General features: G+C 39.3%; 35 protein-coding genes and 1 long non-coding RNA gene across 87 annotated transcripts; 17 read left to right on the top strand and 19 right to left on the bottom strand.

Annotated features, from left to right (window-relative positions):
* The first annotated feature begins 7,090 nt into the window (after positions 1–7,090).
* On the top strand, positions 7,091–14,792 carry LOC109042837 (uncharacterized). Its single transcript, XM_072297536.1, has 3 exons — positions 7,091–7,123; positions 8,191–8,869; positions 10,852–14,792. Exons 1-3 carry the CDS (start codon positions 7,091–7,093, stop codon positions 11,439–11,441), a joined length of 1,302 nt encoding a protein of 433 aa, XP_072153637.1. The 3' UTR covers positions 11,442–14,792.
* Positions 14,793–22,899: 8,107 nt separating this feature from the next.
* LOC109042910 (SET and MYND domain-containing protein 4) lies at positions 22,900–33,634 on the top strand. Its single transcript, XM_019059890.2, has 12 exons — positions 22,900–23,391; positions 24,292–24,535; positions 25,208–25,391; positions 26,684–26,855; positions 27,559–27,714; positions 28,025–28,280; positions 28,865–29,142; positions 29,483–29,556; positions 30,250–30,522; positions 30,902–31,060; positions 32,325–32,484; positions 33,085–33,634. Exons 1-12 carry the CDS (start codon positions 23,249–23,251, stop codon positions 33,269–33,271), a joined length of 2,286 nt encoding a protein of 761 aa, XP_018915435.1. The 5' UTR covers positions 22,900–23,248; the 3' UTR covers positions 33,272–33,634.
* An 11-nt stretch (positions 33,635–33,645) lies between these two features.
* On the bottom strand, positions 33,646–174,972 carry mfr (ferlin family C2 domain-containing myoferlin misfire). The gene is made up of 36 exons (XM_072297777.1): positions 173,532–174,972; positions 171,395–171,757; positions 152,658–152,716; positions 112,564–112,752; positions 94,753–95,021; positions 93,760–93,978; positions 89,735–89,924; positions 87,985–88,047; positions 78,074–78,158; positions 75,860–76,016; positions 74,984–75,170; positions 69,281–69,464; positions 67,269–67,855; positions 65,874–66,071; positions 64,653–64,769; positions 63,044–63,196; positions 62,447–62,647; positions 60,577–60,693; positions 60,226–60,360; positions 58,931–59,092; positions 57,629–57,777; positions 56,296–56,464; positions 55,365–55,551; positions 54,703–54,806; positions 53,996–54,142; positions 52,513–52,704; positions 51,322–51,456; positions 50,400–50,671; positions 49,781–49,951; positions 47,784–47,959; positions 47,308–47,438; positions 46,766–46,953; positions 43,755–43,993; positions 42,361–42,536; positions 40,762–40,862; positions 33,646–35,861 (listed from the first exon to the last, which is right to left on the bottom strand). Exons 2-36 carry the CDS (start codon positions 171,471–171,473, stop codon positions 35,681–35,683), a joined length of 6,069 nt encoding a protein of 2,022 aa, XP_072153878.1. The 5' UTR covers positions 171,474–171,757; positions 173,532–174,972; the 3' UTR covers positions 33,646–35,680.
* Positions 174,973–175,119: 147 nt separating this feature from the next.
* Positions 175,120–184,985, bottom strand: LOC109042878 (OV-16 antigen). Its single transcript, XM_072297564.1, has 9 exons — positions 184,949–184,985; positions 184,092–184,167; positions 183,303–183,406; positions 182,361–182,370; positions 181,309–181,435; positions 180,790–180,910; positions 178,937–179,077; positions 176,422–176,497; positions 175,120–175,360 (listed from the first exon to the last, which is right to left on the bottom strand). Exons 1-9 carry the CDS (start codon positions 184,983–184,985, stop codon positions 175,159–175,161), a joined length of 894 nt encoding a protein of 297 aa, XP_072153665.1. The 3' UTR covers positions 175,120–175,158.
* On the bottom strand, positions 184,092–192,085 carry LOC140224199 (protein D2-like). Of its 4 annotated transcripts, XR_011899460.1 has the most exons (6): positions 191,548–192,085; positions 190,678–190,798; positions 189,826–189,963; positions 185,284–185,404; positions 184,949–185,086; positions 184,092–184,167 (listed from the first exon to the last, which is right to left on the bottom strand). XR_011899460.1 is itself a non-coding variant. In XM_072297805.1 (5 exons), exons 1-5 carry the CDS (start codon positions 191,735–191,737, stop codon positions 187,528–187,530), a joined length of 522 nt encoding a protein of 173 aa, XP_072153906.1. In that variant the 5' UTR covers positions 191,738–192,072; the 3' UTR covers positions 187,496–187,527. The 4 variants fall into 4 exon arrangements, 3 of the variants coding, with proteins under 3 accessions (XP_072153906.1, XP_072153907.1, XP_072153905.1); XM_072297805.1 differs by lacking the exons at positions 184,092–184,167; positions 184,949–185,086; positions 185,284–185,404 and adding exons at positions 187,496–187,711; positions 188,952–189,027 and having other exon boundaries at positions 191,735–192,072; XM_072297806.1 differs by lacking the exons at positions 184,092–184,167; positions 184,949–185,086; positions 185,284–185,404 and adding exons at positions 187,496–187,711; positions 188,952–189,027 and having other exon boundaries at positions 191,751–192,069.
* Positions 192,086–192,436: 351 nt separating this feature from the next.
* LOC140224197 (protein D1-like) lies at positions 192,437–197,883 on the bottom strand. The gene is made up of 6 exons (XM_072297801.1): positions 197,422–197,883; positions 196,253–196,492; positions 195,991–196,108; positions 194,695–194,844; positions 193,554–193,629; positions 192,437–192,942 (listed from the first exon to the last, which is right to left on the bottom strand). The coding sequence occupies exons 2-6, from the start codon at positions 196,415–196,417 to the stop codon at positions 192,759–192,761; spliced, it is 693 nt and encodes a 230-aa protein (XP_072153902.1). The 5' UTR covers positions 196,418–196,492; positions 197,422–197,883; the 3' UTR covers positions 192,437–192,758.
* A 2,456-nt stretch (positions 197,884–200,339) lies between these two features.
* On the bottom strand, positions 200,340–204,944 carry LOC140223767 (protein D3-like). Of its 2 annotated transcripts, none has more exons than XM_072297788.1 (5): positions 204,516–204,944; positions 202,901–203,018; positions 201,955–202,143; positions 200,966–201,041; positions 200,340–200,570 (listed from the first exon to the last, which is right to left on the bottom strand). In XM_072297788.1, exons 1-5 carry the CDS (start codon positions 204,705–204,707, stop codon positions 200,387–200,389), a joined length of 759 nt encoding a protein of 252 aa, XP_072153889.1. In that variant the 5' UTR covers positions 204,708–204,944; the 3' UTR covers positions 200,340–200,386. The 2 variants fall into 2 exon arrangements, with proteins under 2 accessions (XP_072153889.1, XP_072153890.1); XM_072297789.1 differs by having other exon boundaries at positions 201,955–202,104; positions 204,516–204,938.
* A 23-nt stretch (positions 204,945–204,967) lies between these two features.
* On the top strand, positions 204,968–244,064 carry LOC140224196 (OV-16 antigen-like). Of its 14 annotated transcripts, XR_011899450.1 has the most exons (9): positions 207,098–207,236; positions 209,304–209,401; positions 210,447–210,676; positions 230,542–230,784; positions 231,544–231,721; positions 232,637–232,774; positions 233,598–233,679; positions 234,491–243,555; positions 243,864–244,064. XR_011899450.1 is itself a non-coding variant. In XM_072297779.1 (6 exons), the coding sequence occupies exons 1-5, from the start codon at positions 205,527–205,529 to the stop codon at positions 210,625–210,627; spliced, it is 708 nt and encodes a 235-aa protein (XP_072153880.1). In that variant the 5' UTR covers positions 204,968–205,526; the 3' UTR covers positions 210,628–210,676; positions 232,637–232,773. The 14 variants fall into 14 exon arrangements, 2 of the variants coding, with proteins under 2 accessions (XP_072153880.1, XP_072153879.1); XR_011899451.1 differs by lacking the exons at positions 207,098–207,236; positions 209,304–209,401; positions 210,447–210,676 and adding exons at positions 211,184–211,304; positions 211,904–212,041; XR_011899452.1 differs by lacking the exons at positions 207,098–207,236; positions 209,304–209,401; positions 210,447–210,676 and adding exons at positions 211,279–211,337; positions 211,904–212,041.
* Positions 235,049–245,024, bottom strand: LOC140224200 (uncharacterized). The gene is made up of 2 exons (XM_072297819.1): positions 244,903–245,024; positions 235,049–236,404 (listed from the first exon to the last, which is right to left on the bottom strand). The coding sequence occupies exons 1-2, from the start codon at positions 244,909–244,911 to the stop codon at positions 236,063–236,065; spliced, it is 351 nt and encodes a 116-aa protein (XP_072153920.1). The 5' UTR covers positions 244,912–245,024; the 3' UTR covers positions 235,049–236,062.
* LOC109042870 (protein D3) lies at positions 244,186–275,986 on the bottom strand. 8 transcript variants are annotated; one of them, XM_072297814.1, is made up of 5 exons: positions 275,404–275,986; positions 247,936–248,053; positions 247,373–247,522; positions 246,272–246,347; positions 244,186–245,755 (listed from the first exon to the last, which is right to left on the bottom strand). In XM_072297814.1, exons 2-5 carry the CDS (start codon positions 247,940–247,942, stop codon positions 245,716–245,718), a joined length of 273 nt encoding a protein of 90 aa, XP_072153915.1. In that variant the 5' UTR covers positions 247,943–248,053; positions 275,404–275,986; the 3' UTR covers positions 244,186–245,715. The 8 variants fall into 8 exon arrangements, with proteins under 8 accessions (XP_072153915.1, XP_072153916.1, XP_072153917.1 ...); XM_072297815.1 differs by lacking the exon at positions 275,404–275,986 and adding an exon at positions 263,241–263,392; XM_072297816.1 differs by lacking the exon at positions 275,404–275,986 and adding an exon at positions 263,050–263,171.
* LOC109042862 (OV-16 antigen) lies at positions 252,439–273,031 on the top strand. Of its 7 annotated transcripts, none has more exons than XM_072297796.1 (6): positions 252,444–252,871; positions 253,765–253,885; positions 254,422–254,559; positions 256,640–256,724; positions 257,395–257,624; positions 268,499–268,622. In XM_072297796.1, exons 1-5 carry the CDS (start codon positions 252,689–252,691, stop codon positions 257,573–257,575), a joined length of 708 nt encoding a protein of 235 aa, XP_072153897.1. In that variant the 5' UTR covers positions 252,444–252,688; the 3' UTR covers positions 257,576–257,624; positions 268,499–268,622. The 7 variants fall into 7 exon arrangements, with proteins under 7 accessions (XP_072153901.1, XP_072153897.1, XP_072153896.1 ...); XM_072297795.1 differs by lacking the exon at positions 268,499–268,622 and adding an exon at positions 264,954–265,036; XM_072297794.1 differs by lacking the exon at positions 268,499–268,622 and adding an exon at positions 264,886–265,036 and having other exon boundaries at positions 252,446–252,871.
* A 252-nt stretch (positions 275,987–276,238) lies between the features above and the next one.
* Positions 276,239–296,715, top strand: LOC109042877 (putative odorant-binding protein A5). 3 transcript variants are annotated; one of them, XM_072297790.1, is made up of 6 exons: positions 276,244–276,498; positions 277,511–277,723; positions 278,256–278,379; positions 280,158–280,295; positions 283,543–283,624; positions 296,516–296,715. In XM_072297790.1, the coding sequence occupies exons 1-6, from the start codon at positions 276,478–276,480 to the stop codon at positions 296,682–296,684; spliced, it is 747 nt and encodes a 248-aa protein (XP_072153891.1). In that variant the 5' UTR covers positions 276,244–276,477; the 3' UTR covers positions 296,685–296,715. The 3 variants fall into 3 exon arrangements, with proteins under 3 accessions (XP_072153894.1, XP_072153891.1, XP_072153892.1); XM_072297791.1 differs by lacking the exon at positions 296,516–296,715 and adding an exon at positions 285,307–286,877; XM_072297793.1 differs by lacking the exon at positions 277,511–277,723 and having other exon boundaries at positions 276,239–276,498.
* A 4,423-nt stretch (positions 296,716–301,138) lies between these two features.
* Positions 301,139–313,633, bottom strand: LOC109042876 (OV-16 antigen). 3 transcript variants are annotated; one of them, XM_072297808.1, is made up of 5 exons: positions 313,429–313,633; positions 303,856–303,973; positions 303,293–303,442; positions 302,193–302,268; positions 301,139–301,679 (listed from the first exon to the last, which is right to left on the bottom strand). In XM_072297808.1, the coding sequence occupies exons 1-5, from the start codon at positions 313,435–313,437 to the stop codon at positions 301,640–301,642; spliced, it is 393 nt and encodes a 130-aa protein (XP_072153909.1). In that variant the 5' UTR covers positions 313,438–313,633; the 3' UTR covers positions 301,139–301,639. The 3 variants fall into 3 exon arrangements, with proteins under 3 accessions (XP_072153909.1, XP_072153908.1, XP_072153910.1); XM_072297807.1 differs by having other exon boundaries at positions 301,139–301,442; XM_072297809.1 differs by lacking the exon at positions 302,193–302,268.
* Positions 309,769–312,729, top strand: LOC140224201 (uncharacterized). The gene is made up of 2 exons (XR_011899461.1): positions 309,769–311,194; positions 312,404–312,729. It is a non-coding gene; the product is annotated as an uncharacterized lncRNA (long non-coding RNA).
* Positions 313,634–313,801: 168 nt separating the features above from the next.
* LOC109042863 (protein D1) lies at positions 313,802–324,795 on the top strand. Of its 2 annotated transcripts, none has more exons than XM_019059817.2 (6): positions 313,802–313,990; positions 314,476–314,714; positions 316,695–316,815; positions 318,340–318,477; positions 319,147–319,228; positions 322,757–324,795. In XM_019059817.2, exons 2-6 carry the CDS (start codon positions 314,505–314,507, stop codon positions 323,037–323,039), a joined length of 834 nt encoding a protein of 277 aa, XP_018915362.2. In that variant the 5' UTR covers positions 313,802–313,990; positions 314,476–314,504; the 3' UTR covers positions 323,040–324,795. The 2 variants fall into 2 exon arrangements, with proteins under 2 accessions (XP_018915362.2, XP_018915364.2); XM_019059819.2 differs by lacking the exon at positions 313,802–313,990 and adding an exon at positions 314,012–314,158.
* A 3,911-nt stretch (positions 324,796–328,706) lies between these two features.
* LOC109042868 (uncharacterized) lies at positions 328,707–372,630 on the bottom strand. Of its 4 annotated transcripts, none has more exons than XM_072297784.1 (3): positions 372,299–372,630; positions 332,601–332,883; positions 328,707–330,200 (listed from the first exon to the last, which is right to left on the bottom strand). In XM_072297784.1, exons 2-3 carry the CDS (start codon positions 332,847–332,849, stop codon positions 329,679–329,681), a joined length of 771 nt encoding a protein of 256 aa, XP_072153885.1. In that variant the 5' UTR covers positions 332,850–332,883; positions 372,299–372,630; the 3' UTR covers positions 328,707–329,678. The 4 variants fall into 4 exon arrangements, with proteins under 4 accessions (XP_072153885.1, XP_072153888.1, XP_072153886.1 ...); XM_072297787.1 differs by lacking the exon at positions 372,299–372,630 and adding an exon at positions 369,422–369,570; XM_072297785.1 differs by lacking the exon at positions 372,299–372,630 and adding an exon at positions 346,454–347,127.
* Positions 336,969–348,585, top strand: LOC140224198 (protein D3-like). Of its 2 annotated transcripts, XM_072297803.1 has the most exons (6): positions 336,969–337,328; positions 337,850–337,976; positions 339,063–339,200; positions 339,745–339,826; positions 340,386–340,542; positions 348,490–348,585. In XM_072297803.1, the coding sequence occupies exons 1-5, from the start codon at positions 337,143–337,145 to the stop codon at positions 340,534–340,536; spliced, it is 684 nt and encodes a 227-aa protein (XP_072153904.1). In that variant the 5' UTR covers positions 336,969–337,142; the 3' UTR covers positions 340,537–340,542; positions 348,490–348,585. The 2 variants fall into 2 exon arrangements, with proteins under 2 accessions (XP_072153904.1, XP_072153903.1); XM_072297802.1 differs by lacking the exon at positions 348,490–348,585 and having other exon boundaries at positions 336,971–337,328; positions 340,386–340,735.
* LOC109042865 (protein D1) lies at positions 347,276–355,809 on the top strand. The gene is made up of 5 exons (XM_072297780.1): positions 347,276–347,791; positions 348,693–348,819; positions 349,712–349,849; positions 350,265–350,349; positions 353,584–355,809. The coding sequence occupies exons 1-5, from the start codon at positions 347,477–347,479 to the stop codon at positions 353,756–353,758; spliced, it is 840 nt and encodes a 279-aa protein (XP_072153881.1). The 5' UTR covers positions 347,276–347,476; the 3' UTR covers positions 353,759–355,809.
* On the top strand, positions 357,537–363,137 carry LOC109042875 (uncharacterized). 4 transcript variants are annotated; one of them, XM_072297781.1, is made up of 6 exons: positions 357,544–357,995; positions 359,326–359,520; positions 360,508–360,628; positions 361,052–361,195; positions 362,134–362,212; positions 363,004–363,137. In XM_072297781.1, the coding sequence occupies exons 1-6, from the start codon at positions 357,870–357,872 to the stop codon at positions 363,110–363,112; spliced, it is 774 nt and encodes a 257-aa protein (XP_072153882.1). In that variant the 5' UTR covers positions 357,544–357,869; the 3' UTR covers positions 363,113–363,137. The 4 variants fall into 4 exon arrangements, with proteins under 4 accessions (XP_072153883.1, XP_072153882.1, XP_018915385.2 ...); XM_019059840.2 differs by having other exon boundaries at positions 357,856–357,995; positions 359,354–359,520; XM_072297782.1 differs by lacking the exon at positions 362,134–362,212 and having other exon boundaries at positions 357,537–357,995.
* LOC109042874 (protein D1) lies at positions 366,579–371,538 on the top strand. Its single transcript, XM_019059836.2, has 5 exons — positions 366,579–367,398; positions 368,802–368,925; positions 369,960–370,103; positions 370,741–370,819; positions 371,405–371,538. Exons 1-5 carry the CDS (start codon positions 367,159–367,161, stop codon positions 371,505–371,507), a joined length of 690 nt encoding a protein of 229 aa, XP_018915381.2. The 5' UTR covers positions 366,579–367,158; the 3' UTR covers positions 371,508–371,538.
* A 3,658-nt stretch (positions 372,631–376,288) lies between the features above and the next one.
* Positions 376,289–382,650, bottom strand: LOC109042861 (uncharacterized). The gene is made up of 2 exons (XM_019059810.2): positions 382,439–382,650; positions 376,289–377,615 (listed from the first exon to the last, which is right to left on the bottom strand). The coding sequence occupies exon 2, from the start codon at positions 377,242–377,244 to the stop codon at positions 376,474–376,476; it is 771 nt and encodes a 256-aa protein (XP_018915355.2). The 5' UTR covers positions 377,245–377,615; positions 382,439–382,650; the 3' UTR covers positions 376,289–376,473.
* A 3,388-nt stretch (positions 382,651–386,038) lies between these two features.
* Positions 386,039–390,058, bottom strand: LOC140224154 (uncharacterized). 2 transcript variants are annotated; one of them, XM_072297584.1, is made up of 2 exons: positions 389,971–390,058; positions 386,039–386,959 (listed from the first exon to the last, which is right to left on the bottom strand). In XM_072297584.1, the coding sequence occupies exon 2, from the start codon at positions 386,873–386,875 to the stop codon at positions 386,291–386,293; it is 585 nt and encodes a 194-aa protein (XP_072153685.1). In that variant the 5' UTR covers positions 386,876–386,959; positions 389,971–390,058; the 3' UTR covers positions 386,039–386,290. The 2 variants fall into 2 exon arrangements, with proteins under 2 accessions (XP_072153685.1, XP_072153686.1); XM_072297585.1 differs by having other exon boundaries at positions 389,904–390,052.
* Positions 390,059–401,227: 11,169 nt separating this feature from the next.
* On the bottom strand, positions 401,228–413,459 carry LOC109042925 (leucine-rich melanocyte differentiation-associated protein). Of its 2 annotated transcripts, none has more exons than XM_019059907.2 (6): positions 413,237–413,459; positions 410,854–411,081; positions 409,615–409,754; positions 408,261–408,378; positions 406,890–406,977; positions 401,228–403,366 (listed from the first exon to the last, which is right to left on the bottom strand). In XM_019059907.2, exons 1-6 carry the CDS (start codon positions 413,303–413,305, stop codon positions 403,287–403,289), a joined length of 723 nt encoding a protein of 240 aa, XP_018915452.2. In that variant the 5' UTR covers positions 413,306–413,459; the 3' UTR covers positions 401,228–403,286. The 2 variants fall into 2 exon arrangements, with proteins under 2 accessions (XP_018915452.2, XP_018915450.2); XM_019059905.2 differs by lacking the exon at positions 413,237–413,459 and adding an exon at positions 412,383–412,863.
* Positions 402,263–403,033, bottom strand: LOC140223701 (uncharacterized). The gene has a single exon (XM_072297563.1). It carries the CDS (start codon positions 403,031–403,033, stop codon positions 402,263–402,265), a length of 771 nt encoding a protein of 256 aa, XP_072153664.1.
* A 3,081-nt stretch (positions 413,460–416,540) lies between the features above and the next one.
* Positions 416,541–422,096, top strand: LOC140223756 (bifunctional peptidase and arginyl-hydroxylase JMJD5-like). The gene is made up of 7 exons (XM_072297562.1): positions 416,541–416,567; positions 417,551–417,716; positions 418,379–418,543; positions 419,035–419,279; positions 419,821–419,979; positions 420,508–420,679; positions 422,011–422,096. Exons 1-7 carry the CDS (start codon positions 416,541–416,543, stop codon positions 422,094–422,096), a joined length of 1,020 nt encoding a protein of 339 aa, XP_072153663.1.
* Positions 422,023–436,428, top strand: LOC109042937 (meprin A subunit beta). The gene is given in 12 exon segments (XM_019059921.2): positions 422,023–422,162; positions 425,872–426,065; positions 427,608–427,689; positions 429,269–429,398; positions 430,000–430,180; positions 430,696–430,803; positions 431,147–431,162; positions 431,165–431,263; positions 432,187–432,297; positions 432,806–432,966; positions 433,233–433,370; positions 434,172–436,428. Coding segments are annotated over 11 exon segments (1,380 nt in total). The 5' UTR covers positions 422,023–422,162; positions 425,872–425,882; the 3' UTR covers positions 434,343–436,428.
* An 840-nt stretch (positions 436,429–437,268) lies between these two features.
* Positions 437,269–542,310, bottom strand: LOC109042835 (protein scabrous). Its single transcript, XM_072297776.1, is given in 9 exon segments — positions 437,269–440,037; positions 440,040–440,105; positions 440,108–440,308; positions 442,072–442,245; positions 453,433–453,649; positions 455,482–455,967; positions 465,032–465,088; positions 507,018–507,366; positions 542,036–542,310. Coding segments are annotated over 9 exon segments (1,914 nt in total). The 5' UTR covers positions 542,254–542,310; the 3' UTR covers positions 437,269–439,891.
* A 14,176-nt stretch (positions 542,311–556,486) lies between these two features.
* On the bottom strand, positions 556,487–564,525 carry LOC109044186 (serine/threonine-protein phosphatase 5). 3 transcript variants are annotated; one of them, XM_072297775.1, is made up of 7 exons: positions 564,425–564,525; positions 562,284–562,525; positions 560,880–561,042; positions 559,708–559,844; positions 558,583–558,945; positions 557,527–557,773; positions 556,487–557,115 (listed from the first exon to the last, which is right to left on the bottom strand). In XM_072297775.1, the coding sequence occupies exons 2-7, from the start codon at positions 562,521–562,523 to the stop codon at positions 556,748–556,750; spliced, it is 1,518 nt and encodes a 505-aa protein (XP_072153876.1). In that variant the 5' UTR covers positions 562,524–562,525; positions 564,425–564,525; the 3' UTR covers positions 556,487–556,747. The 3 variants fall into 3 exon arrangements, with proteins under 3 accessions (XP_072153876.1, XP_072153875.1, XP_018917304.2); XM_072297774.1 differs by lacking the exon at positions 564,425–564,525 and adding an exon at positions 564,034–564,403; XM_019061759.2 differs by lacking the exon at positions 564,425–564,525 and adding an exon at positions 564,131–564,403.
* Positions 564,526–579,545: 15,020 nt separating this feature from the next.
* Positions 579,546–618,725, top strand: LOC109044160 (protein takeout). The gene is made up of 7 exons (XM_019061723.2): positions 579,546–579,698; positions 604,375–604,467; positions 607,216–607,363; positions 609,515–609,648; positions 613,443–613,595; positions 616,599–616,785; positions 617,544–618,725. The coding sequence occupies exons 1-6, from the start codon at positions 579,632–579,634 to the stop codon at positions 616,766–616,768; spliced, it is 765 nt and encodes a 254-aa protein (XP_018917268.1). The 5' UTR covers positions 579,546–579,631; the 3' UTR covers positions 616,769–616,785; positions 617,544–618,725.
* On the bottom strand, positions 618,720–623,170 carry LOC109044159 (uncharacterized). 2 transcript variants are annotated; one of them, XM_072297772.1, is made up of 4 exons: positions 623,076–623,170; positions 621,958–622,058; positions 620,718–620,925; positions 618,720–619,479 (listed from the first exon to the last, which is right to left on the bottom strand). In XM_072297772.1, exons 2-4 carry the CDS (start codon positions 622,044–622,046, stop codon positions 618,958–618,960), a joined length of 819 nt encoding a protein of 272 aa, XP_072153873.1. In that variant the 5' UTR covers positions 622,047–622,058; positions 623,076–623,170; the 3' UTR covers positions 618,720–618,957. The 2 variants fall into 2 exon arrangements, with proteins under 2 accessions (XP_072153873.1, XP_072153874.1); XM_072297773.1 differs by having other exon boundaries at positions 621,958–622,055.
* Positions 623,171–626,466: 3,296 nt separating this feature from the next.
* Positions 626,467–635,520, top strand: LOC109044122 (mediator of RNA polymerase II transcription subunit 30). Of its 3 annotated transcripts, none has more exons than XM_072297771.1 (7): positions 626,467–626,694; positions 627,648–627,791; positions 628,619–628,809; positions 629,592–629,744; positions 630,640–630,804; positions 631,934–632,035; positions 633,519–635,520. In XM_072297771.1, exons 2-7 carry the CDS (start codon positions 627,665–627,667, stop codon positions 633,615–633,617), a joined length of 837 nt encoding a protein of 278 aa, XP_072153872.1. In that variant the 5' UTR covers positions 626,467–626,694; positions 627,648–627,664; the 3' UTR covers positions 633,618–635,520. The 3 variants fall into 3 exon arrangements, with proteins under 3 accessions (XP_072153872.1, XP_072153870.1, XP_072153871.1); XM_072297769.1 differs by having other exon boundaries at positions 626,471–626,694; positions 629,589–629,744; XM_072297770.1 differs by having other exon boundaries at positions 626,472–626,690; positions 629,589–629,744.
* A 1,096-nt stretch (positions 635,521–636,616) lies between these two features.
* Positions 636,617–713,598, bottom strand: LOC109040228 (RNA-binding protein 24). Of its 2 annotated transcripts, none has more exons than XM_072297768.1 (5): positions 712,868–713,598; positions 702,604–702,730; positions 667,335–667,392; positions 646,061–646,278; positions 636,617–640,873 (listed from the first exon to the last, which is right to left on the bottom strand). In XM_072297768.1, exons 1-5 carry the CDS (start codon positions 713,126–713,128, stop codon positions 640,713–640,715), a joined length of 825 nt encoding a protein of 274 aa, XP_072153869.1. In that variant the 5' UTR covers positions 713,129–713,598; the 3' UTR covers positions 636,617–640,712. The 2 variants fall into 2 exon arrangements, with proteins under 2 accessions (XP_072153869.1, XP_018911605.1); XM_019056060.2 differs by having other exon boundaries at positions 646,013–646,278; positions 712,868–713,587.
* A 29,227-nt stretch (positions 713,599–742,825) lies between these two features.
* Positions 742,826–753,409, bottom strand: LOC109044323 (uncharacterized). The gene is made up of 2 exons (XM_019061988.2): positions 753,176–753,409; positions 742,826–747,958 (listed from the first exon to the last, which is right to left on the bottom strand). The coding sequence occupies exons 1-2, from the start codon at positions 753,267–753,269 to the stop codon at positions 743,781–743,783; spliced, it is 4,272 nt and encodes a 1,423-aa protein (XP_018917533.2). The 5' UTR covers positions 753,270–753,409; the 3' UTR covers positions 742,826–743,780.
* Positions 753,410–761,045: 7,636 nt separating this feature from the next.
* Positions 761,046–767,482, top strand: GlnRS (Glutaminyl-tRNA synthetase). Its single transcript, XM_019061950.2, has 2 exons — positions 761,046–761,202; positions 762,523–767,482. Exon 2 carries the CDS (start codon positions 762,554–762,556, stop codon positions 764,861–764,863), a length of 2,310 nt encoding a protein of 769 aa, XP_018917495.2. The 5' UTR covers positions 761,046–761,202; positions 762,523–762,553; the 3' UTR covers positions 764,864–767,482.
* A 755-nt stretch (positions 767,483–768,237) lies between these two features.
* On the bottom strand, positions 768,238–793,078 carry LOC109044301 (solute carrier organic anion transporter family member 74D). Its single transcript, XM_019061951.2, has 13 exons — positions 792,623–793,078; positions 789,064–789,462; positions 779,917–780,147; positions 779,118–779,294; positions 778,201–778,341; positions 777,181–777,336; positions 776,297–776,461; positions 774,488–774,692; positions 773,422–773,575; positions 772,790–772,992; positions 770,887–770,990; positions 769,423–769,524; positions 768,238–768,457 (listed from the first exon to the last, which is right to left on the bottom strand). Exons 2-13 carry the CDS (start codon positions 789,365–789,367, stop codon positions 768,348–768,350), a joined length of 2,052 nt encoding a protein of 683 aa, XP_018917496.2. The 5' UTR covers positions 789,368–789,462; positions 792,623–793,078; the 3' UTR covers positions 768,238–768,347.
* Positions 793,079–844,630: 51,552 nt separating this feature from the next.
* Positions 844,631–946,685, top strand: dve (SATB1_N and homeodomain domain-containing protein dve). Of its 2 annotated transcripts, none has more exons than XM_019061948.2 (10): positions 844,631–845,061; positions 896,726–896,876; positions 936,817–936,999; positions 937,606–937,732; positions 938,678–938,780; positions 939,188–939,376; positions 939,879–939,998; positions 940,596–940,734; positions 942,274–942,548; positions 944,597–946,685. In XM_019061948.2, exons 1-10 carry the CDS (start codon positions 844,969–844,971, stop codon positions 944,666–944,668), a joined length of 1,452 nt encoding a protein of 483 aa, XP_018917493.2. In that variant the 5' UTR covers positions 844,631–844,968; the 3' UTR covers positions 944,669–946,685. The 2 variants fall into 2 exon arrangements, with proteins under 2 accessions (XP_018917493.2, XP_018917492.2); XM_019061947.2 differs by having other exon boundaries at positions 844,634–845,061; positions 939,173–939,376.
* Positions 946,686–950,133: the final 3,448 nt, after the last annotated feature.

The following is a 950,133-nucleotide window of genomic DNA, read 5'->3' as shown; positions in this document are numbered from 1 at the left end:
CTGAGTACATTGACTGAATAATCAGCTCAAGCGGTCGATTTTGTCGGTTGACGAAACGCTGATCTAAGCTTTACATGGAAAGTCTAAAATATCTTAATTTTATTAAAAAAATGTCTTTTGATGCCCCCTTTTTCAATGCTAGGTTATAGTTAATACCGTCAATAACTCCCTTAAATGTTCTGTAACCCTGTCATTCCGTACTGGAGTCCACGCCAAATGGACGTATTTCTACCAAACAGACCTATGTGGAGGTGAGAAATATATGTGCTCGTCGAAGCTGCATAAGAAGCAATGTAAAAGTGGGCGTGATTCCTTTTGAAGAATTGGAAAAGCGACATTCTATCAAACAGACCTATGTGCCAACTGAATGCGGCAGTCATGAGCCGCGAGGATGGGACGAGAGCGTTGTGGACAGGGCTCATGAGTTAAAGCGCCCCGACGATCATCTCCCCCTCGCGGTCCGGCTCCATCATTGCCGCTGACGTCACTGGCGCTTTATTATTCTCATTCACTCTTACGCAAAGAGAACTAACCAGCACACCCTATATTTCTCACTTGCACATAGGTCTGTTTGATAGAAATACGTTCAAATAAGTTAACGAACTTTTAGACTGTAATAAAAGATCATCAATACATCTTGTATCTTGCATTTACTTTACATGTAAAAGTGACGTCGGCCGATCCTCTGTCGAAGTCTAAAAGTGCGGAGACCTATTTGGCGTGGACTTAGCGTAGGTAAGCGTCGCTTCTGTTCCGCCGACTTGGTCTTACCTTTCGGTAACTTGGGCCTAGAGAACGGTTTATCAGTGGCAGAAGTAAGGAGGTTCCGCGTTGTTATCTTCGATATATTTCACTCAGAATGAGGATCCGATGAGTAAAGCGGGCTCATTGTTTCATCAGTGGTCCAAAAATTTTTAACGTACACGCGCTCTCTCTCCATTTCAAGTACTTTGATCGATCGATGTTCCTATTTTACTTTTTTAAATATATGAATAGATTGCGCAATAAGTTGACTCTTTTGCATCATTACTGTCGAAAGTATTTTTCAAAGTTTGCAGTAAGCCACTTACGGCTCAATCAACTTAATTGTGCACAACAGCCGGGGCAGTCTCGAGATGAGTTGGTTGAGAATCGATTTTCTGGATTTCCAAATATTCTATCTCTTGATTTTGATGTGTTGCGCCAAAGAAATCTCCAATTTCTTTAATTGTCTCGGAATTTTAAGAGGAATTCTAGTCTTAACCTACTTGTTAGTTTACTTTTCATTCTATGTGCTCACATTTCTCACTAATTGCTATACGATATTGGATCATAGGATCCCTGGTAAAAATTGGCGATAAGAGCTGCGTTTCAAAATACCATAGGATTGCTTATAGCCGGCTAAAGAAGACTACAGAAAATCATATAGCTGACTGTAGAGTGCGAAGAATATCATACGGCCGGGCTATACGAAGCGATAAACAATTATGCAGCCGGGCTATAGTTCCTATAACCGGGCTTTCACTTTATCGCCTGGCTGTTGCTTTTTCGCCATCGATTATGAAAGGCTAAAAGAAATTGTGTAGAAATTCGTGTGCTTTGGAAATCATTAAGTTTGATACGGAACCACCTCAATATTTACAAAACGCACGTTATATTTTCCTTTAATACATATTTTTTTCGTCCATTAAAACGAGAATAATCCATACAGGATGTGCAAACATTTCAAAATCATGAGCTGAATAACGCTGAGCCTAACGCAAAGCGGAGTGGCGACGCACTGGCGCCTACAAACCTAACAGGGATACTTCACGCATTGCGCAACGCGTGTAGTATCCCTGCTAGGTTTGTAGGCGCCAATGCGCGTTTCGGGCTGGCTGCCCGCCTGCCACGGCGCTTGAAGCAACTATTTCACACCAGAGATATTACACAGTATCATACAAAACTGAAGGCGCTCTAATATATTAGGAATGGCAAGCATCCATCAAAAGTACGTAGCTTCCCTCGCAAAATAAATCAAGATACTACGGCCCAAAAAGAGAGCAGTGGTCCAAAAACTCACTAAGTCCTAGCATTCGTAATTAGTGACGTTTAGCATACACTTTATCGCCTGGCTGTGAGTTGCTTAATCGCCATTGGCTATAAAAGGCTATAAGAAATTGTGTAGCCGGCTATAGAAGCTATTGGAAATCTTACAGCCGGCCGTAAGTCTATGGTATTTTGGAACACAGATTCTACTGCCAATTTTTACCAGGGATACAATAACTAAGGACTATCTTTTCTTGAAACCATAGTCCTAATCTGGCCAATGATCAAATTTTGCAATATCATACCCACTTGTTGGGGGGGGGGAGGGGGGAGGAAGGCTATTTTTTATCCGCATAACATCTTATATATTGAGCATCCACGTGTCTAATTATTTTAAAAGACAGCCGAACCACTTGGATATTATCATGTACATTATTAGACCACTCTATTAATAGTTTGATGTAAGCGGTAACCCAGGTGGAGGGCCACTTCATTCAAGCTCAAATCAGTATCCGAATCTCACAAGATTATCAGAGAACAGTCTGGCGAACTTGAAGTGAACACCCCCCTTCCCCAATTGTTAAAAATTTGGGACTTCACTTCACTACTACTCCTACTCCATAAATGCCCCCTTCGGTGTGAGCCAAAGTAACGTGTAGTTCAAATCGTTCGGAGTTACGTGGACTCATAGTGGATTTAACTTTTGCGATCAAGCGACTCCGCCACTCTTACGGTCTAGCGATACATTCTTCTCATGCATTCACAGTTTCTCGAGTGACTGTATTCGAGTCGTATATTTCACTACCGTTCGGTGTCGTTGATACCGGTCATTTGCCGTTAGATATTCCTCCTTTTAGCGATCTTTCTGGTGGCACTGGCTGTTTAAAAAATAAAGTTTAGAAACCTATAAATTTCAAAGCAGAAGTATTTTTTTTAAAAAAACTGTTCAGGTATCTAACTTAGAAACCCTCATTGTTTTGTTCTTTACGTAAAACATAACCCTTACTTTAACCTTACGTTTACCCTTACTTTTAACATTTTTTCCATCATTTCATATTAATGAATGTCATCAAAAATCATCCAACCATTTTACGCTAGTGAAATTTTAGTTTTTTACATTGCATATCTTATAGTTTCTTCTGTGTTTAGCATCAATATGATTAGTTTTTAGAATTTAAAGCAATTTAGATGTCAGTTTTTCCGCACATCTTTTTGAACGTAAATTTCACGTAGATCTAAAGTTGAAAAGAACAGCGTTCGTTTCCTTTCTCGTGCAATTCAACTCACAGTTTCCGTTTTCTTAGTCCGAATTCAACAGTCGATGCTGTGAAGACTTTTCGGTACCTTACGGCACCATTATCAACTGCTAAAATAGAATTAAAAATAGAAAAGAAATTAAAATAAAAACCAGCAAACGGCGTTACATAGTGAAATTGGTAAATGACAACCATATTTTGTGTATTTGGTATTTTGTATTTTAGTCTTGTTTCCGCTTTTTCCTGTGTTTTCGATTGTCGTTTCCGTTTCGGGCTGCTTTTGCATTCTCTTCGTTTTCCACTGTTGTGAAGACTTTTTAACCTCTCGTGAAAAGCTGAGATATATAACAGTGTGAGTCGGGTTCCTCTATCAATTTTCACTATCCCTGAGAAAAGTCGAAACATGTACGAGACACTGTTGTCCCTTCTCCTGTGCACATCAGCCTCGGGCGTTCTGGTCGACCGGAGTCTGGAAGCAGGAGCACGTGGTCGCGACGTGGTGGACACCGTACTCTATAGGATCCGCCGAAGCCGTGTGTTTCCTGATGATGATGACTTCATTCGTCGCGTGGCTTATACCGAGAACATGTTCGGCGAGGATTCGTGGACCTACCGGCCTGGCTACGCCGGAGGCTTGTGGAACACGGATCGGTTCAATATGAGCCAGTACGATCGTCCTTACCGAAGCATCAGCCCGAAGCTCAGGAACATCCACGAGGCCATCAAGAAAACCATGGGCATCGATTGGATGCAGGTAAAGTTACTAGAAAATTGACCAGTATTCTGCCGTGCTAAGGAAGAACGCCGTATGAACATTCGAGAGTTGCCAAATTTCCCCGGATAAAGCGTGTATTTTTGAAGAAAGTTCTGCATATTTTTTCTTGAAAATGTCAGAGTTTTTCGAAAAAATCTCCAAACGAAATCCTCTTAAAAATTGGAGAAAAAATATTCACAAATTTTCCGGAAAACGCGTGGTTTGTCGAAGGAAATTTGGCAACGCCTGAAGGCTCGTACGGGTTCTTCCTTAGCACGGTAGTATTCTGCCGTGCTAGGGAAGAACGCCGTAAGAGCCTTTAGGCATTGCCATATTTCCTTCAGTATGAAAATAATTTACTAAAGAAATTTAGAATATTTTCCTCCAAATTTTTCAGATTTTGTTTACAATTTTTTCTAGCATATCTGAAAATTTCAAGGAGAAAATGCATAATTTGGATTTTTAATGGATAATGGATGGATTTTGGATATAATGGATTTTTGGCGGCGATCTGCCGGCATTTCGAGACGGGACCGTGTCCGTAATGAGAGAATTCGCCAGGTGATGAAGGTTGGGAAAGATATCGTGCACGACGTCATGTCCAGGCAGTTATGCTGGTATGGACATGTGCAAAGAATGTCGGAGGAGAGGTTACCCAAACAAGTTTTGGATTGGGTACCACCTGGGAAGAGGCGACGGGGACGCCCCGTAAAGGGTTGGCGGCAGGGCGTTGACGAAGAGATGTTGCGGTGTCAGTTGCCCGATAACCTCTGGGAAGACAGGCATATGTGGCGTTTGGGTGTCGTAGAACGCCAGAGTGCGTTATAAAGCGACTTTATAATAATAATAATAATAAAATGCATAATTTTCCTCGAAAATACATGTTGTATGCGGAGAAATTTGACGACTGTCGAATGTTCGTACGGCGTTTGTCCTTAGCACGGCAGTATTGAATAAGACTATTTAAATTAAAGATATCGGGGTAATAAATTAATTCCTATAATTAATCAATTGAGATATCGCTGGTGAGCAAGAACACGCATCTTGTTTCCAATATTATTTGATAAATTGGGATTCTACCAACGCTACTATTTGAGATTCTTGTGGATTACTCTTCCTTACAGGGGAGAAAAAAATCGGGGATGTTTTCATGAAGTTGCGATGAGTTTTCGTTTGTTTGAAAAATAAAGTATGAGGTTTATTGAAGTATAAAGTATGTTGAAGCACCACTACTCATAGGACATATGGAAACAACAGGAGCACAGGGCGTGGAAAAAGAGCGAGGGAAAGAATGCGCGTGAATAACGGCGCTGAGATACAACTATTCGTGCTTGATGGGTGTCCATATTGTATCTGCAAAATTGAAGGCGCGATGGTGCGAGGCGTGAACTCCCGTGTTCCGCTCAGCTCTACTCTGCTGAGGGGTCACTCAGGTTCGGTGTGAAAGTTTAGAAACTTGGGCCGAATACGTCTCTTTCATCCTTGGCTGTGTTGACACTCGATGTTTTTCTTTTTTTCCAATTTGATGAATTGGACTGCATTTTGTAATTTGGAACTATAAATTCTGGCTCTTCTGGAAAAACACTCATGTGCATAAGGAAACTAATGACACATATACGTTGTTTTTAAACCGGGCTGGAATTTATAGTTCCAAATTGCAAAATGTAGTCCAATTAGTAACCAGCGCGTCACTGACTGATGGAAGCAGGGTGGCGGAAACCACGGGTTTTACTACCGCCGGTGGATGACGTCAAAACCTTGACTTTTCAAAGGGCGATATCTCGGTTAATATTGAACGTTGTTAAATTACAAAGCATTATTTAGCGTATTACCAACGAAATACATGAATATTTTATTGAGAAAATTAAGTACAATAGAAAGGACTTGCTAGAAGTAAAAGGTAACTCGAAAGTTAGGTTAGCAGGTATCAGCTGATACAACTGTGCTTCAACAAACGTAGAAAGTTGCGGTTTGGACGAATCTTATTATTTTTAGCTAATCTCCAAGAATCAAGCATCAAAACACGATTCTGTGACCAGCGCAATGGAGAATTTGCAGGTGTCTGAAATTTGATGAATTTCGTGTTAAAGTGGAAACTACTGAGTGAACTGAACACGAAGAAACCTTTGGTTCATGAATTGAACAATTATTCGAGAAGATATGACAAAAATGATCTAATCTGCTAAAATTTATGTGTTTAAATAGGAAATGCCGCCAGATGACGTCACTAGGCGGTGCATTTTCTCACTTTTAAATTTATATTTAAACTATTTCCCATATCAGAAAAGAATTATAAAAAATACTGTGATATCAGCACTTTAAGAACTTTCAGATGAAGAAATAAAAAAAATGCATGCAAATTCTCCATTGACCCATTAAATATGGCAATAGCTGATGTGGCTTGGTTTCTTTCTCCTTAACGCGGTCCATCTACGAGGGTCACCTCAAAAAGTAAGGTTCCTTACCTTGTATCTTCCGAACGAGGAAAGATAAATCAAATCAGTAAGACGCATATTAGGCATACCCTAAGCTTTAATTCAGACCCAAGTCTTTGAAAATCGATCAAGGGGTTCGCAAGAAAACTTAATTTTACTGAGACAACCTCCTGTCGCCGCGTGCCCACCTCCGGGGCCAGGATGCGTGGAGAGTCGATTATTTCAGACTTGGGCATTCGCCTCTAAACATCACATCAAGAAGGAATTTAAAAGTTTTCATTGAGTAGGTTTAACCTGCTTTTTGACGCAGTCGTTTCCACATCTTTTTGGTATCATTACAGCAGCTTCTTGATGCCGTCCACGTAAAAGCTCTTGCCTTGGTTCCGAAACCAGTCACTGACAGCGATGGGCACTTCCAAATCAGCTGATTTGCGTCGAGAAATTTTCCCCCAATCCTCCATACTCTCTTACTTTAGCCTTATGTAACTCTCGTCTGTTCCCGAGTGGAAAAACTTCCACGATGAAAAGCGATTGCCAACCGATTCAGCGGTACAGATCGGTGTCAATGACTGGTTTTGGAGCCAAAACGAGAGCTTCTACGCGGAAGGCATCAGGAAGCTGCTGTAATGATACCAGAAATGTCAAAAAAGATGTGGAGACTGCGTCAAAAAGTAAGTTAAGACCTATTCAATGAAACCTTTTAAATTTCTTCTCAATGTGATGTTTAGAGGCGAATGCCCGAGTCTGAAATAATCGACTCTCCGTGCATCTAGACCCCGGAGGTGGGCACGCGGCGACAGGAGGTTGTCTCAGTAAAATTAAGTTATTACGTAAACCCCTTGACCGATTTTCAAAAACTTGAGCTTGTTTTGAAGCTTAGAGTATGCCTAATATGCGTCTACTTATTGATTTGATTTATCTCCCCTCGTTCGGAAGATACAAAGTAGGGAACCTTACTTTTTGGATGACCCTCGTATATAATTGGACGTATTTCTATCAAACAGACCTATGTGCAGGTGAGAAATATGGGGTGTGCTCGCTAGTTCTCTGGCCGTAGGCGGTAGGAGTGAATGAGAATAATAAATCGCCAGTGACTTCAGCGGCAATGATGGAGCCGGACCGCCAGGGGGAGACGGTCGTCGGGGCGCTTTAACTCATGAGCCCTGTCCACAACGCTCTCGTCCCATCCTCGTGGCTCATGAATCCCGCATTCAGTTGGCACATAGTTCTGTTTGATAGAATGTAATATCCCGCTTTTCAAATTCTTCAAAAGGAATCACGCCCTCTTTTACACTGTTTCTTATGCAGATTTCTAGAGCACAAGGTGGAGAAATGGTGCTGGGTCCACACCATTTTGCGGGGAAATCAAAGCCAAGGAGTTCCAAAAATTAAAATTAGAGTCAAAATTAATTTTTTGAGCTCCAATGCGCACCAGTACGAAACTGAGGGGGGAGAGTGTTCAGCTCAGGCAGTTTACATAGGAATATTAAGTTGGAGTCACGTCGAGAGATCTATACCGGTTTGGGCCTTTTTAGACCTCATCAGTAGATCACACTCGGCTCTCAGTTTCGTACTGGTGCGCATTAGAGCTCAAAAAATTAATTTTGACTCTAATTTTAATTTTTGGAACTCCTTGGCTTTGATTTTCCCGCGAAATGGTGTGGTATGGAGCACCATTTCTCCACCTCGTTACCTATAGTTTCGGGCCACTTCTTAGTGTTTTTTTCTTCATTTCTAGAGCACACACCCCATATTTCTCACCTGCTCACAGTTCTGTTTGATAGAAATACGTCCCATTGCTTTTCTTCAGGTGACCGAGGCGGACTTGCTGAAACCCCTCTACTCGGGGCTCACGGCGTGGATCATCACCGAACTGTTCCGCCGACAATTTCCGCGCCCGAGCAACGTCGTCGGGCAGGGCGAATGGTGGCACGATCTTTACAGCGCCCAGAGACCCGTCTACGGGGATTTCCAGAATCGGACGCTGGAGCTCCTCATCGAGGACATGCGTCCCTTCGGCGGGAAGATCGACTTGATGCTCGTCGTCGACGGGAGTTGCCGCGTGGGTATGGAGGCGTACGCGTCGTCGCTCGACTCCTTGGCGCGCCTGGTCGGCGTCTTCGATCTCCGGGAGGCCGACGTCGGTCTCGTCGTGTACTCCAACCGGGTCACCGATAAGATCCCGCTCACGAACGACTTGACCATGCTCGCTCTCCAGGAGAGCATCCGGAGCACCGATTATCCGAACAATACCGCCAATATTTATGCCGGTATCATGGGAGCGATCAACGAATTTCAAACGTTGCCGAACGCTCGCAAAGAGAGCGGGGCGCCGAAGCTGATGGTCATCTTCACCGATGGCAATCACACGGCGGGACCTGATCCGGGCCTCGCAGCTGAGAAGGCTGCCAGAGCAGGTACTTTACCACTACGCTAGGAAAATAATCATTTTATTCGTAGAAATGTCTCACTGGAAAAAAAGCACATTGGATCTAGAGTCCAGACTCTTAAAATCATCGCGACGGTGTAAGTCGGCAATCACATAACTCGTTTGCGGTGTCTGAAAATCTCCGCCTCTATGTTAATTTTTTTAAAGGCGAACGAATTGATATCATTCCTCGAAGTTTTTGCAGAATTTTCTTCGCACAAAGAAGAAAAATCACAGCAGTTTTAAGGAATTGCCGTTGAATAGTTTTCCGTTTAAAAAATAAAGTATGACAGGAAGTAGGAAGTCTGCGACGTCGCAAACCGAGTTATGTGATTGCCGACTTACACCGTCAATCGACAAGGAAAAGTATTCTTGATTCAATCAGAATCTAGCTTAAATCAAGAACCAAGCCTCTTAATTTAAGCGGATTTTGTTTTGATTCAAGCAATAAAACCGATTGAATTAATAGTATTTTTTCTTGTCAATGTTTTCAAGAGTCTGGACTCTAGATTCAATGTGTTTTTTTTCCAGTGCTAGCTATATCGTTAATGGTAAAAAGATTGAAATAATCAAGCTACAAGCCAATGAAATTAAACAAATAATATTTTAAACTACATAGAGATGAGAAAATACTAAAAAACTTACATGCAGGGAAAAAAACGAAACAAACGTTTCGACCGCCAACACTGCGGCCTTCTTCAGTGCAACAGGTGGAAACATTTTTTATTGGCTTGTAGCTCGAATATTTCAATCTTTTAACCATGTTCTGTGAAGGCCAGCCAAATTGGCATTAAAATCTATATCGTTAACTTGTTCCTTCCCGAAAAAGTAAAATAGGAGCAGAGATTATTTGAAACACAGCAATGGGGATACGTACACCGAAAAAACAATAATGCTGATTAACATTCCGGATGTAAAAAAGTGTGTGACAACTCACACGACGCTGGATTAACCGCTACGGCAGTTACTTCAGCAATATCAAGACGTGAACCCAACTGCTGTAGTGGTAAATTCAACATTTCCTGAGTTGTCGCACACTGTTTTACATTCAGAATGCTAAATCAGCATCTTTTCTTTCGGTGTAGTTTCGCCCTTTAGCCATCGATGTATTCGCACAGAGTCTAAAACCTTAGCACATAGAGTGCATAGAGTCGCAATGGGAGAGCTATAGCGCCATGTTCTGCTCGACGAGTTCCGAGCCCGGTGTACGCTGGGCTTCGGTCACTACTTTTTCGATACATGTTCGGTCCAAAATGGCGGTGTGGAATACGTGATGATTCCTATCTTCTTTGTTACATCGGATGACTGGGTGTATCCCCGTATCGAAAACAATCGATTGGGTATCGAAAAAGTGACCCGGCGTGACACAGGAGTCTCGGAATTCGGGACCTGGAAAATGCTTAAAAGTGGCGCTGCGCCGGCTCTCCCACTTACATTACGACTACATGTACTCATGCCTTAGAACGGCATAGTGCACTGAAAAAAAATTCTGGCGTTTTGACCAAGGTCCGTTGGTACCTTTACCATCTCACTTTTTTACCAATTCTTGGTAATTTTACCAAGACAGACTCAGACTGGTAAGCTTATACCTAAAAACCGGTATTTTTACTGTTTTTTTTTTTTTTCAGGTAAGAATACCACTTTTATTGGTAATCAATTCCCGGCAACTTAGCCATTTTATCTCGGTAATTCTACCACAGTCGATAAAAAATATTGGCGTTTTTACCAAGGTCCAGTAAAATTACCGAGAAAGTTCAGTAAGTTTACCTAGATTTCTCAGTAAAATTACCAATTCCATAAATGGTAATTTTACCAAGAAAAAACTGGGATCAAATAGAACCCTGAATTCTTGGTAATTTCACCCTTTTCTTAGTAAATACACCGAGATTTTTTTTTCAGTGTGGGGCCGAGAACCACACGCAGTCAAATTTTACTCTAAAAACCCTAACAATTTTTCCTCCCATTTTTCAGGGATCGTGACCTGCGCCTTCGGAATCGGCGATGCGATTGACGACGGTCAGCTCCTCAGAATCGCGAACAACGACGCCGATTTCAAGTTCAAGACGGAGTCGCACTACACGCTACGAGAACAGATCGTTCGGGTCGCACAGAGGGCAAAGACGATGCCGCAAACGCTCAAAATGGGATCGGACACAAGCGTGACGATGAAAGATGGCGATGCGAAGAGGTACTTTCTCCTGGAGGTACCGGAGGAAGGTGCAACCATCACCCTGATCAACGCCAAGGGTGAGACCCGCGGCTACTGGACTTTCACCCCCGAGCCGCCCTCCAGCGCTCTCTACGAAGGGGTTCTGACCGAGGGGGAGACGTTCATTTCACCCCCGCGACTCGGGAAGTATTGGCGACGACGACGTACAAACTTGACGATGCCGCCTAAAAATATGCTGCTCACGCTTCAGGGTGTCGAGGCCGATAACAGGGTCACGCTGTGGATCGACAAAGGAGACGTCATTGGGTGCGGATTTGCAGCCGCCAAGTTTGACGTCACGTACTTTCTCCTATCTGCTACTTTCGTTATCACCACTGTTCTATTGAAATAAGGCGTCTTTTTTTATGCCGTCGGTCGCTTGCCGATGGCATCGCTGTGATTGCGACCGGTGGTCACGCCCATTTTTCCACATCCAATCACAGACAACTTGACGAGTGACGAGGAATCACGAGTTACGATCACGCTGCTAAAAAATTGTTAGAGGTTAGGTTTCACTGATGTGGTGCTCCCAGAGACAAATAGAGACCGAGCACGCCCTATTCCGCCAATGTATTTTGAGTGAGGCACATCTAATTCTCGCGGATTCAACAAAACAACGGTCATCATTTTTCTGATTTCGCCTAAAGTTGACTGGTGCTAGTCGCATCTGGTGAGCTTTTGGCAATATGGCGATTTGTTTACATTCTTCCTTATCACTTTCAAAGCGGAAAATTTTCCAATTTTTCCTTTGAAACTCTCCGAATTTGTCATAAAATGACTTTTTACCAAGTAAATAATTAATTCACCCCTTCTACTCAACATTTGTGATACTTTCGGTGGTTTCACTTCTTGCAGTGAGAAACAGATTCCTCGAGACAGCCTGGTCCTCAGATTGTTCAACTTCCATATGGATAATTATTTTAGCAATCGAAATGTTCTTTGACTGTAAATGGTGTATAATTTTTTCAAGATAATTCTCTGTAAATAATTCTGTTTCCAAAATCCTATCCCGAAGCCTGATGTAATGCATTGAATGCGGAGCATTTCGACTGAAGAGTCGATATGTGTCTTTAAGGAGCTGTGTAAATGAAACGGTTGGATAAGCCTGTAAGCAGTACAATTTCTTTTGTGTGTGAAAAATAACTGAATGTCCAGAATTCTAAACATCTGACCGTATCTCAAGTACCTGAAGGAAATGTTGGTCAGGTCAGAGTTTGTGAATCCTTGGCAGCAGTTACTGAAATTCTCCTACGTACTTAACAACTTTGCTCATTAAAGTTTGGTAAGTGAGAAATGTAAACCAACAATAAGTACTGCGCGGTTTGAATCTTCGCCTGTTCTCGTCAAGAGGTAGATTTGACGCATTATGAAAAAGCTAAAAACTGCAAATAAGCTGTCACATTTCTTTCTTGAAAGATGCCTGTTCAAACTAAATTTAGTTTCTTTATTTCTAAATGATGAAAGAACCTTTAAGGGCCGAAATATCACGAATTTTGATCTATAAGTTGTAAGAGAGCACTCTGGTGAGATCCTCTTTCCTTTTTTCGAGTTACACATTTTCCAATTTTACAGGAAGTAGTATTAGTTGCATCCAGTATCACAATTTATAAGTATTCAATGTGTTTCCTCATCGAAATGAGCGAAGAAAAAACATTTACTTTTATTTTCACCGAATTAATGAGAGTTTTACTGCCAACTAAGCTAGCAAATGTTTACGGTGAAGCTACTTTATTTGTTTCACGACTCCCAATTTTAGGAATTCTAAGGCGAAGTTGATAGCGTATACATCATTTCTCATTTAATGCAAGGTTGAAATACTTTATGATGGTGGTGGAAGAGACAATTCTGGTAAAATTGAGAGAATAATCAGGAAGAAAAGTTCTTAAATAAATCTCAGGAACTCCATCAGATGATGGGCACTTCACCCTCCAAGGATTTTTACACTATGGAATTATGGACTAATACTGACAAGCATAATATGATGGATCTGAGCGGTCTCTTACTTACCTAACTTTGATGAGCGAAGGCCTTAAATATGTAGAAGAATTGCATTAACTGCTGCCAAGGATTCACAAACTCTGACCTGACCAACATTTCTTTTAGGTACTTGAGATACAGTCAGATGTTTAGAATTCTGGACATTCAGTTATTTTCCACACACAAAAGAATTCGTACAGCTTGCGAGCTTATCCAAACGTTTCATTTACACGCCTCCTTAACAACAAATATCGACGCTTCGCAGCCATAACACTCCGCTTTCAACGCACTACATCAGGCTTAGAGATAGGATGTTGGAGACATCAAGCATTTGATCCACGATTAATACTTATCATAGTGAGCAGCTTATGACATAGACAGTAAATTTTTTTTCGTCAAATTTCAATACAGTGTATCTGTAAGACTGGCAGTGCTGCTGTGATCAGGTTCTTGACAGACCTCAAATAGCTAAAATATCTCTATCCTGCGACATGATATGGAGGTTAATAGATTGAGAATTTGATCACAAGGTATTGATACTGTCTAGAAAAAATTATACACCATTTAAAGTCAAAAGAAAGTTCGATAACTAAAATTATCCATTATGAAGTTGAACAATCTGCGGAACAGGCTCAGATCGCCCATTGGCCTTGAACTATAACCAAACCAATGAATTTGTTAGAATCTCACTCCACGAATATCAAACGAATAGTCACACTTAGAATAAATAATGCCATCAGAGGAGAGAAAATGGCATAACGTAGTACTACGGGTCAAGATGGTAAAAGGACCTCGAGAAATGGGCAGCGCAAGCTTTTATAGACTTGCTGACGTCACAGGTGGTGAGACAACAAGTCTACACGCTATTGGCTGGCTATAATCAGTGGAGCTATCAGCTGCAAGTTCAGTAATAAAAGTAATGGGTAATTTAAGGTGATGGCTGGGAGATAGGACTGAAAAAGAGGAAAGTGTACGAAATCCAGCCATCCCTAATGAGTGAACTGAATATGCATAAGAAATTTATAAGTTTAAGAAATGAACAAGTTGCTGGTATTTCAATACCTGTGACAGGTTCACAAATCTTCCCTTCACAACTACACCTTAGTGACTTACAATACATCAATTACACTTGTGATAGACTTATGTTTTGGTGGTTGAGAGTCATAAATAAACGGATAATTGATTAATCACCGCATTATTTGTGTGTCCAATAGTAGGGATTATTAAAGAAGCACAGACATTTAAAAAAATAAAAAAAATATGAATACATATCTAAATTTTGATAAATAATTTCACTGTTTCCGGGCCTGTGCTAAAGTTATTCTATTTTTCTACTCAAGTTTTAAATTAAACATTCCAAGAAATGTCTTTGAATCCAAAAAGAAATCATACTTAATAAATCCTTATATCTTTGATGAGGTGTCATAATATACCCATTACGTTATGGATCTCTCGGCGTGACCCCAGTTTAATATCCCGATGCATCTACGTGAGCTGACCAAGTGAACACTCTTTCTCCTACAGTCTTGTATTGATGTGCATTAGAGCTCAACATTCTTGACTCTAATTAAAAATGTTTGAACTTTTCGGACCTTTTTCCTCGCATAAAAGTGTGGACCGAGCACTATTTTACCACCTTGTTAAATCTCCATACTATTTACACACACAAAATAGTCACCTTTACAATATCCTTCGGTGCCTTGTCCTTGAATATATCTGGTATAATATTCCGCTCCTTGTACAGTTTTGTGATTCAATCCCGAGGCAACTCAGCAAAAACTACACGGTTCAAGTGAAAAAGTCCTATGATAAAAATGAACACTGCGATGTTAAACATAATGAGTTCTACAAGAGGTCTTTATCCAGTAGTTAGCCCGCTCTGACGTGTCTAATTTCTAATCCTCACGGGTCATTTCTTGAAAACGCGAAATAGAAGGACGTCCGGAGGAAAAAATGCACGAAATATAATTGAGTTATACAACATTTTTAAATTCATTCTTTTCTATTTTTCTTTCACCTATCACGTTAATCAAGATCACACTTCCTCCCTTTCTCCTCCTGGAGAGTGACATAATCCGTCTCCGCTCAAGTATGCATCACTAGACAATGCTCTCTTTCATATCGCCCATTGGCCTTGAACTATAACCAAACCAATGAATTTGTTAGAATCTCACTCCACGAATATCAAACGAATAGTCACACTTAGAATAAATAATGCCATCAGAGGAGAGAAAATGGCATAACGTAGTACTACGGGTCAAGATGGTAAAAGGACCTCGAGAAATGGGCAGCGCAAGCTTTTATAGACTTGCTGACGTCACAGGTGGTGAGACAACAAGTCTACACGCTATTGGCTGGCTATAATCAGTGGAGCTATCAGCTGCAAGTTCAGTAATAAAAGTAATGGGTAATTTAAGGTGATGGCTGGGAGATAGGACTGAAAAAGAGGAAAGTGTACGAAATCCAGCCATCCCTAATGAGTGAACTGAATATGCATAAGAAATTTATAAGTTTAAGAAATGAACAAGTTGCTGGTATTTCAATACCTGTGACAGGTTCACAAATCTTCCCTTCACAACTACACCTTAGTGACTTACAATACATCAATTACACTTGTGATAGACTTATGTTTTGGTGGTTGAGAGTCATAAATAAACGGATAATTGATTAATCACCGCATTATTTGTGTGTCCAATAGTAGGGATTATTAAAGAAGCACAGACATTTAAAAAAATAAAAAAAATATGAATACATATCTAAATTTTGATAAATAATTTCACTGTTTCCGGGCCTGTGCTAAAGTTATTCTATTTTTCTACTCAAGTTTTAAATTAAACATTCCAAGAAATGTCTTTGAATCCAAAAAGAAATCATACTTAATAAATCCTTATATCTTTGATGAGGTGTCATAATATACCCATTACGTTATGGATCTCTCGGCGTGACCCCAGTTTAATATCCCGATGCATCTACGTGAGCTGACCAAGTGAACACTCTTTCTCCTACAGTCTTGTATTGATGTGCATTAGAGCTCAACATTCTTGACTCTAATTAAAAATGTTTGAACTTTTCGGACCTTTTTCCTCGCATAAAAGTGTGGACCGAGCACTATTTTACCACCTTGTTAAATCTCCATACTATTTACACACACAAAATAGTCACCTTTACAATATCCTTCGGTGCCTTGTCCTTGAATATATCTGGTATAATATTCCGCTCCTTGTACAGTTTTGTGATTCAATCCCGAGGCAACTCAGCAAAAACTACACGGTTCAAGTGAAAAAGTCCTATGATAAAAATGAACACTGCGATGTTAAACATAATGAGTTCTACAAGAGGTCTTTATCCAGTAGTTAGCCCGCTCTGACGTGTCTAATTTCTAATCCTCACGGGTCATTTCTTGAAAACGCGAAATAGAAGGACGTCCGGAGGAAAAAATGCACGAAATATAATTGAGTTATACAACATTTTTAAATTCATTCTTTTCTATTTTTCTTTCACCTATCACGTTAATCAAGATCACACTTCCTCCCTTTCTCCTCCTGGAGAGTGACATAATCCGTCTCCGCTCAAGTATGCATCACTAGACAATGCTCTCTTTCATAGTCTCGAGGAATCTGCTTCTCACTACATAAAGTGAAACCACCGAAAGTATCACAAATGTTGATTAAAAGGGGCGAATTAATTTTTTACCTTCAGGTAGGTCATTTTATGACAATTTGGAAGAGTTTCAAATGAAAAATTGGAAAATTTTCCGCTTTGCAATTGATTAGGAAGAATGTAAACAAGCCGCCATAATGCCAACAGCCGAGTAGCATCAGTCAACTTTAGGCGAAATCAGAAAATACATGACTGTTGTTCCGTTGGATCCCCGAGAATTAAGTCGTCTTTTTTTATGCCATCGGTCGCCATCAGTCGCCGTCACTGCGCAATCATTCGTGTTTTGTTTCGTTGATGCCATCAGAAATGGGCGGAGCTTAGTTTGTCAAACTGAGCTAGACCATCAGTCACGTGACGCTTTGACGCCATCAGCCGCAATCACTCGTCACCCGAGTCCGGAGTGTCTCCATGGAGCACCATCAGTGAAACCTAACCTCTGCGATTGTCCTCTGTCGTCATAACAAAGTCAAGTTGTCTGTGATTGGATAGAGAAAAATGGGCGTAACCATCAGTCGCAATCACAGCGATGCCATCGGTAAGCGACCGACGACATAAAAAAAGACGATTTTTGATGTGCCTCACTGAAAACCCAACGTGCTCGGTCTCTATTTGTCTCTGGGTGCTCCATAGACACACTCCGGACTGGGGTGACGAGTGACTACGGCTGATGGCGTCAAAGCGTCACGTGACTGATGGTCAAGCTCAGTTTGACAAACTAAGCTCCGCCCATTTCTGCGATGGCATCAACGAAACAAAACACGAATGATTGCGCACAGTGGCGGCGACCGATGGCATAAAAAAAGACGACTAGTGAATATGCGTGTTCCTGAAGCACGGTGGTGTGAAACGTAAGATAGAAATGAAAGATTGGAAATTTCAGTGAAATATTTCACGAGGTTTCACGAGGCTGTGAAATGCACCATATTTTTCAGGGGCTAGAGTATGCAACCCGCACTCGATCAGACAAAAATAGAAGAAAGTCACAATTTTTGTACTTTGCGAAACATGAAGAGGAATATTGGTACTCTTCACTATCTTTCATAAATTTCTGAAATTTCATGAAATATTTCACGCGAAATCGCAAGATTTTATTTTTCATGAAATATTGCCACCTTGTCCTAAAGTGGTTCTCCACACGGAAATGAAAATAATGCTAGGAGGTAGAGGGTTTGTAAGCGGCTAAAATGTGATTGATTTCATATTTGGACCGCGTTTAGTAGAAAGGAACCAAGCCACATCGGCTATTGCCAAATGTAACCGGGCAATTTTATTATTTCCAAGAGAACGTTTTTGCGGATTCTTCTGATTTTAAGGTGTTTGCTTCGTGCTTTGCATAGAAATGTCACTGAAGTTCGCATAAAAAGTGCGCATTTCACATCGGAGCTTATTCGATAGGAATGTAGAGTGAAGTGTAAAGAATAACTACTTACAATTAGAGTGAAGTTCACTTCCTAAAATGAGTAGATATCGTTTCGGGAAGCGATGTTATTTCCCCGAAAAGAGGGTAAATTCCGATTCGCAATCATCCCACTGGGCTTGGTAGGAGGTGTTATAGGCCCCAGAGTGGAATTCGTTCCAAGACTTTTGATAGTGCAACGAGTTTTGCTCGGTATGACGCCCACGGGGCTATACGCTACAGTCCGCGCCACGCAGTGACGAGAAACGACGAGTGAGGGGCGGAGTCAATGAGCGGCACGGAGAAGGTGATTGGTTGAAGCCTTGTTCAAGGACAGCGGTCACTTGAATGAACCAATGAGCCTGCACGCTGAATGACTCCACCCCCCACTTACGACTGGTCAGTTTCCTGGCGTAGATTATTTTAAGTACTTCTTTATTTTGTAAATCTGACCCTTCCCCTTTTAAATACTTACATACATATATTTATGTGCTCAGTATGGGCACGGCTAACTAACTAACTATGTCTCGTGAATATGCAAATGAAGATTCAAATCACTGCTCGTTCATCAAATAAATTATCTATATCTATGCCATTGTATTCCTTTTTTGTTACTATCTTGTTTGATTTTCTTAATTTTAAATTTTTCACTGTTTTTGGCTATCTCTGAAAAGGACGTACAAATATATTCACCTAAAGTGGCATCATTCTTCTTGGTAGCGTACCCATCACATACCTAACTTATCATTGTAATCGTGGCACATTAAGTATATTATCATTGTCATGATTTTCACTGTCAAGTACTTTAATTAGTTACACGTCACAAAAGAAAGAAGAGAACTAAAATAAAAAACGCAACAACAACCATATTCTGTTCTACTTTTTCCAGAACCTGCAAAAAAGATCGCAAAAGAAAGAAAATAGGTAATTGTTGGCTGTAGGTCCCAATGGGACAAAAATCATTGAACCAATATATAGAAAAAAAGAAAAAAAAATTAATAAGCTCTTTGTTACCTTTCTCTCCAGTTACCTATATTCTCATTTAATCCAACTTTTTTGATAATTTTGATATATATGTCACAGGGAATTAGCAATCGCCAACAATTTGCAAGCCAGTGTTTAATAAATATAGAAAATCAAAAAATTCAAAAATAAAAGAACAGGATTAGAGTGTTGATTATGTTGCCAATAATGTGAATAGACACTTTTCCATTCTTAAAAATATGGCAGAAATATGCACACTCAGGAGAGCGTGCAGTATGAACTCCATGACATTAGTCGGGCTGAAATCGGACAGGCAACTAAACTAACATCGTGACATGGCGTAGAGTATCACGAAAAATGAAGGCACTTCAAGCCGAGCTCATACTTTTGAACACCATAATCCTTAAAATTGCATCATGCCGATGCGCATCATTGCGATGTATTGAAACAACACGTGAACCGCTTGCAGATTGCCGGCGATTGCTGAATGCCTGCGCGACATAAATAAAATAATATCAAATCAATCTTCAATCCTTAATCCCAGGGCCAGATTAAGAGTGGCGCATGAGGAACGGCTGCACCAGGTCGGTCGAAAACCAACTCCTCGGCATGATATGATCTCGTGACCTTCGGTCAAAGTATCACAAGCGACATGCGATGTTTAACAATTACCGCCGCCACCTCATTATTTTTGTCCAGAGAAATTGCTCAACGAAGTCGTCCGAAAATTTCACAGAATCATCTTTGTGCTGCCGATAAAATTCAGTAAAATTGTCAAACAGATTCAACCAACAATTTCTCTGTAACAAAATAAAATGGCCGCGGAAATTTTGAAACGTCGCATGGCGCTTGTGATACTTTGACCGTAAGAAGAAAAATAATACATTTGAAACTAGCAGTAATCTTCCTCAGCAGACTTTTCTGGAACCAATACACAACACGCTGCCAGTGGCGTGGCGTGACTATATCTGGTAGGCGTTCGGTAGGAGTGTTGACTTTAGGGGGGAGGGGAGGTCAGAAGGGTTCAATTCCCTTCCTTAAAGGGGGGTTCGGGGGGCCTCCCCCGGAAACTTTTTAAAAAATGAAGCCGCAAGAACACGATTTTAACCCTTTCTGGTGAAAATTGCGCCGGTAAATTGTCATTGAAATTTTGTTCTTTTCACCGATCGTTTTCCTGTAATTTATTTTGTTAAATGATAACGTATTTTCGCAACACGCACCTGCAGAGAGAGGTGGGAGAGGGAGACTGTGAAACTGGGAGATGCGGCGCGCAGGCGCGGGGGGGGGGGGGGGGGGAGCGGAGGGCGGATCGCGGCATAGAGGAAATTCGGCGGTTCGCAAACCCCTGCGGACCACTGCTATAGGAAACACCTGGACTGATGAGTGGCTCTCCTCTCTCGTTCTTTTCCCCTCTCTTTTCTCTCTGCTGTGTTCCCTCCGCGAGCGCGGTCCGCACTCGTCTCCGAACCCAATGCTCACGCTCCGCTCTGCGCCGTGCGCCGGTGCCTCTCCTCTCTCGTGTACCCTTTGCCCCTTCATCATTGCACCCAGATTCTCTCTCCTCACCGCACGCAGATCATCTAGGTTCGGTAGCCGGTGCGGACCACGTGTCACTGGATTTTCTCTCCGCCGCGCCACATGCCGCTATCGGAAGCCAAGCGCCCTATACTTATTTGCGATCTACTATTCTGTATTCTGTGTTGCTTCCCACATTCTTAGCCATAATTTATTAATTGTTTCAAAATATTTTAGGGTGTTCGGCGAACACTGCGAACCTATGGACGCCACGCCACTGCACGCTGCATGGTAGTACTTATAATCTTTTCAAAATTGAAGGAGTTGCGCTCTGCTAGTATGAACAATTGATATTTATTTAATGCCACTTGGAGATGAAACAAGGTGAAAAAATAATATAAATCCAGTGCGCACGAATTGTTGTAGATCAACTCTGAAATTCCCTAACCACGACCATCTAGTTTGCTGCGTTTGACCCCCCGGTAACAGGTTTCACATAAATTCGTCGACAGGAGCCGAATTAGCGGGCCACCTTCGCCATCTGCACTTCTGGAAATTGCTCTTAAAATTCGAGTTCACCATCCGAAAATACCCCCTAACATCGAGTTTCACAAAATCGATAAATCGATCGGCATTTCTGCCGTGCTAAGGAAGAACGCCGTATGAACATTCGAGAGTTGCCAAATTTCCTTCGATAAAATGCTTATTTTTGAGGATAGTCACAAATAATTTTCCTTTGAATTTTCAGAATTTTTAGGTGAAATTGCGAACAAAATTATCTGAAAAATTGGGAGGAAAATTTTCATAAGTTTACAAGGACATGTTTTTATCGAAGGAAATTTGGTAACGCCTGAAAGCTCATACGGCGTTCTCCCTTAGCGCGGCAGATTTTAGGTCATGCCCGCTACCTCGGATTTTCGAATTTTATAGTTTTACTCAAATTGCATGATATCCAAAATCTAAGCTCAGATTCAGATTCCTCGTTAAAAATTGATGCAATTCCATGTATCATATGTTAGCATAACGTAGAGGGAAGAGGCTAAACGTAGGCATACTGATTCTAAAAAACTATGTTGGCGCCAGTTGGCGCCAGGCGTTTAAACTCGAGCAGATTCCGTGAGGATTAGGTGGCGGCACCTTTGTCCACGCTGAATTCCGAGAAGAGCCGGGGTTCCGAGAACTCAGCTGACCTACTCACGAAGCGCTCACCCATGTTGCCATGTTGGTCCACGTTAGAATCAGTCCGCCTACGTTCACCCTGTTCCCTTCGTGCTTTGCTAACGCATGATACATGAAATCTCATCGATTTTTAACGAGGAATCCGAATTTCGGCTCAGATTTTAGATATCGTGCGTTTTAAGTAGAATATCCAAAATTCAAAAATCCAAAGAGACGGTGTAAGTCGGCAATCACATAACTCGGTTTGCGACGTCGCAGACTTCCTGTCATACTTCATTTTTCAAACGGAAAACTACTCAACGGCGCAATTCTTTGAAACTGCCGTGATTTTTCTTCTCTGTGCGAAGAAAATTCTGCAAAAACTTCAAGGAATGATGTCGGTATGTTCTCCTTTAAAAAAATACCATAGAGGCAGAGATTTTCAGACACCGCGAACGAGTTATGTGATTGCCGACCTACACCCGTCGAGATGTTATCTCGCGACTTATGTTTGATCTATTCCTGTAAAAATCGGCCACAGAGAGTATTTTTTACGGAAAACTCGAATCTTTAGTCAAATTTCCAAAAATTCAAAATCCAAGGTGGCGGCCGAAGCCTAAAACTACTATCCGGGCGATTTTTGTAAAACTTAGTATCAGACGGCATTTTTTTACGGAAAACTTGAATCTTTAGTCAAATATGCAAAACTCAAAAATCCAAGATAGCGAGCCTCCTTTCTACCCTGCCCTCCCCCTCCCCCCCCTCCCCCCCCCCCCCCCCCCCCCCCCCACCCCCCCAACCCTTTATCAGCTTTTTCCTCAGCCGCATTTCTGACTTCCATCGACATCTTCCCGGCCCCCTTATCTGCTATTAATCATGATCCGCTGTCTGCGTTTTCCTCTGATACAAAGAAACAGCGGACTCCAAACTTGTAAATTAATCTTAAAAAATGATCCCGGAGCGAATTCCTCCCGGGCCTTACTCGTATCTTCATTTCCCGGGCTATTTTAAATCGGTCCTTTTCGATGGGGCTCCAAGCGTTCCGAGCCGAAGCAATCTTCATCCGGGAACGATGAACGATGGAACGATGGAATCATGAAAAAAAAGAACAACAACATATTTAGAGGTTAGGGTGATCTTCCAACGTCGGTGTGTTGTGTGTTTCGTGCGGGTTACTTATGTGTAAACACCATACAATTGCTTTGATGTTACACCCTTCCCGTATTTTTTATTCCTGAAATGTGTTGAATTTCATACCTTTGACTACGACGTATGTAACCTGTAATAAAGTCCGCGCGATAGTCCTTCTTTCACGGTTATTTTGTGCGTTTTTGCCGCAATTCTCATGGAAGACACTAATATGGCATGACTGTCATTTCCCCTCTTTCGCAACCTATTTTTTACATATTTTAATATTTTTATGTTGAACTTTTATCAATTTTGACTGTTCTATTCAACTGAGCTTAGCCATGAAGCCGGCTAAGCTTATTAGTTGGGCAAGTCTCTCCGACACCCTCACGGCCAAAGCGGGAATGGATGGATCACTTGATGACATCGGGCGAACAGAACCTGATCAAAAAGTGTTTGCCTGTTACCAGATTGATTATGTCAGGTGAGCATTTCCTATTATTTAACTGTCTGTTGGAGGTAAATTCATCCTTTCTCCTCTTCTTGGCTGAAGCGACTTTGGTGATGGTTGCAGGATCAAGGTGGAAAAATGGGTCTTTCGTTGGAAGCATCTATTGCCTTGTCCTATTTACCGATTTATCCAAGCTGCATCTGTAAAATACATTCTCCACTAAACTTTTGATTTACATTGGAGATGACAGAGTCTTAAAGTATCAGATACATGCTCATGTTAGTCTTTTGATGTGTCCATCATAGAAAATGGGTCACCCAATCTGTAGATTACCTCTTGTAATTAGCCAATGCTGCTTGACTCAGTTCTTATTCTTGTAAAAGAAATGAAATATCTCTTTTATAAATGAGCTGCATCGCTTTCATGTGGTGTATGAATTATTCAGATCAGACAAACCAGTATTTATCATAAAAGCAGTGGGCATGAGGGTAGAAATATGTAGGGGTCGCCTGGAAATCTTGTAACACCTCAACTGCAGAAGAGGGGAGGGGGTGTTTCTGTTGATATTTCAAAGGTTTTTTTATCAGGTGAGTTCAGTAGAAGGTTAAGTTCAGAGAAAATGGTTTATGCTGTTCTAAACAATGTCTGACAAACTAAGTATGTAATCTGGAGAAATAGCAATTTTTTTTCCTCTCCTCAGTTACAACATACCCTCATGTAATTTTCTGAAGTATATTAACTTTAGCGACTAATTTACCATAGTTTTCAGCTTTAAAAATTGAATGCTAGGGGGAGGGGTGCTTGCCGGAGCTAGCACCATGTAATTTGAAAGTGGTGTTTAACGTGTAGGGTAGGTACTTACAGGAAAGTACGGCAGGTGTTAACATACTGCGATATTAGTGTGACAATAATTTTAACTATATCATTTTGCAGGAAATGTCTCGAAGAATGGATGCAGCACCTCCTGGAAGATGGCGCAGGTTCTAAATCCCGACAAAAGTCAAGAGAAAGCAGAATGCAGGGAAACACTAATTTCACAAAATCTCACAAGTTCTTGTTTCTTGAGGCCTTGCGACTTTACAATAAAAGCATTATTGAAGCTCCGCACAAAAGTGAAGAACTCTCAATTGCTTTGGGCAATCGCTCTGCCATCCTGTTTGAACTGAAGAACTATGAGGTAATTGATCCTTGTTTACATCTTTAAAGTTTTACCAAATTTTTGAAAGAAATAGGTATCTTTTGTTTGGTTCTCAGAAATCATGTACTAGGTAATACTTATTATTCAATGAATGTGATGAGTGACGTGAATTTCACTGTACCTAACTTAATTATCAAAGCTGTTTTCCTGAAAATGACTATTTCACACCTGTGACCCAAGAACAGGCAAGCAAGTGGGAACATTAGGAAAAAATCTGCATGCCAATATTTAGAGTAACTTTGGACCTGTGTGCGGCTTTCACATTGCCAAAAGAAACAAAGATTAAAGGCTGGTCTGAGTACTGATGTACGGATATTCCTGGTCATTCTAGGCCCAGTCTGCTTCTGTAGTGATCTACTGATTGCACACACATATAACTATATTCTTGTGTGTCATTAAAGACTGCAACTTACGTAGCTTATTATGCAGCCATACTAGAATGCATTTTATCCCAATGCATTCTCATTGTCAAATATTGGGAATTTTTGCTGTAATTCTGGGTTACTGTTTCTAAAGAGTTGAAAAAAGCTTCTATATTTTTAACAACTTCCTTCAATTACTAGAAACTCCAGATGTTTTAGTTAATTGAATTGATTGAATTTATTTGCACTCGGTATTTTCAGTTTTCAAGTGTTCTTGTTTTCATTTCAGAAATGTTTAACCGATATAAACTTAGCATTGGAAAATGGATATCCGGTGAAACTTGCCTATAAACTTATGATGCGGAAAGGAAAATGTTTATTCTACCTTAAGAAGTATTCAGAAGCCATAGATGTCCTAGAAGCTACAAAAAAAGACATTGATGCCTTGAGCCATATACCAAGTGACAGAAAAGGTAATTTGTCAGGATTCAATCTCTATAACTGCTACTAAAGATTCCTAAGTACTTGATGTAGAAATCCTAGGAATCCTAAACTCATCATTAGTATCACTTTATTTTTCAATACTTGAGTAAATGACTATCCAAAAAATGTTTAAAAGATTGAACTGTGAAACAAAATGCTGCTGCTCCTAAAAACTGGCAGGTTTATCTAGGTTTAAACATTGTATAAACAGAGTAGAATTACAAATCAAGTGAGAATTGGAGTTACAATTCTTCTACAAGTTTTTTTTCTTTTTTTCTTTTTTTTTCTGGTTAGGTATAAAATGTTTCGATGGTTTTTCTAAATTTAAAATTTCTGACCAAATTGCATGTTTAAATATTAATGGTCAAGAATGAGCACAGTTCTATCCTTTACATCTTTGTTTATTAAATAGCAATCAATATGTGCTTTTACAGTACCATTTGTAGAGTTGTACACGTTTTAATGGCGTCTTTACAGAAAGAGAATCTTGAGTAAACCTTGACACAGGAGGGGCTCTATACCCTGCCAGAAAAGTTTAAATAGAGGAGAATCTAGGTTTGGAACTTCGCGATTTGGCCACCACGTTGCACTGCTCAGAATAGCAGTATATATCTGCCAAAATAATTAAAACCGTAATATTTATTCAGGATTGGAGATCCAGGGGATATAGCAACATACTTGAGGAACACTTAGTAGAAAAATCTTCTCAAAATTCCCAAAAATAAAGTCTTAACTACGGTGGAAAGTAATTCCCATTGCAGCAATGGGAGAGAGAGAGACAGAACATGAGGGATTCCGTTGCGCGCTCGGCCACCACCGCTTAGCTAAAAGTTTCAGCCGTACTTTCTCTGCGCTTGTAATTCTAATTGCCAATATTTTTGGCTCAAAAAATCAAGAAAAAAATAATCTATATCTTGTGGATCTGCTTTTAGTAGTTTAAGGAATATTATTTCAGTAATTGCGAAGGAAAGAAAAATTCTCAGTGGTGACTGGTGGCGCTATCTCTAATCTTGAATTATCCCTAATCGAACCCTAGATTCACCTTAACATCAGTCAACGTGAGCTGATCACTGACTTTTGCTCTAGGTATTATGTTTTAATGTTGCTGTGTTGCTGAAAAAGTGTTGATTGTCTGCTGAAGTCTCTTCAGTGATAATTACTCGGATAAGTATAGTTGTCAAAAATGTACATCTTGTAACCTGGTAAACTATCTTTTCTTTTTTCTCTTTTTTTTGCTTAAACAATGCGTCGTAAAAACATCTTTCTGCTTTAATATTTTCAGCAAAATTAATACAAGATATAGAAACTGGTATTAAAACGGCAGAGTCCTTGAGTAAAATTACATCAATGAAACCTGAGAAACTTGTGCCTCGCTGTGTTGCTGATCTTGTGCCGTATGTCGCCTCCGCAGTTCATCCCACTTTCCCCTCTGCTTCAGATCTTCTGTCTCTGCAGTAAGTTGTCCTCAGCATTCCATCAAATTAGCTTAAATCAGAGCTGATTGAGTCTTTTTTTCTGAATTATGAATGCCTGCTTTCCGCTGTTTACTTTTTCTGTAGTTTTTCGGTTTGTTCACAAAACTCTTGACTTCGTCCATTTTGAGTTGATTATCTTGTGAAAAATACTTTGTCACCTTACCTTGATAAATTTCTGTCGTTTCAAGACATTTCTGATGTTTGGAAAAATGGTTAACATCCAGGACATTTTCCAAAACTTTTTTTCATCTACTGTATCACAATAAAAAAAGGAACTGATTTTCTAAGTTTTCTTCAACAAAATAAGTTCAAGTCAAAAGGCAGGAACATGTTTATGTCTGTTGTATGTGGGTCAAAAGATTGTGTGATGTATCATTTTATTGATAATGTATTTACAGCACAAAACCTCAAAATTTCATTTTGCTAAGTATGTAAATGAAGAAAAAAACCTATTATTTCATAAGTTGGAGTTATTTCTTAAATCTCCTCTCACCTTCCAATAACCTCTGAAACCCTGAAATGAACCTCTCAGAATAAATCTATGAGCCATCGTAAGTGTCTGCTCTTGCTACAAAGGCAAGGGAAGCGAAACTTGTGCCACTGTATTTAACTAGATTAATGGACAATTTGTATGCTTGGATTACATTCCATCTCATTTTAATAAGGAATTTTATTTTTCTAGGCATTCTGAAGAGAAAGGGAAACATGTCATTGCTGAAAAAGACATTAAAATGGGTGATGTCCTATTTGTGGAGAAGCCGTACTCCCATGTGTTACTGCAAGAACATTACGAGTCACATTGTCACAATTGTTGTGACATGCTAACTGTACCCATACCGTAAGATCAGATTCTCTTTTTCTCCTTTATCTAACTCTGATTATCATAGCTCAATCCAATTTTAAATTCATTATCCACCTGATCCGCTTTTTTTTTCTTTTTTAATGCTGAGTCTTCAAAAATTCTTACTTTTTTTGAGTTTTCATTTCTGTGTGCATAAACTCTTAGTATTCATAATTCGACTCCATAAATTCAAGATCATGCCTAAAAACAAAACTGTGTTGTCTCTCAACTGACATTTTTTCGTAGTTTTGATGGAAATCTTTTTATACCAGGTATCAAACAGCCCATCAAATTTTTTCATTTACAGGTGTTGGCATTGCACTTACGCTATTTTCTGTTCACTTGAGTGTCAAAAGGAAGCTTGGGAAAGTTACCACAAGTGGGAATGTGCCAAAGCACTGAGAATTTTTCACTCTATTGGTATTGCTCACCTGGCCATTCGAGTTTTATTGAAAGCGTCCTCCGATTCGTCAACTGAAAATGAGGAGAAATACAAGCGGGTCAATGATTTGGTGACGCATTTTGACAAATTTTCTGACCGCGACATGTTTCAATACACCCTGGTAAGTTCCTTAAATCGTCATTAGGTAGTGAAACAGTTTTGGCGGACAAGAATGAATTTGCTATCTTAAATGATAATTATATTCTCATCATATTTTTCAAAAAACTTTTCTCCTAGCAAATGTAGAGTATCGATACCAAAGTGTTTTATCATTAGGCTCTCAAGGCGCTCCTTCAGGATATTGATTTATGAAAGTGAATGTCGTGATTTTTGAAGATTATCTCTCTCCATAAGTGTCATAATTACCCAATTTTTTTAAAAAATATGCGCTTTCCTAACTAGCCTAATTTTTTAAGCTTTTCATAAAGTTTTTAAGGTTCATTCACACTTTTCTAGAATATTCAAATAGGGACTTTCAACTTAAGGTTAAAGTTAGGGGTTAGAGGGGCTTTCAGGCCTTGTAACTTTATTAGAACTAAGTATATCAGATTTTTAGTCGCTGTGTTTGGCCAAAACTTGCGTCTTAGATCCAAGTCCTACCCATTGCACCCGGTGAAGTTGGTGCACCTGCTCCCTGTATTTCCATTTATACTCTCAATGCAAACAATAACATTTAATGTTTCTCATTTCAAATTGTGTTTCCAGATTGCCACTCTTCTCCTGATTTATCTCGAGAAGAAAACTGATTTCTTTCAAACCACTAATTATACGAGGGAGAAAGACTTTGCCAAAGTTGGATATCTTCTTTTGAGACATGTTGTCCAGTTAATTTGTAATGGGCATGCAATAACTGCCATCCATAGTGTTTGTACAGATGAAGAAAATCCTGCTGTTACAATTCAAAAACCTGTCAGAATAGCCACAGCCATTTTCCCTTCGGCTAGTATGATGAACCATTCTTGCGATCCAAACATCAGCAACAGGTATGTGTTAGGACATTTTTTATTCTCTTAAATTTGATTTATTATATAAGTGGAAACATGAATCAAAAGAGGTGTTGAAGTATATGTAGTGAAAAATATATGAAAAAACACCAATGTGAAGACGTATGTTGTTTGCCATAACAGTTCGAAACAGCTTGTAACAATCATATTTTTTTTAAACTCTTTTTTTACTTTTTGACATATTAATTTTTTGCAGCGCTCATCAATGCTGGTGTTCCTACAAATACTGACTTTGTATAGTTAATGATCTCTGAAAAAACAAGTTTGCTTCATGGTCGTAATGATTGTGTTTTCAATGTTTGTTTTTGTGATTTTTCAGTTTTTTCAAAGACATTCTCATTGTGAAAGCTATAAAAGACATACCAAAAGGCTCAGAAGTTTACAATTGTTATGGTAAGAATTTTATGCTCATTAGTTCATACATTTTTGAACTTCACAAATTTATGAATATGTACTTGCATTTGAAATATCTATGGCTGAAGGCTATAAATGTTTAAGAGTTGATTCCGGAAATTCCTGATGTGTGAATTGTTTTCTATGTAAGGTTCTGAAGAGCAAACCTGTGCCTTTTCCTCTGGTTCAGGTCTTGTCTAGTGGATCATTATGTCATTTATGATCACCTTCAATAAAATAGAACAAAACAAACAGAGCACGTGGAAGGAGGGTTGCCCGAGTGGAATGAAAATTATCAGAGATTGGAAATCTCTGTGAAATATTTCGAGAAATTTCACAAAGCTGTGGAAAGTATTAAACATATTTTCAAAAGCTTAACTCTTAAAAACACCAAAAACAAAACCTCAATTTTATATTTCAATCTTGAAAAGCATTTTTCAATATCTTTCATAAATTTCTAAAATTCAATGAAATATTTTACGTGAAATTTTAAGATTTTCTTTTTCATGAAAAATCGCAACTCTGTGTGAAAGTTTCTTAGTTTTATCATCAATATGGTTGTTGTACATCCATTACAAAAATGATCATTGTAATCTTTACCTCCAAAATAAATGATTTGGTGACCATTGAGGTGTTGTTATAAGGTTCAAGTTAAAATTACGTCTGATTTTTCTCTTTTGTGGTGCTCTTCAGGGCCTGATTTTCGGAGGATGCATGTCAAATATCGGAAGGAGCTATTGTTGGACCAATACCATTTTGAATGCAACTGTGAACCATGTCAGACCGACACGGAGGAAGTTTCATTTTTAGACAGATTTTACGAAGGCTACTTGTGTATCAAGTGTGGTGGGCTCTCAATTCCTACCAACGATTCTCTAATTGGAAAATGCACCAGCTGCCAGAGCGAGCAAAACTGCACTAAGCTCCATCAGTTGCACATCAAGGCTGAGGGCTTGTATCAGAAAGGTAAGGATCTCACACGAAGTAATAAAATAGTTGTTTCCATCATTGAAATTTCAACATGATGCCTTGGACGTGGACTTGAGATTGAAATTCTTGTAGCTTGAAAAGTACTTGGAATAATGAAGGAATCATCTTTAAAAACAAGGAAAACTTCCTATCTCTGCTCCTAAATTAAGTATTGAACCTATAAATTGATGGTCTGTATTGACTCAGCGCCAAAGAACTAGATAGTACAGTTTACAATAGAAAAAGAAAAGAGTAACCAACTTTCTTGCTCCAAACTCCCAGAAGAAATCTAGTTTTTCTAAAAAAAAAAAAAAAAAAAACAAAAAACGTAGAAATAGTGTTTTAATCGGTCATTGTTTTATTTTATTTTTTTTAGGATGTGAATTCATGAAACATAAAGAAACAGAAACATCTATTAAACTAGCATTAGAGTGTCTCCTCGATGCCTACTCTTTGTACATCCGGTGCCATTACAAGTATCATCGAGATATCACGGAGTGTGCTGATCAAATCTCTCGCTGTTACGCTATCCTAGGTAATTTGAACTTTTTTTCATAACACATGTTTGAAGCTTGAATTGCCACTCTTCCATAATGATTTTCCTGCAATGTGATGGTAGACACTTAAATGTGCCAACTATGATGTGGAACCCAAAAATAAAAAGTAAAAAATAAGAATTTGGTTATAGCCTGGCAACTTCGATCAAAGGCACATCTAGAATCTGTACTTAAAGTATCCATGGTTGTATCTGTAGTCTCTCTCCATAGAACTCTCCTATCTACAATTTTGTAACCCTTTTTTGCAAAAAAGAATGGTGACATTCTATTTTTCTTTAAAAAAAAATCTGCAGTACATCCGAACAACTTTTGATTCACGGCAGAACTTTTTTTTAAATTCTCCATCAAAAAACATATGAAAAACAATGCTGATAGTTACTTATCAGGGATTTTTTTTTCAATTTTTTTAAATCAAAATTCTTCCATAATTTGTAGCGATTGATAGCTTGAGTCTACAATCAACTGTTATATGAGACTCACATTTGGTGTTAATATGGCTCTATAACTAATCTTGAGTAATTAGTTGTCCAACTAAACGTTCTTACTAACCCAGACTCCCTTGGGAGGTTACTATTTGTTCACTGATGATCTTCATGTATAGAAAGTTTAAGTGCCTCTAAAATATCAAAGGCTCACAACGTTGGCAACTGCCTAAAATTTAATACCGAAAAGTAAAGTAAACATCGAAGTCAAGCCAAGCGTTTTTTTTTTTTTTTTTTTTTTTTTATATTCATACAACCTTTCACCACTTTTAAGAGAAAAAAATAATACTAATAATTTGTGAGTTAAGATATTGATAGAACAGACTAGTCCTTTGTAAACCTGAGTTTTGATAATGGTCTAACTCTCCTGTTTTGTAAGAAAGTTTGCATTCTGAAAATGTGGCGTTGATTAGTGATTGTACGTTTTTAAAACAAGCCTCTTGAAAAAATTTTGCGATGTGGATGAGGAAATTTTCATCCATTCATCACAATGAAAATCCTCTAGTTTTTTTCTATTTTTCGAAAAGTCCAACCAACAAGATACAGGATTAGTATCTAGTCGCTTTGCATGTCATCTACACCACAAATAACTGCAGTAACATGCCCTTTGCTTATTGCAAGGGTCTTACTACTCATTATATATTCTCGTTCACTAAGCGACAAACAATTCATATAATTTAATAATTTTTCCAACTTTTACACACTTATAAATACCTTAAACTTCTGAAATTATTCAACTTCCATGCAATTTTAATTCCAGGCGATTGTGATAAAAGTATTCTCTACTTAGAGAAAACGTTGCCAGCGGTGAAAGAGCAGTTTGGTCCTATCAGCATCGAGTATGGTCATGAATTGCAGAAACTATCAGATATCATGATTTGTGACTTACAGAAACTCAACGGAACCCACTCCCAGTTCAAGTGAGTAGCTTTTATTTCTTTCTTGCATGTAATTATATTCAAAAAGGTTAGGAAAAATTGGGGAAACAGAGAGTGAGAGTCGTTTATTAATCAGGCTTGGTAATCATCTCAGGTTTTGTTCATTTATGATACAAATTTATTAATCATACACTTTTTTCTTTAAAAAAAAATCAGAATTTGAACAAACGAAGCTATAAGGTGACCTAAAAGTCGTAGAGCTGATGCTGTGATCCTGGAACTAAGATAAATATTGATCTGATCTTGGTCTCATTTTAAAGTTTACTTAATTTCTCTTCGATTGAAAGCAAAATCTTTTTATTTGATAATAAAAATTGATAAGTTATGAAGTTTTGAATGGAGGGACTACAGCTCCCTTCCACAGGTTTTTCACAATTATTTTTCTCAAGTGCGATGTAAGCTTTAAAATGATGCTAAGATCAGCATGTAGAATTTATTAGCCGCCTCCCCCCTCCCCCAAATAAACTACAAGAAAAATATTTAGAAGTTACCGATTTTGAAAGCGTAAACTTCATTTAGTTGTGTCATAAAAATATTTGACCAGTCACAGTTTTTGACCTTTCTTTCATCATTTTGTTTCAGAGAGAAGGTGGTTAAAACGCAAGATACGCTTAAAGAATTGAAAATAATATTTGACATCCATTATGGTCTGTGGAATCAACAATATAGAGATCTTGTAGATAAAGAAGTGGAACTCTTAAATATTATTCATGCCTTAGAATTGTTGTGTATATCTCCTTCAGAAAGTGTCAATAATTCTAGCTCATGAAATGCTATTTCAGAAATCGTTTCAATTTTTTGTATAGTCGAATAACTTTTAATAGAATAAAAGTGGTAAATGATTTATACTTCAGATTCATTTACTATTATGTATATTTTCAACTCCTTAACGTTATCCATCTTTCTCAATATTGCCTCCAATAACCCTCATGTTTGAAAAAAGAAGAAAGCGAATGTGAACTTTTTTCTTGCAAGTTGCTCTAAATTTTACATGTATGACAGTCATTCATACTTTTTATACAGCCTTACATTGTTTAATTATCTCCTTATATTAAGGGCATGAGCTATTCATTCAAGGATTATGAATTTAAACTCCTTGTAACTGAAGGAAAGGAGTGAATAAATTTTTTTTTATGAAGTCGTTTTGAATTCTTTATTTTTTGAACAAACATTGAAAGCATGCATACAATTCCCAATGTTCTTGGTGCAAAAGTGATTACTCTTAGCTTCTATTCCAAGTTGTGGAGTCAAAAAATGTGAGAGCATGTGACTGAACACTACAACAAACTGGCCAGGCCAAGTAAAGAATATCAGAAACAGTGTTAAGAAAAAATTTCAAAAGGAAAATAAAGTGAGCCAAGTCTTGGTAACCAATATAAAAGCAAAGAAAATTAAGGAGAATCCACACGTCCGCTTCTGATCCCTCTTTATTTAAATGTTTGTGAGAGGGTGTTTCAGGATCATGACCATTACTTTTAACTATCCATAGGAAAAAAGACTTCAATGCAGAGGACAAACCTTTACCTTAGCAGAAGCGCAGTTTTTTTCAACTTGGGTGAAAAAATCAAGTTCCAAGTGTTTGACTGGAAATTCTCTTTTCAATATTTCTGTTATGTCTCAAAAAATAATTTTCAAGTGCATATTTAACTTGATTTTTACGTCCACCGAGGGCTTACAGCTACATGTTAATTTGGAAAGGACTGAGCCTTTTACACGAAGAAATTCCGTGCTAGTTTTTTTTAATATTACTTGATATGATGCTCCTTATGGCTTCTTGGACATAATGAGCTTTTTAAATCGGGTTTTCTATATGCCAATCTGAAAAAACGCAGGGCTGAAAAGTGAATTTTTCAGCATTTTTACAAGCAATATCTAGTAGACATGCTGTAACATCTTATCGGTGATCGATGAGTTTCTTTGCTTCCTCGCAGGCTTGGAAGATAAGAGACGAAAATAATCAAATTGCTCCTAATGGTTGCAGCGTGCCGGCGCTGTGCCCCCACACACGTAGCAATGGTCCCACACGTCCATTTGAAAACACATGAAAAAAGGCTGTAAAATTCACTTTTCAGCCCAGCTTTTCTCGACCTCGTTTTCGATGCCACTTGACATCCCTAAAAATATAGCATACAATTTAATGGATTTCATAGGTAGAGTAGGTGTATTATTAATGGCAGGTGACTGCCTATTAGAAAACATGCTTTGGGGTTGTCTCTTTAAAATTACACAAAAACTAATGCAGGTTCTTGTACCCAAACTTCCAATGCTAGTGCCTTCATAAACCTGGGTCAATATTTACAGATATTGAAATTTACAGTTTTCAATTTACAGAGAAAATGAATTTATTTACAGAATCTTTCAAGACGCAGCGCATATAGCATCGCTATGGAATAGAGTTAGAGTAAACTTAGTCGGAGGGTTTAAGATTACTTTTATGTACAAACTCATGCCAAAAAATAGCCTTTGCTCCTCATTTTGAATTCTACGACACTTTTGATCTTTATTTAGCCTCGCAAAGATAAACTCTTTCACTTGCTGTGCGCAGAATATGCACAATTAATGTAATGGAAAAATGAGAGAAATAGCTCCGATATAGGGACTATTTACGAAACTAAATAGATGTGTCTTCACTTATTAATTTAATAAAGCACAGTTAGGATGATATTCTGGAAGGTAAAGCAAAATTCAGTTTTTTCAAATGCGTTTAAATTTTCTTAGCTCCATTGATTTCCTTATTAAATATTATCTTTTTATATTTATATTTTCTGAACAAAATCCACCTGGAATTGGTAGGTATAGTAAAAGTTTCCATTTTTCTGAATTTACCTGGGTGTCTACAGGTTAACATCATCCAAAAAAAGACAGAATTAAGAAGAGCAAAAAATTGATAAGTAGGCCTGACAGAGACGCGTGTACTTAGTCCAAAAGTAACCTACAAGCGGTAGAGAGCAGGGCTTTCGAAGCTTTCGGGCGAAGCGAAAGTTTTCCACAACCTTGTTTATTGAAAAGATCCTACCGGTTGTCCCTATAGGGACCACAACCATTTATTTGCAGACCAACGGTCACGGAGCCAAATTGACACTGTTAATGACCTCTCCTTTACTTTAAAATCTAGGAGAAGGTCAAAATAAGTAGTACCTAGGTGAATACTTGAAAAAATATGGATATTGGAGATTATTCAGGCTCCCAATAACAATTTTACAGAATAACCAGGCACGGCATAAATAAAGAGGAAAATCATAAAAAATAAGGCGAGAAAAATTAAAGCTTTCAAAATTTTCCATTTGTAGTTGTGCCACACGATGTAGCGGATGGACTTTAATGGGTTCAGGAGCCACATGAACGACGCATCTGGTCGACTGAAACAGAAAATGTTAATTTATTAAGAGATTAGAGATAGAAAGAAAAGTCAAAGTAATTTTGGTGGTAACAGAAGACTCTTTTAGTGCATACTTTTTTCTGTAAATTATGCTGTAAGAGCCTCAAGTATAGTTATTGTGCCCTTGCCTACTTCTCTTCTCTCTCTTGGTAACGGACAGTTTTTAAAAACTCTAATTCAATGTAGGAATAGTCCACAATAGCCATGAAAGGCTATAGCCTCAAAAAATCCCGGTACAAGGTTTCATCATCGTTTCTATGTATTTTTGACGCTAATCCGAATTTCCATACTTTGCGTCTGGAAATTTCGACCGAAAGTTTCCAAATTGGCAAAAATGCCTAAAAATCGCCTTTTTCCGATGTGCCTTATCTCCAAAAATCGATCAGACGATAAAATTAGTTATTTTCAGAAATAAACACGTAAATTTTCCTAAAAAAAGTTTCATATAACCTTTTTTGCGGCTCAGGCAAAATCAACGCGCGGCGCTCTCCGAACTTTAAAATGGTTCGAAAATTGCGCATAACGTAAGTGTTGTTATCCTTATATTTTACATCAATTCCATTCACTATAAATTTTATCATCTGCACTTAAATTTTATTGGGTCCAATATTACTCGCCGACGATTAAAACAGAGACATAGGAGCAAAACCCGCAAAAACACAATTTTCGCGCATTTTTTAAAGTCGACCCCCAGCGCGCTTGATTTTGCCTATCAAAATAAAGTATAGGAACTTTTATAGAAATTTAACGACTGTATTTCTAAAATAACTAAATTTTATCGTCAGATCGATTTTGGCAATTACAGGCCATAATCCGGAAAAAACCCCGATTTTAGCCATTTTTTTTGCCAATTTGCTTTTTTCCGGCCGAATAATGCCAAAGTTGAAATCGATTCACCAAAAATTACATATAATCGTTGAAAACATTGCTACCCATTTTGCAAAAACACGCAAAAAAAAACGCCCGATTTTCCTTCATATTTCGAATTCTGCCGTCTGCGCCTTAGTTTTGCCTTGAGCAAAAAAGTATAGAAACTTTTTTATGAAATTAACGAATTTTTTTTTTTAAACTACCAAATTGTCGATAGTTCGTTTGAACGATCACAGCATAACCCGCAAAAAACACAAATTTTCCTCATTTTTCAAAAGTTGATCCCACCACGCGCTTGATTTTTGGCCCTGACATAAATGTATAGGAACTTTTTTATAGGACATTAACGACTTTATTCTGAAAATAACTAATTTTATCCTCAGATCGATTTTTGCAAGTTACACCATAATCCAAAAAAGGCCATTTTTAGGCCATTTTGCCAAACTTGCAACTTTCCGCCGAATTTTATGCGCAAATTAAATTCGGAATTCAGCGTCAAAAATGACATAGGAAACGATGAAAACATTCCTACCCATTTTTGCAGCTCTTTCCTTTTTCCTGATAAAGGCATTGCCCCATGCAGGTTAACAGACGACAACGTCGCAACATGCAAACGCCTTTGCTCGTTGATAAAACCGAAAAATTGAACTTTAACGTACCTTCTCCCCAAGAGATGAACGGTGAGTTTAATTGCAATTTTGATATTATCGCTCCGAAAGTATTGTCTACAAGTCCGGAATTTCCGGAGAGTCCGGAAATTGTACTGATTTTTAAGGGCGGTCCAGAAGTACTGAAAAAGTGCGGAAATTCCGCAAGGAGGTCCGGAATTTTTGTTGTTTTTGTCGCAATTCGAGCGAGAAATTCAAATTTTTGAAATTCATCGAATTTCGTCAAATGGAGGTACTGAAAAAGTACTAAATTTTACTGTTGAAGTCCTCAACAGTAAAATTACAGGGCCGGATTAAGGGGGGTGTCCACATGGGCCGCGGCCCATGGCGGCAAATTTTGCAATTTTTTTTAAATGTAGGTACTTATAAACATAAAATTGGAAACGGAAAAAGGCGACAAAATCTTGCATTTCCTGCGAGTATCGTAATTTCTAATTTTGTCGTTTTGCGGTGATATAAAAGACAGCACCTTTAATTAGTCGAGTTATGAGAGAAACCAAACACGCAATTTAGCCAGAACGCTCATTTATGAACATTCTTGGCCGTTTTGGTCTGACATTGGAATCTGAATTTTGTCAGTGATATTTTTGTGTCAGATGGTTGACTGTCCTTTCATCAGTCCAGTTGAGAGAGAAACCAAACACGCAATTAAATTGGCCTGGAGCGGCGCGGCGGAGAGAGCAATGATGACGAGGACTCGAGATGAAAAGGAGAGGCCCTCGGCGCGGCGGTCGGTATGTAACACATATTAGCGCCTACAAGACTGCATGAATACTTCACGCATAGCGTCAAACACAGTGCAGTCAGCAGCGGTCGGCGCGTAACGCATAGCGCCTACAAGACTGCATGAATACTTCTCGCATTGCGTCAAACACAGTGCGTTCAGCAGCGGTCGGCGTGAAAGGCATAGTGCCTACTAGAGTGTAAGAATACCTCACGCGTTGCGCCAAACAAAGTGCGATCAGCACGGCGCGGCGGTGGAAGTTAAAATTATTGAACCACATTTATGATTGTTCTTTCATAATTTTTTCGTTCATTTCTTATTAATGGAAGGCATTGTTCACACAGAGACAGGTTTACGGAACTCAACTTTCGCGCCAAGTTCCGTGAATTTTTGCTAGTAGTGTTGACAGGGCTTCGGCAAAAAAGGTATCCAACACGAGTAAAGGCGTCTTATGCACCCCTTTCCCTTCGGCACGTTCATTTGACGGTTTTATTGATGTTTCAAAACAAATGAGATGGGGGCGGCAAAATACAGGCGGCCCATGGGCGGAATTTTTTTGGTGGAATATTTGAACCATTCGGCAAAGCTGCCGTGAAGCATTACGCCGCCATACTAAGGAAGAACGCCGTATAAACATTTGAGAGTTGACAAATTTCCCTTGATAAAACATGTAATTTTGACGACATTCATTCATACTTTGGCTTACAATTCTCAGATATTTTAGAATAAATTACGTACAAAATTGTCTGAAAATTTTGGAAGATAATATTCCCAATTTTCCTAGTAAATCTAATTTTTATCGGAGGAAACTTGGCAAGGTCTGAAGGCTCATACGGCGTTTTTCCTTAGCACGGCTGTACGGCTCATCTGAACTCCGAGGATTTCATGGTGAACACGCTTGTAAATACAACGTTTAACTCCTGAGAACTTAAGACCGCAGGCATACATTGTTCCTGAAGAAGGCAGAGCGCCTTCAATGTTTGTGTATGCAACACGGACATCCCGAGAACACGAATAGTTGTATGCAGACCCAGACATTGAAATGAAGCGGAGCGCCTTCAATTTTTTTCCTCGTGATAACAAAATGTATCACTCAGTGCATTCATACGTCATCGCTACAAGGATATGGGTGATTTGAGTATTTAATCAAATTGAAAATAAATAAATAAATAAATTAACAAGAAGTAAATAAATAAAATAAAGTCTATTCATACGATAATTATTCACCTGCCTTTATTGGCGATCACACTTTTCAACTTCTTCTGAATCTCCTGAAATCGTATCCTATTATTTACTTACTATCCCTCGCATGCGGCATTGCCCAATTAGTGTCATTTGCTGGCCCGTTAATTGGTAAAAACCAGAGAAATCGCGACATATCGTGATCATCGTTTGTTTGCAGGGTGACAAGTTCTTAAAGTTTCAAAATCCTCGACTTTTCCCTGGTTTTTCAATGTTTTTGTTGGCACGGTTTCTGATCAAAATTCTACTCCCAAACAATTCTGAGCGCGAAGCGCAAATTCCAGAAATTTCATCTATCGTTATTTGTGGGATTGGCATCGGAATTCTGGAATACCTTTGGAGAAATGTTTTGAGCAGATGATTCCCGGAATTTAGCCTTCTTTGGCAACCCTGCCACGGTGCTATATAACTCAATCAATTTTTTAAGAATTAATAGTTTATATAATGGTTTTAAGTGCATTGTGGACAACCTTTGGAATCTACAGTCGTAGCTGTGCCCTGCGGAGTGCCTAAAAAAAGCTAGGGCGCCTGCAATTTATGGTGTATGCAACACGGACATCCATGCAGAGAACATGAATAATGCATGCGTTCAGACCTAGCCACTTAAAGAAACGGAGTACTTTCAATTGTTTCTGTTAGTGATAACAGAACGAGTCATGCACTCATTGCATTCGTATGTTGTCGTCGCACAAAATAGGGCACCCTGAGTATTTAATCAACTTGAAAAAAAGGAAAATAATGGAGTAACTAAACTCATAAAGTGTCAAGGTGTTCTAAAAAGCGACATGCACGATATATCGTCACCTCCCGGCCGAAGTATTACAAGAGCACTGTGACGTTTAAAAATTTCCGCAGCCATTTTATTTTTTTACAGAAAAATTGTCGTTTAAATCTGCTTGAATGAAGTTCACCGAATTTTATCGGCAGCACAAAGAAAATTCAGTGACATTTTCGGACCGCTTATTCGTCGAACAATTTCACCGAGAAAAGAGATTGGTAGAATTTACCATTCCTTCACGCCGTGTTTCACACAGCGTCAATTCAGAGTTAATTCTGCCAGAAGAAAGGTAAACGTCACTATATACTGGTACATGTAACCATTCCTCTGGCAGAATCGACTTTGAATTCACGCTATGTAAAATACAGCATCAAGGAATGGTAAATTCTACCAATCTTGTTTCTCGGTGTTCTCTGTAAAAAAAAAAAAAAAAAAAGAAAGAAAAAAAAAAAAAATGTATATAATAGCAGCGGAAATGTTTGAACGTCGAATGGTGCTTGTAACACTTCGGCCGGAAGGTATAACGATGTGGATGTCTGTAACAATATTATTCTGTGAAAAAAGAAGGAATCCAAGAGTAAGAATAATGGAATCTCACTTTGGTTTATCCAGCGGGTCTGGTTCACTTCTACCCTGACCAGCAGGGTTCTTCTCGGCCTCTTCTTGTGTTAGGAGGTGTAGCTCCGCCTCCACTTTACCCTATAATTCAAACCAAGTTTACTTCCATTACAAAGTCTATTGAAAGAAAGGAGGAGGGAGTAAAAAAATATATTACACAGAATATATTTATTGAAAGAGAGTCTGTCTTTCTTCTCTTTCGCCTTGGAGGAAACGAGAGTAGTGTAAAAATGGGGAGGCCGACGCCGATGTTCTATGAGACATCCTTGGGCTGTTGAGCACACCTCAGACGTTTTACCCGAATCACGTGGAGGCCCATTAATATGGAAAATGCTACTTATCCTCTGTTTCCTTTCTGCAATTGTTTTATTACTTATTGCTTACGCTATTGGGTATTTATCGTGCTTGATTTTTACGAAATGTTAGTCTTGACGGTGGCGGAATAATTTGGATGGGCATGGGAACATCGAGTGTGTAGTGTGATGTGGAGGGGATCGGCGTATTTGAGTTCCTACAGTAATCTCCCATAAGGATGTCTCAAAATACGTGAATTTTAATTCCTACAGTAAACTCTCATAAGCGTGACTCAAGAGACACACAAAGGTTTGGCGGGAGAATTTTGGCGAGTTTGAATTCATACAGTAAACTCCCATAAGGATGTCTCGTGGGACGTCACCTCCCCATTTTCACACTACTAACGAGTAAGCGTTCATCAATTTTTCAGGAGTAACGAGTTCGAAATTAAGTAAGTTAGCCTCGGCAAATTCTATGATATTATGAGTGAGTAACTAAGTACGATACCTCAGCTCTTATGTAATGTTCGCTTCGGTTTGGAATCGGAATCTAACAAGTCAATATTGTGTTGTCTTACGGAAAATAATACATTTTTCAGTGACTATTAAAAGCGTTCAGTTTATGACGGTTGACGAAGAACAGGTCTACAGATCTTCCCAGTGGGCTGGTTGTTGAAATTGATAGACAAAATTTTAGACTAAGAGGGCATAGGGAGTATGGAGCGGCCATATTGATTGAAATGGGTGGTTCTTATGGACTAAGGGGGTGAGTGTTGGACTAACTATAGGGTCTCTAGTGTGTTGCCGTTAGTTAGTCCATTGCAACCACCCTCCTCCACTAATAGGATTCTTCCATATTCCCTTTGTCTTCTTTGTCTAAAGATTTGTCTATCAATTTCAATAATCAGCCCTCGTATATCATTATATATCAAGTGATCTTACTGACTGCTGCGGATCAATTGAACTATTGCTTCAAGTATGACTTTACAAACATCGAAATTCGGCAGTTATTGAAATTAAAGTTTCCAAGTATCATATGTGGCCTTATTTCTACAAGCGCATCTCAAATTAGAAAAAAGAACTACAAAAGCCCGTCAGGTCCACGAACGGTTAGATACAATCGATGAAATATAGAAAGCTGCCGAGGGGGATTTCAACACATTGTGGGAAGAAGACTTACAAAAAAAACAATTTTCTCGCAAGTGAGAGGAAATATTAAACCTTTAAATTTATGTACGGTGGAAAACAATTTAAGGAAGAAAAATTCCTCCAAAAGAATGACTTACCGTCAATTCCATCTCCTCATTCTCTTTTTTTACATAAAAAGGCCACCATCCTTTCACTCTTTTCTGCTTAAAAATATTTATCATTGGCACAGAACTGTCTTGTAGCATGGAAAGAGTGCATAGTTTGCTCGATTTTGCACCACGTGGAAAGCGGTTCAAATCCAGAGTAATGGCACCTACGAGGGAACAAAAGTATCACGATAAACGAAGACTAGAAAATAACGAAAGATCCGTAATATCTGTGTGAGTAGATTAATTAAACAATAACGGAAGAGAAATTCTCGTAAAATAATTAAGTAATACCATCTCAGTGTTATAATGTATTTTTAAACATCGCTCAATGAATGCTGCGATGAGTAATATCTTTACATGCTACCATTCTAGAATGTACGTGTTACGTTGCCACATACCTTCTCTAAAAAAAGGCACATTTGTTCAAACCTTTTGACAAAGCCCTTAAATTTTGCATTGAATTCTATCTGAAAAATCTACATTATAATCTATTACATAATATGGATTCATATGTTTTCTTACAAATTGATTAAATTTTGCAATCAAGAACCACTATCTCCATCGCTCTCAGAAAAGCACATACCTGCACAGGGAAACCAATGACATACATGTTGTTTCTAACATGGGCCGGATATAGTGGTTCCTTATTGCAAAATGTGATCCACGTATATATTGGCACTTGTGACTGTTCACGGGCCACGGGAAAAACGATACATACTCAGTCCACTAGCGAAATGGTCAGCAGAGTTACTTATTTTTGCCAAATTCGTTGAAAATTCGGATTTTGAAATGTTAATGTATAAGTCCGTGTGTCTCTTTTTCAGCAGATTTAAACATGACGTACTTAAACTTAATCAAAAAATACCTTCTTCTTCCTACGAATTTTTTTCACCTTGCAGACTTAATTTAAATCGGACGTTAATAGACAAATTTATTGAGTGAAAAATCTCGAACGTAGGTATCAAAAAAGACACAGAAATAAGTAAAACATTTAAAAAAAATTCAAACAGCGGGTAACACTTCAATCATCTCGTCTGGAAAGGCACAACGTAGCACTAAGTTTTACATATTTTTAAAAATGGTTTTACATTTCTTATCCAACTGAAGAAGGTGCTTCCAGCCAAAACGTCTTGGCCAGTTGTGTTAAAACAATCCTTGTTACCTGCTGTTTTAATTGTTTTTAAAAGTAAGTCTTGTCACGGTCCGCGGGTCATCCAACATTATTCATGAATTGGACGTATTTCTATATCAAATAGAACTATGTGCATTAAGACATGAGCCCTGAGACCCATAAGAGTATGTGCATAACAGGGCTCACGTCATAATGCACTTAGTTCAGTTTGATAGAAATACGTCCAATTAAGTGAAAGAGAGCTCCAAACCTAAGAAATCATCCGCCGAGAAATGATCAGCATCCCAAACTTGTAGCTCCAACCTGACGGGGATTTTACTTTCACTCTCGTCCCAGGAGAAAAGGGACTCTTTCTTCGATATCACAATTTTTTCCTCCGCTACAAGGTAATCAAACGGGAAGATGAATCTCCAGTTAAAATTCCCCTCTCCAGTCAGGGAGCGATAGTGAATGTCCGTCGATTGGCAGTCCTCTGGTCCTTTTAGCCACCTAAAATCAATACGAGACATTAGCGTGGAAAGTAATGACTAAGAGACGGAGCTTAGATGCAGGAAGCTTTTATCTGCGAGAGTTACCCAGGAATCACGACCGTACCGGCGTATCTCTGAGACTATAAGTCTGGATTGGTCAGATGGGCCTAATTTGGCGAATACACTTCACAATGCAATGACAAAAGTAGATTATCTTCACTAAACAAGTGTCCAACATTATTTTCAACGTGGAAGGAAGTAGTCCAGCACATTTCACCCCCGCTTTGTCTCCGTAATAATTGAAGCGCTGAGTTCAGAAAGGGTATTTGTTTGTTGCAGTGTTTCAAAATCCCCGCTAACATCATCTCCGCATTTATCATGATTTAAGCAACATTATTTAATTAGTTGTAACTTTTACTGAATATTCTTAATGATTTCACAGTGCTAAAAACGTGACATTTTAGAGAATTCACTCAATAGTTTCTCCTCTAAAATAAGCATTAGCACTGGAGATTCGGAAACTCCGCAATTAAGATATGCCTTTTCTGCATCCAAACGCCTCAATTCACTAAACTCCACTCTAACATATCAAAATACACGATACAAATATTCCGACTTTCCGGTAGCTAAAATTGTATACATGCCGATTTGAAGGCGAACTCAGTTTTTAAATTTTACCTACATATAGTCTTACATACTTTTACGGTCTATATTCGAGAACAAATTGTGCGTTGAAATACTTCAAAATGTGTCTCGCAAATATCCCAACTTTCAAGTAGCAGAAATTCCAAAATCACAGAACGATGAGGGAAACATCAAAGCGTTGGTATTTTTACTGGCATCAGAGTTTGATCTCACAAGCTATTTGTAAATGATGCATATTCCAAATTGTATTTCAAGTAAAGGACGAAGGCAATAATCGACAAAAATGAGAACCATAGGCGTAGCTAGGTCATTTTGCTGGGGGGTCTGAGGGGTATGGAATATTCCCCAGCTCAATGGGGGGCCCGGGGGGCCTACCCCGGAAACTTTTTGAAATTTTAACTCTACTTGAGCGCATTTTGAGGCACTTGTGACACTAATCCTCCTTCAATTTCTGCCTAAAAATCACCCAGTTTTATGCATTTTAAGGTTAAAATACTTTGAAATTGTTGCATTCAACAGGTTATACTATTTATAGGCATATTTTAGGCATGGTTGACTAACATACTGAATACATACTAACATACTACATGTTTACTAATTGCCGAAATATTTACTTTCTATTTGTGACGCATGAAAAATGCAAAAATTAAAAGGTAAAGAGGAAAAAGAAAACACTGTTTGTAATGCTTCTTTTGATGGTATCAGCTTGCTGCGTGCAGTAAAATGAGTAAACTAACAATGTGTTGCGTTCAGTTAGGTCACGCAACTAAACTAACCTCCCGAGAAACGAGAAGTAGCCAGATTGAAGCATTCAAACGTCGTGGTCACGCAACTAAACTAACCTCCGCAAAGCGGAGTATCGCCAATTGAAGGCGTTCAATGCGTTCGGTTGGGTCACGCAACTAAACTAACCTCTCGGCAAAGCGGGAGGTATCGCCAGATTTGAAGGCGTTCTATGCGTTCGGTTGGGTCACGCAACTAAACTAACCTCCCGGCAAAGCGGAGGTATCGCCAGATTTGAAGGCGTTCTATGCGTTCGGTTGGGTCATGCAACTAAACAACCTCCGGCAAAGCGAGAAGTATCGCTAGATTTGAAGGCGTTCTAAGCGTTGCAGATTGCAGGGTCACGCAACGTAAACTACCCTCTCGATAAAGCGGGAAGTATAGCCAGTATTTGAAGGCTCTCCCGGCGTTCACAAACTAACAGTCAACTAAGCGTTCACTAAAACTTGCCAGGTTCCAAAAGATTTTCAGGCAGAACTAACATTTATTTCAGTCATATAAGATGAAACAGACGACTGCGATGTGAGCCTTATAAATGCATTATATCTTTTGCACCAAGGAACTAAACGTTCTGGTTCATCCAAAAAAAAACACCTTTTTGCACCTATCTATCCCCTCTGCAAGAGACTAATCATAGGGGTAGCTAGGTCATTTTGCTGGGGGGGGGGGGCTGGCCCCCCACCACCAGGGGGCCTCCCCCGGAAAATTTTTGAAATTTTAACTCTATTTGAGCGCATTTCGAGACACTTGTGGCGCTAATCTTCCTTCAATTTCTGTCTAAATATCACCCAGTTTTATGCATTTTAAGGTTAAAATACTTTGAAATTGTTACATTCAACAGGTTATTCTATTTATAGGCATCTTCTCACGGGCTACGGCGACAGAGACTTACCGTTGAAGAAGGTGTTTTTGCACCATCCAGAATTTCTGGGGGGGGGGGCAGATGATACTATTTCCAATTCTGGTGGGGGGCCAGGCCCCCCTGGCCCCCCTTCCTACGCTTCTGATAAGGACAGAAGTTTTGAAATGTAATTGTTGAGGTTTTTTATGTTTTTGTGACGAAGGAGTAGATCAAACGCAACAAAGGGAGCACATCGGTCTTTGACAGAGGAGCAGTTATAACAGCGCGAACTAACTCAAAGTTTCGGAGTTGCGGGTTTGTTTTAGTTCAGTCGAAACCAAGTTTGCTTGAAATGATCCAGGAAGTTTGCCATGCAGACAAAATCACAGCAGACGATCAAAATGCGGCGAAACCCGCACGGAAAGCTGAACAGCAATCCTTCAGTTTTACCGAATCACGGTAAAATTCATTATGCTTCGGAATAAAAATACGAAGATACAATCAGATGCGAGATGTATTTACCCCTTAACGTAAATGTCAGACATTTTTTCACCGGTAAAAAAGGCATCATCCTCGAGGACAACCTCATCGGTGTTCCAAATGATAACCCGCAGCTCGTAGGATTTTGGTTTCCTTGGTGATATGTCTATGGGCGGTCCAGGCAGAGGCATGTCCATTGGAAACAAATCTACCCACATCTCCAGCTTTCCCTACAAAAAATTAGAAGAGAGTTTAAAACTCTGCAGTTCGTCATTGAAATAAAGGAAAATGGTATGTTTAGTCTCAAACGGATCCATGCATAAAATCAAATTGTATTTATTCTTAATGCATACAATTAAATTGGGTGCAAATATTTCATTTCGATGTGAAATATTTCTAAAACGAGTAATAATTTGATATCTGATTTTTACAGAAACACTAATTGTTCTTCAACTATTCACTCTGCGCTTTGATAGGATCGAAGTTTGTTTGAAACCGGATTGATATAAATTCAGTGCGAAATCCGAGATCGGATATCACCCCGCAAAAAGAGTAGATATCTCTCTGAATGAATGTAATTTTACCTGTTCTATACCAAGTTTTTCTGGGTTGTATAGTGGACGCGTTTCTATGTGTTCAGGTACTAATTCACAGCCAATTCTAGGAAAATCGTGCCAATTGTGCAAAACAGCCAAAGCCATGTGTTCTTCAATGCCTGAAAACAAGATGAACTTCATTTATAAGAATAATGTTTGTGGGGAGACTTAAAATGACCTAAATGACTTTAAATGGTGAGTATGACAGTACAGTGCGCACAGTACGTATAGGGATGACTAGTCAATTTCCACACAAATAATATCGGACAATCCATCTGACAGCATGATTAATCTCTATCAAACGTAAAACACAAAAAACTGGGTTGGACTTACTAATTATTATGTTCGAGTACATTGATAATAGTGTCTTTTGTGCGAGATCACACTATAAAAATATGATTTGTTTTTAGAAAGATGGTTAGAGTAATTTTTTGCTCCATACAATAGTAGCTTTAAGAGCATACCTTTGACAAAGAACCAATCTGATGAAGTTTCGCTGCTTGGCTGCAAGCAAAACGTGTGCTTTCCAACTTTGACTTTTCCATTGCTGTATATCGGCACCTCCATTTTCGCATCTTTGCACAACTTTCCAAGGATCTGAGTCGGTTTCATCGGATCCCTCCATTGATTGTAGCCAAAGCTAGAATGAAAAAAAAATAATAATAATCTTTACAAAAAAAAAAAAAAAAAAAAAAAAAAAAAAAAAAAAAAAAAAGTACAAACACAGAGTGGACCGTGATCCTCCTAATTTTCATGTTTCGTCCCTGGAGTCATTTGGACGTATTTCTATCAAACGGAACTACATGCATTATTATGTGAGCCCTGTTGCGTGTGTATTCTTATGGGTCTCAAGGCTCATGTCTCAATGCACATAGTTCCGTTTGACAGAAATACGTCCACTTTATCGTTAATACCGAGAGATTCCGAGTCGCGTAAGACGTTCGGCCAAATGATCGTTTTTGCACCCCTGTGAACCTCCCAAGTTACATAATCCAGCATACAAATGTGTCTCGGTATCATTATTAAAAATACAGGTACGGATTTATTGTCCCAGATGTATCTTTAAACATCCACACACATATGAACACATTATCTGTGACGTAGACTGACGTTCGTGGCCGAATATCGACACTAAAATTGTCCAAAAATCGAGCTCCCTGCATAGAATCCCTTTATTCAAGTTTTAGTTCCTTTATTTAATTTTTTATTATGTTGTTGCAAAAAGCAACCATGTCTGTTCATTTTAGCGCAAGTAATGACATTTAAGAGAGCCAGAGTTAGTGCAGGAATCAGGCGGAAAAAGAAAAAAAAAACATTGAAGTCTCAAGGTGTTTACAGGACGGAAAACAGGAATAATCATGGAAAGTTAGGAGTTACACTTTATTCAAGAATTTTAGTGTAAACTACAACATTTTTGACAATTACAAATATTTCCCATGTTTTCTATTGTCAAAAAGTATTTAAAGACAACCGAAGCGATTAAGTTTTTGAAAAATGATGGCATGTAAGATTTACAAATGAGACATTTGAAGAATATTCTGAGACACATGAAGCTGTCAAAATAATGTATCATGTTTTACACGAGCAAGCAGATAAATTGAACTAAATTTTGCAATCAGGAGCCAAGTACAATTTCTGGCTCGTCCGTAAAAACAACTTGTGTGCATAGGGAAACTAATGGTACGTACGTTGTTTCATGAACTAAACCAAACATTTCAGTTCTTAATCGCAAAATTCAGTCCAACCAGTGGTAGGTAAATGAAGACATGATTGTTAGTTTGATCGAGAAACTACATCGAATGGTCAGAGTTTCTTCCCGTAGTCTGTATACACCTCGATTCTAAGTATAAGAAATATAATTATAGAAAGCAATTTTCGCAATCAAATTATGGTGCAAGTTATTCATTGATAAAATACAGCTATGATGCTACATCTCTTACGTATGAAGCATATGTAAAGCTCATATACATTAATGACATTCGCTAATTTTTTATCAACGAGTAAAACAATCCCTCTTTCGAATTGTTATGAGAGAGACCTCATAAAATTACAGGAAAAATGGGATAGGAAATATAATACAATCTGCCACCACCGGGAAAAATTAAAAATTGTACTACCTTACCGTAGTAGAATCTCGTTTTGTCATAGCATGGGCACAGGTTGGCGTTACTTGTCATATTTCATGACGAAAATTTGCTTTATTAGCACCCACAGAAGAGTGAAAGTTCCAACAAAAATGTGTAGCATAGAAGAAAGGGGAAATATGACGATACACACCGACACCAGGGGCGATTCTGGAAATATGGCAAAATTGATTTCCCTCTATTTAAATCCATTAAAAATATCGATTTTAGGGAGGCTAGCTGCCTCACAAAGAGTCGATTTTTTTACCACTAGCAAAATCGCCACTGACAGACACGAAGGAAAAGGGTGCGATAGATTCTGATGTGCAGATACTAACTCTTCATACTTCCTTGAAAGACCACACGTGGCTCTATGACGACTGTAAAATCGATTCTCCAAATCAATTCGTGTTTCGCCAATCAGATCATCCGAACCAACCAGATCCCAGTCCAAAACTTGAATTGTCAGCATTGAGTCTTGAGGGAAAGTTGCTTCAATTTCGAAACACCTTAAAAAAGAAAGTCAAGCCTTTTAAAATTGACCACCAGAAACCTTAACATCTGCTACAGGAATGCACGAATTCAAAATGAAGTTAATTTAAGGTGGAAGTTCGGCAAAACAGGAAACAGTTGGAAAATAAACGCATTTTTCTGTTAAAGCTAGTTCAGGTTAGTTTGTTGACAAGTCATCGATGTCTTATCCTCTGATGATAAATGAAGTGAAAAGATTGAATAATGACCGTGAGTTTAAAGCACTCCCAACTTTCCTCGGAAAAAAATTTTAATCGGGAGAAACGAGGCAACGTTGGAATACACATACGGCAGAATGCACATACAGAATACACATATGTCATTCACCTCCAGACCCTCCTCCTGGGTGGGTGACGTAATTTATGGACGTCCCCTCAGGCTTTTTTTTAAAAAGCACGAAATTCTTACAGTGATCGATGAACTTACTTTCCGAAGACAGGATTGAGCTGCTTTGATATGTAATTGTCTTTATCGTTGATTTTTTTGGATCCCAATTGCAAGACTATGTAGGGGTCCGCTTTCCCGTTCAAATCCATCGGATGCAGATCGTTTGCTTTGATGATGTAGACGCGGACCAGAACGTGAATCGGGTCGTTGGACGGCAATCCCTGGAAAAACCCGTATTGAGGATCGAATCCCATTATCGTGTGATCCTCGATGTCTTTCGGTAGTGGCCACTTGTAGACTTTGATGGAACCCTGGAATTAACGACGGATTCCGATTTCAGCTCAAATCATCCAAACAGAGCGAGCAATTAAAAATTAGATAAATGCTCTCATTTTACCACTTATGCATATTTCGTTACTTACCTACAGGATAAATGTGTGTTTTGTTTTCTTTTTGTTGAAAATCGACCTATCAAAATCCAACTGCTTTTATGATAAGAATTTTGAATATATCATGGATTTCATAGATTTCGTTGAACGGTCTTTTTTTTAAGGCGCAACGTTTAAGACTCATGGTTTGCCAATTATCACATCCCACGTTAATAAAATTTATCTCCATGTAACATCCAGAGCAACTCTGTTAAAGTCGGACCGTTATAATTTTTGGCACTTCTTGGCTTTGTTTTCCCCACAAAACGGTGTGGACCCAGCACCATTTCTCCACCTTGTTACATACAGTTCGGGCCACTTCTTAGTGTTTTTTTCATTTCGTGATAAGATTATGAATATTTTTCTTCCAATTTTTCGGATAATTTTGTTCACAATTTCACCCAAAGTTCCTGTAAATATAAAGGGAAAATAATCATAACAGTCCTCAAAAATTAACATTTTATTGGAGGAAATTTGGCAACTTTTAAATGTTCATACAACGTTCCTTATAGCGTGACATCATAGGGAGTTACCTTGAAAGTTCCAACAATCCGATTTTCATCTTCCGAGTCATCTCCAGTTTTCTTCCCTCGATATAAGTCGAATGGCAGCAGCCATTCTCTGAATCCATTGAACTCACTTTGAGCTTCTAACTCATTGGAGTAGATCTGAAATTTTAAAAACAAACATTGAAAAGGGAGGAAAGGAAAATGAGGACGAGAAAAAACGTAACTGCTACAAATAACTTATAGGCTCTTGAAAATGGAGACGTCATGCAAATAATGAACATTTATTGAATATATATTGATTGTATTCCGAGCATGTTATTAGGACCAAAATTCAAGTTGATGAATTAAATCGCCGCGTTCACTTTGCGAAAAAACGTAACTACAATTCAATGTTGCCAAATTATCTCTCGAAAATTGCGTTTTTACAAGGATAATTTGGGGCATTTTTAACTGAGCATTTCACTGATTTTTCCTCTGATTCCATGCCAAAATCAGAAAAATTTTGGAGAGAAATTTCAAACGCATGCTCTTGTAAAAAATGGAATAGTTTGAGCCAATTTTGCAACTTTGGAATCGAGTTACGTTCCTTCGTGCGGAAAACAACGAAATTTCCCGGTCCACTCGAAAAACAGTGCAAATGCGATGTGATCCACGGGAAGTTTATACGCCGTTTCTCCGTTGACTTTGGCGATAATCAGTCGGTGTGCCGTGTATTAGGGTTGCATTTTTGCAATATAAAAGGCAAATATGGACAACACTATTTGAAAACATGTTTTCCCCTGTGGTGATAGAGGTTGTCAAAACCCGGCTTTTGGTTTTCATTCAAATTGGCAGACACGGTCTTTCCATTGTGAAAAACTCCCCCTATGAGAGTAATTACAATTCGAACCTTTCTTTATCGCGGCATAACTTTACTTCAAGATTAGAGTGGTTCCACGCTAAATACTAACTCGCATGACTAACACTGCCGTGCCAAGGAAAATCGCCGTATGAGCATTCGTATATCGCCAAATTTTCTCCCAGAAAATTATGAATATTATTCCTCGAAATTTTCAGACTTTTTAAATAAAATTTCGAGGAAAATTCCGAGAAATCGGAAAAGTAATATTCGCAAATTTTTCTGAAAATTCGTCGTTTTTCGGAGATAATTTGGTAACGCCTGATGGCTTATGCGGCCTTGTTCTTTAGCACGGCAGAAGACGTTCGAGTACTTACCTTTATTTTTGCGATTTTTTTCGCTTGCTTCCGTTGGATTGTTTTCGGGCTCAATTTAGCGACTAATTTGGCAGCTGTGCTGGGGCCTAATTTATTATGCTTTGCATTTTTTGGCTGAGCAGTATCGGGGTGATCAGCGTAAAGTCCACCGTTGGTCTGCAATACATTTTCTTTTCTTGCCTCTTTACCTTCCTGAAATGGGAAAATATATCAGAATTTCAGAGATGCTGGTAGAAATAAGAGTGCACAAGGATTCAGTCGGAAACGGTCATGGAAAATATGACGGTTAATTTTTGTGGATGAACAGTTAATTTTCAAATGCAGATCGATAATAAAAAAAATGCAAATAAAATAAAAAAAATTTTCGGTATTTGATCGGTAATTTTGAAGTCTAAAAGTTGGTTCTGTGTAAAAATGCGAAAGAAATGGAACATTGTGTGAGACTAAAATGCATCGGTACAAGTGAAATCCCTCCAGATCTTTTATTAATTTAAAAAAAAAAAAAAAAAAAAAAAAAAAAAAACCTCATATTTCTCTTCCCTAAAACGGTTTTGTTTACGCGCATAAACACGTAATGTTATCACAAGCAGAGAAAATTGAAGGCGCTAGGCTATTTCAATGACTAGGTCTGGATACAACTATTCGTGTCTTCGGGATGTGTGTGTTGCATACACAAAAATTGCAGGCGCTCTGTCTTTCTTCGACGCAATGTACATACATTCTACAGCTGCAATAATTGTTAGTTCCATAGAGTTTTATCGTACTTTCCACGTTGTATTTGCAATCGCGTTTACCATGAAATCCTCAGACTCCGAATGAGCTGTAATGCACCATAGAAGCGTTGTCAAACGGTGCAAATTTTATCCCCGAAAATGTACACCAAGTTATCACGGATGTGAATGTTAAACAATTTTGAAGTCTATAAAAGTTGGTTCCGTGGCAAAATGTGTAGAAGACTGAACATATTTATTTTGACTAAAATACATCAGTCCTAATAAAATCCTTCCGGATAGTTTTTATTTTCAAATTTTATAAAATTTCGCATTTTTCTCCTCTCCGAAACGCTTTTGATTGCGAGTATGATATGCGGTTAAGAATTTGCATGCAAATTTTTTATTGCTTCATCTGAAAGTGCTTAAAGAGCTGATTTCACAGTATACTTTATAATTTTTTTTCTGATATGGGAAATGGTATAAAAATAGATTTAAAAGTGAGAAGATGCACCGCCTAGTGACGTTATCTGGAGGAATTTTCCATTTAAACACACGTATTTTAGCAGATTAGATCATGTTGTCATATATTCTCTAATAAGTGTTCGATTCATGAACCAAGGGTATCTTCGAGTTCAGTTCACTCAGGAGTTTCCACTTACTTAAACACGAAATTCATCAAATTTCAGACACCTGCAAATTCTCTAATTAAACTCCATATGACGGTTTCGCGGTAGCTCCTAGTTCAAATTCTCTAGAAAAATAATTCTTACCTCGATCGTAGCTTCTACAGATGCAAAATATTTAGTCCACCAGTCTCTGCTCTCATCATCGTCATCTACATAATCTTCAACCATGCTTGCTTTCCGCTTTCGATTAAACTCAGTTTTCATTGCTTTTTTAGAAAAATAAGGTAAATCCTGAGGAAAAGGTATATCACTTAAGAATAAGAAATTGAATGTATATGTAATCAAATAAAGTATGGTAAAGTCACTAACGGGAGAATATTTTTAAGAATTAAGGAAGTTTGCTAGAGAGATCGCCTGATAGGAATGGACCAATGGTGACACAAACAGCCCTAATTTTGACAGATAGTGATCATGATTGGGTCAAGTTTAGCAAAGAGGTCCATCGGTAGCAATTCGGATGAAATTGAGGGACAGGTATTTAATGTGCGAGGCTTAAAAGAAAACCATAATTTTTCACTCCAATTTTTACAATCGAAATATTTTCGCTTCTCTTTAGTTTCTGAATGGAAAAAGTGTCCGATTGGTCAAGCTCAAAATTATTCTTACTCGAATTATTCTTTTAAATTGACGAGCGATTGGGTTTTTTAAAATAATCTTGGTTTCCTTTACTGTATACTTATAATCTTACTTTACGCACTGAGCAGTTTTATGAGTTCCTTGATGCACTTTCTCTTTTTTGCATGCAAAAGAATGTTTTAATATATGTACTTGAAGCTGAAATTGACACTCACCATATCAAAATAAATAATTCGATCATTAGAGAAAATACTTCTATTATAATTGGTGTATTCGTTATTGCTAGTTACAAAAGTATTTACATTATTGACATCGCCATCTGTAAGAGAGAGAAAAAATACAATGATGAGATAAGATGTCTTTTTTGGCATTAATTACTCAGCAGGCTCTGCTCTTTAAGAAGCTGATAATTTTTTGCTTGGCTAATCAAAAAATTTAAACTCGTTTGAATGGCTTTCCACGTTCACAATACACAGTCTCGTCGAGGGTGCCGGACTGCCGGTGCATGGTTGACCTCGCAGCGTTGGATCGTGAATTCTCTTCATGTGCTGCATACCTATATTAAAATGTCTGGAAATGAGAACTAATCAGGTTGATGTACACGAGTCTAAGTCGCGCCTTATCAACATATCGTGTTGGAATTCACGGCTTGATTTAGTTTTCTCCGGATAGTAATTACTTCATAATAACATAGTATTACCCGCCCAATCATAAATAAGTTTAAACGCAAATGCGTTCATTTTTTAGGGAGATATCTTGAAGACATAGACATTATATGAATTAAGAGTGATAAAATCTGCATTTAGCAAAGATGAGGATCACATAATGAAAGAAAAATATTCATTAATTGAACTAAGTTAATAGTAATTGAGCGTACTTTGGGCTAGCACGGTTGAGCGCTTTCTTTCCTCTAGTTCCCTTTCTTTCCTTGTCACTGGCTGATACATATACTTGTGAATTGAGTTGATCATATGCGTTCCAACCAGTGTAAAACGACCGAAGCTACGGCAATCTATAGCTCTTATTGTCAGTGGAGGTCTGTACAATTCTTGCTCTGGAAGCTCCTAAAATAAAAGGCGTAAGTGATACGAGTGATTAGAGAAAGAAGGGGATCTTGAAAGCGCCGGAATGAAGAAACGGATTCAGCAATTGAGTTAGCCGTAAAAAGAACTAATCAAAATTTTCGCTCTTAACTAATATTTCAATTTCGTGATAAAGCCACCGGTCATATTTTGAAGAATACCAAAATTGATGTACTTCTTGAAAAGAAATATACAAACAAATATTATAGTGGTCGGTTAAATATGCTTGCTTTTTGATATAAAAAAATGAATCCCTCGCAGGATGAAATATTTAAAAATGAGAATATTGCTACACACAACATTAATTTAATTCACCGTAAGGTATCAGTAAGTCTGAAAATTACACACCCATAAGCTCTTATTTAATGTTGCTATGTCTTAAATGCTAAAACACGAGATACACACGAGAGACCTTTCATTTATATTCGGATACATATCGTTAGGGTGTCACAATTGTCACATATTTCGTAATGCCTTTATGAATAAATCTCATTCCACTTGGAATGATTTTAAAATAAGGGCTTATCATGCTCAGAAGATTGTTGAGGAATTGGATTTGGGAGTATTTCCGAAAATTGTAAAAAAAAAAAAAAAAAAAAAAAAAAAAAAAAAAAAAAAAAAAATTATTACATACTTTTACAACTGTCAGTAAAGAACTAATTTAACTCATTCCATACTCAACCTTGATAAGTAACCAAAAGAATTGTATAGAAGCAGAATACTTACTAGATCTAAAAATTTGACAGGATTGCTAAAGTTTGGGTTCTTTTTAGCGTTTTGAATGACCGAGGAGTTGAGAATATGACCAGCACACTCGATGTCAACCCTTGGTCGATCCACACTCATCAAATGAATTCTCTTCAGATCCCGTAAGCCCCAAAATAAGGCTTCGATCCTATGAAAGAAGAATTCGACTTGGAATGATTTTACGATTCGGGCTTATCATGCTCAAAAACTTGTCGAGGACTCGGAATCGGAAGTATATCTCCGAAAATATTCTCACCACAAAGCACACACCAAAAACAAGATTTGGACAATCTTTTAATTAATTTCTGTCGTGAGTCATGTAGTTTATTGAATCCTCATAAGTCAATTAGTATACCCGGTTTCTCGGGGGCTCTGGCATGATGCCAGAGAAGAAGGGGCGTGACTGCGCCTCCCCGCTACACGTCGATCTCCCCATCGATAGATTGAAATAAGGAAGCAGTATTTCCGGCTTTTCCTTACGAGCACCTTTCTGCATAGGGAAACCAGCGACATATTGACGGTGTAAGTCGGCAATCACATAACTCGTTTGCGGTGTCTGAAAATCTCCGCCTCTTTGTTATTTTTTTAAAGGAGAACAAATTGACATCATTCCTTGAAGTTTTTGCAGAATTATCTTCGCACAGAGAAGAAAAATCACGGCAATTTTAAAGAATTGTCGTTGAGTAGTTTTCGGTTTAAAAAATAAAGTATGACAGGGAATCTGTGACGTCGCAAACCGAGTTATGTGATTGCCGACTTACACCGTCGATATATGTTGTTTCTAAAATGAGCCAGATATAGCGGTTCATCATTACAAAGAAATACGGTCCAAATAATGTGGTTTCCAGGATGAAAGAACGTGACTAAATTTCCACGTTGCAAAATTTTCACTCACAAGTTGCATTCTCAGTCCAAAATTTGTATGTTTTTCTCTCTGATGATTTCACTAATCTTTCTTCTGAGTGGCTGCTGAAATCAGCAGAATTTTGGACAGAAATTGCACAATTATACCCTTGTATGTAATGGATTAATTCAATCAATTTTGCAACCTTGGAACGTTATCGTCAGGAATGTTCATCATAACATTAAGAGGCAACAGTGTCGTTGCATGCTCTGCGATATATCGATTAATCTTCCGTTTGAACCTATAGAAAAGGGTCGACAGAAGGGCTGTTCGCAACGAACACCTAAATAATCGATTCTTTCCCATAGCTTCAAATGGGGAAATAAAGATAATCGACCATTCACGCTTCGTCACTGAGAGGCCACGCATTTAGTTAAATTGACGGATCTTTTATGGATTAAGACTTACCTGTACTTTGCTAAGGTAGGTCTTATGCCTTTTGGAACAGGCAGGACAGGCCCGTGATGAGCCTCTGTTGGGCTCTGAATTGGGATGACACTCGTGATTTTAGGCTCAGGTAACTCGGGTAGATTTGCGGTGGCAGTTCGGTTAGGAAGCTAGAAAATGATAATTTTAGTAAGCTTCACGATTCTGTACACATTTTTATTATTATTCTTTTTTTTTGTCCAAAGTGAGACGCTTATCGGTTAATGACATGCACGGACATCAGACACGATATAAGAAGTTTGTGTATATTGTATGAAGATTGTAAATATTTCGAAATGGACCATTGGACAAAGTACGAATTTAAGCAATTTGATACATGTATCTTAGCCAGAATTTCACGTAAAACACAATTAGCACAACGAAATTCACTGAAACCAACTCCTAACGAAGATATTAACGTTTTTATTTCACATTGGTTACGAGGAATTTGAACTGCCCGAGTGCCCGCTCACGAGAAACTCATAGCTATACGTGAGTCAAATCGCGCACTACAACGGTTTCACCAAGCTTCTCAATCCAGCGATGTTGTGTTGTTCAAACTATTAGCAATTTGCTACAGCTGAGCCAAAGCGTCAAGATTGAGGTTGCCAGATTTGTGTAACACAGAGACTGTCATGACAACGTTTAGAGCGCGATGTGAATCATGCAGCCCATTGAGTTTCCATGAGCGGGTGGTTTGAATCACGCATCAGGAATCATTAAATTTCTTCGTAAGGAGTGATTTTTTTTTGAATTTTTGTTGTACGCATCGTAATCTACGTTAAATTTTGGTTACAAAACATGTATCAGAATGCTGAAATTCGTATCCTTGTCCAGTGGTCCATTCTAGAGAATGGCGCTAAAGCTACACTGTACATAGTTTGAAACATTGCTCTCGTTAAAGAGTTAAATACAACTTTTAGGAGTTGAAGAAGATCATGAATTCCAGGAAGGTTCTTATTTATCAAATATTTGTCGGGTGGACTCTGCCTAAAGTTCGAAATTTCAGTAAAACTGAAACTGAAAACAGCTAATCAGTCGAAGTTTCCGGAAAAACTCTGGGTAATGGTCTAACTTCTGGGATCCTGTGGGAGTTCAAATAATTCCAACGGATAGGTACTAAAAGTTTCAAAATTTGGATTTTTTTTTTAAGAACCGCAAATGATGACTGCAATTGATTGGAAGTCATAGTAAGCTAAGTGGATCATAAAATCCTGATGAACGATTGTGATTAAAAGATTAAAGTTTAATTAAAAGGTTTTGACTCCGCGAACCATTACTTACCTCCAGGAGTTCAAAAGTTGCAAGGAGCTCTCCCGCTTGTTCAAGGCCTCGGTGAATTTCGTACCACTCTAATGACGGAGGAAAGTTAGGCTTGGAATACGGCTCTTCCAACAGTTTCACGTGCGGTTTTGCGATTGCTCTTCCGATAAATTCTGACTTGCCCTGTGAAATGTCATTCAAGTATTTGAGGGGAATTGCAAATAAAAGAGGTGAGTGACATTTTAAGTAGAAAAGAAGATATTACTAGATATTGTGACTGAGCTATATACAAACATTCCAAGTCTTCTTGGAGAAAACTTTGTGGATTTTGTTTATTTTTTCGTGTTCGTTTCCTTCATTGTCTCAGTTTTTGATGTGCCTACAACTCATTCATGTTATGAGTTCCAATGTAGTTTTTGTAACATTAAACGCGTTTTTTCTAAACGCACAAAAATATCACTTACTGCTTTTACACATAAGTATTTGGACGTATTTCTGTAAACGGAACTAAGCGCCATAGGGGGAGGAAGAAGGGGGCTTTGATTGGCGGCGGAACCGCGCGTCAGGCTCATTTCGTCCTATACTCGCAATGCTTTTCAATGGCGCTTAGTTCCGTTTGACAGAACGCGCTATCCGGCATTCTAAATTCCTCAAAAGGAACTCAAATTGGCGCTTAGTTCCGTTTGACAGAAATTCCATTTGACACTTCATGAAAAATATCATGTTTCACGAATTCAAGCCACAATCTTGTGCATCAGCTACGTTTTTTGTCAAATTCCTGTGAATTGAACAATCCCGCCTATGGAAAAAGTTATCATGGCGGAATTTGTTATTCCATTTTTTTTAAAACTACATAATCAATTTTACTTATTTATTTAAATATAGGATGAGTGCACAATTGTAAATAGATAGGTATGCAAAGTGCCGCCTGTATTTGTCTGGGAAGTAATGAGAATTAGTCAAATATCAGCTTTCTGCGTTCACAATAAATTGGAGATGTCAACTCTTCGAAACACATGTTAGGGCCGTTTTTAAATTACGTAACGCACTTTTTCGACATTTTTGGCCCCCTCCTCCTTGTGACGCTTTTGTGACGTAGGCCCATATCCATTATCAGTTCATATCAAAATAGCGTTAAGCCCTCCTAGACCCCCTCCGGCCCCTCCCCTTAAAGCGTTACGCACTTTAGGAACGAGCCCCTTAGTTGATTTCATACACCTATTTAGTATCGTAACTATTGGCTGGGAGTGTTTAGCTATCAGATTTTCAAATTATTATTTTGATAAGCACAACATAAACATTAAATAATGTATTACCACTTTGTCTTGATCAAAGATTTCGATAATGACGATTGGTGGATCATTTTTAATTTCCTCCCTGACGCCGTAAATCAGTATCTCGTCGAACACAAGCAATTCATCCCAAGTTGGGCTCAAAGTCTCATCAATTACCTAGAAAAAACAGTGAACATAGAAATTAGTTATGGGCCAATAGAAACCCAGTACAACCATGAGAACTGTAGAAGGAAAACACACAGGGAAGAGGTAACTCTCGTAGAAAAAAAATAATAAAAAAACAATAATTTCTCTGCATCTGCGTGTTCTTTATCAAGATATGTCACCACCATTTTTCTAAAATATACTGCATTGAGGGATGAAAATACTAACCTGAGTAGTTCTACAGTACTCTGATATGATAACTCTAGCGAAAGGATCGGATAGTCCAGAGGCATCAGACCCAATCAAAGATCTTGCTTGATAAATATAAGCTCGCATCTGAAATGACTGAAATGTAAAATAACAAATTAACTTTCTACGCAAGGTGATAATGTACACGGCTTATGAATATTAAAGATTCACTCACATAAATAAAGCAATTCATTATTATACCATGGACATTTTGTAAACGCCGCAAATACGAGGGTCATCCAAAAAGTAAGGTTCCCTACCTTGTATCTTCCGAACGAAACGAGATAAATCAAATCGGTAAAAACGTACATATTAGGCATACTCTAAGCTTTAAAACGAGCTCAAGTTTTTGAAAATCGGTTGAGGACTTCGCGAGAAAACTCAATTTTACTGAGACGACCTCCCGTCGTCGCGTGCCCACCTCCGAGGTCAGGATGCGCGGAGAGTCCCTTACTTCAGACTCGACTTATCGCCTCTAAACATCAAATCGAAAAGGAATTTAAAAGATTTTATCAAGTAGGCCTTATCTTACTTTTTGAGATAGTCTCCGCATCTTTTTTGACATTTCCGGTATCATTACAGCAGCTCTTTCATGCCTTCCGCGTAAAAGGTCTCGTCTTGGCTCCAAAACCAGTCATTGCCAGGTATGCCAGCGATCTGCACTTCCAAATCAGTCGCTTACCGTGGTAAAATTTTTCCCCAATCCTCCGTACTCTCTTAATTTAGCCTCAGGTGACTTTCGTCTATTCCTGAGATGAAAAACTCCCACTGTGGAAAGCGATTTCCAACCGATTTAGAGGTGCAGATCGCTGGCAATGACTGGTTTTGGAGCCAAGACGAGACCTTTTACGCAGAAGGCATGAAAGAGCTGCTGTAATGATACCAGAAATGTCAAAAAAAATGCGGAGACTATCTCAAAAAATAAAGCAAGGCTTACTTGATAAAATCTTTTAAATTCCTTTTCGATTTGATGTTTAGAGGCGATAAGCCGAGTCTGAAGTAAGGGACTCTCCGCGCATCCTGACCTCGGAGGTGGGCACGCGACGACGGGAGGTCGTCTCAGTAAAATTGAGTTTTCTCGCGAAGTCCTCAACCGATTTTCAAAAACTTGAGCTCGTTTTAAAGCTTAGAGTATGCCTAATATGTACGTTTTTACCGATTTGATTTATCTCGTTTCGTTCGGAAGATACAAGGTAGGGAACCTTACTTTTTGGATGACCCTCGTATGATGGCCGCCTCATCTATTTAACTGTGGTATATTTACTTGTTTCGCACATCTGATCGTCCTCCCATACTGTTGTCTCAATTTCTGAGATGTTCACATTGCATAGTTACTGAATTGAAGGAGAGCTCTGTGTTGTTCGGTTGTGTAAAGTTAAGGGACAAAAATCGCGTACAGGAAGACTTTGGATTCCATACGTCAGATGCGCACACTTTTTAAACGTTCATTTTTAAACATTATTTTACTCGTGTCAAAGCAACAACGAGTGATATTTATTGAATAATTAACACTTCAACGGAAAGAGCGTATAGGTATTTTACTGCCGCTCTAAGAAAAAACGCCGTATCGACAAAATGTTTCAGTCGAATTTTTTCTGTTAGAATGTTTATTTTTGCCAAAAATTTTCATGTAATTTAGATTCAATCGAAAATGAAAGAATGGGAAGAAAAATATTCAAAAGCCTCCCAGAAAATTCGGAATTTATTGACGGGAATTTGGCAACATCAGATGGCTTTTACAACGTTTTTCTTTAGCGAGGCAGTATACATTTTGAAAAAGGAGCTGATAAACTGAATTATGTGTGTTTTAGGAGACGCCGATTCACGTAACTTGGTATAATATACTTACATACTTCATGGTGTAATGAATGACAGAGGGAGGTAAAGCACGCGGTCTTTCAGCATTGCTTATCTCATGAGAAACTTCGTAACCTTTCGGCAGGCCGTTTACAAAGTACATTTTGTGCTTTAACAGACCCATCCACATGTAAATCTGCAATTTCGCTTGGATGGTCCATCCACTCGGACCTATGCCTTTTTTACCAGGCAGCTAAAAATGAGAAAGAAATGAAATTTGAAAGGAGCTACCAATTTAAATTTAATCTGTAAAGAGTGCAAGATACGAGTAGCTTATAAAAGAGTCGTAACTGAAACTTTTCTCGTGGCATACATTCAATATGTCTGGGAGGGATTCTACACCTGTAAAAAAAATCGGTAGTGATATTTGGAGATTTGAACCACATTTTGTAACAGAGAGCTATGATTCCTAACTTATTTAAAATAAAAGCTTATGTGCCATAAATTCCTCTATGCAGACACGTGCTTTTATGGATGTGCCAGAAATAGTAATTTCAATACAAAATTGAGTCGATTTAACGTGGATTAGATGCATGGTAAGTTGATGAATTGAAAATAGATTTCCTCTTTTTATCAGCGGTTTACTTACCTTCAAAAACAGAGATCGAACTTTTGAGCACCACCTGCCGCTCTCCTCATTCACTACGGAGAAAATAAGATCCCTGGCTGGAATTCGCTGATATGCTGTTCTTTTACCGTTGCTTATTAACCAGATAAATACATCGGGTAATGAGTGTTGGGGCTAAAAGCAAAAGAAAATAATCTTATTTTTTTTGTGGCGGCAGTTAACGTTCATTATTGAGTCTTTATATAACAATGAGTTTCGATTTGTTTACTTCACGTTAAACAACTTGGACATCGGTTGATATCAAGAAAGTAGCAAGAGTAAACCACCGTATTGCTTGCGTTTTTAGCAGTGTCGACGACTTTTCAATTTTGCAACCTTCTTTCTTACGTGGGAAAACAAATGAAATGAATTCAAACTAGCCCTCTATAGTTTTAGCAGCATCTAACCTTGATATGGACATATTTTTGCTAAAAGGAAGGATAGACGGGTAGGATTTAAGAAGTATGCTAATTAGTTCTGTCGTGCTAAGGAAGAACGCCGTATGAACATTCGAGAGTTGCCAAATTTCCCCGAATAAAACCTTCATTTTTTAGGAAAGTTGTACATACATTTTCTTGAAATTTTCGGATATTTTAGACCAGATTGGAAGCAATATTGTCTGAAAATTTTGAGGAAAAATATTCACTATTTTCCTAGTAAATTAAAAACTTATTGAAGGAAATATAGCAACGTTACAAGGTTCATACGGCGTTTTTCCTTAACACGGCAGAGTTGAGGTCCGTATGAATGAATGGGCATTATAGAGCATCAGTGACGTCATCGGAGACGGGAGGAGATCGACGGGATCGGGAAGGGGCTTTTTAACTGATGAGCTTTGCCCACAACGCTCTCGTCACATGCCAACGGCTCATGATTTGTCATATTTTGTCCCTGAGTTCCTGTTGATTTAAAAAAAATTCTCATTTATCCATTTTTCCGAGGGGAATCTCGCCTTTTTTTACATTGTTTCTTCCCCTCTTTCTCACCCGTCTCCAGTTTCTTTTAGCATGAATACGTCCAACTACCCCTCCGCAATAGTTTTAACTTCATCCAACCTTGATTTATAATAATATCCTTGCCAAGTATAGGTAATCCTGGACTAAGTAAAAACAAAAACTGAGCAAAGCAAGGAAAACATAAGGTATTAGTCATATGAAACTTTAATAAAAAAATGAAAAAGAGGAATTAGGAAGATTACACTCAAATTTATTTCTAACAATTTTAAAAGTTTCTTAATTTTTAAAAGAAACGTTGTTTAAAAAAATCATAAAAAATAAAACATCAATATATTAACATAAAAGAAATAATATCTCATGTGGCAGACTGAATGAAACATATCATAAATATAAAATAAAAATACAAAATAAAATAACATGAAAAACTTCAAACAATCAAAGTCCATGGCGGACTCATTAAGTGAGCCTTTAAAACAAGGTTTTTTCAATGATAAAAAAATTTAATCATAATAAAATATATTCATGTGCAATCTAATTTTTGGCGTGAATTATTTCGTTGCAAAGAAAAAAGTTTCATGCGAACAGAAATCTAAGTTATCAATCATCAGAATCTAAGTTTAAGGTGCAAATCTTACATCCTCCATGATACTTTTCAATTTCGTCAGGTAACTATGAGCAGTCTTGAACCTTTCCTTCAGAGAATTTTTTGTTACCAGAGCTTTTAAAGTCCTGGCTTGGCCACCGATAAGATCCTGAAACAAAGTGATAACAAAATCCTCGTCATGTATATTTCATCATCGTCACTTAAGGTAAGAAATGTAATTTTTATTCCCTACTCCATTCCAAATACTAATTGTAGGAATGTATCTGTAAAAAGCTCATCATCTTTTGCTAAGCCCAATCCACACTATCAAACTTTTCATTCAACTCTTGAATGCAACTTGTCGTAATGAAAAGTGCGATAGTGTTATGATGACGCTAGAAAATGACAATTTGATAAACAAAGTTGAACGAAAACTTAAATATGCCGTCACATTCAACTTTTCGTTCAACTTTCCATCCAATTGATGCGCCGATTGGATGGAAAGTTGAACGAAGAGTAATTGAATCAAATTTGTTTGCGTTCAACTTTCTATCCAACTTTTCGCTCAATTATATCGGATAAAAAGTTTAATAGTGTGAATTGGGCTTAACGAAAATCGTGAGATCGGCACTATTGCGAATTGGATGCATTTGACTGTACGACTCATTTATCATCTAGAAATCTTTACATAGTCGGTGCAACAAGTTCTAAAGTACGATTTGTGGTTGTTCCGACTCCCAGGAGCCCGTAGAAACTCACCGGAAGAAGATGCGCAAGTTCGAGTGCAAACTTTCGAGGAACGCATTAAAGTTGACACTAGGATAATCTGGACATCACCGGGTCGATTATTGAATCGTTATCGAATGACCCTGATCGATAAATCCCTATCTTAGCAATGCTTTTTATCGATCATAGTCATTCGATATCGATGGTTGAATCGATATCGAATGACCCTGATCGATAAATCCCTATCTTAGCAATGCTTTTTATCGATCATAGTCATTCGGTATCGATGGTTGAATCGATATCGAATGACCCCGATCGATAAATCCCTATCTTAGCAATGCTTTTTATCGATCAAGGTCATTCGATATCCATTCAACAATCGACCCACCACGGCAGAGGCTCTCTGCATTTTGCCGATAGCCATGTCAATTATTTTTGAGTGGGAGCTATCCAGCGGATACTTTTTAGATAGCTTTCCTCCAACTTTTGTACCTTTAAGTTTAAAACGAAATGGAAATAAATCCGCAATGATCGAAAAAAAACTTACTATCTCTCGGAGACACATTTTCGTTCTCTCTTTATCCAGTTTCGTTTTGCCGGTTCCCGAGCCGGAGCTGGAGCTTTTCGATATCGTTGTGTACCGGGCACACGTCATACTCAGCTCTTCTAACACAACTTTCAGTTTTTTCTCGGCGTCTGAGTCTTCGACGAGAATTGACGACTGCACCTCGCTCAGCCCTTCTTCCTGGGAAATTGGAACAGAGGAAGCGATTGAATCAGTCATTCTCAAAAAGACTTAAGTGGCAGAAATGAAAATATAAGCAATATAGTACATACACAGCGCTCGGCTACGCCTTATTGCCATAAAACTCGGTCTTGTTCCGCCATTAAACTCCTTGTAATTTTGAAACTTTAAGTACGTATTTCCTAAAATAGGAAAAACTGCACTTATGCGCCTTATTCTCCGAGTCCTCATATATGACCTCTAGACACGCAAAATTTCGTTTGTAAGAAGCATGCTCATAGATGCATTTAATCTTTCTGACGGAAATGTATTCACTATTCAAGTTACTTATTTTTACACAATAATTGGACGTATTTCTGTCAAACGGAACTTTGTGCATTAAGACATGAGCCCTGAGACCCATAAGAATATATGCATAACAGGGCTCACGTCAAAATGCACATAGTTCCGTTTGATAGAAAAAGTCAATTGAACTTTCAAAGAAAGATACACACCGCGATTGACGTTGTCGAAATTAAATCAGTCTCTTGCGGCTCCTGAGGACCCAATTTTACCTAATTTAAAAAATGAGGGCAAAATACCTCATTATCATTGACTTGGCACGAGAATAGCACTTTGCATGAGGTCTCATCCTTTCATACCAAGTGAAGCACACGCACTGAGAAAACAAGTTACGGTTATACGAGACATACCGTCCTTCCGGGCTTAGAGGCCGAAAGTTCCGGGTGCTGGAGCCGTAGCTTCCGATTTCTCCGGGTGCTACGCCCCGAACTTCCGGCCTCTAAGCCCGGAACGCCGGACGGTATGTCTATATAGCCCGTAGGTACGGGTTCCACGGCTGGAGTTTTATTTTTCAGTGCGGTATTGACGCAGAACAAGCGATATGATGAAAACTACTCATAGAGAAAAAAAGGAGGTGTTTTCATTTCGGGACCGGATTTTGATGACGTAGGTCGGTACGGACGACTTTCATCATCGATTTTCGTGGAAATGAAGTGTTCACCGAAAAAAGTCATTCTAAATAAATTTTTGAAATTATATCATGAGTTGATCCAAGCAAAAAATCGGACGTTACGGTCCGTTTTTCATACTTCGAACTCCGGATTTTGCTGGCCATGCTGTACCGACCTACGTCCCGAGGTAAACAATCCTCAAGATGCAAACACCTCCTCTTTCTTCTCTATGAAAACTACTCACTAATTTCTCTATGATTTGAGCTATGAGGTTAGAGTTGTACATCCTCCTACGGTGATCCGGCCACACGGACCTCACATGGAGGCACGGCTTATCCTCCCAATACGGGAGGTAATAGTATATCCTATCATGGGTCATCGGCTTGGAGGCCGACGTGGAGCTCTGCCACGACTCTGACGTCACGTGCTCCAACTGCTCGTCCCCCTCGCACTCCACGTTATTATGACTGGACTCGTTGTAGCCGTCGAGCATGTTGCCGGCGTTGCCGACGCTGAGCTCGAAGAACATGGGTTTGTCGCTGAGCTTCTTGTCGATCATAGTGGCCTCGAGGACGGTGGTGAAGAGGAAGAACTCCTCGTTCTTGGAGTAGGAGGCCTCGGTGATGGGGTAGGTGGGCTCCACCTCGACCTCGGCCGGCGCCACGTCCACGTTGTCCGTGATCTCGGTGCGGATGGCCACGAGGAGGCGCCCGCGGTACGAGACGCCCTCGCCCAGGCCCAGGTTCAGGTTCGCGTGCTCGTCCAGGATGTTGTAGTCCCGCGTCGAGCCGTATAGGTGGATGAAGTTCGGGCCGAACGTCGGTAGGAAACCTGAAAAAGTCCGCAAGAGGCAGCGTCCACTAACTGGAGCACGGAAAAAAAAAGAATTGCTGATTCAGCAATTTAATTGCTAAAAACAGTGAGTGCAATGTTTCAACGCAGATTTTACAACAAAAAAATGCTACTTTAAACACCCCGTGGTTAAATTAGTTTACAATGAGGTTGAAGTAGCATTAAAAATGCTACTTTAACCACCCCCGTGTTTGAATTAGTTTAAAATGTGGTTAAAGTAGCATTTTTTTGTTGTAAAATCTGCGTTGAAACATTGCACTCACTGTTTTTAGCAATTGAATTGCTGAATCAGCAATTTTTTTTTCCCGTGAGAATTCGCACGGAAAATATATGTCGCAGGCAAATGGTCAATGCCTAGGCATTTGATCAAATGCTTGGGCAGATAGTCAAAATTTTAGAGTTTACGAGGTTTTTTATGTTTTCACAGTCCTCTCAAATTCTGATACTTGGAGAGTAAACATCCATAAAGACACAGACTATCATTGCATTTCTGTTCAAAAATCCTCCTCCTCATATTTCTTCAACTGTCCAAATTTTAAAAAATATTCATTTTATAAAATGCCGCATATTTTGAGATAAATGTTTAATTAAGGACTAGAAAAGACGCATTACCATGGTTTGGAGCAAAATTTTATAGATAATTTTTTCCCGTCTGATTGGAGAATAATTTTGTCTACAATTAGCAAAATTATGTTAATTTAAGTCTCAGTATGGATATTTGACTATTTGCCTAGGCATTTAAAAATGCCTGATTTAACCATTTGCCTGTGACATATATATTGATTCATCTTTGAGTGCTAAATGAACTGAATTTTCAGTGTTTCTCATAATTTTGTCCTGTAATGGCAAATTGTGTAAAAATAGAGTTAAAAGGCGAGAAAATGTACCGCCTTGTGACGTCATCTGGCGGCACTTCTCATTTCAACACATGCGTTTTACCAGATTCAGTTATTTTGTCCTATCTCTTCCAATAATTGTTCGATTTAGAAATCAAGGATATTCTCGTGCTCAGTTCTCTTAGTGGTTTCATCCTAAACATGAAATTCACCACGTTCAGACACCTGCAAATTCTCCATTAGATCGCATTTAGCATAAAGGAAACAGCGCGTTATTAAGCGTTTTAAAAATCGTGCAATATCTTATTTCCTTTTAAAAATACTCAACATGAGTACAGCATTATAATTTACACAATTATTTTCCTTTAAAATTAACAATTTATAGGCGAGGAGGAAAAAAACATGATATACTCTGAGAGATTTTGTAGATAATTATGAAGAATCAACATTTTCGCGTGTATCTTTTGATTCTGAATTAAATGGTAAGTGAGCACCTGACTCCATTATTTTCAGTTCATTGACTGACAGATAGATATGTTGTATGTCTGCAGTCTCAGTATTAGCGTACCTTTATCACCATCATTGGAGATGGTTTTCAAATCCACGAAATGAGTTCCTATTACGGCCCTCTTTACAGAATCATCCCTGAGTTGAATTTTTATCCGTTGACACAGAGGAGGGAACATCTCTGAAAAAATGATTTCTTCATTCCAAACTGGAGCATAACTATTTTTCTTAATGCTTGTTTTACCCTGAAATGAAAAAAAAAATATTTATATCTTTTATACACATAGTTTTCACAATAAATGTGGCATAAAAGATCGACAAAATTGTACACTAATGTTGCAAAGCTAGAAAATAATTTGCAGGCTTTTTTTTGTTGCAAAGTTTACTTCAGGAAAATGTGTTAATAAAATCATCAGTGCGTCAATTTGTCAACATTTAACTTATCTTTCCTTATTATTTTGAGGAAATCATGTCCATTAATCATGTGAACGAATTTTGCCCATCCTATGAGGGGAAAAATTCAAGACTTTTCTGTCGAAGTAACCAAAATTTTCAGCCAAAGAAACCGAATTTACGTTAGACAACCTAAGTATTCGGTCTAGAATGCGAGTATGCCTAACATAAAATTAGTCCTTTGAATGAAAATGCCGTTCCTATGACCGAAAACACCTAGACCAAAAGTTTTGGTGTTCCATATGGGAATGTAGTTTTTTTTAACCTCATGATTGATGGCATCTTTCAAAGCACGTAGCTTGGCTCGCAAATTAAATCGAGTGGCGATAACAAAAAGAGAGCGGTAGTCAATAAATTACTGAGTCCTAGTATCTGTATTCAATAAAACGTTTAGCATGATTTTTGAACTTAATTAGAGGAAATAACGACTTGATTCAAGCAGAAATATGCTTATATTTACCAACAAAGATTTCCTTATGAATCAATATAGAAAACAAGTTGGTTTTTGCAATCGCTAGCGATAGCAATATTCGTCATGGGAACTTTTGCTTCTGGGATATGAAAATTTTAAGGTACAGTTCGTTTGTAGTATCTTCAGAATTGAAGGGGCTATGTAATTTTGTGTCGACATCTCTTTTTTAACATTTTTAATTTTTTTTCTTTGCATACAAGAAAGCTGTTATTTACCAATTATTTATTTTCGTTGGATTATGTATGGTTTTTGGAAGTTAACGCATTTAACTTTCAGTTTCGTTTTTTCGGCGTAAAGTATGATATTTTTACTCTACGCATATGCCCGAATACGCATCATAACGACGGTGAAACTACCAAACCACGTATCTCGTTTGCGGTGTTTAAAAATCTCCGCTCACATTTTATTTTTTTGAAGTAGACCAAATCAATATCATTCCTTGAAATTTTCACAGAATTTTCTCCGCACGAAGAGGAAAAATCACGGAAATTTTCAAGACTGGACGTTAAGTAGCTTTTCATTTAAAAAATAAAGTATGACAGGAAGTCTGCGACGTCGCAAACCGAGATACGTGGTTTGGTAGTTTCACCGTCGATAAGTGACCTATGTGCTTCCTAAGTTGCCATTTTTTTCATTCAAATAGATGTAACCGAAATGTTAGATGTGTACTACCTATACTACTTTCATGTCATTGCTTTATTATTATTTATTTATTTACTTTTTGCGTAGGTATAAATTGTTATTTTTTGCTGAGTTTTGGAGAAAATATTGCTTTAAGAACGTGGAATGTAAATTAGTTTTATTGAAAAAAGAAAATACCATCATTAATTTGGGCGAACAGAGAAAATATACATCAATATTTGGGTCAACATCTCCCTGATTATATAAAGGATGAATATATTAGTATTTCTGTATCAAAAAACTTAGCTTTTGTCTTCAGAGACACAATGATTCTAGTCCCAGTCAATTTGTTTTATTGAAAAAACAAAAAAAACAAAAAATAAATAAAAAAAAAAAACAACTGAAATGTTAGACATACTATTTTCATGTCTTTCTATTTGTATCAATAGGTACTTTTTGCTTAACTTACGAACGTTGAATGCAAATTAACTTTATTGAAAAAAGAAAATAACGTCATTAATTTGGGGGAACATGTGGCTGATTATATGAAGAAGGTATATTCCAGTATTTTTGTTTAACATATTAACTCACGAGAAAATGTTCGTACATTTATCATCTACTATTAATTATTTTTTGATGATTAGTCTAAAACATTCAATACAACCATTAAAAAGTAGTTCCCATCGTCGGGTATCGAACTCCCGATCGCCGGGTGCCCGCACCGAATCAAAAATACGAGGCGGTTTAGTCAACTAGGCTATAATGGATCCACGTGGGCGAGAGTAAAAATAGCATACAAAAGACTCGGGCAATGGGCGGGACTTATCACAAGAGACCTTGACTGCTTTTGGGATGATATGAAGCGCATTGCTGTTTTGCTGTAGGAGCCATGGTTCGCACTGTTTTAATGCGTCTCGAGGTTCATGCCAGCACGCATTCCGATCGCGGCAGTTGAGCTAAGGCAATATTTGCGTATCCATGAATTAAATCAATCAATCGAGCTCTGATTTTGACTTCTTTATCCGTAACGAGTCCTCCAGAACAATTTTCCACCTTGTACGATGGTTATTATTTCTTTACTTCTATTTTTCAAATTTGAGGTGGGATAATGGCGGCTTCTCAAGAACACCGAGGTAGGCGATCTTTTGCACCAACGAACAGAAAACTGATGGCGAAAAATAACCAATCAGAACCTCCCAAAAAAAAGAATTTGCCTAAAAACGGAACTTCGTGGTTCTGCGCAGATTTACCAGTCAGACACGACATCTCAAGATGGAAAAAAACTCGCTGAAAGCGAATTTTAGCAATCAACACAACTTGACGTAGAGACATGATTGGCTAAAAAATACAACGGTTTTTGATACATCGGAAAATCAACCAAAAATCGGAGACTGGGCGAAACGCTCAAGGTCGCAGAGGTATAGGGAATCCCATAGCGAAAGCAACGGAACGATTCTAATATCATGGGGAACTCCGTTCCCATGACAATAATGCTCGTTTAAAGAAGAGAGATGCTTATTTAAAAAGAATAGTAGCTTACAACAAGCAGAAACCAGCTTTCATTCAGCTATTTTATTCTTAATTCAAAATATAATCTTCTTGGCGACATACTCAATAATTTTCCTGCCTAAATCAAGTAATCTTTTCTCTAATGAAATTCAAAAATTATGCTAAACGTTGTTAAATACGGATGCTAGGACTTGGTGAGTTTTTTGACTACCGCTCTCTTTTTGTGCCGTAGTATCTTGAGATATTTCGCGAGGAAAGCTCCGTAATCTTAAAGATGCTTGTCACTATAAATATGTTGGAGCGCCTCCCATTTCGTATGATACTGTGCAACACCTATGTTGTAAAATAGTTGCTTGAGCAAAGCGTGGCAATCTGCGGCGCGGCGGGCGGCCGGCCAGCGCGGAACGCGCATTGGCGCCTACAAACCTAACTGGGATACTTCACGCATTGCGCAATGCTTGAAGTATCCCCTTAGGTTTGTAGGCGCCAGTCCACGGTCCGCGCTGGCAGCACAGCACCAGCACGTCGCTCCGCTGTGTGTTAGGCTCTTATATTTAAACTCGCGGAGTCAGCGTTTTTCGACTCATGATTTTGAAATGTTTAGCACAGTCTGCACAGATTATTTTCATGTAATTGATGAAAAAAAAGATGTATCAAAGGAAAATATAATGAGTATTTTTTAAATATTGAGGTGGTTCTGTGTCAAATAAATAATGGTTTCCACAACCTATTTAGTTTTATCTTTTATATTTTGTGTCTTTACTGTGTTGCAGCGCGGTCTAAGCGCAATCAAACGTTCAAAATTGGACTATTTGATTCTAAAAGATCGATGTACACACGGGTTAAAACCAAAGATTGCGTAATTCTTGCTTTTTCCTCTTTTATTCATTTTTGTATGGTTCTTTTCAACGCAACTATGGCTCATTGAAATTAATATCGATGTCATCGCGCTTGGAAAATGTTTTACAAATATTTGTAATTAATGTATTTAAACTCTAAGGATAGAAATTAAACCAAATATTCACCAATGACAATTTGAAAAGATGAATCAAAAGAAGAAAGTAACATTTCATTTAAAAAATGAATTACCATAACAACACCGCCTTCTCTCTCAATTTTCTCAGTGCGATATTGTCAATATAATTTTACATACGGACTAAAATATAGTGCTTGGACCAAGTCACTGTTGCTTTTTTTACGCGTCGGCGTAAACTGCTAGACAAAAGAGGTGCACGGACAACAAATCGTTTACGGAATGTCCTGAAACCAAATCTTTTTACACATTTTCTGATAGCTCATTATTACAAGTTCGCCGGTGTAATTGATTTGGTAATAATAATGACGACTGGTTACTTCATTGTTGAATTGATTGCAAACAAAATTTACGGAAAAATTGGAAGAAAAATATGCACAATTTCCTTAATAAATCCATGTTTATAGAAAGAAATATGGCAACGTCTGAATAAGGCTTCTGAAGCGTTTTTCCTAGCACGCGATAGCCAAAAATTACACGATTTATAATACAAAACCTGAAGATATGTGCTGCAGGGGGCGATACCACTATTCGACCTCCTGAGAGCTCGGTGTGCCTATTCAATTCATTGAAGGCGTTTTCATTTATTTTTCGTCGCCTCGCGTATAAGTCCCTATGAAGTGTCGAAGTAACAAGTGGATTATCATTTAAAATTATTCTCTCTTGAATGATCTTTTTGCTTGAGATGTTTCATGCGATGCCACTCCGTGAGCGTAGAACCACATCTACACGTTGCCATATTGACTCGAAAAATTTACACATTTCTGAGAAAACTAAAACATTTTTCCTGTAAAATCTACGAACAATTTTACTCATAATTTGATCTAAATAACTCTAAGAAACATATTCAACGAATGGACCACTAGACAAGGTACGAATTTAAGCATTCTGATACATGTTTCTTAACCAAAATTTCATGCAGAACACGATACGCACAACGAAAATGACTGAAACCAACTTCTAACGAAGATATTAACGTTTTTATTTCACATTGGTTACGAGGAATTTGAACTGCCTGCTGACAAGAAACTCAAAGGTCTACGTGAGTCAAATCGCGCACTACAACGGTTTCAACAAGCTCCTCAATCGAGTAATGTTCATTTCCCACCATGTGTTGTTCAAACTGTAAGGAATTTGCTATAGCTGAGCCAAAGTGTCAAGATTGAGGTTGCCAGATTTGTATATCGTAAAGACTGTCATGATAACGTTTAGCGCGCGATGTGAATCACGTAGAGCATTGTGTTTTCATGAGCGGGTGGTTTGAATTCACGCATCAAGAATCATTAAATATCTTCGTAAGGAGTTCATTTCGGTAAATTTCGTTGTGTGCATCGTGTTTTACGTAAAATTTTGATTAATAAACATGTATCAGAATGCTGAAATTCGTACCTTATCTGGTGGTCCATTACAGTCAATTAATTTTTAACTAAAAAATATCGCACCCAAACTGCCGTGCTAAGGAAAAATGTCATATGAACATTCAAAAGATATCCCTCCGAGAACAGGCTCATATTTAAGGAAGTTATTTTTCCTTGGTCTTTTCAGACATTTTAGATTAGTAAATTTACTTTGAAGATACTTTGACAAAATATTATGCAGTCACGGGATATAGTTGAATACATGCACAATGTACAATACAAATAGCTGTACATGCATAAATGGATGGCAATACTCACGGTGAGTCCAGCAAAGGATACTTGTACATAGGGATCAACGAGGTCTCGCACCTCTCTTGTAAAAGCTTTTTTAACATTGGCAACAATGGAAGAATTCATTTTTGGTAGTCCGTCCGCCCTATAGATTTTAACGATGAATTTCGCTCTCTGTCTTTCCATCGGAACGCCATCCGGCAGCAGCAAGTTCCTGTGCGTAGGAGAAAAATAAACATTTTAAACGTAGAAATAGCGTTAGAAAAGTTTTAAACATTTTTAAAATTATCGGACGATTGACATTGCAGAAAAATGAAATAGACAAAAAGTCATTAATCATCGAAATCCATTAATGTTTTTGAATTAAAATTATGTCGCGGAGGAAAAGAAGGAAAACCACAAGAGTTTGAGGCGTAATTGGACCACTTTTCGTAGAAAGGAACCAAGCCACATCAGCGATCGCTAAATTTAACAGGGTGGTTTAATTTTTTACAAGAGTACGTTTTTGCGGATTTATTTGAAAAATTTTAGAAACTTGCTTCGCAGTATGCAGAAAATACACTGAAATATGCACAAAAATCCGCACAACCGTGTTCATGTGAAACATTAAAGTGCTCAGTTAAATTAGGCAATAGCTGATGTGGCTTGGTTTCTTTCTGTTCAAGGCGGTCCAACTGCACAGCGCAGCAAACTTTTATCGACGACGCAATTACGGAAAAGTCTTCCTACTTCGCAGAACATCTCATGTCATCTCACAATGTCACTTCAATTTTATATTTTGAAACCAACCAAATCCATTAACGTGTAAAATATTCCAGAAGAGAAGTTTTAAAGACCGAAAAATAATTGCACTATTTCATTCATTCTTTTTTCTCCATTTATATTTATTAAATTTTGACTCACGCTTCGATATCATCCTCATCTTTTTCACTCTTCGGTGGAACTTTTACTGAGTCACCTTTACCAACGACAGATATGTCACACTTTAAATATCCCTTCGGTCCTCCGGCTATGTCCTCTGGGTCCGTGAGCAAAGCCCATCGATGGTAAAACTGGTGATCTGAAATGAGTGGAAAGTTGATCAATACGTATAGGTTACAAATCACTGTAATTGATTTTCCCTTCATGATGCAATTATTTCTATATAACTATCTAACAACCAGATAGCCGTGGCTTGTGAATGATTTGAGTTCCGTTAATCTTGACTCTTGATTTACACACAGGACCATTTTATTTGGGGGTAAAGCACCGTTTATCATCAATGATAATGATATCAATTACCGCTCGGATTTATTTAATACTCAATTTTGTATTCAAAAAAGAAAATTGTATTCTCAATGATTTTATTGAAACGTGAAGTATTCTTTTACTTCATTTTTTATTGAGTAATTACGCATTATATATTTTTGGATCCCTTCTCAGGTCGTATTTTACGGCTTAATGGCTCTGAAAACACATAAATTACACAAAAATACTTCACCTTAAATTTTTTTTTTTTTCAAATTTGTAATTTTCAGTTGGAACTCATCATTAAAAATTCCAATCCGACCTGTTTTTGTTCTCTTTATCTTCTTAGTCCAGCGAAAATTACATGGTAATGGTTTTTCATCAAAGCACAAGGTTCAACAAACCATTTTAATGACGATGAACATTTAAATCAATTTTTGGAACTGTTCTTTATAGTTTGAAACAACTACTCGTAAATGCCCATATATTTAGCATGAGAATTTAAGTATGTAACTGGTCATTTAATTTTGACAAATACTTAACATGCTACTTATTACGTATTTGTGCACATGTTTCTCTTGAAATATTTCGTTGAGCGGATTTAAACATATACATAGAGATACTTTTTTCACTTTTGGAACATTGACGAAAAAGGTCAGGAGACGCATCATTAATTGATAGTAAGCAGAGTGGTCATGCTGAATTCAATAGGTGCAACAAATATAAAATTTCAGCCTCCAAGAAGGATAGAGAAGCGTTTTGGTGGATATAACATGTTTTCCTTAAAAGTCACAGAATCAAAAAAATTGAATTTTGTTCATCACTAAAAACACATGACAAGTCTGTGTAGCCGGCGTCAGTCATTAGGTAAAATGCAATCAATCGACACTGATGAGACAATGGGAATAGAAAATAAAGGAAAACACTGTGATGCATTACGTACGATGGAGTAGATAAATATTTGAGAGACTCAAGACAAAAGAAAGAAGGGGAGAACAAGAAAACGGTTTGAGCAATAGGCATAAAAGTCATCATTAGGGACATATTGTGGGCTTAAGAAAATATGTTTGCAGTGTTGGAATTTTCGTTAACTTTTTTCCTTTTCTTTGGTAACACGAGATGGTTTCAATGGGTCTAGGAAAATTTCCAGATTCGCAGATAAAAATAATATCTGAATCAAAACAGGGTAGAAGGGAACTCATTTATATGGAATTATTTAGTCTCATCTGCAGTAAGCGGTTAATTTATTACTTAATTGCCCCAACAGCTACAAATATCACTTAAGGTACAAAAAGTAGAGTTGCTCTTTTGGTTTTCGGACGACTGGTGGAGATTTTTATACCCTACGAGTTTTACCACATGGGTCTTGGTCTTTTCTGAAGATTGATTAAGTTCGGCTAAAAATCTGTTCTATCTATGAAAGAAAATAATTTATCACATATTTGAGCAAATTTGAAGTATTTTTAGCTTGAGAAATGTGTGAAAAAAATAATCTCGGAAAGCCGCGACATTCAAATGGACACCACGTATTTGTATTAAAATGCAGAATTTTATCGTAAAATATAGTTTTACATAACGTTTTGCGACGGAGTGATTTAGTTTTCCGTGATTTTACAAACGGCCACTTGAGATTCAAAAATAATTAGTTGATTCGATTGACTATTGCATTTTTTCTGTAAGTATGTATAGTGCAGATTCGCTTTGGTAAATTTTCATTGTAGTCGTAGCGTCGTGTGTTGGCTAGCAAAAACCACTTGCTGAACGGGTGTTATTTTAAGATATATTTTTGGCCTTGAGATACCGCGAAAGAGGTAAATTCGATCTCTAAAACGTATCGAAACGTAACAAAGGATCTTACAATGAACTGAAGGTAGCAAGAAGTGGTTATACCTGTCTGAGCCCAGACAGTCGCCACATCTAGCTTAAAGCTGCCTAACATTTTGTCACTTCGAAGGATTTTCCTTGACTGGAGGACCTGTTACAAAAATCACAAGAGAACGGAAATTTATGATTTTAGTCAGTCAAACTATTTAACGCAACATACAAAAATACATTTTCTTTGCGGTAAAAGTCAGTTAGTGGATTAAAAATTTTAGACGGATAGTCTGTGCTGGTCTGTGCTTAGTAACTAACACGGAACACTTGAGTTCCAATTTGTTTACCATGAACCGATCACAATTAGCAGAGAGGAATTATCATGCAATATAGCCGTTGCCAAACTCATCAGAATGTTAATAGTCTCGCACAAAGCCGGCAACTTGTAGTGATTTGAAGTGTATTGCATCTTTTTCCCGAAAAATCGTATTATTTTCTGTAAATGCCGATCAGATAACTGGAGTCATTTTCGCTTTGTAAAGTCAAATGCTCGCACAAAAAACTAACTATACTGATATATTTTCTCTATGAAAGCTATTCTACAAAACTTCTAAACAAATCAATGGTATATTTTAATCGTCAAAAATTACTCAGGAGATAATTTCATAGTCAAAGGCTTACTTCGTTCGGCTGAAAACCAGTTTTAGTGCTGTTCCTGAGAATTTTTTTTGTGTTTTCCCCCTTCATTAAGCCGGTTTTCTCCAACACCCAAGTAAATCGGTCGATATGTTTCTATTCGGAATAATTAAATTACAAAAATAAACGGGCAACGGCTATTTTGTGATTTGTCCTCTCCAGAAGAAGCCAATCCGAATGAGCTCTGTATTGATCAGGAAGGATAAATGATCAATGAAACCAGTGTCGTGGTATGCTTTGCAATATATTTCCCGTTTAAAGCTATGAAAAAAACCGATAAACAGACTGTCCACAACGAACACCTTAATAATCGATTCCTTACCACAGCTTCAAATGGAGAGATATCGATAATCGATCACCGCGCCTCGCCACTGAAGAAAACCCACCCATTGTCACGAAATGAGTCCATTACCATTAGAATCACCCCTACTCGAAAAGATGCACTGAGCAAACTGAGTGAATTATCGCTTCCAAATTATTGAATTTCATAAAGCGTAGCTAGAAACGAGCTCCATTCAAACCCCGGAATGCTGCCTGAAAAATTCAGATTGTGCGGATGTACCCCGCGATGAAGCATGTTCGTTTGAGAGAGAATTGAAGTCTCATGAAATCTTCATTTGCATTTGGCGAGCATGTTTTCACATGTGAGACTCAACTCTCTAAATGCGTCTATGTCCAGATCGGTTAAACCGCTGAAGGTCTCTAAATAAATGTGTCGTGGATTGGACTGTTTTCAGAAAAACCCCTTTCTTTAAGATTAGAGAGCAATTGAAATATCTAATATTTCACCTGACTACGTATAAATATAAATTCTACTTGATGAAAATCCCATTGTATATAATAAAATATAACCGGTGTACTGAAAACTTACGACAGTACTTGATTATACATATAAATATCACGACAGATTTTAAAGTGATCATTTTGTTTCACCCCACTTGAAATAGGCGGTGGAAAACGTAATAAGTTGTAAATTGAGGGATTAATGTTTTTTACCCCACCGTCGGTGATAAAAAAATGTGTAACTGCGCGCGCGCTCAGTTGAGATTTCAGCGGTAATCGTGATCATCTGCCATCAAGTCGGAACGATATGGTTGAAGGCGCTCTGAGCAACTATTTCACCACGGAAGTATTGCACAGTATCAGACGAAAATGAAGGCGCGCTAACGTATGTAAATTGTAATCGGTATCGTCTACCATCCTGTTGAGTCTACTGATCCTACGAAAAACGGCTCCTGTACGATCGATTGTTTTGAATTTTGAGTCAAAGGGTATTTTTTGATGTTATTGTCGAATTTTTAGTCAAATTTTCCAAATTAAGACATCCTTTGTGGCGAAAATGGCGTAAAATGCTATCTTCACGCCTTCAAAATTATTCAACCGTGCACCCAAGGTTTCTGTTCTTTTTCTGCTCAGTATCAAAATCGATGTACTCTCAGCTAATGTAGACGTCAACATTTGCGCCCTCTTCAGCTTTTTTATGTTAAATCTTCTTGTTTAATTATTCATTTATTTATGTTTATTCCTTTAGTTTTACTTTTTTATCTAGTCATTCGGAGGAATATAATCAAAATTCTTAATCTTCACGTAATAGACGCAGATCAGCGATGCGATCCAAACTCAAAAGCTACCGTCACAATCTAACTGAACTTATCGATTTAACAAGTTCAGATCTCTGCGGCCCTGATTGGCTCTGGCTGCAGGCGCCGGGATTTTAAAACTCACACTTTACTCGACCGAAGCGAACACGATGCGTTATCAAAGTGAAGCAGCCAGCGTCAATTTAATAGCGGTCTGCTTTTGTTTGGTAGGCGAACAGCCAATAACGACAATATTGTTTTGATGCTCGTGTGTCAGTCGCTGAATTCACCGCAGACGCGAGTTACGGGCGCAAGACCAGTGCTACGGAAGAACGCCGTATGAGCCACCAGACATTGCCAAGTTTCATCCGATAAAAACCGAAATTACCGGGAATATTGTGAATATTATTTTCCAAAAATTTCAGATAATTTTGTACGCAATTTAATCTAAAATATCTGAAAATTTCAAAGAAAAATATGCATTAATGTTGTCAAAAATACATGTTTTATCGAGGGAAATTTGGCAACTCTCGAATTTTCATACAGCGTTCTTCCTTAGCACGGCAGATTTCCCATCCTCAACATGGACTGCGTTATGCAAAAAGGAACCAAGCTACATCAGCTATTGCCAAATATAATCGGGTATTTTTAATTGGTTACGTGAAAACGGTAGTATGGATTCTCATGCAAATTCCAGTGAATTTTTTGCACAGTGCGAAGCGAATCCCTTAAAATTTTCAAAAGAATCCGCACAAACATTCTCTTACAAAAATTTGCCCGGTTCAACTTGGCAATAGCTGATATGGCTTGGTTCCTTTCTGCGAAAAGCGGTGAAAATAACATGCGCTTTTGGGCTAAGCACTTCCTCATTTTTCTCCGTGAACGACCGCTGTGAGAGACAGTTAAATCTATCGGTGATGGATTAAAACTCGGGGCCCAATCCTGTGAGCCGCATGTCGCACAGTGGATCGAGTAAATAGGAGAGGTCAGACAAAGTTTGGAAACTCTAAACGCTTACTCCACTTATACAAAACTTTTAGGTTCTAAAAGTGGCTCCATTGGCTTATTCGTGAAATTTCTGCCAGGAGCACCCCTTGAACTTTAAAATGTGACGAAATAAACATCCAAATTCGCAGTGTTGGTCAAATATTTCATGTTCGACCTCCTTAATGGAGATGTTGCGTGTGTGAGGGATTTGCGATTGGACTGTTGTCTCTCACGTAAAAGTTCGCGAGAAACACGATGGTGCCACTGGTTTTCTCTGAAATCATCTCCCAAGCTCAAAAACAGCTCTCATAATGAGGCCAAAATGGAGCCAAAATTATCCTACCCTACCACCTCTACCTATCAAAACCAACTCTCCGTGCAAAGATAGGGAGCAAATACATTGACAGGGCTGCCACTTCATTTGGGGACTCCAAAACTGAAAACACGGCAACCCTGCTAATGTATTTGCTCCCTATCTTTGCACGGAGAGTTTGCTTTGATGTAGAGGTGGACTCTCAGGGTAGGGTGGGATATCCCCTCCATTTTTGCCTCACTTTGAGAGCTTTTTTGGAGCTTGGAAGTTGATTTCAGAGAAAACCAGTGGCACCATCGTGTTTCTCGCCAACTTTTACATGAGATTCAACAGTCAAATCGCAAATCCCTCACACATGCAACATCTCCATTGACTCAATCTACTGTGCGCCGCACCAACTGCGAGCTCAGTTCCGGAATCCAAGACTAATATTCAGCCGGGATTTTTGGACGGCGGCTCTCGGAGAGCCGGGAAAGTCGCTCAGTCACTTGCTTTGTTTCACGAACTTTACAGGGCGGCTGAAAAGGCCAGTTAACGAGTTTCGCAAATGAGATCGTTTGTTCCACGCTCTCCCAGCCGGGACAGTATGCGCTTGTTAATGATAACATCAGCCTCTCCAGCGCCTGAGCCGCGCTAGGGCTCTCCGCGCTTCACCGAGGGGATTTCTCTCGTAATGGCACCGTGTAATACGAGGGCCCAGTCCGTAAACTCCACGAAAATGTCTTCAGGAAATGGCTCTTATTATACCTGGTGTTTTTCCTCTATTTTCTTTTTTTTTAATATGGAGAGTCGGGCATAAGAGCACAATTACCATGCTGCGAGTATCTTTTTCAGTAAAAAAGTGACGGTAAATCATCGTTTCCCAGAAATGGAAACGATATCTCCAATCCAACGTTGCGAAATCGACTTGAACAATTCAATATTTTACAAGAATCACTGAAAAAAAATGGTTTGCTGTTTTAGCACCTACGATGCTAAAAATGTGTCTGGTGATCCTAAGATGCTGCCCTGATTGACCAAGCAGTTGACTTTGCATTCACAGGATGTACAGTTAACTGCAGGGGCAGTAAAGGCGGCATCTTAGGATCACCAGACACATTTTTGACATCCTGGGTGCTAAAACAGCATATTATTTTTTTCAGTGATGAGACTGTGCAATTTTGGCTGATTTTTCCGTATAATTTGAAAAATACTCGCCAGAGTTTTCAGTTGGAATGCTCAACGGTTCTTCAGTAATTAAACACGTCGCGAAAGGAAATTTTGCAGTGTTGAAAAGTAGTTTTCGCACGCGTTCTTTCGTATATGAAAAACGATGATATATATCTGAGAGAAAAGAAGCACTAGCGCACGAGCGTAAATTTTTCTGGAGATCAAGTGTTGAAAAGTTGGGTCGAAAGTCAAAGTTTTTGAGTTTTTGACGGAAAACATGTTCCGCTGTTCTAAAGAATAATTTGGATCCGTAAGCGCAGCCGGGAGAGAAAGAGAGAAAACAAACAACTATGGCAGAAATACGTTTCACTTAATTTATTTGTTTCCTCAACAAATTGTCGCTCTTCTAACGTAAGAGCGTATCGCCATTGCCACGTGACCCGTGTTCTACATATAAATCCATGCTTTCTGCGGCTCTTGCAAAAATTAACAAAACGCCCTCAAGTCAGAGGAGCGGCGAAATCGATGATCCGGAAAACTTACGAGTATTATTTTCCTGGAACAATATTACAAAAGTACTCCGAGCTCGAATGGCGCGAGAAAGTAAAAATACCGTCAAACCATTCATTCGCGATCAGGAACCTTTATTGTTCTCCTGCGAGAGTGACGAATTGAAAACGAACGCCATTCCAGCCACAAGACGCCAACCGACGCAAGCTAAGCTGCTGACAGGTCTAATTTCTGCTGAAAGATGCACGTCTCCTTTCAGCATTCCGGACGCGTCGCTACCTCATTTTCCTCTCCTCACTTAACTATGGTGTTGCCGATATTTCCAGGTGCTCCCGCAGTAAAAGGGCGCAAACGAAAGTCGTAATTTTAATTGAAATTTCGCAACGCTGCGACTCGGCTCGAAGTCCTAACGTCCTAGGGCACTTTAACGAAAATCAAGCAGCTCGAAATTAATTTGACACGTAATTATTTCCCGAAAGCAGTGGAATAAGTCCGGCTGCCGCGTTTATTTTCCGGAGTTGTTGTTTTTGCGTCTCCCGTTATAGTCTCTAAGAAAATAGACGGTGCACCTCTGGCCGTTCTATGTTTTTTTTTCCAATCCTTGGAGAAGTTGCATCTGTTCACTGGAGTAATTTAAGCAAAAACGTTCTTAAATTTTCGGCCAATAAGATTTTTTTCTTGTTAAAGGGACGGACACTTTTATAAACCTGCTTCTTTGATGCTTCTTGATTCTAGAAGAAATTTACTTAACGATTAGTGCTAGAATATTTTTACCCAAATCAAAGCTCCTATTTTTCAGTTTTGTTTAGATGCGTGCGTAGTTCCCACTTAAGTTGTGTAATTCTTTTCTCCTACAGAGACCGCACCATAATTTTAGATGAATTTGGATAAAATGAGTAGTGTTCGAGTGATCTGCTTATCAAAGGAGAGTCAGCTTGTCAAAAGGCAAATTTTAGCAATAATTCTCCACACCTGAGCCCTCGATTATGACTCACTCCACTCCAGGAAAACTTTCAAGAGCGGATATTGAAAACCTCAGATTTATGGCATCATTTGGACATCAACAGCTTTTGTTTGCAACAAAAATCAAGGACATCGGCCCGGCGGTTCCTCAAAATTAAGGAACACAAGGTTTCGACCCTTGCAGTTTTATTTATGAGATTGAGTTTGATCAATTTCAAAAATCGCTCAACTGACGAACGATTTGCGCACCATCGTCTGTGTTTTTTGCCTACGCGGCAAAATTGAAAGCGACTTTCAAGTGGACGATATCGGCCGATTGCCACCCTTGGGGGTTTTAAGATTCTAATTTACATTAAAAGGCGTGAATATTGCGTGTCTATTTTTTATATATTAATCACCAATACACCTTCTATTTTTTAATACCCTAATTTATTCGGACTGATTCAATTATTTCTCGCCGAACTAAAATGCCTACTCTCATAACTCTTCGCTGCAATGAAGCTAAGCTCATTGACATAACGGATTCGAGAAAGGATTTGCGTGGAGGTGCATAATTTATCTAACCAAGTCACCTGGTTAATAATTAAATGGGTATCAGCTCTGACAAACCTTTGCGAGGATAAATAAAGGGTGTCTTTCCGGGTACATGAAAATCCCGAGAGTATAAAATATTCATTCTCCAAAATGTGCATAAGGGGGCTCTAGGCTCTACCTTCGGTGCGTCGGCGGCGTTTACTAAATCCATGCCAGGAGGCTTAATTGTTACTGAGATTCAGATAATCTTTTTTATTAAGAGATGCAAATTCTGCGAGAAAGGGAAAACATGTTGCCAAAGTTCCTCTCATTTTCCTCCTTTTCAGTCACAGAAGAGAGGACAAAACATTTTTATAATTCGATTTTTTTTTTCATTCATTTTTTTAAATACTGCATACTGTTGGTTTCCTGATCATTGCATTAAGCTGGGAATAACCTTCGAGAGAGCCGTGATAGTTTCTGGTTCGTCCGGTGGATGCATAGCGCGAAGATGCATGCATTTTTCTTTCCGACAAACCTTTTACATAAGCTGACTATTCTCTTTAACTTGCACTTTAATCGTGATTTTATAATCAAGAGTGATGAAATTTAAATAGACTTCATTAAATTTTTATATTTGAAAATTAAAACACAGGAGAATTTGTGAAATTGGCCGACAGGAAGAGAAATGAAACTCGGCAAATATATTCGGTCTTAAGTTTGTACTGCGCTGCATTTTGACACCTTAAATTCGGAGGACTGTTTCTCTGTAACGAGCGGAGCCAACATTTTTTGTATAACTTTAAAGGAACCGTTTGAGAAACATGATGACACTCTGTAAAACCAAGCTGAGATTCTTTCGAATACCAAAACATAGAGAATAAAGAAAAAATTATCACAGGAAGAGCACAAACACACCAGGATATAAACAGTGAGGTGGAAAAGGGTACTCAGATGAGACAACGGTAAAATAATGGGGAAATGCTCCTTTGGAGAATAAACTTGGATACGAAATTGTCTCTATGCGAGGCCCCCACGTATGAAAGAGTTCAAAAATTTACCGATTTTCGCTGTAGACTTAAGAGCGTATATTACAGCATTTTTCTAAAAGGAATAGGGGAGGTGGACTAAAACCTAATGACTCTTCCTCTTATGGCGTTTTATGTCTCCCACTGTCATTTACATTTATAGCGCTACATATTTCCAGGTAAAAATTTTCATTTTCAAATTTTCATTTTTTCATTTTCATAATGATCTGAGAGAACCATATCGTCGCAATATGCTTTACTTTGTTAGCCTGAGTTCCCAATGCAGTAATTTGCTGAAATCATTCTGATAAATGTAGGATTATAATTACTTTCAGTTTTTGCTGTAATGAACATTTGAAGAAAAAAAAAAAATAGAAAAAACAATTGTCACTTTTGTTACGGCATTTTTGTTGAGACCTCGGGGCAAGGGAGAAGAAGCGAAGTAAAGGGAACTTCAGTTACCACTAATCCTCACGAAGTCATGATTCTATGTTCCAATTTTAACTTTAGGACAATGGGTCAGTTGCGCTGATCACAGAATCGTGTTTTGATTTTCGATTTTTGCAGATCAGCTAAAAATAATAAGATCTGTACAAACAGCAACTTTCTACGTTCAATATTAACCGAGCTATCACCCATTGAAAAGTCGGATTTTTGACGTCATCCATCGCGGTAGTGACACCCTTGGTTTCTTCCATTTTGCTTTCATCCGAGTTTCACGTTGAGTAACCAGTGCAAATGTGCGTCACACCGACTGATGAAAGCAAGGTGGAAGAAACCAAAGATGTCAATACCGCGGTGGATGATGTCAAAAACCCGATTTTTCAAAGGGCGATATCATGGTTAAAATTGAACGTAGAAAGTTGCTATTTGGACAGATCTTATTATTTTCAGCTAATCTACACCAACCAAACATTGAAACATGATTCTGTGACCAGCGCAATCGACCCATTTGTAGAAATTGAGTACAGGACTTTAAGTCGACCTTTTAGAAATTTTTGAACCCTCTCAGTAATAATTGGCCCGTGCGCAGGCAGAAGAATCTGTTGAAAGAGGACGTGAGACCATTTCACACTTAAAGCTGGACGAAGGCAGAACGTAGTTTTTGCACAAGTAACAGTACAGAAGAGGCACACACCAAATACGCATGAAAACAAGTCAGACGACTGAGAAGAATGCGGTTCTGAGAAGCGAAAAGAAAGCTAGTATAATACCGATAGTATCGTAGACAGTGCGCACATCCATTTTAAACGTTCCAACAACAGAACCGGAACGTAACAATCTCCGTGACTGTAACACCTAAAACACGGTCTGACACAATAAGCCGTTTCCAGTCAATGGATCTCATAAAGAACTGTACACATACAGAAACAGCAAGGATGAATAGCGACCCTCTTTAGTATCCTGGCAACCGAGAAAACTTTTTTCTGCGGGGAAATTTTTTTAATAATATATGAAATTTTTAAATTTTTTAAAATTTTCAATAATAATTTTTTTTCAAATTAATGGAATTTTACAAATTATTTTATTGACAAGAAATACGGTTATTAACGACAAAAGCACAGTTATTAGATACGACTGTGATCTACAATGTCTTACCTGCATGTTATCTATCTCCAACCCATCCAAAATGTGTTATAGTGTACACGGTCTAAAGGCTCGTGCCATTCTCATTGCTTTTTTATTTATAATTATTTTTACAACTTTTTCAATCTGAACTGAATTGCAAAGATTGTGTGAAGTTTTTAGAGCGGTTTTTTTACTGCACGTGTTAATGTGTAAATGAAAACAAATTCTGCTAAGTTTGCATCTAGCAGGAGATCGTTTGAGCATCGCACATAGAAAGTTCTATGAGCGATATTAAAGTTGCCAAGTCAAATCCCTGGGGATTGTGAGCTTGCAAATCTTGTTGTAGGTGTGGGTTGTTGTGCGGTGAACCTGGTCGATAAGATTGCACTGAAAGTTTGTGCAGTCACACACACATACACACCAAAAATAAATCAAAAATGTATTTGTATATTACGTACAGGGAAAAATGACACGTTAAGGTTTAAAGCACCGCTGCATATTTAAAACGAAATTGTAGGACAATGAAAATGGTTTCTAATAAGGCAGGTTATTGAAATATACAGTCAGAATAGGTCGTTGGAACAGAAAATTATCATGTAGTAACACATAATTTTTTATTTATCAGAAATTATGTGCCTTAATCCAAAAAAAAAAAAAAAATGATTTAAAACGACTTACCGATAGTGAGATGATTTTATCAAAGAGCATTATTGCTGGCATATGAAAATCAAATACGAAATACTGTGAACAAAGAAATCCATGATATTATGAATGTAGCTCAATCCATTCAAGTTTCATACTTTTACATCATATATACTCAGTTTAGTTAACATGAATTATTTCTCTTTTTTTTGCAGGAAAAATACATTCCTAAGACGTTGTGCTCAGATGGAATCAGATCTGACATTTTTCCTGTCCACCCACAAAGCAACATCAAGAGAAGGACTGAAAAGAAGCTTCTTTTGCGCTTTTGGAGCGTGAGCCACAAGCAACTATTCAAGCTCCTGAGTAGCTCACTTTGCCTACTCGTACATCTGAAGGCGAAATGCATCGGGCAAAAACGTCCGTGTCGTCAGTTAGTGCACTTCCACACTTTATTTCTCTTCAAAAACTATTGGTGGGTATAATGTACACGAATTATTTGGCCTTGATAATTTCCGTATCCGCAGAGAGAGATGATACTACGGTGATAATACGGGACATTAAATTAGGGAGAGAGAGGGGGACAGGGAGGGGGAAGAGGGGGAGAGAAATAAAAAAGCTATGATCATTTCAGGATATCAAATGAAAATTAGGACGATTTTCTATTTTCAAAATATTGGTAAAAAGACAAAGGTGTGTGAGACTCGGGATATTTTAGGAGATTTCGGCAAAAGGAGCGAGACAAAGGACCTTATTCGTCCTGATGTGTTTATCTATAATGATGACCTGAATTGACCAAAATCATATCGACGGCGTGGGTCCGAAATCACGCGTCTTGCTTGCAGCGTTTGAAAATCTCCGCCCCTATTTTATTTGTTTGAAGGAGAACATATCGATATCATGCCCTCAAAGTTTTCGCAGAACTTTCTTCGAATGATGAAGCAAAATTAAAGCAGTTTTCGAGATTTGCCGTTGAGTAATTTTTCACTTAAAAAATAAAATATGAAAGGGAGCCTGCCGCGTCGCAAAGAAAGATACGTGGTTGTGGACTTACGCCTTCGATATACTTGACGAATATATGTTCGGTACAATAATTTTTGAGGGCTTGGAAAATATTCTAAGACCAAAATGAAGGTCGAAGGAGGAAAAATTCTTCAGACCATACTCGATCAGAACATGGCATATCTATCGATATAATCGATGTATCTGTCGCAGGCAATTAGCAATCGCCGGCAATTTGCAAGCGGTTCACACTTTGTTTCAATAAATCGCAAGGATGCGCATCGGCATAATGCAATTTTTAAGGGTTACGGTCTTCAAAAGCATGAGCTCGACTTGAAGCGCCTTCATTTTTTGTGATACTGTACGCTTTGTCACGAAGTTAGTTTAGTTGCCTGTCCGATCTCAACCCAACTATAATGTCACAGAGTTCACTACACGCTCTACTAAGTGTGCATATTCCTGTCATGTTTTTAAGGATGAAAAAGTGTCTATTCACATTACAGGCAACATAATCAGCACTCTAATCTTGTCATTTTATTTTTGAATTTTATGATTTTCTATATTTATTCACCACCGGCTTGTAAATTGCCTGTGATTGCTAATTGCCTGCGACATATCGATGTCAGGTACACTTATTTCCGATAGCATATTTCTTTGAAATAAAATTAAGGTGATGGGCGTTAAGTCCATCGTCAATAATTAAGATAGCCAAACCTATATTGGATGAGATTCTGGTCTTGAAGATGATAGTGAGTATTTCGTCGGTCTGAAATTTGTCACTCACCTCGTTGTAATAAGGGCAGTTGGTGCTTTCTTTGACACTTGTGTATTTCTTAACGTCCCCGACTTGGACGCAGACGACCGGGTCCATGTTGAGCCCTGCCAGCTGACGCGCCTCGATTATAGTGATGCAGATCTGGAAATCCTGAGCTTTCAGCAGACTTTGACATTCGTCCGGCAGTTTTTTCAACTTACTGAAAAGTAATGGAAGGCTCGATATTAAAAGTCGTGTAGGCATTCGATTACAACGTAATAATATTGTATTTGATTCAAAAGATCTTTTTTAAATTTGTCACGCATATACAGCAAATCTGAACATTATTTGGAACTGTAAAGAAATATTATAAAACGGACCGACAAATAAACAAAAAAACAAATAACAAAAAAACAAACAAACAAACGAACGAACAACGAAAACTAAACAAACGAACAAACGAACAAACAAACAAACAAACAAACAAACAAACAAACAAACAAACAAACAAACGCTGCGTAGGGAAATTAATCTCGCAATAATTTACAACTAGTCAAGGTATAAATGGGCCTGTTGCATGCAAGAAATACAGCCGTGCGAATAGACTTTTCGGAGGTTAAATGACACGAAAATTACGATGGTCACATTAAAAAAGTCTGAAATACACTCCTTACTGCGCAATTTGTGTTGTTAGGAACGCGCTTTTTCAAATTTCCCGCGTCTGGGGGCAGTTTTCTAACGGAAACAATTAACGGCAACTCGCGGCTATTTCCGGTCAACTAAAACTGACAACATAACCTAAAAATCGGAGCTCGTGACATCGTGAAATGAAATGTAGAAGGATTGCGTTGGATATTTAAAAGTTGATCGATTTGGTTACCGTATAAAGCGTATATGGACCACTGTAGGAGATCACGTTGGGTTTGTAAACAAACTGAAGGAATGAATAACAACAACAACAACGACTCGGCATCTTCCGGAAATCACCGAGCCCGCCGTTTGCTCGTTTCCGGTGATTAAAAAACTGCCCCCAGACGCGGGAAATTTGAAAAAGCGCGTTCCTAACAACGCAAATTGCGCAGTAAGGAGTGTATTTCAGACTTTTTTAATGTGACCATCGTAATTTTCGTATCATTTGACCTCTGAAAAGTCTATTCGCGCGGCTGTATCTCTTGCATGCAACAGGCCCATTTAATCGCTACGCAACATATTATCTATTCAGAATGTTCGAGGAAAACAAATGTCACGACGGAAAGCCTGGAGATTAAGTCTCACGAGAGATGTAAGTAGTGGAAATAAACATTAGCTGAACGATAAAAATGCAAATAACGTTTTTGGTATGATCTGACTTAATCGTGCGTGAAAAACAGATCTCATAGCAAACCCTCTTTTTCAAACCAGCAAAAATTAAAATTCGCTGTTCAAATTAGCAGCATGGCAAACATTGTAAAATAGGATCAAACTTTTATTACTTAATCTAGCGAATCACTGTTAAATATGAATGCTCCATTACCTCCCTCATGAGTTCCAAAATACGTTGAAGATACTTTCAGGATAGCTCATACGTTTCGTAGTTCCTCTCGCGAGAGAACGTAACTACATTCCGATGTTGCCAAATTTCTCCCCGCAAATTTCGATGTTACCGGGAGAATTTTGGGCATTTCTAACTCAAAATTTCACGGATTTTTCTTCTGATCTCAAGCAAAAATTACACAAATTTCGGACGAAAATAGCACGGGTACACTTTTGTAAAACATTGAATTGTTTAAATGAATTTTGCGAAGTTTGAATGAAGTTACGTTTCTTCGTCCGAGGAACGACGATTTTACGCTGTTTTACGCTCTCATGAATGAAGCGGTCATTAATATTATAAGCTGCGCTGTTGAGAGGCAAAAACAGTCAAAATATTCAATTCCCAGCTCTGGGACTTCTCTTTCCCCTTCTTGTACTCCTCTTACATAATATGTATACTGCCGTGCTTAGGAAAAACGCCGTATGAACCTTCAGGCGTTGCCAAATTTTCGTTGGTTAATCACGAATTTTCGGGAAAATTTGTAAATATTTTTCTTCCAATTTTTCAGATGACTTTGTTCGAAATTTTACCCAGATTTCTTGACAATCTCGCGGAAGAATATTCATAACTTTCCTTAAGAATAAACATTTTATCGAAGGAAATTTGGCAAATCTCGAATGTTCATATGGCGTTCTTCCGTAGCACGGCAGTATACTGCTTGTACCACCTGTTTTTTGTATCGTTATCCACATTTTTCTCTCCCCCCCCCCCACCTTCCTCTCTCTCTCTTTTTGAACTCAATCAGGACAATCATTATGGCGTGAGCGGTTTGTCATTAAATTATTCAAAACAAGGTTAGACCCGAGAGCTCGAATTAGCTGTGCGTCGGGAGCAGTTGTTTCCTCTCGGATTTTAAAGTTGAAAACTTTTTCACGATAGCCGTACGAAAAGAAAACACCGTTCTATCACCCAGCTGAGTCGCAGCGTTGATCACACTCTATTTAGGGGGAAAGTTCGAGAAAATTATTCTCAGAATTAATTTTCGACAAAGTCCAAATTAATTGATCAACAAACTTCGATGAGAAAAAGTAGTAAAATTAACTACGGTAAGGGTTTTACAAAATGTAGGGAACTTCGTCTCTGAAAACTTCACCTCCAGCTAAAAACTAACTTTTATCTTCATTAGAAATTCGTCTGGTGTCGTTTTAGATTTTCTTGAGAAGAAAATTCACGAAACTGATCGATCAATTTTAGAACAAACAGAGAAATAATCTTTCACGAGTTTTTAAAGTCGCAGTAAGTAAAGCTCAAAATAAAACACAAATATGCACATCAGAAGATTTTTAGCAGTTTCTTAAAAGAATGAAGCCATTTCAGAAAAATTACGAAAAGGTGATAAACGAAATGCTGATTTCGTGAAATGTACTACAATATCAGTGTAAATGAGGGGCTTGGAGGATAAGGCGCATGAGTGCAGATTTTTCTATTTCGAGAAACACGTGTTTAAAGTTTCGAAATTACATGGATCTTTATGGCAGAGAGAAAGTTCAAACTGACTTTTTGATGCTTAAAAGTTGGAATTCGGAAGCGAATTTTTCACAGAAAATGCATTAAGACTGGTTTTACTTGAAATCATAAATATCTCAATTTTTTCATAAACTGCGATTATGCACCTTGTCCTCCAAGCCTCTCAAATAAATTCGAAGATTGCGTATACAGATCCCAGCAACTAAGATTTATGCATTGTGTATCTCACTAGTTTAATAGTCACGTCAATTGAAAACCATGCAATTTAAAATTGAAAGTTTCTTAGGCCAATAAAATGTCTTGCGTAGAACATAATAAAAAAAATCATTAACCGATAAAAAAGACACAGATTCGAACTGACAACCGAAAATTCGTGAATGCATCAATAAAGATACTTGTTTCTATTAGAAAAATGGGACAATACAGAAAAATTATCTTCGTATTGGTTAGGCTAGGTTGAGAGCCTCGAAAGAAAGGAAAGATAAGAAAAACAAAGAATAGTTCGTGATATTTAGATTAAAATTCTGGCGAAATTTGGTGAGATGCTTACATTTTTCTCTCGTTTATCAGGGTCTTTTTTATCATTCTTTGCAGTGAATACTTGGAATTCTGGAGAAATAAACCTGCACTATCGCCGTATTTTACGGATAAAGCATACTCTCACTCTTTTTCCTTGTTTTACAATTCTCTGTGATGCATTCCTAAAATCATCGTATAAAAATCTCTCTCGGGGTTTCTCAGGCGATCCATTCAAGTCTCAACTTTAAAATCTGGAAAAGCGGTCGGGGGAATAGGACAATGAAAAAGAAGAAAATGATCAAAGTAGAAATGCCGTCGTTGTGAAAAAAAAGGATTAAGAGTAAACGGATGAAAAAAAAGCCTTTGCGGTTTAACTCATTTAATGAGGAGTCCCTCGTAGATATTTTGTTTCTGCTCATGGGACCGAACAAGATACTTTAAGAAGTATAAAAATCCTGACAAATGTTCTTGTTAGTTTTTAATTTTTCTCTCTTACCTTTGAATTCTCGATGGAAACTCCGGGTTGGAACAAACTGATTCGTTATCTGATGATATAGATGTGACGCTTGTTGTGCGTCTAATGACAGGTTCCGATTGGCCCATCTGAATATCCCGTTGACCATGACTGTCGTCTCTTATGAGTTTTTCCTTGTCCTTAGAAGGCCTTTGTTTTCCTAATTTCATCAGACTTTTAACACTGTTTTTCAGGGTTAGCCTGAAAAAATAAACACGGGATAGAATCATGCTAATATTTATTAGTAAAAATTCATATTTTTACAATTTGGAATAGATTTCTTCCAGCAAAATTGGTTTAATTTTTTCCAAATTCGCTAATTAAGTTTTAAATGTCTTGCAGTTTTAAAGTATATCGATGGTGAAACTACCAAACCACGTATCTCGGTTTGCGACGTCGCAGACTTCCTGTCATACTTTATTTTTTAAATGAAAAACTACGTAACGTCCAGTCTTGAAAATTTCTGTGATTTTTCCTTTTCGTGCGGAGAAAATTCTGTGAAAATTTCAAGGAATGATATTGATTTGGTCTACTTCAAAAAAATAAAATGTGAGCGTAGATTTTTAAACACCGCAAACGAGATACGTGGTTTGGTAGTTTCACCGTCGATATGCGCTTTCTTCCGAAATCGTTGTTTTTTTTTTTTATTTTTAAGTTTGAAACCACTTTGAACCATCTTGAACCAATTTTCAAAATTTCGTATCATTTTTCAATATCCGTAATGCTCGATGCAGAATTTGACGTATTTCTGCCAATTAAACGGAATTATGTGCATTATGACGTGAGCCCTGTTATGTATATGTCCTCATGGGCCTCAGGGCTCATATCTTGATGCACATAGTTCCGTTTGGCAGAAATAGTCCAATTCGTCGTTCCTCTGACGTAAGGTTGTATCTCAGTTTACGCACGTGATCCTTTTTTTTCGGTGATGTAAAAAGAAATTACCTTTTTTTCGGTGATGTAAATAGAAAGTACCTTTTTTTCTCCGGCGACTTTTCGGATCCGGAGTTGTAGGGTGAGCTTTGAGGGTGGAGGACGAGGTCAGGCTGATCTAGAGAACCCATTTGCGAGCCGACGCTGTTCCTCCTGTCCAGGAAGTTCCGCTCCAAGTGCGCGATGTTCTCCTCGACTCTCATGAGCATTTCCTGATCGGTGTCCAGGGTTTGCGAGCCCACCCAAGAGCTGTAGGTCGTTGACGGCGTGTCCACCGGTGGTGTGTAGCAAACTTCAAATTCAACGCTAGCCTGTGGATCAAACATAGACGATGCATTAATAATCGAGTACTCAGCTAGACCACAAATCGCAAAGTCACGTCGAGCCACAATGGAGACGTTGCATGTGTGAGGAATTTGCGATTTGACTGTTGATTCTTATGTAAAAGTTCGCGAGAAAACACAATAGTGCCACTGCTTTTCTCAGAAATCAACTCCCAAGCTCAAAAAAAGCTCTCAAGTTGAGGCCAAAATGGAGGGGATATCCCACGCTATCCTGAGAGTCCACCTCTATATCAAGACGAACTCTCCATGCAAAGATAGGGAGCAAATACATTGACAGGGCTGCCACTTTAATTGGGGACCACATCAGAAAATGTTTTGGGGGCTTTAGGACTGTTAAATTGGGATTCATTGTGCTCAATTACTCAGGAAAATATGTTTTTCCTAAGCCTCTACGTCAATCTAGTGATATTGAATTTTTGGGAGAAGGGCCCTATCCCCCAATTATATGGGTCAACATTCCTAACAAGGGACGTCCAATTTTGGATATCATGGTATCGATATGGGGTAAAATTTGCCTATGTGAATTTGATAGAATATTTTCAAAATTTAACGGACACCCCAACTGTTAGAGGCACGACCCCTTTTACCTCCCGAGGGCGCGGTATCGAGTTGGGGAGAAATTTCAATACCTTATTGAGATAACTGTGCTGGTTACACTCTCAAATTTCCATCAATTTCCGATCAAATGGTGACTGGTGCGCACCATCTACCATCAAATTTCTGCGGCCTGCAAAAATTTGATGGTAGATGATGGAGCTGTGGGGCTCACCTTTCATCTGATTTCCACACAACCGTGCTTATTTCATGATTATTTCAATCAACACGCTGTTTTAATTAATTTTACTCATCAATCTAGATAACTCTCGACCGCCATCTTGGTCATAATTTTGATCGGAATTTGACGGAAATTTGAGCGTGTAACCAGGCCACAATGCCCTATTCTGCCGTGCGAGGGAAAATCGCCGTATGAGCCCTTAGGCGTTGCCAGATTCCCCTGAATAAAAATCAAATTTACTGGAATTTTTATTTTATTTTTTTGCTTCAAATTTTTCAGACGATTTTGTTGGCGATTTGGTCTAAAATACCTGAAAATTTCAAGGAAAAATATGAGTAACTCTCCTAAAAACATATGATTAATCCGGAGAAATTTGGCAACTATCGAATGTTCATACGGCGTTTTTCCTCAGCACCGAAGTAATCGACCCTGCAGTCTCCGACTTCATCCGACCTAAAATAACCGTGCAAAAAACCTGGTCCAGGTGGTCTAAAACACCCTGTATAAGTATCCACCGGCAGGAGTTTTGAGGTAATGCAATGTTGCAAGGTGCTTACTTTGAGCCTAATTCGGCTCTCCTGCAGATAAATGGCTTTGAAGTTTATCTGGCAACATCGCCGTAGCGCCCCGCCTGACCTCGAATAATTTATTATGGCATATCCCCAGGCGGAAACTGTGAGGGCGGGTGCATTGGCACCGGTGTATCTTTAATGGGCTACAGACCCGGCCACCTTTCAAACTGATTGTGAGCTTTCAATCAATGCCTTAAATAATTTCACATCCTCTACAACTTCTCAGGCCGGAAAAACGTAGAAGTACTCTGTTTTGAGTATGAAAATTGGATGCAGGGATACTCTCGGGGCAGTGGCTGTAAAATGGACTTCATTTTGCAATTGGGAACTACAATTTTTGGCTCGTCTATAAAAATGTTATGTGCATGGAGAGGCTAGTGGTACATACGCAATTTCTAAACTGAGCCAGAAACTGTAGTTCTTAACCGCAAAATGTGTTCCGAAAGTACATGCTCAACCAAAGTATACAGTCGGATTCCGGGCAAAAGAACGTAAAACTCAACCCGAAGACTAAAAATTGGACCACATTTTGCAATTAGGAATTACAATCTCTGGTCTATCTGTAAAAACACTTGGATGCATAGTGATACTAATGCTACGTACGTCTGCCACATACCAGTATTATAGCGTAAAACAAATGTACTCAAATATTTTCGAGACAGGAAGTTGCTTCGTTATCTTTTAAAAAATAAAACATGAGAGGAAATTAGGCAACGTACGGTGTAGTTAAGCTGATTCTGGTCAATGCCGTTAATGTCGTCCAATTAGCGGGCAGCAATGCTCAGTTGGAAATTCTTCAATAACTCTATCGATCTACGGCGGAAATGAGGAAACATCATTTCGCCTTCGCTGTGTCTCATAACATAACACATTCAATCAATCAGTCTATTTTGGACTAGGTGTGAGTGACTTAACCGTCCCGAAAATTTGCGCCTGAGGCAAAAGATTCTTTGGAATATTAGATTCAACTTGACTTCTACATCTCTACGCAGGCTTTGATTAAAATCATATTCAGCAAGAATCTAACTCCAGCTCATCCTCTTTAGTGATTGAAAATGGGGCTCGCGAGAATCCACTCCACAGCTCGTGCGGAGGAAGAGAATAAGTCATGGTAGGGTGCATTTTCAGCAGCGAATATGGACACAACAAATACGCAATTTTTTCCGCCATCAAGTCGAAAAGAGATTCACGCTAGACGATACGATACGCCAATGTGTGATATAAACAAAGACCACGCAGACTCGTATTGTCATTTTAATTAAAATGGATGAATCAACGTTCATCCCTCGTTCACTGATATTGTGGATACATTTATCGATGGAACAATTAAAAAGTGGTCTGCTTCGATTTCCAACGTTTCTTTTTTTTGCCTTTTTCGCTGATTTCACAATTTTGTAGTAATTTTAGTGTCCGACATGTTTCGATGTGAATTTTACAATAAAAAATCGCTAATTTAACCACCTTCATGGTTAAATTAGCTCTTCAGTGTAGTAAAATATACATTTGAAACACACCACACGTGAACACACGTTGAACACGTTTTGCCGGACACATTTTTGAGCAATAATTGTTAAATTAGCAATCCATTTTTTCCCGTGCGTTTTCATTTGAATGAATAATCAGTGAATAGTTTTTCTGACATGCTCATTATGCCGACATGCTCATTTTATGACATGCTCTAATATCACCGAGAGGTGCGGAAGCGCAATTTTTGTGCGTTACGCCTCTAGAGGTGTCGTCAGCTAAGTGGACGGTTGTTTACTTTCGGTTTGCAAGTGCCAACTTGAGCCTCTGAACAAAGCGGCGTTCGCTACTATCCACACTGAAAACATCAGTCTCATAATCGTATCGTAAAAAAACTACTTATCAGTCATGATTTGCGACTTTTTTGTGGTTGTGATTTCTGTGTGGCTAAAAACTAAAGCATTACAACCCTGGTAAAAATTGGCGATAGGAGCTGCGTCTCAAAATACCATAGGAGTTCTTATAGCCGACTGAAAAAGGCGATAGAAAATCATACGGCCGGGCTACACAAAGCGATAAAAAATTATACAGCCGGGCTATAGTTCTTATCACCGGGCTTTACACTTTATCGCCTGGCTGTTGCTTTTTCGCCATCGGCTGTAAAAGGCTATAAGAAATTGTGTAGAAATTCGTGTGCTTTGTAAATCCTTAAGTTTGTACGGAATCACCTTAATATTTACAAAACGCACATTATATTTTCCTTTACTACATATTTTTGTTCACCAATTACAATGAGAATAATCCATACAGAGTGTGCAAACATATCAAAGTCATGAGTTGAAAAACGCTGACTCCACGAGATTAAATATTCGAGCCTAACAAAAAGCGGATCGGCGGCGGACTGGCGCCTACAAACCTAACAGGGATACTTCACGCATTGCGCAATGCGTGAAGTATCCCTGTTAGGTTGTACGGCGCCTGGCTGCCCGCCCGCCGCGCCGCAGCGTACCACGGCGCTTCAAGCAACTATTTCACACCAGAGGTATTGCACAGTATCATACGAAATTGAAGGCGCTCCAACATATTAGGAATGGCAGGCGTCCTTCAAAAGTACGGAGCTTTCCTCGCAAAATAAATCAAGATACTACGGCCCAAAAAGAGAGCGGTAGTCCAAAAACTCACTAAGTCCTAGCATCCGTAATTAGTAACGTTTAGCATACACTTTATCGCCAGGCTGTTGCTTAATCGCCATCGGCTATAAAAGGCTATAAGAAATTGTGTTGCCGGCTGAGAGCTATTGGGATCTTACAGCGGCTTAGGTCTATGGTATTTTGGAACACAGATTCTACTGCCAATTTTTACCAGGGAAGGTTTGAAAGTATTAAAAAACTTATCTAAGCTTGTGTTCTTGCTTCTGAGAGAGTCAGATGTTTTCATGAGGATAGTAGTGACGCGAAAACGCCTGCAAAGCGAAAGTAAACAACCGTCAACTTAGCTGACGACACCTCTACAAAAATGTCATCGTTTAATACGTGTTTTCAAACTATGCCAATACGGATACTTGTAATTGCGCTCGCCCTTGTGTGATAAGTCGCAATGTTTGATAAGTCGCAACGCGTGATACGTCGCAATGTGTGATACGTTCATGGATAAAATTTCATAACAAAACAAAAAAGAAAAATCGAGAAAGAGGTCATCCTCAGCGGCAAACTTTACATAGAACTTGATCTACCTTGGTTTTCAATCCATATTTCACCGGAAAATGGGCAACTTTGAAACGTTGCACAGGCATATTTTAAAATTTGAGAGAAAAAAACCCGCCAACCGTAAAACTGGACCGCTAAGACCGATGAGGCCTTTTTTACAGAAAACACAGAAAGTTTGAGAATTTGAATGGTGGAGATAACTTTTTACGCACCAACAAGACGTCGCCTGAATAATATTGCCTAAGGAAAGAACGCCATATGAACATTCGAGAGTTGCCAAATTTCCTTCAATAAAATGTTTATTTTTGAGGAAAGTCATGATTATTTTTCCTTTAAATTTTCAGGAACTTTTGGTGAAATTGCAAATAACATTATCTGAAAAATTGGAAGAAAAATATTTGTACGTTTACCAGGAAATTCGTGTTTTAGAAATGGAAATTCGGCAACGTCTGGAGGTTCATAGGGCGTTTTTCCTTAGCACGGCAGAATAGGCGAGCAGAGGTGGCATGAAAATAAAACTTAATAAACAAAAAGCTGTTGAAAACAAAAGAATGGGATGCACGCGACATTGAGTCCGGCCCGCGCTGGGCGAAAAGGTGAATTAATAAAAAGGTAAACTCGAGATTGTATCTTCAGACAACATTGGAGCAGGAGCGGTGTCGAGTTTATGAATTAGTTATAAGGTGATTACGTCTGCTCAAGGAATTGTGCCCAAACCTTTTTGACACGCGTTTTTAAGCGAATTCTGTCCACTTATTTTCTCTCTTTTCGAATCCAAATGAGCTTGTAGGATTGTTCTTTAATGAGCATTCCTCCTTCCTTCAGCTTGCTTCCCAACACCCATCACCCAACACCCAACACCCAACACCCAACACCCATCACTCATCATCCAGGGTCCATGATCGTATTCCCCGATGTTCGGCTGGTTTGATTCGAAGTATTTTTTTTCAAAACGAGTGGACAATCATGAAATGAGTCTACAATAAATAAGAAAATGAGGGAAAATTCTTCTGTGAGAGGATTTACATATTGTGTGTAATGATTACACAAAAACTCAAAAAATTGAATGTTTTTTTAATGAAAATAATATTTTCAGCGCATTCTATTCAAAAATAGAACATGACCGAAATTTTTTCATACAGGGGTGGTTTCACGATAACTGAAATAGGTTTGTTGCCGTAACAGACAACATATTTTTCGGTCATATTTCTGGTAGTAATGTTAATCACTCGAATTTTTTTGCATTAATCTACACAGGGTTACGTATTATGACGCTTATCAACAATTTATTGATCTACTTTTCAATTTTAATATATAACTGGCCGAAAATGTACTGCCTGTTACGCGGTAAGAAGTCAGCGCAACAGACAGCACATTTTCGGCCATTTATATATTAAAATTGTCATTTTCTAATCAAGCGCGAAAATTTATCGGGATTCAATTGTTGAGACCATCTCATGTGTTGTCATTTTTGCTCATCTCATTTTTACAGTAGATCTATATGTGTTATAAATTGACCTGAAGGAAGAATTCTATGTACCTACCTACTCGTTACTCTTCAATGAACTTGGTTTATTTCTCAAAAATAAATCATCCCGAATACATCACAGCTCGTGAAAATAGGCAACACTGTAAAATTTTGCGGGTCAAATAATCCAAGCGCACTGGGTCAATAATGAGCAGAGAGCTTACGTGCTTAGTTATCAAGGAAAACTTTGCTCCCCCATCAAAAGATGAAACTAGGTATCAAAGCCTTAATTGCGCCATTGAACATTCAAGACGTGAGAACGCTTTCAACCGCTCAAGGTATCAGAGCTTTAATTCATAACCATCGGACGAGGAGTAGAAAGTTATGAACTTGAGAAGTTACTATTTCCATCCGCATATCATTTGGTCGTGGCCTTTAAAAACTATGACCAAATTCGGTTTACGCTTTGCCTCATTCGTGAAATCAAATATGTTCCCTGTATCACGGAGAGGCTGTATGGTATGTATAAAGATACTAAGATACGATAATTGCAATTATGTGTGTACGTGATTTTTGACCCTCGTAGATTTTCGGGCGTAGATAATCAAATTACTGGTGGCATAATTACTATGAGCTCTCTGACCCCCTAAATTTTCTTTTCTTGTCAAAGATCATGCTAACGCTCTAGTGGGCCCACGTCAATGATCTTTCCGGCTGTCGACAGGTGCTCCTCCACAGACAAGCCCGTTTATTTAAATTTCAAAAATATGACCAGGATAAAATGGATTGCATTTTGCAAAAAGGAACCACTAGCATTGCAATGTTGCTAAGATTGTGCAACTTCTTTTGTCTTGGAGGAAAAACCCGATTATCCATTAATAGTTTCTATTTTACTCGCCAAAACTGTAAATTTAAGATAAAAATTACCATCTAAATTTCATAGTTTTTCTCAATTGCCGCAATTTTATTGCAAAGGATGAAGTTGCACAATCTTAGCATCATTGCAATGCTAGTGGTTCCTTTTTGCAAAATGCAATCCAAATATTAAGCGATTTTGTGAATGGACCACTAGACAAGGTACGAATTTCAGCATTCTGATACATGTTTCTCAACCAAAATTTCACGTAGAACACGATACGCACAACGAAAATTACCAAAATCAACTCCTGACGAAGATATTTAATGATTCTTGATGCGTGAATTCAAACCACCCGCTCATGAAAACTCAATGCTCTACGTGATTCACATCGCGCGCTAAATGTTTATCATGACAGTCTCTGCGATGTAAAAATCTTCAACTTCAATCTTGACACTTTGGCTCAGCTATAGCAAATTACCAATAGTTTGAACAACACATGGTGGAAAATGAACATTGCTCGATTGAGAAGCTTGCTGAAACCGTTGTAGTGCGCGATTTGACTCACGTAGAGCTTTGAGTTTCTTGTGAGCGGGCAGTTCAAATTCCTCGTAATCAGTGCGAAATAAAAACGTTAATATCTTCGTTAGAAGTTGATTTCGGTAATTTTCGTAGTGTGAATCGTGTTCTACGCGAAATTCTGGTTAAGAAACATGTATCAGATTGCTTAAATTCGTACCTTGTCTAGTGGTCCATTCTCGCATTCAAGTAATGCAAATGTTCATGTTTTATTATGATTCGTTATGAATATCTACCGAGCCGATTTTCAGGATTTTTTTGCCTATTGATAAGAGATAATTTGTTGATGCCCCCGCTCTATTCAGACCAATTCAAAAGGGCTAGCAAAGCGAGCCTTATTTAGGATGAAGTCTAGTAGGATTCTACAAGAGGATAGTCAAAGCCATCAGAGTTTTGTTCACTTTCACTCAAAAGTCAAAAAGTAGTTTCATCTACTATACTCTTCTTCCTTAGCATTGATAGTCTTCTATGATCGGGAGACCATTCGCGAATTTTCCGTAACTCGAGGGAACAATCGAAAGTACTACAATTTTGGAAACCATTCAGTGGTGGCTACCTCAAACGATAATTTACGAGAAATCTAATGTTGCATTTGCTTTGTCTAGAATTATTCCCAAGTTCCTAAAAGCTCTCCAAGTTGATCGTATCTCGGACAAAGGCACTTGACTCCATTCCAAGGTCGCAAAACTGAATCGAACAATCCAATATTTTACTTACAAGAGTTTTACATATTTCTGTCTAAAATTTTACGGATTTTTGCGTTTGACCGATGGGAAAATTACAGAGATTTTCAGTTAGAAACGCTCATCAGTTTCGTAGTGAAAATATATGTAGTTTGCGGATTGAAAGTTTGATGCAACGTTGAAATAAAGTTATTGGTTCTTCCGTCTAAAATACAACAAGTTGAGGCCAGAGTAACAGGCCGTTGCTGAATTAAAAGAGAAATCACTCACATAATCACTTTGCAACACTTTTTACGCAAGGAGAGAGAGGGGGGGAAAGAGAGGGGAGTGATAGGAAGGGAGGGACGGAGATAGAGAAAGTAAATACGGGGAGGATTGTCAAAACAGGTCGTTGCGTTTTTCAAAATTGCGTGGCTTTTCCGCAAAAATGCGTCCCATCATCATCGCCTTCAAATTTCACAAATGATTGCACCAAGTCTACAGGTTGTTCAGGCGCTGCTTTGCTGCTTAAATTGTAATTAATCTGAGAGGTAAGCGGAACTGAGAAAATTGAATCTGATAAATGAGTATGAGTGTCATGACTCGGGGAAAAGGCGGTAGGATGGGGTGAAATGAACTTGTGACTACGCCAAAGTGTCTGCACTCTATGAGGCAGAACGGTGAGGAAAATAAACAAATTGATTATACCTCCAAGTTGCCAAATTAATAGAGTCGCTGAAAGAACTAATATCATTAAAGGAAGGCATTTTTACTTATCTCTGCAGATGGTACTTCGAAGTTGAGTACCTTAGCCACAAGTATAATATAAAATGGTGCCATAAAGTAGTGGTATATAATGGTATTAATTTCAAAGAATATTCTTAAAATTCTAAGAATACTCATAGGATATCAATTTTTGCTAATATAACTTTTAGTAGCATAGCTTGCTTGACCTGGAATTATTCACCTCTAATAAATTGATCAATTCAATGAAAAAATAACGCTAAAATTCTTTGCATATTTTTTTCCAATTTATTTTTGCTTTGTTCATTAAAATAATATATCTCTGAAAATGTATAATTTGACCTCAGAAAAAATAGAGGTGGATGGAGAAATTATGGGATCTCCCCAGCAATTACAGATTCCTCTTCTATGCCAAATTCAAAACAGCTCAAACATATGAGAACTCTATTTGCATTGATATTAACCCCGTTATTAAACTACCGAATAAAGTATCATTTGCAGAGCAAATACGCGTGAAAATATTTAATTGATTACACGAAAATACACCAGTGCATAGAAGTAATGTCATACTACATTTATTTATTAATTTGTTGTATTATTTACTGTAAAACTTCTCGAATTTTAGGAACATTGTTATTATAGATAAAATTCAGTGCAAATACAAACAAAAGGGTAGATCGTAATTTATTTACATGAGAAGGATGAAAGAATAAACCCCTCGGGAGATGGATCAGGCCTGGGGGGGAGGGGGCGTCTATACGGCTAGGTCCGTTGGAAGTGGCAAAACTCAGATGAGTTGTCAATAACGTTTATTAAATGGATATTCTAGTGTCACAATTATTAATACCGTGCGAAAATTGACAAGTGAGGATTTGAAGAAATCGGAACTGGGTTTTCGTTTTAACGCTGCTGTTCCCTAGGGTTGGCGGCATGGAAATACTTTCTGCATGAGTCGTCGTTTTAATTTTGTGGTAATATTTCAGAGAGCCAATATGCGTTTGCTTTGAAATCGATAATAAGAATAAATGGCATGCAAAGTGGAGCAAATAGACGGAAGAGGGCTCAAAGGGGCAGACTGGCTGTGAAGAGCTGCTTCGGTGAATCCGATTAACTTAAGCTTTGATCTTTGCTTTGAAAAGGGATAGCTTTTTTTCTTTAAAATGGTAACTTTTTTTCTCTGAGAACTCTTCATATTACGAACAAAGTTTGATAACGAATTTCAAAACAATGACTACTACCATCGAACATTTTTCACTCCGGTTTGGCACCTGAGGTATTTTTCATGTTCGAAAAAAACGAAATTTAAAAAAAATGAATTATTCACACGCATCTGTTACCCAAACCTGAATCTATGCTATCAACGGATCCAGACGCCTCAAACGGGGGGTAGGGGGCGCGTAAGGGAGGTTCAGTGGCCTCTCTCAGAAATTTTGCGCATTTTTGAAGCATCTGATATGCAGTTATAAAGTCAATTTCGTCGGGAATAATAACCGAATGTAAGCGTCTTTCCTTCTTCTGTCCTCCGTTTCTTGCTCCTTTCATCCTTCCTTCTCTTCATCTACCTCCTTTTTTATGGCGAACGGGGGGGGGGGGTGTTCGCCTCCTATGCCCCCCTAAAATAAACAATATTTTGTATTTACCGGGTTGATTGGAGGTACTTAAATGCTGATAAAGTGTAGTCATATTTTTGTTTAACTTCATGATCGGCTACTAATATGATTAAATCCATCATTTTTCATTGTTCCCGTTTAGTAAAAGAAAAGTTCCAAGAGCTTTGATCGATTTTCGTCGGTAAATTGCAAACATTACAGCGGATTTGCGGTCTGAAACTAAAGCTTTAGGGTGGAATTATTTCTCTCGCGTGGAGAAATTGACCACGAAAATAATTGTTACCGACAGTGCAGCAGGCGGAACTCAAAGGTGAAGGGTCGCGGCATTCCATTTTCCTCGATTCTGCTCAAAATGTTAGGAGATAATATATGCTTTTGATGAAAGAACGAAAATAAATCTTCAAATAATGTCTTCATCCCTTGATATCCACTCTTCAGAGGGCTAGGCTAGAAATATAGTTACGCTTTTTTTCAAGCAGAAAATCTGGTGTGCGGTGACGGGAGTCAATGCGCTGTAAAAGTTATGTGTGTGTGTGAGAGGGCTGTGCCGTTATGCTGTGAAAAAAGACCACATGAGTTTCCGGACGTTGCCAAATTTATTTTGATAAAATGTGGATTTTTGGAAAACTTATGTAAAAATTATCCCTGATATTATGAGAGAATTTTCTTCGCATTTCAATCAAATGATCTTGGAGAAAGAGAATTACACTACCGCTAAAAAAATTAAATTTTTTACAAACGATTGTCGTCCTCCGTGTGCTTTGACACCAGGAACATTAAATAAAAAATGGTGTACAAATATTAACTGTTATTTTCTCAATTTGTTAGGCCCCTCCTTGCCATCTTGTTGTTAAGCTGGTGCGCCACTTGAACGCTTTGTCACAAGTACACAATAATTCGTAAGGTAGGTTGACATAAAAAAGGCTCCCTATCGGCTGGGTGCTTAGTATTCATATTTTCTCTCAAAGCCAGCTATTTTATCTCGAGAACTTTGGCAATATTCGAATGCTCATACGGCGTTTCTCGCCAGCACGGAACTGTAGCGGAAAATTGGAACTTCTCGGGCAATAACACGAAGTTGAACCCGAGCATGTGCTTAGACTCCTTATTATTTTCTCTCGCAAGCCTTTCTTTATTCTCTCAACAACGCAGATGATGTTTTTTTCCTGATACCCTACTCCGTGCGGCGGAAGAGATTTCAAGCTACTCCACTCTTTTGCAGATTACATTGCTCTAAGACAACTTAAGCTCGACTCAGCCAAGTGATTGATGAAGCAAGGGTTTGCGAAATTACTGAAATGTTGGACGCGTGACAAGAAAATTGAAACAGCTGTGCTGCCATGCTAGGGAAAAACACCGTATGAACCTTCAGGCGTTGCCAAATTGACTTATACATAATATTAATTTATGGGAAAAGTTGTTATTATTTTACTTCCAATTTTTCAGACGTTTTTGTTCAACATTTAATCTGAAATATTTGAAAATTTCGAAGAAATATAGTCATAACTTTACGCAGCAATACATGTTTAATCCGGAGAAATTTGGCAACTCTCGGATGTTCATACGGCGTTTTTCCTCAGCACGGCAGTGTGGCTCGATTGAGTCGCATAGTTTGATCGGAACTTGATTGAAGCTTTGCTGGAAGCCTCATTGAATCGCAAGTAATCAATAATGGACCACCAGAGAGGTTAAGAAATTAAGCACTACACCACATATTCTCTCATCGATATTCGATGTTGAAGTATAAATAACGTTGGAAAATTGGAAACTTGCAAAATGAATTAGTAAGTGAGAAATAAACGCTTGTAGTATATACTGTTCATTTTCGAGGAAAATTATGGACAATTTGCCTAGGATTTTTCAAATATTTTAGATTAAATTGCGAATAAAATTGTCAGAACATGTGGAAGAAATTGTTCACAATTTTTCAAGTAAATTCAGTTTTTTATTGAAGGAAATATGGCATCGTCTGAAGGCTCATGCGGCGTTTCCCCTAGCACGGCAGCAAAAAACCATATATCAACGGTGAGACTACCAGACCATGTATCTTGTTTGCGATATTCAAAAATCTCCGATTCACTTTATTTTTCGTGAGGAGAGCAAATCGATATCATTCCTTAAAGTTTTCATAGAGTTTTTCCGCACAGAGAAGAAAAATCTCACAGGTTCTCAAGAATTGACGTTGAGTAGTTTTCCACTTAAATAATAAAGTATTTCAGGAAGTCTGTAACGACGTAAACCGAGATATGTGAGTTGGTAGTTTCACCGTCTATGTGGTTTCTAATACAAAATCTGAAGGTATGTGGTGTAGGGGGTGATACCACTATTTGACCTCCTGGGCGCTCGGTGTGCCTATTCAATTCATTGAAGGCGTTTTTATTCGCCGTCGCCTCTGGCTGAATTCCTACAAACTATCGTGCATGATGACAAGCAGATTTTCATTCGGAACTTTCCTCTTCAATTAATTTTTCGCATAAGATGTCTAAAAAATGCGATGCTACTCTAAGTGCATAGAACTACATCTACAAATTCCTGAATTTTCTCGAAGAATTTTCGCATTTCTTGGAAAACTAATGTTTCTCTCCGAAAATTGTTGCTCATCATGTGATTTGGCTAACTTAAAGAAGAGTATTAAAATTAATGTATGAAAGTTGACTCATTTTTATGAGAAATGAAGATTCATTTCATTCTCTCAAGAACATTTGCCGTTATTTACGACTATTTCAGACTTGCCGTGTGCGTTTTCCAATCTTTGGGGTTTGAAATCACCCCTAAAGACCTATAAATAACATACACAGACATCGATTCATTAAAAGAGTATAAAAATACATGAGATAGAAAATAATGACCTATTTCAATTGATTGTTTTTCATCTGAGTTTTCGAGTCAAAGAGCACCCCAACAATATGAAAGGCCAAACGATAAGTTAAGGTGATAATTTGCGGTCTAAATCAAATAACTGCCGCCAATTATTAAACGCTAATAACGTGCGACGAGAGAGTAGCGTTACCAGTTTGGGCAGATTTTAACGAATCTCTCCGCATAATCACTAGTGGCCTGGCGTGCTTTGCGATGTATCGATTGATTTGCCATTTTAAACCTACGGAAAAGGATCGATAAACAGGGTGTTCGCAGCGAACAACTTAATGATCGATGCTTTACCATAGCTTCAAATGGGGAGATATCGATACTCAATCATCTATACCTTGCCGCTGGTAATCACATGGTTGTATACCTAGATAATGTCATTATTGCCTCGGAAATGTGGGGAGAATGCGAAACTATGCCGACTGCAAGCAGAGGAGGAAAATAGATTTGATAAATAAATCGTTCCGTCTGTTTGACGCCATGGGGCAATCCACTGCCAAAATTAACCCGCAAATAATCTATTCCCCCCGTTTCATCTGTAGAGCCAAAACAACTTAAATTAATAAGCGTTAGCATTCGTTGGTCTCTTTTGTTTGGGGGTCACGGGTTAGGGGAATACGAAAGGCCATAGCAGTCCCGTTCGAAATCCGGGTGTTTGACGCACAATGTGACATCGCGAAAAGCGAGTCAATAACGAGAAATTCTGTTGTTGCCAAATCGGGAATCGACCTGTTGCAAATAACAGCTCCAACAATGAGAGGTAACTTTCCGAGGGAGAAATTGTTCAAATATCACGATTAAGGTGATTCGATGGACGCCATATTTAGTGTCAGAACGGCATGCGATATATCGCATCAATTGGTTCCATTTTCTCAGCTACTCGTCATTTTTCTCCAATTTTGAGATCGCACTTCTGTTGTTAGGAGACTAAAGCACTCACTTACCAATTTTCACACAGAAATTCAACGTAATAAAGGCGTGTTTTTTTTCAGAGAGAAAATATCGCATTCAAGTGCAGTTTCGATATAATTATCGAATGCGATGTTTTCTCTCTAAAAAAACCACGCCTTTACTACGTCGAATTTCTTTTTGAAAATAGGTAAGTGAGTGCTTTAGTCTCCTGACAACAGAATTGCGATCTCAAAATTGGAGAAAAATGACGAGGAGCTGAAAAAATGGAACCAATGAATGCGATATATCGCATGCCGTTCTGACACAAAATATGACGTCCATCGAATCACCTTAACACAGGGGCATAGGATTCGCGGCCGGGGGGGGGGGGGGGTTAAATTCGCTCCTCAACTCACAATCTGCCAAGTTTTTTTTTTCCAAAGTTCTCGCTTCAAAAAGTTTCGCAGGTATGCATTTGGTGCACGCGGGTCATCCCTGTTTGATCAGAACGCGAAATCACAATTTTTTTAATTTTGTTCCAGGGTTACAGCTTGGATGAGCGGACTTTGCCCTAGCGATACCGCTTATTGTGAATTTTGAGCCACTTAACAATGGTACATCTTTTACAGGCACAACTGTAGTTGATATTTGAAAACTATTGTCCAGTAAACTAACCTACTTTGGTCACAAGGATTGAACATAAATCAATATAGGACATCAAAGTTTCAAGTCTAATTGGGTGATGATTAAAAATGATATACGAAACTGTAGACAAAGGAAAAATGGAGCTATTCGATTGGAGGAAACTGATGGTTGCAATGGACAAAAGAGGTATTTTAAGTAACAGGCGAACTGACGGAAAAACAAGAGCGACTCTATAGATAGTCCATCGTTTTTCTCTGGTCTAAAAAAGCAACTGTTTCAGTTTCACCAAGATCTTCCAAGTTTCTTCCAGATTTTCTTGTGCAGTTATACGAATCTAGGTGTTTCCTTGGAAATTTTAAAACCACCCAGTGCAACGCACACATAGAAAAAAATAGAAAAAAAACCGAGTGGGATCGCTCAATTTTCATGTTATCCCTTTTACCCATCACTTGGATAAATTAATTTCAATGATCAGCTCGCAACTGCAGGTGACCAAAGTTTCCGGTCATAGAAACCAGACTTCAGTCTGCATAACCGAAGTCTTTGGTGGAGAATACGAGTCTGAGTGTGGCTCGCTTAAAAAAAAAAACTTTATCTATCTCAATTTGCTACTCCTCCGACGTAATCTTGATTTCGGCACGAGCCTCGGAAATCATAGATTTATATGTGGAACAAGGCTCACGTGGAAACTAACTTGGAAACAATATACCCTTACATCAGGGGAGCGACAAATCGAAGTTCTTTTTCCTTGATCGAGAGGATCGGAAATGAAAAACGTCAGATGAATATCATTCGAAACTGAACAGATATTAGTCAGACAAGAATAAACTATCATGTTTTGTGGCATGCTATCATTCATAAATTTGAGAAAATTGGATTTAAATTTTAAACCTATAACTCCAGCTTAATTTTTATTATATGTAAAATATTGTTGGGGGTGTTGGTATTGTTGGTTGGTGTAAAATAGTGTTATTGAAAAAATATAACAAGATATAATTGATGGAATTGATTTTATCAATTTAATTAGTTATATTTAATTTCATGTCGTGCTTTGAATAAACGAAAAGTGTTTCCTCCGTGCGATATTTTACTTGCACCAGACATGAGAGAATCCCGATTTTTACCCACCGTTTGACATCAGTGGAAAGCGCGAGGGACAGGCCGAGGTGGTGGAAAGGGGTGGCTCAAACCACAGATGTAGTTAAATATGTGTTTTATGGTAGCGCGAATCGCGATACGCTAACATGGTTAATATTGAACGCAAGCCACATCCGGGCTTTATGTGTTTTTCCGCGCTGAAAATTTGCCAGACGGGGGGTTTATTCTTTATTCTTCACTCTCACTTTTGAAATATGGAAATGATCCGAATCGGGGTCAGGTGAGTGAAAACACGGCCGCGCCGCCAGGAGAGATTTCCATCCCCTCCGTCCCTTAATACCATTCCGTTTCCCGGGTTTCCGCTTCTACCCTTACGGAGATCAAATCAAAATCCGATTTGGAAATAAAAGGGCCCTGACATAGCACTGGCTCGCTATCCCTCTTCGGGTTTATCCCAACGGGGGAATCACTCATAAGAAAATTAAGATACGCAAGAGTTATCGCGGACAATGTTATTTTTGTAGAGGTAAATACAGTGGCGTGGCGTGCTTTGCGATATATCGATTGATCTGCCGTTTGAAACAACGGAAAAGGATCGATAAATAGGGTGTTCGCAACGAACACAGTAATAATCGATTCTTTACCATAGGTTTAAATGAGGAAATATCGATAATCGATCATTTACGCCTCGCCGCTGGTAAATATAGCTTTACACGATTCTCAGAGTTAATTTCGAAGTAAAAGTTAGCTCGCTAAAGGTCCCAAAAAACTGAGAATCAAGAAAAGAGCACCTAATATGTGGCCTGATTTGTAAGTAATAAGGTGCTAAAATAGTGCTAGGTCCACATTATTCTGCGGGGAGATCAGAGCCAAAAGAATTTCAATTAAAATCAAAACTTTTGAGCTTCAATGAGTAACAATGCAAGACTGTAATGGGAGAGTGTTCAACTGATAGGCAGATGAATTGCGCCTGAGGTGAACTTTCTCCCCTAAACTTGCACTAACACTCGTTAGATCTTAAAATTAATGACTCTAATTGAAATTTTGGGAATTTTTAAGGCCTTGATTTCTCATCAGAATAATAGAGACACGAATTGATAAATTTCAATGCGCCAAGGTTGCGGTTGCACATGTGTCAGAATCGTGTTTTGGTTATTAAATCCTACAAAAAAATGAATAATGAGATCTATTTGAGTGCCAAATTCTAACGTTTTGTACAGACGGAATTTTCATTCTTCAAATATTACGGCGATTGTCGTGAACTAGTTTAACTCATTAAACGCTTAAAATCTATGGTTAGGAACCACTTAATTAGACGCCACACAGTGGATTACGTCAATAGGAGAGGTAGGACAAAATTTGGAAACTTTAAGCGCATATAACTTCGTTTATGAGAAACTTTGTGTTTCTGAAAGCGGTTCCATTGTTTTTCTCGTGTAATTTTCCTCTGTAAGCACCCCTTAAAATTTAAAATGTGACGAAATAAACATCAAAATTTGCAGTTTTAGTCAAAAATGTAATGTCCGACCTCTCTTATCGACTCGATGTATTGTGCGCCACAGAAAACTTACCGGGAGCGGTTTGTTGTTGGGACCGAGGAGTGAGTCGGAAACATTGAGTTTTCCATCGATGATTAGTCGTTGAAGCGTGAGTTTGTAAGACCCGACCAATTTGTCGCTCAGGTATCTACTCGTGCAAAACACTTGGATGTTTATCTCCTCATGACCCTCAACGCCTCTCGCAGTTGGCCAGACAAATCGCTGAAAACAAAAAAAGGTGCACACTTTTTTATAAAATGATTTTAAAATCGGTGAAGAATCATACGCATATACACACAGGAGAGGAATTGATGTTAGTGACACTTCTTGTATGACCATATATCGACGGCTACTGCACAAAAGAACATAACTGCATTCCGAAGTTGCAAAATTGACGCAAAAAATTATTTTTTCCACAAAAATGAACCTTTCCATTTTTTGTCAAAAATCTCTCCGATTTTTGTAATGGAAAAAAATCAATGAAAATTTCAGTTAAAAATAGTCAAGATTTCTCTCTTTAAAATGCAGTTTTCAAGGATAAATTTGGCAACATGGAAATATAGTCACGTTTTTTAGTGAGGCAAACGACGATATGTGACCGCCCTAACGGCCGAATGAAAACATATACGAGTGGGACAAGTGAAGCTGCAAAGGTTCCAAAAGCTTTGTTGGCTTTGTAAATGTAAGCTAGAACCTGCCAGCTTTGATAAGCATCTAACGATGGCAAACTATGATTGTTATTGACCAAGCTCCCTTGAAGCACATCAACAATATTCATTATGACCGCCCAACGATTTAACCAACCTCGCATTTTATGGGTTTCTCTTGTTGAGCTCTACCTCAGAGTCCAGTGTTTATATTTTCATGAAACTTTTGTTTCAAACCTAAGGTCGTAACCATAATATTGTAAGCGAGAGGTGTAACTTTTTGTCGAGAACGGCTGCCACGAAGGAAGGGACTTAAATTATACTTCTAAAGTAGATACTTAAATTACCCTCAAATCGTGCGGCTACAGTCTTATCTCAATATTTCACTGGGGTCACTTTATCGATGGCGAAGCAACGAGAAACTCCTATCTCAGTTTGAGACATTTTAGACTTTCCATTATACTTTTTTTTAAATCGATATAAACTATTCAATTTCATTAGTTTTAAACTGAACCGATTTTCTCCTGATAGGGAAATAATATCCTGTAAAAATTTTAAGCAATAATATTGAAAAGAAATTCTTTTCTGAATGCCTTTTTTTGAAAATAAAACACGGTAAAAATATCGAGATACGTGTATTTCTGGTTTCACTGTCAAGATGTAATAATACCATATTCTTCCTTTGATTTTTCTGATATATGTTAGATTAAATTGAAAATAAAATGGTCAGAAGAGTTTAAGGAAGAAGATTAATAATTGTCCAAGTAAAATTAATTTTTTATAGAAGGAAATATGGCAACATTTGAAATCCTATATGGTGTTTTCTCTTAGAACAGCAAGAAAAAACTGCACGGCTAGTAACACAAAATCTGAAAATCTGTGCTATAGCCTACTGCACAGATCTTCAGTGTGACAGGGGTCGTGATACAACTATTCGACCTCCTGGGAGCTCGGTGTGCCTATTCAGTTCATTGAAGGCGTTTTTATTTGCCATCGCTTCACGCTGAATTGCTATAAGCTATCGTGCGTGGTAACAAGCAGATTCTCATTTGAAACTTAACATTTGACATAATTTTGAAAAGAAATTATTTTCTGAATGTCCTTTTTTGAAAAGAAATCACAGTAAAAATATTGAGATACGTGCATTTATGGTTTCACCGTTAATATAGAAAATTACTCATATCGTCGCTCCTGTGACATCAGGGCGTACTTCCATTTCTGAGCCCTTTTGTCCATATGATGTCATGAGTTCCGGGGTTGATCTGGAAGTAGAGATACAACCTCACTTCAGAGGAGCGACGATATTAGAGAAATATTTAAAATATCTCATTTATTTCCTTTTGACTATAAAAAAGCCTTGTTTTTTACAAATTTTTGAACAGGTCAGTTTGCGCGCAAGGGGTTGATCTTTTGAATGCAAAATCTGATACATTATATTTCTTTTTTATAAGAGACTCCCTGATAAATGATGAAAAAAAATTTACGTAGTAAATCATGGGTGAATAGAGAGCGGATCCACACGATGATCGTTTTTATTTAATTTCAATATCCATAATAAGCTACATAAAAATCATTGTTTTTGAATCGTTAAATCATGGCATTTGACGAACTGATTATAAACTAAATCGTCGTCATCACCTTTACGTATGAATAATGGCATAACTACATGTTAAGAATACTCCCCCCTCCCCCCCCCAAAAAAAATAATAATAATAATATCTTTTAACATTTAAAATCAGGCAATGCCGAGAAACAAAGAAAACAGCAAAAAATTACTTCTCTCCGCCTTTGAAAGAATTGAGCTGAACAAATAGAGGAACGAGAACGCCGGCTTTAAAATTAACGGCGAAGTGGAAAGATGACGTCATACACTCATCGCCACCTTACGATGACCCAATTTATGCAAGCAACACACAGCTCTGGCGCTGAACCCAGCGTAGCTTTTTAATCTACTCGCCGTCAAGAATCGCAAATCAGATCTCGAGCAGCTCTCACAGCAGGCAACTTCCCATTGACTGTTATGATATCTTTACCCTCGAAAGTCTCAGAGCAGTTAGACGTTTAATTACACCTCATAAAACTCGCTTAAGAACAAAAAGCGAAACTGAGTGCCCCTTCAATTGAGAGGTCATGCAATTTTAGCTACTCTGAAGTTGAAATAGTTGTATCAAGTATTTTAGACTCTCAGCGGTGAAACTGCGGAAAGTTTATATTGGTTTGTGGTTTTTTAAGATGTTTCGTCATATTATATTATTTGAACAAATTAATCTGGATTCTTCATTAAAAATTTCCCTAATTTCCCCCGCTGTGTGAAAAGTAATCGATGTTACAGGCGGTAGCTTTGGCTCAATTGTTCTAATTTTAAAATGATACAGTGGGATTGGATATTTAGGAACACCGCAAGCGTGATATGCGTTATTCAGGTACATGATTCATATCGGAAGGATTGTTTATTGTGTTTCCTCAGTTGTGTTCTACCTTTTACATTGTACTGATATTTGAAAGGTCGCTAAACTCTATCGCACGATGAAACCAGCGAATCAACTTCATACTTGTGAAGGCGCGTCATGTTACCGATGGTCTCCATCTCTGGTGGCACTTTTTTGCAACCCTCAAAAGTTTGGCCGTAGACGGTAGAACACCGTGAGTCATCAATCACTAACCTGTTACAAAATCCGATCTTGCCAAATCTCGATCTAGGGATATGAAATAAAAAATTTTCATTGTATAAAGTTTACACAAATTTTGCGACTGTTGCAAATATATTCAATCGCTAGGAGGATACCATCTTGCTTAACGTAACGCATCTCAAAAATTGCGATGAGCACTTCGGCAAAATAATAAGTTTATATACTTTTAACGTCACATAAATCGCGTAAAAAGGAACCAGCGCTTTTTTCAGTAATGTTTATTCTGTCATTTTTTCAGATCCCAAGACGGCCACCATTATGAGTCAAGAATGCGATTTAATTTGCATTCTTTACTCAAATGCATTTGACTTCGTTGGCATTAACTTCACAGGCGTATTCTGTAATCCTGTTTCGAACCCTTCTCTGCTAAAATTAACTTTTGATCACTATTAAATGCCGTATTTTGATGACTTTTACAGATTTTTTTCAGTTTTCTCAAACCCAGAGAAGCTGAACATCAGTCTTTTGAAACACCGCAATATGGATACGTGATACTGTACTCTGACCATTGAGATGTGATACGAACATCCGTAAAGCTTGAATAGGCATCAAGGCGATATCTTGTCACCAACGCGTCCGTTAATCAAGCGATGCAGTCAGTGCGCTGAAATTCAAAACGCCTTCAATTTTTTGAACGCAATATGGACATCCGTCGAGGTTGTATAGTTGTATCAAGGCGCCGTTGTCAGCGCGTCCTAGTCTTCTTGTTACGGACGAGTAAAATCGGTGCGAAAAGAGCCGAAATGCCTTCAGTTTTCTACGTTCCGATGACCAAAATGAGAGACCACGTATCTCCGTTTGCAACGTTGCAGATTACTTGTCAAAATCTATTTTTTCTTCGGACAACTAGTCAACGTAAAATGTTTCTCCGTGATTTTTCAGCTCTGTTAGCAGAGTATCTGGCATACAAATTAAGTTGTAACGTTCGATTGCTTCCCATCGAAATAATAAAATAGGAGCGGAAAGCCAGACGCGATTCGGCTTTTCAAATGCCACGGTTACACGGTAAAAAATTGAATGTTGTATTAGAATTTATACCGTTAAAAAAATGTGTTACAAGTATGAAATGCTAATTATACATTTAAAAACTGCTACCTCAAAATTCGATTTGTTTATTTAACGTAGATAAGGGAGTATTATTTTTATTGTAAAATCAGCGTTTAAAATTGTAAATCCTTTTGACATTATGAATGCTAAAGCAATATTCAATTTTTTTGCATGTGGCGGTATGACAAGCGTTCATTAAAAGCGGATGAACCGGACGCTTTTTTGTCTAGCGCATACAGCAAAGCTTATACTGTGTGACGCGGGAGTGGGTTAAAGGGGGGGAGGGGAGGGGTGGAAAAGAAGCTCTTGATGTCAGCGGCACGACAGCAACCTGTTGTCAGACGACTTATTGATTCACCCACTCCATCGATGTTGGCTCAAAGAAAAAACGCCGTATAAACATTCGAGAGTTGCCAAATTTGTCCAGATATGAGGAAAGTTGTGAATATATTTCCTCGAAATTTTCAAATATTTTAGATTATATTGTGAACAAAAGTGTGTGAAAAATTGGAAGAAAAATATTTACAACTTTTTCAATAAATTATTATTTTATCAAAGAAAATTTAGCAGCTCTCAAATGTTCATATGGCGTTTTCTCTTAGCACAGCAGCAGTCGTCCTTGTAGAAAGCCTCAAAAAAACGTAACACTTTAATTTCAGTACATAAAGAGCCGCGCACTTACAGTGCTCGGTGCTTGAGTAAAACCAAAAAAGGCATTACAAATTTTACAAATTTAAGGCAAATTTACGTAGGTCGAATCAGCGTAAGTTCCTATAGTGAAATGAAGAAGAAGTTTATATTTTTATACAAGAATTTCGAAATAGTCGAATATTTAGCTGAATATTTTCCTTAAAGTTACTAGTCATTAATTTTTCTATTAGTGCAATTGACAGTCAAATTTTTTTTCAACAATTTTAGTATGAGTTCTTAAGGTTTAATGAGCTTTTTCATAATTTGAAATCCTCTAAATTTTTTTAAGCGAAGAAGGAGTTACTCGGTTTTTTAAAAAAATGTAATCATGGTTACATGGTTTTACCTTTGATTTTGCGCGATAAATACGGATTTATACTTTCAAGTAAGTTGGAGCACCAATTGATCGAGCAGATTTTTTCCCTAAAGATAAGTTTTATGGTTTTCATGTAAGGCTTGTTTGAGCCATTTTTTTGTAAATTGGAGGCGTTATTTAAAAACAGAAGGAACCAAAAATAAAATAAAATAAAATAATTGCGTAATTTTTTCGCCTTAAGCATATCGTGCCACCTCAGTTCCTCTGAATGTTTTCGCCAGGAAGCGTCATCTCTAATTTGAAAACTCTCTCAACGCATTAAAACGGCGACTAATGAAAAACGGGGCCAGAACTTCAACCAGGCCGGGAGCAAGACTGACGCACGATTATTTAACCCAGCGCACGTTTGCGCCGGGAGCTTTGCGAAAACCACTTTCGCACATGAGAGTTCCAACGGACTCACGCGCTTATGTTTTAGCACGGCAGGGCTTATCAAGTGACGCTCGCGGTTAACGGGAGATCGCTCGGAGATTCTGCATAACAAAAGCGTCCTGCTCATCTCTAGTCCTCGCCTTACAGCGCCACTATCATTCAATTATATTCAAGTTGAAGTGTTTTCACTCGCCCCCGCAACCCCCTCCCTCCTCCCACGTCGGGGGGCGTCGGAAACAGGAACCCGCACAATGGAGGCCCGCGAAAGTTGTTACCGCAACATTACTTTGCTAGGAAAAAAACGCCGTATGAGCCTCAGGACGTTGCCAAATTTCCCCAAATAAACGTCAAATTTTCTTGGAAACTCATGCTTATCGATGGCTGAGGAACAAAACCGTCTCTCTGCTGACTAACGATTTTGCAGGACAAGGAAAACATTCGGCCATTTTTGTAATTTTGAGGCTAGATTTGCAATTTTTTTCTATATATTATTGCGTCTTTACAACGCTTCTATGCGGAATTGGAAAAAAAACTAAGAGCATTAGCTTGTGCATCTAATACTGTAGAATGCGGCAAAGTTGCTAATTAATTTTCCCCAAATTGTTAGTCAGGCAGATATTGTTCCTTGGCCCTTGTTATTTTTCCTTGTTTTCTTTCACAGAATTTTCTACGGAATTGGAAAAAAAACTAAAATCATCAGCTTGCGCATCTAATACTGTAGAATGCGGCAAAGTTGCTAATTAATTTTCCCCAAATTGTTAGTCAGGCAGCATTGTTTCTTGGCCCTTGTTAATTTTCCTTGTTTCCTTCACAGAATTTTCTACGTATTTTAGAGAATTAGAGCGAAGATAGTTATAACCTCGTCAAAAATAATTATTTTATATTGAGAAATTTGAAGACTTTTGAATGTTTACAGTGTTTTCCTTATAGCACGGCTGCACAGAAGTCTAAGTCATTTTTTCACAGCGGGGACTATCCATGATTTCTCTTATTGCTCCTCCAAAATAATGTAGGTCAGGGTAGCGCCTCAGGATATTTTTGAACTCGTTACTTCATCAGAGTCGATTCCAGAACCACACAAGGAGAGATGCTATACTGAGTGAAACTCACTTACATACATAAAGTTGCTTTTATAGCGCCGCCTCGCGCTCTGCGACGCCCAATCGCCATTGCCCCCTATCCTCCCAGAGATCATCAGGCAATTGGCACCTTCTGATCTCCTCCTCCACCCCTTGTCGCCAGCCTTTCACAGGACGTCCACGCCGTCGCCTTCCGGGAGGAACCCAATCGAAGACCTGCTTGGGCAACCGGTCGTCTGCCATCCTTCGCACATGTCCATACCAGACCAACTGCTTGGACCTGATATCGTGCAAGATGTCCTTCTCCACACCCATGATCTCGCGTACTTTAACATTGCGGATAGACATTGCTCATTTGCTCATTGATAAATTGCTCTTCTTGAGATGCCAGCAGACCTCCGCCAAAAGTCCATATCAGTTGCCCTAAGCATGTCTTCAGTTCTTTTCTTGAGTTGCCAGACCTCACTCCCGTAAGTTACGATACTCTTCACGATGACGTTGTAAATTTTCCTTTTGGTCTCCTTGGAGATACTCTGGTCCCAGAGAACCCCATTTAGCATCGCGATAGCTTTCCTGCCTTGCACATTCCGATCTTTAATAGCCCGATCCAAATTTCCGTCCTCAGTTAACCAAACTCCTAGATATTTATACTCTTCACAGTCCTGAATTTTCGGACCATCCTCCAGTTCAATGCAGTCGGTAAGTGAAACTCACTTACCGACATTTAAAAATTAGGACTGTCTTTTCACAGTTTTCCCGTGGGTCCATATTTTAAAAATTGGTTTTCCCGCAGTTTAACCCCTCCGAAATTCTGATGAATATATATCTTTGATCGGTTAGATGTAAACCTAAGGTTTTCTGCTCCCCGACCTAAATAGCCTGGTTGCTAATCGTCATAAATTAAAATAACTAAGTAACTAACTAACTAAAGTTGAGACTTCCTTGTGCTTTAACAGCTCCCAACCCCCATCCAGTTAAAAAGTACTCTTTTTGGCGAGACAGCTTCCAGACTCACGGGAAAACAGTTCCGGTGATTTAATGGCCATCATATTTTGTGTCAAAACGACATGTGAATTGTGATGTAGTGCCGCATCGATTAATTTCACGTCTCCGGCTAGTTACCATCTTCATCGAATTTTGAGATCGCATTTTTGCTGTCACCAGACCTTAGAATTCATAAACCAAACTCGACAAATAAATTCAATAGAATACAGGATGGGTTTTTCAAAAAAAAATAAATATTGCAGTCGCTATTGACATCAAAACTGCGCTCGAATGCGATATTTTCCCTCTAAAAGGCCCTGCCTTCATCATATTAAGAATAAACTCTTCAGACTCGTGACAAGAGAAATTCCATCTCAAAATTTGATAAGGATGTCAAGTAGCTGAAAATATGGAATTAATCGATGCGATATATTGTATGTCGCTCTGACACAACATGGCGGCCATCGAATCACCTTAAAAGGAAATTCCCATTTATTGAGGTCACCAGGTAAGTTCTACCTTTTAAAAGTCGCCTTTACATAAGTATAACTTTACTAACGCTATTAATCTATTGAAAATAGCCGCACCCCAATCACGAACCTATAAAACTCTATGCCATTTGCAGAGTTGGAGATCGTTCACTGAAACCGCTACAGTACCAAACGCCCACCCTCCTCCCCATCCTCTTTCCAGGTAACTCCCTGTGGCGTGTAAAAAGTTGACGAGAGGAGTTGAAAGCTACCGTGCGTATTCAAAGAGAGCTCTCAAACCCAGGTCAACGATTCCATCTGAGAGCGCAGAGGGCTGCGGATCGATTGTTGAATCGTTATCGAAATAACTCGTTCGATAAATCCCTATCTTCACAATGATATATATCGATAAAGGTCATTCAATAACTCCCTATCTTCACAATGCTTTATATCGATAAAGGTCATTCGATAGCTCCCCATCTTCACAATGCTATAAATCGAAAAAGATCATTCGATAAAAATTCGACAATCGACTAGCAGGAGTAGCGCTACGTTCGCCCGGGGCGAGAAAATTGTCAAGTTCCGACTCATTCAACCTCGAATTGCTTGCGAGTGTTTCTCCGGGCTGCTCAGGTATTGCAACGGTTGTGACCGGCTCTCTGCGCACTGGCAGAAGAGGCGGAAATAAAGTAAATCGAAATTCAAGATGGTTTATAGGCTTTGCGTGGTGCTAATCTCTTCATTTTGTTACGACTTTTGGTATCTTTCAACAAAATTTTCTTAGATTGCTGCATGCCATCGTTTCCCAGACAAAGGAGCTTACTTCCATTATGTGCAGGGCGTACGCTATTTTCTCTGTAGATTCTCTTTAATTCAGAAATCAAAGCCCTCTCCATTTTGAGCAATCAGTGCTATAAAATTTATCTCACGAAATCTGTAGACGAAAGGAGGAGCAATAATCCATTTTCTTTCATGTCTAGGCGTTTGACGACGGATCAGATTAAAGTGGACACTTTATGTAGAAAATGCGGAACTTAAATACTTGTATTTATTGTCATATCATGTGACTTATCTCACTGTCTGTGGGAAGCAAGCAACTTCATAGCTGAAGCTGATTGCTAAAAAATTAAACATTTCTCCAAGTACACCTAAATTTTACACTTCGACACGCTCAATACGATTGCCATAAAATTAAACATTTCTGCAAATGCACCTAAGTTTTGTACTGCGACACGCTCAATAAAGACCATCCGTAGCTTATCAAAAGCCACTTTGAGTTGTTACTGCAACGTTTTCAGAAGCAATTTCTGCGTCATTTGATATTAAATAAACCGGGAAACAGTTTCAAGAGGGCAATTAAAAGTTTCAAAACGGAGCAATTGCCACTTCGAGAAAAACGAATGGACCATTTTGTGACATCTAACGTTCATCGTCGTTTTAAAACAAGGGAAATGGAAGTCTAAGTTTTCACATTTCAACGGAACAATTTGAGTTGAAATATCACGGCTTCAAATATTTTCCTTTAACATGGCATGAGTTTCGTCATTTAAAAAAGAAATACTATTGGTTATTGTATTGCACACATCGCAGAACTGTAATTCAAATAGACTGAAGAATTTGGACATCACCCGAAAAACGCAATGTCAAAACTTTTTCTCATGTCATCTCACAGAAAAATTGCTAACGCTTTGAGCTAAAATCCCCGAAGTTTTGAGATTTCTAAGTGATTTGTTTTTAAACTGGCAACGTTCATGTGTCAGATTGCTTAAAAATTCGTGCTGAGGGCAAATTAGAGGTAAACTCATTTTTCATCTAAGAAAGGGAGGGATTCATGTTATGAGGATTTTTTAAAACGCATTAATTTTAAAAAGGCTGATGTCGGCCACCTACAAGATGTCTGCTTCCCCTGTATAACCCCCCCCCTCCAAAGAGTTTCCCTTAACGTGGATGTAAAATGAGTAGAGTCCGTAAAGCTAGCATTGATTACGGATTTTCATGTAATTTGATCTTTAAAAGATGCTAGAATATTCGAGATAATATTTTTATTTCAAATTTAGGAGCTACGTAACTTCAAGAGTAGGTCATTTTAAGCGCTCAGGACGCTATTTGATTTCAGCCTGCCTCTAGGATTCTAGTATATATACGGTGGAAATTCAGATGAGGCACCAGCCCACCAGCTCAACAAGAAGATGACGGAGAAGAGCCTAACATATTTAGAATAGATTTTCTGTGATATCTTCATTCAATGCTTCTGATGCCTGAAGCACGATGGTCGGTTTTCTATACTGCCGTGGTAAGGAAAAACGCCGTATGAACCTTCAGGCGTTGCCGAATTTCCCTTGATAAAACACGAATTACTTGGTCAACTTATGAATATTTTTCTTCCAACTTTCCAGATAATGTTGCTCGCAATTCCACCGAAAATTCCTGAAAATTTCTAGGGAAAAGTATTCATAACTTTCCTCAAAAATGAACATTTTATCGAAGGGAAAGGCTACTCTTGAATGTTCATACGCGGTGTTTTTCCTTCGCATGACAGTATAATTTATATTGTTAGCGACAGTGTAGTTTCCTCTAAATCGATAGTTGAAATTTTGCTGAGCGAGCTCTTTCATCTCAACGTTGCTTATCTTCTTTCGGGAACTTGAGAACGCGCCTACATAGAGAACACTTCCTGCGCGCTACTCTATAACGAACGTATTAGAGCTTTCCCGCTTGTTTAATATTTTAGATCAAGAAATTGAACATTTAACTCAACTTCGTTCATTCTCTAGGAAAATTATCATCTAGTGTGCGATCCCGGTCTTTTGCAAGTGGCTGTTTATCTGCAAGGCGGGATTAGCCAATCAACCTACACAGCAACAACAACACAATTTAGGGGCTACGTAACCTCAGGAGAAGATAATTTTCGAGATTCAATTCTTAATTTGACCCAAATATTTGAGCCCTAAATTTTTGTTCTTAATGCGCAATCGCCGTGTATTATGGTGTGGGTCATGGTGAATTTGCTTCTCTTCCGCGGTGGGAGAGGGGACTGAGTTTCAGTCAATTTCGCCGTGGATGGACCCGGGACCCGCCTTCTAATTAGAGACGCATTTGTCTCCAATTCAGGCTTCCGTCACTTGAGCATCTCTCCTGAGCCCGATTTATCCAGATTAGATACATAAAACGGAGCATCGCATAAATTCGTACCCACGCCCAGTTGCCGCTCTCCGGTCGTCTCGAAATACGTCACCCGAAACTGCAGGATAAATTGATTTTTCTCGGAATCTGGCAAAATTTTAGATCGCTGTACTAAAATTTCCCGCATTTCTCGGCTCACTTAAAAGTCACTGTGAACCCCTCTGGCTTCATAATTGGTCGTGTTTCGGTCTCGGATTACGCTTCGCGGAAACGCGTAAATACTTACAATGTTGCGGGAAATGTAACTTCAACGTTTATTAGAGCATTCGCTCGTATCGAAGGTTCGAGGAATGAACTTTACCTACCTTGCTAAGTGGGCAGAGAGGCGGATATCGTTAAGGTAATTTGATTTATGCCATATTTTGAGTCACAACGACATGCGATACATCGCATAGATTAGTTCCATGTGCTCACCTACTTGTCACTATAATCGAATTTTGAGATCGCATTTCTGTCGTCACAAGTCTAAAAAATTCACTCACCAAATTTGACAAACAAATTCAACCTAATGAAGGCGCAGGGTTTTTCTTTGAAAGAGAAATATCGCATTCAATACTGATATTGAAACTGCACTCGAATGCTATATTTCTCCTCTAAAAAAGCCTTCTTTCATTACGTTGAATTTGTTTTTCAGATTTGGTAAGTGAATTCATTAGTATTGTGATAACAGAAATGCAATCTCAAAATTCAATAAATATGACAAGTAGCTGAAAACATGGAACTAAAAGATATAGCACACGTCGCTCTAACTCAAAATATGGCGTGCAACGAATTTCGTCATAAAATATTATTTTTGAGATAACAGGCAGGTTTTCGAGAATATTAAGTCGCCAAGTACACGAAAATTTTAATTATGTATCAGCTATAATAAGAGCGCTTGTTTATTTACGGCCGTAAAATCTCAAGACGTGAAGCCTAAAACACGTGGACTAATCTAAATGCGGCACAAAATTCCTTTGCTAAAAAGACGCATGGCCCTTTCTTTCACAAAAATGTGAGTCTAATTGCTCCTTTAATTACGGGCATGCTATGTGTGCCACTCAGAAGTAAAAAGAATTGCATCAAGTCCGTTGCTACAGAAACACCGATTATCGTTCATCCCGATCTGCTCAAAAGCAGATGATGTATCAATCAAAGACGATTACAGACTCCTGTCAATTCCGTCCGAATATATAGCTACACTCATTGAAGATCGAAGGAAAAGCTTGATTTCCACGGGTGTGAACTAAGTTTTTGTAATTTGTCTGAAACGTAGTCTTCATTTTATCCACTGAAACTGGAAAATACGGTCACTTCGTGCTTCATGAAACAAGTTTCTGTTCTGTTTTCTAGTTACATGCTATTTTCTCAATTTTCGTTAAAACAGCAATAAAAAGAACACTCTTGGTGGGTTAGCTTTCCAGCACTTCAGCCTCTCTGTAAAATGAAAGAGGAAAGAACTAACCCAAAGAATTTGAAGCGCTTTTGAATTGAGGTAAAAGTGAGCTTTTGGCTTGATTAAAAAAAAGAAGCTCCAAAGGAAATAATCGGATATTATTAGAACTATCGTTTCAAACGAAAAGTTAAGAGCTGAACTCAACCAAAATATCCTATGATACGAATAGAGTGTCTAAAACTATATCTATGATAATGTCTAAAATAAAGGATGAATCAATGAGTATCCAGTATCCTTTGCGAGGGCCACGTCTATGGAAGCGCCCGTGACCATATACATACTTTTTATATAGGTGCTTTATTTGCAGATTCATATTAAGGCAATGTCAAAATGCATAAATGAAAGATACATATTGTGCATTTAGTGGATGTAAAGCAGATGTATAACAGTCTTATACGTGTTGCGCATACGAGGGTGTTTAATGTGAAAAATATTCATGTAAAAACTTTTTTTTTTTTTTTTTTTTTTTTTTTTTTTTTTACAACTTTTCAAAGGGGGAAAAGTGTCCATGCTACAAGGGAATCTGTATTACCGTAAAATTGGGTTCAGCGATTAACGTTTCATTCATCCACGGTCCGTGACGCCACACAACAAAAATTGTTGCATTGAGTAACATATTGGGTGCTAATTGAATGAAAAATGAACCGACTGAAAAATTAGTGGGCCTTAATGGGACAATTTATATCACGTGGACATGAGCCGTTCATCTGAAAAGATACCGGGTTTTGTGGAGTATTACGAGTACTATGCTTGTACATCCTGTGGAGAGCAAATTCACTAGGTTACAGGTCACCGGTTTCATATCGAGCAATCGGGCCACGTTGAATCGTAAAAAAATTATACGGCAGGCACTGCAAACTCCAGATTTTATTCACCACCACGTAATTTTTTCCCCCAAATTGATGCGATGTACGTGCCGGGGAAAAGATTCTGCAGTTTGCAGCACTGCCACGCTAAGGAAAAACGCCGCAAGAACATTCGAGAGTTGCCAAGTTTCCTTCAGTAAAATGTTTATTTTTAAGGAAGGTCACGAATATTTTTCCTTGAAATTTTTAGGAGCTTTATGTGAAATTTTGAACAAAAATATCTGAAAGATTGGAGGGAAAATATTCATGAGTTTACTAAGAAATTCGTGTTTTATCAAAGGAAATTTGGCAACGCCTGAGGGTTCACACGGCGTTTTTCCTTAGCACGGCAGAGTGCCTACTATGATTTTTATTTGGACGTATTTCTATCAAACGGAACTATGGGCATTAAGACATGAGCCCTGAGACCCATAAGAATATGTGCATAACAGGGCTCTTGTCATGATGCACATAGTTCCGTTTGATAGAAATACGTTCATTCGCTGTGATCTCTCCACGATTCAACTACCGCTAGTAATAGAGCCGTAAAAGCCCAGGATCGTTCTTTTTACGCGGGACAATTGAAAGGCTAATCAGGCGCGAGACGAACATAGGTCAGGCCGAGGCGTTCGGATGGAGATGAGAACATGATGCCTTTTTGAATGGGCTCTCGATCATTGGAGCTAATTTCCGCTTCCCTCGGATTTCGACGTCGTCCGGGCTCGAATCCCTCCTCCTCCGCCCGATTCCGAGTCGCGCCCTTATGAATTTCAAATTACAGCCTCGAGTTTTTGCCATCATCCCCCGTCGCCTTGCCACGCCGCACAGTGAAACGCAAGGCGGATAAAGAATAGTGGTCGTATTTTGTACCCTCTTGACGTCACACGGCATCGGGTACATCCTGATTGCATGGCAAAACATGTACCCTCTGCGCGTCACAGCCTTTTAAATGGCGGCTCAACTCGAAATGCGACCACCTTTCTTTATCCGCCTTAAGTGAAACGAGTCAGTGGAGGAGGTCGGCCATGATGTAGTCACATTGCAAGCTCATACTGTCCTCATATTATTACAAAATTTTGACGTTTAGAAGTGGTCCCATTGATTTTCTCGTGAAATTTCGTCTCGAAAAAATCGTTGACGTCTATACTGCCGTTCTAAGGAGAAACGCCATATGAGCCTTAAGGCGTTGCCAAAATTCCTATAGAAACTTACGAATTCCCGGGAAAATTTGTAAATATCATTCTTCTAATTTTTCAGGTAATTTTGCTCGCAATTTCACCTAAAGTTCCTGAAAATCGAAAGGGAAAATATCCATAGCTTTCCTCAAAAATGAACATTTTATCGAAAGAAATTTGGCAACTCTCGAATATTCATACGGCGTTTTTCCTTAGGACGGCAGTCGTGCTAAGGAGAGACGCCGTATGAACATTTGAGAGTTGCCAAATTTCCTCTCAGGAAATAGTTATTTTTGAAAAAGATATGAATATTTTTCCTTAAAATTTTCAGGGACCCTGCATGAAATTGCGATGAGCAAAATTATCTAGAAAATGGAAGGAAAAATATTTACAAATTTTCCCGACAGTTCGTAATTTACCATAGGAAATATGGCAACGCCTGAAGGTTCATACGGCGTTCTCCCTTAGCACGGCAGTATAATGTGACGAGATAACCATGAAAATTTGCAGTTTTAGATTAAATTTTTATGTCCAACTTCTTCAAGCGCTTGTTCCTTTGTGCGCCGTGCCGTGCCTCTCGCGAGTCAGATCAGCTCTATATTCGAGGACTGAAAGCCTCTAAGCCTCGACCTGCGTCTAATCCGTTATCCGGCCGGGGTCTCACTACAACCAAACCAAAGGACACGTCTTGAGATTATCATAAATACCCGAGGCCTTCAACCTGGTTCATGCCAAGAAAAACGTCGTGTGAACATTCGGAAGTTGATGAATTGATCCCGGTGAAATACTCATATTTTGAGAAAATGTTGTTATTTTAAGCGCTCAACTGATAAGGAGCGCTTTTTGATTTCAACCTGCCGTGCCAGAGGATCCAGCAATTTGCCAACACCGGATTCCCTCCATTTACACCTATGTTAAATGATCGATTATTGTCGGAGCACCTGGCCCCTCCAATAATCGATTCATAATTTCCATAGGTTTAAATAGAGAAAATCAATGTTGCCAAATAGCTAGATCCGCCAGTGCCTACCTCTAGGATTCTAGTATACCGGTGGCAGTGAGTTCAAATGGGGCACTGCAGCTCAACAACAACATTATTTCTCGTGACATTTTCAGAAATTGAATAGAACTTAGAAGGAACCAACCCACATAAAGTTGAAACGGAGAAAAAGGGTTGAAAGTTTTATTCCTCCATAAGGCTCAATGCAGAAAACAAACTTTAACCCCTCCTAACACCGACTAATTTGTTTTTCTCGACTTTGAGTTTTTGGCAGGGGGATGAATACGACAAGTGGAACTAAAAAAAACATTATTAATTCAATTTTTTCGAAAATGTGAGTTGGTTGCTTTCTGATAAACTCGCTCCAAATATTGCACGCCCCCACTGACAAAACTGAACTAAACAGCATTCCCATGAGGATACTTAAAATACTTGTTTGCTGTTGAAAATTCAACCGTCGACTTTTCAACCCAATTTGACAAAAATCGCTTTTTGAATGAATATCCTTCCTTTGAGGTTCTTTTTCTTGAAGACGGTCCCAGAGCTAAAAATACGAATGGAGAAGTTGAACATTGGTATTTACTGTAGAGAGGTGGTGCGAAAGAGGAATATATAAGCATCTGAGACGCTATCACCGGTGTCATTTCAGGTGGTTGCCTGAATATCGATCCCAGTCCTCGAACACCTTCTCACGTTTTAGCCCACCCCCACCCCTCCCGCCCTTTCTTAACTGCTTCTCCCCCTCCCCCTCCACCGTTTCATTCGTTTATGTACTTGCTCCCTTTTCCCATCATCCCACGGCTGAGATGAATCATCTGTCACATTTCATAATTTACTTACCGAGTCATCCGCCCCAATTGCACTCTTTTGAACTTGCGTTTTCGGCTTCGCGACGGCTGCACGTAGAGTCAACGTTGCCACGATACTCGTAATTTTGGTAATTAGATCGTTATTTGCAATGATCCTCTATACACGGAAAAAGAGTGTTGGCGGGGTTATCCCATAAACTCGTGGTACTACCCCAATTTGTAGGATATCAGAGGCGAGTGCAGCAATTTGGCAACACTGGATTCCCTCAATTTAAACCTATGTTAAATAATCGATTCATGTCGGAGCACCTGGCCCCTCCAAGATTCGATACATTTCCATAGGTTTAAATTGAGAAAAACAACGTTGCCAATTTTCTGGATCCGCCAATGGATGGTATGGACATTTATTGTGGTAGTACCGCAACTCAAGTCAGGGTAGTAATAGCAGGGCTGAAGCTAGATAACAAAGATCAAGATGAATACCACACTATTGCTCTCTAAACCTTTCTCAATTTGTAATACAAAATCATAAGAGTAGCAAGTAACGTATAACGCTTGCTTCGGGGGGGGGGGGGGGGGGAGTCGGGAGTACCCTCCGAGGTATTTTCAGAGGAAAATTAATGCATCTCGGTAGGATCCATCAGCGCACCAAAAAGTGAGAGTACGCGGCAACGCATACCGCCGTGCTAAGAAAAAACGCCGTCATGAGCCCTCAGACGTTGCCACATTTCCTTCAGTAAAGACCCAAAAGAAAATTACCTTCAGTAGCCTCACGAAGTCGGTATACCTGTCGGTAACGTCACAGGTAGGACTCGACACACGGGGTTGAATAATCTGAGAAATACTGCTTGTAAAGTACCCAAATAGCAGTGATTTGTGATGACGGCTACTGTAATTTGGTACAATCACTGGGTACTTCGCAATCAGTATTTCGATATTTTCGATAATAGTGCTATAAATCGCCGTCGATAAAATCGCGCTTTTATTGAAAATTTACGCGATGTAAATCGCAATTTATCGCAACTCTTTATCCGATAATATTGCAATTAATCGACGTCAATAAAATCGTAATCTATTCTTCGATTCTGATCGCTATTGGCTGATAGATATTAGCGATCTGTCGCTAATATCGCAACATCGGGGAATATATCGCGGTTTTATTGACGTCAATTTATTGCAATATTATCGTATGGAAAGTCACGAATAAATTGCTATTTCATCACATAAATTTGCAATAAAATCGCGATTTTATCGATGGTGATTTATTGGAATATTATCGAACAAAAAGTCAAGATAAATTGAAATACAATCTTGATTTTATCTAACACGATTGTATAGAGATAGAATCGCGACAATAGAAGCTCAGATGTTGATGTTCCTATATATATATAGTGATTTTATCGCCAAATTGAAAAAAAATTCACGACTTAATTTCAAAATATCGCGATTTTTTCCGTTGAAAAATGCCACTTGGGACATCGCTATTAAAGGAGGAATGAAGGATGGGAAATGAGAGAAAGAGACGAGTGCGAAGAAGGAGAGAGGGAGAGTGAGGGGGGAGGATGAATCTCATGAAATGGACATCGATGATGCAGGCAGGCGTCCCCCGATAAGCCTTTCAATTAAGCATCGAGACATTAACTTGTCCGATATTCTCGCAGCCCTGCTTATCGTCTCATGCACAAAGGTCAATCGTTACCAAAGGCTTGATTTGAAGTGTCCATCACTATGTGTGTACATTTAATTAGCGCGTCGCAATATCCGTGTTGCATTTTGAGCTAACAATCATTGCACTGAACCCTTTTGTTTAGGAGTGCCCGTACTGAGGAAGGTTTGCGATTGTAAACCTGCATACGTGTAAAAGTGTAAACATTTCTCGACTCAAAATTTCTGTCAAATTTTCGTTAAACTTAAATCAAATTTTTAACCAATGAATTGTGAGTACCGTCGATTTCCGAGGCAAATTTTTTCGGCGCGTGGCTAATTAAAATCGTCGCACCCTCTAGCCAAATTATCACAAGCGTCATTGTTGACCAATTTGGAATATAGAATGATTTTTTGGGGTTTGGACTTCTCTGGTTTAAAACATAATTCAGTAGTAAAAGTTAAAATTTTTAACCTTCCAAAAAAATGCATTTGTGCTTGAAACTATGAGGGATACGATTTGACAACATTGGAATTATATTCGGTGCTTTTCCTCATCACGGCAGAACAGGTTCCTATATAAAGTTTTCCACAGTTTGATGATACGGTGAAATGAAAGAGGACGTAAATAAAAGACGATGGAAGAAGAATAAATTTCAATTTTTGTTTTTGTTCGGTCACTTGAAATTCCATTTCCCATCACGGTCAGCGACTTATCCGATCGTAAGAGGGGAGTTCGGACGAGGCGCACTCCATCCGATGCCAAAAAAGAGAAGTTTCCGATGCCGAAATGGAAGTTATTCGTGTTCAAGTTCGAGGCAAGAAAAGCAATTCCAGGACTTGGAGGCAGCGTTACAATTTTGAAGAGAATTTTCTGAATTTATCGTAGAAGGCAGTATAAATTAGGAACATTCTAGCGACGCTGGTTGGAGCGGCCTCAATTCCAGCGATTTGTTCTTTTCGCCAAATATTATCCAAGAGCTCGTCAAAAGTTGATGCCCTCGGGTAAAGTTGCTAACGTATTTATCAACTTGATAAGTCGCTCGATTGGCTGGCGAGGCAATTACACTTTTCCATGTTTAGAGAACTTCCTAAGTTTTATTAATAAAAGTAAACGGAAAAACTCTGATTTTAGAAGGTAAGGACGTAAAAAGTAACGCCCGTGAAATAGGGTGGAAAACTAATCAAAATTAAGCATTTTTCCCCTCCTCTGTAAGTATCAAAACCAGGAGAAAAATCAAGCCAACTTTCGGAAAAAGTGTATATTTAGAAATATCATGTGCGAATCATTCTCAAAATTTGCCTCAAATTTTTCCAAGAAATCAAATGTGATTTACATTAAATTTATCTTCAAATAGATGTGCCCATATGTTTTACACATTGACCAAAAAATATCACTGATAAAAGGCTTTATTTTTTGTGACCCGTGTTCAAAGTTGAACGCCTAAATAAAATTTTACCACACAAATTTATTCCGATGTGAAATTTTAAGTTGTTAAATTAGTTTTTCCGCCCCGTTTTAAACAAAGCATACTTTGAGCCACATTTCACCCAAAATGGTTAAAATTCCAATTTTTTTAAAAATATCACTCACTTCTTAATGCGTGTGACTTCTCAAATAACTCATTAAAATGGGGTGAAATCCTGAAATAAGTATGGCATCTTCAAATAAATAATACTTGCTCCAGATGAGCAAGGTAACTCTCGGCTATAAGCCGGTATCGTGAGAGGAAAATAAGTTTGAAAGTTGGGGAATTTTAACACGGGCCGGTCACCGATAACAGGTGCCCATTCCACCCTTCGCCCAACGTCAACAAGTGGCGAATTATTACCGCCAAACTCAATTAGGGCGTTCCACTTGAGTTTTGTTCGCACGCTCTGACGTAGGAACTATATTTAAGGGATGGCAGACGGAATAAATTGAAATAAGTTTGAAATGTCAGCGTAAATTGGAAAGCGTTACGTTCCAGCTATGGGGTGAACACACGATAATTGCAAAATTAAACTTTCTTGCTTTGATGGTATCATAGTCCAATTCAAGAGGGGTTCGGAAATTCAGTGATAACATTTACTCTTTTGCCGCTCGCATTAGTGGACTAATAGACAGAGTAAGAATAATAAAACCAAAAACATGACTGTTGACAGAAATACGCACAGAGTGGTTTAAAAATTCAGAATTAAAATTGTGTAATTTTTCAGTGAGTAATTAATATATTTGATGCCTAATGCAGACTCCTACTAATTGGTTCTTTCGCTGTCGGAAAGCTTCAATCAACTTAAATCAAAAGAGAAGATTAACCCTTAGACGAGTCCCCATTGACAGCATGGAGTGGAGTATAGCGAGTTCACGCCTTACGCCATGGCGCCTTCAGTTTTGCAGATGCAACACGGACATCCATCAAACACGAATAGTTGTATACCTGCGCCGTAATAAACTCGCAGGTATATGAAGTGTCTCTTATTTCTGAATTTAGAGAAAAGTAAAGGTTAAGTTTGCTCAAAATACGTTTCGACATGTCTGAATCAATACTCATTTAAAAAAAGGCTAACAATTGGCATTTTGGCGAGATTTGTGTCATAGGGGATTTTTTTTCCGACGACCATCTCTAGAAATCCTAAACCAGGTCAAAATGACCCGACTATCTCTTGTGGGGCAGTTACAAATGGCGCTTGAAGAGTATTAGTAGTGAGAAAGCGCCAATATGTTATCAATAAGGTGAAAACTTCCAAAGGAGTTCTTACCTTCAGAAACACAGACATAACATAGATACTAATACTTAATATAGTATCAAAATCAATGTATTTGAATGCGGGCTGATTTATCCCGACTTGAGACTTCGCGTATAAACGAGAGCTTGGGCATCTAAAGGTTGAGAAATTTGGAAAATTGACCTTTAGTCATAACTACCTATTACATTGTATATCATTCTAAATTATGTCGTACAACTTCTCCCGGACGTCCTTAAATGTATATTAGATGGGCCTGTTGCAAACTTTTGCTAGAGCAAAACTAAGAGTTGTTTCTTACAGATAATGCCTCAAAAATCACGATGAGCGCATCGGCAAAGTCTGAAATGCACTCATAATTTCACAATCTGCGTAAGAAATTTGCGGTTTTTTGAGCTTCCCGCTTCGAAAACGATACTACGGTACAGGTGAAAATCTTGTTAGAGGAGTCGTTCCATTGGCGGCAATACTCATCATGGCCGACGCCAGTCCGCCAAAACACGTGTGATGGGACGAGATAACACCTGAACAGGATTAAACCAGATAACAATCGGCGTGTTTACGTTCATATTTTCCTCGCCCGCCTTAATTGACCTTGAACTCTCCTCGAATTACGCGAGGAACTGCGCAAGCGTCGGCCATGATGAATATTGCCGACGATGGAGCGACTCCTCTAACAAAATGTTCACCTGTGCAGTAGTATCGTTTTTGAAGCGGGAAGCTCAAAATAACGCAAATTTCTTACGCAGATTGTGAATTTATAAGTGCATTTCAGACTTTGCCGATGCGCTCATCGTGATTTTTGAGGCATTATCTATAGGAAACAACTCCTCATTCTGCTCTAGCAAAAGTTTGCAACAGGCCCATTATAGATGGTCGCCAGTATCAATAATTGGAAAGCGCGATAAACCTGAGAGGCGATTTTATGCCGCACTGAAAAAGTTGAGCTCTCACACTCGATACCTTTTCCTTGCCCTCTAACATTTATTCCATTGTTTTCTTTTTGTTTACGCAGCCGGGTGTGAAAACAAGTATGATTGAAAAGAGGATGAGTTACAACTTTCTGTGGGAATATAAATAACTCGGCGGAAAGGGGGAGGACAGGCTTGAAGAGAGATTAAATTACAGACGGTGTAATATATCTTTATAAAAGAGGTTAATGAAGGGAGCGCAAATTAAATAAACCGACTCGACGCAACGGAACAGCACGGCCGCGGCACATGAGCCGGTGAGGCAGGAATTAACATAAAAAACGCATCCGTCACGTCACGTCACGTCACGTAAACGTGACGACCTCACGCCAGCCTAGTGGCGTCAAGGTCTTTCCCTGCTCTCGAGGGTTTCCGGAGGATTGAGAGTTCGTTCACACTTTTACTCGGGGAGGGTTGAGTACCTTTCTGCATAGAGCACACTGAAAAAAATAGTATGCTGTTTTAGCACTTGGATGTCAAAAATGTGTCTGGGTGATCCCAAAAATGCTGCCTTTACTGCCCTCGCAGTTAACTTACATCCTACGAATGCAAATTCAACTGTGTGTGGCAATCAAGGTAGCATCTTAGGATGACCAGACACATTTTTTGACATCCTAGGTGTCAAAACAGCATACCATTTTTTCCGGTGTCAGCCATTGTAGGTTTATTGAGCTCTTGGGAACCAACAAATGGCGGACGTTTAATGCAGGAATCTTAAAAGCGCAGATAATAGGATTTTATTTGCTCGCACTGATAAAAAAAATCTCGGTGTATTTACGAAGAAAAGGGTAAAATTACCAAGAATTCAGGGTTCTATTTGATCCCAGTTTTTTCTTGGTAAAATTACCATTTATGGAATTGGTAATTTTACCGAGAAATCTCGGTAAAATTATTGAACTTTCTCGGTAATTTTACTGGACCTTGGTAAAAACGCCAATATTTTTTATCGACTGTGGTAGAATTACCGAGATAAAATGGCAAAGTTACCGGGAATTGATTACCAATAAAAGTGGTGTTCTTACCTGAAAAAAAACACTAAAAATACCGGTTTTTAGGTAAGCTTACCAGTCTGTCTTGGTAAAATTACCAATAATTGGTAAAAAAAGTGAGATGGTAAAGGTACCAATGGACCTTGGTAAAAACGCCGAGAATTTTTTTTCAGTGTGTATTTCCGTGAACTCAAATTACATATTAATATGTATGGACACAGTTTCGAAACCAATTATAAATCTGAAAAAGAAAAAAAAAATAGCTTGATCCCTTTACAATGACGAAGATGGTAACAGGTGCAGCAGATGGGATTGATGTCAAAGATTGGCAACAACTCCTTCTCACCGTCTCCATCAAGAATTGCCACCATTTTTTAATGGTCTTAGAGATGTTGCGAAATTAAATCTAAATATTAGTGAAAAAAATAGTCATCTGGCGAAATTTACTCGATATTTTCAATTTTCTCTAGTCCCCGTGTAGGATGGCCTTTATGTTCCTATTCGTTCACAAAACACAACAGTTAAAACCGCATTTTTCGGTGAAAAAATGTTGGTTCAAAGTTGGCTTCAGTGATCAAAGCCCAATTGCTCACAATAGCTTGTTGTCGTTGCAAGTGAATAAGTCAATTTTAAGATGATCCCCAAAGTGCTTGCATCCTAACCTGTCTCAAGGCTACCTGGAAACGAACAAGTTTCCTTCCGGCGACGTTAGTATCGGTCCCATTCTACTGTGGTTACGAATCTGAGGCACGTATGGGCATGGATCCATGTTTTATTCACGCAGCCCCGGTGGGCACCTATCCACCATCCTGGAAAGCTTCGACAGGTATGCATGAAGCTTTATTAATTATTAACTAAGCTGAGTCTGCTAATGGAAAACAGCATGCAGTAACGAACGGATGGAAGAACAACCCTATCTGTTGCGCTATCGAGAATATAAAACGAGGGGATTCACCCGGTGGCACCCACGTAGAGGCGGACTGTTAGACCGCTGTATTCGTCCAGAATTCCAGATCCTGAAGAAACGAAATTACTCCCCCTCTTATAAAGATACATCCGTTTTCTTTGAGGACTACTTAAATTAGAGGTTTGTCGGATTTAGGACTCCCGGCTCAGTTGAATCTCGCTCTCTCGTCACTAATGGAATGTTTAGGCTCCTTGGATCATAGGTGACAAAGGCGTTAGTATCTGGAGGCTGAGTGGAACGAAAAATGTAACTCAAATGAAGGAAACTTGAGTGATATCAAAATAAAATCCCCAAAGTTCTGATCAAAGCTCCAAGTGAATGAGCTTATAGCCAAAAATAAATGTCTATTTTGAGGAGCTAATGTACTTACTGTGCAAATATACAACGTATGCCATTAAAGCCTCCGATGAATTAAGACGGATTTAGATATTTTTGTGATTAAGTTTAAAGTTTAAGAATCACACAGGATCTCACAGCTTATAAAATGATCAGGTATCTTTTCAGTAAACCTAATGGTTTTTCATGGGTTTATAAGGTCCTTTGTGACTCAGTAGTCCTTTTTTGTTCCTTTGAGACTCAGAACAGGTCTTGTTCCAGAATCAAATTAAGAAAATATTTCTACCAAATACATTGATAGTGTACTTTAACGACTATCCAATATGCTCACGAACGAATTTTTTAAAACTATATGCACTATACAGGTTGATCCAAAAGTCTCGCACCACTGTGGCCAGGCACCATCCCTGTAACTTTTGAGCTAATTGAGAAAAAGACTTGGCATTTTTGAGGTGCACCTGATCAAAGAAACGAATATCGGGATCGCCCAACATTTTAAGTGGACCTCTCTGAAAAAGGGCAAGATTCTTAAGGTTATGTAGATGGTGTGGGTCCATTTGGATCACCTTGTATAGAGTCCAGGGCCGGATTTAGGGTGTGGCCACATGGGCCGCGGTCCATGGCGGCAATTTTAGGGGGCGGCAAATTTTGCAATTTTTTAAATGTAAGTATTAAAAAAAATTGGATTCAGAAAAAAATTACAAGTAAGAAAAAGCGACAAAATCTCTTATTTCCAGAGAGTATATAGTAAATTCTAATTTTGTCGTCTTTCGGTGATACAAGAGACAGAACCTTTAATTAGTCGAGTCTGGAACGACGTGGTGCAGAGAGCAATGATGACGAGGACTTGAGACGAAAAAGAGAAGCCCTCGGCGCAGCGGTCGGCATCTAACACATATCAGCGCCTACAAAACTGCATGAATACTTCATGCATTGCGTTAAAGCGCGTGAGCAGCGGTCGACATGAAACGCATAGCAGCCTACAAGACTGCATGAATACTTCACGCATTGCGTCAAACACAGGGCAGTCAGCGCAGCGCGGTGGCAGAAGTTAAAATCATTAAACCCTCATTTATGTTTGTTCTTTCATAATTTTTTTGTTCATTTCTTATAAATGGAAGGCCTTGTCCACTCAGAGATAGGTTCACGGAACTTAACTTTCGCGCAAAGTTCCGTGAAATTTTGCTAGTAGTGTCGACAGGGCTGTCGCAAAAAACTGTTTCCAACACGAGTAAACGCGTCTTATGCACCACTCCCCCTCTGGCGCTTCACTTGATAGTCTTTATTGATGTTTCAAAACGAATGAGAAAGGGGCGGCAAAATACAGGCGGCCCATGGGCGGCAAGTAGATAAATCCGGCCCTGATAGAGTCCTTTATTATTCTAGTAGTTAGTGTTTAATTTTTGTGTTAATCATTAGACTCATATTTTGAGTGTAAATTATAGTTACTGTCAGACATATGAAACGCAAATTGTTTTGAATTCATACATGTAATAAATGACCCTTGTTCTTGTTCGAAAGCTCACTCGGTGACCTAAATTCCCGGGCAGGGAGGGGTTCCTTTCCATTTCAGATGCGAATCAACATTCAACTCTTTTGACGGGTGTAACGTACCCGTCTCATTTTGTCGCGTGATGAATTAAATTAGAAAGATCTTTTTACGCAGATACCACTTGCTAAGAATAATCCGTTCCTCTCACGAAAACAGTTACAAGCGGAATCGTGTTTTTGACGAGGCAGTATTGATTATAAAACGGTCTTAGGTGCAGAAAATTATACGGGCAGTGAGTTTTCCTACAGTCTAAATGCCATATTTCCACCTAGAAAATAGATTAAATTTATTCCTCTTTATTAATACCCGGAAAAAAGTGAATGTATCGTGGTTGTCATCAAAGTCAGTATTTTTAAATGGAATAGATATTCGACATCTTCATTTTGGTGTTCTTCACAAAAGAGTCTTTAAAATTATGCAATGGAAACCTCAAGTTTGTCATTATGCACTTATAAAAATACTATTTAGCAAATATTTTCAGCCTTTGGCTGGTAGCTCGACAAAGCTGGAGCTCCCTATTGTTTCTGACTAAATGGACTACATTTTAAAGTAGATGACAACTATTTCTGGCTCATCCATAAAATTACGTATCTGCACAAGGAAAATATAATGGCACACATACCGTTTTCACAAAGAGCCAGAAATGGTAGTCCTACAAGGCAAAGAGTAGTTTAAATATTATTCTTTGACTTTCAATCGTCACTGCATCTCACAAACCCAGCAGAATGCACGCGTTCCAGTCTTATGCACCGAGAGCTTCAAATTCGAAAAAGAGGATGATCAATTTTGGGTGGTGGTTTGATGTACCTTGAATCTCTACCTAGAGCTGTATTTAATTAGTTAAAGAGCCAACAGTCACAAAAATCATTAAATTCGGCCCAGTAGATCTTCAGAAAGAACCGTGACAAAAAATGAAAGGGGGGAGGGGGGTCACGGAGCTTCAATACATATAATGTGTTTGCTTGTGAAAACGAACGTAGGTTTCACAAAAATTGAGCTCCTCATTTGAAGCGAAAAATGATATTCTCAGAAAACATCGGCAACGACGGAAACTTTGACCCTCGCGAAGGGATAATGGGGATGTCGAACAAAAATAATCTAAAACGCGAGGAGCAACAGGGACCTGTGGAAACAATCTTAGCGTTGTTGTAATTTGTCCCTGGAAATGCCTACCGCCTGCGGTACCATAAATGAACAAATACATTGATTCAGTCCTGATGCAGGTCGGTTCATCTCGGCCGGATGCAGGCTCTCTACGTGTGGTGCAACTTAATTTTCCTGCACGATCTAGCACTGGCGGAAGAACGAGGTTGACCTGAATTTGCGGCGGTGCCCTAAGCCCAGCGACCCCCGCTTCCCCCTTTTACGTCCTTTCCTGCCCCCTTTTCCTTTTCAACAGTCAATTATTATCAGAAAGGAATCCTCGCGCACCTGTTACCACAAGGCCCGACTTTTCGGAGGTAAAAATCTGTCGAGGATATATTGGGCCGCTCCTCGTTAAAGTATATTATGCCTGTGAGGTCCCCATAAGGGTGATTAAGAGGAAGGAGAGAATTCAATTTTCACGCCCAAAAAATGAGTACGCACTCAAAAATAATTAACGCCGCCCCCGACTTTCACAGAAATGGAGTATTTATGCTAAAAGGAACTATGTGCATTATGGTTTGCTTGCAATATAGGTCCTTTGAGCATAAATACGTCCAAATGAAACGTAGTATTTTGACTCTCGTGGTGAGGAAGCGAATGATTAAACGAAGTAAAATTTAACGCAGGACAAGGAAATTTTTCCCGCCGGGATTGAACACTCTTGGTGAAGTTAACCAAAAATGTTTCCTCACGACAAGTGAAGCATCTATCTATCTCAAATCTATCTATCATCTATCTATCATCTATCTATCTATCTATCTATCTATCTATCTATCTATCTATCTATCTATCTATCTATCTATCTATCTATCTATCTATCTATCTATCTATCTATCTATCTATCTATCTATCTATCTATCTATCTATCTATCTATCTATCTATCTATCTATCTATCTATCTATCTATCTATCTATCTATCTATCTATCTATCTATCTATCCATCTATGCCTAAAAAGTATGTAGGACCTAGAATCAAATATGAGCATTGTAGACCAACGATCCTTTTTCTTTGAATGCGCGAGGGGGGGTGGGGGGGGGGGGGTTAGAATGACGTTGACACATTTCTAAAATTCATGAAAGCAAACAGGCAACCGAGCTCAGTTAAAAAAGTATTTTTGCAATATATTCCACAGTTCCTTTCAAAGATATCACAAGAATTCAACCCGCTAGGGGTTATTAGGTGTTCCACCTAATAATGGACTGCGACTGGCAACTACCATTGAACGACCTCGCAGAGAGCACGGATAATATACGCTATTGTCAACTTCGGACTAAAAATCTTCCTCTGCTTTTCTCTCTCGCATTCTTTTGTGCCATCGAAACTTCAAATGCAGCAGATGTGGAGGTTATTATGCGGGCTCCTTGAAGAAGAACAGAGAATAACTCGGTTTCAATTATCAAGTGTTTTCTCTTCTCTTTTTTTTTTGTCTTTTTTATGAAAATTACCGAAGTATGAAAAAAAAGCACGCAATTACCTTGTGAAAACTCTTTTACTCCTGCACTTTGCACAGAGCAGGGACGGGTGTGAGTATTGAAGAGTACAAAATAAACAGTAGGTCATATCCTAATTTAAATTTCAAATTTTGTTTCAGCTTCGAATTACAATTTTTAATTCGATTTTTAAGTTTGATCCAAAATTGCAGTGTAAAAATTAAACAAAGTAACCGGAAATAAAAGGAGAAAATATGTAAATATTCGTAAGACGTGACCTACAATTTATGAAGCTCAGCGGTAGAAGCTGCAATTTGTTTTATTTATTTTTTTGAATGATAATTGTCGTAGGCTTTCGAAGGCCATCAAGTGAAATAAGTATCTAGTAGGATAAGAGACAGTGGTATATTTTTACATTGAAATCTTCTTATCTACAACTTTGATCAGAGAGAATTCATTAAAAAGTTGCAGTTCTAATCTCTAAAACTTTAAAATTAGCTTCCACAAAAGAATGACGCTCTGGATCTTCAAGCTTTTTTATCCGATCTTTTGTCCTTTTCTGTCCTAGATTGCTTGTCTTCCTTTTTTCTTTGTGCCGTGGAGCTTAGTTGATCCGCATGATGAAAACAAATTTATTCATGAATTCTCATTGCTACTATGAAAAGAATGTGGTGAGAAGAATTAATCAGAGGGAATATAGCCGATATCTAGACTTACTCTGCTTGAAAAAACAAGGAAGCAACTGATTCATTGATGTAATACACTTTAAAATTATAAGGGTCACGCTGATTGATCTCTCATGAATTATTAAAATAGAGAGTTTACGCCTCGCACCTTCCCGCCTTCAATTTTACAGATGCAACACGGACATCCATCAAACACGAAATATTGTATCTCCGCGGCGTCGTCAAAACGCTTCCTATTCCTAATTCTATTTCCATATCTTGTTGGTTCTGCTTGCCTTTTTGTAGTGGTGCTTCGAGGGCTGAGTAAGCGACACAGTTGAACAAAGGAGAGACGTAATCAGGCTTCATTTTTAAATTTTCTCCCGAATCTGAGTGACATCTCATCGGTAGTATATAGTGGAGCATTACAAATTCACGCCTCATGTTATCGCGCCTTCACCTTTGCAGATGCAACATGGACATTGGACATTCATCAAATACGAATAATTGGACTGCATTTTGCAATTTGAAACTATAGATCCCGGCTCATCTGAAAAAAACACTTATGTGCATAGGGAAACTAGTGGCACATACGTTGTTTTTAAACCGGGCCAGAATTTATAGTACCTAATAGAAAAATGCAGTCCAATTGTATCTCTGCGCCGCGCAGGTTCACGAGGTGTCTCTTGTTTTTGATATTTGGGGAAAGTTAAGGTTAAGTTTGCTCAAAATATACCATGGCATATCCAAATCAATAATCATTTGAAGAAAAAAGTAAAATCCTTTTTAGCACCCCAAAGAGGATTGTGATTGAGTGATTGTGTTGTGTTGTGAGTGAGCCGGTAATTTGGCGAGAGTTGTGTCGTTTCAGGGATTTTTTTAAAGACTACACCTTGACCCCGAGCCAGGTCAAATTGACCCGACTTTTTTTCTTACCAGGAAGAGGGGGGGGGGGGGTATAGAAGCGCTAGTATTTTACCAAAAATTTACCTTCAAAAACATAGTGAGAGTATAGATAATACTTCAAAAACTACCAAAATGCATTTAATACGGACAATCTGAATCGACTTACAAATTTGAGTGTAAAAAAAGTCTCGCCCGTCTAATGTTTAAAACTTTGATAGTCTTACCTAAATGTAAAAAAAAAGCATCATCATTGTATGAAAAAGAATAATTATTGACATGCAACGATAATGTTTGTAGAGACTATTCAAAGGTAAATGAACACCCACTGAAGACCGTGCAACCCTGAAAATACATTGAGATGAGCCTACTCAGTTAGTTTCAAGTTAGGTATATTTCATCCTCGAAAATAAACTTCACGAGTTCAGCAGCACATCACAAGCATTCATTCAGCGAAATATGCCGCGATGTATTACATTCTAAGGTTATTGAATCAATCTTTTAGTCTAATTTCGTATGAGTAGGCTGATCGGTCCAATCATGCTAATGGAAGGACGATCGTGAGTAATACAAGATTACTGGGCAAGGTTATTCTTATCCTTCGCGATTTTGGTGATTGATCGGACTGAGTATCATGAGGAGGATAAAACACAACATAAAAGGATCACGCGATTCCGCACGACGCTAAAAGGAGGCAGTTGTGATAGAAGATTGACATGACGCACAAATCTCTGAAGATTTAGTTCATTTTAGCCGTAGAGATCTCGTCGGTATCCAAAACCGGTGTTTTTCCTGACGAGGTTTCAGGACATTCCGTCAACGATTTTTTGTCCGCACACCTATTTTATCTAGTAGTTTTTGTTCACACGTAAAATAAGTAGTTAGTTAGTATAATTTTAAGACATTCAGCGTCTCAGGCTATAAACGTCTTTACAGATAATTTTGAAAATGGGAGTATATACGAAAATTTAGATTTTTAAATTAAGAGAGGTGAAGAGTTTTAGAATTTTGGTGGTAATATTGGGATCATCGCATGTAGGTGGGTTTGTATTTCTGTTGATTGTAGGGGAGTAGATCTGTGATTGGAGATATCGGAGGGCAGAGCAGTCCATAAGTACGTGTTTGATGGTTAGAGGTGATGAATTACAGAAGTGGCAGATGGGTAGTAACAGTGACTTGGTCCAAGCGTTATACATATATTTTAGTCCGTTTGTAAAATTATATGGAAAAAACCGAAATGAGAAAATTGAGAGAGGAAGAGGTGTTGTTATGATAACTCATTTTTTAAATGAAATATTACTTCTCTTCTTTTGATTCATCTTTTTAAATTGGTATTAGTAAATATTTGGTTTGATTTCTATCCTTAACATTTTCGATGTAAAATATACCTTATATAACAAGATAAAGCAATGGTGCTGGGTCCCTACCATTTTGCGGGGAAAACAAAGCCCAGAATTTCCAAAAATTACAATTAGAGACAACAATTTTTAACTCTAATGAGTACCGTTCGGTGCAAAACTGAGGGGAGAAAGTGTCCAGCTCAGGCAGTTTGCATTTGAATATTAAGTTGAGGCTTTGTTGCCCCCGCGAAATGGTGTGGACCCAGCACCATTCCTCAATTTTGTTACACACAGTTTCGGGCCATTTTTTTAGTGTTTTTTCTCTTACACCTTTTATATACTTTTTTTTCTTCTTCTTTTTTGAAGTCAAGTACGTCCAATTTTGAGCGTTTGAGCGTAAACCATGCTGCAGCAAGTAAAAACACAAATAAAAGATAAAATTAAAGAGCTTTAGAAATCATTAAATTTGATACGGAACCACCTCAATATTTTCTGTGAATTTCAGTGTGTGTTTTGTACACATACTGTAATTTCCTTTAATACTTGTTTTTTCCATCGATTTAAATGAGAAAAATCCGTGCAGAGTGTGCAAACATTTCAAAATCATGAGTTCAAACCGCTGACTCCGCGCGTTTAAATATGAGAGCCTAACACAGAGCGTAGCGACGTGCTGCCAGTGCGGAACGCGCACTGGCGCCTACAAACCTAAGGGGATACTTCACGCATTGCGCAATGCGTGAAGTATCCCCTTAGGTTTGTAGGCGCCAGTGCGCGTTCCGCAATGCGTGAAGTATCCCTTAGGTTTGTAGGCGCAGTGCGCGTTCCGCACTGCATCACGTCGCTACGCTCTGTGTTAGGCTCTCATATTTAAACTCACGAAGTCAGCGTTTTGAACTTATGATTTTGAAATGTTTGCACACTTTTGGTTTGTTTTGGTACTTCAACCGTCCATACACGCCATTAGTTTTCCTTAACAAATAAGTGATGTTATAAATGAGCAAGACATTTTAGCTCCTTATTGTAAAATGTAGTATAGCACTACCTCTTGAATTCCAATTAAGACAGTTAGGAAAGGACAAGGGCTGCAGGTTGTACCATGTAATAATTAATTTAAAGTATTAGGCAGTTTTTTAGTAGACGGTCTGATCTTTTTCCAACACGGAGAAAACGACTTACCGCTGAGCCCAACTAACACCTCAGGTAAATTAGAGCCAGCTATACAGGCCTGCAGTTGTAGGGCTGGACCCTAAAGCTGCAGGGCAGCATTCCTGCCTCTGGTTCGCGATATTTTAAGTACAGTGTTATAGGGCTTAGCACTAAGTTGTTTTTCCCGTGTAGCTTTTCCTCCTGAAATGTGGAAATTTGGTACCAAAATTTGGCAAAATTGCAAGTGTCTCCTCCCTTCCATTTGACCTCCTTGCCGATCAGGGCCTACGCCGCGCCGGCCGCAAGCAAACGTGACGCTTTCAAAGGGACTAACAAGTTAGTTAGTAGATGCATGTTACCGTCCGGATGCATGATGGCACGATCTCCATTCAAACCGCGGCTAAGGCACCAGTCATCTTCAAAAATTAGTCCCCTTTTCCGCTCGAAAATTCACCATCTGCGGAACCAACTTTTAATAACACGTTTCTCGCCGTTAATTTACCTGCAGCGTTGTCAAATAGCAAAGATCGTTTTAAGCTTTTAAAACATCGATCGTCTAGAACTAAAATCACTCAAATCGTTGGTGAAGCTACAGAAATGCGTATCTTGTTTGTGGAGGTTGCAAATTTTTTTTCTTGTTTCATTTTCTCCGAGGAAAACTATTGAACGTCATTTCTTGAAAACTTCGGTGATTTTTATTCTTTAGGCAATGAATATTCTGTGCAAATTTCAAGCCGTAATGTTGGTCGGGTCGCCTTTTAAAAAATTAAGTATATGCTGCGATTTTAAAACTTTGCACTCGATACACGATTCTTACAGTTTCACCGTCGAAATATTCCTCCTAAGTTTCATCATAATGTTTGTGGTGTTAGTAATCGTCTCTTATTTCTATAGCTCAAAACAAAATCTCCGCTAATAATTGGAAGTTATAGCAGACAACGATTTTAAGACAATAATGCAAGAAACTGATCAATAACGCGTAGCAGCGTTGATACTGAGTAGAATGACATCAAATTTGTGTTTTTTCATTGTAAATTAAGCCTGAAACTACGATGACGGACGTCGCCCACCGACTTTTAGTGTAAGAGAGAGTCATTGTAGCGCTATCTCTCTCTTACACATTGGGCTAAGGGGTGACGTCCGTTATCGTAGTTTCAGGTAAAAATTTACAATGAAAAAACACAAATTGATGTCATTCTACTCAGTATTAAGGTTGCTACACGTTATGGATCAGTTTCTTACATTAGCTTTTACGTAACGAAAGTTATTGCTTCTTTAAAGACACACACCGCATAGCAGCGTACTGTAGCGGCAAATCTCGTCCCTACATCACATCGAATCACTTTAACAGAAGGATCTCTCAGAGAATCATCACGGCACACGGTGGATCGAGTCAATTAGAGAGGTCGGAAAACGAAATTCTTAAGCAAAACTGCAAATTTTGATGTTCAATTCGTCACAATTTAAATTTTAAGCGGCGTTTCTAAAAGAAAATTTCACGAGGAAACCAATGAAACCACTCTTAAACCCTCAAAGTTGTGTATGAACGGTGTTATAAGCGTTTAAAGTTTCAAATTTTATCGACCTCTCCTATTGGCTCGATCCACCGTGCGGCATCCGTAAAATTACTCGTTTTCCCAAAAGTTTGTCAACTGAGCATCGTTTTATTTTCCATCTCCTGTTCTCGCGGCTGCAACCTCAGAGCTGTTGCATCCACAAACTCCAAGACTTCGCCGTATCTTGAAGACGAGGTTCACAAGAGCACAAGACAAGAAGCGCAGCGGGCGAAACGTTAGATGAGTATCCTATCGTATTGTGCAGAAACCTCATTGCACCGAATGGAATCCAATGCAGATATGCTGTTCCTTCTTAGTGCGGCAATATCAATTTAAACCCCTATGTTTCGTGCTTATGGAGGAGTCATTTGAGCCCGTTATCCCGCCGCACCGATTTGCGTCTCGCCTCCTCCCTCCTACTTTTACTTCACTTTGCTTTGCGCCACCGAAGGTCTGGATTTAAGGGCGCCAACGTTGTCATATTTTCCCCCTTAAGATGCAATACAATAAAATCATGAATCTCTACAAAAACTGGGTAGAACTAGAATCCATTTATACTCGGAGTAAAGACAATGCGAATCCATTTCTGATTGGTTCCCGTATTTTAGTCCATTACACGTTTACCTAACCTAACCTAAACATTACCGTTTCTATAATTTCAAAGATTATAAACTGAAATGGACCGGGGAATATGAGGTACGGCAAAGGAACAAGTGAATTGAGAGTGGGAACGGAGACAGGAATTCGGGAACAGGTTGATCAAAGATCACAGCAAATCTCTGATTTTTGTAATCTTTATTCCCGTTTGTGATATCCACATGCCGCGTTGTCTCAACTCTCTCTACAAAGGGACTCTAGGTAGAACTATGGAAAAAATGAAACATCATCATCATCATCATCATCATGTGATCAAATGATCTTTAGAGTTGCGAAAAGATCATTAATGGTCACCACAACAGTGATATAAATGGTTCTTGGTTTCATGGCGTGGAATTGACGTTTCTAAATAAGCTATAGGTTTCACGTGAAAGAACAACGGCGGGCAGTACCACAATTCGGCAACAATGTCTTAAATTAAAGATATGTTCGCACCTCTGAAAATCATTTGATCATCATCATGATGTATTGTGTTCACAAGACAAATTATCACGGCCGTTGAAATCTAAATATTCCAAAGACCATCGAACGTCTCGGAATCGTCGAGATATTTATTTAAATTAACTTTAATTTAATTAAATAACTTCAAAACAAATCCAAAATTATCAGTATTGCGTGGGTACTTTATACGATCACCAAAACTTGAATTCGTGGCACATGCACTTTTTGGCAAACACTCCATTCTGTTTCAAGCTTCACTGTTTTTTTCAGTAAGTAACAAATTAATAAACCTAAAAACGAGAAATTGAATAACAATTAAAGTTTCGTAACCATTTGATACGTTTACGGCAACATGGAATGGAAGGCGCATGATTCTAACAAGATTCCTAATTTAACTAGCTCCCAAAATTGCACGCGACTATGTATTCAAGGTAATTGGATAATTGAAATAAGCTAACAAACCTGGACACATCATTAATGAAACTTGCTAATCAAAGCGCTCGTAACTCGTAGTTGTAACCGAATCATGTTCAGCTCTAAACTGTGCAGAGTTATCAATGAAAGAGCAATTTTACCCTTTTATTAAACTATTGAAGTTTGGTTAGCATTGCAGATGGACTGCCTAATTACTATCAAGAACTGCAAAGGAAACATCTTTAAACTAAGAGAAATTTGTCCCGAACGGACCAACAATTGATTAAGGGCCAATTTTCCGAGTACTTCAATTGGTTGATTTAATTTTACATTTAATTGATGCAACGTGAGGTGAGAATACCCATCTAGGTCTATATGTGGGGTCAAATAATTATCTAGTTCTGTAGTCGGGCTTAAATCGTCCGGAAAGTTAATACAGGCGATTTCCGTGTAAAGTGCTGCAAGACGATTCCACATCGAAATTTAACGCTAAATATATAGAACGAATAATATAACTTCTGTAATTAGCATTTAACAGCAAAATTAGCGTCTGTGCAGTAAAAGAGAATCATCCGATTCAAATTATTACCCGCTAGCGAGGAAGCACAAGATAAAAGTAGCTCCAATCAGATTAAGAGAAAGCAATCTATTATGTTTAAGAATCGTAAACTTGTCTGGAAAAATTCTGCTAAAATTTTCCGATTGTATTCTTCGAATAAAAAAAGGAACTCTTCCCTTTATGAGTTTAATTTGGAAATGTCCAACCTGTCCAACGCACTGTACTCAAACTTTAATGAGGAAACAAGAATTATAGTGTTTATTTTATTACCTTATCGAAAAGTCCATTGCAACCGTGTTTCCGATCAAAAACTTCACCAGTAAGCAAGCTAAAAGTCGTTAGCAGAGCCCTTGACTGGGATAAAGGTATAAAGGGACGTTGTGGTAAACCCCTGGCTGGACGAGAGGCAATCGGAACTCGAAGGTGCTGTTAGTTCCGTTTTATTTGAGCTGGAACGTGATACTCGTCTTTGAGCCGTGTTTAGACGATTGAATTGGCAAAAGCAGCGTCGGAACTGACCCACCGCACTATGTACCGCCGTTCAAGAGAGTAAATGCATAATGCACTACAACAAAGGCACCCAAACTAATATCAATAGTGGTCTACGACCACATGTTGCCCCGCGTGAGTTTCAGTCACTCATACTCTCTCGGCCTTGTATTTGAACAAATGAACACATCCGTGTTCAAACTGGTGCCGTTCAAACATTCTGCCGTGCCAAGAAAGAACGCCGTATGAACCTTTAGGCGTTGCCAAATTTCCTTTCATAAAACACGAATTTCCTGGTAAACCTTTGAATATTTTACTTCCGACTTTTTAGATAATTTTGTTCGCAATCTCACCTAAAGTCCCTGAAAATTTCAAGGGAAAAAATTCATAACTTTCCTCAAAAATGAATATTTAATTGAGGGAAATTTGGCAACTCTCGAATGCTCTTCCTTAGCACGGCAGTATTGGCCATCACTATCACCAACGTCTTTAGACTCCGCACCACTACCAGTAGTGCCATCACTACCATCGTCGCTGTCTTAACCATTTTCCCCACTATTACCGCACAATACAACCACTGAAAAAACTGCTTCCGCCATGATCACCTTTACTTGCATTCTTGTGCAAAACACAGATTATTGGCGATGAAAACTTGACAAGCAGTTGGGACGCTGAAAAATTGTGATGCTAGAACACTGAATACGGGGAAAAATTAATGAAAAAGAGTACGAAAAAGAGACGCTCTCTGACAGAGACTTCCAAAAGGCAGTAATACACCGGAACAGAAATGGCACTTCTGCAAGAAATAATCTTCGTGCAGCAAATTCAGCTCCATATCATGAACTTGAGATTTTATGCACCATGAATAATTATATTCTCTTTAACCTGCTCGTTAAAAATGTAGCATAACATTTTTAGAATTGTTTCTCTCTCAGTTTTCTTCAAGAGCTGATGAGTTTTGAATGGGCTAGTGTGGGTTCTGAAATTTTTTAAAAAAGTCGTGAGCATTTTATACTTATACTCCTTTGGTGCACATTGTCAGCATATACGACGAGAGAGTGCTATTGAAACTCACAACTCTATCACAGCTCCCAATGCAAGTCAAATATTGTATAATTGAGACGCATTTATTGATGGATGAGGAAAACTGATTTTTGCAATCTATCTTTCATGGCTCTCCGTGGACTCATATCATACATTATTTTCAGTCAAATGACTTTTCGCACGTCATCAGCGTGGTCTCAAAGGTTTCATTACTCGGTGAAATGTAAAGGATCAATGGGAAAGAACAAATGAATGCTCCAATCGAGTTCGCAAGTTGCGCATTTTTAAATGAACCGAACAAAAAAATAGTCTTGAAAAAAAAAAAAAAAAAAAAAAAAAAAAAAAAAAAAGAGGCAGTTACAATAAAAAGTTTTAAACACACCAACTTCAAATCGGGAGTATTTGACAAATAGGCTTCTGACATATTTAAATTCATTTATTGAGCTCGGCTATTACAGCTCTATCATAAAATACCTGGGAGAGAGTAAAGAGGAAAGAGGATGATAGCCATAATTCAAAGGCCGGATTATAAATCAAACGGAATGACGCCTGTGGGAAGAAATGAAAAATAATGGTTGCACTTCTCACCCGCCCTCCCTTCAATTCACCGCGCGTTTCCCGCCGCAGAAATTTAAAGCCTTACCCACCCCGTGAGAAGGGGCCGGAGTGCCCCCCCCCCCCCTCCACCAGCAACCGAGTCCATTCACATCATATTTCCGCATATATCGTCGTTTCGTTCCTCTGACGTAAGGGGGTATCTCTATACTCGCATGAGCTGCGGAAAGCATGGAGTCTTATGGACGACAGGGCTCAAGTGAAAATCGAAATACGCCCTTACGTAAGAGTAACGACGATATAACCTCTCACCTTTCCTGGCCACTAGTTGGTATTTAATTCAAAGCTAAAATAATTCCCTCCCGCAGAGCTGAAAATATTCGTTCTCATGAACATGCAGTTACATGGTTTTTTATCTACCTGTTAGTTCACGCTGCATCCGGGTATTATGTGTTGTTTAGGATTATTTTATGCAACCCATTCATTACGGCAGAGCAAAGTGGTTAATTCATAAATGATCGTTTTCAGCACCTCACCTAGATTCCCATATTAATCATGTGTTTTAGACGCATTTCATCATGTATTTTTAGGTAATATTATGGGCTGCAATATATACCGTGAAATGAGCGGCGAAAGCAAGAAGAAATTCGGAAAATTCTAAAGTTAAGAACCAATACCTTTGAAACTTATGGAACAGCTTCAAATGTTTAAGTCGATTGGTTTATTTTTGACCCCTCCACCGTTTTTTCGCGTGTATTTGTATTATATCGCCATCAAAACAAACTTTAAGAGGATTAAGATATATATGAAAAATTCCTTTTCGAAGAAAGGAAATCGAATGAAAATGTGTTTCTCGATGGGCCTCCAGACGAGGTTTAAAAATTGTTAAAGAATCACGAAACATATTTTTGCTTCATAATTTGGCAAGGAAAAGCGAAACTCTTGACGAAAATTCTAAAAATCAACTCCTAAGCAGAGTAAAAGCGTTCACAATTAAAATTGTTAAACAAAAAAAAAAAAACCCAGAAACCAAAATTAAACAAATGACATCACCTGTATAATTTGTAACTTCCATTAGATCTATGTTCAAAATATGACATCTCGTCCAGGAGTTAGTTCTTGAACTTCCGGTTTTGTGCATTGCTTTTTGCATGATATTTTGAGGAGAAACATGTTATGTTTTAATCTTATGAAATAATAGCGGTCCATTCTCTCCTACCGTCTATATTTGTATCACATTCGTTTAAATGTCAGCCACTGGTTTTAATGCACAATACATTATCTCTGAAATATTTTCAAGGTGTGTCACAACATTCTTATGAATAATAAACTCCTTAATTTGTTTTAAGAACAAGACTATTAATTTCCTCTGTGAGCATCTAACAAAAATGAAAAATAAATTTGTGGAAATACAGTGGATCGAGTCAATTAGAGGGGCCGGACATGACATTTTTACCAAAACTGCTTTTGATGTTTAATTCGTTACAGGTTTTTTAACGGGTAGATTCAGAAGAAACTTTCCCAAGAAAAAACCAATGGAACAACTTTTAGAACCTCAAAAGTCTGTATAAGCGGAGTTTTAAGTTTTTAAAGTTTCCAAAGTCCGACCTCTCCTATTGACTCGATCCACTGTGCGTCGCAATGCTAAATCGTGCCTTTGGACTTGAGCCACCGTTATGGAACGATCACTTGAGCTACACTCCTACATGAATCGATTGAGGGACGTAACGCTAGAGGGTCTCTCAATGTAAATAAAAGTTGGAAAAGGCGATAAAAAAGTTTAATGGCTCACCTGATCGACGATAATCCACTCGCCTTTATCCTCGAGAAGTCGAGACACGTACAGAACACCTGGAATGAAAAAAGAAAAACACTTTCACATGATCCGTAGAAAAAGAGCAGTAACTCGGTCACTGTTCCAAATTATCGCACACTGGATAAAAAAATAGCTTGTATCTACACTGGAAAAAAAAACACATTGGATCTAGAGTCCAGACTCTTAAAAACATCGACAAGAAAAAATACTCTTGATTCAGTCGGATTTTTGCTTAAATCAAGAACCAAGCCTCTTAATTTGAGCGGATTTCCTTTTGATTTAAGCAAAAATCTGATTGAATCAAGAGTATTTTTCCTTGTCAATGTTTTTAAGAGTCTGCGGACTACAGATCCAATGTGTTTTTTTTCCAGTGTAGAATCCTGACTCTTAATAACATTGCCAAGAAAAAATGCTCGAAAATCAGACTTTTTGCTTGAATCAAAAGGAAATCCGCCTAAATTAGGAGACTCGGCTCTTCGATTCAAGGAAAAATCGAATTGAATCAAGAGTATTTCTCTTGTCAATGTTATTAAGAGTCTGGACTCTAGATCCAAGCTCCCTCTTTTCCAGTGCATTCTGAGGGTTTGCAGCTTTTGAGAGCTTATTTTGACCGATCATTATTCACAAGATGTCCAGAGGTTAATGCTGTAAACTTTAGGTATCGATTTTCAGGGCAAATTAAGACAAACGAATCAAGCAGGGTATATCCTATTATCCTTTTTGCTTGGTGTCATCGACCATGCTCGGCCTGTTGACCAATCTAAGCATGCCGAAATAAATGAAAAATAAACTAGTCAATCTCAGTATGATTGTATAAGTTTCATAACATGTAACTTGAACAATCGCAGCAGAGCGCCTTCATTTACGCTTAATACGAAACAATGCTCCATGGTGACGTTAAAATGAGTGTTAAGCAAATAAAGGTTACGCTTTCTATATATTGACAGTATTTTTTTGCATGCTCTAGAATCAAAAAACATGGTGAAAAAATGAGCAACTGGCTAAATTACTCCTTTTCTTTTGGATCTGTTGCGGTTTAAAGTATTATCCAAGAGAAAAAAAGGAAAGTTCTGAGTCGAGGACTTTTCAAGAGGTACATAAAATAATTTTGTGGAATAAATAATTCAGAGCCTCGCCGTAGAAGGAGTATGAAATACATCACCTATTAAATTGGAATTATTGAAATGAAGAAAAATAAAGGCACCATCAACATAATGAAGCAAGGAGAGATGAGCAACTTCTAAATAACTTTCGGCCAGAGGTTTGGAAAAAGTATCTCAAAAGAATTTGAAAAGTTCTCAGCCCAGAAGTTTGAGAATGACGTTAATAAACCTGCATTCCGTAGCTCAGGGTTATCAAAGCGGGCAGAAAGATGAGTTCAAATTCTGTGGGAAAGAGTACGTTTCATTCATGTAACTCCGTTGCTTAAAACTTTCCACCCGAAGATCAAAGAAATATTATATAATCGGTGTGAATGCTGCGATGGAGATGATTAACGCCCTCTTTCGTCTAATTCGACAGGATAGGTACATTCTTCCATCAAAATTATATACAAAGCACGTCAAATGTAATCAAAAATCCAAAAACAACTCATGAAAAATGAAATTATTGTATTTTCCATAGTTTGCAAAATACAGGTGATAAAAAAATGAAAAAAATCAAAAGTTTAATCAGTACAGTCATTGATAGCAAAATTCATTATGTAGTCGTCAGGCACTTAGTTAGAGCTTAATTACCCAAAAACTCCCACTTTTTTGATAATAGAGAGTACTTTTATACTCATTGAATAAAAATCACTGACATATTATTATACGAGTGTTAAAAGACTGTGATCCATGACGTTCCCGAGTTCCCGATTCGACACAACGCAGAAGGATTGAATCTAAGGTTTAGGAAAATATCAAGGGGAATTGTGCAAAAGTTCATTCAAAAAAGAAAAGAAAAACAATTATGGGGAAACTTTGAAAAAGGTTTGAAGGCTCATACGGCGTTTTTCCTCAGTGCAAGAGTGGTGATCATTAAAATTGATAGACAAAGCGATAGATAATGAGGAAATAGAGCGAGCGCCTTTTGTTGGAAGTGGATGGTTGCAATGAAATAAAGAAGTGAGACCCTATCTACTTAGCCCATTACTTCCCTTCTTAGTCTATATCAACCGCCCATTTCAATGAATAGGATCGCTTCATTTTCTTTCCGTCTTCTTTGCCTATTGCATTTGTCTATGAATAAATTTCAATAATCAGCCCGCACTACTCTTCACAGGCACGGCGTTTTTCCTCAGCGGGGCGGCACTGTGATGCCTAATTTCTTCCCCTCAAAAGTTCAGACGGCATCCTTTTTTTTCCTAATGTCTTTTGGCACGCCTGGGGTGGGTGTCCTTACTTAGCCCGGCTCATTGGTGTGACAAGGAATTTTCTTTCCATAAATTTCCTCCTGTTTAATTCCTATCTGGGGCCTTACCTACTGATGGTATGCTTAAGGCTTCCTCCTCCTTTACTCTGTCCCTCAGTCTCTCTCGGATCGTTTTTTTCAATTGGATGCTTTCAATTAACTTCTCCTCCTTCTCTGTAATTAAATACATATCTTTATCTTTCTTATTTTTTTTTCATGATTATAAACTGTAACTCAACTGTAACTCCTCTGTAATTAAATCATAATAAAGGACTATTCAAAAAAAAAAAAAAAAAGTTCAGATTCTCAAAGTAGAGATTCTCAAAAGTTGGCAACAGTATTTTTTCTCCATTTAAATGTGCATTAAACAATGGAATCCAGGCGAGGCAGCCTGAATCGATGTATTCAATAGATTTGAATTGAGAATTAAGAGTGGTGCCAACTTGCTGAAATCGCCACTCTCCAGCGTTCCATTCTCTCTCCCCTCGACCTCCACCCCGTCCCTAGGTTATTTATTACTGGTCAGACTCGGAGGCGCGCGGGCACGGGTATCGAGAGGTAGAAAATGAGAAAGGTCGTCACGCGCTAAAAGCCAACAATTGGAATTCCTATCGAAATTGGAAAAGCCGCGGTCCAGTCGACCAGACGTGACGTGACGTGACGTGACGCTTTGGACGCGGGGCGGCGCGGTGGGCCACTCCTGGATTGTGGTCTGCATATCTAAGCTGTCGCGTCGGGCGTCGTCGTGGCGTCGCGGCGCGGCCAAGCACATCCGTCCCGCCGTCCGCGCCATTGAAATAACAATGAGCCTGAATACGAGCCAACTGTTGATAAGCCTCCTGGCCACGGCACGAACGCAAGGGTGAGAAAGTTGTCGGATTTATACCGCAAATCGAACCACCTTCAAGTGTACCTCCATATTTCGTCGTCTTCTTCTTCTTCTTCTTCTCCTTCTTCTTCTTCTTCTCCTCCTCCTACTCTTTATTCTTCTCCTTTCACTTATCCACTATTCTCCCTCTTCTCCTCCTCCTCCTCCTCCTCCTCCTCCTCCTTCTCCTTCTCCCTCTCCTCTTCCTTCTTCCTCTTCCTCTCCTTCTCCTTCTCCCTCTTCTTCTTCTCCTTCTCATCCTTCTTCTTCTTTGTCTTCTTCTTCTTTTCATTTTCTTCTTCTTCTTCTTCTTCTCCTCCTCTTTATTCTTCTCCATCTTCTTTTCCTTATCCACTTCTTCTCCTCCTCCTCCTCTTTTCCTTCTTCTTCTCCTTCTCCCTCTCCTCTTCCTTCTCCCTCTTCCTCTCCTTCTCCTTTTTCCTCTCCTTCTCCTTTTTCTCTCCTTCTCCTTTTCCTCTCCTTCTCCTTTTTCCTCTTCTTCTTCTTCTCTTCCTTTTTCTTCTTCGTCTTCTTCTTCTTCTCCTCCTCTATCTCCTCCTCCTCCGCCTTCTTCTTCTTTCCTTTTCTTCTGCCTCTTCTTCTTTTTTTCTTCTTCTCCTCCTCCTTTTTCTCCATCTTCTTCTTTTTCTTCGTCTTTTCTTCTTTTTCAAGGTCGTACTCCTTCTTTTAGCAGGCTCTTTCCTCCTAAAATAGCCCCAACAACCCTACATAGCAATATAGTAATCGAATATCGACTCGTGCAAAAATGTCCGTTGTCCAATGCAGAGTTTCATAATTGCATGCAGTGACTTTTTTTGCCCCACGACACAGCTGAATGAAATCGATCTCTTTAGTAAACGTTTGACTATATTTAGGGGATTTGTTTTTTAAAATTGTTCTACATTCCTAAAGTCTTAAACCATCTTGTGTCTGTAAGTTACTACGAAATCAACCACTCAAATTCCGAGACACAGTGTTGGACAACGGACGCTCTCGCACGGGCCTTCTTCAAGGGGCATACGACCCTCTTATAGTCGAATTCAAGGTATTTAAATGGTTTTGAAGGAACATCGATACCTTGCCTAAGATATACGCGAGATAGTTCCTACAACCACGTGCTTGTGCATCGACACGTGGAAGGGTGAATAGGATTTAGGAATCAACGCAGACTAAAACAAGCAGTGAACTCCAACACAATGTGTTGATAAGGCGCGTCATTAACTCGCACAAATCAACCCCTTTAGTTTTCATTTATAGAGATTTCAAAATAGGTAAGTAGCACAACAAGAGAATTCATACGATCCAAAACTGAAAGATCAACGATGCACTTTGACGAGACCGTGTATTGTGAATGTAAAAAGCCATTCGAACGAGTTTAAGTTTTTTGATCTGCCCCAAGCAAAACCTTATCAGATTCTTAAAGAAAAGTGCTACGCAATAATTTAAGCGAAGAAAGAAAAAATTTTGTCGAACTCCTGAAAGATAAAGTCGATTTAAAGGTATTTTGGGGCTAAAATACCCAAATCACCAGCATTATAAATCCCGTTATATTATTGAAAAGAAATTGACTCGACATAAATTCAATGCATTAGATATGTCTTGATTTTGTTATTTTAAACGTATTTCCATGCAAAGAAGTTCAACCATGTCCATGCTTTATTCATTCATGAATTGAAAGTAAGCAATCTACATCCCGAAAATCTACCGATTTGCCGTATTAAATTGTAGAAACTTGATATACCAAGTCGATGCACCCACTCGTTGAATTTACCAACCAATTTTGTGAGTGCAAATATGTAAAAATCAATATGCTATAGTCATTTTGGGTGCATTTACTTTTCATGAAACAATAATAATTTCAATCCCGAAAAACCATCAATTTTCCGTATAAAATCGAAAAAATCGAAATGTGTCGACTCTCTGACGTGAACATTGGATTCTACGTGTAAAAATACTCACGTATCGATATGCATATCAGAAAACCAGAACCAGAACGGAAACCATGTGTGGACACAGTTAGCAGTCCGCGGCAACATCCATTCAACTGAATAATGGTAAAAATTAGATAGAATTTTAGCCGCTTTGCCCGCCTCTCCTCGTTATTTACAAACCGCTCCTATACTCATCTCAAAATTTTTCTCAGAGCTTTGTGTTATTATCAGCTTCCATTTAAATCCCGGTTCGATGACCGAATTGGCTGCCCAAAAAGCAAGCCATTTTTGAAAGGTTCTATGAGAAATTCGTGATATTATCGGCTCTCAGGAAATCACCCCATGGCTATAATTGGTGGTATAAATGTTTGAGTGCCTAAAATAATCGTATTATTCAAAAAACTAAGGCACTAAACTATGGAGTCAGTTTCTTTTTAATAAAATAACGGGATTTACTCCCCGTGATTTAGCTATTATAGCCCCAGAATACTTTTAAAGCGCCTTTACTTTCCAGAATCTTGACGGAATTATTTTTTAGCTTAAACGACTTAAGAGACACTGTAGTTAAAAAATATAAAGAATTTTCGAGTTTGACAAAAAAAAAAAAAAATGTTCGTTCAGGCACACCGTGTATTGTATGGAGTACTGCTGCTATTCAAACCTTATCTTCAGGTCAAAATTCTTACAAGGAAGCCCCTTGCAAGAGGCGAATTTTTTGGAATTTCTCCCAATTTTTTCTCCGTTACATAATTGAATTGCTTGTCAAATTCTGAGGTCAATTATATTTAATTGTAATTTATACATTTCTTTTTTTCCCTTCATTTTATTTTTTGTCTGGAGAAGTTTCGTTGATTACTTCGGATTTCGAATACTGTAACTTCTCTTCTATTCGGCCGATTTTTATGAATGAGACCTCTTTTAATTCGTGTTTTAACGGAGAGTGAGGAAAAAATTGCAAAGTACACGCGAAACAATTTTTTTTGAAAATTGGACGAATCCTAGCGTGACGGTGAAATGGTTAATCAAGCGTAAAATCAAGGGTGAGGGTCCGGGTCGGGTCGCTCGGGAGGACAAAAGAAAATGCCTCTGTGTCGGGACAGAGGTCCGGTGTGCGGGGAGGAGAAGGGTAAGTGGTTTTCTGTAAAAGCAAACTGATTTCTGTATGTGTTATGGTTAGCACATGGTCTAATGAGTTTTGAGGCTCATCACAGATTGCACTTACGGTTGTCTGGCCTGGCCTTCGCTATCAGAGGAAAGGTACCAACTTTTGAAAAGCCTAACAGTGGTGTGGAGATTTGTCAAAGCAACGTTATGAACGAAACGGAGGAGTAATTTTCTCATTCTTAGAGTGCCGGCCTGGTCAGCCATCCTCGAATCAGTTCGCTTGATTCTGCTTATATATGCATATTTTAAATCAGCGCGCCCCACTCTTAGGCTTTTTTTAAAAAAACCAAGTAACGTAGACTCTTGGTATTCACTGCACATAAACTAGGGAGCCCCAGAATGAGAAACAACTTTAAATCATAATTATTGACGGAAAAATAAACTTTTTACACGCTTTGGAAAATCTCAGAAGTTCGCGGTAGTCACTTTTCGGTAAGGAACTAAGGGACTCGGTTATTGTATCGAGTGGGGGGTCGAAACGATCGCAAAGGCGGTATACTACGTATACGCGCCAAAAAAATACCTTGAGGGATAAGAAAAGAAAATAGGGTAGAAGCATAAGGAAACAATAAGATGGATGTTTAAAGATAAACTTACGAAGAAAAGCTAAAGCTGGCCTGATATATAGATGCCTAAACTGCCGTGCTAAGGAGGAACGTCATATGAACATTCGGGGGTTGCCAAATTTCCTTCGATAAAATGTGTAATTTTTTAGGAGTGTTATTAATATTTTTCCTTGAAATTTTCGGGAACTTTAGTGAAATTGCGAACATAATTATAAGAGAAATTGGAGGGAAAATATTAATGAGTTTACTAGGAAATTCGTGTTTTATCAATAGAAACTTGATGACGCCTGAAGGTTCATACGACGTTCTTCTTAAGCATGGCTGTAAATCACTAGCCCAGGATAGCGCGACCTATTCGGAGCGAGCACAGACATAAGATTGTGGACCTCGAATTTTCAGCGCTCTGCTGATAACGGGGACAGTTCGCTAAAACGAGGACTTTTTTCAACCCAGCAATATTTTCGAGTAAAAATAAAACACCTCGCAAAAACTGAGTTTGCCGCGGAGAAACAAGACGAGTAGGCGGTAGGTAAGAGCGCGTGTTGATGACGGCGCAGAGATACAAATATTCGTGCTTGATGGATGTCCGTGGTGCATCTTAAAAATTGAAGGCGCTATGGCGCGAGGCGTATGCTCCGCTCTATACTACCAATGGGGTGTCGCTACAATTCGGGAGAAAAATTAAAAATGAGGCCCGATTACGTCCATCCTATCTTCGGCTGTGTTGACACTATATTTTTTTAATTCAATTTGATTTTTGATTCTTTTGTAAAGGTGTATTCGTAAACCTTGGTCTATAGCTTGCACGAACCGGCACCATGATTCCCCCGGAACAGTTTTTCGGGTTAATTTGACCCAGCTTGCGATTTCTTGGGAGGTTTTTAACAAAATCTTCTGACACTCGATTTTTTCTTTTTTCAATTTGATGTATGATTTTCTTGTAGCATGTATTTGTAGAACTATACCTATCTGAAGCTCGCACGCTTTGGATACTAACCACGATGCACATGTTTTTAGCAAGCCATAGGTCAATCTGACCCGGCCACGGCATCTTGGGGTTACTAACGCAAGGTCAGTAGTGAAATGACAAAAAGTATGATGTATCGAATGATCTACCATTTAAACCTATGAAAGAGGATCGATAAACAGGGTGCTCGAAGCGAACACCTTAATAATCGATTCTTTACCATGGGTTTAAATTACATATCAATCGATACATCGCAATTCACACCACGCCAATGCAAAACAAAGAAGACGTACGACATGCCGTTTACTACTATTGTAATACCCAGTGCTTCATAATGTGCACGATACGTGAACACTGGTTGACATTTATTTAGCACAATTTGGAGCTACAAATTCTTTGTGAAATAAATTCAAGTTGGAAAGTCAAATGATGCATTATTTAATTATGGACCTCTTCCGGTTCCTCCGAAAAGACTGTAATGTAGCGTAAAAAAAAGTAATTTCACACTTTGACGTTACATATCAACCTTTTTTGTGCGCCAGCCGTGGCTTAACACTTTAATTATAGACCGTGATCTAAATTGAATCTGCCCTTTGACTAACCCATTGATTCCACTAGGTAGGTGAGAGTCCCATTATACCATTGGAGTCTCAATCAGTTACGAGTCAAACGCTTGAACCGTGCTCTTAATTTTGAGGTATTAACGCTAAAAAGAACTGCATGTGTGCCAAACTTTTTCAAACAATTTTATACTTAGATGCACTATATCGGCAAAATATCTTTAAAAAGAATTCAATGGTCAGTTCTCTCTTAACTGTTCCAAGATGATTTCAGTGGCGTGGTGGCGTGCTTTGCGATACATCGATTGTTCTGCCGTTTAAACCTATGGAAAAGGATTGATAAATAGAAAGTTAGCAACGACCACCTTAATAATCGATTCTTTGCCATAGCTTCAAATGGGGAAATATCGATTATCGATAATTCACATTCCGTCACTGAATGATTTAGAGTGAATTCATTCGTGACAAACTAAGTGGATTTCAATTATCTCTAAGACTGTGCGCCCTCTTTTAAAAAGTAAAAGAGACTAAAAAACTAAAGAGAAAAAATGTACACATGAAACTATCGTAACTAATTCTATGAGATGAATGAGAGCATGGTCCTTTAGAAAATACAACTGATAACTTCTGGACCAAATGTGACAAAATTCGCTTTAAATTCTGTCTTCTGAAATTGAAGTTATACTCGAGGGGATAGTAGCTTTTCTCTCGATTTTCCATTTCCGTGCTAATATAAACTCTATTATTTTCTGTCACCTATCTCCGTCCTCCTCAAAGACTATGTTTGGCTCAGGTGCGACAAAGCTTCGATCAGAAATCCTAGCCGTGCTGGAGCCGCGGGAATATTTCCCTTGCTTCGGCCATAAATTTTTCTTCGATTTGGATTAAACTGATCGAAAGCAAACATTTAAGCAGTTACATGTTGATATTCCAATGTTGTCGGATTTAAATCAAGACAAATGATGAATACATCCGATTTCCGTGATTAACCTGTGAAGAGACAACAAGGGCGGATTTTGTACAAATTTTAAATGCATGAATTATCTCGGTGCGCATAAATTATGGGAGGATATTGGATGGGCACGAGAACGCGGCTTGAAAACAAAAGCCCAGGACCGTTGGTCGAGATGATTTAGCACTCCAAAAGGATTCGGATGCGTGAACGAGGACTGGCTCACTGAAAACAGGTGCGCCTCTTTCAAGCGAGAAACGCCCGCTGGAAAAAAAAAATACAGCGGGAAATGTTCGACCGTGTTGCAATCCCAGTTACTTTCAAATCCCAGCGATGTTCATAGGAGCAATCTCCGCATGGCCAACCAGTGTTATTTTAGGTAATCTTCAATTTGGGCGGTATTCCTCGAACGAAGACTAAGTGACATCAGCTAAAAAGTGGAAATTCAAAACCTGATGAGCGCTGTCGCCATCAGGTGTTGCCGAAGTTTTGTATGATTTTTCCCGATGTTAATTGGACCGCGTTAAGCAGAATGGAATCAAACCACATCAGCTTATGTCAAATTAAATTGGGCCAATTGATTTTTTACACAAAAACTGTCGTGCGGTTTATTTTTACAAATGTAAGTGAATTTTCTGCATAGTACAAAGCAAATTCTTGAAAAATGTAAAAAAAAAACCGCACAAACGTTCTCTAGTAAAATGTTAAATTGCTCGGTTAAATTTGACAACAGCTGATGTGGCTTGGCTCCTTTCTGCTAAAAACGGTCCAAATAATCTGAATACCTTTCCTTCATGTTATTCTATTGGAAAATTTTCCCATTCTTCATTTCTATCGGAAAAACTCACATTGAGCTAATGGGAATGATGATTAATAAAAGAAAGTACCAAGAAATAACGTTCTTTCACGTAGATTTACGAGGAATTTTTTACCGTGCGTTTTTAGACATTTAAGTTAAAATTTAAGCCAATTTTTCGAGCTGCCAAAATCTTAAGAAATACAATCTTTCGGGAAAAATATAACAAACAATTTGCAGTTTTTTCCAATATTAATTTAATATTGAAGGCTTTCGTTCTCTCTCTTGTCCGACAAATTTATACCTCTAATATTTTGCTAAACTGTAAGCACCAGGCAAACCAAAAAAGATCGACTGACATTGATTACAGACTGCAATTATTAGTGTTAAATGGCTCTTTCAAAAGATGTGCCCGACGTAATCTCATAATTTTGTCCTTAAAGTGTTTGTTTGAAAAAAGAAGAATTAAGAGAAGAAAATTCGTCTTTTCATAAATATGTGGCCGGGACAAAAACACCCCAGCAATTCTTAATCAGAAAATGAAGTGACTTTGCGGCGGAATTTTGCAGGAAGTTTCATTAAACTCAAGTACTAGATAGAAAATGAAATGAAAATGTTTTCATTAGAGGTTGAAGAGCTCACCCGACGAAACGTCCCCATTCTTGTTTCTCTAATTATGAAACTAACGTTGCCAAGTAAGGCCTAGAAACTTCCATTTTTTGGTCATTGTATATTTTATCCTAATATTGAAATGAAAGTTTCATAATGTTCTGTTACATGTCTCAGAACAGAACCTTAAAGGTTCGCGTAAAGAGACACAGTATTCAAGGAGGCAATTCAAGCAAAATATCATGAGCAAAGTTGAGGTATTTTTTCTTGTTTTGACGGGAGGGGGGGGGGCAGGGTATGAAATCGGTATTCAAAAACTTATGCATCAACCGTATTAATTCCTCCTCCATTAAAAAATGATCCGTGTACATATTTGATACTGACCTTGCATTTTTAAAATTCATTGCGTGAAGAATTGGTGCCTCCTGCTTTAAACAGCGCGAATTCCTATTTATCACATAATGAATATAGTAATAAAACGGAAGTAGTATTACATGACATACGCAGAAAACCTGAACACCACATTTGATTTAATAACAACCTCGAATGTCCTCATTATCTCCGACACGTAGGGATAAAGAAAAAATCATCGATTGCAATGCGTCTCAAAGCGCCTTCACTTCTGTTCGATACCTCATTATATACTACAAAGTTAGTTTAGTTGCTTAACCTAACTTTGTGCAATATTGAATTCCACTACATAGTTTAGCTACTGAACCTCCATTTTTTCTAACGTTTGATCAAGTTCTATAGGTTTAACCCACTTCCAGGTTCATTGATAGTTTCATACGTGGGTATTTTTACGTTAAAATTGAACACTTTCTAATTTGTCATGGAAATTATTATTTTCTCGAGGGTTGAAAAATACCGATGTTTCACTAATTTTTACAAACATTTTATGTTTCATATGAATGGTTTTATCCATTTTTATTGCCATGATCATAAAAAAGTGTTTGATTTACATCACAACTAATACCGTAGTATTGTACCATATTATTTACTCTATCCCAGTATTCGGCACATATCTAATGAATTCATCATTATTCGGAGGTGCAGCAACAGTGAAGTTTCATCGTGACCTCCCGTGTTTGATGAGTTTATCTACATTTTGAGAGGAAACTCGATGGAGAATTTCTGTATAAGTAGACAATGGCTTTGCGGAGATTCTACTTTGACACCGCGTTTAGGGTTGGCAATTAATTTTTGCGGACCGCTGAGATGAATAATTCGTTGTTTACAACCGGGAGGAGTGAAGCGAAAAGTTGTGGCGAGGGGCGAGGCGCTCGTGTTGAGCTGCGGCAGCCCTCGTGGAGTCATGAGTCATAAATGAGCTTAGGACCTCAGAGTCGTTGCTGTGCCCTCTTCAATCTCACTGGTGTCATCTGTCCTCTCGGATAAAAAACCATCTCGTCTATACTTTGAAACGTGAGAGAAAACCATATAAAGAAAGAATTTTCGAAGCAAAGTAGTTTATGACGTTTGAGGGAGAAAAGACTCCAAGCAAATTACTATTGGGACTCGTTAGTGTGGTTGAAAAAATCCCGACGCGATTATTTGGACATTTTACGGATTTAAAATTCAAGAGAAGGTTGATACACCTTTTATTCCCACCCTAAAACGTAATGCAGGGAGCAGTATATCGACCAGTGGCGTGGCGTAAATTGCGATACATCGATTGTTATGCCATATAAACCTACGGAAAAGGATCGATAAACAGGGTGTTCGCAGCGAACACCTTAATAATCGATTCTTTACCATAGGTTTCAATGGCATAATAATCGATACATCGCAATTCACGCCACGCCACTAATATCGATGGTGAAGTCACCAGACCACGGATCTCCGTTTGAGGCGACTTTCCTGTCGAACTTTATTTTTTAAACGGAAAATCAGTGAACGTCAATTCTTGAAAAAGTCCGTGATTTTTATTCTCTTCGCGATGGGAACTCTGTGAAAACTTTACGGAATGATTTTTTCTTAAAAAAAAAAAGATAAAAAGGAAGTAGATATTCTAAAATACCGCAAACGACGTACGTAGTCTGGTAGTTTCACCGACGATATGCCCGTATACGCATAAAGTTATAATGTACCTTCAAGTCATAAAAAGACAATAATTTCATCACGGAAAGCGGCTTATCAAACAAATAGACAAAATAAAACCTTAAAATACCTGAAAAAAACCATATAACTTGGTTCATTTAGGGAATGTCTTATAAAAATTGGGCTCGTGTTAACCGTCAAAATCTCCTCTTTAAATATAAGCCAAATATTTTTTCACATACAACGATCCACAAAGAGGGCGCAAGTCAACATGTTTAGCAGATTGATGACTACAATGAGTCTTCAAAAATGGAATCCTAATTTTAAGCGCAGAAATGATAAGTACGTTGAACATATTACCTACATGAGACCACTGATCACTTCACACTGTCCCAAATACGTAATTTAAAACTGTGAGAAGAATGAAAGTGGTTGGTTTTCCATTTTACAGGGGATGCAATTTTGAGAATGACATTTTTCGAGCAAATCATACACTTGAAAAGTCTTCATTGACCCTGAAATTCAACTGCAGTAATATTTTCCTGCACCAAGAAACAGAATTTAGGATCAACAATCCAACGTCACGTCACGCAACATGAACGGCACGTTACAAAATGTTACGTTCTCATTTGTGATCGTGGTTCGATGATCGTTAAGATCTGAAACAAGCCCAGGAGAGAAGGTAAATACGGTGTCTGAAAATCGACAGCTCTACTGCAACCTCTACTTCTCATCGAATTCTGTTCAGATGTCTAGTAAGTATTGACTACCTCGAGTCGACCTTTATCCTGTATTCGTTAGCTTGTCACCAGATAAAAGAGGGTAAGCCCCGGGGAAAATGAACCGAGAAACATCAAACCAACCCAGCCTATCATTTTGTGCGCTGAAAGACCATAATTTGCCGCTAGTTCCTCACACCTGCCCTTGTTAGAGCACTGAAAAGAAGTCCTGGTGAATCATTATGGATTAAACTGCGCCGGAGGTCGAGAAAAAATAGGGGATCATCATACTGTATCAAGCAAAGTAGTTTCCTCGAATAATGTTAAAATATGTGTTCCTCAATATTTTCCCGTGACAATCATCAACACGCGTAGAGCAGCCTAAATTTAAAATTTAACAGAAACATACAACACTGGGGAGGTACTATTTTAGGCACATTCTAGAACGACGTATGTATCATTCATTTTTTACGCTGATAGATGATTTTGTGGATAAGTAATAAAGTTATAGTTCTATATAGTAGTACAATGTTTTCACATCGTAATTGAATCGATTGTGCATTTTTATTAAAGGGCCATCTTTGATTTATACAAACTAGAGTTTATTTGGTTTTATTTTTTAAAGAGAGACGACACTTTCTCGACTCAAGTTTTGTTTTTCTTTTTTCCAAGATTAGTCCCTTTTTAAAAAGAAACAATTATTTCGTTTCTTTGACCTCGCCATCAGAGCTAGAGTACCTCGTATCCGCAAAATTTGCCGTCTTTATTTCTTTGAATGACATTAACTATTCATTAGAATTCCTTTAAAGGTCTGAAATGAGATCTAAATTTGAGACTTTGATAGGTATCAAAGTCCTATGTACCGTTAATATGAAGGAGACAAAGCGTTAAGACGAGGAACAGTCGGAAGTATCCATTAAATCACTCGACCGTCGACCGTTAAAAGTTATGGTTTTCGTCATGAACTGGTGTTAGTGTGTTGTAAATTTTCATTTATGATTGCAAAGGAGCTGAACAGAGGGGATTAGGCCGACCTGAATGGACCCGGACGAACGGAGACAGCTGCTGTGACCTTTTGACCTAGAGCTGCACAAATCCTTTTCGGGCACGAATAAATTATTGAGCTCCCCCGTTTTTATGCATTTATTCCTTCGAGGCACTTTCAGGGAACTCTAATCCCCCTTATTCACAAAAAAAGAGCTCCATATAAAATATTTCGAGAAAGAGCGGGCTGCCTCAATCGGCCGGCGCTGCGTGACAATAATGCCCGGATAGAAAGGAAAGGGCAGTGATAATATCTGTGCTTTGCACAAGGTTTGTAGATATAGTCAAAGTCAAGGATCTCGGTATAGACATAGCAAAAAACTCTTGAGATAAATGTAGACACAACCATGGATATACAGCCGATGCAAAGGCAATAACCTTAACAGGCAACCGACATCAGAAATAAATCAATGCATGGAGAAAATCATAGCTATAGACATGGTTGTCGAATGGCAACTGCGGGCATTTTTTTTTTCTTCGTTTTTTTGCTGCGGCTGTGACCTGTGATTCTGCAATTTGTCATTTCTGTTAATCCTCGTAAATTTTATTCCTTGCAATATTGAAATAGCCTCCATGCACGCTGGGCTTGTCGATTTCCTTATTTTTGCAGTGGTGAATGCAAAGCTTAAGTGCGCTCTAGCTAGAATTGTATTTAGCAAATGGGTGGTTTTTATACGAGGATTAAAAATAAACAAGTGGTACGGAACAAAACAAAAGAATATGAACTATATCATGGACCGTAGGTTGATTTAAATTTCTGATCGAACTGTTTTCTAACGCTTCAGTCAAATAAAACACAAATTTATTGAGTTGCATTAGCTCGTAAAATCAGTCATTCGATTGATTTTTGCTCCAATTTCTTGCGAAACTACAAACCTGATATCGAAACTTGGCTGTTTTGAAAACGCCTTCAAATGCGGCGTGATACCTCACGCATTCCGGAGAGTTCAAATAGTTGTATCATTGCGCCTTAGAAATGCGACGGTAGATTACAATTGAAATAGCCTCCATACACGCAAGTCTTGTCGATTTCCTTTGACATTTTAGTAGTCGTGAATGCATAGCTAAAATGCGCTCCAGCCAGAAGTGTATTTAGCAAATGAGTGGTTTTTATAGGAGGATTGAAAACAAACAAATGGTAGGAAATAAAACATAATAATAAGAACTTTGCAAAACGATAATCTGGGTATCGGAACTTGGCTGTTTTGAAAACGCCTTCAAATGCGGCGTGATACCTCACGCATTCCGGAGAGTTCAAATAGTTGTATCATTGCGCCGTAAGAATGTGACGGAAGATTACAATTATTTGTGTATGAGAAATGTGTACATGCTTATTCCTATTTTGGCATGGCATTAAGGAACTCAAAAAAAAATAAATTACACGGGAAAAATAGGGTAGTCGTTACAACTAGCGGCTGGTTAAAAATACGCCAGCTACCGTGCGGTAGTTATCGTAACTACCGCACGGTAGCAGGAGCATTTTTAACTAGCCGCTGGTTGTGTCGACTACCCTATTTTTTCCGTGTAATAAAGGGATTTTATATCTAAAAAAATGCATTCTTTCAAACCAACTGATTCTCTTCGTGTCATCGTTCAATTCGAAACATCTTGCGTGACCCGCAGCATATCCTCCAAAGTAGGAAACGATTTGTGTGAAAATTATTGCATTCATTATCAGTTTCTCACTTGCATCAACATTCAAAACTTTCATCTACCTTATCATAAATGGCACATGTTGTCATCATATAATGTTTCCGATAAACTGTGTAGAACAGAATCTTTAAATAAAAGCACGGAAAAAAAGAATGATAGATATTGAACCATAATAATAGCTGATTTTGGCACCAACCTAAAAATATATGGTCAAATCTACCTTACTACTGTCAATTTTTAAGTTATTCAACCGGACGGATGGTTGATTCAACCGCATTTCTTGGTTAGTGGGAAATTCAGCTGTAAATATAGTTAAATATATCAATCCCTTTTTTCCGTGAGGCAGATTAATCGACACGTCCTATGTTATTCGGCACATATGAATGACAATACTTTAGGTATTATCATTAACTTTGCCATCTATCGTAAAAATCAATCAAATTTGCTATAATATATATTTTTGTCTTAATATGATTTATTTATTGAGGCGTCTTTTTAAACCTTATATTTATTTGGTTACATACCGTAACCATCGACTACGCTTGGGAAGATGTTGTAAAAGCCGAAATGAGAATCATTCAAACTCTTTTCCCTTGGTGGAGTTTCTATACTTTCTTTCGATCGAATTTATTTTTATATATTTTTGTGTTTTTTTTTTCAGAACAGAAAGTCTGAATTCATAAAAACGGATTTGGCAACATGGCAACAAATATCTCATTGTTGTAAACCCACGTGTAGTCGTAACACATTTTACGAGTAATGAAATTTACACTCGGAAGGAAGCTTCTATGGTTCCGTAACCCCAAGTTTTCCACACTTCATCAGTTGTCATCTTGTTCAAAGTTCAGCCGGCCTCATTTGTGAGGGGGTACTATCACTGTTTCAGGAGGGAAAGCTCTTTAAGAGCGGGTAACGTGAGTTTAAAATTTTAATTTTATTGCTCCAACAAGACAGTGAACGGTGATAATGAAAATGTTTGCTGAAATAACTGTATTTTGTTCTGCGTATTCAGTGAGATGGGATGTCATCACTTCACAAGGACTTAAATTCCATGTCACATATAAATGGAGACTCGCTGAATAATATTAAGTATGTATTAGTATTTCGATGACTTTACTATAATCTAAACTTTGATTGGTAATTTACATTTCTCTTTGTTTGCTACAAATTTAAAAACTATAAGAGAATCCTTTACTTCATGAATACATACCTCGAACTAAGTAACAAGTTGGTGAAATGGTGCTGGGTCCACACCATTTCGCGGGGCAAACAAAGCCACTAAGTTCCAAAAATGTTCAATTACAGTCTAATAAGCTTGCGTTCTAACATAAGCTGCCTGGGTTGAACACCTCCCCCCCCCCCCCCTCAGTCTTTTACTGGTAGGTGCTCATTACAGCTCAACAATGTTTGACCCTATTTACAAATTTTTGGAACTTTATGGCTTTGTTTTCCCCGCGATATGGTGCGGACCCAGCACCATTTCACCGTCTTCTTACATACAGTTCGGATTATTTCTTAGTGTTTTTTTTTCTCGCTACTAATGATGTCTTTATAGTTATTTTCAAAAAAATTATTGGAATATTTTTATTACCTAAATTCTTTTTAAGTCTGAGTGAGTAGTTGAAAAAATATGACATATAGAAAAGGATCCCGGTTTGAACCCCTGGCACTCACCGTAAAGTTGACAGGAAAATGCCTCAATATTTTTACAATATTTAATATTGTAAAAAGAACTCTTAAAATAGACCAAGCTGGTAATAATACGTGGTATTTTTACAAGATAAATGCGTAAAAAATCTACTTGATTCGCTCAATTTGTGTCACCTCTTCACTTGATGATTTCTCCATAAAATTATTTGGCTCAGAATACTAAAGCCTTTTTTACGATTTTTCTCCGGAAAACTTTCAAACTCGTAAAAAATATATCTCTCGCTACTTTTGACGAGTTCTTTTACGAGCTTCGGTGCTAAAGCTATGCCTGGTGATGATGGATGACTGAAGTGATAAGCAATCCGTTTTGCAAAAAAGATCTAGTTCGGCAATTTTGCTTAGCAATATTTCCAATCATCAGTCGTCATTAGACCCATAAGACGCTCAACATGTTGGTAATCAATTATCGATCGACAAATCAACAACGGGGTAACTTAGGACATATCTTCAGAGGACAAAATTAACATGGAAAAAGACAAATTACAAAAACGTAAATAGAGACCTTTGAGTGAGTATTTCGTAAGTTTTAGTCCTTACACTTTTAGAATTGGGATTTTAGGGGTTTCAATTTCCCCCTAGACATTCCAGTTTAATTTAGATCAATTATTTGTTCTCTATTTAGAAGGGGGTGGAGGGCGTTCTGAAAATCACCATAAAGTGATGATCAGTCAAAAAGTACCCATGTGCCCATTTGCTCCCATGCACTTCAGTTGTTGGCAAAATTTATTCAAAATCGAACTTACCTCGAAATTCAACTTTTGCAACTTTGTCTCCTTTGCATTTGGGGATGTGGAACTGCCGTAGGCGGAGGGAAAGAGACATGACAACGTTAAACCATTGGAACGTCCGTCTTCAAAATTGTCACTAGTTCAATAAAATCACACGGACGAGAAACACATAAGCCTGGAGCTCGCCGATTCACCGTCCAGTCATAAATTCTTCGAGATTGGATTTCGCAACTTAATGCCACTCAATAATGTAAGACAGCTGTAAGAACGGAAGCTTGTCCACTGCTGGGAACGACCCGAATTTCTTAGGTCACACGATAAAAAAGTAGACTAGTTGCTACAGATAGAGGCTAGTCACCCTTGCGAGAGTTGCGATAGCTGGAAAAAAATTTGCAATAAGGAACTATCATTCCTTGGTCAACCCTGGTTCTTTAGGTCACACGATAAAAAAGTAGACTGGTTGCTACAGATAAGAGGCTAGTTGGTAGTCATCCTTGCCAGAGTTGCGGTGACTCGACTAAATTTTGCAAGAAGATACTATTATTTTGGCCCTTTCAAGAACAACATTTGATCTATTAGTTTCACCATGCAGATATTCGTTTCCAAGGATGAGCCAGGAATAGTAGTACTTTACTCAAAAATTTAGTCCACTTTTTTAATGAGGAACCACCATTCATGGCTTATTTTAGAATCAATATAGGTACCATTAGAGCTCTTTTGCATAAAGATGCTTTTGTGAATGAGCCAGTGATAGTAGTTCCTCGTTTGAAAAGTGCAGGCCATTTTGCGATAAGGAACCACCACCTCTGGTTAATGTTAGGAACAACATAAGTGCTAAAAGTTCCTATATATACAGATCGGTGCTTTTATGGATGAACCAGAAATAGTGACTCTTAATTGAAAAATTTAGTCCAACTATCATCGGGAACATTAGCTTTTATGGTCGATATAGGTTGTTTCAATGGACATTGAAATTATGGAGTGTGTACATTTTCAGTTATTGCTTCGGTAGTTGTAATTTCAAAACTGTTACTCCACGTCCAATCTTTCGACAACGATTTTTATTTTATTGCTTTTATTTTGTTGTGATAATTTTATCATTTTTCCGTGTATAATAAAAGGCCACCAGTCATTTTTCCTGGGCCTAAATTAGTATATATGTTCAAAAAGTGCGTAGTATTATCATATTACCTGCGATATATTACATCGAGTTTACGTAGCGTTTTGTCACCCAAAATGTTGCATTGTGATACGTTATGCATCTGCAAAATTATATATTCTACGTCAATTTTTTATATTTCCTCATGAAATTTATTCTATTTTATTTTTTTCTAATTTTTTTATGAACGCCTTTCTATTTTCATCGCATTTTTCATTAATTGTATTCTTGTGAAGTTTAATGTTAATATCATTAAGGATATCGTTGTGTTTATTATTGTCATCGTGCTCTAATATGCAACTGACGAGTCCGTTAGTATGTTTCTCAGTCTTTCGTCTACAAAGGTCAAATGTGAACATATTGGCGTATTTTATATTACATGATGCTTGTATCGTAGAGCAAGTTGCGCAAATAAACATAAAAGTTCAACATACGCACATGGGCAACCTAATTTTTTAGCAATAGAAAATGGATATATTTCAAATATTCGTATTAAAATACCTCTTCACTTTACGATCAATTGAGAATGAATGGTCACTCAGCCAGTTAATTTTTATTGTGCTTGCGGGGTAATTTCTTGTACACTGCGCATCAGCAGACTTTTGCAGCTTTGTAAAAAGTATATTTCAAACATTTATTTTAAGTAATTTTATTCTTCTCACGATCACATGGAAACGGCTGTTCGGTTCATGTTTATAATCAAGGTAATTTTTCAATGTACGTTCGAACTAAATAAAATACTTATTGTCTGAGTCGTGTAGTTTGTGAATTACAGTTTTCACTATAATTTTTTTCACTATCCTTAACTTTACTATGAAGAGCCCAAGGTCTAAAAGATTTTCCTTGAAAAATTAATCGATCACCTAAGTACAACACCATTATTTCCCCATACAGAATGACACTATACATAGTTTATAATACGAAATTCATCGTTTTGGTTTACATTGAAGCAATTGACCCTTAACCAGAAATCACGTGCTGTAAAAACGTTACCATAGAAGAGGACAACATCATTCCACCTGACTACCTATTTATAGTTTTCACACCTGCACTTCCGTTTCGCGATTCTATTTCCGGCGGGGCGAGAGGAGAGAGTATTTGCACTTCCGGTCAGCCAGCGGAAATCCGCAGAGCTAAAAAGAAAATGGGACACCCGCTGAGAAGCGCGAGAAGATTTCGCGAGAGCGCGGCTGCCGACACGAAAGCACAACTGTTGCTCGGCGGGAGCTCAGGACGACGCGGTGCCCCTTCAAAGACTCGAGCTGCAGCCAGCGAGGCAGTGCACACTAGGCCACCAGGTGAGGGGCAAAAGCAAAAGTTCGCGCAGCTTTCCCGTCGCCATGGAGACCGTTATGAGCTACGAGTCATTCCGCTATCGCATTTTTTTCACGCTAGATTCCGCACATGGCATGACGCAAGGAGATGACCTCACCCTCGCTAAGATGGACTCCGGAACCCAGATCACAGTTTTGAGACAAAGGGAGGCCGTCTTGGAAGAGTATGGAGGTGAATCTTCCCAAAGCCTTTTTGAGTACCAACCCTCGTACGTCTTTATTATAAAGCGTCTCTTTCTAGTCTGTGCATATGGACAGTGATTCTGCTACCTCCCTACTCACTACCCAGTTTAATTAAAATTACGTATCGGCAAAATGTTTGATATCCGCATGTTGATGATAAATATAAATTATTGACCGTCAACTTTTAATTTTCTAATTTTATAGAATTCCACAATATTTTTTAAATGTTTCTCATCCTATCTAGCTTATAGCTTTTTATTCTTCATTTTTAATTCGTCTCCTTCCACTTACAGTTAGACGACTCAGGCCCTTCAGTTGCGAGATTTACCGCAGTTGACTATCTTTTAAACAGAGTATCTCCATCCATGAAAAGAGGATAAAGAAAAGAAAAGAAACTAAGTAGAAAACTATAAAAGCAACACCATGGATTATGAATGCCATACAAGCCATCGGGCATCAAATTGTGACGAAATAACTTAACTGATACGGTCATGAGCAAAGAATGGCGCAAGAAAGGTTGTCAAAGAAGGTTCTGGATTGGATTTCTCCCGAAAGAAGGCGCAAAGCGCTCAGAGGGTAGAGGTATGGGATTGAGGCAGAAATGTTTAGGTAATAGGTACTCTATTCGGTAGAGCTTATTTGCGCATCACAATTGAATTGATTTCTCTTGTTTATAGTTCACCCTGCGGAGTTGAACTGTCAAAGAAGGAAGAAAGATAGATATCCTTCAAAACGTCGACTATGCAGCCACATAAACGCGAATATCGTATTAATTGCATACTTTTACCTTTGAAGGAAATATTAAGTGCACCAAATAGTGATTGCAAATGAATCATTCCTGTTTTTGAACCAATACTGCCCTAATTTATTTCGAAAGAACTGAAAAAGTGCTGAAGTGCAAAAAACGCGATCCCTTTTCAAACGGATCCGTTGTATTCAGTATAATCCAATTTGCGTAAAAAACTTTCAAGTCAGGAAATAACTGACTTAAAGGTATGCCTTTCGATGGATTCCCACGTAATTACAAGCTAATACGTGCGGTGATGAAATAAGACCACTAACACAAAATTCAATAAAGTGTGTTATATCTATTGTCATTTAAATTATTCTACATCCTCGTGATCAGGGGGAGGATCTGTCCAAAACTGGGGAACTGGGGGTAGTTCATATTCTGTCACTATTTCAGTAGTCGTTACTTTATCGTACATAGGTGTGACATAGAAGAAATTGACCGCGATTGGGCCGGTGAGGTCAAACTCATCCACGAACTTATCAAGATCAAATCTTTTCCGCATTGGGTCACCCCTGAAACAGAACGTCACATGCGAGGCAATAAGTATACTTATGGTCTTTTCCATCTACATTTGCATATTGTATGTAACTCTTCAAATAAATTATTACGTATTAGTGGCAATGATGACTCTATGTAAACAAAAACGACCGAGAAAATTATAGGTTTCTGTAAGAATTAATTTGATCGATCTAATTTTGATGGTGAAATTAGGAAAAACTTGTACCTTGATTTGAAAATATTCGAAGTTTTTCATAGATTATACTTGAATGCACACGATTCATCAGACATTGCTCATGAATCTTAATTAGAGATCCCGATCAAAAAAAAAGCACCATCACGCATCAACCACGACGCACAATGGATCGAGTCAATAGGAGAAGTCGGACAAAATTTGGAAACTTTAAAAGCATATAACTCTGTATATACAAAATTTTGACGCTCTAAAAGTGGTTCCATTGGTTTTCTCGCAAATGTTCTCTAGAAACACCCCTTAAAATTTAAAATGTGACGAAATAAACATCGAAATTTGCAGTTTTAGTCAAAATGTTATGTGTGACCTCTCTGATTGACTCGATTCACTGTACGACGCCTCTCGTTAATATCAACGTGAACCGGTGCTTTCGTTACAAAACGACCAGAGTAGCGACACAGGGGCGCAAACACTGCCGTATTACTGTAAAGCAAACGCAGGATGTTTTGGTGTCTTATGACGCCAAAATCAGCTAATGAAACCACGAGAAAAATTAGGAACTTTGGAGGAAAAAGAAGAAGAAAATCACTATAAAAACCACAAAGTGATGACTGACGGACCATTAGTTGCACCATTTAGTCACGGCGGTAAAAAATTTGGTAATCTAATTTATTTTTATTTTTGCAGTTTCTGATGAAGCTATGCAGTATCAAAACGTTCTGCGTTTTCTTTTTTTGTATCTTTTCAGCCTTAGCTTCGCCTCTTAGTAGATAATCTTTGTAGCTTTTACTCTCCTTTGAGGACGAAGATAAAAAGGTATGCGGTACACCTTGCACAATCTTCGGGAAAATATTCAACAAAGAAAATAAAAGTTAAACTTACTTTGCTTTAATGTAAGGTCTCATGAAATACGTGAGTTCGTCTTGCTCGTATATCAAAAAGACGTATCGGTGAATACCTGAGAAAACAGGAAATATAAAGAGACTATAAAGAGAATGATACAAATTCCGTCGGTTTTTGGTTTAGTCACACCTTGGAATTTCAAGAGGAGATTTTTGGAGGAAAATGGATTTCTAAATGTCATCATTCAGTACCAAACCAAACCAAAAGTGTGCAAACATTTCAAAATCATGAGTTCAAAACGCTGACTCCGTGAGTTTAAATATGAGAGCCTCACACAGCGCACAGAGCATAGTGAAGTGCTGCCAGTGCGGATCGCGCATTGGCGCCTACAAACCTAAGGGGATACTTCACGCTTCACTCATTGCGCAATGCGTGAAGTATCCCCTTAGGTTTGTAGGCGACAGTGCGTGTTCCGCACTGGCAGCACGTCGCTACGGTCTGTGTTAGGCTCTCTTATTTAAACTCGCGGAGTTAGCGATTTGAACTCATGATTTTGAAAGTTTTGCACACTCTGCACAGATTTTTCTCATTTCAATCGATGGAAAAAAAAGTATTAAAGGAAATTACAGTGTGTGTTTTGTAGATATTGAGGTGGTTCCGTGTCAAAGAGCTTGATGCAAAAACGGCTTTTTTCGCCCCCCCCTCTGGAAGTTCTTCAGACTTTGTCTATTGATTACTCATACTTGAGCGCTTCTTTTCCCAAATTTTCAGACTCCCCAAAAATTTTGGGGGGGAGCTAGGGGGGGGGGGTGGAAGTCAAAACCTTGAACCTCGATATCTCTTGAACAAAGAAAGATATCGAGGTCCGGTTTGGACGAAAAATCGTCTAAAATTGCATACTTCAAGATTCTAAAGGTCGAAATCCCGATATCACATTTTTAAGTCAACATATGTGCTTTTTTTCCAGTTTTTAGGTCTAGAAAATTTCTTTTAAACGAAAAATTTTCAAAGATCTCAATTTTTTATTCGAACCAAAACCAGTTTTTTAAATTGTTCGTCTTTTTCCGCATCCAACGAGTGGTCCATTAAGCTGGGAAACCAAACGGTTCCGGAGTTATGACCGATTGAAGTTTCCGCTCAACGCGCGCCGACCGATTTTCGCGCGTAAAAAAGTCGGATTTGACTGTTATTAGGTCAGATTGAATGTTCAAACTGAGCAAAATGCTTTATTAGGGACTCTTGAGGGTCGCTGAGTTCAGAAATTACAGATACTTCCAAATAATTTACGTTTTTAAATTTACAGCTCCGCAGCGCTATTTTAGAGGCCCACTGAGCGCTGACTGGCCGCTCAGTGGTCCTGTCCGAAGCTGCAATTTTAAAAACGTGAATTTTTTGGAAGTATCTGTAATTTCTGAACTCAGTGACCCTCAAGAGTCCCTAATAAAGCATTTTGCTCAGTTTGAACATTCAATCTGACCTAATAACAGTCAAATCCGACTTTTTTACGCGCGAAAATCAGTCGGCGCGCGTTGAGCGGAAACTTCAATCGGTCATAACTCCGGAACCGTTTGGTTTCCCAGCTTAATAGACCACTCGTTGGATGCCGAAAAAGACGAACAATTTAAAAAACTGGTTTTGGTTCGAATAAAAAATTGAGATCTTTGAAAATTTTTCGTTTAAAAGAAATTTTCTAGACCTAAAAACTGGAAAAAAGCACATATGTTGACTTAAAAATGTGATATCGGGATTTCGACCTTTAGAATCTTGAAGTTTGCAATTTTAGACGATTATTCGTCCAAACCGGACCTCGATATCTTTCTTTGTTCAAGAGATATCGAGGTTCAGAGGTTTTGACTTCCACCCCCCCCCCTAGCTCCCCCCAAAAATTTTTGGGAGTCTGAAAATTTGGGAAAAGAAGCGCTCAAGTATGAGTAATCAATAGACAAAGTCTGAAGAACTTCCAGAGGGGGGGCGAAAAAAGCCGTTTTTGCATCAAGCTCTTTAATGATTTCTAAAGCTCTTTAATTTTATCTTTTATATTTTGTGTTTTTACTGTGCTGCAGCATGGTTAACGCTCAAAGGCTCAAAATTGGACGTACTTGACTTAAAAAAAAAAAAAAAAAATGATATCAAAGGTGAAATAGAAAAATGGACCGAAGCTGTGTGTAACAAGATGGAGGAATGGTGCTGGGTCCGCACCATTTCGCGGGGGCAACAAAGCCTCAACTTAACATTCAAATGCAAACTGCCTGGGCTGAAACTCTCCCCCCCCCCCCTCAGTTTTGTACTGACCGATACTCATTGGAGTTAAAAATTATCGTCTCTAATTGTAATTTTTGGAACTTCTCGGCTTTGATTTCCCCTCGAAATGGTGTGGACCCAGCACCATGTCTTCACTTTGAGGACTGTAATTTTATTCTCACAGAATGTACTTTGAGGGTTGATGGTGTTATGGTAAACTTAGACGTATCAGGTACTTTATTTCAAAAAGTTGAATTCGTAAATATACTGCGTTTTTTTTTCATTGATATAAATGATAATTAAGTCCACGAACCGTCTAATGTCTCCCGTGGTGTCGGCCCCATGTAATGAGAAATGTGTTCGCCGGAAGATACATTTAATCCGTGAATATTCGTGAGTACCCAGTGTTGATAAGACTTCCATTTTGGCTTCTTAGGCGATGGGTTATCTGGATCTGAAAATGAGATATGATCAACTTAGCAGATGAGACAGAGAAAAACAAGATCAACTCAGCAGATGAGACGAGAAATACAAGCGTTTCCTGCAAATTTAAATGTTGACGGTTGTCTCGCGTTTATGAATAACGTCTATCTTTCTCCTGTAACTACTTAACTTTTCATTTAGGTCATCTATTTTTACCAGTGCATGTAGGTTTTTTCCCACCACAAAACCCTCAACTTGCGACAAAGTGCGATACAAATAAAACCCTCATAACTAATAGTTAAAGTTAAGATTCATCGAATCCGAAAATATCCGAGAGAAGTAAAGGCTCATTTTATTTCTAGATCTTTATTGGCCCATTTGACCGATTAACAAAGAGAAATTTAAAAATAAGAAGACCTGTCTCCGTTTTGAGTAGGCAAAAAAGAGCGGAGCAGGCTGTGAGGATCTGCCTCTCCTTTTCAAACAGAACAAAAAAAACTCACAAACAGGAGGGCTGGTGAGTGATTTTGAAAAATTGGTTTTCGAAGTTGAACAAAGAGGCTGAGCTACAACTGCACCTCTCGGCCAGCATTATCATTTGGCCCTCATTTATCTTCCCGTCTTCACTCTATCAACAGTACCAACGACACAAAAAACAACTCATCTTTTGTCAAAATCGCAAGTTTCGCGCTTAGGGAAATTAATTTTAGATATACGTAGATTCGGTACCCAGGCCCGCCACAAGGGGGGGGGATACTGGGTCCTCGGTACCGGGGCCCGGGCCCTGGAGGGGCCCGTGACGCAGGTGACAAACCCCTACGAATTCATGTGTAATCCTTGTCTCGTAAGGAAAAGTGAAAAAATGACCCTAAAAATTCCGCAAAAGATGAATAAAGTTTCAAATACACGCTAGGGCACTATAAAATTTGTCTTACTTTTTTAGAGATTCTATCTATTTTCAAGATTTTGAGTATATGTAGAATGATATTTTTAGTAACTGCGTTTCATTTTCTTCTGTTGTCGGATGCTAAGAGGCCCCTGTCTGGGCATTCTCGACTTCAATGGCTCAACTCCCTTGCCATAGACGTACAAAAGGGGAGTCCAGGGGGCCCGGCTCCCCCTAGAATTGAACAGTATCATCTGCCCCCCTCAAAAAAAAATTTATAGATGTTTTGAATGCAACAATTCGAAAGTATTTGGTGCTGAAAGTAAAAAAAAGCGTAATTATTCTGCAGAAATTGATGGAAAATCTCCATCATAAGAGCTTCAAAATGCGTCCAAATAGATTTAAAATTTCAAAAATTTCCCGGGGGAGGCCCCCCGGACCCCCCCTCTGTGCTAGGGGCCCGGGCCAGAAAACTGGTACCAGGGCCCGAGATGGGATGTGGCGGGCCTATCGGTACCTAAGGAGTTTTTTTTAGTAAATGAGTAGAATTGTCTACTGATTCAACCACGCATAATCGGTTGATTATTCAAAATGCGTACACTAGAATATTTTGGAACGCAATTATATTGGAATGTTAACATTGCTATTAGACTGCGTGCGTGTTTTAAAATTTACTTTATATTTGTTTATATATTTAAGGGAAGAAGAACATAACTGTACATCAACGAAGCGCCTTACTCTCAGATCCACATGAATGATTTTTTAAACCTTATGTTTTCAAATAAATTAAAATTAAGATTAGTGCAAAGCCGCGGAAATAAAAAAGAAAGGCATCTTGCACCAATGTCAATTCTTACCGATAAATATTATACAGTAGAATTTGCCTTTCTTCACTGGCCATTTCAGAGTGGGTTTATTTTCGGCGACCTCTGGTTTCAATTCTTCACCAATATTTACTTTCACATCACCGTAAGTGACCTGTAATTTAAAGTCGGCAGGTTAAATCTACCCCACGAATAAAAAAGCATAACCCCTAAATGTGCGTCTGATTCTGTCCCTTGCCGTGGTTTGTTGCTCTCAACCACCCCAGTAGGAAGCACTATAATGTATTATTTGACTTAGAGGGAAACTACGTGCCATGAGAGTCTCATATAGAGCAAGAAAATCGAATTCTTGCGTAGGAAAAAAATACCTGCCCTTTTGAAACGGAAAAATGAGTTAGAAAATAGGAGCTTTTTTGCAAGCTACTGACGAGAATTTTAAATATATACTTATGTCTTCTACCGTATGTTCTTACAGGACAGTTGCCTTTTTTCGTTTTTTACGTGCAGTCTTGGAACTGAGCAACTAGAAACATATGTGTTTAAGTCACCTACCTCCAGTAAACAGGGCGGTGCTGTTTTTATCAAGTCAGGAATAACTTTGTATTTCTTCAATGCATCCTCAATAAATCTATCAGAATGGTTTGAGCTTGAAACTGATTTTGCCGATGACCCATATAATCTGTATGCATTAAATGACAATGAGTGAATAGATAAAAATAACAATACGTGATGAATTTTCACAGTTGAACCGAGATGAAAACGTCGTGCCTCTATCATGTTTGCCTGGTTGTCGCGTTACCTGTTTACTGCAGTGTATGCCCTACGAATCAAAAGAATATATTGAACCCACAGGTGATTAATAATATTTAAGTATATGTATCATAATATATTATCCCTCATAACTTCTAACGTTTCTTTTGTGGGAAAAACGTATCCTAAATATTGGACTCAACATTCATTTGTTTACCTACTATGGCTGCAAGTTCATTTCGTTAGAAGTTCTTAACTATATGCTCATTTTGTAGTTTTTCACTTTTACATGTATGATTGAACGAGTGCTATCCAAGGATACTGCAGTCCCTCTTATGTGTAGGTTTTTTTTTTTTTTTTTTTTTTTTTATTCTTAATCGCGGTGATCAAGATAACTTGGTCTGCTCCTCGCATCAGCAAGCGGATACATTTTACCTTTTTCCGAGAACTCTTGAAAATGAGAGTTCCGCCTGGAAAGGCAATTCTAGGATCTCAGATCCCAGATGAGTTACGCGAGAAATTTGTTTGTAACCTGACCTCTCAAACGTAATGTAAGCTGACTTGACCTTACATTACGAAACACTAATGAACCCAATTTTTTATCGATTCAATGATTCACCGATCAGAACCTCACAATTTCCCCAGGAAAGTACGCAAACATGATGCACAAATAAATAATAATTCAGAAATAATAAATCATAATTTAGGGATAATGATTCAAAACTCCCGAGATGCACTCATGCAAACGATTTCATACGTAAATGTGCATTAGGAAAAATTGCAAAAGAAGGGATAAACTCTCAGTGGCTTAATTTTTGAACATACTTAGTTACATAAAATGAGGTTCATCTTACCTCACGCGTTCTTTTTATTTTGAGGAAAATAAACGAGTAAATAGTTCTTCTGAACACACGAAGTTATTTGTACAGCTTCATTTTGTTTTTCACAATTTCACCTTGTACATGATCTGCAATTACAGCCTAATTTTCCGATGAAAGTAAAATCACATAGGTGCAAGTAGCGTGCACGTAAGGTAATATTTTTGGGTATATTCCGGGGTAACTAAGAGAAGATTACTCAAATCGAAAACCATTTCTTGCGGGTAAAAAGTCTAAATGTGTGAAGGAACTTGAAGCGAATGTTTTTCATTGGAATGCACATTGCACACCTCTCAAAACAAATTAATCTCCTTTTTATCAATTACTCGTCAACCCATCAAATCAAAGAGTTGATTGTATGATAACAATTTACATGGCTAAAACTAACGCAACATACCTATCAGCTAATCAAGACGAATGTAAATGAATTAAAAAAGGTAAATGACCGGTGAAAAGAGAATACTGCTATTCAACAGGCGGACATAGAATCACATCCAATAATGTTTATTCATCGATTTTTTAAATTCATATGTTAATTTATTAATTATTTAATCAAGTTTGTTTGAAGTTATAACATGTCGTGCTCAAGCCAAATGCTGTCATAAGTGATGCGTAATTTTTGCTAAGTGTAGTTACAAAACTTAAGCGATCATAAATTCATTGCTTGGACAGTTCTAATACCATGTTATTCCTTCATTTAATCGAGTTTGTTTTTATTTAATAACGTAAGTGATACTTTTCTACGCTACCAATTCAATTTAGATATTTTATAGAGTAGTTACAAAACTTAAAGAAAGCTTAGAAAAACTTAGAAAAGTTCTGATACTTTCCTTGAAGAGAATCAAATTTTGTGATCTTCAGGAGGACATGTAGGAGCCACATAAGGTGGACAGTCTTCAGGGCCGGCTGGTCTCCCACCTCCAGGATGACGTATTTGAAACAAATTGACAGCAATAGGATCTCCTAATTTGTAATCCTTTGCCACCTTTGCTACTTTGAATTGGTCGGGCTTAGTTTGATTTCTGAAAAACGATGCAGAATGTTTGTCTCTTTCCGGATTTCAACACCACTGCTTAGAAAATCCCTTCACAGGAGCACAGTAAATGGTACGGAATAATTTTATACCCATTCCTTAAACTGTGGAATGAGTTATGAATGTAGGATGATCCAGCCATGTTTGCAAAAGTAAATCATACCTTCGTTAGTTTTGTTAATGTATTATTGTCTTCCCTACCCTCGGTTTCGATTAAAAATTGAGTTGTGCGTTTAAGTAGCTGATAATGAGTCAAGTTCGTTTGAACAGCTAGGCTAGACCAGCTTTAGAGTAAGTCTTATAGTATCGAGCAGGAATGAAGGCGCACAGAGCCTGAGTCGTAGATATCGGTTTTTATCGTTTTTATCGCGCGGGAGGATTGCAAGTTAGTCAATCGTTTTAATGGTGTGGTTGCTCTTCCCTCTTTCTGCACTGTTTTTCTTTATGTTCTTTTTTTTCTCTCGGGCTCATTTTTATCATGTCCCGTCCTCAGTGCAAGAGATACAAAAAAAAGTGCTGGGTCCGCAGTATAGTAAGGGGGAAAAATTAAGACGAATCTAAAATTATAATTAAAAACCAAAAAATAATCGTAATACGTTTTCGATACAACACAACTTTTAAACTCTCCATCGACAGCGGCACACTTTTGATAAATAGAGAAAAGTAATGCTTACTCTGCTATCTCTGGGTCTTCAAGATACGTCATGTGACCGGGTTGTTGGTAGACCACAAAAACGTATGCTTGGGCACCTGCAAGAGAAAATAACAAATAAACTAAGCCGAAAATGATAACGCAATATTCGTAAATACCTAAAGAGGGTCGACCATAAATTACATCGAACATTTGAACGAGGAAATGGTCCAAAGCTGCCATAAGATTGCCTCAAAAGGACGGCACGAGTATGAGACTTGACTTGACAAGGGGAGAAGTGGAATGAGAAAATGGCCAAGAAGTTTCTACAGGAGATCTTTCTTAAGAGTAGCTAACACTTCGAGAAGGGATCTTCTCATATGATTTTCAACTGTCGGTCATTCATTTCTTATGCCTTCGGACTTAAAGGAAAATATCGTCCAAATACTCATTTCTGGGGGAAAATTTTTGTTCGTCAAAATTCCTCAACCTATACAATGATTTAACGACCCTCCTCCCCTCATATTACTACTCAACGCCCAATTCAGGTTCACATAGGATATAGTTCAGTTCCTGAAGTACCTTTGTTCTGTCGTGCTAAGAAAAAACGCAGTATGAACAGCCAACAGTCACCGAATTTCCCTTTTTGAAGTATCAATTTTGAGACTAATAATGAATATTTCTACTTGAAATTCTTTGATACTTTACATCACATGGCGAAGAAATTCTCTAGAAAATTGGATGAAAAATGTTCACAAGTTTTCCTGACAATTTTTATTTTACCAAAAAAATTTGGCAACGCACGAGGGCTCATACGGCGTTCTTCCTTAGCACGTCAGTGTTGTTCAGCGTTCACGGCAAAAAAAAAAGACTTTTTTTGGTATAATAAAAATATAGTACCTTTTTTGGATGATGGGTGCGGTCCTATATAGGACATAAGGGTTTCTCCCGTTGATATATTGTTACCTTTGATGTTAGCAACCCACCAAAAACATACTTCCTTCACGTAAGGTTCCAATTCCGATGGTGCATCCGGATCTATGGATTTAATCATAAAAATAAAAGGTCAGATGGCATCGTTTGGTTCGATGAATAAAGTGCCTTTATATCTAGGCGCCTTATTGGCATTGGGAATGTTTTATTATTAAAATTACATCCATCAGGTCAAAACTTGTTTCATTTTCAACATATCAGCCCGACCGACATTGATAATATAATTGCTTGTACTCTTTTACCTGTCATCATCAAAGTGTACAATGATCTTTGATCTGCCGTCCATGATACTTTCGGAGTTTTTTCCACATCTTTTATGGTCATCGGTTGTCCGCAGCTCACCTCTTTTTTTCCATAAAATATCTGAAAAAATTGGGTTTTATTTCATTAATGTACAGCTGATCATGTATTCTTTAAACATTTCCAAGAAACAGCCAAAAATGTTAAATTTTCATCGTAATTTACTTTGAATGTAACATTTTCGTTTAGAAAAAGATACATCAGTTTCCTATGACTGTCTAAGTAGGGCAACCTATACTGCCGTGCTAAGCAAGAACGCCGTAAATCCATCAAAATTTTCCCTGGTTTCTTAGAACTTAACACATCATAAAATAAAAACTAGTTTACCCATGCATCTCACATTTTCAGGTTAAGTTTTTGATAGTGTTTTCAAAAGAATTCTGTAAATCATTTTTCCAAGGTACACAAGTTTTCCTGCTATGATACATTTTTTCCAAAAAATGTAAAATGGCGTTCACGGCGTTTTTGCGTTGCACAGTGCCTTATCTTCTAACTATCTTCTATACAAATATAACTGTAAGGGTCGAAACCTTGTGATCCTTGATTCTGAGGATCCACCGGGGCCATGTCCTTGATTTTTGTTACAAACGATAGCTGTTGATGTCAAGATGATACCAAAAATCCGAGACTTTCAATCTCCGCTCCTGAAAGTTCAAAATCACTCGCCAAGCGAGTACTCGGGGTCCAGGGGGTGGAGCCCCCGGCTATGAGCAGAGACTAGCGAAACGAGCTGAAGCAGCTAGTGTATTATAATTGTCTGCTAACTAGTAGCTAACAAATACCGTAAAATACAAATACGATTGATAAATCATTCAGAAAAAGATAAAAAAAAAAAAAAAAAAAATTGCGGGATGCGAAGAAATTCGATCTCCTCCATAAATATTGGATGCAAGGAAGTATTCACTTACCACTACATTATCCTTTGGCACTGTGTCTATCACATCTGGGTAAACTTTATGAAATTGTAAACAAGCCTTGAGATCAATACACACAACAACGAATGAGCTAAGAGCAATTAATAAGAAAGCACCAAACTTAGAAATAGCAGTAAAATCACTGTATGCTGCAAACCTAAGTTTTCTACACTTCTCCACCATTGTCTCTTTCTTTAATAGATCTGCAGGGTAGAAATTACAAAATTTCGTTAAAAGGAAATTATTGTCAGCCAGATATTTAAACAGTGCTTTATTTTATTTTTTTAATGTTTTCGGTGGTATTGTTCCGCGATAAAATACAACATTCACCAAACTTGTTTCGATTTCACATATCTTCACTTCGATTCAAAATGTTGCGATACTATTTCTTGGTTTTTGTGTAGATGTTGCGCATATTCCCGGACTGAAGTCTCTTGGGAAAAAAACTTAGACCTAGGCGGTTTGATGACTGCTCTAAATGTTCAAAGTTACCAGCATTTCGTTTTCAAGAGTGTGTGTTACTATCGTTCTATGACCGACTATGATTGATAGCCGCTGATAATGTGCTTCCTTAGTCAACTTTATAAAAATCTGGCCGAGCATTGCTCTTTGTTTCGTGAAGTCATTCATTTTTCATTGATTCACTAGTTACGGACACGTGCATGTAGCCAATAGTTCATTTTTTGAAGTCTCAAAAAGAGAGGGAAAATTATTACTTCAATGACCTTATTTTTTGGACATAGCTATTGCTTTTGTTTTTGTAAATGGGTCATAACCTGCTGTTTTGAAAATTATTGTCAATTTTTGGTATGCCGATGAAACGATTTTCTAGAGTTTTTCAAAACAAAGAAAGAAGCATGTGTTCCTTCTGCGGAAATTCCCCTCGCTTTGTCACAAAGCAGATTCTCCTTCATGCGAAAAATATCTCCGAGTGCATATGTTAAAAATCACATACGGCGCATTTTGAAAATAATTGAAAATTTTAGCAACCATTGTGATCTACCATGTAGGCACAACATAAAATCAATCCGATTTTCCAGAAAGGGCACACTCGATATTCAGCGACCAGATAAAAGGGGGAACCCCCCCCCCCCCCCCCCGACAGCTAGTATGTACGAAAAGGGTGGGAGTTTTGCGTAACTTTGACGGAACTATCATATGACTCAAGTGGTAGAGAGATAGCGTACTCCCTAGTTATAATATAAAAATATGATAGGACGAACACAAATTATAGCCAAACTTTCTAGAAGGTTAAAATATATTCATTAATTATTAAATTCCATGATCCTCTGGTGGATGGGGCGTAGGAGGCACGTATGGTGGACAGTCCTCAGGACCTGCTGGTTTTCCTTGTCCTGGATGACGTATTTGAAATAAATTGATAGCGATAGGGTCACTTAAATTGTAAGCTTTTGCTACCTGTGCTACTCTAAATTTATCATTCTCTGTTTGATCCCTGAAAAGCAATGAAATACTATTATTAACGCTCTGAAAAAGTAAAAGTATAAGTGAAGTATTCCATTCAGTTATTACTGAAGAAGTATTAAAAAGAAACTAAATAATAAAACCCGTTCATCTTCAGGATTTGCATTAAGAAAATACAGACTGTGACAAAGATCAATCAACCTGTAAGATTGAAGCATTAGTAACTTTTTTACAAGCTTTCAAAGTTTCAGAACGAGCGCGTCAGTTACTTTCCGGCAAGGAACTCCCGCACTCGATACGTTCAATCGAATAAGGGGTCAAAACGATCGCAAAAGCGGTAATACGTATACGGGCCAAAATGGGCTTTTACGATAATTTCATCCCTTGAACCCTCGAAGGATCTTTTGAATTCATAGCTTAAGGATAGAGCCACGTACTCTTCAGTTGGGTTGGTGGCAGGGCACTGGCAGGTTGGGTTAAGTTGAGTTAAGTTGGGTTAAGCAACTAAACTAACTCCACGACAGAGCTTGAAGCATCACGCCGAAATGAAGGCGCGTCAAGTCGCTTTCGCTAAGATGGTAATTCAAGCTGGCCTATCTGATCGTAATTGACAAATTTCCACTGCTTTCAATCGTTGATGATTGTACGTCATCGTCATTTTAACCGATTCCTGATTATTTAATTTATTTGATTTTATTCTTTCAATTGTATTTCTTATTTCTTTTTTTCTTTCTTTCTTTTTTCTTAAATTTCCATTTTAAAGCTGATTCATTTTAGTATTCGAGGAAGCATCTGGGAGGAAAAGAGTGTCACGAAAAGTGATGAGGCTCCTCTGAACACAGACAATTTTAAAATGGGATTGTAACACATCTCTTTAACCACATCGTTTTAAAAACTTAATAAAATAATTTTTTTTATTTATGTATGTGTATGCACCCTTGAATTTAGATATCTCCGCATTTTTTTTATTTTATTTTTTTTGTCAAAATTAATTTAATCCTGAACTTTTAAATTCTTGTTTGTACCGGAGAACAGTGTACCATGGATGCAGTGAAACGAGTGTTATCTCTTCGCTTTCATTTTCACCTCTTCCTCTGATTTCTTATTTTAATTTTAATTAGTTATTTCACCCTCGCTCAAATCTTTCCTACACTTTTTTCTCTTTATTCTCGATCTTTGTTTACGATTATTCCTCTCCAGATCCATCCGTCACCACTAACACGGGTCAAATACCTCTTTACATTATTACATTAGGCGAGAGTGCAACTTACTCATCTATGTTTGTGTTTGTTAGATATGTCACATGGCCAGGCTGTTTGTAGACAACAAAAACATATGCTTGAGAACCTGAATAAAACAATTGGATGGGGGAAAATGTTCTATGAAAATGAAAAAAAAAACGGTCTTGCATGCCTTCAGAAAAAGCTATCTGTATTTTTTCAACCATGAATTTTAAAGTAATCCGCAATGAAAGGATACTCTTGGTTTGAAAGTCTAGTTTATGGATAAAAACGATTTCTCGTCTCTAAACTTGGATTTTTCTACAATATAAATGGAGCAAGTCAATATTAGAAGTTACGAAATAGTGCCAGCTACTTTCTTTCCTGCCTAAGGTAAGAGAGACTTCCAATTTTTGTAATTAAGGTATCTCTTCCCTGATATCATTATATAAAAGCAGTTGAGAATTTGCACACAAAAATAGTATTGCTTCATCTGAGAGTGCCTAATGAGCCGAGTTCGCAGTATTTTTATGACGTCTTCTGGCGGCATTTTCTATTTAAACACATGTATTTCAGCAGATTAGGTTATTTTGTCATATTTTTTCTAATAAATGTTCAATTCATGAACCAAGGTTATCCTCGTGTTCAATTCACTCAGTAGTTTCCACTTGAACGCAAAATTCATCAAATTACAGACACCTGCAAATTCTCTATTAATACACAGCATATCAACGAACCATTCCTCAATAAACAGATTGTAAGTGGCCGAAAAATCATAATTTCTCTAAGATTTTTCCCCCTGTAATTCGTGAGCGAGGAGGAACAGATTTCCGGTGATTACTATCCCCATGTGCAAGGAGAAAAATACACTTTTGCAGCAAATGAGATTAAAAATGTCATGAACTGCCACTTTTTATATGCGTACCTGGTCTAAATGATGGATGCGGTGGTTTGTAGCCGACGAATGCATCACCTGTCGATATATTGTTTCCCTTGATATTCGCAACCCACCAAAAACAATCCTCTTTGATGTATGGCATTGTCTCTGAAGGCGCATCTGGATCTGTGGATTGAACCGTCAAAGTAAAGAACTGAATCAAGAAAAAACCAATTATGTTTTGGTTTGTGACCAAGGCTTGCTGTTCGAGCACTTCGTTCCATAACAATTCAAATCCACGCAATGAAAATTTTAACTTATTTGAGTATTTCCTGTCTTTATTCAAAAAATATGGAAGTCGGAAATTGGAAACGAACTTAAAATTGTACCAAAAGGTTTTTTTATTCATAGAACTACTGACGGTGAATATGTAAATTGTCTAAAAATATGGAAACGCAGTTATGGAAAATCAGCATGTTTATATTTCATGTTACCTGATTACCTTTCAAGTTGAAAATGAGGTTCATGTAGAGATGATAAGATTAGCTTCCTGTTTTAAAAATGAAATATGAGAGAGCAAGAGATCACATTCGCTGTGCTTGGGCTAATTTATACACTGACAGCTTTATTTATAATATGCAATATTTATAAAAATATGCAAATAATTTTAATGAATATTTAATAATAAATTTATTTATAAATAATTTATCAGAAGATAAATTTATATTAATGTGCAAGTAAAGTAATTGTTCGATGTATCATGCTATGACTTCAACAAAAATTTACCCTAAATAGCTCTGCTCTCCGTAACATCTTTGAAAAATCTATTTAAATTTCTTTGATAGAAACATTTCCGTATAGTGAAAAGAGAAATGTCTGTTTCATGTGCGTTTTCCTTACCTGTCACCATTAAAGTGTACAATGATTTTGGGTCGGCTGCCCACGCTACACTGGGAGCATTTTCTACTTCCTTAATAGTCATTGGAGTTCCATAGTTGACTTCCTTTTCTCCATAAAATATCTGAAAAAAAGTTGGAACAATTTTTTTTAAATGCTTCGAGGCGTATGTATGTATGCACATGTATCTTTTGGGATTGCGCTTCGCATGAAAACTGCAATCAAGATCGAGTCTCATTGTTCCATATTATATAATACCATGAATGCCTTTGAACAACACTGAACCGGGCCTCAGTTTTCTTCTCTGAGCATTCAGGAAGTTTTAATAGTTTTTTATATCCTCTTCCAATGATTTATCAAGCTCCTCTGTTGCGAAATAGTTGCTTGAAGCGCTGCGGCCAGCAGGGCGCGGGCGACTCGCGCACTGGCGCCTACAAACCTAACAGGGATACTTCACGCATTGCGCAATGCGTGAAGTATCCCTGTTAGGTTTGTAGGCGCCAGTGCGCGAGTCGCGCTGGCAGCACGTCGCTCCGCTCTGTGTTTGGCTCTAATATTTAGCTTATTTAGCGTATTTTAGCTTATTCGTCCATTTTAAACCGGTTAAAATTTACTAAAACTTTGAAACTTTGTTAACACGTGAGCTAAAATGGGAATGCGCTGGCATATTTTTTTTTATTGATACTGGCTAATCATGCTTAGATTACGGGAAAAACTACTAAAAATCCGCATATATTTAAGGTTATGCATATTGTATCTTGTGTTTTTAATATGACAAAGTTTTGTCCAAAAAATATGTATCACCTTTTTACCTCATGCACGTCAATTTTTTCCTCATGAAAATAAAAATTTATAGTAAAATTGTCTACTTACGACCACTTTTTGCTTCGGTATGGTGGTTATCACTTCCGGATAAACCTTATGAAACTTTAGACATGCCTTAAGGTCAAAGCATATGACAGAAAATGGACTAACAATAAGAGCAAGTAACACGACTGAACCAAATTTTAAACAAAACATGTCAAAGGAAGATATATTTCTCAAGATTCATTCTGCTCACCATCGCTGACACGCACCTTTCAAAAATATTTAAGGGTCTTAAAAGAAACACATAACGTAAGTGAAACTATTTCGATCATTTGTGTGATACTTTACTATAGTATATCATGTGCATCATCGCTGTTATAGAGAAAATACACGAGAGGTCAAGAGGAACACTAAATTTGTTTACTTCTGACACGTTTCTACTGTTATTGCATCTTGCACATATGTATGCAGTATCATGTCTCGCTAACAAGAAGATAACAATAAGTGAGAGACTTGGGTCCAGAATTGAACTTTAATAAAAATATGTGTGAGGGTGAGGCTACGTGTCTGTGTGTTCCACATGTTTTAGATCAAAAGTGATTGATAGCCGCCGATGAATGATGAAGATGTGCTGCGCTCTCTCATCCACATTCGAGAGGGGACCTTCGGCGTGTATCTCTTACCTTTTAGTTTTAGTTTTAAAATGACTCAATATAGGAGAGTTGTTTGTACAGTCACACTACAAATTATTACTTCTTTGTTTATTATTGTTTTCTTCATTTTTTTCTTTCATTCTTCATTGATTTTTAAACTCTATTAATGTCTCAGTAACCTATTGGTATTTGTTATGGAGTCAGGAAAATGGGACCCACGGTAGGAATTCATATTTTTCAGTAAAGCGGAGAATCCTTCTGGGCATCAACTTCTACTTGGAATGAATACGAGAAAGGCGGTATAATTGATGTATTACAAAATTTATTTTTTCGGCAAAACGAGATTGACACTATGGCTTCTTTGTATCAGTAGCAGGAAAAAGTGGTTTATCTGTTAAATACTCGGAATTTTAATGAATTTGAATAGTTCACGGTATAATTAATTGACCCTAAGAAATAATTAAAATGTTTTTTACACCCTTCTTTGGACTAGGGATGGACGAATATCGAATTCGAATACGATTATTCGAATATTCGAATTTGCGATTTCGAATACTTCGGAAGCGAATAATTGAATGTGATGCGATTATCTCGGTGCCGATAATTCGAATATAGAATATTCCATTATCTCAATATTCGACCATCCCTAATTTGGATTGAATTTGGAACTCGACTGGCTGGTGTTGTGGTAGGTCTTAACTTTGTTGCTTCGTGATCCACTGTAAAATATGTAGCTGCAACGGGTCCCTTCAGCTTATGTTCTTTGACGAAATGGCTCGTATTGAAGCCTCCGCGAAAAAGTATATCTCTGAAACATCAATCGAAAACACTGCGCGAAAAAGAGTCAAGTACGCAGATAGAAAAAAATGTATAGCTTCTAAGTTTCAATCTACCCTGATAATGATTATAGGTACCCTCAATTAGATGAAAGGTGCACAAGCTTTAATAATTGAAAATATAATTTAATTAAATTTGTTTCGAAAAATTATTAAACTTAATTGTAGGACTAAAGTGTCGCGACTGTGTCTACAATATATATTAAATTAAAGTGTTAATCCTAGGCATTGCCTGGATTCGGATTGTCTTTGGTGCTTTTAGTGTATAAAAATAAAGAATAAAGAGATGTCTTGGATACTATTATAAAAAACTCAAAGCAAGTGCTTTCTACTAAAAGAATAGACGATAAAATATCAAGCAGGGATTTCATATTATCAATATAATGAAGGTTCACTTAGTTTTGGAATCTCAAGGACACCAAATAAATTAAATTTTACCAGTACAATTATCTGACTATGGTGATGTCTGATAAAAAGTATATCTACTTACATTAATGTGTCATTTTGGCAGTTGCTTAAAAATAATGACAAAATGCCCGTAATGTTTAACAATGTAGACCAACGTAAACTCAACCAAACTTACTCATTATTAATGCATAGTCCAGTGAAATTTTGTTTTCCTATCTGTTCGAAAACGGATATAATGTACCGGTGAATCCCTGGGAAAAGAAATGGCACCGTGAATCCCAAATTTAAATGGTAGATGCAACGGTTCTCTGGCACGCAAGAGATACAGCCAAATAAATTAACTCTTTACAAGTTATATCGCACTAATATCACGTTTTGCACGTCAAAAAACTCTGCCATCCATTTCTTAATGCGCAATCTGCGTGGTTTGTAATACCTTTTTCCACGGCTCTAGCGTCTGCGGGTAGTTTTTCTCAGTCGCTGCGGACCAGGTTTGCACAGGCAGAGGAGTAAAAAAAACTGACCCGGGCGAACGAACAATTTCATAAATTTATTCTATTGTTTGATTTTAATCGTTTTCAAGTGCTTGTTTCCTTTTTTCTCTATTTTGCAAAAAATATAGCTTAAAATCAATATCAATCTTACGCAAGGTGAGTTTATAACAGTTCGCGCGATTGTTTGATTATTTAGGTTAGGTCTCTCTCCGGGCAAATCTCACTATCAGCCACCAAGAAAAATGTCCGCGTACGCGGTGAATTTGAAAACGCGTGTTACAAACTACGCAGAGTGTACACTAAGTAATGGATTTCAGATTTTTTTGATGTGCCCAAACGTGGTTTTCGAGCGAATTTCCCCATAGGAAGGGTATTTAGTTGGCTGTATCTCTTGCGTGCAAGAGACCCATTAAGCAGTACTCGAGCGGAATTTTGATACTAAATAATGTCAACATTTTTATTACAATCTTAAGACAAATCTTCACTTTTTGTAGGCTTAAATCTTTTTCCTGAGTTGATAAATAATTAGTCCTTAGGTGAAAATTTAAAACTGATATAGTTCAAATTTACTGGAGTAGCATCAGGTAACCTTTAACACGGAGGTACAAATTTAGCATTGTATTTCATTATTATCTTTCTATTTCCCTTCGTGAAAAATGATACACATTTTGCTGCAAAACATTCGTGGACTATAACACATCGGCTTTTTAAAACTATATTTAAGCTCTCTCATTGGCTGATTTCGCCGATTTCTGTAAGGACTACATGATCAAAGAGCTGTCTAATCTAAAGTATTCGGATTTTTGACCCTAGATTACTCACCCTCTTCGTTAACATATACGCGGGCATCTAATGGTCCTTCGTATTCGGCAAAAGTCTGACCCGACGAAATGTTTCCTTTGTAAATATTCCCAACAACCCAATGTTCTAATTCTTTCTCTGTTGGATCAGCCCGTGAGGGTGAATCGGGATCTAAATCAAGAAACAATAATAGTATTTTTAAACACCAGTATCTACAATTCAAATCCACTTCTCCGTGTAATAATGACGAATATGTAAAGGACAACCGAAGTATTATGTCCACATAAGAGGGTCAAGGTAGACACCGACAAAACATTTCGGAATAAACGTTAGAGTAATCTTTGTTCCTAAATTTTCTTCAGGTCGTTTTAACATTTATTTCATCCATTGTAGTATGCGTAGTGGTGAAATTTGGCTGAGACAGAAACTTGCCACAAGTCGTTCATGCTACTTCAACCAACCAATGTAATCATGCTGTCACGTGAGTTTTAATCCTTTCAGAAATATTGGCCCCTTACTTGTCTTTCCGACTATTTCTGTGAGCTCTACCTATTAGACCATTAGAAAAGGTATAATACATTAAATACTACGACACCTATTTTCTCATCAAATTTCATGCAGAGCACGTCGAACCCATCGAAAACTTCCAAAATAACTTCACAAATGAGACATAGATATTTGCAGTTAACATAAGAAACAGTTAGTACATATATCTCCCACTTGCGGAAAAACCATGGTCTCTGTATGCAAAATTATATATATTTTCTTCTTCCTCTGATCCAAGGTACCTTTGATCTTGTCAAAAAAAAAAAAGTTAACTCGCATGAAAATTCTTCCATCGTAAAATACACCAAAATTACTTTTGTATTTGATTTGACCACAGTAGACTTTGGTTTTTTTGTGAGTGGGGACGATTGCCGTTGGTTTCTCACTATATGTAGACTTGAATTTGGAACGTTTTAATGCACGCTCTGTATCCTAATTTAGATTTTGGCAAGGAAACATATAACGATGGCCCCAGCGCGAAACCACGTATCTTGGTTTGCGACGTTGCACACTTCTTGTCATTATTATTTCTGTAGAAAACCAGTCAACGCAATTTCTTGAGGAATGCCCTCATGATTCATCTCTATCAGCAAAATATTCTATATAAAGTTCAAACCATAAATCTTGCTGGTTTCTCTTCAAAAAAATATAGGCCGCACTTTAGCCATCGATATATTGTGATGCGTAGTTTCGTACCCAGCTCCAGCCGTGTGGTCCCTATCCTTATGAATACGTTTTTTTACTCAGAGAATTGTATCTAAATAATCTTACCGGTCATTAAAATTGTGTAGTAGGCATCTCTTTCGTTCCATATCAATTCCGGTGGATCGGCAGCTAGATCAAACGGTATCAAGCCTCCAAGTGAAACGTTAACGCCATTATATGTAACCTATGTGAATGAGAAAATCAAATGAGGCTTATGTTCAAGCTTAAAAGAAGTATAATATACAACGTAGGTATGAGACCACTTAAAAAAAAATTGCTGCCGCGTCGTGACGTGCACACAGATGGACGACAGCAGAAAATAGCATACCTTCAGTAGCTCTTGTGGCGGCTCCGGAAATATATCAGGAACAAATTTCTCAGATTCAAATGTTTTTCTTAAGAGTTCTTTAGAGGGCTCATCTGAAGCACATAAAGTTATAAAGTATGTACAGGTTGAAAACGCTTTGAGGTATAAGAACGGAATTTTCCCCATTTTTAGTATTATCTTTCAAAAAATAGCAGAACACACTATTTATCACTTAAAGCACGGCACTAAACACAATAAAAACAAGCAGTTCCAACGCCCAAGCGTTGGAGGGCGCTTCTTTGACAAAGCATATTACTACCAACTTATGTACCCGAAGACTGACGAAGATGGAATTTAAAGTGGGAGTCTTTAACCGCAAAACCCTTCAAAACTTCAGATCGACCGCGAAAATCTGAAACATTCCACAAGCACTTTGTGATGAATTTAAGTTAGTGGTGAATGGAAACATAAAGGATGCACTGTAAATCAGACGACGGGAAAGAGCGGCGGAACCTCTAAAGCTGGTGCGTCAACGCGATCTAGCGGACAGCGGCGTCGCGACGCCGCGAGGTAGGGCGCGCAGGTCGCGGGGGAGCGGGGCCGCGTGAAGAGGAGTTCAGCAGTGGGGAGAGGAACTGGGAAGCGCGGGTCGCGGAGAAGAGAGGGACCGGCCGGCCGGCGGTGACATCGGCCATGGATGAAAATATAGGCAGCGCTAATGTCTCCGCTAACTGGAGTTGGGGGTCCTTATTCATTCTCTTGGTCCATGACATAACCTTAAACCTTCCGCTCAATGCCGCAAACAGCTGACGTGTCGATGCTGCGCCAAGAAAATGAACCAATCACAAAGTAGCACAGTAATACGTCACTAAAATGAAGAGATCACGTGACTGTTCGTAATATTTTCAAATCGATCTGAAAGTACTGCCTCGGATATAAGTATTTAAAGCATAAGGAGGCCCTAAAATACTTTAACCAGGTAATACGTCCGTGCGAGATTGTTATGCTTAAAAGCAAAACATTTCACGAAAACTTTTACGAATACCAGATGCAGAAAAAAATCCAATTTTCCCGGGTGTACCAGAATGGCGTCATTACCCATAAGGCAAAAGGGCATGTAGTATAGTACATGTTACATCGGGGGAGTCGAACGGTTGGAAAGGGCGCATCTGGTACCCAGAAGCGCCCAAAAGCGATGATGCTGGAGAGAGGATTTAAAAATTCGTTTCTCAGATTTATGGTGCGCGAAAATTCTCACTCTGATATATTGCTCTTTTATGCATTGACAAATCGTTCGAATCATCACAAATGAGGAGTAAAGTAAAATATTATATTTTAATTCCTTTAACTGACATAATGCTTCAAAATTGGGTTTATTTTTTATCACTTTGAACTTTATTTAGAATAGAGGTTATGTTGAGCAACGGAGCCGTGTGCACGCGTTCGTTTTAGCTCCAGAATTCTTGCGTGTTTTCTACAGTAATTTTCACATGAATCAGGTCAAAAGTATATGTAAGAGTGCATTAAATGTCAGTCTTTGTGAATTTGGTGACAGTTTGACGGATAAAAGTGCCGGAATAGAATGAAATGTAATAGATGTTGCGGGTGGCGCTTTAATATAACATTTGAAAACGAATCGGTTATCAGCCACCTTGATCTTGAACTTATCGACAAAGACGTCTTTATCGTAAAGACATCGAAACTGATTTGAACGCGAGATATATCGCTATCGAGAGATCGAGACCAGCCCAATCGAGAACGATTGTATAGAAGTTTGTTTGTAAACAGTAGCAGAGGCCAGTGCTACGCTTTTCCATCACGGGACGAGTGTTGTCAATTCCACGCCATGAATAAGGGAGAAATGAAGAAAGTGCTGGAAAAGATGATTTCAATTGAACTTTTTGAATTGAATTTTACATCTGCGGAGTGAAATAGTGTTTTTGGCAGAGCAAAATAGGGGTGCATAATTGGACTGAAGAAATCTGAATCAATGTGAGCCAGAATTCAGTGTTTCAACGAGTACGAGTATTCGTCAGTGAAACTCTGTTTTGTAGGTCAGAAGGCTTCGCTTGTTCCTATTTAACTTGATTATGGGCAATGAGAAGAAGACTTGATATTATTAAGAAAGGTAAGTGACTAATTTCAGGATCACGAAGGGATACTGATGATTACCATTCCTAGCATTAATTTTGCCCCTCTATAGCTGTTTCCGGCTGACAACCTGCGCGCTCATAACTGGACTTTTCGAAATTTTGGGGGTGTTTCCATGGCGCATTAAAAAAAAAAAAAAAAAAAAAAAAAAAAAAAAAAAAAAAAACACGGTCCTAATAGATTTATCCAAAGTGGCCGTGCGAACATTTTCAGCCCGATCGGTGCCGGCAGCTTGGGACGTTCCCCTTGTGAGTTGATGGAGGATAAGGTTGCATGCAAACTGGAAGTTTGTAGATCGTCAATAAAGGATAACGAGATCTTTTTGATCCATTAATATTTGTAATGAAGTCAGAAAAATTAGGACACTGACCCAGGGTCCCTGTGTCGAATTTTATAAATATCTATAAGTAAAAAAAATAAAAAATCTGGGTTAAGGTAAAAATTTCTGTGATCCGATTTTGATGCTGAATCACGATTTACCTACTTGCCGCCCATGGGCCGCCTGTATTTTGCCGCCCCTATCTCATTCGTTTTGAAACATCGATAAAAACCTTCAAGTGAACGTGTCGGAGGGAGAGGGACGCATAAGACGCGTTTACTCGTGTTGGATACATGTTTTGCGGAAGCCCTGTCAACACTATACTAGCAAAAATTCACGGAATTTGGCGCGAAAGTTAAGCTCCGCAAACCTGTCTCTGTGTGGACAATACCTTCCATTAATAAGAAATGAACGAAAAAATTATGAAAGAAAAATCATAAATGTGGATCAACAATTTCAACTACCACCGCCTCGCCGTACTGATCGCACTTCGTCTGGCGCAATGCGTGAAGTATTCCTACACTCTTGTAGACGCTATGCCTTTCACGCCGACCGCTGCTAAACAGACCTGTGTTTGACGCAATGCGTGAAGTATTTATGCAGTCTTGTAGGCGCTATGCGTTACACGGCGACCGCTGCTGACCGCACTGTGTTTGACGCAATGCGTGAGGTATTCATGCAGTCTTGTAGGCGCTAATATGTGTTACATGCCGACCGCCGCGCCGAGGGCCTCTCTTTTTCATCTCAAGTCCTCGTCATCATTGCTCTCTGCGCCGCGCCGCTCCAGGCCAAATTACGTGTTTGGTTTTTCTCTTAACTAGACCAATGAAAGGGCAGCCAACCTTCTGACATAAAAATGTTACTGACAAAATTCAGATTCCAATGTCAGACCAAAACGGCCAAGAATGTTCATAAATGAGCATTCTGGCCAATTTGCGTGTTTGGTTTCTCTCATAACTCGACTAATTAAAGGTGCTGTCTTTTGCATCACCGCAAAACGACAAAATTAGAAATTACGATACTCACAGGAAATGCAAGATTTTTTCGCCTTTTCCCGTTTGCAATTTTATTCTTATACCTACATTTACAAAAAAAATTGCAAAAGTTGGGGCCCCTTAAAATTGCCGCCATGGGCCGCGGCCCATGTGGCCACCCCCTTAATCCGGCCCTGTACTGGATGTTTCCTAATGATCTCAAGATCATCCAGTCAAAATTTTAAGTCATAATTTGAATCATGGCTACATATCTTTTTTTCTCTCCACCTTAGGTCCAATTTTTCCTGGTTTCATCACAGCTGATAGCATTAGCATGTCTAGTGACTCCTCTTTTATTTCAAAACAAAGAATTCTAAAATAACCAATTCGATTAAAATTCGTCCACAAAGAGTTAAAAATGCTATTGTAAGACTAAAACATTATTTCTGACATTTAAACAAGTGACGTGTATTTCAAATTGGTTTTAATTAATAAGTGCTCCAATGTTGTACACACGAGCTAAATATGACAAAGTGGTAATTACAAAAAAAAAAAAAAAAAAAAAAAAAAAAAACTTTGATTTGATCGTTAAAACGTCATTGATTCTAAGGCGTGTTTCCATCGATAGCAAGGAAAAATATAATGACAACTTCTTCGTAAAATATTTATGTTTAAAATATTTAATGGTTCAATTAACTGAGGGAAACACTATTAGAGGTTTTTATCACTCAGAATCCGTCTGATTCGGGCGTTTTTGCTGGCTGTGGCGTTGCTCTCTGGTATTAGTTTGGTCGCTTCATGGTCCACGGTAAAGTATGAAGCTGCAACAGGCCCTCTCAGCCTGTATTCTTTGACAAACTTACTCGTGTTAAATAGTCCGCGAAAAAGCATATTTCTGAAACAGCAATCGAGGAAAGTGAAAGGTTAGTTTGGATATTGTACGTAGAAATAAATACATAGTTTTTGAATTTGGTCTAAATTCAAAAATATTGTGTAATCAACGAGCTTAAGGATGAACTTTAGATGAGTGTTACTACGCTACGGCTGATACGTTGATCCAAAGGATTCGATGAAGCTAATCTTCATAGGAAGGAAATAAGCTTTTAAAATTTAAAATCATACGAAGCTTTGAGGTACATAATGTATTACATAAATCATGTTCCAAACCAACTCTATATTGAATTGTGAGACTAGATTCTTGTGACTCTGTCCATGAAATTAAATGAATAATACTCATCTTATTGCCATCATTTTCTGTCATTGGGATTTGATTTCAAACTTGAAACTTACTCTCGTGGTATCCGCCTTTCTGTGAAAACTTGCTTTCCCATCTGTTCGAAAACGGATATAATGTACCTGTGAGTTCCTGGAAATGGAAATAAACAAATTCAAATACACCAAATTTTGAGTATTTGATGGAAAAAAATCTTTCTAAAATTTCTCAATGCCTTCCAAAAATAATCACCTTTTTCCACAGATTCTTTCTTTTCTAGACAAGTAAATAGGTAAATGTTGAATTTTCCTAATTAAATGTTCCTGGGTGAAAGTTGAAAATTGTTATAATTCAAGTGATTTTCAAAATTTCTGAAACAGCCTGGTCCACCCTCGTCACGGAAGTACTTATTTAATGATCGCTTCACAAAACTCCCATTTCCCATGTCAAGCATACATTTTACAGATTATGCTTGGGCTATATAAGCTGGGATCGTAAAGTTGTATTCAAGCCTTTCTATAATTAGCTGAGCCCTGATTTTGAGAGAGAGTAAACAAAATTCTTGATTATCTGCGTACAGCGCTATGCGGACTCTAGAAATTCTGGATTCATACAACAAGTCTACTTGACCGTATTATTGACCAGTACAGACCGAGTTTTGACTGGTGGGCCGTAGTTTTAGTTGACATTCTCCATCATTTTGAATTTTTTCACAACTAAGATAGAGCCGTGTTTCTTTTACACATCGGGAATACAGACATGTAATGTTGTCTAATGATTTATATTCATATTTAATTGAGTGCGCTGTTTTCTTTATCAGTCATCCGGATTGTTCTCTCATCTGTCTCGATTCGGTCATGATTAATCCGAGGGATGGGATTTTCCATGTATATGATCTGAGAGCGGCTATATCGTCGCTCCTCCGACGTATCTCGATTCTCACATGGGCCTTGTTCTTCGTACAACTATACGCTTTCCGGGGCTCATATAGAAATCGAGATACGCCCTTACGTCAGAGGAATGATGATATATCAACAAGATGGATCATCAACTCTAGAGAGCTTACCTTCTTCGACAACAAACTCGCGGGCATCTCGTGGGCCGGTGTACTCTGCAAAAGTCTCACCTGAGGAAATGTTTCGTCTATAAACATTCCCGATGATCCAGTGTTGTAGTTCGCTCAATCTTGGATCAGACCGTGAGGGTGAATCAGGATCTAAATCAATAAACGATAATTTTGCTGAATACAACGATCCTTTAAGAATAAGAATTGAAAGATTGTAAAATTTTTACTTACAAATTGTATCATTGCTAGAAAACAGTCAGACGTTTCTAACTGACAGGTTCACGTCCTTATTTTTAGACTCACGCAAAAATCAGAAAGCTTTGAAAAGAAATTGCAGAGTCATTTCTGTGTTAAGGAAAATAATTATTTAAGTAGAAAATACAACCTTGGAATGGAGCTATATCCCTCTGTGCGAGAGACATACAAACGAATGACATGAACAGACAAATGACAACGGAGGTAAGATGTCATTTTGGACTACTTTTGTAAGATCGAATTCTTATAGATACACTAATTGGACGTACTTCTATCAAACAGAACTGTGTGCAGGTGAGAAATATGGGGTGTGCTCTAGAAAGCTGTATAAGAAGCCATGTAAAAGTGGGCGTGATTCCTTTTGAAGAATTGGAAAAGCGGGATTTTACATTCTACCAAAAGGAACTGAGCGCCAACTGAATGCGGGATTCATGAGCCGCGGGCATGGCAAGAGACCGTTGTACACAGGGCTCATGAGTTAAAGCCGACCAAGCAGAGCCCGCAGTGCCGCAAAGGCGGCTTTGTCGCCGTTGACGTCACTGGCGCTTTATATTTCCCATTCATTCTTACGGCCAGAGAACTAACGAGCGCACCCCATATTTCTCACCTGCACATAGGTCTGTTTGGTAGAAATACGTCCAATTTACTATGAAATTTAAATAGCTAAGTATGCTGAATGTTACGCTCTTACCGGTCATTATAATCGTGTAGAATGCATCTCTTTCGTCCCATTTTAATATCGGCCGATTTGCAGCTTGATCAAAAGGTATCAAGCCTCCTAATGGAACTTTGGTGCCATTATATATAACCTAGGAATAGTAAAATTTAATGAGGCTCATTTTAACGTTTAAACCTAATTTTTCGTTATTTATGTATGGAAATAAAGCCATAATCATAATTATAAGCTTTGTGACCCCCGGAATTTTCATTTTTCAATTTCAATTTTTATTATACTCTACAGTTCGTTCTACTGGGCCGATTTCCATGATCTTTTGCGAGCATCAACAATTAAATAATCAACACACCCCTAGATCAACCCATTTGATTTTTTGCGCTACGTGATAAAATTGTCAATTCTCTCATGTAAACAATGTGAATGCGCAACATGTGCCACGGTTTGTTCTAAAGATCTGCCGGGCCGATTTTCGTGATTTTTTCATGCGATATCGATAGATCAAAGTCCCTAAATGATCCGCTTTCTTTAGATTAATTCAGGGGGGCCCGCGAAGCAGGATTTAGGAGGCACCCCCCCCCCCCCCGGGAGGTTAAGCATAAGCAGCTTAGCCGCTTAGCATCCAGTGAGAGTAGCCCCCTCAGTTTACTGTACTGACTGAACGCTCATAAGCTCAAGTCTACGTGCGCCATTCGTCCTATTTTTGTTGACTCATTTCTTACTCGTTGGTTCTATCCCCAAAAAAATACTTATACTGAGTCGTCATATGCTATGCTTCTTTGAATACATCGGGGGGGGGGGGTATTGCGAGACATCCTTATCTAGCACTTTTCAGCCCCTTTAATTAGTATAAATAAATTTAACCCTTCCACCTAAAACTTTTTTTACACGCGAAGTCCCAAGTCAGGTCTCATTGACACTTATTGAATTTACATTGATTTTGATAGTTTTACAGTATTATTTATGTTAATTCTATGTTTTTGAAGGTAAAAGATACTTTTTATTTTACATTTTCACCTCGAGAGGCGTTTTCTCACCCCCCTCCTCATCCGCTACAGGTAAATTCCCCAGGAAACTTTTTTGAGTCAATTTGTTCCGGATTGGGATTTCTAGGAGTTGCCGGTAAAACTAAATTTAGGACACAACTTCTGCCAAAATACCATTTTTTAGGAGAGAGACCTCTAAATATGTTTTACTTTTTTTCTCTTTTTTTTAAAATGAATACTGATTTGGATACATCATATGTCTCGAGCAAACTTAGCCTTAACTTTTCTTTAATTTCAATAATAAGAGACACCTCAAGGTGGGTTGTAATGACAGCGCAGAGATACAACTATATGTACTTGATGGATGCCCGTATTGCACCTGTAAAATTGAAGGCGCGATGGCGCGAAGCGTGAACTCGCAATGACTGGCTCTATGTGCCAAAAAGGCTCGTCACTCAAATTCTGGAGGAAGAGTTTGAAAAAGGAGGCCTCGAATCAATCTGACCTACATTGGGCAATTAAGAGTTAATATGCCAGTGGTATAATGTGATAGGTAAATGAAGTTTCAACACAGAAACCATACAAACAACTTTATCACTATGCTTAACAATTTAAGAGCAACAAGCAAACAACAGAAAATAACGCACCTGCAGTTGCTCGAGCGGCGGTTCAGGAATTATATCAGGAACAAATTTCTCAGATTCAAATGTGTCTCTTAGCAATTTTTCAGCTGCTTCTTCAGCTGCAGCTTCCTCAGAGGAGCTCTGTGAGACACATAAGGGCACACAAGATAAATAGGTTAAAAACGCTTGGATGAATAGGGACGGACTGTTTTCCATTTTCAGTTTTACCGATATTAGGGTTTTATCGATCAGATATTAGAGCACAACTTATCACTCATATTACGACACACGAAACTGCTCACAACGAAAGGAAGAATGATTGAAGAGAGAAGATTTTAAGATGCGTTTTTTAGATGTTTAAAACGAGAAATTCATCCCAATGTACGCTCCTCCATACAGTAAAAAAAATTGCCTAAAACATTAAATATGAGGGATAAAATATCCGAGATTCCTTTTGATTATTTTTACATACCGACCAGCGTTTTTATGAATTGTAAAAAGGAATGTTTACGAATTTTAGAAGAAATATTCCACTGCTTCCAAATTTGCACTGTTACAGTGTTACATCTTAAAACCGAATTCATGAGCATTAAAAATACCTATACTGCATAAATCACTGCTAATTATCAAATCGTTTCACTTAACTTCAACTTAGAGTGATGCCAAATAAACTGGATTTTCGCTATTGTTGACTAAATGTAGGTTAACAAAAAACGATTCAATTTTATAATCTAAAATCTACTCTCTTTTATCATCTTATCAAGACAGACGTGCACGACTTTAAAAAAGGGTTAATGACCGATATGAAGCTAATGTTTCTGTTCAAAAGACGTACACAACTGTTCCGTTATAAAGCTTCAATCCTTTGATTTTTAAACGCATAAATTGTATAGTTTGGTTTATTCATAGTTAATGACATGTCGTGTCTCACAATCGTCCAACCTTGGTCATGAGAAATAAATTTTCATTTTTCTCATTCAATTTATGGTTATATTTACGTTTTAACTTAGAGGCGCAGGGAAACGTAATTTCATTATGGCTTTGACCGCTCTAAAACCATCAAACTTTCATGGGCAACGGGTTTGTTTATTAGCCATTTTATTTTTCTCATGTCTCTTCAATGTGGTTGTATCGATATCAATCCTCGCTGAACGTTTGTTACATAAATATGGCATCATTCCTGACGTCATTGACGCAGCACCTGATTTTACCATAGACGTAAGTTTGTTCAATTAACCCATTGGTTTCCTGAATGAAGTAAGCTGCTTTACTATCTGGGGCCCTCTTCCGAACCTGAAAAGATTACGAGTGTTTTTTTTTTCCTCTCGGGAATATTGTTAAACATATTTCTAACGGTTACTTATGGATATTAGTACTAGTTACGGGATCGTGTTTTTACAGTTACATACCACAATTTACCAAAAGCAAGATTCGTAGAACGCTAGGATTCCACGGATAATAATGTGATCGAAGTTAGCCGCATGGAAATATTCTATTTTAGAGACTCCCTTACTCACAATGTAACAATATGAAATGTAAATGGGTGAGGCAGGAGTTTTTATAGATCAATTAATAATGAGCTATTTGTTGATTGAGTATAAAATAAATGTAATTCGGACAATGACTGATGACTGATGAATGCTGAAGTGAGCACATTTTTTGGACAAGTTTTTGCAAATAATGTTGCTTCGGATCTTGTTACGCATGCATAGCTGGTTCATACTCACCACTGCAAGTGAATGACAATTGATTAACACATTTTGAGCCAAGAAGTGCAAAGGCACATCTTGGCTCAAAATGTGTTAATCAATTGTCATATAACGCACATATGAAGATATTACAAAATAAAAACATAAAACACGGAATAAATAAAAAGAAACTGTGACAAAAATGGCCTAGAATACTAGTTTTATTTATTAAAAACCGATTTTTCTTGTGTTTTAAAGGTATCTCACCACAACAGAACGCTCAGAATGGGTGAAAAAATAGACCCGGCAGAAATGCAACGAGTGCCGAAATTAATGTGGCCGGCAAGGGCTGGCACACTGTTCACGTTGTTGATGATCGGTAAGATATTTTTGTGTTCCTTACTTTCACTCTTGCACTTATCACTCGACACGGACAGTTACTGAGGAGCGTGAGCTAAAATTATGGGCATTTTTATTATTTTATAAATGAGTACCTTACTTATTTCATCAACCGTAAATGGCTAAAATACCTGAATGCATTCCAGCAGCAACTGTTGGTTGACTGAGAGGGAATAAGAATAGGTGGAAAAGAAATCAACATTTCCCGGTAAATGAATAAAACGAAACTGGGCAGTTTCATAAATTAAGGGGGAAAAGTATGCAGTGAAACAAAAATCGCACCTGCTTGGTCGCGTTAGTTTTTTTTGTCTTTTTTGCCTTAAAAATCCATTAGCAAAGAGTATATAACAGCTTTTTATAGAATTCGTATGTTCATTATTCTTGAACATAAAGTATTCTCACCCAGAAGTAGAGGAAAAGTACTTTTTTTGGTGAAAAAAAAATCAGGCTTAAATCGTGTTAAAGCTAATCAAGAGGTACTTTATTCATCCTATGATGCAAATTTCTTCCCTCTTTTCAGATCCTGATGTTCCTGTTCGTAAAAATCCAACCCTGGCAGAAAGACAGCACTACATCGTGGGAAATATTAAAGGATGTGATTTTCGTCACGGTCAGGAAATGACAGGCTACATTGGTCCATTTTCGGCCAAACATTCTGGTAGGCAATAATTCATGTTTTCTTTTTTATTAAACTAGGCATAATTCGATTGATTTTGGAATTTCTTAAAAAATGATTGTAGAGCATTCAGCGCGGGAATTTAGAATATCTTGGAAGGATTTAAAGCGAAAATTTACTATATCGTACCTTTTTGTGTGTCACGACCGCCACACTTTTTATTTTTGAAGCGTATGAAGTTCTGAGAAATCTGTGTGCCCACTTTATTGATGACTTTATCGACTTTCAGATTGTGCTAAATTGCTGTTGATACCCGCGGTTTTTTTTTTTTAATTTGTCATGACCGTCACAGTTACGGTCGTCACACCGTATAGTATATTTTGCGTATAAAAAGAATGGAGGAGTGCCTGATAAAGAAAGGTACCCGTATTTTTTAAAGCCTGATACTATACTTGACTACGAAAACAAATCGAATAATCATTCTGAATTTTTAGTTTTTTGGAGATCAAATTGGACATTTTTCGTAGAATTGCCCACATGCGTCCTACGCGCCGCGCCAACCAGCGACAACGACACTGTGTTTGGCGTTAAGGAATGCGTGAAGTATTCTTTCAATCTTGTAGGGGCTAATATGCTTTTCGCGCTGACCAGCGACCCCACTGAGTTTAGCGCAATGCGTGAAGTATTCATGCAAACTTGCAGGCGCGCATATGCGGATCCCACCTGGCGGTAGGCGCACCATGTTTGGCTCGATTAGAAAGTAGATACAGCCACAATTGAAGGAAACTGTAGAAACAAAGGAGAGATAATGAGTACACTCAATCATATACACGGTCTATAACTGCTGTTATAAGGGCGGAGAGGAGCACTTGTTTGGTAAAATCTCGATGTTAGGGATAGAGAGGAAACTTGCATAAGCATGCAATACATGGCCCCAGGCCGCTGAATACAAAAATTACCTTAGTTTTTCTCCATCATGCACAGACTTTCCGGAAAACAAGTATTTCTCTAAGAAACTCACAATTTTTAAAGAAAATTCCGGCTCTTTCAGGCAAAATTAACCTGGCCGAGAAAACGGAGGTCACCTTTGGAATTAGCGCTAAAAATCTACCCGAAATCAGTTAATACAATGCACGCAAATTTACCTGTGTTGACCAGTGGAATCAGTAAAATTACTTGTCTATGTGCTTTCACGTCAATCTCATGGAAATTCTTTTGGAAATTAAAACTACTAATATCTAAATTTGAGAATATCTGATAAGTGATTGAAATAATTGATAATTGGGCCAAATTTTTACATGCACGCAGTAGAATGGTGCTAAATGTTAGAGCCTATAAGTTCTTTCCTATTTTTTAATTTTTTGAATAACGAATTGAGGACTTTCATTCTTCGGTAAAATCTGGCAAAAAATAGTTTTGACAAGAGCTAATAGTGGTGCAGGATTTTTCTCGGTGGCGGGATAATTTGGTGTGCACTGCGTCGGAAAATTTTAGCTTTACTGGGATGGTCTAAAGATTGTTCCCATCGTTTAGTCAGCATAAATTGCCACGTTCGAAGCACGTAAGGGTCACTAGTAAGCCAATAAATCTGCAAAAGAAAGGGAAAAACAACTTAATCAGCTCGCAGGAGTAATACATTTTATCAAATTCACTTGCGCTCTCAATTTTCTTTTCAAACCGAAACGCGTTTTGAAGGTTATTAACACTGCACCTTACGAATTTGCTGCCAGTCGCAATTATGATCAAGTGATTTTCTTGTCATTTGCCTTATTAAACTTCTCGGAGCATGAAAACAATTCTAAGCATCAATACACATTTGTTTGCGACTACAATGAGGCATTATATTAGCCACGTTCGATACGCATGTAAGTTACATCCTATGAAAGCTTTTTTTTGTTTGGCCAAATGCTTCCCTTTTAGTCTCTCTTTCTCAGATTCTCACATTCTCTACATCGAACTTAATGCAACCTACAACAAGTTAAAGGATTCGCAGAGCCCAATTTAGTTTAACAGGACTTAATTGTTGGTTTAGAATTTCTCACGATGTACTCTTCTTTTTTTGTGCAGTAGTTTATCCAATTCATACTATCGAATCATTGAAATGTATAGTTTTGCTTTTCAGGTCTGCATAGAACTACATTTTTGGTCTACTCACAAAATTCTCATGTACAATTTGACGAACCACGATATCCCTCAGTACGAGACGGGTAAATACTAAAATGTCTTCTGTCTTGTCAATTTTTAACATAGCCTTTCATACAAACTACAACTTGTATAAAACTTAATATTACAAATACTATCTTAGTCCTGTCTAAGACTTGTCGAAACTACAGCATCATTTCTGCACATGTGGACATTGCAATGTTTGAAAATACCCGCTTATAAATTGACCATAACACAGTGAAGATAGCTACCTCTGTTCCCGAAAATAAGCCATTGCTGTCTGTTTTTTTGCAATAATTATGCTCGGCTATCCTTTAAAATATTATATAAAACGGAAATTTTAGAACTGTATATCTTAAGAAAGAAAAAGAAAGGAAACATGATTTTTTAGTTTAAACCACTGCATTGCATGTTGGACCTGGATTCATAGGAAAATTACAATCAGTGCCGGAAAAACTAGACACTTATGAAATTTCGTGCAGGAAGATATTATATACTTAACTGATATTACGTAGAAAGGTTGGATGCAAATCACCATTTTTCTAGTGATACCCAGCTTGTGTGCATCAAATTTTGCGACTGCACTGTTGAAAATCTCGACGCGAAATGCACGCTTACTCAGTTGCTATTTTGACCATCTGTCACTCTGAGTGCATGGATCCGGCGCGAAATAAGCTCGGCGCGAATTTCGCGCTCTGGCGGGAGTGAAAATCTGACAGGCAAACGTGAAACAGAACTGCCGCAGCATGGATTCGAACTCGAATCAAGGCGGTGATGGACGAATACGCTACCACTTTGCCATTCGGCGCTCGCATCAGAGTGCCCTGAATTAACGCTACTTGAGGTACCTCAACTAATTCGTCCGCCGTTGGTGATATTTACGCTCTGATCTATTCACTCAGAGCACGGCGCGAAATTCGCACAGGATTTTTTTTTTTTTTTTTCACGCCGGCAATTCACTCAGAGTAAATAATTGATTTTTAATAGTGCGCTCAATCAATTGCGGCCCTAAAAGATCCTGTAAGTTTAGGCACAAAATCTTCAGTATACCTTTATCTATGATAAAAAATGTTTTCCTTATGTTCGCAGATCGTTCAAGCAGAGGTACAAGTTCTCGGCTCGCAAGTTTGCCGAAAAATATAATCTAACTCTCTTTGCTGTAAATTTTTTCATGACGGGATGGCCTTTGTACCAAATTACTCGGAAACCGACTGCACCTAAATATAATCCGTTTCGGGAACATTTTGCACCATCACCCATGGAAGTGTAAACGGTACTTGAAACCAAATCTACAGCCGTTGAAGACATTACTCGTAAAGGTAGACATTTCTGCTTTAAATTTAAGATCTCTTATACCACTAAATTAATACGCACAACTATTTATAATTAAATCCGGTATAGTACCATTTAAATACCTTAAATTCCATTCCAAATAATCGTTGGTTTCTTGACAAAGAAAGTGAATGATTTTGCACTCATCACCATACAGTATGGATTTTCAAAACATGTGCGTTTATGACATCGAGGAGATTTGAATCGAATTTGATGACAATAGATTTATGACCATTTCGCCAAAGCGCTGTGTCGGAGAGTCCAGCTCCCTTCTTTTTCCCCCTTGCTCTTACGCCACTTACATATCAGTTCACTATATCTGATTGTGAGTCAGATTCGCTGGAAACGCTGAGCCCGTATCAGACGATCAAAGTAGAGGCTTCTAAGAGACTCATCGATTGCCCCGACTTAAACCGCTGGCCAATGAGAGGGCCAGGAAAGGCATCGATGAACCTCTTTGAAGCCTCTAGTTTGGTCGTCTGATATGGGCCTCAGGCAACCCAGAACGCCTTCAGTTTTTCGATGAGCAACGTAGATAAAATAGGCATAGGCAGTGATAGTTGCATGTTTAGTTCAGGCGTTACCATCAACGCTGTGCCGCATCGCGTCGCGAAAGTGGGTGAATGGGAACTACATTTTTATTTATTAGTAATAACTTATTTGCTGTTGACTGTTTCATATATTTAAGAGCTTTAGTCAGCGTGTGCATACGCTTGGCTCCCTTTTTGCTGAATTTTACTTACATAGGTATTAGGTTACCGAAAGTGCTTTGTCTATTTGTGTCGTTTAACATAACCTAACCGTAAGGTTCGGGTAGAGTTTCATAGAAATGCATGAAGTTGCAATGTCGAAAAATGAGTCAGGATTAGTTTTGAGTTTCGCAAGTCAGAATTTTCTCCTTGTCAAAAATACAAAGTCGAGAAAAAATCTGATCCAAAATAAAAGACACTCTTGCCCGCCATTCTATGAATGAATTACAGCACTATTTAATACCACACTGCTGAAGCACTGGGTATTCGACGGGTTTGGATGTGCTCGATATCAGTTGAGCACTGAAAACTCTGTACCTTGACTACAGTCGGGCTTAAATCCTTGAAAAATGGATAGGAAGAAGTTTCTTTTAAGTAATTCGTGCCCACGCCACGATGCGTGAACGGAACTAAAAGCACAATTATTCAAAGTCAAACTCATAAACTACTTTGTTGTTTTATCAGATTATTGATAGAATGGTGTATCGGACGCATGAAGTATAACTGACTCGTGAAAGTTAAGAACATCCTGACAAAAAATAACTTCTCAAACGGAGCAGAGTCACTTTCGCATGGAGGCATTCATGCAAATGTCATGAAAATGTATTGTTTCATTCGAAAATGTTGGGAATATTTTTTTTTAGAAAAAAGTTGTGCGAAGATTTGAATTTTTAAATTGTTATCCCTACCGGTTTGAGAACTGTGAACTAAAGTCGCTATAATGCATACCCCTAAATTTACCCATGGGTCATTCCACGTCAACTGTGCCAGGCTCGGAACCCGACCCCCTCCGATTTGGCTGAAAATTGGTATACGGGGTCTTTACATCATTATAAGAAACTAATTTGAAGGGTTTTCCCATCCGACGCCCCGTTCGCGAGATATCGACCCCCAAAGATGGGGTGAATTTTAGCGATATTCAAAAAAGCCCGTTTTAGCGATTCTCATTTTCTCGACTTCCCTCTCTTTGACTCTCCATAGCGAGACTCTGTATCAATCCATCATACTTTGAAAGAGTGTTTCTAGACCAGTTTTTCATGTAGATTCTAAATATGCCATCGAAATTAAGCTAAAAATTATTTAAATGGCCGTAATTTAGAGTTTTTTAAAATTTACGATTTTTTTGCCATTCAATGTTCAAACTCAATTATCTAAAAAACAGTCACTCCGATTTTCGATTTTTTTTTTATACTTCAAGCTTAGGATATATACTTTTGGTTGATATACTTTTTTCAATAGTTATCGGACGGTTAAGGGCCTAAAAAAATTCAAATAGGCCAAAAAAGGTCAAAAATTGGTAAAAAAAGACGATTTTTTACATTTTAATCCAAATATTTCGATAATGAACACTTCAATTAACGATGTTTTCCCCCAGTTTACCCTCTAAGATGTATAAAATCAGACTATCGACGCTTTCCATACATTTACCGATCGATTAACGGCCTGATGGAAACCGGAAACCGACCGAAAATCCTCGAAATTGACGCAAAAAGACGATTTTTCACACCGTAACCGATGCTTTCCATAGATTGTAACTGCAATTTCCAATTTTCTCTCTCTATTTCAACCTTAAGGTATATACTTTCGAGTAATAAACACTTACTAACGTGCATCGATGGGGCACGGATCTAAACGGAAATGAAAACCGGCCGGAAATGCTCAAAAATGACGGAAAAAGGCGATTTATTGCATAGTCAGGGAAGCATGTGTTCGAAAATTACGTCCCGTTTGCACGTTTGTGATGCAAGTTTACTCCTTCATTTTGGTCCCTAGAATGAGAAAATCTTTGGTGGACTATCCGATTTTGATGCCAAGGCCCCAAAAACAAGATGGCGGCCAAAATGGAGGCTGAAATTGAAATGTTGGTGAAACGGCACAAAACGTCAAGAGAGAGTGTCGATCCTCATGTTTTTTGAATCGTAGATTCCAAAAAAATTGTCATACAGACCCCTCGACCCACGGAAATGACCAAAATCCAAGATGGCGGCCGATTTTGGCTCTTTAGTGGCTAAAACGTCAAATGAGGAGGAAAGAGAGGAGTAAACACTCCAGATATCTGTTTTCGAGGTCACCGATTCCAAAAAAATAGGAGAAAAAAACATCTCATGCCAAATGGTACTGATTTGGACCATGCAAAGGCCGAACTCGGCAGTCATTCTGATTAGAGTGTTCAGAAACACTCTATAATCGGGACCTCTCGACCCACGGAAATGCACAAAATCCAAGATGGCGGCGATTTTGGCTCCTGAATGGTTAAAACGTCAAATGCGGAGCAAAGTTCCAGCAAGTGTGTTTTGAGCCACTGAATCTGAAAATTGCGTTTATAATTCCCGACCACCCCTCAGTCTTCCAGAAAACTGACCAGGATAATGACAATTTTTCCGGGCGGAATCGACTTTTCCAGAAAATCGGCCTGTTGCAAACTTTTGCTGGATCAAAAACAGAGACAAGAGACCCTCCACTGGCCTCCTAGCGACAGGTGGAAAATATTACTTTCGGGGATTCAACAGTTCCTTATGGACAATTATTAGGGAGCAACAGTCATCACCCTAATTTCGGCTGTTGACCTACCTACATGGTCGATGATGAGCTTCGGGTGACGTCATAAGTCAAACAAGTTCCCCAAAGTTTATGTAAGGAAGAGAAGTTGTTTCCCAGACTGGTCCTGGAAATGATCGAAATCCTCAAACATGGGGATTCTGTGTGTAATAACCGCACTGACATCAGCGGGCTTAGTGCAATATACCACTCACTTTTTAAAAAGTCAGGTTTAGGTTGACGCCCCAGCGGCACCTATTGGCTTTTCCTTGAACTTAATTGTTTCACTGGTTAGTGCTGCCATCTGTGTGTGGATCGTGAACTAGCGTATCGGTCATTTTCGGTTACTGGTGAGTAGTTAGAAAAAGAGAGACCCCAGCAAAAATACGCCAAAACAGATTACACATTGTAACAACACTGCAACCTGTCGTGACTACTCTGCATAGGAACAGTCAAAAAGGCCTTAAAAGGTCAATGTCGGAGCACGCCTCTTACTGGCAGAAGTTCAATGTCGCACCAGACGCGTGCACCAGTCACCAGGAGCTACATACTCTCGACTTCAGTTCATTTTTTCCACTCGAGACCGACATACCCGTAAGTTTTCTAAGGAGTCAATACATCTTAAGGAAGTTAATATTTTAGAATAAGGAAGTGCTTTTAACCACACAGATCTACCCAATATTATAAGGAAGTGTTTTTTACACACGATTGTATTGCAATGAAGAAACCCGTTTCCACACCACCTTAGAGGTAGGGCTATCAGCGCGTTTTTTTTAAAGTGGTATCCCCAGTAGGCCTATTCCACTAGATGATATTATTAGTTTACATCACAAAAAAACTATGTATGTAATTCCACTAGACGATATTTTTTATTTTTATTATTTTTTTTTAAATTTTTATTTTTTATTTCTTTTAATTTTTTTTATTTTTTAAATTTTTTTTTTTTGCACGCGTCCTTTGTCATTGTCCACATCAAAACCGAATAATCGCTTGAACTTACGAGATTTCCTTAAAATCTCTCATCAATGTAACTATCATACAACTAATCCTTCGGACAATTTTCAAGAATAAAGTCATTCGACACGTCTTGATATTTTACAATATTTTCCCAATCGACTTTATGTTTGAATTTCTTGATAAATCTTTCTGACATTTTCTGGTAACGAGAAGCAATTTTCCAATCTATAAGATAACTGAATTCTTCCATTTCTTTCTCAGATAGAAGAATTTTTGATGAAATTAAATCCCAACATTTATTTAAGGCCACTCCATGAGAACGAATAAAGTCGATTGATAGATGACAGTTGTTTAGAAGCAAACGCCTGAAATTTAATCGATGTGAGTGATTATGAAGAATATTTTCTGGAGTGTTGGGATTATTAGACATGTCATCGAAGTCGATGTACGATGAAATCTCTTCTACGAGCCGATATGACAAGTTGTCTGATTTACCGGCTTCAGCTACTTTGGAAGTCAGTACTGGATCCTGCAAAAGCAAGTTCCAGTTAATGTAGCTCCTCAGAAATTTAAGACTCATTTTTTTTTCTTCCACTCTTCCAATGGTCAAGAGCCTTCAAGCTCCAGGAAGCGAATGAAAAAACCGGAAGAGGACACTCCTTTTATCCTTAGACAATTTTCGAGGATGAAGTCATTCGACACGTTTTGATATTTAACAATATTTTCCCAATCCACTTTATGTTAGAATTTTTTATTAAATCGATATTACACACGAAAGGAGACAATAATTCTTAAGGAAGTAAATATTTGAGCCACACAATTATACAGGAAGGGAACCACAAGAGTCATCATATTTTTAACGAAAAAAATTCATTAAAATTCTCTTCTTTTGAATCTTATACGGATCTCTACAGCAGGGTTCACATCCAGTAAACAGCTAAAGAAACTGTAAATCTTACGATATTTAATTACACCTTCGAAGAAAGACATAAGTCACAAACGTACCTTAAAGGAAAAAGCTTAAATACGTCACGCTGAACCTATACAAATGACGTCAATAGTATATTTTCATAGGAAAAGAACGAGCGCTGCTAATTTTTGTAGATACCAACATTTTTGTTTTAGGGGCAAACGCTTGAGGCAAAAGGGCTTAGAAGGTGCTAAAGTACCCTATTGAGTACAAGGGACCCTTCTCCCCCCAATTTTGAGTGTTATATAACTTTTGAAAATCCACAAAATTTTGAAATTGGACCCATGTGCGATGACGACCATCGCGTACACGGGTAAGGTTCTGGGAGAAAACTGGATAAAAGTAGCTTCGTCAAGTAATTTGAATTGGTATCGAAGTAGAAGACCTATAAATGGAGAAAAGACAAGGAAAGGCAAGTAAAGAGCAGGAGGTGGTGGAATTGGAGGATGCTAGTATCCTCAGGAGACCTATTCCACTTGATGTTATTTAATCACATCATCTGTTATTTTTCCACATCATTCTTGTTTTGGAGCGTTTTCTAGAAGAAATTTAAGTGATACATTTTGCTATTTCCTTACACGAACCCACTCGACACGAAGTCTGAATTTTCTGATGAATGGTTCAGACATTTTGTGATATCGAGAGAGCAATTTCCAATCTAACGTGAGAGCGAGCTCCTCCATCTCAGCTTCGGAGAGATTTATTTTTGAAGATATCAAATCCCAACATTTCTTCAAAGCTAGACCGTGACAACGAATGAAGTGTACGGAGAGGGAACAATTATTTAGAAGTAATTTTCTAAAATCGAAACGATGAGAGTGATTGTGAAGAATAATTTCAGGAGTTTTAACAACCTTAGACATCTCCTTGAGATCAATGAATGATAAGACTTCCTCTATCAGTTGCCGTGGTAAGTTGTCTGATTCTGCTTCTGCTACTATTTTTCTTGTCAGGGCTGGATCTTGCAATAGCGAATTCCAGTCAATATAACTCCACAAGAATTTAAGACTCATTTTTCTTGCTCTTCTCACCCAACCAATATACTTTGACTGTTAAGGAAGTATACATTTTCTACAATACTAAGAGGAAGCTCACTCAGTGCGGTTTTTTTTTACTGTCACATTATACCATCTGTCTATGAATTTACGCAGAAAAATTTTCTTTAACAATCACCTCAACAGCAAAGAAAAAAAAACACAACTATTCTTTTTTCTACTACGAAACAAGAGAATCATTTGAGAATCATATATCTTACTATTTCTCCCTCTATATTATGACTATCGCAATCCACGTAAGTCCACACACACACACACTCACCCTCACAATACACCACTATAGATTACCGCGATAGAGAATAAAAACTCGCGGGACACCCTTACACACTGAAGCTGGAGCGAAGGCACTGGAAAAAACACAACTGATGAAAGAGGAAGGTACCTAGCATTCTGCTTTTATAATGTTCGAAGTTATGACGTTATGCGGAAAATAATCATTGCCCAGGGTTACGCGGAAAAGATTGTCTTTTTCAGTGCAGCGTGTTCGAACGAAAGAGGACAATAGCAAGAAACTACAGATATAAGGAAGTAAAGCTCGTTTCCGCAAAGGACCCGATCAAAATAATATAAGGAAGTGAGCGCATCTTTTAAATTGCAAAAAATCACTCGAGAATCACATACCATACTGTTTCTCCCACTGTATTATGATTAACACACTTCACGTAAGTTTATTCCACGAGCACCGCTGGGACTGACACAGAAAAATTTTCATTAACAATCACCTCAACACCAATGGGGAAAAAAAATAAAATAAAAAAAAATAAAAAAATAAAAAAATAAAAAAAATAAAAAAAAAATAAAAAAAATAAGAAAAAAATAAAAAAATAAAAAAAAAATTAAAAAAAAAAATAAAAAAATAAAAAAAAAATAAACAGCACAACTATTCTTTTTTCTACTACGAAACAAGAGAATCATATATCTTACTATTCCCCCCCCCCCCCACTTGCTTAACGCAATCCGCGGAACTCCACTCTTCAAGCACCGCTGGGACTGATGAATTCCACAGAACGCTAAACGCAAGGAGTACAGCACTAAACACGAACACACACACAAACACACCCCAACACACCCTGAAACACATACACACACCCTCACACACACAATACACCACTACACACTACCACGATGGAGCAAAAAAAAAACTTTAAAAAAGAGAAAAAAACCTTGCAGGAGACACTATTACACACTGAAGCTGGAGCGAGGCACTGGAAAAACACAACTGATGAAAGAGCTAGATAGCAATCTGCTTTTATAATGTACGAGCTTATGACGTTTTGCGGAAAATAATCATTGCGCGAACGAAACAAGGAAAAGTTGTCTTTCCTATTCCTAGTGCAGCAACTTCTGACGTCAGAATCTTAATTGCTTCCTTTGTTCCTTTGCGACGCAGCCTGAGTTGCGAGCGTATACAGTCATTCAACCAAGGTGAACTAGCTTACTTCACCAATGACGTACCTATTTAACGAACTACCGTGGAGGCTTTCTACATCAAAGTTGACTGAGTAAATAGAGGAATGCTTCCGCTTATTAAGATATAAAAACCCTCTGCAAGCCTATGGTTTCTACCAGTTCGCCTCACACCAAGATCCTGCACACAACACTGGACGCCTCGGAGGACCAACGCCTCGCTCATCTTGGAAGAACCCACACCAACCACGGACTCTATCTCCATGTATCTCACCGACTTCAATCACCTCACCCCCCCCCCCCCCCCAATTCAAGGTGCTGAATACATAAGTTGGATAGCAGGATCTGTTGTCAACGCCGCTACCTATTCCAGTCCTCTACGCACTGAGTCCGACTATACACAACTTGCATCGCTTTATCATCTATCGATATATCAACAACTCATTCACAGGAAGTGTAGCCAACAGACTGCAGTACTGTCCTTCAGCACCCGATGACCTCCGGACCCACATGATGTCACCCCAATGCACTTATGTGAGATGCAGCTATAGTGACGCTCTCAAAGCATTGCTGACCAACGTTGTCACTTCAAACTTGGTGAGTTATTTTTAAACATTCACCACCTTTAGGAGAAGCAATTTTTTTCCCCTCAGACTTGAGTGTACACCTATTAAGAAGTGAAATCCATAACATGAAGAAGCACACCCGTTTTTGATCAGGAAAACGACTCAATTACCAGACGGAAGTTCAGTCAAAAGCGACAAAAGGGAGTGATTGAGACGCGATGAAAGTTATTACTGCTGGATGACGACATAAGACTCATACACATATCTTACAGTCTGAAGACGCAAGACATCAAAATAAGTAAGTGAAATACACTTAAAGGAAGCGGAAAAATACCTCATTACATTGTTTAAGATAATTATTTTCCATACCACACACGAGGTACGCTTACCTTCTTTCCATCCAGCAGACTCCTATCAAATGAAGCAAAGTACGCTTTAAGAGACGAAACAATTACTTTATGCAAGGAAGAAAACTTCACCTTAAAAAACAAGAAGAATTTTTATTACCCTACAATAATTGAATCCTACGAGCACCATAAATGACGTTAGAAGACAGTCAATCACAAGTGAAATCTCTAGTCCTCTTATATAAATACACCACTACTAACAAATCGATTTTATACAGCTTTCCTTCGCTCTGCGACACCCAACCGCCACCGATAACGATCCTACCAAAGCTCCTCAGCATCTCGTATCTCATCATTTCCTACCCTACATACTCTGTACATGAATTCACTATTACTAACATGTCGATTTTTTCCGTGCGCTCTGCGACACCCAACCGCCTCTGATAACGAGCCTACCAAAGCTCCTCAGCATCTCGTATCTCATCATTTCCTACCCTCTATACTCTGTATATGAATGCACTGCTATTAATATGACGATTTTTTCCGTGCGCTCTGCGACAGCCAACCGCCACTGATAACGAAACCTCTAATTCTCTAGCCAAAACTGTGGACTTTGGAACGGTTTTTCTCTTAGATGCCATTCTTCCTCATAACGACCAATTTTCTAACTATTTTCTAGGTTTGTTTGTATGCTGTCTTATCTGCGGTGCTTCTTGAAGCCAAGGAGTTGTGCTACCTTTTCCTTTTCTCAATGATTTCTCCTTCGATGTCCCTAAAATTGCTGAGCCAATCGCGAGAGGAATATTCAGTGACCATATGCTGTTTACCACTAAAAATACAACACTTGAAGGAAGCAAATATTTCATCACATCATTCATGATCCGCGTGCCGTCTCATAGTAGAGACTCAACTCTTAAGGAAGTGAACATTTAATATCCTTACCATGAGGATGTGCCATGCTTACTCTCCCAATAATTCTACTTTGACTGTTAAGGAAGTGTAATTTTTTATAATACCACGAGAAAGGTATCACCACAAAAATAGGGCAGCCTGTGCGTTTTTTGAAGTGGTCCCCCCCCCCCCCCCCCGGAGGCTTCTTCCACTTCTTAAAATTCATTCGCATCTAGTATGAATCAATCGACGAGAAATATCTATTTTCTTGTTTTCATCTTTTGAACAATTTTTCAGGAGGAAGTCCTTTGATACGTTATCACACTTCACAATCTTCTCCCAATCCACACAATGCTTGAATTTTTCAATGAACCCCTTGCTCATTTTCTGATAACAAAAACCTTTTCTCCTTCCTTTTTCTTTAGACCTCTCCAAAGACGGAAAAGAAATACACACAAAAACAAGTAAAAAAAGATGGAACAAAGCCTTCCCTTACCCTCTTATGGAAGTCTCCATCGTTTATCTTTACTAAAAAGAAGTGCTTTGCTTACTCACCCAACCAATATACTTTGACTGTTAAGAAAGTATACATTTTCTACAATACTAAGAGGAAGCTCACCCAGTGCAGTTTTTTCACTGTCACATTATACCATCTGTCTATGAATTACACAGAAAAATTTTCATTAACGATCACCTAAACACAAATGAAAAAAAAAAAAAAAAAAACCACAACTATTCTTTTTCCTACTACGAAACGAGTAAAATGCATGCTCATATGTGCAAATGGAACTACTTAAAGGAAGCGAAATCTAACTGTAATGCTCAATATTGCTTTCAGGAAGCTAACAATTAACAGGAAGCAATAGCTAACAACGAGTGTCCCAGCCTTAGACTGTGTAAGGTGTGCAGCGGCCCTAGAATTTTGTGACAGATCGGATGACGGTCAGTGAGCGTCATCTACCAAAGCTCCTCAGCAACTCGTATCTCATCATTTCCTACCCTACATACTCTGTATAAAAATACACCACTACTAACATGTCGATTTTATAGCGCTTCCGTGCGCTCTGCGACACCCAACCGCCACTGATAGCGATCCTACCAAAGGCCGGATGATATTATTAGTTTACATCACAAAAGATCTATGTTTGTAACTATCATACAACTACTCTGTATAAAAATACACCACTACTAACATGTCGATTTTATAGCGCTTCCGTGCGCTCTGCGACACCGAAGCGCAATTGTCGAGCCAATCACGAGTGGAATATTCAGTGGCCATATTCTGTTTACCATTGAAAATACAACACTTGAAGGAAGCGATGAAACTTCATCACATCATTCATGATCCACATACCGTCTCAGAGTAGAGACCCAAGTTAACAAGTCCTTCTCAAATGTAATGCATTATATTACTTTCGAAAATGCATAAACGCGTCTACCTTCGGAATTTGAGTAAAACGCATGGTCACATGTGCAAATGGAACTACTTAAAGGAAGCGAAATCTAACTGTAATGCTCAATATTGCTTTCAGGAAGCTAACAATGAACAGGGAGCAATAGCTAATAACGAGTGTCCAAGCCTTGGACACAGTCTGTGTAAGGTGTGCACCGGCCGGTATTTTGATCGGGGGACGCTCACTGACCGTCATCCGATCCGTCACAAAATTCTAGGGCCGGTGCACACCTTACACAGACTGTGTCCAGTCCAGTGTGTAATAGTGTCTCCTGCAAGGTTTTTTTCTCTTTTTTAAAGTTTTTTTTTGCTCCATCGTGGTAGTGTGTAGTGGTGTATTGTGTGTGTGAGGGTGTGTGTGTATGTGTTTCGGGGTGTGTTAGGGTGTGTTTGTGTGTGTGTTCGTGTTTAGTGCTGTACTCCTTGCGTTTAGCGTTCTGTGGAATTCATCAGTCCCAGCGGTGCTTGAAGAGTGGAGTTCCGCGGATTGCGTTAAGCAAGTGGGGGGGGGGGGGAATAGTAAGATATATGATTCTCTTGTTTCGTAGTAGAAAAAAGAATAGTTGTGCTGTTTATTTTTTTTTTATTTTTTTATTTTTTTTAATTTTTTTTTATTTTTTATTTTTTTCTTATTTTTTTCATTTTTTTTTTATTTTTTTATTTTTTTATTTTTTTCTTATTTTTTTATTTTTTTTTATTTTTTTTTATTTTTTTATTTTTTTTTTATTTTATTTTTTTTCCCCATTGGTGTTGAGGTGATTGTTAATGAAAATTTTTCTGTGTCAGTCCCAGCGGTGCTCGTGGAATAAACTTACGTGAAGTGTGTTAATCATAATACAGTGGGAGAAACAGTATGGTATGTGATTCTCGAGTGATTTTTTGCAATTTAAAAGATGCGCTCACTTCCTTATATTATTTTGATCGGGTCCTTTGCGGAAACGAGCTTTACTTCCTTATATCTGTAGTTTCTTGCTATTGTCCTCTTTCGTTCGAACACGCTGCACTGAAAAAGACAATCTTTTCCGCGTAACCCTGGGCAATGATTATTTTCCGCATAACGTCATAACTTCGAACATTATAAAAGCAGAATGCTAGGTACCTTCCTCTTTCATCAGTTGTGTTTTTTCCAGTGCCTTCGCTCCAGCTTCAGTGTGTAAGGGTGTCCCGCGAGTTTTTATTCTCTATCGCGGTAATCTATAGTGGTGTATTGTGAGGGTGAGTGTGTGTGTGTGTGGACTTACGTGGATTGCGATAGTCATAATATAGAGGGAGAAATAGTAAGATATATGATTCTCAAATGATTCTCTTGTTTCGTAGTAGAAAAAAGAATAGTTGTGTTTTTTTTTCTTTGCTGTTGAGGTGATTGTTAAAGAAAATTTTTCTGCGTAAATTCATAGACAGATGGTATAATGTGACAGTAAAAAAAAACCGCACTGAGTGAGCTTCCTCTTAGTATTGTAGAAAATGTATACTTCCTTAACAGTCAAAGTATATTGGTTGGGTGAGAAGAGCAAGAAAAATGAGTCTTAAATTCTTGTGGAGTTATATTGACTGGAATTCGCTATTGCAAGATCCAGCCCTGACAAGAAAAATAGTAGCAGAAGCAGAATCAGACAACTTACCACGGCAACTGATAGAGGAAGTCTTATCATTCATTGATCTCAAGGAGATGTCTAAGGTTGTTAAAACTCCTGAAATTATTCTTCACAATCACTCTCATCGTTTCGATTTTAGAAAATTACTTCTAAATAATTGTTCCCTCTCCGTACACTTCATTCGTTGTCACGGTCTAGCTTTGAAGAAATGTTGGGATTTGATATCTTCAAAAATAAATCTCTCCGAAGCTGAGATGGAGGAGCTCGCTCTCACGTTAGATTGGAAATTGCTCTCTCGATATCACAAAATGTCTGAACCATTCATCAGAAAATTCAGACTTCGTGTCGAGTGGGTTCGTGTAAGGAAATAGCAAAATGTATCACTTAAATTTCTTCTAGAAAACGCTCCAAAACAAGAATGATGTGGAAAAATAACAGATGATGTGATTAAATAACATCAAGTGGAATAGGTCTCCTGAGGATACTAGCATCCTCCAATTCCACCACCTCCTGCTCTTTACTTGCCTTTCCTTGTCTTTTCTCCATTTATAGGTCTTCTACTTCGATACCAATTCAAATTACTTGACGAAGCTACTTTTATCCAGTTTTCTCCCAGAACCTTACCCGTGTACGCGATGGTCGTCATCGCACATGGGTCCAATTTCAAAATTTTGTGGATTTTCAAAAGTTATATAACACTCAAAATTGGGGGGAGAAGGGTCCCTTGTACTCAATAGGGTACTTTAGCACCTCCTAAGCCCTTTTGCCTCAAGCGTTTGCCCCTAAAACAAAAATTTTGGTATCTACAAAAATTAGCAGCGCTCGTTCTTTTCCTATGAAAATATACTATTGACGTCATTTGTATAGGTTCAGCGTGACGTATTTAAGCTTTTTCCTTTAAGGTACGTTTGTGACTTATGTCTTTCTTCGAAGGTGTAATTAAATATCGTAAGATTTACAGTTTCTTTAGCTGTTTACTGGATGTGAACCCTGCTGTAGAGATCCGTATAAGATTCAAAAGAAGAGAATTTTAATGAATTTTTTTCGTTAAAAATATGATGACTCTTGTGGTTCCCTTCCTGTATAATTGTGTGGCTCAAATATTTACTTCCTTAAGAATTATTGTCTCCTTTCGTGTGTAATATCGATTTATTAAAAAATTCTAACATAAAGTGGATTGGGAAAATATTGTTAAATATCAAAACGTGTCGAATGACTTCATCCTCGAAAATTGTCTAAAGGATAAAAGGAGTGTCCTCTTCCGGTTTTTTCATTCGCTTCCTGGAGCTTGAAGGCTCTTGACCATTGGAAGAGTGGAAGAAAAAAAAATGAGTCTTAAATTTCTGAGGAGCTACATTAACTGGAACTTGCTTTTGCAGGATCCAGTACTGACTTCCAAAGTAGCTGAAGCCGGTAAATCAGACAACTTGTCATATCGGCTCGTAGAAGAGATTTCATCGTACATCGACTTCGATGACATGTCTAATAATCCCAACACTCCAGAAAATATTCTTCATAATCACTCACATCGATTAAATTTCAGGCGTTTGCTTCTAAACAACTGTCATCTATCAATCGACTTTATTCGTTCTCATGGAGTGGCCTTAAATAAATGTTGGGATTTAATTTCATCAAAAATTCTTCTATCTGAGAAAGAAATGGAAGAATTCAGTTATCTTATAGATTGGAAAATTGCTTCTCGTTACCAGAAAATGTCAGAAAGATTTATCAAGAAATTCAAACATAAAGTCGATTGGGAAAATATTGTAAAATATCAAGACGTGTCGAATGACTTTATTCTTGAAAATTGTCCGAAGGATTAGTTGTATGATAGTTACATTGATGAGAGATTTTAAGGAAATCTCGTAAGTTCAAGCGATTATTCGGTTTTGATGTGGACAATGACAAAGGACGCGTGCAAAAAAAAAAATTTAAAAAATAAAAAAAATTAAAAGAAATAAAAAATAAAAATTTAAAAAAAAATAATAAAAATAAAAAATATCGTCTAGTGGAATTACATACATAGTTTTTTTGTGATGTAAACTAATAATATCATCTAGTGGAATAGGCCTACTGGGGATACCACTTTAAAAAAAACGCGCTGATAGCCCTACCTCTAAGGTGGTGTGGAAACGGGTTTCTTCATTGCAATACAATCGTGTGTAAAAAACACTTCCTTATAATATTGGGTAGATCTGTGTGGTTAAAAGCACTTCCTTATTCTAAAATATTAACTTCCTTAAGATGTATTGACTCCTTAGAAAACTTACGGGTATGTCGGTCTCGAGTGGAAAAAATGAACTGAAGTCGAGAGTATGTAGCTCCTGGTGACTGGTGCACGCGTCTGGTGCGACATTGAACTTCTGCCAGTAAGAGGCGTGCTCCGACATTGACCTTTTAAGGCCTTTTTGACTGTTCCTATGCAGAGTAGTCACGACAGGTTGCAGTGTTGTTACAATGTGTAATCTGTTTTGGCGTATTTTTGCTGGGGTCTCTCTTTTTCTAAACTACTCTGGTGCTGGCATCGATGTGTCTTGTTTGTTATCAATTTTTTTTTTTTTTTTTTCTCTCAGATCCCGGCCCCACCATGTAGAGCTCAGGTTTTAGCGTTTTTCTTTTAAAAATTTTTTATTGTTTCCGACTGAAAATGACTCAGTGTTGAGTCGAAACGTCTCGGGTTTCATAATTGTGTATTTTTAGCCTTGTTTCCCGTTTTTTTCATCTTTGTTGTTCCACTGTTATCATCGTCTCGGGCTGCTCCTAAAAAATTTGTATCTATAGTTCCCCAAACGTCGGCCATTTTCGGCTTGTTTGCAAAACAAAACTACCAACCTGTTGTTAAACATCAACCATGTAGGTAAGTCAACAGTAGAATGCTGAGGTCCCGAAAGTAAAAGTTTCCACAATGGCCAAGATACTAGTGGAGGGTCTCTTGTCTCTGATCAAAAATAAGAGTTGGTAGGTACTGTCTGGTACTGTTGGTAGGAAATGTCTCAAAAATCACGATGAGCGGATCGGCAAAGTCTAAAATGTACTCCTTACTTCACGATTTGCATAAGAATTTTGCGTTTTTTTTAGCTTCCCGCCTCAAAAACGATACCACGGCACAGGTGAACGTTTCGTTAGAGGAGTCATATTCCGTCCAACCCCTGCTTACAAGGATACTACGCAATATTCAACATAGCTGACGCCAATCCATCAAAACGCTTGAGATGGGACGATGATTCTAACCACTTGATAACAATCGGCGTGTTTACATTCACATTTTTCTCGCGGTGACACATATCCGCCGTGATTGACCTCATGCATCTCATATACTTGCGCGCGGAAGCGTCTGCCATGTTGAGGAGGGATTGAACGGAACGACTCCTCTAACGAAATGTTCACCTGTGCCGTGGTATCGTTTTTGAGGCGGGCAGCTTAAAAAAACGGAAATTTCTTACGCTAATTGTGAAGTGAGGAGTATATTTCAGACTTTGCGAAAGCGCTTATCGTGATTTTTGTGACATATTATCTATAAGGAAAAACTCTTAATTTTGCTCTAGCAAAAGTTTCAAACAGGCCCGGCCCATTGCAGGGTGATGAGAAGGAACGGAGGAAATTTCCGGATTCAGCGCCTCATAATACGAAGGAATCACCTTATCTCGTCCGGGAGATTATTATATAGTAATTATTTGGATTTGCTGACTTCTAAACTCGACTTTCGATACTCCGCTACCAACTTGCGCTTCATGTACTAGGCGTCATCTTGATCTTGTGCAATCACCACTTGGTCATCAGCAAATCCGAGAAACTGACAAAGGGAGGTGATCAGCAAAGCACTGAGTTGGAGGATGGGCAGCAGATCAAAGGCTGCGCGCACTATAGGTACTTGGGGGGGGGGGGGGGGGTGCGGTTGACCCAGGATGGAAGAACGGATCAAGGGATCAAGGAAAGAAACATCCAAGCAAAGAAGGCCACAGCGATGTTCAATGGAATCCTCTGGGATCCGCGGATTTCCAAAGAGAACAAGAGAAAAATTTACAAAGTTGAAGTCAAAAGTATTCTTACATATGACAGTGAAGTTTGGCAGCTGAAGGAACGGACCCAAGGGATGCTGAGAGCTACGAAGATAGATTTCTGGAGAAGGTGGCTGTAGGAATTTTTAGGGACGATCGGGTTCGCAATGAAAGAGTGCGGCAGATCATGGGAATCGAAAATGACATCGTATTCGACGACATGATCAGACAGCTTGACTGGTATGGCCATGTTAATAGAATGACGGACGAAGGACTGCCAAAGAAGATGCTTGATTGGGTATTCCTCCCGGGAGGAGACGAAGTGGATGCCCAGTGAAAGGGTAGCGACATAGGGTTTTAGAAGGAATGAGGGTAAGTGAACTCCCTGAAAGGCTTTTCGAGGATCGGGAACTTTGCTCCGCATTTGACGTTTTAACCATTCAGGAGCCAAAATCGCCGCCATCTTGGATTTTGTGCATTTCCGTGGGTCGAGAGGTCCCGATTATAGAGTGTTTCTGAACACTCTAATCAGAATGACTGCCGAGTTCGGCCTTTGCATGGTCCAAATCAGTACCATTTGGCATGAGATGTTTTTTTCTCCTATTTTTTTGGAATCGGTGACCTCGAAAACAGATATCTGGAGTGTTTACTCCTCTCTTTCCTCCTCATTTGACGTTTTAGCCACTAAAGAGCCAAAATCGGCCGCCATCTTGGATTTTGGTCATTTCCGTGGGTCGAGGGGTCTGTATGACAATTTTTTTGGAATCTACGATTCAAAAAACATGAGGATCGACACCTCTCTTGACGTTTTGTGCCGTTTCACCAACATTTCAATTTCAGCCTCCATTTTGGCCGCCATCTTGTTTTTGGGGCCTTGGCATCAAAATCGGATAGTCCACCAAAGATTTTCTCATTCTAGGGACCAAAATGAAGGAGTAAACTTGCATCACAAACGTGCAAACGGGACGTAATTTTCGAACACATGCTTCCCTGACTATGCAATAAATCGCCTTTTTCCGTCATTTTTGAGCATTTCCGGCCGGTTTTCATTTCCGTTTAGATCCGTGCCCCATCGATGCACGTTAGTAAGTGTTTATTACTCGAAAGTATATACCTTAAGGTTGAAATAGAGAGAGAAAATTGGAAATTGCAGTTACAATCTATGGAAAGCATCGGTTACGGTGTGAAAAATCGTCTTTTTGCGTCAATTTCGAGGATTTTCGGTCGGTTTCCGGTTTCCATCAGGCCGTTAATCGATCGGTAAATGTATGGAAAGCGTCGATAGTCTGATTTTATACATCTTAGAGGGTAAACTGGGGGAAAACATCGTTAATTGAAGTGTTCATTATCGAAATATTTGGATTAAAATGTAAAAAATCGTCTTTTTTTTACCAATTTTTGACCTTTTTTGGCCTATTTGAATTTTTTTAGGCCCTTAACCGTCCGATAACTATTGAAAAAAGTATATCAACCAAAAGTATATATCCTAAGCTTGAAGTATAAAAAAAAAATCGAAAATCGGAGTGACTGTTTTTTAGATAATTGAGTTTGAACATTGAATGGCAAAAAAATCGTAAATTTTAAAAAACTCTAAATTACGGCCATTTAAATAATTTTTAGCTTAATTTCGATGGCATATTTAGAATCTACATGAAAAACTGGTCTAGAAACACTCTTTCAAAGTATGATGGATTGATACAGAGTCTCGCTATGGAGAGTCAAAGAGAGGGAAGTCGAGAAAATGAGAATCGCTAAAACGGGCTTTTTTGAATATCGCTAAAATTCACCCCATCTTTGGGGGTCGATATCTCGCGAACGGGGCGTCGGATGGGAAAACCCTTCAAATTAGTTTCTTATAATGATGTAAAGACCCCGTATACCAATTTTCAGCCAAATCGGAGGGGGTCGGGTTCCGAGCCTGGCACAGTTGACGTGGAATGACCCCCATTTATGTCACCGGGGTGGATTCTAAAGTAAGTGCACCCATATCTCTTTTTTCGTGGAAATTATCCTCGTGAAATTTCGACAAAAATGTGCATTTAAATGCTCAGTTCTTTAAGAACGTCATTTTTAGAATTTAGCGCATAGGTTGCACCGCTGATTTTCTATACCTTTTACACAATAGAACGTACTCACTTCACAATTCAAAGGATGATCTGTAAGTCCTCCACCACCTTGGTAACTTTCGAACGAATTGAGCCAGAGACTTGAAATTTTGGCGGTGCCCACAAGTTAAAGGAAACTATACTTTTAGGACCCCTCGAATTTTTGAGGACTTGGAATTTACAATCATTATTTGGGAAGGAGGCGTCTTTCATTTCAAATGGTAACCCACCAATTGCAATTCAGCATTGCAAAGAACATAAAAAACGCTGCATTCAAGTCTAAAACTTGGGTCTATCTATCACCGTTTCAAGAGGACGGCCAATCGAAAAGCTATATTTTACCATTGTTTGGATTGATTTGATAATCAGAAACCTCTGGTTTCGCTAAAAAGTTCAATTTCTCATTCTATTTGAAATTATGTATCTTTCAAAAGGGATTGTCATGGCCACAAAAATTTCATTCGGCCGAGGGGGGAGGGGGGAGGGGGCTAGTCCCAAGTTGAAAATTTGATTTTTCAAAAGGTGTCATTGAATGATACATCATTAGAAAGAGAATACAAAATGAAACTCTCTCAGCAAAAACCAGAGTGATAATTAACACTATCCAAAAGGCCAGCCCGATGAAGTTCACAGAATTTTGACTGGGATCCATTTTGATAGGGTGGTATACAGAGACTTGCGATTTGGACCAAAATTCCGATTTTCTTTTTGTTCTTTTAAATTATTCATTACAAGTTTCATTGGGTTAAAAGTATTTAGAATTTGAAAAGAACGTACTTTTAGAGTTAGGAGAGTGCAAAACCTCTTAATTTCTTGTCAACTAATAAGCTACATTTTAACATACCAGGCATGCCAGGGAGCGTGAGTTTGCACAGCACGCTTATTTCAACACTGCTGATCTAGTTTTTTCAGCATTCATAATTTGGAGAAAAAGGAGATTAGCTTATTTGAAAAAGTTTTGGTATCACTTCAATAAACTTTAATTACTATAATTAAACCATTACTTCATCTGAATGTGTTGGAGTGGGCTCCTCCAGGGAGGCGTCGCAGAGGGCGTCCAGCTAAACGGTGGGTAGAGGGCATCCCTGAGATGGCTACGGGAGGATCTCTACCAGAACAGATTCCTGTGGCGGGTGGGCGTTTCAGAGCGCCATTGCGCCCCGTAAAAGCGGCTTTTACATACATACTTCATATAACTTATTCAAGTTCTATTTTTTACAGTTTCCTTTGTATATTATAATGGAGAGTAGAAGGAATTTGAGGAGAAGCAACTCAACTATGATTCGCACTAGTTTAAAAACCATAGATCACTATATGAAGTATTACTTTCCATCTGTAATCGCAATAATTGTTGTGTGCATCTTCAAGACAGTTATATCAACAAGAGTCGATTTTGATTACACACTTCGCCGGCATGGTATTATTCCTGACGTCATTGATATAGCACCTAAATTTGCTATTAAAGTAAGTTTGAATGAAATCATTCATTTGAATTACTTCGGTAAAGCAAAGTTCTTTCATCACTCGGGCAACTTTTAGATACTTTCATCTAATTTTTTTTCAAAAAAGACTAAGCGCTCAATTGAACCGTTTCGTTGAAAACATCATTTTTAAAAATCTCAAGTCCGAGAGATGGCACATGCATTTGTGCTACGGGTGTAAAGATGAATTTGGAAACAAAAAAAAAAAAAAAATGGTTTAAGTGAATAGTATCGATGGGCATTCTATGGGCCAGAATTGGATGAGAGTAGGAGTATTTCTATGAGGAGTTGAGTATTTCAAATGAAAGAATATTGCGTACTTCTAAAACTATTTTTTCAGGTCTGGCATATTGGTGAGGAATTATGAGAAACCCTCCTTTTACCTCATCGAAAGGTTTCAAAAAGGGTCCATGTTTTCTTAGAAGTAAAAAACTAAGCTCACGATGAAATTGACACTTGTGGGGCTATTGTGCCCCTTTCGCTCGGTGTTTTGTCAATCTCCAAAAGTGAAGCTCCTTCCAGAGAGAAAATCTCTGTAGAAAATTGAAAATTGAAAAATGCGGAGATTATATGTGTTTATCATAACCTGTGCAATTCATCTGAGTGGTTTAAGGCCTCCTTGTGGAGCTTTTGAATTTTCACTAAAAGCAATATGACACTCTTTGATATGAGTGGTTTGAAGTAAAATTTGTGTGCTAAAATAGGGGATTTGGACAGCAAGCTTTAAAAGATACTGTTGTAGATATCTATCATGCGCCATGATTCATTTGACGACCAGATTATCTTTATGTTTAAAATCTCGTATAAGAGGAATGAGAGCCTCCGCATGGGTTTCAAAGTAGATCCTGCTCTTATGCAACATGTGCCATGGATCGCATGGCCCACGGAAGCTGGAGTTTTCTACACATTATTGATGATTGGTAAGCAAAATATATACCTAATTTTGCCATATTAGGTGAAAGATAGTCTTTAATGAGCAAGAATCATTGTCTGTATATTCGTCAGTATTTTTAATATCACCGAAGTACAATTTTATGCAACTGCGTAGAACAGTAACTAAATCCTATACAATCCTGATTTTTTGCCTGAATTTGCATCTTTTTTCCTTTTACGATTTGTTTACTATGAATAAAATTTTACTTTGCTCATTTTACTAAGTCTGAAGTATGAAGAGTTTTTACTTTTTTCCATCGTATTTTGATCCGAACTGACAATTGAGAGGTATCAAGCATCATGAATCAGGGAAATGAAATTCTTAAAAAAATTGAAAAATTAGTCAATTACGGGTATAATTGATTCGTCGAGGGTATAATTTGTGAATTTAAATGAATATTTCAACTTCATTTCCACCTCAATATTTGAGCTTAAAGTTTATTGGTGCGGAACATTCATGCCAGTTTTAAAAGTTCTTTTGTCAAAAATCAAATAAATGGCACTTAAGTCTCTCATCAGTGGCACCTTTCGATTACTAGGCATTCCTCCTATGCAATCATCTATTACTTTTTTTTTTTTTTTTTTTTTTTTTTTTTTTTGTAATTATAATCTTACAATTACCATGTTTCGTGGTATTTGTAAAATTGTGAAGACTGAATCATATTTGAAATTTGCTTATTCTATTTCGAGTTTGGCATAAGAGAGAAAAGGTCGTCGTAAATTATTTAATTTTCTCAAACACACTCTTATTTTCGTTACAATATTCAGCACATGGACTTCTTTCTACCGCGCATACCTGTTGGTACCACCGATTGTTTGGATTGTTGTATCAAAATTTTAGAGGCAATTCATGTCTTGAATCCAGTGTTTTGCTATCTCACATCCCAACTTTTTGTTTTCAGACCCTGATGTCCCTGTTCGTAAAAATCCTGCAGAGGCACAAAGACTACATTGGCTGGTTGGAAATATTCCACGTGAAAATCCTCATCACGGCGAAACAATTACAAGCTACATAGGCCCCATTTCGCCGAAAAACTCAGGTTGACAACGATATAGCTTTTCACTTTGTTTTCGATTCATCTCAGTGTTTTATTTACTTCCGGGTAAAATGACTGAAATTAGTGGTACTTGTTTAATAATTTTTTTTTTTTTTTTTTCATGGGTGAAGACTTGCATGTAAATTTACTCAAGACCAATTTATAATTATTTTTTTCACCTAGTCTTTCGCCAACACGAAAGACAAACCAAATGCCTCATGATACCCAAATTGGAAAAACATTCGTGGTTTAAAATACTTCATTCATTCCAGTTGCCAGATTTGCGTGACAGTGTAATGGCAATGTGAAAAAGGTTATCATCATTTTTTTTTTTTTTTTACAGATCAATTATTTTATACAAAACTGAATTAAGGAGCTTGGAAGACAAGGCGCATAAGGGCAGTGTTTGTTATTCCAAATAGAAATACGTTCGTTTAAAGTTCCACAATTGCACGGAGCTTTATGGTGGAGAGAAATTTCAAGCTCACCTTTTTATGCTTTAAAATTGAATTTGAATAGTAAAATATTTTATAGCATATACTTTAAGATTAATTTAGTTGAAACCATTGATATTTCAATTTTTTCAAGAACTGCACTTGTGCGTCTGATGTCCTGTAATTCCCACAGTTTGAGTTTTTCGCTCTAGGAAGCACGCTATAGACACGAGTTTTTGCTTTAAAATAAAACCTAAATATTTTAAGACTAGTGCCCAAAACGCGTGCGTTTTTACCGTTAACTCATTATTTTTTTTAATTAAATCTTATTTCTCGTCAAATTTCAGTGGTACAACAAATATCAATCAATAAACAACCATTTTTTTTTTTAGGCCTTCACAGGAATACATTTCTTGTCTATTCACAAAATTCACGCATAAACTTCACAGAGCCAAGGAATTCTTTACACAATAGGTATAAAAACAATTTATTAATACATTTACTTATTAATACGTATATCGAAGGTAAAACTCCCAACCAACGTATCTCTTTTACACTGTTTTAAAATATTTGCTCCGATTTAATGTATTTGAAAGAGCACTTTGAAGTTTTCAAAGAATTTTCTTCGCACAGAGAAGGACAATCACAGAAGTTTAAAAGAATTGACTTTAAAAATCTTCATAACATTCGTTTTTTTGCGTTGAGATACCTTAGACGGTCGTTGACCATTAAATCGATACATGCTAAAAGGTCGTATAGGTCCACAACTCATGAGCCCCAGCTTTGGTTGATTACACAGGAAGCTAGGCCTCGTGAGTTTTTGGACTTGCGTTCGTTTACTATGCATCGATTTCAATAGATAAATAACTCAAAAATGTTGCAATTTTAATGACCTTTAAATTGGACTTTTTGTCTCTGGTAAGGGACGTCAAATGTGCTATTAGTTTGCCCTGTGAAGGTAAGTGTTCTAAAACGGGTGTGCTTTATATCGCAAAATAAAGTCGAACTCAAAATTCCGGTTTTTTATTAGATTCCGATTTCAAATAAATTGTTTACCGAGTAAGATTAGGCAGCTTTACTGGTGCGAATGGGCATAAGATGTGAAAACATGCTGATAATTTGTAATATGTGAAAGCAGATTTCGGTCGGACTTTTTTCACAATTTCCATCGTTTATTTTTAAGTATGATTCAACCTCTAGGTCCTTGAAATACCCTGCATTGCAAAATATTCTTTGTTTTCAGAAGATAAGTTATTTTAAAAAATGCTTTAATTGATGTTTGCAGGTCTAGCATCAGGTGTAGATACAAGTTTTCCGCGCGTGAGTTTGCCGAAAAGTATAACCTGACACTTCATGCAGTGAATTTTGTTCGCACAGGATGGCCTCTGTATGATATTAAAAAGAAAAATGAATCATCTAGACCTCCAAAAGATCCAATCAGAGATCATTTTGCACCACGACCCGAGGTCTTGGAGATATGAAAAATATTAGAAACAACATCAACTGTCATTCAAACAATTATTCTCAATCAGAAATTCGGTTTCACATGTTGCGTATCCAAAAAATGAAGGTGCTTTGACGTATCAGTCCTTGCTGACACCACCGTCCCAGGGAAGAATGTCATATCAGCGTCCGAAAGTAGTCAAATTCTCTTCGATAATATACACATTTTTCAGGGAACTTGTGAAATATTTTTTTCATTTTTCGAAAAATTTTATTTGAAATTTGATCCAACCTATAAATATGAATATTGACAATTTCAAAGAAAAATACTCATAACTTTTTTCACAAAATTAAATCTTTTGTCGGGGAATTTTTGACTAAATTCGAGTGTTCATAGGACTTTTTTTCTTTTGCATGGTAAAGCACACTTTAATTATGAGTTGCTTTAATTTGCAAGAGACGTTAGAGCACAGATCAAATACCATATACTTTGTACCATCATATAAAACGTATATGATCGTTCTGTGTCTGAAAAAGATGGGACATTTTTTCTCACCCAGGACGAGTCTGATGGAGCGATTTGTCCTTCTTTTAGATGCTGAAGCCGAGATTGACTTTAATTTTTCCATCGCCTATCAACTTTTTCGAATATTGAATTTTCCAATTAATGTCCTTTTCGGCAGCGCTGAGAACGTGCCACGCGGAATTTTTTTAGGTGATGGAAAAAACGTACGTCATTTTTGGTTTTTCATAATTGAGTACGAGTAACCACATCAGACGCATGGGTGAAAAATGTGTGTCCTAGCTGACGTAGAACAATTGAATCAAACTTTTGTTACTTGGTGATACATGGGCGGATGGGGAAAATCTCGTTATTTAAACCTCAACGTTTGTTAGGCAACAAATGTATGTTTCTCTATAGATGTTTGGTTGTTTTTTATTACGAATGTACTACGTGTTTTTCAAAAAAGTGAAGTTTTACCAGCAAGACCCTTTTTTTAGTATAAAATTGGTAGATGATTATCTCCGCTTTGAATGGAAAAAATCATCGGTATACATTTACGACTATTAGTGGTGTTCTATGTGAGCCATTAATTAAATCAGTGAGAACGAAAACACACCAACTCGAAAAAATGAAAATAATTAAAACACATACAATACTGCACAAAAGGTGAAGGAGTTAGTCTTAAGAAAGAGATTTTTGGTGCCTAAAGACAAGTGCTTAAGGACACTTTAAGGTCCAAGCTGGAAAAGATGCACTAACTTCAATGACCTTTATGAAATTGTATATCTTCAATGAAAATTGAGTATGTTCGAGTTACCGAGTTGGTGTGCTTTCGTCCTCAACTGATTCAATTGGTTTATAAAACCATAGATTTTTCTCCGTGTATCTCTATCAACACTCTTCTCTATATCAAATATCGCTGAGATTCAATCCCTCGACGCAGGTAGTCAAGTCGACAGGCTTCTCGGGTTTTCCAGTGATACACGCTGCCAACTTACATTTACTAACAAATACCACGCATTTGGGGCACCCGTTCACCACCTGACAACTGCCCCCGGTCGAGTCCGGACACCGACGTTGAAATGCGAGTCCTAATCCGCGGAATCCTGATGCCGCATGGGCGCACTCTCCGTCCGCGGCGGTTCTCATCTCCGGCGGTGACCTTTCTATCAAATGACCGCAAATATTCATTGTTTGGACTTTCCGTAGGGTATCGGCGGTCCGCGGCAACATTCTGGATGCATTTGTTTCCTGCAAATGGAACCAAAAGATACGGCATGATAAAGGTACAGGTGGACGTATTTTATGCTAAAAGGAACTACACTGAAAAAAATAATATGCTGTTTTAGCATCTAGGATGTCAAAAATGTGTCTAGTGATCCCAAGATGCTGCCTTTACTGCCCCCGCAGTTAATTTTACATTCTGTGAATGCAAATTCAACTGCGTGGGCAATTAAGGCAGCATCTTAGGATCACCAGACACATCTTTGACATCGTGGGTGCTAGAACAGTATACTATTTTTTTCAGTGTATGTACAAGTGGAAAGATGGGGTGTGCTCGTGGAAGCTGCATAAGAAACAATGTAAAAGTGGATATAGTTCCTTTTGAGAGAATGGAGAAGCGGGATTTTACATTAAATCAAAAGGAACTGGGCGCTAGCTCGAGAGCCATGGGCATGTCACAAGAGCGTGGTGGACAGGGCTCATGAGTTGTATCGCCCCGAAGACGATCGGTCGTCACCGCTGACGCCGCAGGCGCTTTAAAATCACCATTCATTCTTATGGCCCTCAACTAACGGGCACGCCACATCTTTCAACTTGCACATAGTTCCATTTAGCATAAACACGTTTAGGTTTGAATATTTCGTCACCTTCCGGTCAAAGTGTCACAAGCGCCATGCGACGTTTCAAAACTTCCGCCACCATTTCATTTATTAACAGAGAAATTGTTAGTTGAATCTGTTTGAAAATTTCACTGAATTTTATCGGCAGCACAAAGAAAATTTGGTGAACATATTTATAGGACTGCTACGTGGAACAATTTCTCTGTTAACAAACAAAATGGCGGTGGAATTTTTGAAACATCGAATGGCGCTTGTGATACTTTGGCTGGAAGGTGACGCTTTGGAGAGCGAAGGGGATTGCCGGAGACAGGTGACGGAGAAATTATGGAAAACACAGATGTACGTGGTACAAAATGAATATCAATCACTGGGGAAAAAAGTCGTTTGGATCCATAGTCTAGACTCTTAATCACATTGACAAGAAAAAATACTCTTGATTCAATCAGATTTTTCCTTGAATCGAAGAGCCGAGCCTCTTGAAATTGGCGGATTTTCTTTTGATTCAAGCAAAAAGTCCGATTGAATCAAGATTATTTTTTCTTGTCATGTTTTTAAGAGTTTGGACTCTAGATCCAAGCGAATTTTTTTCCGGTGATGGCGAAGGAACAATATCGCCTATCTGCAAAGTGAAGATTTTGCAGGATAAAGAAGAAATGTCGCTATTTTTGCAATTCTGTGGTTAGATTTGCAATTTTTCCATGCATTACAGCGTCTTGACAGTACTCCCATGCGAAATTGGTAAAGAACTGAAAGCATATAAAATACTCGCACATCACGTGCCGCACACAATGCACATTTTAAAAACGTCTTGTCTCTTGCTATAACCAAGAACCACAGTCAACCGAATCAAAAATGTTGGTGTTTCGAATAAACCGAAAATTTTTCCATGGGTTTTTCCCCCCACAGATTCACTTTATATTAACGTTTCGCCAAATTTTGTCTATTAAGGTATTCTATAATGATATGTCAGCTCTTGTTAATACGTAGAATATATTTTACGCAAAAAATGAGAAAGTCACACTTAAAAAGGTAAGAATATAGATTTTTGAATTCCTCATTAATTGTTTAATTAATTTATTAATAGAATAAGCCACTGCCATTGATATTTTGGAGGAATTTAAGTTTTTTTTTTTCGTTTAAACACTTTAGAGAGAGGTTCACATTAACTTCTGGATCATGTTCACATTTGCTGATAGAAATCTTTATTAGAGAGATTCGAAAATTGGCTCATTTTGGGAGCATACTTAATCAAAATTTCAGGTATATGTATCAGTATGAATGGACAACAATACAATAGAAAAAATTGGAAATGTATGGGAGCAATTACTCAGGGAGATGGCTTGAAGATGAATTAAAAACAGCATAAAAAATAAATTGATATAAAAATAACACATTATCGCTTCAAGGGGTTTTTAGTTGACTGGTTCAGTGACAAATTTTAACAGTCGGAAATGAGCTATGTGTCGAGAAAAATGGAAAACACGAATAGATATACTGAAAATGTCATGAACAGGAAATTAATCATGTCAGGGTTAGAAATTAAGGAAAAACAATATTTGAATGTGCTTGTATTAATGTCATGCATTGAAAATGAAAGCGACAATGGACCACTAGATAAGGTACGAATTTCAGCATTCTGATACACGTTTCTTAACCAAAATTTTACGTAAAACACGATGCACACAACGAAAATTACCGAAATTAACTCCTTACGAAGATATTTAATGATTCTTGATGCGCGAATTCAAACCACCCGCTCATGAAAACTCAATGCTCTACGTGATTCACATCGCGCGCTAAACGTTATCATGACAGTCTCTGCGATATAAAAATCTGGCAACCTCAATCTTGACGCTTTGGCTCAGCTACAGCAAATTGCTTATAGTTTGAACAACACATGGTGGGAAATGAACATTGCTCGATTGAGAAGCTTGCTGAAACCGTTGTAGTGGGCGATTTGACTCACGTAGAGTTTTGAGTTTCTTGTGAGCGGGCAGTTCAAATTCCACGTAACCAATGTGAAATAAAAACGTTAATATCTTCGTTAGGAGTTGGTTTCCGTAATTTTCGTTGTGTGAATCGTTTTCTACGTGAAATTCTGGTTAAGAAACATGTATCAGATCGCTTAAATTCGTACCTTGTCTCGTGGTCCATTAACGTCACTATGGGTGTTCCCACTTTGCAATATTTCACGTGCCGTGACAGGTATGAGCCATGATTTTTTCCACAGGGAAGAGTTCCTTTAAAACTCTCTTGCATACCCATGAAAAGTATGGTGTATTTAACATAATTACGTCGTTTTATTGCTGAATGATCTGATGAAAGCTGTGAGCAACATCCGTCTTTAGGGTGCTATTGACGTTGAAGCACAGATGACGAAAATGAAAGAGGAAAATGTACATTCCCAACAAAAAAATGTTTCCCCTCAAAAACTCTTTTACAAGTTTCTATGTATGAACAAGTCACGCAGTGACACAAAACAAGTATTTATCTTCATTTAATGATTACGGGATAAAACAACTGTCGCGGGGCCTGTGGTGGCCTTGGAATGGGCGCGGGGGTTAGGGAGAGCAAAAAAAATGGAATAAAAAATCAAAAGTGCGCGTGGGTGCCAACAATCAAAGGCGCCAACGCGACTACAATACTTATCTGAGTAAAATACTCAAATAATACCTATGTAGAGTATTTTGCGCTTGGATATCAGGTTAAAATATTTTCTTAATTTTTTCGTTTTCGTCGCCGATTTTTCGTGACCAAAAAAAAATTAAATATAATATTCTTTAAAGACATTATCATGTTTATGGGCGCAGCTTTCCGAATTATTATATTATTTAATTATTTTTTTATATGAGCACAAAATGACGGATTACACCTCTGAGCCCTTGCCGCGCGTAAAAATCCGGTAGAAATGATTCTTGAGCACCTGTTTTAATCATCGAATGTGACTCAGAGAAGCGATACTGTGTCGTTGTGCGTTTAGAACACGGCGCTTGGATGCGACTATTCGTACTCGATGGATGTCCTTGTTGCCTACACGCAAACATGAAGGCGCTTTACTTTCGACAGTGATTCAACTAGTAGGACTCAATGGATGACTATTTAGGTGAAGAAAATAAGAGGGAGCTACCTCCGTCTTTAATGTCCCTTGCAGCGACACTTTTAAATACGGTACAAATATGTTTTGAATGTAAATAAAATAAAAAATTTAGCTGAACTTACATTTTTTTTTAAAATTTATAAAATCTCTAATTTAAAATAAAACTTACTATTATAGTTAATTCATTTAAGTTTTAATTTTAGCTAGAATAAAAATAAAATGTTACTTACCATGGGCTTCGGTCAAGTCGTTTGGGACTTGTTGCTTTGACGAACAAGATACTTGTTCAGAACAATAACTAAGTGAAGCATAGAGTTGAGAGCTTCCTAGGTAGTCTCCCTATCTCTTCCTTAAACACGTTGCTTTTTCGATATTGCAGAAATGTTTAACCTTAGGACCAACTCCTCTTTCCCTCCCCTCCTCTTTTCTATCACGAGGTATTTTTTGTAATAGCGGTTGAATTTAATAGCATTCAAAATCCTTTAACTTATGCAAAAAAAAAATAAATAAATAAATAAATAATTTAACTTGAATACGGGCAGATAATAGTCAATGAGAAATGGCTTCCTATATATGTTGGCGAATACGCGTAAGTAAAAAAAACAACTGAGGCTTGAATTTAAAGTCACGTATCAACATATTCGATTTTTACATTCCCACTCTAAATACGAATGTTCATAGCATAGTGGGCTTAAGCAGTGAGTACCAGGCCCGCCACATGTAGGGGGATACTGGGTCCTTGGTACCGGGGCCCGGGCCCTGGAGGGGCCCGTGACGCAGGTGACAAACCACTACGAATTCATGTGTAACCCTTGTCTCGTAGGGAAAAGTGAGCAAATTACCCTAAAAATTCCGCAAAAGGTGAATAAAGTTTCAAAAACACGCTAGGGCACTATAACATTTTTCTTACTTTTTTAGAGATTTTCAAGATTTTGAGTATATGTAGAATGATATTTTTAGTAACTGTGTTTCATTTTCTTCCGTTGTCGGATGCTAAGAGGCTCCTTTCTGGGCATCCTCGACTTCAATGGCTTAACTCCCTTGCTATAGACGTACGAAAGGGGAGTCCAGGGGGGCCCGGCTCCCCATAGAATTGAAAATTATCATCTGCCCCCTCAAAAAAAAATTTATAGATGTTTTGAATGCAACAATTCGAAAGTTTTTGGTGCTGAAAGTAAACAAAAAGGCGTAATTATTCTGCAGAAATTGATGGAAAATCTCCATCATAAGAGCTTCATAATGCGTCCAAATAGATTTAAAATTTCAAAAATTTCCCGGGGGAGGCCCCCCGGACCCCCCCCCCCCCCTGTTCTAGGGCCCGGGCCAGAAAATTGGTACCAGGGCCCGAGATGGGATGTGGCGGGCCTGGTGAGCACCTAATATTCACCTTATAAATTGATACTACTGCTTGAATCAGAGCTTAAGGGCACTGACCTAACAAAACAAAACAAACGTGACACCGTATAAGACACAAAATTCTGGTTATAGGTGTATGGATCTTCTCAGTTCAAAAGCTGTTGTTTTGAAGCGAAGCTATTACTGTAATATCCTATTTTTGAGGTTCAAAACCGTATACGTTGTGCCCTTAAATGTCACAAAAATGAAACAGAAAGCGTGCAACATATTTTTGGAGATGGGGAAAAGTGATTCCTGTTGCATTCTTAACTTGTCATTCTGGGACCCAAGTAACAAAATAGCTCTTCTTACCAAAAAATGTACCCTAGACGCCCTAGAGTGTCAATGCCCTTCCTCTGGGGATTGTCATCTCGATGAAGAAAATATGAAATTCAGTAGCTCTGCTGCGCTTGTGATGAACCACCACATATTTTCTCTGTACAAACTAATGGAACGGGAAATTATTTTTCTCGTGTAGCCTGCGGGTCGACTATTCTTTATCGAATAAACTTGATCGATATGTCCCCATCTTGGCAACGCTATTTGTCGATCATGTCATTCGATAACGATTCAACAATCGAAACGCTGGCAATTTTGCGCCTCGTAATTGCGCCTAAAAGCATGTATTACGTACCCTTTCATCCTAGCCCTTTGCCTTGTGGGTCACCGCATCTTCACACATCCTTCCTACCTATATGGGGTTACAATCAAGGAAGCGCAATGGAGCGGAATTTCATAATCGAATCCCGAAGGCGCGAGGGCACGCCAACTTTCAACAGCGTTTCATTCTCTTCTGCTGCGAGTGTGAGAATTGGGCTTGAGTTTGAGTCAGTTCATTTTGTATTCGTTAGGCGTCTGATTGAACTACGTGCAATCGACGAATAATTTAAGCCTATTTGTGCGTATATGTAGGCTTATGAATGGATGAATTCAACACGAAGACGGTGGGACTGCAGAGAAGCGTATCTCGGTTTGGGATGTTGCAAACCTCCTTTCATACTTCATATTTTAAATGAAAAAATACTTGATTTCATATCTTAAAAAATCCCTGATTTTTCTCTCCTATGGGAATAGAACACTATGTGAACATTTTTAGCATTAAATGAATCTATTCTCCTCTGATATAATCAGATGGGAGTAAAGATTTGGAAACACTACAAATCAGATACACATTTCTGCAATTTCGGAAGACCGTTCATTTCTTCTTTACTTACGAGCATGTCTCTTCGGTGCATAGCTCTCGAATGGCCCAAAGAGCTTTCGTAGACATTTAAAAAGTGAACTAGGGCCCGTGGTTGCTACGTGGCCGCCAACCACTAAAACAAACTACATGTAAAAATCGTAGAACAACCATGTTCAAGTTTTTAAGAAGATGAATGGATCCAAAAACACATCTTCACCCGAAAGAAAGCGTATACTTATCTCTGATTGCAACTTTACGCAACTTTTTTATGTTTGATTTTTAATAAACGTTTTTAAAAAGCTAAACACGGTTTTTCTGAAAATTTTTCCTGAAATTTACCTAAATGATATCAAATAAAAGTATCGAAAATTTCGACGAGACATATATATAGTTCGCTCTATTTTCTTTTAATGTAACAAAAAAAAAATTAAATATCATCCAAATTTCTAAAATCGTTACAATGAGGATTATATTAACCCTTTAATTCTGATAAAAACTGGAGCAGGAAGTCAAGAATGATGACACGCAGTCCTACAGCATTCTTACCGTCTGGTAAGCGCTAATATGCGTTTCGCCCCAACTGACAGACTGCACTGTGTTTGGCGCAATGCGAGAAGTATTCATGCAGTCTTGCAGGCGCTAATATACGTTCAACGGCGCGCCGGCCGCAGTGTGTTTGGCGCGATTATCGAGCTCGCGTTAGAATAATCGCGGCATCGTATAATAGAGCTTCAAAGGCCCATGTTGTGTTTCGACGCCGTATGCGCATTCCAACGTTGCCTCGTTTCTCCCGATTAAATAATTTTTCTGAGAAAATTTAGAAAAGTTCTTTATACCCGGCACGACTATTATTCTATCTTTTCACTTCATTTATCATCAGAAGGTAAGACATCGATAACTTGTCAACAAACTAACCTAAACTAGCGTTAATATAAATATGCGTTTATTTTACAACCGTTTTCTGATTTGCCAAACTTATACCTTAAATTAACTTCATTTTAAAGTCGCGCATTCCTAAACCAGATGTTAAGATTCCTATTCGCGCAATCCTTGTGCCTTTTCCGCGTAATCCTAATATATTTTCTTAGACCTTTCGCGCAATCCTGGATTACCACTCTCAGCGTATAGTTCATGTAATTTGAACCTCGAATCTACAATACACATTACGTTTTATGATGTATATGTTTTCAGGAAAATGCGAAGCAAACTCAAATTCAACGTCAGACAGTTTGTGGAGAAGTATTTTTTGACATCCCATGCTGTAAATGTTGCGCGCACTGGCTGGCCGATCTTGGAAAGGCCTATGGCTCCCAAGAAGGACTTCAATCCCCCAAATTTGTATTCAGAATTGTTAGCTTAAAAATATTGTGAATTATAATTGTGAGAAGACAATTCTTCTAATTTTTACGGTTCCTCTTCTTTCCTTTTTTTAAAAGATCTTTGCAATCTTAAAATACCTATGGCAGTCGTATTAAATGTTTAGTTATGTTTTGGATCATTAAAAAATCAGATGTTTTGAAAATTTCCCTGTATTGAATTTATTGGCTGCTTAACTTATGTTTGCGCACGAGTGCAAATAGAGTCATTTTCTAAATATGCATCCGAAAGAAACCGAGTCTCATCGAGTTACAACAGAGATTACAGGTTCAATTTTATTCGTATACAACATTTGATGGAAAAACTTTTGGTTAATGTTTGGAACGCCACATTTTGTTTCGTGGGTTTTAACTTTGAGGCAGGAGAATAAAATGCACTTGAGCATAAAATCTTTTACAACTCACTTTTCTTGAAAATATGACTTTGAATCCTCCCGCTCAATTTAATCCTTGTTAGAAATATTTGTTCTAAAATAAAATATGAAAACCTTTTTTCGAGCTTAATAACTATTACCCGACAATTATCAGTCATTTGCACAAGTTGTTAACACGCAGACACGTTAAGGAACGCTCCTTCTTTCAAAAAAAGAAAAACAGAAACGGAGGAGAGTTTGGTGGGAGAGAAAGAGAGAAAAATAATGATTGATGTCACTGATGTCAACATTAAAAAATGTCCTGTTGCCTATCCAGTGAAATGAAGGCGGATTAGATCCCCCTATAAGATCCCAGTTGTGTGGTGTGAAAACGATGAAATTTATTACGACAAATGTATCGTTTGTTGCTACAATATTCAAAAGAATAAAGAGGTAAATAATTAAACTACTTACCTAAAATATAATAAAAATTGACCTCACCTGGTGCATTTATCTCAAAAATACAAGTGGATCAAGTTAGTATTGAAATAGTAAACACCGTTAAAAATGTAAACTATGCGATAAACACTAAATATAGTCTGAACTTTGAAGCACAAAATGAGTAGGTTGTTAAGACAAACAAAGGGGATTCAATTGCATAATAAACATTTAATTATAGGCACATTCATCGTTTTGGATCACGTATCATAAGGTCTTCTTGGATTATTATGTGTATATTTTTGATCAACAGACTTTTAGGCAAGATAGACTCCCATAATCGTAACGGGCAATTAAAATTTACTTGTAAAATAATGAGCCTGTGGTTGATAAGACATCAAAATTCCTCGCGCCGGATCCAGGTTACTCACACGTAGAGGTTATGATGAGAGTCAAAAGTGTAACAGATGTGCGCCATATTCCATGATATTCTTTGACTGATGTTGTCGACTAAATTGTGTGTAAATTGTGTAAAAATTAAGAAACAAAACGTATCCAGGTATCCGCCGGATCCAGGTTACTCACACGTAGAGGTTATGATGAGAGTCAAAAGTGTAACATATGTGCGCCATATTCCATGATATTCTATGACTGATGTTGTCGACTAAATTGTGTGTAAATTGTGTAAAAATTAAGAAACAAAACGTATATGTAACATAGTGGATATACAGCATAATTTTTAAGTTTGAATGTCACGCCATTATTTTTAAAACACGTACTGCATAGTTTTCTTGAGGTATGATCATTTTTCAATTTCAGTATTTATCCAAGAAGTAGCATGGGAGAGCATGACTAGAACAAATAGTCTGCGAGAGCCTATGAGGAGTAATAGACCCACCCAGGATCTCCAAAGGGTCTGTAGAAGATAAAAAGAAGAAGTGAAACTTTAAGGTGCTTTGAAACTTTTTGAGCAGCAGGTGGATAAATAACGGTTAAGAGTTCAGGATTAAAGGATTTTTTATTTTCACAGCATTATTGACTTCCTTTTATTGAAAAGATTGTACTCGTAAGATTGTACATAGAAATAAATACGTAGTCTCTCAGTCTCGTCTAAACCCAAAAATACTATGTCCTTAGTGAGCTTAATTATGAAATATGAGTATTACTACGACTAATACGTTGATCCTTTAGATTCGATGGAACCTAACCTTCATTCAATCTTCATAGGAAGGAAATAAGCTTTTATAATTATTGAAAATTACACGAAGCTTTTAGGTACATACTGCATTACATAAATCATGTTCCGAACCAAGCCTATATTGAATTGTGAGACTAGATTCTTGTGAGTCTGTCCATGAAATAAAATTAATAATTTTCATCTTATTGCCATAATTTTCTGTTGTTGAGATTTGATTTCAAACGTGAAACTTACTCTCGTGGTATCCGCCTTTCTGCGAAACCGTGCTTCCCTATCTGTTCGAAAACGGATATAATGTACCTGTGAATTCCTGGAAATGGACATAAACAAATTCAAATACACCAAATTTTAAGTATTTGATGGAAAAAAATCTTGCGAAAATTTCTCAATGCCTTCCAAAACTAATCACCACTTTCCACAAATTCTTTCTTTTCTAGACAAGTAAATAGGTAAATGTTCCTGAGTGAAAGTTGAAAATTGTTATCATTCAACTGATTTTCAAAATTTCTGAAACAGCCTGGTCCACCCTCGTCACGGAGAGACTTATTTAGTGATCGCTTCACAAAACTCTCATTTCCCATGTCAAGCCTACATTTTACAGATTATGGATTGGATCGTAAAGTTGTATTCAAGCCTTCATAATTAGCTGATTCCCCTGATTTTGAGAGAGCGTAAACAAAATTATTGATTATCTGCGTACTGCGCTTTCCGGACTCTGGAAATTCTGGATTCATATAACAAGTCTACTTGACCGTATTATTGACCAGTACAGACCGATTTTTGACTGGTGGGCTGTAGCTTTGGTTGACATTCTCCATCATTTTGAATTTATTTACGACTAAGATAGAGCCATGTTTTTTTTACACATCGGGAATTCAGACATGTAATGTTATGTCTAATAATTTATATTCATATTTAATTGAGTGCGTCGTTTACTCTATCAATTATCCGGATTGTTCTCTCATCCCTCTCGATTCGATCACGATTAATCCGAGGGATGGGATTTTCCATGTTTATGATCTGAGAGCGGTTACATCGTCGCTCCTCCGACGTAACGGCAACGGCGTATCTCGATTCTCACATGAGCCTTGTTCTCCGTACAACTATACGCTTTCCGGGGCTCATATGGACGTATTTCCACCAAACGGAACTATGTGCATTATGCTGTGAGCCCTGTAATGCATATATTCTAATGGGCCTCAGGGCTCACGTCTCAATGCGCATAGTTCCGTTTGGCAGAAATACGTCCATATAGAAATCGAGATACGCCCTTACGTCAAAGCAGGAATGACGATATATCAACAAGATGTGGATCATGAACTCTAGAGTGCTTACCTTCTTCGACAACGAACTCGCGGGCATCTCGTGGGCCGGTGTACTCTGCAAAAGTCTCACCTGAGGAGATGTTTCGTCTGTAAACATTCCCGATGATCCAGTGTTGTAGTTCGCTCAACCTCGGATCAGACCGCGAGGGTGAATCAGGATCTAAATCAATGAACGATAATTTTGCTGAATACATCGATCCTTTAAGAATAAGAATTGAAAGATTGGAAAATTTTTACCCAAAAATTGTATCATTGCTAGAAAACAGTTACACGTTTTTAACTGACAGGTTCACGTCCTTATTTTTAGTTTCATGCAAAAATCAGAAAGCTTTGAAAAGAAATTGCAGAGTCATTCCTGTGTTAAGAAAAAGAATTATTTTAGTAGAAAATGCAATCATGGAATGGAGTTCTATCCCTCTGTACGAGAAACATACAAACGAATGTCATGAACAGACAAATGGTAACGGAGGTCAGATGCCATTTTGGACTACTTTTGTAAGATCTGATTCTTATAGATACACTAATTTGCTATGAAATTTAAATAGCTAAGTATGCTGAATGTTACGCTCTTACCGGTCATTATAATCGTGTAGAATGCATCTCTTTCGTCCCATTTTAATATCGGCCGATTTCCAGCTTGATCAAAAGGTATCAAGCCTCCTAATGGAACTTTGGTGCCATTATATATAACCTATGAATAGTAAAATTCAATGAGGCTCATTTTACGTTTAAACATAATTTTACATTATGTTTGAAAATAAAATCATTATCATAACTATAAGCTTTGTGACCCCCGGAATTTTCATTTTTTATCACGGTTCGTTCTACTGGGCCGATTTCCATGATCTTTGCGGGCATCAACAATTAAGTGATCAACACACCCGTGGATCAACCCATTTGATTTGTTGCGTTGCGTGATAAAATTGTCAATCTTCCCATGTAAACAATGTAAATATGCATTACGTGTCACGGTTTGTTCTACAGATCTGCCGGGCCGATTTTCGTGATTTTTTCATGCGAAATCGATAGATCAAAGTCCCTAAATGACCCGCTTTCTTTAGATTAATTCAGGGGGGTCCGCAAAGCATGATTTGAGAGGCACTCTCCGGAGGTTAAGCAGCTTAGCCGCTTAGCAACTAGTAAGCTACTCTTACTACCCCCCCTAGTTTATTGTACTGACTGAACGCTCATGTCGCGGCCCCAGCCAGAGAGAGAACTCGGAGGACCAGGCCAATCTACCAAAGGGATTGTGGGCGCTCTCTGAGTCGCAATGACGTCATAAGACAGTCGATGCGGGTTTCATCAGCGAGCGCCCGGGAGAAAAGAGAGAGAGAAAGGGAGTATCTGGCGTACCCAAACGTGCAAGAGAGAGAAGAAAGCATCCACATTTGGCGTGCTCAACAAGAGAGAGAAAGAAAAGGGAGCATCCACATTTGGCGTGCTCAAAAAGAGAGAGAAAGAAAAGGGAGCATCCACATTTGGCGTGCTCAAAAAGAGAGAGAACGAGAGGAGAGCATCCACATTTGGCGTGCTCTAGAGTGAGAGAGAGCAAGAGGAGAGCATCCACATTTGGCGTGCTCTAGTGAGTCAGAGAGAGAGAGATGAACATCCACAATTGGCGTGTTCGAGGGGGAGAGAGAGTGAGAGAGATGAGCATCCAATCAGGCGTGCTCGAGAGAGAGAGAGAGAGAGTGTAGCAAAACTGCAGAGAGACAGTAAGTACTAGCGTGAAGTCTATGAGACAGAGCGTGGCAGAGTGCCGTGTAGTCTAAGGGACTGAGAGTGGCAGAGAGGCGATGACCAACTGATGTGGCCGAGTATATATAAGAGTGGTTGCATAACCGCTGAGATGATGGAAAATTCCGTTACATAACGCACTTATGTAACGAAGGTGGCCGACACGTGGAGGCGCACGTGCCGCGAATCGATGGAAAGTTCCGTTGCGTAACCGCTTATGCAACTTTCGTGGACCGCACGTGGTCCAACACGTGTCGCATGCGCCGTCCTTGACGCGGTGCGAGAAAAAATCATACAAGGAAAAATGCTATGAAAACGATACGAAAATTCAGGGTTTTTCAAACCTAAAAGAACTAACTGCTAGTTCACAGAACGAAAAAGGGGCCTCGCCCCGACAGCTCATAAGCTCGAGTCCACGTGCGCCATTCGTCCTATTTTTGTTGACTCATTTCTTACTCGCTGGCTCTATCCCCATAACAACACTTATACTGAGTCGTCATATGCTTCTTTGAATACATTGGGGGGAAAATATTGCAAGACATCCTTATCTAGCACTTTTCAGCCCTTTTAATTACTATAAATCAGTTTAACCCTTCCACCTAAAACTTTTTTTACACGCGAAGTCCTAAGTTGGGTCTCATTGACCTGTATTGAATTACATTGATTTTGATAGATTTGAAGTATCAACTACGTTATTCCTATGTTTTTTAAATTTTCACTTTCACGCGTGGTAACATACTGGCGATTTCTCAACCCCCCTCCCCCCCCATCATCCTCTTTAGGTAAGTTCCCCGGGAAACTTGGTTGGGTCAATTTGACTCGGCTTGAGATTTCTAGCAGTAGTCTTCAAAACTAAATTCCATGACAGAACACAACTCCTGCCAAAATATCAATTTTTAGAAGAAAGACTTCTAAACGTGTTTTTACTTCTATTTGCTTTTTTTTTAAAACAATGAATATTAATTTGAATACATCATATGTCTTGAGCAAACTTAATTTTAATTTTTCTTAAATTTCAATAATAAGAGGCACCTCAAAGTGGGTGATAATGACAGCGCAGAGATACAACTGTATGTGCTTGATGGATGTCCGTGTTGCATCTGTAAAACTGAAGGCGCGATGGCGCGAGGTGTGAACTCGCAATGACTGGCTCTATGTGCCAAAAAGGTTCGTCACTCAAATTCTGGAGGAAGAGTTAAAAAAGATGCCTCGAATCAATCAGACCCACATTGGGCAATTAAGAGTTAATATGCCAGTAGTATATATCGACGGTGCAAGTCGGCAATCACATAACTCGGTTTGCGACGTCGCAGACTTCCTGTCATATTTTATTTTTTAAATGGAAAACTACTCAACGGCAATTCTTTAAAACTGTCATGATTTTTCTTCTCGATGCGAAGAAAATTCTGCAAAAACTTCAAGAAATAATGTCAATTTGCTCTCCTTTAAAAAAATGACATAGAGGCGGAGATTTTCAGACACCGCAAACGAGTTATGTGATTGCCGACTTTCACCGTCGATATGTAAATGAAGTTTTAACACAGAAACCATACAAACAGCTTTATCACCATGCTTAACAATTTAAACAGAGCAACAAGCAAACAACAGAAAATAACGCACCTACAGTTGCTCGAGCGGCGGCTCAGGAATTATATCAGGAACATATTCTCAGATTCAAATGTGTCTCTTAGCAATTTTTCAGCTGCTTCTTCAGCTGCAGCTTCCTCAGAGGAACTTTGTGAGATACATAAGGGTACACAAGATAAATAGGTTAAGAACGCTTGGATGAATAGGGACGGACTGTTTTCCATTCTCAGTTTTACCGACATTAGGGCTTCATCGATCAGATATTAGAGCACTTAACTTATCACTCATATTACGACACTTGAAACTGCTCACAACGAAAGAATGAATGATTGAAGAGAGAAGATTTTGAGATGCGTTTTTTAGATGTTTAAAGCGAGAAAATAATCACTCTGTACGCTCCTCCATACAATGAAAAAAATGGCCTGAAACATTAAAAATGAGGGATACAATATCCGAGAATCCTTTTGATTATTTTTACATACCGACCAGCGTTTTTATGAATTTTAACCAGGCAATTCCAACGCCGAAGCGTTGAAGGGCGCTTCTTTAACACTGCGCATGCGAGGAACGTTTTCATACGGCCAAGCGAGAGTATTGCGGACGGACGATGTATAACAAATTGCCTACGTGAAGGTGGTCCGGCAGCAACATACCCGCCGCTAGTCTCTGGAAAACAATAGAAAATAGTAGTTGCGTACGTTGCCAGCGAGCGCGCTGCGAGCGCATCTGTTTCAATTACCTAGCATCGAGTCGGGCCTCTAACTTTCTATTCTCTCTGACATAACCTTAAACCTTTTTTTTTTTTTTTTTTGCTGGTTTAGTGGCTTATATTCCGTTGGAACCTACAGCCATCGATAGACAGTATTTATTGTCCTCAGACATCATGGGATTTAGGCACATCCATGCTCCAGGCTTTCAAATTTTCAGGGATTAAGGCCGAGTGGAATCTGTTTCTGCAGATCCACTCGTCAGTTCCATGAAAATTTGTCGCCACCACCGGGATTCGAACCCGGGACCTATTGGCCTAGAGTCAGACGCGCAACCTTAAACCTTCAACCCAGAGCCGCAAACAGCTGACGCTTGACGATGCTGCGCCGAGAAAATGAACCAATCACAAAATAGCACAGTAATACGTCACTAAAATGAAGAGATCACGTGACTGTTCGTGATTTTTTCGAATCAATCTGAAACTACAACCTCGAATATGAGGCATTTAAGCATAACGAAGCCCTAAAATAGTTTAACCAGGTAATACGTCCGTGCGAGATTGTTATGCTTAAAAGCAAAACATTTCACGAAAACTTTTACGAATACCAGATGCAGAAGAAAATCAAATTTTCCCGGGTGTACCAGAATGGCGTCATTACCCATAAGGCAAAACGGTATGTAGTATAGTACATGTTACATCGGGGGAGTCCAAAGGCTGGAAAGGGCGCATCTGGTACGCAGAAGCGCCCAAAAGGAATGTTTACGAATTTTAGGAGAAATATTCCACTGCTTCCAAATTTGCACTGTTACAGTGTTACATCTTAGAACCGAATTCATGAGCATTAAAAATAGCTATACTGCATAAATCACTGCTAATTATCAATATTCGTTTCACTTAAGCTTCAACGTAGAGTGAAGTCTTTAAAAACTGGATTTTTGCTTTTGTTGACGAAATGTAAGTTAACAAAAGGTGATTCGATTTTATAATCTAAAATCTACTCTCTTTTATCAGCTTATCAAGACAGACGTACATGACTTAAAAAAAGGGTAAATGACCAGTACGAAGCTAATGTTTCTGTTCAAAAGAAGTACACAACTTCTCCACTAAAAAGCTTCAATCCTTTGATTTTTGAGTGCATATATATTGTATGGTTTGGATTGCTCGTAGTTAATGGCATGTCGTGTCTCACAATCGTCCAACCTCGGTCACGAGAAATAAATTTTCATTTTTCTCATTCAATTTATGGTTATATGTACGTTTTAATTTAGAGACGTAGGGAAAAATAATTTTATTATGGCTTTAACCGCGCTAAAACCATCAGACTTTCATGCGGGACGGGTTTGTTTATTTGCCATCTCATTAATTTCATGTCTTTTCAATGTGGTTGTATCGAAATCTATCCTTGCTGAACGATTGTTACTTAAATATGGCATCATTCCTGATGTCATTGACGCAGCACCTGATTTTACCATAGACGTAAGTTTGTTCAATTAACTCATTGGTTTCCCGAATGAAGTATGCTGGTTTACTATCTGCGGCCCTCTCTCAAACCTTGAAAGATTACGAGTACTTTTTTTCCTTCCGGAAATAGTGTTAAACAGATTCCTACCGGGTACTTATGGATCTTAGCACAAGTTACAGGATCGTGTTTTCACACTTACATCCTAAAATTTACCAAAAGCAAGATCCGTAGAACGTTAGGATTCCACCGATAATAATGTGATTGAACTTATCCACATAGAAATATTCTATTTTAGAGACCCCACACTCACGATGTATCAATATGCGGTGTAAATGGGTGAGGCACGAGTTTTTATAGATTATTAATGAGCTATTTGTTGAGTATAAAATAAATTTAATTCGGACAAGTGATGACTGATGAATGCTGAAGTGAGCACATTTTTGCGGACAAGTTTTTGCTAATAATGTTGCTTCGGATCTTGTTACGCATGCATATCTGATTCATACTCACCACTGCAAGTGAATGACAATTGATTAACACATTTTGAGCCAAGATGTGCCTTTGCACCTACAGGGTTATTCAAAAGTCACGCACACCTGGCCATAAGGGGGTGACCTTTTGAAATTTTTGAGCTGCCCCCCGCCTCCCTCCTCCCGAGGGGATCAAAAACTTGATGTACCTAAAAAAGTTTCCCCCTCGGTATGAGGAAAAACGTCTTAAACCGCAAGTCGATATCTTAATTAGAACTAAAGTTATGGCCAATGGTGCGTGACTTTTGAATAACCCAGTATGAAAATTATAAAAAATAAAAACATAAAACACGGAATAAATCAAAAGAAACTGTGGCAAAAATGGGCTTGAATTCCAGTTTTATCTGTTAAAAACCGATTTTTGTTGTGTTTAAAAGGTATCTCATCACAACAGAACGCTCAGAATGGGTGAAAAAATAGACCCGGCAGAAATGCAACGAGTGCCGAAATTAAGGTGGCCGGCAAGGCCTGGCACACTGTACACTTTGTTGATGATTGGTAAGATATTTTTGTGTTTCTTACTTTTACTCTTGCACTTCTCACTTGACACGGACAGTTACTGAGGAGCGGAAGCTATAACTATGGACATTTTGATTATTTCATAAATGAGTACCTTAATTACTTCATCAGCCATAAATGGCTAAAATACCTGAATGCATTCCAGCAGCAACTGTTGGTTGACTGAGAGGGAATAAAAATAGTTGAAAAAGAAATTAAAATTTCCCGGTAAATAAATATAACGAAACTGGGCAGTTTCATAAATTAAGTGGAAAAAGTATGCAGTGAAACAAATCGCACCTGCTTGGTCACGTTAGTATTTTTGTCTTTTTTGCCATAAAAATCCATTAGCAAAGAGTATAAAACATTTTTTTTTGGAATTCGTATGTTCATTATTCTTTAACATAAAGTATTCTCACCCAGAAGTAGGGGAAAAGTCCTTTTTTTGGCGAAAAAAAATCCGGCTTAAATCGTGTTAAAGCTAATCAAGAGATGCTTTATTCTTCATATGATGAAAATTTCTTCTCACTTTTCAGATCCTGATGTTCCTGTTCGTAAAAATCCGACCCTGGCAGAAAGACAGCACTACATCGTGGGAAATATTAAAGGATGTGATTTTCGTCACGGTCAGGAAATGACCGGCTACATTGGTCCATTTTCGGCTAAACATTCTGGTAGGCAATAACTCATATCTTCTCTTTTATTAAACTAGGTATAATTCGATTGATTTTGGAATTTTTTAAAAAATGATTATGCCGCATTCAGCGCGGGAATTTAGAATATTTTGGACTGAAGAACCTTTTTGTGTGTCAAGACCGTCACGCTTTTTTATTTTTGAACCGTATGATATTCTGAGAAATCTGTCTGCCCACTTTATTGATGACTTTATCGACCTTTGGATTGTGCTTTATTGCTGTTGAGTATACTTGCCGTTTTCTTTTTTAAATCTGTCACGACCGTCACAGTTACGGCCGTCACACCGCATAGGATATTTTGCGTGTAAAAAGAATGGAGGAGTGCCTGATAAAGAACGGTACCCGTATTACATTTTTAAGCCTGCTACTATACTTGACTAGGAAAACAAACCGAATAATCATTGTGAATTTCAGTTTTTTGGAGGTAAAATTGGGTATTTTTCGTCAAATTGCCCATATGCCTCCCATGCCGCGCCAACCAGCGACGACACTGTGTTTGGCGCAATGCGTGAAGTATTCTTACAATCTCGTAGGCGCTAATAGGCTCTTCTCGCCAAGCCGCGACCGCAGCCGCACTGATTGTGAGTTTAGCGCAATACGTGAAGTATTCATGCAAACTTGTAGGCGCTCATATGCGGATTGCGCCTACCGGCAGCCGCACCATGTTCGGCGCGATTAGAAACGATGATGATGCAGCTATACTTGAAGGAAACTTTAGAAACAAAGGAGAGATAAGGAGTACACTCAATCATATACACAGTATATAACTGCTGTTATAAGGGCGGAGAGGAGCACTTGTCGGCAAAATCTCGATGTTAGGGATAGAGAGGAAACTTGCATAAGCATGCAATACCTGGCTCCAGGCCGCTGAATCCAGGAATCACCGTAGTTTTTCTCTATCATGCATTCATGCCATGCACAGACTTTGTGGAAAACGAATTTTTCTCTAAAAAAATCTCAATTTTTAAAGAAAATTCGGATTCTTCCAGGAAAAATTGACCTGACCCAGAAAACGGAGGTCACCTTTGGAATCAGCGCTAAAAATCTACCCGAAATCAGTTATTACAATGCACGCAGATTTGCCTGTGTTGACCAGTGGAATCAGTAGAATTACTAGTCTATGTAATTTCACTATAATCTCATGGAAATTCTTTTGGTGTTTACAACTATACTAATATCAAAATTTGAGAATATTTGATAAGTGATTGAAGTAATTGATACTGAGGTCAAATTTTGAAATTTACGGAGTAGAATGGTGCTAAATTTTAGTGACTTTAAGTTCTTCCCTATTTTTTAATTTTTGGAATAACGAATTGAGGACATTCATTCTTCGGTAAAATCTGGCGAAAAAAATAGTTTTGACACGAGCTAATGGTGGTGCAGGATTTTTTTCGGTGGTGGAATAATTTGGTGTGCACTGCGTCGGAAAATTTTAGCTTTGCTGGGATGTTCTGAAGATTGTTCTTATCGTTTAGTCAGCATAAATTGCCACGTTCGAAGCACGCAAGGGCCACTAGTAAGCCAATAAATCTGCAAAAAAATGGAAAAACAACTTAATCAATTCGCAGGAGTAATAAATTTTATCAAATTCACTTGCGCTCTCAATTTTCTTTTAAAACCGAAACACGTTTTGAAGGTTAACACTGCACCTTAAGAATTTGCTGCGAGTCGCAATTATGATCAAGTGATTTTCTTGTCATTTGCCTCATTAAACTTCTCGGAGCATGAAAACAGTTCTGAGCATCAATACACATTTTTTTGCGACAATGAGGCATATTACAGTAACCACGTTCGATATGCATGTAAGTTACATCCTAAGGAAGCTTTTTTTGTTCGGCTAAATGCTTCCCTTTCAGTATCTCTTTCTTAGATTTTCACATTCCCTATATCGAACTCAAGGTAACCTACAACAAGTTAAAGGATTCTCAAAACTCAATTTAATTTAACAGGACTTAATCATTGGTTTAGGATTTCTCACGATTTACCCATATTTTTTCGTGCAGTAGTGTATCCAATTCTTTACTACCGAATCATTGAAATGTATAGTTTTGCTTTTCAGGTCTGCATAGAACTACATTTTTGGTCTACTCACAAAATTCTCATGTACAATTTGACGAACCACGATATCCCTCAGCACGAGACAGGTAAATACTAAACTAGTTTTGTCTTGTCAATTTTTAACATAGCCTTTCATACAAACCACAACTTGTATAAAACCTAATATCACAAATACAATCCTAGTCCTGTGTAAGACATGTCGAAACTACTAGCATCATGTAGACATTGCAATGTTGGAAAATGCCCGCTTATAAATTGACCATAACACAGTGAAGATCCTAAGATACCTCTGTTCCCGAAAAAAAACCATTGCCGTGTGTTTTACGTTGTGCGAAATACTCTAAACATTTTTTTGCAATAATTATACTCGGCTATCTTTGAAAATACATATATTATGTAAAACGGGCATTTTAGAACTGTATATCTTAAGAAAATAGAAGAAAAGGAAACATAATTTTTTTAGTTTAAACCACTGCATTGCATGCTAGACCTAGATTCATAGGAAAATTTAAATCAGTGCCGGAAAAATTAGACACTTAATTAAATTTCGTGCAGGAAGATATTATATAGGTACTTAACTGATATTACGTAAAACTGTTGGATGAAAATCCCCATTTTTCTAGTGATACGACCCAGCATATTTACGTCAAATTTTGCGACTGCTCAATCAATTGCCGCCCTGAAATATCCTGTAAGTTTAGCCGCGTGTAAGTATACCTTTACCTATAATGAATAATGTTTTCCTTATTTTCGCAGATCGTTCAAGCAGAGGTATAAGTTCTCGGCTCGCAAGTTTGCCGAGAAATATAACCTAACTCTCTTTGCTGTAAATTTTTTCATGACGGGATGGCCTTTGTACCAAGGTACTCGGAGACCGACTGCACCTAAATACCATCCGTTTCGGGAACATTTCGCACCATCACCCATGGAGATGTAAACGGCGCTTGAAACCGAATCTACAACCATCAAAGACATTACTCATGGAGGTAGACATTTCCTTGATAAATTGAGTATCACTTAATATTACCTTAACAGGGATACGCTCACCTATTGGAGTGATTAGATCCGGTTTAGAACATTTTAAATACCTTAAATTTCACTCAAAGAAATCGTCGGTCTCTTAAAAAAAAGTGTGAATCGATATAGTATGGGTTTTCAAGGCATGTCCGTTCATGCGACTGTTGTGTGCCCCAACATGCCTATATCTATCTATACCAGCCTGGCGCCTGTCTCTCCTTTTCATCCTCTCAACCCCGCGCCAGGCACCTCCCTTGTCCGCGATTCCGCGACCTCGGAACTCCCGTTAGCCCGGTACCGCCTGGCACGGATGATTCCCTACCTGTTTCTTTCCCGGCTTTCCCTTCATGATGAGCATCCCCTTGAACAGCAACCAGGAGAGTAGACCCACACTCTGATTTTGGCATCGCTAGGGCCACCACGCCGCGCCGGGATCGCGACCTCCTGACATAGTCACATAGCAGTTAGATTTGTTGTCACCTCACTGTACGCCTATCGACTTATACATAGTTTGTACCCACGATACCTGTAGTTGTCTTTTCGTTCATTCATCATACCCATATTCGGTACCACCACGGTACACCTACGTACACTGGCCCAGCACCAGAACATTACAGTGGCGCAGTCGGTAAAAGAACTACTCCCTTGAAAAGAACTCTCCCAACCATTCTGGCAGTCGTCTGGCAGTCGAAAAGAGGATGAGAAGACGGACATCCGAGCACTTCGCCTATTTTCTGGACATACTTCCATCAGGACTGCATCGTCGCGAAGTTTATCGAAACTAAACATTTTCTGGATACACTACGGCCAAGACCACACCGCCCAAAGTTCAACGTTTCAAAGCTCATCGAAATTTTGTGCAACATGTGTAATTTAGAAAACCCATCGCATTTTCTAAGTGTTTTTCTTCCCTCGTTTTCCGGTGGTGACAGACACAATTATGGCGAATTCGTTGAATCATGTGAAACTATCATTTATTTTACCAAGCCTTTGCTTCGAGAGCAAGTAGTCTCTCAAATTTTAATTCCAAAATTAGCTTCAAATCTTAGCCATAAATTAAACGCAAATTCCATCAATTCTTGGGAAACTCTCAAGCATGCTTTAATTTACAACTTTCAGAGTGATTTAAAGTCTAAGTTACGGGAAAATTTTGGTAAGTACTGTCCGCAGTGTCAAACTACAGAACATAATCATTTAAATTGTAAAATTTGGGTAAGTCTGAATGTAGACACTATCTCTGATGCTAAACCTCCTTGTGCATTCTCCACGGATGAACCTCAATATTGTCTAAGATTAATAGAAATGGTTTCTCCCAGAATTTCAAAACTTACTGAAAACGAATATGATTTCTTAATTTGTGTATTTAATTTCGTCAAAAACGCCCTTTCCGAGCAAGCTGCAGTATGCTTCTTTCTAGTCATAAGTGAAAGGTTACCTCCAGTTATTAAAAATAAAATTCCAGAAGACTCATTTGAAAATTTAGAAACTTTTATGGAGACTCTGAACAAGCAGAAGCAAAAGAAAACATCTTCAATTTCTAACTCAAAATTCGCATATCCAAATAGGAATGTAGGATTTTTATCAAGCTACAAATATGATTCAAATCTCGATCAACTTTCAAATTCCATTTCCAACTGTACTTCTATTTTTGTTCCTGAATCAAATTTTACATCAAATCCTGATTCTTTTTCTTTCGAAACTCCAGACCATCGATTAAATCCTGATTCAAATTTTAAAACTACTTTTAAGTCGATCACTTCCTCAATTCAAATTTTCATTCAGTTTAAGTCAGTCGTTATTCAATCTGATTCAAATTTTAAACTACTTTTAAGTCGATCACTTCCTCAAATTCAAATTTTCATTCTAGTTTTAAGTCAAGTCGCTATTCAAACCCTGATTCAAATTCTCATACGAATTTTGATAGTATTAATTCAAATTCTCCTTCAAACTTTGGATCAAATTCTGATACAGATATTGAACCTAGTCTTAAGTCAAAAAATATTTTAAATTCTAATAATTTGAGGCCTTTGAACTCGCACTCAAATTCTCAATCTAGTTTTAAGTCAAATTCGCCTTCAAATCCTCATGATATTTCTTCGAATTCTGATTCGCATTCAAATTCTAACTCTAGTCTTAAGTCAAAATCTGCTTCAAATCCTAATGATTTCAAGCCAAATGCTCATTCGCATTCACATTCTTACTCTAGTTTTAAGTCAACATCTCCTTCAAATCCTCATCATATCGAGCCGAATTCTGATTTGCTTCATTCAAATTCTTACTCTAGTTTTAAGTCAAACTCTCCTACAAATCCTCATGATATTAGGCCGTACTCCGAATCGCATTCAAATTCTGACTGTAATGTTAAGTCTAGTTTTACTTCAGATCCTCCTGAATCGGATCCCACATCTAAAGAAGGTCAAAAACTCCCTTCTAATAATTTTAATGTTAATCTTAAGGAAAATCGAAATCAAAATAATTCTAATCAAATCAAAACTCTTAGTTTTAAGCAAACGTTGCATCAAACTTCATTGTCCGAGGATTCTTGCAAACGTACATTTAGTACTACTAGGCATGGCATAGATAATCATAGTATCGATAAGCATAGTATTGATAATCTTTCCAATACTCTGAACTTATCTGAAAATACTACTTCTTCGCCTGATCCTTCGATCGATTCAAGCACTACTTCCATGTGTCCCAACTTTAACCTTAGACCTACAGATTCTACCTTTGAACTCACCAAGTCATTGTTAAATCTTGATCTTAAATCTTCTATGAACAACTCAAGGTCATTACATTTAGATTCTAGCTCAAATTATGTTCATGAAAATCAAAATTTTCTCAAACCTGTGTACTCTGAAATTTCTTCTTCTGCTTCAAAATCTTCTATTAGCTATTCATCAAGTAGTGACACTTTCAACTCTTCTAACGTTCATCCTGTTACTTCAGACTCTAAAACATACGTTCTTGAAAATCGAAATTTAATAACTACATTTTTCCCAGATTTAAAGACAAAACCTTCAAAAAGCAAAAATACTAACTCGCGTTCAAGTCGCATACATCATGATATTCAACAGCACCCAAGTTATCGCTCCCCTTCAACATTTGATAATCAGCAAAACTCAAGCTCGTTATATTTTCCTTATTGTAATTTTATCCCAAAATCTGATATCAACATTCGATTTAATCACCATCCGAATAACCTTCAAAAATCTGAAAATCAACGCTTTAAAGATAAAAGTAACAAGAACTCCAGTCCAAATTTGTATTTTCAACCATACAATTTAATCAAAAATTTTCAGAGCAATTCTGTCCCCAATCATCAATCCAAACAATTTCAAAACAAAATACAGTCTAACTCCAAAAATTATGTTAGTTCCGAGGCTAAAAATAATCGCTCTGAAAACCGAGGAAGGACTTCAAAAGTTAAATCGCCTAATTCACATCCATCACAAAAATCGACAAAAAAGTCGCTCCCAAAACCGCAACACACTGGTAAAATTAAAGATGAAGTGTTAACTAAAACGCCCATAGTTTCCTCTCCTAACAATCTTAAATCCAATAAAACCACAAGCGAACGTTCTCTCGATAAATCAAAGTGTAATTCATGTTCTAACGTCAAAATTAAATTAGATCCAGCCATATTCATTTTCTCAGCTCTTTTTCTAAGCGAGTCCGTTTTCATCACCACGCTACTGCACTTACTTCTGATCCTTCATTTTCTCCAAGATTCTGTTAAAATCTCTGACAACAGTGTTTTTAAGAAACTTTTAAACATGCTCTCCAACCTACCCTTTAAACTGCTCACAAAATTGCACTCATTCCCTAAATTTCACTCGGCAAATTTCAACGTAAATAATCATCACCCAGCTACGAACGAACATAAAAATGAAAACCCCAATTACATTCGAAAAAGTAATCAGCGATCTTCAACCTGCGTTTCTCACTCACATTAATTCGTCTTCATTTCAATTCAACATACATTACATTTCTTCTGTTTTCTCCAGACTATCTCCTTACGTCTTTATCTACATTCTATATTCTTTAATCTTCTCTAAATTACCTCCATCATTCATGTATTCTATACTACCTCTTCATTTTTCAATTATCCAATTTCCTTTAAAAAAAAAAAAAAAAAAATTAAAATTTCTTCAAAATTTTAATTTTTTTTTTTTCTCACATGGAGGGAGGAGTGTTGTGTGCCCCAACATGCCTATATCTATCTATACCAGCCTGGCGCCTGTCTCTCCTTTTCATCCTCTCAACCCCGCGCCAGGCACCTCCCTTGTCCGCGATTCCGCGACCTCGGAACTCCCGTTAGCCCGGTACCGCCTGGCACGGATGATTCCCTACCTGTTTCTTTCCCGGCTTTCCCTTCATGATGATCATCCCCTTGAACAGCAACCAGGAGACAGTAGACCCACACTCTGATTTTGGCATCGCTAGGGCCACCACGCCGCGCCGGGATCGCGACCTCCTGACATAGTCACATAGCAGTTAGATTTGTTGTCACCTCACTGTACGCCTATCGACTTATACATAGTTTGTACCCACGATACCTGTAGTTGTCTTTTCGTTCATTCATCATACCCATATTCGGTACCACCACGGTACACCTACGTACACTGGCCCAGCACCAGAACATTACACGACATTAGGCAATTGGTTTCGAATTTGATGACCATAGTTGTATGTACGGTGCCGCAGAGTCCAGTTTCAAAAGAACCCCTCACCCTTCTCCGCGGAAATGTTGATTAACTATGTATTTTTGTATGTATGTATGTATGTATAAGCCTTTTTTGAGGTGCGCTAGGGCGCTCTGCGACGCCTACCCGCCACTGGAATCTGTCATGGTAGAGATCCTCCGGGAGCTGGCATCTCTTCATCTCTTCACAGATGCCCTCTGCCCACCGTTTGGCTGGACGCCCTCTCCGTCGCCTACCTGGCGGGACCCACTCCATCACCTTCTTCGGCAACCTGGTATCAGCCATTCTCTGTCCATACCCATACCATACCAATTGCTTGGTCATGATATCGTGCATAATAGTCCCCTCAACGCCATTTATCTCTCGTGCACGTTCATTCCTGACGTGTTCTCTCCTCGAGATACTAGCCGATCTTTGCCAGAAATCCATCCCTGTCGCCTTGAGCATTTCTTGGGTCCGCTTCTTCAACTGCCACACTTCAATGCCATTGGTGATTATGAGCTTGACAACCAAGAATAGATACCGAGAATAATAGAATCGAGGTGGGCCATTTTGATAAATTCACCTAATCAAAAATAAGAGGTGGTAAAAAAATATCCAGATTACGAAAAACTCAATAATTTTGACGATTGAATTTCCATAAAACATAATATAATCGATTAACAAAATATTATTGAAAATTGGTTACCTTTTCCACAATTTATCATAAAAATCATCCCACATAGTGTTATGAGGTAGTCTCCAAAATAAAAGGCACTCTCCCGCCATCCTGTGGATGAATTATTATGCATCGTTAAATCGCTGTAGCCTTCTACCTAGTACTCGATGGGTTGAGAGTAAAATGTGGTCAATATGAGTTGAGTACTGAAAACTTCGTACCTCAATTGCAGCCAGACTTCCTTGAAAAACTTATGGAGAGATGAAACCATATTCACGCTATGTGAAAGGAACTTGAAACAAATTAGTTGAGCTTATAAACTACTTTGTTGTTTTATCAGACTATCAATAGAATGATGTAACTGACGCTTAAAGTCTGAATCACACATGAAAATTAGGAACAGCCCCGAAAAGCAAAAGAATAACTTCTCGAACTGAAAAGAATCAACCAACATTGCTCACAATTTTTTTTTAGTCATTTCTGCATCATATGGGCATTACTTCAAACGTTGTCATAATATGTGTCGTTTCATTCTAAAATGTTTGGAATAATTGAGTTTTAGGAACAGATTGTGCGAAGATCTGAATTTTTTAAAAAAAAAAATTGTGGTTAAAAAACTGTAAAAAATAGTAGTTATAATTTACACTCCTACATTTACCACTTTATTTTACAGGAGTGGATTCTAAAGTAAGTGAGCCCATCTCTTTTTCCTTGGAAATCATCTACATGAGATAACAACGAAAATCTGTACTTAAATGAACATGCATAACCTCGATTCTTGAGGAGGGTCTTTTTTTAAAGTTCATCAAATGTGTTGCTTACTGATTTTCTGTATCTTTCATGTAAAAGAACGTGCTCATCCTACACGGCAAAGGGCCATCAAAAAGTCCTGAAGGACTCCGTAACTTTTGAAAAAGTTGGAATGGAGAAATGAAATTTTGGTTGAGTCCATATAGTTTGAAGGAAGCTACTTATTTTGAGACACCTCAAATTAATAAGGAGACCAACCTCTGGGGTGTCCTGGATCCCAATTTTTAGGTCAAATGGCAACGTCCTTCCCGCCTTTCGGTACAGAATTGAAACGAAAATAAGAAATGTTGAATTCTCGTCTCGATAACAAGTTAATCCATCACCACTTAAAATGGCGGCCGATCAAAGTTCTTCAAAGTTCAACTTTTTCATGCCTACCATTTGGACTAATAATTAGTGACCTCTGATTTTCACTAATGAGTGTAACTGTGTATTCTGTTTCTAATAATTGCGATCTTTTAAACGGGATGTCATGAATTAAAATTTAACCTAGAGGGTCTGGTCCCGAGTTGGACATTTTCTTTTTTCAAAAATCGCGATTGGATGATTAAGTTGGATAGAGAATAAAACGTGAAACTTTTCAGCGAGAACCAGAGTTCAATAACTATCGTCACCCAACCTACTGGGGGCTGGCCCGATGAAGTTGAAATTTGCAGAATTTAATACTGGCCACCATAGTGAAAGGATGATGGACAAAGACTTGTGATCTAGACCAAATTCCGCATTTTTTATGTTCTTTATAGTGATCCATTACAAATTTCTATCGAGTGAGAAGTATTTAGTTCATGAAAAGAGGGTACGAGTAGAGATGAAAGAATATGAAAAATTCTCAATCTCTCGTCATCTGATAGGTTAAGTTTTAAAATACTATAGGCTTGCCAGACAACGTGAGTTGGCATAGCACGCGCACGCTCATTTAAACACCAATTATGCTTCTTCAGCATTGATAATTTTGAGTAAAAAGAAGGAAAAGTTTTTGAAAAGCTTTTAAGTATTCATTAGGGAATTTTAAAATATAACTTCATCTAACTTATTCAAATTTTATTATTTTTTCAGTTTTACTTGTATATATTCGAGACCAGAGAGTATTTGAGAAGGAGAGACTTAACTATGATTCGTATTAGATTTAAATTCACAGGGAACTGTCTGAGGTGTTACTTTTCATTCGTCATCTCAATCATTGTGTGCCTCTTCAAGATGGTTACATCTGCAACGAACAATATCGATCACACACTTCGCTATCATGGTATTATACCTGACATCATAGATGTAGCGCCTAAATTTGTTATAAATGTAAGTATGATAGAAATAATTTTTTTGAATCACTTCGGTAAAAACAAAGAACTTTCATCAATGGGAAATTTTTTGATCATTTCATCTATCATTAAAAAAAAATTATAAAAAAATAAAAAACTGGACGTTCAATTGGACCGTTTAGTTTGAAAACGTATTATCTCCAAAAATCTTGAATTATTAGCCCTCGTCTTCCCGACCATTTTTTTCTACGCTAATGCCCGACCAGGGCCTCGGAGGCCCTCTGAGGCCGTCGGCCTCGTGCCTCTGGGAGGCACTTATTTTTTGTCGCTTTTTCTCTAGTTTACACGTTATATCCCTTTTCTACTTTTTGTTTTCACTAAAAAATAATTTCTTGCATAACCTCCTCACCTCCCCCCCCCCCCCCGCTCAAGCTCTGAAAATTCCAAGTTCCTGATTTTCATACAAGTATATTATTCATTTTTCTTGTTTTGATTTAATTTTCCATGAATTATTATTATTTTAGCCTTTATATACAGTATCTTTCATAACTATGTGTCATAAAATGTTTTGGTGAAGTGAAAGAGGGAGGGGGAGGGGAAAAGTTATAAGAATGTACTCAACCGCTTACGGCGCGTCAACTCTTAACATCATGGTTTTACTGATTAGGTTGTGGTTATAATTTTAATTTTGATTTTTGATTTTGAATGCAGTACTCTCAACTCTTCAGTATTCCATCCATCACTCCAACCCTCTCTCTTTTCCATCAAAACAATGAGAAAAAGAAAAAAAAATGGCAAAACTTCCAAAAATAATTTTATAAAAAATCGCATAATTCACAGAAAATACCATGTGAGTTATTCATTTTTACAAAACTAAAGTAAAAAATTTGCTAATATCAAATAGCCTGCTTGGTTTGTTCATTATGTTTTGCATTTTTTTCAATTTTTTTTTGTTTTTTTTTAGTTTTTATCATATTTTGGAAACATTTTCTCTGCGTGGGACACTTTCTAACAACTGAGGCTTCTTTTTTTTTCTCTTTTTTCTTTATTTTATTTAGGTTTGAGAGACAAATAGGACAATGTAAAAGAATAAAATATTTTTTTTGAATCATATTTTTATTCAGTCTTATTTCATCAGTCATAAAGTAGAAAATAAGAAAATATGTAAGGAAAGAAAAATTCTAAACTGATTGGAAACATTTGAAAATTCAGTCACAAAAAAATACAATATCTGAGGAATACCTCTACATTTTTGAAAGAGGGAGATAAGTGCCTACAGTTAAAATTTTACTGCCTGTTAGAACCTTTGAAATCATGAAATACCTAACATAATAGCTATTTACAAAAACCAAGAACACATTACGTTAGATAAATTTTCAAAAAAAGAAACACAAACTTAGCGCAAAAACAAACGTAAAGTAACTAAAGTACTGGTAACGAATGCGAAGAAACTAGCACAAGGTAACTAACTTAACATGACTAAGGCAGGAAAAGTATTGACTAAGTAAAAATAAAATCAGTCTACTCATTAGATTGGCAGGTTTCACAAATAATACTACTATGCTCTCCACACACAGTTGACTTGCACTTGTAACAGCACACTTTAGATTTTCTGTGTTTTCCATAAGGACACAGTGAGCACCTTTTTCTTTTTTTTGGTTGGGGCTCTTCGTCATCTGAAAGTTGATCAGGCAAGCGACGCTTAATACCACTTAACTCCAAAGCCAGCCTCGTCTCTTTTCTCAGTAAGGTACTTTCATTACGTGTAATCATTTGCGGCGTTATGAGCTGTTCAACTAAGCCCCTCAGAAAAATTTTACGACACTTTTTTACTTTATGCCAGTTTAATTCTGGATGTTGCATCTCAAAAATTCTGAATGCATTCACTCCTGCAACATCCAAGATATTATAAAAAAAAGCAAAGGGCCACCTTCTGGTCTGGCGTTTAGCAGTGTAAGTCCGCACCAGTTTGTCAACAGTGTCCACACCCCCTTTTGTTTTGTTATAATAAACCACAATTTCAGGTTTATTTTTTAGCGTTTCTACAATGGCTGTGTCGTTGTGAACTGTACTAAGGAGAACTACACTTCTATTTTTTTTTGGCACATAGCTAGTCATTGTTATATTATTATGGAACCCAAAAATTGACGAATGCTTTGCGCGGTCCCGACTTGGTTTCATAATGGGCGGCACTTCTCTCCTGTTTTGTTTCACCGTACCTACTATGGTTGTGTTAATAGAAAGTCATAAAAGAGTGTCATAAAATGAATAAATAGCTGAGTTCAATGTAGAACTGGCAAGTTTATATGATGAAAAGTAAATGCAAACTATTTGATGAATGCATCCCACATGATAAATACTCCTACATTTTGAATGATAAAATAACAAAAAACATTACTTACTTGAAAAAAAAATGGTCTTGTTTCTTATCAATTTATCTTGAACATCGGCGATAATCACATAACCTCAAAACAAAACAATAACAAACACTAGTGCCAACTATCATGGCGAAATAAAACAAAAATTCCCTCTGAATTGACAGCAGGGCCTGGGAGGCCCTGGTTGGGAAGTCACGGGGTAGAGGTGAAAAAAAAATTACTGTGCCTAGAATTTTTTTTTTTTTTTTTATAATTTCACTAAAATATTGTTTTTGAAGGTTTTTGTAGAGATGTCACAAAAGCACAAAATTATAGATAGCTTTGAGAAGAAATGCCACAAAAAACAAACAAGCCCAGGGCCTCTCAGGCCCTGGTCGGGAAGACGAGGGTTAGGAGATGAAACGATTCATTCCAAGGATGAAAAGGAGATTTTTGAGAGGGAAAAATTGATACAAGGGGATAGTATCGATAGGCATTAACGAGCCAGAATTGGATGCCATGAAGATTGGAGTATTTGAAATGAAAAAATATTGCGTATCTCCAAATTAATTTTTTATGTCTAGTATCGGTAAATGAGAATTATGAAAACCCCTTCTAAAGTTTCATCAGATATAGAGGTCTTAAAGAAGGAGTCAAATTTTTCTGAAGTAAGGAAACTGAGTTTACGAGCAGTAAATCGAGACTTCTGGGAGTACTAAGCTTCTTTTCCTGGTTGTTTTGTGATTATCAGTATCAGCTTCCAAAGGTGCAGCTACTCCCAGAGAAAACAATCCTGTTGAATAGTGAAAATTAAAAAAAAAAAAAAAAAAAATGTGGAGATTATCTATCTTCATCATGTTTTCCAATTCACCCGAGTAGCTTTAAAATCTTCGTGTGAACCTTTATAATAATTTTCACATCAAATATAATGCATTTTCGTTTGAGGTCGAATTTTCTGTTAAAATGGAGGACTTGAACGACATTTGTTTTAAAACAATACTATAGGACAGCATGTACCACTATTCATTTAATGATTAAATCATATTTATGTCTCAGATCTCATATAAGAGGAATGACCGCCTTCGAATGGGTTTCAAAGTAGACCCTGGTGGCATGCAGCATGTCCCATGGGTCGAATGGCCCGTGGAGGCTGGAACTTTCTATACGCTATTGATGATTGGTAAGCTATTTCTGTGTCTTATATCGCCTTACTTGTGTAAAAAGCCTACAATTTGCAACGAGATAGTATTTAATGAGCGAGAATCGTTGTCTCTATACTTGTCAGTTTTGGTAAAATCTAATGTCGAAGTATAGCCAACTGTATATAAAATAACTAAATTCTGTACACTCTTGCTTTTTTCCTGAGCTTGCATATAATTTTCCTTTCAAATTTTCGTGATTAGTATAATTTTAACATGCTCATTATATGTCTTGAGTATGAAGGATATTTATTTATGTCTCATATAGTATTTTAATTCTAACTGAAAATTGAAGGGGTATACCTGTACTAAAAATAAGAGAGAAGATATTATTAAATAAATTGAGCAATTAGTCACATCTCTGCATGATTCATTTATATTGGATGCAATTTGTAAAAATGAATACCAGAACTCTTTTCCTGCCTCAAAGTTTGAGCTTCAAATGCATTGGTCAAAGCGTTTGTCAACTTTAAAAGCACCTTCATCAAAATCATATGAATCTCACTTAGGTACTTCCTCCATCAGTGACACATTTCAATTACCATGCCTTATACAACTGTCTATTACATTTATTTTGTGTCCGATCTCAAAACGCCTCCTAATTCAAGTCATTAATTTCTTCTCTCGTATTAGGTTAGAGGAAGGGATTTCGACTCTGCAGATAACAGTTAGAGGGAACTCATTTTGGCACCACCAGTTAGTGAGGGGCGTGCGGTATGACGCAGTCAAAAAAATTGTGATTATAATTTTCGAATTACTTTCCGTTCTATTGTATTTATACAATTTTAAAGAATGGATAAATTTGAGCGATTTTATTCTATTCTGAGCTTGCCCTAAAAGTGAGCAAGATTTTCCAAAATTGTTTTATTTTTCGATAGCTTTATTTTAAAAATAATGTTTCAACGAATAGTTTGAGCCTTATGGTGCCTACCAGCTGGTGCCGCCAGTTGCTTAGATTGTTGTGTTAAAATTCGTAGAAGCAAATCATGTATTTTCTAATTCACATCCTAATTCTTTGTTACCAGATCCTGATGTCCCAGTTCGGAAAAATCCGTCTGCGGCACAAAGGCAGCATTGGATTGTTGGAAACATACCACGCAATGATCCCCATCATGGCGAAACGATCACAGATTACATAGGCCCTATTTCGCCGAAAAACTCAGGTTGGAAACGATATAGCTTTCCACACTATGAAAGATTAATTGTGGTGTTATATTTAGTTCCGAGGGGAAAAGTTACAAGTGGTGATAGTTGTTAAATGGTTTTTCTTTTTCATTGTAGAAAGAAACTTATTTATTCATGACCAATCCATAAGATGAATGTTTAATCTTTTTCATCGCACTCTCAGTAACACGCTAAGCTAATACAATGAATTAATGACACTCAAATTTAGGAAAATTACATGGATTAAAGTACTTTATTCTTTACAATTGCCAGATTTTTTTTTTTTTTTTTTTTTGAAAAATCAATTATTCTATACTAGACTGAATTCAAGTTTAGCTCTTTGATAAATTTTACGCTAAAGACACAGGGTTTTGGTTTCAAAGTACGACCTAAATATTGTGGGACTAGTGTCCAAAATTCAATGCATCTTTACCATGAACAACAATTTTGGATGAACCTTTCATTGACATAACCAAAAAATTAATGAGCTATCATTTTACTTTTTAGGACTTCACATAGGACTACATTTCTTGTCTATTCTCAAAATTCACGCATAAATTTCACAGAGCCAAGATTATCTTTACTAGATAGGTATATATTTGCAATTTCTCAATTTCTTTACTTTTATTGCGAGTTTTTGAACTTATGGCTTGTCGTCTCTACATATGACATCACAAAATAAGAAAAACATGCTAGATATTCTATAGTATTTTCTGAAGACTAATACATTTCATTCTTGAATTCAAGCTGTAATCTTAATGAGTTTATGTGCAATTTGCTTTGAATTTCGAGCTTTAACTGCGATCAGCTATCATATTGAGTGTACGGATGATTTTCAAGATATCTATCTTCATCACGTTAAATCGAAAAAGTGAGATTTAAGTTCTAGGCAAAGAACACTCCAAATTTCAAGGAATATACAATAAAGTGATTGAGACTTTGGTCACTGTTGTTTCATAACAGGACTTCAAGATGCATTTTGATTCGAAAATTTTGAGCCCCGAACATTGCATTTTAAAATTGCAACTATCTTTTTTTCAAAACTGCATTTTTCGGGCTGCATAGGTACTTAACATTTTCATATATTCCGTTTAGATCGTTATTTTATGGGTGTTCAATGCGCCAACTTGCGTAACAATCCTCTGAGCAGTAATTCGATAGGTTAATTATTATAAGTTGTTCGGCATTAAGTGTTTTTTATGGCGTTGACAAATAGATAAAACTGAAAAATGTTGAAATTTTAACGACCTTGAAATTGGACTCTCTGTATCCTTTCAGGAGCAACGTAAAAGCTATTCTTATAAATGACACCCCCCCCCCTCCATAAAGTGCTCCCCTATGAGGGTGGGTATTGCTATGGGTGAGCCAAGGATAATGATTCCTCATTACAAAATAAAGACTAAATCAAAATATTGCTTGATTATATATTAGATTACAATTTTATACAAATATTTTACCGAGTATAAATCAGATGTGAGTGAGGAGATTTTCAAACATGCTAACTTTAACAGGTGAATAATTAAGACTTCCTTTTTTTCGAGGCAGTTTTTCCGCATTTTTCATTTTCCATTTTTAACTATAGTTTAATTCAGATCCGTGCAATAGTCTCTCTGTGAACAGTATTGTATCCCTCATTTTTGGAACATGCTTCAATTGATGTTTGCAGGTTTAGCATGAAGAAGAGGTACAAGTTCTCCGCTCGTAAGTTTGCCGAGAAGTATAACCTGACGCTATTCGCCGTAAATTTTTTTCGCACAGGGTGGCCTCTGTACAGTTACGCACCAAAGAGTGGATCATCATCTAGATCTCTAAACAATCCAATCAGAGATAATTTTGCACCATCGCCCGAGGTCATGGAGGTATGAACAAGACTAGAGGTGACATCAACTGTCATTCGAACAATATTTTACGAACATATAGACTAAATTATGAATTAGTTTTCGCATTTACCAGTAACTTAGCAACATAGAGCACATAGAGTCGTAATGTAAATGGGAGAGCTGGCGCCATGTTCTGCTCGACGAGTTCCGAGCCCGGTGTGCGCCGAGTTCGGGTCACTTTTTCGATACATGTTCGATCCAAAATGACGGTGTGGAATACGTGGTGATTCCTATCTTCTTTGTTTACATTGGATGGCCGGGTACCCATGTATCGCTAACAATCGATTATGTATCGAAAAAGTGACCCGGCGTCACACAGGAGCCTCGGAATTCGGGACCTGGAAAATGCTTATAAGCGGCGCCAGCTCGACCACTTACATTACGATACTTGGTATATTAGTCGAAAGTTGGTTCAGTAATTTCCATTGCATGAATTGTGTTCTACACAATTTTGATGAAAAAACATGCAGCAGAATGCTTCAATTCATACCTTGTCTACTATTCTATCCTAAAGGTATTCTTGCGGGAAAATCTTGTCACTGGGATTAGCGAGGAAATTGGTAAAGCATAGTGCACATTTCTCTCTATTTTTTGGCAGTTTTTTCTATCATGCTATGATTTAATAATTCCCGTGATTTATCCCGTCTATTAATTCCCGCGATTATCTGAACTAAAACCAATTCTTTTTGGTTCTTTTCCCTTCAATTCTCAATTCAAATTTTAAAATTGCGATAACTTTTTTGGTCGATGATATTTGGAAAAACGGATTACACCACGTGAAAGAGCGCGAAAAATCAGGTCCTGATACTACTGCACGAAATTTTCCAGAGACGCGTCATTTCGACGCAACAGAACTTTGAAAAAGTTTCAGATTTTCGAAGCTCCTTGCTGAATAGGCAATTTTTACTGCAGGGACTGTTAGAAAATTGCCTATGGAGCAAGGGACTTTGAAAATCCCGAAACTATCGCGACGGATTCATCCTTTAGAGTTATGAAGCCCCTTGCTCCGTAGGCAATTTTCTAACAGTCCCTGCAGTAAAATTTGCCTACTCAGCAAGGAGCTTCGAAAATCTGTAACTTTTTCAAAGCTCTGTTGCGTCGAAATGACGCGTCTCAGGTTGGCTTCCCTTATGCAAAACGTGATGTAAGTAATAATTAAAATCGCTTCGTTCTCTTCCTTCCTTTGAAATCAAGCTCTGTAAAATATTATTGTAATACGACATAATAAATATCAGCGAGTATTTCCTTATTATAATTCTTTAATTTTTTTGGCTTTAAACCAAAAAATGTTGAAAGTTTTTCAATTTGTCCAAAACTTACAATAAATCTGCTTTGTTGAATACTGACGAATTCGTTTTTTTAATAAATTAATCTCGACGCACCCTTGTTGCCAGTGCGACCCACCATTTATGCCAGGAAAAATCTATTCGAGATTATTTTAGAGTAATCTTTCGTCTGCTTTGGGGGATATTACTACAGATTTCTTTCAAAGGTCTATGGTCATTCAAATGATCTCTAGAGAGTAAGGCAAACCGTAAAACCAAAACTGTTAAAACGAGATGACGAAATATGCATGTTAAAACTAAATGACCCAGCCTCTTGATTGCGAGCTATCTTCGTAACCTTACATCCATAAGAAAACCAGATATATTTTTCATGAAGTTTTAAAAGAATATCTTTTACCGCCAAGGAGAAATCGCAAATTTTATGAGATGATAATGCTTGTTTGAGTTCCTCGCAAATGAGTTGACGGAAATTTGAAACCGCGCAAGCCGAGATTCAACAGAGGGACTACACTTTGCAGGGCCGGATTAAGGGGGTGGCCACATGGGCCGCGGCCCATGGCGGCAAAATTGGGGGGCGGCAAATTTTGCAATTTTTTTAAATGCAGGTACAAAAAAATCGGATTCAGAAAAAAATTACAAACAAAAAAAGGTGACAAAATCTCTCATTTCCTGAGAATTCACTAATTTCTAATTTTGTCGTATTGCGGTGGTACAAAAGACCGCGCACCAGTTTTTTTCGCGCATTAGTTGAGTTAAGAGAGAAACCAAACACGTATAATTTGGCCTGGAGCGGCGCTGCACAAGGAGAAATGATGACGAGGACTTGAGATTAAAAGGAGAAGCCCTCGACGCGGCGATCGGCATGAAACACATATTAGCGCCTACGAGACTGCATGAATACTTCACGCATTGCGTCAAACACAGTGCGGTCAACAGCGGTCGGCGCGGCGTGAAACGCACAGTGCCTACAAGACTACATGAATACTCCACGCATTGCGCCAAATACAGTGTAGTCAGCGCGGCACGCCGGCGGAAGTTAAAATATTATTAAACCACATTAATCTTTTAGTTCAAGAGCCCGACGATATTTTGTGACAAAGTTGGGACGCAATTTTGACCATACTCAAATCTGAACCGACACGGAAAATGGTTGTCTGCCACGCGTTGTCACGCACTACAACGTGGCGAATCATCATTTTCAGTGCCAGTGCATGTGAGGCTATCGATTTAAGTGGTCAAAACTTGTGTCAGGAGTTTGTCACAAAATGTCATCGGGCTCTCGGACTATTTGTTCTTTCTTAATTTGTAGTTCATTTCTTACAAATGAAAGGCCTTGTCCCCACAGAGATAGGTTTACGGAGCTGAGCTTCCGCGCGAAGTTCCGTGAACTTTTGCTAGTAGTGTTGACAAGGCTTACGAAAAAAATGTGTCTAACACGAGTGAACGCGTCTTATGCACCCTTCTTTCTCCGGCACGTTCACTTGATGGTTTTTATTGATGTTTCAAAATGAATGAGAGGAGGGCGGCAAAATACAGGCGGCCCATGAGCGGCAAGTAGATAAATCCGGCCATGACACTTTGCAATATGGATGAACTATTCGTGGCTCATCTGTAAAAAAAAACCTATCCGCAAATGAAACTAATGTCGCAGACGTTGTTTCTTAAAAATGAGCCAGAAATAATAGTTCCTTATTGAAAAATGTGGTCCATTTACCAGGTATACCTTCTATGACATCATGATGGCTCTGAAAAATTATAAAGAGGAAGGGGATAATATAATTTTACATAACGATGGCTAAGGAAAAATACCGCCTATCTGCAAAACTGACGATTTTGCAGGACAAAGAGGAAACTTCGCCATTTTTGTAATTTTTTCGTTGGATTAGCATTTTGTTTATACATTACAGCGCTCTCATCGTCGTCTCCTTCACAAAAGAACGTAACTCCATTTAAAGGAATTATTGTTAAATTTCCTTTCGCCAATTGCAGTTTTACCAGGAGAATCTTGGGCGTTCCTAACATTATTTAACTGATTTTTCATCTCATCTCATCTCATATGAAAATCAGACAAATTTTGGACAAAAATTGCTGGTACATTTTTGTTACAAAATGAAGTATTGTTTGAGTCAATTTTGCAGCCTTAGAATGGAGTTGCGTTCCTCCTTCCGAGAAACGGCGTCATGCAAAATTTGAAAAAAACTAAAAACATCATTTTGCGTATTTAATACGGAAGCAGATGCGGTGAAGTCGTAAACTAATTTTCGCCAAAATTGTCAGTTGGGCGGTTTTCTTTCTTAGCCCTCGATATGTGTACTCGTTCATAATGTAAATCGTAAAATTCTAGTATAAATAATCTTGAATCCCGGATAAATGTTTTTGAGGCTGAGGAAATACAAGTTGTTTTCATGCCAAATAACCAGTATAGTTCTTACCTTTTTTGGATGAAAAGGTGGGTATTGGAGAGAGTGCGTTGAGGATCGAGATTTGTTTAAAGTCTCTGCGCTTGTTTATGTTACACATCGGTGGTGCTTTGATTTTAGTTTAGCGTGCTATTACGGAATCTAGAAATTGAACACCATATCTTCTTCATTTTCTTTTTCCTTTTCAAGGTCACACTCATATTTACCTCGAAGAATGAAATAAGATAAATAAACGGCGCGGCGGAAGTTCCTCTGCTCCGCTAATCAAATAAAAAACAAACGGTAGAAATTATGTGAAGCATGACTTTTTTAGTTCATTTCAGTCTAACCGTACGTATTAATCACAGCTACTCAAGAAATATGAAAGTAAGTATTTGAAAATTAGAGTTTGTGCCACAAAACTAGGATAGGTCCGTAATAAGAGTGGGATAAACGGCTTTTGCATCACACTGAGAGCTTCAATTTCTAAATTAATTCATTTTTATGAGGGCTGTTATGCGATCTCAGGATTATCACCCTGTCCAAACAATAAGAGATCACATCAAAGCAAGAGTTGGTGAATTATATGGTCAGCTATGGTAGATAACATGCTAGTATTGCTAGTGGTAAACATAGCCAGCAAATACTGTAATCTAATCTAACATCAATACTTGATGGGAAAACAGAGAGGAGGGAAGCATTTCATTGTTACCAGATAAAGCTGAAAATCAACCCTTTTCCCCCCATGTATATCCCTATAAAATATCCACATTATATTGCCCAACTTGGCACCCTCCCCCTTGTACATCCGTATAAAATATCCACATTATATTGCCCAACTTGGCACCCTTGAAATATTTACCAATCACGACATCGATATTCTTCTCCAAACTTCCGTAGCGTACATCCGGTGTGAATGCGCAGTTCAGATGTTTCTTCTAATATAACTTTTGTTTCGCTTATAAATAGGGTCTTTTTTAAAAACAAATTATAAAAAATTTCTCTATACCAGAATGAGGCATTTCCATTTTTATGTCTAATTTTTTCATTAAATTTAGTGAGTGAAAGTATGAAGACGATCGCCAACGTTATTACCCTCTATCAAAAATGCAGCCTTGGGCATCCAAGGTAAGTGACTCGTGGGCATGTTGACGATGTAACTGCATGAAACGCGTATCTCTTTTGGAGAGTTTCAAAATTGCCCCTCTCATGCAATTTTATCGAAGGAGAACAGATCGACTCTACATGTTTGGCATTTTCATTGAATTGTTTTCTCATAGACAAGAAAAATCGAGGAAGTTTCCAAGAAATTACGTTGATAGTATTTTTCCATTAAGAAATAAAAGATGACAGGAATTCTTGCAATGCCACAAACCGAGATAAACATTCCACCAATTTCACCGGCGACATCCTCTTCCAAACCAAGAGAACAATCTTAGGACAACTGGAACTTTCCAAAATTTGGCCCAGAGAGGTTTGAAAACGGACAAAAAGTGTTGTCGGCGGAAGTAAACATGACATTGGACAACATCTCAGCCAAAAGCTTTCTATATTAATCGATTTTGTCACGATATCTTCTTAAACCAAATGAAAAGCTATTGGTCTGCCTTAAAGAAACACAGCCAACTGGCTATAATTTGGGTGAAATCGTATACCAAAATCGCGAAAATTGTCGCTCAAATTGTGCGTATTCACCAATTTAAAGAGTAAGTTCCTAAGTAGTTGACTGTATCTCTTTTGTGCAAGAGACCTATTATACATATTGCCAACGACGATTATATGAAATCCAATGGTATTTGTGCTAATTTTAGTTCAAAATTTGCTCAACAGAATTTTCCCATATGAGTATGTCGCCGTTATTCTGTCTGTTTTGGAAATAATTGGACATTTTTCTAAGAAATAATAATATAATTCAGTAAAATACCAAGTTCCTAAGATGGACATTACTGTCCATACCTTGATTTCCTCTGCCGAAACTTTTTGTCCGTTCTCAGATTCCTGATTTTAGAAGCTCTCAGTTGCTTCAGTTTTGTTCTGTAAATCGCCTCTTAGAATAGTTTTACCGCGTCTTATTGAGTATGACCCTGTGCATTAAACGAGGCATTTAGGTCGTTTTTGATGTATTTCAATTGTATTTCAGAGATATGATCGAGGAATTAATAACTTTAAAATGACTCGAAGAAAACAAAAACCGGCGAATCGTTGCGTCGAGCAATTTTCTTTAGTCATCAGCTTATTAGTTGTGTGCGTTTTTAAGACAGTTTTACCAAAAGCTCTGGATGTCGATCGGATACTTCGTCGATATAAAATCATTCCGGACATCATTGACGAAGCACCTAAGTTCGTTATGGACGTAAGTTTTTGTTACACGTTCGTTCATACTTCATGCATGGAGAGTTCATTTTGTTTCCTGACAATTCCCTTGCCGATAGGTTTACTTACAAGAGTTTGTTTACTCACATATCGACTTAAATAGGCCAATTCTTAAATAGATAGAGCTAATGTATATTCTCGTAAATCATTCTGCAATCTGGATCTTTGAATTGCTCTCGCGTTAGTCTTAACCCGTCAATGGAAAGGGTAAGACCTCAAAACTTCCAACTACAATTTATTACTAGTGCAAAAATAAAAATTTGATTGCTTGTTCTCTGAGATGTAACATAGTGTCTTGGGGCGAAAATTCAAATCCCTGTTTTTTACTAAACTTTTCAAATGCTGTCCTTGTGGAAAATTCCTAATCGGAACGCAGGTTAGGTTGCCCTTGGATGTGTACACACGCTGAATTTTACATAAATAATTTTAGGCCCTTATGCTTTCTGTGTGAATTAAAGTTCTTTTATTTAATTCAGCAACCCTTTTACAATGAACATTTCTCTATTCTTAAGGTCGCCTACAGAAACAATGTGATCGTTGAGATGGGCAACAAGTTAGACCCTATAGACATGAAATTGGTGCCAAAGGTTAAATGGCCCACGAAAAATGGAATTTTTTACACGTTGCTGATGGTTGGTGAGTAATTTTTACTCTTTTCATATCAAACAGTGTCTAAACAGCACAGCGCTCAGCCTGATTAATTGCTTGTCATCTCTGGTAGCTTGTGTAACAGGCAATGATTATGAATTATCGGATCAAACGGATAAAATCACTCCACCTCCGGAGCACAACGAGGAAAAGAGATCTAAAATTTTACACTACCCAAAAAGTTAAAATAACATATTCATTATAAGCCCTTATTTTCACAGAGCGCATGAGCTCAAACCTAGTGCTGACCCAATGTTTCACTAAAATGTCTAAACTTGTTCGCTCCGATTAGAAACTCTCATGATCCAATCAAGATAAATCAAATGCAAACTAGATTGAGTTTGAAACAAACGCGGCAAGTCGCATTTTGGAAGAAAATGCGATAAGAATAATTTTGTATCCAACCAGTTGTATATTTTTGCTTGTCCGAAAGTAAAATGAAAAAGTCGTTAAACTTCGTCCTTAAGGCGATTCGATGGACGCCATATTTTGTGTCAGAACATTTTTGTTTATCGCATCAGTTCGCTCCATTTTTTCAGCTACTCGTCATTTTTCTCCAATTTTGAGATCGCAATTCTATTGTCAGGAGACTAAAGCACTCATTTACCAATTTTAACAAAGAAATTCAACGTAATAAAGGTGTGGTTTTTTTAGAGAGAAAACATCGCATTCGATACTGATATCGAAACTGCACTCGAATGCGATATTTTCTCTCTAAAAAAAACCACGCCTTTATTACGTTGAATTTCTTTGTTAAAATTGGTAAGTGAGTGCTTCAGTCTCCTGACAACAGAATTGCGATCTCAAAATTGGAGAAAAATGACGAGTAGCTGAAAAAATGGATCCAATTGATGCGATAAATCGCATCCTGTTCTGACACAAAATACCTATGGCGTCCATAGAATCACCTTTTAACATCTAGTCTTAGGGAGGAAAATAATCCAAAACCTCCTTTTTCACATAAAACTCGATGAAATTTGGCGCGTTCCTGTTTAATAACTCAATCCAAAAGCTGTTCTAACAAAAATTTTCGTTTCCAAAATTGAATGATTTTATTTGATTTCTATTAACAATGCCGCGCTGACTCACATGACATGCCGCTTGCCTATTGACGTAGGGCGGATCTCGATTGCCACGTGAGCCTTGTTGTACATATAACTCCGTGCTTTCTGAGGCTCATGTGGAAATAGAACTACGCCCTTACGTCAGAGGAGCGACGTTCGCTAAATCAATGATTTACTCTGAGTGAATAGCCGACGCGACGTGAAAAAAAAATCCAGCGCGAATTTCGCGCCGTACTCTAAGTGAATAGATCAGAGCGTAAATATCATCAACGACGGACGAATTAGTTGAGGTACCTCAAGTAGCGTGAATTCAGGACCTCCTAGTACAAGCGTCGAATGGCAAAGTGGTAGTGCACTCGTCTTTCACCGGCGCGACTCGAGTACAATTCCATGCTGCAGCGATTCCGTTTTACGTCTGCCTGTCAGATTTTCACTCCCGCCAGAGCGCGAAATTCGCGCCGAGCTTATTTCGCGCCGGATCCATGCACTCAGAGTAACAGATGGTCAAAATAGCAACTGAGTAAGCGTAAATTTCGCGCCGGGATTAGAGGTTATATGTAGGTTTCCACAATTCAAACGACTTCCAAAAGAGATTTACGGCCAAGGTCAATGAAATTCCCTCTTGTAAATTTTTCCGAAATAGGCACTAAGTAATTAAACAACCTGCTCCTTTTTAACTGTCGATATTTCCGCTTTTTTCAGATCCTGATATCCCTGTCGCTGTCGGTAAAAAACCAGCGCAGAGACAGCACTGGATCGTAGGAAATATTCCAGGCTGGAATTTTCGTCGCGGGGAAACAATCACAGGATACATGGGACCCATGTCACCCAAATACGAAGGTTTTCATTGACTCTTCATCAGCTTCGAATTCCTCTGGGTCGATATTTTCGGTGAAAAAGGTTGAAAGGTTTCTTGTAGCCTTTTTTATAGGAAAAAAGGCGGTGCTGTGTATAGCATTTCAAAGAACAAAGAAGGGAAATTAAATTACAATACGTAGTGGCAATACTGTTTTTCCTTCATTCAAATATGTGTCAAAGAATCGATTCTAGGTGAGACAGGCTGCCTCACCCAGAATCGATATATTCAATTGATTTAAATGGATAGTTAATAGTCTTGCTAACTTGCTGGAATCGCTGACGTTGCGCCTATGTGAGAGCGTAAATAAGTGCGTAAGTAAATAGCCAAACTCAGCTCAAATTGCCTTATAGGATTCAGGTCGTCGTGGGCAGAAGTAGTATGGGGCCGGTGGGGGGGGGGCTGCTACCCCACGGAAATCTACTCGCCTCCCCTATCAAATGTGATGCATTTTGCTAATCAAGGGTGTGACATATTTTTCAACTTTTAAAATTTAAATTCAATCAATTACGTTGGCAAGAACAGCTCAAAATTGCCGTTAGACAATTCAATTTTTCATAATTTTCCAAGGGAGGCCTCCGAATTCCGTAGGCTGGGAGAATCCTCTAAGCCCCCCGAGGCCCCCTCACAAAAAGATCCTTGTTCCGCTCATGCAGGTATAGCCCATCCCAATCGGAAATTTGACCTTGGTACAAGCTTAGTATGACATTTTTTCACATTTGAATAGAGTTGCCAAGCTTATCTTGCTAATGTTCCCACAATGTTAGCAGGACATTTATTTTACCTCTGGGACAAGCTTGAGCCCAAAGATTGTGCCAAGGTTAGGTTTGTAAGACTGCTCCAAGCCTATCCTGACAATATTGCCACAATATTGGTGGGACATTATTTTACTTCCGAGACAACCTTGGATATTCAATATTGTGACAACGTTATGTTAATAATATTGCTCCAAGCTTGTTCAGCGGTTATTCTGATCATGATGTTGCCGTAGTCTTGATGTTGAAATATTGCCTAAGTATTGGCAGGATATTTATTTTACCTCTGAGACAAGCTTGGATTTCCAACCTTACCTCTGAGGCAAGGTAGGCGAAAGAACGCCGTAATACCTGCCGTCCTCGCGGAAGAAATTTCTTAGCGTCGCAATGCCTACAATGTAGGCATACGGAACATTGGAGTGCCGAGGAACCTTCCTAAGTCAGCTACTTTCTTGGCAGCTTACACAGGCTGAAGTATTCATCTTGGATCCCACTTGTAACGGGCACTGCCCAGGCGAAACGAGAACCAGCCCCATTGACGGGGCGGCCGCGCGCGGACCGTTGCCAAAAAGCTCCATTTGAGCCCTTTGCCTAAGAATATCGGTAAGATGGGTTAGACGCCTATGGATCATGTGCCTATTACGTCAAAAAGCGAAAGGTCGCAGTTTTTGCCCTTTAATTTGCCCTTAAAGGGACCGCAACGGCAGATCCGCGGCGAGCGCGCCCTGGTGGCGGAAATAGCAAACGCGGTCGAATTGTGCTCGTCGCGCACAATATTGTGTTAATCTTATGACAATATTAGAAACAGAAGCCTAAAATGTTTATTTTCTTAATCTTGTGACAATGTTGAAGTGCGAATATTACCACAATGTTGTAAAAATAATGTTAGCATAATATCAATTCAGCAGTTTTAGATATCCAATATTGTGTCAATATTATGACAATATTACGAACAGAAGCCTGTTATGTTTGTTGTTATAACGTTAATTGAATGTTAACATAATAACAATACCGCAGTATCACAGAGATAACATCGTCTCGATATTATTTTAGCAATTTTGTTTTCCTAATATTGTGTGAATATTGTGTCAATATTATAAGCAGAAGCCTATGTTCAGTAATTTTTTTAATAATGCGCCAATGTTAAAACTAACATATACTGCAATATTGAAAACATAACTCTACGACAGTATTAGTTTACCAATATTGTATAAACAATATTGTGACAACATTGTGACAATCTTGGAATCACCGAGCACCATCTGATGTTGGATTTCTAATGTTGCTAATATTGGTGCAATATTAAAATACTAAGGTTATATATCCAGTATTGATGGCATATTGTACCAAGATTCTCAGGCCAACCTTACTGTTGAAATATGCTCATAATCTCGCTAAGGTTGCCACAATATTATTCCGATCTGCCCAAGGTCAAATTTCCGATTGGGATGCTAACCCTAAAATTCCATAGAAACCCTGAAATGGCGCAAACAAACAAACATCCGTAGATATAAATATACAGATAACCATTATCTTTCTGAGAAAGCACTTCATGCATGATCTGCAGTATTTTGACAATCATCCATAAGTTTGGTCATTTGAGGGTATCAAAGACAAAGCTTTTTCCAAGCAAATTATTTGAGAGAAACATCGAATAAAATGACAAGCATTTGACTGATGGCCAATATCGCCATTTTTTTAAACGTTATTTTTGTGATGGAATGCCGGTTGAAGGTCAATTTTGTATGACTATAGTTCCAGGATATCCATACGGCTAAAGTCGAAAAATACGCATCTACAGTGCAACGTTTAAATATATCCGAATGTGTATTATTTTTCTAACGGAATTTAATAAAAATATCTCCCCGAAATTTTCACTATAAATTTCCGAATGATTGATGAAAATTCACCGAAGAAACTGTTGAATACTTTTCTTTAAAAGAAGCAAAACGAGCTAAGATCTACAACGCGTCACAATAAAAAATGCGCACTTTTTCGACTTCAGCCATCGATGTACCCCTCTGTAGGTTTTTATCGGTACCTCAGAGTCGAAAGGTACCTAACTTACATTATTGGGAAAATCGTATTAGTGGTGTTTAAGACCTTTTTGATACCGGTTCCGTGTCTGTGGAAAATTTGGGAGCCCTATCTTACGCCGGTTCTCAGATACAAAGTTTCAAAAATTGTAATTTTTATTGGAATCAATGTAACCGACGCGCGGTTTTCTCCTGGTATCCCGAAATTTTTGATATGGAGTTTGTAACCTCTTGAATCTGGGGTACTGATATATTTCAACTCGATTTCTTTGCGTTGATTCAAGTCACGAATTAAACAATTGCGAATAGTGTTCATGAGCGTACATACGCAACCAGAGTTCTTGAAAAATAAATCAATAAATATCTCCTCCATTTTCGAAGACACTCATAGATTTTGATTCAAGTTAACCAACGAAAAATAATATTTTTTTTTTTTTTAGGACTGCGTAGAACTACATTCTTGGTCTACTCACAAAAAAAGCGAATAAATTTTACAGAACCACGATATTCGTCAAAGGATCGGTATGTAGCCTACATTTTTATCAATATCTAATGTTTTCGTCTTATATGATTTGAGCGTGGTCCTGCCCTTGTTTTAAAAGACGTCTGTGTACGAAAAGGGGAATCTTCGGGAGAAATTTTGAACATTGAAAACGTCTTTCCATTCAATTACCAATTCCAGCGACCTTCTCCCCACAGTCACGTATTGGGTAAAAGAAGTGATTATTTTGATTGCTAGAATCGAAGGACGCTCATTTCTTGTATAATAAAACCCCTCTAATTAAAATGTATTTGTCCAAGCAACGAGTTTATTCAAACTACATAAGCATTTGTATATAAAACAGCATATCTGAGCTTTTAACGCAGGTATTCTTACTGCAATGCAATTTAATTCAGGTACAACTTTCGGCCCATTCATAAAATACGTAACGCTGATAATCAGACTGTGTAGCCCCCTCCCAGTATAACGCTCCTGTAACACAGGTCCATCCGAGCCCTCTAAAAAGAGCGTAACGCTCTGTTCAACCTGTTCTCTTCAAATTGGCCTTTCGTGATGAATTTCGGATTAAAAACTGCCTTTTCAGATCAAAGTTTCATCCCGAGTTAATTTCCAAAAAATAAACACCATGGGTTGATCTCAGCGCTATGAAGCGTAGCCAGACTTTCCCTCCTCTTTTACGCACTGGTAACTCAAGATGAGGCTTTCTTTTTCCCCTAAAGCGTTATGTACTTTATGGACAGACTTTTCTTACTACACTGAGAAAAAACTATGGCTCATAAATCAATTAGTGGTTCATACGGAACGCTACTATAATAGTAGTAAAGGCAAGGTATAATAATCGCACATATACCTTACTGATGGTATATCGTCGGTGAAACTACCAAACCACGTATCTCGGTTTGCAGACTTCCTGTCATACTTTATTTTTTAAATGAAAAACTACTTAACTTCCAGTCTTGAAAATTTCCGTGATTTTTCCTCTTTGTGCGGAGAAAATTCCGTGAAAATTTCAAGGAATGGTATTGATTTGGTTTACTTCAAAAAAATAAAATGTGGGCGTCGATTTTTAAACACCGCAAACGGGATACGTGGTTTGGTAGTTTCACCGTCGATATATATACCTTAGTGGTGCGAGATACTATTTAGTATGGTTCAGAGACAGAGAATCATCAGTACATTTACGACTATTAGTGGTGTTCTATATGAATCATTAATTGAACCAGTGAGAACGGAAACACATCGATTCGAAAAACTGAAAATAATTAAGACACATGCACACAAAACTGCACAGAAGGTGAATGAGTTAGTCTTAAGAAAGAGAATTTTGGTGCCTAAAGACAAGCACTTGAGGAATTTTAAAGGTCCAAGTTAGAACTGCAGCCTGATTGTTGAAATTTATGTCGCCACGACAAGAATCTAAAATCGATATATTACACAGCGCAGATAGGGCTATGTCTTGTCTTATCGTGCCGACATAGCCAGTTAAAGTTTCAACAATCCGGCTGCTGATGCACTAACTTCAATGACCTTGATAAAACTGACTATCTTCAATGAAAATTGAGCATTTTCGAGTTACCGAGTTGGTGTGCTTTCGTCCTCAACTGATTCAATTGGTTTATAAAACCATAGATTTTTCTCCGTGTATCTCTGTTAACACTCTTCTCTATATCAAATATCGCTGAGATTCAATCCCTCGACGCAGGTAGTTAAGTCGACAGGCTTCTCAGGCTTTCCGGTGATACACGCTGCCAACTTACATTTACTAACAAATACCACGCATTTGGGGCACCCGTTCACCACCTGACAACTGCCCCCAGTCGAGTCCGGACACCGACGTTGAAATGCGAGTGCTAATCCGCGGAATCCTGATGCCGCATGGGCGCACTCTCCGTCCGCGGCGGTTCTCATGTCCGGCGGTGACCTTTCTATCAAATGACCGCAAATATTCATTGTTTGGACTTTCCGTAGGGTATCGGCGGTCCGCGGCAACATTCTGGATGCATTTGTTTCCTGCAAATGGAACCAAAAGATGCGGCATGATAAGGGTACAGGTTTGAGGGACAGTTCAAGTATTACGTAAGGGTCTTAGGGGGGGGGGGGGAGTCCGAGCTTGTCTTGCGGAGTCTTACGACGGGAAAAGGGGGGTCAAGCTGAGTCTTGCGTGAGCTTTTCGCTGTAAAAAAATCCCCGATTTTCTTGAAAAATCACCCCTTAAAGTCCCCAAAAGTCCCCGATTTTGGTTTTTCATAACTTATAAACACTCTGACATAAATTTCAATTATTTGCTTTTTTGCCGATTTTAATCAAAAAGCCTTAAATTTATTCCAGATATTTTACCAGACTTTTCCCGTTTTTTCTGAAAGAATGGGGGGAGGGTCCCCAGCCGATCTTACGTAATTCAAAAGGGGGTCAGAGATTTCTTACAGGTGCCTTACAGGGGAGAGGGAGGGGGTCAAAAAGTTGGCAAAAACGCCTTACGTATACTTGAACGGCCCCTAAGTCTTTCGTCACCTGCCGGCCAAAGTATCACAAGCGCCATGCGACGTTTCAAAATTTTCGCCACCATTTGATTTATTAAAAGAGAATCTGTTTGAAAATTTTACTGAATTTCATCGGCAGCACAAAGAAAATTCAGTGAAATTTTAGGACAGCTACATGGAACAATTTCTCTGTAAAAAAAAAAAAAATGGCGGCGGAAATTTTGAAACATCGAACGGCGCTTGTGATACTCTGGCCGAGAGGTGACGCTTTGAAGAGCAATGGTGATCTTCGGAGACAGATGGCGGAGAAATTATGGAAAATACAGGTATACGTGACACAAAAAAGATATCGATGGCTAAGGAGCATTACCGCATATCGGCAAAGAAGAAATTTTGTTATTTTCGTTATTCTGTGGTTAGATTTGCAATTTTTTTCATCCATTACGGCGTCTTGACAGCACCATCATGCAAAATTGGTAAAAAACTAAAAGCATGTAAATTACTCACACATCACGTGCTGCACACAGGGTATTTTAAAAACGTCTTGTCTCTTACTATAACCAAGAACCACAGTCAACCAAACCGAAAATGTTGATGTTTCGAATAAACCAAAAAATTTTCAATGTGTTTTTTTCCCCACATAGATTCACTATATATTAACGTCTCGCCAAATTCTGTCTATTAAGGTATTCTATAATGATATTTCAGCTCTTGTTAATACGTAGGTTATATTTTACGCAAAAATTGAGAAAGTCACACTTAAAAAGGCAAGCATATAGATTTTTGATTTCCATATTAATTAATTTATTTATTAGTAGAATGAGCCACTGCCATTGACATTTTGAAGGAATTTAAGTTTTCTTTTCGTTCAAACACTGTAAAAAGAAGTTCACACTTACTTCAGGACCATGTTCACATTTGCAGATAGAGCTCTTTAATAGAGAGATTCGAAAACTGGCTTATTTTGGGAGCATACTTAATCAAAATTTCAGGTATATGTATCAGACAGAATAAATGGACAACAATACAATAGAAAAAATTGAAAATATATGGCAGCAATTACTCACGGGGATGGCTTGAAGATAAATTAAAAGTAGCATAAAAAATAAATTGATATAAAAATAACACATCATCGCTTCAAGTGGTTTTTAGTTAACTGATTCAGTGGCAAATTTTAACAGTCGGGAAATGAGCTATGTGTCGACAAAAAGGGAAAAAACGATGAGATAAACTGAAAATGTCATGAACAGGAAATTAATCATGTCGGGGTCAGAAATTAAGGAAAACAACAGTATTTGAATGCGCTCGTATTAATGTCATGCATTGAAAATGAAAGCGACAATTAACGTCACTATGAGTGTTCCCACTTTGCAATATTTCACGTGCCGTGACAGGTATGAGCCATGATTTTTTCCACAGGAAAGAGTTACTATAAAACTCTCTTGCTTACCCATGAAAAGTATGGTGTATTTAACCTAATTACGTCGTTTCATTGCTGAATGATCTGATGAAAGCTGTGAGCAACATCCGTCTTTAGGGTGCTATTGACGTTGAAGCACAGATGACGAAAATGAAAGAGGAAAATGTACATTTCCAACAGAAAAAATGTTTCCCCACAAAAACTCTTTTAAAAGTTGCCATGTATGAACAAGTTACGCAGTGACACAAAACAAGTATTTATCTTCATTTAATGATCACGGGATAAAACAACTGTCGCGAGGCCTGTGGTGGCCTTATCACGGGGCCCATAGTGGCCTTGGCATGGGCGCGAGGATTTGGGAGAGCAAAAAAACTTGGAATGGAAAATCAAAAGTGCGTGATGGAACATGTATTGGATGACGAGATAAAATCAAACAAACAGAGAAAGGCGAGAAGCAAAGGACGGAGGATTCCGGAGCAGGGAAAAAGGCGACGCAACCCTTGCGATGGTCAAACTCGGAATCCCTTCCTTTCCAAAAAAATCCTTCTGGCCTGAGCTAGAGTCCCTTTATACTGAGAGTCAAGACAATACCCCTCGTGGAGTCACAAACGGGAATAAAGATCACAAAAATTGAACGTTCTTTGTAATCTTTGATCGGTCCATTCTTAAATTCCTTTCTCCGTTCCTTCTCTCATTTCGTTTGTTCCTTGCCGAACCCGTAATTCCCTGGTCCATTCCAGATTATAATCTTTGCAATCGGTGAAAATGTAATCTTTATTCCCGTTTGTGACACTGTGAAGGCCTAAAATACGGGAACCAATCAGAAAAGGATTCACATTGTCTTGACTCTCAGTATAAAGGGACTCTAGCCAGAGCGTCATTGCATCAGCTTTGCATCGACGGGGGCCCATCTCTGCCGTGCTAAGGAAGAGCGCCGTATGAAAATTCGAGAGGTGCCAAATTTCCCTTGATAAAACTTATATTTTTGTCAAAATGCATGGATATTTATCCTTGAAATTTTCAGATATTTTAGATTAAATCGTGTATACAATTGTCTGAAAATTTGAGAAAATAATGTTCACAAATTTTCCAGTAATTTCGGTTTTTATCGAAAGAAACTTGGCAACGTCTGAAGGCTCATATGGCGTTCATTCTTAGCACGGCAGATCTGACGGCCAGTGTCCTGATCGCCGGAAACAAAAGGAACCTCGAGCGTAAGATGAAAGAGACCAAATCCTGACGGAGGCGGTGGCCGGTGCCAACGTGACTACAATACTTATCTGAGTAAAATACTCAAATATGTAGAGTATTTTGGATATCAGGTTAAAATATTTTCTTAATTTTTTCGTTTTCGTCGCCGATTTTTCGTGACCAAGAAAAATTAAATATAATATCGTTTAAAGACATTATCATGTTTATGGGCGCAGCTTTCCGAATTATTATATTATTTAATTATTTGTTTATATGGGCACAAAATGAGGGTTTACACCTCTGAGCCCTTGCCGCGCGTTAAAATCCGGTAGAAATGATTCTTGAGGATCTTTCTCAATCATTGAATGTGACTCGGAGAAGCGATACTGTGACGATGTGCGTTTGGACCACGGCGCTTGGATGCGACTATTCGTACTCGATGGATGTCCTCGTTGCCTACAAGCAAACATGAAGGCGCTTCACTTTCGACGGTAAAGTTGTGATTCAACTAATAGGACTCAATGGATGACTATTTAGGGGAAGAAAATGAGAAGGGTGCTACCTGCGGCTTTAATGTCCCTTGCAGCGACACTTTTACATACGGTACAAATCCGTTTTGAATGTAAATAAAATAAAAAATTTAGCTGAACTTACATTTGTTTTAAAATTTATAAAATCTTATATTTCAAATAAAACTTACTGTTATAGTTAATTCATTTAATTTTTAATTTTAGCTAGAATAAAAATAAAATTTTACTTACCACGGGCTTCGGTCAAGTCGTTTGGGACTTGTTGCTTTTGACGAACAAGATACTTGTTCAGAACAATAACTAAGTGAAGCATAGAGTTGGGAGCTTCCTAGGTAGTCTCCCTATCTCGATTTTTACATTCCCATTACTATCATACTTTCATTACTATCGATTTTTACATTCCCACTCTAAATACGAATGTTCATAGCATAGGGGGCTTAAGCAGTGAGCACCTAATATTCACCTTATAAATTGATACTACTGCCTGAATTAGAGCTTAAGGGCACTGACCTAACAAAACAAAACAAACGTGACACCGTAATAAGAAACAAAATTCTGGTGATATGTGTATGGATCTTCTCAGTTCAAAAGCTGTTGTTTTGAACCGAAGCTATTACTGTAATATCCTATTTTTGAGGTTCAAAACCGTATACTTTGAGCCTTTAAATGTCACAAAAATGAAACAGACCGCTTGCAACATATTTTTGGAGATGACGGAAAGTGATTCCTGTTGCATTCTCAACTTATCATTCTGGGACCCAAGTAACAAAATAGTTCTTCTTACCAAAAAATGTACCCTAGACGCCCTTGAGTGTCAATGCCCTTCCTCTGAGGACTGTCATCTCGATGAAGAAAATATGAAATTCAGTAGCTTTGCTGCATTTTTTTGGAGACATATTTTTGGAGATGGAGGAAAGAGCTCTTCCTAGCAAAAAATGTACCCTAGAGTGCCAAGGCCCTTCCTCTGGGGATTGTCATCTCGATAAAGAAAATATGAAATTCAGTAGCTTTGCTAATACTGTGATGAACCACCATATATTTTCTCTGCACCAACTAATGGGACGGTAAATTATTTTCATAGTGTAGCCTGCGGGTCGATTATTCTTTATCGAATGAACTTCCATATGTCCCTATCTTGGTAACGCTATTTATCGATCATGTCATTCGATAACGATTCAACAATCGACCCGCTGGCGATTTTGCGCCTCTTACTCGCGCCTAAAAGCATGTATTACGTACCCTTTCATCCTAGCCCTTTGCCTTGTGGGTCACCGCATCTTCACACATCCTTCCTAGCTGTATGGAGTTACAATCGAGGAAGCGCAATGGAGCGAAATTTCATAATCGAATCCCGAAGGCGCGAGAGCACGCCAACTTTCAACAGCGTTTCATTCTCTTCTGCTGCGAGTGTGAGAATTGGGCTTGAGTTTGAGTCAGTTCATTTTGTATTCGTTAGGCGTCTGATTGAAGTACGTGCAATCGACGAATAATTTAAGCCTATTTGTGCGTATATGTAGGTTTATGAATGGATGAATTCAACACGAAGACGGTGGGACTGCAGAGAAGTGTATCTCGGTTTGGGACGTTGCAAACCTCCTTTCATACTTCATATTTTAAATGAAAAAATACTCGATTCCATTTCTTAAAAAAATCCTTGTTTTTCTCTCCTATGGGAAAGAACGTTATGTGAACATTTTAAGCATTAAATGAGTCTATTCTCCTGTAATATAATCAGATGGGAGTTCATTTTTGGGAACACCGCAAATCAGATACGCATTTCTGCAATTTCGGAAGACCGCTCATTTCTTCCTTACTTACGAGCATGTTTCTTCGGCACATAGCCCTCGGATAGCCCAGAGCTTTCATAGACATTTAAAAAGTGAACTAGGGGCCCATGGTTGCTACGCGACCGCCATCCACTAAAACAAACTTCACGTAAAAAATCGTAGAACAACCGTGTTCAAGTTTTTTGAGAGATTAATGGATTCAAAAACACTTCTTCGCCCGAAAGAAAGCGCATATCGACGGTGAAACTACCAAACCACGTATCTCGTTTGCGGTGTTTAAAAATCTACGCTCACATTTTATTTTTTTGAAGTAGACCAAATCAATATCATTCCTTGAAATTTTCACGGAATTTTCTCCGCACAAAGAGGAAAAATCACAGAAATTTTCAAGACTGGATGTTAAGTAGTTTTTCATTTAAATAATAAAGTATGACAGGAAGTCTGCGACGTCGCAAACCGAGATACGTGGTTTGGTAGTTTCACCGTCGATATATATCTCCGATTGCAACTTTACGCATTTTTCTTATGTTTGATTTTAAATAAATGTTTTTAAAAAGCTACACGCAGTTTTTCAGAAAAGATTTCCTCACATTTACTTAAATGATCTCAAATAAAAGTATCGAAAATTTCGACGCGATATACAGTTCGTTCTATTTTCTTTTAATGTAACAAAAAATAAATAAATAAATAAATACATCCGAATTTCTGAATCGTTACAATTAGGATCATATTAACCCTTTAATGATGATAAAAACTGGAGCAGAAAGTCAATAATGATGACTCGCAGTCCTACAGCATTCCTACCGTCTGGTAAGCGCTAATATGCGTTCCGTCCCAACTGACAGACTGCACTGCGTTTGGCGCAATGCGAGAAGTATTCATGCAGTCTTGCAGGCGCTAATATACGTTCAACGCCGCGCCGGCCGCAGTGTGTTCGGCGCGATTATCGAGCTCGCGTTAGAATAATTGCGGCATCGAATAATAAAGCTTCAAATGCCTATGTTGTGTTTCGACGCCGTATGCGCATTCAAACGTTGCCTCGTTTCTCCCGATGAAATATTTTTTCTGAGAAAATTTAGACAATTTTTTTATACCCGGCACGACTATTATTCTATCTTTTCACTTCATTTATCATCAGAAGGTAAGACATCGATGACTTGTCAACAAACTAACCTAAACTAGCGTTAATATAAATATGCGTTTATTTTCCATCCGTTTCCTGATTTTCCAAATTTATGCCTTAAATTAACTTCATTTTAAATTCGCGCATTCCTAAACCAGATGTTAAGGTTTCTATTCGCGCAATCCTTGTGCCTTTTCCGCGTAATCTTAATATATTTTCTTAGACCTTTCGCGCAATCCTGGATTACCACTCTCGAGTAGAATCACATAAGTTTTGCTCTACCATGTCTCCCGACTTTCTAGCCCTTCAAAATGGAAAAATCTGACCTTTTTTTTTTTAATTTGTTCAAAAGAGGGTTATTCATATAGGCGAAAAATGTACCCAGCCCGGAATGTACGAAACTTTGTGGGCTGATAGTACTAGTTGAGAGAGGCTTATCCCTAGCTCCGTTTTTGCAGGAACCCCAGGGAAACAGCGTTGCCATTTTTTAAAGTCGTAACCTTCAAACATCCATAACTTTCGGAGAAATGCAGTTACAGAGCTCGTATTTATACCAAAAGATGCAAAAAATTACGTTCTATCGACCTATGCCAAAGAAATTTTAATTTGACTCCGTTGTTTCCACGTTTTGGCCATTTTATTAATTTTCGTAATTATTTAAAATCACGTTACCGCCTAAAAAAGTGTTTGCGGTTGGTGAGGATTGAATAAAAACATGTCAGAATTATTGTTCGTTTGATTCCGCATCCATTGATATATTATACTTTTCTGAGAGACTTAGGGAACACGAGTTATAGCGATTTGAAAATTCGGCAACACGCCCGATACCCCGATATTGACGCTCGTTTAGGTACGTTTCGCAACTCCGTGTTAAAGCAAAACGCCTAGACCAAACAAAATTCGAAAAGTCAGTTCATGTTTTGCGCTTTTTTGAAACTTTCACATGATTTTTAGGAATTTAAGTAGCGGCGGTGTTGCCGGTTTTCAATGAAAACCACCGCTGCGATCACAATTTAAAGCAGTACTCATTTAATCTTATCCAGCTACATTTGTTAACCTAAACTGACCATTTGCGACATGGTGTTGACAACATTGCCTAATTTCCGTCAGAATTCGCGTAGAGGCGGGGTTGCCAGTTTTCATAGAAACCGCCACCGCAATCAAAAAAAAAAAAAAAAGGTATTACTTCTTTAATCACGTTCAGCCTTATTCTGTGGTTGGAATTGTTTATTTATTGAATCGATGGTTTCCTCTATCTCTCCGCAACGGCAGTGGTGGCCGACAGTTACAAGATATCGAAATTTAAAGCTACCGAATCACTCAAGCGGTCCGATGAGTAGTTTTGGCGAGGGGCCTAGATCCATTGCTCTTGATCTCTATACAATATCGATATCTCGGCACTGTCATGCACCACTGCCGTTGCTGAGAGATAGAGGAAACCATCGATTCAATAAATAAACAATTCCAACCACAGAATAAGGCTGAACGTGATTAAAGAAGTAATACCTTTTTTTTTTTTTTTTGATTGCGGTGGCGGTTTCTATGAAAACTGGCAACCCCGCCTCTACGCGAATTCTGACGGAAATTAGGCAATGTTGTCAACACCATGTCGCAAATGGTCAGTTTAGGTTAACAAATGTAGCTGGATAAGATTAAATGAGTACTGCTTTAAATTGTGATCGCAGCGGTGGTTTTCATTGAAAACCGGCAACACCGCCGCTACTTAAATTCCTAAAAATCATGTGAAAGTTTCAAAAAAGCGCAAAACATGAACTGACTTTTCGAATTTTGTTTGGTCTAGGCGTTTTGCTTTAACACGGAGTTGCGAAACGTACCTAAACGAGCGTCAATATCGGGGTATCGGGCGTGTTGCCGAATTTTCAAATCGCTATAACTCGTGTTCCCTAAGTCTCTCAGAAAAGTATAATATATCAATGGATGCGGAATCAAACGAACAATAATTCTGACATGTTTTTATTCAATCCTCACCAACCGCAAACACTTTTTTAGGCGGTAACGTGATTTTAAATAATTACGAAAATTAATAAAATGGCCAAAACGTGGAAACAACGGAGTCAAATTAAAATTTCTTTGGCATAGGTCGATAGAACGTAATTTTTTGCATCTTTTGGTATAAATACGAGCTCTGTAACTGCATTTCTCCGAAAGTTATGGATGTTTGAAGGTTACGACTTTAAAAAATGGCAACGCTGTTTCCCTGGGGTTCCTGCAAAAACGGAGCTAGGGATAAGCCTCTCTCAACTAGTACTATCAGCCCACAAAGTTTCGTACATTCCGGGCTGGGTACATTTTTCGCCTATATGAATAACCCTCTTTTACGCTTAATCAGGTCCAAACATCGTTTCAGGCAGTTTTTGCCATTTAATATCAGAATTTTGGCCCTAAAAGCTGAAATGTCCTGTACCGTAGCCTGTCTGCGACTCAAGTGCGCAACTTTAACGCTTCATAACCATCATCTTGCATCAAAATACTTCCACTTCTGCTGTAAATTCACACTCAACTTGTACCTAACTTATTATTTTCAGTTATATTCATCCAAATAAGTGAAAATATTGACCGTCTTTGCGTCAAGCAGCCTTGTCTGCGGAATTCGCGTCCTGTACCGTAGCCCCATTTTTTCAGCATCATTTCGTCCGTTAGAGTGCAGCACTTATGAACTTTGTTTACTTTTTTTGCGTTATCGTGACTATCACACGCTGATGTCGAGCAGAGGAAAAAAAAACCGCAATGAAACAGTAAATTTTGACCGTTTTTTATGAGTTCCTAGGTTTAACGACCGTCTAGGATGTCCTTACCGTATACCTACCTTTTTAATGCATAAATCACTTCAAACTCTCGAATTTTGGTATTTTTTGATACGCTCTGATATCTTAACCTCAAATCCAGAATTTCAACCACATGCGTGAATATGCCCGAGCACCGTTGCCAATAATCACACGATTTGTCCGCACCGTAGCCGTCCGTACCGTAGCCCGCAGCCGTCCGATACCGTAGCCCGTAGCTGAGCCGCGATGCGGCCGGGTCTACGGTAAGTACGGACAAAATGCGAAAGTCATCCAAAAATCGGTGCGCTGTTTGATAGATCATCCCACTTTACTTTATTTTATCTGTCACCAAAATTTGGAATTTAAAAAAAAAGAGAGACGTATTTTTATTTAGTACGACGCGACTTAGAAGAAGGAGGCTTTTTTTTTCGATGATTGCATAAGGATCGCCATCTTTTTATTTTTTTCATTTTTTCTTTTAGAACTTTGAGTCCTCTTTTTCGTCTGAAGTTCATAGCAATTTATTTGTTTAATATTTATTCGTTAATATCTAACTTATTTTTTTCTTATTGTCCTTTAAATATTTATTTAAGGTGATTTGTGACCACATTTTCGATAAATTTACCTTTTTGTTTTCTTTCTTATTTTGTAAAAGTGCACCTAAAATGTTCTAACGTTGTCAAGCTTGTTTTAAGAACTCAGCTTCTAAGATTTGTCCCTAATTATTTAATGCGTTTACTTTAAAATAAAAGCAGTTCATTATTTTTGAAAAACTGATTTACCTTCTCTTTTTACCTTTATTGCCTGTAATTATTTATAAAAGTGGCACTTATAAGCTATGCTATAACTTAGCAGTTTATTCCCCAATGAATTTCAGTTCTTTATAATTCGGCCCTTCCATTCGGTAATATTTACGAATGCCTCTTTCCTTATAGTAGCCCGTTTGTCCGTACCGTAACGTTATTGTCCTGTACCGTAGACCAGTAAAAAATTGTACAATTTGTAGCTTTAAAAAGAGCAAACCTGTAGAAATTCTTTAAAAAAGTTGTCTACCACATCTTCTAAGTTAGTTCTAAAGAAATTAATTAAAATTAAGCGTTTAATTACATTTCCTGGCTTTTTTAGGAGAAAAATGATGGCGCAAAATTCTAGAAATCGGACTTTAGAGCAATTTGGGGGCTAAATTTTGAAAGTAAAAACTTTGGAGGATATTTTGTTTTATTCTTCTACAAGAATATAGCTCTAGGAGTGCAAAAAAACTTAAAACGGTATTATTATCGCACGTATTGATAGGAAAACAAGCCTGTTTAGTTGGTCTACGGTACGGACAAAAAATTTAACTTCCAGTGATAAAAGAGGCCAAAAAAAAATTTCTGTTGAAAACGAAGATTGACCACTATTAAAATCGACTTTCCAAGAGTATGAGGACTTCAGAAAACATGCTGAAGTTTTAAAATAACTAAAGTCACTTTTTTAAAAAACGATGGCTCCAAGAGCTAAACTTATTTGATTCTACTCTCTCAGCGTATAGTTCATGTAATTTGAACCTCGAATCTACGATACACATTACGTTTTATGATGTATATTTTTTCAGGAAAATGCGAAGCAAACTTAAATTCAACGTCAGACAGTTCGTGGAGAAGTATATTTTGACATCCCATGCTGTAAATTTTGCGCGCAATGGCTGGCCGATCTTGGAAAGGCCTATGGCTCCCAAGAAGGACTTCAATCCCCCAAATTTTGATTCAGAATTATTGTCTTAAAAATATTGTGAATTATAATTGTGAGAAGACATTTCTTCTAATTTTTACGGTTCTTCTTCTTTCCTTTTTTAAAAGATCTTTGTAATCTTAAAATACCTATGGCAGTCGTACTAAATGTTTAGTTATGTTTTGGATCATTAAAAAATCAGAAGTTTTGGAGAATTTACCTGTATTGAATTTATTGGCTGCTTCACTTATGTTTGCGCACGAGTGCAAATAGAGTCATTTTCTAAATATGCATCCGAAAGAAACCGAGTCTCATCGAGTTACAACAGAGATTACAGGTTCAGTTTTATTCGTATACAACATTTGATGGAAAAACTTTTGGTTAATGTTTGGAATGCCACATTTTGTTTCGTGGGTTTTAACTTTGAGGCAGGAGAATAAAATGCACTTGAGCATAAAATCTTTTAAAACTCACTTTTCTTGAAAATATGACTTTGAATCCTCCCGCTCAATTTAATCCTTGTTAGAAATATTTGTTTTAAAATAAAATATGAAAACCTTTTTTCGAGCTTAATAACTATTACCCGACAATTATCAGTCATTTGCACAAGTTGTTAACACGCAGACACGTTAAGGAACGCTCCTCCTTTCAAAAAAAGAAAAACAGAAACGGAGGAGAGTTTGGTGGGAGAGAAAGAAAGAAAAATAATGATTGATGTCACTGATGTCAACATTAAAAAATGTCCTGTTGCCTATCCAGTGAAATGAAGGCGGATTAGATCCCCCTATAAGATCCCAATTGTGTGGTGTGAAAACGATGAAATTTATTACGACAAACTACCTAGATACGACCTACCACCAAACATGTATAATCAATTTTGTCAATTCGGAGGTGCTATGAACAATATGTTTTCGAGGATAGCCTCAAATACCAATAATGTTCAAATACTTCCGAACAAAGTAGTTGACAGAGTCCATTTTACTAACCATGGATTACACCTAAATAGATGGGGGCAAAAGTTGTTCGTAAATGCAATCATGACATCTCTTATCTATTATCATGATATCTAACTAGTAGATACTGACGTGGCCAACTTAAGCTGGCCGAATACTTCAAATAAGATGGCTAAAACTAATTCCATACATCACTCTGCGAAATTTTCGAATAACTGTCCACCCATAATAAGCGCTCAACCACAATTTAGAGCATGTAACCAAGGTGGAGTCTCACTCAATTGTATTAATCTCAATATTCGAAGTATTATGAACAAGCATCATGAGCTCAATGTTGAACTCAGTAAGATAGGTAGGGTGGATTGTCTATGCATGACTGAGCTTTGGTTTCAGAATAATAAACCTCTTCCTCTTCAAAAACTTGTTTGTGCAGACTTTCTTTCTAGGAGCGAGTCTAGAGGGGGTGGTACAGCTATTTACTTAAGAAATGGTATCTCTTTCTCTGTAACTCAAGAACTTAAGGATTTGGCTATCGAGGGAATTTTTGAAATTAGTGCTGTACTTATCAAACAAATCGATGAATTTATGCTCAGGAAACCACTAGCAGTCATTTCCATCTATAGACCCTCAAACCCTCTGAATAATACTCATGATAAGCTAGAGATCTTTTTCAACAAAATTGAAATTTTACTTGACTGGCTTTCTAATAAGCAATGTAGCTTTATAATGGCAGGTGATTTTAACCTAGCCTTCTTAAATCCTACTGACCCCAACGTAGTCAGATTCGACAACCTACTTAAGTCTATCAATAGTTCCCGTGTTTTTTTGTCAGAGCCCACTCGTATTACCAAAAAATCTAAAACTCTTCCAGATAACTGTGTTACAAATATAGATTATAGTGTTGCATTAAATTGGGACCCTGGCCTCTCAGATCATGCTGGCCAAAGAATATGTCTGGATTTATGTAACCATAAGTACAGCTTAAACAAAAAACGACTTGTAGCGAGAAGAAACTTCTCCCAAAGTAATAGATGTAATCTGTCAGCTAACATTAGCTACTACTGCTCTAACAAACCTAATACTATGAATGAACAGGTCTCTGTTGAATTCCAGAAATTTAATGATGATATTTTTAATCTAGTCAATGTCTGCTGCCCTCTTATAAAAGTCAAATCTAACTCCAATAACCTCTCCCTAATGCATAATACTAACCTAATGGAAATGAGTGAAGAAAAGAAACACTTCCATTTACTGCATAAATTAACAGGAGAAAAATCACTTAAAAGAGCCTGCAATAGGGCTAGTAAGAATCTCAAAAAAGCCATTTATGCAGAAAAAAAAAGACTGTATGACAATAAAATCCACCAATCTAGCAATAAATCCAAGACTGCTTGGTCCATCATAAAATCTGAAACTGAATCGATCTTAAATCCCCTTATTGAACAGATAATTTACAATAATGAAGTGATCAAAGACCCAACTCAAATTGCCAATGCATTTAATGATTATTTCACTTCCATATCCACCAATTATCAGGTTCATCCTAACGATAATGATGCAATGAAACTTTTACAAAAAAATGTCATCCCTCCCAATTCTAAATTTTCCTTTCAAACCATTGACTTGCAACAACTTGAAAGAGTGATCAATGAGCTAAATTTGTCTAAATTTGATAATAATGATAGCATTCCATCTTTTGTATTCAAAGATTACTTTTCTATAATTGGTCCTCAATTGCTTAAACTTATCAATAAGTGTATAGCCTGCAATACTTATCCTGACTTCTTAAAAATTGCAACTGTCTCCCCAATCTACAAAAAAAAAGGTGACAAAAAATCTCCTGCTAACTATCGTCCAATATCTGTATTACCAACTCTGTCTAAAATTGTTGAAAAAGTATTGTATAACCAACTAGTAAGGTTTTTTGAGCAAGGGCAGTTTTTACATTGTAACCAATTCGGATTCCGTAGAAAAAAGTCGATCATTCAAGCCATTCATAAGTTAACGGAATGCATTTACAAAGCACTTGATCAGGGGATCCCGGTTGCCAGTCTACACTTCGATTTTGCAAAGGCATTTGACCTCATTAACCATAAACTACTGCTTAAAAAACTTAGTTACTATCTTCACTCCAGCGCCGTCGACCTTATAGCATCATACTTAAGAAATAGAAAACAGAGAGTGAAAATTGACTCAGCTTTTGGTCCCGTCCTATCAATCGTGTATGGGCTGTCAGCTGGTGTTCCCCAAGGATCTATCCTTGGACCTTTATTATTTATTATTTTTGTTAATGACATGCCTGGTGCGGTGGAATTCCTCACATACTTATTTGCTGACGATACAACATCCATTATATCTGGCCCAAATCTTGATAATGACTGTGCTGCGGCTGAGCACGAGGTGTCATCTTGGTGCGCTGTTAATGGACTTATGATTAATCAAGAGAAAACTCAGAGAATTGATTATAAGACTTCCCACCAAAAAAGAAGTCAAACTAATGATGACAGGAGCAGTAAATCTGAAGCTCTTACCCAGGTTAACTCATTGGGTATTATAATAGATGAAACCCTTAACTGGTCATCACATGTACTGAAAGTCACTTCTAAAATTAATTCTATGAAATGGGCACTCAGAAACTTGTCTAAAGTTTTATCTCTGCCATCGTGTTTAATGTACTATCATGCTAACATAATCTCACATTTAAGGTATGGCCTCGTTTTGTGGGGTCTCAACCACTGCTCAGGGCAATTATTTATTGAACAGAAAAAATGTCTAAGACTGATATTTAACAAACCATTTAATGCCCACTGTAAACCCTTATTCATAAAGTACCAACTTTTAACTCTTCCATCTATTTTTATTCTAGACAGCCTAAAATTTGCCATCGACACCGGCCTGATTCGTAAGGACATGATAAAGAACATGAGAAACCCTTTCATCAATTATGAAATTGTTCGCCTGAAGGTTGCTGAACAGTCTGTGTCTCATACTGCCATCAGACTGTTCAACAACCTTCCCTTGAACCTGAGAAAAGCTCTTCTGAAATGGGATGTAAGAGAGTTCATGGCTGGTCTAAAAGCCTTACTAGTTGGCAAGGCTTTTTATTCCTTGAATGATTTTTTTAATAATATTTAACTGTAATTTACTATACCTTTTATTTTATTTTGTAAAATTTTGTAATATTCTTAATGCTTCCCTGTGTTCTTACGTGCCTATATTATATTAATGTGTAATATTTAGGGGGGCTGGGTTGACAAGTATTATAGCCACAACGTGTGGCATTTATGTACACGAATTATAAATAAATAAATAAATAAAATGTATCGTTTGTTGCTACAATATTCAAAAGAATAAAGAGGTAAATAATTAAACTACTTACCTAAAATATAATAAAAATTGGCCTTACCTGGTGCATTTATCTCAAAAATACAAGTGGATCAAGTTAGTATTGAAATAGTAAACACCGTTAAAAATGTAAACTATGCGATAAACACTAAATATAGTCTGAACTTTGAAGCACAAAATGAGTAGGTTGTTAAGACAAACAGAAGGGATTCAATTGCATAATAAACATTTAATTATAGGCACATTCATCGTTTTGGATCACATATCATAAGGTCTTCTTGGATTATTATGTGTTTATTTTTGATCAACAGACTTTTAGGCAAGATAGACTCCCATAATCGTAACGGGCAATTAAAATTTACTTGTAAAATAATGAGCCTGTGGTTGATAAGACATCAAAATTCCTCGCGCCGGATCCAGGTTACTCACACGTAGAGGTTATGATGAGAGTCAAAAGTGTAACAGATGTGCGCCATATTCCATGATATTCTATGACTGATGTTGTCGACTAAACTGTGTTATTTTTTAAGAAACAAAACGTATATGTAACATAGTGGATATACAGCATAATTTTTAAGTTTGAATGTCACGCCATTATTTTTAAAACACGTACTGCATAGTTTTCTTGAGGTATGATCATTTTTCAATTTCAGTATTTATCCAAGAAGTAGCATGGGAGAGCATGACTAGAACAAATAGTCTGCGAGAGCCTATGAGGAGTAATAGACCCACCCAGGATCTCCAAAGGGTCTGTAGAAGATAAAAAGAAGAAGTGAAACTTTAAGGTGCTTTGAAACTTTTTGAGCAGCATGTGGATAAATAACGGTTACGAGTTCAGGATTAAAGGATTTTTTATTTTCACAGCATTATTGACTTCCTTTTATTGAAAAGATTGTACTCGTAAGATTGTACATAGAAATAAATACGTAGTCTCTCAGTCTCGTCTAAACCCAAAAATACTATGTCCTTAGTGAGCTTAATTATGAAATATGAGTATTACTACGACTAATACGTTGATCCTTTGGATTCGATGGAACCTAACCTTCATTCAATCTTCATAGGAAGGAAATAAGCTTTTATAATTGAAAATTACACGAAGCTTTGAGGTACATACTGCATTACATAAATCATGTTCCGAACCAAGCCTATATTGAATTGTGAGACTAGATTCTTGAGAGTCTGTCCATGAAATAAAATTAATAATTTTCATCTTATTGCCATAATTTTCTGTTGTTGAGATTTGATTTCAAACGTGAAACTTACTCTCGTGGTATCCGCCTTTCTGTGAAAACTTGCTTCCCTATCTGTTCGAAAACGGATATAATGTACCTGTGAATTCCTGGAAATGGATATAAACAAATTCAAATACACCAAATTTTAAGTATTTGATGGAAAAAAATCTTGCGAAAATTTCTCAATGCCTTCCAAAACTAATCACCACTTTCCACAAATTCTTTCTTTTCTAGACAAGTAAATAGGTAAATGTTCCTGAGTGAAAGTTGAAAATTGTTATCATTCAAGTGATTTTCAAAATTTCTGAAACAGCCTGGTTCACCCTCGTCACGGAAAGACTTATTTAGTGATCGCTTCACAAAACTCTCATTTCCCATGTCAAGCCTACATTTTACAGATTATGGATTGGATCGTAAAGTTGTATTCAAGCCTTCATAATTAGCTGATTCCCCTGATTTTGAGAGAGCGTAAACAAAATTATTGATTATCTGCGTACTGCGCTTTCCGGACTCTGGAAATTCTGGATTCATATAACAAGTCTACTTGACCGTATTATTGACCAGTACAGACCGATTTTTGACTGGTGGGCTGTAGCTTTGGTTGACATTCTCCATCATTTTGAATTTATTTACGACTAAGATAGAGCCATGTTTTTTTTACACATCGGGAATTCAGACATGTAATGTTGTCTAATAATTTATATTCATATTTAATTGAGTGCGTTGTTTACTCTACCAATTATCCGGATTGTTCTCTCATCCCTCTCGATTCGATCACGATTAATCCGAGGGATGGGATTTTCCATGTTTATGATCTGAGAGCGGTTACATCGTCGCTCCTCCGACGTAACGGCAACGGCGTATCTCGATTCTCACATGAGCCTTGTTCTCCGTACAACTATACGCTTTCCGGGGCTCATATGGACGTATTTCCACCCAAACGGAACTATGTGCATTATGCTGTGAGCCCTGTAATGCATATATTCTAATGGGCCTCAGGGCTCACGTCTCAATGCGCATAGTTCCGTTTGGCAGAAATACGTCCATATAGAAATCGAGATACGCCCTTACGTCAAAGCAGGAATGACGATATATCAACAAGATGTGGATCATGAACTCTAGAGTGCTTACCTTCTTCGACAACGAACTCGCGGGCATCTCGTGGGCCGGTGTACTCTGCAAAAGTCTCACCTGAGGAGATGTTTCGTCTGTAAACATTCCCGATGATCCAGTGTTGTAGTTCGCTCAACCTCGGATCAGACCGCGAGGGTGAATCAGGATCTAAATCAATGAACGATAATTTTGCTGAATACATCGATCCTTTAAGAATAAGAATTGAAAGATTGTAAAATTTTTACCCAAAAATTTTATCATTGCTAGAAAACAGTTACACGTTTTTAACTGACAGGTTCACGTCCTTATTTTTAGTTTCATGCAAAAATCAGAAAGCTTTGAAAAGAAATTGCAGAGTCATTCCTGTGTTAAGAAAAAGAATTATTTTAGTAGAAAATGCAATCATGGAATGGAGTTCTATCCCTCTGTACGAGAAACATACAAACGAATGTCATGAACAGACAAATGGTAACGGAGGTCAGATGCCATTTTGGACTACTTTTGTAAGATCTGATTCTTATAGATACACTAATTTGCTATGAAATTTAAATAGCTAAGTATGCTGAATGTTACGCTCTTACCGGTCATTATAATCGTGTAGAATGCATCTCTTTCGTCCCATTTTAATATCGGCCGATTTCCAGCTTGATCAAAAGGTATCAAGCCTCCAAATGGAACTTTGGTGCCATTATATATAACCTATGAATAGTAAAATTCAATGAGGCTCATTTTACGTTTAAACATAATTTTACATTATGTTTGAAAATAAAATCATTATCATAACTATAAGCTTTGTGACCCCCGGAATTTTCATTTTTTATCACGGTTCGTTCTACTGGGCCGATTTCCATGATCTTTGCGGGCATCAACAATTAAGTGATCAACACACCCCTGGATCAACCCATTTGATTTGTTGCGTTGCGTGATAAAATTGTCAATCTTCCCATGTAAACAATGTAAATATGCATTACGTGTCACGGTTTGTTCTACAGATCTGCCGGGCCGATTTTCGTGATTTTTTCATGCGAAATCGATAGATCAAAGTCCCTAAATGACCCGCTTTCTTTAGATTAATTCAGGGGGGTCCGCAAAGCATGATTTGAGAGGCACTCTCCGGAGGTTAAGAAGCTTAGCCGCTTAGCAACCAGTAAGCTACTCTTACTACCCCCCTAGTTTATTGTACTGACTGAACGCTCATGTCGCGGCCCCAGCCAGAGAGAGAACTCGGAGGACCAGGCCAATCTACCAAAGGGATTGTGGGCGCTCTCAGAGTCGCGATGACGTCATAAGACAGTCGATGCGGGTTTCATCAGCGAGCGCCCGGGAGAAAAGAGAGAGAGAAAGGGAGTATCTGGCGTACTCAAACGTGCAAGAGAGAGAAGAGAGCATCCACATTTGGCGTGCTCAAAAAGAGAGAGAAAGAAAAGGGAGCATCCACATTTGGCGTGCTCAAAAAGAGAGAGAACGAGAGGAGAGCATCCACATTTGGCGTGCTCTAGAGTGAGAGAGAGCAAGAGGAGAGCATCCACATTTGGCGTGCTCTAGTGAGTCAGAGAGAGAGAGATGAACATCCACAATTGGCGTGTTCGAGGGGGAGAGAGAGTGAGAGAGATGAGCATCCAATCAGGCGTGCTCGAGAGAGAGAGAGAGAGTGTAGCAAAACTGCAAAGAGACAGTAAGTACTAGCGTGAAGTCTATGAGACAGAGCGTGGCAGAGTGCCGTGTAGTCTAAGGGACTGAGAGTGGCAGAGTGGCGATGACCAACTGATGTGGCCGAGTATATATAAGAGTGGTTGCATAACCGCTGAGATGATGGAAAATTCCGTTACATAACGCACTTATGTAACGAAGGTGGCCGACACGTGGAGGCGCACGTGCCGCGAATCGGTTCGTCACTCAAATTCTGGAGGTAGAGTTAAAAAAAGATGCCTCGAATCAATCAGACCCACATTGGGCAATTAAGAGTTAATATGCCAGTAGTATATCGACGGTGCAAGTCGGCAATCACATAACTCGGTTTGCGACGTCGCAGACTTCCTGTCATATTTTATTTTTTAAATGGAAAACTACTCAACGGCAATTCTTTAAAACTGTCATGATTTTTCTTCTCAATGCGAAGAAAATTCTGCAAAAACTTCAAGAAATAATGTCAATTTGCTCTCCTTTAAAAAAATGACATAGAGGCGGAGATTTTCAGACACCGCAAACGAGTTATGTGATTGCCGACTTTCACCGTCGATATGTAAATGAAGTTTCAACACAGAAACCATACAAACAGCTTTATCACCATGCTTAACAATTTAAACAGAGCAACAAGCAAACAACAGAAAATAACGCACCTACAGTTGCTCGAGCGGCGGCTCAGGAATTATATCAGGAACAAATTCTCAGATTCAAATGTGTCTCTTAGCAATTTTTCAGCTGCTTCTTCAGCTGCAGCTTCCTCAGAGGAACTTTGTGAGATACATAAGGGCACACAAGATAAATAGGTTAAGAACGCTTGGATGAATAGGGACGGACTGTTTTCCATTCTCAGTTTTACCGATATTAGGGCTTCATCGATCAGATATTAGAGCACTTAACTTATCACTCATATTACGACACTTGAAACTGCTACAACGCAAGAATGAATGATTGAAGAGAGAAGATTTTGAGATGCGTTTTTTAGATGTTTAAAGCGAGAAAATAATCACTCTGTACGCTCCTCCATACAATAAAAAAAATTGCCTGAAACATTAAAAATGAGGGATACAATATCCGAAATTCCTTTTGATTATTTTTACATACCGACCAGCGTTTTTATGAATTTTAAACAAGCAGTTCCAACGCCAAAGCGTTGAAGGGCGCTTCTTTAACACTGCGCATGCGAGGAACGTTTTCATACGGCCAAGCGAGAGTATTGCGGACGGACGATGTATAACAAATTGCCTACGTGAAGGTGGTCCGGCAGCAACATACCCGCCGCTAGTCTCTGGAAAACAATAGAAAATAGTAGTTGCGTACGTTGCCAGCGAGCGCGCTGCGAGCGCATCTGTTTCAATTACCTAGCATCGAGTCGGGCCTCTAACTTTCTATTCTCTCTGACATATCCTTAAACCTTTTTTTTTTTTTTTTTTTTTTTTTTTTTGCTGGTTTAGTGGCTTATATTCCGTTGGGACCTACAGCCATCGATAGACAGTATTTATTGTCCTTAGACATCATGGGATTTTTTTTTTTTTTTTTTTTTTTTTTTTTTTTTTTTTTAAAAGAAATTTTATTTAAATATATCGTAACTACTACAAGTGTTTCTTGTATCTATCTACGTGGCTTAAAACTAAAACTTAACAAACTGCATTAATTTTATATGTTAACGTTAGATAATACTATGATTATCTAAAAGAACAGGAATTGTAAATTCTCTGCCTTCTTTCTTAAATGTATTATAACATAAAGGTTTTTAGTTTAATGGTTTTGCATTCTTCCTTTCACCCTCATTCACACTCCATTCACACTCTCACTCATACCTTACAGACTACTTAAATCTTGATGGGAGTTCAAAGGTCTCCCACCTTTTTAACCTTTTCACAGGTATTGTACTATCTAAAAGGTTTAAAGCCTCTACATTGATATGCTTTTCAATACGACATTCATATCTCTTCGTTGTCTCAGCAATTACTTGTCTAACCGTGGGTACCTCTAATTCTCTCCTTATGTCTTCGTTCCTTACGAACCATGGTACTCCAATAATTTCTCGTAGAACCTTCGACTGGAATCTTTCTACCTTATTTATATTAGATTTGCTTGCACAACCCCATAGTTGTGAAGCATACTGCCATATAGGTTTTAATATTTGATTATACAGCAAAATTTTGTTTTTCTTTGACAATTTTGATCTTTTGCCTAACAACCAATACATTTTTTTATACTTTTTATTTAATTCTTTCACCTTGATTCTGATGTGATCTTTAAAAGTAAGTCTAGAGTCTAAATAAACTCCTAAATATCTAGCGCTTGTAACGTAAGGAACTTGTTCATCTTCTATGAGAACTGGTAATTGTGGTATTTTCCTATTTGTAAAAACAGTATGAGCAGATTTACATGCGTTGAGCGTGGCGCCATTGTCAGAAACCCACTCAACCATTTCATCGATAGCTTTTTGTAATCTATGATTAGAGATAAATATGTCTTTGTCTCTTTCTGCTAAGGCAGTATCATCTGCAAAAGTGCCGATAAAGCCCCTCTTCGGTTTTGGGATGTCGCTAGTGAAGATATTGTATAAATATGGGCCCAGGCATGATCCTTGCGGTACTCCTGCCTTTATTCTTCTATATGTTGAATAACAATTATTAAATCTAACTCTAAATTTTCTGTTCTCCAGGTAAGATTTGATTAGCTTATAATGATTAAATGGTAAAAAAATTCGTATTTTGAAGAGAAGACCCAGATGCCAGACTTTATCAAAAGCTGCTGAAATATCTAAAAAAATCATCGAACATACTTCTTTATTTTCCAATGTTCTCTCTATAAGACTCACAACTCTGTGCACTTGTTCTATGGTAGAATGTGACGCCCTGAAACCGAATTGGTGATTTGGTATTATCTTTCTTTCTTCTAAAATTGGCAATAGTCTTTTTAAGTAAGCCCTTTCAAATAGTTTACTTACCACTGACAATAATGAAATCGGCCTGTAGGAATCTACCTTTTCCATGGGTTTATTTGGTTTCGGGATAACAATTACTTCCGCAGTCTTCCAGGATTCTGGCACATATCCTATTTTAATAATTGCATTAAAAATTTCGGCTAGTTTATCATGGGATTTAGGCACATCCATGCTCCAGGCTTTCAAATTTTCAGGGATTAAGGCCGAGAGGAATCTGTTTCTGCAGATCCACTCGTCAGTTCCATGAAAATTTGTCGCCACCACCGGGATTCGAACCCGGGACCTATTGGCCTAGAGTCAGACGCGCTGACCACTAGGCCAACCTAGCCGGCAACCTTAAACCTTCAACCCAGAGCCGCAAACAACTGACGCTTGACGATGCTGCGCCGAGAAAATGAACCAATCACAAAATAGCACAGTAATACGTCACTAAAATGAAGAGATCACGTGACTGTTCGTGATTTTTTCGAATCAATCTGAAACTACAACCTCGAATATGAGGCATTTAAGCATAACGAAGCCCCAAAATAGTTTAACCAGGTAATACGTCCGTGCGAGATTGTTATGCTTAAAAGCAAAACATTTCACGAAAACTTTTACGAATACCAGATGCAGAAGAAAATCAAATTTTCCCGGGTGTACCAGAATGGCTTCATTACCCATAAGGCAAAACGGTATGTAGTATAGTACATGTTACATCGGGGGAGTCGAACGGCTGGAAAGGGCGCATCTGGTACCCAGAAGCGCCCAATAAAATTTTACTTACCACGGGTTTCGGTCAAGTCGTTTGGGACTTGTTGCTTTTGACGAACAAGATACTTGTTCAGAACAATAACTAAGTGAAGCATAGAGTTGGGAGCTTCCTAGGTAGTCTCCCTATCTCTTCCTTAAACACGTTGCTTTTTCGATATTGCAGAAATGTTTAACCTTAGGACCAACTCCTCTTTCCCTCCCCTCCTCTTTTCTATCACAAGGTATTTTTGTAATAGCGGTTGAATTTAATATAGCATTCAAAATCCTTTAACTTACTTACGCAAAAAAAAACAAATAATTTTACTTGAATACGGGCAGATAATAGTCAAGGAGAAATGGCTTCTTATATAAGTTGGCGAAGCTATTGTTGTAAGCTTAAGTAAAAAAATGACTGAGGATTGACTTTAAAGTCACGTATCAACATATTCGATTTTTACATTCCCACTCTAAATACGAATGTTCATAGCATAGGGGGCTTAAGCAGTGAGCACCTAATATTCACCTTATAAATTGATACTACTGCCTGAATTAGAGCTTAAGGGCACTGACCTAACAAAACAAAACAAACGTGACACCGTAATAAGAAACAAAATTCTGGTGATATGTGTATGGATCTTCTCAGTTCAAAAGCTGTTGTTTTGAACCGAAGCTATTACTGTAATATCCTATTTTTGAGGTTCAAAACCGTATACTTTGAGCCTTTAAATGTCACAAAAATGAAACAGACCGCTTGCAACATATTTTTGGAGATGGGGGAAAGTGATTCCTGTTGAACAAAATGGCTCTCTTAGCAAAACATGTACCCTAGAGTGCCAAGGCTCTTCCTCTAGGGACTGTCATCTCGATGAAGGAAATATGAAATTCAGTAGCTTTGCTGCTACTGTGATGAACCACCATCTATTTTCTCTGTGCGAAGTGATGGGACGGTAAATTATTTTCCTAGTGTAGCCTGCGGGTCGATTATTCTTTATCGAATGAACTTCCATATGTCACTATCTTGATAAAGCTATTTATCGATCATGTCATTCGATAACGATTCAACAATCGAAACGCTGGCGATTTTGCGCCTCGTTTTTGCGCCTAAAAGCATGTATTACGTACCCTTTCATCCTAGCCCTTTGCCTTGTGGGTCACCGCATCTTCACACATCCTTCCTAGCTTTATGGGGTTACAATCAAGGAAGCACAATGGAGCGAAATTTCATAATCGAATCCCGAAGGCGCGAGGGCACGCCAACTTTCAACAACGTTTCACTCTCTTCTGCTGCGAGTGTGAGAATTGGGCTTGAGTTTGAGTCGGTTCATTTTGTATTCGTTAGGCGTCTGATTGAACTACGTGCAATCGACGAATAATTTAAGCCTATTTGTGCGTATATGTAGGCTTATGAATGGATGAATTCAACACGAAGACGGTGGGACTGCAGAGAAGCGTATCTCGGTTTGGGACGTTGCAGACCTCTTTTCATACTTCTTATTTTAAGTGTAAAAATACTAGATTCCGTTTCTTGAAAAATTCCTGATTTTTCTCTCATATGGGAAGCACATTATGTGAACATTTTAATCATTAAATGGGTCTATTTTTCTCTGATACAATCAGATGGGAGGAAAGATTTGGGAACACCGCAAAGTAGATACACATTTCTGCAATTTCGGAAGACCGTTCATTTCTTCCTTACTTCCGAGCATGTCTCTTCGGCGCATAGCCCTCGAATAGTCCAAAGAGCTTTCATTGACATTTAAAAAGTGAACTAGGGGCCCTTGGTTGCTACGCGGCCGCCAACTACTGAAACAAACTACACGTAAAAAATCGTAGAACAACCATGTTCAAGTTTTTTAAGGGATGAATGGATTCAAAAACACGTCTTCACCCGAAAGAAAGCGTATATTTATCTCTGATTGCAACTTTACGCAATTTTTTTATGTTTGATTTTTAATAAATGTTTTTAAAAAGCTACACACAGTTTTTCTGAAAAGTTTGCCTCAAATTCACCTAAATGATCTCCAATCAAAGTATCGAAAATTTCGACGCGATATACAGTTCGTTCTATTTTCTTTTAATGTAACAAAAAAAATTAAATATCATCCGAATTTCTGAATCGTTACAATGAGGATCGTATTAACCCTTTAATTATGATAAAAACTGGAGCAGAAAGTCAAGAATGATGACACGCATAGTCCTACAGCATTCCTACCGTCTTGTGAGCGCTAATAGGCGTTTCGCCCCAACTGACAGACTGCACTGCGTTTGGCGCAATGCGAGAAGTATTCATGCAGTCTTGCAGGCGCTAATATACGTTCAACGCCGCGCCGGCCGCAGTGTGTTCGGCGCGATTATCGAGCTCGCGTTAGAATAATTGCGGCATCGAATAATAAAGCTTCAAATGCCTATGTTGTGTTTCGACGCCGTATGCGCATTCAAACGTTGCCTCGTTTCTCCCGATGAAATATTTTTTCTGAGAAAATTTAGACAATTTTTTTATACCCGGCACGACTATTATTCTATCTTTTCACTTCATTTATCATCAGAAGGTAAGACATCGATGACTTGTCAACAAACTAACCTAAACTAGCGTTAATATAAATACTAGCCGTTCTGGACGCGCTTTGCGCGTCCGTCACGGCCAGCCAAGGGGCTGCGCCCCCTGGACCCCCGATCACTCGCTACGCGAGTGACATTCGGCTCGCTCCGCGAGCTATTTTTCTCAGTGATTGGAAATTTGATCACAAAGATGTATACATTTTGGAGACTCTGGAGGCAAAAATGATTTCGTCACAGAACCTTGTTGCCGGAGCGTGCCAACAATTGCACATGAATAGACGTGTGGAGATGAAGCGATGATGGGGATTGATCATCTCTTCAAAAGCGCATTTGACTGGAACGTCATCCCATCGGGTAGCGGAAAAAGACAATCCATGGATCTCCTTCCGCGATTTGACTTTCTGAAGTAGCAGAAGTTCATCTTTACCTCTTAAGAAGATTATCAGTGGCGTAGGGGTCTAAAAACTGCTCAACGATAGTATAGTTCGAGTTCCGAATCGCAATGAGCCCACTCGTGTGTTTTTTCTTATACTTTCATCGCATATAAATTTCTCTGATGTTTTTGTTTTATTCTCTCTGATTGCATATTAGTAATCATATCCTCATTTCATTTCATTTCCTTTCCCTTCCCTTTTTCCCTCTCTGTAGCATCTGTGTCCATTTACAATTATTATTTTAAAATAGCTTTCCCCTAGTATACAATTGATGCTTCAAACGGAATCAATTGTTTTAATGACATTTCCGGCTAAATCATGGGTTTTCCCATGAAGGCAGCCTCTCGTCCCTCCCGGACTCCACTGTTGCCAGATAAGTTGTTTTTTTAACACTTTTCCCAATTCAAATCCATGTAAAATATTCACATTTATCGCACAATCTGGCAACCTCTCGAGTGAAATAGAAAAAGGTAGAATCGCTGAAAGTCTAATCCTTCGAAGTTTATATTAATGATGCGTTTATTTTCCATCCGTTTCCTGATTTTCCAAATTTATGCCTTAAATTAACTTCATTTTAAATTCGCGCATTCCTAAACCAGATGTTAAGGTTTCTATTCGGGCAATCCTTGTGCCTTTTCCGCGCAACCCTAATATATTTTCTTAGACCTTTCGCGCAATCCTGGGTTACCACTCTCAGCGTAGTTCATGGAATTTGAACCTTGAATCTACAATTCACATTACGTTTTATGGTGTATATTTTTTCAGGAAAATGCGAAGCAAACTTAAATTCAACGTCAGACAGTTCGTGGAGAAGTATATTTTGACATCCCATGCTGTAAATTTTGCGCGCAATGGCTGGCCGATCTTGGAAAGGCCTATGGCTCCCAAAAAGGACTTCAATCCTCCAAATTTTGATTCAGAATTATTGTCTTAAAAATATTGTGAATTATAATTGTGAGAAGACATTTCTTCTAATTTTTACGGTTCTTCTTCTTTCCTTTTTTAAAAGATCTTTGTAATCTTAAAATACCTATGACAGTCGTACTAAATGTTTAGTTATGTTTTGGATCATTAAAAAATCAGAAGTTTTGGAGTATTTACCTGTATTGAATTTATTGGCTGCTTCACTTATGTTTGCGCACGAGTGCAAATAGAGTCATTTTCTAAATATGCATCCGAAATAAACCGAGTCTCACCGAGTTACAACAGAGATTCAGTTTTATTCGTATACAACATTCGATGGAAAAACTTTTGGTTAGTGTTTGGAATGCTACATTTTGTTTTGTGGCTTTTAACTTTGTGGCGCGAGAATAACATGCACTTGAGCATAAAATCTTTCACAACTCACTTTTCTTGAAAATATGACTTTGAGTCCCCCCGCTCAATTTAATCCTTGTTAGAAATATTTGTTCAAAAATAAAATATGAAAACCTTTTTTCGACCTAAGTAACTATTACTCGACAATTTTTAGTCATTTGCACGAGTTGTTAACACGCATACACGTCAAGGAGCGCTACTACATTCAAAAAAAGAAAAATAGAAACGGAGGAGAGTTTGGTGGTAGAGAAAGAGAGGAAAATAATGATTGATGTCACTGCTGCGACATTAAAAATAGTCATGTTGCCTATCTTACGAAATGAAAGCGGATTAGATGCCCGTGTAAAGGATCCCATTGTACGGTGTAAAAACTATGAAATTTTTTACGACGAATTTGTCATTTGTTGCTACAAAATCAAAAGAAAAAAGAAGTAAATAATATTAACCTGAAATGTAATAAAAATTGGCCTTACCTGTTGCATCAGTCTCAAAAATACAAGTGGATCAACTTAGTATGGGAATAGCAAACACCGTTAAAAATATAAACCAGGCGATAAACACTAAGTATAATCTGAACTTTGAAGCAGAAAATGAGTAGTTAATCAAGGCAAACAGGAGGGATGCAATAAATCAACATTTAATTATAAACACATTATTTATTGTTTTGAATCCCTCCGGTTCACGTTTCGAAAGTCCCCCTTCGATTGCTATGTGTTCCACTTTGATCAGCAGACTATTAGGCAAGAAGGCTTTAATTGTAGTGTGCGTTCAATTTACTGGTGTGATAATGAGCCTGCGGTTGATAAGACATCAAAATTCCTCGCACCGTACCCGGGTTATTCACACAAAAGAGTTGAAAGTCAAAAGTGTGACACATGTTCGTCACATTCCATGATATCTGTGACTAATGTTGCGGACTAAATTGTGTTAATTTTTAAGGGACAAAGCGTGTAACATAGTGGATACAGAACATAATTGATAAGCTTTAATACCACGGTATCATTTTCGAAACACGTATTGCATCGTTATCATAAGGTATGATCATTTTTCAGTATTTGGAAGCAATGTATGAGAGAGCACAACTAGAACTAGTAACCTGAAAAAACCCATGAGGGGCAATAGCTCCAGTCAGCAATTTCAAAAGGGTCTGTAAACGAAAAATGGAAAAATTGATGTGCTTGGAAAAATGTTGAGAACTGAGAGGTATGACGATGTTTTCCAAAATGTGCTTTAAACACTCTGTTCTAAATTCAGTCAGGAAGATTAAGAAATGTTGCTACTGTTCAGACTCGAATGATCAACAATATTTGATACGTCAATTTTTATCATGAGTTTTCATTATGTCAATAAATTACATGCTTGGGGAATGTAAACTTTAATCGAAATTGAGGAAAACGTTGACTCAGTCCTATTAAGCCTTCCTAGGAGTTTATTTTCAAAGGAAAATGAACGGGTGCAATCGACCTGTTTTCATTTACAACACTATAAAATTGGTCCTAATGTTGCCTTTATCATTTCAGATAAAATTTCAAAACTGCAATATTTATCAATGGAAGAAAAGACATTACGAAGTAGTATGACGCCGCTTTTGAAAGCTGTGAAGTTGAGCAGACTATTTTCTTTATTTTATTTGTCCCAAATAAGTATTGCAATGGCTCCCAATGACGAATACAAAACTAGAGAAAGTATCAGATCCACGTTACGAAAACATTTCGTCATTCCAGATGTATTGTCCGTAGCGCCCAATGCTTACGCATCAGTGAGTAAACATCATACTTTTTCAATTTGAAAAGTGCATTTTTTATTGGAAAAATTATTTATAGTCATTTTTTCCTTGGTAAAAAATAACGTTTGAAGATGATCTTTTAGAGAAAAATGGTCATATCCGGCTTCTTATGTCCCATTATTAAGTACACAAAAAATAATACAGGAAAGAATCGTATCGGCAGGCTTTTTCACCTGGAAAGACACCATAAATAAGACATTAATATAACATACGTCGTTCAAGAAAACGACTAAAACAGTAGAATGTTATACAGCGTTCGCGGCAAAATTACTGTCATTAGTTATACGATTCATAATTACACTATGGTCGGTGATCAGTAAGAAATATATTACATTTAAAACCGGCCGCACACTCAAACGAGCCTTTCAGAAAAGTTCGGCATGAAATTTTCGACTAGCACTGCAAGTTTTGATGTTATTTCTTCACATGATTAATTTTATACGGTGGTTTTTAAAAGAAATTTTACGAGAAAATCAAGGAAACCACTCCTAAAACTTCTATTTTCAGTATTAATTGCGATGTGAGCTTTTAATTTCTTCACATTTTGTCCGACTCCTACTCACTGACTTGTTTCTCTGGGCACCGCGGCCGGCCAGCACGCAACGCGCATTGGCGCCTACAAACATAAGGGGATACTTCAAGCATTGCGCAATGCGTGAAGAATCCCCTTAGGTTTGTAGGCGCCAGTGCGCGTTTCGTGCTGGCAGCAGTGCAGCACGTCGCGTCACTCCGCTTTATGCTAGGCTCTATTATTTAAACTCGCATGATCAGCGTTTTTCCACACATGATTTTTAAAGTTTTGCGCACTCTGCATGGATTACTTTCATTTAAATTGATAAAAAAATATATGTGTGAAAGAAAATATAATGTTTGTTTAATGTGTGCTACTATCTTCATTATTTATAGTTAAGTGTCTTTCACCAATTTTTGTCCGTATCGTCCATAAGGATGCCGCACTGTGCGCTGGACCGCTGGTGAGGTGGTTAGGGTGGTTAGGGCGGTTAGTACATGTCTGAAGTCAAAACGCCCTCACTCTCCTACATGTATGTAACAAGGAAATCCGTTGAGCCCAAATAGTTCCATCCAGGCGTTATAATGTAATTCGTGTAGTTTCCGTCGCGTGCCGAGCGACACTAACTGAAGCTTCAATTGTTTCTTTGCACCTTAACTTAATTCCAGATTTGCCTTTGTGCCACTTACGTAAACCATCACTGATTTTAATCGTAAAATTGTCAATTCTCCGAGAGGTGCATTACTGAAATGTATCACAATGTTGTCGGTAGAAAAACTGCAGAATAATTAGGTATCTGACAGTGGCGAGGCGTAAATGATCGATTATGGATATACCTGCCCATTTGAAGCTGTGGTAAAAAATCGATAATGAAGGTGTTCATTGCGAACACCCTGTGTATCTACCCTATGCTTTAGGTTTAAATGGCAGATTAATCGATGTATTGCAAAAAGCGCTAAGCCAATTGTATCTGACCATGATATATGTGAACTCTCCTTTAGCCTACTTTATTGGGATTTTTTTTCCTTTGGGAGAGCTAATCTTGACATTTTATTTGAAATTTCAAAAGAAGAATCCTGATAAACCCCACGAAATTTGGAGCGAAACCAATGACTATTCGTCTGGTCATACGACAGGAAATCGGCGACGTTAGAAGTGTGAATACACGTATATGATTTCCTATGTGCAACGGCGAAACTAAAGCCATAAGTCTGCTTAATGTATTGGTGAAAATTATATTATATTCTACTCTTTTTCTTCTGGAATGTAGGCCGCGTCTAGTCTATTTCAGTACGTATATTTTATTGTTCGTCAGTTGTGTAATTAAAAGTCATGGTTAGCATAATTTCATGATTCAAACCTATTCTTAAGTGTTTAGTATACTCATTAATTCAGATCATGCTAAAAATGATTGAAAATATTTATTTCTGTTAACTTTCTAGGTTCAGTATTCAACTTTCACTGTAAACATGGGAAATAAGGTGGATCCGAGGTACGCACAACATACTCCTTCAGTTTGGTGGCCGACAGAAGAGGGTGGTTTATACACGCTCATGATGGTTGGTAAGCGTTTCCTTGAATCGTTGATTTTACCACATCATTGCGGTGCCAAAACGCATTGGGCTCAAAATAAATTACACTATAGCTTAATATTTTAGGAAATTTTAGATTAATTGATACGTGCCATCTCATGGTCGTTCCACATGGCCGTCTCTCTAATGCTTACAAAACGCATAACCACGTGATGTTTCGCACATGGTGAGATTTTCAATAAATGTTCAAGGAAATAGAACACCTTATTTCACGTAAACCGGTTTCTGTATCATTCTCATAGTGAGTATATTTTTTTGACTTCACTGAAAAAAAATAATATGCTGTTTTAGCATCTAGGATGTCAAAAATGTGTCTGGTGAGCCTACGATGCTGCCTTTACAGCCCTCGCAGTTAACTTTACATCCTTTGAATGCAAATTCAACTGCATGGGCAATCAAGGTAACATCTTAGGACCACCAGACACATTTTTGACATCCTAGCTGCTGAAACAGCATGCCATTTTTTTCAGTGTTCAACACTCGTAATTGCAAAATCACATCTAATTACCTTATAGCCTGAATATAAGTTTTGCCTGATATCATGAGTACACTAGAAATTGAGCCCTTTATAAAATTTGATGGAAGTCAGCCAAAATACCTCTAGGGTAAAAAAATAAAATTTAATAACTATATCACATCTCAGCAATTCAAATAATTTACTTGTTAAGAGTATACACAGAGAATGATAAGCTGTGACTTGAATAGAAACACAGAGTAAGATTTTGTAATGAAGTGGCTATCTTTGGAGATGCATGGTTTCAAACGCTCGCATATTATCACTTGAAGTGCAAACTAAGGAGTTTTCCGAAAAAAAGGCACATGCGCGCATGAGCCCTCCTCTCGGAATTTGCAGAAATGGATTTTTCGTGTCCTAATTTATACATGTATGCCCCAAATTTCAACATAATTAATCAACTTTCGGAGCAAAAAGATTAAGTTTTGTGTGCCTAAGCCAAGGGTCATTGGGTATTTCTGGAAAAAGGGCCAATAGCGCAGGTGCACTTTTTCGAGGAAACTGCAGTTGAGCCAAATTTCCGTGTCCAGTTTTGTGTAACGTAAGCACAGCTGTAATAGTAGCCGGCGCGACGTTATTGTGAAGATAGCGCGCGGTCCTGTAACGAGTGGGTGGAGAATGCTTAGGACACCAAAGAAGATTTTTTTTATTATTATTTATTATACAGAAGGGATTAATTAACTTGATTTTTGTTTACAATTTCGTTCATGCCTGAAAAGTTTAGCTTTAAAAGCCAAAACCTAGGACCGCCGGTCAATTTTCGAAAAAAGGGCGCATAACAGTGAATGATAAGAAATTCAACCTCGAGGGGCGTTTTAGGAAGGCCCGAGCTAAGCGAGGGGGTCAGGATGCCCGAAATGCAACCACGCCCTCTCCTTCTCTATGCCCGCGTCCAATTAATATAAGTGATGGGACTTTTTTGTTTGACTCATATTTGTTTATATTTAGAAACCTAAAAAATATGCAATCGTTTGTTCGTAGACGCTGATGTACCGAACCGAAGAAATCCTCAGTACCGGTGTCGACAACATTGGCTCGTGGTCAACATACCGAGGGTAGATATTTATAATGGCAAAACGCTAACGGAGTACATAGGTCCGATCGCGCCAAAAAATTCAGGTATTTATAAGATTATTAAGGTATTTAAGGTATTTTTAAGATTATTAAGATTATAAGATTATTATCAGGTAAGATTATTTTTTCTTCAAAACTGGTCATATTCTTACCATTGTACCTTCTACATTAATTTCAAAAACTCCGTAGAAACAAAATAAAACTGAAAAAAAAAGGATAAGAAAACGTAATTATTGGTTTATTTTTTTTTGTGCAAAAATTCGGCACAAAGATAAACAAAAAAAAATTCTCAACTTTGAGTACTAAGAAGTGGCCCGAACTGTATGTAACAGGGTGAGAAATGGTGCTGTGTCCCTACCATTTTGCGGGGAACACAAAGCCAAGAAGCTCCAAAAATTATAATTAGAGTCAAAATTAATTTTTTATTCTAATTATAATTTTTGGAACTTCTTGGCTTTGTTTTCGTCGGGAAATGGTGTAAACCCAGCACCATTTCTCCACCTTGTTACACATCCTAATTCATTGCGATTGTTAATTGACATTTTCCGCAATTACCCACCATAACTCGTAATTTCTTACAGAGTTCTCTTCTTTTACATATTTGTAAACCTATATTCAATTAATTTAAAATAATGGAAGTAGGTACTCAGTTGCGTGTTTTATATATTAAAATGCATGTCGATATTGTGTAATTCATCATGATTGATGTTCCAGGCTTGCATCGTGTTGTTTTCCTGATGTTTAGACAAAAGGGGCCGATAGAGCCAGATGAACCTTTAATAACAGTCATAAACAGGTATGAGCCATCTTTGAATATTTTCATGATTTTAACGCTCTCTCAAATTAAATACATGAATATGTAAGATGCCTGAATTTTTAGACAGGCGTGACTCATTAAACTTCCAAGGCCAACCTGAGGCCTACATGTTGGTGAACGAGATCCGAGAAAAGAAAAAAAGTTTTTCCTTCGACATTTTTTAGTCTTTAATTTATTTTCCGACCGAGATTGACTCAGTTTTTAGTCAAAACGTCTCGAGTTTTTCATTGTTGTATTTTTGCCTGGTTTCCGCCCCCCCCCCCCCCTTGTTTTTCTCCTGTTACTATTGTCTAGGGCTGCTTCATAAAAATTTGCATCTTCAATACCAAATGGCACACATTTTAACGTTGATTTATACTGTAAATCAAGTAGTTTAATCCTTACGTGCCCAAGCAGTGCGCTCTGACAAGCGGTCCGACTATCGGTCGTCTCTCGATTAAGCGGCTCCCTTATCAACCTCTTACATCTAAAGTGCGTTCTTACGTGTGTGTGTGCTATGCCGGGCGGCGGCAGGAAACCCCTCCACCCCCCCGGCCCTCCAAGCCGACACTACTCCGAGGATTTACTGCGTCGATCTATCGAACTTCAAAAAAAAATAAACGATATGGAGTCTTCATCTGCTTCACAAAACGTGTCAGCTCCACAGGATAATCCTGTGATTATTCAAAATAAATTTGACATTTTAAATGAAACCATTGACAAAGTTCCAACTGAAAATAAACCGCCACCTCTTTTTATCCAAACAAGTGCTTCGTGCGCGGACCACACAGCTTTAACCACATTATTACAATCTGCCAATATTTCTGCCACTGATTTCGTGTTACAAATACTAAATAAAACGCAAATTAAACTTTCACTCTCAAAAATAAATCATTATGACCAAGTGATCACAATATTACGTGGAAAATCGATAGAATTTTATTCCTACCAAAAAATTCAAGACCGTCCATATCGTGTTGTGTTACGCGGACTCCCGATTTCAACCTCCGGCCCTCTCATAGCTGACTTTCTTAAAAAACACGGTCATGAACCAGTTCGTATTCATCTACTCAGACACTGGAAAACTAAAGAACCCATTCCACTTCGGGAAATAGATCTAAAAAAAGCACCCTCAAACAGATTTGTTTTAAACATAAAATCATTCTTCTGTGAAAATCAACATTTTAAAATCTCATTTGAATCTCCGCGACCCAAAAGACATGTAATTCAGTGCCTAAACTGCCAAAAATATGGTCATTCTCGTAACTACTGTGCTCGCAAACCAGTTTGTGTAAAATGTGGTCAACCTCACAAATCCGAACTCTGTGATAAACCTAAGGAGGCCCCCCCCTACCTGTGCTCTCTGTGGTACCACTGGTCATACTGCCAACTACAAAGGATGCTCTATCTATCAAGCAATTAGGAAAAAACGTCTTGCTGACAAAAAACCAACTTTTGTCAATCATCAACAAGTTTTTCAAAACCAACTTTTTGTTAGTCCAAACAAAGGCAAGACATACGCCGCCACAGCTGCTTCCAGAGGAGAAGCCGTAAACGCTCCAACATCAGACATTATCAATCTTTTATCTAAATCGCAGTCTCAAATTAATCAATTAGTCAATCAAATTTCAAATCTATGTTCACTTTTAACTCAATTTCTCTCGGCTCACATTCACCCTTGAAATGCCTGTTCTCTATCACTTATTGATATTCTAAAGACTCTTAAAGTCTTATACATCTTTCTTTCAAGTAGTAATTTGTAGTTTTTCAAGTAGTAAGAAACTTGTTGTTTCTTGTATACTAACATCTTTTTTTCAAATAGTAAGAAACTTCTCTGTTGTTTCTTTTATACTAATTTCCCTTATTGTAAAGATATTGTATATAATTCCTTTGGAAGTTTACAAAATAAATACATTAAAAAAAAAAAAAGGTGCCCAAGCCGGGTCGAGTTGACACGAGACTTACTAAAACACGTGACCCGTGAGTTATATGGGGCTGGTAGATACGAGGTTTAGATATAGACCTAAAAGTAACTCTGAGCTAACAGAATCAGGCATCAAATTGAAAAAGAAAAAAAAATTGAGTGTCGACACACCCGAAGATAAAAAAGACGTATTCGGGCCACGTTTTAAAACTTTTCCCCCAAATCTGAGTGACACGACGCTCTCGGGAGTGGAGCAAACAGTGACTCTTCTAGTTGCTTTCGCTTGCGAAAGGGTCACCAAAAATTCCTTTCAATAAAACTTACTCGACCTGGCAAGGTATAGCGGAACCCGCGAGCACGCGTCTCGCACCATCGCGCCTTCAATTTTGCAGATGCAACAGGGACATCCATCAAGCACGAATAGTTGTATCTCTGCGCCGTCAGCAACACGCGCGCATTCCCTTGATTAGTTTCCATGCTATGTTGGTTCGACTTGTCTTATTTGTCGCGTTGCATAAGGGAGTGTGTGAATAATACAGCCGAAGATGGGAGATACGCAATCGGCCTCGTTTTTAACTTATCGACCGCATCGGCGGGATACCTCACAAATTGCATAAAATAGAGCATTGCGAGTTACAGCTCCCGCATTCAATTTTACAAATCTAACATGCACATCCATCAAGCATAAATAGTTATATCTCTACGCTGTCAGAAACGAGCGTTAAAGTGCCACTTTTTTCTTGAAATTTGAGAAAAGTTGAGGTTATCAGCTTGCTCAAAATATGCTACGTTAAGTCCAAGACAATAATAATTTTGAAGAGGGGAGAAATGAACTTTCATAAAACATGGTAATAAGGCAGATAATATTTCAAATACAATGAAAATTGATGTATTTAAATACGGGTCAATTTGATCCGACTAGGGACTTTGCGTATAACAAAAGTTTTGGGCATCTGAGTTACGCTGTGTTTTTGCTTGGGTTTGAAATAAGGAAACAAAATGTATCAAATTATTAAAAATGGAGAAAAATACACTCATAATATGGGTGTATTTTTCTCCATTTTTCCAATAACCTTATTTTTCCAATTTTTTTTTTTTTGTAAATTACATTGCAAAAAGGAAACAAATGGGTGGCATGTGTTTCTATGTTTGGGATACTAAAAAAATTGGCGTTTTATATTTTTGGCAGGAAAAAGTTAAAAACCGGTCAAAGACACTTTTAACTAATTTTTTTCGGGTAGTTTGACTGGGCTGTCTTTTACTGAACTTGATCCACTATATTACCGTCTCCTTAAAGAACGGATTTGGATGTTTCAGTGAAAGCTGAATAGAACTATGTGAAAATGGATAGAATCAAAACGAACTAACGCATAGCCTCCATGCATATAGTTCATAATTTTGATTCATTTTCACAAAGTTTTTTAATTCAGCATAAACTTGTCTATTACAAATTAGGTTCTCTGCTCTCACTTTTTATTTCGGAATGACCTTTTCCACACATCGATTCTCTAGTTCACTGACCCAATTTTCAGTAATCTCTGATCGTTGACCATGACGTCAAATCATTATTGTGAAAGTAAATGATAATTACGTTAATATTTCAGAGGCCCAAATATTCGAACGAGATTCCTGCCAAGAAATTTCTCCGCAAAATATTCTTTGTCGGATCCGATCGCGGTGAACTTTTTCCAGGTCGGATTTCCGATTTACCAAAACAAAGAAGAGCGCCACTCCTGGGTGAGGAAGGGGATCACTCCACCACGTCATTACGTGAGCGTCACCAATTCCACGGCTCCGCGTTCGACACCTCCAGCTGAAAACATTTTCGGCGCAACTGACTACACAATTGTTGTTAACGGTGATGCAGTCACGGTACCTCAGACATAAACTTATTTCAGTAGTATAAGGCAAATTAGAGATCTGCAAAAGGTTGAAAACAAATTTTAAGACTTTCTGAAAACCTGAGAATATTTACAATTTATTTTGTGTCCTTACTTAGTAGAAATTATATTCACAAACACGTATTCTATGTCTATTCTTTGTGTGATAGTTGTAGCTACGAGCACTAAACTTAGAAATTTGTCCTTTGTACATCTGATTCTTGTTTGCTGACCTTTAAGTTTCAACCATTAAAATATTATTCTGTAATTCGCGCAACCCATCGATTCCCGCGAAACTCGTTGGTTGTAGTGGATGGGAAATAAGTGCCGTCTATATTTTATCACAAATGTAAATCGCAAAAAGAAAGAAAAAAAAAATGCGGAACTTCCTTCTTTCAATTTATTGTGATAGATGGCCAACTAACTGTGTGTGGCTCCTGATTAACTGATCCACTGTCTTGAATACGCAGCATTCGCAGCAATCCCCGATATTCGTGGACTCATATTCTACCGGCGAATTTTCATGACACTGACAAAATGAAGGCATCACGCCACCTTCGACCCTTTTTGTCAAATGTGCGATTCGTCGATCATCGATGATTCCTGCGCATTTTGTACTTTACATTTAATCGCGCAAAAGAACCTTTAGAAACTGCAGTTTCAGAGATAAAATATTTTAAGATGCGTATACACTGTGAGGAGATCTCCATACACGGGTAAAAGAGTCCTTTGATCTCAAACGGAGTAATGTCATCAAGCCGGAATTTCATACATTTAAATTGATTTTAGTGAGCTCTGTTGAAAAAAAAAATCGAATAAATGTTCCATCGCTGCTTAATTTTGTTAAAAAGTTGCCTCATAGGATTAAAATTAGTTTCAGCTAATGATAATAGCCTCTATCAGTCTTTTTCACGGAATGAGACTCAGATCCATACCTTCGCATCGTAAAACTTTGGATCTATCTGGACCCGACCGACGCTGAAAAAGCCATTGACAATATCTCGTTCTGTAACATTCGTTTTTGAAATGAGATCCACCATTAATTCGATCCGAGCTGCATAGTTCGTGGACGTCGTTGTCAATACTATACGTGTTCTGTGTTGCACAGTATAGCGTCACCGGTTCTGGGTTGACGGCCCAATCGTAGAATAGTTGCATCAATGTGTGAATGAAGTCTCCCGTTTTTCGTTGGGGGAGGGCGTTAGTGGGTACAACCTGTAATCGGCGGTATTGTGTTACGAGGTTTGCGTCGACTGTGTGGGAAGGTACTCCAAGTGTGGTTAGCATTCTATTACCGCGATTAGCGGCTCAGGGACCGGAAAAATGTTCTGGGTGCTATGCACTGCCATATTACCTCGTCTTTTTTCTCCGTATGGAATATGTAGTGCAGACGCTCTAATACGTGTTTGTGAATATTATTTCTACTAAGTAAGGACTCAAAATAAATTGTAAATATTCTCAGGTGTTAAGAAAGTCTTAAAATTTGTTTTTACCTCTCGAGAAGACACGTCACAGTGTAAAAATTTGAAAACTTGGTATATTTTTTCTTTGTTTTCCTGTAAATTTAAATGTATAAAATGTTACCTTAAGATGAAATATATCTACGTAATTGCTTTACAATATGCACATTGTAACGTCCTTTCAACAGTTTCAACACCAGCACTTGGCCGATGAGAACATCAAAGGTCATCAAAAATGACAGAAATTTATTCAGTTATCTCTATTCATTATTGTTGTTCTCAATAAATATCATCCCTGTTGAATTTATGTTGTTATATTTTAAGTAAGAACTCCTTTTTTTTTAAAGAGCATGCCGGTGGAGCATCGAACCTTTTAGTCTCTTTCAAGCACGTAGCCAGGATTTTGTTCCAAGGGGGAGGCTTGGCCGGGTGAAGGTGAAGGGGGTCTGTCTACTCAGAGCATGAGGGCCCGCAGGGTCAACTCCGGAATTTGAAATTCTGCAGTTTCTTTGCTTTTGGGAGGGGGAGCTTGAGCCCCAAACCCCCCTCCTGACCACGTGCCTAGTCTCTTTAAATTATGAGTGTATCAAAATAAAATATGAAGAAAGGTCGAGCACGAAAGAAAAGTTTAAAGACTAAAATGATTGAATAACTTTTATAATAATTTAAGGTAATTTTACAAATATGTTACATTTTAGGATACACTTAATCATCAGAGTTTGTAAAGTGAATTAAAAGTCATCATTGATGAACGTTCGAGGAGAGTTAAAAGGTAGTATAAAAAAGAAAAAAACATTGTGTTAACGGAACGCCACTCTTAAGAGACGATCGAAAATATTCGTCTCTTAATTACTGTTTGAACTCCTGTAATTTTGTCGTTCAGCCCGTTACACCGATCGATATTTAAAAATTCTATATTAAAGTCTATACAAGAGCAACGGAGAAAGCGACGAATTATTTGTTTTTAAAGTACTCCTCTTCAACGGCGGGGTTACTTTAGATTTATTATTAGTGCTACAGACAGGTCCCATCTCTTGAGAGTCATCACTATTATTTTTTTTCACCTGAATTTTTAAACATACAGGTGTTGATTAGAAGGAAGAGGATGTAAATACATAATATCTCACTCGGTTAAGCATAATAATACATTAAGGTAATAATAAATATAATCTTCATTACATTCTTCTTTTCTTTGGAATACCAGTACTGAAGCAGGACCAATCCTAAGATGCACTCCCATGGATATTCCATGAAATAGCCTCAAAAAGTTTCATTTTCATTTTTTACATACGAAATAATATCCCGAGGATCACACTAAAATCATCAGTAGGATACACTACCGTTTTATGGAGAAGAGCAGTGAGTCCATTATTAGCATTAGCGGCAGCGTCCGGGTGCATAAGAGCATGTTCTAATCGTGGCTCGATGGAAATGTATTCATTGTAAGATGCATGAGACTTGTCATGCATGTATTCTTATGAATCTCTCGACTCATGTCAGTTCAAAGTTCCATTTGATAAGAATTCATCTGTACATATATAGAAATGGATTTACTGTTCTTTTCCATAACACAGTGTTACAGTAAAAACATTCATTGACAATGAGACAGATGCAATCAACGAATTTACGAATTAATGATGAAATATTATGCAGATCACTTTGATGGCCGTGCACCAACAGGGTCAAAAGCGAAAGTAATATATATGATCGGACACGTACGAAACATTAAAAAGTTACAACAGCAGAGAAAACTACAAAAATAAACCACATTTCGAACGAAACTCCTGTAAAATTACAGATCTCAATTCACGTGGGTGAGTTGTAAAAGATCAGAAATTGCGCTTGCTCCTGAATGTAAGCATAAGCTGTCAAAAGGACCGTATTGTCCACAGAGACCGCGCACTAAAACACGAGAAATGTAATTGGGTAAGACAAGATTTAAGTTTAGAAGTCAACGATATTATTGCGTTTGCTAGGCGAGTTTTTGCAAATTAGATTTGGATTTCTGAACCAATTTCTCAAATCTTCGGTCATCAGTCATCATTAGGCGAATCCGAACGTGGTTTTCCGAGAGTATAACTACTACAGAAAAAAAGAATATCATAGTTCGGGTTCTCGAAAAATACACTGTATCTGGTTGTTTATGTGCGTTTGAAGTGATTCAACATTTAGATGGAGTTTAAGATATTTGATTGAATTCATGCCGGTAACGTCATCCAGGTGGCAAAGCCTTATGTTCTGCGAGTTTTTACTTTCTCGCTCCCCTAGGGTAGAGAGGAAGTATTGTCATCCTCCAAGAAAAAAAAAAAAAAAAAGTTGAAATTTCATCATTTCTAGACGTTTTAAGGTCCCAGGAGTCAAAATAACCATACTTGAAAAAATGTGTGTCCGTCCGTCCGGCGTCCCCCAAATCTGTCTACAGCGATATCTCAGAATCTATCTGTTCGATTTCATTCAAAATTCTCACAGAACACCATATTTATGGTCTCCTTATGCACGTCCAACGATTTTGGGGTACGCTAAAATTTGGGGGGCTAGGGTCAAATTGGGTTAAAGGTCCATTTTCAGCAAAATCACACGGAAAGCTCATTTTGAGGGACCGTAAATTTTGAAAAATGCCTTTAATTCTTTAAAGGTGGGCATCAAGCACATCACCTGGGTCATTAATTTAAGTTCCTAAAAGATCTTTGGACTAATCTCAAAATTCAAGGGATTACGAGGCCCAAAAGTAGGGCACTTTGCTCCGCGACATCACACAAACAACTCATTTTCAAAGACTGTAAATTTGAAAAAAAATGCCTTTCATTTCTTCGAAAGTTGGCATAAGAGCACCACCTGGTTCAATAATGTAAGTTCCTATGAGGTCTTTGGACTAAACTAAAAATTGAAGGGTTACGCGTCATATAGCGAGGAGAGCACTTCGGTCACACGGAGAGCTCATGGACTGTAGATTTTGAAAAAATGCCTTTAATTCTTTGAAAGTTGGCTCAAAAGCACCATCTGAGTCATTAATTTAGGTTCCTAAAGGATTCTTGGACTAATCTCATAATTGCAGAGGGGCCGATAGGAAACGCTCAATTCTCTGATAAATGAGTCGGAACGCTTCTAGATAATAGCAGCAAACGCTTTGAGTCAGGTGAAACCTAGGAATTCAAATGCATTATATAATGCATCATATACTATTTCCAAAATTACTCCGTAGGTATACACCAAGCAAAATTAGACAACTAATTAGGTAGGTAAGTACTTACAATATATAGTTACTATTAGTCATCAAGCTGACGCAAAAACTGACACTTACATCTTTATTAAATACTAATATGTTTGTTGTTAATGAATTTAGAATCCCGGCAGATTCCATCTTTCGCGGTTCCTTTTTACGAGGTACTAAGCACAAATATAATATAATAATACGGCACAAATATGACTGATTTAATGCTTGTTACTTAATAAAGGAGGTTATAAATTGTTAGAACCCGAGGTTTGGTTGAAGGAGATGGCGCTCTCAGCGCTCTCTATTGTTTTCGCTTTGAATTACAGGGATACGCGGTAAGGAGATGGCGCTCCTGGCGGGCGTGTGGTGAACCTTCCAGCAGGTAGATTCGCCCGCCAAATTTAAAATTTGGGACATGCTAAGCGAAAACCGTTTAGATTTAAGACTATTTGAACATCGAATAGTCATTCTACCCATTCAAGTAGATATTTGATGGCTTTTGACCGTGCTTAAGGAGAGATTATAATATAAAATCGTATCTGAAGTATGATGTCAATGAATCTAATGGATCCTAATGAATCGTAGAAAAGCTAAGATTTTTACGGATCGCCATCTTTGACAGGAGACTTTGTTAATCAATTACATATTTAATTGAAGATGCCTCATAAAATCAACAAGTCGAGGCCGAATATATGAATTCATCACATATCGCGAAGACATTTACAATAAAGTTCAGTGGTTTGAATAAAAATTTCATAACTATTATCCTGTGATCAAAATTCCAATCAAACTTTATGATTTTGTAAAATTGGCAGTATTTTTCTAAATATTCCAGTAAAAGTGTCTATGCCGGCGCGAAGCGCCGGCTCGAGCGAGAAAGTCCCGTGCGGTCCCCGCACCAATCCGCTAAGCGGATGGGGGGGGCGAAGCCCCCCAAATGCCGGCGCGTAGCGCCGGTACGCGGCGCGAAGCGCCGCGCATAAATTGGCCGGAGGCCAATTTTTTCTCCTTTGATCCAGCCACTCAAGGCGCGGGGGATTTAAAGGGATTTCAGAGCAGATTCGGAGGGATTTGGGAGGATTTCATCGTTTTAGGATTTGAATTTTTGAACAAGTCGTTCGATGAGATGTTTACCCCTTGTCTTTCCGCGAGCGGATAGGTTCCGTTATTTTATTAACCGCAAACCTTCGTGACAACAAAACGGAATCATCCAGCTCCAAAGGGGTCTAGAGGATTTCTCTAGACTCTGGGTTCGGGAGGGAGGCCTCTTCTAATTAAGGGGCCTTATGAAAAATTGAGTCGCCTCAGGAGCGATTATGAGCCTTTTTAACCAACAAATTGATTAAATTAACATTTCAAAGGTAAGCAATATTTCACACTCTTATTTAGGAAAATCGCTGTCATTTCTTGGGGGGAGGGAGGCAAGAAGATTTCTAGAGGAGAGCGCCCCTCAGCAATGAGGATCCTATCCAAATATGTTGATCCACCTCCCGCAGTGGTTGGAGAAATTTGCACAAATTTTAAGCGCAAGTCATACGTAAGCTGAGTCTAGTTCTTGACCTCTCATCAGTATTTTTCAGAAACAAGAGACCCTCCACTGGCCTCGTGGTGACAGGTGGAAGCTTTTACTTTCGGGGATTCAACACTTTCTTTTGGACCATTATGGGGGCGCAACAGTCATCAGTATTTCTTCGGCTGTTGACTTACCTATACTTGGCGGATAATGAGCTTCGGGTGACGTCATGAGCCAAACCAGTCTCCCAAACTTCCGAAAGTTTGCAAAACGAAACTGCCGACACGTTGTTAACCATCAACCAAGAAGGTAGGTGAACAGTTGAATGTTGAAGTCCCAAAAGTAAAAGTCTCCACCATTGCCAAGATACTAGTGAAGGGTCTCTTGTCTGTGATATTTTCCTTTATCAATTGGGAGTACTGGTTCAAAAACGAACCAAATCCCTCGCGAAAATCCACTTTATATCCGTCCATAAAACGTCATCCTCGCGCTCTCGGAGAGCGCGATCCCCGGCCTGGGATTATAGGCGAGCCTAGCTAGTATGCGAGTGACGTCACCTTCGGTAGGCGTGACGCGATGCAAGGAATTCCGCCCGCGGAACAGGACTAAATCCCCGGCCCGGATCTTCAAGGATTCGTAGGGGCAGCGCCGCTCGAGGACGGACACGACGCCTTCGTAATTCATCTCGCCGGCGTCGGAGTCCCGGAGGTCCTTCACGTACTGGAAGACGCCGCCGCCGAGGGACTCCTGGAGGAGGAGGGTGATGGAGAAGGAGGAGTTGTCGAAGTGCCAGCCGAGCTCCTGGCCTGCGGAGGCGTAGTGGATGTTGATCGGGGACAGCGGGTCCGAGTACGGGTAGAGAGCCTCCTCGCCGAGCACGTCGCTCAGGAAGCTTTTGAAGAGGTCGTCGTTGTAGAGGTGGCGGAGGAGGGAGTCGCCCGGGATCACGTCGTCGGCGATCCAGCTGTCGCTGCTTAGAACCTAGGGACAGCAAAACGAGAAAAAATTGTGAATGGATCAATTGGATCGCATTTAGCAAAAATGAACCAGCGCGATTTCAGTGTTTTCAAAACTGTGCAACTCCTTCTTTACTTTTAAAAATACTTGAAATATGTACAATATTACAGTACAGTGGCGTGGCGTGAATTGCGATATATCGATTGTTATGTCATTTAAACCTATGGTAAAGATTCGATTATTAAGGTGTTCGCTGCGAACGCCCTGTCTATAGATCCTTTTCCATAGGTTTAAATGGCATAACCGATGTATCGCAAAGCACGCCACGCCACTGTTACAGTATTAAGATTTACACACTTATTTTCCTATAAAATTGACGATTTTTTGGTAAGATTCCACAACTATGTGCTACTCCGGGAGATTTTTTAGATAGTCACATGAGGAGGCAACATTTGTACAACACTGTAATTGCGCTGGTTCCTTTACGCTAAATGCGATCCAACTAAATAAAGTATTTTTGCCAAAAAACTACTGTGCATTTCGATGACTAGGGGACAGTACCGCCTAACTAACAATTTTGGTGAAAATGAGTTGGTCACTTGGCCGCATTCTACATTATAAAATACGCAAAAAGATGTTTTTAGTTTTTTCCGATTCCGCAACGCTGTAGTGTACAAAAAATTGTGAACGGAACCTCTAAATTACACAAATGGCCAGGTGTTTTCTTCGATCTGTAAAATTGTCAATTTGCAGGTAGGCAGTCTTGTTCCTTGACCGAATTGAATTTTGAAATCCCATTGCCCCAAACAAATGGTCCGTTCCAAACCTATCAATGAAAAAATGAAAACCCTTTGAAATAGAAAATTGAATTAACTTTTGGAACCTAATTTTTTCCTTTGCTTAAAAGGTGACCTCAAGAGTTGTATTTTGAAATTTTAGGTTGATGTTCTAGCAGCTCAAAGTCAAAACTTTACCCAAATTAAACTTTACAAAAATTGCTAGGGCTGTCGATTGATTTTTGTTATACTCACTCAGTCTTGTTCTCCCTTTTTTCTTTGACGGGTGGAGGCCAAAAGGTTCCAGATGGCTTCAGAGTAAATAATTGTTCCACGGAAATGAAAGAAGGAGTAGTGCATTAAGAGAAAGTATAAATGCAACACAAAATAGATCAAAGTCAACTCAAATCCAGCTATTCTAAAATCGATAGAGTTGTTGTATGTTCTTCTTTTTCTTCCTATTTTATCCTCTCCTTTTAAAAGGATGAAGAATTTATGAGTAAAAGGCTCGGAACAGACTAATTTAGTGACTACGTCATTCAATATAATATCGAACTCATGGTTCAAATCGAAACAAACTAACAAAACTTAACTAACTGACTAATAAGTCGCTCTTATAGCGCTTCTGTGCGCTCTGCGACATCCAACCGCCACTGACAGCGATCTTGCCAGAGCTCCTCCGGCAGATCGCATTTCCTCATTTCCTAGCAAAACTTCCTGTACTAATTCTTTGTAAGATAATTGTGTTAATTCTTTACAGTTTAGCCATGAACCGGTGATAAATCAATTAATGACTCATTTAAACACAAGAAATTTTGATTGCAAGAAACGTTTGGACGCGTTTTACCACCATGCCGCGAAGGGTGCAAATCAGAAACAAAAGCTATGTGTTTGTTTACATTTGAACCATGACGTAGCCACTCGATCAGTCTATGGCCACTTTAGAATAAACTATCCCTGGTAAAAATTGGCGATAGGAGCTGCGTTTCAAAATACCCTAGGAGTTCTTATAGCCGACTGAAGAAGGCGATAGAAAATCATATAGCTGGCTGTAGAAAGTGGAAAAAATCATACGGCCGGGCTACACGAAGCGATAAAAAATTATACAGCCGGGCTATAGCTCCTATCGCCGGGCTTCACACTTTATTGCCTGGCTGTTGCTTTTTCGTCATCGGCCATAAAAGGCTATAAGAAATTGTGTAGAAATTCGTATGCTTTGTAAATCCTTAAGTTTGTACGGAATCACCTTAATATTTACAAAACGCACATTATTAGGATGGCAGGCATCCTTCAAAAGTACGGAGCTTTCCTCGCAAAATTAATCAAGATACTACGGCCCAAAAAGAGAGCGGTAGTCCAAAAACTCACTAAGTCCTAGCATCCGTAATTAGTAACGTTTAGCATACACTTTATCGTCAGGTTGTTGCTTAATCGCCATCGGCTATAAAACGCTATAAGAAATTGTGTTGCCGGCTATAGAAGCTATTTGAAATCTTACAGTCGGCTGTAGGTCTATGGTATTACAGATTCTACTGCCAATTTTTACCAGGGATAAAAAAATAAAAAGAGAATGGGAAGAGGGACGAGAAAGTGTGTGTGTGTGTGAGCGAGAGAGTAGGGAAGTGAGTAAAAAACAATGAAATAATACCAGACGATTGCGCGGGTGATCAGCTGGGAATGCCTCATCAGGTTCGATCAAGTATACATTGTGCGTTTTAATGGGTTGAAAGGCAAGGTGGCTCAGGATTTTGCTTTCAGCAGTGATAGCCTTCAGTGCTGTAGGCAACAAAAATTGGTGCAGTACCAGCGCTCCTTGCCGGTTGAGTGTTTCGCGGCATTGATGTCGCCAGGCGATGCTGGCCAATGGATGGAGAGCGAGACGAATCAATCCAGACATTGCTTGCCTTAGTCCTTGCGAGTGTCCTCAGCAACTATTCAACCAACAGTCCAAAAATAAGTCCTTATTCCAAGATTCAATATTTGCGATAAAGCAGGGCAAAATATGCATCAAAGTGGGAAGTGAGGGGGGCTGAGATAGCTATATCACACCTTAGAGGAGTTAATTATTTATCATTAAGCGGAGGAAGAATTGAAAAATTCCAAACATGAATTGGACGTATTTCTGTCAAACGGAACTAAGCGCCATCTGGGTAGGAAGGTAGAGGGGGGCTTGGATTGGCGGCGGTACCGGGCGTCGGGCGCATTCGTTCCTATACTCGCAATGCTTTTCCAGGGCGCTTAGTTCCGTTTGACAGAAATACGTCCAATTCTTCGGTACCAATACATTATAAATTTCGAGACGGAATACTTGGATTTTGAGAAAACCGTTGTTCTAGTTTGCCGGCGTTGCCAGTTTTAGAAACTATTATTTTCAAACGCTTATGACATCTCATCAAGGGGTATTTTCTAGTTAGTCAAAAGGTATTCCAATTACCTATTCTCCGACGAGAATTCTCGTTGAGTCAATAGGAAATCTCGTTTCAAAGAGTATAACTCTTATTTCACAGAGATGTCCCATGACTTCAGAGAGATAGCCGGTTGATTCAACGAGACTAGAATTTTTCGCTGGAAAATATTTCTCAGTGCATTAAAAATGAAGATATGGCTTCAAAATTTAACCCAATGTTTTTGAGAGTATTAGTAAGCCTGTAGCATCGGAAAATTGAAATCAATATTTTTGACCTGAAACGAGTTTCATAACCGATTTGAGTTTCTCCTTTAAGGCACACTTAACCGTGCTGCGTCGCATTTAATAATGTTCATTGCATTTTTACTGACTTTAGAGAAAAGGAAGGCACGAGGAAAATGGAATAATTAAAGTAAAAATAGATTTTTAGGATTTTTAGCTACAGTAATATCTCATTTCATCCTGCAAAAAATCAAAACCACCAAAATTGTGTAGCTTTCAAAACAGCTCAAAATTCAGTCTTCACTTTTAACAATGAAAGACGAATATTATATGAGTCATTTTCCTAAGTGTCCGCCATACTCAGCTCAATCTCCCCTGAACCCTGGCTCTTTGACTCACTGTGAAGAAATGAATCGACGGTGTAAGTCCGTAACCACGTATCTCGGTTTGCGACGTCACAGACTTCCTGTCATATTTTATTTTTTAAACGGAAAAAGATTCAACGGCAATTCTTGAAAACTGCCGTGATTTTCTTTCTCTGTGCGAAGAAAATTCTGCAATAACTGCAATGTTTAGGTACTTTTTTTTTATTTTTTAAATTTTTTCTTTACGAAATTATTACTTCATTTTGAAAACATTCATAGTTTTAAAAAGTGACAAATATTTGTAAAACATTTTCCAAGCGACATTGATCTCAATGAGTCGCAGTTGTGCCGACAGAAACTGCAAAAATTAATGAAAGAGGATAAAAACCAAGAAGCACGCAATCTCTAGTTTTAACCCATTTGTACATCGATATTTTAGAGTCAAATACGTCAAATTTTGAGCGTTTGGTTGCGCGTACACCTCTCTGCAGCACAATAAAAGCACAAAATGTTAAAGAAAAAATTAAAGTGCTTTGGGAATCATTAAATTTGACACGGAACCACCAATATTTAAAAAACACTTATTATATTATTATTCTCCTTTGATAAATTGATGCATATTTTTTCCTCATCAATTTAAATGACAATAATCAATGCAGAGTGTGTAAACATTTCAAAATCATGAGCTAAAAAACGCTGACTATGCGAGTATTAATATTAAAGCCTAACAGAGGGAGCGGCGCGGCGCGACGTGCTGCCAGTGCGAGAGGCTCACGGGCGCCTACAAACCTAAGTGGATACTTCTCGCATTGCACAATGCTTGAAGTATCCACTTAGGTTTGTAGGCGCCAATGCGCGTTTCCCGCTGGCCGCCCGCCCACCGTGCGGCGGCGCCTGAAGCAACTATTTCACAACAGAGGTGGTGCACAGTATTATACGAAATTGAACGTATTAAGAATGACAGGCATCCTATAAAAGAACAGATCTTTCCTCGCAAAATAAATCAAGATACTTAACGTACACAGGCAAAATCTAAGAGACTTTAGCTGAGGCAAATATAGAGGTTTATCCGGTTCAGGTATAACAAGGTGGGAACTTCTTGAAATATAATTAAGTCCTGTTACACCAAAGAGGTGTAAAGAGTTTTAGTGAATTTTGTGTCATGGAATGGACGCTCCTCCATTTTTACCAAAACTCTCAACTTTATATTATTCTCCGATGGACCAAACAGACAAAACAAAAAAACAAGCAAACCCTCATTCTTCCAAGACATTATACGTTTTCATCTAAAAACGTCGTGAGCAATTGTCGTTTGTATTTACATGTGGGCCAATTAACTTTGAGTCTCAACTGGCACGAGGACCAAAACTCCCGTGCCGAAAAAACGCGTGGACGTAAATTACTGGAAAAACAGGTGCGCGGACAAAAAATCGTTGACGAAATGTCCTATAACCAGGAAGGAAGTTGCAAGGTGCGACTCTTGTGGGAGCCATATATACTGCCATAATAAGAAATGAGAAGCCTTCAGACGTTGCCAAATGTTTTTTGGTAAAATACAAGTTTCCCAAGGAAGTAGAAAATGTTTATTTTTCAATTTTTCAGGGGATTTCATTTTGATTCTAACATGAAGGTTTTGAAAATGTCAAGAAAAAATATATATTCATAAACAAATGAACACATATGTAACAAATAAGTATTTTATTGAGGGAAATTTGGCAACATTCAAATGTTAATATGGCTTTTTTCCTTAGCACAGCGCAGTAGGTAAGTTTATATCGCTAAGCACAGCTTTACCAAGGTCTGTCATCGCAACCGGAGTTATAAAACGCCTTCAATTCGTTTCAAAGCAATAAGCGTAACCGTAAAGTTGAATGAATGCATTGTAAAATATTGAATAAACGATAAAGTAGTTAGACGTATTTAACAAAATTAAGCTATATAGGTGGTTTTAAGGGAATTTTAGTCTATTATTAATGGTTAAAACTGATATTTTAACCTTTTGATTTGCTTTTAATATTGGTTCATGTTGTATTACGCAATTTCAATTTGAATTTCAGTGAGGCGTTTCATCCGTTAGAATCAAATACCGGAGGTCCGTAAGTTGGTGTATAATGCGACCGACTCGTTTATCGTAGATTTTACTCCCAATTTTACATTATATACGACTGGCTAGAAGAAACAAGGCCTAAATGTATGGCGCCAAAATTTTTAGTGCAGCAATTTTTGTTGAGTTTGATTAAAAATTTGGATTTTTGAGATTTCAACAGAAAATGTTAGTCTATGTCTTATTTTTAGGTCCAGCTATAATAATAATGTGAACCCTTAAATGAATATTTTGTACTCAACTACGAAAAAAAAAAAAAAAAAATCATGTTTGATTTTATATGTTTTTCCTTTTTCTTTTCGGCATGATTTTTTTTTCGGATTTAAATGTATCCGTTTGACCGAGTCTGATATTTTCAGGTTGAGTTAAATCCAGAAATTAAAAGGTAGAAAAATTCCATTTCGAAATTGATGCCAGTGTGCAATGTTAAATAATGTTCTGGAGATGTGCTATCCTTAGTAAAGCGAAGTAGAGCCTCCTAGCTTTCGTATATTCATCTCTGCAACGCCCCGCTCGACTTTTCTTGCTGAATTTAAGTTACTTAATGTGTATAAATTGCGTCATTTTGTATAAAGAAAAATTCATTGTATCCTCGTAAGAACTTTGGATTTTTCAAAAAAGCGCGGATCTGAGTTTGAATTCCATGCACGACGGTGAAGTTGTAAATTTGACCGACTCCTCTGCAAAATTACGCGTGCCGTGCCCTTAACCCTTCTAAGCGGTTACTTAATATGCTGACATAATAATTGCTATGAGATGAGTTAAGTCACTCATTGATAAAAATTATGCGTTCATACAAGAATTTTAATATTCTCAGTTGCTTATCGGTTTTACTGCAGCATCATTCCGAAATTTTTGCGGAGGAACAGTAGATGAGATAATCTGTCTCGAAATAATGTCTAATACTTGAAAATCATTGTCTTATCACCACTATACCCCACCTCCCTCTTCATTGTACCTTTCCAGGCAAATTATAGAGACCGCAAACTGCAGCCCAGAATAAGAACTTGTTTGAGCTTTCATAGTGGATATTGAAATGCCTAAGGAGGTACATCATTTTTGTTACAGCCCTGAACCAACCTAGGATTAAACATGGTTTTATTTCAGAGTGTAACGTCAATTGTTGTTTCAGTGTTACTCTGCAGTCCTCGATCACATTTCACCCTTGGCGAAGTGCCCGCTCCACAACATGAGGACGTCCAACTTCTTGAAACTGTTTTACAAGAACACGGTATAATACCAGATGCCATGAACAAAGCACCGAAACACGTGTGCGAGGTAATATATATTTACTATGCATCCCACCTACCTGCTCTGATACAAAAATATAGTTAACATAAACAATGAAAGAAATGAAGTAAAAGGACGAAACTTACTCAAATCAAGAATTGCAAAACATGAAATTCAATAGCCAAAACCCGTGTTTTATATTTTTCATTCCTCACGCACATTTACCTATTTCAGTTTCTCTGATTTTTGGATTTGTATGGCTATTTAGACAAAATAAGGAATTGATATTGTGAAACCAAGGAGTACCATGCTCACATAAAGTGATACAAACTCAAGAAAAACGTGAATATTTTCCCGCCGCAAAAAATTGAGGAAATATAGTCCCCATGAAGCAAAGCGGAGATGCTAACAGTATAGCATGTTAAAATGCTACCGTGCAGCTTCGAAAAAACATCCACTACGTGTGGCGTGGTGAAAGCTCAAAAATGATCTATTTATAATCAGTCAGCATCAGGTTTGATTATATCCTCTTGAATATTGTAATTTCTCAGACTAATCATCTATTTCAGATACGTTACTCGCGGGATGCCCGAATAAAACTTGGGAACAAATTAGAGCCTGCAGCCGTTGAACGTATGCCTGGTTTAGTTACATGGCCCATTTCTAATAATTCTTACTACACCTTGATTTTTGTAGGTAATATACAATTGATTTTTTATCAAAGCGGGGACTTTATCGTTGCTCTTCTCTCTATGATTTCAATGCACATAAACTTTCAAACAGTTCAATTTCATAAATGGAAAATAGAATGATGCAACAATAATGTGATCACCCAGTTTTTGAATGAGATTTTTATCCATGTATGTCTGTCTGGTGATAAACTACAGAATACACGGTTTAAGAAAAACACTAAAGAGTGGTTCTCAGATGACATACTTTCACTTATATAAGTTTGCATTACACATCAAATTAACTCATTTTCATAAATCTGTTTCACCCGTTTACTCCTTTTGTGCATTACAATGGACATTCATTTTAGGTATACTTGAAAATCATGTCAAATCAAAGGAACTGTTATGATTTGTTTTATTATTCCACGTAAAATGTCTACAGTGACCGCCTGTCATGAGCAGCGCTTTCATTCTGAAAATTTTGAAATCAGCTATGATTACTTCAAGATTGTTATTTTTTCGTTTTTCCGTAATAGCTGAAATGCCTCCGATTATGTTTATGCCCAAAAAGGCCGGGTAGCCAATCGTCCAATGTTAAGGTCCCTGGTGTTAATTTATGTCTCCATTATGCAATTCTCGCCGGGAAGAAGTCGGTCGGAAATTTTATGCGCCCTTAAGGATTTTTTGAAAATCGATATTGATTGTAATGGACAAAGCCAGTCAATGAAATTAAATAACCAAGTGCGGCATAGAGGAAGATGCGTCTTAAAATTGAAAATATTTATGAAATTTTTGCAATTGCAAAAATTGGGTTTTTTTTTAAATTTCCAAAATCTCGATCCCCCCACCCTTTTGTTTCTCGTGGTCATAAAAGTCATTGACTACCTTTGTCTATTACAATGGACAAAGGACGTCCCATGTCTTGGGTTCTATTGGTCCAATTATGATCGAAGAGAACTTAATTATTTATTTATTTATTTTTTTTTTTTTTTAAAAATTAGCTTAGTTAGAATCAGCAATAGGAACATCTTTTGGGCATCTTTAGGCCCCTTAATAATTTGGCAGTGGACGCGTTAATTACTTATTTATGTTTTTCCTGTTTTATTGACAGATCTTGACGTGCCATCAAGAGATCATCCTATCTTCAGAGATAGACAACAGTGGGTAATTACAAACATCCCTGGAAACAGATGGCGGGATGGAGAAACACTGACTTCCTATTTAGGGCCAGTGGCTCATAAAAACAAAGGTTCCTTGTCTACTATAATTATAATATTTATAGAACTTAAATTCAAGTATTCTAAAATTTTTGCCCAGCTAATTACATCTGTATTTTTGCTAGCAGATAAGAAGGTTTTGGTAATTTATTTTGGTCCGATCTAATTTTTGCTTAAACATGTTTTTGTTCCTGTAATTCAAGAACTTGTTCAGATTTACCGAGTAGACTACCGAGGTAGTTATCTGAACCTCCCCCCGCCCCTCCCTGATGTTCCTTTGTATGTAATTTTGCCCAGTCGAAGCATTCTGAAGGCGGAAAAATTCTATTTGCCTCGGGGCGAAAAAAGACCAAACCCGGGTATGGTAAAGAATGGGGGGAAAAAAGTATTATTCACAACTCGATTTTTTTTTTTATTTTATGTCAGATCAAGGAGAAATTTCATTATTTCAAGTATTTCAACAATTCAGACTTTTCATCAGTTTATGCTGCTCGTGCATTTCAAATCACAAAAATATTATTTGCACCAAGTAGCTAAGTATTTCATGCGGTCAATATCATGTGGGTGTGTTTCCAGGTTTGCATAGATGCCTCTTTCTCATTTACGAGCAACAAGGGAAACAAGATTTTCTGGAGGAACGAATCACACATTTAAATAGGTAAATTTATGTCATGTCTATTTTGAAGTCTATGTATATAGCTAAAAGAAAAGGATCATTCAAGGTAGCCTGAGCAATATACACAACACAAGAACACGGACTGAGAGGAAAAGGCTGAAAGTGATGTTTAAAAATAATTGCACAAGACTTTTGGCAAAAACGTCTTGTTTTCTTAATTGCAGTTTGGCCTTACCACAAAAATTAAAATAAAAAATAAAGAAAAAACTCCGAGTGAATTGCACTCCGCAGTCAGAGACGTACTAACTCTAGGCTGACGATAATTCACTTAAAGTCGGAAGCATTCTCATTCTGCGTCTTTTGGAATCATATAATCTCTGAGTTTATGCTGGAGTTAACTTGAGGTGGGTTAAGCTGGGTTGATACGGCGTTTTCAGAGGTGAGGGATATTTAACCTCTAAAGCAAGGCAAGAATGTGCAACGAGAAAGAGTTATTGAACTTCGCTAATCTTGTCGATTGCTGTGTCGCGAAATGTGGATTTTTTAAGATTAATTAATATTAATTTGTGAATCTCCATTTGATGTTTTCATTTTTTTACAGAAGTATTGTAGTGAGGAGTTGCTTTTCGATTGACAGCTTTGTGGGCAAATATGATTTAGGACAACCACATGCTGTTAACTTTTTTCTCTGTGGCTGGCCTTTGAATCAAGACGAAATTCCCCTTGGTCCAAAATTTAATCAATCACGCTAAGAATAGGTAGGTGTAACATTTTATATTATAACAAAAAAGACATGCTTTCAACTGGTCAATTTTCTTTAGAAGATTAATGACTTATTTTTTCTCATACTTGCTTTGCCTTAAATACTGTAAAGTTCCTTTTTCATTTGAAAAAGTATCATTTTTGTAAAAATTCGTCATGATCTAATAAAACGTGTTGTCAATATTGTAATATTTTTGCCATTCAATAATACAAATTCAAAATTTGCTCCGCGAGTATACAACTTAACCGATATTAAGTTTGACCATAATGCGGAAAACTTGTTATGAAAATGTAAAAATGTTAAACTCTATAAAAATGTGGATTATATAGACATCATGTAAAAGCAATGCGACGTCATCAACGCGCGTCTTTTCCCTTGCTCTGACATCGGTGGATCCAGCAAATCGGCAACATCGTTTTGCCCCATTTAAACCTATGAAAACACTGAAAAAAAAAAATATTGTTGAAATTGCCGTGCACGCGGGTATTTCATAGCATGGTGTAGCTAAAAACGAATGTGCAAACCATGCAGGTAAAATCGCTACACAAATTTCAGCTAACTTACACCCACGCGTGCAGGTGATTCAGCTCTCTGAAAAGCTACGTCTGTTACCTTTTTAGTTATTCTTCCGTAAATTTTGCTATTTTTCCGTAAATCCCGCTATTTCAGCCTGACTATTGATCTATTTTTACTGTTCGCAAAGTACCAATACCAAAAAGTGCAGTTACACTTCCATGCCACTCGATGCAAGATTAACAGACTGCATGAAGGCGCGCAGATGTAGCAAATCGGTGTAGCAATTCGTGCTAGTCGTTCACTTGATTCAACACCGTGCACCGATAAGAAAGCTTTACGAAGTGAATCAAATTTTGCTCCACCCTAAATCGGTGGATTAGCAATCCTTTTAAGCGCTCAGCCGATAGGCAGCGCTTTTTGATTTCGACTTGCCTCTGGGTACTAGTATACTAGTGCTAATGCGTTTAAATGGCGCACCAGCTCATCGATGTGTAGGCTTTTTTTGGGGGGGGGGGGGTCCATTTTTAAAATAAATAAAGCTGTGAAAACTGTATTTTATGCTTTTAACGTAATGCGCAGGTAGTTTCGATCGTTTGTCTATAAGACAATTTCTTAGTGAGTAATTCTTATCGAAATTGATCGTTGAACTCAAATAAAGCCTAAAAAAAACGCGCCTGATGAGCTCAACGGTGAGCTCATTTTCGGGAAACAAAAATACGCGTTTACGATTTCCTTGGTAACCTTTGTTTACTATCAGCTGATGTTTTATTTCCATTTCCCAGCCAAGTCGACGGAGTTTATACGTCCTTTCTTCATTAAATACATTTACTAACACCTGAGCGCTTTTCTAATACGACAGTATTAGAACTTTCCCGCTTGTTTTTCAGTGAATATATCGATTCTTGGAGGGGCCAGGTGCTCCGACAAGAATCGATTAATTGGCATAGGTTTAAATGGAGGGAATTCGGTGTTGCCGAATTGCTGGATCCGCCTCTGGCTCTGCTGCCATGCTGTGTTGGTTCGAGTTAGCTTCTTTGTAGCGGTACTCCAAGGGCTATATGTGAGCAACACAACTGAAGATAGGAGGGACGTAATCAGACCTCGTTTCCTATTAGACCTCCACCGAATTTGAGCGATACCATACTAAAAGCATAGAACGAAGCATTGCGAGTTAACGTCTCACGCGATGGCGCCTTCAATTTTGTAGATGCAACACAGCCATTCATTAACCACGATTAGTAATATCTCTGCGTCGTCATCAACGAGGTTTAAAGTGCCAATTTTTTTTGCAATATTAGGCAATTTAAAGTCAAAGATTTGCTCAAAGTATGCTCTAATATGTCCAGGTCAATAATCATTCTGATGAGGGGAGGGGGGCAGGAAATGTGTTAAGAGATACCTCTCAAACGCCCATATCTAAAATTTGGTATTTTTACGAGAGTCGAGTCATGCCAGGGATTTTTTTTTTTTTTTTTTTTTTTTTTTTTTTTTTTTTTTTTTTTTTGACGGCTACCCCGGTTGACTACGATTTGGGTCGAAGTGGCCTGTCTATATCTCTTAGGAGAGAGTTACATATGACCAATGAAGAGGCGGTTGAAAAGATGCCAGTATGTTGATAAGGCCTATACTAAAAAGGTAACAATTTAAAAAAGAAAATATTTTTTAACTTTAAAAATAAAAAAGATAATATTTCAAATACTACCAAAAGTAATTTACGAGTATTTAAATACGGGTTATTTCGATCAGACTTGGGACTTGGCGTATGTAAAACAATTAAATAACAAAGCTCATTCATCTCTAGAATTTACAATAAAAAAATACAGAGAACGACAAAAATCAATCAACCTAAAATTTTGGATTATTAGTAACTATTTTAAAAGTTTAGGGAAATTCACAACCAGCCCGCCAGTCACTTTCCTAAAGTGAACCAAGGTTCTTGATACATTGTATCGAGTTGGAGGTCAAAACGATGGCAAAAGCGGTTTACTAGGTATACGGGCCAAAAGGTAGAAGAAGAGTTGGAGTATTTGAGATTATTTTTTCTCCTCAAAATTCATACTTCACATCCAAGCTGCCGTGCGAATCCAGAAATCAAAGATAATAATTTAGGTTGTTTGGATATGATTTCTTTCAGGAGTAAGTTTATTTATTCATGATACATTAGTAGCAACCAAAACAAAAATAGAACATGATAAAAGTGCTGAAAAAAGTAGTTGGAATTGCTCGCAAAAATAATGTAAAATTTAAACTTGAAAAATTCCAGTTCTGTAAATCCAAATCACTCCGTGTCCGTTCGGATAACTAGAACTAGTAGTGAAAACTTTACAAATTGTGTAGTTTCATGTAGTCATGAAATTCTTTTGTGTCAAAAGGTACATTATCACAAACAATTTTACGTGGAAAACCATGTGTTGCAAACATAGGTTTCTGCATTTACCTAACTTTTTACCTCATAACATAAGGTAGCTAAAGAAAGCAGAAGAAAAAACAAGTAATTGATGTTCTAAAGATGATTTAATATTTAGAAACAAGTATTTTTTTATTGATCAGCGTTTTCGATTCGGCATATACTACATATTTCAACATAATGGCCACTACTTCTCATTTCCGTTACAGCCATAGATCAATAGAATTTAAAGTGATTTCAATTCAAAGTGTCACGTCTCACCTCGGATTCAATGGGATTTATGTTTTATTGTTACACTGCATCATCAATCACATTACATCCTTGAAGAAGTATGAAAAGTACCCATCTCACAGTAAGAGGACATTCAATCTCTTACAACTCTATCAAAGGAAGACGGTATTATTCTAGTTCCATTAAAGTAGATGAAAAATTAATCTGTAATAATGGTTGAGAACAAATACTTTTACTTTTCATCACAGTTAATGAATTCTTACCACACAGATTACACCGTAAATAATTGTAATTGGGTATACATGGATGGGCATTTGACGTATCGCGTCATATACTGTGTTGAAAAATTAACTTTCACGACTTGTTTCGCCATAACAAAACCATACTGATAATACTGGTGGTGACGGACAATTGTCTCGATAAGGGACAGAAAATCGGACTCCCCTTTAAACAAAGTGGAAGATATTAACAAGAAAATTATTGGAAAGGAACAAGGGATGATCACTCTGTCCGAACTGATTGCGGAAAAAGTTCAAGTAAGGGATAAAAAGATATCAGATAAGGAAAAGGTGGACAGAAAAACGGATGCTGAGTGTTTCTCGAACCTATCCAAGGAAATAGGTAACATGAGGGATGAGATCTCTGCATTCGAGTCAAGAAATAGAAAGCTCCGGTCAGATAGGGAGAGATTGATTGCCAAACTAGATGAAAATACTAGAATTGGCACCTAGGAATACAGAAAGACAGGGATCCTAGGGGGAGAATATAAAGAAAAGTGGAAAGGGGACACAAGGGAACATGGAGATGGAAGTAGATGTGATTCCTGGGAAGAGGAAGATTCACGATCTTTCAGAAACATCAATTTTTGTAGATGATGATGAGGACTCTTTTAATGTCTTTGATAGGCCGAGACCACTCCACTCCACTCGAACCACGAACTACTCCAGTAAATACGGACGATGAGGGGAAGGAGGAATATAGGAAATCGAGGATAGAGAATGGGGGAACAAAGAAACCGGAGTTTCTTAGAATTCTGAGAGCGTTTGAGGAGTCACCGGTGGTGAAGGAAATAGTAAAGACATGTCAGGAAATAAAGAAGGATGCAGGGCTGGGAACCCGATCGGAACCCGGAACCCGGAACCCTCAGAACCCGCATGTTTATGCGGAACCGGAACCGGAACCCGAACCCGAAACTTCGGACCTTCAGAACCGGAACCGGAACCGGAACCGCCGCACAATCCGAGAACAGGGTTCCTACACGGGTTCCGTATCGGTTCCGTGACAGCTGATGTTGCAGCAACGCCGGTTTGAGACGGCCCCGTATCCAAGGAAATTGTAACAAATTTTTTATCGGTGAAAAATCAATTTAATTGAGCGAACTCATTTTAAGTGAAGTGGAATTTTAAAAAGTAAAATGGGAAGTATTAGAATTTTTTTTGACTACATCAAGGAAGAAAATAAATCAGTTTGTAGACGTTGCAAAGAAAAAATAGGAGGGAATCATGTAACAAACTTAAAAAAGCATGTCCGAACGCTGCCTTATGCTGCAACGGCTAATCTCGCTGAGAGAATTTTGCGTGGAGTATGCAGCCAGCAATCGCGCCGGACTTGCTGGAAAGTATCCTGTTGCTCCGGTATGCTTAAGTAATATCATTTTCAATTGCTTGATTCAAATTATTGTTTCTAAATTAATCATTTTTGATTGCTTCATTAAAATTGCCCAGTTTTGAACTCTCTCTCATTTTGAGTAATTTACTTTAAAATTAAATTATTTTCGCGAATACTAATACCATGGAACCCGAGTGGAACCGGTTCCGGAACCGGGACCCGAATCTTCGGACCCCGGAACCGGAACCGGAACCCGAACCCGAATCATTGGACCATGAGAACCGGAACCGGAACCGGTTCCAAAATCCATTCGGGTTCCCAGCCCTGGAAGGATGTGATGACTCTTAAAAAGGACGTTAAGGATATTAATGAAAAAATCGGAAAAGGGAGTAAGGAATTAGGAAAGGAGGACATTAACAAATTAAAGAAAATTTTGGAAACTTTGAGCAAAACAGATACAGGACAAATACTGAAATTAGACGAGAAACTGGAAGGGATGTCAGAGACAATGAAGGTGACGGAATCTTATGCTAAGAAGGCGGCAAACAATTCTACTCCAGCAAGAGGAGTAGTACCGGAGATACCGTTCACGACGGTTCGACGGTTGCCAGGAAAAACCAACGGAATAAAAATCCGAAAAAATAAAGATTCTGGTCAAATCAACGGAAGAAAAGCCGGAGGTAATAGAATCGAGGAAGGTATTCGGAAAAATTAGTGAAAAAGTACCGGAGAAAAAATTGAGAGAAAAAAGATGTAGAATTTTAGAATGCAAACTACTTAACCCCCGACAACTTTCAGATAACCCTTAATACACTAAAGAAATTCTCACAAGTAAGTCCACTCTACAATCAAAGCCAAGTCATGTTGAGTTGGTGCCTTAAGTTCGCCTTCAATTTCGAGCGATACTGTGCCACGCGCGGAAGGTCGAATAGATGCATCGCACTTCCGTACGCTAAGTAAAGGTCGCGTTCATTTTTATTGCTATTTTTTAAAACCCAGTGACTTTTCAGCCGATGCAGGAATTGGCCTAATGAGTCGTTCGTTAAGTTTTCCTTCAGTTTCGAGTGATACTGTGCCATGTTTGGGTGGTCGAATAGTTGCATTGCACTCGTACCCGCAGAAAGCGTAAGAAAAAACAAGATACCTTGAAACAAATCTTTTTTGATTGATCGGCGTTTTTGATGCAGCAGATAGTCCTAACATAATGGCCACTACTCCTCGTTTCCGTTGCAGGCCTAGATAGGCAGGATTTATAAAGTTCCATTTCGAAGTGCAATTTTTCGATTCTGTTGGAAGTTGTTTCTTGGAGTTGAATTTGATATGCTCTGCAGTTACATGACTTTGTGACTCACACCAAGCGTCCATCCTCTTGATTATTTCGCCTTAATCTTCAGACGTTTCTAAACGCAATGCAATATAATCCTCTCACGATCATCTGCGTCGACGACATTCCACAATTCAGCGGGTTTACTATCTCATTCCATGGATATTAACACGTCAATGAACTCACGTTTAAAATCCAATCGTCCCTTATATTACCTTTGACTAAGAAAGGTTAAGGTCTATTGTAGGCTTCCACCATGATTTCCGGAACTAACCTCTAATAGCTGAGTCGGCGTTTACAAGAGGCATTCAGTTCACTGCACAAAATGACATTCACCGAGTCACTGATGACCCGATTTCACTGGGCTTCGAATAGAAAGACGTCCGGCAGGCTTTCACTGATACAATATCCGGATCTGAAGTTCAAACTTTTATAGTAGCCACGATCGGCTTTCGTAGGCTTTTAAGGTTTTCACACGTGTGGACTCTTTCGGACATCACTTTGTAATCAGATCTTTTAATCCATCTCAAAATCATTTTTTCCATCCCATTATCAGCCGTGGCTGCTTAAATTATGCAACGCATATCAAACGGAAATCCATCTACCAAGCGTTTTATAAACATCACAATAGTGTAGCAGTAGTAAGCTCCTAAATATCTCTCTATTTTGATAAGAAATATCTGTTAAAAAGCTATTGAAACTAAGCTCACCTTGTGAAAAATTTTCAAAAAAGTAAAGCTATTAATTTATCCCAGAGTACTAACATCCGTTCCTCGAGTCAAAAAACTTCCTTGGTAGAAATTCAGTATGGAATCTTAAGTCGACGAACTTCATTTTCTGAACATGTTCCCGAAAAATTGTTTTCGGCTGAGCGGAACGACTCGTCGAATTGCTATACTTCTGTTACTACTGACTGGTACAGTGATAACGGAGGATAATGGACATACCGAAAATAATTTCAACGCAGCTAAGGAAAAAATACCACCATCACCGACTGCAGATGGCAATGCCTCCGCTGCTGCAGCATCGATAGAAAATTCCTTCGGGACGGCCACTCCAAATGCGCAGAACAAATCCAAAGACGTGATCGAATCATTTTTATTGAGCCATGCAGTAATTCCGGACGTGTTGGCGGTTGCATCGTCTCACGTCCTAGAGGTAAGCCGATTTTTAGCGATGACGGATTTTACAAAGGTGCCTGGAAGCTATTGCAACAGAAGAAACAAGAATCTCGTCACGTCCTATAAACGTTAGGGCTGGCGGTTTGTCTCATGAATTTTTTTTTTTTTTTTTTTTTTTTTTTTTTTTTTAACCGTAATAATGAAGATAATAAAATAATTAGTTGGGAGTTGCAGAGTGCCCTTAGGCGGTTGCAGGAATTGGCCTATTGAGTTGGTGCCTTAAGTTTGCCTCCAATGGTACTGTAAGTGCCACGCTCCGGTGGTCAGGTAGTTGCATAGCACTTCTGTATGCTAAGAATACTTCGCGTTCCTTTTTATTGCTATTCCTTAAAATCCAGCAACGTTAGTTGTTTCATCGACTTAAATCGAGTCTTCTCAGTGTATAATTACGGTCATATGTGGTATGAAAAGTGAGGAACTATGAGTCAACTTCTATAAAATAACATATTATAGAGTTTAAAAGTAGTTCGCAACCACTTACTGCATAACGTATCGCACACTTGATTTATTTTCACTATCTGCCAAGATCACGTATATTTAAAACTGTGCCTAATGGACAATTTTGTATAACTTCGTTTTTTAAAGCCGGGTTTTGTAGCAGTTCATGAAAAATATTGACGTTAAATTTCAAATTTAAGTATGATGAGTTATAAAAGAAGTAACTAAATTTTCTAGGTGGCCTACTCACGAAGAAGCATTATAAATTTTGGGAATAAATTGGAACCAGCTTTGCTGCAAAAGAAACCTAGACATATTGGGACAATTTTGTATAACTTCGTTTTTTAAAGCCGGGTTTTGTAGCAGTTCATGAAAAATATTGACGTTAAATTTCAAATTTAAGTATGATGAGTTATAAAAGAAGTAACTAAATTTTCTAGGTGGCCTACTCACGAAGAAGCATTATAAATTTTGGGAATAAATTGGAACCAGCTTTGCTGCAAAAGAAACCTAGACATATTGTTTGGCCATGGACTAATGGATCATTCTACTCGCTAGTATTAGTGGGTAAAACGTATTCTATTCTAAACTTCTGTTCATTTACGTTGAGCATTTACACGTAAATTTCACCATTTTCATAAAGATGCTAAGGGCCTGAAAAATGCTGGAATTTGAAAAATTAAACTGTAGGGGAAATAAATCGAGCTACTTTGTGACACATATGTGTGGATTATTGAAACTTATTTTCTGTACCGAAGGCATTTATTATTAAGTAGTGAATAGGTCAAACTACAGCTCGACATGTACTGTACCGTCTATTTTAATTTTCATGTTGATCGCTCAGTAATATTTTAAAAAATAGATTGATTACTTATATCCAGGCAAGTTATTTCATACGTCACCGTCTCAACTAAATGGCATTACTAAAATCGTGTTCAACACTCAAAAATTGAATATAGTTCTGAGTTCATTGTTTGCTTTGAAGAAAAAAGGAAACACGTTGAGGAAAATACTTTCAATTTTTCAGAATTTATTTACTTATTATTCGAGACTTTTGAGAGACATGTAGCATATCTTGCCAGACGTTTTCCCTTTTCTCTTCGGAATTGCGGAAAAATTCTCTCAGCACAGCTTTAAAAGGGGGCTCTAGGTGGCTGCAGTATGGATCTATGACTTTAGGGCGGCAAGTCAACAAAATTTCAACCTGATCATAGGCTCCAAAAATGATAAAAAAAACCGTAATTTTAATTAACGATTGTCGATCGGCATCGCTCAAAATTCCAAAGGCTTCATGTACTTTATCGACAACCTAGGATAGATTTTGTCGTCTTTTTGGAGTCCATGCTGAGACTGTTATATTGCTCACCTCAGCTATAGTTATACGTATCGAATCTACTTTGATATCCCAACTTCAAGTGCATATCATGACCTAACAAATGTTTCCGTCTCTTGCGAACAGATGCTGATGTACCCTCACGCAAAGCACGTGCTTTTGCAGAGCGAATTCACTGGTTAGTCGTCAACATTCCCAATAACCATATTGACGAAGGTGAGCACGTGATAGAATACATCGGTCCAATAGTAACGCCTAGATCAGGTAAGAATCATCATCCTAAACATCCTCTACCTTGAATGACATGCAGCAATTGGACAAGAGATTACGTCACGTTGCCGCTCCTCTGGCGTAAGATCGTACCTCGATATCCGCATGAGCCCCAGGAAGCATGGATTTAAATGTAAAGGAAGGCTCACGTTGAAATTGTGATTCGCCTTTACCTCAGAGGAGCGACGACGTACGAAAACATTATGATGGTAAAATTAAAAAGAAAAATCTAACGCTATGACGCGTCAAATGTGCGTCTCTTTCGAGAGCCTCAGCGATCACATGACTGTGCACAATTTTCTTTAAGTTCATTTAATGTGAAGAAAAGTGACCAAGTTTACACGTGGCTGTAAAAAAAAATATTTTTTTTCCATCAACTTGCTTGAAATTTTTATTTTGGTGTCAACAGGAATGCACCGATACATTTTCGCAATGTTTAAGCAGCCTGGCAGAATTGAATACGAAAAAACAAAGATTTCAGCTCAATCGAACAGGTAAACCTCTGCAATACTTATGCTTATTAAGATAACTCGACTTAAAATGCGCGACTCGGGTTCAAAGAGGTAGGGTTCAATGGCTGCAAAAGGATTGCACGAATGCCCCATTTTTTACCTTTTTGGAGATGCATAGGATTGCGCGAATTTTTCTGGTACTATTAACTCGCATATATATATATATGAGTCGCTTTTATAGCGCTCTTTGGCGCTGTGCGACGCCTAATCGCCACAAAGCTCGGTCTTCCCACAGGTCATCAGGGAGTTGACACTCCCTCATCTCATTTAACACCCCCTGTCGCCAACCTCTCACTGGGCGTCCCCTACGTCTCCTCCCAGGAGGAACCCAATCAAGCATCTTTTTTGGCAGCCTCTCTTCCGTCATCCTATTGACATGACCACAAACAAGTTGTTTGGTCATGACGTCGAACACGATGTCATTTTTGACTTCCATTATCTGACGCACTCTATCATTACGGACCCGATCTCTCCTAGAAATTCCTGCTGACCTTCTCCAGAAATCCATCTCCGTTGCTCTTAGCATATCCTGTGTCCGTTTCTTCAGCTGCCAAACTTCACATCCGTATGTTAATATACTTTTGACTACAGCGTTGTATATCCTCCTCTTGTTATCTTTGGAAATCCGCTGATCCCAGAGGATTCCATTTAAAATCGCTATAGCCTTCCTTGCTAAGGTGTTCCTTTCCCTGATAGCTTGATCCGTCCTTCCATCCTGGGTCAACCGCACTCCCAAGTACTTAAAGTGCTCGCAGCCTTTGATCTGCTGCCCATCCTCCAACTCAATGCTTTGCTGATCACCGCCAAAAGTCATCTTCTCAGATTTGGATATGCTGACTTCCAGACCCCACTTCCGATACTCTTCTACTAGCTTGCGCATCATGTATTCCGCGTCATCTTGATCTTGAGCAACCACCACCTGGTCATCAGCAAAGCACAGAGTAAACAGAGTTTCGAGATCACCCAAGGGGACACCCATACCAGAGCATTTCTTTTTCCATTCTTTTAGCACGCACTCGAGATAAATTTTAAATAATGTTGGCGACAAACAACATCCCTGTTTTAAACCCTTAGTCACATAAAATCCCGCTGACAACCCCCCGCATATTTGCGGGGGTTTTTATTAACTCGCATATTTGCACGAAAATTCAATATTCAACGAGGAAGCGTTAAACTGGCAATCTTGGTAGTTTGTGGTAGATAACTACATCGTGGAGGACTGTTCAGTGTTCATTCCCTCCTCACTTACGGGCATATCTCTCTTCGATAGATAGTCCTCGCGGCACGAATGGCCCAGAGAGCTTTCATAGACATGTAAAAGTGAACTAAGGGTCTATGGCCGCAACGCGGTTACCAACCACTGAAAAAAACTACAAGTAAAAAATCGTAGAACAACCATGTTCAAGTTTTTTAATAGATGAATAGATTCAAAACCCGACGGGTGCACCCGAAAGAAAGATTGTATTTATCTCTGATCGCAACGTTATGCACCACTTAAGTTTTATTTTCAATAAATGTTTTAAAAAGCTACATACAGCTTTTCTAAAAAAATTCTGATAATTCACCAGAATGATCTCAAATAAAAGTATTGAAAATTTTGACGTGACATTTACGTTCGTTCTATTTTCCTTTAATGTAACAAAAAAAAACAAAAAAATAAATATTATCTAAATTCCTGAACCGTTACAATGAGGATCCATATTTTCCCTTTAACTATGGTAGAAACTGCAGAAGAAAGTCGTGAATTATGACACGTAGTCCTACAGTCTTGTACGCGCTAATATGATGTGTTTTACGCCAACTGACCGACAGCCCTGCGTTTGGCGCAATGCGAGAAGTATTCATGCAGTCTTGTAGGCGCTGATATGGGCTTTACGTCAACCGCAGTGTTTTGCGCAATGCATGAAGTATTCCCAGGGTCTTGCAGGCGCTAATCTGCGTTTAACGCCTGCCTCTGCCCCACTGTGTTTGGCGCGATTATTCGAACTTAGAGTAATTGGGGCGTCGACTGATAGAGCCTAAAAGACCCGTGTTGTGTTTCGACGCCGTATGAGCATTCTAACGTTGCTTCGTTTCTCCCGATTAAATATTTTTCCGAGAAAAGTTAGGTAAATTCTTTATACCAATGACCATTATTCAATCTTTTCACTTCATTTATCATCAGAAAGTAGGACATCGATGACTTGTCAACAAAGTAACCTAAACTAGCGTTAACATAAAAGAGCTTTTATTTTACAACTGCTTCCTGTTTTGCCAAACTTCTACCGTAAAGTAACTTCATTTTAAATTGGTGCATTCCTGTAGCAGATGTTACGGTTTCTATTCGCGCAATCCTTGTGCCTTTTTCGCGCAATCATCATATATTTTCTTAGACCTTTCGAGCAATCCTGGATTAATGGGTTCAACTGCAGTCAACGATGAAATCAAGTCTTATCAAGTTTCCTAACAGGTACATTCTTACAGCCAAAATGAACACTCCGGGTAGATTACAAAACAAATTTTTGAATCGATATTTGATTTGGCGACACTGTTAACGCGTTGAATTGGATCGATATTATTTTATTTCTGGGTTTCGTCACCCATAATGGGAAGTTATCCTTTTGATGTACTTACGTATATCAGATATCTAGAAATATTTTGAGTCCCTAGATTTTTAGTTGTAATTTTGTTCCAAAAAGCATTGAGACATTAGATATGAATAAGCTTAATAACACAACATTGTTAGAAACAACTCTAAATCTACTGTCCGATTAAAGAAAGCGAGCTAAGAGACAAAAAACTTGCCAAATTTCAATTACAAATCATAGACCCTCAGAGTTATGTTTCAAACTATTCCCAAATCAACTTTTTATAATAATATCAGATGGGATTTATTTCTCTGTTTTATAATGAGTCTTGAAATTTGTATGATGCCATGCAATATTCTTATCCACATTGTTGTTGATTAATAATGAGGTAAGTAGGATGTTGCTTACTTAAACGCGTTACTTAGCACATCATTCGCACATAAAAAGAAAATAAAATTTAATGTACTAGCGTTTAACTGAAGATCTTTTCAAGAGCTCTCACTCAAAAACTTTCTAGCAATTTTCAGAACTTTTGTGGACAATTTCAAACAAAAGGAGCATTTTAAAAGTTGATTTTGGAATTCATTTGAGTTAACTATTTCTAAATTATCAAAGTTCAATTTTTATGTTTTACTTTCCTCCTATTCAGGATGAGTCGCGATCGGCTTTACTTCCACATTCAAGAATTTGCGGCGTATTACAGATTGCACGACCCAATAGCTGTTAATTTTTTCCTGGGAGGTTGGCCGCTGGACCAGCCTGTTCCGATTGTTACGCTTCCTACCAAAGAATCCAAGAGCACCGCCTCTGATGTGAATTCGTGATTGAATTTGAAAGAGACATTTCATCCCTCGCGGAGAAAAATCATCATTCAAAGATATTCAAACTAAAAAAATTCTTCTTTTCATTACTGAAGAAATAATTTGCAATTTTTATTTATTTATTTATTTTTTGAAAAAAGGGTTCTCCAACTCTCAAGCTTTTTAACATCAAATTCATTAGCTTCTAAGCTTTTTATGACGAGAAAAAAATACCAGAATGTTCATGTGTGTCTTCACTTTACAATCGTTTTACTAGATGAACTATCAATTTTTGACAAGAAAAATCACTTGAACGGATCAATGATGAAATCCAGGAAAACATAACCAAGGTCATTATCAGATTCAGTGCGCAAAAATGTACAGGAATGCATGTATAATATGTCACAGAATTTTCCATGTTACTTCTGATGATGAGGTTTTCCCGATCAAAAATCATCATCATCCACCCATTCCTATCACCAATATCACAATGTTAAGCTGATCCGATTGTTTAGCGTCTGGAAAGCCAGGATGGCAAAATGTCTTAAAAGTCCAATGGCGCTGCATCCAATTTATCTTGGTTGTTGAATTCGAAAATTACCTAAATTTTTCTCATTCCTGCACCATATTTTCGGAAGATTGTATTTCCCAGAAAAATTTCAATATTTTCAGCTATCCGAGGTAATCGAGGAATACGGCGTTCATTTTCGATACTAACCCTAAAAATCTACCGAGATCCTCTTCAAATCATTACGGCTACATGATCTGTGTTGGCACAATGAGTGATACATTGTGTTGAAAAGATGCCATAGAATTTAAGGAAAAGACATTTTCTTGTTGTTTTAATTGTTTTTCTTAAAATAAAATGTACCCCGGTCATTGAACTTTTCTCTGAGTTCCGTGCTAAATTTATAGTTCAAACTCACTGAGAAATGAAGTTCAAGTTCAGTCACAGAAACCGTGAGTGCGGTGTTCTAAGGGTATATTGAATCTCTTTCTCTTAGAATCTGTTTGGCTGTATCTTTGATGCGAGTAACCGCACTCTCGGATCTATGTACCATATCCTCGATTCGTGCAACAGAACTTTGCCGAGGAAATGTGGAACTTAGGACTGAGAGTATACGGAATTACGGACACATGAACCGAGTAGTAATATAGAACTCTGTGCGTACTTGCGGTTCGTATGACCGAAAAAATTTTCTTACTGTAAATATTCAATGATTAATCTACTTATTTGTGCATACATATCGTGTCGAAAACACTTACGAACTCATCGTTAAAATCGAGCAATGTAGTTAGGTATTTTTGTGAAAAAATTCTAATATAGAAACCAAAAAAATCGTTTTTGATACGATAGAATGGTTTTCCAGTTAGAGGTTATTATTAGGCATATACATTGTTAGATTAGGCTTATTAATAGCAGTGTTTAGTAGGTTATAACTCAATTGTTACTTTTCTCGCTCAAACCCGAAATTTTGATTCGCGGCTCACAATTTTTACATTGACAGCTTGAAATTGTTGACGCCTAACGTAATTGATGATTAATAGAATACATTTATGATGAAGTTTACATAAATGCACCATTAATTTGAAGAGAATTGTGATTAAAATTATGGGAATTGCCAAGAACATACAAAAATATTTAAAATATCGTTTAGGGTATGTGTTCACGGAGCAAATATACGCACTCGAAGAGTAATTGAGAATTGTTCATTTTTCTTTAGCACCATTAGCATCAAAAGTTGATAGTCCGTAATTTATTGAAAAGGAAATTACCAGTCAAAATTTAATCTTCTCTCTTAAGTGTAAATATCTATTCAGATAAGAATACCCCGTTTTTCCTCAAGCGTATAGTACTGATGTAAACTATGCACTCGTAAAGTATTCAAATGTGCATCTATCTAATTTGAGTTTAACTGATTATGTGTTTCTAAACTTCATCTTTGTCTGTAACATTTGCCTTCCGGAATATTATTTCATCATGATTCCTTTAAATGTTGCTTACTTTACAAATACTCTATGTACAAGCCTGTTAATTCTAATTCTATAAGAATAAAAAAATAAAACCATAAAAAGCCTGTTTTACCAGAATATGAGACACGCGGTATGAGATTGTGAGAATACGACTACTTCAACGCGGAAGATGCGTATTGCATACTTCCTCATATGAAGGCGAATCTCACACTTTGGTAAATTCCAAAATCCGCGCATTTCACGAAGCTTTGATTACCTTGCAGTTCTCATCATTTAAGCCCAGATGTCTCTTTTTGTCGAAAAAGTTACCTACCATTCAAAATGAGAGTAGATCACACTTTGTCGTCTCCCAAATAGAACCTGAGTCCATTCTATAGTTGTAAAGTTGACTAAAACTATTCAATTTTTTACAAGAATATATGTATGACCTGCGATTTTTATTCAAAATTTTGGCGTTTTTGCTTGATTACAAGGAAAATCAGTGAACTTTTCATTCAAAAACACCTAACAGCTTCCCAGTAAAAGTGCAATCTGTAATCAGAAATTTTGCAACTTTGGGATCTAATTGCGTCCCTCCGGCACTTGTGCGTTCTTGCTCACTGGAGTCCTCGTTTCGCGGCGGAGTTATTTCCGCCTTCATTTCATCAAAAGGAAAAAACTGTTGCGCATCAAGATTGCCGCCTAACCGTTCAAAAAGGAGACGGAAGACGATTTATTTTTCATTTTTAACCTCATTATTCACGAGAAATGAGGCTTTGTTTGCATGTCATCCTCCATCACGCAAAAATAAATTCATGTGAATAAAATTATTCCTGGGTAGCAGAACAATTAAAAATTATTCCTGCGGTTATAATAGAAATAACACTTTAAAAGTCCTATGTTGCCCTGCCAAGCGTTTTCAGCACATCGATGGTTAAAGTCGGAAAATGGATATCTTAATTGAAAGGATTGAAAATTTCCGATTGTTTTACTTTCCTAAATAAAAACCTACCATTACAATGTCTACGAATATTCTTGAATCAGAGAGAAATAAATTGCCGAAAATTTTAAGAAAAACAGTTAGCTAGTTTTTTTTTTTCGGAAAGATTAGAGTACCTATATTGAGAGAGTATAGCCACTGGTGTTACCACCTCTGATTGGTTCAGCCATCTTAGGCTGAATGGAGCCCTTAGGACCCAAAAATGGCGGACGCCATAAATTAATGTAATGCAAAATGACTCAAAATGTAGTTTTCTTTGCTTATCGTAACGAGAAATTTACCCAAATGCACTATTACGACATCTTTACATATTTTTAAGGCTAATCGTGTGCAATTTTTGAGAAAAATCATCTTAGATGTAGTAAGGTTGGCAGCAAGTGCAGTTGGTGATAACCGTCAGAAGTTGGCCATGACCCCCCCTCCCATCCACAAAAACCAAAACAAAGCACCGCCACTTTTGGGTCCTAAGCCTCTCCATGGGGCCCAGTGGCCATACTCTCTCTATGGGTACTCTAGGAAAGATTAAACACAATCAGAGGTTTGCAATGTTACAATCGGAAGTACGCATACAGCATTCTGTCTATTCCTATTAGGACAACATTTACGACTCCCAAAGACGTAACGGATCAATTTCTGATTGGTTCCCTTATTTTCGGCCTCCATAGTGTCACAAGCGGGAATAAAGATTACATTTTCACCATAATTGCAAAGATTATACACTGAAATGGACTGTGGAATTAGGGGCACGACAAGGAACAAACGGAATGAGAGATGGAACGGTGATAGGAATTCGGGAATGAGTTGATCAAGGATTACGAAAAACGTTCAATTTGTGTAATCTTTACTCCCATTTGTGACATTTATGAACCGCGTTGTCTTAACTCCTCTATGCTATAGTTGAAGCTTACGGAAGGATGATAGTGCTTCTCAGAGTTGAATTTCGGGCTCAATGCTCAATCATAGTTTTATTTTTGGTGACGGTGATAACTCTTAGTCGATGGCAAGACTATGTCATCAGCTATCACGGCGTTCCTAAGTTGATAAAAGTATTGGCTAATACATATGCGTTGCATCATTCCTCACGAAGTATTTTTCAAGTGACGTGACCTCTCGCTGATTCTTTCTATAGCGCTCCAAGCGCTGAAAGAAATAATTAGAAACAAACGTGACTTTGAATTTGAGATGGTTTTTTTCGTTTATTGTGGAAAATACACACATACTTCTTTGAATATCCACTTAATTTACACCTTCCCAGGTTTTTCTTCGACCTCGCACTTCATTGGAGATCTTGATCATTCAGAACACACGGTAAGAAAGCTTGGGCGTACATTTATTCCCAAACTTGAAATCAAAAACGACAAAAGATACCAATTACGCGGCAGACATTATTAGTTTCCATCTGATTCTTATGTGCATCATGGCAAATAATTTAATCATCGCGAACTTTTCGTCGTTATTTTAGATACTTTGTTGCTTTCGTAAAATTAAAGAATACATCAGGATCCATATTTTATGAACGTGTAGCAACAGGTGTAGCGCAACCCTGATCTGCTATGCTGAGTAAGAACGCCGTATGAGCCATCAGGCGTCACCAAATTTCCTGCAACAAATCACAAATTTTCAGGAAAATTTATTTTATTTCTGATCAGATTTTTCAGAGGATTCCATTCGTAATTGGATCTGATACGTCTGAAATTTTTAAGGAAAAATATTGATAACTTTTTTCAAACATAAATATTTTCAAAGAAGAAATTTGGTGACATTCGATCAATGCTTATTCGGCGTTTTAATATGGCACGGCAGTGTGCCAGCCAATAGCAACGTCTCTCATCGCCAGCGCTTCTTATTGGCCCTCGCATCCTCTGCACGTGGATCGCTCCTGGCCCACCAGTGATCTAATGATAAGGCCCGCTGTATAGGGCCCAGCCGAAGATGCGATGGCCAATGAGAAGCGGCGGCGCTGACGCCGCGCGACGTCGTTATTGGCTGACGCAGGATTGCGATGCACCTGCATGTCCCCTTAAACGAGAACATTCATCGTGTCATGCTACGAGTAACCGTTGAAAAAGAATTTGCACCACATCTTCAACATCCAGATGTTTAAAAATATCTGTTAAAAGATAATGAAAACAACAAAGGGGCACACTATCGCTGTTTATGTCAGTAAACGAATATTTTGAATAGACTGGATATTCATTTTTTTTATAAATCCATTTTCACTATTTTCAGTTGTAAGAAAATGAATGTTTGATAATATCAAAGCATCTAATTAAACCAAAACTTCAATACTGGAACTGAATCACCTACATTAATGTCAGAGTTGGGGGAAAAATAGGTACGAGAGTGGTTATTTGAAGGGTTTTATTATGCTTATTTATCAAAATCTGTGGAATAGAGGCAGATTTAGTGGCCAGGCATAAAATTTTCAAGTATATTTAAAGAAAAAATATTATTAATTTTAGGTTCGGATTTTGTTGCAAATAATCGCATTTCAAATCATTGCAATCAAAAAAAAAGAAAAGAAAAAAAAAAAAAAAAAAAAAAAAAACATCCCTGATGTAATCTAAAAATTATGAAGACAAATGCAATGTTTTTTACTACTTTGCCTGTAATTTTTCTTTTTTTGGTATACGCAAAGCATAAAAGAAGATTTTTTCCAACTTCAGGGACGAAGATAAAAATGTACTTATGCACTAGGGTTCCACATTATGTTTTCATCCTTAATTTTGGAATCTCACTTATATCTGCCGTCACAAAAGAAGTAAAACAACAACTCACACAACATCGCATTCTACCAGATGTCATAGAAGTGTTTCCAACATCAGTTATTCACGTGAGTTTTTGCCAATCTATATGATTTAGATATCGATAAAAAAATTTAAATTGTGAAGAAATATGACGGTCTACTTAGCCAGCAAGACCTTTTAGCATGTTGAGCAGTTTTTAAACATTCTTAAGCATGTCTGGCCCCCTAGACCCCTCTCTCACTAGATTCACCTGCGAATTCGAGGATTGTCGATTCCTTTCCTCCCCTATCCAGTTCAAAGGTCCATTTTTGATGCGTTTTGATACTTCTATGACGCAAATTTTCATTGAAGACCGAAGGATTCGTCACGCTTAAAATAATTTGAAACTCATTGATTCTACAAAAACATCCTGATCCTTCTCTTCTAAACCTGGTCTTGTCTGGTGCAGTAGTACAATGTGTGTCCATTGAGGAGGTATGACGCAACGACAATGTGTAAATATACATTGATACCATACGTGCGAAGAACAAGAACCATTTATTATTAAACTTTTCTCTTCATTTCGTCTTATGCAATAAAAATATTTGGGGTTCCATCGCTGGCTCCAATTCTTAGGGGTAAGGGGGGGGGGGGGGGGGGTAGATGATACAAACGATCGAATTCTTCTACAATTTCTTTCACAATTTATGGCCCCTCAGTAGCTACGCCTATGCATTACATATGTTGATTGTTAAAAGTTCCAAAACCATATCGATTTGTTCGTGTTTTAAATTGATCGTCGCCATGTCTGTCTACTAAAAAAACATATCAAGGGTTAATGAAATGAAAAAGTTCCTATATTTCTTGCTAGGAGGGTAAAAATGGTCTCTTATCTGTCTTAGAGGTTTGAAAACTCAGTCTTTCTACAATCTCTGACGCATAGGCATCTACAAAATCAGTTTTTAAATATACTTAGATTATTTTTCCTGTAGATGGTATTTTTTCACTTTTTTCCCCCATTCTCAAAAGATGCATTAAAATTGGTAGCCTAACCGACGTTTGCTCGTTTGACTAAAACATTTGACAGATTTTAGGTCGAATATGAACAGCAAGCATTGAAAATTGCTGAGTTATTGAAATTAGACCAAGTCAAAACTAAACCGTCCGTCTCTTGGCCAGCAGCCCCGGATGCTCTGTACACACTGATAATGACAGGTAAGATCTGTTAATTTTATTGGATATAAAACTAACTTAAAGTGAGATCTGTATATCAAACGTTGATGGGAGAACAAACAGAAAAAATCTAACTGATCGAGTGGTCCTTCGTGAAAAGCAAAATTTTTTCCGTCATGAAAACGACTCCTTGGATTGAATGATATTGCATTCAAATCAAATTAATATTTATCAATGGTGTGAATATTATTTAGCTGATAAAATTCGTCGCCCATTACGCTTATTTTTTACTCCCTCATTCTAAATATTCCTTTGCGGCTTAGACGTTGTGGCTCAACTAATTGAGAAAAAAATGAAAGAAAGGGCGGTCTGGAAGTCAATGGAAACTATATCGCTAAAACTGGGCGTTAGAGGTCACGTCAGATGTTAACCTATACTAAACGAACTTTTGTTTACTTTACATAGATGCTGATTATCCTGCACCTAGTGCACCAAACAGAACCGAATTTCTTCATTGGATGATAATAAACATGGAAGGCTCAACGTTGGACGTTTCAAATGCTGAAACAACAGTAGAATACTTGGCACCCTTGGCAAACTCAACACCGGGTAAGAATTTTGAAATTTTTACCTGGTCAAATTATTTTACTATTAATCAGGGCCGGATTAAGGGGGTGGCCACATGGGCCGCGGCCCATGGCGGCAAAAGGGGGCGGCAAATTTTGCAATTTTTTTAAATGTGGGTATAAAAAAAATCGGATTCAGAAAGAAAAATTATCAATGAGAAAAGAGGACAAAATCTATCTTTCCTGAGAATATAGTAATTTCTAATTTTACCGTTTTTCGGTGATAAAAGAGACGGCATCTTTAATTAGTAGAGTTAAGAGAGGAACTCAACACTCAATTTGGCCTGGTGTTCAGCGCAGAGAGGAATGATGACGTAGACCTGAGATGAAAAGAACAAGCCCTCGGCACGGCGGTCGACATGTAACACATATTAGAGCCTATATACAAGACTGCAGGAATACTTTACACATTGCGCCAAACACAGTGCGATCAGCCCGGCGCAGCGGCGAAAGTTAGATATGTTTACAACTTACCTTTCGCGCAAAGCTCCGTGAAATTTTGCTGGTAATGTTGACAGGGCTTTCGCAAAAAATGTATTCAACAAGAGCAGGCAAACGCGTCTTATGCACTCCTCCCCCTCCGGCACGTTTACTTGATGTTTTTTATTGATGTTTCAAAACGAATGAAAAGTGGCGGCAAAATACAGGCGGCCCATGGGCGGCAAGTAGGTAGATCCGGCCCTGCTATTGATCGTAAATTAACATTTTCCGCTTTCTTCAAAAATTCAATGTACTTCAGAATGGACGAGGTAGCCTCTCAGAGTCATGTGTTGCAGTTCACATCTTGTATCAGTATGATAAGACATACTGAAACGAATATACAGAACAAGACTTGTTCTATTTTCTGATCCACGTAGTGTTCTTACGAACATTTTGAAAGCACTGTAACCCGCTGAACGGTTATTTTTTGTTATGCTCCAGGATGTCACCGATACGTTTTCACAGCATATAGACAAGGAAGCGAGGAGATACTCGATGACTTTCCGCTTCTCGACACAAGGTATGTCATGATCCACCCTTCATCTTTCTTTCCTGAAAGTATAGTAATTTCTAATTTTGTCGGTTTTCGGTAATACAAGAAATAGCATCTTTAATTAGTTGAGTGAAGAGAGGAACTAATCACGCAATTTGGCCTGGAGCTTAACGCAGAGAGGAATGACGACGAGGACTCGAGATGAAAAAGACAAGCCCATGGCGCGGCGATCGGCATGTAACACATATTAGCGCCTACAAGACTGCATGAATACTTCACACATTGCGCCAAACACAGTAGGGTCAGGAGCGGTTGGCGTGAAACGTATAGCGCCTACAAGACTGCAGGAATACTTCACGCATTGCGCCAATCACAGTGCAATCAGCGCGGCGCAGCGGCGGAAGTTAAAATTATTAAACCACATTTATGTTTGTTCTTTCATTATTTTTTGGTTCATTTCTTATAAATGGAGGGCCTTGTCCACATAGAGATAGGTTTACGGAACTTAACTTTTGCGCAAAATTTCGTGAAATGTTGCTAGTAGTGTTGACAGGGCTTTCGCAAAAAATGTATCCAACACGAGTAGGTAATCGCGTCTTATGCACCCCTCTCCCTCCGGCACGTTCACTTGATGGTATTTATTGATGTTTCAAAACGAATGAGAAGGGGGCGGCAAAATACAGGCGGCCCATGGGTGGCAAGTAGGTAAATCCGGCCCTGCACACATAAAATGATTGACACGAGACGATTTTCTAAGTTGAATTTTTAAATGGTGATGACAACCATTGATTTCTCTGACTGATCTTCTTTTTTTTCAGAGCCGTCGCTAAGAGAGCCAATTTCAGCACTATTGCATTCGTTGAAAAACATCAACTTGGTTACCCCGTTGCAGTGAATTTTTATAAAGTTGACTTTAATAATGATTGAAATAAAGCATCTAGTCAAATTTTTAGATCAGTGTAATTTCTTGAAGCATGTACCATTATTCTTATTTTACTGGTCCTCCTTAAAAAAAAAAAAAAAAAAAAAAAAAAAAAAAAAAAAAAAAAAAAAAAAATCCAGCACGTTTGACCCCGAACCACTTATCCGTCATCAATGAGATGTCTTCCAATTTCATAAGTGGGGCCGGGTATAAAATACGGCTAGCACGGTACGGTACGGCAGAGTGCGGCACAGTATCAATTATACGGTAATTTGGACGCGGAATACTGCCGCAGAATTCACAACCATCGACGACTACCTAAGAGCATGGTAACTAAGCAACGGAATTGCCTCCAGAATTTCATCGTGTCCATCTACTCTTTTCAATGTTTTCTGAGTAAATTACAAGTTAGTGTTTTATTCATTTGGGCCCATAGAAAAAGGTGATATCTATTCTGATGGAGGGTTTTGGTTGAGCCGATGAACCCTTCGACGGCTCGAAATTTAAAAGTTTAAAAGGGCTTCAATTTAGAACGAGGCGACTGTCCACCTGTAAAAGTGAATTAAATGCTTGAATTCATGCATAGCCTCCAAGTTTCTTGTTATTCAATTCTTGGACGCTGCAAAAACATAAAATCACCCGTTTTTTCGCTGTCAATTTGTTGAGCTCGGACCTTAGGGGAACTGTTTTCCGGTAAAAACATCATACCATGGAAATATCTTCTCTGACCCGAAAAATCGACTGTATGAATAATCCTAAATCATCCTGGGAATTTTGAAGGGGTCTTGACCCCTTCAAAAATTCACTATTTCACTACTAATTTCTGTAAGGCTCATCTTCAAAAATTCACTATTTCACTACCAATTTCAGTAAGGCTCATCTTACTGATGTCTAACGGAGGAAGAGGAGGTTCGCTCACAGTTTTATGTTAGGTAGAACGTCTGCTAAAAAGAGAAAAAAAATTAAATTTGAAAATGAATTTCTCCTGGAAATTTTTCAATTTCTCTTTCTTTCTCTCTCCCCCTCTCTCTTTCTCCCTCCCCCTCTCTCACCCCCTCTTTCTTCTCCTCCCTCTCCCCCTTTTTCAATTCATGTTTTTCTTTTTCCTTTTTTAAAGCGTCTGTTTCCGTATACGATTAGTATTCATTGAAATAACTATCCCTGGGATACATTTGATGCTGCAAATAGTTTCAATTAACTCAATACAATTTAGCGCTGCCTAAATTATGAATGTTTTCCCCATCGAAGATGCGTGGGTGGGGGGGGGGGGGGTTGTTAGGCTAGCCTTATGTAATTACGTACGGTCTCACATCCCGAAAATATTACACTACATGACGGTCAAAATTTGATCCGAGATTCGAATTCCTCGTTGAATACCACCGGGCAACCATGTAGGTATCATACATCAAAATCTCACGAGAGGGCGCATGTCTGCTGATTATACAGGTAGATGGACACTCGGCGCGCCCAAGAAAGTGGGTCAGGAGTGGAAGAAACATATAACGGAGGGATCAAATCTTAGAAACCAAATCAAAGTCCAGGCAATGGCGCTTCCGCAAATTCCTCAGCGATTGCAGCCCGGGTAAGTTTCCAAAAGCGCAAACGCCCAAAAGCGCAAACCCCAAAAGCGCAAAATGCAGATTTGCGCTTTTGGGGTGGTGGAAGAAGGGACTCCTTTGCGCAAATGGGTACTCTAAAATATGAAAAAAGGCCAATACATTAAGTTTAGAAATGTTTTGGACAACTACGTTTTACTATGCTCCTTTCCCCCCGAAATGTGGGCTGCGGCGCCTACATCAACGGATCCAAAGACGACAAATGGAGCCGAGTCGTTCAATGGCCATTTTAGAAAAAATTTTTCGAGTGCCCACCCGAATATTCATATTTTTTCCGAAGAACTAAAAAAAGTACAGTCCGAATCATACGTCAATATGCGTTCGGTTACAAATCCGGCGAAAAGTGATGCAAAACAGTTACAAAAATTGGAGTATTTAGTTGAACGCTTCAGGGTCCTTCAATCAGAGCATGAACTCAAGGGGTTTATTACTGCAGAAACAATGAAGACATATTTAAAAAAAGCGGGCTGCAAGTTTTTAGCTGTCTCCTTTTAAATGCACAGGTAAGACGTTGCCACATTTTTTATCCTGAAATTTTATTCACCTTATGTTCAAAACAGGTAATTGCGCTTTTGGGGTGAGTCTCGGCGCTTCCTATTTGCGCTTTTGGACTACACATTAGCGCTTTTCGGGTTTGCGCTTATGGTCATTTGCGCTTTTGGGTAGTGTCCTGCAGCCCGGCACAAAGGAATTGGAGCTATCACCAGACAGACCGGCGACAGGTGACGCGCGATGCGATGGGCTTTCAATGAAAGGCACATGGAGGGGTTGGGCGAATGGTTCAATATTGCGCCGCAAGGTAGCGTTGATCATCAGATAGTAAACGCAAGTGCATCCCATGGAGCATAGAGTACATACATAGAGCCGTAATAGGAATGGAGGAGCTGGCAACAGTTTTAAGCATTTTTCAGTCACCGTATTCCTTCGGTTCCTGAGCGGTGACGAGTCACCATTTCGATACATAATCGATTTTTCTCGATAAACGGATACCCGGCCGGTGACAGGCTATCCTATGTAAGCAAAGAGGTTGTGAGTTTGCATGAAGTCATATCGTCCAATTGGGTCGAAAATGTGTCGAAGATGTGACCGAAGCTCGTCGACCAAGACCCCAGCTCAATTCACTATATTATGCCTCCATGTACTTCATGGTGCATCCTGCATCATAACTCAGCTTGTAATTGGTTGCATTAAACCTCTGAAAAGTTTTCTCGTTTACCTATAGTGTGATTCTGTTAATTATGATTCACCCGCCAGAGGTCAGAGACCAAAATTACATAAAAAAGCCGAGAGGAAGATATTAGAATTGAAAGTATTCAGATTTTCTTCTTGGCCTCTTGGAGAGGGCGTAATTATTTATAAGAGGGGTCAAGGGGTGGGAGCAAACAGTGGGGAGGGGAGGTCTGAACATAGAAAAAAATGTCTTAAGCACCTATTTAATTTATGGACGATCCGAAAGGGTGTCCGAAATACCAGTTCTCTTGAGGTCTCCTAAATTTCACTTTTTACTGCCAAGCTATGCGTGACAAATTCTGAGTGAATCGTTGGTCTTGATGCTTGAATACCGAGGGGACAAGCATACCTTCATTACATTTCAAGAATGCAAAAAAGGACCAAGGATCTGGAGTGAGAATGAAAACGCTTGCAGTTTGGAAACATTAGGAATAAAAATAAAATAAAATAAAATAAAATAAAATAAAATAAAAAATAAAAAACAAAAAACAGTAAAATTTAAACGTCAATTTGATAATCTCATTTAATAGATGGAAAATAGTGGCTCCATGAAGGAGTATGTATGCCGTCAGTGACACCATCACCATGATTATTCAATAGATTTGATAAAATTGTCATCGAACACATAGACATAGACAAACGCTTACATTATCACGACTGTGTGAGCAACGTGATGGTCCTTCTACCTGAGATCGAGCAACACACGTTCACAAATAAAAACTATCAATAAAATAATCGTTTACGATAGACCGTTGTGCAAAACAGAATTCAATTTACAGTAATTTTGACTAAATGTAAAGTTTTTTCTGATGTTTTCTTGTTAGGTTTTCAAAGCTCATATTGAAAGAGCATTTTCCGTACTCAGCACGAAATTGACTTTAGCAGCTCAGTGATACCGATTTTTGTGTTCAATTATTGTTCGCTTGCGCGAATCTGTGTGTGTGTTTTTTTTTATTGTTTTTTAGTTGTTTTTTTCTCTCATTTTGCACACTCCGATTTGGTGCATAGGTGTCTAGTCTAATATACTGTATTCGATTACCAACTTTAAGCACAGCCAAGAATCAAAATTCTTCAGAGCGTTCGAGGATCCTATTCAACGTCTTCATCAACATGCGAATTTCATCACAAATAATGGAGAGACCTAGAAAAAAGCTTTATGAAAAATTGATTTCCAAATCGTTGAAACGAACCATCTAAGCCTTGAAATGAAAGTCACGAGTGCAAAGCCGATAAAAACCTTCACTACACGCAACATTAAGACGATGTTGTTTTCATCATGGAGGACATCAAGAATTTCAAAACGAACCACAATTTTCTATCTTTTATGTATCGTTTTCCTCGGAACTCCGTTCGTATCAGCCGTCACAGTTGAGGTCTTCAAAAAACTTAGAAAATATCACGTGGTACCGGACGTAATAAATTTGCCTCCGACTTCAGTGATGACGGTAATATTCCTCATTGTTTTGCTTTTACGAGTAAAAGTATCTATTGTTTTCGGCTCTGTTCAGAAAGGACGAATATCGACGGCAGGAGCGTATCCAGCAATTTGGCAACACCGAATTTTCTCTATTTAAACCTGTGCCAAATAATCTATTCTTGTCAGAGCACGCCTTGCTCCTCCAAGAATCGATACATTTTCATAGGTTTAAATGGAGAAAATCCGATGTTGCCAAATTGCTGGATCCGCCAATGATCGACGGTGTAAGTCTGCAACCACGTATCTCGTTTGCGGCGACTGAAAATCTCTACCCCTATTTTATTTTTTTAAGAGAAAACAAATCAGCATCATTCCTTGAAGTTTTCGCGAAATTTGCTTCGCCTTGGGAAGGAAAATCACGGCAGTTTTCAAGAATTTCCGTCAAATAGTTTTCCATTTAAAAAATTAGGTATGATCGGCAGTCTGCGACGTCACAAACCAAGATACGTGCGTGCGGACTTACACCGTCAATTTGCCATTTATGCCCCTTATGCAGATACGAGCTTTTAGAGATGCGGCAAAAACGCAAGTTTATGGGAGTTTATGGGTTTATGGGAGTACGGGGCGGCAACCGCGCCCTCTACTTAAGTTCTCAGGATTTTCTGAGGTTATAATCTCACCGCGAAAACAACCAATAATGGAGATGTTGCGTGTGTGAGGAATTTGCGATTTGACTATAAATCCTTACGTAAAAGTTCGCGAGAAACACGATGGTGCCACTGGTTTTCTCTGAAATCAACTCCCAAGCTCAAAAAAAGCTCTTAAGTTGAGGCCAAAATGTAGGGGATATCATACCCTACCCTGAGAGTCCACCTCTACTTCAAGACGAACTCTCCATGCAAAGATAGGGAGCAAGTACTTTAGCAGGGATGCCGTGTTTTCAGTTTTAGAGTCTCCAAATAAAGTGGCAGCCCTGTCAATGTATTTGCTCCCTATCATTGCATGGAGAGTTCGTCTTGATGTAGAGGTGGACTCTCAGGATAGCGTGGGATGTCCCCTCCATTTTGGCCTCAACTTGAGCGCTTTTTTTGAGCTTGGGAGTTGATTTCAAAGAAAACCAGTGGCACCATCGTGTTTCTCGCAAACTTTTACATGAGAATCAATAGTCAAATCGCAAATTCCTCACACATGCAAAATATCCATTACTTTCCAGAAATACCTAAGTATTTGAAATGCACCTGTGGAGGATCTTCCTGGCTATGAGAAAAACCTCCAGCTTTCGTTTTTTTTAACTTTGACCCCCCTTCCCCTCCAGTTTGAGCCCTCGCGCCGTCACCGCCAGAAAAAGTAGTAGCATGATATAGTTCAATGTGTCCCACTTGCCTGGCATCATCGTTATCATAACGAGTAATCGAAACGGTTCTTTTGTAGGTCCGATACCCAAATCATGTAATAGTGCAAATAGGAGATTTGTTGAAAGTAGATCAAGTCGTAGCCAAACCGTTCATCTTTTGGCCAGCGAAGCGTAACGGTCTGTACACTTTGATAATGACAGGTGAGAGTCCGTCTCATTGATACATTGATAACAGCTCCGATCAAAACTAGAATTTTTGGCGTTATTACAAGCCCGGGAGAATCGTCTCTCCTAGGATAGATGAAATTCTGATTTCTGAGCCTCAAAGCCCGTGTTTCTTATTTGATGCACTAAACAGAAATGAATATACTGCGGAAATTTTTTAGCCGTCGTTTTGACCATTTTTTCTCCGTGTCCTGGAAAATATCTAATTTATCCCGAGTTGCGATTGTGCTAGAACTTCGGCAAAAAAAAAAAAAAAAAAAATTATATGCACTAAGCGAAAGGGAACAATCTTTACTCCAGTTAGAAATATGAACTATAAATCGGGACGAGAGATGTGAACAAATGGACTGATCTCTTAAATTTTAGTCATCTTTAATGAAAAACCTAAGAATATTCAAGTTTTTTGTAATTTTTGCAAATATTCAATGATATTCCCTCATCAAGTACTAGGTTTCTATAAAATTGGAAGTACCTTTAAAAAGGGCGGAAGTCCAATTTTTCAAAATCCTATATGTTTGCATTTTTGACCCTCGATTTAGGTGGCATTCGCGTTCCTTCGCGTCTATCGCTCGGAACCCAGAAGCAGACTACAGCTTTGATTCCCTCTGCACTGGAAAAAAAAGAATCTTAAATTTGTCGCCAAGAAGTATTTCTTCTTAAATCAAGAATTTTGCTGGTTAATATAAGCTATTTTTTTGGTTAACCCAAGCATTATTTTTCTTGAATCATGAAAAAGTTAGCTTAAAGCAAGATAAAGAAAATTCTTGGCGGCAAATGCAAGAATTATCATGCTTGATCCAAGCTATTTTTTTTTCAGTGTGGTAATGTGGTCAGGGCAACCGGAGCGACCAAAAATGCAAACAAAAACAATTTTGAAAAATGGAATTCTGCCCATTTTTTATTTGCCGCTTTGAGTTAAGATAGAAAAATGAGACAATAAAAAATGGAGGTGCGAGGATATGCAAGTTTCAAAGCGCGATCAATTTTACACCATTCTTTTGATCTCATAGATGCTGACTATCCTACACCTCTTGCACGAAATAGATCCGAATTTCTTCACTGGATGGTGATAAATATTAACGGTACTCAATTCCGCGTTCCTAATGGGGATGTTAAAGTAGAATACTTGCCACCAATAGTGAACTCAACGGCAGGTAAGAAATCAATACATTCTGGACTATATGTAGATAATACCAGGGGGCACTCTCCTGGCCGCTATGCGCCCCAACCCCCAGAGGCCCGCTCAGCGAGGCCTCTTGAGTTTATCTAAATAGAGCGGGTTCATCGAAGGACTCCCTCGTATCAATAGACGCGAAAATTATGAAAATCGGCCCTGTATATCTTCAGAGCAAACAGTGACCAGACTGAAAATTTACAATGTTGAAATGGGATAATTCACAACTTTATCACGTAGGATACAAAAACTTATGTCATATTTTCAAAATTTGAGTAGAGCGGGCGCATCTGATTCTTGTGTTTATCATCATGATAAACACAAAAATTATTGAAATGGGACCAGTAGAACTGTGCCAAAAATGCTTTAGGGGGTCAGAGAGTCAATAGTAATGATGCGCATTTATAATAATAAATTATGGATGATGTATTTGTTTTTATTTTCCTCTTAGAATCTATATAGGAATGTGGCTCATATGATGCATGCATAAATATTATTTCACGTTGAGAGCATTTTCCCAGTAAAATTATGTGATGTTTTCACAGTGAATTTATCCAAAGATACATTTCTCCTACGATAAACCCTCTCAGCGGTTATTTTTTTTTATAATTTTCCAGGATATCATCGATACGTCTTCACAGCATTCAGACAAATTGGTAGGGAAATGATAGATGACTTTCCTAACCTCAGCACACTGTAAGTGTATAATTTCAAGCTATTTACCTCTCCTATTTTGGGATGCGTGGCTCGTGGGGACAACAGGGGGGGGGGGGGGGGGGTTAAAAATTGATGGCTTTTTTTGCTTTTCTTCTAGACATAATTATCTCCATTTTAGCCCCGAAAACCGAAAAAAGTAGGCTTCTATGAATGGCCTCATTCGCACGCGTGTCGCCTGTGACCTTCAGTTGAAAGAAGTAAGAAGTGCGTAGAAAATGATTATGTCTGGAATAAGATGGAAGTAGTGACACACATTTAAGTATCTTAGAGCGAGTACCTTAAAGCACTGTGGCTATTTACTCGTACCTCTATACAAACACGGAGACCGCGGCATGGGACTTTAAAGGAAGGAAAATAATTATTCAAGTAGAAAAAAATGAAGCGATTCATACATAGATTCATGGATTTATGCTGTCAGCGACGAATATCTTGCAGTTGTTGGATATTCGCAGCAAATTCATTCACCCGGTATTCAGAGCTTAATGGCCGATAAGAGGCCCACATTAATATTTTCACCATAATAGTGTGCATTATTCATGTTATTATTTTATCCCCTATTTTCAGACACCTTGCTGAGCGGGCCGACTTCAACACCCTTGCATTCGTTAAGAAACATCAGTATGGTTACCCACTTGCAGTAAATTTCTATCAAGTTGAATTTAAGTGAAATATAAATTATTTAAAACCAAGAGAAAGAACTCTGCTTTTTTTTCTGAACGAGTATCCGGATTTTACTCAACTGCAACTTTCGAACCAAAGATTCAAAAAAATGACGATCGCTGCGTCACAAAAGTGAGCATTGATACCATAGTTAAAGTACATATTGACGGTGGTGTAAGTTCGCAACCACGTACCTCAGTTTGCGACATCGCAGACTTCCTGTCAAACTTCATTTTTTAAACGGAAAACTACTCAACGGCTATTCTTTAAAACTGCCGTGATTTTTCTTATCTGTGCGAAGAAATTTCTGCAAAAACTTCAAGGAATGATATCAATTTGTCCAATTGTATCAATTTGTCAATTGTATTTTAAAAAATAATATAGATGCGGAGACTTTCAAACACCGCAAACGAGGTACGTGGTTGTGGACTTACGCCGTCGATATATGTACATTGGCGGATCCAGCAAACTGGCAACACTGTTCGTCTCCATTTAAACCTATGTTAAATAATCGATTCTTGTCGGGGCACCTGGCCCCTCCAAGAATCGATTATTTAACATAGGTTTAAATGGAAGAAATCCGTTGTTGCCAAATTGCTGGATCCGCTCCTGTATATGTAGAAGTCTGTCGGCGTGTTATTGTGCGAGTAACTCCATAATTTGGTCTCAACACAGCATAAGATGCGAGACTTTCTATTTCCGCGATGTCTTCAGAAATCGACTTTGATCAAAGAGAGTGACATGTTAATCGTCTACATAATATGAAATGATCTACCTCCAGAAATCTGCAGAACTCACCTTGTTAAGATAGAATCTCTGCTCATATTCAAGTTTTCTAGGCAATCCTGTCCTTCACGATGAAAAGATTCGAAGTCACATGAAACAGTTCAGTTTGTTGTTGAATTACGAAAATGGTGAGATGTTAACTGAGATCGGTCAGATACTTAAAATTGTCACATAATTTCATTCTTAACGCAAAGGTGAAAAACACAAGACTGAATCAAGTTTGTGATCACTGCTCTATCAATGACTTTCTATCGTTATCACAGGTACATTTGGATAAAATATGCAGTTCTCTTGAAAAAACAAAAGAAGAAAACAATTGAATAGATAAGCTGTGGACAAATAAACAACATTTAGTCTACTTTCGCTATTCACTCGGCTATGTTTTATCTGTAGAACTACTCTCTCTATTTAAGTTCTGAAGTGGGGCAATCCCAAAGTAGAACGGTGTTACAAATTTAGTGAACTGAAAATATTAGTCACAGATAGATAATGATTACGACCTGATTGACCCGTTAGCTTGAGCACATACCTACTTCAGACTGCTGCAGAGTACATATTCAAACACTCAAAGTTTTGTCGACCTCAATTAGTTTATTCGTAAAAACGTTACTTTATTTACAAAATTGAATAAACTCTGTAAGAGAGAAAAAGAATTAGAAAAAAAAACTGATCGGAGGTAACAGTATGTATGAACCAGTTAATCTCCTGTCAAGTGTCAACATAGCTTGAAAGTAGTGAAAGAAGTTTTCACTTTATGAGAGAGGGTGAACAACTAATTGAACATTGACATTATATTTTTTTTTCTTGTATGTGTCGCAAGACGTGGTTTCAAATTTCCGAAGGGACCGCTCGGATCCGAAGATGCAAGTCTTGTTTCATACTTCATTGTCACTGTTTTGATGGCTAGCAAGTTGTTGTGTAGTCTTAAAAGTATGCAATTCACTTGCGGAGCACCCCAAAAATTAAATGGAAAGCAAGTTTGTTGATCTATTCAAAATCCCCACGCTCTCTGAAAATCCATTTAAAGTATGGCTCATAATATGTTTCTTGTATCAAAGAACCAACAAGGCTCAATTATTCAAGTTAGGTATTTGTATTCTACACCGTGAATGTGCAAACTAGCATTTTTTAACTTGAGTTTTTCCGATGGAACCGTTCTTTTTTATGCCGTTTCTCGAGCCTTTTCGTTAGACCCCACCCATTTTGGCTGTGCGGAAAAGGATCTATTGGATGATTTCACGATAGGTAATAGGAACAGCTTAATTTTTCAACAAACACCTTAGAATTAAAGATCACCATGCAATTTTCGTACCATAGAATTAGTGCCGCTCATCTTAAAATCACTGATTTTCCGCAATAATTGTGTTTTTTTTGCCACTCGGTGACTTAACGGTACCTAACTACTCGCTCAAATATACCTGAGAGCACGGTTTGATAAAGTTTTTAAAGTGTCACAGACAAACTGTGCTACCGACACACCCATGAAATGCCTTTTTTTCGCTAAAATCAACATTTCGGTTCAATATTGCAATTTTTCGTGAATATGAGAAATCCCTCTCGGAAATTACCCTCAGAGAATTCACGATCATCGCTAGTTTATTACGGAGATTACTCATTTGCTTCAAAGTCACAGCGAGTGACGCGTATGACCCACCAGACATTTCGATCTTTAAACCTCATATTTTTAAGTAAAATTATATTTTCTCTATTTTTTTGCATGTACAAGTTCAAAGTCATCATTTTTTCCTCCTCAATTTTACATAACTCCCCGATCATTTTGCCCTATTTCGTTCATACCACGACTATTCTTGTTAATGTGAAGTCGCTCAAATACATATTGCGCAGCCGCAGCGCATCGTCTTGCGGACCAGATCGCCTTCAATCCATCAATAGGCAAAATGTGTTGGCGAAAAGCGTCAGCTGTTTTGTAAAGTTTTGATTCCTCCAGTTGTTCATTTCTCAGTTTCAGTTCGGTATGATACCTTGCCCATAAAGGTGATCTAAAAGCGTCCTCCGAGTGTTATTTCTTTCCTTACCACCTTTAGCTTTTACCTTTAGCCTTTATTTTTTAAAAAAAAAAAAAAAAAGAATTTTTTTTTTGACGTTTTAAAACCCCCCCCCCAAAAAAAAAAAAAAAAAAAAAAAAAAAAAAGTCAAATTTACATTTCAAATTTACATTTCATTTTTCAATGTCAAAATTTTTTTTTCAATGTCAAAATTTAATCCCCAAGTTAAATTTTGAGGGGGCGTGTTGGCGAAAAGCGTCAGCTGTTTTGTAAAGTTTTGATTCCTCCAGTTGTTCATTTCTCAGTTTCAGTTCGGTATGATACCTTGCCCATAAAGGTGACCAAAACGCGTCCTCCGAGTGTTATTTCTTTCCATACCACCTTTAGCTTTTACCTTTAGCCTTTAAAATGCGCGTCCCCGGAGCAGATTCAGCTCCATCAAGGCGTTTTAATCAACGTTGCCGTTGTGTCGTCCGAGATACTAGCTGCAGATGCCGAACGAGCTTACAGTTGAAAATCATACTCCATATTTCTTCCCTCCTATTCCGTTTCATTTTCTCTGATTAATTTCTGGAGTTTGTGCGCAAAATGTTTTACAATAAATAAAATATCAATAATTTTGGATGGAGTTTTTTTTTTTACCTCTGAAAGGATCTACCTCTATGGTGTATGTAAGAAATTTTTAATTTTAAAAACGTATTTTCTATCATTGAAAAAGGGGGTATAAGATCAAAAATTTGGATAATCAAAACATACATTTACAAGTTACTTTAGAAAATAGGAAACATCTCATTAGTAGGAACGTATATTTATTCAATCATCGAACATAAAGTCTATCCTATAATTATAGCCTCGTGCACTATTAATTTTCTCTTGAAGAAAGTCAATTCCATGGATGATAATTTGAATGAAAAACAAACTATGGAAAAGATAAAACTATAACAGAAATCAACAATAAATTAATCAATCTAAGTTTATAGGTATATTGGAAACATAATAGCTCATTCATAGAAAGCAAGAAATTATTGATATTATTAACGCTCGTGATGAATTGTATCACAGAAGATAATGATAACCAAAAAGCAAACTAATATATTCAGTAGATATTATCAGTCAGATATTTTTTAAGCATCATGGAAGACGAGCCAAACAAAAATCAAAAAAGTGAAATGGCAGGAATAAGGAACCGGGTAACATTTTAAAACAAGAATTCGAGTTGAATCAGTGAGAGCGAAAACACACCAACTCGGAAAAATGAAAGTAATCAAGACACACACAAAACTGCACAGTCGATGAAGAAATTAGTAAAAAAAAAAAAAGATTTTTGCTGCCGAAATACAAGCACGTAAGGACATTTTAAAGGTCCAAGTTGAAACAAATGCGCTAACTTCAATGACCTTCATAAAGATTGACCGTCTTTAATGAAAATTGAGCATTTTCGAGTTACCTAGTTGGTGTGTTTCCGACCTCTCTGATTCAGTTACCTAAGGGCAACTTTTAACTCGACTAAAATATATTTACAGCTTCCTCCAGTTGGACGTATTTCTATCAAACGGCACTATGTGCATTAAGGCATGAGCCCTGCGCTCCATAAGAATAAATGGACCGCGTTAAACAGAGAGGAACCAAGCCACATCAGCGATTGCCAAATTTAACAGGGGAATTTAATTTTTTACGAGACAGGGTTTGTGCGGATTCCTTCGACAATTTTAAGGAATTTGCTTTGAATTATGGAGAAAATTCATAGAAATCTGCACAAAAATCCGCACAACCGTTTTCATGAAAAAAATCAAATTGCCCGATTAAATTTGGCAATGGCTGATTTGGCTTGGTTCCTTTCTGTTTAACGCGGTCCAAATGTACACCGAAAAAAGAGTGAAGTTGATTTAACATTTTGGATGTAAAAAAAGTGTGCGAGAACTTGTAAATTGCTAAATTACCCACCACAGTAGTTAGATTTACATCTTAGTATTACTAGAGTAAGTGCTGTAGCGGGTAATTCAGCATTTTTTAAGTTCTCGCACACTATTTTCGCATCCAGAATGTTAAATCAACTTCACTTTTTTTTTCGGTGTATAACAGAGCTCACGGTTCTTTTCAGCAGAAATCTGTCCAATTAAAAAATTGTCACCAAAAATTTGCGCGGTAAGACTATGAAGAAAGCGCGGACTTCCGCGTCATTCACAGCTTCCCATAAAACGTCATCCTTGCAGATTCCGTCAAAGCCACGCCCGGCCTGGTATTATACGCCAGCACCGCGATCATACGAGTGACATCCCCCCGGGTCGGCGTCACCCGATGCAAGAAGTCTCGACCGCGGAAGAGCACTAAATCCCCCTCCTCGATGTTCAGCGTATCCACCGGATGCCGATCGTCCAATACAGCTCCAACACCATCGTAGTCCGTCATACCAGTTTCGGAATTCCGCAAATCTCGCACGAACTGGAACTCGCCACCAGCACGCGGCTTCTGCACCAGGAAGGTGATGGCGAAGGAAGCGTTGTCGAAATGCCAGCCCAGTTCCTGACCTTCGGCCGCGTAGTGGAAGGTGATCGAAGAGTACGGATCAGCGAACGAGTAGAGATTCGCCTCGCCCAGTACGTCACAGAGGAAGCTCTTGAAAAGGGTATCGTTGTGGAGCTGACGTAATGGTGAGTCGGCGGGTAACTGATCGTGTGTGATGCAGCTTTTGGTGCTGGGTATCTCGCGATTTCTGGGATGGTCGTCGTTGTACGCGTCGTCAGGTTCCAGGAGGTAGACGTTGTGTCTGCTGTCGGCGCGGTATGCCAAGGGGTGTAGAGCATTGCCGTCGTCGATGATGGTTTGGAGAACTTTTGGTTTCAAAAATTTGTGTAAAACCAGCACTCCGTTGTGGTTAAGCTCTTTGCGGCAACGGCTCCGCCAGTTAGCATCGGCTAATGGATGTTGATCCAGACGAATCAGATTGGACATTTTTACCGACTGGAATAGTGAACTTGGATGATAGCGGGTCTGTGCCACGTGCTGTATTAAAACTATTTTCTGCTCTCAGAGATTTGATGCCGTGTACTTTCTACGTGTAACTCATATTTTCCTGCCACAAATCGAATGGGAATCGATCTTATTTGCAAGGTTTACGCATATTGTAAAAAAAGCGGTGCGCAGAGAAGTCCATTCAAAACTGAAATATTCACGTTCTTGTGCGTAGGAGCATGCGAAATAAGCGATGGTATACAAAATTAATGAATTACAAACAAAAACAGATTTATCACAAGTCAATATTTTAAGTGAACAAATTCCCTCACAGTAAGCACCAGGACGTTTTCACACGTTTCCATGAACACCTGGAAAAACAAGAGAAGCATACCTTAGAGATACAACAATTCATAAAAGGTGAGATTGTTAAAATAATTTCTAAATTAGGACGGAATTTTTGTCTTTCCATCACCTAATCTTAAGGTTTTTCTCTCATTGGGTCGTGAAATTCAGGAGTTCAACTTTTCACTTGCAATCGTCTCCGTTGAAGAGAAGATAAAGTTATCATCTTTAACTCTCCATCCACTCTTTTGATAAGAACGGGGGAAATGTATTGCTAGACACATGTCAGACGGGTAAAGCAGACTGTAACTTTCATTTACTTGCAAAAAATTATCAAAAAGTATTTAAACCGTCTGGCAAAACTTGACTTGATGCACAAATCCACAAAGGCTATCAAAGGGCTCGGCGTGCGGGATCAATCGCAGATAATCTTTTATGAAAGTTTCCAGTCTCATTCATTCAACGATTTAATCTTTATCAGTGAGTGAGAGGGAATTGTATACAAAAAGAGAATTGAAAAAAAACAAAAATCCAGAAGGCTCCACCCTAGAAATTATACGTTTGTTTACCTACCATTTTTTCTTGCGGTTCATCGCTGTGTCACTGACCAGCAATGTTATATGATACAGTAATCAAACAGAACATAATATGTAAGCACCATGGGATATGACCCTTGCCCTCGCAATTCGTTGCCATGAGGACTCAGTAAGACGAGGTCTAAGGCACGCTCAGAGACAAGAGACCCTCCACTAGTATCTTGGTCATGGTGAAGCTTTTACTTTCGGGACTTCAGCATTCTACTGTTGACTTACCTACATGGTTGATGTTTAACAACGTGTTGGCAGTTTCGTTTCGCAAACAAGCCGAAAATGGCCGAAGTTTAGGAAACTTGTTTGGCTCATGACGTCACCCGAAGCTCATCATCGACCATGTAGGTAAGTCAACAGCCGAAAATAGGGTGATGACTGTTGCTCCCTAATAATTGTCCATAAGGAATTGTTGAAACCCCGAAAGTAAAAGCTTCCACCTGTCGCTAGGAGGCCTGCGAGTCGATTGTTGAATCGTTATCGAATGACCTTGATCGATATATTGCATTGTGAAGATAGGGAGTTATCGATCAAACTAATTCGATAACGATTCAACAATCGAGGCGCAGTGGAGGGTCTCTTGTCTCTGGGCACGCTTGACCTCCAATGTCTGGTCAGCCGACCGATACCCCTTGAAAACGTGACGCGTGCCCTATCAACGTGAGGAAACGTATAGGGGATATGCCCCCTAGCTGCTGCGTGTCCCGACTCCGCAGTGCACTTCGCGGGCTCTCTTAAGTTAATCTGAATAAGGCAGCCTCATGCATGTGAGGATCATCTCCTATCAGTGCTGCGCAAAGACGGTGTAAATCGACCCGGTTGTCTGGTAGATCTTTAGAACCAACTTGGAACTTGGAAAAGGAATGAACATTACATTGTTCAAAGGGAAAATTCACTACTTCATCACGCTGCATAAAAAACAGGGTCACGTTTGAGGAGCTTTCCGGAAAAAGGGCACATAGCAAAAAATCGCGTGTGAGGAAAATGCATTATAAGTTTCCATCATTACTTTTTGGCCACTGATGGTAACTTTCATCGCAGCTTGGACTCCCATAATCTAGAACGTAAGTCACAGTCAGTGGCCATAGAATAATGATAGAAACTTCAAATGCATTATTTTCAAACGCGAGGTTTTGCTTTGTGCCCTTTTTCCGGAAAGCTCCTCAATTTCCAAAATCTAAATAAAATGAGTTTAGTCTGCGGACTATCACCAGTCTACAGCCCCAAAAAGCATTACAATATGCCCAGTTAAACGGCAACGGTAGATCAAACTGTGATAAAAAATTAAAATCAAGGGGGTCAAAATGCGTTAAATACTGATTGTGAAGAATGCGCACGTAGAAATTACGATTTTTGACCGTCGTGTTGAAAAATATTAGGGTACGCTGATGATGAAGATCCACGAATTTTAACCCATATTAAAAGGGGATAGGTTTATATGAAACCCCAAGAGGCTTTGCGAGAATATTTTTGCACGTGTCGAATGGGACCACATAAATTTTGCCTCGAGAGGCCTTCACGAGACTTTTTTGGAGAGATTATAGGAGACAATCGCCTCCTATTCCTCAAGCTAGTCCGCCCCCAATCTCGATCCATATATCGTCGGTGTAAGTCGGCAATCACATAACTCGGTTTTCGACGTCGCAGACTTCCTGTCATACTTTATTCTTTAAACGGAAAACTATTCAACGGCAATTTTTTAAAACTGCTGTAATTTTTTTTCTCTCAGTGCGAAGAAAATTCTGCACAAATTTCAAGGAATGATGTCAATTTGTTCTCCTTAAAAAAATTACATTGAGGTGGAGATTTTCAGACACAGCAAACGAGATATGTGATTGTGGACTTACGCCGTCGATATGCTACCTTGCACTAGGCTCCGACCCTCAGGAAATTACGAATTCATGGGAAGAATATGAGGTTACAATAAATGATAAATTCGAAATAAACTCGTGACGCCTTATTTTGGTACCGAATAAAAATTCCACCGCTGTAGTGCTGTACTGTAACCCATGAAATTTCTAAAAATTATAAAATACTTGCAGGTTAGAACGGTCTTAGGTTTGAGGTCTCTTGACGCAACTATACTTTTGACTCGTGAAAAATGTCAGTGACACTTCAAAGTTCCTAAACGTTCTTTTAAGTCTACTAAACAATACCAGCGCAAACAGCTGCGGAAACTGTGTTTTTTTCGGGCCATTGTATAACGTCGTTTCAAACCATGCAGTGTCGCAAATTAAAGTATTTTTCTACCTAGTGCAGGATGAATGTAATATTCCCGCAATAAGAGGTTTCAGGGACACCCAAAAGCTAAAAAGGAATCTAGGTAAAAAACTCACTACAAATTTTAAAAATGCAAAGTCTCTCAAAGTATATTCTGTACTTGTAGTTTACGTCAGTTACTGTCTCATAACCGCTGCTCTTTAAACATTATATCGACGGTGAAACTACCAAACCACGTATCTCGGTTTGCGACGTCGCAGACTTCCTGCCATACTTTTTTTTTTAAATGAAAAACTACTTAACATCCAGTCTTGACAATTTCTGTGATTTTTCCTCTTTGTGCGGAGAAAATTCCGTGAAAATTTCAAGGAATGATATTGATTTGGTCTACTTAAAAAAAAATAAAATGTGAGCGTAGATTTTTAAACACCGCAAACGAGATACGTGGTTTGGTAGTTTCACCGTCGATATAAGAAATTGAAGACAAATTCACAAATTCTTTCATTTTCTTGGTCAGTGACCCTACATTCTTATACTTTAATGGTCGCATTTCATTCACTTTAAAAAAATTATCTCTTCGACGTTTCTAAAACACGATTCACTTTACCTGCTATCAATGATTGAACCAATGAGTTCATCAGAATAAATCAATCTAAGACGACAAATAAACAAAGTACCTATAAGGATTACCGACTCAAATTTAAAAATTCGTAATTCACGTGAGCGGATACTTTTCGATTGCGATTTTGCCAGTTTGAGTGATAAAATATTACCTACTTATAGATTTCGAATGGAGCCTCAAGAAATACGCATGATGCCAGAGAAATTGTGAGTAAAGCACGGCATCAGGGACGCTATTTATCAATAGGTTCACAAATTTGTTTATCGGTTCAATTAAAGCCCATGGATACATGTGTGTGTTTCATTCGCGATCCCCGGTATGTTTGTTGCATATCCGAGGAAATTGAAGGCGAATCTTAAGTAAGTAAGTAAGTAAGTAAGTAAGTAAGGCCGGGCTGGCCGGCGAGGCGCCCTCAAGGGGCCAAGGCAACTGGCAACTGCCGTCGTGCACCCCGAAGTTGGACCGTACTCCTTAACTTATCTTCGTACTATGAATCTTAAGTATCTGATATCCGCCGATAAGTTTATGCGTGGTCTATTGGGTCTCTCAAAGTTTATACGAAGCGAGATTAATGTGCGTGTATTTCGAAGAGATTCACGATCCGCGGGAATGTATGTTACCCATGAAGTAAAAAATGAACATAACTTTGGAAGTTAGGCACAAAACAAGAACGTAAAATTTAGAGGATTACATTGAAGCATGCAGCCAAGAAGGATACGTAGCAAAAGAGGAGAGGAGATTGAAAAAGGATGGAAACAAAGGAAAGAAGAAGGGAGGCACATTTTTTCTTGTTTCTTTGTTAGTTTGTTAAAGAAGAAAGAATGAAAAAAAAACCTGAATCCGGATATCTCAAAGAATCTGAAAGTCTCAAATAGCAAAGAACAGCATCTTAAATCGCTTGGGAAAAAATTTTTGGTCAACATCTATGTTTTCCTAAATTGAAACTTTTTTTTACCTTTCCTGAAAAACTTTGACAGTATCTAAATTCTTTAAACGTCATCACTCGCTTATTTCGTTTTTCTTTCAGAGACTTAGTCCTGTTGTCAAGCATCAAAATCCTCCTCTATCGGAGATTTGAAAAATTAGATATTACCAATTTTGATGGGACAAGGCCCTTTTTCCATATCGCATCGCGTACGTACCTACAATATGCGCCGATAAAAAAAATCCAATGAATTGCACGAATCCGAAGACGGAAGAGAAATTAATATGGGTAAAAGGAAAAAGCAGAGTTGTTTCTCTCACACGCTCACATCACATAGAGGTGCGTAAAAAAATAATGAATAGTTACGTACCTTGTTATGGGATTTCACAATGTAGAAAATGGAATAAAAGAGGAAGGATGGTGGAATAATTTTGAGAGGGAACACCACAAAGCTTAAATCTGCATACTTTACCTACGACAGAAAACGATACTTACAAGATGCAAGGTGCGAGACCGGCAGCAGACACAAAACGTTTCACAGGCGAAGAATCAAGAACGGAATACATTCGGATGATCCAAAAGCGAGCCGATCGTTAGCTTCTTACTGCCGTCTTTACACGTGCAAAGTGGGAGCCAAAATGATGAGCCCCGCCCTCAGCAATGATGCAGACTGACTGAAAACTAAAATCAGTTGCAACTAAAATACTGAATCTGTTGTTCCTGGATGATTATCTCTCCTTCCCTTTCGTTCGCTGAGGAGCATCGCAGAGATGAGGCTGTATTATCCGCACAAAAAGATGACTCGGAGGGGGGGGGGGGGGGGCTTAAATTGATCGCGTTCAGCAGAAAGGAACCAAGCCATGTCAGCTATAGCCAAATTTAACTGGGAAATTTAATTATTCACAAGAGAAAGTTTGTGCGGATTCCTTTGAAAATGTTAAACATTTGCTTCGTGCTGTGCAGAAAATCCACTGTTTGTACGACAATCTGCAAAATCGTTTTCACGTATAAAATTAAATTGCCCGATTAAATTTGACAATAACTGATGTAGCTTGGTTCTTTTCTGCTTAACCCGGTCCGAATTTGCATTTCATTAAATATGCATAATTCATTGGTCTTCCATTTGCGACTAATGTCACATATCTGGTTGGGGGAACCATTATTCAGGTTTGACAAAAATGACGCTCATTGAAATTCGCCACTGAGAGAGCTCGTGCCCTTGTCGTACCTAAAGCCGGACATGCTGTTGTAACCATTATAAGGATAACTTAATCTGCGTGGCTTCCAGGTAGGAAACAGATGAGTCCAGACGTGTCTAAAAGATTAGCACCCATACAGGGATAATCCGTGATCTCTCCCAGAAAATTGAGCAAACTCTAACGATTGCTACTTCAGTTTCAGCTGAAAAATGTGCAAAGTTAAGTTTTAGAGTTGCTCTCAATAAATACATATCGTCACCTTTCGGCCAAAGTATCACAAGAACCATGCGACGTTTAAAATTTCCGCCGCTATTTTTTTTCTCTATACAAAAATTGTTAAAGGAAGCTGTCCGAAAATTTCACTGAATTTTCTTTGTGCTGCCGATGAAATTCAGTGAAATTTTCAAACGTATTTCACCAACAATTTCTCTGTAAAAAAATAAAATGGTGGCGGAAATTTTTTAACGTCGCATGACGCTTATAATACTTTGGCCGGAAGGTAACGATATCGTGTTGTGTATTTGCACATATTTGGGTTTATAATGAGGAGAAATTAGCAAAATTGAGGGGTATCGACACAGGCCGCTTTTGGGTCCACATTTAATTTCTTCAACTCTACGATTTTTGCTCATTGAAGGTTGCAGAATAAATAATGGTTTGGTCATTTTTGGTGTCTTGTTGGTCAAGTCAAATGTCTCTGAATCCATAAAATCGACATTAAACCCATATTCAGGCAAATTATTAGACAACCAAAGTGACCAGAAACGTCCGAAACATTATATTTGGGGGGAGGGGGAGCTGTTTCTTACCCATGATGGTGTCAGAAATGAGTTCAAATTATGATGCTGTTTGTAAAATATAAACTTTCATAATGAGCTAAAATCATAGAGTTGCAGAAATTCAGCTGGGGTACCTCCTAGGCCCAAAAACGGCCCTTGTAGATAACCCTCCTCTCCGCCACTCCATTTTTTAAAATGAACACGCATTATATCTCTGAGTGTGAACCTCTGTCAAATTACATGTCGACGGTGAAAATCCTAAACCACTCATATCGTTTGCGGCGTTTAAACATTTCCACTCCTGTTATATTTCTTTAAGGAAGAACAAATGAGCTTAATTCCTTGAAGTTTTTTTTTCAGAATTTATCGCACACAGGGAAGATAAATCCTGGAAGTTTTTAAGAATTAACTTTAATTACCAAGCTCTCCACTTAAAAAATAAAGTATTACAGTAAGTCTGCAACATCGCAAACCGAGATACATTGTTTGGGGGTTCCACTGTCAATTTCTATAATAAAATTTTTGATGAATTTTCTGTAACTTCAATCAAAGGGATGAAAGCTAGAGGAGTATAATTGAGGGGCTTGAAGAACATGGCGCATAAATGCAGTTTTTGCTATTTAGAGAATTACGTGTTTGAGGTTCTGAATTACATGGATCTTTATGGTGGAAAGAAAGTTTAAACTGACTTTGATGCTTAAAAATTGGAAATTGGGAGCGAATTGTTCACAGAATATGCATTACGAATAGTTTTACTTGATATTATTGATAACTCAATTTTCCAAAACTGCATTTATGCGTCTTGTCCTTCAAGCTCTTTAACTGTAATGCGGCGTTGTAAAATTTTACTTCGCTTTCATTAAAATGTTAATGGAGGAATGGAAGGTAAATTTATTTTAAATTTTGTGATGCATTTTCTGGAGTTTTTCCCTGGCCATTTATCTCTAAAAGCATATTCGATCCCTGCAATCTTTTCGATGTTTAACATTATTAAATTCGTTATGATTATTTAAAAAATGAGTTGCCACATGAAACTTATTAATGCTGCAATGAAGTATACAATTACTCTCCCTTGGCTCTCGCCTCCTCAAGTACTGAGGACGATCTTCTTCCTCCTTGACGTCTTCGTGTTGTCTGCGGAGTAAAATATGTCGTTTTATCAAGAGATATTTACGTAAGTGAAAAAAAACTTCCAAAAGAATTTAAATCAATATTGGGTTTTTCAAATTTGTTTCAAAAGATACGGAATTATCAAAAATATGTGCTGAGCATGACTTACAGAGCACCGATTCGTGCTTAAGAGATATATTTGTAATAAAAACCAAGAATTGAAAGCGCTCCATCTTTTTGGGTCCTCGCATTACAGCCCGCTGCCGCGCTACACAGAGAAATAAAGCAGTGGGTCCTGGAGAGCCAAAACGCCTTCAACTCCGTGCGTATGCAACACGGACATCCGTGGAGTTCGAATAGTTGTATCTAGGCGTTGTAATGGAATTCGTATACTGTTCGTTGCAGGTGGGTAATACTAACTGACGACGCTTAGCTTTGTTTCTTTTACATCTCAACTTCATTTAAGCATCCCCTATTGTGCGTAAGAATTACACTATCATTAATTTTTATGGCGACATTGTTAATTTTCCGAAAGATGCATTGAATGTTAAAATGTGTTGTGTATGTTAAATGTATTTGTAATAAAAAGTAGGAATTGAAAGCGCTCTGTTTTTTTGGAGCCTCGCATTACAGCCCGTTGCCGCGCCACAACGCGAAGTAAAGCGATGCGTCCTGGAGAGCCAAAACGCCTTCAACTCCGTGCGTATGCAACACAGACATCCGTAGAGTTCGAAAAGTTGCATCAAGGCGTTAGAATGGAATTCTTACACTGTTCGTAGCAAGTAGGTAATACTGACTGCCGACGCTTACAATTAGCTTGTTTCTTTCACATCTTTACTCAATTTCAGCATCCCTTTTGTGCGTAAAAAGCACACTATCACTAATTTTTAGCACCAATAGATAGGTATTTGGGGGGGGGGGGGGACTCAAAATGTAGGCCCTGACTATCATTTAAATTTTTGGTTACCAAAAAAAAAGTTTGAAAAAAAAGAAGTAAAACACAACAAACGCATGTATTTCAATTACGGGTCAAAATGACCCGCAATTGGCAAACTTGTAACAAAAATACGTTCAGCAGATTAGGGTTAAAAAATAAAGCAGCAGCAGAGATTTTGAAACGCCGCAATCGACGTACGTGGTTCTGCACATTCACCATATGTCGATTTGTCTTGATGGCCGAAGGGTCGCACGATTCAAACGTGAAATCACCGTCGCTTTTTTGACACAACGTCCCAGCTCTGATCCTGCTGACTGCTTGTCTAACCCTGTCGACCGCTTGATCCCTGCTGATTCTGATTTTTCAAAGGATACATACTCTTAAGTAATGGAATACCTCTCGGCCCTCCGCCGGGTTGAACCACAATTCTGACTAACTGACCATTGAGCGGTGCGATAAGAATATAATTTCCATTTGACTCTTGTGTCCATGAACCAAGTTGTTGACCATATTTATTGATCACACTGATGGCGGCATCGCTAGCGTCCTTCTTGTTGAAAGTTGGACCAAACTTGGTTTTGCCGGTAGCTTGAGAATTGTACATATGACCTCCACTATAGCTCCCATCATCACGTTGCTCTCCTTGCAAGTGACTTTTGAATCCTTGAGTATTTATATGCTTTATTTTCTCTACAAAGTCCTCTCTGAATATTTTTCTGTTTGAAAGAAATCCTTGACGCGTGCCCGAGTTGTAATAGTTACCGCCTGGTGGCGCTGCACTCACGACTGCCACCTCGCTAGCCAGTGTAATGGCAATGACAATAGCCAAAGCAGTCACGGCTATTCCAGCACCACTCAGACCATGGCCCGGCCAGGACTGCCGGCTCCTGTGCCCCTTCGAATCCATTAGGCTGCCAAGAGCTCACCTTGATCACGAGAACAGGAGTTGACTCAGCTCAAATAGACAGATGTCCCTCGGCTTTTTATGTGCCTGGAAAAATACACATGGATAAAATTAAGTAACAGACTGGCATCCCAATTTCATAACAACCGTCATGGAAAATTACGTGTCCCCCTACAATGGACCACTAGACAAGGTACGAATTTAAGCGATCTGATACATGTTTCTTAATCAGAATTTCACGTAGAAAACGATTCACACAACGAAAATTACGGAAACCAACTCCTAACGAAGATATTAACGTTTTTATTTTACATTGGTTACGAGGAATTTGAACTGCCCGCTCACAAGAAACTCAAAACTCTACGTGAGTCAAATCGCCCACTACAACGGTTTCAGCAAGCTTCTCAATCGAGCAATGTTCATTTCCCATCATGTGTTGTTCAAACTATTAGCAATTTGCTATAACTGAGCCAAAGCGTCAAGATTGAGGTTGCCAGATTTTTATACCGCAGAGACTGTCATGATAACGTTTAGCGCGCGATGTGAATCACGTAGAGCATTGAGTTTTCATGAGCGGGTGGTTTGAATTCACGCATTAAGAATCATTAAATATCTTCGTAAGGAGTTAATTTCGGTAATTTTCGTTGTGTGCATCGTGTTTTACGTAAAATTTTGGTGAAGAAACATGTATCAGAATGCTGAAATTCGTACCTTATCTAGTGGTCCATTTTAATTTCAAATCATACATTTTGCGCAAGAAAGAAAAACAAATCTTAGAACAGAGTAACTAAAAATTTAATCGGACAATGAGTCCCTCAGGATAACAATGGTGAAATGCCCCTGTTCCTGGATTCTGATTTTCACAAAAAAAACTTGTTAGGGGGGTCCTAAAGTTAAGATTTATCGGCCAAAAAAAGGTCTACCCCCGTCCCCCGGGGCCCCACAACCCGTTTTTGGAGGGTTTATACGGCATATTTTCATGTAAAAATCTACATCTACCGTTTTTGTGGATAAAAATGCACGAAAATTACCCTGAGTTTTCTTCAAGTAGTCTAGTTTCTCTGAAACAAAGTTTAAAGTCATAAGTTCTTATTTTGACCTCGAAAAAAATTCTCTAAATCCTCCAAGTCTGAATTTTACCTCAACTCTTGAGTATATATTTTGTGTGAGGGTGTGAGGGGGTGTATGTATATAAATATACGAAATTCACGAGTTATTTTCAACCTTTTTAATTACATTTTGCAATATTTTTACACTATATTTTACAAGCCGACGTTTCGGAGACAAATTCGCTCCATCCTCAGGGCAGACAGGTTATGGTCCCTTCATAGCCAGTCAGGTTTCTTTAACGTAGGATGGCACGGGATTTTCATATTTTTCCTCATTTTATTGTTAACCAACACTGAGGGAAGAAAAGTGGTGCGTGATATTTGTGGAAAATCTGGCTTGAACCAGGGGGAACTCTTCCTCCACGTTTCCGCGCGCGTAGTGTCCGACCTTAATAAGTGCGGTTTTTCTCCGCGAAATATTAACGGATTTGATTCGGCAAAAAAACCATATACTCGGGTTGCCGGGTATTTTCAGAAAATGATTGATGATTGAAAGTTACCAATTCAGTTTTTTACTTAACAAAAATGCCTGTGAGTTTTCTTCATCCTATGAAGATAATTCCTACCAAATTCTAAGAAATGAAGTTGGTCAGTTGAGGGGATTGAAGCACGAGACACGTGAGTTCGTGCACTTCTTGCGAAATTTTCAGCTGTTAAACTGCCTCAAATAAAACTACCTAGGCCTAAAGCACTCTGTTGAAAAAAAAATTAAAAATCTTACCTTACCATATTAAAAAAAGCTAAGGCCTTTTTTGTGTGTATGTCCGTGTCGATTTGCATTCTCATTGTTCCTTTCATTAACCAATCAGAATACGTCATTGAAAATTCCCGGGAAATTTAAATGAAATCTTCGATACAGGATCGAAGGGGATGCATTGATATTAAACGGGGTAAAATGGAGGAATTTTAAGAAAAGGGGAATAATCAGTTAGAAACGGCATAGATATTGATAAAATAGCGATATATCGATGGTGTAAGTCGGCAATCACATAGCTCGTTTTTCGACGTCACAGACTTCCTGTCATACCTATTTTTTAAACGGGAAACTACTTAACGGCAATTCTTCAAAACAGCCGTGATTTTTCTTCTCTGAGCGAGGAAAATTCTGCAAAAACTTCAAGAAATGGTGTCAATGTGTTAACTTTTAAAAAAATAACATAGATGCGGAGATTTTCAGACACCGCAAACGAGTTATGTGATTGCCGACTTATAAACACCGTCAATATAGGGATAAAATAGAAAAGATAGGGATTAAATAGGATAGATAGTATAGATAGATGTATCGATCTTCGATATATCGTTCGATATACAACAGGATAGACAGGGATAAAACGGGTTGTATTTTATTTTCCCTAATCGGGATAAAAGGGAGGATACCGATCTTTGTCAGTGTTAAGGGACCTCGGTACATACGAGCCGTAGATGTAGTTCTGAAAATATTTGTGCATTAAAAAAAGAATCAGACTTCAAATTTAAAAATGAATCAGACTTCAAATTTAAAAAAGAATCAGACCTCAAATTTAAAAAAGAATCAGACTTTAAATTGAAAAAAGAAGAAAAAATTGAGGAGCAACAGAGTCGAGACGTAATCGGGCCTAGTTTTTTTTAAAAATTTTCTCTCCAATCTGAGCGACAACTCACTGGCAGCATAGAACGGAGCATTACAAGTTCACTCCTAGCGCCATCGCGCCTTAAATTTTGCAAATGCAACACGGACATCCATCATGTACGAATAGTTGCATCTGTGCGCCGTCATCAACGCGCCATAATGTGTCTTATTTGTATTTGTAGCGGTGCTTTAAAGACTGTATGAGCTTATGCTTGATGTTTTTATGTCGCCACAGTATCTAAAAAATGTTATTTACTTATTATCTTGGATGGGTATCACACCATTTATGCAGTTTTTAATGATTTGAAATTACCTCTTAAGTCAACGAGTGCACACAGTATTGTAGATCACACGAAAAATAAGTAAAATGTTTGTCTAACCTGTAACACAAAATAAAAGCTGGAGAATACTTTTTGCAGACTGCGCGTGTAAACTGCTCAATGAACGATGATGTGATGATATATATATATGAAAGAACGTCGTGATATCAGGGCAGTTATCAGTTCATTCGATTCCTTTTTGCCAAAAGTTGCGGGTCAAAGCGCTGAATATCCTTCAAAAAATGATAACCGCATCTAGCATTTCCTTTTATTCGCGCGTTGACGCAAACTGCTATAATGTTTCAAAACCATATCATGACGTGCGTTCAAATAATAAAAAAAAAATAAGACAAATTTTTTAAAAAAACTCTGTGCGCTTAGCGTTCTTTTATTTATCCACATACTTTCATCCTCATCCGTTTTTCGGATTTTCTCCACCTCATCTTGCAAACAAACCTACATACACCTAAAAAATGGAAGATAATATTTTTTTAAAATATTTATACACTTTTTACGAGCTTGTGCTGCGTTTTAATCATTTTCCATTCTTGTAAAAATAAACTATAGGACATAATCCATGGCGCACAGAGTAAAGCACTCCCTTACATTTGCTCTCTTCGAACTTTCACGAAAAAAAAAATAAAAAATATTTCCTTCAGAAGATTCAAGTATTTTGGATGAACATTTGATAAATTGTCAAAATTGAAAGTATCAATACTGCGGCGAAAAAAAAGATGCTAGATTAGCATCCTATAAATGTTGGTAATCTGTGCGGCAACTCTGGAATGTTGATATCAAAACTCCGGCTATTAAAATAATAACCAATCGACGTTGAATTAACAACCGAAGCGCTCATATCAACATTCCAGAGTTGTCTCGTAAAAATTCAGAATATGTTTTTTTTTTTTTTTTTCTCCCGTGTAATGTCATTTTGAGGGGTGCTTCAGCACCGCTCTTGGTGGGTGGCACTTAAAGCGAATTTTCCTTCTCGGAAAAAATCAAGCGCACGACTCCAACACAATGTGATGATAAGGCTTGTCGTTGACTCGCACATATCAACCTCATTAGTTTTCATTTACAAAGATTTTAATATAGGTAAGCAGCACATGAAGAGAATTCACGATCAAACAAGCACCTCGACGAGACCGTGTATTGTGAATGTAGAAAGCCATTCGAACGAGTTTAAATTTTTTTAACCTGCCTCAAGGAAAATCTTAGATTCTTGAGGAATAGTGGTACGGAATAGTTTAAGCTAAGAGAGGAAAAATTCAGTCGAACTCCTGAAAGATGAAGTCGATTTAAAGGTATTGTGGGGCTAGAATAGCCAAATCACCCGGTAGTTTAAAGTCCGTTATATTATTGAAAAGAAATTGACTCGATATAAACGCAATTGCATTAAATATGACTTGATTTTGCTTTTTTCAACATCTTTCCATGCAAAAAAGTTCAACCATGTCCAATGCTTTATTCATTCGTGAATTGCAAGTAAGCAATCTACATTCCGAAAATCTACCGATTTGACGTAAAAAATCGAAGAAACTCGATATCCCAGGTCGATGCACCCACTCGTTGAATTTACGAATCCATTTTGTGAGTGCAAATATGTGAAAGTCAATATGCTTTAGTCATTTTGGGTGCATTTATTTTTCGTGAAACAATAATAAGTAATTCCAATCCCCAAAAAACCAAAAATTTCCCATATAAAATCTAAAAAATCTACATAAAACATCGAAATATGTGGAGTCCCTGAGCCCTGGCGTGTTAAATAAAATTCTACTTGTAAAAATACTTATGTATCAATATGATGAACAGAAACCATGTGTGGACACAGTTAGAAGCCCGCGGCAACATTAATTCAACAGAAACACGGCAAAAATTAGATGGGATTTTAGCCGCTTTGCCCGCCTCTCCACGTTACTCAGCAAAAACAGTTCCTATACTCATCTTAAAATTTTTCTCAGAGCTTTGGGTCAGTATCAGCTTCCATTTAAACTCTAATTCGACAGCCGAATCGACTGCCCATGAGGAAAGCAAGCAATTTTTGGAGGATTCTATGAGAAATTCGTGTAATTATCGGCTCTTAGGAAATCACACCATGGCTAAAATTGTTAGTATATGTGTTTGGGTTCTTAAAATAATCGTGTTCAAGAAACTAAGGCATTAAACTATGGAGTCAATTTTTTTGAATAATATAGCGGGATTTACTTGATAGCTGTGATTTTGCTATTATAGCCCCAAAATACTTTTAAATCGCCTTTATTTTCCAGAATTTCGACGAAGTTTTTTTTTTTTTTTTTTTTTTTTTTTTTTTTTTTTTTTTGGGGGGGGGGAGCTTAAATGACTTAAGAGACACTGTAGTTCAAGAATATGAAGAAATTTTGGTTTGGACTTATGAAAAATGTTCAACTCGTTTAGGCACACCGTGTATTGTTTGGGGCACTGCTGCTATTCGACCCTTTGTCTTCAGATCAAATTCTTATACAAGGAAGCCCCTTAGAAGAGACGAATCGTTTCTAATTTCCCCCAATTTTTTCTCCATTACCTACATAATTTAATTGCTGGTCAAATTTTGAGGTCAATTACATTTAATTTTAATTTACCTTTCCTTTTTTCCCTTCATTTTATTTTTTGAATGGAGAACAGGGCCGGATTAAGAAGGTGGCCACATGGGCCGCGGCCCATGGCGGCAAATTTAGGACCGGCAAATTTTGCAATTTTTTTAAATGTAGGTATAAAAAAAATCGGATTCAGAGAAAAAAAATACCTACGAGAATAGGCCACAAAATCTCTTTTTCCTGAGAGTATAGTAATTGCTAATTTTGTCGTCTTTCGGTCATATAGTTGTGGAAATTCAGCTGGGGTACTCTAGCCCAAAAACGACCCTTATCAATACCCCTCCTCTCCGCCACTCCATTTTTTTTAAAATGACCATTCATTATCTCTGAGTGTGAACCTCTGTCAAATTATACATGTCGACGGTGAAAATCCTAGACCACTTATCTCGTTTGCGGTGTTTAAACATTTCCTCTCCTGTTATATTTCTTTGAGGGAGAACAAATGGGCTTAATTCCTTGAAGTTTTTTTTTTTTTTCAGAATTTACCTCGCACAGAGAAGATACATCCTGGAAGTTTTTACGAATTAACTTTGATTATCAAGATCTCCCTTAAAAAAATAAAGTATTACAGTAAGTCAGCAACATCGCAAACCGAGATACGTTGTTTAGGGGCTCCACCGTCGATTTGTCACGGTGGGTATGTTCCTTTCAGTTAAACAAACGACATCAACTCTTCTTTTCTGTAACGTAAAATAACTACTTATTGAACGAGTACCGGTAACTTTGTAATACATGGAGACAATTAACGCATTTTCCGGAAAATTGACAATTTTTCGATGAAAATCAGTGATAGTTTGCTTCATCAGCGAAATAGGGGACGCTGAAATTAAGTTGAGATGTAAAAGAAACAAGTAAAGCGTCCTCAGTCAGTATTAAATGCGACGAACACTATACTTTCATTATAACGCCTTGATGCAACTATTCGATCACCACGGATGTCCGTGTTGCATACTCACGGAATTGAAGGCGTTTTGGCTCTCTAGGATGCACCGTTCTACTTCGCAGTCCGGTGCGGCGGATGGGACGCGAGGATCCATCAAGACAAACGGCAACGCCCTTCGATTCTTCGTTTTTATTACGAATATATCTCTCAAGCGCAAATAGTTGCCCTGCGAGTCATAAAAAACATAATCAGTGATTTTAGTATTTCCTCGAGAATGGAAGCTAATTTTCTATATTAAAATTTGTGATAAATTTTCTGTGCCCTCAATCAAAGGGTTGAAACCTGGAGGAGTATAATTGAGGGGCTTGGAGAATACGGCGCATAAGTGCGGTTTTTGTTACTAAGAGAATTACGTGTTTGAGGTTCCGAAATTACATGGATCTTTATGGCGGAAAGAAAGTTTAAACCGACTTTGATGCTTAAAAATTGGAAATTGGGAGCGAATTTTTCACAGAATATGCATTGCGAATAGTTTTACTTGATATCATTGCGATTACTCAATTTTCGAAAACTGCATTTATGCGTCTTGTCTTCCAAGCTCTTTAACTGCAGTATGGCGTTGTAAAATTTTACTTCACTTTTATAAAAATGTTAATGGAGGAATGGAAGGTAAATTCATCATGGAATTTTGTGATGAATTTTCTGAATAATTTCCCTGGCCATTTATCTCTAACAGCATATTCGATCCCTACATTCATTTCGATTTGAAACATACTTAAATTCGTAAATTATTTAAAAAAATAAGTTTCCATGTGAAGCTTATTAATGCTGCAATGAAGTATACAATTACTCTCCCTTGGCTCTCGCCTCTTCATATACTAAGGGCGATCTTCTTCCTCCTTGACGTCTCAGTGATGTCTGCGGAGGAAAATATGTCGTTTTTTCAAGAGATATTTGCGTAAGTGAAAAAAAGCCTCCAATAGAAGTTAAATCAATATTGGGTTTTTTAAATTTGTTTCAAAAGGTACGGAATTATCAAAAATATGTGCTGAGTATGACTTACAGAGTACTTATTCGTGCTTAAGAGATATATTTGTAATGAAAACTAAGAATTGAAAGCGCTCTGTCTTATTGGATCCTCGTATTGCCTGCCGCGCGCCGCGCCACACCGCGAAGTAAAGCGATGCGTCCTGGAGATCCAAAACGCCTTCAACTCCGTGCGTATGCAACACGGACATCCGTGGAGTTCGAATAGTTGTATCTAGGCGTTGTAATGGAATTCGTATACTGTTCGTTGCAGGTGGGTAATACTGACTGACGACGCTTAGCTTTGTTTCTTTTACATCTCAACTTAATTTAAGCATCCCCTATTGTGCGTAAGAATTACACTATCATTAATTTGTATGGCGACCTTGTTAATTTTCCGAAAGATGCATTGAATGTTAAAATGTGTTACCTACAGGCTACAACGTTGCCGGTCCTAGAAATCGTTACAAATGTAGGTATCCTAGCAAGATTTAAAGCGTTTCCTTTAACGCACATGAATTGCTTGTCTTTTGCTTGGATTTTCCTCCTTTTAGAGAAATAATATTGACCTTTAAATGCGAAATTTTCAAAGAAAATTCTTCGAGGCTGCCCGAAGTTCCTCGCATAAAACCTTAATCTAGGGGATACCAAAAATCATGAATAGGTAGGTATATGTTTCCTCTTAAGTTTTCCTGTAATTAGGGATTTACACATTTGGAACGAGTTTCGACACTCATCTTTTGCCCTGCACTGCCGTGCTAAGGAAGAACGCCGTATGAACCTTCGGACGTTGCCAAGTTTCCTCCGATAAAAACCGAAATTGCTGGGAAAATTGTGAATGTTATTTTCTCAAATTTTCAGACAATATTGTACACAAATTAATCTAATATATCTGAAACTTTCAAAGAAAAATGTGAATGAATTTTGCCAAAAATACAGGTTTTATCCGGAAAAATTTGGCAACTCCCGAATGTTCATTCGGCGTTTTTCCATAGCACGGTAGTGTGGGACATGAATTTTTTACTTTTGGGGTTTGCGTGCGCGTTTGGAGATTCTTGTTTTTGGGCACCATGCACTTTATACCACCGCAGTAAACTTTACACACTAAGCGGAATGAGTGAGTTTTATGGCTCATTTTTTTCGTATGGTGTTTTTGCTAACTAGTTCAGGCAAAATGACTAAAACTTCGATTTTTTTTTCTAAACATTCAACTTTCTTTCTTGTGCCACAATTTAAACATAAGGGGAAGCGCTTCCCTTGCCTACATGGACGCCACGCCACTGCAAAACAGGGTTCTTAGATGGCTCCCTCAGAGTCCAGACGGGAACCTGAACCAATTCTGAGGAACGGTTCGCATCAGGGCCGGATTTAGGGGGTGGCCACGTGGGTCGCGCCCCATGGCGGGAAATTTAGGGGGCGGCAAATTTTGCAATTTTTTTTAAAGTAGGTACAAAGAAAAACCGGATCCAGAAAAAAATACAAACGGGAGAAAGTGACAAAATCTCTCATTTCCTGAGAGTATATCTCTAACTTTGTCGTCTTTCTGTGATACAATAGACAGCACCCTTAATTAGTCGAGTTAAGACTAAGAGAGAAATCGAACACGGAATTTGGCCTGGAACGGCGCAGTGCAGAGAGCAATGATGACGAGAACTTGATGAGATGAAAAAGAGAAACCCTCGGCGCGGCGGTCGGCATGTGCATGTAACACGTATTAGCGCCTACAAGACTGCATGAATACTTAAAGCATTGCGTCGAAGACAGTGCGGTCGCTGCGGTCAGCAGCGGGTTGCGTGAAACGCGTAGCGCCTACAGGACTGCATGAATACGTCACACATTGCGTCAAACACAGTGCGGTCAGCGCTGTGCGGCGGCGGAAGTTAAAATTATTAAACCACATTTTTTCATATGAATGGAAGGCCTTGTCCACACAGAGATAGGTTTAAAGAACTTAACTTTCGCGCCACGTTTCGTGAACTTTCGCTCGTAGTGTTGACAGGGCTTTCGCAGAAAATGTATCCAACACGAGTAAACGCGTCTTATGCATCCCTCCCCCTCCAGCACGTTCACTTGATGGTTTTTATTGATGTTTCAAAACGAATGAGAAGGAGGCGGCAAGTAAGTAAATGCGGCCCTGATTCGCATGGGGACCCGTGAAATATTCCCAGGGAACCGTTTTAACAGGGCTACCGCGATCCACTCAACTTCAAAAATTCTTACCTTGGGAGAGCGAATCATTTTTCAGATTGTGATTCTATTAAGTTGAGTTCTTAAATATTACCTATAGTTTATAATAGAATTTAAAAAAAAGATGCATGACGCTCAGTGATAAGGTAATAATTGCGGCATGACATCAGGGACAGCATTTGCCGATGAGTTCATAACGTCGTTCATCGGTTTAATCCAGTGGCGAGGGGTGAATGTATCGGTTATCGATATTTCCCCATTTGAAGCTATGGTGAAGAATCGATTATTAACGTGTTTGATGGTAGATGAATCAGGTGAACACAAATGATTTGTGTTTAGACAATATAATCCGTACAACCGTTTTCATATAAAACATTAAAGTGCCCGATTAAATTTGGCAATAGCCAATGCGGTTTAAGTTGGTTCCCTTATGCTTAACGCTGTCTATTTATGCTTGGAAGTGATGAAGGTTTGTTTCATAAATCTGTTATAACTGTATTATCAAGAGAAAAGTTCACCCTGAAAAAATACTTATAAAAGCCAAGATTATGATTAAAACTATTTTAATACTTCGATTGTATCTCGCAAAAAGGAACCAAGAGCATTCCAATGTCGCTAAGATTGTGCAACTTTTTTTTACCTTGCAAACATAAACGATCATCTAAACTAGTTTCACCTCTACTCCCACTAAACTATGAATTCAAGACGAAAATGACCGTCGTAAAGTTTACTTTTTGCAAAGAATGTACCTAAGTTGCACAATCCCAGCAACATTGAAATGCTCTTAGTTCCTTTTTGCAAAATGCAATCCAATTGGTTGTTGCTGCAGAAAAATAGTTTCCCACAACCTACTATCCAATGCTCCAGTGACCACATAAGTTGGCCCGAGTTTCGTATATCTTCCGTTTCTCCTCATCGCAGCTTCCATCAAATCGCAATTGCCCGGAAACTAGGACCGCACGTCTTATCTGATAAAATCGTTCGCCCTTTAGACCGGTTCTGGGGGATTAGGCTAGACTAGTTGATGAGTCAACTGTTGGTCTAATTTCATTGCGTGAATGCAGAAGAAAAACGGGGTGAAAGCAAACACTAATGCGTGAGCATTATTAAGGACAATTTTTTAATTTCTCCTACGATTTTAAATATATCAAAACGCGTAATATCCAAAATCTAAGCTCAGATTCGGATTCCTCGTGAAAAATTGATGCGATTTCATGCATCATATGATAGAATAGCGTGGAGGAAAGAGGTTTAATGACGTAAAAAAACACTAAAATGTGATCAATTTTCAAGGACAATTGTGTAATTTCTCCTACGATTTTAAATAGATTAAAACGCGTAATATCCAAAATCTGAGCTCAGATTCGGATTCCTCGTGAAAAATTGATGAGATTTCATGTATCATATGTTGGAATAGCGCGAAGGAAAAAGGTTTAACGACGCGTATAGATTCTGTCGTACTACCCGTTTGAAGTACGCCGCCGCCGACGGTCGCCCGAGTGAAACCGAACGGGGAGGCGCCACTTAGCGCCGGCTAAGCGTTCGGTTTCGTCGCGAGGAATTTCTCACGATAAATTCTTATTCTTCCTCCTCCGCTGACCCACTGAGCACTACCCATGTTGCCACGTTGGATTCATATGCTCGAATCATTATGCCTGCGTTACGTCTCTTTCCCTCACGCTATGCTCGGGGTCTCTTTCCCTCACGCTATGCTCGGGTATGATACATGAAATCGCATCGATTTTCAACGTGGAATCCGAATCTGAGCTTCGATTTTGGATATCGTGCGTTTTAAGTCACATTTTCCAAATTCGAAAATCCGAAATGACTGACGTGGCTTAAAATGCTATCTCGACTCCTGTTCGATGGATTTTCCTGAAATTCGGTGTCAGGGTATGATACATGAAATCGCATCGATTTTTAACGAGGAATCCGAATTTGAGCTTCGATTTTGGATATCGCGCGTTTTAAGTCACATTTTCCAAATTTGAAAATGATTCAAAATCCGAAATGACGGACGTGGCTTAAAATGCCATCTCGACTCCTGTTCGGTGGATTTTTCTGAAATTCGGTGTCAGGGTATGATACATGAAATCGCATCGATTTTTAACGAGGAATCCGAATTTGAGCTTCGATTTTGGATATCGCGCGTTTTAAATCAAAATCTGTCAAAATTCAAAAAATTCAAAATTCGAAAATCCGAAATGACTGAAGTGGCTTAAAATGCTATCTCGGCTCCTGTTCGATGGATTTTTCTGAAATTAGGTGTCAGGAGGTATTTTTCGACGGGAAACTCGAATTTTTAGTCAATTTTTAAAAATTCTCAAATCCAAGATGGCGGCCGTGGCCTAAAATGCTGTCTCGGCTCCTGCCGGTTTTTGTTAAAGGTATATTAGGGTAACTCGTACCAGTCAAATCTTCAGAATTTGAAAATCATGATGGCTAGAAACCAGAGCATTGTATGGCGGGTTATGAAAAACTGTTTCTTGCAGGAACAAGTAACCCGCTTCTTCAAAAATAGCAACTTCACACTCAAAACTATAGAAGAAATTTGAAGCCAGGATATTTTTTAACTGATGGTAGGTATTCCATGTGAACTTTTGATGAGGCGCCGACAAATTATATTCTATTTGTGTTGAATATAAAAATGTAAAAATTCAAAAATGAAGAGTCAAGACAGAAAGTGCTGATCATAATGCTTGGCATTCCGACAGAACTTTTCTCTCCTTGAATGCACACATAGTATCTACCATCTAGCACACTCGCAGTGAAATTAGTGGCCTCCGTTAGGTTTGGCTCGAATATGCAACTAATCCAACTGCCTAGCAAAGTGGAGAGTATCACCCAGATTTTAAGGCGCTCTAAGCCGATAGGTCGTTCTTGAAAGTTCTTTACCAATGACATCCGATTACCGAAATCAAAAATCTACCGATCAAATCTCAACTAATTGCGATCATAACTAAATTGGTATTTGCACAGAGGAATTTGGCTAATGGATTGATTTTGGAAAAAATCAGTGGTGCCCCTCCCTGTGCATCTTGAAAAATTTTATGCAGGATTAGTCGGTGAATTTGATGAATCTTGCAGGAACTTATCCCCTTTACTATGTGCCTCTTAAAATCATATCACAATGATTTATTCCTATTTTCCAGATTTGGAGCTGTGTAAGTTATCTCGGCGAAGAGCAGTCCCAACTGTTGAAATGGATTTTTCTAGTCAAACAGAGGCCCCACAGGATAAGAATCCTACGCAGTCTCTTGATCCTTCCCATCCAATTTTGTCTCCTCGGGCTCTTACAAATTCAAATGAAAAGTTATCTTATATGGACTATCTTGAGCTACAGTGTCTTTCTGAGCAAGAAAAGCAGGATAAGTAATCTTTAAATGGTGATTTTTTTTTTTTTTTTAATCATTTAGATTGTAGGTCAAGCTATCAGTTTGTCCTATAAATACGGAAATTGGGTCAGTTGTGAGAGTCTTTTCATAAAATACATCATACTCTAGGGTGGAGGGGAGTCGAGGAGAGCGTTACGCCATTTTATTTCACATGTTACGTACAGGATGGTTACTCGTTTTTTGCAAGCGTTATGAGAAGGGATGACGGGTCAAAATATCCCAAATTCAGCATTACGTACGTATATTATTAAAGGCCCCCAATTGTCCCATTCTTCCCTTTTTGTGGATATTTTCGACTAATAAAATAATCGCTAATTTCATTTTAAATTCCTTTTTTTCACAAAAAGTTAGAATTAGCTCTCTCCTGACCCAAACAAAGTGACCATTTAAATTTTGGGGAATTTATTTTTTTTCTACCTTCTCATTTTGGAACTAGTTTTGTGATGATGCTTAGAGCAACTCCTTGTGTCCCTCCCCTCAAACTTTCGGCCCGGCCTGTAAAAGGTCTCTTTTCTGATCCATAGATGGTCTCATAACATCTTTTCAAGGGCACCCACATAATATGTATCTACTCTAATTGATACCCAAACACAATCCTGCCTTCTTTTCTCATCCATCATTATTTGCCTTCTTATTCTGTCCATCAATTTTTGAAAAATTGAAAGTTTTTGCCAAACCAAGCTACATCCATTATCCAAGCTACATCCAAGCTACAGGTGAAATTTTACAGTTGTGAAGTCCCTTACTTTATGATCTGATGAGATGAGTACCTATGATTTAAGCTACTTTTACTCTAGAGGGGGTGCTTTGGTACACGAGGTACCAGTCAACTTTCCTCTCTCTTTTATAAGTCTATTTACGTAAGAATCAAATGATTGCAGGAAATGTCATCGGAACAAAAGATTTTGAATTGCAGCACTTAAGCAAGTATACTGTCAATCTTATTCAGAGGTTGAATTTTATCTACAATCTAGTACATATCTACAATACTTTGAAACTTGACCTTCTGCCTGACTGGAGTACCTGAAATAGAGTCTGAGATACTCACACAACAAATCGTCGCTTGGCTGACACAAGGGCATAACTACAAGTAAGGATGAGCCAGGGAAATCATTGAGTAGTATGGACAACAAGGGTCATCGCCGATTGTAGTTACGCCCTCATGTCAGGAAGGCGACGAAATGGGATAATGAAGGTGGCAAAACACACACTTACTCTTTTTCTTTTTTATTTAAATAAATGAGGCATAAACAGTTAATAATATACTTGAGTCAGGGTATTTACTTGATATACTTTAAAAATAAGGAAAAATTGCGTAGGTACATACGTAGTTTTAAGAGCAATAGGTAAAGATGATATTAATCATAAACAACCATACATTTTTTGTGGAGGGAAACAATCTCATAGACAAATTATAATTAAAAAAACAGTGGCAGAAACTAAATATGAAAAAAATAAAATTAACAGAAGCCATTAATACGTAACATAATCAATCTTATGGTTAATATTAAATTAAAGTATTATTAATTAAGATTATGAGAAACAATTCTTATACAACTCAGGGTGAATTACATCACAGATGATAATGATGTTGAAAAATATGTTAGGTACGCACATACGCTACAGACGGACTGTTAGGTCAATCTGAGACAATAATCCTTGTAAAAATAAAAATAAAAGCATCAGTCTCAATGATAAGTGTTCCCTTCCTGTGACCTTTTGAAAAAACCGAAATGTTTGAAAAATGCAAAGTTTACATTAAATCCTTCTCTGTTGGTTTGTACTTAACATTTGATTTCATTTGTTTTCATTCTCTCTTTCAAATTTTCCTTTCACAAAATTGGACTCTCTTTTACAGAGTCAGTCATATATTAATTGAGATTTAAAAAAAAAATCGAAAATCAAAGAGAGCTTGTATAAGGGAACATATTTTTAACTTTCATAAATGTATTTGGTTCATGGGTAAATGGAAGATTTCTTACATTTCTTGAGCAACTCGGAAAAAATTTATCATCAAATGTCAAAACACTGGGTTAACTTAAGAATAAACCTTATAGACTAATTCTCACAATCATGGCTTAAGAGAAATTAAACTAAATTCTAATTTTGGCTAGACCGGCAAAAGAAAAGACAATCAGTATTTGCACTTCGCCCAATGGTTTTTCAGCGAGATATTTTGTGAACATGTATACTAATGGAAAAATTAATCAAAGAGATGACTTTAATGCAGGCTCTTTCTGTAAAATTTAGACCCGCCCATAAAACGTCATCCTTGCAGATTCTGACAAGGCTACATCTGGTTTGGTATTATATGCCAATACTACAAGCATACGAGTTATGTCGCCTTTGGTTGGTGTAACCCGATGCAATGAATTTTGGCCGCGGAATAGTACTAGATCTCCTGCTTCAATGGCAAGTGAACTGACTGAGTGACGATTTTCTAACACTGCCGCAACACCATTGTAGTTCATATCATCAGCATTCGCATTGCGTAAGTCTCTGACATACTGGAATAGACCGCCAGCGCGCGGTTTTTGTACCAGAAGGGTGACTGCAAAAGAAGAATTATCAAAGTGCCAACCCAATTCCTGACCATCTGCCGCATAATGGAGATTGATTGATGAGAGAGGATCAGCGTATGGGTACAGTTTTTTCTCACCCAGCACATCACAAAGGAAGCTTTTAAAAAGAGTATCATTATAAAGCTGACGGAGAGGTGAACTAATGGGAATTATATCATCAGTGATACAGCTTTTGGTGCTCAGTACCTCACGATTTCTTGGGTGGTCAGCACTATATGTCTCATCAGGTTTCATTAAATACACATTATGATTGTTTACAGTTCGATAAGCTAAATGGGAAAGGGTATTTCCCTCATCAATGATAGTTTGAAGTACTTCTGGTTTTAAAAATTGGCGCAATACCAGCACTCCATGGAGGTTGAGTTGTTCTCGGCAATCTTTTCGCCAGTCAGCATCAGCCAGCGGATGCAAATCCGCGCGAATCAAATCAGTCATTTTTACCGGAGGGAATATTTATCCTTGTCAATGGTGGGCATCTCGTCCTAAATAAGGATGTACTGACGTTCTCAAGATTCACTTTAATCACACATCCAATTTTGATCTGTGTGTTCCTAATACATTCTATGCTGATTGTCAATTATACTTACATATTTCATTTGAAAAAAGTGGTGCAGGATATCAAGGGGTATGTAATCAACACTGGTCAGAAATCAGGGAGCTCAAATAAAAAAGCTATACACCAAATTTATCAAAGGTCGTTGTTCTGAATAAACCGATTCCCCTCAGAGTGAGCACCGGCATACCTGTACACACATTTCCCGTAAACACCTGTGAACATAAATAAAGTGACAATTAGATAATGCAAAAGATAAACAGAGAGCTGCTGGGCAATTTTTTCTTAGGATTTACAAAAAATCACTCATGAGAGAAGTTGGAGTTCGCAAAGTTTCAAAGCTAAGCATTTCACTTGCAGTTCTGATTAGAAGGTGACAGGGGAAGGTCTTCGACAAAATTGTCCTGCTTTTACAGTGAGTGAACTTTTGAATTTGAGCTTGACAGGATAAGAAAGCTGACTGTTAAAAAATAAAATTAGGTTTAAATGTAGTAGTGGGTACATGAAAATATCTTTGAGATCACCACAGAGCATGGGAAACGCACGTCCTCCAAGTTGAGGATCCGGTCGTCCTTTTTTATTGCCTAGTGTTTTTTTAGTGCATGATAGGAATAAAAGTAAATAAAATTTTCCCTTCTCATTCAGAGGGTCATTGAAAAAAATACAATGATAAAAGTACATAATTTAAAGCATAAAATCATTGAAAACCCCGTAAATAAAGGAGCAAGAAGGCTAGCACCTGTATTGATTTAGAAAATTGTGGGTAAATATTTGATGAGAGATTCCAATTGATGAGCGGTCTCAATTCAATACATAATTTTCTTTCTCATTTTGAGTAAATATTTTGAGATAAGTTCCTCCCATATTTTTAGTAAGTAAGATGACGAGGCAACGAACTACCTACAATTTTTTCCCCTTGCCTCCTGACAGAGTATCTACTGGTCATACCGCACACTACGATACCAAAATCGCTTTGCAGACACCTGAATCTTTTTTTAAGAAGTAGGTAATTAAGATGACTCATGCCCAAGGGTTATTGCCCTTTTTTCGGCTAATAAGCCCAAAATCTGCAAACATTTTTTACTTGATTGATGCCATTTATCACACGCCAGTTCGATCTTGCATTGAACCTGGGACAAATCACCTTAATTCCTCCCATTTTGACATCATCTTCTGCAGCAATTAAATTTGTGCCTTTTACACTTTCTGGACCATTCTCTGTTCTGACAAAACGCAGAAATTGCCAGGCTCATCAAATATTTAGGTTACCAAATATTGTGAGGCGAAAGTGGAAGAATTATTATTTTTTTCGGCGATTGCATGTTAAATGCATATCATATAATCTTCATGCAGTGCAATCCAAAATAGTTGGTAAGAAAAAGTTAAGAATAATATGAAAGATGAGGTAAAGGTAAGGAAATGGTAGAAAAGGTCTTGATGATAAGCTACGACTGTGACTGACGGTATGTGTTGATAGGATTGTCATTCAAATCTTTCCGACAATTCCCAACCTGCCAATTTACAGTGTGCCAACTTTAGGCGAGTCTTCATCAGGAGTAAGCGGACAATGAGATAATTAACACATTTTGCTAAAATACTAGTTTTACTTTAAAGTTTAGACAAAAAATGAATCTTTCATGCCTAGATACACAAATCAGCTGTTTCCCTCCTAAGAATTTATTTTATATTCCTTAAAAAAAGCTGATAGTTTGCACATGCAAAATTAGCGTTCAGGTTGACTGATTAAATGCGATATTATGCATTTAAAAGCTTGCAGCTTTATCTGAAGATTTACAGAATAGATTCTGTCAGAAAAAAAACAGCTTATACGTGCCTCTAGGCTCAGTTCTTGTCAAAAATTTGAAGCAAGACCAGTATCTACTTTAGAATTGGTTCAGTACCTCGATGTTTGTTTGCTTCCAGAGTAGATTCAGCACAACTGATTTGGTAATTAAAAGAAAAATAAAAGAGCCCAAAGCAGCTCTTTTTGTTCTTTTTAAATCTCTTAATGTAAGTGAATACCTATTATTTGAGGGGTTCAAAATATTATAGATCATCTAGATAATCTCCAATTTTAAAATCATCTACTTATGAAGTAATGCCTGCTCCTAAGAGGAAGTATCAAATATTTATTTCTTTGACGATGATAAAATTGTCATCACTTTCAATTTACAATTTTAATGGTACTTTCACCGAGATATATATGAATGATACCACCAAATTAAGGATCATGAGTAGCCTTGAAAAAAGGATGCACTAAAGATGATGGCAGCAAGCCATAAGTTTTAATTTTCATCCACAGTCAGTTACCAAATTGGTTAGAATTAAAATTTACTGTTTCTAATCTTGTTACCTTATAAAAAGGGGAACAGGCAATTACAGCCTCATACATGTATGTGTGAATCATATCTAGAATAGGAGACTCAGCTAAGTCTGAGCAATAAATGATTTAGCCATTTCTAAATGGATGATGCAATAGTGCACAGTCTTTGATAAAACAAAACAATAGGTTTTGCTTATTCAGATTGCATAATCAAGTTTAAAAAAGTATAATAAAGAAAATCTTGGGACTCATTGAAAACTGGATAATATACTGTTGGCTGATTTTTCAAAAACGTTCTCTCTTCTTATTTTAATAAAAAGTAGAATCATAGAATGGAATCATAGATAACTATGTAGCTGTGCTATGGGAAAACGCCGTGTGAACGCTGAAACGCTGTATCAATGTTGTTGAATTTCCTATGAAAAAACTTATTTTTGCGGAAAGTTGTGATATACTTTCTCATGAAATTTACAGATGTTCAGATCTGATTGCAAATAAAATTCTCCGGAAAGTTTGAGGTAAAATATTCACAGATCTCCCTGAAAATGTGTATTTTATCGAGTAAATTTGGCAAAGTCAGGGGGCTTATACGGCGCTCTTCCTTAGCACAGAAATATGGTGCCAAGGTACTGCATTTCACTTTTTACATTGCATTTCACGAGGAAATTGAACACTATAACTTAAAAGATTGTAGACAGCTTTGATTTAGATCAGTCTCAACAAAATACCTGGCAAAATTTTCATACAGACACCTATGAACTATTTTCCTATTGACACTCTGCCCACTATTTTGAATCCACTTTAATTGAGTTCAAAATTTTTGAATACATACTTAAAAAGACCTAACCATTTCTCAATGCATGCTTCTCTCAGAAAAAAATAAAAGAGTAGAAAATGAAAAAAACATAGTGAAAAGAAGGAGTTTTACAACAGAAACTTTACTCATAACCAAAGGTCAGGAACACAAAAACATCGTAGATAAACAGGAATTTAACATTTAAGATATAGACTACTTTCTAATGCCTTTGGAAAAATCTTTGGTTTTGTTATTAAGTAAGGAAAGAAAGCTAAGAAATAAATTAGGAGTGAACGATATTCTCTCTCTATGTTTTACTCAAAACTAAACAAAATTACAAAGTCTCAATGGGAAAAATTGCATCTCATTTTATCATTTCTCACGGGCTTGCACATAAATTATTTAGTTCATTATAAAAAGTTCCAATACTCCATAGAAGGGTACTTTTAAGGGCTGAAATGTTTAGATAATTTATATTGTGAGAAAAGGGTTAATTTTTTTTATATAAGCTCAGCCTCTTCCTACCACATGCATGCGCAGGGTCTTCAACTGCACGCTCGATGGTGCTTATAATATACGATAAATTTATCAAGCTCAGTAAAGATAGAATCAAAATAACCTTGGTGATCTTCTGCTTCTCTTCTTCCAGAGGGTAGCGGAGTGTAGAGTATACCGTCTGTTGTCACTTCTTCCACGTATTTTTGATCCTAGAAATCATAACATGAATTCACGATCAACTTTGGGGCTACGTACAAACGAGAAAATTGTAATACATACCTATAATATAAGTAATTCCAATCAAGGGGAAGGATAATAAATTCCACTGGAGATAAGACTGAGCTAAGTTTTTATACACAAACTTAGGGTAGGGAGAAGGGAAAATTCAAGTTGGAGCTATCAACAAGACTATATTCTGACCTGGAATATAGCTTTTGAAGACAGAAGTGAAGAATCCCCCCTGCTGACCATCCTCTTTCGAGATGAAGTACTATGTACTGTTGAAGTGCTCGTCTTTTGATAAAGTTATCATTTTCAGCTTTCCTCTCCCAGCTAGACATGGAGAAACATAAGCAGGTAGGTAAACTTAAAGCAGCTGATAAGCTTAAAAAAAATAAATAACTAAAATCGCTTGTAAAACATTATCTAATGGCCAGATTAGGAGTATCGAAAAACTCAGCTCTCAAGATAAGTACGCTAAAACTTGTTGTAAGTATAATGTGAACTAAGAGAGTATTTTAATTGAAAGATTAGGATTATAGCAAATTTTTGCAAGAGCAGAAAGGAAAGTGCTTTTCTTCATCGCATTGATAAAAAAAAAAAACAAGGTGATCGCATCGGTAAAGTAAAAAGGTAATTCCATATTCTATAATTTGAAAAGAAAAATTGGAGCCTCTCAGTTCCAAAAATATGCAAAAACAAAGATGTAATCGGATACGGATGAGTGAGTTTGGAGTAGTAACCATAATGTGAAAACTATGATTATTGATGTAGTCCCACGAATCAAAACGAACTCTCATTTTTATCACACTTGAGTGCATTTCTTCTTTGCAACTTACTTCTTTTGCATGAGAGGAAATATCTCCTTTTGTTTTGATTGAAGAATTGTTTTACATGATGATAGTGCTTACTTTGAGGTTTCATATGAAAATGAGAAATTGAGAAGACACATTTTGATTAAATTATGTATTTGCCTTTGTATTCTTTTTTACATGGGAAGCTCAAAAAGAGCGAATTTATGATATTAACTGTAAGTAGGTAGAGGATGAATAGATCGAAGACTTAGTCGATTCAAAGCACTTTTCTTTCTATTCATTTGATTGTGCATCTTCCTGATATTTAGAAAATTTAGGCACAGGAAAATTTGTTGGATAAAAATCAGCAATATCCCAAATACAATACTGGCTGATCACGGATAAACTTTCATACTCAAACCCTACCATACCATTTTTATTTCTAGATAAATAGGTAACTTATTTTGAATAGTACTTACAAGGGGTCTGACGACTTTCATGAACTGTCCCCTTTGCGCTGCCTCTTGTCTTTCTTGCTGACTCACAGGTCGGGAGTCGAGAAACTGGAGTTGAGGTAAGTGATGAAGCACATAATATCTAAAAAAAAATGGTGAGAAACCACAAAGTTTGAGAACAGAGCGATAAGCCAAAGAGTAAAACAGCTATTTTGATTCTAGTAGGGATGATTCTATGTGAAGTCAAAGCCAAGTAACATTGATCAGCATGTTAAATGATTTTATTACTTTGATCATCATTGCACCTCAGTGGTCTGTCAAATTATTTTCTGTTTTAAATTTTTCAACTTCATTTCGTGTTACATGTTGTAATCAATGGTGTATGTACTTTTAAGCTCTGATGATGGCTGACAAGGTGAAAACATTTCACACAATCAAAATTATACATTCACATTGCTTTGGTTTACTTTTTGTTTCCCACACATTATTTTTCAATTTTACTTGATCGGTGGTCTCCACATTTATGTGCCTTTTTTAAGACAATTTTTGCCAATGCTTTGAAATGCATTCATGATGATGGGCATTTGAACAAGATTAATAGGTTACAGTTGCAATTAGTATGCACATTGTTCAAACTTCTGATGTCCATGTGTGACATTATGCATAATGATGCAAGAAATTGCACCGTCTGATGTCAGGTTAATTAAAACTTCAAATAGCTCCTTTGTCATATTTTATGTTTACACCAGCATAAACGAAATAAAACCAAACAGGGTGTTCAGCCTTTTCAGGTTTTCCTAGACCCTTAGTTTTTTGCCTCCTGCGGGCCGATTATTGAAATTGATAGACAAAGCTATAGACTAAGACAACAAAAGAAATATGGAGGGATCCTATTGGTGGAAGCGGGTGGTGGCAATGGACATAGGAGATAGGCAATGGACTAACTAACGGCAACCCACCGAAGACCCGACAGTTAGTCCATCATTTTCTTCCTTAGTCCATAAGAACCAACCATGCCAACCGATAAGATCGCTCTATACTCCCTATGTCTTCTTTGTCTATCGCTTTGTCTATCAGTTTCAATAATCGGCCCGCAGGACTTTTCCTGATTCTCTCTGACCTTTTTCTCTAAATCATTAAAAATTCAAAAATAAACATATCAGATCAGTATACAGATCAGTGCAGGCTAGACTTTCCAGGGAAAAAATTCACCACAGGAAGGGAGAGAGTGCTGCAAAACGTAATATGAAAGCGCTGTGGGTTTATGCAAAAAATCAAGTTCTTGGAAGTGAGTTCGCGACTACTGGTTTTCCCGGTCGCTGAAAAAGAGGAAAAACCTGGAAAAAAAATTAAGATTCTTTTTGTTTCAATCACTAACCTATATCGCTGATAGTCTACCTCATCCTTTTCAATACTGGATAGCTGGTTTGGGCAAGCAACATTTCCCAAAAGGCTCAAATACCTCAAATTCGGCAAATTAAGTTCAACTTTCCGCAGGAATGATTCTAGGTCTGTAATCTGCTCACAAACACACACAAAATAGGATTAAAGAAGGTCAAGAAACAAAAACACATTTGTAAACAGTGGATAAAACACTAGAGAAGAATTTTCTTCCATTACTGTGTAAAATTTTAACATGATTGTGTTGAATAACGGTGGATTTTAGAAATCCAGACAAATGTTGAGGGGACTGTGTCTCACATTAAAACTTGAAGATAGTCAAATTTCCATTACAAAGGCAATATTTCAAACGAAAATTTCAGAAAGATTAGCGTTGCTTTGCTTCTTATCATCCTCAGTTCTGAAATTCAACAGAGCCCTGCTCCTTTGAAAAGATCTGCTTAGAACAGTGTGATCCTACAGTCCCACGCTGCCGGAATAAGTTTTCCATCAATTGAGTTATCAAGTGCATGTTATGAAGTGTGTTGAAGCAGTCATTCCGAATCAGTGATCGAGACCTGAACTTTGCACCAGAAAATTTATATTTATACCCTTTTCAATAATGTATCTCTAGGTACGTACACACATCTAGGTACACCTCTAAAGTTTCAAATTGATAGTTCACTTGGTAAAAGATTTATTGGGAAGGTGCCAAACTTTTGGGTCACTGATGATATATTTAACAAGATTGGTAAAATATTTTTTTAAAGATAAAGGGGCACTCGAGTGTGGAAGAGCGCTTGAGCGCGCTTCTTGGTAAGTCTAAAAATTTAATCTGTAATTAAAATTTGATACCATGATTAAAGTTAAAAATTTGCTGTATAAACCTCCTGACAAGTAATACAGAGACTATTTAAATTTTGTATAAATTCTGAGCTGGAATATCTAATTTCTTGCGACGGCGCTTTTCCAATCCTTGCTTTCAAGGGCTCACATCAAAATGGAGATACGTACATCTGATGTGGAACGGCAAATGATGAAATTTTCTCTCTTTATCTATCCCCCTATCTCCTATCTCTTGATTTAAGTAATGAAATACTTTGTAATGATTAACTATTTTGTATTGAATAATGGTGTGATAATCTAATGTCCACCCTAAAAAGCATTTCTACAAAATGTTCTAAAAGTGGATAGATATTATACAAACTGAAATATAGTGAAGAAAGACTGTACTTACATTGTTTTTGTTGAGAGATAGTGTATGGAGGAAGTTCATGTAGGGGAAAGTGATGCTATCACCAAGCTGATTATTATCAAGGATGAGTTCAGTCAAATGAGGAAAATGCTCAAGTTGGCTCAGAGAAGTCAGACAATTGTAGCTGAGATCCAACTCGTGAACTCTGGACCCATAAAGTTTTGATAAAACAGATGGAATCTTGTGGACATCTTGACCAACATAACTCAGCTAAAATGGATTCAAACAAAAATGTCAAAGGTCATTTGAGATACTGCGCCTTTGGGCAGAGAAAAATTCAGATAGAGCAGGCAACTTTCAATTAGTAAGTGGATAAATGCAAAATTAGTTTTGATGAAGGAGGCTATGGATTGTTAGGCAGGCTTATTTTTTGTCTTGTTATTTCTTGCTCCCTCTACCTCCGTTTTTGAATCGAAATATAATTTGTTGGAGAGTAAGTAATGATTACCTGGAATCGAGGAGATTTCACGTACAAAAAAGTTAGAAAAGGTTTCAAGTCAAAAACTATTCTAATTTCCAATAACATGTAATGCCAACTTGAAGGTCAATTCATAAAAGAGTGCAAAAACAAGTTTTTTATTCTGAAGAGCTACGAGTCCATTATTGTAAGAATTCTTGATTTCTGCTTGAGGCAACATAAGAACCAAGGGAGATAAAATTTTGGATGAAAATTAAAAGCTTGTTGATCAAATGTTGATACTTTAAGTCAACCTTAGAATATTAGGGCAAAAAAAAATGTATCAATTTTTTGGTGTCATGCCTTACTTAAGTGCTTTTTCAGATATACCTAGGTTCAAATTTGTAGATTCGGTTCATTTTGAATATTCTACATAATAATTTCAGTTTTCAGCGCGATCAAGAAAAATGTACTTATGAAACAAAAATTCACATATTAAAGGCTGGGTCTCATTGTAATAATTAGATTTAATTTTTCACCTGAGTCCACTAGACCATCAATGATGAAAATTGACGAAGTCAAGATTTTCACCCCAGATATTTATGGTAAATTTACTCAAGCTCAATAGCTTGCTGAACTTCCCTGCTCCATTAGCTTCAAATTTTTGAGTATGCTCACTGAAAATGTACCTACCTAAACCTCATCATAAATGCCCTTGAGAATGAAGGAATAATTCCCAGGAGAAAAGTGAGGAAAATTTATTATTCCAAGGCGGATAAAGAATGATGGTTGCATTTCGTACCCTCTTGACGTTACACGGCATCGGGTACGTTTCGAGTACATCCTGATTGCATGGCAAAGCATGTACCCCCCACTCGTCACAGCCTTTTAAATGGCGGCTCAACTCGAAATGCGACCACCTTTCTTTATCCCCCTTGGTATTATTCAGCTCATTAGCTTAAACTCGTTCAACTACAAATTAAGTTTAATGATAAACCGTATGAAATATAGAAAGAGGGGGAAATGCTAATTAGCAATAAGCTATACTATACTTAGATACGTAGAAGATACTGGGAACTAATACAAAATGATGGAGATATTGAAAAATGAGTACCTTCGCATTTGTGCCTGATTTACTGTGAATGTGGACAGTAAAACAGATATGGGAAGATGATGTACCAGGTTTACAAACAGCAGGTTTTAAAGTCTGTTTTGGAACGCCAAGCTTGTTGATAATTTCAAGTTCTAGCGCATAACGAAAGGTACAAGAAAAGGTCTCCGTAACGGGCATGACTGAGAAATTTACATTATAATTTCATCTACCGAATTGAAGTAAAGACTAACCATTAGATCCAATTTAAGGATCTGGAAAACTGGTCATAATGACTTAAAAGTTCAAGGCTAGGAAAACACTGCTTTTTAACGAAGCAGTCAATTGGTACTTCTTAAAATTCAGAGACACTTCTTGTTCAAATTGAAATTTGATGGGGCAACATCACAAGACTCAAGCAAAGAAGGATAGATTTATGGGAACTGAATAAAAGACAGATGTGAGGTATCAGTAACGCAACTAAGTGAGAAAACCTCAATCTAAAAGTCTCCAATTAAGCACTACAATGGGAAAAGGGGGAAGCCTCTCAAGTCAATCAAATCGTTGCTTTGAAATAACCAAAAACAAACATGGAAGCTTTAAACCTAACTGACAGCTGAAGCAGTCATCCAGAGAAGAGAATCCTTGCAAGTTAATTGGATTAAGCCACTGCCTTCAATAGCGAGTGGTTATCAGGGCCGCAGCTCCTTTGAAGACATTTAGCTAAGCGGACGTTTGCCTCCTTTGTCGACAATGTAAATTTGTAAAATTAAAACTCTACTGTAAAAGTTTAGGATAGAAGAGAACTGGGAATATTGAGAAAATTGTAAATACATGAATGGGCAAAAAGAAAACTTTGGAAGCAGATCTCAACTTACCCTATTCTTATTGTAATTGACAACACCGGAGGAGAAAAATTCAGGGTTAATATCATTGTCATAACTCATCTTGAATCTATATCAAACACTGCAGATTTTCATAGAATATGGAATGATACAACTGCTCACAGATTTTAACTCGATGAAAGTCCAAAATCAATTACTTATTCCATTTTTCTTCCTGAGAATGATTACATAACAATTACCTAACCTCACAAACCATGCCGAAGCCAAAATAAACAAAACAAAGATTACAGAATTAGAGTTTTTTCCCGTTTATTCCTCATTTTAAATGACAGGAATTTTACGGCAAATTCCGAACCAAGCATTTTTATTGGTCCAAACCGGCTCATTCCATAAATTCCCAATTCAGTTCCAAACGGCGGGAATTTCAAAATACAACGGATATCCGTTTCATCCAAACGTTTCCGGTTCCGGAAAATTCCGAATTACAACGGATATCCGTTTCAGCCGAACGTTTCCGGTTTCGGTCAAGACAGGAAATAGATTTGTTTTTGTTTTTGAAATTACCGCCTTTTTCAGAGCTAACCTTATCGTTTTCGCTTATCAGCACTGTCACTTCTATCAGCTCTACAGCAAAAATGCGGAATAGTTTTTACTCGCTATACAGGTACTCTAGTTTTTACTAGTTAGTATTTTCTATTTGCATTTTTTTACTATCTCCCGTCCTCTTATCCAAGTTCTTGCAGCGGTCAATCTGAAGTTAATCAGTAATAAGTATATCAGTTCTACGAAAACGCTCTACTTTCTAAAGTGAATATCCTAAAACTGGTGTGTATTTACAGTAAGTTTAAGTCACATCGTTTGTAAAGCAAGTTTCCTTAGACTCGATTTAAGTGAAGGTGATTCGATGGACACCATATTTTGTGTCAGAACAGCATGCGATATATCGCATCCATTGGTTCCATTTTTTCAGCTATTCGTCATTTTTCTCTAATTTTGAGATCGCAATTCTGTTGTCAGGAGACTAAAGCACTCACTTACCAATCTTAACGAAAAAATTCAATGTACTAAAGGCGTGGTTTTTGTAGAGAGAAAACATCGCATTCGATACTTAAATTGAAACTGCACTCGAATGCGATATTTTCTCTCTAAAAAAACTACGCCTTTATTACGTTGAATTTCTTTCTTAAAATTGGTAAGTGAGTGCTATAGTCTCCTGACAATAGAATTGCCGTCTCAAAATTGGAGAAAAATGACGAGTAGCTGAAAAAATGGAACCAATGGATGCAATATATCGCATGCCTTTCTGACACAAAGTATGGCGTCCATCAAATCACCTTAAGTACGCCTGATGGATTTTTTCTGTTTGGGACTACAGATATTTAATTAACTTATTCTCTCAGCACAATCTTGCTGTTCTTTCTGTCTTTGAAAGAAATCGAGAAGGTAGTTCAATGGTGAATGCTGCAAAATAATCTTGAGTATGGCATTTCAAAACTTCCATTAAAGTTGTATTATTTAATCAAACAATCATTCAAAATCCTCTAAAGACTATGTATAAAAAGTCAGTGAAACTTTGAATAAATATTGTTTTCCTATTTTCTGTTGAGAATTAAAATCTAATGACTCGGTGATCCCTGTCCCCTTACATCTTCGTTGAAAAACGCTGGTGATGAATGAATGTCTATCATATGACTATAGTGACTATATCCGCTACACTGCCGTAATAGCAAACAGAGCAGTAAGTGCATCATTGTATGAGCCATGATTAAGACATGCTTTCATGTGTGTCTCAAGGTTCATCTCAGCATGCACTTATGCTCTCTTTGCTATCATGGCAGTACACTTGGATTGGATTTTGCAAAAAGAAACCACTAGCATTGCAATGTTGCTAAGATTGCGCAACTTCTTTTGTCTTGGAGGAAAAACCCGATTATCCATTAATAGTTTCTATTTTACTCGCTAAAAACTGTAAATTTAAGACAAAAATTACCATCTTAATTTCATAGTTTTTCACGATTTCCGCAATTTTATTGCAAAAGATGAAGTTGCACAATCTTAGCATCATCGCAATGCTAGTGGTTCCTTTTTGCAAAATGCAATCCACTTGGAAAGAGAGAGAAAAGTTTAGTGGTTGGTTGTTGTATTATTGTCTGTATTTTATGATATGTTTGTATCTCCTCACTATAGAGGATCCTGCCAGAAGTAGGCAAGTAATGTTTTCTGAGCAAATCGTATTTTTTATTTTGCTAACAAGCCGTTGTCACTGTCTTTTAATTTAAAGAAAAATAATCAAGTATCGAGATTACTTAAGGATGTAGGTTCTGAAAAATGCTTTTATACTATTCCAGGTGCTGGTATTTTATCTCACGATGGGTGATGTAAATTTGAGGACTTTAAATGTTCATCTGCGGAAGTTTCTGCCAAAGCATCTAGATTTTCCCTCAGATGTTTCTGAAGGTGCAGTTTTATTGTTGCAAGAATGCCTAAATGCCTTACACCATTCTGAATTTGAGTGAGTATATCGTAATACCTTTTAAAATTTACAAGTGGGTTAGTTGTCTGCAAAAAACAGTTTCCTGTAATCCGCTTGAGGCAAGAACTCTTTGTAAAGAAAGGGCGTTTTTTTTTTGTGCTGAAAGCCTTTCAAACACACTGCTTTTATGGAAGGAAACTTTCAAGAACGATGTGTCATGTGCTGGTATTCTTTTAAATGTGCTGCTTTAGGTAAGGATGGAAAATGTTATGAAAAATGTTATGGAAATGTTAATGATGTTTTTGGAGGGTGGAGGGGGTGCTTTAAAAAGAAAAATATCAAATTTTGAAGGAAGCCAAAAACAGTAGGCCGAGGCAAGTCCGTTAGGAAAGTTGAGTGTGATAATCTTTGAGAACGACGGCGGGGGATGTCCACGTTACTCAAAAATTCCCCCGATTTGCTTGTCTCACTCTGCTGTTCCCCCCATCTGATTACATTGGTCTTATGCAGATCGGACGGATTGAGGGAGAGCTATGAAGCAGAGCCGCTCAAAGCGGGGAAACATTTAGGGCGAAGTGTAAAAGCAAATTGAGTTCTTAGGGGAATCCATCACCAGTTTGGGAAATCCCAAAGAACATCTTGTTAACAAACTGATCCTGGGTCTGTTGACCTCGATGGAGGCCAAGAATGCACTGCACCCCGTGGTTATGGACTCGCTTAGATTGTAATGAGAATCTAATCAAATTTTAAAACATTTTCAGCAGGGGTGGCAGCACTATCATTAAGCTTCAAAGTGTGATTGATTTTACCTGGGAAAGATTAAACTCTGGTCATTGGAGAGATGTTCCATTTTCACAAAGGAAAATGTATGCTGCAGCGTCTCTGCTGAAAGTAAGTATAAGTAATAATATATTTTGTAGGCTTATTTTCCAGTGTCCTTGCCTTTACCACTGACTTTCTAACTTCATCCAATATGTTTGGGCTATCTTTGAGCTATTTACATATGTCTGTTTTGAGGCTGAGATCTTGATGTTGAATCATTCATCGGTGCTATTTTTCAAAAAATAAAATTTCCCCATCGTAGCAGGAAAAATCTTATTCTGAGCGCAATTGAACAGAGTTTAATACAAATGCACTCTTGCATTAAGTTTGAACGGAGAAAAAGAAATTTGAAATTTTACCTTTATGAGACTCGAAGTCAATAGACAAAATTTGACCAGTAGGTACTGATTTTACGTTCAAAATATTTGCCGCAACTTTGAATTTTTAACTGAAGAAAATTTACAGACAGTTTCATTCAAAATTACACCCTAACGCATTTTTCTTTAAAATGCAACTTTATGCATTCCCAGTAATTCAGAGAGAATTTCAGTTGAAACCGTTGGTTAGTTTTCCCTTAAAAGATATAACATGTGCAGAGATTCACAACATTGTAATCTGAGATACCTAAATATAGCAGTAAGCAGTGCCAATAAAAATAAAGACTTCGAACCGAGGGTAAGCAAACCAATTACACAAATAAAGATAATACTAAAATTCTGCGTAACTACTTCCAAGCACTTCGAAACTGGAAATTTCTTGAATGGGACGTATCAAAATTCACATCCAGACCATCAACTAAATCTGATAGTCAGAATTTTGGAATTGATTCATCTATCGAGTTATCTTAGGCACAACAAAATCAATTTTTTTAGTTTTTTTAAGTTAGTTCAAGACTTGGTACTTCGGACAAAGAAGACTGAGGATCAACAAAATTTTTGAATGATCTATAAAAGAACATCAACACAAAGCACTTAAAACAGAATGATCGCTTTCGTTTCCATCATGCTGGATTTTTTGTTCAGTATAATAAAAGCTTTTTCCAACTGTTTCAGTCCATTGCAATTGTCAACTCTTTATCAAGTGTTGAAGATGAGAAGGATATCAAAGGACCTCTTCAAAATTCTCTGAAGTCTGCGGACATGGGTCTTTTGCTCGGTGCTGATTTTCGCGAAGAATTGACTAACATTGCCCATATTCTATCATCTACTCTTCATACTGGTGAGTACCTCTGTAACCAAACTTCACTGTTCAAGATTTTACTTGAAAATTTCTCCACTCTTCTCAGATGTAAGTCCATCAAATATCAGTTCCTTCTCATCTGCGGAATTTTTTACTAGGAAATTGAAGGGTTCAAGCACTTGAACCATCGCTGCACAAAACTACTCAATTTTAAATGGTAAAAAAAGACAAAATTGAAATAAGTCGGCCAGTGAAATTTCTTTATAGATCCAGGCGTATCTTCTTTTAACATCAGTTCAGCATCAGTTGCAACTTAACTGATTTAAAGTGATCTTTTAAATTTTTATAATTTCATGTGCTAGTCAGTATTTTTAAACTTCCTTTAAAACTTTAATTAAGCAAGTTGATCTTACTTTGACTACAGAAAATATAGCTTAAGTATTAAGTATGTGAGTAGAAAAGGGAGGAGTTTTCACAATTTGTAACTTTTCTTAAAAAAAGTGTCTACACTTAAGGGCCGTTTGTTTTGAAAAATAAATAAGAAACTGCACTAGTTATATTTTTTTACCTCTTGTTTGGACAAAATATGTGCATCCCAAACTGCTCATTGGTCACTTTAGTTGTGTAAATATAGAAGCAAACTACTCTCTTTTGAACTAACGCTTGGAATTCATTGACTCATTTACATTTTGATTTTTCAGACTCTTCAAATCAGTCACCTCAAGCAATTTCCATTGAAAAAGAAGCAGGCAGCTTTAATCCAACAAACCAAATCCATTACAATGAGCTCACTGTTTTGGAATGTCCCTCCATGGAATTTTTTCACTTTCATCACTTCAAACCACGCATCCCTGTTAAAATCTCAGGTTGGTGTTTTTGCTAACTGCTCTAGTCAGTCATCTAACATCTAAGTTCAATTTGTTTCAACTGGAACCGTCTGAAAAAATGGGGAGTCATATTGTTGGCTGCTGTGTAAGGAGTGTATTTACATGGTAATGCTGTAAAATCTCCGTGAACATAATTTTTTCGTAACAAATCATAATCGAACTTTCAGGTCTAGAAATGTTCAGGAGTTGCTTATTAACACTGACGAAAATTCTAAAAATATCGTAAAAATGGTTCATCAGTGATAGAATGGTATATTTATGGACATTTTAAAACAAACTATCGTAAATACACTCCTATTTGTGGCAGGTAACAATATTTAAGCGTACATCATACTTCTTAGTGGGCACATAATAAGCCCTTATGCATTCTATCATTCCTTCTTTTGGAAGTCCCTTAAATTCCTCCTGAATCAAGTCTAAAGATCAAAGATTTCAATGTGATTAATAAGTTATACTGGTCTTGTTTTCAGGTTGTATGTCTCATTGGCCAGCATTGAAAAAATGGCGCGATGTGTCTTACTTCCAACAACTCGCAGGGTCAAGAACTGTCCCTGTGGAGTTGGGCTCAAATTACTTGGAATCTAATTGGTCACAAAGTCTAATGACATTAAGTACATTTATTGATAAATACATCAACTGCGAATCATCCTCCCCTATTTCCGAAAATGCCACACCAACAATAGGCTATCTTGCACAGCATCAGTTATTTGATCAGGTAATTCAGTTTTTTATGTCATTCCATTTAAGGGTTCTGCTCAGCTTTTCTTAAATTTTTCCAAGCCCAGCTAAAAAGAAAGTGATTAGCTTATAAGAAATCTAAAAAGCAACTAAAGGGAACACTACTTACACCTCCAACGCGGAAGTAATATGCTACCATGTTACAGTGCTTTCGTTTCCAAGTCCTAATTAGAGGCATGATGCACAGACAGAGCCCATACAGTTCTCACGTTATGTACAAATATCACCTAAAAAGACGACTTAGTCGCGTTTATTTCCACAAATTTCATCGCATTTGTCGAACAGTCGCATCACAAATCTCAAGCAGGAAGCTTTTTTTCTCAGGTGATGATTTGCACTGTTTAGTACCTAATTACATGTAAAAATTAACATTAATTTTAATTTTTTAGCTTTTTGCGCCTCATACTTTGCACAGTCCTTTGTAGATTATAAATTCTAATTCCACATGATTTTTTTTTTCCTAATTTAGTTCGATCATGCCTTTCTTGTTTAATACTGAGCCTTTGAGTATGTTTTAGATTCCAGAACTGAAGAAAGATATTTTTGAACCAGAATATTGCTGTTTAATGGAAAATCCAGACATTGACCCAGAAGGGACCGATGTAAATGCTTGGTTTGGACCCAAAGGAACTGTGTCTCCCTTGCATTATGACCCAAAACATAATCTTCTGTGTCAGGTCAGTGAGTTCTATTTTGCTGAACTTTCTATCTACTGATACTCAAACATGTTCTCTTTAAATTTCCTGAAAAAATAAAGGGAGCTAAAAATAAAATAATGTATTTTTTTCTTAGTTTTTAACATTTTACCGAACATAAATAATAGGATGGCAGAGTAGTACTGGGTCCTCACTACACTGCAGGGAAATCAAAGCCAGAAAAAACAAAATATTAGAAGTTGGATTACAAAATGATCCCTAATGAGTCGTTTCAGGGCAAGACTAAGAAAGGAGACTATTCAGCTCTAGCAGACACATTAGAATACTTAACTGGAGTCATACTGAAAGATCTGATCTGGTTTGTGTCTTCTTTAACCCTGTTGGCAAATCTTACTCATCGTCAGTAAGTGAGCTCAGCTTAGTATCCCGCAAAATCATAGATGGCACTGTAAACCCCCCCCCCCCCCCCCCCTCACGGCTTCAGACTTCTTCACTATAGATATTTGTGTTAACAACTCAATTTAATTTGTTTTTATTTTTCTACGATAGGTGGTTGGAACCAAGCAAGTCGTTTTATTTTCGCCGGAGGATAGTAGCAATGTTTACCCCCACGAAGGCACCTTGGTGTCAAATTCTGCCATGGTGGATCCTGAAAATCCAGATTTTGAAAAATTCCCAAAGTTTCAGGAAGCTACTGGTTATACATGCCTTTTAAAAGCAGGTAAGTAATATGATTTGGAACCAGTTTAACAGAGATTTTTCCAGCTGCATTTTGAAGAAGAAATAAAGAAAAAAAAATGAGGCAGAAGTAGTTTTGGCAGATTCAATTACATAGTTGGAAAATTTCTCTTTCCAAAAATTTGAAGTCAAAAAAGATGTTTTGAATTGGAAATAGTCAATAAACTTTTTCCCTAAACACAGAGTCTCATGAAGGAATAAAACTTCAAACCTCTTTTCCTCGATTCAAACTTAATGTGAATCGATGTGTTTCTGTAAAACTAGGTCAAAAATTTGAAACAATTAAACAAGGTCTACTTGTTCTCTTACTCTCACAGAGATCAATTACCAAGTCTCTCATTAACCATAACATGCCTGCAGTATAATTCATTCAAATCTTTGGAGACTTGCGAAACATACCTACTCAATTTCCAAATGTTTTAATAAGAGCATTTTTGAGGGAGGGACTGTAAGGTAACCTGACGACCATTGCCTATCATCCCAGTTTTATGGTATCAACAGCTTCTTTTGGAGGGATCTTGTGTAATTCCTAATGACTCACTTTGTCAAATTGCAATGCATGAAGCCCTCTCAAATAAATTTTATGGCTGATCTACAAAAGAGTGTGTCTCTTTGGCCTTCTTTTTTTAGTGGCTCGTTTTTTGTTTTTTTTTTTTTGTGCTGCTCTCGCAATACAGTCGTCTCTCAGTATGAATTACATCCACAAACGGCAAGTAATTATTGTGAAGTTTCGCTCTTTACTTGATGAATTCCCTTTTCATTTTTTTTTCTTTCTTTCTTCTCTTCAATAAATTAGATGAACTTCCTTCTTTTGGATATGGAAACTTCAAACTATCATATTTTTTTGCCAGGATTTTATATGTACCCAGTTTAGCTGTTGCTTTACATGTAAATAGCGGTCCAGGTGAGGGGGGGAGGGGCATTATTTTATCCTTTTAAATTTTCTTTGTACCATTGTTTCATACAATTTTGCTCATATGAGGCACCACTATATCCCCTAAAATAAGTCTTTCATAATTTTTCTCGATACATATTATTGCTTCATTATCTCTCAATATGGACTCTTCCTTATGGACTCAAAGTAAGAAAGGTGAAGGGGTACCTAATTAATGTAAAAAAAAAGTATAAAAATTCCTGAAAAGTTGTTTCGTCGAATTTTTCCTCCTTAAAAAATAAAAATTTACTTTCCTCCAAGCTGAGAAGTTATTTTTTCCAGTAGTAGGTAAGTATAGCAACAATTATTTTCTCTTTTAACAAAATAATCATTTATCATAAATATACCCATAATGTATGTATTTCAATTTATTTGTTAAGGTGAGATGTTGTACATTCCTCCAAAGTGGTGGCACCATGTTAGATCACTGTCCACAAGTTTTTCTGTCAGTTTCTGGTGGATGTAGAATAGAGGACAACTTGAATTTAAAAACCACTTGAGCCCTCCATCGTTCCCTGACTAATCCTAAACGGTAAGTTTCAGTTGGTATGTTCAGCACTTTCATTTAATGCTTTGTGTTTACAAAAGTATTTTTTTTAAAAGGGAGGGAAGTGGTCAGAATCTGGTAAATTTACACAGAATTAGCCTTACTGCATTTCCCATTGCTGATTTTTCTGTGTCAATTAATTTACACTATTTTAAAGTCCAAATTTAACTGTCAATACTACCAAGATATTCCTTCCAACGAAAATAAAATAGAGAAGTGTTAGCCTATAAAAACAAAACTGTCCGCATACTCACAGAGGCGAAGCACTGTCATTGAGATGTTTGTCACACACTTGGAACCAAGGAGCACTGAAAAACTTCCAGAGAAATATTCCTTTGATTCGTTCATTTTTCCACCCATTGGAATGTGAAGTCACCTTGTAATAATGCCCCTGAACTTATTTGAGAATTTTTTCCTGTCCTTATTTTGTTTACTCGTTGCATCACGAGAACCAGTTTTCCATTATTCATTCTCATCTCTCAATCCTTGTTCAGAAAGTATTCCGCGTCATCGATATTGACCCACTTTATTTGACCTACTTGATTACCAGCGTCGTCATGAATGGAATTTCTATTCTTCCTTGGAAGAGATCTTTCTCTCTGCTGGCCCCCTCCTACCCTCTCCCTCCCTCTCGAGTGACGCATGGAAAAAGGATCCCCTTTTTCAATCTTTTTCATTGACAAACACTGTCCAATCCTAACTATCCCCCTCATATTCCTCCTATTTCCGTCAAACACCCTTACATGTCTTTGTCTTTTTGCTGCTCTTTTCTGTTCAACAGTATTTTATTGTGTTTCATTAGATTTCTTGTTTTCCTTTAATGCTATCCATTTGGAAATGTTTTCCTTTTTCTATTGACACCTAAAAGTTAAATATGTTGTATTGAATCCCGCAAGTCAACTAGTGGTCTTTGGTTGTCAAACAGATAAATATTTTCATTTATCTAAGGTTCAAGTGGAAGACATATCTTCTTTTTTTTGCTATGCAGAGAGGTTTTGTAGCTATAATTTGCAGGTAAGAAGAATTGAAGGATATTCCTCTTTCACTTTGTATGTTCCTTTAAAATTTAACATTTTACTGATTTATTTATACTTCAATTGTAAGAATAAATATATGTAATTTGTTATCTCAACTTCTCTGCTGAAAAAGGACTTCACCCCACATAAATTCAAAATTGAGGTATCGTTTTATCATTGCTTGGCAAATGACTAGAATTTCCTCCATTTTCAAAGCTAAAAAATTGATAGAAATTAAATTTTGGGAAATCAAGAAGGAAGGGGAAGACTAAAAAATGAAGAAAGTCGTAAGACTTTCTTCATTTCTTAGTCTTAACTTTATCATATGTAGTCATTTTTTTAAAACTTTCTTAGTCTTCATTTCTTCAATCTTAAAGAATTATTTTTGACAGACACGGTATTGTGTCTTCCGCAGAACTGTGACAAAGGATACAAAGTTTTCATTGCAACCAAGATTTTCTCCGCAACTAAGAAACTTACCAGTAATTATTAGTTTTGAATTTTTTTTTCCTAACTGAGTCAATTCTGGCAAAAAAAAATTAATTGAAGCTCATTAATTCTCTCCGGGGTTTCAGAGCAGCCGTGAATTCTGTCATTAAAATTGTTACCTCTGCAACCAATTATGTCGTAATGGCTCCTGTTTCTATTTTTTCTGTAATAAAACTTATAGCACATTTCAATTTATGGTCCTGGTTCTTCTGGTTTGAATAATAACTCTGCCTATTTTGAGAAAAATGCATAATACACCGGTGTTTTACTTCTTTTATTAAATAATTAAAAAGCTAGCAGGGGACTTAAACTCTAAATATGATCATGAATTTCATCTTATGCTTATAATTTAGAAATGATTATATTATCTTGAACATCTGAAACTTTAAAATTATTGATGGAAGTAAGCATAAATGCAAGACAAAGAAAAAAACAAAAGGTAAGGTTTGATATCCAAGGCGAAGAGTACATGCCCAAAAAACTTCAATGAAAGCAACCTACTTTCAGAATAATTTTCCATCTGGGAATTTTGTTTACATGCGGAAATTCCTTTAATTTTGTTGTTGCCATTTATTTATTGTTTGGTTTTCGTTGATTTAGACCGTGACCTCAAAAAAATAGCTTGTAGGCTGTCAATGAAACTGAATCAGTAGCATCTCAGTGATTGTGAATCTATAATGAGCTAGTTTGACGGTTGTCGGAATAACTAATAAGATGCTTTTTATAAATATATGCAGTCCTGTCAGTCTGACACAGTTTATCAAATTCTGAGGTGTAGTGATCTTCAGAGAAGTGGTGCTTAAATAGTCATACAGTTGTCTGACGTTTAAGAAATATTCAGTCAAAGTTCTCCCATTCGGACTAAACAATTTTAATCCCAGTGCCCTATTGTTGTTTATCATATTAGTATTTATGCAACTGAAAATTTCTCTCAAAATCAATCCATTTTTGTGAGTATCTTCAAAATGTATTGAAAATTAGAAAGAATTTTCTTATACCAGTTAATAATATTACCTGTTTATTTTCAATTGTATTTGTTCATTTATTATTTCTAGGATCTATTTTCCTTAGCGCTCAATGGCATGGTGTTACTTATTAGTAACGACACATGTTTTGGTTCTTTAAAAATTGAATCTTTCCTCTGTATCATAATTTTGCAAATTTTCATCAGTGTTTTCTTTTTTGAAAAAATAATAAAAAAATTCGAATTTTGAGAGAAAAAAGTCGGGACTGAATGTTTCTACAAAAGCAACAACATTGATTGGTGTCCCTTAGATTCTAAGATCAAAAATTCAATCCATGCCATAGAAAGTTAAGTGTTTCCAAAAAGTCATCTGTCTTTTTCATGCATTTTAAGATCTGTAAACTAAAATCCTTAAACATAAAAGTCCTTTATTATTTAACACATATTCTAAAATTATTCAAGATCAAAATATTTTAATGCATTGTTCAGTTAACTGTATACTTGAAAAATACATCTCTATATTATGAATCGGTTCTTGTGTACTTTAAGTGAAAGTAAAAAAAAATGACAACAGTGTCTCTCAAAATTTATGGATCTAAAAAATGTAATTTTTTAAAGCAAAAATATAATTTTGATTGCCTGCTGTAATGCCCTTTGCAATGAGAAACCAAGTGTAGAAAGTAAAATATTTAAACACGGCAATGATTATGTAAGTGACCAAAGTTCCCGCACCATGAACCTAACTTCATGCTCATGCTGTATCATCATGCTGCATGTCCACTTCATGCTCATTTTCACATTTCTATGTTCCTTTATCAGCTTTTGTTCCTGGTTGTGACTGAGCTTATGATTAGCCCAAAACAGCCAAATTTTTTCTCACTGTAGCTATCTTTTAACCGTAGTAATTTTCTCCTGGTTCTATTCATAATTGAGCTCTCTTAATATCTTGATATCTAATCTCTCTCATACATTTGGCAAAGACCTTTGATGTTTCCTTTTCCAACAGCTCAGCTGCCTGTGTATGTTTGGAGTTTATTTATTTTATCATTAATTATTTTCTTTTATGCTGTAGACATTTTCAGAACTATAACTGTCGGAATAATTTAAAAAAATGTTTACAATAAAAATAAAAGTTATGTTTCAATGCCTTTCATCTCTGGTATTTTTGTTTTTACTTATTTTTAGCTATCAATACTCTATTTTTTTGTTCTTCCTCTTTTTTCAGAATAACGCATCATGTTACCTCATGTTGGTCTCATCATATGTTTAATTGGTATTTGCACATCCTTCCCAGCGCAGCCAGATAAGCCCGTGGATGAAGAAGATGTGAGCATTCCTGAAAATGGATCAGATGAAGGCTTGTACAATCCAGATAATCATCCAGATGTTTTTGAGGGAGATATTCTAAGAACGAAACCGGTAATTTTTTCGTTTAATTTTTCTCATATTTTTTCAGTCCTTTAAAATGAAGAGTATTCATCAGTTTAGCAAATATAAAAAGTTAAAATTTTACTGAAACTGTTAAATTCTCCACCTGAAGTTAGACAATTTTACCTGATTTTTGTTTATTCCTTCAGTGTAACATTACACCTCAAAATACATCATCACCAGTAATTTTTGTCAATCATACAAAAAATAAAATGAAACAATTATATCCAAATAACGTAAAACACCTCTGGTTATGCAGATCAAACTTTTTATTTGTAAAATTTAGCACACATTTTCACATACAACTGTGTTTCTTATCGGGGAACTTATCGATACCGGAGTAGTAGATGGTTGACGGTTTTTATTGAATTCAAACTCACCCACTCAGCACTTCAAAAATGCCTCTTCAAAATCAGAAGCATTAATAGTTGGTTTAATTACAGTGCGGTCTAATCAAGGCTTGAAATAAGTTGAGTGCAAGTTTTATTTAGAAGGCTGTATCATGTGACATATCAGTGGGATTTATTTGTTTGAACCTTTGATAATTTCCACCAACAAAAGATAATTGCTCGTACAAATATTTATTTAAAATGTACTGTTACTTGGGAGTCCATATTTCATAGGTATACCATGATGAGAGGTCATGAATACGCTTGCTAGGATTGTTTTACGTTCTATCTTACTTCTATGAATATGTTTAAAAAAAAACAATATTATGTATTCAGATCAGTTCTTTTGATGCTCACAGAAGAAATGAACTTATTCACTCTTTAAAATTTTGTTGAATTATCAGAACATGAATTGTTTAGAGGAAAATAATGTATAGTCAACTGGATTTTTTAATGTTCAAAACTGCACTGTTCAGTTTTAAGAAGTATTCATGGTTAAAAATGATTTTGGTCCTGGTTTTTGGTTCAAAAAGACCGATTTCAAAGCACAGAGTTCCAGGAAGTTCTTAGGAGCAAAAACCAGTTGTGATTTGGATCGCATTTAGCAAAATGGAACCAGCAGGGTTACAGTATTGTATAAATGTTTACTCTCCATAATTATCTAAAGACTTTCCCAGAAGAGTAAATAGTTTTGGCTTCCCGTCAACTAATTGTCAATTTTAAAGGAAAATAATTGTGTAAATGTTAATACTGTGCACATATTATGTATTTTTAAAAGAGAAGGAGAAGTTGCACGATTTTGAAAGCAATGTAATCGCGTTGGTTCCTTTTTGCTAAATGCGATCCATTTCAGTCTCTTCCCTTACCCTTAAAAAATTCCTCCCCTCCAAAAATTGTCAAAAGTACCTGTCAAGTGAAAAAAAAACTTCAATAACAATCAGCAGACTTTTCTGGGTTTTTTTTTTCTTTCTTTAACAAAAAAAAAAAACTCTTCCGCTGAAAAATTGCCTCACATCATGCCACCCGCAAGCCTGGGTTGCATACCAGAGCGCTCTCTGCACCCCTTACTGATCATGTCCTTAGTTTTCTTATTTTGTATAGTTTCAATTCCTCTGAAATCTCATCAAATTCTTTCTCCAAACAGGATCTTATTAAGAATGCCATCAACAGCGAAGAGTATCTGTGGCCAAATGCTGCTGTAATCTATAAAATAGAAGATAGTGTCGGTAAATATCTTTTTTCTTGTACTCTGTCATGTTTTTCTCTATTTATGCTTTTATCAAATTATTTATCAACATTATTTCATTTATTTTTCTTACTTTTTAATTTTTAACTCTGGGAAATCGCAAATCAAGTTGCAGTCAATGAAACAGTTAAGTAATGATAATTACAGACCGTGCAGAATTTAATGATACATTATAAATTTCAATTGAATGCACCGCATGGTATCAGCACAGCTCCTCAGCCCTCGTATTTTGATAAAACAGGGGTGAGTTGGTTGCAGGGTGTAGACAGGATTTAATCTTTGAGCACGAAAGCGATGGTGCCATAGATTTGGTGCGTCAAGTCAGACCCCAAAATCTCTTGTGTTGTTGTTGTTGTGAGAATCCTCCAGCTAGTTCCCTACCCAGTTGCCAAGCAGAACTATTCCACCATCATATCATGGATTCAATTTTGATTTATCCTGTATTTTAATATTCTGTATAGACTGCAATTAAAGCTCTCTAAAAGCTTTATTTTAGCATGAATTCAAGCTCTCTCTGTAAATCTGAGACACGAGTCAATGTTATGCCATCTGGTGCTTTCAAGTTTGGATAAGTCATGTGTCAGTTAGTGTATTTTTCATTATCAAAATTGTTACTGACTGTTAATTTCTTTAGATCTTATTAGTATGTACAGGCCAGGGATTAAAAGCCCTCAGTTCCAAGTTGTATTAAACGCTAATAAACTATTAAAAAAAAAATCTGAAACACGCCTGACTTTGGCGTCTAGTTTGGTCATCAGGGGATAATGATCATTGCTCCCAGAATTTGTGTCAGAAAAGTTAACGACTCCACATATTTACTTTTGACTAACATGCCCAGTCAACTGAAGCAAGCATGCTTATTGCAAACGGCAGCAATGCAGGCTACCTAACTTGCTGATGCTTTGCCCAAAAGACAGTGTGAGTCGATTGTGCTTGCCAGTCAAAAATATACAAGTGTCATAGTTTCTGATGTACGTTTTACACTCAATGAGCAACAATTATTTCTAAAATTATTTGCTCATTGTAACATTTTTCAATGATAAGTACCTGATAGGAAAATTTTCCAATCTACTTAAATCTTGTAACATGATTTTTCAAGGTTGGACCTGGATGCGAGAATATACTCAATCATAGTTTTTGTTAGGTTTCATTTTATCTCATTCATTGTTCACAAAAAAAAGAGAAGAAAAAAAAGAAGAAACTTAATAAGTACTCTGCTGTGCCAAGGAAAAATGCTGTATGAACACTTAGACATTGCAAAATTCTCCCCTGGTAAAGTTTTTATTTTTGAATTAACAGATGAATATATTTCCCTAAAATTTTCGATACTGTAGATCAAACATCAAATTGTGAATAAAATTCTTTAAAAAAGGACAACTTTAACAATTTTCACAGGAAATTTTCATTTTATCAGAGGATATTTGGCAATGCCTGGAGGCTCCTACAGCGTTTTCCCTAAGCACAGCAGTATTGAGACCAATGCCATTAATAGAACATTAATAATTTGTTCCTGAATTTCTAGGTGCATACTGACCTTTCATGTGCATTTCTGTTTCAAGGGTGTCCTTATTCACAACAGTGCAAGATTTTAATGCAAGCAATGAAACACTATGAACGACAAACTTGTGTCAGATTCAAAGAATGGACAGGGGAGACTAATTATATCTCAGTCTTCTTCAATCCAGACAGGTATGCTTTTATGATACGAATGTTGGCAAAATATGTTACCAATCGTCCTATTTCTAAAATATCGCTTCATTTATTTAAGTAGCTCACTTATCGTCAGAATTATCAGGAGAATTGCAAAATTAGATTGTAAGAACAATACTATTTTAAAATCCTGATGGGCCACTGGACAAGGTTTCAACTCGAAAGAAAAGTCAGGTTTTCTCTTAAAAATCATACGCAAAAAACTAAACTAAATAAGAAAACTATGCAAACGTATGATGGCTCTGTGCAAAAATGTGTAGCTCAACGGCAATGTTTAAAAATTTCCAGACATTTTTTTCAAAGAGAACTAAAAAAAATTGCTTGTGATTTTTTAAGAGTCAGTGTAAATAATGTACAGATATTTTTAGAGGAAATCATTCCTTAATTTTTCTCAGAAAAAATAAAACATGAGCGGAGACTCATTCTTCGTAATCTAAGATACGCATATTCGACGTTAACCGTCAATATTGGAGTCTTATTGTAGTCCTAACAATTTTTTTAAAATATTTGTCAAATACTTACATATTTTAGCTGAATCACTCCTTGTTGTGACTTCTCGTTTCTTCTGTTTTCATATCAGTGGCTCTTGCTGGTCGGCTGTTGGGATGATTGGTGGCGAACAGAAAGTATCTCTTGGCCAAAGATGTTGGTACAAGGGTATTGTAATACATGAACTAGGTCACGCTGTAGGATTTTGGCATGAAATGAATCGCCCGGACAGAGATGACTGGATCTACATTTTCTGGGAAAATATTTTACCTGTAAGTTTGAAAGTTTGAAAATGTAATGCAATTTTATTTTCCATCAAAAATCAACTTTATCCTGGAGTAAACAAATTTTAAGAGTGGCAATTAAAATTATCAAAGAGCAAATTTTTTTCACTGAAAATTTTTTATTTAACCCTAAGACTTGAAGATTAATAAAATTTCGATCCACTCTAAATCATGATGTATATTTACAAGTAATTGAAAAATTGGACTAAAAATTAGATAAATTTAATACATTTCTGAAACTACCATCAACTGAAACATGTTATTTTTATCTAGAATTTTCTCTTTTATCCACAAGTATGTAAAGAAAAAACGCATTCCATTTTTCTTTACCTCAATTTTCTGCCAAGTGCAATCATTTTGGTGGGTCTGCTATTCTTTATCTTCAGCTTTCGTTGTTGCAACGATTGCCTTCTTGTTTGTGCTGTATTTTATTTGCATTTCTTTTTTTTCAAGTTTGAATGTACCATAACTTCAACAAAATCTCTTCCTCTTTTTTTATTCAGAGTTTGAGACCTGCGTTCAACAAACATGATCTTACTCAGTCAAATTTACTTGGAGAAAATTTTGATTACAAATCCATAATGATGTATGATGAGTACGCATTTTCAAAGGTAATCTTTCTATAAATTTCATTTCCTATTTTCAGTTCATGACAAAGCAGACTTAAAGTTTAGTTCATGACAAAGCAGACTTAAAGATTTTATTTATAGTACAATTGGCTCTGCAAACTTCATTGTAACACTCAAGTTTTCCAGTTACAAACGCTCCTTTAATCTATAAATCTTATCTTATCAAAAAATGTATCTTATTTTCCTTTGAACAAACGAAATATAGAAGTGATTTGCTTCTTTGATTTATCAATTATTATCATCAACAATATTAAAAATCATCAAATTTTAAATCTGTTCAAGCTAATGTCTATCTCATTCTCTCACCAATTTATTTTTTCCATAGGATGGTATCTCTCCCACGTTCAAGCAAAAACCAATGAAGAGATTGGACCCATCTGGAGGAAAGGAAAGCTCAGCGATGTTGATATTAGAAGAACTCATAAGCTCTACCAATGTGAAGGTATGTATCTATTACTCTAAAGCCCAGTAAAGGAGCTCTCCTAAATGAGATTTATGGATAAAGCATGCAATGGAAGGAGAGGTCTCTGTCCTCATCTTAGTTGTATTAAGATAAGAGTCTGAATAATTGCACATCTGTGCAAATGAGAGAAACAAGTAGAGTCAGCTTAGTTGACGGCTGTTTACTTTCGGTTTGCAAGCGCCAACGACGAATTGGTCCTCTGAACAAAGTGGCGTTCGCTACTATCATCAAAAACATCAGTCTATGATCATATTAATAAAACTACTTATCAGTTATGATTTGCGACTTGTGATCTCTGTGTGGCTAAAAATTAAAGTGTTACAAGGTTTAAAAGTATTAAAAAATTATCTAGCTTGGCTCTTGCTTTGAGAGCCAGATGTTTTCATGTGGATAGTATGAGCGAAAATGTCTGCAAACCGAAAGTACAATCAACTTAGCTGACGACATCTGTCACATTTTAATACATATTGGCATCTATCCATGCGATAAGACGTTAATGAATATAAACAAATCCTCCAGTAGAACAGTTTTGTCAAATAGGGTTGAAAAATTGGAATTCAAGATTTTAATGGGCAACATTCTTTAAATGTCAAAGAGTAATTTGGGTGCGACTGGTTTAATTCATTTTTGTTACAATTAGAGGTATGAGATTTTTAAAAAAAATTTTGATCCAGGAAAATCAGAACTTCTGACAGGTTTTTCAAAACTAACTTTCTTGAATCGTATAGTGTAAACGATTGTACTCTGGGTATTTGATTCAACAGATCTAGGATTTTTCTAGCAAAAATGTTTGCATTATGTATTGATTTTGAATTTTTCAATTCGAAGGTACTCCTCACTATATAGGATCACTTATACCTTTGTCACAGTGCAATAACTTAAAGTTTTTTTTTATTTTCCAGGAGCAAATCAAAAAGCAGCTTTCCCTGTTGACATTATGTGCTCATTTGAGCAACATTCTTGTGGGTTCAAGGATATGAATCAAGATTGGACATGGAAAAGTACAAATCAAGGTATGGATGAAAGTTTTCAAATGCTACAAATGTATTTTCTTTTTTAGCATATTATATTTGAAGGATGGCTTGAAACTAGGAAAACTGGGAATGTTAGGAAGTTACAAGGAGTTTCGTGAATTCCCGTGCAAGATTGAGCTGACTCCCAAAATAATGACATACTAATAGCTGAAGCACTGTGTATTAAGCCTTTTTAAAAATTAGGAGTTAATGAGGAAAAATGCCTTGCTTTACTTTTGAAAAAAAAACTCTGCTCTAGGTTTCTTGCCCTTCGCAGTATTCTACCAATGGAAAGATAGCACACTCAAGCCCTTAATGATTGGTCTTCCCATCTCTGAAGCATGAATCAAATTAGGTCAATCAACATATTACAATCCACTTTACTAGGCAGTTTCCTTTTCTTTATTTTTATGATCAAGCAGAAAAATCCTCTGCCCTTTGATCAGCGTCCTTGTTTATTTTATTCTTCAAGAGGTTTTTTATTTTGTTTATCATTTGTTTCTTTCAGGTGGTTTTATTCTTGCAAATTTTGAAAAAACTGGAAATAATGTTGCACAACTCCAGTCGATTAATTTCCATGGATTGAGCACACTTGATAAATCCCGAGGACCTCTAGGGTGTCTCTCGTTCTCTTACCTAATGATGGCGGACTCCAATACATATTTAAGGGTAAGAATACAGTTTTCATTCCTTTTTTTATGGAAAAAATTAAGTGTCAGCTGAAGGAGACATACAAGTAATTTGCACTCATTCACATAGACTGCTGCTGATTTACGCTGACAAATTTTGTCGCAGGTAAAATAAAAATTGGGCATTATTATATTTACATTTTACAAAGTACTTGCGTACCTCTTTGTGTTTTGGTCTCACTTCTCCAATTTCTTTCACATATTTTCTTATATTTTATTTTTAAAATTGTTATTTTTTTCCCCCAGTTGTCACAAGCTTATCTAGATTCTCCACAGCAGATTACGATTTCTCCTGAAATGGCATTTGATCTATGGCTAGAGGACAAACCCAATCAACAATGGACACAAGTGTCGATTCCTCTTTACGTAACTAAGCCTTTCAAGGTATGTACGACAGTTAAATTGAATCTCAATCCTTAACTTAGCAGTGTGAGAGCCAACCAAAAATATGATTAAGAGGCAAACAATTCACATTTTTTTCAGTGATTTTCATATTCACCCAAGTCTATGTTCCTCCTCACAAAAAAGTAGAAATTCATGAATGATCACAATCATTGAAGGGTATGAAAAGATGATACATCATACATATTGTAAAATAATATAAAAAACAGGACAGAAATCATCTGTTGATATTTTCTTAAGTCTCTGTCAATAAGATATCAGTAAAATTCAGTTTTTTCATACTCCCACCAACTGATTTTCAAATTTTAGGGCTTGTTTTAAAGTTGACAGTGTATCAAATATGCAATTTGATTTCGTTTTTCTTATTTTAGCTTGAGATGCATAAAAAGGGACTTTATTTTTAGACAATGCTCATAAATAAGCGCAATGCTCTAAATGCCAGTTTGATCACGGCATATTTGGACCAAAAACAGAATCAGCTCCCATTAGTGCTAGAGAATCCAAAATCATCCCAAATATTGACCAAGCCACCAATATTTTCTCCGGTGTTTTTGCCTGTCTGTCAGCCCCAAGTTTGACCACAATATCTATTTTTTTCAAGCTCTTTCAACCTGAGATCTTCTTAAGTAATCCTCATAGCTTAATAAGATTTCAGTTAGGTTTTAAATCTTTGAAGAGGCTATTATTTCCTAGTCCTCAGGATGAAGACTTTGAGTCTCAAACTGAATTCAATGTGAAGTTAAGTATTTTAATTCCTCATTTCATTTATCTGTGTATTTTTAGCTGCTGTTTGAGGCCAAATTCGAAGCAGGAACCACTCAAGGTACGGTCGGGCTAGATAACATCAGTATCAAATATACCTCGTGCTCAAGTGAGAGCCTTGCTCCTTCCCCGCTCTTGGTGGAGCCGCAACATCCAACACTACATCAACAGAAGAATCAGCAACTTCACTGACAACAGAAGGAGGTAAGCCTGAGATAACAACAATATCCAACAAAACAGAGTGAGAATTTCAGAACTGATTTCCCAACCTCTCATCCGGTTTTAATGCTTACTGGTGCTCACTGAAACTGGTGTGATGCCAGTGAGAATGAGCGTGCTCCGCAAGAAAACTATTTCATCAACCCACAAAATTACGACTAAAACTCAAAATAATCAGATCAAGACAGAGGAGGCCAAAGTAGTCACTTTTCTCAATGACCTCAGACGTAAAGGTTTTGACTGATGTGTCAGCATGTCAAGAGTGGACTGTTGGAAGTTTTTTTTTGTTCGTGGGCATATCCCAATCATAGTGTTTACAATTTTCCGTGCCAAGGAAAAACGCTGTATGAACCATCAAGCATTCCCAAAGTTCCTTTGATGAAATACGAATTTATCTAGACAATTTTAAATATTTTTCTTCCAATTGTTCTGACAGCCTTGTTTGCAATTACTTACATTTAAAATGTCTGAAAACTTTAAGGAAAAATATGCAATACTTTCCTTAAAAATAATTTTTTTATCAGGAGAAATTTGGTAAAATTTGAATGTTCATACAGCATTTTACTTTAGCAGTATTAGTCTCTTCATGTGAAAAACATAAATTCCTTGTGATTTCTAGTCATAGAATCAGTATGTGATGCAGTAATGCAAAATGTGCCTTAAAGTGGAAACTGAAATTGTTCAGTTCAGCAAAACAAGTTGTTTTGTGTCAAAATTTATTGATTGTCATTTTCCATTGCTAACTCTCAAGAAGTTCAGGTCAAAGTTCCAAACCATAATTTTCGTTATTAAGTAATGATATTTTTAGTGTTCGAAGTGAATCTTTCCGAAGAATGGCAACAACATTGGCAAACTTCAGTGGTGATTTTCTCGCACTCCCCATTTTTGCCCTCAAACTTTGAATTGCTGCCAAAGGGTCAATTGTTTTATTATTTATACTTATATCATTCGCTCTGCCCTACCCTCAGGCACATTTTGCCCTGCTGTTTCAAATTCACCCCAAAAGATTTTTAAAAAAATAACTGACTTGCATATTGCTATTTTATTTGAAAACTTTACAAAAGTTGCAAAAGAAAATGTTCAAACTCAATCGTTTGTACCATTGATTTTGATACAAGCAAGTGGATGCTGCGCTTGGCTCATCCCTAATTGTTACAACTTTATTCTTCTCAAATTAGTCTCAGAAAGATTGAGAATTTTGATTTATAAGTTTCCCACAGACCCTCATTTAGAGTTTTACCACCATTTTGAAATATTGGTGTTGTGCATTTTTAAGAAATTTTCTCAAATATGTCTGAAACTGACATCATTTTGCTGTGTAAGTATTATATAAGTGTCCAAAATTTGAGTGTTAGATTATCAGAGGTGACTTCAAAACTTTAGCCTGAGAAAAAGTTGCTAATCGAAGACTGAAGGATTTTAGATTATTTTGTGAAGCTGTTTTAAAGGAATTGTTTCCTGTTATGTAGTATTTTCTCAAATTATAAGTACATATCATTTATTCACAGCAAAATGGTGTGATTTTTTAGGTTTCTGTGGAAAGTTTCCTGAAATTTAGAAATGTTGTCAATTGACAATTGATTTGCCTTATTAAGCTCTGTAGATCTACTTTTAAGAAAAATTCAGCTTTTAACTTTTAAGTTGATTAGAATCTCATGTTTACATGCTTTCACTTAACTGCTTGTCATAATCAATTATATCCTTCAAAAATAGAAAGATCTGGATGAATTGTTTCATTTTCGGTGACTGGCGGAATTTATTGTTTTTAATTTTGACCGACTTACTCCAAACTATTTTAGAATTCACAATTTTCAGCAATCCTTTAATTTTTGAGTCATCATAAATTTATCACTCACCTCAATTTTGAAAGCAAAAAAGAAAATATTTGTGAATAGTAGTATCTTTAATTCCTCTACACTCGAGTATTTATATCCTCAGCTAATTTCAGATGAGTAGGGACTTAAATGCCATGTTATTATGACTTTGATGTCTTTTTAAATGTATAAAGAATGTACTGATGTAAGGTGATTACTGTAAATTTGTAAATAAAATATCATGGACACTGTGTGTTTGCAATCTAAAGTCTCTGCCTTTTAAATGATTTTATCAAATTAACTGCCTTTCTTTCAAGTATCTTAGCAAGAGCTATTTAATTGTTGCCAATTTTAACATTTTAAGTTCCCATACAAGTAGGCAGTATTTAACCTACCGAGTCTGATGAACATGATTTTGCTCATGTTGACAATGAATTTCTTCACACATTCCAGTTTTTTTTTTCTGGTGACTTTCAAAGCCCACTATTTTTTTTTCCCCCATACGTAATATCCCCGAAATAATGAAAAAAATACAAGCCTTGTGTTTGTAGGAAAAAGAAAAATATGGTTTATTGGTTCACATAATGACAATTTAAGAGGGAAAAAAAGACTTACATTACATTTTAGTGGTGAAAAATAACAAAAAAATACAACGTTTGATAAGCATAGGATCGACATATCAATTGGCACTCATGCTGTCCAACCTAGGCTATTGAAAAGTATAGTAGGTATGAAATGAATTTCTTATTTGCGACTTTACTTTAGAGTTTTCCAAAATCTGAATACCTAGATAACCATGTATCATCTTTAATTTTCATTGACAGTTTGCTCTCCAGTTGCATTTACTTACATAGGTAAGATGAGTCTAAATGAGAAAATTGCCTACCTATTTGTCTCTCAACGTTTCTCTTTTCTCGAATAATTTTTTACATTGAGGAAAACTGGAAAACTGCTTTCCATGAAGTTAGTATCATTAAGTACTTCTTAAGTTAGTGTTCTAAGTACCTACGAAAAGAAATTCTATTGAATGCCTTACCCTTCATCAAACAATGTCATGCTTACCATAAAATCTCAACAGGATAGGTACTCATATTATTCATTACCGTACAAACATAGAGTGAGGATATGTAAGTAAGTAGATAAACTTAATTATAACTATGAATAAGAAATGGAAGGGAAAAAATCGAAAGGGAAAATTAGATTGTACAGATGTGTGCGTATCAGACAACTAATGAATACAACAAATATGTACCTAATTCTCTCATTTCATAATTTTCACTCTTCCAAGTTTTTTATATTCGGTCCTGAGGATCATATGAATGAACTAATTAAGTAAAGGGTAATTTTAATTTTGTTTTCTTTAATATAATCACAGCCATTTTAAACTATTTCTAATGTGTAGGATTATAATAATTAACACTATCTATATTAAGACGGCATACCTAAAGCAAGAAGGAACTCTAATTAAAGGATTTCCTATTTCCTACGGTTACTTTTTGCTTAGTGCGGTCCATTTAATTTCCATAAACAGCATTTGACAAATATCGAAACAAATGCTACTTTCGGCCCAAAGTCAACCTCCTCTTTAATATTTAATTCTGAAAAGATTGCAAAGTATGAAAATACTTCATTTTTTTATAAATGAAGAAGGCAATGGCAGTAGAAGATTTCATGAAACCCAGCAGTAAATGAATACTTTTCTTGCGCAATTCATGCTTGGACTTGCAGAGTTCTTGAGACTCATTGGAACTAATAACAATTCATAGGTAGGTATGTAGTCTGCAAATCGCTTATTGCTTGAAAAAAGTACTTATAAGTTGTACCTTTTTGTCATAAAGTTGTATAATTGTCTTAATGGTCAGGTAATAGAGGAACAAACATACCCTACCAGTGATTGAATAAAAACGATTAAATAGAAAGAATGGAATGTAGGTATACATTCATGAAAACTTTAAAAACGTGCTTGCAAGTTCAAATTCAATTAGAAAAATCAGTAGCTTTAAGTTGAAAATGAGTCATGCTCCTGATTCTAAGAGATTTCTTAACCTAGGACTTCCATTCATCAGTAGGGAAGTTTCAGTTGGTAGTTACAATTTTCAGTCTAAAAGAAAATACAATAACATGCTTAAAAATAATCACATTTTTTTACAATTTATACACTTTTTTTAACAATTAATGGATTGGCAAAATTTAAGGATTAGACAGGCCATTCTATTCTTATTTTTGATAATTACTTTTTATTATTGCGAGTAGGTAAAATTGTGCGCTGAAAGATTTTCACTACAGACTTTGTCAGTATTTTTTTAACAAATATACTATTTTGACAAAATATCTTCCAAGTACTCATTTTGCATCAGAATTAGCTCTGAAAATTTAGAACTTTTGACAAATACCCACAAGTTGAAATTTTCCATGTAAAAATAAACTCTGCAGGAGTATTTATCTATCTAAACCGTTTTTTTTTATTATTTTATTTAGATAAGTAGGTACGGCAATATACTCAGTGAAATGGTACATATGTGCGGTCAAGATTCACAAACAGCATTCAAGATCCTGAATCAACATTTAAATTTTTACAAAAGAATATATACAAGAAATTTACAAAATGACTTAGAGAAGCATCAACTGGAAGTTTGGTATTATTTTCACCCATGTCGAAAGAAAAAAAAACTAACAATTCTCCTTTCAGACATTATATCGAGTGACAAGAATAAAATACTCTCATCACAATTAGAGCTGGCTTTAGGCCCTTATTGCTGAAGGCAATTTTTTTCCATTTTCTTCCACTGCCTCGATGAAGCCTGTGAGGCCAAAAAACGTCAATTAAGGCCGCGGCCAAAAAGTGGCGTTGGGGCAGTGTCTTCGTAATGTTTCGGCAACCATTCGCCAGGCGGGATCGTTTGTGACGATCCCCTACGGTACTCAAACCATTTATTTTGAAATTGTCAATTTAGTAATTTAAGTAAAATTAGAACCTGATTCGTTGCCGTGCCCAAGTAGCTGGCCGCACGATACAACGAAAAAATTGGAATGAAGTGGCAATTCAATGAGATAAAATTGCAATTTTTCACTACCTAATGCCAACATTTTTACATCATTTGGTCCGCTTTCAAACGAGTAGTAGAAGAAGTTCCATGTATGGGAAAGATGAGCAATTTGCAATGCAGTAAAAAATCGCAACTTACACGAAAAAAATTAAATTGCGATTTAACAATTCAATTGCTAAAAAAAAGTGACTGCATCGTTTCAACGTAGATTTTACAACAACAAAAAAATGCCACTTTAAACCACCATTGTAAGCTAATTTAACCACGGGGGTGGTTAAAGTAGCATTTTTTGTTGTAAAATCTACATTGAGGCATTGCATTCGCTTTTGTTAGCAATTAAATTGTTAAATCAGCAATTTAATTCTCTCCATGTATTTCAATTTTATCTTTATCGCGATGAAGATTACGAGGAGCTCTTCTAAAAGTAGATAGGCAACACACACTACACTCCGATCCAGTATCGATACCTTCAACGTGTGATAGATAGCAATCCGTGCTACCTGCTTGGAGGGTTAGGCGCGGCTCTGGTTTTCTGACAAGCCTCCCGGTAGGCAATTTTTTCCCTCCTGTTCTCACAGCGTGAAAATAATGCTCCAAAATCGTTCAAAATTTACCGCCACTTTCGGCCTCCGCTGAATGGAGCTCTTCAAAACTTGGGCATTCATGATGATTTAGGTCTTGGCCTGATGCTCATCTCCGACTGAACCACTGCTATCCACTCGTTCCTGCTCACGTCGAACCACGTGAGGCCCAAATTGTATTGACCGTTGAGATTGGCGTGCTGACAGTAGGAGAACCACCAACCCCTTCATAATTTGCCGCACAATTCGTGTTGCTGATGTCGCGGTCCGAGTCAATCGCGCTGAATTGCATTCGTTCTGGTACTCCAAGGCGTCACTTGCGTTGCCAGAGTAGCCTGCCACGTTCAACCGATATCCATCCTCCTTGCTGCTCACGCTGAACTCGGAATATTCAGCCCTGTAGTTTTTCCCGTCGATATCGGTGAAATCCACCCTCAGCATCGAGTCGTTGTTTCTCGTCAGCTGGTGCAACACCTCGTTCCCGATCCAGAATTCGCCTGGGAAACAAAAGCATAATTCGATCATTAATAATCTATCAAAAAAATGGGGAGAAAATGTGCATCCATTCTTCTCCACAGTGGAAGAGCGTGTCTTTCCAGTTTCTACGAAAAACACGCTCTTGCGACGTGTGTTCGTCATTTCAAATTCCGCACGCTGTCAGCAGGGCCGGAGTTACCTACTTGCCGCCCCCTTCTCATTCGGTTTGAAACATCGGATAAAAACATAAAGTGAAGGTACCGGAGAGGTTGCATAAGACGCGTTTACTCGTATTGGACACATGTTTTGCGAAAGCCCTGCCGACACTACTAGCAAAAGTTCACGGAACTTTGCGCGAAATTTAAGTTCCGTAATCCTATCTTGGTGTAGACAAGGCCATCTATAAAAAAATTATGAAAGAACAAACCGAAATGTGGTTTGATAATTTTAACTTCCGCCGTCGCGCCGCGCTGACCGCACTGTTTGGCGCAATGCGTGAAGTATTCATGCAGTCTTGTAGGCGCTATGGGTTCGAGCCGAATGATGCTGAACGCACTGTGTTTGACGACGCAATGCGTGAAGTATTCATGCAGTCTTGCAGCGCTGATATGTGTTGCATGCCGATCGCCGCGCCGAGGGCTTTTCCTTTTCATCTCAAGTCCTCGACATCATTGCTCTCTGCGTCGCGCCGTTCCAGGCCAAGTTGCGTGTTTGGTTTCTCCCTTAACTCGACCAATTAAAGGTGCTCTCTCTTGTGTCACCGAAAGACGACAAAATTAGAAGTTACTATAGTCTCAGAAAATGAGAGATTTGGTCGCCTTTTCTCGTTTGACATTTTTTTCCTCAATCCAATTTTTTTTATACCTACATTTAAGAAAATTTCAAAATTTGCCGCCCCCTTAATTTGCCGCCATGGGCAGCTGCCCATGTGGCCATCCCCTAAATCCGGCCCTGGCTGTCAGATCCAATTCCGATTCAGTAATCGATTTCCGCATCGAATGCGATACTTGTCTCATAGCCAAATCCTGTTACTATTTAGCAAATTTGATACTTCATTTCATCGCAAACAATAATTGAGGGGTTTGGAAGACAAGATGCATTAGTGTAGTTTTTGAAAAACAAATCGAGTTATTAATGATTTCAAGGAAAATTAGCCTTAATACAAATTCTGTGAAAAATTCTCTCCCAAATTCCGATTTTAAAGCATCAAAAAGCCAGTTCTAACTTCCTTTTTGCCCTAAAGGTCCATGAAATTTCGAAACTTCAAACACGTATTTCTCGGAATCGCAAAAACTGCACTTGTGCGCCTTGTCCTCCAAGTCCCTCAATTCATGCGGAGGGCTTTTGAGATTTTTGCTTGAAGCCCTGGATAGACGATCGAATTCCCGAACCGATTCCGATCAAAGTAGCATCAAAGTGTCGGGAGTCATCAGTCTTAAACTCATTAATTTGCTTCATTTTAAAATGAAAACTTGGCAGAAATGTTTCCTGTGGCAGGAAATGATGAATGGTATGGCACTCCGTTCTGATCTTACTTTGAACAAAAAAGTGCGGCCCGTCAAAATTTGATGATAGATGGTGACCACCAGTCATCGGCATGTCTACTTTGATCGGGATTGGTTCGGAATTTGATCGTCTGTCCACGGCTTGAGAATGAAAATTCCAGAATATTTTGAACCTAACCGATGCATATCGGACGCCGGTTCGACTTCAGCCGGAACCCGGGTTGAATCACCTTCATGGTCGTAAGAGATTAGAATCAGAGAGAGTCTTTTAAGCTTACCGGAAGGTGAACCGAAGCCTGCTGCATATTCAGCCCACTTCCTGTCGAAGTTTTCAGAGCCGTTGATTCTCCTCTGGATGACCGTCCAGCCCTCCTTGCACGACGCGAAGAGCAGCGAGTCAACCGCCGGCGAAATCACCGTCAAACCGGTGGATTCGTTCACACCGTTGCAATCTGAAACAAAAAATCACCAAATTACAGTCCATTTACAGTTTCGCTCTCAAAAATGCATAAAAACACCAAATAACTGGCTAAAAGGCCTGGATGCGCACTCAAATTTCCATCAATATCCGATCAAATGGTGACTGGTGCGCACCATCTACCATCAAATTTTTGCGGCTTGCATAGACGATCAAATTCCGAACCAATTCCGATCAAAGTAGACATGCTGATGACTGGTGGTCACCATCTACCATCAAATTTTGACGGGCCACACTTTTTTGTTCAAAGTAAGATCAGAACGGAGTGCCACCATCATGCATCATTTCCTGCCACAGGTAACATTTCTGCCAAGTTTTCATTTTAAAATGAAGCAAATTAATGAGTTTAAGACTGATGACTACCGACACTTTGATGCTACTTTGATCGGCATTGGTTCCGGAAATTGGTCGTCTATCGAGGCTTTTTTGCGGCCTGCAAAAATTTTATGGTAGATGATGGAACTGTGGGTCTCATCCGTCATCTGATTTCCACGCAACCGTGCTTATTTCATGCTCATTTCAATCAGCACGCTGTTTTAATTAATTTTACCCATCAATCTAGATAACTCTCGACCGCCATTTTGGTCTTTGATCGGAAATTGACGGAAATTTGAGCGTGTATCCAGGCCTAAATACATTTTAATGCCAAATTTGGCTGGCTGAGCTACATAGAACATGGTGATTGATTAACAAAGAAAATCAAGCCACAAGCCAAAGATAAATTAAACAAGTAATATTTCAAACTAAGTACATAGAGAATAGAAATAATAAAAAAACTTACAAGAACTCAGGAAGAATACTTTACTTCTTGTAAGTTTTTTATTATTTCTATTCTCAATGTCGTTTGATATATTACTTGTTTAATTTATTTTTGGCTTGTAGCTTGATTTTCTTTGTTGATCAATTACCATGACTGGGCTGATTGTCTTTACGGTAAGTCATCATTCGAAAAATCAAAATACGGCAGGAAATTTGTAACGTCGGAAAGTTGCGTGGTTTTGAAGTTTGCCGCAGAAACGCTCAGATATCGGGGATAGTGTTTCGTTTCAACAGAAAGAGCTCGATCTTTAGCGTAGCACGAGGTCGGAATCGAGCCCAGATGTCTCATTTCGCCTTCAATTTTGATGATACTTCAAGCACACCCATAAAGCACGAATAGTGGTATCTAGAGCCGTGTGTTCGGAAGCCATCTGTTGTAATCTCTTGATTTATTTCACACCTTAACGGTATTTTTTTCGCAAGTGTTTATGTTCGATAGTGTCGTGAAATTGAGGAATACTAAGATAAAGTTTGCCCAGATACCTAGTTATGTTTGGTTTTGATACAAGAAAGTCGTCATCAAGCGCAGCTCGAGGTCAAAGTCAAGCCCAGATATCTCATTTCGCCTTCAATTTTGATGATACTTCAAGCACACCCCTAAAGCACGGATAGTGGTATCAGAGAGCCGTGTGAGTTTGAGAGCCTTGCTCTGTTGTAATCTCTTGCTTCTCACATCTAAACGGTAGTTTCTACACAAGCGTCTCGGTTTGATAGTGCCGCGAAAGTGAGAAAAGCTAAGATAAAGTTTTCACAGCTGTCGGGAATGGTCGTTTAAAACGTTTCGTTAAAAAACGGTCGTTTTCATCCGAAAAAAGTCGTCATTGCGCAACACAAAGTCGAGTCGAGGTCAGATGTCTCATTTCGCCTTCAATTTTGATGATACCTCAAGCATATCCATAAAACACAGTGGTGTGATTGATGAGAAATGTATTGCGCGAAAGATCTTAATGATGACCGATAAATATTGGGGCGAGAAAATTGCTGGGCAAGTTTCTACGAATCAGTTCGGTAAGCTCTCGATGCACGATCAGAATTCCCATCAAAATTTGATCACAATGAGAAGAAGTGTTCGAAAGTCATAGTCCTAAAATCGTCATTGTGCACTGTATTCAAATAAAAACTTGGCAAATGTGTCCCTTGCGATGAAACAAAATTACAAATAGTGCGGCACCACTTTTCCATGGTCAATTGCTAAGCCGCCAAATTATCAACAAAAAAAAACAAAAAATGTTTTGTGATGACCAAAAGTCATCAGTTGGTCTATTTTGATCGAAATTAGTTCGGAATAAGGTTGTTCATGGAGGCCTTAGGATTCTTAAACGACTTGCTCGAATCTTTGAACGTCTGTCATCATTAGGCAAATCTGAGCGTTGCATTCCGAAAATAACTTGCAAAATAATTACACTGAAGGCAGAGTGTTGGCGCAGGGTCTCTAGAATGAAATGTCTCTGCTTACAGAGAAATCGTGCAACCTGGCATTTGTTTTTGAATCGGAAAGTAAATAAAACGAATTGAACGTATTTCTGTCAAACGGAACTATGTGCATTATGACTTGAGCCCTCTTATGCATGTATTCTTATGGGTCTCAGGGCTCATGTCTTAATGCACATAGTTCCGTTTGATAGAAATACGTCCAATTGTAACTTCGAGGTCTCGTAAAGGCTCGGATGAGACAATCATTGCTGAATCAAAGACAGACGTTGTGTTCTTATTAAATTATATCCCCGTCCCTAAACAGTTGGCACGTTCAAACGCGCAGCACTAAACTCAATGCTTCGAGGAGGAAAACAGGAAAAAAATGTATTCATGTTTTCTTTTTTAGTTTTGCTCTCCTCCAAGCTACGCCATCAAATGAAGTTATTTTTGACGAACCGAAAAGTTTTTGCGACTAAGAACTTCTTGGTGGTGACCTCTGAGTCAATATTTACAATTTTCAGACATTAATTTTATGAGCTGCGTCAAGTAGTACTTAGGAGAAGGTTTTATTAATCTCATTCAGCACTCGTTTTATTCACTTATTTTAAGTTCATTGCTAAATTATGAATAAAAGCTATCCTTGGCATGAAATTGCATCCGGAAGTGGCTGAAATTCGAAGGTCTCTTTGGCACATGATGAAATAAAGGTATTATCACGACATTTCACAGCACGAAAAAAGTTATGCAGTCTCATAGGAACACAGAAGGAATGAGTATTCATACTCAAATAAGATTTATTTTTGACGGGAGACAATTATCGCCTTCAGAACTGTGTGTATGCAACCCCGCGACTTCTATGCTTGAATAGTTATCGTTTGAACTATTTTGCTTTTGAACCCTCAACATCCAGTTGTATTGCGTATGATACGATGCGACGCATCACGTGTTATGGAAGATACCGCGAAAGGTCGGCCTAATGGAGGATCCTCGAAAGTACTGAGAGAGAAGGAATTTCACTCTCTCCCAGCATTTTGGGAGCAATAAGCCGGAAGGATATCAAGTTCCCAATTTAAGACAGTTGTCCTTTGAAAATGAATTTAAAAATACCGGAATGATGTAATGCTTTCTGTGAAGCAAAAGATTCAAAGATTCAAACCCTTGGTCCCAGTTGCTCCAAAATCACATGCATTTCTTATTTGTACATGTAAAACAGGAAATCATAAAGTTCTTAACCATCGTCATGTGCGATGAATTCAAGCAAAACTACCCTGTATTCAGAAAAAGAAAACCCCGAGATAAATACACCGAAGTTTAAATGGACTGAATCTGAATCACGAATAGCTCCGGAAACCTAAGGATTTTTTATATTGATCATTGGGGAATAATATTCAAAATTTGGGGGGGAAAACAAAAAGTTCGGAAGGAAGATCCGGGGGGCCTCCTCCAGGAATTTTCGAAGTATTAAAGTATCGAACATGAGTTTAAGTCAATTTCGCCAAGTATAATTACCAAATACAAGCGTCCTTCCTCTTTTCCCCTAGTTTTTACCGTTTTCCTCCTCTCTTTTTCGGGCGGAACGGGGGACACCTCCCCCCCCCCCCATTGGATCCACCTGTGAATCGACGGCGAAACTCAAAACTTCGAGTCACGAAGATAAAATCAAGGGTGACTCCATTTAAGTCTCGCGCGGCGATTAAAAAAGCGAAAATGATCCGCGGCGCACAATGGATCGAGTCAATTAGAGAGGTCGGACAAGAAAGTATTGACTAAAACCGCAAAATTTGATGTTTATTTCGCAACATCCTAAATTTTGAGGGGTGTTTCTAAAAGAGAATTTCACGAGGAAACCAATGAAACCACTTTAGGAACCTCAAAATTTTGTATAAACGGAGTTTTAAGCTTTTAAAGTTGCCGAAGTTTGTCCGACCTCTCTATTGACTCGATCCACCGTGCGGCGGGGGTGCGGAATGACACCGAGGGGGCTGGACAAAAGGCAATCGCTTATTAATTCGGGGATCCATCAGCGGTTCAGCATCTCACGAGTTGCGCGACCCCCGAGCACCCCTGCCGTGGTAAGGAAGAACGCCGTATGCACATTCGAGAGTTGCCAAATTTCCTCCGATAAAATGTTTATTTTTGAGGAAAGCTGTGAATATTTTCCCTTAAAATTTTCCGATATTTTAGATGAAATTGCGAGCAAAATTTCACGAAAAATTGGAAGAAAAATATTCACAAATTTTTCTAAGAAATCGCGATTTATCAGAGTAAATTTGGCAACGTCTGAAGGTTCATACGGCGTTCTTCCTTAGCACGGCAGACCCGCTCCGCAATCTCCATCCGCGCTGTTTGCGGCCAGGTTATTCATCTGGATCCCATTAACGGCACATACAGCCCCCGACAAAAACAAACGCCCCTCGACGCGCGCACTCTCCGAGCTTTCTCCCCTTAAAAAGTCACCCCCTCACCCTCACCTTCACCTTCTCTTTTGGTTTCGGTGACGTGTCTCAACACTTCAATGAAAACTTTCCAGTCTCGAATCTATCAAAATCCACCCGTTCGCCGCGGAGCTACCATTGTTTTTTAGTGTGTGCGCGTGAGAAAGGAGAGTAAGTAATTTTGCAGGGCGGAGGGCGGGGGGTGAGGGTATACCCGCGAAAACAATTTCCGATCTGATCGAATCTGCGCCTTGCAACAAAGCACTATATCTAATATAATGCACGCCTGAGAACAAAAGTAAAAGGAAATTCGCGGGTAGAAAGGTGATCGCTGCTTTTTGGCCTCTTGAAAAGCGATCGAAATGTATCCGTCAAACGACCCCATGCCAAACAGCTTTGTTTCGTGTAATTGTATGGCTGCGATTTGATTGAAATACTCGATGGTGTCAAAATAAAGGCTGGGGACCAATGAATAAGAGTTTCTTTTTGGCGCTCAATATGACCGAAGTTGCGGACCGTAAACAGAAACTCACAGAGTTGCATTTTGTAGAAAGCGCGAAGCACCTCCGGGAGTTGAGCTGCGGAGCGGCCAGGGATCGCACCCCTTGGTGGAGAGATACTATTGCAAATTTCTGTTTTTTTAAAGTTTTACCCTTTTTTTAGGTTTTCTATCCTTCAAACTTTATATGACCTGGTGAGTTGCTGTTTTAAAAAACGGTGTGGGGGTGTAAGCAGTGACGTAGACGAGGGACCCGGGATCCAGGGGGTCTGGACCCCCCCCCCCCCCCGGTAGCCACGTTAATTGTACCTTTTTTTACTCTTGGAGGGCAGACATAAAATTGTATCAGGGACGTACACAAAATAATGTAAATTTACTGTCACGGACCTCCTCCCCCTTAAAGAATTCCTAGCTACGCCACCAGGGGTAAGGGTCAGTTAGAAAACCCTTCCTGATTCTAATCTCGGAAAAGGATACCTACACTAGAGCGTGATTTAGGAAACAGGAACTAGAAACCTGTTCAGCTAGTGAGCCTAGGTTGAAAAGCTCGAGTCGCAAAAAACCAGGATATAGATTTCTCTATATGACAAGGTGGTAAAATAGTGCTGAGTCCACACTATTTTGCGGGGAAAACAAAGCCAAGAAGTCCAAAAATGTCAATTAGAGCCAAAGTTTTGAGTCCTAATAATCTCTAGTACAAAACTGAGGGTGGGAGGGGGGAGGAGCTCAGGCAGTCTGCAGTAGGATGTAATATTTTAGTGTTTATTTCTTGATTTCTCTACCCCTTGTTTTCAATGTGCTTTACATCCAAGAATATCAGCTAATGCGTTATGTACTACACGTAGAAACATTCCAGCTATCGATTTTACGTCTCTCTCACCGTGCGAGTAATAGGTAATACTGCCGTGCTAAGGAAAAACGCCGTATGAATATTCGAGAGTTGCCAAATTTCCTTCCGTCAAAGGTTTATTTTCGAAGAAAGGTATGAATGTTTTTTCTTGAAATTTTCAGACACTTTAGATCAAATTACAAACAAAATTATCTGAGAAATTGGCAGAAAAATATTCAAAAATTTTCCTGAAAATTAGTGATTTCCAAAGGAAATTTGGCAACGCCTGGAGGCTCATACGGCGTTTTTCCTTAGCACGACAGAATAAGTGAGGGGGCACTGTAACAAAAGAGCAATCATAACGACGATTTTCGCGCATGCTACTGATGTGAGTCGTTTTAATTAACCTTCCCGGGTCCCAAACTGTCTCTGAGCACGCGCTCGCGGAGCTATCAACCCGGCGATATTTTCCGTTTGAACCTATTCTCTCGCCGCGGGGAAAGCACGGAAAAACCCGGGGTGGTTTAATTTCCATTCTGCCGCTGGCTCGGGTTGAGGAGTTTGTTTCTTTTTTTCGTTTTGCTTTTTTCCGTTTTTCAATAACCGCATTCCCGTCGTTCTCATTCGTCATTCATTACTTCTTTTTTAAGAGAGGAAGGAGTTTTGATGACCTTTTTTGCTCCACTGGGGCATGTCACCCTCCGACGTTCCCCTCGAGTCATCCATCCGTGCGTCCGTGTTTCCTGTCTCCGCCGTCGATTCATATTTTTATGTTATTCCTTCCAACAACCACCCACCTACCTTCATCCTTTACACCTTCCCTCCTTCGTCCTCTTATGTGACCCGGCACTCACTCCTGAAGCTTTGCTACCGTTTCAATCGACGTGTAGGAGGGTAGGTAATGCCGTGATAGCAAAGAAAGCACTAATTGTAAGTGCAAAAATGAAATTTTGAGAAAACGAGCTCAGAAGCGTGTGACCGGAAAATTTTATCGAAAGAAGCTTCCATTCTTTGTCAAATTGCTACTAATCGTACGGAGGACTCCTTGAAATCGACTGATTTTATTTCAATCACATAAAAAGGGTATTTTTCCATTTTCATGGTAGGTTATTGTTAGGCAAGACAGCCGGAAGTGCTGCATGATTTCGTGGTTGATGCGTTTTGGACACACAATAAACCCATTTTCAGGTTAAACATTTGCAGAAGAGGCGGCACTTTACTTGAAAGCACAGTTTTTATTGGATCTCTGGAGAAATAATGTCACTTACTGCTGTCTTGCCTGAAACTAAGTCAGTTTTTGCGCACTTGCGGCTCTCTCATTGTCTCGTTTTTAAACAATTAAAATGAATTTCGCTGTTTTAGCTATTTTAGTGCTAGAACAGTACATTCTGTGTACAGGAGCAGGTGTTCAGTACATGGAGCACTAGAAATTTCAGCTTAGGTAGGTAAATGAAGTTTCCAGTCATGGGAACCGAACCTCAGTTGAGGTGACCTCGGTTTTGTCCTCCATTTAAGAAAGCTTTTGGGTATCTAAACTGAAGTTTGGTTCCTCAAGTTAAAAACTATGGTTACGTAAACCAAAAACATTAATGAGTGTAGTATATGGTGCGTGCTCTAAAAAGCGTATTTAAAGTTGTGACATTTCAAATATTTGATAGTGTTTCATTTATTTACTTTTCTGTCAGTTGGCTCCATCTGTAAGGAGATCGTTAAGAAGCTTCTCTTTAAATTTTCCACAAATTTTCTTCGCTCATAAAAAATATTCACAAAGAATATTCAAAGTAATATTTTGGGTACCCTTCTTTTTTTAAAAAAAACCAAAGAAACTCGGAGATTTTGAATCGTTGCAATAAAGCCAAGCATTTATCGTCTCTCAAAATCTTGTACGCAACCAGTGCGTGAATAGTGCGCGATAGTAGTGAAAAGCGTGGTTTGGGAATGAGAATGTTCCACGAAAAAAAAAAACGTCTAAAAGAAAATTAATTAATAGTGCCCACGTGAGTTACCGGCCAGGTTGCAAAAGGCAATTAGATCGGAAAGCAATACGAGCCGTTTGATCCCTTTCAGACCATTAAAAGCTCAAGCGCTCAGTGTATTCGTACCCATTTAGGAGGTCGAAAGTTTCCCCGACGTAATGTTAGCATCTTACTCTCGTACAGAACATTTGGACTGAGCAGACTGGGCTTTTTAAATTATTCCCTGCACACCAGACCCTCCCCCTCCCCCCGGCCTCGCGTCGCGCTGGCAAAAACCCCCATGGGCTAGCGAATTCCATTCATTCTCAGCGCGCGCGCGAGCGAGCGAGCGCGGGTGGGCGAAACAAGAGCTTGATTAACTTGTGCGATTCTCCACGCGCTGAGGGTTGATTTTAATGACATTTTTGAGCGTTCGGGGGATGATACATTGTGGAGTCGAATTGCACCGCCGCGTCCAACACCCCCGCCCGCGCTCGGCCAACAAACTTCGGAGTTTCGGTCGCTTCGTTAAAAGCTACTGTCTCCGGGCAGTTAAAAGTCGGGGAACTATTTCTCGCCGGGGAAAAATAACCGAGCGAATTTAATCACCTGATTCGCCGAGGATTTGAGTTGATTGAAATAGCCGCCTCGGTTCTGCATGGCGAGGCGTGAACGATCGATTTTCGATTTCCGCATTTGAAGCTATGGTTAAGAATTGATTATTAGGGTTTTCGTTGCGAACACCCCGTTTTTCGATCCTTTTCCATAGGTTTAAATGGGAGATCAATCGACATATCGCAAAGCACTGCTGCATGATGCATCGGCGGCGACGGTCGATTTGACAATGAGACCGCGTCTCACGAGAGATTTCGCTTTGTGAACCTCGCCGCGGGCGATCTAAAGTCGCGTTGCAAAGAGAGAAAAGCCGAACCTTTGCGGAATGGATGGCTTCCTGTCTGCAAGAGGGATGCGCACGCATAGGCATACCGCCGGTGGTTCAGAGGCGTGGCGTGCTTTGCGATAAATCGATTGATCTGTCATTCAAACCTATGGAAAAGGATCGATAAACAGGGTGTTCGCAGCGAACACCTTGATAATCGATTCTCTACCATAGCTTCAAATGGAGAAATATCGATAATCGATCATTCACGCCACGCCACTGCGGTGGTTTACGGTGTGAAGGTGGGGGAGGGATGAAGGGATGTCGTGGTTCCAATCGGTTCCCCTTATGTCGGGAAATAAACTGAAATGCGAGAGGTAGGGTGGCTGCTTGATTGCACACGGAGACAAAGTACTTCTCAGTCTTCACACTAATTTAGTTTGTAATAGTGTAAAAGATTTCTTCTTCTGCGCTGCGAAAAAGTGACTTTATTCAGCAGATATATTTTAACATGTCGGCAAGAGAGAAATATGCTTCTATCAAGAAACAGGAACCTTCTTGACTGCTTGATTTGAGCGGATTTAGGAGCACTTGACTCAAAAGGAAATCTTTTTGACGGGATAGTTGAGAATGTTTGGACCGCGTTAAGGAGAAAAGAATCAAGCCACATCAGCTATTGCCAAATTTAATTAATGCGATCGTGGTGGCACCTTCCTCGCACTGTGCCAGAAAGGTGGGAATGATTATCAAACAGATGGAGTTAACCACCGTGCTGAGGAAAAAGTTGTAGGGGCATTCGAATGTTGCCAAATTTCCTCTTAGAAAATATTAATTTTTGGGAAAGTCATAGTATTTGGACCGCGATAAGCAGAAAAGAACCTACATCAGCAATGGTCATTTTTAATTGGGCAATTTAATTTTTTACATGAAAACGGACGTGTGGATTTCTGTGTAATCGACATGAAGCCAATTCCTCAAAATTTTCAAAGAATTCCGCACAAACGTTCTCTTCGAAAAAATTAAATTGCCCAGTTAAATTTGGCAAAAACTGATGCGGCTCGGTTCCTTTCTGCTGAACGCGGTCCATTTTTGCTATAATCAAGTCACTTTTTTCACCAGTATTCTTCCCTATGAAGACCACTAAATTTCTTGATCAAGATGATACGATGATAGAGCGATACGATTTGAAAAAAAGATCAGCAAAAAGACCCAGTTCGACAAACCTCCTTCCTAATAGGCTAAAAATGGGATTTGTCTTATCACTAATACTCCGGCAAAAATTGAGCGATGTTGCCCGTGCAGTGTTGCCACTTTTAACCAACCTTACTGATTTATTATGTTTAATTGCAGAGTCACGCATCAATTAAAAAATTGAAAAATGTTAAAATTTCCGATTTGTATCAGTGCGTCTACTGCCTTGTTCAGTGCATTTCTTCAACTTAATTGAGTGTTTGTTTATCTCTTACGCCATCATCAAATCTCGCAGCGATGTTCAGTTTACAAATACGAGCACAAAAGACGCGAACTAACTCTGATGCACCGTACAGTTGCACCATTTTCCAAATGTGCAAAAAACGCATGATGAATCTTCTGAGCTGCTCAACCGAGCTGAGTCTTCAAAGTTATAGGATGCAATTCAAGCAGAATCGGATCCAGTCTTCTCAAACGCGGTATTAACGAGCTTTTATTTGTGCGGAAAACAGTGCATTTCAACACCCACTCACTCCGTTTCACCCCTATTTCCTACTTTTTTGGTGAACGGAGGAGACGGTTGCTTCTTTTGCCCTTCCTGCCTCTCGCCCAACTAGTCTTAACTGCGTTCGATAAATATACTTCATAAAAGAAGTACCTATTCTCTGGATGCAGGATGGATACATATCTACACATCTACTTTAAAAAGATGAAGAAAAATCAACAAAACACATTGATAAGTAGAATTACGAGGGCAAAAAACCGAGCCGAAAACGCAGTTCAAACAGCACGGCGCACGGCGAGGTGTATAGGCAACTATTCGAGCGTAGCGGTAAAGCAAATGGTCTATATCCTAGGTTGAAGGCGTTTTTTCGGGGGACCATTTTCCATAGTTTTTGAACGATGTAAATGATTGCGCTCTTACGCGAAATTCATACGGGCAGCTTGAGTTCAAGTCGCAAGTTATGATCTAAGGTTTATTGCATCTTTTAAACACACCTGCTTTATGAATCAGATGCATCATACATTTTTACTTTAGAAATATCATTGTTGATTTCAGATTTTGAATTGGTATCTTTATAGTTTTACTCAACGGCTAGGAGATAAAGATCTTTGACCAAAAGTGTCTTTACTTACCGGTTGGAAATTTTCGGACGATCTGATCATATTGCTTATGAACTCTAGTAAGTTGAGTGATGAGATCTGAAAATGAGGTATTTGAAGGGATGTTACTGGAGGTCATGTTGTGAACTTCAGCCTCTAATGAGTTGATCCGAATTTGATCAGCTTCCTGTTTGCTTTGCATGTTTGACAAACCCACTCCCATCGCCTTTACGGATACTCTCTGGTTATCCTGAAATCAAAAGCATAAGTTATTGAGTGAGTTTGCCCTTTAAGATTTTTCTGAGAGAGTAGTAATAACAAAGCCGAAAACATTGTATGGTTTAAATAAGCATGCTGTGGCATAAACCTTAAAAATCTTAAAATACGACTTTACTGCAACGGATATTGACACGTACAATTTGATCATAGAATATAGCCGTCTCCGTGAAATAATAGGAATACTCGTCACTCCTCTAGTATATATGCGTAACTTTCTGTTGGGATGCTCCCCAAAAAGTTTAATATTGGAGTCATATCGACAACAGGGCTTGTATGGAACTGAAGTTACGGCCTAAGTCAGAGGAGCGAAGTACTGTTTGAAACAAGTATATTTTCTGTTGTTTCAACAAGAAATTCCTGTTAAAGCATATCGCTATTGATCTACAAGGAGATGTTGTCAGTGTAAAGCAAAGGTACAAGTTTTTATGAGGCAGCCCGCGACCAATTGTAACAAGAGAAAAACAAGGGGAAAACGGGAAACGGGATAAAACGGGATAAATACAACTTTTTTCTCTCGGATCTCGGCCACCAACACGTAGGTCTTCGGTTTTTCATCGATATTTTTCGATTTTTAATTTATTCTCCGACTAGAAATGACTTAATTTTGAACCGAAATGTCCGGGTTTTCTATTGTTGTATTTTAGCCTCGTTCTGCGTTTTCCCCCTTGTTTCTCTCCCTGTATGAACCAAAATTGAGTATCTATAACGGGATTTTTTTTCTCCATGTACTCTACACACATACGGAGCACTGGAAAAAAAAAGACATTGGATCTAAAGTCTAGACTCTTGAAAACATTGACAAGAAAAAATACTCTTGATTCAATCAGGGCCAGATTTACCTACTTGCCGCCCCCTTCTCATTCGTTTTGAAACATCGATAAAAACCACAATGAACGTGCCAGCGGGAGGGGTGCATAAGACGCGTTTACTCGTGTTGGACACATTTTTTGCGAAGCCCTGTCAACACTACTAGAAAAGTTCACGGAACTTGTGTGCGAAAGTTAAGTTTCGTAAACCTATCTCTGTGTGGACAAGGCCTTCCATCATAAGAACTGAACGAAAAATTATGAAAGAACAAACATAAATATGGATTAATGATTTTAACTTCCGCCGCCGCGTGTTTGGCGCAATGCGTGAAGTATTCACGCAGTCTTGTAGGCGCTATCAGCTTTACGCTGACCGCAATGACCGCACTCTGTTTGATGAAATGCTTGAAGTATTCGTGCAGTCTTGTAGGCGCCAATTTGTGTTACATGCCGATCGCCGCGCCGAAGGCTTCTCTTTCTTTTTATCTCAAGTCCTCGTCATCATTTCTCTGTAAGTCGCGCCCCGTTACGGGCCAAATTGCGTGTTTTTAAACGATTGGTTTCTCTCTTAACTTGAAAAATGAAAGGTGCTGTCTCTTGTATCTCTGAAAGACGACAAAATTGGAAATTATATAATCTCAGGAAATGATAGATTTTGTCACCTTCTTCCGTTGTAATTTTTTTTTTCTAAATCCGATTTTTTTTATACCTACATTTAAAAAAATTGCAAAAATTGCCGCCCCCTATAGATTTGCCGCCATGGCCGCGGCCCATGTGGCCATCCCCTTAATCCGGCCCTGGATTCAATCGGATTTTTGCTTGAATCAAAACGAAATCCGCTTAAATTAAGAGGCTTGGTTCTATATTTAAGCTAGATTCTGATTGAATCAAGAGTACTTTTTCTTGTCCATGTTTTTTAAGAGTCTGGACTCTAGATCCAATGTCTTTCTTTCCGGTGAGCTGAAACGGTGGAGGAAAGTTGGGGACTCGGGGTTACCTGGTCCTCGGTGATTAGCTGGAGGGAGGAGGAGATCTTGGCGAAGTTGAACTCGAGCTTGGAGATCTCCCGCTGGAGGTCGGGGATATTCTTATCAACTTTGTTCTCGAGGGACTCGACCGACTCGAGGAGCTGGAGCATGGAGGAGTGGAGTTTGTCCAGGGCGGTGACTTGCTCGGTCACGTTGAGCAGGGAGTCCGAGTGCGTTTTCGCCTTCATCTCCAGCGTCCCGACCCGCGTGAGCAGGGCCATCCCTGTTTCCGCGGTGGTCGTCGCGCTCGTGGCACCTGCCCCGCCGATCTCGCCCTCGGCCACTTGCTTCTCCAGCTGAGCCACTCGCCGCTTCATCTCCGATTGGTTCGCTTGCAGCGTCCGCATCAGCTTGGACAGGTGGTCCAGGTTCCGCTTCCAGACCTTCCTGTGCCGGTACAGCCGGTCCCCGCCGTCGCTCACCTCCGTCCGGACGTCCAGGTTCGAGTCCACGTACTGGAAACAAACAAAAACAAAAAACGGGAAATGAGTTTTGGTTAATACACTGTTCAGACATAACAGTGGCTGCGAGATTGTACATAGATGGCGATCTCCCGACCTAGTTTTTAAACCTGGATCAAACGAGGAGTTTTATTTGGACCGCGGTAAACGGAAAGGAACCAAGTCATATCAGCTATTGCCAAATTTAATTGGGAATTAACGTTGAATTCGCCAGAAGAATGTATGTACAACAGAAATACTCACGAGCATTCTGGCCTCTGTTTTCCAATGCCGCAATCACACGCTGAATTTAGCAGCTGAATGTGGAAGTCAACAGTCATCGCCCATCGGCTGAAATTTCGCAAATGTGAGCCATTTTCATCCAAATGTGTATCAAATCTACTCGAATAGTTCAGACAAATACAACATTGGTCCGATGGTTGCTGAATTTTGCGCGTCACGCGCAAAATTCAGGCATCGGGCCGATGACTTCCACATTCAAGCCACTTTCAGCTCCCACATTCAGCGTGTAATCGCGGCATATGTTGAGAGAACTTGGAGATCTAAGGCCAGGATGCTCACGAGTACATGTATTTTTGTTTTAATTAGGAAATTTAATTTCTCACATGAAAACGGTTGTGCGGATTTTTATACAAACAGTGAATTCCCTGCATGGTACAAAGAATATTCTTAAAATTATTCAAAGGAATCTGCACTAACGTTTCTTGTAAAAAAAGTAAATTGCCCAGTTTAAAGCGCACTAGCTGATGGACACATCGTAACAGTAGGTAACTAAACTCTTGTTAAAATAATTTGACTAATTAGCCCGAACGAGGATAATGAATGAGAAAAAGAGGGAAGAAAAGAATTGATATTGCTCCCTCTAGAGGGAGGGTAAAGAGGCGAAGCCGCAAAGTAACGTTTCTTAACGCTGGCGTAGGAATATTATTATTTGCACAGGAATTTAAAGGCGATAAGCTCCTAGTTATCGGTGCATGAATGGAGCTATAAATTCAAAATTAATTGAAGGCGTGCGCCTGACTTTTCTTCCCTTCTCTTAATCGTTTTGGCGAAGCTCGGAGTTCCCCCTTTCCTCCCCCTACCTGATCACTCCCCCATTTCTTCCTACCTCTATAATAATATTTTGAGCCCCGCATGAGATTTAATTCCATGCATGGATCCCTTGCTGATGACTCGGCACGTGCGCTAATCATTGGCGGATCTGGAAAATTGGCAACGTTGCTTTTTCTCCATTTAAACTTTTTGAAATATATCGATTCTCGGAGGGGCTAGGTGCTTCGGAAAGAATCGATTATTCAGCACAGATTCAAATGGAGGAAAGCCAGGTTGCCAAATTGTTGTATCCGCTCTGCTTGGCAAGTGCGCTAATTAATAAATTTACATTATAATTCATACTGAATCAAGATACTGATGAGCTTTTTGCGGAATAAAATCAGCGTAAACCGTCGTTGTTGCGAGTATTACTAGAAAACTCCGAGAGTTGTAAGTCTTTTTAGGGACGAAAATTCAAATTCAAGTCAATCCAAGCAAAGAACTAACGGATCCGCGATTCAATTTGCGTACAAAAATGAAAATCTTCCGAGAAATACGTGTTTGAAGTTTCGAAATATCATGGATCCTCATTGCGAGATGAAAGTTGGAACTGACTTTTTTTATGCTGAAAAATTAGAATATGGGAGCAAATTTCTCACAGAAAAAGCAATAAGACTAGTTTTACTTAAAATCAATAATACCTCAATTTTTTCGAAAACTGCACTTTAGCGCCTTGTTCTCCGAGCCCCTCCAGGCTCGGACTGGCCATAAGGCCAATCGGCCATTGGCAGATACGCCCCTTGGCGCGCCAAAAACGCGCCCCTCTAACAGATAGCAAAATAAGAAGAGAAAAAAAATTACGACCGAGAATATATGCGGAAAATTTCTTAAATGAACGGAAGAAGAGTGAGTTAGGAGTGAAGAGAGGTGCGGTGAACAGAGATCCAAGAACTACTTTCTGAGGCGTAAACACTTTTCTGTGAAATTGTCACCTTTTTGTTGACATACAGGCGCTTATTATCACCCCCCTCCTTCATTCTCTTAATGTGTAACTCCCGTAGAAGCGATAGCCGGTTCGATTTTTAGACATACGCACACTTTATAGACCTCTTGAGAGACCTTTAAACATATTTCTTCCTTTTCAAAATGACTATTGATTTGGACATATCATACCATGTCTCGGGCAAACTGAATCTTAATTTATATCGAAATTCAAAAGTAAGAGACATCTAAAGTGTAAACGCGATACAACTATTCTCGCAAGATGGATGTCCACATTGCATATGAAAAATGTAAGACGCGATGGCGTGAGTCGTTAACTCGCAATGCTCTGCTCTAGTTTAAAGCAACATTACAAAGAAGACAAACGGAAACAAACACAACATAGAAATAGAGGGAGGGAAAGGGTGCGCGTTAACGACGGCGCAGAGATACAACTATTCGTATACTTTATGGTCGTCCGTGCTGCGTCTGAACAATTGAAGGCACGATGACGCGAACCGTGAGCTCTCAATGCTCTGCTATATGCTGTCAATGAAGTGTCGCTCAGATTCGGGAGAAAAGTTAAAAAAGAGGCCCGAACACATCTCTCCGACCTTCGGCTGTGTTATTCACGTAGTGCTTGAAGCACCATTACGAATAAGCAAACGCAAACAAACACAATATGGAAATGAAGCGAGGGAAAGGATGCGCGTTAACGACGGCGCAGAGATACAACTATTCGTACTTGATGGACGTCCGTGCTGCGTCTGAAAAATTGAAGGCGCGATGACGTGAAGCGTGAGTTCTCAATGCCCTGCTATATGCTGCCAATGAGGTGTCGCTCAGATTCGGGAGAAAAGTTAAAAAAAAGAGGCCCGAATACGTCTTTCTTGTCGTCGGCTGTGTTGATACTCGTTCTTTCTTTTTTTTTTCAGGTTCTTGCCTGATTCTTTTTTAGGATGGATTTTTAGACCCACGTCTTAAGCTCGTGTAAACCGCAGCACTGACACGGTTTTTATGGAAATAATGGTGCTTGGATGCGTCTAGTGGCTTTAATTTTTTTTTTTTTTGTTTTCTTTAATTTTAGAAATCTGTCGGTCACTTCAATACGTTCAATTTTACAATTTTTACTCTGTACGATTAACAAACTTTGAACCTGAAAATAGCGTAAACTTGTGCTGCTTTGCCAAAATTTTCTGAACCCCTCTCCACGAAGGGGATGCCCCATTAGGAAATATCACATTACGCCCCTTTAACCAGCCAAGGGTCCACGCCCTCAGATGCGAGCCAGTCCGACCCTGAGCCCCTCACGTGTATTAAAATACTTAAATTCTACCGTGTCTAATCCATTAAGTTAGCGAGTAACTGTTATGAAAACGGCACAAAAATGACTGTATCTGAAGTGAGGAACTAGGGTTGAATTTTTGCATTTTCAGAACGAGAGCTGAGAACTCATCAGCCGTGCTGAGGAAGAACGCCTTATGAACATTCGAGTGTTGCCAAATTCCCTTTGATGAAATGTTTATTTTTGAGGAAAATTATGAATATTTTTCCTTGAAACTTCCAGGAACTTTAGATCAAAATGCGAACAAAATTCTCTGAGAAATGGAAGAAAAATATTAATAAGTTCGCTAGGGAACTCGTGTTTTATCAAAGAAAATTTGGCAACTCCTGAAGGTTCATACGGCGTTTTTTCGCAGCACGGCAGTCATGTTCTAATGCTTGAAGCGAATTTGCAGCTGTCTGATTTGGATAGTGCGAGTGAGTAACGCGAGGAGAAGAGACCAACAAGAGCAGTGATTACCACTTATTCGAACTTCCGCTCATGCTTTTCATGAATGTTGGATTGAGTTTTTCCTTTTATTTTTCCTGCCTCTCAATCAACCGCCGCTTTTCCTCCCCATTTTTCTCCGAATTCGCCCTCACGTCAATTCTCCCTCGTTCGAAAAAATCAACGTCATATTTTGGTCTCGTGGCCCGGTCTTTGTATGATGTAGACACAAATAACAAATATAAATGTAAATGGATTTATAAAATTAAATCGAATCGGGAACGATGCAATCAACCGTAAGACGAAGCGGGAACGTTACATTCAAAAGGTCATAATAATACAAAAAAGGTTTCACTATTGATTCTCGGGTAAATACAAGAGGAATAATTATAAACCTAATGATGATAATAAAGGAAACATTAAAATTAATTGTAATTAAAGATGTTGCAGTTAGCAGTTTGTATTGAGGACGACACGATAACAAGAAATTTAAAGCCAAATTCCTGCATTTTTTATATAAAAAATGCAATAATGTTATATTTTACCTGAAGCTTTTCGATCACAGGAGGTCATCCTTAGAGGTATAAATATTGCAAATACAATGTTGTGGTGAAGTGTACATGGTTCATAGGAACAAAATAAACTAATAATAAAGAATTAATACAGGATGAGGATCTGCTCTGAGGATGATCTTCTGTGATCGAAAGGCTTCAGGTAAAATGTATCATTGGTTCATTTTTTATATAAAAAATTCAGTTATTTGGCTTTAACTTTCTTGTTATCATTGTCCTTAAAGTAAAGTGTATTGAATCCAAATTAGGCTTGCTGCGCTGTATAGCACATTATTGATTGAAAAATCGAGCTACAAGCGAATATAAACGAGTAATATTTCAATCTTCATGTAGATAAGAAACAATGTAAATTTGGATTTGTCTTACTCTTCTCTATTTTTGAATGAATGCTCAAATCATCGTCTCTCTCACGAAAGAACTTAACTCCATTTCGATGTCGCCAAATTTCTCCGCGCAAATTGCACTATAACCAGGAGAATTTTGGGAATTATCAAATGAAAATTTCACCGATTTTTCTTCTGATCCCATGCACAAATCAGACTTTTCGACGAAAATTGCGCGGATACATCCTTATAAAAAATTGAATGGTTCGAGTCAATTTTGCAACCCTGGAATGGAGTTACTTTCCTTCGTTTGGGAAACGACAAAATACCTATGTAAAAGTATGCAGGAATGTCTATGTCCACATCCTGGGGCTTAAAGGAGGCAAGTACCATACCGCTAGTCATCCTGTTCAGTTAATTTTTTTCCTCTCTTAAATCAATGCTAAAACGCTCAGAAAATGAGCTAATTCTCGGCAGTCTTTTGGGGATGAGTCGCGGCTAGAGTCGAGGGTTTATTTGAAATGAGTCGCATTTCAGTAAATTGAATATTTTAACGAGGCAGGGACACCTTAATTTCCCCTCCTGAATGATCCTCTTAGTCTCAGTTGACACAAGGAGAGCTCATTAGCCTCACTTTTTTTCAGTTAGCTAATTTTCCTACATTGTTACGCTATACCTTAAAATTAAACATTAAAATCGCTATCAACCCCAAGCACAAGCTATTTTCTTCGCTCCCTAATTGACTCTCCGGTGTAATGTTATTTATTTTTCTCATAATAGGCTCATCATTCCCAGCTAAGTAATCATAGAGCTGCATTTCCACGGAAGATAGCACGAGCTCTCAACGAGAAAAGTATACCTCTGAAAGATTTTAATAATGCTGGAATAATTAAAAAAGAAGTGAGAGCCGACTGTGACAGATAGTGACAGCCATCTTCGTCATTGTGTCCTCTGAAAGTTTTTGTTGATACTACATCATCGAACCAGGGTTCAGTTGCCATTATCCATTAACCACCGTGGTATTATTTCAATGAGCCTATCGATGACTGGGGTGGAAAAATACGTATCTCGATTTCGAAATAAAAAATGGTTCGACGCGCGCTCTTCGGGTCTGGTTATGTAAGTTCGAGGGTCGTTCAGAAGGTGAGGTTCCAATTTTTTCTCTACAACTATTACTGCTAAAAAAAATTACAAATGTACGTTAGAAAGGTAACACCCTAAGCTTTTGAACGATGTATTAATTTTTGATTTTTGATTAAAAGCTGGCTTAGAAATTGCACTTTTCCAAGGTCGCCTCGAAACATTTACTGGCACCTCTTGAATGTCTGAAAATTGTGAGGAGTGTGTTACCTTTTTACCGGTACGTTGCAATTTTTGTAGCTTTGATAGTTGTTCAGAAATTAAAAAGGGGACCTTACTTTTGGATGACCCTTGTACATCTCAATTATTACAAACTTGATATGCTCATACAATCAGTCAGAAAATCTAATTACAGCACATCATCTTCATTCATTATGATTCCCTTCGATCAAATTTTGAAGCCGGAAAAATTCCAGACGAATTCCATTACGAAAATGATCTTTTTTCTCGTCACACAAAATCTCGGGAATTGCGTCGAGCTGAAAAGGAGGACCGTGAAATGGAAGAAGACATGACTATTTCATTCACACACTGTGTCTTTCAGGTGCCTGGTCTGAATCTGTATGAGCGTTTATGAAAAAAATTAAATGTAACATTCAGTGACACAACTCTCCCTCAGTTATTTTTCTGGGTCTGAAAATGTAATTACTTTCTTGCGCCTGTGTTCTTTTCAGGGTATCCGCGAGGCGGTGCCTCGTTACAGACTGTAACCCCTGTTGCCGAACTGAGCTAGTAAATCGAATGATTTGTACGAAGAAGGGCACATGCACTGCGAAATTTCAAGGCATTAACAGCTGTTTTTCGAAATAGCCATTCAATTACATATGTATTGCATTGAGCAAAAAGGAATCATCGCGATTACAGTGTTTTCAAAATTTTGCAACTTCGTCTTTCCTACTAAAAATACTCAATATACGTACAGTTCTAACACTTGACACAATTATTTTCCTTTAAAATTGACAATTTTTTGGTGGGAAGCAAAAAACTTTGCTGTTCTGGGAACTTCCTTAAATAATTATGAAGAAGCAAAAATTTCACAACACAGGAATCGCGCTGGTTCCATTTTGCTAAGAGCGATCCATACATGTGCCGCAGGCAAAAAGTCAAACCAGGCATTTTATCGAATGCCTAGGTAGATAGTCAAATTTTCAGAATTCACGAGGTTTTTTATCTTTTTACCAAGACCTCTCAAATTTTCAATCCTCTGAGTCTAAAAATCTATCTAAGTACTGACTGTCATTGTATTTCCCGTTCAAAAATGCTCCTCCAATTTCTTCAACCGTCCAAATCATGAAAATTCTTTATTTTATACAATGCTGCATATTATTAGATAATATACATTTAAGGGCTATAGAAAGAACTTATTTATCATTCTATGAAGCAAATTTTTTAAGAGAATTCTTTCCCACACGATCAAAAAAATATTCTATCTACAGTTATCGAAATAATCAGAATATGATTCTTAGTGAGAATATTTGACTATTTGCCTATGCATTTTACAAAATAACTGTTCTGACTATTTGCCCGCGCCATCTGTGAGTATCTATAGCTGACTTTAATCTTGTCTGATCTGTTTACGTGATACAAATTTTAATACGATCACCCTTAATTAGCTGGAGAGCAGTTTTTTTCTGTTGGTACAAAACTGACCTGGCGGCATGAAACCACATTGTTATAAAAATATGTTTATTTTGTATGAATGGAAAAAAAGTTTCATTTTTCCTATTGTTATTGTTAGGCCACGTCAATTCACTACTCGAATCTTCCGTTTGAGGCAGTGCCTTTCATGAAGAAATCAAACCTTACAGATCGGCTGAGATGTATTGTTACGCAATAAATTATGAAAACGCCTTCCCCAACTGACGTTTCATTTTACCGATACATGCTTCAAAGTAATTTCCCTTAGCGGCGGGATTCACATCCTTCTTAACCAGAAATTAAAATCATCCAACGACAAAGGCCGTCATTTTGACAACAAAGGGAGTGACAACTCTTTTTGTCTCGATTTTAATTAGAACATCTCGGCGGACTTGGATAGGGCGAGCAATATCAACAAGAACAACAAAGTACTTAGACAGGATATCAGAGGTGTACTTCGCGTAGTTCGTTGACTCGACCGTTGTGAAATGGTGCGCGCCCCCAGAGAGGTAATTGGCCTTTTAGGAGATAGTGATGATTAGACTTAGAGTGGCAAGTCCAACTCTAAATTAGTGACAGCTGTTGACAGGGAGAGGAAAAGAGAGTTTTTGCTGATTAATCTTTTGGTAGAAAATTTTAATACCCCCTTCCCCCCCCTCCCCCCCGAAAAAGGTATTTTATTTCATTAAAGCAGTCCCGCATTCGAAGGATAGAATCGTTTTTGACTGAAAAGTTTCATACATTGATCCTTGTCGTGTCACATATTCCATACCGATCAAAACGAAAGCGAAAGCAAAGATGACACGTATAGGGGAGGTGAAAGCGCCTTCAATCCATCGGATATGCAAAATAGATATCCGATAAGTAGGAATAGTTGCACTGATCAAGGCGTTGCTATTGACGAGTGTGCTAACGCGCGTTGCAAAAAGTGGTGACACATTGATTATAAGAGTGGATGGACGGTCTTAATTTGTTCCCTCAACATAAATGAGACGCAACTATCTTTTTTTCTTCCTTGATTATTCCCACACACCATTATATAGAACTTTTGAAGGCAACTCTTGACCACACCATTTTCCGGGAATTTTTTGTGTCAAAATGTTCGCAGAACGCTTTTTCATATTCTCAAGTTTTGAGTAGGTACTAACAGCCCTGTTTTCGTTGAGAATCGCGTGTCGTCACCTTCCGGTCAAAGTATCGCAAGCGCCATGCGACGTTTAAAAATTTCTACCACCGTTTATTTTTTTACAGAGAAATAGTCGGTTGAATCTATTTGAAAATTTCTCTGAATTTTATCGGCAGCACGAAGAAAATTCAGTGAAATTTTCGGACTGCCTCGTTGATCGATTTCTCCGTAGAAATATTAAATATGGCGGCGGAACTTTTTAAACGTCGCATGTTGCCTATGATACATTGACCGGAATGAGAGGATGTAAGGATAAAACGAAAGTTACATGACTGAATGTAAGTCAATGAAATGATAGGGGTCAGAAACGGGCTACAGAGAACAGAAACAATAATAAGAAGGGAAAAAGGGAAGACAAGAAAGGTGCATTGAGTAGACAGCCTACAGGAAATGACAGCTGCGGTGCAATGGTTACCTTGTATATTTTGAGCGCGCCATCATTCTGTTTTGACCACTCCGCCGAGGACTGCAGCTGCAACAGAGGAGAGAAACATGCCTCGTAAGTAGAGGTAATACTTCATTCAATTCATAAAATATTACGCTCTAAACGGCGGTAAATTAGATTTTTAAATTCCCGCCGATCGTGACAGACACTGGGAAAAAGCTGCGGAACTTCAGATGCGATTCGGAGGTGTCTTTGCGGAGCTTACGATTGGGTGTTGCGAAATGTCACAAGTCAAATCCGCCGAGTTATTAGCCCGAGGCGTCTCCTAGAGACGCGCTTGTGAGACGCGCTTGTGGAACGCGCTTTCAGTTCTCTGAGAGACGCGCGCGGGGAGTCGGGAACACGGTGCAGACGGTGCTGTAACTTTTTGATGATTAGAGCTTGGGTTTGCAAGAGGAGGTAACTTAACCAGTAACCTAATATACTGACTCATTCGATGAAAGGCTCGGTTGAAGTCTCGCTTCTGTACTGCCGTACTAAGGAAAAACGCTGTATGAGCCTTCAAACGTTGCCATGTTTCCTTCAATAAAAGTTGATTAACCGGAAAAATTGAGAGTATTTTTTTTTCAAAATTTTCAGACAATTTTGTCCGCAATTTAATGTAAAACGTCTGAAAATTTTAGGAAAAAATATTCATAAATTCCGTGCAAAATTCATGTTTCATCCTGGGAAATTTGGCAATCATCAAATTTCCATACGGCGTTTTTCCTTAGCACGGGAGTATAGGAGTATAGTCTTTAGTTCATGAATCCATATCGATGCTGAAAATCCCAAACCACATATCTCATCTGCGGTGTTGAAAAATCTCCGGTCCTATTTTAAATTTCAAAGGAGAAAGACTCGACATCACTCCCTTGAAGTTTTCTCAGAATTTACCTCGCACAGAAGAGAAAAATCATGAAAGTTTTTGAGAATGAACATTGAGTAGTTTTCCATTTAAAGACAAAAGTATGGCAGGAAGTCTGCAAAGTCGCAAATCGAGATACGTGGTTTGGTAGTTTCACCATCGATATCGATCGATTTTTACTAAGACACACTAGGCCGTATCAAATCTCAACCGCGGGCGGGGGGTCTGAAGATATATCTCTCCATGCGACTTAATATTAAGTTTAGATTACTTTCATATTTAGAATATTTCTCTCAACTTTGAATTTTTGAAAATGGCAAATTTATGACTCGTTGAACAGGATACTACTCCAAACTCAATTTTTTAAAAAATGGAACTTAGTTCGACTCAATTAAAATGGGTCCATATTTAGGCGTTTCTCAGATAAAATAACGTAATTGAATCTCAACGTCGCAAAAAGCCCTCTCTCAAATTTCATTTTTAATAAGATACTTTCGGGAATTTCCGACTGAAAATATCAATTCGCTTTCAGTTGATAAGCCGTAAGGATTGGAAAAGTTTTGAAAGGAAACCATAGAGCCTTATTTTTTTGAAAAATTTTGTTGTACGAATCACTTTTTATTCAACTTGGGCGCAAACCAAAGCACAGGGTAATTTAATGATTATGGATAGAAAGAGCCAGAAACCACAAAGCAAAATTGTTCGAAACCCGACCGCAAATCGACAAAATCTAAAATAAGAGACTGGAGTGGGTAGGTATTATTACACGAGTAAAAAAGCTTGAAATAAAACAGCAAATAATGTTTGAAAAGCTAAGATGTTGAACTCCAGTTCTTACTTTTCTCACAGCAACGCTGAAGACTATATTGGAACAATTTTTAGTCACATAACAATTGACTGCATTGTATTGTAAAATGATGCTTGTTATCTAGCTCCATAACTAGAATGAAACGTTGACTTAAACCAGAACTAATTGTTCCAATTTTTGTTAGAACGACTGTAATTATCTTAAATTCTCAATAATAATTTTCTCCATGGATCATTCACTATGTGAATATAGCTTTCGTTGTGAGTTAAGTTTGAGGGCGTTCGCTTGAGGTTCTGCACGAGGCTTTTCTCCCGCTGTAATCCAAACTTCTTCATCAGTACTGGGAAAAACCAACAGTCCCGAGCCCACTTCAGCGTCTTGGAAAAAAAATTCTACTGAGAACGGAAATCCGAGGGCTGAGAATTTCCCGACATCGGAGGTTTATTTTTCTCGGGGAATCAGAAAAGCCGATTAGAGCGTTCGAAATTGATCTTGTGCTAATGAACTTTGTTATGTGTCGGATGAAGTCTTAAGAAGAATTATTTATGATGTTTTCTGCGAGAAAATTCAATTTAAAAGTTCCGCTTCTTCAGGCAAGCACTAGAATGACTCATCTATTGCTCGCCCCCAGACGGTAAGCCGTCTAGGGCAATCTCCCCCCTCCCCTGCACCTTCTCACCACCGTTCCAGGAGGAAATTTTCAAATCTAAGAATCCCTGGAGCTCTCCCTACACATATACACTTTTTTTAAATATTAAGTCTCCTCTTAAGTTTATTTTATCCTAGTATGAACAAGAAATCCCATCAGCACTATCAGTTTCTTCTCGATGGAACGGTGATATTATATCTGTTCTGTCGATATTGTAGACAATCGTGAATGCTCAATCCTACAGCGAATCCAGAGAAAATCAATGAAAATATCCGTTAGGAATTAGGTTTTCCGCTAGAAATAGATTCTTCTGGGACAGCTTTCTTGGGAACGTTTTCAAGTCGGAGGAGGGGTTCCTTAAGGAAAAGAAAGACCCTACCTTTCTGGCTACGCCTTTGATTTTTAGAAAAGAAATCCGCGATCAATTCACCGATTCCATGACGAGTTTCTGAGATTCCACCTGTTGCCAAAAATATTCCCACATAATTTCCCAGTTGCTCAATACTCTGTGATGAGATGTATTACTCCTGCAATCACCATCGATCCCAATCAAATTTTCATACGGCAATGATGCCATGCTAAGGAAAAACGCCGTATGAGCATTTAAATGTTGCCAAATTTTCTCTCGGCAAATATGTACTTTCGAAGACATTTTTGGATATTTTCCCTTGGTATTTCCGGACACTTTAGATCAAATTATGAAGAAAACTCTCTGAAAAATCGGAAGAAAAATAGTTACAAATGTTCTCGAAAATTCGTGAGTTGTCGAAGGAAACTTGGCAACGTTTAAGGGCCCATAATGCCGTGCTAAAGCAGAACGCCGTATGAACATTCAAGAGTTGCCAAATTTCTTTCAATACAGTGTTTATTTTTTTGCTTTACATTTTCAGAATCTTCAGTTAAATTGCGAACTAAATTATCTAAAAAATTTGAAGAAAAAGATTCATAAATTTACCAGGAGCTGCGCGTTTTATCAAAGGAAATTTGGCAACGCCTGAGGGTTCATACGGCGTTTTTCCTTCGCACGGCAGCATACGGCGATCTTCCTTAGCACGGCAGAATGGAGAGGCAATTTTCGGGAAGAGTGCTCCGTGAGAACCAAGGATTCCAGTGGCGTGGCGTGCATTGCGATATATCGATTGGTCTGCCATTCAAACTTATGGAAAAGAATCGATTGCTAAGGTGTTAGCTGCGAACACCCTGTTTATCGATCCTTTTCCAAAGGTTTGAATGGCATAACAATCGATACATCGCAATGCACGCCACGCCATTGATTCGACTGCTCAGCTTCGATTTTGTGACGTGGAATTAAGTAGGTGCACATGAGCGTGGAACTTACACCCGATGCCGATTGGTGGGGTGGAAATACGGCCGAACTCGGGAAGAACCGCTTATCGACATAAGGTTTCCTTGTATAGTTAGGTTGTTCTTACTCAGAAGAGCAGACGTCGAGTCGGGAGTGGGGTCTGAGTCCGCGGAGCTTAATAACAGCTTCGACGCGACCCGACGCACGGTGGATCGAGTCAATTAGAGAGGTCGGACATAAAATTTTTGAGTAAAACTGCAAATTTTGATGTTTATCTTGTCACATTTCAAATTAAAAGGGGTGCTACTAAAAGAAAATTTCACGAGAAAACCAATGGAACCAATTTTAGAACCTCAAAGTTTTGTATAAATGGAGTAATACGCGTTTGAAGTTTCTAAATTTTGTCCGACCTCTCCTATTGACTCGATCCACCGTGCGACGGGCCCGTGGAATATTTCATCACGAGAAATCCCATATTTTACTCCTAACGAGGTGAGATACTGGAGAAATATGGAAATATGTGTCCGAGGTCAGCTTGACCCGTGACCCCCCAACCTCGGGATCGGAACCGAAAATTCACTGAGCATATTGGGATCCCTCTCGGCGTGAAGTTACGAAGCATCGAAAATGGAATTCGATTCATCCAAAAATGCAGCGGATGTTGGAAAGACAGCATCACATCGACAATACTGCCGTGTGATAGCGAAGAGAGCAGTAAGTGTTAAATTTTTGAAATCGAGTTTCCTTCAAAATTCGTCGTATCTCTTTTGGATGAAATCACTGAAATGACTAAAACAGCAAAGTGCATCCTATTTTCATTAAAAGGAGACATATGCGAAAGGCGCGAAAGCATAAAAATTGACGTAGTTTCAGACAAAACAGCAGTAAGTGACATTATTCCTCCAAAGAGCCAATGAAAATAGTGGTTTCAAGTACAGTGCCGCCCTCTCCTGCCGATTTCTAACCTGAACTTGAGTTGGTTGTGTGTCCAAAACGCAACCACGAAAGCATGAAGAAGATGGCACTTACGGCTGCCTTGCCTAGCATTAGCCTAACACGAAAATAAAAAATACCCTTTTCATGTATTTGAAGTAAAATCGGTCGATTTTTAATCATCCAAACGATTTCCAGGGGTCTTTCGTACGATTAGTGGCAATTTGACAAAGAGCGAAGGTTCCTTTCAATAAATTTTTCCGATTTCATAATCTATTCCAATTTTTTTCTCGTATAATTAGGGGGCCACGCCCCCGCAGTCCAACCCCTTGAGGTGCGAAGCGCCTCAGGTATCATGGATCACGCGTTAGTTCTCTGATTTTATATTACGAGTATGATTTTGATGCTTGCCGAAAAGTTATCTCCGATTGTGGGTATTTTCTTAAAACTTTTGAAACCATCTCGTGCGACAAAACATGGGGAAAAATAGTCGGTCTCAGGTGTTAGGTTCAAATACACGGAACACCATTGTCTACGGATGAATCCGACCAATGGGCGTTGCTTGGCCGGTCACTTCGTGAACTTGTTATTGGAGGCCGAAGACGCGTAGCATTCCTGGAACCGACTGCAAGGTCAACCGCGGGCCGGCCGGTGTTCCCACGGGACTTGTTTTATTCCCACGGGCTTCGGCTCATTTCCAACTCCGGCCTGAGAAGTTTCCCTTCGCCCAGTTTTCACCACTCACACCCTAGTCCAGTCTGGTCCCGCGATCCTTACTTTCCCCTTCGTCTTTCGTCTCTCTCTCGCAGTCACCCCCGAGGTCCCGAGTTTCATTGTTCCCTGGTTGGGAATTGAGCGGTCACCTCCAGCGGTCGTATCGATGCGACTGTTCTGCCATGTTGCGGAAGACAGCAATAAGCGCAAAAATAAAGTCTTAAGAAAATGGAGCTTGTGCCGCTCGAGCGGCAAATTTTGATCCTCGGTTAAAATATTCGTCGTAAAATTGCCAATATTCCTCAAAAAGACTCTTAGGAATGCTGTGAGAGATTAAAAATGTGTTTTTTTTTTCCGTTTCATGTCAAGCTAAACAGCAATGCGCGATTTACTCTGCATGTTTACGTGCACTAAAAAAAAATACGAGCTATAAAGACATACTTTCCGTTCCGGGCTCAGAGGCTAAAAGCTCCGGGTGCTGGAGCCGTAACTTCGATTGCTCCGGGTGCTATAAGCCCGGAACGCGGACGGTATAGCTACGTAGCTCGTAAGTACGGCTTCCACGGCCGGATTTTTTTTTTTCACTGTGGTCAAACGGTTTAAACACACTCATACACACAAAAAACTAAGTTTTTAGATAAAATTCTGCAGAAAAAGGGTACCATTTCATTGATAACAGCAGCAAGTATAGCTTCCTCCTGTAACTTCCTGTAAAAATGTAGACTTCCTACTATGTTGTGTGAACTCAGCAAGAAACACAGCTGCGTCGTGTGAAAATGTTAACTTGCTGCTGTTCTGTGTGAAATGGAGTGCCCTTACTGCTTTTTCATGACCCAATCTTTTTTTTTTCTTTTTACTTTTAAACTAATGCTGTTTTCACTAAATCATCTCTCACTTTATTGAAATCAGACTGGTCATTCTGAGGAAAACTCGATTTTGCAAATTTAGGCGTTACCGGCGGTTCCTTCGGATACACGGCAGACATGATGGTGCACTCTGAAATCAATGTTTGAGCTTTGAAGAAAAGCTCGCCAAAGTGACGGGGCACAAATTCTCTTTTGAGGGAGCCGACAACTTCAGTTGGCGTTTTCCGGTCAAGAAGCCAATTGCTCGAATCGACCACCTTTGTTGAAAGGACCCAACTTCAATTCGGCGAACCGAAGGATCAGTTCCACGAAGAGAAAAACTTTGATCGTTCCATATCGATCGAAGTTGTTCCTCTCGGAGAATTGAGACCCCGCTTCACCGAATTGAACATACAGTTCACCGAGCAGAAGATCGGTTCTGTCAAACCCAACGGTTTGCGCAACTTGGAGCTTTTTTTCAGTACTCTGAACCGAGAATCGCTTCCTGCGGACAGATTAATGAACTCGATAGACAAAGCTATAGACAAAGTGACATAGGAAAAATGAAGCGATCCTTTTGGTTGAAAACGGGTGGTCATAGACTAAGGGGGAAAATTACGGACCACAAAGCCCCTCCTCGATTTTCGTCACGTAGCAACCTCTTTTGTCCTTAACAACCACCAATGGGATCGCTCCTCTTTGCCTCTTTTGTCTATCACTTTATCGATCATTTTAATAATCAGCCCGCTGATATTATAGACTTGTAGTTAATCGAGGTTTCTTTCTCAGCATTAGAGAAAAACAGCCTCACTCGTCTACAAGAACATTCATTTTCATACTCTGTTGGACCCTACGTTTTAAGATTACTAAAATACCCCTAGATTGATCCTTGATCCTTTTTACCTCGACTCTTGAAATAATCGCACATGCACTGAAAACTGCTGCCTCCTCGAAAAATTGTCCGAACTTGGTTCAAAATCCATAATCATTATATAGACACTGAATAAATTCGTCATTCTGGACAGCTTATTTAAAACTACCGCTGGGAAAACGGTCTGGATTAGCCCCGAGGCGGAAACGTGTATTATCTCAGAGCGACAATTGGAATTGATCAAGCGCCATGATGGGGATGAAGTAGGGGGGTGGGGGGTTAAAGTTATCGCTTTCCTACGCCCGTGCTTTCGGCGGAAGCTGCAGCGAGCCGAGTAATTTCGAGGGTGATCCTGCGTTTCGCTGGACACATCTGGACGTATCCGAATCGAAAGGAACTATATCTTGTGACTCGGGACCTTCCATGCGTGCATTCTAACGGGTCTCAGAGTCCATGTTACATCGGATATAGTATCTTTTGATTTCGGTGCGTTCATCTGTATTCATGGGCTATCCGTTAAGATGCTCTTTTGTTAGCCGGCCAAGGAATAAGTGCTTCGTTGCCGGTCTGGTCTGCCGTGCTAAGGAAGAACGCCGTATGAACCTCCAGGCGTTGCCAAATTTCCTCTGATAAAATACGAATTTCTTGGGGAAATTGTAAACATTTTTCTTCCAATTTTTTCAGACTATTTCTTTTGCAATTTAATCTAAAATATCTGAAAATTTCAAGGGTAAATATGCATTAATTTCGTCAAAAATACATGTTTTGTCCGGGGCAATTTGGCAACACTCGATTGTTCATACCGCGTTCTTCCTTAGCACGGCAGCGGTCTGGTGCTCTCCCTGTGATCTCCCTCGCCGAATATTAATCCGGTTGTAGAACTTTGAATTCAGGCCTCGGATCAAGACAGGTGAGGAAACTTAGCTCGGGGGAATTTCGTTCGAGTTCTGACGATTTCCAGGGAAATATTTTGAGGTACTTGAACACGCACATTGACACTTTCAACAACTTTTAAAACATGGTTGAAAATGAAAATTTTTTGTTTTCATATTGAATATATGATCGAGTCAATTTTTGCTCTATTTCCGAGTCAAAAAGGACTAGATTTCTATTTATTTATTTATGCCTCTAAATGACTCTTATTGATTGGAAACACCATGGGCCGCGGCCCATGGCGGCAAAATTAGGGGGCAGCAAATTTTGCAATTTTTTCAAATGCAGGTACAAAAAAATCGGATTCAGAAAAAGATTACTAAATAGAAAAGGTGACAAAATCTCTCATTTCCTGAGAGTTCATGAATTTCTAATTTTGTCGTATTTCGGTGATACAAAAGACTGCGCACCTTTAATTAGTTGAGTTAAAAGAGAAACCAAACACGTAATTTGGCCTGGAGCGGCGTAAAGAGAAATGATGACGAGGACTTGAGGTGAAAAGAAGAAGCCCTCGACGCGGCGGTTGGCATGTAACACACATTAGAGCCTACGAGACTGCATGAATACTTCACGCATTGCGTCAAACACAGTCCGGTCAACAGCGATCGGCGCGGCGTGAAACGCACAGTGCCTACAAAACTACATGAATACTTCACGCATTGCGCCAAATACAGTGTGGTCAGCGAAGCACGGCGGCAGAAGTTAAATTTATTAGACCACATTTATGTTTGTTCTTTCTTAATTTTTTAGTTCGTTTCTTACAAATGAAAGGCCTTGTCCCCACAGAGATAGGTTTACGGAACTGAACTTTCGCGCGAAGTTTTTGAAGTTCGCGAAGTGAACTTTTGCTAGTAGAGTTGACAGGGCTTACGCAAAAAATGTGTCCAACACGAGTGAACGCGTCTTATGCACCCTTCTCCCTCCGGCACGTTCACTTGATGGTTTTTATTGATGATTCAAAATGAATGAGAAAAGGGCGGCAAAATACAGGCGGCCCATGGGCGGCAAGTTGGTAAATCCGGCCATGGGGCCAATATGGTACACAATGTCACCTTCCGGCCAAAGTATTAGAAGCGTCATGCGACGATTCAAAATTTTCGCCGCCATCTTATTTTTTTTTATAGAAAAATTGTTGGTTGAATCTGTTTGAGAATTTAACTGAATTTTATCGGCAGCACAAAGAAAGTTCGGTGAAATTTTCGGCCAGCTTCGGCAAACAATTTCTCTGTAAAAAAAAAAATAGAATAGCGGCGGAAATGTTTCAATTTCGCATGGCGCTTGTGATACTTAGTACAGAAGGTGACGACATGCTGTTTTTAAAACGAGCTGGAAATAGAAGTTTCTCGATGCAAAATGTAGTCCAATAATTGGCCCCCTGCTTCCTCTTTCAAAGCCGTCGTGTTTGGGTAGGAGTTGGCATGGTATACCGGTATACGGCGTGTCGTAGATGGAAACGGCGCGGGAGACGGACGAGACTCGGGTGTTTATATCACACCTCGGAGTTTAAGTCGAAATTCCAGGAGCGCGGAAGTTTGCTCCGTGTTTAAAATCTGGATCAGGATCATCCGCGCGGAAGAGGCGCTAGTTCGATGAGCGAACCGAGCCGAGTTTCCCGAGTTTCCGCCTCGCGCTCCAGATGAGACTCCAGGGAACTCCCAGGAAAAACCCCGTATCCACATTCACACGTTGCAAAATGTCTTCTATTAAACACGAATTTTCTTGGAAATTTGCAAATTTCACATCCAATTCCCACCATGGTCAGTTATATGCCCATCACTGGAAAAAAAGTGACTTGCTTTCAGCATTTTTGAAAACGTCCTTCCAATCTTGGTGGATTTTGACTCGTCTTCAAAGAAATGACGGAAGGTATGCAAGTTTATACGATCCGTTGTTGTAAGCTACGTCAGAGTGTTTTCACAAGTCGAAAACGCCTTCAGTTACGCGCGATACCTCACCGCTCACACCACAGTTAAAATATTTGTATCATAAATTGCCATGCATGGTTTTTCGTGACATACATTCGGACATCCCCACGAGACATTGTTGACAGTGGACACCCTCCCCCATGAGAATTTTCCGGTCATAATACCGCTGCAAATCTTCGAAATAAGAAATGTTACTACGGGGAAAATTGGGTGATATTTAAATAGAATTTATTGGATTTTTATGGATTGCATTCGATACATCAAACAGATGAGATTGTATCGATATCGATCAGTTCAACATGTAGACACAGCCTCAAAAGTCAATCAAGTGATCTTAAAAAGCGGGTTTTTTGTGATAGATGTTTGATACTCACGAGTATACAAAATGGCTAAGAAGAGTAATACTACCAGCAGGAATCTTCTCATTTTCAGATTTTCCAATTTCAATCCTGAAATTTTTGTTTGAGATTACGTTCTGTCACTTTGAACAAAACGGTATACGGCGAAAAAAACTTCGTACGTGGGACCCGAAGTTTAGGTCATATGGATCTCTGAAGTTTTCAGATTGAGCATTCGAACACTTAAGGTCCAGCTGCTAAGGTCTGGATCAAACATCTGAAACTTCAGTTCTTACGTCTGAAGTACTTCGGTTCTCACATCCGAAAAACTTCGGTTCTCACAGCTGAAGTACTTCAGATGAAAGAACTGAAGTTTCAGATGTGTGATCCGAACCTCGATAGCTAGACCTTAAGTGTTCAGATGCTCAATCTGAAAACTTCAGAAATCCATATGACCTAAACTTCAGGTCCCACACATGAGGTTTTTTTCTCCGTGTACATAGAACCACTATCGAATAGGATCTATTGGATATTTACGGCGTTTGGCGCGGTGTGGCAACAGAAGCGCGGCTTCCTTCGAAGACAATCGACACACCCGGGCACACGTAGCCGTTCGGCGTTCATGGCGCCTAATTTCATTTTTTTTCAGAGCTCGTTTGCGCGTCTCGCATACGACTACCTCTATCCGCTATCCGCACCCCCCTCCACCCCCGCGGGTCTTCGCTAAACGACATGACTGATCCTCCCCGCCGCCCCCGCCCGCGCGGATAGCTCAATTTCCCTGTGTTTCTCGTAAACGCGTGAGCGAGTTTATATAGCATGGGAACAATTTAAGGAGAGGATCCGTCCCGGGCCCCGGCGGGAAATTCCCCGCGTAGGGAGCGCCACCGTAGATTCTGATTTTGGTTATTACGTCATGAAAATTCGGTAGCTATACTGCTTTGACGGAACGCGCGCCGTATAAAGATTCACAGGGTTGTCATAGAATTTAGAGGATGAAATTCCCTGACATTTCTCTGATTTCTCTGACGCATTTTGGTGAAATTCCCTGACAATTGAAGATATGACAGGTGGTTAAGAAGACACAATTGAATATATTTTTCAGGCAGAATTTGTTTTTCGAAACCTTAAACCCATTCTAGAGAGCAAATGAAGGTGATTTAACAAATTTTCCCTGACATTTCCCAGTTTTCCCCGACTTTTTAAAATTCCCTGACGTTTTTCGGTTATTCCGGTATACCCTGCTTTATTGCTGTATTATATTCCTAAATTATTGGTTAAATCTGCTTCAAAATTTCACTGAATTTTATCGGCAGCACAAAAAAAACCAATAAAATTTTCGAATAGCTTCGTTGGATAATTTTTCTGTAAACAAACAAAATAGCGGCAGAAATTTTGAAACGTCGCATGGCGCTTGTGATGCTTTGGCTGGAAGGCGGCGGATTATGAAACTCCGGAGAGTATGCTCTAAATTAAACCTCATTGTCAGTGGCGTGGCGTGCTTTGCGATAAATCGATTAATCTACCATTTAAACCTATGGAAAAGTATCGATTAATAGGGTTTTCGCAGCGAACACCTTGATAATCGATTCTTTGCCGTAGTTTCAAATGGGAAAATATCGATAATCGATCATTGCGCCTCGCCACTGCTCATTGTAGCGTTGCCGGCGGCAATTGGAACGCAATATGGGTCATCGATCGATGTAGCCACTCAGATTTCCTTCAATTCGTCGGATATGCAATTTCATCTCCTGGAGAGTTAAAATAGTTGCCCACGTTTGTTTGGCTTGTCTTAATCTTTCACAGGCCGAGCTAAGACTTACACCCTCGCACACGTAATTACTTGATCATATATTTGCTCTGACATGAGACGTCGAGGGGTGCACGTTGCACGTCAGGGCATACGACAAGAGGAACCTCTTCAGGAGTTATGAGAAATTTCCTTCAATTCGTCGGATATGCAACTTCATCTCCTGGGAGTTAAAATAGTTGCCCACGTTTGTTTGGCTTGTTTAATCTTATACAGACCAAGCTAAGACTCCTACCATCGCATATATAATTGCTCGATCATATATTTGCTTTGATATTAGACGTCAGGGATGCACGTTGTACGTCAGGGCACACGACAAAAGGAACCTCTCCAGGAGTTATGAGACGAGGGAACACAGCTTCGAGCCCCCTATAAATATGTATACATTCACATAATATCCGAGGGGGCTTGATCTTCGACATGCAAATAAAAGCTCGGGCGTGATGTGTGACCAAGGCGTCTTTATTGAGCGCACTGCGACGAGGGGATAAGAAATCGATGCGAACCACGGGATCCTTTGAAGCGCGGCGAGCATAAAGCGAGGAGGGTCCGATCCGGGCTTTGTGAGCTGTGAAATGATCAGAGGCTTTCCTATACTTTGATTTTTCGCCGAGTTGCAGTTATTTCCGAAGCGTTCGTTCGCGCCTCCGCTCATCTGTGAAACATCGCAATACTCGAGGGATGACGTTACACGCCGCACCGCACAGCACCGGCCGGCCGGCCCGGCCTCGTCGGCGTTGTCGGAAAAGCCGGAACATGAGAGAATGTTAGTGGTTACTGGATTTCCTGATTATTTAGAAAAGTCCCGCACCGCCCTTACACCCTCAGGATTCCTCCCCATTTCAGACTGCGGGGCTGATTATTAAAATTGATATACAAAGCGATAGACATAGAAGACGAAGGAATAATGGAGCTATCCTAATGGTTAAAGCGGATCGTTCTCATACTGCCGGGATACGAAGAGAGCAGTAAGTGCATTTCTGTAAAATCCATGGTTGGCACCAGGGCCGGATTAAGGGGGTGGCCACGTGGACCGCGGCCCATGGCGGCAAATCTATAGGGGGCGGCAAATTTTGCAATTTTTTTAAATGTAGGTATAAAAAAAAATCGGATTAGAAAAAAAATTACTAACGAGAAAAGGCAGCAAAATCTCTCATTTCCTGAGAGTATAGTAATTTCTAATTTTATTGTCTCTTAGTGATACAAGAGACAGCACCTTCAATAGGTCGAGTTATTAAGAGAGAAACCAAACACGCAATTTGGCCTGGAACGGCGCGACTTAGAGAGAAATGATGACGAGGACTTAGTAGAAACTCTCGGCGTGGCGATCGGCATTTATCATATATTAGCGCCTACAAGACTGCACGAATACTTCACACATTGCATCAAACACATTGCGGTCATTGCGGTCAGCGTGAAACGGATAGCGCCTACAAGAATGCATGAATACTTCACGCATTGCGCCAAACACGGTGGGGTCTGCGCGGCGTGGCGGCGGAAGTTAAATCATTAATCCACATTAAATTTGTGTTTGTTCTTTCATTATTTTTTCGTTCATTTCTTATAAATGGAAGGCCTTGTCCACACTGAGATAGGTTTACGAAACTTGACTTTCGCTTAAAGTTCCGTGAACTTTTGCTGGTAGTGTTGCAGGGCTTTCCCAAAAAATGTGTTCAACACGAGTAAACGCGTCTTATGCACCCTTCCCCGCTGGCTTGTTCATTAGATGGTTTTCATTTATGTTTCAAAACGAATGAGAAGGGAGCGGCAAAATACAGGCGGCCCATGGGCGGCAAGTAGGTAAATCCGGCCCTGGTTAGCACATGCTTTATGTGATTCAAGGTTCATCCCTGCTCTTTTTGCTATCACGGCAGTATATGCAAAGGGTGAAAATGATGGACTAACTTTAGAGTACCTCCTAGGTTGCCATTGGTTAGTCGATTACTCGCCTCCTTTGTCTATTGCAGCCACCCTTTTCCACCATAGAATCGCTCTATTTTCGCTGTGTCTTCTCTGCCTATCGTTTTGTCCATCAATTTCGATTATCAGTTCACTTAAAACTACGGAGGGTCCTAAGAATCGTTTCCTTTGACCTTGGAGCACTCACAAAATTTCAAGACCATATTTCTTTTGGTGTGGCATTTCTGGATCACTGTATGTAAATCAATCAAACCGAAGCAATAGCCCGAGATGCGACTAGGATAAAAAACGCCTAAGAAATAAGGTAATCCTGGCTAACAAATTAAGAAGTTTAAAAGGTTAAAACGTGACGTCGTGGGGTCCAAACAGCTCCATTTTGAGCCGGATGGAGTCAAAAATAAAATTCAAAAACGAGTAAAAGCTTACACCTACGCAACACTCTCTGCGGTAAACTACAGGGCGAGGCTTACCCCGGACTATGATATGTAGATTTTAACTTTTGGTCTACCTAATCACAAATAAAATTTGTAATTTCTTAAATTTACGAGCGTGTCCTCCTGTTATTTTTACTTTTTAAGCATCGTAATCGATGCATACACAAACGTTAAATACCACTTTATGTGATTTATGGCTCTGACAAACTTAACGGTGTGATTAGAAGAATGATGGCAGCGTGTAAAAGTATGAGAAACACTCATAATAAATATTATTATACTCAAACCGCAAAAAATGAGGAAATTTTGTCTGATACACCAATTTGAGAGGTGGTCTTTCCCTCCGTATATTTTTTTATAAAAAAGAACAGTCCATCACTCATAATGAATAAAATACGAGGATGTCTCAAGCCAGTGCAGAATTGGGTCAGCAGAACCTTTCGCGAGAGACCCCTCACGTTTTTGAGACGCAGTCTCCAGGCGACGTTTATGTATCTGAGAGACGGGCGCATTACTCAGGCGGATATTCAAAAACTCCCAGGAAACAAACAAATCGGCCGTTCGGAGTCTTCGCGAAATTCGGGGCTAAATTATTGCTCTCGTACGGGATGATCGTAATTATTCATGCCGATAATGATATACACACAGCGAGGCAGGGCGAAAAATCGAGTCCAATTTTCCGCCGCGCGCCGGCTCGTAATGTATTCCGAGTGAGATACGGCCGACCTGTACGATTTGGGATTATTTTAATGTGCTCTGAAGACCGTGCATATGCGTTCCTCTCGCAACGTGTGCGCGTTCACAAATCTTGACATTTCCCAGTCTCGAAGTTACGGGTTTCGGCGCGGAGCCTGGGAACTGTCAGTATGTATTTACACGGAGATTTGACCTAGACCTCAACAAGTCTGCCGCCGCGCTCGGGGAAAACCGCGTACCTTACGTATTGTTTCCATCGGAGTTGGGTGGTTCTTCCTTAGCGGGGCGATGATTCTCGATGTATTCTCATGCTTTTCTTCTCTTTTGAGTTGCCGATCTTAGACACCTCTTCAAGGAGGCCCCTTGATTGGTCGCTGATTTGGCGACGCGGCTGATGGGCGTCTTATCGGCTCACGCATTCCATGGGAAAAAAATTATCCGCGGGGGGCACATATGCCAACTCAGGCATGATATAATTTATTTTTATGAACGAAGCTGAATTCGATAATCTAGGATATCGCTTTTTCGGAGAATTGGATACACTAATTTTAAATTTTCTGTAGTTCTGCCTATGATTATTCTACATTTACAGTAAAAACGCGCTCAAAAATCAATGAAGAGATAAGGGCCAGGAAAAAGTATAAGAGCTTAATTAGTTACCCAACACCTGATATTCATTTCTGTCTGATAATTAAATGATAAATAAATCGATTAACTCGCATTGAAGCATGACATTTGTCTAATCCATCACCTTTAAACTGATTAATCCTTTTTAGATGGTTTTATGTTGGTCCCTCTCTCACTTTGATTGTACGTAAGTTGAATTCCTTAAATCCATAGACAAAACATGGGGTTATAGAAAGAAGAGGCTGAAATTAGATACTCAATAATTGTTTTGCTCCAGCGGTTTCTCTCTCATGGGAGCTTTTCATACTTACACGTGCGGCCCATCATATAACACTCCAGTACATTTAACATTAAAGAGCTATTGCAGACTTATCGCCCCTGCGTTTTTTCCACGCACCTGCCTCTCGCAGCTTATTAATTTTTAACTAAGTTTTGGAAACATCAAAGGCTATATTACAGGCCGTAATGTCCTTTGTAATTCTCTTCCAAAACCGTCGGAAACTTTAATCGTGCGATTCATCAAGATGAAATTAAGGGTTTGAAATATATGACGTAACTTTGATGATAATTTTTGCAAGGTCTTTGAATAAAATGTATAAAAATTAAATCGATATATAAGCTGTCTCAGATGCATAGGTAATTTTACATACTTTGATCAATGAATATCAGAGCATTCAGATAACTTCATCATTAAATCGAGGGATAAAATCGAGAATGTTCATGCGCATCTCCGATTGTGAATGTTAAATTTTTTCGTGGATTTTCTTCACTTATCCATAATTGAGAACTTTAACGGTGTGAGGCTTGCAATTCTGCTAAAATTGCGCACTTTTCTGTAGGATTTTAGGCAGTTGAAATTAATTCACAGTCAACTTACTTCCTTACAATAGTGAAGAAATATTCGGAGCTGATTCAGGAAAAAATTCATAGCAAAGCTGTCGGATAAGTTACTTACAACTAGAGAGCTACCTACAATGCACAATCTTAGCACCATTGGAAAGCTCATACGCTCTTTTCCCTGGAAAATGCCTCGAATACTCGCACACAATTCTAAGAAGATATTTTGGTTAGGTTTTTAATTAAAAATAAAATAAAATTGTCTCATTGGAGTTACGCATTTTTCAACTGCAGTCATCGATCTGTACCATTTTTATTAAACTTACTTTCAATTAAAACAATATCCTTTCAATAACTCCGTATTCTGCGGCAACACTGTTGAAGGCATGATCGAGACCTCTCACAGCGCCGCGTCTGCGCCAGAGCGCGAAGACGAATGAACGCCACGCCGATCCCGAACCCGTGGCTAAATTTTCCCACAGTCAAATTCGAGGCCCAAAACCGGGGGATCCCTGCCTTGGGAAGAGCATAGCTGGAGCCGAGCGCCGAACTTGCGGCGGTACGGTGTCGTAACCGTAAGTGGCATCGTCTAATTACGGATATACCTGCAACATCGATGATGGCTGTGCGGAGGAAATGTCCATGCGATACGGGTTTGAACCCACTGGAGGCTCACTGTTAACTAGCAACCGTTAAAAGTTATAAGTACTGTTTTGCCTTCAATTTCCGGGATAGGCCAGAAAACATCATACGTGCATCAGTATAGTGCATCACCGACGAGTGTGATCTACTGATGAGGTCTAAGAAGACCCAAAACTTTATAAACCCCTTGGCGTGGCCTCAGTTTAGTATTCCAGTGCATCTGCCTGAGATGAACGCCTTCCCCTCCACTCGTGTATACTGATACTCATTAGAGCTTTAAAATGCTTGACTCTAATTGAAATCGATGGTCTTCCTTTCCCCGCAAAGTAGTGGGGGCCTAACACTATTCGACCACCTCGTTGCATCAATAAATATCCGTTGGAGTATTGGTGTATTCTGTTGTCAAAAAATTTTGCTTTAAAGTTAACTTTGTTTTTTGTCTATGGCAATTTCGATGCTATATACTCTTGAACTCCTTTATGCTATTTAAAAGAAAATTGATCCCGCAATTTTTTTAAGGAAGCTATTTTTTTTTTCAACGTATACGCAGAAAACTTCACTGCACCTAGGAGGAAAAGGATTTAGACCCATGTAGAGGAAGAAAATCATAAGGAAAAGCAGGGACTGCGAAAATGGAAAACGCAATCGCGTTTAATTTTCTCAGCTTTCTTAGTCGTCTCCGTCGTCAGCGAAAAATTCGGTGAGACCTCCAATTTCCCTGAAAAGAGGGTTCAGTTTTAAATCGGAGTACTTACGTTACGGATACGGATGACCCGATACTTAGCCGCCGCGCCGCGCCGGCCGAGAGGCTATAGGGGCGCACAGTGGATCGAGTCAATCAGAGAGATCGGACATGAAAAATTTGACTAAACCTGCAAATTTTGATGTTCATTTCGTCACATTTTAAATTTTTAGGGGTGCTCCTAGAAAACAATTTCACGGGGAAACCAATGGAGCCATTTTTAAAGCCTCAAAGTTTTGTGTAAACGGAGTTATAAGCTTTTAAAGTTTCCAAATTTTGTCCGACCTCACCCATTGACTCGATCCACTTAGAGTCCCTTTATACTGAGAGTCAAGACAATGTGAATCCATTTCTGATTGGTTCCCGTATTTTAGGCCTTCACAGTGTCACAAACGGGAATAAAGATTACATTTTCACAGATTGCAAAGATTATAATCTGGAATGGACCAGGGCATTACGGGTTCGGCAAGGAACAAACGGAATGAGAGAAGGAACGGAGAAAGGAATTTGAGAATGGGCCGATCAAAGATAACAAAAAACGCTCAATTTCTGTAATCTTTATTCCCGTTTGTGACTCCATGAGGGGGTGTTGTCTTGACTCTCAGTATGAACGGACTCTAGATCCACTGTGCGGCGGAACATTAGGAACGTTTCCACTCTCGTTTTATCGCGATGAGATGGTGGTGGAGATGGTGGCGGGGGCGGGACGGGGGGATTGGGGGATGGGGGGGGGGGGGGGTTACCTTGCCTACTTCGAGCAGGTGTGACAGTCGTGGTGGACGCGAGTGTGCTAGCCGCGGCCGCCCCGGGGAAAGTGAAAAGGTTTCACGGTGTTTTAACTGGACGTATTTCTACCAAATAGAACTATGTGCTCTGTGAAGTGAGCCCTACTGTGCATATATTCTTATGAGTCTCAGGGCTCATGTTTTAATGCACATAGTTCCGTTTGATAGAAATACGTCCAACTGTCAACCCCGCAAGGAAATGCCGCCCGCACTCCGTTTAAATCGTTCCATTATTCTGCCACCCTGAAGAAGAACACCGTATGAGCCTTCTGACGTTGCCAAATTTCCTTTGACAAATCATGACTTTGTGGGAAAACTTGGGAGTATTTTTCCTCCTATTTTACACAGAATGTTGTTCGTAATTTGAACAGGAATTACTGAAAATTTCAAGGAGAAATATTCATAACTTTCTTCAAAAATAAATATTTTCTGAGAGGAAATTTGGCAATGTTTGAATGTTCATACGCTGTTTTTCCTTAGCACGGCAGAATCGCCCTCCACCTCACGCTTGAAAAACAAAAGGAACCAGCGGTAAACGATCTGGGTGGCAAATAGACTGCGTAAGTTAATGTGACCTACAGGGAAACTGGGATCGACGTACAATTTGCACCTTGAAATTGGGACATTTATCGCAAAATCGACGCATAAAGGTGAATTTCCGCGATTAGACATGACGAGCAATACCAATCGGTGTAAACTCACGATGAAATTCCCCTCGGAAAAGTTTTGATTCATCCCATTGAAAGCAATTAAATATTCTCAATTTTACATTGTTGAGATCTCTACCGAAAAGAAACAAGCAACAGGTGTCTCTTTCCGACTCCTGCGATCTGATTTTTGAAATTGATAGACAAGTCGATAGACGAAGAAGACAAGGAGAAAATTGAGCGACCCTATTGGTTGGACGGTTGTCATAGATGAAGGAGGAAAATGATGGGCTTTATAGGATCTCTCGTGGGTTGCCGTTAGCTAGTCTATTACTTGCCTTCTTTGTTCATTCCAACCACCCGCTTCCACCGATGAAATCGCTTCATTTTATCTTTTATCCATAGGTTTGTCTATCAATTTCAATGATAAGCTTGCAGCTGTTGCCTTTTTTTCGCCCAGGTGGTCAACTTTCGCTTCACGTCCACACAATCCATAATTTGCCATGTATAGAGTGTTATTGTCCAGATACCACAATATTAACACTTAAGACACCCAAATTACATACCTCAAAGGATGAGGGCGATTTTTAACACGCACTTTTTTTTTAAAAAAATGAGTAGCTCTGCTTGCTAATGAAACGAAAAATTCTGTGGAATTGTACACGATGTTTTATTCTATGCTCATCGAGGAACACGTTTGGGCATAATCTTGCAGCACCGACACAGAGTACAATATCTTTGATGTGACTTCGACAAATGATGGTGAAGAGGAATGAGCAGCTTCTTGCATAACAGAGAAACAGCACTTGCAAATTTCATACTTTCCTCTTATCGTGCATTATGATCTGCCTGCAGCGTGATCAATCTTGCAGAACTGCACGTCGACCACACTGAGTCAGTTTGGTGCGTGCATGTTTCATGATAATAAAACCGAGAACTTGGACTGATTTTGTTAAAATCTGACCAACTTGTATTACTATTTTATACAACACTTCTTTTTGTACACTTAAGTATTTAGATTGGGAATTTTTTGCGCGTTACTTATAGCAGTTTTTTCATCAATTTCAATCCTCTGCAGAGAAGTTTTTCGGGAGAATTTCATCCTGAAAATGGTCGAGTATTGATAATTTTATGGTTTTGACATGCAAAATGTGACTTTCACTCTAAGTCTACATTTCGGTGTTCATTTTTCAAGCTGGGATCGGTGCAAACTTACACATCTCAATTGAATGGTTTGTTTAAAAAACTGCCGAAGTCCATCACGACATTCAAGTTTTTCTTTTTATATTTTAATTTTTGTAAAGAACAGACAATACATATTTTTCAGAGAACGTTACATAATCTTGTATTCATTCTTAGGGAAAAATATAGGGCAATCGGAGAATCATTTGCTTCGTTTGATTACCATTTATCGAATAAATTACATACGAGAGAACAGGAACGTTGCATTAAAATTGAGGAGTATCTGAAGAAATCCATTAAATTACATTCACTGAGAAAAAATTTCTTGATATAATATTTTGACTTAAAGCGTTGTTTTTGCGTTGTCGACAATTTTTTTTTCAGTTTTTTTTTGTTAAAAAAACATCGTTTTGTTATCGTTAAGTTGAAATTTTAAAAGAACGTTTTTTAACTCAAAAAAACTGACTTTAAGTGAAATCCGCACAGATTCAACTCAAAAAAACCAAATTTTGTTGACACGAAACGACGCTTCAAGTCAAAATAATATCTCAAACATTTTTTTTTTCAGTGTTATCAATTGGATATTGCCTCAGACGCGTACATTTTTTAGTTTTTCGAGAGATTTTTATGATCAGCAAAACAGGATTTAATGCCTAGGGCGGCTCGCTCCTTTTTATGACCGTATCGGAGCAATTGCAGCTACGTGTATCGCAAGAATCAATAACAGGGGCGAGCAGAACCACCGCGAAATGTTTTTGCAGCGATGGGACCACTTTATAACACCGCCATGAAATACATTTAAATACTGGCCGTTTGATAAATTTTGCAATCTTGGCGCGTGGTCTGAATGATGATGACGCTATCTTATTCAGAACGAACGGTCGGGCGGTTGCCATGTTTGCGTGGAAGAACCGCATTCTGCGAGGAAAACCGCGAATTCCGCGAAATAATTTTAAGCAGAGCTCTGCAACGATGAGAGCCCTGGGACCGTGCTTGAGCGGACTCTCAATTCGTCACTCCTTTGACGTAACGGCGTACCTCGATTGCCGCATGAGCCCCAGGAAGCATGGATTTATATGGACAATAGGGCTCAAGAGGAAATCGGGATACGCCCTTACGTCAGAGGGACGACGAATTGTTTTGAACTTGAGTGCAGATGGCAAGTAAACCATTGTTGGTATAGCGGGTCTGCACATTAAAGGATATTCAAATCGGCCCCTCCCTGTTTACGGACAAAAGCAGGATTAATGTTAATTTTAACCCGATGAAATTATAAATGATTATAAATCCGCGGCACTCGAATATAACAAACAGACGTGGTTTCGGGGTCAAGCGAGAAGGAAAAGCGTTTCCGAGTGAACTCATTGAGAATTTTCGCGTTATTCCTTAAATTTTTAAGCCGAAGTGTTCTACAATTATTGAGCAATCGTCAATGCCTCAATCGGGCGAAAGCGGTTACTCCAACAGTACAACTTAAACTAATATACGTGATACAACTATATCAACTCCTAAGCCGCTCAAATTGTATCCATCCAGTTGAAGGCGAACTTGATTTCTCACTCGCGTTTTCAGTTATTCAAAGTTCAGCGCGAAAGCGGTGCAAACGTCTAATTTTGCAACTTATCTCGATGTCAATATGAACATATTTTTCAGTGAAGAGAATCGAATAAAAGTTACTGGACGTTTCGCTGCAATGATCATTAAAAACACAAAGATTCCAACGAAAGCCACTCACCCTTCAGACATCACGCTAGACTAAAATGTGAGATACAACTATTTTAACTCCTGAGCCGCTTAAATTGTATCCACCGAGTTGAAGGCGAACTTGATTTCTCACTACAATTTTCAGTCTTCCAGATGTGTGCGGTGCCTGCGAGAGAGAGCTACATTTTAACTTTTGCAGCTTAGCTGAATGTAATTTTCTTGCGATTTAACCTATACTGAGTATTGTAACTAAAATTACTCCCCAATTTTCTCAGCTCCCTTTCTAGGCCGTGATAGCTTTCAGATAAAACAGCTAAATACCATATTGAAAAAAACCTATGCTGAGCATGTATATTTAGCTGTATCTCTTGAATGCAACAGGCCCATTCTAGACACACGCTGGAAAAAAAAAACACATTGGATCTAGAGTGCAGACTCTTGAAAACATTGACAAGAAAAATGACTCTCGATTCAATCAGATTTAAGCTCAAATCAAAAGGAAATCCGCTCAAATTAAGAGGCTTGGTTCTTGATTTAAGCTTAAATCTGATCGAATCAAGAGTATTTTTTCTTGTCGATGTTTTTAAGAGTCTGGACTCCAGATCCAATGTGTTTTTTTTTTTTTTTTTTTTTTTCCAGTGCAGGTTGAAATAAAAAAGTCCTCCCTATCGGCCGAGCGCTTAAAAGGAAAGCTTCCGCTTCAGGCTGCTGAGAACACCGATAGAGTTCGAGCGCATGCAAAGGGAGTAGTCCCGATAAAAAACGAGTTCCCCCTCTGACCGAATTCCAAAAACTCGAACTTCCTCGAAAGGCGCGAGCGCGACAAAAGCGCGGGTCCCCGCCGATTTTTCAAAAGTTTGTAAGTCACTTAAAATATTCATAACTCGGCGAGCCGAGCTTGAGCCGAGGAAAATTGTCCGCGATTACACGGTGTTCGCCCCTCTCCGGTCCCCGCTACATTCTTTTGAGAAATCGCTCCCTGGGGACCCGGCGCCCCGGAGCGGAGCTCCCGCGCCGTTGATGAATACGAGCCGGGCTGCCCCGGACGGGACCCGCGTCAAAAGGTGCGCGACGCTGTTCCGAGGGATTTCGTATCCGGATCAGCCCCGAGACGTGGATGTTTGTGAACAGCTGCCGTGACAACGACTCCAGGCTCCAGCGCCGGCCGCTCGGATCCTTAAATCGATACTTATCGAACGACCTCGATCGATAAACCCCTATCTTCGCGATGCTGTCTATCTGTTGAGTTCACTCGATAACGATTCGAGAATCGACCCGCAGCAGATAGCCGCATGCTGTGAGGCGGGCCAGGACCCAGGGGTCGGTCGGGGGGGGGGGGGGGGGGGGTTCGATATAATGTCGGGGGAGGCTGTCGGCTGTTATTCTCCGTGTAGATCTATACCTGCCCCCGCCTGAGATCTACCTCGGCTTCCTGAAAACCCCGAAGCCCAGCTGATACGCGCCCAATCAGGCTTTGATTCGGCCGCGTCGAAACCGACTCGCAGCTGACGAACCGCCACTCTGCTCTAATTTTCGACATCCTATATCCAATCGGGCTGATTTTCGGTTGGTCCGGGAGTGCACTGATTCTGGCCCGGGATTTCGGAGAGGACCCTTTTTTACGGACGCGTGTTTCGCTAGACCCTCAAATTGAGCGTTGGGGCACGCTCCTGCGAGTGTAAAACGGTGTTAATAATAAGCTAGAGCTTTGTCACTCGTCGAATTACTTGCGCCTTTTTGTCGCTCGCAAAGTTAGAATCAGTCTGGTCTGTCTGCGCGAAAAGGCCAGACGCCAAGGACGCATGGTGCAGCTGACCAAGGGTGATTTCATGAAACGCACTGTGCTGCAGTGTAACCACGCATCACAGCTCCTTTTCGCCGTGTTTCTGCAGCAAAGCGGGGCAAATGATAGAAGTTCAAATTATAATAAGGCAGAGCCCCTTGGCCCATCTAATTAACCACGCCCATGTACTTCTGATCTACACGTGAGAAAAAAATATTCAACGGTCACTGAAGTTCCTCGCGAGAGAAATACATTTTATTCTCGCTGGGCTTCAATTGCGGCATTATAAGTTGAAGATAATTCTGAAAAATATCTTCGCAAATAAACCAGCTTCTCCTGCACAGGAGGGATGCACCAGAGACCATTTGCAAGTGAACCATGGCTTTAACGTTTCCAATTTTATGCATTTCAGGTTATCGTTCATTCCTTCATTCATTAGCGAATTGCCACCGTAACAAATTGAAATTCCAGACGCGGCGGGCGGAAAGATTAAATTTATGCTCTATCTATTGAGGGTCCTCTAAAAGGATACTATACTGACAACAAGACAACTGGGTGCCCAATTTTTAGATTTAACGTAGGTATGAAAGCTCTTAAAATCAAAATGATTTCAATAATATTAGTCCGAATACCATTCAATTCGAAAAAAAAAGGTTAGAGAAAAGATAGGATTAGCTGATGCCTTTTAGAAGCGGGAAATGCGGTAGGAGGGGGGGGGGGATTGGATGATGACGGATCAGCAATTCGTCGTTCCTCTGACATAAATAAGAGCGTATCTCAATTCTCTCGTGAACCCTGTTTTACGTATACATCCATGCACTCTGTGACTCATGCGGAAATCAAGATAAGCTCTTACGTCAGCGGAGCGACGACTTGAATGCACCTGATTCCGAGCAAAATGGCGTTCGTAATAATTATTGCGGTACGTTGCGTACTTGCGTCTCTGTAATAACTCTCTTTTTTTTCTCCGCGCTGTTTCAACCTCCCCCCTGCTTCTATCCTTTCTCTGTCTCATACTGACTTCGAAATGAACACCTGTAGGCAGTTAATATAATATGTCAACTGTTAATAGATATTATTCCCGTCTAACCCCATTACTCCACCCGTTCCAGCCGCGCCCCCCCCCCCCTCCTCAACCGACGCGCTGCCGACCAAACCCAAATATCCGGTCGTTGTTTGTACGCACCGTTCTACTCCCTTTCCGTCTTTTCGATTTCCGCTCTTTTGAATTTTCCGGTCCTTGACAACCATTTTTATTTTATGGTATGATGCTCCGTGTTACCTGACTCAGGTTCTCTCGTCTCTCCTTCTTGTCGTGCTTATGAAAACGTTGTATGAAAATTCGGATGTTGCTAAATATGAGTCGATGAAAACCTAATTTTCATGATTTATGTACATTTTTCCCTGATTTATTTCCAAAGTTTTATCCACAAATTGAAGCGCTGGGTGCAGAAAGCAAATCGTGGTTGCGCTGTCTCAGAATTTCCGCTAACGTTTCATCAATTCGTCGTTTCCGTCACGAAAGAACTTAACTCTATTTCAATGTTGCCAAATTTCTCCTCGCATAACGCATAACTGCGAGAATCTTGGGCATTCTTAACTGTGAATTTCACTGATTTTTGCCTCCGGTTTAATGAAAAAATCAGAAAATTTTTGAGTCGAAATTGCACAGGTTGCTTTTGGTAAAGAAATTATTTGTTTGAGTCGATTTGGTAACATTGGAATGGAGTTACGTTTCTTCGTCGGGGGACGGCGAATTATAAGTAAAGCAAATTTATAGAATTCATAGACAATTTAAGGGAATTTTCTTCATTATTTTGCAATGCCAAAAACGAAAAATTTCAGAAAATTCACCCCGTAATTACCTCTCTAAAATATATATGTAAATTACCAGTAGAGGTTCTGAGACACCGCAACCAAGAGATGCCCTTCTGCACCTAATGCCTCAGTTAATCTAGCGTCCCTTACATTTTCGGGAAAAAATGTTCTTAACTTTCCTCAAATATTAATATTCTAACAAGAGGAAGTTGGCAACATTCGGACGCTGCATACGACGTTCTTTCTCAAAGGTTTCATGACTGATTTTCCTCGCGGCGCTATTTTCCGACGGCAGACTGATATCTTGATATAAAAATGAGGTTAGTAACAGCCGGTGGTGAAGCAATGGCGAATTCAATTCCTCAATCTTCGCCCTCGAAAAATCCTTTGAAGAAGGAAAATCTTTTTTCGCGATGGTGAAAGCCAAGCTCCCATTACTCCAATGAGCAAGGGAGCGGTGTTTATTCAGACAGACCCGAGCTGGATAAATGAATGACTCTACGTAGGTAAATAAAATGCGCTTAGCGAGTTGATAAACGGATGAGACGGCTTTTGTCCCGGGCGGATGTCCCCGGGGACCGGGATGGAGCCGAGGAGTCGAGCAGGAGTGGCAACACAGCCGGAATACAAACGAATCTAATTTTAATTGAGGGATTTAATGACTTTGGAACGGGTGTGAGGACGCTGCTGGACCATAGTTCACTCCGAGCGCGGCTGACAAGGGATGGGGTGCAGTTGAAGGGGTCAGAGCGTGGCTGCATTGTTGTTCAACTGCTGATCATTTCGATACTCTCTGATACTCATCTAATCGTCTGTTGTTTCACTGAATTTCAATTAATTTATCGAGGATTCCTCCGCGCGGTGTTGCCGAATGTTTGCATTCAAAATCTACGGACAATGGAGATGTTGCATGTGTGAGGGATTTGCGATTTCATTGCTGATTATTTTGTGAAAGTTCGCGAGAAACATGATGGTGCCACTGGTTTTCTCTAAAATCAACTCCCAAGCTCAAAAAAATAAGCTCTCAAGTTGAGGCCAAAATGGAGGAGATATCCCACGCTACCCTGAGAGTCCACTTTTACATAAAGACAAACTCTCCATGCAAAGATAGGGAGCAAATACATTGACAGGGCTGCCATTTTCTTGAGAGTTTTGAGAGCTTTTTTTGAGCTTGGGAGTTGATTTCAGAGAGAACCAGTGGCACCGATTACGTAGCATGGTGTCAACGATCATGGTGTCAAAATTTCTCGCAAAAAACAAAAAATACGAGCTTAGTACTTGTCTACGCCAAGCATCATGGACGGATGTACCAATTCCTGATTTTTTCCGCGCGAGCAATCGTGACATCTAAGAGTGATACCACTATTCGGCCACGTGGGAGCTCGGGTTGCCTATACTCAAAACTGAAGGCGGACTGGCAGTGAAGTAGAGTCGTATCTGAGACGTTTTACAAGGATTTCTACGATGCTTGAAAAATTCCATAATAATTCTAAATTTTTTCAGGCTTCTAGATGCCCAGGTATTTCTCGTCTTCGTAAAAAAAGTTAACGTCTAACGGCTGAAGATTTTTGAAAATTAGTAAGGAGGGCCCCAGGACTCAGTCTTCCTGGGGGTATTCTACATATTTAGTTTATTGTTCTTTCTTCGTGGTTTCCGCTTTATAATGCACCATCGTGCAAACCCCGACCCCGACCCCGCCAACCCTAAAGCACCCCATTTTATTTTACCGCCCCCCTCCCCCGACTGACCCCGAGACGCAGTCCGGAAACAGCGATCGTCGGACAAGTGTTAAATGTACTCGAAGAGGTGTATAAATTGGCCGCTAATATTTCCACGCTCTTGCAGAAAGGCGCTACATTTAACATTTAGCGCACACTGCTAACTCGGAGCGATTTGGTCGAATGGGCCGCCCCGGGGGATCTAATTAGTCATTAGGTATTTCGGCTCTGCGCCTGGGAGGGGGGGGGGGGGGCATCTACGACCCGCATGTTCCTCGCTTAAAATAAACACCCGCTTTGGCTAATTACTCTTGCCGAATCTGGAAATCAGTCCTTGTTGTCATATTAAAAGCGATTATTTCGTTAATTGAAGGTGGATCGCTGGCGTGAGCAGTGGCGTGGCGTGCTTTACGATATGTCGATTGTTCTGCCATTTAAACCTATGGGAAAGGATCGATAAACGGGGTGTTCGCAGCGAACACCTTCATAATCGATTCTTTACCATAGATTTAAATGACAGAACAATCGATACATCGCAAAGCACGCCACGCCACTGGGCGTGTGGCTCCGATTCGGCAACCTTAATGGGTGAATCGTCGAGCTGTCGCGTCGAGCTCTCTAACAAACCCCGATAAGTCATCGCGACCTTGCTAATCATCCCTATTTGTCTTGTTTTGGTCCGGGAGTTTAATTAGCCGATTAATTGATCTACCTTTGATTTCATTTTTTACACCGCGGTGCAAACGCGAGTAACAAAGTTCTGATCCGCAACTTGACGAGGAAGAATTAAAGCGAGAGAAGAGGCCGATCGAGAGAAATTGGAGGCCAATCAATTATGATCATTCCCTCGATTATTCTCAAAGAAAATAAGATTCAGGGGACTTGATCGATTTTTCTTAAGATCAGTGATAGGAAGTTTTGTTCCTCTTCTTTCTTTGAGAGATAAAATCGACAGTTTTTTGAGCCGTAAATGACCATTGAAACGTTATTTTGGGATGATTCATTTTGAAAATTTTCTCGACGCACAAAAACTCGTCTGGAGAGATAAGCTGGTCGATTTCACGTGAATCTCATTCTAAGGAACAGAGAGATTCTTTCATCCATTTTAGGAAACTTAAAAGGCAAAAAAGTTGAAAAAAACCACTCCTTTATTAATAAGGATAGATAACTTCATTAAGAACATTAATTTTGAAACAGAATTCTCAGTACCAAAACCTGACCCATATTTTAAATTAAAAGTTATGAACCCATCACTAAAGATCCTTGAAGTAACTCTATTTGCGATGAGTAATTAAAAGGACAAAATTAAATTTTCTCCTTTGCGTTCTTTTGAAGAGGAAATTTTCCAGCTTTCGGGGAGGACGAGAAAAGTTTCAGGTCAGCTGCATCAACGCGTGGCCTGCGTCAGTGTCCAGGATTGTTTCCCATCGCAAAGCTAGCGCCCTGACAGTAAGCACTTGTCCTGCTAAGACGTAGCGTGTGATGTAAAAAAGCGAACATTGGAGGAACAATTAAAGTCGTTAAAACTTTTCAGATCTGACATCTGCCTACAAACAACCGTCGCAAACAGTTCTCTGAAGTCTAAGCTGCGGCCCTCGCCGTGTTTGGTGTTGGTTAGAAAACTTTTCCAATGAATTAAGGAGGTAGCGCTGATACCGCATGCCCTGAAGCACTGTTCCTTTTAAGTTTCTGAGCCAGCTCACAGGGGGTGAAATTGAACGTATTTATGCTAAAAGAAACTGTGTGCGAATAAATTAAATCAAAAAGTGGAGTGTGCATAAGATTCGCGTGTTTCTTAAATTCTCCTTTTTTCATTTTTTGACTTGCTCATATTGGATGTTTTTGGATTTACTTAATCTGAAAAATGGTTTTCTTATTTTTGTTCCCCCTCCCTGGAAAACTGGGAGATGTCACGGAATTTTAAAAAATCAGGGAAAATGACGAGAATGTCAGGGAAAAATCGTCAAGTCACCTCTTTTTGCTCTCTCGGATGGGTTTGACGTTCCAAACAAAAAATTTTGCGTGGTAACTATTTCTAACTATGTCTTTTTAACAATCTGGCGTTTCTTCAATTGTCAGGGAATTTCACCAAAATGCGTCAGAGAAATCAGGGAAATTTTAGGGAATTTAACCGTCTAATTTCTGCGGCAACTCTAATTGTACCCTCTTCTTGACTGGGAAAACCCTCGATTTTGTCCATTGTGCTACTTCGGTGATGTGTCGAAATCCTCCTCTATCTTTGCGGAAAACGACTCCCGGAGAAACTTACTCTGAACTCCACGGAGTTTACTGAATTCTTATCGGCAGTGTTGTCTTCCGTGTTGCTTAATTTCCGATTTCGCATCAATAAGACAGGTATTTATTGGAAAACGGTGCAGTATTTCTCCGTTCATGGGTTTGTTTGAAACTGAGAATGGCTGGTGCAAGTTGTCATTTAGGAGTAGACTCTTCCCTTTCCGGAGGAGTGCAAGATACTTCCTGCTAAACTCTCGGGAAATTCAACTCTTAAGCCAATTTTGTGCGGAACAGTTCAGTTCGTGACCCTCCAGTTTTGATGTGGCATACGACTCACGGTTATCTACCCGAATAATTGAATGGCAGCGCTTTTATTACAAAATTCAAAGCTCTTATGTTTTATTTTTCACATCTGATGCGTGCAAACGTGTAGGTGTTTTATGAATGAAAAATATATGATTGTCTTCATGCTACAATAAGAAACTTGGAATTGAATATATTTATCGTTAGGCATATATATCAGACATTTTCTGTTATATTCTACGCCAATTTGTCTAGCGATGCACTTCAAAATTATTGCGGATGCAAAATCGTACTTGTAAAAATCGCGATGATAGCATCCGCGATGTGAGCTATGGATGGACACGACGTCGTTTTGCCCTCAAACCACGAGGTTGGCAAAAGCAGACCCACAACCGTCGTAATAGTTGTATCAAAATTCCGTGCACTTCAGAATGTGGACAAACTTATTGAAAAGAAAGCTTAGTTGCTAATTTCCGGAAAAGTTGTGTCTGCTCTGCCGTGTTTCAGGCACCAAAGTATGAGCCGTGTAAATTACTTCATTGGCTGCATTTTCAAGAGGAATTTTATGGATAGAATATGATGAAAAACGTTTAAAAATTCAGCTAAACAAAAGACTGAACAACATTACATCAAGTAGCTGGTGTAATTACTCAAACGCATTACTCTCGCGTACTCGTTCGATGAAATTGCAGTATTGATCCTAAAATTTTTAGATCTTACTCTGTAATATGATATCATAAAAGGAACGCGTAAAACGCGTAACGCCTGAAACATGGAAAAATTGGAGCGTTGATTCAGTAGATACCCTGTTAAAAAAATATGCGACAAGTATCGGAAGTTGATTTTACATTAAAAAATAACTCAACATTGAATTTGTTCATTTAACCGAGGAAGTAGCTAATCTAACATTTTCTAAATTGCAAAATCAGCATTTATACTTGTCGCACATTTTTTTAACATTATAAATGCTAAAACAACATTCAATTTTGTTTCCGTGAAGGCACGAGGCGCTTCGGAGGGCTGGGCTGAAAAGTGGTCGATGCAAGGAGAAAAAAACTTCGTGTGTGGGACCCGAAGTTTAGGTCATAAGGATCTCTGAAGTTTTTGGATTGAGTATCCGAACATTTAAGGTCCAGCTACTAAGGTTTGGACCACACATCTGAAACTTCAGTTCTTACATCTGAAGTACTTCAGATGTAAGAACTGAAGTTTCAGATGTGTGATCCGAACCTCGACAGCTAGACCTTAAGATCTATATGACCTAAACTTCGGGTCCCACGCACGAAGTTTTTTTCTCCGTGTGGCATGGCTTCCTAAAGACTAATTAATATTGGGAATGGAGAATTTTCCGTTGCAATTTTAAGGATCTGAAATAATTCCGACCAAAGATGGAATGGATTCTGTCAGAGTGCGGGCGGTTTCCTCGTCGTCGCTTTTCTCGGCTCTCTCCTTTTCTCTTCCTTTTCAAATCCCTGTTTAGTCGGGAGTTACCAGTGCGTGGAGTGAATTCTTCGTCCCCTGTCTTTTCCACGCTCCGCGTCATCCCCGAACGGGAACTGCAAGTGCTCCCACTAATTGGTAGATTAAACAAATGGGGTTTAAACAAAGATTACTGGACGTGGACCGCGTCCGTGCGGTCTGTGACAATATTTGCCCGACTCATACGTGCTTAACTTGACCGCGGTTTCAACCTCTGCCCTCCGGCCACTTCATTATTGGACTTCACTTCAATTACGGACGGGTTATTCGTTCCCAGTGTCCCGACCAATAATTGTTTAAATAATTATTCACGTGTTGCCGATCGAATTCATATTACGATAACACAAATAGATAAACAATTATGAGAAAATTGAGAACGAATATCTACTGAGGTGCATACTGCCGTGCTAAGGAAGAACGCCGTAAGAGCCTTCAGACGTTGCCATATTTCCGTTCACAAAGAACGAATTTACTGGGAAACTTGTTGACATTTTTCTTCAAATTTTCAGAAAGTGTGAGAAGTGTACAGAAAATGTGCTGCTGCGCAGAAATTGTGTGGTATAACATTAATTGAATTATATTTTGCAATCAGGAACTACAATTTCTGGCTCATCGGTAAAAACACTTATGCGCATAGGGAAACTATTGGCACATACGTTGTTTCTAAACTGAGCCAGAAATTAGACTATTTCTGTTAAAGGACGAGTGTATGGACGAGTAGGAAAGATGGGATGTGCTCTAGAAATCTACATAAGAAACAATGTAAAAACGGGCGTGATTCCCTTTGGAGAAATGGGAAAGCGGGATTTTACAGTAACCGCCAAATGTATGCGGCACTCATGAGCCGTGGGCACGGCAAAAGAGCGTTGAGGACAGAGCTCATGAGTTAATGCGGACCACGAGAGACAACGCAACGGCGCCGGCTTCTTCGCCGCTGACGTCACTGGCGCTTCATAATTCCCATTCATTCTCACGGCCCTCGATTAACGAGCACACCCCTTCTTTCCCACCTGTCTTTAGTTCCGTATAGCAAAAATACGTCAAATTTTAGTTCCTAATTGCAAAATGTGGCTCAATTTTAGTATTTTTTGTCCGAGTGAAGCTATTCTACCGCAATACCTCGGAATCAATTTAAGATTGAGATTAATTTCTTCGCGAAAGGAGAAAATCCATACTTAAAAGTATAGCAACAGTATTTGCTTACATTAATTTTTTGCCGACTATTTTCCCTAGCCTGGCAACGATGTATGTGACGTTACTCACAGGAAAATTAAGGTTCTTGAGTTTTAGAATCCGGACATACGAACGCGAAGGGAAATCGATCTCTCATCTGATACGCGGAAACGTAAATTTACATTGAAGGCTTCTCTTTTTGAGCGGGACCGAAATAGAAGTCATGCTGCTGTATCTTTTTGATCCGGAAAGGAAATTAATGTTTACCCAAGGATACGAGCTTATAATCGGTGGGACGCATTTGCGGATGGTTTAGTCTGCTAATCGGAACTTTTGGTGGGAACGTGAATAAATTGTACCTGTCTTGCGATAAGAGATATTACCTACCAATGGGAAATTAGAAAAATATTATCTAGATTGAGCAGTGAAACATTGAACCGAACCCTCTTTTGGGCTCAATTTCACCATAACTAACCACAATTGGGGCAGTGGGTGCAAAAAGGGCATTACTTGGCTGCGGTGTTTCTGAGAATTATTTCGGTTTATTTTCGGTTAATTTTTTAGAGAGGAAACTATTGGGCGAATTTTCTGAAATTTTTCCTTTTCAGTATTGTAAAATCACGAGGAAAATTTACGGAAAGTTTCAACGATTGCCATATTATTTAATTATAATGCGGATGAAATGTTAGTTGAAATTCTGAGACATCACAACTCAGAAATGTCCTTTCTACACCCAGCGCTTCAATTATTTCTGCAGCTCATTAAAAAAGCGCCTATCTGCAAATTAATGACACATGAATTGTTTCTGAAATAACCCAGAAATAGTGGCTCCTATTTGCAAAATGTGGTCCAGTTACTGATACAATTTAGAATCTTTGGGCGATGAATATTGATGAAATATTTTTAAAAGTAGCACCGAGCAGTTAACATAGTAAGGAATTTTAAACATCACAAACTATTATTTTTTCCCCCGCTTGGTGTGTTTTTAAAGAAAATACACTTTCACATTCTTCCCTCGCGGCAAATCTGGGCTATACGAGATAAAGGATGGTTAACAGATCATGTATCGTAGATTGTGCATGAATATGCATGCCGTTCGGAGTCAGTTTATGTTTATTTTCGGTTCAATATCGATAAGCGGGTAGCAGGTGCTGACGTGGGAAAAGGCACCAGTGGCGCGGCGTGCTTTGCGATCTATCGATATATCCCCATCTGAAGCTGTGGTAAATAATCGATCATTAAGGTGTTCGCTGCGAACACTCAGTTTATCGATCCTTTTCCATAGGTTTAAATGACCGATCAGTCGATATATCGCAAAGCACGCCACGCCACTGAAAGGCACAGTTTCCGGGGGATAAAAACTTCGTTCACGTTGCACCCTAAAAGATCGTATCACTTTCGAAGGGCTGACCCAGAATCTATCCGCTCTTATCAGCGTAACTATTTGACACCATACAAAACGCACCGATATGCGGCCACTTGTATGCATCCTCTCGGTTGGGTTGTTTGGGAGCTGTCAAGCGCCATGTCAACGCTTCCATTCCATCGAGTTGAATCAACACTATTTGTTTTATTCTTTTTTTTATACGTATTTTTAACTGATATAAGCCTTACTCAAAGTCTGTGGGAGCTGTAATGGTCCAAGGACAAAAAGGGGTTGAGGGGCGAGGGTCCAGGCGAGACAGAAAACAGCTCGTCGTGTCAAAAAGGATCTAAGACGTGAGAGTAGGATCAAGAGATTCGATCAGTCGATAAACCTCACCCTGGGATGGGTGCTGACATGATCCTACAGCCTACACACTACTCACATCGATGTGCGGTGGTATGACATGCTTTGCGATGTATCGATGGATCTGCCGTTGAAACCTATGGAAAAAGATATATAAACAGGGTGTTTGCGACGAACATCTTATTAATCGAATCTTTTCCATGGCTTCAAATGGAGAAATATCGAAAATCGATCGTTCACGCCTCGCCACTGTAAATATGTTGTGATATACCTGCCGAGGAAAAGTTCTCATCCATTGGATATTGTTTACGGTTGTCAGCTCCTCACCGGTAAGCTTAAAATCTTTATTTTATCTTGAAATGTATTATTATTACTTTTTTTCAGCCTTCTCCCCACCATCGATTTGTACAGACATTATAGCCTCGAAGATAAAAACAAATTCCTTGCAATTTTGAGCTTATCTGATGGCTAAAGTCCGCGTATGTGCGTCAAAATTGCAGTTTTCGTCACTTACGCGCATCTTAGAATCGCATCATGATGGTTCTAACATATAAAATAGCAAAAAATAGCAATTGTATCAGTGCAAACGAACCGAATTCGACAATATACGCACCAGGCCACGTCAACTATACACCGAGAAAAAGAGTTTCGAATATGATCCAAAACAATCAATTGTAAGAACAAAACTAAACGAAGCGTTTTCTGATTCACACTATTTTTTCTCGACTTTGAATTTTTTGCAGAAAACATCGTATGACTATAGTTGAATTCGTATTTACTAGAAACTCATTTTTCTCCCAAATGCCATGACATTTTTGTCAAGCTCACTCCATAAAATATTGTTAAAACGGTGCAAATACTACAGAAGGAGCATTCGTTGGACCGTTCAAACATGCCGAGTAGTATTCCTTCAGAGAATTGGATTCGTATTAAGCACCGCTCAATATTCCTGGCTTGTCCACAGGAACATCTACCTACATAGGGAAACTCGTGAAGCATACATTGTTTTTAAAATGAGTATGAGAAATTGTTGTTCCTTAATGCAAAACAACACAAATGCGATACAATTACAATTATCAAAATCGAAAAATTTCGTGGTCTCACCGGAGGGATGCCATTGTTTAAAGCACGGAATCAAATTCCTGATGTAGGGTTCACGTCACAGAGATACACTCACCAAATGTAGGATGAGGGAAGAGAGAGGAGAGAAAAGAAAAGAAGGCGATGCAAATTTAATAAGTTCCTCAGCTCGAAGAAATGGAGGGGATTTTCTGTGATTTATAAATCTGCAGAGAAAATTACGAATTAGAACCTCGTGAATTTTTAAGGGTGGGAAGTGCAGTTTGATGCTTTATCAAGCATGAAAGCACAATCTATGCTAACCCGGCTCCCCGGACACCTGGGCACACGAACAATGTTGCAACCAGCAGCAGTCTCCCTAACGAAGATTTCCTTTTATTGACCCTTGTCTGAAAAGCGAGGAGACTTGTATCACAATTTAATAACCGCGGAAAACGCGGCTATGACTCTGGGAGCGGGAAAGCCACAGGGAAAAGTTGCCAAACGGTGCAGTTATTTAAAATTTATGACTTCGAAATAAAATCGAAATAAAATAACGCGTGGAGTATACGAGGTATACGAGAAGGCATAACCAGAAGAAGAGTCACGAGTAACTACGGGTGTGTCCAAAAATTGTATTGGGTCAAAACCAACACGAAAAAAAAAATGTTGGATAGGTACTAGAATCCTGATTTACACAAAAAAACTATTGGTCACCACTAGATGTCTGACAGTGTCGGTGCGATGCAGCTGTTTAAATTATAACTAATTCCACGATTAACAATTAGTAGTATTGGTTACTAAATTTCCGTTGTGAGCTTACATAACCAGGTATCTAGTGACCACTGAAATTCTTTTTTACCCGTGTGAATGATTTAAACAATCGTCACACTGAAAAAGAAACTCCGGCCCTGGAAGCCGCACTTACGGTCTGTATCAGTGGCGTGGCGTGAATTGCGATATATCGATTGTTATGCCATTTAAACCTAGGGAAAAGGATCGATAAACAGGGTGTTCGCAGCGAACACCTTAATAATCGATTCTTTACCATAGGTTTAAATGGCATAACAATCGATACATCGCAAAGCACGCCACGCCACTGGTCTGTATAGGCATACCGTCCGCGTTCCGGGCTCACAGGCAGTTTCCGGGCGTAGCACCCGGAGCGATCAAAGCTACGGCTCCAGTTCCGGAGGTTTCGGCCTCTGAGCCCGGAACGGGCGGCATGTCTATACAGCCCGTAACTTTGTATTCAACGCAAGAGCAGCATGAATTACTTCTGATATCACCAATTGCAGAATCGGGAAAACTTCATGGCTTTCAAATCCTGCTTTTATGGTCTTTGCATGCAAAATACGCAACATATTGACGAACGACAGAAGCGGAATTTCACTTAAATACGGCAATGACGCCGAGTTTTATAAACGCAGCACTCAAATTCAACATTCCTGTGCAAGTGCATGCCTCCGAGCTTACGACTTGCCACCCGCCGCCCTAAGTCCCTACCCCTCGCATGAGTCGACGAACGTTAAAATTTAAATACTCGACGGATGACACGAGGGTGGTGATTCGCGAAACTGCAACATATTCTTAACTATGCGGATTGTTCGCTTGTCGCGACGCGCGGGATGGTACGCTGGTGAAAATGGGTGGGGTAACAAGGTTGTAGGCGGAATCTTCGTTGGCAACTCCGTCAAGGCTGACTAAGTATAGAACGAATTTTTCAAACACTTTTTAGCTGTAACCCTCTATGGCGTAGCGTTCAGAATTCGTAACAACGTGTTTTCGGGGGTTTTAAAAATTGAATTTTGCCCCTCTGGCACGATTTTGCAAAATTTCGTTAGTTTTTTCTTTCTTTGAAAAATTGATTCCCTTGAATTTAAAATTTTGAAAACTCGTGTTCTCTATTTTTTTAATGCAAGCTACACAATAGATTACTTAGAGTCCCATAGACTCTGAGATCCAAAATTAATTCATGCCATAGAGTGTTCATGCTATTCTTATTGACTTTACTGTGCTTTCCGCAACAATTGAAGAATTAATTCTTCACACAAACTGACAACATACTGGCCAACATTTAGAGCGCAACATTGCGAGTCCACGCCTCGCGCCATCGCGCCTTCAATTTTACAGATGCAACATAGACATCCATCAAGCACGAATAGTTGTATCTCCGCGCCGTTATCCACCGCGCGCGTCCTTTCTCTGGCTCTACTACCATATTTCGTGGCTCCGTTTGATGTATCCTTTGTGGTGTTTCAAGGGCTACGCGAGCAACACAGCCGAGGAGAGGAAAGACGTAGTTCGACCAACATTTTTATAATCATTTCATAAGTTTTGTCGAGTTCCTTTCTGTTTACTGGGAAGAGAGCTGAATAAATCGCAAAACTGAGCCAAGTGGTCAGCCAATGGACCATTAGACAAGGTACAAATTAAAGGATTCTGATACATGTTTCTTAACCAAATTTCCACGCAGAACACGATTCGCGCAACGAAAATGACTGAAACCAACTCATAACGAAGATATTAACGTTTTTATTTCACATTGGTTACGAGGAAGATGAACTGCCCGCTGACAAGAAACTCAAAGCTCTACGTGAAGTCAAATCGCGCACTACAACGGTTTCAGCAATCTTCTCAATCGAGCAATGTTCATTTCCCACCGTGTGTTGTTCAAACTGTAAGCAATTTGCTATAGCTGAGCCAAAGCATTAACCCTTAATTGCATAGCGTTGCATGAAAGCAACAAATGGTTTTCAGCTTTATTTCTATGCTGGAGTATTAAATTGAATCAAAGCAAGAAATGATTTCTGGGAAGCATTATAAGTCTGATCTCCTAACTTAAAAAATTACTACAAAAATCAATTTCAACTTACTCTATTGTCGAAAAAATACTCTACAATGTAGATTTTCTCACCAAAATCATCGATTAGCTCATGCAACAAAGGGTTAAGATTGAGGTTGCCAGATTTTTATATCGCAGAGATTGTCATGATAAAAGTTTAGCGCGCGATGTGAATCACGTAGAGCATTGAGTTTTCATGAGCGAGTGGTTTGAATTCACGCATCAAGAATCATTAAGTATCTGCGTAAGGAGTTGATTTCGGTAATTTTCGTTTTGCGTATCGTGTTTAACGTGAAATTTTGATTAAGAAACATGTATCAGAGCGCTGAAATTCGTACCTTGTGGTCCATTGCTTGAGATTGCATAAGAAAGACACTTTACCTCGGAAAAGAACCGCTATATCTATCAATTTCAATAAACAGCTCGCTGCTCCTGGCGGTTGGAGTCGGTGAACTGCTGTCAATCGGAAAAACAAAACACACGCTCAAAATCCGACGAAACATGCACGACTGACAAACGTACGCGGCGTAGACTCCGAATCCCAAATCGAGAGCGAGACGTCTACACGCTTCGAACATGAAAGTCACCGCGAGCGGTCGTTCCCCGGCGAGCCGAGACGCAACGCCGGTTGCATCGCATCGCCCCGGCGCCAAATTAAATTCTTCGCGTCTCCGATAAAACGCCCTCTCCTACGTGAGAGGTCAGAGGGAAAATTCTTCCCTTTTCCAGTTGTTTGCCGTCAAACTATGATGTGCACGAGTCGATCGGCGCGGCGAACGGTGGGTCGAGCCGATAGGAGAAGTCGGACACAATTCGAAAACTTTAAACGCTCATGACTCGATTTATACAAAACTTTGAGAATTTTAAAGTGGTTCCAATGGTTTCCTCGTAAAATTTCCTTCTAGTGGCACCCCTTGAAATTTAAAAAGTGACGAAATAAACGTTAAAATTTGCGATTTAAGTCAAAAATGTATTGTCCGACCTCTCTGATTGGCTCCACTGTGCGCCGCACAGTGGATCGAGTCAATCGGAGAGGTCGGACATGAAATTGTTGACTAAAATTGAAAATTTTGATGTTTATTTCGTCGTATTTTACATTTCAAGGGGTGCCTCAAGTAGAAAATTTTACAAGGAAACCAATGGAACCACTTTGAATTCTCAAAGTTTTGTATAAATTGAGTCATGAGCGTTTGAAGTTTTCAAATTTTGTCCGACCTCTCTGATTGACTCGATCCACTGTGCGGCGGCGTCTCCGTGAGGCGGGAGCCCGACCCGACACGTATAGGTTTGCGATCCGCCGAGAAAAAAAGGAGCCGCGTTTCCAATTGAAAAGTTCTCTTACTCGCAGGTCTCTCCTCCGTAGAGTTGATCATTTGGGCTTGTGATTTATCAAATTAGTGTGATTACGTGCACTGATTGGTCTGGTTTCGATTGCGAGAACGGTCATTGGCTCTGGGGGTCGGAGTATGCTTTTCGGTTCAATGGAAGCTATTTATTGTTTTTTATTTTTGTGGGCTTGCCGGCCGATGAGTTACTTCTTGCAGCTGAGTGAGAGAGTGAAGGAGAAAATCTTCTGGAGATTATTTTTTCTGGATTTTATTTCCTTGGCTAGAAGAAACTAGAAAAATTTCTACTGAAAGTATAAAAAATGTTTTTTTCTTTTTTCCATCATTTTTCTGAAAAACTGTTGACAAAAGGACTTATTAATGCTAAACGGAGAGATGTTGCGCGCACCTCCTAAACACAAAGTTTCTATCAGCAAAAATACGCCCACAAGAGAGGATTAATAATTTGGACAAATTTTTTTCTTATGTCTCGGTAAAAAAAAAAACAATATGGTAACCTGATTACAGTGATATTTTGAATCAAAATAGCTCAACTTTTTACCTACATATACCAATAAAAACGTTCCTGCTGAGTGACAGGAAACTTGGTCGAATTAGTCTTGGAATTCTAAGGTAAGGATGTTTATTTAGCAGCCGCACTCCCTTACTTTTTCGAGTAGCCTTAAGGAATTTCAATGATAAATATACGGCATGGCGATTTGTACCTATATTTTAATGAGTGAAGAGGAAACATACAGACACCTTGGACATGCAGGCTTGGTAACGGAAACAGGCATGGTGACAATCTGAATGCCGCAGTATTTTCTCAAGCATCTTCGGGATGTGATGGAGGTCTTCGGTGATGGATGAAGAGAGAGGATAGATTATCAATACCGAGGATTTAAATAAATGCCGATAAAGAATGAAAGTAGTGGAGCAGGAGAGAGAAAAATAAACCAAAACCACCCTGGGTCACGGTGCGGTCGCGCGGTTATCCTGGCTCGAGGTGTTTTTTGACTCGCTTATTGTCAGGGATTCCGACGGGAATTCAATCGAGATCCAGGTAGAAAACTGCGGGAATGCCTTCGACAATGCGACAATCCCTGAGGAACACACCCTCACCAGCATCGCATACGCCGTGGAAATCAAAGTATGCTATTAGTTCGATCCGAGTTGGGTCTCAGGTTTTTGCGAATGATGTACGACAAAAACGAAACTTGAATATTCATCAAGATTTAGGATATAGGTATATAGTACTCTGCAGCGAGAGGTGGTTCGCAACACGGATTGGTGTTTCGGGAAGGGAAGAAGAGTGCAAAGTGATAGCACATGGTTTGCAAGAATGATAGCAAGAGGGAAAATTTGCATTCCAAAGATAACGCGTTTTATGAATCTTGAAGAGTAAATAAAATGGATTGCATTTTGCAAAAAGGAACCAAGAGCATTTCAATGTCGCTAAGTTTGTGCATTTTTTTTACCTTGCAAACGTATACTGATCACCTAAACAAATTTTATCTTTATTCCTAAAAAACTATTAATTTAAGACGAAAATTACCATTGTAAATTTAATTTGTTGCATGATTTCAGTGATTTCACGGCAATGAATACAAGTCGCAAAATCCAAACAACATTGGAATGCTCTTGGTTCCCTTTTGCAAAATGTAATCTGAGTGAGCGTGATTATACATTCTGTAAGACTCGTCTGGTCGTTTTAAGTTCGACCTGGTTTGCTGCCAGGCGTAAGGAACGCCGCATTTAATGCGATGAGCTTTTTTATCGAAAAAAATATGTCTGTAAATTTCATTAAGTAAATTTTACTTGAATAAATAACTGCTGCTGCACTTATGAAATTGGGTCGGGGATACACCTATGTAGCGAAATTATATAAAGTGCGCGCTATCTTATAATTTCAGATCACGTGTGAGAATTCCGTATACCACATTCCACCTTTTCGTCAGTAAACCACATTGAGAGAAAAATAGCTTCGAACCATGACGTTTGAGTGATAAAAGCACAATTATTCAAAGAAATACAGAACCGCCATTCACGCCTCGCCACTGAGAAGTACGTGGTTTTGCACTTAGGCTATCAAATTCACAAACAACGCGGGGGGTGAATGATCGATTATCGATATTTTCCCATTTAAAGCTTTGATAAATAAACGATTATCAAGGTGTTCGCTGCAAACTCCCTGTTTATCAATTCTTTTCCATAGGTTTAAATGGCAGATCAATCGATGAATCCCAAATCATGCCACACCACTGTATCACAAACAAAGCGGGGTGTGGACCTACCTCTGAGCAGACGGTGGCAGCGTTGAGGCTTTGGGTTTTGGCGGTTTCGACCTCCTGGTCCAGCTCACTGAGCTTGGCCGAATTGATGGTCTGAACAGCTTTGAGATTTTCCAGGTCGGCGCGAAGACTCTGAACATCCCTCTGAAGGATCTCGATGTCGGTGGAGAGGGACTGACGCTTCTGATACTCGGCCGATGAGTTGAGCGAGGCGGCCAGCTCGGTGACCTCACCGCGGATCTCCGAGATGATACCAGCCAGCCATTGGATCGTCAGGTGATCGTTCTTTTCGCGGTTCCCTCCGCGGAGCAGATCCGACGGCTGGTAACCTCCGGCGTCGATCACATCTCGCCTGGTAAACAAACAGAGAACACAGAAATATTAAAATTTGTATTCATTAATTTGCTTTTATTTATTTTCGTCAATATCCAAGTTGTGAAATGAGACGTATCTTGAAGGCGCGAACTTCCACAGAAAAAAAGATCCGAGTGCCAAACAACTCAAATTAGAGATGTTGGCACTCCTGATAACAAGACACTTTCCCAACAATTGTGGACGTGTATGGGATTAGCTATAAATCAAGTAATCTTTCATAAAAATTCGTTTTCTGGGCTGTTCTCAAACCGCAAAGTATGTTAATTTTTGAGTTTTGGGGTTAAAATTCTCATAACTTCGTCATGCCCAACATTTGCATAAAAATTAATCGAGTCCTTCATAATTATGATTTTGCCACATTCTAAGATAAAAGCACACATGTAAAATTGTGTAATGCGACTTGATAAACGTAAAGCTCTCCTGGAAATTGTCCCTACATGTTTAGTGATATTAGAGTCGTGAAGTTCATATTAAATCCTAAATATAACCATTCCACCTCGATGGCTGTCAATGTTGCATATGTAAACATTTGAAGGCACTCTGCACTCTCAGCAACGTTGCCGTGCTAAGGAAAAACGCCTTCGTCGGTTGCCAAATTTCTATTAATTCGAATTTTCAGGAAAACTCGTAAATATTCTCCGTTCAATTTTTGGGAGGATTTTCTCCGTAATTAGATCTAAATTATTTGAAAATTTCGATTTGAAATATTCATGAATATCCTTGAGAATAAACATTTCATTGGAGAAAATTTGGTAGCTCTCGAATGTTCATACGGCGTTTTTTCCTAGCACGACAGAACGGGTGCGGCTCGCTCGAGTGGTGCGGTCAATGGACCTTCAAATCGTGAGGCTCAAATCAACGCCTGAATACAACTATTCCTGCTTGATTGCTGGCAATATTGCATACATGAAAATGTGAAGGCGCTCCAGCTTTTCCTGCACTCTCAGCGACCCGCCCCTCCACGTGGCGTGCCATTCCAAATCGCTGGCAAGATATCTGCTCCGATGAGTTCCGAGCATAAAAGCCAGGAGCAAGGGCCGCAGCCGCCTTTGCCCCCCCCCCCTCCCCCCTGTCACGGTGCCGCCCGCGACGGGCCTTTTGCGGCCGCTGCCCGAAAACCGCCCCTTTACGAGGCCAGTTTACCTTAATCGAATTCCGACTTGCAAAGTATTCAAACCGCGGCTGGGGTAAATGATGCGTGAAAATAAACGCCGAGCCTATAACATCATCCCACACGGCGCACGGCGAGGAGGCACATATCATACATGGGTCCGCTAGTAAGCATGATAGGGGAAACTAGCGAGGAGCTTCGTTGAGAAAATTTAGTGATATTGAACGGATATCGATTTTTGAAAGTGAAATCTCGTTGTTTTCCGAACGAAAGAACGTAATTAATTGCAAAATTTTTACCCGCAGTCTATACTGTCGCGAGAAAAATGTTAGACATTCGGAAACGAGGAACTTTCTTCTAATTTCACGCAAAAGTTAGGTACGTTTTGGACAAATATTTCAGTCAAAATCTTGGAAGATACTGAGTGAATTGAGTGAATTTTGGAATAAAGGGTTACGTTATTTTGTCTGAGAAAGTCTGGATAAAGATGATGAAAAAATAAATTTAAAAAAATTAAAAGCATGCAGGGAATGCGCTACTCCAGGCAGTAATTTTTGCCCCAACTCCGAGCGATATGAATGACGACCTCAATAATAGGATGAAGCTTCAATGAATATATTTCATGTTTTAAAGATACATTAATAAATGTTTTCTGTATCCATGCACACAAACGCATGTAATCCTCAGGAATAAATATGATTGAATCTCGAATGGCTGATGTAAAGCTCAAGCGATTTGCACAACAGCTTTTAGACTTTTGTGACACTGCAATTTGTTTCTTTTTTTAGACGCAAATCGAAACCATTCATCGGTGCCTGAATTAGCGCCGAGAGAAACTTGCGTTGCTGATTCAATAATTAATGATGATGTATTTCGAATAAACTGCATTGAAAAGGGTAATAAATATGATGCCTCGTGAGTGAAGTACAGTTTTAGAATCAAGTTTCACGTCAATCAACGTTCTGAAAGTTTGAAAGCGTAAAATCCGAGAAACCTCAAGTTTCGCGTCTCAAGTTCAATGTGCTCGTTTGAAAAGCGTGTCTATCTGTTCATAATGTTCGTAGCCTGGGCTGAAGCAAGAATTTGATGCTGACGTTGTGACATTTCATGGAAATCACACGATTCCTTAATTAGACGACGGAACTGTCTCTGAAATTGCATTCAGTTCTGTAGGTAGCTATAGGGTATTAGGGTAGTACCCCAAATAATCGTGGTAGTATTTTAATGAATAATGGTATTGCCCCAATAAATTAGGTTACTAACTCAAATATTGCGGCACTACCACAATTAATTAGAAATATCCATATATCATCCAACAAATTTGGGTAGTGCCACAATTTTAAAGGATGACCCCGGACCCTTTGTTCCATGAAGGAAGTGGGAAAAAGGAACACTTTTTTGACACTTTTTTCCGGGAAGGAAAGAGAAAAAAGGAAAGGAAAGGGGAGGAGGAGGAAGCGGAAGTATAACGAGGTTTAGAGCAGGAGAGAGAGGAAGGAGAGGAGATGGAAGTAGATGATGCCACAGAGGAACAGAAAGAGGAGGAGAAAAGAGAGGAAAGAGGAGGAGAAAGAGGACGCGGAGAAACAGGAGGAGGAGATAGAGGAGGAGGAAAAAGATGAGGTAAAGAAAGAAGAGGAGGAGAAAGAGGAGGAGAAAAAGGAAAATGAAAGGAGAAAAAAGAACGGAAGAAGGAAGCAATAAGAAGAGAAAGAGGAGGAGAAAAAGAAGGAAAAAGAGAAGGAAGAGGAGGAGGAGGAGGACGAGAGGATGCAGTCAAAGTCTGGAGGAGGAATAAGAAGAGGAGCCCGTAGTCAAAATCGAAGAGCAGGAGGAAGAGGAAAAGAAGAAATAGTGAAAGTTTAGAGGAAAGAGAGACAGGAAGGGGTGGAGGAGGAAAATGAAAAAAGACGGATGAAGACGGTGAGTTTTTTTTCTGTATGAGTACCCCCTGTCTCTTACCACCGCAAACAAGGTCAATATTTAGTTCGGCGGCAGACTGAAGCGATTGTGAGGAGCGGCGGCGGCAGCATCGCGGCGTTGGACCTCCGACGAGATCTGCGCGCCCGCATACGCTCCAGCAACAAGCGGAAATGAGGGGAAAAACTTATGAAATGTACCGGAAATGAAAAGGAGCGCAAGGAAGCTGAGATGTATTCGAGGCATTCTTCTGAGCGCGACGCGACGGGGGCGCCGGCCGGCGGGGGCGGGGGAGGGAGAGGGGGACGGGGGTGGCAGGGCAGGGGACGGTCGGACGGCACAAAAGTTGCGGAAGTAAATAAGCCCTGATCAACGAATTAAGGCACATTAACTTGTTACGATGCAAAAGTTTGTCTTTGAAACTTGCCGCGTTTCGGGCTAATGTTGTCTTTTTAACTCCGACTCGGCGCGATGGATACTTTCGAGCAATCCCGGAAAGACCGATTCAGCATCCATTTAACGGAGCAAATACTTTTCGTCTAACCTGACGAGCTTTGAGCTTCAACTTCAGGTGAATCTATGGCCGGGGCGAGCAAATAGAAATTAGACGTTTTTGCGATCGAATTAACGAAGGAACCGCGCAAGCACTGGAAAAAAACACACTGGATCTAGAATCCAAACTCTTAAAAACATTGACAAGAAAAAATACTCTTGATTCAATCGGATTTTTGCTTGAATCAAAACGAAATCCGCTAAAATTAAGAGGCTTGGTTCTTAATTTAAGCTAGATTTTGATGGAATCAAGAGTACTTTTTCTTGTCGATGTTTTTAAGAGTCTGGACTCTAGATCCAATGTGTTTTTTTTTTTTCCCCCGGTGAATGCAATTTTCATACATGGTCAAGTATTTCACGTTCCCACAAAATCTTAGATAGATTCTGCGTTATTCAGGACACTGCCTCGCTAAGGAAGAACGCCGTATGAGCTGTCAGACGTTGCCATATTTGCTTCAATAAAAATTGAATTTACTCGGAAGATTATGAATATTTTTCTTTAAACTCAGACAATTTTGAACGCAATTTAATTTAAAATTAATGAACATTTCAGCACGACTAAAATATGCACGACTTTCATTAACAAACACGTGTTTTATTCGAGGAAATTGAGCAACTCTCGAATGCTCATACGGCGTTATTCCTTAGCAAGGCAGTTGACGTCCAGGGCCGGATTCACCTTTTTGCCGCCCATGGACCGCCTATATTTTGCCGCCTCCTTCTCATTCGTTTAAAAACTCGATAAAAACCATCAACTGAACGTGCCAGCGGGGGAGGGGTGCGACGGTGTGTAAGACGCATTTACTCGCGTTTAACATATTTTTTGGGAAAGCCCTGTCAACACTTCTAGCAAAAGTTCACGAAACTATGCGCGGAAATTAAGTTCCGTAAACCTCGCCGCCGCGCCGCGCAGACCGCACCGTGTTGGACGCAATGCGTGAAGTATTCACGCAGTCTTGTAGGCGCTATACGTTTCACGCTGACCGCCTTGTGTTTGGCGCAATGCGTGAAGTATTCATGCATTCTTGTAGGCGCTATCCGTTTCAGGCTGACCGCAATGACCGCTTTGTGTTTGATGCAATGCGTGAAGTATTCGCGCAGTCTTGTAGGCGCTTATATGTGTTACATGCCGATCGCCGCGCCGCGAGGGCTTCTCCTTTTCAACTCAAGTCCTCGTTATGATTTCTCTCTAAGTAGCGCCGTTTCAGACCAAATTGCGTGTTTGGTCTCTCTCTTAACTCGACTTATTGAAGGTGCTGTCTCTTGTATCACTAAGAGACGACAAAATTAGAAATTACTATACTCTCAGGAAATGAGAGATTTTGTCGCATTTTCTCGTTTGTAATTTTGTTTTTATATATCCGATTTTTTTTTATACCTGCACTTTAAAAAATTGCAAATTTTTGTCGCCCCTTAGATTTGCCGCCATGGGCCGAGGCCCATGTGGCCACCCCCTTAATCCGGCCCTGTTGACGTCTCTAAAATTTCTACTTCCCAAATCCGAATTTCCGTAACCTTTGTGAAAATCTGTCCTTGTCAGACTTCAGAATGCGTGCAAGGCGAGGGAAAATTGAGGAACAGGCAATGGAAAAGCAAGGATTCCAGGAAACTCCTGACAAGAAGAATTTTTCGTGAAGTATGGAGGAAGTGCAGAAAAGGTGATGAGAAAGCAAATATTTTAGATGATGACGCACTAGTGGACAACACTGCCGTGCTGAGAAAGAACGCCGTACGAAAATTCGAGAGTTGCCAAATTTCTCAGACAAAAAATGCATTTTTCAGGAAAATTGAGCATAGCTTTTCTTGAACTTTTGAGCTATTTCAGACTAAAGTTTGCACAGAATCGTCTGAAAATTTGAAAAAAATATCCAACAATTTCTGTGAAAATTCGTATTTTATCGGAAATTTGGCGACGCATGATGGCACATACGACGTTCTCCCTTAGCACGGCAGAAACACCCTATGATATACAAATGTGATTTCCATTTCTTTGCAGACTCTGCATTCAATTTTCGATATAAGAGGTCTTAAATGTTCGACTGCGCGACCGGTGGGGCTGAGCGAGAGATTACCATCTGTCATTGAAAGCTTGATACGCGCTTAAATGGATTTTATCGGGTTCGAAATCGAGAGGCACTGAATAATTCGCCGGGACATTTCAGGGCGACGAGGAGGGGCACATAGAATCGAATGTCATGCGAATTCGCGGTACTAGGCGTCGCGTCACCTGCTTCCCAATCAAAGGCAAATCTTGGCAGATTTCAATGGAGCCATTAATTAAAAGCGTCCTCGTCACTTTAGTCGCTCCTTCATCAACCCCTTCTCCTCCCGCTCGAACCATTTGGATCCCCGCTCCACGCGCTTAAAAATTACAACCCCGCTTTCGCCAAATTTAACCGCACAATACTGCCGTGCAGTGGAAAAACGCCGTGTGAGCCTTCAGGGGTCGCCATATTTAACAGGATGAAAAATTAATTTACTTTGAAAAGTGTAAATTTTTTCTTTGAATCTGTCCGACAATTTTCTTCACAATTTAAACTGAAATATTTGAAAAGTCGAAGGAAGAATATGCATAACTTTCCTCATAAATGCACATACAATCGGAGGAAAGGCAACTCTTGAATATTCATACAGCGTTTTTCCTTAGCATGGAATTCATAGAAATTCCAAAAAGTGATATTTTTACATGGAATACAAGTTTATATAGATCTTCATCAAGTCAGTAATGTTCACTGGTGATTCAAGATTATATTGAGTGAAACCAAATTGGCTAAAGGAGGAACCAACGGCTATGAAAGTTGAATCATTAGTGAGACGTGAAAAATTGTCTAAATTGTATATTTTTCGGCAACAACGAACCAAAATTTTGAGTTAGCTGCGGCGTATCTACCTCTTATTTCCCTAAACATCTAATTTTTTTTTTTTTTTTTTTTTAATTTACTTATTAAATGCGTCTAAGTTCTTGGTTCCCCCAAATTGGAAATTGGGCCAATCCGACCTTCTTTTTCTTGACAGTCATCGGGTTACATTCGTTTAATTTCCTGTCACTGCGCTCTAGCATCGTTAAAAGCCCAACTCTTGTTAGGGCCGGCTGCTAGTTCGTTACACCTGCGTACGCACGGCTTCACCTGTTTAACCTGTAAATCCCTCGTTTGGAGATTTGAAGCTGACTCTCGTTTCGAAACGAGATATCCTTCGGCATAACTTGAATCAAATCCGTCCAAATTCGTCTTCGATTCCCGATATGCCGTTGCTAATCAACGCGATTAATCTGTATCGAAACGCGGTGTGTGCGATTTAATCCGCCGGAGAGCGTAGCGAGGTGCCACCAATTTCGTCTGCCAATTTCCGGCAGGTGCAGGACAATGTGCGTCTCTGGGTACGCAGTGTGCCTACCATTGTCGAATCCGGGGATTGTCTCTGATTGGTTGATGCGCACTCAATGGACCGGTAGACGAGGCTGTGAATTAAAGCCCTACATTACGTGTCAAGGGTGAAATTGCGGTACCTCATAATGCCGTGCTAAGGAAGAACGCCGTATGAACATTCAAGGGTTGCCAAATTTCCTTCGATAAGATGTAAATTTTTGAGAAAAAATATGAATATTTTTCCTTGAAATTTTCAGACGTTTTAGATCAAATTACAAACAAAATTATCTGAGAAATTGGTGGATAAATATTCAAAAATTTTCCTGGAAATTAGTGATTTGCCAGGGGAAATGTGGCAGCGCCTAGAGGCTCATACGGCATTTTTCCTTAGCAAGGCAGATCTCGGTGCGGGATGTTTCCTTGCCCCATTTGAAGCTTTGGTGAAGAATCGATTATTAAGGTGTTCGTTGTCAACACCCTGTTTATCGATCCTTCTCCGTGGTTAACATGAAGATCAATCGACAAGTCGCAAAGCCTGCCACGCCAAGAGATTTTTCTCTTCTATTTTAAGATTATTTTTTAAGAATGTCCTTAAAAACGCATTCGATAGTACGCCTGGTAGAAAATAAAAAGGAAGCAAAAAGTCTGAAAATCCGTGATTGAGATATGAATTTTCTTTATTTCACGAAGCGTTCTCTTCATAACGTGAAGAAATACGTCAAGATTATGGAGCCAGATACGTATACTTTTTTCGAAAAAAATTCCAGCATGGATCAGCGGTTCTCAACTCATGTCAATGAGATGCGTCAAAGAAAGTACATTACGAGCTCAAGGTCTCTATTTTCAAGAAAAACCACCCCCACCCCCGCCGGGAAAATGCGGGGGACCGCGCGAGAGGGGTGGAAAATCTCGACTGAAGGGGATGAGCATGCGTTTTTATAGCTTCCAAGTGGTATACACACCATTTTGTTTGATACTCCTACGGGACTTTGTCTTTCGTTTAATTTTTCCCTTTCAAAATGTCTCCCCTTCACTTTTTCCCCATTGTGAAGCAGGCTCTGCTTAAAGCTAAACCCACAAAGAGATCCACCCCACCCTCCCGAAGTCTTTAAAAACCTTCCGTCAAGCCACGGAGTGAGATAACATCCTTTTAATGAGGAAAAGCTCATGTCTCCGCCGTGTCGTTACATCGTCCGCATAGCCGTCCGTAAATTACGTGTAACGCTGCAATTCACGATTTTCTTGGATTCGTCGACTTTGAGTAAAACTTAGAAATTCTCAGCTAAACGCCCCCTCCCTTAATTACTACACACAGCTCCAGTAAAAACTCTGCCATTCCCGCACGGATATTTAAAAAAATTATCAAATTGACAGAGACTTATTTTATAAGAAAGTATTTTGTAATTGTAGTTTAAAAAAATAAAAGAGAGTACAATTGGACCGAGTTCATCAAAAATATGGAATGAACCCAATTTTTTTAAAAAATTGAGTTAAGCATGACTTTGAGCTCCACTAATCGTATATTTTCTTAGCCCAAAAACTCAAAGTCAAAAAATAAACATTTGTGTATGAGAAGAGGGGTTAGAGTTTATTTTCTACATCGCGTCTCATGGAGGAATAAAAGTTCAAACCTCTTTTTCTCAGTTTCAACTTAATGTGGGTTGGTTCCTTTCTGATAAACTCGGTCCAATTTATAACGATTAATACTGCAACATGATTCCGTGAGATCCAGTGATTTGTCGACATACTCAACCGACCGATGTCTTCAGGAAGAGGTGTCGTTAATGGCCTAAATAGGGTGGGTTAGTATGAAACCACGCCGGAATAATCATCATCATCTATCTTTGAGTTTATGAACGACAGCGAGAAAAAGGCTGCTTCCGAGATGCAAAGTGTGGTTTCCGCAGGCGGGGGTGCGGGAAAGTAGTCGGATCACCTGACGAAATAAACGGATTAGGCATCGCTCTCCGTGGGACTTCATCCCGGAAAACCCTATATTTTGCAACCCCGGTGGGAGGCCTGTGCGATGGGCGCGGGCGGGTAGTTAATGGCATCACGACTCGTTACCAGCGATGCCAGAGCTGTGAAAAGTCTTCTCGATGGGTTGCGTGTGGTGGAACCAGGAATTTAGGGAAGATTCGGCGACAGTATGTGTGACGCGCCCTTCTTGCGTGACGTAGGGAGATCAATCCAGACGGAAGGGGGGGGGGGGCGCCCGACGGGGGAGTCAGAGTTGATTGCGGGCGGATCATAAAACGCTTCATTTTTTTTGGGGGGGGGGGGGTCGGGGGTTCCGGGTTGCCAAATCATGCAGAGGCACTGTTTAGGCTGCGATTTTTCGGGGTTAGGGTATTCATATATGTGCATACGAATGTAATGTTTTAGGAAATTTTTAAACCTTGGAAGTGTGATATTTCTTATGACTTTTCATAGGAAGAAAAGAAAAAAAAAATTGATTTTAAGGATTGAACCGTATAGAACACAAGAGTTTTTGACCCAGACAACTCAAGTTATTGGTCACGGTCACATCATTACAAACCGAACTTAGGTTCAGATGACGGAAGTGACCTGAGGTAACCTGAATTGAAGTTCACTGCTATCCTTACTGCAGGAAACCTTTGTTTATACCTCTGTATTACTCGAAGTTTTATTTCCTCGTGTTGTTGACCAAGAGGAAGATATGGTGCGATGGTTAAAATAAGGTTGCATAGTATCATAGTGTAAAATAATGTCGGCCGACGTAATATATCCTAAAACGGACTCCTAGATAAAGTATGACTTGAAGCAGTAACACCTTTGTGGTGGATTAATGCAATTTGCCTCCAAGCCTCCTCTGTGATCGTGACAAGCTTTATTTTGACCTTATAATTGGTGCAACAGACGTGGCACCACTGCAGTAAGTTGAATAATAATGAGCAATTCTGAAATAAAGGGATTGATCAGTCGTTCATAATCATTTCGAGTGATTCTGACCCGCAGCCCTATTTCTGTGTTCATTGATAGTAAGGCCTCATATTAGCATGTCCGCTTCATTCGCTGATGCACATTTGAAATATACATGAATTTCGGTTGTGTGTTGCTATCGTAGTGGCAACACATGTTTGGTGAAATAAATTTTGCATTCTTAAAGTGCAGTTGCTATCATGGTGGCAACACATGTTTGGTGAGATAAATTTTGCATTTTTAAAGTGCAGTTGCTCTGCTTCGTTTTTTAACCAGATAAATTTGCCGGTAAAGTTGTAAGGGTGGGTACAAATCCATCAAATTTATGGTTTTAATCCATAAACGTGTACTTCATTTTGAGAATAAGATGATTTAGACGTGTGCTTAAGACTCAGGTATTGGCAAACATCTGCATTACAGATAAACGGAAAATTATGGAAACTGCTCTCTCCTTCCTCATCAACAGGATCCTCTCCTTCTCGCATTCTGCACTTTTTCTTCTTAGTAGGCAGGGGGTACCCCTTTTTGTACCCTTCCTTTTTTGAGGGATACAAAAAATATATTCTTGCTGGGGGCGCCAACCCCAGAGGCACCAAAGTTCAGCCCACCGGCCCTCTCTCTTCTGATTGATACAATTTTATGGGGAGTTATTTATAAGGAATAGGAGAGAAATGTACTGATAACAAAGACGCCCACGTTTTTTCTTTCAAATAGTAGTGTATTTCCATGAATCCCTCCTTTCGTTTCAAGATGCTCATCAATATGGAAAAAAAACCGATTCTAGGAGAGTGATTGGCATAAAATCAGCCTTTTCCGAGAAGGAAAAGTTGAACGATTGGCAGGTAGCAGGAAGCGACTGACGGCGTGGAATTTGTTTCCTGCGGTTTTCGATTATGATTTCATAAGGTAAGTCAGGAACGTTGTCAGAATCTGGTGAATGAAGGAGAGGGGGGCGTTCACTCGCAATCATTGACCGGAAGAGGGGAGGGGGAAAAATTTTCTTCTTGCATGGGTGACAATTTTCCGTACCAACGGTCCCTTTCCTACGTCATCGTAGTATTTCATTTTTAAGGGCAACGGTTTTGAAGTTTCCAGTTGAGCTGACAACCAGGTTCTGCCGCCCGTTAGTGCTTTTTGAGCTTCCTCAAACATGTTAAATGGGCTTTAAGGGAAGGACGTAAAAAGCCGCTTCTGCTGCAGAGGCGATAAAACGGCGCCTCGTGATTGGCATGCCTCTCAAAGCAAGCTTCGGCTCCGCGCTCTAAATCAAAGCGCTCTCTGTGCAAAGGAACAATCTGAGTACTAACAGACCGCCGAGGTAAAAATAAAGGGTAAACAAAAGTCCCCGGTGCGATCGATAAGAAAAAAATAGATGAATAAATTACTTACAAGGATGCAACGCTTCGCGGGAGAGACTTTTGTAAAAATGGCAAGTCCGAATAGTTTTTTGAAGATATACGAAACTGCCAAATCGCGTATCAGAGTTCTCAGACTTCCTGTCGTATTTTAAAATGGATAAATATTCAACGTCATGTAAAAATGTCCCTGATTTTCCTTATTCGCTTTTTGAAGAATGTTTTGTAAAAATGTCGAGCAAATTGACGGTCAAACTCCCGAGCCTCTTATCTCGTTTGCGCTGTTTAAATATTTCCTTTTACCTATCATTATTGCTTTGATGATGAGCAAATCAACATAGCTCTTTGAAGTATTTTCAGAATTTAAAACGCACAGGGAGGACAAATCACGACCGTTTTCCAGATGTAACGTTGAATAGTTTTCCGTTTAAAAAATGAAGTATTATTAGAAGTCCGCAACGTCATAAACCGGGGTGCGTGATTTGGGATTTTCACCGGCAAAATGAGATAGTTTGTTCTCATGTGATTCAATAAAATAGAAAAAGGAATTTCAAAATACTGCAAATAGAAAATTTTAGAGAGAAACTCGTTTCCGAACTTGAAAAATCCCAAAGCAGCCTGGAGAAAGTGGATGAATAAATATACGGCGGTTAATTAATCATGTGAAATGATGAAGTCTTTCAGCACAATGATGCATTAGAAATTTACATGATAACTGTCATATGGTTTCACGAAGGCTATGTTCGGAGTGATGTACTGAAAAACTGCTGGATGAAACGTATCTTCCATTCCTAGCGTTTCATTAACTTCGGAAATTACCCGAGATATTTCACGTCAAATTTCATAATTATACATTTCATGAAATTTTGCCACCCTGTTCGAAAGGAGGAAATTCACTCTTTGAGATCCAAAAGGGTAAAATATAAACACCAGCACTAGCCGTGTGCTGGCAGAAAGGGTAAAACACCTAGAGGAGAAAGGGATTTCTCCATCCCCCGGGGGATGCGAAGAAAGCGGACTACTTCTAAACACTGTTACAGGCTTTAGAGGTGGGAAATGTGTCACTGTAACAGCTTAAGCCCAAGAGATAACTCTTAAACTAAAGGTTTCATAACTGCAGGAGACTGAACGAAACAGCCCTTCCGGTTGGAAGAGTTTGCCGTAACAGTGGCCTAAGGCCAAGTCAGGTCAGGTCAAATTAAATTGGGACAAGGTGAACAGAGTTAAAAATTTAAAAATGAAGTCTACGAAGACATTTGAGAGTAAATCCAAGTATGAAATTGAGCAATATTTCCTGTTTCTTTTTTTTTTTTTTTTTTTTTTTTTTTTTTATTTCTGCTGCGGTCGAAAAATGCTGAAAATTACCCACAGCCCAGAGGTTTCTAAACTTAAATCTAGATTTTCTCGCTTTCGTTCGAACTGCAACTAAAAGCCTTACGGCCAACATTTCAAAATTACTACTTTCAACATGCAGCTCATTATTTTTCCCCTTTTTTCAAAAAATAGAAATTTCAGCCTTTTCCTCCCAAAAGCTCCTTCGCAATATTAAATTGCAATGTGTACGTGGTTACTTCCAAAAATCCACCTAGATTCGGAGATACTAATGAAAATGACAGTACGGAAATTTCATACGGAAATTTTGGGATGGAGAAAAGAAGGGTGTCACTGACACGGTGTCTTTTTCCCCCGACTTTTGATCTACTGAATGGAGGCATTAGAGGATATTGCGAAGGAGCTTTTGGGAGGAAAAGGCTGAAAAGAAACAGCAGTGAGGCCGAGGCGGTAATTTCTGGTGAAATGAGAAAGGAGAATGAGGAGGAGGGGGAAGAGGATATAGTGAGGGGGAGGAGCGAGGGGGGGGGGGGCAAAGAGAAAAAGCCAGGGTCCTTAAAACTCGCACATTGGAATACTTTCCGTCAAAAGTTGATCCACACGCACAAATTTTAACTATTAAAAATTGACAGAAATGATAGTTGTAAGTGTGATTATTTAAAAATTAAATTTTTCCTTTTTTCTTTATTGTTTTCAGTTTGGATGCAGCTCGAAATTGCAAGAACACGGATCTCTTTTGCGGTATTTCCAAATGTCCTCTCCCATGTTATTTTATTAAAGGAGAATCAGGGCCGGATTTAACGACTTGCCGCCCATGGGCCGCTAGTATTTTGCCGCCCCCTTCTCATTCGTTTTGAAAAATCAATAAAACCCATCAAATGAACTTGCCAGCGGTAAAGGGGCGCATAAGACTCGTCTACTGGTGTTGAACACATTTTTTGGGAAGCCCTGTCAACACTGCTAGCAAAAGTTCACGGAACTTTGCGCGGAAGTTAAGTTTTGTAAACCAATCTCTGTGTGGACAAGGTCTTCCATTCATAAGAAATGAACGAAAAATTATGAAAGAACAAACATAAATGTGAATTAATGATTTCAACTTCCGCCGCCGCACCTCACGGACCGCACTGTGTTTGACGCAATGCGTGAAGTATTCACGCAGTCTTGTACGCGCTATGCGTCTGACGCTGATCGCACTGAGTTTGCCGCAATGCGTGAGGTGTTCATGCATTCTTGTAGGCGCTATCCGTTTCACGCTGTCCGCAATGACCGCACTGTGTTTGATGCAATGCGTGAAGTATTCATGCAGTCTTGTAGGCACTGATATGTGCTACATGCCGACCGCCGCGCCGAGGGTTTCTCCGTTTCATCTCAAGTCCTCGTCATCATTTCTCTCTGGGTAAGTCGCGCCGTTCCAGTCCAAATTGCGCGTTTGGTTTCTCTCTTAACTCGACTAATTAAAGGTGCTGTCTCTTGTATCACTGAAAGACTACAAAAGTAGAAATTACTATACTCTCAGAAAATTAGAGATTTTGTCGCTTTTTCTCGTTTGTAATTTTTTTTCTTGATCCAAATTTTTTTTATACCTACATTTTAAAAAAATTGCAAAATTTGCCGCCTCCTATAGATTTGCCGCCATGGGCTGCGGCCCATATGGCCACCCCCTTAATCCGGCCCTGAGGAGAATTAACGGGAGTTATTGGATAAACTTTTCAAGTATTACTCTTCACTTGGAGAGGATGAATCAGGAAGGTTTTCAAATAACAACGTAGAGCTCTATTTCTTTCAGAAAAAAATTCATGTAACGTCACAAAGTGAGATACGTGTTTCCCTAGTTTCATCATCAGAATACTTATGTTACGTGCTGTCCTTTACATAACATTAATGTCCTTCCTCCATTTATATAACTAATTAACTAATTTAACTCATCGCCGAGTCAACAAACTCAGTAAAAAACTAATTAAAGGTCCTGAAAAATTCGCAGAGCTAGTTGAATTTTCTAATTATTCCGTAAAAGTAAGTGGAAGGTCTTTTTCTTCCGGCTTCCGCGAATCTCAGATTCTAGCCTTTGTCCGAAGCGAGTATAATTTTCGCCCGCTGTAGGCCGGTCTGCGCCGCGCGGCTGAAGTTTATTTCAGTTTATGGACTTCTCTTTTAATTACTAGTATTTACTCCGTGTTCCGTTTTATTTAGATTGGTTTGCTCCGACGTTTGCGCCCCCTGATTTAAGTGGCAACGCGTAGGGATAGAGGAGAGGCAGGTGGGGGCGGGGGTGCGAGAGGGGAGGAAATGACGACATTGATGACAAAGCGTGGATGCCTTGTCTTAGATTAGCAAATTAAAACACGGAGTTGCCATTTGTGTTTAGGTTCTCTTCTACCTGAAAATTTAGGTGATCAATGATGACGAGTACTCAGGTCTATGGGCCGTATTCATCGTTGTTACTTCAACAGCTCATTTCCTTCAAAGGTGCCATGTGGTTTACATCGCGATTAAGGGATGTTTGAGGAGTTTCTTAACAAAACATAATGGAAAGGACGGTATTGTCACAAATCTCGAGTCACATTCAACAGAATGATTTTGGAAATAGATCACTGCAAGGATTGGAGTTGTCATCGCAAAAAACAAAAATTCGGAAGATGAAATTGTAAAATTTTGACAAACTCTAAAGCGGATGCAAAGCTACTAGTTTCGTGGTGTGATTTTTGCGATGGATCGATTAATCTGCCATTGAAATCTATGGGAAAGGACCGATTATCTCGACGTTCGCAACGAATACCGTAATAATTTATAAGAACCTCCTGATGGAAAAGTATCTATGGTCGATTATCATGCCTCGCCACTGAAACCTAGTCGATTATCATGCCTCGCCACTGAAACCTCCCTCAAAGCTTTCTGAATGTATTTTAGTCTTTTGTGTTTTTAATTGATTGCATCCCGAAATCATTTCAGTCCATCACATGAGTCCATTTCCCAAGTTATACTGCTGTATATTTCACACGAGATTTGCAAACGTAGTCCTCTGATACTGCTACATTTCCCTTAATTTCAATGTAAACCATATTGAGCCTCCTAGGAGAAGGGACTATTCAGGAAAAAACTATACATAAGACCCTAAAAGAGCCTGACTAGCCCCTTCAAAGAGAAACGGGGGACAAAGGGGACCAAATGGGGGAATGTGGGGTCAAATAATTGGAGAAAGTGCTTGACAACGTTCCTGGACGGCCCACAGTGGATTGAGTCGTTGAAAAAAAAATTGAAAAAATTTACGGTTATCTTGTCATAATTTTAATTTTAAGAAGTGCTTCTCAAGGAAAATTTTACGAGAAAACCAATGAAACTTAACAACATTAGAACATTAACATTTCATATTAATAAACACTGAAAAAAAATTCTCGGCGTTTTCACCAAGGTCCGTTGGTACCTTTACCATCTCACTTTTTTGACCAATTATTGGTAATTTTACCAGGACAGACTGGTAAGCTTACCTAAAAACCGGTATTTTTACTGTTTTTTTAGGTAAGAATACCACTTTTATTGGTAATCAATTCCCGGTAACTTTGCCATTTTATCTCGGTAATTCTACCACAGTCGATAAAAATATTGGCGTTTTTACCAAGGTCCAGTAAAATTACCAAGAAAGTTCAATAATTTTACCGAGATTTCTCGGTGAAAGTACCAAATCCATAAATGGTAATTTTACCGAGTAAAAACTGGGATCAAATAGAACCCTGAATTCTTGGTAATTTTACCTTCTTCTTAGTAAATACACCGAGATTTTTTTTTTCAGTGAAGACGCTTTCAAAGTTTTTAAATAATGTCCGACCTTTCTGATTGGTTCGATCCATTGTGCGGCCCCTTGGGGATACAACATCGTAATAATAATTTGTACGGAAGTTTTCTCGATGAGCTAGAGATATTTGCTGGGCAAACAAATTAGAAATACGCGGCAACGTCGCGTAAGAGCGACAAATCACGCTGACGAGAATCCGAGGGGGAGGGGTTTGCGTCGAGGCAGTTACTGGAGCCGGAATCAATCATTTTTTAATTAACGCCTACAAATTGAGCATCTCGGCCAATTGATAAATACTAAGTAAACACTCAGCTCTGCAATCCTCCTGCTTCGTCGTCCCGCCGCCCGCGCCGCCTCATCAGCGTTGCAATATAGATTTATCAAACACCTTCATAATTTTTAATGGCTTGTAAAGTGCCTTCACGGAGAGAGAGTGAGCCCTAGACTCCTTCGAGGCCCTGAGGGCCAAAAAAAAATGACATCGACTTTCTACGCGAGGGAGCTGTTTTCAACTTTTGATGATTACCACCTCCTGCACTTGTTACTAACTGCCCATAGAAAAAACAAAGGAGGTGTTTGCATTTCGGGCATTTTGGAATTTTTTTGATGAAGTAGGTTGGTACAACGACTTTTATCATCGATTTTCTTGGAAATGGTGTAATTTTTGGAAAAAAGTCATTCTATAAAAAGTGCTTGAAATTATATCATGAGTCGATTTCAGCAAAAAAATTGGGACATTATGGTCCGATTTCATACTTCGAATTCCGGATTTCGCTGATCAGGTCGTACCGACCTACATTACAGGGTAAACAAACCTCAAGATGCAAACACCTCCTTTTTTTCTCCATGCTAACTGCCGGTCTTCGTTGTGAGAGGGTTGGACCGTGTACCCCCTAATTTTTCCCCAATATCCCGTAGCGGAAATTGTAAAAAATACCGGTTGCCCTGCTGCTCCAAAATTTCCATAGGAAGCAATAAAATTTGCTTGGGCAAGGATATTCCATCGCATGTAACTAGTTTGCAGCTGACAACGGCGAGGCGTGAATGATCGATTACTATCGATATTTCCCTATTTGAAGCTATGGTGAGGAATCGATTATCAAGGTGTTCATTGCGAACACCCTGTTTTTCGATCCTTTTTCCTAGGTTTAAACGTCAGATCATTCGATATATTGCATAGCACGCCACGCCACTGGCAGCTGACCCTGTTGGTCCACTGACGACTAAAACCGCCGCTCACGTCACACGTCCGATTGGACAGCAGGGAGCAGTATTACACCAGTGGCGTGCGGCATGCTTTGCGATATGTCGATTGATCTGCCATTAAAACCTAGGAAAATAATCGATAAACAGGATGTTTGGAACGAACACCTAGATAATCGATTTTTTACCCCAACTTCAAATGAGGAAATATCGATAATCGATCATTCACGTCTCGCCACTGCTACACGTTCACAACGGGCCTCGGTCTGGCCGAAAGAGGAAGGGGCGAGGGTTGGAACTTACAGCGGTCAGAATTGAGGGTGTCCAACGTGTTTTCCGGCCCCGGAACGATGTTTAACGCTCGGCAATTTCAATTGAACGCACGCATATGCGATTAATCGAATAATCGATCTATCGAATCCTTTCGATGTCAATTAATTTGATTAATCGACCACCCACCGGCATTTTCATCGAGAGCTATTGAAATGGAGCTTTCCGCTTCCTTCTCAAAAATCAAGAATTTTTGAACCTTGGTTTTTAAGAAAATCTTAGTAAGTTGTCCGCTAACGACGCAGTTTTATTATTAAATCGATTATCGAGACCGGCTATCGATGAAATAATCGCAGAGGTCTGACGCGGACTGGATATGCGCAATTATCGCTCGGGTCGGGGGGCTGTATCGCAACTTTGCCCACGCGGTAAGTCACCGCCACCCCACCACACCGCGTCCAGCAGTTTGTCATTCCAGTGACGTGCCTCTCTCGGTCTAGCTCCTCGTAAATCCCTCGCGCCCTTCCAAATATTCGGGCCAAAACCCTGGCTCAAGGAGGACAATGGAGGGAAATGAGCTGCTTCCTAATAGAGGCTTGGCCCTAGGCAGACTGCTTTAGGACCCAATAATGAAGATCTAGATAATAGAGATTCAATGGGCTTGTTTGATAATTCTTGCAAGGAGAAAAAAACTTCGTACGTGGGACCCGAAGTTTAGGTCATATGGATCTCTGAAGTTTTCGGATTGAGCATTTGAAGAAACGCACAGTGCCTACAAGACCACATGAATACTTCACGCATTGCACCAAACATAGTGTGGTCAGCGTGGCACGGCGGCGGAAGTTAACATTATTATACCACATTTATGTTTGTTCTTTCTTAATTTTTTAGTTCATTTCTTACAAATGAAAGGCCCTGTCCCCACAGAGATAGATTTACGGAACTGAACTTTCGCGCGAAGTTCCGTGAACTTTTGCTAGTAGTGTTGACAAGGCTCACGCAAAAAATGTGTCCAATACGAGTGAACGCGTCTTAAGCACCCTTCTCCCTCCGGCTCGTTCACTTGATGGTTTTTATTGATGTTTTAAAATGAATAAGAAGAGGGCGGCAAAATACAGGCGTCCCATGGGCGGCAAGTAGGTAAATCCGGTCATGCTTATAATAACCAGAAAAATTCTCGATTTAAGAAGAAATACTTCTTGGCGGCAAAAAGATTCTTACTTTTCAGTGATGTGCATATTCCATGAAAGATATGCTCTCAAATTTCAATTTTTAACCATCTAAAAGTCAGTTTGAACTCTCTTTCCGCCATATGGAACCATGCAATTTCGAAACTTCAAACACGTATTTCTCGAAATTGCAAAACTTGCACTTATGTGCCTTGTCCTCCAAGACCCTCAATTGATAATTTTTCCTACAACTGTTCTCAACGTTGAAATTTGTACTCCCAGCAGAGTTACGGAATTTACGGAGTGCCAGGCACACGAAGGAGGGTGGGGACACGTACCTGAAAACCCACCGCTATATGAAGCCAAGCATTTTCTCGGGAGTATTGCGATGCAAATCTAATTTGACTCCGATTCCGAACGGGTGGAAACAAGACTGTGATTAAAAAATTCAAAGAGTCCTCCCGCTCGGCCAGGAAGTTTTTTCATTAATTTTCCCCCGGTTCGCGTCTCATCTTCCGCAAAGTAAACTCGCTTCCACAATTTGCGGCTCCGTCCAGTTATAGCACTGACATTTTTTCCCTTTAACTTAGACGATTTAAGTTTAAGCACGATACTTCTTTAAAAAATCATAATGCGGGTCAGTTGGCAGAGGTATCCTAGGGTCTTGCTAAGGAGAAACGCCGAATGAACCCTCAGGCGTGGACAAATTTTCTTCGATAAAACACGAATTCCCTGGTTAACTTATGAATATTTTTCTTCCAACTATCCAGAGAATTTTTTTCGTATGTTGATCTTAAAGCTCCTGAAAATTTCAAAGAAAAACATTCATAATTTTCCTCAAAAATGAACACTGCATCAAAGGGGTTTCGCAACTCTCGAATGTCCATACAGCGTTCTTCCTTACCACGTCAGTGCACACCTAATTAAAATTGAATGTTAGTATTTTTTTTAAAGTTGATTGAGTTTTGATTGAGATCTCCGGAAAAATCTCATTTAAAGTTCACTTTTCCGGTATTGATCGACTCGGAATTCAAATACATTAAAAACTAAAGGTTTGAATAGAAACCATCGAATTTGAAAACGTTATCAAGGTTTCAATCAAAGCGGTCTATTATGTATATATAATGAAGTCTTTCGAGTTTTGACTTTACACATATTCATGAAACATAAATTAGGCTGACAGTGCAGATCAAATGAACAACGAGCGGCTCCGAAGTAAATATATGTGCATGTTAACATCGCGCCTATGTTGAGCCGCAGCTATCCTTATACAAACCCTCTGCAATGACGAGGATTCAGCAGGGATGATCGTTGGAAGTCATACGTATACCGGGACTTTCATAAAGCTCAATGCGCCAAAATTATAAAAATTGCCCCAACATTTGACTGGCAATATCCTACATTTTTTAAGGGTTTTTTTTTAAAGTTAGCAAAAATTTTGGGTATCATCTGCATTTTTTTTCACACTTTGTCTCACAATCAATAGTGCGCTCCAAATCAGAACTTTGCAGAAATAAACAGTGTATCCTGGGCATGATTCTGAAATTGCTGCATTGCTGCATATTCGAATTCAAAAGGCGGTGGATGTTTTAAAATCACGTAAGCCCGACCTAATTGAGGATGAACAAGCAGGAATTAAATACCGGGAAGACGCGAAAATAATTATGAGGAGGGGTTGTTCCTTGCAAAGATGAAACTAATTAAAAAATCTGCGTGCATACAGCAAATTAGGGTATAGCTCACTAAGCGCAAACGATGAAAAAAGGAAAAGGATCCATTATTAAAAAAGAACCAAGACCTACGTGAGGTGTTATCCTCCCGAAACATTCCTTAAAACAACTAATTTTAACTTTATAGCGCGTTATATTTTCAAGACTACGGAACCTTAATCCAGGACCGCTGCTCATAAGTATCGCATAAAGTTTTCTCCAGGGGTGAGTTTCTCTTTTTCCTTTGCTGTTCCTTCATTGCATTATTTCTTTCCGATTCCCCATGGATTCATATTTTTTTTAAAAAAAATTCATTTCCAGGACCGGGACAAAGAAACCTACCCTTCTTGCTCCTTATGCAGTGCGCAATCTTTAAACCAAATTACTGCCTTACAGGAAGCCGGAAAAAAAGCCGACTTGGTATTTTCCAAGCATCTCGTAACACTCTTGAGATTTTCATCCTTTTAACAGATCGAATCTTCCCTGGCGGGAGGCACAAGAGTAATTGAAAAGATTAGGGAACAAGTATGTTCGTGACTTCAAGATTAAAGACTCCAGCTGATGACATTTGAAGAGACGAAAAGAGAAATGAAACTTCAGTGCAAAATTGCGAAGTTCAGGCGGAAAGTGAGACACTCCCTCGGCGCCGCAGTGAGGAATTTGCAGCTTTCTTCTCGACTTTGCAACAGGACGGGCAAGACTTTGCTCCTTGGCATAGTCATTCCTCCGACTGCGGTTACAGGAGAGCCGAGGAAGTTGTGGCTCCAATCCTTCAGGGAAATTCAGTCAGTGGAAAATCTGAATGCTCTGGCTGCTTAAACGAACTCTAAACCCTTCCTGTATAGATAGATATTCCGCTTGTGCCAAGCAAATAATACTTCAACATTACTTCCTTTAGTTTTACAAAGAATAGTACTTGGCGTTCATAACTATAGATTTTTTTTTATTTATCTTCTGGCGCAGAATCAGAAACACGTAGGTATCACGATCAGGATATAGAGAGTAAAGAACACTGAGAGAATGGTTTAAAAAAAAAATTCAAACTTAAAAAAAAAAATATTTGATTCAAAGAAAAATGTTTGAGGTAAGGGAGTGTTTTTTCTTAACTCCTTCAGAATCCTATTACTTAGATGAACTTTATGGATATTTTTGGTGAGGGTTGAATTCTTAATGGAAAGTCAAACAAATTTCCCGTCTATGTTTTTTACCCACATTAACTAGCTGTAGCATGGTGAAATGTCCAAACGGATGTAAAAATGGGCAATATTTTATGAAATAATGCTGATTACATCAACTGCTGCCAAATTTCTAGGGACAATAAATTGATTGTCTTAATGGAGAAATTATCAGAGCTCTATGACTTAATAAACAATGCCTCGACATTTTCAGGAGAATTCGTACAATTGTTTTCTTGAAAAAAAAAAAGAAAAAAGAAAAGAAAAAGAAAAAATTCTACAAGTTCTGGCAACAACTGGCGTCATCTAGTTTCCAATCGAGAGAGAAAAAAACACTCCCAAATTACCTACGAACAATTAAGCACTGAAAAGAGACCGTTTAGTCGGAAAAGCTTCAGGACACCTGAAACTTAATTCCACCCGATTACGAGGAAAACGAAAGGGATTACTCGCTTAATTGCGTCGCAAATTTGGCAAACTTTCACTTGACAACGAAATGGCGCGTGTAAACGAATACTAGCGCGGTCGAGTGATTTTTTGCCTGTCGGGAGGGTTTAGGTATTTCAATTAAGGCCTTGGGGGCCGGGGCGGGGTTCAAGGCACATGGGTTTTAAATTAACTCGACGAGGGCAATCTCCGATTTCTGGTGCGATGTTTGCATCCGAGCGGGGCAATGAGCAACGTGTAACAGGAGAGGAACGGTAGTGCACAACATCAACATCGCAGGTCGAAGGAATCCCCGGAGAAACGCGAGTTTAAATGCACTTTGCTCCAATCTTGACGGCGGAATAAAAGGAATTAAATGACCGCGGAAGGGCAGAGAAGCAGAGCTCCACTGCCGTGCTAAGGAAAAACGCCGTATGAGCCTTCAGGCGTTGCCAAATTTCCTTTGATGAAACGCGAATCTCCTGGTAAATTTAAGGATATTTTCCTCCCAATTTTTCGGATGATTTAGCTCGCAATTTTACCTAAAGATTCGTAAAGTTCAAAGGAAAAATATTCATAACTTTTCTCAAAAATAAACATTTAATCGAAGGAAATTTGGCAACTCTCGAATGTTCTTACGGCGTTCTTCCTTAGCGCGGCAGTCCAGCTCGCAACCTACTTGATAAACAATCTCCCACCTCACCACTCGGCCCCGTGGATGAATGCGCCCCTTGAAAGGAGATAAAAATTCAAGCCCGGCCAAAAGAAAGGGGAGGAAAAAAGACCGCGATAAAGAGATTAAAAAAGTAATTAATATTTCAACCCTCACAAAGGAATGTCCCCCCGCTCATTTATGTACGTTATAATTTATACATGATTTAAAATTTCGCTATTCGGAACAAAGCAGGTGCGGTCGAGTGCGTGCGAGTAAAAGGTAAGGGAGCTAAACGGAAGAGTGAAAAAAGGGTTGAAGAGTGGGGGAGGGAAAAAAAATCGAGGTTAGAGTCCGAGGACCTTTGTGGGTGTCGTCGAGTAAAAACTTTGACCCTCCGCTCGCTCCTCACGTTTTTCTTTGGAAGCGGCTTTGCTGGTGTTCATTTACCATAAAACTGCGCGAAACGTGGTTCATGAATCATTAGGGACCTATGAATGCACAGGGCACTATTTAACCGAACCCTACTCTTTTTAATACATTAGCAGAGAGCTGGAGTTACAGGTTCTTTTTTTAAAAAAATGAAAAAAAAAGAAAAAAAAGAATTACCTAGTGATTAGCAATTTATATTGAGTGCATATACAAGAATTTTGGAAGAAATAGAGGGAACAGATCGTTGATGAACTCGGTGTTCCATGAAACTGTATGCTTTTTTGGTAGAATTCAATCGCAATTGTTAGGTTTGGTAAAGTTTGGTCATCAGTAACGAGTGAACAATTTTGAATAGGATGGACTAAATAATCGAAAAAGTATTGGAGCAATGTGTTCAAAGTTTACCGGAAATTTTTTTAACCTCAGATTGAAGAACTCATCGAATCTTTCTGTGAATTTTTCCTAGATTATGAAGAATACTTACCCCCAAAATTAGACTACAATTGGACCTCATTCTGCAATTATAAACTACAATATCTGACTGATTTTTAAAAGCACGTATCTGCATATGGAAACTAATGGCTCATACGATGTTTCAAAAGTAAGCCGAAAATTGTAGTTCCTAATTGCAAAATGCAGTCCAATTAGCCCTCGTAAACTACTATTTCCGACTTATTTCGGAAACAAAGTAAATGCCATTAGTTTCTTGATGCAGATAGACAATAAATTAGATACGTCTTTATGGGTTAGGTCAAAAATATTATAGCCTCACTGCAAAACTGTGGTCCAATGTTATAGTATTGATTAGCTCTTGTTGTAAGAATAAATCACGAGAGAAAATTAGACAACTTGTGATAAGTTTAGGCTGATTTTTGTTAAATCTGCCCATGGGATGCACCATTCGAGTTTAGTGCCAAGATATTTTTCAGGGTACAAAAGTTTTGCGACGGCGAACGAAGGGGACGGGTAATTTTGAGCTTACAGCGCAACTTACGACGCATAAAACATCGGGCTCGTGAATCGTGAATCGTGAATCGTGAATCCACCCATAAAAGTTGTCATCGAGTCAAATTGAAATCGGAAATTCGAGCCCAACCATAAAGTTGCATACACGGAGGAGAAACACAAGTGGAGCTGTACGGAAACTTCCGATCATTGTCCCGCGAATCAAAGAGAAGAAATAAAAACGGTAGCTCCATACAGCCTGCATCCTGAGCAGAGGCGGGTACAAGGCCTGAAGTTGAAACATTGTAATGAGCTCATTCAGAGCAGGGAGTGGAAACTGTATAATTTTATTTCCCGCATTCCGCGACGCGAAAATTCGCCGGCGATACAACGGAAAATTAGAGCGGAATGTCATTCCGACCGTCGAAAACGCGAAGTTGGCGGTGCTCGGGGGAAATGAAGCGTTAGCATCACTCATTCCTCCGCGTCGTGTACGTGATACGATAATTTCCAAAGTTCAAAACGAGCTAATTAGGATATTAAAAGCATGTTGAATGGCACGCCTGTTGCGAGCTCCCAACTTCCAGAATTTCTCGCCGAGTTTGAATATTTCGCTCCTCTTCAGTGAGCGATCCCATCATTATTGGTAGTTGGCGAAAGTTTTTGTTTCATGGCTACGTGCCGGAGGGATTTGCCGGGAGGGAGGAGGAGAAGGAGAAAAGCGATAGTTCACTCTTAGAGATCTTGGATTAAAAGATGGAGTGCGCTTCACTTCGGAGCCGCTTTTGTCCCCAAAAAACTGAGGTGGGTTGAATTAGGAGTCAAATCCTCACTATAACAGCCAAGTTCATTCTGAAGAAGATTTGAAACCGCTCTCCGCTCTGAAAGAAAAGAGTAGATACGCTCTGATCTCAATTCTTTCAGGTTCTTTAGAAGCATTATTATAAGCTCCGAAATGAAATGCACTCCGCACTTCATTTTGAAGATTTTTAGCTGTATAAGAGGAGGAGGAGGCGTCGGAGGAGGCAGAAGAGGCGGAGGCGTCGGAGGCGTCGGAGGAGGCGGAGGCAGAGAAGACAGAGGAGGTGGAGGCGGCGTGGACGGAGGCGGAGAAGGCGGAAGTGGAGGAGGCGGAGGCGGCGTAGACGGAGGCGGAGGAGGCGTAGGCGGAGGAGGCGTAGGCGGAGGAGGCGGAGGTGGAGGAGAAGGTGGAAGCTGCGAAAGCGGAGGCGGCGTAAGTGGAGGCGAAGGAGGCAGATACGGAGGAGCCGGAGGCAGAGGAAGAGGCAGAGGAGGCGGAGGAGGTGGAGGAGGAAGCTGAGGCGGAGGCGGAGGCGGAGAAGGAAGCGGAGGGGGAGGAGAAAGGAGGAAGGAGGAGAATGACAACCTATAGAGAGAAGAAAATAACTATTTTTTGTTTTTTAAATAGCCTCCTCTCTCGTTTGCCTTTTCGCTTCACTCTTAGGGGATAGTTATAATCTGGCACCAAATAATGGTAACAATTTGATTGACGAGATGCTAAAATTTAGTCGTTCCGATTCTATGTTGGCTGATAATAGTTTTGACAGTTGCACGATAAAGTCGTAAAAGAGACACAGCTGAAAAATATTTTCAAAAGAATCGGACGAATTTGCAGACTGACTGCAGCAATTCCTCTCGGCTGCAAAGAATGCATCCCAAAACAAACTGCAGGAACCCATGACGGGTACATGACGTGCCGTTTTGGTCGCGGGGAGAGACAGGAAACCGCAGCCACGGTGGGGTTCGGAAGAGGGCACGGTCATAGTGGTGAACTTGATGCGAACCCCTTAATCTCGGAGATGAATGGGCCAGGGACGGGGCCGAGTCAGGGACAAAGCAGGTTCTTAACAATGATCTTGACGGAGAGGCTGTGGAGTGGCCGAACTAATCTTCAAGAGTCCTTGCAACTTCCCGGTCCAGCTGCCCTGCCCGCATCATATTTACTTACGACGGCATCCGACAGGACACAGACTCTCCCGACGAGAGCCCGACAAACTCTCGGAAAGAATACTGAGAGAAATGTCGGGAAAAAGCAAGGAGTACGCAAACGGATAGGAACTTTCTCCGACCGAAAATTCATCAAAAATGGAAAAATGAAAATAAAACACGCGTGGCTACAGTGTGGGTTGTGTGGGTTGGTGTTATATGGACCGCGTTAAGCAGAAAGGAACCAAGCCACGCCGTCTTTTGCAAAATTTAATTGGGCAATTTAATTTTTTACATAAAAACGGTCGTGCGGATATTTGTGAAAATCTCAGAGAATTTTCTGCTTAGTGCGAAGTAAATGCTTTAAAATTCTCGAAGGATTTCGCAAAAATGTTCACGTGTAGGAAATTGAATTGCCCCGTTAAATTTGGCGATAGCTGATGTGACTTGGGTTCTTTCCACTAAACGCAGTCAAATTGTGTCATCTACCAGGGTAGTTATAACGCAACTATTGCACCGTGGCTGCCGCATTTTCAGCACCAGCTGGTTACGGAGACCATTCTATTTTTTCGTAAAAAAAATTATGCTCATTTTATTTCGAAGACCTTCTGGAGATATGAATTTCCACTTTGAAAACTTTGCCAACTTTGGTCTAAATGTAAAGTAGTGAATATTTGGTCCCCCAAAATTTCTCGGGGGAGGCAACTTTCTTCGCCAAAAAGTTGCTACTGAGGACCAAGGGACATGCCTAAAGTTTCGAATCTCAATCGGGCAAAAAGTTACGGGGGTCGTGATCGACTTTTGGATGACCCCGTATACTGTCATGCTAAGGAAGAACGCCGCATAAGTATTCAGGCGTTGCCAAATTGCCCGAGTGTAATGTGGACGTAGAAAAAGAATAAATGATATCGGACAGGCAGAGAGTGAGAGGCTGCAAAGTTGCCCCTGGGGGTTTCTTATGATAGACAAAAAGTTTTGGATCGAAGAAAAGACAAATACAAGAAAACTCAGAACTTTAAATTTTCCATCTTTATTCGCTCGGCTCTTTCAAACACGACCTATGGTTCACCTTTGACCTAGTGAAGTTGAGGTTTATTCAACAAATTTATGAGACGTTTATTACGATTGATTTCTCTTTTGTAAATACGGGTGATATAAAAAGGAGAGGCAAAGAGCACTAGCTAGTTCGGAACGTATATGCGAGGACTCTATAGTAAATATAAAATTGTGATTTTTATCAGCGAATGAAAAAAAAAAAAAATTAAAAAAAAAATAAAGCCCTATCAACACTTCTAGCAAAAGTTAAGTTCCGTAAACCTATCTCTGTGTGGACAAGGCCTTCCATTTACAAGTATTGAACGAAAAAATTATGAAAGAACAAACATAAGGTGGTTTAATAATTTTAACTTCCGCCTACCGCGCCGGCGCGCCGCGCTGACCGCACTATATTTGGCGCAATGCGTGAAGTATTCATGCAGTCTTGTAGGCGCCATGCGTTTCACGCCGACCGCTGCTGACCGCACAGTGTTTGATGCAATGCGGGAAGTATTCATGCAGTCTTGTAGGCGCTCATATGTGTTACACGCTGACCGCCGCGCCGAGGAATTCTCCTTTTCATCTCAAGTCCTCGTCATCATTGATCTCTACGCCGCGCCGCTCCAGGCCAAATTTCGTGTTTAGTTTCTCTCTTAACTCGACTAATTAAAGGTGCTGCCTTTTATATCACCGAAAGACGTCAAAACTAGAAATATTACTATACTCTCAGGAAATGAGAATTTTTGTCGCGTTTTCTCGTTCTAATTTTCAAAAGTTTGAGGCCTTTACTCTGGCGGCAAAAATCACCATTAAAAGCAAATTTTCGTTCCAAATTCAAACTACTATATTCTTCAACAATAAACCTCTGATAGGAAGAGCAAGCCATCGGACAAACTAATTGAGAGGAATCACACGCAGGAATACTCTATTTTTATCTGTAGGTACCTCTCCCGTGGTCTGTCTAAGTTATAAATTGTTACTACACCAAACCGTATCAAATATTATGCAGCAGTTCAGAAACGTTCAAAATCGAAGGAGGATTTTCTTGTTTAAATGGACGTAAACGCATAAAAGTTTGGCGGCTTGATACTAACCCCAACGTTTTAATTATTTTCTGGCGGAGAGAAAGTACAAACTAAAGTTAACTTTCATTTCGAGGATGCAGGGAAATTCAAGTGAAAGAGAATCATTCATAAAATTAAAGACAAAGTGCTCTACACGAAGGAAAACACTGTCTGTTGGAGACGCGGGGACAATTGCTTTGGTGGCGGCGTGATTATACGAAAAATGCGCAAAACTTTCTCCCTAGCGAAATGCACGACTGATAAATGACTTCAACTTGTGCTCACTTGCGACCGTTCGAGAAATACGACCAGTTTTCCCGGTCTTTCATTTATTTTTCTCTCGGACGAGGAAATATTTGCGTTAACACATATGAGTGATCAAAATAAGTGTCCCCTCAAGGAACACACATTAATTACTCTCCGAACTGGATGTCTCTCATTCGGTCGAGGGCGCCTTCAATAACCGTGTTGGCAATTTGAGCAACATGGGAGCGCGATTAGTTGCTTGCGGTAGCGCCTTCAATAACCGTGTCGGCAATTTGAGCAACATGGGCGCGCGATTAGTTGCTTGCGGTATTTTCGTCACCTTGCCCTGGCAAGGAACGCAATTTGATTACTCTCCTCACTTTCATTAACTCATACTTGAGGATGGTAGTTTAACAATTATTTAAGTAGACTTTTCTTCCTACAGGTCACAAGTGAAGAAATATTTGCATCCACACACATGGGTAATTGAAATCAATCACTTGAAAATAGCAAAGGGGAACAAAATCAATATAAAATTCCGCCTGCATTAGTTGATATAAGGAGATAAGTTAGCATATCCGCATCTTGTCCCTGCTCATGGTTTTTCTGCGTTTACAGCTCTGAGAAAAATCAAGCTCATCATTACAAAGAGAAATCTTTCCTTGAAAGTTCTCATAAACGCTAAAGAGAGTATTTGTGTCAGGAAAATCACGCTTCTCACTAATTGCACACGCCACGTATGATTCGATATGTGACAAGGAAAATGAACTAGATTTGTCTCTATGTGAATTTATCATTAGAATGACTTGTTAACCTTTAATCTGACTGGCACATCCTTCGAAAGAGTTCTAACTGATCATGTAACTCACAGTCACATGAGTCATTCCAGTTGTAAAACATTAATTTTTAAATTACTTAATTTTATTTCAAATTTAGTGGGTTTCCTGGCCTCTTCAACGGCAATGCTTTCAATCTTCGAAAAAGCAACAAATTCGACCAGGACGTTCCATGAGATGCAATTTTCTTAGAGGGTTTCCTCATCATTTCCTCATACGGTTTTCATTGGTCCACTTAAGTTAAGCAGGCCTCTACAAAACGCTGTAAGCGCCTTTCCTCGGCGTAAGTATAGGCTTATTGGCTTTTTCGAGTGATTGATTTTCGGGGAGAAACGCGCGACGTGATGAGCCACCGAAAAAAGGACAACAAGCTCGTGAGCATCATCAGTCAGGAGCCTCTCTAATAACCCCTAATAACCTGGAAACCCAGTAACTTTTCTTCCTCCTTCCTGCCCGGGCGGAAATTACAACCGAAGAGCAAGCTTTTGGCAAAGGTAGATTATGACCGAGGCCTTTGAGACGGCGGAGAGAATGAACTGGGTCGAAAGCGATGTTAAAAACGAGGCAGATTGATAGACGATTTATGACTAAGCTGCGCCGATAAATGATGCGAGTCGAAGCTACGGGACGCGACGCTTTTGCACCGACTCACTTTCGACGCCTGAAAGCGCCGCGCCGCACAGAGGATCAAGTCGATGAGAGAGACCGGACAAAATTTGAAACTTTCAAAGCTTGTAACTCCGTTTAAACCGAATTTTGAGGGTTTGAAAGTAGTTCCGTCGGTTTCCTCGTAAAATTTTCTTCCAGGAGCATCCCTTAAAATTTAAAATGTAACGAATTAAACATCAGTATTTGCTGTTTTAGCCATTAATGTCTTGACCTCTTCTATTAGCTCGATCAACTGGATTGCATTTTGCAAAAAGGAACCACTAGCACTGCAATGATGCTAAGATTGTGCAACTTCATCCTTTGCAATAAAATTGCGGAAATTGTGAAAAACTATGAAATTAAATGGTAATTTTTGTCTTAAATTTACAGTTTTTAGCGAGTAAAATAGAAACCATTAAGGGATAATCGGGTTTTTCCTCCAAGACAAAAGAAGTTGCACAATCTTAGCAACATTGCAATGCTAGTGGTTCCTTTTTGCAAAATGCAATCCAACTGTGCGCCGGTTCCCGAGATCCGTGGGAAATCGAGACGAAAACAGCCTTTCAGCGTTTCAGCTAGCCGAACGCTGCGCTGAAACGCTGGGACTCCCCCCAGGCCCTTTGCAGTGTTACGCGTTTTACCCGCTTCACCGCGCGCCGCGGCCGGAGGGGGCTCCGAGTGATTTTCAGCTCCCTCGCAACCCCCCCCCCCCCCCCGCTTCCCCAACCCCCCGCGGGCTTTAAGCACATAACCTCCGACGGCGGAAAAACCTCAGTTTGCTGACTTGTTAGTGGCCAACTCCTGGTCGAGTCAATAAAAATCTAGACTTGAAAGGTAAGGTACCCCTACCGCGGACACGAGACATAAATTACGTTACGCTGAAATTTACGGGGTTTTCACACCCATTAACCCTCTGTAAATCTCTGTAACGTTGTGGTTGCCTCCTTTCCCCGCCCCCCGAATTTTCCACGGACGCCACGAAAAGCGTGTTAAATTAGTGCCTCTTGAGGTTGTTGTAAGGAATGAAAAATTAGAGGGGTATTGAAATTGTATAAAAAAATTACGTGAAAAATTTGTAGTTCTGTAAAGAATTAAGAATTACGTACGAAAGTAATTCAATGGGTTAAATGCAGCTAATCACTCCTCTTTACCGAGAGAATTCGGATTCAATGGAAAAAATAAACCTTTTGATTGGCAATTACTCATTACGTCATTTAAGGAGCCGTCGATGAATGACGTCAAGTAATTTTGAAGGAAGAAAACGTAGGATCACCCGGCAAACTTATTTTACAGAGGGAGGGGGAGAGGGGACATGGTATGGAGGAAGGGGTCAGGCTATTGGGGATCGGCCTGCTGTCATTTATGGAAGGCTCCTGAGTTACTTATCATGCTAAGCACATTTTAGCTGCGTGATAAAGAATACATCCTTGTTATACTTATGCACTTTAAGTTGTGGAATTAAACCAGAGTTTCATTGTGATCAGAAAAATTTCGTTACTTCAACTACAACTTTGCGTAAGCTACCGATAAAATTGTTTTTTAACATGAGCACTGGAAAAAAAAGCACATTGGATCTAGAGTCCGGACTCTTAAAAACATCGATAAGAAAAAATACTCTTGATTCAATCAGATTTAAGCTTAAATCAAGAACCAAGCCTCTTAATTTCAGCAAATTTCTTTTTGTTTTAAGCTTAATCTGATTGAATCAAGAGTCCTTTTTCTTGTCAATGTTTTCAAGAGTCTGGACTCTAGATCAAATGTGTTTTTTTTTTTTTTTTTTTTTCCAGTGAGGAGTATACTTTCCTTCGTGTAACGAGAAACATACCATGAAAATCGCCGCGATCCTTTTTTTCTCAAAACACCCTAAAAGATTTTCCCTCAACGCAGAAAATGTCAAAATTTTCGGAAAGGCGATCAGATAAAGTCTCATATAATGAATTAAGGTATAAACTTAGGGCCAAAACGTTGAATGCGGAAAATCTTGCATGGAAAATAGAAAAGTTCGATTAACTTTCATCAGCTGGCCGACTATTTAATTAAGTGCTTCATAACTATTCTGTTATGAAGAGTCCTTTAGATAATTTTCCACGATTTTTGTTGTAAAATTGTAAGCAGCAGACTTGAATGGGAGCAATATTGAACTTCCGTCGAGTAACAGGTTGATCCTTTGGAAGTCATAAATTAATCCTCATCAGACAGGGTGCGATGACATTAAGACCGTTGTCATTCAATTCAACTTTTACTAATTAATCCACGATGGCTTTCATTAAAGACAATCAATTAAGCCCCGCTATACTTCAACTTTAAATTGAATCTCATATCCATCCAGAGGATCAGTTATAATAAGTCAATTTTTCATCGCGCCTCGCGATAAGTTGAACTTCGCCGTTCTCGCCTGAGAAATTAATTAAAACGTAATTAGGGAGTCTTAAACTGATACTCCGCACACAAGTGCATTAACTTCTGAACATAATCAATTCAGACGCAAAATAAAGGCTTCGGAGTTAAGATAATAAATAATAATAATTTATTTGGCACGTTAGCTCATTGTTCGAGTTTTTCGTTCTTCCAAGGAGGAAATAAGGAAGGCTTTCGGCCACTTGAAAGAGGGCGGGAAGAACCCTTTTCGGAAAGTTTCGTTTCCTTTCAGGGTATGGGTACACCATTTTATTTCCCTGAGGGTCTGATCTTAAGAGCTCTTATTCTCGAACATTTGATGAATAATTCAAGCATAATGAACATTTATGGCCGCGAAGCTCACAATTCCTTCTGTTACGTCAGGACGTCGGCAGTGCCGAGCCGCCAGCGGGTAATTTTATGACGGGTAATAAATATTATTTGTTCCTCCTGCAACACAAAACGTTTTCCTCTCATCTAATTTTGGGTGGAAAACGGCGAATTCGATTTGACCGCGATTCGCGGCGGAAATGGAAACCCACAGCCCGGAAACTGATCGAAAGTATCGGAAATTTTTATAGCCACGTTAGAATTTCAATTTCCTCAGCCCTTCCCTCCTTCTCCTAACTTTCTTTTCCACTTTCTCTCTCTGTTTCGTCCTTTTTTATATATTTACGTAACTTTAAAATTCAGTCTGATAGGAGAAATAGATCAAACAGACCAGGATTGAGACATTTTTGGCCATTTTCGGTTTACTTAAAGGAGACGAAAAGTTTTTAATACGCAACGTTTTTACGACTGGAGCATGGGCATAGCTAGTGAAGTCCCATAAAAGTTAGCAAGTAGCAGAAAGTTAGAAGTAATCGCATGTAGCCAATGGATATCAGTAGATCCCTTGAGGGATTAATGGGTCCCGTCCTTCAAAAAAATTCTCTTTTATTCGCTCGTGGATGGAAAGGCTTGAAACTGCGTAATATTGCGTTACGATAAATCGAGAGAGAATGACTAAAATACCGCGTTATGTGACGATCTTTTATAACAAAAAAAGCAAAAACTAGAAGAAAGAAAAAAGAAAAAATCAAAACTAAGCGAACTCAACATAAAATAAAGCAAAACAAAACAATTAACAAAAAAGACAAAAACCCTGGTGATGGTTAGGTATACTTCATCGCGCAGGTGTCATTCGGCGTTTACTGAAACTGCCATGGTAGTTACATGGTCGTGGCACTCGTCACTGCTGCCCCCCCCCCCCCCTTTCGTTCATTGATTAATGGAATGGCCTCGTAATCGATTCTACAGATGCTTCAAAATTAAGAAGCAATCGAAAATTTGTGGAGAATAAGTCATCCCCTGGACTTTTTAAATTGCATAATTAATGTGTCAGTCAAGATTCGTCCCGCTTGAAATAGCTAGCCACATTTTCAGGAATTACATTGCTCTTCACTTTGCAAGAAATAAATGCGTATATTTCGGGAAGATTCGGTGCATCCTTGCAACTGTAACGATTAAAATAAGGATGTAAGTAGGGAGTTACCCCCGTAGTGTCAAGAACCATTTCCAGAGTGTATATCAAGCATTTTTTTTAAAAAAAAAGGTCAAACAAATTGATCAAATTACACAGCAGTCTCTAATCTTCGGTAATTCTAAAAGGGGAAAAATTCCAATTAATATTTTCGCAAAATTACCGCGATCTTTCCAAACGTGAAAGTAAAAACCTGATACTTACAAGTAAATTCCATAATCGATTTTTTTTTTCTTTTTTTGCGAATTCCATGACGTTTTTTCGGGGTTTTGCCGCTGCAAAGAAAAATTCTTTGACACTTGCTGGTTTACTTGGTTGCCAGGTACTCTGATTTCTCTCAAAAAGTGTCGTGCGAAGACGATTAAAAATTCGCACAAAAAGACGACAAACCGACATCACCTCCAGTTAAAGAATGAAGCAAATCCTAAAATTTTCGCAAAAAACATGAAAATTCCATGACAATTTTTCCCGGGTTCCACGACATTTTTCAGTTTTCCTGATGTCGAGTATCCTCTCTGCTGATCCCCGGTTCTCCGACCTGCCCTTTGCTAAGCGCCCTGATTCCTCTCAAAAAGAGTCAAAAAAGACGAAAAACTAACCTCAATTTTTGCACTTCACTACGAAGATCCGACAGCTCGAAATTTTTCTCCAAACTATGCCTGAGCGACGACTCCAACAACTTTAAATCCTCCTGACGCCGAGTCAAAAGCGTCGTCATTTGCTTCTGCAACACGCGCACCACATCCTCGATACTTTCGTCGGCACCGAAAACACCGATCACGGCGACACAGAACAGAACACACACCGCTCGGCACATGGTAGCGGGCGAACGTAACACAAGCGACTGATCTCCCCGACCAAAACACCGTCCACCGTCGCGAGAGGGTACGAGGGTGGAACACCGCCGCCACCGCGCCGCTACGCATGCGTGGAACGCCAGGTGCAGCTGCTCGACCCCCCCCCCCCCCAACCCCCCGTCCCCCGCCGTGATCCCCGACCTCTCCATAATTTTGCCTTCTGTTTATCGAGACTTCTTCTTCGTCAGGTAAAAACGGCAGGTGCCACAATACTGGACCAGCGTTTCGGGTCCCCCCAACCTTCAGGCAAAGCTCCAACCTACGGCAAGGCGGGGGGGGGGGGGGGCGGCGGCCAGCAGCCAGCCGCCATGGGCTCCGCGGCGGTGCTAAATTTGACATCGCGACGGAATGATGTGGAAAGTTAGTGAGGATAGGAATTGGTAATTGAGGTGAAATGTTCGTTTCTGTTTTTATGGGAATCAATGAGTGAAATTAAACGAGGTTCTGTTCGAGGACTCTTCGGGACAATTTGATGGAATTGGATTTTTGGTGAATCTGGCAACGTTGGAGTCTCGCTTGCCGCCCGGTGCATCGTGTGCTGGTCGCGTGGCTCCCCGGTGCCATGACACCTTTTTTTGAGCACCGTTGCCACTCAAAATGAAGGAAATGCCGGCGAGGATGCGACTTAAGCAGCCAATAAAATATTTAAAGCGAGTCGCTCGAAGGTCGCGACTATGTGAAACAATCATATGGATTACATTTAGTAGTAAGGAACCATTAATTCTGGCTCATTTTAGAAACCACATATAAGACATAGTTTTCCTTGGGCAGAAAGGTGCTTTTATGGAAGAGCTAGTGGTTCCTTGTTGCAAAATTTAACTTCTATTGAAGTAGTGAAGAAGTTTCCACAATATTAGGAAAAATAAAAGAAAAAAAACGGGGGAGGAAAGACATTTTAAACGTAACAAGTTTTTCCTAGTGCGGAAAAGTTACTACCTAGAAAGGGTTTCGTTTAGAACGATTTTTATTTCCATTCTCTTAATGAAACAGTCTCTCATGACTCTCGTAAACGCGGATGGTCTTTACACGCGGTTGTACATAGCATGGTTGCCTCCAACCTGGTGTTTTCAATCAATGAGACACACATATACAGTGGTTGTCAGTGGCGTGGCGAGCTTTGCGATCTATCGATATTTTCCCATTTGAAGCTGTGTTACATAATAATCTATTATTACGGTGTCGCTGCGAAACACTGTTCGATCGTTGCTTTTTCCAAGGTTTAAATGCGATCAATGATACATCGCCAAAGCGACGCCACGCCATGGTGGGTTGCTCAACTCGAGAACGGATGATACAAACTGACGAACCATGGTATGAATATGAACTACCGTGGTGGATGACCTCATACGCGGTGTTTTTCGATGAACAACGTCTCCGTCAATTAAAAAGCGTTAATAGGGGTGAGATGGGCTAGAGAAGTAATTAATAAGAAAAGGGGGAAGGAAGTCTTCCATATTTTCATTTTTTCTTTTGTACCTCTCTCTGGTTTTTAATTTTTTTTTAGTTATTCTTAAGGATTGGGTTTAGGTATACATATGTTACAAAATCAAGTTTATAGCAGACCCCTTCCGCCCTTAGAGGGGGTTATGTTATTTTTTTGTTTGCAATTTTATACATCGTATTTTAAAATGTATATAGTGTTTTGTCAAATGAAAAAAGAGCATACTAAAATATGTAATCGAATCAAATTGAATTCAGGCGTAGAAACTTGACGATAGAACAGATCTTAATATTTCGTGCTAATCTATGAGCTTTAACCATCAAAACACGATTCTGTTACCAGCGCAACTGACCCACTGCATTTAATTACTATAGTATCATGCATGGCACCATTTCCGTAGTCTGCTATTATTTTTCTTCTTGTATCTTTTCCTCGTCCATCCTTACACAAACAAAACAAAACAAAGGAAGGACCGAAATGAAGTGAGACGACGCACACTGAAAAAAATTCTCGGCGTTTTTACCAAGGTCCGTTGGTACCTTTACCATCTCACTTTTTTTACCAATTATTGGTAATTTTACCAAGACAGACTGGTAAGCTTACCTAAAACCGGTATTTTACGGTTTTTTCAGGTAAGAATACCACTTTTATTGGTAATCAATTCCGGTAACTTGCCATTTATCTCTGTAATTCTACCACAGTCGATAAAAAATATTGGCGTTTTTACCGGGGTCCAGTAAAATTACCGAGAAAGTCAATAATTTTACCGAGATTTCTCGGTAAAATTACCAATTCCATAAATGGTAATTTTACCAAGAAAAAACTGGGATCAAATAGAACCCTGAATTATTGGTAATTTTACCCTTTTCTTAGTAAATACACCGAGATTTTTTTTCAGTGCATTTTCCGCACGTGTTTACTGATCAACGCTACTTTAAGGCGGATGATGAAGGAGGAGTGGTATCCTGCGGTCAAGCAAGTCTAAATAGAGACCGGAAAGAGGAGTAATCTTCAATTATTAAAGACGATAAAACGGAAGTTTTCATTGAAATCCACGACGAGGAGAGATCTGTGGCGCCTATGCGCTCACGCAAGGGACCAGGGTTTGTAATAGTATAGCCAGCGGGATCGGGGAGTTTGAAGGAGAACCCGCGGCAGATGCGCTGGAGCACAGATCGCAGATGTCGAATAAATCGGTCGACAAAAAATCTTGAAAACCATCGTTTCCAACAGCCAGATGGACGGGGACGATCGTCTCGTGGCCTCCGGGTTGCGTACGCATGGTGAGTTAGCCGTGCGGTGGCGCGTGCCTGCATCTGCTCCACCCCCCCCCCCCCCCCCACCTCTCAAAACGCGTTACGCCATCCTTTTAAGGTAAATCCGGACATTATTTCGATTTCTGTCTCTAACGGTTCCTGTAAGTTGAGTTAATTAGAATACTATTTTTTAGAAAAAAAAAATGTATTGGATTTTTATGGAAGGAACGGTTGTCGGAAGTGTTTAGTATCGAGACCTTTTAAAGTCAAAATACCCGAAAATAAGGTCAAAAGTGGCAGATGTAGGAAGCGCTATTTGAACGTTTTTATCGATACATGTGATCACTTAGAGTGGTTTTGATGTCTTGTTATGCGTCACTGTCCTTGCTCCACCTTCATTTTTGGGTTTTGCATCGACACCTACTTTTAAGGCAAATTTTCATCTCGTGCGGAGATGGTGTTTCGTATTTTTGTCTTTTTTTTAAAAAAAGAAAGAAAAATAAATAAATAAATAATTGATACTAGTTAAGGCATAAAATGGAGCACATTTTGCAATAAAGAACCACTATTTCTGGCTCATAATAGAAACAACATATATGCCATTGGTTTCCCTTTGCAGAAAGGTGCTTTTATAGAAGAGCCAGAGACAGTGGTTCCTTATTTCAAAATGTAATCCAAATAATACTTCCCTGAATTCACCTGACATTGAACTGATATTAGAGACAGAAGACAGATATTCTCAGAAAATTGAGCGATGGAGAAAAAGAACTAGAATGTATGCATGAATATTCTTAAGTTTGCCGACGGAAGTTTTCCTCTTGAATGAAGAGAACATGGCCTGAACAAGGTAATGCTGTGGGGAGTAAAGAAATCCCCCTGAAGAAAGGAGGTTTGGGAGGAGCGCTCCAATGTTTCAAGATAATTGAGGCATCTCACTATCAATTTTGACAGTTTTGTACTAAAAGATTTATTGAAATACAATTTTAAAGATGATACGAACGTCACGTACTAAGTTCTCAAACCCCTTACACGTTTTCCGAGTAAAATTCTAAGGGGGTAAAGCCCGCTCAGGTCCCCCTAACTCCACTTATGCGTGCTTAGATATTGTCATTGTCCTCGCAACTCTCGTCTTATCACATCAAGGAGTAATGAATGAGATTTGCTTTTAATATTCCTAGTGCTCAATTATAGTAAGATTGAGATTTTGTAAGAAAGCTCGGAGTGTGCATTGAAAAAAATTTCTCGGCGATTTTACCAAGGTCCGTTGGTACTTTTACCATCTCACTTTTTTTTACCAATTATTGGTAATTTTACCAAGACAGACTGGTAAGCTTACCTAAAAACCGGTATTTTTACTGTTTTTCTCAGGTAAGAATACCACTTTTATTGGTAATCAATTCCCGGTAACTTTGCCATTTTATCTCGGTAATTCTACCACAGTCGATAAAAAATTTTGGAATTTTTACCGGGGTCCCTTAAAATTACCGAGAAAGTCAATAATAATTCCATAAATGGTAATTTTACCAAGAGAAAACTGGGATCAAATAGAACCCTGAATTCTTGGTAATTTTACCCTTTTCTTAGTAAATACACCGAGATTTTTTTTTCAGTATGGCAGCTTCGTAGGTGAGGAAATCTATCGTTTATTTCAACAAACGGTAGGTATATTCTCCGTCGCATCCTGTTAAAGAGGCTATCACGCGCAAAGGATCAATTTATTTATTATTATAGAACGCTTACTTCATTACAAAATCAAAACTTCACCCGTCCCCTTAAAATTAGGCAAACTTCTAAGTCTGCCGTCCACAGCAAAACCGCCTTAACTCCATTCAAGATTTTGCATTTTTTAAAATCAACCTATGTCGTGTAACTTTCAGCATGTAACTGTAAGCACGTAACTTTCGCCACATAACGGTTTATAATTGTAAGCATGAATTCATAGTTGCTTCTTGTAATTGCTAATCAACAGCCATTTAGTGTATATTTTTTAAGTACTCGCTATTCGCTGCATTTGTCAGTATACCTCTGAGGACGATCAAAATTATGATTGAAAAACTTCAGGTAAAATAAACAATTAAAAATGCGCAGTTATCTGGCTAACCTTTTTATTATTATCATTATGATTGATCAAACAGTAACTGGATTGCATTTTGCAATCAGGAACCACTTTCTTTGACTCTTCTATAAAAGCACCTTTCTGCATAGGGAAAACTAACAGCATATATGTTGCATGTTTATAAAAGGAGCCAGAAATAGTGGTTCCTTATTGCAAAATGTAATCCAACTGTTAACCGCACAATGTTCAATTACTTTGCATTGCTAGAGATTTTGTTCTCTCACAAAAAATCCAAAATCCATTCTGCTCCATTTTCTGAGTTTAAGTCCCCAGTAGCGTGTCAAAGAAATTCAGAAACTCCAGAGGATCGTTAGATTTTCTGTAAACAATTTTGTCAGGAAAAAATTGAAAAAACCTATTTCTGCTTCGGACGGCAGGGTTGGAGTAGGGTTGTGAGATGAAAGGAGCGAAACATTTCATTTTTTGGCAAATTCCAGTGGCATGTATGATAGAGTAGGAAAACATGACAGATTAGGCTGCGCACAGAGGCGAGGCTTGGCATTGTCACGCGTGCTGCATAGGGCTCCCGGCTCCGGTCAAAAAGGGTATCCGGCATTGGCAGTGCGTAAAAAAAAAACCCAGGGTCCAGACGCATGCCGAGCTCCGTCCGACTACAAAGCGTATTCAAAGTTGGAGCGTAGACTAGGGCTATCGCAAATTGAATTGAAAACTTTCGGAGCGGGATGTTGTCCCCGAATGTGAAAGAGCTTTTGTAAATATTTTCGAATGAATTATTGAGGGTACAAGATCAGAGAGATAAACTTGACGTCACAAAATTCCCAACTTATTCACGTCGTGCCGCTCTCGTCCGCTACAGTTTCAATGCTCCGCCCGTTGACATTCTGAGCGATCTGAGTTTTGAACTTGGGAACATTCACCACGGCCCGTCACTGCTACTCGGGAGGCATACCCGTCGCGGCGCCTTCTGCGGCATGAGCTCCTCAATGTCGTGAAAATTTCAACAGCCGCACAGTGCTGCCGTGCTAAGGAAGAACGCCGTGTGAACATTCGAGGTTGCCAAATTGCCCCGGATAAAACATGTATTTTTGACGAAATTAATGCATATTTTTCCTTGAAATTTTCAGATATTTTAGATTAAATTGCAAACGAAATAGTCTGAAAAAATTGGAAGAAAAATTTTTACAATTTCCCCAAGAAATTCGTATTTTATCAGAGGAAATTTGGCAACGCCTGAAGGTTCATACGGCGTTCTTCCTTAGCACGGCAGAGTGGATCGAGTCAAATAAGGAGGTCGGACATGAAATTTTTGGATTGAAATACAGAATTTGATCTTTATTTCGTCACATTTTAAATTTTAAGGGGTGCCTCTAGAAGAAAATTTCACGAGAAAACCTATGGAACCACTTTTCGAACCTCAGAGTTGTGTATGAGCGGAGTTATAAGCGTTTGAAGTTTCCAGTTTTTGTCCGACCTTTCCTTGATTCGATCCACATGTCAGCCGCATACTGGATCGAGTCAGAAGGAGAAGTCGGACATAATTTGGAAACTTTGAAAGCTCATATTTTCAAAAATATGAAACAAAGAAGTTGGAGAGTGAATTCAATGGTTTGTTTTCGTGAAATTTCCAATTTTGAAACACCCCTTGAAGTTGAATTTGTGACGCAAATAACATCAAAATTGAAATTTTAGCCGTATACTTAATTGGCAACCTCTTCTATTTGCTCTTTACACTGCAAGCTACTTAAATGATAAACTTTAAGGTGATTTGCCCCGGATTCTGGCGTGCGGTATCGCATCGAGCAAGTAAAAAATCTCGGCAGATTTTAACATCTTAGCCGAGAATAAGCACGATGGACCATGCGGGTGGACTATTCAAAATTGAGGAGTGTCATTCAGTGCCGGAGTCTACATAGCGCTAAAAAACCCCCAGTGATATGAATGCGCACACACGATTGACCGAAAAGACCGACCGCCAGACGTCAAAATTGGGATACACATCATCAAACTCTAAAACCAAGGATTTAAACTGTACTATTTTTTAAAAAATTTCATGATGACTTTAAATGTTCTCACCTCTAAGTTTCCTATTGCATGATTATCTTTAAAAAAAAAGCAAGTGTTCGCATTGGTCTATTTTTTCTTCCAATAAATAAAGTTAGAGTAGAAAGTTTGAAGCCTGCGTTTAAGATAGGTACGTGATTTTGAAGATTATAAATTGCTACAGTATGCTAAGTATAGCTCTAATCTTCTGAAAGCCGAAATTCGTAACGTACTGGGTGATCAGTGAATATGTCCGGTCTAAAATGTGCTACAAAAATTTCCAATAAATAATGCCCACTGTTGTAATACCATATCTTTTTAATGTCCATGACATAAAATGTCCACTAAGCAAAAATACGGATGTGGCGAGCCTGCATGAAGGCTAATTCCATTTAAATCTTCCGTCACATTCATACGGCGCAATGATACAACTATTTGAACTCTCCGGAATGCGTGAGGTATCACGCCGCATTTGAAGGCGTTTTCAAAACAGCCAAGTTCCGATATTGGAATAATCGTTTTGCATAGTTCATATTCTTTTGTTATATTCCGTACCACTCGTTTATTTTTAATCCTCGTAGAAAAACCACGCATTTGCTATATACAATTCTAGCTGGAGCGCACTTCAGCTATGCATTCACCACTGCAAAAATGTCAAAGGAAATCGACACGCCCAGCGTGCATGGAGGCTATCTCCATTTAAATCTTCCGTCACATTCTTACGGCGCAATGATACAACTATTTGAACTCTCCGGAATGCGTGAGGTATCACGCCGCATTTGAAGGCGTTCTCAAAACAGCCAAGTTCCGTTATCGGAATAATCGTTTTGCATAGTTCATATTATTTTGTTATATTCCGTACCACTTGTTTAATTATAATCCTCCTATAAAAACCACCCATTTGCTAAGTACAATTCTAGCTGAAGCGCACTTAAGCGCATTCATGACTGCAAAAATGTTAACGGAAATCGAAAAGGCCAGCGTGCATGAAGGCTATTTCAATTGTAATCTTCCGTTGCATTTCTGAGGCGCAATGATACAACTATCTGAACTCTCCGGAATGCGTGAGGTATCACGCCGCATTTGAAGGCGTTTTCAAAACAGCCAATTTCCGATACCTGGATTATCGTTTTGCATAGTTCATAGTATTTTATTTTCATTTCTAACCACTTGTTTATTTATAATCCTCCTATAAAAATTACCCATTTGCTGTATACAATTCTAGCTGTAGCGCACTTCAGCTATGCATTCACCACTGCAAAAATGTCAAAGGAAATCGGCTAGCCCAGCGTGCATGAAGGCAGGCCCGCCACAAGGGGGGGGGATACTGGTTCCCTGGTACCGGGGCTCGGGCCCGGAGGGGGGAGGGGGCGTGTTACCCGTGAAAAACCACTACGAATTCACATGCAACCCTTGTTTCGTAAGAAAAAGTGAAAAATTTACCCTAAAAATTTCGCAAAAGGTGAATAGATTTTCAGAAACACGCTGGAGCAATGTGGAATTCTTTTTAAATTTTTAAAGAAGTATACTTCTTGGAACATTTCTATCTTTTTTCAAGATTTTCAGTACAGAGGGATATTTTTTGTAACTGCGTTTCGTTTTCTTCCGTCGTCAGATGCTAAGAGTCTCCAGTCTGGGCATCCTCGACTTCAAAGGCTCATGGCTCAAATCCCTTGCCATAGACAAACGAAGGGGGAGTTCAGGGGGGCCTGGCCCTATTAGAACTGAAAATAGTATCATATGCCCCCCCCCCCCAAAAAAAAAATAAAAATTTTCCAGATGTTTTGAATGCAACAATTCGCAAGTATTTTGTGCTGAATGTAGAAAAAAAAAACATAATTATTCCGCAGAAATTGATGGAAAAATTCTTTACGGAAGCTTCACAATGCGTCCGATTAGTCGTATAAATTCTAAAATTTCTCGGGGGATGCCCCTCGGACCCCCTCCCCCCTCCGTGCTTGGGGCCCGGACCTTAAAACTGGTACCAGGGCCCGAGGTGGGATGTGGTGGGCCTGACTGCGAATGTCCACAGTATTTCAAAAGGCTGAATCAAAAGGATTCAAATCATTGTTTTGGCGCACCACGTGAAGGTTTGTAGATTTATTGACCACTTCAAAGCTAACCTATCTAACCTATTTTATCCAAGCTATGACGTCCATACTGCCGTGCTAATCAAGAACGCCGTAAATCCGTCGAGATTTTCCCTCGTTTTTTGGAACGTAACACTTTATAAAATAAAAACTGTTTTACCCATGCACCTCAAATTTTCAGGTTAAGTTCTTGATAGTACTTGCAAAAGAATTTCGTAAAAACATAGTCCTAAGGTACACACGTTTTTCTGCTATTATACATTGCACTGAAAAAAATTCTCGGCGTTTTTACAAAGGTCCGTTGGTACCTTTACCATCTCACTTTTTTTACCAATCATTGGTAATTTTACCAAGACAGACTGGTAAGCTTACCTTAAAACCGGTATTTTTACTGTTTTTTTTACTGTTTTTTTTTTTTTCAGGTAAGAATACAACTTTTATTGGTAATCAATTCCCGGCAACTTTGCCATTTTTTCTCGGTAATTCTACCACAGTCAATAAAAAATATTGGCGTTTTTACCAAGGTCCAGTAAAATTACCGAGAAAGTTTAATAATTTTACCGAGATTTCTCAGTAAAATTACCATTTCCATAAATGGTAATTTTACCAAGAAAAAACTGGGATCAAATAGAACCCTGAATTCTTGGTAATTTTACCCTTTTCTTAGTAAATACACCGAATTTTTTTTTTTTCAGTGTGTCTCCAAAAAAATGTAAAATGGCGTTTATGGCGTTTTCGCGTTGCACGGTAGCATAACTCACCGAGTGACCCAACCTCTCACTTTCCCTAAATCCAGGAAAATCATCGAGGAACTATGCTACATAATTTAAGGAACAATTTCGCAAATTAACGGACTGAGCCTGTCCTTACTTGAAGCATGGAGAGAGGACCCCTATCGGATGATCTTTAATCACGAAAGTTGGACCAAGTTGATAAAGTACGTACGGCGTTAACGGTAACATTATTTTCCGCATCCCTTTTGAAATATGGATTAAAGGGGCACAATGTGTTGGCTTAACAAGCCACTACAATGTGCATGCCTCGGCCGCATCAAGGCTTCCAAAGTTGTCAGGCAGGGCTTCGCGGCACCTGCAAGTTTGATAAACAAGCACGGAACACTCCAACAGGCCTCACTCGGCCGTAATGTTCGTCCGGGAGAAAATCAGCATTTGATACTGGATCAGTTGGACCGTGTTTACCAGGAAGGAACCAAGCCACATCAGCTATTGCCAATTTTAAATGGGCAATTTAATTTTTTACGAGAAAACGTTTGTGCGGATCCCTTTAAAAATGTTAAGGAATTTGCTCCGTACTGGGGAGAAAACTCCGTGAAATTTGCACGAAAATCCGCACAACTGTTTTTATGTAAAAAATTTAATTAGCCAATTAAATTTGGCAATAGCTGATGTGGCTTGGTTCCTTTCTGTTTAACGCGATCCAGTTGGACTACATTTTGCGGTAAGGAACTGCTATTTTTGGCTCGTTTTAGAAAGAACATACGTGAAGGTAATTTTCCTGCGTGCATGTATTTTTACATGGATGAGCTAGAAACGGAAGTTTCGTACTACAATGTAATCCAATTTTAAGACTTTAAAAACTTACCACATTTTGCGATGAGGAATTACTATATCCGACTCATTTTTGAAACAATGTATGTGCCACGATTTCCCTGTGCAGGTAGGTGCTCATGTAGGTGAATCAAGACAAAAAAGTTGGTTGAAGGAGATGGCAAAGTGAAAAATATGAAATAAGTTTGCAAATCCTATGATGCGTTGGAGCTGAGACTTAAATTAATTGAATGCATCTGCTATGAACGGATGATGGAACCCAGATTGGATTCAACAGCTAATTTAATTTTAATGATGCTGGTTTTAAGTTTTTAGACATCGATAAAAGTGCGTGAAAGTTTTCAGATACACCCGACCATTTAAGTATTTCTTGTAAGTAAAAATTCACGGACGGAAAAGAAAACTTCTCCTACCTCATTTAATAATAATACATCCTATAAAAATGCGACAGTACTATACACTAACCTGCTTGATGCACATTCAACTGGAGAAGTAATCAGTATGAAGCATTTGCATGTATTCCTACTTACTTTTAAACAAAACCATCACCCCATCATCAACGCATGTGTTTTTGTTTTGTTTGTTTGTTTGTTTGTTTTTTTTTTTGAAACAAGAATATTTTTAAAATGTTGGTATTTATCTCTAAAAAATTTGAAGTAAGTGAAAATTTTAAAACGCTTTCGAAAATTCGAAATGCGCGTTTCTCAAGTTCACACTATCGATGCACGGTAAACTCCGAGGAACTATGTCTTCGTATTATACTTGCATAGAAGAAACTATAGCAGTTGGTTGGTTATTTGTATAGGATGAAATTTGAAAATCTGAACTTATTTTTGTCCGATTTGGCAACTGTTCAAGACCTCTTTAACACGCGTGAATATTTACCTCTATGTTCTCCCTTTGTTGGAGGCGCCTCGCCGTGCCGGCCACTTGATTGGCGAGGCATCACCTACGTTACGCTACATCTGGGAAATTATTAATTCCACAGAATGACCAGAAATTCGACTAGTTAATGAGTTTGTCAAACCGGCAGATTTAGCGAGACAAATTGAATTCGTTGTAACGGATGAAATTAATTTCATTGACAGTTTATCATGAAGTTGAGCGGAAAAATCGTAGCGTCGAGGAGACGAATTTTTTTGTAAATTTACTGAGTAAAGTTTTAGTTTTGACAACGTCCCAAAGGAAATTTTATGGTCATTATTCTAATGGAAAAAATATCGTTGTGTCTAGGAATGTTTCGTTGTTATCGGAAGAGTTTTACTCGGCAAAATAAGTCGATTTCGTACGGCGAGAGGAACATTTCCAAGGAGCAAGGATAAATTATCGAGGAAGCTGTTTTCTTTTATATTGCAATGGATCCTATTGTTCTGAGTGTCTCGGCGAAAAATGAGTTTAATTAAAACTTTGCAGGAAAACGGAATTTACGAATCATAGTTGAGAAATTAAAAGTATACTCGAGATAACGCAATGCCGGCAATCTATCGAAGGCGCCTCTCCACGCCGACGCCGTGCAGTTGATGAAAATCCTCAAGCAACTATTTTAACGTCCCGGAAATCATATTGCATACCCTACAATATGAAGGAACTTTCAGTGCGTCCGGCGCGCGCCGGCGTGTAAACCTTTCCATCTCAATGAAGGCACCTCACCGTTACCGAGAGACTACTTTTACCCTCAACATCCATTTTGACCTCGCGGAGTTCACATTGCACATCCAACAAAATGATCAAGTTTTCAGAGAATCTGATTATCTGGAACCTAGCGCCATCTAATAGGGAGTGCTGCACAGTTACTGAAAGTCCGTTTCGATCTCGAGCAACTATTTTAACTTCCCGGAGATCAAATTGCATATTAATTGAAATGAAGGCATTTCGAGTGTATCCGAGGATGTGCAACCTCGAAATCTGATTGACAGTTAAACCGCTCCGATGCCAGAATTTATCCTGCGACGAAATTACACGTTCATAGTTAATCTAGGAAAACACTTATCTCTGATGAGGTATTTCTAACTGTGAATAATACGTTAATTTTTCAAAATAAGATTACTGATATTTCATCGTTTCCCAGACAAAGAAACGTGACTCCACTCTATGGTTGCAAAATTGGCTCAAACGATTATTATAAGTTTGCCAAAATATGACCGCAGTTTCTGTGATAAAATTTACACTGACCAGAAAAAAAATGACGAAATTTTCAGCTATAAATGCTCAGCAGTTTCCTGCTTAACATATATTAGGTAAACGAGTAAAAATTTTGCAGTGTAAAGATGCAGGCACTTTCGTTCGTCTGGCAAACGACAATTTTTGAATGATATGGTGTCTGTGGAGGGGCGAAGAATGATAGTTCAAAATGTAGTAATAGCTTAAATTAGATTTGATGACGAATTTGTTCGTAAGTCTGGCAATCTAAAGCTTAACAAGCCTCTTATGTTGGCATTGAAAGTTTGCTTCAATCCGAACAACTATTTTAACTTCCCAAGGATCAAATTGCATACACGACAAATTGAAAGGACTTTTGAGTGAAACACAGTTACTGTATGCACTACGGCAGAGAATGACGTATTTGTATGGCGGTCATACACCCTGATTTATGATGAAGTATATATCCATAAAAAGGTATTGGACGAAGAAACTTAGCATTGAACTTAGCGTATTATTTTATGCCAATCTACATAAAAGTTTAACCCATCTAACACGATTCTGTGACTGGCGCAACTGACTCATTAGGAATATGATGATTACTTTAACACAGCTCATTCTGAAAATTTAATATTCATCGTATTTTGAAAATCGACAAGATGGTTACAAAATTAGAGACTTGCCGCTCACGGTTACGGACATGAGTCTTGAATAATCCGGTCTAGACAACAGACGACTTCAATTCCACAAGTGTTCATGGAGTCATCACTGGAAAAAAAGCACATTGGATCTGGAGTCCAGACTCTTGAAAACATTGACAAGAAAAAATACTCTAGATTCAATCAGATTATTGCTTACATCAAAAAGAAATCCGCTCAAATTAAGAGGCTTGGTTCTTGATTTAAGCAAAAATCCGATTGAATCGAGAATATTTTTTCTTGTCGATGTTTTTAAGAGTCTGGACTCTAGATTCAACGTGTTTTTTTCCAGTGATGCACAAGTGACATTAAAATGAAGTAAAGAAAATAAAGGGAAAAGGTAGGATGTGAACGCGGCTCACCTAATGCTTGTGATTGGCAGTTGATATCGGATGGATAAAAGCAGTACTATGAACAGTTTTTAAATGAATTATAAATAGGTTTGAACGTTACGTCCGTTCCTTAATATTGATCAAATTTAATTAAACAAATATTTTTCTTTACCAAAGCGTCAGTAACGCACGGCATGCGTCTCCCTCTAGCTTCGTCACTCGGGCATCTTTTGAGAATCAGTGTAGGACTTGTTGCCTGATCTGTAAATGAAGGCGGAACAATCTCCTCACAATCGTAATACATCTCGCGCTTCAATTATTATTTAGTCTTGGATTTCCCGATTAAAATAAGCTCACTATAGTAATTACTATATGCTCCCACATTTGGTCTTGCCCGAATGGAGAGTACTAATTCGAGGTTGGTGATTGTGAATTCCCTTTACCATGCAATATTTTCAAATTTCAAATTACTGATGATAATAGAAATTCATATCCTTGGTTTTCGAGGACTTGATTCAAACCCACCCACGCAGATAGCACCTCCAAAAACCCTCTTTCCAAGAGATTTTGTAATAAAAAAAGTAATTCATTACTATGGTACAATTTTACATCCTGAAGCAGACCATAATGATATTATACTATAATGCGTTCTACATATAAGCATGCTGTAATTATATACATTGAGTACATAAATAATTAACATCACTTCGTTATCGATAGGCTTTTTTTCTTACTCGTAGATGTACTAGAAGCCGATATATAAGTGAACTCATTTACTTTTGCAACGCATCAGTTTCTATTTTCCTAATATTTTTACTTTAGTTTAACTTTTTCGTGGACAAATGAGTCGAAAGCTTCCTGTCTTTCTTCTGTTGACCACACTATGATGTGCGTCTTCATATCGGGTGCTTGCATCTGTATTATGGCTGCCTTACTTTCTTGATGGCAATAGCCGGCGACGGTGAAAATGGTAATGATACGACCTCCGTGTTTCAGGTAGTAACCCTCAAAAGAGGGTGAATCAATTGGCTCATGTGAGCGAATTACGAATTCGATTTTGTTGCGCTTGCAGAAATTCTCGGTTATGTCTGGTCCAAAACGTGTGCATCCCCCTCTTTGACCATTGAAAGCTACTCCATTCTTGTCCATGGGATCAGCCCAGAGAAGGCTCAACATTATGCCTGAAATATTTTAAAAAAAGGTTATGAAATTAAAAAGTAAAACTATATTTGGAGAAGAAAAGAGGAAGGACAAGAAGAAAAAGAAGAAGAAGAAAAAGAAAAAGAAAGAAATATTGTAAGAAATTTATTGTATTGCATTTTATTATGTTACCGCATTTTAAAAAAAATATTTGATCAGGAGGTTCGAAAAGTTAATCTTAGGTATAGTCGTTTCCTCTTCACACGAATCCGGATTACTGAATCACGTAAAAGAGTATGAATACATGCGAAAAAAAAGAAAAAGAAATACCCGCTCGAGTGGTCGTACCCTGCCTTTTTTGGGTCCTCTCCGAAAGCTAAAACTTGACTCATTCTTTATATCGACTTAATTCATTTCCTCTCCATAATTAAGATGTTTTTTACGATACTTACTTTCATTTTGATACGGTGGTGGGAGTTTATCATCGGGTTTGTAAACTCTATTCTTAAAATCACGATCAAAAACATCATCTCTTGGTCTTAGGAGGTATAATTCATCTGACCATGTTTTCGGATCGACACCCCTCGGCTCTCGTCGTATGTCGTCCAACGTGACGTTCTTATGCGGCGACAAACCTCCATGTACGACCAAAACTTTCTCGTTAATCCGATGCGCCAGCGGTAGCCATGTCCATACATCCTACATATGATTTTCAAATTTTTAAGATATGTCAGCGAGCCAAAACTTATTCGACACACTCATATATTAAGATACATGGGTCAATGAGTGACAAAAAATGATTGATATTTTCATACATTTCATGGAATTTTTTCGTTCGGGAAAGTGATGGGATAACTTGTAACAGATAACTAGGTAGAAAAATGGGGAGTAAACTTGAAAAGAGAATAAAATTTCCTTAAGTTAATCACCACCACCCTAACCGCTTTTATTTTTTCAATGTCGTTTTCCCGTTTTCTCTTTACTTGACCGGGCATATGCTCATTGAATACTGAACAACTTCACTTTTGAATTTTTTTAGGTGGATTAAGTGTTCTTAAGATGCATTTTTTAAGATGACTGCATATGGAACACCGAGAATTTAATTCATTTCTGTTTGAGAAGTAATCCTTTGTTGCGTGGTTATTATTCTTATTGCGCGGTGTTACCAACGTCGATTTATTGCAATTTCATCGAATAAAAAACTGCGATCAATTGTAATTTCATCCCATAAATTTGCATCAAAATCGCCATTTTATCCACAGCGATGTATCGCAATATTAACGAACAAAAAATCGTAATATATTGAGACAAAATTTCTATTTTATCGAATGCAACTTTATAGAGATAAAATTGCGATAAAATCGAGGATAATCGCTCAGATTTTGATCGATTTCATCGCCAAACAATCGTAAAACAATCGCAACTTAATTTCAAAACATCTCAAAAATTCCGTTGAAAAATGCTACTTGGGTTCGTTAACTTAATGTTGAAATTATGCATTATCTTACGTGGAATGCATCTGTTATCGGCTGGGTGTAAATCCAATTACAACTTTCATCGAAACCTGCATGCGAATTTTGATTTCTATCCTCGTGGTTACCACGGTTGATGAAAAACGAATTCGGGTACAAAAGCTTGAACCCGAAGATAGTGAGCGCATTTTGCAAATCGTCATCTCCTCGATCGACAAAATCACCGTTAAAGAGGTAGTAGTTCGTCTCCGAGGGAAAACCGCTAACGTTGAACACTTTGACTATTTCACTGAAGTGAGCATGGACATCCCCTACGACGGTGATGTTTCGGCCCCTCGGTACGTTGATTTCAATCAGAGACGGCTGTTTTTTATAGTGCTTCTTTATCTCCCGCAAAATCTGGGGAAAATAGTGCAAAGATGTATGTGAGAGATATGGGTGTGTTAAGTGAGCTACGTCAGCGTGTGTAACATACGTATATCGATGATGTAAGTCGGCAATCACATAACTCGTTTGCGGTGTCTAAAAATCTCCGCGTCTATAATATTTTTTTAAAGAAGAACAATTTGACATCATTTCTTGAAGTTTTTGCAGAATTTTCTTCGCATAGAGAAGAAAAATCACGACAGTTTTAAAGAATTGCCGTTGAGTAGTTTTCCGTCAAAAAAATAAAGTATGATAGGAAGTCTGCGACGTCGCAAACCGAGTTATGTGATTGCCGACTTACACCGTCGATATGTGATTAAAGGATGGTAAAGGGTAAACATCTTAACCATCCCAAATATACACGATAATTGGCAAGTTCACTCGGCTCTCAGCTTTAAGGGCATAACTTTTAAAAGCGCAATGCAGACTGCGCAAATTAATTGTGCATTGATGAGTGGATTTTAGACTCTTCTGATGTGCACAACGTGATGTTTGTGCGATTTCACGTATTTACAATTTTCTCGGTTGACTGATTAACTCGTGGGTGACGGACCTATCTCACGTACACATCTTGAAGAAGAATAATTTGCAGACTCTTTGAGTATTTAAAAAATGCATATATTGGAAAGAATGAGTTTACCCGAAACCTATCTGGCTAACTACTTGTCAATTGAGGACATAAAATTCAATCCGGGAGAAATATGGAAGCAAGGATATGGTGAGGATGCTACTTACGATTAAAACGTATTTAGCGTGTAGGGCCGGCTTCTGCAAGTTCTTTGGATCTTTGAATGCAGTTAGCAAGTCTTCCATGAACTTTACCGTCACTTTCTCATTCTCTAAATGCAGCCCCTTGTAGTTACTTTCAATTGCTTGCAAACGAAAACAAAAAAAAGCGGGCGTTTGATCATATATTTCAAATCTTTTATTTTGTTGGGGGGGGGGGGGGGAGGGAGGATGTAATAATGACAAAATCCTCTACTAGGCAACTATAAAGTTTTTTCGATTTGATTTTGTCATTCAATCGAAAAATCAAATATAATAATTATCAAAGAGAACGTTGAGAACGAGGGGCTGTCCATACATTAGGTAACATTTTTCCGATTCCTCATTGTAATGTGATCTTAACGCTGGTTCAGACGCCTTCAAAATAACCACGCAACATTTCTCTCAACACCCCGCCCCCTTCTTTCACACACACACACACAAAAATGAAAAAGAAGAAGAAAACCAAAGAGAATTTTACGTTCATATGGCATCTATGAATTGGCGAGGCTAATAAATTAAAGTCAAATATAATTGGGAAAAGAATCACTATATCGATGACGTTGCAGACTTTCTGTTATACTTCCTGTTCATACTGGAATATGTTCTGACGTAACTGACTTAATTTCTTGAAAACATACATATTTTTCTTCTCTATTAACAGAATGCTCCCTACAAATTTCAGCAATATAGTTGACAAGCTTCTCTTCGAAAAAATAAAATATATTGAAAAAAAAATAAAAAAATATGTGTATTTAAGAAGAAATAGTGGAAAAAATCTTGTGAAAAATATCTGCGTAAGTGAAGGACGAAGACAATAAATGGTATCTCTCAGTAGACTACATAGTCTATTTCCCAGCTTTTCTACAGTTGTAGTTATATCACATTTTGTATGGCACATATATTAGACCCAGTAACAATTTAGGGGGACCCAGTTACCGGAACCGAAAAAATTATCATCATGAAAGTAACACTGTCCCTACGAATGCGACTAGACAAAAGGAAGGACCTGGGATTCTCTATGAGCATAGTGGAAAGGCAACGATTCAATTTCCTCGGTTTTGACTTGAAGATCTGTTAAGTGTTAATCATCGTAGCTCACAAGTTTATGTACTCCGTTGCTAAAATAAATAGGTACTTACTCATCATATTACTCAGTGCATCAATATCAGGAGTCATAGTTGTGGTTCCGAATTCGGAAAGTCTCCAATCTGAAAGACCTCCTCTTGCCATTGTTTTTTCTGCGACTCTTCCTTCTGAATGGTTAATTTTACCATTAAGCCTCTTCTGCGAGATTCCATCTTTCTACGACATATTATAGATTCCATAATAGAAAGATGATGTGTTTTGTTTATCCACTGATGGCCATTTCAAAGGCAAAATCTTTCATCCTCAAAACTTTTCAAGGAAAAAGTTCTGGTCATCAGCAGATAAACGAAACACAACACCCTGGTAATCGGGAGGTAGGACGAAAAATCACATACTAATGGTAAATTATTTCGGGCCTAGTAACGATTCAGCGGTCGGGATCGAAGCACTGTTACCTAGCCCGAACTACATAAGGTGTTCAAAAAGTTTTGCACATTTCCGGGTTTTGGGCGAACGAAAGCAGTTATCGAATTGCAGATTGTGTGTACTTAAAGTAGACGTAATTACCAATAAAAAAAGACCGAGAATAGTTCTCTAGCTTAAAAAATTACAGAGATACAGGATTTTGAAAATGACATGTAGCGTAACCGCCTCCAGGATTTTTAGCTTCACATATTTTGTCTAGAGTAAAAAAGTTGAATGAGAATTGGGTGTTTTTATTGAAAAAACTTACAAAATCTTGAGGAAATTGACGAACTTCTTATCGGTACAACTTGTTGGTAATTACATCTACTTTGAGCTTACACAATCTGCAAATCGATAACTTTTTCGTTCGCTCAAAACCCGGAAATGTGCAAAACTTTTTGAACAACCTATGTACTATGTAATTATTGTCACCACATAGGTAGGTAACATTGTAAAGTCTGCGCCATTTAAGTTTGCGCACTTACAGAGTGCGACAGAAAATCAGCCGTTTCTATTTTATTATTGGTAGTAAATATAATAATCAAAATGACAGATCTCCTGTCGCGCTCCAAAACTATTTTGACGAGGACTCTAAATAGGTACCACTAGAAAAAAGGTAGGACCTGAAAGGTATCAGTGGCATTAGAAAGGCTATATTTTTTCTCCGTGTTTTCTCACAGAAGATGGATGGTCACACAATGTAGAACGACCTTTGATTAAAGTCTATTAGTACCAGAAACTGTACACTTAGGTTTGTCTAACCCTCCCAAAGTTCCTAAAAAAGGTGACTGTCTCTGCCTTTCATCGAATCTATTAAAAGCTACATGAAGTCTGGCAATATTTCTACCCGGATTATGGCCAAAAATTCTATAAAATTGGAAGTGCTCTCTGATTTTGTTCAACCCTCGTAATTGATTATCTTACATTAAAACAGACTGATCATTTACAGTAAATTGGGTTCGGATGGTTCGGATAGTGCGATACAAACTTACGGACAAGTCTTGAGTTGCTTTGTGAATGGGTAAGCAGGAAATAGGACAACTACCCAATCCGTGGCCTTCATTATTAGCCGATCCAACAGCATTCCAATTTTCGCTTCTTGGTGCTACCTCTGAAAAGTACAGCCTTCCTGGAGCTTTGACGGAACAGGCGACGGAACCCTCATCCGATGCAACGTACAGAAGAACGAGCTGATAGATCAGAAGCTGGAGGAGAGTTTGTCTCTCTGCCATTGCTGAAAGATAAAAACGAAGATAGATGAGACCACTTTTTGACACGGTGGAATATAACAGACATTCTTCGAAATATTGAAAATGACCGCGAGAAATTAGATAAATATGAGAGTGATATGGATGAGCGTAAAATAAGAAATAGATCATCTATACTATATACTATATCTATACTGTAAGCTCCAAGGCCTCCTAATTTTGGACTGGTAACGCTTAGTTCCAGCGTTTTACCGGGCCGATTTTCATGATTTTTGTAGTTATCGACGGAAAATTGACTGTAGATGAGCCCGTTTTATTCAGATTTTCAAAATATGACCCAAGTTTTTTTATATTACATGGTAAAGTTGCAAATTCTCCCATTTAAACAATGTAAATTTATATTTTTTGTCATAGTTCGTTTGAGCGTTCTACTAGGCCCATTTCCATGATTATTGCGGTTATCGACAGGTGATAGGTCCTACCGTTGCCTACGAGAATGGAGAGGCCGTAACTAGTCAGTTCTGTGACGTCAAGCTAGTAGATATTTACCGAAAACAACAAGCATCTCCGGGTCATCAGTGCATCGATGAGTGAGGCAGTCGCTGCGTGGACCAATCAGAGTGGCTCTCGATCGGCCGAAGTTGCGCGAGCGGCCCGTTTGAATCTGAGTGGAGTAACGATTTTCGGTATTACGCATTCATTTCCTCGATATTTAGACAATGTCACAAATGAACTAGTTAGTTTTCTAAAGTGAAATTTCATCCTCTTTCTAAACGGTTCTTATGAAATTTTGCATCAGATCAACCCTGAAAGAGATATCGGCGAGAAATCATCGCGCGGCAAGCGTTCTCCCATAAGAACGCGTGTTAAACCGCGGCCGAGTTTCATCTACTAGTGTGACGTCACAGAATCGTAGTTACGGCCTCTCCATTCTCGTAGGCAACGGTCCTACATGAGCCCGCTTTAATCAGATTTTGAAAATAGGACCTAGGTTTTTTATCTCAGAGAAGACCAGGAAAGCTTAAAAAGGGAGGCAACATTTGAAATTCCCGCCAATGAAAAAATGGCGGGAATTTTAAATTTAGCGGAAAATTGAACTAACAATAAGCGGGAAATGCAGAATCTTGGTCTGTTAGGTGGTAAGGAAAGTGAATAGAAGATATCGACGGTGAAAGTCGGCAATCACATAACTCGGTTTGCGACGTCGCAGACTTCCTGTCATACTTTATTTTTTAAATGGAAAACTACTCAACGGTAATTCTTTAAAACTGCCGTGCGAAGCGCCCTCATGGGGATGGACCGCGTAGCGGCCTGGGGGTATAGCCCCCTAGTTTACACTACCTGCCATTATCACATGATGTATATGAAATTTGCTGCAACTAAACGTTAATACACAATTTTTATTCTAAATTTTACGCAAGGACATCATTAACTTTCCTTCGAGTTTGGAAGAATAATGAACGTGCATAGGTATTTCAATCTTTAACAAATTAAGGCGTGCAACGATATCATTTTATGAAATTTTAAAACTGACCATTTAACTACTTGTAAGTTCAACGTGGAATTGAATCTAGAAATAAGTTGAAGAAACGAACTGTTCAAGAAATTTTCAGCTCAAACTTTTTTCAGACCTGTGACTGATTTGCTTCTTTCAGAAAAACTTGACTCATGAAATCGTTGGATGAGAGAGATTACAATACATATACCCACATTTTTTTATACTTTTCATTTAAAAGTGATACAATTTTTCGAGGATCTCAGTTTCACAAAACCACATGAAAATTAAAAATATATTTTATTCACACGCAAGAGGCAGGTGTTTAAAAAAGCTGAGGAGATTTTATACTTCCTCCAGCGACAGGATGTACTGTAGAAACCCAAACATGCTGTGAGCTATATGTAGTTGTTTTAAAAAAGGAACGGACCTATTGTCAGATGAGCCCTCCCATCCACGAGTACTATTATATCCAAAGGCTCATCTGGAAATGGGCATGTTCCTATTGTTCCTTCTTAGAAAATACTCCTTCAAATAAAACGTCGAGGGCTATCGGATGTATCTGATGATAACATCTCACGCTTTTCCATGAACATGATGTTGATCAATGATTGACGCAACAAATTATGTAACAGAACAATACTCAGCATCTAACCAAAAGAGACAACATGCAATGGTGCTGGAATTATCAACCTTCAATCATAACTGGTCTGTAAGCAGTGGGCAAGCTGGTCACTGGAGAATTGGTCCGTGCCAATTGAGCGAGTTATAAATTTTCAGATCCTGTATAGCTTTAGCCAATTTGCTAATTGCTAATCGCTATTTGCTAATTTGTTCAAAGTGCATTTTCGAAAAATTTTACACCCATTTAAAAATTTTTAAATTCAAATTTCAAACATTTGCATTAAAATTTTGACGTCACCTTTTACAACAGTTTTGGCACTATCTCTTGAAACAAATTGACGTCACGAAAATTTTAAATTGTATCTAAAGTGAATTATTTGAATTTACTTGATTTGCCACTTATCTCCTCCTCTTCATGGAGTTATTTTAATCCCGTCGGGTGGATAATTATTTTGCTGTGCCTATTTTAAATTCCACAGGAGTCCTATAGTGATCTGATGCTTAACAGGCTTAGCTTTGCCCCGTCTATTACGTGGTTAAAACCAAAATCTTTTGGGAACTAATCATGAGAGAATGAATAAAAAAAAAACCAATATAAATAAATAAAGAAATGTCAATGCCTTAAAAATGGCCAGAGACATGAGGGGATTTTAGGGAAGGAATCCAAGGGATTTCCTGCTGAAAGTTGGCAATTGCGAATTGCAGACGCGACGACGATGCGTTGCCCTAAATCAAATTATATTTCCATTACTACTCCCCCGCTTTCCCCCTCTAAGAGCAAGGGGACTGGAGCATTTACGGGTAGAATTCACGCACTGTTTATTTCGTCCCCCACGACTTCGCCAGTGGCGTGGCGTCAATTGCGATGTATCGATTGTTCTGCCATTTAAACCTATGGTAAAGAATCGATTATTAAGGTGTTCGCTGCGAACACCCTGTTTATCGATCCTTTTCCATAGGTTTAAATGGCATAACAATCGATACATCGCAAAGCACGCCACGCCACTGGACTTCGCCATTCCACCCCATGTTCACAACTTCACGCCGCTATGTCGCACTGGCTCAGAACCTGTGTCCTGTGACTGGCCCTCGTGGTTGGCATCCCGGTAATTTGTAAACACGCCCGATCGATAAAGTGTGAAATTAGCCAAATTCCTCCGGAACTTGACAACTCTGAGATCGGGCTTTGGAATTTTTGAGCGGAGCCAATAAAACCCCCTCTCGGAGAATGTTCCTTCGAGGGAACTCTGTTCCTTTGAGGTTACTTTTCTGATGATTTTCAGGGTCGACTGCTTGTTTCTTCTGGATGAAAGCTCGCCAGTCGCACCACGTCGATGAATACCTAATAAAAAATAGAAAGACCCCGGAGGGGTTTCCGGAAATACGAACTCTCATTTCACCGCTACTTCTTCCGTTTTTTTCCTACGGGGGAAAAATTAAGTAACGAATTACACGAAATAATTACACTTTTCAAATCAAATTTCAACATTGTTTCCTTTTCTTGTTTCTGCAATTTTTGTTTTATGAATGCATTGATCACTCTCAGATGAAGCAATCACATTTTTTCGAGCAAACTCTTCATTATTCTTCAACTTTTCCTTTCACCATTTTTAGCAGAGCGACATCCTACCCACGTAGCTATTACAGTATTACACCCAGGCAACTAGACTTTCTGCCTTCCAATTGTCATGCTGAGGAAAAACGCCATCTGAACATTTTGCTGTTGCCAAACTTCGCCCGGTGAAATATTTACTTAGGAGAAAATTGTGTATAATTTTCCTTGAAATTTACAGATACCCTAGGAATGAAATAGAGTTGAAATTCTCTGAAAATTTTACAGAAAATGAAGTTTCGAAGTATTGAAAGTTTCCCGGAGATTTTGCATTTCATCGAGTGAAATTTGGCACTGTCCGAAAGCTCATATGAAAGCCCGATGAAATATTTATTTAGGAGAAAAATGAGTAGGTATACTTTTCCTTGAAATTTACAGATTACAGGGAAAAAATTCGCTTGGATCTAGAGTCCAGATTCTTAAAAACACTGACAAGGAAAAAAACACTCTTGATTTCATCTGATTTTCGCTTGAATCAAAAGGAAATCCGCTTGAATCAAGATGCCTGGCTCTTCGTTTCAAGGAGAAATCCGATTGAATCAAGAATATTTTTTTTGTCAATGTTATTAAGAGTCTGGACTCTAGAGCCAAGCGACTTTTTTTTTCCAGTGCATACCCTAGGAAGAAAATAGAGTTGAAATTATCTGAAAATTTTACAGAAAATTAAGTTTTGAAGTATTGAAAAGTTTCCCGGAAATTTTGTATTTCACAGAGGGAGATTTGGCGCTGCCCGACGGCTCATACGGGGTTTTTCCAGGGCACGACAGTCGAGCTCGTGACGTATAGTTTACAAACTGTGTCGTATATGACTTCAGATGCTCGGAAAAGGCCGAACGAAATCCTCTTAAGAGTCAGAAGAGAAACATTCTCAAATTCCCTGAAAATTTGAGATTTGTTCAGGGAAATTTGGCACTGCCCGACGGCTCATACGGGGTTTTTCCAGGGCACGACAGTCGAGCTCGTGACGTATAGTTTACAAACGGTGGCGTATATGTCTTCAGATGCTCGCGGGTGAATGGTGCGTTTGAGGAGGAGAAGACGAATGGTGGGCCAGCATATGTCCTCCTAGAGTTGGCACGACACCTGAGAGGCAACGATTAATAAAGTTTCCCGGGTTCGGAGTTTGGGGTTCGGGGTCCGGGTTTCGGGTTTGCTCTGTGCCCGGATTAATTGATGTGAAACAAATTAAGTAAGCACCCTACCCCGGCCGTGGATCCTTGCTCACTGCTCACTGCTCACTGCTCACTGCACATTTCGTCGCTCCGTAAACGCGGAACTGCTTTCGAGTTGAGCCCTATTGCCCGTAAGACTCCATGCTTTTCAGGGCTCTAGTGGAAGTAAAGATACGCCCTTACGTCAGGGAGACGACGATTTAAGCTCGCTCTTGGCTCTTCAATTTAGTGTAATTTAGCTCCGTTCTCGTGTTAAATCGTTGCCGCTTGCCGACGGCACCCTCCTATTCCTTGAAACCTATGTGTTGCCATCTTGCTCTTGTAAAGAAAAAAACCTTGCGACTCCCATTTGGACCGCGTTTAGGTCCGCGTTAAGGGACCGCGCGCAGAAAGGAACCAAGCCACATCAAATATTGCCAAACTTAATTCGGCAATTTAATGCTTTACACGAAAACGGATGTGCGGATTTTTGTGTAAATTTCGGTGAATTTTCTGTACAGTACGAAGCAAATCCCTCAAAATTTTCAAGGGAATCCGCAAAAAATGTCTCCTGTAAAAAACTTAATTACTCAGTTAAATTTGGCAATAGCTGATGTGGCTTGGTTCCTTTCCGCTGAACGCGGTCCATTTAATGAGTACGTGACTGCAATTACCGAGGACCAGTGGCGTGGCGTGCTCTGCGATATATCGATTGATCTACCGTTTAAACTTATGGCAAAGGATCGATTAATAGGGTGTTCGCAGCGAACACCTTAATAGTCGATTCTTTACCGTAGCTTCAAATGGGAAAATTTCGATAATCGATCACTCACGCCTCGCCACTGCCGAGGACACTCACCATATGAGAGAAAAGGTTTGACCCAGAACTTTTTATTTGGTTTGGGTCAGTGAATTTCTTCAACGAAATTCATAGGGGTTAAGGGATAGGTAATGAATGAAAGCACTCCATTACTAGTTCTCTCCGAAATTTTGGTGCAGGAAACGATCCTTTCAAAGGTAAGTTTTAAAATCATCTTCTAAGCAGAGATGAAAAGCGCAATTTCAAAAGGCCCGAATAAACGTTACAAAACTTGAAATTTCTTATTTTTTTTTTAAATTACCTATTAATTGAACGTATTTCTGTCAAACGGAACTATGTGCATTATGACTTGAGCCCTGTTATGCATATATTCTTATGGGTTTCAGGGCTCATGTCTTAATGCACATAGTTCTGTTTGGTAGAAATACGTCCAATTAAGCCTTCGAAAGTCCGGAAGCGTTTCAGATCGTCTTCCTGTTGATGCCAAAGTATGATGCTACCCTCCTAAAGTGCAACGCATGACGGACGTCACAAATGGGAGTTTAGAGAGAAAAGCATCAACCCCTCTGAGCTTAGCGAAAACATTTGCGACACGTAAATATTTTAGGCTTCGGGAAAAAAATGTCAAAATCGAGAATCACTGTTTCTAGGTGTTTTTTGGCCTCCTGAATATATCCGCAAGAGTTTCAAGAAAGTTCTTGAAATTTCACGAGAGTGAATTTCATGAAATTTTCCATCCCTGCTTCTAAGTAACGTGGAGGAATTTATGAATACATAAAATAAATACGAATCTGTGTGAATATCTCCGAGAATAGGAGCCTTCACTCTCACTGCCAAAAAATCAAAAATAAGATGTAGTATCAGCGCACAGAGTAGCGTTGACCGACGTTTTGACACAAAAAATGCCCAAAACAATTGAACCAATTTCATGATAGTTCGAATTTTGCCCCTCAAAAAACATTTCTGAATGAAAATTGTTGAAAAATGGCACAGCGCATACGACTTAAGGCCAAAATGACGGGAATCAATTCAGTAGTTAAATACACTTAAGGCCGGAGTGAAGCGTACAACACTATCGATGAAACTATACGGGAGCATTAGAGGAGTAGAAGCAACCACAGTAGAAAGTAACCCGTTATAAACTCCGAGTGATTTGAACTACAAGTTACTTTAACTCGCCCTGAATGGGACTTACTCGAACTAGGAATAGAAGTGAAATGAACTCTCAGATTATTAATTGTACGTTCGGATCTAAAACTTACGAAAAAAATGACTCTCAATTCTGGGCTGGATTCTAGAATGGCACCACGCAGATTTTGAGTAGACTATCAGTTCTACCCTCGCAATAGAACCACTTAATAATCTAGCAGGCACCGCTAGAGCTGGTGCCTGTCCAAAATCTAGGTGATACCACTTGATCTACCTTCCTTCGTCCCAAGAAGCATTTTCCAACGGAAAGATTCCGATGTATTGAAATTAAGTTGCGATTTTTTTACGATTTTCTGCGATAAAATCGCTGGGATCATTAATATCTGAGGGAATATCCTCGATCTTATCGCAACTTTATCTCCATAAAATCGCGTTCGATAAAATCAAAATTTCATCTCAATTTATCACGATTTTTTGTTTGATAATATTGCGATAAATCGATGCAATCGAAATTTCTCGGAATTTTGTATCCAATAATATTGCAATTAATCGACGACGACAAAATTGCGATACATCCTCAGATCAAATCGCAACTTGTCGCGATAACTGCTACTTGAGGCATGCGCGCTAAACTTTTTTTCCCGTCGGGCGTAACACGCTACTTTTTGCACTTTTCATGAACTCCAATTTTGGTACAAATACGAACGAAACCGCGGGCAGCTTATCAATTTATTTAGTAGAGAGCGTATCCCTTGGAAACCTCAGGCTCTGATTTTTCGACCCGACTTGACAAAAATCGCTCGTCTGATAAATTGCTCTCATCGCGCTCCTATGCTTCTATGCACCCAAGTCTCTTTTCCTTGGGACGGTCACACATATAAATCACACCATACACCTACACCGAGATTGAAAGTTCGCTCATACAAACCGCAGACTCATAGGCGGTCCCTGGGGGCGGAGAAAAGAATGAGGAAAAAAGAAGAAAGGAAGAAGGAAGGAATGGAGCAAAGAAGAAGGGAGGACGCCTATACTTCATTAATCATGACTGAATTGACTCAAACTGCCCATTAGATGCTTTAAAATTTCGAAAATATTCTGGGACGAGCCCTCATACCCCCGTTCCAACTGTCTGAATCCGCTCATGACCGCAGCACGATGCCCCTATCGGCCGCACTATATCCTCTCATGTAAACGTACTTCCGGTTTCAGTAGCCGTACTTTTCTATACGACCATATTTCAAGTTTCAACTAAATTTTAAAATTTCATTGGAAGAATTTTTAAGGTCATTTTTCAGGGAACTACGATCAGAAAACTGATTCATTTTTTTCCCTTTTTTCTTTGTCCAAAATTCACCAAAAAATCGGAAAACTGTACGAAAAATTGGAAATTTCATACACTGAAAAATATTCCTTAGCCAATTTTAGGTGTTTCTACTCTTACTAAAAATGTACCAGACAAGCTTGAGCTCACACGTCAGTCACATTATCTTTCAACTTGAATTTTTGGACTTCCAGGGAAACATCCCCTGAATACCAAAATTTCCAATTTGCGAATCATCCAGACAGAGTCGAATTTTTTTCAATTTTAGGTACCCGAATCCAGATCTCAAGTTACGCATTATTTAAATTCTGACATTACATGACCCAAAATGTAGGCATGCGCGTAAGTTTTTGCTCCATCAAGTCAGAATTGCAGGATAAGTAGGTGTAGGTACGGTACCATTCGAAACGTCTGATACCGAAAGAGAGGGAAGCGATACATATACAGAGTTTAAAAAGAGTAATTTTTAAAATCGTTGCTATAAATAATAATAATCAACCTATTGCAACTTCATACAGTTTGGAAAATTGTGGAGCTCATTTTATATTGTTAAAAATTCGCAATGCGTAATCGTAATACACCCTACCCTGGTAAAAATTGGCAGTAGAATATGTGTCCCAAAATACCATAGACCTACAGCCGGCTGTCAGATTCCCCATAGCTTCTACAGCCGGCAACACAATTTCTTATAGCATTTTATAGCTGATGGCAATTAAGCAACAGCCTGGCGATAAAATGTATGCTAAACGTTACTAATTACGGATGCTAGGACTTAGTGAGTTTTTGGACTACCGCTCTCTTTTTGGGCCGTAGTATCTTGATTTATTTTGCGGGGAAAGCTCCGTACTTTAGAAGGACGCCTGCCATTCCTAATATGTTTGAGTGCCTTCAATTTCGTATGATACTATGCAATACCTCTGGTGTGAAATAGTTGCGTCAAGCGCCGTGGTACGCTGCGGCGCGGCGGGCGGGCAGCCAGCGCGAAACGCGCATTGGCGCCTTCAAACCTAACGGGGATACTTCACGCATTGCGCAATGCGTGAAGTATCCCTGTTAGGTTTGTAGGAGCCAGTGCGCCGCCACTCCGCTTTGTATTACGCTCTAATATTTAATCTGGCGGAGTCAGCGTTTTTCAACTCATGACTTTGAAATATTTGCACACTCTGTATGGATTATTCTCATTGTAATTGATGAAAAAAATATGTAGTAAAGGAAAATATAATGTGCGTTTTGTAAATATTAAGGTGATTCCGTACAAACTTAAGGATTTACAAAGCACACGAATTTCTACACAATTTCTTATAGCCTTTTATAATCGATGGCGAAAAAGCAACAGCCAGGCGATAAAGTGTAAAGCCCGGTGATAGGAACTATAGCCCGGCTGTATAATTTTTTATCGCTTCGTGTAGCCCGGCCGTATGATTTTTTCCACTTTCTACAGCCAGCTATATGATTTTCTATCGCCTTCTTCAGTCGGCTATAGGAACTCCTATGGTATTTTGAAACGCAACTCCTATCGCCAATTTTTACCAGGGTATCCTAAAAGATTTTTCGATTCGAGTTGTTTCAAGAGCATATCATATTTCCCTCACTAATTCAGCTTTTGCTGATAGGTCACCTCGTTCTTTTCCAACACAATTTTCTCATTTTTGTTTTCAGTGGAATCAGGCAATCAAAAATTTATCGCCGTAATCCTGGGTTCTTGAAAAACCGCAACCTACGTCCCGGTCCCGGAAGGCACTAACGTGTTGTAGTCTGCCGTGCTGAGGAAAAACGTTGTATATGATGAGCATCCGGATGTTGCCAAATTTTCTCTCAGAAATTATTTAAATTTGAAGAAAGTTACGAATGGTTTTCTTTAAAAGTTGTTGGATTTGTCCCAGGGAAAAAAGGGAAAAATCTCACTCACGAAGTCGGAAAAAATATTGTGTTGATCAATATGTTTCCCAGTATCACGCATGTGCCCCTAAGACGACTCGAGAGAGGAAGAAGAAGTAAAAGCAAATTCTGTGATATTTTGTTGTTTCTTCCATTATTCGTGTGTGCCTAGTTGAAATAATGTGTCCAATTGTCAATCGTGTTCAATTATTATTTTAACTCTAGTTAAATACTCGATTTTCACTAATTTATCTTCCCGCGCAAACTTATCGCAGGGCCGTATGAGCCTGGCCCGTGGAGATGGAAACTGGGAAAAATCCCAGACCTTTCATTCCTTTTTTTTATTATTATTATTTATTTACTCCAAAATATTACTTGAGACTACGAGACAGTAATACTTAATCTAGTTACTTGCATAGACTTTTCATTCCTGCGATTCGAGCTTGGGACAAATCCCATTAAAACGTCCCGTGAAGACAAGGCCGAACGAAATCCTCTAAAAAATCAGAGGAGAAATATTCACAAATTCCCTGAAAATGGAGAATTTACACACAAAAATTGTATTGCTTCATCTGAGAGTGCCTAATGAGCTGAGTTCGCAGTATTTGTCATTTTTTTCCTGACATAGGAAATTGGAGGAAAATTGATTTAAAATTGAGAAAATGTGCCGCCTTATGACGTCATCTGGCGGGATTTTCCATTGAAACACATGTATTCTAGCAGATGCGGTTATTTTGTCATATCTCCTCCAATAATGATTCAATTTAAAAACCAAGGATATCCTCGTGCTCAGTTTCCGCAGTAGTATCATTTTAAAGATGAGCTTCACAAAATTTCAGACACCTGCAAATTCTCGGGATTTGTTGAGGGAAATTTGGCAACGCCTGAAGGCTCATACGGGGTTTCTCCTCAGGGCGGGAGTAGTGTCATTGGTGAAAAGCGGGCGCTGAGGACCCGGGATTCTGGCAGGTATCCGTATCCCGCTGCGTCCCGTTTCGCGAGAGCACCCACCCTCGATTCCCTCCCCTCTTTTTGTCTCTCCCCCTTCGTCCGCGGCCGGTGGCGAGGCGCGCTCGCGGTTTCAATTAGCTGGCAAATGAATGTAGCGCGCTCTCCTTTTGCTCCCTCGAAAATAATTAACTTTTTATCTTGAAAAGGTTTGTCGGCGTAAACATGGCGCACAGGATGCAAATTGAATGGACGCTGGCAGGAGGCACCACTTTGAAGGAAACCAATGCTTCTGTTTTCATGCATCGGGTGCATTAGCCGGATGCGCTTCAAGAACTAGCCGCTCTATCTAAAAAAACCTCTAACCGAGTCTCAGATTTTAGTTTTCAGAGCTCCGCTTCGGTGTATTTGAGCGTATTTCTGCCAAACGGCACTATGAGCATTATTACGTGAGCCCTGTTGTGCATGCATTCTTAGGGGTCTCAGGGCTCATGACTTAATGCACGTAGTTCCGTTTGGCAGAAATACGTTCATTTGAAGGGGGTTTTTTTTTCCTCCCCTCGTCGAGATCCAGATTTACTTAGCCGGGGGAACTTTCAACCACGCGACCAAATGGGGGAACCCATGTGAGGACGAAAAAATGGGGGGAATCTTGGGAAGTTTTTTTTTGTTTTTTTGCTTTTGTTTTCTGGGTTTAGGGAGAACTGTTTTTGGGGAACCAAACTGTTGACCGCGCTGTTTCGAGGGAACCCAACTGCCGACGTTATGTTTCGGGCAAAATTCTGCGAAAACTTAAAATAGGGGAACCTAAATTTATTTTGGGGGAACCCTTGAAGTTTCTGCATCCCTGTACTTAGCTAGTTTTCTTTTTTAAAGCAAAATTAAAAATGGGATGGCTAGGAACGTTTCCTCAGGTATATTAATTCCTGGGGCAAAATCGATTTCAAGGCCAAAACTTGCTCGATTACTATAATTTTTTCTCTCCTGTATGCAGTTTACCCCTAACTTCTTTCATATTTTGCATGAGGAACTTTGCAGTGCCCGTTGGTAGACTTTTAATTTAAGGAAGGTCCTTTATATGTAGTACATGTCATATCGTAGGCAAATAGTGAAATCGGGAATTTTGTCAAATGCCTACAAAAATAGTCAAATATTCATACAGATTGAAATTCTGATTGTTTTCCTAATTTAGACAAAATAATCCATTACTTGTAAGAGAAACAATGCTCTGTAAAAATATGCATCATACTACTATACATATTCGATTGAAAGTGTTGATATACAAGATTATGGTAGTATCACTTTGTGTAATTTTTGGTTTGTTGGGTAGCCAGCGCTATGGGTTAGTATACAATATTAACTCACATTAACTTGAAATTGAAGAATTTATTAATTGAAGCTTTTCAGCCTTAGCCATCGTCAGCTGGACTTAGCAAAAAACACAGTTTGAGACAATACATTAATATTTTTGTTACATACATTATAATTTTGATTAATATCAGTTCATACAACGCTAGAAAAGTAAGGAGTTCAAAAAATAAATAATTTAGAGGCACTGCAAGCCTCAGCTTGCAATTTTAACATACGGTGGTGCAATTAGAAATTTTATTTAGAGATGAAATTTCCGCGGAGTCCAGGGGCCGAATTTTGCCGGTCCTTCCACCGTACTTAAATATACTTAGGACGGGTCTCGACTGCACTTCTGAGCTTAGCGCTTTTGATTGGCTGGTGCGGTGGTGCGGTTTGAACTCATCGATGGATGTTGCACTCCGTGTGAAAAAGCCGACAAAATTCGGCCCCAGGACGCATTGGTACGACAAAGAACCAGATTCACTGTGTTTTTCACTTTTAAAAATTTAAATGAGCATTTACCTAAAGATCTTAAATGAATTTTGAGCCTTCTGGAGCGGTCAAAAAGTTAACGTCAAGTGCGAGTGCATTGAACTGGCCATTACTTATCCATCAGCGCAGCATTGGAGTTGAGAGCAGCGACATGATAATAGCATTCCGAGTTGAAATCGCGCGGCTCAAAGCAGGTAAAACGAATCTGAGCTTAGGTGTTTCAAAACTGGATTAAACATTAAAAGAGATGTGGAATTTTATCGGCATTTATCCGGAAAAAATGTTGCTATGAATGAATCCGATCCGTCTTTCATAACCACGGCAACGACGCTATACAGGGTGATCCAAAGGTCCTGTACCGCCCTGATAACTAATTCGCTATTTAAGCTATCGAGTTGAAACGTTGGGAATGGTCTCAGGTTCGAGGCACCTACATTTGGTCCTACATGGACCAAACCTACATGGTTTCAGGCCCGAGGCAGGTACTTTTTGATCATCCAACATTTTGGAGGGACTTCTTTGTAAGGGCTTTGTCTCCAATTTTTTATTATCAAATTAATATATTATTCCAGCCTTGGGATACATCGTTGAAAAGGGTATAAAAAAGAAAATTTTTCAGACCAAACCGAGTGCCATTATCTCAAACTTTTACAAAATAATGGATGTTAAAAGGTCAAAATGGCCTGACGTGATCTGTGACCGTTTTGCTTTAAACTTAGTGGCTAAGTATTTTTGGAATATCCTGCTAACTTTATCCTTTTTTTTGGTGAAAAATCGAAGTTCTTGTTCTCCTGCCGAATGGACCCTCGAAAATTCTGAGGAGCTAGATTCTTAGGTGCTTCCCCTTTGAACCAAGAAGACCTCGAAGTTCCGACTTAATATTTAAATTTTTAAAGTTTTTGAATTGAGTGTATAGATTTAAAAATAATTATATTTTTTGTGGGACAAACGAATTAAATTCAGTTGAATTATCTAAGCATGAAATAAAATAAATTATCTAAGGGATGACAGCGAGAAAAAAATCGACAAAAAAGTATCATGCGTTACAGAACTTGTGGGGCACCCTGTATTGCCAGAGTTAGGTGAGACCAAATTTGTATTACATAACCAAACAAGCTAATTTTTTTCGTTAATTTGCCTCATCGCAATACTATACGTATGAATGAAAATATCCATAAATAAACTGAGTATTTATACGCGTTCGATTGAAACAAGTCCATTACTCCCCTCCCAGCGTCCACGTTATTACCGTAAAAACCACATACTTATGCTGGATTTTCGTTGAAGTTAAGTGCGTTACAAAACACGGAGAATTACTCTCGTTTATGAAATTTGTTCATGTTCCGAGTACTGGTGCCTTTGAGGAGCAGGAGCAAGTTCGTATAACTTGAGAAACATTTAACTGACCGAGATTTCAATCATCTGCCGGCAGAATTAGAATGGATTCGCCAACGCCGGATTAAAACCAGGTTGACAGGTTTCTTCGAAATAATTTCATTTTCTTAGGCTGAGAGATGTGTAAAACGGAATATTCCTGGATGATTTGTCGACGTTTGCATGTTTTTGAGGTTGCTGAATACTCGAGAATTCAATGATCCAGGCGAATATTATTTTAGGAAAGACAAGGTAATAATTTCTGCAGACAGATTTTGCAATATGTGTTGAAGTATCTCTTAGAAAAACAAAAATATGGGTTCATAGTATTATGAAACGTAAGTCATTGTTTTCAAGCAGTTGGTCTGCAGGCCGATTTTTGAAACTGATAGACAAAGCTATAGACAAAGACGACAAAAGGGATTTGGAGGGATCCTGTTGGTGGAAGCGGGTGGTGGCAATGGACATAGGAGGTAGGTAATGGACTAACTAACGGCAACCCACCAAAGACCCGACAGTTAGTCCATCATTTTCTTCCTTAGTCTACAACCATGTCAACCAATAGGACCGCTCTATACTCCCTAAGTCTTCTTGGTCTATCGCTTTGTCTATCAGTTTCAATAATCGGCCCGCTGGTATGGGCATGTGCGAAGGATGGCAGACGATCGGTTGCCCAAGCAGGTTTTCGATTGGGTTCCTCCCGGAAGGCGACGGCGTGGACGTCCTGTGAAAGGTGGGCGACAAGAGGTGGAGGAGATCAGAGGGTGCCAATTGCCTTATGATCTCTGGGAGGATAGGGGGCAATGGCGATTGGGCGTCGCAGAGCGCAAGGCTGCGCTATAAAAGCGGCTTTATGTATGTCAGTCATTGTTTTCAAAAGAGGTTTTGGAATAAAATTTGGTTGTTCTTCAAATCACTTCTCCTCAAGATCACCAAAAGATTTAATGTGCGTGCATTCAGAATCCCTGACATCATCTTTCATTTTTATAATTGGACATATTTCTGCCAAACGGAACCATGTGCATTGAGGCATGAGCCCTGAGACCCATAAGAATGTATGCATAACACGGCTCAAGTCATGATCTACATAGTCCCGTTTGGCAGAAATACGTCCAATTGAGCTTACCTACTTCCAGAGAAAACTGAGACATTTTTTAACGTTATGTAATGCTACTGGGGTTGAGGAGAATCATCCATAAGTTGAGAAAAAAATGTGACACCTAAGGATACGAAAAGAGATCCCCGAAGAATGATTTAAAATATTTAAAAGAAAATACGCATCAAGAAGAAACAATAAGGTTTGAAGATGGTGGACATCTGAGCCATGCATAATGGACTTGCAATTAGAATTGCACACTCTGCAAGCAGGACCGCCAGGACTCCATTTTATGAAGGCTCTATTTCAAATAATACCTCAATTAGCTACGCTGAATATGGAAGCTGTTCTCATTGCTACTTGAAAGAAAAAGCGGAACTAAGCGCATAATATGACGAGCTCAAGCACAGTTACTAATTTGAAAATATTTTTCCGAGATAAAAAATGATGAGAAACAAACATGGTTTCGCAGGTGCCATTGTTCACATTGTAGTGTTAATTGTCTCAGAAATTGAGTATTGTCCAGCAGTAAGTGCTTGGTAGCCAAAAAAGGGCAAAGAACTTCAAAAAGGTGTAAATCTCCTTTCTCGCCTAAAGTTTTTGCAGTTTTTCCAAACCTTTAAGATTGGCCTCTTTTCAAAATAAACAATTTACCCAAGGCACGTGTTTTTCTGACCTTATACGCCTTGTCCTCCAAACCCCTCTTCTACAATCATCGCGAGAGACGCGGGAAGCGACCCCTCGGATGACTGGTGGCGTGTTCTGCCGTAAGGAAGAACGCCGTATGAGCCATCATACATGGCCAAGTTTCCTCCGATAAAAACCGAATTTACTAGAAAAATTGTGATTAGTTTTTCGCAAAATTTTCCGACAATTTTGTCCGCAATTTAATCTAAAATATCCGAAAATTTAAAGGGAAAATGTGCATGAATGTTGGCGAAAATACATGTTTCACACTGAAAAAAAAAATCTCGGTGTTTTTACCAAGAAAATGGTAAAATTACCAAGAATTCGGGGTTCTATTTGATCCCAGTTTTTTCTTGGTAAAATTACCATTTATGGAATTGGTAATTTTACCGAGAAAGCTCTGTAAAATTATTGACTTTCTCGGTAATTTTACTGATCCCCGGTAAAAACGCCAATATTTTTTATCGACTGTGGTAGAATTACCGAGATAAAATGGCAAAGCTACCGCGGAATTGGTTACCAATAAAAGTGGTATTCTTACCTGAAAAAAAACAGTAAAAATACCGGTTTTTAGGTAAGCTTACCAGTCTATCTTGGTAAAATTACCAATAATTGGTAAAAAAAGTGAGATGGTAAAGGTACCAACGGACCTTGGTAAAAACGCCGAGAATTTTTTTTCAGTGCATCAAGGGAAATTCGGTGACTCTCAGATGTTCATACGGCGTTCTTCCTTAGCGCGGCAGTGTTGGACGGCGGCGACGGCACGCAAGACGGCATACGAAAGTGAACTGGAATCAACAAACTTTTGAGCGGGAGCTTTCAGTGTCAGCGGGTCAAGTTTGGAGGGCGCCGGAGATCGGCCCCGGCGCGGAGCGCGCGCGGCGGCGCTGCTATTATGCAACTGGGCGGCATGCCGAGATTCAAGTAATGCTGCAATGGTGAGCGGTGAGCGGTAACTACAACACCGTTGCCGAAACATCAATTTCTCGTTGGTTCTTTAGTCTGCGTTTCGGTACGAAACGGCAACGCCGGAGGGAATGTGGGATCAAGTTAAGCTTACGTTGGTAACCAGAGTGTTGGTTTGCCGAGTGGCTTTTCTTACTTGGATTAGTCACCGTAAACTCTTCCTCCCGAGATGACTTCCAATTTGCGTTTCGTTATCGCCTGCGGTTTTATAGGCCTGGCATCCTCCCTTAAGCTCCGTGAGTACTTTTCACTTATTTTTGCCCGTTGATCTGGGCGCTAAGATCATTTTCTGGGAGGGTTACCGTGGGACTTACCAGGATTACGGAATAGCACGGTGCGCAAAAAAAAAGATACTTAGGTGCGTAACACATTTGAGAAGGTAAGAACCAGAGGGGCTTGGTTGCATTTTGCATTGTCAGGTTGGATTTTTTTAAACTTGTTCATCATTTACACGAAGCGGCTGCAATTTTTTTCCCCTGGAAAATTCGTGCAAATTTCTTGGAGTTCTGACGAAAATTTTCTGGCATCATCCCTTAAACTTCGTGAGTTATTTTGCATTTACTTTCTTGACCGTTGACCTGGGCGCAAATAAGTAAAATTAGGTGTTTAAATAGATAATTTTCTGGAAGAGTTACCGTGGGACTTACCAGGATTACGGAATAGCACGGTGCGCAAAAAAAAAAGATTCTTAGGTGCGTAACACATTTGAGAAGGTAAGAACCAGAGGGGCTTGGTTGCACTTTGCATTGTTAGGTTGGACTTTTTTAAACTTTTTCATCCTTTACACAAAGCAGCTGCAATTTTTTTTCCCTGGAAAATGTGTGCGAATTTCTTGGAGTTCTGCAGGCGAAAATTTCCCGACATCATCCCTTAAACTTCGTGAGTTATTTTGCATTTACTTTCTTGGCCATTGACTTGGGCGCAAAGGTGCAAAATTAGGTGTTTAGATGAATAATTCTCTGGAAGAGTTACCGTGGGACTTCCCAGGATTACCTACGGAATGGCAAAATGCGCGAAAAAACGATACTGAAGAGCGTAATGTATTTGAAACGGTAAGAGCCAGAAGAGCTTAATTGCATTGTGAGGTTGAAATTTTTCTAAACTATTCGTACATTTGAACAAATTGGTTGCGATTTTTTTTTTTTTTGCAAATTTTTGCCAATTTACTTCAGAGAGTGCGTTAGAGAGGGGCAGTTATTTTTTAAATTTTTATCCATTTTCACCAAAAAAATCTTTGGAGCTGCAGTTTTTCTTTGAAAATTTCCGTGGATTTCTTTGAGATCTGACGGAGATTTCCTGAAAATCTGGAGGTGAAAATGCCTCAATCTATGCTTAAAAAACATAAGTTGTCAAAAGGAAAATTTTGAAACGCTGCAGTGCAATAAGCCTTTCTGGCTTTAACCTTCTCAATTGAAGATTCTTAGTCCGAACTGGTTTTCGTGGAAGTCCCTCACAATATGTAATGTCTCAGAAATTACGTGCATTTTCCGATCTGTGCTGAACACATTAATGTATGTGGATTTACATATTCAAACCATTAATTAAAAAACGTGTGAATGAAGGGAACGTGAATGGCCACTGAAAACATTTACATTGAATTATCTACTTATACCTTTTTTGTGTTAAAAGAAGTGTTAATTGGTTTTAAGAATAATCTCTCCTCATTACGAAATGAAGTCCAAAAGTTCATAACGTCTGTTGGACAATTGAAAGGGGCAACTGTGTGCTCGGAAGGGATCAGAAATCAAATAAAAAGGGGGTAAGAATAAGGAATACGGTATCGCGAAACCGTAAGTATGTTTGACGTGATAAATTGGAGAAACCCAAGACACTAAAATGAACAATGAAATGGTCAATAAATTGGGAATCATCGAGAGACTTTAACGCGCGGCAAGAAAATAATAACTCATACTATACGTTATTTTTGTTGACCCTCGTAGTGACGGAATAGTGCTTACTCTGAGCGAAAATTGTTTTGAAATATGAACTTAGGTTTAGATTTTCTGTGAGATTTCACGTAGACGACCGTATACAAAAATCTACTCTTTTTACGAAGTGACTTACACATTTATGAGAGCAGAATCTACTCTTTTGGTGTGTGAAATGTCACTCACTCTCATGGGGTGAATGTAACTTCGCATTCGTGTTACTCGGGTTTTTTGGGATCTATAAAGTCTCTAGAGTGAGATATGCATCGAATTTCACTTCGAACTTTGTTAAATTGTATACATACATATAAGTCACTTTTACAGCGCGCCCGGACGCTCTGCGACACCTAAACGCCATCTTTGTGCATCGACCCAAAGGTCATCTGGTTAGTTGCACTTTGTAATTTAATCTTGAATGCCACCCATCCACGTTTTCGCAGGGCGTCGCATACGTCTCCTCCCAGGGGGAACCCAATTTAGCACCTCCCTAGGCAAACTGTCTGTCAAATTTTACATTTTCCGTAGTGAAGTTAATATTCCTTGTAATCGGTCCAGAAAAAGTCATATGAGTGTTTCTCCAGATGATTTTCTGTTACTTTGAGTTAATATTTCAATTTGCCGTAAGATTCCACGTACACGTTGATGACTGAAAGAGTTTTAGTCCGTTGAATTTTACATTTTCCTTACTGCATTTAATATACCATAAGAAATGACCGTACTTTAAAGGAATTCAAGTTAATTTATTTTTAAGCGTCTTAATCAGTAAATGTTTTGATGACTTTTCGAATATTCATCCAAAGACCGGAGGGCTGATTATTGAAATTGATAGAAAAAGCGATGGACATAGAAGACGAAGGAAGTATAGAGCGTTCCGATTGGTTGAAATGGGTAGATTAAGGGAGGAAATGGTGGATTAATTGTAGGGTCTCTTGTCAGCTGACATTGGTTAGTCTAGTATTCACCTTTTTCTATTGCAACCACCCACTTTCACCAATTGGATGGCCCCACCATGCCTCTATCTTTTTTGTCTATCAATATCAATAATCAGCCCGCAGTCTTGTGCAAAGATTCTCATTGAGTTAAGATTGCAGTTCAGTTACAATGCTTGACTGTTTGTACATGGAGATGTGAGTACCTTGTGATTAATTTTCTATTACAGCGCGCGCAAGATTGTACACTGCATTTGAATGACAACAAAGCCTCAAACAGTGAACGCGTCTCTTTAATTTCCGCCACAAGTGCGCCGCTCGTTACATGTTAATCCAGTGAGGTGTGAGATAAAGGTTGTCAGATTTGGCTCTCTCTCCCCCATCCTTTGTCGGTAGGAACACAGCCGAACTTACGATTTGAGCTTACAGCTCATTTGGTAAAATAATGTAGGAAACGATCGGTTTTGAAAAATGAACTCGGCATTTAAATCTGGATTGCAAAAAAATGGGCCATCGTGTTAGCACGGTCTAATTTTGTGACCTTGACCCCTTACCGTCCACTCGCCTTAGCCGGTTGCATTCCTAAGTGCAACAAAGTTATTTTTCAACTATATTTGATCCTCTGCTGTATTGACCGTGAGATTACAAAAGGAGTATTTTCCTCACGTTATTTCATAATGCCCACACAAATTTTATTTCATCACGAAATCTAACCAAACGTACCAAGCAGTCGAAATTTTCCAAGAATATTCTTCACGCTTTGAAAATGAAAAACGGAAAAGTTTTTAAGAAATGACGTGGAGCATCTTTCTCCTAATTTCCTAGAACAAATTAAAGACAGAGAATTTCATAATTCCTGTTCTTCTAGATAGTAGGTTACCTGACGTTATTTTGTTTAATTGTACTTTTGTAAATTAGTGTAAGTAATTTAATTTCATTCATGCAGGTAGACACAAGGCAATTTGTTATTGTATAGTATACCACAGGTGGTTTTAAATCAAATTTGTTCCTATTGAAAAAGAATGTTTCTATTCAAAAAGTAATATATGACATAAAGTCTGCGTAGCGTCCCAAACCGAATTGCGAGTTTTTGAAGTTTTGCCATCGATGTGTAAAACATTATTTTAAAAGTTAAATTCATTGATGATTAAATTATTGCAGGGAAATAATCATTTCAAGTTCACTCTTTGCAATGTATTAAATGAGAGAAACAAATAATAGAAGCTTTAATTATGCAGTTTAGCGGTAGGTTTGACACGAGGGCACATTTGCACCTATTATTTGGACGAAGTTGCGGAATAGGGTAGTATCTCATTCAACACAAGCTCCGTTATTCAAAATCTACCGCGGGTCGATTGTTAAATCGTTATCGAATAAATTCGACCGACATAGTCCTATCTTAGTAATGCTATTTATCGATTGAATTCATTCGAGAACGATTCAACAACCCCGGCGCTGCAGACTTTAGGGCTCGCGCTGAAATGCAAATATGCTCCTATGGAACTATATTGTTCATTTTACGAGCCTACCTCGTGTAAACCAATAACATGTCAACCGAGGGAGGGAGGATTTCAAAGCTTGCATCAATGGTTCGCACAGGGGTCCCTCTCAAATCAACCGCAGATCCAATTAAATTCATCGATGAAGTTTACGTGCACATTTCGCCTTTCTCCTCAAGAGGGACGTAACTGCATTTCGATGTTGCCAAATTTCTCCTCCTGAATTCCATTTTCACCAGGAGGAACTTGGACGTTTTAACTGAAAATTTCACTGATTTTTCTTCTGATCTTATGCAAGCATAAGAAAAACTCTCACACAAAAATTGCACTGGTATACTCTTGTAAAAAATTGAATTATTTTAATCAATTTTGCAACCTTGGAATGGAGTTACATTCCTTCATCTGGGAAACGACGATTTCCCTGGTAAACATTGGCAGTAGAATCTGTGTTCCAAAATACCATAGACCTACAGCCGGCTGTAAGATTTCCAATAGCTTCTGTAGCCGGCTACACAATTTCTTGTAGCCTTCTATAGCCGATGGCGATTAAGCAACAGCCACGCGATAAAGTGTATGCTAAACGTTACTTATTACGGATGCTAGGACTTAGTGAGTTTTTGGAATACTGCTCTCTTTTTGGGCCGTAGCATCTTGATTTATTTTACGAGGAAAGCTCCGTACTTTTTGATGGATGCCTGCCATTACTAATATATTAGAGCGCCTTCAGTTTCATATGATACTGTGCAATACCTCTGGTGTGAAATAGTTGCTTCAAGCGCCGTGGCAGGCGGGCAGCCAGCGCGAAACACGCATTGGCGCCTACAAACCTAACAGGGATACTTCACGCGTTGCGCAATGCGTGAAGTATCCCTGTTAGGTTTGTAGGCGCCAGTGCGTCGCCGCTCCGCTTTGTGTTAGGCTCTAATATTTAATCTGGCGGAGTCAGCGTTATTCAACTCATGATTTTGAAATGTTTGCACATACTGTATAGATTTATCTCATTTTAATTGATGAAAAAAATATGTATTAAAGGAAAATATAATGTGTGTTTTGTAAATATTGAGGTGGTTCCGAATCAAACTTAATGATTTCCAAAGCACACAAATTTCTACACAATTTCGTATAGCCTTTTATAGTCGATGGCGAAAAAGCAACAGCCAGGCGATAAAGTGTAAAGCCCGGCGATAGGAACTGTAGCCCGGCTGCATAATTTTTTATCGCTTCGTATAGCCCGGCCGTATGATTTTCTCCGCATTCTACAGCCAGCTATATGATTATCTGTAGCCTTCTTTAGCCGGCTATAAGAATTCCTATGGTATTTTGAAACGCAGCTGTTATCGCCAATTTTTATCAGGGATTCATACAACACGAGTGGCTAGTTACGTCAACTGACGAGTGTCATAGTTGAGGGAGAGTGGTGTACCTAAATCATGTATTGTAATCATGTTTAGGGTAGTTATGCTAAGAAACACGTGTGTCGCTAACCTGCTTTTTAACAACACAAAAAATCGTTGTTTTTTTTCAGTGAGGGTTGAAAAGCTAGGCCTCTGACTTGGCACGTGTGAACGCCGACCTGCGCCGCACCGCTCGTGTATTGTTTAGAACATTCATTTTTCTTACTTTCACGGGAATTAAACTATGTACTTGCAACGAACGTCTGGGAAACAAGCTCCGAAAGTATACGGGCGGCCTCTGAATTGTTCTAATTTAGTTATTTACTCTTAGAGAACTTCAGCCGAACAACAGCTGCCTCTTCCAGCCGCGCCACTTTGCTTTAATATTACAGTCATATTACGGCCGTATTTCAGTCACTCCCGCAACGTTGTCCGATTGGGCCTCCCCAAAAATCGATTTGCCTTATTTTTGGGGCGAGCTCCCAAACAATGTAACAAGCAGAACAATTTTGCTCGTCTCCAAGATCCATGACAATACTGAAGCACAAGTGGCAATTCAACGGAAAAATCCCGATATTCTGAAATGAAGTTGCGATTTTTGTTCACAATTTTTTGGCGATTAAATCGCTAGGATCATCAAAATCTAAAGAGTAACTTCAATCTTGTCGTAATATTATCTCTACAAAATCAAAATTCTATCTCAATTTATCGCGATTCCTTGTTCGATTGCGCTAAATCGCTCTCGATAAAATCGCGATTTTTTGCAAATATATGCGACGAAATGGCTATTTATCGAAAATTTTCATCCACGTTTACTGGAATAGATCAACGTGGATAAAATCGCGATATATTATCCGATGAAATCGCAACTTATCGCGATACATTATCCGATTAAATCGAAATTTATCGCGATCAGTGCTACATAGGAATGCGAGCCACCGAAGCAGATATGTCGAGAAGACTTTTGCAGTCACTAACTTTCGAAATAATCAATCATGATATGCTTGATACTGCTTAGAGTCATGATATTCTTGAATAAATCCAGTGAATAATTTTACAAATTTGTGGCTGCAACTCGTAAGATCTTCTTTTGCAAAATGCTTCTTCTTCTTTCTTTCTCTACCATCCCTTCATTCATTGTCGTTGTCTTTAATGAGTTTTTAAACATTCTCTACCTCGTTATTTCTGAGTTTTTTCATCAGTCCTGCTTCATTCATTCTAAGTCAATTTGCAAATACCTTAAAACCTATTCACGATCCTTTAAATAGGGGCGCATAATAGAGTAAATGATCGTCTTCCATTCGGCGCACTAAATCTACTATTAGAGAGTGTTGCACACCTTGTATGTGAAATAGATTTGAAAGGGAATATTTTTTTTTTAGAGTACCTACCTCGACTGCAGAGCACAATTCGCAATTACTTATCATTTTAATTTCATCGGAACATCGAATCTCTCACAATTTGTACATCTTTTCAGATATTCTTAAGACCGTTTCTGAATGTTCCCGAGTTTTAATTTTTTTTCTTTCTTTAATTATCGTCATTTTTAAAAACTAAAAATGTATATTAATATCCATTTTATCGCTTTTGCAAACTTATGCATGGCTCACCTTGCCTGATGTAAGCACACCAAGGCTTTTCATTAGTGCCACACTGTTCTGAGTTGAGTGGACTACATTTTCCAATTTGGAACTATAAATTCTAGCCCGGTTTATAAACAACGTATGTGCCATTAGTTTCCCTATGCACATAAGTGATTTCATAGGTGAGCCAGAATTTATAGTTCCAAATTGCAAAATGCAGTCCAAATGTCATCTCTCCGTAAGTGCAGAACGAATAGGAAGTTGAACTAATTGAACCACTAAACCAAAATAGATTCTTCTTTTTCTTTTTTTTTGTAAGCCCTAACCATAATCCGTATGACGAAAAGCATCTGAATATTGTTGTGTTCTATAGATTTTCAAGCCTTTTTGTGACCGAAGAAAAGAAATTTCAATTCTGGGTAAAATTTCAATTTCACACATGCATGTTGATCCGATGACCTTTGAAACTTCGTAAATCGTTTGGCAACGTTGCTTCAAATTGATGACCTTACAGCCCGAGTATTACGTTGTATGCAGCCTTGGTATCTGCTAGGGCAAAAATATATTTGAAAAAAAAAGAGGTAAAATAAACTGAGGATCCTAGTCTCGTGACGAACCGTAGGGTACGTGATACCCAGTTATGGAGGTGCAGCATTGGTTGGAGCCGGCCCTTGCGAAATGCCGGGCAAGTCCTTTAACAGACTCCGTATCTCCGCCCGCATAAACAACCTTGAGATATTGTGACCGGTACTTTGAAAAAGCAGGGGTCGATGACTTTTTCGAGGGCTTTTTATTTTTACAACTTATCAGTATGTATGGAGGGCAGAAAGGTCTTAAGTAAAATTTTTGGGAAAGTCGGATTATTCGCATCTGCTTTTAAGAGGCTCTATACGTGTGTTGGAAAGATGCGTATAGTAGTACATTGCCGTGCTGAGGAAGAACGCCGTATAAGCTATCAGACGTTGCCAAATTTCCTCTGAAAAGCGACGAATTTTCAGGAAAATCTGTGAATATTTCTCCTCCAATTTTTAGGATTATTTTGTTCAAAATTGTATTTAAAAAGTCTGAAAATTTCAAGGGAAAATATTCATAACGTTTTTTAAAAGTAGGTATTTTCTGAAAGGAAATTTGGCAACATTCGAATGCATCATACGGCGTCTTTCTTTAGCACGGTGGTATAGGGTGCAAATCGCAAATTGTATCGATTTTTGCGGGAAAGAATCCTTCCCTGGTAAAAATTGGCAGTAGAATCTGTGTTCCAAAATACCTTAGACCTACGGCCGGCTGCACAATTTCTTATAGCCTTTTATAGCCGGATTAAGCAACTCATAGTCAGGCGATAAAGTGTATGCTAAACGTCACTAAATACGGACGCTAGGACTTAGGTAGTGAGTTTTTGAACCACTGCTCTCTTTTTGGGCCGTATCTTGATTTATTTTGCGAGGAGAGCTCCGTACTTTTGATGGATGCCTGTCATTACTAATATATTAGAGCGCCTTCAGTTTCGTATGATACTGTGTAATACCTCTGGTGGTGAAATAGTTGCTTCAAGCGCCGTGGCACGCTGCGGAGCGGCAGGCGGGCAGCCAGCGCGAAACGCGCATTGGCGCCTACAAACCCAACAGGGATACTTCACGCGTTGCGCAATGCGTGAAGTATCCCTGTTAGGTTTGTAGGCGCCAGTGCGTCGCCGCTCCGCTTTGTGTTAGGCTCTAATATTTAATCTGGCGGAGTCAGCGTTATTCAACTCGTCATTATTTTGAAATGTTTGCACATCCTGTATGGATTATTCTCGTTTTAATTGATGAAAAAAAAAATATGCATTAAAGGAAAATATAACGTGTGTTTTGTAAATATTAAGGTGGCTCCGTATCAAACTTAATGATTTCCAAAGCACACGAATTTCTACGCAATTTCTTATAGCCTTTTATAATCGATGGCGAAAAAGCAACAGCCAGGCGATAAAGTGTAAAGCCCGGCTGTAGGAACTATGGCCCTGCTGCATAATTTTTTAATCGCATCGTATAGCCCGGCCGTATGATTTTCTCCGCATTCTACAGCCAGCTATATGATTTTCTGTAGCCTTCTTTAGCCGGCTATAAGAATTCCTATGGTATTTTGAAACGTAGCTCTTATCGCCAATTTTTACCAGGGTTGCCCGAATAGAAACATTGCCAAAACCACTGTAGTGCGCGATTTGATTCAAGAGGACTCTGGACTTTTGAGCGGGAAATTCAGATGTTTCGTGACCAAGGCTACAAAAAACCCCGTTAATTCTTAGTTGGGAGTTCATTTCATTACTGTTTGTTGCGAAAATCGTGCTTTTCATGACATTTTTTTAGCAGAAACAGATGTCGGAATGTTTAAGTTCGCGTCAAGATACGAACCAAGTCGTACCTTGTGTCGTCCCAAGTTAAAAAAATTGCCGCGTTTGTGGTTACTTTGGGTTAAGTAAGCCAGATCGATTTAGTTGCTCAACACAATTCTCTAAAACCCCCTGTCTTCTTAACGAGGTAGCAATTTTTCAACTCGAAGATTTGGTCAAGGTAACCGAAAGGAAACCTGACCGAAAAATATTAACCTCACGTTTTAGGTTACTTTGTGCTCTACTCCCATATTAACACGAAATGCCGGTTACTGTTTCTTACTGTGTGGCACATTGTTCAAGTCGCGAATAAGAGGCCAACAGTTCGTTGGTCCCCAGTGGCGTGGCGTACTTTGCGATAAATCGATTAATCTGTCATTTAAACATATGGAAAAGGATCGATTATCAGGGCGTTCGCAGCGAACACCTTAATAATCGATTCTTTACCACAGATTCAAATGGGGGAAATATCGATAATCGATCACTCACGCCACGCCACTGTTGGTCCCATCGGTTCTGATGGTGGAGCGCAGTGCGAAATCGTGACCTTGAAGAAGTGAATAAATGAATGAGTTGGAAATTGTGAATGAACAGAGAAATGCATATCGTAGTACGTCTAGACCGGAACGGAAACTAGAGTAACGAGTGAACTTCTCGCCGTACCATGCCCTCTGACGTAGGAGCGTATCTCTATTCTCACATGAGCCCCGGAAAGCATTGCGTTATACGGAGGATAGGGTTCATAAGGAAATCGAGACACGCCGTTACGTTAGTGGAGCGACGTAATGAGTAGGTGCTCGGCGAAGAATCCGCTCATTTCGCTCTCAGTCGCCGTTCAACTCCGTTCGTAGTTGCCCAATTCACCAACCGGATCCATACGTAAATATTCAGCCGCGACTTTTTCAGTATTTCACAAATTAATCAAGTTTGTCGATCATTGATTTTGAAATGGATCGAGTTTATCAAAAAGGAACTAACTCAAATTGAGTTAAGATTGTTTTCTAGTTCCAACTAGTCACATATTTTTTCCTGCCAAAAACTGAAAGTCGAAAAACAGAAATTAGCTAGTGAAAAGAGAGGTTAAAGTTTATTTTCTATATTGAGCTTCATGCAGGAATAAAACTTTAAATGGGTTGGTTCCTTTTTGACAAACTCGGCCTAACTAGTAACTATACATAAATTTTTTTGAATACCAATAAAATACAAAAAATAAAATGAAATATGCGAAGAGCCCTAATTGAACGTTTTGTGTATATTCTGGCGATTATACCGGCAATACCTAACTTTCTGATTAAAACGACATGAAAAAGTAGGGGAGGGGATTTAGGTAACTCCGTGAAATCGCTAAAAAAATGAGCAGGCAGTGAAATTTTTCTGTATAAGAGACTTCTGAAACTCACCGTATGTATGATGGGTAATGAGTGATAATTTGTTTTCACTCATAATCACTCATTTTTTTTCTTTTTTCCTTTTTTTCAAAACTAAATTTATATTATACAGCGCCAGGTCTTTTCATGTGCTAATGGGACGAAGTCCAGTTGTTGGATAAATTTTGGATTCGACGCCACACATGTTTCGCATAAAACCACTTACACCGAAGTTCATGATGGCCTGTGACATGAAAATTTCCTACGCTCCTTGACTGCCTGGTTTACTTGTCCAACACTTTTGGAATAGAGCAACAAAAAGGAATCGTCACATTGATCCTGTCAAATTATGAACGGTTTATTTTTCGTCTTTTCAAATTGGAAATACGGCAATGCAAATCTACCTTTTCTCTCTAAAATTATTATGCGTTTTTTCATATTCTTCTTTCACCGACGCTGAAAATAACATTAATCCGCGCAAAAGCTATTTGTACGAATGACATGAAAAGATTTGAATCCGTTGCTTTACATTATCCCTACAGTCATCTAGAAGATGTGCTTTGAAATTCGCACAAATAAATAGTACCAACGATAAATCTGAACGTTTCATTCTGATCACGCGTTGTGGAAAATTGGATCACTTCTCATAGTTTATTTCTCATCAGCGAGGCCCCTCCAGGATTATTACTGAAAGAGAAAGATTGTACAGAAGGATCAGCGTTGTCATACTGACGTGCGGTAATGTTTCAAAATTATTCTTAGGGGTCGTTCAAGTACGTAACGCACTTTTTCCGACTTTTTTACCCTCCGACCCTCCTTACACCACCCCACCTTTTGAATTACGTAACGCAGGTTTGACCCCCCCTTCCCCATTATTCAAAAATCGAGAAAACGCTGACAAAGCAGCTTGGAAAATTCGGCTCTTTATTTTTGAGATATTTCGCTGAAATACGACGAGCAGAGATGAACAAAGGTGTGAAAACCGTTGCGTCGGTTGGGACACAAGGGATCCTTAATTCTTAACACGTTTTTTTTTAAAGTTTCTTTTTTCCCCCGGCTCTGATTTTTTACGTAAATCTGGGCTTGAACCCCCGCCCCTCCGCCTTGTAACGCACCTTAACGCTGGCTCAAACTCCCCCTCCCCTACGTGCGTTACTGAACACTCGAACGGCCCCTCAGCATGTTTAGAATATTTATATGTATAATCGAACATTCAAAGGCTGAGACTCCGTATCAACGCATTAAAAACATACATCAGTAGATGAAAATAGAAAATGTACACCTACTTGGATATGTTTGCACATAACGTTGAGTACTTTACATTAATCTTGAACGTACCTATCTACTTATTAATCAAATCCACAATCTATTTACTGGTATAAAACCTTTCACGTTCAACGAATAAGTAGCCTTTCTATTAAATAAGTTTCGCGCTGATATATTATGGATGTGCTTTCCGAACCGATTGCAAAATCAACCTCACGTAGAGCAGCGCACCGCTCCGTGGTGAATGCGCAATGCGAGAAGTATTCACGCACTCTTGTAGGCGCTAACGTGCGTTGGAAACCGACTGCGCTCTTTGGCGCAATGCGTGAAGTATTCTTGCAGTCTTGCAGGCGCCAATACGCGTCTAACGTCAACCGGCGCGCCGCGCGCGCCGCGCCGCTCAACTTCTGGGGCGCGTATTATAACGAGTTGACATTAAAAGAGTGTTCGAGAGTTTTGTGGTAAGTGTGACGTCATTCGATATCTCTCAAAAACGACACCAACGTATTGGACTAGATTTGGCACACAAATTTTAATTCAGTCCTAAGTAAGTCAGTATTACGTAACGCACTTAGGGGGGGAGGGGGGTTGACCCAGCGTTACGGTGCGTTACAATGGAGGGAGGAGGGGGGGATCAAGCCCAGCGTTACGTGACAAATCAGGGCTGGCGGGGGGGCTTTGAATTTTTTTTTGAAAATCCCGTCCTTTCCGAATCTCTACGGCGCGTGATCCGGCCGCGTCCGAGAGCTTTTTGAAAATTGGCAGGGGGGGGGGGGGTGCTCAGGCCAGCGTTACGTAATTCAAAAGGGGAATGCAGGGCTGCGTTACGGGTGCGTTACAATGGGGAGGGGGGTAAAATAATCGGAAAAAGTGCGTTACGTAACACTTGAACGGCCTCTTACTTAGTAAAAGGAATAAATGGAGAGAGAGAAAAAAAATTAAAGAACAAGTCGACGAGAACAAGAACAAATGCTAAAATTACAGGTTTTGAAACCTACAGATTTGTTTTAAGCATGTTCACTCTAGAGTCCCTTTATACTGTGAGAGTAAAGACAATGTGAATCCATTTCTGATTGGTTCCCCTTTTTTAGGTCTTCACAGTGTCACAAACGGGAGTGAAGATTACATTTTCACCAATTGCAAATATTATAAACTGGAATGGACCGGGGAAGGGGAGGGTGCGACAAGAAACAAACGGAATGAGAGAGGGAACGTACACAGGAAATCGGGAATGGGTTGATTGAAGATTATGAAAAATAGTTCGATTTGTGTAATATTTATTCCCGTTTATGACGTCCATAAGCCGCGTTGTCTCAACTCTCTATAAAGTAACTGTAAGGCCTTGTCTCCACGGGCCGTTTCACGAGCTTTGCCCCTGGTAAAAATCCCATTCAGGATCCACTGAGAGGGGAAGAAGAAGTGAAAACGAACTGTGCGATATTTTGTTGATTACTCAATTGTTAATGTTTGTTTAGTTAACATAATGTGTCTATTGTCAATTGAGTGCAATTATTAATTTCAACCCGGCTAAATACTCACCTATAACTAATTTATCTTCCCGCGCAAACTAGTAGCTGGACCGCATGAGCCTCGTCCCGTGAAGACGGTAACTGGGAAAAATCCCCGAAGTTTCATTCCTGCGATTCAAACTTGGGACAAATCCCGTGAAAACGTCCCGTGGAAGCAAGTTCCAATATCAGACTATTCAAGCTCCAAATTTTCAAAAACTGGAGAATCCGATTGAGTTGGAATTCGGTCATGAAATAAAAATGAACATCTGGGATTTTTCGATTTTACGTAGACCATCGAACAACCTCGGAGCGGACCGTAACGAATTCCGGAAAAGAAGCACGAGCCGGAAACTCCGGACTTTCAAATTGATAAATCCCTTTAACTAATCACGTTCCATACGTAGCCGCACCGGATGAGTATCTGCAAACGCAGACTGAATTTTATGAAAACAACCTCCGAGAGGAGGGACCGGGGAAGTAGTTTGTTCGGTTTCGTTGCTAATAAGTTCAGCGGGGCACTCGATGAATTGCGGGCGCGGGGGAAAGTTTAAGAGGATTCCCGATAACTTGTAGCGTGTTAGAGAGACTGCTGCTCCTCAAGTTCTTTCTTCTTTATTTTGTTCCTCTTGGACTCTATCCTAGGTACCCTATTTTTGAAAATAGAGAAATGAATGATGAGGGAGCCTTTGGTGAAATATTTGCAGATAACAATGCGTTCTTGAGTAAACTATTTCCTTGATATGATTGGACATGAAATAAATCAAACTCGCCGAAAAACTTTGGACGCAAAGTGCTTGTATAGAGAGAGTATAGCCATTTCGAACCTTTCACCACGGAAAGAGTGTGCCGTACAATGGAACGAGTCAACTGGAGAATTCGGACAAAATTTGGAAATTTTAAACGCTTTTAACTTCGTTATTACAAGATTTCGAGGTCTTAAAAATGGGCCCCATTGGTTTTCTCGTAAAATCTACACGAGGAAGCTCTCTTCAAACTTTAAAAATTCACAAAATAAACATTTTAATTTGCAATTTTAGTCACAAAATCCATATCCGGCCTCTTTTATTGACTCGATCCACCGTGTGCCGCTACTCCCTCTTACGGCCATGCTAAGGAAGAACGCCGTATGAGCCTTAAGATGTTGCCAAATGTCCGTTGATGGAGTACGAGTTTTCAGCAAAATCTATGAATACTTTCCCTCCAATTTTTCAGAGAATTTATTCGCTGTCATATCTACATTATCTGCAAATATCAAGAGAAAATATGACAGTATGTTGGAGTTTTTTTTTTTTGTTTCGAACCTTGCTCGATACAATAACCGAGTCCCTTAGTTCCTTACCGAAAAGTGACTACCGCGAACTTCTGAGATTTTCCAAAGCGTGTAAAAAGTTTATTTATCCATCAATAATTATGATTTAAAGTTGTTTCTCATTCTGGGGCTCATTAGTTTATGTGCAGTGAATACCAAGAGTCTACGTTACTTGGTTTTTTCAAAAAAAGCCTAAGAATGCGACGCGCTGATTTAAAATATGCATATATAAGCAGAATCAAGCGAATTGATTCGAGGATGGCTGAGCAGGTCGGCACTCTCGAAATGAGAATTTAACTCCTCCGTTTTGTTCAAAACGTTGCTTTGACAGATCTGTAACCTCGGTTATACTTTCCAAAAGTTGGTACCCGTGCTCTGATATTGCAATCTGTGTAAGTGCAATCTGTGATGAGCCTCGAGACTCATTAGACCATTAGCTAAACGTGGCTCATAAAAGAATCCACTTACCCCTCTCTTTCCCACGCTCCTGCTCACTGCGTCGGCGTCTCGACGAACAATAGCTAATGACGGTTGCCAAGCGATGCCGGGATCCTCAGCCCCTCGCCCAATTACTTACGCTTCATTAACCATTTCACCGTCACGCTAGGATTCGTCCAATTTTCAAAAAAAATTGTTTCGCGAGTTTTTAGCAATTATTTCCTTACTCTCCGTTAAAACACGAATTAAAAGAGGTCTCATTCATAAAAATCGGCCAAATAGAAGAGAAGTTACAGTATTCGAAATCCGAAGAAATCAACAAAACTTCTCCAAACAAACAATAAAATGAAGGAGAAAAAAAAGAAATGTATAAATTACAATTTAATATGATTGACCTCAGAATGTGACAAGCAATTCAATTATAAAAAGGAGAAAAAATTGAGTGAAAATTACAAAAAATTAGCCTCTTGCAAGGGACTTCCTTGTATGAGTTTTGACCTGAAGACAGGTAAATCCCGTTATATTATTAAAACGAAATTGACTCCATAGTTTCTTGAATACGATTATTTTAAGCACTCGAAAATTTATACCAGCAATTTTACCCATGGGGTGATTTCCTGAGAGCTGATAATATCACGAATTTCTCATAGAGCCCTTCAAAAATGGCTTGCTTTTTGGGCAGCCGATTCGGCCATCAAACCGGGGTTTAAATGGAAGCAGATAATAACACAAAGCTCTGAGAAAAATTTTGAGATGGGTATAGGAACGGTTTGTAAATTACGAGGAGAGGCGGGCATTCTGTTCAGCATATCGATACATAAGTATTTTCACCGGTAGAATTTAATTTTCACGTCAGGGAGTCAACATATTTTGATTTTTTCGATTTTTTACGGAAAATTTATGGTTTTTCGGGATTGAAATTACTTACAATTGTTTCATGAAAAATGAATGCACCCAAAATGACTATAGCATTTTGACTTTCACATACGTGCACTCACTAAATTGATTGGTAAATTCAAAGAGTGGGTACATCGACCTGGTATATCAAGTTTCTGCGATTTTTTACGGCGAATCGGTAGATTTTCGGGATGTGGATTGCTTACTTTCAATTCATGAATGAATAAAACATGGACATGGTTGAGCTTCTTTGCATGAAAAGACGTTTAAAATAACAAAATCAAGACATATTTATTACAATTTCATTTATATCGAGTCAATTTCTTTTCAATAATAGAACGGGATTTATAATACCGGTGATTTGGGTATTTTAGCCCCAAAATACCTTTAAATCGACTTTATCTTCTAGGAGTTCGACAGAATTTTTCCTTTCTGCGCTTAAATTTTTCCGTAGCACTTTTCTTCAAGAATCTGATAAAATTTTGCTTGAGGCAGATTTTTTTTTTTTTTTTTTTTTTTTTTTTTTTTTTTTTTTTTTGCCAACGTGCGTTAAGTTTGTAGAAAATGTGACTCTACTTGTAAATAAACACTTACTTGGAGGAGATTTGGCAACTCTCGAATATACATACGGCGTTTTTCCTCCTCGAAACAAGACGAATACGTAAACAAAGGGAAAGGGTACTTTAGATGTGATTAGGATTTCCTAATTTTTTAGTAATTTCTGAACATACTTTGATGGCCACCTATGCCCCGAATTAGGTACTTTTTCCGCGAGCGTAGCGGCATTTTTCTCCCTCAATACCGCGAATTCCTCATGGTGGAATTTGTTTGCATTGGAAACGGCCTTCAAGAGTGCCGCAAAAAAAGGGGAAAATGATTCGCTTTTGAAAGCAAATCAAAAAGCGGCCTAAATATGCCAATACTCTACACTAGGAGGAATAATGTTGTTCATGTTGTACTTTTGGTTGATATAGGAAGAAAAACACAAACCAGCCCAGATTTTGTATTGATTTTGGTACAATTTACGGTAAATTTAGCGCAGAAAACGATGGAGAAACCGGGAAACTCCAGAATCAATCGAAGGCTTGGGTTATTTTGTGTCTCACTTCTCATAGTAATAAAACTATTATTGGGTTGACTTTTCTCTCTCTGTGTAGGTATTGTAATGATGACATTGCAGGCAGGGAACGAGCAATTTGGTAACATCGGATTTCCTCTAAACCTATGCTAAAATGATCGATTCTTGTCGGAGCACCTGGCCCGTCCAAGAATCGATACATTTCCATAGGTTTAAATGGAAAAAAACAATGTTGCCAATTTTCTGGATCCGGCAATGAGACTTCCACACTACACTTGCCCTCAGTCAAGAACGATTGAGTTTATTACAGAAGAGATGGCCCACTTTTGGTTAGGCAAGTTCAACATGGATGAAGTTCACTACTAGTGCAGCCCGATTGCCTTTCGTCCGAATAAATTGTCGTTCCCCTACCGAAAGAGCGCATCTGTATTACCACGTGATCCCTGAAAAACACGCGGTTATTTGGTAAATAGGGCTCAACTTTAAGAACAGGAGCCACAAAATGTCCACTCTCGTGCACAGATTTTTACGATACGGCGTCGATTGCGCCTGACTGGACGGACGTAGCTTGATTAACGCGTTTCTAAAGCGCCATCGACCGTTTTGCCAATTTTAAAATTCATCTCTTTCGCTTAACATTTGATCATACGAGAAATTCGGGCGTTTTTTCTTAAATTAAAAACACCGTCCGCCGACAAGCGCGTGTAATTTGCAAATAGTCGTAATGTTTTCGCGGCCTAATCACGCTCCAGCGTGTTGCTCTTCGCACAACGTAAGTGTTAATTGCCGCTCAAAATCGTTTTAATTGCTGTAATCAAGGTTCGAGGTCTGAACACATGATTGAACGCTTGTCCAACATGGACGCGTGTCAGATTGAGCGTTAGAATATATTATTCAAGTAGCTCGCATTAAAGAGCGTTGGTTGTTTTCGCTGTCACTTGGCAAAACTTTTTTCCTGCCGAGTTGCTGCTCGTATTCGTGCCAACATTTTCATTCCTCATCAGATGCAAATATGATTAGAGACAATCGGATCGACTTAGCATTTTCTTGATGAATTTCTGATAACAACTTTCAATGTCAACTGGTGGTTTTTATTTACATCAGCAGGAATTGACCGATGACCACATTTGAGGAGGCAACAGAGGTACTTACTAAGTTGACTTCTTGGTCGATTAGGTAGAAGGAACATGTACACAGAGAAATTTGCAACCACCTACAAAAATTGGGAGCCTAATGACAACACACTCAATAATAAGTTATTGGTACCAACATATCTCTGTCCCAGTGTAACTGAATTCAGATAATCCGGATTTCCACTACTTCAAAGGCTGCAGTTTTAGGAGAAAGTGCTCTGAAGTGTTGTTTGCGGGAGCAATGGAAATAGGATAGCGGAGAAAGTGCCTTCAAACCGTGAGATAGGCAACAACAACCCCAGTATATAAATTCCGAAAGCACCTTTTGGACTGTTCGCCTCCTAACGATAACGACTCAACTTCTTTCCCCAATAAATGCTCGCTAATCATTTCTGATTTCGAATCTTGAGTAGAGAAAATTGCACGCGGCTCATATTATATTAAACTGATAATGTCCATGAATTAATAACTTGTCATCTATTATTGAAGTTGAGTTGTTTCCTTGATTTTTGTCGGGCTTTGCTTCAAAATGTGGTCGAAAAGAGCTTAATCAAAACCGTTTCGAGTCGGAACAAACCCTTCTTACCTAACAATTCGCATGAACGAAAAGACCTGTTAAGTTCCGCCTTCAGGCACGTAAGTGGGGGGAAAAATTCTGCAGAGGAGCTGAAGTTAAGATAAAACTGAGGAGAAAAATCTTGTTAAAAAGGATTTTATAGTCGAAACCTTACTTTCCCTTAGGCCGTATTTTGTTTACAGCAGTCGGGAAGCAAAGCAAATAAAACAGCAGTTATATCAGCGCGCCTTCGTTTGCACAATTGAGTGACTTTGCATGAAAATAAATAAATTGGATCAATCTCAGGAAACCAGTAAAATAAGAGTTTGACCGCAAAAACCTAGAGAGGTCATCCCAAGAGAGTTTAGATTTGACCGAGTGAGAACAGCTCGAACTTAAACCTACTTAGCCTAATCTATACCGCATTACAACCTGAATTGATTGACTCTGTTTGATGTATAAAGAGTACATGAATCCACTCGAAGATGTCTGTAAAAATAGTTAGATGAGTTCATTCTCAGTGCGCAATTTCACTTGTACCGTGCAATGATGCCTCTAGGTACGGTACATAATGCGCACATGACGTAAATGCAAGCTGCGATACTGTCAGAGGGCCTTTGATTAAAGTCCTTGGGCCTCAGGCTTAGTTTGACCATAGTTGCCAAACAAAATAAGCATTAGACTTTAAGTTTGGGCGGTTCTTAAAATTCCGCATATTCGGAGTTACTCCTTGCAAAGGCCTCCTTAATCGGCAGAAATGTATTCTCGAAAGACGTCTTGAAGGTGAAATAGTGACGGAAGACTTCGATTCAGCTTGGTTCACCTATTCCACCTGCTAACGCATACAGCAGTTACTGCACATGCGCAAAGATGAAAAGATAAACTTACATGAACTCATGGTCAATCGTGGCACTGAGAAAAGAAATGATTGATGAAACATGCAAATCGGTTAGGCTGACGTTGCAGAATTTTGTTCATGGTTTGAAGAGGTGGTGTCATAAAATGCTTGAAATAAAATCCCGATTGAAAAGTTTAATCACAGATAATAACAATTAAATGAAAAAACCACAATGATTCCAAACAACAAACGAAAACCGTCAAATCTATTCGTTAGGGATAAAAGATTCCCATTTTAAATTCTGTAGGTACCTTTATTATGCAGCAGAAAAATCTTTAAAATTAAGTGTTTCCGATGGTGTGCAAGATAGGGAGCAAATACATCAGCAGGGTTGCCGTGTTTTCAGTTTTAGAGTCCCCAAATAAAGTGGCAGCCTTGTCAATATATTTGCTCCCTATCTTTGCATGGAGAGTTTGTCTTGATGTACAGGTGGACTCTCGGGATAGCGTGAGATATCCCCTCCACTTTGGCCTCAACTTAAGAGCTTTTTTTGAGCTTGGGAGTTGATTTCAGAGAAAACCAGTGGCACCGTCGTGTTTCTCGCAAACTTTTACATAAGAATCGATGGTCAAATCGCAAATTCCTCACACATGCAACATCTCCATTTGCACGTTGAGAGTGGGTGCCAGCGACGCGTTGTTGATTTCTTCATCCAGTTGGGCTGTGTTAAACCTAGTGTCATTTTTCAAGGGCATTAGAGGAAAAATCACCCGAGGTAGTCAGCGCCGAAAGTTATACTTGGAAGCTTGATCATTTTGATCGGGCATTTGGTGTTAGCACTAAACTTTTCGTTCATTAAAGCACACAAGTGCACCTCTAAAGTTTACGTCGATTCAAAAGCCAACGAGGAAACGAGCTAATCGCGCAGATGCCGAGCACAATCGAGCGTGAATATCTCATTCGTTTGGCTACACGCCGAGACATTATTCCGATTTCTTCCGCAAATGAAGACGTCGCCGTAATCAAGTTTCCCCGCGAGCCGCGAAAGCCATTTTTCATCGAAGCGCGTCAAAGCTCAGACAGTAAAACTTTGACAAATGCAGACACCTCTCAATCTTGCCTGATTTCATTCTGCCAACTCCAGAGTCCCTCGACTTGACGCGTCAAGTTTCCCGGGGAGACCGCGGGGGGGGGGGGGGGGGGTCGGAAAAGACGAGGGACTCCGAAGGCGGCTGCGGGAGATGAACTGGAAGCGGTTGCTCGGAAAAATTTTCAATGATTAATAAGCTTCGAGGAAGCTGCCGCCGCGCCGAGACGACAGTTCCGCCGCGCTGAGGAAAAACGCCGTATGATCATTCGAACGTTGCCAAATTTCCCCAGATAAAAGATGTATTCTGCCGTGCTAAGGAAAAACGCCGTATGGACCTTCAGGCGTTGCCAAATTTCCTTTCATAAAACGCTAATTTTCAGGTAAACTTATGAACAATTCCCTCCCAATTTTTCTGATAATTTTGTTCACAATTTCACCTAAAGCTTCTGAAAATTTAAAGAAAAAATATTCATAACTTTCCTTAAGAATATACATTTTATCGAAGTAAATTTGGCAACTCTCGAATGTTTTTACGGCGTTCTTCCTTAGCGCAGCAGTATTTCAGAGGAAAATTATGCATATTTTTCAATGAAATTTTTGGATCTTTTAGATTGAATTGAGAGCAGAAACATCTGAAAAATCGGACGGGAAAATGTTTACAACTTTCCCGATAAATTTGTGTTTTATCGAAGGAAATTTGGCAACGCCTGGAGGTTCATACGGCGTTTTTCCTGGGCAGAGTTGCCCGGCCGGTGCGCAGAGTGCGTTAATCTCGCCGTGCTAAATCGTCCGAGTCTCAGGAACACGCAGACGAAGCATCGATTCGCGGGTTCCAGGTTCGGGATCCTAATAAATATAAGTGAAACAAATAATGTGTCAAACGCCGCGTCGGTCTCCCCGGTTCCTCGTAGCGCTTTCTTTAATGAAGTATTATTAAGTTTAACGGAGATAAAAACATACTTTTTCCTTCCTCCCTCGTCTACCTACGTATTATTAACTTCCATCCCCTCCGCGCCGCTGTTATAACAAAGGCCTCCTGTGGATTCACATCCTCCTCCTCTTCTTCCGAGTTCTCTTTTCCTCCTCTAAGGATCGGGTCTCGAGAAAAGCTCAAGGAAAAAAATTAACTTCAGAGTTGGAAAGTTTGATGTATTTGTTATCTGCAGCTACGATTAGGAGGGCGAAAGTTGGGGTATCTCTCTTCGTCATATTTCCGTTTCTAGTTCCCTCCCCCTCTCACACTTGAATCTTAAGTTTTCAAGGGATGTGACGAGTAACACAACGGGGTCTCTTTTACCGTTTTTTATACCTGTGATATCAAGTGCGGCCGAGCATTCGATACAATACAGCCGCACAATGGAACGAGTCAATCAGAAAGGTCGGACATGAAATCCCTGGTAAAAATTTGCGAAAAGAGCTGCGTTTCAAAATACCATAGGAATTCTTATAGCTGGCTAAAAAAGGCTACAGAAAATCATATAGCTGGCTGTAGAATGCGGAGAAAATCATGCGGCCGGGCTATACGAAGCGATAAAAAATTATGCAGCCGGGCTATAGTTCCTATCGCCGGGCTTTACACTTTATCGCCACGCTGTTGCTTTTTCGCCATCGATTATAAAAGGCTATAAGAAAATGTGTAGAAATTCGTGTGCTTTGGAAATCATTGAGTTTGATACGGAACCACCTTATTTACAAAACACACATTATATTTTCCTTTAATACATATTTGTTTTCTTTCATCAATTAAAATGAGAATAATCCGTACAAGATGTGCAAACATTTCAAAATCATGAGTTGAATAACGCTGACTCTGCCAGATTAAATATTAGAGCCTAACACAAAGTGGAGCGGCGACGCACTGGCGCCTACAAACCTAACAGGGATACTTCACGCATTGCGCAACGCGTGAAGTATCCCTGTTGGGTTTGTAGGCGCCAATGCGTGTCTCGCGCTGGCTGCCCGCCTGCCACGGCGCTTGAAGAAACTATTTCACACCAGAGGTATTGCACAGTATCATACGAAACTGAAGGCGCTCTAATATATTAGTAATGGCAGGCATCCATCAAAATTACGGAGCTTTCCTCGCAAAATAAATCAAGATACTACGGCCCAAAAGGAGAGCAGTATTCCAAACACTCAGTAAGTCCTAGCATCCGTAATTAGTAACGTTTAGCATACACTTTATCGCCTGGCTGTTGCTTAGTCGCCATCGGCTATTAAAAGCTATAAGAAAATTGTGTAGCCGGCTATAGAAGCTATTGGAAATCTTACAGCCGGCTGTAGATCTATGGTATTTTGGAACACAGATTCTACTGCCAATTTTTACCAGGGATTTTTGACTAAAATTGCGAATTTTGATGTTTATTCCGTCACATTTAAAATATTAAGGGATGTTTCTAGAGTTGAATTTCAAAAGAAAACAAGTGAAACCATTTTTAAAACCTCAAAGTTTTGTATAGGTGTTATAAGCTTGCAAAGTTTCCGAATTGTGTCCAATTTCTCTCATTGACTCGCTCCACTGTTTGCCGTGCTGAGGAAGAACGCCGTATGAGCCTTCAGATGTATTGCCATTTTCCCTTCAATAAAAGGCAAATGTACTGGGAAAATTGCGAACATTTCCCTCCGAATAATCAGACAATTTTCTTCGCGCTTTCATCTTAAACATTTGAAAATTTAAGAGGGAAATATACATAACTTTCCTCAAAAGTACCCGTTTTATATAGAAAAACGATTACCGTGCGCCGTGCTGTGACATCAGAAACATTAAATAAAGGCATCACAGGTCAATATATTCTGAATACGTTTGGCCCCTTTCAATTGAAATATATAGCAATGCCATGCGCGCAAAAATTCATACGTTTCATTTTTAGATTTTTTAGAGTTATTTTTAGATTTTTTCATAACCTCCGGTGTGCCCTCATTAGAGTGAATATGCACTGCAATTGGATTGTTTTTTTTTTTTTTTTTTCAAATATCCCTTTATCCCGTTGCTTTCGGCCATCTTGTTGTTGGGCTGGTGCATCCATTTGAACTCGTTGCCACTAGTATACGATTCTATAGGCAGGTTGAAATCCAAGAGCACTCCCTGTATGCTAAGCGTTTATACGTGGTGCAGTCGACGTATGGATAATAATTCCTTGACTTTAGAGAAAGATACAAGCGCAGGCGGTAGACGGGACCTGTTTATTTTCTCGACAAAACGTGGCAACTTGGCGAGATGAATGACAGAAATCCTGTAATTTGCGCAACAGCGATCGATGGACCAGCAAGGTGCGAGGATCACGGCGCATCGCTTGCAGCTGCTCGTTAGGCTATAACCGGTCTAATGCGACGCCATCAGACTTCGAACTTGGTGCTTGAGCAGCAGTTTGGTTTTCGAAAAAAAAAAAATAATAATAAAATAAGTCTAGGAGTTTTGAGCTGCCTTTCACCTTGAAAACGGAATGTAAATACGAATAAACGGACGATTAAACTGCCTAGACGGTGTCTTTTCGAGCATATATTCTTTCACCGATGGTGCTGACACCGATGCCAACAATCATTCCGTAAAAAAGCATCATTCCATTTTTTGTTTTTGTTTTTTTTTTTCAGGGCACATGTCCACTTCTTCCTCTTTCGAAATTGACCTTTTGACGGCCTCATACTCTCTATGGGTAGAGGTATGCACTCGCTGGGGCACCACTCGAAAATTATTAATTTTTTTTAATATCAGTACTTTTGCTCTGTTACAGCAAGTTACATCTCAGCATGCAGTCGAAACGATCCAAAATTAGACGCATGTGTGGTGCGACATGGCCAAGCGGCCATAGCAAAATTCATCAACGGTAAGGAGGACGTGCTTTTTTTTTCTCTCTCTCTCTCTTTCCTATCGTATATTAAGCTAAGTATTAAGTATGCCAGCATAATGCGTATATGCTTATATAAATAAAAAGTAAAAAACACTAAAAATGTAGCCCGAACCATAAGTATAGGTTAGTGGAATAGTGCTGGGTTCACGCTCCTCTGCGGGAAAATCAAGGCCAAAAAATTCCAAACATTTCAATTGAACTACAATTTCCGAAAAGGAACCACTATTTCTGGCTCATCCGTGGAAACTCTTATGTGCATTGGGAAACTAATGGTACATGCGGTGTTTCTAAATTGAGGCAGAAATTGTAGTTCTGAATTGCAGAATGGAGTTCGATAGAGTCAATTTAGATTTCCTCGCAGAATTAAGTACATTATTCTACCATCGTGTATGACGAAAATTGGCACGTAGTAATTTTGGCCAAATTATTCAAGAATAATAATAAATGAATAAAAATTGCCCGTTTAAGTTGGGTCGTTTTTTGTGTGGAAAAATTAAGCATCCCTGGTAAAAATTGGCGAAAGGAGCTGCGTTTCAAAGTACCATAGGAGTTCTCATAGCCAACTAAAGAATGCTATTGAAAATCATATAGCTGGCTGTAGAAAGCGGAGCAAATCATATAGCCGGGCTATACGAAGCTATAAAAAAGTATACAGTCGGGCTATAGTTCCTATCTCCGGGCTTTACACTTTATCGTCATTGGCTATAAAAGGCTATAAGAAATTGTGTAGAAATTCGTGTGCTTTGGAAATCATCGTTTGATACGGAACTACCTTTATATTTACAAAACACACATTATATTTTCCTTTAAAACATATTTTTTTTTCATCAATTAAAATGAGAATGGTCCATACAGAGTGTGCAAGCATTTCAAAATAATAAGTTGAAAAACGCTGACTCCGCGAGATTAAATATTAGAGCCTAACATAAAGCGGAGCGGCGACGCACTGGCGCCTACAAACCTAACAGGGATACTTCACGCATTGCGCAATGCGTGAAGTATCCCTGTTAGGTTTGTAGGCGCCATTGCGCGTTTCGCGCTCTCTGCCCGCCCACCGCGCCGGAGCGTGCCACGGCGTCTGAAACAACTATTTCACACCAGAGGTATTGCACAGTATCATAAGAAATTGAAGGCTCTCCAACATATTAAGAATGACAGGCATCCTTCAAAAGTACGAAGCTTTCCTCGCAAAATAAATCAAGATACTACGGCACAAAAAGAGAGCGGTAGTCTAAAAAACTAAGTTCTAGTATCCGTATTGAGTAACGTTTAGCATAAACTTTATCGTCTGGCTGTTGCTTAATCGCCATTGGCTATAAAAGGCAATAAGAAATCGTACAGCCGGCTACAGAAGCTATTGGAAATCTTACAGCCGGCTTTATGTCTATTGTATTTTGGAACACACATTTCACTGCCAATTTTTACCAGGGCAACTGTAACTAGTCTTAAAATATTGAAACTACTGAAAAATTTACTACTAAAATCCAATGAATTTTCTTTCCGCCGTAAGGCTTCATGTAATTTTGAAACTTTAAACACGTATTTTTTTGAAAAAAGAAAGACTGCACTTATACGTCTCGTCCACCAAGCCCGTCATTTACACCCTTCAAATTATACGTAAAACATCATCAACACTGGCAGATGGTCTACTTTGGGCCCAAACTAAATGCGCATTTAGATAATAACCGAGAGACGACATTAATTTAAGGCACATACATTGAATAGTATATGTGGATTATTTTGGGTTCATTCATTATGCAGCGCGGCGTGCACAATTATTGCGCCTCGCGCTCGAGAAGACTGAATAATAATCAAAGCATAGACACCGTAACAGAAAATCGTAATTTCGCTTCGGCACTGGAACTAGATCAGAGCTGGAGTGGGGCAAGGTTAAGGATCAAACTTTCGCTGGAAAGTCGAGTGCCGGGAATGGGAACGAGGATTCCCAGAAAAATTCCCAGAAATGCTCCGTACCTCAAAACGTGAGTCATTGCCGTGTATATTCGACGTGTTTAGTGGACTTGTGTGCGTTCCTCTATCAAAGTTTCCAGGGAAAAGTACATATTTGAGTTGGGAAATTTCTTTGAAAATTCCGGAAATGGGAAAGTTCCCACACACATCCCTGCCTAGCCGAGTGCCGATATGTAGCGACTGATCCCTTTTTAGATTAACAAAATTTGAAAAAAAAAAAAAAAAAAAAAACCCAAGTAAAGTTACGACTCTTTTTTGGCATCAACTATTTAATCGGAAAAAAACGAAAACCTACTTTTCATAATGGAATATGATAAAATTTTATCATAAAATTCATATCATCATATTTTTATCATAATTTTTTTTGTTTGGTTGGATTACCCTGAGTACCTTGTACCTTATCACGTTTAGTTATCACGACTAAATCGGCTGGCTACAGTCGGAAAGTTCGTACTTTCATTCTCGAATCCAATTGTACATTTTTTTTTTTTTTTTTTTTTTGGAGAAATCTGAGAAGCTATCTATTTATTACGTACGGCACCTGGGAATGGGTCGGGTGGCGTGGAAGAGGAGGTCAAGAGGTTCATTTTGGTGACCAATATGCGAATTCAGATTATAATGACCATTTTCAATTCCCTATTGTCCCTATCGTGAAGTAAGATTAAGATCATTTAAACTGTTGCTTTCTCATTTCAAACCTCTATGCTTATTTTTTCTAACGAACTGATTATATGAGTTCTGGTCCATTTGCAGGTGACATTAAATATAGGGTTCCCTTACTTGATCCATTGGAAATAACGGAGCTGGATGTTAACCAAGGATCAAAACAGTTTGGACTCCTCCTGAGGTTACGGAAAGCCAAAATTCACGGCATGAAACACGCCTTCTTCAAAGCTGCACGGTCAGTCTGCATTGTTTCGCTAAAATTCCCTATAAACCTTATACGCACAAGGATTAAGCAGTCAACTTTATTTCTTCTTTGTATCTAAGATAAAGTGTCTCTTGCACGCAAGAGATACAGGTAAATAAATGTACTTTTTACGGATTAAATCGCATGAAAATCACGATGGGGACGTCAAAAAATAACCTACGTAACACACATTCTCAAGTTCCAAGTTTACCCTTAGAGAGTCTATTCAGCTGGCTGTATCTCTTGCGTGTAACCGACCTATTCTGCCGTGCTAAGGAAAAACGCCGTATGAACTTTTAGGCGTTGCCAAATTTTCTTTGAAAATACACGAATTTCCTGGTAAACTTTTGAATATTTTTCCCCAATTGATCAGATAATTTTGTTCGCAATTTTATTTAAAGTCCCTAAAGATATATACCTAGGAAAAATATTCATAATTTTCCTCAAAAATAAACATTTTATCGAGGGAAATTTGGCAACTCTCGAATGCTCATACGGCGTTTTTCCTTAGCATGGTAGCATTGAGTTGCGGGGGAAACTGGCAAAACCACACACAATCGCGAAAAAAAGCATCATGTGTCTGGTGAAACCGACAATGAGCCTCGTCCTGATTCGGGAGTTAAAACATTGATACAAGGAACTGCGAAAATTTGGATCAGCCATGACGGTTCCTTTAGGTGAAAAGGAGATTGAAATACACTATTGTGCTAAATTTGACGCCATGCGGACTATTAACACGCGCAACTCATCAAACTACCATTAAAAGTAAACCATTTAGAGTTTTTCTGTTTTCATGGCCCTGTAATTAAGACAAGAGTGCCATTAAATTCATTGGAATCGTAAGTTTTCCAGAGCGAGGGTGTTTTCCGACGCGCCATGTTTTTAAGCCCTGGCCCCGGTGCGGAAGGTCCTTTTGTTCGTTTACATCTGCGCTACGCCTTGACTTTGGAGACCAGTCGTTGCTATTCCTTACTTTCACTGTGGAATGAAGTCTGTCCATTCCTCTCGGAACACATTGTTCCTTATTGTGCTCAATTGATCTTACCCAATACGAAGTCGATTCGTCACTTCTAAGTCTGAACTAATTCATATTCTTGTACAGAGTAAAAACGAAAAACCGCGGGTAAATAAGGCTAAAATGTTAAAAATACTACGTTAACACATACCAATGTTAAACACGCACAGGACGCTCCACACAGCAATCCCATTAACAACAGCTGAAATCGAATGAAGATGCTCAATCTGCACGGAGCAACTATACCAGCTCCTAAGTAGCTCTCGTTGCCTACGCAAAATTTGAAGGCGCACTGACTAGATCCAAGGACGAGTGTTACTTGATGAAGATGCTCACTTTACAACGAGCAATTTTCCCAGCTCCCAAGCAACTCTTGTTGCCTACGCAGGTTTTGAAGGGAAACTGGTTAGCCGTCACAGGTTTATTTTCAGTTGCGAAAAACAACACAAATTAATAACACATTTGGTGGCAGCTTGATTTCAGTTGTTATCATGCAACCAAGCGGTTGTTTGATATCAACTGCGTTCATGTCGCAACTCATTTTTGTTGTTTTTGGTAGTTGAAAATGAGGCTGTGACGGCTTGGAACGTCCTGCTTTTCCAGTGTTTTTTTGACACTTGGTCCATATTTTGGATTAAGGCACCACTATTTCTGGCTCATTTTAGAAACATCATAAATGCCATTGGTTTCCTTATGCAGAAAGGTGATTTTAAGTGGATTGCATTTTGCAAAAGGGAACCACTAGCATTGCAATATTGCTAGTATTGTGCAACTTCTTTTGTCTTGGAGGAAAAACCAGATTATCCCTTAATAGTTTCTATTTTACTCGCTAAAAACTGTAAACTTGAGACAAAAATTACCATCTAAATTTCATAGTTTTTCACAATTTTCGCAATTTTATTGCAAGCACAATCTTAGCATCATTGCAATGCTAGTGGTTCCTGTTTGAAAAATGCAATCCAAGTATGGAAGAGCCAGAGATAGTGGTTCCTTATTGCAAAATGCAATCCACGTTTGCCTTGTTCACGCTTGCTCTCAGCATTTACTTTGTCGTGTCTCTCTGTTCGGGCTATGTAATTTGTGCATTTTCGTATTATTCTCATCTTACCATTGCTGTCTGTTTTTAGAACCAATTTAACAGGCAGACACATTGAATGGGATTTTGAAATTCCAAAAATATCAATTCTGAGTAAGTACGATGTCTCTGGTCAAGTCCTCATCCTCCCGATATCAGGCTCAGGGAGAGCAAATATCACCATTAGTAAGTAAATTTTTATCGGTTGGTTTTGTGGGCCCACTAACACCTACGCAGTCGCCGTTGATGGTGCGCGGTATAACATTGAATCAGTTGTTTTCAAAAGAGAACAGGTCCATTCTTTGATGAGTCTTAGTTAGCATGTCCCTTTATGCAAGCCAAGGCTCATTCAAAAAGGTACTTGTTCCCTTTTGAAAACCACTGATTATTACATAGCATGGCGTGAGTTTAAAAAATGACGAAGGTCGATTAGAAAATCTCGATTCATGACATTTGGATCGTCTTCTCTAGGTAGATGACTGACTCATTTTCAGATTCACCATTTGAACAAAATTTTACGGCAATTTCCAACGGTCTATAAATAATTTTATAACTATGTTTAGTTTTGTTTGTTAGGGGGTCAAGGAGCTAATAGAAAAGACGCAGTTTTTACATGTTTAAGTACTAGCTGTGTAGATATGTGGTTATATGATTATCACGATACCGTCCGTTCACTATTTGTACCTTAAAATTGGACCTGAAGTGAGCTCTATGATCAAGACTCACGGAGTCATATTCGACTCTGAGTCATGTCTAAACTACTATCAACCCTATCCCCTAGAGAAATATCTAAAGGGGGGTTGGAAAGAGAGGGGTTCATTTCTTGGAATTCTCGAGTGGAAAAGTTAGGTTTTGACTTCGAGTTCAGTTTTCTCACACAAACGATAAGAGCTTTCTGTTTTTGAGCAATTTTATCTGCATCATCTATTCAATTTAACTCGTGCATGAGGCATTTAGAATGCAGGAAGAGAATTTTCAGATGGACACTGTAGAAAACAAGAAATACCCTCGATTTCTAAAATCTCAAAACACTCTGAAAGAAGACGGTAAAACCTTTTCTTGACATGCTATATGCTCATTTTTAACCGTAAATGTTGAGGGTCAGGCTCCCTCAAAATGTTGAGTTTTGGAGAGCACAAATCGGGCATTTTGAGTAAAGAGGTTCCACTTTTGATTTCAAAACTGGTTCCATATAAAAAAAATAAATAATAAAAAAAAAAAATATGAAAGAAATTGAAATGTTGGGTGATCTACACACCCAACTCAAGTTAGGATGTCTCTCTCCTGGAACGCACGGGTTCTTCTGTGAATTTATTGGAAAAGGGGCCTAACTATTGTGAGTGATTGAATCATGCAACACTCTGATTTCTCATAAATAATGCCTCTCGTAAATTCAAAGACTGATATCCGATGTTTTGACACAAAAAATGCCCTTATCAGTTGGTATTTTTTTACGTACTTACGGCTTCAAGAGTCGCAACACTCTACAAAAAAGATGACAATTGAAAAGGGTGGGAACTGAATACTCGAAAAAGTAATAATCATTGCATTAATTTCAGCAAAAGTTCCGACTCATGAAACAATGAGACATGCCACTAAATGAGCACAGACCAGTTTTACTTCCTCTCGGTTCCCTGATATTTCCTTCGATTTTGGTTCCCCTCTGCTATTTCAAACGCCTTCTATTTCTAGTGATACAATTTCTTATACATTCTGTAAAGATTTTTCCGGCAATCCCCTAAAACTGAAAGGTGAGAACCGAATGAAAATAATGAATAACGCACACTGGCTAAGGCAGCTAGGCAGCGATCGCTGCCTAAGAATTGTCGGCTCAGGGGCCCCGACGGGGCCCCTGAGCCGACAATTCCTGAATTTATTCTTCAATAAATGAAATGAATCCATGAAAAAGTGAAAAATCCTTGAATTTATTCTTCAATAAATGAAATGAATCCTTGAAAAACCCTCGTTTTTTCCAGTCCTTGAGGGTTTAACTCATAACACCTTCTCTGAGGCCCCTACGGCCGGAAAAAGGTAACCTCAGGGGCCCCTGAAAAGATGCCAGCAAGGGCCCCTCAGCGATCGAAAAATATGAGCTTCAAGGGCCCTGGAGCGGCCCTCGAAGCTATATTTTCCCGGCCTCTAAGGGTTTTTTACTTTAAACAGCATGACTCTTTCTCTGAGACCCCTATAGCCCGAAGAAGGTCACTTCTGGGGCCCTTGAAAAGATGTCAGCAGGGGCCCCTGACCCTGGGCTCGAAAAAAAGAGTTTCACTTTCAGGGGCCCTTCCGGGTCTCGAAAGCTCTTTTTTCCGGTCTTTGAAGGTTACTCACTTTAAAATGACTTCTTTTTTGAGGCGCCCCTACTGGCCCTGCAGCCGGGAGAAGGTAACTTCAGGGGCGGGGCCTCTGAAAAGATACCAGCAGAGGCCCCTGCGTAAAGTTTGAGGAGGTTATGTGCTTCTTTATCAACAAGAGGAATCGCCGAATTTTTCAAAAAATATCTAAAAAATAGGTGACATTTTGATACAGTGGACTGTGCAAAACGGGCCATTTGGGGCTCGGGGCGGATACCTTTGAGACTTGCCCTATTCATCCACCTAACAATGCCCCATCTTTTCCCAAAGTTTCAAGCCCCCCAAAAATTTTGGGGAGACGAGGCGGGGGGTCAAAGTTAAAAACCGGCAAAATTTTCGCGAATTTATTACTCAAAAACCAAGAAGTTTTGGAAGACGCGGTTTAAACAAGCGTATTCAGCGTGACGAGAGCTTTCAGAAAATGTATAACATGATAGGGTTTTGTCAACTTCAGCTCGAGTTATCGCCTCCGAAGCGCCGGAACGCTCAAAAAAGACCCCTTATTTTTTCACGTTTGGGCCGATTTAAAAAAAAGCCATTTTTTTATTTTGATGAAAAACTGATATGTTGTTCCTGACTCTCTGTAGCCCCTCTAGCTCTTTACCGCATGCTGGGGAAATGTTTTGGTCGCGAGTTATAAGAGCGGAAAGGAGCGAATGTCGGGAAAATCGGCTATTTTAAACTGCGCGCGGCGACGGATCAAGAGACATGTGGCAACAATGCGAGGTCGGCAGAGGAGTATGATTCGGCGAACTGAGTGGGAGGGGACGTTTTCCCTCCGATCAACGCCGCGCGGGCAGTTTAAAATAGCCGATTTTCCCGACATTCGCTCCTTTCCGCTCTTATAACTCGCGACCAAAACATTTCCCCAGCATGCGGTAAAGAGCTAGAGGGGCTACAGAGAGTCAGGAACAACATATCAGTTTTTCATCAAAATAAAAAAATGGCTTTTTTTTAAATCGGCCCAAACGTGAAAAAATAAGGGGTCTTTTTTGAGCGTTCCGGCGCTTCGGAGGCGATAACTCGAGCTGAAGTTGACAAAACCCTATGATGTTATACATTTTCTGAAAGCTCTCGTCACGCTGAATACGCTCGTTTAAACCGCGTCTTCCAAAACTTCTTGGTTTTTGAGTAATAAATTCGCGAAAATTTTGCCGGTTTTTAACTTTGACCCCCCGCCGCGTCTCCCCAAAATTTTTGGGGGGCTTGAAACTTTGGGAAAAGATGGGGCATTGTTAGGTGAATGAATAGGGCAAGTCTCAAAGGTATCCGCCCCGAGCCCCAAATGCCCGTTTTGCACGTAGTCCTTTCAATGCACATAAGTGTTTTTTCAGATGTGCTAGAATTTATAGTAAGGCATTTTTCTCAGGATGTGTCTCGAATTACTTAATTCCTTAATTCCATTCACCAAAGAAGTTGCTAATTAACACTAAGAATTTTCAGAAGATTATCATCCAACTCTCTTTGGTCAAAGTAAGTACCATTTGAAGCATGAAAAAATAAGGTTTTTTATCAGTAACTGTAAACTTTTCCTTCGAATGAGTACAAGCGCTATATTAACTTATTCTTAGGTCGATGCGACTTGTTTATTTTCTCAAATAACACAAGACGATTGATTTGTTTCAGCTAACCTGGAAATTACCTACAAATATGACTGGGATTACGTGAAAAAGGCAAATGGAAAACAATACATGAACATCACAACTAGTAGTCTTCAATTTGAGAATGGAAAAACTTACTTCGATTTGGAGAATTTATTCAACGGGGATAAACTATTGGGTAATTCCTTCTTTTTTTTTGTAATTCTTTTCTCGCTTTTCAACTCCCCTCTTTTTTCTTCTTTTATAAACCTTGACTGAGAAAATATTTGTGTTCTAGTGTTGTAGTTTTTCGGTTAGTGCACAAAGTGAAATGAAATAAAAAAATCGACTCCTGCTGCACGCGGAAAAGTGTTCAAATATCCGATTGCAACGTTGCACGTCTCTACTCATGTTTTATTTTTCATCAATTTGTTGTTTTTTTTTTAAAAAAAAAAAAGCTACACGCAGTTTTTAGATGTTTCCTTGAAATTTCCGGAATAATTTATGATATAATCACATAAAAATTCGACGCGATTTTTCGTTCGTTATGTTTTCTTTTTATTAAACCAAAATTAATTTTACATGAATCAAGTTTCAGAATCGCTGCATTGTTTAAACATCATCCGAGTTTTTGAATCGTTGCAATTAAGATGGGTATTTACCCTTTAATTGTGGTAATAACCGGGCAGAGGCCGTCAAAAAAATGACGCGTGGTCCTAGTGTTGCGAAAATTTTAGCGTCGCGAAAGCCAAGGAAGGGAGCGCGATCGAATGTAGAGTCATCTTAACAGTGTGAGGCGCCTACAATCCAGCTACCGGCAATGTGCCTATAAGTATTATGGTCCAATCCAATAGTTACCGCAAATAACTCTCGCATTGCGTTTGGTGCAATGCGAGAAGTATTCACGCAGTCTTGTAGGCGCTAACATGCGTTGGAAACTGACTGCGCTCTTTGGCGCAATCCGTGAAGTATTCCTGCAGTCTTGCATGCGCTGATAGGAGTTTGACACCGACCGCATCGTGTTAGGCGCGATTATTCAAACTCGTGGCATCGGACAATGGGGCTTAATAGACCCATATTGTGTTTTGACACCGTATCAGCATTCCAACGTTGCAGCTCGTTTCTCGCAATGAAATATTATTCCTGAGGAAAGTTAGGAAATTTCTTTACGTTCGCTTTCGTCGCCTATTAGTGTTCACACCGCGAGCCTGTAATCCTGAGATCGAAAGATCGTGGAAATTTTAGTGCTTTTCCTTTACTCATTGTTTTCGATTTTTTTAAATGAGAAGGAAATAGTTTGAAATATATATAGAATATTCTGCGACAGGCAGGCTCGCCACACGGGGGGGGGGGGGGGGGTACAGGGTCCCGGGCCCCGGAGGGGGCCCCTGTTACCCGTGAAAAACCACTACGAATTCACAGGCAACCCTTGTTTCGTGAGAAAAAGTGAAAAATTTACCCTAAAAATTTCGCAAAAGGTGAATGGATTTTCAGAAACACGTTGGGGCAATGTAGAATTCTTCTTAAATTTTCAAAGAAGTATACTTCTTGGAAAATTTCTCTCTATTTTCAAGATTTTCAGTACAGTGGGACATTTTTAGTGACTGCGTTTCATTTTCTTCCGTCGTCAGATGCTAAGAGTCTCCAGCCTGGGCATCCTCGACTTCAATGGCTCATGGCTCAACTCCCTTGCCGTAGACAAACGAAGGGGGAGTCCAGGGGGGCCTGGCCCTTTAAGAACTGAAAATAGTATCATATACCCCCCCCCCCCAAAAAAAAAACAAAATTCCAGATGTTTTGAATGCAACAATTCGCAAGTATTTTGTGCTGAAAGTAGAAAAAAAAAACATAATTATTCCGCAGAAATTGATGGAAAAATTCTTCATGGAAGCTTCAAAATGCGTCCGATTAGTCGTATAAATTCTAAAATTTCTCGGGGGATGCCCCTCCGCCCCCCCCCCTCCGTGCTTGGGGCTCGGACCTTAAAACTGGTACCAGGGAGGGACCAGGGCCCGAGATGGGATGTGGCGAGCCTGCATGAAGGCTATTTCAATTGTAATCTTCCGTCACATTTCTAAGGCGCAGTGATACAACTATTTGAACTCTCCGGAATGCGTGAGGTATCACGCCGCATTTGAAGGCGTTTTCAAAACAGCCAAGTTCCGTTATCGGAATAATCGTTTTGCATAGTTCATATTATTTTGTTTTCATTTCTAACCACTCGTTTATTTTTAATGCTCGTAGAAAAGCCACCCATTTGTAAATACAATTCTAGCTGAAGCGCATTCATGACTGCAAAAATGTTAACGGAAATCGAAAAGGCCAGCGTGCATGAAGGCTATTTCAATTGTAATCTTCCGTCACATTTTTAAGGCGCAATGATACAACTATTTGAACTCTCCGGAATGTGTGAGGTATCACGCCGCATTTGAAGGCGTTTTCAAATCAGCCGAATGTTTTGAATAAATTACGTTGAGTATGACAGGGAGTCTGCTTCTGGAACGTGACAAAAGCCGATCCGTGGCTTCGCACTTTGGCCATCGATTTGTTTACACATCTTATTCAAAAGTTGATCCCGAACTTCCCGTTGTGTGAATATAGTTAATTTACGTAAGATTTTGAAGTACGCTTCCGCCGTAAATCCTTCATCCAAGGCGATTTTCATGATGACAGACGCCTCGGGCAGCCGAATTATCAGCTGACGTTTCAAGCCGTGATGTTGATTTGGTCTTCTTTTAAAAAATAAAATAGGAGCGAAGATTTTGAGACACCGCGACAGAAAAACGCATTTTTACAGTTTAATGTCGATTTATGTCTCCATTGGTTTTTATGATGGGATTCTCTTTACTTTGAAAGGACGAGAACCTGATGATGTTTTTGGGCTTAATTTTTACGAGTCAGGTGGTGCCTATATTTGAAATTTTACACATATTTTGTTTTTGTGGTCCTGCAAATATGCAGACAAATTATAAATAAAATAGACTGATTAGGTGGACACTTATACTGTCGTGCTAAGGAAAAACGCTGTACAGGCTTTCAGACATTGTCAAATTTCCATTGATATATTAAGAAATTCTGGGAAATTGTACCTAGATATTTTTCTGCGACTTGGTCGGAGATTTTTATTCGCTAAATAAATTACAATATTTCGCTACATAAATTATCAACTTTAAGTATAATTCTTTTCCTCATGGGATTTCAGGTAATAACATGAACTATTTCCTAAATGAAAACTGGAAGGAGATAACGAAGGAGTTGGGGCCGGCGGTGGGTGACGCTATTGGAGAAGTTTTCAGAAGAATGCTGACCAGCATTGCCGAGTTGGTGCCTTGGGAATTCATTTACCCTGACATTCCTCCAACGAAGGACTAAGGAAAGATTTTCGAAAAGTAGGTGCTTTTCACTCACAGTCAGTTAAGTAAAACTTGTTTAAAAGAAAACTGAGAGGGTTTTACAGAAAATTGAGACGAAACTTCCTCAAACTTAAATCCATTTGATTCTGCTGTAAATTTTGCACCTACATGAACGAAGGATCAAATTTGTGAATAAGGAAAGTATGGTGTTTAAGAAAAATTAAGATACGTGCTGATCATTTCAAGTAGAGCTAGTCTGAAAGTATTCCATGCAAAAAAAGAAATTTCAGAAGTCACTTTTCGGTTTCAAAGAATGATATGAAAATTAAATTGTTCTTATAGAAGAATAAAAATAAATAGAAAGTCGATTCTTTCCTACATGGACAATCCATAATGCGGAGAAAGTCAGAGAATCGAATTACTGTCTAACTTTTCCTGGAAACTAATCAAGTAGAACCAGCTAAGCCCATTCCTGAGTATAAGGTCATGATTTTGATTAAGGAAACTAAAAATTCTTCCGAATAATGAGCAAGCTTCAAAATTCGGAGTGGTGAGAGGTTTAGTTTGATAATGGAAAATTTGAAAAAAAAATCAATTGCGATGAATACTCAAAAATGAAATATTCTGAAGTTGTATTGTTACATGGCAACTAAAATTATTACTTCATGTTTCATTAAAATTCCTTCAGGACCCAAGTGCAAAATTTTTAATCGATTAATTTCACCTCAAATTTCTTGTCAGTAATAAAACTTCCTATCTACACATGATCATTTACTACTATTGTGGAATTTCAGGGACGAATATGAGGTACCTGCTCAATGAAAACTGGATGCAGATTAAGGCCAGTTAAAGAGACCACAAGCAACCAGTACCAGAGAGATTTCTTGAGGAATACCGATCAGCGCCTTAAAAACTAAGTGCCCTACCATTCCTCCAACCAAAGACTGAAACTATTCTTTAAAAGAGTTTTATTCTTTTAAAAGCTTTTTCCAAAGAGAAGGAGAATTTATGAATATCAGCAGAAAGAACTGAGTACCATTGGTAACTTGAGAGTTAGTAAAAATACTCAATCATAAATTCAAAGCAATGACAATAAATGATTGTCCAAAATATATGTTAGTACAAATTCACGATAAGTACCTAAGTGATAAAACTTGAACTAACAAATGCCAATTCTGTATTATTAACATATTTCAATGATATTACCTAAAATCAATTTTTGGATGTGAAATGTGTCTTCAATTTATGAACACCATAAGTAATACGGGTTCACCTACATGTATACAAATAATTTAGTTTTTAAGTACCAAAACAGAAGCTTCAAGCAATAGATCGAAAAAGCCTGAGTAAGAGAGATTAAAAGTGATATATTCAAATAATGAGACGAAGTGTAATCCATTATTAAAAATAGAAAACGAACTACTCGTGTGGCATTGACGACCATTAATTCAAACACTGCTGAAGCTCTGTTTCACAATTAAGATTACCTAAATAATCTTTGTAAATAGACTTGTATAAATGTATTCACTGATTGTGTGAGATAAAAATGAATGTTGAAGCAAAAAAATGTCTTCTTTTTTAGTGTTTTTACCACAAACCAGATTTAATCAGAATCAACCTTACTGCATTAGTCAATGCCTAATTTTGGCTCATGCTTTATTTTCGTACAGAGAACTGAGCAATGTTCTGCTTAGGAATTTTGTGAGCATATTCTTTGTACTCTATGAAAAGACAGAAAATTTTAAATTCATAAGTTGTTCAGTTGTTTGTTAAAAAATCGAAAAGGAGAGGATACTGCGCAACAGTGAATGCAATTTGCAGAGAGTTTAAGGCGTGAACTAGTTTAGCTCTCCGCTAAAAAAATAAAGTATGAGAGAAAATTAAAGTTGTGCAGTTATGCTGATTCTGTCTGATTGATTTTCTATTACCGCAAGCTCATCGGGTACTTCGATAAAAAATAAATATTTCACTTATTATCACAATTATTCAATTTTATTTCAGAGAAAATGTTCCATCAAAAATTGATTGCACCCTAAATTAAATGAACTTAGTAATAATACTAAGGAAAACATGTCTTTGCTGTATAACTGCAAGATGGAGACAAACATACCTAAAATTGGATGAGATTTTATAGCCACTTATGAATGTGTGCAAAAATTATGTGCCTGAAGGCAATGACAGATTTAACTTTACATACAATTATCTTAATCATGTGAACAGTACACTTTTCTTCTTTTTCTTTTTCTTAGAAATTGAACTAGAGCTAACTTCCATAGATTCCTCCATTGGTTGATCAGTCACCGAAGTGTCTTCAATGCTATTGTCATCAAATTTAGTGTGTTTCGGTTCAGCTGGAAATGCTGAATCTACCTCCATTGCTCCTCCACCAGATTTCTTCTGTTTCTTTTCCTTCAGTATTTCCCTAATATGCTTCTTCTTATGTTTCCGTTTGGTGGCAGCTGGGACGACAAACTCTATTTTAGACTTTTCTTCCTCCATTGCTTCTTCGAGCTTGTCTTGGTCACTGCCTTTTAATTTTTTCTTCAACTTTTTCTTCAGTTTCTTTTCTCTGAGTTTTTGTCGCCTGCTTTTCTTCTCAGTACCTAATGCTTTTTCAGCAGTTAATTTTGCCATTTCTTCATCTCTGCGTGCTTTGATTACTTCGTAAAGCTCTTCAATGACTGGGCGATATTTATCCTTCTCCATTTTCAATGACGTTGCCACCCATTTCTGAAATAAGCAGGAGAATGTACTTCACATATTATGCCTGAAAAATTTCACTTTTTTGTCACCTATGAATGGGTAAACTTCATGCCTAGGCTTGCAATTCTCGAGGACTTTGACAGGGGTGGTTAATAATTAGTACTATTATAGTATTTTTTCAGTACATTCCTATGAAATTAAGTGCCTCCTCAGCAGAAAAATTCAGTACTTTTTCAGTACCTCCATTAAAAGGAATTTGAAATTTAGAAATTCTTGCTCAAATTGCAACAAAAATAATGTAGCCACAAAATTTCATTGATGGCTTAAAGTTTAATAACTGCACAATCGATATTGCACGAAAATACTACTCTAAGAGTCAACGCACAGGGGATTGTATACTTTCTAAGCTTTACTAAAAATTACGCATCGTGCGGAGGACAAAATTCCAGGCCTTCTTGTGGAATTTCCACACTTTTCAGTACTTCTGGACCGCCCTTAAAAAATCAGTACTATATTCGGACGTTCCAGATTAGTAAACACCCTGTTTAAGCCACTATAGAAGATTCTCAGAATGATTAAAACATCAGTGAAGAGAGAGTGGTTTCCAGAATCTTTCAGCCAAATAACCTGGAGGCCTCCAAAAACACCATATTTTACGAGTTTGGGAGGAGGGGGGAGGGAAGCAAAAAAGAGAAGCAAATTTTAACTTTTTTGCAATTAATTCAATCATGAGAAGAGTTAAGAACTCAAGAGACTTTTGAAGGCATGTGTTAAATATCACTTCGGCCCTAATTAGTATGATATTTTTAATTCTTATTCCAGGTTAGGATTCAAAGTTAATACTATTTTTTAATGCACTAATTTAGAAAAAATTTGCGCAAGACTTAGGTGACAAATGCCCAGAATATCGGTGATACGAACCCTACATCCATTATATTACAAACTATGCCTCCTCAAATTTTCAATTTTCATCACAGTTTGTTCTAGAGCTCTGATGGGCGGCTTTCTATAGTTTTTATTATTGACATGGCACACACCTTCATGATTTTGTATGATCACTTTACAGACAACTAGCTTGTAAATGGCTAGAGTTAGATGAGCGAATATTTAGGAGTGGATCATAATTTACTTCTAATTACATTTTTTATGAATCTACATGCGTGTGGATCAAACTTAATGTACTCCACATTTAGTATAGGTCCACTCATAACCAGCACTTGACGTAAACAAAATGTATACTTTTATAATTTTAAAATGAAACTTACCACAAATAATTTCCTCTTCTTTTGAGGAACTGTTTGGCCTTGAAATTTTTGCAAAATTTCTAAATGCACCGGAGATAAATTGCTTTCACTAGATAAACTTTGAATTGCTTTCCTCCATACTTTATCCAAAATTTTACTCTGGGCTGCTATTTGTCCTATATTTTTTGATTTCTTGGAAGGCGACATGAGAGGTTTCTTTGGCTTAACCCTAAAAGAAAATAAAATAAGATGTAGCATGTAATAATCATAGAGTACATAGAGTCGTAATGTGAATGGGAGAGCTGGGACCATGTCCTGGATGACGAGTTCTGAGTCCCGTGTGCGCCAAGCTTCGGTCACTTTTTCAATACATGTTCGATCCAAAGTGGTGGTGTGGAATATGCGGTAATTCTTATACTCTTCATTTACATCAAATGGCCAGGTCCCCACGTATCACAAACAATTGATTATGTATGGAAAAAGTGACCTGGTGCCACATAGGAGTCATAGAATTTGGGACCTGGAAAATGCTTAAAAGTTGTCCCAGCTCTTCCAATCACATCATGACTCAATATACTCTGTGGTAATAATTACAATAGACATATAAATATGTACACATATGTGTAACAATGCAATATAATTAGATATTTAATTATACTCAGGTATAATTGTGAATTGTATCTTAATTTTGTTGGGGAAAAAAAAATGACGACCAAGAGTCTCTCGGAGAGTATGTTTTCACGTATTTTGAAATTTTAACTAAAATAAATAATGAATATTATTGCTAGAAAGTCGACTTTCAGATAAAAAAAGAAGAAATTTCCTTGACAGTTTACTTAATTTCTCCATTATATTTAGTTTTTCAAAATTCTGCTTTTTTCGATCAATGCAAAGAAAATTTGCTCTTGGTTATACTTACTTTCAGCACCTAAATTAGGTTCAAAATAACAGTTGCTTCCATGATTTTACTTGACACTGGGTCAATTTTAATACTTTTGAAAATAACACTTCAGATGATGTATCTGGGGGGTAAAGGAATATCTAATTGCTTGCACACAAAGTCGTCAGGGTCAATATACATCTGCACTGTGTTTGGGTCTGTTGAATGAAGATAAAACTTTTTAGAGAAATATTTGAATAGGTACTGCAGGAAAGAGAAAAAGGTAATAATGATTTCAATTTAGTGAGATATTGTTTTCTTTCAATAAACAAAACTTATCGTCAAAAAAAGATAATCATTTACAAGGTACATTCAACTTACAAAGTTTTACTTTTCCGTGAGAGAGCTTTGACATCCTTCAATTTGCGCTCCTTTTTCAGACCTCCTGGTGATTTTTTTGACAGTGTCATTTTGACAACCTACTTGGAAGGGTAAAAAAAAAAAGAAATCAAAAGAAAATAACATAAAATGTTCATTCGTTTTAATATGTAAACAAAGATGGCACTGAAACATTTTTGAGAGAGGTAACAAATTTGAATAGAGTAATACCGTTCAGACAGAGCGAGTGAACACCCTGTCATAAATTAAATTTTCACTTATTAAGTCAAAATTCAAAACCTTACTAGTGCCATCAGGTGTTGCTAAGAATGTACTGCTTTTCCTTGCATTTGAGAAGAATGTTAAGGGGCTCAGAAAAACAATTCTTGTCATGAAAACAAGGCCAAAATTTCAAAAAAATTTTGAATGAAAAATTCATACGATTCATGCAACTTTTGTCTCTTCTTTTCTTTCCCTAGTATCTAGATTCTAGTATATTTACTTTAGTCATAATCATTAATACAGTAGGGGTTGGGTGTGTTTTGATCTCATTAAAGATCCCTATTCTGAGGATAGGTGCGCAGAAAATATAGTCAGAGGACGTCTTCTGGATGGATAGGGAAAGGCTGGCTAAACGTAATTCGTTTGAATGACTTCAAGGCTGGCGACAACCCAGATGGCTGACTAATGAGAGATGGGCACAGGGCAGCATTTTGTTCTAAGTAGAACAATCCTTGGCTATATAATACAGGCTAGATAAACAGGGCTGTCTCTAGTCAATAAGCAGAGGAAGAGGAACAAGGTATCATTAGAATAATAACAACTCTGAACGGGTAGAAGTGCCAAGTGCAGCTTTCCTTCCGTCAACTAAGTAAAAGGGGTGCGGAGGTAAGAAAAATGTACGGTAAAACATTCCAATTTTACCATCCAGCCTTCAATTTGTGTGTGAATTGGACACAATATGGGAAGTTATTTAGCATAAACACATTCTTACGTAGGCGTTGAGAGCAATAGTACTGGGTTTGATGACTTAACAGAGCCTCCATCACTTTAATGACTTCTTTAAAGTACAACATATAGATATCGACATACTAATGAAAAAAATTGATTTGTATACTCACTTATTAGTCGGGCTGAGAGAGAAGAAATAAATTCACATGAACTCACAATTATTCACGTTTGATTCACGTGGGAATATGCATGCGGTACGTTGAGACAATAAATACTAATAGGAAATTTCAAAATTACTCTTTGGGGCCGTCCATAAATTACGAAAGGCAATTTTTCCGATTTTTATGACCCCCCCCCCCCCCTCTTCTATCGTTTAAATGCATAATTTAATAAAAAAAATGGTGTTGAAACAAATCGGTATTGTTTTAAACATTACTAATCGCTGGTAGGAGATCATGAAAAATAGCAGTTGTATTGAAAAAATAACAGTTTTTTAATTCAAAAAGTTCAGAAAATATACATTTTAACCGAAAAACATTAAACGTCTAAAAAACGAAATTTGGACTAGTAAGTCTTTAAATTAACGGAATTTGGAAGAAACAAAATTTTTGCGTTTGGCTTACGTATAGGCATAGGTAAGGCACCTCTGGACCCCCGCCCGGCTCCCTGTAAGTGCATTAGGTACGTAATTTGCGGACGGCCCCTTTGTAAAGGCATACTTACATTTATTTGTTTATACTGCCCACTAATGTTACATTTATTTCTGTCTGAGTTTGAGGTTAGGCCGTTTATTTACATACATACAGTCAAAGTCAGAGATTACAGAAAAAGTTTGAGCGTTTCCGCTTCCGCTACAGTGATTTCCGCTAGATACTCAAAGCGCGGAAAAATTAGAAGCCAAATGCGCCCAATTTTTTTTAATTAATTTTCTAGAAGTGTACATTAAAGTACAAATCAGACTAAACACGTTTCTGCAACTGCAGCTCTTTAGTTGTGCATGGGATCAAAATTTTACCTTCGTAACAGCTGATGTGACAAGGGACCTAACTAATCAAAGGCCAAAAGGTCTTCTGCTAGAGTAGGGCAAATTTGTGCTCGGTGGACAGAATTATGTTCGATTATTTTTATTGTTAAATATGCGTGAGAGCAAAATGGCTCAATATTTTTTTGGACTTAGAAAAATCGATGTGGGCAAAAAATACCTAACACTTATCATGAATATTTTAAAAATGCTATAGGTACTTTCAAAATTACCTTTATTATACCTACATGAATATTTTTAAAAAAAAGGTATGTAAATTTTAATGTTTTGTCACCTGTGTTTTTCTTTTTTTAAAATTTATGATAACATGCATAATTTTTTAAAAAATGTAAAAAAATATTTTAATAAAGATAGATTGTTAAAAACTCTGGTTTTTTCATTCAACACAACAATTTTTGTGTACCTAAGAGTTTTTTTGGTTCAAGGAGGCGGCACTGTAAAATTCAAGAATTTTTTTTGAAGGTCCGCTCACAGTTTCCCTATAGGTAGTATCAGAGCCATAAAATAAGAGTAATTAACAAAAAAACATATTTTAATACTTATTTTTTTAAAAATGGTGTTCAAAGTTGTGAACTTAATATTTTCACAAGAGCTTCAATAAAAAACGTTTTACGAAAAGTATGCAACTTGTAAGTATCTTAATTTTTTATAAATTTTGTTTCGCTTTTCTTTTTTTTTTCTTCTTTTTTTTTAATATCTACGTTTTTTCATGTTACAACATTTCCTGGCGTAGGAACTAGCCAAGAAGACTAGACCAAACCTCATAATTAGCACAAAAGGGTTTAAAAGTAGGGAAACATTTGTATGACTTTAAAAAAAAAAAAAAAAAAAAAAAAAAAAAAAAAAAAAACAAGCAATGGGACGCCAAATATAGCGCGAGCCATGTTTAGGCACTTTCACATAATTAAATTTCGGTTTATTCCTAGGAAAATAAGAAGACTTGGTGTAAGTTGAATTTCAGAGGTAAAATTTTATTGTGAAAGGTATGAGTGAACTTTAAAACTAACTAAGGAACAAAATTCATCTTCATTACACATGTTTTATATTATGCAGGTATGTCATAACAACTGTGCAGCCTTAGTCGATGCTTCTTTAAACAGACTTGGTTAGGACTTAGGAGATGCAATGGCAGGAGATGTGCAGATGACAAGCTACAACTATTGACTTGATGCTTACATCAATGGAGGAATCGAGCAATTATAAACATTTTACATGATTTTACAGTGCTAGATTGAGATACCCGCGGTGCTATAACTTTGACAAATGAACATTCAAAGATCCTTTGGCTGCTTATTTATAGAACAAATTTTACTTTTCACCGAATATTGCCATCTGTGATCTACTTTTGAGCGATTAATTCATTTAAGATGTTTGAATTTGACTTCTTAGTGATTCAATTTCTGCCTTTTAGATACTTGACTATCATCTTCATTTTGAAGAGACTCAATTTTAGATAAAGCACAGCTAGTGTTTGCATTTTTATTAGCTGTTTTAGTGGAATGTTCTGCTGTTTTCTTGTCTTCTAACAACTGATACAATGCATCAAAAATTTTACATTGAGGAATTATATTTAAAAGCTTTTTTGATTCTACATCCTCACCTGATAAAGGTAAATCTGACAAAATACTTTCATCGAATTTCACAGTCTCTACAGTCTTACGGGTTATCTGATAACCCTCCAGTTTATATTCGTTAATTTCAATATCTTTCTTCTTTAATTGGTCAGATAAGTACTTTTTGTGAGCTTGTAAATTTTGGACTGTCAGTAATAAAGGGACTGTGATATCATCATATAAAGCATGTGGTTCCATGAGAGGCATACTTAGATGAAGAGAGAATATGATACCCTGAAAATTGCAAGTGAACTGCAATGATACTTTCATACAATCCTCAGATTTAACAACTTTTACCTCAGATTTATTAATGTCCAAGATATTTTTGATATATTTCACTAAACTTGCTTCAGGTGCCTCAACCAAAGGGTTCTGCTCTTGAAAGAGTGTAGTGACATCCTTCAAAGAAAACGAATCGCTCCAAAATTGAACCAGATCAGAGAGCTTGAGGATGACTTGATCATCCTTAAAGATACAACGTATGAGATAGTCCTTATCACCTTGTTTCAACACTTGCCAACTCATTGTTTCCTAGAGTAAAATATGCTAATTTTCTTAAGTCCTCTTAATTTTAAGTTCTAATTCTAACTTGGAATAATATTGACTGGGATTTCCGGATGAGCAGACTTGAAGAAGAGATCAAGATGAAACAATGAGTTGCGCTGGCACTAAACGCACTGACACCAGATCCTAAAAAGTTGTAGATTTCACATAGATCACCAATTTATGGGAGTTAAAGTTTAATGATAATTTTTACTTCGTGAAAAGTTGAGATTACCGATTTTGTTATCTTCACACATGATAAGTTTTAGGTTATTTGCTCTGTTATGTTGATTTCGTTGTTTACATTGGAGTAAGCAAAGATTACACTGGTGGCCAATGAACAACAACAACAAAAATCCTTCCATTCCAATGTTTACATTTGCTCGCTAGCCGCTAAATTATCAATTCTGATTGATTATCTGCATGAATTTAGTCTACTTATTTTAATTCAATTAGCTACATCGTGAAAAAGTTCATCTACCGTGAATTAATTAATCGCTGAATCAGTGTAGGGTAGTTTCCTGCATCTTTAGAGCTCCGAGGCGATCATCAGATCATAATCTCACCATTGGAATTCTTTCAGTCAAGTAGGTAGGCATTACCCATTTTCTTTGCTGGTAAATCTTGGGAAATACGAACAAGTATGCTACCATTTAATTTCTTTTCTAATACTAGTGCTAAAGGTTGCAGAAGATCATTCGTCCAGGGTCCAGATATAGCCGAACTTGTGATCAATATTTCACATTCATTTTCTCCAATGTGGGACGTAAAAAGATGTAACAAAGCTTATATCAATACATCTTTGAACGCAAGCAGAACTGCTGCTGTTAGGAAACTAAAGTGCTCTTGGATTATATCATTGAAGTTGCCAATTATCAGCCGATTTCGAGTTTGAGGTCACCAACGAAAGCAAAGAAGGAATAGAGAATGCGACAAGATTGCCAAATTGATAAAGTTAACCTATTTGTTTTTTATTTTTTCTTGCTGTCAATCTTGCCGTAGAATTTCACTCTAAAAGTGAAAAATTTTTGGAGGTCAGAAATCTATTTTCTTTGATATGACTTATGTAGTAAGTGGGTAAGGAGAACGGTACTTATCGAGAGATGTTTTTGAAAATTACAAGCGTACCAATTCCCATAATTTTTATGTAGTCAGAAGCAGCGGGCGGTCAAAATGGTTAACAGTTGCGAGATTATGATGGTCGAAAAATTTGATGGTTGATAGTTGCCATCTAAATGAAATGCTTTAGCACTTTACTTTGTCTGCTGTCATTTCATTGAAAGCCTTAAATTTATCCTACTATTGACAGCTGCTGCATAAGTCAAGAGCTGTAGAACTTAACCTGAATGGTTGTATTTTCATGAGTTGTCTTGATTTTGTTTCCAATTATTCTGCCAAGCAATAGTCGTATCTAATCATAAAACTATGAAAATCACATACTGCTCAGTGCTCATGTTTACAGACGTTGCAAGTAACGTATTTTATTCTTGTGCCCTTGTATATTTCAATCCGTTTATAACACTTTAAAAACTCTTTATTTTCAGAGAGTTTAACGTCAAAAATGTCTGGGCCACCGCATTCTTTTCAATCAAGCTTTGTCAATTCTCAGCAGAACCAGATGCGCAATCAATTCGTCGGAGGCTCAGGACCACAAATGCCTGGCTTAATGGCCTCTCCTCAACAACAAAGTAAGTTTTTAGCTCGCTAACAAAACTTCCCTAGTAAGAAGTATGAATTTGCAAAGTATTCAGTCCAGCTTGCAATCTAGCTTGGCAGAAACCTTCATGGCCTGGCAAAAACATTGGGAGAAATATAGCTCTTTAATAAATTGACATGTACTGTTGCATCTGCAAATAAAAGAGGATATGCTAGCATCTTCATTAAAGAAAAAGCAATTTCAAAGAAATATAGCCCAGAGGAAAATTTTTAACATTAATTTTATTATTATCGGGTAGGGAAGTGCGATAATTCCATATCATCAAAATTTTGGTCTCATGAAGCATTGTAAGCCTCATGGCCGGATTTAAACATAGACCATGGCCTCAGATGGCAAAAAAATGTGTAAAGATATGGCCCCACTGCATATGCTGAGCTGTCGGAAAAGTGGCAATAAAAAGCTCAAATAATGTGATATTTTCTCAGAAAAATTGTAAAAACAGGCTTCCGAGACTTTTTCTAAGAAATGCTACAACTTACATTAATCTGATACCATGATGCATCTTTTCCCTCTAGAAAATTTGTTTAAAGTCTGAAAGTCTGTTTTTTTTACCACCCCCCCCCCCCCCCCCCCCCGCACCTACCTACTCCTGCAACAGCAAGTTGTGTTTGGCAGTTAAACACCAATACTCAACAGCTGCATCCGACCCATATTGTTATGCACACTTTGATGATGAAATTCAAGCTAAAAATTAATATTCAGAAATTAAATCCTAGTATAATAAGAGAAGAACAAAAATTCAGTAAAGAGTGAAAAAACTTTGCTCAGCTTGTTAAAAATTTTTTTTTTGTTTTCTAGTGATGGCAAATCAACAAAATTTTAATGTTGGAATGCAAGCCGTCAACAATCAGCAATTACAAATGCAACTGCAACAGCAGCAGCAACAGCAACAACAACAGCAACAGCTCCAGCAGCAGTTACAGCAACAACAACAGCAACAGCAGCAGGTGCATCCACAGCAAGTTCAACAGCAGCAAGCACAACAACAAGTAAATTTTCCTATTTTTCTGGTCATTGCCCCGATGGCGACAGTGTGACAGTCAATAAGTGAACCTTCAATTAGAAAGTTTATGACCACTGAATGATTATTGATTTGGCCTGTTGCCATGTGATGTTACATCGTCTTAATCATCATATGGACCGCGTTAAACAAAAAGGAAACAAGCCACATCAGCTATTGCCAAATTTAATTGGCTACTTAATTTAATTTTTTACATGAAAACAGTTCTGCGGATTTTCGTGCAAATTTCAGTGAATTTTCTCCATAGTACGAAGCGAATTCCTTAACATTTTCAAAGGGATCCGCACAAACATTTTCTTGTAAAAAATTAAATTGCCCAGTTAAAATTGGCAGTAGCTGATGTGGCTTGGTTCCTTTCTGTTAAACGCGGTCCATGTATCATTGCATCTCTAAAGTTTTGGTAAATATACCCTTCTACAACAAAACTCCATCAGTACTGCCATTTTTAGCAGTATTATGACAGTCAAGTAGCATGCATGTTTGATGACGATATGAAACATCATAGCTTGTACCTGTACTTGTGGTTTTTATCATGAAGAAGCACCCCGCATTGGAAGAAGTGGCTCGGATATTTTCCCCTTTTTCCACCAGATCAAATATTCAGTTATTGAAAAAAGATGATTAAAGAGCTATTTTGGTAGAATCGCTTGCAGTCATTAAAATACTTCAAACTAATTACAAATTTTTCTTTTTGATTAACTCTCTCAGTGGCTTTGACAGTTTACATTGTATCCTTTGTTTTTCAAGCAGGTAAGTGGAGTTGCCCCAACTCCTGGAACCGCAGCACCTCAGAATCAAAACAAAGAATTTAACACAGCATCTTTGTGTCGCTTTGGTCAAGAAACAGTTCAGGATATTGTGTCAAGGGCTCAGGAATTGTTTCAAAATTTGAAAGTCATTCAGGTAAGCTACTTTTCCTCAAGTTATCTAATTTTTGCTAGTTTAATAATTCATAATATCCTTATTCTACCTTCATCAAATAGTGATTTTACCGAAGCCTCAGAAATTATAAATCTCCATTCTGTGCATAGGTGTCACTGATATTTACATGAGACGGCTGTATACCTGCTTTTACTTGAAAATTTATGATTTATCGCACGGTATTTAACTGGGAACTTTTTCAGAGATTCCTTGTTCACTTTTTCGGAGAACTCTAATGGAAATACGAATATTAAAATTTTATTATTGTTTTATTATCTTATAACATCAAATTACAAATAATATCCATGGTTAAAGTGTAAAACAATGTATTTCCATTACGGTGTTTCAAAATTTCTGCTCTTATTTTATTTTTTCATGAGACTCAAGCCATCGTTACAGTTTAAAATGTATACAAAATACTCTGCCGACAGAGAAGAAAAATCAAGGAAGGTTTCAGAGATACTCTTGTAGTTTCGCTCTTTGGCCAAAGATATGTGGCTATGCTAGGTTTTCAAATCAGTTGAACAGGTATTCTGTGTCTGTTGGGCTGGAGCAAAATATCAGAATGTAGGACATTCAAGAGCACTTTTACCTATCTCTAGTATACAATGACAAAAGTTAAGAAGCTATTTCTACATATCTTCGGCAAGTAAAGTATATAGCAATTAGATCTTCCATTTCACCCATCGTTCTCCTTTCAATACTGGTCAGTTTGTAATCCAACTTTGTAAACCTATTGATGGTACTGACTCAAATGTTATGCTACGTTATTTTGATTTTTTGAGTTAGAGATACCAGATGAATGATTGTACTTCTACCAAAAAATTCTATTTTGTCATCAACTTAACCTATTATAATATTAATTCAACTGTTTCAGCCTCCAAATGGAACTGCTCAGTCTGTCAGTGCAAGTAATGAAAAAAGAATGAAAATTCAAGATCATTTACGGACAATAAAATTACTTTTCAAAAGATTGAGGCTCATATACGAAAAGTGTAATGAAAGCTGCCAAACTTCAGGAATGGAATATATGCATATTGAGGTATCAACATATTCTTTACTTACCATAATAGATAACTAGGCAGGGTTAGAAATGAAATGCTACAACCTGTTTCCTTCATCAAAATTTCACTTGGAATACAACATGGATGGTTTTAAAATTAAACCAACTTAAGAAATTAGTATTTTCGGTTTTTATGCATTCAAACTTCATCTCTGTCAAGTAACCACAGTCTATGTAAGTCAAATGGTGTTGAAATAATTTCAGCATAATTTATATTCGATGAATTTCCCTCACTAAGTTGGTAAGTTTCACTCATCGAAAGAAGGAGGTATATCGTAAAACCAAAACCTAGGTAATTTTGGACTGCTTTTATGATTTTTCTCAATTTGCCATTTTAATAAAGATGATTTTGGTTTTATTGCAAAGGATAAGTTTAAAGTACCAAGGTTGGTCGTTAACACTAATTTCTCGCCCACCCGTTTTTTTTTGTTTTTTTTTTTTGGGACACCAGATTTCTCTTTTTGCAACCAAATTTCACATAGAACATAATTTGCACAACGAAAATTACCGGATGTAACTTTTAACGAAAGTATTAACGTTTTTTGGTGTGCACATTCAAACCAGCCGCTTTTAAAAAAAAACTATAGCCTATGTTTGCTAAATTGCACATTAAACCTTACCATGACAGTCCTTGCATTGTGTAAATATGGCAACCTCAGCAGCGGCACTTCAGCTCAGTTATTAAGCATTGTTCACTCTTTAAACAACTTAGGGTGCGAGAAGAACACTGCCTATTGAAAAACCTGCCCGAACTGTTGTAGTGTACGATTTAAATCATATAATCTCTGGTTTTTCATGTGAGCAGGAAATCTAAATTTCTCGTAACCATTGCTAATCTAAAGCATTAATATCTTATTAAGGAGTTAATTTCAGTAATTTTTGTCTTGTTAATCATGTTCTATGTGAAAGTTGGAAGAGGAAGCATAATCAGAAGAAATAATTTCGTACGTCATCTAGTGGTCCATTTTCCTAAGTTTGTGAACTCCTGAGCAATTGAGTTGAGATGTCAAATAGTCAAGCTTCTTGTGTTCAATTTGTCATTTTATGCCGGCAACTGCTGATAGTATAAGTTTTTACAGTTTATTCATCAAGAAATTAATTTTTTCAGAGTTTAATACCAATGAAAGAAGAGTGGGACAACAAATGTGAAGAAAGGAAAACATCAGAACAATATCGATTAGCGTGTGAGGAAAGTAAAGAAGTAATGGAGGCAAGTTGAACAATTGTTTTTTTATTGGACACTCAAATTGTAACTTTGAAATTTTGTGATTAAGTTGCACGTTACGTGCTGCAATCAGTGGCGTAGGGTGCTTTGTGATATATCGATTGATCTACCATTTAAATGATTAGAAAAGGATCGATGAACAGGGTGTTTGCAGCGAACACCTTAATAATCAATTCTTTGCCACAGTGTCAAATGGGGATTTATCGAAAATCGATTATTCACGCTTCGCCACTGGCTGCAAAACCTCGTGTGATTTCTATGACGTTGTGGCCAGTCTGGAAGCTGATAACTTTACAAATATGCTGCTTCAGTACTGCTGGGCCCCCCAATCAACTCAGCAGCATGCAGTGTGTTCGGGAATGCCATGCTTCTCAACCAATGAAAATGGAGATGTTGCATGTGTGAGGAATTTGTGATTTGACCGTTGATTCTGATGTAAAAGTTCGCTAGAAACACAATGGTGCCACTGGTTTTCTCTGAAATTAACTCCCAAGCTCAAAAAAAGCTCTCAAGTTGAGGCCAAAATGGAGGGGATATCCCACGCTATTCTGAGAGTCCACCTCTACATCAAGACAAACTCTCCATGCAAAGATAGGGAGCAAATACATTAGCAGTGATGTCAAGTTTTCAGTTTCAGACTCCCCAAATAAAGTGGCCGCCCTGTCAATGTATTTGCTCCCTATCTTTGCATGGAGAGTTTATCTTGATGTAGAGGTGGACTCTCAGGATATCCCCTCCATTTTGGCCTCAACTTGAGAGCTTTTTTTGAGCTTGGGAGATGATTTAAGAGAAAACCAGTGGGACCATTGTGTTTCTTGCAAACTTTTACATAAGAATCAATAGTCAAATCGCAAATTCCTCACACATGCAACATCTCCATTTCATCAAATGAATTCAAAGCCTTCTACTTTTTGAAACTTCAATCAATAAGGAGGATTTTTTGGTGTGACTTTGGAGTTGTTTGGTTGGTCAAGGGCAGACTGGCTCAATGAGAGGGTGCAAGACAGAAAAGCCAGAGGGTGTCATTGAGGAGAAGATGGACCAGTCCATCATTTCTCTCTCCTCTAAAATATTTCCTCAACGTGCAGAGGAGCGTCAGAGCAAAAGGGCACTAGGACATGTCCTGCCCTTATGTTTGCTGTTTCAAGGAATACATAATTTCATCAAAAGGTGAAAGTTTAAAATGCTCAGTAAGTACAGCAAGGGGAAAAAATGCAGTAGTAACCGAGTTTTTGTTAATTTTTTGGTATTGATGCTGATTGCCTAAAGTGGTGTATTTATCTCATTTTTTAAGAATTCGACTCCATCTCCCCTTTTTCGTGTATCTGTCTCATATTGCACTTACTTATTTAACATGCATACTATTTTCTGATTATTTGTCACACTGCTTTTATTTTAGAAAGGAGGAGTAAAACAGAACATTGTTTCAATCTTATAAAATTAGTAATTTTTGAAAATTATTTTTCAGCAAGTCATGTTGAAGAACAGACATCTAAAAGAGCTAATAGACCACTTACGTCGGATTATCTGGGAAATCAATGCCATGTTAGCCATGCGAAGGTCTTAATCCTGTCTTATACAAATGCTGTTCAAAAAACTGTTGGACTTCATCGCTCCGCAAGTACCTGTTGATCTTTTTGTGTTTTTTCTTACATAAGAAAGAATTTCACTTTTGAACTGATTGAACTAGAAGCTTTGATGAGCTTCTGGTCGTAGTTCGGTGAAACTAGAAGAACATGTATTTCAATAGAAAGAATTCAAATAAAAGAAATTATCTCCATTGTGGCCTGAGCTCTATGATCCATAAGAATACATGCATGATAAGGCCCTTGTCACAACAGAGATAGTGCCTTTTGATTTAAATACTTCCAATCGTTTTTAAGTAGTTGTGCTTTTATTTTATGTCTTTGAAAGAAAAGGAATGAAGGTAAATTTTACAACAAATATCATAAAATTGTACCATTATCATTTTCAGACTTTTTAAAGAAAAATCATGTATATCATGCACTCAATGCAGTCAATTTTTTTCCATTGTAAACAATTGTTGCAAAAAGTTTGCGACTTCTGGAACTAAAATATCTGTTTTTCGAGTTTTCTTGATACATATTTGATCAAAGTACCCACCCAAATCTTATTCACTATGTTTGTGAGAAATATTTAAGTTTTGTGGAAATAATTTAGTTTGGCATTATATGTGCCAACCCACCTAATGCTCAACCCGCCAGTTGATAAAATGGGAATTAATCAGAGACAAGAGACCCTCCTTTGGCCTCTTGGTGACAGGTAAAAGCTTTTACTTTCAGGGATTCAAAAATTCCTTATGGACAATTATAAGGGAGCAACAGTCGTCACTCTTTTATAGCTGTTGACCTAACTACATGGTGGATGATGAGCTTCGAATGACGTTATGAGCCATACAAGTTTCCCAAACTTCAGCTTGTTCGCAAAACGAAACTGCCAACACGTTGTTAAACATCAACCATGTAGGTAAGTCAATAGTTTAATGTTGAAGTCCCTAAAGTAAAAGCTTCCACCATAGCCAAGATACAAGTGGAGGGTCTCTTGTCTCTGAAATTAACACCTGTGAATTGGATTCAACTTCTTGGACCCCTCCAGTAATATTTGGTCTCTACAATACCATTATATTTTCCAAATTTCATGTTTCAAAATTCCTGAGGAAAATCACAAGCAAAAGAATCATTTATGCGCATTTCTCAGTTTGCATTTCATGGTGAATCTACATCAGATTTGTACCCTCTCTGAAATGAGGTTGTAATTTTATAATATGACCAGCAATACATTTTGAAAATCATCTCTCTTTAAAAGAAAGTGCATATTTTCTACCATTTTTTGCTGTGATGAAAGAAACTTTACAGTAAAAGCATACCATTTCCTGAGTGTATAATATCTGTAATTATTGAATTCATAAAAGGAGTATGAAAAAATTATCAGATTTTAATGTTCGCTCATTACATAACTTACATCACATTTACCAGAAGGGAACCAAAGATATCACAGTTTTGTAAAAACCATGCGTCTTCATCTTTATTTAATGAATTTCCTGGAATGGCAAATATTTTTTGTTCTTCTACCAAAAACTTAAAAATTCCAAAAGAACAAAATCGTGTAAATTTTATCACTGTACATATATTCGGTATCTTTTTAAGCTAAGAAGAATTTACACGGTTTTAAAAACGTTGTAAATCCATTGGTTCCCTTTTGTGAAATGGGATCCACTTTAATTTGGCAGTAAATATCTACATACTAATTTCAACATATTTGATAAGTTCTTTCCTATTTTGATCAGAGTACAAGACGTTTGCTGTTACCTCATCTCCTTTCGTTTGTTGATTTTTTTTTTCTTCAAAAAAATGATACGATTAGTAAATTATTTTCAATTGATAATGTTCTGATTAAATTGGTGCAAGGACTTAAACCATAATTAAAATAAATTTATATTAAATCCATCATCCGAGACTCTAGTATTTTTCTGATCTTTAAACATGAAGTAACGTTCAATACCAATAATGTAGCCAAAATGTAATCACTGCCTTTATTGCTTTTCAGCCATATGATTCTACTTAAACAGCTAATTTGGGTCTGTTTCTGAAAACTTTCTCTGACTGTGAGGTTAGAAAGTTAAAAATTCAATTGTGTCTCCTAAGAGTCTTGCGACATAAGAATAAATGGCTGTAATAAAACTTGATTAGGTTTAGGGGGGGTTTAGCATCTTGCTTTCCAGGAGTACGTTGGTGTTTCCTTAAAGAGGAAACGAACAATGGCACTGAAAAATGTTGAAAACGAACAACAGCTTTAGCCATCAAGATAAAACGGCCACTGCAGATCTAAAGTACTTTTCAAATACTGGGATCACAAGAATTTGATCTCAAAGCTTCACATTACTATTGGAAATATTGAAAAAAATGATTGGTCACAACATCTCAGTTGATTATCATGTGTTATCCAAAGAATTTAAATGTTCAGAATCTTTAACTCGCGATTACCTCCTCCCTATACTCATTGGTTTCTATGAGACTGACTTATTTTGTTTAAAAGGAGGCTTGCCAAAAATGCCTCTTCTGTTCCAGAAAAGATATATCTGCTATTTTTCTAGTTTTTTTGCCATTCAACCCCCAATTTCACATCCGTTCTGGTTTTTTTGGACGAAAAATTTGGCTTTTCAGATTGAAAACTCACTCATGTGGTGTAGAAGGCGATAGTATTTGCAATTAGTTGCAAATTGTATTCCATAATGACCATGAATTCATAAAATTCTCAAGTTGGTGGCAAAGCTGGTAAAATTTCTTTTAAACAAATGAATGTACTGAAGAGGAAGAAGGACCTAATGTCACAAAGTAGGTCCAAGTTCTTTGCTTTGCTGTCCGTCTAACGGCAACTTAAGGTCCTTCTACTTTTTTTGTGACACAAGATAGAGACATCTATTTACTCATGTTCTAAAATCTGGCAGGGTAGTGTAATCACTGTGAAGTTAAGTTGACATCAGGATGTGTTAACTTGTTTATGTAGGATTAGGGATGAGTCAAATAAAAAAATCAATGCAAAATATAAATAATATTATAATATTTATTCATTAAGTACTTATAATTTGATAATAATATACAACAATAATATTGATTGTGATAACAAAGTATGTAATATTTCTTCATTCCAAGGTCACAACCTCTTCTTACTCTTAAATAGTTTTAAAGAAGACTATGCAAGGTATAAAGTACTCAGTTTTTAAAGGAAATGATCATTACCCTTCTAGTCAGAATTTTGTTAGGTACTTCCTCTAAAGTTCTCTTTGATCATTCTTTTTGTAATCATTTATTTACTCATCAGAGGCTGTACTCCAATTACATATCTACATTATCGAGTAAAATGCCTATTCATCATTACATTTAAAAATAGATTGACAAAAGTGTGCAAAGCACAAAATTCGATCCATCATTCAAGTCTCACTGAGAGTAAAACCTTTTAATAATGTCAAGATGCTCATAATGATGAGAGGACCCTTCAATTGCTGGTCCCTCATTAGAATTACAACCATAGCTGAACTGAAATCCAAGGCATATAATTTTTGCAAAACATAGTTTCTTTATCTTTTCAGTCTCTTGCCACCCGAAAAGGATGTCAATGAAATTTAGCGAAAACCCAAGCCAGTGGTCAAAAAGTGTAAACCACATACTTGCTTGATTATTTCACTTGATGAGAGATCTATGGAACTTAAATCATAACAAATTTTTTACTCGGAACAAGGCAATTTGAATTTTAAATGATATTATAGGTAAAGTTTTTTTCATTGAGCAAAGCTCAGATATTTTTTAAAAAAATATTGGGTTTTTAATTAGATGCAACAGGTAACCTCAATATGAGGGTTTAGATTGGAGAAACTAAAGGCGTGTCAAAGAAGAGGAGGGACATTCTGGTTAAAAACATTTAAAAAATGACTGAAGATTGTCATTAACAAGGTTTATAAAAATAATCTGCTAAACTTCTATTAAATTCTGATCAAAATATATTTCACATTAAAAAAATATAATTCGTCAAAAGTGATGCAATATTACACTTCTCCTTGAATTGATAGGCAGTACTAATCAGCGGTTCTCGAATACTTGAACTTTTCGGTAAAAGCGTTACAATTGCAGTTACGAAAAATCAGACAAATGAGAAAGGTCAGTAGGACACAAGAGGTCTTTCTCCTTATTTTTAGACTTGCTTTTGAATTGTTCAATTCAAGTTCTCTAGTAGAGATTAAATATGTATCGTGTCCATCAGTTACACTATCGTGTAAAAATAAATTGGATCGTTTAAAAAAGAACATTCTGATTTAAAAATTAATATCGGAAAGTTAAAAAATAATTTATCTTAAATCTACGCCATGAATTACAATCTACTAGACTAGATATCAAAACTTACAAAAATAAGGTGATAAATTATGAATATTTTAACATTTAAAATAATATAATGCATAAAGGAAGAATAACAAAAGATTCAATGATAAATTTTTCTAAAGTTTCATTAGATAACTTTAACCGCTTCCGCACCCAGTCTTCTTGATATTTGAGTTATGACAGGCATAAAAACAGCAAATTAAGGTCCTTAATCGATTAAAGTATTCTACTTATCTTGTCGCGAGATAGAAGTCATTTTTTGAGTAATGTTTCAAAGAGGAAGGTTTAATCTGCAAGTTTAATTATAGAAAAATGTAAATGAAAGGTACCTTTTAATTTTTTTTAAAAAAATAAGGTATATGAATCTCTGGAGTTAGACTCTTGTACAGTTTCTGAATAGATTGTACTTACTTAAAATTTGTACGTGGTTTGAACTATGAAGTATATGAAGAAATTTCAGTACACGGAGGAATGAGGTACCCTAATTAGGTGCAAGACTGATAAATAAAAATACATTGAATGTATTTTGTGCATGGAAATTAGACTAAGTTGTTTTTTCGTTTGTATAAAGAAAGAAACTTAATGAAAAACAAGGGATTTACATAAATATGCTAACAATCTTGTCAATAATTTTTAACAATAATGAAATGTATAAAAAAAGAAAGAAATAGGTCAATAAGAATGAAAAAATAATTGCTTTTGAAAGTCAACTTATTACAAATAGTTCATAAGAGTTCATATTTTGAGCGAATATTGAAGAAACAAGAAGATGAGGTAAATTGATTACATTTCATTTAACACGTTAAACTTAATTATTTTCAAAATTTGCATTCATTATGCTTCTCTTTGGTGTGCAGCTGTCACACAATAATCAATTATGAGGCAATACAGACGTCAATCAGACAAAGAGAGGTCCAAAACTGTGCAAACATCGATTGCACCTAAATATACTTCAGTTTTTTTCTTATGGTTCAAATTTAATTCATGCCTACTTTATTTTCAAGTGATGTAGATTAATATAAGTTCAGATATAATACAGTTATGATACAACAGCTTATATGAAAGTAATAAAATATCAATAATTCAGAAAGTAACCATCGATGAGAGAAGGCAAGAAAAGTGAGGGGTTTCTCAAGCTTGAATGCTCATTCAAACTCAAGAACCAGGGGTCTATTTTGACATGTACCAAATCCTCTTCCAAATTTTCCAGGAACCCAGAGGATTTCTGCCCTTTTGAATGTGGAATGACTTTTTTTCTTCTGTCAGTGGTGAAAAAAATTGTTGAGAAGACTTAGGAAAAGAAGAAAAGGCTAAATAAAAAGAGGCTTTGTTCAGAGTTGGGCAAAATCTCTTTGCTGAGAGGAAATCCTTCTTGCTCAAAAGAGGATTACAAACCTAAATTACCATTTTTAGAAGTTTTTAACTTCATATTTTTTCGACCATGCTAATTACGTAAAATAGCGATCAATTTTCAGGATATATATCCTGGATACACAAGTACAATGTTATAAATACAAAGGGTAATTTGACAGAGAATAAAAAGTGACAAAAATATCGATACTTACGATACAAATTACTCTAGATTGTAATACGATAAAAATCTTAAAAACTATGTAGGTACTTACAAATATTTTACTCCTTTGAATATTAGTCAAGTTATATATTTACAAATCGAATTAAAAAAATAAATCCAGTTAACTTTGGTAGATAGGTCAAAGAACAGTTTCACAGTAATTTGAGTGAGCAAGAGACCACCTCAAATCAAAGCTCTCAGCTTCACAGGATTTTGAGGCCCCTGCATCATCAAAGAAAGTAGGTTGGCTCTCCTTTGCTTTTAATATCTACCTTCAAAATAGATGGAGAGAGTCTACAGAGAGAAAGGTTCTGCTAAGAGCCTGCTTAGTGCACCACAGTTCCATTTTTCTTATGATTCCTCCTCAATTTCCCTCTCACTTTAACTTTACTTTTTATTAAATGTTTTTCTTTCAACTATCTGAACCTCTTAAGAAATTTTTTAAAGAAATTACTTGTTACAAGAAGCTTGGTTTCTATATACACCCGAGAGCAAGATTTACAAGTTATTTTGCTGGGGCAAAAATGAGCAGTGCTGCATCTTGTCAAAGCTGATCCCACGGGCTTGGATGAATCACATTCTGTGAATAACCATTCTTAGTGCTCTCCTATTTTCACAAACAAAAACTGCAGAGATGAAAAATTACTGTGTGAGCACTTTTTGCATCTATACATATGGAGGGAAATCAAGAGTAGAATTACAATAAGAATCAATGGGTTACAAATTGTGAACTAAATTTAGGGGAAATTTAACAATTTCCCTCTTAAAATGGTAGGTAGTTGAAATTCTTGTCAAAACTTTTTGAATAAGAAAGGACGAGAAAATGGCTGATTAGAATTTGGTGTGTTTTTCGGGTCAAAGGCTGCAAAAATGAATTGATACTAAACGGTAAGAGGTCATAAAAGTAGGTAAGTACATGCTCATGGTGACGTTGAAGGTGAGGAGAAAACAGGGGGGCCTGATTTATATTATTATTATTTTTTTTTCAATGATAGGAGGTGACTTTGAGGGTGAGGGCCAAAAAAGGGGGCCTGATTTATATTTTTTTTTCCAATGATAGGAAAGAAGGAGAAAGAGAGAGAAATAGGCATGATGTAATAAATATTATTCCATTAACTAAAGTATAAAATTGGCATAAACAAAATAATATTGACTAAAATGATGAATAACTAGGGGTGCCCGGGCTTAGTTTGTATCACTGGAGTCGAGCCTCTTGTAGGCTGGCTGCCTGAGCAGCAGCTGCTGTGTAAGGTGACAGACCTGTGAAAGCTGTCGCTGCCGTTGCCGCAGTTGGTAGAGCAGTCGCAGTTTGTGGCAAAGTTGCATACGTGTAAGGAGTCACATAACTACCTGCTCCTGAAAGCACCAGAAACACATCAGGAAGATGAAAAATTAGACCATTTATAGTGAAGGAAAATAAATCATTCACTTCGGTAAAACGAGGGGTTCGGAAGACAAGGCGCATGTGTGCAGTTTTTGCTATTTCGAGAAAACGTGTTTAAAGTTTCGAAATTACATGGATCCTTACAGTGGAAAGAAAGTTCAAACTAACTTTTTACTTAGGCTTAGACATTGGAATTCGGGAGCGAATTTTTCGTATGATATGCATTCAGACTAGTTTTACTTGAAATCATTAACGCCTCGATTTTTTCATAAATTGCACTTTTGCACCTTGTCCTCCAAGCCCCTCTTATCTAGAATTCTAAAATCATTGCAGGCACATGAAAGAATGACATACTCAGATCAATCTCTTCCAAAGCAACCACTTTGATGCGTCGGCTCTGTTTTTATCACGCTGAATGGACCGGGCTAACTATGATTTCTGTGCCGTGGAAAAGTATTTCAAGAGAGCGCCTCGGCATGATTTGCCTTCATTTGCCCGGGTAGGCAAAAATCGACCCTAAGCGTCGATACCCTGGTAAAAATTGGCGATAGGAGCTGCGTTTCAAAATACCATAGGAGTTCTTATAGCCAACTGAAGAAGGCGATAGAAAATCATATAGCTGGCTGTAGAAAGTGGAAAAAATCTTACGGCCGGGCTACACGAAGCGGTAAAAAATTATACAGCCGGGCTATCGTTCCTATTGTCGGGCTTTACACTTTATCGCCTGGCAGTTGCTTTTTCGCCATCGGCTATTAAAGGCTATAAGAAATTGTGTAGAAATTCGTGTGCTTTGTAAATCCTTAAGTTTGCACGGAATCACCTTAATATTTACAAAACGCACATTACATTTTCTTTTACTACATATTTTTTTTTTCATCAATTAAAATGAGATTAATCCATACAGAGTGTGCAAACATTTCAAAGTCATGAGTTGAACAACGCTGACTGCACGAGATTAAATATTAGAGCTTAACACAAAGCGGTGCACTGGCGCCTACAAACCTAACAGGGATACCTCACGCATTGCGCAATGCGTGAAGTATCCCCGTTAGGTTTGTAGGCGCCAATGCGCGTTTCGCGCTGGCTGCCCGCCCGCCGCGCCGCAGCGTACCTACCACGGCGCGCGGCGCTTGAAGCAATTATTTCACACCAGAGGTATTGCACAGTATCATACGAAATTGAAGGCGCTCCAACATATTAGGAATGGAAGGCATCCTTCTAAAGTACGGAGCTTTCCTCGCAAAATAAATCAAGATACTATGGCCCGAAAAGAGAGCGGTAGTCAAAGAACTCAGTAAGTCCTAGCATCCGTAATTAGTAACGTTTAGCATACACTTTATCGCCGGGCTGTTGCTTAGTCACCATCGGCTATGAAAGGCTATAAAAAATTGTGTTGTCGGCTATAGAAGCTATTGGAAATCTTACAGCCGGCTGCAAGGTCTATGGTATTTTGGGAAACAGATTCTATTGCCAATTTTTACCAGGGTATAGTCGCATACTTACTCCTTTGTTCGATGAACATGGCTAGGTACAGTTATACAAAGGTATCGATGGTCTAAGTGTGGAACCACGTATCTCCGTTTGCGACTTTGCAGACTTCCCGTTATAATTTATTTAGAAACAACAGTTTTCACTGTTTTTCATAGAACATTTTCTTTAGAAAACTACCATTCTTACCTAATTTCTTGCTTCCTAATTTTTTTTCTGCTAGCAGATTATTCTGTAATTACCTATAAATTTTAAGCTGTGAAGTTGGGTCGTTTTTTTGAGTGGAAAAATTAAGTATACGTGCGGAAATTTTGAAACGTCGCAATGAAGGTACGTGGTTTTGCATTTTGGCCATCGATATAACGATATCACTAGATGGTCTCACCTAGAAACCAAGTGAGTAGCTCGGTTTAACGCGACAGACTTTGTGCCATACTTTTTTATTGAACTGATAAGCTTATCTACGTGGTTACTGAAAACTCATGGGGTTTCTTCTTTCCACCTTAAAGAATATTCTAAAAAAAAATCCTCTCTAGGGATAGAGTAATTATCGTTGCAAAGGCGACTTTACGTACCTACCTGAGAAAAGTTATGTGCAATGCGAAAATTACTTAGTTGCACAAAAATCATGCATGCAAAAAGTGTGTCAAACAAACAAAATGTTCCGAGGATTATCTACACTTTTTTAAAGCAACGAATGTAATTTCCTGGGGAAAGATATAGTTAAGTGAAATATGAAGAAAAATTTTCCTCTCAGTAATTTCCTCTTCGTTCTTTGAGATTGTCGGGATTCCTGTTGGCCCAATGGGAAGGTTGTTACAATCAGAACCCCATTGGGTCCACACCCAAGTAGCATAGATTGCGATTAATTGCAACTACCGTGTCAAATTATTGCAATTGTATCGGAATGTTACGCATGTTGTATGTTCATTAATTGAAGGGGCTCGGCTCCTCTCATAGAAATTTATTGCCGTGCGCAATATTTTGCACTTGTGAATTGGCTAGATTTCTCACAAATAGGATTTATCTCACCGATATCGTCTGAAATCGGCATTTATTCACCAAATGATGTAAAAATATGGCTGTTTTATGGTTAAAATTTCAATTTTATTACACTCAATTACAACATTATTTCAATATTTCGTGCACCATGCTACTCGAGAGTCGAACTGAACTGCATTTTGCAATTTGGACCTATAAATTTTGACTCATCTGAAAAAACACTTATGTGCGTAGGGAAACTAATGGCACATACGTTGTTTTTAAACCGGGCCGGAATTTATAGGTCCAAATTGCAAAATGCAGTCCAACTGTCCTAAAGCAAAATCCGACGAAGAAATTAATAATAGGACGTTCCTGTCGGTGCCCCGAGAAATTTATTCTCCTGTACATTCTGGAGCAAAAAGTCCCCAGAAACGCTTCAAAGATTAATCATTTTAAATTCAGCGAAATTTTCAACAGTATACCTACCTATAGGTACCTGGCAGTGTGTGCTTGTGCCTACTGCGCATCTATGAGTGCCACAAAAATCTGAACATAAGTATTTAGGTGTCGTATTTTTTCACTTCAAAAATTGAACGTCTTGGCTCTACAACGAAGAGTGTTGAATCGAATACAAAAAAAGTGTTAGTTCCATTATTAACAATTCAAAAGGCTTTTACCTCGGTCCTCATGAATTTCTAATTCCACACAAAATACCAAGTTAGAATTGTAACTCCTAAAACCGTGATACACTCTTTATTTCAGCACAAGCTCACACGTTATATTTCAGATTTTCTTTCCTCAAACACTAGATCAATCAAACTGAGTTATGTCACGCGTGCCAAGCTTCTTGAAGCTTCTAAAGTGCCTTTCTCGTGAATGACTTTTAGCTCAAAAACGATTTTGAAAATTTTGAATTACAGAAGTAAGGAAGAAGAAAAAGGGGTGACAAGCTTGAAACAGGTTCGGCCTGAGTCTCGTGAGGCGCATCAGCAGGACCAGATTTAGCACACACAGCACCACTGAGTCCCCCTCTTTTCCCTCAAAATAAACTTATTCGTGTTTTTCCGACCATAATATTTTCCTGATTTTTTAAACAAGGTCAGAAGAAAATCAGTGGAATTTTTAGTCAAAAATGCCCAAGATTCTCTGGGTAAGAATGCAATCTCCGATGGGAAATTTGGTGGCATTGAAATGCACTTATATTGTTTCGTGGGGGAACGATGACATGTCTACATCCGGCCTGCGCCTCGGGACTAGTCATGACTGAAAAATCGGTGCAAGTGTGCAAGGGAGGTCGCCACGCAAGAGATTTGCAGGCGCAGTAAGCAAGCTTGAAAAAACCATCAATATTTTTGTATTACCTTCCCTCCCAATAAACACGAGAGTTTACTGGTCCGAACCTGTTGGGGTGTAATGAGCAGGGTTGCAATTTTTCATGAAATCTTGAAATTTCATGTGAAATATTTCATGAAATTTCAGAAAAATATATTGGAAAAAATTCTTCGAAATTAACAAATTGAACGAAACGCTTTTGCTTTTTGGCGTATTCTAGTGCGTGTTGCATACCCATCCCTTGGAAATATATTCCATAATTTTCATAACTTTCATGAAACATTTCACGGGAATTTCCAATCTTTCACATTTTTCATTTCACCAGTGCACGTTGGCGGGCCCAGCAAATCGACAACATTGTCTTTTCTCTATTCAACCCTATGTAAATGTATCGACTATTCGATTAATCGATTATTTAGCATAGGTTAAAATTGCGGAGGAAATCCGGTGTTGCCCAATGGCTGGATCCGCCTCTGCTAGTGGAACCTTGGCAAAGAAGCGGGTGAGAATAGAGTACCTATACAGCGAGAGTATGGACAGATCGCTTCATGGAAGGCTTAGGGCCCAAAAGTGCAGCCATTCTTCTAACCAACTTCTAACACACGAAATTTCACTGCTAGTCTGCAGATTTCAATTCTAACCAAGATGACCAAGAATGTACATAAATGAGCGTTCTTCAACGAAAATGAGTAAATTTATGCAAAAACTAAGTCAAATACGCGCTTTATAAACGACAGTTCCCAACAAATGTATTAGTAAATCGCTCTGGACAATTGAAATTCATAGGTTGGCTGCATTTCTGGGCCCTAACTTTGTTCGCGGAGGCATCGGTGAAGGCCAGATGGAATTTCGGAGTCTCACACCTGTCTATACTCTCGCTTTATAGCCCTGGATAGACGATCAAATTCCGAACCAATTCCGATCAAAGTAGACATGCTGATGACTGGTGGTCACCATCTACCATCAAATTTTGACGGGCCGCACTTTTTTGTTCAAAGTAAGATCAGAACGGAGTGCCACTATTCATCATTTCCTGCCACAGGAAACATTTCTGACAAGCTTTCATTTTAAAATGAAGCAAATTAATGAGTTTAAGACTGATGACTCCCGACTTTTTGATGCTACTTCGATCGGAATTGGTTCGGGAATTTGATCGTCTATCGAGGCCTTTACTTTGTTCGCGGAGGCATCGGTGAAGGCCCGATGGATTTTCGGAGTTTTGCACCTGTCCATACTCTCGCTATATAGGTACTCTAGGTGAGAATAGCGGTGGGCAAGGGGTTAATAGTTAAATGGCGGCAACAAACCTGCAACTGATGTGTAAGGGTAAGTTTCAAAACCATTGGTGTACTGACTGGGGTAGTTGGAGACGGAGGCGGTGGCTGAGGCGGCGGCGGCTGCGGCTGCTGCGGCGGCGTTCTGGTACTCGTAGAACTGGGAGGCGGCGGCGGCTACAGCGGCGGCGTGCGAGAGCGGCGCTGGCGGTATCGAGACCAGCCCGCTAGGCGTGGCAGAGGCGGCCGCCGCAGCCGCGCTCAGGTACGGCGACTGGTACACGTACCCAGGTTGAACTCTACAACAACCAAACATACATCGTGCTAATTTTCACCAAAGATATCCATTCCTCACAAAAATCAGACAGTAAAAGTACGCGGAGAAAAAAACTTCGTGCGTGGGACCCGAAGTTGAGGTCATATGGATCTCTGAAGTTTTCGGATCACGTATCTTAAAACTTGAGGTCCAGCTGCCAAAGTTCGGGTCAGACATCTGAAGTACTTCGATCTATACCGAAGGGTTCGGGTCACACATCTGAAGTACTCCGGGACATACCGAAGTGCCTCGATGTCTGACCCGAACTTCGGCAGCGCGACCTCAAGTTTTCGGATAAGTGATCAGAAAACTTCAGAGATCCACATGACCTCAACTTTGGGTCCCATGCACGAAGTTTTTTTCTCCGTGTAGGTCGGACGTAGGAAGGCCCGGAATAGTACAATGCACTGGAAAAAAGAGTTTGGTCCTATGTACCGAAATTCGGTGTTCTACATCATCCCGACTAATTTAGTTCGTCAAACTGAATTTTCGGTTTGTCAAACTAAATTTTCGGTTTGTCAAACTAAATTTTCGGTTTGTCAAACTAAATTTCCGGTTTGAAAAGCTGCATTTTTCAGTTTGTCAAATTGAATATTCGGTTTGTTAAACCGAACTTTTGACTTGTTAAACCGAACTTTCGGTTCGTGTAACCCAGCTTGTGCACTAAAGGGTACAGACGAACCAAGTTTGGCCATATATGCCGAACGATCGGTTACACGAACCGAAAATTCAGTTTGACAAAGCGAATACTTGGGATCATATGGAACACCGAACGTTTGGTTCTTATAACCCAATTTTTTTTTTTTCAGAGATAGTTCTTAAAACAGCTTCTTCTCATAGGAGGGCCCATGGCGACACTTGGAAACTTTTACTCTCAGGAATTCAACTTTCCAAAGGACAATTATCAGACAGTAACGCTTATCTACTCATTTGATAACTGTTAACCATCTCCTTGATGATTGATAGCTTTGGGCGATGCAGCATACCCATTAAGTTTACCATATATCGGCTCGTTTACCAAATAAATTCCTCGACATGTCGCTCAACAACCTATCAAGAAGATAAGCTGACAGGAAAAAGTCCAGACAGTAAAAGTTTCTAAGTATACCATCCCCAAGATACTAGGTGACTAATATATCAAACTGGTTTCTGAAGCAAATCGGTCTGATGCTAGTCTGACAGAGACTTAAAGTCAAGCTTGCGGCAAAGTGAATAGTGTGGAATTGGGGTGGTCAGAAAACATCAGACTGATTATTAATGCCTTTCAGCTTGATGAACGAAAGCCGATCCAATCAGTCTGTCGCCAGGCTGGCACACGAGGGGGTCTCGAGGCAAAGTTCTGGATCTTCCTTGACAAAATGGCAAGTGGCAGATCCAGAGCCTTGCATTCGAGCGTAATATGGATTCATTAAAATACTGAGCAAATGAAATACAAATAAAATAATACTTAAAGTAAAATTTAAAAAAAAAAAAACCCGACAAACAAGTAAAAATGTAATGTTGTGTTACTTTAAAATCATAGGATTCTGTAGAATATCCAGTTTCATGTCATTTCCCTTCACCATCGAGTTCGTGTATTGGAAAGTGGAATTATTTTTGTGTGCATTTGCTGGTGTGAATACCTACTCATCTATTTATGAGACGTTGCGGCAAAACTGCCCGTAATTTTCCAAGCGAAATCTCGAAAATTCAAGAAGATATAGAGGTTAATGGAAAAGTTCGGCGTACCTTCTTTTCCACATGAGCTTCGGAAAGCATTGAATTACACGGGGAACAGGGCTCACGTGGAAATTAGGATACGCCGTATGCGTCGGATCAGTCCTCATCTGAGGTGCATTGACCGCTGGTTGAGAGGGCTGTTGGAGGCTGGATCGCGTAGCGGACAAGGGGTGGACCCCTTCTGTCGTGAAAAGTCAATGCCAGTGTAATATAGCAGAAATACGAAACGCAAAACTTCGAGGAAACACAGAATGATTATTGATGAAAGAAGCACGGTGGAATGGTGCACTATCAACCGGACGATCAAAAGTTTCCTTCAAAATTGTGAGTATGCAACCCCCCGACGTTCGTGCATCTCTCGAATGCGAAGGGTATCCGGAATTGGTTCGAGGATCTGATATTTCAAGAGGTGTAAAGAGGGTGGTTCGAAAACAAAACTCGTCAATTGATCTGCCGTCTAAACCTATGGAAATGGATCGATAACAGGGGAACACCTTAATAATCAATTCTTCACCCCAACTTCAAATGGGGAAAGATCGATTATCGATCATTCATGCCTCACCACAGCACTGCATCAAAGCCGCTGACATGGCGTGGCATCAGTTCATCGTTAACATCGACAACGATAGTGCTCCACGTTATTACGTATATTTTATGAGATTAGATTTTTCTCTGATTTCTGATTCAGATCCTTGTTTCCCTTACTTCAATTTCAAGTGATTAATTTTTGATGAAATTCCCAATAATCAAAGTTGATATGACACGACACAATGGTCATCTCTTCGTTTTTGCTATGTCATCAAGACTGAGTTTGAACTGGATTTCATAATCGCACGAATCTTGTTACTGCGTTTTCAATTGGCATATACTTGGTGGCGCCGCGCGCGGTATGCACAACGACGAACACGGCAGAGGACGCCTCACATGACAGCCAGGATTTTTTAACAGGAAAAGATCGCGGGTGCCTGCGCCAATTCCAAGTCAGTGTTTTCGAGGAGGCCAAAAATAGCTGACGCTGCAGAGGAAGACGTCAAAACAAGAAACTTTTCCGCGCATTAATTTAGCCCGAGCAAGTTTAACGAAGCACGGTAAGAGACGGAAATTTGTCAGGTAGATATATTTTCTTAGCCACTCTATTTTTGAAATGACAAGACAAGAAGCGGCATAATAATGTCATACCAAAGCGCCTTTCTAAGGCGGAAGAATGAACCTTATTACCTCGTCTACGGGCCTACACGGACGCCGGGCCGCTTGGTTTCTCTCATTTGTCAAAATCCGATTTGTTCCATTACTTGTGATGTAGCGTGAAGTGATTCTTTTTGGCCGGCGTTTGTCGGTACCGTGCCGTCAAATAGAACCCCATTCGTTGGTTACTTACCCCTGACCAGAGAATCTTTTTAGCACTGCTAAGGTGACTTTACCGGATGACTTTTTAACCGATAACCGGCGAACTTTCTACCGCAGAGGTGACTTGAGGAGAAATGAGGTAAACACGGAAATCTTGGACGGGCAGTAACGTATAAACGCCAATGTAACCACGCCCCTTCGAAATCATTAAACATTGTATTAGTGGACTACTGGCAGAAGGGCATCGCTATGCGCTCATTCTGACTAGTTCGCCTTCAATTCTGAAGTAGGCAATGTCAGTGGCTGCGGAGCGGTAATAGTTGCTTGCAGCAATGTGACGGCGTTTACTCGTGTCAAACATGACACTGATGAACTATCTACTAACAATGCATCATTTTACACTCATTCTATCCAGTTCCACTCCAATACTGAGGTGATTTGAATGGCTTAAGAGCAGTGGGAAGATTACATCATCATTATGTAATTTATTTGTGTGTAGGCGCCTCTAAATAACCTTATTATTAATCAATTTTTGGGGATTTTCTTGTAAGTTTGAACTGTTCTGTAAAATATAATGTTAGTTTGAATTTGTTAAAAACATAACTTCGTACAAATTACGAAGAATTTCTGGTGAGGGAAATGGTACCGACGAGTAACGTTATATTTGATGATATACCAACGAATCACCACTTCGTTTTTTTTTTAGGGGGGGGGGGGATGGAAGGGGTGTAGGTGGTAGTATCTTGTGTGGTCCATCCTCCAAAAAGAAGGCAAAATTTAGAACAACACGCCCACGTACAGTACGCACTGCACACACGCATCAATACGTATACTTATTCTGATTCCGTCAAACTGCAACTAAGCACCCCCTAGTTTCTTCTTGACAAACAACGTATCTGGATTACGAATAAGTAAGGCCAAGTACGAACATTTTACAATCGTAAAGCTGAATGCTCTGACTTCAAATGAGTTTTCCATACTCCAATATATACAATCTGATTTACTAAATATTAGCTCCTATATCTGAAGTAAAATGCAAAACTTTCCTAAACCTAGAAACTCCGTATCAGCATTCGAATGTTGACAAATTTCCTTGCGAAAGTATTCATTTTTGCAGAAAACTCTGAATATTTTCCATGAAATTTTCAGGCTATTCAGGTCAAATTACCGACGAAATCCTCAGAAAAATCGGAAGAAAGGTATACACAAATTTCCCTGAGAATTCATCATTTGGCAACGCCTGATGGCTTATGCGGCGTTCTTCCGCGGCACGGCACACAGTGGATCGAGTCAATGGGAGAGGTCGGACAAAATTTGGAAACTTTAAACGCTTATAACTCCGTTTATACAAAACTTTCAGGTTTTAAAAGTGGTTTCATTGGTTTCCTGGTGAAATTTTCCACGATAAACACCCCTTGAAATTGAAAATGTGACGAAATGAAACTCCAAATTTGCAGCTTTAGTGAAAAATTTCATGTCCGACCTCTCAAATTGACTCGAACCACTGTGCGGCAGTGTAAACGATGGCCTATAATGGATCACATCCCGTGCAGTTCACCATCGATGAAACATCGAGCGAAAAATTTCACCGACAGACATTCAGCGTAAGAAAACGCCTCTCGGGAATACCGAATACCGTTCGGAGAAAATTTATTTATTCGAACAAAGGACGCCCGACGATTGGCGGAGGCACCCGGGCGGATAGAGGCGAATAAAAAGGGGAGTCTGCGTGGAGGTAAATGTAGACGCTGATGGGCGAGGGAAAACTGGTACCAGGTACGGAAAACGGGCTTGATTTTCGCTCGGGGGAGGAGGGGGCGGGGCAGGGGAGGAGTGGAGTCTGGCGGGCTGCATCTGCAAGGAGTAGGAGTGGCAAGGGGGGCTGAGCTGCGCAGTCGGGACGAGATAATCCAATGGCTAAACTCCGCCATGGCGACCAGGCGCGAGTCGCGAGTGTGAGGACCAATCCACCGTTGGCGCCGCGATATCCTCTTCTCTTCGTCCTCTCTTCCCACTGCGCACCGAAGCGCATTGTCGTGTCCACGTACGGATCCAATTGTCAGGATGAGATTCTCATCTCGAGAATCACGAGTCGTCATTTGGTGAACGGATAGATCGGATCGTCAAGTAAAAGCGGCATACTTATCGGACGAGTTTTGAAAAAAAGACTTGTATCTGCGGGTTCCGGATTTTCTATCATCGCTGAGAATGAGGCGCATAAGGGAAGGAGGAGAGGACAAACAAGGAAAAAGGAGAAGGAGAGGGAGAAGAAAAGCGAGAGAAGAAGAGGAAGAGGAGGAAAAAGACAAAGAAAAATAAATTCTTAATCTTCCACTCTTTCCTTTCCCTTCTGTTACTCTTTTCATTCTTGTACCTCTTCTTTATCTCTTTCATTTCATTTCCTATTATTATTATTCATCTCCCTTTTCTTCTCTACTATTCTATTTTCTCGTTCCCTCTCTTTTATCTGTCTTTCCCTCTTTTCGATGGTTCCCTTCAAATTCACTCTTTCTTCCTTTTATTTTTCCTCTTCTTCTACGCTTTCTTTCTATTCAAATTATTCTTCTTCTTGCTCTTTTTTCTTTCATTCCTCTTTCTAATTTTCTTTCATTTCTCCTTTTTTTCCTGGTCTACTTCTTCTCCTTTTTTTTACTTTTCCTTCTCGTCCTTTATCCTGTACTTCCTTTTTTCCTCCTTTTTTACTTTTCTCATTCATTCTTCTTCTGCTTATCTTCCTCCAGATTCCTGATACAACCTTGTCCGACAAATAGCAAGAGCTCTACGTCTACACTTCTACAGTCTGATCCTAAACGAGGCTTTTTCGAGAGTGTGAATTACACTTCGTCCAATCGGCTATCGGTGCGGCACCCCGAACACAACGGAAGGAAGGAGAAAAGGGAGAAGAAAAAAAAACCAAATTAATGATATGGAAGGGTAATATGTGGGGGAACATGAAACTGGGTTTATTAAATAACAATCCCCGCGAGCCAGATCCACCCTCTGTTTCCAGCCAACTATTTTAACTCCGAAGATGCGTGTTTGCATATACGCGAAAAAATGAAGGCGAGTTAGAGTTTTTCCCACGCGATGCAGCATGACACGACATATTTTTTGGGCTTTTACAACCCAATTTTAATGTATCAGGACAGTGGTACTTGATGTAAAAAATATATAAAATAAACGAAAGACTTTTTTTATACATAAAAATTGAATTCAATATGTACAATGAAAAACAAGCATGGTTATTTTGACTCCAGGGATCTTGAAACGTCTAGAAATGATGAAATTTCAACTTTTTTCCCCTTTTTTTTCTTGGAGGATGACAATACTTCCTCGCTACCCTAAGGGAGCGAGAAAGTAAAAACTCCGGCCGTTGAAGCCGTACTTACGGGGTATATAGATATATACCGTGCGCGTTTCGGACTCGGAGGCCAAAAGTTCCGGGGGCAGCACCCGGAGCTTTCAAAGCTACGGCTCTTGAACCTGAAACTTTCGACCTCTGAGCCCGGAACGGACGGTACGTCTTAGTACCCGTAACTTCTTTTTCAGTGTATTAAAATCCTAATAATTTGGACCGATTTTGACATTTGGACCGCGTTAAGCAGAAAGGAACCAAGCCACATCAGCTATTGCCAAATTTAATTGGGTAATTTAATTTTTTACATGAAAACGGTTGTGCGGATTTTCGTGCAAATTTCAGTGAAAATTCTCCATAGTGCGAAGCAAATTCCTTAAAATTTTCAAGGAAATCCGAACAAACGTTCTCTTGTAAAAAAAAATTACTGCCCAGTTAAACTTGGCAATAGCTGACGTGGCTTGGTTCCTTTCTGTTAAACTCGGTCCATTTATCACGATGAGTGTGTGTGTGTCTTGGGGCATAATACTTATATCGATCATCAGAAACTCGAATTGAAGAAAATTTCACTTGTATCGCTCCCTATCACCTACTATAATCCTAAAACAATGTTTTACGAATTGCATCCGTGCCGTATTTTGAGGCAAACTTTGTAATTTATAACGGGCAGCAGTTATAATAATATCGTATTATGAAGATGCAATTTATTGCGGGCTCAGCTATTCTTAAAAAAAGAAGAAAGGGATGTGCGTTGGTTAATAACTTTAAACAGAACGGCGCGGCGCTACAACATCGTTATGATAACTGGTTCGAGATTTTCGGACTCACACTTATACAGTTCCTTCAGTCCATCGGATATGCAATTTGATCTCCGGAAAGTTAAAATAGTTGCTTGAGGTTGGTAACTTCCAGCGACAGAGAGGTGCAGTCAATACAGTTGACAAGTCTCGGCACTGTAGTTTCTTTGAAGAATATTCATTGAAACTTTACTGTTCCAAATTAATTTTTCTATAGATTAATGCTACATTGTCAGGCATTATTTGCCTCTCTTTTTCTCATTTTTTTTCTGTTTCTGTGACCCAACGGCTCGTTGAGACATTAACCAAATTCACAATTACATAAATGAAGAAACCAACAAATAAACTTGAGCAGACTTCATTAGGACCATGAAAAAACCCGAGAAATTTCATAATAATCAAAGACTACTATGGAGAGACAGAAACTGCACACAACTTCCTAACCAGCAACGATGAGGTACAAATAATTGTAATTTTCAATGGAACGAGTAAGACTGCGTATACTCAAAACTCGACCCGAACGAGATTAATCAGAGTTAAGTATACATTTTTCAAGAATTTTTAAATTTCAAACGAAATATATCATTATTTCGCTGTGATAGGTGAAAATGAGAAAGATGAGTAAAGTGAGTAAAGTGAGTAAAGATGAGTAAAAATAAAACTTTATAAATTTTATATCCCCAGTGCATCTTTTTCGTAATAAATTTGCACCGTAGTAATTATGTCCCTGAAACCATTGTAAAAGGCACGAGGGTGAAAAAAAAATAACAAATAAAAATGAAGTGTTCAGTGGTAGGTGGGTCGACCCGCAGTCCAAACGCACCCTCTCAACAACAGCCATCCTCATAAGGCACCTCGTCTAACCAAAAAAAACGAGAAAGAAATGGGGCTGGGGGCAAGAGATGTAGCAAAAATAAATAAAAGGAGTTTATAAAAGTAAAAACATCGATTTTGCAAAAATGAAAAGAAAAAAAAGAAAAAAATCACTGAATTTACGACAAACAAAATAATTCATAAAAGGCCTACAAAGCAGTAACACACAGAAAAACGGTGACCGCAAACCAATTAATGTGAACGAAATTCACACATCAAACGTGCCACGTGATGGATGATTAGCCAAACACAAGAACTTAACAATGACTTTAAAAAAAGGAAAAAAGAATAATTATTGAAAAAGAAAAAAGAAAGAGGTATAAAGTGAAAATGGTAAAATTTAGAATGTGAATTAGAATTTGAATTCTGGTCGAGAAATTCTCATTCCTGCACCCTTGTTTACCCCTGCACATTGACGTCAACTGAATAGGAGGGTAGTTTCGGGCGAAGGGCGAAAGAGGGTGGAAATAAATGGAAGGGGACTAACTGAGCTCTAAAGCATATCGTGAAATTACATAGGGGTTGATGACCATGGAGGGGGGTGAAGAGGGGGTAAGAGATGATTCACGCGTTACCAGCGGCCCCAATGCGGCTTGGGTCCTCCGCTCTGTCGAATGTCGAACCCGAGTAGCTTTCGCCGTACTCTCAGAATGGACAAACAAAACCCACGCTATAGGCTCGTACACTTGTTCTATGAAAAAAATATCAAAACCGCTTCACAGGATATCCTCATTGTTTCAACTTTACGATTTTAGTTTTCTCCCTCTTGTTTCAAACTCGACTGACTCCTCCACACAATGCTTAACGGCTATGTTTATCGAACAAGACATTCTGCAAAATCGTATCGCACACATCGTCAAGATTACGGACGGATATGATGAGAGTTTTCTTTATTATAGCATTTTTTTGAGCAAGAGAAAATTCGCTGCTTCATTGAAGATGCAGGATGCCCGTTTAAGGTAGCATAGATTTCTCTCCATGGTCGTATAAGATCTCTTGAGCGTATACAATTTGTGCGGAAAGTTGAATATGATCGTGGTGTAGGAAATTTCACTAATACTTGTACCTCTTCCCGGGAAAAAATGAGAAAAAGAGGGGAGTGAGAAAAGAAAGAAAATAGGAGCTAGATAAACTTTAGAGAAACTCGTAAAATTTCTGAATTACCTATCAGAGGCGGTTTCAAGGTTCTCGGTGCCATTTGCAAATTATAAAAAAAAATAGTTCGCACCGAGTAAGAAGGGATAAGGAAGTCCGGGTGTTTTTGTATCACTATGAGACCCAATATTTTTTAAAAATCTCTTCTACAATACTTCAGGCCTCTTAGGGTTCGGTCGGCTGTCGTATACTCATTGATGATTACATTCCTATACTGTATGGAATGAGTGAAGGAACGATCACGCTCTCGCACTCTCGCGCTCGAGATTTCCCCCCCCCCCCCCCCCCCCCCTCTTCTCTAAAATCAGGTGATAAACTAATGTGTAGTACTCTATTTTTACATAAAATGAGAGCATAATATCATTTACTTGATGCTAGTGATACCTGAGACTACGCCTATAAGACTACGCTGTCATTGTTCTGACGCTGGGTCGCGCAGAAATGTCGAGTTCGGAGGGTATCGAGAGGAATTGAGAGTATGACAAAGAAACGCTCTAGGCGAGCAGATAGAGCGGGATTGCTGTGTATGTAGTTTAGTGATCTCTAGATCAATGAAGTCACTTGGTCTAGATCTGACTAATGTTTTTTATATGTTACAAGTGCTCTGTTAATTGTCGCTGAGAATCTTTTCCATCAGCGTTATAGAAGCTTTAATGGTTAGTGACGCTACTTATTGTGTGCATTGAATATTGCGTCTCGTATGTTGGAAAACTGTGTTAGCTGCAGGCATCTGTAGTATAATGAGGATAAATACGTACTGGATATAGATTGACGAACAGTGCACTCCGCTCACGCTCTGGTCTCTAGATATAGTTCGATAAGAGCTTAGATGATAGAAGTAGCATAAATGTGGATTGTAAGAATGTGAGAATAGTAAAAGAATCTCATAAGAGTAGAATGATAGTGCGAGAGAACTTGCTGAATGAGTTGTTAAAGTTTCTCCTTCTAGTGTCTTAGAGTGCATAAAGATTCTATATGTTGCTGATAAAGGTTGTGTATTTTTATTGGTATGATAAGTGTAAAATTTAGAATTTGCGCGTGACTTATCTTTGATCTTCAGTGAAATGATGAAAGAATAAGTTCAGGCGAAACGGTCATGCACGAGAGATGCGATTTGTATCAGGGGATCTCTGTTGTACGTATGTCGGTGCGAGCAAACGTGTAGTAAAGCCAGTGTTCTAGCTTGTGTCTCCAGATTAGTGTTCTGTAGAGCCGATGACGTCGCAGACATATAAACTCCCCACGATAGTGCACACCAATCAGCCCGACAGAATATGATGTTTAAGCAGTATATTATACGAGCCTGTGGATATCAAGCTTGTCGACACGATGTAGTCCTCGACGCAATAACAATAGAGGTACGTATATTGAGATCCTCCGAAACCGCGCAGTGCATTACTAAAATTTGTCCGAGTGGAATCAGGGCTCACGAGTATTTGCATAAAGTGAATCACATCAGTCATTGTATATCCTGATAGCGCAGAGCCATGAAATAACTATAGAGCGATTAAGAAGAGCGCTCATTAAGCCTATTTGACGGTGAATTATTCCAACAATCGTCGCGTGTTGCACATGCACCGATTTTGCACGCTGGACGATGTGTGTCAACGTTGAGTGGCATTTTTATGTTGACTATGATTCTCGCGTGTACGATCGTGTGTAAAGATCATATCAATTCTAAGTCGTCGCCGAGTGAGTGAAGATTTACACTGAATGCAGCGTATGCTCGCTAGTGTTCGATTAGAAGCAACGTGTCAATGGATGTTCCTCTTCTCTTTGAGCTGTAACCATAGAACTTCCACTGTGTCATATTTTGACACACCTTAAATTGGGTAGCACGTAATATTGTCGTAGTCACTATGACTATAGTGGCCTAGGTCCCTCTGTAACTCACACTGAGCTTGTGACAAATATCAGAGCTCTGTACCAGTGCTGATTCTATAGATGTGTATATCGTTAGACCATACTGAGAATCTTACAGACTCTATAGAAGTAGATAGAATTTATCTAATCATAGAGACTCACATGATAGTGCTAGATAGTAATAGAAAAACTGTCTATTGATGTGTGAGATATAGGAGGAGAGAGAGTGCCGTACTGTAAAGATGAGGTTTGTGATCTAGCTCGTCGACTGAGAGCAGAAGAGGGGCTCCATAAATTTCAGGCTGGTGACTATGATAATCTATAAAAAGTCTAATATGACGAGTGAAGTTCTCCCCATGTAAAATACTCTTTAATATCGTAGGCTGTTGACTAGAGTCGCCTGCCATATGTTGTTAATGTGCGTGAGTGAATTTTGAGTTAGATGTGTGTCGCTAACGTGTATGTAGTGTGGTCCCGCGCAGAGTCGTTAATCTGTGAGAAAGAACTCAAAGAGTGGATTATAGAGTCGCACTCAGATGCATCCGCTCTAAGCATGAGATTAGAGCTTGCGCAAGAGATAAGCGTCCCACTACCTTAGTATAGTCGTGACTGATGTCTCGCTGTGGTGTATGCCCCAAAACGCTAGCTAGTCCTGCTAGACGGCTCGAGCTCACGCACATTCGTCGAGCTTTGTGTGTGCGGTAGAAAAGATGATCACTGTCTTAGTAAAGGTCACTGTGTCTCTAAATGTGCAAAGGAATCTTCTGTGATTGAAAAAGGTAATTTATTTTTGAATATAGGTACCGATTCCGAATATGTTTTATAGTAGGTTAGCTACAATTTCTTCAAACTTTTCTCTGACCGAATGTGCAAATGTATCGAATGAAATCCTGTTGGGGTCATGCAGAGTGGATGAGGCTGAGAGATATTATCGCGTGCGAATGCCAGAGTTCACTGAAAACTTCGAGAGATTATCGAAGGAATCAGTTTGGCCAACGCAGACTGATGTGTCATACGGAACGTTCTTCCTCAGTACGGCATAACTAAGCCTTGATGCTCTCAAAGTTAATACTCCGCTCTGTGTTGTGTGTTTCTCCCCATCCCCTCACCGCCCCCCCCTTTCCACGTCCACCCTGCAATCACCCCCCCCCTCCCTATCCCCGTCCCCCCCCCCCCCGCAGTCCCCCCCAACGCCCCCCGACCCTCCCACCTCCCTGTCCCCACTCCCTAAACGCCCCGAGACACACCCTCTTCTACCTTCTCAGCCTCGCTCCGTAACACCCAGCATAGATATATTGTTCCCCTACTCACCATCACATTGTAGAGATGTAAGAGTCGAGAGATAGAGAGAGATGAATAAAAATCACTCCAGCGTTGACGCTAAGAGCGAAGTAAACTGCAGAATGGTTTGGAAGTGTCTCCATACGACGTCAATGATGTGTTGGCTATTGTCCTCACGTATAGGGTATTCCTTCTGCGGGCAATGCGACCCTGCTCGAAATTGAGGGTGTGCTCTCCAAAGTGTCTCGGTCAGATCGCAGCGTGATACAAGTCGGCTCAACAGAGTGTGATGATAATATATCGCGCACAACAATCACGCGAATGCTATCGCACGCTGGGACTGCAAGACTCGTTAGCACATATTTTGGCTCACTCTCTAAGCGAACTCAGAGATGCCTATTCGCATATCGATTTTCTTACGGATGAAGACGCGTGCTAGTTGTCAATATGGCTGAAATATCTCCGCAGTCTATGATTCTAAGGTAGAAAGCTCTTGTAGTGGCGCGTCACGAGATACAGCCCTTACGACAACAAAAGCACGAAGATCGAATCTACCAAACAGGTCAAGGCACATGTTCGGGATTGAGTGTAATGTAGGAGGAATCTCTCCAAAGTCGCAGGCTGTGACGTACACCAGACTGAAGCAAATAGACCTGTGTCTGATGTAGTGCGAGGCACGGAGAGGAGAGAAGTGGTGTTAATGTGTCTCAACTCGTGTTGGAGCAGGTACGAGTATGATTAGAGATAATTAGATTAATGTGTGTATAAGATATCTCCTATAGATGACTTGAACCAGAAGTTGATATATTGCCACATAGAAGATCAAAAGGAACATGCATGCCTAGCGGAAATGGTACATCCTAAATAAAGACAGAGAGAAAAGCCATTGTCAGAGTAAAGACGCGAGCGGGCTAGTTGTTATTGTGCCTAGCTATCAAATGTGTGTCATGTCATGTGCCATGGCGAGTAGACTTTAGAAGTGCATAAATTTGATATGTGTGTATAAATTTGTATCTGTGTGTTGGTAGAGGAAAGAGTTATGTGTGGGTAAGAAAATTAGTAATTACAGTCCCAATGTGTTCCCTACTGAGAGAAATTATGTGTAGTACTGTGTTCCAAGTATGTGGTTGACTGCAAAACGTGAGTTGTTATTAACGCCTGGTGTCTCACTGGTCATATTTAAGAGCTAGGAAAAAATGCATGCTGTGTGATGCTGTGTCTATCCCCTGCTGCCAGTTCGCATGCGAACATCCATTGCACGTCACAAGGCGCAAATCTACGCCAAATGTTCATGCCAGAATAAGTGTCTCGCAGTACACAGCGTTGCTCAGGCTCTTGGCAGATTAGTGCATAGTGTGATATCTGAGAAGCAGAGAGACCGTGGGTATCTACGTTGTACCAGAAAAGACTTTTTCTATTTGCGCTCTCTCTTCGCAATGGAAGGTGAAACAAGAGAAAAAGTTGCAAACAAGACGCAAAGAAAAGGCGTTGATGATTTCACGCAAGAGAGTCTTATAAACTCAACGTTCCTCTGTTTTTTCATCTCCAAGACCGATTAGGAGAACTTAACTTGTTACAAAAACAATCCTCCAGTTAATACAGTGAAATGCGAAAACTGAAAGGATAGTAATTACTGTTTAATCCGTTCGTCCTCTCGGTCGAAATAATGTGAGAAGACGCTACGCCAAGCAGTGCCACATGCACAGTTGTGTCTATCTGAGTATGTGAGTCATCGATGCAGTTGTTAGAGGGAGCATGTGGTGTGTCGCCACAGAGAATGGTTAGAGAGAGAGGAATATGATAGCGCATCAGAGACACAGCGCTCCACGGCTAAACATTAGCAGTGTGTGCTAATAATGGTATAAAAGTGCTGAGCGAGATTGAGAAGTGGATAGAACTGACTAAAGAGTATTAGAATGTATAGAGACACTGTATTCATTCGGTTTGTGTGCTAGATAGATCTGAGCCATTATTCGAGGGCCCGATTCAGTGCCTGTCTCATCTAAGACTCACATCGATATAGATGAGTTTAAGAAGAAAGTAGAGCAGTGTTTCCAAGAGGAAATGTAGGCAGGATGACGTCTACTAGACGATACATTTCCTCACTTTTGGGAATATCGATTTCTATACACCAGTTTACATAACAGGAAAAAATTAAGATACCTTCGCGAAACTTGAGCTCATTATAACACACTCTCATGGAACTGAGACACGATGTGTGTGAAGATTATTGTAGTACCCACAAATTCTGAAACACATCATTGATTAGTCTTCGCTCCGAGAGATATGATCCATGAAGGTCCTCATTTGAGACAGACTTGGCTAAAACGAAACCTCCATGAACGTGGAGAAGATGTACAGTATTTGTCCTCGGCACGTCTCAGCATAGCTGCATAGACTATGCAGTGGATGGGATGCTATTCTAGAGCAAGAGACTGAGGGGGTTGAGGCGGGAAAAGCCAGGGCAGGAAGGGCTTCGTTATATATGTTCAGATAGGATTAAAATGTAGCAGAAGGAATGAGTTATAGAGTGTATACGTAGTAACGTCCAATCTCGCGGTGTAACCATCGCGAGTCGGGCTGTGGATTTATGTTCTAAGTACTCGATGTTTCTCTAGATGTCACGCCGCCTCTTCGTGGCCAGGTGCGCTCCTAGTATCTCAAGCTACATTATGTCTAGACACAGACAGCGCTACGAGCACGTCGCTTCGGCGTCCTTCTGAGATTGCGTGATGTGTGTCTGAAATGTACTCTTACGTTTGACTTCCTGGTGTGACGTGTTTTGATCAGTATTATCCCCCGTTCTTGATGTGTGGTATAGGTCTGCATTGTAATTGTCGCGCGAAACTTCCAATTTTGCTGACTCTCCATGACCGCCAAAATATCCCCCGAGAACGCTATCTCACAGGACGCAGGAAAGCGCCTCAGAGAAACAGAATCTCTCAAGCCTCGCATCTGAGCAAGTAGCTCTCCTGTTAACTTAAGTGAGTAGTCGCGTGTGCTTAATTATTGAATGCCATTTCGTGTTGCTTGGTTATGACGCTGTCGTTCCGTAGAGAGACAAATATAGTTATTGCGATGTCGAGTGATTCTTCATTTTTCTTTTAGAAGATTAGCCTGAGAGAATTGCCGTAGTCATTGTGTTACGATCCACAATGATTGCGCATCTGAGATCAAAGATGAGCTAGAACTCAGTATGAAGACTCGGAGAAGATGGATATATAGAGTCACGGAAGTTAGTGTCAGCGACCTGCCCTGGAGGCAGGCGGAAGACAGGGTTCAATGGCGGTTATGTTGTGTGCCGGGGTAAAAGTGTGTTAAGGACGGGAGTTCCGCTGAGTGATAAGCTCTTAGCTATACTTATTGAGAGAATGTACAAAGAAGACTCAGTGTATAAGAGACTCTCATGAGCCAGTGTGTATTGTAGGATGTCAATCTAAAGCCTGTTGCTATACTGAAATTTGTGCGCGCTGTGCATATTTGATGAACGCTCCATCTCCCGGAGTGATCTCGCACAAAAGTTTGTACTAAATATTAGCGATATCTGAGGCACGCTCTCTCGTCTCTCTCCTAGTTGCTTGTGACGTGAGAGTTTACTCTATATAAAAATTAAGTGTAAAATAAACCAGTTCAGTTTCCGCCTCTCGCGAGATCCGGGAGCGAATAGAGATCATATATCTAATGAGAAAGGATCGACTCTCAGAGATAATTAACCGAACTTGATGTTGTATGATTTGAGATTTTAGTAGAGATGATGTAGTGTTGTTTTTTTGTATGTTAGTAGTTTTGAATGAGTAATTATTTTAATTAGGAAAGAGGATGCAGAGATGACGCTCTAAAAGATGACTGAAGTCTGTTATCCAGAAGATATGTGAACACATTTTGAGGATCTCTGTTCCCGAGAGAAGATCTATGAGAGAAAAATTCAGAGTGGAATTGTGACTATGCTAAGAAATCTAATGTATACCCTCTGAGTCTGTATTACGCGCGCCCCTAGGTGCTCAGATCTCAGTGTATGACTCGCTAACTACACCCGAGGGAGATATCTTTGGTTGTGCTAGCATTAGAGATATTATGACTCGCGCTGGCTTACACTACTGTTCTGTTCAAGGATGACTCTTAGAGAATGTTGAATTTGTGGCGCAATCGTGGAATCTCTATGAGGTTAGTGTGCCGCGCGCATGCGGAAAAGCTTGCTCCCAGATGCTGCGCCATAGGCTTATACCAGTACTCTCGTACAGGTACATGTGTGCTGCTGTGCTCTATTGGAGGTCCGCTATTAGACGGCACTGTATTAGTAATGTCCAGTCTCTCGCGGTGTTTAGACAATTTGAGCTGTGTGCGTGTAGCAGAATGAACCGTAGCTGTGTTTTATGAGTAAACACGATCTTACGTGCTTAAATTCTTCCTCCTGCCGCAGTAATCCCTTGATGGTGTCTTAGCTCTGTTATGATAGTGAATGGCGGTGTCTCTTCCTATCGTTTAAACTATCTATCCTCATTGAGATTTGCGGCTCAAAGATCAGCTTACGCTCTCTCGTGTGTCGTGTGTTCGTAAAAGAGCTCAGTGTATAGACGTAATAAGCCCTTTGTTTAGAGGGAACAGAGGACTACGTGCCGTAGTTCTCTCGCTCTCGCGTATTGTCATTACATTTATGTCAAGGATACACTCTTGATTGTCGTTTATTTTGATGATGCGCCAAAGACGTTGTTGAAGTATGTACGGGTCGATTGATAGTTTTGTCTCGAAACCATGGTGCATCTGAGCGGTGAGATATTTATTATGTGTCATAGTCTATGATATAGTCAGTTGCATACTGGACATATACCTGTACACATTGTTGTACTAAGACCCGCACTTGTCCATATCAAACATTCAACAACAATGCTCGCGAACGTTGTGATCTGGATGTTAAGGAGAAAAGCTGTTTACATAGTGCGGCACGGACGCTTTTTGAGTGACGAAAGGATCTGAAGAAATGATCGATGATGCCCCTTCAAATGTCTACGATGTTTGAAATCGTACGAATAGATAAATCTGTCTTGGGTGATGCGAATAGTGATGTGCTGAGACAATATCGCCTGGCTGAAGCTCAGAGTACGGCGTCTCGGTTCTGTCTCTCAATAGAAGAAGAATAGCATTAGAGAATGTTGCAGATTCTACTATGTTGTAATGGAGACTCGATTTGTGCGCTGTAATCTACGCAAATAAGACTCGGCAATGAACGTTGTTGTAGTAGTAGCTCTCGACGGCTCATCTGGTCCGCGATGTGTACGGTGTCATGCCGACGGACGTAGAAGCTGCGTCACTGTAGAGAGCACATAGGGTGAGTATGTGAGTGTGAGTGAGTTGCCGCGCAAGGTCACCCGGCAACTTCAACTGTCTCGATTATTCGGGCATGGTGGCTGAAGTATAGCGTCATAACTGGATACATAGGACCATGCAGGTATGACGTGATGTAGTGTGCATCTAAGTGTAAGTGTTTGTATTTATGACCTTCATGGAATTGCGATTGTCGTTGCATTGTCGTAGTCGCTATCTATCTCTAGATACAATCGGACGGCTTGTTGTTTGCGCGTGAGTGTCTTCTCTAGACCAAACTGAACATGCTTTAGTGTCCCAGCTGGTTCGTCTTTGTGCCGATGAAGCGTAAGTCTCCAATTATCAAATCTTACTATACGCACTTAAGACGCGGCAGTGCATGTTCAATATATTTAGTAGTAGAAGATGTGTAAGTGAAGAGATCAGCGTGAGAGATCCTAGCTCGAACTTTTTTACTGGATGATGCTGTTAGATTTGATGTGATCTAGAGAGTGCGTGATCGCTTATTAGTCCAGAGATTGGTTCATTTACGGTGTCATGATCGGATTCATACAGATTGTGTCGTTATCATAGCTGTTTTGATCTGCGTGCCCCGTTTATTTGTAGTCCCCCGCGTATTACGGCTGGTCTGATGATAGAATGACTGAGGTGTTAGAGACGGGCAGCTCGTTCGCCCCTAGGTTCGTATTTTCAAAAATTTCTGGCCGAATCTTCTCCACCCCTCCTCCGATCATCCTATTTTAAACTATTAGTACAACGTAGCATTATCAGATGGATCCAAAGAAAGTAATTGGCAACACTGTTGACTCTGTTTTTCCCCCATTCTGATAATTAATTAGAAATACATCTACCGGCAAATTTACCGGGAAAGCTTCTCTCGTCGCTTCAGCGGTAGTAATTTTAAATATGACAGTCGTGTTTTGAGAGACTGTGGCGATTTGATAAAAAACAACTAAAAAGGTCTCAAAATTAATACGACTTTTGTTGATTTTCAGTACTTTATTCAGTCTAGAGATTCATGTTTAGAGGCCAAGAGCTGAAGAGTGTAATAGCGTTGATTTTTCATTTTACATTAAGTAGGTAAAGGATAAGTTTAAATACAGTAAAAATCGAGTAGAGATAGTGAAAAAAATACCTAGACATAACAATAGAAAAGAAGAACACTTGATTTTGCCCTATACATTACGTCAGAGGAGATTGAAATAACGAGGCTCTTAAAACCGGTATTGTTCTATTTTTGCCCATTCATGATTCAACAATTCTTCTGGAATACCACATTTCAGAGGAAGTGCGGATTTTGGGCCAAGTTTCGTGCGAACTTGTAAAAACTTAAATTTATTGCCAAAACAAGTTTATTAATATAGGGGCGCGGGTACGGAGAGCCTGAGAAAATTAAGTTTTCTGCATTAAGAAACCAAAAACGAGAACGAAAATAATTATCTTTGAGTTCGAACGTTGGAGCACATGAGTCCTCTTGAGTTTTACACGTAAAACTCAAGAGGTGTGAACTTACAGATATTTGAGTGCTTCTCAATTCTAATTTCCTTTCACTAGTTTAATTAGCTAAAGAATTTTTTTTTTTTTTTTTTTAATGAGGACATGGGACTCTGACAATGAGCTAATTTTACGCAGTGAAATAAAATATTACAGAGAGAGCATTAAAAATCGAATCAATTGATTGGGGACATGGGAAACTATGACAGGAATTGGAGTCTTATTGACCTTCCTCATACTTTTCGCTGATCTGCATGGTATTTAAAATCGTAGACAAATAGAGAAGGGGGAGGGGAGAGAGAGAGGCTACGTGATCCGGTCAAAAATTAAATGTTAAGACCATTAAAGATGTGGAAAGTTGATTGATGGCAACCATCATTCAAAATTGAAGATTTCGACTTGTGGTTTGGTATAGAAGTTTAGTGCAGTAAAATGAACTAATATTGCGGTATTACTGGTTTTTATTCAAAGTTTGGAACGACGTGAATGATTCATGTATTTGCATTGTTCAATTTGCTTCTGCCTTGAGTTACAATGGGCGAATGATACGGAGAGTGTTTTATGAATTTATATTTTTCTACGATGACACACTCCATACATACAATGCTATGAAATTAAACAAAAATTAATTCACGCGAGAAAAAATTAGAAATGATTTAAATCTTGTAAACTGTTACTAAACTGCAAATCCTGATTTAACTTGCACAACTTATTGAAGGCTAGTGATCTTTCACCCCGTGGTGATTTTGAGAAAGAAGTGATTCTCAAACCATCAATGTACATTCATACCTCTTTGAATGGTCGTTAACTGATCCTGCTACTTTGAATCTAGCTATATCGTTTATGATATTTAAAGAGCTAAATGTTCTTGACCTTGTTTAATTATGCCACATTCTGACATAATGTAGTGAGACCTACACTTAAATTCATTTTTCCAACAAAAATCCGATCAAATCTTAATTTAATCAAAATTTTATTTGTTGAAATAGATACACAAGGTTTTGGTACCTCTGGATTTTTTTATTTTTAAAATTGCACTTCATTCTTTTACGTTTAGTCATTGTTGGTTCTCACGGTACCTGAGTTAGGCCATGTCACAAATTTCAACATTAAAAACCAGATGACTTGAAACTCTTCTATACAACAAGTAAATATATGAATTCTTCAAGTACACTTCCGAATACCAATCAATGTATATTTGTAAAATTTATTTTTAGAAGAGTAAAAATAAATAAATTAAAGAGAGAAAAGAAACTCATTGACGTAAATAGGACGTGAATGGGACATAAACATGACTAGAGGAGGGGCTAATGACGATGTTTACTAAAATTCAATTTCCTCCACTCGTTAAAAGGTAATTTTTCACGTCATACATGCTCATTGAATGCATTGTATTGCTGCATCGAAATTGTGTAGACGTTAAATTACGCAGCAGTCCTTGGAAAGTGGATTGAAAAGCGAATTTTTGATAGAAAACTTTCATCATTTAGCACGGCTAACAGAAATATTATTCACTGTATATTGTGCCACATGGAAGATTGAAGTAGAGATTTAAAAAAAAAAGGTGTAAGAGAGAAGTGGAAAAATAATTATTTGATTGAAAGGCGTATTTAATGTTGAAAAATGTGAAATGGTACAGATTAAATAAACAGGTAGAGTAGTTTGTTTTTATAAGCATAAAATCCTAGTCAATTCTAGAGACCATGCACCCTTCGGAAAAAGTTTCAAGTGTATAATAGGTGCTTGAAAATGGATGGCCTAGATTGATGAGGTTTTTGCCGTAAAAACTCAATACTCGTTAAGATTAGTCATCTTATGAAGGGAAAAACTCACCCATATTGTCCTGGTAACACCGTGGGATATCCAGCTCTTAGGCCGGGGAACGTGAAAGCTGGAACAGAGATAAAAGACGCACATGAGTAAGTTCAAAGTTCAAAGGAATGGTGTATTGCAATAGTGATCAATGTTAAACTTAGAAAAACAACCTGCGAGGTATCGAATGAGTATTTTACGCTTGTATGATGGAACTGACACCCTCTAAAATTGAAAAATATTCCGAAGTAGCCCCCTCCTCATGTGCTTCCAAAGCGGACGCGAAGACTTTAAATACCAAATCTATTCAACGCGCGGTTTAAGGTAATTCAAGTTATATTTAGCAACGCATCATCAGTGAAACTGCGAAATCTGAGTTATTAAAAATTAAACAGAATTTTAAAAATCTCTAACCATAAGACGTATTTTTTGCAAAAAAAAAAAAAAAAAAAAAAAAAAAAAAAAAAAAAAAACATAAGAGATACTAATGTGTTTAACAACATGAAACATCGAGAATTATCAGGGGAGACCTTGAAAAACGTCGTGGATCTGACTTCAGCTCACTGTGGGTTTGCCTTCAGTTTTGAGTGTAGGCAACCCGAGTTCCCACGTGGTCGAATAGGGGTATCACTCTCAAATGTCACCAAGAAAGCGAGAAGACGAGTAAACAATCGTGGCAAGAAGCGGTGACTTCACCTCGTATTTTGTTTTATTTTTTGCGAGATATTTCGCTGCATATCATTTTGAAATCAACGTGTAAACATCACATTCCTTGATTAGTCCTGTGTTTGTAGATCAAGGTATTCGTATGATTAAGAATTCATTAATACACATATCTAAATTAATGAATGAAAGTATAAATTCATTCAAAGAAACAATTAAAATTTATTTACATTATAGTAATTTTTACATGTAAAGGGAGCCGCCCGGGCCCTTGAGTCTCTCTCGGCTGAGCCTGAATCTCTCTTGCAAGTAGTAATTTTTACCCAGAGTGAGATTCACCGAAATTTCACTGCTTTCGATACCACCCTTTTTTTCTCTGTGTTTACGCATTCCTTTCATCATGATCAGCCGTACCAGTCCGGCCCTAGTCTTGACCCTTCTCTCTTTGCCCCTAAGGAGTGATTTTGGACGATGTTTAAAAAAATTAACTTTAAAAAAAAAATACGCTTCAACGAGAAATATTTGGTCATGTGTGTATCCCCGCCCCTCATGACAGAAAACTCTATTACCTTGATTTTTTTATGAACTGATATCATTTTACTTCCTGAATTTTTGCCATGGGTATTTTAAACGACAAGGTTCATCACAAGGACGTTCAAGCATGTTTATATATTATTTGAATCGGTGAAATCGGTGGGAAAAAGCGCTGTATGTGCAGAGGACTCTGCGACTGAATGCCGTAGTAATGACGGCGCGCAGAAGTGTCACCTACATGATTCCAACTGTTTGCTCACTCCTACATTTGTTCAGTTGCGCAGCCTCACTCCTGACTTCTGGTTCGGTTATTCGATGATTTTATTCTCTCGTTTCTGAAGGCGCAGGTGCATTTGTCAATACTGACGTCCTTATCAGCGAAGATACGTTAAACACGACTGCGCGGTTATACATTAAACAAGAATCGGATTTTTTTCGAGTCGATGCGTGGAGCATTGCTTCCTAAATACAAAATTTGATTATAAACCAATAAAGGAGATTAATAGGCTATACGTTCAGAGGCATCTGTTGACGTTCTGCTTAAATATGAAGTTCAAGCTTTTAAACGTTCATAAGTTTGATGCAGTTTATTAAAGGACAAGAGTAAAAGAACCATAACGTTAAAAAAGAATATGGCGGTTGCTTCCAATTAAGTATAATCATCATGTACTTATTTAAGCGAATCATTTTGTGTCGATTGCCCGAGTTTTGAAGGGCATAATCCTTGCTTTTCATACGAACAAAGAGGAAATTATAGTTTTCATATCATTTCATTCAAATGTGTCCGAAACCTTAAATGACAGATGTACCTCACAAAAGATTGGTTGGTAAGTTTCCATACGAATTGAGATTTTGAAATGACATGATAAATGCATGAATACACTAATTGTACGTGTGGCAAATATTTGGGAAATCCGCCAATTCGTGTCCAAATATAAGTCCCTAGTGACGTTACTGCACTGTGATATATTTCGGAATCGTCTGAAGCATTGTGCCCATTCTGTGAGACTTGTATGCTCTAGTGTTGAATCGTATGCATTTATCGTGGGGGAGGCATAGGAGAGCAGTTTATTTCATTGTACCCCTTCACCTCTCTCCCCCAAATGCAGTTTCTTTGTGCACAAAGCAAAGAGACAGACATAATGTACAGAGACGGGTAAGGAAAAATGAACACACAAATATGAAAGGAAGATGTTAAAATATTGCTCATTCAGAAATAATTTCTACTTCTTTATTTCTGTTCCTTCCTAAACTTCGTCGTTTTCTCCTTTTCGTGGTGCAATCATCATAGACCCCTCTAAAAAGTGCAAATCTATGTGCTATCTAAAGTGCAAATTCATTTCCTAAAAGTATATCTCTAATTTTGTCGTCTTTCTGTGATACAATAAACAGCACCTTTAATTATTAGTCGAGTTAAGACTAAGAGAGAAACCGAATACGGAATTTGGCCTGGAACGGCGCGGCGCAGAGAGCAATGATGACGAGAACTTGAGATGAAAAGGAGAAATCCTCGGCGCGGCGCGGCGGTCGGCATGTAACACTTATTAACGCCTACAAGACTGCATGAATACTTCACGCATTGCGTCAAAGACAGTGCGGTCGCTGCGATCAGCGGCGGGCGGCGTGAAACGCATAGCGCCTACAAGACTGCATGAATACTTCACGCATTGCGTCAAACACAGTGCGGTCAGCGCGGCGCGGCGGCGGAAGTCAAAATTATTAAACCGCATTTATGTTCGTTCTTTCATAATTGTTTCGTTCATTTCTTATAAATGGAAGGCCTTGTCCACACAGAGATATGTTTATGGAACTTAACTTTCGCGCAAAGTCCCGTGAACTTTTGCTAATAGTGTTGACAGGACACTCGCAAAAAAATATGTCCAACACGAGTAAACACGTCATATGCACCCCTCCCTCTCCGGCACGTTCACTTGATGGTTTTTATCGATGTTTCGAAACGAATGAGAAGGGGGCGGCAAAATACAGGCGGCCCATGGGCGGCATGTAAGTAAATCCGGCTCTGATGCTGGATCCAAAAATGTTCACAAATAAAGATGATGGAAAGTCTGCAACATCGCAAATGCGTTTTTCACAGTTTACTGTCGTTATATATATTTCACAACACGCGAACGCGGGCGGTGAACGCCGATCCGGGCGTGGACTCCTTCCGGCCGACGGCGTTTGAATTTGGCGCCAAGTTCGGATGTAAGCGGATACGGATCAAAGTTAGACAGGAAGAGGAAGCGTGACAAGGGACACCCGGGTCGATTATCGAATCGTGAATCGATAGCTCCCCATCTCGACCATGCTATTTATCGAATCATTCGATTCTCCATCGATACGCCCCTATCTCAACAATGTTTTTAATCAAATCATTCGATAGTTATATGCTATTTATCAGTGGCGTGGCGTGCTTTGAGATATATCGATTTTTCCCCATTTGAAGATGTGTTAAATAATCGGTTATTAAGGTGTTCGCTACGAACACCCTGCTTATTGATACTTTCCCATAGGTTTAAATGGCCGATCAATCGATATATCGCAAAGCACGCCACGCCACTGCTATTTATCGAATCATTCGATAGCGATTCGAGAATCGACCCTCGGGGCGGGAACCGTGGGAAGGGGGAAGCGCAGACTCCGGGTCCACTATTTTCGTCGCTCCTCTGAAGAGGCGTATCTCCGTTCTAAGATGAGCCCTGGAGAGGAGGGAGCTTTATGGATAACAGGGCTCATGTGGGGATGGAGATACGACTCGGAGGGACGACGTCGAGTGTTTCGAGTCCAGACGAGTCCCGCGCACGCACTTTCATTCTCCTCTCCTTTCCTCGCGAGGCCTGTCTCATTATTGTCCCTGATTTTTTGTTCTTCGGGATCGCGGTCTTGCAGCTTCCTCCTCCTTCGTCGCTGTCGAGCGCCTCCACCCTCGGGATTGGCGCTTCCTCCTCTTCCTGGCCTGGCTCGAGCTGAGCATCCCTGAGCCGGGGGGGGGGGGGGTGGAGATGAGGGACCCGGAGCGGTGGACCCTCCTCGTGGAGCAGGGTCACCAAGTTCACTGACTTACTTCTCCCGAGCTCTCTTCTATGTTTCGTCTTCCCGCGCCTTCTACATTCAGCGTCACCTTCCGGCCGAAGTACCGCAAGCGCCTTGCGACGTTTCAAAATTTCCGCCGCCCTTTTATTTTTTTTTACAGAGAAATTGTTGGTTGAATCTGTTTGGGAATTTCATTGAATTTCATCGGTAGAACGAGGAAAATTCAGTGAGATTTTCGGAGAGCTTTGTTGAATAATTTTTCTGAAAAAAATAAAATGGCGGCGGAAATTTTTAAACGTCGCATGGCGCTTGTGACACTTCGGCCGGAAGGAGACGACATGATGTCCCCACTTAAGTACTGTAAAGCACTCTCCCAATAACGCAATATAACTGTGATATTTTCTAACAGTGACGGAAAATTTTAATCGGAAAAGGAATTTAATACATGGAGAATTTCTAAAAACAAATATAAAATCAACATTTTTTCCCGGGGTCCGGGGTAATCAGAGATACGCTCAATTTTTAGATATTCTGCTTGTTGTTTGCTGATGTACCAAAGTCCCTCATATCTTAACATTTCTCAAAGTTTTGTGGTTTCTGCTCTCCAGTTTCAAGATAAATGTTTCCCCCTATGGCAGATAACGTGCCTTTGAGCAAGTATTGTTTATTTGAACTGAAAATATGAAAGAAAGAAGATGGTGAGAAAAATATGCGTTTTAATCACGTTAAAGATCAACACAGATTACGAAGACAATGTGTTTTGATTTCGTGCTTTCCCGGAGATATATTGTTGCCCACGTGCAATTTCAGGTCGATAGTTGAATCGTCATCGAATGATCCTAATCGATGTATTGATAAATAGCAACGACAGGATACGGGTTACTATCGAGATTGTTGGATGACGACCCAGGAATCGAAGCGATTCGTCATTTCACGCTAACTTGAGCAATGGAAGCGAAAAATATGAAACAGTTAGTCACAACAGGATGAAGACTACCGTGCTAGGGACAAACGCCGTATGAGCCTTTAGGCGTTGCCAAATTTCCTTTGATAAATCACAAATTTTCGGGAATATTTATGCACATTTTTCTTCCAATTTTTCAGAGAATTTTGTTCGTAATTTGATTCAAATAGTGTAAAAATCTCAAGGAAAAGATATTGATAACATTCCTCAAAAATGAACATTTCATCGGAGGAAATTTGGCAACTCTGGAATGTTCATACGGCGTTTTTTCCTTAGCACGGCAGAGAGCGGGAGACGCTGCTGCCGAGTGCTCGGATTCCTCCGTCGGACGACGATGTTAAAACGGATTTTCTTGTAAAATTTGGCGGTCTCATGAGCCGAACTGCGCGAGGTAAGGGGCAAAGACTGCGATTAAACTTCAGGCCGAATTGAAGCGTACCGAAATAGATTTTTAGTGGCGAGAGACACGAGTTTCAGACGGAGGACGATGATGAAGAATCTCGCTCATTTCCGATGAGAGGATCAGTGACACTTTCTTCGCCACGCTGAGTCAGCCCACATGCAACACCCGACAAGAATATCTTCGACGCTAATTTCCGAAAATTTCGGGCCTCGAAGAGTTAACAGCCCCCAAGATACCGAAATTAGAAAAGAATGAACATAAAACAGGAAGCTAGCCTCTCATCGGTGGAGAAATTTCATTTTCACGGAGGAGCGCTAGAGCGGTTCTTCTATGGTGCATGTGTAATTATTAAAAATTTGTTTTCTAATCTTAAATTTCAGTTTGATTTTACAATTTCTTACACTGTTCTAACTTCTCCTCTCTGAACATAAAGCTTTATAAATGCTACTGTTGATGATAGAATAAATTAAAGAAGCCTAACTTTCTTCCGGATTACCTTAGATTTACCTAAGTTTGTATAAGAGTTTCAAAATTATCAAAATTTTCAAAATTTTCTGGATTTAAAATTTTGTTCTAATGCTAGCCATTCTAGTACTACTTGATTCAAACTTCTCAAAGATCGATCTCGCTTTTCCCAAAACTGAGAGTAAATTTGATTTTAACGGAATGTGCACCGTGTTTCAGGTAAATATTTACTACTAGAGTACGAGTATGTATCAGTTCAAGTGAGCGTACTGTTAAAAAAAAGAATCCCTATCTGAGACGAAATACAGATAAATATTTGGCGACCAATAATCGTGTCTTGATTTAACGTATTCAATCTTTTTACCTCTAGAGGCTGATTTTCAAGAGCTCTCGATTAATTGGACAATCAAGTACAATTGTTCTGCATTTTGCAATAAAAAACTGCTACTTCCGGCTAATTCTAGAAACGATACTAGTTCAACAATGTGTTCTTCGTACTTTGGAACTTAAAAGCTCAACAGATTTTATTGAATTTCAAGCTCACTTCGAAATCCATAATTGGACATAGTATCCTCCCCCACCAGCGTCCACTAAGATACTACTTTTTCTAGCATATCTGTGAAAACACCTCTCTGCATATGGGATCTAATGGCATGTACTTTGTCTCTTACGTAAGCTAGATATAGCACCTAGTTCTCCATAGCAAAATTAGGTTCAATTGTCTATATGTCGAAGTTAAAAATCAATGTTCCCCGTTCAGTTGCAAACATTCTCCATGCTACTCTGAAGGAGGAGGAAACATGAAATAGCCGTAGGTTAATTTGACCTGCTACTATTCGTCTCATCCTATGGCGTCGCGGCGCTAGCTGAGCAGGGTCCCGGCCAGGGGGCATGGGTGGGGGGAGGGGGGATCCGGGGCCCGGGCTGTTTTGGCCGGGCGTCGCGCCAGCCCCGCGACAAAAATGGAATCAAGTCAAGATATCGTTTGACTTCAGGCACTGTAGCTTGCGCTAACATCAATCGCCTTGCTCCCGGCGGGCAAAATTTTCCCTCTCGATTTGTACCTCTCCTTCCTGACGAAACTTTCCACGATGACAACCGATTGTAAGAGATTCTTGACCAGTGTTCGAAACTCACCCTTGAGTTTTACGAGCCATGTGGCGCATTGAGCCCGAATTTTAGGCGCCATTGAAGATTTTTTAGGGGCCAAGTTGACTTTTTGCCCATATATTACGGCGCATCTAGTGAAAAGTTAGACACAAGATGTATTCGTAACAGAGCGGAGGGTGAAGGGTGAAGGCTCCTTCTGGAAGGTGAATTGGACATATTTCTGCCAAACGGAAATATGTGACGTGAGTATGACGTGAGCCCTGTTATGCATATATTCTTACGGGTCTCGGGGCTCATGTCTTAATGCACATAGTTCCGTTTGGCAGAAATACGACCAATCAACGTGACATAATTTAAATGAGCAACATTAGCGGTCAACGCACTGCAAACACGATGAATTTTTTTTAAACTATGAGCTCTGTCCACAACGCTCTTTTGCCATGCCCAAGGCTCATGAGTGCAGCTTTCAGTTAGCATTCAGTTCCGTTTGACAGAATGTAAAATCCCGCTTTTCCATTTCCTCAAAGGCAGTCAGGCCTACTTTGACATTGTTTCTTATGCAGCTTTCTGGAGCACACCCCATCTTTCCCACTCGTCCATCGTTCCGTTTGGCAGAAATAGGTCCGATTAATATCGTCACCCTCCGGCCAAAGTACCACAAGCATCAAGCAACGTTTCAAAAACTCCGCCGCCATTTTATTTTTTTACAGAGAAATTGTTGGTTGAATCTGTTTGAAAATTTCACTGAATTTTATCGGCAGCACAAAGAAAATTCAGTGAAATTTTCGGACAGCTTCGTTGAACGCTTTCTCTGTAAAAAATAAAATGGCGGCGAAAATTTTGAAAAGTGGCATGGCGCTTGTGATACTTTGGCCGGGAGGTGACGATATACTTTTTTCGCCTGAAGGAAGACAAAACGAGGGAGGAAGCGGGAGAGATCCCACTAATCTGACTGTTAACTAGCCATGCGTTCGAATGCAATTTAGCACGGGCGTTGGTGCTGGTTGTTTGATCAGGACATGCATGCGTACAGAGGGCGAAAATTTCTCGAATAAGTGGTATTATCGGAGCCTAATGCACCACCACTGGTGAATCGCTTCGGTTGGGCTCTGAGACCCAAGCAGCTGTTGTCTACCATCTGTGGGCCTACATTGTTAATGCCGCTGTAGGGGGTACTGTTCGCCGCGTCGCTGGTTGCTACCGATCAGCTAGTCGCTCCATCGTTGCCTCCGCACCGTAAAAACATCCAGTTCATCCCCTACTGAAGCCTCCCCCTAATTTTTCAGAATTCTCGACCGATTTGGCTACTGTGTACAATGCACGCGGGCCGGAGACCCGCTTAGAATCTACTTCCTTCCGCGTTTGGTGGCCGAATCCTTAGATAGTTTATCCCGGTCTTCGGTTTCATCAGGAATGAGTGGCTTAGGTCCAAAATCTTCGATAATTCCATAAGTTGTCACGAGAGAACCATAGAGGTGTTGAGTCTAAAAAGATAGAATATCCTAGAAACCCTGCACTGTGCGATGATAGCTCCCGCATAGCGTAAAAATTCAACGATCATCCTCACCCTTTGACCTCGATGAGCAACATGAAGAGAACTTCTATTCGGCTAAGATTATTCAATTTGACAAACTATTTTGATAAAATGCTCTGCGTGTCAATTATTATCAATCGAAAGGTCGAAACATGTTCTTTGTTTGAAAGAAAGTTTGCAAGACGAAAGCTTCAGCACAAGTTGGATTAAATGGAGAGTACACAGTATATTCCTCTACAGGGGGAAAGAGGGGGTCGTGGTTTCCATTCCATCCTTCATTTTCCCATTCCAGGCCAAATTTCTATAACTCCAGCTATGCTCATTAAAAAAAGTATGGACATCCAAAAGAAAAAAAAGTAACAGCATTGCCTTTCTAATATTTAATTTGAATTTGTAAAAATGAGATCGCTGTTATGTCTTCTTTCTGGTCGCACAAAATTAAACATTAAAAATGGATATACTTAATACTCAGATCCTTGATGGTTCCTCGTGTTACTTGCAAATTCGAAAACGATTTCGGGAGAATTCTTAAACGAATACCTGAAAAAATAGTAATTTGGGGACCAACAAAATTTTAAGCAATTCCATTACTGCTGTATTCTCGTAGCAGAGGAAACGTTGGCGAAGAGCACGAAGGATACGTATTGCACACGGTTCTACGAGGAGCAAAATACGTAAAATGTACTGAGCTATAAACCATAAACAGATTGATACTGAGGACACAAGAGGTTTCCTCTCGACTAGACAAAATTGTCGAAAAAAAGGGAAAAGAAGAAGGAAAAAAAACTGCTGTGAGCTTTCATCGCGCTAAAACATGTCTTGGTCATAAATATTTCATTGCTCCTTTTTTTTCTCTTTGCCTCGCGAATATGCTCATGAAAATCATAGGGGAAGGGAGAATCAACTTCATTTGGGTGTCAGCGTTGTGCGCAGCTGAGCACACATGTGATACGTTGCTCGTCTGCGCTTGCGACAGGTTCATGGAACTTCAATGCTCTCCTGCAGGCGACATTGTCCAACTTTCGTTTGTTTACCTCTGCCTGTAATGCCGTTTTCCGGCCTAATTTTTCACCAAGAACGCTTCAAACCACACCTTCCACAACGTTACATGCTCGTTCAACTTTGATAATGCTCGCTCAGCTCTGGCACATTCCATTGGCGGATCCAGCAAATTGGCAACATCGTTTTTCTCCATTTAAGCCTATGGAAGTATATCGATTCTTGGAGGGGCCAGGTGGTCCTACAAGAATCGATTATTTCGCTTGGTTTAAAAGGTGGGAATCCGGTGTTGCCAAATGGGCCTGTTGCAAACTTACGCTAGAGCAAAAGAGCAAGGAGTTGTCTCCATATCAGTAAATGTCTCAAAAATCAGGACGAGCGCACTGGCAAAGTTTGAAATGCAATCCTAACTTCAACTAACAATCTGCGTGAGAAATTTGCATTTTTAAGCTTCCCGATTCAAAATTGCGGTTAGGCACTACAATTTCCAGCTCATGCGTAAAAACGCGCACCCCTATCGGAAATCTAAATGTGAATATGTGTTTTACAGAGAAGTAAAAACAGTGGTTCCGTATCGCATAATGCAGTCCGATCTGAAAAGGTCAAATCCGATCGCTAAAATTCGCCGTATATGATGCAAATAAGAGGGCAGGTAATGTGTTCCAGCGTCGGTGTAGTGCCCCAGGGGTAGAGTACCCCTCCAGGGAGGGGGAGGGGGGTTGAAAGTGAGTCATCGGAAATGGGTGTTAGCCGAGGCGAATTTTAAGCGCACTCTCTTCAACCCTCGCTCCGCCTTGCTTCCCCGGACAGGTAATTGATAAGCGGTTGTCACCGCTCCGTAATTTGAATTCGACTGGTCGAATGATTAAATTGATGATTCGGCTCGGGAAGGAGCCGGAGGGGGAGGGGGCCGGAGCGCGTAAATCGATTAGAAAGTTGGGAAAACTTTCGACTCTTCTGTAGTATTGAAGCGCGCGTACGGCGGGAGTATTGGCCTTGACTCGCCCCCGCACCCCCTTTTTTCCGGCGGCCTACCCCCAATGCCACACAGCGCCCCGCGCTCGCGGTGAATACAATGTACTCACCGCGAGAGCTTCAATACGGGGCGATTCCAGTCAATCTTTTATTTACGTCCTCCTTGACTCATTAATATCAACGTTTATTCCTTTGAGTCATTTCTTGAACCCATGTTTTCCCCTCCATCTCTTATGCTGTTGCGTAGAGTGCCCGCAGTCTCTCGTGTCGGGAAAGTATTTGATTTTTTATTACTTTTCCGAGAAGTTGTGGAATGGAATGTTATGAAAAAGGGGTGTTCACAACGAACTCTGTTTTCTCGAGTTTTCCTGATCTCGTTACATGTTCGAGTTCCCGAACTACGCATTTCGATTTGCGGCGTGCGCGCTTCCAATCACGCCTCGTGTTTTCAGTGGAAAATTTGTTGACGTCGTTTCTTGTGAGCTTCTACGATTCTTCTTTTTTGTGTGAAGAATATCTGGTGATATTTTCAAAGATTGGTGTGGATTCATTCTTCATTTAGAAAAGTGAAACAACAGAGACGATTTTTAAAATATTGCAATCGAGATACGAAGTTTGGGAATGTAATCATCAATATTATCATGCCGTATTACATTTACACGTTTCGAACTTAGAAACTACTATTTTTGACGAGGTTTGGGAGAGGATAGTTCCATTTTTGGGCCCAAACACGTGTTATTATCAGGGCTGTCTGACGAGAAGATCCTCATGCGCAAATTATATTTGCAATCAAAATGCATGGACGTATTTTCCGGTCTCCTTGAATCTCGAGCGATAACTATTCGGTCTCGGCTGTCGTGAGATTGCATACTTATAATTTTTAAGGCTATTTTTGAGCGAGTGCACGAACTCGTGCGAGAGTAAGAAAAATATGGCGACGAAGAAAGAGAAGGAAAAGAAAAATAAGAGGAAGAGGAAGAGGATGAAGAAGAAGAAGAGGACGATGAAGAAGAAGAAGAGAAAGAAGAGGAAGAAGAAGAAGAAGAAGAAGAAGAAGAGGAAGAGAGGAAGAAGAATAAAATAGGAAAAAGATGAAAACAGGAGAAAAAGGATGAAGAGGAAAAGAAGAAGGAGAAGAATACAAAAAATGAAAGAGAAGAGAAAAATCATAAGAAATAGAAAGGAAAAGGGGCAAAATGAAGGAAAAAAACCAGAGACTGCACTGGAAAAAAAACACATTGGATCTAGAGTCCAGACTCTGAAAACGTTGACAAGAAAAAATACTCTTGATTCAATCGGATTTTGCTTGAATCAAAACGAAATCCGCTTAAATAAGAGGTTTGGTTCTTGATTTAAGCTAGATTCTGATTGAATCAAGAGTACTTTTCTGTCGATGCTTTAAGAGTCTGGACTCTAGATCCAATGTGTTTTTTTCCAGTGTGAACAAGAGTTGAGCTGTATAAAAGGAAAAAGTTAACGATATTTTAATTGCGGCCCCCTTTTACCCCCCTACTTTTTGACCCCACATGGCGCCGATGCATGAAGACAGGGTGCAATGGTGCATTCAACGTGACAGGGGGCACGAGGCAGAGGAGCCGGCGCGGCAGACGGCCGGTGTTGAGGTTAACACTTGGAGGGAGGAAACCTGGGTACGACGGTAATCTGCATGAGTCTCCGGGACATCCACGGGTGAGCGCGGACCAGGTCGGCATCGCGAGGGAGTGGATGTCATACCACGTGCAGGACACTTTACCACCCCGGATATCCGTAATAGAAGCAATCCTAAGACCGGAAGCAATGCTCAGCTGGTGGAGCTGCGCGGCCCGCACCCGCACGCACTCAGCTGATACAACACCACTTCCTATTAATCATATTGTTTCCATACTTTTCGTCCTGTCGCCTCCCGCACCTCCAGGCAACACCGACGACTCGACGCAGGGACAAAACCTGAGCTTCCACGGGTACGAATGGTATCGATCCTCGTCTCTCTGATCGCTTCCTCTCTACACGGAGGAAAAAACTTCGAGCGTGGGACCCGAAGTTTAGGTCATATGGATCTCTGAAGTTTTCGGATTGAGCATTTGAACACTTGAGGTCTAGCTGCCGAAGTTCAGGTCTGACATCTGAAACTTCAGTTCTCACATCTGAAGTACTTCAGATGTGAAAACCGAAGTTTTTCGGATCAGTGAAAACCGAAGTACTTCAGATGTAAGAACTGAAGTTTCAGATGTCAGACCCGAACTTCGGCAGCTAGACCTTAAGTGTTCAGATGCTCAATCCGGAAACTTCAGAGATCCATATGACCTAAACTTCGGGTCCCACGCACGAAGTTTTTTTCTCCGTGTAGCAGCTCCTGAGCGAATGCCTTCAAAGAGGCATTTTCTCCTTCTTCTTGCCCATGAATGGCCCGAGTTCATCAGCAAGGAACCAACCCGCACAAAGTTGAAACTGAGAAAAAGAGGTTTGAGGTTGTATTCCTCCCTCCGTAAGACTCAATGTAGAAAATAAACTTTAGCACAGCTTCTTTTCACAGACTAGTTTTTTTTCGACTTCGAGTTCTTGGCTGGAGACAATATACCATTAATGGAACTCGAAAACATTCTTAACTCAATTTTTTTCGAAAATGTGGGTCGGTTCCTTTCTGATAAACTCGGTTCAAATCTTGAATCGCTACGAAAGCTTTCAGCAGGCAAACCCCAAACTGGCTCATCCAGTGAAAGCTATGGACTCTATGGAGTGTTCGCCTATAGAATTGAGGGTGGCCTTATAGCGCAATCTTCAATTTGGAAATGAAAATGAATGCAGAATGGTAGTTTACTTTAAAAGTGCGCAGAGATATTTGGCGTGAGCGTATTATTGGGTTCATTTACCGAAAACAGATTAGAAATACCGTAAATCATAAATTTTAAATCCTGTTGATTTTTGCCACGTGAAGAGAGAGAGAAAAAAAAGGCCTCTGGAAAATCGAGTGCGCAGCGGTTTGACCTTTAAAACGCGAAGACATAAAAAATTACACAATTCTCTGGATAAACTTTTTTATGCATAAAATAAGTGTAGAACGACTAGTGTAAATGTCTGGTCCTTGACCTAGATTTATGCATATATAGTAGAGAACTACATGCAGTTTATAAATATGTGAAGTGTATCTCATGAAAAGAGAGGACGAATGACTCCTCTCATCGTCTGAGGCGTCGGAACCGAGAAGCCATCCATCAAAACTCGATAATACTCGAGTAATTCTCACCCGCAACCGTTGAGGCAACGGCACTCGGGGCCGTTTATTCGGGACGATGAAAAAAATATGACTTCCTGATTAATTTTCAGGCAGTTGGGTCGATACACTTCTTTTCAATTTCGCGCTATTTGAATTTTTGAGTGATGGTTGCCCATACGATGTAAGAGTTGTACAAAGGTTTTAAAAATCAATTTTAGTTAAGGATTTGCCCGAAATATTTCATTCCGTTTCCAGTATTGCTGTTCCCTCTGGTGACCTAAAGGTCAGTCGCAGTCATGCTTTATACTGACCTAGTTTTAAAGACGATAGGTATACGATTCATTTCTAACACCCCGTGCTTATCTCAACCTCCACATGAGGCAAATAGGGACGGGGGATTTGAACGCCAAAAAACAACAAAAAAACAGAGGGCTCGCTCACGTGTTGGTGCTGCAGTATAAATAGCCCAATTGTGTAATGAGATACCGCGAAGAAGGCGTATCACGGGTGGCGTGCGTAAAATAGGAAGGCGCGGGATGCAAGCCGCGACCGTGCGTGCGTGCGGCTCAGATCGGCCGGTCGGTTGTTGAAGCTTGAGCCATGTTCACGCTTCGAGTCTGCATTTGCACCGTCTGCATGGCGTATTCCAGCCTCTTTCCACGAGATCCTACTATCACGTCATTTTTTAGTACCTCTACAGGGAGAGTATTGGAATGTCGACGGCATCGCTCTCTAAACGGTTGTAACAGTTTCAAGCATCGAGAGGATTCATGATCATACTCCTCCTATAAAGGTATACTCTATGCAATATGACTGACGTCGATCAAATCCGTCCAATGGAGATGTTGCATGTGTGAGGAATTTGCGATTTGACTGTTGATTCTAATGTAAAAGTTCGCGAGAAACACGATGGTGCCACCGGTTTTCTCTGAAATCAACTGCCAAGCTCAAAATAAGCTCTCAAGTTGAGGCCAAAATGGAGGAGATATCCCACCCTACCCTGAGAGTCCACGTCTACATCAAGACAAACTCTCCATGCAAAGGTGGGGAGCAAATACATTGACAGGGCTGCCACTTCATTTGGGGACTCTAAAACTGAAAACACGGCATCACTGCTAATGTATTTGCTCCCTATCTTTGCATGGAGAGTTTGTCTTGATGTAGAGGTGGACTCTCAGGATAGCGTGGGATATCCCCTCCATTTTGGCCTCAACTTGAGAGCTTTTTTAGAGCTTGGGAGTTAATTTCAGAGAAAACCAGTGGCACCATCGTGTTTCTTGCGAACTTTTACATAAGAGTCAACAGTCAAATCGCAAATTCCTCACACACGCAACATCTCCATTCTAAGCCCCGATGGCTACGCAACAACGGGGGCAGATGGAAGACGGAGGGAATTTACCACCCCGTCCGTGGCACGAGTGAAAACGCCAGAATTTCCACGAGCCACACGGCGTGAAGGAAACCTCGTTTTCTGGGTCCTGCCCGGCGGCGGCGGCGGCAGCGGTGTTGGTTCACGTCCGAGTGGGCACCGGCCACCCCCTCGAGACCGCACGAGCGAAGGGGGCGGGGGGTCGGGGGCCCGCTGAGGCAGAAACGACCGCTGCCCCGGCCACCGCGGGCCGCCCCGCGCCGCATTGTCTGACGGCGCAAACATACATCCACGTCCACACACTCGCACCGCGCCGCCGGTAACCGGTGACCGATGTGTGATGAGTGGTGCGGCACTGCGGCACGCATGTCGCCGTTGGTCGTCGTCGCACGCTTTAATTGTTTACCATCCGACCGAAACCAGCTCGGATCTTTCCCCCTCGGCCCCTCTCCCCCCCCCCCCTGACCAGACACCGCTATGCGTCACGCCACCCTTCGCGGATCCGCTTGCCAGCTCGCCGGCGAAATCTTTTCACGAACCTCGAGTAGAATATCTGAGGGCCTGGTTACACGCTCAAATTTCCGTCAAATTCCGATCAAAATGATGACCAAGATGACGGTCGAGAGTTATCTAGATTGATGAGTAATCCTAGAGTTTCCCAACAATCCCAGAGTTTCCCGCCAGATTCAAGCCCGAGTCCAAATGAGGTGTATTTGCTGGTATTACCATGAGCTTCGATCAAGCTACCGCGGCCTGTTAGCAAAAATTTAGAATTCAGAGTCGGATTTTTGACAGTTTTGGTGCTCTTTCATTTATATAGATATTCGACAAGCCCACGGCGCGGCGCGGCGGTCGGCATGTAACGCATATTAGCGCCTACACGACTGCATGAATACTTCACGCATGGCGTCAAACACAGTGCGGTCAGGAGCGGTTGGCGTGAAACGCATAGCGCCTACAAGACTGCAGGAATACTTCACACATTGCGCCAAACAGTGCTTTCAGCGCGGCACAGGCGCAGTGATGGCGGAATAAGTTAAAATTATGAAACCATATTTATGTTTGTTCTTTCATAATTTGTTGGTTCATTTCTTATAAATGGAGGACCTCGTCCACACAGAGACAGGTTTACGGAACTTAACTTTCGCGCAAAGTTCCATGAAATTTTACTAGAAGTGTTGACAGGGCTTTCGCAAAAAATGTATCCAACATGAGTTGGTAAACGCGTCTTATGCACTCCTCCCCCTCCGGCATGTTCACTTGAAGGTTTTTATTGATGTTTCAAAACGAATGAGAAGAGGGCGGCAAAATACAGGCGGCCCATGGGCGGCAAGTAGGTAAATCCGGCCCTGTTCTTCAATCATTTCAAGTGAAGGAAAGTACAATAAGAATCCCATGAGAGCTGACAACAGCGTTTTCTCCCCCAACAAGCTGCTCCAATTCGTTGATCGCTAATCAGTTACTGATGAATTTAAGTCGTTCCATGGACACGTCACATTATGTCACGGCACGTCTCTCCAACGCTGTTCTCTCTATCTTTCTAAAAAGCTGTGGCAACTAGTCACCAGTTTCGTTCAATTCGACTGATTTTTTTTCTCTCTTTTTGTTTTCTGTTCACCCATCATTACCTCTCAGTATCAAATTCAACTTTTTTTCCTTTTTAACGCCCGGCCACATGCTCGTTCCATTGGGAAAAAAGAGCTGGCCAGAAAATTTCCATCAGTTCTCAGGAAAGCCTAGAGTTACTCGACAATTTGATGTCTGCCAGGTATGATTTTATTAAAGCGGCAGATACACTTGCGAGTTACACGCGCTTGTAGAAAGTGAAACACCAATGGGAAACCAGTATTTTGATTGCTCGACGTCGAGCCATTGAAATCCTCCTACTGCCTATTGACTTTTCGCTTTCAACGAGCGTTTGTGACTGCGAAATCGCACGAGAATACCGCACAAAGGTTCATGCGAAATCTGCATTTTTTTCTGCTCATAAAGAGAGCACTTTCAAATTCTAGTCCAATTTAGCAGAAAATCTATATTGAGAAAACATTATTTGACCCGAATGCCGCCTAATTCAACAAGAGTGGTTAGAGTCAGCAGTCTCTTTCTTCAAATCCTGCTCCACCGTTTATTTTTCACATAGTTCCATTATTATTTAATTGCTATTGTAAGCGGGTTGCTTTTCATACATTTTTAAAGTGATCGATTGCTGTTTATGATCATGCTTAATTTTTGGTCAGGAATCTGTCATTTATGCATTCACTATGTAGCCCAGGATTAATAAATGAAAATTTGCTTCAAATGATACTGTGTCATTTAAAATTGTGAACAATTAAGCCTTCCAAATTCGGTTTGTGATCTTTGCGGAAGAAATTCACAAGAACAAGGTTGGTAAATAATGAGATAATATTTCAGGAAACTATTAGTATGCATTTTTCTCACAATACCCAGGCAAACTAATCAATAGGAAGTCTGAGGTGTTCGACGTTCGGAGATTTGTCCGACTGAATTTTCCCTCATGAACATCTCACACGAGTACATAACTCAGATGAAAATTTTTGAAGGTAAAGTGGGTTTTCTTGCAGTGTTTCGGAAGTCGTAATATCGATTCCTGAGGAGAAAATGTGATTATGGATTACTTGCAACTATTTTAATCGCACAAATCATGTTTTACGGTTTTGAAGGGGGAAAAATCATAATGCTGAAGTTCGCACCTTGCATCGCGGTCCATTGCAATATTGCAAATCTTTGCTAATATATTATTTCTTTGAAAGAAACTCAATCAATAATTTCTTTGATATGTTTTTGTACATTTTCTCCGGTTGTTTAAAACATATTTACAAAGAACGGCAAGGATATATTGTAATTAACTTCTATTGAAAAAAACCAAACGAGTTATATTCAAGAGATGCAATGGAGACTCGACTTTAATACGTATCAAAATTAGTGATCCTGGAACGTTGGGGGCAGCTACTCCTCGATGTGGCTGAAGTATTCAACTTGGATCCCACTTGTAACGGGCACTGCCCAGGCGAAACGAGAACCAGCCCCATTGACGGGGCGGCCGCGCGCGGACCGTTGCCAAAAAGCTCCATTTGAGCCCTTGGCCTAAGAATATCGGTAAGATGGGTTAGACGCCTATGGATCATGTGCCTATTACGTCAAAAAGCGAAAGGTCGCAGTTTTTGCCCTTTAATTTGCCCTTAAAGGGACCGCAACGGCAGATCCGCGGCGAGCGCGCCCTGGTGGCGGAAATAGCAAACGCGGTCGAATTGTGCTCGCCGCGCACAATATTGTGTTAATCTTATGACAATATTAGAAACAGAAGCCTAAAATGTTTATTTTCTTAATCTTGTGACAATGTTAAAGTGCGAATATTACCACAATGTTGTAAAAATAATGTTAGCATAATATCAATTCAGCAGTTTTAGATATCCAATATTGTGTCAATATTATGACAATATTACGAACAGAAGCCTGTTATGTTTGTTGTTCTAACGTTAATTGAATGTTAACATAATAACAATACCGCAGTATCACAGAGATAACATCGTCTCGATATTATTTTAGCAATTTTGTTTTCCTAATATTGTGTCAATATTGTGTCAATATTATAAGCAGAAGCCTATGTTCAGTATTTTTTTTAATAATGTGCCAATGTTAAAACTAACATATTACTGCAATATTGAAAACATAACTCTACGACAGTATTAGTTTACCAATATTGTATAACCAATATTGTGACAACATTGTGACAATCTTGGAATCACCGAGCACCACCTGACCTTGGATTTCTAATGTTGCTAATATTGGTGCAATATTAAAATACTAAGGTTATATATCCAGTATTGATGGTATATTGTACCAAGATTCTCAGGCCAACCTTACTGTTGAAATATGCTCACAATCTCGCTAAGGTTGCCACAATATTATTCCGATCTGCCCAAGGTCAAATTTCCGAGATTAGTTCGCAGATTAAATTTTGGGGAAATTTCCAGGATATCTGGCCCTAAAGACCAACCACCGTCAGGCTTGGATTTGAGGAATGCCCTGATGAGGCGATCAAAAGGTCATGAAAGCGTATCGGAGACAATTAGAAGCGGAGGTCATGGTGACGTCATGATAATCCCCGGACGTCATCGCCTCCGAGCAGCGCTGCCGGGCTAAGGAAAAACGCCGTATGAGCCTTCAGGCGTTGCCAAATGTCTCCTGGCAAATCACTAATTTTCAGGAAAATTTTGGACTATTTGTCTACCAATTTCTCACATAATTTCGTATGTAATTCGATCTGAAACGTTTGAAAATTTCAAGTAAAAATATTCATAATTTTTCTGAAAAATAAACATCTCATCGAAGGAAATTTGGCAACTCTCGAATGCTCATACGGCGTTTTTCCTTAGCAAGGCAGAGCGGCTCATTTCAGTTGTTTACCCTTAACCCCGCTCCTATGTCAGCCGTTGGCGGGTGATGATACGAGCTCTAGACGGAGGCAGGAAAAGTCCGATGACGATTTCACGTTGAGTCACGTTATTAAATGTTACGTTCCCGCGTAACAGCATGACGTCCAGGCTACCCTTGTTGTTTGAACGCCTGAAGGAACCGAGCGACAAATAGACCGATGCTCTCGTGAAAAGAGAGCCCTTCAGGTGCAGAAGTTCTTAATGAAAAATAAACCACGGAGCTTTCGAGGAATTTTCGCGGTATACGTGAGCGACGGGAAGGGACGTTCATTCAGTCACTAACTCCCATCAAAGCGCTTGAAAAAGTTGATTCGCCTAACGCAAGAACGACTGTATTTTTTTGTTTATTTATTTTTTTTTACTTTAACAAATTTTATTTAAAAATATCGTAAGTACTACAAGAACTGTATATGCCTTGTGCCTAACTACATGAATTAAATTGACAAACGCGTTAAGAAAGAAGTACATGATGCAGATTATCTACAAGACCAGGAATTTGGGATTCTCTGTCTTTGGTAATGAGTTACGCTTGTATGGTTCATTTATACAGTCTGGATAGCCAAGATTTTGAGGTATTAATGGTTTGAACAAAAGCTAACAATTGATGAAAAAGAGCCAGAGAAATGTGTTCAAATGTAAGCTCAAATCCAATTATAAACTACATAAATTTTTTTCAGGGCTTTTTGCAAACTTTGGAAAAATCAGTACTTGCTAACAAGGGATGTTGCATTGCGGGTAGAGCTTTCGCAGTTTTCCTTCCTAATACTTAAAATGCATACGATGCTTCTGAAAACCAAGCAGTTATCGGGAGTAGCCTAGAAATCTACGAGCCGATTTTTCAAAGAAAACCTGGATTTTCATGACAGCTTCGTCTACTTCAGCAAGTTCCATTGACGACCATTTCTGCTTTGACGAGATGAAACTAACTTGAGAGCTTGGTTGTGTTCTATACAAAAGTAGGAAAACTCTCCTCAATTTAGTACATTTCAAAATCTTTAAAATCGGAAAGAGCTATTGCTTTCAAACATAAAATGAAGTATCGAACTCATGTTGAGCCTTCGAACTTTCCCCCATGGATCCTATCACTTGAGCAACATCGAGGTGAATTTTGTTGACTTCTGACGTCATTTTACCTAGTTCGAGTACGTTCTACGTCAATGTCGGGGGGATTTTCGCATCGAGGTTGCTAAAAACTCGAGAAGTGGGACGGAATAAGGTTGAAAGAAGAGCTCTTGATGAACGAAGTCACAAAAAATGTCAAAGGGGGCTCCTTGAACGGAAAACTAGGCTCAACCGTGCCGTAGCGGTGGATTCTTCCAAACTGTCATCCAGTGGCGTGGCGCGAATTGCGATACATCGATTGTTATGCCATTTAAACCTATGGTAATGAATCGATTATTAAGGTGTTCGCTGCGAACATCCTGTTTATCGATCCTTTTTCATAGGTTTAAATGGCATAACAATCGATACATCGCAAAGCCCGCCACGCCACTGCTGTCACCGATGCATCCGATTTTCAATGATGACGTACCACGTGCGCACTAAATTTGACGCAAAAACGATTGCACAATTTGAGCGAAGTCGTAACATTTTTTCCTTCCTCACTACGACTCGTTTCAGCTGCTGACGATTCAGTATTTTTTATTATTTTCCTTGAAAAATATATAAAAAGGATCTCGTTTATTGCCCTCCAATGCGGCACGAGTTTTGACGTCACGAACTACTCAGGGACACAGACCGTCATTGACTTTGATTGAGGAGGAAAAAAATACATTCCCTCTGGAGGACTAAAATCAAACCCCGGCTAGGCAAGCATGAGAAAATGCAAAAAATCTGTTAAAAAATATGATATTTCTCCTTTTTGACTCGGTCTGTTCACTTTCTGTTTTAAAACTTGCTTTCAGTATAGCTAACGGCCATTTCGAGGTCGTGTCCCCATCATCAGGTCAACAAAGTTGGTCGCACAAATAATTCAAAAACTTTTCGCGGAAGACGAGGATATTTGCAATGACGAGTTGGTGATAATGAGCGAAATTTTCCATATTTATGTGACCAAGTTCGTTAATTTGATGATGGGAACTTAGTCCTAAAATATCTTTGTCTAACTAGAGGAAATTTGTAAAACAGAGAGCAAACAAGGTAAGTTTGTTAAAATTGTGAAATCAACCGACATTTGAAAAATAGATTTACTATTCCACGCATGTGATCAGAATTGTGAAAATCCTGACCTTCGAATGGGCCCATTAGCCTACCCGGCTCTCATGCTAACCAGTGGCGTGGCGTGCTTTGCGACGTATCGAATACTATCGATTGATCGGCCATTTAAACCTATGGAAAAGGATCGATAAACAGGGTGTTCGCAGCGAACACCTTAATAATCGATTCTTTACCATGAGTTTACATGGCATAACAATGGATACATCGCAATTCACGCCACGCTACTGATGCTAACATCCACTCAAAAGGTTTACGGGCTTAAGTTTAAAACTGCGGCGAGACAAAACCCAATTGACGTTCCTGAAAATCCTCTGCAAGAAAATCGAAGGCGCAGTACCCGTACGATTAAGTGTATTGAGAGGTGAATTCGCATCCCGTTCCGTGGGAATATCGGCTGATTTGGTGATTTCCCACCCCTGCCCCACCCTCTGCCGTCTGCAATCCCTCGTCTCTTCTTATTGGCAGGCAGCCGCGATCAAAAAACGAAAGCGTTTTGTACATACACTCCGTCCACGCTTAACAGCTTGCTTCACATGGAAATGACAACCCATTGAGCCCGAGTAGACGGAGTCTCGCCTCCCCCCTCTCGGCAGCCCGAAACTCGCGCCCCTCGGTCCAACCCCCCCTTTTTACCCCGGCGAGCATGGACTTCAAAGGCTAGTGATCCCTCTTCCAATAATCGGAATCGATAAGGACAGGTCGGTGAGGTGTTGCCGGTTGAGAAGAATTCTCCTGCTGTTCAGTGCTGACCCAAAATTGTATTTAGTTCGTGGCTATTTTGAAATACAACCGAATTTTCTTATTTTAGATTTTTTTTTTTTACAGTGTTTCGTTTGATAAACTTGGTGATACGTTCGCTTCCTTTCAAACTACGTTAAATACTTTAAATATATTGGATCAAAAGGGCACAAAGGACACTTTCGTGCGAAAGTAACACTAAACGGTGATTTTCAAGTCGAAAAAAATACATAAAAATAAATTCACGAAAATTGAAGTTTGGGGATGTAGATTGAGAGTCTGCAGCGGTTTGAAAGTGATAAAATCAATTAATGAAATTGGAAAAAAAAATGAATTCACTCGAAGTTCTTTATCGATAATTATGAACTTCTCTTCCACCATATAAAGTGTGGCCAACAAGTTTCTAGAGATGCACTTCTCAAGTGCTGAGATAAAAAAAAAGCTAAGATTCAAATTGGGCTTATATGTATTGAAAAAAAGTCAGGATCAAGGAGGTACAAATAATTTTTCCTTCTCCCGAATCCATCGAATAATATTCGATTCGAGGTTTGAAATATTTTAGGTCTGATCACTCTAGTACAGAGGTGTAATTTCAGCTTCAGCCACAAAAAAGTACATCATGCGCTAAAGAAGAAAAAATCGGTTTTTTTTTTTTTTATTTCTCTGAAAATAAAAAAGTACTTTTCGCCCTTGTGATCCCACATAACCGCAGAACTAGACATATAAGTATAGTCGATGTGCCGTACTTTTTAAGTTTTTATCTCTGACTCATCCTGATAAAAAAAAATTAACGGTAAAAAAATACATGACTCAAATGAAAATATCTCAGCCTTAGCCGAAAGGAAGTAAGAACAGATATAGCAGAACATACGCGGCGTTTGGTCACAGTTTTACGGTACATGAGATGGTCAAATACGTATACAACCAGTTCTTGTCCATCTTTCGAGGTCTGGACTGACTGTGAAATACTTGATTAAAAGGATTTAAAATATTTATCATTTCTCGCGTCACAAAATTTGAAAGGTGCAATTTGAGTCGTAGCTAAAAATCGAATTTCTCTCTCGTGCTCAACAGAGGGGAAGAGTAAATTAAGCAAAACGTTGACATCAGCGCCTGAATGCAACTATTCCAGCTCCATAGTAGCCCGTGTTGCATACCCGTAGAAATGAAGGCTCACCAGATTGCCGGCTCAAAACTGGGACTGGAATCCTTGATAACCGCAGTCCGACAGTGAGCTGTCATCTTAGAACTCGGTTTATCTTGAACAGGAGTCAGACCCAAGACTTGGTAAGTGATATGTAAAGTTATTACGTGCCACTCCTTCAAGGGAAGTTCTTCTCATGCATATGTACCGACAATAAGTGCAATTATTATGCTTGGTCGACTTATGTGGCAAGGGTGGCTCGGTCTCAATTTGTCGCTCCTAAAGGATTACCTCGATTTCCACGTGAACCCTGTTCACCATATAACTCCATGCATCCCAGGGCTTATGTGGAAACAGAGATACACCCTTACGCCGACAGCGACGAATTGTGGTAAGGGGGTGACCAAAAGTCTATCGCCTATCTTACAAAGGCTTTACAGCCTTTTATCGCCTCCCCTTCCTCGAGCCCAACCCCATCGAGGTGAAAGGTTACGAACTCCGAGCCCATGGTTATAATATGAAGGAAAGTAATCAACAGAACTCAACACTGATCACTTAATTTCGAGCGGATAAACAATATGGTTGTGTTACGATTCGAGGTTTTTCGAGGCTTCCAACTGAACGAAAACATTCTTACTTCCATCCGTTATGTCGCGTCGGCGGCCGACTGTATGAAGTAGCCGGAAAAGCTCGACTTCCACATCCACTCGACATAGTTTAATGTCTGGCTCTCACGATGAAAATGGGAGCTGAAAATGGAGCATCGATACTTTTTCCAGTCCTCTCTTCGGCCACTGTTGCAATCTCTAGACATTAATAAACCCATTTTCTGCTCTCATATCGTGTAAACAAGCCTTGACTAGAGATCGTGTTGTTGTGCCAGCAAAATCACGTTCCTACACTTCATTGGCGGATCCAGCAAATTGGCAACATTGTCTTTTCTCCATTTAAACCTATAGAAATGTATCGATCCTTGGAGGGGACCGGTGCTCCGACAAGAATCGATTATTTAGCATAGGTTTGCCACTCTTTCAAGGGAAGTTCTTCTCATGCATGTGTACCGACAATAAGTGCAATTATTATGCTTGGTCGACTTATGTGGCAAGGGTGGCTCGGTCTCAATTTGTCGCTCCTAAAGAATTACCTCGATTTCCACGTGAACCCTGTTCTCCATATAACTCTATGCATACCAGGGCTCATGTGAAAACAGAGATACACCCTTGCGCCGAGAGCGACGAAATGTGGTAAGGGGGTGACCGAAAGTCTATCGCCTATCTTACAAAGGCTTTACAGCCTTTTATCACCTCCCCTTCCTCGAGCCCAACCCCATCGAGGTGAAAGGTTACGAACTCCGAGCCCATGGTTATAATATGAAGGAAAGTAATCAACAGAACTCAACACTGATCACTTAATTTCGAGCGGATAAACAATATGGTTGTGTTACGATTCGAGGTTTTTCGAGGCTTCCAACTGAACGAAAACATTCTTACTTCCATCCGTTATGTCGCGTCGGCGGCCGACTGTATGAAGTAGCCGGAAAAGCTCGACTTCCACATCCACTCGACATAGTTTAATGTCTGGCTCTCACGATGAAAATGGGAGCTGAAAATGGAGCATCGATACTTTTTCCAGTCCTCTCTTCGGCCACTGTTGCAATCTCTAGACATTAATAAACCCATTTTCTGCTCTCATATCGTGTAAACAAGCCTTGACTAGAGATCGTGTTGTTGTGCCAGCAAAATCACGTTCCTACACTTCATTGGCGGATCCAGCAAATTGGCAACATCGTCTTTTCTCCATTTAAACCTATAGAAATGTATCGATCCTTGGAGGGGACCGGTGCTCCGACAAGAATCGATTATTTAGCATAGGTTTATATGAAGGAAATCCGGCGTTGCCAAATTGCTGGATCCGCCTCTGCTACACTTGAAGATAATCGCGGATCACGATATTTTCGATTGAAAAATGTGCAATCCATCCATTTTACGAATTAAAATGAGGAGCACTTTTGTCTCTGCATTGCCTTTACTGTATTCGCTGTTTCTATCCTCTCTCTTTTTCTCTCTATTTCGATGGAATGACAGTTGCTCTTTTGTTTTTCCTCCCCTCTCTTCTTTTATGTTTCCATGCGTCGTACCACGAGAATCTTCCCCAACAAAAAACGACGAACTATGATAGGTTGTGGATTCAGTGAATTCTTGGTAGTTCCCAGCACAGCTCTTTATGCGACAGATTGTTGAAATGTTATTCACTAATGCTACGAGAGCTCACGAAATTGCTACTAATGTAGTAGCAATGCTAATTTCAGCTCCCGTTTTCGTCCAAAATCCATGTTATTAATCAAATAGCGCCTGATATGATAAATTTTTTATTTATTCAACGAGAGAATATACATTCTGCACCCTTATTTTATGACGCCTATCCTAACCTTGTTGCGTATTAGGAAAATATTTGAACGGTAAAAGCGGCAGAGCTTTCACTTATTAGGTTATTCCCATAGATAAAAGACAAAGTCGAGAATATTAGATACAGGGCCGGATTAAGGGGGTGGCAACATGAGCCGCGGCCCATGGCGGCAAAATGTAGGGGGCGGCAAATTTTGCAATCTTTTTTAATGTAGGTATCAAAAAAAGAGAGAAAAAAAATCGGATTCAGAAAATAAATTACAAACGAGAAAAGACGACAAAATCTCTTATTTCCTCAGAGTAAAAGTATAGTAATTTCTAATTGTGTCGTCTCTCGATGATACATGAGACAACACCTTCAATTAGGTGAGTTAAGAGAGAAACCAAACACGCAGTTTGACCTGGAACGGAGCGGCGCGGCGGTCGGCATGAAACGCATAGCGCCTACAAGACTGTATGAATACTTCACGCATTGCGTCAAACGCACTGCGGTCAGCAGCAGTCGACTGGAAACGCATAGCGCCTGCAAGACTGCATGAATACTTCCCGCATCGCATCAAACACTGTGCGGTCAGCAGCGGTCGTCGTGAAACGCATGGCGCCTACAAGACTGCATGAATACTTCACGCATTGCGCCAAATACAGTGCGGTCAGCGCGCGGCGGTGGAAGTTAAAATTATTAAACCACCTTATGTTTGTTCTTTCATAGGTCATTTTTTCGTTCGTTTTTTTATAAATGGAAGGCCTTGTCCAAACAGGGATGGGTTTACGAAACTGAACTTTTGTTAGTGTTGACAGGGCTTTCACAAAAAATGTACCCAACACGAGTAAACGCGTCTCATACACCCCTCCCCACCGGCACGTCCACTAGATGGTTTTTATAGATCGTAATCGACGGATCATACGGGTGATATTATATTGATATCGATTGGTTCAATATGTAACCACAGCCTCAAAAGTCAATTTAGAAATCTGAGGTAACGGGTCTTATGTGATTGAATTTTTACTCTCTGGCAATGAAAAGTGAAATTGTTAGGAATTTTATCATTTTCAGCTTTTCCAAATTAAATCCTAAAATGTTTGTTTGAGGTCATGTTCTATTGTTTTGAACCAAACGATACATCGAACCACTGTCAAATACGATCTATTGATGTTTTAAAACAAATGAGAAGGGGGCGGAAAAATACGGGCGGCCAATGGGCGGCAAGTAGGTAAATCCGGCACTGATTAGATATGCTTCGGGATAGAGTATAGTTAAGCGAGACTATATGAGATTGGAACATAGGTTATACAGATTCATATTATTTGGCAACTTTGTTGGGAAATCGGATGAGCAAATGCGCGTAGAGTTAACGAACACGGACGCCGCTTGTGAATCCGGGAACCACGAATAGAGCTAAGGAAAAACGCCGTATGAGACTTCAGACGTTGCCAAATGTTCCCTGATAAAGTAAGGATTTCAGAAGAAACTTGACAATTTTTTCCTTCCAATTTTTCAGATAATTTTATTCCAACTTTCACCTAAAGTAAACGAAAATTTCAAAGTAAAATATTTGTGTGTTCCTTCAGAAAAAAATCATTTTATGAGGGATATTTGGGCAACATTCGAAGGCTCACACGGCGTTTTTTCTAAGTACATCGGAGCGGTGACCAGGGGCAGACAATGGCCAGCAACCAGCGGAGGGACAATCAGGAGCTGATCGCTGGCCCATACCAACTACTTCCGCTGTACTAATCGTTCCCTCATCGATTACCATTGGGCAGAATCAGAGGCGTGGCGTGATTTGCGATATATTGACTGATCTACCACTTAAACGTATGGGAAAGGATCGATAGACAGGGTGCTCGAAACGAACACCTTAATGATCGATTTTTTATAGCTTGGAATGGGGAAATGTCGATAATCGATCATCCACTCCTCGCCATTGGTCAGAATACCTATTAAGCGCTACCAGAGTACGTTACAATCAGTGCTTTTTAGCGGCGTGTTTTAAAATTTTATCTATCAAATTATTTCTTCAGTCGTGAGCTCATGTATGTTGAAATAAATTGGAAATTTTAAAAGTCAGAAAACAATTTGACAGAAACTTAATTTAAGTGAAAAAGTCCACTCGCTCTTGAGCAAAAAACAATGGCTAAAGAGAAATTTGGCTATGTTCTAATGTGTTAAAGCACCTCACACGTTTTATGTGAGGACAAATTTGCTTGTAGAATTGTTGAATTAGGCTTAAAAATGTGACTGAAAAAAGAAAAATACAGTGTGGAGATATCGTCGGGAAAAGAGGGGGAAAATCGTGGTTCGATTGAACAATGGCGTGTAAGAAGAAAAAGAGGAGAAAGGGGAATCTTGCAAGCGACAATGTGAGCTTAAATATAGCCATAGACTGCGGAGTGAGTCGTGCTTGGTCTATCCGTTGGCATAATTACTGGCGCGGAGCCTTGATAACTCAGTACCTATTACACAGCTCGCTCATTTTCAACACCGAGCGAAAAACGTTAATAATTCCCTGTATTCCTTTTTACACTCATCGCGCCTATTCGTCGCGAATTTTGTCGCCCTATCTTCTCCTGGGTTTATCAACCTGGCACTTCAGAAACAATGAACTGGCCCTCTGCTTCTAACCTCTTTTAGACTAACATAAAGCAGGGTTTGATGATTGTGTTTGTTGATTAATTAACTGATTGCTATGCACATTCAGCTAAAAGGGCAAAAAACCTTTGGTAAAACAAAATAGCTGCACTAGATTTCCAAACACGCGGTTGGCGAAACGTAACACTGACAAAAATGAAGCACTGGTTACCAAAGTTCCAGGGGATCATATGGACTAGACCCACATTTTGACATAAGGAACTACTATTTCCAGCTCAATCATAAAAACACATACACGAGAAAACTATTAGTGCTTATGGTTTTTTTTTTTTTTTTTTTTTTTTTTTTTTTTTTTTTTACAATGGTCCAAAACTAGTAGTTCCTAATGGTAAAATGTAGTCTCTATGTCGCAGAAAATCAGCGATCGCCTGCAATTTGCAAGCCACCGGTGGTTAATGAAAAACCATACGATTCAGAAATGCAAGGACAAGAAGAGAGTAAAGGTTATTTTCCTCTCAATGAAATTAGGCTCCCCTTTTGTAATAAATGCATGATATCCCTAGACACTGGCACTTTACGAGTGTGGTGGAAATTAGTGACCCTATACGGGTTTTGTTCGTATAGGCAACTAAACTAACTTCGTGACAATGCGTAGAGTGTCACGGAAAAATGAAGGCGCTCAAAGTCGAAATCTTGCTTCAGTGTGCCACCACCAATAAGAGCCTCAGTGTCTCATTCAGTTACGAATCTTTGCGATTTACTGAGCCCACTTGTAAATTTTCCCGGGCTTTCCGTCGCGACGGCCTTTATAGAATAGCACGGTGCACGCTGACATCGGCAACTGCGGGCAATAAAACGACACCCGCGGCGAGGTTCCTTGTGCGGAGCGTTCCGACTGGTCAAACGGGGACTTTTTAGCGCGGCAAAGAGCAAGAGCAGATGCGCTAAATTTGAGTCGCTACCGGCACCGGCACCATGCAAAGCGTGTCGCGTCTCGCCGCGTGCCGGGTCGCAGCGGAATATAATTAATCTGTCCGTGTTGGAGGACTCGCAATGGAGGGCAGTGCTGCCGTGCTGAGGAAGAACGCCGTATGAACCTTCAGGCGTTGCCAAATTTCCTTTTATAAAACACGAATTTTCTGGAAAACTTATGGATATTTTCGCTCTAGTTTTTCAGATAATTTTGTTCGCAATTTCATCTAAAGGTCCTGATAATTTCAAGGAAAATATTCATACACTGAAAAAAAATTCTCGGCGTTTTTATCAAGGTCCGTTGGTACCTTTACCATCTCACTTTTTTTTACCAATTATTGGTAGTTTAACAAGACAGACTGGCAAGCTTACCTAAAAACCGGTATTTTTACTGTTTTTTTCAGGTAAGAATACCGCTTTTCTTGGTGACCAATTCCCGATAACTTTGCCATTTTATCGCGGTAATTCCACCTCAGTCGATAAAAAATATTGGCGTTTTTACCAAGGTCCAGTAAAATTACCGAGAAAGTTCAATAATTTTACCGAGATTTCTCGGTAAAATTACCAATTCCATAAATGGCAATTTTACCAAGAAAAAACTGGGATCAAATAGAACCCTGAATTCTTGGTACTTTTACCCTTTTTTTAGTAAATACACCGAGATTTTTTTTCAGTGTAGTTTTTCAGATATTTTTTTCAGACAATTTCATCTAAAGGTCCTGATAATTTCAAGGAAAAATGTTCATAACTTTCTTCAAAAATAAACATTTTATCGAGGGAAATTTGGCAACTCTCGAATGTTCATACGGCGTTCTTCCTGAGCACGGGAGTGTGGAAGTGGAAGTGGAGGAGATGGAATACCAACGAACTGTGCGAGCATACGAACAGCTGATTTTGAGTGGTTCCCGCCGACACTGCCACTGCCACTGCAGCTGAGCCGGAGCGGGAGTCTGAGCGCGGGCTATGAGCCATAACCATGTGAGCCATTGTGCCCCTCGGCCCCACCCTGCACTGTGCCCATGCTCCAGGCTCACCTCAGCCCTCCGAACCAGTCCGGATCCTCTCCAGACTAAAAGCCCGGCTCCTGTCCTGATTTTTCACTCTGGTTCCCGACTGGCCCCAGACTCCACCAATCTGGAAAAAAACTACCCGCCTCTATTCCAGTTATTTACTTTGGGGTCGAGTTCGAGTCAAAGCCCAGACTTTTTTCTTTCTTTAATTTATTCATTTATTTTTGATTATACAAGGTGATCCAAAAGCTTAGCACCACCCCTTAGGTTCCTTTCTAGGGTGGCCCCTTCAAAATTTTGAGGGCTCTCAAAGTCGTCTTCTTGGACCCAGGAGCATTCGCAAAATTTTATTAATTAAGTCTCTACCTCAATTTGTTCGGAAATCACACGAGAGATGCTTGGTGGGTGCGAGACTTTTGGAAAAGTATTTTTAAATCAATTACGGTGAATATACACTCAAGTGCTGCTAAAAACACCTAAGGGACTACAAATGCTCCTCGTACTGCTTCAGTTAGTAACTCTTCTCAACCCCCTCCGTAATCTCCCCTTCCTCCCTTAATAACGCCACTCTTCCACCATGGCAAATACTGAACATTCAGGAGCCCCTTTGCGGTGGATTTCGGATTCATTCGATTTACTATTTCGATCAATTTTTTTTAAGAGAGAACAGGATAATAGACACCAGAGTTACTGAATTCTCCGAATTTCATATTGGTGGGATTTTTTATACAAGAAACGATTATCTCTTCGTCGCTTCATTCGGGAGAAATACTGATATTGCTTCCAACCTAATAAAAGAAGTGGGCATGTACTACACAATTTCCACGCAACTATTTGTTGCGATTCCAAAATAAAATGTTGCCGATCATATAAAAGTGAATGGGTTATTTCGGTCAAGGCGGAAGCAAATAATACCCTATTTACGGGCTTCCTGAAAACGCCCATGGAGAAAAAAGGGACAAGGCGCGTAAGACGACAAAATATCACAACCTACACTGCTATAAAGAGCGGAGACCTTTATTTTAGAACTTTCGGAGGTCTGGGAGGGTTGGGACGGCCTTGACTCACGTCTGAGCGCCACTCCACCGGAGTCAAGGGCTCGATATTATCCAAATTCACGTGGCGAGGCCCCGGCCCTGGTCGTAGACAGCTGCCGTTTTTACTCATTTATACGTGGGGGTGCTTCCTTTCAATACCCTTTTATTTCGGCTGCGAATCTCGTTTTATAAGGCTCTAAGATGCGACCGTTATACAATTCTTGATCGGAGATCCCTGGTATTGTTGCGACTATGGGCCGTTTGACATCTTTGCAAAAAATGCCAAACGCCTGCAACATTTTTTTCTCAGTACCGCACAGTGGATCGAGTTAATGGGAGAGGTCGAACAAATTTGGAAACTTTAAAAGCTCATAACTCTGTTCACACAAAATGTTGAGGTTTTAAAAGTGGTTCCATTGGGTTTCTCGTGAAATTTTCTTTAGGAGCACCCCTTGATATTTAAAATTTGCATCAATTTGATTAAGTCAAAAGTTTCAGGTCGGACCTCTCTAATTGACTCGAACCACTGTGCGTCGTATTGTTAGACGTTTTTTATACGGATCCGCTCCAGGAAAATGGTTCTTATCACACCGAAGAAGAAACTTAAGTTGCACAACCGGAGCCTTAATTTTCATGGATCGGAGCGGTTTTATTGTGAAAAAGACGGAGTTTCAATGCAGATAACGAAATTCTGCGACACCAATGAGTCTCAGCATGGCTGTAGCAAAAACTGTGAATAAGTACTTGGATCGAAATTTGATTCCTGTGTCTATGAACATCAGTTATTTCAAACCGGTAGGTTGAGTCAGGTACCTGAACTGAATCTGAGATGAATGGGTATAAGAACCTAAGTTTTTCTACTCGCGCGCATCAGTTGCTCGGATGAAACTTGAAAATACTTGTAATAATCATCATATACCTCACAGGTGATTAGCAGTTGTCACTGGCAATTTGCATGCCACTAGTAAATGAATAGAAAATCACCAAAGTTAGAAATAATGAAACAAGATTGAAGCACTGTTTATTTTGCCTTTGGTGTGAATTGTCACTTTTCCTCCGTAAAATAATCACAGTAACAGGCAAACTCAGGGAAGCGTAAAGTGAAATCCGTGACCTTAGTAGGGTTTAGATCAGACAGGCAACTAAACTAACTCCAAAACAAAGCGTGGAGTATCACAAAATATGAAGGCGCTCCGAGCCCAGATTATGCTTTTGAACTTATACCCATCAAACATTCCTCATGATAATGCGGATAATTGCGATTTATTAAAACATGTGATCCGATCGCAAATTGCCAGCAATTGCCAACTGCCTGTGACATAAATACCATATGAAGGTATGTCACGGAACAGGCAAAAATTCATGGTGCTCAAAATTCGTTCACATAGACCGGAGAAAGAAACCTCATAAACACCTCAACTTTTCTATGGAAAAAACATATTCAATCCTGGGAACCGAACTTCTTAAGCTCAATAGCGACCTATAACCGTTCAGTTTGTAAATCAAACTTTTGATTAGTGTAAACGTTCGATTCGCGAAACCGATATTCTTACTTCAGCTCGGTTACAAGCGCCAAAAATTCAGTTGGACCAGCCGATTGGTTCATTTGGAGCGTTTCCGTTCACATGTCCGAACTTCTTCTCAAGGTTCAACGACACAGGAATCGAAGACAATAACCACATCCACGATCTCGAAAGCGAGGGCGAAAGAAGTTAAAATATATTTCCAAAACATCCTTGATTAAAGACAGCCGAAAGTAAACAAAACCGGGGCGAATGGGTAGGGGTGCGCGAAGGAAAGTCAGCGGAAGATACGAGATGGGACCAGTGGTGAGAAGGGTGCGCAGCTCGGTTGCCAACCACCACACCCCGAGCACGAAAACACACCCCGCAGACAAAAAATTCATAAATTTTCGTTCGACGATCTGGCAACTCGGCGCGCAGAGCGAGAAGAGGGATTTCAGAGGGATGAAACGAGGGGTTGGCGCAAGGACCCGAGTTGCAAGATCGGTCGACAGTTTTGTACCGGGCAAGGTGTAAAGTCCTCAGCAACCCTTTTAACCCTAAGGACGCGGGCCCTGGCACTTGGAGTCTTGCTGAGTGCATTTTTTCAGTACGACAGTATGGGGGTGGGTTTTTGTCCATCTACGGAACGGAATAATTTTTGGAGCGATCTGATGGTTGCGCGATGGTGAAGGGTGGGAATTACCCTTGCGCCAGAACTTACGCAATACTTCGTCGCTGGCTCCTGCGTGCTACTGTTCGCTGCAAATTAAGCACAAAGGCCTGGACCCGTAGTATGAAAAAAACAAAGCGTACTTCTATCAGCTTCAGAGCTTTTTCTACGCCACAAATAATTGGGAAGCACTCAGGTCTTTAGTTTCCGATGTATTTCTGGCCTCGTTTCGCAGTATAGTATTCTTTAAACTATGAATAAGAGCCAATTGGACGTATTTGAGGACCTTTCCGACCAAACAGCATATTCCCATGTCAACGTTGCTAAGATTGTGCATACGCTCAACCGTTTAGTTGGTGGACAGCTGTAAGCTCTGTCCTGAAATTAGGCTCAACTTTTCTTTTTATCATCCTGAATATTTTGGCAAAGAAATTTACGATGTGGGTGATTTAGGATGGTTGTGCAAAAGGGAGAAATGCTCGATCTTAGCGGCGTTGACATAGGTCGTTTTATTATGCTGTTGGTCGGAAAGGTCCTCATTTATGCTAAAAATAACTATGCACATGGGTTTTGCCTACAACATAGTTCCTTTTAGCATAAATTTGTCCGATTTACAATTTTAAGCATCGTGTTTGGATTACATTTTGCAATAAGGAACCACTATCTTTGGCCCATCTTAGAAACAACATTCATGCCATTGGTTTCCCCATGCAGGTAAGTGATTTCATGGGAGAGCCAAAGATAGTGGTTCCTTTTTGCAAAATGTTATCAGTTTGTTCATGCTGATTTTACTTTATCTAGTCTCCCTATCCTTAAATTCAAAATTTGATCTCAATTAAAAAATCAAAGCGTTGAAATACAAGGATAAGAAATAACTAAACTATATTCAGCATATAAGCACAGTAAACCTTAAAATTTTCAAAATTTGAAAATTTGGACGTTATTTCAGAGGCCGAAGCATTTCCCACTGCCTATGCATCAATGCAAACCTCATCAATCAATCTCATAAAGCGTGCAGCTTCAAAATAAGTTTCATTTTCTCGTTTAACCTAGTCTTCGAAAACTATCCGACCGATTTTGGCTGCGTCTACCTTTTTAACGAAATCCATTGAACTGTATTCGCAAATTCTTTCCTCAGTTGACGCTGAAAAATTTCTCAAGAACATCATGCGCGAAGAGATCGACATTGAGTTCAGGTAATGGACTAATTTTATTTTGACGGTTCAAACACTAGAATGTTAGAGAACGAATTAATGGAAAAAGAAGTGGATCGATCACTTACCGGGTTGGATATTGCCTCTTGGTTTGGCCCCGAGAATTGCTAGGTTAACGTTGGCTTTCCTACCATCGATGATTGGGTTGGGGTCTTTGCACGCTCTTTCTGCCGCCGGCCGATCACCCATTATCACCTGGATAAAATGTCACATACATCGATTAGTAGACTGTAGAGATATAAAGGAAACACGCAAACTGACCAAGTGTCGCAGACAGGAACCATAGCTTTTCGAGCATATTTTGTGAGTGACATATCTGCCATACAATCCGCTAGCATAATAGCTCGTCGCTCCTTTGTCACGTATCTCTATTCCCACACGAGCCTCGAAAAGCATCGAGTTCTACGGAGAACAAGGCTCACGTGGAAATTGGGATACGCGCTTACGTCACAGGAGCAGCGAAATTGCTTTTTGAAACGTGTTGATGAACTTGGATCCTTTCTGCTAAACTTGGTTGGAGCACATAACTTCATGCAATAAAAGGTATCATACTGGGAGGGAAAAAATGAACATTTTGATTTCATAACGACGGGATGCCGTGGCGATAACGTTGACTCTACATTGTAGAACTGCGATGCACCTTTTGCTGTTGCATTGAGGTTAGGTTTTTTAAGAATTCAGGCCCTGTTTTATGAAATGCAACTCTAACTGGGGACAGCGAATAATGGAGGGTATAAATGACCTAAATTTCAAAGGTGATTGGCTAAAAGTCCTTGTTTTGGACTCTTGCCTTTCACGATCAGCACCAATCAGTGCGGGTATAATAATGCGCTCCTTCACATCGACGGTTATGCAACCAATCGGACAGATTTGACCAGAATCAACCCAAAATACATCTCATACTGACTTTCCTTTCACGTGTTATTTTGTCACAAGACAACTAATTGAGTAAATGCCTCGTAACTTTCCGTTCAATTCCTCAACATAATGAAAAACTAACTCACATACTGTCAAATTAGAGCGGTCGCTAATTTATCTTGTAAAAAAAGTGAAACATGACAGGAGATTCGGCAAAGATTATTGTAGATAAGTTGATTTATATTAATGTGGTTGATCGTACCTAACTCATTCCTCTTCAAAGTCCTAGAGCCAGTTAAGTGCTACTAAGGAGCTTCAATTGTTGCCTCATTTTTTTACTAGATCAACAGTGTACATAAGAAACTTTTACAATTCCTAACTTGGCTGTAGTTATGAATACGTGGGATATTCTTATTTTACATGGATTCTGAAGTATTTACTAATTCAGTTATCCTTGATAAACCTTGTTTTAATTACTGTACTCGCTTATCACTGATAATATATGTGACATACTTGTACTTTTCAGACTCGATTAGTGTTTCTTTCCCAGACGGGAGAAAAGATGACAGAGGCCTCTAGTTGCGTAAGCCATCTTAATGCTTCTCCTCAAAGGATAAAATCAATTGAAAAGGAATTTATTACCAGAGCAACCACTCTTAAGAGTGGACTTTTTTGAGTGACCCCATGAATGATAAGGATAGAACCTTGACGCCTGCCAAAAAGAGAACACTTTAAAAGAGATACGAGCAACCAGTTCTGATTTAAATACTTGAAAACGAATAAGGGAAAAAGAAGAAGAAAAAGCCCTGATAAGGAAAGTCAGTTGCTCGGTGCTCTTCCTTGGTCTTTTTATGAAAATTTAAGCTGTTAAGATAATTTTCGGGGAGGATGGATAAGAGATACCAGGACGCTCCGAGTAAAAAAAAATAGACCGAAACGGAAGAGTGCGGGAGTATAGCACAGCGTTGCCAAGCGGTTAGTGAAGTATGTGGCAGCTTGCTCATACAACAGTTGTTACATATTGATACTAAATGATTCCCATCGCTTTTTCGACTAAGAACAATTAGAAAATATTGATATAGTCTCAATCAATTTTCTTACAATGTTACCGAAAGAAGCTGAGCTTAAAAAAGAGGAGAAACTTTCATTCTTGTACACCCACAGTGGAAAAAAAAACACATTGGATCTAGAGTCCAGACTCATAAAAACATCGACAAAAAAAAATAATCTTGATTCGATCGGATTTAAGCTTAAATCAAGAACCCAGCCTCTTCATTTGAGCGGATTTCCTTTTGATTCAAGTTGAAATCTGATTGAATCAAGAGTATTTTTTTTTGTCGATGTTTTTAAGAGTTTGGACTCTAGATCCAATGTGTTTTTTTTTCCAGTGCACGTCACACTCACATGGTTTAGGTCGCGGTGAAGATTCTGAGACGAAACGGGACAAAAAAGACATTCCTGTGAATGGATTGACTTTTCATGAGCTTTACCAACATGACCGGATTTACCTACTTGCCGCCCATGGGCCGCCTGTATTTTGCCGCCCTCTTCTCATTCATTTTGAAACATCAATAAAAACCATCAAGTGAACGTGCCGGAGGGAGAAGGGAGCATAAGGCGCGTTCACTCGCGTTGGACACATTTTTTGCGTAAGCCCTGTCAACACTACTAGCAAAAGTTCACGGAACTTCGCGCGAAAGTTCAGTTCCGTAAACCTATCTCTGTGGGGACAAGGCCTTCCATTTGTAAGAAATGAACTAAAAAATTAAGAAAGAACAAACATAAATGTGGTTTAATAATTTTAACTTCCACCGCTGTGCCACGCTGACCACACTGTGTTTGGCGCAATGCGTGAAGTATTCATGTAGTCTTGTAGGCACTGTGCGTTTCACGCCGCGCCGACCGCTGTTGACCGTACTCAGTTTGACGCAAAGTGTGAAGTATTCATGCAGTCTCGTAGGCGCTAATATGTGTTACATGCTTACCGCCGCGTCGAGGGCTTCTCCTTTTCATCTCAAATCCTCGTCATCATTTCTCTGTGCGGCGCGCCGCTCCAGGCCAAATTATGTGTTTGGTTTCTCTCTTAACTCAACTAATTAAAGGTGCGCAGTCTTTTGTATCACCGAAATACGACGAAATTAGATATTGATGAACTCTCAGGAAATGAGAGATTTTGTCACCTTTTATTGTTTGTAATTTTTTTCTGAATCCGATTTTTTTGTACCTGCATTTAAAAAAAATTGCAAAATTTGCCGCCCCCTAATTTTGCCGCCATGGGTGGCCACCCCCTTAATCCGGCCCTGTTTACCAATGGATTTGATACTGCAGTGGTTATTGCGAGATGTTTAGCCAAATTACCGAAGGGCTATGGTTTTTTTTTTTTTTTTTTTTTTTTTTTTTTTTTTTTTTTTTGTCAAAAAGTTGAAAGTGGGTCATGCTGCCCGTTACTTATGGTTTGTTATCGAAGTCACAGACAACGAATTCTACGAGTGCCGATAGTTTTTAGGTATTTGCATTTTTATCTTGAAACAATAGCGCTGTTCGCATTTTAAAATCAGACGTCCACCGGACGATGCGTTTCTGGATTGTATAAATATGCAGAGAGATAGGGAAGACCCTACGTGGAAAAATGAAAGTAAGAGGGAAAAAATAACCTGAGAATAATGATGAGTGGTATCCACAAAAATTTAAAGTAGTTTCAGCGCTGTTACTTTTTAGAGTTACCCATTGCCAAAGAGAGACAGAAATACTTCAACACGGCAGAAAAATCCATATTAATACCTACGTTTGTTTCTGTCTCTTTAAATCGTCATGGGAACCTAAAACATGAATGCATGCTTTTGGTTCCTCGACAATGAAAACCAATATTTAATTATGAAATTCAAAGATTTTTCAAATTGTGCTGTCGTGCTAAGGTGCGAGGCAACATTCATCAGGTCAACATTTTCGACTGAAATAAATTTTGCAATATGAAACTGCTACTTCTGGCTCATCCATAAAAGCTCTTATCTGCACGGGGCAACTAATGGCACTTACGTAGTTTCTAAAATGAACCAGAAATCTACTTCCTACCGCAAAAAGTAGTCCAATTGTGCAGCAGTTTAGGTCAGACGATAATGGGCTTAGTTTTGCAATGAGGAACCAATATTCCTGGCTCATCCATACAAACCCTTTATGCACGAGGAAACGAATGGCACGTTTGTTGTTGCTAAAAAGAGCCAGAAATAGTACTTCCTTACTGCAAAATGTTAGTTGAGGTACGATGACAAAGGACTTCTTGCAATGAGGAGCTAATATTTCTGGCTCATCCATAAAAACCCTATCTGCATGAGGAAACAAATAACCTATGTTGTCCCTAAAATGAGTCAGAAATAGCAGTTCCAAATCACAAAATGTAGTCCATAAGAACTCGTCCCATTTTACGGCGAATATCGTGACGTAAGAACATATCCGTAACCGCGTCCGATTATTTCGACAGGATCGCCCATTATTACAAAATCTCGCGATGAAAAAGCTCCGCGGACCGGAATAAAAGGACCCCGCGGTAAGGGTCGTTGTCGGGTCCTCGGCCTGGGGACAAGGATCCCCGAGGGCGAAACCGGTGAGTGCAACGGGATTGCATCCGCCCTTAACCCCTTGCGCCCCACCCTTCTGCACTCGTGACCCCTCCACATGTTCTCAGCGCTCATAAGCGTGTGTCTGACAGCCTCGTTGCCAAATCGCACCCGAGGCCGAAGGGCTCATTCACGATGAGTTTTTTCCTCGTGGAAATCTGGCATCTTACCGCGCCGGTCTCCCCTTGTTTTGTAATTAATTATTCGTTCAAAACGCATGCACTATGATCGAGCAGACCAGCGGGGCTGAAACCTTCGAAACCCCGAGCAGAATATTATGCCGTGCGAAGGAAAAACACCGCATGAACACTCAAATGTTGCCAAATTTATCCCTGTTAAATACTGATTTTTTTGAAAGACCGATGAATATTCCTCCTTGAAATTTCACAATATTTTAGATCAAAGTGCGAACCATAAACTTTCGAAAATTGGAGGGAAAATATTCAAAAATTTCCCGGAAAACGTTTATTTGAGGAACATAAATTTGGCAACGCCTGAGGACTCATACGGTGTTCTTCCTGATCACGGCAGAATAATTGACGCGCGTGTGTTTCGCCGACGTCACGAGAGAAAAAAACAATAGAAATTTTGGGATGACAAAAAAATGCTCCCAAATCAGACCTGCTTTTGTTGAGCACAGTAGAAATCATCAAGATGGAAAAAACCGGGAGGGGATCTCATAGCATCGAAGTTTTTTGGTTGAGAGAATGATATTTATACACGTAGACGGGCTATCTCTCTCATCGAAGCGCACTCTCTTTACTTTAAGCAGTACGCCGGAAAACGCATATTGATTTATAACCCTCGTGGACGTGCAAGGAAGGGACGTTTGACAGCTTATTTTCACGCTAAGTTGCGAGGATGGAACTTATCATTTTAGCCATAACTTTCATCTAGCTTTAGCTTCGACTCTCTTTTCGTTGTCATGGTTTCGTTTTATTGGGAATACCGAATGTGGTACACCTGTATTGAAAGGAATGAAAACGGTAGGATGAAAAAGAACGGATGTCTGAAACGCGAGTAAAGTAGAAAGAGGGCGCTCTGATAAGAAATATGGTAAAATCTACCATACCATACAATCTTGCGAGGGGAAATTCAGCGAAACTGAAGTGTAGTTACATTCTTCCGCAAGGGAAACGTTGCACTCTGGAACGAGTCAATCGGAGGAGTCGGAAAATATCTGGAAACTTTCAAAGCTTATATTTTCGTAAGTATGAAACAAAGAGGTTTGAGAGTTGTTTCATTAGTTTTTCCGTAAAATTTACCTGCAGAAACACTCTCTGAAATTGAATTTGTGACGAATTACACTAAAAAATTTGAAATTTTAGCCAAAAATATCATGTCCAACCTCTCCTATAATGTGCTGGTTACACGCTCCAATTCCCATCAATATTCCGATCAAATGATGACTGGTGCGCACCATCTACCATCTTTCTGCGGCCTGCAAAAATTTGATGGTAGATGATGGAAATGTGGGGCTCATCCTTCATCTGATTTCCACACAACCGTGCTTACTTCATGCTTCTTTCAATCAACACGCTGTTTTAATTAATTTTACTCATCAATCTGGATAACTCTCGACCGCCATCTTGGTCATCATTTTGATCGGAATTTGACGGAAATTTGAGCGTGTAACCAGGCCATAAGCTCGTTCCACCGTGCGTCGTTATACCTATGTGAATTACTCGAGGTGACGAAATGAATGAGCGGTTAAACTGCCAAGGAGGGAAAACAAAAGAAAATCAATTGAAATTTCTGGTACACGTTGTAATTTAAATTGATAGTCGGGCGAATGAGTTAAAAAGCTCGAACCGTGTAACGCGAACATCCGAGCATCAAGGCTATTGTCGTTTCACACTGTGTGCGTTACCTCGAGTGTTGCGTCAGATGGCGCACGAGGCCGATGTGACTGTGCTTGGGGTTTTTTATTGATTTTTCCCTCCTGTTTGAATCACGTTTTTTAACAAAGTACGCCTAAAAGATTTTAAAACTTAGAGTATTACATGACGAAGAGGACGACTTTTCATTTTAACATATTAGCTTTAGACTCTTTTGTCACGTTTATTCAGAAAACTTATTGCACTCATGAGGGAATTCACCACTTTTAAGCGGAACTTCTGGCATGTCTTTTAAAACCAGTAGCTTGGATCAAAAAGTTAACGCTGAGGGTTATAATTTCTATGTTTCGAGGAAAATTTGATGAAGGAGGGGTATCGATAAGGACCCTTTTTTGGGCCACCTAGGTTGAATCTCCTCAACTTGACGATTTTTTTATGATGCTCTACATTTAACGAAATCTATCATGATTTGGTCATTTTTAGTATCTTCCTGGGTCTAATTCTGGTTTAAGCATGGGTCTGAAAGTCGAATATGGCGAAAAATGCAGATTATAATGGCAACTGACCACAAACCCGCAAAACCCGCTTTTTTCGCCAAAATCGGCTCTATAACCCATGTTTAGGCCAGTATTAGACTTGGAATGACCGAAAATGACCAAATCATGATGTAAATCAGGGTGGGTCCTAAAATGGCCCTTATCGATAACCCTCCTTTGTGAATGTTCCTCGAAATGTAGAAATTATGATCCTCAACATCACATTTTTTATTCACGCTTTTGGTTTAGAAAGATATCAGTAGTTCCGCTTAAAAGTTGTGAATTCCTTCATTAGTGAAATGAGTTTTCTGAATAAGCGTAATAAAAGAGTCGAAAGCTAAAATATAAAAATGAAAAGTCAACTCTTCACTACGTAATACTTTTAAGTTTTAAAATCATCGATCGAACTTATTCAGGTGCCGATAGCTGAATGGTTGATAAACTTCAACATTGCGCGGGCATGAGCAAACAAAGACGAATACTTCGATCTGGTTTCCTTTATCCACTCTTCAACATATAAAGCTCTCGGGCTTTGACACATGAGCTTGTCATAAATGTAAGTAAAGAATGATAAATGATGCATAATCCATCATTTGTTTCAGAGTAGGTACACAAATGGAACGTTCTAAGTCAATAAGTCTTGACGAAAGCAAAAACGCGTGATACAACTATTTTGACTCACGTGTGGCACAAATTGCATAATCATTGAGATGAAGGAAAACCCAATTTTTCACCCGCATTTTCAATAGTCTGTAAGAGTTTTGTAACAAAGTTGGTCGTAACCTTCAAGGTTGAAACAATATGAAGATGAAATGAAGAACGTATGAATGTACGAATGGACGATAGAAACATTATTTCATGCCATGCTCTCACTTCTTTCCTTGTTTCCAGAGAAAATGAAATGGAATTCTGTAGGTATGAAATGTTCTACAGTCTTGGGAACACTTTTTCCGAAACGTCCCGGGACTGCCACGCAACATGGACGCCTATGATATAAAAAAGTTACACATGGCCATGAAATATTTTTGAAACTACTTTACGTCAGTCTCACCTCCTACTATCACGATATCTCGAATCCAAGAACTCCATTGTTCGACTCGTATTAGCGGGATATTTCCACGAAGTAAAATTGGGAATTTTCTCTCATTTTTCGGAATTTTGCATATTTTAAACAGCAAATACTTTGTTGCAGATTAATTCTAAGAAATTTAGGTCGGTGACGTCAAAAATATTTGTTCAAACCGACCATTTTCATCTCAGTTTTCAACTTTGAAGTACAACTTTCCATTGGTGGCCACTTAGGTACATGGTGTTGAGGAAATCGAGTTCATAAGCACTCCTATTTATTCGATGAGCCTTCATTTTTTCCTTTTATTGTTGCTAGAGTATACCTATATTGCATTAAATAGAATGATATGTTCAGTGCGTGAGGATCTACCAAAGTGCCATATCGGTCTTCCTGGCGACAAAAGCCTGAAACTACGAATCTAGTTCATCCCTACGAAGTGGGTGGACGCGTCAACGCTCTTTATAACTATGATTGCCATATTGGTCATTAGAGCAAATCATTTGGTCATTCCATCAAGACGGAGCTGAGACACATTGAGTTCAAATGTATGAAAAGATGTTCAAGCCGTCATTTTTATAAAAATTATAAAGTAAAGTGGCTGAGCACAAAGCACATGGTTAGGATACCGACGACTTTTCGAGGGTGCTCATCTTTTGGAAGCAGATGGTAAGATACTTGACAAACTCTTACGTAACTTCTTTCTTGTAATGAGTTTTTTTTTTACGTTTCAGCCATACATTGGGTATCGAGGGTGTATTCTGTATTGGCTTCATACAAAAGTTTACCTACGCGGGTTGTAAAGAGTTACATTTAGTTGCTGATTACAGTGCAGACCTTTCGCTCGAAGTGCGTGTCAAAAAAGGGCCTTTTCGTCCCCCTTTTTTCTGGCTAAGGCGGGGAGGGGAGGTCAAGGATTAGTTTCAAATGTGGCCTAAACAGTATCAAATGGTGAGACTATCTGCCAGTGAACATAGCTCGAGTTCAAACCTCGTTTGGGCAATACAACATCGTTGCCAAGTTTACATTTTTTACTATTAAAAATGAGAATATTTTGAAGTTCCCCGGTTGAAAAACCAACTTCAGTTCATCTCTTTTCATTTTGTGGAGTTCAATAACATCAAAGAATGCTGAAGTCTCCGTTCGGAGATTTTGAGTTTCATCTATACGGAAGAGACGCACGAATTACTCGGAACTGAAATGGCAGTAGGCAAAGTTGTCCAATTGTCCATGTTGTGACGTAATACGAAATGAGTCCGTAGCATAATGTTGTATCAGAGGGAGTTAACATACAGTGAAGCTCACGTGACGTAATTTACTCGAGCTAATCACAAGAAATTGTCGAGTCGGAAATACGTAGCATTTTATCGATCATTTTTAAACTTCATTGATATTCCTCGCTCATATCAGGTCCAAGCGTCCAGGTCCGACACACAAAAAAGCAAAAGCTCCCCCAAACCCAATAGACGGGGGACACGCACACGGGTGCTTCCATCATTTTGGTTTTTGCATGGGCTTTTCTTTTCATCTCTCGTCATCGCCACGTTTATACTCTTCTAGAGACTTTCCCCAAATCTTGTTGGGGTATTCTCATAAGTCGATGTTATAAAACTCTATCGATATTTCTTGAAAGCACCTAAGAATTAATAACTTGGAGAATATGTACCTATCGACGCTCTTGTCTCTGAGCAGTTATTGTAGAAGTTTGTAGGGTGCATTCGTCTTATAAGACGAATAATTATAATTCTGAATTATAAGAAATAGAATTGTAATTCAAACGCTGGAATTATAATTCTGTGCGACTTGATACAAGAGAAGATTATAGTAAAGCCGTTTGACGTATTATGCAGCCTCGTAACGTTGAGAAAATAACGCACGGATGTGCGGAGGTCGCTTTTTTGCGATGCAATTTTTTTTTACAATAAGATTAGGCAGAAGTTTCTTGAAAAACGTCATATGATTAAAATAAAAAAGATCATCTTTTGTCTGGTATGCATGAAACGGTAAAAACACCAGCGGACTGACCATTGAAATTGACAGACGAAGCGATAGACAAATAAGGCATAGGGAATAAAAAGCGATCCTATTGGTTAAAATGGGTGGTTCCTATAGACTGTAAGGTAGAGAATGATGGACTTACTATGGGGTTTCTCGTGGGTTGCCATTAGTTAGTCTATTGCCAACCTCCTTTGTTCATTGCAACCACCCGCTTCCACCAATAGGATCCCTTCATATCCCTTTTCTCATCTTTGTGTCTACAGCTTTGTCTATCAATTTCAATAATCGGCCCGCTGAGTAAGTCGCGAGCAATTTTGAGTGATGACTCATGGTAAAACTGAAGCGTAGAAGCCTCATCGAAGCCACGCTTGATTATTTTAAGACAATTTTCCGAGAAGAAATGAAATAATTGCTATACTTACAAATCCATATCCTCGACTTTTGCCGGTTTGTCTATCTGTGATGACAACTGCTTCTTCGATATCCCCGAAAACGGAGAAATGTTCCCTGAGCGATTTGTCTGTGGTGTGGTAAGGCAATCCGCCGACGAAGAGTTTAGTCCATGTGGTATCCTTCTGGCTGGAGGTGGCCGTAGGGGCGGTCAGAGAGGCCAGGCTCCCGACCAACCCCTCCGCTGATCCTAACACACTGTCCGTAGTGCTCAAAGCACCAGGCATCAGCATTGTGGTCGCAATCTTGGAAGATTTAATTTAACCCTGCTCCGAAGAAAAACCGAACGAGCGGAGTAGAATTACGAGAATTCTACTGAGGAATCAACTTGAGGAGAAGTTAGAGCTCTCCGGTGACAGGTGACACCATGAAGAAAACTTAGCTGTGCGAGACGAAGACGCGAAGAAGCGCGGATAAGGAAACACGTGTTCTATCCGACGATAGGCGCTGGGATCACCTGCATGGGAATCCGAATCAATGTACGCGCACGATCCGTTGAGCGGGCACAACACACGAATTTGACTAGTATCCACTTCGTCGAGCGAGCGACTGAAATTCTAAATCCTAAAAAATATGCGAAAACAAAACAAGTAACAAAAAAACTCAGGAGACGCGCGACCGTGTCATTCCCGTTCAATGCTCAATACGCGACTGCAAATGTCACATAGGAACAGGATAGGAGAGGTTGGCTCCCTCTGTTACAGTCTATATTTAGGGTAAGCCCGAACCCCTCTCTCCCTCTCCTGCTTTTCCGTGCTCGACGCAATGTGCAGCTGTTCCTAATAGGCCTCTATCTCGTCCCTTCTCCCGTTCCCCCTCCGCCCCGCGCCCCGCTACCCCGCGTGTGCCCCCGCGGACCCGAGGGGGCGGGGGGAGGGGGTGCGGCGCGGCGCAGCGCGTTCTGCTCTCGGGCACTCTGCGTTCGTGAAGCCTCCCCCTTGCGCAGAGTTCGGCCTCCGAGGTTCGCCAGCTCGCTCTTTACGACTCTCTGGTCTCTTGTACTCTTTTTTTCACCCCTGCAGCCTTCATCCCCTCCCGAGTTTTCATTCACATCCCCTCGTCAACTTTTTTCAGGTGCTGAGAGATTGTCAGATCCGTCATTTCCATTGCCATCGAGAACTCTAATTTCATTCCTTTTCTTTTTCACGCAATCATCGCTCCTCTTCTTAATTTCTCCTCTTTGCATCGAATGTTTATTTTCACCCTCACAAAAAAAACAAAACAAGAAAACTTTAGTTTTGAAGCTTATGGAGAAATCCTTTGTTCTTGATAAATACTTCTTCCCTCCTACCACCGTGTACATACATGTTCATATAGTTTCCAGTTGTCCTCCTTGTCTATTTCTCTTGTTTACCCCCACACTTTCCTGGGTAATTTTTCTTGCATGTCACATGAAACTTTGTCCTTGTATTAACTCTTGACATCTTTAAGTCCGTAAGGCTTCCTGCTGAGGTTAATATAATGACAAACAAATTTGGTTGAGCCTTGGGTTCTGCTGGATTCTTCCAGGCCAGACGAATGAAAGTGACTCCACTTCAAAGTCGCGAAATGTCTATTCACCAATTGTGTTTTTACCAAGAATAATTTGGGAGTGCTTGACTGAAAATTCCACTGATTTTCCTTCGCAAAAACGCAAAACCAGCCCTTTAACAACACCCTTTAACAAAACCCTTTAACGCAAAAACCAGAAAAAGTTTGAATACAAACCGCATGCATCCATACTTAGGTAAGAGTAGCCCTCACTGTACCTACACAACGCCCTCTGGCGCTTTGCGACTCCTAACCGCCACGGTACCGGGTACCGGTACCCTGTCCTCCCACAACTCAGCGGGGAGTTAGTGCTCCCTCACTTCATTTAAGCCCCCTGTCACCACCCTTTAACAACGATCATCCCCATACTGTCTCGTAAAAAATGCGTCAGTGTTGCAACAATGGCGTCAAGTTCATTTCTCCGAGAAACGACGGAATCAGCTTTGAGGTTAAACTAAAAATTATGACAGAACGGCCTATTATTGCATCAAAACTCAACGGCTCACTAAAGCCCCCGGATTTTCAAAGAAGAGACAGCTTTTTGGCAGGGTCTTTACATTGTTACAAAGTGGGTGCTTTTGTGCTTGCATTTCTTTTGTGGAAATCTCTTGATCTGCCGGTGTCGAGAGGAAAAGTGGATCACATTTTCCAATAGGGAACTGCTATTTCTGGCTCATTATAGAAACAATATATACGCCGTTAGTTCCCCTGTGCAGGCAAGTGCTTTTATGAATGAGCCAAATATCGTAATTCCTTATTGCAAAATACAGTCCAATTAATTTTCGTAAATACGTTTCGAGGCGCCAAATTGGCCTGGGGGACGCGCGGTTAAACTGCACGGTTCCGTCACGAGTGAGAGACAATTTACCTCAATAAGCAGTAAATTCAACTAAAATGATTTTAATAGTGACCGGCACGTTGCAGACCGTCCCATGACTCTCACAGTTGGAGTGCACATGCATGATCCGTCTGGCCTCGCGCTGTACTGCCGTGCTAAGGAAAAACGCCGTACGAACCTCCAGGCGTTGCCAAATTTCCCTTGATAAGACACGAATTTCCTGGTAAACTTATGAATATTTTCTTTCCAATTTTTCAGATGATTTTGCTCGCAATTTCGCCTAAAGTTCCTAAAAATTTCAAGGAAAAATATTCATAACTTTCCTCAAAAATGAACGTTTTGTTAAGGGAAATTTGGCAACTCTCGAATGTTGATACGGCGTTCTTCCTTAGCACGGCGGTGTACTTATTATGACCATTCCCTAAAAATATCCTGGCTCTTCGAAGCTCTAGGGACATTCATCCTGCTCAGGCTGGCTGGATATATTTTTAGCCTTCCTGATGTAGGTCTTGTTGGCCGAAGAGCCCGTTTATTCTTAACACATGGAGTTTAAATGCCAAAGCAAGCAATTATTAATGAATAGATGGAGTGGCCATTAGCCGGTAATTGGGTCGTCGTTACCGTCATAGATTTTTATTAAAACAATCATCCTCTGCTTGGTAGGTATACTTTCTTAGCAGTGACGTGGCGTGCTTTGCGATACATCGATTTATGTCATTTAAATCCATGGAATAGGATCGATGGAGAGGGTGATCGCAGCGACCTTAATAATCGATTCTTTACCATAGATACAAATGGAGAAATGTCGATAATCGATCATTTATCATTTTTCGACGCTACTGTTCCTCGGATTGAGGCCATAGGCTGGAGAGTATATTTAATCTTGAGATGGTCCGCTTTACAGTTGTGACTTTAAAATGTGTAGTGAATTTATTTGAATGGAATAGTAATTTGTGGATAGTTTTCATACTAGGAAGAAAGGACTTACTCAAGTATCGGTTCCCTTCTCGAGGGTATGCTAAATGCATATATTTAATTTCATTTATAATAGCGAAAAGCCTGTGACTGAAGTCACGGATCTAGACGGATTCGTTATAACTTATGATTCTTTTTTTTTAGCACTAAGAAGTGGCCCGAACTGTATGTAACAAGGTGGAGACACAATTTTGTGGACTCAGCACCATTTCTCCACATTATAATTTAAATAAATGATCACTTAATTGACAGTGTAACCTAACCTTCGTACGATCAAAAATCACATCATTAACACATTTCACTAATTGTAAGCTGACGGGATTCTAACAAAAGTTATCGTGTCTACAAAATATTCCTGACAGAGACTTGTCTGACTGTTATATGGAGGATGATACCACTTTTCGATCACTTGGGTGCTCGTATTGACTACACTAAATATTGAAGGCGAAGTGACATGACGTTGATAAAATCTTTTCACATTTTGTAAGTAGCTGCTTTCTGTCCGTTTTCCGAGTGGGTATGCAATTCCGCGATGATACCACTGCACCTCTGTCTGATCTCTTCTTTTTTTCTTCTTCTTTCTCTCATTTTCTTTCTCTTCATCATTTCTGCTTTCTTTTCTATTCTTGTTACTATCCTAACACTAATATCTTGCTATTGAGTTGTTTTCCAGACTTCAGACTTCTAATTTTCCTTGTAAAATCTCGGAGAGAAAACTGCACAGTGCAATCGGATTACATTTTGCAATAAGGAACCACAATCTTTGGCTCTTCCCGGCAGTCTCCAAAATGAGCCAAAAATATCGGTTCCTTACGGCAAAATGTGGTCCAAATTACATTTTGTCTGGAGACCAATCACCTGAGTCTCATTAGTGAAAAACAAACATAAAAAATAAATAAATATGAGGGTGAGACAGATTGTCAGATAAAATGAAAGGATATGTGGAATATTTTTAGGAATGCATAGCAGGTGAAATGGGCCGGCTTCCAGGTAAAATGGGCCTCTTTCCAGGTGAGAGGTTAACGGCCGAAAAGTTTTAAGGGGTCACACGGCTGTTTATCATCACGGCTCTGTGGACGTCGCGTCGCGTCTCGACGACGACGCGACACGATGACAACGAGACGAGACACACTGCTTCGCCGCGACGCGACGGACGCCTCTGAAAGGTTGGCAAACGTGCGAATAATTTCGCCCAAGGTGTTAGTTCGCATTTTATCAGTACTCAGGATTTTAGCCGACGACCTCCTCGAAGCGTGCACGCTATCACCTGTTTGCAAGAGCAAAAAATATTATACCTACCTTTACTCCAGCTCGAGAACACCGTATAAATCGTCGTTTTCCGCACAAAGGATCGTAACTCCATTCCAACTTACAGGCTTGCGATATGCATTGGTCAGAAATGGAAAAATTGTGTGTACCGAGGTAGGTCTGCACCAAGAAATTACGAATTTGCGAGGATTAAAGCGCGCACCGTAGTGTACGCGCAATGCGTGAAGTATTCCTGCAGTCTTGCAGGCGCTATCATGCGTTAAGAGCGCACCGTGGTGTACGGTCAATGCTTGAAGTATTCCCTCAGTCTTGAAGGCGCTAATATGCGTTCCACTCTGACAGCACTTGAGAACACCGTATAAATCGTCGTTTTCCGCACAAAGGAACGTAACTCCATTCCAAGGTTGCAAAATTGACTCAAACAATACCTTTTTTACAAGAACGTACCTGCGCAATTTTTGTCCAAAACTTTTCTGATTTTTGCAAGAGACCAGAGGAAATATCAGTGAAAAATGTCGACAAATTTCAAAAATTTCAGTTAGGAATCCCCAAGATTTTCCTTCTTATGATGCAATTTGCGAGGGGAAATTCTGCAACATTGCAATGAAGTTAGGTTCTTTCGCGAGGGGAAAAAACGAAATGTGGTCTGAGGGGGGGCCCCTTACTTGAGCTGGCCCTGATAGTTTCGTGAAACTCAAAACGTGAAATTTCAAAAAAGTTTCTGAAACACCGCGATATTTCAAATTCTTATTTTTCATAAAATTTTCCATCTCAGCCCCTCATCCCACCAAAGTGCTCTCCGTATCCACTCGCCTTTTTGTGATTTGAGATGACCCTGTATCGTAATTCAATATCAGCACAGAAATCTATGACTTTGGTCGAACATTTGATAATTTGTGGGTTTCGGTCAGATAGGCAACTAAACTAACTTCGTGACGAAGCGTATAGTATCACAAGTACATGAAGGCGCTCAAAGCCTAGAGCGTGCTCTTACAGGCCCTTACCCATGAAATCTGCTTCATGCCGATTCGAATCACTGCGATTTGCGGAGTTAACACGTAAGCCGCTTGCATATTCTCGGCCATTAATTGCTCATTGCCTGTGACCTATATGTTACGTGGAAAGTGTAAAGGAACTGTCCGATAGGATTTAATTGATTTCTTTTTCATTTTTCCACACTTTAAAAATTGGAAGAAAAACATGCACAAGTTTCACATAAAATTAGTATATTATAAAAGGAACTTTGGCAACGTCTGAAGGCACATACTACCGTCCATAGTAAAAAGGCGTTACTCCATCCAAAATTGAATTTTTCTTCCACACATACTGCCCTATCACGAGGAAACTTACCTACCGCTAGGCGTCTATTTTTCGTTTCGAGTTCCCAATGGTATGACGGTGCTGGCTTAAAAGAATGAAGGAGAATCGTTTGTTAGTTTTCTTTCAAAACATCATTTTGCCAGGAATCAATTTGAAAGTTGTAGGAGGGAGATACGGCGTTCTTACTTAGGACGGCAGCATACGACATTCTTCCTTGGCATTAAGAGTCCGGCGGGCCGATTATTGAAACTGATAGACAAAGCGATAGACAAAGAAGACACAGGGAGTATGGAGCGATCCTTTTGGTTGACATGGTTGGTTCTTATAGACTAAGGAAGAAAATGATGGACTAACTGTCGGGTCTTTGGTGGGTTGCCGTTAGTTGATCCTTTACTTCCTATGTCCATTCCCACCACCCGCTTCCACCAATAGGATCACTTTAAATCCCTTTTGTCGTCTTTGTCTATAGCTTTGTCTATCTCTTTCAATAATCGGCCCGCAGGAAAGGAGGTAGGGGAATCGGATCGTTAGGTATCGGTAGGACTTGTCCGATAACGAAATGGACGGGACAAAATGACGAAAAGCGAGGTATGTGGCGCGGCAGCTTGGCGGGCAAACGAATCAATTCCTGCTAAAAAGACGTAAGTTCAAAAATTCATGAACCCTGATTTTTGCCGATTACGCAGGACGCTAGGGCTCATGAGGTTTTGAACTTAGGCCCTTTTAGCATGCATGGATTCGAGTGTCCATCCGTTTGTCACGCCAGGCCGCACCGTACTGTGCCGCGGCGCGTCGCACAGTGGATCGAATGAATCACGGAGGTCGGACATGAAATTTTTGACTAAAACTGCAAATTTTGATGTTTATTTCGTCACATTTAAAGTTTTAAGGGGTGCTCCATGAATGAAATTTCACGAGAAACCCAATGGAACCGCTTTTAAAGTCTCAAAATTTTGTTCAAATGGAGTTAGAGGCGTTTAAAGTTTCCAAATTTTGTCCGACCTCTTACATTGACTCGATCCGTTGTGCGTCGAGTGAGGCCGCGCGCTCAACGCCGATCACCGGAAGCGGAACAAGGTTGTCAACAGCGCTCCTGTTCAGTTCCGCGACCTGCCTATCCTCATCCTGTGAGATACCTCTCGGAACTTACCTGCGCTCTGCTCAATATTCAGGGAAAAGTGGCGGAATTAACATTGATTATTTGTAGCCCTCCGAGGCGGCTCAAAGTTTTGTCGCCTCCCGACATTTCAACGTTGCAAAATTTCCATCCGCGATTTAGCCCTGGATAGACGATCAAATTCCCGAACCAATTCCGATCAAAGTAGCATCAAAGTGTCGGGAGTCATCAGTCTTAAACTCATTAATTTGCTTCATTTTAAAATGAAAACTTGGCAGAAATGTTTCCTGTGGCAGGCAATGATGAATGGTGGCACTCCGTTCTGATCTTACTTTGAACAAAAAAGTGCGGCCCGTAAAAATTTGATGGTAGATGGTGACCACCAGTCATCAGCATGTCTACTTTGATCAGAATTGGTTCGGAATTTGATCGTCTATCCAGGGCTATTCGTTCTTTCACGAGGAAACCTTTGGAGGTTTCCAACTGGCAAGTCCACTGGTTTTCCCTCCGATCACAAGAGAATCATCAGCATTTTGGACGGATACTGCACGGCTTTATTCGTGTGAAAAATGGACTCTTTGCGTTAATTTTGGGACCCTGGGATTGTGTTACATTCCTTCTTCTGGAAACGCATGATCCATGGACCTGACTCCAGGTGGAATCAGGAAAATGGCCCGTTTGAAGGCCCGTTTCAACGTTTGGAGACGAGATGAAGTTGACTAAATTGCGCTGTTGAAAGATGCGCGTGTTATGTCTCTATGGCCCTCGGGACGGTTCACTTTAAACTTCAATAACATCGTTTATAATGAAAATCATGGGATGATACTAACCAGACAACCGCAAAATAGGGGCGCATATACACTTTCGTATTTCGATTCATTTCGGAGCTAGGACAGTTCGCTCTCTCGCATTTGGAGTTGTCGAATTTCGTGATGTAAAGTAAACGAGATATACCTTAAGCATAATGGCCATTTATTAAAATAAGTGAGTAGATCGAATAAAGTATGGTTCGTCCATCATTGACCCTCTAACAAGCACGCATAGCTGAGGAATGCTCAAGAGAGGTCACTTCCTTCATGCCAAAAGTGTGATACAACTATTCGACCCTCTACGTAGCGCAAATTGCATAAACGATTAATTGAAGGCGTTAGCAATGTCACTCAATCAATCATTCAATCATTCCTCACGATGAGACACAGAATCGAGATTTCTCGTTCTTTAGCTCGTTAATTATCCATCGTAAGCCACGTGAACGTTAATAAAGTTGTATTATACGTTTCGGCTCCATACGTAGAGTTTTATCGTGGATTGTCGACTTACCTTGTCCAAGGCAAATGAGAGGAACCTTAAACACAATACAGGATAACACGAAACAAAAAAATGGAAAATATCTGTGCCAGTCAAATACGTCCAAAGGACAGCATACCGCTTAATTCTTAACTCATATGCATAGGCCGGTGGCATTATGTTAATTAGCCGCAATTTCTCCTATTTTGCAGTTCCGTCCACTTATTTTCCCCTCTCTCTTTTTCTTTCCTTTTGTTTCTTACTTCACGCACATAATTCGCCTCCGATGTTTCATTTTCTACTACCTCTTAGACCGGTCTATATCCACCGGAAAAAGTCCCTCTGTTTAGTGAGGCATTTTAACTTCCCATCAAACTCCGAACTATGATATTTTGAATTAGATTTACCTCAAAATTTGCCCAATTTGGACAAAATGCGTATGTTAATTTAAATTTTTCAGGTAGTCAGATAAAATGTAATAATTTGATGGTCATCTCATGAGAGTAAATTACAATTTTCAACTAGAATCCGTTGGAGGAAACCGATAAAGTAGTTCATAGATGAAAGGCTTTACTTAGCTACTCTAGGATTTCGAAGAAATAATCCAACAGACTGCAACTCTGTGATCTCTTCTTAAGGATCGTGCTACAGCCACCTGTTCATGATTATTAACTCTGCGCCTTCAATTTGTGTTCATAGGCAATGAATCATCGCCAGTTCCATTGTAGTGGTATTCGATAAATCTCGTTGTCAATATAGCAGTTGGGGATCACATGAACAGCATCTGTTTCTAAGTTCTGTTAGATTTCTCAATCAAATAATTGGTCTTGTAAATTGCAAAACACGCTTTTCGCTGGATTTTCCTTCAAAATGTGAACATAAACCAACGCAGATCTGAAATGCACACAAGAGACCATTTCATTGTGATGGATTTGAGGACTCCTCAATTATTAGTGACACAGGAAGCCAACTATTCCTTATAAGCGATCCCGTATCAAAATCTGATATGAAGAATGTTGCAAAAGGTCCCTAAAGTTGAAAGTTGATGAAGTCCGTTTGCGGAAGTGTCCCTTCAGCATATCATCCTTAATTGCGTTCTATTTATGATAATTTATTATTTATTACGTGCAAGAGGAACTCAAACTGGGTTCGTTGCCGCTGGACAACAGCCAAAGCCGGGAAAATAGGCGAATAAAGTTCGTTCAACTTAACCTCACCAACTCCACGTCGTGTATCATCATCAAAAATATTATCGTCATGAGGACATTCTGCTCCAGTAACCACGTGGAAGCGACTCGTTTTTGGAAATGCAAGGAGGCTATTTCGGTCCCGAAAATCACAGGCGAGTCCAGCTCTTGCTCTGTCTGAAAATTTACCCTCCATTTGAGGTGGCCCTTATTCAAAATTCCCGTTCCAGTCACTTACACCCAAGCAGAGACCTCATTAGATGATTGACGGAAGCTAACGTGCCATGATGCCGTTCACTCATTTAAATAGTGATTTTTCTGTAAACTTGGCCAATGGAGGGCTCTTGAAAAATCTTGCTGGCTCTACTGCACCTTGGTGTAAAAACTATAAAATAAAGAATTAAAAATCAAGCATGGGACAAAGAAAAATGGTAAATATAATTTTGTTGAAACGATTAATGTCTACGTACATTTCATTTTGGTGAGACAGTCTGATCGTATTTTTAAAAACGCCGCGCCGTATGAAATTTTTGACATGCCGAATATCCCTCAACGAAATATTTATTTTTGACTTCGTTATGATTATTTTCATTTCAAACTTTCAGAAACTTTCAGAAACTTTCAATTCAATGGGTCAGTTACGCTGGTCACAAAATCGTGTTTTGATTCTTGATTCTTGTAGATTAGCTACCAATAATAAGATCCGTCTAAACGCCAACTTTCTATGTTCAATATTAACCGAGATATCACGCTTTGAAAAACTCAGTTTATGACCTCATCCACCACACTGAAAAAAGTGTCTTGTCCGAGAAACAAGGCTTCTAGTCTTCCAGACAAGACCGTCTTGTTATATTGGATCCACAAGGTATTCTAGTTCATGGAACCCGTACAGTCTTGTTCAGGGAACAAGACTTCCTTGTTGCATAAGTCGAAAGTCTAGTCACGGTAATAAAATTGTCTAGTTCTGGGAACAAGACTTGTCTTGTCACAGTATTCGGAAGAAATTAAAATTGCAAAAAAAATGTCACAAATTTATATGAATTGCAAGATTTATATGAAAATTTAATTGTTCTCTACTTCCTTCACTCCCCTTACTCCAGAATCGTCCCTTCCGACCTTACAAATTTTACCGACCTGATCGGGATTTGAACGCGGGACTACCCGATACCGGACCGAATGTTCTACTGAACGAGCTATTCAGACCAATTATTTGGGGAGCCGAATTTTAAGTATAAGTACAGCCCACAGAAATACTTTTTCATTTTGTTGCTATCTCAGGTCTGTGGAATGCGTACAGCATTACATTGTTTGGTATTTTCCTTTTTTACCATTTACTGTTTACGAAGTAATTTATCAAGGGAAATTTGGCAACGCATAAAAGTTCATACGGCGTTTTTCATTAGCACGGCAGTACGGTGTCTTTTTTTGAGGCAGATTTGTCGTCTGGAGCGAAGACGAGCGGGAAAATCATGCATCCCACCGGAGGAAGACTAAACTACTTGGGATCCTTCAGTGGCGCGATTGCATAAAAAGACGTCGCGTGGGATTGACTTCGATATAATAATGAAAAGAGCAGCTGTTTTGTTAAATCAACACGGCAGAGTAAGGAACAGGATGAAAGTGAGGGAGCGAGACCACTGAGAGGGGGTTAGATAGAGAAAAAAATCAGGGGAAATTGCATTAAAAGGGCACGTGCTACTTGCGGAGGAGGGGAATGAAAGTGGCCAGGGGAAAAGGTGCAATGTCCTCGGTTCCTTTCTTCCTCCGAGGGGTTTAACCTGGCAGGAGTGGAGGGAAAGGAAATGACCTTTTTTCGGGGTTCCTTCACGGCCCGAGTCCAAAGCACAATAGGTCCCTTGCATAGGCAGCCTGGCGCGTGCCGCGTGGATCCAGGACAAAACGTCTCCTTTTTACCGACGCGACGATACCTATAGATTGATCTCTGAACTTCCAGGTTGGATCCTGGGGAACCTTCTTAAGAATGCGGTGGTTTCTTCTCAAGGTCCACAGTTCCCTGGACTACGATCATTTCGACCGCGTTCAGCATGAAAGGAACCAAAGTTCCCGGACTATGATCATTTCGACCGCGTTCAGCATGAAAGGAACCAAGCCACATCCGCTATTGCCAAATTTAACCGAGCAGCTTACTTTTTTACAGGAAAACTTTTGTGCCGATTTTTTTGAAAATTCTAAGCAATTTGCTTCGTGCAGTGCAGAAAATTGACTCAAATTTTCAAAAAAAAAATCCGCACAACCGTTTTTAAGTAAAACATTAAATTGTCCAATTAAATTTGGCAATTTATGATTGTGGCTTGGTTCCTTTCTGCTTAACGCAGTCCAATTTAACGCAGGAGAATCAACCCTTAAGCGAAATAATAACATGCATACGACAGCATTTTGCTAGCGCAGTGGTGGACGTAAAGTAGTATGCGTGTTTCCTGCCACTTTGCCTATGATATTTGCGCTTAGTCTCCAAAAAAAGGCATAGAGTTAGGGCAAAGTTAGTCGGGAAAAATAAAAAATGTTTATACTTTACCCTAGACGAGTCACCATTTCTCAACTTTAGCATCTCATTAAAGAATTTAATAATTTTAATTTTACCAAAAACAAAAAAACTTTCACACACTTTTGTGGGATTATCTAGGTTTATCTAGGGGATTACAGGCTTGCGATATGCATTGGTCAGAAATGGAAAAATTGTGTATATCGAGGTAGGTCCGCACCAAGAAATTACGAATTTGCGAGGATTAAAGCGCGCACCGTAGTGTACGCGCAATGCGTGAAGTAATCCTGCAGTCTTGTAGGCGCTTTCCTGCGTTAAGCGCGCTATGCTTGAAGTATTCCCTCAGTCTTGTAGGCGCTAATATGCGTTCTGCTCTGACCGCACCGTGTTTGGCGCGATGAGTTGCTCGCAGAGTCAGCGTAATTCAACCTAATACCGCCATTAAGTTTTTGGACACTCTGATAGGATAACTGTCATTTAAATGATAAAAAATCAGTTTACAATATGTGAGTAATTTTCTTTTGTTTATTTACATAAATAGGCATTTGAAAGAATCGGAGGAATTAAAAATGGCCATATTTTTCATATTCAAATTTTCATTTGGACTGCGTTAAGCAGAGAAGAACGAAACCACATCAGCTATTGCCAAATTCCATCGGACAATTTAATGTTTTACTTTAAAACGATTGTGCGGATTTTTTTTGTTGTAAATTTCAGTGAATTTTCCGCACAGCACGAGGCAAATTCCTTATATTTTCCAAAAAAAAAAAAAAAAAAAAAAATCTGCACAAACGTTCATGTAAAAAATTAAGCTGCTCAGTTAAATTTATAGTAACCACAACCTATAATTTTGGTAGTTTTACTATTCAGTAATGATTTTACCACCATTCATGTAAAATTATCACTAATTGCACACATACTGCATTTGGTCATGGTTACTACTGATATAGAGTTCGAATGGAAGTTTACCTCTATATCAGCGCTTTTAATCATAATCTTTTCGTAAAGAGCAATGCCTTATACCAGACTGGAACTATGTAAGCATAGTGCCTGAAAAAGCAGGCTCATTAAAGAGCAATAATCTCCTATGGAAGTTCGGAAAAGATACAAGTGCCGCATCAGAAGAAAATGCCGATGAATAAAGACAAATTGAAGAGGATTTATTTTTCGAGTTTATATGCTCGAGGCCCCGTTCGAATTGGGATGAAAGACGGCGCTTGACCCACATATCTTATCTCAGATCAGTTCGATGATAGATAAACGAACAAAAAAAAAAAAAAAATGTGTGCTTGAACCCTTAAGGCTTTGTTTCCCAGTCATACGACCACACTTCGTTCCGAGTTCAAAACCGGTTCCTTTCTCCACTAATCTTGGATCCGATCAGGGTAAACATTTTCAGCTAAAATCAGGCTTGGAACCGTGTTGAATGGATAGAATGATCAGCGGCAGAAGGTAACTCCGGAGCCATGTGCGCGCCACCGTGTCTGTATCATTTATTACTTTACACCCTTTGAAACAACTGCTTTTTAATTTCAACGGCGCGGTGGTGGCAGTACACCACGCGGCCCGGCCAGTTGTTTAGATCAGGTCTTTGTGCAAGCCCTCTCATTTCACTCCACGTGAACGATCTACCTCTCCGCTCTCATCTCGAGCTCTGCCGTGATAGCGGAGAGGGTCGTATGTGCATTTCCGTATGAGCCACGGTTAGAACATGCTTTAATGTGTCTCGAGGCTCATCTAAGACGCCACTTACGGCTCTTCGTGACACGGTGGAGCTGCAGCTATAGCCGTGGGTGTATGCCTGCGGACCACATTGCAGCTTCGCTGTTCCCTTCTTTTTTCTCTCTTAAAACCCTGAGTAATACTTCAGTCTCCAAAGTTTGTTACTTTCGTGCCTTATGAGTTGCTCATTTCGCACTATGAATTTCGACTCTTTTCGAAGAGATTACTTTTAAAAACAATTAAAAAGACGGGTAACGAGGATTTTTTTTGACACAATAGACTAAGACGTTTTGGCTGGAAACACCGCCGCAGTCTTCTTTAGTTGGATAAGAAATATAATATTACCAAAAAATAAAAAAAAAAAAAAAATTACAACTTAGTACTAGGCTGTACCTTTCTAAACGAGATAAATAGAGTTGTTATGAGAAAATTTGAACATCTTGGTCTATTGTGTTAAAAAAAGACTCGTGACCCGCTGTTTTAATTGTTTTAAATGTATGTTTTGTCACGGGTTGCGGAGCATCTAACATTTCGCAATTAAAGAGAAATGGCGTCTCGCTGGTGATTTTTAAAACATCATACTTCGTTGATGTTGCACTGAGACAACGTTTCGGCTCTGAGAGGTGTGAATGCGAGCTACACAAAGGTATAGTTTAAAAACGAAATTTCCTGACACCTGTCCCAAAGTTGCCTTCCAAATATTGAGTATGCAACTTCACAGCGAACATCGTGGAATCCATACATCTCAATGCACGCGCACGGTTCGATCTCTTGCACCATTGACCGGAGAAGCCAATTTATGGTCTCTTAATAATGAATTTACAGCCTTTAGGCGAACGAATGCTTTCAGACCCCATGCTTTTTTTCAGTGCTGTGTATTGAAACTTTTTATTTGGGTAGACCTGATCATTTTTCATCACTCTAAACATAGAACAATCAAAACACTAATCTGGAATATGCACATGCAATCAGACACCATTTCACAGGTAGGACGATACGTCTCGTTAAGAGTTTTGAAAAAAGATAGATGTGCAATACTACCGTGCTAAGCAAGAACGCCGTAAATCCATCAAAATTTCCCCGCGTTTTTTGGAACTTAACTCTTTATAAAATTAAAATTGTTTTACCCATGGACCTCAAATTTTTAGGTTAAGTTTTTGATAGTATTTGCGAAACAATTCAGTAAAAACATTGTCCCAAGGTACACAAGTTTTTCAGCTATGATACATTGTTCCCAAAAAATTTATAATGGCGTTTACGGCGTTTTTGCGTTGCACGGCAGAATAGCTTTGAATTGGTCACATAAGTGACGCAGTAGCGAAAAATATACCTTTTGCCGTACACATAAATTTTTCAGTGCACCGAAAAAACCAGCTTGGATTCAAAGAAATTGATCCTCAATTTGCACTAGAGCTTGAGTAAGTACATGTATTTTATCGCATCCTCAGCCTCTATATGTATGATTGAACTCAAGCCGGATCTCTCCTTAAAATAGATAGATCCTTTTTAATGAGACCAAATGCAAGCAGACCCGTAGTGCTCTAAATGATTTTCTGATGATTTTCGATTGACCGATTTAAATTTAAAACGAAGAGGAAGTAATGCGTGAAAAAAAGGTGAAATAGATATATGAATGATGACTCTCTTCCCTATTCCCTTGTTAGAGATGACGATGATAGGACTCGGGTCTTTTTCGCCCCGCTGTGCTGCTTTTTAAGTGCTGCCTATTTTGGAAGGCCCTCCGCACTAATCGAATGGCGCTTGAGGTCAATGACATCCCCTACCCCCTACTCACCCCTTGTCCGTGAACCCCGCGCCTTCGCGTGTGCGTAAACACTGCGCCGCGTCAACTGCGTAATTGTTTATGTTATTTTTGCGGGCAGGCCTTACGCAGGCTTCTGTTAAGTCACTATGTTTTGAATATTCCTTCTTAAAACTACAGATTTCCCATGGATTTGTTTTTGTAATTATTTGCGTATTTTTTTCTTCTTTTTCCTTTTCTCCTCCTTTTCTATCTTCGATTCTTCTTTTTACCTTGTCTTTTCCTACTAATTATTCGTCTTCCTGTGCTCTTTCTTCCTCTCTTTATGTTTTATTTCCTTTTCATACTTTTTTCATATTCTTTCATGAGCGAATTCCAATACCTCGAACGAGGGAACGGGAGCGAAGGGAGGGGGGATTCGGGGGTCTCTCCCCCAAAATTTTTTGAATTTTTGAAGCATCTCAATTGCAGTTTAAGTCAATTTTTGTCATGAATAACTGCCAATTGTAAGCGTCTTTCCTTCGTCTTTCCTCTGTTCCTTCCTTTCTTCATCCTTCTCTTTATCTTCCTCCTTTTTCTCTGGTGAACAGAGGGGGGGGGGCTCACACCCCCTTCGCCCCCCCTTAAATCCGCCTATGTCTTCTTTTTCTTATTTTCCCTCTCTTTTTATTCTCACCGTTTTTCTCCTTCTTCCTCTCATTCCCTTTTACCTCCTCCTCTGCTTCTACTTCTTTTCCTTATTTTTCTTTTTCTTTTTTTCTCCTTCTTAATCTTCTTCTTTTACTGTATCTATTCGAATGCTTGACGAGGCAGGAAACTACGACGTTCCCTGTTGAAACGGCTTTGTGCGAAAAGAGAATCCCGCATTTTCCTCCTCGAAGATCTCCGAATCTCCGAGCTGAGATTCTCAATGTTTCCACGAGTATGCTCAGTGCTTTTGACCTTGATCCATAAATAACCCTCAAATATCCGCCGAAACGTTACACGGAAGACGAGCGACGATATTGTTTTTCGGTGGCGAGCCGCGGCGACATTATTATGATTTACAGACGCCATCACGTGGATATTTTTCAGCACTCCCCGTCAGGAGAGCACGTCGAGGACCCTCCCCTGCATTATTTTGAGAATTTAATATGCTGCACCTCCCGACAATTTCATAATGAGAGGAGTGCGAAAATCGTCTGGTTCGGAGCTAGCGATCGCGGATGTGGTTCTCTCTGCGCGCCAGATTAACCTAACTGCGGTCAAGAGTGATGTGCACTTTGATTCGTTCCTGGTGATTTAGTAAGCTACAAAAACAAGGGTAATTAAATGTCTCTAAATACAGCAGCGGCATTCTCGTTTGGACCGCGTTAAGCAGAAAGGAACCAAGCTATATCAACTATTGCCAAATTCAAATGGGCAATTTAATTTCTTACAAAAAAACGGTTGTTCGGATTTTTGTGTAAAGTTCAGTGATTTTTCTGCATAGTGCGAAGCACATACCTTAAAATTTTTAAAGGAATCCGCACAAACGTTCTCTTGTAAAAAAATAAATTGCCCAGATAAAATAGGCAATGGGTGATGTGGCTTGGATCCTCTCTGCTCAACGCGTTCCATTTATCTGTTAGGGACCACGAGGGATTTTTCCTGACGTCATAGAGCATTTATTCAGAGGATAATTGCTTCTTTAAACTGTTATATTGCCGTGTAAAAGTGCTTCGCAGAGGAGAATGCATGTGATGATAGTAATATCCGCACACCGTTAGATAAAAAACGAAAGTCCCAACATTTTGGCATAAGATCCCTTTATCGTGTGAGAACGCCACGTTTATTGCATTTTATTCGTTGCTTTCATCACAGGACCATATTAATTGCATTTATGGGCCGTCATAACTTTCATACGATGAGCCGTATGAAAGAAAAAGGGTTTCGTTAGATAGTTTTGTAAACTTCCTTTGATAATAATTGTATCGTATCTGCAATTGGCTGTAAAATCATAATGATTGCTCTTATGTTGAAACGTGACGATATTGTATGGTACAGATTTAGAAAGGCGTGACATTCTTTACTTTTTTCCACTTGCTTTTAAATCTCGTTATACACGATTAAAAGATAAGTGTGGGAAAAATTTGTCATTTTCGAAATCTAAGGAGGGCAGATTGTTTTCAGCCCCGACGGATTTAAGGTGAATTCCTCTCCGAAACGCGGTTTTACGGCCAGCACACGTGATCCGACATTGTTTATAATTTTATAATTTTTGTACATAAAAAAAATGAGTGAATAATTCACGTTCAAAATTTCCGCTCCCATTTTAGTATTTCGATCAGATGATAAAAATATAACCGAAACTTATACAAAATATTCTGCTAGCAGTTAAGAAATACCAAAGAAGTTTTCAAGAAATTACGTTAACTATGGTTCTCCGAAGAAGGAATACAGTGTAACAGGAAATCCGTAACGTCGCGAACGGAAATGAGTGAGTGGCTCCACACTTCAGACATCAAAGTATGTATAGTTGTTGATGCGGAGGGAAATACCAGCCGATTGCCTGCGAGTGGGTGGAATCCCACATCGGTTCCTTGCTGCCATGCAAAACTAAAACGCCTTCATTTTTTAAGTAGGCAACGCGGACATCCATACAGCACGAATAGTTGCATCATCCACATCGTTTCCCTGCTGCCCATGCAAAACTAAAACGCCTTCATTTTTTAAGTAGGCAACGCGGACATCCCTAACGCACGAATAGTTGCATCAGGAGTTATTATCAATGTCGCGCATCCCGTGCTGATTTTCGATACTTATTGTTCGTAAAACAATATTAATTTAGTTCTTTTAAGCTTATTTACGTGCATGCACCAATTGCACTAAGTACCTTATTTATGTGCATTTGCCCCGATATAAATAAAGTTACATTAATTATGGATTCTGGCGACGATATGATTCAGACACCAAATCACTGACCACGACACATAAGAATGAAAAGAGGGACGAAGATGAGAGAAAATTAATAGAGAAGATTATCAATGTTGTAAAATTTCCTCTCGTTAAATGTATTTTTGCCAAAAACTGTTTGGCGTTTCTAATTGAAAGTCTCATTGATTTTTTTTCTTTTACATAACAAGGAGAAATCGGCGAAATTATGAAAGGATATTGTATGGTCATATTCTTGTTATAGATTAAATTGTTTCAGTGAGCTTTGCGACCTTAAAACGGAGTTTAGTTCCTTCGTACGGGAAACGACGAACTGACGTCACCGTTACCAGCCCACAGGATGCCGCATTATCACACACTTAGAGAACGTCATGCCATTGAGCTTTCTTATCTGTAAATATGCGGTATTTTGAAAACAATTCATTACATAATCTGCGGAGGCTATTTATTTTTAGCAGACAAATCACCAAAGGAGAATGCTTTGTGTTTCCTGCAAAGATTCGCGACCAAAAAAAAAACATCCAAAAACGCTTGAAATCACCTAAAGCCGATTATAAGATCCACCATCAGCACTTTCCTCCTCTTTTTCAAACTCCTTAGACCAAAGAAAAATTTTGGTTCACCGTTTCATCGGAGAGAAAAAGTATGAGATTCTCTTACGCATTTTCTCACCCTGGCCATTTTACTCGACTTATCATTATTTAGAGTTCTACCGGCGCCAACAGAGGCGCGAACTTCGTTTGCCTCAAACTTTTTTCTTCATCTACTCCGTTAGAATACATCCTCCAAAATTATCGGTTTTCACTGCCGTGGAGGGAGGGGTGAGGGTAGGGGGGGGGTGGTGCAATAGCCTTCTCTTTATCCACTCTCTGTATCCACCACTGAGAAGAACAGCAATTAAATTGAAGACAACTGATCCTCTGTCAAGAGCGTTAACCTATACGGCTTGAACCCTAGCAGCCGGCAAATTAAATGGTCACACTGCTAAATCGACTCTGCCCATAAACATAGACAAAATTTGATGCAAGACCGAGCGTGAGTGTACTGGGCCGACACAGACAAACAGCTGATCGCAACCCCTCCGACGGCCGAATCCTGTTTAAGCCGGAATGGAGCGGGATGAAATAATAATACGGGGGAGAGAGGAGGAACCCGTGGTGCATAACGTTATCTCGTTTTATACATCTGGTCATAGTCGGGTGTCGGGTGGTAGACAAAGGAGTCTGCAGTACCGTCAAAAATACGCTGAGCTAAGCCAATACTTGCGGTGCCAACCCCCTGGATCTTGGACGCGTTGTTGCCTATCCCAGCCCCCGGCAATGAGCTTTCGGTCCAAGGGGCTGCATTCTCGGGGGGTGATTTGGCACTCGGACGGGGCTGGTCTTCTCGCCATCAGCTCATAGGTCTGCGCCTTTCTCATTCCTCATCATTACTCATGCCACCCATTTTTAACTCGGCGCATAGTCCGCAACTGACGTAATCGCTCTTTCCCGAGCCCATTTGCATCGTAAGTGCATGATAACACGATGACAAAGGCAGCGGTTGGACTCGCCAGCCAGCGATGAAATTGCTTTTTTTTTTCTTACCGTAAGCTCGTAATGAGATGTAACGTTGCGCGGATGTAATCGTAGATGCTGCTTCGGACTTTTCGGGGCGACGGGTTAATTAAATGCATGATGCTAATAGATTGCGTTCTACGGCAGCAGAGAGCGCAGACCCCTAGATACCGGGGGTTGGGGGTTTTATTTCGGAATAAATTGACGCGAATGCGAAGTTTTTCGAGAATTTCACCCTAGCAACATATGTTGACCACGAAAATTAAAAGAAGCGCATTCGGCAGGAATTCTTACACATGGATACGATAAAACTCCCAAATCTTGTTTGTGGTATTTAAGAATTTCCGCTCCTATATAATAACTGTTAAAGGAGATTTCAAAAAAAAAGAAAAAATAAAGTACTGCACTAAAGTTTCTATTTCCGTGAAAGGCCACACTTTGTTATCTACCGTCGCCTATAAAAAGGAAGTCATTTCAAACTTTGACCAACTCCTCAGGCCCTGACCATCCTGATATTCATTTCCTTTCGGACCGTATCCCAATCGATTTCAACCTCTTATTACAGGAAAAAAAAATCTGAAACTTAGGAGAAATGAAGCCTCTAAAGTGAGCTCATGCTTACAGGAAACGCTGCTGAATAGCATGTCCAAAGGAAATGTATGAAACATACATGAACGGTGCTCGCAATAAATTGCACAGAACACGATGTATTTTGGCTAGCCTTAGAAAAACTTGTGAGTCCATTTCCGGAGGGAACTTTGGGGGTAAGATAAGGAACATTGCGGGAGGCGCTTGTATGCATTCGAGCCACGAGAGCCGGAAACGAAGGCAAATTAAATGGACGTATTTCTATCAAACGGAACTATGTGCATTAAGACATGAGCCCCGAGACCCTTAAGAATACACGTATAACAGGGCTCACGTCATAATGCACATAGTTCCGTTTGATGGAAATACGTTCAAATTGGGATCCATCCAAAAAAAATATGATACTGATGCACCGAGGAGTTCCTCTCGACGTTACTCGCAGACAGCGACGATGGGTCATTGAGACGATAGATTTACACAAAAAAATCACAATCAATTTATTCAAAGTCAAGCAAAACGAATACATGTAACGGGGTGGAAACTCGATTTGTTCAAAAATTGATTAAGGGTAGAAAATATCGATTTTCAGTTTCGGTTTGACGCTCTTTCTCTGAGAAAAATCCACGCCAGGTTTCAAGCAGTGGCGAGGTGTGAATGCTTGATTATCGATATTTCACCATTTAAAGCTAAAAAAGCGAGATGAATCCAAAAATGGCGACAAGCGAGTTCGATCGACTTGGTTATGTCGATTTTGCCGGTTGCGTGGCGTGCTTAGCGCTATATCGATCGATCTTCCATTTAAACCTGTGGAAAAGGATCGATTAACAGGGTGTTAGCAGCGAACACCTTAATAATCGATTCTTTACCGTAGGTTTAAATGGCATAACAATCGATACATCGCAATTCACGCAACGCCACTGGATTTCGCCATCTTTTGAACTTACGGCGGGGTTTATTATTGGTCACTGCCCCTCGCCACTCCATTTTGAACTCCGGACATTGAAGACATGACTGCTAACACCTGGCACTAGAAGTGTCGCCAATATTTTTAACGCGCATCAAAGTATGAAGCTCCGCTGTTATTTCTAGGTGAGAGGAACCAACGTGAGGCTCGAAAATACACGAGCGCGGTGTCCACATCATACAAAAATGAAAGCATTTTACCGAGACGTTAATGGAGGGTCTAACTATACTTCTTCGCTGTCTAGGCAAAGGGGTTACCACCTAGACGCGAGGGACGACAACGTCATGGTTCCGGGACAGGACCGCTTCGGATGAGTCCATCAGAGCAGTGGCGTGGCGCGCTTTGAGATATATCGATTGATCTGTCATTTAAACGTATGTAAAAGGATCGATAAACAGGGTGTTCGCAGCGAACACTTTAACAATCGATTCTTTACGATAGGTTTAAATGGCATAACAATCGATACATCGCAATTCACGCCACGCCACTGCATCAGAGAACTTTTCAGCCACGATGAAGCACCCACAAAGAAACGTGCAGCCGAGACACTGGTCGAATAACTTCATCATTTCGAGCCACTCGTGTTCGAGCTGAAGTTTTGCAGTGCTGAGTAGAAACGCCACACGCGCATTCGAATGTTGCCAAATTTCCTCTCTGAAAACATTAAATTTAGAAAACTATATTGAATATTTTTTCTTGAAATGTTCAGACTTTCTAAATCGAATTACGAACAAAATCCCTCGAGAAAGCGGAGAAGAAATAATCACAAAATTTTCCAGAAAATTCGTGATTTTTCGAGGGGAATTTGCGCCACAGAAAAAAAAAGAGGTGCTGTAGTAACATCCTGGATGTTGAAAAAATGTGCGACAACTCTTGGATGTTGTCATTACCACTCTGGCTGTAAAGTAACATCCTAAGATGTTACTTTTACATCCCATCATGCTGCGTTGACTGCCAAGGTGTTACTAGCAACATCCGAGAGTTGTCGCGCATTTTTTTAACAACCGTAACATCTGGGATGTTACTACAGCATCTTTTTTTTCGGTGTGGCAACGCCCGATGGCTCATACGGCGTTCTTGCTTAGCACGACAGAGTTGCTGTCGCATTAATTGGAGTGACTTCAAAGCTCAGACATGTGCCAACTGCAACACATTAAACGTTTTGTTCCCGCCTACGAGCCAACGCGCGACGCTGATCCCAGAGATGTCAGCCACGAATTTTCAGCGCTGATAAAACTTAAAAATTAGGAAACTGGTCGTGACAGTGATGAATCCTCGCTAAGATTGATCACCTCTCAGTTTTGCATTTTCGCAGCTTCTCATGATGAGCGGAAGCATGAACACGTCAAGATTTCTTCGCGGTAAGGAGACCATAACTGTCGTCATTAAGGTTATTTATCAGACACGTTACCTGTACCTTAATCATAATGTAACGCCGTGAAAAATAACTAACGCAGAGTATTTCCGGCAAGATATTTGGGTCAAAACGGACTCGGACTGGCGTCACTTTTTTGGTCTAAGTCAACTCAACTTGGAGCCGGTCATAACTCAGTTCCTGAATAAAACTTAATTTAATCGGTCGGCGGAGCAATGATATTGCAACATCTCAAAATTGCTGAGGAAATTTCAGTTTAGTAGGAAAATCTAATCGAATATTCGTAATCTCGACAAGGCCTCAATAATAATGATTATCTGAAACATTTACTAACTGATTTTTATGCCGATAAACCGTTGATTGGTTATTAAACGATGCAACTATTTGACCTCTGAGGCCACGCTAGGAAGTATCTTTTCTCAATGAAGGCGTTTTTTATGCGTCGTCACTTTTCATCAAAGGATTATCAGTCGCGCTTACTGAGTTAATGTAAACGGCTTCACCGTTGATTGGTTTTTAAACGATGCAACTATTTGACCTCTGAGGCCACGCTAGGAAGTATCTTTTCTCGATGAAGGCGTTTTTTATGCGTCGCCACTTTTCATCATCAAAGGATTACCTGAAACAATCACACTTGCTGACTCAATGTTAAATGCTTCACCGTTGAATGGTTTTTTAAACGATGCAACTATTCGACCTCTGAGGCCACGCTAGGAAGTATCTTTTCTCGATGAAGGCGTTTTTTATGCGTCGCCACTTTTCATCATCAAAGGATTATCTGAAACAATCGCACTTGCTGACTTAATATAAACTGCTCCACCCTTGATTGGTTACTAAACGATGCAACTATTCGACCTCCGAGGCCACGCTAGGAAGTATCTTTTCTCAATTAAGGCGTTTTTTATGCGTCGTCACGTTTCATCAAAGTCTTAGATAGGTAAAAATCATCACCTCTTCGATTCAGCTCTGTTCTCGGATGAGTACACTTTGCTGTATTGAATCGGTAGCTCCATCTTTCATTTCCCGCGAATGATTCTTTGGCAACCATGCAGTGCTGTTAAATCTTAAATCAACACTGTCTGCAGGTGAGACTCGGAAATTTGCTTCGAAGACGGTGGAATATTTATTTTAGAAAAAAGTTATGGATATTTTTCTTTGAAGTTTACAGACACTCTAGATTAAAGTGTGAATAAAATTATGTAAAAATTCGAAGAAAGTTGCACAAAAATCCTCAACAGAATTCGGTTTTTATCGGTAGAAGTTTGACACCGTCTCGATGTTTATACAACGCACAAAAAACCGAGTCATTGAGAGGGATGCTTTTTTGAAAATTAAAATTATTTATACTAGACTTACAAATTTCTATATGTATTTCAATACACATTTCTCGGGGTGTTTCTGGAAAGAAATTTTACGAATATACCAATATAGCGGACATAAAACATTTGCCTTCATATTGATCATGTATCATATTGATCGTTTAAAATCGGCATTGATTGAACAAGTTATGGGAGAGTATTGCAATTTTTTTACTATAAAATTCCAATATTTTTACATAATTTGGTCAATAATATCAATTTTGAACAATCGACTTTTAAACGAAAGAGTGAAGAAGGTAGAAGAATTGAAAAATGCAAAACAAAATGTAGCTTATTTCAATTATATTGCAATGAATTTCAATAAAAGGAACCCTTTCAATTAGTAAGCAGACGACTCACACAACAGTCCGATACAATATCAATAATACTACAATAATATCGAAACGCTGGGCACAGACAGGGCTGGATTTAGGAGATGGTCACATGGGCAGCTGCCCATGGCGGCAAATTTGGCAATTTTCTTCAATGTAGGTATAAAAAAAAATTGGATTGAGGAAAAAAATTTCAAACGAGAAAAGGCAACCAAATCTCTCATTTTCTGAGAGTATCGTAATTTCTAATTTTGTCGTCTTTCGGTGACACAAGAGAGAGCACCTTTAATTAGTCGAGTTAAGGGAGAAACCAAACACACAACTTGGCCTGGAGCGGCGCGACGCAGAGAGCAATGATGTCCAGGACTTAAGATGAAAAGGAAAAGCCCTCGGCGCGGTGATCGGCATGCAACACATATCAGCTCCTACAAGACTGCATGAATACTTCACGCATTGCGTTGTCAAACACAGTGCGTTCAGCATCATTTGGCTCGAACCCATAGCGCCTACAAGACTGCATGAATACTTCACGCATTGCGCCAAACAGTGCGGTCAGCGCGGTGCGGCGGCTCAAGTTAAAATTATCAAACCGCATTTCGGTTTGTTCTTTCATAATTTTTTACAAATAGATGACCTTGTCTACACTAAGATAGGATTACGGAACTTAAATTTCGCGCAAAGTTCCGTGAACTTTTGCTTGTAATGTCGACAGGGCTTTCGCAAAACATGTGTCCAATACGAGTAAACGCGTCTTATGCAACCCCTCCGGTACGTTCACTTTATGTTTTTACTGATGTTTCAAACCGAATGAGAAGGGGGCGGCAAGTAAGTAAATCCGGCCCTTGGTACAGAAAGTTTATTTCTTGGATTCGGTATCTCAGAATTTCCACTGACGTTTCATCCATTATAATTAAAGCAAATGCATGGAATCCGTCGGAACTTATACTAAACTTTCTTTATGATGTTACAATGCTGAAACCGTGAAATTTCAGGAGGTCCACCCAATAGTTTCCTCTCTAAAATGTAAATTAGCAGTGGATATTTCAGAACACCACAACCAAGGAATTCCCTTTTTGTACCCAAAGCCTCAATTGCACTTTATTTCAATCTGTGCTTTTTGAGTGCTATCGGTCGGTAACAAAGCATGATTATCGTTTTACTGGGTGGAGTTACCTCTTTAGGGGTCAAGAATGGACCCTCCACGCTTGAGACGAGTTTCTAACCATAGGCCCCCTATCTAGTTCCTATAGGCCTCGATACAGGATCCAAATCTCGAACCAATTACCATCAACGTGGCGGGAGTCATCAGTCGTAAAATCATTATACTTTGCTTAGTTTTAAGATGGAAACTTGGCAGAAATGTTCATGCGGCAGGGAATGATTATTGGTGGCACTCCATTCTGATCAAAATTTGACGGTCCGTCCAATTTTGATCAAAGAGGAATGTTGCATGGCATCAGTCATCAACTGGTCCATTTTGATCAGAATTGGTTCGGAATTTGATCGTGTATCCAAACCTTAACAACATTGTCAAAGATGATAAAATCAAGAATCCCGGCAGTAGCGTGGCGTGAATTGCGATTTATCGATTGTTATGCGATTTAAACCTATAGTAAAGAATCGATTATTGAGGTGTTCGCTGCGTACACTCTGTTTATCGATCCTTTTCCATGGGTTTTAGTAGCATAACAATCAGTATATCGCAAAGCACGCTACGCCACTGAATCTCGGCTGCATGCAAGAACTTAGGGCTTACTGCGCATACGGTCTGACGACTGCGATAGTATTTTCCGTAGCCGTATGGAAATAGTCCGCGAACGAAGTGGGTTGTAAAAATAACCACGTCGCACTCGAGATGGAGAGGACGAAACTGTCTTACACGTGCTTCTGTCGTCTCGATAGTGCAGAGACAGTCGCAGCGGCTTCGTTGTCGCCGCACGTGGAATGCGCCCGGATCTTCGGCCACGCGCACAACACCGCCGTGCTAAGGAAGAACGCCGTATGAGCCTTCAGACGTTGCCAAACTTCCCCTGGCAAATCACTAATTTTCAGAGAACGTTTTGAATGTTTGTCTACCAATTTCTCAGATAAGTTTGTTTGTATGTCTGAACATTTCAAGGAAAAATATTCATAATGGAGATGTTGCATGTGTGAGGAATTTGCGATTTGACTGTTGATTCTTAGGTAAAAGTTCGCAAGAAACACGATGTGGCCACTGGTTTTCTCTGAAATCATCTCCCAAGCTCAAAAAAAGCTCTCAAGATGAGGCCAAAATGGAGGGGATATCCCACGCTATCCGGGAGTCCACCTCTACACCAAGACAAACTCTCCATGCAAAGATAGGGAGCAAATACATTGACAGGGCTGCCACTTTATTTTGGGACTCCAAAACTGAAAACGCGGCAACCCTAGCTGCTAATGTATTTGCTGACTATCTTTGCATGGAGAGTTTGTCTTGATGTAGATTTGGACTCTCAGGAGAGCGTGGGATATCCCCTCCATTTTGGCCTTGACTTGAGAGCTTTTTTTGAGCTTAAGATTTGATCTCAGAGAAAACCAGTGGCACCATCGTGTTTCTCGCGAACTTTTACACAAGAATCAACAGTTAAATCGCAAATTCCTCACACATGCAACATCTCCATTTCTCAGATAATTTTGTTTGTAATTAGATCTAAAATGTCTGAAAATTTCAAGGAGAAGTATTCATCATTTTCCCCAAAAATTAGAGTCCCTTTATACTGAGAGTCAAGACAATTCGGCTCATGGACGTCACAAACGGGAATAAAGATTACAGAAATTGAACGTTTTTCGTAATCTTTGATCGGCCCATTCTCAAATGCCTTTCTCCGTTCCTCCTCTCATTCCGTTTGTTCCTTGCCGAACCCGTAATTCCCTGGTCCATTCCAGATTATAATCTTTGCAATTGGTGAAAATGTAATCTTTATTCCCGTTTGTGACACTGTGGAGGCCTTAAAATACGGGAACCAATCAGAAATGGATTCAAATTGTCTTGACTCTCAGTATAAAGGAACTCTACCAAAAATGAACGTTTTATCGAAGGAAATTTGGCAACTCTCGAATGTTCATACGGCGTTCTTCCTTAGCACGGCAGAACACGTCCAGGGACGTTCGTCACGGATCCGGCAACGCCGACGTCGGGACGTGTCGCTGAACCAACCCTGCACTCGGTTTCGCTATAAATACTCCGCTCCCGTGCTGTGGGTTCTAGTTCTTTTCTTCATTCATTGTGAACCCTTTTTTCACCTGGCATCTCTGCCACTGCAACCTTGGGCACCCACTTCGGGAGAGCTGCAACGAAGCTCCGCGCTTGAGTAACGGGGCCCGCTGTTAAATTTCATTTGTCGTGTTTGCGGGTTTATGACAGGTACACCGTCACGAGCAGAGTTCAAAACTCACCCAAGAGTTCTAGGAGCCAGGTGCTGAATCAAGCTCGATTTTAGGGGCAATTAAAGATTTTTTTGGGGCCAAATTGACTTGTTGCCTATGTATTACGGCGCATTTAGTGAAAAATTAGACGCAAGATGTTATAGTTACAGAACTAGCTGCACTTTGGAGGAAATGTCGAAAAATCACCAAACAGAAACATTAGGATATTTTTTTTTTGGGGGGGGGGGGGGCGAGAGGGGGCCACTTTTTGGGGCCACGTCGGCGAAGATCCTTCTTTTTTTAGGCGCCATGACAGATTTTTTATGCGCATTTGGCGCAACGCGCCAGTGAGTTTCGAACAAAGTTTACGAAAAAATGGGAATCTGGAGGATGTCTAGAAGCACCTTTGTAGGTCAATGGTGGTCACTGGAAGATCTATAATTCTAATTGGTTCAGCTACCTTAGGTTTCGTGGAGCTTACATGCAGATGATTTAAAAGTGCGGATAATGAGTTTTTATTTGTCTGTATTTGAACTTTACTTAAATCATACCATTAGACATATTTTCCAGTTTCCAAGAAATTTGTGCATTAGACCTTGTCCACACGAGCACGGTTCACGGAACTTTGGGTGAACTTGTTCCTTATTTTACTTGAACTTATTTTAACATGACTGAAACTTGTCCCTTGAACTCCCCCCCCCCCCCCCATTCGGGAAGTTAATCGGCCTAAACTGTGCTCGTGTGGACAGGGCCTTACTTTTGGGCCAAAAAATGTCAACTTAAACGTCTCCTGTGATAAAGTTGGTACAGCTACATCAGATGATAAACGTTAAAGAACCTAGAGCATCCACCATTTTTTCAAACCTAAAGGTCTCCATGAGATCCAAAGTCTATACTCGCTCTATGTTGGTACTCTAAATATGTGTATAGTGTTAAAGAATAGAGCGGTGAATTTAGCATGAAGCATGAAAAGTGCAATTAACATTCAGAATGTGAAGTCAGACGAAAGTTGCCCCGGATTAGTAGGAAAAATCGACTTCCCATTTGAGGTTCGCATTCAAATTCACCGCATAGGCAACAAACATACTAGGGAGCACAAATAGTCATTTTCTTTGAAGAAACAATTATCGCTGCATGAACTTTGATTGAACATCAGTTCGATGATCGATGTTGTAATTCTATTGGCAGGTATCGTCTATTTAAAGTTCCCCTTCAATTTTGATGCCACATACATGATACTCAAGTACGGCAAAACCTAAGTAATCCATCTATTCATCTTTTTAAGGAACCCTGTGGTATTAATATGTTATGCACGATTAAAATAAATTGCAGAGCACACTGATAGAACGTGCGCTTTTTTGAACCACTTTTCAGACTAAACGCGCGAGAATTACTTTTAGGAGAATAAATATTTTCATGCTACGTAACAATGGTACATCTATTTGAGCTCATGCATGGAAACAAATGTCTATTACTTTATGTATTTGAAATGAAATTGGCAACAAACCGAACATGAAATTATGTATAACTTTGACGGTACGAACTTAGTGCGGCCCTCCTCGTTAAAATTTTAAGCACCATAATACAGATGATTTTTCTCTCAAAATTAGAGTAATTAAAGTCCTGAAACTGACATTTGGATGGCTAAAGTTGAAAAATGAGTACCTTTCACTTTTTAATACTTCAGTCGTGCTTTATTTATTTGTTTTTATTTTACATTATTTCTTTTTATTTGATTTGATTACATTTGTTTCTAAATCAGACTAAGAAAAATCATTGGCTTTAAAGTCGTACGTTACCAAATATCTGTTCAAGTGGTCACAAAATATTTTATGAATAATCACCCAGTTATTTGCCAACGGCAGAGCTAAAATTGACGATTCAAGAGGTTTGGTTAAAAGTTCAGATGGCTACAGAGTAAACAATACAAAAAGAATGCAAATCAAATGAATGTATAAATATCTTTAATAAATTGTCATTTGTATAGATATTTTGAAAAAAAAATAGCACACGTTTGGAGTTATGTATAAATACTATTGTTGTATCATTATAAATAACAAAAGTTTGAAAATTTATAAAACTTACCATAAATGTAGAGATAATCGAGGACTGAAGTTTGATGAAAAATTCCCTTCATTTAAAACACATACAAAATAGCTTTAAATTTAGTAAAATTATATAATGTAACCTCACTTTTGTGGTAAAGTTTTTTTTCTTCCTAAATTTATTTTTCAGTAAACTTTTACGTATCATTTTTATCTAGTTACTAAAGGTTTGAGGAAAAAAGTGTCATTTTTCCATTTTGGTTGATTATTGGTCAAAATTACGAAGGAGATTAAAACAGTATTCTCACTGAGACAAATTAGTTATTTTAATAGCACTAATTTTACACATTATCGCTACTTCAGAGCAAATATTTGCTTCTCTCGAATCTTAAGATAGAAAAATACAATTTTCTTTTTTTATTCATTTTATAAATTCCATCCAATTATAATCACCAATTTTTAAAAATGTTCAAAAACTACGAGATCGGATGAGTAATTTTTTAACAAGACATCTGATTTTGTCAAAATACAGATTCAAAGTTTCGGAATTGCAAAATGAATATTTTACTAAAAACATCAGCCAAATAGGTACATTTAAAATATAGAATCCATAGGTCATGAGCTTTTCTATAGCTCCCTGAAAGTCTAAAAAAATTTTACCGTTAAGAATTTTAAAAAATTCAGTTGAAAAAAATATTACAAGGCCTCACTCACAATATCTAAAATTTATCAATCCTGTTCCGAAACTCAATAAATCGATCCTTTTCGGTAGATCTAACAAATTAAAAATATTAAAATAGAGCGAACAATAAAACTTGTAAAAGGACATTAAAATGTGAAATTCAATAAAAATAAATTCAACTTTTACCATGCTTCTCTCTTACTGATTCTATCAGCGCCATCAGCTGATCGTTGGATAAATTCTCGATCCATTTACCTTTTCTCTGCCCGCTCTTGATAATTTTCATGCCGGACCCATCGACCTCATAGTCCTCAGCGTTCTCGTTATCTTCCCAGTCTGCACCCTCGATGAAAAGCTCACCAGACAGCAAATCTAACAATTTCTCAGCCTTCTTTTTCGAGGCGTCCGGCAAGGCCCGTAGATCTTGAACCACCGGAAAATTCTCAACGTCAAGTTCGTTGACCAAATAACTACTCGGCGCCCTCCGGCTAGTCTCTTCCGTCGATGTGATTCCAGCCAAATCGTCGACCTTGGCTGAAATCGTGGGGTAGTCGATCTCTTGAAAGACGATTTTATCGTCTCTAGTCGTTGCAGCGTCTCCCTCTAATCCTGTCGTTTTATTTTTAGGGGTCGTAGATGATAAACTCGCGCCAGGGGTTGTCTCCTGCTGGCATGGTTCGGTCTCGCAGTCGAAAGGATCCTCGATTTCCTCCTCCTCGGGGTCGGTGAAAGAGATCTCAGTTTGCGCGGTCGTGTGGTCACCGACAGGGGGCTGCGTGTTCGCCGGAGAAAGGACGATGGATTCCTCTTCAGTGACTTGGTTTCCTAAAAATAAACCCGGGGTCGCTCCCTCGTCCGCGGTTTCGGCGGGCGCTGCTGTCATGGGACTCATCGTTGAAGTAATTAAGTCGTCCGGGTTCAAGGATGATTCAGTCGTGGTTTCTTGGGGAACGATCGTTGTCTCAGACTGCACATTCTCCGAGACTACTGGTCCTTCTGGTTGCTCGCCTAAATACGAGGCATTCAGTACTGCAATCATCGCTTGATCCTCGTCCAAAAGACTTAGAAGTCCGAGGTATTCACCCAAAGAGGTGTCCTTATCGGTATCGGTGTAAGCTTCCGGTATGATGGTAGACTCTAAGTTTGGAACTTCGTCGGTTATCTCCTCGAAAAGTTGCGAGGTAGCGGGTGGATTTGGAGTCACCGAGCTGGGTGGCTCCGTCGTCTGTTGTTCGTCTTTAGATGGAATTTCCGTCGCTGAAGCAATCTCAGGTGTTAATGTTTCAATTGAAGGCTCATAGTTCATAGTGGTGGTAAAAACTTCTTCGTCAAAAATTGTTGTAACACTCGTAAAATGATCGGGTTGTTTAAATGTAGACGGAGATGTTGTAAGTTGCGTCGCATCTTTCTGCGTGGTGAAGAACGTGCTTTCAGTTGGGTCACTGCCAATCACAGATGCGTCAACGGCGATGGTGGGGGCTTCCGTAAAATCTGTAGACAGTTTTGTTTCAGTAACACCTTCCGGTATGATGGTGGACTCTAAGTTTGGAACTTCCTCGGTTATCTGCGCGAAAAGTTGCGAGGTAGCAGGTCGATGTGGAGTCACCGAACTGAAAGGCTCCGTAGTCTGTTGTTCATCTTTAGATGGAACTTCCGTCGCCGGAGCGATCTCAGGTGTTAATGTTTCCGGCACTAAATTTTCCTCCTGCGTTGATATGACTGGCGTAGATTCCTCTGAACCTTGACTTGAGTGTGCAGAAAATTGTATATCTTCTTGATTTATGGATTGGTCGGGATGGTGTAACGTACCGTCTGTGCTTGCAAGCTCGGATACTGTACTTGTAGTAATTATTAAAGTGTCATCGATGGCAGCGACCGTTTTCTGAGTACTGTACCATGTACGGTCGTGAAATGAGTTAAGTGTTACTGACGTGTCCCCGACATCTGACTGGAGGGTGGTATCAGAATCAACCTTATCATTCGAGAAGTGTCCATCTGAGTTTGTAATTTCAGCAGTAGTTGTTATTGATTCGTCGAATATTTGAGTAGACGATTCGTGTTCCTCGGAAGTTCCTTGTGCCTCAATTGTTGTTTCATCAAAATCGGTGAATTTTGGTGAAGAAGAATCGCTCACTGATGGTAAAGTAGTGTATTCAGTGGTTTCAGAAATGCGATTTGTTGACTCAAAATGAGATATTCCGCTTGTAGAGTCACTCACTCTATCAGGAGCTTCGGGCTCTGATACTAAGGTTGTTAGAATTGAAATAATTTCTGATAAACTGCTGTCATTCTCAGTGGTGGCATGCTCAACATTTTGCAACATATCTGATGAGCTTTCGGAGGAATATTGGTCCTTAGTTGGCCTCAAATCAGTCGTGATATTGACGGATTGATGCTTTTCGAACCCTGTTCCCTTTTTCGTCGGAGCTGTCGTTGTTTGCAATTCGTTTTGATCATCTTGAGCGCCCACAGTTGACTCTACTGTTGCTTCGGTCGACTTTACCGTCGTGTCCAAATCTGAGGTTTCGTCAAAATTACCCGTTGATTCGAACTGAGTTTCTTCACCGAAAGTGGTGGGCGCATTGGTAGGTGCATCGGTGGGCGCATTGGTGGGCGCATTTGTGAGCGCATTGGTGGGCGCATTGGTGGGCGCATCGGTGGGCGCATCGGTGGGCGCATCGGTGGGCGCATCGGTGGGCGCATCGGTGGGCGCATCGGTGGGCGCATCGGTGAGCGCATCGGTGGGCGCATTGGTGGGCACATTGGTGGGATGATCACTTGAACTTACATGGATATTCGTGTGGCTCATTGGCTCATGTGAGCTTCCATCGTAACTGATTGAGGTGCCCATCTCATAGGGTTCACTCACACTCTCAACATTAAGGAACTCTGGTGGTGCGGGGGTGTTTGCCCCAGGATTAAACATAAAATCAAACTCTGGACGCTGCTGCGGAGTTGTCAAATCGTCAGGATTATGAGAATTAACGAGATGATCAGGAGTAACTGCTGAAACTTTCTCGAAAGGTGTAGTGAGATCTGTGTAAGTTGAATGATCACCCGCTGAAGAAGATTCGAGATTTAAATTATCCTCTTTATTTGCAGAGGGATAGTGAATGGATGATTCACTAACAGGCTCAAGGCTGCTTGGATCTACAGGTGAAGGACTTTGCGTTGATTGGTCTGCTAGGTTTAACGTTGTTTCAGTCATTGGATTTTCATGGATGGATGAGAGATGAGGCTGATCAGGCAAATCAGGTTCCTTGAATATTAAATCATCTTGGTTTGAACTCAGATCATTCTCATGCACTGTCGGGGTGGAAGAAATCTCAAAATTTAAGATCGAGGAGTGAGTTGATAAGAACCAATGATTATCAGAAGGAGCTTTCGTGGTTCCGTAGTACCCAAGTTTGTTCTCGTTATATAGCGCGCTCTGGTGGCTAATATCTGTATCATGGGGTGTGTGAATTACAGACTCACTGTGGGTATCAATTGATGATTCATTGTGCTCAGTCTCCATCGAATCAACAGATACAGTGTTCGCTGGTCCATGAAGCTCATCGGCACAGTCGGGTTTAGGAGACGACACTTGAAGACCTTTATTACTAGCGAAAGCCGGAGGCTCCAACAGCGTTTCACTGACATTCACCGTGAACTTAGGGAAGGAGACGTTGTATTCCGGGACTTTGAAAGGCTCGTAGGTTTTGGACGGGGGCAAATTCTTCCGATTCAAAATGACGTTGAGCGTGTTCAGGAGCGAGAAGAACTGGCCGTTCCCGAACACCGGGTACTTCATCGACGGTGCAGGTTTCAGAGTTTTCTTCGCCAGAGATGAGATCACCGGGTTCTTCTCTGGGGGTGTCGAGTTTTTCACTTCCGGGTTGACGACGGGCAAGTAGTCACGCAGGAGTCTTTGTAGCAATTTAACGGGCGGTTTTCGGCTGATGTTCTTCGGGGCCTGTGTCTGCTCCTTCAAATCGTGGGATACCGTGCTGGGCCGCAACGCACCCAGCTCGTCCGTGAAGTAAGTCACCGACTCCTCTGGCTCTGGCGTTACTGGTTGATCTTCTTTGGGATTTGCTTGATCTTGGAAGAGGTCCGCGCTGTCTTCATTCTCCGGGTCCAGCTCCATCATTACGGGGTGCTTCAAGATATCGCTCATCATTTCGAACGCGTCCTGAGGGAGGTGGGAGGGCATGAAGGGATTTTCGGCCTTATCGGCGAGGATATGCTGCAGTTCCTCGGGGTCCTTGTGGAGGACATTGTCTACTTCGGAGGCTGGAACGACAACGGGTAGAGGGTAGAAAACTAGTTTCCTTGCGTTTGGGTCCTCAATATCTGCTTCGACATTTCCATCTGAAAACAAACACGTATAAAAATAGCAATTTAACCTTAAAATACAAAAAATACAGTGAAAAAATAACTATTTCCGTTTAGAGATTAATCAGCAACTTGTACACTGAAAAAAAAAAATGTGCTTGGCGTGAGCATGATGATTCTTGAAATTGCCACCAATAATTTGTTTTTATCTTGATTTAAGCTGAATTTTTCTTGATACAAGGAAAATAAGGCTTGAGTTAAGCAAAAAAGTAGTTTATATTATGTAGCAAAATTCTTAATTTAAGAAAAAATACTTTTTGCCGGAAAAGTTAAAATTATTTTTTTCCAGTGTCTAATCTAAGTTAATCATCTTTAAAACAATGACAAAAAACTGAAGCACTAATAATAATCCTTGTTTTTGCATTAATTTTCAGAAACCTGAAATTAGCTTCGTCTAAAAGCCCGTTCCGGATTAGCCGTGGTATCTTTTGTCGAAACCATCAGGTGTAATAAAGAATCAACCGTATTGAACTTTCATCGCTTGAGCAGATAAGTATAGCCTACTAAAGTTTTTTGCCCGACACTTGGTCGAAACCTATTTGCAGGGACGAAAGAAGGCAAGAAGGAAAGGAGCATACATTAGGTGATAATTCATCACAAAACTGACTCAAACGACATATTAGATGCTTCAAAAATTTTCTGTGGGAGGCGCCCCTTCTTACGCCCCCACCCCCCCCCGTTCGAGTGTCTGGATCCGCCTATGTTAGAAGTATACCATGCACGTAAAAGCGCTGTCACTTGCCTCTATTTCTCCCATAACGACGCACCCTACAAACAATGTGCAACATCAAATGGTCAAACTTTCATTCGTACTCACAATGAGCGCTATGTTTTAGTCACGTGTCCTATGAAATTGAAAAATATGCGATCGTGACTCGAAGACAGCAAGAAAAACTTGGAGACTTTAACGCTTGTATGAAAAGACGCCTTATTATCTCTTATCGCCTTCTTAAACTATGTTCAATCGTCGACCAAGTGAAATCCAATGAATTGTTTATATCTAAATAGTGACTTCAAAAATTTCCAAACTAAAATCCTAAAAAATAGTGATAATAATCTGTATGAAGTTTACCGTGCAAAAACGTTTGAAAACGAGAGGAAGTACAATACGAGTTTTATAAAAATATATATTCGTGGTGAAATTAAAATACAAACGCAGCTAACTTGAGTGATGTTCCAAAATTCCCGCCTTTACTTTCTTGCTTCAGAAAAAAACTAATAAATGATTTTCCTTTTGATTTTCAGAGAATGTTCTAAGGTGGTCTGAGAGAAATTACGTGAAATCTCTCAAGTTGAAAACAGTTTATATTATTGTACCAAAATATATCATGGCCAATTTGCCATTTCACGAATATGCAGTTTTCTATTTGTAAAATCCTCACACATTCCAGTGTTATATATGTTCTAAAATCTCTCTTATTATAAGATCAGTGGCAAGTTACTACCTGCGCATCCTGCGATTGGCCCGAAGGGAGAGAGGAAACTACAGCTTTAAAGTTATGTCGTTAAGAAAAGCGTCATTGATGCTGCTTGTAGTGTTTTTAAACTGTCAATTGGATTACATCTTGCAATTAGGAACTGCTAGTATGGCGATGTATCTAAGCTGATGAAATGAAACTTGATTTACGCTGTAAGAGAAACCTGAGCAATTCGCATATTTGCTCTTAAGTCTTTTTATGGATACACCAAAGTGCCTTATTGCACCCTATTTTACCTTAGTGCAAAATATAATTCATAGAGTTGATTAATACTTAATTTGTCTTGTATACAATTACATATATGTACTTAAGTCTTATGTGAACTTAAACTTATCATTTTTTGCTCTTGTTCCAGCCAAGCTTGTGTAACGCTGCTTGACATACAAAAGTTTAATATTTATTAACCGGATCAATCTCATAGAAAACCAAAACTAGCTTACTGACAGTGCTCGAGTCTGTGCAGGAAATGTCTTGCCTCGTCTGCAAAAGTCGATATCTATACTTTTTAGAGCTGAATTACGCACTCTTGATTAGAGCTGTGATTGACATTGTCAACAAGTAGATTAAGCCTACAGGCTAAATTTGTCGACCACGAAAGCTCATTAATAAACATGGGCTAACGACAGCTTACGAGCCGAAACATTTCGGGAGAATGGAATTTCGTCGCTTCGTTTAATGTTCACTGGTATTTTACATGTGTGCCTGATAGAAAATTCAGTTGCTCTGTGAACGAATAAAACGCCGGCACCCTCCCAGTTTCACAAGCGTTGATGCATGCATTGTTGCCTATTCAAACTTCGAAGGCGTTTTATGAGTGCCATAATGTTGTAGCCATGACAGAAATAGATTCGCCAGACACATATATCCTTTCAACCCATCTTTACGATTTTTTCTTGTTTTAAGAGCATTTCTGCGATTGAAGTAGAACGACGGGTAGAAATTTCAACGACGGACTGCATGACAGAGATCTTCAGTGACATGGGAAAATGCTATCTCTGGTTGATTGACAGTTGAACGTATTCATGCCAAAAAGAACTGTGTCTCTCTCAAACTCTATGCATATAGTTCCTTTTAGCATAAATATGTCCAGTTGTGATACCTCCCATATGTCTTCAATCGGCTGGCACCGAAGTCTTTAGGCGTTAAATAACTTTTTTTTCTTTTTTTTGTGGTAAATTAACTTGATGACAAAGAAAGGCCGCTCACTTTAAAATCGCATTTTTGAAGTTAGCATCAGAGATTGATGGGTAATAAATGTCGATTTTTTTCTCACGATTTGAGTGGGAAAGTCTAAATTATAAATCATAAAAAAGTAAAGGGTGCACGATGGAACGGGTCAATGGTGGACGTCGGACATTAAATTTTTGTCTGAAACTGCAAATTTTGATGTTTATTTCGTCAAATTATTAAATTTTTGGGGTGATTTGCGAAGAAAACTTAACGAGAATTCTAATGAAACCACTTTTAAACCTCTAAGTTTTGTAAAAACGAGTCAAAAACGCCGTGACAGGAGTCAGTGAATACGGTAAAAATTTTGGAGCTTCTCTTCCGGAAAAGGTTGAAAATTTCGCGGTCGGATGCTGTTTTTGGCCTTGATCATTCATTTTCATTTACTCCGATTTTTTTCCTCCTTGTGTTTGTGAAATGTGAATATGCCCACTTTATTCAAGTCGTGTCGCACAGTTACTCTCTTACTAATGAATAAGTTTCGAAAGGCATCATTCTCCTTCATACGAAAAGATGACGTAAGGTCGAATTTCAATCTAGCAATAATTTGAGTGTATCAAACATTTAACTGATAAAAAAATTTGTAACATCAAACAAGTAGTAAAATATACTGGTGAAATTAAAACATTGTTGCTCCGTATGTGCACTTACAGCAGTGTCGGTTACCAACATTTTACTTTATACCAAACCATATTTCTATCATAATATTATACAAAATAATTGACGTTACCAAATTTTTTTCAGCACAGCTCCCCCACAAAACTACGCTATTTTAACCGCGAAACTCGAACAACCACAACTCCTTTTTGTGTGAAGTGTTGTGATGTTTTTGAAATGAAATGATCGTGCAACCCTCCTCCATGAGATGACGCGAATAACTCTTTGATTATTTGGGTCGCGTTAAGCAGAAAGGAACCAAGTCGCATCAGCTATTGTAAAATTTAACTGGGCAATTTAATATTTTACAAAATAACGTTTGTGCGAATTTCTTTGAACATTTTAAGAAATTTCAATTTTACTATGCAGAAAATTCTCTGAAATCTGCAGATAAATCTGCACAACTATTTTCGTGTAAAAAATTAAAAAGCCCGACTAAATTTGGCAATAGCTGATGTGACTTGGTTCCTTTCTGCTGAATGCTTAATGCGGTCCATTACAACATTGAGGCTCCCGTCCATGTAGACGGTAGCCCGTCTTGAGAGCAGCGGGTAGGGTTAGAGCTATGCCTTGCCCGACCGCAATGGGGGCGAGTGTGTAATGCCGCAGCGGGGACTGCCGCCCCCTTCAAAGTTATAGAAGATTATCCCATTTGAAAGGAGATATTTCACTTTCAAAACAACACAGAATAGCGTTCTGGGAGTACCTAATTTCCAAATTTGTTTAAAGGAGAAATTTCTGTACCTTTCTCTAGTTTTTTTTATCTAGAAGGAAAACATTCCAAGACCATCCCCCCTGCCGAAAAGTCCCATTCCCTCGTTCAGATCTAGAAAGGCTAGGCATTTTCAAGTCATGTTGTTTTTTATTTTTTTGAATGACTAAAAATTTTCTGCTTAAAAAAGCTCGATTATATTAAAGTTTGGTTGTCCCCACATAGTTTCAATCACTGCTTGCGACAATGAAAATTTTTCGAAAAGTCCCCCTCTTTTTTCAAGACTACAGAGGCTACTTTTTTAGGCCATGCTGTTTTTTTTAATTTTTGGTAATCACCAAAAAAATGTCTGCTTAAAAACCTTGATTATCCTACGTATTTTGTGAACTTATTATTATTTTAAATCAACCACCCATAAATTCGACTAATTTATATGATTTGTGATGGAGTCGGACAAAAGAGCCCCTAAGGTAGAACTGCAATTTGTTCTATGCATCGAAAAATCCGTTTTGAGGTCAAGAATACTACATTTTAGTTTTCGATGCTGAACGCTTTATAATATTCTAAATAATTTGAACTCATTTCATAATTTGCACTTATCAATAATGCTCTGAGATTTAAAATGAATTGTTTCTGAAGCTGGCACCAGGGCCGGTATGCATCATTTGTGTTTTTCTAAAATTAGCAATCAGTCCATGATTAATTTTGAAATGCTCTCAAAGGGACAATCTTAGAAATTTTCGGATGTTAATTGGATCAAAAGATGCAGAATTACACTGAACTGTGGTACGGTTATCTCAATGTAGTTTTTTCCGGTCATATAGGGACTCATTTACCTGACTCCACACCACACTTAGGTCTTTTAGTCATTGTCATTGTGGAAAAGAAGGTGCTAAATGAAGTATCGTTGTCATGAAGAGATTTTGTGTTATCTATGGACTGTGCATGGTCCAAGAAGAAAAATTATCATTTTGAATCGCTAAATTCCCAAAAAGTCCAACATACAACAGGAATCTCACGTTTGACTACCTTGAATCAGTCCTCTCAATGTAACCTCACTTTTGAAATCCATTAAAATGATCCAATATCAGTCGAGGAATTTTCATTTTATATTCTTACCGTTGAGAGATGAAGACACCGGGTACGTTGAAACGGGCACATATTTAAAAACACTAACAATAAGTACTGTAAAAATGATCATAAACACTGTCATAATTATACGAAACCACTGTTTTTTCCTTCACTGGAGGTAAGTAACTGTTTTCGCGGTGATGCGGTGCAGTCAGTTGTCAATGATGGGTTACCGAGTCTGTTGTTTTGGCTGCATACGGTGTCGTGGTGGAGAGGTGAAAGGGCAAAAATGAAGAGGAACCAGGAAAGTGGACGAAGGAGATGCATTATCTTTGGACCAGTCATCTCCCTGCGACAACTGATAATGAATTTTCAGGTTCGCTACTCGATGATAGAAGAATAATAGCAGAAGGAAGGTATCTGCGAGTCAAGCGTATCTAGAGGCGTCATGCGTCATGTGAGGGTCCTCGCGGTCAGTTCGTCGCGCGGCCGACAAAAGCGCGTAAGTACACATTGAGATGAGCCCGGAAAGGGATTAAAATGTATGGACGACAGGGCTCCTTGTAGAATGTAGATACGCTTTTATGTCGGGAGGGCTACGAATTAATTCATAGGAGCTGCTTAGGTTTACGTTTTTTGAGTATGAGCCTCAGTCGTGCTTACAAAGCCGGATGGATCCGAGAATAAAATGGAAAATTTGAAATTATGGTGAAATATTTCATGAAATTTTACGAGGCTAAAATTTTTTTATGTTTTTTCAGGACCACAGTATGCAACCCACACTCAAACACGCAAAATAATTATAAAAAAGCGACGATTTTATCTTATAAGTGTTCAACATTGGAGTTGAAAAACTACAGTCGTAATGTATTTTTCAATAACTTTCATGCACGGAAAAAAGAGGTAGGGGTTGTTGGGCGATATGGGCACTTCCAATTAATTTGAAATGCCCATATCATCCAACAAATTGAGATAGCACCAAAATTTTAAGGGATGACCCCCAATAATTTTTTTGCGTGTAAATTTCAAAAATTCAATGAATATTTTACGTAACATCTCAAAAGTTTATTTTTCATGAAAAATTCCAACCCTGAAGCGAAGAGATATTGCCGCGTGGGGCATTTAACTTTTGCCAAATGATTTGTAACAAATGTATAATCGAGCAAAGCTACAAATTAATGTTCCACCTAATTCGAATAGATTGTAACAAAATCAGGAATCCAGAAAATTCTAGTTATTATCTTTAGACATTTTGTAATGTCTGAATGTTCACGTGAGATTTTCTTTAATGGTATATTCACTATATGCGGGAGAAGTTGAACCAAAAACTCGATATGGCTTTCCTAGGGTAGGAGGGGGACCATCTGTAAAATTATCACACTAAATAAACTCTAAGAGCATCAACAATTGTATGAAAAATTGTATTTACACAAGACAAATTCGTATGTTGCCACATCAAAGAATAAAAAACGTATCCGTCGCCGTCCCATTTCCGCCAGAGGGACCTGCTCCATTTCCGCCGGAGGGACCTGCGCCATTTCCGCCAGAGGGACCTACCCCATTTCCGCCAGAGGGACCTACCCCATTACCGCCAGAGGGAACTGCCACACTAGCAGCATTATCCGCCGGGGGGTTTTCAGTAGTCGTAGTCGCCCGTTCATTGGCAGCTGCTGCTGCTATCTCCGGGATTTTGACGGTCCCCACTTTCTCATAAACAGGGATCAAAATCGACTCGACACTGAGCTTGTCGTCTGTGTTGTTCTTATCGGCCACGGACGGGTCCTTCCTCAAAGGGATGAGAATGAAGCCGGGGGTGCCCTGTGCTCCGGCATCGGGGCCACCCTTGAGGCCGCCGGTGGTGACCGTGGTGACGGGGGGAATGACTGCCCCCACGCCCCCTATGCCCCCGGCGAGGAGAGGCTGCGAGCCGTAGATGAGCCGAATGTTGGCGTTCAGGAATCTGCCGAGGAAGTTGCCGTTGTGGGTCGCGATGAGCTGCCCGGAGGATTGCGAAGGGAACGAGGAACCCACTTTGATCCCGGAAAGGAATCCTAGCTTCTTCAGGAAACGCTCTTGTCTAGAGCTTTGATTGTCGATGAGATTTCCAGCCTTGGGGTACTTTCCCACGTTTTTCGTCCGCTCGAAATCGTAATTCCGGCCCTCGAGTTCATCTAGAAAAAATATTTCATGACAAAAATTTAATGCAAATTTTGAATACACTTTACGGTGAGATTTCAATGCTGCCTTGCTAAGGAAGAACGCCGTATGAAAATGCGAAAGTTGCCAGATTTCCCATAATAAAAGATGTATTTTTGACTAAATTCATGCATATTTTTCCTTGAAATTTTCAGATACTTTAGATTGAATTGCGTTTAAAATTGTCTGAAAATTTTGGAAAATAATATCCGCAATTTTCCAAGTAAATTCGGTTTTTATCGGAGGAAATTTGGCAACGTCTGAAGGCTTATACGGTGTTCTTCCTTAGCACGGCAGAATAACACAGAATGGTTCGGAAGCAGAGCGGCTTTTTTATTTACTTTTGAAATTTCTATTTTTATTCCACGTTTTACCCTTTTTTTTTGTTCTTAGAGAAAACAATTTCTTGGTGATCAAAAAACTTAGAGTCACAGATCGATGGCAAAAGTGCGAAATCACGTAACTCCGTCCACGACAGGCGACGGACTGGCCGTAAGGCCAATCTGCCGTTGGCAGATACGCCCCCTTGGCGCGCCGAATACGCGCCCCTCTCACAGATAGCAAAATATGAGAAGAGAAAAAAATTACGACCGAGAATATATGTGAAAAATGTCTTAAATGAACGGAAGAAGAGATAGTTAGGAGTAAAGAAATGTGCTTCTACGCATGATAGTGGTGAACAGGGGTCTAAGAACTACTTTCTGAAGCGTAAACACTTTTCTGTGAAATTTTCACCTTCTTGTTTACCTACAGGCGCTTCATGATCCCCCTCCTTCATTTGCTGTGAGTAACTTCCTTAGAAGCGATGGTCGGTTCGATTCTTAGACATACGCACCCTCTATAGACCTCTTGAGAGACCTTTAAACATATTTCTTCCTTTTCAAAACGACTATTGATTTATTCATATCATAGCATATCTTGGGCAAACTTAACCTTAATTTATTTCTAAATTAAAAAATAAGAGACATCTCAAGTGCATTTGAAAAATTTAAGACGCGATGGCGTGAGTCGTGAATTTGCAATGCTCTGCTCTTTGCTACTAGTTTGAAGCAACAAGACAAACGCAAACAAATACAATGTGGAAATAAAGTTAGGGAAAGGATGCGCGTTCACGACGGCGCAGAGATACAACTATTCGTCCTTGATGGACGTCCGTGCTGCATCTGAAAATTTGAAGGCGCGATGACGCGAAGCGTGAGCTCTCAATGCTCTGCTATATGCTGTCAATGAGGTGTCGCTCAGATTCGGGAGAAAAGTTAAAAAAGAGACCCGAACACATCTCTCCTACCCTCGGCTATGTTACTCACGTAGTGTTTGAAGCACCATTACGAATAAGACAAACGCAAACAAATACAATGTGGAAATAAAGTGAGGTCAAAGATGCGCGTTCACGACGGCGCAGAGATACAACTATTCGTACTTGATGGACGTCCGTGCTGCATCTGCAAAATTGAAGGCACGATGACGCGAAGCGTGAGCTCTCGATGTTCTGCTATATGCTGTCAATGAGGTACCGCTCAGATTCGGGAGAAAAGTTAGAAAAGAGGCCCGAATACGTCTTTCCTGTCTTTGGCTTCGGTCGATACTTGTTCTTTCTTCTTTTTTCAGGTTCTTGTATGATTCTTTTTAGGATGGATTTGCATCATGATTCCAGTAATTTTATTGCAAAGGATGAAAATGCACAATCTTAGCATCATTGCAGTGCTTCTGGTTCCTTTTTGCAAAATGCAATCCATTTATCATTAGTTTATTTTAGTAAGTTATTTAGTTATTTATTGAGTCGGAAAAAAATCAATGAGCTATGTGGTGAAAAGAATATTGATCACTTACTTTGTACGTAGGATGTTTCCGCGATGAAAAAATAAAAAGAGCTAACAAATATGGGAAACAAGAGATCCATGGTGCAAAAAGAGAGTAATTACCCTGCAGAAAATATGTGGAAACAGTCAAAGCAACGAGCGGCGACTCCTGCGTGAAAACACTCTCGGATACTTTTATTCGAGCGATACGAAACGATGAGGGCGCTACTCACACTATTTCACCGAGAATTTTTTTTGTAAGACCATTACACCTACCCGCTGGTCGGGCTATCAGAATATGCAACTCCAGTAATGACCATTAAAAAGTTTTTGATACGTTCGCATCCCCATAAAAACAATCCGTGAGGGTAATGCGTCACTTTCCGGCCGAAGTATCACAAGCGCCATGCGATTTTTCAAAATTTGCGCCGCCATTTTATTTTTTTTTACAGAGAAATCGTTGCTTGAATCAGTTTGAAAATTTCACTGAATTTTATCGGCACCATAAAGGAAATTCAGTGACATTTTCGGACAGCATCGGTGTGCAAAGTCTCTGTAAGAAAATAAAATGGGGGCGAAAATTTTGAAACATCGCATGTCGCTTAGGATACTCTGGCCGGAAGTTGACGAATATTGGTTCAAAATAATTTTTGACGCGATCATAAAATTGGGATCTCTCTGTTTCGATAGCAGAAAGTTCCTGTGCAAATTTTTCGGACATGCACTCTCTAAAAACATTAAAAAGACAGCTCTACTTATTTACCTCTAATGAAGGTCACAGTTTCATTGCGAATAATCATTGTGAAAGCCTGGAGAGCTTGGAAGTTATTATTGGAATAGATTGCAAATTTTAAGGGTATCAAGAAATATGGTTCTCTTTACCATTTAATAGGTACCTGTCATAATACCATAAATATGATCATATTTCTGATACATCATATTTCTGATTTTGAAATCGGCAATATGACGGGCGTTTGATAGGATCCAGATTAATGGATGTCTTTTCCATTTCGGACAATCTCTATGGAGGAGGACACAATATTTCGGCTCCTGTCAACAAGACCTATGTTACTAATCAGGATAGAGTCAAGGCCAGTGTTCGAAACTCACAGGCGCAAACGCGGCAAATGCGCCTAAAAATTCGGACATGGCGCCTTAAAAATGAAGGCTCTGACCAACGTGGCCCCTAAAAATTGCCCCCTAAAAATCTGGATTTTCACAGGAAGTCACATACATGAAAGAAAAACAAATCTATTTGAATTGACAAAACTCAGAATTTTCAGCACTACAAGTGAAAGCTCGCTTTTTCTATTCTTCACGATTTCATTCTTAGTGCTTTTGTCTTACCCAAGTTACAGCTACTTACTAGTTCTGTTACGAAAACATCTTGCGTCTAACTTTCCACTAATTGCGCCGTGATATATAGGCAAAAAGTCAATTTGGCCCCTAAAAATCTCCAATGGCGCCTAAAAATCGGGCTTGATGCGCCACATGGCTCCTAAAACTCAAAGGTGAGTTTCGAACACTGGTCAAGGCTATAGTTCAACGGTATGCGCAATATAAAGCAGACGGTGAAATCGAAACGTATCTGAGGGCTGTTGCGTATCATCTTAAATTTTAATCCAACCCCCAACGTCCTGAAGATGACAACTACGTTATAAATTGGACAAAAATAATATATGATCATCGGACACATAAGTATGGGTCAAAGTAATAAAGAAGACTAAAAAATGTAGGACAAATTTTCTTTTGGACCAAACTAACTACTGGACATAAATGTAAAATGATTCTTATAACCTCACGGCCTCACCACCCGCCAGCTCGTGGACTCACCGGTCAAAAGCCTGAAAACTAAGAGAACAAAATTGCTCCAATCCATACGCTAACCAACGTATGTCCCCCGCTAAATGATTTCTGACGACTGCTATACCAGATTTTTAACGAGACTGAATGGTATTAAAATTAGTCACAGAATTTACGACAGTTTTTACAATGTCCTTTTAATTTCAGGATCTTGGATGTGCGTCTTGCATAGTTAAAGATTGAAGGCGTTCCCGCTTTACAACGACTAGATTCATTGTCAGAGTCTGTTGATTGCGGCGCTTTGATGCAACTATTCGTGTTCCACGGATGTGCGTATTGCATACTTAAATACTGAAGGTGCTCCTGCTTTTCTCACTTCCTCAGAGATGCACGGGACTCGTCAATGGAACAATTGATAAGATGCAAATTTAAGCATTTTGGCATTAAGTTTCAGAACCAACTTTTCTCGGAGAACATGATTTGCGCGATGAAAATCACTGAATCAACTTATCCAAGATATTAACTTTTAGTTTAAATTGGTTACGGAAATTCTTAATTCCTCGCTTACAAGAAAAACAATCGTTTACTTGAACTATGGGCGCAATACAACGGTTTTGGAAGGCTTCAATCGAGCAATGTTCCTTCTTTACCTTATATTGTAGTGAGTTTTGAGAAAAAGCAACGGCCGAGCTGAAGCACCGAGATTGAGGTCGCCACATTTTCTTCGCTTTTTTCAAGTTCCTAAATTCTCAATAAAACCAAACTTTCGGCCCTCAATTATTTCGCTCCATCATATCGCTCTCCCACTTTTGTGCCATTTTGTCCCTTTCCACGGAAACCCTCCTGGTCTTTTTCTCGTCAGTGAAACAGTACCTAGGTATGAAAAATTTAGTCTTTTGTCACTTTTCATTTTCAAAATCAAAATTTTTTCCAGCATCAACATTCTCGCATTTGGTATCTCAAAAATATTTTAAAGCATGACTTTTTAAAGTTGGATTTGAATAATTGCCCTCGATGTCACGCCTATCTCCTTCTTTCCGGGGGGGGGGGGGGGGGGGGTGTATGGGACTCCTGCTCTCAGAGCGCCAACCGCAGTTCAGCTTAATGCGCTAAAAATGTAAATCCGGCCTCGGAGATGCGAATGAATATGGCCGTAGGGTATTTTAATTTAATAATGGCCAGCGAAGTGCGGTCATTCGCAATTCCAGATAAAAATAAAATGAAAATTTGGTAACACAAGTAAATGAACGAACAAGTCTCCTCTTTAGTATTTCGGTTCTCTTGCATGAAGTTCAAATTCGCACTGTTTTTGCCGCCTTAAAAACAACCAATAGGAGTTGATTGCATTAGTTCACTGTCTCGACACTAGGTACCGTTCGAAGCAGCTTTTGGAGAATTTGAGGTTATGCATTTGTTTTCATTGTCGGCAGTGAATTTTACAACGTGGAAGTCTAGTGGAAGTTATGAATTCAGATGACGAAACGTCGCCGGATAAAATAAGTACAGAGAATTTTGTTGCCAAAAACGATCAGTCCGAAACCTCGGTCGACTTAAATTCGAAGAAACACCAAGAAGCTCGAGCATTTCTGCGAGAGAAGTATCTCAGAGTAATAACTCTTCTTGTTGGTGAGTAGTAATCAGAATTAATACACCACATAGATTTTTTATTCCTCTCCTCCTATACAGAGTGAAATTAGAAAGGTCATATCCCTTGCCTGCCATTCAGAGCTGTAGTTTGATCCAGGAAGTAGGTAAATCCTCCTTCCTTTCTTTGAGGTAGCCTTGTAGACTGAGGCGCTGTTGTAATTACCATTTACGATTGCAAGTTCAGAAGGAATTGCCATGAATGAGATCAAACTAAACATTCCCATCCTTCAGCCAGTCAAGATTCTCAGTTTTTCAAACTACTATGGTCTACTCTTCGTAGGGCCAAAGTATGCAATTCATCACAGCTTGAAATGGACCGCGTTAAACAGAAAGGAACCAAGCCACATCAGCCATTGCCAAATTTAATCGGCCAATTAAATTTTTTACATGTAAACAGTTGTGCGGATTTTTGCCTCCTTCTCTGACGCACTTTCAATTTGTATTTTCTTTTACCAGGTCATTCTTGCAAATTCAATCTAGTGGATGGTAACTGCGTCAGTGGAACTTTTAGTGGATCGGATGCTGATTCAAAACGATTTTATGTCAAGAATCTAGTGACACCTATTGGAGCAGTGTCTGACGCCTTGCTTAGGAGTGAAGACATTGTTAGTTTTCACATATCTGGAATTAGTAAGTGCTCTAATATGGCTACATACTATTATCTTTTGCTAGCAATATTGAAAAATTATTATTAACAGTAAGAGATAAAATGTCTAGAAATTATGTGTGTGAGCTCAAGGTCATAAAACAAGTAAGATTTTTCTTACATTTTTCTTTCATTTTCTTGTATAAGATGCTTGTGACTTATACATCAAAGCAGTGGAGAACAGAAGGATCCTCTACGAGTGGACAGAACGGTAAATGCATTTTTTTCCCCCCATAGGAGAAAATACAGAGACGTAGATCCTTAAGAACCTATCCCTCACAGATGAAATTTTAAAATCTGTCAGGATACGATAAGAAGCATGGGTGTAGAAAAGTTAAATTTTTTAGGGATGTACTTAAGTATTATGGGCACAGATTTGCACCAAGTGAGACCTGACCATCATTTTAGAACAATACTTAATTTACCCTCCCAGATTTAATTTGAATTAAGGATATGGATTTTAAAAGAGAAGCATTAATTTAAACCTGTTTAATTAAATAGGTTTAAATTAGTGGAGAAAGAATTGTTTTCCCTTTACAACTAAATCCAAGTTTCTCAGCAAGCCATTCCTTGATCAGTAAATTCTGCTAAAAATGATTTAGTGGTTAAATGATCATCTCAGTTGGAGGGGTGCAAAACAAAATTTCTTTCACAATTCACATGGGATCCTTGTGATAGTTTTTCTCACAAAATCTCATTTTCAGTGAGTTTCGCAAAATTGTAAAAAAAAATGTGCTCACTGAATATTGAACAACAGTCTAGCTCGTATGAATTCTTGAAAGAGGCATCCTTGAGGTACTCTCCCAGTATCAACAATTATTTCAATATTCATCGAAAATAAAAGCTTTTTAATTAAGAGAAGTTGGGATGTTTTCAAGTGTTTTTTTTTTCACATGGTCCAGTCTTTTTCTAAAGATTTTTTATATCTCTCAAAATATATTTGGAAATCACCAGTTGATAGTAGAACTGCAGTCATGTAATTTGGATAAAAAATTATGACTTGTATTTACTTACTTACTGAATTCTCTGATAGGAAATTTTCAAATTTTTCTCACAATATTGGAAATCATAATTGCTAACACTTTCACGTTGAAGAAAAAAAAAGATATAATGAAAATATAAGGAGGAAAAAAAGGTCTGCCTAATGAGTTTTTTTCATGCTTCTTTTTATTTTTATTTAAATTCAAACTCTCCATGTACTCAGAATAATCATACACAAAAAGGAAAATAGTTAACAATTCTTACACCACCTACATTCCTGCGATAATATTAATTTTCCCTGTTTGCTTTTTCTTTCCCTCTAGATATTTAGTTTGAAATACAATTGTATCAAACATGGCCAACGAGGATCTAATTTCAAGCTTTATGGCTTTGGGGCTAAGTGAACAAAAAGCCAAGGAAACCTTGAAAAATGAAGCTCTAACAAAAAATCTGGTAACTGTTATTGAGTGTGCTGGAGGTAAGGACAAACTAACTAGCTCTAGTACCCTCTTGTACCATTTAGCTTCCAAAATTAAGAAACAATGCTCTCACCATATTCCTTTTGTTGCTCAGTACATCATAACAAATAAATTAGATTCAACTGTTCGAGTTGATGCTGCCCTTGAGTACTTGCTTTCGAATGTCAAAGAAGATGTCGACATAGAAAAATTTGAATCAGCTTGTGGAGTTGGAATTGTTGTAACAGCGGAAGATATTCAAAAAGCAGTGAGTGAAGCCATCAAAAAGAATGAAAATGATCTTCTAGAGAAAAGATATAGGTTTAACACTGGCCTCATCATGCAGGAAATAAGACCAAAGCTAAAGTGGGCCGATGGAAAACTGGTTAAAAATGAAGTTGATAAACAAATTCAGTCTTTATTAGGGCCAAAAACTGAACAAGATCTTGCCCCTGTTCAGAAAGTGAAAAAAGAGAGCGCTCCCAGCAAAAAGACCAAAGAGTCTGCAAAGATTACCGAAGATTCGCCACCGCCTGTTGTTACCATCAGTGATGTAATGAAAAAGTTGAATTTTCATAAGCCTGGTGAAAACTTCAAAAGTGATGGATATGTAGTCACTGAAAAAACGGATGCTCTCTTGAAAGAGCACTTAAAGATAACTGGTGGTAAAGTCAGGACTAGATTTCCTCCTGAGCCTAATGGAATTCTGCATATTGGTCACGCAAAAGCCATCAATATAAATTTCGGCTATGCTGCTGCTCATGATGGTGTTTGTTACCTACGTTATGATGATACAAACCCTGAAAAAGAGGAAGAGAAATTTTTTGTTGGTATCAAAGATATGGTTGAGTGGCTGGGTTACAAACCGTACAAAATTACTCATTCATCTGATTATTTTGATCAGTTATATGAGTGGGCTGTCAAGTTGATTTCCAAAGGATTAGCTTACGTTTGTCATCAGAAACAAGAAGAAATGCAAGGTTTTAATCCTCCACCGTCTCCTTGGAGAGAGCGCCCTGTGGAAGAGAATCTTTCTCTTTTTGAAGACATGAAAAATGGTAAAATTAAAGAAGGAGAGGCAACTCTGAGGATGAAAATAACGCTTGAGGAGGGTAAGCAAGATCCAGTTGCGTATAGGATCAAATTTTTGTCTCATCATCGAACTGGTGATAAATGGTGCATTTATCCTACATATGACTTCACACACTGCCTTTGTGACTCGATTGAGCATATCACTCACTCTCTCTGCACAAAAGAATTTCAAAACAGGCGCTCCTCTTATTATTGGTTATGCAATGCGTTAGAGATTTACTGTCCTGTCCAATGGGAGTACGGTCGACTCAATATCAGTAACACAGTTGTATCAAAAAGGAAAATCGCGAAACTGATTGATGAGGGAATTGTGAAAGATTGGGATGATCCTCGACTTTTTACCTTATCTGCTCTAAGAAGACGTGGATTCCCACCAACTGCTATCAATAACTTTTGTGCCAAGATGGGTGTAACTGGTGCTCAAGTTACTGTTGACCCTAGTATGATTGAAGCCACTGTTCGTGATATGTTGAATGTAACCGCACCCAGAACCATGGTAGTCGTTGAACCACTGAAGGTGACGATATTGAACTACAAAGATCTTCAAATACCCTCAACAATAGAAGTGCCTGATTTTCCCAATGAGCCAGAAAAAGGGTCGCACTCAATTGCCTTTGATTCAGTTGTTTATATTGAGCAGTCTGACTTTAAAAAGGAGGCTGAAAAGGGATTCCGACGTTTGACTCCTAGTCAGACTGTTGGGTTACGATATGCAGGACTTGTTCTGACCTTGTCTAAGTGTGTTGAAGATAACGGTGTAATCAAAGAGCTGGAGGTGACCGCAAGTCCAGCAACAGCCGAGAACAAACCAAAAGCATTCATTCATTGGGTAGCGAAACCCGCAACTGTTGAAGTTCGGCTTTATGAGAGATTGTTCCTTCATAAAAATCCTGAGGATCCTAATGAAGTGCCTGCAGGATATTTGTCAGACATCAATCCAGAGTCATTAAAAATAGTACAAGGTCTAGCTGACAGCTCATTGGTGAAAGCGAAACATCTTGAACAATTCCAGCTCGAAAGAGTAGGATTTTTCTGCGTTGATTTTGATTCTTCTAATGATAAGCTCATTTTAAATAGAACTGTTAGTTTGAAAGAGGATGCAGGCAAAGTATAAATGATGTAAAACCTCAGTTTTTTAATGCAAAGGAGCCTTTAAAGTTTATTCATTATTTATTTTTTCTTTCATAATTATTTCCACTTTGTGTAACTTATTGATTTGTCAAGATTTCTATTTCAAAAAATTTTCTTTCTCGTGAATAGTCATCTGTTTCTATTCTATCCAATGAAACTAACATTGCCATTGATCTATCTCAATATTTGACCAAATGGATGGACGTAATTAGATAAGCAGCCTAACTACATCAAACATTGCCCAATGTCCTTTCGTATTTAATTTTTTGAACAGAAAATTAAGTAACATTCTAATTTGAAATTTTTTAAGTATGAATATTCTCGATGTGCACAAAGATTTTCACAGAAAGTTTCAAGGGGTCATGTTATTTGGCTTTAAATTAGCAAAATAAAACGCGAAAGAAACTTTTGCATTGCTTAATGTAATTAAGCTCATACTGGGAAATCCGTCCAAATAGCAATTGAAAGTTTAGATCAAATTTTGTATGCACCAGCACCTTCAGGGTGGTGCACAATATTGTAAGGACTTTTTTGAAGTGTTTTCTATCTTGTATTGAATAAATTTAGTGTATCGAAGACCAGTGAAGAATTGGTGCCCTAGGCCTAGGCGTCATGAAGTATGATGACTAAGAAGTTTGATGATCATAATTTTACCGGTCAATAAAATTGCAAACCCAGCAAAAAAATAATCTCTCTAATAAAGTGATGTGCCTATGGAATAGATTTTGTAAGCTTAATTTGTTGTCCTTGGTAGTTCTTCCTTATCCTGTCTACTTAACATCACTCTGAGTATTTACAACACTGACTTCAACTATCAAGTGTAGCCATCTTGCGTGCTATAAAGTTTTGACCGACAGGAGCCAGTATGGATCCCATAGTAAATACGAGCATTCTATTTAAATCAAGATCACAGATTTACTAACTGTCAAGCTATGATCATCAAACTCTTTTCTTTCATGACACTCCTGTTAAAAGTTCCTCAGTATTGCTAGATTTAGAAAAAAAAAAACTCTTTAACTTTGTATCTTTAAAGATATATTGTTTACACGTTTCACGGATAGAGTATTGTTTTTATAATCATTTTTGAGTATTTGAGTATGTGACAGCTAAATGCAACTAATGAAAGCCTATCAAAATTTTTGAATGCTATTGCTTTAGTCTTGGTTAAACACTTAGATATGCTTTCATAAATGCCAGTAAAAAAGTGGACTTCAATCAGGGCTAGTTAGTTGATACATGTTAATTTTTATTAATATTTTTTCACTTCAGTTAGGCCATTACTGTGCTATTTTCAATATGAATATCAACATTAAGTAAAATAATTTTATCATTTTGCCATCTCCTTTTTCTTTGAAAAATGATTAAGAATTGTTGGTCTTCAAAGTCAATTAGTGCAATCTTTGTATCAGGTATTTTGCCAAGATACTGAATATGATGAATTAATATAAATTCCATCATCGATAGTCCTGCTGGACAAAGTGAGGAGTATGGGTTTGACCACTTTTCAGTCGAATTTTGTATAAAAATTGGCACAAATAATTATCTCCGGAAAGAATCTCTTCCCTGTTGATATAATATCAGTTCCCCTGTTGATAATGAGTTGAGAATAATACTTGGTGCCCAATTAAGCCCCAGTAACTTAGAGAGGAAGATTCCAAAATTTTAGGTGTCTGTTTGAGGACACCCTGTGTTTCCCTTTCATCTCTGTTACATTCTCTTAGCCTCACCAGACGACTTTTAAACAATGATTTTGAAGCATGCAGATTCTATTTACTTCAGATTTATTTCAAGAAAATGAGGGTACTATGCTACATGTTTCAATCAGTTTTGAGTAAAAACATCGAATAGAATAATAACTTTGAGAATTTGCGTGAATTCAAGATTAAATGGAACAAGAACTACTACATTTGGACTTATTTAAATCAAAAGGAACTTTATCCATTCTGACATGAGCCCAGAAATCCATCAGAGCTCATGCATGGCAGCGCTTATGTCACATTGCATATCGACGGTGCAAGTTGGCAATCACATAACTCGTTTGCGGTGTCTGAAAATCTCCGCAACTATGTTATTTTTTTAAAGGAGAACAAATGGACATGATTCCTTGAAGTTTTTACAGAATTTTCCTCGCACATAGAAGAAAAAACACGGCAGTTTTAAAGAATTGCCGTTGAGTAGTTTTCCGTTTAAAAAATAAAGTATGACAGGAAGTCTGCGACGTCGCAAACCGAGTTATGTGATTGCCGACTTTCACCGTCGATATAGTTCCTTAATTTATTCAGTGAAGTTATGTGATATAAACTTCAATACTTTACTCCCTGTGGGAGTCCTAGCATCTAGTCTATGGTTTTGTAATCCGTTGACATCTTGATTGGCTTAAAACTTGTCAAATATTATTTTATCTAATATTTAATGTTTATTTGTGTATCAAGTGCTTTATTTAATTTTTTATTTATTTATTTATTTTTTACAATGACCCTCCTTTCTAACTTTTTTTTTTTTTTTTTTTCAAATTTAAATGCGAACTTTGTCATAATATGCATTGATGCTTTTGTTCTTGCAATTCAGTCATCAAATGAATAAAACAATCCAGAAAATCAAACTCCTACTGTATTTTTTACTATTTTTATTTTTGGTCATCATTGCAATGATGAAACTCAAGGAGAGCTATCTCGTTTGCGGTGCTTCAAAATCTCTGATTTCATTTTATTCTATAAAAGTAGGTCAAACGAACTACTAACCACTCTTTGAAATTTTTACAAATTTTCTTCTCTCAGAGAAAATAATTAGAGGAGTTATAAGAAAATGATGTTGAGAATATACTCATTTGAATAAAGGAAATTGACAGCAAGTTTGCAAACAAGGTATGCAATCCTGCAGTTTCAGCATCCATTGATAACTCCTCCCTATCAAATTTTCTTAGAATACCATCTTTTATGGTAAAATTAAAGAAAAAAATGTTTCAGTTTTTTTTTTTTTTTTTTTTTTTTTTTTTTTGTAAAATTACAATAAAATAGATTAGAACTTGGGAAACAAAGTTACTACGATATGTTCTAGCATCAAAATGTTTTGGTTCTTATACATTTCATTTCAACCTAATACAAGGCTCTCCCTATGTATCTTACAGAAATCATTCCAAAATAAAGCAAAATTACAGCACTGTCCAAATCTGACCGAATTTCGATACAACGTTAAAACAATTTGTATGCAATGAACTAATGAAATTTCAATACCTCGATAAATAATACATGATTCAGGCACATGTATTTACACATTTTAATTTCTGTAATCTCTAGTCGGTATCTGATTGGGGAGATCGGGAGAGAAAAAGGAGTAAAGAAGAGAAAGAAGTAAATATCCTCTTAGAAAATGTAACAAAATCATGATTTATTTTTGAATAACCTTAGAAAATTTATTTATTTAATTATGTAACAAATTATTGACACATCTGTATCATACGACCTCTCTTAACCTATTGAGTTTCTCAAGATTTTTTTTGGCTCATCATCGAACATCTTCAAATTTTTCGAAAAGTACCAAACTCCCACATCAAGTAATGTGCCAATTGCCATGAATGCTGAAAGTGAAGAGAGAAGAAATTGAGTGCATTGAGTAATTAGTACGTCACATTTAGGTACTTAGAATGTAAAACTAAATAGTATTAACTGATTTTTTGCGCAAAAAGGGGGTTTTTAAACACACGGAAATCTTGAACGTTGACTTAGTGCTGAATCTTATGCAAATAATCTTCACAATTATCAAGCACATGGTATTCTTCTTGGCATGATGGTAAACGAAAATCTTAGAAGTACCTCCAAGGAAAAGTAAAACCCATGTAAATGACACCACAAAGGCAAATGAAAGGTATTGTAGATATAGAGGCTAGGCAATACTTTTGTAATTCGGAGAAAAAAAAAAACAGCTTTAGTTGAAAAATTGTATGGAAGGTCATGATACGAATGAATTCAAAGCTTGAAGAATAAAACCAATAAATGGGCTCAAGTTTTCAATTTTTTCCGAAAGTATATCCACTTTAAGACGAAGAATTTTACTTACGACAATCCAATAAAATATATATAAATTATAAATATTTATTAAAAAATATCACTCGATCCTCTATACCTCTGATGGCTCTCCAGTAGGCATTGCACGTCCCACTAAAGCAGGGGATCAAGACTGCATACAATTCCACTCGCTCTAGGGGCTCGAACTCGTACACACATCACGCAACCAGAACTCGATGCTTTCAAAGTGCCTTACGAGCTGGTAGACAGTCGATTGATAACGGTACGATAATTTGCCAACCCTCGATTCTGAAGGAGTTTCATCAGTCATCTCATCTCATGCGGCCGCGCGGCGTGGTATGAATCATCTGGTATTAGTTCCTCCCTCTACCAATATACCAGGACTTCTTCCACCCGTTTTTTTCATATTATCCCAGAATAATGACTATTGTCAGAGTAGGACTTAGGTATGCAACACAGTGTGTGCTTATTATACATTCAACGTAAGGAATACATGCAAATTATTTTTGTCACTCACCTGCGGCCGTAATGTTAATGGTGTATCTCATGGTTTTTAGGTCATACAACCAGCAATTTCCTTTCCCAAGGCACGTTTTGCCCCACACCAAACATGTATTGTCTGAAACAGTACATTTTTTTCTGTGAGATGAGATGATGAATTACGAACAACTCTCCCTTCGTCTTGTTTGTTTGGTTACCTAGTTGTCAATTTTTGATCCACGCAAATTAAGTGGCGGGAGTGTCAGTTTTCTTCAGAGAGATGAGTTGTCGTTAATAAGTGAAAAATTATTTCGTCAACAAGTCTTATAGATTGCGGTTTTGCACCATACGGTTTTCCAGATTTTTTACGTGCATGAACATTCGCCGGTAAATTTTGAAAGTATAATCTGTCGATTTAGGGACAACAGGGGGCCTACAGCACTTTGTAGAAAAGTACTTGTGCATGTAAATATGCTAAAAGTGACAGAATGCATGTAATAAGTATATCGTCTGAAAGGGTAAAATCTTGGAAAGTTACCTATGAAGAAAACTTGTGGACTATGTTCCGTTAGGGTTGATGATACTTTCGCAATTTGCCGACCTCTTGGGATTTACATCGCGTCTGACGAAACGAAAAGTTTTTTCAAGAGGCTACTTAGTTCTTCCCAGCGTCTAGCTTTCCCAGGATTTTTGATTAGACTAAAAAGTTAATAAGAGAAGATCGGGATGAGGGATACTAAGACACGCTATTCACGTATCTTAGTGACACCTCATTGGCAAAGTAGAGCCAAGCAATGCGAGTTGACGCCTAACGCCATCGCGCCTTCAATTTTTCAGATGCAACACGGACATCCATCAAGTACGAATAGTTGTATCTCTGCGCCGTCATCAACACGCATCCTTTTCCCGGCTTTATTCCGATGGCTCCATGCTGCTTGGTTCCATTCGTCTTATTTTTATAGTGACGCTTCAAGGGCTACGTGAGCAACACAGCCGAAGATAGGAGAGACGTAATCGGACCTCTTTTTATAAATTTTTCTCCCAAATCTGAGCGACACCTCAAACTGAGCACTGCGAATTCACGCCTCGCGCCACCACGCCTTCAATTTTCCAAATGCAACACGGACATCCGTCAAGCACGAATAGATGTATCTCTGCGCCGTCATCAACGCTCGCCCTTTCACTGGCGCTATTTCCATCTTGTGTTGGTTTCGTTTGTCTTATTTTTATAGTGGTGCCTCAAGGGATATACGTAAGCACGTTCATCCTCACTCAAGCAATTATAGCACCGAAACCTCAGAGGTCCGATTCGTGACTAAGAAAGCATCCTTCAGAAGAATCAAGGGGATGTATCTTTATTCTCACTGTAGAAGTAGATTATCGCATCATTTTCAAAGTGGCGTATTTCATTTTTCAGATCGATAGTAAATGATTGGACGGCACATAGTTCTCCAAGAATAGGAAAGGATAAATTATAAGCATGCTTGCGATTTTAACTCACCTAAAATGTTACCAACCAGTATTGGCGCAGGTATGAAGGCAAAAAGGCTATAGATTGTGAGCCCGAAACCCATTGCAACTGGTTTATCTTTCTCATCCACGCTCCTGGAATCATTCAACATAGGTATTACCTATCATGCTTGACACGATGGATCGTAATCCTCCTTTTTTGAAGGATGAGGGCAAGCTAAATAAGAAGAGTGGCAAAAAATGTCTGAACGTTTTACGAATAGACTTTACGAGAAACAATTATATGGTCCAGAACTTAGAAATAGGAAGAAAGAAGTCGGTTAATGACTGAAAGATCACGAAAGTATCGTTACTGATGTTTTTGAGTTGCTGATTTCGAATTTGATGTCAAATTGCCGAAACTTTAACGCCTTGCCCTAATAAATGTGAGCAAGTTTATGGTAAGCTGCGGCGCGCCGTACTACCAGCGTGGAACACACATTGGCGCCTACAAACCTAACGAGAGACTTCAAGGAATGCGTGAAGTAGCCCTGTAGGTTTGTAGGCGTCAGTGCGCGTTTTGCGCTGGCAGCACGCTGCGGCGATCCTGGCGGGGCGGGCGGGTAGTGAACCATTTCTAGCGGGGAGAGCTCCCTGAGGCTCTTTAATGATTAGCGACTTTTGTAAAATGGACAACTTCGTGTTAAATTAATTGTTTTTAATCTTCTTTTTAATTTCCTATTTTTAAAGTTACACATTATTGATTAACTAAGTGAATTAATTACGACGATCAGCAGCTAGGCTATTTAAATCGGAGACCAGCCAATTATATTCCACATATTTTAACCTATCATCGATGATCTTATACTGGTAGCTTGAATGCACAATACTTCGCGACTTGGGGAAACAAGCTCACAAATTGTTTCTCTGCACCTAGTGAAAACTCGTATGAATAACGTAGAATAAACTGAAGCGACTCAAAGCTTTCATTCGAGACAGACTGATTATTTCAAAGAATGTACATAAAAATATTCGATTGAAAAACAAGGAATGTCACTGCATGTGCAGTCAAGTACGATTGATTAAAGAACATTTGCAATACTAGATCCTCCTTGATCACTCGTTTTCCAATCCTCTACCTATACGAATCGTATATTTAGAATATTTGAACTCTGATCCACTGGCAGTTCAAGGGATTTACAGACGCTGTTTGCAACTTTACAGACTGTTTTCCACAAAAGGATGTCCAGTCCGGTAAAGAGGCTCCCTGATTTGCATGCGGTTAGTATTGAACTGATGTACACGTAGACGAACGCCATAGTGAGCCTTCATTTAATTGCGTACGCAACAAGGAACAGCTTCAGAGCACGAATGTTTGTTTCCAGTCGTGATCTTAAATAAGCAGATAAAACCAGGATCAGCGATTCTTGAAAGTTGGTAATACATGCTTTTCTTCCATTTCAATTAACCATTTTCAAACAATCAGTTCTTGGTGAATCGATATTTTTAATTGCTTTAAATTGAGGAAAAACTATGTTCCTAACTTGCGAAATCACCACTGTATCAGTCTGACGGCATTTCAAATCGCCTAATTTCTCACAAGTTTTATTTTTTCACAGAGAGCTAAACTAATTTAACGCCTTAAAAAGTTGAATGAATTTCTCTTAGATTATAAAAAGCATATCCCTACAAAGTTTCAATTTTCGAGGGTTGTCAATTTTCTATAAATAAATAAACAGTACGTGACATCCAATGCAGTGAGTCTGATTTTAAGTAAATCAATCCAAGTGATTCTCAATGAGCTGTAGGATTTAATATGAGGTATGCATAATCATGATTTTTTTTTTTTTTTAATTTTTTTTAAACAAAGTACGGCTACTCCGTTTGCGCGTGCCTTCAGAGGCTCGGCTCCTGATTTTCACTTTAATCTTTAGTTTTACTGAAATTTATCGTACCTCATCGTCAGTAGGAGATTTGGAAGTCTCCCTGAAGTATTGGCAAATTTGAGGAGGCACATTCCGACCAAGAAAATCACCAGGGTGTAGTGACATTGCACCTGACAATGACCGGGAAAAACGTTGAACCCTCCTTCAGGCACTGCGCTGATTGAATCAGGTTGTGCTTTTCCGTCTTGGATGCATGCGCAAGACGTGTATTTCTAAAAAAAAAAAAAAAAAAAAAAAAAAAAAAAAAAAAAAAAAAAAAAAAAATCAATCCTTACTTTGAAACGATACCTATTGTTGAGAAAAAAGGAAGGTGAGTAAGAAATTTTGAAGGAAGTCCGGTGAAAATATCTGATGAGAATAAAGAAAGGCGTAAAGCATACTTTTCACTTTTGCGATTATAACACGCAGCATGACCCGCAATCCTCCCCTATGAATCCAGATATTTACATTCGATGGTGATACTGTGGTTGCATAAATGTTATTGACATGATACAGACTTTTCCCGTATTACATCCGAAAGCTTTTGAGTATCCGAGCAAACGAATTTTTTTCAATGTGATTGGAAATTACGTCTCTTCTTAGTTTTCAAGCGAAAACAGAAAAATATGTTCTTTAATTTATGATAGATAAAATGACCTTACCTTAATCTGATGAGTGATGGGGTCAGTTGTAACGTTGCGGCAGCCAGCGTGGCACGCTGAAACGAACTCCTGCTTCAATGTAGGGGCGCAAACAGGTGAGTATTTTACGAAAGAGCAGTGGCAGTCAGCATTGCACTCATTTTCCAAATCACCCCTATAAAGAATAAAAGGAAAAGTAAGTTGCGAAAAAATGTGCTCTTATGAGTATTCCTTTTTGACCTCTTGAAAAACTGGTAAAACATTTGGCAAGACTTTCCATTTTAAAACTAGTAAAACAATTAAAGCACTCTAAAAAATCTCTGTGTGCGTGGAAATTCATACTGTAAATTATCATTACTTTCGGATTCTAGTTCCACTTTGAAGTTGTATTAGGAGAAAGCAGTATTCAGTCTCTCAATGTTGATCATCTCTAGTTTCTCCTCAAAATTAACCTAAAGCACCATACTTTTTGATGCATTTCCATCCAGTAGGGTCACGAACACCAAGTTGCTTGGTAATTTTGAGTAAAATATTGCCGCAATTTTACATTGACAAAATTATCTAGATTCAGGAGAATACAAGAGAAGAACCAACTTTGGAGACCCAATACTTCTCTCATCATGCGATTCAACACTCTCTAATTACATATCCCGGTTTTGCACGTTGCAGGCTTCTTGTCATACTTCCTTTTTTAAATGGAGAACTACTCGCCTAACGCCAATTCATAGAACTTTTCGTGGTTATTCTTCTCCGTGCGAGGAAAATTCTGTGAAAATTTTAAGTCTTGATATCGGTTCAATTTCCCTTCAAAAAATAAAATAAATCATACTGTCGTGCCAAGGAAAAACGCCGTATGAAAATTCGAATGTTGCCAGATTGCCTCCCAGGAAATATTTATTTTTGGAGAACTTCATGAATATTTTTCCTTGAAATTTCCAGGCACTTCAGATTTAATTATGAGCGAAACCCTCCGACAAAATTCGCAGAAAAATATTTTCAATTTTTCCCGAAAATTCGTGATTTATCGAGGGAGATTTGGCAACGCCTAAGGGCTCATGCGGCGTTTTTCCTTAGCATGGCAGATTACCTGTACTTGGATTCTTGAAAGTGAGACGAAAGGAGTTCCTCATTCTCGGAGCATCCAAGGAAAGCGAACATGAGAAGGATGACAACTGAAAGAGCGCCAACTCCGACATTGTAGCCGGCGATGACCCTCGCTCGTGGTTTGAATTTAGAGAGGACGACACCGCTGGCCACCATCCCAATCCCGGCAAACACCATCTCCACAGCTCCTGAAATTCATAACTTTTCCCCCATCAAGCAAATTTCTATGACAATCAGCGTCAGCATAACAATTCCTCGTGCTATTTGGACGTATTTCTACCAAACAGACCCATGTGGAGGTGAGAAATATGGGGTGTGCTCTAGAAAGCTGCATAAGAAGCAATGTTAAAGTGGGCGTGATTCCTTTTGAAGAATTGGAAAAGCGGGATTTTACATTCTATCAAACAGACCTATGTGCCAACTGAATGCGAGATTTATGAGCCGCGGGCATGGCAAGAGAGCGTTATGGACGGGGCTCATGCGTTAAAGACGAAGCGGAAGCGGGACGACGGCGGTTCCATCTCCGTTGACGTCACTGGCGCTTTATTATTCTCATTCACTCTTACGGCCAGAGAACCAACGAGCACACCCCATATTTCTCACCTCCACATAGGTCTGTTTGGTAGAAATACGTCCATTTGGGATTCAAGTTTGTATCGCTATTTGCTCCGATGCAGCGTTTTTCTACAATTGATAGGTTTCTCCATTATGCGTAAAGGCCATGGGGAGTGGATACCTTCGGGATAGAAGGACTCTGTGACACGAAGAGGAGAGAGAGGCCAATAAAATTTATAAGAAAACGGGGGCACAGAATTTAAAAAAATAAAATGAGCATGAAAAACAATTACACGTTAGAAATGATGGTTTTGCCTAGTGTAACTGAATACGCACATTTACGAGAGAATTTTACGATTGCTGATTATTGAAATCTGTAGACAAAGCTATAGACAAAAAGGATTTGGAGGAATCTTACTAGTGGAAACGTGTGGTTGCAATGGACAGATGAGGTAGGTAATAGAATAACTAAGAAACCCTTTAGGTAGTCCATCAATTTGTCCCTTAGTCTATAAAAACCACCCATTTCAACCAATAGGATCGCTCCATACTCCTTATGTCTTCTTCGTCTATCGCTTTGTCAATCAATTTCATCAATCCGCCTGCAGAGATGTAAGTGTATTAGCGGTTTATCATGTAAATTATATGAACATTTAAAAATTTTTAAATAAATTATGTCTATTGTAAGAGCAATAATTGTACTTCACTTTGCAATCAGAAACTACAATTTCTAGCTCATCCGTAAAAACATTTGTATTTATAGGGTTATCAATGGCACAGACGTTGTTTCTAAACTGAGCCAGAAATTGTAGATCCGAATTGCAAAATGTAGTCCAATTATCATATTTGACATCTGTTTGACAATTATTTCAACTTTGACGTCTTTAAATATTTCACTTATTGCATGTACTTCGAGCGTGGGCCTCAATCCCCATCTCCATGAGATCAAATGAAAAATGCTGTTCGTAGGATTTTTAAGGATCATGTTCAGCTGCGCAGAAGTTGAACTGTTGAAGTGTACAAAATTGCTCTCTGCAAACAGTCAAAATTCCTAACCCATAATGTCATTCCGGGGTGTATAGACCACGAGACTCCACGAAATTTACGAGGGCAGCACATTTAGTTTGCACACTTAAAGTTGCATAACCGATTCATATGGGGACATTTTTTTTCGAAGTGACAATGTGACTTTTCAGGGCACAAAACAAATTGCGAGCGTAATTTTTAAGAGAGTTACCTGTTATTTTACTGGTTTTCGAAGGTGTGAACGTGAAAACTGTTTCCAGGTATTTGGGTAGGAACATCATGTAAGGAAGTAATGCCATGTAGTAAAACACTCCGGATAAATTGTTCAGAACTTGAATAGGATTAACCATTAGCCGCTTGACTGTTTGAACCAAGTCTACATAGGAAAAAATAATGGAAATTAAGAAAATCAGCATTAAAGGTATAAACAATACACGTATACACTGGTAAAAAAACATTGGCATTGCGGCATTGGTCTCTTGGACCAATGCCGCATTGCATTGACTTAAGAGTGCAGTTTCTTGTCGCCGGATTTAAGAGTCTGGAACTCTTGTTTCAAGCGGATTTTGCATTGAAACAAGAGTCCAGACTCTTAAATCCGGCGACAAGAAGCTGCACTCTTGAACCAAGAGGTCTTTTTTACCAGTGTAGACCGTGTGTCAGACGTAAAATCCAGAGAGTATAAGCTGCTTTTCGCTATTCTAACATGCTCATCACCGCAATGTTTTTTAATTGATGATCTGGTTAGTAAAATGTCGTGTTAAGTAATTTTTTCAAGTAGGAACCACACGCCTGACCCGTTGTTTTATCGATCAAGAGACTTCGGATCATCAGATCGATTGATATGTGACATTTTTCCAACCATCTGAATACTAAGATTTTCGATAACAGTTTTTGGATTACAGTTATCTGATTAGTCGCAACGCAATACGCTTTCGACTTGTCAGGGGCTGAAATTCTGTCAAGTGACTTCTTCGAGGATGCATTGCGCGTGGTCAAAGTTTCATACGTAATTATATGCAATTGCAAACGTTAAGTATAATTAAAAACAGGAGGAAGAGCAAAGATGAATGCAGCGTTGCTATTACCTCTTACCTTGAAAGGAAGCTCTTGTGTGTTCGGAGGATTTTTCATGCAGATACGCGCGACGTTTGTTGTAATGTTTTCTGGCCAGGGCGCGAGGTAAATGCTTTGGGTAAAGTCCCAAGAGACATGCCGTTACCACGTGTATTGCAGCAAGCACCAACCATCCTACGAAAGGAACTGTACATTAGAAACTACTCATACAAACACATGCGAACTCCTACTGTACTTTATATAGACGAATTTTGAAGAAGAAAAAAAAAGTCCCTTCGATGAATCTAGAATTTTCGGGAAAATTTGTAAATATTTTTTGCGAATTTTTCGGAGGGATTCGCTCCTAATTTGATCTAAAGTGCCTGAAAATGTCAAAGAAAAATTATCATTAAGTTCTTCAAAAATAAATGTTTCCTAAGAGGCAATTTGGCAACATTCGAATGCTCCTACGGCAATTTTCCTTAGCACGGCAGAATAGAACTATCATTCAAAATAATTGATTCTGAACAAATACCTAAAATCAGAGGAAAAACGGCAGGAGAGAGATAGATGTCCTGGACAAGGAAACAGGACGGGTACTTTTTTTTTTTATAAATTTATAGGTATAGAAGGTAAGCAAGCTGTTCTTAATAGATAATTAACAGTTGCATCTTCATGTGAACAGATTAATGCTCCCTTAATTTCCGTGATATTATGTTAACTAAAATAATGAAAAATTTATCACCTCCCAACTGTTTTCACCATATATTCAACTAAATTTCTATCGTAACCACAAAAAAAAAAAACAAAAAAAAAACACTGAAAATAAAATTGTATCTAAATAGTAAGCCTGTGCTTAAGTTTTGGCCAAGCAAATATTTGTATACATATGAATTTAAGTCTTGAATAAAAGCCTCGATACATTGAAAGGCTTAGAAAAAATTTCAATTCGATTTTTCAATACTGACGGAATATTTGAATTTGTTCTAATGGGCAATGATCTCTTTTTTTATTCTAAAAAAATACCGTCATTGGTGCAAGTATATTAAAGTTAATTACCTATCCACCAGGCACCAAGCCACCGAGGACTTCCCTCGTCGATAATCGGATGGAGGCTTGGAGAAACGAAAATTTTTAGACTGAAAGAAGCTAACCCAAATCCAACAGCAGGTCCTAGCATCCGAAAGAATAAGGAAAGACCTGAAACAAAATTGAGTCCATGAGAGAAAGAAATGATACGCAAATAGGAAATACGTATGTTCCCGCGTCCTTGGCAAGAGAATCTCGGTCCGCACAAGGAAAAAATTTCCAACGATATAGAGCGAGGTATCGATTTTTTTATTTCCACGGAAAAACTCGCTGTAGTGATTTAAACAGTGTAATTGGCATTTGCAAGAGACGGAGACTGAAAGTAGCATTTAGTTAGAATCGTGACAAACTACAACATGGATCTGACTCCTGCAACAACGATTGAATACAACTATTCGTGCTCGATGGATGTGCGTGATGCATGCAAAGGAATGAAGGGGCACTGGCTTTCTTTACGGTCATAGCGCAGAGCAAGCTAACTGCACCGCGCCATCGTACTGCGTCCAATCGATGAAAATCGTGTCTTGATAATTAAGTTTTCTTAAAACGGATTAAAAATAAAGCATGAGTTTTTTTCCCTACAGGAAGCAGGTAAAAGTTACATTTTTACAATTATGATGGATGTTATCAGTTAAATACTTGGACCTGGATCTATTGTTGTCTGCGCTTTAAAGCTATATCAAAATATGAATCTGGTTGCGTCTGGAGGGAAATCCTTCTGCGCACCCTCTCCAACTCGAGGTGAGGGATCAGAAGCGTTTATAACAGAAAGGGCTCAAAAATCTGAATTTTTGATCGAAGCTGTACAGCATAATTTTCTGTCCCGCACCATGATCCAAAATTCAGACAGACAACATTGGTACTAAAAGAGTTATATATTTACTTACAAAGAAAAGCGGGAGATTTTGATTTCTGGACATTGTCATCAGCGTAGGATATTCCCAGGGTGTGATAAAGGGAGCCACTTAAGCCAGCTATTAGTTGTGCACCAAACAAAATTAACTGCGGCCAGATGCTTCCCTCTCTGTCGCATTCGCCGATTTTTGATTGACATAACGTACTGTCTTGAAAAAACAAATCCACGTTGAAAGTGAAACATGCAATTGATTGATTCAAAGCCGTATTTTCCATTCAAAACCTGTGTTTTGCCCATGAATTTAATTAACACACAGGAAGATATAGAGCTTGGACTAAGAAGGGTCTGAGGGGGGCTCTCCCGGAAAAATTTGGAAAATTGGAACGTCTCAAGAGCAATTTTAAGCCATCCTCAATGACAAATAAAATGGAATTAAATATTACAGGTGACAGAAATTTCGCTGACTTTTTTTTCATCTTCCGACATATTTGGTTGATTAGGTGTATCAGAATTAAGCTCATATTTATTGCATTCACTGTGCCTTTTAACTCAGAACTGATTAGTAGATTGGGCCCTTGATATTTTTTGGAGGGGGCCAAGCAGAAATGTGGGGGACCGGCCCCCAAGCCCCCCCCCCCATTCCCGTCCATGCTCTTGTTTTATTTATCTCTCTCTCCCTCACTTTTTCTGGTCATGATGTTTAGATGACTTTTCATCGATTATCTTGTAGTTTTTAGTCGTCAAATATCCGTAAGGTGAGAAAATTAAATGTATTGAATTAAATCTTGGAGTTATTTTGTCAAATGTACAACGGAACTTGCATACATTACCTTTATCCAAACTAAAATTAAAGGAACTAATTGAGCCATACTCCTTCGTCACAGATTTGGCATCGTCGCCGGGCCCAAAAATAAAATATGGCAAGCTATTAGTAATACAAAACAAGGCCAACATCAGGGAACTAACCGCCAGCCATCGTGGCCTGTGACCCTTGCCTGCGTAGTAACTAATGAGAATCGATGCAAAAAATTGGCAAATGTCATTCCCAGACGAAATCATGCCTGCAAAAGAGAGGACAAGATTAGAGCAATACATTTTTGAGCAATAATACAGTTTTGATGACAGTAGTGTAAATGAGCTGCGATAAGAGGAAGCCTTTTTTTCATAAATAAAAAACATACATCCGCATTGCATCCAGTGACTATGTAAGTGTGTACCCATCAAAATCAATTTAAGTGTATTTTTCGCTGGAAATTCACTATTGCATTCTCCTCTGATGTCATGCAGATCTGGACCAAAGACCATGTAATAATCATCGATCATGGACCGTATATTACCTAAGCTTACAGTTACGTATTTTAAGTTTCATGATACTTCATTACTTTGATGGAAGATTTGCTAAATATCACCAATAACTCAATCCTCTCAAAAATATGATCAATTTCCTTCACTCCTCGAGGACTTCAATTCATCGTATTCCAGACGGAAGAAGGTAATAACAACATCTCAGTGTTGTAAAATTTCCAGTCGCAAATTTCAGTTTTACCAGGAAACTGTTTGACGTTTTTGACTGAGAATTTAAAAAAAAATTCTGATGACTCGTAAAAAAACCTCGGAAAAAACAATGGAGATGTTGCATGTGTGGGAAATTTGCGATTTGACTGATGATTCTTATGTAAAAGTTCGCGAGAAAAACGATGATGCCACTGGTTTTCTCTGAAATTCACTCCCAAGCTCAAAAAAGCTCTCAAGTTGAGGCCAAAATGGAGGGGATATCCCACGCTATCCTGAGATTCCACATCTACATCAAGACAAATTCTCTATATGCAATGATAGGGAACAAATACATTGACAGGGCTGCCATCTTATTTGGGGACTCTTAAACTGAAATCACGGCAACCCTGTCAATGTATTTGCTCCCTATCTTTGCATGGAGAGTTTGTCTTGATGTAGAGGTGGACTCTCCGGATAGCGTGGGATATCCATATCCCCTCCATTTTGGCCTCAACTTAAGAGCATTCCAATGTCGCTAACCTTGCAAACATAAACGATCATCTAAACTAGTTTCACCTCTACTCCCAATAATCTATGAATTCAAGACGAAAATTACCGTCGCAAAGTTTACTTTTTGCAAAGAATGTACCTAAGTTGCACAATCCCAGCAACATTGAAATGCTGTTAGTTCCTTTTAGCAAAATTCGATCCAATTGGTTGTTGCTGCAAAAAATAGTTTCCCACAACCTGCTATACAATGCTCCAGTGACCATGTAAGTTGGCCCGAGCACTAACTTTTCGGCAAGAAAGCCTTTCCCCTACCTGGTTTCTCACTTAATATCCGCCCGAGTTTCGCATATCTTCCGTTTCTCCTCATCGCAGATTCCATCAAACCGAAATTGCCCGGAAACTAGGACCGTACATCTTATCTGATAAAATCGTTCGCCCTTTAGACCGATTCTGGGGGGTTAGGCTAGACTAGTCGATGAGTCAACTGTTCATCTAATTTCATTACGTGAACGTAGAAAAAAAACGGGGTAAAAAGTCACTAATGTGTGATCAATTTTCAAGGACAATTCTTTAATTTCTCCTACGATTTCAAATAGATTAAAACGTGTGATGCGATATCCAAAATCTAAGATCAGATTCGGATTCCTCGTGTAATAAAAATCTAAGATGATGCGATGCGATTTCATGCATCAAATTTTAGAATAGCGTGAAGGAAAGAGGTTTAATGACGTAAAAAAACACTAATGTGAGATCAATTTTCAAGCACAATTCTGTAATTTCTCCTACGATTTTAAATAGATTAAAACGCGTAATATCGAAAATCTAAGCTCAGATTCGGATTTCTCGTGAAAAACTGATGCGATTTCATGCATCAAATTTTAGAATAGCGTGAAGGAAAGAGGTTTAATGACGTAAAAAAACACTAATGTGTTATCAATTTTCAAAGACAATTCTGTAAATTCTCTTACGACTTTAAATAGATAAAAACGCGTAATATCCAAAATCTAAGCTCAGATTCAAATTTCTCGTGAAAAATTGATGAGATTTCATGTATCATATGTTAAAATAGCGTGAAGGAAAAAGGTTTAACGACGCGTATAGATTCTGTCGTACTGCCCCTTTGAACTACGCCGCCGCGCGGGTCGCCCGAGTGAAACCGAACGGGGAGGCGCCGGCCGGCGCTAAGCAATCGGTTTCGTCCCGAGGAATTCCTCACGATAAATTCTTATTCTTCCTCCTCCGCTGACCCACTGAGCACTACCCATGTTGCCACGTTGGATTCATGTGCTCGAATCAGTAAGTCTACGTTACGTCTCTTTCCTTCACGCTATGCTTGGGTATGATACATGAAATTGTATCAATTTTTAACGAGGAATCCGAATCTGAACTTCAATTTTGGGTATCACGCGTTTTAAGTCAAATTTTCCAAATTCGAAAATCTGAAATGACTGACGTGGCTTAAGATGCCATCTTGGCTCCTGTTCGATGGATTTTCCTGAAATTCGGTGTCAGGGTATGATACATGAAATCGCATCGATTTTTTACGAGGGATCCGAATCTGAGCTTCGATTTTAGGGATTACGCGTTTAAAATCAAAATCTGTCAAAATTCAAAAAATTCAAAATTCGAAAATCCAAAATGGCTTAAAATGCTATCTCGGCCCCTGTTCGATGGATTTTTCTGAAATTCGGTGTCAGGAGGTATTTTTTGACGGGAAACTCGAATTTTTAGTTCATTTCTTAAAATTCTCAAATTCAAAATGGCGGACGTGGGTTAAAATGCTATCTCGGTTTCTGTTTGTTCGAGTCTTGTGAAATGCGGTATCAGGGGTACTTTTCGACGGGAAACTCGAATTTTTGGTCGATGGCGGACGTGGCCTAAAATGCTATGTCGGCTCCTGTTCGATGGATTTATGGCGCCCCCTTACTACATGCCTACTCTTGTATTTCTACACAGCCGCAAATTTAGGGTCAAGGGGCGTCTACGGACCAGGTGGAGTTTTTGTCCTGAAAATTTACCTTTAGACGGCAATTCTCTTTATATTTTGTCTATGGTTTTTATGCCCCCCCCCCTTTCTCGCGGAATCTCTTTTCACTTTTCTTGCCTCCTTTTTCCTTACATTTCCCCCCTTCTTCCTTGCTTTCACTGCCCAACCTTGTTTCCTTTTCCTTTTTTCCCCTTGTCCTTTTTTCCCCTTTTTTTCCTTTTCCTTTTCCCCCTTTTTTTCCCTCTCTTCTTCTTTCGTGGCGCCCCCAAAGGCTGGCGCTCGTGTGCGCCGCACGCCCTGCACACGCCCCAAGTCCGGGCCTGTCAACTTGAGAGCTTTTTTTGAGCTTGGGAGTTGATTTCAGAGAAAACCAGTGGCACCATCGTGTTTCTCGCGAACTTTTACATGAGAATCAACAGTCAAATCGCAAATTCCTCTCACATGCAACATCTCCATTTCCGTCAGAAATTGCACATTCGTAATTTTATGACAAATTGTATTCTTATTGTCAATTTTGCAACCGTGGAACGGGGTTACAATCCTTCATCTAATGAATGACGAATTGTTCTTATTTACGTAGGTACTCCAATCTCAGGAAATGAAATGTCAACGGTGGTCATTGAGTCCTTCACAGGCCTCAATTTACTATTTCAGCAGAGGACGCGATAATTTCTGCAAGAGATCCGAAGAAACGGGATTTTAAATTACACCTGAGTTACAGCTGTGATATTTAAATAGGAGGGGTCCGTGGTACCCTCTGCAGCCTCTGGAATGTGCTCAGCAATCCAAAAAGCACACAGGCACAGACAGGACCGCGCGACCGCAAACCTAGTGCAATTTGCTTTCGCCGGCAAAGTATGTGCCAAGCTTACTTAAATTATAATTTTTAGAATCGTGGATGCTGTAGCTGTTTCGTCGTAAAAAGTCCTTGGGTGCACTTTTTCTTCAGAAAAATTCAGCTTGCGCGGTCACAAGGACCAAAAAATATATAAATTGGATGAAGAAGAGGTGTGTGAAAAAATGGCCAAAAATGCCACAAGGCATTTTCGAATTTTGATCACTTGGGGTGATACAGTAGCTTCCGAGACGCCCAAAACCGGTCGCCGTTTTGCTTAGAAGCGCCGGGTTGCGACGTTGCCATTTTTTAAAGTGGAAACCTTTAAAAATTCATATCTCCGCCGCATCTCAACCGATTTCAATGAACTTTTTTTTAAAATGTTTCTCTTAAATAGAGCTTTTTAGCGATGTATAGTTTTTTGGGGTTTACTTGGCTTTAAGTGGCACTTACGCGGTTTTAGCAGTTTTTGATAGACACAAAAATTTAGTTTTTATTTTACCACGATCGTGGAATCGACGGAATCTAAACAAAAACCAATCTAAATGAAAGTTCAGATTCTCACCTTTCTAACGAGCACAAGATCATCCCGGGGAAACGTTTAGTTTCCGAGATATGACCGCTCAAAGTTGGTCACATGCGCTTTTGCGCAATGTGAATGCGTCTTATCCCTGAGTCATTCGCGAACTAGGGGTCCCTTATGTTCAATTTACGTTGAAATAATTACACAGAGCAGTAAGGTGTACAACACGAGCCGTATTTTCACCTTCGGCTGCCGATGTGCGACGTTGCCATTTTTCTGAAGTGAAAACTCTTAAAAATGCATAACTCCGCTGCATTTCAACCGATTTCAATGAACTTTTTTTTTAAAATTTTCCCCTTAAATAGAGCTATCTAATGGCATTTAGGTTTCTGGATTTTATTTACCTTGGGGAGGCACTTAGGTCGTTTATATGGTTCTTTCCAGAGATTTTTCATACAAAAAATAGTGTTGCTATTTTCTTTTCTTTTTTTCCCGCAGGTTGTGGGAAGGTTTGAAATGGCAAAATTTAATTGAAAGAAATTTTAAAAAAGGGATTCTTTTAATCACTATTCTTACGTGTACAAAAACTGAAGGCGACGCTCTCATTGTACAAGAGAAGGTGGTGTTGCTAATTTACCAAGGTTTTTGCATTATACTTTAAGCGATGGTGACCTTCCGATCTAGTTTGAATGTTAAAAAAAATCGGAATAAATACAGACCCCCTTCCGAAAAAAAAGAAAAAAAAGAAAGAAAAAAATAGCAATACATTTTTTGTATGAAAATCTCTGGAAAGAACCATATAAACGACCTAAGTGCCTCCCCAAGGTAAATAAAATCCAGAAACCTAAATGCCATTAGATAGCTCTATTTAAGGGGAAAATTTTTAAAAAAAAGTTCATTGAAATCGGTTGAAATGCAGCGGAGTTATGCATTTTTAAGAGTTTTCACTTCAGAAAAATGGCAACGTCGCACATCGGCAGCCGAAGGTGAAAATACGGCTCGTGTTGTACACCTTACTGCTCTGTGTAATTATTTCAACGTAAATTGAACATAAGGGACCCCTAGTTCGCGAATGACTCAGGGATAAGACGCATTCACATTGCGCAAAAGCGCATGTGACCAACTTTGAGCGGTCATATCTCGGAAACTAAACGTTTCCCCGGGATGATCTTGTGCTCGTTAGAAAGGTGAGAATCTGAACTTTCATTTAGATTGGTTTTTGTTTAGATTCCGTCGATTCCACGATCGTGGTAAAATAAAAACTAAATTTTTGTGTCTATCAAAAACTGCTAAAACCGCGTAAGTGCCACTTAAAGCCAAGTAAACCACAAAAAACTATACATCGCTAAAAAGCTCTATTTAAGAGAAACATTTTAAAAAAAAGTTCATTGAAATCGGTTGAGATGCGGCGGAGATATGAATTTTTAAAGGTTTCCACTTTAAAAAATGGCAACGTCGCAACCCGGCGCTTCTAAGCAAAACGGCGACCGATTTTGGGCGTCTCGGAAGCTACTGTATCACCCCAAGTGATCAAAATTCGAAAATGCCTTGAGGCATTTTTGGCCATTTTTTCACACACCTCTTTGCATGCACATTTTTTTTGCCTCATTTGAGAGGAATTGAAGAGCCGATTTCGCAGGATTATTTATAATTTTTTTAATATGGGTAAAGGGAGAAATTTTACTGCATGGTTACGTCATTTGGCGGTATTTCCCATTTAAACACACGGTTTTGAGCAGACCAGATAATTCTTTCATATCTCTTCCAATAACGTTTCAATCTTTGAACCAAGGATCTCGTGTTCAGTTCAATCGGCAGTTTCCACTTAAGCATGATATTCACAAAACCTCAGACACCTGCAAATTCTTCATTAAATTAAATTGTAAATTTCTTAATACCTCTGTAGTGTGGGCGAAATCTTGAATAAAACTTAAAAAAAAAAAATCTTCATTGTATGGTCGCCCACAAAAAAAGGTACCTTCATTCAAACAAAACTCAGACTCCAGTCGTTTGTACCCGAGCTTGTAAAAGAGTTCGACGAACATTTTGGAAGGGAAAAATTCCAATTATTTTAAACTAAACCAGAGTAGAGTGAGTGATAAGAAATCAAAATAGGAAGGGAAGAAAAAGGCATCTTGCATATCAAAGGCAAATAATGAACAGGCAGACATTTTTGCGGTGAGTTCAATAAATCTGCCCTTTAATTTATCAATTTGTCACGAAATGATATAAAGTTTTTATTGCTCATTCGCTCAGTATTTGAGTACTTTCAGCTTGAGTCTCCGGAAACAATTACATCAGCTGATTTTGCTACGAGCTTAGAATACAGATACAGGAGGACATTGTAAGTAGTATAGCAGAGAGGAGACAGTTTCGCATACCTATATGTTGGGTGAGAGAGACCGTGAATATTAAACCACATTGAACCCTGATTAGTATACGCAGTAAGTATGTGGAGGTCGTGTGATCGTACTTGAGTTCGCGAGACGGTTAGACTTCAGTGCTATAATTTTCAGGTGTCCCTCATCTACAAGATAGAATCTTTTTGGATCCAATTATGGCAAGGGATGAACGGACTGGATGGAGGGATGCAATCTCCCTGAATTTTGTCCAAAATGACATACCTAACTGTCCACTGTCTGGATCACAAAGAACAGCTTGAAACTTGCTTTTACCTATGATTTACTAAGCTGTATAAATTCGAGCCGAAGAGATCAGCCAAACCCGCCCTGGGATCAATTTTAAACAAAAACTCAATTTTAAGGGTGGAGTGTGAAAAACTCTTGGTCAACATTACAACTCTAGAGTATGCCGTAAAATTAGATTTTTAGGATTAAATACGTTTTGGCGTGTTTCTCACCGCTTTTAAACGTTCTGGATTTTACTTGAAAAGAGAATATAGATTCGGGAATTCAATGCAAAAGGCTCGCCCAACTTTGATATTTTATCGTACATTTTGTATGCATGCAAGAATATTCGATTTTATCAAGTATTTTGCACCGCGTTACGCGGCAAGGAACCAAACCACATCAGCTATTGCCACATTTAAAAGGGCAATCCAGCTTTTTACATGAAGACGGTTGTGCGGATTGTTGTGCAAATTTCAGTGAATTTTCTGGATAGTGCGAGGCAAATTTCTCAACATTTTTTACAGAATACACACAGAAGTTCTCTTGTAAAACATTTAATTGCCTAGTTATTGGCAATAGCCGATGTGGCTTGGCTCCTTTCGGGCTGCTTAACGGGGTCCATTTGATCTTAAAATTTTGCGAGATTCTTTATGAGAAAGCTCACAAAGTTGTGCGCCGACCTGGTGAGCGCGTCTACCTCAGTGGCGTGGCGTGAATGATCGATTATCGACATTTCTCCATTTGTAGCTGTAGTAAAGAATCGATTATTAAGAAGTTCGTTGCGAACACCTTGATAATGGATCCTTTTCCACAGATTTAAATGGCAGATCAATCCATACATCGCAAAGCACGCCAAGCCACTGGTCTACCTTCATAACTAATCAAACTCTAAGTGCCCCGTTTTTTTTTTTGGGGGGGGGGGGGGGTCGTGTAGGGTTATTGTTCTGTTTTTGGGGAATTTCTATGATTTTACTTTACTTTGAGGCTTCAAATGTCGAAGAGACCATTATTTAGCCTGCAGCCTTGGCAACCATGTTTATGCATTTATAAACATGGCTGTTTATAGTTTAATTTATAGCTGTATTCGAGCAAGGAGGATTTGACTGAATGAAGGGTTGGAGTGATCCTTCATTACGGCCTCAACTTTAAGAGCTATTTTTGAGCTTGAGAGTTGATTGCCAGAAAAAACAGTGCCATCGTCGTCTTTCTCGCAAAATTTTAGAAGAGACATGGATCACATCGAAAATTTCCGCTGGCGGCAAGAACGTCATCTGGCCGTACCAGATCAAAGTTTTGTTTTGTCCCCTCGCTCCTTAATTCATCATCCCGTCTTCGAACGTCAAGATGTAACACGAAAGCTCTTGCAAAATAATAAAAATATTATCTCGCCTTTTTTTTTAATTTTCATGTACGTATTTATTTGTTATCTTTAAGGAAGGCGGTGCACTTCCTTCAATCGGCAGTGGCGCGATCGATCTGCCATTTAAACCAATGGAAAAAGATCGATAAACAGGGTCTTCGCAACGAACACCTTAATAATCGATTCTTTACTACAGCCTCAAATGGGGAAATATCGATAATCGATCACGCCTCGCCAATGTCACTCGGAAGGGGAGCAAAAGGGTGAAAAAATCTGCAAGAATAACATACTGGAAGTTTATAAACTGCTAAATTAACAGCAGATACGTGTACAGAAACTCTCTGTGAGCTCTGCACTGGAAAAAAACACATTGGATCTAGAGTCCAGACTCTTAAAAACATCGGCAAGAAAAAGTACTCTTGATTCAATCAGAATATAGCTTAAATCAAGAACCTAAACCGCTTAATTTAAGCGGATTTCGTTTTGATCCGAGCAAAAATCCGATTGAATTAAGAGTATTCTTTCTTGCCAATGTTTTCAAGAGTCTGGACTCTAGATCCAGTGTGTTTTTTTCCAGAGTGAATAATTTTTTGTGCACATTTTGGCAATAAATTTTTGTGACGTGAGGCTGAACTTACCAGTTTGTCGACTAGGTATTTTGAAGCGTTTTTCGATGGTAGAAATGGTGGCGTTGAAGTATAAGAAAGATGCCGCGAAAATGCAGCTGAAGAAGCCGTAGAGGATAGCGAACGTCTTTTTGTTGGCGCATTTTTGAAGGAACTCGCCCTTAATGCACCCGAAGCCACAAGTCGCGTCTTCCGTAAGCTCGAACCTTCCGTAAAAATCCTCGAAGCTCTCGAGTCGCTGTTTGTCGATGAAGTGTTCCAACTCGTGGTTTTCCTCGCGTTTGCATGTTTCTTCAGTTCCAGCCCCTTGCGCCATCTTGGTTCAAATATTCCGGCTGAGTCGGATCCTGGAGGGCATGACGGTCATGGGTCCGTCAGTGACCCCATCGGATTCTTAGCCTCTGTCGCCGCCTGAAACATATGCAACCAAGTTCAGTATTCATATAGATTCTAAGGGCTCACTGAAAAAAATTCTCGGCGTTTTTACTACGGTCCGTTTGTACCTTTACCATCTCACTTTTTTAACAACTTATTGGTAATTTTACCACGACAGACTGGTAAGCTTACCTAAAAACCGGTATTTTTACTGTTTTTTTCAGGTAAAAACACCAGTTTTATTGGTAATCAATTCCCGGTAACTTTGCCATTATATCTCGGTAATTCTACCACAGTCGATAAAAAATATTGGCGTTTTTACCAAGGTCTAGTAAAATTACCGAGAAAGTTCAATAATTTTATCGAGATTTCTCGGTAAAATGACCAATTCCATAAATGGTAATTTAACCAAGAAAAAACTGGGATCAATTAGAACCCTGAATTCTTGGTAATTTTACCCTTTTCTTAGTAAATACACCGAGATTTTTTTCTCAGTGTCGATCGCTAAAGAGACAGACAAGGTCAATGTGGCTCTCCTGTATATTCTCGATCCCTTGACAGGAATACTTCACGAGTAATTTCATAAAAATTTAATCACTTTTGTTTCCCGGAGAATAGATGAATCGCTTCATTTGAGTAAGTTTTGATAAAGATCGATGCAAAAATTTACTACTTTTTGGCCAATAAGATTTCAAAATATAGGTAGATCCAGACACTTCGAACCGGGAGAAGACTGGTCAGGGGGGCAAAGGGGGCCGGGGAGCTTCCCCCGGAAAATTGTCGAAATTTTTAAAGTATTTTATATGCAGTTTGAGTCATTTTCATCATGAATAATTAACAAATATAAGCGTCCTTTATTCTTCTTTCCTCCGTTCCTTTCATCTTTCTTTCTCCCCCTCGTGCGTCCCTCTTTTTTTTCGAGCGAACTAAGCACCCCTCGGATCCGCCTATGTTTAAATTTTTAGCCTTTCTACCTATACTTGAGCGACCCATGAATTTTGCGATGTCATCGAAATTCGTCATGTATGATTGAATTAAGCGAGGTTGGCAAGTGGAAAATAGCGACTCGCTATTTTACGGCTGAATCGCCTCCGAGGTAATTGAAGAATATCAATTTGACCACGACCGCCACGTCTATCATTACCGCATCGTTGTGACGCGACACGCGACTTCAGTATTTCATTAACCAGTATTCCAGTCCAGTCCACACGCAGCCCGCTCACTCACGAGTTAACATAGTCATTCTTCCATAGTTTCCTCACGCAGAACTCGTTTTTCAAGCCCTAGCACAGATTGTTTCGCACCGTTGATTTTTTTTCGTAGATCCATGGAATTTTTGTGATTGAAAGTAGGGCTTTCAAAAATAATTTCAATCGATTTTCAATAGTTCGTGAGGAGAATAAGACGGGAAAAACCTAATTATCGACTGAGATTTTCAGTGTTGGACCTTTTCAAATAATAATGAATAAATGAATGGATTATTTGGATGCTTCAATTGGTCAGTTCATTACAGTCCAGTATATTTTTGAAAAGATATTAGCTGTTTGTAACGTTGTTGATACTAGAGATTAAATTGACTGCATATTGCAATCAGGAACTACAATATCTGGCTCAGTTTAGAAACTACGTATGCAATTGTGGTTTCCCTATGCAGATGTGTGTTTTTACGGATGGGCGAGAAATCGTAGTTCCCAATTGCAAAATGTAGTTTGTTCACGTTAATATGAATGCGACAATGCAAGGACACATTTTATCATAGCAAAAATTGTGCAAAATAATGTTTACATCTTTCAAATTAGTCGAATGTATTATTATTTATTATTTTGAAATATATTTCAAGGATCTGTACTTTTTTCCCTTTTCCCTTTTCTTGCCGGGGTATATTTAATAATCACTTTGTCCATCTGTGAAAAAAGTAAAATAAAATCTTAGCATGTGCAATCCCAGCGATATCGCGATGAACCTATCACACATGAGCTGTGAGCCTCCCCATGACACGGAGTCAGGCTCCATATAAATAAATGGCCCTATAGCTCCAAATATCCCTTTCTTGGTGGATTAGTCACAAAGACCTTTCCTACAGGTGGTAATCAGCTAAACGAGGTAAATCAGGTAAATCAGCTAACGAATCAGAATCACGCCTCTGATCACGCAACACATCGTTCATTTTAATACAGATGACTCTCAACAGGACGCACTTATAATTGCTACAATGCGGACTCAGGGAAAATGAAAAGGAACTATACTGCACTCAAATATTATGCACGTAACTCGTTTTGAATTAATTTAATTTTATATCGTCCCTTTTAGCATAAAATTGTTCATCAGAGACACATTTTTCCTATTATTTCATCTCCTTAAAAATTCGTCGTAGATACTTAAATTGACGTCGCTCACAGTACCGCAAAGTCGGCTAACCGAGGCAAAACATACCGGAACTTGGCGAGAGTGCAGCATTAAAAACAAGCTCATTGTTTTCTCGTGTTTCAAGTCATCACTTTATCATCCGTAAATAAATTGACACTGAACTAGTTTTTTTTCGTTACATTGCAGTTTTTTCTCACTAGAGCTGAGCAAGTCAAATTAATTTAATGTGGGAATCAAGTGAAAGGTTTTCAATGACTTACGTAATTTTTAACCCATAAAAAAACCATTACGTAACAAAAGTCAACACAGGGCAGTGTGCACACCTATGCAGGTATTTTATACATCTTAGCGTCGGTTTTTTGATTCGCCACCCACTTTGGCCTTGTAAGATTCTCTGATGCCGAATTGGAAAATCTGCGTCCTTTTTTTTGACGAAATTCATTTTGTGGGGAAAAATACTGAGGAACAAGAGAAAATAAAACTAAAGAGAGAGAAGTAGCGTAAAAAAGAGATAAAGGAAATAGGTAGAGGTGAACCTGAATTTCACTAATCGCACGTTAGAATGATTCCCGGAATCAAATTTTTCATTCTCAATACATCATTTCAATCTTTTGTTTTCTGATTTGAAGGAGGATATGATTTCCATGGCGGCCACAAACAAAAACGTAGTGGTTCTTCCTTTAAGCTTTGGGTTTCTCTTTCAAGCTTATACTGGGTAGAGTTTCGTGTGAAAAAGAAACAGACAAAAAGGGAGGGACGTAATTACCCATTGCTTGAATCCGAAAGAAATGGATTTCCAAAACTGACTAAGAAAGAAAAATAAATTCACCTCGATTGTTTGAGCGATATCACTTTGATGACGAATTCAACAAGTTGATTAAAATTGTCAATCCTGGTTCACACTTAAACACAAATCACGCCGCTGTAAAACCGGTAGGAAAACCCGAGTGATTCACAATATGCAAAACAATCCGCATATATTCCAATCGTTCACATGTAGAGAAATTGTAGGTCAATCAGCACGTTTGGAGTTTACTCCTAAGAGTCGCAAAACCAACTAAGCACAAGCGAAGAAAAAGTCTGCTCACTGAGGACACTGTATACACGACCACTAAATCATAGATTTAGTCGAAGAACTATAATTTACGCGAGGATCAGTATTGAATTAAAAATCACAGAAATACTGAAAGAAATGTGGGTTAAGCAAAACAGTGATCTACTGTAAGTTCAAGCGGACAGGGCTAGCTGCAGAGCCCAACTGAACGCACACAGGCGAAATGACAATGATCTCGCCAACTTGTCCGCAGTATGAATTCGCAATCATCACCCCGTACATTCACGTAATCTCCGATGCATTTCGCGCCCATTTTATAGCGTATAAATGCATCGTCTTTGTCCCTCTGTTTCACTTAACATTATCCGTTTCATTCTCACCTGATGTGAGGGGAAAAGAAGAAGAAGAAAACGATTTTACCCATACATCACGTCTAATGATCTAATTAGAAAAAAGACCTTTAATATTACTTGCCTTCCTCTCAGTTTTTTTTTTTTTTTTTTTTTTTTTTTTTTTTTTTGAGATTTATTGGCCGACGCTATTTGTGTCATTCCGACCCATATCAGATTCATGATAATGATTACTCAATTGTGACCCTACATGCAATGAAGTGCAGACAGAGCTACATGTCCGCTGTTTATTCGGAAGCCTCATAAATTAAGCTCCCGAAATTTATGAAAAATATGCTTTTCTTTATTGCTATTTAAACGATTACAAAAAGACATATCCAACCCACACTCCATGAACGCGTCATCCAATCTCTTTTGGTGGAGTTAATATGAATTATATACTAATTATTTAAGTGATAACTAAACCTTGTTTCTTCATATGCGGAGAGTTTTATCGACATTTGGCTAAAATAAAGCATTAAAATGACACAAATCCTGCGGTGAAAGTTTTAACTGAAGTTTAAAAACGGTTTTGCTGAAACTCTATCACAATTGAATGGCTTATTAAAGAAAGGTATGACCGTCAAAAGTAAAGTTTCGAGAAAAAAATGAGAAAACTCGATATTTTCGACAACCCTTTTTATTTCTGTTCAAAAAGATTAACCAAAATTCTACGTACCATCTGCAATAAGACCATAGTCAAACGAAAAAAGACGGAAAATTGGGAGAGAAATAAAAAAAAATAAAATTTTGATGGATATACGCATTTCTTCCATAGGACCACTCCGATGGACATTTATTTTGGTCGGAAAATATTTTGGGGCGTTGAACTCTATCTCTGGCATGAATAAGTGGGTAAGAGTGGACATCATCTACGGGCATAGTGAGAGCAACGATTCTTTTTATTTCGTGTATTGAGGAATACAGCTTCAAACCTCTTTTTCTCAATTCGAACTTGAAAAGACTTGAAATAGCGTGGCGTGCTTTACGATGTATCGATTGATTTTCCATTTAAATCTATGGAAAAGGAGCGATAGACAGATTTTTCGCAACGAACTCCTTAATAATCGATTCTGTACCACAGCTCCTAATGGAGAATATCAACAATCGATCATTCACGCCTCGCTACCAAAGACTTAGTTCTTTTCCATTAAACACGGTCAAATCATTATTATTGCGCGGTTTCATTCCAGCCAAATTTCAATTAATTCATCGGGTCAACTTTTTGAGAGGCTCTTGAGGATATTTAACATACAACAGCAACGAACGATACAATTATTATCTTCAAAAAATATCTCTGTATTAGTAGCAATCTTTGCTTCCTCATCCAGGGCCGGATTAAGGGGGCGGCCACATGGGCCGCGGCCCGTGGCGGCAAATATATAGAGAGGGCGGCAAATTTTGCAATTTTTTTAAAAGTAGGTATAAAAAAATCGGATTTAGAAAAAAAAATTACAAACAAGAGAAGGTGACAAAATCTCTCATTTCCTGAGAGTATAATAATTTCTATTTTTGTCGTCTTTCAGAGATACAAGAGACAGCACCTTTAATTATTCAAGTTAAGAGAGAAACCAAATAGTTAAAACACGCAATTTGGCCCGGGACGGCGGGACTTGAGAGAAATGATGACGAGAACTTGAGATGAAAAGGAGAAGCCCTTGGCGCGGCGATCGGCAAGTAACACATATTAGCGCCTACAAGACTGCACGAATACTTCACGCATTGCATTAAATAGAGTGCGGTCATTGCGGTCAGCGTAAAACGGATAGCGCCTACAAGACTGCGTGAATACTTCACGCATTGCGTCAAACACAGTGCGTTCAGCAGCGGTCGGCGTGAAACTCACAGCGCCTACAAGACTGTCGGAATACTTCATGCATTGCACCAAACACGGTGCGGTCAGCGCGGCGCGGCAACGGAAGTTAAAATCATTAATCCACATTTATGTTTGTTCTTTCGTAATTTTTTCGTTCATTTCTTATGAATGGAAAGACTTGTCTACACAGAGATAGGTTTACGAAACTTAACTTTCGCACAAAGTTCCGTGAACTTTTGCTGGTAGTGTTGACAGGGCTTTCGCAAAAAATGTGTCCAACACGAGTAAACGCGTCTTATGCACCCCTCCCCCGTTGGCACGTTCATTTAATGGTTTTTATTGGTGTTTCGAAACGAATGAGAAGGGGGCGGCAAAATACAGGCGGCCCACGGGCGGCAAGTAGGTAAATCCGGCCCTATGTCCTCATCCTCACGGATGATAGTTTATTCCTCGAAAAAATTGATATTTATGAGCTTTTCATCAGCGCCCAGAGCCTCTAACACTTTTGAGCATTCAAGGTTCAGCCAATTAGGAAATCGAATCGACCGATGACCAATTGACCAATCGACACGGAATTCGATTTAAAGAGGTCAACTAATAAGGCATTCTACCTAAAGAGTACCAACATTACTCCTGTCTCGCGTTGTCACCTCTCATGAAGCCATGATGCGACAATCATTATCGGTCAGTCTAACTTTTCCGGTGTGATCTGCTGGAATTAATTCTTAGAAATCAATTCACGATATCAAAACTGTACGAGGAATTAACTGAAGGATAAGATAATCTATTCAACTCAGTACCAGCCTTGTCTTTGAGCTCGTTCTCTGACCATTTTTTAAATGCAGAGTCGTTTCCAAGAAGAAAGAGTGTACTATGTAACCACATTTCATTGTAGCAAAATTGCCACTCACAATGTGTATTTTTACTCAGAGTTTGTTTCTCATAGCTGGATAATTTTACAGGTTTATTTCAAGGATTATTATAAAAAAATCGGCAAAATTTTGGTGGGATCGCGTCATTGCGAATGTCATTTTCGTGTAAAGGAGTGGTTTATTTAAGAAAATGTTGCGACTTGGAATTAAGATTTTATTTTGTTGCCTCAGAATCAGTACAACAGAGGAGATGCATATAAATATTAAAAAAGAAAAGATACAAAAGAGATTTATAAAAAAGTGAACAAGAGCATTAAAAAACATATCAAAAGGCACATACATTATAATAGAATCAACACTTGGTGGAATTAGGATACGTTCTTCCGTCTAGAAATGGACGAAATTTTGGTCGGTTTTGTTGATGTAGAGTGACTTTCTGAAGTGTTGATCCGCTCCCGCCTTAAATTCTCTCTCTTTCAGATTTAGGTGAAAGGACATGCTTGAGGTTTTCCTTATTTCAGGAGGTGGGGAAAGGGGGGGGGGCTTTGAGGGTGTATGTAAACGTGCCAAATCGAGTTGAAGGAGCTACTAGAGAAGCTACACTGGGGAAAAAAACACATTGGATCTAGAGCCCAGACTCTTGAATACATTGACAAGAAAAAATACTCTTGATTCAATCAGATTTTTTGATTTAAGCAAAAATCCGATTGAACCACGAGTATTTTTTCTTGCCGATGTTTTTAAGAGTCCGGACTCTAGATCAATGTGTTTTTTTTTTTTTTTTTTCCAGTGTAGGTAACAAGGTGGCTAGGTGAAAGAGTAGGGAGTCGATAGAAGCTAGGTAAGAGAGTAGGGAAATGAAGATATTTTCTAGTACGATGCCTTTTCTCGAGAGTTGTCTTTAACCCGAAGGAGAAGGAAAAATGCAAGAAAAATTTCCGATGAAGGAAAGGAGGGCAAAGAGATAAAGAGAGGGACTAAAGGGGAGTGATCGAGAAAGAGCCTTAAAAAATATAACTACTCAAATTGGCGGCGAAAGAGGAAGGTGGCTCGTGGCTCGTTCACAAATCTGAGAGGTTGAGCTTGAGCCTCCACCCTCCGCCCACACCCTTTATTCGCGCGCGCGCGCTCAAACGCTCGTGTCGCGTCGATTCTGAGTGCGCATTGCGCGTCCCTAATTAATGTGCTCCGAGAGCTCGGCGCTGGATACATCCTCTAACTTCCGACGTCCTGATATTATATTTTACAACCCCCTCCCCCGCCGCCCGCAGTTATTCCACTCCTAAATCCCACTCTTTTTTTCCCCGCTTCCTTTTTTAAACGTTACATTACAAAGGACTTAAAGACAGCCTTCTTAGTTTTTATAATTAGAAGCGTGACTCTATTTTTCATGGCAGATCATATTTTTATAAAAGTAAGAAAGAGCTTAAGCACTCTATTAAAATATTCCCGTGGCTCCTCCATTCATTTTCAACCCCATCACGATCCTCCGCTCCTCCGACTTTATCTCCTCGTACCTCTTCCTGTGATTTCAGCAGCCGTGCGTTCAATTTTTATCAGCTCCGGCTCAATTCTTTGACTGCAAAGTCAATCAAAAGGCCTTAATAAATTATCCGAATTAATTTGGCCCGTAATACCTTAGGCTCTCATCAAAGAGGAATCGTTAGAAACTGAAATTCAAAAATGTAAGAAAAATTAAGAGAGAAAAGGGAAAAAAATGAAGTTTAAAGCACGAAGAAACAGTTTGGCTTCCTAATTTTCTCCCTTTTACCTCTTTGAGATTGAAATTCTAATAATTATCTCTGGTTACCTCGCTATAATGTATCGCTATAGGATATTGCATATATCTATGAGCTATTACAGCCGTATTAGTGTAAACTATACCGAAGGTCTGATGTTACATTCAACTCTAACAATAAGTATCTAACCTTATCATTATTTTTGATACAGTCTAAGAAAAATAACACTAATTTTGATGCGTTTTTGTTCATTGCATCAGTGACAATATTCCGAGAGTATACTTTTTTTTGCATACAGAACTATCCACCAATTTGAACCAGTGTTCGAAACTCACGGGCACCAACGCGCCAAATGCGCCTAAAAAATCGGGCTCGATGCGCCACATGGCTCCTAAAACTCAAAGCTGAGTTTCGAACGCTGATTTGAACCGTGGTTGATCAGTCAAAATTATTGTTGAAGTCATCTTGAATGATCAATTTTCTGAGCGTAGAGTTAGATATTCCGTCGAGGATGTCTTTAAAATGAAAAGGCCATTCCACTCTGAACCCATTACCTTATCAATAGAGGCACCCTCGTCGTCATCATCGTCTACCCTATCAAATGGACGTATTTCTGCCAAACGGAACTACGTGCATTATGACGTGAGCCCTGTTATGCATGTATTCTTATGGATCTCAAGGCTCATGTCTTAATGCACATAGTTCCGTTTGGCAGAAATACGTTCAAATGATATAAGCGTGCCCACCCCACAGTTCCGAAGTGCCAGTCATATAATTCCTGAAATGAACACTAGCTCCATGTTTGAGACACTAGAATTTTCTATCGGACCTTATTTTATGTAGATAATAGATAAAAGATGACAAGTTCTACTGTCAAATGGGTTCCATTGGTCGGACCCATTGGAATCTATGAGTCTCTGTAGGGTGCGGATAAAGAGATCAACAGGAACCCCTGGGACAGGTAGAGGGACCTGGGGGTTTCTATGAGAACCTACGTCAATCCTATTGAGTTGCCAATGGATTTTAAAGGAAACTGCACATTTTCGAGTGATTAATCGATTTAAAAAAAGAAAACACGCTTTACTTGCGATTTCCAATTCCTAAACCAAGTAGATTCGCGCTAAGTGTTGATCAATTTGCCTACCTATCAATTTGAAGGTGACTTGCTTGCCAGATCACATTCCTGAGTTTTAAGACGGCTAATACCGCAGCCAATCTCAATTGCGGATCTTTTTTTTTAGATATTTCGCTGAAATACGACGGGAAGAGATCAACAAAGGTGTGAAAATACATGATTAGATTTGTTTTATAAAGAGGGGGAGGGCGTTCGTAAGTTTGACACGCGATGCGTTGGCTGGGTCACGCCTCACGCGCCGAACAGATTCGTTCGAGAAGGGCGGGTTTTTCAATTTTTTGCAAGTTTTGGCCTCTAAGCTGCTGTGGGATTTTGAGAAGAACATAAGTTCAATGCTGAAAAAGTTGCATGGATTCCGCATGCTTCATGAAAAGTTTAAACTGGCGTTTCTAACATGAAAATTATGTTTTAAAAAGTTCTTAATTCTTGCTAAGTTTACTTTGAAACAATTTTGATAAAAAATCACAAAAAATTTTGACTATAACTTTTTTTTTTTTTTTTTTTGAGAAATGTGGCTTGCCTTAATTTCCAACATACTGAACTATCTACTTTTTGAGCTGAAAATCGTCGGTTCAATTTCTTTTTATTGTGTCATGTATCTACTGTTGGGCTCCTACTACTTACTTGCTGAATCCACTTGCCTGTAATTGTCTGTAAAGAAATTGAGGCTGAATAATGTTGTAAGAATTTGACCGTACCTGCTATTAAATGAGAATAAGACCTAAAAATTCTTTATAGAATCCACTTCGAGGTGAGTTCAGTTCTCCGCTTTTCTAATTTAAGCATGGGCTGCTTTCAGGATGCCGAGTAATATAATGGCATTCACAGGAAAGTTTCCCAAGTTGCGGAGGACAAAGGAGGATGCTGGAAAGAGATCCACTCTGATCATTTGCATGAATTAAATGATAGATTACGAGCCGAAAGGAGGACTAATGTAATTAAAGAGTGGCGTTGAAAAATCTTTGCTTTTAGAGTGTTTAAGAAGCATAATCTCTGTTTGGACGGAAAAAGAGGAATCATTCGTATAAAATATTCCGCTGATATTAAAAATGATAAAAATGAGAATATCTAAGATCATGTACTTGGCTGTGCAAAGAAGCGAGAAAGCGGGCGGGAAGCTCTCTTAATGCTGGGGATTAGTTTGTAATTAATGCAGCTGTTTCATTACAGGCTATGCCCCCAGTGAGTCAGCTCGAGGAAGATATCGTCGGGGAAAAAAAGTCCACATATAAATGCAGAAATTCTAAGAGCACAAATTAAGCGCGGGATTATGATAGAATATTCGAAAAGAAAAAAGAGACAAGTATTGTTTTCTTTAGCGAGGAGGGGTGCTTAAGGCCAGGTCGGTGCGGTGGGCGTTGGGCGTTCGCAGGGACAAGGGGCTCGACGAGTTTGTTTTCAGGGACCGTGCGGCGTCGCGCCGCGCCACCCTGAATCATTTTCACAACCTGCCGCCACGCCGCGCCATGGCAAAAAAAGGAAGAAAAAAAGTCGAACATGACGTGACCAGGAGCTTGATCCCGGCACGTAAACCGCCCCTTTACACCCCATCATCGGGTCAAACCTCGCTCGAGTTTTCTTCCCTCCTTTCCCATTTCTTTTCCCTGCACATCCCAGTGCTCAACCTCGATGTCCTGTCTCCTTGCCCCCCCCCCCCCCCCCACGACGTGTAATTACAAATTGAGTCTCCTCTGAAATTTATTGGCTTCTGTAGACAACCTGAAAATGGCTCTAATCTTCGTCGTGAAGATCAAAGCACAATTTAATTTTCCTTTTAATCCTCCTGTGGAAAAATTAGTTTTTGCATCCCGTCTTAAGCCTCATTTCCATTCGAGACAATGTCCTATCGGCTCAAATATTTTGAAAGGGCTTCCTCGTGAAAATGTGCCCGTCAGTTGAACCACGGAGGCTATAAAAATGGAGGATATCGCTGACAAAAAACATCTTACTCCTACACTCACACCCGATAACACCATGAACCAGTTTCAGGTGTACTGTCACTGCAATGAATGTTTACTAATTTAGCATTATTTTATGTTTGTTTTTGACAATTTGAATTTTTTAACCGTGTTTTCCGTGGAAAAGAGGAACATTTTAGATGGTTTGATGGTATTTTGATTTTGGCCGTGTCTAGTGATCAACTTCTTGCAATAGCAATAAAAGTAACACTCTAAAAAGGATGAGAATGTGAGAATTGTACACAGTATATGTACGGCGACAGTGAGCATGAATAATAAAAAAAATAGACATAGAATTAAAAAACCCTTTCATTACTCCGCTATTCCTTCATCTTTAAAATGTTATTATTCAGTGTGATAGGATCTGGATCTACACAGCCAAAATTGACCATAGTTCTTTTCAGCATAAATACGTCAATAATTTGTATCACATGGCCATAAATCAACATAATTTCATCGTAATGAAACCAAAATTACTCCCAGAAATGTTTCAGAAAATTTTGTTGAGGAATTAATTTTAAAATAAGAGCCGTCGAAAAGGATTCAAATTTTAAAATTAGAAAATCGTATATCTGTTACATTCGAGACCAGGTGATCCGAGTAACAGATGTACTCAAAAGACTGGCTGTGTTAGATTGGACCGATTAGTATTGGCGAGTGACCCTCTCTGGGACTTAAAATAGAAACCGACGTGTGAAGAATAAAGAGGCCTCACTGGACGCTAACATTAGAAAAGTCGTCACGTTGAGTTTTAATGACGCTCCATTGTCATCAATATAAAATATTAATCCGTTGACGTTTTTTGACTTGCCAATCTTCTACAGCGTAATTTTTTAAGGTGCTTTAAAAATTCACCAGAATCTTAAAGCGGAAAATAATTTCTCCGTGCTTGTCCAAGAACGTTGATTATCATTCCTGCAGAATTTCCGGATGATTTTAGGTATGGAAAGGAACACAAGCCGGAGCGGTTAGACACGTTTCAAAAACTGAGCGCAATAACGTTTTGATGAAATAAATAGTGCATGCCATTTGGACACAGAATTTAGGGAGACACGAGAATGCAAGTCGATTAAAGAAATACGAGGGAATGCCGTAGAAATACAAAAGGAGTGGGGCTTAAAGGGCCTTTTTTTTCCTATCCTAATTGTCTTGAAAATTTAGTACGTCTAAAACGCAACGTCGCGCCTAAAACTTTCATACATTGACTATGCAGTCGCACTTTGCCATCAAGAAGATATCCTTTGGAATCAAGATTAAAGTTGCTTGAGTCGAGCAAGTTGATTGATGCAAGGAACTTCCCGCTGAATGTAAGCATTTTTTTTCCTGACTCAGGATAATCTTCCTTTCGGCGGCAAACATTGTTGCGTAGATCATGCCACTTTTCCCTCAATGTAGTTTTATAGACCTGCAATCATGCATCACAACTTTTAAATCGTTAATCTTCTTGATACTTAATGGTGGAAAAATCTAAATTTACGTATTGCTACAACAGCTTTCGGTGAACACGATTTACTATCTGGGTCATTCGCCTCAGGATAACATGCGTGAAAGAAGGGTGGTAAAAATTTTACCGTGATTCATGGAGTCCCTGAATGTAACCAAAGAAACCACACGGTAGGGAGAAGCTACGGCGCGTGACTGTGCGTGAAAGGAAAAGACAAGACTTCATTCGGAGGAACGTATAAAATAACGACGCCGGAAATATTTGCGAGGGTAATAAGTTGATGTACCTTTTGGGGATGAGGCAAGCCGCCCGCGCTAATGGTAGATATGATTATCGAAATTGCTTTGTACACAATTCGGTTGCTCAAAGGATCTGTTTTTATTTACTTACTCGCCAGTTGATTAATCATTTCTCCGCACGAGTTAATCAACTTACCGACTAAGGTCATGCCCGTTTAGTCAAAGCCCTCGATCTCGTGAAAGCATATTAAAAGCTCCGGCGACCAACTCTCGGAGTATTTTATCTTCCTCTCTTTCAGATTCGGATACCTGCCTTCCAATCTCGTTGAGCTCAATTCTGCCATGCTAAGGAAGAACGCCGTAAGAGTCATTAGACGTTGCCAAATCTTCTTCGATAAAAACTGCATTTTCTGAGAAAATTGTGAATATTTTTTTTCAAACGTCTCAGACAATTTGAATACAATTTAACCTAAAATGACTTAAAATTTCAAGGCAAAACATACACGACTTTCCTCGACAATACATTTCATATTCGGGGGAAATTTGGCAACTCTCGAATGTTCATACGGCGTTTTTTCTTAACATGGCAGAATTCCTCCACCCGAATCCCACTTCAAAATGTTTGCGGAACCGAGCGCTGTGGTCACTGGATTGATCCCGAAAAATTTACAAGCGAACTTTCAGTGGAGAACTTTCAGCGGAGAAGCGTAAGATTCATCAATTTGATAAATACCGATAAAACCCGGATTCTGACCAAAAATGAAGTTATCTCTGCAGTTTCATCTTAATATTTCTCACGCTCATTTTGTCATACAAATCGTTTATTGCTTTTTTTTGTGTGTTTCGTGCTGCACCACATTTTTGTGGCTGTAGAAACTCAGATCAATTTGGTTTAAACTAGGCATATTCCACATGGATTGATATTATAAAAAAGCCTTCTAAAATCCGAATTGCCTTTGGCCTGGAATATAATCAGATTTTCTTTATCACTGGCTCTTAATTAAACTATATTTTTGCGATTAGAGACTAAAATTTCGGGTTTACTCTATAAACGACGTATGTAATATTAGTTTCCTTATGCACATAAGTGTTTTTATAGATAAGCCAGAAATTGTAGCTTCTGATTGCAAGATATAGTCCAATTAAACCAAACGGCGAGCACTTTCCTCTGCAGAACACCAGGGAAAGTCGAAATCTCAAAATCAGATTTTTCGAGCAACTCCACAAAAATTGCCATAAAAAATGTTTGCCTTTATTAGAGGCCTATATCATCACCATCCAGCCAAAATATCACAAGCGCCATGCGACGTTTCAAAATTTCCGCCGCCTTTTTATTTTTTATTTTTTTTTACCGAGAAATTTGTGGTTGAATCTGTTCGCAAATTTCACTGAATTTTATCGGCAGCACAAAGAAAATTCAGTGAAAGTTTCGAACAACTTTGTTGCGCAATTTTTCTGTTAAAAAATAAAATGGCGGCGGAAATTTTGAAACGTCGCATGGGGTTTAAGATACTTTGGCCGGAAGGTGACGATATGTTTAGGTCTCTTTCTCCATGCACCGGAAAAAAAAACACATTGGATCAACAGTCCAGACTCAGACTCTTGAAAACATTGACAAGAAAAAATACTCTTGTTTCAATCAGATTTAAGCTTAAATCAAAAGAAAATCCGCTCAAATTAAGAGGCTTGGTTCTTGATTGAAGCAAAAACCCGATTGAATCGAGAGTATTTTTTTCTTGTCGATGTTTCTAAGAGTCTGGACTCTAGATCCAATGTGTTTTTTCTCCAGTGTGGGATAAAATTTTTGTTTGGCACGCAAATAGAGTTGCGAATTAGATTCAAGCACAGCCAATTATCGATTAGGGGGAAAAGGAGAAAAAAGCTGCGGGTAAGAAGAAGATATTCGGAAAAGCGGGAAAGAAGCGGTCTCAAATGTAAACGCGGGGGACTTAAAAATGGAAATGAACGTTTGTCCTCCTTATTTCCGGACGGTTCGCTCCTAAGAACATAAATCAGCCGATGCTTAGTGCAACAAGATTTCTGCGTTCGTTTGACGGCATTGCAGTCAATTAAACAGTTAAGCCAAACAATTAAAAGAATTAGTCTGTTTAAAATGTTTTCAGTTCAGTAAAAGAAATTAGGATTACGTTCAAATGAAGAGAGAGCCCAAAGAAGCGGGCGGTTGCTCAAGACGGAGAGAGGAAACGGGGGAGGGGGGTGGAGTGAAAGGAAAAACGAATCTTGAAGCAATATTGTTCGATTTGGTTTGCTAATTCCATATAATTCGTTTCCAGCTTTCAGTTTTTATTGCGTCCTGAATAAGAAAAACATCACGGGAGCGAAATTGCCTCTAATCCATCCGCCACTTCATCCCCCTCCTCATTCCCTCTTTTTAAACCAGACCGCAGCATCACAAATTTTGCGATGTCCGATCGGGTAGGTACTTGATTTTTCTGATGGTTATAATGTCACACGTTGGCGAATCTAGAGGAGGAGGGGGGCACGGTGGCATGCCCCCCCCCCTCCCGTAGGGCCAAAAAGGGGAAAAGTGAAAAGGAAGAAAGGAGGAAAGGGGAGGAAAGGGGAGGAAACCGGGAGGGAAAAAAACAGTGATCCTAACAATTTACTGAAATGGTTTCAAGACAGAACTAGAACTATATAACAAAAGTTAACCAAACCGCAGAAATAAATACCTAGTTTATAGACTAAAATGAAATAACGCTGAAAGATGTATAATTCGTCAATTTTCAACTTTCTCTGAAAGCACAAATTGTATGCTAACTTTCTCTGAAAGCACAAATTGTATGCTAACTTTCTCTGAAAGCACAAATAGTATGCTAAAAGTGCTTAAAATTCAATCTCGGAGGGGCTATTTTTTACAATTTTACGGGGGAAACCCGTCAACCCCCTTCCTCTTTATGGTGTCCCCCCAGACCCCTTACTCAACTTTAACGAACCCTCCTCCCTCCCCTCCAACTCACTCTGGATCCGCCACAGATGTCACATTAACACAGGAGCTGTTCATATATTCACGCTTATGTCAGACATACTCAGAACTGGAACGCTGGAGGAGAAGTGTACCTGGCATATAATAAAATTGTAAGATTCTTGGAAATATGAAAAATGAATTAAACGTGAATGTTTTTTGGTCAAAATACACACTTACAGACAGGATCAAAGAAAAATGTCCTCCTCTCTGCGCCCTGTCCTGTCCGTCTAATCTGTTGCGGGGTATCGAATAGTTGTTTTATGGCGAACTGAAGAGCCTCATAATCGAAAAGCTTAACAACATCGTGACCCCATTTTTGTTTTTCAATCTTAATTTATCTTAATTTTCACCCTCTTAATTGGACTGCATTTTGCAATTTGGAACTATAAATTCTGGCCTGGTTTAAAAACAACGTATGTGCCATTAGTTTCCCTATGCAAATAAGTGTTTTTTCAGATGAGCCAGAATTTACAGCTCCAAATTTCAAAATGCATGCAGTCCAATTACAGCTTCTTCAAAAGATGCTCTCCCTAAAATTTCGAAGTGTTATATGAATCAGGGCCGGATTTACCTACTTGCCGCCCATGGGCCGCTAGTATTTTGCCCCCCCTTCTCGTTCGTTTTAAAACATTAATGAAAACCATCAAATGAACATGCCAGCGGGGGAGGGGTGCATAAGACGCGTTTACTGGTGTTGAAAACATGTTTTGGGAAAGCCCTGTCAATACTACTAGCAAAAGTTCACGGAACTTTGCGCGAAAGTTAAGTTTCGTAAACCTATCTCTATGTGGACAAGGCCTTCCATTCATAAGAAATGAAAGAAAAAATTATGAAAGAACAAATAGATATGTGGATTAATGATTTTAACTTCCGCCGCCGCGCCTCGCAGACCGCACTGTGTTAGACGCAAAGCGTGAAGTATCCACGCAGTCTTGTAGGCGCTATGCGTCTCACGCTGATCGCACTGTGTTTGCCGCAATGCGTGAGGTATTCATGCATTCTTGTAGGCGCTATCCGTTTCACGCTGACCGCAATGACCGCACTAAGTTTGACTCAATGCGTGAAGTATTCGTGCAGTCTTGTAGGCGCTAATATGTGTTACATGCCGATCGCCGCGCCGCGCCGAGGGCTTCTCATTTTCATCTCAAGTCCTCGTCATCATTTCCCTCTAGGTAAGTCGCGCCGTTCCAGGCTAAATTGCGTGTTTGGTTTTTCTCTTAACTCGACTAATAAAATGTGTTATCTCGTGTATCACTGAAAGACGACAAAAGTAGAAATGTCTATGCTTTCAGAAAATTAGAGATTTGTCGCCTTTTCTCGTTTGTAATTTTTTTTTCTGAATCCGAATTTTTTTTATACCTATATTTAAAAAATTGCAAAATTTGCCGCCCCCTACAGATTTGCCGCCATGGGCCACCCCCTTAATCCGGCCCTGATATGAATGACAATATGCAAAATTTTCACTATACAAGGAGGTTGCATTTGAATAAGGATGAAAAAGTTGATATCAAGATTTATCTGCAGCAACAGGAAGGATTCACCGAGCGCCAAACGTTTTCCCGTCCTCGAAAATTCTTCATTCCGGAAGAAAAATAAGCGACGCGTATTTCGGAGCTTATCTGCTCAATAGAATGTTACCTCTCCCGGCCGGGTATAATTGAAATCGTCTGGTTACGGTCGTTAAAGCAGTTACAGTTGCAATAAAATAAATCGAATCCAACGAGAGCCAATCGCAATAATTATTTGAGAGCGGGCTTTAAACGACACGCGCTTACAATCTGCCGGTAGTATCTTTTAGTCTCGAGCGACTTAGAGCGATCGTCCTTTGAGCGGTACTCGGTAAATAAAATCATACTGCCCAGATGCCAAACCTGGGAAAGCCACATCGACCACCTATGAGGAAATTGAGGAAATTAAGATCGGCGCGGCAACGTTGTCCCGGCAGCGAAAAAGGGACCGGGCAGAAGGGAGGACGGGGATGAGGGGCTAAAACGGGTCGTCATATGCTTCAGACTCGGGGGGTAGCGGCAAGGGCTAAGTAGATGTATGGAAATTGAATTAAGAGAGCCTCACTTCACTTGAGTTGATCCTGGCCGCAATTTTAAAGCTATGCAGCCCACACCCTTGTCCCGTGCAACCCCTCTCCGCACCGCCGCGCCGTTTACTTTGGCCACTGCCTTGCCCTCAGACTGCGTATTGGCTCATTTCGGCGAGATTTCGCTGCATTTAGTAGACTTGTAGGCTAAGGGTGACTTTTTGGGAACAAAAAAGGAGGGCTAGATCAATTAAAAGAAAAGAGTGAGATGTGGTCAATGTTCACCAAACTCCCGTACCAGGGAGAAACGCCAAGCAGTTAGAATTATCTGTGACTGTGTAGTTCATCCCCATAAATATAAACTTTCAGGGTGACTTGTGGCTTTTTCTCTTAGAATTTCTTGAATATATCATCTGCAATTCTATCTGGCTTGTCTGAAAATTTTAGAGAAAAATTCATTAAAAGTGTCCATGATTTTCTCATTTGCCTATTTATTCCCATTTCATATTTTTTGGCGCTCAAAAATGTCTCTACAACCGAAGTGCTTACTGCCTCCGTAATCCTATGTTCACCACATAACCTTATCCAACTCATTAATAGCATGCGATGCCTTGGAGACAACTTTGAAGTGCACCGGTGGATACATAGTTGCGTTCCTCGAAATTGAAGGAGTATGAAACTATCGCTCTACCTGAACGTTATTGACTGCATTCCACCTCATTGCGACTCAGGATGCAGTTCAACGAAGAGCAACAAAAGAATGCAATTGAACAGGGTTACAGAGGCAACATCATACCTAGAACATTTAAAGGTTGTTTGATCTCCCTCATCAACCAAAAAACAAAATTTTATTTATATTAAAAATGGGCGCTATTGCAGAAAAGAAGTTTTAACTCACTTTATGATGCTTTAAAGTTGGATTTTAGCTGTGAATTTTTCACAGAATATACATTCAAACTAGTTTTAGTTGAATTCATTAATATCTCACTTTTTTCAAAAACTGCATACACTTATGCGCCAAGTCCTCCAAGCCCACTTGAATTCCTGAGGCTATCCATGATACATAAACAATTTTCAAATCAACGTTGTCACATTTTCGTGGACCTGCTGTAAAATTCAAATCTACACGATTCGTAAGGAAATATTCGTATATTCATTAATGCATTTTTTCTTAGTAAGTGTCGAGCATTATATAGCCATCCGGAACAATCCCGCACAAACATCCCAAAAGTAGAACCCGCAACCTATTTGACCATCCGCGTATTCACCGCTTGCCATCTCATTACTCATTCTGTTAAACGATTTTTTAAGCGACTGCTTCCAGCTGTCATGACGAATACCCAAAGCCTTTTCACAACTTTAAAACAGAGCTTCGAGCTTCTTCGCCGTGATTACTCTCCGTTCCAAACCGAACAATGACTTTATGAATGCGGCGAAGAAAAAATGAAGCTTTTCCATTTTTCTTCCTCTCAGATAGCCAAATGACTTTTGAATCCTTGATTTCAGTCGCGGGACAAAATTCAAGATCCCCTTTCAAATGTTTTTTTGAAACGCAGAATAAAGAGTAATCCTGCGCGAGAGGACTTAGAGGAGGAATCATAAGTTACTGTGTCAAGTGTTTTCAATGTCGAGGCACAGACGATCCATTAATAAAATGGGCCACTTTCTGCCTTATGTCTTATATTTGATCTCGAACCGCTACCTTCGTTATATTGCATCGCGGCTGAGGTCAATTGCCATGCTCAGCGTATGAAATATTTTTATGCTTTTGAAATCTGTTTTAATGATATTTTAATTTAATATTTTGGGAGTTCTTTTTATTAATTATAAGAGTGGCTAAGGAGCAATACCACCTTTCTGCTAACTGACAAGTTTGCAAAACGAGGAGACAACTGCGCCATACACTGAAAAAAAAAATTTCGGTGTAATTACTAAGAAAAGGGTAAAATTACCAAGAATTCAGGGTTCTATTTGATCCCAGTTTTTTCTTGGTAAAAAATACCGAGAAATCTCGGTAAAATTATTGAACTTTCTAGGTAATTTTACTGGACTTTGGTAAAAACGCCAATATTTTCTATCGACTGTGGTAGAATTACCGAGATAAAATGGCAAAGTTACCGGGAATTGATTACCAATAAGAGTGGTATTCTTACCCGAAAAAAACAGTAAAAATACCTGTTTTTAGGTAAGCTTACCAGTCTGTCTTGGTAAAATTACCAATAATTGATAAAAAAGTGAGATGGTAAAGGTACCAACGGACCTCGGTAAAAACGCCGAGAATTTTTTTTCAGTGTCCATTTAGATCTGCAATTTTTTTATACATTACAGCGTTATTACCAGCGCTTCACTAAAGAAAAACTGGGCTATATTTAGAAAAAACTAAAAACATCAGCTTGCGTATTTTATACCGTGAAATACGGCAAAGTCGCTAACTTTTTTCCGCCAAAATTGTCAGTTCGGCAGGATTTTCCTCAACCCTCGAGGAATGCCTCATGCTTACTCAAAAAACCCTCATTCTGTAATCAACTAATTTGGCACACATTTTGAGAAAATTTTGGAAATCGGAAGAGAGGGGTAGTTAGAGCCATAGGAACTTTGTGGAATTAAAAGAAGACAGCTCCTCGAACTTTTTCAGCGCAGCAGCGCAATGAGTGGTGATGGGTGACTTCCAGGAGATTCGAAGAAAAAATTCACATTATTTATAAAATAGTCTAAACCGTGCCCATATGGCAAAGTAATCGGAAACTCCTCTTCACTGCCTTTAACGTAAAGGAAGGAGTAGAGCTAACTTTGAGGATGACGGAAAGCTCAGAAAATAAAGATTGAAAAGTTCTCCTAGGATTTAAAAGATATTTGTATTTCCGTGCTCGACTGAATATTATGAACAATTCGAAAGAGTAAGGCTGTAAGGAGTAAAAAAATAAGTAGCGTACAACTGCGATCAAAAGGTAAGATGCGTACCTATCCTTTTTTTAATTCTTTTCATCTATCAAGTTCCCTTTAATGAGCTTCGGGGTGAATACTTAAGAGCCTTGTTTACCTCCATATTCCGGAAATCGGTCCGGGCCCCTCAAAGAAAATATATAAGCTTATCACATTTTTTCTCCTCTTACTCCTTGACTTGTGCAAACTTCCATTCCACTTCTTTCCCTGGAGAAGAAGAGGATTTACCGAGAAAGTCTTCTGTAAACATAAAAAAGAGCCAATACATTTACAACTGAGCGTAAAGAACCAGGTTCTCTGAACTTATATCAAACTTTCTTTCCTCCGTCATCCTCGATTTAAAAGCACTAGAGGAGGATAATATTTATTTTATGAAACAGTTCTACAAAGTCTACCACATTCCCGCAATTTTTACGCGTTTGCAATTATGGATTTCTCATTAAAAAAAAAAACTTTAGCCAGAAATAAATATAATGAGTGCAGAATAAAGAACTTCTACGTAAATAGGATATGGCTAAAGTGAAAGTAACATTAACAAGTTCTTCTGAAAGTTAGGAAGCGCTTGACTAAAAGTGCTAATGTCTATTTTGAGAGAATAACTTTAGTCTTGAGTTGACTGCAGATTGAGGGGAACACGCAGCGGGAGGGTGACAGAGCCGAAACCGCACTTTTTAAAATTAAAATTATGAAGCAGTCGGAAAAAATCTTCCACTTCCGCTACTATAGTCCCATACTAATTTTTTCGGTCCACCGATTCTGGCCCATACGAGGATAATATTTCCGTTTTAAACGAGAGGAACATCTTATGAAACTCTTATAACAGAAATATCTCATGAGAGATAAGCGAAGTTCCTTCAAAACAGAAATAATTACAAATGCAAAAAAAAAAAGAATAACGCCTACACTAAAGCAGGATAATTGTATTGTGTAATACCCCCCACCCCCCAATTCATTCGGAAGATCTTCTCCTCGCAGTGGAAGTAATAACCTGGCAGTCTTACAATGATCCTATGCTATTTAGTTCGAGCGTTTTAGAACGAGTTAACTGGTCCGCATATGGATGCGCCTTCAAATTCGTATGGATGCTACAAGTGATGCACTTAAGAACCTCGACTTATAATCAAACAAAGACGTGAACATCGCAGGACAGCGCGGCGTGGCTTTGCATCATGCTCCTTGTTATTTTTGACCTCGCGGTGGATCCCTATACAGGGTCAAAAATCAAGCTTTGCAACATGTGTTTTCTCATACAAATCAGGCGCACAATAGGGCTGGTAGATAGCAAATTTCCAATTTTAACTTTTACGAGAATTATTAAAGTTTTTCGCCGAGGAAACTGGAGTTCAACCAGATCAAATTGGACACAAGGAACTTATTTCAGGACTTTTTACGATGCAATTTCGTCTCGCCGTTGGATCCATTCAAACAAATTTGTAATTACACAGTATTAAAAGAGGGAAAAAAACTGGGGAACAATAATCTAAAATGTTTTCTTAGTGATCAGTCTGCTTTTAATGACCGATTTAACATAAGTCTTGGATAAGAATCTTCCAAATAGGGATGATTGGAATAACTGTTTTTTTTAATCATGGACTGAAAAGTTACATGTGAGCTCCCCCTCCCTCCCCCTAAAACTTTTTATGTGAAAATCTTATCACCCAGAACTAGTTTAACGGTTTTTCAGTGAAGTCATCACCTCCATCCAATAAATAGTATAAATGTTTTCAAGATCCAAGTCTACATTAATACTTAGAATAAAGGACAAATGTATTTTCTTCGTCTTCTTTTTTTCCGTCCACCGCTTGCGTTCTTCATTTATGAATGAGAAAAAGGACTCGGACCTTGAGCGTATGGATTTAATATGCGTTCTTAATATATCTCTCTCTTCATCTTCTTTTTTGGTGACCAGCATATAACCAGCTCTACATCACCGTGTGTATCGACTCGCCTTTTCTATACGTTATCTCGTTTTCTTCCGGAAAAGTTTTATGCTTTGCATTCTGATACCGAGATTGAGGAATTACTTCTGGTAGATGATACGTTCAGGAAAGTTTTTCTAATTCAAACTTTCTCTGTGCAGAGCATGGTTTTTATTATGAGGAGTACAAGACGAATGTGAATGTGAACTTAGAGAGAAATGATTTATATTAAAATGCGCATCTTGATCGAAGAGTAGAAAAAATCTATCCACCGAAAATCTCGGGTAAGGAGGGAGATATTTTCTTGTTAAAAGATAAACAGAGAAAAATGAGGTTTTACATAGGTCACAAAATGAAATGAGTCCAACGAGCTGACAAACACGCGGTAGCCAACTTTACAGCTTTTATACAAACTCTACTCAGAGGACATAAGGGCCAAACTATCATAAGTAAAAACCTGGTAGGATTCATTCCTCATAAGTCTGAGCAAATACAAAGTATCGATGAGCCTTTTTTTCTTTGGAATCCCAATGAATTCCTCAAAAATATACCATTAAATCAAAAGAGGGTTTCAGAAAACCATTAATATTTTGAATTTTTTCGTGCCGAAGATGAATTTAATGCAATCCTTGTTAAATGCTGTGACCCCTTGAAAAAAACGCACTGTCCATTCGGAGGGCATTAATTCAACATAAAAATTGTTTTTACCATTACGTATATTTCTCTTTTTTTTTGTTTTTTGCCCACAGATTTGCATCGCATATCTGCCAGAAATAGGCTGATGTGAGGGAAGAGGTGGGGAAAAAAGAATCCCTTCGAAGTTTACCCTCCTCCAATTTGATTAAAAGGTTTAACATTTTTTGATAGTTTATCAAAAAAATTTAAGTCTCTGAACTGCAGTATTAGGACTGCATTTTGCAATTGGGAAGTACTATCTCTGGCTCATCCGTAAAATCGTTTATGTGCATAGGGAAACTAATGGTACCAACGTTGTTTCTGAAATTAGCCGGAAATTATGCTCCCAAATTGCAAAATGCAGTCCATTTGATGGTGTAAGGCTGCTAAAGGATATTTAAATAAGTGGTTAATCCTAAAATACAATATCCGTTTTCGGGAAATCATAAAAAAATCAACGTTTAAATGATCTACTAAAATATGAATATACCCCTTGGTTAAAATATTGTCGTTCCTCAGAGGTTTTTTTTGGGCCAAAATTTAGCCAGCAAAGGTGAAGGGGAGTACGCGCTTGTTTTAATTTTAATTTAAGACTACTCGCAGATTGGTACGTTATATTTTTAAGGCATTTAAGCTTCCTTGGCTAATACATAAGCTACGGTATACATATAGACCAAGTAATGCTAATTTTATATACCTAAAAACTTTAGCGTGCCTTTTCAATCATAAAAATTCTCGCTCTCTTTCAGACGGATTTCTTATGGCAGGATGGTCTGCGAAATACAAACGAGGAGTATCCAAGAGGAGGAGATGACAACCTTGTCGAGAAAAGGAGGGTGAGAGGGGCGCGCTAAGGTGTCGGATACTGGGCGCAAGAGCCAAGCCCATAAATAACAACTATTGGCCATGGTTGTCATCGGACAAATTGGATAGTCCAATTGGAGCACGATGCAGTTCGGCACTCGCTATCTTGTTTGCCTAGGCTCTCTTTTGCCCTGTTTTTTTGTACGTTGATGGATTATCTAAATGATGGTGCCATACTGTCGTGCTTGGTAAAAACGCCGTATGACCAACCGGACATTGCAAAATTTCTTTTGAAAAGAGTCGAATTTTCCGGACAAATCGTGTATACAATTCTACAAAATTAATAGATAGTTTAGCTTACAATTTAATTTTAAAGTATCTAGAAAACTTCAAGGGGAAATACTAATGACACTCTTCAAAAATTAATAATTTTTTCGGGAAATTTGGCAACATTTGAATGTTCATACGGTGTTTTTCCTTGGCTCGACAGAGTGGCCAGTCCACGATGGCTGAGCGTTTAGGCGAGAGCGGGGTTGTCAAAAGTCGCATTTTTCCTACATTCAAGGATTGTAAAATACGCGAATTTTTCCGCATGAACAGGCCTCGGCGCGGAGGCGTCAGTATGGCCTCACCGCGCCCATTTCCCGCGGAACGCCATGCACGGCGAATCGGGGAAATAGGGGCTAGAAGAAAGTATCTCATTACAGCTACTTTACCCGGGATAGGTCTTTTTAGCGTTGAGCGTCTCAATTTTGACCGGCCACCGTCCACTGACTGGTTGGCTGGGACAGGGGACACATCAATCAATAGCGAAATCCTAATTCTACAAGGAGTGACGCCTCTCATCACCACCGTTCCTGCTTGCAACTCCGCTCCGCAGGCCCATGCCCCCCCTCCCCCCCGGAACGTTCTACCGTGTACCCCAACGTAGCGAATGATGCCGGATTTATAAGGAGAAAGAAGAGAAACGTTATCAACACCTCTGTATGTGAAATGATTAATTATTTACCGAACGTCGCAGGAACATCAACGTTTCAAAATAATGTATTACATTTTTGTCTTCATCGTATAGATTATGAAGTTTTAACAAAATAAAAATAAATAAGCGGGGGCCCACAAAGTAGGCCTTAGAAAGCGCGAAGCGCCCTCTGGGGACTGGACAGCGTAGCGGCCAGGTGCGCTCCTATATCTTCAAGTACGTTCCAAATAATCAGTGCAGAGGACGGGACCTGCATTTTGCAAGGAGATAACTATTGCGGCATGCAGGATGTTTTCTTGCCTACTTCGCAAAATGAAGGCGAACGAGTGCTAACAAAGACGTGCGTGCTGAGCCTTTCACGCTCCCCGTCACTTTGTACCGATTCATCTTCCGCAATCTTCTCTCCGAAAACTCCTATGCACTGACCAGGATCATGGATTTACTCAGTGTATCAATTCTAATAGTTATAACTATACTAAGATTCTATAGAATTGTAAAATATCACGGCAGTGCTGTGCAAAAAGTAGCCTGTACTCGTCGGCATGTCTTACACCAACTTGGTAGAAAAAGCGTTCCCAATTTTTTTTCTCTCTTCTTTTTTTGGCTTCAATTAATAAATTATGCTTCATTGGTAAAAATGATACTTGCACCATCATCGAACCAGAAATTGTATTTTCATGAGACTAGTATTGTTCATCTATAACAAACATTGGGATACCATTTTTTGAGAACCTGTATTTTTTTCTTAATGTATTTTTTAATTATTAATACTGCATAATTATATTATGTTTTTCGTGTTGTGTTGTGTTCCTCTCGTGTTGTTTTGATGCCGACATAAAATATGGCACAGCACCGAGAAAAAACATTGGTAAAATGTACCATTCCTTCACGCTGTATATCACACAGCGTCAATTTAGAGTATTTCAGAGTCAATTCTACCAGAAGAAAGGTAAACGTTACTATATACTGATACAGGTAACCATTCCTCTGGCAGAATTGACTTTGAATTCAGGCTGGGTAAACTAAAGCGTGAAGGAATGGTAAATTCTACCAATATTTCCTCTCGGTGGCTCTAATGTTAATGCGGTTTCTTTCGTTTTTAATCGGAAATATTCGCCAATTTTTGCTATTTGGGAGTATTTTTTAACTCAACTGCGCATGAATTTCCTCCCGTCAAAAATCGAGGTTGAAATGTTCTGAACGTGAAAATTACTTACAGTTAGTCCTTGATGTTGAGTTTTATGGAAGGCGAACACTTAAAACTTCTTTTCCTAGTTTCAAACTTGAAACAACTTAGTGCCTTACTGATAAGCTCGGTCCATTTAAAAAACTCCGTTTTTCTCGAAGAGTTTGAAATGGACTGCGTTTAGCAGAGAGGCACCAAGCCATATCAGCTACTGCCAATTTTAACTGGGCAATTTAATTTGTTATAACAGAGTGTTTGGGCAGATTCCTTTGAACATTTCAGTATCTGTTACCGAACTTTTTCTCAGTGTGCACTGGAAAAAAACTCCGACCGTGGAATCCGTACTTACGGGCTACATAGACATACCATCCGCGTTCCGGGCTCAGAGGCCAAAAGTTCCGGGTGCAGTGCAGCACCCGAAACTTTCGGCCTCTGAGTCCGGAAGGGACGGTATGATAACTCGTAATTTTTTTTTAGTGCAGTGTGCGTTTACTCTACGAGGTTTAGGAATACATTGTTCGATTTGCACCGAGTCCTATGACGACTCGACGTCGAATGGACGAGTTTCGCGGGCAATCGGACGTCGACGCGGAGAACGGCTTGGACTATCCGCTTGGCCACCTCTCGCGCCTCGTTTTCTCCGGCCCGTCTTTCTTCGGGCTCCTGAGCCGCGGTGCCGGTGATTTTTCACATCCCAGGAGCCATTTTCCGCGATTATTCTCATCTCATCCGCTTGTCCGTTTCTCGCCTCCGATTTCGGCGCTCCACCTTCCGCCGATTACCGCCCAACCAGAATGATCGCTCTCATCTCAGTCGTGGGTATTGAGCGTTTTTTTCCTCTTTTTTTCGCTCCGGGGGCCCCTGTTCCCCCCCCCCCCCCCGCGGGGCAGGAGAAGAGGGATTCGTTTTTCTGTCGTGTCATTCGCGTTGTTCCGGAGGCTGCATTGAGCAGAAAGGACTCATCTCTTGTTTCGCGGATCTACCTGTTCGTTGAAAATCGATCATGAATAAAGAAAAAAGTGATTGGTTCGACCAGGTTCGTGGCTGTTTTGACCCTTTCCTATGGGGCGCGCCAGATTTTGAGAGGACCTTGTGCCCCCTCCAAATCTAGCCGCGAGGAAGCAGATTCCACATCCATTAAAAAAAAAGAGAGAAAATGGCTGTTTTGAGTTCAGGACATGCAATACGGTAACATTTTCAAGTTTTATGACAGAGCTAACATTAAAAATGGTAGAATTTACCAGGTATCTTGATATTTAATCATATTTCCTCGTTGGTGTCAACATTAGACAAGAATGTGATGTTTATAAATTATTTTTTCCGTATATATGTCGCAAGCAATGGACAATCGACGGCAATTCGGAAGCCACTGGTGAACAGTTGGAAAAACATTAAATTCAGAAATAAATTAAATTACTGATTATTTTGCTTTTAGTGTGAATAGACACTTGTTTGGAAGTATTTTGGAACCACGCCATTACACATTACTTACATTATTCCTTATGCAGCATTTTTGAGAACACCCTATCTTTTCTGTCTCTCGTTCTTTTTAACATAACTACGTCCATTTTTCTTCCTTAAAATCATGGTGGTAGAAGCCACACGTAGATTAACGTGTTTTTGAATTCATGACCGTAGTTGAGTTTGGAAACTAACTCCGTGACAAAGCGCAGAGTATCAAAGAAAATGAAGGCGCTTCAGGTCAAACCCATGTTTTTAAAGGTTATCACCCATCAAGCTATCATTATACTAATGCGCATTATCTGACAAAAAATGACGGCATCAAGGTTTCCTTTTCATTTTTAATATTGTTAGATACCACTCCTCAAATTATGTTTAAGTAATCAAATTAGTTTATGACAGGATTTCACCAGTCGCCACGAAGAATCCGGTTTTGGGACTAAGTTGCGATTTCGCCCGAACAGAAACCTCCAAATTAAAATCTTTCAATTATTGCCCTGAGACACTGTGCATTTTTCTCGCGTTTTGGGCGGTGGGCACTATTACAAAGAACTGCGCGGGCAATTTTGGCGGTGGCAGAGCTATGGCTACTTCTTGCTAGGTGGCCAATTGGACGCATTTATGCTAAAAGGAACTATGTGCATAGGGATTGCGTGCAACATAGTTCCTTTCAGCATAAATACGTCCAATTGGGCTCCGGCTCAGAAGCTTTCTCTTTTCGCTTTGATTTTAATACAATTGGTAAGGCGCGGAACGATTTAATTTTTCACGCAGTTTTTTATTCTTGGCGGTTTCCGTTGGTCCCCGATCCTTCTGCATAGTTGATTGGGAGATGGATACGAAATCTATTAGCCAAAGCTGTCAGTTGCGAGAAATTCAATCAGCGCGAGGCGCGATTTTCTCAAATCACTGGACATTCGGAAGCGACCATGGTGGGCCACGATCCCCTCTCCTCCGCCGACGGTTGTTCCGCGAGATATACCACGGAAGAGTCGCCACTCGATCGAGCCAACTGTGCCGTGTTAAGGATTCGCCGAGGTCTCGATAGACTCTGCCGCTTGGAGTATGAAACGGTCTTCGATGGAGTCAACTTGTAGATTTTGAGGCTGTAATACGACAAAAAATATAAAAGAAAAATTGTAAAACATCAAGAGGCACCACACCAAAAAAAAGGGAATTGATTTAACATTCTGGATGTGACAAACAATAATGTGCGAGAACTTTTGAAATGCTGAATGGACCACCAGACAAGGTACGAATTTCAGCATTCTGATACAAGATTTACAATTAAAATTTCACGTAAAACACGATGCAAACAACGAAAATTACCGAAATCAACTCCTTACGAAGAGATTTAATGATTCCTGATGCGTGAAGTCGAAACACCTGCTCATGAAAACTCAATGCTTTACGTGATTCACATCGTGCGCTAAACGTTATCATGACAGTCTCTGCGATTTAAAAATCTGGCAACCTCAATCTCGACGCTTTGGCTCAGCTATGGCAAATTGCTAATAGTTTGAACAACACATGGTGGGAAATGAACATTACTCGATTGAGAAGTTTGCTGAAACCGTTGTAGTGCGCGATTTGACTCACGTAGAGCTTTGAGTTTCTTGTGAGCGGGCAGTTCAAATTCCTCGTAACCAATGTGAAATAAAAACGTTAATATCGTCGATAGGAGTTGGTTTCCGTAATTTTCGTTGTGCGAATCGTGTTTTACGTGAAATTCTGGTTAAGAAACTTGTGTCAGAATGCTTAAATTCGTACCTTGTCTAGTGGTCCATTGTGCCGTGTTAGGGGAGTCAACTGGTAGATTTTGAGGCTGTAATACGACAAAAAACGTACAAGAAAAATTGTAAAACATCTAGAGGCACCAAACCCAAAAAAAGTGAATTGATTTAACGTTCTGGATGTGACAAAAAATAATGTGCGAGAACTTTTAAAATGCTGAATTAGGTACCTGCTACAGCAGTTACTTTAGAAATGGCAAGATGTAAAACTAACGGCTGTGGCGGGTAATTCAGCATTTTATGAGTTCTCGCACACTTTTTTACGTCCAGAATGTTAAATCAACTTCACTTTTTTTCGACGCGTCCTGGAAAATTTCCGTCGGGGGAAAGGAAATCAACTTTTACGCCAAGTGAAAAACTGTCACAACGAAAACGGCACGCGGCGTACCCACTGCAGAGCGCGAATAGATATTTATTCAGAACACACACACCAATTTCGCTTCATTAGCTTTGATAGAACACACAGATTACGCGTAAACCTATTTACAGATATCGTCGCTTAAAATTCGCCTTCAGTCTCACCGCAAACTGCCACGGAAGACTTGAGTTAGGTTAGATTGGGTCACGCAACTAAATCAACTTCACAGCAATGCGGGAGAGGTCGCACGAAAATGAAGGCGCGCCACTGACAAATCGCGCCAATTTCTTCGTAAGCTGAAATTGACGGAGAGTTTAAATTTTCTCTCCTTTTCTCTTTTACACACTGTGTACGAACGGCAAAGCGATGGCCACCGAGGCGACAAATGCGCGGCCTCGATCTCGACGTTGCAAAATTTCTTAGTTTCGTCGATTAAATTTTTTCCTAATGTGGCAAAATGTGCGTTAAATTTAAGATTTACAAAAGAGACTTGTATTCTTCTTTAGAAATACATGTGTGAAGTAATTTGAGGCTTCAAAATAGTTCTAGATTTATTATAGAATAAATGATATTTTTCTATGGTTTTTCATTTCTCGTTATTTGGTTGGTGATTTCTGGTACATGGTGCGATCTCACACTCAAATCGCTCGAGAGCACTACACCGGTAGAAAATAGTATTTAGGAGCTGCTCATAAGGTACTTTACGCTGAATTTCGGATTTGTAACGACGTAAAAACAAAATACCGTAAAGCTCTTTTAAACTTCCCACCCACTTCATAAACACAGAAAAAAATGTGCTTGACTCAAGTATGATGATTCTTAAGTTTGCCGCCAAGAATTTTTTTTAAATTTTATGTAAGCAGAATTTTTCTTGATACAAGAAAGTAAATGATCGAATTAAGAAAAAAAGTAGTTTAAATTAAGCAGCAAAATTCTTCATTTAAGAAAAATACTTCTTGGCGGCAAATTTAAGATTCTTTTTTCTTCCCAGTGAGTGTTACATGTTTTATAAACGGCATTTAAGTGGTTGTGCAGATTGTCAGATTGATTCATCTTGTTCCACGTGAAATCTAACGAGAGCATACTTCACGGTATGGTACATTAATTGAACACATTTTGCCTAAAAGGACCTACGTGCATAGGGTTTGCGTGGAACATAGTTCCTTTTAGCATGAATACGTCCAATTCCCGTCCGGGGGTCCATCACTGGAGCACGAGCATCCAGGAAAAGATCCAAGGGTGGTTTAATCGATTGCATTGATAAAAATATTCGGATCCGCGCGGTGTCCTGCGTTCCTCGCGCTAACGGAATCTCGACACGTGAGCGGACAACAATTCAATATAAAGTAGCATGAAAATAAAATTGTCGGATACAGCACAAACGGTGAGAAGAGATAGAGGATGAGGGGCACTCTGGTCGGAAATTTCTCGATTGTGGAGCTTCTAGCCGACTGGCCGTAACGTGACTGCTTCGAGAGGTCTCCTGATCTGCCATGCTATGGAAAAACGCCGTATGAACATTTGAGGGTTGCATAATTTCCTCTGCTATCCTCTCTCTATTATAAAATCATTTGGACGTATTTCTGCCAAACGGAACTATGTGCATTATGACTTGAGCCCTAATTTCTTCATTCTTATGGGTCTCGGGTCTCATGTCTTAATGCATTTATAGTTCCGTTAGGCAGAAATGCGTCCATTTTTAAGACGCTACGACGCCCGATAGACGGGCAGATTGAGGAAGGAGCACTGGAAAAAAAAAAAACATTGGATCTAGAGTCCAGAGTCTTGAAAACATTGACAGGAAAAAGGACTCTTGATTCAATCAGATTTGAGCTTTAATCAAAAGGAAATCCGCTCAAATTAAGAGGCTTGGTTCTTGATTTAAGCTTAAATCTGATTGAATCAAGAGTATTTTTTCATGTCGATGTTTTTAAGAGTATGGACTCCAGATCCAATGTGTTTTTTTTCCAGTGAGAGTAAAATGTCGAATTCCAAAGAAGGAATACAAATTCAGAGTAAGGAGAATGTCATTAAGGATATTGTCTGGCGGGAAATTTTTCTTTCTTTGAAAAAGAAATCTTTGTTATTCAATTAAAGTTATTTGCTCGTCAACTGCCAAAGGGCGGTTTCGAAGATTTCGCTGGCCGCGAAGCGCCCCACACTGAAAAAAAAAAGTTCTCGGCGTTTTTACCACGGTCCGTTGGTACCTATACCATCTCACTTTTTTTACCAATTGTCGATAATTTTACCAAGACAGACTGGTAAGCTATAAAAACCGGTATTTTTACTGTTTTTTTCAGGTAAGAATACCACTTTTATTGGTGATCGATTCCCGGTAACTTTGCCATTTTATCTCGGTAATTCTACCACAGTCCATAATAAATATTGACGTTTTTACCAAGGTCCAGTAAAATTACCGAGAAAGTTCAATAACTTTACCGAGATTTCTCGGTAAAATTACCAATTCCATAAATGGTAATTTTACCAAGAAAAAACTGGGATCAAATATAACCCTGAATTTTTGGTAATTTTACCCTTTATTAGTAAATACACCAAGATTTTTTTTTCAGTGCAAGGAGGCGAAGCCCCCTAGTTTTCTATCTAATACGTATCTAATCGGTAGAGATTTGGCAATGTGACGAGGTGGATACGGCGTTTTTCCTGAAGACGGGAGGAAAGTGGTGACATGCTGACAATTAAATGGGGATCGCGTCTCGGTGGTGGTCGCGTCCGTTGACCACGGTCGCCCCGACAGGTGTCGCCGGGGCCGGGGCCCGGGGATTTCGGGACCCGGCAACTGGACCGCGGCCATTTGGAAACGATTCCGGCCGAGCCAATTGCGATTTCAATAAAACACAATGTTCCGCGCAGACGCGACCAGCGCCGAACGGGTGTTTTCATTGTGTTAGCCGCACGGAGTAAGTCATTTTCTGCCTATTAACTTATCGACTCAATTCAACCCGCAATTATGACATTATTTTATCTAATTTTTCTTTCCTTTTTTTATTTCTTAGTTCCTCATTTTACCGGTTCGGCACTCGGCCGTCGGCAGTCGACGACCGACCGGTGGAAATCGCGATGACACTGTCTCGGATACGGAATGCCATTTATACCTCGTCGTTGCCGAATATTCTTATGGAAGTACAAAACCTGTATTAAAAATTGACCGTATTTTGCAGTAAGGAAACTCCTATTTTTGACTCATTCTAAAAAGCACGTATCTGCATAGGAAAGATCAAAGAGGGAAAGGGAGAAGAAGGAGAAGCAGGGTGGGGGGAAGGACAGAAAAAGAAGAAATAGATGAGAAAAATTGGATAAAGAAGCGGGAAAAAAAAGGAAAAAGAGAAAAGAGGACAGAAAGAAAAAGAAGAAATAAATGAAGAAAACAGGAAAAGAAGCGGGGAAGAAAGGAAAAGGAGAAAAGGAAGGGGAAAGAAAGGGAAAAGAAGAAAAAGTAAAATAAGAAGGAAATGAAGGAAAAAGCACAGAATTTATGCGCATTCTATCTATGCATGTAGAGTTCTCAGAGTCGGGTTTCTCACCTTCACAATTTCGACTTTAAGAGCTCCTCTGAGCTTGGGAGTTGATTTCAAAAAAAAACCAGTGGCACCATCGTGTTTCGGGCTATATTCTAAGCAGGAAACAATTGACTATAGAGACAAATCCCGCCATGTACGGGAGCTGTATGATGACGTTCCATAAAATCTCTGATCCATCGAGTATTTTATTCTTTTCTGCAAGATTCCATGCTTAGACACCCTATAGGACAAGCAGGTTGCTATGATCAAAAGGGTTGAAGGTGCGTAACGCTGATTTTTTTCTGGATGAAATCGAGTGAGTTCAAAAGTTCCGTAGCCGCGTTTCATTGACTGGATACATTAATATTGCTGCGTATTTTTCTTACGAACAGATTATCAAACAATTTTAACAATGGAGACGATCTAAATTCTTTTAAAAAAATGCGGAACATTACGCGACGTCTAATTGGTAGTAATTGGAGAAAGATTATCCACCTACACCGAGAATCTTCTTCATTTTATGAAAGCGTGGATGACGAGTGCGTCGGTTATCCAGGAGGCAAAATGCCACAATTTATTAAGAAAATTCTTCTCGGTCTTTTCTGTGAGTAATCTGATCAAGCCCTCCTAATCTTGGCTCTCTACCTTTGAAAAAATTGCCGAACTCATAAAGTAGCAGATTTTGTCTTGAATTAAAGCAGCCGTAAATCTTAAAATATTCGACTCACTCAATCAAGGAAGAAAGGAGCTTTATTTTGATGTTTACTCAACTGAGATAAGCTGTTATCTCCTAATTTCAATATCATGCGAAACAATCCGCATTATAAACGGAGGGATTAAATGTAGGAGTTCAAGTTATAATATGGTGATACTTTTTATTTTCCGTTGCCCTTTTTTTTTATTTTTTTTTCCAATCCATATGTTTTCCTTAAGTGTGATTAGTTCTAAATCGAATTTCGCCGGTTATTTGTGCAAACATTTGTTTCGATAAAATCATTACTAATTCAAAATTTTTTGTTCCCTAGAGGATTAGGCTCACGCAAAATGGATTTTTTCCATATTTATACAACTCGTTTATCCGCGGGGTCACCAAATTTTGACGAAAAATCGCGTATCGGATATCGCGTTTTACAGGGAAAGTAGTCGGAGATTTCTAGATTCGCAACAGTGCAAATCCATCGGAACTAATTCGATGGATCGCGACCACTTGTGAATGCGGAAAACAGCGAGAATACGGCGAGTGACTTTCTGAATTTGGCACCCGATCGAGGGGGCTCTACAGTTTTTATCCCTCTCTAACACCGATGCTCAAATTTTTGGCTCAAGCAGCCATCGTGAATTTCAATTCAACAGAGGTTGATTTTGCTGAAATAAATATCGCCTTAAACAAAAATCTCCTCGAACAGCGGACGGTTGCGCATATGTGCACGTGGCTTACTGAATTGATGATAAATTGTGCGCATCAAAGCGTACTTTTGAATTTGATGGTTCAGGTTCTGAAGACCGCCATATCATTGAAAACATCTTGGTATATTGTTATAGATATTTTCGAAAATCAAATTTTGACTGTATGTGGTTGCCCCAATAGTCGAAATCTCGAAAAAATAGATGGTTCCACATCCCACAATAATATCTACCCACACTCATCTACAAGTCCATTCATTTCCGCTTTTCTCTTCATGACCAGCACTAAGGGCACTCTAGTGATGATTATTTTATCATACGTTTTCATCATCATAATTTTATCATACCTCTTCACCATCATCATATGCATCATCGTCATCATCTACACTTGTAACCTACCACTAACATCACCTAACAGCACTTCGGCAGCTGGACCTCTTTTCGGATGTACAATTCGAAAGCTGCACATATCCATGATTCAAAATTTGGGTCCAATGTCTGAAGTTACTTCTACGAATAACAATCAGGAGTATATCCCTGACAAAAAGTTGTCTTTGACTTCGGACTCAAATGTTGTATAACTCAAGTTGCGAGGACATCATTAAATTTGGATTTCTGAGAGTGTAGTCTTCAAACACTCTGGATTTACCGAGAGTAAAAACAATACGAATCCATTTCTGATTTGATCCCGTATTTTAGGTCTCCACAGTGTCACAAACGGGAATGAAGATTACATTTTCACCAGTTGCAAAGATTATAAACTGGTATGGTCGGGGAATTAAGAGCAAGGCAAGGAATAAGAGAGGGGACGGAGACAGGAATCCGGGAATGAATTGACCAAAAATTACGAAAAGTGTTAAATGTGTGTAATCCTTTTCCATCCATAAGCCGCCTTTTCTCAACTCTCTCTATCTGTATAAAGAGACTCTAGATACATCCAGATATCGAAACGGGAAAACCGCCAAACTTTAAGGTCCAGTTACACGATCAAATTGAGCCATCAAATTGGGCCTCTCATTGGTCGCATCCTCACCTCAGGTCTTTTTCCACCAATCAGAGCTTCAATTTGATGGCTCAATTTGATGGTGTAACTGGACCATTACGGAAGTCACCAAGGGCTGCTAAAAGAGCGATACAGCCCTCCGGAGACCCGTCCCAGCCGGTGCGGGGAGAAAAAAAATTCGAACCACGTCAGAGCACGCGAGTAGAATGCGATGTCTGGATTTGAGTCGGTAAAAGTAAGTGATCCAGACGGTCGGAGCCGTGTAAATTCCGCTTTAGAATGACAATTGGTGTTTGTTCACGGATTCGATGTGGATAATCTGGGCGAAGTCGGTCCAGGCTTAGAAACCGCGCCGCGAGTCGACGTTACGTCAGGACGTCGTCGCGTCCGTCGCGGGCCGCTGGAGTAAAAGTGTGCGGTGTCAAGCCCGGAGCATCCTCGAGGCCGGCCCGAAACCTGCGACACGAATTACGCACCGAGAGAAGAATTACCTCGCGCTGTGTCCGAGCCATTTCCGCGGGCTTTCCTCTCTTTTCCCGTGACCCTGAGATTCCCGAATTCCTTCGAAAGCAGCGGCTCGCTCCCATTGCGCTAGCGCAATCCGAATTCCAATCCATCCTCGTCGCCCACCGCACAGTTGAGCCGAGGCTTTGTAGTCCAGACTTCGTCGTCCTAGCCCACGGCTCGCTTCCAATAACCAGCACTGCTGAGTCCATGCGTTCGGTGATACCTAAATAATAATCATCAGGGGGTCAAATTGTATTCCTTGACCTTCTTCCTTTGGAGGGAGTATGGAACCATTCTTACCGATAATTAATTTTTAGCTTCTTTCAACTGCTGAAATATACACTAATTCAGCTCCTGCACCAAGAAAAAAAAATAAATAAAATTAAAAAAAAAAACTACTCCAATAAGTTGTATTGTGATTTTGGAGTTTACAGGTTGTTGTGGCGCCACGTAAGAGGGTAACTGGGGAAAGGGGTAGGGGGTGGAGGAGGGGGTAGGGGGGTACAGGTATAGGAGAGTAAGGGGGAAGGGGGGTTATACGTCCTGCCATCAAATACCTAAAGGAAGGGATCGGAAGGTCAGAGGATACCTGACAAATGCCAAAAATTATATTAGAGCTGTCAAGACATGAGGAGAGGGAAGATAAAAAAAATCTGAAATATCGCCTGACGTCATTTGAGCATGTCGGTGAAAAAATCCTGTGAGTGGAAAAATGGCTTTTCGATACAATCTCGATAAAAATTTTCAATTGCAGTTGCAGTATACCTAACTTTCCTTCTTGACAAAAAATAAAAAAAGGTCAACATCTCGTTGAAAAAATTATACAGCCATGAGGTTTTGTGAAGTAACGCCCAATGTAAAAATGAGTTTTCCGGGAAAACGGCGCATTTGTGGTCTGCACTGTATACACAGCGTGATCCCTTCCAGATTCTCCCTTGTGAATGGTCCCTCGTGGACATTTCCGGGAAATGACCAAACCCGGTGCCAATGAACCCGTCTGGCTGGGACTGCGCGGCAGTGGGAAAAGCTGGAAAAGCTGCTGGACGATCGCGCTCCGAGTTTTTCCAGAACTCCACGGCGGATGAGCCACTGGCGACGGAGCAATCGGTCCGCGATGCACCGCGACGCATCGGCGCATCGGCTCCGAATTCCAGCGATTAGTGCACCGTGGACACCTCGGCACAACGCAACGCAACGCGGCCACACTCTTTAGTCCTTACGCGATCCGCACCCGTATTTTCCGCACCGAGCCTGCGACTTTTCTTCTCCTCCCCCCTCCCCCCCAGCGTCCCGCGCCGCTCCTAATTAATCTTCGGCGCGGGCGCATTCCTCAGGCCCGGGTTCAGGGTCTCTTCCCGCATTCCTCGATGCAATTGTCTCCTCGTCCGAATCGCTAAACCTAAGCCCTGTCAAATATGATTAAGAGCCTATTTTCGGGCGCGATCCGCTGTTCAGCCTCGGTGCCCTCTCGCGCTCTGGTTTAGGGCCCGGCCGCGAACTGTACAGCTGCCACTGATCCAGTCTGCTGGACAATGGTTTTTTGTCAATTGGTAAGTAGCGTCATTCAAATGAAGAGGAATAGAAGGGAATTCAGGCAAATGTTTTTAAATCTTCGAACAGTTCAACATTTTTTTTTAAATTAATAAATTTGACAGGTTTTTTAAAATAGAAAAAATCGTCATTTTTTAAATAAAAAATTTTGACATTTTTTAAATGTAAAATTCTGACATTTTTTCAAAAAATAAAATTTTGACATTTTTCGAAAAATGAAATTTTGACATGTTTTCAAAAAATGAAATTTTGAAATTTTTCAAAAAAAAAAGTTACCAATTTTTAAAAATAAAAAAATTAACACTTTTTTTTAAAATAATACAAGTTAGCACTATTTTAAAATACAAAAATGTATTTGATTCATGGAATTTTTTTTGAGGTGAAGAATTTTCATTTTCATGTGAAGGATATATTTTTTGAGTGAAAGGAATCATACTCTGTAATTTAAAATCGTAAGAGTGACACGTAACGTCTAACGTCTAAGACGCGAAGCGCTTGGGAAGGTATGGCCGCAAAGCTCCGGGGAAGCTTTTTTTTTTGCACCGACAAAAATTTTTGACGACCCTAGTACTGTATACATTTTGAACAATTCATTGCAATTTTAATACGGTTTCCTTTTCATGCGATTCCAAGCGATCTCTGATAATTTTTACGGAATCGATAGAGAAACCAAAATTTTTAGATATAAAAGTTATTTCATAAATATTTTCAGCACTACGAAGAAATCGAATAACGAGGAACGCACGTTATTTCTAAAATTAGATGTATCACCGTAAGCACTGGATTGTTTTCAAAACTCGACTACTTAGCAAAATTCCTTTGATATTCAGGATCAAAACTAGGTAGACGCTCAAACTGGTCTGTTAAGTTGTGTAATGGACCACTAGACAAGGTACGAATTTCAGCACTCTGATATATGATCCGTGACCAAAATTCCACGTAAAGCACGATGCGCACAATGAAAATTATCGAAATCAACTCCTCACAACGATATTTAATGATTCTTGATGCGTGAATTCAAACCACCCGCTCATGAAAACTCAATGCTCTACGTGATTCACATCGCGCGCTAAACGTTATCATGACAGTCTCTGCGCGATGTAAAAATCTGGCAACCTCAATCTTGACGCTTTGGCTCATCTATAGCAAATTGTTTTTAGTTCGAACAACACATGGTGGGAAATGAATATTGCTCGATTAAGAAACTTGCTGAGACCGTTGTCGTGCGCGATTTGACTCACGTAGAGCTTTGAGTTTCTTGTGAGCGGGCGGTTCAAATTCCTCGTAACCAATGTGAAATGAAAAGGTTAATATCTTCGTTAGGAGTTGGTTTCAGTAATTTTCGTTGCGCGAATCGTGTTCTACGTGAAATTTTGGTAAAGAAACATGTACCGGAATGCTTAAATTCGTACCTTGTCTAGTGATCCATTAGTATGGGTATACAAATCAGTGCAGGTGTAAGTCCAATAAGTATGGTGACGGCTAAAATTTGAAAAGAAAGGTGAGGAAAGGGAGGAAAGGCAAGTTGAAAGAGTTACGAGGCTGAAGTGAAGGAAAATCAGTGAGCAAGGATGTCTGTTCGTTCAGAAAATCCGTTGGAATTAAAAATCACTTGTTAAAATATTCAGTCGAACGCCCACGCAGCCTAAAGCCGGCAGCGCTGGTCGGAAGCCACTTGCCCGGCCCGAGTTAAAAATTGAATTAGAAGAAACCTTTTTGTCAGAATATAAGACCAGAGTAACTCGATTGACTCTCGACTCTAAGTTTGATTAAAGTTGATACGACTTGAAGTGATGGAGGTGCGTCGATAAAAGTTGGTTGAATATTTCTGGAAGATCTCTAAGCCTTTGAGGTCTTTGACGGAATGTCGCTTGGAGGAAAGAAGCGGAAAAATCAAAAGACCCGCCCGGGTTAAATGCACGCCTTGGCGTCTTGCGCCTGAGTTGACTCAAAGGGTTAATTACTCTATTGTATAGAGAAGTAACCAGGTTATCGGGAAGTCGGCACTAAGTAAGTCATCGACTAGAGTGCGTAATTACTCTCCCGGACCCCGCTGCTGCCGGCTCGGCCCCTCCCGCTAACTTAAGGTTATTCGATGGACGTCATGTTTTGTGTCAGAACGGCATGCGATATATCGCATCCATTGGTTCCATTTTTTCAGCTACTCGTCATTTTGCTCCAATTTAGAGATCGCAATTCTGTTGTTAGGAGACTGAAGCACTCACTTACCAATTTTAACAAAGAAATTCTACGCAATAATGGAGTGGTTTTTTTAGAGAGAAAATGTCGCATTCGAGTGCAGTTTCGATATCAGTATCGACTGCGATGTTTTCTCTCTGAAAAAACCACGCTTTTATTGCGCTGAATTTCTTTGTTAAAATTGGTAAGTGAGTGCTTTAGTCTCCTGACAACAGAATTGCGATCTCAAAATTTGAGGAAAATGACGAGTGGCTGAAAAAATGGAACTAATAGATGCGATATATCGCATGCCGTTCTGACACAAAACATGGCGTCCATCGAATCACCTTAAAAGCTCCGTGTCTAAATATTGCAGATACAGTGATATTGATCTGCCGCATATGTTACCGGCAAACCTAGGTTTGCCGAAGGGGTCATTTAGGCAAACCTTGGTTTACCAAGCACGCGACCCTATAGACCGTTGACCTTTAGCCGAATAACCCCTTCGGCAAACTTAGATCTCCCTCGGCAAACTTAGATCTCTCTCAGCAAACCTAGGTACCCCTTAGGTAGACCTGCACAGATATTCTACACATAAACTCGTACCATAAGCATGTTGAGCACATTAACAATGTCTAAAATCTATTTTTTTTACGTGCAATTTATGTAGTTCACGTGTGCGAACACTTCTTCACGTTCCGGTCTTTCTTTGGTTGCGTCTCATGTTGTTGTTCGATAGCACAATTTTCTACCGTCCAAAATTTTTCATTAAAAAATTTAACGAGAGTAAATTTGGCAAACCCTTTGAAAACTCAAACGTAGATAATGACGCATAAAGTGTTCATTTTCGTTTTTAAGGTTTCAAGCATTATTAAGGGGCTTTCACACAAATAACGCAAAATTTCGATTTTTCGATCCCCTCCCCGGCCTTCATGTAGGTAACGCTTTCGTGACGCAGATCCTTTTCTTTATCACTTAAAAACAAAATGGGAGTAACGCTCCCCTAAACCCCCTACCCCTCTATGAGGCGTTACATACTAAAAACGGATGTGAAGTGTAAGAGAAAAATTCATTACCTTGAGTAAAGTTAGGTATTTTTGCTGTTGACGGCAGCATGGAAAATTGGGCAATTTTCCTGCACAAGCTGGACGGTGTGATCTGATATCAAATTACTTGGTGCTTCGGCTCGGCCCCTGCGAAAACGCAAGCTCAATTAATATTTTCTTGGCTGGTGGCTTTTAGCGACCCTGCCCATCCCCGCGTTAGCTAGCCCTAGTTTCCTCATATTCTGCATTAGCAAGTCAAGCCGGTGTGCGCACGCAAGGTTCTCTCGTGAAAAAGTTTTAACCCTCACTCAATCTTTGCTCCTCGCTCTAAATTATACACGTACTTGTCATGATGAGACGAAATCTAGTTCTAATACACATAAAAACGTATTTGAATTTTCATCTGCTTATTTTTCTCCCTTGCCAGTAAGGCTGATTGCTGAGCTTATTGTATCGCGGTGCACTGAGAACATATATAGGTTGTCGATTTAATCAGGAATAGTTTCGTCGAAAGCTTTCTGGGACGTCAAAAAGAATCACGGAAAAAAGGAGTGGGGGTAGTTGGATGAAATGGGCATTTCCAATTAATTGTGGTAGTATTCCAATAAATTAGGTTATAACAATTCAAATGTTGCAGTACTAACCCAACTTGAGTTGCGTACTACCATAATTAATCGAAAATCGTCGGTGTAAGTCGGCAATCACATAACTCGTTTGCGGTGTCTGAAAATCTCCGCCTCTATGTTATTTTTTTAAAGGAGAACAAATTGAGTTATCATTCCTTGAAGCTTTTGCAGAATTTTCTTCGCACAGAGAAGAAGAATCAAGGCAGTTTTAAAGAATTGCCGTTGAGTAGTTTTCCATTAAAAAATAAAGTACGACAGGAAGTCTGCGACGTCGCAAACCGAGTTATGTGATTGCCGACTTACACCGTCGAAAGGTGCACAACAAAAAAAGTGCAAAAAGGGCATTTCTTGTTTGCGGTGACTCAGGATCTCCGTTAACGTTTCATCTACTATCAGAGGCGGATCCAGCAATTTGGCAACACCGGATTCCTCCATTTAAACCTATGCTAAATAATCGATTCTTGTCGGAGCACCTGGCCCCTCAAAATCGATACATTTCCATAGGTTTAAATGGAGGAACTTCGGTGTTGCCAAATTGCTGGATCCGCCAATGTCTACTATAATTAAAGCAAATACGTTTAATTCGTTAAAACTTTTACTGAATTTTCCTTATGATTTTACAATGCTGAAAACTAAAAATTTAAAAAAAATTCGCCCAATAGTTTCCTCTCTAAAATATAAATTAGCAGTGAAGATTCTGAAACACCGCAACCAAGAAATGCACCCAGCGCCTCGATTGCGCTTTCAGGGCGGAATTTCGGACTTTTCTGAAGTGCTGATCGTGATTTTGGGACGGTTTTACGTGGAGGAAGTCTATTTATTTATCAGTTTCACCGGTACTTAAATGAAATTCATAGTCTGAGTCGTCATAGTCCGCGGTTACTTTTTATTAAGTTCATCGGAGACTTGAAAGGATGTCGGAGATCCGAATGCACTAATCTTATTTCAAATCCTCTTGAGACTGTTTATTTAGATAAAGCTGATCCAGTTTTACAATTAAACACTTGATTTTGAAAACGAATTTCTCAATGTTGCTTTGATTTCTCGTTTCTGGAAGAGTGCCGCTCAGCGCCGCATCGCGCCGCCGCGGTATCTTCTTCAAACATTGCTCCTATAAGTAAACAGCCGCTCAAACCCGTCTCCACGAGTTCAAATTTTAATTTTTACCCGTATTTCAGGTTTCATTGTAAAGTTATTTCTCGCTGGTGAGCAAAGATTTGGATGAAAAAAAATCAGCATTATTGATTAGATTTTGACGGCTCTATTTTGAGAGGTGAGCTGTGGACTAAGTCTTAAAGTTCAAAGATGGGCACAGAGATCCTCTCATCCTCAGAGGATGAATCAATGTGTTTTAAATTTTAATTTGTGACGACTGGATAAATAGAATTTTTGTCACTTTAATCAGTTTTATCAATTTCATCAAGCTTTGCCAATTACATTCCTGTAATTCGCGCTCTTGGGCTGATTGTCTGAAATTGATAGACAAAGCGTTCATAGATAAAGAAGTGAAACAAGATATCAATGATTTCAACTAGAACTAGTTTTAAACTAAATATTCTGAAAAATTCAAGACTTAAATCAGTTTTTAAGCAAAAAAAGTTATATTTAACTTTCTTTCAACCATAAGACTCCATGTAATTCCGAAACCTTAGACATGTATTTCTTGAAGCACCAAAAACTGCAATTATGCACTTTGTCCTCCGAGCCCCTTAATTCTCCTGATAACATTGAAAATTCGACATGAATTTGTCGACCTCTGTCGTAAGAGCTTATCTCAATTCCACGTGAGCCTTGTTCCACTTAAAGCCCATACTTTCTAGGGCTCATGCGGGAATCGAAATACACCCTCACGTCAGGGCAGCGACGAATTGGCAAATCTGTTTGCCATTGGTTATGACAATAACCTACTAGCGGTCAAAGAGGATCGGTTTAGGACATGGGAAAACAGATTATGAGCGTCTAATACCTCGATATATATTGAGCCAACATGGACGTTTTCTTCAGAATGTGCGAAAATCCGATTCTGGTGAAAAGGGTCCAATGTGACTTGACCTGGTTTTGTCTCTCGGGCTACGTTATTGACATGTTTGGGTCAAGCGTGCCGCAGCCGCAAAGTCGCGGGCCGCGTCCCACACGGTCCAATCAAAGCGGAACGGTAGGGATCACATAAATAATATGACTGCAATCACCAACCGTTCGGAACACGATTAGCATTTGCCTGCCTCTTTTTCGGCCTTGAAACTGAGAGTCTTTCACTCTTTTTCTATCCCGCGAATCGTGGGATAATCCTTTGGTGAAAGAAAAGTGATCGTCCGAGCTCCTTCGTCATATGTGATGTTATAAAATCGTCGCCTGGCTGACAAAAGGGCGTAACTACAAATCGGGATGAGCCTGGAAAAGCATTGCATGGTATGGACGACAGGGTTTATTGCAGAGTGTAGTTACGCCTTTATGTCAGGAAAGCGACGAAATAAAGACCTTAAAGGACAAGGCACAAAAAGTGCGGATTTTGACAAAAATGGAGATATTAATGATTTTAAGTAAAACTATTCTGAATACATATTCGGCGAAAAATTCGCTCCCAAATTTCAATTTTAAGGCATCAAAAAGTCGTTTGAACTTTCTTTCCGCCATAAGGATCCATGTAATTTCGATACTTCAAACATGTATTTTCGGAAATAGCAGAAACTGCACTTGTGCGCTTTGTCCTCCGAGCTCCTTGAAAGAGGAAAATGCTCTTTTGTTTTGAAAAAGTTTCGACGCAAATTTAAGTCTCTCACAGAGTCGAAAAGATATTTTACACCTTGAAGCAATAAGATTTAAGGGCAAGTATGAACAATTGCGCATTTTTTCTTTTCATTTGAATAATGTGAAATATATAAGAAAAAAAAGGAAAAGAGAAGAAAGAAATAGGTTTGCCCTAAAACCGGAGATCTTAACGTAGCTGGGATGTTAGGATATCCGCATACCACTTAAAACAACACCAAGCTCATAATTCAGGGAAGGGTTCACTCCCTTTATTTACTCTTTGAGATTGAGTTAAAGGTGCCTACGCTCCTCTGTAGTGGAGCTTTTGCGGTTCATCCTTAATCACATTTCAGCTCAGGTACGGTGGGAAATTCAATCAACCCAGCGTTCGTGACAACTGACTCTCAAGCTGTTGAGTTACGGTGGATTTTAGACGATATTTTTACGTCCCCCATCGTTTTTCCCCTTGCGGATGGAATTTTCTTTTAGTGATGGTCCTGTGAACTCATTATTTTGATGATAAAATGTGCTACTGCTTTGAAAATTCTGCGGATTATCTTTTAAAACACTCTTCCCATCATTCTTGGTGAGAAACTTTCTTCCGATAATTCTTGGTGTTATGAAATGAGCAAGGTGCATTGTGGAAAGTGAAATAGGTTATTGTTTGGTAGAATCATATTCGAAGAACGAAGTGATGTTTACAGATGTGTCTCGAAGAGATATTACGCGTTCCGAGTTGTGAGAGGGAATAATACTGCAGTTTCATGCAATAATTCACTAAAGGTAACCTAGATGGCTGTTGTACCACGGTGAATGTGTTTTTGCCTACTTTGACAAATGCAGGCGCAACAGCAGGGAAGATGAGTGTATAATGTGTGTGTATTCTTGGCAACGATTCTTGGAACAAAAGTACTCTTGATGGGACTACTAGTAGAGTGAATATGTTTATAACATACTTACTTATTCACTCTACTGATAGTCCCATCAAGATTACTGCCGTGCCGGGACAAAAGTCGTATGAGTCCTCGTCAGTTGCTAAATTTCTTTTGATTAAATACGAATATTCAGAGAAACTCGGGAATATTTTCCCTTCAATTTCTCAGAGAATATACTTCGTAATTAGATCTAATTTATTTGAAGATATCAAGAGAAAACTAACTCTCTAAGAGAGTTAGAGAAAAGAGTTAAAGAGAAAACTAACTCTTCCTTTACTCTCCTCAAAAATGAACATTTCACATTCACTGGATGAAATTTAGCAACTTTCGAATATTCATACGGTTTTTTTCCTTTAGCACAGTAGAGTAATCCTTGAGAAATTATTTGGCATTTGTCGAGGAACCACTCGAAAACTCCAAGGGATGATTTTTAGTGTAAACTCCACTCAAGTTAAGAGTGCGGTACCTGTAATTGCACGAAGTCCCAAGTCGGATGGAGGAAAACATCAGTCTAACTATATGCGTAAAAAATCCAAGTCACACGGTGAATGGCATCTCGATGATCTCTGTATCTCCCTCTTCAATTGTATTCATCCGGTAAAATTTTGTTCCTCTCGGATCTTCCGCCATTTCATTGTCAGTTCAATTTCACCGGTCGCGTTAGCCGCGCTGGTTCTCGGGTGCCAATCTTTGCATCGCTCTTCGTTGCGCGCTGGCATCTCACGAGTTCAAACCGCAACCAACCGGGTTCGTATTGTCCTCGCGATCTTCGCTGTACTGCCGTGCTAAAGAAGAACGCCGTATGAACCTTCAAGCGGTGCCAAATTTCCTTCTCTAAAACACGAATTTCCTGGTAAACTTATGCATATTTTCCTTCCAATTTTTCAGATAATTTTATTCGCAATTTCACCTAAAGTTCCTGAAATGTCAAGGGAAAATATTAATATGTTTCCTCAAAAATGAACATTTTACTGATGGAAATTTGGCGACTCTTGAATGATCATACGCCGTTTTTCCTTAACAAGGCAGTGTAAGAAAAAACACCGTATGAGCAATTGAACGATGCCAGATTTCCCCATGTAAAATGTTCATTTTCCGGAGTTATAGGTATTATCCTTCGAAATTTTCAAAACCTCTACATAAAATTGTGAGTAAATTCCCTGAAAGATGTAATAAAAAAAATGCATACATTTTTCAGAATATTCATATTTTATAGGAAGGAAGTTGACGATGTCTAGATTTTCAAACGAAGTTTTTTCTAGTCTGCTGCCACTAATTCTTAAGATCCTCCCAGTACATCGACATCAGCTAAATTAGTAGTTTTTGATACCTACCCACCGGAATTATTCATGTATTAAGAATTATGAAGTAACACATGATTTGATTATTATGATGAGCAAAACTTCACTCATTTTTCTGTCGTTATGTTTCTTTTGAGATTTTGAAATTGTGTTGGATGTAACATTTTACAACCATCCTCAGAATGGACTTTAAAAGTGCTATGGAGACCTTTGCGGAGGCCTGGGTGGCAGCAAATACTCAAGATAGGACAATGTTCGCGAATTATGATGGATTCAAGGTAAGTGTAAAATAGTTTAACTATGTAATGGAGTCCTCATTAAGCATGCTCTTTTGAACTGGTTCTCTGTTGATAATTGACTTCCTTAAAAAGTTCCGTCACCAGAGATGACTATGCGAAATGTGACGATTAAACTTAGAGCAGAAACTTCAGTATTGAACAAAACAATAAAAAGTGAACTAAATTCATTAATTTACCTTGCAGTCATATCATCCTGCAATCATGTCGCAGCAAGTTTCTATTAACTTCTTTTCAAACGTCTCGCATTTAACTTTCATATTCAGTTTCGCAAAAAAGAAGTGTGCGGACACAAATATCACCGCGTAAGGAAAAAAGTGGAAAATTAAGAACTTAAGGTCAATTCCCATATCATGCACCTCCTAATCCTGATATCCGGCTTAACGTTTGACCAGAATAACGATTTCAAAGAGTGATAAATCAGGGGTTTGGTCGTTGACTCACGCATGCAGTTTCCTGCTCCAAATTTTCGAATGGAATTTTCACCTCTTTCATTTTTTGTTTTGTTTTCGCCTCATCAAATGAAGCACCTCGCATAAGGTTTGAAGGATCCTTATCGCACGTGATTTGCATAAATATGCAAAGCATTCTCCGCCTGATAAATTCGAAGTATACAATATCCATGTAAATGGGTAAACTAACTCATATTCACGGAAAACCAATAATTCATGGCTTATGTATACAAATATTTAACCTATTTGATGAGTTAAAATTCTATAAGGAAATTTTAGCTAAACTCACGAAAATTCAATACCTAAAGCGAATGTTATTCTCTTTTTTCCTATCTGAATACGTATGAATTGCCAGCTGTCGAGACTTATTAATGATCAGATTTACTGTATTTTAAAAATCTTTAAAATCACTTTGACCGGTATTAAAAAGACTTTCAAAGCGTGTTTGACAGAAAAATCTCCATCATTTGAGAAATATTATGAATAAAGTATTACAGTGAGTGCTAGCATGTCTGATCTGCGGTACAATGTTGAAAGTTATCTAAACTCTTGCATTCGGTCTATTTTATTGACGTATTTATTAATGTTCAGTGTTTAGCTTACATTACAATAATTCTAATTACGGTTCGCATACGGAGAGAAAAATTTCAGTTAATGTGGAAGTTTTCAGTCAAGGTAACGGAAGTTTCCTATCATGAGAACCGAGCTTCAGTTCAGATAACCGAGATTTTCATCAGTCATGCTAAAACTTTTGTTCATGAAAAACTTTGGTTACCTGGACCAGTGACGTGGAGTGCAATCACAATAAATCGATTGATATGCTGTTCAAACAAAAAGATTGGAAAAGTATCGATTATCATGGTGTTCGCAACGAACATCTTAATAATCGATTCTTTACTACAGCTTCAAACGGAATACATCGATAATTGATGATTCTCGCCTCGCAACTGACCTAAATCAAAAACTTTAAGGTCAAAAATTATCGAAACTTCAGTTCTTAACCCAAGTTTTTCCTCAGTGCAACTTATAAGCGTCAATAATTGTCTTTAACCAGATTCAAAATTCTAATCTGAAACGGCGCTCATACAGAAAAATATAAATCATGAAAGAATATTAATTATCGTAAGGGATATATGTTTTAAATATGTATCATTTCTTTTTACCTCTTTTAATCGTGTAATTAATTATGATTGTCTTTAAAATTTAGTGATGATAAATACTGTCCACCGCAGCCCAATTAATCAGATCTGGATCTCGGGGAAAATGTTGCAATATTGGAAGATTTTTAAAATTAGTGAGAGGATTTGACGCTATTGACCAGACAACGCAAAAATTTTAGTCGTTCTTAAGTACGTCTTGTAGTAGCGTGTCGTGCATTGCGATGAATGGATTGATCTGCCATTTAAACCTATGGAAAATAATCGATTGTTTGTGTCCGCATTGGACACCCTGGCAATCGATTCTTCACCGTAGCTTCAAATGGAATAACATCGATTATCGATTTTTCACGCCTTTCGATCTCGGTTATCCGAGCGATCAATACTATCCTGATCCAAACAAATACACATTATCACATATTATTCAGTTAAAATGCAGGCATTTTGGCCAGCGCGCTGAGAGCAGGATTATTTAATCAGACCAGTCAGGTTCGGGCTGGATCAAACGGATAATCTGATCCGCCGTGCGGAACGCGCGGGTAATAAATTAGCTCACTTCTAATTTCCAGTAATAACTGCGCAAAGGAATCTGCATTTTATGTTAATTCCAGTTTCGGCGGATTCGTCCGTTCGGCCGATTCCGCTCATTGACTTCGGCTCGGTCACTTTGTTGTCGGGCAGGTTGTATTATTTGGACGTATTTCTGTCAAACGGAACTATGTGCATTAAGACATGAGCCCTGAGACCCATAAGAATATACACATAACAGGGCTCACGTCATAATGCACATAGTTCTATTTGACAGGAATAACGTTCATTTACTTTGTCGTTCTTCACGATTCAGACTCAGCGGTACCTCTCTTTTCGATTCTTTCCCTGATGGGATGAAGGAAAATAATCGTGTCTTGATGCGGCCTTTTCATCGGAACAGTTCGAAGACGCCACGTAAAACTCCGGTTATTTTATTCAAAGTTTGGTTGATGTTTTTCACCTCAGGGTTAATCTGTCGAAGAGGGCTATGACATTATTTCAACTTTCTTGCTGCACCTTTGAGGGAACGTCTTGAAATTTAATAGAAATGAAAATATTAACAGGAATACTTATTAACCTTCTCCATCAGAGAAATATTGTATGAGTGGTTCATAGGTAATAGAGAATTGTTTATCAGGAGGAATAAACTTTGGTAAAACCGTACTGGGTTTGCGAATAATTGCCCGTATTTCTGCCAAACGGAACTATGTGCATTATGACGAGAGCTTTGTTATGCATATATATTCTTATAGATCGAAGAGCTCATGTCTTAATGCACATAGTTCCGATTGGCAGAAATACGTCCAATCATGCTTTTCCATGTATTGCAAGTAGTCAATTCAAGGTGAAACAGCATGCTTCGACGGATATCGATTTTTTTACTTTCATTACAATAGATACAACTCAGCACTGCCAACTTGCGAGATTCACTTTAGAAGAGGAAATTTTAAGACGCGACCGCTGTTCTCCTGTAACTTTCCGATTCTTCTAACCAAACTTTCATTTCTTACAAACGAACTTTCGGTTCATACAACCGAACGCTCGGTTCGTGAAACCGAGCTTTCGTTTCATACAACCGAACTTTCGGTTATTCTAAACGAACTTTCGGTTCTTCTAACCAAAGTTTCGGTTCTTCTAACCAGACTTTCGGTTCTTCTAACCACAACACTTTCAGACACAGACTTTCGGTTCTTCTTCGGTTCTTTCTTTTTCGGTTCTTTCGGTTTTTTGCTCGGCACACAATCGAACGTTCGATTCGTGAAACCGAGCTTTTTTCCAGTCCGATTCAATCCATAACTAATATTACCTTGACCGAAAGTTCGTCTCAGAAAACCAATTAGCCCGATCGGAACGGGACAGCAAGCGCACAGTCCACAACATCGAACTTTTTTATCAGTGCACTTTAAAAGCGCAAAGGACGAGCTTTTGAAAAATGCAAACGAGCGCTGGCTGCGCGTCTAGCCGAGAGGAAATAGATGCGCGGGGACGAGCGAATAAATAAAAATAGAAAAGGAGGAGTGTTAAGCTCCGCCCAGATTCTTTAGCTGGATGAAGATTAATGATAGTAAAGTTTTATCCACGTAGCGGAGCTTTGAGCGGGGCTAGAGGAGGTGGGGGAGGGGCGCTGGCGGGGGGCGGCGGGAGGGGCCGGGGGGCGGGGGGAGAGGCGAGCTTGGGCGCTTGCGACGACGCGCGGCGGTCGAGGCCCGAGCTTGTTTAAATCCGCCCATTCGTCCGAGAGATCATGCGCCCGAATTGCGCATTTTCAAACGCACCTCCTACCGCGCTCGCTTGAGCCCTCCTCAAAGGCGATGCCACTTTTAAAGCCTTTACTTGCCGCAAACGCACAGTGGATCTCGGTCTGTAAACTTTCGCGGTCCGAATGACGAACCAGGCATTTTGCCGCAAGATCAGCCATTTCAAAAATGCTTTACTCTTCAGTATATGCCTAGTGTAATTTCATAGAAAGAAACCAAATCGAAAAAATGAGTAAGGAGTGGACTGTATTTTTCAATTGAGGCAATCGCTGTAGAAAGGGCATTTCTTACTTGTTCCGCTGATACTGATAAATAAATAGACTTTCTCGACCTAAAGCCGTCCCAAAATCACGATCAGCATTTCGAAAAGTCTGAGATTTCGCCCTAAAAGCGGAGTATAATCAGTGAGAACGATAACACACCAACTCGGAAAAATGAAAATAGTCAAGACACGCACGCAGAGTAGGTGAAGAAGTTAGTTTAAGAAAAAGTTTTTTTCTGCCGAAAGACAAGTACTTAAGGACACTTCAAAGGTCCAAGTTGGAACAGATGTGCTAACTTCAATGACCTTCGTGTAAATTAACTGTCTTCAATGGAAATTGAGCATTTTCGAGTTACCGAGTTGGTGTGTTTTCGTTCTCACTGATTCGATTGAGGAGCCATTTTTTTGGTTACGGTGTTTCATAATATCCACTGCTGATTAATATTTTAGATAGGAAACAAGTGGGCAAATTTTCAGTTTTTAGCATTGTAAAATCATGAAAAAAATTCAGTAAAGGTTTTAAAGAATGCCCTGCATTTGCTTTCGTTACAGTGGATGAAACGTTATAAGAGATCCTGAGACACCACAACCAAGAAATGCCCTCTCTGCACCTTGCGCTTCAATTAGGAGCTACAATTTCTGGCTCACTTTAAAAACAACGCATGTACCATTGATTTCTCTATAGGCACATGTGTGTTTTTTACTGATGAGCTAGAAATTGCAGCTTCCTGATTGCGAAAGGCAGTCCAAACTTATCTTCGGGCATTTTCCGTGATTTTTAGCGCTGAAGTAATCGCATTACAATGCTACAAAATTTGCAGTTTTCAAACATTTCTAGTTTTTTTCCAATCTGGACATTCAGATTCGTTAGGAAGTTAATAATACGCACAATTTCGGGAATAACACTTGTGGTTTGATTCATTTTTAAGTTCAAAATGTTGAAAAATCCAGGGTTCTTTATTAAAATCAGAGAGGGCCGGATTAAAGGTGGCGCATGAGGAGCAGCTGGACTGGGTGCAATCACAACGAGAGCGTTGAAATGAGAAGAAAGACAAAAGATGAAGAGAAAGAGAAGAGAAAAATGAAAAGTAACGAAAAGAAACAAGAAGAATGGAAAGCACAGAAGAGCAAAAATAGCGAGCTATTGGAAAAACTAGCTATTCCGCTACGGATGCTTTGACTGAACCGATGATGTGTGATTCTATCAGTAGATTTCGTCTACTTGAATCTCGCCTTCAATTTAAGCGCATTAGCAGCAAAAAGAGAGCGTAAATAGTCATACAGTAAAAAATTGACGGTTATTCCTTCTCATAAAATTTTTGGCCAGAACTGATGACAATGTGTAATGAGTGAACCTATTGGCAGATATAGTTCATTTCAATTAGCCTTCAATTTTGCCGCATAGGCAACATATCGACCTGGAAGCGCGAATAGTTATCTACTCGAAAAACTCACATGAACATCTTTGGTTGAGCCGATAAACGAACTTGTAGGTATCGTCCATTTAAAATTCGCCTTCGATTGTGTTACATAGGCAACATACTGACCTGGTAACACACATGGTTATCTATTCGAACAACATACATTAATCGCGCTAGATAGGAACGATAGACAATCTATTGACAAATAACGTGTACTTAAAGTTTGTCTTCAATTTTGCCTCTTAAGTGACAAACTTAACGGAGAGTAGGTATGGTTATTCATTTATTTGAAAAAAAAAAAAAAAAAAAAAAAAAAAAACCGGGATTCATAAATCCACCTCCGATCGTAAATCTGCAAAATCTGACCAACAGCAAAGATGGTTTTGAGGAAACCCCCTTGCTGATAAATTAGCTGTGGCCAGTGGCGATTCTTGAAAATTGGCAACACAGCAGCACTGATTTTCCGGCATTTGATTATGCGAAAATGATTTTACGTGATATTCTCGATGAATCTGCATGTAATCCCTCCTTGCAAAATCGCTGCTGGCTGTGCCATAAATAAGCCGAAAACACGATCCCTTGAAATCACATCAAATCCTAAATTATTAAACGCCAAAAGTTCAGTTTTTCAAAAGTTATTACGAACAGCGCAATATCATACGGACATGCATTTTCCTGTAAAATCGTGAAAAATCAGTGAACTCCGCTCAACCATGAATATTTAGGGGATATTTAAGGCGATGTAGATTCTTCCATCCCGTCAAAACAGATCCGGTTTGAGAATTTCTGATTTCTCCCAATTCAGAGAACCGCAAGTCAAAATTCTCTTTTAAGAGGATTTTTACGCTGATTATCCTCATTGAAAAGTCATGTCACATCATCATGATGTGACTGTTCAGTGCATACCGCACCTTCTTTTGCCAATGTAAGTTCTGTATACGTTAATGATTATTTTTTGCCTGCATCTCGTTGCGAGGTCTCAGCGTTTGTCGAGTTGGGCCATTATTTTGTTAAACAATTGCGAGTTAAAAGCGCTGACCGAACACACTAATTTTAGTGCAGTTGAATGTGTGAAGAAAAACTTGATTTATTCAATCATTACTCGTGTGATGAATAGTACTTTCGATGTGTTGACCGTGCGGCTTGACAATTTTCCCAAATAAGTGAATTCACGAGACATTCTAAATAGGTAGATCAGTTTCCCTGATTCCACAATCATGCTTTATTGATAGAAAACATTTCGGGTCTCATATTTTGGACATTTAAAAAGTAGCATTAACAAGGAGAGAAAATTAGATACATTCATACAAGAGCTCTGTATACCTGATTCAGAATGCTAACTCATTTACGTGGTGGAATTTCTTTAAGACATATAACCTCGCCGATGGTTTTTTTTTTTTCTTTTTTATAATTTACGGTTTTAAATTAACGTAGAACGTAAGTATAATTTCAGAAGTTACTTTTATCTTCCAGTATGTGATACATTTTCTGAGAAGCCAAGAGACAACTCCCACACATTTGAAATAGAGACAGAAAATAAATGAGAGGACTCCCCAATTCTAAACCGCACCTCCTCCTCCCGGGGGGCAGTCTTTAACTATAATACCGTCTTAAAGTCGACCGTATTACATCTCCTAAGTAAAGAATAAAGTCGTCACCTTCCGGCCGAAGTATCACAAACGCCATGCGAATTTTAAATATTTCCGCCTTCATTTTATATTTTTTACTGAGAAATTTTTCAACGAAGCTGTCCGAAAATTTCACTGCATTTCTTTCTGCTGTCGATTGAATTTAGTGGAAATTTCAAGCAGATTCAACCACAAATTTCTCAGTAAAAAAATAAAATGGCAGCGGAAATTTTGAAACGTCGCATGGCACTTGTGATAATTTGACTGGAAAGTGACGAGTGAAAAACTTCAGAATAAAATCTTCTCCACAAGGACATCCCTTCCAAGCTGGACCTCCACATCTTGAGAAGAAGACTATCTACGCACGATGAAGGGTTGAAAGGCGCACGCAAAAAAAAGGCCGCATTTTGAGAAGAATACTATCCACATATGTACGCACGATGACCGAATGACATCTCCTATAAGGAATCAACTTAAAAAGCTGCAGAATAAAATCTTTTCCAAATGGACATCCCTTCCAAGCTGGACCTCCACATCTTGAGAGGCAGACTCTCTACGCACGATGACCGAATTACATATCCTAGTAAAGAATCAACTAAAAAAGCTTCAGAATAAAATCTTTTCCAAATGAACATCCCTTCAAAGCTGGACCTCCACATCTTGAGAAGAAGACTATCTACGCACGGTGAAGGGTTGAAAGGCGGACGATGCTAACGGGTGCAGGGGTGCGGGTGGGTGGTTAACCGTCCCCGGCGGGGCGCGGCGCGGTGGCGGCCGGCCCGAATCTGTCCCGCGCCGCGCAGCGCGTCTCCCGACTCCAGTTTACGTCCTACACCCGAGGCGAGTGCATGTCGCCGGCTCCTCTGTCCCCGCACGCTTTTCCCGATCGTCCGAGACCTTGCCATGTGCTCGGAGCCACCCGCGTGTTGTGTTTCTTTTTGACTCTTTGTGTTTTCATCCCTTCGTCCCTTGTCATGAGGCCCCCGTGTGTATCTACATGTTGCCGACTGCTCGGTTGACTTCGGTTTGGAGAATTGTGTTGGTTTTATTTTGACTCTCTTTCAAAATGGACTATCAGAACGCTATGGAGATTTTTTCCGAGGCTTGGATGGCGGCTAACGCCAAAGGAACCGCGAATTTCGCCGAGAATGGACTCCAGGTACGTGTCATGCGTTTTTCTGGGGAAAAGTGAGGATTTTCGTCGAAAATCTTGACGGGTGTTTCTCGCATCTGCCTCTCTCCTGTGACGCACAGTGGTGGATTTTACTGATTTTTTCAATCGGTTTCATTCGAATGTTGGCTTTTTCACGTTGAATTAAAATTATGACGATAGATTTTAGGGAAACGTATTTTCTGGCATTCTTGCACAACCACTAACCATTCTGAGGGGTCCCAGCGGTGATACTTGCGGCAACCGTGAGTGCATTCAGTTGAAAATTCACGAAAAAAGTCACCTTATTATTAGACTAAAGGCAAAAGAATATTATTCTTGAAAAACCTTGAGGAATTCTGTCTAAATTCCAGTGACAGAATGCCCCCTCTAACAGTCTCTCGCCCGCGTTCCACAACAATAACCCTTACCATCAACATCACTCAACTACCCCAAGTTGGGTAGCGACATTTTCCCCGGCACCTCGGCGTGGATTTTGGAACAAATAGAAATCTTTCATTTCTTTGATAGCTTAATTAGCCATTGGTGAGGAAAAAAAAAAAAGAAAAACCATATCTAAAACAAAATATCTGACCATTTCCGCGAGTTACTCCCCTTGCATAGGCCGGAAAAGCAGCATCACGCATTTAAAATTGTTCATCGTATCATCAAAGCTTATTTTGAAGGGCAGCGAAATTTTATTAAAATTTAGCTTATTTTGGTGGCAAATTATAATATGGCTTATAATGACTCTCCCGGTCAAACCTCTTCGAAATACCTGGTCATTTACTAAACTTATCATAGTTATAGGTAGTTAGGTAAGTCTGTTAATCGCACCCCATGTTTACGGCCTTCTCCTATTGAATAGTGGAGGAAGATGTTTTTGACCTTAGTGAGCAGGGTTGTTATTCCATCACGTAAAAAATGTCACACTTGAGCCAAATTGGAGATAGGAAGGTGAGAATTACCAAATCAGAGGTCTGATTTGATGTTGAGAGGAGAAAGAAAAATGCATCATGACGCTCATATCTTACAAGGGTTGGACTGTCAGGTTCGGCCTTTTGGACCGTTTCACGTCTTGCGTTCTCCTTCCGCGGCGAATCGTAGAATCGCAGGTTTGTTTTCTTTATCGTCTAAAAATAGGTTTGAAAAGCTGAAGTTCAATTTTTTAAAATATCAATCCGTAAAGGTGTTGAAATTTTATTGAACGTATCTGGGACCCTTACCTGGAAACAAAATTAAGTGAGCGACACAACTTTAGGACGTAAATGCAGGAACAGGAACATACGAACTCGTAGAAATGAAAAAAGGCGCAAACAACCTTGGGGCTTGTTTTGGGGGAAAAAACGAAAGGCCGAGTATGAAAGAAAAGTAACAGTATTCTTTGAAAAAATTAGTTGAAAGATGATCTTTTGCTAGAGTCTACTCTGTCCCGAAACAACTAACGGCTAACAAGACACGAGAAATCTTAGCCCAACAAAATTAGCCCTTCAATGGGGTGATATCATATACTAGGAGAAAATAAGTACGAGCCTTTTCTTTTCTGTCCTGTAGTTTATTAGGAGTGGTGCTTCTTTCTGCTAAAAGTGCTCTTTGCCATAATATTTGAAGTGCTGGTAGTATGTTTTTAAAGGAGTATACAATGATGCTTTCAAATTGGTCGAATTTAAATGAAACTTGTTAATAAATAAATAACTATCAAGTAATATATCTTATGTTCTTCGGAATCGAATTTACCTGTATTTTCGGAAAACGAAGGTTGAATAATCAAAACTTCAATTTTTTAAAAAAATTATCTCTCTTTTTATGCAGAAAGTTGTAATTATACCTAAATCCATTCCTTCGAAATTCATTAGTATTTACCTTAAAATGTATCTACTGCAACGGGCCCAAGTACCCTATCTATTACGTCATTTCCGTAACTTTAATCCTGAGGAATATTTACTTCTCTTTTATTCATAATGACGTAAATTGAGGCATTTTTTAGTCAAAGGACGTATGAGACTTCTAATTTTACTAGAATTGTGTACCGTAGTTCTCTGTAACGTAGGCCTCGTCTGTTTCTTGTCTGTTCATTTTTTGTGAGACCTATACATATCGCCACCTTCCAGCCAAAGTATCACAAGTGCCATGCGACCTTCAAAATTTACGCATTTTATTTTTTTACAGAAAAATTTTCCAACAAAGCTGTCCGAAAATATCACCGGATTATCTTTGTGCTGCCGATAAAATCAGTGAGATTTTCAGACAGATTCAACCAATAATTTCCCTGTAAAAAAATAAAATGGCGGCGGAAATTTTGAAACGTAGCATGGCGCTTGTGATACTTTGGCCGGAAGGTGCCGATTTCTATGCACACATTAACAGCGATATCATTGACCAACAACAAACCACTCGATCGTTAAACCCGACTTCGATTGTCTTTTTATCGGAAGCGTGAGCTTTGATATCCCTTTTTGCTCTCATCACGAAACCGCGAAAAATTGGCAAGAATCAAGCTAATAAATATTTTCGTCCCCAGAATGTTCTAATTAGGAGTTTTGTCGTGCTTCGTCGCTACGTTCATTAAATTGATTCTTTTTATTATTTGTTTAATGTCTCATTTAGCCCGGCTTGAAGATTTTAATTATACCTCCGCAGCTGGATGTCCCAAGGAGGAACCAGTGTTGTAAGGTTTTCCCATTCCGGGGAAATACTTTCGGGATGTTTATGTTTCATAGGAGGTATGCTCGAGTGACTCTGCGTACATCGTAAATCGTTTTGTACCGATATTTGGGTCTTATTTGGATTGGAGAAGTATCTCCTGTCACACGCAAGCTCTGATGAAAAGAAGAATGAGAAGAATGTTGAATGGGGTGAATAACCCATTGGGCTACTTCTTTCCCAGAGATGTGTAATGAGGGTCACCTAACCTTTATCCCCGAGTTTTTAGGGTCTTACACCTCGTTAATAAATAACTTTGAATACTACGGGGACTACATTTTGCAATTTGGAACTATAAATTCTAGCCCGGTTTAAACACAACGTATGTGCCATTATTAGTTTCCCTATGCACATAAGTGTTCTTCCAGAAAAGCCAGAATTTATAGTTCTAAATTGCAAAATTCAGTCCAATTATTATGCTTAAAAAAAATAAAAATAAAAACATTTATTTGTGCAACTTCGGCCGACAGTAAAAACCAAAGCAGTTACCAGTGAATCAAGACTTGCAATGTATAAAGAGAGAGAAGTTCGTCCATCAAGAGTCTTCCAAGCTTGTGCACATAATTATTTCACTTTCTTCAATCTTTTAAACCCAGACTAGATTTGACAAACGTTATTTTTGTAAACCCGACATTGAACATAATCAATGTGTAGTTCACAATTGTGTGGTCGAAAGCAGGGTGAGAACAAAGCGGATTTTGAGCTCCCACTATCACGGATAGTAAAATTTGTTGCAATTTTCTTATCTCTGATTAGCGACCGGATGATGTCACTGAAAGTCACTCTGCTCTCTCTTGCACTCCTCCTCGTGATAAATTTGTATTAAACGCGCGAAAAATAATAGGATGCATAGCAAGAAAAGGGAAGTCCGGATCTGGTCATTTCCTCTCATCGAAAGGCCCGCTCATGGCATGACAAATCGCCCTCCTTATCTATGGAAAAGCCATCCACGAAAAAAGCGATTACGGATAATACGGGAAGTTAATTCGCTCCAAGGAGCGGAACAGGGGTGCAAAAAGTTTTGAAACGTCAACCGGGCGTTTCCGTCACCCACACCGGGACGCAGTACGGCGTTTTCTCCTCACGGCTAAATAAACAAGATTGTTTTTAAAAAAATATGTTTCGAACCAAAACGCAGAGTTTTTTTTTATTCTAAAGAATATTTGTTTGTCTAATAATTATTTTTTGAAGTTAAAACACATTTTCGTCACGTTAAAAAAAGAACATTAAAGCCAAAAGAACTTTGTCTAAAGTCAAACTGTTTTGCTTTGGATCCGAGACAAAAGTGTTTAATTTACAATTTCGATGGTTATAAAAGGTGCGGAACTATGTATGTGTCTCCAGTTGCGATATTACAGACTTTCGGTCATATAGCATTTTTCTCCAAGAAACTAGCAAACGTAATTTCTTGAAAACTTCCTTGATTTTTCTTCTCTGTTAGCAGATTATTGTCAAGCAATGAGGTTGACTTCTTTCCCTCCAAAAATAATAAAATCAAAGAGAACATTTTGAAATCCCGAAATGGAGATACGCGGTTTCGCACTTCGACCATCGATGTGATTTAAAAAATTGTTATCGGACAGAAAAATGACCAATTTAATGACAAGACACACGAGCTCACGGCAAAATGTGCAACTCTTTCAAGTGCTAAGTACACGGAAAAACAACTTAACGCTGAGCCCTAACACTTAAGGTAAAATAGCGCTAAATGAGGCAGTAATGCCGTGCCCTACAGCTCTAGTCAAGTCCTTCAGCTATTTTACCTTAAGTGTTACGGCTCAGCGCTAGGTTGTTTTTTTCCATGTAGGGAGGAAAACCCCATTAATTTAAAATTTTCCCTACGGCCGAAAATTTTCCACGATCGACGAATACTGAGATCTGGCATATTTTGCACCCCTGGATAGGAAAATATGCAATCGGTGGTGTGCTTCCTTTTTCTCACCGAAATAGTCACACTCGTTTGGACAGTCGTGGAGACGGTCGTAGGAGCCTTTTTGGCTCATTCCGAGGCAGGGCTGCGGATTAGAGACACACTTAATCATGCAAAGTGCGTTCGGGGCATTGTCTCCCCAGTTGCTAGATGGCGCTGAATCCTGAGCTTTGAGCTAGGCGGAGGGGTTGGCCACTTGACGTTGCACAATTTGGTCACTCTCTCTCGGTCGCAAATCCTCCATCCTGCTTTCCACATTATTTGATCCGCGCTGCCACGTCCACGGTCATAATAATTGAATCTTTTGGTTCAAAAATGACTCAACTCAGGAGATCAAAGTCCAGAATTGGCAGAAAAATAAAATTACCTTCGATATTTCTGAACGGAAAACGTTTTAGTGTATTTTTTAAGAAAATGCACACCGAAAAAAACGTGAAACTTGAGTTAAGAGTATGCGAGAAATTATGAGATGCTGAATTGCCCGCTAGTGCAAGATAGGTGCAAAAGTTTTAAAAGCGCATTAAACCGAAGTATGTAACTTAAAGTTGTTTAAAAAAAAGGAAGAAAATTAATATTTTAAACATAATAATTTTTAGCATCTGCTGAACTTATTGCCAACTTGGTGACAATATTTGTCGAATTATTTTGTCTCAATCTCTTGTATTTAAATTGGACGCACTAAGCTCATGGTCATGATTATGTATAGTTTCGGTCCTGTTAAAACTGTGCTGAAAAAAATTCAAAACTCCATGTTCCAATGAATAGTGTTGTTTTTGAGCGGAAGAAGGGAGTGCATAGGATTTATCAATAGATGTATGTAAATCCCGTCTTTACGTGCTCATTATCCAGAAAAAGCCTCAAAAGCCGCATTAACTATTCATTTTAGAGCATTTTCCTCCTTTTTATCACAAATGGTGACCATTTAGGTGCAAAATTATGTAATCACAAACTTTTTGTAACGTGAGTTAGGAGGGTAACCTATATAGAGTAATACTGATAATGACATATGAACACTTGATAGACGAGAAAATGTTAGCTTAATTGTAATTCAAAATGCGTTCGTTGCGTTTTCCTTATATACACCCGTTGTTTTCTGATTGGCATACTTAAAATTTTACGGCCATTGCGGGAATCTCAGACGACTCGTTCTTGCTCATATTTTGTCATTTTAATAACATTTAATAGTTTTTCTTATCTAGAGGACAAATACATTGTTATGAAGGCTAAAATCATACTCCAGCAGTTTCTTTGACGTCAAGTAAAACTAACCTTGCCCTCGAGGTGCTACATTCATTTCTTTCAAATTTCTCAAAACTGCTGTCAAGAGCTTTAAAAAATTTAACTTATCACCGATAAAAGAATGCCTTCTTACAGAAAAATTATTTTTCAGTTCAATTTATATGTGCGCCTTAGGAATATACAGTTAAATACCTCCATTTTACGATCCTATAAAGTTTTAAACAGTGAAAAGGTTGAGGAATGGCCAAGTGTTAATAATCAAAACTTTCTGCGCCGACTGTTGATGTCTCTTCCCACTTGCATTTCATTGATTTATTTTCCTTTCTTTAATGCACGAAGCACGTCAGATATGGCAAATTATCACAAAGGATTTTGTCCTCGTCAAAATGTCACCAAATTCATCATATTTTTAAAAAAATAACTCTTAAATAAGGAAGTACCTTTCATTCTCTTTTTAAAGCATGAATCAGCCAATTCTAATCCCCTGCTTAAAGGGAAATCACAAGTCAGTGCGAGTCAACTTGGCTGTAGAAAACGGACGCAAAAATTCCACAAAAAACCAAACTGGTCTTGCCAGAGCTTTCCAACTACTTGTGTGGAAAATATTAGTCTACTTTAGGATCACTGAATTGTAAAGGAAGTCGAAATGACTTTGGTTAGTGACTGCAGCCCTATCAGATTTTGTGTCTTGGCGAGTAGGTCGTTCGAACTAACTACGATGTTGGAAGTCTATATTTGTCACTTTTGAGTTAGAATAGCATGTGCCTTTCCGGGAGAGATTTAATAAATTGAAAAGTTGTGACTTGCAATAGAGAAAATAACTTTTTTAAATGTGAGAACAATACAAAATATCGTTTGAAAATGTTGTAGGTTTGTCACCACGTGTAACTACTTTCCTGTTACAGTATTTTCGTCTATCATACAAAAGAATTACTCATTTTCCCATGCGTTTACACTTATCTGAATTTTTGTTTCAGTTAAAATTTGAATTAAACCCGCAACGTTAGTTTAATTTTTGTTCATATTTGGAAGAAAAGGGTATTCCTCAGATGCATACAAATCATATCCCTACGTATAAAAATGTATTCATTTCCTGCATATCCTTTCTGCACATAAGGTTTTAAGACGCATAGTTTGGCATGATGAAAAAAAAAGGTGGTAATAGGTCAGTTTAACTCATCTAAAGGGCACGGATCCTTTTAGAGAAATCTGTCTGCACATTTTAACTCCATTAAGCTATCAAGAGAACAAGGAAATGCATTTTTTAAAAGGATTCGGCTTTGCTTAAGGTTTAAGTCAAATCGCCGAATTCAGGGCGAAATATATCTCCATCAACCTTTTTCCGGGGCGACGTTCATTGGCACATCCTACGATTGTTGAAGGCAATAAAAGGGAAAACGGTCCGGTTTATTAGAGGTACCACTACTAACCGCCCTACGCATATTTATACTATTAACCCCCGCGCCCAGCGCGGTTCCTTTGCCTTTTATAAAGGGATTATAACAGGTAGTGATAGTTGTTTTTGAAACATTCGGCCCAAATCGGCTAAGTGAAAGGCAATATATCTTTTTTTAGACTTTTTTCATGCGAGTGGGCACGGATGTGTCCATGAGATGACAAGGTTCCGTGCTCTCAAGTCCTCAAAACTCCAAGATTATGATAGACATTGTCTCCTGCATCAATCGAAAATATTAGTGGTTTTCTTTGCGGAAAAACATAAGTTTTCATTGGGTTCCTGCATCCTGCGTTCATTGCATGTCACATTATTAAAAAAAAAAATACGTGGATAAATCATTAAAATTATTTTTCTTTTAACCAGAAAAATTCTGACCCCGTTGTTTTTCGGAGGTTTCCAAGGAAATTCTGAGCGGTATTGGTTGAATCGAGGGCTGATACCATGAATACACTAGAGGGTCATTTCCGGTAAACTGGCGTTTAAGAGGTTAAACATAGTTTTTCCAAAACGTGTGTTTTGACGATTTATTTTTATTAGAAATTTAATTAATATTTTCAGATTCATTAGAATTTCAGTAGACATATTAGACAGTTTGAGAAATTCAAATAACGCATCTTGTTTTTTCTCCAGAGAAAAGGATCAATTTAATTTTTAATTTCTTAAGCGGTTTTCTAACACCGGTGGTTAGGTGTTTCTAAAGTTGCTTTCCTCTATCACGATAGCCATTAACCGGTGATGAGGAGACACAAAGCATCGAAATTTTTAACATGATCGCTTCCCTTACACCTTACCAATTCAATTTCGACCACTTATGTCTTCTCCCAGTCATAACTCTGATCTGGTGGCTGGTGGCTGTAAATGTACCCCATCAGCGGATTTTAAATTTTTACCCATAGTATTCCTAAACATCGGAGACAGCATGAATAATATTTTTGATTTGAGACATGTCGCAGCCGACTTTATTCAGAAAGCTCTTACTTTTCTTTTATTTTTCAACCTGGACCGCGCACAAAGTGTATCCAAATTTACTTCCCGATCAAGTTATTTCTGCTTCAAAGGCAAGGTATGCAGTGAATATTGCAAAATATAGGTTTTATTTAATTGAATGTTTTAATTATCGATTTTAATGTTTTATCAACTTATCCATGGGCCAAATCAATTGGCAAGATTTTCCGTGATGATAAAATTCCCTGACCATCTTGAGATTTTTGTTCATCCTTATTTTGTAACCGGTTTACCAAATGATGTTTATACGTTATTCGTTTCCGTCTCAGCAAGGATCATGGATCTCTCTCTCCCTGCTAATGAATGAGTTTTCCTCTATTGATTTAATTACTGACCATTCCTCTCATATCTCTCTCTGGCTATAATTCAACTCCCGACTCTTAAACAAAGCTTAAACTACTTCTAAGGAATGCGCTAAAAATTAGAATAATTGCAAAAGAGGAGGTAACTTAGGTATCATGAAAAATTCACACCATTCTAACAATTTTGATTTTAAGTAGCCATACCATCAAATGTAATCCAGGGAATATTTTATGAAAGCACCGAAATATTATGAACATTGTAGAAAGTAAAGTTTGTATAAAGATTCAGAAATCTTGAAATAAGAAAATTATTCGAACACGAGAACAATCAAAATTATGGCGGCACGGACCATTCCCAACGATCTTAGGTTACTGATTGGTGTATGTACCCCCCATAGGCATAATTTTGCAAAGATCTGTGAATATAAAGGACTCGTTTTTGGTACATTTTCGGTCTGATTGTTTCTGCAAGGATCAACCAAATTATCGAAAAACTTGAAGCAATTTTGAAATGCTATCATCAAGATGCAGGATTTGTTTACAAGAACACCAAGTAACTGTGTACTGTGTTGTCTGTTTTATTTGCTGCTCACTATTCTAGTCTCAGAATGTAGCGCTTTCTATGCGCGGGCTTTAATTTGATGGATGAAACAATTCAATTTTCTTTTCTTGATGAATATGTTAAAAATGAAACCACCGTGAGCGATGTATCGAAGTTTCATTCGACACGTAGAAATGATGTAATTGAAAAGAAAAGAAGAAAATTCTGCGCAATAATAGTGGTAAATTTTCCATAAGAAATGAAAATAAAGGACAAGTTCTGGGAAGTTTAATCCCAGCTACGGCTGTATTTTTCATTTGCTAAATTCGCACATCAATTGCAGGTATATTCGGTGAGAGCAATAGAAAAGAGATTATATCGCTTCAGAGACTTTAACGCGAAAGAGAAAAAAGGCACCATACGTACGTTCACGCAGTATAGTCGGATAAAAATGCGTTCTACTTTTCTTTAGTCCATGTAGCATGGCAACAATTATCGGGTGCGTAAAACTTGCACACATTTCCTAAATGACATTTTTAGCCTTCTAAGAGATTTACAAATAATGACAATTAGGTACCGAAAAATTATCGGGAATGTACATTGCATTGTTTTTCTTTCTGTTAAATAATCACCCGGCCGCCCTTCAAAAATCCACGAATAATCAATCAATAAAATAACGAAGCCCGTGATTTCTCGGCAACTTTCTCAGAAATGGTTTTCCCTGTAGTTGAGAGAAATTATAACATCCAGCGGCCAGCAGCAACTTAAGGACTGTTCGAAATCTCCGAGTTGCATGATTAGTTTTGGATTTTCTTATTCCGTATTTACTCTCTCCATGCAAATCCGTCACTTGTCCCTGCGGAAAAGTAGAGAAAGAATCACAACTTAATTAATTTTATTGTTACTGAAAAACTGCTTTTCAGCCAAACCGGTGAGTATCAGTGAGTCGGTAACAATGAGATATCATCAGCTATACTCACAGGATTTTACTTAACTATTGAGTTACATCTCTTTGCATACAATCAAACACCACATCACAATCATTTGAAATAAACGGCACGTGCTTGCAAATAAACTAAATCGGCTCTTTTTCTAAAAAAATCTTTATTACCTGTAATATTAAATGAAAAAATTACCTATCGACGGCGACACTCCCAAATGACATTACTCGGGTTGCGCCGCGCCGTTGCAAACATCCTGTTATACTTTCTTTTTTAAATCGAAAACTACTCTAGTCAATTCTTAAAAACATTTATGACTTTTCCCTTCCGTGCAAAGGAAAATCTGAAAAAAATTAAAGAAATTAGGTAGGCATGTTCTAATGTAAAAAAATAAAATAAGAGCCAAGATTTTTAAACACCGTAAACGGGATACGTGATTTCGAAGTTTCATTGTCGATACTCTTCAAAATCGGTTGACAACACAAAACCTGGCAGTAGAATGAACCCTCCTTTGATTCCTGAATGTTTGGATTTCGTACCGCAGTTCGATAAGCTATGTTTTGGAAAATCTAAGTAGACAAATCATCTTTCACAATAATCAGTGAATACATTCGATTTTCCATAGTGCGTGAAAAGAAGTTGACGCCCAAATAACAGTTCGTCATTTAATCTCATCGTTAATGATTGTTTGATTTCAACATTAAATCCATATTACAAGTCTAATAAGTTAATTGGGGAGTCCCCGTTTCGGAAACTTTTCGAATATGATTCTTAAGTGAGGGGTGCCCGAGCGTAAAGTTTCCGCCCCCTCCCCTCATGAGAGGCAGTGGAGTGCGAAGGGTTCATCAAATAGATACCAGGTGAGCGACAACGCTCTTCCTCCCCTCGCCTCCAGCCCCACGTCGCGATGTGAAGGTCCTTCAGGACAGTGTACTCGCGGTTGACCGATTACTTCCAGGAGTGTCACATGATGTTCTTGAGGCGTTTTTGTCGTATATGTATTTACAATTTTCCCTTGATCTGCCGAGGAGATTCAGTTGGATTGTGGCAACTTTTCATTTTAATTTAATATAAGCTCGCTTCTCATCCGTCTGAATATTACCCTTAAAGCAACTTCTTAGCGCTCTGCCGATAGGGAACGCTTTTTATTTCAACCTGTCTCTCGGATTCTATAGTATGCTAGTGACAATGCGTTCAAATGGCGCATCAGCTCAACGGCAAGATTGCGAGGAACAGTCTAACATATTTAGAATATGTTAGGCTTCAACATATTTAGAATTGGTCAATCTGTGGTACCTTTATCTGGATACTATTTAGCAAAAAGGTACCAGCGCGATTACTGTGTTGTAAAAATGTTGCTTCTTCATGATTATCCCAAAATAGGAAATAGTTTCTGCTCCCCACCAAATTAATAAAAGTAAAAATAAATAGTTAATTTTAAAGGAAAATAACTGTGTAAATTTTAATACTGTACATACTTTGAGTATTTTCAAAAGAAAAGAAGAAGTTGCACGAATTTGAAAACACTGAAATCGCGCTGGTTCCTTTTTGCTCAATGAGATCCATTTAATGCTACTGATGTCAAAACACGGACCCACGGAGGATGAAGATTGTTTTTCTATAATTTATTTTTTTAGCGGAAGTAAAGTTTTCTCAAAATTGATAGTTGAAATTTTAGTGAGCGAGTTCTTTTATCTCATCGGTGCTCATCTTCTTCAAGGAGCTTAAAACTACCCTACATAGAAAATAGCAATGAGCGCTTCTCTGATACGAATCGTTTTAGAGCTTTCCCGCTTGTTTTTACTTGAACTATGACTGTATCTTTATTGGAGATTGCATGAATTGCAGTGCAGTTTGAGTGGCCAAAGCTCCTGTCACATTTTGTCACCTGACACTCCTCCCTCCCACTCGTGGCGTGTTAGCTGAGGGTGTTTCAATCGATGTTCATAACTGGAGAATTTGTACGGAGGCGTTATAAATGGAGCATGGCGCGGAGGGGAGGGGGAGTTGTGCGTGTTGAGCCTCTTGGCGAACACTCGCTGACAATTAGCCTGTGCAATTGCGGCTTTGATATAATTACATTTCTAACGAGACGTCCTCCTTGTAAGATCTATGTCAGCTTACTCTGCATATGGTTTTAGCATCGTTTAACTGATGAATTAATTGAGACCCATCAGAGAGTCGTCTCCCTTGTCAGCACGACAGAGTTTAATCTTAGATTCCCACAATTTTCCTTTGAGCGAGCAAAATTGCTACAATAGAGGACTTTAAATTTTGTCGGTGCAGGTGGTCTATAGCATTGGAAAACTGGATATTTTCAGGGAATTTTACCTAGTCAGGAATTTTGAAACTTAAAATTCGAAAAGAACCGACACCGTTTCCGAACACACGTAAACGTGGCACCAAAACTAAAAGCTGAAAATATCAAACTACCTTCGAGTTATGATGGTTTAAAGTTTACCATTCCAAAGTCGCACTTTAAAGGAAAAGCTAAATTAAGTTTGAAGTCGCTGAAAAATTGCACAAAAGTCCTCTCTTGAGAAACCTTCCTGCATTTTGTGAGGCCTTTTTCTCCATCGAGGCTCAAATGTGGTTTTTTATTTTTAATTCACTTGTGCCCAATTTTTCTGCCAAATACGCTAATACTGATTTTTTTTCTATTTTTTCGCAGGTAAGAATTCAGAGGATGCCTGGAACTAAACCTATCTTGGATCAGAATTTGTTATTTACGTAGATTCATGCAGGTCAGAGACCATTCATTTTATACGTATTCTCTTACGGGTAAAATAATAAAAAATGTACTACCAGGACTATGAAAAAATAAGCGACAAAAACTTGGAACGTTTTGGGGGTGGCATTGACCTTGATACTGAATTTAAGAATACCAAAACCTGCGGATCTCCTGTTTGTAATATTAGGTGATAAAATAGTTTTCACAAGTGTGATAACTTAAGATAGGAGAGATTTTGAAAGAGTGATGGCTTATAATAGGATAGATTCTATCCTGTTGAACTTTTATTCCAGAGTCAATACACATCATCTATTATCACAAATAGGTGATCCATGTTTTGAGTTCTTTTATTTTATTTTTAGTTTTCTAGTGGGCAAAGGAGTAGATGCTACGCAGAAACGCTCCAGTCTTTTATTTCTTTTTTACCTGCGGTACCTTTTATCTGTCAAAATTTCAATCCTTTTCGCCATTTTTTCCTCTTTTTTATTATTATTTTATGAACGCGTGTAAGTTCACGGAAAACTGGAGTAAAATAGGAAAATAGAATTTTCTTCTTAAAAAAAAAAAAAAAAAAACAGTCTAGGGTAGAGCTTTCCAATTCCGATTTAAGGCGATGACGTCACATTGGCGAAGAAATTTAAGTTGGGAGCTAATAATAGGAGGATGCAGGGTTAAGGGCAAGTACGGGTGCGGATGGTGCACATCCTGGATTGACGCGATGCACCAGTGGTTCGGAGACAAGGTCGATTAGTGCGAGATAAATGATTAAATATCAATCGCAGGCCAAACTACGGGATGAGGAGATGAGAAGAGACAAATCTAAGAATTTCCTCTCGATTGGACATGGATGGCCAAATCGAACTGTCTCCTGCGGTCTTGTCGCGCTTCGAATGAGTCGTCGCACAATTAACCGGAGGCCTCGAATGATATACAAAACTCTCAAAGCTTTTATCTTTAGCAATGCGAATCGTACATGTTTTAAAATGGTTCAGTTGGTTTCCTCGTAAAATTTCCTTTTAGAAGCAATCCTTAAAATATAAATTGTGACGATATAAACATCCAAAATTTGCCGTTTTAGAGAAAAATTCGTGTCCAAACTTCCCGATTTCTTATTTCACTGTGTGCCGCGGCTCGTTCATCAACTCCTATTTTAAGTAATCCTGCGGTAAGGGCCTAATGATCGATCCGTTCATTCAGAGCTCCCGAAGACTTCTTTATCGATGTCTTCTATTCTTTTGTTTTTTGCGGGAAGTGGTGCAAGCCAAGCGAGAAGTACGGGTCGGTTTGGGTCCATAGTTCTGTTGAAAAGAACGATTCTTGTGTTCATGAGAAAGAGATTATATAGAAGTAATCATCCTGTTGCTTGCAACATTGTATTTCAGATCAAATAATAAGAAAAACCTCCTTCAAGAACGCAAGTCAAGAACATTAGAATGGTTTGTTTACGTGTAGAAAGGTTTTCCGATTTGATTGATCAATTCTACCTAAAACTTCCCAAGAAACGAGAGGAAACGATGGTCCGAAAATTATGACGTGAGCCCTGTTGCGTATATAGACCCATTTGGGTCTCAGGGCTCATGTAGGGCACATAGTTCCGTTTGCCAGAAATGCGTCCAAACTGAATACCCCCAATTCACGTTGGAATGGAGATGTTGCATGTGTGAGGGATTTGCGATTTGACTATCGATTCATTTGTAAAAGTTCGCGAGAAACACGGTGGTGCCACTGGTTTTCTCTGGAATCATCTCCCAAGCTCAAAAAAAGCTCTCAAGTTGAGGCCAAAATGGAGGGGATATCCCACGCTATCCTGAGACTCCGCATCTACATCAAGACAAACTCTCCATGCAAAGATAGGGAGCAACTACATTAGCAGTGATGCCGTGTTTTCAGTTTTGGAGTCCCCAAATAAAGTGGCAGCCCTGTCAATGTATTTGCTCCCTATCTTTGCATGGAGAGTTTGTCTTGATGTAGATGTGGAGTCTCAGGATAGCGTGGGATATCCCCTCCATTTTGGCCTCAACTTGAGAGCTTTTTTTGAGCTTGGGAGTTGATTTCAGAGAAAATCAGTGGCACAATCGTGTTTCTTGCAAACTTTTACATGAGAGTCAGTAGTCAAATCGCAAATTCCTCACACAAGCAACACCTCCATTGCCGAATATCGCGGGCCCGCTGGTATGGTGTCAACAGGTGGACGAGCGACGCCTCCAGGCTGGGAGCCGCTCGCAAGGAGCAATTTTTCCCGATGCTCGACGATTAGCGTCGTCAGTTTCGGTAATTGAATGAGAGGAATCTCAAGGTGCATTCTTGAGATGATGCGTCGCGTTGCGCCGCGCCGTGCGTTAAAGCGAGACTCCGCGGAGCGCAGTGCATCGGAGTGCAGTCCGACTGATGTCCGAGAGCGTCGCGGAATGCCTCGCTCATTATTTATCGGTAAACAAATTGAAGAATTACGGCCGGAGAGCTGGACGATGCAGGACTTGGCGCGACTATCGATTCCCCAATTGAAGCTGTGGAAAATAATCGATCACCCTGTATATCGATACTTTTCCATAGGTTTAAACGCAGATCGATCGATGTATCGCATAGGACGCCACGCCGCTGGGACGGCGGGTCTTCGGCGCGGTTCGGTTCCAGTTTTCCCCCGGTTCTGTTGCACGTTCCGCTCTGTCGCCTGAAAGAGGCTGCCAAGTGTAACGCACCGGATGAACGCAATGATTTTTATAACCGCCCCTTGCTCCTACTTCCGGCACTTGGGGCAGCTCCGCCACTTCGCCCCGGCCCCCGGCCCCGGGCGGACAGCACTTATTATGCATTGTCAAGAACACACTTTAGTTGACGGTAATTTGCTCTCTTCGCCGCGCTGTCCCGCCACCGTGCTACCGCCCCCTCCCCCTCCCGCTCCCGGCAGCACCAAAGCTTCGCCTTGGCCACTATCTTCATCCACCTTTTGCACACCTCCTCCGCATTGTCTCTTAACTCTGTTTACTTTTTACGCCCGATTCCGCCTCCCGGATCTTCTAATTCCCTCAACCCCCTCCCTCCGCTCGGTGCGTTCACACAATTGTTCCACACTTGTCACCGCGGCCACGAATTCGAAGCCGCGAATTTTTCTGCTCCTCGAGCCTCGGTCGAATCGCCGTGTCAGTCGAGCCGGCACCCACCTCTCTCCTCAAATCCGGGACCCCTGCCCTGCTCTGCTCTGCCCCAATCGCAATCGGGTACAAGCCCAAACCAAATTGCTGCCATTATCCACTCCAACCGGCCTCGTTTTCCGAATTTCTCTCGCTGTTGGAGTCGCGGGCTCCCGTTCCCACCGACGCGGGTTCTGTTTCCAGGATTGGTTGTGAAAACCCGTCGCCACATCCTACTTCATCGCTCGGATCGCAGATTTAGTTGAGAACGAAGGAGTTCTCCTAACGTCAGGAGGTGGGACAGGCTACTGCGAACTGATGACGTTGCCAAGTATATGTTTTTTACGGATTTTGGGGTGTGCTAAATCTCTGAATAATTAAGAAGTAAAAATGGAGGAGTCACGAAATTTATGAGGATTCATGAGCTGTAAAAGGGTGCACGATCGATTGTGAAGTCAACCTTTTGATTATCAAAACTCTAAGATTTACACATTAATGGTGAGGCACAGATAATTTCGGAACACAAATAAAAATACGTCCCTGGTTATGAACCCCACGTATCTCAGAGATGCCTCCTTCCTCCATTGCCCCCCCCCCCCTCCTTTCCCCAAAAAATCTGATTTCTTTAAATCCTAAATACATTAGACTTGATTCCGAATAACAATTAGCCCAGTAGTTCATGGTGTCGACCTGTTAAATCTTAAAAACAAATCCACACGAATAATGCCCTGAGTCTCACCAACTAACTTGGAGGGGCATCGTCCACCTGACTACCCAAAATGATGAAACAAGTTTAGTGCCCATGCATTCTGCTGCTGCGAAATTCGGCGTATTTATGCTAAACAGAACAACACACGAACAAATTAAATCAAAAGAAACTATCCGGAACGCAAATCCTATGCACATGGTTCCTCTCGAGTTAATGCGTTTGTAAAAAATTCATTTTAGCATAAATCGTCGCTCACTCACGAAAGAACGTAACTACATTTCAATGCTGCCAAATTTCCCTAGCAAATCTATTATTGCCGAGAGAATTTGGAAAGTTCTAGCTGAAAATTTCACTGATTCCTCCTCTGGTATTATGCAAAAATCACACACATTTTTGATGAAAATTGGACAGGTATATTCATGTTAAAAATTGAATTGTTTGAGTCAATTTGGCAACCTTGGGATGGAGTTACGTTCCTCTGTTCTGAAAGACGACGAAACACGCCCAATTAAAGAGCGAGAATCCCTTGTCGACTTGCAAATCACTGGATGCAAAAACCCGATTGGTGCTTTTTTTGGGCAGAGAATCTTAAGTCGAGCCCACTGTGCTCTGCACTTAGATTCACCGCGGAGTGTATGGTGCGTGGAGTGGGTTATTATAAATGCAGATGAGATTTAGCCCGGCGGATCAGAGGGGAGGATGAGGATCAATCAGGATAAGATTAGGCAAATTGTAGGTAGTTTTATTTTTCGTGATCCCGTATTGTCCGGGCTAATGCGATTAAAGCGTTGCCGCCGCCACCGCCGGAGGGGATTAAAGACTCCCGGGATGAAAAATAAAAATGTGCCTCTATAAATTTAAATAGACTCTAGCATCAGAAATTTGGATTCGGAATTTATTTAATGCTGATTTCATGTTTTCGGATTAAACCGTTTCACCTGCTTAGCCCGCGCTTTTAACGCGGTTGCGGGATCCGACGCTTTTTCACGATTTTCTTGTACTTGACGCGCACGTCCGGCATGAAAATGCCGTATGAACATTCCCAATGTTGTCACGTTTCCATCGATATGTTTCGTTTTTTTTTCGAAAAAAGTCACGAATCGATGCATTGAAAAAGAATCCGGCCGTGGAAGCCGTACTTACGAGCTATGTAGACATACCGTCCGTTCCGGGCTCAGAGGCCGGAAGTTCCGGGCGTAGCACCCGGAGCACCCGAAGATACGGCTCCAGCACCCGGAACTTTTGGCATCTGAGCCCGGAACGGACGGTATGTCTATATAGACCTAACTTTTTTTCAGTGTGGCTAAGGAAAAATACCAGCTAACTGAAAATTTTAGCGAAAAAGAGTTACCGACTTTGCCTTCTTTTGAGGTATGAAATACGCAAGCTGGTGTGTTTAGTTTTTTCCATTTCCGCATTGGAGCTTGTAATGGCGCTTTGACGCATAGAAAAATTGCAGACCTTAACGTTAAAATCATAAAAATGGCGACGTCCTATCAGATAGGTGAAGGTGCTATTATAGCTCCTTGGCCATCGGAATGTTTTTCCACGGCACTCTCAGAAACGTTCGACTATATCACGTATAAAATACTCAAAAAACTAACTATAGTTTTCCAGGAAAAATAGTTCTTTATCAAAGAAATTGGGCAACGGTTCATACTGCATATATCCTTGGCACAGCAGATCAGAGCAGCAGCCCCCTTTTTCGAGTAAATTTCATAGAACCTCATTGTCTCTTGACATTCATGATACTGCTTTACCTGCAAATAATTTTTAATGCTCATTTTACAAAACCGGGGATTATCGTGCTGACATTTTAACACGGCTCAAATTGAAAAGAAAAAAAATGCATCAGAGATGCAAATTTTCCTGCCGACATTTCCCCTAGCTGCGCTTGTGACAATCGAATGGAATGATATAACAATACTCTAACTACTACGCAATATCTTATATCTAGAAAATTGGTGTTCACTTCCTTGTGTCTCAAGGTGTCACAATTTTTCTAGAAATATCAGAATCATTTATAGGCACCGGTTACCAACTCGGCAGCCTTCTGTTTCGAGTCACTGAAAAAAAAGTTTCTTAAATTTGCCACAGAGAAGTAGGTATTTTTTCTTGAATCAAGAATTTGCTGCTTAATATAAACTACATTTTTGCTTAACTCAATATTTTTTTTCTTGTATCAAGAAGAATTCAGCTTAAATCTAGTTAAAAAAAAATGTGTGGCAAATTCAAGAATCATCGTGCTTGAGTCAAGCACATTTTTTTCAGCGTAAATTGTACAGAACTTGCTCATCTCTTGCCATTCACGATATTCTTTTTCTACAAGTGTTTTTTAACGTCGATCATAGATATCACAAAACCGAAGATCATCATAGCGACATTTTCATTCGGCCGAGTTCGAAAATAAGAAAAATGCGGTCAGTCATTCATGCATGCTGAAGTCATTCTCTCGTCACTGTCTGGCTCCTTGCATCAGAGATTTATCCGTCAAATTTTCCTGCCGATAATTTCCCTCAGTTACGCTTATGACAATAGAACGGAGTGAGAATACGATTCTGCCCGCCACGCAATTCCTCATATCCAGAATCGAGGTGTTCATTCCTGGTGTCTTGCAATTAATGCCGAAAAATGTCCGAATCCATGAATTCCGGAACGAATTCTAATTCGACGCGTGGATAACGTCGGAGAAAGTGAGGTTTTTTTTCTCCTAATTTTTTAACGCCAAAACGCTCGTGGTCGTCCACACCAAGATATTTTGACACGTAAAATCCAAATTCATCGCTGACACCAACTAGCCCTACTGCTCCCTCCTCTCGCTTTTCCAAATATATCCGGGTTGCTGTTCTTTTTTTTTTTATTCGTAGAATAATTCGGCAATTGAAGAAAATCCTCACAACCACTGTAACTATTTGTTCAAGTCCATTGCTCAATAGGTATTATACACTGTATTTTGCCACTATCAATTTATTCAACTCAATCGGAGGGATCTCTCTTTTAACTTGAATAGAGTCAGCCTACTTTTGTAGTATTTCCACCAACATTCACCACAACATAACCTACTAATGAAAAATCGGACAGTTGCCAGGATAGTACAACGGGTCCCAAAGTTTGAGCACGCATTTTTAAGTCAAAATTTTGTTTCGTTTTCGCGTAAAAAAATTTAACACGATAGGCAATTTGGCAACGGCTAATGCAATAAAGTTGATTCTTGTACAATATGCCCATCTGATGTTAGACTTTGTATTTCCTCGTCCCAGCCGAGTTGATAAACTTGCATGCAGTTTATAGTAACGAATCAAACTCGCAATACTGCTTTACTAAGGAAGAACGTCGTATAAGCCTTCAGAACATTACCAAATTTCCTTGAAAAAACCACGAAATTTCTGGGAAAATCTGCCGATATTTTTCCTCAGATTTTTTAGAGAATTTTGTTCGTAGTTCAATTTGAAGTATCTGCAAATTCCGAGGAAAAATTTTCATTTCATTCCTGAAATATAAATATTTCCTGAAAGAGGATTCGGCAACATTCGAATGTTCATAGGGCGTTTTTCCTTAGCACGGTAGAATACTGCCGTGCTGTGGAAAAACGCCGTATGATCCTTCAGGCGTTGCCAAATTTACTTTGAAAAAACACGAATTTCCTGGTAAACTCATGAATATTTTCCCTCCACTTTTTCAGATAATTTCGCTCGCAATTCCACCGAAAATTCCAGCTAAATTAGGGATAATATTCATATATTTCCTCAGAAATTAACATTTTATCGAAGGAAATTTGGCAACTCTAGAATGTTCATACACGGCGTTTTTCCTTAGCACGCCATGAATAGCTCGGAGCATCGTTTTGAACAATAAGAGACTGTTACGCGGTTTTCACAGAAATGGTTGCAAGATGAAACGTGCTAGCATTACCATAAAACTCCGGTTATGGTAGCAATGGTGGACGTAGTTAATCTGCGAGACGAAAATCACGCGTGCAGTCCGGAGAAATGCTGGACGCTCGCGTAATCCGGCGAAAAATTCAATTAACATTCCGAAAAGAGAATTTTTTGGATGTCCTTGCGGCTTATTTGCACACGAATTTACGTGCATCGGGGGAGTGATTGCCAAACACAGCCCGAAATTTTATTTGGGCGCGCTTCCTCGGACGATTCCCGGTAGGATAACTGCCGTGATATGGAAAAGCGCAATAAGCGTATTTCCAAATGAGCCACGGATAGCACACGCTCTAGTGTGTTTGGAGGCTCATCCTGGGATGAATTTACTGTCTTTTTCCGCACCACGTCAGATAAAGCGGTCATAACGGCAAATCAAGACAAACGTCCGTAATTCTCGGTTCTTGCATTTTAAACCTCTCAGGATTAAGTGCCGAATTAATCGTTGGTTGTTGAATCATACTGTTGGGACCATAGCTCGTACGTCAAATCTCTCACCATGTTTGCGAGAGAAGCCGATTGTTTTGATTCCTTGGGAGAGGCCATAGTCTTAATTCCCTCACCCGGAGACTTGAACTCGCGAGTAAAAAAATATTCGCACTCGTGCTCATCTGTATATTCTTACCCACCATTCGACGCACGGCTCTTAGCTTCGTGCATTTTGAATCTTGATGAATGTTTTTTGTACGTCAAAATTTTAAGACCTCGTTTCCTCTCGTAATGTTACCCTCCAGTCCCATAAGTAACTTAAATGCAACGCTTTCACATTTCTTCGTTTGAATTAATTGTTTTTTTCTCCGTAGCGAGTAACATCTTTGTTCCATATTTACACAACATTAAAATCTCGAATTCTGGCTTGGTCGGAGTGGCATGCTATATATCGTATAGATCAAGTCGAAAAATCTCGGGAGATTTTGATTTTCCATGCCCAGAAAAAGACGATAGCCCCTCCGCATGAGCTTAAAAAATTTTCAAATTTAAAAACCGTAAAATTTAGAAGAAAGGAATCGGGAATTTTTTTGAAGAAGAAAAAGAAAAAACCCGAATTCAATTCAGAGATCGATCACTGACTCGAATGCGAGATTTTTTCTCTTGAAAAAAAGTCTGCTTTCATTTCTCTGAATTTAGCCAGAAGGTCAAAATCCCCCAATATTTTTTACCTAATCGATGCGATACATAGCACACCAGTTCGACCACATCAGATACTGCGAACATTTCCTCAAGCCAACATATTGTAGAGCCTACCTTACCGAATATAAGCCTAGCAGCGTGGCGTGCTTGCGATATATCGATTGATCTGCCATTAAACCTATGGAAAATAATCGATAAACAGGGTGTTCGCAAGGAACACCTTAATAATCGATCTTTTCCCATAGCTTCAAATGGGGAAATCTCGATACTCCATCATCCACGCCTCGCCACTGTACATACAAGCTGTTCAAATTTTCCCTTCCATACTCTCTTGTTAAGTTGCATGTGTTAGGTGCGAGTTCGTGGTGACTTGGCTGTGCAGTGGTGAATGCTTGCATGAATGTTTTGCAAAGCGTCTGCTCGAAACGACGGAGGAGGGACAAGAAGGAAAAGGGGAGAGGACAGTCGGCTGCACAGATTATGTCGTTTTGGCTAAGCGCGTCATTCTTGCTTTCCGGAAATGATAATAGTGAACTTGTGAAGCGACCCGACTCAACAGTGGCCGACGGAAACGGTTCGTTGCCAAGTTCCTCGCTATTTGATTAAGTCCCCTTCAAACTCCGCGCTAACGTCACTTTCGTCCGAAAATTGAGGCTAATCCGCATTGCTGATTACCGGACAAGTGCGCTCATGGAAATTAAGGGAACTCAAACGTGAAAACAGCTAACGGTTCCCCGTTCCTTCTTAGAACTCGTGGGAAAAAGTGCTAGGCTTTCCAGTCTTCCTCGTGTGTCGCTAATGCCCCAATATCGCTTTGCATTTTGTTAAATTTTCCCTTTAAATTTTGCATATTCTCACTCACCTGTCAGCGAGTTTCATCTCAACGTGGTTTCACTTTAAGTTGACATAAATTTTGTTTTCCTCTTCAACGTTTTTGTTTAAGCTCCGTAATGGAGTACGGTAATATATGACTCCTGTAAGTACTTACACGTAGTACAAAATTAGCACCAGAAATGTGGAAATCAGCGAAAGTGAGGACCAAATTTTTTTGAGTTCAAAAGTTAGTCATCTCTTGATCCTAAAATAAATTTCTCCAGAAATTACTTCAGTCCTCCCTGAAGTTGCGATAATCAGTTGGTATGAACTGATGCTGATGTCAGTTGAGATCAGTAAAATGTAATCATTTCATTGATATCAAGTCAATACAGTGCTTGATACAACCTACCGTGTCTTGGAGGACCAACAATTTTTACTGAGGACTGGGGACTTACGTCAATAATTTGGACACGGAATGTTTATCGGTTTGTACAAAAGTGCTGATAGTTAAGCGCACGATTTGTTGTACTACTTTTTTTTGTTGTGAAAAATCGGAGGAATCCATTTAAAAACGAAAACATATACCATACTCTATGACGTCATGGCGCATTTAACGTGTATTTTAGAGAGTCAAATCGTTCATTAATGAATTTTTTAATGATTTTCCGCTTAGAAGCCGATGATATCCTACGGTCCGTGTGTCTATAGTTCTCATAGAAAGAAAATGCGTCAAATTTCAGACACTTGGGAATAATTTTCTATTGACACACTTTGTCTGCATATCCAAACAATTCAGCAAAATTGTTCTTCGAACCATGGCCGGAGCGAGCACCCTGACATTCAACGCAGGTTTTTTTTCAGCCCAATACGTATGTAAAATAACGCAGTAGCGCAGCCATGAGAGACGGAACAGTTTTCATCACGAGCCAATTTTCATGGCTTTTGTCCACTGCAGCACATGGTCGTCGGTATCTTGGGCTCCTCCATTCACGGTAATAATGGAATAATCCGCCAATTTTTGCTCCTGATAATCGCACAATATATTCCTCTTTTGGGCCCTCGCCAATCGCAGCCAGGTGGACGTGGGCACGTCTCCTTCTCACGGGACCTGCGTCTCGCTTCGTTCCTCCCATAACAACTACCCGATGTACACTTTTTGGTGTTCCACTTGAGTTTGCCGGCATGGTCATGTTGCAGGTGCATTTTTTCGCCCAGTGCCTCTTTTGAGCGTTTTTGCTCAATCATAAGTTTATAAGCAAACACTGTCATCGGGCGAATTAAAATTTCAGAGTTTACTTTAAAAAATCTTAAGAGTAGCCGAGTGTGATCATAAATTAAAACAAAATGCATGGGTAAACATAATTATGAAATTTATCAAAACATCCAGTTTTTATGACAACAATAGACAGAAGTTTCTGTGGAGACTTTAACGCAGAGTAGAAAAGTAGTAGTCTATGATTTATCATGATGAGGGCTCTTCCTACTTTCCCCTTTTATCTCCTTTTGTTGTCCTCTTTTTCCTTTGCTCATTTCTCAGTTTTCCCTTTGCCTTTTTTCTTATTTTTTCTCTTCGATTTTCTTATTTTTTCTTGTTTTCTCCTCTTTTTTTCTTTTCTTTCCAATTTTTATCCTCCTCTTCTTCATTGCTTTTCCTATTTTTACATATTTTTACCCTTTTTCCTACTATACTTTTCTCCTTCTCCATCATCTCCATTTCCGCATTTTCCTTCCTCCTTTTCTTTCATCTTTATCCTCCTCTTCCTTTTCTGTCCCTACTTCCTTTAAATTTCTTTCTTCGGCGTATTCGTGTATCAGCCAAAAATAGTACTTCCTCGTTGTAAAATGTAATCCAGTCAATACCCAACGGCTTGAATCCCTCAACTCCCTTAAGTTCGGACAAAGAACACCCAGCACCCCCTGCACCAGCGCTACGTAGTCTACGAGGAGCTTGCCCACTCGAGTCTAGCAACGACCGAAACCCGGCAGCCCCCTCCCCCCCCCCCCCCCCTCCCCACGATGAAGTACGATGATGAAGTGCGGTGCCAAAACAAGAGACAAATTATGAATGAAGATCGGGCTGCGGACTCCGGGGCGAGAGCACTGACCCTCGAGAATGTCTGGGAATCCAATGCGCGGGTCCTGTCGCGGACATGCTCGGCCAACCAGATAGGCGAGGCGGGGCTCACCGAGCCGATTACCAGCGTGAACGGATCCGCCGCCGCCATTGGTCTCGCACCTCATTGCAGATTATGACGCCAGAAGCTCCCGATACGACAATGCCCCGAGAAACTTATGGGAAAACTCTTCCTCGTCTTTTTTTCTTTCTTCCTCTTATCACTTCTTATTTCTTTCTCCTCTCGCTCCTCGACAGGAAATGAAATGAGAATAAAGTAATGACATTAAGGAGACGGGGTCCACCGGTACGTGGCTCGGTAGCCGCGGAGGCTGCACAATCCGCAGTTTAGCCCGCGATGACATCCCCCCTCCCCCTCCCTTGGTGCACCCCCCCTCGCCCGCGGTGCGTTCGCTTCTGCAGTGGATGCCCCCCCCCCCACCCTGCGACGCGCGGAAAGCGGCAACTAACGATCCCGCACCGCACATCGCGACAAATCAACTGTGAAGCAATTTTTATAAGGAGAAGAGTGTAATTTGCCACTTCAAATAGGACTCGCGATAAACGTCTCTTTCGCGGATTCCGCAACCTAAATACTGCTGAGGAGAAACGTCCTATGTGCATCCACGCGTTGCCAGATTTCTATTCATGAACACTTAATTTCCTTAAAAATTATGCGCCTACTTTTTCTCTGATTTTTTTTACAGGATTTTATGAGTTTTATTTAGTGCATCTGAAATTTTGGAGGGATGATTTTCTGAGCTTTCCTGCAAATGCGTATTTTATTAGGAGAAATTTGGCAACTTTTGTGCGCTCCTACGACGTTTTTCCTCAGGGCGTCTCGTACTTTTCTTTTATTCCACCAGACAGTTTTCCCGCGGAGAAAAATTTAATTCATCACCAAAGGGAAACCGTTTCTTGGGTTGTTCTCTTCTGCGATATTATAGAAAAGTGTTGCTTGTTTCCCCTTAGGAAGTAGCCCATTACACCAAGTGACTGTTAGTTGCTGCAACGGAAGTTAACTTTTCGCAGTGTTTTCTGGTTATGATAATGGAGTTGTTTGATTTTTACCAACAAAGTGATCAAATTTAACTAAATTTTCACCAATTATCACTCATTGAATCAATGGGCCTGTTGCAAACTTTTGCTAGAGCAAAAATAGAGTTGTTTCTTGTAGATAATGCCTCAAAAATCACGATGAGCGATCGGCAAAGTCTGAAATGCACTCATAACTTCACAATCTGCGTAAGAAATTTGCGTTTTTTTAAGCTTCCCGCTTCAAAAACGATACTACGGCGTAGGTGAACATTTTGTTAGAGGAGTCGCTCCATCGTCGGCGATATTCATCATGGCCGACGTTTGCACGCAGTTCCGCGCGTAATTCAAGGAGAGTTCAAGGTCAATCCATTCGGGCGTGGAAAATATGAACGTTAACACACCGATTGTTATCTGGTCTAATCCAGTTCAGGTGTTATCTCGTCCATCAAACGTGTTTTGGCGGATTGGCGTCGGCTATGATGATTATTGCGACGATGGAACGACTCCTCTTACAAAATGTTCACCTGTGCCGTAGTATCGTTTTTGAAGCGGGAAGCTCAAAAAACCGCAAATTTCTTACGCAGATTGTGAAGTTATGAGTGCATTTCAGAGTTTGCCGATGCGCTCATCGTGATTTTTGAGGCATTATCTATAAGAAACAACTCTTAGTTTTGCTCTAGCAAAAGTTTGCAACAGGCCCATTGCAGTAGACTCTGTATTATCCGCTTCGTATTATCCGGACTCTGGATTATCCGGATCGATTTTGACCATGTAACTACGTACGCATTCCGATAAGTGAGCGGATCTACGCAGAAGCGGTCGCAAGGCATATTGGCGCCTGCAAGGCTGAAGGAATACTTCTCGCATTACGCCAAACGCAGTGCAGTCGGTTAGTTACCCTAAAACGCAAATTAGCGGATACAAGACTGTATAAATACTTCACGCATTGCGCGCTTTAATCGTTGTATTGTAATTTATCGTTGTCGGCTAATATTGACAATCACAACTGAGTCGTTCAATTTGGCGTTAACCTTTTAAATTCGTGTTGGTATGTACATGATGTATACATAATAAGAATACTGTGGTGTTGGTTGGTGGTGTTTGTGTTTACTATTATTATCCGGATTTTTTTTTATCCGGATCGGGCCCGGCACCAATTAGTCCTGATAATCTAGAGTCTACTGTGTTTTAAAAGTATAACTGCAAGGTCTTTTTCAAACTGAATCACACGTCAAATGCGCAACGTTTTGCGGAAACGAGAGTGCGACGTTTGCAGCGTCTCGCCCTTGTGAACCTGAAGAAACTAATTCGACCGAATTAGCAGGTATGATTTCTGGATGAAATGTATTCGAGGCTGTTTTGCAAGTCACGTGAGGCACGGGCAGTTCACAAAGACTTGTAGAATGGACTAGAGGCAAATTGAGGCGTGAAATCAGATAAAAACGCAAGATCGGGCAGAATCAGGCAAAATCGGTCCGTCATCGACCGCGCCTGTTCCTCCTGTTCTGCTGGATGAATTTCGCTCCACCAGCATCGACCGAGGTGCCGCCGCACGGTGGGACGAGCCATCGAGAAAAGTCAGACATAGAATTTCGGACTAAAAACGCAAATTTACATGTTTATTTTGTTTCATTTTTACAGTTTAACGGGTGTTTTTTGACGGAAATTTTACAGGAAAATCAATGAGACCACTTTTAAACGTCTTCGTTTAGAATTTACGAAAACAAAAGCATTTTTTTAGTTTTCGCATTCTGGTCTGACCGCTGTCGTCGATTCGCTCTACTGTGCGCCGAATCGGCTGGAGCATGACCCGCGGATTGGTTGAACTCCTTAAATCTAGGAGCGCAAATCGATGAAAACGAGATTCTAACCTCTTTGCTTCGACGAATCAGGTTTTCCGTTTCCCAGCGTACGTTTTTGATGAGTGATATCTCTGTGTTTTCAACTCAGTCAGTGGCAGAATCGATGTTGAAACCTTCAAGGGGCCGTCCAACCGTCCATCACGCAAACACTTTTGCAGATGAATTTATGACTCCTCTATCCCCCGTGTCAGGTCTTTTTCAGTGGCGAGGCATGAATGATCGAATATCGATATTTCCCATGGTAAAGAATCAATTATTAAGGTTTTCGTTGCGAACGCCCTGCGTTTATCGATCCTTTTCCATAGGTTTAATTGACAGATCAATCGATACATCGCAAGCAAGCCACACCACTGGTTTTTTCTCCTGCTTCCCTTCAGAAAGTTTGCCGGAAAGTTATTTATAGACCCCATCATAAGTGTTTGAGCTAAAGGCTCGACGCTGAAGACCACTAAATAGTTTTAACTTCCGAAACTATTTTTTATGACTTCTTAGACAACATAATAATACTCGGTCGAAAAATAGATTTCTAGTCGTTCATCAATGTATATCAATAAGATGTTAATTTTCTGAGGAAAAAACTTTTTGACAAACGGATGTCCGAATTATATTAGCTAAGAAACTGTACGATTAAATAATAAAAAACCATGAATAGCTGCAGAGTAAAACTTCTAACTTAAAACACGAACTTTCTTGATGTCGTAGACCGTATAACAATGCACGTGCAGAAAAGATATTTCCAGTCGGTTACGAATGTATCGATGATTGACAACCAACCACAATCCGATAGAAACCCTGGCACTGCCTCATTTGAAAACCTGCACTTTCGAGCATACCACGTTCTCTCGAAACTCGTGCGAAACAAATTCTAATGCGGGCAACGCCCACTGGAGTCGTAGGCAAAAAGAGCGAACTTCCATTTCCCAGATCTCGCGGAGCTTCGATAGGAATGTCCTCGTCCGACTACAGTGTTATCTCCTCGGTGTCAACGCAACGGTCCATCATCGCGTCTCCCCTCGACGAAAGGGCGTAACTGCATCTCAAGATGAGCCCCGTCGTCCTTACCAGTGGCGTGGCGTGAATTTCGATATATCGATTGTTACGCCATTTAAACCTATGGTAAAGAATCGATCATTAAGGTGTTCGCTGCGAACACCCTGTTAATCGATCCTTTTCCATAGGTTTAAATGGCATAACAATCGATATATCGCACGATTCCATGCTTTGCGGAGCTCAGACGGGAACGGACGTGGGTAGCGGGGAATTTCGCAGCGAGGATCCCGGCTGACAATGGGGCGTTCAACTGGACTTTACCGGGTCCGAATCTTTAATTAAAACCAGGTCAATTTCGCCCGTCACGAACGTAATAGAGACGAATAGGCGAGTTCTCTATTCACGCGGCGACACATGGATGCACCAACGGAGAGCAACGGACCATCAATTAAGAAGGAGAGGCGTGATCTGGGTGTGCAGCCTCCGCGTCCTCATACGGATCCGTCGTCGACGTCGACGTCATGACGGCGAATCAGCGGGGGGCAGCGCTCCTCGGAGTCTCTTCCGCACGGCTCCGGACGCAGGTGAATGGCTCAATTACTCGCCCTCCGAAAACGGGATTCCGGGTTCGATTCCGAGAGTCTTAGCGCCGTCGCAGGGTGTCTGCGAAATTCGCTGCGATTTTCAGGTGGAGGGGGTCTTCCCTTCCAGTGGCGCACAGTGGAATCTAGAGTACCTATATTAAGAGAGTATGGCCACTGGTGTTACCACCTCTGATTGGCTCAGCCATCTTAGGCTGAATGGAGCCCTTAGGACCCAAAAATGGCGGACGCCATAAGTTAATGTAATGCGAAATGACTCAAAATGTAGTTTTCTTTGCTTATCGTAACGAGAAATTTGCCCAAATGCACTATTGCGACTTCATTACATATTTTTACAGCTAATCGTGTGCAATTTTCGAGAAAAATTATCTTAGATGTAGTAAGGTTGGCAGCAAGTGCGGTTGGTGATAACCGTCATAAGTTGGCAATGACCCCCCTCCCATCCTCAAAAATCAAAACAAAGCACTGCCATTTTTGGGTCCTAAGCCTCTCCATGGGGCCCAGTGGCCATACTCTCTCAATATAGGTACTCTCAGTGCATCGAGTCAATAGGAGAGGTCGGAAAAATTTTGGAAACTTTAAGAGCTCATAACTCCGTTTTTACAAAATTTTGAAGCTCTAAAAGGCTTCCATTGGTTTTCTAGTAAAATTTGTTTATAGAAGCAGCCCTTAAAATTTAAATTGTGACGAAGTAAACATCAAAATTTGCTGTTTTAGTCAAAACTTTTAAGTCCGATTTCTCTGACTGACTCGATCCTCTGCGTGGTGTGCTTTGCGATGTATCGATTGATCTGCCATTTAAAACTATGGAGAAGGATCGATAAGCAGAGTAAAACAATTAGAACTATTAATAATTGATCCTTTACCACAGCTTCAAATGGGGACTATCAATAATCGATCGTTAACGTCTCGCCACTGTTTGAAAAAAATCGAAACCATCGAAAAAGAACGGTACGCGTCGAGCTCCACAATCTTTGATCTCGACAGTGGATATAACGTCGAGATAAATTGCAAAAGTTAGAATTTAGCACCGATCACGCCTGAGTAACTGAAAACGGGAACGGGAAATCAAGTTCGCCTTCAACTCGATTGATACAATTTGCGTGACTCCGGAGTTGATATAGTTGTATCACGCATTTTGGTCTAGCGCGATGTCCGAGAGACAAGTGAGTTCAATTGCATAATCTTCATGTTTTCAATGATCATCGCAGCGAAACGTGCAGTAATCTTTACTTGATTCTCCCCGCAGAATAAAATTTTGGTATTGACATTGAGATTAGTTAGAAAAGCTAGAATTTAGCACTGCTCTCGCGTTCATGTCTGTGTTCGGGTTATATTGAAGTACCAATTTAATACATCCAATTGCGATGCTTCAAAGTTTGTATCACTGTTTTTAGGTTACCTTTATCATTTAATTTTGTAAGGAGTCGGGGAATTTCAGCGCAAGTTGTCAGGGAGTTTCTCCCAAAAGTCAAGGAATTTCAAGGAAAAGTCAGGGAATTTTGAAATTGGATTGAACTTGCGACCCTGAGACCCGTTCCGAATCTCAGAGCAGTAAAGTATTAAAGCGATTCATTCATTAATCACATTATCAATTGGATCTAATTTAGCGAAAAGGAACCAGCGCGATTGCAGTGTTTTCAAAATCATGCAACCTCTCCTTCTCTCGATTAAAAATACTTATATGTACAGTGTTAAAATTTACATCAATCATTTCCCTTAAATTAACAATTGTTTTGTGGGAAGGCAAAGCTATTTGCTGTTCCGGTAGATTCTTCAGATAATTATGAAGAATCAACATTTTTACAGCACTGTAATTGCGCTGGTTCCTTTTTGCTAAATGCGATCCAATTATCCTACGGTTTCAAATGGGCCGATCAATACATTTTCTACTGTTTTTCTCGTATTATCATGTTTGGTGCTCAAGTCTTTCCGGAAATGACAGATGCAATTGTCAGTGGGTATCCAGACTACCAGAATATTTCGGGAATCCTCATCCTACGAAAAAAAAACTAATCCATGACGTAACATACCCAGCACGTACAGTGGTTTCGCTTTAAGAATCGTCGGAATCCTCCACCGTGCAAGCCGCGACTCATATTCCGTATGCTCCTCTGACGTAAGGGCGTATCTCGATTTCAACATGAGCCCTGGAAAGCATAGGTGTATATGCAAAACAGGGCCCACGTGAAAATTGAGAAACCTCAGAGGGGGGACGATTTATACCCGGGCGATGACGAAGCCGAAGTAGCTAAAGCAAAAGCTGCCAGCATGACAGCGAAGAGAGCAGTAAATGCGTTTCTGTATGAGCTATGGTTAGCACACGCTTCAGTGTGTCTGGAGGTTCATCCGAGCATGGACTTACTGCTCTCTCGGCCATGACGGGAGATCTGGGAGTGTGTTTTTGCGAGGAGGCGAGATGCCTCTTCACTGCCTAAGCTGGAGCGTGTGTTTTCGCCGTTGCTGTCGGAGCCGGGGGATTCGGGCGATAATCTGGATTAGGGATGAATGCCAGGGCGGGGCGCGGAGGGGGGATCGTGGCGGTAAGTCGGGAGATTTCGGCTTAGCAGATGATAACAAAGCGTCGATGAGGATTTGCCCCGGCCCCGGCGGGAGCCATGGGAGCCGGAGCGCGGAGTCGCTAAGAACCGGAGCCACCGACGATCGGCTAAGTCATGTAAAACTCACAGCATCCCCATCTGAAACCCAGGCTCGAGGAGGAACGACGTATCGTCCCCCCTCTGAGGTTTCTCAATTTTCACGTGGGCCCTGTTTTGCATATACACCTATGCTTTCCAGGGCTCATGTTGAGATACGCCCTTACGTCAGAGGAGCAATACGGAATATGAGTCGCGGCTTGCACGGTGGAGGATTCCGACGATTCTTAAAGCGAAACCACTGTACGTGCTGGGTGTGAGCCTTTGGATGTTGCCGGATTACCCTTGATATTCCGAAAAAAAGGATGCTGATTTAACATTCTGCGCTGAAAAAAGTATGATAACATGTATTACAAGTCTACTTGATTTTTTACAAAGTAATACTATTTAGTGAAAATAACCAGAATTACGGTAGTATTCAGCAGAAATCTGGCGATACTTACCACAATATGGTGAATGCTACCATAGAGTCTGGTGTTTATTACCATACTCGTATCACTGTGTATGGTAAAATTTACAATATTTTTTTTTTCAGTGGTGAAAAAGTGTGCGAGAACTCACAGAACGCTGAAATAACCGCTACAGCAGTTACTTTAGCTATGCCAAAATGTAAAACTAACTGCTGTGGCGGTTAATTCAGCGTTTTGATGTTAGTTCTCAAGATTTCATCACGGAGTAAAAAACTTCGTGCGTGGGACCCGAAGTTGAGGTCATATGGATCTCTGAAGTCTGAAGTTTTCGGATCACGTATCTAAAAACTTGACGTTCAGCTGCCGAAGTTCGGGTTAGACATATGAAGTACTTCGATATATACCGAAGATTTCGGGTCACATATCTGGAGCACTCCGGTACATACCGAAGTGCCTCGATGTCTGACCTGAACTTCCGCAGCTCCACCTCAAGTTTTTGGATGCGTGATCAGAAAACTTCAGAGATCCATATGACCTCAACTTCGGGTCCCATGCACGAAGTTTTTTTCTTCGTGAGGCTGAGCATGACGAAAAATCTCCTCATCATTCAGCTGATCCGAGAGGACATATGATGCGATTTTTAGTTTTTTTCAGCCTTCGGGTAGCATGGTAAACAGTCTTTAAAAAGCAAGGCTTTTAGATGATGATGCACCTTCGGGCGTCCTGAAACATTTATCGGAAGGACACTTGGCAACACCCGAACGTGCATACAGCGTTTTTCCTCGGCACAGAAGTACGCGGCGAGGTGTGCCGAGCAATATAATGAGTAATAATAGACGAAACCGAAAAGGGCGCTCGTTCGTCAGTGGAAACAATATGAATGCACGTCGATTAGGGGATTAAATTAATTATATTCCGGTGCGCCTCGTTAAAATTAAAATCTCACGCATGCGCCCGACTTTTAAGTGTTGCTCGAGCTTCGGGATTCCGAGCCTGGAAATCGTACCCGGTAACCCTTTAATCCGAACTCGCGAAAACCTCTTAAGAGCCCCGCGATATCCTGCCAGGCTGTAGCTCAATAGTTCATAATGGGGAGAGCGGGCGGGGTGAGGTGGGGTGGGGGTGGGGGGACGCCCCCGTGGTACAATACGACGTGTATCGCACTCGCGCAATCGGCAAGCCCCTCGAAAACGCTTGCCGAGGCTTAGACGCCGCTTTCGGTGCTAGCTGCAGTATACCCAGCCTTAGCAGACAAGTAATCTTAGTATGACTAAATACGCACTTATTAAGAATGCGGTGCTTCAAATTCCACCTCCCTTTCAATCTCGCCACTGCCGTTGCGCCCTTCGCTCCTCTTCAGCTGACAACCGCTAAATTCGAACAATCGTTTCAGACTCTCTCCCACTTCCACTCTTAAGTCCTTTCCTCGTCCATTCTCACATTCGCTTGTTCTCTCGTAATCCACCCCGGATTAGCGTGCGCAGAATTTAAGAGAGATATTCACTCCGCACGGTAATTACCAGCGCCGTTTCCTTCCCCCGGCGTACACTTATTATTTAAATCATTACTGCTCAAATATCCGGTAGAATTTTTGAACGCTTTTAATCAGCACGAATGAGGAGTCTGCTTACGAGTCTCTACTGTCTCAAAAATTGTATGCAGATTTAATTTTTTTCCTCGCAAAACTTTGGTCTTTTACATAGACATAAATCAATGGTGAAATCGAAAAGTTCGTCATCTCTGGTTGCAACGCGGAGGGTCTCCTGTCACTTTTCACTTTTTTGAAGGATAGCTGTTCATCGTGCCTAGATGAAGTTTCGTGAGATTTATCTGTGCCCTCTCAAGAGAATTTCCTGGCAATTTCGTAATGTAGAAATGTTTCGTCAGACCTCTAAAGAAGAAAACAGGAAGTTTTGGAACATTGCAATATGAGCACATGTCTCCGTAGTGTCATTAGTACCATCATTACAACTTTTCAATCTCTAAATTCCAAAACCATGTTTCTCGATTGCAATGTTGCCATTTCCACGATTAATCCAATTTTAAGAGCAAAATTCAATCAATAAGATAACTGTAAATGTTATTCCAAACTTTTCTTTACTGCATGACCACCTTTTAACATGTCAGACCACAAAACGAATCTGCATTTTTCCCTCCGAAAAATGATAAGCATGCGCGGAAATTTTCAAACGTCTAGGTGCTTAGGAACTAATTGTAAGCCATCATGAATGTATCAGGGAGAATAACGGAGCTAACAAATCATAGGGAACCACGAAACAAACGATTACATCCGCTCTCTTAAGTGTTTAATAATCATATCAGTTTCAGCCGTATTTGGACATTTGTTTTCATTTCTACGAGCTGAAACGCTTGAAAAAATTCAATTTAATAAAACCAAAATTTGGATGCTATCGTCCTCTCGCACGTGAGTTGGGTCATTGTCAGAAAGATTACTACCATTCTGGGGTTTTTACTTCGTTTTTTACTTTTCCTTCCAAAGATTTACAGCTGGTTCTTCACTCTCAAATTTGCCGATTTAATCAAAGGCAGGAAGGCGCGTACTTTGAACGCACTAACGATTTGGCGAAATGACTTTTTTATTTCTTACTTTTCGAAGCATTATTTACGCGACCGATAAATGTTTTACGGTCATCAAAGAATTTGGCTTTTTAAGACGCATTAAAATCCTTATGTTTTCGGTGTCTGAAATGTTTTACACGCCTGCGTTACCTCTGGGAAGCTTCTGAACGTCGTAGAAAAGAAATTAATGGATCGTTATTATTTGTCGCCTACATTTTAATGGCCCAACTAATTCGGTTCGGTCGAGTTCGAACCACTGAACCAAGAGTAAATTGCTGCTTAGCAGTGAGAGTGCATCATTTCTTAAGTTTTCTTCAGAATTAGCCAACAGTGTCACCAGCTCGCCCAACAAAACTGAAGAACGGAGTAAATCCAGAGAAATTTTTGAGAAAAAGGACGTTAAAAAATAAATAAAAAATAAAAAAACTATGCTATTTTGAATTTTGCTAGTATAATTTCTATCGTTTAGGAGAAACCTGACCAAAAGCTAAACTAATAATTGGACTGCGTTTAGCAGAAAAGAACCAAGCCACATCAGCTATTGTCAAATTTAATTTTTCACAAGAGAACGTTCGTGCAGGTTCTTTTGAAAATTTCAAGGAATTTGCTTCGTACCACGCAGAAAATGCTCTGAAATTTTCATAAAAAAATTGCACAGCCATTTTCATGTTAAAACTCAAATTGCCCAGTAAAAATTGGCAATGGCTGATGTGCATTGGTTCCTTTCTGGCTGCTTAACGCGGTCAATCATTACTTCTCCTAATCACAATCAGAGTCTAGTCGCAAAAATTTATCGTTGAGACATAACGAGAATCTCAGTGATTCCAAAGAGATGTTCCGTGTTGCTTTAGCAGAAAAAATTCAATGGATATCACCACTGATCCGAACGGACTTTCCTTCTCCGTCAAAACGGGTATGTTAATGGAAATAAGGCAACCAAAAATTCAAATTGAGTCTTGTCAAACCTAGGTTTGACCTATAGTCGCGATTTACCTCAAACATATTATAGTCCGTCGAAGCTCTGTCCGAACATTTTCTCAAGGTTCCTCGCAACCGGCTTTTCGCCGACCCTTGCCTTACATTTCGAAGGGAGAGGAAGCGGGGACTACACAACGATTAGTCACCTCTTGGCTGAGAGGGTCCTACGGCCCGGCGATGCATGGCGTGGTCGCGCAACAGGTGTAATAAGGGAGGAATTATTACAAGGTGGCGCGGAACAGCGGTCGGCGATGTTGTTGGCGTGGTTGAGGCGGTGAATGATGATTCGATAATAGCTCATTCGAACACCTCATACGAAACACTGTTTGTTTTCACCCCTCTTATGTTTGCCCGCGCATGCTCTATGCGCCTCAGTGAGACTTAACCTTTGGAAATGAAGATTTCTCCTCTTCCTTTCTCTTGCATTTACTTTTTGATTTTAATTTGAATTCCCTTGTAACATGCTGCCAGGGGGGTACTCCACCTGACTGCTACCCTGCCCAACCCTCAGAGGTCGCTTCGTGACCCTGCGGGACCGTAACCCTGGTTGTAATTCGAAAATGTATTTAAAACGGATAAGGGCCTCATCTAAAGGTAGCGCATCATCTCTAAGTGCTTGATGAGTTGATTTTGCAGTATTTCTGATAATTCTTTTCTGATAAGGGAAATTTTAGACAAGCAGATTTAAAAATGCGAAAATGTACCGTCTTCTAACGTCATCTATCGGCATTTCCCATTCAAGAACATGCATTTTAATTATGTCATAATTCTTCCAATATTTCGTCACCTACCTGACATAAAGGCTCAACTACACTCTGCAGTGAACCCTGTCTTCCATACAATTCAATGCTTTTCCGGGCTCATCTCAATCTGTAGTTACGCCCTTATGTCAGCCAAGCGACGATTTTTCAATTGAGAAAACAAGGAAATTCTCAAGCTCAGTTCTCTCATTAGTTTCATCTTAAAAATGGAATTCACCAAATTTTCTGACACCATTTGAAGGGAGTCAGAGAGCTTACAAAATTTGTTTGTAGCGATATTTTAGCCGCAAATCGCTCTTGATTCGCCATTGGTTCTTATTAATTATGCCATTCTCATCAATGCGCAGATTTAATCAGATTCAACCCTACTGCATTTCTTGGAGGCTTTAAGTCGCATCTCATTGCAGCGAATCATTGAGGCCCGCACTTTTTAAAAGACTAAACCCTTCCAGATAATTAACAATGAGAAAAATTGATCCTCGTCGTTTAACCTTTAAAACTGGCACCCGCATATCGAATCCATCACAAATGCAAGCGCGTGGCTAGGTCACTGATTTTAAATTCATTCTATATGTATGGAACTTCTAATACGTACTCTCAAAATCTCCTCACATTGCATTGTTTACGCATGCCTGATTATCTTCACCTGTCAAATAATAATGGTTAGGAGCCTTGAGGCAGAGGAGACTTTAATCACGAATTAGAGTACGTTAATAAGTCGAATGATAAGCACTGAAATGCGGTCGCGAAATTTGGCCGAGTCACTTAGATTTAGGACATCAGTTTCTTCTTCTTCTGTGTTTTTCTTTATTTATTACTCGTTTGAAAAAATTAAAGGTATTTATTACCCGAAAATTATGCAGATCTACTCTGAAGACTGCAAATTATTCCAATTTTTAGAGACCACACTTCGTGCCCACTCGTGTAAGATAGCAGAGCAATGACTTATCGTAAGTTTTGCATTTTCGTTGATGAAGTGGGATTTCGGATTTTTTCTTCTAATAAACCGGAAAATATGTGTCAAGTGAATTCTGGTCATTTAGGAAGATTTAAGGAACCCAAAAAAGAAATCTATAGATCGTGTAGTGTTTTACGCACCGTCAAAAATACGCAATGTAATTTATCGAGAACTTTCCTGCTATTTTTCTCTTTGTGTGGAGGATATTCTGGAAAAATTCAAAACAATATCTTCGGTTTGTTTTTCTTTGATAAAATGAAATCGGAGCGAAAACTTTTGAAAGTACCGCGCCCCTGCCGAGTTCTACGGATAATCTTCAAAAATAATTTATATTGACGTATAACTATGTGCCAGAAGTTGCGGTCTAACTTAAGGTTATGTTTAATTTCATTTAAATAAATTATATTATCTCAGGGGCAAATATAAAAATTAAAATAAGATATGAGTGAGTAAAATTTTATTATTTGCGGTTATTTGTACACACTACAGATCAAGACAATATTTATCGGATCGCGATTTGGTGATTCCGTTAGACCAATCCTCATAGTATGTTTCGTGGAGATCGCGCAGTTGTGGTTCACCAATTCTGCCGTCCAAAGTAAAGTCGCCGTAAGTCCATTCGACACTTTATCAATTTTTTCTGACAAAATGCTGTTTTACAAAAATCCTAACACATGTCCATCCTTCATTTTTTCAATATAACTCTGCCACACCATCTGGAACTAAAAATGAAAAAAAATGAAGCATTGTGGCAATTGAATTTCCTTGCACTGGAAAAAGAAAACTCATTGGATCTCGAGTCCAGACTCTTGAAAACATTGACAAGAAAAAATACTCTTGATTCAATCGGATTTTTGCTTGAATCAAAACGAAATCCGCTTAAATTAAGGGGCTTGGTTCATGATTTAAGCTAGATTCCGATTGAATCAAGAGTAATTTTTCTTGTCGATATTTTTAAGAGTCTGGACTCTAGATCCAATGTGTTTTTTTTCCAGTGTGTAATAGAGCAGTACGTGCTGGAAAACGGAATACATTCAATGGCGTGCTGTGTTTGCGATATATCGATTGATCGGCCATTTAAACCTATGGAAAAGTATCGATAAACAGGGTGTTCGCAGCGAACACCTTAATAATCGATTATTTACCACAGCTTCAAATGAGAAAATATCGATAAATCGCAAAGCCACTGATGGAGTTACGGCGTTTTTGCCGTGGAGGGCAGAATTCCGGAGCTGCTTGTTTGTCTTACGAATTCAACGCATCTCTCCCACGCATAGCTCGCCGGGGGAGGAACAATGAGAGAGGACCGGGAACTATCCCCGCGGGACTCGAAAATGTTTTCACGCGGAGAAAAAATGATAATGTTTAAAAAGGATTGGAACGGAATCAATGGATTACCGGCCGGTATCGGAGTTAGTCGTTCCGATGACGGATAAATTTTGTAAAAGACCTCAGGTAAGCGGCTTAGAGCCAGATAAAAGATAATCAGGATGACTTGTGACTTAGTCGGGGCCTTTGGGAAGGCCGTCGTCTCAGTTGCCGCGGCCTTCCTTGACAAATCACTATCCGAATCTAGATTAATAGAGTCACCACAAAATTTCCAAGACGATTTGGCAATGCACTTTCCAACCTACAGGTAGGATGATAACACCCAATGAGGATTCAATCTTTACCTGTCGACTGAGTTTCACCACAGGTAACATCCTTCGCTATAGCCTTATACTTACTCTAAGCGCTATGGTCCTGGTCCTTTTAGTGTCCTAATCATTCCTGACGATAAATCAGTCTTAAATGTCTTTATTTTTCTACTCGTCGAGTCAAACCCGAAAAAAGGGTAACTGACGCAGATTATCTAAGGGATTTCTGCCGCGGATATGTTTGCACTTATTTTCTATCGGGGCAAAACGCCGGTATGCATGTGAGTGAGTGACACATATTAAGATGCGTCCCTCTCCTACGATGATAAATGGATTACATTTTGTAATTAGGAACCAATATTTCTGGCCCATTTTAAAAACAACATACATGTAATTGGTTTCCCTATGTAGATATGAGCTTTTACGGGAGAGTCAGGAATAGTGATTCCTCATTGCAAAATGTAATCCAGATGGCAATAATTAGTCATTTTGTTCATTTTCAAACTTCTAGTTATCGTCACCCAAGGATATCAGAATTTCATGCTTTTATCACGTTTTTCTCGTACATAAAGGTAGAAACACATTATTCGTCCGTTCATAATCTTAGATTTTCCTTTTCGTTTCTTTTTTGTATACAAGAAGGCATCAAGGAGTTGTGCAAATGCAGGCGCAGGTCTATGAGCGGCTGTAAAGCTTGTCCATAATAATTGCAAAGTATTTAAAGTGTTCACTGAATGGCACTTTGTTGTCCTAATATGTCAGGAGGTGCACTTCGGTCGAATAGAAACTCGTTATCGATAGAATACCAGACATACTAAAGTCTTTACATAACCTAAAATAAAACGAAAACCAAGCACAGCAAAATCAAGTGACAAATAAATCTCAATCATATATTTTTTACGGGCTCGATAATTTCAAATTACACTCAAAACAATCTGCACGGAGGAAAATTCCAGCCGATGAAAGGCAAATCGGTTGTTTTTTGCCTTTTCTCAAACCAACTCAATCGGTTGGAATTAAATGGAAAAGCCTCGGCTGATGTGAGTCCACTGTCTTTGGAGGCTTTAAGACATAGCCTTTGCGAAAAATATGTATCGATCGATATTGTAAGTCGAATGGCCGAGCGCGGATGTTCCTTCTTTTCGCTGATCTGGAGAGTGCTTTCCCGGACACTCGCTAACGGCCCAACTCCAATTTGTCGCATTCCAAAGCAAAACGAAAGTAATTGGTTGAAAAATACAATAATGACTGTACTTAGGTTCGTAAGACAGCCACAAAGGGGAAAATGTACTGCTGTGGTGGCGGGAATAATTGCTCATGCGTAAAATATTGGATGTTCAGAGGTGATGCATGGACGATTTGAGAATTTCTCGCCTTTTTTATGTCAGATCTAGGACTGATATCATCTAATAGCTCATCTCATTTGGACGCTTGCTGAATCACGTCAAGAAACCTCTTATGGTCACACCTTCATCATTATTTTGGCTGTGTTCTTGCTTGATCAGTTTTTCAATAGTTGCTATCGAGAGACAAGATAAGTCTATTTCACAGAGAGATTTTTAGATATTTTCATGAGAATATGTGATAAATTTTACGCTTTTCGATGTTGGAATCGTGATGATATAAGATTTTTGTAGTCATAGAGCCATGACGTATTTTGCCTTCAAAAATATTGATACCAAACGCGTGCATTGAAGTTAAAATAGTTGTATCACGAAAATGCTCTCTCTCGTCAGATTTTACCTATAAAACCAGAGGCATGAAATACCAAACCCATGCTTTGAAATCAAAATTGTTGCATCACGGAAAGTACACGCATCCATTGTAAGAACACTAAATCGTTAAGTTTCAGTAACGATTTTAAAAACTATGAATATACTTTTGTTGCACTGGAAAAAAAACACATTTGATCTAGAGTCCAGCCTCTTAAAAACATCGACAAGAAAAAATACTCTTGATTCAATCGGATTTTTGCTTAAATCAAGAACCAAACCTCCTAATTTGAGCGGATTTCCTTTTGATTTAAGTAAAAATCTGATTGAATCAAGAGTATTTTTTCTTGTCAATGTTTTCAAGAGTCTGGACCCTAGATCCAATGTGTTTTTTTTCCAGTGTATATTGGTGTTCATTATTAATACAGGTTCTCCTCTATTTGAATTAAGGTAGCAGCACCGTTGGCAATGAAAGAATGCTTATTACTTTACCTCTGTGTAATATTTTAACAAAATCCTCTCAGAAAGAAAATTGGTCAGACGATGTCTCATCTTCCGAACTGAGTTTTGATAGCTAGTTATGGTATCAATAAATATGAACAGGTTCTAAATCCACGCGAACCTATCGAGCAGGTTCAAATTTCAAGTCGTTAATTCGCAAATAAAGGTGAAGGGGTCAAACTGCAGTCTGTCCTCAGATTAAGAACAATTGCAGGCTAATGCCAAGGAGGCTGTATCCTTGAGCTGTGTTTATACTATCTATATCTCTGTTTGACTAGGAATTCTTAGACTCTCATCCTTCCCGTTAAATACATACGCGAACATGCCTTTTTATATAATGACCAGGATAAGAAACCCAAGTTGTTAACCAGTTGGTTCATTTAAGTGATAGCTGAATATTGGAAATGATCCAAGCTACCCCAGTTGATCGAATTAGTTCCGATTATGAACGTGATGAGTCCAAAGGGCAGGTCTCCTATTGTTCTTTAAGTCAGACTCATCGTTGGAGGTATCTCTTAGTGTCTTGTCCATTGCTGGTTCTCAAAGTTCCTACTGTAAATGACTGTCGCTTCAAGAAAGCGCAGGTGCCAATTTGTATTAAACCTATTTAATTATATGAGATGCGTCGCTAGGAAAAGACTGCAATCAGAACAAAACTTTCATCGAGTCTTTCACAAAACTAATCGTACTTATGTTGTTCCTAAAATGAGCCAGAAATTGTAGTTCCTAATTGCAAAATACAGTCCAAATATCAATAGCAAAATTGCGAAACCACGTATCTCCGTTTGGGCTGTTGCAGACTTCCTACCATTCTTTATTTTTTCTTCGAAAAACTATGCAACATAATTTTTTGATAACTTGGGTGATTTTTCTTTTCTGTCAGCAGAATGTTCTGAGTAAATGCCAAACTGTGTATTCCGCTAGTACCTCCGCGATAAAATAAGATGATTGCGGAAATTTTGAAACATCGCAATAGAGATACGTGGTTTTGCACTTTACTCATCGATACACATAATTGGTAGAGGGCAGAGCAGAGGTTTTAAACTCACTGAAATTATTTTACAAGTCTCAGAGCCTTTTTCTTGTTTTTTTTTTTTTTGGTCGAGATGTAGATTTAAAAAATTCCATGCTTTCACGCGCAATAAGACCATATTGGAGTGTATTTCACTTCGGAACGTAAGTTACTGCCGAACAACCCAAATCTTACATCCCCTCCTACGAAGCGGAGCGAACTCTGCATTTATTGTTGGAGAAATTACAAGAATGCAAAGCAAAAATTGATATTCATTAGTTGTGTAGTTTTGTCTTGCATAACCTGTCCATTCTGCCTCTATCGTTCTCTAAAAAAGTCGCTTGTGGCCTAACTTTTCATCCCTTATTCCTTACTTTATTTCACTCGCGTTGTTTGATATTTATTCCTGCTTCAGAGTGAAATACACTCTACACGGAAAAAAAACCTCGTGCGTGGGACCCGAAGTTTAGGTCATGTGAATCCCTGAAGTTTTCAGATTGAGTATCTGAACACTTTAGATCTAGCTGTCGCGGTTCGGATCACATATTTTCAGATATGAGAACCGAAGTTTTTCGGATGTGAGAACCGAAGTACTTCAGATGTAAGAACTGAAGTTTCAGATGTGTGATCCGAACCTCGACAGCTAGATCTAAAGTGTTCAGATGCTCAATCCAAAAACTTCAGAGATCCATATGACCTAAACTTCGGGTCCCACGCACAAAGTTTTTTTCTCCGTGTATTATATCATTCAAATATCACTCTTTCAAAGATTTCACTCCGTTTTCCAGCAATGTATGATGCGTAAAAAGCTCCTCTGATACGTTCAGGTTTACCGAAGCGTTAAAAAAGCGACAACGTGGCGACGCGACGTGGCCGTGCAGATCTCTCACGGTCCTTAAGACGGAATGATCCAGGCTCCACTCCGCTTTTCCGGCAGTCCATTACACGCGTTCCCCGCTCCGGCCCAAATGTCGCTTTGTCACCAACATACCCACCGCATGCCGGTTTTTTCTGCCTATCCTCGGGTTTTTCTCATCCCTCGATCAGACGGAGGTTTGCAAAGCTCCAGCGGAGATTAGTCATCAAGAGCGTATCACCGTCGTCGTTGTCGTCAGCCCCGTGAAATTTCACCATCCAGCGTTGACTAATTTTTTTTAGGAAAATTCGTTGTGACTTACTCCGAATAGAGGAGGATGCTTTTTGAGCAGTTCTGGAGGCCGATAATTGAAATTAATTGTCAAAGCTATAGACAAAGAAGAGGGATATGGAGGGATCCTCTTGGTGGGAGAGGGTTGCTGAAATGGAAAAAGGAGGCAGATAATAGACTAACCAATGGCACACCACGAGAGACCGTATAGTTAGTCCATCATTTGCATCCTTAGTCTATAGGAACCATCCTTTTCAACCTATAGGATCGTTCCATATACTCCCTATGTCTATCGCTGTGACCATCAATTTCAAAAATCGGTCCGCAAAACTGATGTGATCAGTCCCAGAAGCCTCGCATCTAAATTTTATTTTTTGCCGCTTATGCACATTTGATACGCTATAAGCCATCAAAAATCATGCCCTGCCAAATTAATATCAGTGTTTGGGCTTTTAAATTATTCATTCGGCTCAATGAAGATACAAATATTAATTTGGCAGAGCTATTTTGCCGTGGAATTTTAGCATTCATTAAAGTAAACTCGTGGAAGCACCCTTATTAACAATTAATAAAATCATGAAAATTAACAATGTGATAAGCAAAATAAATCAAATTATGGTCCCGTGGGATGTTCCTGAGTTTTTATATTTCATGCTAAAGAATTCTTTTCTTCGCTTTGTTGTGTGATTTAAAGCTTTATGATCATCGCGTCATGTATTTTATGCATACTATTTTGTCTCCTGACGAAATTTATACGAATCTTTTTAGATGCTGCCTTGGCCGTTATTGAGTTTAACAAACTCTCAGGCTGGATTTCCATTCATAACGAATCCATGGTATGTGTAACTGGAGATCGTGACTCTCAACGCTGAATTCTCTTAAACCTAAGATGCATTTTAGGCAAACGAAGAGATTGATCGAAGGCAAGGGGGGTAGAAGGAGGCGTGTTTCAATCCATTGTTGGATTAATTATATAAATTCAAGCGCGCACATTCAAATATCTCGGACATCGAAAAACTTGAAAGAATTTCACCATGTACTGTGCCGCAATCTTTTTGCATCTTCGCTTTTCGGTTGACTTTAAATCAGCTTCAGTTTTTGATCCGCGGGACTTATTCTTGAGGACCATACGATCGCTTCTAAAGGAGACATCTTAAATTAATACGCATTTTATGCAAATAATTTTTTTTTCCTTTCATTTTATTTTTGCTAATCCTGCACCGGGACAATACTTTCGAAACAAGCCGAATTTTCCGGTCCGGCCGGATTGGAGTGAGGAATGAGCCGTTTGCAGATTCCACACACGAAATATTTCTCCCCTCTCATTTCCTCAGCTCCATGTGTCAAACTCGACAGCTTTTGAATTGTTGCCTATTAAATTAGATTTTGCGCATCTCTCGCGCCTTCGCACGCGCTTCTTCGATTAAGTGAGCAAATTCTTCGTGCAAGTGTGAGTGAAATCTAACCAGATAGGTAACGGTTTCGTCTCGATGTTGTCGAGTTTTCTAATATCCGTGAGCTTTTCGTGCCGTATAAGTTGAGACTGTAAAGTATCGGACCATAAGTTAAAGTTAGAAATCTAGTGTTATAACACACTTAACTTCATCAACATTTTTCAAAACACCCATTGGAAATTGTAAATCTTTGAAGGAAACGACAGAAGTTGGCGTTTTTTCTCCTCGTAATTTCGAACTTTTCCCTCTTCCAAAAAGAAATAACTGCTTACGTCAAATCAGGCACTGACTATTTTCCGTGCCCATAACAACGGCGTATATTTCGTTTGATGCTATTTTGCTCTCGTCAATTTTACAAATACTAATATTTAGAAGAAAAATGCGTTCTTTGTAATCTAGCTGTGAACAATTGCCTAAAACTAAGACTGTTTTCAACTTTCGATTTGACGTCAACTGGGTTTCTCGTTTCGAAAAGTGTCCTGAATTCTGGCAAAACTTCTTGGTGGATAATGGTTTTAGCGCATATTCCTCAGTTCCCAAAAAAAGCAGTGTAGCCAAAAATATAAGAAACATCAGCCCCTTAAAAGTGCAATGTAAATACATTCTGAAAGTTTGAAGTTGGCACTTTTCGAAACACACACGAAATTCGCGCCTAGCTTTTCAATGTGGAATGCGGGGAAAAGGAAATTGGAAAGAAAATAAAAGATGCATATGACTATGACTGAAAATATTTTTTGCAATAGGGTTGCATTTTCATTTTTTCTGCGTTGCATGCTGAGTGACACGTTTGCATTGTCATATTTTTAAAAGTGAGGTCATCAGGCATTTTGTTCGAAGCTATAAATTTCACTCGTGCGAACTTTCAAATTGCTCTGAATTTCGCAATTGAATCGATCATTGTCAGAAAAACTCAAGCGCCAAAATGAAAATACGAGATGAAGACACAAAAAGACGTTTAAATGGGCCCGTCCCTATTCTCAAAGCTCCAAAACATTATAGCATAATTGATTTATCACATTACTTAATCTAAGATCTGAATTTGGTCGATCAATTCAGTTTTTACGTTTTTCTCGCATTTTTATTCCTGGCGTTTAAGTCTTTTTAAAAATGACCGATTCAATAAGGAACTCCTATCTCTGGCTCATTGTAGAAAACACCAATGACTGATTAGCTCCCTTGTGCGGATAGATGATTTTTGAAATGAACTAGTAATAGTAAAAGAACAACTTAATTTGGGGAAAAGGCTGCAAAAAAAGAACAAAGGATAAACAAAACCCGACGGCTCTTTTTTATTTTTAATTTATTTGCCGGTTGAAAATGAAATTGTAATTATTTTGAAACCTTCCGGGTTTTGTTTATCCTTCGTTCTTTTTTTGCAGCATTTTCCCCAAATTAAGTTGTTCTTTTATTATGTGTATTTTGGCTGATTAAGTTGTTTTTCATTCTGTCTAGTAATAGTAGTTCCTTATTGCAAAATGTAGTTCAATTAGGTTGAAAGCCACCGTGCGATGGCGCGAAGTACGGACGGAGAGGTCATCGTCACCTCGGGATCCATATTAATATCCGCGATTGTGCCAAGTGCCAAGGGGGTTGGGGGGTGGGGGGCGGGCTCCAGGACCGGGAGACGGCGTGCAGCGTCGACGACGACGGTGAGCAGCCGAGCTGGAAGGAGCTGGAAGGTATCATTATCATGGGCGATGATGTTAATGTGTGTGAACATTGATAGTCGCTGCTAATTGGACTGATGAGGCTGGATGGCACTGTGGTTTGTATCCCATCTATCCGTGCGGCTCCAATTCCAAATTAATGACGTCAGGCTACATTCCTACATTTACGCCATTTGACTTCACTTAACCCCGGCTTAGCAAGCTGTGGGATTACTAGCCATGTTCTCGTCACCTAGTTGCGCGCCCGATCAACCCGTCCCCCGCTCTCGCCGCACCCTCCGCTGTCCGCTCCCCCTTCGGCCGCGACGTGCGCTCCGAGCTGGTCTCAATTATTGAAACCGGCTTCACTTGAACTTCATCGTGGTTTTGATTAGTATATTTTTGTCATTCATTACCCAGTCGCGGCCGCGGCCGGCGGCTCAGGGATCTATGGTCCGGGCTGCGCCCGCTAGAGTCGCTCCGTGCAGCGGCTCTTAAGTAGTGACACATGAATCATATGAGCGGCTTTAAACGATCCTAATTGTGGGTCTCGGGATCCGCATAAACTCACCCATCTGCGTTCCCGGCCCGGCACACTGTCTTCTGTCTTTGCTCCGGACTCCCGACCAGCGCTCACGCTCTTCAGCACTGTTATCCATCAATTTCTACGAGTGTTTAATCAGGACCGCGTCGTCGCGAGGGGCACAAAAAGTATGCAACCGCGTGAAGCGCTTACATGACTTGCGACTCTTGTATTTATTCAAGTTTTCACAGATTCCCTTGTGTTATAAAGTTGTTCTCATCTTCGTCTTCTTCTTACCTTCTTCTATTTTTTTCCGATCTTCTTCTTCTACTACTACTTCTTCTTCCTATTTTTCTTTTTTCTCCTCTTCCTATTTTTTCTTTATCCTCTCCTTCTTCCTCTCCTTCTCCTTCTCCTCCTTCTCCTCCTTCTCCTCCTTCTCCTCCTTCTTCTTCTTCTCTCTTTTTTTCTTTTTTTTTCTTCTTCTTCTTATTTTTCATTTTTCTTCTTTTTTCTATTTCTTCCTTTTCTTCTTATTTCTATTTCTTCTTTTTCTTCTTCTTATTTCTATTTTTTTCTTTTTCTTCTTCTTCTTCTTCTTCTTATTCCTTTTTCCACCTTCTTCTTTCTGTTTTTTTTCTTTTTTCCTCCTCTTTTCTTCCTGCTTTATCCTTCATTCTTCTTCTTCCTTTCGTCCTCACTTATCCATTATTCTTTCTTCCTTTATACCTCTCTTTTTCTTTTTTATTCTCCGTCTTCTCCTTTGTCTTCTCCTTCTTTTCCGTCTCATTTGTCTCCTTCTGCTTCCTCTCCCCTGCTTCCTTCCTTCCCTTGAATCGTGGACATAACAGATTATTGCACGTAACTCAAGTTCGGTGTCCGATTTTGATTGAATCATTCAATTGATTAAGCCATCTTTCGATTCGTCCGACTGAACGTTTGGGTCACGTGATCAAACTTTCGGATTGAATCAAACTGAGAACAATGGTTTGGTTAGACGAATTGAACTCCGGTTATACGAATCGAAGTTTGATTTGGCAAACCGAATAATTCAATCAATACGCGGAATACCGAACTTCGGTTCGTATGATTGCGATTTTTCTCCAGTGCAACGACATTCCTACCAAATGGTCGAAAAAGCTTCGAGCAATAATCCATGATCGCGCCTCAATCAATGGCAGCACGTTAGGCGACATCGACGACTTGAACAAATCGTTATCATGCTCCAAGTGAACATGTTTATGCTAAAACGAACTATGTGCATGGGGTTTAAATATAACATAGATCTTTCTAGCATAAATACGTCCAAGTATGGTTTATTTACACAGACAATAAGGTAATTGAATGCCACGGCAGAGACTTGCGAGTGAGCGAAAGAGGGAGGGTTAAGGGTTATGTTCATCGCTCAACTCCCCCAAACTCCGTTCACCGCACAGTGGTGCATCTCCGAGGCAATTAGACTTCATTTTGCAATTAAGGATTACAATCTCTAGCTCATCCGTAAAAACACGTAAGAGCATTGGAAACGGGTAGCATATATGTTGCAAATCAGTTTAGGTAAACCCACTGATTAACTTTCCGGTCATCAGTCATCATTAAATGAATCTAAGCGTCAACTTCCGAAGTGACTTCCATTAAGGGGCTTGGAGGACACGGCGCAAAAGTGCAGTTTTCGAAAAAATTGAGGTATCAATGATTTCAAGTAATTCTAGTCTTACTGCTTATTCTTTGAAAAATTCGCTTCCAAATTCCAATTTTCAAGCATCATAAAGTCAGCTCGAACTTTTTTTTCGGATCCATGTAATTTCGAAACTTCAAACACGTATTTCTGGAAATACTAAAAACTGCACTTATGCGCCTTGTCCCACAATCCCCTCGATGGAGATGTTGCATGTGTGAGGAATATGCGATTTGACTGTTGATTCACATGTAAAAGTTCGCGAGAAACACGATGATGCCACTGGTTTTTTCTGAAATCAACTCCCAAGATCAAAAAAAGCTCTCAAGTTGAGGGCAAAACGGAGGGGACATCCCACGCTATCTTGAGACTCCACGTCTACATCTACATCAAGACAAACTCTCCGGGCAAAGAAAGGGAGCAAATACATTGACAAGGCTGCCATTTTATTTGGAGGCTCTAAAACTGAAAATCACTGCTAATGTATTTGCTCCCTATCTTTGCATGGAGAGTTTGTCTTGATGTGGACGTGGACTCTCAGGGTAGGGCGGGATATCCCCTCCGTTTTGGCCTCAACTTGAGAGCTTTTTTTGAGCTTGGGAGTTGATTTCAGAAAAAACCAGTGGCACCATCGTGTCTCTCGCGAACTTTTACATCAGAATCAACAATCAAATCGCAAATTCCTCACACATGCAACAACTCCATTATACTCTTAGGAAAATATAGTGAACGGAGCCTCTGAAACATATTGTCTCCGAGGGCGATGGTGTGCGTGTACGGGTCTACGTGGGTGGCACTCTCCAAAGCCATAGTCGGTCATCTCGGCTAATCCACCTCAGACTAAGATTACAATTTGCATAATTCAATAAAGAACGAGACCGAAGAAAAGGTCCCGAAGAAAATTCAGATCCGACAGAGCCGGCTGACCGGTGACGAGTCGATAGAGAGGCGAGAGAGGTTAGGAAGCGTCGCGAGTGCAATTGCAAGGAAATGTGATGTAAAAACTACGTGATCAAAGGTGCGCTGAATCGATTAGGGCCATGAAGTTTTTCGGATGCCTCGAATAGTTGAAAATATGACTCCAAGGCCGGCGCTTGCCGGACTCGTCGGATTGTTGACATTCCCCGTGCGCGGGAAATTAGTCCGATTCAAATAGGTCGTCTTCGCGGACCGCGGCAGATTACCCCCGTCTCGAAATCCACGACTCGGAGAAATTACTCAATGAATCTCAATTAAAGTGCGTTCACCCGTTTTTGTTCTTCGATCGGGTTCGCTTATCGGCGCATTTTTTGGCTCCTATTACCCGCATTCCTCGCATTCCTGATTTATAGTCCTTGGTGGATCTAATTCGGCTCGGCGCATGCGCATTGTGCCTGGTCACCGGGGTCCCCCTCCCCCCCGTCCTCTCCACTCCGGTGCATCGTTGCATCCAGAGTCTTCGCGTCTTCGCGGTGCCTCATCCCATTTTCTCGCCTCGGGTGGTGTCTCCTCGCTCCGCGCCTCGCCGCACAGTGGATCGAGTCAATTGAAGAAGTCGGACATGAAATTTTTGACTTAAACTGCAAGATTTCGATCTTTATTTCGTCATATTTTAAATTTCAAGGAGTGTTTCTGACGGAAAATTTCACGAGGAAACCATTGAAACCACTCTCAGAAGCTCAAAATTGTGTATAAATGGAGTTATAATCGTTTGAAGTTTCCCAATTTTGTCCGACCTGTCCTATTGACTCGATCCATCGTGCGCCGGGCAGTATGATCTTCCTCCGATTGTCGCAGTAATTAGTATTTCACTTGGCTCCCGGCTGAGGTTCAAGGTTTGGAGTTCGCCCGATCTGTGCCGCATTTTTGGGACTCGCTCTAGATTCTGATTTTTGTACTCCGGACTCGCTCAAGGTCTGCCTTACCCTCCGGAATGCGCGATCAGCGTGCCTCCTCGTCGGTCTGGTTCCCATCCTCTCTTTGCCTATCTCTCGTGGACCATTGCTGCATTCTTAATTTGATGTGGATAACGATGCTCCGGTGCATTAGCGGTGTCAACGGAGCAGTGCGTCCATTCCATGTCCGTCGCAAAAGTTCCGGGGTTCGAAACTTTTTTGTTCCGATTTCTCCCAATCCATGACCTTTAAAAGTTCCGGGGTTTCTTTTAGATTTCTTCAAACGTCCAAAAAACTTCCGGAAAATGCATAGGATCCGTACCGCTTCAGGAATTGCAACAGTTCCGGGAAAAATCGGGAAAATCTTAAAAGTTCCGGAATTCAGAACTAGTTCCGGGATATGGGAGCACTGATTTCGGCATTTCCTGACGCCATGCCAAAAATCGATTTGATTTTAATGAAATATAAACTATATTTTGCAAAGGAAAAACTAGAGTGCTCCAATCTTCCTCAACTGTGCAATTTTTCTCGTCTCATACGAAATTTAAAATTTTGACTGTTTCTGTGAGTGCAACTCACAAGAGATTGCCGAAGTTTGACAATGTGGGTAAAATTGCGATTCTTTTGGTTCTTTTTGCAAAATATAGTCAAATCCTGCTCTTGAGATCCAATCGGACTACATTTCACAATAAATACTTACTATTCTATGAATTATTCTTAAAAACACTGATATATAACGGGCAACGATTGTCACGCATGTTGTCTCTATAAGAAACTGGAAATAGTACATGCACGGTACTGCAAAGTAAAGTTCAATTTTAATGGCCTAAAACTGCCCCAGATTCTGGAGACGTTACTTGAATCTTCATTCTTCAATGATGATTGATGTAACTGCGACTGAAACGTCATTTTTCAGATGAAGCTAATTATTTTACAATTACTAATGGTGATTATTTTTGTTTTGTTTCAGTGTCAAACACAAGCTCTAGCTCTGACAACAGGCTCCAAATCACCTCCACCGTCCCCAGCTCCGTCACACAGCCCTGTTTCAGCAAGTCCACTACCCATGCCCAACGTAGCCAAATCCGATTCTTTTGACGACAACTCGAAAAATAGTCCAGGTATGTTCAGTTTAGATACCATTCATTGACTCCTGTTTTTCCGTTGAAGGCACGGAAAAAAAAAGTTGGGGGTTAAGTCCCAACTGTTGTCTCAACGTCGCGCGGCGCTTTTGATACTTTGACCGGAAGGAGACGATATCTTCAATTTTCTCAGGAAGTATTTATTTTATCGATGAAAATTTAACAACGTTCAAAGGCTGATATAACTTTTTTCTCATGAAACCTCTGCAGTAGTTGCAAATTTCGCCAGTGTTGCCATTTCCCGGAATGAATTCTGAAATTCGGAACTTTTCAAACAATTGGAACTTTTCTCGAAATCCCCGAAATGTTCAGCAATTTTCGGAATTTCCTCGAAATTTGCAGTTTTTCGCCAGTTTGACCATTTACTTGATCAAATTTAGGGACTTCTTTTTTTTATCTAATTTGACGATCTTCGAAACTAAATCCGGGCGTACTTCGGAATTTTTCTTGGAACTTTGGCAAATCGGAATATGTTTCCGGAAATCGGAATTATTTCGGAATCTTTTGATGCAATAAAATTGCAGCACTGAATTTCGCTGAAACGTGACAACGTAGGGACATCGGTAGCAGAGGAGATAATGCGAGCCGCGAGTGACAGACGCGAAAGCCGAGGCGAGGTGGCTTGTCGGAAACGCTGTTGCGCGGATTGCCGATCTCCGTCGTTGCAGGCGCATCCCGCACGCTGCTCCGGACTCGCCCGCCTCCGATCGCGAATCGCGCCATCTCGCGAATCCCCGGCTCCGCTCGCGAGGAGCAGATAATCCCCCGAATTTGATTCGTACTTAATCTCCTCTTACACTCGCTCATTATCTTCGTCGACTTGGGCCTGTTTGAATTAAGATCGTCGCGTTTGTCACTCCGCGGATGATCGCGGGATGTTCCTGCGTCGAGGAGAAACGCCGTATGAACATCCGGAAGTTGCCAAATTCCTGCTTCAAATGAACTTTCGCGTGTTTTTTTGTGTTTTTTGTGTTTTTTTTTTACTTTTCATAGTATTGCGATCATAATTCAAGCGTCTCAAAAAAAATTTTAAGAGAAATCTGCATATTCGCCAAAATGTGTATTTGACGCCGTATAAATATCCGAAAGTTGCCAAATTTCTACTTTAAAGGAACTTTCGCATGTTTTTTTTTTTTTTTTTTTTTAAATTTTCATGGTTTGGCATTCATAACTCAAGCGTCTCAAAAAAAAATTAAGAGAAATATGCATATTTATTATCCAGAGGCGAGGCATGAATGGTCGATTTTCGATGTTCCTCCATTTGAAGCTACGGTAAAGAATCAATTATTAAGCCGATCGTTGCGAACACCCCGTTTATGGATCCTTTTCCATAGGTTTAAATTGCGGATCAATCGATATATCGCAAAGCACGCCACGTCACTGCTGCTATCGAAAATAAATGTGTCAGGAAAAATTCGGTCATCTTTGGATGTTCCCTTGACATTTTTCTTTCAACACGACAGGAAAGTGTGACATTGCTCACGATCGTTTTTGGGTCTTAAACGGGAGGCAACGTATAGTAAAATGTCCTTTTACTTCGTTAACCAATAGCGTTTTGTATCAACGTACTGATTTTCCCTCTATGTTTTCCTCTCTTTCTTTTGGAGACCCTCTGATTTTAATAACTGGAGACAGATTAGGATCAAGTTACTGCGTTACAAAGCTGTTGAGCTTATTGAATTCGCATGGAGAGGGCGATGTTTTCCTCCCAATCAAACCTGGAGCTTAGCGACCTTGTGTTAGACCTGACCACCAGATCAACTTGGCCGGCAGTTATAAAGTTAAAGCGGCAACACTGCTAAATTTTTGTATACGGCTCGCTCGCGAATCGCAAGTTGTGCCCGCACGCGCATGCATGTTTTATATATTCATCCGCATGCACAAAGACAAAAATCTGAGTGCGGACACATGAAGTTCCTTTTTTATTTTGCTTTTTACGGTCCTTCTTCTTTTTTTCTTCACTAAATCTGGATCGAAAGGAAAAGGGATGCAGAGGTTCGGGCTGAGGCCGAGGGACGAAAGTGGATAATGCAAGCGGTTCCCCCTGTGCCTCAAATAAACTCGACATAATCCCCGGCCAGCTCCCGCCTTAATTCCCTCTTAACCTAATCCTGCTTTAGAAATACGTTGTAACTCTATCGGATTTTACTAACTCTCCCAAAAACATCCTCCGCTTACGCAAGCTGCTCCTTGCTCTCATCGCGATGACAGACGATAGGTTTTTCCGCGGGGGCCCAGATCAGCTCTTGGATTGCGGGATCGCTATCTTGACTTCCTAGGGTGCTCATCAAAGAGGGAGGTGCGAGTTAAAATCTTCAATATTAAGGCGGATTTTTTCAATTTCAATCACAGTTAGGGATGGAACCCAAACGAGTGGCTCTGGACCATATTATTATAATCATCTTTCTGTATTTTCTAATTTTAAGTAGTTTGGCTCCCGTCTGTTGCAGTGTGGCTGAAAGTCACATGCCTGTATTAAAGTATAGGTGACTAATACTAATAATCTCCCCTCAACTAATTTTAACTGAAGATCCACGATCCGCTATATTATTTCCTTTTTTTTGTCATTGAAATATCATAACCTTTAGGTTAATTGTGCGCGGAAGTGGCTTAGAAATCAATTTAATTTTTTCTTAAATTTTCCGTAAGATATTAAGTGGGTAACTTTTTCTTCGAAGTTCTGTTTCAGAGTGAAAATATTCCTTGCAAAAACCCAAATTTTGCGAATACATACCTCAATTTGTGCAAGGCGAACATTTACGGTCATAGTTTTTGCTTTCAATGGAAAAACTAATCAAAGTCATCCAGTGCAAAATGTTCATTTTTTTCCGCGTGAAAAGAGAAAAATATTTTGTGACGACAGCAAGCAATAAATTTAGCTCTTCTTGTTTTAAAATATATATGACGCAGCAAAAATCTGAAGCGATGCAATTGAGTTGCGTATTCTTGGATTTTAAGGGTCGAAATACTAAAAGAGATTCGGTCTGAGGAGTAAAAGGATTTAAAATGTTTTCCTCATTCTATAAATTTGACTTGCATTCTTCGTTATATAAGTCACTCACTCCTTCAATTTTTCCTAAGCCTCATTTTTTCAAACTCGCACTTGTGAATATGTCTATTGAGTTTTCCACGTAGAGTTGTTGGTTCTTAAATCTCTCTCTCGGAACTTGATCTTAAGTCTTGAGATGCACAGAACAAAAGAGAAGATTACGACTTACAGATTGTACAAAGAAGTATTGTTGTACATAGTCACTTTTTTTGACGTTTCAAGTAGCAAATTAAATTTTTAGCAATTTCAATGACATAGATATTTTCTTCAGTGTGTAGCTGTTCTTCCCCAGTTTACACTTAGGAAAAAAGTTCTGTTGCGAGGATTGAATTTCAAATCATGATGAATATCCCCTTTTTTAAATACATAAACAAAGGTTCTGGGCAGTTTCTCAAAATGCGGTTCCTATGATCGAAAACTTCAGTTACCTGAACTGAAAAATTTTAGTACTCACACAAGAAATATGTCATTCAATAATTTTTCTAGTTTCACAACGCGCTCTTAAATTCCTTCCCCATTTTACTTGTGCAGTTTTATCGTTAGTCAAAATGTCTCTACGTATCTGGGTGTTACCTTGGAAACACTGGAAATAAACACATTGCATCTAGAGTCCAGACTCTTAAAAACATCGACAAGAAAAAGTACTCTTGATTCAATCAGATTTTTAAGGTTAAATCAAAAACCAAGCCTCTTAATTTGAGCGGATTTCCTTATGATTTAAGCTTAAATCTGATTGAATCAAGAGTCCTTTTTCTTGTCAATGTTTTTAAGAGTCTGGACTCTAGATCCAATGTGTTTTTTTTTTCCAGTAAATTTGAAAGCCACTTAGTGCGACACACACACACACACACACCCTCACAAAAAGATATGAACCAAAGTTCAGTCTTTACATCCAAACTTTTTCTCCGAGTGCAGGCTCCCGTGACGCAATGGTCATCGATTAAAATCTGCCGAAACGGAAAGGAAGATGTCGGGCGCTGATGAAAAGACCGGGGGAAAAAAATGTTGATCCAGGACTATTTATTAGAGATCCGCGCTGGCCGGATGGCAATGGCCCGCGGAGTTGATTCGCTTTGTTCTTGGATCCCAACGGTTGGCTCCTTTACCTGATTATGTCCTCGGATGACAAATAGTGGCCTCTTCTTTAAACATCCCTTTATGATGCAAAGTCCAAACAAGGGATCGTCGTTAAGACGTTGGCAGTAACGGGCCTCGTGTGGGAGTAAATGAGTGCAAAGCTGGTGTGAAGCCGGGGAGGGGATAAGCAGGGTCAGCGCGGGAGCCGGCCAAACAGGGATAAAAGGGTTGAAAGCTGGATGCGGGGGCGGGCTCGCGAGCTCTGAGCCGGAGCCCGAGTGGTGAGTCTTGAATAAGGTGCAAGGTTTAAGGTGGTCAGTTCGGCTCCTCTCCCGCGATTCTAAACCGCGTATCCACGTGGGGGTTTACGTTGGAGTTAGGTTGTTTGGCTTAGGTTGTGTCGCATTAAGCCGCGCAAGAACCGTTGCCGCGCCGCCGCGGCCCGGAACCGTGAAAAAAATTATACGACTCAACATCTCGTTTATTCTTCTTCTTTTTATCTTTTTAATTTATTTCGCGTTCGCTCTCCTCCGCGCGGTTAACAAGGTGGACTTTGACCCGAGCGAAATTGAAACAGAAGGATTTCCAACGAACTTCGCGGCGGAACTTCGTATGATCCGTTAAATCAAATATTCTGGTTTTATAAAAATATGGTTATATTATATTTGGTTATATTCTGGTTATTCTGGAATAGGGGTTTTTGATTCTTTTGATATGAAAGGTTCTGAACGGTCGTAATATTTTGACAATATCCGTGTTAAATTTGCAAGATATTGCGGTTGTTTTGGATCAAAATGTTAGATCGCGAAAATGCTCTTAATATCATTTTTGAGCGTTTTCGTAACAATATTTTTCATATACTCTCCGGTATTATATTTGACAGTGTCATACTTGTAGGGAAATACCAGAGGCCTCCTCTGACCGCTTCGCACCGTCATACTTTACGCGTTTCTCTTATGATTTAATATTATTATTTATGCAAATATTTGAGAAATCATCCCAAAGTTTATAACAACTCATATCCTTCGTCAACTATTTAATGCTGATTTAAAACTATCTTCAAAAAAATCGTCAGAAATATTGTGAAATTTACTCTAGCTGAACAACAAAATATTCTGAAGAATCACCTATTTTGTTCTAATAATATATTACACTTTACTGATAGACTATATTCTTGCAACTTCAATTAAAATCTCACTTGATTACCAATACTCGCAATTTCACATTTAAATTTGTCTAGTGCGGAACGGCATTTTACGATATGATACTTTTCAACCGATTTTTTAAGACTCTTTTGAAACTCAGTTACCTTCAAATAGCAGCAAACTCAATTCAGCCGAAAGTTATACACAGAAATTATCTAAAGTCACATAGAGAATGCCTACCAATGATGTCCCCAGTGCCATAAAATATTGCGGTTGTAATAATTTTGATCAACGTCTGCATACGCGATAATCACTAAGCTTCGATAAGAGAATATAAACTTTCTGGTTTTTCAACCAAATACTCAACAAGGCTTTCAATTAATAATATCATAGTTTCTGTCCATCTACCCTTACGTCCCAAATTGTGAAAGTTTCCAAAAGAAAAGGAAATTCCAATCACATTCCTATTTTCGTCAAAATTCATCAATAATTGAGTGAAAGTTATGAAAAGGTGGAGACGATTCAAAATCACTCTCTCATCATAAACCCTTAAAAAGTGAGTCTTGATTTATCAGATCAGTTTTTAACGGGATCAATTGAAAGAATTGAACCCCTACGGTCGAATGGATACAAATCGAGCACTGCAACATAAAGGTGAGCATTTTAGCTGCAGGAATATAAATACGAATCATAATCAAATAGTTTGAAAAAAAAACCGAACAACTCCCTATCTTCCCATCATCAAACATACGAGTGATTACATTTTTTAGAAGACGCTCGCCGGTTTACCCTGTGAAAACGTCACAGTCCCTACAAGAGGGAAGATAAGACTTAATCATTATTTACAGCGCCGCGCCGCGTTAGAGGGTGATGTCAAATAATTCTTTGTAAGAATAAAATCATCGAAGAAAAAAATCTTCCCAGTCGGAATTAAATAATGCAGTAATTTTCGGAGCGAAGCGAAGGGAGAGGGTCCGTAGAACAATAGGATTTCTCGCTTCCCGCAAAGGAATCGACACCTGAAGCTTTCGGTCGATTTCGAGACAAGATCTGCTTAAGTCTCGAAGGGGTTAAACGACTGTTTCGTTTTTTTCGTCGCGGCCTTTGCGGAGGAGGGTAAGAAACATTGCCAAATGGACCCTTCCATCATTACGCTACGGAGCTAACCAGGTTAATCTTTGCCGTCGATTATAGCGAGAATTAATTATAATACCCTTCGAAACTGTTTCATATGCGAAGGAAACCGCCTGCGATCTTTTCCACCCCCGCTTCACTGCATCCCTCGTCCCTTCCTTGAACTAGTTAAGCGCCCCGCAGACACCACACCTACGCACTCACACATGCTCCTCGTAACTGCTCCTTCTTCTAATTTTTTCCTTCACTTTTTTTCTGTCTTATAAAAAGGATTATATTAAGCACTGGGCACTGATAAACAAGTCTCATTGCACAAGTGAGGAGTTACCACTGACTCCGACTGGTCCCCTGATGTCAGATGTAACGTTTTATGTAACTTTCGCTGTAAATATGTCCAGAACTTTTTAGACCTTTACGAAATGAATGATCACGACAGCTACCACATAGCGGAACCTTTACAATTTTGGATAAAAAGTTTCCTAAAAGACATCGAACTTCAGCTCATATTGATTGAGGAACTTTTTCGGACGAAGTAACCGAGCTTCCTATCATAGAAACCAAACTTCAGTTCCTTTGACTAAAAGCTTCGTTTCCCTGAGCCGAAAAAGTTCGATGTTCAGTATGAACTGAGTTTCTTTTCCGGAACTATGTCATCTGAAAGTTTATTACATTGAATGTTTAGGGCACAAGCTTATTCGGAAGTTTTCTGGTAGGTAAATGCTTTTTAAACTTTAAGATATTCAAAACCCCGAATAAATACTGGAGTGCCTCTCGGCTTTGCTCCTCTGACATTAGTATAACGAGAATAACATTCGTTCCTCTGAAAAAGATCCGCAGCTAAAAAAGTTGTGAATGAATAAAAATAATTAACAGTACATGGAGAAGAAATACTCGACAAAGTTACTCACATAGTAATATCGTAAAGTAATTTTCGGCTCGAACGTTTAATATTAAGTAGTAAGTATTTAGTAAGTAGTAGTATTTGTTTATTTGTTTGTTTGTTTGTTTGTTTTGTTTGTTTTTTTTTTGAACTTTTTCCAAACCAGAACAAGTAACACACCACACACACCCACAAGCTTTAGCTGATCAATTGCGCTGTCAACATTTAAAACAGGCCGAGCTTGATTTTAGCCTCTTTTATTTAATACGACTTTAAAACTTTCTGAGTATTTGGTGTCAAGACTCTTGGATAAACAATAGGTCAGTTACTGTCTTTCATTTCAGACGGTATAAATTATGATCGTTTCATAATTTTCTTTTCCAATCTCAAATATTCATTGATATGTATACATTTTTCTGCACTTTCTCATTGCGTCATTCACGAGAATGTGTGTTAAAACTTACTAGCCCACTCCAAACGAGTTTCGGCGCGACTTGAGTATCTCTCATGCGGATACTTGAATGTGGACTCGATCAAAGAAGCCGATATTCCCATTTAATTTAATCATAGCCTGTCGATCCAGCTTTATCTATCTCTATGCTTGCAGTATATGGGAGGAATATCACCTCGGTTCGACACCCTTCCGCCATGATCGTATCTCTATAGTAATCATTCATATCATCATGATTTTGTCAGGGGCAGTTTATAGTACGAGGGGAATTTTTTTTCTCTGTAATTGCACACAGTGGTACTAAAATCGTCTTATTCATATGACATCCTCCCCTCCTCATCAAATCTTCATTTTGCTCGACTAGCTCTCTTTTTACTTGCCTCTTAGTAATTCTGCTGTTTAAACTCGGATGTAAAAGCCTAAAAACAACTTTTAAAAAAACAAAAGAACATGGATGTGAGAAAATATCAAGGCGAATAACATAATGTGCACATGCTGACTGTAATAGTTAGTTAGTTAGTTAGTTGGTTAGTTAATTACGACGATCAACAACTAGGCTATTTACGTTGGAGACCAGGGGTTTGTCTTAAATTTGAAGATCAACTTATTTAAAGAGCCTAAAAATTTCGGTAGTTACTTTTGGATCATCAGATCTTAAAGGATGAATGTTTAAATATAATTTGACAGTATAATCCTCAATTTTTGGAAATAAACTGCTGAGATCCGTTTCCTGCCGAACACTTAAATAGAACTAGCATTCAAGCCAAGGATACGTGCAAAACGGGCCATTTGGGGCTCGGGGCAGATACCTTTGAGACTTGCCCTATTCATTCACCTAACAATGCCCCATCTTTTCCCAAAGTTTCAAGCCCCCCAAAAATTTTGGGGAGACGCGGCGGGGGGTCAAAGTTAAAAACCGGCAAAATTTTCGCGAATTTATTACTCGAAAACCAAGAAGTTTTGGAAAACGCGGTTTAAACGAGCGTATTCAGCGTGACGAGAGCTTTCAGAAAATGTATAACATCATAGGGTTTTGTCAACTTCAGCTCGAGTTATCGCCTCCGAAGCGCCGGAACGCTCAAAAAAGACCCCTTATTTTTTCACGTTTGGGCCGATTTAAAAAAAAGCCATTTTTTTATTTTGATGAAAAACTGATATGTTGTTCCTGACTCTCTGTAGCCCCTCTGGCTCTTTACCGCATGCTGGGGAAATGTTTTGGTCGCGAGTTATAAGAGCGGAAAGGAGCGAAGGTCGGAAAAATCGGCTATTTTAAACTGCGCGCGCGGCGTTGATCGGAGGGAAAACGTCCCCTCCCACTCAGTTCGGCGAATCACACTCCTCTGCCGACCTCGCATTGTTGCCACATGTCTCCTGATCCGTCGCCGCGCGCAGTTTAAAATAGCCGATTTTCCCGACCTTCGCTCCTTTCCGCTCTTATAACTCGCGACCAAAACATTTCCCCAGCATGCGGTAAAGAGCCAGAGGGGCTACAGAGAGTCAGGAACAACATATCAGTTTTTCATCAAAATAAAAAAATGGCTTTTTTTTAAATCGGCCCAAACGTGAAAAAATAAGGGGTCTTTTTTGAGCGTTCCGGCGCTTCGGAGGCGATAACTCGAGCTGAAGTTGACAAAACCCTATGATGTTATACATTTTCTGAAAGCTCTCGTCACGCTGAATACGCTCGTTTAAACCGCGTTTTCCAAAACTTCTTGGTTTTCGAGTAATAAATTCGCGAAAATTTTGCCGGTTTTTAACTTTGACCCCCCGCCGCGTCTCCCCAAAATTTTTGGGGGGCTTGAAACTTTGGGAAAAGATGGGGCATTGTTAGGTGAATGAATAGGGCAAGTCTCAAAGGTATCTGCCCCGAGCCCCAAATGGCCCGTTTTGCACGTAGTTTTATCAGTGTTTGATCACCCCCGCTACAAATTCACTGAAGATGATTCCTTAGCATTCGCATAATGCAATCTGGATGCTTGTACACGGTTGATATATTTCAAATTTAGATCAATTTTTAGACTTCAGATCCCGCCTCCTCCCCCACACAGTGGATCGAGTCAATCAGGAGGTCGGACATAATTTTTTTACTAAAGCTGCAAATTTTGATGTCCATTCCGTCACATTTTAAATATCAAGAGGAGTCTCTAGAAGGAAATTTCACGAGAAAAACCAATGGAGCCACTTTTAGAACCTCAAAGTTTTGAGTAAACGGAGTTATGAGCTTTTACAGTTTCAAAATTGTGTCCGACCTCTCCCATTGGCTCGATCCACTGTGCCCCGTTGCTCGAAAACCGTTCATAATTATTTTAGGCTAAATTTTTGCCCCGATTCTGTGACTCAAGCCATGTCTGGCTCTCTACAAATTCACTGAAGATGATTCCTAAGCATTGGCATAATGCAATCTGGATGCTTTTACACGATTGATATATTTCAAATTTAGATCAATTTTTAGACTCCAGATCCCGCCTCCTTCTCCCCGCACAGTGGATCGAGTCAATCAGAGAGATCGGACATACATTTTTTTTACTAAAACTGCAAATTTTGACCTAAATCGAACCTAATCGAAGAGGTCCATCATCGGGCAGAAAACGGGTCTGATTCTAGTAAAGCTCTCGCCGGTTCATCTTTCAAAATCAATTCGATCCCTCGATTTTCCCCATCGAGATTTCACGACCTGGCAACCGGGAATGGGCAGCGGATTAAACGGAAACTGGTTTCCAAGAGTCACTAAACCTCTTCGGGTTAATCTTCGGCCCCGCGCCACGCCGGGCTCCGGGGAATCTGGATGAGCAGATTATCTATCAGCTCCATCATCCTGATCGAGTGGCAAGTTGAGCCCCCCACCCCCTCCGGGCCCGGGCGGACGGTGAGCCGGAGATTTATTGGACTCTAATTGGGTCGCCGATTAAAGATCGTCACATCTTCCAGCCCTCTCCCGCCGTCGTAGATTTAATGATATACGTCGAAAAATATTGGGGAAGGAACCGGTGGCATATTTCATAAAAATCTGTCCCGATGAGTTGACGGTGCTTCGTTTTTCGTCACAGTGTGCGATTTTGATACGGAGGTTTGTCTGGGTTTATGATTTTGCTCACACGAAGGTCATCAGAGGTCATCTGTGGGAAATAGGTCAAATAAATGCGGTCGGATAAGGAAGTTTATTGCCTCATTTTTAGCGGTGTTCCTGTGCAATTTTTGATCGCGTGTTATCTGGACTTAAATATAATGATTTAGGGGTAGGTCAGGGTAGGTTGGATTACATTTTGCAATAAGAAAATACTATTTCTGGCCCATTTTAGAACAACAACATGCATTGTTTCCCTATGCATGCAGATATGTGCTTTTATGGGAAGAGCAAGAGATGGTGGTTTCTTACTGCAAAATGTAATCCAGTTCATACTTTTATCATAACAGCTGATGAATGGGCTGTTAGTAATTTACTGAAAAACATCGATGAAAGGGAATGGTTCGGGTTGACTAATGCGTTTTATAGTTACGAAGATGTCATCGGTGAGGACCGTTTGATATCCGCTATGTCTTTTTACATTCCCTTACAAAAAACTGGTTGCGCGTGCTGCTTTAAAAGTTTAGTATCAAATGCAATAATCAAGGAATTTGTCAACATAATCTATGCAAAATCCAAAAAATATACGAGAATAAAATCCTCGCAAAAAGAATGATTCAGAGAAGTGTTCAAAAAGTCACAGGTTTCTTATCTTTTTGCTTTTCTCCATTCATTTTTCCTTCAAACGATCACTCTATTATTATGTTTTCCGTTTTATAATTAAAATGTCCGTGAATATTGTTGGTAACAGATAAAACTTTAACCTGAGTCCCACTACTCACTTAAGCCATACTGACACATGAAGAAGTACGCATAATTGCACAGGAATAGATGTAGAATGCTATGTGAATGTAGGTGTGTGCGTTTTTGCCTAGCTCCAATTTGAAGGCGAACATCCTGAAATCCAAATTCTCAATTCACCCTAAACCTGTCACCTAAAGCTATGGATCGTATTCGATAAAGTCAAACAGGTGAGATTGTATCGATATCGATTGGTTCAACAAACATAGCCTTAAAAGTCAATTGAGCAATCTGAGGGAACGGGTTTTTTGTGATTGATTTTTTATTCTTATCAGTACACAATGGCGGCGTAAAGTGAAATCATCAGGAATTTTCTCATTTTCAGCTTTTCCAACTTGAATCCTAAAATTTCTGTTCGAGGTTATGTTCTATGTTTCGACCCAAACGATACATCGAACCGCTATCGATTCCGATCTATCGCTTTCCTCCGAGTGAGTATAACAACCTCCAGTTTCTCGCTCCCGCCGACGGTTTAAAAATTTAATCTCATCATCGCTCTCTTATTCGTCGGCGTAATTTTGTTTCTTCTAAATCACTGCCTCCTTAATGCCAGCACCTCGCGTTATCCTTTACCTTCCATAATCTCATTTGAACGTCGCGCGTCGTCGGCGATGTGAGTTTTACAACTACCGGTTCCAGAGCTGGTTCGAGCCACCCCTCCGCCGAATCGGGTCGTAAAGTAGATTTACGAAGCCGTGGATTAAATCGACGGTGGAAAGATAAATTGACGAAATCCGAACGGTGAGCGGTTACAGGATCGGCGACTCCAACAAGGAACGCGAATTTCGGGTTCAAGGTTCGGACGGGATCGACGGGGAACGGGAACGAGAAGGAAAAGGACCGGACCGTACCGGAACGGCGCGAAGCTACGGAACGTAAGCATAATCCCGCCCTGCTAAGCAAGAACAACGTAGCGCCGATAAAAACCCTCCTGCGGATAAGCGGTTTTTTGCCAAGCGTGGCAGAATCTGAGGCTGATCGCGAGTTTGGACGTTGCCGAATTTCGGCGAAAATAGGGGGGCTGCGCGTGGTAGGCCGGGGGTTATTAGCGCGATCTGGTGGCTTTGCGGGGATGGTTTAAATCCGCTAGATGAGCCGAGGGAGCTCTCGCTCTCTCATCAATCATGTGCAGATAATCCGCTTTGCTCAGTCCTAATCCACCCTGATATTACCCTCTCTAAATGTATCTTCCCTATCTTCCTCCAGTCATGCCGCTTCAAAAATGTTTCGCGTCAGTTCTGCTTTTTCTCCTTTTGCGCCGTTTTTTATTATTAATTTTAATTTTTTCGCTCGGACCGGGATGCAAAAACCCCCCCCCCCCCCCCGCCCCCCCGCCCCCCCCCCCCCCCCCCCCCCCGCCCCCCCCCCCCCCCCCCCCCCCCGCCCCCCCCCCCCCCCCCCCCCCGCCCCCCCCCCCCCCCCCCCCCGCCCCCCCCCCCCCCCCCCCCCCCCCCCCCGCCCCCCCCCCCCCCCCCCCCCCCCCCCCCCCCCCCCGCCCCCCCCCCCCCCCCCCCCCCCCCCCCCCCCCCCCCGGCCCCCCCCCCCCCCCCCCCCCCCCCCCCCCGCCCCCCCCCCCCCCCCCCCCCCCCCCCGCCCCCCCCCCCCCGCCCCCCCCCGCCCCCCCCCCCCCCCCCCCCCCCCCCGCCCCCCCCGCCCCCCCCGCCCCCCCCCCCCCCCCCCCCCCCCCCCCCCCCCCCCCCCCCCCCCCCCGCCCCCCCCCCCCCCCCCCCCCCCCCCCGCCCCCCCCCCCCCCCCCCCCCCCCGCCCCCCCCCCCCCCTCCGCCCCCCCCCCGCCCCCCCCCGCCCCCCCCCCCCCCCCCCGCCCCCCCCCCCCGCCCCCCCCCCCCCCCCCCCCGCCCCCCCCCCCCCCCCCCCCCCCCCCCCCCCCCCCCCCCCCCCCGCCCCCCCCCCCCCCCCCCCCCCCCCCCCGCCCCCCCCCCCCCCCCCCCCCCCCCCCGCCCCCCCCCCCCCCGCCCCCCGCCCCCCCCCCGCCCCCCCCCCCCCCCCGCCCCCCCCCCCCCCCCCCCCCCCCCCCCCGCCCCCCCCCCCCCCCGCCCCCCCCCCCCCCCCCCCCCCCCCCCCGCCCCCCCCCCCCCCCCCGCCCCCCCCCCCCCCCCCCCCCCGCCCCCCCCCCCCCCCCCCCCCCCCCCCCCCCCCCGCCCCCCCCCCCCCCCCCCCCCCGCCCCCCCCCCCCCCCCGCCCCCCCCCCCCCCCCCCCCCCCCCCCCCCCCCCCGCCCCCCCGCCCCCCCCCCCCTCAACGCGAGTCTCCTTAAATGGTTGAGGAAAAGTGGTCACCAACTCTTTTCCTCCGGCTGGCAATCATGATCGATTATCGATATTTCCCCATTTGAAGCTATGGTGAAGAATCGATTATTAAGATGTTCGTGCGGACACCCTGTTTATCGATCCTTTTTCATAGGATTAAATGGCAGATAAAATCGATACAATGCAAAGAACGCCACGCCACTGCTGGCAATTCTACGTATTTTTGGACTAATATCGGGTTCGTGATCTGCGGATTTAAATGAATCGTTTTGTTTCGGGAATTGTTGCTTTGGAAACGGAACAAGTCCATTTCCAAATCAACTCCAGTTTTAATGTATTTATATGCACATTAGAGTCCACACAAAAATGGACACATTCTCTTTCAAAATGAACCGATTCATGAATCTTTAAAGTTTCTGCCGTTGAATGATCTGCGCCGTTAAAATATTTGAGAGACTCTCGGCAAGCATATCTCATTATTTCTAATGCTGATTTCTGAAGCTCGCGCGGGTTTTTTTTTTCCTTTTCAAAACCGTACCTTGATCGTATAGTGCTTGGAATTTCCGAAATAAAGCGATCGGTAACCCTTCTTAACCTTCGTCGTGTGCGCTACCTATTATTGATTCTTATCAGTAAAAATGGAAGCAGCATGTTGATGAAATCGGCGCTTGTATTTGCAATTTTCACTCGCATCTCACAGCAAATATAGCGCGGGAAATGATCATACCTTATGTATCTCTTTTCACCTATCCCGATAAGGCCCGTGGAATTTGTGTCCCAAATTTTTCTAATTTCTGCATGAGATCAGAGGAAGATTTTGTGAAAATTTTAGTGAGAGATACACTTCCTTCTGGTAAAAATGCAATTTTCGAGGGGAAATTCGGCAACACTGAAATGTAGTTACGTGCTTTCGTGAGGAGAACGACAGAAGTATCAAAAACAAGAGAACGCTTAGCCCACTAGGTTGGCCTAGCGGTCAGCACGCCTGACTCTAAACCAATACGTTCCGGGCTCGAGTCCCGCTGTGGTGGCGATAAATTTTCACGAAACTAACGATCAGATCTCCAGAAACAGATTATACTCAACCTTAATCCCTGAAAATTGAAAGCCAGAGCCTGGATGTGCCAAAATCCCCCTGATGTCTACTGACAATAAAATAATCTCAATGTTAAAATTCATGCATGTCTATAGATGGCTGTAGATTCCTCAGTTACTAAAGAAACAGTAATAGAAACTAAATAAACTAAAAAAAAGAAAAAGAAAAAAAAGAGTCCGCTTTTCCCAACTGAAAAGACTTGCTGGAGCAAAGACAACAGGGAGAGAGTGAAAATTGATCGGCGGGGCAGGGGAAAAAGTGCGATTTAGCGATCCGAATAGTCTCGGAAGTGTATAAAATAATGATGGGCGGCAGCTAATTGGCGTCGTGTAACGGACGCGGTTGTTCTTAGCATAAGCGGGCTGGAGAGCACACAAAAGAAGCGAGTAATGGCACAATGGCCGGGGTCATTTCGGTGCCGCGGGAATCAATGAATGGCGAAGCTCATATTTTTTCCGCCTGCCGTTGACGTCGCCGCGGATCGTCAGACGCCAGTGAGCAGAATCTTATCCGGCCGCTTAAAACTCTCGTCGAGGCGAGCCAATGGAATAGCGGGGCCGAATCATTATGCTCGGCTAGCCAATTACAGTGCGAGATTCGATATAGTATAATTTGATTTAAGGAGTGAAAAAAGGAGTCGACACGACTCAAATAAAAGATAAATAAGTGCAGTCGCGGAGGTGATAACGCTGTTTTTCAGATTATCGCCCGCCGCCAGCTCCGATGGCTGCAATTATTTATGAATACAATGGCGCGGGGGAAACGGAGGAAAAAAATGTGAAGCGAAAAAAGAAAAGATGTATCCGCCGCGTTACGCCGCGTCGCATCGCGTCGCCTCGCGGACTCGCCTCTGGTCCAGAGCTGACGATTTTCCGCGTTTCCTCCGGTCTCGCCCGCGGGAAAATCCGGTTTTACCCGTCGGACTCGGCAACGGGCCTTGCAATGATGTGGTGCGGAATCAGTCCATTAACCCCTAGGCTAGCTATAATTTTGTCAAATACATTTTGATCCTAATTCCTCGTCGTTCCGCAGTAATCTACCTTACCTGGGGCGTTCTCACAGCTTCTTTTTTCCACCGGCTCCGCCATTCTTCCCCGATCGAACTCCTTCAATTATTATTTATCTTTTCTCTTCTCGCTCCTTCTCCTCTGAATTTTCTTCGCCTTCCACTCTTTCGGTGTTTCATTTTATTTATTTATCCGCCGTAATTTTCTTGTGTAAACTACGCGGGAGTATTCGGTATAAACCCCGGGTAATGACTGCATCGCTACAAAAAGGGTAATTTTACACCGAGAGCCGCAGATAAAGGAAAATTGGGGGGAAAATAGCTGTTGGTGAGAAAAACCTACGGTGCTTCGAGTTGTCACCCGTGATTAATTTTCTGACCTCTTCATGCAGACTGATTTTCCTCCTGACTGCATATTGCATTTATAAGGAAGTCAATTGAGCCTCCGAAAAAATATGCGGTTCTGTCCTTCTAGAGGACTTGATTGCATTAAGAATCGCGAGATATCACAACTTGTTGATTCAAATCTACTGCGATCGAACGCACCAGCACTGAATAAAAATTCGAATGCAAGAATAACGAACTAACCCTGAAGATTATATAGAAAGTAAAAAAGACGACAACTAACTAGATATGGCTCGTTTTGGCTGTCAAGCCAACCAATCAACTTCATGTCCAAGCAGTAACAGCCATCAACGAATTAGCCATAAAATTTGGAAAAATTGATCGTCTGAACATTTATTTTTTCTTTATAGTTTCATTGTTAAGTAGCATGTAAAATTAGTAACTCTTTCTCCTTCATTTTGGTGGTTATATTATCGGACACACAAAGTAGTCAATATTGCTGTCTTGCGCAGAAACAATTTCCAAGTCCTCGATGCATCGAAGTTTGATTGATAAAATCTTTGTATCAATGTTCAGTAAACTCATTTTCTATATCACGATTTTACATGAAGCTGAAACGGACGAGTTGCGCAAATGAACAGCTCAAACATTTGGCGGATCCAGCTAATTGGCGACATTGGTTTTCTCAATTAAAACCTATGGAAATGCATTGATTCTTGAAGGGGCCAGGTATTCCGACAAGAATCGATTATTTGACATAGGTTTAAATGGAGGGAATCCGGTGTTGCCAAATTGCTGGATCCACCTCTACAACAAACTCTGGAACAAACGAGCTGTTCGTGATTAGTGATCAATTCGATTTTTTTTAGCATTGTACAGCAAGATATAAGAAGATGCTTGATTGGGTTGCTGTTTGGAGGAGACGAAGGGGCGCCTTGTGAGAGAGTGGCGTCAGAAGTAGGAATTGCGGGAGTGCCAACTTCCTGAAGGGCTTCGGAAGGATAGGGAACTTTGGCGGCTAGGTGTCGCAGAGCGCCAAAGAACGCTGTTAAAGTAGATCTATGTATGTATTTACGCACAGCAGACTCGGAGAGCGGTAGAATATCGCAACCCAGCGTCCTTTTTCGAGGTCCACACAAAATACTCTCGTCTGGGGACTCAGAGTGTTTACCTGTAGCCCAACGGAGCGCAAAGCGATGAAACTGAGAGAGTATATCAAAGCGAGACCACGGCAGTGGCTGCACGGATCCGCCGTCTACACCGAGTCCAGGTCGGGAAAGAGGGACCGAATGACTGGGATGAGATTTGCTGGGGGAGCAGGGAGCAGGGCGGAAAAGTGAGGCGTTGTCTTGCAACGTTGAAAAGTTTCAAGTGGCTCGCCAACACTCTTATCTCCTCGGTTGCCGACGGGGCCGCGGGACGGCTCAGCGGAACGCGAAAAAGATGCAAGGGCGCGGGCGGGCGGGGGGAGGGGGAGGGGGAAGGGACCGCGAGGGGGAAAGAGTTATCAGTCTCCGGTGACGCGTATATCTCAGGGATTAGCCCTGCACGGCGGAACTTAATCCGGATTAGAGAGAGCGCGACGGCGGGGAGGGCGCGGGGGCAAAGAGCTCGTAGACTTAGCATTAATGTGCATTCGAAATTATAAAGCACAGAAACTTGAATCGAGGGGATTACTTTATTCTGCGGGATTTCAAGTTCCCGATCCATCAAGAGCTCAGCGGTGAACGCTCAACGATGAGCCGACGACTCCGCCCGAAGCGCCCCGAGTCGAGCCGAATCCGAGCCGAAATCCCCCCCCCCCCCCCCCGCCGCCGGTAGACGCTCTGCCCCCGTCACACGTCACGCGCCACACGACACACGACACACGACGCGCGCCACACACCGCCGACTTCGTTCTCCAGATGAAGGAACGTAACTCGATTCCGAGATTGCGGAATCGACGGAAAAAGTTTACTTTTATTCTACTTTACAAAAAATAGAAAAGCAGAATGAAAGTTGAAAGTTTTGTCCTAGAGGACTTACTTGAAACGTTTAAGGGGGAAACTACGAACTTTACAATTGAGCTAGGCAGAAATGGAAAATTAGTGGTACAGGTCGTTGCGTGCCATGAGTTAAAGAAATGACACATTTTACAAGTCAGAGTGTAGAAAATAGCAAAATATTCACTCACGCACCTGCCGAGCTCTAAAGTGGACGTATTTATGCGAAAAGGCGCTAAACGCCATTTCCAAACTTCTCAGTAAAGCAAGTTTGACTAAAACAATTGGCGTTTCCGTACTAATGGACCGATTTTGGTTTACTTTAGCTTGTTTGAAAGCTGAAGAGTTCCTCTAATTACGTACGTTGCCAAAATTAGGAAAAAATGCATATTAAGCGAGATATAGGGGATTTTTGCACGTAGGTCCATTTGATTTAATGCGCTAACCCGGATTCCGAATTAAATCAAAAGGCGCTATCTCCACTTGAATCACTTGATTGACGCGCGCGCGGCGAAGCTTGGTGGAAACTTGGTGAAATTTAGTACCGGGGGGTATTTTTGGACGGGAAACTCGAATTTCGGGTCAAATTTTGAAAATTCAGAAATCCAAGATGGCGGACATGGCCTAAAATGCTATCTCGGCCCCTATCCAGCCGATCTTGGTGAAACTTGGTATCAGGGGGTATTTTCGCATGGGAAACTCGAATTTCGGGTCAAATTTTGAAAATTCAGAAATCCAAGATGGCGGACATGGCCTAAAATGCTATCTCGGCCCCTGTCCAGCCGATCTTGGTGAAACTTGGTATCAGGGGGTATTTTCGCATGGGAAACTCGAATTTCGGGTCAAATTTTGAAAATTCAGAAATCCAAGATGGCGGACATGGCCTAAAATGCTATCTCGGCTCCTGTCCAGCCGATCTTGGTGAAACTTGGCATCGGGGAGTATTTTCGGACGGGAAACTCGAATTTCGGGTCAAATTTTGAAAATTCAGAAATCCAAGATGGCGGATGTGGCTTAAAATGATATCTATTTCTTAAACAAACGCACTACACGTCTAGAATGGCCGCCAATGAACCTGCGTAAAGCGCACGGGCCGGGTTGTGAAGGCCGGAGGTGGTGGGAGCCCAAATATACCTACCTAACCTCAATCTGCTTTCCCGCCGCATCTTGCCAATGTGGATGAGATGTGGAAATTTCCACGTTTGTAAACTTTAAATATATGGCACTCTACACGGAGAAAAAAACTCGTGCGTGGGACCCGAAGTTTGGGTCATATGGATCTCTGAAGTTTTCGGATTGAGCATCTGAACACTTTAGGTCTAGCTGTCGAGGTTCGGATCACACATCTGAAACTTCAGTTCTTACGTCTGAAGTCTTCAGGTGTGAGAACCGAAGTTTTTCGGATGTGAGAACCGAAATTTTCGGATGTGAAAACCGAAGTACTTTAGATGTAAGAACTGAAGTCTCAGATGTGTGATCAAAACCTCAGCAGCTGGACCGAAAGTGTTCAGATGCTCAATCCGAAAACTTCACAGATCCATATGACCTAAACTTCGGGTCCCACGCACGAAGTTTTTTTCTCCGTGTACGTTCACAATACACCGCCTCGTCGAGGTGCGTGGTTTACCTAGCAGCGTCGGATCGTGAATTCCCTTCATGTGCTGATTACCTATGTTAAAATTTTCGTATCTAAATAAAACAGTTTCTGTTGTCATTTTGAGCCCCTAATACCGAACTTCACACAAACGATTCAGGCATTGAGCTATTGTTGAAGGCCACATCCGCCATATCGGAGTTTAAAATTTTAACAATGAGGTTATTCAGTAATTTTTAATTTTTGCATTTTTTTGGAGGATTGAGTACGCACAGTTCGCTGGAATTTTCTCCGATTTTTTGAAACATTATTAACCCACGGAAAACAAGTTCGAAGTTGCGTATTCTGAGCTCCCATTTAAACTCGCGTCTCCGAGGAAGTCAAGATGGGGCCTGACGAACCCCTAGGTGACGGTCACGCTTTTGACCACGTAATCCTTCCAGCGCGCTCTTAATACTCATGAATTTCTAAATACTGTTCCGATTCCAATAAAGTACCTAACAGTGATTTTAATGAAAATTAAGTGATTCCGATGGGTTCGTTAATTTGTTCGCTCGTTAAAAGCCCCTTGTCCATGTCAGTGCACACTGACATCGATCGAGCCAGAGGGAACGCACGGTCGATATGTGACCGTCACTCAGGGGACGACATCTGGGATTTTTTGGCGATGCGCGTTTAAATAGGAGATAACATTTTAGGCCACATCCGCCATCTTGAATTTATGAAATTTTAAAATTTGACCCGAAATTCGAGTTTCCCGTCCGAAAATACCCCCTGATACCAAGTTTCACCAAGATCGGCTGGACAGGGGCCGAGATAGCATTTTAGGCCATGTCCGCCATCTTGGATTTCTGAATTTTCAAAATTTGACCCGAAATTCGAATTTCCCGTCCGAAAATACCCCCGATGCCAAGTTTCACCAAGATCGGCTGGACAGGAGCCGAGATAGCATTTTAGGCCATGTCCGCCATCTTGGATTTCTGAATTTTCAAAATTTGACCCGAAATTCGAAGTTCCCGTCCGAAAATACCCCCTGATACCAAGTTTCACCAAGATCGGCTGGATAGGGGCCGAGATAGCATTTTAGGCCATGTCCGCCATCTTGGATTTCTGAATTTTCAAAATTTGACCCGAAATTCGAGTTTCCCGTCCAAAAATACCCCCGGTACCAAATTTCACCAAGTTTCCACCAAGCTTCGCCGCGCGCGCGTCAATCAAGTGATTCAAGTGGAGATAGCGCCTTTTGATTTAATTCGGAATCCGGGTTAGCGCATTAAATCAAAGGGAATTACATATAGTTCCTTTTGATTTTATTCGTAATCGCTGATTCCCTGTTTTGCGATTTTTCAGGGGCTGATTCCAGGGGATGAAATTAGTATTTTGGGGGCATATTTACGTGTGAGAGCAGCCTATTACATGGAGAATCCAGATCCGTTAAAAACTGAAATTTGGAAATTTGGCGCTTAGTTCCCTTTCGTATAAATACGTCCAAGTGATAGGCATTGTTACGAAAGATTGTATCAGAAATACAAACTTACGATTCCGCTGTTTCCGTCCAAAATTTTGCTGATTTTGCCGTGTGGCCGAGAGAAAATTCCGTGAAATTTTCCGGTTGAAATGCCCAAAAGATGTGCTAAAAAGTACAGTTGAAGCGCTGGGTGCAGAGAGGACATACCTTAGTTGCGGTGTCTCAAAATATCCACTAGAACCTTTCATCTGTTATACATATGATTAAAGCAAATGTGTGTAATTCGTTGTGGCTTTTACTGAATATTCTGCATAATTTTACAATGCTGAAAACGTAAAACTTCAGAAAATTCACCCAATAGTTTCCTCTCTAAAGGATAAATTAGCACTGGAGATTCTGAAACATCACAACCGAGGAATGCCTTTTCTGCACTCAACGTCTCAATTTGCTTGTAGAAGTCCCTCTACTGAGGCTGGTCAAGGAACGACAACTAATGCGGTCCTCAAAATGTTGGTTGTGCATAAATTATGGGAACATGCAGTGGAACTCAAACGTACGTTTTAAATTCTGATATCTTGCAGTTACGTCTCATCGATTTGTGTGGTGTTATGCGTCTGAAAGCACTTATCAGATTTCTAAGTCAGTGGGTGTAATAGCATGTCACTCATACTTGCACCAAATCCTTGATAAAATTTATTTAAAACACGTTGCTTTGCACCGTGTATTATTCAATGATGCACGATTCCAGCAAACATCGCTAGGTAGTATTTGCTTTTTGCATAGTTTGAGTAATTTTAAAGCACAAGACACTGAGTGTAAGTGCATTTCGCCAATATGTGAGTGTATCGGGGTAGGAGGAGTTAATTGGACGTATTTATGCTGAGAGGAAGTATGTGAAAATGAATAAAATCGACAGGATATATTATGTACACGCAAATCTTGTGCACATAGTTCGTTTTTATTTAATTCATTTTACATAATTGTTTTTAGCATAAATATGTACAAACTGATTGCGGTAGACGCGCTCAACGACAGAAATTCCAACATTCCATAATATGTCGTAAAAATCGCCAACCTCTGAGAAAACGAAAGTTTGGTATTGAAACTGTAAGAACTGTCAATCTTGATGGAAGAATCGTGTCGAATAATGAGTCGCCTTCAACCAGGAGAGTAGGCAAGAGCGGGTACACTCACGCTCGAATAGTGGTATGATGAAACCATAGCGTCCATAGCTAGTGAGCTTCAGTTCGCATCTGCATATCAATGGTTAAACCAGCAAATTATGAAAGAATCCCGGTTTGTGACGTTGCAAATTTCCTGCCACATTTACATTGGAGCCACATACGACGCATTAGGAGAAAAGCGTGTGCGCAATTCTTCTCCTTTTTTCAGTAATGCATTTGAATGTATCGCGTTGCAACTGTTGCAAGGTGTGTCTTTTGGAATGTAGGTTCTTCATTAAGCTGAGAGATATTTCCTCCAGGAAAATAACGTTTCAAGCTAGTATCAACTTTCTCACAAGGTCTCCTAACTTAGGTGCCGTCCCTTTTTCAACTAACTTTTGTTAATATATTTAGGCAAAGCTACAGATGAAACTTCTAAGTCATTGAACTCATACGGTTATTCATGGTCAAATCCATAACATTCTACTGATATTCTTCGTATTTAATGTCAGTTTTATTTCCTTGTTAGAAAGTTAAATTTCTGAGCCTGAATTTAAGTCAGAGCTATAAGAGGTCAGTAATTTTCCTCGAAAAAACATCTAAATCCCATTCATAGTCTCTGGAAAAAAATTAATTAATGTAGGCAGAAATATTCTTGAGTTTGTCGCCAAGAATATTTCCTCGTAAGGAAAAATGTAATTCCTTGTATATGATAAAGGAAATCACTATTATCAAGCACTATTATCAAGTGTAATATTTCATAAAATTCACCCAATAGTTTCCCCTTCTAAATATAAATTAGCACTAGTGATTCTGAAATACCGCAACCGAGCAATGTCCTTTTTGCACTCAACGCCTCAAATTTTGTGAAAATATGTCTCTCTACCCTTGCCTTAGAACGGATATTTTTGGGTCATTCCTGCTCTAAATATTTGACCCTAAAAGCGAGCGTTGTGTCAAACAGGCAGGCAGGCGATGAAAATAAAAATAAATGAAAACGCGTCGCATGTTTAAGCCTTCTCCGTTGAGAGCCGAAATGTAAAGCCGAGAGGCTGCTGAGATGTAAACTGAGGAGGCAGAGGAGGAAAGGATTGAAATATCGAAGTTTTCAACTTCGCCGGTGCTTTTGAAAGCATATGTTTTCGAATCGGGCCACGTTGTCAGACAAGCCGCACTCGGCGCGGTAAATCAGACTTGTTGCAGAACGAGCAAGTCTTTTCTAAGAAGCACCGCTTGTCGCTGCACGTGCGAACATAATAAGCGCTATATAACCTTAAGGTTTGGATCAGCGCGGATTAAAATATGAAGAAATTTCAAGTGACCTTATCTGGCAAGCTGGACGATGGAGCTGTGCTGCTGCCGCTGCGTGGTGAGAGATGGTAAATGTATGACAAGTAGGAGTCGAAACGCACGCTACCTTGCCAAGGAAAAACGACGTATGGACAATCGAATGTTGCCACATTGCCCTCGATAAAATGTTTATTCTTGAGAAAATATACAATTTGAAAAAAATTAAGGTTCATTTCTGCTGTGTGTTAGCACCAAATGGGGGTTCAGGTATTTTGATTTTTATAATTTTTATATATTTTTGTTTCTTGGTCAAAGAGGAGGTTGAAAACACCCCGAAACGTCTCTGGCTTTATGTTTTGATATTTTTTAACCTTGGTTACGTGTTCTCTTGTGTTTTTCAGTTAAATTATTCACGCTATTTTCGTGTGTTTTTCGTTTTTGAGGAAAGTTATGGATATTCCTTTTTTGTGAGCATCGATGTCCTGTGAGAGGTTGGTGACAAGGAGTGGATGAGGAGATCAGGCTGTAGGTGTCAGTTGCCTGATGATCTGTGTGAGGATAAGGGCAGTGGCGCAAAGATCACTCCTGTCACCCCTGCAAGGCATGGGGGCGCAAACTTATGAGGGACGAAAAAAATGAAGATAGAGAAAAGGCCCAGCGCCTTAGACAGGCGAGGGGCGCAAAATTCCTAGTTACGCGCCACTGATTGGGGGGCAATGGCGATTGGGTGTCGTAGAGCGCTAAACTGTACTATAAAAATGGCAGTCATGGATGAAAATACTTTTCCTTGGAATTTTCTGGTAATTTAATTAGAATCGGCCAAAATCACAGGAGAATTTAAATTTGATCAAAGTAAATCGGGCAACGTTGGAAGGCTCATAGGTGGTTTTTCCTACGAGCAGGAGCGTGGTGGCTGACTTTAGCTTTAGCTCATTCGTAGGAGCAAGGAGATTTGCAAGTTCATTAGAGGAGGATTAGAGGCAAAACGAGCGGGAAAGCCTCGTGCAAATGCAACTCCGTAGCTCTTTGCAAGATGAAGGTTTTTTCTTTAGATCCGTTGAGCTGTTGGCCGCTTTGGATGTTTAACCTGTATCACATCGGTGACCGCCTTGGAGCTCCTACCCGCCCTTAAGTTTCCTCTCCAGTCCTCTTTCGGCGTATTCGACCCGTTGCGCTATGCAAGATAAATATGAGATTATTCTCTCTTTCAGCTGTTTGAGTTATGAAATTACCTTCTCCTCGCACCTTCATATCCTACCAGTTTTACTCTACAAATCCTCCCACTTATCTTTCCCTTCGGTTTATGCCTCCTCCTCTTCGCTTCGGACCCACCCCGCTCGTCCACGGCACCGCCCGCCACCCACTTTTCAGTGCATCCATCGCCTCCTTCAAACGCTCGTATTTAAGAGTTCATTAACTGCTTTGACTGCAGGAGCGGCAATAAATACCGAGCTTAGGCGAACTTGGGCCCACGTGGCAGCGGTTATTAAGTCGAGTGGAAAAGACGAAACCTCCGCTGACAAGTTCATTCATTGTTCTCCGGATGACTTATTTTTACCATTCTGGAAAAATTGTGCCAGGATCTGCTCCGGGCGATCTCATTCTCGTTCTTTTCAACAGGAAAAATAGGGACGAATAATGAGTGATTGAATGAACCAAAGTGATGTATTTTGTAACTTACTTGATTGCTAAAGACTTTCGACTTGATAGTCATCATCAGAGCATAATTACATACGTCACTTCACAGTGCAAAAACAAAATGTACTCGCATAACGACTTTTCTCAACACTACATAATCATAATTCATCGTAACCATTATCTAGCAAACCGCTGTAAACAAGAATCTTATGGTTGTTCATAATCATAGAAGAATACTTCTATGCACGCCTCTTCTTGCAATTCTTGTGCACAGCGGTCTGCTTGATAATAGTTACGATCAATTATGATTATTAAGTGTTGAAGAAAGTTGTTATGCACGACGTTTATATTATGTGACATCTGAAATTATGCTTTGATGTTGACTTTCAAGTCGAAAAGCCTTTGGCAATAAAATAACTCATACATTATTTACTTCGCTTTGGTTTATTCAATCACTCATTACAATCAAACAGAACTATTTCCATTGTGACAATGATCCCAAGATCGAAGAATAAATCGTCAACTTCTGACCAAAGTATCACAAGCGCCATGCAACGTTTCAAAATTTCTGCCGCCATTCTAGTTTTTTACAGAGAAATCGTTCAACAAATCTGTCCAAAAATTTCACTGAATTAATTTGTGCTGCCGATGAAATTCAGTGAAATTTTCAAACCGATTCGACCAACAATTTTTCAGGAAAAAAATAAAATGGCGTCAGAAATTTTTAAACGTCGCATGGCACTTGTGATACTTTGGCCGGAAAGTGGCGACATGGCAGGGCCCATGTCTTAACGAAGATACTACCCAGATGACAAAGATATACCACCTAGAAGTAGGAAATCTACATCCTTTGCAAGTTTTGAATACGCGCGTGCAAGAGAGTCATTCCAATAAGCTCGGACTCGAATCTTTATCAGTCGGAAGCGATTTCAAGGTATCAGTTATGATGGTAGATGAAAAGCGGGGGTCTAAGATTGGGCGTAATGAAGGACAGGAAGTTGACACGAAAGATGTGGAATGGGGTAGCGGAAACGAGATAAGCCAACTGGGATTACTAACTGTCGTCCCGTGGATCACTCAATTTTCTTGTTTGTCCTGAACCCCGTCCGGGCGAGGTCTTAGCCGGCCAAGTTGAGCCAAGATGATATTCCAAACTTAACCAAATGACAAATGACAGCCTAATGCTCCGGCTCCAGTCTTCATGCTAAGCTACTGACCGTAACTACCGGACCCTAAGCTTTCGGGACTGGCCATCGGGGGCCCCCGCGTCGCACTGGTCACCGGGCGCACTCACCACATCCCTTATTAATTTCTTATTCCCGTCTTGCGGGGTGTCGTCTGGCTCAGCTTTCGCGAGCTTCAATTCCTCTGGACTAGCGCTAATCGTCCAAGTTACAACTGACTCTGAAATGCCGTCTTGTCTTGAGCTCTGAATTAGTGACTCAAATGACGATAATGCTCCCTCAACCCTTTTCCGTAACAGTCCACCCCACTGATACCCCGTCTATGCGCCGCCGTGCCCGTCTTCATCCCTCCCTCCGTTTCTTCGACCCCTCTCTTTGTTTCCGCGTCTAATTCCGTATCGCCGTTTTTCTCCTCCATTAATTCGTCGCTTGTTTATATTAGCGTTTGTTTCCTTGTCGATTCAAGCTCGTTCCTGTCGATGGTTTTATTATTAGTAATCGCTGATCTGTAATTAAAGTCACCCTTCGGAGATTTTTCCTAATACTGGGCAAGAAAACAGAATCCAAATTTAAACTGCATCCTGCTACAAAGTATACTTTTTAATTATGAAATACTAAAAACACTAAAATTCATTTACATTCAGACATTCTGGTTTTGTGTCACTTACTGGTATTACTTTCCCTAAATCGGCACTCAGTAATTCGGGTGCTAAAGCTAACGAGAACGCCCATGCATTTCTGAAAAGGAAAGCGCCTTCAATTTTGGACAAGCAACACGCGCATCCGCAGAACACGAATAGTTGCGTCAAGGCGTCACAACCAACTCACGATCAATGTAGTGTTCGTAGGCCGAGATATTCATCGATTAGAATCGGTCACTCTAGAAAAGACTCAAGCGTCAGAAATTATTATACGAGAAAAACAGTAAAAAAAAAATTGCAATTGGCCGGTTCTAAATTTCAGATCTTTGGAACTTTGAAGCGATGTATCATATAATCACATTAATTATATTCTAAAATCCAATATTTAAAAAGGGTCGATTATTACATTTTCTAGTGCTTTTCGCGTATTTTCATTTTGGAGCTTTAAAAGTAAAAATTCATCCTACGAACTTTCCTTGTTTATTCCTCTCCAAATACTCCCCATATGTTTTAACTGTGAAAAGAACGATTCTATATTTTAATAGTAAGCAGCAAATTTTGAGTTCCAGAGCTAGAGATCATTACAGAGACCATTGGGTGATGCACAGTTGTATTGTGGGACATTTTCTTTATATTCAAAGAATTATTTAATTTAAAATAGCACACGAACCAGAAACTATAATCCAAGTGAGCTTGTTTCACTTTCTGTTGTTCTGTCTAGGCATCTGACAGAATTCTTGATTCGACTAGTTGCCTGCGACGTATGCATAAGGCTGTAAGGTCACATGAAACCCCTTAGCCTCAACTTAGAAGTTTCCAGCAATAACCACTCGGTTGCTTGAAAAACACAGTGTCGACCATAGAGGCAGGAAAAGGGGTGGGTGCGGACGTAGGATATCCTTGAATTTGCACTAAGCCCCGGCTTTAAAGCACCGCATTTGCGCGTTTTAAAAGCGGCTCGACCAATCTGGCGTGCGCAGGGATGATATTATTGGATTTGTTTGACCCAGTAACGTCCCGCGGTGGGGGCGATCGGAAACTCGATGACACTCCGGAGTTTAGCACCGGAATTTCGCGTGCCGAGCCGAGGGATAATTTGATCAGTGATCACGCGAACCCCGTGATCCAAAGTCCGACGAAAAAATCGATCCCTCCGACCCTAGACCGAAACCGCGCACGTCCTATTGAAAAGCCATGCAGATGCGTGGTTTTTAATTAGGGCATCGATGTATCGACGAGGGTGAGGGCTCCGAGAGGGAGGTTGACCCTGGTCGTGGTGGATTTTGAATCCGCGTCCCTCGTCGGAGAGGCTCATCCGAGCTCATGTTGCTCCGGTGCCCGGTTGGTCCTAAGTAGCACCTAGTAGGTTATCGCTGAATCGGTAGGGCTTTTCGCCTCGGTCTCGCTTTTCTGCTTACGTTATCGCTCGCCACTTCCGCCCCCTCCCCCTCCCCCAGAGCGCCTTTTTTTACTCTTGGTTTTATGTCGAATGTCGCAACACCCATACTGCCGTGCTACGGAAAAACACCACCGTATGAACATTCGAGAGTTTCCAAACCTTCACTAAAATGTTTATATTTGAGGAAATTCATGAACATTTTTCTCCGGAATTTTCAGGAGCTATGGTTGGAATTGAGGACAAAATTATCTGAAAAATTGGAAAAAAATAGTCATAATTTTACCGGGAAAGTCGTGTTTTATCGAAGGAAATTTGGCAACGCCTGAAGGTTCATACGGCGTTCTTCCTTAGCACGGCAGCATAGCTTTGTCTCTACACCACTTGTCCAGCGCGGTAACTCTGCAAGCTTTCAACAGCCGTTTGGTCTGAACTAGTTCTCTCGAAGTGTCATCTCACTTGACAGTTACGTCTCCTTTATCCTTAGATACCTCGAAGTAACCAACGGTTTCGGTCGGTTTAACAATTTATTTATTTATTTTATTTATTTATTTTTTTGTTGATCTGACAGAAAAAATCCCAAACACAAATAACATACAAAAACGACACATATACTTAACGAAAATAAACCTCAGGAGTCTTAATTTTTCCCTCTGACTTAGTGAAAAGATGGCGACAGAGGGTTGATCGAGAAATGAGGGAATGCCAGCTCCCAGAGGGACTTTGATAGGATAAAAGACTCTGGCGGTTTGGCGTCGCAGATCTCCAGAGAGCTCTGTAAAAAAAGTCTTGTATGAATTTAGGCATTAAAGGACTGTTTCTGCTCCGATGTGATGGCCTATTTTCATCCAAACTTCGTTTCCCACAGGTTTTTTTTCTTCTTTTTTTCCCAAAAAGTGCAGATTTACAGTTGGGTAACACCCATGGGTGTCTTTCATCTTATCATCTCATCTCCTTCGATATGTTCTCACGCCGAAACAGAATATGATATTATTTCATGTCCTCAAAAAATTCATAATTTTCCCTTATATCTCCGTACGCTCCGATGCAAAGGCGCTCTCTCTGCCGATAGGAACAAACGCTCGGGAAAAAGACGGTAAATTAGTGGCGAACTGAAAGCGATGAATGAATCGGGAATTACCGTTGGAGATAGATGCGGGAAGAATCGGGGAGTAGAGACGACTGAGAAAATCGCGAGATGTTTCCTCCGAAGCGACTGGAGAGGGTTATTGGGGTGAAGGGGGGGGGGGGTTCTGCAGGGAGCAAGGGTGAGATTTGCGGAGGGCGTGAGAGGAAGAAAGTGCAACTAGCGACTACATATATACGTATAATGCGGAGTGTATGTGTATATTTAATTCCTCTTGTTCTATAGCATGGAAATCTTTTGGCCTTTAACAAAAGGTATTATTCCCTCCCCGCTTTGCCGCTAGCTGCTAATCCCACTCTCTCGCTGTGTATTTTCTGGATCACGGAGCCCCGGATCGGGAGTACTTAGCACAGCCCCTTCTCAAAGCACTTGAGCACGGTGTTAAACCTGGTATTCGTTTTTATTTCCAATTCAGATTTCCAAGGAAAGTTCCCACAAGCTTTGTTTAGCGAGAGCGAAAGCAGTACTCTATCTCTTTCCCATGTCTAATCTTCACTTCATACGCTCCCAACTTGCCAGTTCAAACTTGACTCTCCTCGATACTTACCCCTTTTATCTTCCCATTTTTCACTCCTCCCGATTCCCAATAACACGGGCGATTCGCATGGCCTTCGCTCCTGAGTCATTAACTCGATAAAAACCTAGTCATTGCGTGAAACAATGTAACATATTTGTATTTGCAATCAGTAGAGACCCTTCTGGAGTCGTTACCAAAGAGAAAACAGAGCCGCAATTTGAATTGCGGGCCGAGAGGCAACCCTTACATTTTAAAGTCGTTTCTGATTGGCTGATCCACGTGGTACCCACTTTCTTGGGCCCTTATGGATAATAACACCAGGTTCATTTTCAAAAAAAATTCCAGGTCAAACTGGTCGGTGTGTTCGAGAAAAATTGTCATGTATTACCCATCAATCTCTTCAGAAAAATCTGGAAAATTTATTTCTAAAATCTTCAATGCATAAATTTTTCTTTGTTTTCGAGATACTTTCAATGAAGTATGGCCCCCATGTTATTTTCCATAAGAGGCACAGGAATTTGGGACCAGGCGGATCAGCCAATCAGAGACGACTCTTAAAAGTAAGGGGTGCCACTCGGCCCCCAATTCAAATTGCGGCTCTTGTTTTCTCTTTGGTCGTTATACCGCATTGATATAGTTGTTTACATACACACACAAAATTCGCTCTCACAACGCACGTTGGCGCTCTGCGACACCCAAACGCCACATGTGCCTCACAAGACTGCATGAATACTTCACGCATTGCGTTCAACACACTGCGGTCAACAGCAGTCGGCTTGAAACGCATAGTGCCTACAAGACTGCATGAATACTTCACGCATTGCGCCAAACAGTGCGATCGGCAGCGGTCTGCGTGAAACGCATAGCGTCTACATGCGCCATGTGCCACATGTGCCTAGATTATATCGACGCAACATCTCTTCGTCAACGCCCTGCAGCCATCCATTCATGGATTCATGGGACAACTCTGCTGAGCACCCTCCTCGGCTCTTCCAAAAATGAACCCCATCAAGCACCTCCTTTGTGAACCTATCTTTTGTCATCTTGTTGACATATACCCATGCCCAACTAGCTGCTTGGTCATGACGTCGAATATGATGCCATTTTGTACTTCCATGATCTGACGCACTACACTTTCTCATTATGAACCCGATCCCTCCTAGAAATTCCTGCCGACCTCCTCCAGAAATCCATCCAAGTTGCCAAAAAGTATCCTTCTTCGAGGACGAGAAAACTAACCCGATTTGATACATTTTGGGATGATGATAAATTCTACGCTATGTTCGTCACCTCTTGACAAAAGGACTTAACTGCACTTCGCAATGTACCCTTTCGCCCAAAGAACTCAATGCTTTTTCGGGCTCATCTCAAGTGCAGTTACATCCTTTTGTCGGCCGAAGCATGTCACCGAAACCATCGTTGATCAGTAACCAGGCAGGGGCACCAAACCAAAAATCAATTCCAGTTTTTAGTATCGACCTCCCAAAGTCTCCCTACAGTATCATTGTAAAAATGTGTTCTTACTTGCATCATTATTCGACTCTTCATCAATTAAAAAATAGGCATTCACTGTCTTGAATATTCAACGGCGCCGTGTCTATAAATGTCTCTCCCGACGGATCCATTGTGTTTGGGGAAAGCAAGGTTGTTATCTGTACTCACAAGTTGCCATTGAGCGTTGAGCTGAGGTAAACCGATCATGTTTAAGACCCTGAAACGCAGCCGCTTATTCTTGGTTTGCGTATCAGGTGCATTATGCAAAAGATGGAGCCCGGGCGCCGCGCTGTGGGCGAGGCAGCGGCAGGTGTGAACGAAGGTATGGGCGTTTCAATTAAAATATGAGCGAGGCGGAGGGATGAGAAAGAAAAGGGGGGAGGGGCTCCCCGATTTTCCGGGAATAGACGACGGTATTTGGTTGAGAGAATAATTGATGAGGAAGGGGTTGGATTCGATGCAGGGGGCGGTGGGGTAGATGAAGATGGAAGTTGGATCCGATGCGTCATCGGCGAGGCGAGGCGTGGCGGGGGTGGGGGTGGGAGGGGGGCAGCGTGCCCGTCGCAACAGTCGAGGAAGATTCCCTAAGCCCCTGCTGGAGGAAACAATGAGGTGTGAAAAATCTTGTAAGAGCGGAGGAAAGGTGTCGCTCATGTCTTAGCAAGTTCATATTCATCAGGAGATTTATCCGGTTTGGCCGGCGGCGCGGTGCGCGCGCTCGTGAAAAGTTCGCATGACGTGCAACTACTTATATCGGCGAAGAGTTTAGAGGAAGAGTTGAGTCGGAAGCACGGCGCGGCGCAGGGCAGAAGAGCAGGAGCGCAGGGCTTTGATTAGGTTGAGTAATTCAAGGGGCCATGAGCAAGAACCAAGCGTAGTAATGCGATTTTCTGCTGGATTTGTGATAAGATTCCGGGCGGCGCTCCGCTCTGCTCCCAAGTTATATTTGACAGACGCTCCGGTTCGGGCTCGGCCCCCGTTTTGCCCGGTTCGTGCCCCGCGTGTGCCCCCCCCCCCGCCCCGCCGCCCGCGACTAACGTAAGATGACGTCGTTGTCGGGAGGAAAAGATTAAAATCGGGGAACAAAAGAGGAGCTAAGCTTTTTACTAGGTCGCATTCTTGCGGGGTATTATAAACAAGACACAAGTAGGGGCCATTGTTTTTTCTTAATCGGCTGAAAAGTTTTGATTATTCTAAATTAAGCTAACATTCACCTCCTCTCTTTTTCTTGCAAGAATACCAAATAATCGGCTTAAGTATTGTTCAGCTTGTTTTAAGTTGTAAGCGGAGTTAATGGAAACGTACTTCTCTCCGTTCGTCTCTCGTTTGCCTACACTTTTTCTCGTAGACCTCCACCCCCTCCCCCCTCCCACCCCGGCCCCCTCCTGCACCTCATCCCTTTGCAACCTCCTATTTGTTTCGTGGCCGTCGTGAAAAACCTAACTTTCTTATTTTGCAACTCAACTTTCGTGCTCGAGGAACCCCACCAAAGTGAGATGGGCAAATTACCGCTTTGAAAATATTATCATTTTTCATCCTTTGCCCTTGCATCCCCACGTCTTCTGAGAGCCCCGCGGCTTTTTCATTCGATCTAAGCCCGGCTTAATTAATATAAAACCTTGCTTTTCCGCCGAGCTTAAGCTTTCTGATATCTGCGAAATTGCTCAAATTTCATTAATACAAATTAATCTGATTTCCGTAATGCTCCCCGGTAGCACTCCTTTACCTCGCCGACTCAATAATATCCCTATCGAATTCATTCATCTCTTCCCCTAAAATTTGGTAATTTTGGTAAAAATTTCACTTCCATCAGACCTTGACCATCTGAAAAGTTTACTTTCCATTCCTTTTTCTCAAATACTTGCACAGCAGAACTTCTACACGTCTCCTCTCAAAATTATTATTAACATTTTTTTATTGAGCAAATAAACAACTTGCCCTAAGTCAAAAAATGAACTTCAAATTGAAGTTTCAGGGAAAATTCAGCTTTTTTTCAAGAATTTTTTCTTGGGTTTAATGGTAAACTAATTGATTGTCTTTTTAAAAAAAAAAAAAAAAAAAAAAAAAAAAAACCTAGAAAAAAATTTAATATTACGAAAGAAATAATTGGCAATATTTCGGTATAGTGTGGGTCTTTACCAAGCAGTCTAGGCATGTTGAATTTTCCAGTATGAGGATTGCTAACTAGGTTTGAAGTTTGTAAGGCAGGAGCTGATACAGAGCGGGATGCCGGAATTATCGGAACCAGCTGCGACCAAAGAGCAAAATCAATTTGACGATTATTGATCGGGACGTGAAAATGTATGAAAGCACGGGAAGCGAAGAAAGTGCGTATTAAACAGGGGAGACGCGAGGAAAGGAGGTAAATCAAGGAAGGTGGGCAAGAGAGAACTTAAAGGGCACTAGTGGCGAGGGCGGACTGTGCTGTAATGGGCAGGGTAGGGAGAAGGATTCGGAGCAAAGGAGGATTTGCAAGGTTATAAAAGGAATATCTGTAAAGCGGCTTGGCGGACCAAGAGGTTAGCGAGCTAAGTCCAGTTAATACCCGGGGAGTCTCCGCTGACCGCACCGGCTACATCCAAAATGGCGGTAGTTTTAATCCAGGTGTTAAGTTGAGCGTCGATTCTAATAAAATCCGGGTAGCGGGTGAGCGTCGAGCGTTGAGTGTTGGCCGGTGCCGGTGGCGGCGCGGTGCGCTGCCGTGCTAAGGAAAAACGCCGTATGAGCATTCAGACGTTGCCATATTTCCTTCGATTAACATTTAATTTACTGGGAAAATCGTGAATATTTTGCTCCGATTTTCTCAGACAATTTTTTTCGCAATTTTATCTAAAACGTCTGAAAATTTGAAGGAAAAATACGCATATTTGTCTTCAAAAATACATGTTTTATCGGGGGCAATTTGGCAACGCCTGAAGGTTCATACGGCGTTCTTCCTTAGCGCGGCGGTGTGGTGGTGCGGTGCCGGCCTCGGCTTTCCGCCCTGATCCAGTGTTTGTTTATATCGGCGGGCACAGTCTTAGCTGAAAGGTTTCCAACTTATTATTACGTATGCAAGAATATTCGCTAAGTTTAATCTTGTTAGTTAAGGATTTTAGAAGAAGCCATTCACCGAATCTTATTTAGCTCTTTGATTCTGTACGGCGTATTTCCGTATTTCCTTCCTAAGACGGATTTCCCTCTCGCCCACCCCGCGCCCCTCCCTCGACCTTGTTCGATTCGCATTCCCGCGGCCCTAGTTCTTTTCCTTTAGCTGACCAGACCCTATTCTCTCGTTGACCTCCTTTCGGTCGCCGTCCGTCGTCGTCTCGTCGTCACTGGCTTAATGAGATTCCTCTTTCTGGGTGCTTACCGACCCTCCCCCGCCCCCGCGCCCTCCTCTGGTATCCCTGTTAGGTGAACGGCGCCCTCCTTCCCTGCAACAGTCCCTTAAATCTTAAGTTCCTTGAGTTCTGCTTTCTCGGCTCAACCAGATTACCGTCCGATGATCCGATTAAGAACCTCGGCCATCGAGCCAGCCGAGAGGTGTTGAGATAGTCCACCGCGCGCTCCCACAAAAAGCTCTAGTCCACCGCCTTGCGTTGTCATGAAACGCTCAAGACTCGAGGTTATCAATCCTAACAACATACACAGAACGCCTGCTCTGGATCTCATGCAAAACATCCGAAATAAAACATGATTAACGACATACCACTATTCCAGCTCGGGTGTGCCCGCTTTGGCCTACCCTGTCGATTGAAGGCGAAATTTTCCTCGCGCAAGCGCGCAAGCGGCGACTACTGCTCGCGAAACGTCGATCACGATTTCATCGTTCGCGCACGCGGTAGGATGAAGCAGTGAGAGGAAAGTATAAAAGTATGAAGATGTGCGATACATTTTTAAAAATTGTATGTGGATACTCGATGAAAATGATCTGCCCAATATTTTTAACCTTTGAGGCCCTTTTTTTATCTAAAGGCATGAACTTTGAATGTTTTTTGAAGGGTATGTCAAGATAAATCGACGTAAAACTTGGTGTATGTGACAAAGAGGCTCAATGTATCACCAAGCGCTATCTGACAACTTATATCCAAGATACAGACTGACGAATTGTACGAGTATAAAGTTTACTTTTTTTGAGAGAGAATTTGTGCATGAAGTTATGTTAGTTTATTTTGGTATGAGCCAAGAGCGCGATTGCTCTCCACATTACTGGCACCTCGCGGATGCAGTTCCAAGCCGCGATTGGAATAGGCGCAACAACCTCATCTATTGTCTCCGCCCTCGCCTTGGGCGGAGGTCTTAATGATGAATTAACAAACTTAAAATTAACGCCTGACAGTCGGCGAGAAGAAGTTCGGCAGGAAAGAACCCGGTCGCGAAGTTACGGACCGGGACTCGGGAAAACAAACCGCGGAGGATGATAACGGTTGGTGTGTTGGCGATAATTTGAGGGATGTGCGGGGGTTTGATTCGGGCGAAGCTATTAATTTGGGAGACGCAGCGACGGTGCCGCTGGCGTGACGGGCCGCGGAAGTTGGAGACTCATCTCGGGTGTCATATCTGGAGAGGCTGAGCGGAGTAATTGTGAGCGAAAGAATCTGCCAAGGAGGAGTGCGCGGCAATAATACCGTGATTAGGTGGCAATAGTATCGGCGCGGGTGTAGCGCCAGCCGAGGCCCGGGCAGGAGTCGAAGTGACAGCTTCCCACCGATAAAGGCGCACCACTGACACTATCTCCTTATTAAAAGTTGGCAATGAGTCTCATTTTTGTTCAACTTGTGACAAAGCCACGGCGTTATCGGCCCACCCCCCGCCCCCGCCCCGGGCGAGCCCCGCGTCCCCCAGCCCCGTCGCCGCCGAGTGACAAGCGGCAGGAAATGAAGAGGTTCTCCTGTCACTTGTTCGCCGATCGTCTTCGATAACTGCAGCTTTATTTGCTTAAATACATTTCTTCTCTCGGGCTTTTTAGCAACTAAAGTCTAGCTCCTGTCCGTATTTTTCTCCACTTCCCGCGTTATTTGCGAGTCTCTCTATCTCCGTTCCGCCTCCTCTGGCAGCGCTAACCATACGCCTCATCGTCCTCCCTCTCCGCCGCTTTTTCTGCCGGCTTTTAACTCGGCGAGCTTTACTCGGCGACATTAAATTCAATGAAACCGTTTCGATAATTCCATTTCCTCTTAAATGCTCGCCTCTTATCACAATTCGGTTCCTTCTCGTTTTCCCTCGCACTACATATTTATTTTTATTTATCAAAAGGCGTGCTGCACCCGCGTCCTCTTAAATAAACTCATTTCCTAATGATCCTCTCTCATTTGAGGTCTCTCTCCCTCTCGCGTCCCCCTGTCGTCCGCTCATGTCAGACTCATCCCCGCAGGCAATGAAGATCAGGCCCGGTTCCAGCAAATTGATTTTGCACTCTCGCGGAAGTCTCACATAAATGATCGCCTATCGAAAATTTTTCTCACCCTCCTCTCCGTAGCATAAACGCCTTCGTTCGAAAATCACCATTTAATCGCAGACCTAAGGTGTTTTTTTTATGAGCTAACTAAAATAGGAAGATCGCGTGTAACTATATCAGTTCATTCCTTCCATGAGCTGTTACGAGCTTCTAAATGTAGCGAGCAGTTCGATGGTGAACGTGCAAAAGTCTACGTCCTCCGAGGCTTTTCAAACTAACTTTCCATCATAGTTGGACAAATGAGGAGCACTATAATGTCGATGAGAATGCACAGCTCTCTCTCTTTGGTAAGAAAAGTTAAAGAGAAAAAAATTTCGGAAGTTGCATCAGAAAGACAGCTTCAGAATCATTTTTTTTTTATTTTTCTTGTGGTGAATATAAAAAACTTGCCGGGTAAATAGAATATCCTGGTTGTTTTTCAAGATAAAGTGCTCAATTTTGGCAGCGAACCATTATGTTGGGGCTATTCTTGCTAAACGTAATTATTTCTTTTTTAGAGAGAATCCTGTTGTGGTTTTCAGATTTTCATAACAAAAGATTCGTCTCCGACGAGGATTAAAATCAATTCGTTCGATCATTTGTTACCTAATAATTACCATAGAATTACTTAATCATTCATAATTATATTATTTACAGAGGATGTAATGAAATACTAGTACCTCAAGTTACGTTTTATTCCATTATGTCGCAATAAAATTCCGCAATTCCTGGATGCAACTATTCGAACTCTTAGGATGTCCGTGTTGCCTATGCAAATTAGTGAAGGCGTTTTGATACCTCGGGTTTTCAACAAACGCATGTACTTGCATGAAGATGAATTTTCTTCGTCTCCTCATGCGGCTTGTATGTTTTAGGAGGTTCCTTATGGACCTAACCTCCACAACCTAACCTTAAATGATTGTTTACATTGGGCCAACTTTTGGGGCTCCATGATAGTCTAAAACCCGCCGACCAATCAGAGAGCAGCAAACTTGGATTGCATTTTGCAAAAAAGGAACCACGAGCATTGCATTGTTGCTAAGATTGTGCAACTTCTTTTGTCTTGGAGGAACAACCTGATTATCTATTAATAGTTTCTATTTTACTCGCTAAAAACTGTAAATTTAAAACATAAATTACCATCTAAATTTCATACTTTTTCACAATACCCGTAATTTTATTGGAAAAGATGAAGTTGCACAATTTTAGCATCATTGCAATCCTCCTGGTTCCTTTTTGCAAAATGCACTCCTTTCCTTCTGTAGTGAAAGAATTGAGATGGCAGGTCAAGGAGCGTGCAGTGAAGGAAGTTTTTTTTGCGGAAAAACTTAATTGGTCGCTGGACGGGGCGCGGCTGTTTCCTTTATGCACAATGTCGTAGCACGGCGATCGGATGACGGGACGGATAGTTCACCGACAACACAATATGATTATTCAGTTGTGGTCAGTGAGCATCCACTCGGACACCCTTGCGGACTTATCGCGGGGACTTCCTCCGTTCACCGAAATTCAATGGCACCGAGTCGGGCACTTAACACTTTCTCGTTGTTTTTTTCCATTTTTTTCATTTAATTTCCGCTCGTCTTTCAGAGCGCCGTGCCGCCAATTTATCATTTCCCGCCGCGGCTCGGTAATCTGCAAATATCCCAACCGCGCCGCGTTGCAACAGCAGATATCAAAGCTTTTTGTTCATATATTAAAATCATTTGAATTGTGAAAAGTTGGCAACGGTTTGTAAGTTGCGGCTGAAAGACTGGACGCGGATCGATTCGTTGTGGTAGTTAGTTATAACAGTAGTCCAGTCATAATTATTGCTGGATGAATGAATGGCAAAGTTAAGGTCATAGGTTTTCGAAGCCAGCTCGGCTCTATTGGTCGTCTCCGAGACGAAAGGACGTAATTGAATCAGTGAGAACGAAAACACACAAACTCGGAAAAATGCAAATAATCAAGACATACACAAAACTGCACAGTGGATGAAGAATTCAGTCCATGAAAAAGATTTTTGGTGCCGAAAGACAAGTACTACAGGACATTTTAAAGGTCCAAGATGGAACAGATGCGCTAACTTCAAATGACCTTTATAAAAACTGACTGTCTTCAATGAAAATGTAACATGTTCGAGCTATCGAGTTGGTGTGTTTTCGTTCTCACTGATTCAATTGCACTATGCACTATGTGCTATGCACTGTGCACTATGCAAATGAGAAAAAGTGAATCTTGGTCAGGATGCAATCTGCTTTTTGTGGAAAAAAACTCTCAGCGGAAATTTTTTACAGATTTTCCTTGGATTTGCTCTATGGAATGCATGTACAATGTACATGGTACATGTTCATGCGTGATCATGTTGGACCTGATTGTGATGGGAAATTGCCGCTAGTGAAATACTCCCTCCAACCCGTGAGATTTCGTTATGAGCAGCTACCATTGTAATCGGTCATTCAGTTGGAGAGAAGATTTTGGTTCCGGTACAGTCTAGTTAATGATAATTTACATCGTAATGAAAATCCAAAAATGTATTTGCATTTATTCTATTCTTTCATGTTTTTTACACTCAGGGACTATTTCTTGCGGCTCATTTCAATATCATTACAATATGAACTCAGAATAACGAACTCGTGACTTAAAATAAAAGAGTCATAAACTTATGATTTTTTCCCCCTATGTTTCAGGAAAATCCTTACCAGTTCATTGTGTGGTTGAAATAATCAGCTCTCTTCAGTCATGGAAAACAGAAGGACAAGTGGAGACCGATAGTTATGTCATCATCCCCGCCAATACGGTTTTCTGTGATTTAGTCCAAGTGGCACTGCATAGGTTAGGTTACTCTAGGGAAAACGCAGCTGCAGCAAAAGGTAAATTAAACAACTTTACTTTATGACAGCCCATAATCATAGTGAAAAACAATAATTTTAGTTATGGTCAAAATCCAAGCACGTCAACTGCAAAGAATTATGGTACACCTTTGATAAATATTATTGCGCATCACAACTTAAAAGTTTTTAGGTCGCTAATAATTGTAAAGTCTACGTATAATCCTCCTACCATGCTTCAATTTTGCCAAAGAAATAAAAATAAAATTGATAGTTGGACGTGTACTTAATTTCTGATCGAAACCTTTTTTTAAATGCAGAAACCAACGATCTACATATAAAATACCTGGCACTGTAGTTAAGCATACTCGCGCACCTATTATATTTTTAACATTTTTTCACATCAAAAATGGACATATTTCTGCCAAACGAAGCTATGTGCATTAAGACATGAGCCCCGAGACCCATAAAGATATATGCATGACAGGGCTCACCTCACAATGCACATATTTCCGTTTGGCAGAAATACGTCCAAATAAGTAAGTGACACCAGGAAAAAAATGAATACTTGTGGATATTAATCCCTTTCCGCATCGGACCAATGTAAATTTTCTGATCTCATCACTGATCGCATGTATTGTTCAACAGGTTCTGTCGTGATAAAAAATTGGAAACCGTTGAGTTTTGATAAAATATCGGACAACCCACAAGTTACTGTTGGCGATATTTTGGGCGAACTCACAACTGTAGCAACACTTAAAATACAGATTTTCCGGTAATAATTTGTTTATTCTCATATCTGTTTTCATATAGTCATTCGATACTTTATTTATTTATCGACGCGGTTTTAGCTTTTTACGAACAATGAGCCACATTGTACAGTAGACTCTGGATTATCCGGCTTCGTATTATCCGGACTCTGGATTATCCGAATCGATTTTGCAACCATGTAACTACGTACGCATTCCGATAAGTGAGCGGATCCGCGGAGAAGCGGTCGCAAGGCATATTGGCGCCTGCAAGGCTGAAGGAATACTTCACGCATTGCGCCAAACAGTGAGGTCGGCGTGGAACGCATTAGCGCCTACTAGATTGCATAAATACTTCTCGCATTACGCCAAACGCAGTGCAGTCGGTTAGTTAGCCTAAATCGCACATTAGCGGCTACAAGACTGTATGAATTTTTCACGCATTGCGCGCTTTAATCGTTGTATTATTTTATCGTTGTCGGCTACCATTCACAATCACCATTGAGTCGTTCAGTTTGGCGTTAACCTTTTAAATTCGTGTTGGTATGTACATGATGTATACATAATAAGAATAATCTGGTGTTGGTTGGTGGTGTTTGTGTTTACTATTATTATCCGGATTTCTTTTTCATCCGGATCGGGCCCGGCACCAATTAATCCGGATAATCCAGAGTCTACTGTAATGGTCTTTACTTTTTCAATAAAGTTTCAGTTGGCTCTTACTACTCGTTTTCTACCTGAGAAAAGCTGCTTTTTAAGGGAAATCTCAATAAACTTTCACTTTTCCCTGAATATTACTTGCCTAGGCTGCATGCTGAAACACATTTGTTATTAAATGTACGTAACTTAGAAATAATTAAAATGCACTCGATCATCATGAGCCAATCTCTTCAATGTGCTCCATAGTTTATTCTCAACGTTCCGAATATTCAGGATACATTGACTCACTTTTCTACTTCTGCCTCTTACAGATCTCGGCCTGATGTCATCACCGAAATGAAAGATAAGCTTTTACGATTGCTGTTAATGCAATCGCACAATCATCTCATACTGTCTGGTTGTCCCCTTGATGAGGTGAGTCTCACATCTTTTAGATATTTCATGATGGTCTTAAATTATTTTGCATACAAAGTGATCCTGCGCCGCCCCCTTTTTTTTCGATTATACCTTTTGGCCCAAAACCTTAACGTGTAACCTTCATGTGACGTAAATTTAAGTGTATGTTTAGGATTGGCAAGAGCACTCTTTTAAGGAGTAATTTTTTCCTCATGAAAATATTATGAGAAGTTCTGAGTGATCTTGTATAGAGACGAATACAATTGAAAATGCATTTGCCCTTCTGGCATATTTGCGATCAATCAGAGGGGTGTTTTCGTTCCAAATATGTCCAAAGTAAGTGTATTGAAGTATCGGAAGTTAGTTGCTTTAACTGTAAAATTCTTACGATCGTTATCTTTAATTTGTAGCTAACTTTGTCACAGCTGGTACGAAGTCAGTGCAGCTCTTTGGCTTTGGGCGAGCCCTCCGAAGAAATCCGGCGCAAATTTGATGCATGGTGGTATATGCAAATACCCAAACCTCCAAAGATGCCAGTTTTTCATCAGTCACCACCGACCTTTGAGAAACCCGTCGATAAAACTCCAGATGATCGAGTTCATCCCGTTCTCCAGGTACATCATTGTGCGGATTAAAAATAATCTCTAAATAATTCTCTGGATATATTTTATTTTATAGTGTAAAAAAGCTAGACCTTACCTCATTATTACGTGCATTAGGTTGTACATAATTGCAGGGACAGAAATTCCAATCGAGGACCGATCTTGTGAACGATGTTCAAACTGCAAAAAATAAGTACTTAAAATGAAACGTTAATGTTCGATAACGAAATCAATAATACGTTGGAGCTTTGAAAATGAGAAGATTTTTTTAAATTATATCACTTATTTTTCATAGATACTGAACGCGTCTCGCAAATTTTATCGAAACAAACAATTTGACTTCATAAAGATTTTAAAGAGCGCAAAGTAAATTTTGAAGAAGCTAATGAAAGCTGCGTCTGATGCTTCCACAGGACAATTAATCTGATTTACGAAAAGCCATAATACTTGCTACATATTTGTTGCTTAGAAAGTGTTTTTTTTAATAACATTCTAATATTGTTATGCGTTTCAGACGGTTGAAAGTCAATACCGGACGCAGAAAACTAGAATGCGGACAAGTTTCGATCCAGAATTAGAACTACCAAAGCTTCAGAGATGGTTCATTGAAAATCAGCATCCAAGTAGACAACAGGTAAAGTCAAATTTTTTGAATTGATCAATGTTCAGTGGAAGAATAGTTCCGACTTTTTTAGATGAACTTCAAATCAAACACCATTACCCGTTCATACTATTACCAGGACCTGTTGAAGTCTAGCATAAATAGATTTGTCTTGGGCTGATTATATTTAAATCTAAATTTTTAATAGAAATAGAAGCATCAAATATATTATGAAAATTTATTTAATCTTTTCCGTTCTATCACTTCATAAGTGAGCGATGTAAACAACAAATGAAATTAAATCTCTTGAGATTGTAAGATGGCGGAAACAATTCCATTTTCACGCAGAACTTGATTTAAGTTCGGAAAGGAGTTGTTTATTTGAAGATTGATAAAAGTTATAATGAACAATCAAGTGAGTAATCACGTAAATATATACGAGACTTCATTCATTGAATTCTAAATTTCCATTAAAATTTACGTGGATTATATGGATTTTCAAGTGATAAATGAGTCCTTCACACAACAACTTTGCATTACGAAGGAAACAATTTGTTATCTTCAATCGATTAAATTTTTTTCGCCACTTAAATTCTTTCAATTTTATAAGAAATTTTCTCGCTTCTGCAGATTCAACAGTATGTGATGGAACTCAATAGCTTGGACTCAAGAAGAGGTCGCAAACCTTTGGACATCAACAACGTCGTGTACTGGTTCAAGAATGCGCGAGCAGCTCAAAAAAGGGCAGAGGTCCGGAATCTATCCTCAGGTATGGTTATCCAAATTTTCTAGTGATAAACTGATAAGTAATGGTCACGGAAATGAGTCGTGTCTTTTTTCGGTCTTAATGGAGATCATACAACTTTTAACGTGCATACACGACTGATCCTGCGAGCGTTTCAAAAACCGCCCTCATCCGTTCCTAACTCTCCACACTGCTGAATTGTTTGAGGAGCCAAAGAAGCTGTTCTCAGCCATTCATCGCGAGTATAGCATGCAGAACTATAGAAATCATTTTAAAAAGTTACGAAGAACTTGACTACATTCTTTGATCGATGTTGTGGTGTGCTTTGCGGTGCATTGATTGATCTACCATTTAAAGCTATGGAAGAGGATCGATAGACAGGGTATTCGCAACGAACACCTTATAATCGATTCTTTACCGCAGTTTCAAATGGAGAAATATCGATGATCGATTATTCACGCCCCGCCACTGCTTTGAAGCTCTCCCGAGCAGTAGAAAGTGAGAAAGGGCACATACTTTCCAGTTCCTTTCACAGATCTACCCTTCATTGAAAATACATATCAGAAATATTAATGTGCTCAGAGCTTGAGATTTTCTTAAAAATAATCCGAATTTTTGCAAAAAGAGATACCCGAATATTTACCGGATTATAAGACAGAGAACTCATCCTCTACGGCATCTCGATTATCTGGACTCAATATTGTCGCCTCTGCACACTACTCTGAGTCTTATCGTCGTGAAGACCCTTAATCTCTGTCTCACTCAAAGGATTCATGAAAGGATAGAAGAGACGCATCCTGATCATATTCATGGAAATAAATGAAATAAACCAAAAATAGAAGAAGAAGAAGAGGAAGACAAAGGCAAAAATTAAATGAAACGATGGTACCTATTGGTTGATACAGATGCTTTTTATTGACAAAGGCCGAAAAAAATGGACTAACTATGGGTCTCTCGTAGGTTGCCGTTAGTTAGTCTATTGCTTACCCTTTTTGTCCACTGCAACCACCCGCTCCCACCAGTAAGATGGCCCAATTTCCCCTTCGGCTTTTTTGTCTATCAATTTCAACGATCAGACTACAGAGTTTTCAAGCGTTCTTACGATAGCCCGAGCCTCTTTAATCCTCTTGAGTGTTTCGCACAATTTATGTACGACCCCTGGTATTAAATGGCCACGTGAGTCATAAATTGGTCTTTCGGTGTCCACACTCCCCTCACCCTGGGAAGACCTGCGGGTTGATTGTTGAAATTGATAGATGAAGCTATAGACAAAGACTACAAAAGGGATACGGAGGGATCCTATTGGTGGAAGCAGGTGTTTGCAATGGACACAGGGAGTAGGTAATAGACCAACTAACAGCAACCCACGAGAAATCCCACAGTTAGTCCATCATTTTCTCCCTCAGACTGTAGGAACCACCCATTTCAACCAATAGGATCGCTCCATACTCCCTATGTCTCCTTTATCTATCGCTTTGTTTATGAATTTCAAAATGAGCCCAGTGGACAGACCTGATTCTGCGAGGTGCTTTTGTGACCGATTGCTTTGTTTGTCCGTTCCAGGTCTGCATTGTCACTTCCCAATAAACGGGTACCATAGCAACAGTCAGAGCCCGAGCGACACGGGGATGATGAGCAAGGCGGCGACGAGTCCAGATAGTCGGGATGACGACGAGGAGAGCCGCCTGTCGTCGCAGTCGGCGCCCCTCTCGCTCACCGTCAAGCAGGAGCGCCAGGAGCGGCAGGAGAGGCAGGACCGGAGCCAGAGCCAGCGACTCCACGCCTCCTCCCCCCACGAATCCGCGCGTTCCCGCTCGCGATCCCGCTCCCGCTCTCCGGTAAGTGAAGCCTATTGAACACCAAGTTTCGCTAGAGTCCCTTTATACTGAGAGTCAAGACAATTTGAATCCATTTTTGATTGGTTCCCGTATTTTAGGCCTCCACAGTGTCACAAACGGGAATACAGATAACATTTTCACCAATTGCAAAGATTATAATCTGGAATGGACCAGGGAATTACGGGTTCGGCAAGGAACAAACGGAATGAGAGGAGGAACGGAGAAAGGCATTTGAGAATGAGCCGATCAAAGATTAAGAAAAACGTTCAATTTCTGTAATCTTTATTCCCGTTTGTGACATCCATGAGCCGAATTGTCTTGACTCTCAGTATAAAGGGACTCTAGGTGCGACTGGTTTTCTCTGAAATTATCTCCCAAGCTCAAAAAAAGCTCTCAAATTGAGGCCTAAATGGAGGGGATATCCCACCTTACCCTGAGACTCCACCTCACCATCAAGACAAACTATCCATGCAAAGATAGGGAGCAAATACATTAGCAGGGTTGCCGTGTTTTCAGTTTTGGAGTCCCCAAATGAAGTGGCAGCCCTGTCAATGTATTTGCTCCCTATCTTTGCATGGAGTGTTGGTTTTGATGTAGAAGTGGACTCTTAGGATAGCGTGGGATATCCCCTCCATTTTGGCTTCAACTTGAGAGCTTTTTTTGAGCTTGGGAGTTGATTTCAGAGAAAACCAGTGGCACCATCGTGTTTCTCGCGAACTTTTACATCAGAAACAACAGTCAAATCGCAAATTCCTCACACATGCAACATCTCCATTGAGCACCATGGTCAAGGTGTAATGATTGAGTGGAAGTACCTGGTGGATCGAGACTTAGGGAGCCCCCTACCCTCTATCCCTCAGTAAAACGCCTCGCGAACGGAACTCCAGGGTTGGACGTACTTCTGCCAAACGAAACCAGTGGCAGGTGGGAAATAAGGGGTGTGCTCGTTAGTGTTAAGGACCGTAAGAATAAATAGGAATTATAAAGCGCCAGAGACGTCAGCGGCAACGAAGGCGTCTCCGTTGTCGGCTTTAACTCATGAGCCCTGGCCACGAGGCTCTTTTCCCATTACAACGGATCATGAGTACCGCATTCAGTTCGCACATAGTTCCGTTTGACAGAATGTAAAATCCCGCTTTTCAATTTCTCCAAAGGGAAGGCGTGCACACTCTTACATTGTTTCTTATGCAGCTTTCTGGAGCACACCGTCACCCTCCTTTTAACGAATTTTTTTCTTTCTTTTTTTTCCAAAATCGCCAGTTACGACCCCTTTTTTCCAAGGTGATCTTTCGCCTAATGTCATGCGTGTAGTATCCGTCAAACATTAAGAAAATACTGCCGAATGAATTCTAAGTTTTTGGCTTGTACATTATATTAAGCTACGTCGCCATACACACTTGCAGACAACAAAATATTGTTTCGAGTCGACTTTCATTCTTATTGTTTTTTGCATTGAATTATACATGAATTAGAGAGTGCTTTTTTAGTTTCCGATCGTAATCTTTGCAATTTGTTAAAATTCTTTGAATGGAGCTCTTGAATGCGTAAAAGATTCGGATGTAAATACTTTTTCTCACGTAAAATTTTGCGAGAAAAACGATAGTGCCCCTGGTTTTTCTCTGAAAGTAACTTCAAAGCTCAAAAAAAGCTCCTAAAGTTTCGACCGTATCGGAAGGAATATTCCACGCGACCCTAAGAGTCCACCTCTATTTAAGACAAACTCTCTTTGCAAAGATAGTGAAGAAATACATACCAGGTTGCTACTTTTTTTGGTACTCCAAAAATAAAAACACGGCAACTCTATGATATATTTGCTCCACATCTTTGCATCGATTGATATAGAGGTGGATTTTCCATTACGGCCTCAATTTTGAGAGGATTTTTTAAGCTTTGGAGTTGATTTCAGAGAAAACCAATGGCACCACCGCCGTGTTTCACGCAAAATTTTACGTAAGGCAAAGTACTTAGAAGCGGAAATCCCTTACACGCAAGAGAGCTCCATTGCGCGTTCCTCTTAAAATCTGACTTGTGTTCTTCCTTCTTTCTAGCTGAAAGCAGGAGACATATCGAAAACTTCACCTTTAACGAACTTGCGGGGCGTATATTTTCCTCTTGTGTAAGCACTATTTTTGGCAGCTAGTGTCGCAGGCCTCAATCTGAAAAGGATATTTTCTCGACCTGTAGAGATAACTGACAGCATGTATCATTTCATGTTTTTCCGTAGCATCTTATAAAGTGGCTCTAACGCTATTTTCTTTGTTTCATCGTCCCTCCATTTTTTTCTTTTCTTCTTTTTTTTGTAAATGATGTATTGTCTCGTCTGCCTATTTGACTAATGTCAAATATAACTATGAACACATTGAAGTCTAAAAGTTGTATAGTTCAAGAATGTCTGAGTCATGCTGAGTGGAATAGAAGCAAGTTAATTCTTATGCTGGCTTTAGCAAATAAATATGGCTTAAACGCCATGATAGCAAAGAATTTCAAGAACACTGATGAAAACATCAGAAAAATCACTTATTTTTTCGTAATTAGACTTACAATTCATCATCAAGGGGATGTGTCATACGTCACCGAGGTGTAAATGTCAGAATTTATTTCCTGAGAATTTTTTTGTCCACCCTTTTTACCCTACTTCTTCGTTCTTGTTTCTTCATACTACTGTGAACCTGCATATGACATTCTTACAACTCAAAATTAAAAACAAAGTATCATGAGTGTCATTCACGTCAAATACGTATCTAACATTCCCAATCATTATTGCCTATTGTCAGTTTATGATCCAGAATTCCAAAAATTATCAAGAGACGAAAATTGTACACTGATTTAGAGAAAATAATGTAATTAAATATAAAATTATCCAGAAATTTGTACCTCAACAATTTGACCCTTCATAATCATACACAATCGACCTCGATTCGAAATAGGCAACAAAATAAGACTGATTAAGATAGATACTAGAACTGATGAAGCGATCACGTAGCTGACGAGGAAAATAATATCCAGCTACTCAAACGTTCCTATGAAAGCAGCCGTATTATTATACATTCTTTCATTCTTAATGTGCTTTACTTACTTTTCCCTGGTCGTCAAACTGAAATAGGTAGCGCTAATGTAAAATTTGATTCCATAAAGTAAATCCTAACTAGGCATAAAATTTCTAATTGTTCAGTAGGCATTCCATTATTGTTAAGGCAAAATTTGTCTTGCGTTAGTCAAAATTACTGATTCTCTACAATTGAATAAATGTTCTTTATTCACAAGAAAAAATTATGGCGGACTCATTTCTTCGTTTTTTCCTTAATAGTCTCTTTTTTGGTCTCCAATGTCACAAAGTCAGACAGTTGTGCATTTGGTCAGGAAGACAAAAAAATTATAGTCACTTCAATTAGTCACTTATTTAATGTAATTATACATGTTATAACTTTCTTAGAATTAATGTTGTGATGAGATTCCCAACAGTATATGTACAGTATCGTAAAACTACAAATAAAACAATTGAAAAAAATATTTAAAAACGTTAAAATGCTGTAAATACATTTACGTCTATATTTATCGTATTTTTGTCTTAAAAGCACCAAATATAGCTGGATTTAAGTATGGAATATTCGCTGTTGTCTTGGCTAGCTGTGTCTATACTTGGGCACGTAGGATATGCTTACTTACAGTGGCGTGGCGTGAAGGATCGATTATCGACATTTCTCCATTCGAAGCTGTAGTAAAGAATCGATTATCAAGGTGTTCGTTGCGAACACCTTGATAATCGATCCTTTTCCATAGATTTAAATGGCAGATCAATCGATTATATGGCAAAGCACGCCACGACACTGCTTACTTACCTTTAAGTTTTTTTATTTATTGATCTATTTATTGTTCGATATCTTATTTATTTTTTGTATATTCTGCATGGCTTTTGATGACGAACAGGAACAGGTATTGGTGTAGGTGCTAGCCGAGTGTTCAGCTAATTTTCATCCAGGATCTCATCTCTGTTATTTCGTGTTAACTGTATGTTGTTCTATGTTCCTGTAATAAAAAATATTTTTATTACTTCATTTTGTATCATAATGTTATTTTGTTGTTCCATTTCTTTGTTAGAATAAATAAACGAAGCTGTGTTAAAATCTTGAATGCAAACCTCGTGTCGTCTCATACTTTTTACACAAATCTGTACCCTATTCTCGTCACCGCTCCGACAACTTCTTTTTGAGGTTCATTCTAAGGCTCAGCTATGCAGGACCACTGATTTAGCACATAGGGCGAATTTTTTCTAGTGGATTTGGACGACTTTTTCATCCAGATATCGGCAAGGTTGCAAATCAAAGGAGAAAAACGCTCTGATGCTGTCGAGAACTAAACTCAGCTGCTTGATGAATTTTGGCCAACGTTTGCATGCATCCATTTTTCAACTCCCCTCGGGAGGTTGGTCGAGGATTTTGGATGTGGCCGTCATTACAGCCAGCATAAAAACCAAATATTGTGATTGTACTGTCGTCCGGAGGAAATTTCGGTCTGTTGTAACAAAGGTTGGCAGTAAGTTAAAAACTTCGACCAAATCCACTCGCGAAAAGTTGCCTATAGCGGATGGAAAAATGTTAAAATCCCTCCATCGATTAGTTATCAATCGGTGGATCAGGATGGTCTGCTCCCTCCACCGAAATTCAATTGAACGGATTTAACTGGACACAGCCTCACTACATCAGACCAGTGGCGTGCCGTGAATTGCGATATATCGATTGCTATGCCATTTAAACCTATGGAAAAGGATCGATAAACAGGGTGTTCGCAGCGAACACCTTAATAATCGATTCTTCACCGTACGTTTAAATGGCAGAACAATCGATATATCGCAATTCACGCCACGCCACTGCATCAGACATTGCCTAATTTCCACTGATTTTTTACTTTTTAAACAAAAAACTAAAACTCATACCAACTTAACATTTTGTGAGTGTATTCCTCATAAGTCAGAGTAAATTCACAGAAATTGTACCCAAGGCATTCAGGCACTTCAGTTTTCTGTTAAAAAATGAAACATGGGAGAAAATTAGGAGATGTAAAATCGGATTCCTTTTTAATGCGCCCGATTCATTGTAAATGTTTCGAAAATAATACTGAAGACGGAAGAACCTTAACTACATTTTCACCAAATTACTTAAACTTTCCCGATAGGTATGTCATTCCACGTTAGAATAAACTTCGAACAAAACAATATGCCTAGGTACTCAAAAGCCTCAATGCAAGGGGAGATTTTAGAGAGCAGTGCCACTTTACTTCAGAACTTGTCGCTGGATAAAATCAATCACTCGAAAATCTATTTTTCTTAACTAACAAAAACTGTAATCAAACATTACTAAATTAATAAAATGATCAATATTGTGAAGCATCTAAGCCCGTGACTTCAGTTACAAGCTTCTTCCTAGTGTTTTTACGCTCGTAAGGATGGATACTGTGACCATAATATATTCGCGGGCCAGGAATCTTTCGCTAACTGTTGAATTGAAATCAGATCGTCACCCTCATGGCATAAGGGTGTAACTAAATTTTGCAATGAGCCCTGTCGTCCATACAACTCCTAGCTTTTTCGGGCTCATCTCAATGTGAAGTTACGCCCTTTTGTCGGCTGAGCGACAAGATGTGCCTAACTTCGACGAAATCTGAAGATTTCTAAAATTTCATGTGAACATGTGTGCATGAATTAAGGAAGACTCATCTTCATTAAGTTGTGTAAAACGCTTAATCACAATAATTGGCTCAATTTTTTTAGAAAGCAGTATGCATTCAAATATGCTTAAAATCGTTTAAACATATCTCTCATAGGAACTGAAACAAGTCTCAAAGTATGTATCGAGAGTTACACTCATTGAATTTTTATTGGAAAATACATCTTATAAAATCTCCTTTTGGGCGCTATTTTATTTTTTTGTCATTTTCTTATCATACTGAATGCATTACCAAGATGGATAAGGACAAAACAAATAAACAGGCGCAGAGAACCGAAGGATGATTAATGGAGGCACAGTAACTAGGAGGCGAGAGAAACAAAGAAAAAGTACTGGCAGCTTTCAAATTGTAATGCTGCTATAATCTTCATTGAGTCGCCCACCGTGTTTCTGCGAAAAACAGCTTCCAATCACAATCCCTTCTGTAAGACCAGAAATCGTTTTGCCGGGGTACTAATGATTCTAACGCTGTTAACTGATTCAGAAATGAGACTTTTAGTTTTTGGCCAGGGGTCCCGAGACGAGAAATTATTATTTTGCAAGCGATTGAGCTGCATTCATTTTCTCGATCTACTTCGCGCTAAATTGTATGGCTTAATTCACTTCACTTCTCATACTGAGCGCCCCTGAAGAATTCCACGGAAGGCTGAAGATTATATCTGCGCGCATTAGAGGAACCAAGGACTGGAAGATATTTTTAATTGGAAAAATCGGATTTACTTCATTATCCTTACACGCTATCTGTTCCTTGAACCATCGTCATTTGAGTCGACGCAATGATCGCCGTCATAAGGATTCTTAAAATTTTCCATCTAGATGGTTTTCATTAACTTTCTTTTCGGCTCTGTCTGTTTCGTCTCAGCCCGCCTCCTCTTCTCTTCTGTTGCTCCTCGAGTTTTCCTCCCTCTCCTCTGTACCACCATCATTCCTCCGGGTGTTGTAGGGATTTCACAGTGACGCAGACTGTCGTGCTGAGGAAAAACGCCGTATGAACCTTCAGCCGTTGACAAATTCCCTTTGACAAAACACAACTATTCGGGAAAATCCGCACGTGTTTTTCCATCGGTTTTTTTTAATAGATTTTTGTTCGCACTTTCATCTGAAACATCCGAAAATTCCAAAGAAAAATATTGGTAACTTTCTTTTAAAAAACTTTTTTCTGACGAGAAATTCAGCAACATTTAAATTCTCTTATGGAGTTTTTCCTTAGCACAGCAGCACGGGCCTTGGTGGTTGAATTTCGCTTTCTTCTCTACCTCAGCGGACTATCATACCGAATTCATACTCCCCTCCCACCCACCACTTTTTACGCAGTAATTTTTATGCGAGCTGCAGGGATAGCAATACAAATTTTAAAAAAATCGAATCGAATCCTGGGTTATTACAACCCTAACTATGGCATTTTTTTAACAAAACTACCATACTCGAGTTTTGGAGCAAAGGAGAAGAGGCGCCCACAGATTCTGCATCATTCCCCATGAACACGAACAGCAATTTTTCAGAAAGAAGGTAATTTTCCTCTTATTCCAAGGATTTTGCACCTTTTGACCAACACAATATTATTGATCTTTGACCACATCTCCCCTTCACAAGTTGCAGGGCAAAAACAGAAGCTGATCAAGAACTAAGAATTTTTATCCAATGGCGTAATCGAGTACTTTTGGAAATTACTTAAGGTTTTGAACCGATTTACTTTTTTAACTCACTGTGTAGGAAATTAAATTTCGAAATATTTCGGTGGTATGGCTCTCCTCCTTTTTATAGATGTACCATGCACGCGATATGTGCGATTAAAATTATATCCAATGACGTAAAATGTGAAGATGACAATGGCCGGATTTACCTACTTGCCGCCCATGGGC

Source organism: Bemisia tabaci, chromosome 3 (assembly GCF_918797505.1).
Source record: "Bemisia tabaci chromosome 3, PGI_BMITA_v3".
NCBI classification, from domain to species: Eukaryota; Metazoa; Arthropoda; class Insecta; order Hemiptera; family Aleyrodidae; genus Bemisia; species Bemisia tabaci.
The sequence above is the reverse complement of the archived record's forward strand: the minus strand, read 5'-3'. Positions and strand labels throughout refer to the sequence as shown.

What these genes read in the sequence shown, in the direction of transcription:
- LOC109042837 (XM_072297536.1), top strand. Translation starts at nt 7,091, where the DNA reads ATGTCAAAAAAGATGTGGAGACTGCGTCAAAAA. An exon ending in TGTGGAGACTGCGTCAAAAA is followed by an intron (nt 7,124 to 8,190) that starts GTAAGTTAAGAC and finishes CTTCATTTCTAG; the next exon opens with AGCACACACCCCATATTTCT. An exon ending in TGAGAAGGCTGCCAGAGCAG is followed by an intron (nt 8,870 to 10,851) that starts GTACTTTACCAC and finishes CCCATTTTTCAG; the next exon opens with GGATCGTGACCTGCGCCTTC.
- LOC109042910 (XM_019059890.2), top strand. Translation starts at nt 23,249, where the DNA reads ATGAAGCCGGCTAAGCTTATTAGTTGGGCAAGTCTCTCCGACACCCTC. An exon ending in GATCCAAACATCAGCAACAG is followed by an intron (nt 29,143 to 29,482) that starts GTATGTGTTAGG and finishes GTGATTTTTCAG; the next exon opens with TTTTTTCAAAGACATTCTCA. An exon ending in TCGCTGTTACGCTATCCTAG is followed by an intron (nt 31,061 to 32,324) that starts GTAATTTGAACT and finishes TTTTAATTCCAG; the next exon opens with GCGATTGTGATAAAAGTATT.
- mfr (XM_072297777.1), bottom strand. Translation starts at nt 171,473, where the DNA reads ATGTCTCTTTCCCTCCGCCTACGGCAGTTCCACATCCCCAAATGCAAA. An exon ending in GACTGTCTGGGCTCAGACAG is followed by an intron (nt 76,017 to 78,073) that starts GTATAACCACTT and finishes CACTCATTTCAG; the next exon opens with ATCACCAGTTTTACCATCGA. An exon ending in AAAAACTTGGTATAGAACAG is followed by an intron (nt 46,954 to 47,307) that starts GTAAAATTACAT and finishes AATTTTTTGTAG; the next exon opens with GGAAAGCTGGAGATGTGGGT.
- LOC109042878 (XM_072297564.1), bottom strand. Translation starts at nt 184,985, where the DNA reads ATGTCCTATATAGGACCGCACCCATCATCCAAAAAAG. An exon ending in GCACCCATCATCCAAAAAAG is followed by an intron (nt 184,168 to 184,948) that starts GTACTATATTTT and finishes TTTCTCTTGCAG; the next exon opens with GTGCCCAAGCATACGTTTTT. An exon ending in ACCACGGGAGACATTAGACG is followed by an intron (nt 176,498 to 178,936) that starts GTTCGTGGACTT and finishes CTGTTTTCTCAG; the next exon opens with GTATTCACCGATACGTCTTT.
- LOC140224199 (XM_072297804.1), bottom strand. Translation starts at nt 191,694, where the DNA reads ATGTTTTGTTTAAAATTTGGTTCAGTCGTGTTACTTGCTCTTATTGTT. An exon ending in TACCGAAGCAAAAAGTGGTC is followed by an intron (nt 190,799 to 191,547) that starts GTAAGTAGACAA and finishes ACTTTTTTTCAG; the next exon opens with ATATTTTATGGAGAAAAGGA. An exon ending in GCATCCATCATTTAGACCAG is followed by an intron (nt 189,028 to 189,825) that starts GTACGCATATAA and finishes TGTTTTATTCAG; the next exon opens with GTTCTCAAGCATATGTTTTT.
- LOC140224197 (XM_072297801.1), bottom strand. Translation starts at nt 196,417, where the DNA reads ATGGGGAAAATTCCGTTCTTATACCTCAAAGCGTTTTCAACCTGTACA. An exon ending in CGTATATGTTAACGAAGAGG is followed by an intron (nt 193,630 to 194,694) that starts GTGAGTAATCTA and finishes TTCTTTTCCCAG; the next exon opens with GGATTCACCGGTACATTATA. An exon ending in GGACTATGCATTAATAATGA is followed by an intron (nt 192,943 to 193,553) that starts GTAAGTTTGGTT and finishes TTGATGTTTCAG; the next exon opens with AGATATACTTTTTCGCGGAG.
- LOC140223767 (XM_072297788.1), bottom strand. Translation starts at nt 204,707, where the DNA reads ATGGAAAACAGTCCGTCCCTATTCATCCAAGCGTTTTTAACCTATTTA. An exon ending in CGAGTTTGTTGTCGAAGAAG is followed by an intron (nt 201,042 to 201,954) that starts GTAAGCTCTCTA and finishes TTCCATTTCCAG; the next exon opens with GAACTCACAGGTACATTATA. An exon ending in GAAAGGCGGATACCACGAGA is followed by an intron (nt 200,571 to 200,965) that starts GTAAGTTTCAAG and finishes TTGCTGTTTCAG; the next exon opens with AAATATGCTTTTTCGCGGAC.
- LOC140224196 (XM_072297778.1), top strand. Translation starts at nt 211,212, where the DNA reads ATGAGCAACGTAGATAAAATAGGCATAGGCAGTGATAGTTGCATGTTT. An exon ending in AACTACATTTTTATTTATTA is followed by an intron (nt 211,338 to 230,541) that starts GTAATAACTTAT and finishes TATTTTTTACAG; the next exon opens with TTTCCTTTGTATATTATAAT. An exon ending in CACCTAAATTTGCTATTAAA is followed by an intron (nt 230,785 to 231,543) that starts GTAAGTTTGAAT and finishes ATACTGTTGTAG; the next exon opens with ATATCTATCATGCGCCATGA.
- LOC109042870 (XM_072297810.1), bottom strand. Translation starts at nt 252,086, where the DNA reads ATGTACTATACTACATACCGTTTTGCCTTATGG. An exon ending in CTACACGATTATAATGACCG is followed by an intron (nt 247,523 to 247,935) that starts GTAAGAGCGTAA and finishes TCATTGATTTAG; the next exon opens with ATCCTGATTCACCCTCGCGG. An exon ending in CGAGTTCGTTGTCGAAGAAG is followed by an intron (nt 246,348 to 247,372) that starts GTAAGCACTCTA and finishes GTCCATTTCCAG; the next exon opens with GAATTCACAGGTACATTATA.
- LOC109042862 (XM_072297796.1), top strand. Translation starts at nt 252,689, where the DNA reads ATGGCTTTAACCGCGCTAAAACCATCAGACTTTCATGCGGGACGGGTT. An exon ending in CACCTGATTTTACCATAGAC is followed by an intron (nt 252,872 to 253,764) that starts GTAAGTTTGTTC and finishes TGTGTTTAAAAG; the next exon opens with GTATCTCATCACAACAGAAC. An exon ending in ATTTTCGGCTAAACATTCTG is followed by an intron (nt 254,560 to 256,639) that starts GTAGGCAATAAC and finishes TTTGCTTTTCAG; the next exon opens with GTCTGCATAGAACTACATTT.
- LOC109042877 (XM_072297790.1), top strand. Translation starts at nt 276,478, where the DNA reads ATGCAGCCTTGGGCATCCAAG. An exon ending in TGCAGCCTTGGGCATCCAAG is followed by an intron (nt 276,499 to 277,510) that starts GTAAGTGACTCG and finishes ATTGTATTTCAG; the next exon opens with AGATATGATCGAGGAATTAA. An exon ending in CACCTAAGTTCGTTATGGAC is followed by an intron (nt 277,724 to 278,255) that starts GTAAGTTTTTGT and finishes TCTATTCTTAAG; the next exon opens with GTCGCCTACAGAAACAATGT.
- LOC109042876 (XM_072297807.1), bottom strand. An exon ending in CGAGTTCGTTGTCGAAGAAG is followed by an intron (nt 302,269 to 303,292) that starts GTAAGCACTCTA and finishes ATCCATTTCCAG; the next exon opens with GAATTCACAGGTACATTATA. An exon ending in GAAAGGCGGATACCACGAGA is followed by an intron (nt 301,443 to 302,192) that starts GTAAGTTTCACG and finishes AAAATAACACAG; the next exon opens with TTTAGTCGACAACATCAGTC.
- LOC109042863 (XM_019059817.2), top strand. Translation starts at nt 314,505, where the DNA reads ATGGAAGAAAAGACATTACGAAGTAGTATGACGCCGCTTTTGAAAGCT. An exon ending in CGCCCAATGCTTACGCATCA is followed by an intron (nt 314,715 to 316,694) that starts GTGAGTAAACAT and finishes TTAACTTTCTAG; the next exon opens with GTTCAGTATTCAACTTTCAC. An exon ending in TTAATAACAGTCATAAACAG is followed by an intron (nt 319,229 to 322,756) that starts GTATGAGCCATC and finishes TTAATATTTCAG; the next exon opens with AGGCCCAAATATTCGAACGA.
- LOC109042868 (XM_072297784.1), bottom strand. Translation starts at nt 332,849, where the DNA reads ATGTCTGGATTGATTCGTCTCGCTCTCCATCCATTGGCCAGCATCGCC. An exon ending in ATCACCCGCGCAATCGTCTG is followed by an intron (nt 330,201 to 332,600) that starts GTATTATTTCAT and finishes TGCTGTCCCTAG; the next exon opens with GTTCTAAGCAGCGACAGCTG.
- LOC140224198 (XM_072297803.1), top strand. Translation starts at nt 337,143, where the DNA reads ATGGTTTTATTTCAGAGTGTAACGTCAATTGTTGTTTCAGTGTTACTC. An exon ending in CACCGAAACACGTGTGCGAG is followed by an intron (nt 337,329 to 337,849) that starts GTAATATATATT and finishes CATCTATTTCAG; the next exon opens with ATACGTTACTCGCGGGATGC. An exon ending in CGAATCACACATTTAAATAG is followed by an intron (nt 339,827 to 340,385) that starts GTAAATTTATGT and finishes ATTTTTTTACAG; the next exon opens with AAGTATTGTAGTGAGGAGTT.
- LOC109042865 (XM_072297780.1), top strand. Translation starts at nt 347,477, where the DNA reads ATGTTCCCGAAAAATTGTTTTCGGCTGAGCGGAACGACTCGTCGAATT. An exon ending in CTACTCGCTAGTATTAGTGG is followed by an intron (nt 348,820 to 349,711) that starts GTAAAACGTATT and finishes TCTTGCGAACAG; the next exon opens with ATGCTGATGTACCCTCACGC. An exon ending in ATTTCAGCTCAATCGAACAG is followed by an intron (nt 350,350 to 353,583) that starts GTAAACCTCTGC and finishes CCTCCTATTCAG; the next exon opens with GATGAGTCGCGATCGGCTTT.
- LOC109042875 (XM_072297781.1), top strand. Translation starts at nt 357,870, where the DNA reads ATGGTTTTTTTCGTTTATTGTGGAAAATACACACATACTTCTTTGAAT. An exon ending in GTACACACTGATAATGACAG is followed by an intron (nt 360,629 to 361,051) that starts GTAAGATCTGTT and finishes TACTTTACATAG; the next exon opens with ATGCTGATTATCCTGCACCT. An exon ending in TTTCCGCTTCTCGACACAAG is followed by an intron (nt 362,213 to 363,003) that starts GTATGTCATGAT and finishes CTTTTTTTTCAG; the next exon opens with AGCCGTCGCTAAGAGAGCCA.
- LOC109042874 (XM_019059836.2), top strand. Translation starts at nt 367,159, where the DNA reads ATGAAAGTCACGAGTGCAAAGCCGATAAAAACCTTCACTACACGCAAC. An exon ending in GTACACTTTGATAATGACAG is followed by an intron (nt 368,926 to 369,959) that starts GTGAGAGTCCGT and finishes TTGATCTCATAG; the next exon opens with ATGCTGACTATCCTACACCT. An exon ending in TTTCCTAACCTCAGCACACT is followed by an intron (nt 370,820 to 371,404) that starts GTAAGTGTATAA and finishes CCCTATTTTCAG; the next exon opens with ACACCTTGCTGAGCGGGCCG.
- LOC109042861 (XM_019059810.2), bottom strand. Translation starts at nt 377,244, where the DNA reads ATGTCCAATCTGATTCGTCTGGATCAACATCCATTAGCCGATGCTAAC.
- LOC140224154 (XM_072297584.1), bottom strand. Translation starts at nt 386,875, where the DNA reads ATGGATTCGAAGGGGCACAGGAGCCGGCAGTCCTGGCCGGGCCATGGT.
- LOC140223701 (XM_072297563.1), bottom strand. Translation starts at nt 403,033, where the DNA reads ATGACTGATTTGATTCGCGCGGATTTGCATCCGCTGGCTGATGCTGAC.
- LOC109042925 (XM_019059905.2), bottom strand. Translation starts at nt 412,559, where the DNA reads ATGCCCGTTACGGAGACCTTTTCTTGTACCTTTCGTTATGCGCTAGAA. An exon ending in GTAGACTATCAGCGATATAG is followed by an intron (nt 408,379 to 409,614) that starts GTTAGTGATTGA and finishes ATTTTTTTTTAG; the next exon opens with ATATTATGTGCTTCATCACT. An exon ending in TGAAAGTCGTCAGACCCCTT is followed by an intron (nt 406,978 to 408,260) that starts GTAAGTACTATT and finishes TATGATTTCTAG; the next exon opens with GATCAAAAATACGTGGAAGA.
- LOC140223756 (XM_072297562.1), top strand. Translation starts at nt 416,541, where the DNA reads ATGTATGCTGCAGCGTCTCTGCTGAAA. An exon ending in ATCATCTACTCTTCATACTG is followed by an intron (nt 417,717 to 418,378) that starts GTGAGTACCTCT and finishes TTGATTTTTCAG; the next exon opens with ACTCTTCAAATCAGTCACCT. An exon ending in AACATAATCTTCTGTGTCAG is followed by an intron (nt 419,980 to 420,507) that starts GTCAGTGAGTTC and finishes TTTCTACGATAG; the next exon opens with GTGGTTGGAACCAAGCAAGT.
- LOC109044186 (XM_072297775.1), bottom strand. Translation starts at nt 562,523, where the DNA reads ATGGCAGAGAGACAAACTCTCCTCCAGCTTCTGATCTATCAGCTCGTT. An exon ending in TGCACTGAGTAATATGATGA is followed by an intron (nt 559,845 to 560,879) that starts GTAAGTACCTAT and finishes TTCGTTTGCAAG; the next exon opens with CAATTGAAAGTAACTACAAG. An exon ending in ACGCTAAATACGTTTTAATC is followed by an intron (nt 558,946 to 559,707) that starts GTAAGTAGCATC and finishes TATTTTCCCCAG; the next exon opens with ATTTTGCGGGAGATAAAGAA.
- LOC109044160 (XM_019061723.2), top strand. Translation starts at nt 579,632, where the DNA reads ATGACTTCCAATTTGCGTTTCGTTATCGCCTGCGGTTTTATAGGCCTG. An exon ending in CATAGCAAAATTCATCAACG is followed by an intron (nt 604,468 to 607,215) that starts GTAAGGAGGACG and finishes GTCCATTTGCAG; the next exon opens with GTGACATTAAATATAGGGTT. An exon ending in GAGAGCAAATATCACCATTA is followed by an intron (nt 609,649 to 613,442) that starts GTAAGTAAATTT and finishes GATTTGTTTCAG; the next exon opens with CTAACCTGGAAATTACCTAC.
- LOC109044159 (XM_072297772.1), bottom strand. Translation starts at nt 622,046, where the DNA reads ATGACACTGTCAAAAAAATCACCAGGAGGTCTGAAAAAGGAGCGCAAA. An exon ending in TCACGGAAAAGTAAAACTTT is followed by an intron (nt 620,926 to 621,957) that starts GTAAGTTGAATG and finishes ATTTTCTTTTAG; the next exon opens with GGTTAAGCCAAAGAAACCTC. An exon ending in AGAAGAGGAAATTATTTGTG is followed by an intron (nt 619,480 to 620,717) that starts GTAAGTTTCATT and finishes TGCTTATTTCAG; the next exon opens with AAATGGGTGGCAACGTCATT.
- LOC109044122 (XM_072297769.1), top strand. Translation starts at nt 627,665, where the DNA reads ATGTCTGGGCCACCGCATTCTTTTCAATCAAGCTTTGTCAATTCTCAG. An exon ending in GGCCTCTCCTCAACAACAAA is followed by an intron (nt 627,792 to 628,618) that starts GTAAGTTTTTAG and finishes TTTGTTTTCTAG; the next exon opens with TGATGGCAAATCAACAAAAT. An exon ending in AAAATTTGAAAGTCATTCAG is followed by an intron (nt 629,745 to 630,639) that starts GTAAGCTACTTT and finishes CAACTGTTTCAG; the next exon opens with CCTCCAAATGGAACTGCTCA.
- LOC109040228 (XM_019056060.2), bottom strand. Translation starts at nt 713,128, where the DNA reads ATGCTGATGCCTGGTGCTTTGAGCACTACGGACAGTGTGTTAGGATCA. An exon ending in AAGAGGCAATATCCAACCCG is followed by an intron (nt 667,393 to 702,603) that starts GTAAGTGATCGA and finishes TCTCTGTTCCAG; the next exon opens with CTTTCACGTTCCCCGGCCTA. An exon ending in CCCTTACACATCAGTTGCAG is followed by an intron (nt 640,874 to 646,012) that starts GTTTGTTGCCGC and finishes TGGTGCTTTCAG; the next exon opens with GAGCAGGTAGTTATGTGACT.
- LOC109044323 (XM_019061988.2), bottom strand. Translation starts at nt 753,269, where the DNA reads ATGACAGTGTTTATGATCATTTTTACAGTACTTATTGTTAGTGTTTTT. An exon ending in GGTGTCTTCATCTCTCAACG is followed by an intron (nt 747,959 to 753,175) that starts GTAAGAATATAA and finishes GTTTGTTTTCAG; the next exon opens with ATGGAAATGTCGAAGCAGAT.
- GlnRS (XM_019061950.2), top strand. Translation starts at nt 762,554, where the DNA reads ATGGCCAACGAGGATCTAATTTCAAGCTTTATGGCTTTGGGGCTAAGT.
- LOC109044301 (XM_019061951.2), bottom strand. Translation starts at nt 789,367, where the DNA reads ATGGCGCAAGGGGCTGGAACTGAAGAAACATGCAAACGCGAGGAAAAC. An exon ending in AATACCTAGTCGACAAACTG is followed by an intron (nt 780,148 to 789,063) that starts GTAAGTTCAGCC and finishes TCTCTTTTGCAG; the next exon opens with GCATGATTTCGTCTGGGAAT. An exon ending in GCTTGGTGCCTGGTGGATAG is followed by an intron (nt 777,337 to 778,200) that starts GTAATTAACTTT and finishes TTCCTTTCGTAG; the next exon opens with GATGGTTGGTGCTTGCTGCA.
- dve (XM_019061947.2), top strand. Translation starts at nt 844,969, where the DNA reads ATGGACTATCAGAACGCTATGGAGATTTTTTCCGAGGCTTGGATGGCG. An exon ending in AAACGCAGCTGCAGCAAAAG is followed by an intron (nt 937,000 to 937,605) that starts GTAAATTAAACA and finishes ATTGTTCAACAG; the next exon opens with GTTCTGTCGTGATAAAAAAT. An exon ending in GAGTTCATCCCGTTCTCCAG is followed by an intron (nt 939,377 to 939,878) that starts GTACATCATTGT and finishes TATGCGTTTCAG; the next exon opens with ACGGTTGAAAGTCAATACCG.